Source organism: Triturus cristatus, chromosome 6 (assembly GCF_964204655.1).
Source record: "Triturus cristatus chromosome 6, aTriCri1.1, whole genome shotgun sequence".
NCBI classification, from domain to species: domain Eukaryota; kingdom Metazoa; phylum Chordata; class Amphibia; order Caudata; family Salamandridae; genus Triturus; species Triturus cristatus.
This window is the reverse complement of record NC_140589.1, coordinates 709,555,634-710,582,842: the sequence shown is the minus strand read 5'-3', so window position 1 is coordinate 710,582,842 and position 1,027,209 is coordinate 709,555,634. Positions and strand designations below refer to the sequence as shown.

Here is a 1,027,209-nt window from a genome sequence, read left to right as displayed (position 1 = left end):
GGGGCAGAACCGACAGCAACCGCTTCATGCGCGGCTTCCGACCATGCCATATAAACTGGGCAAGTTCAGACTGAGTCTGCTGTATCCAGCCCGCGGGCGGGCGTAAAGGAATAGTACGAAAGAGATAAAGAATGAGGCAGGATGGTCATCTTTACCGCCGCAATTTTCCCCAGCCACGAGAGGGTGCTGTATTTCCATTGACCAAGTTCCCGACTAATCTTCCGGCGAAGGGAAGCATAATTAATAGTAACAACTTGCAGGAGAGTGGGTGCCAACTGAATCCCCAAATAGGGAATCGCGTCAGAAGCCCACTGAATGGGTAGCAAACCCTGAAGATATTCCCGGGTGGAGCTTAACAGGGGGAGGTCAAGGGCCAACGATTTGTCGGCATTGACCTTGAATCCCGCAACCCGCGCAAAAGAATCCAACTCCGCAAGGCAAGCTGGCAAAGCTGTGAGCGGACTGGACAACGAGATCAACACATCATCGGCATACAGACTGATGGTGTGGCCATATCCCCCTAACAGGATTCCGGAGATCTCCGAATTTTGCCGAATCCGCTGGGCGAGCGGTTCCATGTAAGCGGCAAAAAGGAGGGGTGACAGAGGGCACCCCTGTCGGGTACCCCTCCCTATCGGAAAGCTAGTGGACGTGTAGCCATTCACCCAGACAGAAGCAGACGGGAACTTATAACAATTAAATATGAGGGTGTGGAATTTCTCCCCCAGGCCCATCTGTTGCAAGACCCGCTCTAAATATGGCCCATGAACGCGGTCAAATGCCTTCTCCGAATCGATGGTGAGGAGTAGATACTCTCCTTCCGTGCGGGAGGCCTTCTCGATTAAATGGAGAGCACGTTTCGTGTTGTCTGAGGTTTGGCGCTCCGGGATAAAACCCGCGTGATCCGGGTCAATAAGGCCGGGCATGTGAGGTGCGAGACGGTGAGCCAAAATCCCTGTGTACAATTTAAGATCTACGTTTAAAAGGGAAATGGGACGATATGCACCACACTGAGTCCTATCCTTCCCTGGCTTAGGGATGACCACTATGGAAGCTTCTAAGAGATCCCGAGGAATCGCCCCTGGTTCGGAAAAGGAATTAAAGAGTTGGGTGAGGAGAGGTGCGAGCCGGGTACAGAACTTTTAATAGAAGATGGCTGGGAAGCCGTCCGGTCCGGGGGCCTTTGCAAGCTTCAGCCGCGTTATGGCCGCAATTACCTCCTCTACCCGTATGTCCTTCTCTAAGAGATCGGCCTGCACCTGAGTCAGCGGTACAAAAGGGGGTGGTGATGGACGGAGCATCAGAACCAATAAAACACTCCCACCCAGTCAACAGATCTGGGTTTGATCCATCACCGTTCTTTAGCCCACTCTGCCACCCCAGTTCAGACATGGCCATATGCAAATCAGTCTGACCCTGTGCCTCATGGGAACAGTCCAGCCCGAACTGCCAAGCCATGCCTTCCCTGGACCGGAAACAAGCTTCCTAGGACCGCTTTCTGGCATTTCAGCCGTCTTCAGCCAGGCTTGCTTGAATCCAGTGGCAAAGTGAGTAAGGGACTCACGTCTGAGCATACCCTGCCAACTTATGGCGAACAAAGCGGTACAAAAGGGGGTGGTGATGGACGGAGCATCAGAACCAATCAAACACTCCCACCCAGTCAACAGATCTGGGTTTGATTCATCACCGTTCTTTAGCCCACTCTGCCACCCCAGTTCAGACATGGCCATATGTCTATCTAACCCAGATCTGTTGACTGGGTGTGAGTGTTTGATTGGTTCTGATGCTCCGTCCATCACCACCCCCTTTTGTACCGCTTTGTTCGCCATAAGTTGGCAGGGTATGCTCAGACGTGAGTCCCTTGCTCACTTTGCCACTGGATTCAAGCAAGGATGGCTGAAGACGGCTGAAATGCCAGAAACCGGTCCTAGGAAGCTTGTTTCCGGTCCAGGGAAGGCATGGCTTGGCAGTTCGGGCTGGACTGTTTCCATGAGGCACAGGGTCAGACTGATTTGCATATGGCCATGTCTGAACTGGGGTGGCAGAGTGGGCTAAAGAACATTGATGGATCAAACCCAGATCTGTTGACTGGGTGTGAGTGTTTGATTGGTTCTGATGCTCCGTCCATCACCACCCCCTTTTGTACCACTTTGCACCTGAGTCAGGGCTGGTAGGGTGACGGAGTCCAAAAAGTCCGCCTCGTCCAATAGGGAGGCGGTATAAAGCGTAGCATAAAAATCGCAGAACGCCTCCGCTATGGCACCGTCCTCTGAGACTCGTGTGCCATCTTCTCTATGGATCTCGCGAACCCCCTGTTTCTGTCGGACTTCACGGAGCTTGTGAGCAAGAAGGCGCCCGCATCAGTCTCCCCCGGTATAGTAGGCGTGTTTCAACCTCAGGGCCGCAAACTCCGCCCTATCCTGATCCAGGGCTGCCAGTTGTTGGCGCATCTCTTTCAACTGACGCCACACACGGGGAGCTCCCATTCTCTGATGCATCGGCTCCAGTTCTCTTGTCCGGCGCGTGAGGTCGTCTCGCTTACGCCTGCGCTCTACATTTTCTGCCGCCGATATGGCAAACTCTCCTCGGAGGACAGCCTTTAGCGCCGCCCACTGGGTAGCCAGAGTTGTGTCAGTGTTAGCATTATGTGACAGGAAATCAGTAATGGAACCTTGTATGTGTGTAACCACATCAGCTCTGTGTTGGAGGGTGTCTCTAAGGCGCCATATCCGAGCTGGTTGTGACAAGGGTGAAAGTAGCACCCACCGGTGCGTGATCGGAGAGTGAGGCAGCCCCTATCTCAGTGCCCTTCGCCATCTCTCGAACTGAGGTAGACCCCAAAAAATAATCCAGTCTGGCATAAGTCTGGTGGGCATGTGAGTAGTAAGAGTACTCCCGTCCCTGCGGGTGGAAGCTACGCCACAGATCACAAAGTCCCAGAACCCGTAATCGTTCCATCCCCGGTGCCGAGAGCGCTCCGGCTTGGTGCGTCCGTTGACAGGATCTGTCCAATGTGTTATCAAAGACAAGATTCAGATCCCCCCCCCAATGATAATATGGTGGTCTGCCGTGGCCATGATGTCAGTCAGGGCGGAGTGGAGAAATTGTTCCTGACCCTCATTTGGACCGTATATGGAGCCTACGGTAAATGTCATGGTGCCCAGGGCGAGTCTGTAGGCCAGTAACCGACCCTTGATTTCTGCCTCCTTCCGCAGGACTTCTCACTTAAATCGCTGCGCCACCAGTATCGCCGCTTCCTCTGCCTTGGTAGGGCCAGAGGAAAAGAATTGCACCGGGAATTTCCCTGATCGGAGACGGTGACAGTCCCTAGCTAATAGGTGCGTTTCCTGCAAGAGGCATAGATCGGCTTGGGAGTTTTCAAGACAGGATAAGACCGCCCTACGCTTAACGGGGTTGTTGAGGCCCCGAACATTGAGAGTTAGGATTGTAAGTGTGTTAGCCGGCATTTATGGAATCCTAAGGACCCAACCTGCCCCATCGAAGCCCCTATGACTACCTAATGGGGATGTAGAGTGAGGAGCCTGCATGCATGACATCATCTGGCAGAGCTTCAGTAGCCCCCCCCCCGATAGTGGACATGGAACCCCAAATCCCCCCCAAACCCCAATCCAAAAGCAAAAAAACCAACCAAGAAGAAAACTGTGTCGCAACCCATTGTCCTCCACCTCTCGGTGAATGGAAGGATGACATTGTGGAGTAAGTGGCCTGCGGTAGGATGGCTACCCCCGCCAACGGCCCGTGTATTAAACTGTAAACTAGCCCGACCCTCGCCGCTGCCGGGGTCAGCCAGGTCGAGAACCGTTCAGTTCCGCGGATGCAGACTCCAGAGCTGCCTGCTGGCCTTTAAGTATATCTGCCACTGGGGGTTTCCTGGGACGCAGTCGACGGCCCTGCTGGCGCCACTTGTGCCGTGAATCATCAGCCTCCCGGGAGGGACCATCATCCTCGCTGCCACCTGCTGGTATCTCCACTCCCAGCAGCCTGCCCGCCTCTGCCAAGGAGCGCAATTGGTAAAGTGTGTTGTCGAACCGGAACACCAAGCGGAATGGATGACCCCAGCTGTAAGGAATCTTGCGTTGCTGGAGATGCGTGGTAATTGGCTTGAATGTCTTGCGTTTGTGCAGGGTGAGAGCGGAGAGGTCCTGAAACAAAACCAGCCGTTGGTCGCAGAACAGAACGGGTGCATCTGGCGGGCCTTTCTCATTATATCTTCTTTGGTGCGGTAGTCTTGAACGCACACTAGTATGTCCGGTGGCGGGGCGGATGGCGGCCGCGGGGGCCCCACTCTGTGTGCTCGATCAATCCGCAGCTCCGTCTCGAGTGGCCTGCCCAAGATATGATTAAAGAGTTCTCTCGTATACCTAAAAAGGTCCTTCGAGTCGTCGTCCAGCCGTACTCCGCGTGTCCGTATATTGTGTCGCCGGGACCGGTCCTCCACGTGCGTTTGGAGGTCGACCTGCTGGTCGTGGATCTGGAGTATTTCCTGCTGTAGCGCTGCCAGCTCCGTATCCCGGCCGTCACTTTTGCCCTCTAGCTCGGCCACTCGTTCCCCCATGCTATCCACATGCCTACGGACCTCCTGTTTAAGGGTATGGCTATCTTCCCTCAGACCTGCAAACATGGACTACAGGAAGGCCTTGGTAATCGGTTCCGCACCCTCACACGTCGCTGCTGCGGGGCGCACACCGCCGGTCGCCATGTCGTCCGCGTGCTGTGCCGCCTGCACTTTCGCAAACAGGTCCTTCAGAGATTTATCTTTACGCCCCTTAGGAGGGACCATAGCGTGTTGCGCTCTGGGCCAAGAGGTGCTCCAGACTGCAGGACCTCCCCTCCCCCCTGCTCTCACCGCTGGCACAAAAGTTCAAGATCGGAGCTTCTGGCGTAGGCCCCGTGCCCCGCCACTACAAGAGCGTCCGCCGCACTCTGTCCGTCCCAGCCTCTTCAGCGCAATCTCGCGCCCCACTCCCGCCAATGTGCCGTCACTGTGCCACAGGTATCGTGCCTCCAGCTCACCCACCGGACCTCCAGCTGATGCAAGGGGTTGCCCCTCTTTGCAGATCTTCGCCCGTGAGCCGCCCGCCTCCGGGGCGACGCACCCTCTGATCCACTCTGGGTCACGGGCAAATGGCGGGGGGAGAAGAGAACCGGACCTCCGCCAGTCTGTCCCGTGATGCGTACGAGCCCACCCCCCCCCCTGTGCACCGCTAATTCCAAAGCCCTCGGGAAGCAGGCAAGTCTCCGGGCGAGGCACTCTCCCTCCTCCTGCGGCGTCACCGCTGCGGTCCGTTAAATACCTGTGCCCGCCGCTGCCGTAAACCCCCCTTCTGGGACCCAGGCAGCACGCAGTAGGTCCTCCGCAGTCGCCGGGGGTGCCACGTTAGCAGTCAGAAAAGGAGAGGCATGCACACCACCACCCTCTCAGCCTGCTGCCTTCCCAAGAGAGCCGGGGATCGTGTATCAAGGGTCCCCCCCCCCCCCCCCCCACCGATGTCCAGTCCAGGAAGGGACCCTCCCAGCAACACCACAATCTCCTCACCGGCCGCACCGGCGCCGCTTCAATCCCCCAGCAACCAGACCACGGGGGGTCTTCAGACCGCCACTTCCCTCCAGTGCATCAAAATGGCGGCCCACGCAGGGCAGCCAACGGCGGCCGTCCCCTCCGCGACACCCCAGCTATCTGCCGGCAGCGTCCCCATCACAGTCCAGAGGGACTCCCGCTCCTCCCAGTCTGCCACGCTCTCCACTGCCCGACTCCGTATAGGCCTCCGATCTCCTCCGCCCAAGGATGATCCTCTCCTGTGCCGCTCGCTGATAACCCCCACAGGCCTACCAGCCCGTGGGGATCCGGATGTCTGCCAGACCTCCACCGGCCCTCCAGCGCACCGTCCGCTTCTCTCCAGGGCCGGCTCTCCCGTTGCGACGGCCCCGCCTCCAGCGGGGTCCCCCGGGGGTCGGGCCTACTCCGATCCCGCTGAGGCACCTCTGAGCCGGGCCGCCGGCCAGGCCCAGCCCCGCAGCCCGTCAACTGTGCCGTCCGCCGTCTCTCCTCAACGTGCGCTGCTGTGCTCCCGTCTCTCGCTCCCACACCCGGGAGACTGACGCCGCGGCAGGCGGCCGCCACCTCCGGAGCGGGCGCACAGGCAGTCACACAGGCCTCACGATGAGCGGACGCTCCAGCCTAGGCCCAGCCACACTCCGCCACCAGTTCGTCGGCACCAATTTCTCGGGGAGCGCTCCCGATTTCTTTCGCTGCTCCCCGCTAGCTTCCCGGTCTCCACCGGCTTCACGGCGGGGGTCAGCAGGCTCTCGGACGACATTAAGGCCGGTGCTTCAACAGGCCATCGGCAGGAGCTCCGATCCTACACGTCCGCTCCCACCGCAGAACGGGTAAGAAGGGTGGGTCGTGAAGGAATCTGCGGCTAGAATCATCTCTACCAGATACATCGTTACCGAAGGTAAGTAACTTGTACACTGAGCATATTGGTTGTAATGTTGGGTAAATGCATCACTGCTGAATGGAATTAGACAAAAAGCCCAGCAATGGAGATTTAAAGTGAAGGAAATAAGAAATGGAGAGCATCCCCAACAGTTTGCTTCATCTCCTCACTGTTTAATGAAATAATGTGGCAATACAACAGAAATATGGACATGAACAGGTGGGATGAAGAAGAGATGCTCATGTGGAAGTCAAAATCACTTAAAGCACATCAGTTTGGCTATTTGTAGGGCATCCCAGACTATGAAGTATCTGTAAACTATTTGTTTTCCCTGGAATTCTTTCAGTGGCGGAGATGTGTACCTTGTTGATACGTTGGTTAGTGACTAGATAGTTCATTTATATACCCTTGTTCTCAATTGTCTTGGTCTGTTTATCTTATATATACTACGGAGTATGGATCACAGAGTACAGCATTGATGTAAAATTTATTCTGTAGTATGGCAACATTATTTTGATGCAAACCTTTGTAGACTTATGAAGAAAAAATAATAAAATGTAGAAATAGTTTACCTGATCCAGCTTTCCCATCCACTTATATTTTGCCCCTTAGATCGTCAGTGTTTTTTTTCTTCTTCTTATAAGTGCACTTGTGCTTGTCTCACCAGTGCATCTCGCTCTGTCCACTCCCATCTTTCCTCCTTTTGGTTTTCCTTCTTCATGTGTTCCTGTCTCACTCCTGTGAGCTGCTCTGAACCTTGTCCAGCACACTACTAACTCAAAGACCGCATGCTGAACATGTACACACAGACTGCTCTCCTACGGGCTGCTCTTCCTTCCTCTCATTGTCACACCACCTTCATTCACATATGCAGAGAATGGAAGTCTCTGAAGTGGTGTGTCAGTTTCCTTTAAATATGGTGCACTGAGTTCTCATACTAGGTAGTAAATATTGGGCAACTACACCAACACAATTATATAACCTCAGTGAGAAACTGGCAGATGCCCTTGCATCTTAAGCTTCCACTTAGACTTATGTCAAAGGTCTGGATCCTTCTTCCCCAACGCCTTATTCCACACCTGTTGCCTAAAATGAACTGCCTGCATGCGGTCATCTTTTTGTCCTTTTTATGGAGGTCTGGCTTGGTGGCCCAGGATACTGAAACAGGATATAGACATACCCATCCACTTCTCTTACTTCCTAACCTTTCTACAATCTGTTCCTGTAGCGTCACCTAAAGATGCTGGTGTGGTAGATTTCTGGCCTTCCTGATTTAAGAGTGGCTTTCAGCTTTAGCTGTGGAGCTCCTGAGATGCCTGGGCTTCAGGAAAGCTTTGTGGCTGCCGATTTTCTTGAGCAAACTCAGTTCATTGGTTCATAAAAACAAAACCAGATCCTCGATCAGCCCCAATAGTATTTATAGCCAGTTTCTCTGCTCTCTTTGCAGACAGTAAGGTCTAGTGCACTATTGCCTTCATAGATCTGCTGTCTCAGGAGGTAATCAGCCAGCTAAGGTGTAGGCAGTGGAATCGTCATCATTTGAAGAATTAATCTAGAGGTCACCTACTTTTGGAAAGAACGGCCTTTGGGATCTTAGTGTTGTCTTTGTACTATTTGCCAGCAGGACTTTCAAGATACCATGGACTTGAAGAAGCTGTTTTATAAACTGATAATTCTCTTACAGTCTTGTCTCCTACTAGAGGGTTTCTGATGGATATGCTTAAGAGCTAAAAAAAAAAACTGGTGTTTTTCCCTTCAAGACCTACTGAAACTCCCCTTCAGGTTTTTATATTGCCTTGACTGATGAAGTAGAATGTTGCCTTCTGGCAGTGCAGTCTGCTCATGGTAGAATGTATTTGAAATTGACTGTTGCCACATCTAGATGTAGTTATTACTCTGTCTCAGGTGCTGTGACCTCAAAACTCTTTTTCCCATGCAGTAGTTTGCAGGATATTCTTAGAGTGGTACATTGTCCACAAGCTTTTACTTCTAAAACCTTCAGTTTTTTGGACAATTCAAAGCCTAGCTGCACACACATTTTAGAAAAGTAGGATTCATGCAGTGAATATGTACTGCCATGGTGTTGTGTGTCGATTTAGATACTGCATATTGGTTTCCCGATTTATGTCCTTATGTAGGCACAATTCGCATTGCCCATATTTAGGCATAGGAATCCTACCCTTATTTAGGCATTATCCATGCTAACCAAATACAGGCATGGCCACCTACATCCGTTCATCTACGTCGCGAGTTCTTGGAAAACCAGACTCTTAAGCCTTTAGGACTTCCCCCTTGCTTGGATATTCATTTCTCCAAGAACTCATTTATTATGCATGAACATCTATTCCTTAGGGGTTCATTCATGACATTCTTCTGCCCAATTGTTACGTCAATACTGGCATTCCTAAACACCTTCAAAGTATAAATATACCTTCACTTACCATGGCAAACCACGGTTCGGCTGCCTACTTGCACGGCGTGGTTCGCCACGGCAATTTCGGAAGGAAGTCCAGTCCCCCCGCCTGACGCACTGACCAGACACTGTCATCCTCCTCACAGAAAATTCAGCTCCAGGGTTTCTGACTCCCCTTGCGGGGTGTTAAAGAATCGGAAAGAGATTTCAACCTCACTCATTCTATGGTATGGAGCGGACTAGAACCTAGAGGGACTTTTGGCAAAATCTTGGCGACTATAGCTAAACTATAGACAAGCAGCACCTACTTCTTTCCTCGTGCAACACTTAGGTTAGGTACACTGAGGTAGAACTAGCTAGAAGCATCAGATGAGTATTAACATTTTAGCCTGTGTTATTTATTTATGTATGTATTTTTATGAATATCTGTCATAGCTACAAACCATGCTATTGCAGTATTATTTTATCTCACTGCTAACGCTGCACGTATTATACTTCGCCTTCTGTCTTACGATTGTAGCAGTTCATATCTCTTGCACGAGAAATAAGACGGTTCAATAAACCCTTTTTTATTGAAACGCCCGTCTATCTATTTCTGTGTAACTCTGTAGAAACGAAGCATGCACGATTGACTGAGTGAAACTGTTATCGATTGTTTCCACGAATCTGAGATTGTTCTGATTCTAAGGGAAACAAAGTTGTCATGTATTTTTTTTTTTTTTTTTTTTTTTTTTTTTTTGAAACCGTTTATTACAATCTCAAATAGTTACAAGTATGGGCCTACAACCTTCTGGCCGGCCGCTAGAGTAGCAGTAGCATATGACATACATACAGAAAAATCTCTTGGCGGTGCGAGAAGAGTAAATCAGGAGATATCAGTAGTGCAGGCCACATAACTCCGAACCAACAATACGGTTTCCTTTTGTCAAAACACAACAACACAAAAACAACCACACCCGCAAGGCAACCCGCAATCCCAAGTGACAGCACGCGCTCCTTAAGTGGGGGACCCCAACCAATCGCCAAACTCTGAAGAGGGGAATGAGAACAGATCAGGGACTGGGGAACCACGTGCCCATGGCTGGGGGAGGGGGTCGGCTAGGGGGACGGAGCTGGTGAAGCAGCCGGCAGCAGCGGCGGCTCGCAAATACTCCCGCGATAGGCGTTCCAGGGGCCCCAGATTTTCACCCACGCCCCAGGCTTACCCCTCGCAACATACACCACCTTTTCACGAAACATACACCAATCCATGTGTTCTTTCCAGGCCGACACCGCCGGAGGCCTCTGGGATCCCCACAATTGAGCAATGTCACGCTTAGCGATCATGTATCCCAGAGTCACCCACCGCGTCTGCGGAACCGAGTAGTCAGTTGGCTCCCACACATTCAGCAAGCATCTCCTCGCTTCAGGCAACAGCACGACACGCGTAACCACTCGCAGGACCTCATGCACACCACGCCAGAATCGCTCCACCTTTGGGCATTCCCAGAGAATATGCAAGAAAGTTGCCAAAGCACCACAGCCACGCTTACACAGTCCATCCTCAGCTAAGCCCATACGTAGTAGCCTTGGCCCCGTCACATAAACCCGGTGGAGGATCTTAAGCTGGACGAAGCGAAGGCGAGCCGGGATGGCCACCTCCTTCGGAGAAGCCACCGCGGACATCCAGTCCTCGTCGTCCAACTCCAGCCCATCGGCAACCCAGGCCTCGCGGAGGCCAGTCAGCAGGCCCGATCGGTCGTTAATCAGTTTTTTGTATATGAGGGAGATCGTGCTGTCTGGGACATGGCCATCCAGCACTCTGTCCTCCAGGGGGGAAGACTCCGGAATGGACGCGACATCCGGGAAGACGGAGCCCAGCGCGTGGCGGACTTGTAAGTACCGGAAGTACTCACTGCCTTGCAACTGAAACTCCGTCTGCAGCATCTCGAAAGTTTTGAATCCCCCCCTCGTCCAGAGATCTCCCACTGTGCTGATGCCGATCGTGTCCCATTTCTCGAAGCCCTTCGAGGTCCACAAGGAGCCCAACCTCGCCGATGCATATAGCGGTGACGCCCGGGTCAAACGGTCCTTCCACCCCATAGCTGCGTTAGCCGCGTGCCACACACGCACCATGACATGCGTCGGTCCCGTCAGGCGAGGGTCCGGCGCGCCAGAGTAAAGCGCCCGATTGTAGTCGCCACCGGGCAGGAGCATCTTGTCCATTTCAAATGCCGGGTTCAGGGCGGGCCCGTAAAGGCCATGATTAATCGCAGCTAGCTGGGAGGCCCAGTAATACCGTTTAATATCCGGGAGGGCAACCCCCCCATCGTACCACGGGAGCGTCAATTTAGCCAAGGCGATACGTGGCCTCCCGTCCCAGAACAGGCGACGCTGCAAACTCTCCACCTCTCGGAAGTAGCGCGCCGGAACCAAATCCATAGTGTTCTGGAGAGCGTACAGAAAGCGCGGCAACGACATCATTTTAAACAAGGCCGCTCGGCCAAGCGGCGAAAGCGGCAGACGCCGCCAACGCACCACGTCCTCCTTCAAGCGCTGGAGGGGGGGCAGCAAATTCCGCTCGTAGCGGGCCTCCGGGTCCAGAGTAATATATATACCCAGGTACCGAAACCCCTGGGAGGCGATCTGGATCGGACAGTCCCGTGGTAGGACCGGAGCCTCCCCGGCAAGCACATATACACAGGATTTCGCCCAGTTGATGACGAGGCCTGAGTTGCGACCGAATGAGCGCAAAACATCAACTAGGACGATCAGTGATTTACGCGGGGAGGCAAGATATAGAAGGATATCATCAGCGTAGAGGGACACACGGTCCTCATGCTCGGGGGTCCAACGGAGACCACGGATGGAAGGGTGCCACCGCAGCCACTCCGCCAGGGGCTCCAGGGCCAGTGCAAACAGGAGAGGCGACAGGGGGCAGCCCTGTCGCGTACCCAGTCCCAGTGCGAATGGGGCCGAAACTCGTCCATTCACCACCACCTGCGCCAATGGGCCGGAATACAACAATTTGACCCAGCTGATGAAGCCCGGTCCGAAGCCAAACTTCGCCAGCATCGCCCAAATGTATGGCCACTCAAGCGTATCAAACGCCATGGTGGCATCCAAGGACGCCAAGATGGCCGGTTCCCGCACGAACGGAACACGCGCGAGCACCCCGTGCAAGCGTCGCAGATTAAGGGCCGTGTTACGATGGGGTATGAAGCCGGACTGGTCTTGGTGGACCAAGTCGCCGACCAGCCGGTTGGCCAGCACCTTGGCGAGGATTTTGGGCTCCGCATTCAAGAGCGAGATAGGCCTATAGGATGTGACCCGCTCACGGGGCCTCCCCTCCTTGTGGATCACCACGATCGTGGCCAGACGCTGGTCCGGCGGAAGGGAACCCCGCGAGCAGGCCGCCAGGAACATCGCGCGCAGGTGGGGCGCCAGCACATCCGGTCGCAGCTTGTACAGCTCGATAGGAATGCCATTGGGGCCCATGGCCTTGCCAGATGCGACCGAGCGGATAGCAAGGGCAATTTCGTCCGAGGTGGGAGGAGCGTCCAGCGAATCCCTGTCCTCCACCGAAGGGGAGGGCAGCGCGATGTCCCGAAGCAGGGCATGGGAATCCTCCTCCGAGCAGGGAGAAACCGGGGAATATACCTCGCGGAAATAATCCGCGAAGCAGGATACAATGGCGTCCGGCTCGGTGACACATACACCATCCATCCTCTCGATCAACGGAACCACACGACTCGCTCTCTCCTTTTTATCCAACCACGCTATCAATTTACCAGCCTTATCACCCACATCATACAGTCGCCCCTGTTGCTCTCTACTGAGGCCCCTGGCCGCCTCCGTGATGAGGGCCCTATAGGCCGCCTGCTTGAGGTGTAGAACATGCAATGTGGCATCCGTCACCCCGCTCCCCAGGTCACCCTCTAGTTCAGTAATTTCGGCCTCCACCCGGGTTACCTCCTCCCGCTCGCGCCTCCGGGCATGGGAGATAAAGGAGAGGGCCTCCCCCCTAAGAACTACCTTAAAAGCCTCCCAAAGGGAGATGGCAGAAGGGACAGACCCCACATTCTCCTCAAAGTACCGCTGCAAGGATTTGATCAATTCGGCTCGAATAGTGGGGTCGCGCAGGTACCAGGCATTAATCGGGGCCACCCTGCCCTCCCCCCTCGGGAAGACATCCAGATGCAGCAGTAGTGGGGAGTGATCTGAAATACCCCGCGCCAAATGGCGCACCTCTCCCACCCTCCCAGCAGAGGCCGCAGGAACAAGGATATAATCAAGCCGCGAGAGGCTACCATGGGCGCCCGAGTGGAAGGTGTATTGCAGCTGAGCGGGATGCTTTAGTCGCCAGCAATCCACCAATCCTAGTGTATCTAAGAGGCCGGACAGCCACGCCTGTGCCCGGGGGAGGTCCCTGGGGGGATGACGATCCATAGACCCTGAAGCCACCGCATTGAAGTCCCCCCCAACTACCAGAAGCCCATCCGGGAGGTCAAGGAGGAGGCGCCCCAGGTCCGCAAACGTGGTAGATTGCAACCCCGGCGGAACGTACACTGATACAAAAACGACCACTCTGCCCTCCATTCTACCCACCAAGACAGTGTAACGTCCCCTCTCATCATGGCGCACCTCATCAATCTCCAATGGGAGCGAGTTCTTAATCATGATGCCCACCCCCCGCGAGCCCGAGGTGAAGCCCGAATGGGCCACCAAGCGATAGCCTCTCCGATTCATGGCATGAAAGGAATTACCTATAAGGTGTGTCTCCTGCAGGAAGATCACATCTGGTGAAATTCGTTTCAGATACTGCAGGACCACACCACGCTTAATCCTATCCCCCAGTCCGTTAACGTTCCATGATAACACAGTCAGGTCCCTACCCCCCATCATACATGGAAGCCATCAATCGTCCCCCAAAGAGCATCTCAAAAACAACAATACAGTAAAGGGTTCGCCTTGCGGTGCAAACAAACAACACTCCACCCCCACCCACCCGTCCCAACAGAACTCCCCCCTCCCTGCACCCCTGCATGAGCCCAGACAGCCCCCCCAAAGTGCAGTGTGCCTGTCGCCCCATAGATGAAAAACTAACTAGTCCCCCAGAGGAGGAGGGAAAGCCCCCAACGGACCCCGTACGACCTCCATAGGAGGGGAACATACACGATCAGTGAATGGTAACCAAAATGTTGTCCAGAGCAAGGCCTACTTTTCACCCCTCAGTTCTGATCCGGTGCGCCCTCCCCGCCAACCGCACCCCCCCCACCCCCCCGGCCCGATCCCCAGGCAGAGTATCCAACCAGTCCCCAGCCGCCTCGGGACGGTCAAAAAAATGCGTGCGACCATCCACCTCTACCCTCAGCTTAGCTGGAAAAAGCATTGAGTACTTAAGGTTCATGTCCCGTAGGCGACGTTTAACTCCGAGAAAACTCAGTCTCTGCTTTTGGACCGTCGGAGTAAAGTCAGGGTAAAAATTCACGTCCATATTATCAAGCTTGACCGGTCCCTGTAGCCTGGAAGTCTGCAAGATAGCGTCTCTGTCCCGAAAGTTAAAAATCCGGGCAATGAGAGGCCGCGGCGGAGCTCCGACCTTAGGTCTTCCTCCGGGGACCCTGTGAGCACGTTCCACCGCAAAAAGTTTACTCAGCCCCCGGGGCTGGAGATGGGCGAGGATCAGGTCTTCCACAAACAAATCTGCCGCCTCCTCCTCCCGTCCCTCCGGCACCCCGACAATACGAACGTTGTTCCTCCGGGCCCGACCCTCGGCGTCCTCCAATCGACGGTCCATCATGGCGCTCGCCTGGCCAAGCCGGTGCACCTCCTTTTGAAGGGCCGCCACGTCTGTAGTGAGACTTAAGGTGGTGTGGGCCAGGGAATCGACCCGGTCATTTGTTTTAGACAAGTCGGCTCTCACCAGGCCCACCTCCACCAGGGCCGAGTCTATCTTCTGCGCCAGAGTATCAAAGCGCTGGTCCACCGAGGCCTTCATTTCGGCAATGGCGCCCATGACGTCCCGGAGGGTCAGATCCGCGGGTTGAGCAGACGCCTCAGCCGGGCCCGCGGGGGATGTACGCTGTGCCTCTGGGGATCCCTTCTGGAGGGTGTAGCGGTCCATACTGTTTGACTGAGGTGCCGGGCGCGGCGGGTCGATTTCACCTTGGCCCGGTCGCCATCTTGCTTTGTGGACATGTCGCACTCCCGAAGTCGTGCCAATCTCCTCGAAAGGGCCGATAAACCAGTTCACAGGTTCCGGGGGGGGGTTGACCACTGCACCGCAGGACAACTCACAGCCGGCGGGTCAGCCGGGCACAGGGGCAAGGCCACACCACCGCACCGCACCCCGCTCCGCAACCCTACCTCGCTTGAGGGCAAGGAGGGTGCAAAAGCGAAAGTGAAAGCGCGGGGTACGCGAGTCGCCCAGCCCTGCCCGCCGTTGTTGTTCGCTTTGTCCCCGGATCGCCCCGCAACTCCAATCCGGGGGGCCGGCGCGGAGAAGGCCGCAATCTTCGATCGGTGCTCCCACCAGTGTCCGGGGTCCGATTCGAAAACGGAAAACGGGTGCAGCCTCAGCTCGGGTACACAGACGCAGTCCCCTCGTCAAAGACAGGATATAATCAGGATTAATTCAGGAGGTCGCGGAGGTCCTCGGGAGCTTCGCACCTACGCGGCCATCTTGGTTGCGCGCTAGGCTCCTCCTTCAAAAGTTGTCATGTTTATGCGGTTGTCAGAAACTAATTCCTTCTTGTTTATTCGAGAAGTTTCTAGTGACTTCTGAGTTAGCTGGCACACCCAAGTAATTAAGTTTAATGTACTCTATAGAGACATACTGACCTCAGTCCTATATCAAAATTATTGTGTATATTATTCCAATGCGCAGAGCCGATCAGGAATATAGGAACTACACTACAATGGAATTTCTGCTGCCACACAGCATAACCCACACATTCTGATATTGCAAACCGGTCCAAGAAGTTACATGTTGCTCCTGTTTTTTTAACTGGCTGCTAGGTATCAGTGGCAATTCATCACTTGTGTATTACTGCCAGTACTATTCTGCAGCAGGTAAATTCTTGCAGCATAGCTTTGTCTCAAAACATATCGCCTTCCACTAACCATACATTTTTAAATGCAGCCTTTGTCCCCCTTTCTATTTCCTATTCTTTTATGTGGAATCTGCCCATGGGTTAAAGATCAGAGAGACTGGAGGTGTGTTACAGATACTGTCACAAATACGCAGTTTGAAGTTTGACTCTAGTCTGTAAGCTGACTTGTCGGCAGCAGTCTCCTACTCACTCTTTCTTCGTTTAGAACTATCCCATTTGTAGCCTTCCTTTTGTGCACTCCTGGAGAAGAAGGCAGCACTAACCCTATGATTGATAGTCAATTTCTGCTCTCTACTTGGTTATATAACAGAATTACCAGGATGATAACTTTCTCTATTTATGTGATGCTTGTTTTCACCACTACAATATTCCAAATTGTGCATACAATTAAGCTCCACTCCTGGCATATTTTGCGTGAGTCTCGCTAACTTGCACTCACGCAACATGTGCGGAGCATAGTTGAGCAGCAAGCCCTAGGAAAATCCATGAGCAACTGTTTATACACCAATTCCATTTGCAATAAGTCATCAACAATTGGCTTCTTTTTAAGACCTTTTTTGAAAACCATTCTTGAAGTTATTTTTCTTTTTTAGGTTCTTAAATAGCCATTGTTATGGGTGCAGAGTCAGTGGTTGTCTAGTGCTTTACCCACACTCTGACCTCCCCTGCCAGGGTGTCTCATTTATGCTTTGGACTCTCGCACTTTCTTTAACCCCGTGCTTTGAGATGACCATTATGGGTTTTCCAATTCCCATTTACTGCTAAAGTCCATGTGATATGTTTTTCATAAATAATTCTATTTAGTTGCATTTTCCTTGGTTAGTGTACTTTTTTTTTCTTCCGTCTCAGATCGTTGTTATGCTATATGTGGGGATTTCCCTTTCTCTTTTTGTTCTCATCTTGCTTATCCATTTGCAACTTCCCGTCCTGACTTGGCAGTAGGCCCATATGCTGATGGTGAATGAAGTTTGTGAACTCTCTGGCAGGACCACTGCTGAATTTTGACACTTCCGCCTCCCTCCTTACCTTTGTTCCCCACCGTTTGTTTTATCCTTTTCATCTGGTGTGCTTCATTTGGTCCTGTTACAAGCTTCCCAGGGCTGACGCAGGCATTCTGGCCCCACACGTTGTGCCCACCTAACCTGAAAGAGACTATTAGTTATGGATTCCTTACCTTAGAATTACCCCCAGGTGTCAGACTGGATCCGGAGAATTTTTCTTCAGCATTTCCCCTGCGCTTCGGTAGGTGGCATCGGTCGACTCCGCGTTCGTTGTTGGCGTTGTGATCGCCGGAATGACATTGCAGTATACCCATAGTCTTTTTTGACTAGAGTTTTTTCGACTTTTTCCGAGTTGTTCGACTCCTGGTGCAAGGGATGTCACATCGACGGACGGCTTCAAACCTTGTGACTCCTGTCACAAGTTGATGTCGGTCAGGGACCCACATCTCGTGTGCCTCTGATGCTTGGAGCGCGACTACAAACCCAAAGTCTTTGCGGGAGTGGTCCCAAAAGCTTCTCAAGTCCCGGCAGTCAGCTGTGCGCTGGTCAAGAGGGAGGTCACGGAGACACCATCACTCTTCTTCGAAGTCTTCATCTTCGGGTAAGTCTAAGCACATGAAGAAGGCGAAGAAGCACTGACGCTCTTCGTCTTCTCCCTGTCCGTTGGCTGACACAGCGCTGGATGTGGAAGGTAGTCATCCGGCTCCACCTGCAGAGTCTGTTGGGTCGGCTCGGAGCTTCCCTCACTTCCCAGGAGCCGGGGCGACCCCTGCCCCTCTTCATAGCTTTTACAAAGCCCTCCACTCCATCTTTGGGCAGCCCGACTCCGCCGGCGCACTTTCAGGCCCTGCGGACTCAGCTAGGGGTTCTAGGCCTTCGCTGCTGGCGGCTTTGGGCCCGGCGCTGCAGGGATCCAGGTCTGGATCTGAATCGGCACCCGTTGACCTTACGACATCTCCTCCGGCGCCGAATCCATTAGCGACACCTTCGCTCCTCCCGACGCCGGTTGTGTCCCCAGCCGGCGTCAACCCTGGCCTCCCCCTCGACATGGACACAGAGCCAGACTGAGGCCGGGACCGGCGCCGACCGGTACTTTTCTACCTCTGTTTTATCCTGGCGTTGCTTATCGCCATGAGTGGCAGCCAGAAGGGAGGGGGGGGGGACTGGGAGGGGTCTATTGATCCTCCTAGCAGACCAGTTGGAAGAGCCAGACTGGAGAGAGGAACTGGGTGAGGCCAGTGGTCTGGATACATCCCCAGACCTTGGTATGCTTTCTCCCTCTACCGTGGCTACGGAGGAAGGAGCTTCCTACGCTGTGGTGTTGCGTAGGATGGCTGAGGCCTTGAGCTACCTTCGGTGAGCTACCTACAGTGGCAGTCAGGCCTAACCTCCTGACTGAGGTGCTTCAACTCGTAGCAGCCTCTTCAGAGCCCCTGCTGCCGTTCAATGAGGCCCTCACAGACATCCTTCTGGGCACCTGGTCCAAGCCCAGCACAGGGGTTCCTGTGGATAGGATGATTGCCCGATGCCACGGCCCTGCCCCAGGCGACCCTACTTTTCTCTCCCAACACCCTACCCCTGAGAGCTTGGTGGTCCAAGCCTCGTTGTCTCGTCGTCCAAAGTTGCGTTCCCTACTGCTCCCCCAGATAGGGAATCCAAGAGCAGGATCATTTTGGGAAGAAGTTTTCTTCCGCCACTTAGGACTGTGGTCGGTGAACACCGCATGTCTCTTGGGCCGTTACACCCACTCTGTGTGGGACATGGTCGCGCAGGTGCTGCCACAGTGCCCGGAGGAGGCCCGTGCCATTCTCTCCTGTGTAGTTGCTGAGGGTAGAGATGCCACGAAGTTCATCATACGATGTGAGCTGGACACCGCCGACTCTCTAAGCAGGAAGATTTCAACATCAGTAGCCCTGAGACACTACGCCTGGCTGACGTCCACTGGCTTTTCGGGCGATGTCCAATCGACTCTTTTGAACATGCCCTTGATGGCCGTCGCTTGTTTGGCGACAAAGCGGACTACCCGCTCGATTGCTTTAAGGATTCTAGGGCTACGGCCAGATCCTTGGGACTCGCTACTTCCTCTCGCCTGCGCAGTCCGCTTTTCGCCCCTTTCGTGGCAACGGAAGGGGTAACCCACCGCGTTCACAGAGAGCCACAGGCCTGCGTAAGCTTCCCAGCCTCTGTGCGGCTAGGGACATGGGACCCAGTGTCGTGGCTTTGGGGGCCAGCGGGCAGGCCAGTCCACCAGCGCCCTCTCTGCAGCAGCCTTCAAACCTTCCTAGTCCGACTTTTCAGGGCCACCAGTTGCCAGTGGGCAGCAGGATTCGCCATCACCTCCCCCACTGGCACAACATCACGTCTTGACAGGTGGGTTTTGCCGATAGTCCGAAGGGGCCACTCCCTCCCCTTCGAGACTATCCCTCCCTCCATGCCACCCACAGTCCATCGCATGATGGAGGATCATTTGGCCCTTCTCCGTCAGGAAGTTACGGCTCTCTTGGCCAAGGGAGCTATTGAGCGAGTCCCCCGTGCCAGAAGTAGGTCGTGTTTGTTATTCCCACTACTTCTAGTACCCAACTAGGACAAAGGCCTCCATCCTATCGTGGAACTCGGGGACGTCAACCGCTTCCTCCAGAAGGAGAAGTTCAAAATGTTGACATTGGCTCAGGTCCTGTCTGCCCTTGACCCAGGAGACTGGATGGTAGCATTGGACCTGCAGGACGCTTATTTTCACATCCCCATCCTGCCTGCACACCGGCGTTACCTACGGTTCACGAAGGGCCATGAGCATTTTCAGTTTATGGGGGTGGTCGCAGCTCATCTGCGTAGATCAGGGGCTCCAGTCTTCCCCTATCTCGACGACTGGCTGTTGAAGGTGAGTTTGCCCCAGGCTGTCGTCTCCCACCTCCAGACTACGGCGGACCTCCTGCATTTGTGGGGGTTTGCTATCAACGTGCCGAAGTCGCACCGTATTCCCTCTCAAAAGCTCCTTTTCATCGGGGCGGTTCTGGCTACAGGGCAGTTTTCGGCTTATCCTCCCGAACAGCGAGTCCGTGATATTCGGGCTATGATTCAGATCTTTCAGCCTCTATCACAGGTTTCGGTCAGAATGACCCTGAGGCTTCTGGGCCTCATGGCCTCCTGCATCCTGCTGGTGGATCATGCTAGGTGGCATATGCGGGCTCTGCAGTGGGACCTGAAGTTCCAATGGGCACAGAATCAAGGGAATCTTTCAGATTACATCCAGATTTCAGAGGGCACTGCACACCAATTGCAGTGGTGGCTAACGAACCAGGATTGGGTCAACGGCAGATCGCTCTCCCTTCCCCAACCAGAGTTTACAGTGGTGACGATGCATCACTTCTGGGGTGGGCAGCCACATGGGGGAGGCGGAGATCAGAGGCCTCTGGTCTCCGGCAAAGTCTGGGCTCCACATCAACCTTCTGGAGCTTCAGGCGATTAGTCTTGCACCGAAGGCATTCCTTCCTTCTGTCAAAGGGAGAGTAGTGCAGTTGTTCACGGACACCACCACCATGTGGTATTGCAACAAACAGGGCAGAGTGGGGTTGTGGACCCTCTGCCAGGAGGCCCTTCATCTCTGGAAGTGGCTGGAACATCCGGGCATGTCCCTGGTGGATTCAACACCTGGCAGGTTCCCTGAACGCCAGGGCGTACGAACTCAGTCGCCAGTGCTTGATGGATCACGAATGGCGTCTTTACTCTGAGTTGGTGCAAGGTCTCTTTCAGCAGTGGGGAGAGCATTATTTAGATCAATTCGCCACCGAAGAGAACGCGCAATGTCAGCAGTTCTGCGCTTTGGCATTTCCAAGGCGGCACTCGCTAGGCAACGCTTTTCGACGCAAGTGGAGTTGCGGTCTTCTATACGCCTTTCCGCCTATACCACTTCTGCTTAGAGTGCTGAAGAAGAACAAGCGCAACCGGGCCCAAGTAATTCTTGTGGCTCCGGACTGGGCACGAAGAGTCTGGTATCCCGAGCTCTTGAACATGGCCATCGATCCTCCGATCAGACTGCCCGTTCAAGAGGATCTTTTGTCGCAGCAGCAGGGGACGGTCCTCCACCCGAACCTGTCCAGCCTCCACCTCCTTGCATGGAGATTGAGCGGCGACACTTGACATCCTTCGACCTTCCTCCTGAAGTCTGTAATGTTATCTTTGCAGCCAGGCGTCCCTCTACTAAAACAGTATATGCCTGTAGATGGAACACATGTGTGGCCTGGTGTGCAGCAAAGGCTGTGGATCATCTTTCTGCTCCCCTTTCTGAGGTTCTCCTCCTCCAACTTTCTTTGGCCCAGCAGGGCTCTGCTCTGGGCACCCTCAAGGGCTATCTTTCGGCCATTTCGGCCTTTCTTTGCCTTTCTGATCTGCCTTCTCTTTTCAAGTCCCCTGTTGGAAATCGTTTCCTTAAGGACATTACTTGCCTGTTTCCTCCTATTCCTTTCGTAATGCCCCAGTGGGACTTGAACCTTGTTCTAACTTACCTATGTGCTCTCCCTTCGAGCCTCTACATAATTGTCCTCTCAGACTCTTGACCTTAAAGATTGCTTTTCTGGTTGCCATCACCTCTGCTCGCAGGGTGAGTGAGCTTCAGGCTCTTTCTTCTAAGTCTCCTTTCCTTGCTGTTCATCCGTACAGGGTTGTTCTCTGAACTCAACCTTTTTTTTTCTTCCCAAAGTGGTTACCTCTTTCCACATAGGACACCTTCTTCCCGCCTCCGAATCCTTCTAAAGAGGAGCAGTGGCTCCACCATCTGGATCCAAAACGTGCGCTCTCATTTTACCTAGATTGCACAAAACAATTCTGGATGGATGATCAGCTCTTTGTTGGCTATGTGGACACCAAGAAAGGTCAGGCTGTGCAAAAGCGAACCATCTCTCTTTATTATTATTATTTTATTAAAATTCGTTATTCCTTGGTGAAAAAGGAACCTCCAGTAAGGTTGCGTGCCCATTCCACTAGGGCGATGGCAGCCACTACTGCTTTGCCGCGTGGAGTCCCGCTTCATGACATCTGCCAGACAGCCACGTGAGCTTCATTGCATACGTTCACTAAACATTACTGCCTGGACAGCCAAGTCCAAAGAGACGGCTTCTTTGACCGCTCCGTTCTTTAGGACTTCCTGGTGTTAACTTGGTTCACAGACCCAGCTCCGGGGTTGGTATTGCTGGGGTATCTATTCTAAGGTAAGATGAACAAGTTACTTACCTTCGGTAATGATATATCTTTAAGAGACATATATTAGTTATGGATTCCTTACCGCCCCACCCATCCTCCCCGTTCTGCGAACTGACTTCTAGAGTAAGAGACTCCCTTTCCGGGCCATAGTTTTTTGCACCAGTGGCCAGTGTCTTGAATGGCTCTGTGCTTCTGGCGTGGAATGTCGTGCAAAGAACTGACGCCAGCGTGCAAAGGCGGCGTCTAAGTAGATACAGCGACGTAATTCCGGCGATCACGATGGCAACGACGAACGTGGAGTCAACCGATGCCACCTACCGACACGCAGGGGTACTGCTGAGAAAAAATCTCCAGATCCAGTCTGACGCCTGGGGGTAATTCTCAGGTAAGGAATCCATAACTAATATAGGTCTCTTACTAGTATATAGTTACCAAAGGTAAGTAACTTGTTCTTTAATGCTTAAGTTATCAAAAATATGATTTCACCATTGAGTCAAATTTTAAAAACTGAGCCAGAAATATCTTTGAAGCATTGTTCTAGACGTTTCCTAAGCACAGTTAGAAAGTAAAGATTTCAATTCCACATAGGCCTATTAGGGCAAAGTCTAGCAAGGACGATATAGTGAAACAGCTTTTGGGTTTTTCTTCAATGTTAGAGCTCACTAATGCCAATATGTTGTGCTCCCTTTTATTTTGTACATATTGGTACCCAGGTCTTTGTGCTTATAAGGCACACTTTTCAGGAAACCTATGAATATATAAAAGTAGACTTTTTGTTAGCAGGAAAGGCATTTTTCACTATAGATATAAATATAGATATATAAAGCTATAGATCAAGGCTCGGAGAAGCTGAAACGTTATGGCGACAAAGCAATAAAGAAACTCTGCGCAAAGATTTGTGGTCTGTATTTGGGGTGATCCAGGAGTATGCGGAAATACGTTATGTTTTTATGTATATATTGATAAAGGCTTCTAATAAGCCAAAACGCTTCTCTCCTATGTCTCTGGGATTGCGGGTGACCTGAGTCCGTGCCGCCTTCCATGAATGTTTCTGTGGGAGCTGGATGATGATTGATATATATATATATAATACAATTAATCTAGAATTCGTAGGGCACCACAGTAAAACCACCATAGACTTTCTTGACATCCGGGTCAAACCGATGGGAGGGAAGTTGGAGACTTCAGTGTTCCGTAAGGCTACTGCCGGGAATACAGTTCTTCACGCGGGGAGTGCTCATCCTTTTGCGTTAATTAGGAGCATTCCCTTCGGGGAATTCTACACAGCAAGGAGAGCATGCAGCAATCAAGCTGAATATGATAAAATTGATAGTGAGATGACCCATAGATTCATTCAAAGGGGGTACTCTCCAGCTGTAATAAAAGGAGCCGCGTCGAAGGCAAGAAACCTTGATAGACAAAAAATCCTGTTCGAACCATCAAGAACAAAACAGAGAAAATTACAGAGAGAGGGAGACAAGAATCAACTTAATTCTAGATTTATAACAACGTTCAATGAAAAACATAAAGAAATAAGATCTATCTTGAACAAACATTGGCATCTAGTAAGAAACGATCCCGTACTAGGCTCTAAAATGAAAAAACATCCGGACATCACCTATAAAAGATCAAAATCGCTAAAGGATTTAGTTGTGAGGAGCGAATATCAGGAAGAGAAAGGGCGAGCTCCAACCTGGTTACATCAAAAACCAGGTTTTAGAAAATGCCCAAAATGCAAAGCGTGCCAGCATGGCGTGAATTGCACTGATTTTAAAACTTTTTTTAATAAAACTATTGTTATCAAGAGTTTTTTAACTTGCAAATCTAGCTATGTTGTTTACCTGCTGCGATGCCCGTGCCCCAAAGTATATATAGGGAGTACAACCCTTCCTGTGTATAAACGAATCTTACAGCACAGGAGAGCTATTGTTAATCAAGACAGAACATATCCCATAGCACGTCATTTTGAATCCCACCACCAGAGTAACCCGATATTTCTAAAATATTCCTGTATAGCGGAAGTCCCGAGGAGAAAGAGGGGAGGGGACAGGGAAAAGGAATTAAGGAGATTGGAAACATTTTTCATCCTAGAATTTAACTGCAAAGAACCGCAAGGGTTGAATGTGGATGAGGATTTATATACGTGTTTGTCTTGAAATGCTCAAAGAGATAAGAAATGAGAAATTCCTGCTATCATTACTTTTGTTAGTGAAAAAACAATCAATATAGAGGGTAACCCGACAAAGATAACCGCTCTGTATAGAATTATCAAATATGATTTTAATATTTATGGATATGTATGTACGTGTGATATTAATCCCTATCCTATATGGAACTAATTGTGCTAAAGCTGAAAAAGTAAAATGGATATTGTAATTGAGAAATGTCTAAGTTTACATAAGCACTTGCACTTTAGGAACGTCAAGAGAATTTTGATTAAAAGAATTGGTCTTGACAAATTTATACAGGTATATAGATCAAGAACTTGTAAACATTAGGAAAGGGTTTCTCTGCGTAATTTGCACAATAGGCATTAGCACCTTTAATTATTAACTTGTGCGTAATTCTTTAAAAAAACTAGCACTGGCACATTAGAATGCGTAATTTGCACAGTAAGCACTAGCGCTTTGAATTACTGAAGTTTATAAGAAAATGTTAAAAAGGCACTTGCCGAACTCATTTCCCGAAGATTAAGACCATTTGCACTAGCATGTTGAAGAAATTCAAATCTTTTAAAACTGTATGTCTAACTCTGATTTTTAATTAGCTATTGTTAATATACGCAAGGAGGTACCCTGCACGAAAACATAAGAAGTAGCTATAATTATTGAGTTATGTAATACAGCAATATGTGCAAATTAAGTATAAATCGTACTAAGTAAACATGTGAAACAAATAGGAATGAACATGTTACAAGATGGCGGCCAAAGTGCATTATACAGAGCTGAATATGAAAGTTGAGTCCCTCTTTGTTGTCAATCACTAAATGAAATGTATTTTAATGAAAAAAAGTGGTGCACAAAACATCGTGAACAAGGCAGCGCGAGTCTGCTGAAACGCGTTGATGTTATACCTCGTTTGTTGAAATAAAAGACCGAGTGCCCATTCTTTCACCGGAGTGCTGGATGTTTATTTCCTAGAAGGAATATACCCATAGTTGGATATATATATATATATATATATCTCCTGTTGCTTGAATGAGCACTCGACAGCCAGGTAAGTGAGACCACTTTATTGCAAACGATGGAAATGTCTTTTCATCCGTTAATTTTCTTCCTGTAGCCAACGCGTTTCGGAGCTGTGCGCTCCTTCTTCTTGGGCTGGTAGGTGAGCGGCGGAATTGGAAGTTTTCAGTGGCTTCCCATAATTCTTTACACTTGGTAGTGGATAGGTCCATTTAAAGCTATAGTAGCTGCACGGTATGCTTGGACTCGTAGTTTGCCATCTGCCCAAATTTTTTCCTTTCGTGGGTTCCGCTATTCACCAATTCATTGAGAGGTTTCAGAGGTGCAGTACGGGTCCTCCGAATTTTCAGGCACTTCAGTGCGCCCCGGATGGAAAGGCAGATCCATTAGTGAAATGCTCCTGCTGCGCCGGTTAAAGCGGGACGTTGCCTGCTTTCACGGCCCCTATTCCCTCGGCTCCAGCCTTCCATAGGTGGTGCTCCTTCCACGGCCAGAAGCAGCCGTGATAACATTGTTTTGCAAATTGCTCCTGTTGCTTGAATGAGCACTCGACAGCCAGGTAAGTGAGACCACTTTATTGCACAAAATTAACAAGGTTGCCCTTGCTTCTTTCGTTCAAGCGGAGGCAAAAGATAAGGAATTGTGTTAGCAATGGGGAATGTTAATGTTATTCAAACAAGAATTCTCTGGTGATGTCGTTACTTCGCGGTGCAGTCTGTCTTCACTGTTTTTGAATTACAAACCAGGTCACGTGATGCATCGTTACTTATTGGTATTTTGACTATGTCCGTTTACTCGTGATCAAGGGACCGAGTTTCCCGAAACGCGTAGAGTTTGTGTGACCTAATTAAACTCTGCCTTAAAAGCACTGGGTGCCGTGAAGCGTTGTTTTTTCCTGTTGGATATTTAGCAATGCAGATTTGGAATATTTGGGTTTCGCTATCCCTTCACGGCCCGCCATCGTTAAGTGGCTCGAGTTGAAGCGACCATCGATGTTGGATATATATATATATATATATATATATATATATATATATATATATATATATATATATATATATATATATATATATATATATATATATAATATCAATCTACTGGCGGTCGCCAGTTTATAGTTAGGACCCTGTTTCCATAGGAAATCCGCAACATTCTATTTGGAATAACTTTGGCGCCGGTCGACGAATCCTCGCGAAATTTTCAAAATAGGCGCGACGCTCCGCTCCTACCCTGAAAGTCTCGGGGGGATTCGTCAAGCGGGGGCTGAGAAAAAAGGGGGGTCCCAAAACGCGTTTTTCCCATGCATTTTTCCATAGGACCTTTAGACACAGCTACAGCCCGAACGGCTGAACAGAGTTACTTGAAATTTGGCAGAGAGGTAGTCCTCAGGTCAAGGAAGTGCCTTTTGTAGGTTTGGTGTAAATCTGTTCAGTAGATCCTGAGAAAATAGCATTTAAATCAATATATATATCTGTGGCAGCTTACGGTGCGCTTACGGTAAGCTTACCGTACGCGTACGGTGCCGTGCGCGAGCGCGATTCTGATTGGCTGTTAGATCTAAGTAAACATTCGAATCGGACGAAACCACGAAGCGGCGGCCGCCATTTTCTCTCTCGCACTCTGAGTGAGGCAGCAAAATTTTCCAAATGAAAATATAAAAGATTACCTTTCACAACGAAGCGCATAATATGTCCTCCATGGGTGCGCGAAGCGCATCGTGCGTACATGGCCCATCCCGCGTAACGTGGGCACGGCACTAACTGCGTAAAGTGGGCGCGCGGTGCGCGAAGCGCACCGCGTGCTCACTGTGCGCGCACGGTGCGCGCACGGAACGAACTGCGTTAACTGGGCGCGCACGCCACGAATGGCGTAAAGTAACTTGGTATTTAAAAAAACGTACAAATTCACTGAAAAAAGCATAGGTTTCACACACGTTATAGTTAGGAATTAGCATTTAAAAAACCTTGCAAATTCACTGAAAAAACCATAGGTTTCACACATGTTATAGTTAGCGGAAATTTTAATCATAAAAAACCATTGAAATTCCCCCGTTATAGTTAGTGCAGGCAACTATAACTCACGCGACCGCAATCCTCTGCTGATGACATATGTGTCTTTATGAAAAAAAAATATTTGTGATATATGTATAGCTAAAATTTAATGGAAGAAGACATGGGCAAATAATTGTCTAAATACAGTATTAGCATCAGCAGAGGATTGCGGTCGCGTGAGTTTTAGTTGCCTGCACTAACTATAACGGGGGAATTTCAATGGTTAATTATGATTAAAATTTCCGCTAACTATAACGTGTGAAACCTATGGTTTTTTCAGTGAATAAATATATATATTCATGAGAAGCAAAAGCGTTTCCCCGTGACGGGAGCCCCAAGCCCTTCAGGGTGGCCTCGCTACGTGGGTACGGAGCAGCCCACAAATCCACGCTGGAAGAACAAGAATGCGAGGCCCATTACCTTGGAACTAGCTTTATTTCAGAAAGTCTTTATGCAGCGCTTGTTTCCTTCTGGTCCAACGTTTCGGCTGAATGCCTTGCTCACGGACAGGAATTCAAGCACCCAGGTGCGCTTGGTCATATTTAAATGAATGCATCACGTGTCCGCAATCACAATACTACCGGTCCCATAGTGCACTTTGATATTATTAAAAGTAAAATGGCAATCCATAAATGTTCATAGCCACACTGGCAAATGTTAATCTTCGTAGGCACTAGTATCTTTTTAAGGACTCGTTTTTCTGCAGGCAGGTGAGTAATTGTCGATTTTGCAAATGTTTTTAAATTTGTGGCTTTCTGAGAAGCTGTTACTCCCTCGGCACGATCAAGACGGGGTGTACACCCTTTTGAAACCCTTCCATGCGCCGTTCCTTTTCGCTACAGTAGCATTCCCTCGTGGGTCGGGGGCGCATGTGGACTGAGCTCCTCCATTGATATTCATGAGAAGCAAAAGCGTTTCCCCGTGACGGGAGCCCCAAGCCCTTCAGGGTGGCCTCGCTACGTGGGTACGGAGCAGCCCACAAATCCACGCTGGAAGAACAAGAATGCGAGGCCCATTACCTTGGAACTAGCTTTATTTCAGAAAGTCTTTATGCAGCGCTTGTTTCCTTCTGGTCCAACGTTTCGGCTGAATGCCTTGCTCACGGACAGGAATTCAAGCACCCAGGTGCGCTTGGTCATATTTAAATGAATGCATCACGTGTCCGCAATCACAATACTACCGGTCCCATAGTGCACTTTGATATTATTAAAAGTAAAATGGCAATCCATAAATGTTCATAGCCACACTGGCAAATGTTAATCTTCGTAGGCACTAGTATCTTTTTAAGGACTCGTTTTTCTGCAGGCAGGTGAGTAATTGTCGATTTTGCAAATGTTTTTAAATTTGTGGCTTTCTGAGAAGCTGTTACTCCCTCGGCACGATCAAGACGGGGTGTACACCCTTTTGAAACCCTTCCATGCGCCGTTCCTTTTCGCTACAGTAGCATTCCCTCGTGGGTCGGGGGCGCATGTGGACTGAGCTCCTCCATTGATATTCATGAGAAGCAAAAGCGTTTCCCCGTGACGGGAGCCCCAAGCCCTTCAGGGTGGCCTCGCTACGTGGGTACGGAGCAGCCCACAAATCCACGCTGGAAGAACAAGAATGCGAGGCCCATTACCTTGGAACTAGCTTTATTTCAGAAAGTCTTTATGCAGCGCTTGTTTCCTTCTGGTCCAACGTTTCGGCTGAATGCCTTGCTCACGGACAGGAATTCAAGCACCCAGGTGCGCTTGGTCATATTTAAATGAATGCATCACGTGTCCGCAATCACAATACTACCGGTCCCATAGTGCACTTTGATATTATTAAAAGTAAAATGGCAATCCATAAATGTTCATAGCCACACTGGCAAATGTTAATCTTCGTAGGCACTAGTATCTTTTTAAGGACTCGTTTTTCTGCAGGCAGGTGAGTAATTGTCGATTTTGCAAATGTTTTTAAATTTGTGGCTTTCTGAGAAGCTGTTACTCCCTCGGCACGATCAAGACGGGGTGTACACCCTTTTGAAACCCTTCCATGCGCCGTTCCTTTTCGCTACAGTAGCATTCCCTCGTGGGTCGGGGGCGCATGTGGACTGAGCTCCTCCATTGATATTCATGAGAAGCAAAAGCGTTTCCCCGTGACGGGAGCCCCAAGCCCTTCAGGGTGGCCTCGCTACGTGGGTACGGAGCAGCCCACAAATCCACGCTGGAAGAACAAGAATGCGAGGCCCATTACCTTGGAACTAGCTTTATTTCAGAAAGTCTTTATGCAGCGCTTGTTTCCTTCTGGTCCAACGTTTCGGCTGAATGCCTTGCTCACGGACAGGAATTCAAGCACCCAGGTGCGCTTGGTCATATTTAAATGAATGCATCACGTGTCCGCAATCACAATACTACCGGTCCCATAGTGCACTTTGATATTATTAAAAGTAAAATGGCAATCCATAAATGTTCATAGCCACACTGGCAAATGTTAATCTTCGTAGGCACTAGTATCTTTTTAAGGACTCGTTTTTCTGCAGGCAGGTGAGTAATTGTCGATTTTGCAAATGTTTTTAAATTTGTGGCTTTCTGAGAAGCTGTTACTCCCTCGGCACGATCAAGACGGGGTGTACACCCTTTTGAAACCCTTCCATGCGCCGTTCCTTTTCGCTACAGTAGCATTCCCTCGTGGGTCGGGGGCGCATGTGGACTGAGCTCCTCCATTGATATTCATGAGAAGCAAAAGCGTTTCCCCGTGACGGGAGCCCCAAGCCCTTCAGGGTGGCCTCGCTACGTGGGTACGGAGCAGCCCACAAATCCACGCTGGAAGAACAAGAATGCGAGGCCCATTACCTTGGAACTAGCTTTATTTCAGAAAGTCTTTATGCAGCGCTTGTTTCCTTCTGGTCCAACGTTTCGGCTGAATGCCTTGCTCACGGACAGGAATTCAAGCACCCAGGTGCGCTTGGTCATATTTAAATGAATGCATCACGTGTCCGCAATCACAATACTACCGGTCCCATAGTGCACTTTGATATTATTAAAAGTAAAATGGCAATCCATAAATGTTCATAGCCACACTGGCAAATGTTAATCTTCGTAGGCACTAGTATCTTTTTAAGGACTCGTTTTTCTGCAGGCAGGTGAGTAATTGTCGATTTTGCAAATGTTTTTAAATTTGTGGCTTTCTGAGAAGCTGTTACTCCCTCGGCACGATCAAGACGGGGTGTACACCCTTTTGAAACCCTTCCATGCGCCGTTCCTTTTCGCTACAGTAGCATTCCCTCGTGGGTCGGGGGCGCATGTGGACTGAGCTCCTCCATTGATATTCATGAGAAGCAAAAGCGTTTCCCCGTGACGGGAGCCCCAAGCCCTTCACGGTGCCGTGCGCGAGCGCGATTCTGATTGGCTGTTAGATCTAAGTAAACATTCGAATCGGACGAAACCACGAAGCGGCGGCCGCCATTTTCTCTCTCGCACTCTGAGTGAGGCAGCAAAATTTTCCAAATGAAAATATAAAAGATTACCTTTCACAACGAAGCGCATAATATGTCCTCCATGGGTGCGCGAAGCGCATCGTGCGTACATGGCCCATCCCGCGTAACGTGGGCACGGCACTAACTGCGTAAAGTGGGCGCGCGGTGCGCGAAGCGCACCGCGTGCTCACTGTGCGCGCACGGTGCGCGCACGGAACGAACTGCGTTAACTGGGCGCGCACGCCACGAATGGCGTAAAGTAACTTGGTATTTAAAAAACCGTACAAATTCACTGAAAAAAGCATAGGTTTCACACACGTTATAGTTAGGAATTAGCATTTAAAAAACCTTGCAAATTCACTGAAAAAACCATAGGTTTCACACATGTTATAGTTAGCGGAAATTTTAATCATAAAAAACCATTGAAATTCCCCCGTTATAGTTAGTGCAGGCAACTATAACTCACGCGACCGCAATCCTCTGCTGATGACATATGTGTCTTTATGAAAAAAAAATATTTGTAATATATGTATAGCTAAAATTTAATGGAAGAAGACATGGGCAAATAATTGTCTAAATACAGTATTAGCATCAGCAGAGGATTGCGGTCGCGTGAGTTTTAGTTGCCTGCACTAACTATAACGGGGGAATTTCAATGGTTAATTATGATTAAAATTTCCGCTAACTATAACGTGTGAAACCTATGGTTTTTTCAGTGAATATATATATATATATATATATATATATATATATATATATCCACTTTACTTTAGGCATCATATACAATGGACTTGTAGGAGAGTTAAATAAACCAAATAGGGAGGAGAAGCACAAGTGCTTTACTATGGTATAGCAGTATCACAGTGCACCGAGTCCTACAGCCAGCAATAATAGGGTCCAGAAAAAGGTAAACCATCTGGAGTGACCTAGCAGAAAAGGCGGTTTTGCTACACTCTCCTTGAACGTTTCTTTTTGCTCTGTCTAGCCATCTTTTGTATTTGTTCACAAATTGAAAAGGGTGTGTAAGAAGCATAGGCACTTTGTGGCTCAGTTGATATTGAAGTGAAACTGTCTTCCTTTCTACTGTGGATGCAATTCTTCCATATCCTCATCCAGGAAACAGCTCAATTGCTTTGTTTTTTGATTGCTAATGGTGTCTTCCAAGTCCAATGGACAGTGCTTGGGCATTGTTCAGTGTACACATTCAGGTGTGTGGTCCTTATAAAAACATGATGGCAGGACCACCAACACAAATACAAACAATAATTATCATATGCTCTACTTTTGTAAACTGTTTGAGACCGTGACCGTCAATGAATTAGTAAACTAAAGGTGAATAAATCACAACAATAATTTACATTTTTTCTTGTTATCAATGCCAGTGATCAAGCACGAAGGTATTCTAAAGCACACATTATACTGATTCATTTACATCCACTGAATGTGAAAGAAAGTAGGAAGAAACAGGCACGTGATCAATCCTAAAAACAATGTGTTCACATAAGCAAATTACGATTTTTCATGGTTAGGTGGAAACATAAGTAAAACCTGTTATACCCATGCCTGAGATTTTAAGTACACATGATGGGGTTAATTAGTCAGATTGTGTCACATTATTGCTAACTCCATGTCATTAAAGTGTTGCGTCAGTAGTCCAGAACTAGAAGATCTGTTGCCCAAATGAAGTCTACGATCACTCCAATCACTTGTTCACTGGCATGGAAGGGTTGGCACATTTTAACCCCACTGTTTCAGAGGGCCTTCTCTGGACAATGACTTGGGCGGCATGTTTTCATCTGTGAAAAAGTTCTTCGGTATGGCAACATGGGTACTTCTATATGGCTAATGTAATGCAATCTCACTGTCTCAAGAAGTTGTAGGTGACTGCACACACGCTTTCATTTGTAAACGATTTGAGACAATTACATTTGTTGGTAAAGACACAGTTCAGTCATTTGACTGTACCATGCAAGTGACCAATGTATCCATTACATTAGACTGGCCAGCTAGAGAAAGGATGAAACTCTGTTCATTACTACCAATATGACATAGAGACTTATGCTTAGAAGGATGTGAACAGGATTCTTTCATACCTTATGTCATATGGCTCCTCTGTTCCAAAACTGATGATTTTTAGAACCAGTATTAAGGAGAAGTAAGGCTGCTTTGTTAGTAACTTTGTTGTGTTTTTTATATCCCAAGGTATCCACTTTTTTTCAGCTTGTTTTTGCTGGTTTGTAGGGATTTGTAGTTGGGGCTTTGTTTGCTCTTAAGGGTGAGATTTTATCAAACATCGGAGCACTCTTTTGGCTTTTTCCTTCCAAGTTGCAAATATTAGTATTACACTGCTTAGTTATTATTTAATTTCCAGTTTGATGTTTGAATTTAATATGGTTTTCATCCTGTTCGAATTTACTCTGACTGAATCTCCATGACCGGATAATCCGGTTGATGAGCTTCTTCTAAAATGGTCCTGAATTTGAGATGTTAATTTACCCTGGTCTTGGTACATCTTGTTTTATATACTAGTATAAATTAGCATCTTCGATAGTCTAGACGTAGGTTGTTTAATGTCCTGTTCTATTCAATATTTGACTACATGTGAGAACAAGTTTATCAAAGGGACGTTGCCTGGTTCTGTGTCCGGCCACTAGGTATGAGAGCTACAATGCATTGAGAAGTATTTACTTTGTTATGGAATCCTTGTGTATAAGGATTCACAATATTCAAACTGCAGTATTGGCTGCGTAGATCACTTTATTGCCCAACCCGAGCTAATCATGGTGTTTTCTTCAGTGTGTGTTCCTTATTAGATCCATATATTACCTGTGCAAGGGCTCATATTCACCTGTGTAAGAAGGTAGATGAATCCCAGCTTGCTGAGCTTTACACATGCCAGAAAAGTAAATAAAGTAGAGAGGGCGGGTGGCTGTCATCTGCGTCAGCTACGAATAGTACTGTCTAGAGTAAATTCTTTACTGTTCTTGCTTTTAGGTCAAGAAATTAAAACTGAGAGCTCAAAAAGCAAAGAAGAGCTCAACTGTCTTGAAACACAAAGATGAGCGACCGAGTGGAAATAAGGAACTGCTCGTCAGTCCAAGAGGAAGAACTGCGCCCACTAAAGGCAGATCTGCAGAAGAAAGTCCAAGCTCCCTCCAGCTGTTGAAAAATGTCAAAAAACTGCAAATGACCTTGAAGAAAGAGGACATCATGTGGGAGAAATAAGAGTTTGAAACCTGCATCTGCTATGCACTTTTATTATTTAAATATAATTTAATTTGAATTGTCCTTGCTTTATTTGTCATTTTATATTTAAGATGAGGGTATTTAAATGTACATCAGATCTGTTTCATTTTGATATTTTTTTATTTGTAATGAACAATTACGATTTTTTTTAAAATTATTTTCAATAAATTTTTTATTGCTAAACAGATTTTTCTGTAAATCTGTGTATTTACTTCACTTGGTCGCAAATGGAGCTAATCTGTATTTGAAAAACACGGTGTTAAATCATTTAGTAAATAGAAGATAATCCATGTTCAGAAAATAAGTCCAATTTCAGACAATGCTTAATGAGTGTATTGTTGCAGAGTTCAAGTAGGTCAGTGTTAAGAGCATAATCCCCATGGCAGCAGTTGCTAAAGCAGCTTCTTTAATTCTTCTTTTCAGTCTGGGTTTTACTGGCTGTTATTCTATCTGACAGATGTGTGAAATATTTTCGGCTGTGCTGAAGTACACCCCAGGGCTTTTGTTTTGCAGTAGGCCGCTTACAAGACTTTGTAACACAACCCTTCAAATGGACGGGTGTTTGTTTGTTGAGTGGATTGTTGTCCTGGAGCTAACTGCCTGGTAGCTCATCAAGACTCCATAAAAGGAGATTTGCTGTGGATTAAGTTGTATTTGCTGTACATTACGGTAGCTTTACTGTGGTGCTTGCCCTAGTTTGTTCAAATAATTGCTCTCTAAGAACACCTGTGAGATCATGAAAAGCTGAATACTCTGTTTTAAGCACTGCTTACTGTCTGAAGTATGATTTGCGCCATGAAGATATGCGTATGTTTATCATTTATAGCTTTTTATATTGTTTTCGGCAATGTGTTAGATTCATCGGTAGGTATTTGGTCCTGTGTAAATTTGCATTGGTCCATAAGGAACAACAGTCCAGTATTCGAATGTGCTGTTGGGGTTTACAGTGTGCTATTTAGTTTTTATATCCTTTTAAGTACATAAGTACCTTTGTGTTTATACTGCTTGCAGTGAGTGCACAACCGTAATAGTTTCAAGAAGATTGTCTTACTTGAAGACTTGGCTTTTTGATAAATAACTCTGCCTGCCCTGGCCTTGCCTAAAGAGAAGTAACCAGCGCCAGGACACCTGTGGGTAATCGTGCGCTCTAGAAATTGCCATAACATAACTTGTTGCATCATGCAGGTTTATTACCTCAGGTTTCCTTGGTACTTTCTTTAGGTGGAATTGAAAGAAACACTTCTACTTCACGGTGCTTGCAAAGAAAAATATGGTGGTAAATATTAGAGTAGGCATTTCTGCATAATTAGAGTTAAGAATATAAGCTGAGTGTATGCTCGTGACTTATTGTTATATAAAAAGAATGTTGTTGGAAGCATTTTTTCCTGATACATGTTCAAATCTAAATATACTCGGGTCTGGGTACGTGAAAATACTACCTAATATTTCATTACCATGTACATCCTCACAACGTTGTGATTACGTCAGTTTTGTTTCGGCACACCATCCAGTACCTCTAGTTATCCATTTAGCCACCATCTTAGGCTGCATACCTTTTGTGTTCCACCCTACCATTATTTATTTTGGTGATTGTGCAGGATATTATACACCAGTTATTTGTGAAAGATTTCATAAGGCCTTTCCGACATGTCTAATTCTTTTTTTTTTTTACTTTTTATTGCAGTGTCTGCTCCCACCCCCCCCCCCCTCAATATCTTTAGAGTTGCCAGCACCAGGCCCATAGTTATTTCTTCTCCAGTGATCTCTGAGAGCCAGCCTCCCAACTGGTCCCAGTAGTGCCTGACCGTTTGGCAGCCCCACAGTGTATGTAATAGCGTTCCCAAGAGTCCGCAACCCCTCAGGCATTTTTCTGTGATTCTTTCCCATGCGGTGCAACCTGGTTCTTGTGTAGTATGCCCTGTGGAGGATTTTCACCCGTACTAGGCGGAACGTCTCATGGATTGCTACTTCCCTTGGATGTCAACATGCCTCACCCCAATCCTCTTTGGTTTCTTTCCCACTGTTCTTTCAGTGAAGCGAGGAGGGAGCTGCTGTTCAGCAGGTTCTGTAGATTTAAGACCCCATGTGTCTACATTGCGGGGCTGCTAGTATTCAATACTCCAGGGGGTCTTGTCTGCCACCTCCTGGAGTTCCTCACTATACCCCAATAGAGCATGTTTGAGTTGTATGTATCTGTATTGTTGGGTGTTACCCAGGTCATATTGGTACTGGCATTCCTCAAACAGGAGGAGCTCCTCACCCCCACCACACATCCCCTAGTGTGAAGATCTCTATTCTGTCCCCATGGTTCCTTTCCTCTAGCTGTTGCAGGTCTGAAAGCATCCCTGATTCCCAGAGGGGCGTCTCAGTTTGCTTTCACACCCATCTCAGCCACTTGATAGCCTTCTTCCAGATTCTAAATACCACTTGTGTTGAGGTAGCTGCTCGGGGGGGGAGGGGTGTCCAGCGCTGTACAAGTGTCTTGGGTAACCCCCTGGTCTCGTATAGTGTCTGCCCAACTGCAGACCGGTTCTTGTTGGGATTCAAATGCCCACCAATTAACCACCAGTAGTTGTCACCCAATAGTAGTTTTATGTCCGGGAGACCGATTCCTCCCTCCCATGGTGAGCGTCGACGGGGCAATGCAATGTGCCCCTCTATCTCTAAGAAGTAGTCCAGTTGTCATGCCCACCTCTTGGAAGAACGTCTCTGGTACCTCATATGGTGTGTTCTTGAACATGTACAAGCGTTTAGGTAGAGTGATCATTTTGTAAAGGGCAGCTCTGCCCATCAGTGAAAGCAAAAGTTTCTGCCAGTGTCCCACGTCCACTTTATAGTCCTGAAGGCCTCTTCCCCCGGTTGTGTTTGTGAAAACCCGATCAATCCAGCGTTACAAGGATGCCTAGGTATCTGAACACTGCAGTGTCCAGCATAGCTGGCACTCCCAGCCCAACGGCAGTTGCCACGGAGCAAGTAGGAACGCTACTGACTTGTTCCAATTTATGAGCACCCCAAATATATATTCAATATGTCTAAGATACGCGGTATGGACTGAACTAGATCCGCTAGGTAGAACAAGATGTCATCCACGTAGGGGTAATCCACATCTTCCCATCCCCATATTCACCTGAGATCTCTAATTTGGATGTCTACCCTCACCCAGGTGGCACGGGGCTCCACTACCAATGGGAACAGCAGCAGTGAGAAGGGGCACCACTGCCCAGTCCCTCTGCCAAGGGCAAATTCCTGAGACATTGACCCATTAATCCACACTCGTGCCTGCAGTTTGTTGTATATGGACTTGGACCGGAAATTCTGGTTCGAACCCTATCTTCCTCAACTCCATTAGCAAGTATACCCATTCTATTGAGTCAAGTCTTTTTGGCATAGAGTACAAGCAGGACCACTAGCTCGCTTAGGGCCCCCTTCTTTGCCAGACTCCCAAATAGCCGTAGAAGGTTGTGTTGTGGACCTGTTGGGCATAAAGGGGATGTATTCGTTTATGGATGACCCGGCGCAATAGGTCTACCAACACCATGGCCAGAATTTTCACTACCAAGTTGAGCAGGGTAATAAGTGTATAACAGGCACAGTGGTCCACTGGCCTGCCCTCCTTGTGAATCGGAGCAATTGTCACAGTACAAAGGCCCTGTGGGAAATATCCGTCCTCCTTCGCCTCATAGAACATTTCCCTGAATGGGGGTCGGTCAACTTACTCTCTACACATTTGTAAAACTCTGAGGGAAAACTGTTTGGGCCTGGGGGCTTCCTGCTCTTAAGCTGGCTAATCACCCCCCCTAAACTTCCTGACTTCTTTGCTAGCATCTCTGTCTTTGACCTCAAGGGCTGAGGTCAGGTCGCCCGCAAGAAATTCTTGGCTCTGTCCCCACTCCGTCCCTGCCCTGAACTCTTCAGCTTCTTTAGGTGTGTTGCAAAGGCTTCGACTATGTTCTCTGCTTTGCATACCTTTTCTCCCACCTTATTCTCTTCCTGAGGTATCCATCGTCTGTCCTTCTCTGTGTGTCTGCCAAGCCAACAGTTTACCTGCCTTGTTTCTCTCTTCGTAGAGCGTATGTATATTGCTTAGCCTTAAATTGCACCTTAGCCTCTTGTTCTACCAACTATCTATATTCCTCCCTGGCTAGGGCAATTTTATGCATTAATTCTGGGTCAGGGCTGCACATGTTGGCTTCCCACTGACCCAGGTTTTCCTTTAATGCTGTGACTTCCCTTTGCTGTTCCTTTTACCCCACGATGCTAGCAATGAGATGCCTGCCCCCTGATCACACCGCTATAGGCTTCTCAAACACTGATATTGGATTGCACCGAATGAGTGTTTTCCAGGAACTATTGGTCTGTTGCCATCCTCAGAGACTCCCTGGTGTGCCAGTCCGTTAGATCCCAAGAGTTAAGCCTCCAGCGGCCTGCTGGATACCTTGCATCAACTAGTGCATGGCCCCAAACAGCCCCCTCTGCTGTCCCAGTAGGAACAAGTAGTCTATACGGGACATGGACCTAACTGAGCTGCCGCGTAGCAATATTGCCTGTTTGTGGGGTTTTCCTCCGCCACCTGTCAACTAATCCCAGTGCTCCGCTATGATGCGTATTCGGGCATCTCCCTCCATTGCATTCCAGTTCCAGATGACCCTGTCCCAGTTGCCTGCATTGTTAGGTTGAAGTGCTCCAGTCCCAGTCCGTAACTTGGGCACCTTGAGGTAAGTGGACTATCCAGTCCCCCCATCTGTCCAAGTACTTTCGTCTGGAGCCCCAACAGGTGATATCAGTATGCCAATGTTAGGAGCTCTTCCTTGTAGAGTCCACTAATCGCCAACAAAGTTGCCCTCTGGGTCCGTCCATGTTTGTGTGATCCATAACAGCAGGGACTTAAGATTCAGTATGCAAACCCCTCACGATCCTTTATTGAATCCAAAGTGTGCAACTAGTGTGTACAGTCCCTTCCCCAAAAATGCAGAGTGATTCACCAGTAGATGAGTCTCCTGTAACAGTACTATGACTGGGTTATGTCTATAGAGGTAGTTGAAGACCACCACCCTCCAACTTATTCCCCAGTCCGTTGACATTCCATGAAAGTATGGTGAGTTCACCCCTAGTCCTTCACCATAGCTCCTGGCAGACATCGATATCTCTTGGAATGAACATGTCTGTGGATCTCCCTGCTCTGTGCGTGTCTGTGTCCCTTCAATGTGTCTTTGTCCCCGTACCCCAATACAAACTCCTCCTTGCCTACATCCTCAAACTGCGGGTTTAAAACAATCCACTTTCCCAACGCTCAAGGTATGTGTCGCCACTCATTCCCCTTTGCAAACCTTAACTTAAGCTTCTAGAGTTTGTCTCCTTCCATCACCTGGCGGAAGGAGCATCTGTAAGGTAGTAGGTGATGTAAGCATTTGTGCAGTCTGTGCCTCCACTGGCGCTGCCAGTGTCTTTCAGACATTTTGTCTCCTGAGCCACAAGTCCAATATCCCATTAAGGAGGCCTTGGGTCCTTTGTTGCCTGCTCAGGTGTGTCTGGTCTCACGCTAGTTGTTCCTCGATGTTTGGCTGCTTTGATGATGTGCACCCCTCCCCTGCCATTTGTTCTCCATCAGTTGCTAGCCTTGTAGCGACTCCCAAGCCTCCTCTGGGTGCCGAAGTCCCAGGAGGGTGCCTCTGCCATGACCTTCAGGGGTGCAGGGAAGATCATCATGTACTGCAGTTTTTGGCTCTGGAACCCCCCCTCCCCACACCCTCGTCACCTTATTGAAGGATCTACACCAGGGCTTTAAGTGAAATGAAAAAACTGGGGCGGTCTCTCAAATGGGCTTGGCCAATGTAACTAAGGGCGTGGCTTAAAAACACGTAAGCTAAAAGTCTGTGCTTAGCATAGTGTGCCGCCCCTCTTGTATTTTGCTGTTTATGTCATTGCATCCAGATATATGATATAACAAGTAACATCATACCTACAACAAGTCAGGACATTTTGGCTTTGTCAATGGTTAGTTGAATAAGATAAATAAGCAGCAACTATGGCATGTATATAATATTGAAAAAGCTTCCACTTAAAGCCCTGGTGACACCACAACAATGTTGCTGCTCCCGAGTTTCAAAAAGAGAAGGGAAACCCAGAGAGAAAATGATTCTCTTTAAAGGATTTCCCTTCCCCCTACAACGCTCACCTGGCATGACGTCGTGCCGTAACTTCTCCAATAGTGAGAAGTGAGCAGTGTGAGCAGCGAACATGATGTGCCTGCTGTCACTGCAGTCTGGGGGAGAAAACGGACCGCCTGTGCCAGGGCACAAAACAGAGCCCGATGGAGACCTGTTTCAAGGCCTCCTTTTAAAAAAGGCCGGTGCTCAGCACCGGTGAGACCCGGCCCACTTAAAGCCCTGATCTACACCGCACCTGTAATTCTTGGGTGTAGTTTGGGAATATCCTGATTTTCGATGTGTGTGTGTGGGGGGGGGGGGGGGGGGGGGGAACTCTGCATGCAAGCCACATTAAGGATAGCATCCCTGTCTCTGAAGTTCAGGATGCGGGCTGGAAGAGATCTCCGTATATACCCCGGTTTTGTTAGATTCCCAAGGACACAGTGTGCTCGTTCAATCACACTTTGAGCAGATAAGTCCTCTGGTTTCAGCCAGCGACACACCAGGCTTCCACAAAGCCCTCACCCTCCACACCTCTGCTTTTTCAGGTACTCCTACCAGGCATATGTTTTGACTGTAGTGGTCCTTGTTGTCTTCCTTCATGCCTGGAGTCAGGTAGTTTTCTTTCAGTTGGTACGCCTCAGCCTGTAGGGTACAGATGACCTCTGTGTGGTCTGTGAGGGTGTCCGTTGCTGTGTGTACCTTTCTGAAATCTTCCCCATAGCCATGTAAACCAGTGTAGCACCCACAGCCACCATGTCGATTTTATGTTCTAGTACTGAAGAAGTGTCTAGGATAGCCGGGAGCAATATTCCTCTCCTCCCCCCACTCCCTGACTCCGCAATTCCCCCACTTTGAAAGACGTACGTGTCCAGTTTGGTTACATTTTTGGGCTTTACACATCATCTTACTGGTATGGTGGGGAGAATCTCACGGGCACTCCTTACGTGCTTCCACGTGCTTGGAGCGATCTCCTAATGAAGATGAACTACGCGCCTCACTGAGTTTGGCCCTGGTACTTCCTTATTACCTTTGGGCAGCCGGCATCCACAAGATTTTTTATGTATGCCTGCCAACAGCGCCAGAATGTGGTTCCGGTCAGTGCGACTCCTAGAAGGGACTACCGATGCCCCAGTCTGTCTGGATGTCGCTTGGGGCACTCTGCCTCACTAGTACTGGTCTTTACCCTTGACAATGGCAGACCATGCCTTTGAGGCTCCTCTACGACCCTCAAAACCGTGGTCCATGCTCTAATCACCTCCCACCTTGATTATGCGAATGGCCTGTATATGGGCCTGCCACTCGGTTTGATCCATAGACTCCAGATCATTCAAAATGCCACAGCCCGACTGGTCTGCTGGCATCCCGCTTCGACACCGCATCTCTCCTTACCTCAGGCTGCCAATAGCCAAACGGATTGAATTCAAGGCCCTGACGTTTGCCTTTCGAGCAGACAAAGGTAGAGGGCCTATCTATCTGAGGAGGAGGCTCTGCCCTTCTAAACAAGCCAGACCTTTAAGGTCCAACAACAAAAACGCTTTCTCTCCATACCACATTTTGCGAAAGCTAGAATAGGAGGCAGAACATTCGAGGTGGGTACCAAACCTCACCCACCCTCTCACCCCCTATTCACGCATCATGCAGTCCGAACACTAATTCAGAAAGACCTTAAACTTGGCTTTTTAGTCGGAATGACTAGTTTTGCGCTGTCCTCTACTTTGTTCACGGTCTGTTATAGTGCCGGGACACCCTATTTGGGGTAGCTGCGCGCTCTACAAATGCCTTTTATTATTACGGTCACCTGGCACCTCAGAGCAGGCCCCGCACCTGGTCTTTCTGGGCGTCCTTCCAGGGGGGAGGAGGGGGAAAGAAGTAGACTTGCGCCCAGGCAGTCAAAGTCTCTCCGCCCCAGGCGGCCCTCTCCTGGGGCTCTGTGTACCTGCTGCACCCTCCAACTCCCCCGGGCATATTCAGATTATTGGGCCCATCTTCAACGGCCACCATTTTGAAATGCAACTGCAGAACACTCTGGATCGGAATGTGCCTTTTGAGCTGCTGTGTCCTCCATTTGGCCGCTGGTCTCCCCGGGGCAATCTCCTCACTTATCGCCACCAGGTGCTGCCATCCTGGCGCAGGGAGAGCCGAGGATGCTCGGCCGTAGCTCCGGCTTTGCCGTGGCATCCAGGCCTCGTCTCACTACTGCCTAGTTCTTCCTTTATCACCAGGGATTTCATCCACAGCAAAAATGCATAAGGAAAGCAGCGGTCTAAGGTTTCAGAAGAAATAGTATCATAAGTGTAAAGGTTTTATTTGCTCCTTTTATGACACCTTTGTGGATATTCTCTTTGGGATGCAGTGATATTTACTGTGAGGAAAATGGTGCTAGCAGTGTGTTGAAATTATACAGCATCTGGGTGTGTATTTTTGGTCTGCAGATCCACGTCCTGATTTCTCAAAATCTGTGGCTGAATCCAGAAAATGTATTTGCTCTTCAGTCGGAACCCATCCCAGGTACAAAAAGAGTTGTCTTTTCCATACTGCCTGGGCAAGAATCAGCCCTGGACTTATATTCAGTTGTCGTCTGAATATTATCGGTGTGTGGTTGTTACAGAAACCGCTTGGACTTCCTTGTTCTCGCTAATCACTTGACTACCGCTGACCTAAGAGTTTACAATGGAATGCTAAAAAAAACTCTGAAGGACAGAGGTTTGCCTCCATTTCAATCCAAAATTCGGATATTGACCTTCTCTTATTTTATCACAGAAATTCATCTAAAAATATTGCACAAGCCTTAATGTTCTGTATCAGCTACACTCCTGCATGCCCTATCTTAATTATGCATGTTCGCTTCCCCATGCTTGATCAGTGTCCTTTTGACGCTCATTAGAAAGTCTGCGCCCATGCAGTTATCTGGTAATCGCGCAAAAGGCTGGACAAGACATGTTAAGTGTTGAAAACAATATGTATTTTTATAGTATCTCTGCTCAAGATGGCCAACCAAAGTTGACCCCACTGGACCATCGGCCTTTTTTCCTCTGCTCCGTAATGTTTTCCTATAGCATCCCATTTGGTACTAGACAAGATACTATGTTATATGGTTATTGACTGCCAGATGAGAATCAGTCACATATCCTGTGACATCTGTACAGTTTAACAAAGTTTCACGAACAAAGTTGCCTACGAGGCCTCATAGCCACACAATATTTCTGGACTTTTTTTGTCTCATCTCTAAGGTATAGGAACTAACTAGTAGGTGTCCCTTGATGTATTTCTTGGTTAACCCTGTTCTGATGTCTATGGGCCTTATTTAGAGTTTGGGAAATGTGTACTCCATCACAAATGTGACAGATGGCCTGTCCACCTTATTACAAGTGCCATGGAATATAATGCACAACGCATATCCATTGCGTCTGTGATGAGAATTGTTCCTGTTTTTGGGACCCTCACTGTGCCTTGAGGGTCTATGACCGTAAGTGGTCTAAGCAACCCGCCGCTGGACTACCAACCATCTGTAATCATTTGGAGGACACTCCTGCTTAGGTCTTCACTTTAATTACAAGCTTGAACATTGCAGATTTTGTAATGACAGGGTTCTGATCGATCCTCGCCAACATCATGCGAAACAAAGATAAGAGCAAAATTAGTTCAAGCATTTATGCTATGTGACTAACATACGTTGGTAATAGCATTGCTAGTAGCCGATGCTGCCACGTACTGAGGATGCCAGTTTTTTTGGGGGGAATAACCAGTTTTTACTTTTTAACAGCATTATCTGTTGAAAGTGGTTTTAGATGGTAACGGATGTGTTTATTTTCTGTCACATTTCATAGTACTTTTGTTAGTTGTAATGTACCCGAAATGTAACAATGTCATATGTTCTCCTTATGACTCATTTTTCAGCTCTTCCACAATACCACCTTCTTATGTCGTGCAACCAAGGAACAACCTGGCCATAACTGAAAAAAACAATCTTTTGGATGGTGGATTTTGACTTCCATGCTTTTGCAAGGTTCAACCAGGGAACTCTGGACTAATATTGTGCAGCCAATGATAAGTATGTGTGGCCTTTGTGTAGCACAAACCTAGCCAAAGGGCAGTAGAGAGCTGTACAGTGTCAAATGGTAAGTGTCAAAGGGGTAAGATAAAATCGCCAAGTGAGTGGAGAGGTAGCAGGGTTCTGGGACCTGAAGTGGAGTGTCTTGACTTCCACTCAAGGTTATGTTTTGATGTTTGCCTTAGCTTGGTTTGTCCACAATGGATCTACAAATGCATGTGTTGCATTTGGATCATTACTGGGTGTGTTTTATTTAGAAGGAACTGTTATTGCACACTTTGCATCGTTGCTTTTGTTGTTGCTGAGGCGTTTAAAGTTATATTATCCTAAATTGCAACATCCCAAAGACTAAATAACAAGATGATGGTTTGGGGTTTATAGATCAGAGGTCTTTGTGGCATGACAAAACAGAAATACTAGTGTACGCGTGCAATACCAAAGACTTGTGACTGTCCTCACTTAAGTTGTATGTGGAATGATATATGGGATAGAGTACTCCCTGTCATACATGATAAGGATATTGCAAGTCACTGAGTAGGTGTGTGACCATATAGAGGAATGAGGCAGAAGACTGAGTTCCTTTAGAAGGTAGTGGAACTCCGAGGTGACTTGCAATATCAGAGGGACCTAATATCACCACCTAAATCCTTAGTATCGTACTCTTTCGTGTTCATTGCAGACATGCAAGTATAAAAGCATGTGAACTTCAAAACTAAACACACCGAAAAGCATTTAGTAATTTTTGAAAAATGTTAGAATCGGTGTAACGTAAATGGGATTTAAAAATGCAGTGGCTCGGACTGTTCAATCATGCAGTGATTGTATCTTTCCTGTAATGACTTATAGTTAATAAAATAAATGTCGTACCATAAATACTAATTTTTACTGATCCATTCTTTGTAGAAAAAGATTTCAGAAGAAAGAAAAGCCAGTTCAGATTTTCCTTATTTAAATTTGCAGCTGTACTTATGCTCTGTGAACTGCCCTTCAACTTGCTGCTGGCAGCAATAATTCTGACTTCAGAACTCAACTGTAATAACTTATGAAAGTTGAGCAGCTATGACATCTATTTTACAGGAGACGTGTCAACGCACCTGCAATAAGGAAATGAGAGATCGTTTTTTATACAAGGACTTCAGGAGCCCCTGTAGTATACTATTATACAGTAAGGGTCTGTGACGTGTAAATCAGTAATCGATACTTTCAGTATTTGAGAATTACTTTAAACTTTCAGAATGACTCTGGCACGACGCCCCCCCCCCCCCCCCTCTCCCCACCATCGTTTGAGTGCTATTTGGTTGAAAATAGAGGTCTGAAATGCTCATAAGTGTTTACTGAGCAAATCTGGACTTCAAAAACTATTGAAAATTACGCAAGGGTTTTCTAATCACTGTGTGATAACTCATCCCCACTCCTTTTTTGGCTTTTATAATATCGGTCTTACATTTTTTGTCACTGGCTTCTATGCGCAAAGCCATTTATGGCCGTAAACCTATATTTACGGCTGAAAGTGTCTTTATTAACACCTGACTCCTCTCTACATAAGTGTATTTGCCAGATGTAAGTAGCTTAACCACTACAAAATTATACATCATGACTGCGAACAGTTAGAGTAGTGGGAGTGGGAGGTTAAAGATGAGGATTGCCGCCACTCCGACATATTCGACAGGCTAGCTACCCTTCTGTGGCAGGAATGGAACCCCAAAACGTCATGGGCATGAAAAGGAAGGGGGTTCTCAATGTGAAAAATGATTTCCCTGCCCGAAAAAAGAATAATCTGTGCATTTGCTCATCATGTTGCATTTTCTCAATGTAGAGTTTTACCTTGTGTAAAATATGGCATTCGGAAAATAGAAGAGGTCACGTGACATTATCAGTTAGTATAACCGAAATTCGGTCGCATAACATTAATATTTTACAGACTATGAAAAGTGTTGGTAAACTGTTCACAAACTGAAGGGGTCCGGGAAGCCCTTCCCCTTTGAGAATGGTCAAAAAATATTTTTTTATGTGGAGTAGGCAGTGGTCCCTATGACCACTGCCTACTTTTAAACAGATTTAAAAACTTTTTTAAATGCATGCGGTTTTCCTTTAAGGAAATTGAAAAACATTCATATATTGTGGTCTGCTGACCTTCGCAGGCCACCGTCCCTGTGATGGCAGAAAATCGTAGTGGGGTCTAATTTGCGAGCTACCTCATTAATATTCATGAGGTAGGTTGAATTGCGACCCAATGTGATTCAGTATTTTGTGTACTAACCTATTAGTACATAGAGCATTTCTCAAAACGTCAGTGCGCAACTTGTGACCACTTTTTGTAAATCCTATTTTAGGACATCTGGCCCTTGGTGTAGTAAAAAACAACAACTGTCCCACTCTAACTAATTTAGGCCCAGTCAACCCTACTGCCCATCTTCCCACCATCCACATGCAATCCACCTTAGTTTAGGCAGAATGTGCTAAAACCTCAAGGAAATGTATAACATTGGCTGCAGTTTCATTCCCCAAGTAAACCATTTCACCAAAAGTGGCTTTAAATATTTACGGTTATTTCAAGGGTCATCCCTCTCCTGTCTCTCCCCCCACATGTTAACTCGGGTCCACCCTGGAGCTTCTTCGTGCAGAGGCTATTGCAATGCTGTTAACATAAGGGGACTGCCAGCACAGATGGCAAACTTCTAAAGGTTCAGTAGTACTCCATTCCCATCAACCTTGGTCTTTAGTGGTCCCGCTGCAAGACCCTGCAGTCTTGCACTGGTTTTAAAATACTTTACCTAGCCTACAGCGCACCTCATGGGAACATGCTGGGATACGTCTGAAGCCTGTTTCACACTGATGCGCAAAGCACATGTCCAAGGGTGGCCTCCCTGAATCGTTAAGACTATTAAATGTGAATACCTTCACTGTAGTGTTAGTCACACAAAAGGCTCAATCATTTCAAACTTCTCACATTGCACCCTATAATTCACCATCCAAAATGGAAATACTCACATGTGGCGATTGGAAAAATTATCACCCACTCGCCAAATAGCCTGAAGAACACCATCTAAAGTATCTAAGAAAGTAAGAAACCTCGAAATGACCATGGACTCCAAGCTATCAATGAATGCCCAAGTGGACAAACTAGCAAGATCAAGCTTTGTTAATATAAAAACTTAGTGACGCATCCTCCCCTACCTGGTCCAGACTACCATCTCTTGTTCTGTCCAAACTCGATAATGCCAATAGCCTCCACCATAGATCACCTCAATCAAACAATGAGATGTTTATTGTTTCAGTTAATTAAAACCATAACAATTTATCCTCTTTGAATAAAAATCAATAATACTTTTTTTAGTTAATTGCTTAAAACCGTAAAAGCCTTTTGTTGTCACTTATTAATATTAAAGTTTGTACAATGATATATAGTAAACAATGGGTCAATTAATAATATTCAAGTATGTACAAGAATGTATGGTAAATAATCAATGGATCAAAACATTCATTAGTCCATGTTCCACTGTGAAGTTAAAACAATGCTTTCCAACATAATTCTAGATCGACGAATCGTCTCTCTCAAGATCCAGTCAACCTTTTTCAACATTAGTGGGCAGTCACTGAAGGTTCAGTTTTTAATGCCTGCTCATTTGAGGTGAGGAACTTTCAGTTGACATTTTATTTTTATTTAACCCCTTGTATGCCCATGACGATCTGGACTCGTCATGGAGCACAGTCGCGATGTGCCCATGACGAGTCCAGCTCGTCATGAGGCATACCCTAGGGAATCCCTCTGGTGCGGGCACCAGAGGGATTCCCTTTCTGCAAAAAGTGCCTCGGGAGGTGGGAAAGAGCTTCCCCAGCACCCGAGGCCCCCCCCCCTTTCACTGTAATGATGATCGGCGACGTCATTACAGTGAAACTGAAATGAGCCAGGAGGCTCATTTCAGGTTTCACTTTGCACGTGCTCAGGGGGCTATCTCAGCCCCGTGGCCCTCTGAAAGGGTTTCTGACAATGTGGCATTTCTATAACACAAACTTAGGCAAAAGACAGCGGAGCACTGTGCAGGGTCACAGACAAGCAAAAGTCAATGAGTGATAGGAGAGGTAGCTGGGTTCTGGACAGGAACTGCATAGTGATATAGTGTTCTTTAAGGAGGTATGTCTTCAATTCCTACGTGAGTTGGAGCAGTATAGTACAAGTCCTTATGGATTAAGTTTCTCTAGATCCTTGGTACATAGATGGCACTGGCCTGCTGCCTTGTTTTTTCCTACACTTCTTAGTCTGCAGTCTGATGGCGTCCTGGCTGCCAGTGTATCCAGAACATCTGAGACCGCGAGTTTGTCCGCAAAGTAGGCAGGAGTGCTGGTCTTGGTGGCTTTGCGAATGATGCAGCTGATTTTGTTGATGATGCTTTTGTGGTGCTTAGGATTTTGCTGTAACTCATTGATGGTGCCATGAAAGCCGTGCATTACTAAATTAGTGTCACATTCATGAGGCCAGCACTCTTGTAGTTCACTCCAAGCTGAGTGGCATTAAACCATGGAGGACCATGGCTGCAGGTATACCATACCACACAGAACACAGTCCAACTGTTATAATATGTATCAGGAGTGCAAGAGGCCTTCTGAAAGACCAAACGTACAGTCACATGTCCACCAAATGAACAGTAAGACCTTAAGGGGGTTGGTATGAGGGCATCATTAGATTTCCTCTTGGGCAAATATGATGAGTTGCACAGCCTCTGGCGATGGCAGGGGGGTACTGGTGAGTTCTAGGCTGAGGGGACTAGATGGGGGTTGTAAGTGATGTCTTAGCCTTAGGCAACTTCCTTAGATTAAGTGCTAGTATGTCAGTCACAGTAGTGGTGAGGTGGCTGGGCAATTATTTTAGGATTGATAGGAGCTACATTTTGTGGGTTGAGTGTTGGTAGTCATATTCCTTAGTTATGGCAAGTGGTAGTCGTAAGGTACTTGTAGAGGCTCTCTAAGGGACTCTGAGAGGCAGGTAGGGAGGACCTTCCGACATGGGCATCCCAGAGCAGGCTTGGGTACCCCAAGTGGGCTAAGCCCTTGAGGTCTACAGGGGATATTGTGCAGGGAGTGATAGCATGTTCACTGCTCCAACAGAGTAAGAAGAGTCACATGGATGCAGGTAGAGGCAGGACAGCCTGTAGCGGGAAAGTGTCAATTTCCACAGGTGGTAGACAGGCAGAGGGGAAATGGGTGGCGGATTCACAACAGAGAGCATTAGTGCACACTTTGGCTGCCGATGGTGATGCCCCATATAAGGAGGTGGGCCATTCTGCGCCTTATAATGTGAAGGTGGTGGGTGCGGGTGTAGCAGAGGCCGGATCTGCTACTGGGGCCCAGGGGCTGGTGCAGCAATGGGCATCGGCTGGCAGGTTAGTGATGCAGCAAGAAAGTGGTAAGGCCATAGTAGTCTCACACAAAGCCCAGAGTGATGAGAGGTGGGAGATTGTTTAACTGCAGGTTGCGGTAAAAAAGGATGGAAGTAATTTGAAGAGCTAGAGGGACAAAGGTCGTCTACAGGTTGGATTAACTAAAGTAGATAAAAATGCATGTGGAAGGATGTAGAGTGTGATTAAACGGAGGCGCTTGTTAGTAATGAGGTTATGTTAGAATTGTCAAAGGGCAATGTTTGGGAGAAGGAGTGTGAGATGGTTGGTAAGCTTGGGGGCACTAGGGGTGCAAAAGGGTTGCAAGATGGGTTTGTGGAGGTATCCAGGAGAATGCAGAGGTAGGAGCAAGATTGGTGGCTTGGGGGGGGATGAGGAAAATGAAGGGAAGGAAAGAGAAAAGGGGCAATGGATCTGGGTTAGAGAAGATGAAGGTGATGTTAGGATGGGAGAGGATGAAGAATGTTGCATGGAGAAAAGGCATAGAAGCATCAAAGAAGAAGAGTTGTGAGTTTAGTGGATTTTTTAAACCACAGTGTGTTAGTGAGAGCAGGGTATAGGGTTGAAGCCTGACAGCAGCATTGGAACTTGCAAAACATTATGAGGCTGGGTCGCGAGGGCACCCCTTACAGAGATGAGCAGCAACATAGTTTTTCAAAATCCAGGGGATGTTGAGGTTGCGGTCTACAAGAGGCATAAGGAGACAGTGACCATGCTGAAGCAAGGTATGAAAACCGTGACCAGTGGGTCTAAAGGAAAGTGAGGTTTAGGAGAGAAGGTGTTATCTGGATGTTAGAGGATGGGTTGGCAGCTAGAATAAAGAGGAGGTTACGGATGGGGAAGTATGTGGTGGACAAGGGATTGGGTCCAGAGGAACTGGTAAAGGAGTGGAAGCCCAGTCTGACAAATAGACAAGGTGGAGAACACGGACAAGCGAAGAGTGATGAGCAGTTGGATGACAATAAAAGAGGCGAAGTCAAATAATCATCCCTATATGTAATTTATGTTTTTATGGGCTCATTTAATTATTGCAATAAAGAGAAATGCTAAAAGGGGAATTATTTTGAAATATTTAAGTTGTTGCACAGAGCGGTGAGGGACAAGAAACATTCTAACAAGGAAGAACTCAAGATGTCTAATAGGCCTTAAGTGCTGATTACTGTTGAAAGTTGGATTGCGGTATTTCTAATTTATGCTAGTATATATCCTTGAGACATTCTCCAAATGGAGTATGGTCTTATTTAAGTATTTAGACATGTTCAGGAAGGCACAGACTACTTTTGGGAGTTTGGCCTGAGTAAGCTAGGAGGAGGAGTTTAAAGTGAGACTAGCTGAGAATGTGGGTGAGAAGTGGGATGAGTAGGACCTATGGCTTCAATGGATGGCACAGCTAGACCAGCACCTACCACGTATACAGACCATGATCTGTCAGTTTTATGTAGTCACTGACAGAGTTGGCGTTCCCAAGAAGGTGATAGTTAGTTCAGGTAGCGGGAAATGGGGGAAGCAGAGGCATACTGGGCTTTCAAAAAGATTTTTTAAATAGGAAATACTGAAGGTTCAAGCATGAGTGCTCCCAGTGCTGGGCTAAACAACTAATGGTACAATGTTAGGGGCTGGTGAAGGGACCAGAAACCCAAAGATCAGAATGGCAGGGGTAGGCAGGCCAGGGTGAGGGGAAAGTTGGGATACTTTGGGAAAAGGTCATACGCCAAATAAAGTTAATGTGTTGCATAGATAAAATTATACCTAAACTAGGAGGATGCCGAGCAGTTTGCAGGTGTTAAGCAGGGGTTTGGATTGAACTATGTATGGCCACTGGTAAGGTGGGGAGCATAACGTTTGAGTTTAGCTAAGGAGCACCCACATATGGAAGGGGGTCTATGCAGAGACCCTTTTGGGATTCCCAAAGGAAGTGTTGGACCTGTGCCCAGTGGTGGTGGTATCGAATAAGTAACCAGGTGAATTTCATATGATTCAACATCTATATTGACCTGAATGGTGATCTGTGAATGCGTTCATTGTGATGGAGGGCAGGGAGCGGCAAAAGGGCAAAAATGAAATAAAGAGACAAAATACAGGCACAAAATAACATAAAATATAGAGACAAAATAAAGATAAGAAAATGTGCAAAATAAGGCAAAGTAGATATGGGCATAATGGAGGTTAGGGGACGTTGGAGGATGTCAAGCTGTAGTGGTCACACAGGACTGAACCGGCATCTTCTGGCGAAGTGCGTATTGCAGGATAATGAGTCTGTCAAGGCTGGTGGCGAGAGTGGCTGGAGAACGGCACACTGGACCAGGAGGTCTAGGGCTGGTCAGTGGGCTGTGCAGCAGCCTCCAACTGTAGTCCTCGGAGGGGCTTGCTGGGAGGCAGGAGGGTGGAAAGTGAGAAGGGCGGGAGCGAGAAAATGTGGTAGTGGAAGGGGCGGTGACTGCACAGTCACCTGGCGCAGTGGCAAAAATAAGGGCACAAAATGAAATAGAGTCAAAATAATGTCACACAATAACAGATAAAATAAAAAAACAAAATAAAGACAAGAAAATGAGTAGAATAAGGCAAAGTAGATATGGGCACAATGGAGGGTGAGGTCAGTGACATCGGTGTAAGTTGAGCCGCTAGCAGTTACCCAGGACTGAGCTGGCGTCTTCTAGCTTCTGGCGAAGTGCGGGCTGATGAGGCTGGTAGCAGGCGTGCCTGGAGAGTGGCACACTTGACCAGGAGGTCTATGGGTGCTCACTGGAGCTGCGCAGTGGGCTTCATTTTAAGTCACGGGAGGTGGGAGGGCCTACCACCTGCGCATCAAGGAGGCCAAAAGAACAGCTATCACCAACAGCATCGACACCACGGCAAACCACTCAAAGGAACTCTTCAAAACCATCAAGGAATTCCACAACCCAGCAGCCACTGAGCACACCATCCACCCTTCCCAACAACTCTGTGACACCCTCGAAGACTACTTCCACAGCAAGATTGCACCCTCTGCAACAATTTCTACCCCCAACCCACCACACTCATCCTCTCCAACCTCAACCAATCTATGAACATCATGCGACAACCAGACCACCACGAACATCATATCATCCATCCACTCCAGAGCACCCACCGACCCCTGCCCCCACCATCTCTTCAACATCTGAGCCAACATAATCTTCACAGAACTCACCAGCTTCCTCAATGCCTCCATCTCCACAGCAACCTTCCCAGATGGATGGAAACACACAGAAGTCAGACCCTTCCTAAAGAAGCCCTCTGCCAACCCCAGCGACCTCAAAATTTACCAACCTATCTCCCTGCTCCCATAACCAGCCAAAGTACTCAAGAAAGCCATCAACTAACAACTGACTGACTACCTAGAACGAAACCTCCTACTTGACGCCTCACAATCAGGATTCCGGGCCAATCACTTCACTGTTACTGCGTTGATCGCCGCCATAGACGACTACATCAAAAGCCTCCTCGACCGGGGAGAAACCACGGCCCTCATCCTCCTCGTCCTCCCTGCGGTATTCGACACAGTCTCCCACCACATCGTCACCGACAGACGCAACAACATCTGCATACAGGAACATGCCCTCAAGTGGATCACCTCGTACCTCTCAGAACGCACGCAGATCAACAGCCTACCTTCCTTCACCCCTGCTGCCAAGGACCTCATATGTGGCATGCCCAAAGAATCATCCCTCAGCCCCACCATGTTCAACATCTACATGACCCCTCTTGTAGATGTCATCAGATCCCACAAACTCAACATAATCTCCTATGCCGGTGACACCCAATTCATCCTATTGCTCACCGAGGTCCCCTCCAATGCCAAAACCAACTTCTGCAACGCCATGACTGACGTAGACAAATGGATGCGAGACCGCTGCCTCACACTCAAGTCCAACAAAACAGAAGTACTGATCTTTGGAAAAGACATATCTGCGTGGGACCACAGCTGGTGGCCAGCAGAACGCATACCAACACCCACACTGACGGACCATGCACGCAACCTCAGCATCATCCAAGACAGCCAACTTACCATGAAATGTCAAGTTAAAGTCGCTTCCTCATATTTCCACACCCTGTGCATGGTCTGCAGAATCTTCAGATAGTTTCCAATTAACACCAGAAAGATCGTCGCACAGGCCCCCATCACCAGCTGCTTTGATTATGGTGACACTCTGAACAGCACTCTCACTGGTGGACTTCAGAAAGTGGCTCAAGACCTGACTCTTCGAAAGAGACGCAGCACGCTCGGCACCCAGATACCTCTAGGGGTGACAGTGCTGCGCTATACAAATACTGATTAAGTATCGTGGTTCGAATGCATGCCTGGATGAAGCTTAATGTATTTTTGAGTAACCTACTAGCAACGCTGATGGAAGTTCCCTTCAATTGATCGAGGCTCTTCAGAGAGAAGGTGTCCTCTGCACTGAAAAGGTTCAAAGACAGCCAAGCCACAGCATGTTTCTTGTAGCTATTGTCAGCAGATATCACACCGAACAGTAGGGGCACTAATTCTCCAACTCCCTCTCCCCTTCTGCAACAGCTACCAAGCTATTTTAGTTTTTCCTCAACGATTCCTGTCCGGCCAGAGGGAGGCAGGCTTCTTTATTTGCTACTAGGGTGGCAATCCATTATGTCCGACAAATGGGTCTTTTGGATTGTATAAAGAGGCTATTGCCTGCCTTACATATTCTCCCCAACCCACCTTCCTCCTGCACTATAACAGCTTTCAGAGAACCATCTGTTCATCCTACTGCAGTAGGTATATCACTTGTTCTCCATAGGTGTCAACAAATTGGACTCAGAAGGCTGTTATTCATTCGACTTCCTCATTCTGAAAAGGGCAAGAAATCTCAGACCTGCCCTAGACCTTCAGCAACTAAATGTCCTTCTGCAAAAGGAAAAATTCAGAATGTACACATTTGCTCAGATTTTACCTGCCTTGAACCCAGGAGACTGTATGGTGTTCCTGGACTTGGAGAAGGTGTATTTTCATATACCTGTCCTGCAGTGCCACAGGTCTTCCCTGTGGTTCAAGGTAGGTTAGGAACACTTTCATTTGCATGCTACCCATAGGCCTAACCTTGGTCCCTCAGGTATTCTCCAGATTGGTGGTGGTGGGGGACTGATATCAACCTGTCCTGGGGTAGACTGTTCTCCCTTGCCCGCCCAGAGATCACAGTTCTAACTGATGCATTGCTATTTGGTTGGGAGTGTCCTCTAGGAGAGGTGGAGATGAGAGGTCTCTGACCTCCAGTGGACAGCTTGCTCCACCTCAGTCTTTGTGAGTTTCATACCATGTGTTTGGCCATGAAGGCTTTGCTGCTGTCTACCAGGAGAGGCAGGTGTAGGTTCTCATGGACAACCCCACAGTCACATGTTACTGCAACAAGAAGTGTGGAATGGGGGCAGGGCCCTGTGCTAAGAGGATTTGTGTCTCTGGGGGTGGCTGCAGCAGAACATCTTTCTAGTAGCCATTAGTTAGTTAGGGTCCCTGAATAACAGAGCAGATAAATTGAGCAGATGTCATCTAGCAGATCACAAGTGGTGTCTGCATCCTGAGGTGGCATGGGCTGTATGTGATCAGTGACCGGATCTCCGGCTAGATCTAGTTGCCACCATTGGGAACACGCAATGTGTAGGAAAGTTACTTCTTTGACATGGTTAGCCCCCACTTTTTGCTTGATTTCTGAAATAATTTCGAACTGTAAGTGCACTGAGTCCCTGCTAACCATGTTCCCAGTGCCAGATCTCCTTCCCGTAAAACTGTACCATGATTGGCACAACTTCTGTTTCCCCTGTAAGTCTCCAGTAGATAGTACCTCCTGTACCCGGGGCATGGGGACGGAGGAGGCCCCCTAAGGACCCCTCAGCTGGACCCGATGGTGCCGCTATCACAGGCTGCGTGTCCAGGTGCAGGGCAAACTGAAGAGTCGACATGGCACACAGCCTGTGCGCCATGCCACCTTTACACTGCATAAGATGTAGGTAAGCCACCCCTACGGAACGTCTTGAGCCTTAAGGCAGGGTGCACTATATCCTATGTATGGACATATCTGCATGAGCAGATATGCCCTTACAATGTCTGCTCTATTCTGAGATATTGTAAATTAACAGGGAAGCCATTAAGAGTACATTGTCATTACTAGTTTCCTAGCTCCATGATTGCTTCACTGATTTCTAAGATGTTTGGTGCCAAACATCTGGTTTTAGTAAATCCTTGCTGATGCCAGTGTTGGATTTACTAATATATTCACACAGGAGAGCCTTTTAGAGGGTCCTCTGAATCCTTACCTACCACTAGTGTGGTCCCTGTCTAGTTTTAGCCAGCTTTTCATTACCAGACATATTTTTGGACCCTTGGGTAGAGGGCCAGTGCTCTCCGGATCCAGAGACCAAGTCTGCTCTGGGTGAAGTTGTTCACACCTGCCCCCCCCCCCCCCCCCTCCTTACAGGAACTTTAAAGGCCATGCTGCCTTTGAATCCTGCCCACTACTGCTGCTGTTAGAAGCAGATGATAAACCCCCCCAGTCCTCTCTCCCCCCTTTTTGGCAGGAGGACAAGTGGGAAAATTAAGTACAGTAGGAGGTGGGTCTACCTTCACCCTGTACCACCCCTCAGGTGGGGAAGGCGAGGTAAACACTGCTTTTCACAATCTGCCATCTTGAGGATGAAGATGATAGCCTATTAGAAATCAGAATATGCCCATCCCTAACATGGAGTGCCGGCAAAGAGGGTGTAGGCACCCTACGGGTAAGCAGCCCATTAGCTACTACCTGTTCCCTAAAAACGCCCCTATATTCATTATTTAGGTGGCTCCCTGAGAACCTGACTTAAGGTTTGTTGGACACAAGAACATGACAGAAGAAGAGGCTGCTGCGGTGCAGGAACTGAGATATGACGCAGAAGAAGCTCGCACAAACTCCTGCTGGTGTGTAAGCCTCAACCTTTGCAACCTGCTGGCCTTCCTGACACCTGTGAGGCCTACAAGAAATCCCGGAGCCCTCCAGCCTTCTGTAAATTGCCAAAAATTCCCTTTGGGCTAGATGCTCTAGTCCCTGGTGCCGCCGATAAAGAAACCGCCGTGATTGAGGACCGGCACACTCCGCGTCGATGCGACTCACCACTGAAAGATACGTTGCAGCAACCCAGGCCTGTTGGTTCACCAGTCCGGGTGAACCAACCCCTGCAAGCCTGAAATGAAATGAAAAGAGAGGTTTATATAGCGCAACTGTCACTCCTGACGGAGTCTCCTGGCGCTGCAGATAACTTAGACTAACTGTAACTGTCCAGACTTAATCCTAGCCAGAGAGCAGACATCTGTTAAGCCAAAGATCCAGGTCTTAAGGGCTCGTCTAAACAGGTCTTCACGTTGAATTGCTCTCAAGTCCTTTGGCAAGTTATTCCATGCTTTTGCTCCCAGGACCATAGCTGATTTCCCTCCTTTAGATGACAATTTAAACCTAGCTATTGCCAAAAAATTTGCAGAACTTGATCGTAGTGTCCTTGTTGTGATGTATGGTTTAAATCTAGTGGAGAGATAAGCGGGGCCAATTCACCGAGAAGCTCTGAAAGTCGTCAGAAGCAGTTTAAACAGTATTCTTTTATGAATCGGAAGCCAGTGCAGAGTCTTCAAAGCAGCAGAAGCAGACGATCTACGAGGAAGTCCCAAGACCAATCTGGCCACTGCATGCTGGACTACCTGAAGCCGTCTCAAGGAGGATTTATTCGTCCCAACGAGGAGGCTATTGCAGTAGTCCAGCCGAGACAGTATAAGAGCTACTGTCACCGTTTTCCTAGCTGCTGATGGAATGAGATTGAATTTTTTTTTCAATGTTCGGATGTAACTGAAACAGATCCCTGTTAATTTTAAAACATGGGGCTTAAAGGAGAGGGAGGAGTCAAACAATACACCCAGATTTTTAGCAACCTCAGCCGTTGAGGGAGGGGCTACAATATTATGTGTCCACCAGTCTTTGGGTTGAAACAGATTATTTTTACCAATGGGAAGAATCTCAGTTTTATCGGTGTTGCAGCAGAGATGGTTGTTGTTCATCCATTTAATGATTGCCGAGAGACAGACTTTGAAATTTTCTTCCACTATTGTCGATCTATCTTCTAGAGACAGAATAAGTTGGGTATCGTCAGCGTAAGATGTAGTCTCTATCCCAAAGGACGAGATTAATGAGATAAGTGGGGCCATGAATATGTTAAACAACAGGGGACTGATAGAGGCCCCCTGTGGGACACCCGTAGAGACAATGCGTTCAGATGACAAACAGGAACCCAAGGAAACAACCTGTTTCCTGTTAGACAGGAAAGATGTAATCCAGGCCAATGCCAGGTTTGTAATGCCGCATGATCTTAATCTGGCAAGCAGTATGTCATGGGAGATGGTGTCAATCGCGGCAGACAAATCCAAAAGGATCAAGACTGCCTTCCTGCCACTATCCATGATGAATTTTAGGGTGTCGGTTATCTCAAGTAAGGCTGACTGTCGAATGTTTTGGACGAAAACCAGACTGGCGGGGATGAAGGATAGATGCAGACTCAGTGAAGCTGACAAGTTGTTTATACACTATTTTCTCTGTAATCTTACCCAAAATTGGAAGGAGAGATATGGGCCTATAATTAGATAGAATTGAGGATTCTACATTCTGTTTCTTTTTTAGGGGTTTTACTATAGCAAATTTCCAATCCTTGGGTACAATACCCAAGGTGAGGGAGGAGTTCACTATACTGTTAATAATCGGGTTCACCACATCAATGATTTGATGTAAGAGAATTGGGGGACATGCGTCCAATGGTGAACCAGATTTACAAGCTAAAATAGCCTCTTTCGTTTGAGCTAATGTAGCAACTTGAAATGATTGCAAGACAGGAACGTTCGAACCATGATCTGGTATTCTTTTGTCAATGAAATCTTGTGGCCTGAAGATCTCAAAGTTCCTTTGAATATTTTTAACCTTGTTGTCAAAGTAGCATGCAATTTCATTACAGAGTACTACGGACGAGGGGATAGTGGTATGCAAGGCTTTAGGGTCTGTAAAGGATTTTACAATTCTGAATATTTCTTTTTGATTATTCTTGGCTATAATGATTCGATTGTAATAATATTCCTTTTTTGCAAGTTTAATGGCCAGTTTATATTTCTTCCTGAATGCTTTGAAGCTTTGCAGGTTGGATGCTTCATAACCCCTTCGCCACCTACGCTCAAGCTGTTTGCTATGTAGATGAAGATCCACAAGATTCTTTGAGAACCAGGGGTCTTTGTGGATTTTCCTTTTAGAAGTTCGAATACCTTTTTTGGGGGGTTCTAATTTATCCCCTATGGATGTAAGCCAGTTATACATTCTAGCTGAATCCTCTTCTGGTTCCCCAGTGAGTACAGGCACCGTGTCTTGAGCAGTAGCTAGTAAAAGGGGGTTAGAGACTAATGAGCGCCATTTCCGCTTGGAAACGTTAGTAATGTCACTATCATTTATACCTATACTAGATTTTTTAGGAATTGAGAGGGCGAAGGGAATAAAACTGTGGTCCGACCAAACCTGTGGCATTGGATTGCTAGTCTGTAGAGACTTTAGGTTGGTACAAACGGTATCAAGCGTGTGCCCTCCACAGTGAGATGGACCTTGGACCATCTGTTTAAGTCCCAAGATGGAAATCATTTCAAGAAAAGATGAAACTCCTGGGCTATTATCACATTCCAAGTGAAGATTAACGTCCCCAAGAACAGTAAAGTTCGAATATCTGAGCACTACCTCACTAAGGGCATCTACCAGGGATTCTAAAAAAACACTGCTGTTGCCTGGATGGCGATACAGCAATACCCCAGAGAAGGAGAAAGAATTATGCATGGTACAACAAAAGCCCATATTTTCTGCTCCTTTTAGTCCTTGTAGGGTAAAGGTCTTCACCTGCAAGGTCTCCCTATGTATGATGGCGACTCCCCCTCCCCTGCCGTCCTCTCTGTCTTTCCTGCACATGGTAAAATTTGGTGGCAAAGCAGCCACTATGTCCGGATTACAGTCTTCCCTCAACCAAGTCTCAGTAATGCATAAAAAGTCGAGCTTATTGTCGATAATCAATTCATTAATGTCCAAGGCGTGTTTAGTTAAAGATCGAGCGTTTATTAAGCCACCTAGAACAAAATCCGAATGACTGTTTGTAATATCTGAATCAGTCGTGGTATGATGGTCTACGAAAGATATTTGTAGCTGGCATTTCCAGCAGCTTATCGGACCTATGACCCTATTGACATCTAAGAGATGAGATAACCACATTGTTTACTGGTATTCAGTTTTTCCAAGTAACAAGTGGTCATAGTATGATTGAGAGGGTCACGAGCAGCATGGCTGGCGCTGGACGCGCAACAGACGCGGACGGGCGCAGACGGGCTTGCCTTAGGCGTGCCTTTGGCGCGCCGCCGGCGCGCCCGCCGCGCGCGTCGGCTGCGCGTCAGCGCCATAGCTTGCTTTAATACCGTGCTCGGGAGAGTAAGTCCGTAGGCTAGACCGTCAACCCTGTTAAGATGGTGGGCAAAGATATCCCACCGGAAGTGGGGGCAGGTATATCGCGTAAGTACTCCCTCCACACAACCAGCACCAGCTGTGGTGGACCGGGGAGTGAACGCGGGAAGACAAAATCACATAGTAGTACAGATAAACAGTACAAAGTAAGTTCCCTTCGAAAAACTTTGTCACGTTTTAAAGGCCTAATTAAAAAATGTAAATACAAACGCCGCAAAACAAATTACATGCAGTGAATTAAAAAAAGATTTTAGCCATAAGAAAGAGCCTTGGTCTTTGTTACAGCAAAACAAGTTATCAACCAAGCCTCCATCAACTTATGGGATCCTCTCAGCACAAAAGCCCGAAAAGGGGGCATTGTCAGGGCTTTAAGTGGGACGTCCTATTGGTGCTCAGCAACGGCAGTTCTAAAAAGCAAGATCTGAGATGGGTCCCTATCAGGCTCTCTGTTTTCCTTCACCCTCGGAGTGAAGAAAAATTCTTAATTCTGCAGAGGTTGGTATGTAAACAATTGTTCAGTTCCATGCTGTGTGGCTCTCTGGATAACCCCAATCAGTCCCATGCTGTGTGGCTCTCTGGATAACCCCAATCAGTCCAAGTGAGTATTCTGGTATCCGGTGTCCTGCCTGCCTGTTTTCCAATATAAATAGGTGATGTGCTAAATTCCCTGATTAAAACCAAATAAGGAGGCCAAGTAATGAAGCAAGCGAGTGGTTTCTGGGCCAACCCCCAATTGTCCCCTACGGCAGCTTGTGTGGGAGGTATTTATCCATTTATCTGGAATGAAAAAAGAATGCAGCCCCCCCGCCTGCGACAGTCCAAGAAGAGATTCAAAAATGTGCTTGGAGTCTGGTGCCACCTTCTGAGAGAGGCCAGGGGTTGAGTGGGCTCACAGGCAGATCCTTTCCCTCCAGGGTCTGAATAAAAATGCCAATACGTGCCTCAGATACTCAGAAGAAGCTGATGTGGCAAACACCAAAGATTGCTAGGGCTGCATGGCACTAAGCATTCACCATTCAAAATAAATATTTTCACAGATATGGCAACAGGGCTGATTGTTTTAAGTGGCTGAATGTTTTAAGTGTCTTGTAGTCAACCATTATCAAAGTACAGCTTTAGTCCCAATATATGGAAGCGCCTATCACACCTTTAAGTGGGATGAAAAAAACTGAGGGGTCTCTCTAGGGGGTGTGGGCAATATAATTAAGGGGGTGGCTTAAAAACACTTAAGCTAAATATCTGTGCTTGGCATAGTGTGCCGCCCGACTGGTATTTGGCTGCTTTTGCCAGTGCACCTAGCTATATAATACAACAAGTAACATTACACCTACAATACACCAGGATTATAGACTTAGTTAATCGTAGTTAGTTGCAGATGCTAAATAAGCAAGAAATATGGCTTCCTTATATATAATATTGAAAATGTTCAGTTGTGACATTATGAGACCGTGAAAGAACTATAACAAGTCTTTTTTGACCTTACATCAAAGGCAGTGAATAGCAGTACTGCTGCAGATTTAAAACAATTTATCCACCTTGAGGATGAGGGCAAAAATGAAGGGACCCGTCTTAGGCACTTGCTTTTTAGAACTGCTGGTGCTCAGCACCGGCAGGACCCGGCCCACTTAAAGCCCTGACAACTATCTGTTCAAAATAACTTTATTCGGTTCAAGTGAACCATAAAAGTTTAACATACATACATAATGCTTTAAAAATATCATGTCCAATTTATACAATAATGTGTCTCAAGGCACTTCAAAGCTCAGAATTTAAAATTGTTAAAACTACTTTTGTTTTTTACAATTCATACCGTTTCCTTATTGAGAATGCCGTTCTAATATAATTTAGTACAGCAGTGCAAATAGCAACAGTAGACAAAGAGTGTAAAAAGTTAAATACCCTCCTAATAGGTACAAGGGCGAATTTCTCTTAGGATTGGTGTAAGGAATCGTGCCCTTGGCTCTTTGTAAAGTGTGCAAAACAGTATAAAGTGCAAAGTGCTTTGTTGTGCTAAATTATTGTAAGGACAAGCAATAAGGTTCTCACACCAGCCTGCCTGCTTAGGAAAGGCCACAAGAAAGTGCAACGTGCAAAGACAAAATCTAGTCATGAGAAATCGAAACTGTGCATTAGTAGTAAAAGACAAGTAAAATTACTGTTGTGTAGGGGACCGGTCTAAATGACATTGCATTCCTGAATGGTGACGACACATGTTCGACTCCGCATAGAATGCTTCTTTCATAATCATTTTCATGTTTGTGTGAATACTATCAGGGTTGTCATAATAATGCCCCAAACCAATCTCATTAGATTTTTCTCTGACAAGGCGGAGGCATGGAATAGCCAGGGCATTATCAAGGGTCATACAATCCTTGCTAATTTCCCTTGAGAATGTTAAGTCCTCTGACATCCAAATTTTAGCCCAAAGAACCAGTGAGGCAATATTAATTTGGTCCTCTATAAAATCCAGCCCTACCTCAGAGTGGCAGAAGACTGTGGGGGAACTTTTTAGGATCCTCATCAGTCTTTTTTATAAACTTGTTTTCTGAAGTTTGTAGTTGGGTGTTTTTCTGGTGTCCCCATACTCCTGCTCCGTAGGTTGTGACAGGCATTTCGATTTCTATAAGATGATCAATTTCGGTACCGGCTTGTGGCCCAACTTACAAGCGAAGCGGAATAGACCCTCTGCTACGCGGCTAGTATGCTGTACCCTTGATGTAACAAGATGGTCCCAGTTCAGTTTTTTATTAAAAACATTCCCCAAATATGTAAAATTGGATACCTTATCAATGGTCTTACCCTTTACGATATATTTTCTTGTTTTAGTTTGATTGGGGCCACGCACCCTAATGTAAGATTTGGTAAAATTGACTAAGTCCAATGCTAACATAAAATCAGTAAAAACATTCAATGATTTTTGGAGGCTATTGGCGGTTAAGGCCATTAAATCCGTGTCCTCTGCATACAACAAGTGGACCGGGTTACCTCCTATTCTAGGGAAGTCTAATGCCTGCTCTATTAGGGATGACTCTAGGCCATTTGTACACAGAAGAAAAACAAATGGGGCCAGGATGCACCCCTGATGAACTCCTTCTGTAGAGACAATGGGCCCAGTCTTCTCTCCCCCAGGGCCAATTCGTATGGCAACAATAGTGGACGCATGCAACCTACGCAGGAGGGTGATGAGAACTTCCTCAAAGGCCATTTTATCCATCTGTGCCCACAATTTATCCCGATTGACCGTATCAAAGGCGCTGGACAAGTCCATGAAGGCAAGGTGAATTGACCCCTTCCTTGCCCTCATGTACTTGCCCATAATCAAAGACAAATTGAGGCACTGTTCATTCATCCCCATGCGCCTCCTAAAGCCATATTGTGTTTGGGACATAAACCCGGAGGTATCTGCCCAAGTCTCGAGGCGCGCAAGAATAACCCTCCCCAACACCTTAACGGTGAATAAGAGGTGTGCTTTCACTGTTGATGCTAGTTTGTATGGGCTTGGAGGAGTGCTTAGCCAGTGTGTGGGGAAGGAAGAATGGTGTGTGGCTTTTGCTTCTAGGACTCTTTCTATGACTGAGAGGAGATATTCTGTGATTGAGAGAGAATTGTTGGCTTGCATCTGGGCCATTGAACATTTTCGTAACTAAACCCCTAGTTGGTATATTATCTCCAGGGGGAGGATGGAACTCCACTGCACGAATAGCCCGTCCCACATCTAGACTACAGGAATATGATTTTGAGGTTGTGTATGTTCCTGGCAGGAGCAATGTCAGGGCTGATTTCCTTTCTAGATTGGAGTGTTCGGATGAGTCCCTAGTTGAACAAGAAACGGACATTGTTACCACTGTCAAGGATTTTGTATCTCAGGAGTTTTTGTGTTTGTCTGAGACTGAGTGGATTACTGAGATTAATAATGATTTTGTGTCCCAGCGGATCATTGAATATGTAAAAAATGGATGGCCCAAGGAAAAGTCTGCTTCTGCTGAAATTGCTCCTTTTTGTTGTGTTTCTAGTGAGATTGAAGACCTTGGTGGTTTGCTTTTTAAAGCAGGAAAGATCATTCCTCCTGCGTCTATGCAGAACATGATCTTATTACTTGCCTACCAAGGACATTTGGGTATGTCCTCTATGAAACGGCTCATCCAAGCAAATTTTTGGTCGCCTGGGCTCGACAAAATGGTAGATAGGGTGGTTAGAGAATGTCCAGAGTGTATCAGTAGTGATAAAACGCTTAAAGTATCATCTGCCCCCCTTAAACCTGTCTCTTGACCTGAGTGCCCATGGCAAAAAGTAGCTTTTGACATATCAGGTCCTTTCAAACAGTTACCTTCTAATGCCCGTTTTGCTCTGGTTATGGTGGACTACCACTCTAAGTGGCCGGAAGTCAAGTTCGTAGCTAATGCCACTAGTCAAGTTATTACCTTTTTCAAAGACGTTTTTGCACGTGAGGGGTCCCCCGAGGTTCTTGTAATGGACAACGGGGTGCAACTCACATCACAAGAAATGGAAAGTTTTCTTCATATGTATAATACCAAACATGTGACCACTTCCCTGTATGAGCCAAGGGAAAATGGACAGATGGAGCGGTTTAACCGTGTTCTAAAAGATGGTATTCAATCAGCTGGTAGGTCAGCTGATTGGAGAGATGTTGTAAGGAAAATATTGTGGATGTATCGAAACACTCCCCATTCGGTGACTGGGGTAAGTCCCTTCAGACTTTTGAAGGGCAGAGAACCTATTTCGGAAATTTTTCCATGGTGGCTTAATAAAGTTATTAAGGCGGATGATAGTATTGACCTTAACCAAGTTGCCAAACGTGTGGAAAGCTGGCAGAACAAGATAAACTTTGTTTGACTCCAAAATGAATGTTAAAATTCCTGATTTTGCTGATGGAGACTGGGTTAAATTAAAAAAATCTGGGTTTTTGGTGAAAGGCTTTTCCAAGTTCAGTCATCCTATTAAAGTTGTTAAGGTTTGTAAGAACACTGTTATTACTCCGGATGGTAGAGAATGGAATGTAAGGAGGGTTGCTAAATGCAAGTCCTTAAGGTGCTCTGTTGATGATGCGTCATCGTTACATGATGTTCCTAATCAGTGGTGGCTGGTGAGATTTGAAAGTGGTAGGGCGTAAAGTTTCCGTGGGAGAGCACTGCGTCGAGCAGGCGCAGCGAGCGAGCCCAAACAATTAACGAGGGGGTTGGGGGGGTTCTACCCCGAGAAAATTTTGAAAAATTAGTGGGCAATTGGTGCATTTTCAAGCAAATTTGAGAAGCAAGAAGGCTACTTACAATTTCATGTCTTCCTCTTCCACACATGCGTTGAGGTGTCAGTGACATAAATAAATTAATGTATAATAAATGAGCAATACTTCAACCTACGACAGGAAGGGGGACCTCTTGTCACAAATGTATCAGGACACACACAAACCTACAGAAATAGCAACTTCTCTTATATATAGCGCTCAGAAACTATATGTGTGCTACATAAAAACAAAATGATAATGCTTCTTTTTGAAACCACCGTTCTTTGACAGCACATGTATACCCTCAATGCACCCGGCAAGCTTTGAAAACAGTAACACTATATGGCCTTACTTCAGTGCTTTCCTTTTGCTGCACTTTAGTTACCAACCCCTTGCCTCAGGTCCGTGCTGTTTGTAAACCTCCCTCCTACCCGCATGCCCTTTTGTGAAGTCCCTCTGCCCTCCTGCTAGTCTGACACACGCCTGGGCTGACCCTACCCTACCGCTCTTGAGTTGTTTTTTGCAGTTTTAATTAAGAACTCGACCCGAAGGTATCAGGGAGCTTTACTTACATGAGTTAAGCACCAGTTGCATTACCTAACAGCATAACTTAGCCTTTAACCTCACCATTATAATTTTTAAAGGACTAAGAGACACTTAAATAGGAAGTAAATCACGGTCACATCTGAAGTAATGGTAATAATTGCATTGCTTTTTTGGGGAATGCTATCAGAGAGTAGGTTCAGAGATAATGAGAGGCAACCTTTGTGGAACGAGGACACCCCCTGGTTCATTCCATTCGGAGGGGTGCCGACTGTTCTGCGTGGCGCGCTCCTCCGTGGCACGAGACGGATGCGGGTGCCTCTTTACTTATTCATCTCCCACGCCACAGGAGCACATGGGCGCAAAGTAATAAAGTAGGGCAAAATCCGTCCGCGCACAAATTACTGCTGGCCAACTTTTCATGATTTGTTTTGAAGGGGAATTAAATATTTAAAAAACGGAAAACTCACCTCACAGCCGGTCCGCGACACCTCTGCTCCCCTTGGCGCCTTTACGAACGGCACTGACTGGAGGGGACTGGCAACCCCTCTCAGCCAATCCTGGCACTGCCAGCAGCGCCAGGATTGGCTTAGGGCATGGTTACTACTCGCCCGCCTGTCCATTAGGAGACCAAGGTTTGAGCCTTTGCTCAACCCTCGCTCTCCTAGTGGGCATGCGTCAGCCAGAGCAGACACTAGTGCGCATGACTGGGCACGGCGGAAAAATTCACCCACCTTCCCCACTCATGCGCACTTGTGCTGCTGCCTGTTGCCCCTGGTCTGATAATCATGTCAGTCAACATGACGCTGGATCGCCCACCCCCTTCAGACTCTGAAGCGTGTGGGCGGTCCGACGTCTGCTGACTGACACATGATTGTCAGTTCTCCCTTGGCGTCTTTGAACTTAAGTAAACAGATTACTTAAGTTCAAAGACGCCGAGGGAGCAGCGGGTGGGGGGGGCTACACGCCAACGCCCCAATGGACGCACCGCACCTGTTCCTAATCCGGATAATAACTCTTATCATTCCACTCAATCTGTGGCATCTAGAGTCGAGAGCAATGACCGTCCTAGAGTTTTACCTGCCAGGTTTGTGACTTGAATTGTTTTTTGTTGTTCCTTCCCTTATTATGTTAAGGGTGAGATGTGTTGCATTCTTCTTGTGGCACTTCTCTCTTTCCCGCCTTCCCCTTGCCTGAAACATGGAACGCTGTACCTGCGTTGTACAATTTACGTTAAATGTTCCAGAGCTCTTTGAGTTCAGTTACTGCTTAGCGTTGTTCTATATAGTTGTGCTGTGCCTCATCTTCAATAAAACTTGGATTTTGTACTCGCCCTCTGAAGACTCATCTTTACACTTGGGCATTACAGTTATTCTGCAAACTACCACCTCTCAACCCCCCACCCCCCTCCCCCCTCCGAGATTGGGGGTTTGAGAGAGAACAAGTTTACAGCGGGATATGGCTTTCGATAGAACGAGAAAGTGAAAGAGGGAATTGGAGAGAAATAGAAAAAAAAGTGAGGGATGCCCGAGAAGAGCGAGGTTGCGGGAATGAGAGGGACAGAGACACCAAGAGAAAGTGCTTACCCAGTGAATCGAACGTGGGAATTTATTTTATGCCACTAACATTAAGGAACATAATAGATTTGACGTCATGCAGACATTTCCACAAGAGCTTTACTACGAAGTTTGCCCATTGTCACGTCAGTATCGGAGCTCGCGCTTCGTGGTTACAGTCGGAACATTCTTATCTAGTAGTCAAGTAGTTGCGCAGCCCATAAACAAGGAATAGAAAGATTCCCAACATCCCCCATAAAAGGAAAGTCGGTAAAGAGGGTCACGGAGTGCCTAACTAATCCTCCGTCTCACACTGGTGGTACCTGCGAGATGCTGCATGTCACGGCTGCTGCACGCAGCGCGGCCGGCTTCCGTGTACGCAGGGGTTGCTCTGGGTTACAGCCAGGCGCTTCCACGCTCTGCTGCAGCCGAGGGGCCCCGGCGGAGGCGGTAGGAGGCACTGCCCGGTACCGCTGTATTCAAACACACAACCCGAGGAGCTCAGCCGGGAGAAGTGCAGCACGGGCGTGAACCCACCCGCCGCGGACAGCAGGGCTCTGCCCGTTTGGACCCGTGAGAGCAAAGCGGCAGCGGAGACTTGACTGTCAGCGCAGCAGGTACGTGCGTCCCACAGACCACCTCGGTACGGTCTGTGTGTGCCCAGCAGAACCGTGAGAGCCGCTTTCCCAACCAAAATAGCGCTGCTTTGATGGTCCAAGATGTGCGAGTCCGTCAAATGGGAATATAGAAGTACAGGTGCTCGCGGTCATTCGTTTGCTACTGTGAAGTGTCGGTATTCTCCCATTAAAGTATTGTGCCTCGCTCAGGACTCCAGTTACTATACCGTTCAAACAAACTAAAGCACGGCAAAGCCAATAGCCCCGACCCTGGCATTCTGGTGTAACGATTCATTTTTATTACAGTGTTTTAATTGCAATCATCTTACATTCGAATAATGAGGAACACAATACTGCCGCATAAATGTGATAGTCGTGCACTTGCAATAAAAATGTTATTTATTCAAAATATGTACTTTTAAAAAGGAAGTAAAGATACTTCCTGTTAGACCTGGCACCATTGCCGTGGGTCTCCCTTCCATTTTTTGCTGTTGCCTCCTGTGTTTTTGCTATATGTTTTGCTGGTCTAGATGCTTTGGGCATTGTGCCACCGCTATTCAGTGCCACAGTGCACGTGCGCCCTATTGTAAAGTGTTGTATTGGATTAGTGACTCCATGATTGGTTTATTTGATTTACTTGTCAGACCCCAGTACAGTGCACCATGTGTGCCCGGGGCATGTAAATCAAATGCTGCTGGTGGGCTTGCAGCACTGGTTGTGCCACCCACAGAAGCAGCAAAGTGGGTCTCAGGCCTGCCATTGCAGAGCCTTTGTGCAGTCTGTGACTGCCATGTCGACTTGACAAGTGCACCCACTTGCCAGTCCCTAAACCTTCCCTTTTCTTCATATCAGACACCCCTAATGTAGGCCCAAGGACAGGGTGCATTGTAAGTATAAGGTAGGACATGCCCTGGTGTGTGTGGCATGTCCTAATAGTGAATTACAGCCATTTTCGTTTTTCATTATTGCAAGGCTACCAGTCCCCATAGGCCAGAATGGGCAGTTTGGTTATAATATCTTATAATCCTAACTGACCCAGGGAACATGGTAGAAATTCGAGTTTAGTATGCTTGAACTCAGAATGATAAAATACATCTTTTAGTGAAGTTGGTTTTAACATTCTGTGTTTGAAAATACCACGTTTAGAAAGTAGGCATTTTCTTGCCAAACTGTCCAAGCCTGCCTCTGCTAAGTTGTGTATTCCATGTCTGGTTTGCGAGTGACAGGGGCTGGGGGATTCCAGGAGACAGGGTGAGTCAGCACAGGGCTGAATAGACCTATCTGCATGTAGAGTGGTGGGAGGAGCTGCACCTGGGTCTAAATAGGGCTGTGCCTGCCTTTCACAATGCTGGCTCCACCTCCTGTGGTGCGTCTGATGTCCCTGGCCCACACTGTCAAAGGAAAGAAGGAGTCCTGTAAACAAAGTGCTCCAAGACTGCACAGAACTGGTCGGACTAGGTACAGACACTCTCTGCCTTCAGAGACAAAGGATTTTGGTGTATAAATACCGGGCCCAGAACCCAAGACTTTAGATCACTTCTGGGAATCAAGACGACCCTTTGCCAAGGAGAAGAACCAAGGAAGCTGACGGAGGAGACTGCCCCTGTGCTGTGTTGGTGGGGTTGGCCTGCAGTGGTTACTTTATTGCCAAGGAAAGGAGAAAAGGAACTTTGTGTGTACTTTTGCAATCTTGAAGAAGAATCTCCAAGAGTTTGAACTGAGCTTGCCTCCTGCCTGAAGTCTCAGGGATACAAGACTTCACCACCAGCTCCCCTGAATTCCCTTGCTGTGGAATTCTGCCTGCAGGGAGGTACCTACTGTTGTTTGGGCCCTCTGAGAAGACTGCGAGTCGCTGGGAGCTGGAAGCGCGACACGAGGAGAAGCGTGTCGTCACCGCAGCAGTTGCCATCGCATCGCCGAAGAAGCGTGCCGCCGCTGCAGCTGTTCGCCGTCGTATCATCGAAGCGTGTCTCATCACCGGAGCAGGCTGTCGCCGACGCAGGGGTCGCCAGCTCATCACCGGAGAAGTGTGTCGCAGGGCCTGTCGCGGCTCAGAAGTTAGAGTTCGCGCACGGCCGTCGGGCATGCACGCATCACATCCAATGTTGTCACATTGCATCAAGACGCCATTTTCTCGCATCGCACCAGATCGTCGCATCGCATCGAGGCGCCATCTTGTCGCATCGCACGGGATCACAGTAAGAAACCAACACATCACCTCCTCTCCGGTAAGGAACTGACGCATCACCTCCCCTGCGCTGCAGTAAGGAACCAACGCATCACCTCCCCCAAAGCAAGGAACCGATGCATCACCTTCCCTGCAACCCTTTTGTTTGTATTGAGTGACGTATCCGAGGTACTTTGAGAGTGAAGTGTCGCATTTACCATCTACATTGAACCAAGCTATTCCTACCCTCTTAGAGACTATTTTTGATTACAGTATTGTGGATTTTTGTCGTTTGGTCTTGTGTTAAGTCTAGTAAAGATTACTTATTTCTAGGTCTCGCCTACGCAACGCGCATGCGCTGCATAGGAGGGGACCTTTTGGAATCGATCAGCATTTTGGCTAAAAGCGTGCACATTTTGCTTTGCTTTCTATTGCAACGCGTGCATGTCCGGTGTTTCCCTTGCGGGGGTGAGCATGGGCGCCATCTTTTAGCAGTTATCGTGCCTTGCTGCTCGCTCCCGCAAGGGAAATGCCAGACATGCCCTCATCGTCCACAGGCGCAGGCACGCAGGGGCCATATGTTTTTCTAATTATCGCACACTGAACACGCTTTCACTTTCATCGAAGCAGGTGCGCTGTCCCAGACTCGCCGGATACCTAGTCTCCCCACCCCCTACACTAAGCAGGAGCAGCGGGGCCAGTGCCACCCAGTCACAAACTCTGTCTTGGAGGAAGAACAGCGGTCCCCAATGGCAAGGTAACTGGCACGGGAGCATCTAAATGTCTTTTAAATGCAGCGTGTGTACTTGAAAAAGCGTTTCTTCACCTTGCCGTATCTAAGTTGGTTTCCACTGTAGTTTCTTTTAGTTCTGCTCACGATATTGCCTCTTGGCACTCCCGATTTTGTCGGCTCCGGGAATAAGAGGAGACGATCTACTGAATTTGCAATGGTCTCACACTTTGAGAAATGGCTCCTTAGTCTACAGTCTTACCACTGTCAGTATGTTTTCCCGCCGATGCAGTAGGCCCGCATGTAGTCACAAGTGTGTAAGCGTACGTACAAGAGAGCTCCTACAGCCTGGTCATTGTGAATTGCTCCTAAAATGGGAATGAAATTGAAATATCTATATGCTGTTCGTACAATTTAAAAGGATTGGGCCCTCTTGCACTTTTACTAATAGGGCATTCGTGTATTCACAGAGGCATGTACGAGAACGTAAGCGTCCTGTCTGTACTACAGTGCCCGCTGTGCTCATAATTGATTTTGCAAATCGGTCTGGATGCAGACACGAGCCTCCTGTTGTGCACATAGCGCTTAATCCTTCAACTTGTATTTAAGAACTCTCCATTTAGCCGATAAGGGAAGCAAGCACTGCAAGCTAAAGGGGTTTGGCTGGTTTGCCCAAGATCACAGTGGCTGTCAAAGTTTGTTTTCTACACTTTTACTGGAGAATTTTAGAAAATGTAATTATGGCGTTGCTTAGAAAGAAATTTCTAGTGGTGTGTGTGGGGAGGGGGAGAGAGAAAGAGAGAGAGAGAGAGAGAGAGAGAGAGAGCACTGTAATGTTAGAATTCTTCTTCTGGGGGCAGACCATCTCCACTCATGTGAAACAGCTCAAGGTGTTCGGCGCCGGCTGCAGCATCGTAAGCATCGTCACAATGTACATAAAGTGTTTCCAATGTCATGCACTTCCCAGCATATGGGTCCCGCCATCTCAGCACCAACCCCATCACCCTTCTTTCCGTGACGTGCTTCCCCCGTCCCTAAGATTTATTCACTATTCACATACCTGCTGGAATAGATATTTCTAAATTGTTACTTTCCCTCCATGTATTGTACAAGCTTTTAACATTTTAAGGGACACAAGAGGTCGTCAACCTGCACTTGCAGACTAACAACTTTCTTTTAGAATCAGGCTTGCATTATAGCTAAGTGTTTGTGTCACATCTGCATACTGTGTAGAGCAATTACCACCTCACCTGGTGCCAATAATAACATATTTTACTCATGCTTTTCACCATCAAGCGATGCGAAGACTGAGCCGATCATCAACTACATTCAGCTTAGTCACCTAAAGACAGGGCATTAACCAGCTCAGCTACTTTATCATCACAAATCAATGGCTGTCTGATTTATATATCAATTTTGTAACCCAATGACAGGATCTTACAAATATTTCTGATATCATTATTTTCTTCACAAATCAAATGTTTTTTTGGGGGAGGCACCATGAAGAAAATGTGAACGTTCAGACATTCAAATTTCACAAAATTCTATTAATGTGTTCAGTATCTTGTTTTTCAGATTCATGTCGATTCCCAAAATGACAACATTAAACAAGCATTGCCATAGCCAATAGGTCTCGCCTTTCTGACCTTTTACGTGTTTAGCCATGCAACAGTTGATGTTCTTGCACCAAGGATATTGTGCTGTATAAAGAAACACTTATAGGGTCCCAAAGGTGAGACCTATTGGCTAATGCTTGTTCTAAACTGGTGTGGTGTCCATTTGTAGTGTTTTTGATACAGCGTGGAATGTCAAATCCTCCCTTTGTTACAGACCAAACATCACACTAGCACTTTCACTCAATACATTCATTGGTGGGGCCCATAACACCAACACTCATACTAACCTGATCTGCTCTTACGGGAGGGATACAATTTCCAATCGCTGACATGAAAGGAATACCTATTCACCTAAAGAACCTAATTTACATGAATATACATTGAATACCTTTATTAAACGTAGAAACTCGAGATATTCCCTCCATTTAATCGATGGATCAAATTAGTTGTATTTGGATAATTAGTGATTCAATTCTTCTATTTTATATTCAATCTCAATCAAATCTCTTCAATAAACAGCCCAACACATTTGTCTGTAGATCAATATTTTTATCTAATTAATTGCAAAATTTAATAAATCATTAGTCAAACCACAGAACATCATATTTACCTAATCTGGCTATTAGTCGTCCTCTAAGTCAATCAAGTCGTGAAAATCGTTAATTCATCAAAGTGAGGCGGCAATTCAGTCTGTCAAAGATTCAGGGAAACAGCTGTCCAGCAGTGTCACCGTCCTCTCCGTCAGCATAACGTCCGGGAAATAGCAGCGAGACCTCCAACTCCAAATCACCCACAACCTCACTATTCTACTATCTTTTATAATGATTTTAATGTCAAAATGTAACAAAAATCAGTTTTAGGCAGTCCTGATTGGAGGGTTTGGGGTCATTCGGTAAGGTTCTCACATAGTCTATTTAGTTAGGTCATCACACTTGCTGGTTCCGGTTTTAAAGACAGTCCTTTGTTTAGTAGTCTTGGCAACTCTCCCAGTACGACCTTGATGGGTACATCTTGCATGGGTCAGGACGAGGCCACTGTTGGTGGTGCAGGAGCACTTCACCCGAAACCTCGTGAAATGGTAGCAGTCGCGTCGTGTGTCTCGGTCAGCCATTTTTTCTTAGGCCCAAATGGTTAACTTAAGCGAAACAAACATAAAACATCATTAAAACATGGAAATAGCTAATAAAGTGTTAAACCCTCACTAACTCCCCTATGTGTATGTAATTATCTAGCATAATAGCGACATTCAAAGCGTTTATATTCACCCAGTGATGTCATCTGGTGCGATTTACAATTACATCACAAAAGCAACATATATCATGCAATATTCTAATTTTCTAGCATTATTATGCGTACGTAAATTTGTTTACAAATTATTTTAGCCATGCAAAATGCAAATCCCACGTATAATTCATACATTAGTAGGGTTGGTTAATTATCACTCCAAACACATTAATATTATTACAATTAATAGATTATTCTAATTAGTATTAACATGCAGAAATGGGGGGTATACAACATTTTGTACTACCCGCTCCATCAATCCCCCCTTTGGTGATTATATCACCACACCATCCAAATTTTGTATCCCTTTTATGGAATTTCAAAATGATTTCTTGTTTTTGTTCATAATTCGGTATCCCCTGTTTCTTCTTTTTTTGCTGACCTATACATACTCTCCTTTACTTCCTCTAATTCTATCTCTTCAACTTCTCTCTCTTGTTTCTTCTCTTTTCTCCTTGAATTTTCTCTTTTTAGCTTTTTCTTATTTTTGCGACAGATACATCCTAACCTTATTATTAATACTATGAAAATCACACATGTTAATGGAAATAATATTTTACCCAAGAAGGTACTACCTAAGTTTACTAAGAAATCTTTAATAGCTGATACTTTCTTTCCAATCCTTTCCCAAACACTTTCAACCTCCAGTGTTGTAATTTCATCATGCAGTTCGGTAATATTTTAATATAAATTTTCAAATCTTTACTTTCGTTAGGAATGTAAGTACAAGCATGTTGAACTTTCAGCATTCCACAGACTCTACCCTCTTTTGCCAATAATATATCAAGGGCAAGTCGATTTTGCATTACCATGGCACGCATGGCAACCATTTCAGTGTTTACCAATAAAAATCCTCCAGTGGTGCTTGTTGACAAGCGATCCACTACTGTGGAAAGTCTTCTAATTTTGTTTGCTTTCAGAGATATTCCCACTGCTGGTATCAATGCTCCAAAAATGTCACCTACTATTTCTGACCACAATTCTCTCTTACTACGTGCTAAATAACTACCTAAACTATGTACACCATCTTCTTCTCTATCCATATGAAACATTTTCGGGAAAACCAGGCCTACATAACATGTGCCATACCAATGGTCTGGCAAACGATAATATGCCCTATTCCCACAAATGAAATATAACCCAGGAAAGACTGGGTCTTTTCCACCTTTAAATCCCCATCCACCCATGATTCGATATGTATCATGGCACTCACTATTACCTACAAAATAATTATCATATGTAAGTTATATTCCTCCTAATACACAATTTCCCTTTCTGAGGCCAATCTAAAGCCATAGTTGGACTAGCTTCTTCTTTCAAGTATTTTTCCATTTCTTCATCCCAAACTGTCTTCTCCATCTTTCCTTCAGATGCCTTTCTTTGCATTTTCATACTCCTTTCTTCGACCATATCTAGAAATGTCTTTTCCTCTTTCTTTAAACTGCAAGTCAAATTGTTTTTAAATATATACTCTAATGTTAGTTCTTTAGTTTCTAAGAAAAATTCACCTAATACCTTTGCAGGTTTCACTTTGTTTAGCTTGTTAATTGATGGTACTTGATGGTTTGATAAAATAAACTAGCTATTACACTACATGTTATTCCATATGTTACTGGAAGGTGGTGATAAGTCCCTCCCTCCGATACAGAGGCAGGTAACTGCATACAAACGTAGCAGTCCCTTACGTCCATAGTCTTTACATATTCATACAACAACTTTGAAAACACATTATTAGTGAAATCGGTTATAGACCTATCTTTGTGTAAATAGTTTCTATTTATTCTAGTAGGAATTACCTTTTGTATCTTTTCTATATTAGTTTTGTTTCCACTATGTCCTTCTATTGTATCTATAGTAACCTTTAATGAGATCATTAGAGCAAGTATACTCCACAGAAGCATTAGCAATCCTGTACAACAACAACACATTTTACACCATCTTCTCAAATGTACATCTACCTTTTCTACTATTTGTGTTTGCCATTTTTGCTAAAATGGACAGTGTCTTTTGACTTATCCTCTTCTACTTCACAACTAGTTTTCTAACCCAAGGCTCTAAGCACCTACTTGGTTCTACCAGTTTTTGTCTTTTTCCGTATTTCATTGTCTTTCCATCAGTAATTTTCTTATCTCATTCAGTTTGGCATTTCATCATTTTTCACTTTTCCTTTGTGATCTGAATACAGAATGTCCTGAACATCCGCTTCTTCTCCAATATCGGCCAGGATAACTCTCAGGATTTCCGATTCTTCGTCCTCCTCAACCACTTCCGGTACAACCACCTCTGGATTTCCTTGGCTATCCGCTTCTTCTTTTATTTCAGGCAGGACCACAGACGTCCATTCTGGTGATTTATACTTCTGGTTAGGTTTTCTTGTTCTTTTGCTTTCTTTAATTACAATGGTTTCTTCGTCTTTTGATTTCTCCTGACTCCTCACTTCATTCACCTGTTCAGCCCTTAGTGAATTTACTCGTGTCAGTCGATATCTTAATTTCTTTATTTTATTCGGCCAAACGTCGTCCTTTGCAGCTCTTTTTAATTTACTTCCTTTATCGTTCTTTTCAGTTCTCCAAACTCTCTTTATTAGAACTCGACCTTCAGGTACTTCATCTTCGCTTTCCTCTGGCTCTGTTTCAACTTGCTTTTTACTCTCAACAGCTTCTTTTTCCACCACTTCTTTTATTTTTCCTTCTTCTGTCCCTCCTCGAATCTCCGACACGCAATCTTCCTGCTGACTACTTGTCCCTGCTTCTAACTGAATGTTAGAATTCCCTACACCTCCTAGGGGGTCTTCCGCAGTAATCTTTCCCTCTCTCTGTATCTGGCACCTGTCCATCTAAATGTGTTATTTCAGGTGGAATTTCTCTCAATCTTTCGTCTGGAACTTCTCTTTCATTAATTTCTTTTATTGTCTCTTCACTGTCTTTTCCTTTGTTCTTTCCTTGTTTTTTCCTAGAACATTGCGCTCCTTGTTCAGTCTCCGAGTCTGAGCTGGTATCCGATATCTGTAATCTTCTCAGGGAAATACTTCTGGGAACGAATGTTAGACTTTGTTCTGTTTCCCCCCTTGCAGGGTTTTCTTCGGTTTTTGGCTCTCCGTCATCCGATTCAGTACTGGATTCTGATTTGTCAAAATACTCTTTTTCTGCGCTGTCCACTGGATTTGGAATTCTCAATGTATGACTTGCATGGATCCAGTTTTTCAGTCCAGGACACTTTACAGCTGTTGTTGTGGTCAGGATGACTTGTCTTGGTTTTCCCCACCTTGGAACCAAACAGTTTCTTCTTCTGTGTACTTTTATCCTTACCCAGTCCTCTGGGCTCAGATCATTGGCCTGCTTCTTTTCAAGGGTGGTGGCATCAGCTCCAACCTGATGAAACACAGAATGGACTGCGTCAGCCAGGCTTTTACAGTATTCCAACACCATGTCATCAGCTTGTTGACTGGTATAAACACGTGTCGCATGGCTCGTCCCATGATGATTTCATGGGGGCTTAACCCTGTAGTTCTGTCTGGAATTGATCTAATAGTCATGAGTACCAGAGGCAAGACATCAGGCCATTTCATACCTGTGGCTAAACACATTTTCCCTATTCTGTTTTTGATTGTACCATTCATCTGTTCCACCACACCAGAAGCTTCTGGTCGGTAGGCACAATGTAATTTTTGTTGTACATTCAATGCTTCACAAATCAATTTTATGATCTCATTATGGAAATGTCCTCCTCGGTCAGATTCAATAGTCACTGGGAACCCAAATCTAGGGATAAATTCCCTCAAAAGTAATTTTGCCACTGTCATCCCAGCATTTCTTCTTGTTGGAAATGCCTCTACACAGCTAGAAAACAGACAGACCATAACCAAAACAAACCTCAACTTGTTTCAGGGAGGCATCTCAATGAAATCCACTTGCATTCTGGTAAAAGGCCCTCCTTCTCGTCCTATTGTTCCTAGACTTACTACTGTTTTTCTTCCCGGATTGTATTGCTGACATATTAGGCATCTCTGACAAAGACTTTCTGCTACCAGTCTGAATTTTGCATTGTACCAGGTTTGTTTAAATGACCTAATCATGGCATCCCTCCCTATGTGTCCCTGACCATGATACATCCGTGCCATGGCAGACATGCTATCGGGCATAACTGGTCTTGCATCCAGATAGACCCACACCTGATCTTTCTCTCTGGGTGCAATTCCTGCTTTTACCCACTGCTTCATTTCCTCCTCTCCTTGCAATTGTCTTACTTCTTCCCATGTTCCCACAGTGTTAGTAAACATCAAAGAGCAAGAAATCACTTCTCTTTCCTTAGCCCGATTAATAGAATTCTGATTTCGTGCACAGTATTGTGCCATGTCATTTGCATATTTGTTGCCAGTGGCAATGTAATCACCACTTTGACTATGGGCCGCACACTTCACAACAGCCAATTGTCTAGGCAGCTGTATCGCCTCTAGCAATTTTCCAACCACTTCAGCATTCTTAATGGGAATTCCACTTGATGTCAAAAATCCTCTCTGCAGCCAAATTTGACCGAAGTCGTGTAAGACTCCGAAGCCATACTGGCTATCAGTTATCACAGTCACTCTCACACTTTTCCCAATCTTGCATGCTCTCGTCAAAGCAACGAGTTCAGCAACTTGGGCCGATTTAACTCCTTTCAGATAGGATGCTTCCATCACTGCTGCAACCGTGCATACTACGTATGCTGCACTTAACATTCCATCATCTGTCCTCAAACAAGACCCATCTACAAACATGACGAAATCACTTTCTGGTAAGGGTACATCTTTTATGTCAGGTCGTGGTTTTGTACAGAAATCAAGTATATCCACGCAGTCATGATCTGCTTCATCTCTGACTTCCACATTCTCAGCATCAGGCAGTAATGTTGAAGGATTCACATTCAAACATCTGACAAGGCTTACATTTGTTGCACCTAATATGACTTTTTCATACTTAGTCAGCCGACTATGTGTCATGTACTGAGTGCGACTTCTTGTTAAAGGATTGCCACGTCATGAGGCACAAACACTTTCACAGGATATCCCATCACAATTCCTTCACTCTGTTCCAAACTCCGACATGTAGCAGCTACTGCTTTCAAACACCCAGGTAAGGCTACAGCTACTGGGTCCAGAATTGATGAAAAATATGCAATTGGTCTTCTCAGTTTTCCATGTTTCTGTATTAGAACAGAGAGTGCACACTCATTCCTCTCACTGCAATACAACTCAAATTCTTTCTCATAATCAGGCATACCTAATGCAGGTGCTTCACACAACCCATCTCTCAATCGTTTAAAAGCTGCCAATTCTTCCTTGCTCAAATCAATGGGGTCTCGAACATCACTTCTTGTCAGTCGTACCAAAGGTTTTGCGATCAATGAAAAGTTGCTAATCCACTGACGACAATATCCAACCATTCCAAGAAACATTCTCACCTCTCTTTGAGTCATGGGTGCTCTCATTCCTTTTATGATCCTGATTCTGTCTAGTGTTCTCTTCCTCAGTCCTTTTTCAATGTTGTGTCCTAGATATTGTACTTTTTTCTTGCAGAATTGTAATTTTGATGGTGACACTTTAAGTCCTCCATCTGCCAAATGATTCAGTAAGGCTACAGTGTCTAGCTCACATGCTTCACGACGCCACAAGAAGGTCGTCGATGTACTGAACTAACACTGAATTTCCGGGCATTTTTAAGCTTTCCAAAGACTTCTTCAATAGCTGATTAAATATTGAGGGGCTTTCTGTATACCCCTGTGGAATTCGGCACCACGCCAAAATACGCTCGCCAAAACGAAACACAAAAATTTGCTGGCTGTCATGGTGCAATGGGATGGAAAAGAACGCATGGCACAAATCAATCACTGTATACCATTCTGCATCATGAGGAATCTGATATAAAATCACAGATGGATTTGGTACAATGGGACAGCATGACGCAACAATCTTGTTTATTTTTCTCAGATCTTGCACTATCCTGAACTTCCCATTAGGCTTTTTCAGTCCCATGATTGGTGAATTACATGGATTACTCATTATTTCTCTCAAAATACCTTGCTTTATCATTTTCTCAATCACAGGAGTTACTCCTTCAATTATTTCAGGTGTCAGTTTATATTGAGGGACATTTGGATAACTTACTCCTTCTTTTACTGTTATTTTTACTGGATCTACATTTCTCATTAATCCCACATCTTCTCCTGTGAAATCCCAAACTTCTGCTTTTACAGACTGTTTCAATTCTTTAGGTAACTCATCAGGATTAAATACAGCATAGGCTTCAGTAACCTCCTTCTCCCTGTTTGCCATTGTCATTTTATACAACACATCTTCATCCGGGGTCTCAAATGCTATCCCATCCGGGGTACAAAATATAGTGCAGTTCATTTTACACAACAAATCCCTACCTAATAAATTCACAGGACTGGTATCGCACACGACAAATCGGTGCATTTCAGAAAATTTCCCTATGCTAACTTTCACTGGCTCTGTAAGGTAAGTTTTAATCTGCCTGTTGAATACACCAACTACTTGGATCGTTTCATCCGAGAGAGGAAGGTTCTTAACATCAGCTGATCTGATAGTTGATCGAGTAGCACCAGTATCAACTAGGAAAGTAATATTTTCATTATTAACTTTTCTATCTACAAATGGGCCTGACTGGTCTACTTGTAGAGTTGCGCCAAGTACGCACTCATCTTCCTCCCTTCGGCACCGTCAATAACCCTCTTTTGAATCACTCTCATCGCGTTGTAGCCAATACTGCGAAACAGCGCTAGCGCGTGGCAGCTTATTTACTTGTTCCCCATTGTAGAATCCCGTTTCGTGACTAAATTTCTGAGAGTTTTTGCTCTGTGGTAAAGGCGGTTTATGCACCTGATTCTGTTGTGTTGCAACCTGCTGCTGTCGCTGCGGTTGACCACTCACCTCATTCTGCAGCTGTGGATTCAATGATGCATTTTCATTGTTAGTACTTGGGGGAAATTTACACTCGGATTTCCAATGTCCTATTCTACCGCAATTATGACATGGGAATTTCTTTTTAGCTTCCTCTATATTAAAATTTCCCTTACCTTTCCCAGGAATGAACTTTTGTCTCGGTCCTATATTATTTGCTTGTTCCGCTAATTGGGCTTCCTGCCTTTCCGCTACCTTTACCTGTGCCCACATAGCCTTTTCTTTTAATTTTCACTGTTTTGCTTCAATCTCGTCACTAAAATATTTGGCATGTCTCAATACTTCATCTATTTTCTTATTTTGTCAATCTACGGTATGTTGTTTTATCATTTCACTAATTTCTGGACGTAATGACTTAAATCCTTTTCACTCAGATTCTCATCTCCACTAAACTGTTTAAAAGCCAAAATCAGCCTTTCATAATATGCATGTACTGACTCTTTGCTTTCCTGATGTGTTCTGTCAATTTTCACCCAATCTGTCTCTTTAGGTGGAACCTTGTTTTTCAGAAAGACAATAACCTGTTTGTATTTCTTCATTACCTCGGGGTCTGGAGCCCCTGTTTTTGGATCCCTAGGGTATTCTTGAGTTGGCAAATTAATCATAAGTTTGCACTCTGTCCATATATCTGCTGGTACTATTATGTCAAACAGACTATTCAGGTCAATCCATAATACTTTAGACAATTTCACAAATCTGTCTACCTGCCTATACCACTCGACAGGCTTTTCGCGTAGTCGAGGGATATCATTTGTAAAGGACAATATATCCGGTCTTGTCCATGGAACATGCACATATCCTCCTCCTGGAATTTCTCTCATAGGGCATTCTGTTACTATTTTTTCCTTTTCTCTTACCGGAAATGCTGCGAATGTTTTATCTGAGGCATCATCTCGTTTTCGATACCATCTGCTTCTCCATTTATCCACATCTCCCCATTTTCTCAATAAGATAATTATTTCCTTAATCTGACCTATCCGTCCTGTGGTGTTCAAGTTTTCAATATCTTTTTCATTGAAATCTATCCGATATGGTTTTTGCAAAGTCTTTACCTTCTCAATATCTATACCCATTTCATTTGCTACTTCTTCTAATCGTTCATGCAGATTTTTCGCTCTCCATGTCACACTTTTGCATAAAAATAGTAATTCCTCATCCTGGTAAGTTTTTAGCTTCTCTGTGGGGATAGTTCCTACTATTAACTCTTCCAGTACCATTCGTAATTTGGCCACATCTATTGATTGGGATTCTTTGTCTTTTCTCTGTAAGCTTCTCAACCGTTCACTTAATTCTTCTGTAGATGATCCTATCGGCTTCTCTACATTACCTCGTTCCGAATCCTTTTGTGTTTCTATTATTGACTCCACAGTCACTATACGATTTTCTGCACAATTTTGGCCTATAAACTGATTATTTGAAACATTTGGTTCAATCATACTTATTGTCTGTCTCCATGGATTTTCATGTTGGCTCAGTTTTGGCTGCTCAGCCTGTTCATTGCTTTTATATGGAACCGTTAAACAATGTTCGCTATCCTTCTGTTTATCAAAAATAGGCATCACTGGGTCTATCGTCACTGGAACTGGTACGGCTTCCAGATTTTTAGTCAATTCTCTTATTTTCTCAGTTAATTCTAAAGTTGTCTTTGCTTATTCTGCTGAATTTTCAATATTTATTTTATTTTCTGACTTCCTTTCTACCTCTCTAATGGAATTATTTTTCTCTAAATCCTTGGACACTGGTTCTGACTTAATGATTCGTAAAGTTTCTTTCATTGGGGCACTTGGTGTTAAGATTTATGGTTCTGGTCGATACGGAGGTGGATTTTTATAAAACATGTCATCAAGAACATCATGCTCTGATTCATTCATTCCATACCCTCTTGATTCCACATTATGTCTCTTTTCTGTGCACTTTCTTCCTCCATTTTCTTCTGCAGTTCTTACAGGAAACAAACCTTCAGTCATACACGCGTTCCGCCACCTTCTCATTCGATCATCATGATTCTCACGTCCGTATGATCTACCAAACATGTACCTATACCTTCCGCCACTCCTCTGTCTCTCTCGGTCATGCATCTCCTCTTCCCATTCTGTCAATGCTTCAAATTGTGTTGGTCTAGGTCTCGGTTCTAAATTCATCATTTTCTCTCTTAGATTTCTTAGAACTGCTAAATTAAAGGAACCATGTTCTGGAAAAGCCAGAACTCCGTCATTTTTAGTGTACTTTAATTGTCTAACCAAATACAAGTTTGATATCCATATTTCGCAACCATAAAGGATGCGGGGGTTTTCGATGGAGGAAGTAATTGTCCTTCCCTAGTCACAATCGGTTTGTCCTTTTTAAACCACTTCTTAACTCTCCCAAACCAGGACTTTTTCTCCTTTTCTGTTGGATTGTAATATATTTTCTCTGTCTTTTTGTGTATCACTAGTCTCTCTTCTCAACTGTACCGCTTATTCTGACCAATCGTAGCGCGACTCACACTAACGCACCAATCCGGAGCGTCTATGTCACTTTTACAATTCTCCAATCCCAGTGCAACTCACACGAACGCACCAATCGGGAGCGTTTTCGTTTATAACTGACTAGCCAATCCCAGTGCGGTCTTTCTGACGTCAGCAGCCGCTGCCGCAGCTCCTGCTCCTGTCTACCCCTCCTTTACAAAAATCACTCGGTAAGTTTTGCTTCAAATTTTACAAATCTGTTAGTAGCAACACAAAAAACACCACCATTGTCCGCTTCGCTAACCAAGGAATAGCAAAAGACCTTTCTCACAAGAATTCCGTCTTTCCCGAGAGCAGCGCTTATCTCTGCCCTACTACGGAATCGTTACTTCCGTTGATAAAGTAGCACATCCCTCTACCTTACCCTTCTAGCCAGAATTAAGACACTTGGTTGGAGACCCAATGCTCCTGAGAAATAAAACCAGAGTTTCGCAATTAACCCGAATGCCTTTTCATTCACGAACTTTCACACGGAAAATGTAGTACATTCACACATAATTCTGTCTTTCCTGAGAACAGCGAACAGTCTGTCCTACTACAGAATTATAACATACGTTAATAAAGTAGCACTTCCCTCTACCTTATCCTTCTAACAAGCTTAGAGAACACCTATTACCTTTCCTGTAATAAGCGTTATCAGAGCGCCATTTGGGCTCCTGGTACCTAAGACCAAAATTTCACAGGTAACCTTCGCTATCATACACACTCCTCTCATGCAGAAAAAATGTTTCTAGTGGCAACACACGACGATGCTACCGAATCGAAACCAGACAATGCGTCGTGCAACTTCAATTGTTACACGTTTTCCCTGTGTACCTACAGGGCAACAACAATTCCGTCTTTCCCGAGAGCAGCGCTTACCTCTGCTCTACTAAGGAACTGTTACAAACTTCCGACTTCCTACATCCCAGAAGCCGTGCAAACAACATAAAACTCAACGTGACTCAACATAGAGTGTTAATACATAAATCAATACCAATCAATAATCAATGATCATTAAGCACTGTACAAGCAATAATCACCAAACCAAAACAATAAAAACCATCATCCTGCTACCAGAAAAACTGATGCAGCGTGGAATGTCAAATCCTCCCTTCGTTACAGACCAAACATCACACTAGCACTTTCACTCAATACATTCATTGGTGGGGCCCATAACACCAACACTCGTACTAACCTGATCTGCTTTTATGTGAAAGATAAGATTTCCAATCGCTGACATGAAAGGAATACCTATTCACCTAAAGAACCTAATTTACATGAATATACATTGAATACCTTTATTAAACTTAGAATCTCAAGCTATTCCCTCCATTTAATCGATGGATCAAATTAGTTGTATTTGGATAATTAGTGATTCAGTTCTTCTATTTTATATTCAATCCCAATCAAATCTCTTCAATAAACAGCCCAACACATGTGTCTGTAGATCAATACTTTTATCTAATTAATTGCAAAACTTAATAAATCATTAGTCAAACCACAGAACATCATATTTACCTAATCTGGCTATTAGTCGTCCTCTAAGTCAATCAAGTCGTGAAAATCTTTAATTCATCAAAGTCAGGCGCAAATTCAGTCTGTCAAAGATTCAGGGAAACAGCTGTCCAGCAGTGTCACCGTCCTCTCTGTCAGCATGACGTCAGGGAAATAGCAGCGAGACCTCCAACTCCAAATCACCCACAACCTCACTATTCTACTATCTTTTAGAATGATTTTAATGTCAAAATGTAACAAAAATCAGTTTTAAGCAGTTCTGATTGGAGGGTTTGGGGTCATTCGGTAAGGTTCTCACATAGTCTATTTAGTTAGGTCATCACACTTGCTGGTTCCGCTTTTATAGATAGTCCTTTGTTTAGTAGTCTTGGCAACTCTCCCAGTATGACCTTGATGGGTACATCTTGCATGGGTCAGGACGAGGCCACTGTTGCTGGCGGTGGCGCAGCCGTACTTCACCCGAAACCTCGTGAAATGGTAGCAGTCGCGTCGTGTGTCTCGGTCAGCCATTTTTCTTAGGCCCAAATGGTTAACTTAAGCGAAACAAACATAAAACATAATTAAAACATGGAAATGGCTAATAAAATGTTAAACCCTCACTAACTCCCCTATGTGTTTGTAATTATCTAGCATAATAGCGACATTCAAAGCGTTTATATTCACCCAGTGATGTCATCTGGTGCGACTTACAATTACATCACAAAAGCAACATATATCATGCAATATTTTAATTTTCTAGCATTAGTATGCGTACGTATATTTGTTTACAAATTATTTTAGCCATGCAAAATGCAAATCCCACGTAAATAATTCATACATTAGTAGGGTTGGTTAATTATCACTCCAAATACAGTAATATTATTACAATTAATAGATTATTCTAATTAGTATGAACATGCAGAAATGGGGGGGGGTATACAAAACTTTGTACTACCCGCTCCATCATTTTCACTGTATTACTGTATGTGTTCATAAATGCTTTACACACTGCCTCTGAGATAAGCCTGTCTGCTTGTGCCAAGCTACCAAGGGGGTGAGCAGGGGTTATTTTAGAAGTGTACCCCTTACTCTGACTAGAAGCAAGGGTCCCTATTTGGTCAAAGGTACCTATCTCTGCCAACTAGAGACCCCCACTTCTAACATTGGTGGTCAGAGGTGAGGATTTGGACTTGCATTTGTGACTCATATACAGTGATTGGTGTATACTACTAAAGAGTGCAGACCATAATGCGACCACATACTTTTTGGTAGAAGCTTCCTTTGAACTTCTTTTTGCTTTTAGAGAACTGCCAACTGTTTTTCACCATGAGCAAAGCAGCATCCAACGCATCTATGGATCTACAGTTTGAAGAAGATAGGGTTGATACCTACACTGTGCCACAGCTTAAAGCCTTCTGTAAAAAAATTAAAATCCCTGTGAAAGGCATTGCCAAGAAGGAAGAGTTCCAAAAGGCGCTGAGGGCCTGGTTGGTACTAGAAATGCTATTGAGCCTCTTGAAGAGCCTAGGGATGAGGCAGAGAATACAGATGGGCAGCTGGATGGGCCATTGGGCCTGACAGGAGAGAAAGTACCTTCAAGGCCAGGCAGCAGTGTTTCTTCATAGGGCCTGTCCCCAGAGGAGCTGGAGGACAGGGAGAGAGATGGGAGATAGGATGCATAGGATGGAGCTAGCCAAGCTCAAGATTGGTGGGAAGATGGAGTTGGAGAATAAGAAGTTAGCTTTGGAGGAAAAGAGGATGCATTTAGACATGTAAGGATGTTGAGGGAGTTGGAATTGAAAGCCAAGAGTTTAGAGTTTACTCCCTCTGGTGGCAGCACACCATCTGTGCCTGTAGAAACAAAAGTGTTCATTCCCAAGGATGTTATTGAGTTTCATAAGAATGAAGATATTGGGACACGGTTCAAGGCCTATGAGGTAGCTATGTCCTCCCACCGGGTCCTTGAGAAGGTTTGGGGAGCGGGGTTGTGGGGGTGGTTCCTCAGTGATGTGCGGGACACTTTATTAGATTTGCCTTCTGAAGAGCAGAATTCTTATGTACACATGAAAGAGGCCTTAATGTCCAGATATGGGTTAACCCCTGTGCTTTATAGACAAAGGTTTAGGAATTGTACGAAACTGAAGTCTAGCACTTGGGTAGAATATGTTTCTTTCTTTGGCAGAGCATTGGATGGTTGGGTGAAAGGTAGCAAAGTGAATGATTTTGAAGCACTCTATAATTTGATTTCATGGGAGCACTTGTCAAATAATTGTTATCCAGAGCTATGCCAGCACTTTATTGATAGCACGCTGACTAACCCTAGGAAGCCTCCTGAGGAGGCGGACCGCTGGTTGAGCACCCGGGTCCAGAAGGGTCATGTGGGAGACTCCGCCAAAGGTAGACAGGCTCCCCAGAGAAGAGTGGGAGGGACAAGACAAACAGAGGGAGTTCCAGAAAAGGCCCCAAAGTAATCCCCAATGGAACCATGGGAAAGATTCCCAGCCTCCCCCTGAGAAGAAGCCAGGGGCCCGACAGGTAAACCTGTTCATAGGGGACCCCTGAAGTGCTTCAAGTGTGGTGAAGTGGGCCATAGGTTTTATGTTCCCCAGTGCCCACAGAGGGACAAGACAGCACCCACTGGTGCACCACCCCGGCAGATGGCGAGCGTAGCCCTGTGGGAGGAGATGTGTGCCCAAGGTGGGTGGGGTCCCGCAGAGATGTCCCTTGTCTCTTTAGGAGACTGTGAAGTGGTCCCCAGGACCCATCTGCCTGATAACACTAAGAAGTACAGGCAGTGGGTGACCATCAATGGACATAGAGTGGAGGCTCTTAGATACACTGGAGCCAGTGTGACAGCTGTCAGGTGTAACCTGGTGTCTGAAGAGCAGGTGGTCCCCAATGCATTTTACCCAGTTGTTGCCGCTGACAACACAGAGAGACACTGCAAGGTGGCTCATGTTCCCTTCAAGTGGGTGGGGGGTCTCTGGTACTCTTCAAGGAGCTGTGAGGCCAGCCATGCCTGTTGACTAACGATTTTGAGAGCTCCCCTTGGGCTAAGGTGGAACGAAGTGCTCATTTGGAGATATTGGGTCTGCCTGAGTGGGTGTGTGTGACCACATAGTCCATGACAGCCAGTAAGGGTGTTCAACAGGGCCTGGAGCCTGAAAGAGTGGCCCAGGTGCCTGCCTTAAAGAGAAGAGGCCGAGGGCCCGGGAAACCCACCCCCACAGTTCCCACGGTCCAGGAGGAGGCAGACCTTAAGGGGGATGCCCTGAAACCTACAGGGGAACAGGTAGCTGAACTGGGGGACCTGCCTGAGCTGACCCATTGGCAGCAGGAAGGAGGACCCTCCAGGGAAGAGTTCTGCGAGGAGCAGATGAAGTGCCCTTCTCTTGTGGGTTTGCGGCAACAGGCTGCAAACCAGGCAACAGGTGATCAGTCTGGATCACACTGGATCTACTGGGAGAATGATCTCCTGTATAGTGAGCCTAAGGTTGCTGAGCCTGGGTCAGCCCGTGTGCTGGTGGTACCCCAGCACTTCAGAGCCTTCCTACTGGGGCTGGCTCATGATGTGCCTTTAGCAGGACATTTGGGGCAGGACAAGACCTTTGAAAGGCTTGTCACCCACTTTTATTGCCCCTAAATGTGCAAGAGTTCAGACACTCATTGCAGGACCTGTCAGACTTGCCAGACAAGTGGAAAGAGTGGGAGGAAGCAAAAGGCTCCTCTCCGGCCATTCCCTGTGGTCAGCACCCCCTTTGAAAGGGTGGGCATTGATATTGTGGGGCCTCTGGATCCCAAGACAACCATGGGCAACAGGTTCATCCTGGTTTTGGTGGACCATGCCACCCGGAAGCCATCCCTCTCCGGACTGTGACGACCCCCGTGGTGGGACGTGCACTGATGGGGATTTTCTTCCGCGTGGGGTTCCCCAGAGAGGTGGTGTCTGACCATGATACAAACTTCATTTCCAAGTATATGAAGTCCCTGTGGCAGGAGTGTGGGGTAACTTATAAGTTCACCACTCCTTACCACCCCCAAGGTAATGGGCTGGTTGAGAGATTCAACCGGACCCTCAAAGGCGTGATAGGTGAAGGTGAAGGTCTTGAGGAACCCATGTGGCGTAAGTGGGATGTCCTCTTGCCATGCCTTCGATTTGCTTACAGAGAGGTGCCAAAGAAGGCCTTAGGGTTCAGCCTCTTTGAACTGCTCTATGGTCACCCTGTAAGAGGACCTCTGAGTTTGGTCAAGGAAGGCTGGGAGCAATCTCCCAGGAAACCTCCCCAGGATGTATATAGCTACATACTGGCCTTCAGGAACCAGACTGGGTGATTCAGACAACTCGCTGAGGCGAATCTGGAAGCCAGCCAGGAGGAGATGAAGCGGTGGTACGACCAGAATGTCACTCTGGTTGAGCTTCAGCCTGGTCAGAAAGTGTGGGTCATGGCCCCAGTGGAGCCCTGTGCGCTCCAGGATAAGTGGACCGGACCATTTGAGGTGGTGGAGCGCAAAAAGTCCTGTCACCTACTTGGTGGACTTGCAGTCTCCAAGGAACCCCTTGCGGGTCCTACATGTCAACCGCCTGAAGCCTCACTTAGAGAGGTCCGAAGTGGGCATGCTCCTAGCAACAGATGCTGGAATGGAGGAGGAGATTGAGCCTCTTCCTGACCTGTCTGCAACAGAGCAAGATGGGTCAGTGGATGATGTAAACCTCTCTTCCACCCTGACCCCTGAACAGCAGAATGACTGTCGCCAGTTGTTGGGACAGTTTTTTGATTTGTTCGCCCTGGTTCCCAGTGTCACTGTTTGGTGTGTTCATGATGTAAACACTGGAGAGAGTCCTCCTGTTAAGCATAAAACTTAGAGTGACTGCCTGGGTGAGAGCTTGCATCGAAGAGGAGGTGTCAAAGATGCTTGCATTGGGGGTGATTGAGTCCTTGGGCCAGCCCAATGGTCTTGGTCCCAAAGGCTGCCGCACCGGGTGCCACGCCAGAACTCCGGTTCTGTGTGGACTACCGAGGGCTCAATTAAGTCACCAGGATGGACGTGCACCCCATCCCTAGAGCTGATGAGCACATTGATAGTTAGGGGCTGCCCGGTATCTCAGCACGTTTGATCTAACATCTGGGTACTGGCAGATCACCTTAACTGATTGGGCAAGAGAGGTCAGCATTCTCCACACCAGATGGGCACTACCGATTCTGGGTTATGCCCTTTGGGATGAAGAATGACCCTGCCACCTTTCAGAGGTTGGTCAACCAGGTGTTGGCTGGACTGGAAGATTTCAGTGCCCCCTACCTGGATGACATTGCAGAGTTCAGCGCCAGTTGGGAAGAACATCTGCACCACCTCTGGGAAGTTTTGATGGCGCTGCGGAGAGCAGGCCTCATGATCAGGGCAAGTAAGTGCCAGATCGGGCAGGGTTCTGTGGTGTACTTGGGACACCAAGTTGGGAGCGGCCAGGTGGCCCCCCTAGAGCCCAAGATTGAGACCATCCTGGCTTGGAAACCCGCCAAAACCCAGACAGAGGTGAGAGCCTTTCTAGGACTCACTAGGTATTACAGGAGGTTTGCCAAGGGGTATGGCAGCATTGTTGCACCCTCGACAGAGCTGACTTTCAGGAAGCAGCCCAGAAAGTGAACTAAGGGTATGCTCAGACGTGAGTCCCTTGCTCACTTTGCCACTGGATTCAAGCAAGCCTGGCTGAAGACGGCTGAAATGCCAGAAACCGGTCCTAGGAAGCTAGTTTCCGGTCCAGGGAAGACATGGCTTGGCAGTTCGGGCTGGACTGTTCCCATGAGGCACAGGGTCAGACTGATTTGCATATGGCCATGTCTGAACTGGGGTGGCAGAGTGGGCTAAAGAATGGTGGTGGATTAAACCCAGATCAGTTGACTGGGGGTGAGTGCTTGCAATGTTCAACACTCCGTCCATCATTTCCTTTGGTATTGCTTTGTTCGCCATAAGTTGGCAGGGTATGCTCAGACGTGAGTCCCTTGCTTACTTTGCCACTGGATTCAAGCAAGCCTGGCTGAAGACGGCTGAAATGCCAGAAACCGGTCCTAGGAAGCTTGTTTCCGGTCCAGGGAAGACATGGCTTGGCAGTTCGGGCTGGACTGTTCCCATGAGGCACAGGGTCAGACTGATTTGCATATGGCCATGTCTGAACTGGGGTGGCAGAGTGGGCTAAAGAATGGTGGTGGATTAAACCCAGATCAGTTGACTGGGGGTGAGTGCTTGCAATGTTCAACACTCCGTCCATCATTTCCTTTGGTATTGCTTTGTTCGCCATAAGTTGGCAGGGTATGCTCAGACGTGAGTCCCTTGCTCACTTTGCCACTGGATTCAAGCAAGCCTGGCTGAAGACGGCTGAAATGCCAGAAACCGGTCCTAGGAAGCTTGTTTCCGGTCCAGGGAAGACATGGCTTGGCAGTTCGGGCTGGACTGTTCCCATGAGGCACAGGGTCAGACTGATTTGCATATGGCCATGTCTGAACTGGGGTGGCAGAGTGGGCTAAAGAATGGTGGTGGATTAAACCCAGATCAGTTGACTGGGGGTGAGTGCTTGCAATGTTCAACACTCCGTCCATCATTTCCTTTGGTATTGCTTTGTTCGCCATAAGTTGGCAGGGTATGCTCAGACGTGAGTCCCTTGCTCACTTTGCCACTGGATTCAAGCAAGCCTGGCTGAAGACGGCTGAAAAGCCAGAAACCGGTCCTAGGAAGCTTGTTTCCGGTCCAGGGAAGACATGGCTTGGCAGTTCGGGCTGGACTGTTCCCATGAGGCACAGGGTCAGACTGATTTGCATATGGCCATGTCTGAACTGGGGTGGCAGAGTGGGCTAAAGAATGGTGGTGGATTAAACCCAGATCAGTTGACTGGGGGTGAGTGCTTGCAATGTTCAACACTCCGTCCATCATTTCCTTTGGTATTGCTTTGTTCGCCATAAGTTGGCAGGGTATGCTCAGACGTGAGTCCCTTGCTCACTTTGCCACTGGATTCAAGCAAGCCTGGCTGAAGACGGCTGAAATGCCAGAAACCGGTCCTAGGAAGCTTGTTTCCGGTCCAGGGAAGACATGGCTTGGCAGTTCGGGCTGGACTGTTCCCATGAGGCACAGGGTCAGACTGATTTGCATATGGCCATGTCTGAACTTGGGTGGCAGAGTGGGCTAAAGAATGGTGGTGGATTAAACCCAGATCAGTTGACTGGGGGTGAGTGCTTGCAATGTTCAACACTCCGTCCATCATTTCCTTTGGTATTGCAGAAAGTGAACTGGGCTGACACCTGTCAGAAAGCTTTTGATGCCCTGAAGACTGCCATGTGTACGGCACCCGTGCTCCTGGCACCCAACTTCTCAAAAGAGTTTAATGTACAGACACTTCAGAGCATGGTGTGGAGGCTGTTCTTTCACAGATAAATGAGGAGGGCCAAGACCAACCTGTAGCCGTTATTAGTAGAAGGTTACATCCACGGGAACAGAGGTGGAGGGCACTTGAGCGTGAGGCATTTGCTGTGGTCTGGGCACTGAAGAAGTTGAGACCATACTTGTTTGGGACTCACTTCCGGGTTCAGACAGACCACAGGCCACTCAGATGGTTGATGCAAATGAGGGGTGAGAATCCAAAGCTGTTGAGGTGGTCCATTTCCCAGGGAATGGACTTCACATTGGAACACAGCCCTGGTACGGAACACGCCACTGCTGATGGTCTGTCCAGATTTTTCCGCCTTAGTGAAGAGAACTCCCAAGGGGAAGGGTAGTTCTCCCCACATTTCAGCTGGAGGGGACACATGTTAGACCTGGCACCATTGGCATGGGTCTCCTTTTCCATTTTTGCTGTTGCCTCCTGTGTTTTTTCTATATGTTTTGCTAGTCTAGATGCTTTGGGCACTGTGCCACTGCTATTCAGTGCCGCAGTGCAAGTGTTGTATTGAATTAGTGACTCCATGATTGGTTTATTTGATTTACTTGTCAGACCCTAGTACAGTGCACCATGTGTGCCCGGAGCATGTAAATCAAATGCTGCTGGTGGGCTTGCAGCTCTGGTTGTGCCACCCTCAGAAGTAGCTTCTAAAGTGAGTCTCAGGCCTGCCATTGCAGAGCCTGTGCGCAGTCTGTGACTGCCATGTCTACTTGGCAAGTGCACCCACTTGCCAGCCCCTAAACCTTCCCTTTTCTTCATATCAGACACCCCTAAGGTAGGCCCAAGGGCAGGGTGCATTGTAAGTATAAGGTAGGACATGCCCTGTGTGTGTGGCATGTCCTAATAGTGAATTACAGCCATTTTTGTTTTTCACTATTGCAAGGCTACCAGTCCCCATAGGCCAGAATAGGCAGTTTCATTATAACATCTTATAATCCTAACTGACCCAGGGAACCTGGTAGAAATTCGAGTTTAGTAGGCCTGAACTCAGAATGATAAAATACATCTTTTAGTGAAGTTGCTGGCTCCACCTCCTGTGGTGTGTCTTATGTCCCTGGCCCACACTGCCAAAGGAAAGAAGAAGTCCAAATGTTTTTTTTCCCAGGGTAAATGCGTCTCCTGTAAACACAGGACATCTATAGAATTTAAACTAACGAAGTGCCCTAATCTCTGCCTTTTCCTCCAATCATTTAAACCGCCTATATTGACTGTGCATATCTTAAGTTTCCCCATTGCTATCTTTTAAATCTTGCTTTGACTTCACCAAAATTCAGAACCCAAACCGTTATAGAAATACAAAAAATATCGCTCCTGAAAATGGCACCTGGACTTATTATTTTTTTAAGTTTTTTCACCTCGTTACCCTTCCCCCCAGCCAACCCCAACCCTCTCACCCCACCCCCCCACCTCCACCTCGACCCCCTCTCCTCCCCTTACCCCTACCCCCACTCCCCAGGAGGCGCTCAGACCAAGGTCTGTGCATGTGATGTGAACAGCATTAGCGAGCTGGGTGGTACTTAAGCCAATCATCAAATATAACCATACCATACCAGTACCCCCCCTCACAGCTAGTAGATCCGAAGAGCTTCTATAATACCCCTGAGATAAAATATTCAGCCTTTAGGATTACCCAGAGTGTCCAAGAATTCTTTCGCCTTTATCTCAGATGAAAAATATCTTGTCTGTCCGTCATAAATCACTTTGAGCTGCGCTGGATTAATTAAATAGCACTGAGTATTTCTTTCTTGAAATGGCTTAATTAACTGCCTCAGTCTCCAACGTCTCTCTACCGTTGTGTGGCAGAAGTCTGCACGGACAAAGAAAGAAACCTTCCCATTTGATCTTCTTGCTTCTGGTCTAGCTTTTTCCAAGATAGTCTGTCGCAGGAGAAAATTCCCCAGGAATACTAAGATTGCTCGTGGTTTTACCTCGCCTCCTATCGTTGCTCGAATCGGGGTGCGGTGTGCTCTTTGAATTTCAGATGACCAATTCCATTCTAATAACTCCGGGAAGGTGGATTTAAATAGCTTAATTATATATGCTCTAGCATCTCCAGCTTCCACCCCCTCGGGAACCCCCAGCACCCTGAGATTGTTCCTCCTCTGTCGGTTTTCAAATTCTTCCAGCTTCCACTGGATATCACTGATTTGCGCATTCTGAGCCTCAACTTGAGTAGAGGTGTGAGCCGTTTCCGCTTCCGTTTCTACAATTCTCTCCTCTAGGCTCGTCACCCTCTCCCCTATATTGGTAAATGCCTTGGAAAGCTTCCTTACCACCCCCTGCATCTTTCTCATAGCCGCTTGAGCTTTTCGACTGTCCTGAGAGGTTTCTTCCCTATGCGCAAGGATAGCTTGATGTATGACCTCCAGCATTGTGGTATTTTCTACTGTTTCCGAAATAGGAGTGGCGGATGAATAGTCCCATTTTAAATTACCACTTCCCCGATCTTGAGCTTCTGCCTTTGATTTAGATTTAGATTTTTTGGTAATTGTGGGTGGATCCAAATCGCTCTCCTCCAAGTCAAATTCGGGATTACTGTCCCCCGACATTGAGCTTTGTTCATCCTGAGACCACTCTGCCCTTCGGAGACTGAAAAGAAGCAGTCACTATGCTCCTTTTCCTTATCCTGAGTAACCTTATCTCCAGGAACCACAGCTGCAGCCGCCATTAGATTGCCAAAACATTTGATAAATATTAAAGGTTTTGATCTGCTGACCTGTTCATCACAGACGTCTATTCTAAGAGGTGTGGCAATTTTAGCCAAATCAACGTTGGGAGGGGCAAAACGTCAAAGGGCCGATATAACAGGGAGATGGGCATTGGTAGAATTGGAAATTGGGTGCACAATCTGTGTGATCTATGGATCTAACCAGGATGATCCTGAAATATTTGATTTTTTGGAAGTAGAATTGGCAAACTGGTCTGGCCCAGTTATAGTATGTGGTGATCTTAATATTCATATTGATTTCATAAATAAAGGCCCTTATTTAGGGCGAAAACCTAGGGTATTTCGAGCTATTAGTTCCTTGGTTAAATCACATGGGCTGGTAGATGTATGGGGAAATAAGGAGCCCAATAATCCGGGCTTTACTTATTTCTCGTGTCCTTTTAAGAAATATTCAAAACTGGATTATTTTCTGGTATCAGCAACAGAATTGAATAAAGTTAATATTAATAAATTACCCAAAACTATGTCTGATCATAGCCCCCTGATTTTGGAATATGAATGCGAGGCTTTTAAAAAAAAATTCTCAAGATGGACCTTTGAAAGGAAATTGTTAGCGGATAGTAGCTATGTTGAACACTTAAGAAAATGGACGCAGGATTATTTTGATGCTAATCGTTTTAGCACATCCAGAAATAATGTTTGGGACTCATTTAAGGCAGCACTGAGGGGCGAAACAATTAGTTACTCTGCTAACCGTAGGAAAGTAGATCGGTCAGAGAACCTAAGATTAATTAATCAGATAACAGAAGCAGAAGAACAGCATATGAGGGAAATTGGCCAGGGAAAAGATGGTATGGGGACTAGACAGAGGATCTCCATTATACAAGCAGAACTTCATAAGCAGGTAGCCCAGAAAGCTGCAGGTGAATATCAGACCCATAGAGGTAAATTATATGAGACTGGCGAACAGGCAGGTAGATTATTGGCACTTCGGATCAGACAAGGGAAAACCAAAAATATTATTTCAAACATATGTGAAGGCAATCAGAATTATTCTGAACCAAGTGATATATTAAAAGTTTTTAGAAACTTTTATCAGACACTGTATAAGGAAGAGATTGATTCAGAGACCGGAAGTCATGAGTTTGTAGATAGTGGGCCTCAGGTAAGCATGACCGATAAAGGAGAGCTAGACAAGGATCTGGAATTGGATGAGGTATTGGAGGCATTACAGGAGATGGCAGCCGGAAAGGCGTCAGGACCGGACAGTATCCCGCTAGAAGTTTATAAAAGCATTCAGAAGGAAATTGCTTTGATATTGTTGGATCTATTTAACGGGATAATGTGTACGGGAGTAATACCGGAGTCCTGGCATGAGACAAATATTATTGTCTTCCATAAAAAAGGAAAACCTAAAGAGCACCCTGGGTCCTATCGGCCAATATCCCTCATTAATGCGGACAATAAGATCTATGCTAAGATTTTGGCTAAAAGGTTGGGAAGGATTATTGGCGGTCTTGTCTCCCCGTGGCAGCACGGATTTATTCCAGGCAGAGGAACAACCGATCATATTAGGCGAGCGATCACTCTGTTCGATGTGCAGGTTGCCTTGGGGGGAAGGATGGCCATGATCCTTCTCGACGCAGAAAAGGCCTTCGACCGTGTTGCGTGGAAGTATTTATGGGGGATATTGGACCAAAGGGGCTTCGGCCCTAATATAATTAAAGCTATTAGGGCCATGTATTGTGATCCTAAGGCTAAAATCCAGCTAATGGGTGAAAGCTCAGAATCAATTCATATCTCCAGGGGGACGCGTCAGGGGTGCCCCTGCTCACCTATCCTTTTTGCGTTATATATAGATCCTTTGATATGCAGAATTATGGCTTGCAATGATATTAAACCAATAGTCTGTAATCAGATGGAGACCAAATTATTGGCTTATGCGGACGATCTGGCGATAATTACATCTGAGCCGATTAGGGCATTAGTAGCTCTGAAAGAGATAGCAGAGGAATTTGGCCGCTCATCCGGCTATCGTTTGAATGAGGATAAGACTCAGATAATTTGTACCAGCTAATATTAAAAAAGAGGATATAAGATATACTGAGTCAGCAGTCTATTTAGGGGTTATGGTTAGCTCAGCTATAGATATGATCATAAAAGAAAATTTTGCCCCTCTGTTGAAATCAATAACGGCAGACCTTAAAAGAATAGATACCCTACATCTGTCTATAATAGGGAGAGTTAATGTGGTGAAAATGACTATGTTCCCTAAGATTTTATATCTTTTTCGTGCTATTCCATTTGCGATAGATGAGAGTATATTAAGGTCAATAGAAGCAACTTTCGTGAATTTTATCTGGCAATACGGTAAAATAAGACGATCAATGAAGTATTTGTCCCTTCCACGGGAAAAAGGGGGGTTAGCAATGCCGAATATTAGATTGTACTATTGGGCGTGTTTGTTGACTAAGATGGCAATCCTATTTGATCCTGCCACTAACCTTTTGGAATCATCATTTGGCACTCAATATCCCCCCTCTATTTATGTACTTATGCTAGGCAGAGAAGCATTGGGGCTTCTGCTACGGAAAACTGAGAGAAGATATTTAAAAAAATGAGATACAAGTCGCTTGAAGGCATTTGGCAAGTATGGAAACAAGTTCGAAAATTACTATCAATACCAAAAGTTAATGGGTATTCACCATTGTGGAATTCTAAGGTTTTCCCGCAATTGAGTGGGGATAGTATGGGGAGACTATGGGAACATCATGGAATTCAAACATTAAGTGATATTTTTGAAGGGGAGGTCTTGATGGAATTCAAGAATATCCAGCAAAAATACAATATTCCAGGGAATCAAGGGTTCAAGTTTGTCCAAATTCATAGTATTATAATGGCTTTAAGATCAAGGATCATTATAGGGAACAGAATTAAAGTGATGGATTACTTATTAAAAGGAGGTAATAAGATTAAATTAGTATATAGATTTCTATTGTTAGAGATCCCAGATGATTTGGAAAAAATGGAAGCTGCCTGGGTATCGAGATTGGGAGACCCGGATGTTGATATTGACAGAGCACTTCAGTTAGCTATGAGGTTGTTTCGATCAACAAATTTGAAAGCCCAACAATATAAAACCTTGTTTAATTTGTATTTTACGCCAGCGAAATTGTTTATTTGGGGTAAAAGGGAGAATGATAACTGTCCTAGATGTCAGGAAGGACCAGCAAATTTAGTACACATGTTTCAGCAATGTGAGAAACTAAATGTAATTTGTGGGGAAATTGAGAAATTTTTGGAGATGCTGTTAGGAGTTAAGATTAATTTATCCCCTACTCTTATGATAATGGGAACGGACAGTAAGTTGGGGCTGAATAAAGAAGCAGAAGCCCTTGTTTTTATTGCTGTTTCGGTTCTTCGGATTCTTATCTCCGCGGGCTGGAAAGACACACAAGTGCCGGTGTTTCATATGTGGCTGGCAAGACTTCTGGGTATACACAATATTGAATCTTCCCTTTTTGTTCATTGGGGTAGGAAAAGAAGAGAAGAGGGACAGAATTTGTGGGCTCCATTAAAAAGATGGAGGGATTCTAATCTGTAATACTTTGCTCAGTTAATAGGACCCAAGTATGTTAATTACAGAACTATATTATTCATTTGGTATAAATTATTCGAATGGGATTGTAAAATGTAAAGTGTATATTGTTTTTGGTACCTGGACAAATAAAAAAAAAATTAAAAAAAAAAAAAAGGAAAGAAGAAGTCCTGTAAACAAACTGCTCCAGGACTGCACAGAACTGGTTTGGACTAGGTACAGACACTCTCTGCCTTCAGAGACAAATTATTTTGGTGTATAAATACTAGGGCCCAGACCCCAAGACGTTTGATTACTTCTGGGAATCAAGACGACCCTTTGCCAAGGAGAGGAACCAAGGAAGCTGAAGGAGGAGACTGCCCCAGTGCTGTGCTGGTGGGGTTGGCATGCAGTGGTTACTTTATTACCAAGGAAAGGAGAAAAGGAACTTTGTGTGTCCTTTTCCTATCTTGAAGAAGAATCTCCAAGGGCTTGAACTGAGCTTGCTTCCTGCCTGAAGTCTCAGGATACAAGACTTCACCACCAGCTCCCCTGAATTCCCTTGCTGTGGAATTCTGCCTGCAGGGAGGTGCCTACTGTTGTTTGGGCCTTCTGAGAAGACTGCGAGTCGCTGGGAGCTGGAATCACGACGCAACGAGGAGAAGTGTGTTGCCGCCGCAACAGTTGCCGTTGCATCGCCGAAGAAGCATGCTGCCGCTGTAGCTGTTCACCGTCGCATCATCGACGAAGCTTGTCGCATCACCGGAGCAGCGTGTCGCCGCCGTAGAGGTTGCCGGCTCATCACCGGAGAAGCGTGTCGCAGCTCAGAAGTTACAGAGTTTGCCGCACGGCCGTCAGGCGTGAGCGCATCACATCCAACATTGTTGCATTGCATCAAGACACCATTTTCTCGCATCGCACCGGATCATTGCATCGCATCGAGGCACCATCTTGTCGCATCACACCAGATAACAGTAAGAAACTGACACATCACCTCCTCTACGGTAAGGAACCGACTCTTCACCTCTCCTGCGCTGCAGTAAGGAACCGACGCATCACCTCCCCCAAAGCAAGGAACCGACGCATCACCTTCCCTGCAACCCTTTTGTTTGTATTGCGTGACGTATCCAAGGTACATTTAGAGTAAAGTGTCGCATTTACCATCTACATTGAACTAAGCTATTCCTACCCTTTAGAGACTATTTTTGATTACAGTATTGTGGATTTTTGTCGTTTGGTCTTGTGTTAAGTCTAGTAAAGATCATTTATTTTTCTAAACTGGTGTGATGTCCATTTGTAGTGTTTTCACTGTATTACTGTATGTGTTCACAAATGCTTTACACACTGCCTCTGAGATAAGCCTGTCTGCTCGTGCCAAGCTACCAAGGGGGTGAGCAGGGGTTATTTTACAAGTTTACCCCCTTACCCTGACTAGAAGCAATGGTCCCTATTTGGTCAAAGGTACCTACCTCTGCCAACTAGAGACCCCCAGTTCTAACATTTCCTAGCATAACAGGGATATACATTATTTTTAGCTTTAATACACAGCACAGGAAAATATATATTTTGGCACAAATTAAAGGTTCTAATAAATTTGAGTTGTATTCTGGAAATGTAGTTTAAGCACATAAGGATGACTTAATAAAAAAATAAAAAAAGAATGGAAAGAATAAAGCATTGGCACAGTAAAGCATCGGCCTACTGACCTTGGCACTGAAGTGAGCTTCTTTTTAGGCAGATGTGTGCATGTGATCTGGAAAAATGCCCTCACTCAGAGTATAAAAGAGGCAACAGCTGAAGTAGTCTGACCCATTGTCCCATTGTCAGGGGCATAGCTTAGTGAGATTCAGAGGTGTGAATCTCAAAAGTCCCAACTAAAAAAGTGGTGGGCGGCAAGCTTGAGGGGTGAGATGACCAAGGTTCCGGATGTATATTTCCATGAGGAATAGGATCAGTATTGATTTGCATTAGATGGGCCTCTGTATAGAGAGGCACAGTGGGTGAAAAACAGTGGGTTGGAATGCTAACCCAAGCGATTACCGCTGGTTAGACTATTTGCAAGCATTCATCCCATCACCTTTTGGTTGTTTCATTGCTAGTTGTATGCCTGGAAACTTTAGACTTGTGCAGTTTTCCAAGCCCACTTCTGCAAATGTTTGTGAATTCCAAAAAGAAGAAAATTTGAACCCATTCAAGAAGTGCTTCTATGGGCGCAGATATACTACTTTTTTTGTAAAACTGGTCACTATATATAGATAGTTATAGTTAGGACCGTGTCTCCATAGGAAATCTCAAAATTCTATTTTGAATAACTTTGGCGCCGGTTGACGAATCTTCGCGAAATTTTCAAAACTAACGGGGCGCTCCGCTCAGCTCCTACCCTGAAAGTCTCGGGGTGATTCGTCAAGCGGGGGCTGAGAAAAAAGGGGGGTCCCAAAACGCGTTTTCCCCATGCATTTTTCCATAGGACCTTTAGTCGAAGGTACAGCCCAAACGGCTGAACAGAATTACTTGAAATTTGGCAGAGAGGTAGTCCTCAGGTCAGGGAAGTGCCTATTGCAGGTCTGGTGTCAATCTGTTCAGTAGTTCCTGAGAAAATAGCATTTAAAAGCATATAACTATCTATACGCGCGCAAAGTGCGCGCACGGTGCGCGCACGGTGCTGTGCGCCAGCGAAATTTTGATTGGTTGTTAGATGTCAGTCAACATTCGAATCGGTCGAAATCAGGAAGTGTCGGCCGCCATTTTGTCTCTCGCACTGACAAGGAAAGGGGGAAAAAAGGTGGAAAACGTGAAAAGGGGGCAGGGAAGAGAGTTCCTGACCCCCTAGCCTTTGTCAGGGGGTCACAGAAGGACCCCCAAGGGTGAAATAAACATTTTATATTTTTTTATAAAAATCGCGTGGTGCGCGTACGGTGCGCGCACCGTGCGCTCAACGCGCGCACACGTTGCGCGAAGCGCACCGCGTGCGCACGGTGAAATACCTTAAAATAAAATATATATATTAATAAATACATAACTTAGCATTTAAAAAACCGTACAAATTCACTGAAAAAAACATAGGTTTCACACACGTTACAGTTAGGAATTAGCATTTAAAAAACCTTGCAAATTCACTTAAAAAACCGTAGGTTTCACACAGGTTATAGTTAGGTGGACATTTCACTCGTAAAAAACCAATGAAATTCCCCCGGTATAGTTAGTTCAGATAACTATAACTCGCGCGACCGCCACTCTATAACAAGGATGATGTCATCAGTGATGTCATGAGTGATGCCACTGACCATGTCATGAGTGATGTAATATGTGACGTCATGAGCAGTAGATTGCGGGTGCGCGAGTTATAGTTATCTGAACTAACTACAACGGGGAATTTCATTGGTTTTTTACGAGTGAAATGTCCACCTAACTATAACCTGTGTGAAACCTATGGTTTTTTAAGTGAATTTGCAAGGTTTTTTAACTGCTAATTCCTAACTATAATGTGTGTGAGACCTATGGTTTCTTCAGTGAATATATATATATATATATATATATATATATATATATATTTGATGTCGATCCCAAAAAAATGATCAAGTTAAAAACTCTTATTGAAGTGAGTAGTACCAACAGAGACAAAGCAGACCCCAATCACGGCCCCCAGACCCAACTAAAAAACAATAATACATTTGAGGGGTGTCACACCCCAAACACCTGCTGAAGCCATAACTCTACCAGTCCCACGGTATCCTGATAGTTCTCCCTGGGAACTCATGGCTACGGCCACATTCAGCACAGCGGCATTGAGTCCCTGCCTTGGGAACACTTGTTTTACATTTATTTTCACTGCACGCACTCTTCTTCATCATTGCTACAAGAAGCATTAATGGAAGAGTTATGAAATCGGTGCATGGGGGCAGGGCTTCATATTTGTAATGTACTAAGCCTAAATTGCAAATAGAGGAGGGCTTGCAGGAAAATTAATAGGGCACGCCAAGCCTTGAGTCTGGCTTAGCTCTAGGAGTTAGTGCAACCAACATAATGTAAACATATGATACAATCCCTTTAAAATAAAAAAAAAAGTGTATTTATTTTATTTGTGGAAGTGTTTAACCTTAGTACAACAGAATATATCACTCCAAAGAAAGACATTTAGTCAGTACTCATGTAAACCCTAAAGTGGCCTAGGTTATTATTATAGATAAAGCAACATTTCAGTCTATTAAAAGAAATGTAAGAGGAGTTTGTACAGCACATTCTGAACACAAGTATTTAAGAGTATGCTCATATGTGATAATAAGGAAAAAGGAGGGTCTGTGAAAAAAATACATGCCTAGGATTACACAATTTGGACAAGCAGGGAAGTCTGTATTGATTTCAGGTTATCTGGTTTGACTTTTTGAAACTCTGCCACTAGATGGGTATCTTGGTCTCTTTCTCTCTCCCATTCACATCAAAGGTCACTGGTTTGTCCTTCGTTTTTGACTCACAACCAGAAAAAATTACAAAGATAACAGGGCTGACTCCGCGCCCCCAGACCCAACTGCAAAGCCAAGAATGCATTTATTTGAAGTGTATCACATCACCCTAAGCAAAGACCCTGCCCATTCTGTGTGCTATGGTGGGCAATGGCAAAATATGAACGACCGTTAAACAGAAGTACCAGGCTGGATCCTTCCTGAGCCAGAACACAAGTGACCCTGGACCGGGTTGGCCCTAGTTTAGGCTCATCAGCTAGGTATATTTGTTCAAGTGACAGTGTGCATATGACCGACGTCTGAGCGTACCCATCCGACTTAGAGCGACACAAATATTTGTTCAATGGCACATGGCTTAACCCCTTGAGTGCCCGCCCCTTTCCCCGCCCTGTGCCGGCCGTTGCATTAGCGGGCGGGGTTTATGACGAGCTGGTCTCGTCATGGGCACAGCGCAACCGCGGCCCATGACGAGACCAGCTCGTCATGGGCACTCAAGAGGTTAAGAGGGACATAGTCCATGGCTAGGGAATTAACAATGACATGTTCACTGGCTAAACGACCATGATGGGCACTTTCACTGGCAGTGAGAGGCCACTGTCTATATTCTCTGTTTTGAGCTGCCCAATCGGTATACTTACTCGTACTAGAATTTTGGTGGAGGAATTGACTACTACCAAAATGTTGGTAAATTAGGTAGGTATTTTGTGAACAGTCTTATGTAGAGTTTACATGGATGTTAACACGATTTTTACTAAGTTTTAATCACTATTGTATACGATGAAATAGGCACATAAAAGGCATGCACATGGAATTGTGAGTTAGTTAATCATATTTTACTTGTTGACGTTGGTGTATCTTACATACTGCATAAGTTGACTTTTTCCTCGATCCCTTTCAAATGGGAACCCTACTTTTCTTTCCCTCGTTCAACCGTCTAAAGTGTTTGCTTTCTGAGACCTACTTTGTGTTCTCTTTGTGCAAAATCCCAGGATGCAGGATATGAGTGATGTGTACAAGGTCTCCTCTGTGGAGCGGATCCAGCAGCTGGAGGAGGAGCTGGCGGTACAACTGGCCGAGCTGAAAACAGAGATTGAGAACAATGGGATTCTTCAGGGAACCCCCAACCGAGCTTACAGGTAAGGTGTTTTGCAGGTGATGGACAACACTGTGGTTTATGGCCTACTGAGCAAAACATTAACGTTCATTCATCACCAGTGTGTTATCACATTCTTTGGAAATGACAGGTCCTGTAGCATCACTCTGAGGGCAAAAGCCCCCCTACATTTCTCTGGACTCTGGGATACATATTCTCTCATGTTGTCCGTGTAGCAGTATTTAGTAGGGCCATGTCATTTACGAGCAGGATTGAATCTAGAGGGTGCAACAATTTAGTAAGGAAAACATGCTACCATTTTGGGGATTTTTACTTTCTATTTTGAGGAGATCCTCCTCAAAGGCTCAGCTTTCTGAGTGATGCAGCCAAAAGTAAATGCCTACAGATGTTCATGGATCTCAACGGCACTCTACTTTTGAGGCCATTTTGTTGGTTTAGTCTTGCCCGTGTTCTCAAACAGCACCCTGAATTTCAGTAGTTATATTCCACCTCTCCATTCTTCAGTTATCATTTAATCTACCTTAATTTGCCTCTCACTAACTCAGAATTGGCTTCAGAATGCACAAAGTGTGTACCCATTTGAGGAATGTTATAGGACTCTAAAAAAAGTATATTCCTGTGAACAGGTTCTGCATTGCACTGAAAGTATTATTACATACAAGAACTTGAAACATTTCTCCAACTCTTATTACCGTGTCAACCTCTTCTTGCATAAATAAATACTGAACCGGACTACAACTATACTTGGTGGATAAATTGTGATTTTTCTGGGCTTACCCCTTCCCATTTCCACAGTGAATAAAGTACATAGCTTTCAGTTTGTGCTCGACCTCCAGCTTCGTATCAAAGATAAGATAATGACCCTACTCTCCGCACCAATTGTTTCAACAGTTATAATCAATCAATCAAGCAGTACCATAAAGCGCGGCTTATCACAGGTGAGGGTTTCCAAGCCCTCGGTTGCTGGGTTTAGTCCAAATGCCAGGTCTTGAGTCTCTTCTTGAAGTCCGTCAGCAAGGGTGATGTTCTGAGGTGGAGGAGGAGGGCGTTGGAGGACTTGGTGGGAGAAGGAGCGACCTCCAATGTGCCTACGGCCGATGCACCAGGTCTGTGCGAGGGTGAGGGGGGCGGAGCAAGGGTTCCTAGATGGTTTGTGGAAGTTCAGGTGGTGGGTGATGTATTTCTTGTCCTTGGTCGTGGAGGGTTTTATAGGCGTGTGTCAGTAAATTTAACTGGCATCATTCTGGACGAAGAGCCAGTGGAGGTTTCTCATGTGTTGGGTGACTTGAGTCCATTGGGGCATCTGGCCGCTGAGTTATGTATCATCTGGAGCCTAATCATGAGTTTGGTGGTAAAATGTGTATCTTGACCATAATACCCTTTTTATAATATTGAAAGGAAAAGTGTCTAAACACCAAACTACCCTTCAGTTGAATAAAAGCGGGCTCTTAACATATTATCTGATTATGAAAAGAGGATTGTCTTGCTTTGAACTTCAAGAAGACTCCTGCCCCATGCTTAATGTAAGCAGAAGTGCACACATGTTCACATATTGGTGGTGTTCCAGATATCTTGGGATTCTTTGGATAAAAAGTTGAGATGATAGCAATGTGACAAGTTAAAGTTGTTTGCGACATATATTTTAGCTAACGTTCTAAAATTAAATATAGGCGATGTACCATTCAAATGTTGATAAGGGTTTATAATGACAAGGTGCTTTCATGGTCTTACATGACACATTCAGTGTGGTTCCAGTATAACAGATTGATTGGAGACCCCTGCTTTAAACAGGGTCTCCAACCATTTCTCATAAGAGCTACTTATGTTAAATGAAAATCCTGCCGAGGTACTGATATTATTATACATGTGATAGTTACCACATCAAACAAGATTACATTAGTGGCTACTATATGCAAGATTACCAGCTGCGATCACCTCAGTGTATGAGGCACGGTTGCCATCAGAAACATAAAACATTCTATGTTAATGTGGAAATCCGCTACATGGTAATACATACCAGCCATACCTTTACTGCCTCTAGCACCAAGTTAATATTAGGAATAGTCTCCTCAATTGGATTTTTTCACTCAAATATCCGATTAAAATATATTTTGGAAACTACCATTTTTCTCCAAACATCAGCTTATGAATTCAGAAAATGCACATATTTTCATCTTGAATACACATTTTGAATTTTGGGATATATATTATTGCAACCAAGCAAAAGCTTCTAAGTTAGTTCACTGGGCTGTACACAGTAGAGCTACTCACAGGTAACTGGAGAGCTACCAGTGGCTCACAAACGACTCATTGGAGATGCCTGGTTTAAAGCCACGAGTGCTGTTCAGGCCCCACCACTATGAAGACTCCTAGAATTGTGCCAGTCTACTGCTCTTGCATGGATACGCTTGAAATCGGGTACCTTATCTGCAATTTGTCCGAAGTAGGTCAGCCAGCCGAAATCGGGCAAACTGAAGTAGTTTCTATTTTTCTTGAGTAGCTAAGTTTTAGTTTTTCCAAACTTTTTCATGACAATACTCTGGATGTATATGGATACACAATATTGCCTGTGCTTGGTGTAAGATAACGAAGGAATGATGAAAATTCAGTTTTGTAGTTTGGGTGAGATTGAATCACTTATTCACGTTTTGCTTCTCTGTTTCAAACTGTAGGACAAAGATGTCAATACATAGTCTCGTCTGATTATGTATAGATTTGAAATTGATATACATAATTTAAATGATGATTTGGTTTCAATGGACATAAATGAAATAAAGTTGTGGAAAAGCATTTTTGTAAAATAGTTATTAAATATGTGAAAATGAAATTTTGATATCAATCATTTTTCTGAGTATATTTGGATTTAGTAAAGTGAATGTAAACTATTCATATAGATACGCCCACCATCAGCAGTCTTTCCCTTGAGTCCCTATCCATGAGCCCCATGTCAGTGAATCCCTTAGCCCCATCCTTTCCTCTAGTGGTATCTTCAGTGTTTCTCTTGGCGGCCACTTTGACTCTAGTCATTGAGTAGCATAGAACTGTAAAAGCCTGACAGATCCAGAAAGTGTTCCATGGCTTTCCAAATGGGAGTAGGAGGTAGGCATACACCGTTATATAACTGTCCCACACCATAGTTCATCACTTCTTTAGCTTGACTAAATGAATGCTCATCGCTTCATTCACACATGACAAATTGTACATGGAAGAATAACGAGGGAGGGTGTGTTATGAGTTGGGCTCTCGGTTTTATGGTATTTATTTTTGGAACATTTCTGTCTGTATTTATCTATATTTATCTTGCGTTTTGTGAACAGAAAAGGCGATAACTTGTATATTTCCGCATTTATTTTACAGGTAAATGTGCACTCATACTTTGATGTCTGTCAGGTTTCAGGACAGTACTCAGCCAAAAATAACAAAATAATAAACCTACATGAAAAAAAATAGCTTAATAGCCAAATACATGTTGAGATATGCAGTAATTTAAGCAAATCTCATTCAACTTTGTGACTCTCCATGCTGCCAATATGTACAGCTATAGGTCTGAACTTCATTAATCTCAGCATGGAGAGTCACTCAAAAGAAGCCAAATTATATGTTTTTTTCACTTTTACAAATTAATACAAATTGGAAACACAATGTTTTCTGTGTGTATTTATCTGTAAAAATCAGTGAAAACGGAAAGCAGGGAGCCCTAGAAATGTGCAATGGTAGCCGTTTTCATTGGTGCCACAGCTGAAAAGAATTCCTGTCTTCATAGGAGCCATTTTCGAGCAGGCGTTTGCTGTAAGAGCCTGTGTGTGTAAAGTAACACTGCACTGTCTTATTTTAAAGCAATATCAATTTCAGGGATGTTCAGTAGGTCCTTCTAATCTTCATAAATCTCCCACTTACTGGATTTATTTGATAGTCTCTTCAAATCTTGCCTCAAATGTAAGCACAACTTAATAAGCAATTTTGAGAATTTAGGAGAAAAAATCTAATGTAATAAATTAGCTTTTCTGCGTATAGCATTGCACAATGCCAATTCAAAGCATGTAGTCTATTTGAAAGAAGGATAATGAAAAAAAGTGCTGTCCTCAACACCTCATCGCACAGATTCTCCTACAGTACAACGCCCAGTTCCATTGAACTACACTTCACCCTGTGCATAGAACCAGTTGCTCTTTTGTTCACCTCATTCTATACTGTCCTGGTGCTTGGAACAATTTTATTCTCCCAGTAGCCAGCACTGGGTGCTCTCTTGCTACTTTTCACCCAGTGCTCCTCTGGTGCATCTCCCGGTCACCCTCTGTTGCACCACACCTTATACCCCCATTGCACAGCACCCGGTGGTCCCCTGATGTCCATCATCCTGTGACTTGAGCTGCAGTGGCTTAGGAAAGATTGTTGGTCTGTGTACATTGGTCACAATATAAAGAAAACCTGATTGTACTTTAACTCCACCCCTATTCAAGGATCCCTGGGGCAGTGTAATAATATCTCTGCTCAGATGCTGGCTTCTAAAGAATGCCAATCAAATCTGGATCCGGATGTACAATTCTCACTGTTTGTCAATCTACCACAATGCAAATCCTCTTGTTAAAATAATCAAGAAGGAAAAATGTATTTCATTGGTGCCTGTATACCTGTGGGCCTGTTTGCATAGGAGTACTGCACATTTGTCTGTTTAATTTATATAGATGAAAGCTTCTAGGTCTAGGATCGAACTGTATCCATTCCATTATTCCTAGTAGTTTAGATCCTGGCTGTGCGCCTTGCCTATTCAGGCTATGGTCGCCCCCATCTCCCAGCTTTCTCAAAAACACTGCAAAGGTTTTTGTTAAATTGCAGATCACTGCCTAAACACGCAGCAGAGATGTTCATCTTGTTAATGGATGAAAGTCCAGTTGTTTTATTTGTCATAGAAACCTGGCTGAACTTGGGTTCAGACCCCGAAACAGTTCAATCCCTTCCCCCTGATTATGTAATACAGAGGTTGGATAGTACGAGAGGCAAAGGGGGCGGTGTCGCCATTATCTATAAAAGCCACCTCACCTGTCGGACTTTTGGGAGTCCTCTACCAGATTGTGAGAACCTCCATTTTTCGATAGGTTTCATGCCCACGCTCTCCCTCTCAGGCATTCTAATCTATCGACCCCCCCGATCTATGGGCCAATTTTGTTAATCATTATCTGAAACAGTCGCTAAACTCACTAGTACCGCCTCTAATTTTACTCTTCTGGGTGATTTTAATGTACATTTCGACGATTCCGCATCGACGGTCGCAATTGAGCTATCCCAGGATCTTGCGGCCTACCAGCTTACACAGAAGGTGTTTCATACGCCACATTTGAAAGGACACCTCCTAGAACCTATATTCTCCAACCTGGAGGAATTAACCGGTCAGGAACCAATTCCAATCTCCTGGTCAGACCATTTTTTGATACCCTTTTTTTGGTCCCCCTCTTGTGTCACCTCCTCAACCCGGCCAACGCGAATAATGCCTTGCTGTTGGCTGGAACTCCCCTTCGATAAGTAGGTGTCGGCACTGGAAAATTCTAAGCCGCCCCCTGACACCGATCCGACTGAGGCCAACGAAAGATTTAACAACTGGATCGAGGGTACACTAGACCAGGTCTTTCCGAAGAAAATAATTCAGAACTGAAAGAGTCTGGAGAAAGGACTTCTCCCTTAGTAAGAAAAAGGAATATAGGGACTCCATTAAAGCATACATGACTGAAATCAAGAAGGCTCAGGCCTCCTATTATGAGGAAAAAATTGCCCTTGCAGCTAACTCCCCCGTGAAGCATTTCGTATTGTGAAAAAATTACTCAGTCTCCTCTCCCCCTGATATATCTGATGTAACGGGCCAACGCTGCAATGAACTTGCAGACTATTTTTATAATAAATTTCAAACAATTTATATGTCTTTCTTCCCTGCTGACAGTCATAACAATTTTTATTCAGAGGAGACTAGCCTATGCAGCAGGGAACATTCTTTAGAGGCCTTTTTCCCTAATGGACCATGATTCACTCCAGGCTATTTCAACACTCGTTAAGAGTGGGTTGCCTTGAGACTCTGTCCCTCCCAAGATTCTGAAACAGGCAGTCGAATCGTTGGCCCTATTATCCTGGATTTGATCAATTCCTCGATCTCCGCTGGTGTGGTCCCTCCTTTGTGGAAAAGAGCTATGATGAAATCTCTCTTGAAAAAACCTAGCCTGGACCCAGATTGCCTCGGTAACTATCGCCCCATCTCGCTTCTCCCAGGGATTAGCAAAATAGTGGAGAAACATGTTAATTCGGTACTCTGTGTGTACTTGGAATCCCATAACCTTCTCCATTCCTCTCAAATCGGCTTTGGCCCGTGCCAAGGAACTGAAACAGCTCTGCTTGCAGTTGTTGAAGATTCAAGAAAGATTCTCAATGTAGGAGGCTCCTCTGCTGTGATTCTCTTAGATCTCAGTGCAGCCTTCGACACGGTCAACCACCATATTCTGGTCCAATGACTCAGAAGTTTGGGGGTAACCGGAGTAGCCCTAACATGATTGCAATATTTTCTGGAGGAAAGATCTTTCCAGGTGTTTGAGGGTGAGGTTATCTCGAAATCTTTGCCTCTTCATTGTGGGGTCCCTCAGGAATCGTCCCTGAGCCCCACCCTTTTTAATGTTTATATGGCTCCTCTTGCAGACATTGTTCTTCCTTTTGGGGTGCACATTGTGACTTACGCCGATGATACCCAACTGGTTGTAGCGCTGAACCATTCAGACAAGGCCTCCACTGGCCTTTGTCCTTGCCTTGACGAAGTAGCCAAATGGATGAAACGCTCACATTTAAAACTGAATGGCGACAAGACTGAGCTTATGCTCCTTGGCAATCCCTCTCTTTTTAAAGCGAACACCATGTGGACAGCCTGTATGGGCCTTGCACCTGCCCCTAAGTCACAGATAAAGAGCTTGGGCTTTTGGCTGGACCAAGACCTTAGCTTCAAAGTCCAGGCTAGGAAGGTTACGGCCTCCTGCTGTGGCATCATAAAGATGCTCCGCAAAGTGCTCCCTCTGCTCCCCTTTCAGGCAAGAATGCTTATGGTCCAGGCTCTTTCTCTTTCACGCCTGGACTACAGGAATGCCCTATATGAGTTCAGACCTCGCTAAGCTTCAAACAGTGCAGAACTGCGCCGCAAGGATTCTCGTGGGGATTCCAAACTGGCAGTCTGCAAAACCCCCCATGAAATCCCTTCATTGGCTCCCTGTTCGAGAGAGAGTTCTCTTCAAGGCTTTGTGCATTACCCACAAGATGTTATGAGGAAAGAGACCAGTGATTAACTCATCTATGGTCCAGCCTTATCGAGCGAACAGGCGGCTGTGCTCAGATGAGCTATACTTGGCCGTCGTTCCTAGAATTAAGAGGGCCAGAAACGGCGACGGGCTTTTTTCATACAATGCTACCAAACTATGTAACTCCCTCCCTCTTCAACTACGAAAGGAATCCAATCGTATGTCCTTTCGTAAGTTGCTGAAAACTTGGCTCTTTCCTAAGTGATTCTTGGGGATTTAGTTTCACCGCTTCAGCGATGGGATGCCTCCAGGTAGCTACGAGCTCTATAAGTGCGGTTTCATTAATTCATTCATTCATTTGTAAGGGCGAATACGTCTATTGATTTAAGTTCATAAATATCTTTAGGTGTGTTTGTGGGCATCCGTGAATTTGTGCATTCTGTTTGAATGCATTGTGGTATAGTGAGTATATTTATTCCATTTATTTGTAATGGATGTATGTGAATGTATGCATGTTCTGTTTGCATGTATAGTGAGTCATTTGTTTGTTGGACTCACTATGCAAAGACCAAACCTATTTGCTTTGTCAGTGATTGTTTTCTTTTCTAAGAGTGCCTCACGATGATGCGCGCTTGTGGTTTTGTAGCGCTACAATTAATAGCTCTTACTATGACTCAGTTCAATGGTGCACCCTTTGAATCCCCTGAAGAATTCAAAGCCAGGCTAGCTGCAGCCTGCAGAGATTAGAACCTGTGATCTGCAGGCTTCACTGGGATCTCCATCCACACCATCACCTCACCTCACAGTTTATCATGTTGGCTGTATACCTGGTTCAGGGGGTCATAATAACATTATTATTTCCAATTTCTTAACACAATATTAAACTTTGCTCCGCAGTAGGTGGATTAAGAAACCTCCAGTTTCCGCCCCCACATTTTACCACATTATGAAAAGACCTGGAAGTCTCAAATCCTACTTCACAGTGTTTATTTTATATTTATAGGTGCTGTGGTTTTTCGCTCTGCTTTGGTTGGATAAATGTCTGAGCGGTGTTTGTGTGGCATGTTTGAACCTGACACTCTCACATTGTACAACAACGTGTTACCTACACTCAGTATGACTCTGTATCCTGAACTGGAGACCATCTTATGTCAACTGTGCACTTTTATACAGAAGCGAAATTAAGGTGACGGTGAGGCAATACCAAGTAGGACACCAGAACTTCCCACCCACCCAGACGTATCATATAACACAATTGTGCCCGGGCAGTCAGTTGCTCTTGTGCCTTGGGTTGCAAAGTATCACTTCGCTTAGGGAAGCAAAACACCACTGCACCTACTCTGCTTTCATTCTACCTGGAAAATAGTTTATCCCATGGGACTGTAGGTGCTTTTTGCTGCCAGCTAATGACGTAGTGCTGCTTATCTTTCAGGTATATACATACTTTTTTTCTTCTGTTTTCCTGCAGTTCGATTGCAATACCCAAGGACATTTCTTACTTCCGGAATGAGCGCGAGATGATCCTAAATAAGGGGCTGCAGGTAAACGAGTACGCCTCTTTTTAATTTCTATGAATGTGCCCTTTCATTGGAAACACATTTTAGGTGAAAATGTCTCTTAGGACATTAATTGCAGTACAGTGGACCCTGGTGATATTTTCTGAAATACATTGGTGTAAGGAGTGATTTTTACATTAGAGTCGCTTTAGTTCGTAGGTGCAGCTTATCAGGGAATATCCCCCTGATGATTCTAGCAGTGTGACTGTACATCATGCCTTTTCTGTCGCCTGCTCCAGTAGGTTACAGTTCGGCATGATAATAGGTCTGTTATAGCAGCTGTACTCTATGCTAGTGAGGTGTTGTAAGCAGGAGGTCACCAGCTGCCCCAACATTCATGTGGAAGGATTTCATTTCAACGACTCGGAGGCTATTCACTCTGTTTTGGCTGCAATAAAGATAAGCTCTCTTACTGAGTGGAGATCCCTCTGCTGATGGTCCTTGTTTCTGCAAGTGCCCACTTCAATGCCAACTACAAAGTATGCTAATTCAGAGGGTCAGAGTGTGTGCTCCCAAAGCAGAACACCATTTACCCAATCACATGCCAACACCAGGAGTCAAGGGGCCCAGGCCCACCAGAGTTCAAGCCCCACCGATCACTTTGATGTCTAGAAGTCCAGGCCTCCATCACCGCCTCAAACCCTGCGCGAAGGTCAGCACATGCATTTACCTTTTTGGATAAGGGCCTTACGAAACACCATACAGTTGCATGCTACGTCTAGTAGTATTTCAAATGTGTTGTATGAATTTAGAAAAGTCTTTACTTACTTGTCAATTAAGTATTTTCACACTTCTGCTTTGACCTTTGCCTCAATTTCCTTTGAAAGAAGGATGATCCATAGGGACATTAAACCTACTAACCTACGCTCTGATTCTGCACCAGCTGGGGGCTAGTTCCACATTATTTCTCTGTGGGGTTGCAAGACAAGTGTTGGTGTGTCTTCTAACCAATAAAAGAATTGAGGGCCTTATTTAGAATTTGGTGGGTGGGATACTCTGTCAAAACATGGCCGTTATTGCATTCTCCATATTACACAAACTACAGGCTAAAATGCACTTGTAATACAACAGACAGGACATATGCCACATTTGTGACAGAGTAGCTCATCTACCAAACTCTAAGTAAGGCCCCTAGTACTCTACTTATCCGTGATAGATACCTGAATGCATCACAACTGGTTACAATGGAAGTCCTGCTATTCTAAAGCTAGTAGGGCCTTTTAGTGGCCATTTTCAGGGGATGATCTCAGCCTTCTTTACCAATAGTTGCACATGCTCAATACAGCCTTGTTCTGTGAATGATTTCTCTTTGCCTAATAATGACAGGCACGCTAGCTATAATGTGCTGGATGTGTGTTCTACATAGGGCTTTATTTAGAGTTGGTTGGTAATGGATACGAGTAAAAAATCTGCAACTACCATCTGCTCAACACTCGATTCACCTGCCACATTTAAGAGGTGGGGGAATTGTTGTTTCTGATTGGTGAGCCTTTGCTTCTGCTGTTGGAATCCACACCATATTAATGGAGACACCATGTCTGCTATCTTTTCTTCTTCTTGGGACCACATGCGATCAAGGTTTCCACACTCTTTGGAATAAAACTGCCAACACTGGGAAACAACTACCAGTGTTTCAGAGAGATTAATTTTCTGCTGCTTCAAAAAACCCTAACATATGGGATTAGTATTTTAAATACAAAATAAATGATGGCCAGTTCATCATACCACCAAGACATGGTGAGACAGTTGGCTTTGCACAGTTTCACTGAATGTTCTCCTGCTGTATTGCTGGAAGCACATTCAGTGAAAAGTCCCCTTTGTGTGGGTGGTAATTATGGTGTGTAGGTTGCAGCTATGTTAGAGGAACAGATCAAGCCTTGATTTGGCCACTTTCATATGTCAGGTCTCAATCTTGGCATCATTGAGATTTCAACCTTGGGAGCAAATCCCCCTCTGGTATGTTCATGTATAAATCTGCTTGCTGCAAACTCTTAAGCTTTATTAGTGTGGGAGAGACATCCATTGTGTAGTAACATTTTGCAAAAACTCAATAAAAGAAATGAAAACTGTTGTAGCGAACCTCCAGAGCAGCACTGGAGGTCACAGTAAAAGAGAAACTGATGTCAGGACTCATGGGTGGTGCCTATGTGCGGCTCTATGTTGTGTCCTCAGGTGGGATGGAGTCATATTAGTGGTGGCGGCTGATGCATAGGGGGGCGCTGGAGTGCCACCCCGCCATCTCCAGCGTACACAGAGAATGGGCGCGAGCCTGCTGTTGTCCCATTTGTGCTTTGCGCTCCTAAAATGTAAAAAGATGAACTGTCAGATCTGTATGTTTGTTGGTTTTCATTTCTTTGACTTGTGCTAGCAACACTGCAAAGTGCGCATGTCAGGAGCACAGGCGAGAAGCATCTGCAGGACTCCATGCTAATGTATGTGGTGTCTTTCATTGTAAGCCCTCTCACACATTTGCAAAGCCATAGACATGCTGCACGTGCGCTGTACAGTGCAGCATGTCTAGGAATAGGAGTCTGGTCAGAAGGAGGCATGGCTTCTCGCTAACACCTATCAAAAGCCAGTATAGAACACAGGTGAAGGGAGCTGGACCTGCTGATCTATCCTGTCTCTTGATAGAGCGATTAGTATAGGTACAACAAGCTTTGGTGCAGTGAGAAATAAAGTAGTTTATACTATTAACCACCTGGACCCATCTGATTCAGCAAACTACAAGCCCATATCAAATGGACCATTCTTAGGAAACATTTTTGAGAAAGCGGTGTTTACTCAACTCTCTAACTTTACCAAACATTATGGCTTACTGTCAGACCAGCAGTCTCTTTTCAGATCAGGCAGAGGCACAGACTAAACCATCAAATCTGTCTGGGATTATCTAAAACGCAAAGTGGACAAAAATGGAGTAGCTGCCTTATTGCTTCTGTATTTATCAGCTCCGTTTAACACTGTCCACCACCAAACGCTGCTGCAAAGACTTCACTATGTTGGAATGCATGAAAATGCTTTAAATGGATTGCTTCTTATCTCACAGACACACAAAAGTGGTGTAGTCTATTCACCCCCTTTCACATCACCTCCTCATACACAATATTGTGGCATTCCTCAGGGTCCATAATATCCCGTCTATTATTCAACATCTACCTAACCCCCTTATCGAATCTGATTAAGTCATACAAACTCACCTACTTTAACCATGCAGATGACACCCAATTCATGGACAGTCCTGAAGACCTCAACAATTCAAAACTCGGTGACTGTCTCTGTGCCGTAAACACATGTATGATGAATAACCATTTAAAGCTCAGTACCGCAAAGGCAGAGAATATGACATGCGGACAATGGCATATCTCAAGACTACCACCATATGGCCTAAGGGACTTGAAACCCCTCTGGTAATATGAAGAGAATTTAGAAAACTAGGCATTACCATGGATTCAGATCTCTCCTTATACCGCATTTTAATCACAGCACAAAGAGTGCCTTCTACACAATGAAAACACTATGTTGGATCTTCTCAGACCTTGCTTACCACCATAAATAGCAATCCATCCTTGCAGCCTGTACCTTGGTTCACCTATGCACAAAATGCAACTCTTTCAACATGCTGCTGCAAGGATTCGTCACCGCCTTCACCCAAGAAAACGCATGAATCCAGTCCTTCAATCGGTCCACTGACTACCTGTACCTACAAGGCCATTGTTCAAGGCACTCATCACTGTCCACAGAGCCTCTCAAAGAAAAGGAACGCTATACCTGCAAGTTAAATTCATGCAATACAAACCAAGCAGAACACTGTGCTCCAGGCTTGCGCCACTTATCATCATATCGCCATACAATAGGAAATCTGTAGGAGGCAGACCTTTCTCAGTACAAGCCGCCAAGCTCTGGAACGTAATACCAGCCAGCATTAGAAGCATCCTAGAGCATAATAATTTCAGAAGACAGTTGAAAACATGGGTATTTCCTAGATAACTGCACCACCTGCATCCCGGCAAGAGAGCCCAGAAAACAGTCACAACCTCAAGTGTAATTCACAGCTTATGCCCAACTAATTACAAACAGCTTAGCCAGCAAACTACTGTCGTTATTCAGGTAAGCAAAAAGTGCTGAAGTATTATTCGCTGTGACATTATATAGTTATATGCTTCCTTATGGAACAGTTATGCCCCATAATGACGCTAAAACCATAATACTCAGCAATCCTCAATAATTTATAACTTATGCCTCTTAAATTGATATAAGATATATCTGCTATGCGGACTGTTCATCACCAACACTGTACAGCCAAAAAAACAACCATCACCAAATGAACAGGCGTGGATTAACTGAAGAGATGTGTCACATAGTACTGGACAATTTTGGAGGACTTTAATATAGTCCATTCAAAGCAGGTCCAAAATATCTATATGATCTGACCACTTCTTTACATCTCACATAGACACTGAAATATGGAATGATAATAAAAATGTCCATACCAACAGATCTCTCCACTTCTTCCATCCAACCATGCCAGCTCAGGACCACAACCATACGCAAAATCTCAGATTGGACAATCCAGTGCAGTAACCTGCTGAGCTCAATATATCATATGATGTACCATAAAAGGACCTGCAGAGTTATTCAAAGCTACCGGCATGCTGAAAACCATAAAAATGTGATTCTGTCTCTTACACTTTATCATCCAACACACTGCTACTCGCTGCGTCTCATAACATGATAACCGCACCTTGGTGGTCATCAAGCACAACATGGAAACACTTCCAATGAAGGATCAAAACAAAAATAACATCCTTGCAACCACACATCCTACATGCTGTAGTGTGCTACTCATGTAGGGAAGTACTTCAGCGCCTCAAATAGGGGTAGTAAGAGCTATATGAACGCGGCAATACAATACAATGTAATGGTACTTGGATAGTGTAAACCTAGCTGAACAACAATGGAGCATGAAACACAAACCAAGTTTGGTGAGTGCTAATGATCAGCAAATCCCAGTTTCCTCCGATCACATTCATAGCCAGCATCCCACAGCCAGGGGCTTTCAAAGTACAAAAATAACTCTTTATTTACACTTTATAAAGTGAAAAGTGCTAATGCAAAGAGACGTGCCAAAGGTAGGGGAGGGTGGCAGCTGCGTCAAACAGGGCCAAACACATGCTTGTATTTAAATCAGACGCAGCTTGACGAATTTTTCTGTTACCCTATAAATAGAAGGTGATTATGCAAGATTAATTCAAGATTGAGCAAATGTATATGAAAAATGAAATGCTCACTTGTTAACATAGTAAACAAATGTATTCATAATTATATAGCTCCAAATAGCAAGCTTTTTAGCCAAAGTGAATATCTACAAATAGCAAAGGAATATCAGTTCCATCATATTAACAATTAATCCAATAGCATATCCAAATTACTTTATTTCGGATACAGAAAAACCTTAAAAAGTACAAATACATCAGATTTGAAACAGCTCTTAAAATCAATAAAACAAGTTAAAAATGTGAAGATAATGGAGATCCTAAAATCAGGGACAGTGCTCATTAGAAAGTGCAAATAGGCGAATAATAGCAGCGTGCATAGATTTTAAACATTGCATAAAAGCGAATGCAATTTTTAGCAATTAAAACCCCATGGCAAAAATGTGTAAATCCAGATAACAGACAATTATCTTTTGAGAAATAGCGAGGAAAATGAGCAACGTACATGAATCCCAATGATACCTACCAGCAGAAACAGTTGGTATAAGAGTAGTGCCCCAGGCCGAAGCGTAATTATAAATAAATAGATAAAAAATTCATTAAGTAAAGGGAATTTAGTGCCCATTGAATAAGGTGTGCAGGTTATGAGCGAGGACACCTTCTCTAATCAAGTCTGCGGGTGCCCTGGCAGGGAGGAATTATCCAGTTATAACATCTCTAGCACAGGCCTGCAACGCAGCTGCGTTAACAGACCAAGTCCACTTGAGAAATCTTGAAAGAGCAAACACAATGGGCTCTAGCATTTCAAATTTTAATATACGCAAAGCTAGCATGCACTGCTTTCCACCTATGTCACGACATAATGGAAGGATCCACCTAGAACTTGTGTTTTCTACTTGTGAGCGAATATTAGGAAATGTGCCTCGGTTAGGACAGAAAGGGCAGTCCCCTACTACTTCCCCCACCTTGCACCACTTGGAGTTAAAAGCCCTGAGTGGTAAAGTACCAACTAGCGAATATACAAGAACTTTAAACCCATCAACCCTCGCCTTGCACCATACTATCCTGAGGACATAATCCCAGTAAATTCCTCTTAGCTGAGTTACTTCTCATTTTGCTGGGATCTACCCACACGCCCTTGCGCTTTAGTTCGCTGCATAAGGTTTTCACAGCTTTCAGCCATGATGTGGTGCAGCACTTGTCTAGCGTTATTAACTCCTGCAGCACAACGTTTTTACGGGGCCAACTAAGGGGTTGTCCAGATTCTAATTCAATAAGTCAAGATTATAAGGCAGACAGTATGGTCAATCCTAATAAGGTTCAGGTCCATCTTAGGGTACAAGTGGTGTACTCACTGGGACAGTCAGGATAGATCTTACAAATATATTTTCCATAATGGTTGATTGCGAAGTGTCCCCCAAGCCCCAGATTTCTGCCCCGTACAGTGAACCTCCTTTGGCCACAGCTCTGTGCACTTAAGCAGCGGCGACCGGTTCAGGTAAGTGCGGTGGGACGGGGCGGGAGGGGGTGTCGACAGACGACGGAATAGGGAAAATTAAATAAATCCTATTCCGTCATCTGTCGACTTCCCTCCCTGCCGCTCCGTCCCACCCCGCTTACCTGCACCGGTCGCGGCTGCACTGAAGAGCAGGAGACACTGCCCCGATGATCGAAGTTTTGTGCTTCTTAACAACAGCTGCTGATTTATGAATTAGTGTAGAATTGCTTTCTTGCAGCTGTAGGTCCCAAGAAAGCTTATCCACAAACATAACTCCCAAGTAATCGAAGCTCTTAACCTGATCTATACTTGCTTTCTCCACGGTCATTCTATTCCTAAAGGTGCGGTGGGGATTAATGGCCATGTACTTAGATTTTCCTGCATTGAACTAGGCTCCTGCTCCTACTAAATCCCACAAAGTGATTTAACAATTCCTGTAAGTCCATTGGTGTACAAGAGAGCAGCAGTTTGTCATCAGCAAAAAGCAATAAAGTTGGTTATGGGCACTGGCTATCTTGGGGACATCATGCTGGCACTTATTCAATGCTTCTATCACGCCATTCATTTCCAGAGAGAACAGCGTGGGGGCCAGGACACATCCATGCCTCACCCCTTGCTTGATGGGAATCCTAGGGGACAGGTCACCCTGATCATTCCATCTAACCTGGGCATATGAGTCTGTATGCAATCTGATAAGAAGATGGAGAAGATCATGTGGGATTCCCATTCGTGCCAGAAGCTCCCAGAGAGTATGCCTCGGTACCAGATCTAATGCAGTCCTCATGTCCATGAAGGCTACATATAGATTGTCTTTATTGATGGTAATATACTTCCAGCAGATGGTCATGAAGCAGAATATCCGGTCGATGGTGCTAATACACTCATGGAAACCTGCCTGTGAGTGCAATAGAACCTGGTGTTCTTCCATCCAGGCCTGTAGGTGACATAAAACTTGACTGCAGAACATTTTCTGGGTATTATCAATAAGGCTGATTGGCCTATAATTGGCACGGATATCTTTTGAACAGGAACAATAATTGCACAGCCCATGACTCTTGGATTTCCTCCCCACTTGCTACAGCATTACATAAGCTGTTCAAGTTGGAGACCCAGATGTTTGGTTCTGGGTGGAATACATCCACTGGTATGCTATCAAGGCCAGGGACCTTTCCTTCTTCATGTGTGAGAGAGCCTCCCTGGTTTCGTATAGGGAAAAAATACGATTTAAGGGTCATTGGAGAGGTCAGGAACAGCGAAAATACGGGCCGTCCTATCATCCTCCTGGTAGCAAATGCCTGGGCTAGTTGTATCCAGATCAAAAGGAACAGAAACATCAGGAACGGTGGATCCACTATTTCTTCCAGTAGCGATAATTTTCTAAACTACTTTATAATCTAGTTTCCCAGGCGCCTCTAGCAGTTTTGACCACTGTTCCTCCTCCCAGTGTCCCTTAGAGTTAGTCAAGATATACCTTATAGGCCTTTATTGGTACTTTTCGTACACAACAGCTGTAAGGAGATCTGCAATGAGAGACACCCTGCATCGTAGGATTGCATTTAAACTCCTCATTCTAGCCACGATGTAGCAGTTCAGCAAACTGGCACTATACACCAACTTACACAAGACTTTAGAAAAGGGACAAAAGCAGCTAATATTTTAGCAACAACCTGTTTATCAATCAACACTGATTAATTACAATGAATTCCGAACCTCTGGAATTGGACACATCGTTCTCTTTTCCCTTTTCTTCTTTTTAAACACAATAGCTGACATGATTTTATGGATAAAATTGCTTGATCTGTTTTTCCTTTTTGTAAACATAATTGCTGATATTGATTTTATTGACATCTCGATGATCTTTTTGTAATGGTTTTAATTAACTCCATACAATAAAAACTACTTACTTACCTTATACACCTTGTTAGCTTGCCTCATGTCTGTTTTTGAGACCTCCTTGATAAGGCTTCCTTTAGCGTTCCTACACTCTGTAGTCAAGTTAAAGAAATCATAAAAATGGTCCACTAATGATTGGTAGCTATCAATAGAACATTACATCAACTGATAACGTGAAGTATCATCTGGCTAAGATCCATAAATTAAAATAAAAAAAGCAAAAACCTATTTACAAGAGACCACCAGGTAATGGTATTAAATTAATTTATACAGCTGAAAATACCAAGGAGCATATTTACATGCCCCTGGCATCGCTGGTTCATCACTTTGTGATGCACCGGTGGTGCAATTTGGTGCTCCATATTTACAAGGAAGCATAAAGCCACCCTAAGTGGCTTTTCGTGTCCTTGTAAATACGTTCCTTTCTCACACAGCACTTTGCGTGAAAGGGGCGTTCCATGGGTGTTGCTGTGAGTGTTCCCACGCAACAACCAAGGATTCTGCATCATCTCCAGTTGGGCGAGAAATCGTAAACCTCGAAATGCGTCAGAATGCTACGCCTCCCCAGGGGAGGTGCAGGGAGGTGCAACAAAGGGAAATGTTTTCATTTTTTCTTCGTTGGTTCCTTATTCTATGTGTGCTGCAGTAGCACACATAGAAAGAGGAAAACACTTCTTGTGATTGTTTTTGTGCGGGAGGGTGTCCCTTCCTGCACAAAAACAATCATCGCTGCAACACAAGCACCCTTGCATAGTCGGCGCATGGCAGCCAATTGTGAGCACAGGGAAGAGTAAAAGGATCCTTCATATATTGTAAATAGGAGGTATCATTTGCTTCCAAAGTAACACAGCGCAGCACAGCCAAATGGCTTGCGGCACTGCGCTGTGTTAAGGCCCCATTTATTTAGTCACAAGATCAAAAACATGGCAATTCAATAGAAACGTATTTCCAGTAGGACTAAATAAAACGGAGCATTAACAGTGACTCTGGTCACTAGTTTGTGACCAGTTATAGTAGAATGTCTGAAACTATTTTCGATCACAAAAACCTCTGGCCACCAGTCAGCATGTGGTTGGGGTTGGACTGCTTGACCTCACCAGGCCACCATTCTCATCTTGCTGCCTTTCAACCTTACAGTCATGACTATCACGTATTTAACCACCCACTATTTCTATATGTAACTCATTTGAGTGCCAAGAAGTTTAACTATGTGAGTATGATTGCAGTCCAGTTATAAAACTGAACAAAGGGTCATCTTTGTGCTTGGGATCGATGGAGGTACTGTCTAAAGTTGGTTATTGCGTAGCTTATTTTTTCCAGGTCCAGTGTGCAAACCTGTGTAATAGAGTATTCATACGTGCCAGAGAGATTGCTGCTTCTGGGTGTAGTGTAGTCTCTTAATAATGAATGAAGGCCAGGTTTCTTGCTGTCTCCTTATCAGCACACACCTTGCAGTGCACCAGCGACAACTACACATGTAGTGGTAGGTTAGTATGCTTCACTATAGAATGTAAACTACGTAAGGCCCACTGGCCTAAATCTAGACACTGATTGGGCAGAGTGTACAAAGTCTTGTGGACGCAATTTCACATGCAGTTTGTGTCCATATTAAAAGAGGTCATGTAACCCTTTCTAGGGCTATCACCCGAGAGAAAAATATGAGTGGAAAATTCTTGTGCTCCTACCAAATTTCAACTGTAGCACCAACCACCTGCTACCTTCACATATGTAGAAGGCAGTGTATCTTGAAATAAGTTCTCTTATGTACTCCACACTAATCAGTATATCTAACTTCATTTTTCATCTAATTTACTTTCTTTGATCAAATCACTCTTATTCCACCTTGCACCATTGCCCCTCATGTTTCTAGATATCCAGTTTTTCCTAGTTGTGAGCGTTCTACCTAACGCTACAAATTACTTCATCCTCCCACAAAGGCATTTCTATACTAGGTAAGCAGGTATGAAGAGTTTTACTGCATACTCTTAAATTATGTTTCACCAGACTCAGATACCTCATTGCAGGTTCTGTCTCCTCCCATGCTCCCCTAGCAATGTTCTTCACAGATCCTTTTCCTCTAAACATGCTCCTCTAAAAAACCTATTTTGCTAGTGCATCCTTACAGACCATGATAGAAATTAAAATATGTGGCCAATCTTATGTTGGAAGGTCCTCTGAAGTTCCATAGATATTAGAGTAATGATGGTCTCCTGCAGATCATAGTCTCCTGTAAACAACCCTGGGCTGCAGTGCTCTTTCAACCATGGAAGTTTATGACGCTATCGACCTACTACTTTGTTCCCCAGAGTTCATACTTTGCTTGCAGTGTTGCAACCACAACTTCTTCCACAGTTTCTATGCTGTTTGTTTCCTTCTGTACACATTCCTTTGCTGAAATGCTCTGAGATCTGCAAACTCTTCATACCACCATATCAGCTGTCCTCTATAATGCTTTTTATACACCAGAGGCTCTCATATCTTTGAAGACACTGTCTGCGTCTTCAAATTGTATCCTTATGGTAAATAGCGTGCCTCACTCTGATACTCATGCTCCTCCTTGGTAAAGGCAGAAGGCCTCTGACTTAGGCCCAGCAGAATCTACATGTTGACCATCTTACACTGGGTCCAGAGGCTCTTGTTAGTGCATAGAAAGTGTCACAAATGATATAAAGATTTGGGGGGCCTCTTCTCAAACTACATTTTGTAGTACGTTTAGGGGTACTAAAGTTCGACTAAATTAAAACCTGAGAGTGTAAATCTCCACTTCCGCCTCTCATCCTTTCTATGGGAAGATTCTCACACTTGCATTTACTACTTAGTAGAAAATGTTAGAAAGAGTGGCTGAGAGGAGGGGCACACTTGCTACTAAATGTGAGGGGCTTAGGGAGGACTACTAATGTTTTTGTGTAAAAGGAACTTTTTTACTTTTCTGCATACTTTACGATAGAGAGACTCCACAGTCGTGGTGGAGATCTCCCTATCGTCAAGTATGAGGAAAATTAAAAAGTTTTTCAAACTTTATAATAAATAATTTTATGTTACATACTAATATCAAATATATGCAATTTTTTTTTTACAGCACTTGTAACTTCATTTTAAATTAAATGCTAATTTAGATATATGCTAAAGTAAATGAACTATATTATTTTAAGGTTTTAATTAAAAAAAATTCCACCTAAAGTAAAAAGATTTTTTTTTATTATTCATTAATAATAATTTAGTGTTGTATTGAACTATTAAAAAATAATACAATTATATTGTAATATAAAATGTTACATTTGTTTCTAAATTCATAAAGGTTATTGAAATAATTTATGATAAAAAAACAAATATGCCCACTTTTTATATAATTTTGTTAACATTAATTATATTTCTTTATTTTGTAACTATTTTAAGTAATTTTATTTAAAATTATTTCCCAACATTATTTTAAGTTGCAGAATCAGTGGTTGGCCATGTGTGGTGCCCGACTTTCTACAGTTTGTTTTGTTTTAGCAGTAGTAACTCATAAATTTGGAGTCACCCTATTTTTTTAGGGGATGGAGACTTGGGAGACTAAAGTTTTAAGCAACTTTACACTCAAATTTAGTGAGTTGCCAAAAGTAGTAAAGTTAGTCAACAGTGTAAGAGTAAATTGCACATGTAAATTGCTCACAAGTATATGTTAGCTTTGTGAATTGATCTATTGGTTGGAGTACAACTCTCAAAATATCATTGAAATGATTTTTTAACCTATTCTTGCTGTGACAAGACAAGCAATTTGTTCCTTAAAAACTAGTACTTTTAAAAACATTCTCTCACACACTGCCTGTAGGAAAGTAACCATTTTTGTCATGGTCACCTCCACTTTTTGCCTGGTAACTGATGTGATTTCGACTGGAAGTGCACTGGGTTCCTGCTAACCAGGTCCCCAGTGCCAGAGGTCTTTCCCAAAGCTGTACAATTGTTCCCCCAATTGGCAAAACCTTCAGCACCCTCTGTAAGTCCCTAGTAAATGGTACCCTTGGTGCAGAGAAAAGTGAAAACATGACATCTCACACATTCCTGTGTGTCATGTCTCCTAATGCTGCATGTAATATTTGTAAGCTACCCCATACAACAGGCCTGACAGACCTAAGCAAGGGTGCTGAATATTACATGTGAGAGCATACCTCCATGAGCAGCTATGGCCCTGTGCTGGTCAGTCCTATTAGTGCTAGTACAAGTGGCCATGGAAGCCATTTTAAAACATATGCTTGACGCTGGTGAAAACAAGTTCGCCAGCTACATGATGGCTTCACTGAGGATAGGGATGTCTGGTATCAAACATCTCAAATTGGTAAACCCATACTGGTTCCAGTGATGGATTTGCCAGTGCATGCACCTAGAGGGCACCTTAGAGGTGTCCCCTAAAAACCTACCAGCCTCTGGTGTGCCCCTTGACTGGTTTCTGGCAGCCTGCCACCTGAGACCCTGGTCTGACCTCCTAGGGGGAGAGTGTCTGCCCTCAGGAGGTCCAGAACAAAAGCCTGTCCAGGAAGAGGGTGTAACACCCGCTTCCACAGGATGACCTGCTGATTAGCCTTCCTAGGCCAGCAAGCTTCAAAGAGCTGCCTCCTTTGAAATGCAAATCTGGCTCCCCCTCACACAGAGGAAGCCAACCCCATGTCCAGATGCCCCTTTAGCACCTGGACAGGTGGGAAAATTAGCTAGTCATGTAGGCGTGCCACCCCCAGGCTAGTACCACCACTGGGGTGGGCAAAACTGAGGTGGATAAGATTTTTCAGAAGTAGCCATCTTTGTGATGGCATACTTAGAAATTCTGGAAAACGGTTATGCCCACTTCCAACAGGAAGTGGTCATATAGGGGGCGTAGTGACCCCAAGGGTCAGTAGTCCATTGGCTACTACCCTATACTCCCCTAACACAGCTAAATTCAGTATTTAGGGACACACCTGGTACCAGAAGAGCAGATCATGATGACCTGAAGAAAGAAGACAGACAAGAAGAGCCAACCTCCAGAGGGACATCAGATCTGTCCCCTGCATCCTGCAGACAGCCAAAGTAAGACCAAGAGGACGCCGCCCCCCCAAAACCCGATGCCGCGAAGCACCACTGCACCCGAGCCCCCGAGCCCCTGTTGAAGTGGGCCAACGGTATCAGCGTGGTGCCCAAGCCCTCAAGGTACCGAGTCCACTGTGGAGTGACTGCTCGTGACCTCCACAACATCGCCTGCAGCCTCTGTTGGCAGCCCCCTCAACCGTGAGTGTTGTCAGACAGACAAACCCGACACCCCAAAGACCCTCTGCACCCGGACACCCTGTCCTGTAGAGGACCAAAGGTGTGTCCATGTCCCCCGAACATCGGAGGAACCAAAGCCACTCATTTGTTTCACCAGACTGGTCACAGAGTGCCCTCCTGCAGCCTTTTTCTACTGCGACCGTTCTCCACAGGATAACATTGGGTACCTGACGCTGTTTGGCACCTCCGCACCCAGCTGCCCTAGTGCCGCTTGTGATGTTCCTCTGGTGCTGCCTTGGACCTTGCCCACCACTCACCTTAACTCCTGGAGAAGGGTCCCATAAGTTGCTGACAATAACCGATAAACCACATATGGTTTTTCTCCCATTGGTTAACATTGCAGAGCTCAGATATTGCACGGTGTCGACTTTTTGAACAGAAACAAATTCCTATTTAAAAACGTACTTACCTGAACGATTTTCTTCTGATGCCTAAACATATATAAAGATACTTGCTATATTTATAAATTGGTATGGATCTTCTTCTCGAGTCGTGTCTCATTTGTTGACCATTGTGTGTATTTTCAGATGTCTTGGTCTCCTCTGTGTTAAGCCTAGGGCTGCAAGACCACACTACCCCCTACCAGAGCACTTTGGGATTGCCATAGCAATCCCTGCCCACTCATAAGGAAACCCCTGGAATCTTTACACAATATATTTCCTTTTGATATATTATATAAAGAGCCAGCTTCCTACACTACCCCAGAATCATTTCCAGTCCTGGATATGGTATTGAATGTGGAATAGGGGTTGCGAACAATTAAAGCTATTCCTTCTTGACTGCAGGTCATCAGACGATTGTCTAGGCCTTCTAGAGGCACTGATCAATGCTGTGTAGTGGGTTACACGGTTGTTGTGAAGTAGGATTAGTTAAGGTACCATTCTTTTTTCCATATGATTGTGCCAAAATGCAAACTCTCATTCATAATCAGAATTGTAAACATAGGGTCTCTGTGTGTTTTTTTAAAATAAAGGGGCAATGGTGCTTGTTGCTGGGTCGTCGGTAGGTCCCAGTGTTTGATGAATACTCTTTGTTTACAGGTGGCAGAGGCAAAGTCTCTTATTGTTCAGGCAGACGTTATGCAGCGAGAGCTAGAAAGCTGTCTGAGAAGAGAGTATGCAGTGGAAAATGTGCCACTTTTACTGCACCAGGTATGTTCACACATGTTATTTTGCTAATAAATGAAATATAAAACTCTTGTCCTCAGCTTTATCATATAAGATCATTTCCTCCATGTTATTACTTTACTGTGTGCATAAAACAGTGAGAGGCCTTGAGGATAGGCCCCTGAAATTTCAGTTTAAAAAAAAAAATAAGTCAGTCTTACATTCATGCAAATATTTGGGAATAGCTGAAGTAAAATGCTGTGAAAGAATTTCCCTGTCTACATGCATTGAATTGGAAGACATTTTAAGCAAAAGAAAGCTAAAATAAAGCTTTATTTTCAGCTTTGAAAATTGTTAGCCTTACACCGAAATTAAGTGTATTCGGATCTATGAATTTAACTGTTTTTGGATGTTCCTGGAACATCTTTTGAGGTTGCTGTTTTGTCCATGTTCTCTTCAACACTTCTTGCTTTTCATGGCTGAGAGTTCCCAATAGTAGTCTCTGAAACTCATTGATTAGTGCAAGTGTACAGTTCAGTGGCAGCTCCTTCGCTAAGGCAGAGGAGCATTGCCTCACTGCTGCTGTGCAGCAGTAAAAGAAAGGAAAAATAAAATGATGATAACGCAATGTTATTTTCATTTTATTCTTCTCTGCTGTGGCAGCATGAGGACGGGAGAAGTGGTGGCTGCCACAATAAAGAGGTGGTGAGGCAGGAGGTGGGGGCACGGGGGAGCGCGCGTGTTGGTATTTAATAATGCATTAAAAAAAAAAAACATTTACGTGGAGCTGCTGCCCACCTCCCACATTGGGCTCAGCCTCGTCCTTCCTGGTCCCTGCAAGCACTGGGGCTGCGTCACGAACTCTCTGCAATCCCCGCGCTGCTCTCATGTGAGAGCAGCACAGGGATTGGTCTGAGAGGGCTGGAAAGGCGCTCCACGAAGACCAGGGAGTCTGTGGGGGTTTCTCCAGCCCGGCTGTTCAATGCAGCCGGGCTGGAGAAACCTAAGTGAGCATGTGTGTTTTGGTCAGCCTGAGACAGCCGGCCAAACACATATGCACTCTGAGCGAGTGCACATAGCACTCATTCTTCCCATGCCCCACCCCTCCCTGCGCAAGCAGGCTCCGAGCCGGCAAACGAAAAATAAAACAATAACTTTGTTTTATTTTTCATGTGCTGGCTTTGAGCCAGGCAGTGGAGCGACGCTCCTATGTTATTACGTAGGAGCCACTTCGGAAGTCAGACCAATCTTTGTAGAATTAAAAGGTTTATGGATTTCTTCGCGCCCCCACCATAGACAGTGTTGTCATCAATGATGTCTGCTCAAAAGCTGCAGTGATGTTATCAGTGATGTTGTAGATCATACCATGAGTGATGTAATTTGTGGGGTAATTAGCAGTGCATAGCGAGGGCACGATTTACATTTACTTGAAATAACTATAACTCGTGAATTGCAGTGGTTTTGTTAGTTTATAATGGTATGTTTTAACTGACATCTGCCTAACTATAACAGCTCTTTAACCTTTGATTTTTTCAGGGAATTCCTAAGTTTGTTTTTTAGTGCAAAGCAAGTTATTATTGCCATACTAAACTATAATGTCATTTAAACTTTTGTTTTTTTACCGTAAAGTAATATTTTACTACCATATGAAACACCAATATTTGGCCGTGCATGGCGCAAGGTTGGACGCAAGGTCTGGCATCTTGCTGGACCCGGTGTCCAACTTATCGGGGCAACCTCACCCTACACATGGCCTTTGGCCGTGTGCAGTTGGCTGCAGGGCCTGGTCTGTGGCCAGGCCCTGCATCCAACCCCTTGCAGGCAAGCAACACCATGCCACACACGGCAAGGCCCAGCATCACCCCTACAAGCAGCCTACCTCCCGTAGTAAAATGCCTTCCAGCATGCGCATGTCTTTGTTCCTAGGCACTTGTGGCCCCAGCTGCCAACAATCATCTGTGCCAGCAGAAACGGGCATGTTTGTTATTACATATGTGCCCTAATGTCCACCTGTTGCACCCACAGTTCCCTTTTTGTTGGGGGCCATAGAGAGAGCCTGGGGCAGCCAGCCCTTTTAATTGTAGGTGGAGGCCTCCAATACCCACCCGGGGCACCAACAATGTTAACCAGGTTGGGGGAGCCCAAGCGCCCCTGCTGCCCCAGCTAGCTCCCCAGCCAGCAACATACTGAGTGCTAGCAAGAGCCGGCACCTTTGCCTTTGTTCCTGTCTGGGAAGGTGCAGCATTTATTTACTGCTCTCGCCAGGTAGTCGCAAAGTTTTGTTCCATGCCTGGAAAAGTGCAGGCAGGGTATGCCCACACCCTCCCGGGCTGAGAACCACAGTGTCTCTGGGATATTGTAAAGTTTTGTGCCCTTGGGGATGGGGTCCCCGTGATTTCAAGAGGCTCAGGGAGAGTTCTGCATGGACCCTCCCCTTTTATTATAATTCAAGGGGCCTCTAGAGGGTCAGGGAGGGGCACACCTTTTCCCCTTTGTATTGAATGGCGGGCCACGTGGTATGGGTTTCCCAGGGCCACAATTGGATTGGGGCCCCACACACGCCCTCCTCTCCAAATAAAATAAATATATATATTATATACCCCAGCTCACCATGGGAGGGTCATAGTAATAAAAAATAAAAAAAATTGGCAGCCTTTTTTCTTGCAGCGCTCCCGCAGAAATATCTCGCAATTGTGACAAAAAAACACAATTTTGTTTAATTTTGACGCCGGGGGGGGGGCCAAGGGGGCAGGGTATCCCTACCCTGCCCCTTTATATATTTTTTTAGCATTTACAGGAAAAGGGACTAAGTCCCCGAGTTCCATAATGGCCACGCAACATTGTTGTTCATGTTGCTTTCAGCAAATCAGAGTGCTTGTTCCCACTCGACCCTCAACCCCACAAGAGCAAACTAGCCCAAGGGAAATAATCACCTGTGGCTAATCAGAATGCTCTGTTATGAAGTTGTGTTTGCGACACTCTTGCAAGAGTCTCGTGAACTGAACCCTCCAAGGATCTTATTACATTTAGGGTGAACTTTCCCTATTTGCGAAATGGCACACCTTCAACAAGATGTGTGACAGCCGCAAACCGGGAAAGTGTGCGGTAATTGGTTGAATGCACTTCCCTTAGGGCAGCCGCTAACTCGTGCTGTCCTGGGTGCAGCACATTCACGTGAAATATTGAGCAGCTTCTTCAGAGCCGCTCTGTGTTTAACTGTGCAAGCAGCACCCACTTGCACTGTAAAGAGGAGAGAGAAATCCCCTTGCAGGCAGGTGCATGAGTGAATGCACCCACCTGCAAAGGGATGTCTGGGGGGGTCCATAAGATCTCCTTGACCCCCCTCCAGAGGGCTGCCATCAGGGGACGCACTGACAGTGCGCCACCTTTTTGTGGTGACCGGTCAGTGGGACTCCTGACAGCTTCTTTACCTGTGTGTCCACACTCATCATACTGCACGGGCTCAGAGGTAAAGAGATTCTCTCATTTGCATGGGGTCATGCCCCTATGAAAATAAGGGAACGCCTTCTTCAGATAGCGCTGGCACAACATATGTGCCAATGCTATTTATATTACAAAAGGGGCCACCAAAGTGCCCAAGATGTGCACAAAGCGGATGCAAATGCCCATTGCTCACCCGGGGTACTTCTGTAATAAGGGCCCAGATATACAAATGTTTTTGTACCTTACTCTCTCAAAAACTACTAAACTAATTGACACCAAATTACAAAAAACATGCTTTCAGAACAAGATCTAGCTTCCTGCCAAATTTGGTCTAATTCTGTTCAGTAGTTTTGGCTGTAGCGCTGTTCAAAACAAACATCTCTGCGGAAATTGCATGGGGAAAACCTGTTTTGTGACCCCTCTTTTTATCGGCCATCGCTCGATGGATCACCACAAAACTTCCCATGAAGGAGTTTAGTGAAAAAGAGCACTTTTAAAAAAAGTTTGGAAAGATTTGTCAAACAGCACCTAAGTTCCAAAATTATTATCAAATTAACAAAGGCATTTCTTATGTAAACACAGACCAAACTAGAACTACCAAGTGGCTATATATATATATATATATATATATATATATATATATATATATATATATATATATATATATATATATATATATATATATATATATTCACTTAAAAAACCATAGGTTTCACACATGTTATAGTTAGGTGGACATTTCACTCGTAAAAAACCAATGAAATTCCCCCTTATAGTTAGTTCAGATAACTATAACTCGCGCGCCCACAATCCACTGCTCATGACATCACATATTACATCACTCATGACATGGTCAGTGGCATCACTCATGACATCATGCTTGTGATAGAGTTGCGGTCGCGCGAGTTATAGTTATCTGAACTAACTATAACAGGGGAATTTCATTGGTTTTTTACGAGTGAAATGTCCACCTAACTATAACATGTGTGAAACCTATGGTTTTTTAAGTGAATTTGCAAGGTTTTTTAAATGCTAATTCCGAAGTATAACGTGTGTGAAACCTATGGTTTTTTAAGTGAATTTGTACGGTTTTTTAAATGCTAAGTTATGTATATATTATTATTTTTTTCAAATTTTTTTCACCGTGCGCGCACCTCGTGATATTTTTTTAAAATAATTAAAATGTTTTTTCACCCTTCGGGGTCCTTTAGGGACCCCCTGGCAAAGGCTAGGGGGTCAGGAACTCTCTACCCTGCCCCCTTTTCACGTTCGCCACCTCTCTTTTTCACTCTCGCACCCAAAACAAACAAAATGGCGGCCGACACTTCCTGATTTCGACCGATTCGAACGTTGACTTACATGAAGAGTACACCCACTTAGGGATAATTGAGACTCGTTTCCAGGACTACGTTTCCCAATATGCAAATCGGCCAAAACAGCGTGAGCCAGGCCCACTAGGGGGCCATATATCAAATAAAAGAGGCAAACAAACGGAAAACGAGTCAGTACTTCATTTGAAAACAGCCCATGAAGAAGAGTCTGTGTGACTTGAAACGCGTTGGCAAAATGAAATGAAAACCGGGAAACTGGTGGCGAGTGCATAACAGAAGTCTGGAGGGACGGTGAGCTGTGTGTTCCTTCCTAAAGCTTTCTGGCAATTTGGAGATTACATGACTACACGGCCGCCTGAGCCGTGGGGAAGAGAACCATCCCAGGGGAGGCTGTGATCGGGAACTGTTTCCCGGTCAATTACAGTACAGCAAGCCAATGATAATCACGCACTTGCACTAAGTGACTGGACCTTACAATAAGGAGGAACAATTGTTTTTATATCAAATGAAGAGTACACCCACTTAGGGATAATTGAGACTCGTTTCCAGGACTACGTTTCCCAATATGCAAATCGGCCAAAACAGCGTGAGCCAGGCCCACTAGGGGGCCATATATCAAATAAAAGAGGCAAACAAACGGAAAACGAGTCAGTACTTCATTTGTAAACAGCCCATGAAGAAGAGTCTGTGTGACTTGAAACGCGTTGGCAAAATGAAATGAAAACCGGGAAACTGGTGGCGAGTGCATAACAGAAGTCTGGAGGGACGGTGAGCTGTGTGTTCCTTCCTAAAGCTTTCTGGCAATTTGGAGATTACATGACTACACGGCCGCCTGAGCCGTGGGGAAGAGAACCATCCCAGGGGAGGCTGTGATCGGGAACTGTTTCCCGGTCAATTACAGTACAGCAAGCCAATGATAATCACGCACTTGCACTAAGTGACTGGACCTTACAATAAGGAGGAACAATTGTTTTTATATCAAATGAAGAGTACACCCACTTAGGGATAATTGAGACTCGTTTCCAGGACTACGTTTCCCAATATGCAAATCGGCCAAAACAGCGTGAGCCAGGCCCACTAGGGGGCCATATATCAAATAAAAGAGGCAAACAAACGGAAAACGAGTCAGTACTTCATTTGAAAACAGCCCATGAAGAAGAGTCTGTGTGACTTGAAACGCGTTGGCAAAATGAAATGAAAACCGGGAAACTGGTGGCGAGTGCATAACAGAAGTCTGGAGGGACGGTGAGCTGTGTGTTCCTTCCTAAAGCTTTCTGGCAATTTGGAGATTACATGACTACACGGCCGCCTGAGCCGTGGGGAAGAGAACCATCCCAGGGGAGGCTGTGATCGGGAACTGTTTCCCGGTCAATTACAGTACAGCAAGCCAATGATAATCACGCACTTGCACTAAGTGACTGGACCTTACAATAAGGAGGAACAATTGTTTTTATATCAAATGAAGAGTACACCCACTTAGGGATAATTGAGACTCGTTTCCAGGACTACGTTTCCCAATATGCAAATCGGCCAAAACAGCGTGAGCCAGGCCCACTAGGGGGCCATATATCAAATAAAAGAGGCAAACAAACGGAAAACGAGTCAGTACTTCATTTGAAAACAGCCCATGAAGAAGAGTCTGTGTGACTTGAAACGCGTTGGCAAAATGAAATGAAAACCGGGAAACTGGTGGCGAGTGCATAACAGAAGTCTGGAGGGACGGTGAGCTGTGTGTTCCTTCCTAAAGCTTTCTGGCAATTTGGAGATTATATATATATATATATATATATATATATATATATATTACCTACTGGCGGTCGCCAGTAGGTAGTTATAGTTAGGACCACGTTTCCATAGGAAATCCGCAACATTCTATTTTGAATAACTTTTGCGCCGGTCGACGAATCCTCGCGAATTTTTCAAAATAGGTGGGGCGCTACGCTCCGCTCCTTCCCTGAAAGTCTCGGGGGGATTCGTCAAGCGGGGGCTGAGATAAAAGGGGGGTCCCAAAACGCGTTTTTCCCATGCATTTTTCCATAGGACCTTTAGACAGGGCTACAGCCCGAACGGCTGAACAGAATTACTAGAAATTTGGCAGAGAGGTAGTCCTCAGGTCAAGGAAGTGCCTTTTGTAGGTTTGGTGTAAATCTGTTCAGTAGATTCTGAGAAAATAGCCTTTAAATCAATATATATATCTGAGCCAGCTTACGGTGCGCTTACGGTACGCTTACCGTACGTGTACGGTGGCGTGCGCGAGCGCGATTCTGATTGGCTCTTAGATCTTAGTAAACATTCGAATCCGTCGAAACCAGGAAGCTGCGGCCGCCATTTTCTCTCTCGCACTCTGAGTGGGGCAGCATAAATGAAGCCCAAAAATGTGTAAAGGGGCAGTATATTGAGATAATAATCACCCAGCAGTGATATACGGGCCCCCAAATAACCCCCAAGGCCCAAAAAAAAATTTTTTTTTTTTTTGAAAAATCACCGATTACGCTTACCGTACGCGTACAGTAAAAATTTGGCAAAAAAAAAAATTATCCACACTCTCCCCACCCCATGTGCAAATTGTGCCCAAAGGGCACCATTTGTGCATGGCATATCAGTCAAACGAAAATAATAAACAAAACATTTCAAAACGATGCGCATAATATGTCCCCCATGTGCGCACGGTGCGCGAAGCGCATCGTGCGTACATGGCCCATCCCGCATAATGTGGGCACGCGGTGCGCGCAGCGCACCGCGTGACCACCGTGCGTGCATGGCAGTAACTGCGTAAAGTGGGCGCGCGGTGCGCGCACGTAACGAACTGCGTTAACTGGGCGCGCACGCCACGAATGGCGTAAAGTAAGTTAGCATTTAAAAAACCGTACAAATTCACTGAAAAAACCATAGGTTTCACACACGTTATAGTTAGGAATTAGCATTTAAAAAACCTTGCAAATTCACTGAAAAAACCATAGGTTTCACACATGTTATAGTTAGCTGTACATTTTACTGATAAAAAAACAATGAAATTCCCCCGTTATAGTTACTGTAGGCAACTATAACTCACGCGACCGTAATCCTCTGCTGATGACATATGTGTCTTTATGAAAAAAAAATATTTTTAATATATGTATAGCTAAAATTTAATGGAAGAAGACATGGGCAAATAAGTGTCTAAATACAGTATTAGCATCAGCAGAGGATTGCGGTCGCGTGAGTTATAGTTGCCTACAGTAACTATAACGGGGGAATTTCATTGTTTTTTTATCAGTAAAATGTACAGCTAACTATAACATGTGTGAAACCTATGGTTTTTTCAGTGAATATATATATATATATATATATATATATATATTCACTTAAAAAACCATAGGTTTCACACATGTTATAGTTAGGTGGACATTTCACTCGTAAAAAACCAATGAAATTCCCCCTTATAGTTAGTTCAGATAACTATAACTCGCGCGCCCACAATCCACTGCTCATGACATCACATATTACATCACTCATGACATGGTCAGTGGCATCACTCATGACATCACTAATGACATCATGCTTGTGATAGAGTTGCGGTCGCGCGAGTTATAGTTATCTGAACTAACTATAACAGGGGAATTTCATTGGTTTTTTACGAGTGAAATGTCCACCTAACTATAACATGTGTGAAACCTATGGTTTTTTAAGTGAATTTGCAAGGTTTTTTAAATGCTAATTCCGAAGTATAACGTGTGTGAAACCTATGGTTTTTTAAGTGAATTTGTACGGTTTTTTAAATGCTAAGTTATGTATATATTATTATTTTTTTCAATTTTTTTTCACCGTGCGCGCACCTCGCGATATTTTTTTAAAATAATTAAAATGTTTTTTCACCCTTCGGGGTCCTTTAGGGACCCCCTGGCAAAGGCTAGGGGGTCAGGAACTCTCTACCCTGCCCCCTTTTCACGTTCGCCACCTCTCTTTTTCACTCTCGCACCCAAAACAAACAAAATGGCGGCCGACACTTCCTGATTTCGACCGATTCGAACGTTGACTTACATGTAACCACCAATCAGAATTACGCTTGCGCACGTTAGGGTGCGTGCACGGTGCGCGCTTATAGATATTTATATGCTTTTAAATGCTATTTTCTCAAGAAATACTAAACAGATTGACTCCATATATGCAAAAGGCACTTCCTTGACCGGAGGACTACCTCTTTGCCAAATTTCAAGTAATTCTGTTCAGCCGTTCAGGCTGTACCTTCGACTAAAGGTCCTATGGGAAAATGCATGGGGAAAATGCGTTTTGGGACCCCCCTTTTTTCTCGGCCCCCGCTTGACGAATCACCCCGAGACTTTCAGGGTAGGAGCTGAGCGGAGCGCCCCATTAGTTTTGAAAATTTCGCGAGGATTCGTCAACCGGCGCCAAAGTTATTCAAAATAGAATTTTCAGATTTCCTATGGAAACATGATCCTAACTGTAACTATCTACTGGCGACCGCCAGTAGATAATATATATTCTGTAGAGGTCTGTAAATGAAACGCGCTCTCAGATGCAGTATTCACAGCAGTAATTTATTCCTCATTGAGGAATAAATTACTGCTGTGAATACTGCATCTGAGAGTGCGTTTCAGTTACAGACCTCTACAGAATTAAATTTGCCGGTAGTAGCTCTACCGGCATAACATGCCACCAAACTACGGGCGAAATTTCCAGGAGGAGCTGTTCTTGTATCGGATATATATATATATATATTAGCTACTGGCGGTCGCCAGTAGGTAGATATAGTTAGGACCTATTTTCCATAGGAAATCTGCAATATTCTATTTGGAATAACGTTGGCGTCGATTGACGAACCTTCGTGAAATTTTCCAAACTTTTGGCCAGCTCCGGTCTGCTCCCATCCTGAAAATTTCAGGGTGATTCGTCAAGCGCGGGCCGAGAAAAAAGGGGGGTCCCAAAACGCGTTTTCCTTATGCATTTTCCCGTAGGACCTTTTGACACAGCTACAGCCCGAACTGCTGAACGGAATTACACCAAATTTGGCAAAGAGGTAGTCCTCAGTTCAGACTCGTGTCTTTTGCTTAAATGGTGCAAAATCCGTTCAGTAGTTCCTGAGAAAATTAGAGTTAAAAGTACATATATATCTATGGCCTCGGTGGATCCGTGCACCCTCCCGAGCACGAGCTGTATGCTAATTGGCTGCCAACACTCTGAATCAGGAAGTGTTGGCAGCCATCTAGTGCCTCGGTACAACCGAGGCACAAGAAAACCAAAAAAAAAAGGCGCAAAACACGACAAGGGGCCAGGGTAGAAACATTTTTTAAAAATGGCCGAGATTCATGCACCCAGCACGAATTTCGGCCGAAAAAAATAAAAGAAAAATCAGTGCGAGCTCCTGCGCTGAATATGCTAATTTGCCCCGGGGGCCAAATCCTGGGGGCATAATTAAAAAAAAGTGTGGGGGGTCCCAATCCCTGCCCCGGGAACCGCCACCTCCCGGGGCTCGAACATTGTATATGCGGGGGGCTGACAGCCCCCCCGCAGCCACAGGGACCGCCACCCCCCGGGGCTTTGTTAACATGGGTGGGGGGGGGCTCTCAGCTCCCCCAGCCCGGGGACCGCCACCCCCGGGGCACGCACATAAAATAGGCAGGGGGACTCATGGCCCCCCGCAGCCCCGGGGACCGCCATCCTCTGGGGCTTCTTAACAATGGGTGGGGGGTTCTCAGGCCCCCCCAGCCCCAGGGACCGCCACCCCCGGGGCAATTTTAAAATAGGTGGGGGGCACTCAGGCCCCCCCAGCCCCGGGGACCGCCACCCCCCCAGGGCAACTTTAATATGTGTGAGGGGGCCGCACGGACCCCTCCTGGAGCCTGGTACAGGCCCTGGGGACCACCACCCCCCAGGGCCGGCTCCTGCAGTGTCCCGGGGTGTCCACTCCCGGGACACTGCAGTTTGCAATGGCAGGGCGGGAGCCTCGCGGCTCCCACCCTGCCATTGCAAACTGCTTTGCTTCATTGAAGCAAAGCAGATTGCTTTTCCACATGGGGAGCAGCATGTTAGCTGCTCCCCATGTGGAAAAGCAATGCCGGCTCCCGCAGGAAGCGGGGAGCCGTGGGGGGATTGGGACCCCCCCACGGTCCCCAACGAGGTGTCCAGGCCCCGGGGAATGGGGACCCCGGGGCCATAAGTGGCCCGGGAGGGGGGCCAAGCGGCACCCCTCCCCATTTATTTAAAAAAATAAAATTTAAAAAAATCAATGGCCGGCCCCTGGGTATGGGGTCCCCGGGGCCTTAAAGTGGCCAGAGGAGGGGGGCTACGCAGCCCCCCTCCATAAAAAGCAGGCCCCCTTCCCGATTAAAAAAAATAAAATAAAAATTGGGGGTAGGCCCTGGGGGATGTGGTCCCCAGGGCTAATAAATTAGAAAAAGTAGGGGGGGCTACATAGCCCCCCTTCTAAAAAAAATTAATAAAAAATAAATAAATAAGACGGATCAGGCCGGAGGCCACACCCCCTCCTTATACCACTCTGCAAACGCGCCCCCGGCGCGTTTGAAGAGGGGGAACTAATTCCCCTTGATTACTGGGGGTCCCTGGGGGCCAACTAGCCCACCAGGAACCTCCAGTATGCGCCAGGGAGGTGCGTTGCAGAGAGGTGTAATGAGGCCATGCCCCTTTTTACACCTCTCTGCAACGCAGCTCCATGGCGCTTACTGGAGGTACCTGGTGGCCTAGTTGGCCACCAGGGGACCTCAGGATTCAAGGGGACTTAATCCCCCAACTTAAAACGCGCCACGTGGCGCGTTTGCACAGTGGTGAAGGCAGGGGACGGGCCTGAGGTGATATTTGTGCAAACACGCCCTGTGTCGCGTTTTAAGTTGGGAAATTCATTCCTCTTCAATCCAGAGGTCCCCTAGGGGCCAACTAGTCCACCAGGTACCTCCACTAAGCGCCACGGAGCTGCGTTGCAGAGAGGTGTAAAAAGGGGCGTGGCCTCTGAACACCTCTCTGCAAAGCAGCTCCCTGGCGCATACTGGAGGTACCTGGTGGGCTAGTTGGCCGCCAGGGGACCTCAGGTTTCAAGGGGACTCAATCCCCCAACTTGAAACACGCCATGGAGCCCGTTTGCACAGTGGTGAAGGTAGGGGTCGGGGCCTGAAGTGATATGTGTGCAAACACGCCCTGTGGCGTGTTTTTAGTTGGGGAATTAATTCCTCTTCAATCCAGAGGTCCCCTAAGGGCCAACTAGCCCACCAAGTACCTCCAGTAAGCACCACGGAGCTGCGTTGCAGAGTGTTGTAAAAAGGGGCATGACCTCTGAACACCTCTCTGCAACACAGCTCCCTGGCGCATACTGGAGGTACCTGGTGGGCTAGTTGGCCCCCAGGTGACCGCAGCATTGAAGAGGAATTAATTCCCCAACTTAAAATGCGCCACAGGACATGTTTGCACACGTCACCTCAGGCCCCGCCCCCTTCCTTCAACATTGTAAAAATATTCCTCTAAAATCAGCCGAACTATGAATTCCAATTTACTCACCTGTTATCAGGAGAGAGCCCAGGGCTGCATCTTTTAGCCCAGCACTGACCCTGAAAAGTAATTCTAAGCGTACTTACCAGTAACTTGTATTTCCTTCCATAGGAATCCATTGTGTGGTTTTCACCAGAAAAGTTTCTAAGTGTCCATTTTTGAAACGTACAAATATTCCTCAAAAATCAGCCGAACTACGAATTCCAATTTACTCACCTGTTATCAGGAGAGAGCCCAGGGCTGCATCTTTTAGCCCAGCACTGACCCTGAAAAGTAATTCTAAGCGTACTTACCAGTAACTTGTATTTCCTTCCATAGGAATCCATTGTGTGGTTTTCACCAGAAAAGTTTCTAAGTGTCCATTTTTGAAACGTACAAATATTCCTCAAAAATCAGCCGAACTACGAATTCCAATTTACTCACCTGTTATCAGGAGAGAGCCCAGGGCTGCATCTTTTAGCCCAGCACTGACCCTGAAAAGTAATTCTAAGCGTACTTACCAGTAACTTGTATTTCCTTCCATAGGAATCCATTGTGTGGTTTTCACCAGAAAAGTTTCTAAGTGTCCATTTTTGAAACGTACAAATATTCCTCAAAAATCAGCCGAACTACGAATTCCAATTTACTCACCTGTTATCAGGAGAGAGCCCAGGGCTGCATCTTTTAGCCCAGCACTGACCCTGAAAAGTAATTCTAAGCGTACTTACCAGTAACTTGTATTTCCTTCCATAGGAATCCATTGTGTGGTTTTCACCAGAAAAGTTTCTAAGTGTCCATTTTTGAAACGTACAAATATTCCTCAAAAATCAGCCGAACTACGAATTCCGATTTACTCACCTGTTATCAGGAGAGAACCTAGGGCTGCATCTTTTAGCCCAGCACTGACCCTGGAAAGTAATTCTAAGCGTACTTATCAGTAACTTGTATTTCCTTCCATAGGAATCCATTGTGTGGTTTTCACCAGAAAAGTTTGTCTATTTTCACAAACTAAAAATATTCCTAAAAAATAGTCTGTATGACTTAAACACATTCTTGCAACTGTTTACAGGAGATTCACCAGTGCTGGATCCAGGATCCACCACTGAGTAAGAAAAAGTAACGATAACACTACTTACCTGCTAAGTGAATTTTCTGCCATAGGATAACATTGGTGATTGTATGTGAAAAAATGTCTAAGTGTCACCTTTTAAAATACAATAATATTCCTTAAAAATCACTACTGTAACCAAAACGCTTTTACTCAACTGTTTACAGGAGATGTCCAAGGACTGAATCTAGGATCCAGTCCTGTGGTTAGAAAAGTAACCCATAAAGTTACTAATTGCATTTGACTAGAAATTCACATTGAGCTCAATGTTGCATTGTGTTTGAAATTGTGTTGCCCATTGCAACAACTGTAACTACTGTACTTAAAAGTCTATTGCCTATTTGCAAAGTATTTAAACTAAAGTAATTCATTCTGAGAAAGTATATTTTGTAATGTAATGTATAATGTAATTATAATGTAATTAAAAATAAAAATATCTAAAAATAAATAGTTTAAAAAATGTAGTAAATCAGTATAAAAAAAATCAGTATAACATTTAATACATTAAAAATTGTCATTTACAAAACCTTTGAAATTCACTGAAAAAACCATAGGTTTCAGGCCTGATATAGTTAGGAATTAGCATTTAAAAAACCTTGGAAATTCAGTGAAAAAACAATAGCTTTTAGGGGTGTTATAGTTAGCTGGACATTTCACTCGAACAAAACCATTGAAATTCCTCCGATATAGTTAGTTGTACTAACTACATCTCGCGCGACCGCAATCCACTACTGATGATGTCACATATTACATCATTCATGACATGGTCAGTTGCATCACTGATGACATCTCAAATGACATCACTGATGACATCATCCAGTGTAAAACAGATGATCATGTCGTAGACATAAATATTTTTAACTATTCACTGAAAAAAACTAAGATTTAGTTGCCCTAAAGTAACTATGGCTCGTGCCCTTGCCATGCACAGCGTTGTCATCAGTGATGTCATTTAAGATGTAGCAGTCACGTTGCCAATTATGTCATAGAACATGTCATGATTGATGTAATATAGGAGGTACATAGCAGTTCATGGAGAGGGTGCGAGTTATAGTTACTTGAGGGCACACTCAGCCGGTGGCTCAGTGGACTAATGCCTCCACTGCAGGTGCCTGTGTACGTCCTCATGATCACAGGTCCAAATCCCGGCGGGTCCATTCAGCCTTTCATCCATCTAAGGTCGATTAAATGAGTACCATTGGTTGGGTAACAATAAACCTCTGTTGTTCAGCACCAAGGTACCTATGGGCGAACATGCGCTTCATAAATCCACGTTATGTTATTGTCACCTAACTATGATGTTCCTTTAACCTTTGTTTTTCCAGTGAATTGCTAGGGTTTTTTAGTTTAAAGTGTGATATTATTACAATTACTAACAATAACGTCACTTTAACCTTGGTTTTTTTCAGTGAATTTCTATGATTTTGTATATAACGTAATGTAATAACGTAATGTAGGATGTCCATCACTGTGCACAGCTTGGGGTTTTGCCCAACCCCCCTGCAGGCGCGGGCAGCTGACTATTTGTTGTAACTATATAAAGAATGTAATTTTAGGTAAGGCAGGCCTAAGGACTTTGTCAAAGGGTCAGAGCACCAAAATGTAAAAAGCAGGTCTATAAGCTTTATCAAGAGATCAGCACATCAACATAAATAAAGTAGACCCATTGTTTTTGTCAAAATGTCAGTAATAGCTATAATCAAAGGTACATTTTGTATATTCACACATTGCAATGTTTAAGCCGCATAAAAAAAAAACAACAAGATATCTTTGAGTCTTACCACAAGGGTTCCTGCACTCCAGCTGAAGAACATACTGTTCCAGATTGGAGTGCTTTATGGTAAGCTCACCTGAGACCATGTTGCACTCCCTGGAGCCCCCCACAACAGTACAAAAAATGGTTGGTGGTGCCCCAGCCCCTTCAAGGGGCACCACCAGAAAAAAAATATATATAACTTAAAAACACCCTAGGGCATTATAGGTTACTCCTTGAACAGAGCAGTGAATAATAAATGAGCTGCTCCTGCCACTCACCTGTTCTTCAAATCAGATGTTTATTTGGATCTCCTGAACTCCGATTAGTCAGAAGCTAATCCCATCTATTCAGGATTTGGCTGAGACTGCAATTCTTTTGGTCACTTGATGTAATTATGTAGTTATAATTTAGTTAGAAGGCTGGGCTTACCCTTCTAACAACCGAAAACTAAGCTATTGAGGGGGTTTGAAGAGATGGCATATTTGCTTTATTATAGGCTAATGCATATCCCGTGCATCCCAGGGAAGCTGGTGAACTTTATCTCCTAGTTACATTTGCACATTATCATGGTGAGGAAAATTGAAAACAATGGAAGCACTTTACAATTCTATTGTCGCCGAAGATATTTGAATGTACAGACTCAATTGACGTCCGCTCCTGCCTGGAAAGTTTCAAGGTAATCCATCAAGTGGGGGCCGAGGAAAAAAAGGGGGTCCCAAAATGAAAATTCCCCATTCATTTTCAGTAGACGTTTTTAAGACTGGCAACAGCAAATACTGCTTAACAGAATTACACAAAATTCGGCAGAAAGCTAGATCTTGGTCCACAGATTGTGCTTTTTTGTGATTTGGTGTAAGTCCATTCAGTAGGTTTGGAAAACGATAGGTTACAAAATAATTGTATATTTAGGCACATGGGTTCTCGAGAGTCTCGAGAGACTCTTGCGAGAGTGCTATATTAAAAATGGAGTGTTTTGTTTGACCCAGGGAGCGTTATTTCCCTTGGACCGTCTCGCTCCTGCAGGAGTCAGTCTCCCATGGGGGTGAACTCTCTAATTAGCTACCAGCAACATGATAAAAATGTTGCAGAAAGCCATTACAGGGCTCAAGGACTTAGTCCCCTGTACTTCCTGAAGTTATAAAAAAAAATTAAGATTTAAGGGGGCAGGGTATGGATACCCTGACCCCCTAGGTTCCATGGTGGGGATACAAAGGGACCCCCCCCTGGTGCCAACATAAACCAAAACAGCATAAAAATGCTGCCATCCTGTTACACTCTTGTGGGATCGAAAACAAGTTGCGGCTGGGCTGCATTCCTTAGTTATTGGCACCGGGGACCCCATCCCCTGGTGCTGAATGATTTAATGAAGGGTAGGGGGGCTGCATGGCACCCCTTACCCGAGGTTCTAAAGGCCACAGAGACCCCATTCCCTGGGGACACTAAACTTAAATTCATTGGGATGAGAGCTGCATTCCCCCCCCCCCCTCCCTCCCTGAGCCATTAATCGTCTCTGGGGACCACATGCCTGGGGCCAGCTCAAATGCTATGTCCTGGGGAGCCTACCCCCTGCACATAGCAGTTTCCCTGCCCTCAATGGCGTGGGCAGGGAAACCTGTGTTTGCTGTGGCTTGGCAGGAGCAGTGTCAAATCTCCTGCCAAGTGGGAGCAAACACCAAGTCCTGTCTGAGTGGGCGGAAGCTTCAAAAATGCTCCTGCCCGCTGGAGCGGACTTTTGATTTGTTTCCCTTCATGTAGTGATGCAGGCAGGCAGGCAGATCAAGAGATTGCTCCCACCCTCAGGGAGCAGCATTGGTAGCTCCTTCTTGCAGGTGGGAGCAATGCTGGCTCCCGCTGTATGCGGGGAGCCGGCTGGGGCCATGGGGACGTTGGGACGGGTTTCCGGGGGCCAAATCAGCCCAGGGATGTGGCCACATGCCTCCCCCTTATACCCCGGAGATGGGTCCCTCGAGCCAAAAAGAGCCCTGGGAGGAGGGGCATGTTCCCCTCTCCCCCTAAAAATGTCACCATGGATGGCGTCCCCCGGGCCGAAATCACCCGGGTATGGAGGCGGTGTGCCCCCCTTTTCCTTAACATGTCCCCTGGCCATGGGGAGGGAGGGTGCATGCCCCCTCCTCCAAAGATTATGCCAGGATGGGTTCCCTGGGGGGGCAAAATTGGCCAAGTGATGGGGACCGCATGCTCCCCACCCACAAACATTATGCAGGGGAATGGGTGCACGGGGCAGAAATCTGTCGGGCATGGGGACACACGCACTCCAAATCCCCTTTAATTTAAAGAATGGCCCTGGGGGATCGCTTGGTCTGAACTGGGGTGGCAAAGTGAGCTGAAGAACGATAATGGATTCGACCCAGATCTGTGATTGGGGATGAGTGTCTGAAAAGTTTCAGTGCTTTGCCAATCATCTACTTGTGTTTGCTTCGTTCGCCCAGAGTTGGCAGGGTATGCCCAGATGTGGGTCCCTTGCTGACTTTGCCACTGGATTCAATTCTAGCCTGGCTGATGAGGGGTGTTACCCCAAAACTGGTCCCAAGATACTTGTTTCTGGTCCAGGGAAGACCTGGCTTGGTAGTTCAGGCTGGGCTGTTCCCATGAGGAACAGGCTCAAGACTGATTTGCATATGGTTGGGGTCTGAACTGGGGGGGGCAATGTCATCAATGATGTCACTGACCATGTCATGAGTGATGTAATATGTGAGGTAATGAGCAGTGCATTACGGAGGCATAAGTTATAGTTAGCTCCGGTAACTATAACTGGTGAATTTTACTGGTTTTTTATGAGTGAAATATCACCCTAACTATAATGTCCCTGTAACCTTTGGTTTTTGTCAGTGAATTTCTAAGTTTAAAAAAAATCTATTTCCTAACTATAATGTCCCTGTCAGCTTTGGTTTTTTAAGTTAATTTTTATGTTTTTTTAACTGGTAAGTACATTTAAAGAGGAGGGAGAAAGAGGGCAGGCCTCCGACCATCTTTCAGGAATCCGGTGTGTGAGATTTACTGGAGGTAACAGGAGGGGTTCTTGACCCCCCCACGGACCCTCAGCAACCAAGGGGACTTCATCCATTTGCAGAGTGGTGGAGAAAGGGTGTTGGCCTCCAAAGATGTCTCAGCAGTTTCGCTGTGTGATACTTACTGGAAGTAACAGATGGGCTTGTTGGCCCCCAAAGACCCTCTGGAGCCAAGGGAACTTCATCCCCCTTACTAGCAGTGCACCAGGAGGCGCATTTGCAGAGTGGAGGTGAAAGGGGGCAGGGCTTCTGCAGCTTGCTACTTTTCTTAAAACTTTAGTTTTTAGGGGGGCCCAAGTGGCCCCTCTTCTCCCATTCAAAAAGGCCTGGCCCTGGAAGATTGGATACCCGGGGCCAAAATCGGCCCAAGGAAAGGGACACAGGGACCCCCACCCCGGGCCAATTTTGGCCCAGGAGAGCCCATTCTCTGGGGCCTGGCCTTTTAAGAAATATTTTGTTAAAAAATTAAAGGGGGGGCCGCCCTTCTACCTGTCCGATTCTGGCCCGGAACTCCATCCCCCTGGGCCCAGCCTCTATGTGGGTGCCCTGGTCCCACCCAGGGGACCCACTTACAAGTGTTAGGGGCCACGGGGGAGCCTCAAGGCCCCCGTGGTCCCTGCCGCCTTTCCGCCTCCTACAGGAGACGGCATTGCTTTGACAGAGAGGTAGCTGCTAACATGCAACTCCCTCTGTGTCAAAGCAATTGTGCTCCACACAGGGCCCTTTGGTGAACATAAATTGCGCGGTGGTCCGACCGTGGGGAGCTGCACCATTGCTGGCTGGGAAAAATTGTAACCAGCTGCACAAGGTTGCCGTTTTCCACTGGACATTACTGGATCAGCACCTTGCTCTATATGCGAAATTAGTCTGCCAGAATGAGCTGCCCCTACTATAGGTAAGAATAGAAATGAAAATATAAAAATGTGCATCTGAACTAACCAAAGGAAGAGTGTCTTTCTCGCACTAAAGACTCAATGTCCCATCATGCAATTGAACTGAGTACTTTGCATACGCCCACTGGGGGCCGTCGTATTGCTGAATAAATTGATAGAAATGAAACAGCTGCGAGTTTCAGATGTCGTTTTTTGAATTGCCCGGGAAGAAGGGGTTGAGAAACCTTGAAACGCGTTGGCAGCAGAAATGAAATGTGGCACACGAAGGCAGACTGCATTTTCAGGCCGGTAGGCAGAGCAAAGTTGAGTGCGCTCCCAAAGCACAGGGCGCTTTGGTAAATATATATATAGATCACTATCCCGCTAATTGGACGTTGGAAGAGTGCCGAGAGGATTACGGATTACTCTGGCGCCCAACTACGAAAACCCCGACCCGGCAATGCTTGCGGAATGGGCGGAATCGAATCCTGAGTCCTCCAGTAGATTAATGACTATATTGATTAAATATGCTGAAAATGACCGTGCTAAGTTGCAGGCGCAGATAGATCTTTTGCAAATAGAAATTGAGAAAATGGAGAAAAATGACCAAACGAAAAAATTCAGGGATGACATGCTGGCCCGCCTAAGTAAAGATGAGGAAATCATCAAAAGAAGGAAGACTTTCAAGTTTGAAAGAGATCGGGCTGACTATCAGAATGGTCAAATATTCACATATGCTCGCAGATATGATGCTGTTATGGCACGGGGCAATAGACCAATACAGAGAAAAACAAGCGAAGCAACCGTGATGTCAACGTCAGCCTCTGAGCCAAGTTCGGCTGCTGAAAGTGACCCAGAAGGAGATGCCACCAGGGTACAAAAATTGGGGTTTACCAAGCTATCCCTAACACAGGAGGTCGATTGCCTGTGCCAAGACAGGCGAGAAACACTGAGACCGCGTGGACCCCCTGGAGTAAAGAACAAAGACTCAACTACAAGCGGAGCCAGAGACGAAAATGTTCCAAAAGAAACCAAAAGTATGTGCAAAAAAGCGGCAAGGGGAAGATGGAATCGATTTCAGAACAAGAACTAAACACTATTATAAACTCTAACGCAGTAATTAATCTAACCAATATACAACTAACACCAGCAGAGGTAAAGGTCTTGAGTTTAGGACTGTCATACTGCCCACCTTGTGATTTTAATTACGCAGATACAAGAATGGATACTTTTCGTTTTGTGAGGAAGCTTAAGCTCCATAAATTCCATATATTACAACCTAAAAAGAACACGATTTCCTCTGTAGAAAAGAACCCCATCAGCCCTCCCCTACTAACAGCTAGCGATTTAGATTTATTCCAGGATGCCTGGTCTGCTCAATGAACAAGAGGGAGGAATAATAATCAATGAACAAAGGCAGTCGGGAGACAGAGGTACCTTTGAAACCCCCTTTAAACCGAAATCAGTCTTCCAGCCTATCATGCTGCATGATAATCTGGATGTCTACCACGAACTTGTGACCCAAGACTTGAAAAAATTGTACATTTCTTCCAACAAAGCCCGCCATGGTATAAATAAACAAAACCTCAGCTATCAGAAACTTATGAGTAGATTGGAATCTGACACCAACATAATCATAAGACAGGCGGACAAGGGTGGTAACGTGGTCCTATGGCCACGCCAGCTCTATATGGAAGAAGCGGGATCTCAACTTGGTGATATTGCATGTTACCGGAAGAGTAATATTAGTGTGCTGCATGGCACGAACATTACCTCAAACTTCTTGCTTGGAAAAGTGGAGGGTTATTAACTGAGGCCGAATATCGATTTTTAAAGAAAGAATATCCAGTTATCCCCACCGTTTATCTTATACCAAAGGTGCATAAGAGCACTGTAACACCACCTGGTAGACCGATAATTTTAGCTATAAACAGCATAATGGAAAATACCTCCAAATACATTGATTTCTTTCTTCAGGAGTGGGTTCAGGGATTGACTTCCTTTGTACAAGACACTTCTGATTTTCTACGTAAAATTGAACAAGTAATTTGGAGTTCAGACATGCTACTAATGACACTTGATGTGACATCACTTTATACTTCAATAAGGCATTGTGATGGCTTAAAGGCAATTGAGCATTATCTCAATTTGAGACCAATGAATTGTGCGGCCCATAACAAAATGTTGATGTCAATGGTATCTGCATGCCTCAAACAGAATTTTTTCCTCTTCAATAATAAAGTTTATCATCAAGTCAGGGGAGTTGCGATGGGGGCCTGCTTCTCCCCTAGCTACTCATGTTTACACATGGGGCTGTGGGAGGAGCAGGTCCTGATGGGCGACCTTAGGGCAATTATGGAAGAACATGCCATTGTCTATCTGAGATACATTGATGACTTGTTTTTTATTTGGAAGGGCACAGAGCAAGGCGCACATGAATTTGTAAATATGCTTAATATTAATTGCTTGAATTTACAATTTACGTCAACTATTAATAAACGGACAGTTTGTTTTTTGGATGTGGAGGTATATGTAGACAATAATGTATTGGCTACAAGGCTATATAGGAAATCTACTGCAGGTAACACAATTCTCCATGCATCTAGCCATCATCCTCAACATCTGATACGCAGCATCCCATACGGTGAGATGCTCCGTATCAGGCGAATATGCAGCTCGGATGTGGAATGTGAGATTGCACAGGAGGCAAGCAAAAGTCATTTCTTGGCCAGGGGCTATCCACCGAACATGATTGATGAGGCTATTAAAAAACACAAGACTTCTCTCTAGAACAGATACTTTTCTCCCTAAAACCAAGCATAGCACATTATACGATACGGCCCCCAACATTCAATCTAGGGTCATCCTAACTTTTAGTAGACAACATCAAGAACTGAGGAAGATTTATAATCGAAACTGGAACTTGGTTCAGGGGGATCCGGTGATTGGGGGTTTAGTAGCTAAGAAACCTGCACTAACCTTCAGAAAATCATTTTCTTTGAGTGACAATTTGGTGAGTAGCAGTCCAGAGTTAGCCCTTCCAACTACTTGGATGGCTCAATCTAAAGGTTTAAAAAAATACCCCAGCTGCAAAGCATGTAAATTTGGTTGCAGCAAAACTCATTTTTCTAGTCCATTTAAACCCAAACCAATTCAGATTAATAAGAGATTAACATCCAAAACTGAATTTGCTGTAGATGTGCTGGAGTGTCCATGTGGGCTCAAATACGTTGGCAGCACTAAGCTGCCAGCCCACAAGAGGATACTCCAGCACATCAGGGCCATTTCAAATAAAGATCAGGCTTATCCCGTTGCCAGGCACTTTGAACAGATGCATGATGGTAACCCGAATTTCCTTCACTATTATGTGATTGATGCGGTGTTACCAATGAAACGTGGTGGTAATTAGGAGGCCAAATTGCACCTATTGGAAACACGGTATATTTTGGAGCTGGATACGAAAAATCCAGCGGGGCTTAATGCTAGTGAGGATTTCCATACTTGTCTATAGTCTCCCTTTTTAGTGAACATTCAGGGCATATCAATGTGGGCTCACATTGAAATTTGATAAGGAACATGGCTGCTTTGTAAATATTCTAGTCAAATGTATTTAAATTGTGTTTTTATATAAGAAAAATTATAAAAAAAGTATTTTTAAAAAAATAGAGTAAAAATAAGGAGTAGAAAATAATAAACATAAATAAAAAAAGTTTGACTTACCTTGCTGTAACTTTAAGAAACATATATACATACATTTAGAAAGAATAATTATTAGTCACACTCTCTTTGCGGGAATCTAATTGGGAAAAGGAGTACCTATATCAGGTCTCCTTATTCACTATGTTTTTTAAATATATTTTTGCACTAATTTGCACTTATTTTCTGCAGCGGTACTTTTAGGATACAATTTTAGGATATAATATGACGGGCAAAGATTATACAAGCCCCCTTGGGCACATTTAGATACACTGATAAACTGAATTTTGATAAATCAAGAATGTACTGTACTGAGGAAATTCGATTTAGAAATCCATAAAGCGCACAATTAAGTATGGCATTATTTTCAAATTATATTAGCATTTGGCTTGTATTTTGATAAATGTCGTTTTTTAATTGATACAGATGTTTTTATATATTTAAAGGTATCTTAATATTAATATTGATACAAGTATTTATTTGTATATTTATTTATATATTTATCGATGGAAAAATACTTTTAGGTTGTGCACAGTACTTTTTCTTTAAATCTGCAAAGAGTAATTCATTGCTTTCTATGCCCGGTTGGTCATGGTGATGATGTCATTTCCTGATTTGTTTCCTTTAAAATGGCGCCTATTCCCATGGCAACGCATCATGTGATCAAGGCCCGAGTGGGGGTCGAAACGCGTTATGGCGGACAGGCTTGATAAATAATTAAAATAAAGGTATTTTGATTGGCACCAACCTCTGGGTCCGCTCCTCGTCTTTTTCTGCCTGAGTGAGGCAGTGACAAACGGCGATTTACGTATATATATATATATATATATATATATATATATATATGGATTTATTGCATCATAAACCCAGCGTTACGTGTGTCAACCGTAAAACGGCCTTGATCAAGGGCGTCTTACGGCCGAAACGCGTAACGAGGGGGTTTATAATGCAAAAAATCCCCTTAGTGCCTTACCATCCTGTTGTTGCCTGTGTGCGCGTTCAACATCGTTGGACTGTAAAAAAAAAAAAAAAACAATATCTATCTATATATATATATATATATATATATATATATATATATATATTTTTTTTCTTCCAATCGTTCACTGACACTCCCCTTCTCCTGGGAACAAACGGAGACAAACCCAAACTTCGTGCATTGATTTTCAGTTTATTTACCCATTCACCACGACCGCCATGAAGCGTTTCGGCCTCACTTGGCCTTGATCACATGACGCGCTCTAGGAGTTATGCAATCTCTTTTAAAGCGCAAGGTTCCACACTAGTGCAAAACATGAAGAGATAGACATAGAAGTAATTCTTTTACAAATGTCCTTGAATAGGACTGTGCAAATTCAGCAAAAAAGTCATTAAATTCAAAATGTTCTAAAGGAATAATGTTATAGTATATCAATGCACACACTAAAACCAGTTTGTATATATAAAATACATAAAAGGTTATATTAGTATAAATAATTGATGATGCTAAAACATCTTTAAAAAAACCCTTAATGTTTTATTTCAAATTGGTTAATTCCATGGTGTAAAAGAACCAATGATTATAACTGTGAAATACAAGAATGTTTTTTGTTTAAGCACGATCCTCATTGGTGAAACATTTCCCAAATGCTGATCTCATAGGTTTAACCTGGCCCAAATAATTTGCATTTGACCAACCTATCTCTTGTAGAAGAGTTATCTTCAGTGTCTTTCTAAAGTGCTTTGTGCTTTAATAAAACTAACGTGTGTTACCTGGGACAACCCCTGTCCCTTGGTCTCTTCTTAACTACATTTAAAAACTGTATTGATTTTTGAAACAAAACCCAACTACAGATTACATTGTAGCAAAAGTGCTTTCATAGGCAGCAGGCTAGAAACTTTGATGTGAATTTCATCAGGATAGTTCAAAGAAATATATGTATTTTAGAGGTATGTGGACTGTTCATCAGATGAGGAGTAGTTGTAATAGTGATACAGTTATGTATTTAATATAACCAAGTGTTGAAGTCCTCACTGGAATTGTGTCCGTTAGGGGTCTTGGTATCTAGTCCTATAATGTACTGGGTTTCCAAGCATCTTAGTTTTGCTACTCTATTGCCCCCTCTTCTCAACATTGAGATAGTGTCGATCAAGTAATATGATAGATAGTCTAAGTTACTGGCATGCATCTCCCTAAAGTGGTGTGCAATCGGGTATGTGTGGTCATTGTTGGTGATTGCTCTCATGTGCTGCAGTATACGCTTATGGGCTTGTAGTTTCGTACTGCCCACATACTGCAGCCCACAAGAGCAAACCAACACATAGACCACATATTCAGTACGGCATGTAAGAAATTTTGAGATTTTTTAGGGAACTTTAGAAAAATGGAGTGTTATACATTGTTTTATTAGTCCCATATTTGCATGCCCTACATGTTTGGCATGTTACAAATCCCTTTCGTGTACTGAGCCAGTTTGTAGTTGTGATCAATTCTGCACTGCTTTTTACCAGGTAGTCCCTCATGGATTTCGATTTGCGAAATGCAATACTTGGATTTTTTGGTAACAATTTTCCAATAATAGGGTCACTTTTGGCCACTGGCCAATTTTTGGTGATTATTTTGCGCAAGGTGTTCTGCTCTTTACTAAAAGTTAGGATAAGTCTGGTCTCACTGGCAATCTTCTGAGCAGAACTGGGCTCTCGCAGGGCCTTCTTCACTGGTAGTTCTTTTCTATTGATTTTGTTTGCTTTATCAATAGCTATGTTTAAAGTGTTTTCTTTATATCCTTGCTCCAGAAATCTTGATTTGCTCATTTCTTGTGCTTCCACAAGATCTTCTTTTCGACTGCATGCGCGGTCTATCCTCAACATTTCTCCATAGGGTATGCTATGGATGAGATGACGTGGATGGTGGCTGGACGCATGCAGTGTGCTGTTTCCTGCAGTTGGTTTTTGGTGAAGTTTGGTCTCTATTTTGTGATTCTTAATATAACCTCCACGTCTAGGAAACATACACTGGTGCTACTAATATTGGAAGTGAAATGTAGAATGACGTTGTTCTGATTAATGCTATTTACAAAGTTCTGTGCTGACTCTTTTGTCCCTTGCCATATTATGAATAAGTCGTCTATGTAGCGTAGCCAAAGCCTTACGTGATTGTCTATGTCTGCCTTATGGTCTCTATTCAGCACCATTTCCTCCCACCAACCCATGTGGAGGAAGGAGTAGCTAGGGGCGAAACAAGTTCCCATAGCTACTCCTCTTATTTGTTGAAAAACCTGATTGGCAAACATAAAGTAGTTGTTGTTTAGACAGTATAAAATCATCGCACTCAGCTCATTATTGTGATGCGCTAGATGTAACGGTCTAGAATTTAAATAATACATACACAAACACAGACTTTCAATCACACAGTTTTGAAGCATGCAAAAAACAACAAAAACTGTTTTGTGTTTAAAGATATTCCAAATACGGAATTTGTGCTAGATAAAACTTGAACATATCGATTTAGCTGAACATGGTTTCAAGTAAAACTTTTATGCTAAAAAAACAGACCCCGCATGTGATGATTTTAATTAGAATTATTACAAGTCCCGCATATTTATAAGAATACAAATATTTATTGGCAAATAAGACTCAAAGTTGCATTTATGCTGAGGATATCTCACAGATACTGATTTCGCTGAGAAATGTTCTGATTAGATTTATGCTGGAGTTTCTCTCCCTCCTCCCTCCTAACCTCCAATAAAAACTGATTTTGATGAGCACCACAACAAATGGAATATTTAAGTTATAATAAAACTCAAAACATATTGCTTTTTGTGCGAATGGATCGAAGACCAGCAACTATGGTAGAAAAAAAAATACCGATGTTGCTGAGACCTATTCAAGTAAATCTTTCATGTTTGAGAAACAAATAACAGCAAAGACTGAATTGTGTAGAGAATAATGTCACAGCATGATTATGCAAAAAAGATGGGTAAACGCCCTTTAATTATGAATTTTACGTTTTTATTTGTGATACAGAATCAGGATTTCTTTTCAGTGTAAAACTGTTTTCTAGATTAATTCTCTCAGAGTAAAAATATTTTAAATTAGGGACACAATTTAATGTGACAGAGACAACACACCACTTTTGCATGCTACAGTTTATTGTCACAAAAGTGAGGATGTTATTGAAACACCATTATATGACATTTCTTATCTCAGTTTTACACCGACAGAATTCAGCAGCTGGTGCGGAGCAAATATTTACACATGCTGAGGTGGAAGAGGTTTTGTCAGCACAGCAGTACAATTGAACAACTCTATCCCTTGTATCAGGTAAAAGACTGTCCGGAATAATAGTATTTATGAATTATTCCACATTATGGGTCAGATTATATAAACTTTTCAATGCAAAGGTTTACTCATTTGTCATTTGAATTTACCGACTGGAGCAAAATAAATTACACCTGATGAGTATTTTAACAAGCATTGGTAATGCATCGGTTTCCCCTATGTAATGAGTAATAAGCTGTTTTTAGCAATCACCGTCCGGGACGAAGGAAAGAGGTCCCTAACAAGTATCATGGGACTGGAGAGGATGTGGTGCGGCAGCCAGAGCTGCTGACTCGAGAGCTGGGTATCCCGGTTTGAGTCTCAGCGGTGCAACAGGATGTGATTCTGGGCATATCACTTATTCTCTTCCGGTGATAAGGTGCGCTATATAAGTCTGCTGGAATACGAAAAAGCTGAAAGAGGTAAAAATGTATGAAAAGGTAGTTCCACCACAGCAGATGCTAACAGTATTTCGGCTACGGGGAAACTGATAAGAGAAGCAGACGAGGAACAAGCATTGGTAAATCAAGGAAAATAGCCAATACAAATGGCGGAAAAGTGGCGAGCACAGGAAACAATGGAAAGCCAGGGAAGAGAGGGGCCGGGTTGTAAGCTCCTTTTAACCTCTTCAGTGCCCCGCCCTTTCCCCGCCCTGTGCCAGGCGTTGCATTAGCGGGCGGGGTTCATGACGAGATAGTCTCGTCATGGGCACAGCGCAACCGCGCTCCATGACGAGACCATCTCGTCATGGGCACTGAAGGGGTTACGTTTATAATAAAAAACAATAGATTTCAGAAGCCCAGCACAAGTGCTGTGCAGGCAGAACCTAAAAAGGATATTTGCACAGACTGCCCCCTGTGGTGTAGCACCACTGAGTGAGCTCAGCTCACATTTTTGCACTCGTGAGTACAAATGATGTTACAAAACTGCACTATGGCAGTGTTATTTTTGCGTAATTTGACCATTGTTGTATGTTAAAGTTGTGTTTACTGGTATTTTGGTGTACTTGGACACCTAGAAATAGGCCTAGTACTAGGAAGAACATCTTATTCTGCGTTGTAAAAAAATACTTTTAGCATTAATGTTTAGAAAATAAAAAGCTTCTTTTTCTCTTTTTTTTGTTTTTTGTTTTACTGTGCATACAGAAAGTGATAGGAAACACATGCTCTCTCTTTATTGCACCTGTATACTTTTTCCTCCTTCTCATTTTGTTTCATGCTTTCCAACTGTTATTTGCTCTCTCGCTCTTCATCTTTCAATATACATTTTTGTGTCCTTCTCTCTCAAAAACTAGGGCCAGATGTACTAAGCGATTTAGCAGTCACAAACCCTGCGAGTTGCTAATTATAGGATTTTTGTCCGCTAAATCAATTTTTCTTATGTTCCAAGACCATCTGTGTCTGGAAATAAATACTGATTTTCAATTTGGATCGGCATGTTTTGAGTGTGCCTTCAAACAGAGAATCTGAAACATATGCATCAGTGTTTTGCAATTATAATTCAAGTATCAAACCATTGATCAGTTACCAGCTCCCAAGTTGAGGATAGTAACTGATTGCCAGAGGGGAAGGGGCACCCTTTTAAACCCCTTCCCCTTTGGGTATTAGGGTGGGAACCTCGGCCGGGAGGCTGGCGGGGCCGAGGGGTGTTAAGAAGATAGTGGTTCAGGGGGCCACTGCCAACTCCCATTGAAGTTTTTACAAATGGAAACGTTCTCTTTTTAGAGAAGCTCGTTTGAGAAAACAAAAATCCATTTTGAGATGCAATGACAGGGGTGGTGTCTGCTGCCCATTGCAGGACACCATCCCTGTTATTGCAGTGAATTACAGGAGGTCGTAAACTGCAATCTTCTTAATGAATATTTACTAGTCCAGTCGTTCTGTGGGTCCTCACACAAGTCCTTTTTTTACAAAGTGACCTTTTGGTACATAGGTTACTTCGCTGTATAAAATATTGGTCGCAAAAATTCGGAGCGCAATTTGCGACAGTTTTTTGCTAGCAGTATCTTAGTACAGGTGGCCCCTAGTTCTCTGAATGTCTCACTCTCGCATTATCTTGATGGCTTTCAATACAATTCATCTCAATTCAGAAACACTTTTAATGGCATGCTGGATTTGCAGTTACTGCCAAAATTTGCAAATTTCAATGTACTTAACAGTCAGATTCTGAATCTCTTAAGATGTCCCTCTCCCTAAAATCTAAATTATAAGGACATTCGAAAGTCATGGTGACAATGAAACCCTAACTCATCCTGAATTCTTGAAGTGAGAAGCTAATGTGTGGGAGTTGTCCACGATTCCTACATCCATAGGTTTCCGATGCTTGATGGCTTCACATGTGGTGGGTGGCTGGTATTTACCATTCATACTGCTCAAATGCATTGAAATTGGCTTAGCACCTTCTAATAAGTCAGGGTTCCTCTGAGGAGCTTAAACAAGGCTAAGGCTGTGTTTTCAAGCAGCATTATGTTGGAAATGCTTGTTCTAGATTAACCATAAAGTTATTGGAAAATGCCATAAAGATGCACCAGTGTTACCTAACCTCACAGAAGGCACAGTCCTGCGAAATGTCCCTTGCTTATTTGTCCTACTTTGTTTATTCATGTTTTCTTTTATGGTGAGGTCTAATGTTCTATGATGTATTATGACGTTATCATATAGTGTGTAATTGCCTACTTTACATTTTAAGTTATATTAATACCTTTTGCAATGTTTGTAGTCTTGCATATGGCTAAACTTCCACGCACCATGAAAACATACAGACAATCACTAGCACATAAGAATATGAGACACATCTGAGCATATGAATAAAATCCATCTGAAGGTGTAGAAATGGACAACCAAAGAGGAGGGTGAGTAGCAGGGGTGGTCTTATTCCCTTTTCCAACATTTTGGGACTGGCAGGACACAAGGGAATGCCAATAATTGTGGTCCATAGTGGCAAAGAAGGGCACGTAACACTGGATTCCGTTGCACATATTATGTCATCCCTACCGACATGGACGGTTCCATGGTACAGCCATGCAAAGTTGGAGTAGTAATCTGGTGCCAACATATCCCTGAACTGTATTTCTGCACTCCTTCCAGGTCCCATGTATAGTTCTGCTTGATCCTATACTGTTTAGAGGCTCGATCCTGCAGTATAGACATCTTTTAGGGAGGGCACAGGAAACCAATCTACATATACAACACACATAGCAACATCATAAGTTTGTGATAAAGCGCCTGCCTAGTAGGTCAAACAGCGGTGGCATTCTCTCCGGACAATTAATCATGTGGATATTGGTGGGTAGCACATTTCAGTACATTGACTTTTAGTGGGAACAATAAAGTGTCTAGCAAAGTTTTTTTTTTTACCTACAAGCAGTTCTTAAAAGGGGTTTACATGCACATGTTATGGATCCCTTCTTCATCCAGAGGAGCCCAAAGCCATGTGTGACTCTAAATGCATATTTTGAGTCTGGGAACGCAGTTACAATCTCGATACCGGCTTGAGTGCAAGAAGTTCATCATCGCGAAGGCGGCAGCTTTCAAAGCCCAGATATACAGTGCATACAGCATAACATGCACACAGTACACTTCTATATTTTCTGATGCATGAACCATCAACAAAATTACAATTGACTGTTTGATATGGGGGCATCCGTACGTTCAATGCGGGACTTGGTTACATGTTTAGTTACCTCAAGAGAATAATGAGGCCATTCCTCCTTGCTGGTGGGCATCAGAGATTCCAGGTTCAGAGTTGGGCAATGGCCAAAGGTAATATAAGAGGCTGACAACAAGATTTTATATCGGGAAAACGTGGTGGTGGGAATGTATTGTGTTTTTGTCGTGAGGAGAAGAGCAACAACCACATTGGGAACAGCAAGAATCAAAGCGTTATTCAATACAATATTTTCAGACACTTCAAAGAGACAGATTGGAGACATAGAGGGAGCTGAGCCGCGACTAGGTACAACGTGTAAGGATAATAGTTTACAGGCTATTTCTGTTCCTCACAATCTTGGAGCAGTACCTCAAGGTGAAAACCATTGTGCTGATGACAATAAACCGTACAAAGTAGAGTTTGGCATAGTCAGGAAGCCCCAAAGCAGATGCAGAGGTCAGGGCTTGCTTTATCTGTGCAAATTCATTTTCTGCTTCTGTAAACAACCGTAGCTGCTCTGGGGTATCATTTCTGCCTCAATCCTGCAGAATCTTTGTGTTGTGGCATAATGCACGATCCATTGTCTACAGTACCCAGCCATACCCAAGGAAGTGTGTACCTGGGAGACAGTCACTGGATGGGGAAAGTTGCAAATAGTTTCATTTCATTCAGGAGACTAGTGGCACTCTTTGGCTGAAATTTCATCTCCAATACATTGTACTTGGGGTAGGAAAAACAACAGTGTTTCCTTTGAAGCCTTAGGACCATTCTTAGCCTATTTAGTGAGGAGATTAGTGTGCAAGTTACTTCTGTGTGCTCCATCTGCCGGTGATCCTGCAGGTGCTGCTCCATTTTCAGGGGCAGCTGAGGCTGCACCCCATTGGGCGGCATTTGGAAAACATCCAAAAAATCCTCCATGTGTTTTATTTATGTATTAGCATTGTTCTGTAGCATGACTAGAGCCAGAAGGTTACAAGGCACTTTACAAGCCTCCAAGTTACAGTTTTATGGGAGCAAAATACTGATAACAAGTTACAATAGAAACAATATACATGACATGGGAATAATTAGAGCCAGAATATGGCCAATTATTATATTGCATAAGAGAGCAAGTTACATGTCCTATCATATGGTGCTATGCAAAGTCTAGACATACAAGACAAAAATATAGTGTCCTGGTTATGCCCAATTTAACAACAGAATATAACAGTGTTGGTAAAAATCATTCAAAATTACAAAGTGCCGACTTTCAGAAACAAACGCAACCATCACTGCTGAGTGTAGTTCAGGTTTTGATGTGGTGCTGAAACAACATGTTTTTTTAGTCCTTCTTTAAAGGCCTCATAGTTAGATCATGACCAAATGTTTCGAGTGGTGGAAATCAGACCTCGGGCAGAATCCCAGACAGGGATTATTTTAGTGTCTTTCTCATTTTGAAGGTAAGGATTTGAAGATGTAGGCAATGTGATCTCCGAAGTTGATGTAGGCTACCCAAGATAGGCAAGTAGGATAAGGCTGCAGAATTCTAAGCCATGTGGGTGATGCAGGTTAGCTTCTAGTGGTCATCCTGGCTGAACTGCATAACGCTGCTTTGAGTGGGGCTAGGTGACATTTGGAAATTCCTGATAATTATGAGTTGTCACAAGCAAGCCTTGATTGCATCAAAGCCTGAATCACTTGCTTAAAATCTCTGCAATAAAGGATTTAATGCCTCAAGGAGCCTAGTATGATATTGTATCCATAGAGCTAAGGAGTTTGTGTGTGGGTTGAAATTCCTCTCCCGGAAGAATCCTACTTACCTGGGGCATTCATCAGGAAGAATTTTTTTAAATCTATTTTTAGAATTGCTGTTTCTGAGTTGTATCTAATTCTAAAGCCAGAATAATGATTATCAAGGAGATCATCTTTGGCTAGGATCACTTTTAGCTGAGCTTCGATGCCGCTTTCCAGGGCATTCAAGAAAGGAAACATTAGAAATCGGGCAGCGTTTTTCTCATCATCGTTCTCTACTGGATTTTTTTTCCATTAGGCTGCCTATTATTAGGCAAGTTGGGACTGAATCTTGTAACAATTGGATTTCAATAATATGGTTAGTTTTGAAAAGTGTAACTACAAAGCTTATCTCTTTGAGTAGTATTGAGGGAATGGGCTCAGGAAAATTTGGCGAAGATCGCTTTCTGGCAGTAGTATTGCAAATCTCTGATTGAATCACTACTCTGGAAGAAGAGACCTTAATTTCCTCTACATTGACACTTTAGAAAGGGCCTTATAGCTCAATCGTCAAAGAAATTAGACAACTTGCCACATTTTCCTGTGGAATAGTCCGTGTTCGCTTATAAAGGGGAGAGATGGAATTCCACTATACAAAAATGTCTTTTCAGCATGATTTCTTTGCTTGTTAATTTGAAATCAGAAATATGTAAATTGGACTCAAACATTTCTTGTTTGTATTTCTTTCTCTCAGCCCCGAGTTTAGCTAGGATTAAACAGAAAAGATTTTTACACCATACTGAGCTGATTCTGAGATGAACAATAGGTACTGGAGAAGAAAGCCAGCTCCAGAGATACTGTTTCTGGGTGGCATATTATTCCAAGGTACCAGTCACCATGAGTTGTCTGGCCAGTGACATGGAATACGATGTGTGACCTAGAATGAATAGGTGCAATATTGCTTGAGATAATGTACTGAGAGGTAAGCTGTGGCTCAATGTACTATGTAATGAACACTGATGGGCTTTCTGTCTTTGTTACCTGTCATTCCCGTTTGCTTTTCCTCAGATCCAGATAAAAGCACGGCACTGCACATGTGCGGTGGACTGGTAGACACCAAAAGGAGTAGGGAATAATATTACAAGTGTCTTAGTCTAGTGGTGGCACGTGCTGTGTGTCCCAATACTGCCCTCACTCACAAAGTTGTGTGACATGCTTCATCATAGGGCTGATGCAAAACACCCCGGCGCAGCCAACGCCTGGGGTGGAGCAATAGGGTGAGGGAAGACACAAACAAAACAAAAGAGAGAAAACAATGATTTCAACAGTGACTGGGAACGCCGGAAGTGAAAGTGCAGTGTGGTGTAGGTTAAAACTAGCTCAGAGGTGTCACTGTGCCTATACTTTATTCCTGGACCCTCTGGCCAGGATTAAAAACGTGAAGGATGGTGGTGATTGGGAGATGTAATGTGCTCCTTACACCCCTCCTTACTGCCAGGTAGTCGACCTGTTTCGGCCGTGTGTCTGAGGCCCTCTATTGGGGTCACGCTGGCCTTCTTCAGGGCTCTGCCGGTCCCAGTATATCTGTGTAATTCTCTCACCTCCGTTCGAGATGAGAGGGTGTCAGAAACCCTAGTCCTTAATTAGAGGTAGTTCCTCTAGAAAAGTTGTGGATTTACTGAGAGGAACAATGGGACAAGAGACATAAGAGAGAAGGAAATTAGAAGGATTAGTCTCCCTTGTCTTTCTCAATATATATGTATGAGTATACATATACACTAAAGCATGATTTGTGCGATAACTATTTCCACCAAAGACAAGGGTACATAACCCTAAAAAGAACTCTCATTTTTCAGAGGAAGGAAAATCACTCATAATTAACCATTCATAATTACTACCCTCTAGGAAGGCATAGAATCCAGCACCACTAGCACCATACTTTGTACTTATGCAGAGAGAAAAGAACATCTGCAAATTCACGAAGATATATTTACCTAGGATGGTGTGAAGACCAACCCCCTGGCCAAAGGGCTAGTAAGGATCCCCTGAAATAGATCAGGCGACAAAGGCTTCAGGACAGGAATCAGGACAGGATCGATGACCTCTCTAGCTTACCAACGACTGCGTCGCACCCCTCTCTGATACTCTCTTCCTCCTCGAGATTCTTCCACGATCTTCTTTCTAATCCTAATAATTTAGGATTCATGCTCCGCATTCAATTCTTATCGACATCGCTTGTTACTCCGACAGCACGCACGGCTCACAGCATCTCAGCATCGACGTCTCTCTGACAGAATCCCGAGCTCTACAGCATTCAGCAAATCTTCATCTGACTAACTAACTAAAACTATATCAATTATACCTTTCGTTCTTCATTTACCACCCACTAAAGTTTCAATATCGTAAAAATACTAATTCTGATTGGTCAGGCAAGGGGGGGGGGGGGAAGATCATCGCACCATGCTTACATATCACTCTTTTCAGATAGCTCTTTGTTAACAAACCCATCCCCTTAATTTTTATTCATATTTTATTTTCCCACGCATTCACATTACATATGCAACAAATGTATTTATTAGAACATATATATAGTCTTATTCATTCAGGTTCTTCACTGCCGGTTCCCAGGCTTCAGGCAGACTGTGACCTTGTCCTCTTCTTAACCTACACAACATTCTTCCGGGCTGTTTCTCAGCTGTCATGCGCAAAGCCCACGTGTCTCGGTTCACTCCGGACATACATGCGCACTAGTGATAGAATCAGAAAGACAGGTGTTACTTTAAAAAATAAATGGTTTCACTGTATACCACCCATCTCTACTCTAACCCCCTTTATTTATCAAAACTTTCCCCGCATTAGCATTAGTAAAATAGCTCAATTATGTTTCAGCTAAGCAGGTGCCATGCACGCGAGTCTTCAAGACTCCATATTAGTGCCTTCTGCTCATGCGCAAGAATTTCCCTCCAAGCATTACCACGTCACATTGCGTAGATGCAGTTGACACATGCTCAGTAAGGATTTCCCTGTTAGAGCGATTTTCTTAGTTTGTTCGAATGGTTATCTTTAGTAAACACATACGCTAGCTTCTCTAACCCTCATTTTTATGTGGCGCGCATTACAATATGTAATTAATAACATGTTAGGGATTTAAATGAGAGGATTGCTTCCGAGCAAGTCTCTTTTCTATGAGTCCTTGCTCCATCGCAGGCATGGAGGTATTCCACCTTGAGAGCTGAGGGGTGCTGCTGGAGGTGACCCCAAGCTGAGGAAAACCCTAGTCCGTAGGCAGAAGACAGGTCTTGAATATGGGGCCAGAGTATAGAAGAAATCAAGCCATCAGAGGAGCATAAAAATTTGGAGACTCGGATACCTGAAGAAACCACTCCGTGTTGTGTGCTGGTATCCAACCGGTGCTACAGGTGTTGTGAGACTCCCTCATGGCCCCCGAACGTGAAAGAGTCCAGTGGCTGCCTCACTTGGGAACTGGGGCACCTCATTCTGAAAAAGGAGAAAACTGCAGTGTGAGGCGGCAAAAGATTAAAAAAAAAAAAAGAAAAGGGCAAAAGAACAGAACCACGGAGCTGGGATTGGCCCATAACCCACTGTGGCACAATCAGCTGGGGCTAAGGAGTGCCCCATAAGCTGTTGTGAGGGCATTTAAAAAGTTGCATTGTTTGCTCTTGGTACCCTAGAGAGGGCTGGGGCACCACCAACATGCTCTTAAATGTAGTGGGGGCTGCCAGGAGTGCAACTGAAGGAGCCCCATAACCATTTTCAAATTTTGCCGTAAGTCTCCCGGGGAATGGAATTGATTACCCCGGAAGACGTTTCTGACTCTTCCAGGCACTGATGGGTCTTAAGGCTGCTTGATAGCACGTATAAAAATAGAAAAAAGCCTCATGTACACAGTTTATTGAAATTTAAAACCGTATATTGACGAATTTAACAGTGAATCATTTAAAGTTGTATTGAAGGTCATTGAAATGGTTTGAAATTATTTTTTGAGAGTCACAAAGTTAATTATTACATGACCTAATGAGGGTCATTTTAAGGCTGCACCATCCTCAGTCATTTTAATTGTGTTGCATTGGTTTATGGTGACATATTTTTGCTTTTATTATTGTGGTGATACATAATAAAGATTGGAGGTCTGCCTTTCTGATAATTACACCCATTTATATTATATTTAGTATATGTCGGGGGTATTGTGCTTTTCAGTTTAAGGGCTTACTAGGGCTGGGTGTCAACATAAGTATTTCGACCTGCTGCCATATGAATATTTCTAAATCAATGTGTAGTATTGAGTAGTGATTGCCTAATAAAGTACTTTTGATTTTAATAGGTAAAAATACTGACTGGACATGATTTATTAGGTGTTGTTTGTTTGTGTTTGCAGACTGGGGAACTAGACCACACCACCTCCCCTAAGTAGGCCTTGGAGTGCTCTACCTCACTATCTTTTAGAGAGTCACATGCTTCAATAGCCTTCTTTGTTCCTAGTGATGGAAAGTTGCAGACTTATAATTTACAAAGGACCCTTATCTTTCCCAACTGAAAACCCACCTCTTTACAACGCCCACATACAAATGTGAGAATTGTAGGATAAAGTCTTGCTCAGTAAGTCACCCAGTTTGTTTCTCATTCTATCTATTTACTATCTGTATTACATTGAGGGTAAAAGCCAGCTAATCATTTGTATAGATAAGCACCCACCATTATTCTAGAGATACCTGTTGCCTCAAAACATCTCTGCTGTAATTTGTTCAGCTGAATTCAGCCATTCAGTATTCTGTACCATAGAGTAACTTACAGACAACCCATTGAAGATTTAACTGTACAATTTGTTGTCTTTCTTTGTTTTCCATAGAAACAAGTAGGCCATGTTATGCAGGAGTACAATGATGCTCTTCAAAGGGCTAAAAGGCTTTCTGCTGCACGAGGAAATCTACTGACAGAACAGAAACATTCAGTTAATCTGGTGACTCTGGAAGATTTGGTTATCTATTTGCAATGGTTAGTCTGCCACCTGCACTCCATCAGGAATATTCACAACTATCTCAGGGTATGTATTTATGATCTATTATGTTATGTTTCATTAGAACATGGGCATGCTGGCAGCTCCAATGAAGACAAGGGTGGGTAAGGGGGAAGAGGGTGTTGTAATGGTGAAATGATGATCTCCAAGCCAAAGAGGAATGTGGGAGGGTAAGGAAAGTGCACAACAGGGATATACCATAACAATATAACAGAGGACAAATAATGGCTGTTATTAACCTTTAGTTCTGACATTCTGACGCTTTTCTGTTTCTCTCAGTTCATTATGAGGGGGAGACCTTTTATATGTAGGATTCTATAGTATGGACAATGAAGAGAATCTAGGTACTGATGAAGAGGACAATCTCTATAGTGCAACAAAATGAATAGCAACACACTTGAATACATCAGCCCTGAAGTAGAAGTCCCTTGGATTTAAACCTATAGGTAGGCAGTAATACATACTTATAGTTTCTGCAATGCAGGTGTGGTTGACACTGCTTTTCAGTTGCCTGAAAGCAGTAATGAGATTTACGGAAACAGTGGGTAGTAATATGCTGATCATATGTCCTTTTACTGGACTGCTAAAGAAGGCATCACTTTTACAGTGGACCTGCATTTGCGACACATTACAGATAGAAATGACAAGATCATCACTGTTGTAAGCAATTATCATTTTCGGGCAATAGAAACTGGGAAGGAGCTCACCACAGCAATTGCATTGACAGGCTTAGCTTCCGTTGGTTCTGCAGGTACACCGACACCGGGCCCCAGATGCTTCAGGAGGAGACCAAATCCTGATTATTATTACTGTATTGTACAATTCAAACAATAGCCAAAAGGCCCATTTCTTTCCTTGCACTAGGACCCATGGAACAATATATTTTCCACTGATAGCATTCCTTATTTTATGTCAGTGATTTATGTTACTGGGACGACTAAGCATACCTCAAGTGTCCCCCCACTGCCTACATTGCATAGCACTGCACTGCACTATGAGGACAGGAATGACAACCTCAAAATATGCCTTTTCCTAAGCCCGTGAAGTGCTGGCGTCTTGATGTGGCATCTCCTACTACTCCCCCATTCATTTCAGAGGCCGTATCTAAGTCTGGGTCTGAGTCATATACCTCCTATAGTCCCCAACAGTATCCACTCCCTTTGAGAAAACAGTGTCCAAAACCACTGTTGTAGTCACTGGCTTCTTGTTCTCAGTTCTTATGAGCCACCAAGTATATTTCAAGAAATGCAGAATAGTTTTATTTCTTACTGTAGAGCCAATAATAGGCTGGGACCAATAAAACTCACAAATTATGATGCAACCACACTAGAAGGTGGTATGAAATGCAAAGAGAAAACCATTAGACCATGAGAGACAAAATTTGCGACATTCAGGTTTTTCCTTCCCTGTCAAAAATATAGGTTGGTCAATTACTGATAACACCTGAGTTTTCCTCAGGTATTAAATGTCAAGTAGTTCTCTCCACTCTGCCAGCAAGCGCGCTGAGAAGAGACATTGTAAAAGCTAGAGGTTTCCAGGGCAACACACCATCTTGACTTCAGACTATGTTCACCAGGTTATTTCAAGGAAACTAAAGTGTTGCTTTGTCCACTGAATTTATCAAGGGCTGCAGTTTCTTGGATTGAAAACGTGGTGTATCTTTTGGGTGAGGAGATTGCCACATCTCAAATCCTAGGTCATCCAAAGCCTTCCTGCAGCTTCTTGAAGCTCTAATGCCAGCAGTTGGTATTGGGTAGAGGCTGATCTGTTATGGCCATGTGAGCACATGTTCAATACCCAAGCAATAAACATTTGGCAGTAAGTAAATCCAGAGATATCACACTTTTGTCTTACAGCTGTAAAGGCACAAGAACGTCAAGAAAACAAATGTAAACTTGGGAAAACACATATTGAAATTGAAAAGAACCATCAACTCAAGATCAAGAGCTAAAAAAATAAACATTCAGTTCTCAGTTTAGGAGTCCTAAAGTTAGGAGTCCTAACTTTACTACTTCTAAACTTTGAAAAATCCTAATTTTAAGGCTTTCGGTATTCACAGAAGGCATTTAGGAGTCCTAAAGTTAGGACTCCTAACTTCTGTGAATACCGAAATGACTAAGTGCCTTCTGTGAATACCAAAATGGTAGTAAGTTTACGATTTTGTCTTAGGTTAGTTCTGTGAATCGGGCCCACAGTATGTCCCAGAATCCTGGATATGGCAAGAGCTAATGAGTTTGCATATGCCCATACCTCATGTATGGAGGATGCCACATCAAACCCCAAATGCAACTGAGAGATACTAGTGGAAATTCACAAGTAAATAGCCAACAGTGGGCTATCAAGGTTGTATGCTTCAGATTAGTCATAAGGCTGGAGATCTTCATCGTCTATGAGGAAGTGATTCACCACATATCATCACTTCTTAACTTGTGGGAGTCAAAATGCAGTGGTCCCCACCTTACCCTAAAGAAACATCTTCATCACAGATGGCTGATTTCTTTTGTCATAATACACATCTGTGTATTGCAGATCAACATTATGTACTGTCGTGCTACAGGAGGAAGCTGTAGTTTTGATTGTGGCATGTGGAATCTTTTATATCATCTGTGTCCACTATGAGGTTATTAATTTGGAAGGGGTTGGGGTACACTTATTGACCCAATAAACCCATTACGGTTAGATCAAAAAACTGTTCTAGGATAATGACTCTGTTTACCTCCTGGTAAATATGGCACAATCAGCAGGCAATCCCTAGAAAAGTGGGTGTTAAGTTGAAGCAGTGCCAACAGTAAACATAATAAAGTTCACAAACCAATTTAGAAAAAGAGGAGAAAATGTGATGAGTGAAATGACACCAAGATTGTTAAAATAGGATAAGGTAAACCAGGGATATCAATGTTTGAAGTTTTAGGACCAAAAGTCTCAAGACATAGTAAAGTGCCAATCAGAAGTTATGGCTGACTCTTGGCCGGGATTTAAATGCAATTTCAGGTCAACAATTATGGAGCGGATGTCAGATACAGCAAACGGATCATCCTAGTCAAAGCTTTTACTTTGGTCTCTATAATGGAAGTCAAAATCTTGCTGCAAGGCCCAGCCTAAGGCTATGGCTGGTAAGGGTCCTTCGAACTCGGATGCATTGTCATGGAGCTCACACTGAAGCCGTTATTTTGGGAACAAAAGCTCAGAAAGGAATAAACATGGATTTTGAAGCTGTATTATGCCAGTCCAAGGATTCACCTATAAAATGAGTCACTTTTCAGAAGTCAAAATGCAACATTAGAACAAGGCTGGCAGCCATTGCCGGACAGGGTTCCACGAGGCCAGATACCTTCCCTGTGATGCCCTATAAACCAATTTACAATGAGTGGGACACACCTGGCTTTCCTTCCCTCCTTGCTTGTGACCTCCCTGGGTAAGCCTCAGCACCTTGTCCCAGTCCTCCAGAGATGGAAAATATTGCGAAGATCCAGCTTTTTGAAAGTCCTGGAAAAGTTCCTCCTGGTCAGTCCTGCAGCCCAAACTCTACAGGGCAGGATTCTAGGCAGAGGGTCTCTCCCCAGCAGGATGTAGTCCCATGTTTTCAGATGGACTCTCTTGGAGTCCTTCTCTTTTTTTGTAACCCGAAGCAAGCAAACAGGAGGCTAAACACCTAACGCTTGGAAAGAAGTTCCAGTTCCTGGGTTCCAGCAGGAGTCAGGAATTCTTGAGTCTTTGAGTCCCTTAATGAGCCCTCTTCTTCCTTTGGATAGAGTCTTTGCAGGTCCAGAAATGTTCTGAGGAGGTGGTGGTTGAGAGGCTAGATTTATCCTGGGCACTGGAGAAATACTACCACCCAATCCTAACTATTTTCTTGCAGTTCCCTTCCACGTCTGTTTGCCGCACTTCCTCTTTGTCTTATTGCAAAATTTCCAAGGAGCCCCTCTTTCAATATGATGGAGCCCCCATGTGCCAAGTTCTTCCTCCAACAACTTAGCCACTCAACTATTCAAATGAGATGGCCACATAAAAACGACAAATTGCTGCAGTTTGTTTTGTGCAGGGCCACAGGAACTTTTCAATTCTTGGGCGATTTCCTTATGGATTTACCATAAATAAAATCCTCCTTTTGCTGCATTATTTGCAGATGTCAACAAAAATGTTTTCTAGCTGAAAGGTTAACTGTTCAATACTTATTTGCTGATTGTTGTATTCATATTTAAACGGAATACTAATGTGGTTACAGTTTTGCCCACACAGTATCAACTTGTGTTCAAATACGAAGAATAAAATAACATGTTCACATTATGTGCCACATTACGCCATATGACATATAATCTAGAACATCGCTGTCTTATAATTTTCCCTTCATTCCTGCATTATTCAAGTGGTTCTGATTATATGGCATGCTTGGGCAATAAAAATGAAACCTGTAGAATATATCTGAGTGTGTGTTAGGCCCTACATTTGCACTCTAGCAGTGGTTGTGTCACATGGTTCAGAGAGGCAGCTGAGGTAAATGTTGGCTGCCTATTGCACATATTTTTGTACGGGAACTCCGTGCACATTGGGTTTGATCATCATTATACCTATGTTTGTCAAACACACGGTTCATTACAAAGCAACCTATGACAGTAACCTGATCTAGAAGTCACCCTTTTCAGGGTCCAATACTTGAACTTTAAAAGCTTCTATCAGAACTAGCATTGGTCACACTTTTTTTCATGAGAGAATCCAGTCCTCCAATGAGAATATAGAAAGGTAGATTTTGTTGTTTGATTCGGCCAACCTGTGCATTACTGATTGCCAATTTTTCTGCATTGTGTTGATGCACAAATGGTGAGTGGTGTTCTCAATTTTGCATTCATTTTTTAATATTGTTCTTGCTTTCCACATTTTAGATTCTCCAATACTTGCCTATTTCAGAGAAAGCTGAGCTGGTAATAGAAAAACAGAGTAAAGTAGCCCAGGGCAATAAAGACACAGTCAGTCATACTGCCAGATCTGAATCCTCTGCCTCCGAAATGTTGTTCTTTGCCCGTCAGAAGACCACATTTTCAGGTGTTTCAGGATCACAAGGTAAGAAAGGATAATTGGCATTCAGTGGGAAGAAATGGTCTGGAGAGCAGATGGAGTGCACAAGAAATGTTATAAGGTTTGGCTGAGGAAGGTGTTGGTTTCTTGATGAGAGAGTGATGACAACTAGGATGAGGTATGCCCTAAGTTGATAGCATGTTTGTGGTTGGAATTATAGTTGTGAGAAGGGACATTCTTAGAGAGACATTATGGTCTTGTTACCGGGTATTGAGAAGTCGCTTAACGTGTATAATCATGAGAGCAACGCAATGATGATAATGTATTTGGGTAATATTTGGATGCATTCGGTTTTACTCCAAAGTCAGATAGGACATCCTGCAGGGGTGACTGGTGGACCTCTTGATTTTAATGTAATCACCAAGAACCCACAGAGTGTGACACAGTCCCGGACAAGCCATGCTACAGTGTTGTGCTCCATTCAGAGGGTGTTACCTTTGATTATGGTTAAGAGCAATGTGTATTTCTGTTAATTCATCTGTTTTGCACTGTTAAAACCATTACTGCTTGAGCCTATAGTCACTGTTATATTGATGCACTGATTTAGGTCATGACTCAGGATGTTTAGATCAATTGAATTTGAAAATGAACAGTGCCCTAGACGTGATCTGTCCATGACAAAGGTGTAAGAACACTCCCAGTCATAGGGCTCTTGGAGAACCATGAGGAATCTGAGAAAAGCATATTTGTAGAGTGTTGTACAAGCTGTAGAGGGTACATCCAAGTGTTGACTGCACAGTAGGGCTCATAAACTCATATTCCTGTGAGCAAAGCATCGTATCACAGATTAGTTCAGATGCTTCCTCTGAAGCAACAGTCTTAAAGATGGGTGGCAGAAGGCCTGATAGTAAAAACGAGCACGCTACCACAGGAAGCAAAATTTTGAGGAGCCCCTTGCTCAGGAAGATGAAGGGGAACCCAAAGGTTTTTTTTTTTTAAGATGCGGAGCTCAAGAGGGAAGAATCCATGTTGACAGAAGGTGAGACACATTGCCAAAAGTGTGACTACAGGGTCCACCTGCTCGGAGCTACCATGTTGTGAAGAATTCCTGCACAACAGAACATTCACAAGAGGTGATTCATTTTATCGTAAGTTACGATCTACCACAAGAAAATTGTATGTCTTAGTGCACATGCAGCACTGGTCCTGATGAAAGCTCTATTGACACACTGGGCACGTATTGGAAAAGGCTGAAACATGTAGACCATAATTAAGGATGTGCGAGACTACTCATGGCTCATAAACATCCACCACTGTTTTTAAGACTTGCCTAAGGTTTCCATTATTAAAACGCCTTAACAGGCTGGTGACCTTGAGACAATTTTTAATCACCTATTTCACTTGAGTTTCCCAAATAAAAAAGCCTGCTCCACTGTAACTTAGTCGTCATAGCACATCCGGATGCATTACGCGTCCTGGGTGGGATCCCTATGATGAAGCGTGCCTCCAACTGATGTTGGTGGATGAGGGTTCTTTAAAAAGGCTTTTCCTTCTTCTTTTTGAGCAAGGGACTCCTCAAAATATAGCTTACTGTGGTAGCGCTGTTGTAGCGTGCTCATTCTTACTGTTTGGTACATACTATGATAGGGATGACGGACGAGTCCCCTTCTCACTCTTATTTTTGCTGGTCATTTAGTATCAGGCCTTAACCATCGCAAGAGGAATGTGAAACATTTCATCCTATTTTGAGGACCAATCGTGCAAATTCAGAAACTCATTGGCTCAAAATAAGGCTTAGAAGGCCACCAGTAGAATATCTGGATGTGGTCTAAGTCCATTATAAAAGTTTGATGAGATTATTTGGCTACAAATGGCTAAAATGGACAATTTAATTCCTTTTAGACATTTGTCCTTGGGTTTCTGTAAAACATGTCTTGACTCAAGTTATAATCGAGATTATTTATTTATTTATGTAATAACTGGTTTGAAAGACAACCTCATATCTATACGAACATAATAAAAGTATATGACCAGTTAAACCATCCAATTAGTTGCTATACAACAATTAAAACACTTTTTAAATAAACATCAATTCCTATTGGAGTTTCAAATACAGACGTTAATAATGACTGATACATTATATTTGCACATATCTCAGTCGTACATCTGAGAAGCAATGGCGTTATAAAACGAGGTCTATCATATAAGACAACATTTGCAGATTTGCTTATATGCCAGGAACAAGGCCTAATCTGGCCAACAGAATGAAGCGTCAACATGTCTTGTCTGATAGGGAATTTAAATACCATTCATATTGATTTTTGTCTTCCTAAGCATAAGCTATTACAAATGGGATTTTCTCTCAACATACATAAAATCACCAGTAAACAGGTGAAATACAGCAGTAAGGCTTAAGTCTTTTGTCTGTGCTGAAAAATAGTGAAATTTGGTTAATGGTTGTGTATTTCATAATTGGCAAACAGTTTTAAGACTTGCTTCTTCATAGCTAGTGGCCAGACCCTGTCACTGTTAAGAATCGCCCGAAGTCAGAGACCGCAGATGAGCCTTCTATCCTTTCTTAATAAGCAGAAAAGAAGCTTCAAACCCAGAGTTTCTCATATCATAGGTCCTTCTGCTCTAGGTCAAGTTTTAAAACCCAAATACTGACATCAGTTACAGCCATCAAGCTTTGCTGAAATATTTCCCATTGAATTTGTCAACATCGGGGAAGAATCGAGGATTAAAGTAAGAGATTCATATAGGGCGATATGTCCAATTTATTTTCTTATAGGCCTTGAGAAATGTCTTACACGAATATCCTCCATAACTGAAAGTAAATCTCCTCGGTCATTCATGACCTGCAAGACTAATTTAGCCTTTTCATCCAAAGGTGGAGTCCATCTTAATTTGCTAGTAAATAGCCCTAGCAACTACCACTCCAGTCTGGTTCCACCCAATTCCAGCCAAATCGCGTTTGTTTGCTTCTAAAATCTATGACCTTGGTACTGGGTGCTAAGACTGGCACAAAAACTGGCTTGCTCCAGCAGAATTAAATACATTTCCACTGTGTTCTCCAGGCTCCAAGCCAGAAGCCTAATAAAGACTTTGGCAGTGGAATCCAGGAGAGAGAGACACCTGCACGATCCTAGATTGTCAATATTGTCTTTTTTATACATTGGTTTAATATGTGAGCCCACCCAGGAAGAGGGCAGTTTGTCTATTAAAACAGTATGTCTGAGGTAAAGAAATGTGATACAAAAATTCTGGAGCCCTTTTAAGTCACTATATTAGGAATAAAGCTGAGGCTCCAGATCTCCTACACTTCAAAGATCATATGTTTTGTACAAAATGCTTCTCGTAATTTTTAGCAATAAGTTATCATCTGGCTTGTTGCACTGGAATGTATGGGCCAGTAACTACTGTCCTCTGTCCAAATCGCCAATAAATGAGTCCCCTGCCAGCTCTGCTATGTTAGGGCTTAGGGTGTCATTGGTAGCATTTATTCCTTTCTGTATACCAAGACCCAAAAGAGTGGGATTCCCTCTGGCAATTGCATTCTCGGTTATTTAGCAAGCCTTCAGCACTACTGGTCATTCCAGGCTTTGTCAGTGAGTCATTCAAATAAAATGCCTGCGCTCACTACGAAGGCACCTATGCACTGAATAACATTCAAGGTCATACCAAGGTTTGCCAAACCTCTTGACTCAATAAACCTGCTCTATGTAAATATAATCAAATATTATCTTTGTTTGGTTTTTAAACAAAGTAAGAGAATCCTGCAGGGCCAAATTAGAAGCCACATTAATTTTCATATTGCCTTCTCCCACTGTACAACCTCTTCCCCTCTGTATGTGAGGAGCTTCCGCGCCGTAGCCTGGTCACCTATAAAGGTTGAGCTCGGGGGAAGCGGATGGTCTAATCCAACCATAAGCTTAATGGAAAATGATTCCTGACCCTCCTATGGAGTTCTGAAAACATTTTACAGGACTGAAGTGCCCACAATCTATGGCGATGTAGTCTAAAAGAACATTGAAGGAAGCATTCCTATAAATTCAATGAGCTGATTGGTCATCTTCAAATTGATCATTCTAAGGGCAAATGCCAACCTTATCGAACCAATTGACAACCTGTCATCGTCTCATGCGATTTTCTTTTAACTAATTATAACAGTCGCATCTGGACTCATAAGCGCTTGTTGTAACTAGATGAACCTTAGTCTACAGAGGGTGGGGTGTCCAGGATTCTGGAATTAAAATAGCTCGCCAAGCAAATAGCAGTGTTAGAATTCTTAATTTGAATTTGCTCAAAGTCGAGTTCAAGGACTTCTAACTCTTGAAGCAGTAAATAAATGAATTGCCTTAGCTTGAAGTACACATTCTTTAAAAATATATGCATGTCCTATCCCAAATGGTTAAAAGCAACAAGGACCCCAAAATGCATATTTTTAGTTATTTGGACAACCTAATGAGAACTTCCACTCCCCGGATGCACTTCCTACTATAGAGCGGTTATCTGTTGCTAAAAACATCTTTGGAAGCAGTTGTGACTCCACTGTTGGTAAACTCTAATGCAACTTCCACCAACCTCTACAACTAGCATATCATTTTTAGCTAACCTCTCGTGTGGAAGGTGGTGTTGTGAGACGGGATCAGGCAGGACAGTCTTCTCTGAAGTAGCAAAGTTGCTGGTAGAATTGTATCTAAGCTTATCACCTCTCTGGGGAGAAAGAAATATATCTGTTTCATCTTAGAGAAAAACAGTTTTCTCTTTGGTGTGAGGGCTACTCTTCCGCAATAATATTGTTGGAATTATTTGCAGCAATTAGTGCGTTGGGCCACAATTTACTTCTCAAGCCTCTAGAACATCTGCTGGACACTCCATGGCCTTCTCTGATGTAGAGATGTTTGAAGTTGTTAAGTCCTTTTCTCATGAACTTCATGCAGTTCACGCAAGTACAATTATTAATTCTAATTTGTGAAGTTTTCTTCACATTGATTTCCAGATTAAAACAACCTAGACCTTCGCACCCTTTTAAAATTGTTGTTGCTAGAAAACAATCACCAACATCCATCTAGATGCAAGTTGTGAGAAGCACTGTAAACAAGTAATTTGTGAAATAAACAGCACATTCATGTTCTGCACTTGCGAGGAGGAGTTGGCACTAACCATGCTTAGATGTGGAAAAAGTGTGAAAGTCTGCCATCTATGAGTTTATCAATCATCACCAAGTATGCCAGACTATGCCTGTGTAATAATAATGCTCTTGAGTTTCTTTAATTTATTTCTTTTGGATTAGCAAAGATAAATATGTAGTTTATTGTGAATAGTCCTGGTGTATCACAGGGCTCAGTAATGTCAGCCCTGTTATTTAATGTTTACATGATCCCTTTGTTTTAGGTGATTAAACCTAATGGCCTATAGTACAATGTGTATGAAGCAGATTAACGCCATGTGTCAATTGTCCTAGCATGCGTTCCCAGTGTGTCCCGCTGGTGTGAAAAGTTGGAGACACTTTTGGAAGAGGTGAATGGCGCATAGGATGACGCACAGTTGGGAGTCAACCCCTCTGAATTGGCAAATAAGCACCTACCTGCCAGAATGTTAAAAAGCAATAACAGAGCCAAAATCAGGGAAAAGCAGTACGTAAGAAACAACTAATTTCCAAAAATGCTGAAGACATGTGGAGCAAAGAGCAGGACTGCATTCATCACCAACTAAGTGAAACACAGAGCCAGAGATACAAAGCCGTACTCCTCCCTTACTCACATATGCCATGGACACCTCTCAGAAAAACCTCCATCGGATTACAGCACCCATTTCAGAAAACTACAAAGTGTTATCCTAAAGCGCGACTGTGCAGGCATTAGGCTGGTTAAGGGTGCCTTTAGGGTAATGTCGAAGGGAAGGACACGCTGCAGCTGCATCTCCCAAGCAAAAGAAAAGCCTTAAAACCTCATGCATTCCTAAATCGAAATATACTATAATGTGCTTCTATTTCCAACTTTGGCCATCTTCATAAAATCGAACACACCAAACCTCGTTCGCAAGTAATGAATTGTAATAGATGTTTTAGAGCAAATGCAAGATATGGCTGACTTCCTAATTTTGTGTGGGAGCTCCACACCTAGCTTGACATTTACTGCTTTAAACATGACTTCTCTTTTCAATACACTTATGAAGTCAATATATTTCAGGCCTAGTTCACAAACGGATTCCAGGCAAAGATTGTTCAGAGCAATTGTCAGGGTTTGGTGCCAGCTGTTATAGGAATGTTTGGGCCGTTCAGACCCACCCCAAAAAGATAATTGTGCTACTGGTACTGGTATTATCTTTAGGAAATGAGTAGTGCAGTTTTAGCTGCCAAATTTTCAAATCCCTTATGTGTCACACTTCAGTGTTTCCTGTGTGTTTATGTGAGACAACTGATTGCCATACAGGTGGCACTTTTAGTGACACTTTAACAAGCAGTCTGTTCATTTAATGAGTGCATGCCCTTCGTGCCGTCTGGTAAACACAAAATGAACATAAACGGTGTGTGTGTGTCTATGGGCGGGAGGGGGCAAAATAGGTTTACTTGAGAGTGCGGCAGATGGGAGCTGCAGTGCATTAGTTGAAATACACAAGGTTGCTTTTGAAGCAAGTTTATCCTTTTATTAAGACACATGCAACACACCTCTTCCCCTCCAAGCAGCTGGAACGCTTGGCTGCTTCCTGAGCAGCAACATTACCTCACGAAGTATGACTACGGTGGTGAACGTCTGTCTTATATAGCTGCTAGTAGCTCCTCCATGTAATCTTCTGTGAGACATCCAGCCAATACTTGCGTTCTTGTCAACTAAACACTTGCATTTTGGGTCATGTTGTTTTACCATTTATATGACGTGTTGTTTAAAAAGGCGTAACAAACAATTTGAAAATGTGTCAAACGTATATTGCCCATTTCACCCATGCCTTATTAAGTGTTCCATGTACTTTTTTGTCACCAGTGTATCCATGCTGTTACATTTTGTTTTACCCAAATCTTAGTTGGTGAAACTGCGACAAGTATGCATGGATACCAGAGCCTTACGCAATATAGACAGGTGACATTCACATGCAACACCTGTGCTGGCAGCAACCAACAGAATCCTTAAGTCACGTTGTCTGCCCTCTCACACTAGCAGCACTACACAAGCAGCTTGCTTCATTCGGCGGCCCCATCTACTGTGGTCCCAGCAGTGAATACTCTTACCAGCAGTTGCAGTATAGTTGAGAAACATACACACAGGACTGATTGGTCGGGTAAGAGTATGGAGTCTCAGGTTCTTATTAAGCTTACGACTGAGTCAGCAACGCACTGATAGCTGTTTTGACCAAGGCAGCGTGACAGGACTCTGGTGGATCAGCAGCTCTGCATGGGATGGCCCGAGCCGGTGATGTGCGGTGTAGTTCTTTAACAATAGTCGTCTGCCTCACCCGTCGCTCTGTGCTCTGACACTGTGTTGAAGAAATTCTTAATTCTGCTCACACAATAAGTCATGCCTTAGTGTTGCATCCTTTGGCACTGGTCCGTGCCAAGGTAAAGCATCATTGAGCGTGGGCTGGCCACGTAATAGCATATTCCAATCACCGGACTCAACCTGCTGCTTCAAAATTGAAAGGGCCCTCTGTTGGCGTGCCATAGTGACAGCTATGGGTAAACATTTACCGTAGGAAGGAGGAATAACAGACTTGGCTTTCACTTCATCTGATTTGCGTGGCAATTACCAATCTTGCAGTAATGCGTGCACTTTATGTAAAATGCTTTAAGATGTGTGGCACTTTGCAGGGGTTTACCAGCACAATAGACAAGCGTTGGCCACGCGCAAGCGGCCGGAGATGCAAAATGTGGTGGGGGAGGAGTTGTGTGTGCGCGTGCGTCATCGCGATCGCTCTGAGAGCGAAAGTGATCGCGATGACGCACACGAGTTTTCAAAGTGCTGCTGGCGGCCGGCTGCGCGCGTGCACGATCGCGTGAACGGAAGCGTTAGGCCAGCCAGCAGCACTTTGAAAATCCCACATACAAAATGTCTCTTCGAGCCAGTGCAAGCGCTGGGGCTCAGCGAGACCTAAAAAAGGGTGGACCCTGCCCTTTTCAACTAGAATCCCTCTAGGCATGCTAGGGCCCAGGAAGGTTGCCACATTCTTTTTTAAATATATGGGGAAAGAATACCCCCGAGACCCATGTTGGTCCCAATGCCCCATGCCTTGGGGCCCAACATATTTTTTATTAGGTATTTTGGGGCCATATCCCCGAAGCTGTTTAGGCATATTGCTCCCACCTCAGACGGGAACAGAAAACAGAATTCCTGCCCACAAGAGTGCGGTTAGGGAACAGTGAATGTGCACCCACAGCTGGAGCAGAAATCAAGCTACTGCTGAACGGGCACACGTTCACTGTTGGGGCTGGGGAGTCAGTAGGGAGGTGGGAGCGTTGGGCCACCCCCCAGGGACCCCCAACATGAGAAGTTGTGGGAGTCCCAGTCCTACCAAAAAGAAAAAGAATGGCACAACAGTGGTGGTGTTGGCTCCCCGTGCTGCCATTGAATGAAAAATGCGGCATACTGAGTATAAAAAAAGGAATAAAATTGTCACAGGCTTTTTGCTTCACTATTGAAGTGGTGAGGCCGCTCATACAGTGTTCACTGCTCCCTTCTGGGAGAGCCCCATAATGCCCTGCATGGGCTTTGTTTTTAAATTGAATTGTTGGCGTGGTGCCCCAATGAGAGGCATGAGCACCACCAGCAATTTATAAAAGTGTTGTGGGGGCCTGCAAGGAGCACAGTAGCCTCCAAGGAAAGTTAAAAAAAATTTAAAAAAACAACAAGCCCCCTGGGTCATTGAATGCATGACCCCGGAGATCTTACCAATTTTTTTTTTAAACACCCCAAGCCGGAGCTTTATGCTCTCTTCAATTGGACCTCTTAAATTGGTGGTTCTATGACTGCATTTTGTGACCTGAAGAGTGTTAAAGAAAGACCCAAAAACACATTTATGGTTGTTAGGAATAAAAATGTTTTATTCTAAATATTTTTGTAACATGATTATGCATTGTCATGTGTGTATTTATAAGGATTGCTTTCAAATATTGTTACTGAACAATTATTGTGGGGACTTTTTGACAACGGTCTGCTGAACTATGTCTTTTTGACATAGTTCTACTTTACATAGGTTGATGTTCTGAACCCCATGCTACAGCCAATAGGCAAGCCTTTTATATTTGTGTTCTGATTCTTTGACAAAGCCAGTAGGTCTGACTTATTTAAAATGATATCTCTTGTTAGTTTACGTTAAAAAAAACCCCACAAATTCACAGAAAAAACAAAGGTTAAAGTGATTTTCTAGTTATGTCTGGTAATAATATCTTCAGAAATTCAGTGAAAAATTCAAAGCTTAAAGTGATAATATGGTTAGGTGAAAATGTCAGTTAAAACATAATTTTTCAACCTGAAAATAAACACTGAATTCCACTAGTTATAGTTAACTGAAGTAACTATAACTCATGCCCTCGCCATGCACTGCTTACGCCCTCACATAGTACATCACTAATGACATGTTTTAGGACATAATTGATAGCATGGCGGATATCTGAAATATTATCATTCATAATAACACTATGCTTTGCTTCAGGTAACTGTCACCTGTGAATTTGAGTGTTTTCTAGTTGTAGTTAGTTCACCTAACTAGAACGTCTCTTTGATCATTGTCTTTTTTCCAGTGATAAACATATATAACCTCTAAAATGCTTTTTAAACGTCACAATGTAATTTAACACGTTGTAAAGATCAACGCATTGTATTACATGAATAGTAAAGACATGCGTTGTAGTGTGTGATATTCGCAACTTGCACTAGGTTTGATCTAAACAGGAAAATAGTCTGCCATGAATAACCTTTTTGCCATAACTTAAGATTGTAAGAATTTTTTCCCTTGTTATTTACAAGATTGGGGTGAGAGAGGCGCCTGTAAACTCACGTGATATACGGAATAATGCAGCTGTGAGTGAATATGATTTTGGTTTCAATGTAGGTAAATGAAAGTGATGGCCACCTCTTTCATGAAGCCATATGCTGAAATTTTTATAAACCAAAACTCTGATAATTGGATAATATATGTCCAGGAGCTGTACTTTTTGACCTTTTTACTAAATACTAATATATTTACGATTTTAGGTCATTCCATATCAAATAGTTATTATCTCAATTGTCGTCCAAGGCATGAACAATCATTCCTGAGAGCGGCACCTAGATCTGCAATATAAAAGTTAAAAAGCAAAGGGGCTAATGTACAGGCTTTCTTTAGGCAACTAATTTTTTTATTGGGTCTGAAATATAATTGTCCCCCCAGTTTGACACAGACCCAGTGTCAAGGTGTAATCGCTGGATAGCCCCATCGATACAGCTTACTCCGTCACAAATATCTAGTTATGCTTTCGAAGGCAGTTCGAAAATCTACAAAACATGCTTTTAACCGAGCTCTGCCAAGGGTGGTTTGGGCTTCAACCAGGATTGCTAGGGCAAGTATGTTATCAATTGTTCTCCTATCGCAGTGGAAACCTTTTTGAAACCAGGAGATAAGTTGTTTTGTATTGGTGCCTTCTTTTAGATTTACCAGTAACAGTGCATAACATTTAACATCCACACTATTCAGGGCAGTCATTCTTGGTGGAAGTCTGTAGACAGTATATTGTCTATGAATAGGTGTTAGTTGGGTGAAGTGTGGTCTTGAGAGGGAATGCAGAATGGCAAGATGATTTTGAAGAGGAGGTATGACTGGTCAGATAGAGATGTCAAAATGGAAAAGATCTGAAACTGCTACAAGAGTTGGTCCCTGCTGAACAACATGATTGTGGGCTTACCATACATGTCAAAAGTGTGTGCTTCCACAATGTACTTACAGTTTAAAGAGTAGTAAACGAAATGATAGACTGTGGTTGTCGTGCGCAAACAGACGTTTGAGGAGCAGTTTTCTTTTAAATTGATACATGATTTTGTTTAGGTAATCTTCCATCAATGTCTGCGGTTTCTACCGGACCACACTTTACTCCCTCAGTGAAGAGTTCTTCATCTGTAATGCAGTCAGAAGGTATGGCACTCTTCATAACCAAGTCTTGTTATCATTATTGTTTGTAAATTCATTCTTACTTGTTTTTATTTGTTGCCAAAAATGTTATGTTATTTTTTCTGCATTATGATTTTCATTAACCTTTTGCAATAAATTCTATCTGGAACCTTGTTATCTAGTTCTGCATTCCCTTAGACTCCCTTTGTCATGGCTATGTACATTCTTAAAAGGCTGACATACTATCCCAGTAAGACAGAGTACGTTTTCAAAAGTATGTATCCGATTGAAAATAGCCATACTATAAAATAAAAAATAAGCTGGCACATAGATAACCTTGCCAAACATACCCCTTTGACTAGTAGCCTTCAATAAATTACAAAATGTAAAGACTTCTGTCAGAAGAGCTTGGTGGCAGTGTGGTACAATATATTACAGGGTTTTCTTTTCATTGAACAGGAATTTTTCAGGGTGACTTGGACTCTCTGCTGCCCCAGCACATGACGGAAACGGATGAACTAAAACCCCAGCTGCAGGAACTTCTTTCTCATTTTAAGATTGCTTACGACGTGGAGGATCTCAGGAACACTGCCAGTGAGATGGAGCTCTACACAATGGTAAGTTCAAAGAGGACGCAGGGATTGCCATGTCTCCATGTCTCAGTGGATCTGGGAAAACAGGGGCATAATGTTTAAATCCCTGGCCCTTTGGTGCATGTGTGCTATATACATGCCAAGGTATTTGAAATGGTCAGTGTCCCGTCTAAGTTTAGTTTGCAGGTGGAGGTCTTCATGACATCCAGAAAGTGCCACATTCTGTAGTTTGGTCCAATTTAACATGAGACCTAACACCTTGTCATAAATTTGAAGCATCTGCATCAGCCTAGGAACAGAGGAGTCTGGTTCACTGGCGTAAAGAAGGATATCACCAGCATATAAGGATATCCTGTTCTCCCTCATCATCGGCCATCTAAAGCCTTGTACCTGAGCTTGATTCTGGACCCACTCAGCAGTGGTTCAACTGTAAGGGCAAAAAGAGGGGGCAACAGGGGAGAGGAAAGGTCACCAATCACAGGACCCTTATCCAGGGTTTGTTGTACAGCACCTGGATGTATCTTTAAAATAGGGGGGCCAATATTTTTCTGTTTCAGCAATCAATCATAAAAAGCCATCAAACTGAATCAATGTTCTTCTAAAAGTCGGTTAAGATCAAGGTCCTGCATTCTCCAGTATCATCCGAACATTCGAAGGCATCTTGTAGGCATCCAATACAGTGCCACATGTTAAAACCAGGCATAAAGCCATTCTGGTCTTAGTGAACCAGTGTACGGATCACTGCCACAAGTCTATAAGCCAATATCTTAGCAAGTATTTTGGTTTCGAGGTTAATTAGGGAAATATGTTGGTACAAACCACATTCACACGGGTTTTCCAGGCTTACTGTTTTGCACCTCACAAGTGATAGGGGAGGATTCCATATTCATATGGCTCCTCACACCTGTCAAGTAGTGTTGGTATGAAAAGGTAAGCATATTTTTTGGAAGACCCCCCGCAGGAAATCATAGGGGCAAGGGGTCTTTCTAGTTGGAAGTGAGTTCAATACCTCAAGGATCTCCTCCTCACCTAAAAGTGCCTCAAGTTGGAGATGGGTCTTGTCAGGCAGCAAGGGAATAACTAGTTGTTCGACAATTGGGTTGCCAAATTCGGCTGGTGGGGATGACAAGGATGTGTATAGCAATAGGTAGAAATGCATAAAGTATTAGGCTCTCATCTTTCATATTACCAATGTTTTATACTAATCAGAGTTCCAAGTCTCTATTGGCCAGCTAATAGAGGAGCTTACCAACTTTGAGCCCATTTTCATTCATCCTATATTACATTGTTGTCTGGGCTAGAGCTGCTGTATGCAACAGATACTACTGTCTGAGCATTATTGTTTTTCAAGTTGTCTTAATGATGCCTTATTTGGGGATTCTGTCAATTCTTGCTCTAAATTCCTGATACTTCTAGGATATTAATTTCCCTAATTCCTTTTGTTTAGCTTCATTCTGGTATGAGATAATCCACCCATGAAGAACCTTTTTTAGTGCTTCGGGGACTCTACTGTGCCTATTTCATATTTAAAATAGTCTACTACCCGCTGTCTGAGATAATCCCTTGTATTTCTATTAATGGAGAAGTTTGCAAAGGGTGTGCTTTAGAACCTACTCTATTTTCCTTATAAATTGAATTAGCAGACATACATACAGCACCAGAGGTTTCATATATCCCTTTTGTATACAAACGGAGGACTTTTCATAAACCTAATCTGTAATCAGTGCACTTTGTGAATATTTCATTTATGTCATCCAAAAGATGATCCAAAGAAAGCTCTGCCAAATCGAATACCTCTGTCTTTAAAGAACTAACACATGCAAAAACGTGCATGCACAAATTTAGTTTCCATTTGTCAACAAATTAAAGCCAGGCCTATGACCATTATTGTTCTGGGAGGCTTACCACTATGATTTGTAACATATTAATCTGCACGAAGAAATGGACCTGATTTCCAAGATGTTGAAGATGGTCCAGGGGAACAAGAGGAAAGGGGGCTGTCAACGTTTGCATCCTCCCTACTTCGGCACAACAAAAAACAATAGCAAATGCAACCAACTGAAGGTTTTTCTCTCATAGGGGATTACCCACTGTACGTGAGGTCTTCTCCCCCATATGGTGTTTCACAGCCCTTCAGTTGACCTCCATGACACAGCAGGATATTCAAAATATTTTAGAGCTTTTGATAATATTTGTTTTCTTTTCCTGCAGGTTGCCTCCAAATTTCGAAGTGTCTTCATGAAACAGCAGACAATGAGAACATTTCCTGTATATGATACTGGGGCAGCAGTTTCAGACAAGTGGGGTTTCAGTGGTAACACCAGGGCCTTGAAAAAGAAAGCCAACTGGATCCCTTTTGTGAAGGTATGGAGTGTGAGATTGGTTGGTGGATTTACCATTTGCCATTTTGGGGGACTTGCAATCTCTGCAACAATGGTTGGGAATCTTCAGGATGTAGGACTCTCTGTCACCTAGTGTCGCCACTGGGTAATTGCAGTCAAGTCAGTTTTTCCAAATAAAATGCATTTTTTTGTTTCTCTAATGACTTTGGCGCCATTTGACTAATCTCCGCAAAATTTTCCAAAAGGTTTCCCCCTGGTTGCCTAGTTTCTGCATGGAAAGTTTCAGGGTGATCCGTCAAGTGGGGGCAGAGAATGAAAGGGAACCCCAAAACCCAAAATCCCAATGCATTTTCCATAGACTTTTTTAAGAAGCACTACCGTAAAAACTGAATTACACCAAATTTGGCAGGAAGCTTAATCTGGGTACAGAAAGCGTGCATTTGGTGTAATCCCTTCTGAAGGTTGGGAGAAATTTAGCTCCAAAAATCATTGTAAATCTGGCCGGTTGGGTTCGAGAGACTCTTGCGAGTGTCTCAGAAACCCGATTAAAAAAAATAGAGCATTCTGATTGGTCCAGTGAGCTTTTTTCCCTTGGGCCAATTCCCTCCTGTTGGATTCAGACTCCTGCGGGAGCGAGCGCTGTAATTGGTTGCCTGCAACATGAGAAAAAGGTTGCTGGTAGCAGTTACAGGACTCGGACACTTAGGACCTGATTCAGAACTCTGCGAACGGGTTACTCCATCACAACGGTGACAAATATCTTATCCGCCAAAATCTAAATGCCATAGTCCGCCGAGTTCTAAATCAGGCCCTTAGTCTCCTGTCCTGCAATTATTTAAAAAAATATATATAATGGGGGCAAAGTAGGGAAACCCTGCCTTCCTTGGCCAAGTGGGGGGGTTGGCAGCGGGACCCCCCCTACAGCCAAAAATTAAAGAATAAGGTGTTTTTACTGCGATCCTGCAGGATTAATGCTGGATCACAGCAAAAAAAAGAAGAAAATGGCAGTGCACCATTTTTTAAAATAAATATATGGGGAGTGGGCATAAGTAGGGCCCCCTCTACTTGAGCCCATTTTGGGCCCTGGGGACCCCATCCCCTAGGGCCAGGTATCTTAATAATGGAGAAGGGGTTCATGGCCCCTCCCCCTGAGCCTTATGAAGCTTTAAGAACTCCACCCCCTGGGCCAAATTCTTAAAAAAGGGGAGGGTGCACACGGCCACCCTTCCTGGGCCTAAAAATACCCTGGGGAACACACCCCTTGGGGCCAAATTCTTAATTAAGGGGGCAGCACGCACGCCCCCGAGTCTCTAAAGGCCCCAGAGACCCCATCCTTCTGGAGCCAGCTCAGTTACTGTGTCCCGGAGAGCCCACCACCTAGGCACAGTAATTTCCCTGCCCGGGCTGGTGCATGTGTTTGTTCCCGCCTTGTAGGAGCATTTTTAAATCTCCCGCCAGGCAGGACCAAACATGCCTTACCTGCCTGCAGCAGCACCGGCAGGGAAGACCGTGCTGCTCCCAACCAGTGGGAGATTTAAGCATGCTCCCTCCAGGTAGGCAGGGAAACAGACATTGCTCCCACTCGGAAGGAGCAAGCATAAACAGCTGCTTCCTCCGGGCAGGAACAATGTCTGCGCCCACATTATGCAGGTACGTTTGGTTTGTGGGTGCCGTGGGTAGGCACCCAGACACCCATCTCTGGCCCAGGGATAAAGTACCTGGGGCTGAAGAAGGTTCATGGAGGGGGGCCACACACCCCCTCCCCATTTTAATAGCATTTGGTCCCAAGGGATGGGGTCCCCAGGGTCTAATAACGCTCTGGGGCTGCTCGGCCCCTTTTCCCTTTTTAATAGCATTTGGCCCCAGAGGATGCAGGCCCCGGGGCCTAATAAGGCTTGGGGAGTGGGGATGTGCCCCTCAACCCCTTTTTTAATTGCATTTGGCCCTGGGGGCTGGGATCCCAGGGGCCAATTAAGGCTAGTGGAGATGGGTTGCATGGCCCCCTTTCCTTTTTAGGACATTTCGCCCCAGGGGATTGGGTCGCCGGAGCCAAATAAGGATCTGGGAGGGGGTACACACCCACCTTCCCTATTATTAGTGGTTGAAACTGGGGGATGGAATCTCTGGGTGTAGGAAAGTGCCCCTTTTTGACATGGTCATCCCCACTTTTTGCCTGGTAATTGATGCACTTCTAACAGAAGTGCACTGTGTTCTTGCTATCCAGGTCCCCAGAGTCAGATGTCTTTCCCTAAAACTGTGCAATTGTTCCTCCAATTGGCAATACCTTTAGCACCCCCTGTAACTCCCTAGTAAATGGTAACCTTGGTACCTATGGCAGGGAGGCTACAGTATGTATTGTGCTAACCTAACGGACCCCCTCAGCACACTCCTGCAAACTGCCATTGCAGGCTGCATGACATAGTGCAGAGCAAAGTGAAGACACTGCATGGCACACCACCTGTGTGCCATGACTGCAGACACTGCATGTAATAGAAGTACATTACCCCTACAGATGACCTTACAGCCCTAAGGCAGGGTGCAATATATTACATGTGAGAACATATCTGCATGAACAGATCAGCCCTTGTGAGTTCCATGTCGACCAGGGCCGTCTTTAGGGCGGTGCGACTGATGCTACCGCACCGGGTGCTGACTCTTTGAGGGGGCGCCGTAATTGAAAGTATTTTATGGTTTTAAAAGCACGTGCTGCTGCATTGCTGGCCTTTTTCATACAATAAAAACGTAAAGATAACTCCAGTGATTAATGTTCTTCCTGGGGAGAGAAGGAGTTTTATCTACTGGAAGTTTTCACACATTTTATGGTAGCACATAGGGTTAATATCACTGCTGCAAAGAATGTGTACCATGCATATAGTTTAAATAGATCAGTGATTTTGTCAGATAGATCCTTTTGTTACTAGCAGTGTAGATGTTAAAACCCTAACATGGAACAGTGAACTAATAACTATCATGAAAGAGCTGCATGCAAACTGCAAGGTATAGATTAGAGCATTATGATTTTTTTCCTCCGTCTTTCATTATTCAAATGTTTCAAAAAGGGTTCATTTTGGTAAAAGAAAATCCTTATTATTAAATGTAACCCCCAACTATGGGGTTATGTTTTAAATTCTGAGTCTGTGCTTCTCCAGACCAAGCACTCTTAAACTATACTGCCTATCAGTATGGATGACATGTGACTAACCTTGTAGTCTTCTGACTTATGTAACATTTCCTATACACTGATTTACACACATATGATTGATTGTCTCTTTGTAATGTGTGTTTGATGTAAAGTTCTCTGACACCCCAAAATGGTATAGGTGGCGCTATATAACTAATCAAATACATCTGATAGAGAGAGAGTGGTTATGGAGACTTGAGGGGGCACTGTTAAAGGGTGGTAGTGAGGGAGTCCGTGGGGGGCCCCAACAAACATTGTCGCACAGGGCGCCACCAGTGCTAAAGCCGGCCTTGATGTCGACTCTTGGACATTGCCAGTGAACAGGGAAGTCATCTTGAGTATATATATTGGGCACTGGTGAGCACAAGTTCCCCATTACATGATGGCTTCACTGAAACTAATGATGTTTGGTATCAAACATCTTGTATTATTAAGCCCACACTGATTCCAGTGATGGATTTAATAATAAATGCACCCAGAGGGCACCATAATGGTGCCCTCTGAAAACCTACCAACCTCTCGTGTACTAACTGACTTGTGTAGACCAGCTTGCCACCAAAGACAGGTTTTTGACCCCCTGCAGGTGAGAGTCCACCTTCTCTGAGGACAGTAAGAGTGCCTGCTCCGGCCAGAGGTGTTGTCACCTCCTCCAAGCAGGCTGGCTAAGTAATCAGCATATCAAGGCAGGAGGCTTCAAAGGCCTCTGCCACCTTTGATATGTGACCCCGGCTTCCCCTTGTCTTGGGAGATGCCACCCCCCGCCTTGAGGCCCATTTTGCACCTGGACAGGCGCGAGAATTAGCTAGTCAGGAGGTGTGTTTCCCATCAGGCTAGTTCCACCCCTAAGGTGGGCTACCTGATGTGAAAACGAAAACTAGAATTCCACCATTTGGGCCTAATTCCACCATCTTGGTTTGTGGTGGTATTAGGCCTATTGGGTCAGGGTCATCCCCACTTTTCATAGGAAGAGCTCTTATAGAGAGTGAAGTCACCCTAAAGGTAAGCAGCCCATTGGCTACTACCTGCCACTCTCTTTAACACCCATACATTGAGTATTTGGGGGCACCACTGAGGCCAGGAACTTAGATCTCAACGGATCTAGAAAAAGAAAACAAAGTAGAGCCACGAGAAAGCGAGAACTGAAGACTGTTGTGGAACTTTGGTGCCAAACCCTGCCTTCCTGCACCCGTCTTGGCAATTTTGACCCAGTGACTCGTCCTGCAGCTGAGTATCTACTGAGAACCCCAACAGACTGCCAGACTTTCACAAATTGCCAGCAATTTCTCTTGTAGTAGAGGAGCTTATACCCTGCTGTCCGCAGGCACTGAAGAAGCGGAGTCCGGTTTACCCTGTTGCTGCTCCCCGCCCAGTTCGACACAACAGCCACCCAAGAAGAAGTACCTGTGCTCCTGAAAGTCAGAGCTGTCCCCCCATGAGGTGAGAGGACACCAGGACCGACCAGAGTTGCACAGCACCAATACCCTGAGTACCGGACCCCTTGCAGCAACCAAGACCGGTTTAAGTCCAGTCGAGATTCTAACAGCACTGAGACAGAGCAGCCATCGAGGAGCATCAGCACCTTAGAGACCCACTTCCAGAGTGGCCCAGCTGCCCTTATTTTGCACCCTGAGCCATCGAGACCAACAATGGCAAGGCCCTTTGACGCACCAAGCTCAGCCGACATATATACTCTGCACTGGAGCGCCTCAGTCTGGATACCAACGAACCGGCTGTGCCCCCTTGCTCACAGGACCCTTGTGACCCGAGGCCCCTGTTGGGAGCTCCTGGACTTATCCCACTTTTGCAGCCTGTTTTTAGGTGGCTGCCCCTTCTTTCTACCAGCATAGCACGCAAAGCTAACAACTCTACCAGCACCTCTGCACCCGGGTGCCCCACGGCAGGTAACGAGTAGATACTGCCAGTACTTTGGACCTTGGCCCCCTACAACCTTAATTATAGAAGAAGACCCCCAGAAACCTACAGTGAATTACTGTATGCAACATATGCCTTTTTTACCCATAGGAAAGCATTGCTGCATAAAGATGAACATTTAAAAAATACTTACTTGATAGTGAAGTTTTTTGTATCAAAATTTACATAAAAATACACCTTATTTTTCTACATTGGCCTTGGATTTATTCTTGAGTGTGTGTCTCATTTATTGCTTCTGTGAGTACAACCAATGCTTAGCACCACCCTCTGATAAGCCTAAACTGCTTGCCCACACTACCACTAAAGAGGGCAGCAGCAGAGTGTAGTGTTATTATTTTTGCCTCTGTAAACCAATAAGGGTTGCCTGGACTCTCTACACAGTGTACCTTATTTTGCCCGCAATATTAGTGGTTGGCCTCGGGTGATGTGGTCCCCAGGGACTCATAAGGTTTGGGGTGGGGGACAGGGGCCCCCCTCTCCTATTATTATTTTTGGCCTCGAGGGACGGAATCCCAAGGCCCCATTGGGGCTCGGAGATGGGGGCCATGCGCGGCCTCCCCATAATATCAATTTATCTGGCCTGGGACCTGGGGGAAATGTAGTCCCGGGGACAATAGTGGCTTTGGAACAGTGGCCGTATGACCTCCTTGGAGCCGGCTATCTAAGGGGGTGTTGGCAGCATGGCTTGCTGCCAACCCCATTCCGCATAGCCAAATGGTGTGCATGTCTGGAGTTGGTTGCCATTGAGGGTAGTCTGCAGGGCCTGACCGCGTGGGCTAGGCCCTGTGGCCAATCACACACAGCACACGGCTAAAGGTTGTGAGCTGCATGTGCTTGCTTTCTTGTGAGACCCTGTGGCGAATCCCCACCGTACACGGCCAAAGGCCGTACCCAGCTGGGGTAAGGCTTTACATATGGTAACATAATATTAATTTTTTATTTAAAACCTAGAAATTCACTGAAAAAAACAATGGGTAAATTGACATTGTAGTTAGGAACTGTAATTATATCTTGATTTACATTTGTTTTTAAAAAACAAAGGTTAAAATTACTTTATTGTTAGGTGTGATAATAAGAACTGATTTAGTTTTTTAAAAAACCTTACAAATTCACTGAAACAACCAAAGGGTAAAGTGACATAATGGTTTGATGAAACTTTCAGTGCCAACGTAACGTTTTGAACTAAAAAACACACAGAGAGAATCATCATAGTTAGCAAAGCTAACTATAACTTGCGTCCCGCCATGCACTGCTTAAGATTTCGCATATTACATCACTAATGGCATGTTCATGACTTAATTTTACATAACTGTTGACATCTCAAAAGGCAAAATTGATTACATCACTGATGACCTCTTCCAATGAGAATGCTAGATTGTTTTATACTTTACATAGTGGCAGGTAAGTATCATACTAGTTCTTCATCTAATTTTTTACAACCTCTTTGCTGCTTAGGGGGGTAGGTGTTTACAAAATGTTTATGCTCCTAATGGGTCATAGGAGTGTAGAGGTATTGAGCACTTAATAAATGTTTGTGTGCAGGACTAACACTGTGTGCAGGTGACAGTTGATGACTCGTTCAGCAATATTTATATCGTACCTCAGTGTGATCTCCCATTCTTTATGACACTAGTCTGCATTGTGGTGCAGAGTTCACAGAATTCCTATCCTTTAGGAATATTTTGTGGCAGTTAAAAAAGGTTTATGATTGTAACTGCTTTTTTTTAAGGAAGAAATCTTACATTTAGACTAAAAACAGTGCCCCTTCAGTGTAGCTCATGTAGAAATCGAGGCCAAAAGCCCATTATTTGTCAAAATATTCTTCTTTCTAGAAATTAATTTGATTTATATTTTAATCAGGGGTCGATTTAAGTGGTATTCTCTCATGGTTTATATGTACTCTGCCAAGAATGCTTCTGGATGAGATACAATTTCCATGAGGTTTGCTCACTCTCTAGCTCTACCCGCATTACGTCTTTCACATATATACCACAAGCATTGGCAAAGCCAATACATATCACTTTTTGGTTTTACCAGTGCTGTTCTACTGCCCCTGCGGTTGCATTTTACCTAAGCCATTTAGCATACTAGAGGCCTGGAACTCAAAAGTGGTTTCAAGGCATTGGGATTCATTGATTCCATGACTTGTAACAAAATAGAGGGTTGACCTAATAAGATGGAAGCCTATGTCATTCCTTCGAAACATGGTTTTGTGTGCGAGTATTATGTGATACACTGTTTTTGATATTCACAATACACATGAATTTACACAACATATGATTTTTTATGTTAAATGCGTACACAAAAACATAGCTTTCCTTCTTCATTCTCACCAATGTGTTTTAATTTTGCCTCACAGATTAAACCTAAACGAGATCCCTGGCAACAGAAACTGATGACTAAACTGAAGCAGTACAAAAAAGTGGACGAATTATTGCGGATCCAATCAGAGGCTATCAAGGTGAAACAAAAACGTTTTTAATTGAAATGGTTTAACTGCCCTTAAATGTGTTAATTCAGCAAAAGACTTAATTTTCAGCCATCCTCCCCAAAAACAAATCTGGATAGTGCGCCGACTCCGAAAACGTGCCGTCTATCAGATAATTGTGATACACTAAGACACTTTTGTAGCATTGACTGGTTTTGTGGATGTTGATGAGCAAGGCCACATTGTGTTGTATACATCATTACTCATGAGCTACAGGTTGTAGCCTAACATGAAACCAAATCTCACCTGGTCGCTTTGAAAATTGGATCTTAAATTTAAATTGATCTAATTTGTTTTTCTTAATTCACCAGAAATGCTAAATTCACCAAAAACCTTTCTCCCAGTTAATTATACTCCCCCCCCCCCCTCCCCCCACCAGCATGCAAGCATCCCATGGGCCCTCCCGCCATTCACTTTCCTTCCAATTAGATACACCAAGACTTTTGTGGTTTTTGACCAGCTGCAGTTTATTCAGATTTCCAAAAATTAGTACATAATTTATCATGCTTACATGAATCTTAAGGCAAAGCATACAGCTCATCACTGGTCCACATTGTGATCTTATCTTTATTGCATATCAAAACCATAAAACATAGCCTACGTATTATGCAATGCATCATCTTGTAAATCATAAAGTCTTAAATGGGTATCATAAATCACTGTTTATCAGCTGCAGTGACAGCTCTCATTCTGTCGATTACTTTCGTACAGCAGGTCGGGGCTACAAGGCTTCCCGTGCTACAGTGTGTCTGGTGTTCGTGGCCCGTGGCCATGCCTGGGCTGCAAGTGCCATGTGCTCCTAGTCCGACTTTTCTTACCTCATTTGCCTTCCCTCAAGCATCCCTGCCGTGAGGCACCACAAGGACCTTGTTCAGGCAATTGTCATTTTATGTTTCTCTTGTCTGCCCTCAAGTGTCCCTGCTGTGAAGCATCCCAAGGAACTTGTTTGGGCAACTGTCCCTTTATGTTCCTGTTGTTTGCCCTCAAGTGTCCCTGCTGTGAGGCATCCAACGGACCTTGTTTGGGCAATTGCCCTTTTATAGCCTTGTGTAAAGCTATTTATTGTTAAAAGTTGTAGCTACCCACCCAACTGTTTGCGGCTGCGACGCCCGCGTTATCGGGTGTGGGTGGGTGGGATCAGTTTTACTGGTCAAGCATAAAATGTACACTGCTGACCACTTCATTGGTTATCCCCTCTTTGGCTGCATTTGTGGCTACGCCCCACTTTTCCAATTGGGGTCTTTTAAAAGAATGCTTGCTAGGGCCTCCACGCCCATTGTCTGGTGCGCTTTCCTTTTTCTTGCTGTTGGGCCCATTGGGGGCCGCCCACGGGGTAGGTTAGCCGCTGTCTCTCCAGGGTCGGCTGCGCCTTTCGGTCTGACTGTAATAGTAAGGAGAAGGAGCTGAATCGGTTATATGTTAGTGGATTAGAAAGTATAGGCAAGTTATAGGAGCTTTCCCAAAATCATGCAATTTGTTATTAATCGCATCTGTAAACGTAATTGATTCAAGAGATAGACAGAAATCAAAGAGAACATCCTCTGTCGTGAGGTTTTTTTATCTCATGAATTTGATAATAGAGAGGTGTGTGTGTCTACCAGAAAAGACAGGTTGGTCAAACACCCAGTGCCACTTACACCCACCAGTGCTCTGTACATACATGGCAGCCACAAAATCGATGGTCCCAGTATCACTGCTGGAGCCTCTGATTCAAGTCAGACTCTACCATCCAGCACATTAAAGGTGAAGATCCGTAAAATAATCTGGGAGCGGCTCGTATTCTCCTCATTCCCTTTCCACTTTATCTGATAGCGTAATAAATGGGCAATTGATTTCAATCTTTTTGCTTTGCTTCATAATCATTGCGTGACTAGAAGCTGTGCCACAAGTCATGGCATTGATAAATTGTGCTATGCTTTAGAAGTAGCTGGCACGTTGTAATACATTTGTTGCTCTGGCGTTAATCAGCCTTGTGCCTTGAAACAATTGTGAAAAGCCCTGTGCATGGCTAAAAAACCTTTAGTAATGTGACAAAAAGGATCACTTTATGCAGTGCCAATAATGCCCTATTGCAGAAGTTTCATTTAGGAGGACCAATGTATATGAGCTTGAAAATAACCCAATTAAAACGATTACATATGGGTACATATCACCAACTTCACTGTCTCTAAGGCCTCTATTCACTAAGGTAAACCTACATGTGTAGATTTCATTACATTTATATTTGCTACTACACCTCGGAGTAACAATACACTTTTTTGCTATTCACCATTGGGACTGTAACGGTACAATGAGGTGTAGTCTTAGGACTCCGTCCTCTTGAGGAGTCTCCTGGGCCAGAATTTAAAAGTGTAAAGATATCACTCGTAATTTTTCACAATTAGGCAGAGACCTCTGCCACCATTGCAGGGGTCTCCCTATGGGAAAGTATGGTGAAAATGTAAAATGTTAATTACAATTTTTAAGAAAGTGTTATCAATAGTTTAGTGTAAAATATTAATGTAAAATAATTTAAATACTTTTTACAACTTAGAACTAATCAAATGTTACCACCCATTGAATTAACTGTGTATTAATTAAATCAAATATATTTCATTAATTCATGATTAATATTTTGCCAAATGTTAATTTAAAAACAAATCCCTCCTACAGTAGAATTGTTATTTTGTTTTAATATGTATAAAATAAAAAGTTAAGTAGGGAAATAACTGAAAATGTTTTACATCTTGTGACAAAAGTTTAATTTAATTTCCAATATAAAATAAGTTGATTATTAAATTGTATTTATTAGATATTTTTTAACATTAAACAAAGTGTAAATATTGTTTTAAAAGTATAAATAATTTTATTTAGTTAACATCATTTCCTATAGGGTTTTATTTTATTTCCCTGCAGCCATTATTTTCAACAAGTGTGAGTTCCAGTACTTGTGAGAGGTCATGTGTGGTGCTCTGAGGCTGAGCTGGAGTACATTTACTACTGTTTTAGTACCTTTTTGCATGTAGTAACTTTAGGAGTGTAGATTGTGACTAGAAATGGGCTTACTCATTTGTCCATTGAGGTTTCAATTTGCATGTCTCGCTCCGAACACCTCCTTGCTCCTGCCTAAACACCTCCCCTTTAGTTGTAAGAATTTCCAATTTTTCAGCCACTGCTACCTATCCTTCCCACATTTACTAAAAAAAATGTGGATGTGTGTGTGTGGAGATCTCGGCACATGTGGCGGAGACCTCCGCACAGACAAGATAGGAGAGGCAGAGTTCTACGCATGTAGGTTAGTGAAAAGTATTTTGGAGTATGTCATAGTACTAATGAGGTACTGGTTCACATATTACAAAATGCAATTTGTGAATAGGCCTCAAGGTATTTTGGTATAGTTTTATCTTATGATGAGTATCACATACAGTGTAATAGTTTGATATTCTCTGTTACATTTAAGTCATCTTTTTTGGTGTGATTGTGTCTTCATGATGGAAATAATCCTGTTCTATAATTTATATTAGGTCTCAAATGCAGAACGAGTGTTGGAGGCCCTCCAGGACCATGCTGCATCTGTTCTGGAACCTGTTCCTGCGCAAAGTGTCTCAAGTCGTCCAAGCCACCATCTCTGGGCACAGATATATGACAACTCAGATGTAGAATCACAGGTACATTTGACTTATTAGCATCCTGCAGTCTAACCATTCTCTGATTACTTTCTGTCAGATATGACACACAACCCCCACCTATGCATTCAATAACAAACCCACCGTCATGAATCAGGTAACTCATTATGGTAAATAAAACCTGCTCTCAGAAAATAAAACAACGTCTAAAGCAGGCGAGATGGCTTAAACTATGCTGTTGTCTGGAAATCTCTTAATGCAACATATTGCAGATGCAAATTAAGGTGCACCCTCCTCTAAAAAATAAAATGTTCAAACCAGAGCCCACGTCTAAAATTGATACAATGAACAGTTTCTCACCAGAAAGAGAAAGGGGAGGAACTTTGTACAGATTTTGGAAAGTTCCCACAACATCTTAAACCGGATTTGGTCAAGATGTATCTAAGCGAATAGTAGAGAGGACTGAAGAGGGCAAAAGGACCTTATTAAGCCAACCATATTGACAAAGGGGCCACTGGTTTTAGGAAAATATTCTGCATGATGTGCAAACTACCCTCAGATGCTATGAAAGTGTATGATTGAAGAACAATGCACAAAATATTGTAACATTCTTTGAAGGGAAAATAATGAAAATTCTAGAGGGCGTAACAAATAACCCAATAGAATGCTCCTACTTCTGAAGAGCTCCTTTTGCTTTGGACAGTCTCCTCCTTGCTTTCCTCCATTACTAATAGAGAAGAGGTTAAAAAGATTGCAGTCAAATTCAAAGCCTTAAACCTACCAGCGGAGTGCTACCCAGCTGCATTTTATTTACTTTCCTAATACTGAATGCATGCTGAGCCAAGAGGATTGTCTCTTAAGACTTGAATGGGATGCAAGTCAACGCCACGCCTGAAAAAAAACAGTGGCTGAACAGGACCTAGCCATCTAAATGCTCATTTAAATCTCCTCACCTCTAGTAAAATCATTAAAATGTTAGACCTGAGACGTGGAGCACACAAACTACAAAACAACCTAAAGTCAAGATTCACAGCCATCTGAGGGATGGGATGGAAATTATGGGTGTTGATAACACAGCTCTGCTTGCCTTGTTGGGAATCTGAGTACTCAGACCTCAGGTGCCTCCTCCTTCATCTGCAGTTCGCATTTCTATATTCCGGAATCCCCTGCAGCCCTGAGTTGGGTCCCCTTGGAGAGTGGCTTGCAGAAGTTGACACAGGAGCACCTTTGAGCAAAGACTGTAAAGCCTCCCTCCCATCTGCTGTTGGAACTCGCATGACACATTGAAAGTCATGTGGTTGCCAAACTGACGAGCTGTGAAAGGAATGTAGAAATACATGCTAGACATAGTCTGTACTATAAGATGTTGTGGGCACAAATAAGTAACTCATCAATTTCTGCCGTTCCATTAAGCTCAAAGAGAGTTACTGACGTAGTATGAATGGTATGTGAATGTTCAGTATAATTATCCTGCTCTGCTGGGAGCGACTTCTGGATCCAAACTAACTGGATGTGAATAGTGGAACAGGGCTCGGCTCATTATAGGAATTGGCACTTGCTAGACCTTAGTCTTCAGCCTTCTCATAGGAATGACGCTTTAGCTCAGTCATTCGAATCTGCTTGCTTTGCACCCTCACAAGCAATGCCATCTCAAGGTCTTATGCTCAGGAGAACATGGGGGTGAGGTTGTGGGGAAAAGAGACTGCAAGGTGATAAAACCTTAAGTTTACTATACTATTTGAGTTCCAGTAAAATGAGCCCCCCAACCCTGAGGAGTCAAAGATTATTACTCTTTGGCTCAGGCCTGCCAGACCCCGATTTCGTACTCCATAGAATAAGCAATCTAGGGAGAGGGTCAAGCAAAATATTTTTACAGGAACTTGATATCTGGAAAAAAACATATTTTAGAAGTTCTGGCTCCTGCACCTGAAGGCCATGGCCCCTAGATTGGTGTCTGCGACTTATACTCCAGATTTATTGGATACTGCAGTCGACTGGCCGAAGGCACACCAAAGGCAAGCTCATCTGCGCTCGTCTGCACCTGAACCGGGCCCAGTGTCACAACTCCTGGCCCTCCCTCCCATAAGATACATCGTGACCGAGCTCTGCACCCTTGACCCCGGATGCTGCAACAAACACTGCTACCGTGCTGACCCATGCTCTACGGAAGGACATTTCACCTGCACCCACTGCACCTCAACTGACACAGCACACATGCCAGCCCACCCACCAGCCCCACCCCTAAGACACCACAGACACTACCAGAAGAAAATAAAAACCAATTCACATGCACCCTTATCAACACACTCTCAGTATGCAAGCATTCCACTGAATAGTGAAATCTCATCGCCACCCTCGCACCGGACATCATCTTCCCCACTGAGACCTGGCTCTACCCCACATTTGCCCAAGATATTACCACAGCATTCCCCAACAAATATAAAATTCTCACCAGGACCTCAACAACAAGCCGTAAGGAGGAACAGCCATTATCCATAAAAGGACCATACAGTGCACCACCACCGACAACAGGGATGGGTCTTAACCTGGTTGTAGAATGACTGAGCCTACTACCTATTTCATGGTATGTGTTAAAGTTACTTAAGTACCTAGTGCAGCTGAACAAGTCTGAAGTTATGCATAGAGGTTGTGCTGCAAATATTTTTAAAAGGTGAACAAGATCCTTTAGTAGGTTTGAGGTTTCTGATGTCCCCAGAATATCTTCCCTTTGGACTGCGGTCTGTAATGAAAATCATTGTTCGGTCACATGTGTTTTTTCAATATAGTCATTTTGTAAAACAAAAGAATGGATTGACTGCAACAGCAAATTTTGTATTTATGTGATAATCTGTCCATGCAATCTTCCATACATTGGCAGTACGATCCGACTCCTACGAACTCGAATCCAGGAGCACTACCGTAATATCCTTAAACATACTTCTAGTCACCCGCTAACCGAACATTTCGAGGAAAAACACCAACACAAAAAGGATTTCCTCTTTTTTGGCCTGGAGGTTGTACACCAAACCAACAGAGGGGGAAACCGTGAACTAAGATTACGGAAACGCGAAAGTGAACTGATCATGAATTACAAAACAACTAATCTGGGATTGAATAAAGATGCGGAAATGCATGTATGGCTAGGAGAAGACTAACTTTCTGAAATGTACTGGGTTTGTCTATTTCCCCCTTGTACATTCCTTTACTGCATCACCATACTATCTTCCTTTTACCTGGAGAAGTAGGAAGATTTGTTTGTCTAATGTATTTTCAATTGTATTCCCAAATACTTTACCATCTTGAAATGTGTCACGCGATCGTCCTCTCAAAATTATCCTATTTTGCTCGACCTCTCTCGTATACGTCCTGTAATGCCGATTATTATCTATTACTTGTACGGTCGATGTACTCAATTGTATCAAGATTTGCATTACCCTGTTATAATATATCTTTCCTTCCTTCCTTCCAAATTATCCTATTTTTTATCTTACACGCTCAACTTTCCGCGTAACTTTTATTGTTTTCATACCTCATTAGGGCATATAGAATCTAACCTACTAGCCCTGTCTAATCTTACACATTCCTATCGCTCTGATTCTATACTGGAATTCCCCCAATCCAAAATGGCGCTAGTCCACTAGCACCGTGCTTCTTCCGGGTTACAAACTGGAAGCACTCATACCTGACCTGTAAATGGCTGTCTGTGCTGTCGGCTTTTCACCAACGTGAAGCCGAAGAAATCCATCATTCAAGGCATTAGCCGAGACTTAAGGTAAGCTCAACCACGGCCTTCACACGGCCCCTCTGATAGACTATCAGCCTAACCTTTCCGATAGTCACTCTCTGTTTATCTCCTCCCATTAGAATCCAAAGGTATTAATACCCCTAAAATCGTGAGAAGCAAATACGGAACTACCCGGTAAGAACCTAACCGATCGCATCATGAGATCTCTATAACACTACCCCAATAGTTCTCATAAGTGCACCTTGAGCTTTAGCACATACCGCCCACGTATAGTACTTATCGAGTAGATAATACTTACTCCCCGTTTCACAATCTAGTCACCCACGCCGCATCCTGACCGGTTATGAGCACATTCAACACCGTACTACTGCCTCACTTTTTCTAAGAATATATGATTAGACATTTGACAATATTAAACCGTATCTGACACATTGCCGACCTCAGGCATTAGTCATAACCTTCCAATATATCAACATGCATGTTAATATTCTCACCTGACCACCCTCGCTCCAACACGACAATGTGATCACTGTGCGACCGTGTAAAGTTATCCATTCATTCAATCATTTCTTCATTGAACCTCTTGATCACTCGTTCACGTTCACTTCACCGCGCTGCTAACCGACGATTCAGCAATACATACTAATTTTGATCTCCTCTCTCTCGAAAATATATGCAACTCATGGTCCCGCTGCCCCCTGATGTCGAATACTACACTGTAAATATACATTTCCTTACTTTTTACTCTTCTACCTAATTGTATTAAAAAAATTCAAATCTTAAAACTAATATGCCTTGGCATTAATGTGGCTACTGTTACCGTCTATAACATCTGTGTGATTACTCTCTCAACACTTCCTTGTCCTTTCGTCAATATGTGGGTGCTCTGGCACAACTGCTATCTCTCCGATAATTGGATTTACGTACGCGCGCATTACTCTTATGTGTCTGTAAATGATACTATATTCAATACTGTTACATTTTTATTGATGATCATGTAATCATTATTTGACCTTTCTCAATCCTGCTTTACAACAATGAAATGTTTGATAAACATATGTATAATGCCAACTTTTCCTCCTTCTCGCCACTCCTTCCTAATTTACAATTTACTCTCTATTCCCTGCTATACTCACTTCTGACTGCATGACCTTGCACTAACTGTGGGCATGACGTACTGCCTTAAAACTAAAATATATAAATAACTAATATCCATGTGCACTCACATGCTCTATACCATTTAACCTTAATATACAACTTACTTATCTCTACTCCTGTCCATGCACTATAATCTCACTTCCACTTTACGCTTACATCCCCATCAAACCGTGACTCTTCTCCCATCTCCTTCTTGCCTTGCCTATACTCACCTTTATCCGATTATTATACTTACACTCACCCTGAATCGTTTCCCTTTCACATCCCCACCAATACACTCCTGTAAACGTACGACTTCCACATCTAAATCTTCATACTCTTCTCTCCTCTCATTTTCTCCTCTCTTTCTCTGACTAACCTCGCTTCACCTATCCTTCACATTTCTTGACAATATGTTCATATTTTCAACTGCATGCTTTATATTTCGTTATGTTACATTGCACATGTACAGCCCTGAGGAAGCCCCAGGCCGGATGGCCTTGTAGGGGGCGAAACACGTGTTGGCTGTGCCATCCCTTTCTCTATGTCCACTCTTATGAATAAAGTACAAACAAATGACCCATTCCATCGGATCAAACAGTACTGATTTGGAAAATTATTTTCCCCTGAAATATACGACCAATACTCTTGCCCAGACACACTTTCAGAATTCTACTTTAAATTAGGGGGATAGGGGCCTCTCCCCCTGTTATGGGCAAGAACCAGCACAAGAAGGATATATGCTTATTTTAGGGCTAGAAAGGGATTGGGACCTTTCTCCCCTCAACTTCCTGACATTTTGTAAAACATGGCTCCCCAATATATAGTGCCAGATGAAAGTGCTGGAAGAATGGCAGTTTTCTTTTTATCACTGTGATGCAAGCCACCAGCAAGGTGGATTGACATTCAATACCGTGCTGGCTTTGAGTCTCTCTTACTGTTGTTGCTGATTGAGACATGCTCTGAAGTATATATCACAACGTTACCAGTTCTTCATAGTGGGTTCCATCAGCTTTGACCCTGCTGTCATTGTGCTGGTCCTCAGGTGTATTGGAACTGAGAAGTGTGTCACACAATGAGCACACCACTGTGGTATAGTTAGGTGTTTAAGGGAGACTTTTTTTTAACTAGTATTTAACGTCAAGATTTTGTTTGTTTTGGTACAGTTTCTGGTATGGGTTGATAGGCCCTTAAGTGAATGAGTGCAATTATGAAGCACATAGTGCTTGAAGTAAAAGTCTGTAATAGTCTGATAGTCACAATGTTATGTTTTCATCTGATCGTCAATGTAGGGGCTCAGACCTGAGAATACAACAGTTGCTCTGTGCTCCACAGGGCGAGTAACCTCTTTTCTTTCTTCTGTATCCTAAAGTCAAAGCTCTACCTCTTATGGAAATTTAATTTCAACGTCGCTCATTCTGATAGCCTTGATCTATCAATAAATCATGCAAGCAAATGTTCTACTTTTAGTGCATTGGTCTGTATTTTTCTTCTTGGTAGCTAGTAATTGTGTACACATGTTGACTGATTTATTTTATTTCTTTCTGTACATAGTCCGATACCTGTATCGGCCTCACTTACATATCTCTCTGAGCAATATTTTTGTGACATCAGACTTAGAACTCTCAAATACAGAAATGAGCTCATCTTTTTAGAGATATTGGTGCTAAATATGACTCTCATATTCATTGTCTGTTTCAGAGGCAAGATGAGAGTATTTCAATACTGCAGGGTTTTAAGGGCACAGATAGTACTGACTTCAGCAAACGTCCTTTGTCTTCAAGGAAGAAAAAAGAAACTGGGTAAGTTACAGAAATGTTTTCAGTGCAAAAAAGTAACTAGAATGTAATTGTGTTGTAAAAACAGAATGGAAAGAAACCTTTTTTAATTGAAAATGAGTATTTGATAAGTTTGGGCAAGTAAAACTAGGGCTTGAACCTTTTGGACCTGCTTCCCAGAGGTAAGCCTACACATTTGTGTTAAATTTACTATTTATTTGGTATTGAAAAACTAGGATTTAATAGTAACTTTACGACCGTGTAGACTCTGCAGTTGGGGTGGAGACCTCCGCACATATAAAGATTGTCGTGTTAAGTGAGGAGTTCTCCTCCCTCACTCTGGAGCCTCTGCGGTTGTAAAGTTAGTATTCAATCTAGGGGTGAATGGAGCTTGTGGAGTTGCACTAAGCAAATTCCTCTGAGTTACATAAAAACTCCATGAAATTTCAAGGAGTTCCCCTCATTTCAACCCAACCTCAAAATAAAGACTGGAGGCCATCCGGTGCTCCTGAAACATGAGCCAGTGGCTGTGTCAGACTCCAAAACCTCAGAGTGATACACATTACATTATAGAAGCCCCCTGAAACAAGAGCCAGCGGCCCAGTCAGACCCCAGATGTCAAAGTGATACACATTATAATTTCAGAGTCCTCCCAAACATGAGCCAGCAGCCCGTCAGACCCCCACAGACCTCAACGTGATACACAGGCTATTTTGATATCATAGCCCCCCAAAAAATGAGCCAGTAAAGCCTCAGCCCCCCAACACATCTCTGGCGATAGTGCCCAGAACACTCCAAAACAAGGGGTCCCATATCCAGCCCCTCCCCCATTGCACACGGAGTGCGCATCACACCCTAAAACATGGACTAGCAGAGAAGAGACTCTGACACCGATCCTACCCCATAACCACCTGCGGAGCATTAAACCCCCACAGACTGCTTACACTGACCCCCCCCCCCCCCCCCCCCCCCCCAAACCAACGGGAGGCCAGCTGGATGCCAAATTAAAAGAGCTTTGGGGTGAATGTGGCAGACATACAAATTACACTTGTCATGGGGTGCCCTTTATAAGATGCTGGACAGGCCCCTAGCACTGTACCCAGCATCTAGGGTCACTGTTTTATCCATCCAAAAGCCACCTTTTTTTCTTTCCTTGTTGTTTCTGCTGCTGCTGCTCATGAGTCCTGTGACCGCCAAGTACATAGGCAATGCCCAGCCAGCCCAGCAGCCTGACCAGGGCAAAGCAGAGTAGAGCACGGGTGATTCATTGGCACGATTGTTCCTTCACCTTACCATGGATGGTGCGGGCTACGGAGTGAGTCCTCTACTACGGTGCTACCACGTCCAGGCTGCACCTGCGAGGAGGAGCAGGAAGTGACACAGGGCAAAGGTCGAAGGAAGCCAACAACCAATTGCAGCCTGGAGGCATAGCCAGCGGCTCCATGGTGACCACACGTCAGCCAACTCTTTTCTCTCCCCGAAAGAGACTCTGTATCCTGTCATTCCTGTGAGTGGAGGCAGTGCATGCCGGTAAACTCCACCGGTGGTGGGCGGAAATATGTCAAACATGAACAAAACTCTGTGAACTCTGCAGGCGGAGCGGAGCTCACCATCCACCCCTAATTAAATCCTAGTTTGTGAATACTGAAAAAATGGTAAACTTAAACAAAATTGTATTGCCCAAAAGGTTGAAACCCTAATATAATTTACCCAAGCTCTAACATCATTTGGGCAAGCTCAATGGCAAACTAGTAACCTGGGCATACACCAAGCAAACCACCAGGTATTGCTGCTGGAGAGGCTAGGCAATAGATATCCAAGGCCACCATAGCAGACTTTAAAACTTGTACACACGAAACGTGTCTGTAGAATTTATGCAGTCACATTTAATCAAAACATATGACGAGATTGAAACTAGGCAAAAGCCTAGCCACATACAGTGAAAACAAATGTGGTGGTCCAAGAAATCGCTGATGAAATGGGGATGGAGGATTTTGAAAGAAAACAGTATGGGACTGAAGGAGCCAGGTTCCACGTTCTAGACTTACTTTGGAACCCCTGGCCTATGTCCCTTTTTGTCTGCTTGAAAGTGTGGAGGGGAGGAAAATTATCGTTATCCAATTATACATTACAGTTCCAATGAATCATGACCCCGAAAAATCCCAGACTCTTGAATCAAAGTATAGTTAGTTTATTACAAAGCCAAGAACAGCTGGACATACAAACACCACAAGACAAGGTTATAGAAATACATTGGAACTAATACAAAGCCAAACCTACGGGTGAAGTTAAGACGATGCAGCAGACACAAAATAACCAATTCAAGAATCAAGACACAGAATATCACTGCGCCTATATCCAGAGTCCCCTTCATTGGAGGTTTGTAAGTAAAAAGCATTAGTCTATCCCTACACTACCACTAACGTGACACCCCTACTTTGCATTTCCAAAGGCAAGTTCTAGAAAGGTGTCAACACGTGAAGGCTTCCTAAGTAGACTACTCATGTCAAATGGGTCAAGTAGCATAAAGCTACAGAACTCGTTCTAAGATGCTCTCTCCTCTCAAGGCAAGTCAGGAATAACCAGTCCCTGTCTCTAACTTCAAAACAAGAATTGAATGCTAACTCCCAGAAGGTGGTGTGGTATCACGGCATCCACTCAAGACACCTCGTTGGTAACTTTCCATGCTGCAACGATGCTCCCAGGTCTTGGCTCGATGACCTTGATTCCTAGGCTCTCTCCGGTGAGAAACAACATCATCCCACATTATCAGCATTGCTGTTCAACGTGTCTTCTCCTCCCTAAGCCTCACTCCTAAAACAAAGACATTATTCTAACTAACAAAGATGCATTTCTCCACCTGCAACAGGAAACATGAGAAATAACAAGATCTGCATACACGTGAGTTACCTAACAAGCCTAACTCGAGAACGGCAGGGAGAAATACACGTTAGGCCTACAGAATTCAGCCAAGATAAGAAATAGCACATAAATTCATAAGCACAGGTATACATGAACATCATTACCGCGCACATTTAAATCAAGGCATTACATAAGCATACGAATTAAAACGTTCATAAGTGACATGTACAATTCTTCACATTAAGGTTTTCATCTAATCATAGGCAATTGCAATATTGATTTCTCCACGTTATACGAAAACATACCATCATCATCATCATCATCATCAAACTTTATTTCGGCTAAAATGCCATCAAAATTTTCCACATTCACAAATTTGCTCCAGTATCCAGTATATAAAAATACAAAAGTGAACAGTTAATAAATAACAACATATCTCTTTAAAAACGAATGTACAAAAGGCAAAGATACAAATGAACACCAATGTTGCTATAAAAAGATCAACATGTAAATACTAACGTGACCAGGCAGCCAAAAATGTCCTGATTAAGCCATTTCTACCTGGTACTCGTTAAAATCTCTTGAAATGGCATAACTCTATTGTCCATTACTATATGAAGATACTGTAAGAGAAGTATCCAGGTGAAAATTACATTGACCTCATCAAGGATCCCCCTGGCCTCAAAACAAGTAAAGTGCAAATGCATCCAGTACAATAGTGTTAAGGTGCTTACAGTATCAGTTAAAAAAACAATAACATTTTGTTGAATAAAAAAACATACCTAACACTTCACTTTCCACGTTATTACAATACGCGGGCTAATGGCACAAATGTTTAGACGATAAAAGATTATATGCAGTGTGGACTACCCATGATTTTGATGCACCCCTACAAATGACCGATCAATTTGTGCTCTATCAGATCCCTCTCTGATGACTAGTGTCATCACACTCACTTTGCTCCCTGTAGAAAGAACCAACCTAAACAGAAGTTGCAGCCTGTCTTCCCTGTTGAACCATCTCCAAGCTCTTGAGATTCTCATAGTGACTGTGCTGCCGTCTCTCCAGTCCGCTCTCTCACTATCTAAGAGAATTCTCAACCTGTCTGGACTTATGCCACTTGAAAGCTTTTACTGTCCCCATCAAAAGGATAACTGGCTTCAGGATATATCCAAGAATTCCCTTCCCAAGATTTTCAAACCAACTTCCAGTCTTTCTAAATCCTTTACCAATCTTACTCCAAACTCCTTCAGTTGCCAGGGCATGTATCTCGTGATGTATCTCAGTTATGTTACCTATGTACTTCCTGAGATCCTTACTATGGTCTGGGATATAAGTAAAGCACTTGTGAACCCTCAGCATTTTACAGACTCTGTCTTCTTTTGCTAATAACACATCTAAAGCAAGGTGGTTTTGCATCACCATAGCTCTAGTCGATACCATCTCTCCATCCACGAGTAGTAGTGGCTGAGCTGTATTGACTGACAACGTATTTACTATAGTTGACAACTTTCTAATCTTTACATCATTCAAGAATACTCCCAAACTTGGTATCAAAGCTCCAAACACATCTCTTACAACCTCTCCTGTACATGTACCTTGTTTCTCTCTATGCTGTGACTTCTCCTCTAAAGGCTTTAAATCCTCCACATGATATATCTTAGGAAACATGACAGCCACATAACATGTGCCATACCAACTCGGTGGCAATCAGACATACGTATTCTTCCCACACACAATATACACATTTGGCACCACCTGTACCGCCTCTTGTAAGAACTTCTTTGCAGCTGCTTCAATTGTGAAGGTGTGATTGCACACATTCTGCCCCACAAAGATCTTGTCATAGTACGTCTGTACCTGTCTAATGCAAAGCTTTCCTCATTGTTCCCAATCTAAAGCTATTGAACCATTACTTCCTCCTTAGTCCATCCAAAATTTCCTTTTCTATTGTCAAGTTTAACAGCAAATGACCTATGTCTATCTTCTACTTCATCTACGAACTTCTTTTCTAGGTCAGTTAACATGCAGGTCAAATTATGTCTGTGTGTAAGCCGTGTCTAATGAAACAGTAGGTATGTAATACTTTCCTATTCTCTCTTCTTGCGTGTAATAGTCATACATATTCAGATGCTTATAAGCTGGAACCTCTGAAAGCACCATATCATGATTGGAGAAATAGTACTGGTATTGACCCTTACCATAAAATATGCTGAGCACCAAATTACAAGTAATACCATACGTCAAAAGCAAATGATGGTATCTAATACCCTACTCAACTGACGCTGGTAGCTGCATGCACACATAGCAATCCCTCACATCCATAGTATTCACATACTCGTACAACAGCTTTGCGTAAGCATTCAACGTATAGTTACCTTTTGACAAATGTACGTGCAACAAGCGACTAGCTTTATCAATCATAACACTGTCAGTTCCTAATGTACCCTCTTTTGTACTAGAAGTGGTAGGTGTAGATATCGCATGTACTCCCACCCCATCAACATCTGTTCATGTGAACCTATAACGGACATGGTAATAACTGCCGCTATGACTATAATTACTCCTACTATAAGTGTACCTATCACACGGTTTGGATTTCCAGACTCCATCTTCAAACGATTTTGGGTAGCTACAGCAAGAGGATCAATACAGAATCTCTCTCTGCCTCTCACTGCGAAACGCCAAAGTTCATACACAGTCGTGGAAACAATTTTCACAGTTCATTGCACAATTATTTACTCTCAAAAACTTCCTTAGCCCTCTTTCTTCTTCTACGGACAATTAACTAATTTTATTCTTCTTCCTCTCGGGCCTAGGTTATCTTCTTTCAAACAAATGATTTTTATTTACAGTTCACAGTTCAATTTTCATCCCTTATAAGATCAGAGCCAATTTCCCCAATGACACGCTGCAAAGTCTAAAACAAACTGCTGCAATTTCCTGAGCTGGTGACTGATATTCAAAGGTTGAAAATGTAAGGTCTTTCTGAATCAAGCTCCGCAAGCCACACAGTCTTGGAGGATCTAGTACAGTCAATGTCAAAACTCCATTGGCTTCTACTCTAGGGACCAACAGTTCAATTTCAATTATCAGCACCGCTGCTCTGTGCCTCACTTATCTGGACCTCACTATTCCTGGCATCTGTAACCAGATAAGTCCACTCGGGCACCAGATCTCTGGCACAGTACCCTTGCTCTCCTGGACCTCCTCAAGCTCCCCTGTGCTTGCTCTGTGTCCCTTAGCTCTGATTCAGATGTTTCAGATACTGGAGGAAGATCTCTTTCTGGTGCAAGTCTCAAGTTCTGCCTCCTCTGTCTCACAGGCCATGATTCTCTTGCAATCCAAGTCCTTCTTCGCAGCACCCGACCACTTTCCACACCAGTCTCTTCCACTGAGTCCTACTCTGTACCACTTGCAACCTTACCGTCTCCCTCAGAGTCAATACCTGGGCGTTGTGTAGTACCTCATCAGTAACCCCCACAGCTTGGCTTGCCTTCGCCTGTGGTCCTGCAACCATGGCTGGATTCTCTTCAGGGAGAGGAGCTTTTTCTTCCAAGAGTCCTGAAACTCTGTGAGTATGGGAAGCATGAATCCAGTTGTTCAGCAAGCCTCCGCACTTCACAGCAGTGTTTGTTACCAAAATCACTTGATACGGACCTCGCCAGCGGGCATCAAGACAATTCTTCCTCATATGTTTCCAGACTAGGATCCAGTCTCCTGGACACAAATCATGACAGAGGTCCTTTAAGGTCGGTGCAGTCGTAGCTTCAACCTGGTGAGACACAGAACGGACTACGTCAGCCAGTCCCTTGCAATTATCAAGGATCAAATCATCGGTGATGTTTATCAATGCTGTAGACGGCACTGCAGGCAAGCGCATCGCCCTGCCCATCAAAATCTTATGCAGGGATAATCCAGTCCTCCTATCTGGAATGCTGTGCAAACTCATCAGTACCAGAGGCAAAGCATCAACTCTCTAAGTAACAGCTTGACTACTGTAAGACTATCACATCTTCTGGTCGGGTATGCTTCCACCCACCGCGAAATGACGCACACCACAAGCAAAATGTATCTCAGCCCGTTGCACCTAGGCATCTCAATGAAATCAAGCTGTATCCTATTAAAAGGACCCGACTTCCCAATATGACTCAAGACAACCACAGTTTTCTTTCCAGCATTCATCTGTTGGTACATAACGCATCTGTGGCACACTGCTTCAGCAAACACATGAAACCTCGGGTTAAACCACATTTGTCTGAACACTCGCACCATTGCATCTCACTCAATGTGAACTGCTTCATGTATTTGTCTTGCCATAGGGGTTAGTAGACAATCTGGCAACACTGCTCTACCATCTGTTGAAACCCAAATGCCATCATCTCTCTTTCCACAACCTGCTTTGATCCAACCAGCTTCCTCTTGATCAGTCACTTCTCCCTGCAGACGCTTGACCTCAACCCAAGTGTCCGCTATGGCTAACGTCATGCTGAGCTCGGTTCTGTCTGTATTCTCACCTGAATAATCCCCCTTAAAAATGCAAGCATGAATAGCACAAAAGCGGGTGACTTCGACAGTGTATCTGTTACCCACAGTAATCAAATCCTCCCCCTTCCCATGAGCAGCACACTTCACAACTGCCGCCACTTTGGGTCGCTGTAAGGCTTCCAACAGTTGTCTCACATATTCCCCATTCCTGATAAGAGAGCCTGATGACGCTAGGAGCCCCCTCTGTGACCATAGCTGTCCGAAGTCATGAACCACACCAAAACTGTGCTGGCTATCGGTATAGATGGTGATTCTGATTTGATCAGAAACAAGGCATGCGCAGGTCAAGGCAATGATTTCAGCTACTTGTGTGGAGTGTACCCCCTGTAAACAAGCAGCTTCCACAACTCCAGAATTGGTACATACAGCAAAAGCTGCTCTCAAGTAAACCCTCATTATCTCTTAGACATGAACCATCAGCAAAAAGGACTTGGTCTGGTTCAGGTAGAGGTTCATGGACAGTGTTGGGTCTCGGTTTGGTACAAAGTTCAGTCACATCCAGACAGTCTTGGTCCTCACAATCTTCTCCTTCAATACTTGGAAAAGGCATCAATGCAGCAGAATATAACATCTCTTAAACGTTACATTCTCAGAGGCCAGCAAGACCTGCTCATATCGTGTAAGCCTGCTATTAGTCAAGTTCTGTGTTTTGGTTCTCATCATCAGGAGCTCAACTGAGTGTGGAACATAGATAGTAAGAGGATGACCCATCACAATGCTTTTACATCGTTTAATGCTGACACCAGTTGCAGCAATGGATTTGAGACATATGAACAACGCTGAAGCTACAGGATCTAATGTATCTGAGAAGTAAGCCACTGGTCTACGGACACCCCCATGTACCTGGGTAAGCACAACCCTCCCTCTCACAACAGAATAATGAGAATGCTTTGTTGTAATCAGGCATTTCAAGAGCTGGGGCACGACACAGGCTTTCTCTCAGCTCCATTGTCAGCAGTCATTAACCATTCCCAAGAACATTCGGACTTCCTTCAGCGTAGTAGGCAGATTCATTTTAATTATTGCCTCAATGTGTTCTGGTGACACCTTCTTCTTGCCTTTCTCATTGTGATGACCCAAATACTGAACTTCAGGTAAGCAATACTGAAGTTTGCTCTGGGACACCTTATGTTCATTCTGTGCCAAATGATTTAAAAGAGCAGTGGTATCATCTCTACAAGCCTCCTCAGTCTCCGAAGCAAGCAGGAGGTCATTAATGTACCTCAGAAAACAACAGAGTACGTGTGGTTTGGGCACAACCTCTTAGGGTCATAGGAGCACAAGTCTGCTGACTCAAAACAACACTTTGTTATTTAAGGAAAACTAAGCCATAGAAGGTTTAGTAGAAAGCCCTCACTCACCAACCTGGCTGGTGACCTGCTTCATCATCGGGCTCCACTGGGTATGGCCGAATGCCATCCCAGTGTGCTACAACGCCAGGTTACTGCGGAGCGGGGTTCGTGTGAGGTGACAGTGAATTTAAAAATTCCCAATTGAGTCAAAAAAGTAGTTTATTTGTTTTGCTAATTGGAAAGGTTAAAACAAAGAGTGAGGGTCAAAAATTAGAAGACCGGGTTCACTCTGTGGCAGTCAACATGTTTCTGCCTCGGTATAGTATGGTATACAGGCTTTCGTCAGGACCAGAGTGGGGGTGCAAAGTCCCGGCGGTATGAGCGCGCTAAGGCTCACCCTGTCGAGGACTGTGAGTGTAAAAAATGTAAATTGGTGAGTATCCGCCAGCAATTATGGTGGTGGAGAGGAACGAGTTTATTCTTATAATTGACAGACAAACAACAGAAGACAAAACAAAACAAAGATTGTAAGTATTGATGTCCAAGCTTAAAATAAGTCGCTGCTGGGTCAGTCAAGCAGCAAATCAGGTGCTCATTCGGTGAAGTGCCATTAGATTGTACCACTGGTGCACTAATTGTGAGATCGGTGCACCTAAAAAGTACCAGGACTCAGGTGTCAGGCAAGTAAAGTGAAACTTGTCCTGAATAGCGTGTCTAGTTGGATATATCGAGACACACGTGACAGCTGTACAACGTGCTAAACAATATCTAGCATATGGGCGAGGGGGGAGAAGAAACGCACCCCTGTGAGGGTCATGGAAAGAGACCTTACTTAGAAATAAAATCAATTACAACAACCCGGTCTTACTCGGAGGCATATCGATATGAAGCCTCACGGATCCCGGGAGAAGGGTGGGAGCGTATGGCACACCCTGGAATAGAAAGGAGATGAAAGAAAGTTGAAGTACCAAGTGTGCAATGTCTCACTGGGGAGCGCTTACCGTATAACTGGTAGGAAAGGGGACGGGGTTCTACTCACGCCCTCGTGGCTCAGCACCCGTTTGGTACCTAGGGAACGCCTCTGTAGCCCGGGTCCAGGATATCCGGGATCCGGAAGAGAATCGAATAAGTAGCGGAGGGGGAACCTGAGTCTCGTTGCTCGTTAGCTCAAAGGAAAGAAACGGCCATCCTGATTGGGCAAGCTACGCGCCTACTGCTACCTGATAGGGTAACCTGAGGACTAGGGAGCCAATCAGATCTCGGTTGAAGGAGGACGCCATAAGGGTCAAGTGCCAGATCGCGAAGGGGAAGGGTTATCGGTGTTACAAAGAAACTTTATTAGTAGTGGGACTCGAACATTTACATTGTAAGTGCGAGTAGGTGGAGTAACAAATGATCGATGACAGACCCCATAGATGTAAATGGGCTCTAATCGAGAAGAGAACAAACACGGTCTACCACTGCAGAATCAGCAGTTGGGCAAAACAAAGTTGCTAGGCGACCGTGTAGACATAACCTCGTATTAATCTGCACGAAGTACACCAAGGTAAAGACATATATACACTGATAATTATGTTGGAATTAGAGAAATCAATGTATTAGAGAAATCAATGTATTATTATGTTTTTGGAAACAGCAAACACTACTAGCCACTGGAATTGTTGCGGAGTGGATAGTGCTCATCAGCACGCACTCTCAAATACGGGGTAGGTGGCACATAAGAATCAATAGTTGGGGTGCACAGATGTACACAATCATTATGAAAGGGGAGGGGGGGGGGGGAAAACTGAAGGTACCAGCAAATAGTCTCAGCATCGGGGTATTTAAGTTGATGCTGATTGGGGGCGTCAGTGTAGTACTGTAGTCCAAGGTATATTGTCATTGAGCCCACAATGATTGGTCCCCAGACGGTGGACCCATCTCTGTCCCTTTTCAAAAAGGGTTTTTTTAATGTTCCGCCGTGCAGTGATCTCCTCAATGACGGTCCATGTTAAGTCATTGGTGGTATGATTGAGAGTCAGGAAATGTTCACTCAGTTTGGTTGGGATGCGTTTACACCTGATGTTACTCCGGTGCTCACAAAGTCTGAGTTTCACTTTTCTGGAAGTCATTCCCACGTAGCGTAGACCACAGGGGCATGTGATTAAATAGGTCACATTAGAAGTATTACAGTTCGTGTGTCCTCTTTGCGTCCAGGTCTTGCCTGGTTCCAGATTTAAGGTTGTTGTATGCGAGGTCAAATGGCAGATGCTGCAGTCAGAGCAGGGATGATGTCCTGTAATTTTAGGCAGACCCCAGACCTCTGTGAAAGTCCTTTGAGTGATGTTTGGTTGCACCAACGGGCGTGTATGTACCAGACTGTTACGTAAGCTCTGAGCCAGTTTGAAAGAGAAAAGTGTTTTTTCCCATTTGCGGTTGTTAATAATACTCCAGTGTTTGTTGATGACTTTTTTCATTTTGTTTGATAGAGTACTATAAGTGGTTACGCAAATTAGTGGTGTAGGCCTAGTTTCGTTGATGTGATCTTCCAACAGTGCTTCCCTAGGTTGGTTCCTAGCGCGTTTGTAGCTCTTAGAGAGTATGGGTTGAGGGTACCCTCTTGCTAACAGTTTGGAAGTAAGATCGTCAGATTGGTTTTTAAAATCGCCCAGTGCGGTGCAATTACGCCGGAGGCGGAGGTATTGGCCGTACGGTAAATTCCCCTCAAGGTGCGGGGGTGGAAACTGGTGAATTCAAGTAGATTGTTTCTGGAGGTTGGTTTGTAATATGTCTTGGTATGTAGTGCTCCCTGTTTTTTTGTAATTATGACATCGAGGAAGACTACTTCTGAGTGGTCATAGGTATAAGTAAATCTCAGATTGGGATCCAGAGTATTGACCCATTCAAAAAAAGCAAGCAGGGCATTCTTGCTACCCTGCCAGATTAGCAGCACGTCATCTATATATCTTCTCCATAAGCCTATGGAGGATATATATGGGTTGGTACTAGGTAGGATGAATTTGCGTTCAAAGTCATACACATAAAGACCTGCCACGCTTGGAGCGAAGGTACTCCCCATGGAAGTACCTGTAGTTTGTAAATACAGGTGTCCCTGGTATTCAAAGAAGTTTTCTTTGAGAGCCAAAGTAGCACATTGGATGATAAAGTCCTTGGAAGTTCTATATTCCCATGGGTGGGAATTCAAGGACTCCTCCAGGACTCTGATTGTTTCGTCCTGGGGGATGCTAGTATATAGGCTTTCGATGTCCATTGTCACCAGGATGGTATCATCAGAGCATATCATGTTGTTCAACAGCTTCAATAAATCCTTACTGTCCTTAAGGTACGTGGATGATTGTTGTACCAAGGGTTAGAGAAAGTGATCACAAAAGCGTGATAATGGTTCCAAAAGTGAGTCGATCCCCGAGACTATGGGGCGGCCCGGGGGAGGGAGTCTGTCCTTATGAATTTTGGGGAGGGTATAGAAGTACGGAATAGTTCCTTGACTTCCTGTAAGGAAACGCGCTTCTGAGGTAGTGATAACCCTTTTGGTCAAGGCTCCTTCGACTAATCTCTTGATCTGATCTCTTAGGTCGTTGGAGGGATCAGAGGGGAGTGGCGTGTAATTCTTGCGTTCACCAAGAAGCCGCAGGCATTCTTGGTCATAATCAATGGTGTTTAGCAGGACTACTGCGCCACCCTTGTCCGCTGGTTTTATTGTGACATTCGTATCCTGGCGCAGAGAGTCAATGGCTTTGAACTCCTCTGCACTAAGATTTTTAAAAGTGGAGGCTATATCCAAATTCTCAATCTCTGCAAAAACAGCACGGTCAAAGGTACCAATCTCCACCGGGATGGTATGTGGGGGAGGGATAAATGTGGATTTTGGTCGGAGGGGTGTATCACCCTTGTCGGATTTTGCAAGCTCAGGGGTGCGTTCCTCGAAGAAGACCTTAAGTTTAAGTTTTCTGAAGAAAGCCGAAAGTTCGCAATGCAGACGAAACTTGTCAGGACGTGCTGTTGGAACGAAGCCCAGGCCCTTTTCTAGAATACTGGTCTCATTGGTCGTTAGCACTTTGTTTGACAGGTTGACTATCAGACTGTCGAAGTGCTTGTCCCTGTAACCAGTTGGTCCTGTTTCTGCTTGCTCCGAGTGTGATTGCCCACTGGGTCGTCCTGTGCCCACTGTACTCTTTGGTGGGGCCCTCTTCGCCTGCCTTTGCCCCTTTGGCCTCTCTCTAAAAAAGGGGGTTGTGCGAAGTGATTGTGTGGGTACATTGGGGCTGCAAAACCCGGGTTCCAGCTCATTTGTGGATTGAAAGGGTAGTGGAACTGCATCGGATATGTGCCATAACTCCCCTGTTGTGGAGGGAAACCTGTCCATGTAGGTTGATTGTGAGGGGGGCGTGATCTTCCCCTTTGTTTACCCCTCCTCGCTTGTCTAAAACTATTGTTACTTGAACTACTACTGTTGGATGAATCATCGTCTGTGCCGTAGGTATTAGCCTCGGATTTACGTGGTGCCACAAAAGAGGGGTCTGCATAAGGATAAATTTTGTTAAACTCAAACTTCTTCAGATCTTTCTGGAATTGGGTCACCTTATTTTGAGTCAGGTTTTCTTTATATTCATTAATGTCTTTATTTATCTCATCTAGTCGTTTTTTAAAACCCGTTAAGGTAGTTTTGAATTGTGTCTCAGTTTGAGTTATTTCTATCATGATGGTTTCTGATAGACGGACGGCTGTTTTGATAATCAAGACCAGCCAGTCGCGGGTGCAGTGCCATGCGATCATGGCCCATTCTTTTCTGAAGGTAGCGTCCTCCAGGAAAATGCGAGGGGCATTGGTGACTAGTAGACCCCTAGGGGCTGTGTTGGTCCTTAAGTATTCAGTAAGGATAGTTCCATGCAGTATCGTGCGTAAGCGATTTCTCTTCAGTTCAGAAAGTTGTTCCCATTCACTGGTGTACGTGACTGCCTGTGAAATAGTGGGATCAGCAAATAGTGAGGGACGTGCTAAAATAGCATCGACCTCAGAATCTGAGAAAGTAAGACCGAGGGTGGCCATGATGAAGGTCTCCGGGATAGAAAAAGGTGTTTTTTGGGCACAAACTCTTAGGGTCATAGGAGCACGAGTCTGCTGACTCAAAACAACACTTTATGTTATTTAAGGAAAACTAAGCCATAGAAGGTTTAGTAGAAAGCCCTCACTCACCAACCTGGCTGGTGACATGCTTCATCATCGGGCTCCACTGGGTATGGCCGAATGCCATCCCAGTGTGCTACAACGCCAGGTTACTGCGGAGCGGGGTTCGTGTGAGGTGACAGTGAATTTAAAAATTCCCAATTGAGTCAAAAAAGTAGTTTATTTGTTTTGCTAATTGGAAAGGTTAAAACAAAGAGTGAGGGTCAAAAATTAGAAGACCAGGTTCACTCTGTGGCGGTCAACATGTTTCTGCCTCGGTGTATGGTATACAGGCTTTCGTCAGGACCAGAGTGGTGGTGCAAAGTCCCGGCGGTATGAGCGCGCTAAGGCTCACCCTGCCGAGGTCTGTGAGTGTAAAAAATGTAAATTGGTGAGTATCCGCCAGCAATTATGGTGGTGGAGAGGAACGAGTTTATTCTTATAATTGAAAGACAAACAACAGAAGACAAAACAAAACAAAGATTGTAAGTATTGATGTCCAAGCTTAAAATAAGTCGCTGCTGGGTCAGTCAAGCAGCAAATCAGGTGCTCATTCGGTGAAGTGCCATTAGATTGTACCACTGGTGCACTAATTGTGAGATCGGTGCACTTAAAAAGTACCAGGACTCAGGTGTCAGGCAAGTAAAGTGAAACTTGTCCTGAATAGCGTGTCTAGTTGGATATATCGAGACACACGTGACAGCTGTACAACGTGCTAAACAATATCTAGCATATGGGCGAGGGGGGCGCAGAAACGTACCCCTGTGAGGGTCATGGAAAGAGACCTTACTTAGAAATAAAATCAATTACAACAACCCGGTCTTACTCGGAGGCATATCGATATGAAGCCTCACGGATCCCGGGAGAAGGGTGGGAGTGTATGGCACACCCTGGAATAGAAAGGAGATGAAAGAAAGTTGAAGTACCAAGTGTGCGATGTCTCACTGGGGAGCGCTTACCGTGAAACTGGTAGGAAAGGGAACGGGGTTCTACTCACGCCCTCGTGGCTCGGCACCCGTTTGGTACCTAGGGAACGCCTCTGTAGCCCGGGTCCAGGATATCCGGGATCCGGAAGAGAATCGAATAAGAAGCGGAGGGGGAACCTGAGTCTAGTTGCTCGTTAGCTCAAAGGAAAGAAACGGCCATCCTGATTGGGCAAGCTACGCGCCTACTGCTACCTGATACGGTAACCTGAGGACTAGGGAGCCAATCAGATCTCGGTTGAAGGAGGATGCCATAAGGGTCAAGTGCCAGATCGCGAAGGGGAAGGGTTATCGGTGTTACAAAGAAACTTTATTAGTAGTGGGACTCGAACATTTACATTGTAAGTGCGAGTAGGTGGAGTAACAAATGATCGATGACAGACCCCATAGATGTAAATGGGCTCTAATCGAGAAGAGAACAAACACGGTCTACCACTGCAGAATCAGCAGTTGGGCAAAACAAAGTTGCTAGGCGACTGTGTAGACATAACCTCGTATTAATCTGCACGAAGTGCACCGAGGTAAAGACATATATACACTGATAATTATGTTGGAATTAGAGAAATCAATGTATTAGAGAAATCAATGTATTATTATGTTTTTGGAAACAGCAAACACTACTAGCCACTGGAATTGTTGCGGAGTGGATAGTGCTCATCAGCACGCACTCTCAAATACGGGGTAGGTGGCAGATAAGAATCAATAGTTGGGGTGCACAGATGTACACAATCATTATGAAAGGGGAAGGGGGGGGGAAAACTGAAGGTACCAGCAAATAGTCTCAGCGTCGGGGTATTTGAGTTGATGCTGATTGGGGGCGTCAGTGTAGTACTGTAGTCCAAGGTATATTGTCATTGAGCCCACAATGATTGGTCCCCAGACGGTGGACCCATCTCTGTTCCTTTTCAAAAAGGGTTTTTTGAATGTTCCGCCGTGCAGTGATCTCCTCAATGACGGTCCATGTTAAGTCATTGGTGGTATGATTGAGAGTCAGGAAATGTTCACTCAGTTTGGTTGTGATGCGTTTACACCTGATGTTACTCCGGTGCTCACAAATTCTGAGTTTCACTTTTCTGGAAGTCATTCCCACGTAGCGTAGACCACAGGGGCATGTGATTAAATAGATCACATTAGAAGTATTACAGTTCGTGTGTCCTCTTTGCGTTCTTTGTTATGCCCAACTGCTGATTCTGCAGTGGTAGACCGTGTTTGTTCTCTTCTCGATTAGAGCCCATTTACATCTATGGGGTCTGTCATCGATCATTTGTTACTCCACCTACTCGCACTTACAATGTAAATGTTCGAGTCCCACTACTAATAAAGTTTCTTTGTAACACCGATAACCCTAACCCTTCGCGATCTGGCACTTGAACCTTATGGCATCCTCCTTCAACCGAGATCTGATTGGCTCCCTAGTCCTCAGGTTACCCTATCAGGTAGCAGTAGGCGCGTAGCTTGCCCAATCAGGATGGTCGTTTCTTTCCTTTGAGCTAACGAGCAACGAGACTCAGGTTCCCCCTCCGCTACTTATTCGATTCTCTTCCGGATCCCGGATATCCTGGACCCGGGCTACAGAGGCGTTCCCTAGGTACCAAACGGGTGCCGAGCCCCAAGGGCGTGAGTAGAACCCCGTCCCCTTTCCTACCAGTTTCACGGTAAGCGCTCCCCAGTGAGACATCGCACACTTGGTACTTCAACTTTCTTTCATCTCCTTTCTATTCCAGGGTGTGCCATACGCTCCCACCCTTCTCCCGGGATCCGTGAGGCTTCATATCGATATGCCTCCGAGTAAGACCGGGTTGTTGTAATTGATTTTATTTCTAAGTAAGGTCTCTTTCCATGACCCTCACAGGGGTACGTTTCTTCGCCCCCCTCGCCCATATGCTAGATATTGTTTAGCACGTTGTACAGCTGTCACGTGTGTCTCGATATATCCAACTAGACACGCTATTCAGGACAAGTTTCACTTTACTTGCCTGACACCTGGTACTTTTTAGGTGCACCGATCTCACAATTAGTGCACCAGTGGTACAATCTAATGGCACTTCACCGAATGAGCACCTGATTTGCTGCTTGACTGACCCAGCAGCGACTTATTTTAAGCTTGGACATCAATACTTACAATCTTTGTTTTGTTTTGTCTTCTGTTGTTTGTCTGTCAATTATAAGAATAAACTCGTTCCTCTCCACCACCATAATTGCTGGCGGATACTCACCAATTTACATTTTTTACACTCACAGTCCTCGGCAGGGTGAGCCTTAGCGCGCTCATACCGCCGGGACTTTGCACCCCCACTCTGGTCCTGACGAAAGCCTGTATACCATACACCGAGGCAGAAACATGTTGACCGCCACAGAGTGAACCCGGTCTTCTAATTTTTGACCCTCACTCTTTGTTTTAACCTTTCCAATTAGCAAAACAAATAAACTACTTTTTTGACTCAATTGGGAATTTTTAAATTCACTGTCACCTCACACGAACCCCGCTCCGCAGTAACCTGGCGTTGTAGCACACTGGGATGGCATTCGGCCATACCCAGTGGAGCCCGATGATGAAGCATGTCACCAGCCAGGTTGGTGAGTGAGGGCTTTCTACTAAACCTTCTATGGCTTAGTTTTCCTTAAATAACATAAAGTGTTGTTTTGAGTCAGCAGACTCGTGCTCCTATGACCCTAAGAGGTTGTGCTCAACCACACGTACTCTGTTGTTTTCTGAGATTTTCCCTTGAGGGGAGTAGTCGTGTTGTGTTCCCTTCCTCTCCCGTTGTTTTCGTGTGGTCATTAATGTACTGCACAAGCACTGAGTTTTTTGGCAGCACCAAACTCTTTAGATTCTTTCTCAAGATCTGGTTAAAGATTGATGGACTCCCAGTATACCCTTGTGGAATATGACATCATGTTAACACGTGGTTCTCCAGCCCAAAAGCAAATGAAATTGGCTTTCATCATGTAAGGGTATCGTAAAAAATGCTTGGCACAAATCAATCACGGTAAACCATTCAGCTTCGCAAGGAATTTGGAATGAGATCACAGATGGTTTCGGTACCACAATACAATATGGAATTACAATTGAATTGACCATCCTCAGCTCCTGCACAATCCTATACGTTCCACTCGGCTTCTGTAACCTCATTATAGGTAAATTGTACAGACTTCCCATGATCTCCTTTGGATGCCCTGCGCAACCATTGAATCAATTACTGGTGTAATTCCTGCCACCGTTTCCGGGGTCAGGTCTTACTGAAGTGTTCTTGGAAATTCCGCATCTGACTTCATCTGTATGTGGACTGGCGCAACCCCTTGAATCTGTTGTATCTCTTCCCCTGTGAAATCCCACGTTACAAGAGAGACAGTGTCTCTCGGATCATATGGCATATCACTCACTGTTAGCACGGGAAACATGTCTACACAGAGATTCTGGATCGCTAATTTGAATGCAATGTCAACATCATTAGTGTGCAATTCCACTCCATTGGGCGTGCAATAGATGGTGCAATTCAGTTTACACAAAAGATCATGTCCCAAAAAACAGACTGGACTCGAAATGCACATCACAAACTGGTGTCAATCCTGAAAGGTTCCTATTCTCACAGGTATCTCATCTGTCAATGGGTTTGTCATTCTTTTATTTGCAACTCCTAAAACTAGGATTGATTGTCCCTAGAGGGGTAAATTTGGGACTACTGTGGATCTCACAGAAGAACGGGTAGCACCAGTTTCAATCAAAAAACATAATGCGATGACCGTCTATGTCTGCCTCCACATACGGTCCATGCTGATCTATCTGTAGGACTGCTCCAAAGATACAGCCTTCCTCACCCCTCAGGCACCGTCATTGCAACGGGTCTGGATCAAATCCATCCAGAGTCTCCATGAAGAGCATTAGATGGTACTGTAACGCGGCGTCTCCCGCGGTGGCTCCTGCGTCCGAGAAACCCAACATGGCGCCCGCGATCGGGCGCCAGGAAGAGGAGATCGGCAGTTTAGCCCCGGACTGCACAGGAGTGCAGGAAGAGGAGGGGTGTGAGGAGAAAGAAAATAATGCGATGGCGGTGATCGGCGCGCGACGCCGACGAGAGGAAGAGGAGAACCCTACGAAGCTGAGGAAGGAGGAAGAAACACTGGGAGAAGGAGCCCGGGAGGAGGACACTACGCTGGAAGAACCACCTAGAGGCAAGGTCCTAGAGTCAAGCCGGTCAGAGGAGGAGAAGGACGGTGAGGCTCCCCCTGCCACGGCCCTGGAGGGTCGTGGCTACAGGCAAGCACCCTTCTTTTCTTATTTTTCCACAGGCTGGTGGAGGTCGGGGAGGTGAAGGACACCTGTATGTGCATGTGCACCCAGCCACCTATCCCTTCCATGTGTGTTCCCTGATGACCCACACCCACAGCCCTTCCCCACACAACCAACCCCAGGTGACGGCACACTGATTATCCCCAGCAGTACATAGTTGGTCACTATCTGCCTTTCTTTCTCCGAGGGCCCTACCTACTGACTCTTCCTACATTCAGCGGGGCAGAAAGAAGAGAACGCGAGGACGTCTCCTACCAAGATAAAGGGAGGGGAGAGTGACCCAGGAGTCTAGAGAATAAGGACAAAGGAGTCCCCCAGTTGATTGGAATCCTGGACTTTCATGCACATCCTTTTTTTGTTGTCTCCCTTCCACGTTTTGTTTATTTGACCATTAAATATCCGTATATAACCCTCCCTGCCTCTCTGTTCTATGTGAGCCTGCGACCACAGGTACGTTTGGTTACCCTGTGAAATTCTAGGAGATTGGAGTACTTGCACTAGCTGATTTGGACCCCCCCTTTTACGGATCTAGGTCTCATCACAGTGCTGATAACATCAGGCACCTGTATTCTTTCCTTATCCGGAAACTGATTTGCTGGATTTGCTCGACACAATGCCCGATTTTGTGACAATAATGACAAGAAGTGGTTCTCTTCGATGTTCCAATGTCTACCTGACTTGGGATCCATTCCTTTCCCTTTTCCCTCTCCTGTATTGTTCGGTGCATTCTGAGTCCCTCCTTGATTATTTCCCTGATTCTGACCCAAAGACCCTCCATTTGTCTGCGCCTGGTCAACCTTGTTCGCATTCCTCATCTGGATCAACATTAACTTATCCTTCATCTTCCTGTGCTTGGAATCCACCTCATCTCTACAATATCTGGCATACCATAGAATCTCATCCACAGACTTGTTTTGCCAGCAGATTAATCATGACACTAATCTCGGGTCTCAATCCCAGCACAAACTTGGACACCAACTGTCCCATGTCTTTGGGATCTAAAGTGTCCAACTCACTGTACTGCTTGAAGGCTTACAAAAGCTATTCATAATAGGCATGTACCGATTCCTTAGGCTTTTGAGTAGTTTGATCTATCTTAACCTAATCAATATCTTGTGGGGCATTCTTAGACTGTAACCATGTAATCACCTGTTCAAACATTTTCATGACCAAAGGAGAAGGACCATGAGTTATGGAGTCTCTGTCTGGTTCAGTAGAAGGCCAATCAATAGCAATTTTACAAGCAGACCACAAGTCACTAGGAAGCACAATATCAAACAATGTATTCAAGTCAATCCACAACACCTTCGAACTCTTCCCAAAACAATTGACTTGCTTGTCCCATTCAGCAGGTTTCTTCCTCAGCCGAGGAAAGTTAACGATGTAAAATCACCCCTGCTCCAGGGTACATGCATGTTCCCTCTGCTTGGTACCTCTCACAAGGGGTAAGCTTCAACTCCTGGCTTTCCTCCCCCTGGCGGAGGCGTGTCTCCCCCTACCTTCCTAACACTCTTCTTCTTTGACAACATTTCTTCCCATTTATCAAGCATGCTCCATGTGCATGTACCTATGACCAGTCTCGAATGTGTGTTTTCAACCCTATGACCCTGTTCTCTTCTAGTTCCTGATCTATATAAGTCGACTTATGATTTTCGTGTAGCATTTGCGTCTTAGATAAATCCACATCGTACCTTTGAGCCAATTCAGTCAGTTTCTCATGTGCTCGCCTTGCTTTACAAGTGACATCCTTTGCTACGAACAACAATTCATTGTGTTCATGACGTTCTACCCTTTCTAGTGGCAAACTTCAGCTGATTATCTTATCCACCTCTGCCTTCAGCCTCACCTCATTTAGCAATTTTGCCTTCACTGCAGGCTTAATCATTCCCTACTTGACACACTACTCTGTCTTTCCTCTCCGCTTCCTTCTTCAACTTTCTGATGTTGTAGTCTGCAAGACATGCTGATCTCCAGAATCTCCCTGATCTGTTCATACTTCTGATATCCTTCCCATGTCTCCTGTAACTGGAGCTTTCCACATTCTCAAATCTGAATTTGAATTTGCTAATGACACTGATCGTATTGTACTAGACCCAACATGCACCCTCGGAGAGTCTGCAGTTGCTGGCAATGGGGTACTTGCTTCTACAGGCACCAAAAATGGACTGTTTCCATTCACCGTCACATTTCCTCCTTGGTTGACCCTTTCTCCTAACCCTGATTGTTGTTGATAAGCGCTTTCTCCTAGACTCGGATCATACACAGAGACTACAGGTCCGATAGTGACCAATACCGTAAGGGCTTCTGGTAACCTTATAGCAGCGTTGACTCCACTCGACTCTGCACCTCCAAATATTGGTATTCCTGTCCCTTTTGCTCTAGTTGAAATCTTCCCCACTACTCCTGCACTATTGCCTGTTTGTGGCATTACCATCCTTTCCATACTTGCTGCATTTGCCAATTCTCGCCTTCCTTCTTCTGAATGTGGATTGTATGGTGGAGGATGCTCTGCTCGCTCCGCCAATAACCTGTCTAACAAGCTGTCATCGGTGTCACTCCCATCATCTCTATCTCCATTCCTATTCCAAGCATCACCTTCTTTTACTAATAGTGGGTACAACCTCTCTCACTCAATGGGATCTGGTCTCCATCTCTTCAACTGTACATCCCATCGTGCATCCTAATAAGCTTTCATTGTTTTTCTCATCCTACCCTTACACTTTTCCCTGTTGTTTGCCTGAGCTGCTTTCATCCAAGCATCTAATGCCTCAAACTGTGTAGGTCTTGGTGGAAGCCGTAATAAGATATCACTCCCCTCAACTGATACAATACCTCTAATCCAAATGAACCACAGCATGGAAAGCCAAATCTTCCTCTTTCTCAGTAATCTTGTGCCAATTTTGAATCCAAACTATTGTATGGAGTCCTGCATTCGTTGCCATGTAATGTGCTGAGGTATCCTCGGGCGGTGCTTCCTCACCCACTCAAGTCTCCACTCCCCTATCTCCACTATATAGATCAAATAACAGCTTAAAACACCTCATGATTAATCCAAATGTTTTCCTCAACCGACAATATTTCTCACTTCAACTTTCCTGACGATCCCCAACCAATCCCAGCGTGGCGTTACACCAGCCAACCTCCTCCTCACAGTGGTTCACCCTCCTTCATAGTCTCACTATACCTGTTCACTCTCGCAATCTTCAAAACAAGTAATTGTCTGCCTTTCTAAAAGAGCGATAGAATTCAATCACTCAAGAACATCCACGCACTATGACCCTCTACCTGTGCTGGTCACTCTAATCGATGTAGTCCACCCGAGCGTGCAAAGCTTTTCACATGATCCTAACAAGTCCACTCACACTAAGTTCCTTGCCTCAGGTGGGTTGTCGATAGCCCTTCATGACTTCCCAACAAACCAATGGTCAGACAATTACAACAAATTAGTGTTTCCTACACCACATATATATCCCGGGATCTTAGGCTACTCTTGAGCCGGATAACCAAAACAAAATTAACTCCTGGACCACACACGTCTGGCCCGATACCACATTTACTCAACTCTCATTCCAACTCCGCAAGACATCACACAATCAAATTATCACTGCAATCTAATTATCACTGCAATCTATCACATGACAGATCCCTATTGATAATCACTCCTCTGTTCACCGCTGTTATCACTGCACCATCAATCTCCGTTGGGCTCTGCCAAAATCCGTCGTTCTTCGTTCTCGATCATTGGGGTCTATTTTGGGACTCTATGGGTCTAAATCTTTTCTAGAGTTATCTAGATTCTCCCCTTACTTCAAGAGACAACCATCCTACAGTGCTACCAACTGAAGTAGCTGGGTTCCACGTTCTAAACTTACTCTGAACCCCTGGTCGATGTCTCTTTTTGTCTGCTTGAAAGTGTGGAGGGGAGGAAAATTATTGTTATCTAATTATACATTACAGTTCCAATGAATCATGACTCCAAAGAATCACAGACTCTTGAATCAAAGTTTAGTTAGTTTACTACAAAGCCAAGAACAGCTGGACATAAAAACACCTCAAGACGAGGGTGTAGAAATACATTGGAACTAAAACAAAGCCAAACCTACGTGTGCAGTTAAGACGATGCAGCAGATACAAAATATTCCGTTTGAGAATCAAGACACAGAATATCACTGTACTTATATCCAGGGTCCCCTTCATTGAGGTTCGTAAGTGAAAAGCATTAGTCTGTCCCTACACTACCACTAATGTGACATCCCTACTTGGTATTCCCAAAGGCAAGTTCTAGAAAGGTGTCAGCACGTGAAGACTTCCTAAGAAGACCATTCAGGTCAAATGGGTCAAGTAACATAAAGCTTTGGAGCTCATTCTAAGATGCTCTCTCTTCTCAAGGCAAGTCAGAAGTCCCCGGACTCTGTCCCTAACTTCAATACAAGAGTTGAATGCAAACTCCCGGAAGGCGGTGCAGTATCACCCCATCCATGTAAGACACCTCCTAGTAGGTAACTTTCCATGCTGCAACGATACTCCCAGGCATTGGCTCGATGACCTTGATTCCCAGGCACTCTCAAGTGAGAAAGAACATCATCCCACATTATCAGCATCGCTGTTCAATGTATCTTCTCCTCCCAAGCCTAACTCCTAAAACAGACATTATTCTAACTAACAAAGATTCTTTTCTCCACTGCAACAGAAAACGTGAGAAAGATCAAGTTTGGGCATGTTTCAATCAAGGTGTTACATAAGCATACAAATTATAACGTTCATTAGTCACGTGCAATTCTTCACATTAAGGTTTTCCGCTAATCATACGCAGTTGCAATATTGATTTCTCCACGTTACATGAAAACATACCTAACACTTCACCTTCCAAGTTATTACAATATGCGAGCTAATGGCACAAATGTTAACACGATAAAAGATTATATGCGGGTGCGGACTACCCATGATTATGATGTACCCCTATAAATGACAGAGGAAATTGCGCTCTATCAGGACCACAAACTCTATTTTGAAACAGCTAGAATAAAAGTACACAACTCTCAAATGTTAAAGATTTTCCGAAAGTGTGAATTTATTAAAATGCAGTATAAATAATAGGCATGGGAGTATCACTTCATGTTTGTGTATGAGCTAATTTCTCTCAGGATTTTTCCTGTAGAAATCACATTAAATATATATGTTTGCTAGAGCTATAATGAAATGACGTAAATGAGGAGTGTGGCTGTCTCCACCATTAGATCTTTCCTAAATTCACATGCTTGAATCATTCCCTGTTGTCAGACTGAGTTTCCCAGACAAGCAAGGGGGAATCATTCAAGCATATAAATCTATGAAAGCTACCACCACTAGAGAAATGGGGTATAGTTAAGAATCCAATTTCTTTTTCAGCATTGGATCTTGATTCACTGACTGGAACTATTCCCTTTTCATTAGGTTGGAATCTCAGTCTGATAACTGGGAATAATTCAAGCCTTTGAATCTATGAAAGATACCAACGCTGGAGAAGTGGAGTTACAGGTAAGTACATTAATTCCTCCAATGCACACTGGGCACTGTCTCTTATTCAGTGATATCTAGTCTAACTTCCCAGTTCAATTTCCTTGTTGTCTTTCTTATATGAACATTTTAAAATATGCCTTTGAGTCTGCAGAGGTAAGCATTCAGGGATAAGTATTTTATCGTCCCTGAAAGAATTTCAGTCTCTGAAGTTTAAACCGTGGTCAAAACAAAGTGCCACAGAGTTTCAAATGGAAAAGGGAAGCATATTACCGACAATTACTTGCATAGCATTGTCAGTCTAAACAACTCACACACAACGGTGAGACGCACATGAAAAGGAGAGGCACCATCTTATACTGGTGTGTGGTGATCCCTTTACTTGCAGCTTTGACCGGTTAAATCCTGAGATTAAATAGATAGAGGGCAGGGCTGAACCTCGTGCTATGCTATAAGTTTTATTTTCAGTATCTCCCATTCTGGAGGAGGCGACATTGAAAATAGTTTTGTGGCCAGTAGGGTTGAATACTGCAGAATAAGTCCAATAACACAAACAGGCAAATGCTGTCTTTGTCTAATATGTGTATTGAGTACTTGTATTCTTTCTGTTTCCCTTAGCATTGAGGACAGCATCCACACTGGAAATAATCCAGTACATTATTGACTGTGGTGCAAGAAATAAATTGGAAGCAGAAAGTCTTTTCTATAATTTTTCAAAGCAACACAAGTTTGAATACAGGTCTTAGATTTTGTAAATCATACTATCAAAAGCCAATTTTACTTTTTTATTTGTTTAGATGACAGTGTGATCTGAAACACTTATGGAAGTTAATTATTCTAAGAATTTGGGGAGGGTCTATATCCTGGGCACATTATTGTTTGAGGTGTTCTTGAAATGTATCATCACCATGTGATGAGGGTTTTATAAGAGGCATAAACATTGTAAGAAGAACTCAGTGTGTAGTTGTTCGACTGAGGCTAGTTTAGGAATGTTTGTTCAGTATGAATCGAGCTGAGCATGAATAGGCACATTATTTTAATTCAGTATGTATATTTAAAGGGTATGAGGGTCATTACAGCATGTTGGGGAGGCCTCTAATCTGAAAAAAGACAATGTAGTCCCTCTTAGGGTATACATTCCTAGTGCTTATGTATGCTGGTAGAAATTCTGTCATAGGCTTAGTGATATTTTCCCATGTGTTTCTGCCCTATAGTATATCCTCTCATGGCAGAGACAACCACATGCTATTGAATGTTCCTTTAGTATTGAACCTTGTGTAAATAAAGCCCTATTTTTGTTTCTTAAGCTGAAGTATGACTGTTCAAATTATTGTCAGTTGATAAATATGTTAATTGTACTAATGTTACCCTAGCTCTAGGTTTAAGCCTTGACTGCTTGCTACCCCCTGCGAGTCAAATCTTCAAAACAATATTCTTGATACGTCAGTGGCCTTCACAGTATAACTGAGGCCATGGGACCAAGCGATATCTCTCAACGCTTGTCATAGCTAATGCTCAGTAGCTCTGATTCCCCCAGGTCCTTGAAACTGGCTTCTCCTCATGATAAAAACTACTCCCAGTGAATTTTGGGACCTTAGATCTTGTAATTTGTCACTTGTGCCTTTTCAACATTGTTGAGCTTTCTTTGTAAAAAGAAAAAGTTATATCGCAAAATGATGGCAATGAAAGGCGAAAAGTTGCTAGTGTTGTAGTTGAGGCAGACATGCTGTAACCAACATTTTTCTCTTTAAAGATACAGCTACCAAACTACAATGCAGCTGCTGGGTTTAGAAGAGCCAGCAGATGATGGCAGTAAAGATCCTGTGATGATGAGAGGGGCTTACCTATCCTTTCTCTTGTTACGCCACCTGCGGATCAGGGAGCTTCAGGTAATTTAACATAGTCTTACCCACACTGGATATTACTATATTTCTCAGGGTGTATTATACTGCAAAATGTCTATCTTTGCCACTGTTGTTAACCCAAATCTTCAATGCTGATAGTTTGGTAGGTGAAGAGCGATAGCAGAAGGCCTTTAACAGTGGGGCAGAGAGCATCACATTCTGGATTTGCATTAATTCCAGAGACTGCTAAAACAGGACTCCATTACAAAACAGAGCTACACGGATGCTGCCCACCAGTGAGATGATTGCAAAAAGAACAATTGATGGACATAATGCTACATAATGTCAAACATTCACCCCAGTACAGAGATCTGGACCTAAATCCATCGTTTTTTGTGCCCCATGCCTTTCCTGTTCAGACCCAGCCATATGCAAATCAGTCTTGACCCTGTTCCCCATGGGAACAGTCCAGCCCAAACTGCCAGGCCAGGTACTCCCTGGCTTGGAAACAAGCATACTTAGACCGGGTTCGTGGCATCACCCCATATCAGCCAGGCTAGCTTGACTCCAGTGGCATGGAGAGCACAGGACCCACGTCTTGACATACCCATCCCAATCAGGGTGACAAATGCAAAAAGCCAGAAACCGGTCCCAGGATGTTTGTTTCTGGTCCAGGACAGACCTGGCTTGGCAGTTCAGGCTGGACTGTTCCCATAAGGAACTGGGTCAAGACTGATTTGCATATGGCTGGGTCCAAACTGGGATGCCGAAGTGAGCGAAAGAACGATGATGGATTCAACCTATATCTGTGACTGGGGGTGAGTGTCTGAAAAGTTTCAGCGCTCCGTCCATCATCTCCTTGTGTTTGTTTTGTTCTCCCTAAGTTGGCAGAGTATGCCCAGATGTGGCTCCTTGGTCACTTTGCCACCGGATTCAAGCTAACCTGGCTGATGAGGGGTGTTACCCCGAAACCGGTCACAGGATGCTTGTTTCGGTCCATGGCGATGGTTTCAACCCAGATCTGTGACTGGAAGTGAGTGTCTGAAAAGTTTCAGTGCTCCGTCCATCATCTCCTTGTGTTTGCTTTTTTCACCAGTGGGATGATGGCCTTAGGTATCATGGCTGCCAAATGCATAGAGGCTTCTTCCATTGGTTGGAAAGACTCATCTGACTCTGTCCAAGAGTAATTGTTGTACAATGAAAGACATTTCACACTTGTCCAGACGGCAAATGAGGGATATGCGTATTAAGCATCTGCTCTAATAATTTATTGGAAGTCATATTCTTAATCCAATAAGACCTGCTTTTTCCACTCCCTCTTGAGAGATGTATAACCTAATTGAGGAAAATGTATATTTTTCTCAAATAAGAAAGATATCTCTGGGAGGATCCAAATGGCACATAAATCAGAGTGCAGTGTCAAAGGTCTCCATGAATTTGGGGAAAATATGAACCCTGAAATTGGTCAAGTTAGACTCACTAAACAAGATATATCACTAAAAGCAGCTTGTACATTCACTAGTTGCTGCTAGTTTTGCATCTGATTTGTGTAAAGGGTGGGCTAAGGGTGGAAACTTCACACAAAGTGTTAGCTTTTTCTCCAAGGTTTGCAGCTATAATTGGCCATAAGGCACTCAAACGCTAGAAATGCTTGGTGGTTCCAAGTGACTAGTTTTCCAGGTATGAGGTTCACAAGGGAAAGTTACCCTCGGAAACCTTTTTCATTTTTTGGGTGAAGGAGAATGTGCAAGGCCTTGCTCAAGTGAGTTGGTGCAATTGACTTATCAATGTCTATCCAGAGATTTGGCTAAAATACCCTTTAATAATAATGCAAGAACATATATATGATAAGTGGTGCCATAGAAAATACATAACACAGAAAACAATCGGTTGTGCGTCTTCAGAAGCTTTCCTGGAAAGGTTCTCACCTTTATCAGTTGACCAGTTTTATAAAGTGCTTAGCACATGTAAACTTTCATGTATACCTTGATCATCATTAGATCCTTGCCCTCTAAAAACCTATCTGTCTGTAAGTGAGGTGGTTTGCCCTTTACTGAGAGCTGTAAAAAGCTCAGGGGACGATTGCTGTAAGCAATCAGCTCAACGCTCTAATAATGCAAAAAGCAGAGTTTATGCAGGCTGATATCTAAAAGGCATTCAATAAGCTGGGGGGAAGCTAGTAAGGTCCTACAGAAAATCACTTTTAGTGCATTTTCCAACTTGAAAGGGTCCAGCCAATCAGCCTGGATCACAGTTTGAGAGGAGTCTAGGAAGATCATCTCCCTGAATGTAATGCAGTATCACTACCTTCATGCAAATTGCTATGTACAACTATCAGGTACCTGGTCTGGTGGGAAACCTTGTGCATTCCTCCGAGACAGACCAGAAAACCAAAGAAGCAGAGGAAGAAGCGATGGAGAGGTCAGTCATCTGTGGTCTTTAACCATTCTCCATCTTGCAGCTGATATTCACACAAAAATAAATGTTTGCAATCAGCATAGCACAGGGGTTTTCAACCTTTTTTTAATAATGCAAGATACTTCTGATCTACGTAAAGCATCTCAAACTACTGCCTAACATATGCATTGGATAGCTGCAAAAAAGGTTGATCCTACTGCAGTTAGCAAAGACCATTAATGGCAGACCAGTATCAAAAAAGGTATAATTGTGTGGCCTTCAAGGCCCAGTTTTGTCCCTTATCCTTCTTTATGAACCACATGTAAGGTCTGAGAGCCTCACTGGGGTTTGTGTTCTCTTTGCAGTGCAATACATGGGATAACACTGTTCTCATTATGAGAAATAGGGCCTGTAAGACTTCCATGTTCTGGTTATTGCTATAAAGTTAATTCTTTCATTTCTAGAATCTGGTCCTTCCTCAATGATTCTTGATTAAGAATAGATACCAGAAGGATTCAAAGCACTAGAAATTAGCATATCTTTGTAGCCATTTCCATACCCATTAGAATACCTCAGAGTATACTTCTCAGCCAAAGATTAAACAAATAAATGAATGGCGAAATAGCTTCTGAAAGTTAAATGGTCTTAAAGAAAGAAGGAAGCAAAAGAAAGAAGAGAAAGACAGGAATAAAGCAAGAAATAGAAATTAAAAATGAAAGAAGGGAAGAAAATGAATGTGAAGGAGAAAAAGGAGGAAAGGAGTGGGAAGGAGGAAGCAACAGAGGTGAGATGAAAACGAGAGTGGGAGAAAGGAAAAGAAAAGAAAATATGGGTGGTTCATAAGGAATAAGAACAGAGGAAGGAATGAAGAAAAGGAAGAGATGAAAAAGAAAGGAATAAAGGAAACAAGGCAAGAAAGGATGAACCAAAGAGGAGAAGAAAAGGAAAAGAGGAACAAAGGAAATAAGAAAAATAATGAAGGAACAATGTAGATAAATGGAAAAGGAAAGAACGACAAAAGAAGCGAAATGAAAGAACAGAAAGAAGAGAGGGAAACAAAGATAGGAGAAAAATATACTGAAAGTGAAAGAAGTGAAGAAAGAAAAAGAGCAGGCGTCAGAAAGACAAAAATAAAGAAAGAAGAGGATGAAAGCGAGAATGAACGAGGTAGAAAGAGACAAAACACAGAATGAAATGAGGGAGAAAGCATGATAGAGGAAAAGAAAAAAAGAAAGAAAAACAAGAGAAAAGGAACAAAAGTGAGAGAAAATTAAAGAAATGGAACAACGAAAGAGAAAGAAACAGAGAAAATACTAGAGAAAGACACAGAAAACCAAGTAAGAAATAGACAAAAAGTTAAAAGAAAAAAACTCTCATCAACATATTTTACTGCCATTGACTTTAAGGAAATAAACCTCTGACTGAGACTCATCACCATAGATGCAATATTTTTTCCTGGGTAAAGGTATTCAAATAGTGTGCTCTGATGCGAGCCATTTATTTATTGTTTATTTAAGGCTCCTTATAAAGCAGCAGGGAAATGTTTTTTTTTATCAATAAGGTGGGCTGCTTGTTGCTCCTGTAGGGTCACCTTTTTCAGCTAGACAGCTTAATACTCCCAAACTGGATTTACTGCAGTGCACTACTCGAGGACAGTCTGTTGTTACTGTTAGCTCACAGCTGACCCTTTGGACACTCTTGGCTTAGGGCACCCTTTGTGCAGAAGCGCCGGTAATGTTTGTGAGGCATGTAATATGTGCAAAGGTGTTGATGACTACCATCAATATTCAAAAAATGAACACATAATTTTCGAAAATATCATGACTAGACAAAAATTATACATAGTAATGGCCCTATCTGCCACAAGCCTCTCAGATTAATTTCCTTGAGGAGGTTCTTGTCCCATTATTAATCCACTTGTAAATTTCAGGTTAAGGGGAAGAACTTTCCAAGATAAAATTATTCCCTCACAAATAGCTGTGAGAACAAGTTCCAGCTTTACACTGCACCTAATGGTTGTATCATTGTATAGTCATTGTTTAATCATGGTATAGTCCTTGTATAGCCCTGGTATAATCATGGTATAGTCCTTGTATGGTCATTGTATAGTCATGGTATAATCATTGTATAGTCATGGTATAATCATGGTACAATCATTTTCTAATCTGGTAAGAGCGAATTAGAATGTCATGGAAAATTTAGAATTGTTGAATCAAACTTGTTTGCTGTTACATTCGAGCAGTGTTAGATGACAGGTTGAATTGGGTGTCCATGTAGAAGGGGAGAAGAATGGTAGCCCTTGCAGAGGTTAATGTAATGACTCAGTACAATCTGAAGATAGGCCGGTTAACATTAGTGACCCTAATAAAGGCCTATCTAGATCAAGGTTAAACTGACCGTTTGTGCAATTGGGGATTTCTCTGGTGGACTGGAGCCTTTGGAAGGTGGTTTTTGAATTATAATGGCTGCTGCTGTTGCCTCTGTCACTTTATTGTAGCAGGCACAATGGGGGGGACTAGTGGAAAGAGACAGTTAAAGGTGAAGGGAAGAATGCAGGAGGAAAGAGGATAGAGTGTGTGTGAGAGAGAGAGAGATTGGAAAAGGAGCGAACCAGAAGGTAGAGGGATTGAAAGAGACGAGTGGGTAAGAACGGGGGCTAATTTTAAGCAAGGCTGCTTTTGCTTCCTAGTCCAGCTGTGATCTAGAGATCTTGTCAACATTGACCTTGAGTTCTCCAGATGTGGTTCATTTCAGAAATACTTACTGGAACTTCTGAGCTTTGAGAAATAGAAAATTTGTAAGCAAAGTGCTGACCCTAAATGAGAAAGGTAAATCAAGTGGAAGGAGCGGAACTGAATCAAATTGGAAGTGAGGATTTGTCCGATTTTGCACTAACCTTGTGCGCAACATCCATAGGAAGCAATATTTTTCTTTGTCTCTCAACATCCCCCTCAATCTCCCCCAGTATCGCCATATACTAGAACATGAGAGCCAGTGGTAGAAGTGGTAATGGGTAATGGGATACAAGAGAAAACAGAGAGACAGGAATCCACCATTGCCTTGTCAAGGAAGGCTGCAGGATGTTGTGGTTCTCTACAAGACCAAGAGACACCTTAAATAACTTAACATTTGAACACTGAACATAACAGTAAATTCTGAAATATATACTTCAGTAACATCTCTTCATAATCAACTATCTTTGCATTAACAGGCTATTAGAAATTCCTGGAAACTAAACGTGAAACGACACAAATATCTTTAGGTGGAAATATCTATCCATCTATCCATCTATCCATCTATCCATCTATCCATCTATCCATCTGTCCCTCTGTCCGTCTGTCTGTCTGTCTGTCTGTCTGTCTGTCTGTCTGTCTGTCTGTCCTTCTGTCTGTCCGTCCATCTGCTAATACATCATTCACTATGTTAAAATTACTACCTCCAGCTGTGCCAATTTAGGCGCTGTTGTGGAGGATGAACATAGTTTCTACTTACGGATGTTTATTTGTGATTCCCTTCACTTGAAATATATACACATACTGCAATTACAGTACTTTAGACACTTGTGCATTAACATATATATACATTTCAATCAATCAATCACTCAGGAAATTTGTAGAGCACACTACTCACCCGTGAGGGTCTCAAGGCGCTGGGGGGGGGGGGGGGGGGCGCTGCAATTGCTCGAATAGCCAGGTCTTGAGTAGCCTCCTGAAGGTTAGTAGGAGGATGGGGAGGGTGTTCCAGATCTTGGCGGCGAGGTAGGAGAACGATCTGCTGCCAGAGGTTGCTTTTCGAATGCGGGAGAACGGTAGTGAGGGCACGGTCGGCAGAGCGGAGCTGGCGGTTTGGAGTGTAGAAGGTGAGTCGTCTGTTGAGATATGCTGGCACGGTGTCATGGAGTGCCTTGTGTGTGTGGGTGAGGAGCTTGAAGGTGATCCTCTTGTTGACGGGCAGCCATTGCAGGTCTCTCAGGTGGGGTGTGATGTGGCTGTGTCGAGGGATGTCGAGGATCAGGCAGGCAGAGGTGTTCTGAATGCGGTGCAGTCGTTTCAGCAGTTTGGCCGTTTCTGTAGTCCAGCCTGCTGCTGACGAGGGCCTGGGTGACCGTTCTTCTTGTGTCAATGGGGATCCACCTGTAGATCTTGCGGAGCATGCGGAGGGTGTTGAAGCAGGAGGATGAGACGGCGTTGACTTGCTTGGTCATGGAGAGCGTTGAGTCAAAGATGAACCCCAGGTTGCGTGCGTGGTCTGTGGGTGACGGTGCGAGTCCCAGGGCAGTCGACCACCAGGAGTCCTCCCAGGCTGAGGGGGTGGAGCCAAGGATGAGGACCTCCGTCTTGTCCGAGTTCAGCTTCAGACGGCTGTTCTTCATCCATTCAGCGACGGCTTTCATTCCTTCGTGGAGGGTGGTTTTGGCGGTGAGGGGGTCCTTGATGAGGGAGAGGATCAGCTGTGTGACGTCGGCGTAGGAGATGATGTTGAGGTCGTGCAGTCTGGCGATGTGGGCGAGTGGGGCCATGTAGATGTTGAACAATGTCGGGCTGAGGGATGATCCTTGGGGTATGCCGCAGATGATCTTGGCGGCTTCGGAATGGAAAGGGGTGAGGCGGATGCTCTGGGTTCTGCCGGAGAGGAAGGAGGTGGTCCATTCCAGACCCTTGTCTCAGATTCCTGCGTTGTGGAGGCATTTGCATAGGGTGCAGTGGCAGACCGCGTCGAAGGCGGCTGATAGGTCCAGGAGAATGAGGGCCGCGGTTTCGCCGTTGTCCAGCAGGGCCCTGATGTCATCGATGGCAGCGATCAGGGCAGGTTCGGTGCTGTGGTTGCTGCAGGACCCGGACTGGGACGGGTCCAGGATGTTGTTCTCCTTGAGGTAGTGGGTCAGCTGCTTGTTGACGGTTTTCTCGATGACTTTTGCCGGGAACGGGAGCAGTGAGATGGGCCGGAAGTTCTTGAGGTCCCTCGGATCTGCCTTGGGTTTCTTGAGCAAGTAGTTGATCTCGGCGTGCTTCCAGCTCTCCGGGAAGGTCGCGGTCTCGAAGGAGATGTTGATTGCTTTGCGGAGATGGGGTGCGATGGTGCTGCTGGATTTGTTGAAGATGTGATGTGGGCACGGGTCTGACGGGGAGCCGGAGTGGATGGTATTCATGATTTCAATGGTGTCATCGTCGTTGATGTTAGTCCAGTTGAGCAGGGGGTCGCTGTGGGTGGTGGTCATGGGGTATGAGGTGTTGTTGGCTTTCATCGTGGTCTGGTTGTCGAAGCTGTCATGGATGTCTGCGATCTTGCGATGGAAGAAGGTGGCTAGGGAGTTGCACAGGTCTTGCGATGGTGGGATGTCGTTGGTGTTGGAGCGTTCCTTCACGATGTTGAAGAGCTCTTTGCTCTTGTGTGAGTTGTTGTTGAGGCGGTCCTTGAAGGAGGTCCTTTTGGCGGACCATATGAGGTGATGGTGTTGGCACATGGCGTTCTTGTGGGCTGCGTGGTTCTCCGGTGTCTGTTCGCTGTGCCATTTCTTCTCTAGTTTTTGGCCGGTTTGTTTGGAAGTCTGGAGGTCCGCGGAGAACAAGCTGGCATTCTTGTTGGTGCGTCTGTTGGAGGGCTTCTTTATCAGGGTGAGAGTGTTGGCGCAGTCGTCGATCCAGCGCCTGAGGTTGCTGGTGTCGGGGTCGGTGGGTGGGCTTTGGGCGAGGGCGGTGTTTAGCTGGTCTTCAGTGATATTGCTCCAGCAACGGCGGAGGATCTGTTGGGTGCGGTGGTGCGTGGTGGGTTTCCGGAAGGTGAAGTGGATGCAGCCATGGTCGGTCCAGTGGAGTTCGGTGGTGTGGCTGAAGGAGACGTGGGAGCTTGCAGAGAAGATGGGGTAAAGTGTGTGGCCGGTGGAGTGGCTGGCATTGTGACGAGCTGTCTGAGTCCGAGGTTGGCGAGGTTGTCGATCAGGGTGGTGGAGTTGGTGGTGTTGTTCTCGAGGTGGAAATTCAGGTCTCCGAGGAGGATGTAGTCCATGGAGACGAGGGCGTGCGTGCTGACGAAGTCGGCGATGGAGTCGCTGAATTGAGGCCAGGGTCCGGGGGGTCTGTAGATCAGAGTTCCTCTGAGGGTGGTGTTGGGATCAGTGTGGATCTGGAAGTGCAGGTGTTGAGTGGTGCTGAGGGTGTCGTCGGAGTTGGACTTGTGGATGATGGCGATTCCTACTCCGTTGGTGCGGTCTTTGCGGGTGATCTTGTAGCCGTCCGAGATGGGTATGGCGATGTCCGTTGCTGAGGAGTCATTCATCCAGGTCTCTGTCAGGAAGACGATGTCCGGGGAGGATGTGTCGAGCAGGTCCCAGAGTTCGACGGCGTGTTTGCATGCGGAGCGGGTGTTCAGTTTGAAAGGATCTTTTCAATTCAGTCTTCTTCCATCATAAGAACCTTAGCAGAATATATACCACATTCAAACAAATGTGCCAAAATAGTTCAAAGTTGTACCTCAAATCATACATAACTCCAGGCCAAAATGTTCATACTCTAATCCTTGGGAACTAAAGTTTCTTGAAAACCAATATTCATGTAGAGATATTTGGCTGCAGCAACAATGTATCACAAATTTTCTAGCAAGGACCCCAGTCAACACGAGTAAAGTTATACCTGAAGATCAGAGGTGGCTGTTATTTTTCTAGACAAGCGAAAATCTATTGCCCACTGGGAAAATAAGTTCACTGCCACTGTGTTGACCACAAATCTTTCTTTCCTGGATGGTCCTCAGGGTAGACGATCTCAAGGTAATACTTCCTATCACATCAGCCTGACCTGAAAATAAGCAGCACTTCCTGTCTTACACCCTGACTGGAATTAAGTTTTTGAAAAAGACAATTCCATCAGTTTAACTCTTCCATCAATAGGACTAAGAACATTATTTGTGAATTCAAGTTGTAAAGTGACTTGTATAAAATTATTGTGTCTTTAAATGTATTAGAAATATGTTCTACAACTATGTCCTGTATATTTGCCGGTATTTACTTGTAGGTTAAAAAAAAAAGAATAAGTGTAGCATGCTGTGTGGTTTAAATAACCGTAAACAAACTATAATTTGGTTTTGAAATATGGCACACTAACACTTCACATTATTTTGTAGCGTGTGTGCTTGGGGATTCTGAACTATTTTCGATCTATTGAGAGAACACTGACTATTAGTATCTCTGGACTCACCTTAAATTCTGGACACCTTGAGTCCACCATCGGAGAAGAGCCCTGTTGGGTGAATGCAGCGCGTGGGGGCTCCGGTACTTCTGAGGGACTTGGATCTCACCACTACGTGCACCACACACCTGCTGACTACCAAGTAATTTTAATATTACTGTTTTTTTAGTTATTTTTAATGTTACTGGGTTTTTAGTTGTATTTGATTCCCCATGCCACTTCCCAAGGATATTAGCGTGCTCTGGAGTGTGTTAATGCATGAATTAAAATGGATCAGCAGAGATGTAAATATTACCCATGTAATTTTACTAAGGCCAAAGCATAGAAGTCGATGCTAAATGAAGGATCGTAACTACGGCTCCCAGTTTTATGATATTTGTTTTTTAACATTTCCATCTGTAGTTATCCATATTTATTTTTTGCCAATCTTATCAGGATCTATCCATATTTAGTTTGTGTTATGTCAGTAAATGAAGTTGTAAAATGGTATATTTACACATTTATTTAACTAATGCACATGCACTCATCCTTTGAAGCCAGTTGTGTTTTAGCAAATTAAACAGACAAATATTACATAACAATACACCCACAGGTAAATATTAGCATTATACTACAAATGGATGCTGACATATGCCGGTATTTAAGGAAATTTCATCCTGTTTTTTAACTCCACATACCATCTATCTGCTCAGCTGTGGTTCTGGAATTGATGAAAGGCAGTATGAAAAGTCACTCAAAAGAACCCCAATTTTCTGGATTTTTGCATAAAAAAAAATACATTCAGAAAACATACTCTTTTCTGTCTATTTATCTGTGAAAACTGGTAGCCTTAATCATAACGCAATCATGTAGTTGTATCATCAAAAATTATCCTAATTTAAAGTGCTGTAACGTGGAATTACTGCATTACAAATGCACTCTTACTACAGCACTTATCATCTGTGGAATAACTTAAAATTTGTGGTGATACAATTTGTAAACATTTTACTTGTTAGAATTCCTAGAAGCAGTCTTTCAGACAGTTTACTCCTCTTCCAAGAAGTCCCTCTTTTTAACTCATTAGCATGTTTTCTTAAATCATACCGGATTTGTAAATCATTAGCAGTCTAAAAGTACACATCCAGAGTGAATTCAAATATGTACATTGTTCAAGACTGGTTGTGTTTACTCTTTATTATAGGGTCATGGATTGGCATTTTGTATTATGCTTTTATGAACATAATGAAATAAATATTACAAAACAGCTGAAACATTAGGATTCATTAATGAAGGGAACTCGAAGTCAAGGTGCAAAGATGCATTTGCTGACAATATAACATATGTGATTAGGAAATAGTCTAAGGAAACAACAATTGTGTTCTGTGTGCGCTATAATAACCTATGTGGTGATAATCCTAAAATCAGTCTGTGGAATGGTCTGTGTTTTTCGACCATTAGTTTGTTCTTGCTCTACCTCTTGATGATATAGAAAACAAACAGATATTACCGTTTTACTAGACTAGTTTCATATCTAGATGTCTGGTGATTGTTTTTGCTTTTAGTTGACTGCATTTTATGTTGGGTCAGTTCAGTATTCAGGGATATTTATTATGGTGAAAAACTATCATTCAGGGATATTGGTCTGTAGGGTTATGGGTATCAGCCTGTCTTTGTTTGTTGAAGCTCTCAGCCACATACAATATTAATAGGCTGGTTGTGAGTCTATGACAGAGGTTCAGTCTGTCCTTGTGGTGGAGGAACCTCCTCTGTCACACCGGTGGAGAAAGGTCTGCCATATTCAGAAATTCCAACCATGGCAGCAGGTGTTTGTACCTTCGGATGACTCCAGCTGCCATGGCAGAAACTGCCTTGGTCCAATATTTTTAACGCCTGTGCGGCATCACAGAATTACCACCACTACATACAAGTACCAGCTGCTACAGATAAGAGTGGTATTGCTGCCGGGGGGGGGGGGGGGGGGTGGGCATTTCGAGAGACGACCACAAGGGAAAATTAAATAAATAAATCAATTGCCCTCCTGGTCGTCTCTCGAAAACCCCCCCAGGCGGCCCCACCGTCTCACCGCTCTTACCTTCAGCAGCCGCGGCTGACAAGTACTGGAAATTAATCCGTAAAACTAGGGTTCTTTCCAGTATCCATATCACAATTGTCCATGCCATGCTTAGGGTTGTCTTCCAGAATGCCGAGGACAACTCTGCATTTCTCTGCAAGAGTGCCATGCTTTACATAGCATTAATGCGTGAAAGAGGTGCCATCAAATATGGTGGTGGACTGACAAGCCCAAATTGAATGGTCACAATTTTGTTGGTAACAAATCGATCTCCTGGATGACACCCCTTGCTGTACCATCTGAACCTTCTGGAAAACTGCCTTATTTTTTATTTATGGCCCGTTTTGTTTCTTTTTTTGGGTGCTTTACAGTGTATTTATATGCCTATTTGTTTAAAGCATAAGTAGTGGGCAATATGTGTGCGGTTGAGACAGTGGTTATTTATAAGCTTAGTGTAAATCATTTGGCGGGATAACTTTGACTTATGGTCAACGGATGCACCTATTCTATTGAAAATCATTGACGTTGGGCATTACCATGGTATCTTCATGAGCCTTGGTGAAGGTCAACATGTGTATAGTTTTACTTCATTTAGGGCATGCTATGCCAAAGGCTCCCGCTAATAAATAAGGAACTGGTTATCCCTCATTCATTCCCTGCAAGAGTTTCGCTTGACTCCAAGTATTCCTGCAGGCTTTGAAAGCCATGGGCATGGACCTCTCACTCGTGCTGCCGCTTCTGCTCAGAATCTGCTGACAGTGTTTCATTAGAGGCGTGGATAGTTAACAATGCCTCACGTGTTTGTCTTTAAACTCTTCCTCCAATGGGTTAACCGTCTGATATATTTAGAGAGATGTGGTAAAACAATTTCCTTGATTTCTGAATAAAGCCCTAAATGCAGAAGGGAGTCTGCTTGTGGAATTTCCTCCACCATAAGAATTGTGAGTACAATCCACCAGTTGCTTTAAATGTAAAATATACATAAAGGTGGGGAAAATAATTCCATCCACATTATTTATTCCATCACGATTTGATGTTTTACGTCTTATACAATCTACAAGTGGATTTAGGTTAAATACACATTGAATGCTTTCAATTAGGTATTTCGAAAGATAGCCAGTCTCTGATTGGTTGCTGATGATGCTAGCTTAGGCATTATTCAAATGGAGTATTTCCTTCACCAGTTTTTGAAATAGCCAGGAAATGGACAAATAATTATCAAAAAGGAAAAGCTTATAAAATCTGCATCTAACTATGAAAGTAACTTTGGATCTATTGTTCTCTTCGACTGTGAGTTGCAATTATTATTGCTTGGAGTTCACTCTGAAAATCACAGTGTCGGAAATTTGTTTTTGAAGATGGCATTTTTTCACTGGCTTATAGTGGGTGGAAGCTCCATTTGACAGCACAAGGGTTTTAGGGCCAGATGTATCAAGCTAATTTGTGATCGCAAATGCTGAAATTCGCATAATTTCAGCATTTGAGATCGCAATTTAGTTGTGTGCAATATAGGTAAGCAAAAACCTACTCGCAAAATGAGGAATCGCAAAATTTGCGATTCCCTATTTTGCGCTTGCATTTTAAGAATTGCAATTTGCGATTCCCTAAATGCTATTCTAGTAGACATTCCAAATTGCGATATTTCTGTAAGGAATCGCAAATTACCACCAACTTCAAGTTCATGTGCATGCACATTTCAGGGGTGTAACAGGCTGTCCTTTTGGAACCCTTGCACCCTTGAAATTGCGTGTGCAATTTGCGAGTACCTATTGGGTACTCGCAAATTGCGCACGCAATTCCCATTCATTCCTATGGGCCTCTTGCCCCATAGAAATGAATGAGTAGCCATTCCTTATATGAGACTTCGCAAATAAGGAATGCGTAGGAATCGCTATTTTAAATGCGAAACCTACCTACATAGCAGTTTGCGAGTCCTTAATAGCGATTCGCAAAAAATCGCTATTAAGGACCCGCATACCTGTTCTTTCATCCATGTGCCCCATATACGCGAAAGTTGATAAAAATTGGATTGATTTTCATACTTTTTCTGTATTCATCCACTGGGTATTAGTGGTGTGCAAAGCCTGTGAGTTCAGCACACATCGAGCTGCAAAACTAGTGTTTCATATGTGTAGCTATGCCTTCTCTTTGAAGCTGTGTAGTTTAAGTTCACAGGAAAGTGCCCAAACTTGCTGTACCCACAAGCAATACAGGTACTTTTTGCACATAAGTTTACTTACCTCAGGATACCTACATGTATTTTCTTTGGGCACAGAATGCTAGCTTTGTTGATGTGACTGCATATGTTCTTGTACAGTTAGCAGAAAAGTTTAACCTTGTTGAGTGAGGGTTGTTTCTGTATTGGATGTTAAGATCATCCTTCTGGGGGATCACATCCTACTTAATATTTGCCATCGCTCAACTTATTTTGTCAACTCAACATTTTCTGTATTTTGACGTTGTGTGTGCATAACATACCATTTTGCAGGTGCACAACGCCCAGTTCATGGAGCTCTCGGAGATTGAGAACCATGATGACTTCTACACCCTTCAAGATGGCTGCTTGCACGCTCAGGACCAACGAGGGGCCTACATCATCTATGACGTTGCCTTGAAAGATCTGAAGGCCCTTCAGAAGCAGCTGTTGCTTGTGGCCAGCCAGTTCATTGAGAAGGATAAAAGTAAGGGATGCATGAAGCAAAACCTTTGTTGGAATGGTGTGCTTTAGATGCCTCTTGGTGCGCATCTCACACACTAGGTACCCAGTCTTAACTGGGAAAATCACTTAGATACTTTTTTCCTTCGTCATGTTGAATGCATAACGTAGGAGGCCTCCCTTGGAGGGCTGTATTCTGCATTTTACTCTTGACCTGTGTTTGTTGGACTCCTGTCTGAATTTTCATCAGGGCAAATCGTAATTACTTGAAACAGCTCTCCTTCCTGCAATATTGCTTCTTCTGGGGCATGTGGAGGAAGTTTTCTATTTTTCTTCTCGTTGTATCCAGTCGCAAATGCCTCCAGCAGCCCTAGCCCAGCATAACAAGTGACAAGGACGCAAATCAAAATATGTGTTAGAAGAGAGCATGATGAAGCCTGACTCACAGCTGTGCTGAAGGGAACAGAAGGTTTAGCTGTTTGGCCATAGAAATAACATTGCATAAGCAAGCATTAGCAAAGCTAATAGGTCTTACCTATGACACCTGTTTGCTGTGTCAATGTTTTTTTGGCCATGCTGTACAGCATCGCAGCATGTTGCACAAAAAACAGTGATGATGCAGCAGCCGCCTCATTTTGTTTAAACGCATGTGTGCACCTTCAGAAGGACACAGTCTTTTTTCTTTTTATTTATGGATCTTGGGTGGAACGGTTTATTAAAATAAAGTAGCACAAAAGTGCCTTTTTTAGAAAACAATAGTTAAAACGAAGGAGTAGGTTGCAGAAGTGGGTTGGGGTGGTGGGGATGAAGCAATACGGCAAATGTGGGAGAAGCAACAAGGGCATGAGAGGCTAACATGAAGGGGGGAGAAAGGCACATAAGGGAGGCAGCTGGAAAACACATGCACCCTAATGGAGTGCATAAAGAAAAATAAAAAGGTAAGTCCATAAAAAGTGAGCACATGAAGCAGATAAGCTAGTTAATCAAAGAAATGGTAAGGAGGCTATGCTGCAAGGGAGAGATAAACACAAGCTGAAACAGGTATGGTCATCCAATAGAAAGTAAGCAAATAAGAGTGACACTAAAGAAAATCACTTGAAGAAAATAGGAGGCACCTGTTCCTTTTCTTGGTAAGCCCAAAATATCTCTTTTGCAACTAGACTGTCTGGTAGACTTGAATTAAAGACAATTCTCAGTACCAGTCCAGAAATAGCAAAAAACTTACTATAAACTCATACTTTTAAATAAAGATGGCGATAATTTCCAAGCTGTTGGTTGGGAATAGGTCATGTGAACAGGCAACCAATAAACTGAAATGGCCTTCCGAAACCCATTATGCCATCACTCAATTAACTCTGACACATCTCAACATGGCTACCATACATTTTAATGTTATAGTACCAAACCATCTCAAAAGGACTGATGCACAAGAACCCCTATTTCTCTGCTCAGCTGCGACAATACTAGCACTTCTCAGCAGAGCTGACTCTCCTCTGCATGTGTGAACACACTTTCAGAGGGATAATACCAGGGGTCGTTCCTTTGTGTAGGCGTTTGGGAGTCGCCCCACTGATTAGTTTGCCCCAGGCCCATGCAGATTAAAATATTAAATGCAGCTTACTTTACTTTACTGACCGGTAACCTCACTTTAGTCTGGCTGCTTGCGGCAGGCTTGGGGGGCGGTGTCAGGAGTCAGACTCTCAGCTAGAGCAGTGAATGAGTCGCAGAACTGTGCAATGCACGTGTCGGGTTACCAGGTGCCTTTCCCTGGCCAGCCCGACATGTGCAATCCATAGTCTCGCCTGTACAATGAAAGGAGGCAGGGCAAGATCAAAGCCTCAGTCCCATGGTCTCCTAAGGAGCGACGAGTTGTTCTGTCCAGGCCAACCCAAGCGCTGCTTTAGCAGTGCGTGGATTGGCTGCTTGCGTCTCTATGCAGAGAACGTGGAGCCTCCTGTGACTGGGCATGTCCAACAGGAGCATGGGGAGCATCAGTGCCAATCACTGCATGGCTTTATTTTGAAGCCACGCAGTGATTGGTCATTGCTGCCCTAGCTCAGCCTCTCTCTCCCCCCCTCCTGTCTTCGTGCTTGCAGGCCTGAGGCCATTGCTGATTGCACACAAGGAAGGGAGTATTGGTGGAGAGAGAGTCGGGATCGGGAACCAAGTCGGGAGCACCCCAGTCAGGAGATCTCTGCTTCACTGCCTTGACCTCGTTGCCCCGGCAGACCTCGCGCACACTATTTCATTAGCAGCTTCTAATCTTGACTGAGCCTGGCTACTGCCTTGATCTTATCACGGCTGAGATTCATGATTTAGTGACAGTGAGTGAATTTGAAAAAATATATTATGATAATATATAATGTTAGTGCATGATCAATCATGCAATGTGTGCACTGCAGTCATGGCCGTAATGGCCAGAGCAGAGCTGCCGACTTTGGAGCCCCCAAAGTCAGCAGCTCTGCTCTGGCCATGACAGCCATTACTGCAGTGCACACGTCCCACCCACACACACCCTCCAAAGTCCGCAGCTTTGCTCTGGCCATTGCGGCCACGACTGCCATAGTTCACACTACGTCGCACACAATACAACAATGTTGAGCCATCGACTCCGAGACTTGAACCTGGTTCATCTGAAGAGAACCAGGTTCAAGTATCAGTGTCGATAGCTCAACATCCTGTGATTCTGGGCAAATCAAATATCATTTGACTAAGACTTAATAAATCTTAATCTCCCCCTGTGTGTGTGCCGGTGCCAACCAAAAGAGGAGGATCATGTCTGTTGCGAAGTCCAAATTACTTTGTGTGTGAGGACACTGACTGTGTCCTCCTTGTGTACCAACTGGCGCGCTTGTCATGTAAATCCTGCCGCGGCCAAACTCTTAATTACCTGCTTCGAGATTCGAGTTGCGTTCCCACTGTATCTAAACACTCACACTCTTTGATGTGCAGAGCAACTCCGCATTTCAAAGAGTAAGAGTGTCTTTATAGCTGGAAACCAGACTGGGGCAGACAGAAATGTTTCTGAATCTAGGCCCTGCCACGCACCAGCATACAAGCTGCGTGCCAGCAGGGACAAGCTTCAGAAACATTTCTACCTACAAGGAATGGAATAAGTAGCTACCTATGTTATTATATGACATCTCTTTATTAATGTAATAGCTACACTTTCACAATTGCTTTATTAACCTTCTTGCTTTCTCAAATTTGTTTGAAAATGCACCATTTGCCCACTCTTTTTTCAAGCTTTTCTTGGGTCTAAAACCCCCCAAAAGCCCCCGTAGGTTGTACTGGCTCGCTCGCTTGCCACGGTGCACTCCGCCACAAATTTTATGCCTCACCACTTTCAAATGTTCCCAGCGGCCACTGGATAATACCAGCACTTATCTTGAAGACAGCCGTGCCTATAATGATAAAGTTACAGCACTTTTTAGCTGGACTGCAGTGTTTTAAATTTGAAAGTACTAAAAGGTTTTCCTTGCTCCTAGAGTTCCTGGTGTAATCACACATAATTGGGGTAAGACGCTTTATGAAACAGACCCTTAATGAATAAGCAGCTACACTACGGCACCTCTTTTTTAGCTCTTTGAATACCTATTCTAGTCTTTAAATATGGCAAATCTTTTAACAATATGTGTTACAGAAAAAACTTATGAAAACAGATGTTTTTCATTTTAGGTAGCCCTCTTTTTGAGACTGGTTTCCATTCATTCAGACCTGGTAACACTTCTACATTAATAAAATCAGTCTTGAAGAACAATGCCATTTGTGCCAGTGGTTGTCCCTGTCTCTAGACATTTAATTTCCAATGGCCACCAGATTCCAGACTGGGACAAGGTTGCCTTCTTACATGTCTGTGGTTCAATCAGGTGTGGCTGGAGACAGCTGGTGTTGCTCAATGTCAATGTCAATGGCTTAGGCTGCCTGACACTATCTAGAGTCTCTTATCTCAATGCAATCCAACAGCCTACTATCAGCCATAAGAATAGATACTGCTGCTGCAGCAAGAGTAGCTTGTCTCCATTCTCCTCTTGCTTCTGTAACATCGGCTTCAGCGGGGGTGGCTCCTCTATTTAAGCAGAGGAGCGTCGCCCCACAAACAAAAGCCCCAGGCCAGAGCTGAAAATAATATGGTAATAAAGTTTATTTATTACCATTGAATTTTTCAGGAACTGACCCATCCTGAACTGAGTGTCAGGATGGGGCAGACCACTGCTGCTGAGTGACAGCAGGAAACTTTGTGCTCTTAAGTTTAAAATGTGCATGTCACTTTGGCCAGTCATCTGGTGATTGCTAGCCAAGAGGCACATTTGCAGAGTGGTGTAAAAAGGGGCGTGGCCTCGAACCACCTCTCAGCAATCTCACTGTGTGGGGCTCACTCGAGGTACCTGGTGGGCTAGTTGGCCAGTTAGCCCCCAAGGAACCTCAGGATTCAAGGGGACTTAATCTCCCAACCCAGAACACTCCAGGAGGTGCGTTTGCAGAGTGGTGCAGGGAGGGGGCGGGTCCTCCGGCAAGGTGCCATCTTTTTGTCTGTTTTGATCTTTTTAGAAGGGGGGGCTGTGTGGGCCCCCCTTCTCTTACTATTTCTTTGGCCCTGGGGACCCCATCCCCCAGGGCCTCACCCATTTTGTTAAAAAAAAGAAAACAAAACGGGAATAAGGCCACGCGGCCCCCCTCCCAAGGCCAATTTCGGCCTTGTGTATTTTTTTAAAAATTTATACGGGAGGGAGGTCCCCCTCCCCTAGGCCACTATTGGCCCCAGGGATCCCATCCCCCGGGGCCTGGCCAGCCTTTATTTTTATTTATTGTTTTGGAGGGGGGCCTCCCTCCTGAGGACAGTTATGGCCCCGGACACCCTATCCCCCGGGGCACTGCCTCTTTTTAAATTATTTTATTAATAGTACGGCAGGGGGGCCATGTGGCCCACTTCCCTGGGTGGGCACCCCGGGACATTGCTGGAGCTTGCCCTTGAGGGTGGCTGTCCCCAGGGCCATCTAGGGCTCCAGGAGGGGGGGCTGCGCAGCACCCCTCCCAACTGATTAAATCCCCGGGGAGGTGGTGATCCCTGGGACCGGGGGGCCGCAACTGACCCCGTATTGTAATCAACAGTGCCCTGGGGAGGTGGTGGTCTCTGGGGCAGTGTGGCGGGACTTGAGCCCCCCCGCACTTTGTTTTAGAAAGTAGCCCCGGGGAGGGGGTGGTCCCCGGGGCTTGAGGGGCCTGCAAGGCCCCCCACCCTAAAATATTTAAATGCCCCGGGGAGGTGGCAGTCCCCGGGGCAGCGTGGGGGGGCAGGAGCCTCCCCCCAATCATTTTTTTTTTAAAAGCCCGGGGAGTTGGTGGTCCCCGGGGCTATGGGGTGGCCGCATGCCCCCCTGGATATGATTAACTAAGCCCCGAGGAGGTGGCGGTCCCCGGGGCTGAGGGTGCCCCCGCAGGCCCCCGCATATAATTTCCTCATTGCCCTCGGGACCGGGCCCACCTAGGGGCTCAAAGAAAGAAAGCGCGGGAGCCCGTGCTTCATTTATGTTTAATTTTTTCAGCCTCATTCGTGCACCCAGCGCGAATTTGGCCGAAAATATTTATAAAAATGCTTTATTTGGGCCCTAAGTGTCCCTGTGGGACCCCCTGAGCAGGCCTAGGGGTCATGGTGTTTCTATCCTGCCCTCTTTTCTTGTTTTTAATCTTTTTTTTTTTTACTGTTGTCTTGTGACTGCTACCGAGTCACAAGATGTCTGCTAACTCATTTTCATTTGGAGTGTTGGCAGCCAATCAGAATGAAGCTCTTGCTCGGCAGGGTTTGCAGGTCCTCCTCGGCCCTCAGATATCAATATTGTTTTTTGAATCTCTCAGAAAGTACTGAACAGATTTACACCATTTAAAAAAAGGTTGCTTTCTGAACCAAGAGCTAACTTTTTGCCCAATTTGGTGTAATTCCGTCCAACATTTCGGGCTGCAGCCGTGTCTAAAGTTCCTACGGAAATTAACATAGAGAAAACGTATTTTGAAACCGCCCCTTATTTTCTCGGCCCCCGCTTGACATATCACCCTGAAACTTCCAAGGCAGTAGCTGACCTGAGTAAACCATTAGTTTTGTAAATTCCGCGAAGATTCGTCAAACGTCGTCAAAGATATTGGCAAAATAAAAAACATTTTTTGAAAAAAAAATAAGGTCCTAACTATAATTACCTACAGCGGTAGGATATATATATATATATCTATATATATACACACACACATACTCCACACCAGCGTTCCTCATAAAGGCATGTTGTGGAACACCAGCGAGGGATTACATCAGACATTGCCAAACGAGGCCCATCTGTGGGCTTGTAAATCTGAAGGGATTCCTTCGAAATGCGTCGGCATTGATGGATGGGGCGACTGAGACCCGTTCGAGAGGCAGTGCATGTTTGTACTCGAATAAATGCCTTTATGAGGAACACTGGTGTGGAGTGCTGCTTTTGCGAGGGCAAGTTTGGGGCGTTGATATATGTTCTAAAATGATATATATGTGTCTTTAATGTACATATTAAGGCTAGAGATTATCTAAGGTATTCACAAAAATAATATATTTCTATTTGTAATAAAGTTATATTACTTTTAAATATATTTTCGTGAAGTCGCGTCGGGCGCGTTCTTCATGAGCGCAGGGTGCGCGACTCCCATGTGACCTGAAAAAAAAAGATTTATTGGTTCATAACATTTTGCATTGTAACTATTGAGGGACCCCACCCATTTCAATCATTCTTCTTTGAGCTTCTTTGGAGAGACATCTCTGTGCTTGGAAGAACCTATTTCCATCAATTTTTATGGTGTTTTTGAAAACAAAAACAACATCATGGCTTCAGGACAGCAGCCACAGGAGGAGACAGAACATTCTTCGGAGGAAGAATTTGTACCAGAACCTCCTCGTCCACAAAGGCCAGTATTGGTGGTGTGGAAGTTCTTCACTTTTCCGGAGGGGCAGAAGAAAGTGAATGCCACCAAAGTCACCTGCCGGATCTGTGAGCGTGTCTTGTCCAGAGGTAGTGCAGAAAAAAATTACTCTTGCGGTACTGCCTCTATGTACAAGCACCTCAGGACTATACATCCGGAATCTGGCTCGGGAGGAGTCTCGGATAGCAGAACGGAACCCTCCACCTACAGTTCCTAGTACCTCTGGCACTTCTACATCTACCTCACCCTCGGACACACGCCCAGAATTTGCTTTACTTAAGCAGCACTGCATAAAGTGCAACAAACTAATTTCTTATGGGGAGCAGTCTGTTGAAGCAGTGTGTGCTGCGCAACACAATCATCGTTGCTAGACTTTTTTTGGGGGGGGAATGCTGCATAATTCCTGAAGTTTCCTGTTTTTTTCGTTCTTTTTTTTATTTTTAAAACACCAAAATAAATTCAAAATTGTTGAGAAAAATACAAAAAAAATATTTTAAAAAAAGAAGAAAAAACATTTCTTATCAGAACTAACTTCTCTGGTTAAAGAAAGAACTATATTTGTATGTTAATGTGTGAAAGTTTGGTTGAATGTATGTGTAGAGCATAATTGACTGAAAGAATGCATTAGTAGTGTACGGTGAATGTATAAGTGCAGAACTATAAGGAAGTGCTGCAGCGTGATACTGTAAGCTCTTTAGCTGCACTATGCTGTGGTACTTCCGAAGCACAGAGATGCAACATATGTAGATAAATATGTTGCAACTCTATGCTTCCCTCTGCACTGCTGCAGAAACTGCAGACATATAGTGACACAGGCATCCTTGCACCATGGTGCAAGAATGTCTGTGTCATAGAGAGATTGTTTTTGTGCAGGAAGGGACACCTTTCTGCACAAAAACAATCAGTAAAGGCATTTTCCTCTTTCAATGTATGCTGTGCAATGCAGCATACGTTGAAAGAGAAAAAATGAGGAGAAATGAAAACAATTCTCCTTGTTGTGCCTTGCCACCTGGAGGATGGTGCAGCATTCACACATATCTGCACATTTATGATTTCTGATAAATCTGCAGATGTGTCTTGTTCTATGAGTGTTGTGTGGAAACATCCACAGCAACACCTATTGAACGCCCTTTCAATGCAAAGTGGTGTGTATGAAGAGGTTGTATTTACATGGAGAAGAGAAGCTACACAGGGTGCCTTTTCCTCTCTTTGTAAATATGAAGGAGTGTCTGGCTCCATTACTATGTTACAAAAAGTGACATGTTGGTACAGGATGCTTCTAAATCTGCCCCATAAGTGCTTAGGTATCGGCAGACTGTTACAAAATGAACATATTGCTAGTTGGTTGGTTGAAGAATTGCATGAGAGTGACAGGAGGTAAGCACAGAGATATCACTCCAAATATGCTCAAAAAAGAATGATTGAAATAGTTGCGTTCCTTCAATAGTTACAATGGGAAATGTTATGAACCAATCAAATTTTTTCAGGTCACATGGGATCCTATGACAGAGAGATTCCAAAACTACATAGATATAAACTGGGTATTTTCAAGAGTGTATTAATAATTTGTAGCTTCTTTCAGTTCTGCATACATAGTATATATATAAATTGATTTGTACTAGGGTTAGTGACTAGGCCAATCCTTAAATATATGACAAATAACTAGAGTAATTTCAGTACTGCAAGTAGAGTGCAAGATACATTTATAAGTACTTAGGTTTTTAGCAAAGTAATAGGATAGATACATAGTGCTGGATGGATGAATGTACAAGTGGTTGGGACACACAGAATGTTTCCTAGACTGCTTAGTTACTAACTGAATATGTTAAAGAGTGGATCAATTCTATTTTGGAGATTAGAAGTTTGCATACATTCTGCACAGAATATTGTAGCTGTATTAGTTTTTCTGTTTATGCCATTCCTTTGATACTTGACTAGTTAATTAAATAATATCATTGTTGTAAAGAGAATACATGCTTCCAGTAAACAACATTGCACTGCGTTGCAGAGAGGTGGTCTAGGCCATGCCCCTTTTTACATCTCTGTGCAACGCAGTTCTGTAGTGCTTACTGGACATACGTAGTGGGCTAGTTGGACTCTTAGAACCATTAGGATTCAAGGTGACTTAATCTCCCTACATAAAAAGGTTATAGGGCGTGTTTACACAGTGGTGAAGAGAGGGGATGGGGCCTGATGTGACCTGTGCAAACATACCCTGTAGCGTGTTTTAAGTTGAGGAATTAAGTCTTCTTTAATCCTGAAAGTCCCTGGTCCTACTAGCCCACCATGTCCCTCTATTAAATATCATAGAGCTGCGTTGCAGAGAGGTGGTCCGAGACCATTCCCCATTTTACACCTCTCTGCAATGCAACTCTCTGGCACTTCCTGCACATACCTGGTGGGTTAGTTGGCCTCAGGGACCCTCATGATTCAAGGGGACTTTATCCCCTAACTTAAAACGCCCATAGAGCATGTTTGCACACATATCAAGTCAGTCCTTCCCCCCTTTCTTCACCAGTGTGCAAACACATCCCATTGTGTGTTTTAATACTTAGGTAATCTTACCTGGACAGTTGTAGATATGAACAAATGCTTAACATTTTTTTCAGTTGTTTTTAATAATTTAAATTTCTGAAAATTTCATATATAAGAATTAGGATCTGTGAAAGAAAAGAAAAAATTCAGTTATAATATATAATATTATATTTTATACAACACAACATAATTTGAACATTATATGAAATATTTTGTTTGCCTTTTTTGCTGTTCCCAGAATATATTGAAGTTCACTACAAACAGTGATTTCAATGTTACTCATCACATAACAGCGGGCAAAAAAAAAACAATCAATAAGATTGTTTAAAAAAAAAACAAATGTGTGTCAAAAATATTTTTAATATACTCAACTATTTTTCACCATTCCAAAAAACAAAAACATCATCAATAACATACCGTATAACACAAATCTCATATATATTAAATGCTTTCTTCTAAGAAAATGTTCGTACTTCAATTTCAAAGAACTGAATTAATAATTAAATGAACAATTCTTTATCATTTTCATATACTTTAAATGAAGTTTTTAAAAAATATATGCTGTGCGAATGTCCAAAAAAAAGTCCATAATTTAAATTTATACCTTTCCTCTAGGCCAAATGGTATTTCTGAAATCCTGTATACTGAAATTGTCCAATAGTAATCGTATTAATATTTTTTAACATATTCTTAATAGGCCGAATTATGTTCTTTGGCTTTAAAAATATTAGGTAAGAATTTGGTCATTCGCTAGGCAAACGTTTAAAAACCAATTGAGCATCATTACAATATGTCCATCCTTTATTGCATTTTAAATAGACAGTGTAATGTCTAGATGTTGTAGAAGGACCATCATGGAAAATAATTGCTACTGCTACAAAAGTTCTTCCTGATATAGATAGTGGGCTTGCTACAAAATGTTTAATTAAAGTTTCCAATTTTCTTCCATCAGCTGTACAACGTTGTATCATTAAAATTATATATTGACCAAATCTTTGTATAAATAATGTTGATAACATTTCTGATTTGCATTGGCTATACTCCATGTTTTGATTTGCTGCTTTAACTAGTTTGTTGAAAGACACTGTTTTACAGTCTGGTAATGTCAAATATATAAATCTTTCAGTATCCAGGTTAGTGCTACATTTAAACATACAATTTTCACATTCATGTTCCCATTTATAACGAAGGCCAAAAAGATTTTCAGTTTCTATTCCTTCATTTTACAATACTGCAAGCATATACATTAGAAATTCCTGAGCATCTTGTTGAATATTCTGCGTAAATTGTGTAGAACCAGAACATATGTCCAAAAGATTACGAATATCAGAAACACTTTGTATTTTCCTTTTATCAGTTCTCAATTTTTCATAAATACAATGCAACAAGGAACAAAATCTTTTTTCACGATTCTCCATAATTTGCTGTTGCAAACTTTCTAGAAAAAAAACAACATTGACCACTACATTAGCATAGCAGTTGATACCCAAACTATTTTCTAACTGATACCCAACAATCTCTTCAATAGTGTACTTTTTCTTTTTGCTTGCAATCTTAACATTATCTTGATTTTTTCCTTCTCTATAACTTCACTACAGATGTTCTCATATCTTCTTTTTCGACCTACTACACGCTTTTCAAATACAGGCTATTCACCTAAATTGGGAGCATACGCTCTTCTTAACCGATAATACTCTTTTACACAGTTTGCATCTGCACTAATCTTTGTCCCATCAAAATCAATCAAATACAATCCAGATAAAGTTCTGACTCAGGACAAAGCAACATATGCCATACCCTCTTTAAATACGGTACTTCCAATGTTCACCAAAGCACTGTCTACACTTAAACCTTGAGATTTATGAATAGTCACTGCATATGCCAGAGAAAGAGGAAATTGTTTTCTACGAACATATAAATCTTTAACAAGCAAAAAACGAACTGAACAACGACCAATTTGTTTTACTTCTTCAATTTGATCAAATTTGATTTAAAAAAATTCAATTCCATCTCTATTTTGATAATTAACAAAATCAACAACTTTACCCATTGCTCCATTTACTAAATCTTTTTCCACATCCAAATTACATCGTAAAATTACCCGACAATTTATTCAAATATATAAATTCTTTTCTAAACCAGCAGTTTTAGATTTAGATTTTTCTAAATAATCCAATTTTGTTTTCAATTTTTCTGTCAAAACAATAGTGATTCCTTCATGCTCTATTTTATCAATGGCTTCCATTTTTATTATTTCTTCATTTTTGTAGCTTCAAAAGTTGTTCATTGAATATAGAAGACTCACACAGTGTTGGCATTAAGCAGATTATAGATTTATTTTCTGCAATTTTCTTATATATTTTTTCAGGAACTATATTTTCATTGGGAAACAAGTTTGTAAGTAGTCGACTTTGCAAAGCTTGTTTGCCATGTTCTGTCAGTACTCCAATTCGTATATCTTGAAGAATAGTTCCATAATCAACATCATTTGCCTGTCACATATTTGTAATGAGTTCTTTGTATTCAAAATATGTCCAAATGTGAACATTTCCAACACTTCCCAAAGACTTTCTGGTGTCTTCACGCACAAGTGTTTTAAATACTGGTTGTCCTTTTACAGGAGTAAGTTGCACTAGATCTCCAAAAACTATGACATGTTTTCCTCCAAATAAGACATTGTACTCTGTTTTAAGAATTTGCTGCAATCTTAAATACACAATAGTAAGCATTAAGTTTGAGACCATGCTTACCTCATCAATAATTAAAAGTTTCATTTTCTTTAGCACTCTTGAAACTTCATAACAAGCTTCTCCAGATAGCTTGTGATATTCAAATTTGTTTTCATGCTCTACAGGTAGCATAAGTAAACAATGCAATGTAATTCCTTTAATGTTGCGTGCTGCCAACCCAGTTGGAGCAGTTACAGCACAAGACAAATGTGAATCTGTTGTTTTCTGCAGATAACTGGTCAAAACTTTAATTAAGAAACTTTTTCCTGTTCCAGCTTGACCACTGACATACATTCAGATAGGTTGAAATGATGTGCATGTGCATTCTTTTCATGAAGAAATCCATGGTCAATCTGCTATCTGACTTGCTGATATATTTCTTCCTGTTCAACATTTAGTTGTTCTTCCAAGTTTCCTAAGTCCATAATATCTTCTTGAGCTTGATGCATTGCTGTTTCCACTTCATTCATCATATTTGCTGCTTCATTTTCAAGAATTGGTTGTCCTAGTGGATCTTGACTCAGTGGAGCAGAACTTTGAGTGTCTTGAGACCTGTCTCTAGCAATCTCAGCTGCAATAGTAGCTTCTTGATCAATTTCATTGTTCAATATTTTTAGATAATTTGCAAAAACTGTACACTCAATGGTATCTTTACAAGCATTGAAGGAATCTTCATATCTCTGAAAATCTCCAAGTAATTCCAATTCTGTACGCCACGGTTTGAAGAGTTGCAAAAGTACTAAAAAGTAAAATTCCCTTTTATCAGAAGTATCACAATTCAGTTTTCTGTGATTAATCAAATTTCCTTTCCTTTGTTTCACCAAACATCCTTCGGAACCAATCACTGCATATTTACCTTCATTTATGTTTTCTGTAGTATTCCTTTTAAAAGTGTAATATTGCAGCACTTCATAGAGACATATGTTCTCAAGATAATGACTTCTATTTGGATAATATGTGTCCAATATGTTTGTTTTGACAATATCTGTACTTTCCGGTTCTTTTTCTGCTAAATATTCGATTTCTTGAACAGATTTAAGTACTCGATTTCAAGTTGCAGCAAGACCTAGACCCAAATGATTCTTCTAGATTTTGAGTATAAACTTGCAGATGATAACTGATCTGAGCATTCATACGCTCTAATTTCTTGATGGGATAACATCTTCAAACTGAAACTGTACAATTTCTTACTAAGACTCTTCTCGTGAGAAATTTCTTCCCACATTTCTTTTAACTCCGTCTTTTCTGATTTTGTTATGTAAGATGTCACATACCGGGCAACAACAATGGAATTATCTGCAACATACTGAATATCTATATTAGCATTCCACATTGAGAGAATAACTGGATTATAGTCATTGATACATTTTGATTCTTCACTTCTTCTCAAATTGTATGTATTTTTGGGTGATTTTCTAGTGATGGTATGTCTCACAGCTGACATAAAACTGTTTACTCTTCCTTTGGATATTACAGGATGTGGAAATCCAAAACGACATTTGGTATAAAACTTCTCCTTAGACTTCTACTTTCGTCGACAGTATTTTCCACATCGATGACTTTGGAATTGTAAGACTTGTTGCCTTAAAGTGTTTTCATCTGTTCTTTTTGGTATAGCACATGTCGCATATTCTTCAATAAAAGACAAAACAGTGTCATCCGAATCAGTTCCGAATTTAGGTGCATCCTTAATCCATAACAGCATATGTATATGAGGAGAACCTCTAGCTTGATACTCCTTTCTCCCAAAAAAATCTACAACTTCTCCAAGAGGAGGATTCTTTTTATTGCAGATAAGACATCATAGCTTCAAACCTATGATTGAAATATCTGCATACATTAACAGGATCCAAAGAGCACAATTCTCCAGGTGTCTTGTATTCAATATCTTTTAGATTTGAATTTGCCTCTCGAAGAAATTCAAGTAAATCATCCCAAGCGTATTCAGCACAGCTTAGGGTAAGAAACCACGTAGGAGTTCCTAAGTTCCTTAGCGTAAATTTAAGTTCTCCATGACGATGATACCAATACTCATTAGTACCACGCTGACATGCCATCAAATTAATCAGCTGAGATTCTAAATGATCATCTCTCTGATGTACTTTATCCATAAATCCCTTTACAGAAACATTTTGAAAATGTACTCCTGTTTTTAATATGTGGTTGACTGCATATGAAAGTCCAGACAAGTCTCTCTCAAACAAAAGATGAAATATATATGGGATACAGTGTCAAAATCTTGGATCTTCTGCATACAATCTTGTTGTCCGATATTCTGATGCAGGAATCTGCACTGATCGTTCGTCATATCGACCACCTTTTCCAGTTGGGAACAGCTGCGGAAAACGAGCTTCCAAACTTTTTTCCCATACACTCATGGGAGTCCCCTTTGCTTTCCTTATTTGGAATAATTCAATAGTATTCCCCATCACTTCTTTCAAATGAAGTGGATGTACACTATAATGTTCATAGATTTCTTCTCTTTTTGACATGTCCACTTTTTCAATTTGACCAGTTGATGTTTCAGTATCATCTCCTAAAAGTATTTCTTCTTCTTCCACATACACATTTTGGTAGTAATCATTGTTTTTTATCAGATATAATGTTACCTTTTGCACTTTTCTAACATCCACTAATTCTTGCCAGATTTTCTTACACTTAGTAGGAACACCATTAACTAGAATAACTAGTGGTTCACTTTCTACATTCTCTACACCAATAGTTTCAATACTTTTCTTTAAATCTAGAGCTAAATATACAACTCGTCCTTTTAATCCTCTCTGTAAATCTGTAGGAGGCAATTTACCTGTTTTAGGCTCCATACGAACAATAGCTTGAAATGGATGCACACATTGAATCAGAATAGACTCATACGTATTTAAATCTATCAATTCTGGAGGAATAGTTACCAACTCTAGATTATTATGGACAGCTCTAGCGGGCATTTTATTCTCGTATAATTTGTTATAACAATATTTACAAATACGCTGATCAGAACCCAAATCAAAACAATTCTCTACCAACAAATAAATTGCAAATTCCTTCCACTTATCATTATTTTCTCTTTCACTTTTTAAATACAGATCAACAGTCCTAGTCTGATTTTTATAGTGAGTCCGCCGGCAACAAATACAAGAATAATTTGGCCTTTCACCTGAAATCACTTTAAACTTTGTAATTTGTTCTTCAATTTTTTTGTAGTAGTATGTTGCATATTCTCCTCAACATTTTCCTCTATTAATGTGTCAGTTTCTGCACTCTCTAGTCCAGGAGCAAAGTAACAAAACTCAATTTCATCACAAACCTTCACATCTGATACTGACCCACGCTAAAGAGCACTGTTCAACTCATTTAACATTAGTGCTGGACTTTTTGCGTAATACAATATTCTGACTAACTTCCGCATTTGAGAATGATGTACTGCTAACATCCTGAAATGATGAAAAACACTTTGACATACTGTTGCGGGATGAAAGGAGGCTCTGAAACAGGAGCTGTTTCTCTAGGTGTTTTATTCGTTTTAGGTACACGTTTTCTCTCTTTTGAAGGTCGGTAATATGGTAATGTACTCTCCTCGTCAAGTTCTAGGGTCCGGCGACTGCTAGGGGGCGTCTTCCGTCTCTGACTCCGCTCCAGGATGTCGAGGTCTTCGGGACAGGGCTGTTCTCCGGTCCTCCGGACGAGGGGAGGAAAGAAAGGACAGAAGGGAGAGGCGTGTCAGTGCTTCGGTCAAACGAATATACCGTGCAAGGGCCCAGGGAGTGGAGGGGGAACACCGTGCTCAAAACTCCTGACCTAGGTGGCGAATGTAGTGAGGAAAGGGTACGGTGAGGGGTCCGGCTCCTAGGTTCTAGGCACTCTGTGAAGTCCCGTCCAACCCGCGATACGAGCCCGTACCTGCTGGTGCCACGCTTCTCCCTCGGAAACGTGGCAGGGCGAATCACGGGATCGTTGGCCTCCTGGCTCGGCAACCTGCACCACGGCTCTTCGCCTGGTTGTCTGGTCGGTCTTCTCCTCCGCGATACTCTCCACTCGGTCCTCTCGGTTCTTCTCTCGTTCTCCTTCTCGCTCTCTCTTCTCCGCTCCGGTGATAACACACCCCTCTCCTCCTCGTCTTCCGGGATATGACGGCTCCGTCTCTGTGACGTCCTCATCGGGGGCGGGCTCTGCTGCTAGCTCGTCCCAATTAAAGTAACAGTGTTCATCAGTCGTCTTGGCGCTGCCAAAGGCTGTAGGATCGCTCCGGGAGACCGGGTGCTGTGGGTACAGAGGGGACATGGTGGGGGACACAAAGTCAGTATGAGAGTGGCAGGCGAGGGCTCTGTCGGGGTCGGGCTTGCTGTCACACATACATTTCTAGAAAGACAAGCCAGAGAATGACCCTGCAAACCAGTATTTTTTCTCACTCTGCAACGATCTAGTCCTTGCAACATCTTAATCTTTTCTTTAACACTTTTTTTTACCATATTCTCATAAGAAATTGCGTAAAATATCAATAGATCCCGGTCGTATACTACAAATACTACTGCAATCCCAAGTATACACTGGGGCTTTAGGACGTCTCCCTAGAACTTCATCAGCTATCACTTCTTCTACCTTTCTGGGAACCATCTTCTCTTTGTCAATTGGACAACCATTTCTAACCTCCCAAGCTCGACCACTGGTATCAACTGCAAGCAATAAATTATTGGTCTGAAAATAACTCTCATTAAAGAAAGGCTCTGAACTTGAACTGTGTTTCCATTCACCCAAAAAAAATCACAAAAATTAGTTCTGTTAATTACTCTTTTCTTCTTACTTTTGGCCTTCATAAAATGGATTGGTTTATCTAGTTCTGTTTAAAACTAAAATGAATAATTTCCCTTTTAATTCAAAAGCCTTCTCTACAATAATTTCTATTTCCTTCTTCTTTTTATAAAATAGTGCTCTTTTTTGTATTTCTTCACATCTTTCAATGAATTAGAAACAACTCTATTGTAAAACATTTTTTTCTAATTTCTGCATACTGACTTTTCCTCCTTTTATCATATATTGTGTCTTTTGAATGCGATTTTCTTTCATGTACGTTTCTTTCCTTATTGTACTTTTTTTTATTGTTGAAGCATTCTTTGAACTTTCATCAAGGTGCACATTGTTTGTAGGCTTTGAAAGTTTTTTGATAAATTGATTTGTTCTCTTACCGGAAGACTTATTCTTTTTCCCCACATGATGTTGGTCATCCAATACTTGTTGTTGAATTTTTTTCAAATAATTGTCCTTTTGTCTTTGCTGATTTTTTAGGCATGATAAGTTTATTTTAATGATGATAAACAATATCTGTAAAAAATAAATATATATAAATTAATTTTAATAAATCTATAAATTATACTTTTCTATTACTAAACAAACACATTGTATATAAAAAACATTTAAGCACTTTCTTTTGTAATCACTAATTGAAATTGTAATTGAAGGTGTGAAAGATAAGTGTGTAGGTGGTTAGAGGACTGCATGTGTAATGGACAAGGGTTTGTACCAGTGCATGTGTTAAGGCCTGGTACATTGTATGAGTACTTAGGTCCTAACTGAATGATTAGAGTACTGCAAGGAGAGTGCCTGGGTAAATTTAAAAGTGGTTGAGTTTTGACGAAGTGAATGGATTAGTACATGGTGCTGAATGGGTCACTAGAGGAGTGCAAGGGGAGTGACAGGATATTTGCTTGAGTGTATGGATTCTGCCTGGGGAATTGAAGGTGTGAAAGACAAATGTGTAGGTGGTTAGAGGACTGCATGCGTAGTGGATAGGAGTTTCGAGCAGTCTATGTGCTAAGGCCTGGGTCACTGCATAAGTACTGGTGTACTGACTGAATGATTAGAGTACTGCAAGGAGAGTTCCTGGGTGAATTTATAAGTGGTTGGGTTTTGGCGCAGTGAATGGATTAGTACATGGTGCTGTATGGGTCACTAGAGGAGTACAAGGGGAGTAGGTTTTTAAGCAGTTATGTGTCAGCAAAGACATGAAGTAACCACATGCTTCTGTCACAATGGTTGCACAAGTGCACACAGACTCAGTGTGATTCTAGACAAGCAAGAATATTCCCTGGACTTTATCAGGAGAAACTCAGTAGTCTGGAAGGGGTAAGGTGACTGCATACATTCTACACATTTCACTACTGCACTCTAGTGTGAATGCCTGACTCATTCTGCGAATGCATAAGCAATGACTGGGTTCTCTAATACTACTTAAACTTGACAACAGGATAGGTTTTTAAGCAGTTATGTATCAGCAAAGACATGAAGTTAACACATTTTTCTGTCACAATGGTTGCACAAGTGCACACAGACTCACAGTGTGATTCTAGACAAGCACGACTATCCCCTGGACTTTAGCAGGAGAAACTCAGTAGTCTGGAAGGGGTAAGGTGACTGCATACATTCTACACATTTCACTACTGCACTCTGGTGTGAAAGCCTGACTCAATCTGTGAATGCATAACAATGACTGGGTTCTAATACTACTGAAACTTGACAACAGGATAGGTTTTTAAGCAGTTATGTGTCAGCAAAGACATGAAGTTACCACATGCTTCTGTCACAATAGTTGCACACGTGCACACAGACTCACAGTGTGATTCCAGACAAGTAAGACTATTCCCTGGACTTTAGCAGGAGAAACACAGTATTCTAATTAGAAACAAAGGCACCACATACAACACCTCACAAATTAATAACTCACCTTTCAAATTGATTTGTAGATTAAGAAGTATCTGAATCTCACACACTCAGTCAGGATTTTCTTTTTCTCACAGAGATTGTAAATCAACACACTCTGCAAGATTGAACCAGTATTGGCAAACTTTCCCTAAATTTTTCAACACATATAGAGATAAGCAACAAATGGCATTGCTTTCCAGTGTTTTTCAAATTGAAAAACGATTTTCCATTGGTCACAGAGAATAATACTTCTCAACTGACATCTTCACCCCTTGTCCTTAATCTCACTTTCCATAGCAACAGGTCATGCAACATTCAACTTAGCTGCCAGGTCACAAGTTCACCACACAATTTAGCAAATGACAATAGCAGGTGTGGTTGGCTTTGCAATGCTTGACCATATCCTTTATGCTGTACCTTTCCAGCATATGTTAATAACCAATAAGAAACATACTTTGAAAACAAAGTAAAATACACCCTATATTTGAATGTAGAGTGTTCTTAAACAGCCAATCAAATCTCTACTTTCTTAAAAACAGCATCTTGTCCACCATTTTAGATAGATTGTATTCTTCCACCTGCCTACCTCAGCTGCAGACATCTTCTGATTACCTACAGAAATCCCTTCAAGATGCTTTCTGTGTGGATTATTGGACACAGCTATGTTTTCTGGTGCAAAGGGTATGCTGAAAGCAGAGGTATTGACAAAGACCTAGCTTTGCAAAATGTAGACATTAAATGGATTGGACAGAGAGGATTAAAGTGGCACCGATTGATGCCATTGGTTAAATCCTTTTTGCATCTCCAACACCCGGACCTCATAATTGTGCACTGTGGTGGCAATGACCTAGGCACTTTGACTGGGGTAGGTCTGGAAATGCTTATAAAGGACACCTTTGCAGAATTGATATTACTTTTCCCCCAAACTGCCTTTGTCTATTCTAACATATGCAAAAGACAGAAATGGAACTGGTCCAATCAATTTTGTCCACAGATTGAGAAAGCTGGGAAACATGTCAATAAAGCTGTTTCTGCTTATCTCAGAGATTATAGGATGGGGTCCATTTACAACAACAATCTGCGTTTTAATATGGATTGCATCTATAGGAGAGATGGTGTACCTTTCACAGATCAGGGTCTTTCTCAACAACTTTAGACTCTGCATAGGTACTTACTTGTAGGTACCAAAATCTCCCAATAAACACAAGGGCTCTTTTTAGAGCCACCCAAGATCTAAACATATAAGCTTGATGTATATTTAAAAAATATATATATATTTTTTTGGAGTCACGCACCCGGCGTGTTTTGGAGTCGCGCACCCAGCCCTCACACCAGAGGGTCACGCTGGGAGTCACGCTCCCAATGCGTTCACACCAGGGGGCCGTGCTGGAGTCGCGACTCCTAATTTTATCATAAAAAAAATTAGCTCCTGTCACTAATTTATATTCTCCCCGGGGACCCATCCCCCAGGGCCTATATACAATGTTGGGGACAGTGGGGGGACCCTCAATGCTCCCACGGTCCCGCCGGCTCCCCGCGTCCTTCGGGAGCTGGCATTGCTTTTCCACATGGGGAGCTGCTAATATGCAGCTCCCCGTGTGGAAAAGTAATCGGGTTTGCATTTTGGAAGAGAGAGCAGGTTTCCCTGCTCTCTCTTCCAAAATCCAAACCAAGTTTGCTATGGCAGGGCAGGAGGCGCGAGGCTCCCGCCCTGCCATAGCAAACAGCAGTGTCCCGGGGATGAGCACCTCGAGATCCTGCAGGAGCCGGCCCTGGAGGGTGGCGGCCCCCAGGGCCATCATTGGCTCCAGGAGAGGGACCACGTGGCCCCCCTCCCACTTAATGCAAAGCCCCGGGGGGTGGTGGTCCCCGGGGCTTTGGGCCTGTAACTGACCCCCTATTTTAAATATTTAGTGCCCCGGGGAGGTGGTGGTCCACGGGGTGTGTGTGGGGGCTCAAGCCCCCCACACAGGTTAAATTAAAGTTATTTAAAAAGCCCCGGGGGCGGTCCCCGGGGCTGTGGGGGGCAGAGTGCCCCCCACAATAATAATTAATTAGAGCCCCTGGGGAGGCAGTCCCCAGGGTTTGGGGGGCCTTAGAGGCCCCCCAAATTTAAACTATCAAGCCCCAGAGGGTGGCAGGCCCCCGGGCTGCGGGGGGGCCCGTGTGCCCCCGCAAATATTCATACTTTTCCCCAGGGGTGGCGGTCCCCGGGGCAGTGTGGGGGGGATTAGGGCCCCTCCACACTTTTTTTCACATGCCCCCGGCCCACCCGGGGGTTTTATTTAAACGACGCGGGGGAGCCCGCGCTTCCTTTTTTTCATTTTCACGCCTGGATGCTTTTTTTAGCCCTAGAAGTCCTTCTAGAACCCCCTAAGCAGACCTACGGGCTCAGGGTGTTTCAACCCTGCCTCCTCTTCTTGTTTTTACACCTTCATTTTACTGCCATCTTGTGCCTCGCTTCTACCGAGGCACAAGATGGCTGCCAACAGTTCCTGGTTTAGAGTGTTCACAACCAATTACAATGCAGCTCGTGATCTGCAGGGTGCGCGGACCTAATCTGTAGGGTGCGCAAATCCTAATCTGTAGGGTGCGCGGATCCTCCACGGCCATAGATATATATGTGTTTTTACTTTTGATTTTCTCAGCAACTACTGAACGGATTTACACCATTTAACATAAAGGGTTCTTTCTGAACCAAGAACTACCTCTTTGCCAAATTTGGTGTAATTCTGTTCAGCAGTTCAAGCTGTAGCCGTGGCTAATGTTTCCTATGGAAAATTGCATGGGGACCCCCCTTTTTTCTCGGCCCCCGCTTGATGAATCACCCCAAAACTTTCAGGACAGGAGCGGACCGGAACGCCTCACGAGTTTTGAAAATTTCACGAAGATTCGTCAACCGGACCTAAAGTTATTGGTAATAGAATGTTGTGAATTTCCTATGGAAAATAGGTCCTAACTATAACTACCTACTGGTAGGTAATATATATATATTACCAGTAGGTAATATATATATATATATCTCTGTCAAAACTCCACTTCTGATGCCGAACTCACAGCAGGGGCTGCCAGCTGTGTGAGAGTGGAACTCACCGTTTATAAATACTGCAAAAAGAAATGAGGAGCACGCACAGGATACATTGATAGTCTCTTTTAATCCAAACGGACTCATTTTGGCTGTGATGCCTTACTAATTTGTTAATTAAAATGCACTGGCACGCACACTCATGGTCTTTAAAAAGTCAAATGTTGCTCCTATTTGAGAATTTCACTTCATTGACAGAAGCAAAGGACTTCACGATCTCCGACTGAATGTCTGTATTTCAGTCGCCATATTAGCATGATTACTCCATTCTCATCCCCAAATGGCAGCTCGTGTCTCTCCTCCATTGTTTGCATTGGAAGGTTAAATGCCTCTTCATACCATCTTTCATCAGTAGACATCGGAGCACACGCGGGCTGTAACTTTTGAATGGCTTAGTTTACTCAGTCCTGCCATTAATCTATAATATGTGTCAGGAACCCCTCGTTTGCCTTACATTTGAAAAATCATCCCTGCAGGTGCCAGTTTGAGTAACTGAGCACCTGAAGTTGAATAACTTATATCCATGGGCACAGGAATCCTTTCTTTATGGCGGTTCAGGCATCTGTTTACATATGCAATGCTCCAAACTCCACTTCTGATGCCGAACTCACAGCGGGTGCTGACAGCTGTGTGAGAGTGGAACTCACGGTTTATAAATGCTGCAAAAAGAAATGCGGAGCACTCACGGGGTAAATTGATAGTCTTTTTTAATCCAAACAGACGCGTTTAGGCTGTGATGCCTTCCTCAATGTTTGTTAATAAAAATGCACTGGCTCGCACATTCATGGTCGTTTAAAAGTCAAATGTTGCTCCCATTAAAGAATTTCACTTCATTGACAGCAGCAAAGGACTTCACGATCTCCCACTGAATGTCTGTATTTCAGTCGCCATATTAGAATGTTTACTCCATTCTCATCCCCAAATGGCAGCACTTGTCCCTCCTTCATTGTTTACATTGGAGGGTTAAATGCCTCTTCATACCATCTTTCATCAGTAGACATCTGAGCACACCCGGGCTGTGACTTTTGAATGGCTTTGTTTACTCAGTTCTGCCATTAATCTATAATGTGTGTCAGGAACCCCTCACGGTGCGAGTCGGACTGGTGCATCGTGGACGTCACAAGCGGTGTGCTCAGCTCCGGTGCAGGAAGCGGCCTCGGAGTCGATGCAGCAGTGCGTCAGCAGGTACCGGGCCTACAGTGCAAGTCGGGGCGGTGCGTCATGCTCTTCATGAGCTGTGCCCACGGCTTTGGTGCAGGTTATGGCGTCGCTCGCCGGCGTCAGTGTTGCAAATTTCCTTCTGTAGTAGCTGAAACAGCAGTTCCAGATGCAGAGAGACAGAACGGATGAAGTCATTGTGTCCCTGAGACTTCAGAACAGGAGGCAAGCTCAGTTTCAAGCCCTTGGAGATCTTTTCTTCAAGCAGGTGACAAATCAAACAGCAAAGTCCTTTTTCTCCTTTACTTTTTTTTACGGTGTTTTATATAGCGCGAACTTGAACCGAAGGTATCGGGTATCAGAGAGCTTTACATATTACCAGTTGTGTTACTTGAGGACACATTCATTTTTGTTAGGCACGGGGAAATTAAGTGATTTCCCCAGAGTCAAAGGATGTTCAGCGTCATTGCAGAGACTCAAACCCGGTTCCCCAGATTCGAAGTTGACCGCCCTAGCCATTAGGCCAACTCCTCTCCCTTTCCTTGGCAGCAAGCAGCCACTGCAAGCCAACCCCAAACAGCAAACCGCACAGGGGCAGTATTCCTCCTCAGCTTATCCGGCTCTTCTCCTTGGCAAAGGTTCCTCTTGATTTCCCAGAAGTGATCTAAAAGTCTGGGCCCCTCTTTTTATCCACAAAAATCCTTTGTTTCTGGAAGGCAGAGAGTGTCTGTACCCAGCCAAAACCAGTTCTGTCCTCACTGGTACAGCTTCCTGGCAGGAGGTGGAGACAGCTACTATCTAAAAGTGGTATTTTCAAACACAGAATGCAAAAATCACCTTCACTAAAAGATGCACTTTAACATTCTGAGTTCAGGCATATTAAAGTTTACTTTTCTATCCTGTTCCTAGGGTCAGTTATGTGTATAAGACGTTATAAACAAACTCCCCATTCTGTCCTATGGGAACAGATAGTCTTGCAATAGTGAAAAACGAAATTGGCAGTATTTCACTATCAGGACATGCCACACACATCAGGGCATGTCCTACCTTTCACATAAAATGCACCCTGCCCACAGGGGTACCTGGGGCCTACCTTAGGGGTGGCTGATATATAGAAAAGGGAAGGTTTAGGCACTGGCAAGTGTGTGCAGTCCCAGACTGCACACAGGCTCTGCAATGGCAGGCCTCAGTCACATTTTACCAGCTGCTTCTGTGGGTGGCACAATCAGTGCTGCAAGCCGAACAGCAGCATTTGATTAACAGGCCCTGGGCACACATAGTGCACTGTACTGGGATTTGACAAGTAAATCAAATAAGCCAATCATGGAATCACTAATCCATAACAATAATTTACAAAAAGGAGCACTTGCACTTTGGCACTGAACAGCAGTGACAAAGTGCCCAAAGCATCTAGACCAGCAAAAATAGAGTCCAACACACAGCAAAACATAGGAGATAAAGGCAAAAAATGGAAGGGAGACCCACACCAATGGTGCCAGGTCTAAAACTGACCATTTCTGGAGACTGTGTCTCTGTTTGAGAGCCTTGCCCATCTTCATGAGTATATCTTTTGTTTCTGTTTGGATATCTGGTTACTGCGCATCTGTGAATGCTGCACAATCCACTAGGGGCATGCTGATGGACAACACTCTTGAAGCTGTTGGGGTTGGTCCTGTTTCTAGTTTACTAATATGCCTGTTCTTCTTAACATTAGGTCTCCTGGAGAAGACGCTTCACACTAGGATCCGAAACTCAAACCAACTAAGTTTGGGCATTTAGGCCTTCTTCTTTTCTTCACTCTCATCCTCCATGCACACCATTAGGCTATAAAATATGTTTCCTGATGGCACCAACAAGGACAATTTGTTTTTTTAGTAAATCTTTTAGGCAATCTGTTAAGAAGACGAAGGAAATGCCAGGTCCAGGTAAGAAGCGTCTTTATTCCACCTCCACAGTTCCAGATCCAGCAGCTGCTCTGCCAGAGAAGGTTCTCTCACCAACATTCTAAGGTAGCCTCTCGGCCAACGGTAGGGTTGTACCAACCGGGGGAAAGAGGGAGGGGGAGAAGGAGACAGAGTAGTAATGATAGAGGAATGTACCATAGGAAGGAAGGAGTGGATGAAGGAGAGGTGAAAATACAATAATAGCATTATAATTATAACACATCTTCCCCCTAAAGAAGAGGAGACAAGTTACTGAAAAAAAATACAACCAGTTGAGAAATAAAAGTCTGAATAGAGAATCCCAGTCATATTATTCCTCCTTGCAGTGTTGCGTGAGGTTGAATATTGTGTTAGTTCTAGCAGGTGGAACTAGCTAGAGCCAAGTCTGGAGTCGGAGATCTAGACAATCTATCCATGCTCCAGCTTTGACCGTACTCCAAGGTGACGGTGTTTTGTTTTACCTCTACGATCTTCATTGTGTCAAAGAATTTGGACTAATTTCCCCCAATGCCTGTGGGTCTTTTTACTGACACCCAGTCTCCAATCGCCCATTTTTGTACTTTGGTTCCATTTTTTATGTCATAGTAACGTTTATATCTGTTTTGATGAGCATCGATCTTTCTACTTCTTCTTTCTTCATCCTGCTCCACGGTTTCCCCACCTCCAATCCAATTAGGAAAGAACTTTTTACCAGGTTTTCTCCCTTTGAGGGACGAAAATGGAGATGTGCCAGTGACTTGGTTCGGTGTTGTATGGTAGGCCCATAACATGTCTTATAAAGCTCTCTCAACTGGCAACTGGTTGATGCATGCAAGTTGTATGTGCTCTTTGATCATTCTGTTGACCCTCTCAACCATGCCATTGGCCCTGGGACAGTAAAGAACTGTTTTTAACTGTGTGATGCCCAAATTAGATAAGAATGACGTCATAGCTGTTGAAGTGAACTGCACCCCGTTGTCTGTTACCATACTTGAGGGGATGCCATCAGACGCGAATGTGTCTCTTAAGAAATTTATAAGTGTCTCTGTAGTGGTTTGGTTAACCATTTTGATGACTACCCAGTGAGGATGGTAATCTGTTAACACAAATGAAAAACGTTTTTTGACTCCTTTTTGTTGATGGGACCTATGATATCAAGGGCTAGTTTGTCCCATGGTTTGCTCGGAATGGACACAGGAGACAATGGTGCTTTTCGTGTAACCTTAGATTTGTCACTGTTGGCGCACACGTTGCAGTCCTTTACCTTGGCTTCCACCAAGGAATCCATGCCAGGAAACCAATAGCATTCTCTAAGTCTGAACTTAGTCAGACTACGCCCCAGATGGCCTTCGTGGACCAGGTCAATGATTTTGTTCCTCAATCCTGCCGGGATATTATCTTGTCATTTCTCCACAAGTGTTCTTGGTGTAGGTTAATTTTGTGTCTGACCTCCCAGAATTTACCTAATTCAAGGTTGACTTCATTGTGTGTGTTAGGCCATCCATGCAACGTGTAGTTTTCCAATTGAGTTAAGACATCATCTTTGCTTTGGCAAGCAGACCATTCAGCAGGGCTTATGGTGAACAAGTGGATTTCTAGAATTGGGTTTTGAATTGTTCTTCCACATTTAGGGGTGCTCTTGAAAGGAAGTCTGCAGCTGAGTTGTGTTCTCCTGCAACATACTCAAGTTTGAAACAGAACCCTTCTAGACCCAACACCCATCTTGCCACTCTTGGGGTGCTGATAAAATTTCCTTTAGGGTTGAACATAAACATGAGGGGTTTGTGATCAGTTCGCACCGTAAATTTGATTCCCCATAAATAGAATTTAATGTGATTGATGGCCCAGAAGCACGAGAGTGCCTCTTTTTCAAGTACAGAGTAATTTATTTCAGATTTGCTAAGGGTGTGTGAGGCAAATGCTACAATACGCTCCTTGCCATCAATGACCTGTGACAGAGTGGCACCAAGTCCCTTAATGCTGGAATCGGTAGTGAGTATTTTCTTCCTGCTAGGGTCAAAGTTGCAAAGGTATGGGGTGGAAATTATTGCAGATTTCACTTTGTCGAAAGTAGCCTGGTGTTCTTCTTGCCAATTGAATTGTATGTTACTTTTTGTAAGGTCTCTAATATTGCTAGTCAGATCTGCACATTTTTAAACGTATTTGGCCATGTTCTCGGCTAGGCCCAAGAAAGATAAAAGTTCTTGTTTATTGATGGGAGCTGGGGCATTCTTCACTGCTTCTACATGGCACATTTTAGGTTTGAAACCATCCTTTGTAATAGTGTGCCCAAGGTAATCGACTGTAGTTACACCTATCTGGCGCTTTTCTTCCTTGAGTGTTAGACCTGCCTCTTTAAATTTGTAAGGACTTGAAAAAGGTACTTGTTATGTTCTTCTGTGGTGGCACCGTATATTAAGATCATGTCCTGGAAGCATAATGTCTTCGGTATGCCTTCTAGAATGTGTTGCATTATCTTTTGTAATACAGCGGCCGCTGAGGCCAAACCAAATGGCATCCTACAGAACATGAATGTGCCTAGGGGAGTGGTGAACGCAGGGAGTTCCCTAGAATCTGGGTGTAACTCCACCTGAGGGTATGCCATGGAAAGATCCAGTACACTAAAGCATGTAGCCTCACCCATGGTGCTAAGGATTTCGTGTATGCGGGGCAAAGGGTGTCTCTCAATCAGTATGCTGTCATTGAGATCTCAGAGATCAATGCAAAGCCTGATGTCCTCCCCCGCGCCTTCCTAGCAATAACAATGGGGGCAACCCATTCAGAACAGTCGACAGGTTGTATGATGCCTAAATCCTGGAACTTGGTTAACTCTTGTTTAAGCAGTTCCCACAAGAGGTGTGGTATGGGTCTGGTTTTGTGTACTTTAGGTCTAGCATTCTGTTTCCACATAATGTGGTGATGGTAATATTTCAGGAGCCCTAATTTTTTAGAAAACACTTCAGGGAATTGACTACAAATCTCTTTGCCTGATTCTTCCTGGCCTATGACTAGCACCTGTTCTGGGTTGTTAGGGTCAAGAGTTATCCAAAGTTCCTTCTGATGCTGCCACCCCAGGAGATTGGATCCTTCCTCGACAATGTATAACTTGCCTGTGGTGGAACGGTCTTTGAAAGAGATGCATGAATTCATCATACCTCTAATACAGATGGAATCCCTGGTATAGCTACTAGGGGAAATGTCCGCAACCAATAGTTCATTCTCCTCACAAACCTTCATGTTTTTGAAATCTGAAATGTTAAGCAATGTAAAAGGTGAGCATGAGTCTGCATACATCCTTATCATTTTCCCATCTAAACTTACTTCACACTGTGGGTACTTTATCTGATTGACCCCATTGCAATCATGAATCTGAAAGACAATTTTCTTCGCACTCTGTAATTTGTTCTCAGGCGTTTCGTTAACACCAGAGGGTTTAGGATACACTGTGGCACACCCTAGCTAGGTGTCCTTTCTTATTACATTTTCTGCAAATAGATGTTCTTGCTTGACATATAGGGTTATTAGCTAGGTGGTTGGTACTGCCGCATCTATAACATTTTATCTCATTTGTTTCATTAGAGCGTGAATGGTCAGTGCTCTTGTCTTTCACTTTGCAGACTGTTTCTTCTACAGTCAATTCAGCAATTTCTGACACTTGTTCGTTATTAGTTGGTGTTTTCATTTCCTTTATGCATAACGCTGTGTGTTCTACAGATTTTGCTATCTCTATAGCATCTTGTAGATTGGGTTGCTTCTGTAGTAGTTTTTCTTGAATTCTTGGATTGTTAGTACACCTAACAATTTGATCTCTAATAAGGGAATCCTTTAGTTTCCCGAATTCACACAGTTCACTTAAACCTCTTAGCAAGCAACGTAGTTTGAAACACTCTCTTGCTTCCCTTGGATTCTACTAAAGAACTTGTGTCGTTCAAGAACGATGTTCACCTTGTCTCCGAAGTGCAACTTCAATTTAAGTAGTGCCAAGTTGTAAAGGTCCACTTCTTCATCAGCTAAGTTTGAACCCTGTTGTATGTCTGGTAGTGTGTCAAAAATCTTTCTGCCATGCGTGCCGAGATTGTGTAGTAGGATATGTTGCTTTCTTATTGGACTAAACTTTTCCCCTCCAATTGCTATTAAATAAGATTCAAAACATTTCACCCATTCCATTCATGGGCTGTTTGGTTCACCAAATTTGTTTAAAAATGGCGGAGGTTGAGCCATACTCTCAGCCATCATTGGAACTGCCAGAGGAAGGTGATAGCTAACAAATTGTGTGAAGAGGAGGAAAATAGCTGAAAGAGAAAAAAGAAAATTGCCCTGCGTGATGAGGTGAAGAAAAATAAACAGCAATGCTTAACCAGTTAGTGAGCCTATCACTGAGTGTCACAGTGGGCAGGCAAGATCCGTTTAAAATCCGTTGAATCTGGAGATTTGACCATAGCAAAGTGAGCCTGTCACTGTGAAGGTGGTGTGGAAAGCAATTTATGAACTCAAAAACTAGTGAGAAGTGTGCCTATCACTGTAGTAATTGTGACAGGCTTGCGATAACACTTTTCTTGTGAAGAGCTTAGAAGTAGTGTGCCTGTCACTGAGAAACACCGAAGGTGTGACAAGCTTTGGTAGAAGAAGACACAAGCTTTGCTCTGCGGAGGCCTCCTCAAGGGACGCAAAATGGCTGATAATGGAATACCAGAGGTGTGCCTGTCACCGTGATAATTAAGAGATACTGACTGGCATAACATGTGACAAGCTAGAAAACCTCCGATGGTGTGAATATCGATGTACACTAATTTGGTGAAAATATACATCTATATATTCTTAAATTAGACTTGCAGCGTTTAATTATAGGAGGTGTGCATGTCACCGTGAAAATTTGAAACGTGAAGGCTGAAATGAGAAATCTATGCACTGCGCTGAGGTGAGCTGGAAGGAGAGAGTTCCTCTCAGCTTCTTCCAGAAGTCCTCCCCATAGATGACTTCTACCAGAGGGGCATGTACAGGGCCGGGCACAAACACTTTCCTTGACCCGGAACGCCTTCTGATAAGCCGCCTCAGGAAGCACACACTGTTAGGAAAGACAGAAGCAAGGTTAACGGGGCGAAAACGGAAGCGATCTTTGTCCTCTGCTTCCTTACGAAAGATAACAGTTCTCTGAATAGCCCCAAGAGGTGACTCAGCCCATGACTGTGCAAGCTCCGAAATAATTATTGATCGGCTGCTGTGACGTGCGCTTCACTACCCAAGCTGCCACGCAAGGTCTTTTACTGATCGTCTGCTACTGAGGCGCGCTTTTCTTCATCAGCTGTAGAGAGCGCTGTAAGGGAAAGGCTGACCAAAACCCAAGCGAGGGATATGCTGCACTTCTGCCTTTTGAGACTATGCACGAAGGCACAGATCTCAGAGTCCAGACTTCAATGTGTTTTGACACTGTGAAAGTCTATTTCATTTACGTGCGGTGAGCTCCGTCAGACAGAATAATTTCCTTTTATTTTCCAATGGAATAAAAGCACCTGTCCTTGTGGATCACAAGGTAAATTACACACAGGATTCCAGCTCTTGGCTATGGATTTACGCAGAAGGGATGGAGGTGGATGCTGCTCCCTTACGCAGGTAACTCGTCACCAGTGTTAAGAAGATGAAGGAATCGCCAGGTCCAGGTAAGAAGCATCTTTATTCCACCTCCACAGTTCCAGATCCAGCAGCTGCTCTGTCAGAGAAGGTTCTTTTACCAATATTCTAAGGTAGCCTCTCGGCCAACAGTAGGATTGTACCAACCGAGGGAAGAAGGGAGGGGGAGAAGGAGAGGGAGAAGTAAGGATAGAGGAATGTACCAAAGGAAGGTAGGAGTGGATGAAGGAGAGGGGAAAATACAATAATAGGATTACAATTATAACACAATCTTTTACTAATATCCTTCTAATTTCCATACATTGCAGGTGATTTGTTCATGTGTATAATTCAACTGAACCCACATGTGAGAAGTTGACCTGGTATATGCTGTCCACTATTTAAAGTGGGCACCCTGTATCAGTCCAAACGACCCTTATGGTGGTTAGGTTAAAGATAACCTTTATTAAAGCTATCCTAGTGGTAGTTATGGAGAGCAGCCTTCAGGCTAAGTCTTGAAGGAATGTAAAGCAGCTTGTTTTACCAGATCAGAACCTCCTGAGTGATCAAATGAAAGGAGAACCACACAGGTGTTATATAAAATATATGTATTTATTATTAAACAATCTCTACTAACCTCTTTATGAGATTAGAGCAGAAGGCACACAATACTTAATCAATAGAACAACAGTAAATACCACTGTACACAGCGGGCTCCAGGGGGAGACCGAACCATATACTAAAAAAATGGTATAACTACGACGACTTCACTAGACATAGTGCATAGAGCATGTAGAATCTCTGGGACCCCAAGGAACCACCCAAAGGAGTGACACAGAGAGCCCACAGTGGATAGGTGCAGTGTGGGTACACAGATGCAAGCTCCGTACAACTCTATGGGAAAGTCGCGGTTGGAAAATTACAGTTTAAGGACACTTCGGAGAGGACTTAAAGCAAACCCTTTGGAGCATAGAAGGTTTTAAGGCCAGCACCCTTGTGAGTACTGAGGCGCCCGTGTTACCTATCTCAGAGGAGCCGGGTGCATAGGGGTCAAGTGGTGTCGGAAACCCTCATCGTTTTCAATGGCGTGATGCGAAGAAGTGCTGCTGCGGGAAGATGAAAAGTGTCCAGTGGAATCAAAGCCTGGATCCGAGGTGAGAAGAACCTGAAAGTAGAGGGGACAGAGTCTGGGTCACTTCAGGGTGACCAGGGGCTCAGTAGACGAATGCCCACCGATGTTGGGTGCTTCAGGTGATAAGAAAGGATGCTCAACTCTGCAGCCACGGGGACCAGGAGACGTCGACCAAAGTCCGGAGGTGAGCTGTCCCACTAAGGATGTCAAGTGCTGGGGGGGTCAGTGTCTGGATTGAACACCAACAAGCTTTGGCAACGGCAACCCGCGCGGGCAGAGGAAACAAGTTACGGTGAGGACCAACAAGGTCCCGGGGTCTTTCCAAGCAATGGAGAGTCAGGGCACGTCTGGCGCAACCAGGGAAGCCAAAGAAAATTCAAAATTACCTTCACAGGGACCCACAGGCCATCGGACCAGGGATCGCGAAGGGACCTTGAGCTGATTCACGAAATACCAGCCCACGGAGCACTCGTGGAGTGGATGCCAGAAATCTTCAGTGGAAATACTGCTCGGGGTCAGGACTACACGTAGTCCATAGCACAGCCTCAGGGATCACCAAAAAGCATATGCTGCTGCAAAAGTGCACAGGGGTTCGGGTTGCACGGTCCCCACGAGGGATACTGGTCTCATGATTGCTGAGAGAGCAGATGGACCTCAGAGATGCTCAAGAACCCACCTCCTGTGTAACTTCTTTACTCCAAGGGAGATTCTTCTGTTGTCCAGCGAGGTGTAGACCATCAAAGTACGTGGTTGCTGCTTGCAGAGTTTAGTCCAGGTAAAATCTAAAGTCCTGTAGTCAGGGTTCATACTTTATACCCAAGGAAGGGGTTGGACAAACTCTGGGGACCCACATATGGGGGGGTCAGGACAGAAGGGTGGCTACACCCATGTTCTTTGTTCAGTTTCGCACCAGAGCAGGAGCAAATGGCTCCTGCAACCGGTTTGAGCCGGACTATGCACAGGGACACTAAATGTGCCCCCAGTGCAGACTTTCTGGCACTCTCAGAGTGCACCCACTCAACCCCAATACACTAAAGCCTGTCTGGGAGGTGGTCACACCTCCCTGTGACAGGAAACCTATTGTCAGGCCTTCCTATGCGTGAGCTTGGCTCGGCAGCAGGAGGGCAGTCTCGTGTCTGTGTCTGACAGCATCCATTTTGTGATGCCCAGGTCGAGTAAGCTGGTACCGGGTGTACCGGTGTTTCACATAAGTCCATCTAGAAGGGTGGAATCATACCTCCCCCACCAGTTACTGGTGGGGACTTATGATTCCAAGGTGTTTGACACCAAACACAACATGTTTCTAAGCAGCCGTTTTAAAGTTAGCATTTACTGCGAGGTTATAATGCACTTAAATATATATGGTTGGTTACATCACAGACAACCCCGGAAAATAGTTTCTGAAAGGCTGCAGAGGAGCTCTGCTCATGCAGGGGCACCCTCTCACATAAAACCCAGTACCCTGCCTTCAGGATTGATAAGGCCTGCCATAGGGGTGACTGCTAGGTTCATATGTGCAGTGATTTAGAATAGATATAGGTAACCTAGTCACAAACCAGCAAAACACCAGGAAAAAAGTGGGGGTAACCATGCAGTCAGATTCCACCTTCCTACATACCCCCCAAACGAAAGGAGATAAGGCTAACCTTGCCCAGTTGAGACTTTATTGACTAAGTGGCCATATAAGAAAGATTCTGCACTAGCATGGATACTCCCTGTCTTATGGTCCACTAAGGAGTCCCTACCCTTAAGGGTATTGGATTTTCTCCAAAAGTTGGGATTATTACCTGTAATGAGTTTTGGCAAAGTAAAAGGCTGGTGGGGTGTCTTAGGAGAGAAGTGAGGCCCTAATAAAGTTGGTGTCAGCTTCCTCAGACCACTGGTCACCATGGAAGCCTTTCTTTCCATTACTGAGTTGTATCTGACCCCAAGGGTCAACCTCTGGCTGCCCACAGCTGGGGGTTGGGTCCCTTTGGTTGGAACAACGGAGGGAAAGGGTAGGTTTGGAACCATTTGGTCCCAGGTTTGCCCTTTCCCAATAGAGTCCATCTGGGGGAGGTCCCTACCCAATGGTAGGAGGGATCTCTCAGTGTGTTGAGGAATTTTCACCTGGCTAGAGCTACTAGACTGGGTGTCCCTAATCTGTTGATGAGGGGTTTCCTCTGGACAGTGGGCCCTTAGGGGTCCACTGACCTCCCTAACCTCTGCAGCCCTAGGCTGATTGAGGTGGGGTATGAGAGGGGCAGGATACCTGCTCCAGACTGGGTACCACCTTGTAAGGGTCCCCTGCCATCAGGGGTGTTGCCAGGACAGGCCTGACCACCTCTGGGGCAGTTCCTTCACAAAGGGGTAGGATCTGTTCCCTGATAAAGCTGACTCTTGCCTATAGTCTGGGGGGGGAGAAGACTTTTCTTCAACCCTTCTGCTCTCTGGTGGAGTAGAGTGGGCCATTCTTTCAGGCTCCACCGCTCCAAACTTTCCCTGGGGTTGGGCTGAGGCCCTAGGGGTCCCACCAAACTTCTCAGGGAGGCCTAACATTCTTAAATGGGCCTGGTATTCAACTTCAGCCCAGGCTGAAATTTCTAGATCATTACCAAATAGGCAATCTACAGGCAAGTTTTGGGACACTGCCACTCTCTTTGGGCCAGTAACCCCTTCCCAGCTGAGATTGACTATGGCCATGGGATGATCTTTCCTGATACCATCAATGTTGGTCACCTGGTACTTAAACTCAGGCAAAAGCTGTTGGGGGGGTACTAGGTTCCCTGTCACCATGGTGACACTAGCCCCTGTGTCCCTAAATGCCACAGCTTTCTGACCATTTATTAGTGGCTCCTGTCTATACTTGCCCAAAGAATCAGGACTGACAGTAAAAGTGGCAAATCCAATATCCACCATCACATACTGAGGAGGCCTGTGAGGGGGACCTTTCTAAACCAGAGTCCACCTCAGTTCCCCATGAGAACCCACCTAACTTTTTGGGTGCACTGCTACCACCTGGGGGATTACTACTTGTAGTACCAGGAGGAGTGGTAGTAGTGTTGAGAGGAACATTTTCCTTATTGGTGACCTTTGGACAATTGGGATCATTTTTCCAGTGGCCTGGCTTTTTACAGACAAAGCAAGAAGGTTTCTTTTCAGGAGAATAAGGGGTTTGGGACCCACCCCCCAGAAGAGGACTTTTGGGGCCCTTTAGTGGATTTTACTTTTGATTTATCCCCACCTTTCTCTTGGTTCTTGGAAGAATCTTTCTCCTGGTCACCACCCTGATTCTTTGGCTTTACCTTGGTTCTGACCCATGTATCTGCCTTCTTGCCCAATTATTGAGGAGAAGTCAGATCTGAGTCCACCAGGTACTGGTGTAAAAGCTGGTTTTGACAAATATTAAGGATCTGCTCCCTCATAATCAAATTGTACAATCCTAAAAAGTCATGCACCTTGCTGCCATGTATCCAACCTTCCAGAGCCTTAGTAGCACAATCTACAAAGTCAACCCAATCCTGAGTCTGTGCCTTCTGGGTGTCTCTGAACTTAATCCTGTATTGCTCAGTGGTTAAGCCGAACCCATCAATGATAACACTCTTCAAGACTGTGTAATTGTCGGCATCCTCTTCTCTTACTGTGAGGAGTTTATCTCTGCCTTTGTCAGCAAAGGAGAGCCACAAGATAGCTGCCCACTGCCCCTCTGTACTTTACAGGCCCTCTCTGGTGCAGTTATCCATTTGTGGATGTCATCCCCACTCTGATAGGGAGGGACTATCTTGTTCAGGTTCCTATGATCATGAAAATACTCTCTAGTTCTAGGGACACTGTTGCTGCCACCATGGGGCTCTAGCCCCAACCTTCTGGAAACTCTCTGGAGCTCCAGGGATTCCATGTCTAAGGCCAATTTCTCCTTCTAGAGCCTGAGTTTGGGTCTCTCATACTCTAGTAATGGGCACTTCTTTTTATAGGAGGAGTCTCTTTTATGAGAAGCAGAGGTCCCTACAGAAATACCTGAATGATTAGACTCCTCAGAGGGAGATCTTGATCTTCTAGGCAAACTCTGTACACTCCCTGGTGGAAGAAAGAGAGGGCCACTGGGGCCTTCTCCTCCACCTAAAGGAAGAGTTGGATTTTCCAGGTTGGAATCATTGTGATCCTCCTGGCCAGGGTTAGAGTCCATATCAAAAAAGTGTTCACTTCCTGGTCTGTCCTCACCTCCTGTACCACCCACTCTTTCTACTTCATCAGACCCTGGGGTCTTTCTGAGGTCATCTAAGAGCAACATCTCTAAAAGATGTTGGGTACTTGCGCTTCTCCCTGTCCTCAGCTTCCTAGAGTACACATGTTTCTCAATTCTTGAAATGAGAGATGATCATACCTAGTTGGCAGAGAGCCACTGGACATACTAGTGTTATGTGGTGTTGGCACCTACCTAACCTAGTGGGAACTAAACTCTCTTGAGTTGGAGAAAGGGAGTGCTAGACCCTTAACTACCCAACTCCAAGTTCAGTAGAACTTACTTATTCTAATCTTGATGTATTATATGTACCTAATACCTTTAGTGGTTTTCAGTTAATCACTCAATGAGATTTATCTGGTAAAACAATAGCAAGCTTGAATCCCAACCGCTGCACACCAATGTGAGAAGTTGGCCTGGTATATGCTGTCCACTGTTTAAAGTGGGCACCCTGTACCAGTCCAAACAACCCTTATGGTGATTAGGTTAAAGATAACCTTTATGAAGGCTATCCTAGTGGTACCTATGGAGAGCAGCCTTCAGAATAAGCCTTGAAGGAAGGTTTTACCAGATCAGAATCTCCTGAGTGATCAAATGAAAGGAGAACCTGTTATATAAAATATATTTATTTATTACTACACACTCTCTACTAACCTCTTTATGAGATTAGAGCACAAGACACACAATACTTAATCAATAGAAAGAGTAAATAGCACAATACACCGGGCTCCAGGGGGAGACAGAACCATATACTAAAAAAATGGAATAGCAACAACCACTTCACTGGACACAGTGCCTAGAGCACGTAGAATTGTTGGCACCCCAAGGAACCACCTAACGGAGTGACACATGGAGCCCACAGAGGATGGGTGCAGTGTGGGAACACAGATGCGAGCTCCGTACAACTCTATGGGAAAGTCGCGGTTGCAAAATTACAGTTTAAGGACACTTCGGAGAGGACTTCAAGCAAACCCTTTGGAACATAAAAGGTTCTAAGGCCAGCACCCTTGTGAGTACCAAGGTACCCGTGTTACCTATCCCAGAGGAGCCGGGTGCATAGGGGACAAGTGGTGTCGGAAACCCTCGTCATTTTCAATGGTGTGATGCGAAGAAATTCTGCTGCCGGGAAGATGAAAAGTTTCCGGTGGAATCCATTCCTGGATCCGAGGTGAGAAGAACCTGAAAGCAGAGGGGACAGAGTCTGGGTCACTTCAGGGTGACCAGGGGCTCAGTAGACGAATGCCCGCCGATGTCGGGTGCTTCAGGTGATAAGATAGGATGCTTGACTCTGCAGCCACCGGGACCAGGAGATGTCAACGATGACCAAAGTCCGGAGGTGAGCTGTCCCATGAAGGATGTCGAGTGCTGGGGGGTCAGTGTCCGGATTGAACCTTGGCACGGCAACCCAAGCGGGCAGAGGAAACAAGTTACGGTGAGGACCAGCAAGGTCCTGGGGACTCTCCAAGCAATGGAGAGTCAGGGCACGTCTGGAGCAACCAGGGAAGCCCAACGAAATTAAAAGTTACCTTCACAGGGACCCACAGGCCAACGGACCAGGGATCGTGAAGGGACCTCGAGCTGAATCACGAAGTACCTGCCCACGGAGCACTCGTGGAGTGGAGGCCGGAAATCTTCAGTGGAAATACTGCTCGGGGTCAGGACTACACGTAGTCCAAAGCACAGCCTCAGGGATCGCCAAAAAGCATATGCTGCTGCAAAAGTACACGGTGCACAGGGGTTCGGGTTGCACGGTCCCCACGAGGGATACTGGTCTCAGGATTGCTGAGAGAGCAGATCGACCTCAGAGACGCTCGGGAACCCACTTCCTGTGTTGCAGAAATCTTCGGAGTACTCAGGAGATGCAAACCGGTCAGATGCGTTAAGGTGCCTGCTGCTGCAGGGGAGTAACTCCTTTACTCCAAGGGAGATTCTTCAGTCGTCCAGCGAAGTGTAGACCGTCGAAGTATGTGGTTTCTGCTTGCAGAGTTTAGTCCAGGTAAAATCTAAAGTCCTGTAGTCAGGGTTCCTACTTTATACCCAAGGAAGGGGTTAGGCAAACTCTGGGGACTCACCTATGGGAGGGTCAGGACAGAGGGGTTGCTACACCACTGTCCTTTGTTCAGTTTTGCACCAGAGCAGGAGAAAATGGCTCCTGCAACTGGTCTGGACTATGCATAGGGACACCATATGTGCCCCCAGTGCAGACTTTCTGGCACTTTCAGAGTGCACACACCCAGCCCCAATACACTAAAGCCTGTCTGGAAGGTGGTCACACCTCCCTGTGACAGGAAACCTATTGTCAGGCCTTCCTCTGTGCGAGCTTGGCTCAGCAGCAGGAGGGCAGACTCGTGTCTGTCGCTGGCAGCATCCATTTTGTGATGCCCAGGTTGAGAAAGCTGATACCGGCGGTATCGGTGTTTGACATTAGTCCCTCTAGAAGGGGCGGGGAGGTATGATTTCAAGGTGTTTGACACCAAACACAACATGGTTCTAAGCAGCCGTATTAAAGTTTGCATTTACCGCGAGGTTATAATGCACTTGAATATATATGGTTGGCTGCATCACAGACAACCCCGGAAAATAGGTTCCGAAGGCTGCAGAGGGGCTCTGCTCATGCAGGGGCACCCTCTCACATAAAACCCAGCACACTGCCTTCAGGATTGATAAGGCGTGCCATAGGGGTGACTGATAGGTTTATATGTTCCGTGATTTAGAATAGATATAGGTAACCTACATCTAAGTAAGGGGTGCAGGCACCACCTTACAGAGGCTGCAGTAGCAGGCCTGTGGTGCCATTTTGAATGGCCTCTCAGGGGTGGCACAATACATGCTTCATCCCCAGGGAGGCCTCTGGGGTACCTATGCCCTGGGTACACGGTGTACCAAATACTAGGGACTGATAAGGGTACACCAGTATCCAATTTGGAGTGTAGCCAAAGTACATGCACAACCAATTTAGGGAGAAAGCAGATAAACTGGGGTCCTGATTAGCAGGATCCCAGTCAGACTAGTCAAAAACCAGCAAAACACCAGGAAAAAAGTGGGGGTAACCATGCAGTCAGATGCCACCTTCCTACATCTGGTTACTGCTCATCTGTGAATGCTGCACAATCCAATTATGGGAACAAAAGCATCCGCCACAATGAGTTTACCAACTGTAACACAACAAACGTTATATACTGCGTTATGTGCCCCTGCTAATTAGCGTTTGTTGGCAAGACAACCCAACAAGTAAAAAAACGGATTACTCAGCATAAATCATGAATAAAATGCAAAGTGCCAAATGCACCAATGGTCGAACATTACCTCCAGAAGGACCACGGCCCTAACGATGTCCAGTGGACAATCCTGAGACATGTCAAGGGAAAAGATGTAGACAGACTGCTGTCACGATTTGGATCAAAATTAATATTGAAACTGGGGACAAGTGACAACATGCTGAACGAAATGACGGAAATTATGCATTGCTGTTAAACAAGTCCATTTCAAAGCTCTGCCAGTCAACTCACCCAGTTCTGAGACAATTCAGTGAAAGTGATTCCTCACAATTAATTAATTGTCAACTCAGCAATAAGCACACGCTCCCGTCTACAAAGCACAATGCGGTGACTCCGTTGCCCCAATTAATGTAATTCGAAACCAAACATCTCATCAAGATAGACACTACCTGTATCGTAGCGATCTGGCGTCTGAGTTGCTATAACAACAAAACCCGAAGCCATCCATCGCCCCGAGAGAGGCATGACAGGAAGCTACGCATCAAAGCACCAGGAATCAGATAATCGGACCGCCCCGCAACTATACGCAATGACGTCACAGCACGCAGGCGTCTAGTATTTGAACATGAAACTGGCCGTACACTCAACAACGCTGTCGGCCGACCAGATGCAATAGAAACACGGAGGCGCATGAAGGGATTAAAGGAACTTGGACGAAATTGGACTGAAAGGTAATGCGCCGCATGCTTTAACAAAGACATAGAGAGTAAAATGCATGCTCGACCGTAATCCTCCTTGAACAATCAATTCTAGATTTAATCATGCACTCAGCATGAACTCACCCACTCAAAGGGCATTATTTTCCGAATGGGGCACGCACAAAAACAACAATAAAGCACACAGCCATAGTCTTGAAAAGTCTTTTTTGATATCGCTAACACACCCCTAAAAAAACCATAAGCACATCCTTAAGGTTACCCCCACATGAGCCAAACACCAATGTGCAGAACTACGGCTCTGTGTATATTTGCTTATTGCTCCTCTACTTCTCAGACCTCTCCTCCCCTTTATGCTTTCAGAAGTCTTCATTTCAAATCAGAAGAGGCACATCAAGAAACCTGAGATGCGCCAAACACGTCTAAGACTAGGACAACAGTAGAAGCCACATGATGATAATTAATAAGTATGGGTAACCACTAGAATTTTTTCACAAATATGCGAGTACACTATGTCATAACAAGTATTCTTCAACATTGTTAGACTAATCCGCCCCTTTCCCCACCACAGAGTCCTACACAGAATTTCCCGCCCTGAGGGAGACCTTCTGAAAATCTTCTCGGTCCCCACATGAATGTCAAAACACGTCGGCACCCCCTACACCGACGCCAAGGGTTTCCCTGTTTGGAAATGTTCAGAACCGAAAACGACTTTCACTTAAGCTGGATTGAGACAGCTTGTGTGTTTTTTGACTTTGACAGGTTCTCCCTGACCTCACTACCCTGGACTTAGGAATTCTTTTGTTTAGAGGTCGTATAAACTAAAGAGACCCAATACTATGGAAATAAAGTCGGGCTAGCTAAGTTAATCAGATCAAGACGAATTAATTTTATGTGATATATGTTTTGTTTCTTTGTCATTGTATATAGATTCATCTGTAAATTGTTTGTCGAAAAGTCTATTGTCAAGATTGTACTTATTTTTGTCGTTTATGAAAAAGAAAAACAAAAAGGATACATAAGTATAAATACTTTCTGACAAAACCATACCACGAGTTTAAGTTTCTGAAAAATAACAAATGTATGATGGTTCTATTATGCTTTGTTGGCAATCAAAATGTACTAATTGTATTAGATTAATCAAAGTTTACCTGCAGTTAAAAAGATTATCTGAGGTTGAAAATGGACTTTATAGTCCAAGAGGTACATGTTCTTTGCCTTGTTTAACTGATTCCAGCCTCTTGGTCCTGAACTGAATCACTCCCCTCTCTTTAAACTGCACAATCCATTAGGGGCATGCTGATGGAGAACACTCGTGAGGCTGTTGGGCTTGGTCCTGTTTCTAATTTAATAATATGCCTGGTCTTCTTCACATTGGGTCTCCTGGAGAAGATGCTTCTCCCTAGGATCCGAAACTCAAACCAACTAAGTTTCTTTTCTTCACTCTCATCCTCCATGCACACCAATAGGATATAAAATATGTTTCCTGATGGCACCACCAAGTTCGATTGTTTTTTATTAGTAAATGCGTAGGCAATATTTTACTAATATCCTTCTAATTTCCATACATTGCAGATGATTTGTTCTTGTGTATAAGTCAACTGAACCCACATTCTCAGTTGAATCATTAGATGAGAATTCTCTAATTAGCATATGGCATTTCTGTTCTGCAGATTCATTTCCTATATATATGTAGCCCTTAAGAAATTTACAAAATATTGTTTGCTGACTCCCGCTAGTTCTGTAGGGCAGATCAGTTCATCACCACCTATAATTCACCACCCACAATTTCCCATCCCACACTAATCAACACACTGAGGTCTCTGGGCATTTGTGTTTCAGCCTTGGATTGGATCAACTCCTTTTTAGATGGTCGTACATTTCAGATGTTTTCTGCCACGGATAGTTCCAACACCCACCCATCACCCTATGGGGTACCCCAGGGGTCCATACTCGGTCCGTTGCTTTTTAACTTGTATGTCAGGCCTTTAGCTGACATAGCCAAACAGGCTGGCCTGACTCTTTTTACCTACGCTGACGACTCTCAGATCATTTTCTCTCTTTCACACACTGACCCTTGCTCAACAGCCTGCCTTCAGTTGGGTCTTAGGAGTATTGCAACATGGATGAACCAAAACCACCTGAAACTTAACGGTGATAAAACAGAGGTCTTAATCCTTGGCAAGGTGAAAGATCTCTGGGGCCCGCTTCATTGGCCTGCCGAGATGGGTGCCCTCCCGCGGCCTTCCAGCCATGTCCGAAACTTGGGTGTGTATATTTCTTTTTTTTTTTTTAATTTTTTATAAAAAAATTTTACAAGAGGAAAAGAAAAGAGAAAAGTAGATAAATGGACATTTGCAAATATTGAAAATCAGACAGTGGTTTTGGGTAGACATGAAAAAAAAGGTAAACAATTATGGCTTAATTTGTAATTTGTGGTAAGTCCATAGTTAATCCGATTGCTCAAGCCAGGTTGTGAGAGGGCCCCAGATGTCAAGGCCTTTTTTCCTCCCTTTACGTCCCTTTTTGGCATATATGGCTTTTTCTAGATGGTAAGTAGCCATAAATCTGGCGAGCCACTGAGGAAAGGACGGAGATTTGGCATCAAGCCAGAGGGATGCAACACATATCCTCCATACGGTCATGGCAATGAAAATGAGGGCTCCTCCCTTAGTCCTGTTAATCTCCTCTTGAGTGCCTAACATTATAGTAGCGGAGTTTAATAATATGTCTAGGGAGATAACTTTGCCTAGGAAGACCTGTATTTTAATAAGCGTAGGCGGATTTTTGACAAACATATGAATTGAGTCAGCTCCAAAACAAGTGCATCGAGAACAAAAAGTCCCTTTTCCTGACCCCCATTTAGCGATTTTGCTAGGCGTAATGTACAAAAAAAAAATGGTTTTAAAATGCTGAGCCTGTAGTTTGGGTGAGAGCAGATCGCTGTGGAGCATTTTCAGTGAGTTGTAGACTGTGTTGTTTGGGACCTCTAGTTTTGCATGCCATTTGTCCGCTATCCTTTCTAAATCATCTGGTGTCTGCAAATTTAATATAGAGTAGATGAACCCTATTGAGGGGGGTTTAGGGAGCCTAAGTTTATTCATTAAATCTATTCCTGTGAACCCTGCGGATCCGCCAGTCTTACGAGCTATAAAATCGTGAACTGCTAGGTATTTAAAAGCCTCCTGTGGTGATAAACCATATCTGGCTTGTAGCTTGCTAAAAGAGTAAGTTCCCTCAGAGCATATAATATCCCCGAGTTTTATGATGCCTGCCCTATACCAGCCTGAGAGATAAGAGTTTTCAAAAAGGGGTGGTAGGTTGCTATTTGCCTCTAGGGGTGTATAATAGTTGTATCTACCCAACCCCAACATTCGGCGAATGTTGGTGAAAACTTTGAATGAATTTATCAGTGTCTTAAATCGTACACGTTTATAGTAGCCAAATGAGATCTGTCTGAATAAACAACCGGAGGCTCCCTTTCCTAACAGTAACCGAAATGTAGACGGAAGGGTGTGAGAGAGCAGAGGAGACTGCTCCTTTAGAAGTTTGGTACTATATTGTAGGACCGAGGCCCAACAGTAGAGTGTTATATTAGGGAATGCCCAACCGCCTTTCTCCCTAGTTTGGGAAAGCTGTTTCAATGCCCGCCTTGGTTGTGAATATGCCCAGATAAAGTGTGAGAAGATTTGTTGAAATGTTTGAAGTTGAGTCTTACTAAATTCAAGAGGGATAGACCGAAAAAAGTAGAGTAATTTGGGGAAATATGTCATTTTGATGACATTACATCTACCTACTAAGGTTAGGTGTAAATTGTCAATGAGTTTAAGAGCTTTTTTGTTTCAGTGGCTAAAGGATTATGGTTCAATTGCACAATTTCTTTCAGTTTATCAGATATAGTCACCCCTAAATATTTGGCGCTAGTGATAACTCGACTATCAGTCCACATACTTTTGCTATTGATTATGATTTGTGTTTTATTTTGATGTAGCCCGTACCCAGAGATTTTCCCCAAGTTTTTTGCCTCACTTTCAAAAACCTTAATAGCGTTTTCTGGATCAGGGATGGTAATGGCTAAATCATCTGCATATGCCAGAATTTTTGTCGAAATTCCTTGAATGGTCATGGGGATAATTGATGAATTATTTTCGATTTTATTAATAAAGGGATCTATCTACAGGGCAAAAAGTAAAGGCGAGCAGGGGCAACCCTGCCTAGTACCCAGCGTGATGTTCAGCCTGTCAGTGAGCCCCCTGTTTATTGAAATACAAGCCGTGGGTTTTAGATAAAGGGATTGGATAGCCTGAATTATTCTAGGCCCAAAACCCATAGCCTTCAAGGTGTGCCATAAAAATGGCCAGGAGACCCGATCGAAAGCTTTTTCGGCGTACAGCAGTATTAAGGACATCGGATCTCCTGCCACCTGCGCCGCATCAAACAAGGTGATAGCTCTCCTGATGTGCTCGGTGGTGTTTTTTGGGGGGATAAAACCATGCTGCCAGGGGGAGACCAGCGGCTCGATGATTAATGAAATCCGAGTGGCTAGGATTTTGGAATACATTTTAGAATCGCAGTTAATAAGGGTAATGGGTCTATACGATCCCATATCTAGGGGAGACTTGTCCTTTTCTAAGAAAATCGAGATTTTGGCGTTTGACCAAGATGCTGGTGGTGCGATCCCGTTAAAAATAGCAGTGATTACAGCTAGAAGGGCTTGTTTTAATTCTGAGGCGAATATTTTATAGAAATCTAGCGGAATGCCATCTATACCGGCGGCCTTGCCACTCGGAAGTTTTGTTAAGGCGTCCAAGATCTCATCCCAAGTTGGAGAGGTTTCCAGCCGTTCGGAAATGCCCTGGTTAAATGGTCTTATAGGAATATCCTTGTAGTAGTTGTTTATTTCTTGCTGGAGTATTTCAGCCGAGTAATTATTTTCTTCTTAATATATAGCTGTAAGTAGTATTCTTTGAAGGCGTTCCTTATTATACAAGGGTCATTAGTCTCTATCCCAGATTGAAGTCGTATTGAGAGAATTTCGTTGCTTATAACTTTCTGCCTAGTTTTTACAGCAAGGTGGTGCCCTATGGTATCACTACACTCATAATTAGCTTCGCAGGAAGCTGCGTATCTTGCAGCGGTTTTATCTAAAAGAAAGGTTCCGATTTCGGCTTTAATAAATAATAACTGTATTCAGGGAGTTTTCTGTATCCTGGTTTGTTAGGATTTGGTGGGTTAACTTAATCTCAGCTGTTTTTAGTTTATCTAAGAGAATGGTAATGGCTATTTTTTCTTTTTTATTTTTCCTGGCGGAGAAGCTTAAGGTTTCTCCGCATATGCCCGCCTTTAACGCATCCCAGACCATCATAATTGAGGCGGAACCTGTGTTATGTTCCAGGAATTCCCGGATCCAGGCTTGCATATGTATTCGATATCCAGTATCATATAGAAGGGCTTTTTCAAAGCTCCACATAGAATTATCGGTCCAATCCCCCATCCCACCAATAGTCAGTATTAGAGGATTATGATCAGATAAAAAGCGGGGGGCCAAGTCTATGGTGCATTTATTGAGTAGGGTTGATGAAATCAAAAAGTAGTCTAACCTGGCAAAAGAACGGTGTGGGGCAGAGAAGTAGGTATAGCCTGATGAGGGTTGAGTTTGGACCAAACGTCGCTCAGCCCATGTGTAAGCATTAGGTTATGTATTGCTTGGAAGACTGCAGGTTTCCTACCTTTATATTTCCATGTGTTATCCGATGCCCAGTTGCACGGCAAGTTAACGTTTAAATCTCCACATACAATAATTGGGATAGGCCAGTGGGCAAGCTCCCCCGAGAGTAAGTTGAAGACCGCAGGATTATCTAGATTGCTGCCATAGATAGAGCAAAGCGTGAAGGGAAGGATAGAAGGAAGATGGCACTCTGAAATGACCCACCTGCCTAGTACGTCTCTTTTAACTCGCGGAGTTTTTATAGGGAGTCTCCTTTCCACCAAGATGCTTACACCTTTCACTTTAGCTCCCTGCGTAGTGGCCCCAATGACTTTGAGCCCCAAAGAATTCAGTAGGCTCCTTTGGCTATTTTCAATATGTGTCTCTTGGAGGCATACGATATTCCCTTTTAGTGAATACAGGCCCTGCATTACTTTCTGTCTTTTAGAGGGTTCATTCAGCCCGCAGATATTGATAAATATAAGTCTAAGGGTTCTTAGGCTTGCCATTTGTGTGTAATGAAAAGTTTACTATGGGTTGCTGCCTTTTGAGCTTCTAATTTTCCCTTATTTTGAAACATTTCTCGAGTCTTGTCCAACTTTCCTTTAAATCTAAACTGAGTCAGTTCATCATGTATGTGTGCAAATGTCAATGCTGATGCATCCGATCCCTTGTGTAGAAGTAGTGTCCGTGAGAATAGTGAAAGTGAATCCCCCCTCTTCCCCCTGTCCCCCCCTCCCCTCCATGCCCTCCCTCCCCCCTCCCCCCCTTCTTCAGAGCGATCAGGTGTTGCCTGAAGGATGGTTATCAGAATGGGTCTCGGCCGCCAGTCAAGCCTGTAGTAGAGTGTGATTGGAGGCTAGACGTCCCTACAGAGTGCGTGAGCCTATCTAACTTTAAAATTTATAGTTTTAAATTTATACCTGTGTTTTTTGTGTTTTTTCACGAGTGGGTACTACGGTGCAGTGGTACCGTGATCTTTTTTTTTCCCCTTTTTTTTTTCCCTTTGAGTCAATATATTCCCATAAGCTATGGTGCTATTTTTGACTTATCTGGGACCCTACTTAGCTTTGACCTCCTCCAGATATTCCCCTGCTTTAATTTCTGATAAGAAGATTTTAGTCCCCCCGTTAAATATAACTTTTAGTCTAGCAGGGTTGAGAAGATAGGCTTCTGCGCCATGCTGTTGATAAGGGGATATTAGTTGTCTTAGACGCCATCTTCTCTCGACTGTTTGATGACAAAAGTCCGGCTTGGCGAAAAAGTTTATACCATTAGCTCCTATCATAGTGTTCGGACGGGCTTGATCATATATCATTTCTCTGAGAAGGAAATTTCCAAAGTATACCAGGAAGACTCTTGGATGCCCTCCTGTGGCCGTATTGCCACTCCGCTGCCGTCGAATGTTGAAGGGGAAACGGTGTGCTCTCTGGACCTCCCGGTCCCAGTCCCACCCCTTCTGGTCAGGGAAAGACTCTTGCAGGAGTTTTACAATGAATCGTCTGGGGTCATCCCCTTCTTTTCCTTCTGGTATCCCCAAAAGGCGAAGATTGTTCCTTCGTTGACGATTTTCTTGCTCCTCCATCTTGGTCATGATATCGGTTATACAGGCTGCATTCGCTTCTCCCAGTTTCTTCACAGCAGTGGTTTCTGACTCGAGGGTTTCCGTGCGTCCTTCAATCATGGAGACCCGGTCGCTAATGTCCGTACAAGTCTCGCTCAGCCGCCTCAGTCCTCCTTGTAGCTTTTTGGCGGCTCCTTTGGCCGCGGCATTATCAGCCCGGACTTCCTCCTGGAACTCTTTAATGGAGGCGAGGATTGAGGCAAGTGAGGTTTCACCACTGATTACAGGAGGGTCCCTAGGTTTATCCCACTTCGCCGCCTGTGAGTCATCATTGGCCAATTGATAGGACAGCTGGGAGTCCGAGTAGTCCCATCTCAAGTGGCTACGCCTTTTGGCTTTAGCTTTTGGCATTTTAGGTCTCTGTACCGTCCCGGTCTCTTTGCTATCCCCACTATCCGATTCGCTGGTGTCGAGCCGCCCCTCCTCGGAGGAAGACCCAGCACCATCCGAGACAGAAAAAAAGTTCTCAGGGGTCGTTTCTGGCGTCCAGGGTACTTGCGCACCAGCTATAGGTTCCAGACTTAATATATAGTCACTGATGCCTGTTATCGACCTAGTAGAGGTTGTCTCTGGGTTAACAAGTTGTGTGGAATGGGGGGCGCCAGCTTCCAGACTTGGAGTCTCTGTTTTGATCTCAGATTCATCCCCCAACTCGAGGTGGTTGTTCGTGGTGTTCATGCTATTCGTTTTCTTCGCGGGGCCAGCTGATGGTTGGGGTGTACCTGCCGAGCCTGAGTCCAGGTCGGTACTCCGAAAGCTTGGAGGCTCTGGCAAGTTTAGGTTAACTGACAGGTCTGTAGTAGTGCAAACGACAGGTGGCAGTACCTCTTGTGGGGATAGGTGTACGGATGATGGTTGGCTATCGGCTGTGGCTTGCCCCTTGTTATTTAAAAACATTTTTGCAAGTGGTCCCAGCACACTTGTAGCAGAGTCTTTGGTCACACCCGGGTCAGCCCCCCCGCCTTTGAGCACAGCTTTTTCCCCGCACTGACCTCTTGTTTTGATAGATGGCTCCCCTCTGTGATTGATGGCTCTCGAGGGACAAGATTGCTTCTAGGCTTGGAGCCTCTCTTGGCGCCTTTCTGGTTCATCTCGGCAAGGGTTGCAGTTTTTAGCAGTATCTGCAGTATCGCACAGTGATCAGCAGCTGTCAGTGGCAGAGAAAGAACCCCAGTCACGCTTAGCATCCTTAAGGTCCGGGTCGATTTTAAAATAATATCATATGAAGTTGTAGCAGTAAACCGGGGGCTGGTGCCTCTCTCGGACTCCAGGCCGCTCAGGGTGAGTTTTACGATCCAAGCCTCCTCCCGTGCGAGAGACAACCGTCGCTACCTCTGCAGCCTCTGCCCTCGCGGTGCTGGTCTGACCGCCGATTCAGGCATCGCAGGACGCCTAGCCGATCCTTGCGCGTCAAACGCGAGCGGCCGATTAGCGTTCGAGCTCACGCTGATCCCATCATCGCTCAGATATGTGTATATTGATGATTCTTTGACCATGCATCGTCAAGCAGTCAAGGTCACAGCCATGTGTTTTACCATCCTAAAAGGGCTTAGGAAGAGCATCTGGATGTTGCTAATTGCCACCCAAAAAACAGTGGTCCATGCCCTCATCACCTCACGGTTGGACTATGGAAATGTCCTTTTTCTAGGCGCAAATAAGGCTGTGACCCGCAGACTACAGCTGGTACAGAACTCGGCAGCAAGACTACTGTGCAGTGTTCCCAGGGCCACTCCCATTTCTGGCTATCTCCGTAACCTACATTGGCTCAGGGTTGAAAACCGTATAAAGTTCAAAGCCCTGAGCTATATGTTTAAGATCAAAAGGGGTTCAGCATCACAATATCTGCAATCTCTTGTTTGCCCATATGTTACCACTCGCCATCTTTGATCTACATCTCTTGGAAAATTCACGGTGTCCAGGTTCAAACTCACGAGGATGGGTGGAAGGTCCTTTTCGCATCTTGACCCGACCCTCTGGAATACTCTTCCTCTCGCTGTCCGCAAATAAACTATTTATACCAGCTTCGGCAGATCCCTGAAGACCTGGTTATTCAACCAGTAATCTCTTCTCACTACCATCATTTTTGCACCCAGTTCGTCCAGGCGCCGGGAAACCCTTTTTGGGTAGCTGTTGCGCCCAACAAATTCAACGAATAAAATTAATAAATAAATAAAATATGCATTAATGACACTTTCTTCAGCGCGCTTATTGTGATGACCAAGTGGAACCCTAGTATGCATTTAACTGCTACGGACCACCATTATTTTTACCATTCCAGTTAGTATTGTTTTCCTCCAGCCGACTTTCAACTCTCATGATTCTTTAGATTGGCACGCTTAGCCACACAGGTTGCAATGTGAGCTAGGGACACTTGAGGACTTAATTCTTTTGTCTGTTGTCCTAGGCAGGTTTGGTTGCTGTGTCAGAATCTATGGCTGCATTTGTTATCGGTGTTGTGGTGACTTTATATAGGTGGCAGCGGAGTTGTGCCTTCAGAGGCAATGTTGCTGAATGCCATTATTCTTTGCCATCAATTTGCCTCCAGGTTTCTACTGAAAACACCGCACATGTGTACTTCTGCAGGGCACCTACAGCTTCCACATAGTAGAAAATTAATGCCAAGTCCTCATGCATGATAGAGCAAGGCAAGTCATTGCCATAGTAGCCCATCCGATGCACTATGCTACCTTTGTGAGTATTAATTTCAGAGAAGACAATAGAATTAAGCTGTTGCTTATATGTTCAATATTTCTTGGTTCATAATACTCAAACTTTCTGCTATCTTTTTAACAGACCTCAGTGCAGGCAGAAGTGTTTCCGGTGAACTGGACATCTCAGCTTGGGCACATGCTAATGTGGACCGGTTTGCTGTGCTGCTTGACTTGTGGACATGTGAGGTCACTCTCTTAGACAATAAACAGCAGGTAATTCAAGTCTTTATCTGGAAGCTAAGCTATGTGGTTAAAGTTAGTTCACAATCTCAAGTTCTCGTTGCATACCTAAGGTGGATTCCATTGCAGGTATTAATTTTTCAGGGTCCATCATGTGTTAATGTTAATACTTTATTCATTGTTTTATGCATTCCCTACTACCACTCCTGAAGGAAAAAGCTGAAACTATCGTTTTTCAGTTGCCACTATTTCTCCTCTAACTTTCTGTGTATGACAGGAAGTATCTCTATGCAATACGCTTTATCATAATACTTTACTTTTCACTACTGTTTTAGGATGGATCTTTCGGGTCTTATGTTTTCAAGAGAGTTTACTCACTGCTTTTGATCCTCTGACTGTAGATGTAGGCAAGCCACTGAAAGCCCGAGCCAGGGTCCAGCCAGATGCTAGACTGTAGCTCATCTCGAGGTCCTCTTGGAATATCGAGTCCTGAGTGAGCCGAACTTTTATGTGGCTTCTGTTTGTCATTCACACTCTAACCTCATGCACCAAGAATTAAAGACAATCCATTAATGTTTGATGTAAAAAGCAGAGACAAGAGATATCCTGTCAAAGTGAAACTAGAAAACCTGGAAACAATCTTGTGCCCTCCCCCCCTTTAATCTAATTGTTTGATCCTATCTAGGGCAAATACTTTATTCCATCAAGTTTCCTTTTTCTACTTTATCACATATGAGAGTACCGTAAAATATGTGAGTTTAGTATGTGTGCTGTACAAAAATCCTCTTGTGTTTGATTTAATAGACTATAATAGCGCTCTATATATAATAAGAATCTAGGTTACATATACAGCACACATGACAACTAACTTGCCTCTTAGTTCACTAATGATATTGTGGTCAGGGCAGAGGGAGGGGAGAGGAGGGGCACTAATGTTTCTACGTTTATATTTTAAAACGTTTAGTAAGTACATATCAACGCAGGGATATAATCTGATGAAATAAGGTGGAATAGTTCAGCATGGTAAAGAAATACACTTTTTTTCATTTTGAAAAATGTTCCTCTTATTATTATGTTTGTTGCATGAATTACATGTCAAATATTTTTAAGGCTTGGCTCGTGCATGGGCTCTTAGAGCCAAGCCAGACCCTGGCTAAGCTCTGTTTCTATTCTCCCTGTTAATGTGTTGGCTCGCCCACCTCTAATTGAATGAAGTATCTTGTTGGTTCTTCAATGCATTGGATGAGACTGACTGTGAACTAGCAGATGATTTATACTCTCGGGCATAGGCAATCTTCCATCTGTATTATGGACTGATTGGATATCTTAATTCTATATATTAATGCTTCACCTCATAGTTCTGTTTTCTATAAACATTTTGATTTTAGAACATGAGTTTTGTTTGTGTTACCATACAGATGCCCTATTTATGTTTTTAAGCCCAGGTTTTTTTATTTTATTTTATGCAAATTGCCGATGTGTTCCTTTAATAAACATTTATTTGTTCCCTTTATTCTTCATTCTGCTTTCAGCTTGCTACTCAACATGTCTCAGTGTTGATATTTTTCCTGTTTCACATTGTCTATCAGTCTCGGTCGGTATGACTCGCAGGTGAGGGGCGAACAGGTAGGGGAGCTAGCGGAGGGGAGGTTTAATTTAAAAAAAAAAAGGTACGTTAACTTACCTTTGCCGGCTGTTCCGCGGCGTCGGTCTGCGTCGATCTTTCTATAACTGAAAGTAGCCGCAGGCAGCCTCCCTTCCCTTCCCTAAGCCAATCACAACGCTGCAATGGCTGGAACGCCGACCCCACAGGCGTGTATGGGGAGGCCATTTTCTCTATGTAGGCTGCATGAAGCCTACACAGAGAAAATGCAGAGTGCGTATGACTGGTTTGGTCGGCCCTGGGGCCAACCAAACAGTCAGTGCCCACAATAGTGGGCAAGCCACCCCTCTCCTGCACTCGAGCAGGACCATAATGCCCCCAACCAAACTCTGCCTTCTGCTTTCTCGCAGTGCGAGAAAGAAGAAACATAAAATGGTATTTAAAATACCATTTTATGTTTATGCTTCTCGTACTGTGAGAAAGCAGTGGGGTGACGCTCCTCCGCCCACATGGAGGAGCCACCGCTTTTGTCTATTTGCCTATGCAGGAGAATGAGCTACCTCCTGTTTTGCTTTTGAAGATGCAAAGAGTGTGTGCAATTGAGGTAGAGCTAGGTGTCTGGTGGATTGGTCAGCATATTTTTGTCTTGTGTTTTGTAGGGCTTTGTATGTGAGCATAAGTTTGAATTGGCTGCGCTTGTGAATGGGAAGACAGTGAAGGTTCCAGAGGTGTGGTGTGATGTGGGTGTGGAGTGGGAGGTCAAGTATGAGTCTTGCAGTGGCATTGTGCATGGTCTAGAGTCTGTATACGAGTTGTTTGGCAATTCCAGCATAGACTGTGTTGTTGTAGTCCAGCCTGTTAGTGATGATCACTTGCAAGACAGTCAAGTGTTCGTCCATATTCCAAATTTTGGAGCACAACCTAACTCAACAACAGCAACTCAACAATCAAAGATGGTAGTACCCTGAACATCACACCTAAAAGCCCATATTGCTTAGAGATGCCAATGTTCAAGGTTTAGGGTTCCTTAACCAGTTTTCAGCAACTTCTGCCGTGTTTTTGGGTGGTCTAGAACTGAGTGCACCCTCTTGTATTGCACATGAGGGTGCAGATGTCCCTGGACCAATTATGGTATCTCCAACTTTGGGTTGCTTAAAAAATGATGGATGAGCATTGTTCTATGCTGTGGAGTGGCTAAAAATTAGAGCGGGTCTCTGAGAACATGCATAACTTCTTTTCTTTCCTTTTCTCACTAGCTACTTGACTGTTATTATGAAGCATACCAACACACTCTTGATCCTGAAGAAAGGTTTGCATTGTCCCAAGTAATAAGTGATATCATCTACCGGCGCCCAAGGTTTGACTTCAGCCACAGATATTTTGTGCAGGCCTACAAAGATGAATGTGTCTGCTTAAGGCTTCACCTGCAGCTGGTAAAAGAAATATTGAACAAACAGGTGTGAAGAATGACTGTTCTGAGAAGTCTATGCTTACTAATCTTGCAATAGGCACACAGTTGCATGTTCTACCCCCACTAATTCCTTTCATCACAAACTATATTACTTTACCACTACTATTACTTGGCCTACAAAGTTACTGCAACTGTCCTTCATATTGAATTCTGATATCTGATTTTTTTTCTTAAGTCTTTCAGATAATTTGTGTTTTTCAGTGTGTTAAGAAAGCAAAATACAAAAAGATGTCTTGTTCTGTAAAGTTCAATTTTATTTTGCCCTAAATGAGCATGCACTGCTTCACGGAGTACCGTTATGAGCAAAGTGTTTTTAATTTTTTTCCTACACCACATTCAGATGTTCACCTCAGAGATGAAGTTGTACTGGCTATTCAGTGAGTAAATACTTTATTTTTACATAATTACTAGTGCACATGAAGGCGCAGGATTTTCAGGTGGGTACGCTGGAAAAGAAGTGGGGTGGGGGAATGGTGAGCCATTTGTATATAGGAAGTACTCGCCGTTGTAGCAAATAGAAGCAACAGGGTGAATTGAAAAATAAATTGGGCCATATTTCAACTTTAAAAAATAGACTGGAAAGATGAACAGTACTTAATTTGTAAAATAAGTTTTCCTCAGGAGCCAGGGGCTAGTGCTACTAAATGTCAGCGGGCCGAATACTAACGCTACATAGTCTTGATTCCTCCTCTTGCCTCTTTCATCCACCCCCAACACATTCTATCCTTTTTTCTGACTCTTTCAAGTTCCTTCTTTGTCATTTTTTTACGTCTTTCTCTTACTCCTTCTTTACCACTTGTGTGTATTTCTCAGATGAGGAAAAGTAAGCGCTTCACCTGCATTCACCGGCTCAAATTAGGCACTGAAGAGGCATGTAAAAAGGATAGGATGAGGTGCTAAAGTCAGGATTTGATAATAAAGGGATAAACTAAAGAAGAATAAAATCATGGTAGGTGAGTAATAGTAAGGCAACATTTGGTAAATGAACAACTAAACAAATACATGTCCTGGTAATATTCAAATTGAAACTTCTTAGTGCCTTTTTGCATTTCTGATATTAAAGACAACTGGGGCTCAGAAGTTGGTCTTAAATTACGAATTTTGCTAAACACCGCATTCAAATGTGTAATATCACACAAAATATGAAAGTTTTGGTGGTTGCACTGTGTTCCTGAGGAAAAAAGTGGTGCATTTTACGTCAATAATTGCCTCAGACTGAATCTCCTTTTTCAATTAGTGATTCAAAAGCCTCAGTCAGATTAATATCATTATCAAATACTTTAATATTTCACTCAACTACAACAACACAAGTTTTGTAAATACTAAAAAGGCATGATAATATGTATTTACAGCTTTGTGTGTGAGTTGAGTTTCTCTATAGGACATGTAATTGCACGTTAATATCACAATGTCGAAGATTGCGATTGAGTGTTCATAACTAAGACACCTGAATAAACCCTGTGCTTTATTTCCTCTACCCTAAAACAGTGTGATTTTCACCAACTCGAGAATTTTAAAAAAGAGCAGCCCGGCTAACACTTCATCCACTGTTGCACACGTAGAAACAACAGGGGTAATCACAAATCTTTAATATCAGTTGTAGATCATTAAAACCATTGGAACCATCAGTAAGATACTATCCAAGTAATTTCCATAGCTTATGTTTATGATCAAACAACTTAGGAAGGTCTTGTTCACAGCAACAAACATCCAAGGGTTGATTTACAAAGGGTCAAGTGTGAAAGTCAGAAATTTGCTTTGATGTGGTTAGTACTCTGTTGGGAGCACATTTCCCACTTTTAGGCAGTCACCAATGAAACTAAGATTACTCCAGAACATCTGTGACATTTAGAGATTTCTTGAAGTACTCCAATATGTTACATTTATGCACTTGAAAATGCCACATATGTAAATGAACTGCAAATGTTCATCAGCACACAGGATGATTAGTTTTTCTCCATGGTAATGATATTTTTACCCATAGAGAACCCCATTTCTTTACACCAGCTTTGAATTTGGAGTATTTTCTCTTCATTGCCAGACTGGAAAAATGCTTACTCCTGCACATGGCAGGAGCAATTTTGCATGGATTTCAGAGTTGGGAAGCTACTTGATAGAAAATTATGAGGTAAATAGATCTCACCTTCTTTTACAAAATGCCCCTTTGCCTCAAACCTGCAAATAATCAATCAATCAATCAGAGAATTGTAAGCGCGCTACTCGCCTCACGTCTCACGTCTCAAGGCGCTGGGGGACGGAGGGGGTCCGCAGATCTGTTAAGCCGAAGAGCTAGGTCTTGAGGGTCTTCCTGAAGGTGTTCAGAGAGGGGGCGCGTCTGATGTCCAGGTCTTGCCTGCAATGTGAAAGAAGGATCTTCCGTCTGCTCTGGCTCTGTGGATGCGCGGGGTTTCGGCCAGTGCGAGGTTGGAAGATTGGAGGTTTCTTTTGGGTACGTGAAAGTTGATTCTGTCGTTGAGGTATTTGGGTCCGTTGTTGTGTAGGCACTTGTAGGCGTGAGTGAGGATTTTGAAAATGGCTTTTTTCTCCACGGGGAGCCAGTGGAGACTTCGTAGGGGTTGGCTGATGTGTTTGTGTCGGGGGATGCCGAGGACCAGTCTGGCAGTGGTGTCCTGTATTGTCTGGAGTTTGAGGAGTAGGGACTTGTTAATGCCGGCGTAGAGTGCATTTCCATAGTCCAGTCTTCTGTTGATGAGTGCTTGGGTGACTGTCTTCCTTGACTCGGGGGGAACCACTTGAAGGTCTTGCGGAGGATGTTGAAGTAGCTGGAGGTGACAGCGTTGACCTGTTGGTTCATGGTGAGTGATGAGTCGAGTACAATGCCGAGGTTCTTGGCGTGGTCTGAGGGGGTAGGTGGGCTGCTGAGGGCAGTCGGCCACCAGGTGCTGTCCCATGCAGAAGAGTGGTACTGAGGACGCAGATTTCTGTCTTTTCGGCGTTGAGCTTCAGGCAGCTGTTGGTCATACAGACTGCGACGTCTTGCATTCCTTTCTGGAAGCTGTGTTTGGTAGTGGTGGGGTCTTTGGTGAGAGAGAGGATGAGCTGGGTGTCGTCGGTGTAGGATACAATGTTGAGGCCGTGTTGTTGGACGATGGCTGCGAGGGGGGCCATGTAGATGTTGAAGAGGGTGGGGCTCAGTGATGAACCCTGTGGGACTCCGCCCAGGGGATTTTCGTCGGGTCGGAGAGGAAGGGTGGGAGTCTCATTCTCTGGCTTCTTCCGGTGAGGAATGATCGGATCCAGTCCAGGGCTGTTCCTTGTATTCCTGCGTCTTGTAGTGTGGCGACTAGTGTGCAGTGGAAGACGGTGTTGAAGGCTGCTGATAGGTCGAGTAGGATGAGGGCTGCGGAGTGGCCTTGGTCCAGGAGGGTGCGGATGTCGTCTGTGGCGGCGAGTAGGGCGGTCTCTGTGCTGTGGTTGCTTCGGAATCTGGATTGGGACAGGTCGAGGATGGCGTTCTCTTCAATGAATTGTGTCAGTTTCCTGTTGACTGTTTTCTCTGCAACTTCGGTTGCGAAGGGGAGGAGCGAGATGGGCCGATAGTTCTTGAGGTCGGTGGGGTCAACTGTTCCGACAAGCTAGTGGAACTTTTTTCTATTCCACTGCACTTTACAAAAGTGAAAATAAATCAGTAACCCTGATTAATTATGGTAGGTCATGAATTGTAACTCAATTTGATTAGACGCCATCACTATGATGGTGGCCCATTAGGGTTAGCAGAACCACCATGTCTATGACCATTTTTTAATAAAGTAAACATTTCTTTTAATTTCAGCCTGTTTTCCTTTAAGGCAACAGGCCAGTGTTCAAATATTTGTTTGAGAGTTGGTAGTGGTTTCCTGGACCATTATCTACTCCCCACCAAAATTTTTAAAATTCTGAAAGCGGGGGACCTCTTCCCTGCCGCGTATAGGTTATCACTCTAACCCAGGAGTCACAAATATTTCATTGTTTTGCATCTGAATTTCAGTTGCAAAACATTGATACGTAAGATATTTGTAAGGAATGCCCAATATATGCCCTTTCCAAATAACAAATCCGTACCTATTCCCAATTTCTTTCAGACACTCATTCAGAGTGTTCGTGAACGAAAACATTGTTGATACATCTGACCTTGTAAGTCAGTTATGTTTTCTTAACTAAATGTATTTAGTGAACCAGTGCTTAAATTGACCAGATACTTTCAGATACTCAATACTTGCATTTCTTTCATTTGAAAGGGATAGTACCAGTACCTCTCAGCAGAATGCAATCCTTTAATGGGAGTGTACTGGCACTTCTCAGTAGCAAACAGGTATTCTGAGACAGTACATCCCTGTACATTTATATTTCCATTTTAACCACTGTAGTGAATGATGGTTCTAAAGAAGCAGTCATAAGGTTCAGTCTCAGTCTTTCTTCCATACATAGGTCTATAATTAGCAGGAATGTCTGTGTTTTCCAACTAACCAAGTTCGAACCAACTTCTCCCTCTTTTCAAGATGTAGGTATACTTGTTTGGCCAGTTACTGGGCCATCCTATATGTAGCATTACTTATCTCCAGCCTTGTAGATTTTACAGCAACTAGATACAAGCCATCCCAGCGATCAGTGGTACAGAGAGGTTCCCAAGTCAAGATGGATTACAGATATGGGGGTCATTAGATAAACTATTACCTACCTCCGCTGTTTGGCCTTGTATCTTTTAGCCATTTTTCAGAACTTTTCCTATTTATGTCACCAACATATAAAAAAAATAATCCAGGGGCTCATCTCTATAAAGCCAAAAAAATAGATTAAGAGGCCATCCTATCTGATGCTATACCAGTCAAACGGAAGCATGGAAACGAGGATATTATTGCACATATGTGTATGCACAGTGAGGCAATTGAGAGGATTTGACTTGCCAAGTGCTTAGTTGTAAATATGGGAAGAGTTTTATCCTTTTTACCAAAGAACGTCTCCTTTGTTGTTCCTTTTATTTATTATTGTTGTGTAGTTCCTATATTACATATACAGGATCTGCGCGTTTGGATAACATAAACTGTGGGATTGGTGGCGGACTGGTTCCATGCATCCCCACCGGATATGTTTTTTAAATTTTTTTTACTACTTTTCGTTCAGTCACTCGTGCTTACTTAGTTCGTCTCAGAGATACACAGAAAGAACAGGCTGGGCCTTTCAATAAGAATTTATTGAACAGTTGTTATTCTAGTCTAGAATAGATGAGCTGCAACAACCATTAGACAGTAGCAGAGATATATGATTAGCAATACTACAAAAGTAAAGGGATGGTATGGTTCTACCATCTTGCAGAAATCATGAATATATACAAGTACATAAAATACATGATAATAAGTGCATACTCCTACGATGTCTCCCTAACTAGATGTACCTAAATGTACCTAGCATCTATGTAGGTGTTATGCCAAGAATCCCTCTAGGATCTAGTCAAACCCATTACCTGAAAATTAGAGAATTTGGGACCCTGTCCTGGTCTCGAGTTGGACACCCCACAAGGGATGTTAGACTGTCTGCATGCAGGAACCTCAGTGTCTCTGGTCAGTGTGTCAGCCGGTAAGTCATGGTCTCCTCTTTCTTTCTAAAGCAAGACATGATGTATATATACCCACAGTTCTCCCCAGGGGTCCTACCTTACTGTGTCGGCCTAGAGGATGACGTCGGGCCTGAACTTTATATAGAGATATTATACAGGAGATGTCAGTCCTGCTTATAGTCCTGCTGTGCTTCCAAGAAGCCTCATGCATAATGTATGAGATTCGAACTAGGGAAAAACCTGCATTCTGAATGCAGTGTTGTATCTAGGTAAAAAGTCAGTCCCTATGAACCGTTATGTATGTAATGTAGGGAAGGATATAGGTGAAAGGTTGCGATGTTACCTGCGCCTATATGGGGTACCTATATCGAATACAACACCCACTCCTCTTCCGACTAGACAACATATGTAACCTATTATCGTACTACCATCCTAACTAGGTATTGGTACGCACAAAGTAAAAAAACACTTGTTTTGCTTAAATGTTTAAAACTTCTAAAAAAATTCTAAAAACTATTTTAAAAAATTACAAAAAAAGTTTGCAAAGTATAGCTGTAAAAGTGTCCGTAGTTATAGTTCGAACCACTATAAGCATTTAAAAGCCATTTATGCCCAATAAATGAAAGGAATGTCAATTTTGTTTTCGAGTTCCAAATTTTGAGCTTGTTTGAAAAAGGGCGAATTTCTTCTAGCACACGACAAGCCCAAATGAGTCAATTGTTTGTGTCCTGGCTGGTAGACGCAACATTTTCGTTGCTTGCTTCCGCAGTAGACTGCTCCTGTAGTACCTCGCAAAGCATGTCAATTGGGCACAAATGATGTTCCACGCTGTCCGCAGCCGGTGCTGGGGCAGTCTGTGCGCTGTCCAAAGCCTGGGTGTCAGTGGAGGAGCTGGTGTCCATACCAACAGGTGCAGTTACTACCTGTGGTGGCTCAAGGAATGCCACCATCAACATTGGAATATGCTGAGGACACTGCAGAACATGGGACGTTATCGGGTCCAGTAGAGCATTCACGTCTGGTTGTGCACATGATGGGAGTGTCAAACAAAGGTCTAACACGCATTCTTCTCCGCAAAACAGACATCGGAGGACAGGTAAGATGCAGTCCATCCAGACTGGTCGAAATGGCAGAAACCAAGATGCACTTAGTTCTGTTAGGCAAGGCATGCCTAGATGTTGTACCATGCGGTCACGGTATTTCCGCTGCAGGAGTGCTTTTTCCATGTCCTTGGTGACTGGGATGTCCATTCCATAGCTGATAGAAGACAATCAGGATACCTCCTATTAGAAACAGGATTAGCGGAAGTCCTCCAAAGATGCTTCAGAATACGGAGTGTATGAAGTTTGGTCTTAAATAGGTGAACAATGCCACTCATATCAGACATGTTAAAGATACGATTTACCATTTCTGCGAAATGGAAAGGGCAATTTCTATGAATAAGCGCCTGTATCTCTGCTGAAGACCTTGCGATCTGGAGATCAAAAGTCTCTCAAGTGGAGGTTAAGGGCACAGACTTCTGTGAAAGCATGGCTTTCATTCTGCTTAGAGTATCAAACTGTATATTGTGTGGAGAAGTGTGGCTCAATGGTTAGAGCGGCAGATCTCGATGCAGAGCACTGGTCCAGGACCAGGGTTCGATTCCCGCCACGGCAGGGTCTCGGGCTATAAATTCCTCGGACCGGATATTCTCGCCTCAGTGCCTATTCTAATCATGGGTCCCACGCTGCAACTCTGGGCAATAGCTTGCTTAATCTCCACAACGGGTGATTCGGCGCTATATAAGTACATATACATATACATTTACATTAAAGAAACATTAAGTGAAGGCCATAGTGGCACCTCCCTGACTGGATGTGTTGGTGGAAACAATACTTGCATACAACAAGTAACCCTGGAGCTCACTGTTACCAGATATGCGATGCCCGGAAGCATTCCTCAGCAGCCTTGATCATTCAGCATCAAGTAACTCCTATTTGAAAGCAGCCCGAATGCTGGAGTAATCACTGCAGCTGGGGAATCCCTCAGATGACCGGACAAGTTCACTACAGAACCATTACAAGCCCCGTGCAGCATTATATCCTGACATATGAGTGATCCACTTAAAGCGTTCTCACAGTTTGTACCTCTTAGAAACACTTCTTGATCCCCACTGCGGCATTAAAACCTGTATGGTAATTCCAAAGATTCCTTAATGTATTCCTTACCCATTTTTTCATATCTGCCTGCCTGCTTTTGTTCAAGGCAATATTGAAACTGAAAAGTAGTGACCGGTAGAGTTATGTGGCCATCGATTAGCCATTCCGTGAACGGTGATTCTGCCACTGTAAATAGTAACCTATCCAGTTTTTCAATACGCAGCATTGTATATTCTGCTCCCCAATGTAATGTAATGTAATGTAATGATGTGCTTATATAGCGCTCTATCCCCCGACGGGTATCCTGGCGCTTAAAAAGGAGAGTCCCCACCAGAAGTTAATAGGGGCAGCCGAGGTGTAAAACAGGAAGGGAGGAAAAGAGAGATAATATCAGAAGGGAATAAAAACGTTTTCAACTTTTTCCTGAAATCCATAAGACTTTGGACCTGACGTAGATCCAAAGGGAGAGTGTTCCATAGCCGAGAAGCAACGGCAGAGAAGGATCTGCCATCTGTTCTGGACCACCTGAACCTGACTACATTCATCAGAAATGCAGAAGCAGAACGAAGGTTTCTAGTTGGAGAATACCAGCTGAATTTTTTTTGCAGGTTCTTAGGGCCCATTCCATGAGCTGCCCTAAAGACAGTGCATAGAGCTTTGAATTGAATTCGCTGGTGGATCGGCAGCCAATGCAAATCTCGCAAGGCTAATGTGGGTGAGGTCCCTCGCTGCCTATTTAAAGCGAGTTTCGCTGCAATGGCCTGTATTCTGTACAGCTTCCCGATAAGGGTGTTAGGCGCACCCAGATATAGAGAGTTGCAATAATCAAGTCTGCTGAGAATTACGCATCGCACAACCTGCATTCTAGTAGAGTTAGGCAAGAAAGGGAGGATCTTTCTCAGCACTCAGATTAGCGAGAAGCAAGTGCCAACCGTTTTGTTAACCTGAGAATTCAGTTGGAGATCCTGATCCACCATCACCCCCAGATTGTGTACTGTGATAGAAGGGGTAATAGGTGCACCAGTAGGGGACAGCTGAAAGATGGGTAAAACAGGCTGATCAGATCTTCTGGAAGAACACAGGACCACTTCCGTTTTAGAGCTGTTAAATTGCAACCAGTTCTTCTTAAGCCACTTCGTGGTGCTAGTCATACACTCGTGAAATCTTTCCAAGGAAATGGAATCAATCCCTTCCAAGGAAAACACGAGCTGGGTATCATCCGCGTAATTCGCCACCGCCACTCCAAAAGACCTAATAAGCGGAATGAGAGGCTGCAAATAGATGTTAAAGAGCACAGGACTAATCCCTGAGCCCTGCGCAACCCCCTGTCGTAAGGAAGGCTTGTTAGCGGAAAACGGCTGAAGGCACACTGTCTGTGTCCTGTCTGTTAGATAAGAACAAAGCCAGTCAAGGGCGCTACCGGTTACACCCTGGTCTTTAAGTCTCTCCAATAGTATACCGTGGTTTACAGTGTCAAAAGCCGCTGACATGTCCAACAGCACCAAGATCACTGACAGGCCACTGTCCGCCCACATCCTCATATCATCAAGCACGGTAACAAGTGCTGTTTCAGTACTGTGCTTGGGCGAAACCCAAATTGCATCTCGTTAAGGAGCGAATACTCCTCAAGATACTGGGATAGAGACTTACTGACGATGCGTTCCAGAATTTTAACAGGATATGGCAATAAAGAATTTGGCCGATAGTTTGCCACACACCCGGGGTCAAGCGTGTTTTTTTTTAGAAAAGGGGTCACAACTGCTTCCTTCCAGTTTTTAGGGACCTCCCCCGTACTCAAGGATAGACCACAGATCTGTTGTAAATAGGGAAAGAGCTCGGCACCGTATTCCTTCCAGATTCTGTGGGGAAGGGGGTCCAGGGGGGACCCAGTGGAGACACCCCTGGCTAAGGTATCAAATGTTTTCTCATCCGGAATGTGAAAGCAATCCAGAGTATGCTGGCAGTGTTTTAAAATTGTAGGGTTGCTGCTTAGAGTCTGGTGATGGCAGAGAACACTGCTCAGCATTGGACAACTGAGGATCAGGTTCTTCCACCGCTGTTGGTGGATCAAAATCCCTAACTATCTTGTCGATTTTATCCTCCAGATAGGAAGCTAACTCATCGCATAAAGCTTGAGTAACAGGAATTTTGTTATTAGCACAGTCAGGTTTAGACAGACTCTTTACTAAGTTGAATATAGCTTTGGTGCTATTAGCTGCTAGAAGAATGGTATTAGCAAAATACTCGGCTTTAGTTTTCGCTATAGTGTTTTTGTACAGATTAAGTTGATTCTTAAAAGTATTTAAATCTGAATCACTATATCCTTTTCTCCAGGCTTTTTCGGCCAATTTACAACCCACCCTGAGTGCTCGCAAATCCTCGTTAAACCAGGGGGCTGAGGGTTTACCTCTCTTTTTTAGCTTCTTTGCAGGAATATGCTTATCAAGCCTGTCTCGGATCTGCACACAGTGGAATTGGTAATTCCAGTCCACTGACCTACTAGGGTCCAGGCTGTCTAAGTCATTCCAATGCAAGGAATTTTTAAGCTTACTCAATGTGGCCCATTCTCTGCCGAGCCGATATTGTCTCTGATGATAGATTTTACAACACACATTAGGCAGAGTAAGCCTAACATTTACCAGACTATGATCAGTCCAGCACAGTGGTAGAACATCTGTAATTGTAGCCATGTTGGAATTAGCAAACAGTAGATCTAATATATATCCACCCTGGTGCGTAGGTTGCAACACCAGCTGGAGCATATCGAAGCTTGCGCAAGCTTCCGACAATTCCTTAAACGCCGTGCCCAGCGGGCCACAAGTTGAAATCACCCAGGATGATCAGTTTAGAGTGTGTCAAGGCCAGGTTACACACCACATCAATCAGGGCAGAGCACTTAGAGTTAGGTCCTCCTGGGGGTCTGTAGCAAAGCATACCGGTTAATAGATGACCGTGAGCTTCCCTTAAGGAAAACCCCAGGAGTTCGAACCCTTCGGCCTCATCTAATTCAAGAGGGGTGAAGTTCCATTTATCTTTGAAGATTACTCCCAACCCTCCTCCTCTCCCTGATTTACGGGGTTTGTGAAAAACATTATACCCAGGTGGGCAAGCAAGTCCTAGTTCAACTAAAGAATCAGTGCGGGTCCAGGTTTCTGAGATAAAAAGTACGTCTAGGTCGTGACATTCCAGCAGGATGTGTATTTCCTGAAAGTGTTTAACTAGAACCAGGCATTCACAAGACCGCACATTACCTCAATCAGCGAGCCATCAGTACGCAAGGCCTGGTCCCCCTCCCTCCCAGCCTTAACCCCTACCTCGGACTTCTGCCCACCAGGGCGTGGGGGCTGGGAGAGCGATCCGCCAGCATGACTGGCACTGTGCACGGTCGGCACAGACGGGCTTGCCTCTGGCATGCCACCAGCGCGCCAGCTGCGCGCTTGCATGGGTCTCCCTTTTAAAGAGGGAGGGATCGTTATTGCACTAGAATGCTAGAGCGCCAACCAAAATGGCGCTCACCCGGTGTCTCAACAGGAAGTGAGGGAAAGAAGACACACCGGCTAGAGTGTCTACAGGGATCGAGCACACTCAAGACAATGGCAGGTAAATTTTAAAAGAAGCATAAAAAACGATTCACAGCAGCAGTCCCCCCAAAGTAGTGCAAATAGCAAAAATAAGATTAGCAAGTAAAACATTTGTTTTTTAAAAAGCAAGGAACAGAGTTTCACCCACCCAACCAGCAAGTAAAAATTTCGTTTTTTAAAAAGCAATTGTGCCATTTCTATCTGTTTATCTGTGAGATTGTATTAAGAAAATAGAGATGTGCTGTTGATAAAACGCCAAGGCACATAGCCTGCACGCAAAGATTGCAGCGTCCAGCTTAACAACATAATAGAACGTAATTGAGATTGCCCGTGTTGTAATATGGCCAAATCTTGCTCTAATATATCTATCGCAGAAGATACAACGTTGCCTAAAGAATATATCCTGGAGGTCAATGTCGTTAACCCATTGTCTACCACTGCTAGAAAGTTTTCTAGATTGGTACGGTCTTTATCCCGTAGTCTCTCCGCAGCCTCTTGTTGGGATATTTTCCATATTTCATTGTAGGCAGCATAAATGCCAGCATATATGAAAAGTTTTTGACGAGGCTTCCTGGGAACTAGTAAAAAATCCCTTCGATCCATATTCTGTGTGAGTAAGGATAAGTGTTGCTTCACCTGTGTGAGTGTTGAGGTTTTTAGCCAATCGAGGCACAACTTCCCAACACTGTATGATGTTACTACCCCTGGATGTTGTCTTTGTACATAACATGGATTGGGCCAATGGATACTAAACCCTTCAGCTTTACCCATGAATTGTGTCTGACAACTAGTAGTGTCTGTGGGCCAAATCAACCATTTTCTCCAATCGGGGTCTGATCTGTTGTATTTTATGAAGTTTCAAAATTCCAATCATCGGAAAATGTACTTGAGGTAATGATATCACCTAATGATATTTTAAATAAATGTGGAATTTGTAAAAGTTCGGTCAGGCCGAATGTATCGAAATCAACCTTGTCCCACACTATATCATCTGGTATAGGAACTGCTGCAATGTTCACTGATGACAAGTCTCTTTGTTCTCAATGAGATGATTGTTGTGGTTTTAAAATTAAATTCACCTTTTTGGCTGCAGAGCTGTGCTGAATGTATTGTCCATCAATAAGCATGTTAAAAACTATCACTAAGCCTAACCAGAAAAGAAAGAAAAGCACCCCGGTAATTATCCATAGTTCTACCCACGGTGATACCAGGTGAGTCTTTTTAAGAAAGTTTAGAAAGTCTTTAACTTGTTGCTTGTGTGATTTTTGGGCTGGCGTCGTTTCAGGTTCACTTGGATCCAAAGAAAACGTATCAAAGTTTATTAAGTAGCCAGAAGCAGTTCGATCAATTGTTGGAAAGGCATCAGGATTTGTTGAAATCGTACTTTGCTCTTGTCGAGGCATATTGATGTAGACATCTGTATTTGGTGTGATAGCAATTTGTGTTTCTTTTGAGTTTGATTTTGAAGTTGAACTTCAGGTTCATGGGGAACGAGTTCCATAACATTGTTTCATAGACCATCATTCCGTACAGGTGACTCTTCGAACGTAATGAGTCTTTCCGTTTGAACTTCTTGAATTGTAGCGAGAGGAGGGCGTCTGCTACTTTGTAGCCTACGTGACCTACTACTTAGTATCGGCGAAATATAGTGTGGTTTGATTAGGTCGATTGAGACAAATCTTTTTTCCTTTCTTCCGGCAAGAGGTGGTAAAAGTACAGTTCTTGTTCCTTCAATTGCTAGGACCGGTTTAAGGCTTTCTGTATGATGGCCCAAATTCTTTCTTGTCCGCTATTTTCTCTCTGACCAGATCCATGACTTTTGGGATCCAGACAGGTCTTGCCATGACTGATTTGACTTCCCCAGTGGCGGTCTGCTTCAGGTGGACATTACTTTGTCGTGTCCTGGATTCATTTAGATCTTGTAAAACAGACAAACGATCATGGATGTCAAAAGGCTTCTCATCTGCCGCTGCGCCTTCACAATCAAGATCAGGTACCCACATTCTTGTCCCAAATAGGACCTCATAAAGAGTGACACCCACTGGAGAACTTCTTGGCATGTTGTTCAGGGCGCTCTGTACTCCATACAGGTCTTTACCCAACTTTCACCCATGCCTAATACTCTAGCTGTCAAAGATTGCTTTAAGTCTTGATTTTTTCTCTCCACAACCGAATTTCCATCGGAATGGTATGGAGATGAGTACCTCAGTGCTACACCCAAGCTTCCCATGGCTTCCTTGTAAGCCCTAGAGCCAAACGCAGGGCCCTGGTCAGAATGTAATGTGCCAATTGTGTAAGTCCCTATAAAGACTCGCAAATGTTTGATGACAGTTCGAACGTCAGCTGAGCTCTGGGGCCACACCCATAGGAATCTCAAGCAGGAATCCACTGCTTCCATGATATACCAGTAAGCCCCATCTCTTTTAAAGGGGTCACAGTGGTCCAAATAAACACACGCTAGTGGTTTGTCAGATATTAACAATGGTGCCTGCGCTGGACTTGTTACGCTGGAGCCCTTCAGCTGCGGACAGGTGTTGCATTTCAAGACATAGTCTTTAGTCTGCTTTGTTAACCCAGGCCACCAATAGTGTTGTTTCAAGAGAAACAGTCGCTGTAACTCCTGCATGTGCAAAACCTATCCCCTCGTGTGCTGCTAGCATCAAACCTAACCTACGATCCATTTTTGGAATTACTCTACCCTCACTCCAGGAATCTGAACAAATAGAATGTTATTGGCATCTAACTTGTAGGAGTACTTGAGTGGAAACTTTTTTGGTAATGCTTTGCTGTTTTTGCATGAAGCAATGACAGCTACCATAATCTCACCGTTTAGTCTAGTTTTAGAACGAGTGATTGCAGCTACGGAAACCGTGGGTACAGCCCCCTATGCAGCTTCATCAGCCTATAAATTCCCTTCAACGTGAACGCCATCACGCTGATGACTCAGTGTGTGTATCACGTGAGCCCTCGGTAGTTCAGTTTTCAAATTTACTACCTGTTCCCATAGCATTTTGTGCTTAATTGTGCCATCTTTTGCATCTTTGAATCCATTTAAAACCCAGTGTTGCAAATATTCATTGTATGACTGCATACAGTAAAATCGCACACAATGTGTGGAATTCTCGATCCGTATTCAGTAGTGCCAGTATTAGCGCTTTTAATTCTGCCAACTGTGTCGTGTAGTCTCTTAGAGATAGCTTTTTTGTGCAACTTGGGTGGAACTTTCCATCCTGCATGCAACCTTTAACGATTGCATATGCCGCGCTATATTGTTGCTTACTTCCTATGGCGGGTTGAGCAGATCCGTCAGTGTAAATTATATATTAATACTGATCTAGAGGTATTATTTCATTCGGTAGAGGATATTCTTGTTCGTATTGCAGGAATGCTTGTGTCTTTAAATTTGCATTGTACCTGTATTCTACATCTGTTGCAGTGAGAGAATTAGCCCATTGTATCCATCTTGGATGTAAGGCTTTAGCGTTGGGTACGCTTGCCTTTGTCGCAGCCTTTAAGGCTGGAACTGGAGTCACTACTATTATTCGTTTCCCCTGTACCAGTGCTCTTTCTCTTACTACAGCAGTCTGTACCGCCATCAGAATCTTTTCTGTAGATGCAATTGGTACTGTTTCACCTTCATTGTATGTCAGGTAGGCGTACCCAGATTGACCCGCAATTATACGGATCACAAGGTTGCGTACGTTTACACTTGTTTGGAAGTGTATGGAAGCTATCATGTCAGCTTGTAAGGAACAAAGTGTATCTGTGTGTTCCTGTGTCCATTGTTTTACTGAGAAATCAGGTTGTATTAAGTCGTAGAAAGGTTTTACTCTTTCTGTGTAATCTAAAATGTATGTTCTACCAAAATTTAGGAATCCCAAGAGTGATTGTACATTTTTTAATGATTTTGGAGATTGGATCAGCGGGCATTTTTCGAAAAAATTGGCTGCCAGGCTTTTCCCTTCACTTAAAAACTCATTCCTAAAAACAGGACACTAAGGTGGGCAATGTTTGATTTTTTAAAGTTGAATTTGTAGCCCTCAGAGGCATATCACAAAATTATGGTATTCACTCTTTTCAAGTGTTCCGCTTGGTTATCGTCCGTCAGATAAATATCATCCACATAGGACAATGCCTCTTCATCCATTTTTTGAAGTAACTCTGTTACTCTGTCCGAAAACAACCCTGGCCTGTTTTAATACCCTTGGGGGAGTCAATGAAATTGCCTTTATGACCCTAGCACTGAGAATGCTGTTAGATACCTGTTTTCAGGCGCTATATTTTGGAAGAAAAATCCATTTGAGATATCAAGAGTTGTTTTATATTTTTTCTGCACAATGTTATTCATTAATGCGGCACTGTGGGCATTTTGGACTGCAAATGTCTTAGTGCAAGTGTTTAAATGTCTGTAATCTAAAACTAGATGATATGAATCGTCCGGTTTCATGACTGGAAACAAAGGATTGTTCATTTGAGAGGTGCAAGTTTCAATCACCCCTTTTTATTCAAGTTGATCTAAGATCTCCCTGACCTGTATTTTTAGCTTCTTGCTTTATTGGATACTGCCTCTGTGGCGTTGGACTATTTTTTAAAGGAATTATGTGGTGGGTTGAATCCTCATCCCATCCAACATGGTTTTTGTATAATGCTGGAACTTGGGCTACCGCCCACTCCTGCGCATATGAGTGTTTGCAAGTACCTGGGAATATGGTCTGAGAATGCCGGCATAATTGCCATTTCCCCTTTAGGGCAATCCATGACAAATTCTGGCGTCCAATCTTGTTCAGCTAACAAAATGTCGTAGCCAAATGTCAGGTTCTCCCAAAAGAGACCTCTAACTTTCCTACTTTTGTACATCTCCATTTGGAGCGTTATTTCATCTGATTTATGTGGGACACTCACCCTAGTATCAGGTGTTTCCACCGTGATATAATCATTCAAGTCAGTTGTCACCAGAAATTCCATCAGGTTCTGCCGAGCTATTGTTACTTCTGCTGCACTGTCTAACATCGTCAGAGCCCATTCCCTGTTCAGTAGTCGAGTCCACGGAATTCTGGACATGTCTGATCTTTAAACCTGCAAACTTCTTTTTTTTGAACTGTGGCTTTTGCTTTGTTTTTTCTTCTTTTTTAGAGGTGTAATCTTGAGCATGCTGCTTGTCTCTGGACTATGTATGCTCTTCTTGTCTTTCAGATCGTCCTTCCCTCTCAGAGTTTTTCGATGAACCCTGAAAGGAACAAGAGGAACGCGTATCAGTATCCTGATACCTGTCAGGCTTCCTTATATTATCCCTGTTCCTGAGGTTATACCTCTTTTCGGAGGGCTCCTGTGGAGGAGATCTGCCTCGGGATTGAGATCTGTTACCTTTCAATATTTGCTGTTTTTTATTATTATACTTCTTTTTAGTTGAAGCAGGTGTCTGCTTTGAAGTGTCCTTTTCAGAACTGCCATCAGTTGTGGTTTCAATGCTTTCCCACCCAAACTGTATCTGCCCAATTCTGTATATGCAGTTTCAATTATTTTGGGTAGTTTTTGTTCCTGTTCTAAAGGACTGAACTCCCTTAGGCGTTGGCGGATTGCCACTGAAGCAGCTTCCCCTTTAATGTTAGCTAGTATTATAGCTGATACCAGGGCTTAGTTACCTAGTAACTTCATCCCTAAGTTCAGATCAGGTTCTGCTCCATACTCGTTTTCTATTTGTCTTAATAAATCTGGTATCACTGCTAATGAAGGAATACCATAAGACCTGGTATATAGGGCAGCGAAGACTGTACCCCAAGTGGTACAGTCTTCTACTTGTATTTATCCCCATGGGCAAGCAGATCGTTAGCATTCTGTGTTTTTCATAATGGGTAGTATTCGGGAGTACTGCCTCGAGCTGAGTTATTTTCTGAGCTACCCAGAATAGCATTTGTTCACGTTTAGATGCATTTTACCCATCACTGCGTGTAATGTTTGTGGTGTGGTGTGATTTTAGTTGCTGTATCCTGTGCTTGAGTTCCATTTATGATAACTATTGCTGGTTGGACTGTAAATGTCCTCATGACAAATTGCGTCAAGTTTCTGTAGATTTCAATTCAATCTTTGTGTTGTATGAGTAAGTCTCTTGGTGGCATTGTGTCAATGTCAGGATGTGGTGTGTAGGCCGCTAATATCGACCGTGTTGCCTCTTCTCCTTCCGAGCGGGCAGAGTCTTACTTTTCTTCTTATATGGGGTAGGGTGCCTTTAAACCAGTATAAATGTTCCTGGTACGTGAGCTGAACTTCAATGTCCTTGAACGGACAATATTCCTCTGGTGCATCTCCTTCCTGGGGAAAGACCCAACAATTTCATTCTGGAATGTCTAGATATTGTCTTACATCACAACCTCTTCATATTGAAAGATGATCGCTTTCACCAGATAAAGGGCACTAGTATGGGAGATTCATGTGCACCGAGTGTAGCGAACATTTATATGGGGGAATTCGAACTCAAACATATTTACAATGAGATAGTCCCCTTCTATGAGAACATTGATACCTGGTACAGGTTTATAGATGATATTTTTTTCATCTGGTCAGGAGATGAGTCAGACCTTATCCAATTTATTGAGTGGCTGAATCTGAGTGACAACCTCAGATTTACAGCCAAATACTCATCTGAGAAAGTAGAGTTTCTAGACATATGGATCACGTGTGGGCAAGGCTGCATTGAGGTGAGTCTATATAGGAAACTGACTGCGAAGAATACTATCCTAGACCATAGTAGTTTCACCCGTCCTGTCAGAAAGACTCTATCCCCTTTGGGAAATTTTTGCGAATTAGGCGAAACTGTACCAACACTAAAGATTTTATGATACATGCAAAACAACTTCAGGAGAGACTAATACTCAGAGGCTACCCCAAACGCCTTGTGAGACAATCACTGAAACGTGCCAAATACTACAACAAAGACAGTCTCATCAAGGGAAAGGAAAAAACTAACCCTGTACAGATTAGTCTGCGTTGTTAATCATTCTAGTCTCAACAATAGAATCCAACAAATTCTTTATAGAAACTGGAAGATCCTCAATATCAATGAGGAAGATACAACACTGACAAAACCGATTGTGGCTTTCAGAAGGAACCCCAACCTAAGAGACAAATTGGTACATAGCAGATTTAAATCTACTAAAATGTGGGAGCAAAAGACAATAGATGGTCTCCCCCCGATTTCAGGAAATCACAGGTGTGGAAACTGCCATGCTTGCGCATCAGCAATTACCACCCAAACTTGGTCCTATGGAACCAAGTCAGGCCAACTGAAAAGCCATACCAACTGCAGGAGCAGTAACATAGTCTATCTCATTCTCTGCCCCTGTGGCCTAGGCTACATAGGTGAGACAGGCAAGACTCTACGAACATAAATCAGCGGTCAGGACCCAGAAAATACAAGCACCTATGGTGAGACACTGCTTGGACAGCCAACACAGTGAGAATGCCTGAAATGGCTCATTTTGGAAAAAATAACAATCAAACCTGGACACAACACAGAGAAAATTAGGAAAAATAGGGAAACCTTTTGGATTTTCCATTGTGATACAGTACGCAAAGGGCTAAATGAAGAGATCACTTGGATAGTTACATGAATGTCCATTACACAAGCCTAAATTCTGTAACTGTGAGTACTAAGCAATATTCAGGTATGGAGGAAGCTTATGTCAACGAACCTCCACATAGATGCCATCTAACTTGGGTAGGAGACGTATATCCGACACATTATTGGGGATGGGAACAGCTCCGCAATACCAGATTTCACTTTCCCGTGTGTTACGTTCCATCCTGTTAGTTAAAACTAGACATTATTTGCTGTATCATATTCTCCTCTCATACTCCACTGGAGATAGCAGCATTTGGCAAACAATATTCCTTATGATCTGATATGTGACTATTCGCCACACTATATGTAGCGCTATGTCTTTTCGACATGTAGATAAGCTCAAAACAAATTATTAAAGTTCTATATCGTATATTTGGGAACATAGTAGGCAATGTTGCCGCTATCAGTGAGAACTTCCATCCCCAATGGTGGCCTGTAACACCAGAAGGTTGGCAGGGGTCCGTGGCATACCCTGCTCACCATTTTGGCCGCCATAAAATAAAGGATAAAATGTAGGAAACTAATATGTGACTACGAAGGTTTTTTGAGCCTTTTGTTTTGTGTACATTATCCAAGTTTCTACATAAAAGGGAGCAAGATATATATTTTTTGCATGTATGACACTATCTTAGCATAGTGCATTATGTTATACAGACGAATTTTGAGGGAAATTTTACACATCAGCTGAAACCTTTGTTAATATGGCCGAAAGCCAATGTGAGTATTGGATGTGGGATTACATCAACACATCATGAATGCTCAGAAACGAGGGTCAATTCCATCACTACAACATGGCTGCCAAAAAAGAGAGAACAACTGAAGTTTCAATTTATAGAGATTTCAAAGAATTTAGAGCCTTCGACGTTCTATACTAAATTTATAACTCTTTAACAAGACCTGAAACAACAATTGATCTTTGCATTATACCAACATAGCACTGTACGCCATGTTATAGTCACATCAGCAGAGAAGGGCTTACTTTCGGTAACTACCCTTTCAAATATAGATACAATTCAAAAATATGTGATGTCTGACGACATCATCATATCACGAGACCTCAGACGCCTCCCCGCGTTTTGGATACGATATTTAAACGGGCATTACGGCACGTTCATGGTAGCTTGTCGCACCGGAACAGTGCTTGTCAGCAGTAGAGTTATCTACGGCAGTCCACTGAACAAAAACCATGGAGGTAAGGAGAAGAGGAAAAGGAGTAGGGGTCTGCCACGTAAATCTCTTTTACATGCCGAGGTAGCAACAGATAGACGGGCTAAAATATTCCCCTCCTCCCCGCTCTAACATAGGGAGTGTCGAGGTGGATGTCGCACAGCAATGAGGGACCCCGAGTAGTACAACCTATACGGCAGCATGACCCACAACTTAATGTTTCCCATTTCCCAGGTGGGCAGTCAGGGGCACCTATGTTTGCGATTTTCTCTAGGTTGAGTCTGTTTGATCAAAACTAATTTTTTGCCACAGACCGGAGCCTCTACTCGTCAGAGTTAGACCTCGTACTGACGGCGTGTGCCACGGTGTCAGCCTTTATGGTGTGTTGTTTAAGGACTGATCTAAGGCAGCAAATAATTAAATGCGCAACCATTTTCCCAAGAGACAATGCAGTATCTGGCCAGATAGCTATATTTTTTAAATGTTAAGAGCCTCTCTAACGAGAGAGCTCATTTTTTGGGAGTTTGGGAGTTTAGCAAACAAACAGCACTTACAGGATCTGTACATTTGTTTTCCTTTTTTCTTTTCAGTTGGGAAAGTGTTTTCAGGTTAAAACCTCGTAAAGAGAATGTGCAACATAAATAGCCATTTGAGCGTATGTCGACTCATATCATAGAAATAAGGAGACAAATATCCCCGATATAGGGTAAGTTAACCCCCGTGATACCAACATTTTGATAAAGTGCCTTTTAGACAGTCTATAAGCCTAAACAAAATATATTTTTTTAAATAAACCTAAAAATTTTTTTGTCATTCTTCAGATACTATTTCGTTCGCCTGCACAGACAGTGCGCTGTTTCCTTCAATTGCAGATACTTCTTCAGATTATACGTCTTTCTATTTGTCGAAATTTAATTTATCCCCCACTGTCTCAGTAGCTACAGGTAATCTCACTGTGGCATTTAACTAGTCTGAGGATACTTAGTCACCACCTACTTTTTGTATTCAATAGCGATAGCTTTTGACAGTGCTTTCTTCTTTTTATCACTTTTTCGGGTGTTGCGATGTACTGATTTCTAAACTCTCTCTCTCTGCATGTCCTGCCGATTAATCCCTGCATGCCATCGTATCTGATGGGGCATGATTTGTAGGTGTCTTTGACATTGTTTTTACGCAACGTGCACTCTTGATTCTTTCTATCCTCACCTATGACACTGAATCCTAGAGATGTGATACAAACCTACAGGTTTGTTACTCACTTTGTGATAAGGAACTCTACAGTGAGTACATATTATGAATCTGTTATGCAACGCACAATAATAAGAGCACGGGATAGTGAGGAAGAGGTAGTCATGTTTTAAAGTACATTTTTTTATTAGCAATTCCATATATGCCATCACCCATTATCATTCTTCTATTACCTCACAGATAAATCCAGCTCATTTGTTGTTTCGAGATTCATTTTAAAACAAACATTGGTCCTGAGGAAGGTGGTTTTGCCACTGAAACATGCGTAGACCAACACTATACCCATGAGGAGTGGCCCCTGAGAGACAGTGTCATCACAAGCAACTGATTTACGAGATCTTCCATCAGCTAACTTTGTTCTCTCCAAACCTTTTTGGGATCCCTCATAGGCATGGATCTCTTCTTCTTTTATGTATGATTGAGTTTGTATGAGAGGAGTTGGACTGGTGAGAATGATTTTGTTGACAAACTTTTTTGGGGTGATACATATGTTTTCTTTAAAGACATTAATACTGTACTAGCTAAAATGTTAAAGCAATTAAATGTACAGACAATTGCATATGTATATGTGTATGTATTTTTTCAGTAAATGTACACACAAAAAAGAAAGACAAATAACACATACCAAAAAAATGTTTTATTTATATATGAAATAATTGTCAGAGATGCAATATAATGAATAATAAAACTATCTCTGATATTACTTGGTTTTCTGCATTGTTATGTTGGGTTGTTGGCATGTCAGAACCTAAGTAGGTCGCATCAAAGCAATATAGGTCAGATAAGAGGACTTGTTGCTTGTTAGCTTTTGTTTCCCCCCTCCTCTTGGGCCTAGAAGTTAATTAGGGGGGCCTTTGCTCCTTTTGAGTTCCATTTATGGTAACTATTGCTGGTTGGACTGTAAATGTCCTCATGACAAATTGCGTCAAGTTTCAATAGATTTTAATTAAATCTTTGTGTTGTAAGAGTAAGTCTCTTAGTGGCAATGTGTCAATGTCAGGATGTGCTGTGTAGGCCGCTATGATCGACCGTGTTGCCCCATCTCCTTCCGAGCGGGCAGAGTCTTACTCTTTTTCTTATGTGGGGTAGGGCGCCTTTAAACCAGTATAAATGTTCCTGGTACGTGAGCAGAACTTCAATGTCCTTGAACGGACAGTACTCCTCTGGTGCATCTCCTTCTGTGTAGGAATGAAATGCTTTAGTTCTTGCATTTGCTGCTGGGAATGTAACCCACAAATTAAATACCTCTGTTTTGTTTGATTTGTGTGCCTCAATCACGAAAACTACTAAGCCACCCCTAGCTGATGAACCATTTTCTAGCAGTTTCAGGGTGATTGTATGTCTGAAGTTTTCTGCAATCGGAATTGCGTCTGCATCTTCTTCTCCGGCTGAGATGTGGAGATCTACTCTTTCGTTATCTCTGTCCTCAGTCATTTTGTAAAGAAGAAGTTTTTCCAAAGGAACTAAGATAAGGTGTTTATGCACAATTTTAGGAACAATATGTCCTTGAAGCTTGATTAACCAACAGCCAATAAATAGGATTTTTTTTAGCATACTCGGCTGTGGCGGATTTTGTGCCCACCCACTCCAGACATCTCTGGTGTTTTGTGAGTAGGGATCTCTGAGAATAGCATGACTGAACTACTCAGATTATACTGTTAAATAAGTACCCAACCAACGTTGGTGGCGCCATATCATGTAGTTCCTATATTACCTATACAGGATCTGCGTGTTTGGATAACATAAACTGTGGGATTGGTGGCGGACTGATTCCGTGCACCCCCACCAGATACGTTAGCCTGTCTGTATCAGGTAGATCACAGTGCCACTATAATCTCCTCTTACCAAGAAGAGAATAGATTCTGGCAACCTCAGAACATGACAACGCTGATCCCTCAGGATCGTGGAAACAATATACTACTTTTTTCTCAGTCACTCGTGCTTACTTAGTTTATGTCAGAGATACACAGAATGAACAGGCTGGGCGTTTCAATAAGAATTTATTGAACAGTTGATATTCTAGTGTAGAATAGATGAGCTGCTACAGCCATTAGACAGTAGCAGAGCTATATGATTAGCAATACTACAAAAGTAAAGGGATGGTATAGTTCTACCATCTTGCAGAAGTCATGAACATGAGTGCGTACTCCTACAATGTCTCCCTAACTAGATGTACCTAAATGTACCTAGCATCTATGTAGGTGTTATGCCAAGAATCCCTCTAGGATCTAGTCAGCCCCATTACCTGAGAATTACAGAATGTGGTACCCCGTCCTGGTCTCGAGTTGGACACCCCGCGAGGGATGTTAGACCACTGCTAGCTGGAGCGTCTGCATGCAGGAACCTCAGCGTCTCTGGTCAATGTGTCAGCCGGGAAGTCACAGTCTCCTCTTTCTTTCTAAAGCAAGACATGATGTATACATACCCACATGTCTCCACAGGGGTCCTACCTTGCTGTGTTACTGTGTCGGCCTAGAGGATGACGTCGGGCCTGAACTTTATACAGAGATATTATACAGGATATGTCACTCCTGCTGTTAGTCCTGCTGTGCTTCCAAGAAGCCTCATGCATAATGTATGAGATTTGAACGAGGGTGGAACCCACGTTCTGAATGCAGTGTCATATCTAGGTAAAAGGTCAGTCCCTATGAGCCGTTATGTATGTAATGTAGGGAAGGATATAGATGAAAGGTTGCGATGTTACCTGCGCCTAAAGAGGGTACCTATATATATATATAAGTATTTGCAAATATGCCTAACCATTGTGAAGTTGATTAAAGCTACAGAGGCACATATTATGCTTTGCCTTCTGTTCAACAGCAGCAAGAAGCTACATTTCTTGTGATCCTATAGGAAAATGTTCAAATGCAATCGCAACAAGCCCTATTACATCCAAAGGCTTCCTACGAGAGCCAAAAGGAAAACCATGTATAGCTAGCAAGGCCTCGGTTCAATGGTTCCAATAATGAGGGTTAAATCCAGACAACAATAACAACAATGCCTATGCCACAAGTGAAGAAGGGAAGGGAGTGTGCCATGCCTTAGTTCACAGTTTGTTCCATTTTCATCCTATCCAAACATGAGGACCAAACTCCTAGAGCCACACCTTTCATTAAACCAGACTTCTCTAATGTGACAGGCTGCCTGTTTAGTAAAAAAACTGCCAGGTGGGTTAAACACTTTAAATTAAATGGGAGAATAATATTCTCCTTTGTGTTTTTCATAAAACCAAAACTTTACAACAAGACAGTTAGGAAACCAGCATTGTATGTGTAGACCAAAGATTTATATCATGCTTTTTTAAAAAGTTTAATGTAAGTAAATAACATGAACTAAATAATGCAAGTGAAATCATAGGGTGACAGAGATGAATAATTGTCATAAACTGAATATACAGCAGCGGAAATAGCATATGCAATAATACATAACTCCTGTCGACACAGCATGGTAGTAACTTAAGACAGTTTTACCAGGGCTGGATCTGAATTTTTAATATAACATGCAATAGAATTATAAAGACTTCAATTTAGATAATAATCCAGCAAAATAAAACTGAACACATCTTTGATTCTTGAAAGTAAAATATGCTAGCCTTCAATTGAAAGCAAAAAATGAACTGACGCCCAGTGTAGGAAATAAAGTCACTTAATTGAAAAATCAACATCCACCCTTCTAGCACATGGACCAAGGGTGAGATGTTAAGCCTTTGCATAGTATACATCGTAGAAGACAGTACATCAATTATAGAAGGATACGAAAGTAAAAACCTTTCTAAAAACATGTTATAGGAGTTCAGAGGAATCTTTAAGAATATTTCCCAAGGGAAAAAACAAAACACCCCATAACAAAACACAACCAGGAATGAATGCAACCAATTCTGTAATGAGCTGCCACTGCAACATTATGCATCTGTAGATACCGCCAGCCTTTGAAGAAGGTAAAATCAAGATTACCAATCAGAAGTCACTCCTGACCAAAGAAAACTCTTAAAATTGGAAAGGCTCTTGTTAATTAAATAAAAGGACAAGGGTGTTAGTTGTAACAGGATAGTAATTGATTTTTTAAATAATAGTGGGTCCAATTCACAAAACTAATCTGAGACAAAATCCTAACTTTACGACTTTCGGTATTCACAAAAGGCATTTAGGAGTAGTAAAACTAGGATTCCTAACTTTACAACTCCTAAACAGACACAAAATCCTAACGTAAAGTTAGGATTCTGTTTGCTACTTCTATATCAAAACATTTTGCATAGTCAACACAGTCAAGAAAGGAAACATATTACGTACTGATGGGTTAACTCCATTGATTGCCCCACAAGAAACAAAAAAGCATTAAGGTACTTGAAACAGAGATGGATATGCTTGCTGTTAATTAAAATGGTCAATAACTTTAACTTACACTGAATCCACAAACTGCAAGATGTCTAAACATCAGGGTCAAGAGAAGGAACTTTTGATTTGTGCCCACCCTCATTACCTATTCCTCAGCCAGCATTGGAGTGAACCAAGTTCTAAAGTCTGTAGTACCCACTTGTGGGGTTCCAATACAGAACAGCATTTCATCCACTCAGGCATATCACTAGCTATCTAGATCTGTGTCACAAAGCATTTTTAGGAGTAGTTGTGTCCTAATTCAGCCTTATGTGTAACTAACTCATGTATTTCCAGTTTCCAGTTTTAAATCATGTTTACTCAGAGAAGAAAACCTTTGTGAATAAGCTAACGTTTTTTTCTGAGTACGCAATTTGTGCTCCTAGAAATTCATGAATAAATCTCACAAAATTACTTTGTATTGGGTCTGGATATTTAGGTTTAATTCACATATAAGAGAGGAATAATGCTCAATTACTCATAGAAATAGGTGTGTTGATTAGATCCTTTGTTTCATTTGGACTCAGGCAGAATGATGTTGCACCATCTCATATGAAGGATTTCTAGTAAATACTGTAGTTTTTCCGTAGGAAATCCTGCAGAGTTCCTTTTTTTTTACTTTCACGCCACCTCCCTAAAAATTAATTTGACATGCATTTCTTGTTATGTTTATTTACAGTGTTGTCATAGTCACCACTATTTCAAAAACAAAATAAAGAAATGTTGCTGCTTACAAAGTCAATCTTTTATGTTTCAAATGACCTGCATTTGAGGAGAGGGAGAGCAAGCAATGTGAAGAATTGCACATATTTGTTCTAGAAATAGACTGCCTCCCAAAAGAGGGAAGGAACATTTATGTGCTATAACCAACAATATCCAAGTCCATTTAGTCATGGCTTGTTTCCCAGTCATGCAGAATTCCTGTGGTCCTACATCTCAAGGATATGTGGTGAATAAAACATGATCTGTGTCCCCAGATAGATTCTCAGCGGGAATATGCCCAGAGGATTTGGCAAGAAGAGAGGAATGGGGGCGTCTATGAATTTGGACTCCCACTAAACATCATTTCCAAGCAACTCATCTCAATTAACAATAGCTGGTGAGTATGTTTGCCAACTAAATAGGGTTATTCGTTAGCATGTTACATTAGCCAGGTTTTTACCTTTATGCCATGTTGAGAACTTATTTAAAAGATCAATTTGAAACAGAAAGTGGTATATAATCTGCAGTCAATGAGTCACCTACTTGTACTGAATAGTTATGATGTGATGATATGTTTTTATAGTTAATCTTATCACTGACCAATCAGGAAATTGGTAGATAATCTTCTTAATTCTACTTGATTTTCAGAGGGTAGTGTTGTTCTTAAAGTTATCCTTAAATGTTTTACTCATGACATGAGCATACCGGGATTTAGTTGCTGTGCCATTATGAAGTTCTGACATTAGGGACTTTAATATGTTTGTTACCCATCCTGTATCACAAGACAAGTAGTGTTAAAGAGTTAAAAATGAATCACTACCTTCATAAATATAGATATACTTTAATTACTTTCATACTGTTCTCTGGTTAGGGCTTGCAGGTTTTACTCATCCTAGATTCAGCAATTTAAAGAAAATTAAAATGGCTGATGCTTTGCTTGTGTATCCTTCTACCTAGAATTTGTCCTGTGAGAATAATTGAGATAACCACCAGTACCTTGATTAAGTTCTTGTTTTCCTTGTGTTAAAAGTAGACCCTTTTTATTTTGTAAAATGTTGAGGCCAGTCTCTTAAAATTCCACAGATAATGCCTCCCAAAATGGTTTCTATTATTGTATAGACAATTTAATTAATAGGTTTAATCCATTCAACAATGGATATAATTAAAGGCTCTCTGTTACATTGAAAAGGCATTCATTGACTACCCTAACACTAATATAATCCAAAGTCTAACATTTATCCTAACGCTAGACTTTCTCTAACCCAAATCCCACTTATAACTCTGAACATAACCCTATTTATACTCTTTCTATGAACCCTAATGTCAATCCCTTCTCCTTTTTAATGAATGATTCATTGCTGTTTTGAAAACAATCTGCAAATGTTTCAATATTCTTTTTTATTCATTATTCCATAAAGAAAGCAATTCCCACCTTTTTTAGTTTGGATTTGTGTTAATGAAATTTATTTTTTAGGATGTCCTTATTTTCACATAATGCCATGAAGAAATCTAAGCCTAAATGTGCTCTGAAATTCAACACACCCGCCCAAAAAAGTAGCAGTACTTCTACCACTAGGTTTATATACAACTTTAATTGAACATGCTTAGTCATTATCTTAAGCACATAGCTTTTTCAATCCTTTTAAAAATGTGATGTTTTGGATTTTATTTTAAACATTTTAAAATGAATAGTAAATCATTTTTGTCTATTGTTACAATGATTTCTTATGAAATCTCTTACTGTTTATTACCCTTCCAGCTAAAGAATCAATGTAAGGAGACATAACATTAATCCTTCCATACACTTTTTATTACCAGCTCTGGAAGCGATTTCCATCAACTCTAATAGCCTTTCATCCTTATCTTGAATTTCTAAAAGCCCTTAAAACCACGCTCTTCATCTCCCTATTGTAGTATTAATTTGCTAAATTGGTTCTCCATTGATTACTGGTATGAATATCATATTTTGCCTGGCAAGGTCTGTTACAACATATTACATCTATTACAGCATATTACATTCAGTCCAAAGTGTTTTCTTGGTGCTTTTTTTATTTTGAAAATACCCTTGCTTTACTGTACTTCCTCATTGTTTACAATTCTAAAATTGTAAAATAACCTTATTTGGTTTCCTTTGGTTCTTGTCCGTAGCCCTGCTCTGAAGAACATTTACTTGTTGGAGTTTCACCCTTCCTTGGGACTAGCTTGTCTCATTCCCAAAGCTCTGGAACATGTCTGTCAGGAATTCCAGCACCTATGCAGACCACAGACAGCAAGCCAGGTGACCAACCTGGAGAAGCAAGTCCTTCAACTCGCACTGGATGAATGGCTTAACATGAAGCCTCCAGGGTCTTACTTTAACACGCAAGTTCAGAGAGATGTATGTTCCTATGCTATGCAGATATTTTATCTTCTGTTTTAAAAAATGACGAAGGGCCATTTACTTTGCTAACATTAGATTTTAGTTCAATCTAATTTTAACATGGTTTCAGCTAATAGTAGCAGGACGATGCCTATGTCATCAGAGGGCTTTGAAAGAAATATTTTTTTCTGTTTGAACCAATAAGTTGGTTTGCTTGATTCAAATTTGAAGCAGGATCCTCCAAAACTAGAAGATGCACTCTGTGTGGTTGACGGCATTGTTGCATGTCAGTGCATATGTTGTTAGCTTTGACACCCCAGACTGGGGGGTTTAGCTCTGACTTTGATGTGTGTGTGTCCATTGTTGGCTAGAGATACTATGTGGAGTGCTGCTCTTTATTGGCAAGCAGGCATATGGTTCCAATTGGTGTGTCACTATGATGAGCCCACAGCAACTAAAAAACATTGATGTAACCTGTTAGGGTGTGGAGTGGCAGACAGTCCTCCACTGTGCAGGGAATATTATTTGTAATTGCTCTTTGTTATGTTTTTACAATTATATGTGATGTAGTACATGGTTGAAGCCATAGTATATAGCATCAATAATATACAAACAAAAACTCTGTAGATTATATTTCGATACACCTATAAAAGGATATGTTTACAACAACTTCTAGCATGAAATGCTACATCCCATCCACAGGTTGTTTTTGTCCAGCTGCAGTGTTTTTCAGAGAGCACCCTCTCCTGGTGCACTCTTCTTCAGTTAAGTAGTGTCATGTTCCTGAACCCAGAATTTCCAAAAAGATATTGCTCCTTCCCTATGAATTCTACCCAATGTGGTGAGCACCTTTTTATGTAGTCACCTCTCAATCATAGTTCTTGTTGCGGTTTATGTGATCTATATAGTTTATTGTGTTCTGATTTAGCAGTGAGTGCTAATAAAAGAACATCCGGTTCATTATGAGAAACACTTTTGCCCATCCATCTCTCCTGTGCCTTTACTGCTGCAACCTCGACTCCATCCCATTTCAAAACATCCTTCATTCATTTACAAAAGGCACAGGTCTTTATGCTTCTCAGTGGATTGAAATATATATTTTAACTATTATCAGTGATATAGCTATAGATTTGTTTTGACTTTTTAGATCTTACTCTTCCAAGTGTAGGTTGCCCTCAAAGCCGTTTTTCTCAAACCCTGCCAAAATCTGTCTGAAGTCTGTTTTTTCTTTTTCACTGTAGCTGTTTGCAGATGTCATGATGGAAGATCCACTCATATTAAGAGACATTGGTCTTTATGTGGTGGAGTCAACAGCCGATGATGAACAGAGCCAAGGCAAAGGGAAGCAAGCCTTTATAACGCAGACCTTCTCAAAGATCCTGGAGCTTATCACTCTTCGCCACCGCTTGATGGAAAGTGCTCTGGAGACAGCTCTGCTCAGCAGGTCCGTGACTACAACACCACTTCCAACTCTTTACTGTTGCCAGATGGCACTGGCATCTGAAAGTGCACCTGCTCTGTCATCTATTCATTACCTTATAATGGTATTTACAGATACTCACACCTATCTGTCCTGCATCAAATTGTAAACACCAAGTACAAACGTTTGCTGGTGCACGAATAGTTGGTAGGGGTCTACAATATGGCTGACGTTCTGTTTTTTGTTGTTGTCAAAACTGAGGTTCTTTTTTATCGTCTGTTCTGTTTGAAATATGGTCTTATTACTAGAATGAAAGTAGAAATCGAACAGTATTTGGCAGATCTCAAAGATCAAGAAATTATCCAGTTAAATAAACATTACACTTTGTTGGTTCCATAATTGCTTAAGGTATCACCAGCTGGAAATGCTTACACATGTTGGAGACATTTCTGATTTTTTAAAATGGGTTCTCCAAAGAAGGAGTTGGATACTTAGGCCCTGATTACAAAATTGGATTTTTGCAATTTGAAAATAGTGATTTTTTAAGGTTTTGCTCTTTCTGAAGTACAAAATAGGACATCTGAAGGGTAACTGTTTTGAAATAGTGACGTCTGATTATTTGCTATTTCTAAATAATGAATCCCTTATAGTGATTTGGTGATACTTGCTGTAGCAAATGGATATCACCCATTTAATTCCCTTGGGTTCTTTGCTCACCAGCTGAGTCTCATGCACTGTAAATTCTTTGAAAATGGACTAATCGTGCTAGCTGTCAGTGCCACCTTTTAGGATGAGGCCTGCTGCTGCACAGTAAAAGGCTCTGGGCTGGTTGCATGTGAACATGTGAGCACATCTGTGTGAGGCTACCATCTAGCTCAGTCCTGTTTCTGCGCACCGGTAGCCTGTCGAAGAACGAACGCCTTAGGGATTGGTGCTGATCTGGTGTTGACCTGATAATGTGAGTAGACATTCATAGGGTAGGTCTGTAGCGCTTCCCTGAAAAGTGTAGGTGCTTTACAGAATTATATAAATTATGGAAAAAATGTGTGCCAAAGTATAGTTTGTACCGCAAGCGCAGATCCGAAGTCAGTTTTGTGATATCTGTACAGCTTATGGCTCTTGGATAATTGCCATGTTTACTACTGGGCCACATTATTTACTCTGCTCGCCAACAGGAGGATCAAAGCCCTCCTGTGACACTAGAGGGGCTTTTGACAGTGCTTAGGCTTGTTCCTGAGAAAGGAAGTGGTGGAAGTGGAATCTGCATGTGTTAATTACCTTTCACAACATACCTAGCCTGAGAAGGCTCTCTCCCACAGAAACGAAGGAGGGCCGCCAGACCTCTGGAGCCAAACACAGAAGGGACTTCAGTTTGAAGTTTGGTTCGAAGAGATAAGGCAGCCGTGTCAGTTGGGAGCTATCAGGGAATATCTTTCCATAGACCACTTCAAGATGCCATGTTGAAATGCCCTCTAAATGCTGTGCAAGAGGGTTGGAGCAAGACTCTAGTGATGATGTGGCACCCTACGATTGGGCAGAGGTGCCTGCCTTCTAAAACTTTACACCCATGCATAAGAGAAAGACTGTTGAGAACTCACTGGATCTAGAAGACACCAGTGGAATACTGGAAGATGCCACCTGACTCCTCTGAAAGGATAGACCTAAGCATTTTAACTCCTGCTGGCAGCCAGGGACCTGGAGTATTTCACCAGGGTCAGTAGTGTTTCTCTCCTTAAACCTTCTGAGGGACAGTAAAGGGGTGGTCTTGCTTGAGGGTTCTCAAGAGGGGGCCCCTGGATCTTCTGTGGACTAGCCCTAAAAATGGTGGCCCTTATCAGAAGGCGGGGGTATGTTGACTGCACTGCAGACACACAGGTGCCCTGCAAGATGGCCAAAGCCCTGGGGCTTGGGGAGTACAGCAGGGAGTGTTCTCTGCTTGCAGCTGCCATGGAGCTGCTTAAGCAGTCCCCAGATGAAGGCAGGTGCCAGTAGCCCAGACAGAGTAAAGGTCCAGCAAAAGGAGCAATTAAACCATGCTCCATGAAAGAAAATAAAGTTTAGAGTGCAGGAGACTTGTAGAATCCCCTCCTGATAGCTAGAGCTCACCACCAGAAGTACAACAACACCAAATGTTTGCAAATCAGGCCTACAGGGACAGGCAAAACAGCCAGAGAAGCTTAGTCCCCCTGACGACCCGGCAGGAAAATTTAGTATTCCATAGCTCTTTGTTAATACTTCCCCTGGGGACGGCCAAGCCCTTAGGGGTTGGTGCAGCTGAGCAACTCTGGTCTTTGAGTACAGACAAAAAAAAATCTGTCCCCAAGGGCCTCCATTTCCCCAGCTCAGCAACCAAACAAATTAGTGTTCCCGCACTCCATTTCACTACAGTGTGTCCTCTCTGCGACTGTGTCTAGGGGAGAGGTGCACACACCACCCACCTGCCTGCAAATGGTTTTCCATCTGGCCCTTTGTCTTTCTTACCTGAAAAGCAATTATTTGTTACATCAGTCCAGCATGTGTGGCCTTCAGCAGCTCTGAAAGCATCATGTCCTGGGGTGAAAGTCTAATCATATTACTTGCAGAATCGCAGCCAAATAGGCACAGGCATAAACATACAGATATGTGCCTACAGCCATAAGAGCATATGCTTCTACGACAATGTGCTGGGACAAAGTACAAATGTAGCGATAGCTCCATTTCAAATCGCACACTCTCTGAAGGAAATTCAGACCGCTAATGTAATTGACAAATCTAATATTGGAAATCCAGAGTGTGGAGAATGGTTTACTATTAGTAGTTTGTCTGTAACACTTGCGTCTTGCACTAGTTGAACAACTAGATGTCAAAGTGCGCAGGGAGAGTTAACTGTAACAACACGTGCAATTAAAAGAAGTTAAAAACATAAATACACTATGAATCTTGGTTTAAAATGTTGCATATTCAGGTATAGGGAAATTTGTCCTTTCAAATAATGTTTGTTAGTCCAAGAAATGGCATATTTTTTCTTTATGGTCCACAAATTGTACACTTTTTTAAATTTAAAAAATACTACAATAACTAAAAGATTGAATTATAAAAGACTTTGTCTGTCAGACCTCATAAGCAATTATTTGTTACATCAGTCCAGCATGTGTGGCCTTCAATAGCTCTGGAAGCATCATTTCCTGGGGTGGAGGATTAATCATATTATCATTCTCATTGTCTGATTTATCAATCAATCATTAAGGATTTATAAAGTGCGGCAAATCAACCAGGAGAGTCTCAAAGCGCTGGAGCTGCTAACTAACTGTGATCTATTCAATCAAATAGCCAGGTCTTGAGTTCTTTCCTGAAATGCCAGAGTGATGAGGTGGTCCTGTAATGCAGGGTTCCAAGCTTTGGTCTCCAGGTGTGAGGAAGAGAGTCCTTCCATGTTGCTATGGCGGATCCAGGGGGTGTCTGTGAGGAAGAGTGAGGCGGATCATAGGTGTCTGGTTGGCTGGTGGAAGTCTATGCGTTTGTTGATGTATGCTGGCCCTTCATTGTGCTGGACTTTATATGCGTGGGTCATCATCTTGAGCTGGCATCTCTTCTGGATCTGGAGCCAGTATAGCTTCTTGAGGTGGGGTATGATGTAGGTCCATCTGGGGAGGTCGAGGATGAGTCTTGCCACTGAGTTTTGTATTGTCTGTATTCTCTACAGGAGCTGTTAGCTGATTTCTATGTAGTGTGTGTTCCCATAGTCTAGCCTGCTGGTGACGAGGGCCTGCATGTTATGGTCCTTCTGGTGTTAACTGGGAGCCACCTGAAGATCTTGCAGAGCATCTGTCAAGTGTGGAAGCAGTCGGATGAGACTGAGTTTACCTGTTTCTTCTTAGATAGCTTGCTGTCCCAGATGATGCCGAGGTTGCAGGCATGGTCTGTCAGGGCGGGGGATGGGCCGAGTTGAGCAGGCCACCGTGCATCGTTCCACAGTGAGGTGTTCCCAAAGATGAGGACTTCCGTCTTGTCCATGTTGAGCTTGAGACACTTTTCCTTCATCCAGTTGGCGACTAATTTTCCCACTAATCCTGCTTGGGTTCCGGAGTAGCGTGCTACCTGCCGAAAAGCGCTTCAACACCAATCAGGAGAAGCAAGCGCTTTATAAATGCAAACCCTTCGCTCTTCTATCCCTCCACTATCGTTTTCAATCCAAATCACAGACTAACATGTTCACCACTCAAATTGTTTCTTATGTACCTATAGTAATTCAATTTTTTCTCATTTATCTATAGTAATTTATCACTAATCATTTTTGTGTTCCGGAGTAGTGTGCTACTCACTGAAATAGCGCCTCATCAGGGGTAGTAAGCACTATATAAATGCAATACCAATCTGTTGAAGTTGGTTCTGGTGGTGAAGGGGTCTTCTGACAGCGAGAGGAGAAGCTGGATATTGTTGGCATAGGAGATGATGTTGAGTCTTTGGGATCTGACACTGTGGGCCACGGGGGTGATGTACATGTTGAAGAGGGTGGGACTGAGGGACGATTCTTGGGCGATGATGCAGATGATCGTCTTGGGTTCCAAGGTGAACGGTGGGAGACGGATTCTCTGGTTTCTTCCAGTGAGGTATGAGGAGATCCATTTGAGGGTTTTTCTTTGCATTCCGATGCGGTGGAGTCTATTGATCACGATGTGATGGGTGACGGTGTTGTAGGTGACTGACAGGTCCAGGGGGAAGAGGGCTGCCATTTTGTTGTGGTCCAGGAGGGCCCTGATGTCATTGGTGGCTCCAATCAGGGCTGCCTCAGTGCTGTGGTTGGCTTAGAATGCTGAGTGAGAGGGGTCCAGGATATTGTTGTGTTCCAGGTGTTTGGTGAGTTGCTGGCTGATTGCCTTCTAAAGAACCTTCACTGGAAAGGAGAGCAGGGAGATGGGCCCTGTAGGTCTTTGATTCTGCCGGGTCAGCAGATGGTTTCTTCAGAAGGGGCTCCCTTCAGTGTGTTTCCAGTCCTCAGACAAGGAGGCTGTGGTGATAGAGGTGAACAGGACTTTCTTGAGCTCATCACCAGTCGTCTTGCTCCCGAGGTTGAAGATGTGGTGGGGACAGGGGTCCATGGGTGCTCCTGAATGCACAGAGTTCATGATGGAGATTGAGGCTTGAGTTGTGAGAGGGTTCCAATGGGTGAGCAGGTGTTAGGGGTTTGTGTTCATGGGTGTGAGCAGGCTGATGTGGTCAGTGGCGAGGGTTGGGCTTTGAAGTTTTTGTGGATGACTGAGATCTTGTAGTGGAAGAAGTCTGCTAGGGTTTCACACAGCTCTTGGGAAGGGATGATGTCATTCTCAGTGGCTGCGTGGTTGGACAACTCCTTCACAGTGGTGAAGAGCTCCTTGCTGCGGTTTGTGCTGGCGTCTATGCGGTCTTTTAGGGCGTTCTTCTATGTTTCTTTAAGGAGGTGGTGGTATTGGTTGAGTGCTGTCTTGGAGGTGGTATGGTCTCCTGTCTCTTTGCTGGTGCGCCACTTCCTTTCTAGTTTCTGGCAGTTGCATTTGGTGGATTTCAGCTCCACAGTGAACCAGCTGGCTCTTCTGGCAAGTCCTTTTGGTTTGGCTGGTTGGTGGGAGCAATTGTGCCGGCGTATTCTGTGATCCACTCGGAGAAGTTCTTCGCAGCTTGTTCTGGGTTGAACGTTGTGTCTTGAAGGTGGGAGTTGAGAGTGTTGTTCCACTTGGCTTCTGATATCTTTTTGCAGTTTATGCACGTGAAGCTGGGGGGAATGGTGCCAGTGTTGGTAGGTCCTGAGATGGTGAAGTGGACGCTGTAGTGGGCGGTCCAGGTGAGCTATGATTCGTGGTTGTACTGGAATCTGTTGCTGGACGTGGCAATGGGGTCGAATGTGTGTCTTGCGATATGGGTAGGGTCGGTGGCAAGTTCCTTGAGGCCGATGTTGCTCATGCTTTCCAGGAGGTCAGTTGTGTTGATGTTGCTGAGGTTGGCAAGGTTATAGTTAAGATCCCCTAGGAAGAAGAAGTGCTCAGAGTTGATGGCGATCTAGGCAATGAGATCAGGGATGGTGTTGCGGAAGCTGTGGCATGGTCCTATTGGTCTATAGGTGAGGGGGCCTCTGATGGTGCTTTTTCTGTCTGTGTGGAGTTGGAAGTTGAGATGCTCCATTATCTGGGTCAAGTTGTCTGAGGAGGACGTGCAGCGGATGGTGTCTTTGTAGATGATAGCAATTCCACCCCGTGTTTATTGGGTCAGTCCCGGTGTGTTATCTTGTAGCCTTCAGGGCTGGCGATGTCCAGCGCGAACGCAAGGTTCAGTCAGGTCACTGTGAGGAAAATCACATCCGGGTTGAGATATGAGATCATGTCCCAGATCTCAGTGGCGTGTTTGCTGAGTGATCATGCACTAAGTAGTATGCACTGGAGTTGTGCCGTGACGGTCTCTGTTGGTGTGGTGGATGCAGTTGTGTTTGTGGTATCTCTGTAGTTGTTGGTTGCTTCGTGTTGCAGTTGAAGCAGCAGTGGTGGCAGGAGAAGGGTCCTCTGCTGGTGCATGGAGATGTGCAGCAGCAGTTGTTGTCGATGTGCCCAGGACACGGGGCTCAGAGGTCTTCGGCGGTGTAGCAACGCTGGTGGAGGAACCAGGGTTCCAGGCGCTGGATGCAGTCCAGGAACGGACGGGCACAGACAGGCTTGCCTTTGGCACGCTGGCAATAGGCCCACTGCACATGCCCGCTGTGCGGAGGCACTGTGGCATCGAATAAGTAGATGTTGGTAGGTGGGAGAGGGTCTGAGGCTAGGCAGGAGAAGAGAAATGGGCCGCCGGTGTGAGCGGCAATGAAAGAAAAAACATGGAGAAAGTAATTAAAACTTGGGGAAAGCAAGGAGAAGGCACTCAAAAAACCCAGGAAAAAGCAAGGAGAAAACAGTGAAACCGAGGGAAAAGCAAGGAGAAGGCACTCAAAAACTTTGGGAAAAAGCAAGGAGAAAGCAGTTAGCAAATGGGGGAAGCAAGGAGAAAGTACTCATAAAACGGGGGAAAAGGAATCCCTGCCCCATTAAAAGTTCCCCCAGTTACTCTGAACTGCAGAGTTGCGGCCACTACCCGGAAGCAGCAGTAAGGTTGTGAAATTTATGGCAGTATGTGTTGCCTGATATCTGTCACCTCGAAGCATGAGTGCTTTTTGCTGGTAATTTCATTTTCTACCCCATCGCATGATACGCAGCCCAGCTGTGCTCTTATAGAGCCTTAGCATGAAATCTATATCACAGGGCTATGGAGTGTGCCACAGAGGAAACGTTCAAAGTAGAAACTTAAAAATAATAAGAACGTAAACCAGAGAAGAATTTTAATGCTGGGTGAAGAGAAGTCTCCTCTTCCGATTGGGGCTTACAGAGTGGCACTTTAGGGATTCACAGTTCTACAAAAGAAAAGCCAATAGAGATGTTCCCGTCAGGGCTTTAAGTGGAACGAAAAAACTGGGGGGGGTCTCTCAAAGGGGCGTGGCGGATGCAATTAAGGGCATGGCTTAAAACTTGCAAACTAAAAATCTGTGCTTAGCATAGTGTGCCATCTGACTGCTATCCTGGGTTCACCGCCCAGGCCTAGTTTGCTGCCTCTGTCATTGCATCCAGATATATGATACAACAAGCAACATTATACCTACAACAAGCCAGTACTATTTGTTTTGTCAACGGTTGTTAGTTGCATAAGATAAATAAGCAACAACTATGGTTTTGTTATATATAATATTGAAAATGCTTTATTTCTGAAATGATGAGCCTGTGAAAGATCTATAACGAGTCTCTTTGAAGTTACCTCAAAGGCAGTGAAGAGTGGTATTGCAGCAGAGTTGAGGTTTTTTCCCACCCTGAGGGTGAGGGCAAAAATGGAGAGACCGAAAGGGACCCATCTCAGCACCTGCCTTTAAGGACCCGACCCGCTTAAAGACTTGCTTCCCGTTACAAAATATAATTCTACACACAATTCCAACTGTGCTTGCAATCTCCCCTTCCCATCTTGAGATACCACATATTTTCTAACAAACAAGCCTGCTGCTCTTCAGATAAAGCGGCCTTGTTGCTCCACAGGTTCATTTTGGGGCAGACAAAGTGCCACTTTGTGTAATGTGATAGGAATAAATGATTCTTTATCTCGCCATCAGTCACGTTTACAGAAATGTCATTCTGTTGTTTTTACTGTGCACAGTAAAGAAGAGATATTGAGAAATATGTGCGCGTGTAAATATCTGGTTATACATACACACACACACACACACACACACACACACACACAATACAGTACTCTAAGCCAAAAGGGGCAGTTGGGGGAAAAGAAAGAAAAATAAGTGGTCTATCAAGGAAGGCGAGAGAAAAGATATAATAGAGGAGTAGATGATGTAAAAATAGGAAGATGAGGACAGAGGTTGTGGCGAGAATAGGAGAATAAAGAAGGAAGAACGGGAGAGACGGAAATAAATGAGGGGGAAAATCGAGAAAAGAGGAGTGAGAGAAATGGAGGAAAGTGGTAGGTTGAGTGAGAAGAAGGGAGAGCAAATTTGTGAAAGAGAGGGAGATGGCGATGGGGAGAGGACAATGATAGAGACAAGGAAGAAAAAAGGAAGACTAGGGCAAAGAGAGGGAGTGAGAAAGGATTACTAGAAGTGGGATTACTAGGGATACAGCAAGACAGAGGGTGGGTCAGAGATAAAGTGAGTGAGCAAGAGAGGGAGACATTCAATAACCAATCAAGAAACAGGAGGGAGACACCAGCAGAAAGGGACATAGAGATAGACAGAGAAACATAGCATTATGCCGGAAAAGGGTGGAGAGGAACAGATAGCGGGAGAATGACACTACAGAAAAGAAACAAAAAGTTTAATTGGAGACAAGAGGAGAGAAAATGGGTTACTCACGAAGTGTGACAGAACAGGTGTGCAGAAACGGAGAGGAGAGTGTGCTAACCAGAAGAGCCTTAGAGGAGCAGAGAGAAGACTGGGATTGGCAATTTTGGAAAAGCAAATTGGATAATGCATGCCGTGGTCTAGGGCAGTGGTTCTTAAACTTTTGACTTCTAGAGACTCCCACTTGATCATTACTGGAACCCAAGGACCCCACTGAATCTTTATAATTCTGAACCCGTCAAGCCCCCCACCCCCTCACTAATCTCACTAATCATCATTATTGGAAGGCGGGAACCTCGCTAAGCATTTTTGAGGAATTGAACAGCAAAACAATGTAGAAAAATACAGAAACAACCATTCATCAAACAAATTCACAAACTATGATTTTTTTTTTAATTCAGAAACAAATTTATATTATGGGGAAGGTTGGAGGTTTTCTGAATTCACTTGAGGCAACTCATCGTTTATGCTATATTCTGTTTGATGCATTTGTACTGCTCCTACAAATCCATCTGAGGATTCTAACATAATTTTTAGTCTTCTATTTCACATTCCTTCATATTTACAGAACACTTTAAAATATTTAATTTTACATTTTGCTTCTTCATTTATATCAACTTTATTAATCTGTTAATATTGTTTAATTTCTAAGCAGACGCAGACCCCTTGAGAATGTTTTGCGGACCGTTAGTGGTCCCTGCACCACAGAAATCATACAAGCATATACTCTTATATATGAAAATCATGGTTCTTGTGTCCTGGCTATATTTGAATTTGTATTATTAGGAGTTTATGAGGATCTTGGGCTGTATTATGGTGTAACAGCATTTTCATTCTTTGCGCCTGGCACAAACAATGAAAAGGCGCACTATTACCCGAAATGCACTGCCCCCAGGGCAGCCGTGAATATGTGGTGCCCTGGGGGCAGCATATTCCTGTGAAATACAGAGCGACTGCTTTAAAGCCCCTCTGTGTTTCACAGTGCAGGGGACAACCAGCCTGAACTTTCAAAAGGGATAAGAGATCCCCTTGCAGGCGGGTGCAGTCCCTGACTGCACCCGCCTGCAAGGGGATGTATGGGGGTACATAGGGCCACCTTTACCACTTGCAGAGGGCTGCTCTCAGGAGGAGCACTGACAGTGCGCCACCTTTTGAAATGGGTCACTGTCAGTGCACCTTCTGAGAGCTTCTTTGCCTCAGCATCCGCGTCCGTAATATGGCGCAGGTGCAGAGGCAAAGAGATTCCTTCATTTGCATGGGGCACCCCCAATGCAAATGAGGGAATGCCCCCTTGAAGTTAGCACTGGCGCTTAATGTTTGCCAGCACTATCGGTATTTTAGAGGGGGCTGCACAAGTGTCTGTGGTCCCTTCTGTAATACCAAAGTGCCCCGGGTTTGCGCAAACCGGGTGAAAAAGCCTGTTGTGCCCCCAGGGCGCTTACTGTAATACGGCCCCTGGCATACTATATTACACGGCTGTGGGGCCTTATCGTGGATTACACTTACATACACCTTCCTAGGTAAATCAATATTGCTTACTCATCATTAGCTCCACCCTGGATAGCTGTGGCTGCGAGCAATAAGGCTTGGCAAAGGAGCTTAGTGTAAAGCATTTAACAGCACCACACAACAGCATAAGAAAATACACACAGATAAAAAGACACAACACTAATTAGTAAAAAGAGAGCATATTTTTTACTTTTTCAGAGATCTTAATCATTAAAATCCACCAGTGGGGGGAGGAGCCAAGATGGCGACCGAGACGGCTGCGTAGATTCCCGGCTCCGTGAACCTCCGCATCCCGCACGGATATCCTGTACTAGATCCTCAGCTTGCGCCATGGGATCGTGTTTGTGAAGGAGAGTGGCAACCGATCGTGTGACTCCGGGGTTTCTGGCTACTGTACCGCCTGAGAAATTTGCGGATGAACTTTGCGGCCCGTGCGGCCCGGAGCCGGGACCTCGAGTGGACGCCTTGGCCGGGTGGCAGTTTAACAACAACGGCCTGTGGTGACTGGGTGGAGTCGGTCCACCGGAGCGGTGCTGCCCCCGGCCTGCATTTCGCCACGGCCGCTCCCGTTGCTGAAGCGTAGTGGATCGAGGGCATGCCCGGGGGTGCAGTTCTCAGACTCTTCGGTGTTTGCCCCTGCCTTTGACGGTGAGTTGCCCGGACACCGCCCCTAGCTCGCCCTGATCCTTGCAGACTGCTCCCGGATTTTCGCGGCCGCTGGTCCTTGGTGGAGACTACTGTTGCCCGAGTCCACGCAACGGCTGAATTTGTACCTGCCCCCGGACCCCTGTCTCCAGCGACGTGGACCCCGAGGTGCTTGTCCCTGGGTCCCGGCCCCCATACGAGCCGGGCCTCCCCCGGCGGCCATCTTGTTGCGATGCAGCCTACTATCCTATCCACCGGGTCGCAGCAGGATTGGAAGTGTGTGACTTTTGGGAGTGTGGCAGAGCGACCGCGGGGAGCAGTGCTGGGGTACGGCGACCTCCTTGAGGCCCTTGGTGCCCTTCATTTCTCCTTGGCTCGTGGCATCGAGGTCTTGGGGAGCAAGATCGACGGTGTGGCATCAGCGTTGGGACAATGGCGGCATGCTAGTCCACAGTTGCACAGGGACTTCCTACACTGCACACAGGAGGATAATGTCGCGGCCATCCCTGCGATTAGTGCGCAGCCGGACACTCCGGACAGTATGCTACCGTATGATCGGCTGCCTGAGGGTTTGATCTGTTCGGAGGTAGTGGTTCCGAGTGGAAGGTGGTGGCCCCGTCCCGTGTACGACCTCCGGTGACCCAGGGACTTTACCAGCAATGTCTGTCTACTTTGGATGATTCAGCCTTCCCGGACCTTGTGTGCAGTACAGATCCTGGGGCGGCACTGGGAAAGACGTCCCTCCGAGATGCGGACTGTGTTGGCGTTCTGAGACCTCCACCCCACCTGTGTGCGTCGCTTCCCGGTTGTTTTGGGACATCCCTTCACCTTGGAACATCGGACATGGCGCTGGGTCGAGGGGTAGGCATGGGCAGCATCGCCAGGAGTGGTCAGGGATGAGGCTGATCCCTCGGGGTGGTCATCTGGTAGACGGGCGGACTCATGGTTGTATACTCCCAGGACATAGCTACTAGCATATTCGGTGCGCAATGCTCCCCATTCCCCCTTTTGCTATGGTCGATTTGGTGCTACTTATTGTTTGCTGCTGGGATACCTTACGGTGCGGGAGGGAGAAGCCGGGGGTATGTTCTGAAGGCCCTCCTCCAGTCTATTATATTTTCTCCACCCCCCCGCCTGGTGGGGTTCTTTCTTATTCCTTGCTTCTTCTATATTTCGGGTCTAGTTCCAGGGCGACAGGCACACTGCGGGGGGGAGGGGCCATACTCATTTGCAGAGGTGCAGGGTGGGGGGTTGGGGGGGGGACCCTTTTCTTTCTCAGTCTTCCTCTCTTTTTCCATGGCCTCCTTTTTCTTCTCCGTTTCTTTTTGTTTCTTTTCTGGGATCAGCGTGGTACGCCACTTTTGCTGTGAACCGTTGCCTCTCCGTGTGTGCCACAGTTTCCGGGGGTTCTCTGGGCGTTAGGTATGGGGGCCTGCAGGCGCAACTGTTTTTGATATTCTTCCCCATCATTTCCTGTGTTTGCGCCATGGATTCAATTGATTGCTGTTTCTTGCTAACGTCTATCATGCGGCCTGCCCTTTATCGCTGTTGGGAAATGGTTCGGCATCTGATCCTACTGTTTTGTTTAATTATAAAATGAAAAACCCCTTTTCTCCTGGTGTCCTACCTGCGCGGCTCCCGGGCCGAACTATCTTAGTATGAAGATTTTGCTACCGAGGTGCCGCATGTGCTTATATTTGACCTTATTGCTCTGATTGCTTAGCGGCCGGCCCTGGGGGGTTGTAGGCCCATACTTGTCAATGATCGAAATGTCAATAAAGGTTTTTCAAAAAAAAAAAAAAAAATCCACCAGTGGGTTCCGGGGATACAGATTTTAAAACTTGTTATTCCTTTCAAATGCAACCGCAAACAAGCATTGGCAAACATAAAGTTTGAAAACTTTTGAAAAGTTTGGAAAAGTTGGTGCTAGTGTTCCAGCCCAGCTTGGGCATCCAAATCCAGCAGGACAAGGTCTAGGAGGCCAGAAAGGATACTTTGGTCAGTTACCTGGCCAACTGAGCATTTTAAGGCAAGATCCCAACTTTATAGAACTACCGCATTAGAAGAAAATTAAGTGCTCCTTATGCTGAGGGATGCAGGCAAAGATGCTCAAAAGCATGCCCCGGTTCTGGTGCTGTCCATGGGGGGGTATCGTGGTTGTTCTTCGAGCCACTGGAGATGTGGGACTGCTCTGGCCACTGAGACTGGGATAACTCGAAACTCTCTACGTTGCAGTAGAGGAACACACAATGCTGGACTACTGTTTGCGTTGCAACGTGGTTGGATGTATAGCTGCTTGTTTCCTTTGAGTACAAGGAATCTGACTTCGGACAGCACTCCCATTTCTGCCAGACTCTGGTGGAGGTTTTGAACCGCTCAGATTCCCTCTTTGTCGTGCCCAGCGACTGGTAGTAGCAAATGTTCTGCGAGGTCTTCCTGGGTCCAGGGGATAAGCCACCTAATGTTTGGAGTCACTGGTCATGCGGAAGCTGGGAAACCAACTTTTCCTGGAGTCAAGTGCCACAGGGACAGTACCAATCTTACTAGCCCACAAATGCAGCAGGTGCAGTCATCTCGATGGTGCAACCTCTCTTTGCGTAGTTCAGGGGCAGCAGGGCAATCATTCTTCAGTTCTCTCTTCTTCTTCAAAGTGACTTAAGGGGTAGGGTGTCAGGGGTGCCATATTTATCGCAGAAACAAGCTCTGAGGGGACCATGTGGTCACTAGCCAATGGGGTACTGGGTTCCCTCCTCTCTAGTGATGAAGTTCCTTTAATGTGTGGCACCTGATTATCCCAGACTACCCCATCGTTGCCCCTTTCAAGATGACATGACTCTTCCTTGATTGCGAGGGGCAGAGTAGCCCACCCTTGGGGTGTGGCTGCTAGTGGGCTACACGCCCATGGGAAACCCAGTTTGGGCACCGGTTTCCTTCTCTTGGCCCTGTCTCTAATTGTCTGCAGGAACAAATGGCATTCTGCTCAGGGATGTTGTCACCAGCGGCTCTTCAAAAGCGGCTTCACCTTTGAAGCCTACCTTGTGGGCTGACAATCTGAGTGGCCATCCTGGGAGAGGAGGTAACACCTCGTTCTGTGGCAACTGCCTTTGTTCCCAAGCCTAGGAGTTGTTCATACATCTCCCCAGGTGGTCAGAAATCCATCTATATGTCATGGCCTTTGTGAGGCCACTATACTAGCTGGAGTGCAGGGAAGCAACTTTGTAAAAGTTGCTTATCTTTAATATTGACTTTAAATCTGGCCTGGCTATCAGGTCGGATGTATTATCCCAATTAATTTGATACCTTACTTGACTGTGTTAGGTGGTCCCATTCAGGAGTTAAGGTTAAACGGTTGCCACTCCAGACAGTCTGTGTTAGCCAATGGAACTCCTAACCTTCCCCATCAAAACAACAATTTGGACGTGTTGCTGTTGAAACATATTAAAACATATGGCTCGCTTAATAATATATAGCTCCCTGCCCTAGGACTCTATAGGCCTTCTTTAGAGGAGAATTACAGATATCACTTAAGAGAAGTTGTTCCTTTGCCATTAGGTGTAAAGGCAAAGTCGAGTTTGCAGTGTGACACACTTCCCTGTCAGTCTGCAGTGGCAGACTGGGGGGCATTTTACCTCTGTCACACGCAGGATGGCACAATAAGTTCTGCAGTCCTGTGTGAATACTGTCTTACATACCCTGAGTAGCATATACTAAGGACTTATAAGTAAGTCAGTCCTTGCTAATGGATGTATCCAATTAAATATAAACATGTGCATAGGGTCAAAATACTGAGGTCTGGGTGGCAGGCCGCAGTGCACTCTGACTCGAAAATCCAGCAGCATCCGTCCAAAAAGTGGGGGTGAACATTCAAAAAGATGCATTTCCGTACACATATGAAACAGTTTGAGGCGTCATACTGGAAACAGTGTAGCATACAGGGAAAGGCTACAATGCATTTTGGATGAGCTTTCAGCCCTGTTTCAAGTTGGTTTTGAATTACATGTGCAATTTGCTGTTTTTGCAACCATTCAATTTGCGATTCAGTGTTAGAGATTCACTATACAGGAAACATAAAAAGCAATGGCAAGATAAGAAATCCAATGCATTTTTAATTTGCTGCGCAGTTTTAGGGAGCCTTTGTTTTCCAACCCACAATGCACCATAAAAGTACTAATTAAAGGTTGCAGACCATTTTGAGAATGATTTGTAATTTGTTAATCTTTTGTATGTCTGGTCGAAAATTAGGAAAGCAACTTTTTCCAGAAACCCAATTACAAAGACATTCTTTGAATAGAGGGTGAAAGACCCTATGTTCTTATAAAGGTCGATTTCTAAGGATTCAAAGCCGAACCCTGGTGGTTAGCGTAGATTCTGCACTTGGTGCACTTAGCAGACAGGTTGAAAATAGGGGATATAATTGTGCACTGACTTGCTTCGACCATCCTGCCATTTTTTGAAGGATAGTAAGCACAAAAAGGCCACGTGGAAAAATAACCATACACAGCGGATCAAAGAACTAACCGCTGATGGATATTAAATATGAAGGGCACTAGTTGCAACCCCCTGTGACTGCCTATAAACACAGGAATTGTGGCCTGTGTTCTTTCAAGAAACATGCTGGTTTAAGGAAATGTCTCCTATTTGGGAAGACATCAGGGGGATAAGGCCGTTGTCCCTTGGACACTGTCTATTCCCCCCAGGTTCGCCTGACTCGCTTACCAAAGGGGAAATTTTCCAACTGGGACTCTCTCCCCTTTGCGAATGAGTTATCTGTTTTGAAGTGTTGGTAACTTTTCAGTGGTTTGCCGTCACAAACCATTGATGCATCTCTTTGCGATTCTCATTTAGAAGGGTGTGGTTCTTATATGCACTTTCCTAATTGGTCTTCAGATGTAGCAAAAAAAACTTTTGTGATAAGCTTTTCAGGATAAGCTTTTCCGAGTTGCAAAAGGGGTTTTAGAGCATGACAAAAACTATTTTGTAGACACAAACCGTTTGATTTTGTGAATTGCAGGACTTCTGACTGAAAAATTGTCTTGTACACATGACCCTTGATATGGTAAAGAGGTATGAATAGCTACCGAGCAAGCCATTTATATTTCAAAACCGGGCTTCAGCCTTCGCTTCACGTTTAAAAAACAATATGTCCTACAAAAGCAAACTTATTTTTAACCATTTCTGAAGACTGGGTACTCCAAATAAAGAGGGCATCAGATGGATATTACATTCATTCTTCTATCAACTATATTGACAGTTTTGTTTTGGTTCAGTCCCCACTGTCAATGTCTGGACAGATAATTCAAGCAAATCATTCCCTGATAATTTCTATAAATGAGCCCCGTTGTTGGCCTTTAACCCTTTCTTCATAGTTCATACCCAAGCTCACAAGGGATTATTGAGTTGCCCTTTTTCTTGATATCCTTTCAGAAAGTTGGCATTTTCCTGCCTTAGCCATTTAGTGCCTCCAGCCTGTGTCTGGGTTGCATGACTGGTAGACGTTGGCAGTTGGCCTTTGTGTATTCATCCAGGACAGCCACACACAATAGAGAGTTTAGGTGTGCCTGGACGGGCCATTACTAGCAGGATGGGAGGGTGGAGCTGGGCCCAGCCCTACTTACACTTAAAAAGGCGGTGTCCTGCCTCCACACAAAAGGATACATACCCCCTGTAGTTAGTCTGGAGCAAGGGCAGGGAAGGCAGGAAACCTGTGCACTTCAAATGGAAACCTCTAGCTGGCTCCCACTTCAAAGGAAGAGCCAGTTATAAATACTGGACCTCAGACACCAACTTGTCAGTACACTTCTGGACTTGCGCAAACTATGTCAGAAATAACCGCCACTCTGCATGACTGCTGTCCTGCTGGACTACTGCCTTGCTAAATTACTGCCTTGCTAAATTACTGCCTTGCTGCCCTCCTGCCTGAGAAAGAGGGATTTGGACCTGCATCTGAACCCAGAACTCCCAGAGTGACTCCAAGGGCTAGTCTGCTGGCCTCTTGTTGTGAGCCACAGGGACATAACAAGCTTCCACCCACCTGTCCCAGCACACAGATCCAGCTGGAGCAAGTCCCTGGCCCCCAAGTTGTGGTTCTCAGGTCCTTGACCCTTAGTGTGTGTCCTTAGGGAGGCTGAATTGAGGTTTTTGGGCTCTTTGGAACCACAAGCAAGCCCATTGGTGCCAATTGCTTGTCACTCACAGAGCCAGGCTACATGAAGCTCGGTCAGTCCAACCCTTCACGCTGCAGCATCGACCGCTCATGGTGAACTCTATTGTGAAGCTCCGGCCCGACCGTCCACGGCGCTTCTCTGCTCCTCTCGGCCCCCTTCACTGCGAACGGGATTTTTTGCACTGCAATGAGAAGGTAACTTTTCAGCGGGACTAACCGGGTCCCTGTATCCAACCCATGCTCCATTGAAGCTGGCCTGAATTTGTGACTTTCTCCCGGTCTCACACAACCAGATAGCCGGGAATGGCGCTTTGTGATATTTGGTGCTATTTCACACTTAGATCTTTAAAAATTCATAACTTCGGTTCTACTGATTAGATCTTTGTCATTTTAGTTTTGATTTATTTATTACATTTTGCTCTATTTTTCTAAATTTGTGTGGGATTGTTCTTCTGTTTTGTTTTCACTTTGTAACTGTTTGAAGTGTTTCAAAAATACTTTACACATTGCCTCTAAGTTAAGCCTGACTGCTCTGCGCCAAGCTGCTAGAGGGTTACGCACAGGTTAATTTGCGTTTGCTTGTGCCTCACCTTGACAAGGATTGTGGTTGCTGCTTGAATAGGATTTCACCCCCCAGTGACACAATGTCTCACTCTCCCATTTACTCAAACATCAGGCTCCCTGCAGACCTCACATGACCTGATTCACACACCTTTTCACCAAACCCTTCAGCTGCTGTAAAGGTATCAAGACATACAGTGTTGGTAGCAGTTGAAGCACACAACTTCATCTCCAATGAGAAGGAGATTTGTAAATAGAGCAACATTATTCAAATATTAAATCAATATTCTGATGTAAGCCAAGAGTCTGTAAATTCATCTCCTTCAACAGTTAAAGATAACAGTTCCTACAGGGGTCATTTGCAATGCTCGACGAGACACAGGTATCCATGCAGGATTAAGTTAAATGTCTAAGGGGTGAGAAAAAACAGTTTTGAATGGGAATAGGCCTGGCTTAATCAAGCCCAAACTATACTGTCTGCTATGCAATGGGTTCTTTCCATAACTGCAGATACAAACAGGAAAAAAAAACATTGATACTTGCAGCCGTCCAGCCTTCTGATTGTAGTCCAACTTGTGATGCACTGTCGCAGACATACTTGGCTAGCACCCTACCAGCTATAGACCAATTTCGCGGCTCCCATTGCCTGCGAAATTATTTGAGAAGGCCATAAATAGGCAACTTAGCCTTTTCTTGGAGAGAACGAAGGCCCTGGATTCCACGCAATTCGGGTTTCGTGCAGGACATATCACGGAAATGGCCCTGATTAAGGCGACGGAGGAGGTGAGAGAGGCGGTGGATCAGGGGGGTGAGGTAGTCCTGATTCTGCTGGACCTGTCTGCGGCATTCGACACGGTGCATCATGGTGTGTTGTTGGACCGGTTGGCCAAGGCTGGAGCGGAAGGCACGGCCGGGAGCCTCCTGAAGTCTTTTTTGGCCGATAGAACCCAAACCGTGGAGCTGGGTGCCGAGGTGTCCAAACCATTTGCCCTCCCGTGCGGGGTTCCGCAAGGGTCTTCCCTGAGCCCCACTCTCTTTAACATTTACGTTAGTCCGTTGGGAGCCTTGATTAGATCCCATAGCCTCCAACTTACTTCGTACGCAGATGACACACAAATCATGATATCGATACAAAGAGAGTCTAAAGTGGATATGACAACTTGGTGTCATGATTGTCTTAAAGATATCGCAAACTGGATGGCCACAAATTGCCTCAAATTGAATGCCGGCAAGACTGAGGTCATGATATTTGGAAATAATCCAAATACCTGGTCACCAGCCATGTGGCCCGAGGCCCTAGGGAAGCAGCCAGTGCCTACCCCAAAAGCTAGGAATCTGGGTGTCATCATGGACCAGAAATTGGACTTTGGAGGTCAGGTCAGCGGAGTGGTTTCTTCATGATGCTTTCACATCATCAGGATACTAAGGAAGGTAAAAACATTCCTGCCCAAGGATGGTTTCCGGTTAGCAGTCTCAGCTTTGATCCTGTCGCGCCTTGACTACTGCAAAAGTTTGTACCTCAATCTGAAAAAAAAAACATCTGGACAGACTGCAGGTAGTTCAAAACGCGGCAGCGAGACTATTGACTGGTGCTCCTAAGTATGTTTCAGTTCGAGAAGGAATAAGGAAACTCCATTGGCTTCCGATTCACAGACGCTCTCAATTTAAGGCCATTTGTACGGTTTTCAAGGCCTTGAAAGGCACTGGCCCAGAGTTCATGAGGGATTGTTTTAGGTGGTATGTGCCAGGAAGGGCACTGCGCTCTGCTGAGAACAACCTTGTGGTTGTTCCCAGGATAAAAAAGGCCAGCTGGGGTGGAAAGATGTTTTCCTTTGGCGCGGCCTCCGCATGGAATTGCCTTCCAGCACATCTTAGGAGAGAGGAGGAACTTATGTCTTTTAGGAGGGGGCTGAAGACTTGGCTGTTCAGGGATTAGACCCTCGTTCTTTCAGGGATGCTCAGCATGACAGTGCCAGACACCCTCGGGTATTAGTGCGCTTTATAAGCTCCTAAATAAATTGCAGGCAAAGGGACTGGTTTCGAGGCTGGTGGAAACCTAAAACTTCCAAAGTGGTAAATCAAGGGAATAATTCATTAATGGAAAATAGTTCCCCATATGCACCAGCTACTAAGACTCTCATTACAGATAAGGTAATTGGGCCAGAAATCAGGCGGCCAGTAATTTGAATCCTGCAGGGTGTTTTTTTCTGTGTATGGCCTTCTCTCCCATGTGCAGGTCTTGACCCTTAGAATGAGGGATAGGTGTTTGGCATCGATTCATGCGGTTTTGGCACTTTTCCCCATTCACTTATTCTTTCCCCTGGTTAAACCATGTAAAGAGGGAAATTGGCATATGTTTTTATTTTCCTGCAACATTTATAACGCTAATACTGCCCAATCAGGTTTAAAACAAGACTTCTAATGAGCCCGTCGGTAATTGTATTTCATAATTTTTATGCTCAGTTTTCCATGGCACATACCCCAAGTATATGAGACTGCTTGACATAGAACAAACAAGGCATGCAGTCTACAATGAGGATAGTTCTAAGATGGCAACAAGATAAGTATCTGTGAGAGGAGCTGAGAGAGGAGTAATTGTGGAGGAGCTATAGCGTAATAAGTAGACAAGAGACATTGCTTCTCAGTTTGACAGGTACATTCTGATGAGATGTGATTTCAGGTGTTTACTGAAAGATATCAGTGTGTGTTTTACTCTTAAGTCTGGAGGTAGTGAGTTCCATAGCAGTGAGTCAGTACCTGAGATTAATTCATTTTTAAACAGTGATTACGATTCAGCATGATGTATTCTTTTTCATTTTATCACATTCATGGCTAAAAAAAATCTGAATTTGATAAATGAATGCTGAATTGAGTCACCAAATGACAGAGTACTCTTGACATGTACGAATACACCTCATATGTCCCAAGAAAAGATTTGATCAGATACAAATAGGCTTGTTTAGGCAGGATTGATGTCAGTGAAAGAGATCATGAAGACCGCAGTTTAATTATTACTTTATGATTATATATTGATTAAAAGGAATCTCAGTTTACTCCCTTCCTTCGTTGCTGTCCAGCTGTGACTTTCCTCCTCACAAGCAACAATGTTATAGATCCTGTTTTTATCTTGAATACATCGATTGTTCGCCCTTAAAGAAATCACTGGGCATCACATCTGTTGTTTCAGGTTGTACAGGATGTTTGCTGCAGAAATGGGTTTTGAAGAGTTCCATCTGTACCTGAGGCCTGTGCAGTTCGAGTTTGCCACAAACAAAGGGCTAGTGGACGACCTACCACCCACATTCATTACAGCCGTACTGGAAGATGCCAGCTCTGTGGACAGGTAAGGCAGAGGGTGACTAGGAATGAATTGTACCTGAGTTTCCATAGACTTCTTTATTCACCGACAGACCAGCCAGAGCCTCTTTAAGGGTTCTTTGGGCTTCTCTTTGACATTGTCAAAATTTAACCCAGGCTTCTCTATTGAGTAGCTCTCCAGCTACCTGTAAATAGCTCTCCTGTGGGCAGCCCAGGCTACTAACTTAGAAGTTTTTGTATACCAAAATTGCAAGTGTATTTTCAGGACGCAAATGTGTGTATTTTCAGAACTCGTATGCTGATGTTTGGAAAACAACTGCTGAATTTCCAAAATATATTTAAAGCTGGTATTTAAGTGATAAATGAAGGTGCTAGGTAGATGTATTACTTATTATTTTTTTTTTAACAAACTTTTATTCAGTTTTTGCATAGGAAGGAGCTATGAATTACAATCTGCATGAAACACAGTACATATACAGAGGTCTAAGGATAAAACACAGGTATCTTGTGCAGTTTTACAAATGGTGCCCCATAGTTGTCGATGCACACCAATTAAGCCACATATAAGCTTGAAAGTACATCAGTCCAGCACACCACTATGTATCCGACCATGACTATGTGCTACCTTCACAAGGTAGATGTATTACTTATACTATTATCTTGGTGCCAGAGGAATTGCAGCTAAGGCTATTATGTATGAGCCGTGTAGAGGCATTCAAAACTGACAAAGCCTTTTTTACATTACCACTGGCTACTCTTCCTGATGCACTGGGTGATCACCCCTGCTAGTGCTGTCCATCTTGCATTTGGGGGCACTAACGCAATCTTGTCTGATGTGGTCACTGTTACAACACTAATAATATTAGTAGTCTAGGATGAATTTCATTGAACATAAGAAGCTCCTGAAATAGAAATGTTTGTAGACTCCTGGTGTAAACCTTCAAGAAGTGATGTAGGAATCAAGAAAGCAAAATATAGAATGTAAACTATTATAAGTGCTAAAGAACATACTTGCCAGGCAAAGGAAGTTCCAGGATCAGCATAAATTGATGAAATAGAAACTATCTTAAAGCAGAAGTAAGCAATCATAACTTGAGAATGGCCACAAAGAAATTAGGGTCAGGACCCTACATTGGTTGTTTTCATTAATACAAGGTATGTGGCATAGGGAAATTGTCCAAAAATATATTTTTTGGGTCGAAGATCTGTAGGTGGAAGTGCCTGTGGGAGTCGCCAGTGCTTGGAATGGTAGTCGTATTCATAAGTATTTGTGTTTTCCATATTGTTGGTATGGTAGTCCTATCCACTAATATTTTGTGTTTTCTACATTGTTTGAATTGGCTATCCTATCCACTCATTTCTGTTTTTCATGTAGTTTGGATTGACAGTCACATCTACTTATATTTGGGTTTTCCTTTTAGGTACATTCCTTCTACATTGATTTTGGGCATACATGAAGTGGAGGAAAGTCAAGTCGGAAAGTTTAGTTTTCACACGCGGGATGGTTTTATTCAGGTAAGTAAAATATGAAGGAAGCAAATCATATATTACTGATGCTCCAGTAATGTCCTGCTTACAGAATAAAATAATTGAAATGTAGGTGAATACAGCAAATGTGCCCCATAGGACGGCCTCCCGCCCTCTTCTCTTGCAGCTTAATTGGCTTCTAATACGCCAATGAGTAAAATTCAAAAATTGTTGTTCCATCCATAAGGCGCTTTCTAATCTTGATCCCATTTATCTTTTGGAGAAATGTATACCTCTAGGTCTCTCCGCTCGGGCTCCAAAATCTCTTGGAGGTTTGCCAAGTTAGGAGGGCAAGACTAGGGGGAAAGGCCCTCTCCTACCTTGGCCCTCGTTATTGGAATGAGCTTCCCCTGCACTTGAGACAGTGCTCTAACCATTTACAATTTAGGAAGCTGCTTAAGACTACTCTTTTCTGTTTCTTATCTTAGCTGCAATTGCACTATACCTATGCTGCCCGTCCGAAGCGCAGGGATACTGCTTCGGGAGTCGATTCTGGCGCTATATAAACAAATAAATAAATAAATAAATAAAAGCTCCTTCCGATGAACATGAGAAACAACTGTCCGACAAACTGCAGTTTATTAGAAGGATATTGCGCTGTTTGTTTGCTATTTGACTATGGTTATGCCTTTGAGTTTTTAATGTTATTGTTAAGTTATATATTCCTCTTATAAGCACACTACGTAGGTTTTTGGCAATGGGTTATCTGGCTCCTGCTGGTGCACCTGAAGCGAAGACCAACACGCAGAAGCCCAGATCCCCTCAGTGGCTCATTTCTTTTAGTGCAATAAGACCACTCATTCCCACTCAATTATGTGCCATCTATATTTTCTGTGCAATATGTCAGCAGAAGCCTGCCAGTATGACTTGATGGACCTGTAATTCTCCTCTACACCACCCCACCTTTCTGCTGCCAGTGGCGCATCATACAACATTGAACCTCAGCCTACGGCTATTGGCAGTCCATTAGAGATACTCCAAAGATATTCATGCTCTGCCTTTGGAGATTTCAAGGGCACTGGTTCCAGCACAGACTTTACTCTCACACCCAGACTGCTTAGGTCATGTTCAATCTCAGACCTCTGCTGCAAATGTCCCCTTTGATTCTTTTTTGTGTCCTGACTTATTAGCTCTTTCTCACTGCTAGGTCCCAAACCTCTAACTATACCTCTTACCTGGCCTGTCATCTGCACCATCTCTTGTGAACTGGCCCAGACTGGTTGCTCCTTTTGTACTGTAATGGGGACAGGCCACTTCTTTCATCCCAGGAGCCTTTCTTGCATTCAGCCGCTATTGGTAGAACCAAGCTGTACAACTAAACTCGGATACATTTCATACCTTACCTGCAATGTACATTGTACAAGGGACTGGACTGTGACTCTTTGTCGAACAACTGTTGGAGAGTGAATTCTCCAAAGGGAGTAATCTGGGGCCAGATGTACGACCAGTGTAAATTGCATCTCGCAATTTTTGCTCGATTGCAAGTCGCTAATTGCAAGTCACAATTTACAATGTACAACAGTGTCAGAGACACTGATTTCAATTCCCAATGGGGTCGCAAAATGTGAGGCGCATGAATATTAATGAGCCACTCACAATTTGCGACCCCATTGGGAATGGCTGGCCCTCCCAGGGATGGTGGCCTGCTGGGCTCAGCAGACCTCCATGTCTGGGACTGGTTTTCAATAAAGCAGTTTTTTTTAAATGCAGCCCGTTTTCCTTCAAGGAAAACAGTATGCATTCAAAAAATAAAATTAAAAAAATTTCGTTTCATTTTTTAAGGGCAGGCAGTGGTCCCTGGGACCATTGCCTGCCCGTAAAAAATATTTTAGAGCCAGTGACAAAGGGGAAGGGGTCCCCCGGGGACCCCTTCCCTTTTGCGACTCCATTACCACCCTCTTGAAGAGGGTGGTAAATTGCGAGTGTTTTGCGACTGCAATTGCGGTCGCAAAACATTCATACATGGCTTGTGAGTTGCTATTAGGAAGGGAACGCCCCTTCCTAATAGCGAGTCTCAAAACACTATCTTGTGAGTCGCAATTTTTTGCGACTCGCAGAATAGTGTTTGTACATGGCCCACAGTGATTTGGCATGCGCAAACGGGTCGCAAACCTGTTTTCGCATGCAAAATCACGTTGTACATCTGGCCCCTGGTTATGTAAATGGAATAGAGAAGTGTTGCAAAGTCCCTTGTGTTCAGTTTTCAGCCTGGATTCTGACATACAAACAGGTAGCTTCTTTATTCAGGATATACTGAAGAACTTCAGTTTCAGTCGAAGGTTACAAGTATATAGGTACAAGAAACCCCACCAGGTGCATGGGACTGTCCTGTTTACCCACTGGACTCAACTGGTATCAATGCCAGGCCAACACTCCAAGTAACATAGATAAATTCCATGCATCATCATACTCTTTGTGGTGCTAGGACGCAGAGAACACGTAAAGCAATATATAGCACAATGTATATAGGATACCTATGTAAAGAGCTGTGCCCACAGGACATACTGCCCATTTACCACTGATTGCTCAGGTCATCAGGGAAAAAGTAATTTTTAAAACTTTTCGATGTTACAGTGGGCATCAGGATGTAGGAATGGATGGGGAGGACGTATAGCTGGACTTTGACATAGAATTTTACAAACACTCTTATTCGGGAAGAAAGTTTTACCCAGTGAGTGGATATGGGCGTACTAGTGACCAATGGCATGTAATAGCTGGTGCTGAAGAAGAGTCTATTTCTCACCTGAACTTCATATCTTGAATTCTTATTTCATGGAGATGTGCGGAGGCAGAATTCGAGATAGGATTCCAGTTACTGAAGAGATCTTACGCTAAACGTGTATGCCTCACTCTCTAAGCTCACTCAGCCAAGGCGCAACTTAATATGGAAAATTGACTCTTGGCATCTGGCCAGTTGATTAGGCAGTGATATCATTCATTTTGATTAAATTAAATAAACTCTGGAACACGTCGGGTAAGTTACCACATCACTAAAGACCTTGTACATACTTACAGGTCATGGTGGAGACCATAACACATTAAAAAGGACAGACGTTCCACTGGAAATTGTAATGTAACACAAACCCAGAAATGTGAATCTTCTGTGCTGCACAAGCCTTGCCCATGCCATTTGCACTCTGTACATTGAAGCATATATCCATAATTCACATCACAAATATTAATGAGCTAAGTCAAATAAGATTATTTGCACATGACCTCTCTGTCCATAATCATCACCACGTTTGTACACCCCCCTATGGAATTTTGGGATGTGTTAAGTACCAGAACAACACTGCACAGTCACAACATTGTATTGCAGTTCCACATTTTAGCCTTTTAGCAATGTTGCACTCACCCTTATTTGTAAGGCAACCAAGCATCTTTTATCCGAGCACGCATGATATGTTTTAGCGTGAGCAAAGCACTGTTTTTTGCAAAGCGAGAGATACTCTCCTTGAATGTACAGCACAGTCCTGAACCAATATGGCCACGATGCAATCAGTAACAACAAACATGCATTTTTCTTCTTTTAGCTTTTGACCAAGGCTGGAGTAGAGAATCTCCAAGTAGCCCTCTCTTGTCAAGTTACTCAAAAAAATGCTTTGCTTGTTGCTGTTCAACAGGCCTCCCTCTGCGGCCCAGTCCAGCAGCCATCACAAGAAAATGAAATCAAGGTGAGCAGCTATCCTTTTCCATTAAATGTGTTAGCCTTCTATACGTGTGTTATACAATGTCCATCACACGTCTGCCCATGTCTGATGCTGTCCTCTAGATTCTAAATGCATGTTTATGTATCAAAATCCGCAAAAAGTAGTGGGAAGTCAGAAGCTTATTATAAATTTACCATACTACATGAATGATTTTGATATAGCGAGGTTGTAAAATCTTAACAAATAAATAGGTTCGGTATGGTTACAATCATAGTAGTTTGCATATGACAATATTGTATTGATATGGTCCGTAAAGCATCATACAGACAATGAAGTTGTAAATGCAATTTCGCAGAATACACTAACCCTTCTTCAGGACTGAAACCACAAAAAGATATATGTATATGTAGAAGACAAGCGGCAGTGATTATGTAATAAATGCAAAAAGAACAAATTGATGGACAGAATGCAGAACAATGTCAATCATTCACCCCAGTACAGAGATCTGGGCCTAAATCCATTGTGTTTTGCTCACCATGCCATTCCAGTTTGGACCCAGCTATATGCAAATCAGTCTTGACCCTGCGCCCAATGAGAACAGTCCAGTCCGGACTGCTAGGCCAGGTCCTCCCTGGACTGGAAACAAGCATCCTAGGACCGGTTTCGGGCTTTCAGCCCTCATCAGCCAGGATAGCTTGACTCCAGTGGCATGGAGAGCGCGAGACCCACGTCTGGGCATACCCATCCCACTCGGGGTGACAAATGCCGAAAGAACAAATTGATGGACAGAATGCAGAACAATGTCATACATTCACCCCAGTACAGAGATTTGGTCCTAAATCCATAATTCTTTTGCTCACCATGCCATTCCAGTTTGGACCCAGCCATATGCAAATCAGTCTTGACCCTGCACCCTGGCTGATGAAGGGTGATTCCCTGAAACCAGGCCCAGGATGCTTGTTTCTGGTCCAGGGAGGACCTGGCTTGGCAGTTCGGGCTGGACTGTTCTCACAAGGAACAGGATTGACTGATTTGCATATGGCTGGGTCCAAACTGGGGTGGTGTGGTGAGCAAAAGAATGATGGATTTAACCCAGATCCTTGTGACTGGGGGTGAATGTTTGCATTGTCCAGCATTCCGTCAATCAATTATTTCTTTTTCATATGTCGCCCTAAGTGGGAAGTGTATGCCCAGACGTGGGTCCCATGCTCACTACACCACTGGATTCAAGCTAGCCTGGCTGATGAAGGATGATTCCCTGAAACCGGTCCCAGGATGCTTGTTTGCGGTCCAGGGAGGACCTGGCTTGGCAGTTCGGGCTGGACTGTTTCCATAAGGACCAGGGTCAATAATGATTTGCATATGGCTGGGTCCAAACTGTGGTGGTGTGGTGAGCAAAATAATGATGACTTTAACCCAGATCCTTGTGACTGGGGGTGAATGTTTGCATTGTCCAGCATTCCGTCAATCAATTATTTCTTTTTCATATGTCGCCCTAAGTGGGAAGTGTATGCCCAGACGTGGGTCCCATGCTCACTACACCACTGGATTCAAGCTAGCCTGGCTGATGAAGGATGATTCCCTGAAACCGGTCCCAGGATGCTTGTTTGCGGTCCAGGGAGGACCTGGCTTGGCAGTTCGGGCTGGACTGTTTCCATAAGGACCAGGGTCAATAATGATTTGCATATGGCTGGGTCCAAACTGTGGTGGTGTGGTGAGCAAAATAATGATGACTTTAACCCAGATCCTTGTGACTGGGGGTGAATGTTTGCATTGTCCAGCATTCCAGTCATCAATTGTTTCTTTTGCATATGTTGCCTTAAGTGGGAAGGGTATGCCCAGAGGTGGGTCCCGTGCTCACTAAACCACTGGATTCAAGCTAGCCTGGCTGATGAAGGGTGATTCCCTGAAACCGGTCCCAGGATGCTTGTTTCCGGTCCAGGGAGGACCTGGCTTGGCAGTTCGGGCTGGACTGTTCCCACAAGGAACAGGGTCAAGACTGATTTGCATATGGCTGGGTCAAAACTGGGGTGGTGTGGTGAGCAAAAGAATGATGGATTTAACCTAGATCCTTGTGACTGGGGGTGAATGTTTGCATTGCCCAGCATTCCGTCCATCAATTGTTTCTTTTGCAAGTGATTATGTAATATCCACTAAAACACATAGTGTTAACAAAGACATTATTTTTAAATACTAATATACTGATAAAATCATGCGTGAGACCATTGAGACACAGAGAAATAACGAAAAAGCCATTTTTGGTTGAATTTGTGTGCCAGCAGGATAAACTGACACAGTGGGTGAGTGTGCAGAGCCGTGAACTAGGTTCACCAAGTGTTGTTTCTAAGCATGTTTATGTATGGTTGTGGGGGGCATCTTCGCTACTAAAAAAAACTAGAGACTTGATTTGAGTTGGGCGGTAATTGAAGAAAGAAAATCAGAAGAGAATCTACGGGTGCACTTTCCCCTCTCACCCCTGGCCTGTGCTGCAGGAAATTCCACTGCACTGATTTTAGTATTTCCTCCAGAAATCCAGTGATTTGTCATTACCACCCGACTGATAATCTGACCACGGGCGGTATCATGATCCCATTCATTTCTCAGTGCCAATGCTTTTTTCCTTCTACAACGCCTACATTAACTATAAAAATCTCCATGTTAGTGCATGTGCTGCAGACAGCAGAGCACAGAACCACAGAGCAATAATCAATGTCAACAGCACATGCACTACCTCACAGATTTTTTTAGTTAATATATGCGCTACTGATAGAATAAAAGAAACACACAAATGCCTTTTGGGACATATTTGCAAGCCCCTAGCACCACTGGAGCGTCACTATTTTTAATGCTCCAGTAGCGCTGTGTGCTGGCCCATATTTACAATGCCACGCAAAGCCACTTTGCATGGCATTACACAGCCTTGTAAATATTGCCCTCTTTCATGCAGTACTCTGCGTCAAAGGGAGTGTCATGGGTGTTACTGTGGGTGTTCCCACGCAACTACCCATGGCTTTTTGACATCGCCCCAGATTTACATGGATTCTTAAATCTGAGGCTGCGCTAAACCTAACGCCTTTCTAGGGGAGACGTAGGATTGGCCAACGAGGAGAAATACTTTTATTTGTCCTAATTTTTTGCTCTTTCTATGTGCGCTGCATTCTGCAGCACACGTAGAAGGCGCAAAATACCATCAATTATTGTTTTTGTGCAAGACGGTATCCCTTCCTACACAAACACAATCATCGCTGCAACGCAGGCACCCTTGCACCGTGGTGCAAGGGTGCCTGCGTAAGCGCACAGCTGCTGCTTGTGGGCCAACGCAGGGTAGAGCACCGGGGTGTCCCGTATTCCTGTAAATACGGCACATTCCTGCATTTTTGCATTTTGGCGTAGCTCAGCGCAGCAAAATTGATTGCAGTGCCGCGCTGCGCCATTTCATTGTAAATATGCTCCACTGTGTCTGTGCAGGACAAAGAATAAGATCATGATACATCCCTTGATTTAGATCTGTGTGATAATGTACCCCGGACACATTCAATCTGGAAAAAAGCACTGCCCCGCTCCTCTCAGTATGTCGAGGTGTGTGTAGTGTCCTCCGACGTCGGGTAGCGGTATAGTCTACCCGCGTCGGAGGTGAGGAACGAGCGCTGACGCATGACGTCATGCGCTAAGTATAAATAAAGGGGCGTTGCCCGCGATCGGCAGTCGGGACCACGCTGGAAACCACATCGTGTGTCTGGGAGTATTACTGCACGATGCAGCGCGATAACCATGAGGCCTATGGCATTTAGGCCATTACACTGGCGACGAGGGGCAGAAACGACCCCATGCTATGGTGCTGACAGCCATTTCCTCGTGCACCACTGCTGTGCCCTCGACCCTGGCCCTTTGCTGTCTCGCCTGGGTGCAGCTCGCCTGCGATGAGCCCTAGGCAGGTTGGGAGACCCCACGCTGGGCCCATCTCCTCGGGGGCGTGCCTGCTGATGGGTGTGCGCCTCGCACGTGGCCGGCGGAGCCTACGGAGAGTCGCGCCCGGCACCCTGGTGAGCGGAAGACCCTGCTACGAAGCCTGACACGGCCGGGACACTGAAGAGGCCCTAAGGGTGTCCATCCTGACCTCAGCCAGGCGGCTGTCGCTGTCCCAGGAAGGTAGGGAGCGCACGTGCTGCGGAGTGTCTCTGCGACTGCGCCAAGATGGCGTCGATTCCCGCCATTGAGCCATTTGTGGTCGACGGCACTTCCTCCTCTCTTGCCCCACGATGGAGAGACTGGACCGATCGTCTCCAGATCTACTTCGAAGGGGCTGGCATAGCCCGAGAGCGGCGCAGGGCCCTACTTCTTCACCTGGGAGGCAAGGACATCCATCGCATTTACAAGACATTGGTGGAGGCAACACCTAAGACCTACCACACGCTTCTCAATGCCCTGAATGCGCACTTCGAGCCGATGGCGAACAGGGACTACGAACGGTTCATATTTCGCCAGGCCAAGCAGGAAGCGGAAGAATCGCTGGACGCATTCCATGGGCGCCTGAAGGAACTGGCCAGCACATGTGGTTTTCGCGATGAACAGGAGGAGATCCGAGGTCAGATCATTCAAGGATGCTACTCGTCCAAACTCAGAGTCAACATCCTTCAGGAGGACGGCAAGCCTCTGGCGGACATCCTCACTCTGGGCCGGTCGAAAGAATTATCGCAAGCCAGGGCGTCGCACATGGAGGCGGCGCTCCACCGCCCTGTCAAGACGGAGCAAGTCAACGCGGTGGACACGACCAACGTGGTGAGGCCCAAATCGCGCCAAAACACAGGGAAAAAGCCGCAAGACAGGAAAAAGGGATGCGGATACTGCGGAGGCGCGCCCCATCGCCTGCAAGACTGCCCAGCAAGAGGGAAAAGATGCAGTGCATGCGGGTGGTTGAACCACTTCGCGGCAGTCTGCCGGTCCACAAAGTCACGGAAAGAGGCGGCCCAGACAGTGGCGGAAGAGCAAGACGGAGAGGACATGGATGACGACGCAGGGGACTACCCGGTCCACTACGTGTTCGCGGTAGACCAACCACGACGGAAGAGACGGCGACTCCCAAGGTGCAAAGTCAAGATCCACAACCAGGACGTGAGAGCCACCATAGATACGGGGGCGTCGATCGAGCTCATGGCAGCCAATGTGTATGAACAACTAAATCCCAGCCCCCCACTGAGCAAAGCAAGAATCAGAGTGTTTGCGTATGGGCAGAAAACACCAATCCCGCTCTTGGGGTGTTTCAAGACGGAGATATGCCACAACGATGTCAAGATACCCACCACAGTATACGTGACCCCTGAAGGAAACGGAATGCTGATCAGTGGGCAGTCAGCGGAAGAGCTGAGGCTGATATCGTTCGCCCTGGCGGTGCAGGAGGAAGAGTTAGAGGCTATCCTAGAGGAGTTCGAAGACGTCTTCAAGGGCATCGGATTCCTCAAAGGTAAAGAAGTATCCCTCCACATCGACCAGTCGGTCCAACCGGTGGCGCTGAGACACAGGCGCATTGCGTTCCATTTGCGCAAGAAGGTGGAGGACGAGCTAGAGGCACTGGAGAGACAGGGGATTATTGAGAAGGTCAGCGGACCCACCCCGTGGGTGTCCCCGATCGTAGTGGCGAGAAAACCGAAGCAGCCGGGGCAGGTCCGCATCTGCGTGGACATGCGCCTCCCCAACGCCGCAGTGAAGAGGGAGCGTCACCTAACTCCCACCATTGACGACATCCTGGGAGAACTGAACGGCGCCAGATGGTTTTCAAAGATGGACCTTAGGTCCGGATATCACCAACTGCCGCTGCACCCAGACTCTCGCTACGTCACTACTTTCTCGACACACGTCGGCCTCAGGCGGTACCGACGCCTCAACTTCGGAATCTCAAGTGCAGCGGAGGTGTTCCAAAACGCTATCCGAGAAGTCCTCAGCGGGCTGCCAGGGGTCCTGAACGTAAGCGATGATCTCCTGGTGTACGCCTCATCGATAGAAGACCACCACCGGAGGCTGCGAGGGGTCCTCCAGAGGATAAAAGAATCCGGACTGACCCTGCACAGGGAGAAGTGCCAATTCCTAAAGAAGAAGATCAGTTTCTTTGGGTACACATTCTCCGACCAAGGAGTCGCCCCGGACCCGGACAAGGTCAAAGATGTGCAGGACGCTCCCTCCAACATCTCGGAAATAAGGAGCTTCCTGGGGATGGTGAACTTCTGCGGCCGGTTTGTCCCGGACTTGTCAAACCTCACGAAGCCCCTCAGGGAACTGACAAAGTCCACCACCCCGTGGCAATGGGGACCAGAGCAGGAGCAAGCCTTTAAGGACACCAAGGCGGCGTTGTCGGCTGATACCACCCTATCATATTTTAATCCGGCACGGCCCACCAATGTGGCAGTGGACGCCAGCCCGTATGGGCTAGGAGCAGTCCTCGCACAGCTGCAAGAGAATGGTGAGTGGGCCCCGATAGCCTATGCGAGCCGCTCTTTGATGGACACAGAACAGAGGTACTCGCAGATCGAGCGAGAAGCGATCGCCATCCATTGGGCCTGCCGACACCTTCACGTCTACGTGTACGGCAATCCATTCACCGTGTCCACGGACCACAAACCCCTCATCCCCCTGTTTCAGGGATCGGCATCAAAACCCCCGCCGCGGATCGAAAAGTGGATCCTTCAGCTACAGGAGTACGACTACACAGTAGAGTACAAGCCGGGCTCCTCGAATCCCGCGGACTACCTCTCAAGACATCCCAGAGTAGCCACCAAAGCGGAAGAGGAGGATGCTGAAGACACAGAAAAATATGTCCGGATGGTATCAGAGAGATCCCGGCCATTGCCCATGAGCCTCGACACGATCGTAGCAGCCACCCAGGAGGACGAATGTCTGCAACTAGTCCTGACGGCCGTCCAGTCACATGACTGGCGCCCCATCCAGTCCTCCATGGCCAGACGAACGCTGCAAGCCAAGGCCATCCTGGAGTCGCTCACGCGGGTCAAGGATGAACTCTCGGTTGACACCAGCGGGTGTCTTCTTCGGGGCCCGCGACTGGTGATCCCATCCAGTCTGACCCAGCAAGCAGTAGACCTGGCACACCGGGGCCATCAAGGCATGGTGAAAACAAAGAGTCGGCTGAGAGCCAAGGTATGGTTCCCGGGGATGGACCCTATGGTGGAGCGAACGGTCCGAACATGCTCCTGGTGCCAGGCATCAGGTCAGCCGGAGCATCCCCACCCCGTCATCACCGAGGAAAACCCGCAACGACCGTGGGAGAAGGTGAGCGCAGATTTTGGGCACCTCCCAGATGGACGCTATGCCCTGGTGATCATCGACGACTACACAAAGTACCCGGAGGTCGAGGTGGTGGGAAGCCAGACCGCCGCGGAGGTCATCACAAAGTTCGAGAAGACTATCGCCACGCACGGAATATTTGAAGTGGTCAAGACGGACAACGGCCCACCCTTCCAAGGGCAAGAATTTGCGGACTATCTAAAGGAGTGGGGAATCCACCACCGGAAAGTGACCCCGCGCTGGCCTCAAGTCAATGGGGAAGCGGAGAGATTCATGCGGACCCTCAACAAAGTGGTACGCATTGCGCACGCCGAAGGGTCGCCGCTCGAGAGGGCCATCTACAGCTTCTTGAGAGAATATCGGCTGACGCCTCATCTCACGACAGAGACAGCCCCGGGACCGGTGAGCATGGGCCGAATAGTGCGAGACACCATCCCGCATCACCCAAGCTGGATTCCGCCTCAGATCGACGCGGGGAGGGTTCTAGCCAATAGGACCCACACCAATGAACAGGCCAGTGCCGACCGGGGAGCCCGGATGTCAACCATTCAAGTTGGAGACAGCGTCTATCTCAAGGACAGGTATCCTGGGAGCAAATTCCGGCTCCCCTTTGAACACAAACCTTGGACAGTAGTCCGCCGAACTGGAACTCTAGTCACCGCGAGGCGAGGGACCGAGGAGGTAACCAGGAACATATCATTCTTCAAAAGGGTGCACCCCGGGACCTCAGACCAGCATCCGTCGGAACGCCAGGGTGACTGGCCGAGTCAGCTGCCAGCGGATGGAGAGTCAGGAGGGAGTCAGGGGCCCACCCCCTCCGATCACGAGGATCACCCAGACCAGAGTGCGACGTCGCCGCCAGGAACACCAGGCGGGAGGTCGCCCAGCCCTCAGGAGCGGTCCCCAGGGGGCGCAGCCTCGCAAGGAGTGGTCCCGACAACACCATCAGTGCGGGGACAGCAGTCCGGATACAGCCTGAGAAGAAATCCGGCGCCATCCTCCCAGCTGGCTGACTTCCTGGTGTGACGGACCTGGGACTGGAATTCTAGTGACTGGTAACAGACCTACTAGGTCAAAATGTTTATTGTTTGTTTTGATAAAGGTTAGAAGGAATGTAGTGTCCTCCGACGTCGGGTAGCGGTATAGTCTACCCGCGTCGGAGGTGAGGAACGAGCGCTGACGCATGACGTCATGCGCTAAGTATAAATAAAGGGGCGTGGCCCGCGATCGGCAGTCGGGACCACGCTGGAAACCACATCGTGTGTCTGGGAGTATTACTGCGCGATGCAGCGCGATAACCACGAGGCCTATGGCATTTAGGCCATTACAGTGTGGTCATTTCCTGAAAGCAGCGAGGAGGAAATACAAATTACACCACAATTATCTATGACAAGGGATGATTTTTATACAAGTGAATGACAAAACTACTCACCGTAGCCATTCCACAGAAATAAACAGTGCCACAGACTTAAAGCTTCAGCTGCACAGCAGCCTTTTGTGTCAAAAACCACACCCGAAGCAACTAAAGCAGCAGCAACCCTGAGGCTCTCAGAAACCTTCTGAAGAAGCCCTCGCACATGGCCACCATCTTGAACAAGTCATACAGTTTTTTGATTGAGATACAACACGGCACTGTTAATCGCAGAAAGTATGAGAGCTTGAAAGATGGTGGGCCCATTAGATCTGGTATTCACACCGTGGATCAGTGGAGTGTTTCTTTAACAAGCCACAGGGGCCCAGGCGGGAAGGACAGCAGACCTATTCTTACATGACATGCAGCAGTGTCAAGTGCAAGGAAGGGCGTGTTAACTGACACCTGCGCCGACAATCTGTTCTTAATTGTTTACAATGGCACACGAGTAGCGTCCTGCTGACCCGCTCTTTCTGAGCTGCATCATTCTGCAAGTCATGGAGTAGCAGGCCACATTGCACCATTTCTGGCATCTTGACCCTGTTCCTGCTCACTGTTAGTTAGGGAAAGGGATCAGGAGCGGAACCCACTGATGGGACCTGCACATCAGTGCATGTCCTAGAAAACTGTTGTGCTCACACATCACTCGCTCCACGTTTTATTGAAGCCTACAACATCTTTAGGCAAAGCAAGCGGGATTAATGGGAAAATGCTACCTCTCTCAATGGCAGGGTGTAGGGGACAATTTCCCCCTTCAATCTTGGGCTGGGTGAGTGGGTTCACAAACGAACAGATTACTAGCTCCCTCGGCAGAGCAGGAAGTCATAGCCTAGATTCTCTTCTCTCCAGCACTGTGGAAATGCTGATGAGGGAGTAAATCAATGCCCCTTGACCTTCGGCATGACAGGGGCTGGCTGTGATTACCCGCTTGGTACTTAGTCTCTCCCCGGCCCTTTTATCGATAGTGTAGCTTTAAGTCTTCCACTGTGATTTTTTCAGGTTTTTTTTCTATGTTAGTGTTTTTCTCCCAGTATTTGGGAACATATGGAGGAAAACATTTGTGAGTGCCCATTGTGCCTGTGTAAAGTGCAGTGCATGGCCAGTGTTGTCCTTTTCTCGGCACATGCCTAAGCAGTTGTTCACAAACTTTTTGAAAAGTATACTTTGACCAGTACCCTAAACATTCACATTTTGCTTTACATATCCAAAATAGCTGAACAGATTTTTAGCAAAGCAAGAAAGGCACACGTATGACTGAAGGGCTGCCCTGCCATAAACATTTGGTTTTCATCCATTCAGCAGTTTATATATTTATTTATTTATTTATCTTGTGATTTTATATGGCTCGGACATGGCCCTTAGGCATCAGAGTGCTCTACGATAAAGCAGAACATATCAATCCTGAAAAGAAAATATGTATGTAACATTATAGGTGGAGAAGAACACCAGGTTACCCTCCCTGGGAGGTTGAGCACTTTGCACCTATTCATTGTAAAACAAAGCAGTGACAAGCAGATGGACAACAATCGTTCATGCTGGTTGAGGTTACTCTGAACTTGGCGGGAGCATGAGGAGGTAGGAGTGGGTTAGGCCAGGTGTCATTCAAAGAGAAGAGCTTTGAGGTATTTTTTGAAGGTGACGTGATCAGGCAGAGGTTCGGTGGGAGAGCATTCATTAATATTGTGGCACTTCCAGAGAAGAATTCTCTTATGTATCTTTTGTGCTTGAAGGTGGCAGTTCCAAGGATGGGCAATTTAACATTTCGTGAGTCTCAGCCCGTGCCCGAGATTTTCAGTTTCTTGAAGAGGTGGAAGGGTAAAGAGGAGTGCAGAGTTTTATGAGTGATGCATGCAGTTTTAAATTGAGCTCTAACTTCTATGGGAAGGGAGTGTAGAATGGAGGAGATGTGGTTAAATTTCTTGTGTCCTGCCACGAAGTGGGCTGCCTTATGTGAGACTGCTCTGAGAGGACGTAGCTGAACTCTAGGAATGCCAGAAAGGAGTGCAATACCGTAGTCGAGTCTGGAGAACACAAGTGCCTAGACAACGGATTTAAGGTTGTGTGCTGGGGTTTCCTCAAAGAAGACTTATCTGGAAACGAGCCCTCTAAGCCACGGAGGAGATATGATTCTGGAAGTTCAGACATGTGTTCCAGAGATTAGGCATTCTGAATAATGTAAGAGTGGCCATCCATGTCCAGGAGGAGATCCATCCAATCCTGGATCCACAAGTTAGCTTCCTCTGGGGAGATGAGAAGAAATTATTTTTTTGCTAGGTTTAGTTTGAGGTGGTTGTTAGCCATCCTGAATTCTGTACAGGGAGTTGGATAAGTGGTGCAGTCTTCCAGGCGTGAGTCCTTTAGTTAGATTTGGGAGTCATCAGCTTATAGATGAAAGAGGACTCCTGAGGATTTGAGGTAGAAGTTAAAAAACTCCGGGAGTGAATTTAACCTTTGTTGAAGGCTAACTGGATTTGAGACATCATTCCCTATTTTTACACTTTGGGAGTGGTTAGTTGGGTCAGAGTTAAACGATTTAAGGATATCATCATCAATATCCATTCAACGCTTTAGGGTGCCTAACAGTGCCTGTGGTTGACTGTGTCAAACTCCGCTGAGAGGTCGAGGAGCACAAGTATGCAGGAATTGCCCCTGTCTAGAATGCGGAAGCCGTCATCCACAGTCTGCAGATTTGCAGCCTCAGTGCTGTGGCCCTGACAGAAGCCGGATTGAAAGGAGTTGAGGAGGTTGTTATCCTGGATATGGGATAACAGTTGGGAGGCTATGCAACTTTCAATCAGTTTGAGTAGGAGAGGCAAGGTAGATACTGGGTGAAAGTTGTTGGAAGTCGTCAGGGTCCAGAGACTGTTGTTTAGCAGTGGAATAATTGTACTCCTTTTTAGACAGTTTTATAACAAGCTCTGATTCAATGATGAGTAAACCAGGCTTGTCCAGATGGGGAGAAATGGTTTGGCTAGGGATTTACTGATGGAATTGGAATGGCATCTCAAAGATGGTTCAAGGATTTGCCTTTGATAGAGTTCATAGTAAATCTGCCTCAGAGATTGGGGGAGAAAGAGGACCATGTCTGTAGTGCCTTACAAGGCAGTACAGCTTTGATTATGTTGTCGACTTTGGAAGGAAGAGAGATGTTAATGTGTCTGATTTTTTTTATCAAAGAACTCTGCAAAGTTAATACCAAGGATCTTTGATGCCTGAAATGGGTAGTTGGAGGGATGGTTTTTGGCTTGATTATCATCCCAAATAGTTGTTTAGTTGTATTCTTGGCCGTATCGAGGAGGGATCTTACATGTGATACCCTGGCTATGGAGATGTTGCCTTTACACTCTTGTCTCACAGTTCAAAGCTTTGTTGGATTTAATGGTGAGGGTGCTTGCCACCAGTCTTTCTTCAATCTTCTGATGTTTTTCCTTTCTTTGTAGAGAGCTTTGGAGTACCAAGGGCAAGAGGGTTTGGGTCTACTGTATTGCTCTCCAATTGCCTGATTGGGAAGTACATGAAAGAGCTGAACATCTCTATGGCTTTGTTGATATCAATTTGAGGCACTATCCAGGTGAGGTTTGATAGGGCTAGCTTGGCCAAGGGGTTTATTGTTTGAGAGAGACACTATGAAGAGAAGCTGGAGATTATCCAACCAATCAATCGAGAAGGGGTCACTGGTAGAAAGGAGAGGTGATCTGGAGATCATCAGGCACCTTTGTATTGTATGAGTTTCTGGTAGTGTTGGTGGAGATCATTCTTTTCTAGAAAAGTTGCAAAGTGATCCAGTGGTTTATTTCCTTCGGAACCCCAATGGTGGTTAAAGTCACTAAGAAAGATAATGCTGTCAGAGCTGATTAATTGTGCTGTGAAGAATTCCATGAATTCTTCGATGAAAGTGTTGGTTTGGTAGATCACATTCAACCTGAGGTTAGAGGAAGCTTGTGAGATGAATTCCAGTGATAAACACCGAAGGATTGAAATCGGGTGTTAGGGAATAGTCTGCAGCTCAGAAAGTTTCTCTATATGACTGCCAACCCTCCACTTTATTTGGCTTCCTGGTTGCTCCTCAGAGTGAAGTGGGGGGGCCAGTAGTGCGGAAGAATGCTGCTTGTTGTAGTGTACGTCCAGGTTTCAGTGAGGATCGGGATGTCAATGTTGTGTTTGGTGTTCCTGTCTGAAATCTCAAGGCAGTGTTTGACTGGAGAGCAGCAGTTGTGCATCGTGCAAGTAAGGGGGGAACTGCTTGGTTTGTTTTCAGTTTGCCCAAGAAGAATGGTGGTGATATGGATCAGGTTAGAGGATAAGGTGCAATTTTGCCTGGGGATGGGGAATACGTCTCACATACAGTTTGAGATAATGAGTGGCCATTTAGTGTTTGGCTGGGGGACTGAGTGTTGGAGGCACTTGTAGTCAGAGTTATGTACACACAAATCTTTCCTCTGGGAAATTCTATTTTAAAGGTGAGTGAAAAAAGAATTTGGGACCCTGCTTGCAAGTTTTCAACAATTTTACTAATCTGCATTCTTGTCCCAGGTTTGGTGCAGGTTGATCAAAGGGGTCAAACCTAATAAGGAAGCAACATTTGCATTTCTATGGATTGATGGGTCAACTTTAACTACAGGGACATTATATTTATTACATGATTTTATTTTTTATTATAAAGTGTTCATTTTGTGACATTTGTGAAACACAGAATAAAAAAGACACATTTTGTAATATAGGTGCATTCATAATGATTTAATCCGCAACGGTTCATGTGAGTCTGTTGATAAAAAGGATGTATTCTATCACTTTGAAACTGAGATACTTGTATAATAATGACAATGTGACATGCTACCACTTTGTAACCGCTCCAGCTGCTCCTACAAACAGGTTCCTTATTTCAAGCCATGGGATTTTTTTTATGAATTTGGGCAATACTGCTTTTCTCAATTTAGTAAGTGAAATGACCAATTTTCCAGAATTTATTAAAGTCATCTGTTGTAATTTTTTAGGATCATCAGCAGAGTGCAAGGAATCAACAGGAAAGTTCAAGAAATGACATTTCTCTCTGGCCAGGGGACAACATGGACAATACATTACAAGCTAAGCCTTCCCCTCATCAGGCAGCTGTTCAACCTGCCTATGGGCTCAAGAAAAGGTACTCATCTTAACAGCAATGCAGTACAATGACCCCTCGTACTGCAAAATTAAGAGAATTCGATACTTCTAAAGGTTATGCTCTCTTTGTGTTGACCCCACTTATAGCAACATCAAGCGTGTGAGAGCCTACGCAACATATATGCTTAATCTATAAGGTCCCTTTCTGATATGGTCAACCAGAGCATGAAAGCTTTACATACTTTTGCATTCTCAGTCTTTATTAACCCCTTCTATGATGGCAACATGGCTATTAGAGCGTTCTTATCTTTTTGTTGTTCACTCTTGGTATGATGTGGCTGTGGTGAGTGATCTGAACACCCATTCAATCAGAGTTGTAATGGAATTTAACAGATGGCTCCGGCAGCTAAAGGTTCGAGGGCCTGGCTCATAGAGGAAATGTATTTATTCAAACTAATGTAAATAATCTACTACTGCAGACCTGTGCCCCTTTTAAGTAACAAGAAACATCGATCCTGGCTTTCTGGGAGGTCCATGTCCAAATCATTAAATTAATTGTGTAAGATGTGTTTTCGGGTGTTTTTGTTTCTTAGGCTAATTGCAGTGCTCTTGTATGTATGATGTTTGTTTAGCACTGTAAAAATACTAAATACATAAATTTATCATTGAAATATTATGAATCTAGAATGTATCGCACTGTGATTGGGCTCCAGTGAGACAGCTGCATTTAATACTGTGAATCATCTGGTATTCATGCAGCGGCTGAAGGCAATAGGAACTAAAGAGGCGGTCCTAACCCTTCTCACCTAGTTCCTTACTGCGAGGGAACAGAGAGTGTTTTGGGACAATTTTAAATCTGAGATGTTCTCCCTCCCCTGTGGAGTTCCCCAAAGCTCAGCATTGTCGTCAAGCTTCTTCAGTATCTATGTTATGCCTCTGGCCAAGCTGACAATGGCTCACGGTTTCTCGTTGGTATCATATGCCGACGACACTCACAGCTGTCTTAAGCACATCATGGAGTGGATGCTTCAGAACTATCCTAAATTAAACACAGACAAAACGGAGGTCATGGAGTTTGGGAATGGACCACCACTCTGGAATCAATTTCGGTGGCTGGTGGAAGCAGGTCACTGCCCGAATTCAGCGGCAAAAGTGGGGAACTTAGGATTCCTGTTTGATGTCCAACTAAACTTTGCAGGGCAGATCAACCTGTTGACATCATCCTGGTTTTTCTAATAAAAACCTTGCACAACATTTTGTTTATTCCTCTAGACCTCAGAAAATCAGTTGTAGTCACTTTAATTCCCTCTCGAATTGACTACTGTAATGCCCTTTTCTTGGGCGTAGACAAACGCCAACTGCTAAAACTTCAATTACTGCAAAATGCAGCAGCTGGAGTGCTGCTCAATATTCCAAAATACCACCATATTTCTAGCAGCATTAGGGAGCTTCCCTGGCTTCCAGTCAGGCAGCTCATCGAGTTCAAGGACCTATGCCTGGTGCACTGTGTGGTGGAGGTTCTTTGGACCTACAGAAACTCTTTCAGTGGCACTCTCCACGGCAGAACCTTAGATCTGCCAGTAAAGGTCTAGTCCAGGTACCCCAAATCCATAAGGCTAGATAGGGAGGTAGAAGCCTTTCCTATCGAGCATCGAAGCTCTGGAATGAGCTGCCTGTCATCATTAGGCTTCAATCTACCAGACCCCTGTTTAGGAAAATGCTTAAGACTTGGTTATTCCCTTCACATAAATGATGCTGTATCTCCCGATTTTTACTCGCTTCCTCGATACACCCAGCGCCAAGACGCCTCGGCATTCGTGCGCTCTACAGGTTCTTTTACTTACTTAGTTACAGAAATCCAATTTCAAACACAGTAGAAACCTTTGAAATGCCTCAAATAATGCACTTCAAACATTTGAATGAGGAATTTAATCCACTGCTAGTTTTTGAACCCCATGACTTTCTATCCTTCAAAGCTGTCACTTCTCTCTTCTGATCATGTTGTCCTCTCACTTATGACTCTTGCTTACAGATCATGGTTCAAACTCACTGCTGAAAGTTTCGATCAGGCTTTGCTAATTAACATTATACTCGGTGCCTGATCTTGCAACATGTTGTCAGCAGTTTAGTGACTGCATGTTGTCAGCAGATGATAAATTTGCACCATTGAAAGCCTCTGCTCTGAAATATCCTTGTTGTTTCGTGACCTTGGTTCTACTTGGAGTTAGCTAACCTAAATCTTCTTATAAGATAGCTGAGTGTCTGTGGTACAAGAGTTGTAATACTGAGCTTAAAAATAATTATTGAAACCCTTATGTAAAGTTACAAAACATGTGTGAGCAGCTTGTGCCTCTTACATTTTAATTTCATCTATGTAATGCTTCAAAATTATAAAACAAATGGTGATTGCTGAGTACAGTTAGTTATCCTTATATCAGTCAAAAGTACCGGCGGTGTCGATTGGATTAGATTAGCAGGGTTACTTTAGGATACCGTAATGAATAGGACAATCTGCTATGTGCTCACTCCGCATGTCTTTCTCCATTGGCTGTTGGCCTTGCTCCATTAATCAAAGAAAGACGCCTCCTCACTTCTGTTAAGTGATCCACTATTCAAATATATGTTCAACAAAACCAATTTTATTAGGTCCTCCTACAACAGTGCATCCTTAGTCCTTAACAGCAGCTCCACCATGGTCATAGTGTTAAGTGACTCCCCTCTAGATTCCAATTCTGTACCACAAATGAACAAGGCAATGTCTCTGATTACCCCAACTCTGTGTTGCATTCTTAATCATTCCCTCTTGTCATCCTTTTTTCCTTTAAGCTTTATACAGGCATCATTAATTCTTTACTATTTAGATCTTCAGTGAACTCGTCGATGTCATTTAATTGTTGCACTATTTGCCTTGCGTGACTACAGAAATTATGGAAAAGGCAGACAACATTGAACTAAAAATATATTGAGGATCACATGCTTTAGACACTGCTGAGGTGGGCTCCCATACCATGTGGTGTTCCAAGTCGATGTGTGTTCAAATCATGGATGACATTCCCGGAGATCTAGATTTGGATAGTAGTGTGTTTCTGCTCCATGATTGATATGTTGACCATTTTGACACCGTAAACCATTGTTTCCTGGAGTAGAGAATCCAAATGATGGGATGGAAGGACTATATAATTCTTTGCTTCTAATCAATCAAAAACACATTTTTTTCAAACAGTTGTACTGGCCTACTTTTATTCCCCAGCCCGGGCCCTTTTTTGCAATGTTCATCAATGGTCTTTTGTTAGTCACCACATTCCAACATCTGCATGCCTCCTCTCATAGTTTTCATACCCTCTTTCAAGTTCTTCTTCTTGTCCTCTAATGGTAACACTCAGACTATTGCTGATCTTAATAGGAAGCAGGCCAATAAGGCCACACATTTTGAAGCCTGCATAGTCTCCATTGACACCTAAATATATATGACAATAGGCTTAAGCTGAAGTCTGATAAGACTAAGGTCTTGGTACTTGAAGGTAGCTCTCTTACATTGGTACCTCTCTCCCCCTACCTAAGATCAAAATTCAGGGATTTCATTCGCTGTCATTTGTCTTACAAATCGACCAAGTTGCCTCCAAATGCCTTCTGTTTTATATAGAAAATAATCCTGCTTCTTCCCTTTTGGCAAAAAATGTTTATTCAAGCAGCTGTTTCTTCTAAGTTCTATTACAGCAATTCTGTCTCTAGCTCTGTCCAAATTCTTACTTTCCAAATGGCAGATTGGGCAGAATTCTGCATCCTGGTTTATTTTCTCTGTGATCTAAGTTATTTCAATATCCACAATCCTGTGGTGATCCATGCACCTCAAATAACCACGCCCATTAATTTCAAACCCATCTGTACCATCCACTGTGCCATACTACTTGCTGGTGGCTGCTTTCCATCATGACCATATTTGAGGCAGATGTTTTTCTTTTGAGGACAGCCTTTAATTCTATTTTGACTATAGTAACATGCTATATGACAACCTGCCTTTATCGATCTGCAGGTTTTCAGAGAGTGCAAAATGTGGCCACTTATTTGGCGTAGGAATTTTAAAAAGAGGTCATATTTCTCCAGCAAGAAGATCCTAGTTCCGGGTGCTCATCAAAGATTCTATTTAATACAAATTAGTTTGTCTTATGTACAAATGCATATTTAGTCTGGCAATAACCATTAGGAGCATTGACCATGAGCTTCTGTATGTCCAGCATAAACTCTACCCTCTAGGGGAGTAAGGCTTATGTTCATTTCAGGAGGTCAAGAATGGAATTTACTCTCTTGAATATCTTCATCCCCAGTTATTAACAGTCTTTAAAAAGGCCCTGAAGATGCACTTATCAAGTGCACACTACCTCATGAGATGTCTCAGCAAGGGTCTTGATGTACCTAAAATAAGTCTGGTTGTTGTACACAACTTAATCCAACGATCTCAAACATTAGAGCACCCACTTTACACCCCTTGGGTTTCAAAAAGTCTAAGAAACAACCAGCAATTATCTTATAAGCTTTGATTATGAGTATGTATGTTATGTCACTCAGAGAGAGACTTGTGCTGAGCAGCATGGGATTTATTAATCTGCTTGTTAGTAATCTTTGGAATACAGTAGGGTCAGTCTTATGGCATCAGGATGGAGAAATTCTCAGGGTGTAACAAGTAAATACTCTTCTTGCTTTCGACTCTTTGTTTTAGGACTTTCCAAGATAAAGTTTGATAGGCAATTAGTAGATTGTACAGATATACTTATGGAACCCTACTCTTGATTGGTTACTAGCAAAAGGCCGCAGTACTACATTTCTGATCCAGATGGCCCTTATCTAGGCGACAATTGGTCACAAGAACTGATTCAGGTTGCACCAACAGGCAAGGTGTTGCTGTATCCCTTCATGACTGACAGACCCAAGACAGTATATATTTCAGTGAGGGTGCGTGGTAGGGAGCTTGGAGACCAATTTGCCCTGGAGAATGCCTCGATCTGTTGAGGACCTATGAAAGCAGACACAATCATGTTGGTGAATCCTTCATTAAACATGTTCCCAGACAGATTGTTTTAACTCACGTGATAGGGAGTGATTAATAAAGGTGAGTAGGTCACCGCTCTTCACATTTTTAACCTGACTTCTCCATCCCCTAGGTCACTGCATCGAAGTTAAGCACACTAACCACTCCTCCGATTCAACCGGTCCTGAGTGAGCCCACTGTCTGTCACTACAGTGAGAAAGAGCCTGATGATGAAGCATGTCACTTGAGTAAATGAAGGCCTTGGTCTTTTTTTAGGGAAAAACATTCTGTGCCCCCCACCACCTCTATATAGGTTAATTCATCAAAGTTGTGGATCTCATTGTTTCTTTTGTGCCAGGTAGTTTAGTGTGTAGAATTATTGAAAGCTTGTTCCTTGACACAACATATACATATTGTTTTATTGACAACATGGATTTGAAGATTCAAACCAGAGACAAATCTAATGATTTTTGTTTGATGATTGCATGCAACAAACCTGATAGTAATAGTTTATGGCCTACACCCTGATAATAACATTTTAAGGTCATTGTGCTAACTTATCAGTAGCCGTTTCAGATAGTCTCTATAAAGGGTAAGTCAAAAATATATTTCATGCATTAGTGGCATATTTAGCTATGTCTGCTCACTGCGTGTAGTGAGGAGACACATGTTAGGCATCTTCCAGTCAGAATGTGAGATTCAGTTATTGAATTCAGTACCATATTCAAGTGTAGACCACTTTCTACTTTTCCGGGGGAAGTTTATATTCAGGGAGTTGAGTTAGCTGTTGGAGGTGCTGTTCCAACTGAGTACAAGTCAAGCCATGTATAGGGGGACCTTGGAGGAATCAACTTTTGTATTTCTTTCAGGAAAAAGGGTTGATGCAAGCAGTGGTAATGTAACTGATTTCAGGATGACTGAAAGAGCCTGCCTCTGTCCGATTGGATTGTGTGTTTGTTTCAGAACATATATTTTGAATGGAACTCTCCAAGTGGCAGTGGAGATGTGGACACTGTGGATAAACCAGTGGTGCCTGTGAACATTGCCTAGGGCAGCAGCCTAACAGTCCTTCATCTCTGGCATAGGTCAGCTTTCACACCCTGCGGGGAAACACTGACCATTCTTGGGCTTCCAACTAGAGAATGTTTCAAACCATGCACTAGGATTCATTGTGCCACCTGTGGTCAAATGTCTGAGGCTCTCTGAGTTATAAGCCCCTTCTGGCAAGACACACTAAGCCACAAAGGGTGGGAAAGAGTTTTTAGGCCCATTAATTCTTGTTGTGTGGGCAATAAGCGTTGAACTAAGAGCAAGTCACCACTACGGGCTGTGATACCCATAGGTGAGTTTTGGGCATTGGGTGGGTTCTTAGTTCTCCACAAAAAATGGGGAAGGATCTTTCCAAAGGCTTTATCCCATAACCATTGCTTTAAGCTCACACTTTTCTTATTGGAATCTCAGGCATAGTCTGACACATAGGTGGAACCCATAGGAAGTCCCGGGAATTTACCTCACATTTGGTCACAGTATGTGGTTACTATCTCAACATTTATTGGGCTACTATGCAAGAGTAGGTATACACAATAAGGAAGAAAGAACATGCCTCTTCGTAGGTGAAGGATAGAAGGACTACATGAAGGAAAAAGAGAGGCACACAGCTTTAGTTTGAGGTACGCAACAAGAGTGATTACATATTCTTACAATGAGAATGGATGCACCCAGATTTCTGCAGATTTGTGGAAGTGAACAATTGTTTTGATATGCTGCACCAGGGGCTTATTTAAAATACAGCCTTTATAGTGTGTCATGCATCCAACTGTGTATGTGTTTCCTTCACAACCTTTATAAATATAATTGTGTGTCTTGTATCCGCTGGTCAGGATGAAAGCACTATAGAAGTTCACATATGATATTGGGTCATGTCATCATTCATGTCATCATAGTGCTTGTCACACACTCGGACTAGGATGTGAACTCATTCTGGCACAAGTTAATGATTACTAGACTCAAGCAGGAGTGCTACCAATGGGGTATATAACGCAACTGTGGTTGAACCAGTGTTGAACAATGATTGTTAAGTTAAAGCTTGTTTCATGTAATGCTGTTCTCCCATTTGAAGTGTAGATTTTTCTGGAGATCTCGGAACAAAGACCCCTGTAGTTCAATAAATATAAAAAAAAGGCAATACAAAATGCACAATTCACATTGAGCCTATGAAGTCTGGTACTATAGCTATTTTTATTTTAATAAATGATCTCTTGATAAATACAATTTTTTGCTTCTTTGTAATTTTTGTTTTGGTATATCCCTTCATATTTTAGGATTCCAGAATGTTTTGTATCAATGCAATTGGAGAAAGTGGGGCTAAGGGACAAGATGTTGAGCACATTTATCCAAAATAAACAGGCAATGGGAACAATCATGAAAAATGCTGTAAGTATTCCCCTTGCTTAATTTATTAAAAACGAAGTACAGGTACCCAAAGTTTTTCTGTGAGACTGCAGGGCAATTCCCTCGCTAGTGCTGCCACTTCCATCACTGGCACCTTCCACTTCATGACTGGTGCCACGTGCTGCCTGTATTGACAGTGACAAAGCAAGATTTCAGAGAGCAAGTGAGCTAACCTTCTTCAAGGGGAATTTAGAGGACTCTCTCTCCTGAAATAGTTTTGTTTAAAAATGGGGTCAGTGCCTTTTTTTGCTGAGGTTTCACTTAAAGGTACTAAATAGAAATATGTGATGAAAGGACAATATTAAAGGGCACCCATTGAATATTCCATTACTATTACAGTCCTGTTTGGGGAGAAGGCAAAGGATGTGGGGTATGTAAAGATGTGCTTTGTGGCACCAGAAGAATGGTATAAAACTGCACTTAAGCATTTGTGATGTTCAGTGTCCTTTGAATCCTTTGTGGTTAATTACCCTGGTTGCACTACCAATTCTGCTGGCAACACACCCTCATTTGTTTGATGTTGCTAATTATTGGTTCAGAAGGGTTCTACTTTTGATTTCATCACGGAAACCTGGAAACAAAGTCATAGGCACTATTTGTTTGCTATATTTTGAAATGTTTGAAAAATGATGCCTCATAAATTGGCATACATTCTTTTGTGCTAAATTTGAAAACCAAATATTGGTGCAAACCTAGACCTCATGTGGGTCAAAGTTGAAACTCCTTCTACTTCTTTGATGTCAGAGTAGATTTCTAATAAAATTTATGTATGTATATATATTTTTTTAGAGTTGGCAGGCCTACTCAGAGTACATACACACAACACAGAAACAAAAACAACACGTGCTTTCATAGCAGCTATCGAAAGTGAACTTATTAACAATTACAAAAGGCACGCAGTGATTAATGAGTGTTTTATGGCATAGTAGTTACCCTACTAATACTTAGGGCCTGATTTAGATTTCGGCAGATTGAGTACTCCGTCACAACGGTGACGGATAACCCGTCAGTTGAAATATAAAACCCATTGGATACAATGTATATCTTGGCGGAGGGGTCACCGTTGTGAAACCAGTGAAAATCAGCTATTATAGTTAGCAGAGCTAACTATAACTCATGCCCCCGCAATGCACTGCTTATTACCTCACATATTATATCACTCATGACATGGTCAGTGACATCCCTAATGACATCTCAAATGACATCCACAGAATCTCCGACGCACCCACTCACACCCCAATATAAACTTTGATACACCGACTCCAACTTCCACACTACCATTCTTGAAACCATTGACACACCCATACCATTATTTACACACCCACTCACTGATTCATAGGTCTACACACACATCCACTCGGTCACCCATACAGCCACTCATACACCAATAACTCACTAATACAGTCACTGATATATCCACCCATACAGTCACTCATACACTGTCATTCACTCATAGAGCTACTCACACACCTACTCAGTCACCCATAGAGTCAATCGCTCTGCCAATTACCTCTACAGTTTTACACACACCCACTCACTTATTCATACAGATACTATCACATACTTACTCACCCTACAGTCACTCACACAAGCACACACACTCATACAGCCAATATCCCAATCCCTCACTCACACAGTCATTCATATACTCCAACACTCACCTATACTGCCTTTCACATATACAGTTACTCACCCATATACCACTGACACATCCATATACTCATCAACACACCCATACATCACTCAGTCACCTATACAGCCCTTCACTTATGCACTCACTAACCCCTACAGCCACTGACTCACCCACTCACTCATCCATCCATGCAAGCAGTTATACACCCTCTCACCCAACCACATAGACACTCATACAGGTACTCAGACAATCAGTTATCCATACAGCCAATCATGTACCCCCTCACACACCCATACAGCAACTTAGACATCAACTGACAGACTGATACAAACATTCACACAACCAGTCACTCACCCAAGCATTCACTAAGACACTCAATCACTTACTTATACAGTCAGTCATGCACCCACTTAATCATCCATACAGGCACTCATACACCCACCGATACCCCAATACTCTTTGGTATATATATTTAACACTCATAAACTTTTTTAAAACACTCACAGTCAGTGAATGATGTTATCAGTGATGTCATTTGCGATGTCATCAGTGGTCATCAGTGATGTCACTGACCATGTCATGAATGATGTAATATGTGAGGTCTCAAATCTCAAATGACATCATCCAGTGATTGTTTTCTAAATGTTTATGAGTTTTAAACATATAAACTCAGGTGCTACAAAAGTTAATTTGCTATACTTTGTGTACTGGTAATGAGTAGTGCTATTTCTAACATATATTATGTGACTGATTGTGTGCATCTGCATATGAGTGGATGTCTGAGTGACTGTATAGTTGTGAGAGTGGCTGTGTGACTGGCTGTATGGGTGAATAACTGGGTGTGTGAGTAATGGTATGGGTGAACAAGTGGGTGTGTGAGTAACCATATGGGTGTAGGAGTGGCTGTGTGACTGGCTGTATTGGTGAGTGAGTGGGTGTTTGAGTTGCTGCATGGGTGAGTGAGGGGCTGTATGAGTGGGTTTGTGAGTGGCTCTGTGTATGAGTGGCTGGGTATGGTTGGGTATATGAGTGGCTGTATGGGTGAGCAAGTGGCTGTATGAGACTATGAGTGGTTATGTGAGTGGCTGTAGAGGTGACTAACTGACTGTGTGAGTGGCTGTATAGGTGAGTGGCTATGTATATAAGTGGGTGACTTAGTGACTGTTTGAGTGGGTGTTTGGTTACCTGATTGGTTGTATGAGTGGCTCTGTTATCCAAGTCCATGTATCTACCCCATTCTTCCTGGTGTCCATGATCCAATGTACCATACTTGCCAACGTTTTGAACTTGGTAGGAGGGAAAGTTTGAAAACAAAACCTGGGGAATTGATTTTCCCCATTGACTTACATTAAAAAAGACAAGATTTTAGGTAGGAGACATAAAATAAGGCCTTTTGGGTTTAAAAACATCAGGAGTCCCCTGCCAGAATCAGGTCTGTTGGCATGTATGCTTGTACTGCAACTGCCTCTATATTCTGCCCTCATTGGTCTGTTTTATTGCCACAGCTTCTCTTGCCTGTCCTGCATGGTTGGTTTGTTGCCCCTGCACGTCTTTTCCCCACCCTACATCGTCCATTGTGCTGCCACTGCCCCTCCCACCGGCCCAGCATGGTCGACATGTTGCATTTGTACCCTCCTCCCTGATCTCAATTATCTGAGTCAATGCCCCTGACCTCTGCCTCCCCACAGTACTCTAATGAACAACTAGATTGCTAACATTCTATGGGGCTTATTTACAAGCCCCTTGTGCTGCCGGCGCGTCACTTTTAATATGGAAAAAGTGATATACCATTGAGCAGGGGGCTTTTAGATATGCCGCTATATTTATTGGAAATGTGTGGCACGCCTGATGTCATCATGATGACATCAAAACTATTATACCTAAAGCATTTCCTTTAGAAATTATAAAGATGAGAGAATTTTATTCCCATAAAAATTATGGTTGGTGCATATTTTCAGAGTTCTCAAATAGCGACAAAGCACTTTTAAATTATTTGCTATCTTTGTTTCTTCATCCAGTTGATCACTTGATTATATATTACACTTCGGGGAGGGGATGTTTGGGTTATGGCCAGAGCTGCAGACTTTGCAACTGGGGAAATCACTTAATCTCCCCATGCCTAATACCAAAATGAATGTGTCCATTCGTAATGTAACTGATGCTTATATAAAGCAATAAAGCACTCCAGTACTTTTGGGTCAAGGTGATATAAAACTGCAAAAAAACAAAGAGATATGTTTTTTGCACACTTCTGTCATTGGAGTTTTTACCAAGTGGGGGTGTTAATTACCACAGAATGTCACGGTGGCGCATGCCAAATTCTCGTAATGTAAGCAAATTGATACAAGCAAGTGCGGTGCCACAGGTGAGGGAAAAAAACCCTAAATCCTCAAATTTAGGGTCCGAACAAAATAACAACAGTTCCTGTGCACACACATGTAAATAAAGTACATTTAACACATTTTCTGTCTGTAATTCCGACCCGGCTGGTCATACGTAGTTCCAAGCACATTATTTAGAAGGTAATTGACATCTTCCCTATGTCGTGAGACTTGTACTCAGGGCATCAAAAGAAAATCACACTCCGTACGGAGCACACTACCAGAAGTATCAGATGGTCCTGCGTACACGTGAGAGGCCGGACCTGTAGGCTGACCGCGGCCTAAACGGATCTGCGAGGTGGTAAACACGGCACTCGAGATTCGGGAACTACATAAGAAACGCCCATTTTGGCTCTTATTTATATGGAAGTGCATAACTCGGCAATTGAGTGTGATTTTCTTTTGATGCCCTGAGTACAAGACTCACGACATAGAGAAGATTACAATTACCTTCTAAATAATGTGTTTGGAACTACGTATGACCCGCCGGGTCGGAATTATCACCGGTATTGAGGTCTAAGCTAGCAATTATTTCGTTACAGCCCTGAAGAAGTCAAGGGTTAACTCCCCATTGACGAAACACGTGTTGGCCTGTGTTTTCTGCAATATCAAATTAAAAGAAGAAGAAATTATTCTTAAAGGACACCATTTGTTTTCATGCTGACCAACAGAAAATGTGTTAAATGTACTTTATTTTCATGCGTGTGCATAGGAATTTTTGTTATGTCATTGGACTATACTTGTGCGACATTTGGGCTCTGCTTTTCTCCGGTGGCCATCTTGGGAGACTTATTTGTGATAAAGCCCCCTATTTTCTGCATTTACTGCAGTATCTTCATTAGAAAATGCTTTCAGTTTTCCTCTTCGATTTCATCAAGATGGCATTCAGATGTGCTACACTTTTGTCATAAAGTCACATGTCATTTGATATATCATCAGTGATGTCACTGACCATGTAATGAGTGATCTAATATGTGAGGTCAGAAACTGTGCATTGTGGGGGCATAAGTTATAGATAGATCAAGTAACTATAACTGCTAATTTAGAAATCCGAGCCTAACTATAATGTTCCTGTAACCTTTGTTTTTTTGAGTGAATTTTTAAGTTTTTTTCAATTCCATTTCCTAACTATACCGTCCCTGTAAACTTTGGTGTTTGCAGTGTATGTATGTGTATATATATATATTCACTGAAAAACCATAGGTTTCAGGGACGTTATAGTTAGTTGGACATTTCACTCGTACAAAACCAGAGAAATTCGGCCGTTATACTTAGTAGAGCTAACTATAAATCGCGCCCCCGCAATGCCCTGCTGATTTCACATATTACATCACTCATGACATGCTCAGTGACATCACTCATGACATCACTGATGACATCTCAAATGACGTCACTGATGACATCATCCACGTGATCATCTGATGCAACTCCTCACACCCTAATAAAACCTTTCATACACCCACTCTAAAATACAAACTACCAATATCAAAACCATAGACAGACCAATAGCAGTTAGTACATACCCGCTCAGTGATTCATACGTCTACACACACATCCGCCCACTAACCCATACAGTCACTTATACACGCAGTCATTCATCAATACAGCCACTGATATATCCACTCATACACCCATATAGACACTTACACATTGCCACTCACCCAAAGAGTCACTCAAAAACCTAGTCAGTCACCCAAATAATTAATTACACTGCCTTTTACTCACCTACACAGTTATACACACACACCACTTCACTTATTCATACAGATACATACTGTCTTCAACAATTACTGACATAAGCCCACACTTATCCATACAGCCACTGTCACAACCACTCACTGTCACATGTACTCACTTATATACTCCAACACTCTCAAATACTGCCTTTTACATATGTAGTTACTTACAGATATACCACTAAGACATCCATTCACTCACCAACACAGCTATACATACACTCACTCACCCATACACTCCCTAACACATGCACTCATAAACGCATACACCCAGTGAATCACCCACTCACACATCCATGCAGGGAGTCACCCATCACCCCACCCACACAGACACTTAAGTACCCATACAGGTTCTCAGACAATCATTCTTCACTATACCTTGGCATATATAAATATAGCATTCTTGAACTTTTTAGAAACACTCAGTCACTGGATGATGTCATCAGTGATGTCATTTGAGATGTCATCAGTGATATCATCATTGATGTCATCAGTGATGTTACTGAGCATGTCATGAGTGATGTAATATGTGACCTCAGCAGTGCATTGCGGGAGCGCAAGTTATAGTTCGCTCTACTAACTATAATGGCCGAATTTCTCTGGTTTTGTACGAGTGAAATGTCCAACTAACTATAACGTCCCTGAAACCTATGGATTTTTCAGTGAATTTCTAAGGTTTTTTTAAATGCAAATTACTAACTATAATGTCCCTAAAACCTATGGTTTTTCAGGGAATTCTAAGGTTTTTTAAATGCTAATTTCTAACTATAATGTCCCTGAAACCTATGTTTTTTTTCATCAACGCTCCATTTTCTCGCCCATATATCTCCGAGAAAGAAAAGCACTCTTAGGGGGTTCTCACATCCATATTCCTTAAGCAATAAAGAAATATGGATGTGAGAACCCCCTAAGAGTGCTTTTCTTTCTCTGAGATATATGGGTGAGAAAATGGTGCGTTGATAATGTACGCGGATGCACCACCGCGATTCAAGCACCCGTTCGAGAGTGCACCGGCTAAAGTGTAACGGAGCAGATATATATTATACCGGACACTGGACATAATAAAATTATCATGGTAACATACGGACTAATTTATATATTTAAAAAAACATGGTATTACAATAATGAGCAGCAGCTTTAAGAAGCATACCTACGGCAGAACAAACTTCAACTCCAGATAACATTTGATGTAACATAGCGCCACTCTTCACTACTTAAATCAATGCCTCAATAACAGGATTAAGTGTTTCCTTCTAAACAAGTGATAAAACTTACAGAAAAAAGTGCAACAAGGTCTAAAAGAAGACTCATCGCATAGACAGATGTAAACTGTTTCATGACTGTGCTGTCCTTTGGGAAAGAAGCAATAACCATGTCGGATATTTAATTTAAATTTAGCAAGAAGGGCTCTTTCCCAAGGATGTGTAACAATCAATAAGCATGATTCCAAACTTGGAGTCATCTTTAAGATAATATACTGTCTTACAAATGTTTTACATAGTTGTACTCCCTCCCTCTGAATACTCGTTCACTTCAAAAATACTCTCTTGGCCCATTGCTTGTAATTTTTTTCAACAGAAGTAGCATTGTAGAGCAAAGACAGTCTATCTAACTCCCCAGCAATTGTTTTAATGTACCAAAAGCCATGGATTTTTGTAGCCTTTGGAACATTGTAAACAATCTCCTATTATTATCCTGTTTAGAGTAGATTTAGGATTAATCCATATGGAAATCCACAGCATCAGAGGAGCTATTATCTTGTATGTTGTTTAAGCTCAGCTCCTCTTGACAAAAGTAATGAGGACTGCTCAAGAAGAGAGCAAGAAGGTGGCGACAGAATAGCTTTCCTTGATTATAAGATTTTCCAGTAAGGTGTATCCCCAGACACCAGCACCATATATATATATATATATATATATATATATATATATATATATATATATATATATATATAATACGTTTTGTGTATATATGGAATCTGTTTAAAACCGGACTGTGACATTGAGGAAGGCGTGCTGCCGAAACGCGTCTGTTTGTGTGTGTGATTAAATTTTTTTTAAATACTAGTGCCAGAGTGCGCCTCGATTTGTGACCGAAGTCAGAGGAAAGGGTCACCTTGCTGGATATATATACACATATATATATACATATATTCTATTAGTGAAAGAATAGACTTGCTTATATTAGTCACAAGGTTAAACAAAGATACTACCACCTGGCTGAATTTATGGCATCTGGCAGCAAGGCTAAGTGCCTAGGTACTAACTGAGTCCAGGTATAAAAACCGATGAATTTTTATGATCTGTTTTCCTTTAATATAAAAACTTCTAGATTCCATAAATCTATGACTACAAGTCATAACATATGGCTCAGAGAAATCGGTCTCCAAATCTAAGTCCTCAGTGAATAAAACAGAGGAATCTGTAAGGTGTGTGAGGCAGTTTGAATTGACTGGCAATAAAACAACGTCATCAGTATAAATCAAATCTAACCATAGCTGAGAAATACGTAGAAAAGAGAAATATCAATACCAATTTGATTTAGGATCTGCCAAAGTTTCAACCTGTTCAAGTGATTAAATGCGCTAATTAGGTCCATAAAAGCTAAATGAAACAAGCTCTCCAGCACTACTCTATACTTGCTAATAACAGAATGAAAGGTTAAGCATTGCTTCATGGTCCCTAGTCCTTCTCTGAACCTATAATGTACGTCTGACGGTAATTATGACCCTCCACCCAAGCCAGAATTCTATGCAACACCACTACAGAATCTCTTAGAGGTAGTGGTTTGCAGGAGAAGGCATCTTTACAATTACCCTTTTAACAGACTAGGATTATTACAGCAGAGGACCATGAACTAGGAAACCAACTTCTACATGCTGCGTTCAAGACACTCTTGATTACCGGAGCACATATATCTATTTTGCACTTTTTTTTTTCAAACCAAATATTATTGAGTTTTCTGTTCTACTCTGGTAGGCACATTCACAAAAGGACATCATGCAGCAATCAGTACATCACTAAGAACATAATGTAAACAAGGGAATACAACTTTACAAAACAATAGCAAGCCTGGTTATATGATTTGTATCATGAGAATAAAGGTGAGATGGTGTCAGTGTACACCTTTCGGCAGATCATTTGCCTCCCATTAAGGAAGCCCAACTCTGGCTAGGGCTGTGTGGTGGGTTTTACAGGACAGGATTACATATAATATTAATAACATGATGTAGTACACAGAACATACAGAGGAAATGTGTTTATAAAGGGGGTCACCCTTGAGAAAGTCTCATACTTTGACTACCTGGGAGTCAGGTTAAGAGATAGCAGAGGCGCAACTAGAGCCAAATTTCAGGGGTGGGGGGGGGCTAATGAAAATTTCGGGGGGGGGGGCTAGTTCTTCCAGCAGAGTGGAGATGCAGGGACTCTAAGAAGGGGTGAAAACACAACAAAGCCTCATTAACAAGTAAATGGTCTTTTAAAGACCTGTGAAGTACTCGGTGCGGCTGCAATAAGATGGTCCCCAGCCCGGGAAGCTGTCTCAGCCCGAGCTGACACATGACGGGGGGGCTGAAGCCCTTTAAGCCCAATGGGTGTTGCGCGCCTGAGTGATAGCCAGAGATGGTGTCCTCAATTAGAAAAAAGCAAAGCCATCCTCCAAATGAAACCTCAGCCATTGGGAGACAGTACAGGGCTGCTTCGGGGGGTGCTCTTTCTCTATTACTGTCTTCAGAGCATAAGGTGTAGCATCAGCAATCTATGGAGCTGAGATATGGGGTCATGTGCCAGCAGAGGTGATGACAAGTTTTGAAAATAAGTTTGTAAGGGGCCTTTTTAAACCCCCCCCCAAGTTTCCCTTTCACCTCACTGAGATTTGACCTAGCCCTTAATCCAATACACCATATGGTTTTATTTAAGCCTCTGCTATATTGGATTAGACTTTGGTCCACCAGGGAATTAGTAACCTATAGGGACGGTGTGAAAGAGCTAGTGTCTCTTGCTAGGGATTAAAGCACACCCTGGCTGAAGGCGGTAAAAGATATATCACAGAGAATAGGCATGGTAAATTATGGAACACCCCGGAGCTGATTATGAAAAGTGATGCCCTGGAAGCAACAAAACGGTTCTGGGAGTAAATTCTACTGCAAATTTGGAAAGTATACCATGAAAACAGTACAACTGGCCAGTTCCTTAACCACAAATGCACACCAAGCCTAGAGCCTTATATGGATCGAATGTATCCATGCAGTTCTAAATGTCTATATGTCCAATTTAGGTGTGACATACTGCCCCTGAGAACTTACCCTATGAAATGGGATAAGTCTCCCTTAAATTCCAAGTTCTAGCCAAACTGGCCCAACATTGTGAAATCTGTTGAACATTTTATGTTCTTCTGCCCTCAGTTCAGAAATGTGTGCAAAAAAGGCTACTAGTGGTTCTAAATTCCATGGGAGTGAGACATTGTAGGGAAGCAATAAGGCTCCTTAAGAGCGACACCAGGGAACTACTAGCCTTGGCAGTCTTGCACTATTTGCTCTGTGCTTGGAATCAGAGGAAGAAGGCCATAGATAATTTGTCTTTTATAATAGCCAGCCCGCAGCGAAAGGTACAGAAGGACTATACAGCGTCTTACCCTCCTCATGTCCTATATCTTTAATGATGACAATGGGGAGTATGTCATTTTTATGGCTTGTTTATTAAATTGTTTTATCTACATATGAATTTCTTTTATCCCTATGATGAACACCCATAAAATAGGCTAATCTAGTTGTTATTGGGAATAGTATAGAACTGTTTTCCTTTTGTTAACAATTATTAATTATTCTTTTTTTTTTTTAACAACACTTTTTATTAATCAAGTAGGCAAGGGCTGCAGGCCCCTGACAAACCAGGGGAACTGCCACATAGTAAATAGCAACAACACTTGACATTTTGTCGTATATAGGAACAATGGAGAGCTATTCATACAGCATCTATCAAGAAACCCCCCCTCCCTTCCCAACACCCAACCCCCTCCTCCCGACCGCACCACCGCCAGACACCACCAGAACCATCGCTATACAGTTAGTATGCAGTACCACGCTTGGCATTCAAGTAGGCCCCAAATCTCCCTCCGCATGCACCGGTGCAAGGAAAATGCCCCTATAATCAGCCCACCGCTTCCAAATCTTGAAGTGTTTCCGAGGGCACCCACGCGCCCTAAAGATCGGTAACTCCAGACCATTAATTATTCATTTTAACCATCGTTGATCTTAACTTATTTTAAAAAGGACGCTTGTTGATGCTCTTATTGAAACTGAATTTTATGTCTTTTAATTGTAACTTTTTATGGCTATTAGCCAAAATAAAAGGTTTTGATGATGATGATGATGTAGCATACGAGCCAGCCTACGACTGTCAAGTTTCATCTTTCACGTCATTTGTAAGTGGAAAGAGCAATTCGTCCCACGTGGAAGCAATAGGACGTTTGTTGCTGGGATATGGAAGTTTCCAATTGAGTGTTAAACCTTTGGACTTAATTTTAAAAAGTGAGCTATCCCTTGGTAAATAGCTGCTAGTAACGGAACTACTGGCAACTAAACATTAACTGTTAGAGGGTTGTTGTCACTAGAGCAACTCGAACTGAAACCCACTTTAAGGTTGAAATTTCCCAAACCCAGAGAAACTAAGATATAATAAAACATTGTAGAGCATCCTTGCCCAGTGAACGTGGGAGTTTGCTCTTCACTACCGCATACAATTTAATGTACACTTCGCAAGTTGCGCACAATGAGATGGTTGTATGGCGCTAAACCCCTTAAATCTATGGGTAGTAAAATATGATTATCTTCCTTAGGTAAATTTAAAGGGCTGAAAGGAAATGATTTTGACCCATTGTTGGCACTAAACCGCGCCCCCCTTCCCCCCCCCCCCCCCCCCCCCACACACACACACAATTATCAAATTAGAGGCCAGGTAAGACTCCCAGCAAGAAATGTGGATCTTTGCAATAGTGAGCAAAGGACCAAAATTATGATTACCTGAACAATCGTTGTTATGAAAATGTATTTTACACAGGTGAGCAGGAAACTAACCCCAACAGCTGATTTTGGTGGCAGTCAATTGAATAGTGTGGTTGCTTCTACCCGTGATACAAAGGTATGGCATTAACTGACTGTAGCACATTAAAACTACATAACAATCAGGGCGTTTTGTTTCACGCCATGTTTAGAGGCTTTACGCTGATTAAAAGCCTGGAATGAATGACCGTTAGATGTTTTCAAACGCTTCAAGCTTATAAAAGACTCAATGTGCATTTATTAAGGCCAATATACACTGAGCGCCGCACTGGTGCATAATAAGAGCTAATTAACTAATTTGTGTATCTGCTCGCCGTAGATACGCTTCCAGCTTATAAAATGCCTAATGCGCATTTATTGAAGCCTGTTTTATGTGTGCCACACTGGTACATAATAAGAGCTAAATAGCTGGTGCGTGTACCTGCACGCCGCAGATTACCTCAAGTATTTAAAAATTATAAATGTTACGTGAATGTTAATTAGTGCCGGTGATATAAATACTTCCGCTGGTTTGCAGAATTGGGGCATGAAGTGACTGTGGCACAATGGGGCTGCTTAAAACTCAGGGCGTTTCGTCTAAAGCTGTGTTCAAAGGCTTTACGCTAATTCAAAGACTTAAAAGAATAAGCGCTAGGTCTTGTATAAACGTTACAAACTAATAAAATGCCCACTGCGCATTAACTCATGCCGTTATAATGCGTGTGCCTGCACAGAGCAAATTTCATCCTGATGTGATAAACCGCCTTAGAACAGAGGAAGGCCAGGTAATGTTAACAAATGGAGAAACCGGCAATAAAGATAAGGGCAACAACGCAATGCACCCAGTAACTTACATGATTTCACAGCTCCAAACCGAACAGCCGTACGGGAGGCAATTTTTTTTTTTTTTTTAAAGGGAGAACCTCGCGTTTTATTTAATACTCTTCAGATTGATGCTTTTGCTCCCCCCAGAAGAGCCAGACCATTTAAAAAAGCCTGAAGGCACCGGTAGTATCGAGCAGCTGGCATACGAAGGGCATGTAAACAAGCCAGCTTCTCTGTACAACACCAGCCAAATCAGTGCCATCCCCAGCCAGCCGCCCGAGCTGCACCCTCCTTACCGTCCACAGTTCACACCAGCCAGACCCCTGTAGGTTGGACCCAAGGCTTTTCTGTAGGACACCTTGGCCTACCAGAGAATGCTGGAAACAGTTGAGGAAATCAGGAGTTTTAAAAAAGCTGCCATCTGAGGTTATGGCTACTCTGTACTTGCACCATAACACCCCAGAAACAATAAATTATGCATTTAGAAAAAAGATTATTCAAGTACAAATGTATTTCCGTCTCCACCACCGTTTAACCCCAAGCGCTGAAGAAATTTGGTTTCTCTGTAGCTACACCAGCTCTCTAAAGCACTACTTTGGACCTAGTTTTGATAATGTTTGGGATCTAGTTAAAAAGGCTGTGCGCGGCCCAAGGTCTTTTGCAGTGTGAGTTTCTCCAACTTTCTTATAAAGAAAAAAGGAATACTCTGGTATCAAAGTGAGCAGCTACAGACCTCCTGTTATCTCCCACGACTTCTCTGTAGGACATCGGGGGCAACCAAGAGTCTGCCTGGTGAAGAGGCAGAGTTCATAAATAGATGTTCAGATGATATCAGATTGTATCACTTTCTCCTTTAGAGCATCCCTTATCTCATTCAAGCTAACATCCTCATCATGCTGCACAGACACCACAATTGTGTGTACGCGAATTGGGATAACAGCACCACGGTCCTGCATGTACTGCACTGTCACCTGCGTTTTGGAGTCTGGCTTTAGCTAGGACAAGGTGCCATTACGTCGCAATTCTGCCATCTTTGCATTTAGCCTGTGTGACAAAACAATTGTCAGAGGCATGCACTCCACGGTCTCATCTGTAGCATAGCCGCCCAGATATCGAAACTTACTTTTTATTTTTTTTTGCCAAATTTGGTGTAATTTCGTTCAGCAGTTCGGGCTGTAACTTTGTCTAAAGTTTCCTATGGAAATTAACATGGGGAAAACACGTTTTGGGACCCTCCTTTTTTCTTGGCACCCGCATGTCAAATCACCCCGAAACTTCCAAGATACAAGCTGACCGGAGCGGGCCACTAGTTTGGAAAATTTCCCGAAGATTCATCAACCGGCGCCAAAGTTATTGGGAAAAGAAAAAATGCTTTTCCTGTGGAAACTAGGTCCTAACTATAACTACCTACTGGCGACCACCAGTAGGTAATTAATATCTCTATCTAAATATCTCTATCTATCTATCTATCTATCATCTATCTATCTATCTATCTATCTATCTATCTATCTATCTATCTATCTATCTATCTATCTATCTATCTATCTATCTATCTATCTATCTATCTATCTATCTATCTATCTTCTATCTATCTATCTATCTATCTATCTCTATATCTATACACATACATACATATATAACCTACTGGCAGTCAACAGTGGGTAGTTATAGTTAGGACCTAGTTTCCATAGGAAGAGCGTTTTTTGATTTGCTACTAACTTTGGCATCGTTTGAGGAATCCGCACAAAATATCCAAAACTAGTTCGACGCTCACTTCGTCTGCTGTCTTGAAAATTTCTGTGTGATCCGCCAAGTGGTCGCCGAGATAAAGGGGGGTCCCAAAACACTTTTTTCCCCATGTGAATTTCCAGAGGACACTTTAGACATGGCTACAGCCTAAACTGCTGAACGGAATTACAACAAATTTGTCAGAAAGGTAGCTATTGGTCCAGAAACTTTTTTGTTGTTAAATGATGTTACTCCGTTCTGTACTTGCGGAGAAATGTAAAGGTTTTAAAGACATACATATGGGGATGCGGAGGATCCGTAACCCCACCCGAGATCTTGTGCTAAGATCTGATCAGTTGCTAACACTTCAAACCAGGAAGTGTTGGCAACCATCTTGTGACTCAGCTGAACCGAGTCACAGGAAAAAATGTTTTAACCCCAACCCCCTAAGCCTCCTGAGGTGAATCCCACAGGGCCATACAAGCATTTCTTTTTAACTTTTGCATGGGAGTCGCGCTGAAACTACGAATCCTTATGAAATCTTTTTTTTAAAATGAAGCACCAGCTCCCGCGATTCATTTCTAATCAACCTCCAGGTGGACCATGTCCTGTGGGCATGTCTATAATATGTAGGAGGGGGCCCCTCTCCTAGGAGTCTTAAAGCCCCGAGAACCATCTCCTCCCTGGGGCATTATGATTAATTTATGCGGGGGTTGCCCTGGGGACTGCCATCTCTCCAGGGCAAATGTATGAATGAGGAGGGGCCAGTGTGGTCCCCTGCAGCCCCAGGGACCTCTACCTCCCAAGGGTTAAAAATGACAAATGCAGGGCTCATGCTGCCCGCCCACAGCCCCAAGGACCGGCACCTTTCTGGGGCTAAATGAATATTAATGCTGGGGGGCTCTGCCTCCTGTAGCCCTGGGGACTGCCACTTCACTGGGGCTGTAATGAAAGGGAGCTGTGTGCCCTCCCTCTTGGATCCATAGATGGTCCTGGGCACCCTCACCCCCAACGGGTGCCTCCTGTTCCTGCTACAATCTCGAGATGCCCACCCTTTGGAGGTAGCTGTTTACCTAGGCTTGGTGGGAGCTTTACCACTCCCACAAAGCCATAGCAAGCTGTGCTCACTTTCAGCAAGCAAGACCATTGCAAATTTTCATACTTGCTGAAAGCTAGCACAATTACTTTGACAGAGAGGGAGCTGCATGTTAGCATCTCCTTCTCTGTCAAAGCAATGCTGGCTCCTGCAGGAGGCAGGGAGCCAGCAGGAACTGCAGCTGTCTTGAGGCTCCCCTTGGTTCCCAATTCTACAATTGAGGCTGGGCCCCAGGAGATTGGGTTTCCTGGGCAGAAATCGGTCCAGGAGTGGGCCGTGTGGCCCAACTTCCCTTGTTTTTAAAACATTTTAAAAGTAAAACAAGAAAAGGCCCCCCTCTGTAAAAAAAAAAAAAAAAAAAATTGGGATGGGTTGAAATCAGCCTGGGGAGGGGGGCCTCCCTCATCCATTCAGAAAAGGCCTAACCCCGGGGCATGGGGTCCCATGGGCAGAAAGGGGCCCAAAGTAGGTTTTGGTGCTGTAGCAAAATGTCCATTGAATTTAAAATCCCTCCAGTGGTCCTCCGAAATATAAATGTTCAGTTTATTTTCAAATGGGAATGTTTTGTTTAAAGATTTATGACCAGCAGTCCATCCAGCCAGGAAGACTGCACCACCCCTCAAGGTCAAGGTCAGGGGGCCACAAGGACATGTAACTACTCAGAGTCTTCCTTAGTGGAAAAGCAGAAAAGAAAAAATAAACTGAACATTTTCATCTCGGAGGCCCACTGGAGGGGTTTTAAATTAAATGAACATTTTGCTACAGCCCAAAAACCTACTAAAGGTAAAGAAATTTTGAAAGTGCACTACTGATCCCAGCATGCAACACTTAATTATTATTATTATTATTAATTAACACTTCTTAAACGCATGGCTACCCTTAGGCATCCCAGTGCTAGAGGCAGAGGGCCAGTTGAAGGGGCGTGGCTACCAGTTGTAGTTTTGGAATAGCCAGGTTTTGAGACCCTTCCGGATGGTGAGGTGGGAAATCTCGGTTCGTAGATGCAGGGGAAGAGTATTCCACAACTTGGCTGTATTGTAGGAGATGGAACGGCCCCCACTTTGCATCCTTTGGATTTTGGGGATGGTGACTAGATTAAGGCTTGCAGAACGGAATGATGTGTTCTGGGCAGGCCTGCCAGTAGTCGGGCGGCGCAGTTTTGTGCCACCTGTAGCTTTTTTAAGGTTGTTTTGGGAGCTCCTAGGTACAGTGAATTACAGTAGTCCAGGCGCGAGAGGACTAAGGCCTGGACCATAATTCTTCTTGAGTCCATAGGAAGAAAGGGAAGGACTGTATGCAGCATTCTGAGGATGCAGTGACAAATCCCTGACACTTCCACTGCTTGCTGGGCGAATTTAAGTGACTTATCAAGCCACACGGCCAGACTTTTTATTTTGGGCTTTGGGACCGGGGGGGGTCCCAGACAGGATGGCCACGACAATTTGTGGTCCTTATAGGGTGTGTTACCTAGAAACATAATTTCGGTTTTGTCTCCATTGAGTCTGAGGCATGAGTGTTGCATCCAGGTGGCCATTTTCTCCAGGCAAGAATTCCAGGTCCTATGGGGCGTTCAGCGAGTGAAGATACCACCAGCTGAGTGTCATCAGCATAGGTGACAACTTTAATCCCATACGGCTGGATGACATCTGCCAGAGGCTTCATGTACACGTTCAACAGGGTAGGACTCAGGGAAGATCCCTGACGAACTCCATAGCTGAGAGGCAGAGGCCAAGAGGTAGATTCCCCCATGAAGACCTGAAACGTTCTGCCGTTAAGGAAGGGTTGGATCCAGGAGATGGCTAACCCTGACACCCCAGCCCTCCTAAGCCTTTTGAAGAGAATGTTAAAATTTACCATGTTGAAGGTGGCACTGAGGTCCAAGAGAATGATGGCCACTGCTCCTCTCAGATCGATTACCATGGCATGTTTCCAAGCTGGTGGAACAAGTTCAGTGGTGATGGAAAGATTTAGTACATCCAGTATGGCTGGTAAGGCCACCTCCTTCACTCTCCGCAAGATGTGAGCAGGGGCGGGATCCATGGGTGAACCTGATTTTATTTGCACGAAGATGTCAGAAAGGGTGTCCAGGTCCAAAAGTGGAAATTCCTCCAGGGTATACTTAGTAGGATCCCCTTGCCTGTTTGTGTTAATAAGGCCATTATTCATAGGTATAAGAAGGTCACTAGGCCCTGGAGGGTCTGGGAATGTGTTGTATATGGTTTGAATTTTTGCCTGGAAATATCCTGCAAATTCATTGCATCGATCGGTGGTTATACCAATAGAGGTATCTGGGGAGGACGGTCCAGGAGTGTCTTAACTATACAAAAGATTTCTTTGGGGGCGTTGGCTGCCGAATTAATTTTTTCTTCGAAAATTATGCCTGAGCATTTTTGATTTCAAACTGGTAATATTTTAAGGACTCTCTGTATATCGTTTTGCTTGTCTCGCTATAGTCCTTCCTCCATTTCCTCTCCAACCGTTTGTAGGTCTGTTTAAGCAGTCTAAGTTTCGGTGAATACCACAGCGAGATTTTATCACTCAACCTGCGATGGGTATTTTTAGCCGGGATGACTGTGTCCAGTGAGGACTCTATCCAATGTGTAAATTTCTTGGATGCTAAAATAGTGTTGGAGGCTAGTGTAGGTTCTGAGTTTTTGAGCGCCGCCGACTAGGCCTCTGTAGAAGGTTTGGACGACAGGCGTACTTTCCTATAACTGGGTTCTGTAAAAACCCATTGAATGGGCAATTTCAAGGCGAGTGGGATAAAAGAATGATCAGACCAAGAAAGGGGAATAGGAGTATCCACTACCAGCTCCCTGTTGTTAGTGAATACGGGGTCTAAGGTATGGCCTTTGATATGTGTGGGCCCTATGACTTTTTGTACTAATTAGATTGCTGCGAGGTCTTGGATGAGTTCAGAGGCATCTGTTTTGCTAGGGTCAGTGAAGTGTAAGTTAAAATCTCCTAGGAGCGTAAGATTAGTGAATGTGCTAGCCAGGGAGGCAGCCACTTCTGGAAGAGAGTTGAGAAATTGTCCACCCATCCCCGGGGGTCAATTTATGAGGATTCCAGAGAAGGTGAGAGTAGCAGTGAGTGATATGGAAAAGAATAGACTTTTGCAGTCGGTGACAGGGCTAGGTTCAATACGGCATTTAAAGGAGTCTTTAAAGATGATATCAATACCTCCCCCTTTTTTACTCTTGCTGTAAATGCGCTGGATGTTATACCCTGGAGGAAGCGTGTTGACTACATCGGGTGCCGAGTCCTTATGCATCCATGTTTAGTTAAGAATAGTGCATCCGGTTTGGTTTCCTCTAGGAATATGTTTAGCTCCACTGAGTGTTTAGGCATAGACTTACAGTTTAGAGAGAACATTTTGTAGGTATATAGGATAGGTCCCTCTGTCTGAGTTTCCAAGGTTGTGGACAATGAGCACATGAAGATTCTCCATTTGCTGGAGTCATGGAGTGTAAACAGTTGTTTTTACCCAGGTCCCTTAGCCTTTTGATTTCTGAAGGGGTGTAGACAATTTTACCTGTCAGCCGAGGGCCAGGGGTCCTGGCCCCTGAACCTGACCTGGCCCAGACAGGCGCAGATGAGTTTGCCTTTGGCATGCCTACAGCGAGCCAGCGGCACGCCCGCTGAGCACGTATGCTACGCGTCCGTGCTGCCCTGCGGTTTTCAAAAGATCTGCTTAGAAGTGGGTCTTCCTAGCCCTGCCCAGCCAAGGCTCCTTCACCCAACGCCCCTCCACACAAACAGAAACTGCAGTGGAACGGGGGTCGTCGGGGGAAAGTAAGTGCAGATTAGTGCAAAGTGCAAGTAAGTTAAACAATCTAAAACTACTTAAAATGAATCGCCGGATAAAATGAAGGGTAAAACAATTACGGAGGCTGTTTTATCCTGTCCTTTGGCCGATTCTCACCGCTGCGCATCCGCGCTGCCATGTGGGTTTTCAAAAGATCTGCCCGGAAGTGGGTCGTCATAGCCCAGCCCCGCCTCCTTCACCCGAGGCCCCTCCACACAAACAGAAACCGCGGTGGAACGGGGGTCGTCGGGGAGGGGGAGTAAGGTGCAGATTAGTGTAAAGTGCAAGTAAGTTAAACAATCTAAAACTACTTAAAATGAATCAACGGATAAAACGAGGGGTTATAACAAATACTGAGGCTGTTTCCTTGTTACCTTTGGCCGATTCTCACACCTGTGAGGCCCACAGCGGGCTAATTAAATGGCCATGCACAGGGGGAGTGCCTTTTCACCATTTCTGTGCAGTTTCATGGAGCCTGTGAACAAGGAGCTGTGCTCTGAAACACGTAAGGCAATGAAATGCATCTGAGTGAAAATGCCAGTTTCCTTTTATTAAAAGAATCATTGGAATTCATCTGCTTTTCGAGTGCGTCTTCAAATGGGGATGTTTTGTTGAAAGATATGTATGTATATCTATATATATAGATATATATAAAGTTATCTGCAACTGTTTCTCTGTTGCCAAATGAAGCGCAAACACTGGAACTTGATGATTTCAAAGTTTATTCAAAAAGCCACACAGCAGCCCTGACAGACGCATTTCAGCACAACACCCTTCTCAAGTTCAGCGCATCCGTACACCATTTCATATTTAAATACCAAGGATAATTCATTTGTTCTGTGGCAATGTGCATAGAAATAAAAAAAGGAATGCTTTTCAATTCCCCCATTATCTCATAGGTCGTGGCCATCTAAACACAGGCAAATAATGTATATACAAAGAATAATAATCTTACGTTTAATTCATCATCAGGGAAGTATTTACAAGGGAGCCGAAAAATATATTTTCAATTCAATTAAACATCAGTTCATTATTAGGTCAATTAATCACTATCACTATTAAATTTCCTTTTAATGCCTTGAATGGTTTAATGCACTCCCTATGTACAATTTTCATTGTTGTCTAGCTCATTACAGTGTCCTGAATGGGCCTTCGCTGTCTTGCCATTTTATATTTCAATAAAATCCAAATTCATTTATATAACATCAATGTACATTAAAGTGAGGAAGCATATTTCCACTCCATCATTTGGTCACATTGTCTTTCGATGTATATACAAAGTTATAATCTCTAACGTAAATCACCATTAAAAAAAAGGTGTTAAGAGGAAAAAATCTTTTTCAAAAACTACATACATCAACATATTGATGATTGCCATTATCATTTCTCTGTGCACCATAGTCAAGAATATCTTCAAGAGAAAGCAAAATGTCTGCTTTATCAAGAATGTTGACTATGCAAACACCCTTAAGAGAGAAATCTCTAAAAGAGATCATTCAGTATGTCTATCCTGCAGTGAGTGACCTGCATATTTTAACCCAGAGGAACCCATAGCTCTTCCTAGTTGTTCAATACCATGGGGGGTCTTAGTTTGTAGTTCTACTATTTAACAGGATTTAAGAATGTGGAGCTTCTTACCCCTATCTCCCCACTTTAATTTTTTTTAAGCTAATCTAAACAAAAAAGTCTAAGCAGATCACGATCGCTGCTATGTTTTAGTTCAAAATGGCGTGCTACTGGATTGCTTTGGTCTCTATAATTCCTCGCATGTGTTCTAACACCCTCTTTTTGGCTGGATCTATAGTGCTCCCTATGTAATATTTGCCACAGGGGCATACCAGACAGAAAATCATAAATTCTGAATTACAATTCAGTAATTTCGAGATCTTTTTACATTTGTTCTGACCTTCAATCCTGAAGTCAAGTACTTTCTTACTGTATCCACAGGCCCTACATTTAAGGCAAGGGAAGAACCCCACAGCCAGAACTGTTTTTTCTGGTATATGTTTACAGTGTCTGTGCACCAAATGGTCCTTCAGTGAAAGGCCTTTCCTATATGGTATCTGGGGGCAAGATGTAAGTTCTCCTCCTATGATGTTATCCATTTTAAAAAATGGCAATCTTTCCCGAAAATCTGAACAGTTTTTGGAGAACTTGTAGTACATATTGTGATCATTCTAATTTGTCCATCCTGCTTATTCCTTTTATTTTTCTGTGTGTTCTTAGTGGTAAGCAATTGTTGCCACCCTGTCTGATTTGTCTTCCCCTCTGCCACATGGAGAATGCCTCTTGTGTAGCCTCTTTTATTTGTATCTCGCTAAAGCAATTATTTTGGCTTTTTCATATTCAGTATCTTTGGAACAGTTGTGTTTAATACACAGAAGTTCCCCATATGGTATATTTTTTTATTAGCCACGCTCTCCACCCAGTGTTTGTTGTCTTTCTTGCCAGGCCACATGCTTTTCCCACCAGCTCACAAATACATTTGCATAACTGAGGGCAAAGCACGCGCCCATGGCAGTCCCCTGTTGTCTTTGATAAAATTGGCCTGAAAATAAGAAAATGTTATTGTTCAAACAGAACCTTATAATTTATCACTACTGGCGGTCGCCAGTAGGTAGTTATAGTTATGACCTTGTTTCTATTGAAAAAGCGTTTTTTCTTTTGCCAATATCTTTGGTGCCGTTTGACGAATCTTCGCGAAATTTTCAAAACTAATGGTTCACTCAGGTCAGCTCCCGTCTTGAAAGTTTTGGGGTGATTCGTCAAGCAGGGACCGAGAAAAAAGGGGGTCCCAAAACGCATTTTCTCCATGTTAATTTCCATAGGAATTTTGGAACAGGCTACAGCCCAAACTGCTGAACGGAATTACACCAAATTTGGCAAAAAGGTAGCTCTTTGTTCAGAAAGCACCCTTTTTTAAATGGTGTAAATCTTTTCAGTAGTTGCTGAGAAATTAAACAAATACACTTTTATATACCTGAGCACCGAGGAGGATTTGCGAACCCTCCCAAGCATGAGCTTCATTCTGATTGGTTGCCAACACTCCAAACCAGGACGTGTTGGCAGCCGTCTTGTGACTCGGTAAACGAGTCACAAGAAAACAGTTATAAAAATGATAACAAAAAAGAAAAGGGGGCAGGGTAGAAACACCCTGACCCCCTAGGTCTGCTCGTGGGGTCCGATGACTTTTTTAAATCGACCGAATTCGCGAGTGTGTGAATCCAGCCAGGCTCCCGCACTTTGATTTCCTTAAGCCTCCGGGTGGGCCAGGTCCCGGGAGCAATGTGTAATTATATAGCGGGGGCCCACCTAGTCCCCAGGGACCGCCACCTCTCCGGGGCTTTATGCATAATGTATGGGGGGCACGCAGCCCCCCGCAGTCCCGGGGACCTCCACCTCCCTGGGGCTTTATTTATGTATAGGGGGGCCTCACGGACCCCCCCAAACATTGGGGACACCCACCTCCCCTGGGCTTTATTCAAATTGGCCATTGCCAAGCACAGCTCCACCACGTGTCCTCAGAGTAAAAGGAGATCTACTCCGCAAAATACACCCGAACCCCATGCTGGGCCTTGGGGTTCCCAAAAGAGCCTGTTCCCGCCACTGACTCGTGCACCACGCTGAGCCCAGGGAGCACGGAGCAGAGGTGAACAGAAGCACCACTAAGGAGTGAAGAGCTACAGATGTGGTGAATGTGTGACATGGCGCCCACAGGAAGGCTCGTTTCACACCGTCTGCCACTTCTGCCTGTATCCCTCATGGTTCAAAGGGCAGGACTGTCAAGCGCACCCCCAGATCCGAGCCATGCCCGTGTGCCATCCGGCATGTCGAGCTTGCGCTTTTTACATTCAAAATCTACACCTCAGGCAGGGGCTGAATCTAGAGTCGCATCACAAGGTTAAAGGTCACCGACACGATGAGCACCACCAGCTTTGGGGACGGAACTTTCTGGCACTATATGGGACGTAAGTGAGCAACAATGCCATCACTGGCTGAACAGTCACATCTGAGGGATTATTGAATTGAGACATTGAATTGATGCATACACTAACATTGGTGGAAATCAAGCACAAAAATCAAGATGTGAGGCCAGGAACGGAACTCTACCGAGAGGGAAAACATGCAAAAGTCACGCACACCCACACACATCTGTGTATTTTCAGCAATCTCTTGCAAGAAGCTTTCAACACATTAAACGTACATGGCACTACTAATGTAAAAGGTAAAAAATAGAAGTGCTTTCTAGTTTGAGCAAAGGAAAGGTGCAGCCACACTTGGGTCGACACCTAAGGGAAGGGGTTTTCCATCTGCAATGTTGTCGTGTTTCCATTGAGCATACTCGAGTGCCCTCAGTGCCAAGCAGACGCGTATGGTTGTCTCAGAAGGCACCCTCTCTGCTGCTGGGTGGGCTGGTGACCCCGCTGACTCTGAAGGATCACACAGGGAACGACCCGGCTTTGTGGAATCCATGCCAGCCCTTGCCCACTCCTGCCCTGTGGTGCCCGTGACAGCCTCCCCCACCTCGTGGTACCTGTTCCAGCCCTTGCCTACCCAGGCCTCGCAGTACCCGTTACAGCCCTTGTCCACCCCTGCCCCGTGGTGCCCCTGCCAGCCCTTGCCCACTCCTGCTTCATGGCATCCCTGCCAGCCCTCGTCCACCCCTGCCCTGTGGTGCAAGTGACAGCCCTCACCCACATAGAGAATAGCTAGGAAACCTGAGGGGCATTCTGGGCCATGCAACACATGTGCACCCTCTCTGGTGTTGGTGTGGTGGTGACCCCGCTGACCTCTGCAGTAGTGGTGCTTGACACTGTAGCCAAACTCAGCTTAAATCATTTCTCCCACTTGCAGCTTGAAGGAGCCAACTGGTGCCAATTTCTGCTGCAACAACAAGTGTGATCTTGCACTGGATGTATCGAGTTGGGAGCTTTGTAGCCTCTTTTAATCATTCACATTTACAACACCTTCTTTGATCACCTCCATTGGAGAAGGACACGTATTTCAGCTTTTTTCCTTTCACACGAATGGCAATCTGCATTGATGATGTTTGTTTAAATGGTGAACCATTTGTGTAAGCACTGGTTAACTGTGTGCAACACATTGTACCAGAAATGCATTAGACTAGCAGTGTACTCCTCATGCATAAATTATACTCACTGTGAGGTCATTAAAGTATTCGTCTGATTGATTAATGCAAGACCACGAACTGATGGCACTGTCTTCTTAATACAAGAACCTTGGCAGTGGATGCCATTTTTGATATTTACGACAATTCAGGGCACAAATAAAATCTCTGAATTAAAACAACACCCTTTGTTTGGCGCTATGTTATCCAGAAAGCACAACTTGTGTTTCTTAACAATGTGAAGATATTTGGAAACTGAAAAGTTTATGCAAGGGAGAAAACCATTGCATTTCTAATGTCTTGTAAAGCTGTTATTTGACTGACAATCTGTAATGATTCATGGCAAATTGTTGCTGATGTTGTTATATTGGCACCAGATAATATTAGCTGCTATGACTAATTTCGTATATATATATATATATATATATATATATATTACCTACTGGCGGTCGCCAGTAGGTAGTTATAGTTAGGACCCTCTTACCATAGGAAATCCGCAACATTCTATTTTGAATAACTTTGGCGCCGGTCGACGAATCCTCGCGAAATTTTCAAAATAGGTGGGGCGTTAAGCTCCGCTCCTACCCTGAAAGTCTCGGGGGGATTCGTCAAGCGGGGGCTGAGATAAAAGGGGGGTCCCAAAACGCGTTTTTCCCATGCATTTTTCCATAGGACCTTTAGACAGAGCTACAGCCCGAACGGCTGAACAGAATTTAATGAAATTTGGCAGAGAGGTAGTCCTCAGGTCAAGGAAGTGCCTTTTGTAGGTTTGGTGTAAATCTGTTCAGTAGATTCTGAGAAAATAGCCTTTAAATCAATATATATATCTGAGCCAGCTTACGGTGCGCTTACGGTGCGCTTACCGTACGCATACGGTGACGTGCGCGAGTGCGATTCTGATTGGCTGTTAGATCTTAGTAAACATTCGAATCGGTCGAAACCAGGAAGCGGCGGCCGCCATTTTGTGTGTTTCACTCAGGAAAAAAAGGGTGATAACTTGAAAAGTGGGCAAGGAATAGAGTTACAGACCCCATAACATTTAAAAGGGGGTCAAAGAAGGACAGAAAAGTACAAAAAAAATATTTATTAATTTAAAAAAAAAATCGCGGGGTACGCGTACGGTAAGCTCAACGTACGCGTACGGTAAAAAAAAAAAAAAAAAGAAATGAAATGCAGATTTAAGTGTTTAGATATTAGGGGGCTCTAAAAAGAGCCGTTGTGTTTATGTAGTGATTTTTTATTGGTACCTACAAGTAAGTACCGATGCAGAGTCTAAGGTTCAAGAGGAAGACTCTGTTCCCTTCATCATTGAAGTGCACACCATCTCCTCTATAAATGTCTTGCATGTCGTAACGCAAGTTGTTGTGGTAAATGGAACCCATACCATAGTCTCGGAGGAAAGCAGAAACAGATTTGTTGACGTGCTTTCTTGCTTTGTCAATCTGTGGACAGAAATGATTGGACCAGTTCCATTTTTGCCTTTGGCATATGTTAGAAAACACAAAGGCAGTTTTAGGGAAAAGTGAAAACAGTTGTGCAAAGGTCTCCTTCATAAGCATTTCCAGACCTACCCCAGTCAAAGTGCCTAGGTCATTGCCACCACAGTGCACTATTATGAGGTCAGGGTGTTGGATTTGCATGAAGGATTTCTCCAATGGCATCAATTGGTGCCACTTTAACCCTCTCTGACCAATCCATTTAATGTCTACATTTGGCAAAGCAAGGTCTCTCACCATACCTGTTTTCTCTGCATACTTTTCACTCCAGAAGACATAGCTGTGCCCTACAATCCACACTGTGAACATCTTCAAAGGAGAACTGGATGCACTCAGGAGGTGTAATTCAGTAGAATGGTAAAAAGAAATGAAAGACAGTTTGGAAATGGAGGCATACATATTTATTTATTTTTTAAAACTGATTGGCTGTTTCATACCATTCTAGAATAAAAACTAGGCTGTATGTGTAAATTCATAGAAGCATGTTTTGTATTGGTACAGAAAAATGTGTTACCAAAGAACAGTACTATGGATTTGCTGTTAGGTTTGAAAAGTCAAGCACTCCTGCTCTTTGGAAATGAAACATTGTTTGGTGAACTTCTGACCTAACTCTGCACAGCAGTGTTTCAAGAGCTGTTGCTATGGTAGCAGGCAGAAGTCAAGTTGGGGGAAGGGTACTAGGCAGAAGTCAAGTTGGGGGAAGGGTACTTTTGGAAAAGGGTTGGTTTTCAACCAATAGAAATGTGTGATTACATTTGAAAAAAAGGGGGAAGCACTGAGATTTGAAACTTACATGTATATGTGTGGAAAAAGAGAGGGAAAGTTTGCCATTATCTGGTTTTGCTGAGAGGAGAGAGCTGTACAGAACAGAGATCCTGGCTCTGATAATCTGCTGTTTGAGTGCCACATTTCTTTCACAACTAACTAATTTTAAAGGTGAGTTTAGAGTTTGAGAGGGGATGTATATGGTAAATTAAGAAATTAATAATAGAATTGGAATTCCTTTTGTTGAAGTTGTGTTTATCATTTTCTGTTTTGAAATTTAAATGTGAGGAACATGTAAAATAATATGGACTATGTTTTCACGATAAATTAAGGTGTACTGGTATAAATAAGGAATACTTTAAGGGTTTGAGGTTGCAGTCAGTAATGCAAATACATTCAGCATCACTAAGGCTGGTTGCCCTTGCTGGAGTGTAGTCAGTCACCCAGGTTACACATGTTGCTGGTCTGAAAATGTTGTTTGGACATGTGCTTTTTTAAGAATCTGAAAAGTGGATTCATAATGTGTCAGACTGTAAAAGTACTTATCACTTGCCAAAAAAAAGAGTAGTAAGTGTGCTTTGAAATTGGTAAAGAAATTTCGTTTTTTGACTAATATGAAAACATGACTCTGTGTGCAAATAGGAATTACAGGCAGAGATTTATTGCGTATTGCTCTGGTGATTTTACATTTGCATTAGTAGGAAAGGGGGAGCTATTTTTTTATGCAGAAGCAGACTCTTAGCACACACCCAGCTGCTTATCCTGTGGAATCATGCACAGTATTCACAACCGAGTGGGGTTTGAGGTTGCAGTCAGTAATGCAAATACATTCAGCATCACTAAGGCTGGTTGCTCTTGCTGGAGTGTACTCAGTCACCCAGGTTACACATGTTGCTGGTCTGAAAATGTTGTTTGGACATGTTCTTTTTTAAGAATCTGAAAAGTGGATTTAAAATGTGTCAGACTGTAAAAGTATTTATCACTTGCCTAAAAAAAGAGTAGTAAGTGTGGTTTCAAATTGGCAAAGAAATTACGTTTTCAGACTAATATGAAAACATGACTCTGTGTGCAAATAGGAATTATAGGCAGAGATTTATTGCGTATTGCTCTGGTGATTTTACATTTGCATTAGATGTAAAGGGGGAGCATTTTTTTATGCAGAAGCAGACTCTTAGCACACACCCAGCTGCTTATCCTGTGGAACCATGCCCAGTATTCACAACCGAGTGGGGTTTGAGGTTGCACTTAGTAATGCAAATACATTCAGCATCACTAAGGCTGGTTGCCCTTGCTGGAGTGTAGTCAGTCACCCAGGTTGCACATGTTGCTGGTCTGAAAAAGCAGTTTGGACATGTGCTTATTTAAGAATCTGAAAAGTGGATTTAAAATGTGTCAGACTGTAAAAGTATTTATCACTTGCCAAAAAAAAGAGTAGTAAGTGTGGTTTCAAATTGGCAAAGAAATTACGTTTTCAGACTAATATGAAAACATGACTCTGTGTGCAAAGAAGAATTACAGGCAGAGATTTATTGCGTTATGCTCTGGTGATTTCACATTTGCATTAGATGTTAAGGGGGAGCTATTTTTTTATGCAGAAGCAGACTTTTAGCACACACCCAGCTGCTTATCCTGTGGAATCATGCACAGTATTCACAACCGAGTGGGGTTTGAGGTTGCACTTAGTAATGCAAATACATTCAGCATCACTAATGCTGGTTGCCCTTGCTGGAGTGTAGTCAGTCACCCAGGTTACACATGTTGCTGGTCTCAGAAAGCTGTTTGGTATTGCTCTGGTGATTTTACATTTGCATTAGATGGAAAGGGGGTGTTATTTTTTTATGCAGAAGCAGACTCTTAGCACACAACCAGATGCTTATCCTATGGAATCATGCACAGTATTCACAACCGAGTGGGGTTTGAGGTTGCAGTCAGTAATGCAAATACATTCAGCTTCACTAAGGCTGGTTGCCCTTGCTGGAGTGTACTCAGTCACCCAGGTTACACATGTTGCTGGTCTGAAAATGTTGTTTGGACATGTGCTTTTTTTAAAATCTAAAAAGTGGATTCATAATGTGTCAGACTGTAAAAGTACATATCATTTGCCAAAAAAAGAGTAGTAAGTGTGCTTTCAAATTGGCAAAGAAATTTTGTTTTTTGACTAATATGAAAACATGACTCTGTGTGCAAAGAGGAATTACAGGCAGAGATTTATTGCGTATTGCTCTGGTGATTTTACATTTGCATTAGATGTAAAGGGGGAGCTATTTTTTTGTGCAGAAGCAGACTCTTAGCACACAGCCAGCTGCTTATCCTGTGGAATCATGCACAGCATTCACAACCGAGTGGGGTTTGAGATTGCAGTCAGTAATGCAAATACATTCAGCATCACTAAGGCTGGTTGCACTTGCTGGAGTGTAGTCAGTCACCCAGGTTACACATGTTGCTGGTCTCAGAAATCTGTTTGGTATTGCTCTGGTGATTTTACATTTGCATTAGATGGAAAGGGGGAGCTATTTTTTTATGCAGAAGCAGACTCTTAGCATACACCCAGCTGCTTATCCTGTGGAATCATGCACAGTATTCACAACCGAGTGGGGTTTGAGGTTGCACTTAGTAATGCAAATACATTTAGCATCACTAAGGCTGGTTGCCCTTGCTGGAGTGTAGTCAGTCACCCAGGTTACACATGGTGCTGGTCTCAAAAAGCAGTTTGGACATGTGCTTTTATCAGAATCTGAAAAGTGGATTCAAAATGTGTCAGACTGTAAAAGTACTTATTACTTGCCAAAAAAGTAGTAGAATGTGTGCTTTCCAATTGGCAAAGAAATTTCGTTTTTTGCCTAATTTCAAAGCATGACTCTGTGTGCACACAGGAATTGTTTTTAGATATTTAATTTGTGAATGTGTTATTGTGATTTTCACTTCTAGGAAAGGGGTACTTAGTATTTTAAGATTTGAAAAGATCATAAAAAATGTAGTAATATATTTAAATATAAAAAAGGAATTTTTTTTTAGTTTTTTTCAGGTATTGCTGAAGAGCAGTGAACAAAATTTAAGATGCCTACAAAATCCAGAGTAACGAAAAACCACAAAAGAAACCTATATTTGAAGACAACTGGAGGACCTAAGTTAGTTGGAGATGCTCATGTTAGGAAAAAGAGAAAGTCTTCTGGTAAGCAGACAAAAGATTTTTTAAAGAACATCTTCAAAAAAAGGAAAAATGTACAAAATGTCTGTACTGGAAAGAATGTTTTCAAAAGAAAAGAACAGGAAAAAATTGAGAATTTAGTTAATGCAAATATACCTTCTGCAATAACAAAGATTAACTTAAACAGAAAAACAGCGTTTAAAGAGATACGTAGAAAAATGTTTCAGAGAAGAGTTATGTCCAATTTGATAAAGGATGTGAAGAAATATAAGAAAAAGGCAAAATATTACAAGAGAAAAAAAGAAATTGAAGCCATTGCAGCAAAGGCATTAGAATTAAAAAGGAAACTATTCATTTTAATTTTGAATAGGATGCGTACATTAGATAAAATAGTTAATGTACTGAAATCACAAAGCAAAAGGAAAAGAGTAGTGAAAAGAACAAACTTTTGTAAAGTGTTTTTAGGAAAATGGATGCATAGTTCAAGTAGTGAACCTTTTTTTAATGAAGAGAGTTATTTTCAAAGTAATAGTTTGCTGCATGCAGTTGACACCAGAGGTCGTGCTTATGAAGTGAAAAATGGTTGCATAATGGAGAAGGAGATAATGGTTCCAAGAGATGAGGTACAAGTGATGGCGGATGAGGCTATGGGGAGACGTCCTAAAGCCCCAGTGTACACTTGGAATTGTAGTAGTATTTGCACTGTGCGTCAGGAATCTATTGATAAATTTCGTGAGTTTCTAAGAGAATATAGTAAAAAAAGTGTAAAACAGAAGATTAAGGTGCTTCAAAGTCTAGATCCATGCAGAGTGAGAGAGAATACTGGTTTGCAGGGTCATTCTCTGGCTTGTCTATCTAGAAAAGTGTGTAATAGTGTTTTCCATCATTTTAGGATGCTGGCTGTTCATCATACTGAAATGAGAAAGTTTGTGAGACGGTTGTATTTTGCTAAAAGTCCAGCAATAAAGTTAGATGAATTGAATAGGGCTCTGTTCCGTGGATCGGTATCAGATGTAGAGAAGGTTGTTGATGAAATTCAGTTTTGTTACTTTGGTCCTGAACAAGACAGTGCAGAAAAGGACACAGTAAATGAGGAAGAAGTGGAAGAGAATGTAGAACCCTCTGTAAGTAAAACATTTAATGATCACATAACAACATTTCCAATAATCTCTAATGAAAGACCAAATATAACTTGTATTTGTTGCCGCAGAACTCATTATAGAAAACAAACTAGGAATGTTGATCTCTACAGAAAGAGTGAAAATGAAGATAATTATAAGTGGAAGGATTTTGCCACATATATATTTCTTGAAAATTGTTTTGAATTGGGTGAAGATCAGCGTATTTGTAAATACTGTTACAACAAGTTAGAGGAAAATAGAATGCCAACCAGAGCTGTACATAATAATTTAGAATTGGATGCTATTCCTGCCGAACTTTCTGAATTAAATACATATGACTCTATACTTATTCAATGTGTTCATCCGTTCCAGACCATAGTACGTATGGAGCCCAAAACTGGTAAATTACCTCCTTCAGATTTACTGAGAGGTTTAAAAGGTAGAGTGGTGTATTTGCCCTTGGATTTGAAAAAAAATATGGAAACTATTGATGCAGATACTTTGGAAACTGAACCATTAGTTATTCTGGTTAATGGAGTACCTACAAAGAATAAGAAGATTTGGCAGGAGCTGGTAGATGTACGGAAAGTACAAAGAGCAAATTTGTATTTGAAAAGGAATAACAAATGGTATGAATCAATTTATATAGAAGAAGAAGAAGAAGATTTACAAGAAGACACAGAAACACCAACTGGACAAATTGAAAAAGTGGACAAGTCAAAGGAAGAAGAAATTTATGAACATTTTAGCATACATCCTCTACATTCAAAAGAAGTTTTGGGAGACAATATTGATCTGTTTCAGATGAAGAAAGCAAAAGGAACTCCCGTGAGTGTATGGGAGGAGAGCTTGGAAGCTCGATGTTTTCCCCAGCTGTTTCCTAAAGGAAAAGGAGGACGATACGATGAACGTCCAGAACATATTCCAGCTTCTGAGTATCGGACTACAAGACTATATGCAGAAGATCCCAGATTTCGACAAAGTATTCCTTATTTGTTCCATCTTTTATTTGAAAGCGACTTGTCTGCACTATCTTATGCAGTAAATCACATTTTAAAAAGTGGAGTACATTTACAAAATGTGTCTGCTAAGGATTTTATGGAGAAAGTGCAGCACTGAGATGATCATTTGGAAACACAACTGATCAATCTGATGGCTTGTCAGCGTGGGACAAATGAATATTGGTACCGACGCCATGGTGAATTAAAATGCATGTTACGGAATTTAGGAACACCAACATGGTTCCTTACCCTAAGCTGTGCTGAGTACGCTTGGGATGATTTACTGGATTTTCTACGAGAGGCAAATTCAAACATTAAAAACATTGAATACAAGACAGCAGGAGAACTGTGCTCATTGGATCCGGTTAATGTTTGCAGATATTTCAATCATAGATTTGAGGCTATGATGTCCTTCATCTGCAATAAAAAAAATCCACCCCTTGGAGAAGTAGTGGATTTCTTTTGGAGAAAAGAGTACCAGGCAAGAGGTGCTCCTCATATTCATATGCTGTTGTGGATCAAGGATGCCCCAAAGTTTGGAACAGATACTGATGAAGCAGTGTTATCTTACATTGAAGAATATGCAACATGTGCTATACCAAAAAGCACAGAAGAGAAAAAGTTAAAGGAGCAAGTTTTACGTTTCCAAAGTCATCGGTGTGGAAAATACTGTCGACGGAAATACAAGAGCAAAGATAAATACTACACTAAATGTCGATTTGGATTTCCTAGACCTGTTCTTTCAAATGGAAGAGTAAACAGTTTTATGTCATCTGTGAGACATACTATCACAAGAAAATCACCTAAGAATACCTACAACCTTAAAAGAAAAGAAGAATCAAAAAATATAAATGACTACAACCCAGTCATTTTATCCATGTGGAATGCTAACATGGATATACAGTATGTAGCTGACAATTCCATTGCTGTTGCTCGATATGTAACGTCTTACATTACTAAATCTGAAAAAACTGAATTGAAAGAAATGTGGGAAGAGATTTCTCACGAGAAGACTGTCAGTAAGAAGCTGTACAGTTTCAGTTTAAAGATGTTATCGCATCGAGAAATTGGATCCTACGAATGTTCAGATAGGTTATCTTCTGCAAGTCTCTACTCGAAATCAAGAAGAATAATTTGGGCAAGTTTAGGCCTTGCAGCAATGAGAAATTGAGTACTGAAATCTGTTGGAGAAATTGAATATTTGGCCGAGAATGACCCAGAAAGTACAGATATTTTGAAATCAAACATGTTGGACACATATTATCCAAAAAGAAGTCATCATCTGGAGAACATGTGTCTCTATGAAGTGCTGCAGAACTACATTTATTCACAGAAAGCCGCAGAAGACATCAACAATGGAAAATATAAAGTCATTGGTGAGGAAGGATGTTTGGTGAAGCAAACAAAAGGAAGTTTGATAAATCACAGGAAGCTGAGTTGCGACACTACTGACAAAAAGGAATTTTACTACTTGGCTCTTTTACAGCTGTTTAAACCATGGCGTACAGAGGATGAACTACTGGGAGAATTTCAAAGCTATGAAGATTCTTTTAATGCTTGCAAAGACAGCATACAATGCAGTACATTCTCAACTTATCTGCAAATGTTAAATGAAGAAATTGAACAGGAAACTACAATTGCAGCTGAAGTAGCTAGAGACAGTTCTCAAGACAGCCAAAGTTCAGGAACACTCAGTCAAGATCCCCTAGGACAACCAATCGTTGAAAATGAAGCATCAATAGCCATGAATGAAGTGGAAACGGCTATGAATCAAGCTCAAGAAGAATTTATAGACTTACAAAATTTGGAAAGACAACTGAATGAAGAGCAGCAACAAATTTATGAAGAGATCAGAAGCAAAATTGATCACGGATTTCTACATGAAAAAAAAGAGTGCTCATGCACATCATTTCATCCAATCAGGATGTATGTAAGCGGACAAGCTGGAACTGGAAAAAGTTTCTTAATAAAAGTCATCAGAAGCTACCTACAGCAAAAAACGGATTCTACTTTGTCTTGTGTGGTTACTGCTCCAACTGGGTTAGCAGCATATAACATAAAAGGAATCACCTTACATCGTTTGCTAATGTTACCAGTGGAGCATGAGAACAAAATACAATACAACAAGCTAACTGGAGAAGCATGCTTGGAAGTTTCAAGAGTATTGAAGAAGATGCAAGTTCTCATTATTGATGAGGTGAGCATGGTATCAAACTTAATGCTTGCCTTTGTGCATTTAAGAATGCAGCAAATTCTAAGGACAGACTATGACGTGTTATTTGGTGGAAAACATGTCATAGTTTTTGGGGATCTTCTACAACTTACTCCAGTTAAAGGACAACCAGTGTTTAATACTGTGACACATGAAGACACAATGAAGTCATTGGGAAGCATCGGTATTGCAAATATTTGGTCCTTCTTTGAGTACAAGGAGCTTACTACTAATATGAGGCAAGCAAACGATGAAGAATATGGAAGTATTCTGAAAGATATCAGAATTGGACTACTCACAGAAGTTGGCAAAAAAGCATTACAGAGTCGGCTGCTACATAATTTATTTCCAAAGGAAGAAATAGTTGCAGAGAAGATATACAAGAACATTGCAGAAAAGAAAAGTGTCATCTGCTTAATGCCAACTCTACGTGAATGCTCAATATTCAATGAGAAGCTTTTAAAATTGGAAAAGGAAGATATCAGGAAATTGGAAGCAGTGGACAGAATTGAGGATGGAAGAATTACTATCACATTAACAGGCACACTGAAAAATAAATTGGATTCACTAGAGAAGAACATTTCCAAAACAGCTGGATTAGAAAAAAATCTATATGTTTGCATGAACTGTAGAGTATTTTTAAGGAGAAATTTGGATGTTGAAAAAGGTTTAGTTAATGGAGCTATGGGAAGAGTTGTGGGTTTTATTAATTATCAGAAAAAAGATGGAATTGAATGTTTAAAAATAAAATGTGATCAGATAGAAGAAGTTAAAGACATTTGTCGTTGTTCAGTTCGTTTCATGCTTGTGAAAGACTTATATGTACGTAGGAAGCAGTTTCCGTTTTCTCTAGCATATGCTGTAACTATTCACAAGTCTCAAGGATTGACTGTAGATTGTGCTTTTGTGAACATTGGTTCAACTGTGTTCAAAGAAGGTATGGCTTATGTAGCTTTGTCACGAGTGAAAACATTATCTGGTTTATTATTCATGATAGACTTCGATGACTCAAAAGTTAGTGCTGATACAAATTGTGTAAAGGAGTATAATAGATTAAGAAGAACCTATGCTCCTCATTTAGGTCAGTATCCTGTGTTGGAGAAACGTGTAGTTTCTCGTAAAAGGAGAAATGAGAATATCTGTAATGAAGATGTAGAGAGGAGGAAAAAAAAGAGGAGTGATGTAATTGCAAGCAAAAAGAAAAAGGAAAATGAAGAAGAGGTTGTAGGATGTCATTTTGAAAATAGCTCTGGTGTCAACTGCTACGCTAATGTAGTGCTGAATGTTGCATTTTATCTGGAAAGTGTGCAAGAGCAGATAATAGTAAATCAGAGAAAAAGATTCTGTTCTGAGTTGAGTCTCCTTTTTCAAAAGCTGAGTAATGATAAAACTCAAATAGAAAGTGCTACTGAAATTAGAAAACTTTTAGATGTATGTTCAGGACGAACACAGTTTTCTCAAAATGTACAGCAAGACGCACAGGAATTCTTGATGTTTTTTCTTCAGGTACTGGAAGAAGAAGGGGTTCCCATTGAAAATATGTTTGGTGTCTCTTATAAATGGGAACATAGTTGTGAAAACTGTTACAATACATGTGGCTCTAATGTTGATTCTGAAAGGTTTATTTATTTAACATTGCCAGAAAGTAAAACAGTCACTTTTGCTAAATTAGTTAAAGATGCTAATCATAGCATGGAATGCGGTGAGTGTCAATCTGAAATGTTTTCAACGTTAATTTTAAAGGAATACGGACAGTATGTAATTTTAATGATGCAACGATGTAAAGCTGATGGTTCAAAATTGGATACTTTAACCCCTTCAGCGCTGGGCGAATTCCGCCGCGGTGCTGAAGGGTTAGAGCGCGGGCGGGCTCATGACGGAACGGTTCCGTCATGAGCACAGCTCAACCGTGGCTCATGACGGAACCGTTCCGTCATGAGCATGGAAGGGGTTAATAAAGAAGTTTACAGGACAGCAATTATCAATTTCAGGAAAAACTTTTGTAACAGTTGCAATAATTTTCCATGAAGGACCTACTGTTACTTCTGGACATTACACAGTTTATCTTAAATGTGAAAAAGACTGGACACTGTAATGATTCAAAATTGATTTTCAAGCAACGTTTGCCTTTTGATTTAGCAAATTCCTATCTAATCTTCCTGAAACCAAAATTTTAGAGAGACTTGGCAAGATCTGTACAAAACAATTTTACCATTTTTTTGGATTAGCATTGGAATTTAAAAAAAAAATGATTTTTCAAATTATCATTTGGCCTAAGGGAAAGGTTACCAATTGTAATGTGGACTTTTTTTAATTTTTAATGAAACTTTCGAAAACCAAAAATTTAGAGAAAATCGGTAACATCTGCACAATTTAAATTTTGGAATGTTATTGGATTACCATTGGAAATTTATTCAAAAAAGATTTTTAAAATTACTACTTGGCCATGAGGAAAGGTAAACAATTGTATTGTGGACTTATTTAATTATTAATTAATCTTTCGGAAACCAAAATGTTACAGAGAATCGGTGAGATCTGTACAATTTAAATTTTGGAATTTTATTGGAATAACATTGGAAATTTAATCAAAAAAGAATTTTAAAATTACTATTTGGCCTAAAGGAAATGGAACCAGATGTATTGTGGAGTTATTTGAGATATATTTTTGTGATTATACTTCTGAAACAAAAATGTCAGACGGTATTTTAAAGAAATAAGTATTGATATTAGATGATATTTTTTTAGAAAATAATGGATTTCTATAATGTTATGTTTATGTGAGAAGAGATTCTGGGCTTTTTTAAAACAATCTTTGAGATTGTTATTTTTTTTTTGCCCGCTGTTAAATGATGAATGCAATTGCTTTCACAATTTATAGTGAAATGCAATATATTCTGAAAACAGCAAAAAAAAGGCAAAAAAATGTTTGGGGAAAATATGTAAATATGTGTACTGTATTATAAAATGTTTTATTAAATATTAATACTTTTTTCTTTTTTTTCAGATTGAGATAGAAAATTTTCGAAAACTTGAACCATTTTTAAAGCAATAAAAATTAAATTTTAATTAATAAATAATTTTTTGAGTGGGTATGGTAAGTCAAAAATTTCATGGTCCCTTTTTTCCACTTCTCCACAATCACATTTTCAGTTTATCATTGTAGTCTCTCAAGGACCTTGTAATGTGATAATTGATTTTTAGTGTTTTTAAAAAAAAAAAAAAAAAAATTACGCGTACCGTACGCGTACGGTAAAAAAAAAATTAAAAAAAGTTTAAAAAAATATATAAAAAAAAGTTGAAAGGTAAGGTTGGCTCTTAAAAGAGCCGTTGTGTTCATGCAGGGACAGAGGAAAGAAAGAATGGGAATATTAGTCGGTACGGCAAATGTGCTGATCTATTAAATTGTTCACTAGGGCAACACTGGTCTCCCTATGACAAATTAGATCATGACAAGTGGCGCACCGAATTAAAACCCTCGCAAACCGATGGTTGGTTTCCAGAGGACGAGAAAAAGGAGATGCTCCCCCCACAGATGAAGGGCTCAGCTGACCTGCCGAAGATGGACTCGGCCATGGTGTGATTCCCGAAGGAATACTTCTTGTTGGGATTCCCTCTTGAAAGTACACGGCCACAAAGCTTACAAGTCACTAAGGGTGCATTTACCTTTTTCTTGCCCTCTGGAAAAGAAAAATACTCCCATATGAAAGAGGTCTTTTGTTTCCTCCTTCTCTGCCTCAAGGTAGTGCTGCTAGCCTCACTCTCAGAAGAGTTCTGCTGTTCTGCCATCGTATCACAAAGACAACTCAGCTCCTTCTCCTAAGACATCACAAGCAGAAATGAGGGGAATGGGTGTGGTGTAGGAGAGTTCTAGAACTGAAAGTAGTTTCAACCAATCAAAAGTTGTGTTTCTTGATCACATGACCCACCGTGCGCGTACGTTACGCTTACGTTACGCTTACGGCAAAAGTACGCATGCGTGTAAAAAAGACACGCGCACGCGCGCATGCGCAAAACAGGCACGCCCCTCCACTTCCGCGTAACATGCACGTGCAGCGTACGCGTTACGCGCTGCGCGCGCGTGACGTACGTCTACGCAAATTGCGTAAATGAACGCAAACAGCGTAGAAATCTAACGTTATAAAAGCAAGACGTGCGCTTACCGTACGCGCACGTTAAAAAAATAATAAAAAAAAAAAAAGGGGAAAAAAAAAACACTATGTTATACTAATAAATCTTACCTGTTTAGTTTAAAAAAATTGTAAAATAAAAAATATATTGTAGAATTTTTAAAATTTAACCATAGTCTTTAAAAAAGGATAGAAAATTAAAATAAAAATATGTTAAAAAAATTGAAAAAAAAAAAAAAAATAAGAATTAGCATTTAAAAAACCTTGCAAATTCACTGAAAACACCATGGGTTTCACACACGTTATAGTTAGGAATTAGCATTTAAAAAACCTTAGAAATTCAATGAAAAAACCAAAGGTTTCACACATGTTATAGTTAGCTGGACATTTCACTCGTAAAAAACCAATGAAATTCCCCCGTTATAGTTAGTTCAGCTAACTATAACTCGCGCGCCCGCAATGCACTACTGATGACGTCACATATTGCATCACTCATGACATGGTCACTGACATCACTCATGACATCACTGATGACATCTCAAATGACATCACTGATGACATCACTGATGACATCATCCAGTGAATGTGTGTTTTTCTGAAAATTAAATATGTTTTATATATGTATATCTCAAGGTCAATGGAAGAATAAATGGGTATATAAGTGTCTAAATGTATGCTTTGTTTTTGAAAAATTGATTGTATAACTGACTGATTAAGTGTATCATAGTGAATACATGGCTTACTGAGTAATGTTTAAATATGAAAATATCTGTATCAGTCTCTCACTTTGTGTATAAGTGGCTGCATGGGTTGGTGATTAGCTTCATGGGTGTCTATATAGGTTATTAGTTGTTTTTTTGAGTATCAGTCTGAGTGTCTGTATGGTTCGGTGGGGGGTATTACGTAGTGCATAGGTGCATGAATGAGTGATTCACTCTTTGTATGTGTTGAAGACAGCATGTGTGCAGGACTGTATGGGTGGATGAGTGTGTGTATGGGTGTGTTAGTGAGTGAATGACTGTCTCAATAGTGTCTTTATGAGTAACTACATATCTATTAAACTAGTATATGTGACTATTGGTGTATATAAGTGAGTATATGTGAGAGTGAGAGATTGAAAGAGTTCCTGTATGAATAAGTATGTGTTTCTATAAGTGATTGTTTTAAAGACTAAGTATGTGTAAGTTTCTGTAGAAGTAAGTGTGGTGGTGTGTGTATAACTGTATATGCAAGTAAATGTATGTTTGATTCTTTATTAGCATGAGTGACTATGTGTGTGAGTAACTCTATGGATGAGTGGCATTGTGTAACAGGATGTATAGGTGTATGAGTACATATGATGAGTGAGTACATGTATGAGTGACTGTATAGGACTGTTGGTGAATGAGTGGATGTGTATGTGGATCTTAGAATTACTGAAGAGGTTGTTGTAACTGGTATTGGTATGTCCATTGTTTTGAAAATTTTAGTCTCTATTTTTGAATGTGTGTATCAAAGGTTATATTAGGGTGAGAGGAGGTCTGCCACTCTATCACAAGGATGATGTCATCAGTGATGTCATCAGTGATGTCATTTGAGATGTCATCAGTGATGTCATGAGTGATGTCAGTGACCATGTCATGAGTGATGTAATATGTGACGTCATCAGTAGTGCATTGCGGGCGCGCGAGTTCTAGTTAGCTGAACTAACTATAACGGGGGAATTTCATTGGTTTTTTACGAGTGAAATGTCCAGCTAACTATAACATGTGTGAAACCTTTGGTTTTTTCATTGAATTTCTAAGGTTTTTTAAATGCTAATTCCTAACTATAACGTGTGTGAAACCCATGGTTTTTTCAGTGAATATATATATATATATATTTTATATATATATATATATATATATAATATTCACTGAAAAAACCATAGGTTTTAGGGAAGGTTATAGTTAGTTGGACATTTCACTCATACAAAACCAGAGAAATTCCCCCGTTATAGTTAGTTCAGCTAACTATAACTCGCGCCTCCGCAATGCACTGCTGATGACGTCACATATTAGATCACTTATGACATGGTCAGTGACATCACTGATGACATTTTTAAAGTGCTAAACATGGTTACGAGAATACAAAAGAAACATCAAAATCAAAGAAGGGCTCGTGAAGTCACGGCATTATGCAGAATACATGGCGGCCATCTTAGAACTTGTTCCGGAGTCAGTACGAATTCAAATAAATTCATCAGTACTCAAAAGTTACATGCACAACTATTTGGAAGTGGTTAATAAATACAAAAATAGAAATATATATACATATATACATATTTCATGATGGAGTAATCAAAAATTCCAATCTCATTGAACAATCGCATGATGTTTTGTGATACTTCCATCAGAAAAGTCAACATTTCGACATAGCAGCTTATGGCCCGGTTGAATACCTTTTTGTCTAGCCTTAATGAACATTCATTCCGCCGCTTAAATACCACAAAGTTATAATGGCAAACTAGGTCAATTATGCCCTGAGTGGGCAAAGCCACTCTGAGTACTGTGATTTAAACAAAATTGGGCCCTGAATGGGCATACCAACTAAACCGTGTACGTGATAGAGGCCTAAAAACAATTCATTTATACATAACAGAGGTTAAGAACTTACAATTGATCATTCCATTTATGTTCATAAAATAGATGCATACGTGGTGCTAAGGGGAAAGGATGGGCAAGGGAGGGGAGTAGGAACAGATAAGAGGAAACTTATCATGAAATCTCCAATTAGTCCAAGTGAGCCCGTAGCTCCTCGTTAATGTTGAGGCATAGGGGAACCCTGGTTTGGAGGAGTATTATATGTTTGGATTCTAAAGCCCTCAATGCTCTTGTCCTGTCCCCTCCTCTTTCACTCTGATCAATACAGAAGAATTTAAGCAATTTTGGATCACTTTTGTGCATAAGTTCGAAATGGCGGGCCACCGAATAGGTCTGATCTTTTCTTGTGATGGCCCACATATGTTCTAATATCCATTTCTTTGCAGGGTGGATGGTACTGCCCACATATCTTTTAGGACAGGGGCATTTTAATACATATACAATGTATTCTCAGTTGCAATTCAGCAACCGATTAATCTTTCTGTTTTTTTTAGTACCCACCCCTATTTCCAGAGTTCCATATTCCAATACTTTCTGGCTTTGTTAACATGCCTTACAATTAAGGCATGGAAAGAATCCTTTTAGCTTGGTCGTTTTTGGTATCGATGACTGGAAGTGGCTGTGTACAAGATGATCACCTATTGATTTACGCCTATATGTGATCATATATCAGATGTATTCAGGAATTACTTTCTTTAAGATGGTATCTGTACGAAGAATGTGCCAGTTTCTTTTACAAATTTGCACTACTTGGGAAGATTTCACATTGAAGCCTGTGAACATTCTAACAGGGGTGACTGTAGGAGTATTTTCAGATTGGTAAAATCCCTGGGGAGTAACCTCTGTGTCTAAACCTTTGGATAGCCTCCTCTCTGGCCTTCTCATATTCTTCTGGGATTGTACAGTTTCTTTTTAAATGGAGGAGTTCTCCGTAGGGGACGTTATTGACCATACTCCTTAGGTGGGCACTACTGGCGTGGAGCAGAGCATTACCCGCCGTCGGTTTTCTGTATAGGCGAGTTGCGATCTTGGATTTGTCAATATAGACTTCCACATCAAGATAACAGACACTGGTGTTGCTAATTTGACCACTGAATTTCAAATTAAAGTTGTTACTATTCAGGGAGGCAACATATTCCTCAGCAGCAGCACGGGTGCCCTTCCACATGATGAATAAATCATCAATGTAGCGGGCCCATAATACAATGTGATCCAACCATCTTGCCGGTGAATCCCGCCAGGCCTCGTGCTTCTCCCACCAGCCAACGAAAAGATTTGCATAGCTGGGGGCGAAGCACGTGCCCATCGCCGTTCCCTGCTGCTGTTTGTATAATTGCCCCCAAAAAATAAAAATATTGTTTTCTAGGCAAAAATTGAGCATGGTCAAAAGCATTTCATTGTGCTTAACATACTTGACGAGTCGTTTATTGAGGAGCCACTTAACAGCCTCTACACCATCCTTATGTTTAATACATGTGTAGAGGCTGGTGATGTCTAGTGTGATGAGGAGCATGTCCTCCTCCCAAATGACACCCTCAATTTTTCCTAAAAAATCGCCAGTGTCTTTTATGTAGGAGCTAAGATCTCTGACCCACGGTGCCAAGAAAAAATCTATGTAGGTAGAACAATTCTCCAATAAACTGTTGATAGATGAAACAATAGGTCGCCCTGGTGGTCTACTGGCATTTTTGTGAATTTTAGGGAGGTGATAAAACGTAGGGACTACAGGGTATTCACAGAATAAAAAATTATATTCATCTGTGTCAATCAGGCCCTCCCTTTTCCATGTCATCAGTAATTGGTGGAAAGTCTTTATGCAGTTGGCACAAACATTTCTTGTAGTTGGTAAATAGCAATCTGAATCTCTCAGGTGGTTTAAGGCTTCAGTAACATAGTGTTCTTTTGAAAAAACAACAAGGGCTTTATTACAATAGAATCATCATTCCTAAGAGATTGAATAGCCTGCCATTGTTCAATTGGAATGTTATCATTTTTATTACTTGTAAGTGACTTTTCATCTCTCAATATTTTGAGATCAGTGACAACAGCATCGCTGAAGACATCGATTGCATCAAACATTGTCTGTGGCGTTTTCCTAGACTTTCTCTTTAGACCACTTTTGCCACCAGTCTGTGTGATCCCCGCTATCTGTGAAGCATCGTCATCCACCGAAAAAGTGTCCGTGTCTGATTCGGATGTTTCTAGTAATTGCAAAGTCAAAAGAGTGTCTAAATCAGAGCCGATAAGTATGTCCGTGTCATTAGTAGAAACAGTCCCTTGATTCAAGGTTATTGGAGGACGTAACAAGTGTATTTTCAGTAGTTTCAGTTTTCGAGTATGTTAACAGATCCACTCTGTCTTCCACAAAGTCATAATCCGCAGTGAGGCAGAAAGTCAATCCTAGTTGTAGTACTAGTGTTTCTTCTTCACAAAGTACTCAATTTGAGAGGTTGATAACTGTTTTCGCTGCCCAAGAGCTTTTGAGATGGCACTCGACATCACCCTCACCCTCCGGCATACAATGCAACTCGCCAGGAATGCTCCAGCATTTTTTTCTACTTACCAACGCGTTTCGAGGCAAAATGCCTCTTCTTCATGGGCTGCTCTCAATCGACAAACTGATGATCACATTCCTTCCATTTCCGGTTTCTTTGTTGACTCATTTTCCGCATGGCTGGTCCCTGCCGTGGAGAGGGCACCATTTCGTATGAAGCAAGGCTGTGGAGAGGAACTCATCGGCTCCATGCAGCACATCGCTCCATATGCTAATTAAAGCCCGTCAGGAAATTCCTAATCCTACTTAACAACAAAATATGCTTTTATATGTCAAACGCCCACTGAACTTACTTCAAGAAAATAATTATGCTCACATTCAGGACCACATGTCCCATTAGGCATTGCAGTATTCTGTGATGAATAAAACCCACTGAGGGATCATGCTGGCAAAAAAAGAAGGCGGAAATGGAAGGAATGTGAGCGTCAGTGTGTTGATTGAGAGCAGCCCTTGAAGAAGAGGTTTTTTGCCTCGAAACGCGTCGGCAAGTAAAAAGAAATGCTGGAGCATTCCTGGTGAGCTGCATTGTTTGCCAGAGGGTGAGGGCGATGTGGAGTGCCTTCTCAAAAGCTCTTGGGCACTTTGTTGACTCATTTTCTCCATGGCTGGTCCCTGCCGTGGAGAGGACACCATTTCGTATGAAGAGAGGCTGTGGAGAGGAGCTCATCGGCTCCATGCAGCACATCGCTCCATATGCTAATTAAAGCCCGTCAGGATGTTCCTAATCCTACTTAAGGACAAAATATGCTTTTAAATGTCAAACTCCCACTGAACTTACTTAAAGAAAATAATTATGCTCACATTCAGGACCACATGTCCCATAAGGCATTACAGTATTGTGTGATGAATAAAACCCACTGAGGGATCATGCTGGCAATAAAAGAAGCTGGGTATGGAAGGAATGTGAGCATCAGTGTGTCGATTGAGAGCAGCCCATGAAGAAGAGGCTTTTTGCCTCAAAACGCATCAGCAAGTAAAAAGAAATGCTGGAGCATTCCTGGCGAGCTGCATTGTTTACCGGAGGGAGAGGGCGATGTGGAGTGCCTTCTCAAAAGCTCGCAGGCACTTTGTTGACTCATTTTCCGCACGGCTGGACCCTGCCGTGGAGAGGACACCATTTAGTGTGAAGAGAGACTGTGGAGAGGAACTCATCAGCACCATGCAGCACATCGCTCCATATGCTAATTAAAGCCCGTCAGGATGTTCCTGATCCTACTTAAGGACAAAATATGCTTTTAAATGTCAAACTCCCACTGAACTTACTTAAAGAAAATAATTATGCTCACATTCAGGACCACATGTCCCATAAGGCATTACAAAATTGTGTGATGAATAAAACCCACTGAGGGATCATGCTGGCAATAAAAGAAGCTGGAAATGGAAGAATGTGAGCATCAGTGTGTCGATTGAGAGCAGCCCATGAAGAAGAGGCTTTTTGCCTTGAAATGTGAATCACCCACTCACACATCTATGCAGAAAGTCACACCACCCACACAGACACTCTGGCACCCATACAGATGCTCAGACAACCAATCAATAACCCATATAGACACTCATGTAGCTACTCACCAACCCATACAGCCGCTTACACATCAACTGGTAGACTAATACAGACCTTGGTTTTGTACAAGTGAAACGTCCAACTAACTGTAACGTCCCTAAAAACCTGTGTTTTTTTCTGTGAATTTCTAGAGTTTTTTAAATGCTAATTTCTAACTATAACATCCCTGAAACCTATGGTTTTTTCAGTAAATATATATATATATATATATATATATATATATATATATATATATATATATATATATATATATATATATATATATATATACATATATATATACATTTAAAAAAAATTAAAATGCTACCAATAGTAACACATTGAAATGCAGGTGACTATTGCTAATTTTAGCTGGGTTCTAAAGCCTCAGTCATTGCAGGTACTCTCAAATGGAGCATCGTAACCCCTTTTCTACTAAGCTCAGTCTTCGGATAAAAATGGTACCTCACTTGTGTGGGTAGGCCTAGTGTCCGCGACAGGAAACGGCCCAAAACGCAACATGGACACATGATATTTTTCCACTGAAAACTGAGCCTTTTTTTGCAATGTGCCTAACTGTGGATTCCGGGCCATAGCTTAGCCAGCACCAAGGGAAACCTAGCAAACCTGTACTTTTAAAAAAATTAGACACACAGGAATCCAGCATGGGGTGACTTGTGTGGCTCTCACCAGTTTCTGTTAGCCAGAATCCTTTGCAAACCTCAATATTTGTTTAAGAAAACATTTTCCTCACATTTCTGTGATGGAAAAATCTGAAATCTGAGGGGAGGCACAATTTATTTATTTATTTATGGGTTTGTTTGTATAGCGCTGAATCACCCCGAGGGTTATCTCTGCGCTTGGACGGCCATGCTGACACAGTCAGACAGAGTTAGAAGAGGTGGGTTTTGAGGAGTTTTCTGAAATGTGAGATGGTCGAACAGTCGCGAAGTTGCAGCGGTAGTTCATTCCAGAGGGCAGGTGCCCGATATGAGAAAGCTTTACCACCGCTGCGTGATTTTTTGATTCTGGGGATGCAAAGAAGGCGTTGAGAACCTGACCTAAGAGAGCGCAAAAGGGTATAATTGGTTATTTTGCTAGAGAGATAGGACGGGCTTAGGTCGTTTAAGGCATTGAAAACAATACATCCTATCTTAAATTTCACTCGTTTCCTTACCGGGAGCCAGTGGAGTGTTTTTCAGAAGTAGCATAGAGGGAGTTCTAGGCGGGGCTCCCGCAACTAGGCGGGCAGCCGTGTTTTGCACGACCTGTAGTTTGTTAAGAGAGGCTTCATTGGTCGAAAGAAGCAGGGCATTACAGTAGTCTATTTTACTTAGTATCAGGGCTTGTATCAGCGTTTTTTTCATCAAAGGGGGAAGTAGAGGGAAAATTCTCCTAAGTAGACCTAGAATACAGTAGCAGGTGCCGGTGGTGGAGTTTGCATGGGCATCTAGATTGAGCTTTTGATCAATTTTGACACCTACATTCTTGACCACTTCTTTAGGAGTCGGGGCTTTACCCAACTCCTCAGGCCACCAAGTAGGTGACCAGCAAATGGCAGCTCCTCCAAACAGCATAATTTCAGATTTTTCGGAATTTAGTTGGAGGAAATTGTTTTGCATCCAGGAAGCAATGGCCATCATGCCCTTGGAGAAGATGAGTTGGATATCAGATCTTTTCTTGTCAAAGGTGAGGAGGAGTTGGGTATCGTCTGCATATGAAATGGGACTAAAACCCAAGATCCTCATAAGTTTGGCCAGGGGGGTCACATAAATGTTAAAGAGAGTAGGGCTCAAACACGAGCCCTGGGGACCCCCTTGGTAACCTGGGAAGGGGCAGATTTAAAAGGGCCCAAGGTGACTTTTTGGGTTCTATCCGTTAAAAAATCAGTCAGCCACTTCAATGTGAGTCCCTGAACGCCCATGTCTTGTAGCCTCTCCAGCAGAATCTGATGTGAAATGGTGTCAAATGCTGCTGAAAGGTCAAGCAGCACCAAAGTGCTGCCTGACCTTTGTCCAGTGCCATCCTGATGTTATCAGTCACCTCCACTAGGGCAGTCTCCGTACTATGTTTGGCTCGAAAACCCGACTGGGAAATATCAAGAAGGTGAGCGGATTCAACAAACGCAGACAGATGTTTATTGATGTGTCTCTCAATGAGCTTACTCTGTAGAGGGAGCAGGGAAATGGGGCGGTAGTTAGTCAGCTCGAAAGTCTGAATTTTAAGGTTTTTACGGATGGGGATTATTTGAGCATGTTTCCATTCCGAAGGAAGACTGCCAGAGCTCAGGGAGCTGTTAAGAATGGAGCAGATGGGTAGTGCGAGTTGAGTCGAGAGTCTAGAGGATAGTTTGGCAGGGATGATGTCAAGGGGAGAACCGGATTTAGTACCTTTAAGAAGGGCTATGACTTCTGTAACGGCAAGGGAAGGAAAGCTATGGAGTTGGCGGTGTGTGTTTAAATGATTAGTATGGTCTGCTGTGGAAGAGGTGGAGGAAACGTTCGCTGAAATAATTTTCTGATAGTTGTTTTCAATTTTCTGAGTAAATAAGAAGGAGATTTTGTCGCACAGAGATTGCGATGGAGTATCAGTGGTCTCACAGGCTTTCGGATTAGTAAAAGATTTAAAAATTTGAAAGAGAGTCCTGGAGTTGTTTCCGGCTTGATCTAATAGAGATGCAATATGAAATTTGCGAGCCTTTTTAATATTTGTGTGGTATGTGGTCAAAGCGATCTTGTAGCTAACTTTATGTTGCTCATTGTGGGAAAGTCGCCAAGTCCGCTCTAGCTTCTTACATTGACTCTTTTCATCCCGCAGAGCAGGGGAGTACCAGTTTGAGGGAGTGGATTGGGGAGGGTGGGTTTGGAGCTTCATAGGAGCTACCTTGTCTAAGGTGTTAAGGATGACAGAGTTAAAATGAAGAAGTTGTTGTTCAACATTGTAGGAGACGGTGTCTATGTCCCAAGAGAGAAAAGGGGACAGAAGATGATCGGGCGTCAGTTTGTGCCAAGGTCTATACCAACGGTTAATAGGAGTTTTTAGGTTGGCGGAGATGATGATCGGGCTGGTGAGTTGGAAGTTGACCAGGGAGTGGTCTGTCCAGATCAGGGGATGGGTGTCTCCGCATTCAATGTTCTGAGAGTTAGTTAGGATAAGGTCTAAGGTGTGACCAGCTACATGGGTGGGTGCGAAGTTAATTTTTACAAGTCCAGAAGAGGCCAGATCTTTTAGACATAGCATGGCGTCATGGTTGAGGGCATCTTCACTATGAATGTTAAAATCTCCTAGCAGGAGGAAATTGCGGGTGGCAATTACATGCGGGGAGATCAAATCTTGTAGTTGGCTAGTGAAGTCCAGTACCGGGCCAGGGGGCCTGTACACTAGGGCTCCTTTCCAGCTGTATTGGGGGTGTAGGTTTAGTCTAAATATGAGGCATTCGAATGCATCTGTGCACAGTTGATCGAGAATAGAGACAGATATGGAATCCTTACAGATTAAAGCTATGCCCCCACCAGCTCGGCCTATCCTGTCGAGTCTCTGGATGCGATAGCCATCAGGAATAGCCGTGGTAATGGCTGGGATGGAGAAGTTTCATGTTTCATGTCCATGTTTCAGTAAGAAACCCTATGTCAGGACTTTGGTCAGTTAGAAGGTCCCATGTGTTGGTAGCATGCTTAGGGAGAGACCTGACATTGGCCAGGAAACAGTTCCAATTAGAACTATTCGGTGGGGGTCAGACAGGATCGTGAAAAATATTACTAAGTGGGTCTAAAGGCTCACTAGAGTGAGAGTGGTCTAGAGCAGTCAATTGTGAATAGGGGGGAGCGATGCTCTGAAATTTGCAGGCCAAGCATGAAAATGGCCCAACAAATAGGCAGTGCGTGTGAGTTAACAATCTGCAAGGGTTAGGTTTGATGTTTAGCAGTTGATCACGCGTATAGCTGTATTGTTGGCTAGGAGCCTTAAGTGTGTCGAGTCGCAAACGACCAGGGGTACAGGCTCCTGGCGACGGACTGGCGCAGACGGGCTTGCCTCTGGCGCGCCTCTGGCGCGCCCACTGCACGCGCACGCTTGCACTCCCCCACTTAAATAGAGCCAGCCACTAGAGCGCTAACCAAGATGGCGCTCGGTGGATGGCACTAGCCTAAAGGAGTCTCTTGTTTGTCTCGCTAAGTAGCGAGGTGGTATTCTGAGATTTTTTTATGGTGCGGGTAAGAGGGCAGGACAATATTTAGCAATACTAAAAGTATCTTAACAATATTTAAAACAGGATTCCAACAATGACAAAGATTGGTGCAGCGCTTGTACCTACCCTTGTGGCAGCGAGAAGGCACGGTGCAGCGGTACAGCGGTGCGAGTAAATCCAGGAACAATTTCCTAAAACAAAATCGGTGCGTTCTGCGATCTGCGTCTTACTTTCTGAAAGTCTCCTTCAATTACAAACTTACTATTACTAGCCCGGTGATGGCACAACTTTTCCACAAGTGAGATACCATTTTTATCAGGAGACCTGGGTAATGCTGGGTGTTAGGAAATTTACAAGCCTGGAAATCCCCAAACTTTTCCACACGGAAATATTAGGAAAATTGGATATGGTAGCTAAATTTGAGGTTTGCAGTAGATTCTGGGTACGAAAACTTTGCGGAATCCCCACAACCACACCTCCCTGGACTCCCCTTGGTGTCTAGTTTTCAGAAATGTCTGGATTTGCTAGGTTTCCTGGATGACCGCCGAGCCCGGGACCAAAAATGCAGATGCCCCCCCCGCAAAACCAGGTCATTTTATGATAGATCATTTTTATGTCTCTACAATACATTTTGGGCCCTTCCCTGCCACGGGCACTAGGCCTCCCCACACAAGTGAGGTACCATTTTTATCAGAAGACTTAGGGGAATGCTGGGTGGTGGGAAATTTGTGCGAGCTCGGTGATCCCACAACTTTCCCACACAAAACGTGAGGAAACAATGTTTTTATCAATGAGTCAAATTTACAAGGGCTTCTGGCTAAGTAAACCTTCTGTGATAGACACAAAACACACTACATATTATTCCCTTAGTGACCAGCTTCTAAAGAGATGTGAGGGCAGAAGGTGTTCACTACAAAGAGAGTATGCATTAATGGTCAAAAGCATAAAAAACACTGTTGCACACTCATCCACTAGTCAATCACAGGCATACTGGTTGGATTTGGCACAAGTATAAGTCAATGATTCATAAAAAAACACTATTTACCAATGACTTTCAAAACATAAAATCCACAAAAATAATTGTTAATATTGTCAACTTTAAATCAAAGAACCACTGACTTACAGCTTGTGAGCTGCAAAGTCATGTCAAGGCACCAACCGCTTTCACTCTGCTTACTGAAGGCCCAGCGCAATACAACACTTACATCTACAAACAGCACCATTAAAGAGCCCATCACTCTCGTATGCCAACAAGACTAACATACCAATCACACCGCCAAGCACCCGAACAACAGACAACTGACATACCTCAAGCCAGTCAAAACACATACTGGCTACCAGCCACCAACACACCGTAAGTCCACCACACCGCCAGCCAAGGGCCAGGCTACACACACCACCCACCAAGCGCCAGTCCACTCACACTGCCAGGCAAGCACTGGACTACACACACATTCAACTAAGCACCAGTCTATACACACTGCCAGCCAAACGCCAGTCTGCACACACTGCCTGGCAAGGGCTAATCCATGCACACCGCCAGCCAAGCGCTAGTCCACATGCACCACCAGCCAAGAGCTAGTCTGCAAGCACTGCCAGCCAAGCGCTAGTCCACATGCGCTGCTATCCAATCTCCAGTCTACACACACAACCAGGCAAACGCCAGTCCACAACTCACTGCTAGCCAAGCGAGAGTCTACAGGCAATGACATCCAGATAGCAGTATACAAGCACCACCAGCCAAGTGCTAGTCAACACTCACTGCCAGCCAAGCACCAGTCCACACGCATCTCCAGCCAAGTGCCAGTCCACACACACCGCCAGCCAAATGCCAGTCCACACACACCGCCAACCAAATGCCAGTCTACACGCACCACCAGCCAAACGCCAGTTCACGCGGACCACCAGGCAAGCACTAGTCCACACGCACTGCCAGCCAAGCATCAGTCTACACACACCATCAGCTAAATGCCAGTACATGCATACCATCAGCTGAACTCCAGTTCACCCACACTAACACTTTCCCTGGAATCTAGTGGTTTCTGCCCACTTTGAGAGCAGATGGGCCTATAACTAGGGCTAATCTGCTCCTAGGGGAAATAAAACAGCTAAAATATTGCTCCAATAAAGGGGAGCGGCCTTTGCCCAAGAGGCCGCTCCTTGAAATAGCAATATAAAACTCCCTGTTATCTAGTGGCTTTCTGTCCCCTTTGAGGGCAGATGGGCCTAAAAAATATGGTCACGCTGCCACCACGGGAGGCAGAAAAAAGCGAAAACATTGCCCAAATGAAAGGGGAGCGACCCTTGCCAAAGGAGCCGCTCCCCATATTGCACAAACAATTATCCCTGTTGTCGAGTGGGTTTCTGGCCCCTTGGGGGCCGATCGGTCTAAAAATATGGCTCATCTGCCCCCAAGGTGGCAGAAATGGCCAAAATGTTTGCCAGAATAAAAGGGGAGTGACCCTTACCTAAGGGGCTGCTCCCTGACATTTCAGAAATCTTATCCCTGGTGTCTAGTGGGTTTCTACCCCCCTCTTGGGCACAGGTTGTCCTAGAAATATGGCAGATCTGCCCCCGGGGAGGCAGAAAACAGCCAAAACAATGTCCAACTTGGGAAAGACCCTTGCCTAAGGGGCCGCTCCCTTTTGCAAACTACATTGAAAAATGCCCCAAAAACATCCCTGGTGGCTTGTGCTGTTGCAAGATTGCGGTCCTACCCGCAATTTCAAAGCAGGAATACACTGCAAAGACACACCGGGGGTTAGGAAAAACTCTTTCCTTCTCCCTGGCCCTCCCCAGAGGAGAAACTTTCTTGTTTCTGTCTGACCTGCTGGAACAGCTTCCAGTGTGTCCCGACTGTTTTGATGAAGTTGATGCATGTTGTATGCGCCAACGTCATCCGATGCCATGGGGGTGGCAGCGGAAGCGCTTCCGCTGCCATCCCTGGTGGAGATGTTTAGAAAGGCAGCCCATGAGGGAAGCGCCAGTGCTTCCCCCGTGGGTGGGTGCGAGGATGGAATTGTTACATCCTCAGCACACGCCCACTGTGCCTGAGTACGGAACCGTTCCGTCCTTAGCATGGAAAGGGTTAAAAAAAAGCAAAGGCCCACAGGGGTCATGAAGGAGCCGGAGCGGAAATCCCACCAAGGCCCGGTCAAAGCGTCGCTGCCCTGAAAGTGCCAAGAGTAAAGAAGGCTGGATGTGGCACCCCCAAGTGAGGGGTGAAGGTGGGAGGTGCAACGGTGCTATGTACAAACTGTGCGAAACTCAAATGGCAAATGGGAGGCTGGGGCAATTTTTAAAATAACCCCTGAGGGTTTTATGAAGGGTTAAAGGAAGCTGCTGTTGAGGGTTAAAAAGAAACTGCTGCGGCTAAGCCCCCACTTATGCAACATGACGGCTGGTCAGTGCATTAGGAGAAGAAACACCTAACGAGCAGCTTAGGTCACACGGAAGCAGAGACTGTCAAAGGAGATGAGCATAAGGATGATAGACAGGTCACACCGACAAGGCAGAGTGGCAGACCAGGCTGCTTACCTTGGGATGCCTTACGGCAGAGTAAGAATGTCAGTGAGGGGGGTACACGAAATACGGATGGGACCGGGCAACAATTTACAAACGGGGAGAAAGAGTTCAGTAACTACCTCAAGTCAAAGCCCGCAGGAGAGGGCACGGGCAGGAAAGTGTCTGAGGGCTGGGCTGCCATAATCTACAGGCCCCAAGGCAAATATAACAGCAGAGGCAATTATGGACAGTTTAAGAAAACTCCCGGCAACCCAAGCCAAGGACACAGGAACCACACAAGCAAGAGTGCCCTAACAACAAGCACTGAAACAAGAACTTGAGCAAGTAAGAGGCAGCAAGGAACAACCCTAATGGCAATGTGACCTGGCTGCAAAACAAGCAGAGAGAGAGGTCAGAGACAGCCCACAAGGGCGACATGACCCAGCTGCAGTACAAAGCAAACGCAGTCAAAAGAGCAGTTGTGGACAGCCCACATCGGTGACACGACCCTCCAGGTGCATGTGAAAAACAGAAGGGTGCTCAAGAACAGGTGACACTGGTGCAAGGTGCCACAAGAAGAGGTATCTCCCCTGCCCCCCAACAAAGGATCATCAGGCAGACCGGGGTCAGTAAATCATCGACATTAAAGAGCACAGCAGATCAGGCAGCAATGTGTCTTGGGCAAAATATTGAGAGCAGCAAAGGAAGCGGCGGCCACACATGACAAGGAGTGGCTTCTGTGACAGCTGAAAGGATAAGAATCAGGGAGGCAGCCCGCTCTTGACATGCCCATCAACAACAGGGACAATGAGGGGCCCAGGGAGGAGGCCGATGAGAGGGAGAACCCAGGAAGCGCCACCGTAATGCCACCAGAAGCAGCAAGAAAGGGGATAAGAAGGTCAGCAAGGAGCCAATGGCAAAAGCTGGGATCCCTAGCAAACCAGCCAAGGCTACGAATGGTGCGCAAATCAGCATAATAGTACAAGAATACTTAAAGCAATTTATGCCTGTACTGTTTGACAACAAAGCTAGGACAGGCAACACAGAAGGAAGAGGGGCTGTGGATTCGGGGGGCTGGTTTCTACCGTGGGGCCTAAGGCAGCAGTGCGTCCTCACTTCCATCGGAAGCACCAGAGGGCGGTCCAACTGTGGTGAATGGCGCAGAGAAACTGGCAGAAAGGCCAAGACAACACCAGTGGGGTGTGGCTCTGTGGGATAAGGGACAGAGATCCTCTAACCTGGCCATGGTAGGTCTGGCACTGCTGGAAGCATGCAAAAGGGACACGCTAGGGTATATATGGTTACCAGGGCCACGGGTGAGCTTAAAACCATTGGCAGTTGAAGAGCGCATTTGGCGCAAATAATTTATAAAAACTTTCACCCTATTAGAGACACAAGTAGAGGGCTTGGACGATACCATGTGTGACAAGAAGGATGAAGGTGAAAAGGAGAGAAACATCGACAACAGGCTATATACGTTCAGGATTAGGGTGTGCATTATAGTAAGAATGTTCCCTCACTGCTAAAAGACCTGTGGCTAGAGTAAGATAAGGGATTCAGGTTAAAAATGCAGGCGCATACGGAGATGGAATGGGATGAGTAAGGTGTGTGAGGTTATATGCACATAAAGATGATAGCCAGAGATGCCAGGAGCTGGTATGGGTGGGGTGAGCAGCCCTTTCATGGAGTTATTCCATAGGGCCACAAGCCTTTCTACATGTAGTTGCCCCTACACAAACTGGAAGGGAACACCGTCTGTACAAGGATCATCATCAGTATGCTATAAATATGACAAAGATGAGTGCACATGGGGCCCATCATGCATGTTTAGGCTTGTGTGTTTCATATGCGTGGGGGCACCTAGCAGAGGACTTCCAGAAAGGCAGGGGATCCAACTGCAAGAGAGATAGAGAAAAGAAGTAGCCCAGGAAGTCGCAGAGCTAAAAGGTTGTGGGGAGGATTTCGGGCTGGCTAAGTTCCCCATAAACAGCCATAGACTCAGGCAGCTATCAATGAGTATGAAAACAAGGAGGATGTGAGGTTGCTAAGTGAAGATTTCGAACAAGGTTTTAGGATTCCATTTTAGGGTTCCCTTGCCCCCAAACAATCTAAAAACCTTTGCTGAGCACCCAGAGGTGGTCGGAAAAATATCAAGCAGGAGAGAGAGAAGTGGAGAGAGTGGAAGTCCCCTTACAGACCAAGCCGAGCCTGGTCTTTTCACCACTCAGCATAGTGCCCAAGAAAAAGCCATGTCAGTTACGGCTTATCCACCTACTCTCATTCCTGGAGGGGAGTTCAGTGAACAATCCAATCAATTCAGAAGACTGCACGGTAGGGAATTTATCAATCAAGAATGCCATAGAGATAGCGTGTATGACAGTGTGAGGGGCACTGATGGCAAAGGTGGACATTGAGTTGGCATTCAGATTGCCCCCTGTGCCCCAGACAGCTACCACCTCCTGGGGCTCAAATTTTAAGGGGACTTCTTTTTCGACAAAGCATTGCCAATGGGGTGCTCCATATCATGAGCATACTTTGAGCGGTTTAGCACCTTCCTAGAGTGGACCCTACACAAGAGGCACCCAAAAGGGGGGACATTCCATTACCTGGAGGATTTCCTGTTTGTGGTACCACCTGGGGGGGATGAAGTGCAAGGACCTACGGGGAGCATTTCAGCACCTGGCAGCGGAGCTAGGTGTCCCCTTGACCGCTGACAAAACAGTAGACCGTACAACAAGACTGGTGTTCTTGGTTATTGAACTACATTTGACAGCTGGCACAACCCGCATGCCCCAAGATAAGGTGCGGGACATGAGAAAGGACATCAGGGCGCTAGTAGGGAAGGTGAAGGCCACACTTGGGAAACTCCAAGAACTCACTGAGAAGTTTAATTTTGCTGCCTGGGTTATACCAGCAGGGAGAGCGATGCAAGGAGACTCACACACTTGACAGGGGGGTTGCAGAAGAAACACCACCTCACAAGACTTGGGATTGGGGTAAATCAGGACCTCAGGATGTGGTGATATTTCTAGAGGAGTTCAATGGAGTTCTCATCTGGAGAGAAGGCTGGGTGTCTGACAGGCAGATAGGACTGTAGCTGGGCGCATCCAGCTGCCTTGGCTTTGGGACTATTCCAGGGAACAAATGATGTTTAAACAGATGGCCCCAGGAATGGGCCAGGGCAGGCCTTCTCAGAAACATTACATTCATGCACCTTTTTCCCATAGTGGTACCCATGACACTATATAGCAGCAACAGCTAAAGGATATGACGCTGACCCTTTGTTTGGATAACCAGGCAGTGGTGCACCCCATTAACAGAGTGAGCTCCAGATGCCTGCAGTTGCTAAAACTGCTCACGTGCTTGGTGAGTATGCAGCTGGTTAGCAACCTAGACATAAAGGTGAAGCATGTCCCAGGAGGGAATAACGCTCATGCAGATGCACTCGCTTCCAAATGGACAGATTCAAGAAGCTTGCACCGAAGGCAGAACAGAGGATGACCCCATTCCCTGACAGCCTGTGGGGCCTTGTAGGTGTGACCTGCCCCACCTAATAAAACATGTGCTAGACCCAAAGACAGCAAGGCTTTATGCAACATATGCAGAGACAGTGAAAAGGGCTATAGGGCTGGTCACATTAAAAAATCACAAGGCAGCATTGGGGCTGACGAGCAGTTCAAAAAGTGAGCATTTGAGCAGTGGAAGTCAAAATCCTGGTCACAAGCGCACCTGGCAGCAATCTCACACTTCACCAAGCACGCCACCCGTTAGGACCAAACCAGTTCACACTACATAAGGGCTGCTATGAAAGGGTGGCATAAGCTAATGGGGCCTGCACAGGATACAAGGCTTCTGATTGAGTTCCACATGCTGGAGCAGCTGGTGGGCTACTGGATTTGGTAAGCATGAACAATTTCGAGGCCTCAGTGTTCAAATCAGCATTCACCGTTAACATTTCTGGGGCCTTCAGTGTTAGCGAATGAGTGGCCCCATCAAGGCAGAAAGTGGGGGAGGCCTGTATGCAGGAACGCAACATATAACAAAGCACAGGGAAAGTGGAGGTACCGCTGAGGAGGTCCAAAACTGACCAGCTGGCTGCTTTCCCCCTCCGATCCTAAACCATGCCTAGTCTTCTGGCTCAGGAGGCACTGGGCAAAGAGGCCCAGGGGAGAGGGGGCTCTAATCAAGCATAACAACGGGGATTGCCTGAGCACATTTCAATTCAAAGTGGTACTGAAGTAGACCCTTACCAAGGCGAGCATACCAGCAGCCCATTTTGGCACACATTTGTTCCGCAAAGGGACAGCGACTTCTGCTGCCTGGCTCAGGGTCACTTTTATTTTTTAATTAGTGAATCTTGGTGTGTCATGGTTCAACCTACCTCACAGATATTAATGAGGTAAGTTGCAATTTGCAACCCATTAGGAATGACAGCCATCACCTGGATCGGAGATCAGCAGACCACGAAGTCTGTGATTTCTTTTAAATAAAGCAATCTTTTTTTTAATGCATCCCATTTTCCTCAAAGGAAAAAAGGATGTGTTAAAAAAAATGAAAAGTGTAAGTTTCCATAGGACCACTGCCTACCCTTAAAAAATGTTTTTGTCAACATTCACAAAGGGTAAGGGGTCCTTGGAGAGGAGTAGAGGTGGGAAGATAAGACACGCTGATGTTAGAACTCTCACTGAAAACAGACGTGAGCCGCCATGGAGGATTCAACATAATTGACATAGAAATGGTGAACACTTTGACAACCTAAGTTGATAAGGCTGCGTCATTTCCCTCTCCTCCCCTTCCTCCTGATAAAAGGTACAACTAGACCAGACTCCTCCAAAGGTGGAAATCAGGTAATATCCAGCCATCCTTTTGAGATACCAAAGGTTATAGGATGGTTCTGACGGTTAAAAGGTTATGGAAACACTAAAGAATTCTTCAAACTGATGCAAAAGGTGATGTGTAAAAGGATGCTGTTGAACAGTGATACAAAGTACGAATCAAAATATAAGGTAATTTTTAAAAAAGAGTGTTTTTAAAAAACATTCCAAAAGGGGAACAACCTTTACAACGCAACTTTTACAACGCACTACCATTACAACGCATTTTTTACAACGCATAATCCATTACAACGCATGACATTACAACGCATGACACTACAACGCATTTTTAAAAACTACCTTTACAACGCATTCCATTACAACGCATACTACCATTACAACGCATACCATTACAACGCATAATATTACACTATACTATCCAACACTTACCCTACTGATGCACCCCCTGGAGTTAGAATAGTAATTTTTACCCCTATACTATCCAACACTTACCCTACTGATGCACCCCCTGGAGTTAGAATAGTAATTTTTACCCCTATACTATCCAACACTTACCCTACTGATGCACCCCCTGGAGTTAGAATAGTAATTTTTACCCCTATACTATCCAACACTTACCCTACTGATGCACCCCCTGGAGTTAGAATAGTAATTTTTACCCCTATACTATCCAACACTTACCCTACTGATGCACCCCCTGGAGTTAGAATAGTAATTTTTACCCCTATACTATCCAACACTTACCCTACTGATGCACCCCCTGGAGTTAGAATAGTAATTTTTACCCCTATACTATCCAACACTTACCCTACTGATGCACCCCCTGGAGTTAGAATAGTAATTTTTACCCCTATACTATCCAACACTTACCCTACTGTTGCACCCCCTGGAGTTAGAATAGTAATTTTTACCCCTATACTATCCAACACTTACCCTACTGTTGCACCCCCTGGAGTTAGAATAGTAATTTTTACCCCTATACTATCCAACACTTACCCTACTGTTGCACCCCCTGGAGTTAGAATAGTAATTTTTACCCCTATACTATCTAATACTTACCTTAAATGTAATTTAATATTATGCGTTGTAATGGTATGCGTTGTAAAGGTAGTATGCGTTGTAATGGTAGTGCGTTGTAAAGGTATTTTTTAAAAATGCGTTGTAGTGTCATGCGTTGTAATGTCATGCGTTGTAATGGATTATGCGTTGTAAAAAATGCGTTGTAAGTGCATGCGTTGTAAAAGTGTGCGTTGTAACGTCATACATCCATTCCAAAAGGTAGTCTTAAGTATGGTATGCTACGCGCTTACATACATTTTTTTGTTTTTCTTGACATTATATTGCATAATGGATTAAAAATGTGTCACATTATCTTTTTTTTATGTATTTAATTACTTTATTTTTATGGTAATTTGTTTTGTTTTTTACCACTCATGGATCTCTTTCCTGCACACATTCTGCAAAACCTGGACAGATTAATACACATTCCGATGCTGCACGCTGGGTGTATTTTATATGCCAGATATGTTTGTGAATGTTTCTTTATGCAATTTTTTTGTGAATATCCCTGAAATGTTCCAACTTTGTGGATGGTGGGCTAATTTAAATTACAATTCTCCCGACACTCTTCACACACTTCTTTGTGAGCTCTTCTTTGTTGCTCTTTTCATAATGTATTCTTGTACTACTTGTACTTTTTTGTCTCAGTTACAATAATTCAGCTCACAGAAGTTGGAGAGAGAAACAAAGTATTATAAGGCATTCAAAGGCAATTGAAGACATTTATGTCGTGGGATTCATTTTGCCAGATGCTTTCATCACAATAATTACACTAGTTGCACGTAAAGTCGGGGGACATTTTGGCCATATCGATTCAGACTTCTAATAGTCATTTTATAATTCCATGACAGTGCTATAGACCAATAGAAATAGATATAGACCACCAGGGCATGCTTAAAAACCAGTTTCAATTATTCAACAATATTTTTACAAGTAACAATCCATGACTCTGTTTGCTTTTAAAGGATGAAGTTGAAAAGGTCAAAAGGAAGCTTGTCATTGATTACTGCCAGAGGTGAGTCTTGCACATCCGAATTTGAATATATTAATTCCCTGAATTGAGCTAATTTATATTTGTTATTAACTTGCATATTGTTTCTATTTCTTCATTTGGTAGTTTTTTTAAGCATCTACATAGCGTATGTCTATCTCACAATGCATAAGCGACAGTAGTTGGCCTCTTCCGGATCATCATCTTGAAGGTGTGCCGCATCTCGTCTAGACTTTCATCAGTTTTGTCAGCTGTTGGAGACAGATAGTTTCTTTATGAGGTAACAGAGGCTGGGTTTCAAGTAATGATAGACTGGATGTAAATGTCAACCATGAAAAGAATGGTATTTAGGGATTTCTTTTGGGACCGCAATCCGGTTAGCTCATTCAGGTGCTCATTCTGAGTTTCCTAAAGCAATAAGGGGCATCCCAGTGATCCAATCAAAATTCAACATCAAGAAACACAGAGGAAGACCCACCCACCAAAGATTAAGGAAGGGGCATAATGAACAGCTTCCTGTAAAACGTTGTAGAATCTGCAGGTCAGTGCAGCTGTTTCAGAGATGGGGTGAAATTGTCTAATATCTTTAGACTGCAGAACGATAGCTGGACACGCATTTTATTCAACTGGGCATTACCTCCAGTGGACTAGAACTCTTGGAGGCCAGTTTTGAAAGCCCGGGGCCTCTATTGGTGCTTTTGTCACTCTCCCCAGCTCCCCAAGGTTAATTGCAGCAGGTCCAGGGAGGCTTCAAGAGAAAGAGAGGGAGGGACTGGGAAGGTAGCATGGTAGAAGAGGTAGATGAGAGAAGGCGAGATAAAGAACGGATGGAAAGAGAGAAATTGTGCAAGGAGGCAAAGGAAGCTGGCTGATTTGAGCATTTTTACCAATGACGTTTTTGGTTCCCCAGTCCAGCACTGCACAGACCTAGTCTAATGAAATGAAATGAAATAAAAGAAAACTTAAATGTTTTTTTTTTTTTTATAAAGCGCGTTAATGCCTGGAAGCATCTGGGTGCTATGAAGCTGCTGACAATGAAAAAGAAACAGAGAGAAACCTGAGCTTATGGGATAAAAAGCCTATTGGCTAAAAAGCCATGTTTTAAGTGCTTTTCTAAAAGCAAGCAGACCTGTCAAATTCTTTAGGTGAGGAGGAAGGATGTTCAAGAGTTTAGATGTGCAGGTCATGAAACATCTGCCACCCCAGTTTACTCCTCTAAATCTGTGTATTACTACATGATTGGCCGTGGAGAAGCACAGGGCTCTTGAAGGGGCATATCACTGGAACCTGCATTTAAGATAGTCATGACCAAAGTCATGTAGTGCCCTGAACGCAATGCAGAGAGCCTTGAAATCAATACGCTTCCTTGCAGAAAGCCAATGATGTTGAGTCAAGGCTTCTGCAGCAGACTGATGCCTAGGGATCCCTAGTAGGAGCCGGGCTGCCAAGTTCTGTAAGATCTGCTGCTTCTTCAATAGTTTTTTTTCTGCAGGTTGATGAAAAGAGCATTACACTAGTCCATCTTGGTTTTCTACCACGGTTTTCTGCAGCTCATGAGGGATAAATGGGAACACTTTCCTGGGTAACTTCAGGGTAAGAAAAGAGGAGGAAGTGATGGCATTGATCTGAATTTTGAACGAAAGATTTGTGTCAAATAGAAGTCCTAAATTCTTAACTTTCATTGCTGGTGTAGGTAAGGTGCCCAGGTGCCCTATATACCTGACCTGTCAGACCCAATTAATTTCTGCAAGGGAAGTCTCAATTTCTTTTTCTCAATGAGCTTTGGTTTAGACTAGAGTTTGTATTTTGTTAATTCTAATGAGTTTGTTGAACTTTGAGGCTGAGAATTGGCCAGATGGGATGTGGTCATGCCCGGGCCACTCTTGTGGAGAAAGCTATGTCCAGCCTGATCAGTAAGGAAAGTTCACTTTCAAATGGTGCCCATCACGTTCTTGCCAGTCTGTTGGTGCCTCAGCTTTCTTAGGTCATGAAGATGGCTTTCTTCAATAAACTACAGCCAATTCTCTTGGAGTGGATGGGTGTTTCTCTTGTACAGCCAGTTTCGTTCCTTTTTCTTTCAACAATGAAGAATCCTTTTAGGTAAGTTGTTTACTCTGGCCTAGAAAACAACACATGAATCAATTAAATATGCATTGATTTATCAAAGAAAGATTTTGTTCCTGAATTAACTTTATTAATTATATTTAACTTAGTATAAATGCTACACAAATGACATCCCCCTGCCATTGGCAAACTTCATGGTTAAGTCAAGTGGTGTGTGATTTGAAACATGGAGATCCCCAATAGAAGACATTAATGCAGTCCTTGTCGTATTCTTCGTAGTTTGCATGAGACGCATGGACTGCTGAATAAAACCTTCTTGACTTCTCTGTGTATCCAAACAATATGAATAGGGTACTAGTAAAATGTTTGTATGCATTTATAATAAAAAAAAGATTCGCTAAAGGGAAGTAAGCAAAAGTATTTTTCATAATAATGTTGTGCTTGTATTTAAATGATATCTAATTGATTGAAAAGCAAAATAACCAGTGATAACAGAAAAATATTGCAAATAATTAATAAAGTACACTAAGAAGTTTAAAAGACCATAATTCGCCTTTAACCTTTTATTCAAAGTTAGAAGCATTATTAGCAGTTAAATATCAATATGAACTAGCAAAACGCAGCATCCAGCTGGGCAACACCATCAGAAAGTGAACTCAAAGGCTAGCCTGAAATTAAATGTGTTTCTGTGGCCCAACGCGTATTACCCTGAGTTAAACGTTTCCACGGTCTCCCCATCACCACCTTCAATGTATTTCTGTCTTGCAGTCATACTCTATTTTAGCTCTTTCTCTCCATGTAAACTCTTGGTTAATTTCTACTGAGGTCTTTCAACCAAAGTTTTAAAACTCTCTCTAGTTCCCCATTTCTGCCCCCTCCCCTGGTCTTTTCTCTACCATCAATCTTTACACAAGATAATTGGCTCAAACAAATTCTCTCTTCCTCGATTGTCCACCGTCAGCGCCTGCTGTTTCCCTCTTCCTCTATTTGCATTTTATATTCTGCTAGGTTCTTTTAGGTCACTGTTTCCGTCCCTCAATGCACTCGACTAACACTTTGTCTGAACCCTCATTATCTTACAGTCTAGTGCCTTCATTGGTAAGTAAGGGGTGGCCCTAAGGAGCCTTGGTTTTTCTGATGTACAGCACAAAGACACTTCACTGGTTATTAAAACCAATAAATTCAATAATACTGCCAGACATTTACGCAGAATTCCTAAAGAGTAGTCCCACTTTTTCCACAGGTTGCCAAGTGTGTGCACAGATTTTAGCTTCTGCTCATTTTAAACCTTAAGGGGCACTACATCTGGAATACATGGCACGCACACTTATGGTGATTACATTTTTAAATGAGATATTGTCTCTTCTGCAATCGCAATCCACATAGTAACTATAATTACAACGTTTTGAGACACATCTTGAAACTTTGAACCAAGTCCTCTCATCAAGCACCTAATATCAGATCTTCAAGTTAAAAGCCTTCCAAACATTAATGAACCTGTATAATTACAGCACTCTATTATATATGGGATAAAATACCTCCTATTGTACATTATAAGGATATTGGTAGCAACTGAGGAGTTCTGTGACCATATAGAGCAACAAGGCATAGAACTCAGAGGTGATTTGCAACCTCTTGTAACATTTTGCAGAGAGGATTTTATTCCTTATAATACATGGTCATTCCATCATCTTTCCACAAACTGCTGAAATCCTTGGTGACTTGCTCTTTCATTATAAATAGACAGTATGGCTGCAGACATGAACAATACAAGCAGAATCTGTAGTTTGAAAGGAAACACACCAAAAAGCATTTGAAAATGTGTTGAAAAAAACATTTGTATCAATTTAAAGTAAGTATTAAAGCAATGCTGTAGCTCCGAATATGCAGAAACATGCAGAGAGATTGTCTTTCCTGTAATTACCTATCGCATTCCAGGAATAAACATGGCACCTAATGCTCTCCTTTTTGCTGACTGCTATTCATTTGAAAACAATAGGAGAAGGAAAAGCCATTTCTCCTTTCCTTTTTTAAGTTGCACCTTTAATTATTTTCAGTGACCTTTCTTTCACATTGGGTGCTAGGAGGAGGCATTATGACGTAAAAGCTTACCTGAAAGAATTTATTACAGTTGAGAGGTTACATAATGTCGTTATTGTAGTTGACCAGAGACGTCACAACTCGACCGTAATAAGAAATCGGCAGCATACTTTATTAAGGGGTTGGATGCTTCCATGTACTATGCATATAACAATTCCAGTCCAGGACCTTCATAACCTGGACACTGCCAGAATCGCGCCACCAAATATTAAAATATTAAGGATTTAGTTCTACTCTTTTTCTTTCCAGTCTCTTAAAAGACCCACAGTCATATAACTGATGCAACCTGGCTGTGAGTGGAATGAAGCAAAGATCGCATCCCTTTGAAAGTTTGGGGTACATCCCCGCTCCAAGAACAATAACTTGATTACTGTATAGTAATTCATCACCGTTTGTAATTGCTATTCATAACAAGTGTTAATATTACCCAATGTAATGATACTCAGTTTATTGCCATTGGAAGGACACAGGGCTTTGCCAAGATTCGAACTTGTTAGTTGTAAGTAAATGCATAAGTCAACTTGAAGATTTTAACTCAGTTAGCCATCCCTACCTCCAGGCCAAATAAAATACCCCCATGAGTGACCCAACAAAAAGTGGAAAAGGAACTAAAGTTGCCCCTCTTCTAGCTGTTTGTGTTGTGCCTACTAGTGCTGCCGGATCGTTTCCAGACCTCAATTAGTGCTTGATATTTGTAAATGTGGCATGATTTGTGTTTTCCATTTTAGGGCTGATTTTGCTTAATGTCAATGTTTGAGTTTACACGTTGGTGCCTATGGTGTGCCACATCAACACCACGACAAGAACACGCGTATTTCGATAAGGTTCAGAAGAGTAGGCTGCCCAGGCAGTGGGCAGCAAGCAGGCATTGTTAGGTCTCGCCTGACCCAGCGCATGCGCTGGTCTGGCTAGACTTATTGAGAGGGCTCCAAAAAGTGCTACCAGGCCAGCCTAGAGCTACAGTGCATGTGCGCGGGGGCGCGCGCCGCACTTTACCGCGATGGCTTTCACATTCGCGGCCGCACAGCCGCTTTGATGTTTGATCATGATCGCGATCACTTTCACTTTCGTGGCCCCACGGCCGCTTGGCATAGCCAATAGGTCTCGCTTTTGGGACCTTATAAGTATTTAGTTATGCAACTGTTGCATGGCTAAACACTTATAAGGTCCCAAAGGCGAGACCTATTGGCTATGCCAATGCTTGTTTTTGTTTTTATCCCCCGGTCCTGTTTCTGATGTCCGCCCGCTCGCCCCGCAGAACATAGCTGCAGTGCGCCTTCTAGTCTCCAAGATCCTCTGTATGTGACCTTCATCGGTGTCTTGTGGCTCTCAGAGTCCGATGGGGTCACGTGCATTACCAAGAGCACAACATGAACCCAGTTCAGAAAGAAACTCGATGCATCTCAGCTGGTGATGACAAACGGTAACAGGGCAACCGTAACTGTTACCTCCATCAGCAAAAGTTTTATTAATAAGGTCACAATGAATTGCGTGTTGTTATCTAAGCCTTTCCAAAGCCAGCTGGTGCTCCCTTTTTAACTCCCATCCACCCACTCCTCTGGGGAAAGGGATGAAGCACTGCCCCAGCACTGGACCCAGCAAGGGACTCCCACTCTATGGATTCCTCACCATCTACTGGTGTCTCTGCCCAGTCATTCTCTCCCTCCTGTGCAGACTCTTCTGGGCCACCGCCCTCCAGGGGTATGGACTGGGAACCCTCACTCTCAAAGTCCTCCCTAATCTCGGGGTCCTCCTCAGGGTCTCCCTCAGAATCACCACCCTCCTGGATCTCTGTTGGCGCCTCTGCAGGGAACTGTTTAGCATAGTATAGGGCCCTATGATAGTATTTTTCCCACCTGCCCTTTTGCCACATGAGCAGGATCTTTTGAAGGTGTGGTGGAGTTGTCGCACAACCGGATACTATCTTCCTCTTCCAGCAGAATCCCTCTAACTCCTCCATACTACATTCAAACAGATCATGTATGTTAAAGGCAGATTCCATTTTGGCAAGGCACTGAGACACAAGTGCAACACGGGGGACCTAGGCATAAGAGTTGCAACAGGAGTACACAATTCAAAAATGACACTTTTGAGGAGAATAAAAAAAATCTGGAGTAATCTCCAAACACGTGATTTGTCTAAATGCAGAGTTTGTAGTGCAACCATGCGTCACTGTGGTACTGCGCAAACGCAAGTCCTATCCTCACCGCTGACAACCAATGTTAAAAATGGGATTTCTGGTTGACTAGGGCAAGCGCCCAAGCCAGGCAGAAACCACTACTCTACTCAGGGCAAGGGTGTTACACACTGAAGATAACCCCTGCTCACCCCCTTGTTAGCTTGGCACAAGCAGTCAGTCCTATCCCTGAAGCAATGTGTAAAACTTTTGTGCAACACACTCACACGGCAGCGACACACTAGGCACACCACAAAAGAAACTCCACACAAGGCAATATACAAATAGCCTTTGTATTACTCCTAAAACACATAAGAGCATAATCACATATATATACACTGTTCCACCTGGTACTAGGTATCACTTTACAGGGGATTATATACATTACAGGGTCAATCGGGCCACTGTCATAACCATTAGAACCCACAAGTAGTGAAAATCACAACCAACCAGTATCTACTGGCCAGAGGCACTTAACATAAACACATTATTCATAAATCATATGAGGCATACATCCTAAATTAGACCCAGTGCACCACAGTAACACTGATAAGGTGCACACATCACCCCAGCCAAAACACAAGGTGAACACCAGACCAAATGGCCTGCTCCTCGGGGGCCCGTCTTGGGCTTCCCTGCAATGCCCTCTGTCCCACAAAGTCAGGGCTCCCTAATCTGCATGTCGCTTCCTTCTAGACACGGGGCTTCCACTAGCCCCCTAGCTGCAGACGCAGCTGAAACAATGCCACCAAAAGATCCACAAAGTAATCAGGGGTGCAACTCACCCTTGTCTCCTCTTGTTTGTGCTGCGGGGAGAATGTAGCTGCCCTCGATCGTGTGGCGCAGCTGCGATCAGGCCAGACATGTGGAGCAATTTCCCCCAGGGGGTTCCGTCAAGGTTTTGCCCTGGTTCTTCACTCTAGGGCGGCCCACAACCATGCGGTGCAACCACTCTGCAGCCAAAGGGGAAAACGAAACACGGGCCGTAGGGCACGGAGCAAAGCCTCGGTCGGCCCGCCCACGACCAGGCGTCCCTCGCCTGACTTCCTCTCTCTGGCCTACGAACTGAGTCTCCGGCGGCTTCCAGGCAACAAGCGGGGCTCTCCCTTTCCTCTCGAGAACCCCGCCCATGGTCAGGCACAGACTTGCCTGACTTCTGGTCTCTTCGTCGCTCGGACAATCCCCGGCCGGGATTCCCTGCCACATGTGTTCTTCTCGGCCACCACAGAGCGAGCCTCGTTCTGGGCACTTGGGCTCCCAGAGCACGCTCCTAGAGCATGCTCTGCAGCACAGCTCCAAACAATGCCAGTAAGGAGCAGCAACACCCTCCACGTGCTGTTGCTGGGACCCTTGCATAGGGTCAAGAACCTAGCGCTCACCACGTTCTCTCTTTGAGGAACCAAGCGCCAGGCTTAGATGAAGCACAGCACTCCTGCAGACTTTCTTCCTTGTAGCAGAAAATACAATTAAGGAACTTTCCAGTTCTTCTCCTGGAGTCTTTTGGGTCCCTGAGACTCCCACCAGGATGCCAGCACGCAGGGCCTCCCAGCAGAAGGCAGCAACTGGTTCCCACGGCAGTTCCTCCTGGCAGAGTGCTCTCCCCCCCCCCCCCCCCAAGTCAGTTCCAAGCAGGTCCTACTTACATGGGGTCACAGCCCCAATACTTATACCACCTATGTTCTAAGGCTCTGTGCCCGGTCCAAACCAGTTCTGGGGGGCACTTACACATCTCTTTTCAGTTGCACAACAACCCTCATTGTTAGTGTAGGCTCTGGCCCCAGACACACCACTGGGGGCAGAGCCAACATTGTGTAAGGCAGGCACAGTCCTATTCAGGCCCAGGTGCTATTCCTCCCACTACTCCAAATGCAGATTGGCCTATTCAGCCTAGCGCTGACTCACCCAGCCCCTCTGGAGCAACTGCACCCCCCAGCCCCTGTCATCCGAGCCAGACATGCAATACACAACAGGCAGGCACACAGAAATGCCCACTTCTAAAAGTGGCATTTCTAAAATAGTGATAATAAATCTGCGAACACCATTACGCAGCATTTGTTACCACTATTCCAAAGATACCAAACTTGACCACGCTACTCCTCTCCTGTCAGGAATTACCACTGAAACACATATCAGGGAATCCCCAATGTATTCCTATGAGAAGGCAACCTCACGGTAGTAAGAAACCAAAATGGCTGTTTGTCACTACCAGGACATGCCACACAGTTAAGGCCCATGTCCTACCTTTTACCCACAGGGCACCCTGCCCATAGGGCTAGCTAGGGCCTACTTTAGGGGTGACTGATATGTAATAAAAGGGTAGGCACAGACATGACAACCACTTTATGTGCCAGGACACAGCGGCAGTAAACTGCACACTCAGGCCCTGCAATGGCAGAGGCCTGACACAGGTTTGAAAGGCTACTTTGGTGGGTGGCGCAAGCAGCACTGCAAGCCCACCAGTAGCACTTGATTTACTGCCCCCCGGGTATATGAGATACCACTTTACAAGGGATTGATAGGTAAATTAAATACGCCAAACAGGTGTAGACCAATCTTACCATGTTTACCATAGAGAGCACATGCACTTTACACTGGACAGCAGTGATAAAGTGCCCAGAGTCCTAACCACCAACATTGATGCATTACGACAAACCTAACATACGTGTAATTTGAGCATAGTGTAATATACACAAAAAATAGGTCACAAATGTACCTCAGTATCATGCAGCCTGGCATCTACCTAATTTCCAAAATTCGTACATTGCACATGGATTGCCCTAGAATATATGTGAATTAGCAAAACGGTGCAACTAGGCAGGCACATCTACGTATCTGATTTTTTTTCTCTGTTTTCAAATCGGGCAAATTGGGTTAGATTCATGAAAACATGACTGGATATTTGACAGCACGCTCCTTGCAAACGTGCAGCCACGTTTACAGGGTTTGCAAGATTAATTTGACCATTAATAGTTTCCGTTAGAGGAATACAACTTTCGCATCCCTGCAACCTACTTTCAGCTGCAGTGCTGCTGTATCCGTTCAGAGCGCCTGGCAACTTCCTACTCCTGCTACCGAGCTGCTACTGAAGTACAATTTCAGCTTGCCGAGCTCCTTTGACAAAGCCAATAGGTCTGCCTTATACATGAAAAGCAATCACGACCCATGGGAATTGCCAATGTTTGTTATTTAAGGCATGGTACAGAAGAGAACTGACTCTGTGAAAGAGGCAGTGTGTTTAACCTTATCAACAAAGATTTGACAGACCAAATATCTTTTGTCCAACTATTTATTTATAAGAGAAATATTATATTTCTATGATTGCAAAAGTAGACATTTTTAAAGCCAAAACAGCACAGATTTTTTTCATGAACCGACCCGTGCATCTTCTGCAAGGTATTTCTGATGATTCGGTGGTCCATGAAGGGATTCCACAAATTAATGATTTAATGTTCTTTCTTTTATGAAATCCAGTGACATCATTCACCTCCACTGATTAACAATTTGGGAAATGTATCTGTTCGGGCAGGACACTGGTATACATTTTCATGTACACTAGGTGGAGATTATTTGTCAGCCTATGCATAGGCATACTGCTAGAAACACCAAGTAATATTAATTACATAAAGTAATGTAGAACTTTTCTTAAAAATAGTTTATTGTGTTTTTTTGTCACTATACAAATCACATATGTCATATATGACATTTGCAACAAGCTATACATGGCCTTTTGTTCAGTTATGTATTCAACATTATGGTTACAAAAAACTAATTAATTTACCTAATAGAAAAAAAAACTTAGGGAGGTAGTGAACTCAGATTTTGAAATATCATAATATTGATTGCAAACTTACAGAACGTTTTCGCACCAGACACAGACTCATGCTAGGAGGCCGCAATTGCTATTCCGCTTCTAGTTACCCGAATATAGTTCACCAGGGTTTGCAAACTCTTCATGTGTTCTATGTGAGTCGCAAGAATGTTTCTTCTTTGGCCTGCTCCCACTTTTAGAGTTCAGACTTCCATTTTGATACATATCCTGGGCATGCATGGATTTCAGTTTGATGGCTATTACCCTTTTCGCAAAGACCATTGCCAAATCTATGACCTTGTCATAATATTTATTTGTCTTGGTCTAGGTATGAGCCCTAATAGGCATGTTTTGGGTTTGAGGAGGTTCTAGTTCCCCGTCAGATTAGGAATCCTTCCTCCAGTAAAGCTGAACCACTGGACATAGACAGCCAGACAGTGTGATAAAAGGTGGCCTTATCAGCCTTACACCAATATCCTCTTGTTAATAATAGACAAAGAAGGACCCCAGCAGCACCTTCTTCTTAAATGATTACTTAAGCGAGGTTTGTACTATCCAGGTCTGTTCCGAGGGCTTCATCATAAAATTGCCTTACTTTATTTTAGGATTTATGTTTTTGATATTTTTGATCTAGTCCTCCTCCCACTAAAAATAATCTGGTCAGTCAAATTTAGAATATACACTAAGAAAAGCTATAGCTCGTTAGTTAAGCTTGTTTCATTATGATGTTTTTTGTGTTGGACATGTGTTTGTTACTCCCAGGTGAAAATTGTTGTCTCTGTTACTGAGATCTTCCACAAAGTGCATGTTGATACTGTTAAATTGGAATGTCATGAACCTTTTTTTATTCATAGTGCTTAGATACTGCAAAACTACTGAATGAAGTGCTTTAAAAAAAGGCATTGATTTCATTTTCCATTGATCAGTGTGAGCTAAGTAGACTTGTGTCTTGTTAAATGAGATATTGTACAAACTATTTTCTTTCCTTCAGCCAATAGCAGGCCGCAATCCGAAAAGCTAACTAGATATTCCTTTCAGGCAACGAATGAGCAACTCTTAGTGCAGTAATGTGGAAAGAATTTCCATGGATACAGAGAAAAATATGTACCACGTGTCTTTTTCTGTGTAGTTTCAGCCATCGTATGTCCCACTATTCTGTAAGAGGACAAATTATTGCATACTGCAATAGCTTGAAGGCTCTGCTGGAGGACTTCCCCACCATCAGAAACACCAATTTCATGATTGGGCAGCCCCAAGAGAAGAGAGGAGAAAAGGAATCCAAAGAAGGGCTCCAGGCAGATCCCAGGTGGGTGCTCAGAAATGACTTCTTAATCAACAGGTATAACGACGTATTTGGCAGCATATCCCGCTACATTCACATCAAAGGAATGTGTGTGAATTGTATCATATGCTTGCAAATGACAACCTGTTTAGACAGCTGGCATCTGGATGCTGACATTTAACAGCAGAACATGTACAACACGGGTAGTAACAATCCACATTTCCTCACAGTGTTCAGTCAAAGTGCCTCATTTTTTCAATTTGAAAAGCCATTTGTTAAAAGCAAGAGGGTGGACACTGTTCATGTCTAGCCAAACAGCGGTCTGGCTGCCGATACTATCATCAATCAATCAATCATGGTTGGTAAAGCAGAACTACTCACCCGTGAGGGTCTCTAGGCGCTTGGAGAGGGTGGGGGGGAGCTTCCTTCAGTGCTGGGGTCATCCGAAGAGCCAGGTCTTGAGGGCCTTCTTAAACTGGGGCAATGTGGAAGATATCTGGAGGGGGAGGGTGTTACAGGCTTTGGCGGTGGGGTTGGAGAAGGGCTTTCCTCCCGTTCTGGTCTTGTTGTTATGTAAGACGGTGGCCAGAGAGAGTTGGGCTGAACGGAGGTCTCTTTTGGGTGCATGGAAGGAGTAGCAGCTGTTAAGGTATGTGAGTCTGGTGTTGTGAAGGGCCTTGTATACCATCAACTGAGAAATGGTTTCAATAAAACAGGCAATTGGATAAGTCAATACTCTACAAATACTTAGTTGAGTAAACAGAGAGTGGGGATCATGGTTTATTGTTGCAGCCCAATGTTCACCACATCAGCCCTCGAGGCAGTTCCTGGTGTTTTGTTGGTGAGCATATGTATGGTGTTGGGTGTTGTGGAGCTGCTTTGCGTGACTCCTGGGCGTTTTCATGTCAGCCCAGGAGCGGTAGAGCTGGGACAGTCCCAAGGCCTGGCTGTTTGTGTTCACTCTGTGGGAGGTGGGGCCTGTAGGTGGTGATGGGAATCAGAAGCAGATTCAGTCTCTCTTGGGAAGGTAGTACAGTGATGAAGGTTTATGAAATTATGTAGAAAGAGAATTTCTTGACTACTTGCATATGCAGCAATTTTTGTATTTCCCTAACCACTATGGTATTGTTTATAATTCCTGTTATCCCATTTCAAGATGGGTGTCCTACATTTCCTGGCTCGCATTTCACCTTACATTTCCTCCACTATAGTGCCTCTTTGTTGTAAGGATATAGTGTTGCGATGCTTCATTCCCACTCTTGCTTAGTATTTTTGTCCTTATAACTTTGACCCCTTTTTCATTCCTCAAAACTTCTTGTCTCCTACTTCTGCAATAGAGTTGTCAATTTTGATTGTACTCTTTTGTGTGATTGCAAACCTTACTTAAATGTTTTCTGGCTGTTTTATTACGTCATTTGCATGTGTGTCCAGCTGTGTAACTTCTACCTGTAAACACTGTTTAGCATTGCACCTTTTGCAGTGCTTGCTAGCAAAGTGGCTTCAGAGCAGAGTCACACTTTTCTCAGATATTAGAAGAAAATAGTAAAGGAGCGACCATGATGAGGCTCAGCCACTGAACAAATTGTCAGAAATGGGTTCTTAATTTGGGAAGGGGTAACCGTACCAACTCAAAGAATGTCCTCTGGTTAGGTTGAAACACAGTTCTGAAAGAATACGTGCTCAACTCCTGATAGCAATTGCACAAGCAGCAGGCAATTACCAGAGAAGTGTGTACCAAGTTTAAGCACTACCAACAATTCTAAAATAAAGAACTCAACACACTAAAATTTCCAAACTAATTTTGAAACATGGAAAAACCATTAGTGAGTAAAAAGATGTCAAGAATAAGATCGTACAAATATGATAAGGGAAGCAGATATGCTATTCACAAATGGCTGGGCTGTAGGAGCAATTTTAGGTTGACCTTGAACAAGCGGAGGCCGAATACACGAAGAAAGATTATCCCTGTCAATGATTTTACCATCTAACTTAGGGCCATATGTATCATTCCAAATTGCAATCGCAAATGCCGAAATTCGCAAAATGTCGGCGTTTGCGATCGCAATTTGGCTCAGTGGTATGTATTAAAGAAAAACTGCCTCGCAAAATAAGGAATGACAAAATTTGAGATTCATTATTTTGTGATTGCATTTAAGGAATCGTAAATTTCTATTCCTTAAATGCAATGTAAGAAGCACAGAAAAAGTGCAATTTGGCCTTAAGGAATCAAGTTGGTGGTAATTTGCGAGTTCTCTGAGAAATGCACTTTTTTGCATTTTTCAAAGTGCCATGTGGCGCACATACATGCCCTAAGGGCATGTATGTGTGCCACATGTGCACACATGCACATTTCAGGGATGCAACAGGCTGTCCTTTTGACACCCTGGCACCCTTGAAATTGCATTCTCAATTTGCGATTCTCTAATTGAGAATCGCAAATTGATTCCTATGGGCCTTAGGCCCATAGGAATGAATGGGGAGGTATTCCTTAATTACGAATCACAATTTGCAATTCGCAATTAAGGAATATGTAGGATTCGCAAAATTATTTGCAAATCCTACATACATAGCGTTTTGCGATTCTCAAATAGCGATTCGCAAAAAATCGCTATTTGAGAATCGCAAAAGACCATTTTGATACATATGGCCCTTAGTCTTTTTTGTAGAAGTTGAAATCTTCCAGTGTAGTAAGGTTCAAGGTTGAGGTCGGCGAGGGTCCCTTGAAGTCAAATACATTGTCATCAAGCTCCCACTGAAACGGTTGGTGTAGGCACCAAAAGCTCTGAATAGGACAAACCTGGATTTCATCGTCTGCGAGGTAGCTCCACGGGTCAGATAAATTTACTGCCTCGCTCCAGTCCAAAGATTTATCTTTGGGCTTAGGGATTTTTCTGGAAGTCAAAATCCTCCAGCCCGGCAAGCCTGGAAGCTTTATGTGTGGTGGGCTCTATGAGGTTACGTCCCTTCGCTACGAGGTCCCTCAAACAGTTTTCAGAGCAGCAAATAACTCCAAGCAGGACAAACCTGGATTTTTTGCCGCCTTGGATGCAACCTTCCTAGGCACACTTCAGCAAATTGTCCGGGTCCTCCAAAGATTGAAAAAATAACAAATTCCCAACTTTTTCATAGTTCTGAATAAGTTTCTCCTGGTCAATCCTACTCCCCCAGCTCCTCAGGGTAGGCTTCTAGATACCAGGTCTCTCTCCGGCCATTTCTTCTTCAGGGTCCAGTTTCAGTGGTCTGCTGGGCCTTCTTGGTTTCTGGCTTCTTTACACTGTTTGTGTCCCTGAAGAAGGAAAACGGGTGGTTAGCACTTGACCATTTGGGGGCAGTTCCAGTCTCTGGTTGTTAGGAGTCCATGCAACCTTTTGTTAGTCCTCTTCTTCCAGCAAGAGTTAGGAGTCGTGTTCCAGAAAGGCTTTCGATTTCAGTTGGAGTCTTGCCAGGTTGGGGAATGTTCTGAGAAGGTGATGGTAGAGGTGCCAGATTTATCCTGTGCACTAGTCAATGATTGTATAATTTATATCTCCAATCCTAACTATTTGTTTGCAGTACCCCAACCTCCTTTTCTAGCACTTCCTCTTTGTTTACTGCAAAATTACCCAAGAGCCTCTGTTACGAGATGGCGAAACGTAGCTGCCATCAGTCACTACTCTATTCAGATGAACTCTTCTCCTACCTGACAGGGTCAGGTCTGATTTCCCCTCCTACTGTGACTGAAGTCTGGCTGTCTGGGAGGACCCGGGAAAAGAATAGGAAAAGCCTTCCTTGTCATCTCCAAGTCGAAAGAGGTTGTGATAAAATTGCCCTTTGGTCTTCCATCATTTCCTGGCCACTCCTACATAGCTAATCTCTGCTAATTGGCCAGCAGCTTCTATTCATTTCCCCTTCTTGGGTTCCATTGTCCTATTAGCTAGGGTTGTTTACTGTCCCAGTCAAAGATGTATATTTCAGCTCTCAAGGCAGGATGAGAGGTACACCTTGTTTTAAGACAATCTAGTCAAGGAGCCTGAGGTACATTCTTATAAATGTACTTTTCTGCTTAAGTCATAAGCAGGAAATGATTTTCAAAATGTTTTGTAGCCTTATCTTAATTAGAGAGAGACAATTAAGATATTAATCCAATATAAATAGATTTAGGAAATGTCTACAAAGTCTACAAAGTGAACTGGGGGCGCGGCCACACAAGCGACAAGATGGCTGCTTGCTGTTGAATCTCTGCCAGACGCCCCAGCTCTCTTGCTTTTTCCCCCATATTTGCAGCGGCTACTTCCGACTAAAGTGCAGCATCGATGCGCTGAGACGCTCCTGGTCATGAGGATGACATTTCTAGCCGGAGAATCCACTTCCCATCACAAAACACTGAGTGCCACGAGACCCAGCGGTGACTGTGCTGCAGAGAGCGACGGCCCGGCTCTGGAGTTGTGAGGCGGAGGTAAGCCCACAGGCCATCGCTGGCTCGAGGTGAGGGGGGCCCATGGTGGCGGTGGTCGGTTCGGGCGCAGGCCACGGTGGCGAGGCCTCCCCTGACTGACCAGAGGTTTGGCTGGGTCGCAGGTAGTTTTGGCTGCGCCAGCCCCCAAGACCTGCGCCTGCCGTTTTCTCAGAAGCCAGATGGGGACAGGGCCCATGCTGTGTCAGGGAGCATCCGATCGGGCGCAAGCAGACGCGGGCAGAATGTGGGAGGCCGGACTGGGGTCTGCCCCTGCGCTAGGCCCTTCCGCCATTGCAGTGTGGCTTCACCACTCTTGGGCCCAGAACACCGTGGTACTGCGGATTTGTTGCCTGTCTGCCGCGTGAGGCCTGCTGTGGCCGATGCTGCTTCCATACATGCCGGTACGGGGGCACTGGAGGTCCCCTTCCCCAATTGGCAGCTCGCCTTGACTGCCATCTGCTGTCGCTCATAAGTGCCGCATCTCTACTTAGACCTGCATGGGCCTCAGGCTGTTGTGCTCCTGATCCTGCGGATGCGGGGGCCTAGAACCCATGGCCATCTGGCCTCCTTTCGGACCTGCATCACTACAGTGGAGAATCGTGGGGCGGCTTGACCTGTTTTCTTTCTCTATCCCTGCCTGGGACATGAGTTACACGCCTTTGGGGCCCGACACCCGCTACTTCGTGCTATAGAGGGCCTGCTGTGTGGAATACTCCGCAGACTCCCATCCGCTCCATTGCCCCGGAGTCTGTTGGATAACAGCTTGGGTGAATTGACCACCTTGTTCATCTTGTTAGACGCTGACTCCCCCACGATTGCTCTGGCAAAACGGCCCCACGGCATGGGCCGCAAAGACCCCGAGCAAAAGACCCTTCCCTTCGGAAAGGTCGTGGGCAGGGCCCCTGGGAACAGTGCTAGTATGGCGGAAGGAGCTCATGGCTCCAAACACACTGATGACCCTCCATCCCTTTCTGCGGCGGTGCTGCATGAAATGAGGGCTGGTTTTAAAGCCCTGGACAGCCGCTTTGACGTGCTAGACAAAAACCTGGCAGACTTGGGCTCTAAAATTCAGACACATGATTGGCGCCTGGATGTGGCAGAGGACCGCATCTCTGACATAGAAGACGGAACGGCACAATCCCGCAAAAGACTGGAACGCATTGAGCGCATCCTCGAAGAAGTGGCACTCAAAAATGAAGACATTGAAGCGCGCAGTAGACGCAATAACATTTTAATTCTAGGCGTTCCGGAATCCACGTCCACTGGACGCATGGACCTTTTTGACGAGACTCTCTCATGTGATTTGTTTGGGAGGGAGTCATTCACCCCTCGGTTTGTGATAGAACGTGCATATCGCTCCTTGAGCCCCAGGCCTAATCCGGGCTGCCCCCCTAGACCTATAATAGCACGCATTATCAATTTTCGTGACCGCGACTCTGCCTTGCCCCTTGCTAAAGAACGTGGAGACATTACTTGGCAGTACTCTAAACTTTCCTTCTACCCAGACTTTACAGTAATGGTACAGGACGCTCGACGGAAGTGCAATGGCGTCAAGGCCACCCTCCGTAATCTGGGTTAGAAATATGGCATGTTGTACCCTGCCAGGCTACGGGTGGATTTTGGGGGCAGGTCATGCATATTCAACACTCCTACAGACACGCAAGAATTTTGTCATACATACAAACAGAACACCAACAGGTCTGGGACGACGAGGGGAGAGCCATCACCCCCCCACAGTGGCTCAGACGCAAGTATCGAACTCTTTTCTAACCCCGGCACTATATGATTTTGCTGCACTGTTCCTTATTTGTTTATCATATGTTTATTCGGGAGTATAAGCCATAACTACACCTGTAATATGACTCATAGCTGGTTGTCTGTCGTGGCGTTGCTACACCCAGTGGTGTACACCTTTGCAATTGTTTTGGTTATTGAGATTGTACCGTTCTTAGGCATTTCAGTGTGAAGACTATTGATGCTACATGTTCTATTTGCTGACATGGTATTGCCTCGCTTGGAGCGGAGTGAGGTTGGGTGGGAGGTGGAGGGGGGGTCGTTTTTCATTGTTGCATTATTTCTATTTGTTTACAGCATTGGTTACTGTCACTATATTCATCAGTTATGGCTGCTTGTCTATACTAAGATCTGGCCAACAGATACCCGATGGCTAGGTTAGGTAACGTTAAAGGCCCTTCTGGCCTCTCTTTATTGACTTGGAATGTTAGGGGCCTTAATGACAATCGGAAACGGAAGCAGGTAGTTCACTATTTGCTAAGACATAATGTTTACATTGTCTACCTGCAGGAAACGCATCTTCCCAAATCGGATTCCTCCCATTTTGCTGCCAACTGGGGTGCTCATAGGTATTTCGCTAACTACAATAACTATGCTAGAGGCACTGCCATCCTTATCCACAAACGGGTTCCTTTCAGCCTCAGTTCGGTATTGGAAGACACAGAGGGTAGATACATAATTGTAGCGGGTTCACTCATGGGACATAATACGGCTCTTGTGTGTATATACGGCCCAAACACGGACTCGCCTGAATTTTTCCACGCGTTGCCCGCCCATTTAGCAAAACTCGAGCCCTGCTTCATGCTGGAGATTTCAACCTACTACTAAATCCTAGCTTAGACAGCACCACAGCATTCCTGGACACCAAACCTAGAGGACATCGCGCATTACTGGAACTCTGTGAGCAGTTGTCGCTACTAGACATTTGGCGCCAGCGCAATCCCACTCTCACACATTACACTCACTACTCCGGACAACACGCCACCTGGACTAGGATAGATTATTGGTTGATTTCCCCTGGCCTTGTTAGCTGGTTTGGTTCCCATACGGCCTTACCGAGAACATACTCGGACCATTTTCCAGTGCAACTTCATCTGCTAGTCCCTCACCCCAAGTGCTTTGAGCGGAAATGGCAATTTCCGGCCTGTGCCCTTCTAGACGATCTACTTAACTCAGAGATACGCGACGCCATTGAAGACTATTTCTCTTTAAACACTGGCACGGTTGACACATGGGCGGTACTATGGGAGGGCTTCAAAGCATATATCAGAGGAGTCTGTATAGCAAAGCATGCCGGAGTTCTTAAAGATCTGCGGACTACGCTTGCACGTATAGAGCGTGAACTGTCTGCTGTAGATGCCGAAATGCTCCATGCTCCCGATACGGAAACCATGAGTCAGCGGTTAACCCTTTTGGTAGAATTTCGGGAGACCTCTGAACGCGAACTTCTATATATGGGTAAATATCAAGTCGCTAGGCAGTACAGAGAAGGAGAACGTCCTGGCTGGGTTCTGGCACAAATGCTCCGTCTCCAATACAACAGCGCCTACATCACTGTGCTTCGTTCCCATTCAGGTCAGACTCTCACAGCCACCTTGGAGATTCGAGATGAGTTCCTCGCCTACTTAAAGGCCTTATATAAAACTAGAGTAGAAAATGATCAGGCAGATCAAGAAGCATATCTATCTGAAATTGCTCTGGTATATCTTGAGAAAGACATGCAAGACTTTCTTGCAGAACCTTTCTCGGAGGCAGACGTCCTTGGTGCTATTGACGCCCTGCGGGGTACATCTGCTCCTGGATTGGACGGCTTCACAGGGGACTTCTATAAGGCCTACAAGGCCCTGTTAGTGCCCCAATTAATAGAGGTATATGCCGATGCCCTTGAAAAACAAACACTTGCTCCTACGCAACGTGAGGCGGTCATTGTGCTCCTCCCCAAACCCAGCAAAGATCCATCCCTATGCAGCCCCTATAGGCCATTATCGTTGTTGAACCTCGATTATAACATTTTAGCTAAAATACTCGCCATTCGTCTATCTCAACTCATGGAGTTTATAATATCACCGGCCCAATTGGGCTTTGTACCGCACCGCTCTACCTCCTTGAATCTCAGAACTCTCTTCTCTACATTGCACAGAATTAGTCCTGAAATCTCTGTTGCCGCCATCCTACTTGATGCCGAAAAGGCCTTTGATTCCTTGGAATGGCCCTTCTTTATCTTGGTGATGCGCCGAATGAGCATGCCTGTAGGCTTTATTTCCACTACTGTATTGTTATACACCCAAACCCCGGCAAGGCTTTGCTTAAATGACACACTTTCCTGTCCTTTCTCCCTTTCCAGGGGCACCAGACAGGGCTGACCCTTGTCTCCACTCTTATTTATTTTAGCCATGGATCCCCTAATCCGTCATTTTCAAGAACGGCATTTGTAAAGAGGCTTCCAATTTAACACTGGCCCACTGCTGGTTTCGCTATATGCTGATGACACCATCTTATATGTTAGGGACCCCGGGTAAATGTAGAACCACTCATTAGAGAATTCGTTAGTTTCTCAGGCCTAGGTATTAACTGGCACAAATCCGTGATCTTTCCCTTAAATCCCTGTACAGCTAAATAGGATTGCGAATTTCAGCTAGAATGGTGCAACGACTCGGTTAAATATTTGGGTATTCATATACACTTAGACACTGCCCATATCATTCGGTTAAATTACGGTCAAGTGTTATGCACTCTAGAGACACAGATCGATCGATGGCTGCGACTACCGTTATCACTTGCAGGAAGGGTTGCAATACTCAAGATGGTGGTACTCCCTAAATTTTTATATCTTTTTAATAACATTCCAATTCCTCTCATGAATGATTTCTTTTTAATTAAACCCACTGCGGGTTGCACCACTACTTATAGTCCGAAACCTTAATAATTGAGAAAATGTCCATTCAATATTGTATAAGATTTCAATATTTTCCTTTATTCATTCTTGAATTTTCACAATTCTTTGGCAGCCAACGCGTTTCGTTCTTTCACTAAGAACTTCGTCAGTGCAATATTTATTTGCATTGTCTATGTCAGATAGTTCGAGCCATCTGGGCGTGAATCTTACCGGCCGTCGTTATATACCAGATTGAAGGCACATTAGCCTAGAATTGGACTATGAGGCAAGCATAATGGGACCGGCAATGACCTGACCTAGACAATGCAAAGAGCAGGAAGGTGAAATAATGGACAATCTGCCATTCTAATAAATCGGAGAGTCAAATATCGGGAAACATCATCATAAGACTTCAAACACAAATTGTTACCAATAAATATTGCCCTGACGAAGTTCTTAGTGAAAGAACGAAACACATTGGCTGCCAAAGAATTGTGAAAATTCAAGAATGAATAAAGGAAAATATTGAAATCTTATACAATATTGAATGGACATTTTCTCAATTATTAAGGTTTCGGACTATAAGTAGTAGTGCAACCCGCAGTGGGTTTAATGTTTTGGGTCTAGTTGATCACCTCCGAAAAACGGCGGGGGTAGCGGAGTTGCACACCATCTTAGCTAAACAGCTTTTCCATTTGACCTATAATATAGGAGGGTCGGCAAGGGTATTGTCGAGAGAGGTGCAGCCTGAATCCATTTGGGTTCAGTAATTGAGCCGTTTTCTGTTGGCTTTAGTTATGATTTCTTTTTAACATTACGGACCCATCTCATCGGGCTGATATGGGGTGGCAAGGTGGCGAGGGTCAGGTGGCAGGTGCTTACTCTCCCATATGAAAGAGGGGGTTATGGAGTCCCTGATCTACAATTATATTATCTAGAAGCTCAGTGCTGCTATGCCTATGCGTGGTACCACCCAGACGCGAGGATTCAGTTTCTTTGTCCTGAAGAAGACTTTGTCATACCAGAACGACTTTCTTCGGTTCTCCCCAAAGGTGTGCCCAGAGATCCTACTGACATACAGACAGTATCCACCACTAGCTGGGGGTGGCATAAGCTCCAACGTTACATAGGGGCCCCCTATGTTATACTCATCTGCATTACCCCTTCCTAATGCCCCTTGGTTATCCATAACCGGGGAGAAACTAGTTCAACGCACCTTAACTAAATTTGACATCTCCAACACATGTTCTCTCTATCCAGAGGAACACATATTCTCGGTGTCGGAGGATACCCGGTTTCAAGATATCCCCTTCATTGTCAGATTTGTGCTGGGCCGGCTTTGCTCAGCCCTGCGTTCTTCCCTGCCTACTTATCCAGTGGAGCCCGACTCCTTCACGCCCCTTACTCTGGTCATTGAACAAGATACGGGTGCTCATTTAATATCTAAACTTTACAAAACATGTGCTAGATTGAAACCTGTGAACGACGATAAGATCCGCAATGAATGGGAGGCTGATCTAGAACACTCCATCACGGATGAACTATAGGCAAAATGCTGTGCGGTCACCAAGAATGTATCTCTTAATAGTAGACATAAACTTCTCCATTTCAAATTCTTGCGTCGTATATATTTCACACCCACAAAAGTACACAGATTAGTCCCGTCCAGGCCACATAACTGTCAGAAATGTGCAGCACCATTCGCAGACTTTGCACATCTTGCATGGTCACGCCCTAAACTGCAGGGATATTAGGAACAGGTACATGCTTCATTGGGTGCCATGATGAACTTACAACTTATACCTACACCAGAAGTGGCCCTGTTAGGGTATACTGTCAACTTCCCCCAGAAATACCTATGGTTTGCATCCATCGGCCTCCAGCTGGCTAAAAGGGAAGTTGCACTAATTTGGGGCCGCAGGTCGGCTCCTACACTGCAGAGCTGGCTACACAGTATGGCATATTGTAATGTTAACAGTGAAGGTTATGCGGGAAACATCGTTTACAACGCGGGGATTACATCGCGATGCCAATACATCGCGGTTTTTACAACGCAAGTCGTTACAACGACTTGCGCTAGTTGGCGCTCTAGGACAAGGAATAGTATAATTTACTATCCAACACCTTCCCTACTGTACGTAGACTGGAGTTGGAATAGTAAATTATACTACTCCTAAGTCCAGCGCCCCCAACGCAAGTCGTTGTAACGACTTGCGTTGTCAAAACCGGGATGTAATGTACCGCGATGTAAATGTATGCGTTGTAACATCATACATCCAGGTTATGCCAGCATGGTGCCCAGTGCATCTCGGCCTAAAGACATATGGGGGCCCTATAGATCAACTGTCGTGACTATGCGACAATCTGCCACTACACAAGTGGAACAGTGCTTGGTTCCCGAAGGGGTGGGATGAGACTCATACCTTAAATGCTCCATGTAGACAAGTTTTTTTAGGATGTGTTATGCTGCGTATACTAATTGTGCTATGGGAGGCGGGAGGTACACATGGCGGGCTGTGGGAACGACAATGTACTGGCGAACTATTAGCAATGTCAATATTTGTAGGCTCTGATATATTGTTACCGTAATCCAAGTCAACTACATATTGCTGACAAGGTAGTGGATGTGCTATACTTTATTCTATTGTTCACGACAGTAACTCTATGCTGCTGCTTATTGTGATATTTTGAAAATGGAAAATAAAGCTTTAAAAAAAAAAAAAGGTCTACATAGTGAAATAGCTTTTGGCTTTTATTTCATTGCGACAACACACTAATCTCAATATATAGTACACTCTATTTTTATATATTAGCATCCTGGGCCTACGGCCTTACAAAAGACATTTTATGGATGACTCATGACTATATAAAAAGAGGTTCTTTCTATATAGCAAAGGCATTTTTACCTGACGTGTCACTGCTGAGACTTTAAACTGAATCCTAGCTGAAACACAATGGTGTTCCTGGCAGACATATATATTTGTCAGATATGTGAGTAGTGACACTACAGCCCAAATATGACACTTAACATACCATTCAATAGGTGCACTTTAAGCATCATTTACAATGGAGTTAAAGGGAAATTAATTATGAAAAAAGGTTTAAGAGGGGAAAAGGGTCAGTCCCTACTGCTTAACAGTGGTAAAGTGTTCAGAGTTCTAAAGCAAGAGAAAACAGAGTCCAGAAAAATCTAGGGTGACCATGTAGAGCAGGTGCATTTGCTGTAAGTATGATCTGCTGAACAATAGAGAAGGATAACATTCCAGACAACATTTGTATTTTTCTGGGAAAAAGTCATGCACCATATTGAAAAAAGTTACTAGAATACATTTCTAAATATGTAATCGTCTAATATCACATTAGGTTTGAGCTTTAGATGAGAATTGTGGGAAGATACATCAACAAGCTACTGTTCCTCAATTCTGACACTGGAATATAGGCATTAATCAAAATTAATACATTGGTGGATGAAGGGCTTTTATGATGTCCAAATGTGACAGAACGAAAGCAAAACACTATGTTTATGAAAGTTATGAGCAGTATAGTTAATTTTATTCTAGATGTGGAAGTGGGGTTGATTTTGATACTCTACAAAAAGATAATGTTCCTTTGCTGATGTAATGTCAGAACGAGGCATTTAGTAGCTCCCTTAGCCATTCAACCAATCTATAGCTATAGATAGGAAGCCTGTTACACAGATACAATAATTAGTATAAAAACAAAAACATTTAAACACAATCAGAGTCTAAAGGAGAACTGCACCCAGGTTCTCCATCTGGACACTTGAACATTATTCTCTGCTGACCAGATATGATAGAGCAAGCCGATAGTACAGAAACACCAGAGGCAAGGGGACAATTGATATTACACCAGAATGGCTCACACAGATTGACCCTCTCAGCAGTTTTTTTTTGCCTGTGTGAAACTATAAACATTCTCTACATGTAATTGCAATTGCTATTAGACAGCATCCCTAAGAATGTCTTCCCATTCCAGTAAACATCGTTCTTTTCAATTTCATAGATGTAAATATATGAAAATGAAAGTCTTTTGAAACTCTAGTTTTGTTCAAATAATTGTCATTAAAGATGCATTTAGGCCACATGTTGTTCTTTTCATACTCCTTTAAAGCACAGACAATGTTGGTAAGAGAGATCACAGGGTTATTACACCTGTGGCTACATAAACCTCAACCCTTCTAAAGTGAATTCATTAATATGGTATTATTAAACAGTTAACATTCCCTTACTGAATGCATGACATTGTTGGACTTCACACCAGATAGAAATCTGAGATCACATGCTCACAAAAATTCCTTAGCTAAGGGTGTCCAATATCAACACAGTCTTTTTTGAGGGTGTAACCCTTCATCCCTGAATTGTTTTTTTTATTTTTAAATAATGGTACAGTCTCTATGTAAGAAATTGAGTTACTAGTTGAACGGGTTGAAAGCCCCAACCAAATAATAAATAATTTTTTTGTCATGGCGTACCACAAAAGTCACTAGCAAGACCAGTGCTTGAGCCTCTGGTAGAATGGCATAACACAGAGCAATGTGTATAGTATTTCTGCAGCACTGAAACAATAATAAAGTGAAAATACAACACAAGAAAAATTCCAAACCAATTTAGTAAAATAGAGTACATTTTAATAAATAAAATGACATCAAAAATATAAAAATTCAATAATTAGAACCAAAGCTATACATTTTTAAAGTTCCAAGTAAAAATAGCACCAAAAAGCGCCAATTGCGGTTGTCTGGTCGCGCTGGACCAGGGTAATGTCACAAGTTCAGGTTGACCACAATGGACCGAGGGTCGGATACAGGGTCCAGGTTTGTCCGGGCGGAGAGTTTACCTACTCAGTCAGTCCAGTTCCACGCAAGGAACCTCAGTCGGGGCTTCACGTTGGTGGGGGCCGCAAAGAAATCATTGTTGATGGGAATTGCAAGTTGCCACCAGAACTTCACATTGGCGGGAGACACGGGCAGGCATTGCTGACCCAAAGAGCAGGTCGCCATTGGAACTTTGCATTGGCAGGAGATGCAGATGGTAGTTGCTGATGTAAAGAGCACACAATTTCTATATTTTCAACTGGAGTCCAGGAGTGTTCTAATGATAGGTTCTGAGAGTGCCGCTTTTATACCCAGTGCCAGGCCTGTGTGTTTAGGGGGGGCACCTCCTTTGTCTAACTGTAACTTGTTCTGGTCAGTTCTTTCCCTTGCCCTAGATCTGTCTTCAATCAGTTTTGGGTAGCAAAGGGGAGGCAGGCTCAGGTGTCTGCTTCATTTGCCAGTTAGAGAGCAGGCAGCTTCAGAAGTCAGGAAGGGGGAGGCACAGCACTCAGGCTACCATTTGAAGCTCAGGAGGGACTGAGTACAACCCCAGTCCCATCCTGCTCAGGACAAAACACCCTTTCCCCCACCTAAGGCTGTTTGTCCCTTGTGTGGAAGGAACAGACCTCACCACAGGCGAGCCATTGACAGTCATGTGACCCAGGGCACTGGCTAAAAGGCACATTTGGTTTGGGCAGAAAAATGCCAACTTTCTAAAAGTGGCATTTTCAGAATAGTAATTTAAAATCTAATTTTATCACTAAAGACTATTTTAAATTACAGTTCAAATGAGTAAAGGCGAATTTATCTATTTGCTCCCAAACTGATGTTATCACCTATTCGTTGAAATAAGATAACCCAGTGTTAGTCAATGGGACAACTTTAGGAGTTTTTCACGCGCTGGACATGTGAAACTTAACTACACATGACCTACTTTTTTAATATCATGCACCCCGCTGTATGAGTTTTAGGGCCTACCTTAGAAGAGACTCATAGGTATTGAAAAGGAAATCTTAGGCCTGGCAAAAGATTTATTTTTCCAGGTCGAAAAATGCTAGTTTAAAACTGCACTACAGGCTGCAGTGGCAGGCCTGGGACGTGTTTTTGAAGGGGCTACATTAGTGGGTGGCACAAAGAGTGCTGCAGCTCACTTGAAGCATTTCATTTACAGACCCTGGTTACATAAAGTACCATATACTAGAGATTTATAAAAAATAAAAAAAAGTGTCAATTAAGGGTACACCAAATTGTTCCATGTTTGGAAGGCAGAGCATAAGCACTTTACCACTGGTCAGCAGAGATAAAGTGCACAGAGTCCTAATTCCAACAAAAACGGGTTCAGCAGAAAATGGGGTAATGAAGGTAAATATCTGTTTGAATACCACACAAAAGATGTTCATTTCCACACCCTGATTCTGTCAAGATTGGACTATGGAAATGTTGTGCTCACAGGTATGCCAAAGATTCATCTTGACCTTTTAATGCAGGTCTTCGTCCTTCAGCTAGATTGGTAATTGGAGTAGAATGCTTCATGTGGCTCACCCCTTTCCTAATTGAAGCAAGAGTTATCTTGAAAATGGTCTATATTATTAGCAAAGCCATCACACCAATGCCGTGAAACACTTGACTGAAACACTTGTTATTGCAGGTGGGAGTAACTTCCTTGGCATTCTGACTCCTTCTGATGGAACTTTCTATATTCAGTAAATAAATGTGGTCTAGGTGAAGGACAGATGGAGGATTAGATTCAGCGGGAAGATTGAGGGCCTGATTATGAGTTTGGCAGTGTGCACGGATGCCAAAGCCCCGCTCCCACACCGGCAAACAGGACTGCCGCCCAGCCGCCATATTATGAGTAATCTGGTCATATGTGAGCCTTAGAACTGCACCGCCCGGGACTGCCAATGTATGTTCCTGCACGGCATTGACTGTGCAGTCCATGCCGTGCAGGAACAGGGGTGCATGTACACAGGTGGGCACAATGTGTGCCCCCCTGCATGCATCCCCATGCACAGGGGCATTGTTTCCTCAGTGGCAGCAGTTTCATGGTGTGAGAACAGCCATGAGATCGCTGGCGGTGATGAAACTCGTAATATGCTTAGCGGTGCTGCAGCTGCACCACCAATCATATTGCACCCTCAAGACCGTCACGCCACTGCCAGGGATCGTGGATTCCTGCTGGACCACTAAACTCTTAATTAGGCCCTAAGCCTTTAAATGTTGACAACATGACTATCATTACATTGGGTAATGGTAACACTTGTTATCCACAATTGAGGTTGAATAAATGGCTGAGAATATTATTGCATGAGCAGGTCAGCTTGCCAGCCCAACCTTTTGTGGATAGGTTAATCTTTGTCAGCAATTGTTCACCTCTGACTATGATTTCTATTTTGTTAATGTTATGCCACCTGTGTAGGTTAGTACCTGTAAACATCTTTTATGCAAAATAACTAATAATATTTCACTTTTTCGGTCATACAGGATATTTCAGGAGCGCCCACGTTGCTTAATATCGACTGATGGGCGAGCTGTTCTCAACTTGTGGTTCATCCCTCACCCAGCAGAGGTGTTGATCATGTTTAAAACACTGCCAGAAAGGGTATGTATTTTCCACCTCAAAATAATACCTTTTTCTGTTCTTGGAGTAAACCTCAACATAGCTCATTGGTGTGCGTTGATGCCTTGAAACATATAGCTTAAAATCCAAAGAATGCTGACTCTGCTCTTCATCCTCATAGATTGATAAAAATGTGTAGATTTATTTGAATACAGGGCATGTCTACTCAAATATTCAGAGACCATTCAAAGCAAAAAATCACTCACTTTGAAGAATTAGTGAATGTTTCCTTCCAAGTGTATGAAACTGGTATATAATTGTGATAAGCATGAACAAAGCTCATTCACAATGACTAAAGATTGGCTGATATGCAAATTAAGTATTTGTTTTCAAAGCGGGTGAGAACTGGAAAGACTCTTGATGTATTGCGAGGTGGTTGCTGAAACCTATAGACAATCATCATTCTTGGCTCAAACTCAAATGCACTAAGCACCTGGGTGGGATAGTCCTAAAAGACTAAATATTAATCAATGCCCTGCTTACATTGCCCTCATTGCCATCTTGCCTCACTTTGCCACTCATAACCTTTCCTTATCGTCATCAACTTTATGCATCAACCGTGATCACTTCAAATCAATACTCAATTGTTATTAGACCCTTTATTAATGATTATTCACCTGCGACCTCAGCCCTTATTTTTGGTAAAACCACAGTATTTATCCATATTCACCCCATTTAATAGTGTAGGGTTGAGATAAACTGCCTGGAATACACTGACACCTCGATATTAGCATCAGTCATAAATGATAACATTTTCTGAAATATAATAGTAGTACAACATAAGCTATATCATGTATGTATTGCCAACTACACAACTAATCTTAATCACAAGTATAACAGACATATATGATTTGGTGAGAAAGAAAAAGAAGGTACCTTGATTATCAAAAGAAGAATCACCACAGGGATCTTGAGTGAACCAAGGTGAGATTTATTTACAAAAAGAGTAGAGGTACACAGACCATTGATCAGACAGCTCCCAGTCCAACTATCCCTCTTGAAACGTTGCCACATAAGCAGTGCGACATCGTTTAGGTGCAGAGTAGCAGGAGATTGCTATGGCAATTGACCATAGCATATCCCCCTTCCATAACTAATAGCAAATCAATAGAATGATGTTCATAATAATCTTAAACCAGAGAAACAAGTACACAGGGTTATAAAATGTGAACAGGCATGCCAATGACACAGAAAACCCATAAAAGGTCTGCACACACAACAGAATGAACCAAAATCAGTCTATCACATAGCGCCCCCATCACACAGGTTTCAACATGGCTCTGTGGCAATGCCCCTGGTCCACAGAAGGCAGAACGTTGGAGGAATCTCCTTGTTTCATCTAGAGTCACTGTTGCAGGGAACGTTGTCATCGGAATTGCCAAGAAAGGGAGGAGATTGGCGCAGCCGACATACTCCATACATTTCCACAATCAAGCACTGCCACATGCCTTTTCATTTATTGAATAAGGGAAAACCTCATAAACGTAGACATTCCCTTTATGACAATTCCAGATTCCCTCACAAATACAGAGTCTCCTACCTTTTATGGCAATCATTTAGCTTAATTCTTACTACCACAACAGGACTTGTAATTCTTCTGATATTTTTTCCATTTCGTTGAAATAATTTTTTATCGCTTTCCTGGCATGCTTACAGGCAACTATTATTTCCTAACCAAAGCATGATTGAGTTTAGTGTGAGACATTTTCCCTATCAGGTAGGAAAAAGGCCACTTATGTGCAATGCAGTTAGGAGAGTTATGATGTGCTCACCAGTTTTCTTGAGGCACTTTATATAGTGAAGATCTTGAATAAATTGTCCTTTGTATGGATGACTTGACAACTCTATTCTTGCATTCTGCCAACCCGTTGGCTTGGGGAGAATAAAGAGCCATGCTTTGGTAACTTATAGACAGGCCCTTAAAAAATTCACACATTTTAAATGACACAAACTGAACCCCATTGTCTGTAATAATGTGCCAAAGTACCATTTCTTGCGCAAACCCCTCTTTTAAGAACTTAATAACTGGTCAACTATTCACAATACTGACACACTTGGTTACCGCCCTATTTTGAGGTGTAATCAACCAGCAACAACATATAGCGCTCACTTGGGCACAACAACTCAAATGGTTTCATAATATCGAACTACAGCTTAGCCCAAGGTTCATCTGCCGTCTCCACCGGGTAAATAGAAGCAGAGCATACCACCTCATTCTTATCATTCTGTGCACAAAAATACATCACTTGGCCACCTGTTGAACCACATTTTCCACACCTGACCCCTCTAACTCTAGCGTTGGTCAAATTCCTCCCAGGTGGACTTCGTACTCTAGATTAACAATCTTCTCTCTCAAGTGTACAGGTGGTACTACAACGGACCCTCTAAATAAGGTTCCATCTGCTAAACTTGACTCACATTGTACATTCCAAACATTTCTCAGCCATGCAGGTAGTTATGTACCTTCTGGCTAAACTCTTACAATATATTCCTTGAACAAATGAAAATTATCTTTTCCCTTAGCATCTTCTCATTCATCTATTCCAATAGAATCTCCTAATACCCAGTAAATGGGCATTACTGCACTGTCACTTTCTACATCTTCATTGGGAATTTTAGACAAACCGTCTGCTACACAATTGTTAATTCCCAGTGAATAGTCCAAATGAAAATTATACTCACTAAGACTCTTCATCCATTGCGTTATTTCTACAAGTGAGATATTCTCTTCCTTTACATGAAAAAATCTGCACCTCAGGTCTATGATCAGACCTAACAGTAAAAGTAAGACCCCACTGGAAAAAATGTAAATGCTTCATAGCCCAAGAATAAGCAAATGCCCCCCTTTCAATGACTGATTAATGATGCTCAGCACCCTTGAGTGAGCTTGATACAGATGTCTATTCCCATTGAGTTTTCTGGGACAAGCTGCCTCCAAACTGCAAAGACTTGCATCACTGGTAAACAATGTATTTTACAGACATCGAAGTGTCCGAGGGGAGGCATTCGCTTAATATTTACTCTTACAAGATTACATGTCTCCTGGCACTCTTGGGACCCCACAAATAAAGCATTTTTTTAAAGTAAAAATCTCAGCAGTTTTTCTACACTAGCAACATTTCGATTAATTGTGAATAAAACACAGCTAGGCCTAGAAAAGATCTCACTGGATCAATATCTTCACTGACAGGGTCCTTCACAAGGAGTGACACAGGAAGTAAGAAGACAGGAATCTATATGCTGCATGACTTGATGGTACACTGATGTTAGGTCCAATCACACTGAATAATTTTGCACCTCCAGCAAAAGCCATAGACTTTGAAATTTTCAGTAGTTTCTGATGGTCCACCTTAATTCGCCTGTTCAGGTCTTAGAGCACATTTCTTGAGGCTTCTTTACCTTATGCACAGTTAGAACAGGCAAACTCTTAAGCAATATTTTGTGCTCAAAATACTTGAATAACACTAACTCTTTCTTCAAAATCTGTGGAAATTTAGCAAAAATATCCACACCACCATAACTGCCTGTTTGGGGTCATTTGGATTTAAAGTGAATGCGAAAGTCACCTTGGTTTCTTCATACTAAAACAATTTCCCACCCCCTTCCTGGCCACATAAACTTTGCTGTCTCTCTATCGCAATGTTTCCCAGAGCATCTATTTTTGTTCCTCTGTAACCTATTCGGTTGATGATTGGTGGTGATAGATCTTGCCTACTTTCACCAAAAGTCCCAATTGTTGTCTCCTACCATGGTGTGTTGATCCTGAGTCTGCCAACACCATGATCTTCCTGCTATCCAATGTTATTTCACACTCCGGAATTCTTCCTTGTTCTGCATCAGTCCCTCCATTCACTTTCACACTAGAAATCACTTTCAGTTACAGGTTCAACACTTTGGACTTTACCACTTTTTCAAGCAAGATGGTCTGTTTTACCACAAAGTCTGCATGTAGATTTGTTTGCAAAACAATCTGGACAGTCGGACATGTGTCGTTGACTGCCACACCGGTAAAACATATTCTGTGTCTCTCGAAGTTCCTTCCCAAAAGGGAGAGCTTGCATTGTTGGAACCAAGCCTCTGTACCACATCCACACAACCAACTTGACAAGCACACCCTTTAATCTCATTCACTGACAACCTCACTGTATCAGTCTGATTATCTCTCATGTCATGAATTATTTGTGTTTTATATCCCCTCTAAAATAGCAAATACGTCTTGAGATCTGGATTTTTAACTAGTAGTTTTTCCTGGTCTCTCTGGCTCTTTGTGCATCTCACCAGTTGTTCTCTTACCAGAGAGTCCCAAAGTCACATGTTTATGGTAAAGTCTTCAGACATGCTACATAACTACCCACTTCCTCAGCCTTGGCTTAAGTCCTAGCAACAAATGTATGTCGTTCCAAGACTACATTAATCCAAGTTTCAAAGTATCTTTCTAGCACCAACACAGACACGTCACACACATTGCCAGGTTAACCTTCTGCACTGCCACTATCAATCTCATCTGGGCTCTCATAAATGTTTCTCCCTCCAGCACCAAAGTATGATAAAGAATGCATTGCTTCCATACTTGGGAGGATAGCTCCCCTCTTATAGCTTTGAGATAAGAATCAAAAAGTTTTTTCAGTTCTTTTGAGAGCAAAAGGGCCTCCTTTCTCTGATAAGAAAAATAAGTGGTTGTGACATATTTGTACCTGTCATTGTTAAAGATGGTGTTGGAAACATACTAGAGAAGCACCAAAGAGTTATTTAAAGTAAGTATCTATGCTATGGGAGAACACAGGTTAATTAATGTAAATGTTTATCCCCTGGTTCTAGATGCAAGAAACTAACTGAGAGGGACCCTAAATTTCAATTTGTAAAATTAGGGCATCTCCATGGACATTAGCAGCACTGACCTTCTCTCGCTGACTTTCTGAAAATAGTGGCAATAAGACTCTTATAGTTCCTTTGAAGAGCAATTGCACCTCTGTGTGCCAACACTGCACTGCCCCAATTCAAGCCTGCATTGTGTTGTGATTCCAGATAATCCCAATGATCTCACACATTGAAACACGATGTCTTGCGTAACTGACACAGCTTTATGCTGATCAGAGATGAATGAGTGCAGAGTGCACATGTGAGATTGAGGACAGATAAACATGCCGGAGGCAGCTCTGGTGGTGCGATGTCAGTCTCTAAAATTCATATGGATAATTTCAAAGCCTCTTTCCTTCTATTTTTGTGTCCATAAAGGCACCTATCTTCCCCTTAAAGAGGTGAAATCTGTATTCCATGGCTACAGACATCAAATGATCGTGGGTTCGATGGCACCAAAAAAATGGGAGAGTTGGTGGTCGTCACTTGCCCCCAAAAAGCACACTTGTCTCCAGTTTTAAAGCCTCTTCGAAGGATTACCACAGAGATCTTGACAGCACCATGGTGAGCTTCATTTATAAGAAGGGTAGAGGTGCACAGACCTCCAATCGTTGTCCAGGCAGCTTCCATTCCAACTCTCCCTCTTGGAACCTTGGCACATAAGCAGTGAGACATCCCTGGATTACAGCTGGCATAGGTGCCTAGTAGCAGATGTTTGCTGAGGTAAGTGACCACAACAAATATATCAAGAAATAGGATTTGCACAGTCTAGGGCATAGCCACTGGAAGGATAGTGCCCACCTGGGATGAAATAACTGAAATTCTTATCGCGGAGCGGCTCGTGACATTTGAAAGTGGTGAGGCGAATCAAGAGCAGCAGGTACAGGGGCTCACAGACGGCTAACGGGAATAGCCTGATAATAGCTCTGTACCCCCATCAAATTAGTGTAACTACCACTTTCAAATGTCACTAGCCATTCCTCTTAATGGGGGCACTTTGGCACTTATCAGGAGCATAGAGCTACTTGTGCATTCGCCGACCAAGCACTGCTGAACACTGATCTTCACACGCATTGGGGGGAAACGTCCCCACGGTTTCACATTTTTTAAAGGGCTTTCACAGACTAATGTCACAACAGGTCACATGCTTTTGCTCAGTGGCGTAAATCCCTATATGATCTGACATTAATAAATAAAGTCAGCTTACCTGAGAAGAGCACAACATGTGGGGGACATTCCTCACTTGCCTAGCCCCTCTCGATCCCTGGCCTGTGGTAGTCACACGTCTCTCAAGCACAGTGACACCATCATGCATAACCATTAGTGTCAGTGACAATTACCCGTTCGCTTCACTCCTCTTGGCCGAGGCTTCTAAACACCCCAGAGCCCATCTCCTGTCATCTTAAGGATAGCGAGCAAACAGCGCCCGTTGGAGTGGCATCGTCAGGCCCCAGTGTATTACGCAGCAATAATTAAATATAATCAAACAGGCATTGAGCTAAGGGAGCGTGACCACTGCACTGGGATGGTTTGTGCCTGACACCGTATTTAGTTTATTAAATTGGATATTCACAACAGAAGATTCACTAGCAAAATTTGAGCTTCTAATTTTAGGTACTGAAACAGGGCCCTAACCCACCTAGGTTGTGGTGCCTTCACCTTCAAGGGCTGCCTTTTGGGACTGCAGGCCCTCTCCTGAGCTCTTCCCCTCACAGGGCAGACAGTGAAGTGAAGCGCCAACGATCCAAACCAATCCTGGATCTGCTCTCATGCCGTTTTCAGCATGACAGTAATGCCATGATTGGTTGGAGCAGGCTAACACAGTGCTCCTTTTCAGACTAGGAGCCTGTGTCTGCAGTCCCCCCTGCTGGTACACAGCTAGGATTGGTCAAGGCTGAAGTGTGCATGTCGGGCTGGCCATCACAAGACAGCTGGCCAATCCGAAATGCGCACTTTAGGCAAATCATTCATGCTGCCAATCAGCAGGAGGAATGGCCCCATCTGTGAGATAATAGGCAGAGCACTTGTAAAATGCTCATGTCCGTTGACCATTTTATCAATTTTACGTTTGCTGCAGCTGCTGCGCTCGCAGCTGGCAGGGCGACGCTCCTCGTCCCTAAAGGAGGAACCACCACTGTCCTTATCAGATACTGATGTGAACCCTTTTTGGATACTTCTGCTACAGATCACTGGCATCTACTTGATTTTATTGAAACACAAAGACAACCTGATCTGTCAAAATGGCCACAGGATTTTCTATAATATGGGGGGAGGGAGGGGTTGACTAAGAATTGAAAGATATTAAAAATTGAAAGGCTGCTGATTTGGATAGCTTTTGGTTAAGTTAATTATGGAATCTGTGGCAAAGACCTTACAGCACCTTTGTTTTTCAGGCAAAAAAACAGTGGCAAAAAAGTATCCCGTGGCTGCATTATGACATTTTCCAAGGAGACAAGTGTTGTGAATAAACTGATATCACCTACATGCTGTGATTGAAAGATGATTGCTAAAGTGATTTCCGCACAAGTGTCTGTTTGTCTATTCATTGGATACATATACATATCGTGTGCTTGTGCCACAGCTGGTGAAACACTACATAAATGAAAAGGAATACCATGATAGATGCTGAAGAGCATGTGTTTGCTTTGTACAACTGGCCATGTTGATAGCTAACAGTTGCGCTGTTTATTTTAAGTACAGTGTTTATAGCATTGATAAAAGCTGATAAAGTAATTTACTGTCAGCCATAGAGGTACACCGGAGTTTCATTTTCCCAATTGCTTGTGGTATAAGGCAAGGTGACTAATCTAGCCCTTTCATATGTGGTCTATATTTGGAACGATTAGAATCTAATCAGAGGACATCTTAAAAGTGAAAGGCTGTATCTTTGAGTGTGAAGTGGCAAATAGTTTTTTTGAAATGCTGGTGATTTTCATACAATTGCTTCTATTAAGATAGATACAAAAGGATACAAGTAAGGTGTCACTGACGGTTTTTATTCTTTATATGTACCAATGTAATCAAGAGAAGACGGGCATTTATGTAGAAAATCAGCAAGCTTGAAACATATTTTAAATACTTAGGATTTAGTATATCACAGGAATTTGATTCTCTCTTTGAAGCAAATCACCTGAAGGTGTTGAAAGACTTTGAAAGAGGACTGGCTGGAATAAGAAACACACTGTAACAATAATCAGCAGAAATAATGCAGTCAAAATGAGTGTGGTACATAAATAACCTTTATATCGGTTTCAAAACATTATCATTTCTGGCCCAAGTCAATATTTTAAATGCCTGGAAGCCTCACTTAATAACCTTACATTGAACTTCAAGTGGCTAAAAAAATCACCCCAATGGGCGAACCCGTTTAATGCATAAAGGAGCAATATCATGATCAAATCAGGAAGTGCCCTTGAGTGGCAAATATGACCTTCAATCAATACTTGACCTGACAATATCAGAATTTAGTATAGTAGTGTGCTTAATCTTCCTTCGCCACACCCACAACTTTTTATATAAATTCTTATCTGCAAAATATTTATATTTTTACGCAAGGTGATTGGAAATTACCAATGCTGACTTTGTTTGGCTACTTTCATACTTTTTACACCTCACTTATTTTCTCTGAGGACTGTCTTTCGGCTCAGGCTACGCTAACAAATAGGGGCAACATCTTCAGCGAAAAGGGTTTTCCTCGCATGGGTTATTTCCCTTGGAGAGTGTGCAAGATCACATATAGCACACATCATGCTTGGGAATTCTCTTTCCCAGAATATGCTGGAAACATGTCCTACATTCCCATACTGTACATTTTTCGATCACAAATATGTCAAAATGGGGCTAACGGGCTACCTCTGGCAGTGTGCCCACCCTCCATTAGAGATATGCATCCCTCTCAATTCTAACTCACAGACCACTAATCATATAGTACGGCCCTTTGAGACCCGTCCAGCCGGTTCCAAACCAGACGTTGCCCACACTGTAGCTTGTACTTCCACTCCAGCCTGATCCACATACCCGGCTTCTATACACACCAGGACCCCAGATACTGACGGAGTACTCTCCTTCACAGAAAAATATTGGCCGAGTGACACTTTCTCTTTGGAACTGTGCTGTTCGTATTACAACGGAGGTTCCGGATACGCACTAATAGTATTCCTTGCTGTTTGATATTTGCTTCGCACTCGTTGCTTGTGACTGATCTTTTTATTTATAGGCCCTGAGGAAGTCGTGGGGGTTGTATTACCCCGAGACGAAACACGTGTTGGCCGCATGCACTTCTGATGTGATGCTGAGGAATATGTGATCAGGACAACTGAGAAAATAAAGAAAAGATAAATCCTCACACCAAAGGATTGAACTTGATTTTGTCAATTGTTTCAACTACACTGGACATTTTGACTTTGCCTATGCTCGGGAACAAACCACGTTTTTTACATGTTTATCGTCAATTAATTTTTTAATTGAAGATCTGGGGACTCTTTGTGGTTGCTTGCTTCCCCTTGTTCCCTTGAGCACTCTTCACATGACCATTGATTTAAGATATACTCTATTTTGATTTTGCGCAATTTACAACCTAGCCACAACTTGTGAATCCAGTGATCCACATACCCAACACACTGCCCACATGACATCACCACCATTCTATTTTTCTTGCTATGGGGGGGGGGGGGGGGGGATTGAGGTTTTTTTTTTGTTTAGTGGTGTATTACCCTCCACGTTGGTAGAGCTTAGTTTGCTAGTCGTCCTCAAGCAGAAAGGTGGACTGAATATTTGTGCTAATGTTACATGTTACACACTGTGCTTTTACACTATACGAAACTGTGTCAACACCGTCACACCTCAATCAGGAAAAAGGTAATGGGTGTCGTGCAAAGAAAGACAGTCACCTCCTTTAGATCATGAAAGATATGTATTCTCTCACCGAATGCATCAAATACGGACTATTGTGGTAATAAAGAATATAATCTGAAGATACACGCTATTAAGCTTGACATAGACCATACTCAGGTTTGCAGATAATATGAGCAATATACTGGTTATGATTATGCTGACGGAGCTCCTGAAAGACTCTGTAATCACGAACTAGCCCCATAACAGCAGTATCCGATGATCTCTGGAAAATGTATTATCTTGCATGTTTTGTATTACTGTGCAAAAATTTCAATAAATATAGATTTGGAAAAAAAATGGGGCGACCACAGATTTTCGATTAAAGTGATGAGTGTAAGCCAAGCAAGTATCGTTTTGGATAATTCGAATGGTGGAATGTTGGGCGCGCCATTGAAAACAATGGGGTGCTCCAGGCTTCTAATGGCTAATAGAAGCCTGGAGCATCAACATTCCAAGTTTTGTTCACAGCAATCGCTGAGAACAAATGCCTAGGAGCCCGAGGGGATTTCAACCCCCTTAGGCTCCTTGAGGCCTTTGTTTTATAAATTAGAACATTCTGCCCTCTAGGGGCGGAATGTTCTAATAGCCTTAGAGCCCTCTGCAGCTGGCTCTACTGGCCATTAAAGGCCTTTGGCTGGGTCCTTTAATGCTGGTGCAGGCCTTTAATGGCCGGTAGAGTCCGCCACAGCGGGCTTTAAAGCTATAATAATATTTGTATCCAGTTTTCAAATATTAAGTTGAACTGTAAAGGGGCTTTATTTTCTACTTGGGGCTATGGTGTTTAAAAAAACATGTACCACTGGAGTTGACATATATCTGTTAACTCATTGAATCTTAAATAATGTCAGTATGAGAGACTATTAAGATCTGTTCGAGTAAACCATTTTCTTAGGGTAATGCAAGTTCAAGAACAAGGTAATACCATGACCATATATGTTTTTCATTCTTGTCCTTCATTCTTGTGTCACTTGCAGGCTGCATTGAAAGCCCTCTCCCAGATGCTGCAGATTGTTGCAGCTCTTCATGATATTGTATCCTACATTCTCAGCTTCGCCCAACTTGGAAACCCCCCTGGCGGCCTTGGTTGTCAAAAGGCGCACTCTCTGATGGCGGATTGGGGTGGACTGGAAGGAATAGGTGAGATACAGACACCCATTGTTTTGTCAGACAATTGATTCCTACCCTTTTGCAGTTCTTTGATGGAGCCTGTGAATGACACTCTTGGAATTGGCCTTACAGCAGTGTACAGGTGGAAAATCTTTCAAACAAAGCATATTTTGGCAAAGTAGTGGATACGTCTACCCCCAGGGGTTACTTTTTTACCCTTCTGTGAGAGCTTCATTTTTATTCCTACTGCCTGCGCTAGAAGCTGTGTGGACATATAAGGTTATTATCCACAATATTTTGATCTCAGGTGTGTTGCCAGGCCAACGAGAAAGGAAGTGTTTTAATTGCAAGGAAAAAAGAGAAGTAGACCAGGTGTGAAGGAAATTATCACAAACACACTTAACTTTAATAGCAATGTACTTCATGCAAACCAGGTATCAAAAAATTCACAATATTTATACAAAAATTAAAACGTTTTATAGCACACAGAATCAGGTTGGCATGGTGCTATTGCAAGCTATGCCTAGTCAGAAGGAAGAAAGGTGAGTTTGTTTGAATTTGCAAAGAGCAATGCCCAAAGCGTACAAACAAACAATGACACTTTAACATATGCTCTTGAATAGATTGTCTTTACACAAAACTCTTAAGAGAGTATTGGAAAATAGTTGGAAAATGGATACGTCTTCTGCTTTCAAAATATTTTCTGTCTGTGGTAGTTTACAATATGCCCATGCTATGCTGCAACATGCAGTGGTGGTTGGTGACATTTGAGTGTGGTAGGAAGTAAAAGCTGCGTATGACTTCGAGCGATGCGAGCGAGCTGTATGGACAAACGTGAGTTTCGGAGGGTGCATTCTAAAGCTAATTTTATTAAAGAATTTAGTGAGAAAGCACAAAGGTTTATGAACAATTGTGAACATGTAGTCTTGAAATATTTAAACACATTAACATCTGCTCCATACCTTACTTACTGCACTAATATGTTCAACAGTTACAGTAGTCTGCAAATTGTGCAGTGCAACAACTTCAGGCCCTTTAAAGTGTGTGCTTGTCCAGTGTCTTGTTCTGCATGCATCATTGACTTTGGAAGAAACCGCCCCAACCAGGCTTGGAGAAGCACCCACAGCGGGTGGCTACAATGAGAAATATAGAAATATGTGCAGACAACTGGGATGAAAAAGTGGGGATTCTAAAAGGGGCATGGCTCAAACATGTAAACTAAACTTCTGTGATTCCCATAATGTGCCACCCTACCAGTATTCTGGTTTATCTCTGATCTTTCTGGTACTGTATCCAGATATATAACACCAGTGCTTAATTTGAGCCGGTGCTTTCCATCATCTGCATACCTTAAACATCATTGCTGTCCTCTTCAGCGCCTTCTTTTCACTCTCTCCTGAATGCACTTCCCTTCACTGCCCCAAACATACCATGCACTCACTCACATGTAAGTACTTTATTTTCTGTTACTTTCGCCTTGTCGCCTGACAACTGTGTACCACACACACATCCACATTGAATTTCAATTGCAACAGGAATAAGTGACCATTGCTCTGTAGAGAGGCCAACCCACTGACATGCACTGTGAGAAACTCGCACTGCCTTCAGCCTCAGAGGCAGGTCTCTCAAAAGCGGCCTGTCATAAACACCTGTCGCAGCTCAGTTCAAAGCATGCGCTATACAAGATTTCGTTGACCTGCATAGCAAATGTTGAGTTGCCTGACTCATAGTACCGTTTTCATTCTTCCCTTTTTTATTTCCTGCAGCCAGTGAACTCCGCGAGCTGCAGAGATTGATTGACAGCCTCCCAAGCCCACAGGATCCAAGAGCGGTGGCGCAGTTGTTAACTGTTCGAAGAGACGTTCTGTTCATGCAGTTCGATGCGGCTGTGAGGCATTTAATCCGGTGAGAGCGGCAGTGGCGGAGGACTAGTGGAGCACTTAGGCGGATCAGTCGCTGAGCCTTCTGTTGGCTGAGGGCTTATCCTCTGACACTTTAACTGTCAGAGACCAGGGAACCGTGTGAGGATGGTTTCCTGGCTGCTGTAGCGCAGAAGATGTCTGTGCACTTATTTTTGGCTTTTGAGCACCTACCTGAACTTAAAGCATCTCCGAGTCAGTGTATGCTCTGTTGACAGGAGAGCTCGAAATCACAGGATGGTAAATGCTTCTGTGTGTTCGATCTCTTCTGTTATAAACACGTGCATTCATTCTGCGATATTCTAGTTGAATGTATGCACTGAAGAAGCCAAAAAGAAGCACACAGACCACGCCTGGGATGCTGCAGCAGAGAAAACTCTATGATGATATGGCAAATGTGACCATGATATGGTCCCAGAGGCCATATTATGTGAAGTGCCCCAAAGGCGAGATGAGTACGTGCGCTCTCTTTCTGTTGCCTCGGGCACTTTGGTATTATAGAAGGGGCCGCAGAAGCTAGCGCTGCCCATTCTGTGACACAGATCGTGCGGCACACAGATAGCGCCAGCTTGAATCTCAGGTAATTCACTGTAAATGCTTAAAGGGCAGCGGTGAGAGAAGAATAAGAGATAATGAAGCTGTAGGACTTGGCAGAGCCTATGAGCTCTTGTATGTTTTACACGCGCCATGATCTCACCTTGTTGGGCATGCTCCTCACCTCAGAGCTAGGGCAACTGTTCTGATATGTGCCGTGATGCTCAAACATGGAATATTAGGACAGCTACAGGATGTGTTTGTTGTTCTTATGGATCTTAATGTTATTACTATATCCTTTTAGAGAGGCCTTTCTTTCTGTTGGGAACCTTTCGGCCTACTCTGCTACTACAGAAAATATGTTCCATGGGCTGCCGCCGCTGAGTAACTCTGTAGTCAAGAGCGCCTTTGCTTCACAGCTGCCCCTGCCTCAGCCGCTGGATCCACGGAAGCGCAGGGTGAGTGGATTTACCTTATTAATAAACTAATACTGATGTCTATGGTATATCAATGCACAGTATGTCAGAAATGTAAGATTAGAGCACTTCCTGTACATGCTGTTCTGTTTACAGTTTTCCTTCTAAGATGCATCTTTTAGGACGCCCAACAGCATGCATTAGTTGTAAAGGTCAAACGTTGATTGACAGCTACGCATTTAGAGGTTGTGTTATGTTGACATAAAGGCCCTGCAAGGCAGAGCCACTACAATAGACACCTTTTCCTGCCCAGGGACGGCATCGGGGAAAGAAGTGGAGGAGGATTTCCGGTTAGAGGAGGCGTAGCTAGAGCTCATAGCGCCCGGGGCTATCCCCCAGATTGCCGCCCATGGCAGGTAGCGGCAGAGGGGGGGTGAGGGGGGGGGGTCTGGGGAAAAATGACGGCGAGCAGCAGGGGTGGATTGACAGGGTTTAAGTTACGACGCCACTTTCTACTCCACTGCACAAGAAACGGTGTGAAACTGCGGCGTAAGCATAGAGCAAACCTCGAAAGTCAAGTCTCAGTTGATGAAGGCCCACCAGCACTAAAATGGTAGCTAAACGCATAAGTAAATGTATCCCTTCCTCCTCTTTACACCACTCCATACTTGACTGCTGCTACAAGACCACAGCAGTAAAACCACCCGCTAGACATCAAGAACACCAAAACGACTCCCACATAGGTCACACTCTACACCCACTCTGTACACCACCAGAGCAGAAAAAATACTTTTACACTCTAAACAATGCTATTATGATTGGGGGATGAAGGCTGGACGCCTTCTGGCCTTGCAGGCTCACCAACAGGAAGTATCTGGGCAGAAACTAATACTAGAGGTGCGGCATGAAGCAACACTTCGGTAGCTTCTAAGACCTTACAATTCACAACTCACAGATCGGAGCACTCGGTGATTAACAGAGCTACTGGCGATGAACGGAACAGGCTGACTTCATTCCCCCCCCCAAAAACCCAGAGCATTAACCACTAGGTCACCCCCCAAAAAACAATGCAAGCTCAGCTGCTGCTACATCAGTGACCTGAGCGAGTGACCCGAGCCCTCCCATTTTGGGGGCCGTGAGGCAAGCCACAGTGGCCAGCTGGACCATATAAGAAGAACGAAGAGGATTCATTTGTTTAACAACCCTTGGTCGATAGTATCTGGAACCCAACTGCAGCACAATGGTGGGTAGTTAGTTGTTTTTGAAACAATTAATACATTTTAAAAAACACAAGAAAAAATCATAACTTTAACTTGCACGTTCGTGTTCCATTAAGGACAAAGTTTAAATGATCATTGGCACTCGTGTGTACGCTCGGAAGGGTGGCAGAGCATACATACAGCCTTTTTAAAACATGTTTTTACAAAAGCTCTTTGATAGAGTACATGCTTTTTAAAAATATTTGTTACTTGCATTTTCTCTCATCATGTAAAGGTTTTAATTAACTGAATATATGATTACTAAATTAACTCCAGTAAAAAAATAACTCGGAGCAGTTTACCAAGCCAATTAATAGGCTTACCCAAAAAGAATTAGCCCCGCAGCTGAATAGGCAACTCATAATACAGCACAATCCCAATTACATATATTACCAAATTCTGACAGGGAAAAGTACAAGCCTGACTGCGCGCTGATGAGAAAACCCCGAGGAAAGGGCCCTTATTAAGCAACTTTGAGTCAGTTCCCCCAAACCAATCTTAGGCAAAGATTCAAAGAGGCTGTGCTAAACAATGGGAGAGAATCAGTAACGGCTATATCAAAAGTATGCATTCACGAAGCATGTAGCAGGACATAGAAATGGCACATAGTACACCGCAGGGAGCAGTAGAGTCTGCCAACTACTTTCAACAGCTATGAAGCAAAACCAAAGAATACGTCATTGAACAAAGAGAACTGCAGTCACGTTTTCTTTCCTACCAGATCGTACCCCCAAAAACACAGTCTCGCATACAGTCAGCTAGCTGTCCATAAGGGCGTTATTTCAGATGGCGATTTAATCACCCGTTGTTCTAGAACGAAAACGCAGTCTGTCCAGGGCTGCCCCAGTGTGACAAAGAGCTGCATCCTCAGGGGAGTTTGGACAGGGCGTCCGCTGAAAGTATTCGGAGGCGTCTGCAATATTATTTTGATGGTAACGTGGGCGGTACTATAATCTGCACGGCTTCCCGCTGCCAATAAGAATAGGTCAGAGTTTTGCAGGCGGACATGAGACCCACACGATTTATAGAAATTAAAGACTCTAACCGAGTACCCTGTGAAACGGAGAATACAAATAAAAATGGACTGATTATGCATTATATAATAACCCTGGACTGTTTATGCATTCTAGAATAACCCTGTGAAACGGAGAATACAAATAAAAATAGACTGATTATGCATTTTATAATAACACCACCTACTATGTTCGTGCTGGCGGCCGCTCAGGAGAGGCGAGCGTGTGACGCGTCACTGCTGCCGTGCTGCGCTACGTTTCAGCCCGAGGGCTGGCCAAACATTTCGCCCAGGGCCGTCATTGGTAGCGGTTTCGCGTGCGTCAAGATTGACCGCCCTGGGACAGGAACCACAAACTGGGTAGTCGCTGCTTAAAAAACAGGTGCGTGCGCTTGCTGTTCAGACGGGGCCGCGTGGCCCGTGGCGGCTGCCTTTATCATTTATTTGGGGACAGGACACTACTGTGGACTGAGTGTCCAAACAAATGATAAGGCCGCCACCACGGGCCACCAATGCCGCGCGGCTGCCGCCTCAAAGATAGTGCCGCCTGGGGCGGACCGCCCCCACCGCCCCCCCTAGCTACGCGCCTGCAGCATAGGACAGCATAGGTGGAGACACCCTCCCCTGAAGCAGAATAAACAATACCAGCGAGGGTTTGAATAACAAAGAATAGATTAGTAAGACATCAGTGTCTGCTTGGTTATTTACCTGGGAATACAGGATATGAAAATAGCTACACCCCAAATCCGTGGCCCAACATCAACATACATGGTACTGCATGACTCTGTTACTAACTAGCACTGTTCATTGCACTAAGTCCTTGTTCAAATCATAACTAAATGCTGAAGAAGCTCTACACTGGAGCAATTATGATTGCCTTATCAAAACAAGGTTTGCCATTGCCAGAAGATCTTGTTTGATTTAAGGTTACGTGTTCTTTGTTGTACTGGCTGTAGGTTGGGGTACGATATGGTTGGATGCAGAAACATCAAACATATAGGCACACAGACAGGGCCCTGATAGGAACACACATGTAAATCTTGATTGTTTCCATGGATGGGTAGATGGATGACTGGGGCATTGTCTAGAACAATGACTAGATGGTTGGATGGCTGTGAGTGCACACAGAAAATAAATTGATGTGGCTGGGTAGTTGGATGGGTGCAAGTGTAGATGGATTCAGTGGTGTGCCACAGGCAAGCCCGCTTGTGCCTGTCCATGACTGGAATACACAGACCCTCTTGGTCGATTTCTTCCACAAACTAAGGAATTGTATTATTTGAAAGAAGAACTAATAGAGGACAGAAAAGGTGAATGTAAGTTACCTATGAACTTTTGAGGTTGTCCACGTGTGATTCAACTACCAGAACTCAGTATACAAAAGCCGTCTAAGGAGGAAGAGGAAACAATAAACGATTTTACCGATGCAGTTGAATTATTCATTGTCCGATCTGTGCCTAAAACATAATTGAGATTCGAGATCTTATCCTGCATCACAAGTTGAATATTGTGTTTGTCACAAAAACATGGCTAACTGACTCATCAGTAGCCATTCCAGAGGGTACAAGATACACCAGCTGGGTAGAACAGGAAACAAGGTGGAGTTGTCACCATAGTTTCTGAACAATAGATGTCCTTATCTAGTATATATGTTGGACCCAGTAATCTCGTAGAACCATTAGTTGTAAATCTGTTCATCTCCTCGACTTAGTGGACATTCTTGTCTACCGTCAGCCAGGCCAAGATATTTATTTTATCCCTGAGTTTAGTCAGCTTATCCACATATCCATGGTGATTATAATATCAAAATTGCTTTCGATCACTCAAACTAAGCTAAAAATGTTCTAGAGCAGAGGTCTTCAAACGTTTTGATGTCAAGACACCCCTGTCAACATGTTTTAGGCGTAAGGACCACACCTGACAAAAATTTCTAGAACCATGTACTCCTCATCCTCAACAACCATAAAAGACCACAATTTGCACTGCAAATCATTTATGTGGTGGGGAAACAATATTAAACAGTGTTTAGCAAAGCAAACGTTAGTGGGTGACTGTGGTTTGGTATCAGAGACTTACTTCACAGTTCAAACAAAAAGTCTCAAAAAAGAATTACCCAAAAATTCACAATGGTATTCTTTCACAAATAAAACATTTTGGCAAAACTTCTTTGGATGATAACACCATTCTGAACTAATGTGATGGGTGTGCTTGATTTTCTCCAGAGAGACAGTCAATCTGTAGTTGCACCTCATAAATACCAGTTTAACACCCAAATATAGCAAGAAGCAACAAAACGGTGACCAGTCCAGCTTTGCAAAGGGCCCTCTACTGCGCAGCAACATGTGTTGCTGCTTTTTAGTTACTAGTGAACCGGTTGAGGTATAAACACATTTTTTTTGTTAAAATAAGCAGCTTATGGGGCAGATGATTGACTATGTGGCAAATCTATAATTATGTGAAAATCGCTTTGGTTGCACAATCGCATAATCCCAGTGGCCCTGGGCATAATGGCTGTAATGCATGGGCTGCAACCTGAGTGCACGCCATCCGAGGAGAGCCATACTATATTTTATGGGATGCTGATGGCCTGGCTTTTTGCAGCTGCACGGAACTGGAGGTTGCCGAACATCATTCATCATAAACAAAATATACCATTTACAAACATTAATGATAAACTGTAACGTCTAAGTATAATGCTTTCCTTAATTCCAGGGGAGGAAATGGTCCCTTAATCTTCTTTTACACTGTTTTTCTAAAAAGGTTTTATTTTAAACATTATGACAACAGACGCTTCTATTTTAGCAAAAACTGACTCTGTTTATATTAGTTTGCTGCTGTTGTTGACTTCAGTCATGTTTGGGGGGCACCTGAAGGGTGCCCCCATTTGAGAGTATGAGCGCTTGGGTGGCTCAAAGGTGTGGCTAAAATCAAAATATTCTGTAAAGTTTGTAGGCCCGTCACCGTCAGGTAGCTACATATAAATTAAGGGTCAACTTAAATTAAAAATAAATAAGAAAGTGCTACTCAGTGGGCACTTCAATATAATACATTAATAAACCTCTAGTGGTTAATCCACCTTAAACAGTCTGTGTGTAACTAGAGAGCCGCAGAATTAAATCTTGGTTCGTGCAGTGGAGAATAGTGATTTGTGTATTTTTAGTGTTACTAGGTCACAGCCTGTGACAGAAAGCACAGTGAATATGCAAGTCATTATTATACGTGTATTACACACAGTATTTGATAAACTGCTACAAAATGTGCAAACCGTTTTACAATAAAATGGTGCTTCCAAAATCTCTTTAACACCTCCTCAGGGATAGTAAGCACTATGAAAATACAAATACAATTAAAAGCACACACTTCAGAGCTCAGTTGTCTATTCAGAAACTTCTTCTCTAGTAAGGTCTTTCAGTACATTGATACTTTCTGTGAAAATTAATTTAAATATGAAACTAAAGTACCCCAACATATTAAGTTATTGTCAGCTCCGATAAAATGCATCAGGGCTACTGATCAGCTGGTTTCAAAGTCATCTACAGGAAAGTCAGAACAGACATTTGCAATGTGCCCGCCAGGTAAGTGACCGTTTACAGCAGCAATCTGTAATGTATATTACCAGGTGTTTGGGCACTTCCCTGGGTATAAAACACTCCTATTCTTCCAACATATTTCACCACAATTTATTTTCCTGCCCGCCCTACCCCGGGATAGTAAGTGTTATGTAAATATAATTACAATTAGTAGCATGCACTTTGCAGATCATCACAAAGCTTCCAGTGATTTCATCAATGAAAGCCAGTACCGGCTCCCAAGCATTCTTTACAGCTGCAAATTGCCCTTTACATATTCAGAAAAACTCCTAGCGCATATTTCCATTCCTTTCAGGCGAGTAGGAATCCTGGAAGGAAACCTTGTTTAGCTGTCTGATCAGCTTCGGTTTGGGCCAAAGAGGGGTGCAGCACAGACCACAAACCAGCTTGTTAGTGTGAAAAAGGCCGCTTTATTTTAGACAGGTGCACCTTACAAACAATTTCCCTGGCCTGTACCGTACAAAACTAAACCTCACTAAATATTTTCCTCCTACCTTACCCCCACCCCCTCCCCTAAAGTTTTCCCTTTGCAACCATTAATAAACCCCCAAATCTGCCCTCCTTGCTGCCCCGTTAAACTTGTAACTTCTTAACATTTCCTAACCTAGCTATCTATGTAACCTTCCTATGCTACTTCCCATTCCTGCGTGCTCCCGGAGGGACCTTTTCCAACCAATAAACTGTAACTGTAAACAGATCTACCAACTATTACCCAGGAAAAACGCCACTCAGAAAATTCTGACCCCAGACTTTTCTGACCCCCCAACAAGGGGCCCTGTTGTTCCGGATACCTATGTATGTCTAAGGCCCTGTCCAAAACCTCCTTAATCTGTATTATATACAACTCCAGTCCATAACGGGACAAGTGCACCCCATCTTCCCTGAAAAAATGGACTGCTGCATACCGCAGTCCCGGATGTTCTACTCTCCCAATACCTTCCCTGTCACAAAAAATGAGCATGTCCCGGTTGACCTTTCTCCTTGCCTTATCTATCGCGGCCGGTCGTTCCGCCCCCCTCCAATGCCTCCTGGGAATGAACTCCAACCAGATAACATAACAACCTGACCACTGCTGTTTAATCTCCAAGAGATTCCTCTTCATTTGCTTCACCAGGGCCAAACCCTTACACTGAACTAGGTCATTCTCCCCCAAATGAATAATCAAAACGTCTGGACAAATCCCACCTTTGATCAACCTGTTTAACGTTGGAAACAACTCATGCCATCTCATACCCCCTTTACTGTTCCAATGACACCAAAACCACTGAGAGTCCAAACCCAAATTCAAACCGTTCCCTTTCGTACACTCATAACATTCTGCCCATTTGACAAAAGAGTGTCCTATGATGAAGATGGACAATTTTGCCGCAGCAGGCCCCGCCACAGCACCTGAAAAGACACATAGATGAGGAAGGAAATGAACATCATGCGTCCCCCTCCCCAATGCTCCGCAGCCAAATGTATGTTTTGAAGCAATCCGACTTCCAACGCCCCAACCGCATAAGTACTTCCCTCACCCACCTATCTCTTAGCTGCATCTGTGGTCGCTCCTATGCAGAATGAATGGGTCCCAAACTGTCCAGGATCTTCCCCCAAGCATTGGAGGGCTCGCCTCATGACCCAAAGCAGCTGAGACGCCGACACCTTGCCACCTTCTTTCCACTGGAAAACCTCCCTGTCACCCCGCACCAACCCCCTGGCCAGAATCCCCCCCCCCAAGCCACTGGACACACTGTCTTGTCCACCACAGGTCCCATGACCACCCACTTCCCCACTCCCCGCTGGTCCGTCTTCGAACGCTGGAGCTGTACCACCATGGCCACCGCGTCGACCCGCAAGTCAACTTCCCCTCACCATACCCACCGTGCCCCCCTCACACCCAGCAGCTCTGAAACCTGAAACGCCCCGAAGTACATCCACGACATTAACGTGGATAACAAAACCGCTTCTTCTGCATTGCAGCATATCTGCGTCATAAGCCGTATCAAGCCGGCCAGTATACCGACCGACAGGGGCCTTCTCTGCGGAGGTCTGCCACCCCTCTTTCGCGCCCAACCTTCCAGTAATCGAGTGCGCAATTCCCCAGCTGAAGGCGCGTAACCCCACCACAATTTTCCCATGAAAGCTATTGCTGACAACTTGCCTGCTATCGTCACTCTAGACAAACCTTTATCCATCATGGACAAAATGAACTGCATTACCTGTTCCTTCCTTACCCAATGCTGCCCACGGCGCCTAGCAGCACTGTCAAGGAATTCCCGCCAAGCCTGCTCATATGCCTTCCAACTGGATGAGGCCAATGACCCTCTTACCAACTGAACAACCCTTTGTCTCCTACATACCACATCCATGCCGGAACCGGCGTCCTGCCCTCGTCCGCCTCCGTGGCTAGCCCATGGAACCTCTGCCACTGTGATCAAGACAAAGCGTCCACAATGTAATTGTCCACACCCGGCACATGTCTGGCTTGAAACAAAATATCATGCTCCAAACATCGAACCACAAAAACTCTCAACAACTTGTGAACTTGGGCATCCCTGGCTGCTTGTCTGTTCACAACCTGAACTACCGCCATATTGTCCACCTTAAAAATCACCTTCTTGTGCGCCAACTCCCGAGCCCATACTGTCACAGCCACCACCAGTGGAAAGAGCTCTAGAAAAGCAATACTCCTCCCCCCCCATTCTTCCAGTGTGGTGGCCATTCTTCTGCGCACCACCTCCGTTGCCAGTAGAGTCCAAATCCTCCTGCCCCTGCCGCGTCTGAGGATATCGTGACATCCCATTCCCATTCTTCAGGGGTTGCCATGGGAATGCCGTTGAACTGTTCCAAAAAGGTTCGTCACATGCGCAAGTCCTCTTTAGTGCCTGCGGACAGGCGCGTATGATGGTGCGGTAGTGTCAAACCTGCCAGGGACAACCCCAACCTTCTGCAAAAAGTGCGCCCTGTTCGCACCACCCTGCACTCAAAATTTAAGTGCCCTAGCAAGACCTGCACCTCCCTGAGCTTCACCTTCTTTTTGGCCAGCAAAGTGTCAATCAACAGCAGCATATGCAATTTTTTTGTCCATCGGCAAAAGGGCTTCCATTGCCACTGAATCCAGTTCAATACCAAGAAATGACAACACTGTACTGGGACCCTGTGTCTTCTCTGGTGCCAGGGGCACACCAAGATAGCCCATGAGCTCTTTAAAACTTGCCAGCTGCTGCTGGCAGTCCACAGAACCGGGCAGTCCCACCAGGAAAAAGTCATCCAGGTAGTGTCTCACCGTCTCTTTACCAGTGTGCCATGAAAAGACCCACTGAAGGAATGTACTGAATCGCTCAAACAAGGCACAAGATATGGAACAGCCCATTGGCATTGCTTTGTCCACGAAGATGGACCCCTCGAACTGGATACCCAACAACTGATAATCCTACGGGTGTACTGGGAGCAATCTAAATGACGACTTTATGTCGCATTTTGCCATGAGGGCGCCTGTCCCTACTGTCGCGACCAAATGTCGTGCTACGTCTACCGATGAGTATGATACTGAAGACAGCTCGGCTGCTATGAAATCATTAACTGACTCCCCCTCTGGCCATGACAGGTGTTGAATCAACCTGTATTGCCCTGGGTCTTTCTTTGGTACCACGCCAATTGGGTAAAATGATCAGGTCCCGGATGGGGCTACTCCTGAATGGACCCGCCATACGCCCTTCCCGGACTTCTTTGAACAATTTGCCCCGCACTACCAGACCGTGTGTCTTTGCAGATTTCAAATTCTCTGCCCACCTAGCGGCCCCCGGACCTTCATAGCCAAGCCTGAAACCTTCCTGAAAACCCAGTTGCAAATGCGCCGGCGTCATCGGTCCGCGAATATGATGCCAAACATTCCTCTAGACAGCCCTGTTTAATGGGAGTATGAGCCTTTGCCCAAAGTCCCTTGTCCTCCCCTTACACCTCTACCCCTACTGCCTGCTGCACTGCCTGGTTGGACTGCTGACCCTGCCCACTACCTTCTGTCCCCCAGCATTGCACCACGGGGTGTTTTCCCGCACACTTCGAGCATTCGTGCCGAAACTTGCAGTATTGTCTGGCGCACGTGCCCTTGTTAAAGTCCCAGCACGCTCCCACTGTGCCCCCGGTGCTGTTTCCCGTATACCCCACCCCCCCTTCTTGTGGAGCGGTTCTGAAAGGGGCGCGGAGCAAGAGGGAAACCGCTAGCCGTGTGTATCGTCTTTCCAAACTTTTCCTGTCTGTGCGGCTTGGCAATGGGCCGTCCTCCATGGACTCCAGCCTGCTCAAGCCCGCTCGCTCCCTGCAAGTGCATAGTAGCTCCCCTAAATCAATGCTCCCTTTCCGCTGCCCTGCATGCTTGCCCTCTGGGTCCCGCGATGTGGTAGATGAAACTTGTGCCTGTTCCCTTGAGGCTGCATCGACCCACCGGGGTTGTGACACTGGGGTCCGTTCGCCCCTGCTCCTGCGCACCGCCTCTTGCATGTCCCTCGTTGGAGTGCAGCCGCCCACATGAGGCAGAGCCGGCCCATCCTCTCGGTGGGGTGGAGCCGCATGCAACTCTCCCGAGTACCTCGCCTGCCGCCCCTGCCAAAAAGAAGTGGAGTCCGACATGCTGGGGTAAGTCCTGACCTCTGACCACAGAATACCTGTGCCAACGTCCATCCGCTACCCGCCCCCCCGCTGAGCCAGAGTACCCCCCCGGCCACCCAACCAACCCCCCGACAGGAACGCCCCAAACCCTCTCCCCTAGAACCCCAACGCCCTCCTCCTCCCCGTCGCTCCACTCCAACGAATCCACCACCCTCTTGCCCGCGCCACCTTTCCCGACCAAGCCGACCTGTGACAAGCTCCCCTTCCCCCCAACCAGTTGAGGTTGATGGAAGATCCGAAGAGGAGTGTTCCTTTTGAGTTGTTGGTTTAGGTCTGCGTTTAGTGGTTTCTGAGTCACTGCTAGCCGATGATGTGTCTGTTTCAAAAGTCTTGTTAGAAGGTCTTCTTTTTGCGTATACTTCCGCCCAATTGTAAACTTCGCCGAGTTTGTAATCTAAAGTGTCTCTGTGAAATTTGCGGACCTTGACCTCATTAATTTCTCTGTGAAGTATACAATTCCATGAACCTCAACTGTAGCATCTTCTATGCCAACCCCTTCATCTGCAGTTCCTTTTTTAGGAACAGGTCATCCGGACAGCGAAGAACCAGGAGGAGCAAAAGGAGGAACCACTCTCGATTCCACAATGGAAAAACGAGTCACCAGGAGCCAGAAATAAATGACACTCTCAACCTAGTGATCAACATTTCCTCATCCACCCTGACTAACCATGAGATCAAAGTTTTACAGAAAGGATCTTCTTTTGTGTCCACATATACGTCAAATATTTTGGAGGCTGAAGTGAGCGTATACAAATTCATGCGCACATTAAGATTGAGACATTTTTTTGATAATATTATGACTGTACCGTTTGAAACAAAAGAGAACACTTTGCGGGGTTTGAAAGTCAAAAGCACTTACACGGCGCCCATCAGTCATAAATTATTAGACACTTTTGAAACCCTAGTAAAAAACGACGTACAGAAGGCATTCAAACACAGCAAAACCAAACACTCTAATCTTACTATGAAGGACAAGAACACACTAAAACAACTGGCGAACAACACACAGATCAAGTGCCTCAATGCTGACAAAGGAGGAGTGTTGGTTATAATGGACACCTCACATTACAATAGGAAGATCAACAAACATGTACAAGATTCAACTATTTACTCTGAGATAGGATTCAATCCCATCAAACATTTTCAACAAACACTAAAAGTCATTCTCGACAAAGCAGTCAGTGACGGCACCATTGGAGACACAGACCGAAGATACTTAATTCAGGAATTTCCTGTATGTCCAACATTACGAATGCTTCCTAAAATTCACAAAAATCTTCTGGATCCACCCATGAGACTGATAGTATCCACAAGAGGATCAATACATGAACCAGTTGGCAAATATTTAGATAAACATTTACAACCTCTGGTACAAACCATGTCAACTTACAATAAGGACACAACCCAATTCCTAAACAAAATCAACACCATCTCCACACAAAGGAATGATCACATGTTTTTTTGCACCATCGACGTAACGGCATTATATACCTCAAAACCCCACAATCTGGGCATTGAAGCAGTTGAATACTTCTTATTAAATACTGACTGGAATCAAGATTTCAAAGTTTTCTTGTTGGAACTTCTACAATTTACATTATACCACAGTTATTTCTTTCATAACAATCGATTCTTTTCTCAACTTACCAGTACATCCATGGGAAATTGCGCAGCTCCCAGTTACGCAAATCTTTTCATGCACAAATTTGAATTAGATCACATTCTCAATGTTACCATCTGGCAAATACATCTAGTAGCATTTTTTCGGTACATTGACGATATCTTTTTAATTTGGCATGGGCCTAAGACAACACTGACCGCTGCCATCGATCAACTAAATTCCGTGAATGATCGATTGAAATTTACCTACAACATTGACAACATCCAGATCAATTATTTGGATGTAATGGTATTTGTTAAAAATCAGATAATTGAGACAACTTTATACAGAAAAAGTACTGACCGAAACAACCTGTTACACTACAGCAGTTTTCACCAGCCAGCTTTGAAAGCTCATTTACCTTTTTTCCAATTGCTGAGGATCAACAGAATCATTTCTAATCCAGAGTTACTTCCCAATAACATATTGGAGATGGAAAAGCGCTTTCACAGCAGGGGTTACCTCATTAACATCACATCTGCAGCTACCAAACGAGTCTCTTTAATCTCCAGATCAAAATTATTAACCTCTAAAGATCATACGAAAGACACATCGAGATTGACATTTGTCACAAAATTTTCTACTGAAAGCATCAGTCTCAAAAAGATTATATTAAAGCATTGGCCCATGCTCCAAGCCGAACCGGACTTCAAGAACACATTTTCAGAGAAACCTCTTTTTGCATACAAGCGAAGTAAAAATCTCATTGAAATCCTTAAACCACCTGCCTCGGTGGAATCCAATCCAGTATATAAAGGCACTTTACCTTGCCGCAACTGCAACAACATCATCAAAGGCAACACTACACGTCATCCGACACAAGGTTACAACATCAAACTTTACACCACAGCCACTTGCGATTCCATGAATTTGGTTTATCTATTAAAATGTCCGTGTGGTTTAGTATACATCGGTAAAACCGAGAGGATAATCAAAACGAGACTAAACGAACACAAAAGGAACATATGTAACAAGAATCCCAAATCGGTAGCGGCTACGCATTTCAATGATCACAATCATAACATCAGCCAACTTCGCTTTCAAGTATGTGAAATCGTGGATATGAAAGAAGGAAGAGACAACAAGAAACACCTTTTACAGAGAGAAACATTTTGGATCAAGAAAATGAACTCATTGGTGCCACACGGCTTAAATGATCGGATTGAATACAGCTGTTTTTTATAACCATGACATGCCTATTGCACGACTTTCAGCATCCTGTGAACCACTCACTTTTAACCAAATTTCACTGTTCGTTTTACTAGTTTCCACTTGATGTCCAACTCGTTCCACTTTTTATCAATTTTTCTCATTTCTTTTTTCTCTCATCGCATTTTCTTTTTCATTTTTTCACACTCTCCCAATAGTCATTTGTCAACCGTCCCACTAACCACATACAATTTGTATCACTAACCCGTATAATTTTCACACCAGTTATTCTTTTATACCAAAGTTCACCACTTCTTATGATTTCAGAAACACTTTGCTTAGGCATTCGTTCAACTTCCAACACATATTGTTTTCAACCATCATTTTCACTCTTTCCTTCAACCATTCACGTTCAGACATTTATTACAGGTTTTATCTTTCTTGACTTCATACACATATTTTTCACATATCACTTCACTTTAACAGGCATTCTATCTTTGTTATGTTACTGTTTTGCATTTCCTTTTAAACTAATACATTACTTTACAACGTTATTCACCTTTCCAAGATGTCCGCCATAGATCTATTTGAACAGTATCGCTATCCAATACCGTTTTCTCTTTCTAAAATTCACTTCTGCATTTATAACTAATGACCGCGTCTCTACTGGTGAACACAACTACCGCGGGAGATATGCGATTGACACTTTCTTCATCCTAAGGTAACAATTAACAGCCACTCCTTATTTTTCGGCACCGCGTTTTATCAAGTTCCGGCACCGCGTATAATCACGATATTTTTTATCACTTTCTTGGATTGTATCCAACACGGAATCACTTTATCACGGTACGGTGCACCGTTATGTACTCGGAACTGTTATCGTGTCTAACCAGGATGACTTTTCAACATGTTCACGGTCTTTTATTTCATTTCACACTCACCTTTGGCAACACAGCAGCACTTTTTTAGGTTACTGTGTATTCCATCACCTAAACTTCAACCTCCTCGTTTACATCATAACGTGACTAAACATCACGCCCCCCTTTTTTCAACTTTTATTTCGAGGGACACGTTTCACTAACGGATTACCTCTTTTCATTGTACTTTGGAATTATTTCACAAGCACACGTTCCTTTTTATTTAAACACCATGGTTTTTATTGGGTTGTTTATTAGTTTATTTTCAGCACATTTAAAAAACAGGTCGCCTGATTGTTGTATTTCTTTATTTTCTTTAGAAAATTACTCCCTGACGAAGGGCAAGTCCATTGCCCGAAATTCATTGGGGTTTTTTCATTCAAAGGATGTATCTATGAACAATGAATAACCCATCTAACGCATTCTAAAGGATTTCAGAAAACTCATGAATACAATGAGGATATGATTTACAAGAATTGCTTGAATAAATTTATTTTGAATTCATTAAAACTTTATTGACTATCTTGGAAAAAGTATCCGTTGAACGTTTGTGTTCTTGGCAGTGCGCACGGAGGGACTTCTCCCGAGAAGGGATATGCTACCTTACTGATTCTATGACGCCTTGGTTTAGAACACGCCACCTCCTTGCACGCCCACCGAAAACAATATTTTTTTTTTATTTTTTTATCGAACTGTGTAAATTGGAGTGCGTGATTCACAACCACTATTACAAACTTAACAAAGTGACCCACACCTGATATCATGGAAGATGTAGATTTGGTCTCAAAAGAGGCCAATCATTGGATTACAGAAGCCATGAACCCAGTAACACCACAGAGAATATGCAAGTCCTTCCGGGGGAGATCCGCTGCTGCATGGTAGACAAAGCATTGAGATCTACGAGACGCAAGGCTCTGAAGAGAATTTTGCACAAGGATTATAACCCTCCAAGCAAAGCAAACTATGCTGAAGATCTGAACAAATATAAAAGGCTGGTCAATGCAACAAGAGCAATTTCTTATGCCTCTGTAATTCTTTCAACAAATAGCACTTCTAGAAAGAGTTCCAACATTGTAGATAAATTGTCTCATCCTAATCAAAGCAACCCCTAAAGGCAGGACTATGCAAATGATTGAAAATTGATTTTCCTAACAAATTAAGACTGCCTTGTGTTATCAATATAAAAACACATACTCTGTCAACACATTCCCATGTAGAAACTGACCAATCCTCATGCAGTTTATAGTGCCATCATTCTTTATTTCTTCTCTTTTGGTGATTCATTACATAGATTTTAAATTGTGGTCTTGGTGCCTTAGATCAATTAAGCTTCTGCTGTGCACATACATAGGTGTAAAAAAAACACAAATAAATTAATGAAGAAACATGTCGGTGAGGGGTTGAAAATTACCAAAGCTGTTCAACCTGGGGAAGCATTTTTGAGCAAGCTAAGGGAGTTAAGGGAGTTGTAGTAAGATTGTGAACCACTGTAAAATGAGCTCCATTCACAAAGTGTTGTGGTGCAGACTCAGCGCACTGCACAGACACCACCAAAACACTTGCCACCACAAAAGCTTACAATGCAGGGGAGCAGACCATGCATATGGACAAGGACAGACCCTGCACATATACAATGCTACACTGTAACTTACACAACATTGGGTTTTTTCTGTGACCATGGCAGCAGCCCCAGATGATACATATCTTATGAAGAAATGTAACACTTTTTTCTGTAATTGGGTCACAGCTACACCTTAACACTCGTATTCATGGTAAATTTAGTTAAGTTGATGTAGAAGTAAGAATAGTAATTATATACTTTGATGATGTAGTAGTAGTTGATGTAGCAGATGGGATATTGGTCGATATTATCAACCTTGATACAGTATCCTACAACCCTGTTAAATACTCACACAACCCTATAAAATAAAATGGCATACAGCCGCATGGGATTCCTTCCAACCCCATAAGTGAATGAAAAACTACTATGAAGTTCAGATGAAATAAAGCATGTTCCTTACGTATTTATACAGAGCAGAAGCCAACTCACTTTGAACGCTTCAAAATCTGAATATTGTGCTACAAAGTCCACTTATTTTACCTCCTATAATCCAATTAATGGAAAAGTTGTTCAGGATGGCTGCCACATTTACTTTCAACTCTACACTGCCATTTCGATTGGTAAAAAGTCTTTGAATATAGGGTTACTGGCACATGAGACAGCATGAGCTGCAGCCGCCGCTGCTGTTGCTTTGCAATGTTTCCCTCAACAACATGAAGCGATGCAGGATGAAAAGCCCTCTAGCCATGCTCTAAGGAGAGCCTGGGCTGGCTCCTGTGTTCAGAGGGTTGTGTACGTTCAAGGCTCACTAGCGGGAAAAATGCCACCGCAAACATGCATTAAAACAGTGCAAACCAACATATGCCTTTAGAAGCAGTAATGTATTCATGTAACCGTTCTATAAAGCTCCCCTGAGCCGATAGTATTATGGAGCTTCACAGGTAATTAGTTTAATTGCATTACCTATAAAAAGACAAAAATATTGTAAATAGCAAGTCAGCAGAAGAATAACCCCCGCACTTTGCACACTCCCCACTTTCCCAACATTGTATTCCTTATCATAAACAAGCCAACGTACACTCTTTGTCTTGTGGTGGTCATTTGTTGGCCGCAGTTTTATTAGGAATACACGTATATATCTTGCATGCCTTTGTGTATCATGCCATAAATCATTATGGGTAAACTGTCATATCTGCGTCATACCTTATTTGCATCACAACACACACTGCATATGCATAAAACATATGTACATTGTCCAATAGCGGGTCAGCCTGACAGTTCGTTTGCATAGGTTATTTGCAGCTTGCATTGTCTCTTGGCCCTCACGGGGTCGTTGCTTTGTTTGGTTGGGTTTTCTTTCTCTTTGCACGGGGGGTGTAGCTTCTGTCCCGGAGTTAGGCCACAACTCGCTACCTTGTCTGACTCTTGTTGTGCCCTGCCATCCGGCGGGGGCTGGGCAGCGAGCGCCGTCTCCGTTTGCTACCCCCTTGTGGTAGGCCAACTCACCCAGCCGTAAGGCATCTCAAAGTGAGTGGTCCTACACACCGCCCTTAGGCCAACTTACACAGCTGTAAGGCATCCCGAGGTGAGTGGTCCTATTCCGGCACAGCGCCCTCCGGTGTGCCTCCGTACCAACCATTGCCCCCGTAGTTCAAAGCCTTGCCTGTACCTCAGCAGTGCAACATAGCTGTTCCTTAGGTGTGGGTGGGTGGGACAAAAATTCTTGCTGCTGCTGCTCCCCCCGCTCCAACAGATAGGAGCCTATTTGGGAGATCAGCGCTTATATCCCCCCCAGTGCTTTCCCGCCTCGTATCCGGCCTTACCCCATTAGGGGGTTTGTATGGCGCTCCGGCCCCCATTGGCCGGGGGGGGGGACGGCGCCTCTGTGGTGGTCGCCGTGGGGGGGGGGAGTTTTCCCGCTTTGGTGACCTGGCTATGCGCTGTGAACCGGTTTGGTTCAGGGGCTCGGCGCGGGTTATGGAGCCGGCCCTCGAGGCCCCCTTCGGGGGCGGCCTCTGCATGTCCGGATCCTGTGTGGAACTTACTCAGAACAGCATGTGTTAGGGTGACATTTTGAATGATCAGTTAGTAGTAGTAGGTTTTGGAAAGGGAGAGAGTATTAACTTGGGAAAAGGTAGAAACGGGGTGTTATAATGTGCTTTCTAAAAATTATTAGAAGGATTTAGTTTGAATGGCATGAAGGGCCTTCCAAACAGCAGCTGCGATCCCAGTGACGGAGCACATCCGGGCACAAGGAGTTTGCTTTTTTCCAGTTTTGTCATGCGCGGCTCCCTGATATGGGGAACATTTCATATGAGTTTGGGGACTGATATGGTGAATGCCTTTGCAGGTGAGGCTGTCGGGTGCGGAAGGTTTCAGTCCCTCTCGGCAGAGTCCTCTTGTCTCCCCGAGGCACTGAAGACACACGCCTGCCCTTCAGAGCGGTGGAAGTGGACAGGTGTCCCCTGACTCTTCTCTTAAATTTATTGTACATGAAAAACGACCCCATTTTAGATGGTCAGTCAGTCCTGCCAGAGACGGGGTGGGGGCGGGGTTCGATGAGGTCCCCGTGGCCCACGCACAGGTTAGCACACACACTGCAACATGCAGGTTGGTGTACTGAAAGTTGATATAATACGTCAGCCTAATGCAAATCATATGCAGAACAATGGTTAGCAATAGCATGAGTATACTGGCTAGAATGAACACACATAATGTATACATAATGAAAAAAATAAAGCAGTTGGTATATATATCGTCCTGCAAACCTTAGTGCTAATAAGCAGTTGCTAGGTAATGTGACATAATCAGAAATGAAACACAGAACCCACACGCCAGGCTGCTACGGCTGAGCATAGCCAAGGCCTACACTGGTCCCAATCTGTAACAGGCCGTGCCTGGGGCATGTGCCAGCGCCCTTGGAAATCCTTCTTCCCGGAATGAAACATACTTTCAGGTCAAGGCCTATTTATGTCTGTTTACACCAGGATGCATTAGAAATGCATTCTCGAGAGCATGACGTTTAAAGAAAGCAGTTGCATGTTAAATGTGTAAACAATTACACTTCCATATAGGCCCTATCAGCATGGACTTAGTGGGCACTCATGAAAGGTAGCCATAGGCGCTGTTAAAATATACCCAAAATATAAACGTTGGTGAGGCATCATACCTGCTAATGATGGAACACACACACCTTATAATAATACCATATCTAGCTTTATGACAAACAAAAGATATAACTCAGACATTGGGGGCTGTAGGCTCAAGTGTTAGGCCATACAGACCTAAAATGCTGACAAATTAAAAGTTTCGTGCTAATGTGACCAAATTCTCTTTTGGGTGAAAGATGGCAAATAGCCAAATGAAGTATTGATTTTATTTCTATAGTTAAGGACTCTGGAGCACCTGCTAGGGTAGCATTTCTGATGTCTAATCTTGAATACAATGGGGCTTATTTACAAGGCCCTTGTGCCACTTTTGCGTCATTTTTAACATGGGAAAAGTGACGCAAAAGTGGTGCAAGGGCCTTGTAAATAAGCCCCAGTGAGTGCTTGAAAATGCTGTTTTAAACTGGTCTAAGAACTGACTCGGTGATGCGTTGTTTTGAGTAAATGAATGTGAAAAGTCGCCAATCCAGCCACCTGTTTGATGATTGTTTACCGAGTGTTTTTTGTGGCTTGAGTATGAAGAACTCTTCCAAAATCGATTCATGCAACTTGTAAAGAATTTCTGAGTGGAGGTGTCCTCAAATGTTGCTTGTTGATATTTTTAGGTAGATTTATACAGTATCTCCATTTTGATAAATAGAAACTCCCATGTCTTCTGAGATCAGACTCGGTGGCACAATGTGTCGGTTGAATAAGGCTGAGGTTCAAGCCCTGGAGGGCACCAGAAGACATTTGAAATCTTTCTGAGATGTTTTATCCAATCTTTACAACATGGTGAGAAAGAAAAATCAGCTTAGAGTTCATTTTAACCTGTCATGACCAGCTTCATTTAGATAAATATTAATAGGCATCATATATGGTGTGCATCATTCACAATTTCCAGTGTGGCTATTTAGATACGGAAACCGGGACAAAAGCCAGAACACTGGTCTGCAAGTAGATGTTCTTTACCAATGATTGCGTTTAATTGTTTTGCAATGCATCTCCCATTGATTTCCCATTGGAGGTTGAACACTATTCGAAAATTGAGCAGCAAGTCTGAATTGAGATTGGGATTATTGAGGATGGGGTAATTTGTCCACTCTTTAAAATATCTGGAAAAATTCCTTGGCTGGCGAATGCATTTATCAGGTCACGCCAGGGGGAGTCGACGTTTTTTCAGTGATATTTGCCTGCAAATAATTTAGATAATATTTGGTTTGAGAGGCTTAAGAATGGAAGACGTAAAACGACCTGGTGGGGGTGGGAAAATGTATGCACTGATTTGTGACTGTTTTTGTGGAGATCTTATGCAAACTTGTTTTGCGCTGTTTGTTCAGTTTTAAAAATAAAAATATATTATAAAAAAAAAGAAAATAATGGAAGATGTAACATCATTGTTCCATGTATGTCTCTCAGTGAGTGGACACACCTACATTGAGGAAAGTATCTCATCCATGAAGTAGTGGGTGAATATCTTACATTTAGAAAGTAGTGGTGTGATTTTTTATTTTGGGTGAGAAATAGTATTTCCTTAAATGTTCCAGAAGAGGGACTGAGAAAAGTTGTGCAGGGTGTTAATTTGCTCTTGGATAAAGTTTGAGTTAGCCCATAGGATGGTGTGTTTATAATTGTTTCTCATTGTTTTAACTTGGCATAGATGATCATGGATTTGCATATTTGGCATTCATTTTTCACACTTCTATTCAGTCTTAGTTCATTAAATAGGGATTCGGAAAACCATGGTTGCCTTAATCTTTTGCAAAACATTTCTTTTGGAGAGGGACCACTGAGTTGACTACTGTATGAATGTTCTTATTATGGTTCTTAACGGTGTCATTGAGGTTAGCCATTAGGTCAAGTTGCCTTATTTTTAAGGTCATAGTAGTCAGTAGGGGATAATTTTCCTACAGGTGGATTCAACCTTTCCTGAATGGAGTTTTGTTTGTCAATGTTGACATGGAGCCAAGATTATGGAAGGGAATGGGAACATGGGCTGGCAAGTTAGTTGAAATCGTGGAGTTTTTGATGATGTTTGGATGGATGAATATGAAAATTAGATTTATTTGCCTTTCTAGTGTGTAAGCTCGGAGGAACGGTGGTACACGTTTTCGGATTAAAGTTGTTTATCTAGGATGGCTTAAGATTTCCACTTGGTATTGCCCCTGTTATTAATGAAGTCTCATATAAATGTATTTTTGTCAACATCAGTTAGTTTGAGGTAACATATTATGAGAATTGATCAATGAAATGTGTTCAAAGTTTGGGCAGGTGATGAATATATTGTTAGATATTGATAGACTAAGATACTGGGACAGCAAATTTCAATGCATATGAACGTGGCGAAATTTGTAGTTTCTATAGATCTCCATTTGAACATGTCTTTGTGAATTACAGCTATTCCTCCACCAATGTTATGTTTCCTGTCAGCACAGATTATTTGTATCCTTGAGGAAATAGTGCGTCGTTGACAGATAGTGAATGTGTGTTAAGCCAGGATTCAATGAGGAGTAGAGTTTCTGCATCATGGCAAAAAAGTGAGGCTAGAGATTTCAGGATGAGTGTCGGTTGTACTGGCATCCAATAACATCGGCATTTGATTGGAGCTGGTGCTTATCCTAGGAGATGTTTAGTAGTGAGTTCATTTGATACTGACGAAGTTATGTGTGTTTTGGAATTAGAGTAGAAGGGGAAAATGTTGGAGTGCCAGATGTGTGGAATAAGGAAGTGGTCTAGATGTAAGCACATAGTTGAATTTGTTGGGCGTGTTGAACAGTTAACCTGTAAGTGTAACAGGTGATTTTAGTCAAACAGGAATTCTAGAGAGTTGAATGACTGACATAATCCAGTTTAAAAAGTCTTAGTGTCTATATGGGTCATCTAAACTCATCACAGCAATGGATCAAGGAACAATAAAAACTTTTGCTTACAGATGTGTAGGTTGGCTTCAAAGTGACACAGTCAATAAGCTATGTTGAGGAACGTGTAGCCAAGACCATGAACTGCATTAAAGAGAGAAGTATAGCGGAGAGGAGTTCTTGAAGTATGACAGCAGATATTTGGAGAGTAGGCATATGCATTGTGTGAGAGTAGATGCAGTAACACTAGTAAATAGAAATATTCTGCAAGACAGAAGGAGATTTAAAGAAAGAAGAGTTTGGAGTGGGTAAGAGAGAGAGTAGATGTTTAAGAGTAGGAGGAGTAGGAAGAAGTTAATGTAAGAGTAGGAAAAAGTAGGGTAAGATTGGGAGTAAGTCTAGTAATATGTCATTGTTAAATTAGGAATATGTTGGAGTTACAATAAGAGTAAGAAAGTAGAATTAATACAACTATGAGCAAGAGAGAAAGAGCTTGAGAATGAATAATATGTGTGAGTAGGGATAAGAGTACGAGTGACAATGTGAGAAGGGGTAGAAGTAACTGTATGTTGGGATTAGGCAAAGGGCTGCATCTCCATTGCACTGCATGCATATTTCACAGTCCTTGTATTGCAATGGCTGCACTCTTTAGGCAGACAAATACACTGACTGCCAAATAGCACAGTGGTAAAGAGGAAATGCTCCTGTTGACAGATCCAGTATATCAATGACATTTTTATCAAGCAGTTACTGAAGAGGGTTATGCTAAAACGCCCCCTCTATTTTTGTGAGCATCACATGAGCTCCTTCAGGCAGCAAATGAGGCGTGTAGCTCCTGCTCAATCCACACAGAGACTGATGCACAATTATCAGTTCTCTTCTCTCAGAGTTATAGTTGTTCAGTGTCCGCTGCAATCTGTTACTTGGTTCAATAGACAATCCATTTCCCTTTAGGAACTATTTTAATATATTTGTTTTTTAATTCCATGTCGCCCCTTTCTTACATGTGCCCTGTTTGCTTGATCTGTTATTATCCTAAGAGACAGGTAATGGTGTACTACCAGACCATACTACAGATCACCTCTCTAGAAAACAATGAATAGTAGACATGTCGTCAAACTGTTTGATATTACAGAGTACATTTGCTTCTGGAATTTTGAATTTTTTATGTTTTCTCTTTCTTTTTCAGACATTTATGATGTTTCCCTGGAGAACATTTCTATCAGACGGGGGACTGTTCCCGGTTTTAATTAGCAACCCTTGCAACACAGAGTATAATATGCAGGTAAGTGGAGAGACGCCAACTTTTATTCTGAATTTCTTTTATGTTGATACTTACTTAGAAGTGTGATATTAATTGAATCATTTGCCCCCTCTATATTGCATTTTACTTCGTTTACTCAGGACTCTCTCTAATGCACTTTGTTCTTTGGAACCGGTTTACTTAAAAATCATGACTGCATTCATTTGGGGAGACACAAAGTTGTGCTGCATTTGCACTCGAAATACTCCAACTAAATACAGTTAATGCACCCACACATCAACATGCCGAACAATACCAATGCCACTTAACCCATACAACAAGCCAAGACTTCATCCACCCCCAATAAACTCGATAGGCTGCGGATATGGTAATTGTTCCAGTACACTCATTTTCAACAACAGACCCACAAATCCACTACTGATGCTACAGCGCATAAACCCACCCAGTCTCTCGTCAGCATTGGAATCGTCAAAATCATGATGATAGGTTACCAAAATCTGATGGAGCTGCAACCGCATTCTTATGTCAGAATGAGGGCTTTATAGACATGTCTACCAAAACATATTTATATATATATTAACTTTAAACAAAGGGCCTAATTTAACATTTGGTGGACAGATTACTCCGTCACAAACGAGACAGGTAGCCCATCCACAGTATTAACGGGTGCATACCCTATGGCCCGTGTAATAAAGCAGATGGGATGTTCGTCATCTTTTGTGAGGGACTACCCATCCACCAAACTCTAAATTAGGTCCAAACACAAGTTTTGCTGCTGGTTTTATAGTGGTGTATGTTTACTTTATATGCTTATGGCATAAACCATCCCACTCATCTCTCTGAAACCTGGTGGTGTTGCAGTAACTTGAGATGGAGATTATGACGTCTCCACTCAGCTATTTAGAAAGGAAAACCAGAACAGCTCAATTACCAGTAACACTGTTCAATCCTTTTAGCCCAAATCCTGTGTTCCGCCTGTCCTAAAATCACAGGATGAAACACTCTAGTTAGTAACCTGCATTGGAAGCACTGACTGGTCTGTCTGATGGAATCAGCGGGCTAGAAGTTAGGGTTAAAGAATATTTCTAATAACGTAGCTGAGATATGTAACGTAGAACACAGGGGCATGGATACCTCACGGGTGACAGGAAGTACTTTACTATTCTACTGATTGATTAATGTCAGTAAACTGAAGACATTTCTGAGAAGAGACTGAGGGCCTTTTTATGACTTTGGCGGGCCTCCAGCGGCAGCACCAACACGCCATCCACTGTAGGATCGCCAAAGTTGTGGTGCACTCGTACACCAGATTAGGAGTGCATTCCTGGTCTGTAGGGCGGTGCTGCTGCAGTCTGACGGCAGCGGTCTGTTAGGGTCACAGAAGAGCCTAACATGCAGACTGACGCTGTCAGAGCGCCGACTGCACCTTCCTGCATGGTGTGGCATACATACATGCCACTCTGTGCAGGACTGGGGGTGCAAATCCATGGGGGGGCACTTCATGTGCCCCCCTTATGTACCCCAAGGCCCAGGAGCCGCAGGGGGCCCTATTAGGGCCCCTTTGTTGCCTCACCGCCGCCCTTTTCATGGCTGCTTCACTGCCATGAAAAGGGCTGTGGACAGCCAACTTGTAATATGCTCGACGGTGCCTCAGCGGCACCGCCAGCATATTGCAGCTACCTGACCGCTGCACGACTGATGCGGGACCTTAGAGCCATAGAAGACTCAGCAGTCCTGTGGCAGTCCGACCACAGTGTAGCGGTGGTCGGACCACCACCACAAGTACAGTGGTCCTATGGACTGCGGTACTCATAATAAGGCCCTTAGTGTGTCATCCTTCATTAAATTCCATTAAGTGTGCAAAATCAGAACCTGCATAGTTTTCCTGTTGTTGGTTTTGTGACAACCAGTGAGTTTTTTAAATCTGCGCCGTGGATTACATTTGTAATCCCAAAAAGTGAACAAGCCTTAGTCCATTAGAGAAAGTTTGGGGAAAGGTTTGCCCCCTGGAAATGTAGTAACATAGCGTGTTTTTAGAGAAAAGGTTTTCAAAGACCTTGACTAATTAACCAAAGACTGACCAAGCATTTCTGAAGGGGAAACTCATCAAATAGTTAATTTTTCTGGCATACTTAAAACTATGAAAATGGAGCAAAACTGTGCATTTTGCAGCACTCCACCCAAAGAAATCTTCTTAAAATACATCGGATCCAATTCACAAGTAGTAAATATTTACCCATAAAACCACTCCTACGAACAAGTGCAGATTTACTACTTTTTTGGAATTCACAAAACATTTCCAATAGTATGGTTGGTTTCAAAACATACTACTGAGAAAGTAATGTAACATATTCACCGGGCTTCCATTTGCCTTGCGCCTAATTGTGCATAGTGTACACAGTCTACAAGTGCATACAAGAAATGAAGCCAATGGTGCAAATTCATATTTCTTTCATTGTTTTTTAATCTGCTGGAAAAAGATTAATCTCCATTGAGAAAACCCTTCCCATACACCTTTAACCCTTCCCATACACCTGCGCTATATTTGGTGGTGATCAGTTCCCCATCCCATCCTTGAAGGGGAGTTACTCCAGCACTTGGCTGGAAATGGTGGGATTTCTATTTTTAATGCCCATTGCATAACTGTATTTTTGAACCTTGGTTAATATAAATTTAGGAGAGTTACCTTAGGTTTCTGTTTGCTTATCACACAGGCTGCAATGCCAGGCCCGCGACATGTTTAAAAAGGCTACTTAAGTGGCTGGCAAAATAAGTGCTGCAGGTTACTCGTACCATTTATTTTACAGGCCCTGGGTACCTGAAGTACCACTTTACTAGTGACGTACAAGTGAATTAAATAGGCCAATTGGGTGTAAGCCAGTTTTACCATGTGTAGAGGAGAGAACACAAGCACTTTAGCACTGGTTAGCAGTGGTAAAGTGTGCAGAGTTGTAAATCCAACAAAAACGAAGTCAGCAAAACAAGAGTGGTGAAGGAAAACTTAGGGCCTGATTATGATGCCGGGCGGAGGTCACGGCAGTCGTAAGATCGCCCGACATGCAGGCAGTCATTCCAACCACCAAAATATGATAGGACCGCAGGTGTTGCAGTCAGAAACTATCCTTTTCGTTTGCGGCTTGTGCTGCATCCCAGGTAAAGAGCTGCTGCACATTTCGCAATGGAAAAGGACAATATGTGCACATCTACACGGTGCATGGATGTGTGTGGGGCCACTACATGTGCCCCCTGGCCCACAAAGGAGGGGGAGTTAAGTATCAAAGGGGTGACCCAATAGACCACTAGACTCGGGTTAATAATAGTGCACAAAAAGATAGTCACAGTGGAAATTATTCACAAGATATCAACATCAAATTCATGATCCAAATAACAAAAGGATAATGACAACACCAAAGCTTGTCATACAATCAAGAAAAATAGTTTTTAATCGATTGAGCGTCAATAGATCAATGATTCACAGATACGTCTCTATTTCACATTTTGCAACTTTAAAATGTAGGTGCAGTTGAGGTGACAAGTGCTAAAAGTGGGATCAGTGCAAGTGGTAGTGCAAAGGAAAGGTCGTTCATATACATACATCAATATACAATGGTAGAATACCTAACCAGCCAAATAATTGGCACAGACAATAAATGCAAAATCATAAACAACTGCCGCAGTTAATTAATCACTGTCATCCAGGTATTGATACAAAATGAAAGAAAAGTCAACATTTCGACCCCTTGGTGAACCAGCCAACTGAGAGTCTTGGAAGTGGGGTCTTCTTCAGGATGGGTGAGTAAATGTAGGGGAGGGGAAGCACCTAGAGGCAAAGATGTAGAGTTGCTGAGGTGTGTCAAGGGTAGGGAGCGAATCCATGGGGTATGTAACAAGAAGTATAAATTACCAGCTTCAGCAGGGATCCCTCCTGCTGGAAAATTAGAATTGTGGGCCTGATGGGCTCCTACATGGGATTGGAGACAAAAAGGAGACAAGTGACGCTAGGATCATAGTTCTACTAGTCAGGACGAGTACACTAAGAGAGGAAAAAGCCATATACTCACAGAGTGGTATTGGAGATGTAGGGCATAGAGTCAGAGTACACTATGGGGAACTGAATCAAGCAGTAACAAGGCAATAGATTAATTAGTAACCTATACCTAGAAGGAATGAGAGACAAAAGAGACGGGGGGAATCGTATTAAAACCACATGGTGCGATGTTGGTCAAAAGCGCACAACTAATACAAGTGCAACAAAATTGAGACTAGTAATGTGAGTGGTACGGGTTAAAATCTAGATGATGGTATTACAATAACGCTAGTTAATGACGGTTCAGAAGATGGCGCGCTTGTGAATAGCTTGTTGAGAAAGTTATAGTAAGGCTACAGACAGGTATCAGAGACTGAAAAGCTGTGCGTTACTGTGTAAATTAACAACCAGTTTGGCGGCATGCAGATTACACTTCCAATGATATGTTAATAAACTAGCAGCCCAACAAGGTGACGTGCCGATGGGCCATGCGAGTTCGAAGCGCAAAAACAATCGCGTACGCTAAGAGGAACGTGTACTCTAACAACCGGGTGGGCTGTAAGCCTAATAAAGTTCGGAAACAATTAAAATGGTGACGCGCTTCTGACAATTACTTGTTTAGAGTGTTAGAATAATTTACAGTAACGCTTGTTGTCTTAGCCAATTATCAGAAACGGACTAGCCGTATGTACGCCAAGCCAAGAAAATTGCTGTGTTCTTAAGTAAGCGGCATCCAGAGTAAATTGCAGCGGAAAGTAGCGCGCGTGTGTCAATTTGTAGCCGATCAATGGGATAGTTACAAATAAGCTGCCTGCGAAGTGAGCGTAGGTAAATTAAACACAATTAATTAAAAGGTGATCGTCCGTGTGTATCCGAGATAAGCGCTTTGCGTGAGAATGTAGCGCGTACGCTGAGGATGTTAGTTAAAGCAGCGAGTGCGGGAGAGCGTGCGAGATTAGTATCTGCACATCCACAGTGATTACCCTAAAGAGCAAAAAGACTTGACATACCTCTCGGGGAAGCGTCGAAGAATCTGACAGATAACCCCAGTTGGTGTCACGTGGGCACTTAAATAGAATTACATGTCAGGCGTTTGTAGCAGGGGAAAGTTGTTGCTCAGGAAATCGATCACAAAGGGGCGGTGCATTGATCCCAGAGCCAAGAGAGGCGATGTGCCAGCACTATAGTTTCGATTCATATCACAGGATCCCAGGTTGTGATAATTTAGGATTGGCAAGAGCATGAGAATTGTAATCCCTTATACATTTAGGCGTCATTGATATTATAGACAATGTATATATGCATATATAAAAGCCTGTCTAACCTAGTTAGTTCACATTCTGATATGCCTCGTGTAAACAATATAATTAAACGTAAATGCTGGCCACACACATTAGTTATGTAAACGCGTAAGACAAACCAAAATGAATGGTGTAGATACACTTGTAACATTTGACTACAGAGGCTGTCAACTGAAGGTAGCGTACAATCTGCTGGTTGATACCACTGGATATTGAAATCGCATTTAGTAATATGGTGTGGAGGTACTTATTGTGCATATATAAAAGTCTGTCTAACCTAGTTAATTCTGGTATGCATCGTGTAAACAATATAATCAAACGTGAATGCTGGCCACACACATGCGTTATATAAACGTGTAAGACAAACCAAAATGAATGGTGTAGATACACTTGTAACGTATGACTGCAGCGGCTGTCTACTGAAGGTAGCGCACAATCTGCTGGTTGATATCACTGGATATGGAAATCACATTTATTAAAATGCTGTGGAGGAACTTATTGCGCATAATGGTATGTTAAAGGACATGGAGATCGCCCGGGTTATCTATTCAGCGGTGCCTGTGGAGAAAGGGAGGAAGTTATGGGCCACTTAATAAAGAGAGTTGGGCGTATGTGGCATCTAATTTGTTTAGGCCATCCTGTACAGACTTAAGACGATCCATCCATTTACATTCTCTGGTGTTAAGTATTAATCCCAGATCACCAACCCGGATGCCCAAGGAGACTGTTTCAATTATCAGCCACTTCAAGGATTCTGGGGGATGGTTGTGGATGTTTGGAAGTGATCAACCATGGGTGCCCCCACGGTTCCACATCTTATCCTGCTGCAGTGCTGCAGGATTCTACATTTCAGCTCTCCAGGGCCTTTCGTTCTGCACTAGTTGCATTATGTTTGACATATGTCAACCGACAAGGGCGGAGCCATCGTGGTTCAGAACATTGACGATTACAACTGAATGATGGAGTGAGCTACAGGAGAGCTACAACTTCCGGAACCTCCTATGCATTCATTTAAGAAGGGTAAGAATATACGTGACCATGTGGTCAAATCCTTCTTGGAAATACCACCACAGCCAACCATACAATCAATGTGGCATCTTCCCAAAGTAGTGGGACATTTTAAATGTGGGCATTGCAAGGCCTGCTGCCTAACAATTGAAACCAAAAAGTTCTGTCACGGCAACTGCACAGTAGATCTAAGAACTCATACGAACTGTAACACAAAAAATGTCATCTGTGCGATTGTAGGTCCTTGTGATAAGATCTACGTAGGACAAACAACCCAAAAGGTGAAATGTAGAATGGGTGGGACCGCCATGAAAAGGCTATGGGAAATGGTAATCATAAACCCGATGGCGGTTCCTGCTTGGTGCCTCTGCAATTAAGGGAATATGATTATGGCCGCCACCCCGTCTGGAACGTACATTTTGTTGGAGGTGGCGGTCTTTCCCCCGACAGTTTTTGTTCCAACTGCTGGCATCGTAATGCGTCAGCCGGACCAAATCCCTGACTGCCGGGCGGACCGCCACCAACGGCCTGTTGGTGGTGATCCGCCAGAAATTTCAATGAGCCCCTTGCTCATTAAGATCGTCTTCATAACAGTGTAGCATGTCTGGTCCTCCACCTCTAGTGTAAGAAGAGGGTCCCTCCCCACTGTGGGCATGTACTTCCATAGATTACCATCCTAGTACTCCTCTGGGTCCATGCGAACTCTTAGAGCCACTTAACTGGCAGCAAACCACTTGTCCACATCATCCCCACCACATAACTGGGTACCAAACCCTTGGGTACTCTGAAGCTTTTAAAAACATTCCAGGTATGCTTCCACCAATACTTTTGCTGGACCCCACTTGTAGGTCTTTAATATCCAGTTCTCCAATGCTGAGCCCATGAATAGGAATCCTCTCTTTCAGAGCTATCCTCCTTTTCTCTTGAGTTTGCTGTTTCTCCAATTTTAACTCTGCAAGCTCCACTTTTAACTTTCTTTCCTCCCTCCTACCTGCCAAATCTTCTGGTGACAGGTTCCTGGAGGAGACACTGCTCCCTGCTCTGGGAACCCCCTCTGCTCCTGGCAAGTTATGGGTCCCGCCTACAGGCAGTTCGAGAGCCATTTCAGACTCCAGAATAAGGTCATGGTCCTCTGCAGAAATGTCGGGCTCCTCCTCCTGTAGGGCCCCCCCATCTCCTGCAACCTGGGCCTCTGCCAATGCTGTCAAAGCCTTTTGAAGCTCCACCTTCTCCTGACGCCTTTCTTGTACACTTGAAATTCACTACAATAGCTCTTCAGCTGGACCAGAGTGTAGGACTCTAACTGGGCCAGATAAAACTCCTCTACTGTAGGTGCATCTGTTGACTACACTGATCCAAACCACAACAAACTCCAAGCACCTAGGCATAGGAATCGATAGAGGGGGCCAGTTAACCATGCAGAAGGAGGCGATCAGAAGAAAAGAGATGGCACTGGCAGAGACGCTGAGGAACCTCAAATTGAAGCTGACAGGCCCGTTGCTAACACCTCTCCTCAAGGTAGCTCAATCAAAAATTGTACCAGGAATCACCTATGGAAGTGAATCTCTAAGAAGCAGAGATGCTAAGACTCTAGACAATTCACTAGTTAAGGCTTACAGACTCATATTCAGCATTCCAAACTACTCTTTGGCGGCACAGATTTGGTTAAAGTTTGGCCTAATGAAACAGTCTTTGGCAAGGCAAGGTGCATTCATTGTTTGCTGGCACAAGATCAGGAATGCCGCTGCCAACACCCTGAATCACTTCTTATGTCAAGAGATGCAGCATCGAAGTTCATCGCTTGCCAAGAACTTTCTCCAAGAATCCCTCTCAAACAGAGGGCAGTCTCAGGCGTGGGACATTCCAACCAGTCATGCTGTCTTCCAAAAACTTGTTTGGAAATCAATAAAAAGCTTCTTACTGATAGAAGACAAGGCCACATTCTCAAGCCGCTGGATGACAATCAACAGCTATCAATCATTACCCCTCAAAAATACTTCAGTCTAGGCCACCCAAGAAACGTAAAAGAAAAGTTCTTAAAATGCCGTTTGGGGATACTCCCTTCAACTCTGCATCTCCCACCATAGCACAGGGTACAGTTCTCTAACTGTTGTCAACTATGCGGCTTAGGCATGGAAGACCTCCCACACCTGCTCTGCATCTGTAGCGAACTGAAGGATAAATGGATCTGACTGCTCAAAACTCAGTTCAACTCAAGACTGATTCACACTCCGAAACAGGCAGTGTTGGTCTGCTTCATCGCAGAGGATCCGCAGCTCAACTGCAGGCTGGTAAAATTCCTTGTATTGGGGGAAAATAAATTGCCAAGAGCAAGCAAATACACTTCACCAGCAGTGGGCACAGCAGCTACAGAAGCAAGTGGCCTCTAATCTACAATCTACAACTAGGCTCGCACCAACCTATAAATTTGAATCCCTTCACGGCAGGACAAAGAAAAATCTTTAACTTGTTCTTATAAATGCGCCCCACTTTTGCACCTTCTATAATGCATGGACGACAGACGGGGCCTCATGGTCGTGGGCGGCGATGCTTGCTGTGCAACAAGATGATCTTGAAGTGGCTCGCACTGATCATTTGAGCGAGTGGTGCAGTTCTGGAGCGAACTGGCCCGTTCGCAGTCACAAAGATCACAAAAGCTTGATTTCAGGGCCCAAAAACAACTTCCAAGGGCCCAGGACTGCAGAGACGCCTCTTGGGGATCACGAGCGAGTTGAAAAAGGCCCATGATCTGTAGGTGATGAGTTGGAAGTCTTTTGTATGCCTGAGACGGGAAACATACATTAACACGTGGGCATTGCATCGCAAAGCCTTTACATCGCGGATATTACAACGCTAGTCGTTACAACGACTTGCGTTGGATGGCGCTCTAACCTTAGGAATAGTATGATTTACGATTCCAACACCTTCCCTACTCTACGTAGACTGGTGTTAGAATAGTAAATCATACTATTCCTAAGTCCAGCGCCCTCCAACGCAAATCATTGTAACAACTTGTGTTGTAAAAACTGCGATGTAACGTTCCGCGATCATTTTGATCGCGTTGTAACGTCACATATTCCCCTGAGACTTCAGAAAAACGGAAGGCAAGCCAACAAGCCCTTAGAGAACACTCAGGAGAAGGCAGAGTCCATTTCTCCTTCAGCAGGTTCAGGGAGCAGCAGGCCAACAAAGAGAAAAGTAGGCCTTCCAGATCAGCAGTTCAGTTGAGTTCTTTACACAGCACAGCAGTTCCTCTGGCAGAGCTTCAGTTGTAGATCCAAAAGTGTTTTTGCTGTGGAGGTGGGGGGGGGGACTTCAAAGCAGCTCTCTGAAGAGCACAGTTTCCCATTTCAGCCCAGTCCAGTCTGCCAGGCTATCTATGGGGTGGGGGGGGGGAGAACCAGCCCTTTGTGTGGGGACAGGGCACTGCCTATTTAACTGAAGTGTTAGCCCCTCCCTTCCATCCTGCCCAGGCAGGACCATCAGAACACAGATGTATGTAGATGGGTACTCAGACAGACCTAGTTTTCCTGTGTTTATGGCTGTCTGAAGCGAATGCACATAGTGTAGCTGTCACCCAGACATGCATTGCAGACAGGCTGCAAGGCACACAGAGCAACAAGTACAAAGAAATGTCCACTTTCTAAAAGTGAATCAAAAAATTATAAGGACAGCTGTAATGCACTCAATGTGTTCAAAGTATCAATTTAAACATCATATACATGAAAATACTGAAGTTGGTGTGCTCGCTTTGGGGTGGTTCCACCTAACCACCAATTCAAAAGAAGAAAATAAAGCAGGACCCAGTAGTTCTGGAAAAGTAAGCACTACCGTGGGAACTCAAACATGAGTGTTCACAGATTGCTCATACAATAGTCTAAACGGTAGAGACCCTAATTACATTTAAAACAATATAGAATCATATATTTAGAAAAAACAATGATGATGAAAACAATAATAACCGATGTTCTCCAATCCTTCTTTATTCAGAGGAGAGTTCATAAAGAAATGAGGAAGTTTCAAATTGAATATTTCAAATGCTTGATTTTCAAAGCAAGATTATATCCAATGCATTTCGGGTGTTCTAAGCACCCTTCCTCAGGGGAAATCTACAATAAATGAGTACAAACATATGTTGTAAAGAAATATGTATATACATGACTGTCTCATTCAAACATGTTATGGTAAAGCGACCTTACAATTGCCGGGAGAAAAGCATTTAAATAGAGAAAAAGATTAGTGTGAGATTCACAAAATGATCACCAGATGCTGTAACCAGAAACACCAGATTACTGATTGTATCGTGGGAAAAAACGTGAAGAAAAAGAGAAAAAAGGACAAACCCGTAGTGATGAAAGGCAGGTGACGGCCATTATCAAAAAAGTGAACGGTAGTTTAAAAATTCATGAGAGTGATGGAAAAAGAAAAAGCGCGTCTATTGAATACGTCAGATAGATGTGTTGTCAATTACCTTGGGATGACGATCACGGTGATAGGTCCGTGTAAAACCGAGCTGCTAGTCAATAATGGATTACCCAATGATACGATCAGCAATCTCTCACTAGCGGAGATATTGCGTGTATTGTCCCGATAGCTGTGAAGTAACGTGAATTACCTTAGTTACTCACATGCTAAGTATAGTATAGTGGTGCACCAATTTTAATGCGGTAAAGATGTGTTTCTCACCTGTATATGCATAAAGCGACGGGTATCTTATTAGGGCTTGACAGCAGGTAACGACCAGAGTCTATTCAAAATGAAACGTATATTTCAGAGAAGGTAACCATGTGCGCGTTAAAGATGGGAGCGCTCTGTGAAAGTGAACTTACTCGAGTAAAAGTCGTGAAGATCCTGTATCATTCGCCTCGGTGTATGCGCTGGCGGGATAGACTGTGTCTATTACGTGACAACGTGGTGACGCGTATGATTCTTAAAGACCAGTGATGTGACGGGAAGCGTCGAGTGTAATAGAAGTAGAAATAGGACGGGTGACCAACAGAGAAAGACTGTGCAGCCATCTTTATGTGATGAAAAAAGTGTGGTGAAGGTTAGACCGTGTAGCCATAAACCTCAATCTCAAAGCAAAAGACAGTGAAATACATAAATTGCCTGTTTTTAGATTAGCAAATATATACATGCTGGAGACATACAATAGCAAGCACTGTTAACATCCTGATGCCCACTTGATACCAAAATGTCATCAAAGCTCTGTCATTTTTATGAGAAAAGCATACATGTGATCAGCATGAATTAGAAAACAGTTGGATTAGAGCTTCAGAGTTATTGATAGCAATCACATTTTACAGGGATGATACACATGGTTGATGTAAAATTAACAATATGTTGCTCATATTGAGCGTACAGCACATATAAATATAGGTCATCATGTGCAATCAACATAAAACATGTGATGCTGGCATAATTAATCTTAACAGCAGGTCTAAATTAAAACCAAAAGTAAACACGTGTCCAAAGAAAAAGTGAAAAAGTGAGGTTCCATGTGCAAGCTAATATCTGCTCATAATACTGCAAAATAATGACTACGAAGCACCATGTAAAGCATGATTTTAGGTGGTGTCCAGTCGTGCATCTGGGGTATGTCAAAACTGTGATGCGGGACTTCAGGTTAGTATACAAGGCTGCCCCTAGAGAAAGCAAGAAAGTTCCAATTTGTCATTGAGACCTTTTGGAACCATGGTATCAAGGTACCTTATCCAAAAGGTTTCCCTTTGTGTGATGTATCTAGACATGTCTCTGTCGGTATGTTTAGTGATAACCTCTAACACAGAGAATCTGAGTTGTGCAATAGAGTGATGTGCTGATGTCCAATGGCTGGCTAATGGAGAGTTGAGTGAACTTGTCCTAATTCTACTTTTGTGTTCCGTGATACGTGTTCTCAATGTCCTTTCTGTTTTACCGACATAATGTAGAGCACATGGGCAACGGATCACATAAACAACATTCTGTGTGTTACAGTTTGCAGTGAATCTTAATTGTATTGATTTACCAGACCATGGATGTGGTATGGAATGCCCAACGAGAACATTGTTACAGTGAGAACAATTGTGACATTTTTGCACACCTTTGGGTGGACCAGTATCAACATTGGGTTTGCTCATCAAGAGTTCTTTTAAATTCCTGGATCTTTTGTAAGCAAAAATGGGAGGATTCTGAAAAAGATTATGAAAATCGGGTTCAGACTGTAACAAATCCCATCTGCGTAAGATGGTTTTCTTAATGATGGATGATTGAGTAGAAAATGTAGATACAAACACCTTTTCCATAGTTATTTCAAATGGAAAGGCACATTTTTCTTACAGACCAATGGTACTTCCATGGGTTTTGCAGGGGCACCTAGTTATGCCAACACATTCATGATGAAATTTGAACAAGAAAATATACTTAATGACTCACGGTGGACTAATCATTTAATCATATTCATCATATGGCAGGGCAGTAAAAGTCTACTGACATCCAACCTCAGTGGCTTGAATTACATCAATCCCAGGATTCAATTCACACACAATCTAGACACACAGAAGATCTCTTACCTGGATGTTAACATTGAATTGCAAGGCACCAATTTGGTTACTTCAGTTTTCAAAAAAGCCACAGATCGAAATAATACATTACTGTACAGTAGCTTTCACCCTGACACCCTAAAGAGACATCTCCCATACTCTCAATTTCTGCGAATTAAACGCATTTCTTCCAACCAAGAATTGTATACAACTTCATTGTTGTCCTCCAAGAAGAATTTTATAGACCGAGGGTATCCCAATAGGGTAGTTGAGGCATCAGTTAAACGAGCAAATGATATTCCCAGAGAGCGACTACTTGACAAAATGGAGAAACCTTCATGCCCAAGAGAGGTGTTTGTATCTACATTTTCTACTCAATCATCCATCATTAAGAAAACCATCTTACGCAGATGGGATTTGTTACAGTCTGAACCCGATTTTCATGATCTTTTTCAGAATCCTCCCATTTTTGCTTACAAAAGATCCAGGAATTTAAAATAACTCTTGATGAGCAAACCCAATGTTGATACTGGTCCACACAAAGGTATGCAAAAATGTCACAATTGTTCTCACTGTAACAATGTTCTCATTGGGCATTCCATACCACATCCATGGTCTGGTAAATCAATACAATTAAGATTCACTGCAAACTGTAACACACAGAATGTTGTTTATGTGATCCGTTGCCCATGTGCTCTACATTATGTCGGTAAAACAGAAAGGACATTGAGAACACGTATCACGGAACACAAAAGTAGAATTAGGACAAGTTCACTCAACTCTCCATTAGTCAGCCATTGGACATCAGCACATCACTCTATTGCACAACTCAGATTCTCTGTGTTAGAGGTTGTCACTAAACATACCGACAGAGGCATGTCTAGATACATCACACAAAGGGAAACCTTTTGGATCAGGTACCTTGATACCATGGTTCCAAAAGGTCTCAATGACAAATTGGAACTTTCTTGCTTTCTCTAGGGGCAGCCTTGTATACTAACCTGAAGTCCCCCATCACAGTTTTGACATACCCCAGATGCACGACTGGACACCACCTAAAATCATGCTTTACATGGTGCTTCGTAGTCATTATTTTGCAGTATTATGAGCAGATATTAGCTTGCACATGGAACCTCACTTTTTCACTTTTTCTTTGGACATGTGTTTACTTTTGGTTTTAATTTAGACCTGCTGTTAAGATTAATTATGCCAGCATTACATGTTTTATGTTGATTGCACATGATGACCTATATTTATATGTGCTGTACGCTCAATATGAGCAACATATTGTTAATTTTACATCAACCATGTGTATCATCCCTGTAAAATGTGATTGCTATCAATAACTCTGAAGCTCTAATCCAACTGTTTTCTATTTCATGCTGATCACATGTATGCTTTTCTCATAAAAACGACAGAGCTTTGATGACATTTTGGTATCAAGTGGGCATCAGGATGTTAACAGTGCTTGCTATTGTATGTCTCCAGCATGTATATATTTGCTAATCTAAAAACAGGCAATTTATGTATTTCACTGTCTTTTGCTTTGAGATTGAGGTTTATGGCTACACGGTCTAACCTTCACCACACTTTTGTCATCACATAAAGATGGCTGCACAGTCTTTCTCTGTTGGTCACCCGTCCTATTTCTACTTCTATTACACTCGACGCTTCCCATCACATCACTGGTCTTTAAGAAACATACGCGTCACCACGTTGTCACGTAATAGACACAGTCTATCCCGCCAGCGCATACACCGAGGCGAATGATACAGGATCTTCACGACTTTTACTCGAGTAAGTTCACTTTCACAGAGCGCTCCCATCTTTAACGCGCACATGGTTACCTTCTCTGAAATATACGTTTCATTTTGAATAGACTCTGGTCGTTACCTGCTGTCAAGCCCTAATAAGATACCCGTCGCTTTATGCATATACAGGTGAGAAACACATCTTTACCGCATTAAAATTGGTGCACCACTATACTATACTTAGCATGTGAGTAACTAAGGTAATTCACGTTACTTCACATCTATCGGGACAATACACACAATATCTCCGCTAGTGAGAGATTGCTGATCGTATCATTGGGTAATCCATTATTGACTATCAGCTCGGTTTTACACGGACCTATCACCGTGACCGTCATCCCAAGGTAATTGACAACACATCCATTTGACGTATTCAATAGACGCGCTTTTTCTTTTTCTTTTTCCATCACTCTCATGAATTTTTAAACTACCGTTCACTTTTTTGATAATGGCGGTCACCTGCCTTTCATCACTACGGGTTTGTCCTTTTTTCTCTTTTTCTTCACGTTTTCTCCCACGATACAATCAATAATCTGGTGTTTCTGGTTACAGCATCTGGTGATCGTTTTGTGAATCTCACGCTAATCTTTTTCTCTATTTAAATGCTTTTCTCCTGGCAATTGTAAGGTCGCTTTACCATAACATGTTTGAATGAGACAGTCATGTATATACATATTTCTTTACAACATATGTTTGTACTCATTTATTGTAGATTTCCCCTGAGGAAGGGTGATTAGAACACCCGAAATGCATTGGGAATAATCTTGCTTTGATAAATCAAGCATTTGAAATCTTCAATTTGAAACTTCCTCATTTCTTTATGAACTCTCCTCTGAATAAAGAAGGATTGGAGAACATTGGTTATTATTGTTTTCATCATCATTGTTTTTTCTAAATATATGATTTTATATTGTTTTAAATGTAATTAGGGTCCCTACCGTTTAGACTATTGTATGAGCAATCTGTGAATACTCATGTTTGAGTTCCCACGGTAGTGCTTACTTTGTCCAGAACTACTGGGTCCTGGTTTATTTGCCACTTTATAAAAGTGGCATTTCTAAAACAGTAAAGTTAAATCCAACTTCGTCGGTAAGAAGGATTTATAAAAACTATTCCAAACATATGAAACATTAAAAAGCTACTCCTTTCTAATCAGGAATTACAACTTAAAAGTGTACCAAGGAATTCCCAATGTTAACCTTTGAGAGGAATTGGCCTCACAGTAGTGAAAAATGACATAGGCTGTTTGTCACTAGTAGAACATGCAAAACATTTTTTTTTAAAGTCCTGCCTTTTAGTTGCATAGCACCCTGCCATTAGGTCTACCTGTGGCCTACCTTAGGGGTAACTTAATGAAAGGGGAGTTTAAGGCTTGGCAACTAGTTTTAAATGGCAAGTAGAAGTGGCAGTAAACTGCACACACAGGCACTGCAGTGGCAGGCCTAAGAGAGGTTTCAAAGGCTACTTCTGTGGGCGGCACAATTAGTGCTACATACCCTAGTAGCAGTTAAATTACAGGCCCTGGGTATATGGTATACCACTTTACACGGGACTTACAAGTAAATTGAATATGTCAATTAGGTATCACCAATTACCAGCATGTTTAAGGAAGGAGCATATGCACTTTAGCACTGGTTAGCAGTGGTAAAATGCTCAGATTCCTAAAGCCAACACAAACAAGGTCAGAAAGAGAGGAGGAGGAAGGCAAAAAGTTTGTATTTACCCCGCAAAAAGGGCTATTACCAGCAACATTTAAAACAATTTTACTTACAAAAGCTGTTAACAAAGGTCACCTACCAGTTAAGTATGCTCCAATTTGTATAACACTATTAGAGAATAATAGAATGTTATTCATTATTAGTAGAATGAAAAACTGACAGTGACATAAAATAAGGAATTCAGAGCTGCACTGATTTTGTCACCTCTGAGGCTGGGGGTCGGAAAGGCAGTGCCAGAGGTCACAAGGGGCAGGTGTGACCCCTAAATGACGTCCATGTCTCCCACCATACTAATTCTCTTTGTTGAGCAGAGCAATAAGGTTACAGGTTGTGCACAGTGATAAGGATACCCTAGATGGCAAGGGATGGAATGGGGTCTGTGTGTATGAAAGAGAAAAAAACAACTGTTGTCAAAGCCAATACTTTTCGGCTTTAAATGGCTGTGCTAATGGCTCAATGGCTTTGCTAATGCTTGTTGCCACTGGCATACAAACGCATGAGTTGAGACGCATGTGTTTACATGGGCCGCAATCCTGGAATGGGTTACTATTTAAAGGAAGTCTATTCCTAGATTGCTTTAATGATGCTTGCACTTGTCATGATGCACATGTGCACCATGACTCGTGTGCACGCTTGCCTCATGACAAATAGCACTCAGTTTAAATTACCATTCTAACAAGGCAGATGGCCATGTTACAACAGTAAACAAAATATCAAAATAAAGAGCTAAGTGTGAATGGGGGTGTAAGTTGCCAAGGAGCACTTGGCAGCTGCCTGTATTAAATTAAAAATGAACACAGTTGAAGCAGAATTGAAATCGGGATGGGAGGCATTGGGGAATGACTTGAAAAGATTGTCCGCTTCAACAAATGTCACTGTTCCAGAAGACAAATGTCTCAATTTGATTTATTGGCGCAAGACTGGTTTTTTTTTGCATGCCAGCTATTGGTTAGTATGTGGTCTTGTTAAGAGGAATATGTGAATAAGAAAACTGTATCTTTTATTCATTTGTAAGATGCTTATGCATGGGCATAGATCTCAGTAGTGTAGCAGGTGGAGCTGCTCCAGGGTGCAGCAATCCAAGAGACCCACCATTCTCTCTTTTAGTTGAATTTTATCACCTAGAGACAGGATAGATAACTTTATTTGTGGATTTGGCCTTAGGTTACACCTGACAATGAGCTGCGTTCTGTACTCTTCACAGTATCTGCACAGGTTTGGAATTTTCCACCATGGTACATTCCCATTACCTCTAGCATCACAACCTTGATCAGCATTATTTGGCCTGATTGGCCATTCAAATTGCCCAAACCCATAGTGTATTTCTATAAAGTGTCAAATGAGATCTGCATTGCCCAAGTGTCAAAAGAGATCCACATTTAGTTTCAATATATTTCTATTAAAGTTTACAGTATATAGATTAACATTGCCATCTGTAGTAAGGGACAATATAATGTGTGCTACCCACTGCAAACACTACCACACCCCAACTCCTACCCAGCTAAATTCCTCATTGTCCGGGTTTCAGTAGGAACCCAGCAAAGTACCCCAAGAGAGGTAACTATGAGAAAACTCTTTGAAGTTGTCATGGATAATGCCTTTAGTATTTTAAAGAGTAACAGTTACAACCTACAGGCAACAGAGAGCATTAACACAACTGTTCAATTTGTGAAGGGTTTATGCCTGCAACCACTCAATATATGGACCTACCTTGATTTTCCTTTGCAAATGTATGATCAATTCTGGTTTCAGTTGAAAGCCCACATTCTTATGCGTTTTGAGGCTCTTTAAAATACCAGGGGCAGTATTAAGGACATGCAGCCTGCATGAAGTGTAGGAAAAAGAGCAATTAGAATCTCGATTCAAGGGTTATTGCATTCGATAGGTATACTCTTTGATTTAAGGGCTCATTTGTTAGATTTCACAATTAAGCTGACCAGGTAAGGACAGGGTGAAGTTACTGGTCACTCAAAGTAGGACGAGTTGGGGGTATTGGCAAACATCCATCAATAAACCAGAACTAAACCTTGCTAATTTGTGTGTCCCTGTAGTTATGTCTGTGTGGCTTAAGTGACAAAGACCGAACCGTGGCTCATGGAGAAATGGTGGGAGCACAGCTGCTTATGGAAGATGTCCTTCAGAATAACTACGAATCCACCAAATTTAACTCAGAAAACTCAGAAGAAAAGGAAGCTCCTGATCTCAAGGAGAAGCAGGTAGTCTGTTTTTTTTCATATTGAACAGTATTTCTACAACTAGTGTTAGACACGTGTAACCGATGCAAAGAAATTGAAAAATATTTGCCCCTCACTTTTCCTACGTCTGTACTTCCTGTGTTTCCAGGAAAGGCAAATGCCTCCTTACCTTATTGCTGTTGGGGTTCAAGGATATGGGGCAGCAAGAGAGGAGACAATTTGAAACTAACAGAATGTACCTGAACGGTTAGGTATGTCTTTCCATCGCATTCATGGGCACTAGATGCATATCAGCTGTCCATATGTACCTAGTCAATAAAGATTAAACCAAGATTGTTCATCCGCTATGATGATCGAAAAGTATTCAGAATACCAGAACATGTGGTCCGAATGATTTGAGTCTTGGTTGAAGTGTCCTCTTTAACTATTTCAGATGAATATGGACAAACACAAGAGAAACCATTCCTCCACAGTCACAAGTAAGCTTTCAACTCACATGTATGGCACATACATATACATCATAGTGGCTTGAATGTATATATAAAGGTTAGGGTGAAAAGTGGATTTTCCCTACCACTGCAGTGATGAACAAACCGACCTGCTATCCTTCTGGATTCAAGTCCAGCCATTAAATCTAGGAGCAAGGTGCAGGAAAACATGAGCCAAGTGTTGGGGCCTGCTGACCTGCCTGCAACTGTACGTCTCTGTCCCTAACTCCTGCTAGGGATAGCTAGACTTTGTTAAAATGTGGTCTTCATTGTGATGGAGCAAAGCAAAGGGAGGGTTGTCATCCTTGTGCTTTGGTACCTTTACTCCTCCCTAGGTAGTCTAAAACTAGGGGCTACTACTAAACCCCTGCATGTTCACAAGTTTGCTATGCTTTGTGGTTGTCTTGATAAAGAATCCACGTATGACTCGGGTGTCCTCCTTCATCACTTTTGCTGTGACAGCAGAAGCTCTGCAACTCAGTGGCTCTCATGCCAGAGGAGATATTTGGTTTCAGGGTACTTAACAGAAGTTGGCTATCTTTCAGGGGTTCCAGGACTGTCACTTTCTACTCTGTCTATCCCTGGAGGGCCCTCTTGGAGGCAATAAATGATAATAACCAGAAAACAGAAAAACCCAATACATTGCCGCCCAGACACTCCCTCGATGCTGTCCAGTGCCTTGTAATCCCCTAACTCTGTTGCGCAGAAGAATAACCTGTCTGCTACCACATGAAGCACCTACTCTTAACACTGCCCTAAAGGTTAAGGCAGTGTGAGTTTTTATTGACACAAAAGGCAGACCTGGAACAGCATGTGGGACTCACCCAAATAATATTTATTACTATTGTAAGATGACGGTCTTACAAAAGGTTTCCTGCCGCATGATAAGCAGTCTAATGCTGCATGCTATCTAAGACACAAGTGTCTTCATGAGAATCTAGGAGTTGAGAAACCTGAATATTCTCTTTCTACAGTCTCACTTCAGCCAGCTTCAACTGTCTGTTGCATACAGTCTTGCACTCAATACTACATGGAGTGGACTTTAGATCAGCCCCTCTTGTCTATCTCCTTATTTTTGTGTTTGTCCTGCATATGGGGCACATTCTTTATCTATAAATAGTGGAAGAAATAGAATATTTTACAAGTCTGCCACACTTCTTCCCAGCTTAGTATTTATGCACAGACTAGTGTGAAATGTTGAACAGTGTGCTCCAAAAGAGGAGGACACTTGCCCCTCAGCCTCCAAGTGTCACAGGTCCTGGAAATTTCCTTTCAATTACCTTTACTCTCATTTCGTCTTCTTTAACTTTGCTTTTGATTGGATAATGGGTATCCATCCATTGCAGATGTGGTGGAACTACTTTTCTTTTTTTTCAATTTCATTTCTTATTTACCACTCCATGGGGGTGTGCGTTCTGCACCTTCCTCTACCTAAGGGTGTGCTCCCACTCTATCCCTACTCTCTGAATCCTGTCTCTCCCCAAAGTGCTCTTCCACCAGAAAGTGGGTGGATTAACTGATGCCCTATATGTTGTCCCGCAGCCATGACCCAAGCTTACATTGCCTCCCTGCCACTTTTCCTCCTATTACTTACCACAGGGCACCAAGCACCAGATGGCAGGCTTAGTGATGCCTTGAATGTTGTCCTGCAGCATTTTCCTGTGCCTCCTGGAGTCCCCCTTCTTCTTTTTTTGCCCCTCCCCAGCTGCTACTCTTCTGCTCCATTTTGGCTGCATCTACTGGCTTTAGCCATGCCAGATGCTTTTACAATGTGCTAACACTGGCAAGGCCACTAGCAGCGACCATCCATTTTAAAGTATAGAAACCAATGTTTTCTAAACTTGAATGTATAGAAAACAATGCTTTTATACTTCCAGTATGGCTCCGTGTTGGCATCCTCACATTGCATCGCACAACATGGCAGCCATCGTGAATGTATGAGAACATCTTTTTCTGTACTTTCAATATGCACATCTGCATTATATTGTTGTTGCATCACACAACTTGGCAGCCATCTTGAAAGTACAGAAAACACTGTGGGAGCACTTTAAAAATATCCAGCATTGGCAAAGTGTGACACATTGGCGTTGCAAATGGTTGTTTACTTTGTTCTAGGGATTTTTGCTGCTACGGATCAGAGCATCCATATCCTCATCTTATTATTTCCCCAAGCATGGTGGGCCCGATTCACAAAGATAAACTTACACTTTTATGTAAGTCTACTACTTTTCAGTATTCACAAAGGTAAAGGTAGATATAAAGTCTAACTTTAATACTTTTCGATATTCGCAAAGGTAAGTTACTACTAGTAAAGTTAGACTTTTGGTCTAAGTTTACCATTGTGAATATCGAACAGTAGTAAAGTTAGACTTTTGGTTAAAGTTTACCTTTGTGAATTGGGCCTGATATTTACTACTAAGAGGGCGCATACCTAATTTAGCTTGTTTGCTCTGTAGGTTATCCTACACATAATGTAATATTGGTGCAAGATAAAGTTTCCTTGAACAAGACAAAATAACACATAAATACTCCTTTCCTTAAATTTCTGATTATGGTCATTAGGTCAGATTGAGTTGTAGGTGTGCCAAACTGTGCTTTACAGTTTTCAGCACCTCTTGTACTGAGGGGGAAGTGAAACGGAATAAAAAAAAAGAAATTCAAAAATATATGTTGTGTACAATCACTAAACAATAGCTGTGTAAGTATCTTCATTAATTTACGCCATACGTAGAGATAGTATCTTCTAAGCCAAATTTGGGCCTAATTTAGAGTTGGGCGGGAACAAAAAAAGCATAAAAATCCTAGATTAAGTTCTTAATTGTGGTCAGCATCCACTAGTGGGTTTTCTGAATCATACTTTCCCCACAGTACGAGAAATTCCGGCAGTGTATTTTTCTAACCAGATTTAGCATTTCCTCCTTAAATTAAATGTTTTTTTACCAGCAAAATTTAAATCAGACCTGAAGTAGAGCAGACAAAAATTGCCCAGTCTACCCATTTGGCAGATAATATGAGGTCTCCAGTACATCCCCTTTACTCCAACGATGTAAACACCTTTAGGATGTTTGTCACTGATGTAGCACCGGGTATTCATACCCCAAGACTGCGTCTTCCCTTGTATAATGCAAACCTTGGAGTTCAGAATATAAATATTGTTAGTAAAAATGTTCAAGGAGTCTGGGGAAGATTAAATCGGGGCCCAGGCATCACTGGCTTGGGGACATTGCATTATGCATACAATCTACTGCAAAATGCCAAAATTCAGAGGGCGACAAAAATTGTACGGTAACTTCCGAAGTCAGAATCACAACTTAGATAGCCTAGCCAATACAAGTTGGGGTAAGAAGCAGGCAAACCCCAAATTAACCCATGCTCACCCTCTGGCAGCTTGGTACAGAGCAGTCAGGCTTAACTTTAGAGCCAATGTGTAAAGTATTTGTGCAACATTTCAAACAGTGAAAATACCACACAAAAAGATTCCACACCAGGTTAGACAAATCGAGCTTAGTTTAATAAATAAAACAAGACCAAAACAACAAACATCTAATAAGTAGAAGTTGAGATATTGAATTTCAAAGTGTTTATGAAAAATAGCTCCAAGAAACAAAAAGTGCTATTGAGGATGCTTGGTCGCGCGGGACTGGGATAAAGTAAAAAATTTATACCGACCGCAATGGAATGCGGGTCGGCTACAGGGACCCAGTTATGCCAGTTGAACCAAAGTTACTTTAATTCTGGTTGCGGAGCGCTTGCGTGTCCGTGTCAAAGATGTGTTGCGCAGCTGAGGCGATGCGCCTGTTCAGGGATGCAACAAAGCTGTTGTGTGAAGTCCTGATGTGTTGATGCTGTTGACGAGACTTGGAATGTGAAGGCCGCTGTTGAGTATGCAAGGCACAGTAGAGGCGATGTGTCGGTTCCGATGAGAGATGAAGCTGCGATGCGGAGGTCTGTCATCGTTGTCGATACTGCTGTTGACAAGGGATGCAAGGAGCTTGTGCTGGATAAAGCGCCACACAGCGGCAGTTCCTAATGCGAGGCATCAGTCCCAGATGCGGGAGGCTGCAGTGATGCAAGTCTTTTGCTACGGGCCCAATCCACATAACAGTGGCGATGTGTTGGTTCTGCTCAAAGATGTTCAGCGAAGGAGATGCGTCGGATCCGCTGGCGACCCACTACCAAGGTTCCAGGACTGGGGTGGCACTATTTGGCCAGGCACTCTCACAGATGGCAGAGTCTAGGAGCAGAAGCAGGTTGGTTGGATGTATTTTACGTCCCTTAGACTTCAGTTCAGGAGGCCAGCCAGCTAGCCCTTGGAGTCACCATGGGGTCTGGGGACAAGTAATGCAGGTCCAGTCCTTCTCACCTAGGCAGAAGGGCAGCAGACCAGAAAGCCAGCACAGTAACAACAGGAGTCCAACAAGGCAGCAGTTCAGAAGAGTGCACAGCAGTCCTTCTTCCTGACGGAGTATCCACAGGTATAGAGTATACTGAGGTGGTGGGGTCTGAGGCCCATTATTTATACCCAGTGGTGCCTTTGAAGTGGGAGAGACTTCAAAGACAGGCTTTTGAAATACACAGAGGTCCTTCCTTCCTGCCCTGACTCCAGACTTACTACAGAGACTATGCAGACATTTATGTGGGGCCAGGACAAAGCCTATTCAGGTGTAAGTGAGGCTGAGTCCATCCTGCCAGTATGCCTATCAAGTCACATCTAAGCTCCCATTGTGTGTGGCTATCTAGGGGAATACACAAAGCCCAGCTGTCACCCACCCTAGACATGGAAAATGGCTAAAGTACAAAAATCCAGCTTTTTTAAAGTGGCATTTTCAGAATTGCAATTTAAAATCCGAGTTCACCATAAGTTTGGATTTTAAATTGTGATTCCAGAGACACCAGACTTGAAGGGTTTATCTCTTCCCAATTTGGAATTACACTTATAAAATGTAATAAGGTAATCCCAATGTTACCCAGGGGGAGAGATAGGTCTTACAGTAGTGAAAAATGAATATGAGCTTTTTTTCACCACTAGGACATGAAAAACGTAAAAGTACATGTCCTGCATTTTAAACACAGTGCACACTGCCCTCTAGGTTGTCCAGGGCCTACCTTAGGGGTGACGTATTTGTATAAAAATTGAAGATTTGGGCCTGGCAAAAGGTTTATTTTGCTAGGTCAAAAAGGCTGTGTAAACTGCACAGACAGGCTCTGCAATGGCAGGCTTGAGCCATTGTTAGAGGGCTACTTAAATGGGTGGCACAATAAGTGCTGCAGGCCCACTAGTAATGTTTAATTTAAAGACTCTGTGCACATGTAACGCACTTACTAGTGACTTATGAATAAATTAAATATGGCAATTGGGGCTGAAGCAATATTGCCATGTTTTAGGGAGAGAGTACATGCACTTTAGCACTGGTTATCAGTGGTTAAGGGGTCAGAGTCCTAAGACCAGCAAAAACGAGGTCAAAGTCGTTTTTCACTACTGCAAGGCCTATCTCTCCCATATGATAACATTGGGATTACCTTATTACATTTTCTGAGTGTAATTTCCAGTTGGGAAGAGATAAAGCCATCACGTCTCATGTCTCTGGAACCACAATTTAAAATCACGTCTTATGGTGTAGTTGGATTTTAAATTGCAATTCTGAAAATGCCAATTTTAGAAAGTTCGCATGGTCTTACTTTATACATTTGGTGCCTGCTGCCTATCTCTGTTAAGTCTGGGGTTGGGGGACAGCTGGGCTCTGTGTATTCCCTCTAAACAGCCACACACAAAGGGAGCTTAGGTGTGACTTGATGGGCCATCCTGGGTGATGGAAGGGAAGAGCCAGGCACAGCCTCGCACTTACCCCTGAATAGTCTTTGTCCTGTCCACATACAAAGGGCTGCATACCCACCTGTAGTAAGTTTAGAGTCAGGGCAGGAAGGGAGGACATCTGTGCATCTCAAAGACCCTTATTTGAAGTCTCCCCCACTTCAAAGGCACAACTGAGTATATATGTACTGGACCTCTGATACCATAATTACAGTACACTCCTGGACCTGTGACCACTCTGCCAGGAAGAAGAACTGGTGTGCGGCTGAAGGACTACCACTGTGCTGGGCTGCTGTTTGCTGGACTCCTGTCTTGATGTGTTGCCCTGCTGCCTGCTACTTTCAGTGATCTGGGTGAGAAGAACTGGACCTGCATCACTTTAACCCAGAGGGACTCCAAGGGCTAGCTGACTGGCCTCCTAACCTGAAGTCTCATGGAAATAAAAGACTTCCAACCAGCCCGCTACAACACCTGGCTCTGCTATCTGTGAGTCTGCCATACCAAGTTGTGCCACCCCAATCCTGGACCCTTGAAAGTGGGCCTAAGATGTTTGCACCAGCGGAACCGACACATTGAGAACAGAATCGATGCATCAATGCTATTGCTGTCCCTGTATTCTGCCCACACTCCTTCGCAGGCAGCCTGAACTCTTGGCGTGAACAGATATCCTATTTAAGCACATACTTCTTCTAAGCGCTATTTTAGAGTTTATTGTTTAAAATAAAGTTCAAGTTCTACTTATTTGATATTTTTGTTTTGGTCTTGTTTTATATATAAACGTAAGCTCTATTTTCTAACCTGGTGTGGAATCTTTTCTGTGAAGTTTTCACTGTTTTACTGTTTGAAGTGTTGCACAAATACTTTACACATTGCCTATTAAGTTAAGCCTAACTGCTCTGTGCCAAGCTACCAGAGGGTGAACACAGGTAAAATGTGTGTGTGTGTGTGTGTGTGTGTATGTGTGAGTGTGTGTACATGTGCACACGTACGTGTGTGTAGGATTGTGGTTCTTACTTGGACAGGATGCATACCTCTGCCAATCAGAAACCAAATTTCTAACATTGGTGATCAGCGGTGAGGATAGGACTTGTGTTTGTGCAGTGCCATACAGTAACTTTGTGAACTCTTCCAATCCACAACCAGACCATTTCGAATTTTAAATTTGCCCTGTTTGGCTTTTTTAATTTTTCCCTCAGAATCATGTCTTTGGCTACTGGTTCTACAACTAGACCTATGGAATTTGAGCTGGACAACTTGGAAATCTACACAGTGACTCTGCTTAAAGATTTTTGCAAGAAAATGGGGCTTCATGCCAAGAGTGCCACCAAGTAGGTGGAATTACCAAGGGTGCTGAGGGCGTGGGAAGAAGCCCACTTCAAGAAGAATGATGGATTGGGGATCCTGAGGATGGGTCTTCTGAGGGAGAACCTGCAGTGGCAAAGGGTGAAATATGTGGTTTTTAGCTACCTATGAGAGCAGGTAGCAGTGTCTCCTCCTGTGGCTTATCCCCAGATGAGCTGAGGAGGGAGAAGATAGAATTCAAGCTACAGATTGTCAAATTAAAGATCGAGGCTGAAAAGAAAAAGGCCAAAAAGGCCGAAGCTGAGAAAGCTGATTAAAGAAAAATCTTTTACTAGTTCATAAACTGAGTCTGAAAGAGCTGGAAATCAAGGCACGGCAAGCAGATTCCAGCAGTGATGCTGGCAGCATACATGCAGTATCTGATGGAGAAAAAAGGGTTCATATACTCAAGGATTTGGTTCCAAGTTCTGTGGTGGGAGATGATACTGATAAATAGTTTTCTGCTTATTGTGAGGTTGCACTGAAGGTTCACAGGGTTTCTGAGGAACACTGAAGGTGGTCTGTGGAAGACATGGCAACACTTGGGAGGGACACACTTCTAACATTAAAGGTTGGGGACCAAACAAAGTATACCCCTATGAAGGTTACTCCAATAAGGCACTGAATGGCTGGGTGAGGGGCAGCAAGGTTAGTCATTTTAATAGGTTGTACCATTTGATCATGAGAGAGCATTTGCTCTGTATCTGTTTTCCTGAGTTGCGCCAGCACCTAGTCAACAGCAAGCTAACTGACCTCCAGGAAGCATGGGTCTCTGGGCTAGCAGCAGGGTGTCCGAGAAGAGATCTAGGTATCTGGGGGGGACTCCCACAAAGTTGGGCAGGGTTCTCAAGAGAAGAAAGAAGGGGGAGAAACACTTAAAAGTATGGAGCTCTCAAAAGGCTCCCAAAATAATTAACGAGGGAGTAGTGGTAACCAGTAAAAGTCTGATCTTAAACAAAGGGGTTCTTTGATCACAAGACAGGGAGGCTTGTACCCCAATTTACAGAGTGCTACAAATATTGGCACAACAAGGGAGACTCCAAATGTCTCAAGAGGGCAAAGCTCCCCAACGGTGAGCAAACATCAGGGTTGGTGAGTGTAGCGTTCGGGAAGGAGGTAGTCCCAGTTAGTTTTAGGGGACAGATAGAGGTAACCCTAGTTTCCCTAGGGGATTAAGAAATGGTGCCTAAAGCCCACATGCCTTCAAATACTTCAAAGTATAAGCAGTGGGTCACCATTAATGGGCAATGGGTGGAGGCTCTGCGAGACACAGAAGCCAGTATGACTACTGTCAAGGGTCAGCTGGTGTCTGCAAAGCAGATCCTACATAACACACTCCACCAAGTTGTAGTTGCCAACAACCGAGGGAGCCACCGTTGTCTCTGGTTCCTAGTTGGGGGGTCTCAGGTTCTCTAACAGTTGTTGTGAGCCCTGTTGATTGTTTAATAAGCAGCAACCTGAAGCACACTGCCTGGAAGGAGGTAGAGCTCAGATCTCACTTGGACATGATGGGATTGCCTGAGTGGGTCTGTATGACCACACAGTCCATGGCTGCCCAGAAAGGGAGTCAAGGGCGTCTGGAGCCAGGACCAATGGGCCTGACAGCTGCCAATGAGAGGGGCAAGTGGTGTGGGAAACCAGCCCCTGAATTTCCCACAGTGGAGGTTGGCAGGTCCCTTAGGAGGAGGCCCCCAAGCCAACCACGGAAGACATTGCCTCTGTAGGTGTCCTAACTGAGCTTGCCAGCTGCTAGATTGAGGGTGTCCCACTCTTGAGAGCTTGAGGTGCCAGGCCTCAGCCCATGCAGCATTGGAAGCCTCCGAGGATCACCTAATCTACGGGGAAAACTATCTCCTTTATAGTGAGCCTAAGGCTCCTGGTGCCGTGTGCTGGTGGTCCCCCAGTGTTATAGGACCTTCCAGTGTCACAGGACCTTCCTACTGGGTTTGCTCATTACATGACCCCCAAGTCTGGTGTCTCTGGAATTTCAATATAAACCACAACTTATGGTGAAGTCGGATTTTAAATTGTAATTGTGAAAATGCCACTATAAGCACAGCTCCCTCAGAGCTGTGCATATAGGCAGGAGACATTGTAGTGGTTTGCAAGTTTCGACTTGCCACTCCACCTGATTGCCATCTTTGATTTATGGACTGGTGCTTTGATTACTTTAGTTTGGTTCTCTAACTGTACACAACATGCTGATGTATTATACACATTTGTAAATATTTGTTAATGTGTAGTATTTGTCTATGCAATTCGTATGCTGTTTTTAAAAACGTCATTATTTTTTGTTTCTTTAATGTTTGACATGATTTGAATGTTATTGAATCTTATGGACTAATTCAAAAAAATTGTGAAATAAATCACACGAGCCTATGAATTGAATCCACTGGCCCAATATTGAGTAAGTTCTAATCAAAGCAACTGGATATTCTTGTTTGTATAATTATTAGTGGTCCCATCCAGTTAGCTTAGGACCCAAGCCTTCCTTAGTTCCAAGTTTAGAAAGCTGGTCTTTTCTTACTTTAGCCATTTGGTACCTGCTACCTGTCTCTGTTCAGCCTGGATTGGGTGACAGCTGGGCTGTGCGTATTACCTCTAGCCATCCACACACAAAGGGAGCTTAGATGTGACTTGATGGGCTATCCTGGGAGAAGGGAGGGAGGAGCTGGGAAGGGGCTCACACTTACACCTGAATAGTCTGTATCCGGTCCACACGCAAAGGGCTGCATACCCCTCTGTAGTGAGTTAGGAGCCAGGACAGAAAGTGACAACCTCTGTGTACTTCAAAGACCCTCATTTGAAGGCTCCCCCATTTCAAAGGAACAACTGGTTATAAGCACTGGACCTCTGACACCATGATTTCAGTAGATTTCTGGACCTGTGACCTCTGCCTGGAAGAAGAGCTGCTGTGGTGTTAAAGGAATGCCACTTTGCTGGCACCTGCCTTGCTGTGTTGCTCTGCTTCTGTCTCTGACCTGGGTGAGAATGACTGGATCTGCATTACTTGAACCCAGAGTGACTCCAAGGGCTAGCTGACTGGCCTCCTGATCTGAAGTCTGAGGGACGTAAATGATTTCCAACCAGCCTGCTCCAACACTTCGACTCTGCAAACTGTGAGTTTGCCCTACCAAGTGGTGCCATTCCAGTCCTTGAGCCTTGAAATTGGGCCTAAGGTGTTTGCTCCAGCACAAACACTGCATTGAGAGCAGAATTGACGCATCATCGCTGTTGCAGGAACAGCATCGATGCATTGCACTCGGAACCAGCGCATCGCTTTCAGAACTGCCGCATCAGAACCACCGCATCACCACCACTGTGTGGAGAAGATCGACACATCACCTCTGCTGCCTGGAGAAACCCGGCGCATCGCCTTCAGAAGCACTGCATCTCGGAACCTGTGCATCACCTTCTGAACCAACGCATCACCGCCATTATGTGGAGAAAATCAACGCATCATCCCAACTACGTGGGGAACACGGACGCATCACTTTTAAGCCCTATTTTAAAGTTTATTCTTTCCAAAATTCATTTCTCAAGTTCTACTTATTTGATTTTTGTTGTTTAGGTCTTGTTTTATTTATAAAATAAAGCTTTGTTTTCCTAACTTGGTGTGGAGTCTTTTTGTGGTGTTTTCACTGTGTTACTGTTTAAAGTGTTGCACGAATACTTTACACATTGCCGCTTATGTTAAGCTTGACTGCTCTGTGTCAAGCTATAAGAGGGTGAGCACAGGTCAAATTAGGGTGTGTTTGTGACTTACCCTGACTAGGATTGCGGTTCTTTTTTGGACCGGGTGCATACCTACGCCAACCAGAAACCCAATTTCTAACAGGATGGCTGCTGCACATTCTGCAGTTCCCAAATGGCATTTAAAATTGTTGATGAAGCCCCTGCCTACTTTTGGTGCAGCACAAAAGCCAATATTAAAATTTTTGCAGGCCTTGCTGGGGACTCCTAGGCCTAGCAGGGTAAATACTAATTGAGGAGCTTTGTTGTGGAGTAAGAAAATACCGGTTCAATTCCTAGCGACCGCACATTGCATTTGCTTTTTCATGCTGGATGCCCATGCCCCCTGTATGGGGGACCTGGCATATGCAGATTTTGGAAGGCCAGCACAGGCAGGGACAGTGGGACAGGGAGCCGATCCCACCTCTCTCAAACACAGGCACAGGGATCCAGGGCCACACATACAACACCACTAAAGGAGTGCGGGGTTGACATTTTCTGTCCTGCTGTGGGGCCTCCCCGGGACAATTTTCTCACCTTTTAAAGAAAAATTGTATGATAAAAGATTAAGTTATGCATGTGATCATACGCGACAAGGCATGAGACAGGAGACCTCAGAGCTTTGAGGAACAGATATGGGGAATTTGGAATATTATACTTCCATACTGACTAAAGTACTGCCAAATATTGTACAAAAAAAGCTATTTCAGACATCTGTTTATTTTTATAAACTGTCTGTGATCCTTCAACAACCTTATTTTAATTGAATAAGTGCTCAACATCCTGCCTATTGTGGAAGTGCTTATGATAATATCTGAGAGTTCTCTTACACCTCTAATACCTAAAACCTTACATAAGGTCAAGAACATGTTATCTAATCTACATATCAAAGGCTACATTGCAGCTTTTGACAGTATGGGTCTCACAATAAGTGCCGAAGGTCCGTATACTGCATCCATTTGGGCCAAAATCATATTTCAGGATGGTGGCCAGTACCATATGGTTCATGTTTTCATATTCTTTGACTTCCGTGTATTTACTATATTTGAGCTGGGCAGCTTATTAATCAGTCACAGTTAGCAACTTACCTTACAACTACATGTTCCAATTCTTGACCCGCTCCAAAAATTAATACATTGCAATTCAAAGACACATGCATATTTGATGATATTGTTTTTGCATTCAACCATCTGTTTCCACCTTTTTTTTGTCTCAGAAATACTGCTATCCAAGGCACTTTACTTGGACCATATAAGTTGTCTAACAATGCTCCAGTACCTAGGTAGCTCTACTCTTCATTGTGTTTCAAAAACAAACGTTTCCTTTTCAGATTCAGCAAACACCAGCAGATACAAATCAACTGAATGCCAACCAGCTCCAGACTGTTTGGAAGACCCCCGAAGAACTTCTAGATCTTCATAATCCCATCAACGCCTATTCTTTGCTGAGATCCTTCCTAAAACTATGGAAGCAACTTGAATTATTTAAGGATATGTGGGGGCGGCTGAAGCTCAGAGTTGAGGAGATCAACAGTGTACCTCTTTACAAGCAGTTTTCTGAGCTCTATAGGTAAGTTTAACTGAGAATACATGTGTGATATAAATGAAGAAAACTCTGTTATGCTTGTCATGACTATAGTATTTAAATAAGGCCCTCCCACACTTTATTCAAAACGTTTTCTTTTTCAGTATATTTAAATAAATTATAAATAAATGTTAAGAACTTACTACAAGCAAGAAGTGACTTCCAGGCACAGTCATGGCTCTCACTGCTGGTTGAACGGTTCCCCTCCTCCTCTTGTTTGAACTCACATGAGGGAGTTGAAAGCCATGTACAGGCTTTCTCATGCAAAAGTGTTGATCGCACACAGTGCTGCGTAAGCCACACCACCTTCAGGCATTCAGTGATAGAAGTGCTGACATTAGGAGAGGCTAAGCATACTGGACTCCATTGCCTCCACCCACAGCCTTTTACAGATAGGAAAGCTGAAATAGAAGAGTCAGCGTAATAGGGCACCACCCCATGGAAAAAAAAAGCAGCCTTGTCATGCTCATAGAAACATGCCTAGTTGTTTCTCCCTGCTGTAAGTCAGCACGATGGCTCGGGAAGTAGAATGATCTTGACAGGAATAGGAGAAGATCTGCAGGCCATGATTTTGTATTTTGGCAAGACCTACTTATAATGTCAGTAAATTGACTACTGTTGAATAGGAAAACATCTGTTTTTTTACAGCACTTCAAAACAGTGAAAGTACCACTATGTAAAAACTAACAATTTTCGTCATAAAAAGTACACCTGGCAAACAGGCAGACCATATCTCAAATGAATGGGTGGGGACCCACTAAGTTTTCACTTTTATTTTATATGTATCTATATTATCTAGCTATATTTACTTATTTATTTACTACAGGCGAGTAGTGGCATAATATTAACCAAGGAGTTCCATGACTTTATAGAGGTACCAGGCAGATTGTAGCATGACTGCATATGGTCCTATAACTCCTCAGTGACATGCAATATTCTTGGAATGTACAGTTCAGATTACAGCATTCAATAAATTGAATTTAGCTATATTTTGGCTAATATATATGTAATAGTGTATTGAGTGGGTCAGTGGTATGTGCAATACACATTGAATGACACTCCTAGTTATGATCTAAAGCTGGCTGTAGTGTTCCTCTCATTATACCATTAAAGGTAATGGGGTGGGATAACCTTATGAAGAATTAAGTCAGTTGTATATTTCTGGAGAGATTCTTTCAAGGTCCTGTCCAATGCACACATGTAATAAATCAGCCCTCCAGGAGGACTCCAATCATAAATTATTTAGCAGATTCTTACATCACAAATGGAGTAACAAATCCAGGATACATTTAACAATCAAAGAATGCATTTGGAATTTGGTAAATATATATGTCCCTGGTTCTCCTCCAAGTCTCTCTAATCATTTTCCTCCCCTGGCGGAAAGGTATCCCAATGTACCTTTTGCAACATAGCCTTAGAATTTGCCTATGAGGAAACCTCGCGTCTTAAATGCTTTCATAGAAAATTAATGAAATGTGGGTTTGAAGTGACAGATATTTGATTTATTCCTTATTTAATTTAATTATTTAATTATCTTTTTGAATGTGTTTTTAATATAAAGAACAAAAACACAAATGACAGGATTCACCAGCCAGTCCCTAAATAGGCATTTGTCACCTGCTGTGTCATTTTAGGATCACTGGCTCATTGGATACTCTTGCACAGTCATTTGGTAAAATACAGTGCAGCCTCCTAGGGATATCACATGCAGGATCCATCCTTTTAAATGTGTATGCTAGATCTTTGCAAAAGCAGCTTAGGTGGTGTAGAGTACAGTTTCTGTCCCATGCAGACAAGATTCTGGTACTTAATAAGACTACGAATGAAAGTACCAACATTGCCAACTTTCAAGGTTCCTGATTTGCAAAGAGCAGAGTAAGAGTTAGATGATTAACTGTTGGCTTCCATTTATTAGGTCCAAAATGGAAGTCATCCTGTTTGGACCATGTGCTGGATTTGAGAACCTGATAAAACATGTCTTCTCTCTAGACATTTTGGCCAGTGTAGTGAACTGTTCAACATCACAAAAAAGTGGTGTGAATGAAGAATGAACTGTGATACATCGGGTTAATGAGGTAAAAATATCCTGTACCACCTATCCTATCTGAGGATGGTGATCTTATACATTCCTGGACAATTGTGGTCCAGAATGGTAGGGACGCTTGTACATGAATGTCTTAATTATGCCAACATCTTACATGCAGGAATGCCACATATTTACTTTACAAACTCATAAGAATGAAGGAGCCAGAATGGCATTGTTACCCCATAGAAGGGACCCAATTTCTATATTGCAACAATATGCTAATTGTATGAAGGTTAAAGACCATGTTGAATTTAAAATACTTTGCCTAGCACACCTGGTCTCCATGGGAGGGCCCAAGGTATTTGGCTTATAAAGTTTGTCCATTGGTTCACTTCAGACAACCAACTCACACACACAGTGTCTTCCAATGCCTGCTTTAAGATGGTGCACTACATCTTCCCCCAGAGGACTTATATGACACCTAAAAGTCTCCACTGCATATCCCCTACTGACTGGACAGTTGCCCATGCTGCAATGCCGGCAGTGCAGACTTCTTGAACCTGGAACGGCGATGCCGGTTGGTGCAGGACTTCTGGGCAAATGTGGTGACAGACTTACAGAGGACTATGCCTTTACGAATTAACAACACACCATTACACTGCCTGTTGGGCTATCCCACAAAGCCAAAGGGTCATAAGATGGCCTACAAATTCCTGCAGTTGTCGCAGGTTCTGACCCGATGTAGAGTAGCCATCACCTGGCTGGGTCAGTGAGCCCCCACAGTCAAACAATGGTACAAGAATGTACAGAAGTAGGAACCAGCAAAAAATTGGAGGACGACCTCCAGGTATAAAGGGATGTATGTGATCATTTTTTAGACCCATATGCAGCTGGTGGCGATGTGACTGGTGCGAGTGTGGATGATGACTCGAATACAGGTGGGAGAGAGGACTGACCCCTTTAATTTTTGTTTGTTTAGTTTTGCGAGCTTGGTGTGTAGCTAGGCACCAGGGAGTGCTGGACATAGATCGTTCGAACATTCACTGGCTGACTGTTTGTTCTCTTCATTACAAACTGTCATGTGCTGTGTATAGTATAACCCATACTACTGTCTCTTGTTTTTATTAAACTGAAACATAAAGGTTGAAAAAATGGTTGTATGTTTGTGTTATACATGTAAGTGTGCCACATATGGCGAAAGGTATGTCCTGTGCCACAAGTACATGTGACACAGGCTTTCAGTCACCCATACACATTTATCCAATTTATATGCACACATATCCCCCATTCATACACACATATGTCCATACATCCCCTAAGACCACACTCTCACTGACACACACGGTAGCCCTGCCATCTTGCCCCTAGTCAAGATATTTTGTTCAAACCATAGTATCTGGCTCTATGGACATAAGCATTAAAGTCAATGAAGCTGGGCATTGGGGTGTCAGTTAACAATGCAGGATTTGCTTAGTCTTCACTAGCTCACGATGATTTTCACTAATCATAAGTAGCTCTCACTACAGAAAAGGTTAGAGATCCCTAGAGGTCGAGCCTTCTCATACATTGCTCCTAAAGCATGGAACACCCACTTGATCCCCATTAGAGGCTCTTCCTCTCTTACTGATAGTGTCCTATACAAATATGTATGACAGTAAATAAACTGGGGGAATACCAACAGAAATTACTTTCTCTCCTAATGTGAGAATAGGCAAACTGTAGGGTGCGGGTGCAAAAAAACTGTCACCTTACTCTAAAAGCTTAGTCAATAATTACAGTTCTAGCCTGGCAACTGTATTCAATAATTGACTTTGAATAGCCTGAATGCCAAGTTGGGGAAGCAAAAACATAACTTCTTTGTGTTCCATTAAGCTGTAGAAAATTACTAACTCCCTTAAAATAGAAAGGAGACACTTCTTTCTGGACAATTTGTAAAGAACACAGGGTGAGGAATTACCCACAGAGAAATGACTTTCTTGGCCATCTAATTGGTAGCTAATGTAACAAGAACTTTTCGTTGAAATCTCCTGACCAGCTCCAGAGCTCTACAGAACTGTAAGTCAAAAATGCTTCAATAACTTAAGCTAGTATCAGAAAATAACCTCAATGATTTCCCCAGATCGGAAATATGGATTAAAAACATTGACACAAAAATGAATATTCTCTTTTTGCTGTCTCCATTCTGCTGCAAAATCCACATGGCTCTTAAATTCTGCACAGTCCAACTTTCTCTAATTCCAAGACAACTACAAGCAAGTGGGGACTAAGATCTGATTTGGGAAGAGCAGGAGATAGCTAATATGGCCTGCTTATGAGAGAATTTCAACAATTCTCAAAAATAGAGGACTTTGGTAGCACTTCCTCCTCACAGAAATCCACAAAATTATAGATCCTACTCCATCCAAAGACACGATTTAAATTGGTTCCACATCTTTGAGTCTGGAAGTAAGTAAACAATTAAGGCTAATTTCATACATGGTTGATGGTTTGTCAATCCACTGTGTGCTCTTCCTCCACCAGTCCTGGAGGAAAACTATCTTCCATACTTAGAAATCCCTGGACTATTTGCTTTTCCCTACGCAGAAGTCGTACTTTTGGTGACAGTGTAATTCCAGGGTTCCCTTCAAGTCATGACATGATGGCTCACTTGACTTGTTCTTATATTTCTCATAAATAAACCCTCACGTCAGGGGCTCGGGAAACATTATAGCAATGTCCCAACACTTTGGTTGTTCTCTGTCGGCACTTGTGGTCATCGCTGACTTTGTTTCTGGTCAGGATCCCCAATCCTGTCACAGTGTACGGAGCAAGAAGAATCTGCACCTGAAGATCCACCTTTAATGAGGGAGGCAGCTTTCTGACATTCTAAAGCAGTTGAGATGCAGAGGCAGGGTTTGCCGTAGGGCAGAAATGCAAACGTGGCCGAACAGAACATCTTGCGATTTACAGCAAATGTCTAGTTATTCCACACTGTAAATGACGCATTAGTCTTAAGGCATCTAGTCTGAATCCTTTTTTCTCCCACAAATATTGAATTCCTTGGCAGAAGCTATCAAAAATGTAAAATTAAGCATTGGCAAAGCAAATTATTTTCGCTTCAAAAAAGGTTTTTGCCAGTTCAGTCAGACACACAAAAAAGATATAGTATGGTCTGCTGCAGTGCCTGTTATTTTCACTCACATAACAAGTGAAGCCTGTGCAGCAGTACTGCAAGCTTTACCCACCAAAATAAAGTATAAGAAAAGCAGCAAATTCTTCTTTACTTAGCCGCGGGCCGCAGTGGGTCGCAGCAGTGCAAGCTGCACACACACACACACTCTCATGCACATACACAACCACCTACACCTCACTCCACGCCTCCACCACACCAGTGCCACATTATATATATATATTAAACAGTTGCAAGCTAACTGTGGAGAAGAAATTCATCCTGTATGTAAACAAAGGAATGCTATTTTCATAATCCCTGCTCTCTGTGTCCCTCTTTAGAGTGGATATTCTGTACCCTAGCCTCAAAGCCCTAGCCAGGCAGATGGGGAAAGAAGACGAGTTTGAAGCACTGTTGACCAGCACACAGACAATACACCCGCCCAAAGGAGCCTCGGAGGTTGCTATCAGAACCCGCCAGGTAAGGAGAGTTTTTTTAGGTCTGCCAACCTAGGAATAATTTCCACTGTCTAATATGGCAGTGAAAAACAAGTGCTGATTAGAGGGCGTAACTTTAGAGAGAGGATGGTTTTTGAAGAGAGAGCAGCTGTATGGCATAGGAAGGACACGTAACCATCTGCAGCAAAAGAACTTGGAGGCACTTCTACAGGATAGTAGACTACATGGGCTCTGATAGTCCATATTCTCTACAAACGAGCTGGAAACATGACTATCTGTAAGTGACTCCAGTGCAACTTACTTTTCACCATGTGAATACACTTCGTCATCGGGTGGTCATATGTGACATCGGCCAACACCATGTGAGTAGGTAGGTCGGTTCATTTGAACGTTGAAAGTGATAGCTATGTTGGCATTGTATAATTGAGGTTGATTCCATGAAACTTCTTATATCAATGTTCAATAATCTTTCATTTTAAATATGCAGGGCTATATTTCATATAAACTCATTATTTGTGAATCTTTTGGACTCTCTTGCTCACTTTCTGTTTCCCCAAATTAAATTATTTCATTTTCACATGAGGTGAAATCGATACTGTTAATTGGAAAGATGCCAGGTTACTGTCTATCCAAATCTGGTGGGCCTGGGTTACTTTCACTGGAAAAAATAATAAACTTTCAATGTGTAAACTTTCTAAACCACTGCTTGCTGGTCAATTGTTTTGGACACTTCTTGATGCTTATGTAGCTACTCTTCTATAGACTATGAGGTAAAATGTAATATAATCTTTTATATACATTAGTTGATAGAAGACTTATGTTGTTACAGTTAATTTAATATAGTCGTAGAGCAATTGTATTTTCTTTAATTTTCTTTATCTTCTGTGGTATATATTTATATTTCACCTTGTTTAATAGTGATAATTATTTACCTTGTTCTGTATTTGTTTTTGGTTTGTGTCATCGTTATTTTAACTTTCAATATTTTGAACACAGAAGTTAAATATAATATGATTAGACATTTTGGTGGGTAGGGGAGCTATATAAAATATCACCAATTCATCAGAAATACATTAGGATAGTTTATATGATTTTGTGCCCTTCATCTCAGGAACAGAGGCACATGGCACACATGATCTCAACGTATTTCTATGATGTACCAATGAATAGCTATGAGATATGGAAGTGTCTGCGGTCGTTCACAGCATTTTTTTTTGGGGGGGGGGGGGGTGGCATCGTTTTGCATTATGCCACTGCTCAGAAACCTGTGTTTTATATATTGCTGCAATAGTTTTTATTCCTCACTGCACTTTAATTAACCGTTGTCTCCGTTAGGAGACCATAGGCAATCAATTCCAAAGTGCTAGTTGCTATTAAGGGAAAAGGCTGTAAACACTGTTTGGATCATCAAGTTTTTTGTAGGGAAGAGCATAAGTGGCATAATTCTTTCTAGCATAATTACTCGTACCTACCACAAAATTAAAAGGAGTTAGGGGTAATTATGTGAGATACGTAGTCCAGCATTTAGTGCTATTTTCTTAGTGAAAAATACACCATTGTGTATAAAAAGGGCCCCAGTACGCATTATGCTTGAAGGAAATAGTGCTAAATGCTTCAGGATACGAACAGCAACATCCAGCAGCTGCTCACTCACTCTAACTTTTTTGTTCCTGTGCTCCTGCAGTAGGATGTTTGTTAACCGAAATCACTCTTAAATACTCAAGCTAGCATAATTTCTGTACTTTCGGATCACAAGAGTAATTACTGAAATGACTCCGGTGTAATTAAAATTTCACGAGGCTTAGTTTTTTGTATCACAAGTGATGCTACAGTAATCTTAATTCAAAAACCACCCGTTTCAGGAATTTGCCTCCGAAGCAAAATCGATATCTAGATTTCTCTCTGAAAGCAACTTTTGAAAAAGAGGATTTTGCCTGGACAAAATGTTGCTGGATATTTTGCACAGCCCTAAACAAACCAAGAAAATATGCTAGTTGAGGTTAATATAATGCTGCATGTTCTAAGGGAATGTACTGTTTTAAGAAAGTGTTTGCTAATTTTCACCTTCGGAGTAGTCCAGAGAACGGATTTGATAAGGGTTGTAGCCTTAATTCCATATTGCCATCATCACTGGAAACGTAGTGAGGGGAACCATAGGAAAACCAAATGCTTTTTGGGCAATGCAAGGTACAGTGTTCATCAGCAGCCATTGTCAGTGTGCGAGGTCCACAGTGTGCCCTGAATTGAATAGCATGTCCCTCTGTAGCTCCTTATGCAAATAATCCAAAAAGAGCCACTGAAAAGTGACAAGAAAGTCATCTTCTATAATTCTCATAACATTATCAAGAATATATTTGATACATAGGGTTTTATTGAATTGATGCATTTATTTGATTACTGTAATCATTGTACACAGAAGTGTTTGCAGATAAAACATGAAAAGCCAATGAGTGTAGTACATTGGGTCCCAACATGACTTGTTGGAAGGTGATACATAACAGATGTTCTCCATTTGTCAAAATTTGCGATAATGTTGGGTTTATTAATGTCATCAAATTCTGCAGAGTGGGTTGTCTGTACTGCCAATAAATGCAGATGGCTTGTTCTGGTGCAAAAACACACCACCAAATAGGCCACGAGGAGTACAGAAACACTGTGGTGCATAAAGATAAACACATAGTAACAACTCCAACCGCTCCACTTCCTTTCTGTTGAAAAAACTATAGATCAAGCTTTTGCTTGTGATCATGTGAACCTAACCAGATTTATCAGCAAATCTTAACCAAGTACTCATATTTGAGAATAGAGAACAGATGTTCTGACAGAAGTGTTTTTGAATATTTTCCTTTCATGTTGACTTTTGCAGCTTCCCAAACTGTACTTTCTAGCTAAGCAAAATAGTGTTATTACCTGAGGGGTCTTTGCAATATAACACCCCCAGTAAGCAGACAATACCTCATGGAGTTACAAGTAGAGTTGTAAAACAATGCCTATCATTAGTGATTACCAGAGGATGATAGATGATGTAGTGGATCCACATGGTCCTGCTCTAAATTTATGGTTACAAAAAGTGGCTCAGAAGGGGACAGGACCAGGGAGGCACATGAGATGACAATCTTTTGTGAAAAAGAATGGAGACCCGTTGAGATGAACCTTACAGTTGGGTACTCACCAAAATATTGATTAAACTTTCAAAATGCAGCACAGATATTTCAACATTTTAGCTTTCTTAAATTTAAATCCTCTTAGGTAACTATAGAGCGAGTTGTGGAGCATTACTAGTTAATATTGGGGGATGGCAGCCAAACCTTAATACATTAAGGAGGTGGGTAGTCGGAAATCAACAGTATAAAAGAGTGGGCGAGTTGGGACGTTCATGCCCATTAAGCGCTTTCTGCCTGATTATTTGGTTTGATGTCAAAGCCATACGATAAAAGGTGTGGCAATGGTTAACAGGCGTAGGAGGTACAATTGAATGTACTTATTTCTCCCCAACATAAACACAGAGCACATGGGGAAATGATATTGTAGATAAGTAGAAAACTAGAAAATGTGAACCTGGCAAGTGTACAGGAGGGTATGTGTCTAAACATCCTGATATGGTATGCATGTTACAGGAAGTACACCTTGTGGGCTCAGAGTTTGGATTTTTGGCGCAAGAAAGATATATTACCCTGGTACATGCTACATTTAGAAATGATTTCCAAAGGGTGGCTAAACTAGTGAAAAAATCCCTCCATTCACAGTACTCAGAACCTAGCCAGATCCAATGGGCAGCTATGCTAGGGTCTTTGAGACATGGGGCAGAAAACATGTACCATATTCAATGTATATGCTAGACTACGTTTCCAGAAAATTATGCTAGAGTAGATAGGCCCCTTACAGTCTGAAGCACCACTGTCCATACACATAATAGGAGGCACCCTCAAAGATGTTAATGGAAGATGTGGACAGATTTGCAGCAGCAACACGTGACACAGATACCACCACTCAATTCACACAAGCTATGGCACTTTCAAATTCATGGAGAGTGAAATGCGCTACTCCTAATTTTCGGGAGGACACGGGTCACTATTCAGACTAGATTAAATATTTGCCCCAAACACTGTAATTCCCCAGATCTTTCAATTTTGAATACTTGGCAAGGATTATATTTGACCACTGCCCCCACCTGCTGACAATCAGAGCACAGATAAAACAAGTTAGGGAGAAGTGATGGTTTCCTGCATGGGAGCTGAGGGATCAGAAAGTGGCTACTGCCCCCTTGCACAAGACCAAGACCTACTTCAAAGACAACGCTGGGTGGGTCCAGTCTGCCATAACCCTCTGGGAAGCATACTAGATGGTTCTGGGTTTGCTCCTCAGCCACAAGCAGGACTTTGAGCTCAGGGAAGGTACGGAGGAAAAATTCATGCTTTATCCAGATCATAGTTTTCATATGCAGCAGATCCATTGCCCACAATTCAAATTTGCTGGACCTGTTCTTGGAATTTGGAAAGTTTTCTGGGTATAGGATTAATTGGTCAAAATGTATTAATTTACAGATAAATTAATGTAATATCTAGGGGCATGGTACATTGAGCAACAAAGTGCACTGCTGTCTGAGGCCTAAGCCAATACAGTTTGCATGGCACTCTACGCAGTCTTCTGTCTGGAATCTGAGTCTATACAGTTTGTAATCTGAGAGATAGTCCTGCTGACTATGCCTATTAGCACTTTAGCACTCAGCACCCTGAGGGATTGCAGCATGAAACTAGGCTCCGTGATCTGGGGGTGGAGGGGAGAGGTCACAGTGGCCTAAGCCTTTAAAATCATTCTAATTTTCTGGGTAGCTTTGTGGCTAAAAACTGAAGTCTGTAAAATACCAGGGTTTATCACCCCATCTTGCGTTCTGCCGGTACCATCTATGTAAAACCAGGGATAACACTGATTCCTGAGTCTTAAGATGTTGCCTTTGATGTCGTTAATATGCTTATTGCTATCTTTGAAACCTGACAAAATCTACCTATTTTTGGTTCCTGGATGTTGGGGATATGCGTCAGATGCAGGTAAGGCAGGGTTTGATTCTTGTGTCTGCCTGTCTGATTCTTGTGTGTGCCTTCATGACCCATAGATGATCTCTGCCCATAACATTTCCAAGAGACAGACCCCGGTAGCTCTATGACTATTAATATCAGGATTAAGACTCCTTCAGATATTTTCCCATTTTTACTCTTACTCACCCTTCTTCTGCTTTGCTGGATACACAACCGCCTGATACATTATTTTAACAAGTAGTGAGCTACTTTTTCGCGGTTTAGTGTGGCTCCTTGGGACCTCGTACCTTCTTAGCCTGCACAGGCCAAACGTCTTCTCATGGAGGTGAGGTCCACTGCCCTGGGGAGATGTGTGCCTCGTTTCCACGCCCATTATTACCAATTGGTAATACAGTTAGCAAAATCGTTGTTTTATTAGTGACCACTGATACAAGAGAAAGACCCTGCTTTTAACTCACACAGAAGAGGCAATATTTCATGGGTTCTCTTAAATTTACAATTGCGATCCCTTTGCATTTGAGTGCTGCAAATTAATATAAATGTATTGATATTCAATTCTTTGTGAGGCAAATAATGTTTATTGAGAACATTAATGGTGTATTCATACTAATGCACAACATTTATTTTTATAAACATTATTGGGGAACAACATGGAGCAGTACAAGTCCCTATGGATGCTGTGTAAATTGTAGGTTGTAAAGTTTTACTTGCCTGTTATTTCTCCCCCCTTCCACCAGCCTTCCTCAGGGTTATACTTCACTTGATGCCATAACATGTGATTTCATTTCATGTCAAAGTTCATGTGCTGCAATATCCTGTGAGGTCACATTATAATAATTATAATTTTGCAACCGGTCTGTTACCATAAGCGATAGTTTAAGCTGTGTTCATCCATAAGCAGGAGAAAGTGCTGCACTGTTTGATTGCCACCTTCTCTCATTTTACTGTAGCTTCAAAGAATTCTGGAAGGCCTTGAAATCCATATGATCCACGAAGTTCAAAAGAAAATTAACAAAGAAATAACTATGGTTATATCCGAAAGAGCAAGAGAAGACCGAGGTCTGCCTACAGGTAGGAACCCAGGGCCGTGATGCATTTCACAGAAAGGTGCTAATGTTATCATTCTTACTGGCCAGGCAAGTGCTTGCTACCCATGGTTGTTCACTGTGAAAGTTGCATTTAGGATGCCACAGTCGTCAACTCTCTTTTGGGCTTCTCAAACTCTTCGCGAGGTGGAATTTGTTTCAATAGAATTTGCTGCATTATTATGATATGACTGCCTTACTTTAATTTTTTTCTAGCGCGGTTTCATTATCATTCAGATAAAAACAATAACTAGGTGACTTACGGCCATGTTCTATGGTGTGGCATCAGATTAATATCCCACTGTGCACGCAGCCCGTTTGATCAATCTTATGTTGGTGCGCCCCTACTTTTCTAGCATTCCGCTTACAACTCAAACATAGTAGATTAATGACACTCCACCCTGATCACATTACGTAACCACCATACTTGGAGAAATAATTGAACAGTAGTTGTTAACCGTCCCCATGTCATGTTACTTTATGCCAATCTTGATTTTCCTGCCAATATCACCAGGCATTCTAGGATTTGTAGTTTAATTTCCCTCTATGATTATCAGTGTAGACCTATGAAGTCTAGCACGCTTGGCAGTTCACAGCTATTTAATTATACTCCTGGATTCAGGGTATCCATTTGAAGGTCTTACGAAGGATGTGGAGGGTGTTGAAGCAGGTGGAGGTGACGGCGTTGATCTGTTGGGTCATGGTGAGGAGGAGTTGAGTATGATGCCAAGGTTTTGGGTGTGGTCCATGGGAGTGGGGGGTTTCCGAGGGTGGTGGTCCCATGCTGAGGGGGTGGGTCCAAGGACGAGGACTTCTATCTTCTCCGAGTTGAGCTTCAGGCAGCTGCTGCTCATCCAGGATGCGACATGCTTAATTCCTTCCTGGAAGCTGAGTCTGGTGGAGGGAGAGGATGAGCTGGGTGTCGTCGGTGTAGGATACTAGGCTGAGTCCATGCTGTCTGACGATGGCGGCGAGGGAGGCCATGTAGATGTTGAAGAGCGTGGGGCTGAGCGATGATCCTTGGGTATGATCCCTGTGGGTTCGGAGAGGAAGGATGGGAGTCTGGTTCTTTGGATTCTGCTGGGGAGGAAGGACTGGAGCCAGTCGAGGACGGTTCCCTGTATGCCGGCGTCGTGGAGTCTGGTTATGAGAGTGCAGTGGGAGACGGTTTCGAAGGCTTCAGAGAGGTCTAGTAGGATGAGGGCCGTGGTGTGGCCTTGGTCGAGGACAGTGCGGATGTTGTCAGAGGCGGTGAGGAGGGTGGTCTTGGTGCTGTGGTTGCTGCAGAATCCGGATTGGGAAGGATCGAGGATGGAGTTCTCTTTGATGAAGTTCGTTAGCTGGACGTTGACGATCTTCTCAGTGACTTTGGCCACAAAGGGGACGAGAGAGATGGGTCGGTAGTTTTTGAGGTCCGTTGGGTCTGCAGAGGGCTTTATGAGGAGGGGCTTGACTTCTGCACATTTCCAGTTGTCGGGGAAAATGCCGGCTTCGAAAGTGGCATTGATGGTGTGTCGTAACTCAGGTGCAATGGCGGCTGCGGCTCTGTGGAACATGTGTGGCAGGCAGGGGACCGTGGGAGCTCCTGAGTGAATGCTTTTCATAGTTATGGTGGTGTCTTCGGTAGTGACCGGGGTCCAGGCGGATATGGTAGGCTGGCTGTCGCTGCTGGAAGAAGAGGTGGTTTGGGTGTCAGGTGTCTGTTTGTTGAAGTTGTCATAGAGGGACTTGATTTTCAGATGGAAGTAGAAGCCAAGTGTGTTGCAGAGGTCCTGGGAGGGTGTGACGTCTGTGGCTTCACTGGGGGTTTGGTGAATTCCTGAATGATGCTGAAGAGTTCTTTTGAGTTGCTGGAGTTGGTGAGGATTTTGTTCTGGAAGAAGGTCTTTTTGGTGGATCTGATGAGTTGGTGGTATTCTGTCATGGTGTTCTTGTAGTTGGTCCGATCTTCCGCGGTTTTGCTGTTCCTCCATAGCTTCTCGAGACATCTGCAGGTTGGCCGCTGGTTTCTACTGGCCCTGTTGTTGGTAATTCTGCCCATTTCTTGCATGACCTCAGCGTCCAAGGCATTATGCTGCCATCGACGCATGGCTGTGATGCTGTCCCTGATGAGGACCTTCAGCAGGAGGTCTACGGGGGCACAAACAGTTGTGCTGTGGGTTGTTTGCTGGTTCGTGATCCGGAATCGATGGAGACTTACCTCGAGGTCTTCTCCATAGTTGACTCCAATTCTCAGTGTTTTATTGACGGTCCTCATGAATCTCTCGGCCTCCTCATTTACTTGGGGCCATGGTGGCACAATCTTTCTGTGTCACACTCATATACTCTTGGGATAGGTCCTAACCCTGGAATGAGGGTCCGTTGTCAGTCTCAACTTCCTCCAGCAATCTGAAGAGAGCGAACATCTTTTCCATCACTGGTTGCAATGCTGTGGAGTGTACCATCTCGAACACCGGGTATCTAGAGTGGTCATCAATGATTACAATGGTACACTTTCCATCGGGGAAGCTGCCAAAATCCGTGCTCAGATTGAACCACAGGTAGGGATGGAACTTTTCTGTCACAACGGGCTCTGGTGCCCTCCCTTCTCCGGTGATCTGGCAGGTAGGTGACTTCGAAGTAATATATATCTGCAGCTGAACAGTCCACCTCCCGATCCTTGGTGGTGGGTTCTGGGGAATGCCCATGAAAAGCGGTACTAGTGGCCTGTTGTCTGTTACAACCCTAAACCGTCTTCCGCACAAGTAGAGGTGAAATTGGAGGCAGCCCTATCAAATTGCCAGGGTCTCACTTTCTATTTGAGCTTATCTTGGCTCTGTACCTGTAAGGGCCCTACTGGTTAATGTGACAGGGACCCTCATCTTATGGCTGTTCTCCTGCAGCAAAACGGCTCCAAGTCCTACGGGACTGCCATCTACCACCAGTTCTTTGTTGCGGTTGAGGTCATAGTACACATTTGTTTCTTTATTCAGTAGTGCTTCCTTAACTTACAGGAATGCTTCTTCTCCCTTGGCATCCCAATCCCACATGGCATCTACCTTTGTGAGGGCCCACAAGTGCTCTCACAAGATACACAGGTTTGGGATCTGCCACCCACAGTACATGGCTATTCCCAGGAAAGTACACACCTCTGCCATGCCCCTCATCACCAGTGCATTTTTGATGGCTTCTGACTTCTACAGGTCCACCTGCAGGCCATCTTTGGAAAAGATATAGCCAAAAACTCTTTGGACTACTCAAAAAAAGAATATTTCTCATGATGCAATGTGAAGCCATGTTATGCGTGGCAGGCCAGTGTTACACTGAGTCATTTGTGGTGTTCCTATAAAGTCCGGGAGTATATCAATATATTGTAGCTAATGTTAAGTACCCCATCTAGGCTAGTCAATATCTCTCTGATTGTGTTCTGAAAACCTTGGCTGATGAGGAAATACCAGATTTGAGGCACTTGTACTGCCTCAGACCATGGTGAGTGGAAAAGGTTTTTATGTAGCTGGAGGTGAGATCCAGCTCTAGGCAGTGGTATCACTCATTGGGGTCCAGCTTTGAGAACCACTGTGCACAATTCAGAACCCATATGATGTAATCCGTGGTGGGAATGAGATGAAGTTCTCAGCAAATTGCAGTGTTCAGAAGGCACATGTCCACACAGTGGCGGACATCTCCTGCTGACTTGGCTGAGTGCTAAAACCAATGGGGACACCCATGGGCGTGGCCCAGACACCTTCACTATTACATCTAGTGGCTCCAGCTTTTGCAATTTCACCTCTACTAGGGGCTGCACATTGAAGGGAACTCTTTGGTGGAGTAAGGCTACTGGACGTACTGTCTGGTAGATATGAAGCTTTACCTGCGTGCCTTTTTGGCAGCAAAGGCACTGGAATAGTCCCTGCAAGTTCTTTAGAATGGTGTTTGCTTATTTGTCATGAGTTGAGCCAAGAACACAAGCCGCAGGTCCTCAGCAGTGTGGCAGACAAGAAGAGTGTGGGTCCCTTCTATGGAGACAAGGAAGTGTGTTTACACCCTCTGTGTCTCTGTTCGATACTACTTGTTCAAGAACCCTAGCCAATGACAGCTGACACCTGCTACCATCTGCAAATAACTTGGCCTTTGGGGGTTCCAGTCGGGGACAGCATTGCAGTCTTTCAGATTGATGAATACCCATAACAATCACAGAGAACCCTGTGCATATTAGGGACACCTTCCTTTTCATGTCTGCTGTCTGTGCCACCAAAAATGGTGAAGATGTCATCTTCTTCGCTGTCTGGGATGCTTTTTACTGGATCCTTCATTATCTGAGGTGTTCTCTTCCAGACGTTTCTGTGAGACATGCGGTCTTGGCTTGATTTGTGTGTTGTGCCCTTTTTCCACACTTTGACAGACACAAGAAAGTAGTTCCTTTTTCCACACCGAGAGCACGTTTTGCCTTAGGCCTGGCAGGTGTCCCCTTTGTTTAGTTTCAGGCCACAGTTCCTGCACTTCATGGGAGTCGGAGTGTTCTGAGTCATCATCTGTGCGCACCCTGATCATCTGTAGACAGTGTCTACTCTCGCTTCCTTGATCCAAGGGGATCTTGCGTTGCCTGACACTGCCAGTCTTGAGTTCTGGTACGTGCTAGCTCCACTTCTCCTGCTCAGGTATTCAAAGGTATGTGAGATCAGACCAGTACAAGGATTGCATTTGGGGTCATTGGAGACTGGTGAAGGATTAGGTGCCCTTGGGTCGAGGACCTTCAGCCCTTGGCCTGATCATCGTCGTCTCACATGCTGATGAAGTGCGCAGGCAGGTGGGAAAAGCGTTGATTTTTTCGTCTTCCGGCTGGTGGGCATAACCCTGTTTGAACCTCTCAAAATCAAGAGGTAGCTGGGGGTCAACATTTGTGTTCTTGGCCAAAACTGCAGTGTCATAGCTCCTCTTCAATCCAGGGTTTTAAAGAGCTGATAAATCTCTTGCCTCTGAAATGTAAGAGAAGTGGTCTTTTCACTGTGCCATCTGTTTTTCCACGTTGCACAGAAATAGTTGTTCAGCCGACATACGATGTGCGCCATTGCGGTACAGCAGTCTCTGCGTCAATCAGGGTGCTAAAGGTTGGTAGCGCTGTCAGTGATGCATGAGAGCTGAAGCCACGTGCTGGTGTCTTAGGGAACGGTCAATCAGATATCAATTGTAAGCAACTGAGGACTGCCAGGGGTGGCTGGATCCTCTGTGAGCCTCCTTAGCAGTGGCGAGAATCCTTGCTGGCTCGGGAAACGGGTTGAGTTGGATGCGGAAGAGTGAGGAACCACCAAAAAGTTTCTTTTGTAAATAATTACATCAATGCTTTCTTGCGTCGCCTCTCGCTGGTTTCATTTGTCACTTTGCGTCATTCACTTTTGTTTGTGGAAACAGTACAGAACCTTTCACTCAGTCACTTGTGCTCACTCATTCTCTGAGAAGTATACAGAGAATACACAGTGGGAAATTTTCAATAGGTTTATTGAACCAACGTTATTCTTGTATAAAATAAGTGTGCTGCAATGATTAATAGACAGAAGCCGATAAAAGTGATTATGAGAACCGAAAGCGTAAATACTAGCTTTAGTTTTACTATGGTGTTAAAACAGTGTATATGTGTGGGCATATAACAAGGCAGTAATCTGGCATGCTCCTACTATGCGAACCCTACTCTAAGTGTACCTAGAGTGTGTGTAGGTGTGGAGCCAAGAATCCCCCCAAGGGACGATCCAACCCCATTACCTGATGGGCGAGAATGAAGGACGCCATCTTGGTCATGAGCTGGACAACCCTCAGGAGATGTCAGACCACTGCATGGTGAAGTATCAGCATACAGGGACTCTCTTTGTTAGCTGTAGTGCCTCCTCTACCAATCTATCGGGATGTTCATCTTCTATAATAGAAAGCAGCCTTGCGATGTGTGTATAGATTAGTGATGTTAAGGATATGTAGATAGCCCTGTCGCCCCGTGAAGGAAGATAGAGATGACATTTCTACATAGTGCAAAAAGAGACGTTGTACATGATGTTCATAGCATTGTGATAATGTTGTGCAAAGCTAGATGTGTAAACAAGTTTAGTTTCAGGGAAACTAATCCAACATTGTAACACACGCAAATATGTGCAAACATTTACGGCTGAAATGTTATTGTGAGGACAATGTAAGAAATAATCTGTTTCGCTACATGGGCCTAACCTTGGAATACAACAAAGGGTTGGAGGCCCAATTACTACCAGTTTAATTGCTCCTGAGGAGTAAAAGAACTCAGTGGTGGCTTCTCCGCTAAGGCCGAGGAGCGTCGCTCCACTGCCAGGACCAGAAAAGAAAGGAAAAAATAAAATGATAACGGAGTGTTATTATCATTTTATGTTTTCCTCCTTCTGCGGCAGTGCGTGAGGGGGCGGGCGGAGCTGCAGGGGAGGAGTGATAGAACACTCCTGTGTGCAGTGACTGTTTGGTCGTCCCTCTTGGCTGCCGAAAACAATAATGCGCACTCCCCTGCTATCCAGGCATTCTGCATTACAGACTGCATGGAGAACATGCCCACCCCTACAGCCCCTGGCTGAGTGCCGTGTCACAGTGCTCAGACCAATCACAACGCTGCATTGCAGTGTTGTGATTGGCTTAGGGGTGGGAACCTTGCTGCCTGCTTCCTCTTCCGACTTGGAGTTGGGCACAGACGAGCAGGAGAGAAGACACAGGACTCGGAGGCTGCAGGGTAAGCAGTCCGCGTCCTCCCTTCCCCCACCCCCGCAGGAGCCATGCCGGCCATCCCTGAAAGAACTGACAGTACCTCTCTGGGCAAAAAGAACTTTATTGTGGACAAACCTGGTCACTTTCTTTTTTTGTGTTGACATTTTTTATTGAATTTTATCATGAAATACAGAGTAACACAGAAATACTAAAACAATGAATTATTGATAATATTAAATACATATGTTGATGATAAATATGAACGAATAAATAAGAAATCATATTATATATAAATATTAAAATGAATAAATCAGGGAGTAGATATATGGTATAAATATCATGAATAAGAACTGGATGTTATACATGTTATAATATATAAAATATGAATAAATATAAATATAAAAGAGAATGACTTTGTACAAGAAAATTAAAATAATTAGATAGGAGCACAAAAATTAAAAAGGGAGGAGAAAATTGATATGAAAAGTGGAAAAAAGAAGAAAAGAAGAGAAAAGAGATAAACTGTAAAGAAGAGAATAAGAGAACAGTGAGAGATAATAGAGCCAGAGGAAGGGAGGGAGGAGAAGGAGGACGGGAGTGGGGGAAATATATTGATGAAGGATAAATGAAAGGAAAAAAGAAAAGAAATACACAAAATATAAAATAATGAATTACTTAATTCAAGCATTTGCATTAGGAGTGAGAGTGGAGTTGGCATCAGTGTTAATTTCAGTTTTTTTAAAAAGAAGACCAGGTCTGGAGAAATACATCAACTTGATCTTGAAGATTATAAATTGTACGCTCATGTAGGGCTGTTTGCATCATTGCCACCAGCCATTCTTCCTGAGAGGGTGGAGAAGGAGACTTCCAATGACGCAAAATACAGATTTTAGCTGTAGCCAATGCAGTGTGTAGAAGACGTATTTGTGATTTAGAAAGTTTTTTAAGGTGTCGAAAATCATGTAGAAGGATTGTGGCAGGTGTAAATGGTAAGGATAATGGCATTGTGGAATGTAAAGTCTTGCCAACAAAGGACCAAAAGGACCTTGTTGCTGGGCAATCGCAAATGATATGAACTATGTCACAACCAGAGGTGGAACATCTCCAGCAATTAGTGTGTGAAAGCATTACAGCTTTATGTAACTTAGTTGGTGACCAGTGCCATTCATGAAGGATTTTAAATATACAAAATTTAAGCCTTGCTTCACGAATGCCTTTATGTAATCTCTCCAGTATCTTGTCCCATTCAGAAGCCGTATATGAAATAGATAAACGAGATTGCCATTTATTTTGGAGAGCATACGAGAGAGATTGTGAAAATAAAGGAGACATAAAGGTTTTATAAAGACCAGAGGTCACTCCTCTAAACTTTCCCCACAGATTTAGGTAAGATTGTATTGGGGACACCTGCAACACCCAAGGAGGAGATCCCAAGAGTTTCCTCAGACATTGTGGAAGTTGAGAGTATCTAGAGGAGTGTTCTATAGGAAGATTAAATTCCTCACATAATTGAGAAAATGATTTAAAAATTCCATCATGAAGAAGTTGATCTGGGGAGTAAATACCAGCTGCTTGCTATAAAGGCCAGGATAAAGTGCGACCATTGATACGGATAGCTGAATTGTTCCAAAGAGGAGCCTTAACACGAATACGCGCGTTTGAGCCTAGTATACGATGCCCCTTTGCCAAGATTTGTGCATGACTGATAAGATCGGATTCTTGGGATCAGAAGAACTAGTGCCACTACCATATAAAAGAGATAGATCTGAGTTCTTGGATAAAAGATGACGCTCAATGGAAACCCATTTAATATCACAAAAACCTGGTCACTTTCAAAGTATAATGCATGCTCTGCAAGTCTCTAAGAAGAATTGCACTTATATAGTTAAAGGGAAAACTGAACAGGTACCACTCCATTTGAGCCATACATCAGCAAACCTTCAGCTGATCTTGTGTGCTTGGCCCCAAAATGTAGACTGATTTACCTCTAAAGAGGAGAAAAATAAATACTCGTTATTGAGCTTCAGAAGGGCAGTTAAGACCTTGTTCACAAATTAATTTTATTTCATGTGCATTTATTCATAGCATTTGCTCATTATAGGGCCTTTGCCTATAATGGTTAAAATCATTCAGATGTAGAGCAAAGTGAGTTACTAAGCAAATGTGGGAAAGGAGATGTCATAAAACAGGAGAAAGAACTAAGAGTGTGGCAAAAGCAAAAATGTGTGCCTCGTGAGGGTAACAGTCAAGGCAGGGTAAAAATGTAGTGCCTTGACATAGCTTTTCCATGGGTTCCCTAGATTTTCAGGAGGGGCAGATTTCTTGGGCCCACGTACGTTCTATTGGGGGTGTCGATAAATATTTCCATGGCCTTTGTGCAAGATCATTCTTTGTTCTTCAAATGTTCATTGTAGGTGTTTCTGATTTTCCCTGTCTTCTTACACTATAGCTCCTTTAGGGTGAATGTATTTATTGATGTCTGATATTTGTTTTCTCAATTTCATCATGTAGTTTACATAGAACCCCACTGTGTACGATGTTTTGGTTGAAAAATTCCCTGGTAGGTTCATCTCTTGTTGCTCTTGATGTCTGTGTCCTTGTAACTTTCCAAAGATTCATTTTCTAAAGGGTCTTATACCATTTGCAGAGGTAAAGGGTCTCTCCTTTCCCCCAGTTGCATCCACATACTTTTATTTTCCCTTGCACCTAGGAGCTTCGTCAAACTTGTAGGTCTAGGATGTTGTAACTTCCTTTTCAGAAAATGATCTTCATTGTTCAAGAATTCGCTTATATACGGCTGTATGTGTTTTGTCTTATCCAAGCTTTTTCTTTGCAAGTATGTAGTTCCTTGCTCCTGTAGATTTTCTTCATGTTTTTTCATTTGTGACAGCATTGTCACAATGGAGAGTTGAGGTAGAGATTTCCAGAATTGTCTTGGTTTCTTGGCACCCTACCTAATTGTTGACCTGGTTGGTGGAGTTTTCATAGACTTATGGCCCTTTCAATCTTGGATCCAAAGATCTGTGGGATAAAAGTCAGATATCCACTGCCATATAGTTTGGCAAGCCTTACCTCCTTGTGCAACCCTCACTCTTTAATGCTTTTCGAATATTGGTATACCAGTTGAATGGTACAATAGGTGAAGCTTCTCACTTCTTCAGTGGTCTTGCCTGCCAATGTGATGTTCCTTCTTTTTAGTTTGTCCAAATTTTTGACAAGGTCTTTGACATATTTATCCTGCTGTAATAATCCTTGCACATGCCTCATTTACTGCAGCAAGTTTTTGTAGAGTCTTTGGTGTTTGAGGAAATAGTTTTACGCATATTATAGGAGTGGGAGCTTTTTGATGCTTATCATTGGGTCATCAGCCATTGCTGAGGCGAGTTTCTCAGCAATCTTGTTGATATATAGTTTGAAGAGAAGAGGAGCCGGCTGACAGTTTTCCTTTATTCTGGAGGTTGTTGCGAATGTTGCTGTTAGACTTCCATTGGAGCCATATTCCAACGCGGCTGTGAAATTTGCACACAACTTCTTTCAGGAAGAGAACCAGATGTGGGTTGATGTTAAATCTCTCTAATGTCTTCCCACAAATTAATTGTTATTGGTCCCTTAGACCTGTATCTTCACTGATATCTCATAAGAATAAATTATTAGTTTTGTCAGGTGTAGATAGATCATTTGGTTTGTGGTGTGCACCATACATATAAAAAATAAGAAGGTGACATTTATTGTCTTTGGTTAGCATGTTCTCTGAGATCCAGACTCAGATGGCACTGCTAGACCCCGTTGTTAAGCCAGGTTCCTCAGACTCGGTACAGGTGTCACTGTATACTATAGATGATGAAACTGCCAGGAATAAAGGACAAAGTGGCAGTTGGGATAAAGGAAAGTCTGTTGAATTTTCTCAGTGATGGTGTACTTTTCTTTTCTTAACTCGCACCCCTATTTATCCTTTTCCCTAATCCTCTTTATGCTTTCGCATCTTTCCTTCCTGTATTAGAATTCCACCTTCCCCTCCTTGTTGTAATTTGCCCTGTTTGTCCCTCACAGCTTCCCTTAAGTTTATTTGTTTAGTGGTTCTGCTATCTGGGGCATCATTATTGTAATTATGGTGGTTTCCTTTTGAAGTAAATTAGGTAGAGATGATGGGTCAGCTAGACAACACTTTGTTAGGTGTTTTTGTACGTTTTCTAAATGGTATGTGCAGCTCTAACGATCATAATCAGTTACCATTTCAAATAAAATCAAGAATTGGTCAAGTTAGAAGGTATTGGCTGTAAAAAAAAAAAACAGTTCCAAGATGGCTGGTGAAGCACAGGCATGTATTATGACGCATGTGCAATATTTGTATCTATCTTTCTAACATGGCAAACAGTAAATACAAATATAAAAAAGGAAGCGAGTAGTGCAGTAGCAATTTCCAGCTGCTGAGTCCTTGTAAAAAAACAAAAAATAAAACAAGAAAAATTCAACACAGGGATTGAGGGGGAGCACTACCATGGCGTGCTGAATACAAAATAAAGAAAGACTCTCCTTGAGTATGCATTGGAAGGAGCAACATGCTCCTGGGTAAGATTTACACAAAAATAGGGAGGCAAGTCCATAATATGGTAGAAAGCCATTGAATCAAAAGCATACAACTGAGTTAGACAACAAATCTAATAAAGCATCAGAATGGGGCTGACCGAAACCCTGCTCTAAGTATACGTTATGCATTGGAAACTATAGGTCTGCCTCTAACAGCTAGTCAAGCCGTAATGAGCTAGCTCTGTAAAGGCGTATTGTCTATGCAGGTTCACAACGGTGTGTGGAGTATCATGCGTATACAACCCTATGTGGTGACTAATTTCCTTGCAGAGTGCTTTCATATTTCCATTTGCCTCAAGTAACATATTTTGCTTGTATAATGGAAATCTTGTAATGGAAATTGTATCATATTTTGTGAGTAAGAGAATGTTTTTGTGCTAGTTTTATGTGTATTAATGATAAACATCTGTCACAATCTCCCGTACATAGACATGGCTGCAAACAAGTCGGTGCTTGTTAAAGGGCCCAGGTCGCCACTAAACATTGTTTAAAGAACAAAATGTGGGCCCTGGTCATGCACGTACCACGCTGTTAGGGCTAGCACATGTGTGGATTAAGTGCAGGCACAGACGGGTCCACCACCAAATGCCAAAATGACACAATCCTACCTTTGGTAAACATCAAAGGTTTGGTAAGGTGCAAATGGCATGGTAATTTTTCTGAAAGTGGTGAAATCCTGGGGAACATCACTGTGTATTGTTGTACCACTTCCAAAGCCCATGGTGCGCAACTGACTAGCAAACAACCCCATAAATAAAGAAGGAACTCCAGTGCAGAAAATATAGCCCATTTGTTCCACTGGAATAGTTGATGGTGACTGTATTTTATTTTTAAAACAGAAAGATTTTTAAGAGGGAAAGATCTAATATTCAATCTTATTTTCACTTAATTAGCTCTTAAAATAACCTGTCCAAAGTGTAGTGCTGGACTGGCTACTTGGAAACTTTGAGATTTTCCCATTAGATTGCAAGGTAGCAGGCTGTTTTCAGGGCTGACATGGTCCAGCCCTGAAATTGCTTTGCTAATATATTGATTAACTGTGCTTCAATGTGCACTGTTTGGGCAGATTTGTTTCTAAAAGCTTCATTGGTGGAGAAGACCCGCTGTACACACATACATCCACAACCCATTCACAAACTACAATACCCAAGGTGCCCTTCTGCTGTTCCTTGCATTTGTGTAAAACAACTTGTTGACAGAGAACCATCGGTGTAATTGTGCTTCCTGTATTTCTGTAAATCTCCAGTAACCATGATTATATTTACTTACTTTACAGTGTACGAATCGGGTGCGGCCAGCATTACATTCTCAGTACACTTGTAAACTAAAGATAATATTCGATAACCCCTGGACCTTTTGAGGAGTAAGTTGTACTGTTATGCTTTCCTTTGTTGTGCAGAGCTCTGGAAACATCCCGTCATGAAAGAGAACTTCTCAGCCACAAGGCCGCACATTCTGGAGGAATTCGTTCAGAGGCTGATGGAGAGCTGCCAGGACACAGACGCCGCGGTAAGCGCGCCATTCATTTCACCACAGAGCTTGACTATGTTTACTTAGCTAAATCTCTTTTCGTTTGCTCTCCAGCAGCCAGCACCATATGAGAAGCTGAAAGTCAAACATGGCCGTTTGTCTGATATGCATACAGCATGACGCATGAAATCTGTTCTCTGTCAGCACGTTGTCAGTTGTACATGGAATCACACCGGACACCTCACGGGAACTTCCAGTTCTATTTTTTGAAGCACTTCTTTGTCAGGAAATGGGATGACACCCCAATACAGTTCAAATCAAAGCAGCACGTTGGCTGTACCTGGCAAATTTAGCTATAATCGAGAAAAGTCTATTCCCATGAAAAATATTAAGCAACCGGTGACATTTTTTCTAATTACGTCATCTTGGCAACCATTTTAGGCAGTGCTCAGCGCCAAGACACCCTTGGGTAAAAGTTGCGCTTTAGAAGCTTTATTAACATAACATTAATAACTGTCACTGTCGGTGACTACGATATCACAACGACTTTCTGGTCAGTATCCTATCATTCGGATCCCCTGTATACAAACCCCGTTTTCTGTATTTCATCATATATGGTAGTAAGGTCTCTCGAAGCGTGCCCAACCCGTGTCTGCTGAAGAAGAATGAATAAAAGTTCAATTTAAGAGTGGTGTGGGGAAGAAGAGCAAATAACGAATGGGCGATGGAAGTGGGGGTAAGAGCGTATATCGGAAGAGGGAATAGCATTTGTGATGTTATCTAGGTACCGCTGGTACAAATGGTTTTATTTGGAATTTGGGTGGTGATACCTACCCACATGTCAGCCACGGTTTTTAATGAAGGGTTTGTGAAGAGGCTGTGAGAGTCTGACAATAACCGTGTTAGAGATGCTTTCAGAGTGCATTAAAAGAGACGACATTGTGGGGAAGGCAATCGGATATCAAACGTGCCGAGGTGGCAACGTCCCTTTAAGTAGTGAGTTTTGGATAAACGTAGGGAAGTATTGAAAACTAAAGACAGTCCCTAAAATGAGTCCTTAAAAATGTGACATGAAATGGCAACACTTACATGGTAGCAGTACTTCGGACGTAATTAAACCTGTACTTAAAATAATATTTAGACCAGAGCAATGGTTTCCTCTGCAAGAACACTGTAAAATTTAGAAACCTATCGCAATCCATATGACATACCCCAATTCTTTTTCAATTTGACCTATACTATAATATGACTGTTATATCAATTTACTAAACCTATTGTCTCTATTAATCAGCTGTAATAAATGAAGAATATCTTCTTAGTAGTGGCAACAGACGTCCATTGTAGTGAGAACCTCAGGTCTCGGAGAGATCATTCGGAGAGGAAACGTACCCAGATTTGACTGGACATTCGTCCATTTTGATTGTAGTTATAAATGTCACAACAGCCTCCTCCTCCCATGCTTCCTCGAACATCCGCCGGGATGGGGATTGGAGCGAATCTGTGATTTTCAGGCAGTTTCCGTGGTTTGGGCAACTTAAAAAGATGATGCGACTTGCGCGCAATGTATGTGGTATTGGGAGGGTAAAATAAATCACATATCCTCCACACTTGTACACACTAGCACCAGATGTACCAGAGCTGACTGTGATAATAACTGTTTAGTTTTCAAGATGCAGCACGTTATTATTTTAGTTTTCAAGTCATTGAGAATGCAAAAGCCATTTTGCATAGACTGCTTTTGTCGCAGTCTCACATTTTAGGTGAGTTCCAAATAGTGGGATACTACAATCAATCAATTAATCGATCACGCGGATTTGTAGGGTGCAGCTAATCACCAGTGAGGGTATCTAGGCGCTAGGATTCTGCTGCGATCAAGCGAAAAGACAGGTCTTGAGCCCCTTTCTGAAGTTCATGTGAGAGGATGCTGTTCAGAGGTGGAGGAGAAGGTTGTTCCAGGACTTGGCTGCAATGTAGGAGAAGTAGTGTCCTCTGAAGTAGCTTCCGCGGATACGGGGCATGTGAGCCATCCCTAGGGAGGTGTCTGGAGGGTTAGTTCAGGCGGTGGCTGATGTTTGGTGGTCTTTGGTCGTGGAGGGCCTTCTAGGCGTGTATCACCAGCCTGAATTGGCATCTCTTATGGACGGGGAGCCTGGGAAGGTTCCTGAGGTGGGAGTGATGTGGGTCCATTTGGGGAGGTTGAGAATGAATCTGGCGGCTGAGTTCTGTATGGTCTGGAGTCTCTTCAGGAGTTGGGAGGTGATTCCTGAGTAGTTGCCGTAGTCAAGTCAGCTGGTGACTAAGGCTTCAGTGATTGTTTTCCTGGTGTAGAAGGGAATCAATCTGAAGATCTTTCGGAGATTGCAAAGGGTGTGGAAGCAGGTGAATGCAACAGTGTTGATGTGGCCTTTCATGGTGAGTTTGCTCTCCAAGAAGATACCGAGGTTGCAGGCATGGTCTGTCGGTGTGGGTGTGGGTTTAAGTTCGGGTGGCCTCTAGGTGTTGTTCCACGAGGTGGTATTGTTTCCAAAGATCAGCACTTCGCTCATCCAACCAAAACCCAATAAGTGGTGTGCAAAGCCCAGAGAATGTGCTGCGTTCCTCTACAGACCTACAGATGAATGAGTGCCCACATCACCACACCATCAATGGAGCGCTCGAAACTGCCACTTTTGTAGAAATCTGTAATTATTAATAATCCAGCACCCCCTTCCGATCCTGATGCTCTTACCCCGAGTCTGCAAAGTCCTAGGCAACAAGTGGGTGGCAATAGCATCATTCGGAATAGCGGGTCTCTTACGTCCCACTGCTTGGATCTGCTCAGAACACAAATGCAATTTAACTACAGATGTCACTGCATCAATTCAAAATGAATGATATGAACAATCAACTGTGGGGACCCCTAACTTTGATAATACGTTTTTACATACTGTAGCAAACTGGAAGCAATTGCCCCTCCCTCCCTAATTGCCCCACATAGTTGTAATGCAGAGTCTTCAGCGGAAGCACTGACAACCTTTTTGCTCGGTTTACTGGGAATCCTTGGAAATGTGGTGTGCTCACCATGTAGACTGACACCTCTTAATATGTAGATCTTAGCATTCTGCCTAATAGGCTGTGTTCCTAAATGACTCCCTATGAGTTTGATCACTTTCTCAGAGTGCTGTGCTTAAGAAACTGCTAATTTAGAATTGAAATCCTGCTTCCATTTGCCAGGTTGGAAAGCAAGGTTGTGATTCTGCTTGTTGGAAATGTGCAAATGTATACCCTTGAATAACATGGCCTCTGGGCCTACTTTAATCATACTCGGAGCTACTGGCTGTTTTAAACCAATGCAAAATATCATCTATATTTGATTATAAAATATCAATACATTCTTGGCAATATATGAAAACGTACCAATACCAGAATGCTTTGCAATATATGAGTATTTCTCAATTAGAATTACATGATTAGGTTTGCACAATAGGCAAATATAAGTTGGTACTACAGAGGTTCAGCATGATTGACCATGTGACATTCAAACCATTGGTCACAACATACATCCCTTCCGATCTATCCAACATTCTGCTTTCTTCCCTCTGCAATTGGTCTAGCAGTAGTATGTTTTACTGGCTTTTCAGTGTAGTTCATCATCACATTTAATATCACTTACTCCTCCAAACTAGGTCTGCAGTAGCAGAACCACTTCAGGAACTTCCTTATCTGAAAAGAACGAAGACAAACAACAAGCCAAGGGCAGAACTATTTATATATCACTAGGTTTCAAAATAAACATAAGGCACAGAAACACATTCTAGGCTGCAGTGGGCAGTGTAGCATGTTTATCCATTAAAGCCCCAAAGTTTAGCTTACATTCTTAAGTATCTGGCCATTATTTAATGAATACAATAATGTTTGTTATAATATAACAGTACAGCTGTACACATATTCACATCATGCTCATTAGTTATAGCACCAACAAACCTTCCCCCATACCGTAGATAATTCCAAGACGGACAAATACTAACATTTTTATCCCTCACCCAAAATGTAGGAGTTTTCACAATTAAACTAAACAGTCTATTGGTCGTTTTAAAGTCATGCAACCGACAGAGTAGCTAAGAGTCCCAACAATGTATATGTTATTATACATTACTAAATATAGCTCTTTGATCTGAAGCTATTCCATGGATCTCTCTGCGAAGCATTGAGCTATATTCTGATCTACTTTGAGAACAACACTGGTCTTTCCATGAGGGTCCTAGCTGATGTTGGTAGTTCTCTGTCATTGTAATGGCTCATCTTTTGTGATAAGTGCTTTTATGATTTCCCTCTTCATGTCTTCTGCTTGGTGATGATCGCTCTGGGGCTAGTGGTTACCCATGCAATCCATCGACAAAAGAAGTGCAAGGGAAACATGTAACATGATACTCTTATCGGTAAAACAGTTAATTCTCTTTACCAGGTGATAAAACATATGGAAATATTGACTGTAAGCACCAATTGCTTTCATTCAGAAGTATACACGAGGAGGAAAAAGAGAAAGAGGAAAAGGGAATAAAAAGGGAAGCATGGACTGAGAAAGCCTCTCAGAAGCACCAACGACCCATTTTAACATTTACAGCCCCCTTATTTATCTCATCATTGGTGTTCCACAGTCTTTCAGTATGACACTACCCACATAGAAAATCACTGTACTTAAACAGGAATGTAGTTCCATTGGCCTTTCCAACTATCTCTTGTCCCTGCCCTGACCTGAATAATAGTGTTGATGTTGCCACCAAATACATCTTTCCTAACGTTTAACTATGCCTCTCTCTAAGTAGCTGAGAATGTAAAGAATGATGTAATTAGAAAACTTCCCACCTAGCTAGTTCAATATTCTTGCATTGCATATTTTGATGATCAGTTTCAATTTCAAATTATTCTCTAGTGCCCATCAAAAGATGTTTCCATTTAGTAATTGTCAAATTCAAGGCTAAATATCCTCTTTCAGTTTCGCTCAGACTCTGATAAGACATGAGGTAAATGAAAGTCAGGATGTTCTTGTCCTTCACCCTCTTGTCTTTGTAACACAATTACACTTCCCCAATTGCTCTTTCCGATGCATCTGTTGCTTCAGTCAACTTCTTAAAAGTATGAGGATCACATAGAAGTGATGCTTGAATAAACATCTCATGGAGTGCCTTAAACGCTAGTTCAGCTGACATCTCACCAAAAAACACTTTCATATTTTCGTTTTTCAAACCACAGATGATGTCATTGGTTATTTCAACACAATTCTTAACCAACTAAGAATATCAATTTGATAATACAAGGACACTTTGCGCCTCTTTAATATTAGTGTGTAAATGGCATCCCAGGTTAGTTGAGACCTTCTTTTGATTCATAGAAAGGCCTGCCGCATTCAACTGCATCCAAGATACTCAACATCTTCTCTAAATCACACTTTTCTGGTTGGTAAGACAAATTAGGTTAATGCAGTCCTGTTACCAAGCTCACATGTTCTTGATGTTCCATAAGAGTCTTAGAAAACATCGGGATATCATCTAAACAGAGCAATATACACTGATTCAAAAAATCAGAAAGTAGTGAATCCATGAGATGCAGAAAAATGTCAAGGGCATTGCACAACCCAAGAGAGACATAGAAAAATGGCAAGGGCATTGCTCTACCCAAGAGGCATTACAAGAGATTTGAAATCCGCATGGTGTGTGGAAAACTGTTTTCCACTTGTTGACCTCCATTATAAAGATGATGAGCACCTCCCAAGACTAGTTTGGTGTAGGGTTGTGCTCCTTGAACTGACTCCAAAGTATCCTCTTCAGGAGGCAAAGGATGTCAATCCTTAATCGTAATTTGACTTAAATCTATAATCTTTGATATAAAAAACCAAAAGTCCTCAGCAAGTGGATAAGTAGGTGCAATTGTTTGCAAATTCCTATGCAAATAAGTCTTTAGGAGCTTCTTCTCTTTTTTTCAGTAAGTATTAACTACACTCAAAAGGAACAATAGTGCCAACTTCACTTGGAATGGTGCAGTCATATTCCTTAGGAGGAGAAACTGAGCAGATCTTGGACGTGGCAAAAACTGGAGAGAAAGCATGATGCTGCTATAGCATTGAACAAAAGATTAGCTACATTTAAATTAGATTTGTAGGCCTTCATATCATAACTTGGTGACCAGTAACTTTCTGAAGCATATCAAAGATCATGCCATGATAGTGATGACAAATATATTGTACCAGTATACTAAATGACATAAGGATTGGGCCCGTTTAACCAAGGTATTCTAGAAATTACAACATAATCGGGTGCAGCGATAACATCAAAAGATGACACTTCAGTATAGTCTCCAAAAGAGACCTGCAATAAAAAGAGACCCCCTAAATTCAACCTGAAATTAATGGCGAGCCATCAGTAATTTAAATCTCCTCAGGAGTTTTCATAACACTTATCAATATTATTCTTAGTTGCCTAGTCCTGATCAATTAACGTTCCACAGACGCTACTATCCAGAAATGCAGAAGCAGTAATAATCTTCCATTCTTCCGATCTCAATATGATTGGTAAGAGGAATCATTGATTATCAGTGTTATTCATATAAGGAAGCCAACGCAGTTCAAGCATGGTTTCTGAGGCTGTTTAGCACAAGTCTGAATCGTATGTCAAGCATCATAACAATATAGATATACCCCCTGCCTTTTGTGGCATTCTTTTCCCCATTTCCTGTGAAAGGATTCCTAACTTCCCCTACTTGTATAGATTATTCTTGATGCAACAGCTCCACTTGGAACTCGACCAAATGAAGAAACTCTGGCACAATTAGAATGACTTCCTTAATGTGGTATTTGCTAGTCCTTTCTCTACCATTACCATGGGCTCATGCCAGTGAGCTCATGACACCTTGCAACATGTTTGTGTTTCTTCTGGGTCCATGGTTCTGAGTTCCTTCTCCATGGTCTCCAACTCCACCTTCACCAGCTGAAGTTGAGAACTACTGGAGGAAGGATCTGCAGGACGTGGGCTCCTTTGCTGTAATAAAGAAATGTTGCTTCACTTCAACTTCACTGCTCCAGTCTGTTCTGTCAATCGGCATCTTCCCACAACCACCTTCTTTGCTATTGTCTTTTTTGTAATTTCTGTTCAATTAATACCACTAAATCATTAAGTTCAGAAAATGCATTAGGACATTCCCAACTAACCAATTCAGCTTCTTTCTTCAACTAATCTTTAAAAAGAGTTGTTTGGGTACCTTCAACTCAAGTAGCTTCACCTGCTAATTGATGAAATTGAGTCACGTTAGTGAATACATCCGTTCCACCTTGTTGAATATCCCACAAAGCTTCCACAACAGAAAATTCCAAATCCGAAAGTTCAAACATCTTAAATGAGAGTAGGAAGGCATCATATGTCTCCTAATAAACATCCAAAGTTCTTGCAATAGGAGTAGCTGAAAAAAAGCATCATGCTATATGCCGCCTGACTACACAGACAGACAGACTTCCTTCTCGAAGGTTGTTGGTTGTGTACTTATGGCATAATCATGGTTTATTCCCAGCTCATACAGTCTTTCTTTCTCTGCATGCCCTTCGAGGATTGCAGGGGGTCAGCTTGGTATGTGAAGAGAATATTAGGGAAGGTATCAATTTTTAAGGCAGCTATTCTGCTCAGCCACAAGAGGGTATATTGTTGCTAATCATTAAGATCTTCTCGGATATTCTTTAGTCGGTTTTGTAATTGATGACAGGAATTTCAAATAACAAATGTGAAATTCGTTTATTAATGCCTGTAAATTAGGGTGCAAGATTTAGGATTTGGGTCTTCTGTAAATTTAGTTTGAAACCTGACACAGCTCTGACATTTTCCATCTCATTGGACAATGCCACAAGAGAAACCCAGGGTTGGACAGAACCTCTATTATGTGGTCTTTATAAAGACGCTGAGTGTGTTCATCTTGCCCTATTTTAATCTGTGTAATTACTTTGTTCACGCTGATGCAGCCATCGGCTCCATATCCCATGCAACGAGTAGAGGTGAAAGTGGCGTCTTTGCCTTGTTCTCCCCCTGTTTTTGAGGGGAGAAGAAACCACCTTCTTGACTCTCACCCTTGCCCTAAAAACTACATAAGACACACAATTGATGGACGGAATGCAGAACAAATCAAAACATTCACACCCAGTCAAGAGATGTGGGTTAAACCTATCATTCTTTTGCTCACCATGCCACCCCAGTTTAGACCTGGCCATATGCAAATCAGTCTTGACCCTGTGCCTCATGGGAACAGTCCAGCCCAAACTGCCAAGCCAGGTCCTCCCTGGACCGGAAACAAGCATCCTAGAACCGGTTTCGGGGTTTCACCCCTCTTCAGCCAGGATACCTTGATTCCAGTGACACAGTAAGCCGAGGACCCACGTCTGGGCATACCTGGCGCACTTAGGGCAAGAAAGCAAAAGACACACAATTGATGGACGGAATGCAGAACAAATCAAAACATTTATTCACAGTCAAGAGATCTGGGTTAAATTTATCATTCTTTTGCTCACCATCCCACCCCAGTTTAGACCTGGCCATATGCAAATCAGTCTTGACCCTGTGCTTCATGGGAACCGTCCAGCCCGAACTGCCAAGCCAGGTCCTCCCTGGACCGGAAACAAGCATCCTAGGACCGGTTTCGGGGTTTCACCCCTCTTCAGCCAGGATAGCTTGATACAAGTGGCATCATATGTTTGCTGTAACACTTTTCGCCCTAAGTGGGATGGGCATGCCCAGATGTGGGTCCCTTGCTCACTATGCCACTGGATTCAAGCTAGCCTGGCAGAAGAAGAGTGACATACCCTGAAACCGGTCCCAGGATGCTTGTTTCCAGTCCAGGGAGGACCTGTCCTGGCAGTTCGGTCTGGACTGTTCCCATGGGGCACAGGGTGAAGACTGATTTACATATGGGTGGGTCCAAATTGGGGTGGCGTAGTGGGCAAAAGAATGATGGATTTAACCCAGATCTTTTGACTGGGGAAGAATGTTTGCATTGTCAGCATTCCGTCCATTTGTTTGCTGTAACACTTTTCGCCCTAAGTGGGATGGGCATGCCCAGACGTGGGTCCCTTGCTCACTGTGCCACTGGATTCAAGCTAGCCTGGCAGAAGAGTAAGAAGGGTGCTTCTTCCTCATACAGAGTGTGACGACAAGAGCACCCTCCCCCGCTGTCCCGGGTTTAGAGCATTTTCTCGTAAACTCGTTTGAGTATTACTTTGTTCCGTTTGAATAGGGGCACGTGTACAGGAGATACAGACTAATAACATGGGATTTGACACGCAGAGTATACTGTGAGAGACTCGGTGTAAGCTATGGATTGTTTCTTGTAAATGGATAATTCTTGTATATACACATAGAGGAGATTCGGAAACTTGTACACTTGATGTATTGGTGCCTGGGGGTCACGGTTCCCACAACTTTGGGGTACTGGGTTTGCTAGAAAGTGAGGCTGCATTGGAGATTATAGATCACGTTAAAAGGATGCGTGGGATATACAATGATTATTTTGAACAACTAGGAGAAGAGGGAGAGTGGGAATGATGATCCATTTTTTTCTTCTTCTGTTGTAGATATGTTTATCCTCTTGGAAATTCCAGAAAGAGTGACGCGGGGATATTACCCCGATTGAATAAGGTAATAAATACCCGAGAAGGGGTATAGACTAAACCCAAGGGACCAACACCCTGATGAATGCCAGAGTGACCCGGCTGGGCACATATAGAGCTGGCAGAAACATGTTGGTTTTAGCAGGGGGATTGTAGGGTCGTTACCTGTCCTGGATACCTCATTTGGTTTATTTTAATCCTGCCAGACGTTGACAAGAATAAAAGTCTGAGGGTCAACCCCGAGACAGTTTTAGATTTCTTTCTGCTCTTCTTTTGGTCCCTTCTCCTTGGGAGACTATTTGTTTCTTTTTCTCTCAGAAGTACACACTAGTGTACGTTCTGCTTGTTTTCTCTCTATACTCTACCCTCCCCACTTTTCTTCATCATCCATTCTAAAAAATTGCGCTCCACCTAAGGTGTTGGTCTGCACCTAGGTGTATGATGCGGCCCAATGATGAAGCATGACACTCTCGGGTGTGTGAGGGCAGTATTATAAAATCTATTGATTTTCCCACTTTTTAGCGTCCATCATCGTCTTATCTGCTTTTTTCCGTCTTTTGATTGTGTCTCTGTTGTGTGAGATTAAGTCTATGTGAGGGAGTCAGAGACAGTCTTATCCCTCGTCTCTTCTGCATTGTGGTTTGAAGAATACCCTGAAACCGGTCCCAGGATGCATGTTTCCAGTCCAGGGAGGACCTGGCCTGGCAGTTCGGTCTGGACTGTTCCCATGGGGCACAGGGTCAAGACTGATTTGCATATGGCTGGGTCCAAACTGGGTTGGCTTAGTGCGCAAAAGAACGATGGATTTCACCCAGATCTTTTGACTAGGGGAGAAGGTTTGCATTGTCAGCATTCCGTCCATCATTTGTTTTCTGTAACACTTTTCGCCCTAAGTGGGATGGGCATGCCCAAACGTGGGTCCCTTGCTCACTGTGCCACTGGATTCAAGCTAGCCTAGCTGAAGAAGGGTGACATACACTGAAACCGGTCCCAGGATGCTTGTTTCCGGTCCAGGGAGGACCTGGCCTGGCAGTTTGGTCTGGACTGTTCCCATGGGGCACAGGGTCAAGACTGATTTGCCTATGGCTGGGTCCAAACTGGGGTGGCGTAGTGGACAAAAGAACGATGGATTTAACCCAGATCTTTTGACTGGGGGAGAATGTTTGCATTGTCAGCATTTCGTCCATCATTAGTTTGCTGTAAAACTAAAAACTACATAGCCACTGAAATTCTACCTGCAAAATCTCTTCCTAAAGTGTTTGAACTTTCTCCTAGGTAGGGCCAATTCATTCTATCAAATGCTTTATTAGCATCGATAGAAAATAGTAGGGCCATGTTAGACTTGGCATCTTTTGGCGTGTTTCCCCTGAGTTTGTGCTTTCTGACCTCCCGGTTTTTACTCTGTTTTTGCTGGGTCAGTGTCTCTGCGCACTTTGTAACTGCTGTTCAGTGTTAAAGTGCAGGTGCTCCTGTTGTAAATTGTGTTATGGATTGGTGTTTCCATGATTGGCATATTTGATTTACTTGTCAGTCCCCAGTAAAGTGCACCGAGTGTTCCAGGGCCTGTAAATCAAATGCTGCTAGTGGGCTGCAGCACTGGATTGTGCCACCCACACAAGCAACCTGTATATGTAACTCTTGCCTGCCATTGCAGAGCCTGTGTGTACCCGCTTTCCAGGCCCTAACCTTCCCTTTTCTTACATGTCAGTTACCCCTAAGGTAGGCCCAAGGTACCCCTGTGGTCAGGTTTCAGTGTATGTGAAAGGTAGGACATGCCCTGGTGTGTGTGGCATGTCCTGATAGTGAATTACTGCCAATTTCATTTTTCACCATTGCAAGGGTACCTGCTCTCATAGGACAGAATGAGGAGTTTGTTTATAACAGCTTATAAACATATCTGGCCCTGGGAACTAGGTAGACAAAGTTTAGTATGCCTGAACTCAGAATCTAAAGATGCATCTTTTAGAGAGGTGATTTTTACATTCTGTGTTTGTAAATGCCACTTTTCAAAAGTAGGTGTTTTCTTGCTCAGCCATCCAGTAGGCCTCTGCTGGGGTTGTGGATTGACTGTTTGGGTTTTGGATGACAGGGGCTGGGGAGGAGCCGTGGCTCCAGATAGTCTAGGTGGGTCAGGAAAGAGCTGAATAGACCTGGGCTGCATTTAGAGTAGGGGAAGGAGATTTTCTTTCACCTGAATGGGCCTGGTCTGCCTCTGACAATGCCGTCTCCACCTCCTGCCAGGAAGCCACACCAGAGAGGGCAGAACTTGTTCTGGCTGGGCACAGACACTCTCTGCCTGAGAGGACAAAGGATTTTGGGCAATAAAAAGTGGGGCCCAAACCCCTGAACTTTAGAACTCTTTTGGACCAAGACTGCCAAGAAGAGCTGGAGAAGCTGTGAGGAGGAACTACCACTTTGCTGTGTGCTTTGCTGTGTGCTTTGCTGTGTTGGCCTGCAGTGGCTGCTTCTGTCTTGGGCAGTGAAAGGAGTGGACTTGAACTTTCTGCAACTTCTTTTCTTCGAGTATCTCCAATGGTTTGAGGTAGAGCTTGTCCCCTGTTCAGAAGTCTCAGGAACAGCAAAGACTTCAAGTTCTTCTGCCCCCAGCACTGGGGACTGAGTGTTTTGTGCTGCAACAGAAGAAAAAGCAACCTGACGCCATCTACGACGCCACTGCCTACTCCAGGTCCTTAAGGCACCGCAGAGGGCACCGCCGCACCGTGACCCTGGTCTCACCAATGCCGCCTGTTGCCGCCGCTACTGAGCCGCTGCTCGTACCGCGACCTGTGGGCACTGCTCTCCGCATCTCCTCACTTCACGACGCCGCCCTGTTATCCCCGACGATACCACTCCATGCCGAAATCCCCGCCGCTGCTTGCACTGTGGTTCGAGGGCAACGCTTGTAAACTTACAGGACACACCACCCTCATCCTGCACCGCAGGCTTGGCTTACTGATGCCGGCGCCATCGACTCCACTTCGTCAGCCGACGATAGCGCTTCAGCAAAGACGACGACACTGCTTATACCGTGACCTACCAGCACCACGACGAGCAACACATCACTTCGCACCGCAGAACCCGACTGACGACGCCATCTGACGCCACCATCGAGCCGCTGCTCGCACCGCGACCTGAGGGCATCACACGCTGCATTGCTGCACTTCACACCGCAGAATCCGATGCCCGCCAACGCCAGCGTTGCTGACTTCAACCGCGATGAGTTTGATCTGCAACATGTGTGACTTCAAGGGCCCGACGACTCCTACACTGACCTCCGGAACCGACGCTGTGCGGTGTGGTGTCCTTTTGTAGTGCTTACACTGTATTACTGTTGGTTATGTGCAAAAGCTTTACACACTGCCTCTAAGATACGCCTGACTGCTCGTACCAAGCTACCAAGGGGGGTGAGCAGAGGTTATTTTAGGAGTGTAACTCCCTTATCCTGACTAGGAAGAAGGGTCCCTATTTGGACAAAGGTACCTACCTCTGCCAACTAGAGACCTCCATTTCTAACAGGCCAGTTTTTGTCTTCTCTCCATGTTGTCAATTAGATGTAGAACCCTCGTTGTCATTATGCTACATCTCCTGTCTTGTGTAATGCCTGCCTGGTCAGAGCCTACCAAGCCTGGCATTATAGGGTTGACTCTAGTTGCTAGGATACTCATATAGAGCTTTGTGTCTACATTAATTAATGAGACAGGCCTGAATAAACCACATTGCATGGGTCTTTGCCCACAATCCTCGTCTCTATCATGGTATCCATGAAGGGACCGGGGCAAGAGGCCTGCAGAACGCTTTGTAGAATTGGGAGGTGTATCCATCTGGATCTGCTGCAAGTCTTGTGTCAGTCTCACTATAGCGTACACATTGCCTTCTAACAATATAGGCTCATTCAGCATCTGTGCCTGTTGCTATGTAAGTTTTGTTACTTTAGCCTCCTGTAAGTATCCCTCTATGTTTAATCTGCCTTCTGCTTCTCTGTTTACAACACCTGATAAAACTCCTCGAACCCTTGAGCTATCTGCATACATGCTGTCATTGTCTCTCTACTTTTTCATTTGATCGCTATAATTTTTTCTTTTGTGATTTTGGCCCATTGGTGGCATACCAATAATTTCCCTGCCTTGTTTCCCTCTATGTAGTATTTTTGCATAGAGTGTCATATTACATACTCGGCTCTATCCATATCCAAACTGTAACCTCTCCTTTGTCATTGTCATGTGCCAACTGGGTGAGGAAATTCTGTATTGCTTTTTGATGTGTTTCATTCCTTAGAATACTTTTACATAGCCTTCAGGAGTTTGAAGGGGGCTTCCCTTCTCTAAGGTGCATTTCAAGTGTGATCAGTGCATGCTCCGAGAGTGATATTACTCCCATGTCCACCCCTAGATCAAATAAAACCTTGCACAATGTCTAGAAAGTAGTAAATAGTGCTATTACTGACCACATTTATTCAGTGCACATTATCAAGAAGGGGGTTTAGGGGTGGTAGCAATCATGATATGGTTTAAATTATGTTTTGCAAACCCAATAGTGGCCACTATATATAGTGGATATTATATAAAGTTTTATTTGATTTTTATTTTCTGCATTTTTGTATGCTGCAACTAGACCCTCAAGTATGAGAGAACACTTAAAATGCAGATATTTATACAGTGATGACTGAGGCAAACAATAACATTCAACAGGATGGCATAAAATGTATATCATTAATAAAAAATGATAACACTGATCACTGTTTGTCATGACTGTTACAGCTCCAGCTAGCCCATTCCTCTATGTGATGTTAAGCATGCACACTCATAAACGTTCACGGATAGCATCTCCTTAGTACAGGGTGCTCATGCTGCCTTCTTCTGGCATCACACTGTAGCACAGAGTTCTTAGGGTCACCAAATTAATATCATACTCTGAGTAGTAGGAAGCATGCAACTTATCAAATGTGTTTAATTATGGATATACATGAGAAAGCCACATGTAGGTCTGGATCAAGACACACCCATTAATTGAAAAATAAATTGTCAATTGGTCCTGTTCAGTAGCGGCCGGTGCTGTGGAAGAGTGGTGAGGCAGGATGGAGGAGAACACAATAAATAAAATAAATAAAAAACTTACCTGCAGCCGGCCACGTTTCACTCTTCTGCTCCCCTTCTGGCAGGCATAGACTAACAGACTCCACTGTGGCCAATCCTGATGCTTCTTTCATGTCATGAGAGCAGTGTCAGGATTGGCCTGAGCACTGAGGATTTGCGCTCCCAGGGAGACTGGTAGCCTGTACCTGCTGTCTCCAACCCAGCAACACAGCTGGGTTGGAGGGAGCTTCAGTGCGCATGAATGTTTTGCTGGCATGAGATGGTTGGTCAAACCGTCATGCGCACTGAAGGCAGTGCACTACCACTCCTCCTCCACCTGTCGTCCCCCCATGGCCTCACCCCCAAAGGCTCTGCTGGAAAGGAATACTAAAACGTGTTTATTATTATTTTATTTTTCCTTTCCTGATGTTTTGAGGCAATTGACAGGGGAGCGACGCTCATCCACCATAGCGGAGGAGCCATGGCTTGTTCCTGTTGTATTTCAAATGAATGTAACAATTAACCTCTTAGACCAGCCTCTTGCTTCTGTCCCTTATGAGTATTTTACCTGTCTATCACTGCACTGCTTTGTGCTAAAAGTTCACTATTTTGTTTTTTCACAGGTTACTTTTGGCAAAGATCATTTGCAGAGGTGCCTCACCACCCTTGGCTGTGACATAATGGCAAGAGAGCGCAGCAATTTTGAAACATACTCCATGTTTTATGAGAATGTGCTGCAGCAAGAGCATCAGCTGCTGTATCAGAAGGAGCAGGTAATTGTGCCATCTTTAATGAAGGCGATAGACCGGAAGGGAATGAATACTAAGCATGTAGAGATTCTTATGCTTTTAACAATATGATCAAATGTGTTAAGGCAAGTAATGACTACACTTCCCTCACACCTCCCCATCCACAATCTAGTCGCTTGTGCTTATGCTCTTATGAAACAGGATAGGGATTTTTGAATATTTTACAGAGATGATTATCAAGTGCCCAATTTCCCAAAAGACCGTTGTCTCAGTCACCTCTGTCAAAAGTCCAGAATGTGAAGTGAATGGATAACACTCTATCTCTGGTCATTTTCAGGAAGACTAGTGCGCATTGCTGGCCACTGTGAGAAACCTTGCCGTGTTGATTCTGTCCTCTCTATATTGTGGTGATAAGATGTTTCCATGTCTTTGCCAATTAAATAACTTTTATGGGGAGCATGAAACAATAGGAAAGTAAAAAAAGTGAGTTTATTGTCTTTTCATATGTAAATGTAAAAATCCATATTTGTAAAGCACAAACTACTCACCTTTACGGGTCTCAAGGCGCTGGGAACCGTCGTGGAAATTAAGTGAGCTATTGCCCAGAGTCACATGGTGCTGAGCTGAGCTGCCGCCGGAGCCGGGGATCGAACCGTGAACCATGTGCTCCGAAGTCAGCTGCCAAGGCCGCTGCACCACACCTCTCCATGTGTAGCTTTAAAACTTAGTTTGAAAATGTGTTGAATTAACTGCTGAACGTTGCCTTTATGGATGAAAGGAAAGGCCTAATTAACAGTCACCTAGAAGAGCATACCACCTTGTTTCAAAGATAATGTTGGGTAGGAAGAAGATTAATAACATATTTTTGTGGGATGCAAGTGCTTTATTATACTTGCCCCTTGACTGATAATGAAACGAGAAACTATGAAGGCTGTTGTAGCATCATATACCACTACTAGAAGTTAATTCATTTTGAAACTGAAGTGCAATCCTGTTCTTCAAGCTCCACCATTTCTGAATAAAATAAATCCACACCTCATGCACACATGTAGCACACTGTGAACACACTGAAAAACATTGGAGCTCATTGATGGTACAGTTTCTTGATATTAAGTATAGAATGTTAGCTTCCCCTTCCACTAAAGTCCCCCACTCCACCACATGATACATGGGAACAGTTTATGGAAGGACTATGCTTTTAGCAGACAGGATTTGACCTTGCAAAGGTCTAAATAATGGGTCCACTGCGTCAGTCTCCAACTTCAATAACTACTGTACCTGTTGTAACATTTTTACATCCATACACCTTCCTATTTTACTCTAACTCCTACTTCCTTTTAACCTCCAAGTTCGTTTGATTTACAATTCCAATCCTATAGTATTCTAGTCTCTATCCAAGTTTATACCTCTATCCCCTGCACAGTGCCACCTGCATTCCATAATGTCAATTCCATGATCTCTCTTCCAGTATTTCTATATATGCCTTTTTGTTTCATTCACCCACACTTTACGTTCCCATGTGGTGACCCCCATCTGTCAGGAGACAGCCCTGCCAAGTTTCCCAGATCCACGTGTGACTAGCTCTTCCAGCTCAGGTTTTTCTTTCCCTTTTTATACTCCCTTTTAGACTACAAGTACCAGACTGCAAAGAAAGAACCCTAAATTGAATCTGCTGGTCACAACTCAGAGTATTTTTTAATTTGCAAGACAGCATCTAACCATTATGAGAAACCATCAAGACATTATTCTGGTATATGGGAAAGATCTCTATGAATGCAACATGGCTAAAGGCACCTAGACTCTCGTTTGTGAACAGTTCATGCAGGACAGACCTCATATAAAATCTTACATTAAAAGCTAGGGCTACCCAATATAACTTTGTGGTAATTTGGGTGACTCGCTTCATACAGGACAATGGATCCTGACTGTGTCATTTCAAGTAATTATGTTTACAAATCGTAAACTATAGTAATTTGTCCAATGTGTACTATCAAGAAATATCAAGATAGTTGGACAAAGTTGTTTCTATTATCTTTGTATAGGAAGGTAGTATTAAATAAATAGTTAATCTTGGAGCAGAATACCTAACCAATGTAGTTTTGCATAGCTATTAAACGCAGTAAGTATTCAGTGCTCCAAATGGCCACAAAGAGGTGTGCAAGTGAAAACATCATACAATTGTTTATACAGTAAAGTACAGGACATCAATAATTGCTTTGTGCAGCAGGGCTCCAACCGGGACACTCAGACGGTTAGCAGATTAAATCTGACCATAGTCTCTCTGCACATGTTGATGCTTCAACCCTTCCACGAGAAATAGTACTAAATCTTGCTATAGAACCCTCGATGAGGGGGGGCTCGGCTAGCCAGCCATCATGGCGGACGCAAGTCCCAAGTGCTCCAACCAACATCCCCTTGTAATCCGCCAAATTTCTCCTTAAATCGTGCCATCCATGCTGAACACACGCGGCGCCAGAGAGGTGAGAAGCCACTGACTCTGGGGAGCTCTAACACACGCCATTTCGCTCAACAAAATCGTGGCTGTAACTGACGTTAGGAACGCGGCCTACCCATAGCGTGGTGTGGAGACAGTGCAGGACGGGAGGCCGCCGCCTGCACCAGAGCCGCGGCTTCTGTATGCGGTGGTGACTCATCGTAGTGGAAATATGCCCAGCTTCCTGTCGGGCCCCCGAGAATGCAGTTTGCCATTGCGGCGACGGGAATGAGCGTGTGAGTGGCACACACTGTGATCCGAAGCGGCACACACTCAAGTCGGCTGCGGCGCCAGGCCGCACCATGCGCAGCCGGATTGAGGACCCTCATTGGAGTTGGAAGTAAGTGGCCCCTGCGAGGAGGATTAGGATCCCTGTGGAGCAGTCCCGTGCTGCAGTGGGGGGGCCATGGTGGTTGGCGGCGGCGGACCAAAGAGAGCTGTGCTGGGAGCACCCTGCCCCCCTGGGATTCAGAGTGGGACACGTGGTGCGGGGGCACCTGTGGGGCCCGCATCGCCGCGGAGCTTCTGCGAGTTGGATTGCGGTATGCAGAGGAGGCATTGAATCATCTACAAGCGGGACTTTGCCACGAGGAGTGGCGGCCGGGGCGCTCAGACCCGCGAGCTCGTGCTGGCCCCAAGGGGTGCCACTGGAACATTTGTCCGCCTTGGCAGGTGGGCCCTCATTACTGAGACCTGGAACTGGACACTGGGGTTGATTGCGGAGGTCAGCAAGGACCACTGCATGCGGGTGGTTCAGACCCCTCATGCCCGAGAGAGGAAATCAAGATGGAGGCACCGACCAAGATGGAGGCACCGACCGCTGCTCTGGCTGCCAAAATGGATTCAGTGCTTGTGGTGGTAGAAAAGATCGGTGCCGCGCTGGAGCACACTAGAACCTCTCTGGAAACGCGCATAGATAAGGTCACCTCAGACTTCATCCTGCTGCATGCAGACCACCGCAAATTGGCTGAGAAAGTCACCCTCCACAACCAGACGCTTCAGGAACTTCAGCCTGTCACCAAAAGTCATGCTGCTGCCCTACAAGACATGATGGATCGCATGCATGCACTGGAGGACAGAGTCGAAGATGCGGAGAGACGCTCCCGCCGCAACAATACTCGTGTGGTGGGTCTTTCGGAAGGGGAAGAGGGACGGAACCTGGAACAGTATGTTGAGCACTGGTTACGGGGCATACTGCCCCAGGGAAGAGTACTTTCGCAATAATTTGCAGTGGAGAGGGCACACCGTGTGCTGGCACAGAAGCCCCAACCGGGAGCTAGACCGCGCCCGTTCCTCTTTAAACTCCTCAGCTACAGAGACAGGGATGCAGTGCTGCGTGAAACCCAAAAACTGGAAAACCTCAAAGTGAACGGTAGCCAGGTCATGCTGTTCCCAGACTACACAGCCCTGGTGCAGCGACGCAGAAGAAACTACACGGCAGTGATGCGCCAGCTCAGGGACCTGGGATTGTCCTACTCCCTATTATTCCCTTCCAGGCTGAGAGTGCTGACGAAAGGAGGGACACATTTCTTTGACTCCCCTGCGGAGACATGGGACTGGCTGGAGGAGTTAGGACTGTGGACCGGGACGCGCCCCCCGGGCCCAAAAGTGGACAGCTCGGCAGGCAGAAGAACTAGACAACGTGGAAGACGCGGGATGAGAAAGACTGCGACTCTGGGGTCGGTGGCACCAAGCCCGGAAAAGATCAGGATGGAACGGCAGGAAGTCCTGGAGGCGGTTGCAACACTCAGAACCACACATAGTAGAGGAAGTTCAGAAGCATGCTTCACTGACGTGGCGGCGGACAGCGGTTCGTCGTCCCCAATAACGGAAGAGTCTGAAGACATGTGCCTACCGATGGTAACTCCACAGACCGCTGATGGCATAATATGATGAGACGCTATTGAGCTGGACTGCATCGCGAAGGGCTCACGCAAGTAGAGACTTGATTATGATGTTTGGTAATGTATTTTAATGTGTGCTGTAGACATGGGGTCACATTTTTTGGGATAGCGGCCACGCAGGGTATACCACACGACAGCTGAGTGCTCACTGCTGTTACGACTGACTGGGCCATACCTGCCGATGCGACGGACTGGCACATACGCGGCAACGCTTCATCACAACACACACCGAGCCCGCACATTAGCCTAGATGCTTAGTCGGATGGCACATTTTCGAACCACAAAGTGGAGGGATATGTCACGATATAACACCGATTGTGCACACGACCCCGGCAGGCGCTATACTGGGATAGTTTCACATCATAATCTGTTAAAGACGTTTGGACGGACATCTCCGCAGAGTTCGCCCTCCCTGTTATGAAGTTTGAATTTGACTTAATGTTTTTGTTACAACAGACCGGTACATACTCACTCACCCATGATGCGCACTCACTCATAAGAAGCCTACTCCCGCTGCCCCAGACGGCTACATACACTAGTAATGGCATGAACTAACGTACTGACATGGAATATACGCGGCATGCATACACCCTCGCGGTGCTACTCCATCTTTGCCTACCTCCAGCAACACTTGGTAGGCATTGCCCTATTGCAGGAAACGCACATGACACTGGCTGAACTGGACAGACTGTGCAGGCGATGGAGGGGGAGGTATACGGTACTGTGTACTCAGCGCACGCGAGAGGCACGTTAATTTGGGTGAGGGCGGGCACCCCGTTTGTTTGCGAAGATGTGGTGCTAGACCACGAGGGTAGATGCACCTTAGTGCAAGGGCAGCTCAATTGTCAAACAATACTGCTGGGTTCAATATGAGCTCCAAATGTGGACCAACCCTAATTTCTGGTATGGTTATCGCAAGCCTTGACCCCTTACACGGGACTTCCCTGACTGCTGGGAGGAGACTTCAATTCGGTACTCAACGTTGACACAGATAGATCATTCCCCCCCCCCTCCACAACACCTCTGCTGTATCTAATGCTCGGACCCTCACAGAATGGCTCTCACACTGGACGTTGCTGGATATGTGGCGAGTTCTCAATCCTACCGAGCGCATTTGCTCCTATTACTCAGCGGTACATGAGCTGCATGTGCGTCTGGGTAGGGTGGTGGGCTCCCAATCCCTGCTCCCACTGGTCATGAAATCAGAATATTTAGGGCGGACACACTCCGATCATAACCCTCTGTGGATCCAACTTAGCTGGGAGGCAGATCGTCTCCCCGTACCCACATGGCGCCTCCAAACGGCTGCACTGGAAGACCCAGAATTTCGTTCCTCACTAGGGGTGGCCGTCCTCACATATTTCGATCTTAATGAGGGTACGGCGAGCAATGTACTTGTGGAATGGGACGCCTTCAATGTAGCGGTCCGGCGACACTGTTTGGGGGCCACATGGAATATACTTAAGCAGCTATCAAAATCACTTACGACAATAGAGTCCCAGCTCCTGCAATATGAACGTGAGGAAGAGGGCAGGGACAGAGACTCGAGCCGGCTAGGAAGGCTCCGAGGCCAACATGCGGAGATGCTGAAACGGTTGCGATGCCACAGCTACACAGCTCACACAGCCCGCACACATGCTTCGGCAGATAGAGCAGGCCGACTGCTTGCCTGGCTATTGCGGCAGGAGAACAACCACACTCTGATTGGAGCCATACACGCATCACAGGGAGCCCTGGTGTACACACAGCGCAAGATTCACAGGGCTTTTCTGGACCACTATGCCCAGCTGTATCAGTCTAGGGGCGCTGCCTGGGTCATGAACTAGAGAGATTCCTGGTCTCCGCCCAGCTGCCCATCGCCTCAGAGGCACATCAAGAGGCGCTTAATAGTTCGCTCACTTTAGAAGAGATTGGAGATACGATTGGGGCTATGGCATACGGGAAAACGCCGGGGCCCGATGGCCTGCCAGCCGAATACTATAAAGCTTACCGCGAGTCTCTCGTGCAACACCTTAACACTATATACTACGGCGCTAGAGGAGCAGGAATTGCCCCCTCTATGCGAGAAGCATATTTGGTGTCTCTACTAAAACTGGACAGAGACCCTTAGCCCTACTGAATACTGATTATAAAATACTCGCTAAGTTGCTGGCGGTCAGACTGGCATCGGTGGTCCCTGACCTGATTCACACTGACCAAAACGGGTTTGTGCCTGCACGGAGCACATCACTCAATCTACGGCGGTTCTTCCGTGTGGCGACAGATGCCATACAAGAATGGCCCAGAGCGGGGTGCCTCATTCTAGACCTGGAAAAGGCATTCGACTGCTTAGATTGGAGCTATATGTCAGCGGTTTTGATGCGGTATGATCTGGGCCTGGGGTTCCTTCAGATGGTCAACTTGCTCTACAAAAATCCCACAGTTCAAGTGCAGTTGGGGCCACACATATCCGATGCCATACCGGTGCGAAGAGGTACCAGGCAGGGGTGCCCCCATCCCCTCTCCTGTTCGCGCTGGCAATAGAGCCCCTAGCGGCGGCAATACGTACAACGCTGGGTGTAGGTATATCTCTTGGGGATGCGACACACCAAGTGTCACTTTATGCAGATGACCTACTGGTCTACGTGAAGGACATTGGCAACATACCCAATCAAGTGGCGCAATTACTGCAGGATTTCGCTGCCATCTCGGGGCTACGAGTGAATGCTGGCAAGTTCTGCCTCTATGCATTCAGTGAGGGAGGACATGACCTACAATACATTCTGAACAGTGCTGTAGTACAATGGAGGGAGTGTACTTTCCGCTACCTGGGGATCCAGATATATCGTCAGCCGAGACACCTATTTGACGGCAAACTGGGGAGGGCCTTAACAGCTATCCGGTCGCAGGTCCGATTCTGGAACACACTCCCACTGACAGTCACTGGCAGGGTAGCGTTAGCCAAAATGGTGGTCCTTCCCCGACTTCTGCACTATTTCGCTAATCTACCTCTGTACATTCCGGCCACCTTCTTTGTTACCCTCACTAAACTGCTTAGAGACTTTCTCTGGGGGAGCGCCCGGCATAGGATGACGTTAACGAAACTATACTTGCCCACTGACCAGGGAGGCCTTGCCGTGCCTTGCTTCGAACACTTCTATTTGGCTGCCCAACTACAGTGGATAGCCCGTTGGCTTGCGGACAGGGGCCGAGAAGACACGGCGACCACGCTGCCACCGTACTCACTTGAGCAAATAGTCAGACTCTTCCACCCTGCCCCTACAGCTGCGCCGCCAAAGCCGCTACTACTAGCAGTGGCATACAAATGCTATTGCAGAAGCCTACACATCACTCGAGCTATTGTCCCACACGCGCCAGCTATTCCACTGGAAGGCTCTTCTAGCGGGCCTACGGTCCTTACATCTCTTTTGCTCACGGACTAGCATTAAGCTGACATACAGACGCTAGGCGACTTGTACCGAGACAGGGCACTCATACCATACGCGACATTAGTGGAAGACGAGGGACTCCCACCGGGGCAGTTCCTCACACACCGCTCACTAATGGCAACACTGACGGCCAGATGGGGGGACATGACCACTGAACCAGGCCAGCACCTCACCATACAGTATTTGCACGTCATGGGGCGTGGATGACACCTGATACGATGGTTTGCGGCGTCGCTCCGTACTCATGCGGCGTTCAGTTTAAATCCACTCCGCCGTAAATGGGAGGGCGACTTGGGGAGACAATTGGCAGATAAAGTGGGAAAGGGTGCTTAAAAGCCCAGTGCGCATCCCTCGCAACATGAGATTTCGTCTAATACAATTATTCATTGTTCATAGATCATACCTCACGCCCGCGATGATAAACAGGTACTTTCACCGCACGGACGCGACGTGTCCAAGATGTGCCGAACACGGGGCAGTGCTGATACATATGTTATGGAGCTGTCCTAAAATATCCACATATAAGCAGACTACTGCATACATGCACAGGCCACGACATACCCTTTGAATGGACTGTATATATACTACACCATTTCCGGAGGACGCCACCAAAGTCACATCTAGGTTTCTAGACTTGGGGACAGTGGTCGCTAAGAGCCTTTTAACTAAAGGATGGAAAGCCAAGGACCCACCACACATGCACGCGTGGCGTTCCTCGTTGTTAGCATGGGCCAAAGCGGAGGAAATTGCCATCTAGCGTGAAGAAACGCTGGGTTTGCGTAAAGAGCCCATAGCAGCCCAGTGGGGAGGCATCCTCCATGTGCTGCAACAGACAGGGGAGGAGGGCTCGGAGGGGCGCTCTATACGGGAGGGGAGCGTACAAACAGAGGGAGACGCGCACACCATTGGGGATAGGCCATGATGCTCCAGGACCACATATGGACAGATGGATTGCCTACATAGGAATGGACGCCACTAGGGGGGGATACATAAAAGGTTTCTTGGAAAACACTGGGGAGTCACGCACGCAAGGGCAGTGGGAGGATTACTATACATACACTGGTCACTGTTGTTGTTGCTGTTTCTTTTGTTCACTATTATACCATCTGTTTGGAAGCCCATGGGGAATGCACTGGAAGGACTTACGTGGAACATCACTAAGGCATTCTCAAGTTCCAGCTGTATACTATTGACTATGCACTACTGACTGAAAACGAGGGGCTATTCTTGATCCTCAGTAGAGGGAACTATATGGTATTTACTGTATACCCGGAGAATGTGTAGTGAAATGTATGTCACACTGCCATTTAATGATTGTACACAAAGACGGCTATCCAAATAATAATAATAAACAGATTTAAACAAATATTAAAACCCTTGATGAGCTTTATAAACTCATGCTTACTTCCAACTATCATCATCAAATTGGCTGGTTATCAACAAAACAAAGGTCAATTTTCAAGCTGCTGATCCTGATCTTTAAAGCCATTAATGATCCATCTGCTAACTGATTATCTCAAACGCTTACTAGATACGTGTTGCACCCCTACCTTAGTCCATCCAACTCAAACCTTCTCGTCTTGGCCAAACCTTACAGCAGCTTCATGACTCTGCTCTTTCAAGCTCATTTCTCTCTACCTCTAGAATCAACTCTTTGCTGTGTCTCCTCTCTTCATGCTATCAGAATTGCACTAAGGTCTCATCTACATATGCTTGAAAGTGAACACAAATAATTCTCATCTATGGACTCTCTTCCTCTTATACCCTACAATGCAAATATGAATGTAAACTGTTTAACATGTCTACTGTAAGTATGGTAGTAGTGAATAGTGTCTCTAAGCCTACATTCAATATGCATTTTGCGCACTATCATCTATCTGTTACCACCCAAACTGAATATGATCTGATGTACAGTATTCTGTGTATAGCATTTATTGTCAATTTTCACCTATTCAAAAGGGCAGGGGTATTTAATCCATGGGATGGAACCTGCCAGTACCGCTTAGGTGCCAATGCAGGATTTAGACAGAGATGAACAACTTTTTCCTAAACTACATTTGTAGCATATTTAGTAACAAACCTTGTTCACTAATAAATTATTTTTTGGGTAAATATTTCATTGTGCACATGTTCTTTTAAACTTCACAGTGCTAAGTTATGGATGATATGACTTTTATCACAACATAGCTAATGAGAAAGGGCTACTGCAGCCTATAGAGGGAGATAGAAGGTTGAACCCTGTCACTGTAGAAACATGTTAATTCTATATGTAGCATGCCTCACCTTTGCAAATTATGCACCCAGGCCGTGTAGTCTCCAAGCAGGAGGTAACTTAGCTAATGTAAATGTAGGCTTTTTCTACAAGTAAAAGTAAAAAATAGTTTACTTTGACATGTGTTGGCTGCAGCATTTGATGACAGCAGTTGAGGCCACCAATGGCAGTTCAGAAGCCATGCCTTTAGAGTCACCCATCATGTGGTGCAGAAACACACTACAGCCAACGTTTCACACCTGACTTTTATGACACTGCTCGAAGTTGATCCATGTTACTGTGACTTTTCCATAAAATCAGATATGACAATTAGATTTAACCACTGTTATCCTTATTATAGAACAGAGCATATCTACTACAAGATGTTTGGCAACCTGTTGGTGTTCAGAGTCAAGTATGCCAATTCATCCAATCAGGAACAAGCACAGTGACCAATTAAAAGAAATAATACTTCCCTACAAGCACTATCTTCAGATCTTTGGTTTGGAAATATAACACACATCCTTCCTAGCTTGGATGAAAGGGGACTTCCTTGGAGCAGAAGAACCCATTCATGTCAAGCTATGGCAATGACCGCATACCACAGAGATGAACTATTTGCTCTTAAGTTGCTCTTAAGCTGGCTGACCGAATGTGCCAATTTGTGTGCCCACTGCTACATATTGCCTGTGCATTATTCTTGGCTTTGCAGATTATTTTGTTCTGACTTGGGCACTAACTGCATGATTTCCGTGGGCTAAACTGTTTATGTATTCTGGGCAACCACCAATTCTAAGAGGCTGTTAAAATACGCCCCAAGTTTGGGAATAAGCAGCTAGAGTAGGTTAAGGAACACAGTTAAAAAATGCTTCCCGAAATGATTACAATAAGAGATTCATAAAAATAGCTGCAGAGCAAACATGGGTATAAGTTACATGTTTTAGGGATATAAAAATTGAAATAAAATTACAAGGAACTGTGCAAGATGAAATGTACTAGATACCAAATATTATGCATTTCTACAGCTGGCAAACATCGTTTTATTTTTTTTATGCACTGCTTTTGCAATAAATATCAACTGAGAATTTTCAACTGCATTTTTCTGATAATGCACTTTTGATTGTAGGAACTGCAAGCAATTGAAAGTGGTCAGGAGCAGGTTGATTCAAGCACTATTCAGGTTTGTTCTTGAAAATGATCTTTGTTTTTTAATCTTCTGTGCTTTAGTTGTGCTGGCAATTACTGATGTTAAACCACCCATTGTCTCCCAATTGACGCCACATACAACTGCTCTCAATGTCTTTTTAAATTGTGATAGCACAAAATACTACTAGATAATACATCGTAACATCACTCCAAGATGAATGATAAAACCATTTAAAACTACTTCACCCATAAATAGCTATACCTCTTGGTAATACCACATGAAACATGACATTGCATGGAAACCTCATATCATACTGTTGTGCATTAGTGCAAGCAACAATTCTGTTTGCTTTTACTGCATCTGAAAATAACATTGGGCCTATTCATAAAGGTAAACTTACACATGTGTAAATGTACTCTTTCACTTTGTGTAGAGTTAGGTCTCCACCCCTGAATTCAGGTGTAAGTTAATAATAGTAGCTTTTCACATGTAGGCACCGATCTTCACCACCAGGGCGGAGATCTCCCTATGGTAAAGCATAGGGAAAAGTTAAAACAAGTTTATTAAACTTAAAAAACAAATTACTAAAATATTTTTATGTTTTTTTATTAATGTAAATGATTTATATATATTTATTTAAAATTTAGACCAAAATAAAAAAATGATACTGAACTATTAACTTACTTTTGAATTAAATATTTAATTAATTTAATGATAAAAAAATAAATTCAAATAATTTTTTTAATATATATTGAAAATGAAGTAAAGGAAAATGTTTAGATGTATTATGCAATAAAATTTACTGAAAAATAAATATAGAAATAATTTCCTTTCATTATTTTTTTAATAAATATAAGTTACATTTAATTTAAAATAAACAAGTTATTAAAATGTGTTATAATATTTTTGATATTTTTTATACACATATATAATGCACACACACACACTTAATTACATTTTTGCATATTTTTTAGGAAGTTTAAATAAATTACCTTAGTTTAACATTACTTCTCATGAACTGTGGTACAGGTGTGGTACTGGACTTACTCCAGGTCTAAGCTGTTACTGTTTTGGGTCCCTTTGGGCTGTAGTAACTTTCAAAGTGCAGTTTATGAATATGAATGAGCTTACTCTTTTGTGGGTAGGTGCATGTCCCTCCATAAGCCCCTCCTAATAACTCCCTTAACACCTCCAAACGCAGATTACGAGTCTGACAGTCCTCGGACTTCCAGACTCGTGGTGAGGCAGTGGTGGCAGTCACCACCCTGGGACTGCCGACACCGCCAGGGAATCGCGATTCCCTGGCGGTGGCGGGGCGGTCCAGAGGCATCTATATGCTTGGCGGGACCGGCGTGGTCCCACCAAGCATATTTGGAGCTTCCTCTCCACCAGGGTTTTCATGGCGGTTCCTCCGCCATGAAAACCCTGGCAGATAGGAAACAATGGAGGTCCTACGGGGCCCCCTTGTTGTTCACGCCCTGTGGATGCACACAGGGGGGCACAGTATGTGCCCACCTGTGTGCATTCACAGAAATTCCAGCACGGCATGGACTTTTCATGTCGTGCTAGAACAGTTTTTGACGTTCCCATTGCTATGGCTATTTTATAGGCATCGCCGTGGGAACACCATCACCCACTAATGATTAAAAAAGTAATTATACGGCAGGCGTTCTCACACAGGTTTGGCGTTGAAGCAGTGGGGTGGTCTCGCCGCCACACAGTCAAACTCGTAATCGGCCCCTTAGTAACAAGTATTCCCCATTCTCCAGCCACTCCCCTATCCTGCTCACATTCACTACTAAAACATAGGTGTACTTGTGCAGAGATGTCCACACATAAAAGATAGGAGAAGCGGAGACCTCTACATATAGGATTGTGAATCATTTTTTTTAGTATGTGAGTAGTGCTATTGTGATACTACTAAATTTATTACAAAATGCAGTTTGTGACTAGGCGACTATGCGTGTTTTTACTACACAATAAATCTATATGGAATTATCGCATGCTGTAATACTGCAAATACAAGATAAAGCTTGTGGCTAGGGTGGTCGGGCTAAAATCTGTGGAACCGGGTTCGAGTCGCGGCAATGGCGCTCCACCTCCTGAACAAATCTCTTATTCTCACAGTGCCTAATAAATTACTGTGTCCTTGTGTAACGCAACTAGTGCTCATGTAAAGCACTCTGATACCTGATACCTTCGGTTCAAGTTCGCGCTATATAAAAAAAATAGCTCTGAAAGCTAGAATTCCCAATTGTCCAATACACAGAACATGGAAAGGATGCAAGAGCATTAGAAGAGGTAACTAAAAAGAGGCAAACCAACAGAGACACCTCTCGGCATGCCTCCTTTTGGGTGTCCCAAAACCAGGACATCCCACTAAGCGGGAAACTCTGTTTCAAGACTTATTCATTCAACCTACAGAGCTATTCAAACATTGTTGTTCTTTTTCTGGCCTTTTAACAACAGTTTCGCAAAAAAATTCACTCTGTATATATTGCACCCTCACTACGTCACTGAGCACTATATTCACCTTGTCACAAATTACAACTCCTTGTATGTTTTGTTTCTGACAGCCACGCAAATCAATGTGGGTATTTATAAATGAGGTAATTTATAAAACTTCTGAATACCCTGGATGGTCGTTCTATGTGTGTTGTTTTTGATGTTCTCATGTAAGTAAACAAATGACGGGACTAGTAATTTAAAGAGATAATTTATACCCGACAGAACCAATTGTTTATATTTTACAACCAACCAGAACAGCCACATCCACCAGTAGACAAGGACGTTAAAGCTTTACAACTTCCAGTTACTGTGTTTCCAGCAGAGGAGGTGGTTAAGGAGATCTCAACGTTGTTCTGTCAACTCATGGCAAGACATCCCACTAGTGAAATCCATGTACACTCACCCTCAGGGGATAGCCTGGCAAGAGATGGAGACCCCGTAGCCCAACTGACCTTTTATCCTGGTGATGATAGTGTCATGTTCGCTCTGCAGCTCTCTTGACTCTTCAAAGTAACATGACGTCTAGGGCCAGCAGCTGCAGTAAATAATGTGTATGTTCTATTTACATGATTATCTCATACGGTAGATGTCACAAGATAATGGCCTCATTGTGAATTTCATGGTGATGTTGAAATTGAGCCCACTTAATGTTCCTGGAGAAATTCATATACCAAGAGATGCACAAGTTGCATCTCTACCAGAGGTTTTGCGAAAGGACAGTTGGGTTTAAAGCACTGATGCAGCACCAATGTGGAAAATAATACCAACAGTATTTAACACAAATATCTGAAATGTGTGCAGGTTCTGAAAACACCCTCTGTCCAGAGGTGCTACCTTCAATAGGAAACAAACAACTTTCTACTAGATCAGAACCGCACCAACCTTCCTTGCAAAATTCTTAAATGTCCATAGTATTCCCATCAAATCAAGAGAGGCCACTTGATCCAATCGGTGATTTATAATTTATTTTATTTTTCAAACAATCCTTCAGCCAACGCGTTTCGTCCTACTCTGCTAGGACTTCTTCAGGGCAAATAAATGATCTGTGCAACGGATATCAATAATATATGCGACAATCCAATACGACGTAATCAAAGATCTCCAACGAAATGGTAATTCTCAGCTATTCCACTTGTCACCATGTTAAGAATAATCAACGATGACAATGTCAATTAAACATGGGTGGTTTCCTTCCAGTCCCAAAGTTGATCCGGTATGATAGCCAGACAAAAAATGAAGAGGGCAAAACCGTGTTACTGCAGTCTTTTAGTGAACATGTAAGTGGGTATTCCCCACCCCACAGCGAGAAAATCCTATGTAAGAACTCGTCTTTCCCTCGCCTGGTACTCCCGGAAATCGATTACACTTCTAATGTCACAAGGACTTCAGATGACGGCACATGGACACTCTCATGTGTGTCAGGCAGAAGCCAACAGCAAAGTCTGCATCAGTGCAGTTGCCACTGGTCCACTATGGTTCCTCACAGATATGTCCTCTTCAGCCTGCTAGATTCCTGGTGCCACCCAGGGGATCAGCCTTATGATCCTTGGAGAACTTTCTGTCCTGAGGGTCCAACCTACTCGGGTCCTTCTCACAGGTCAAAGATGTCAAGTGCAGCATGTTCAGTCTGCTTGGTAAACTTTCACAAGTCTAAATTTGGTTGGCAGGTACTCTGGCAGGGCAATAGAGTAATTTACTCCTTTGCCCTGAAGGAGTGCAATCTATACTACTTCTGTCAGGCCATAAGGCAAATTCGCCTACAGTGGCTCAGGTAAGTAAATATATATTTTCCAATAGTTATATTTCCTAAATGTTAGAAATCATTTGACTTTACCAACGAAAGAAGAGCTAAACCCAATACAGTACAATATCTTTTGGGGGTTTATTGACTGTCAACAAATACTAATATTAATTTTGTCATGTACCACATCTAGGCACTAGGCACCCTACCTTATGATAACAAGGTAATTTTAGGGGTGAACTATTTTACTCTTAGAATAGGATTTTAGGCCTGTAAGAGTTTATTTTGGCACGTCTGTCTGCCACCATATGAGCTTGGAGCAGAAGGCGGACCAGACCTCAGTGTAACCTGTGTCAAGTTTTAAGACTCACAGAATGGATGGCACAATATAGCGCTACAGCCCACATGTGACTTTTAATTCTACATGGCATAAGTGCAGTTTTTTACACCATATACAAAGGCCTTATGGTAAAATGTAATGTGCCAAATGGGTTGTAAGTCAAGTCGACTTTGTTTTAGGAATCAGACCACATACACTGGGCACTGGATAGCAGTATCCAAGTGTTAAAGTTAACTTCCCAGCAGTTGAGTCCCAAAGAAAATGAAAAACTAGGTGTGACCACCAAAAAGGGGTCACTTTGCAACATGCATCATTTGACTCCACTGCTGCCATTACCACAGAAACTGCCACTAACACTGCCACCATCACCAGTGCTAAAAAAACACAGAATTAGGGGCCATTGATATTCATGAAAATATTATGAAATATCTGGGAATATATTCCCCATCATCCCTGAGGAGGATGCACTGTCAACAGTAGTCCACAATGGAGGGAGGGAGAGCCTCAATCATCCCAATGCCTAACCATGCTGTCTACTGCACCAGGCAACATGCATGTGCCAACACATTACAGGATGGCCTCCAGACAATTTCTGGGAGAACGATCAGCATTGATGGAGCCAGACTCCTTTGGGGGCCTACTGACTTCAAAGTGGTATCTCCGTACCTGTGCAGGCATGCAGAAAGATATCTGAGAGATTCCCAGAGAAGAGGCCATGCATACTCAGCACCACATATTTGAACAAATGTGGAAGAAAATAAGCACTATTCTCTGTATTATCAGGCCCACAACTACTAATTTGACCACCAACCGGCAAATTGAAGAGATGCAGATTTTGAGTGTCTGTTAATTCTGCTGGAGAGGCAGGAGATGACCAGGGTTCTTTAAAAGAGACCGCATAACACCATCCCTGTATCCTGCATCTTTTCCTCACTGTCTTTCCCAGAAGTTGTCAATCCGACTGAGGAGGTGCTCAGCACATGCTGCCCATCTCCTGAGCACACAAGGCAGACCAGCAACCAAGCGATTATAATTGTGTGCTGTGGCATGGCTCCGAAGGGAATGTGGTTATTATTACTGTTTTTTTAAATTAGGTATAGAGTGGTAGTGGATTGTTTATCAAGTATGTGGGCCAGTAGAGATTGGAGAGGGCGTAGGGTAGTGTTGCCTTGGTGTTGGGGAAGGAAGGTGGTGTGTTTACTAGGTCTGGGCAGATTTCAAGGAGTACCGATATGCGGAACTCCGCTAAGCTAAGTGACCATAAAACTCCACTGTGCTACGTTTATTTATGTATAAGGGTATCTGATGATGCTGGCAGTGTTGTGGGGGTTTAGAAATAACATATATGTTTAGGTAAAAGGAGAGTACTGTAGTGAAGGGGACGTAAGTGGAAAAACTGAGCATCTCCCCATAATGAAAAGGGGAATAAATTAGTGCAATATGGGATTAACATAGGATTTCCCAAAGTACAAGATTTTTCTAACAGAGGTGAATATAGGAACCCGTCATTAATCTGTTCACGATTAAGCACCCCGAAACTGATTAATGATTACAATAAAATCCATTGGAACTACACTGAGTGCTGGGGTTCGGTATAGTTCTGTGCAGCAGTGAAATGGATCAGTTGGAATAATGATGAGTGTAGAATGGAACTGTCAGTCACAGAAGGAGTTGGGTTAAAGGTGAAGATTGCTTGCACACCCCGAGGACCAGTTGAAGTTAGGGTGAAAGTCAAATGGCAATACCAGGCCACAGGTTCATTGTTCAATGTTTTAGATGTAAATTTGAAATCAACATCATTTCGTAATGTTTTACTTTCAAGTAAGATGTATTATTGCTATTTGAAGAAAGTTAAGAAATAATTTGCCATAGAGTGGTGCGACCGTGGCTTCAGCATCTTGATGATATAGATTATGCCCCATTCTGGTTCATCATCATCATCCTCCTCATCTTGGTTATCTTTATGCTTCGGTGCACATGGCCTAACTGCAATGTTCTGTACCAAGCAACACATGAGTGCCATGCAACACACTTTATCTGATTTAACATTAGAGCTCCACCACCAACAAACATCTGAAAGAGGCCTTCAACACCTCAAACATAGTCAGTCAAGTTGCATGTCCTGATATGTGCCATGTTATGCACATGCTCCTGAACATTTTCCGGTACTTTTAGAGGGGTTGGTCCTGAAACATGACATCAAAGGGTATCCGAAGCTGCCTACAGAGGATACTCACATACATGGTGCATGTAAGCATTGATAATGGCAGTGCTTACCCACATGTGATGTCATATGTGGGGACAGCCCTCAGTCCATGAGACCTGGATGCAGATATTTCACCCACATCATTCTAAGATGTTCATTACATCTTTGTGAAATTTTCAGTGGTGCTTTTGCTAAAAGGCTTGCATTGCATGATAATTAGCAAAATAATTTCCTTTGATAATGGTAATTTGAATATGTAGAGGGAATACCAAGCAAGCAGTCATGTCCTACCAGGTGAAGAGTCTCCATGGTGTACAGAATGCAGCTATTTCTAAAGATCACAAGGTCATGACTGGAACACAGGAATCTGAATAATGGACAGGTCACTGATATTCTGTATATTGACTGTGTGCTGCATTTTCTATTTATGGGACACTACTCACTGGTCCTTGCATGGACTAGGGCAATGTGCGCTACAACAGCTAGGACCAGGGGCGGCTCCTCGGTTATAGTGGAGGAGCGTTGCCGCACTGAAATGCCCCCAGAGATGAAAAATAAAATGGTAATGATGTTAATTCATTACCATTTTCTTTGTCATCCCACCCCAAACGGAGTGTCAGGACAGGGTGGGGCCTGCTGAATGGTAGCAGCAGGGAGGAGGGTGGTCTGCCTTTGCACTTGTTTAAAGTGCATGTCTCTTTGGTCAGCCGTCTTGTGACGGCCAGCCATACACGTGCACTTTATACCTCTCATACCCAGTTGTCTTGAAAGCAAAAGCCTCCAGTGCTCTTGTGAGCGCTGATACAGGCCGCTCCCATCAATCCTATCGCTGCTCTAATGCTGTGAGGACAGTGCCAGGATTGGTTAAGAAAGTTAGCTGGGGCCCTGGAGTCACGAGGGAAAAAGATCGGAGTGAGAACGCAGCAGCAACCAAGGTAAGTATATTATTTCATTTACTTAATTATTTTTATTTGATGAAACCACCCACCCTCTAGCCATTTGCCCGTCCCTCCACTCGCCGAAGTTGGCCGTCGCCACTCTTTGGGCCACTGCAATACATAAACGTTTACCTTCCTGGTATTGACTATATGCAAATCTATACAAAATAGAGGCTCATCAATTGACAGAGGGCAGTGGTTTTGAAGTTGTGGGCTTGTTAATTAATACACCATGGAACGAAAAAGCCAGTCACCAAAAACAAATACAGTCCTCTAAGTATTTTACTATGGCAGTCTATATATCAATATTTGGCTATCTCTTATCTCTGATGGGAGGCAAGATATGCTGTATGATGTACTCATCAAGCTGGTTGGTAGGCAGGACGTGAGACTCTGCCATGTTCAAAAGGTTTAGTTTAATCCTGGGACTCCTTGATCATCTTCTCCTCAATCTAGGACTGGGTATAGTCCATTAGTGCTGGGCCGCTTGGGACATTGGACCAGAATTGTATTCTGGACAAGGGCCACAGCACGCCCTGTGAGACCTGTGTCCATGTTGGTGCCTGAGAGTATTTGTGCGTGCTCGTCAAGACTAGGCTTTGTAGGCTTGTTTGGTTTACTCTGCCCACTTGTATTTATGTTGTGTGCAGCTTGATAATGAAGTGTTGTTATCGTGGTGCTGCCGTTCCTTGATGGTGTTGTCATGTGATCTACGTTGTGCTTTTCCGCTTCTTGGGGTAGACTGCAGAACTTAGCCACAAAATGGTCCTGGAAGTCACAGCCTTGCGCACCAAGCTTTTTGATGTGGAGGAAGAACATCTCTGCCTTAAAGAAAGGGTGAAGAAAGAAGTGCAAGACGAATATGAAACGTTAGTGAGGACACTGTTTGGGATTTGCATAAATCTGAAGGTAAGTGTAAATCTGATAACATTTAAATGTGTTATTAAAATTGATTAATTCTTTGGGGACCCTTTCAGTTTACTAAAATTATGACTTAAAAAAAAAGTAGCTTTGTCATTGCTAGAAGAAAAATATGCACCTCAGTTGAAGGTATAAAAAGTGATGCGAGGCAAACTGCAGATAGCATTTAAACTTTTATTACCGTATTACGAGTTGTGGTATTGAACCTGCAATTATAAGACTCTGGGCCTAGAGTTATCGGGTCCACAAACTCCTGACCTAAATATTTTTGGCCCTGAAGACAAGGACGTTTCTTTGCTGCTGCAGGATCAGAGGTTCCGAGGATCATTACAGCCTGTCCCCCTTCTGCACCATTGAAGCTAACCATGTAATTGTTACACAGGTTAACACTGGTCAAAGGCTTCACCTCATTGGTACCAATTTTATTGCTATATACAGCAATTAGCAACAGAAAGGGGGCCAGTCAACCTTTGCAAAAGGGCCTTTCACTGTTCTACAGCAGGTGGCACCGTGGTTTTGGTAAGTTTTGATCCGTTTGAGCTCCAATTTTTTATTTTTTTGTTAAAATCTGTAGATTATGCAGTTGAAGATGGATTATGCGGCAAATCCATAATTATGTGAAAAATGCAGCAGCCGCAAAATCACAAAATTCCAGTGGCCCTGCATATATTAAACAACATAACCTCTACAAACCGGTCCCCTTTACTAAATGTAAAAAATGACCCAAGAAAGCATGGATGATACTAACGTGGGATCTGCAGTAATAGGTAAGTAATTTACTTAGTCTCTTCTAAACGTCTGAATCATCATTTTTCTACTTATTTCATCTTCTTTTTTGTCCTAACTACACCAATCACATCTGTGCTTCAAATTTTCCCCTAGTTCATCCCAATTAAATGAATAACTATGTTGATCTCTGTTAGAAATGGGGGTCTCTAGTTGGCAGAGGTAGGTACCTTTGTCCAAATAGGGACCCTTGCTTCTAGTCAGGGTAAGGGGAATACACTCTTTAGACCCTTGATCATGCCCTTCAGGGTTCGGTTGAATCTCTCAACCAACCCATTCCCTTGAGGATGGTAAGGAGTGGTGAACTCGTATGCCACACCGCACTCCTCCCACAAAGATGTCATGTACTTCGAAATGAAGTTTGTACCATGGTCAGAGGCTGCCTCTCTGGGGAACCCCACACGGGAAAAGATCCCCATCAATGCACGGCCCACCACGGGGGCTATGATTGTCCAGAAAGGGACAGCTTTCAGGTACCAGGTGGCATGGTCCACGAAGACCAAGATAAACTTGTTGCCTAAGGCTGTCTTGTGTTTCAGTGGCCCCACAATGTCAATGCCCACCCGCTCAAAAGGGGTGCTCAACTCAGGAAAGGGATTTGAGGGGAGCCTTACACTTTCCTCCACTCTTGCCACTTGCCTGGCAAGTTGGGCAAGATCTACAGTGTGTGCCAACGTGCCTTCTCATTTGGGGCCAGTAAAAGTGGGTTACACGCCTCTGAAAGGTCTTGTCACAACCCAAATGTCCTGCTAGAGGCACATCATGAGCCAGACCCAATAGGAAGCGCACGGGTACCACCAGCACACGGGCTGCACCGGGCTCAGCGACTTTAGGCTCACTATACAACAATCCATCCCCCCAGTAAATCAGATGTGAGCCGGACTGATCACTGCTGCCTGGTTTGCAGACGGCTGCTGCACACCAACAAGAGTAGAGCACTCCAGCTGCGCTCTGCAGAACTCTTCCCTGGAGGGACCCCCTTCCTGCTGCCGATGGGTCAGCTCTGGTAGGTCTCCCAGTTCGGCTTCCTGCTCCCCTGTGGGCTCCAGGGCAGCCCCCGCAGGGTCTGCTTCTTCCTGGACCACAGGATTTTCTGGGGCTGATTTCCCATGCCCCCTATCCCTCCTCTTCCTGGCAGGCACCTGGGCCACTGTTTCAGGCTCCAGGTCCTCTTGATTACCCCTACTGGCTGCCATTGACCGACTTGTCACACAGACCCACTAAGGCAGACCCAACATTTCCAAACGAGCCTGGTGTTCCACCTCCTTCCATGGGGAACTCTCCAGGTCATTTCCAAACAGACAGTCTACAGGCACGGATGGACTAACAATGACCTTCAAGGAACCTGAGACCCCCCCCCCCCCCCCACTCAAAGGGAACTAGCGCCACCTTAAATATGCACTCAGAGTTGCCTGCTGCAACTACAGGGTGAAGTACATTGGGAATAACCTGCTCTTTAGACACCCATTGACACCGGACAGATGTCACACTGGCTCCTGCGTCTCTCAGAGCCTCCACCCTCCTCCCATTGATTGTCACCCACTGCCTGTATTTCTTAGTGTTCTCAGGCAGATAGGATCCCTGGACCATCTCCCTGTCTCCTAATGACACAAGGGTCATAACTTCTTGCTCTCCCCCTTCACCTGAACCAATTCCTCCCCAGCGCTACATTCACTAATCCCGGTGACGGTGCACCCGTGGGTGCTGGGGGTCCGTTGGGGCACTTGGGATCTCTTGCATTGTGGCCCACCTGATTACATGAATAACACCTGGGGGGACCCCGGTTGTATTGCCTGCCTTAGGGCGCTAGGACACCTTAGGCTTGGGGGACTGGGACTCCTTACCCTGGGAACTTTTTTGGGACCATTAGAGAACTCCATTTGGTTACCCTTGTCCCCCACTCTTCTGCTGGGGACCCTACCCACACTTGGCTGGGTTACTCACAATCCCCTTATGGACCCTGGTGCTAGTCCAGCGTTCCGCCTCCTTAGCAAGCTCCCTGGGATCAGTTAGCTTACTATCCAATAGATGCTGGCGCAGCTCTGGAACACACAGACTACTCAAGTGCTCCCAACTAATTAAGTTACACAACCCCTGGTATTCAGTTACCTTGCTGGCCTTTATCCAACCTTCCAGTGCACAGTTATACATGTTCACACATTCAACCCAAGTATGCGAATCAAGCTTCTTAAAGTTCCTGAACTTCTCTCTGCACTGCTCTGGGGTGAGCCCATACCTGAGGCATAAATCCTCCTTCATATGGGCATAGGTCAGGGTACCCGGCTGCTCTAAAGGTGGTAGGGTGTCCCTCCCAGAGGCCTCAAAGGCCCGCCCCCCATTTCTTCTCAGGAACCTCATTCGTTCTCAAGGCTATCTCATATGCCATAAACCATGCATTTGAACTGGATTCCACTTGCTTGGCCTTAATGTCCAGTTCCCTCATGCTCAACTCATGAGCCAAAAGCAATTTCTTTTCCTCCAAAGCGAGAGCGTTCTTTCCTTTCTCTGCCATCTTCTCTCTCTCTATGGCAGCCTTTTGGTTCTCCATTTCTAATTGCTTCATCTTTAAACTTAAGAGCTGAACTTCCTGATCTCTGAGTCTTTGGTTTTCCTCCAGCTCCTCTGGGGAAAAGCTCCTAGCGGAATGGTGGCTGCCAGCCCTGGAGGCTGCTCTTGACACAGGCTGATCCTGTGACCTGAATACATTCCCTTGTGCATCCTCATCCACCTCTGCATCACCTGTTTCCCCAGCCTCTTTGGCCTCCCACCAGGCCCTTGAGCCCTTCTGTAGCTCCTCCTTACTGGAGCTGCTCTTCATGGGACATCCAAAATCTTTGCAAAATTGCTTGAGCTGATCTACTCTGTAGGTATGCAAAACCTCAGTATCAAACTCCAATTCTGCCATCTGACTTTCTGGTTTACTCTTCTGAGACAATATGCATGGTAACTTTAAGGGTCACTCAAAAATAGAACCAAAAACAAAACACAGTATGTGGTTGTGTAGTGGTCTGTACTAAACTATTGATGTACAGCAATCACTGTGGGTCAAGTACAAATACAGGTTCAAATCCCCACCAAAGTTAGAAATGAGGGTCTCTACTTGGCAGAGGTAGGTATCTTTGTCCAAATAGGGACCCTTGCTTCTAGTCCTGGTAAGGGGGATACACTCTTTAGATAACCCCTGATCACCCCCTCGGTAGCTTAGCACGAGCAGACAGGCTTATCCCAAAGGCAATGTGTAAAGTGTTTGTACCAACACACACATTAACACAGTGAAAACACAACAAATGGACAGCACACCAGTTTAGAAAAATAAAGTATCTTTATCTAAGCTAAACAAGACCAAAATGACAAACATCCAACATACACAGTTAAAAATATGACTTTCAAAAGGTTTCAAGAATTTGTACCAATGAAAACTATGGATACGTGACTTTTCATCAAAGTACCTGTAGATGCGTCCAAGTTCCAAAAGCCAAACAGCCGCAGCGTCAGAAAAGAAAGAGATGCGACACTCCTGAGACCTTGGGGAGGCGATGTAACAGTTCTGCGACATGCAGAGGATGAGTTATGTCGAATCCGGTCTGTATGGAAAGTGATGCGTCGATTCTTTGTGACTATTCCGGTCCGCAGGTGATGCATCGGGAAAGCGTGCTGCACAGGTACGATGCGTGGAAATCCGGGATGTGTCGGCGATCGATACATTGGTCCTCTTCAGCCGCAATCCCTCGATGCGCTGATTCTTGCAGCGGCAACAGGTGCTGCAATGGTTTTCGCAGCGGCACAGCGATGCATGGAAATTGTTCTTGTGCTGTGGAGATGCATCAAGAAAACAGCCGCAAGAAAAACGGTGTGTCGATTTTAGCAGTTATTCGTGTTTCTTCTTTGTTGCAGCTCCCAAACAGCAGCAACAACCTCCAGAGGCCCAACACTGGTACAGACATCTCTTGGCAGGCTGGAACTCACAGCAGCAGAGTTCAGGGAAGCTGGGGGGGATGACGTTTTTGTGTCCCTGAGACTTCTGAACAGGAGGCCAGCTTACTTCAGGCCCTTAGAGATCTCCTTCAAGCAGGGGACACAGCACACAGCAAAGTCCTTCTCCTTTCCTTAACAGCCAACCCCAGACGCACAGTAAGGGCAGTATTTCTCATCAGTCTCTCCAGCTCTTCTCCTTGGCAAAGGTTCCTCTTGAATTCCAGGAATGATCTAAAGTCTGGGGTTTTGGGTCTGACACTTATACCCCAAAATGTATTTGTTCTCTTTGTGCAAGGGGCTTTGAGGACCAGTTCAAACCAGTTCTGGGGGCACTCTGCCAGTGCACAACAACATCCATTGTAAGTGTGAGCCTTGGCTCCGGACACACCACAGGGAGGCGGAGCCAGCATGGTGGAAGCCAGGCACAGCCCTATTCAGGTACAGGTGCTACTCCTCCCACCACTCCAAATGCAGATCATGCCTATTCAGCCTAGTGCTGACTCATCCAGGCTCCTGGAGCCACAGCACCTCCCCAGCCCCTGTCACTCAAAATCCAGACAGTCACTCCACAATCAGGCATAGGTACACAGAATGGTTGAACAAGGAAATAGCCACTGTCTAATAAGTGGTATTTTCAAACACACAATTTAAAAAACATCTTTACTAAAAGATGTGTTATTAAATCCTGAGTTCAGGGATTCTAAACTCCATTTTTCCATCTTATACTTATGGGAAGATATGCTTGTAAAATGTTACAAAGCATTCCCCATTCTGTCTTATGGGGCAAGACAGCCTTTCAATAGTGAATAACGAAATTGGCAGTATTTCACTATCAGGACAGGTTACACACACCAGTATATGTCCTACCTTTCACATACACTGCACTCTGCCCACGGTGTACCTTGGGCCTACCATAGGGGTGTCCTATGTGTATGAAAAGGGAAGGGTAAAGCCTGGCAAGTGGGTGCACTTGCCAAGTCGACATGGCAGTTAACAAACTGCGCTCAGGCATCGCAGTGGCAGGTTTGAGACCTTTTCTGGGCTACTCATGTGGGTGGCACAATCAGCGCTGCAAGCCCACTAGTAGCATTTAATTTACCGGCCCTGGCACACTCAGTGCACTTTACTAGGGACCTACTGGTAAAACAAATATGCCAATCAGGGAGAACCAATCACAATATCAATTTAAACAGGGAGCACTTGCACTTTGACACCTATCAGCAGTGGCAAAGTGCCCAAAGCATCTAAGCCAGCAAAAACTAAACCCAGCACAGCATCAAAAACACAGGAGGTAGAGGCAAAAAGTCAGGGAAAGCCACGCCAAGGATGCCAGGTCTAACAATCTCCTACTTACAACCCCTACGGCTCCTTTCCCCTGTAAGAATGCCATCCCATGAGACCCAATAATATTGAAAAAGTCAGGACTTGTGATCGAAACAGCATGTATTTTCTCCTTTCTCCTAGTTCATGGCTTTGCTTGTTATATTTCATCAAATACTACGAGTGTATGTATGTATTTTTCTGCAAGTACACTCACAAGGGCACCACTAGAAAACTACCTATTTGCCACACTTAATGCTCTCTTAAACCACTTTAAAGACATTATCTCAGTAGAACTGATTTACCTGTGGCTGGGGCTGTTAATCTTGGAGTCAACTCGTATGAAGACGTATTCTCCTTCGAATTCTGAAACTCAAACTAATTTTCTACTCTACCAAGGCAAAGATGTCCATTTGTAGGGGCAATGTTTAGCTCATAATAAATTGTATTCTATTAGTACGCACTGTCAGACCCAAAAGCTGCCTCCATATGAGAACTTGTGGCAAACCCAAATTTGTTCTACCATTGCCTATCAGGACACTAAAGCTGGAGTACAGTTTTCCTGCAAGATTCTCTCCACTTTCACTACATGGAAATATACCATACATGCATAGCGTCCCATTAGATTACACACCCTGGATCCTTATAATATCAGGCCAGGCCGCCCCTGTACTTGACACCTTAGCCCACTTCAAGGATAGTGGGCAAACTGCAACTCGCACCGCGTAAGTGCAAAAATAAAAGACCTCTTACTAGGGTGTGTAATCTAACTGGACCTCGCGGATATATGCTACATTTTCATATGGGGGAACTACAGTTTCACAAGACGCATATCATGGTGTATTGGCTGTACAAAATCAGAATGCCCTGAAGAAGTTTAAAGTGGTGAACGAAACACATTGGGTGTTGTTTTGCTGTAACACTTGTATCTATATGTCTACACTACAAGCACAATAAAGAAGATATGGAACATTCTACATTCTGATTTAGACTCTTTCACATTATTATTTCCTGTTGGTGCACCACTATATGTACGTTTCTATATTGTGGCCTCAGGTCGCATCCTTGAGCAGCAGGTGGTTATATCGAGTTCACTACGCTTCTTTGGAAATTACTTACCGTGAGACAAAGGGGAAGTGCTGTTCATTGGGCTCACAGCTCATTTTGTATTTTTGTGAGGGGCTATGAAGTATACCTGAAGTTAACATATATGGCCTATTGACCTTCATGACTGTTCATCCTTTTGTAAATCTTGCTGTGCTCGACTGGCATCATTGACCCTAGCGCCCCAACCATCTGCACATACATGCGCAGAGGGCAGGACAATATCTTCCTCTTACTCCATGGCATGTGGTTGTGTGAGTTAAAAACATCACCTGTATAGCTCTGTCTTGATCTTGGACCATGTCAGGTGTAGCCACCTTTTACATTCGTCCAGACTGAAAAAAACAGAGGTGATGGATGGAATGGTTGAAATAATCTAAGCCTCTAGTAAATATTCTCGACATTATTCCCATACATCAATCTTTTTGCTCACTGTTCCACTATTCCAAAACTGTCATGCCTGAAACATGATGAGTACACTCTGATTTTAATTTTATTTCACTTTATGTAGCACCTTTCCGACCTACACTACTGAACCTGCAATGTCCAGGATTTCACCTATTCCCTTCTTCCACCATCCTCCTTCCTGTCTCATTTCCTCTTTGGAGCACCCTCTCAGTATCTGATACATTAACACTTCCTTAGACTCTTCCTTAAAGCTTCACTGGCTCCCAAATCCCAATATTCAGTCCCACCACATCAGCCTCTCCTGCCCCATCTCTCTTCTACTTCTCTCATACTCCTGACCATGCCTGACTAGTGGAGGCACTGGTCTTCAATATCACTCTATCTGATTCCCTGTCATGCCTGCTTTCCCAAACTACACCTCCTTTCAGTATCACTTTATCTTCTTTTCTGAAACAATTGCTCTTTTCTTTCTGATTATCTATCATCAACCAGGGCGGCTTCACTCCTTGTGCAATGATCCTGACTCTTTGTCCTCACTTGGCTCCGTATCTGTCATTAATTATGGCTGCTTTTAAAGCACAGAACAAATACCTGAAAAGGGACACTTGGTGATGCAAATAAGGATAGATTAAAGAGTCTATAGAATTAAAGTGCGCCTACTCACCTTTCAAACATGGTTCTTATGAATAAAACTAGGTTTTAAGACCTTTGTGAAACTTGAATTCACTCAGTTTATATTTTAATAGTTGAAAGAGATCGTTCCCTAATTTTGCTAGCTGGACTTTAAAAGACCCACCATTCAGATTGCGTTATTTAATTTTGGGATCTTCAAGAGCAGTTTGGAGGATAAGCATTGATATCCCTGGGCAGAGTCTTTTATACATTTCACTTTCTAAAATAGGGGCCCTGCTTTTAAAAGATATGATATATCATAAAGTATGCTTAAAAACCAGTGTACCTCTTTTAGTGTGGAAGTGACATGGTCAAACCTTTTGAGACAAAATAAATTCCTTTTCTTACTTCTTAGACACTTTAACCTCTACCTTCAGACCACTCATACTTCATCATTCTTTTTTGTACTTTGTCACCTTGCTGTTTAACTCAAATTGATGCTTCACACTCCTCTGGATTACACTATCACATTACACATTAATCTTTTGACTCAGCTACCTCTGTTACCTTCACTACGTTTCCTAGAGCAAGTCAAATTACAGATGCAAGTCCACTCTTAAACTGACGGATCTTGAAACTATTCCTTGTCTCCATCCTAACTCTGATAATAGTCTTAATTAGGCCAAACAGAAATACCAAAACAATCTCATCTCCCTCTCTCCACATCCTCCCTCACTTCTCTGACTTCTAGACAAGCTTCTCTCTCACTGGTTCTCCTGATCTGGTTTCACCTTCAACTCTAACTGCTTCTGACTTTGCTTCCTTCTTTTGATGCCCAAAGCCTGATTCTCCCCTCCATTCCTCCCTCTCATTCCCATTCCTCACATCTTTCTTGCCATGACTCTTGAGTCCAGTGTCCTGTTCTGTTTACCATCCTACTTATTATTAAAAGGAATTATTTTAATTCAGCCTCTATTTTATGTCTGATTTTTCTTTCAAGTCTCTCATTAACAATCTCACACACTAGCTTGATCATAATTCTCTTTTTCCGATGTCTACTCCAGGCTCAGTGCAGCATACTCTGCCAACAACAGCCCTTCAGTCTGTGATCAACTGCCCAACTTCTATCCATCTTGCTAAGCTATTTGTTCTCCTAATTTTTCTAAATCTTTGTTCAGCTTTGCCAGGGTGGGTCACCTGATAATTGTTTCTATTCCCTGCACTTTTGGTATTTTGGCTCAACACTCTGCTGGTGTTCTCCTTTTTTTCTGGCCGCTCTTCTCCTGCATCCTGGCATTTCCAACAGTCTAATTGTTCATCTCTTCTCTTATTGATGAAGGTTTCTTTTTTTGGCCTCTCATTTTAACTCTCTACACAACTTCTCTGCCGTTGCATAGTCCCAAGACTTGCAGCCATTTAAATGAAAGATTATTTGAAATAGAGAATTGTCTCTGTTCCAACTTACAACTCATCCATCAGTGACACCATTTCTTGTGCTCTCTCTTCTATCCAGCCTTGGGTTCATCTCCCTTCCTACGATGAATCCCACCAATCCCATCAAAACAGGAGCATTTTTTTCCATTCTTATCCCAACCTTCATCAGTCGTCTTCTGTCCTGGAAAAGAACAAACTGAACTGCCTCTCAAAAGAAGTAAAAATAAAGGAAGAAGCTCTTCAAGGAGATCGGGTGCTGTTTCCTTTATACCAGACACACCTGGCATCATAGATAAAAAAAGACGATTTACTGAGAATATGGGAGGTGCAGTCCAAGCACTTGTACAACTGATTCAGCAAGGTCATTGTATCAAGAGCTGAAAGAATCTTCAAAATTAACAAGCAAGTCTCTCAAAGCAGACTGCTCAGACAAACTCCACTACCCACAGTCCAAAAACCTAACACTGGAAACCAGCTCAACCAACTCAGTTAAAAACCCACAGTTCCAACTTAATATCCTATCTACTTGTTTTATTTTCTTTCCATAAACCCATGACTTCTAAAAATGCCACAGATGCAAATAATGAGCTTGGACTTGGTAAGCCCCTGAGGTCAGCGACTTTTAAGTAAACCATCAATCTCCAACTGTCACCCGTTAACTGTTGTTTAGGAATATTATAAAAAAAGAAAATGTCCTTAATGGGATGATGTGAAGATGAACCCACCCGCTATTGACTGCTCACAATGTTATTATACTAACATTCACAATGGTTTAAGACCCAAAGCCATGTGAAACACACAGGAAAGAATGAACCAGGACTTATTCAAATAGGAACCCTAAATGGAGTCTATTTTCTAGAAAGAAATGATAGCACAATTTTCAGCTGCTGTCAAAGAACTCTTTCAGGAGCAAACCTAATGAAAAACATATTTTAAAACACCCCAACCAGAATATAGGGCTTTTTCAGAGTTTGATAGACAGGGTTCATCGTCAAAATTGTGATGAAGAACCCTGCCCACCAAAATGTCAGTTCATTCATTCTATTTTGAGTAATAAAAACCATCAGAGGAGCTGTGATGGTGGCAGCTCTGAAAGTGGAAAGAGCTCCTGCCTTTCAGAGACCTCTAAGGTGGTCAGTTTTCCTCAAGGATAGCGGAGTAAATCCCTTCCCTGTCCTGGTGGACCAACAGATGTGCCGCCAAAATCTTAACAAGCCCTCTAGTTGTTTAAGTTTCTTTATCTGGTCTATACATCCAAGATAGGCCTGTCACTACCCGAGGAGTGTAATCAGCAAAGACAGATTTATCATTTCTGGGAAGGGTTGTTGAAGGCTCATTGATTTGTCAAACAGTTTTTCCACACTTCCCAAACGCCCCTTTGTTTGAGTAAAATATATCTCAAATATATTTCCTCTCATGTCTGATGTTTGATTTTTAGCTTTGCCATCCATGCTTGTTTATACATTAAAAAGCCAGCAGGCCTAAACTTACTGAATGGAAAATTCCGATACATGACTAACAATAGCGGTTCCCTTGGGATACTGAAACAACCCCTCCATCAACGTGTCATCACTCACAAAGCCATTGCTAACTCATTTTAATTTAGTTTCTTATCTACAATATGTACCATAAAAGAGGTCACTACAATTACCCTTTAATTCCAACCACCATAAATAACCTTTATCTATCATTGGCTTCACAAAACAGTATATTATGTTTGCATATCATTAGCATTTTAGCTATATATCTGTATAAGCTACTAATAACATAGCTAAAGCAGCTGATAATTATGCTGAATGGATCAGCTGTGGCAGTTGTTAAGATAGTTCCCCCTAAAACCATTAAAATTCACAGAAGTAGTTCTTCAGCTCTATGGTCTTCGTCTGAACTTGGGGAATTAAAACAGAAATGTAGAAGAAAGGAGAAAAAATGGAGAATGAACTGGCTCACTGAAGAAAAGATTAGATATAATAAATATATCCGGGAATATAAGAAATTGATTATAAATGAAAAAACTAAGTTTTTCTCAGTGAAAATTCACTCAACCTGTAATTCTACAAGAGAACAGTTTAAAACTGTTCCGGTCCTCTCTAATCCAGCTATCAGCTGAATACTACCCTCTAGTCAATCACGCTGAGATAATGTTCTATTTGAGAAAAAAAGTCCAAAGGTTCTCTTCCCGGGTAGTATTGCCGTTTTTCTTTTGTTGGGAGGATGGTATCTCGAGGTTTTGGACCTAGTTATGCCTCAATTGTAACTAGTTGAGAATGTGCGAGGGCATTCTTCTCCTTGTTAGATATTAGTAAATAAAAAATGTTTCAAAATTTCTGATGATGATTTTTGATTGCGCTTTTATTCCTTGGTTTGGAGTTTTCCAAGGTGTTACAGGATTCAATTTGAAACATTTCAGCAGCCGACACGTGTTTCGCCCTTACATGGTCATCTAAACCAGGGCTTTCTCAAGGCTTTTGAGGTTGTTAATGGCAGTTCTTAGTGCTTTGTTATCGTTTCAGATAAATCTATTATTCCAAGCAATTCAATACATACGAGAGAAGATCTTCCTTTCTTGGGGATCCACTTCGCTAGCGGCAGCTGGGTAGTGACCCAGGGTTGGTAAAATGCCTGTCAGCTAGGCCCCTCATCCACCCATTTTTTTCCCCTGCCGTCCCTCCCCACTCCGGCTCCTGGCCCAAACTCTGTGATAATGTAGCAGATTTGTTTTAGAAACAAAGTTGAGGAAATACTCCGAAAACTGAGCTCCCCGGCCACAAGTCAGGCCTTGAAAGCTAGTGGGAGAGTTCCCTATAAGAGTCATTTTTGGCAATTTCTCCTCTCTCACCACAGAAGGAGTAGCAGATCTCATAAGACAAACCAAATCAGGAGCTTCCCTTGCCCCCCTAAAATTGTACAGACCATAGCTGAGACGGTAGGTCCTCCTTTAACTATACTTCTGAATACCCATTTTAATTCAGGCCACTTTCCTCTTGAATGGAAAACGGCCTCCATCCTTCCGTTTTTGAAAAAGCCTGCTCTGGTTCCAACTGAGATAAAGAACTATTGGCCCATATCTCGCCTCCCTTTTTCTGCAAAACTACTTGAGAAACACATGAACACTGCACTTTCCGACTTTTTGTAGGCAAATAAGGTGCTGAATGTTGCACAATTTGGCTTTAGGCCATACCATATGACATAGTCGGCTCTGGTAGTGGCAGCTGAAGAGCTGAGGAGCATCCTTGATAATGGGGGAAAGGCTACAATGATTGTGTTGTAACTATCTGCAGCCTTTGACTCAGAGAGCCACTCTGTCCTACTTGAACGCCTTGCTCATATTGTAGTGTCAATCTCTAGCAATGTAACTGAAACTGCACACAGCTTTAACAGCTGTATGGGAGCAGTGGTTGACTTGATGAATAAAAACAAGCTCAAGTTCAGTTCTTCTTTTTGGCAGGGACACCACCTTCTGGGACCAATCATGGTGGCCTCAGACTTTGGGCTCCCCTCCTACTCAAATATCATCAGTTAGGATTTTTTTTATTTTTTTTATTCTAATCTTTCTTTTAATGCCCAGATAAATAAACTCACCTAATCATGTTGTTTCCTACTAATCACCATAAGAAAAGTTCTCCACTTCTTACCATATGAGTTAAAGAAATCAGTGATTCAGCTTCGGTCCTGGCCAGGCTGGACTACTGTAATGCCTTATGTTTAGGCATTCATCAACGAGCGTTAAAGGGACCTCAAACTCTGCAGAATGCTGCAGCTCATCTACTTAGGAGGGGGGTCCCCAAGTTTGAGTCGGTTTCAAAGGTTCTGGTGGAGCTTCATTGGCTTCCTGTCAAGAATAGAATCACTTTCAAGGCACTCTGTTCAGCACACAAGGCGCTGCATGGCAGAGGTCCTGACGATCTTAAGAGGAGCTTCTCCTGGTACACTCCCAGGAGTACCCTGCGCTCGGTCACCTCAAGAACCATTAATGTTCCAAAAATGAAGAAAATGAGAAACGTTTTGTCTACATCACATGCCACCTTTGGAACAATCTTTCGGCACAACTTAGAGTTCAAGCTAACCTGTTCAGTTTCAGGAACTATCTTAAGACTTGGCTGTTTTCTCTCTCCCAACGAGATCCTCTTATATAAGCTCCTGCTTCAGTGTCTATGTTTTCTGGCTGATACCAGCACCAAGATGCCCTTGTACATTCGCGCGCTATATGAAACTATTCAATATCAATATATTTTTTGCCTCATTTTATGGTTGTCTGGATGTGCAGTGACTTCAGTTGCCTGGCAGCTCACTGTCTTGTCAGTAGGATGTATGTATGAGTACTGAGTCTCAGTTGCATGGCAAAGAAGACTGAAAAGAAACCCCCCCTAAAATGAAAACAATTTCTTGCCTAGTCAACCATACCAAAGACTACTAATAGACCAGATCTGCAGAAATATTAGTGAAAATCTTCAGAAATGTTTTTAAATTTCTACGGGAAAATGAAAAGAAAAATCATATTACTGTTTGATGAAGCAGTGCCTAAAATATTAATGAGAAAAGTACATTGAACCAAACACTCTGTGTTTATTTTCAACATTCTTGAACGTTTAAAAAAAGTTAATTGTAAAATGTATGCTCACCTCTGACACTCCCTCTTCCGCCCTTTGATCCTCTCTCCCTCGTGGCACATTCTTAATTCAGCTTTGCAATTCCTAATGTCAGTGTTTCTGTTTCCCTCACACTTGTCTTCCCCACACATATATGATTAGCCTTTCCATATCGGATACCATATTTACTCAGACACCTTTCCCTCAACTCCCTCTTTTGTATGTTTGTACCAAACCTCACAAAGCTGCTTGCTGTAGGGGGTTATGAGTCACTCGGTGGCTGAGCAACCTGCAACATCCCTGCAAGGACTTACTTTGCAGCTGTCCACTGCACAGCCAACCTGCAATCAGCTGAGCTGCTGTTAAAATAATGGGTACCTCAGTCAGCTCCTGTGTTGTTTCTAGTCTGCGTTAAAAGATAGCAATGCAGCTATGCCTCCTCCCTTAGTTCTGATGTGTCTACACACTCATGCTCTGCCTCAAAATGTGGACAGAAATTTTGTAAAATGTCCAAAAAGTGAAGGGAACTAAGAACTATGTGTATGTTGGTATCACAGATTTGAACTATCTCTTCTAATACATCTGCAGCATAAAGTTCATTACAACTGTTCATTTTGTAAAGGGGAACAAAAGTCATTAGTAACGTGTGAAATATATCTCGCCAAGAGATAGGAGGATGTGACCAGGGTTTGCAGCACGAGTAGCCACTTAAATTTTGTAGGTGCTGAATTCCTAGCTGTCCAGGTACTAGGCATGAAATAGCTGGTTGAAGGTACGTACCCTTTCTTCTTGCTCAGGTAAATTAACTCATGTTTCTCTCTTTTCAGTCGGTTGTTCTCTAAATCTATCATCTTATTGACTAAAGTCCATATGAGGAAAATTGATTTTGTAATAAGTAAGAACTCTGTGAATCCTGCATTGTGCCAAGGTGAAGGGTTCTCCAGGCCTCATAAAATGTAAATCCAGTATTTGTAAAGCACACAGCTACCCGGAGGCATCCCGGCGCTGGGGGCTGTTGGGAAGATAAAGCAAGCTATTGCCCAGAGTCATATGGTGCTGGGCTGACCTGCCGCCGGTGCCAGGGATCGAACTGTGAGCCCCAGCGGCCGGTGTCAGTCACCCTGGCCGCAGCGCCACACCTCTTCCCTCATTCTGACGACTCTGTGCTCACTCACCGGCTTGTGCTACCACAGCGGCCTGCAAGAGCAAAAAGACTTAAGTCTTTCTGCAAGTACTGTGTAAATTCCACTTTTTGTATTTTTTCTGCTTGGCCCGGGTCCTGCTTTTGTTGTGTTATCCATATCATTATCTCACTCCTTGGACAACAGCAGCCTCAACCCAGGCTTTCCCCCCCATCCCATTTCTCATTTGCACTATAGATACTCAAACATAAACTCTGTTATATTCCTTTACCTCAAGATTAGGATGCGAGGCGAAAGTAACAAGTCATATTTATGAGTACATCTATGTCTACCTGTTTTGTTTTCAAATTCAGAATCAGAATTGCAGAATTTGGTCATGTCTAAGAGCAGCATGTGAGTTCTTTTGTAAACCTCTGCAGAGCTCTTCCACTTCTAAGGGCACCCTGTCTTAAAATGTCAGTTGTTTGGCTTCAGAATCGGGTGAGTTGCCTGGTTCTGGGCTTACAGTCACCCATGATTGTGATTTCTTATAACAATTCTTTGAGCTATCTATCTAACATGGCCTTCTCTCTGGGATCCCTATACCATCCTTGCTTAAATCAGGTAACAAAATATTGATAAATGGTTTGTTTGTTATTAATCAGTTTATTTGGCCCAAAATGTAAAATTAGGATCACTGCAAAAAGGCAGAATTGCTTTCAGTGGTAGTAATCAGATTCATGAAGCTATCTTCTATACTGTTCATTAGAAATGTAGTTCTCATGTATTAGGTATTCAGTGGTATTTTTGTTTTTTTCAGTCAAGATTGGATGAATACCACATCAGCATGCACAAGCAGGTGTGTGAGCTCATCAGTGATGTGCGGAAAGAGAGTTTGGACAACATTATTGACTTAAAGAAGAAATTTGGTGCCACAAAAGATGACAACACATTGAAAGAAAATTTGGCCACTGTAAGTTATTTACCACTTTCAATAACTGCGTTGTGGTTGTTCCCTGTAAAATGAGATCAAAATAATAAGAACACCCACCTCATAGCTAGACAGAATTGCATCATTTAAAATACCATCCTCCCAAAACTCTCTATATATTCCAAAATCTTCCACTTACACTCAACAAACAAGAGGTCTGGGATAGCTTTATGTGGGAAGGAAAAAAACACGACTGCATAAGCACATCTGTCGAGCTAAGCCAGAGCAGGGATACCTGGACATACCGAACCGGGGTTGCTATTATGAAGCGGCTAAGATGTGATATGTAATAGAGAGGCTCAAGGAAAAGACATTATAAAGTTTGGTGTATACTAGACTATAGCCTTACTTCAGGCCATCTGGCGGGAATCCTATGTATTTCAAAGCGAGAAAGATGCCGTAATCTATACAGTCACTTTTAAAAACCTGGGACTGCTTAACTTGACACAAGGTTTACACCACACACTCCTAACTTATAACCCTAGTGGTCGGCATAGCAGATTTTTCCCTTGGACTTGACAGGCAGCACTTCCAAGATTGGATAGCCGGGGAATGCTGTTTGCTCCAGGACTTCTAACATAAGATAATAATATTTTCATTTGAGGAAATTAAAACCGCCACCTGGGTACTGGATAACAATATCATTACCTACAATTCCGACACTGGTTCTCCCAACCACAAGTTGGAAAGGCGGTAATATGTCCACTCACTACTTTGGAGAAGTTACTTCATAGTCTTAACACTTTCATATCTGGGACTGGGACAACTAGATCAGAAACAGTGGGAGGCTATTTTTACCTGTGCCAATAATTTCACAAACCATATACAGGTAAGAGAAACACTTTATAAAATTGTGTATAGACGGAACTACACTTCTACAAGACAAAATACTATGGAAAAAATGTGCTTGGATCCTACTGGAGACAATACGGAGACCCAGGCACTATATTACATGTCCTTTTGGTCATGCCCCAATTTTGAAGGCTTCTGGCCGTCAATACTACCCATCACAACATAAATAAAGAACATGGACCTTGGCAAGAGCGCAGTTTCTGTTATCCTGGGATCCTCGATAGAGGGTGCATATCCCCTTCCCTCAACTAGAAGAAAATGAGCCTTTCACTTACTATTGGCAGCCAAACAAACAATCTTGGGACTATGGGGAAAAAATATGATCCATACTGTGGAACTTTGTCTTCAGAGACTGTGACAATTGCTTGCTAATGAAAAAATGGCATTGGACTTAAAAAATGAAACACTCATATTTACTAAAATGTAGACACAGTTCTTTTATTCTTCAATAATGGTAGTAGAGGGGGGGCGGAGTAGATGGCTATAACGGAATACAGCTTCTATCACTGAGAACAGGAGACGAGATGAGACATTGAGACGACAACGGCCTGGTCCTGGTGAACTAGTAGAACCTAAGGCCCTCCTGGTTGGACCGGCTACAACTAGAACATTACTAACAAACCAACAACGCTATGAAGAAAGTTTAAGTGAGCGAATACCGAGACAAGAACAGTCCACTAAGGCAGTGGTTCCCAAACTTTTTTGACCTGTGGCTCCCTTGACCTAATTGGCAGTTGGCCGTGGCTCCCCACCATTTTTTTACCGGTTAATGTAAGCCCGACCTCGGGAGTACTTCCTGTTGTCTTCCTTAAATTAATTGGGATGCAATGAAGGTATTATAATCATATTTGTAACAAAATAAAAATATAACAGTTGTTTAATAAAAACTCGCTAAGTGAGAAACGATACACAAGATTAATAGCCAAATATGTTTCCCTGACTTAGCTCCAGAGGTTTCTGGCGTTATGTGAATGTACAAGTCACAGTGTGTTGTCATTACATATATTTAAGTAAGGACCTTTTATAACTTGTATCCACACCAGCACACCTAATATAAATATTGCATAATACTACTTCATAAAAGTGCTCCTCTATTTTTTTGTGTATACCTAAATCTAGTGTTTGGTTCTATATGCCTGGCTAAAAAACAGATTTCAGGTCGGCAGTCAATGGGTACGTTTTTTAAATTATTTGTTTGTTGGCTGAAGAGCAATTTCTTCAATGCAGAGTCCTTCCTCTTGTTCTGCGGTTGTGACTTTGCTTTCAATTGGGATTAAGGCAGCATATTGAACCACAAAGCAAAGAGGAGGAAAGGGTTTCTCAGCCTTCCAACTCGAAGTCATTTTCTGTGGTGTATTTGAAGTTAGTGCCGTGAGTCCAGTAGTTTAATTTTACTATTAGCGATCAGTGTGCTGGGTTAGAAAGTTCAGAGAAAAAGGTATGACAGAGAGAGGCCTAGTCCTGGATACATAAATACTGACAAGAGCGTGTAAAGTCTACTTGTATTCTAGTTAGTGAAAAAACTGAGGTTGGGCTGAAGATCGGCATGGCATCCATTATTAATAGTAGTATCAGCAGCATTTACATTACGGCAGTACACTAAAAAGGCGGGCTCCACGGAGCTGGTTAAAAAAGAAATCATAATTAAGGCCTTTGGTTTTATGCCGGGGTTTTAACATTCTAGATAGGGAATTTATGCTGGAAAACGAAACGGCGGGAAAAAGCACTGACTGGAATACGCACGCACCAGTCATCCTTATGCCGCAGTTTCTATCCTCAAGAATCGCAACCAATTAAAATCTCGTGCACCGTGTGATACTTACCATGCCGCTGCTAAGGACGGCTCTAAACCCCTTTTCTGATTGATAACACCCTGCCTGTTAGTCTTTTCTATTCATGATTATAGGGTTCTCGCGTCAGTCAGGGTCAGTGGTCAGGGTCACACCAAATATGCCCCAACCACCTAATGCGCCGTGACCCGAGCTGTAGGGAGCAGCTCCAAGGACATATCATTGCTTGTTGAACAAACGCAGCCAGCCAGTCTACTCACTGCTCAACCACACAGGCATCCCTCCCATGCCAGTTCAACAAACCAACACTCCCAGCCCTAGTCTTACTTACCGGCTATTTTGGTAACTTCTGAAGAGGGTCCCACGAGGCACGGCAGAACACGGCGGGCAGCAATAATGCTCAATGCCACGGTCAGAGCTGCGTCAGAGCTGCGTATGCCAGTAATGCGGAGGCTATGTCTTTGAAAGTACTTACGTACACACGTAATGCGGCAGTGCGCTCTTGGGCCAAACCATGTTCCCGGATTCTGCAAGTGGCATTTTTAGCTCCCCCGTATTTTGCGCCATATGTTGCTCTGCGGCTGGAATAAACTTCATGCAGCATTCAAGCCTGGCCGGACGCTATCTTTCCCAAATCGTGCGCGGCACCCTTGGCTACTCATAACGGCGCACCAGGGAGCCGCAGCGCACAGTTTGGGAATCACGGCACTAAGGGAATCCATTCCCTACGGACACTTAACTTGCACAATCTACCAGAGAGGGAGAAGATGCCGCTACTAATGAAGAAGAAAGGGGGGTTTCAAAGGACAACGGGCGATCGCTCTCACCCCCAAGTTATGGTATCGAGGAAGGGTACTAAGCACTCTGCATTGTTGGGGTGGCGGGTAGTTATAAGTCCGTCAAGCAGGGAGGCAGGGAGGAGGGAGGGGGGGAAGGGATTGTTATTGAAGTATTATGAGTTATTGGTTATCTCTTTTCTAAGGGTATGGGCTAAAAACTGGTTGGCATGTATTGGTCACCGGAAATACTTACGATATGACTCCATGATTGCACGCATTAATTATGACAGATATGATGGTACAGGATCAACAAAAAGCTGAGTCGCCAATGCCCCCCGTGTCCCCAGTTGCTCCTCTGTCGCCGGTTACATGGAATGTCTGTGGGCTAGGGGATAAGATTAAGAGAGGTCTAGTTTTAAAGTATCTGAAACGCTGTGCACCAGCTGTGGCCCTATTACAGGAAACACACTTGATGGGATTAACCTGTAAAGCGCTGGACCGGTGGGGGTTTAAAATGATTGTACACTCCGAGTTTTCCTCTGGGTCGTGAGGAGTGGGTAGTTTAGTATGAAAGCAATTTCCACTGATTATTAACTGAACATGGTCAAATGACCAGGGCCGCTTCGTGGCTATTTCATGTCAATGGTAGGGGAGGCCTTTTAATGTGGTGTCAGTATATATCCCTCCTGCACTTAACGCAGTGGCCCTCCCAGCGTTCAGTGAATTTCTGCTCGTCCTTCCAGAGGGGGAATTGATAATTGGGGGGGACTTTAATGCCACTGTTAACGGGTCCTTAGATCGACATCCCCCTAAACCTCAGACTACTGGAATCTCCCGTATCGAGGGCTTCCTAGAAGCACTTGGTCTCATAGACACCTGGAGATGCCATCACCCCACGACACAACAGTTCACTTATCAATCGGGAGTGCATAATATCCTCTCAAGGATAGATTATTTTTTAACGTCAGCGGATAGCTTGCAGAATATAGTGGACATTGAGATCTGGCCCAGGGGAATATCAGACCACTCCCCGGTAGTACTATCATACACGTACCAACACAGGGTTCGGCGACGCATTTACCCCATATACCCTGGCTATTTACATAATCCCAAAATCCTCAAAGACATCACCACTACAGCGAAACACTATTTCCAAGAAAATATGGCATTGATGCCGTCCTCAATCACTCTCTGGGAGGCCTATAAAACTGTTGTTCGTGGCCAAGCCATTGCATCTATTGCAGGTCATAAACGCGAAAAGCAACAAGAGTTAACAGCCATTGAATCAGAACTACATAATGCGGAAGACCAACAAGCACAAAACCCAACGTTGGAATCGTCCCAATCCCTGCGCATTAAGCAAAAGGAATACAGAGAATATTTAAAAGAGACGACTAAGTCCAGGTTGCAGGCTACACAACATAAGATATACGAAATTGGAGATAAGGCGGGTAAACTTCTGGCCTGGCTCGACAAAAAAGAGCGGGCAAAGAGATGGATAGGGCAGATAAACACACAAGATGGAGTGCTAGTATCTGATCCACAGGAAATAGTAAATAGCCTAGCAGAGTATTTCAAACAGGTCTATGTGTCATCCTCAACCACAACGGTTGAGGAGGCACAGTCCTTTATTAAAGATATTAAAATGCCCAAACTAACGCCAGAGACGACCCTCACGCTTGAAGCTGACTTCACGACGGAAGTATTGCAATTAGCAATCGGGTCTCTACTATCAGGGAAAGCGGTGGGGCCTAACGGCATACCCATAAAGCTCTATAAAAAGGTAGCTGGCATAGTTTCCCCTCACCTACTAAATATGTATCTCGAAAGTCTGAAAGCGGGAGGACTCCCACGGGACCAACGAACGGCCACCACAGTAATGATTCCCAAAGCGGTAAAGCCTCCTGAGGAACGCACCTCATATCGCCCAATATCATTAATTAACGCTGAAGCTAAAATCCTCGCGAAACTTCTTGCGACAAGACTAGCCCCGCACCTTACGGCTCTAATACCCCCGGATCAGTCGGGATTTATGTCTGGTAGAAACACGGCTCTTAACCTGAGGCGCCTGCATGGAGTGATGGCCCGTATACCGTACATCCAAGAGCCAGCTGCTATTCTCTCGTTAGACGCCCGGATGGCGTTTGATATGGTGGAGTGGCCCTTTCTCTTAGCGGTCCCTAAACATTTAGGCTTCGGCCGTAAATTTTGTGCGTGGATACACTCGCTATAATCAAAACCTTTGGCGCATGTTACAGCAAATGATCACATATCGGAGCACTTCTCACTGAGGCGCGGAACTCGCTAGGGATGTCCCCTAACCCCATTACTGTTTGCTCTTGTGTTAGAGCCGCTGGCGGCTTGGATTAGATGGGAACCGACTATCCGAGGGCTCAAGTGGGCGGCAGGCTGGGAGGACCGCATCTCCTTGTATGCGGATGACGTATTACTATACATGGCATCACCCAGGTGTTCCATTATGGTGCTTCTAAATATCTGTGACCTTTATGGTCAGGTGTCCGGCTACACCATTAATTGGTCCAAATCGGTCCTATTTATACTTTACAGCCCACCACCGCAACTCCCTAAAGATTGCAACCTACAGATCACAGCGGAAAGCTTTAAATATTTGGGTATTTATCTGACACCTAGACCCGACGAATTCATTAAAAAAAATCTTACACCATCCCTGGAACGCCTAAAACGAGATACAACGCATTGGCCCACTTTACCATTGACACTGCTTGGAAAAGCAGCACTTTTCAAAATGATGGCACTCCCACAGTTTTTGAATGCCTTAGAAAACACCCCGTTTCCAGTACCACCAAACTATTTTAAAGCAATAGCGGCAGAGGTCTCCAGTTTACTATGGGGAAACAAGCCGGCGCGTATTGCAATGGATACATTGGTTAGAGGCTGGTATAATGGAGGCATAGCTCTCCCAAACATACAATTGTACTACTGGGCAGCACAGTTAAAAATAATCAATCAATGGATACACGCCCCACAAACAGACCCTGCATTTCGAGCGGACAGGTATAGGTTGGGAGAAAAAGGCGTTATGGCGGCACTATATAATAAAAAACAGTCTACCCCACTAATTGGACCAACAGCACATACAGTTACCATATGGTACTCGGCGCATAAAAAACTGGGATGGCAGGGGGTTATCACACAACTCACTCCACTCTGGGACACACAACGGTTTGGACGAATCAGAAATAGTAAGGGATTCCATAGATGGGAAGCAATAGGCATCTCTACGGTAGGTGACTTATGGATTAAGGGCGAGATGATCACGTTTGCACATCTGCAGGAACAATACGAACTTGCACCCTCTGAAATTTTCAGATACATGCAGATCAGGCATGCACTACAGACAGCTATACCACCAGACACCATGTTGCCCCAGGCTTCTCCCCTAGAGGATAGATTACTGACTGATTTTATGTACAAAAAGGCTTCCTCCCTCACTTACCGTAAGCTAGTTAATAACTTACCTGACCCAACGGACGCACAGAGGGAAAAATGGTCCTCGGACTTGGGGGATCTCGACGAGACAGATTGGCAGATGGCACTTTCATCCCCGCGCGAAGTAGCCATACCATCAAGATTAAGGCTAGTACCACTCAAGATACTGCATCGTATGTATTACACTAGATTAACCTTACACAAAATAGGGAAAGCTTCACATACGTTCTGTCTGCGGGAGTGTGGGGAGGAGGGTACATTTTACCACACTATATGGCAATGTCCAAAGATTGTACCATACTGGGTAGCAGTGATGAGAACTATATCGCAAGCAGAAGAAGTATCAGTGGTGCAGGACCCAAAAGATGCTTACTAAACATATGGGAACCCAACGATCTTACCCATCCAGCACAGGACTGGGCAACTCTGGGAATGATGTTCACCAAGCGTAATATAGCTAGATTGTGGGGCTCCGGATACTCACCAACGCTCAATGAATGGTGCAGAGACATGGATGGAGCCATGGTTACAGAAAAAGCGGCATATGTCAACCGAGGATGTCCCTAAAAATGGGGGGAAATATGGGGAGCATGGAACAAATACAGGGGCTATATCTGTGATCCACCCAGGCTGCCGACTGAAGAGATTTCGGACTGAAGGGGGTGCGGGGACAAAACAGAATTTGTGGGTTAATAGATGAGATCCATCCTGTATTGTATTTAATGATGGTGTGCAAAATGTCAATGGAATCTGTACCAACTACCAGCAGTAAGTGTTTTGTTTCTATGTCTTTACTATGCCCTGAATTTAATAAAAAGAATTAAAATAAAAAAATATAAAAAAAATAATGGTAGTAGAGACCTAACGTTACTGAGCAGGCTACAGTTTACATGCCAATAGACCCAATTCAGGCAGGAGACTCCGGAGTTTTTAAAGCCGAAAATGGGCCTTATTTTGGCTGTCTCCTGCCTGAAATTGCCTCTACTTCAATAGAAGTCAAAGAAGGAAATACATTCTCCCAATTATTTGTTTTTAAATTTCCCACTTTCTTCGTCTAAAATGTTGGAATGTATGCTAAAGGCCCTCTGACTTTTGTACAAGGTCAATCGCCATAGGACCCAGACTAGAATCATGAGATGTTGAGGAGTAAAATGCCTTTGGCTTGAATAGAGTACAACACAGGAGATGACTCAAAGAGGTGTGAAGGAGAGGAGGATTGTTTATTTCTACATATATCTGGTGGGCAGGCCCACCTACATTTTTGAAGTTCAAAAAAATTCTAATAAAAAACATAGAAACTAAACAAGGAAAATATAAGACACGCCACACATAAGAAGCAATGAACACATTTTATCTTAACTATTCCATTACTGCTGTTGAGAAAATCAATGGCAAAAAAAGACAAAGGATAGTTACAGATCTATATGTTCAGTTTCTGTCAATACACTTGTACCAAAAATCATCTTGGACCTTTGTGCTTCATCTATTCTATAATGTGTAATAAAGGTGGCAGATTTAGCCCAGTTGGCAGACTTGCAAATCTCTGACACCGTGGGACCTTACCATTCTCCTCAATATGCTGCTAAGCCTAGAGTAGATCATGCCTGAATGGGACCTAGAAACTCCAAACCAGCCTTAGCATAAGGCAAATAAATTACTGTTTTCATCTAATGGTGCAAGTAGAAATTGAGGACTTGTTGCTTGTTGTTGGTGTGCCAAAATTACCAAAAATATTGTAAATTTGTCCATATTCTATAGACCTGTTCCTGTAAATCTTTACTGCTTTTGCTATATCTAGGGATTTTAATTCCTTTTCATGATCAAATCCTGGATTGGACACAAAGCAGTGAGAATGACTTCATTTTCCCTCTAAAAAGAGAATGCAACTTTCCTGGCACCCAACTGTAAAACCTAACGGTATTCAAAGATTCTAAAGTAAGAAGGAGGACAGTTAAAGGAGCCTAATTCTCCTTCCTGGTGAGCTGTCTTCATTACTGCTAAAAAGAATACCTTTAATGGTCGATTTTTTTCTGATACCTTTTTTAAAACCTTAAAAGGTGAAGAAAGTCAAGTGGAAGATCCCAAGCTGGAACAAGATCTTTTACTTGGGCCATAACATTGAAATTAAATTAGATTTTCAATTCTATTGATACTATATCATTTCAAGAGCATCTAATATTGCTGTTAATTGTAATTTCAAGGGAGAGACATCTAAACCAAAATCAAATCCCTCCTGCAAAGATTGTAAGATTAACTCCGGAGTACAAAGACTCACAGCTAGTTCTCTTAGTGTGTATGATTTGCAGAAAAAGGCCCAAAGATGGTCATAGATGTTTGTGGTACATTCTCTTCTGAACCGACCGATTAATTGTAAATTTAAATTCATAATCCCTCTCCTCTCAACATCCATACCAACACCTCCAGATGTAGAGGGCAAGGGATCATTGGAATCAACCATTTCTCTGCTGCTGTCAAGCTCTGGAAAAAACGAAACCACACCCTCCTTGGGCAATAAAGAGGACTGCTACTACTTGAGCCCTGTCCTTCTAGATTTTTGGGAACATTTTTGGAGCAAAAGGAATTAGGGGAAATACATGCAGTTGTTCCTCTGATCATGGACTCAGTAGAGCATCCATTCCAATCATCTGTAGCTCTAGAAACCTTGCGAAAAACCAAGGAATTAGATTGTTGTGATGATTGTCACAGTACTACTGTTAGGAATCTGAACCTTTTGACACATTTCCTGGAATACTGGGAACACCACAAGGAAATTCTAAGACAAAGGAAACACTCAACTCAAGCTGCCTTCGTTTAAGTTGTCTATGTCCATAATATGAACTGCCCTGAAAGATTGTAGATGAGGCTTTCTCCATGACAGGATCTAAAAATTTAACTGGACTGGAATCCCATCCTAAACTGAAACTTTAAACACAGCTTGGTTGTTATAATTGTCTGTGTATATTACCAAATAGACTTGCTGAATGTGAAGGTATAAAGCCCAAATAGCTTCCCAGGCTGCTCTCTTTTCCCTCCAATTGGAGGAATGTCTTATCTAAGCACACAATTACATTCCTAGAGCTGGGATAATCTGTAGTGTGTCCTCCCATTCTATCCGGCTCTGGCATCCGTGCTCATTATCACTGGACCCTGAGATAAAAGTGAAATCCCAACTGCAATATTGTTCATGTTCAACCACCGCAGCAGAAAACAGTCAATTTTCTGAGTAACCAGAATTCTTTTGTTAATATTTTCTTATACTGGAACCCAAAACCGTAGGATATGCATTACCAAAGAGCAGATCTGCCTAACCTACCACAAAGAAGCATGCTGCCTAGAAAAGTACACAAATAATACAAGTAAAATAGTTGTAATATCCTCTGTGCATAAAATTAAGGAATACTTGAACCTACAGAATATTGCTCAAGATACCTTACTGTACTTGAAGTCGTTCCTTTGCCTTAGCCAATTTGCTTTTGGAGCAGCTGGGAGAATCTCTGGTGAAGTCTGCACACCCTGTCAGGACGAATGAACACCATTCCAACATCCATCTAAAACCACACCTCCATCTAATGTAGATTCTGAGTAGATTATATATAAACTTTTTCTGGTTGTTCAAAAAATATGATTCTGTAAAGTAGAACCATCCTTTAAAAATCCTTGAGAGCCTGATCCCTAGAAGGCAAGTGAACCAACATATTGACTAAGTATAACTGGTCTTGAATTCCATATGCATGTAAGATAGCCTTTGGGAATGCTCAAAGTGATGCTTACGGCCCAAATGGGAGAACCTGAAATTACCAATGTTGATCTCCTGTACAAAACCTCAGGAATGTTTGATGATTTTTTCTGATTGGAATGTGAAGTCATTTAAAGGAGCCTAATTTTCCTAACATGCAAGCAATTGTTATTGCGCCAGACGAGAATACCCACAATGAGGCTCAAACATTTTAAGTCAACTGGAAGATCAAAAGCTGGACTGGAGCAAGATCTTTTACTTTTGGCCTCAAAAATGAAATTCCATTTAATAGACAGGATTATGTATTCTATTGATAATAAATCATTTCAAAGGGATCTAAAACTGCTGTTGAGTGTAATTTCAAAGTAGAGGCAGCTAAACCAAAGTCAACTCCTGCCTGCAAAGATTGCAATGTGAAGATCAGCATCCTGAAGGTCTGTTGACATTAAGAATGATCTGTGTGATACAACAATGGCAGAAACAAGTAGGATTTTTCTTTTTGAAGTGGGTTGAAGTCACAAAATTATTTAACGGGTGATTTACAACTTTTAAGTCTATTTCCAGTAAGAACATTACCGAACTTTTGTTTAACAAAAACACACTTTTGAGGACCGTCCTGATCTTCATTCTTGATAGTGTATTGAATTTATGGATTTCTTTCAAATCAGTGACTTTGTTTTTTCATAAGGTCAGAGAATTTCTCTTGTCCTATGGTCAACGAATTCTAATAGCACTTGAATCATGACTTATTCATGTACAATGTTTTGAGTACCCTTCTGACACTACATCTATAACTGAGTTGTAGATTACTGAATTTCTACAAATATCTTTTAAAAAAAAGACAGGATGCGTCCTCCTGGATCTGACTTCTAGAGAATCCCGGCAGAGTTAAGACAACTATCAGTCATTCTCATTAACTGTTGTAGCTGGCCTCCTCCAGTTTCAAAATATATATGATTTGCCATTTGATCATATTGCTAGTGACATGATCATTCATATGTTTTCATCAAAATCCAAATATCTGGGATGACACTAGGCGCGTTGAGTATCCTTTTGATTCTTAAAGGATCTATATAGAACTACTTCTAGTTCCTCATCAAAAAATGTGTTCCCTGTCAAAGGCATTCTCAGCAAACAGGCTTTATGTCTATATCCTCCTTCCAGCCTCTCACCATAGATGATGTTTTGTTGAAATCACACCTCTTGACACCATCACACGTTATATCAGAAGGGCAGAAGAACAATCTTCACCCTCATGGATTGACTAAAAATCCTTTACTAAGGAGTGAGAAGCACACACAGGGTATATCTCAGCCCTCATTAAAAGACTAAATATAGCATATGGTCTTCCAAGAGAGATCCGTTTTTATATCAGCTGGGTTAAATACCAATGCATCCTCCATAATTATCGTTTTTTGACTATTTTTGCCAGGAATAGATCAACATTTAAACTCTGTGGAAGACATTGAAAAAGGTGAATCCAAAGAGGAACTTGGAGAGTCAGGGTTAGAAGCAAGAGAGCCTGCTCAGTGTTCCAAGAATTAGAAATAGATTTGACCAACTCCTGAATGTGTCTCTGAAAACAGGTAGTAACTGCCTGACTCTGGGACCATGTTTCATTTCTTCATGTCTCTGCTCTTCTCTAGAATAAGGAGACAAAGTATATTATTGCTTGTGTGTCTGCTTCCCAAGGAATGACAAAAACATTTGGGATACAGTTCCCTGAATACCTCGTAAAGTCCCTTATTAGGAGTCACAGAAATATGCCTGAAAACAATTAAAGGAACTTTCCTTCCTATTGTCTTATTCTGTGTCCTTAATAAGCATTCTAAAAAACACTGGCACTTTCAAAAAGCAAAGGAAAGATTCCGTACACAGTTTCCTTCTATTTATAACCAACTACGCACAATGTTTTTATTTACTAACATAGGCAATCTCTGCTCTACTAAATTCCACCACCACAAAGATGGCTGTCTAGTGTGCTTTGGCTCGTTAATAGGAAAGAAGTTCATCCCACTCTACTTTTTTCAGGGAACATTAGACTGATAATGAAACTACGTTCCTAATTGCAGTCCCATGCTCCAGCCATCTTATGTCAGCATAAGACAGAAAAAAGCCTTCATTTGTGGTCTCCATGAACTGAAGCCAATCTCTCCACACTTTTCAAACATTCTATTATGCGGGCCTTGTGCCACAAACATCTTTTCATATTAACAATTGCTTCAATGGCCGCAGCACCACTAAAATAATCATAATAAACATGCATGCCTTCACATTACAAAAGAGCTAAGAAAGACCATCTGAAAGGATAGAGTTGTGTACGTGAACTCTTGCACTGCACAGCTAAAAGATTACCTCCATACGTGGGCCCTTACACCACAAGTTACTAACAACAATTGTGTGGTACACATTTTTAATGGCCCACATGCCGGGCACTAAAAAAACAGAGGTAAAAGAAAACAAGTTTAATCCCCACATACTTCTGTGAAAAGTAAAGTTGTAGCCTCACTGAGCAGCATTATGCTTAATCCACAGTGACTCGCTATGAAATGCAGATTCTTGTCATATTGATCTAAGATATGCAACATTTTTCCTTTGCTTTTAAAACAAATTTAAGAAATGAGCAAATAAGATTTTTTTGTTGGCGATCTGAGTCCAATAAGATGAAGGATGCACCCAGAGATCCAGCGAGCAGGCAAGCCAAATAGATAATGGACTTGCAGGTGTTTATAAGGGACACTTCTTTATCACCAACAACTGAAGTTTGTGTTAGGGAGTCTGTGCTCAATAGTAGGAGCTTAATTGAATAATGGGATATAAAATATTATCTAAGGTTGTTCTGGAAAACTACAATAGAAATGGAGAATACACCTCATAAGGCGGATGTTGACTAGAGTCTTGAATTGTGAGAATTGCTGCTCCTAAACACTGGATCCCAAACACTGCACCGTTCAGTAAATTGCAGCTAAGGATGGCAATATTCCCAAATGTTTCACAAATGAGATCACACCTGTTTAAGGACTGGCATTGTGTTAAATGTAGTATCTCTAGCCATGGTATCAGGGATAGTCAGACAGGACAAGGGGGGTGATGTTAAACTGGCAAGGAGCAAGTGTTGACATTACAAACATTACAACTTGACACAAGCAGTACCTCGATTACTTACCAGTTATCTTCATTACTCTTAGTCTCAGTCTTCCTCGTCACAGTCCTAGATACCTGCCCCTACTATCCGGTTGGTTTTGACCACATGGCCTCTGCAGTGCCTGATTTTTCAGGAAGTACGGTAGGAGGAGTCTCTCTTTATGACCCCCAGTGAGGTGGTGGTAACTAAGTTAGGGGATGGGTATATATATTTGTTTTTTTAAGTTCATTTTAGGGCTAAGGTAAGTAAATCCTATCTGTATAAGGACGTCAATCACATGACGTGTGGGCTGGGAGAAGGAAAATGGGAGAGGAGACAATAGGAAGGGACACTTCCAAGATGTCTTTCTGTCCTTTGTGGTATGAATGTAATTGTGTTCTGACGTCTATCTCTTCTTGCTAGCACAAAGAACTCCAGACCCTGCGAGACGAGAACAGTAGGCTGGAGGAGCTGCTCTGCAAGCTGAAAGCACTTGGAACCTGGAGAGAAACCATCAAGCAGGGGAAACTCCGAGCCCAGCTCAGGAACGTGGAGGGGGTGAGCAGAATCTAATTTCTTTTTCACAGACAGTTTCACAGGTGTGAACTAAAGAAATACATTTTGGAACCACTTCATTCACCCACCTCCAAATACAGCAGTCTTCTATGTTCGTAGCTGCTGCGAACCCCCTGAAGATCATTTAATGTCCTCTCGTTTTTGTCCTCACTTGTGCTACAAATATGTGAAAAATACATTTCATATATTTCACTGAATTGAAAAAAAATTCTTATACATCATGTGTGCTTTTATACATGTAGTTGTACTGTATAAAGGAGGCTGAAGTGCATATGTTTCACTAAACATTATGAGTTGAGAGCGCACAAGAACTTTCAGACCCATCTGAGGATACCTAATGGGTGCAAAGTTGCTCATGGTTTCTAGGTGCAAAGCCACAAGCGTTTACCTCTGTCTATGTTGAACATACAGATAAAGGATTAATATAGAAGTTTATTCTAAGTTGCACTGTTATGAATTTGCATGAGCCTAATTTATGAGTATTCGTGCTGAATAATCCATACATTATGACACACAGACACACACATATATGTGTGTGTGTGTGTGTAAATACATATATATATCTATATATATATTCACTGAAAAAACCATAGGTTTCACACATGTTATAGTTAGGAATTAGCATTTAAAAAACCTTGCAAATTCACTTAAAAAACCATAGGTTTCACACATGTTATAGTTAGCTGGACATTTCCCTCGTAAAAAACCAATGAAATTCCCCCGTTATAGTTAGTAAAGGGAACTATAACTCACGCGACCGCAATCCACTGCTGATGACGTCAGATATTACATCACTGTATTTATTCACTTATTTACCCATTTTTCTTTCCTTTAACCTTTACATATTTAATAAATATTTATTTTACAGAAAGACACATATGTCATCAGTGATGTAATATCTGACGTCATCAGCAGTGGATTGCGGTCGCGTGAGTTATAGTGCGCTCTGTGGGCGCACGCTGCGCTTCGCGCACCGTGCACCCACGTTACGCCGTTCGCGTAAGTTTGCCGTTTCTACCGTGCGCGCACGGTAAGCGCACTCCGCGATTTTATTTTCCCGTTTCTACCGTGCGCGCACGGTAAGCGCACTGCGCGATTTTTCGTAAAAATATTAAAAACATTTATGGCCCTTGGGGGTCCTTTGGGGACCCCCTGACAATGGCTAGGGGGTCAGGAACTGTCCACCCTGCCCCCTTTTCATGTTCTCCACCTTTATTTTTCACCTCCCTCGGACTGCGAGAGACAAAATGGCGGCCGACACTTCCTGGTTTCGACCGATTCGAATGTTTACTCAGATCTAACAACCAATCAGAATTGCGCTCGCGCACGGCAGGGTGCGCTTACCGTACGCGCACGGTGCGCGCCTATAGATATATATATGCTTTTAAATGCTATTTTCTCCAAAAATACTGAACAGATTTACACCAGACCTGCAAAAGGCACATCCCTGACCTGAGGACTACCTCTCTGCCAAATTTCAAGGTTTTCTGTTCAGCCGTTCAGGCTGCAGCGCGACTAAAGGTCCTATGGGAAAATGCATGGGGAAAACGCGTTTTGGGACCCCCCCTTTTTCTCAGCCCCCGCTTGACGAATTCACCCGAGACTTTCAGGGAAGGAGCGCCCCACCTATTTTGAAAATTTCGCGAGGATTCGTCAATCGACGCAAAAGTTATTCCAAATAGAATGTTGCGGATTTCCTATGGAAACACGGTCCTAACTATAACTATCTACTGGCGACCGCCAGTAGATAATATATATATACACACACACACATGTATATATATTACCTACTGGCGGTCTCCAGTAGGTAGTTATAGTTATGACCTATTTTCCATAGTAAATCCGCAACATTCTATTCCCAATACCTTTGGCGCCGGTTGACGAATCTTCGCAAAATTTTCAAAACTTTTGGCCAGCTCCGGTCCACTCCTATCCTGAAAATCTTAGGGTGATTCGTCAAGCGGGGGCCGAGAAAAAAGGGGGGTCCCAAAACATGTTTTCCCCATGCAATTTTCCATAGGAACCTTTAGTCGCAGCTACAGCCCGAACTGCTGAACTGAATTACACCAAATTTGGCAAAAAGGTAGCCCTTGGTTCAGAGTCATGCCTTTTTGTTAAATGGTGTAAATCCGTTCAGTAGTTCCTGAGAAAATCAAAAGTAAAATCACATATATATCTAAGGGCGCGGTGGATCTGCGCACCCCGAGCGCACCCTCCGCGCACCCCCCCGATCACGAGCTGCATGTTAATTGGCTGTCAACTTGCAGTCAACACTCCAAACCAGGAAGTGTTGGCAGCCAGGCACATGAAATCCTTGAAAAAAGTGCGCAAAACGCAAAAAGGGGGTAAGGTAGAAACACCCTGACCCCCTAGGCCTGCTGAGGGGGTCCCACAAGGACCCCCTGGGCCCCCAACATTTTTTATTTGTTTTTTTATAAACGGGAAGATGCGAGCAGGGTGCGCGGATCCTGCTGACTAGAAAAAAAAACGAAGCGCGGGCTCCCGCGTTTCGTTTGTAATTAGCCCCCGGGGGGGACCAAGTCCCGGGGGCAATATTATGTGAATGGGGGGCCCAGAGGGGCCCTGGGGACCGCCACCCCCGGGGCTTTATAAAATTATGTACGGGGGCTCACAGCCCCCCCATCCCCGGGGACCGCCACCCACGGGGCTTCAATATTCATGGGTGGGGGGCTCAGAGGCCCCCCAAGCCCCGGGGACCGCCACCCCCGAGGCTTCTTTAGAATATATGCGGGGGGCTCACAGCCCTGGGGGCCGCCAGCCCCCGGGTCTTTTCACGCGCAAGCGTCGCGTAAAGTAATATGTATGTGTCGCGTATGCGCCTGGAGTCACGTACCGGTCGCATAGCGATCGCGCCCGAAAATACGCACCCATCGCACATCCTACGCGGATCCTACACAACAATCCTAAAATGGCGACTAGGTTCCACGAAGTGATCGAGGAAGGTACGCTTTGGGTGCGCGACTTAGGAATTAGCATTTAAAAAACCTTTGAAATTCACTGAAAAAACCATAGGTTTCAGAAATGTTATAGTTAGTAATTAGCATTTAAAAAACCTTAGAAATTCACTGAAAAAACCATAGGTTTCAGGGGTGTTATAGTAGGCAAAACCATTGAAATTCCTTCGTTATAGTTAGTTCTACTAACTATAACTCGCGCGCCCGCAATCCACTGCTGATGATGTCGCATATTACATCATTCATGACATGGTCAGTGACATCACTTATGACATCACTGATTGCATCTCAAATGAAATCACTGATGACATCACTGATGACATCATCCACGTGACAATCTGATACACCTCATCATACACTAGTATAACCTTTCATCACTCATTATAAAATATGGAGTACCATATTTGATACCCTTGACACACCAATATAAGTTTCTAAAAACCCACTCAGGGATTCCTAGATCTACACACACATCTAAACACTTACCTATAGATTCACCCATACATGCTAACAAAGATCAATAGAACACTATCAAATATACTTATACACCTACATCACACACCAGCATACATCCTATTCACGTATGAAGTCGTCCTACTCACTTATGCAAACAATTGATCATACTTACATTTACTCAGCCACACACTTATGCAAACACCACTTCATTTATTCATATAGATAGTAACTCATACTTAGTGTGTTATAAAATCACTATCACAAGTATACAGTTATCCATACAGTCCCTCATAGAATCACTGAGTCTTATGTTTACTTATTTATATACAACAACTGTCACATACACTGCCTTTTATATTTCTACTTTGTTGGACATGGCTCATTGAGAAATATATTTACTCATCACTACACCCATAAAGGCATTCACTCACCCAAACAACCGTTTCCACATGCAGTCTTAACCTCATATACCTACTAAATCAACTATTTACACTTCTTTGGACAGTCACACACCTCCCACCCAACCACACACACATTCACTCTCCCATAAAAATACTTGCCTAACTAATCAATAACTAACATAGACCTTCACATAGCTAGTAACCAACTTATGCAGTAGTTTACACAACAAGAGACAGAGTGATACAGATATTCACACAGTTTAATCTCTATCCCATATATTTAGTGAGACACTTTAAATTAGTCACTTAAACAGTCAATCACACTGTTCGTAAATCCTCCATCCAGACACTTATACTTCCACTCATTCTTCAATGCAGATTGCTATATACATAATACATATTTAAATATCGAACCAAACCACATTGACTCAATGATGTCATCAGTGATGTCATCAGTGATGTCTCTGGCCTTGTCATGAATGATGTGACATCATCAGCAGTGGATTGCGGGCACGTGAGTTATAGTTAGTAGAACTAACTATAACAAAGGAATTTCAATGGTTTTGTACGAGTGAAATGTCCAGCTAACTATAACACCCCTGAAACCTATGTTTTTTTCAGTGAAAATATATATATACACACACACACACCCACACACACACACACACATACATATACATTAATATAGTCCAAGTACACAGGGCAGCTTCCCGATGTGCAACCCCAAGCACTGTTGCTGCTCGTAGAATGGGTCTGCCGAGCCCAAGTTTCCAAACTAAGTTCTCCTCACTAATACATTCTCAGCAAAAACGTCAGCACTCCAGGAGTTCATGTGACAATTATTCTGATACAGAGCACCAGTGCTTAATATGAGGCTGTGGTTGCAGGTGGCACCTCTTGGAAGGAACTCATATTTGGGTATCAGCACTTTTTGTTCCTCATCAGACATTAACTTTGAACAAGAGCATGAAAAACAAATACAGGAGAAGAGAAAGCCATAAAACAGTGACAAAGTGTTGGACTTGGCTTTCTCTTCCTTGTCAACCCCAAACATTTTGCCTTCACCCCTCTCTGCACTTTACCACTGTTAACCAGTGCTAAAGTGCTTGTGCTTACTCCCTAAAACATGGTAAAAGTGGCTTACACCTGATTGGTATATTTAATTTACTTATACGTCCCTAGTAAAGTGGTATATCATATACCCAGGGTTGGTAAATGCAATGCTGCTAGTGGGCCTGTAGCATTTTATTGTGCCACCCACTTAGGTAGCCCCTTAAAACATGTCTCCGGCTTGCCATTACAGCCTTTGTCCAGTTTTAAACTCTGAATTCGACCTGGCAAAATAAACTTTTTGCAACTCTAAAACTCCCTTTTTAATACATATAAATCACCCCTCAGGTAGGCCCTAAACAGCCTGTAGGGAAGGTTGCATTGGATTTAAACATATGGACATGCACGATAATCTTTTATAGGTCCTGGTAGTAACAAATTAACACATTTGTTTTTAACCTCTGTGAGGCCTATCTCACTCATAGGATAACATTGGCTTACCTTATTAAATTCAAGAATTATTCCTCAAAGAGAGGATCCTTTTCCGCACCCAACAACCCTTATGGTGGAAATTTCAGGAAGCTCATGCATACGTCCTGCATATGTACATAACCTGCCCTGAGGAAGACCTTCGTAAAACATTCTTCAGGCCCACTGAGAAGGTCGAAACGCGTTGGTGTATATATATAAGTGCCCGGGAGTGATTTATTCCCAAAGACAAGTAGAGACATGGGAAGGTCCTGGGGAATATTGGCACCTCCAAAAATAAAATGAGTCCAGCTCTGACCACCTAGACCCATATGGTAATTTAGGACCTGAACGCTGAGGGTAACAAGAGGTCCCTATCAGTTCAAACTTATCATCCAGTGGTTTCTGTTGGTCACTTTCTCACAAGGACCACTACATGTGAATATATATGTTGGACACTTGCATATGTTAAAAAACAAGTCAATATGTTGTAGCATGTAGTACTGTTGCATTGAATGTATGCCATGTACTTCATGTATATGTGTTCCTGTACGTTGTTTGTATTGTCTCACATTGTACATTTGATTCGTGGTGGGTTCTGAAGTAAAGATACCATTAGAAAGAGGCACATTTGTGTGTTTGGGTTATATACATACCTTTTTTGTTAAACATGCAGGGTTATGATTCATTGTTTAATGTTACAGGTGTGTGAGGGTATGCAGGTATAAGTAAATGAAATAATAAGCAATCGTCATGAATGAATGAGACACGTAGTAATAACGCCGTCTGTTGTACCATAAATGAAGATTAATTTATGATGCAGGGGGTATACATATTTTAATACATAAGTCTGATCCTCGGCCCCTATTACCGCAACGGGATCACTCCCCATCACAACGAAAAACTTTAGAATGTCGGCATTATTTTTGTCCTAACTATTTGGTGCCTGCAACAAGTTCCTGTGTCACATGACTGCATATAGCTAACAGTTAGCCTTTGTGTATTCCTCACAGACAGCCAAACAATAGAGGATCTGGGTGGTAGCAGAATGGGCCATCCTGGTAGGATGGGAGTGGAGCTGTGCACAGCCCCACTTGCACTTCAAAGCATCTACCTCAGCCCACAAGCAAAGAACTTCACATTAGTCTTTTGTGAGCCCTGACATGCTGGGACCAGGACAGAGAGACAGTGTTAGAAATCGGGTAACTGGTTTACTGGGATATGAGCCTTGATCAAGCAACAACCACAATCCTAGTCAGGGTAAGAGGCATGCAAGTGCAAAAAGAACAATTGATGAACACAATGCAAAACAAGGTCATACATTCACTCCCATACAGAGATCTGGACCTAAACCCATCATTTTTTGCTCCCCAAGCCATTCCAGTTTGAACCAAACCATATGCAAATCAGTCTTGACTCTGCTCCCTATGGGAACAGTTCAGCCCGAACTACCGGGCCAGTTCCTCCCTGGATTGCAAACAAGCCTACTAGGACTGGTTTCGGGGTTTCACCCCTCATCAGCCAGGCTAGCTTGACTCCAGTGGCATGGAGAGCACAGGACCCACGTCTGCCAGGATAGGTCCTCTCTCGCAAAAAAACAATGGATTTAACCCAAATCTCAGTTACACTTTTCGCCTTAAGTGGGATGGATATGTTCAGACGTGGGTCCCTTGCTCACTGTGCCACTGGATTCAACCTAGCCTGGCTGATGAGGGGTGACACATCCCGAAACTGGTCCCAGGATGCTTGTTTCCAGTCTAGGGAGGACCTGACTTGGCAGTTCAGGCTGGACTGTTCCCAGGAGGAATAGGGTCAAGACTGATATGGCTGGATCCAAACTGGGGTGGCATAGTAGGCAAAAGAACAATGGACTTAACCCAGATCTCTTGACTGGGGGAGAACGTTTGAATCATTCAACATTCCGTCCATCATTTGTTGGAGTTACACTTTTTGCATTAAGTGGGATGGGTATGTTCAGACGTGGGTCCCTTCCTCACTGTGCCACTGGATTCAAGCTAGCCTGGGTAATGAGGGGCGACATACCCCGAAACTGATCCCACGTTGCTAGTGTCCGGTCCAGGGAGGATCTGTCTTGGCAGTTGGGGCTGGACTGTTCCTATGACGAATAGGGTCAAGAATGATTTGCATATGGCTGGGTTCAACCTGGGGTGGTGCAGTGGGCAAAAGAACTATGGATTTAACCCAGATCTCTTGATTGGGGGTGAATGTTTGAATCATTCAGCATTCCGTCCATCATTTGTTGCAGTTACACTAAGAGGCATGCAAACCCTAAATGAACCTGTGCTCACCCTCTGGTAGCATGATACAGAGTAGTCAGGCTAAACTTAGAGGCAATGTGTAAAGTGTTTGTGCAACATTTCAAACAGTAAAACAGTGAAAGCACCACACAAAATGATCCCACACCAGGTTTAGAAAAATAGAGTAGACTTTAATAAATAAAACAAGACCAAAACAACATAAATCTAACAAGGGACACCGGGGATACTGCATTTAAATTTCTAGGGTAAAATAGCGCAAAAAAACACAATGGATATATGTTTGTTGCACACCAGGGCAAAGTCACAAGTTCAGGCCAACCGCAATGGAGTGCGGGCTGGCTACAGGGACCAGGTTAGGCTTGCTGAACAAAGTACCTTAAATCCTCATTGCAAAGCGTTGCATGGATCTGAGGCTAAGAAGATTTGTGCAACCAAAGCAAGGTGTTGGTACCAAGATGCGGTGAAGCTGCGGTGCGAGGTCTTGTTGTGTCGTATAGGATCCAGCTAATGGGTCTTGCGATGTGAAGTCCTGGCGTCAAGGATGAGGTGTGCAGCCGAGGCGATGCATCAGTTTCGATGAACTGCGAGGCTGCGATGCAGACGCCGTCATTGAGCTGCTGTTGATGTGGGATGCGAGGACCTGGGTCGGAAATTAGATGAGCCCTCCCTATGTCCTTGAGACTTTAGATCAGCAAGCCAGCCAACTAGCCCTCGGAGTCACTTTGGGTTATGGGTTCAAGAAATGCAGCTGTAGTTCTTCTCACACAGGCAAGGTGGGCAGCAGTTAAGCACAGTAGGACGGCAGAACGACAGTTCTTCCAGAGCAGCAGTCCAACAGAGTGGCAGTCCTTCAGCAGCACAGCAATCCTTCCTCCTGGCAGAGTATCCTCAGGTCCAGAAGTGTACTGAAGTGGTGGTATCTGAGGTCCAGTACATATATGCAGTAGTGCCTTTGAAGTCTTGGAGACTACAAAGACAAGCCTTAGAAGTGATCAGATGTCCTGCACCGTCAGTCGTGGCTCCAGAATAATAAAGGGGGTTACGGAGCCCTTTGTGTGGGGACAGGGCATAGCCTATTCAGGTGTAAGTAAGGCTGGGTCCAGCTTCTCCTTCCCATTCTGTCAGGATAGCCCACTTAGTTACACCTTAGCTCCCATTGTGTGTGCCTGTCTAGGTGAAATACACAAATCCCATCTACACCCAGTCATGTGACCAGAGACAGGCTACAGACACCAAATGGCTAATGCAAGAAAAATCCCAACTTTCTAAAAGTGGCATTTTCAAAATTTTTATTTAAAATCTGACTACACCATAAATTAGGATTTTAAATTTCGGATTCCAGAGACACCAAACATGATCCAGTCATATCTTACAATTTGGAAATTACGCTTATAAAATGTAATAAGGTAATCCCAATATTAACCTATAGTAGATATAGGCCTTGTAGTAATAAAAAAAGGAATTTAAGAGGTTCTTACTACTAGGACATGTAAAACCTCAAAGACCATGTTTTGCCTTTTAAATACATTGCACTCTGCCCTCTGGGCTGTCCAGGGCCTACCCTAGAGGTGACATATGTATTAAAGAAAAGGTTTGGACCTGGCAAGAGGTTCAACTTGCCAGATTGGTATGGCAGTTTAAAACTACACACACAGGCTCTGCAATGGCAGGTTTGAAACATGTTTAGAGGGCTACTTATGTAGTTAGCACAATCAGTGCTGCAGGCCCACTAGTAAGATTTAATTTACAGGGACTTATAGATAAATTAAACATGCCAATTCTGGGTATGCCAATCAAACCATATAAAGGGAGTGAACTGAACCACTTTAGCAGTGGTAAAGTGTGCAGAGTCCTAAGGCCAACAGAAGTAAAATTGGAGGCAAGCAAGTAAAGCGTTTGAAGGGAAGACGACCCTAAGGCTCGCAGATCTAACAGACAGGAAATTCAAGACACTTCTGTGGGGGGGGGCTCCAAACGTTTCTTCAACTTCAAAGCTGACACCAAGTATAAATAGTAGTAGACACTCAGATCCACTTCTGAAGCTGTAGAGGATTCACTGAGGACTACCCTGCTATCAGTGGCCTACAGTGTACTTCAGAGGACTACCCTGCTGCATCAAGAGGACTGCTCTGCTGCCTGAAGCCTGCCTTGGTCCCTCAGAAGACTGCCCTGCTGCTTTTCTGCTTGAACCCAGAACTTCCAGAGTGACTCCAACAGCTAATTGGCTGGCCTCCTGATCGAAGCTTCAGGAACAGAAAAGGCTTCAACTCTCTTGAACCCACATCTGGACTCGCACCAGATAGCCTAAATACAAAACTTCGGAAACATTTAGCTAAAAAGTGCTTTGAGAACCAAGACGAGACCGGGACCAACCTGGTCGCTGATCTGCCCAAGGTGCATCGCCGGTCAGCCTGACATTGCAGTTGCTCCTGCTATGCTCTTCTCTGCAGTAGCAAATCCTGTTCATTGGCTTCTAGCAGGAGGGGTATCATCTGACTTCATGGAACCCTTGTCAGCTACAGCCTGTAGCTTTGTCTCACTGGGGATGTTTGATTTCCATAAAAGAGGCTAAGTCTGAACTTAGAAATCTTTACCACAACTTTGTCCAGCAGCTCCCAGACAATGACCCCCCCCCCCCCCCCCCCCCCCTCAGACACTGCCATCTGTCTTGCTCCACTGGGTTTTACCTTCTCAGACATTTTTCTTCAAAGTCCGAAAGTGAACATAGTGTGGTAAATAATTTAATTACCGGGACTTAATTTGATGCGGAAAATCTATAACAATAGCTCAGTAAAATAAGAGGCAGAATCCGTGGTATTAGAGGTTCGGAACGGGCTTTATTCCATAATCAATTTAAATCGATGAGCTCCAGATTCCATCACCACGAAGGTTCAGGAAGTGAAGACCGTACTTTATTGATAAGTAATCATTTTTATACAATAGGCATTACAGTGAAACAAATGGAGGAGGCGTAACAATTGATAGTAAAGATAAAACATACATGCGTAGCAAAAGTGGGTGTAACTGGGCGTAACTAAAGAACGTCATCAGGTATGATGTCATAATAGGGTGGTTCCATGAAAGAATTTCGCAATGTCAGCAGAAATACTTGGCAGAAATGCGCGCGCAGCAGCATGACGTGTGATTGACGTGCAACTAGGGGGTGAAGGGGACTTGACATTTAGCTCTACATGTGGCGACAGAAGTCTGGAGAGTCAAGTCAACCTAATCCCAAATCATATCTAACATCCTATGTTTAAAGAACTGTGTTATCCAAAAGAGAGGCCTTCTTGGAGTAGAATCTTATTCTATACTGACTATACTGACTGTTAGTGCGTGTACAAGCGTCTAAGTGTCTACACTAGATGCGAGGGCAGGAATCTTCCATAGTAACAGGGCTATGAATTACTTGCATAATGACAGAGAAGCCGGGCCCTTTGCTCGGTAGCTGGAAGAATGTTTACTTAAACTACTAGACAGGAATGCATTGGGTAGGGAGCGGAGCAGATAATTTCGAAGGTGAAATACAGTTTTTGGCAGGCAACAGGCTGATGTCAGGCACCGTTAGCTGCGCAGAGAATGAGGACAAAGTTCATGGATACAGATGCGAGCTCAGACTGAAGCTTTCAAAGGCAGAAGGCAGGAAAAGCTTGATGGCAGAATCAGGGCCTACTTGCCTGGACTGTAAAATGGCATAAGTGAACCATATAAAGCCGGTGGCCTTTCATACTTATAAATGGAATATCCGGCCCATTCATGGCGAATTAAAAAGAGGACATGTTGGCGGTGGACACACATGTGTTTGCGTCTTCATAACTGGAACTGGAGGGAACATACATGTACTTGTGATTTATACATGAAACCGTTGGGGTCCAAGATAGGGGACATAACTGACCAGAAAAATCCATATTTCCACAATAGACTACTTTTTGTCTCCAAACCGCACTCCACTGCGATCGCCATATCTTTCGATTTTGCCCTGGTCTCGTTGTTTCTATATCCGTTGTTGGAGCTTTGAACTTTTGGCTCTATTTTTCACTTTAAACATTTATAACAGTAATTCTACTAATTAGGTTTTTGACATTTTGTTGTCAAATAATTTATTTAAACATACTCTGTTTTTCTAAATTGTTGTGGAATTTTTCTTGTGTTTTCACCTTATTGCTGTCTGAGTGCTGCATTTATACTTTACATATTACCTCTAAGTTAAGCCTGACTGCATTTGCGCCAAGCTACCAGAGGGTTAAGCACAGGTTTAATTTAGTGACTTTTTGTGGTTCACCCTGACAAGGATTTTGGCTGTTGATTGAAAAGGGCGCACTTCCCCCCACCCCGCCCCTTCTTAGCCAACAGCCCAATTTCTCACACAAAGGTTGAAAGCAGGAAACCTCAAGAGAGAGATAAAAGGGAAGGGTATGTCTCATAGTGGATTAAAGAGGCATGAGGTGGATTCAAGACTTCACATTTGGCATGCCAACATTTAATAACACCGGCCGCATTCTTCTGAGTAGAGAATTAGACACCAGCACTCACTCGTTTACAAATTAAGCACTGCAGAGTGCCGGTCTACCTCAAAGACAACATGTTTCAGCTGAGACTCCAGCATTTCTCACGGTCTAAAAATATTTATATAGTATTCATGTACATTTGCAACATAAAGTACGGAATGCAAGTGCTGGATATAAACTTTTTTACATAAATATTTTTTTCTGTAATGAGGTTATGTTTTGCCATAAGTGGCCCTCCCCGTTGCATACTGCCTCTAGCTCCAGAACAGACTGAGGTTCATACCACACTTTCACCACAACTTATGCCTCATCAATTTAAATAAAAGTTAGGTACATTGAGAAGTATGAGGCATGGTTCCCTTTATGTTTTTGAAATTTCTGAAAGTATGCAGCTTTTTGATGTGAGTTATTTAGCATCGCACATCCCTGGTCGCTCCTACTCACTCCCCGCGTACACCTAGTTTTGTGATCTTTGTCTTTTGAACGTACAATGTACTGTTTTATATTGTAGTTGCATTTATACGGTATTTCATACTCTGGATGAGGCCCAAAGCGCAGTAGAAGGTGGATAGCAGGCTACACTTTGGGGTGTGCTTGGGTCAAAGGATGATGACTTGCAGTGTCACCTTTGTGGCACTGTTTTATGTCTGTAAGTTGATAGCGCAGCTGTCAAACAGGCCTATTGCTAACAATATTAATATATTGTCATGTTACGTTATGTCATGTTTAGGAATTTTTTGAGCGCACAAATACTGGAAGGTGTCCTGGTGCTAAGAGATTGCACTCATTTGTCCTAAGGCAGTGGTGAATGCAAGAACACAGCAAAAGACAAAAGGACCCAGGAGAAGACAGAGTAGTATTAACATGAGTATAGCCAAGTCTTCAAGGCTTTACTAAACTGTAGCAATACAGACATCCTACACTGGGATATAAAGGCAGTGAGTTGCACAATTTTCCTCCAGACCACACTTGGGTGAATCTGGGGATAGAGAGAAGAAGGCATCCTGAGAACGAAGATGGGTGGCAGGTACATTTGTTCATATTGATGGAAAGCCTTGTGGACCAAGCAGAGGTATTTAAAATAGATCCCTTTAACCACTGGAAGCCAAAGCAGTGAATCAAGAGCAGTGGAAGAGGAGGATGATCTAGGCAAACCAAGGGCTTATTCAGCCGCTATGTTTTGGATCCACTGAAGTTTCATTAGCACGCTAGATGGAGCTCCTAGAAACCTACAATTAAATAAATTACAGAAGTCAAGGCAACTAAGATTTGTAGATTGAACGTCAATCTGCCAGGACTGAGAGTGGAGAAGTGGGATTGTTTCACCTGAAAAATGTGGAGGTAAGATGGTTAACCTATTTTGCCAAGGACAGATTTTTCTCCCCCCAAAAAAACCTAGATTCTTTACAGACTTTACAGGATGTGAAGGGTCAGCCCAGGATGGAGGCCAGTAAAAAGAGGGAAAAGATCTGGCCGGGTGGAATGAGAGTGTCTGTGTCTTGTCAGAGTTAATCTTCAAGACATTAAGTCTTAGCCAGGAAGTAATAGAGGTTATACACGGATGGAATTTATCCATAGGGGATGGACCTTTTTTTATCTAAACCTATGACATGCTGGATGTCATCAGCATAGTTCATGTAAAAGTGACACCAAAGGATCTGACCGATAGTGCCGGGTTTAGGGCAGAAACCTGCGGGATGCCTCGGCCTAATGCTAATGGCTTGTAAGCTGACACAAATGGAGAGAGGCACACAGCTTAATGCTTCTTCTGATGGGCTTTATGCCACTTAAGTGCTGATCCCACATCCCGGCCTCCACTAGTCTGGGTAATAGGATTGAATGAAATACAGTATTGGATGCAGCGGGCAAATTGAGAAGTACTAAGTTAGCTGGAGTTGCCTTGTCTGCTTGCATTGCTAGATCGTCCAGGACCGACAGCAGGGCAGTTTCAGTGCTGTTGGCCAGTCGAAAACTGGAGTCAAATTTTATTTGTAAAAGGTAAAATAGGTATTTTCCAATAGTTTGAAAGAATAGCATGATCAGTATTTTGTTTCTTCAGCAAAGGAACAATAAGTGACTTTTTCCACTCAATGGGAACCCTAGCATTCATGAAGAAGCCATTACAAAGTTCCAACTGAGACTGTAGGGGACCCGATGTAGCCATGCTCAAGAATTTTGAGGAATCTGCCCCATTGGGCAGCCGATCGAATAGATCCAGAGATAGAAGAGAACTGCTCCAGAGTCAATGTCAGTGAGCTTTAGGTTACGCCTTTCAACCATTGGCTTTCTTCTACCAACCTTTTTCAGCTATTAGTTGAGACTTTGTCAATCACATCTTCCCTCAGCCTCAGGGGGTATTCATCTCTCCTAATTATATTAACTTGACGGGTGTATCCTTCCACCTCCACTCAAGTGCCTGCACTGAACTCTATGGGGGGCTGCTTTACAGCTATCTCTCTCCATTCTGGCTCTCCCCTCTGTCTCTCTGTAATGTGCTGGAGCTGTGTGTGTTAGCACTTTAAACACAGACCTTTAGGCTTTGCCAATGCTCCTTAGTTGGTGTGCATTATGAACAGAGTGGTGCTCTTATCCTGTCACCTGCAGCTGTGCTTAAAAGCATATAGCGGGGCCAAGAGGGCCTAGGGCTAGACGTGTGCAGATACCAAAACTGTTTCTAGGGATTTGCCTTATCTCTGGGATTTTATTGTGTATTCCATGATTTTACCTGTGCCTTATGTCAAAGTCCACTTTCCTGTTCTCATTTTGCATATGAAGCATTGAATCAGTGGCACTGTTTGCAATATAGCGACATAAATAGATCATGCTCCCTCTCCCAAATACTTTTGCAACCTGGAACTATGATAATCATCCTTTTACTGGGGATACTGGCAGTGCTTAATTTGTAAAATGGTAAGTGCACAGTAGTACTCAGGAGGCCACTGCAGCTTACACCACCAATTGCCCCTGCTTGCGCTGCCAATGCCAGTCCCAGCACAAATATAACTATCACACTCCTACAAGAGAGACAATTTAGAATATTTCAAGCCACCCATAGCTATAAGAATGGCCTGTGTAGCAGGTATTTTTAAACCTTATTGCACATTGTATTATTAAATACTCTGATTCTGTGTTCCCCTCAAAATTAGACAAACTGCACTATGTGGTGAACAGTCATAAATGTCAGCGTTGATAATTAAGTGCCAGTGCCGAGCGAGCGCTGACAAACACCAGCTCAAATTAAGCACAGGACCCTGAGTTGACAGTAAACATGTTGATGGCAAAACAGACATAAAAGTGTGATTTATTGTGCCTTTACATCATGGAATAGAAAAGAGTACTATTTTTATTTCTTCATGTATAACAGTGTAGTTTTGATAGTGATACTTGCTCTTCCTCAGTTGGTCAATATCTTCAAAACTCACCATGGTTTGTCTGTTTTTCACATTTATTCTGAACTGGAGCGCACAAGAAGCATCAACAGCTCTGGATAGAGACATGCAAGCTAAACACAAAAGCAAGCAACTCACAAAGAGAGTAAAAAAATACAACAAACCACACTTGCACAGGGATGCGTTATAGTTTTTGGACCATGTTCCTCTGGAAATAGTCAGATGTCTTTTCCTTTTGGCTCAAGGAAGGCAAAGAGATGTCATAACAGCAACTGCTGATTGGCATAGCCCACCCTGACACAGTTGTATGTACCATGACACTTGTGGGTGTTTTTGTTCTAGCATGCTTGCCTGAGGGCCTCTTATTTATCATTACATCATAGATTAGAGCATAGCCCTTGTAGAGTGAAGACATTGGAGCTTATGTAGCATTTGGTGGACAGGGTACTCTGCCACAAACTCTGCACACTACAACCCCCCTGCCAAACTCTACATGAGACCTTCTTTTACTTTCTGTAGGTAACGTAATACAGAAGTACAAATTGGTGCCACTCACTACATTGTGTTATGTTGATTTGTATGGCACAACTTATCACATGTGAGGGTATCCGGGCGCTGGAGTAAGAACGTAGGCCCAGCAGTGATCCTAGTTGAACAGGCCTGGTCTTCAGTTTCTTGCAAAAATGGATAAGTGGAGTAGCAGTTCTGATATGTTGAGGAAGTTTGTCCCGGTTCGTGGCGGCGATGAAGGAGACGGCGTGACCTCCTGACTTGCGTCTGAGGGTGTGGGGGACTCGTGCGAGGGTGAGAGAGGTGGAGCGTAGCTGTCTGAAAGGTTGGTAGAGTTGAAGTCGGTCATTGAGGTTTGCTGGTCCAGTGTTGTGAATGGCTTTGTAGGCAAGGATTAGCAGTTTGAATGTAAAACTTTTCTGGATCGGTGGCCAGTGCAGTTTAGTGAGTTAGGGAGTGCTGTGAGCTCTTCCGGGTACATCTAGGAATAGTCTGGTGGCAGTATTTTGGATGGTCTGGAGTCTTGGTGTGAGCTGGTTGGAGATACTGATGTAGAGTCCTTTGCTATAGTTTAGCCTACTGGTTAGGAGGGCCTGGGTGGCCGTGCATCTTGTGTGCATGGGGTGCCAACTGAAAATCTTGTGAAGAAGTCTGAGGATGAGGCAGCAGGATTCAATCACAGCGTTGGCCTGCTTGTTCAGCATGAATTTTTGGTCAAGCATGATGCAGAGGTTTCTGGCATAGTCTGTAGGTGTGTGTGGGGAACCTATGTTGGGTACCCACCAGGAGGAGACCCAAGGGGAACTCTTTTTCTGAAAATCAGGATCTCCGTTTTGTCCGTGTTGAGTCTAAGGCAGTTCTCTTGCATCCAGGTGGCGACGTTGGGCTTGAAGGATGTGAAATTGGTCCTGGTGGTGTTGTTCATATCAGTGAGGGAGAGGATAAATTGATTGTCATTGGTGTTGGATACAATATTGAGGCTTGGGCTATAAAGTCCCTAGAGCAGTATATATGATCATTTGACATCTTTCACGTTTTCAGATACTTCAAGCCATTGAGGCAGTATAAGTTAGATGTAATACCATGTCAAAATATGTATCTCTTAATAAAAATAGAGCATTTCACACAAGTCATAGTCACGTCTTTCCTCTGTACAATGTAGGCAAATAATCTGCCTTGCGCAAAGTGCTTTATTATCAATGGAGACTTATCACTTGAGACTATTGCATTCTGAAAGTGTGCAAGAAGAGCTTTGCCATAACCTTCCCTGCACTTCCATCTAGCTTGCTACCACATTTTAACAAGGTTTGACTAGAAATACTAAAAGAACTCCAAACGTATCTTCTATTAGTATCAACAGAGTGTGTTCCTGAACACCAGAGGGTCAGGGATTTTATTTCTACTACGCCACTGTCCCTCATAGATATTGAGGGTTAGGTATATTATGTACCTCTATGATTTGATTCAATTTCATATTCTGGAATCCTTCTATGTTGTATATCAGATGCTGGTGGCAATTCAAAAATGAGAATGGATTTGCATCATTGGCTTTCAAGATGCTTACTTCTTAGAAAGTGCCTCTGGCTTCCTGTGAGTCAGCACCCTTATCCTCACATATGCCTTCCTTTTGGGCTGAACTCAAACTGAATATTTACAAATGTTCTACTGACTATAGCAACTGAACTGCTTTTTTTCAATATTCTAATATTCGATTTGAATGCAATCAACACAAGTAAAACTTGATGTCATCTGTAAAGCTCTGTACCAATACCTCTCTTTGCTACATTAAGGATGATCAAACTTCAGATTCACTTTCCTGAGTACTGGGTTCAATATCTGATACAAAAAATAATAAACCTCTGTCCTCAGAAATGTAGTAGCCCCATCTTGGCGAACTGAGGAGAGTATTACCATATTAGGGTTCCTTTTCCAGAAACTCACCTCCCAGATTTCTGTTACCATTGCTTTGAACTGGCATAAATGAGGAAACCACTACAAAAAGGACATATTTATTTATTTTGAGCTCATAAATACAGTAGGCTGCATATCAGTCATCAGTCGCGAAGAACTGCAGTCACTTTTAGTTAGACAGGAATTCTTACCTCCCTCAATGAATGAAAAACATTTATAAAGTGCAGTTCCTGTGTCCAGACCTACAAACCAGCAGTCATTCTGCAATCGGATATGGTTAGACCTCCCTAAAAAGAAAAGTTTTTAATTCTGATTTGTAGAAAAGAAACGCCCACCAGATCTTTCCTAACGAGCTCTTGGGGTACATAAGCAACGTTGAATGGAAGAGTTAAGTTCCCTGCTTGGAGTGTATTCCCTAAACCTTCTCTGCAAGTATGAAGTTACTCTTTTTTAGTGCAGTGCTCTAAAGTGATTAACTTAGCCTTAAATGTAATCCTTTGATTAATGGGAAGCCAATGCAACTGCTTGAGATAACCCTGTGTTGATTGCCTATTGGGCAGTTCAGGATCAGGCGTGCAGCAGTGTTCTGAATCAGATGTAAATTGTTTAAAAGCCCTGCCGAAAGCCCTAAAGAAAGCATATTTGTGTAATCCAGTCTAGTGGTTACAAGGGCATGCACAACAACTTAGCTAGTGTGGCGGTTAGAATTTCAGTGTCTTTTTTAGTTACTTGAGAATCGCAAAATATGTCCGTAATTGCTCTTACCTGTAATTTTAAAGGAAATATCCATGTCAAATTTGACATCTAGGTTTCTTGCTTCAGATGTAGCAGTCTGTGATTCTCCAAGGTTTTTATTCCACAATGTTCTGATATCCAAGGAGATGGAGTCACCAAAAATCAGAACTTTGGATTTGTCTGAAATAAGTTTGATAACTGTGTTGCATCCAATTTGCAACTGCCCACAGACAGCTGCAGAATTGCTCCACAACCAAGTTTACTATCTGCTGTAATGCCACCACCAATTGGGTATCATCTGTGTAGGAGACTAAATTAAAGTCCCATTGTTCCACTTCCCTTGCCAGAGGAGCCATTTGGATGTTAAATACAGAGGTAACGCAGAACCCTGTGGGACACTATAGCTAAGTTTCTTGGATCTTGATATGAATGGAGGGAAATATATCGCCTGCTCCCTCTTGGATGAAAAAGACTTAAAATAGAGCTTGTCTTTACCTACTGTACCTGCCTCATCCAACCGCTCCAATAGGATCTCATGGGAGAACATATCAAAAGCACCTGAGAGATCCAGAAGAGTGACCACTGCTTTTCTCCAATATCTAGGTAAGTTTTGACTAAGTCGGCAACCTTAATATGAGCAACGTCCATACTGAAGCCTTGTTGATATACATATTGGATATAAAGCAGAATCCTATCTATGAGTTTGGCAAACTGTTTATTTATCAGGTGCATATATAAACAAAGAGAGGAACCCTTGGTGACCCAAAGGACTAGGGTTCGTACACGAAGCTATATATGGAATTGTCCTCTGGGAGGAGTTAAAAAGTCACTGCCTCAACTTGCATTCATCTTATACAAACCACTCACTCAGGACCACTCTGAGGAACCACTCACACTCTGTTATGTCTTGGCACAAGGACTCGTCGTAGGTGGATATATGGCTTAAGTTTATTAACATAAAACATTTTTTACAGTATATTTCATCCCAAAAATTTTTGGGGATAAAAGACCTTTTTGATCAAAAAAAGGTCACACTAAACCATTTGTATTACATTGAATATTTAAAACCAATGTATCATCAACATACCCCAGTCTATATACGAGAGTTGTTATCTAGAACAACAATAGACAATTACATTTGTCATTGATTACCACAATCAAGATGGAAAGTTAGACCACCTCGGTTGTGTATTGATATAAATCATCAATGTCTACCATCATTTCATATACAAACACATTTGTGGCTACTTTGAGAGCGCCGACGCGTTTCGAAGGACTAATCAAATAATGCCTTCTTTTTCAAGACTGTAATATTTTCAACTCCCGTTCTTTTAAAATCTATAAACATAAACAAATATATATTTTTCAAAAATAAAAATAAAACAAATTCCAATAGTAACATTCCATTATATAATACATCAATGTTTCTGGTATCATGTCCTCCATCCACTAAAACCTTATACATACCTACTCCTACACTTCAATAGGAGTATTCTTTGTGCCAATACACCAACCCACATACTCGTCATTCATACAGATAAACAATAATTTCCTCATGTGGGCCAACACATGCACCCTCTTGCGCCATTTCTTTACCTCACTCTCTCTTAAAAAGCTAATGAATATTGACAACTTACTTAGGGGGAGGGAGCTTCCCTTCGATTAAAATGGTATCTTCAGTGCTATGGGTCCAAATTATTCCATTTTCTATATGGGGATACCCAACAAAAAGACAATATGGACAAGACTCTATTAAAATGTTGTTAGATCTATATGCGGACTTCCACTTTTTTACTTCGATTTATGTTCCATAGTACATTTCTAATGGGGTCTTCGCTTTTCATCTTACCTCTCAATTATTGTAGTATGAGACCCCAGCGCCTGATATATGGCGGCCACCTCGGCCTTGATAAAAAAGTCACAGCCTTTGCTTCCGCTCTGTTTCAAATCATATAAATACCAAATAGTCATTAATATGCCTTATTCTTATCTTTGCTCATGCAAACATAATTTTTGAGTCCTTATTATTTATTTATATCTACCTTATTGGTGAAGATAGGATTCCTCTATTTCTTTAGGTTTATTTCGTCTCTGTATCCTGTGCGTTTTTTTTAAACTGCTATCTTTGTCTCCACTATTCAAAACGAACCACCGCTGCTATATAGTTCCACTTCAACTTATAATGCACAGTATTCAGGCTCTGGAATCGTAGATAAATTAAGTTAAAGAATAGTTCCTAAAATCAGTATCCTAATAGATAAATTCAGAATTCCTTTATTCCTGTCTTGTAAATAAGCAACACATACATGTCCCCATTAGCAGCATTTTAAGGCCTATATCTCCATATTGTTTCCACTGTGTGGGGTGTAGATTTCACAACTCATATGTGACGGGAATTAGGAACATAACCAACCATCACACCTTTTTAGATTAAAGATGTTGACCCCTTTCGCAAATACAAGGACAATTGGCCAGTTATTTTATAACAAAATATATTAAACTTTTTCTCCATCTCAATTTACAATTCTCGATAATCAATCCCAAAATGAATAACTAACTATTGATCTGCCACGTCTTGATCCTACAAACGCCCGTACTACGCTAGCTCCGCATTAGTCAAGTGCATTATTTTTTACAATGATACAGACGTGAGTCCTCTACTTGTAATATTATGTTATTACGACCTCTCCCTTACTATCTAATTGACATGAAACGTTACGGACACGTTTTCAAATAGTACACTTACCTATTTATTTAGTAAAAGAGCCGAAAGCTGGTGGCATCTGTATGCGTCCGACCCGGTGTCGTCTATTAAACTCTTTGTTCCTCATCCCTCTTCTGTTTATATTACAGCGTGCTGCGTGAACCGTCAACGCATACTTAATTCCCTCCCTCAGCCGTACGTCACTGAATGAGTTGCGTTTTACCACGCCGAGAATAAGCATCGTCCCTTTGCGCTTTCTCATAAAGTCAAATTTAAAAACACAACAGAAACTTTATTGAGGTTTGTCTTTCTTTTACATACATCTAGTATGTTCAACCGTATCTTTTGCCCTCCCTGTTAATTTTTTTCTTTAAAGTATATTCTCGAATAATCCCGTTTTCTTCCTAGTCTCCATTATTATATCAGAGACAAATAATGGCCATTTGTACAATATTTTATTTATTTCCTTGCCTAATTTTAATTTATTTAAAATTTAATTGGGATAGTCAGATAATAATCTATTCCTTTATAGATATAATTCTTATTAATTAGGACCTCTAATGCTCAGGTCAACATAAATAGATCTTTCCAGTTTGCCTAATTGGAAGACACTTCCTCCAACGCCTATGTGTTCCCACACTACTCAAACACCTTATATTGGTGATAATGACTCTGCAGCACTTGTCTAGATATATATACAGACTTTTACGAAATTATTGACATTCAGTCCTCTCGAGAATTTAACCCCTTCTGTACAGTAATTAATTTACAAATAAACCATTGTTCTCTCAATTTCCTTTTTTTATTTATATCACCCCCTCTCATGTTTCCAGATATTTTCTCAAGTATAAACCACCATAGGTCTTCGCAATCATGTCCCAACTTCGAGAAGTGTTCCGTTAAGGGTGCATTTACTTTCCCTGTTCTCAGTGCCGATTTATGTTCTTGCACCCTAAACCTGAGTTCCCTACTGGTCTCACCCACGTAACCCAGTTCACATGGGCAGATCAGCAGGTACACAAGATTTTTACTCTGGCAGTTGTTGAGACTACTGCATTGGATCTCTTGACCGTTATGGACAATGGTTTTCGCCACTATGCAATGTGCACAGATTGAGCAGGTACCACATTTGTTATTGCCTAGTGCTCTTGTACCATACAAGGTACCCTGCCCCTCTTTGCTACAATTCATATAGGTCTTGACTAAACTATTTCTGATGTTCCTATTTTTTCTATAGGCAAACAAAGGTTTTTGCAATTTTGAATTCAGCCCGTCATTGAGAATCTTCCAATTCCTATTTAGGATGTTCTTAATCTGATTGCTATTTTCACTAAACTGACTTACAAATACAATTTTGTCTTTCTTTTGATCCTCATTCCTGATCTTATTTTGTTCCAGCATATACTCACGGTCGTAATACTTTGCTCTTTTATAGGATTGGTTGATTAGTCTCCTCGGGTAACCCCGATCTTTCAACTTTTGTTTGAGAACTTCTGAGTGTTTATTAAAATCATACATCGAGGAACAATTCCTGCGCAATCGCAGGAATTGTCCAAATGGGATGTTATCCCTTTGTGCTTTAGGATGAAAACTACTATAATGTAGTAAGGTGTTTTTATCAGTAGGTTTACTGTAGAGTTCTACCTCTAGTTGGCCTTCCTTCTCCTTGATACAAATGTCTAGGAAGTTGACCCTGTCTTTACTGAATTCTGATGTAAACTTCAGATTGGGATCTCCCAGGTTCAACCAACTGATGAAACTCTCTAGTTCTTCCTGACATCCTTCCCAGATAATAACATCAATGAAGCGGCACCATGCACTCACGTTTTCAAAATAAGGTGCCGCTTCATTGAAGATATGTTTGTTCTCAAACTCTCCTACATAAAAGCAGGCCAGACTGGGAGCACATGTGGCTCCCATGCTGGTATCTTTGACCTGCTGAAATAGGTCTTCCTCGAAGAGAAAGGTTATTTTTTAGTACCATCATAATACATTGTACAATAAACTCCATGCTGCCACCATGGGGATCTGTCTGTTCCAGCAGAGACCTGATCACTTTGATGGTATCATCCTGCGGAATATTAGTGTAAAGGGCTTCAATATCAAGGGTGACAAGGAATTGAGTCACCCTATTGAAGCCCCTACCTTCAAATACCTTGATCGCATGAGCGGAATCTTTTAGATATGATTTCTGCTGCTGTACTAGTGGCTTAATAAAGCAGTCAGCATAAATACTAAGGGGTTCTAAGAGGGAGCCAATGCTGCTCACAATCGGTCTCATAGGGGGATTTTTTAGATTTTTATGAACCTTAGGCAGTCCATATATGGCTGGTGTGATAGGAGAGCTAGTACATAAAAGTGTATACTCATCCTCACATATCCATCCTTCACACTTAGCTAGACTAAGCAAATTATCAATCTCATTCTTCAATTTTTGTAGCTTATTATGGGGGACTCTCTTATAATGATCCGTACCATCAAAAGTCCTAACATTCTATTCCTGAAGTCATCCGTATTGAACACCACGATCCCACCCCCCCCCTTGTCAGCGGGTTTGATCGTGATGTCTACGTCATCCTGTAAGGACTTCATTGCCACCCTCTGATCTTTGGAGAGATTATTAAAATTTCTTTTCATTCTTGGGTTTTCTAGCAGTTGTTTTATTTCTATTTCCATATTTTTTTCAAATATTTCAACATTCTTATCTACTATACTTAGTGAAGGGGTAAATGTTGACTTTGGTTTGAGACCAGAAACATTATCAGAGGCCTGATATTCCCTGTCTTCAAAGAAACTTTTGAGCCTCACCTTTCTAAACAACTTTTATCAGGTGCTCCAGCATTTTCCCCAGGACTGAAAGAAGGGAGATGGGCTCAAGGTTACTCAAACACCGAGGGTCTGCGTTGAGCTTTTTTAAAAGTGGGAGGACTAAAGCTTTTTTCCTAGTGGGAGCAAGTGTACCTAATTTCAGAGAACACTTAAACAAGGCATTAATCTGTTTGTTTATAGGTGAAATAGCACTTAAGAATACTAGGTGGGCAGGGGTCTAACGGTGAACCTAAGCTAGCTTCTGGTCTCTTCTGAATAAGCAAGGGAGATTTCCTTCAAAACTGCTAGTTCGTCTCCCACTTTTTTGGGGGGGCTCATAAGGACAAGGAGAGAGGGTAGAGGCTCCTTTGTCCGTGACCTTGACCACATTGGAGTAGATACACTCCATTTTGTCCTAAGAATAATTAGAGAGATTGTCACGCAGAGCCATTATATTTTGTTTTCCGCCATCAGGTGTAAGAAGCTACTTCACTATCTGAAAGATCACTTTAGCAGAATTATCTGCATTGTCCATTTGCTTAGAGAATGTATCAGCTTGAGCCTTCCTAATCTTTTACCAGAAACCTCTAAGTACTACTTTGTAGGTCACCTTGTCTTCAGCATCATATTTCTTCCTCTTTCTGTTCTAAGTTTTCACATTGGCAATTTTCCACCTGTTGGTGCAGTGGGAAGCAAGCTGCGGAGGGACATTTTCCTTTTGCTGGACTAGGTGGTCTAAGCCTGCAATAGAAAAGAGTTGTAGGCACCAACGGCATTATCCTAACGGTACCCCATAGTGGAGTCAGTAGGCTTTAGGATGTTTGTCAGATAAGTGTCCGAAATTTTGTGCCAAGGTCCTGTTTCAGGTTCAGGTTTTAATGTCTTTATTTCGATGATAAAATCATAAAAGACAATTTAAACAAGTATTTAAAAATAATATCAAAATCTCCACATTATACAAATTCGTGCTGGAAGAATAAAAAATCAATTTGTTTATCAAGTATACAATCAGTCTAAAAAAATACAATTAAAAAAATTATTAAACCATTATTGGGACAAGATATTGGATATAGCTGATCATAAAGATTGATTTAAACATATACAGATAAACACTATACACATTGTACTTTATGATCCAGAGACAATTAAGTTCCTCCTAGCTCTGATTGCCCATGCCCAGCCTAAGTACTTAGCCAAGCATATCACAATAAAATCAGAGGTGTTTGTTTTTAGAGCCCAAATAGCATCCGAGGATTTTTTACATGTCATACGTTTAAAAATGGGTTTTAGCCATTTTAAGCGGGGTTCTCTGTATTGAGGACAGGCGAACAAAAAGTGACCCTCGGTTTCCTTACATCCGGGGCAGCGACTACAAGAGTTGGTGGAGCTATTGCCCCAAGATGAGGTAAAGGAGTTTAGGGGTAGTGAGCCCACTCGGAATTGGTGGTATAGTTTTTTGTCCATTGGCCTGGGGATAAGGTCCCAGTATGCCTCCCGGGCTGGATCCATTTTAAAACTTAAAAAACGCCCCGTCAAATTGTCAGAACTGGAGGCATGTGCCAAGGGAAGGCGAGTTGAGGCCCAAAATAAACCCTTAAATTCCTTTTTCGGTGGAAAGTTGTTCGTACCTGGCGAGACCCACAAATGGCTCAAGCCCATATCATGCAGGCTCCTTTTCACCGAGCGAAGCCATGGGATTCGCTCCGATCCCCACATGGCCTTTACCTCGGTTAGCTCTTTTGCAAAAAGGGCCAAATCCTCCGAAGTCCATATGCGCCTCCAAGTGGACACTACTCTGTATCTTGCCATGTCCGATATTGGGAGGCAGCCCATGTCGTGGCAAAGTGGAATCTGTGGGGTTGATTGGGGCAGCCCTACCAGATTACGAAGAAACCTACACTGTATCCTATACAAACTCGAGAGGTCCATAAAACCCCATAACTCTGCCCCATAAAGTGTCGCAGCATTAATTTTAACATCATAGATTTGAAGGGCGGGGACAACCCTTTTAGTGATTGATTTCTTTTGCTCGCGCAAAAGACAACCAGTCAATTGGGCAAGTTTTAGCTGTTGGGTCACTATTTGTTGTTTCCAAGACAGTCGGCAATCCAGAGTGACCCCCAGGTACGTCATCGTATCAACTTGTTCCAGGTTAACCCTGTTAAGTTGTACACTACTACGTATTGGTTTTTTCCTGGAGAAAACCATAAACTTGGTTTTCCCCACATTTATCTGAAGGTCGTTCTGTTTACAATATTCCTCAAAGTGATTTAAAGCCGACTGCAAACCTCCCCTAGTCTTAGAAAGGAGAAGGGTGTCGTCCGCAAAGATCAACATTGGGAATTTAGTCCCCGCCAAGGACGGTGCGTCAGTATTAATAGGACCGAAGAATTTCACTACCTGATCTATAAAGAGTAAGAAGAGGGTGGGGGCGAGAACGCACCCCTGACGGACTCCCCGTGAAACCGGAAATGAGTCAGTATATTGTCCTTGTAACCCCCATCTTACCCTGGCAAAGTTATCTTCGTGTAGTCTGATAATCATCTCCACCAGTTCTCCCGGCATTCCTAGGTCCCTTAGTACCTGCCATAATTTTCCCCTCGGCACCAAATCAAAAGCTGATTTCAAATCTATGAAAGCAGCAAAGATGGTGCCGCCCCCCAGTATAACGACCTTCCAGAAAATCATGCAGAACCTCAGAACCTGGTCAATGGTACTTATACCAGATCTAAAGCCCGCCTGTAGCGGGGACAGTATTCCTTCTAGTTCAATCCACCCTTGGACCCTCGCCAGAATCATACGGGCAAAAACTTTCTGAAAGCAGTCGATTAGGCTGATAGGGCGATAGTTCCCTGGGTTCGATCTATCACCCTTTTTGTGTATAGGGAGGATCTCCGCCCCCTTCCAAGTTCTGGGTATATGGGCACCTCTCGCTATAGTGTTAGATATGCTGGTTAAATAGGGAACCCAAAGGCCTAGGTTTTGCTTAAATAGGTCTGCTGGGATTTGATCTAACCCAGGAGCTTTCCCTCTCTTGATTAGGCCTATTGCATGCTCCGTTTCCGCTTCTGTAAAGGACATAGTCACGTTGCCAGGGGGTATTGCCAGTAGCAGATTAGATGCAGACGTAGGGTCAACAACTACTGTACAAAATTGGGAGGAGTAATAATTTATCCAGACTTCCGGAGATACGTTGTTAGACGGGATACGGAATTCACCGTCTTTTCCGCATTTAACGATATCCCAGAATTTGGTCTGGTTGTTAGATTTACTAGCGTCCAAAAGGTCTGCCCAAAAGTCGTCTTCCCATTCCCTCATTGCCTCCCATTGGACTCTTTTGTACCTTTGTCTGGCCTCTTTTATTGCACTTGAGTCTCTGGATTTAACTTTCTCTATTAGGTGACTATGCGCCTCTCTACACTCTCTATTATACCATTTTGCTCTTGGAGCATTCTGGTGCCCGTTGCTAGGCTTACAAGGTTTTGAGAGAATAGTTTTAAGCTCAGAGAAGCATTTGTCATGTATACCCATGATCTTGTCTAAATCACCCTGACCCCTCTCAACAACAGCAAACCTCACTTTATTTAAAGAATTAGTCACCACATTTTCAATGTTGGCCTGTATCATTGCATCATTTGATATGATTGACCATTTCAGTCTCCTGCGGTCATTTGATACGGTTACAACCCCTTGCCCCCTTGGATCTGGTTCCGCTAGTCTTTTCATGCCATGCATTTTAACTTTCAGGGACAATGGGTTGTGGTCGCTTTCCGGACGCAATACAATTTCCATATCGACAATTAGACTCCAATATTCCATTTTTATGAGGATGTAGTCAATACGACTTTTCCTCGCACCATTGTCAAAAGTTGGATTGGCTCCAATGTCCGATTTGGTGCGTCCGTTTGCGGCCCTTAGTCCCCAAGTAAGGCAGAAAGCAGTCCAATTCAGGGCAGCCTCCGTTGCTTTGACTGGCTGTTTATTGGAAAGTTCGGGGATTTTCCAGGTCGCATCTTCTTCAAACCCCCAGTTGTCTTCCGGCAGGTACAGTGGTTCAATTGTGCAATTAATATCACCCGCTATTATAATAAATGAGCCTTTATTCCAACCCATTAATAATGTGTCTAGGGCGCCTATCAGCTTGGGGCCACGGCCGCCAGGGAGGCCTCTAGAGTATATGTTAATAATAAGCATTTCCTGCCCCCCAACTTCCCTCAGCCTTATAGCCAATATGTCGGGATTATCCACATACAGTTCAGAAACTGAAAAACACCAGGCCTGCTTTACCCAGGTGATCAGACCCCCTGACGCCCGCCCTTTAGTACCTTTTATAGCTGGTTTAAAAAAATTTATGTATCCAGCCATATAAGACGGAGATGTGGCCCATGTTTCTTGCAGGAGGACAACCTCATGTTTACCTATAAAGGCCAGCCAATCCTCAGAAATCATACGGGTCTTAACTCCAGCAACATTCCAAGATACCATATGTGAAATTAAAGAGTTTACCTCTACATAGTTATTGCTAACATTGGGGGGGGAATGGGAGCTCGGTAAGCTGTCATTTGTTAGACTAGTCACAACTATATTGGAGGTGGAAGCCTCTTCCTCACTTTGCCCCCTCAGCAAACTAGTGTTGTTATGGAAAAGGGACTGTTGCTCCTTTACTAATTCCGAAGTGGGGTTAAATGGGATATGCGCTCCCTCCCCCTTCCCTATAGCTGTGTTCGGTAACTGGGTCGGTGCGCATAGTCAGTCAACCCATTCTAGATCTGACAGTGCCTCGAAATGATTGAAAAGGGGAGGGTAGTATTGTGGGTGATGGATTATGGGCTCCCGGGACATTCCCCCTTTAAGTTTCCAATGATTGGGGCCCATTTGATTAATTGGGTACATATGTGGGTAGAAGTAACCAAGGTGTAAGGTCTGTACATCACCCAAATGGGCAAATCTAGCTTTCCTTTGGATTCTTTCCACCACCCACGGGTCTCTAAATGAAACTAAAATACAGTCCCCTTCCAGATCTTTTTCGCCCTTGCCTACCCATTCTACTCTCCTTACAAAGAGGATTTCGGTGGGAGATGACGGGGGCAAAGGGCGATGTTTGTTTAGCCAGAAGATGACCTTATTCCGCAGATCCCCTTGTGATTCTTTAATACCTTCTCTTAGGGGGGCCACTCCGGTTAGAACGATGGTGTATTGTGACGTTTCGGGAGGTAGATTTACTCTGGGTGGCTGTCGTGAGTTTCTGTTGTCTGTCCTCGGATTCCTATCTTGGAGAGTGGATTTCCTCTCCCTACCCATTATGGAAGTCTGTGCTGGAGTGTTATTAGGTAGATTTACTGCGCCATTTGCTGGAGGTTTTTTCCCCTGCGTGTTGTTAGTTGCCACTGGGCATTTAGCCTTTGGTGTTTCTTTAGTAAGGGCTCTGCAAACAATAGTCGATGTAGTAGCTGTGGTTTTTGCTCCTGTTAGTGGTTTTTTAATAATGATAGTAGAAGGTGTCCCTACGGGGATAGTTGTGGTTGACCCCCCTTCTTGGTTAGCACCCCCTTTAGGGCCCCTTGCCTTAAAACTAGTAGTCGTTAAGTTTTGCAAGAGGTCCATATTAATATTGACCGCTGCTTCCAGGACATCTATTTTAGCGGACAATATCCTGGTATTTTCTAAGATCGGATGCAATAAGGTTTTAATCATTGCTTCTATTTTTACCAACAGGACATCGTCACTGCTAAAACATGTTGGGCATGGATTAGAAGACCCTGAATGGACCAATGAAGGACAGTACACTATTGGGGGTTCTTGTATGGTCTGGGAATGAGAGGAGCTATTAACATGATCTATTTTAGGTTGTTTTTGTACAATATCTCCCGTTGTGCTTGGGGCGTGCTTTCTTTTCCGTGGAACCTGGTTGGTAAGTACTGGAGGCAAAGCAGGCATGCTGGATAAGGTTAGAGGGTAAAGTTGGGGGGTTCTGGACAGGCTACTCTCGTCGTCCTTCGTATTTTGGCTATCCTCTTCTAAACAGGTCAGGTTATTATCAGATTTTGGTTCAAAGTTATCATTAGACATGGATGTTGGATCTCCGTCCCCATCTACATGAGCTATCGCTTCAGTCTCTGAAGTAGAGATACAATTAAATGCAGCATTAGTTAAAGGGCTTTTAACACGGGCCAGGGCACCAATAGATGAGCGTTTCCCAGTAACTAAGTCCAGGGACAATCTATGCTCGGCTAGTTCAATTTCTTTTTCTAGTATCCCTGTGGCTCGGGTGAAAAAAGCGTCAAGGGGGCCTGAGACAACACCCTTAGAGGTTTGAATATGCACAAGGCGCTGTTTACCCGATCTTAGGGCCATAGTTGAAAATTAATAAAGGTGCCACAATATAACGCAAAATGTAGTATGCGGTGTAACGAGACGGTGAATGTACAAAGAACCAAGACTCTAGGCCCAACCCAACCTCGTCCGACCCCGGACGGCCACAGACGGTCCCGCCCTTGTCCCGGGCTTCTCCCGGCGCGCTCCCGCGCAGCGGAAATGTTACCTTTCCTTTATGGGAGATCTAAGGACCCCAAGGGGGCGGGGCCGGCAGGGAGAGGAGCCCAGCTGGTAACGGGCGCGCGGGGACTCCTGGTCCGCGGAGTCCTCCGCTCTACCCTCGCAGCCCTGCCGGTTGGAAGAAGCCCTTTGGAGTATTGCAGCCGCTGTGTTACCGCGAAGCGGGACCCGCGAAGCGGGTCCGGCGAGAAGGGGCGGTACACAGCGGTCGGAGTCAGCGGTAGGTGGCTGTGGTAGCAGTTACAGGTTGCCCAATATTGATAGGAGAAATCCACCTGATGTGAGGCTCGACTGCCTTTTAACTTTACCGGCAATTGGGGGCGGGGCCGGCAGGGAGAGGAGCCCAGCTGGTAACGGGCGCGCGGGGACTCCTGGTCCGTGGAGTCCTCCGCTCTACCCTCGCAGCCCTGCCGGTTGGAAGAAGCCCTTTGGAGTATTGCAGCCGCTGTGTTACCGCGAAGCGGGACCCGCGAAGCGGGTCCGGCGAGAAGGGGCGGTACACAGCGGTCGGAGTCAGCGGTAGGTGGCTGTGGTAGCAGTTACAGGTTGCCCAATATTGATAGGAGAAATCCACCTGATGTGAGGCTCGACTGCCTTTTAACTTTACCGGCAATTGGGGGCGGGGCCGGCAGGGAGAGGAGCCCAGCTGGTAACGGGCGCGCGGGGACTCCTGGTCCGTGGAGTCCTCCGCTCTACCCTCGCAGCCCTGCCGGTTGGAAGAAGCCCTTTGGAGTATTGCAGCCGCTGTGTTACCGCGAAGCGGGACCCGCGAAGCGGGTCCGGCGAGAAGGGGCGGTACACAGCGGTCGGAGTCAGCGGTAGGTGGCTGTGGTAGCAGTTACAGGTTGCCCAATATTGATAGGAGAAATCCACCTGATGTGAGGCTCGACTGCCTTTTAACTTTACCGGCAATTGGGGGCGGGGCCGGCAGGGAGAGGAGCCCAGCTGGTAACGGGCGCGCGGGGACTCCTGGTCCGTGGAGTCCTCCGCTCTACCCTCGCAGCCCTGCCGGTTGGAAGAAGCCCTTTGGAGTATTGCAGCCGCTGTGTTACCGCGAAGCGGGACCCGCGAAGCGGGTCCGGCGAGAAGGGGCGGTACACAGCGGTCGGAGTCAGCGGTAGGTGGCTGTGGTAGCAGTTACAGGTTGCCCAATATTGATAGGAGAAAGTCCTGTTTCAATAACTGACCCGGGGCAGAAGGAATATCCTGGAAGTCCAGCGCAAAGGGACCTAGCAAATGGTCTGTTCAGGTCATTGGGTAGAGGTTGTCTGTGACAAGAGAGGGAAGATTGTAGAAAATAAATCAACAAAGAAAAAGTGGTTTGAAAATGTCCTTATAGCACAACAGCCATATTCTTCCTCAACGGCATGGAAGAACCTAATTTCATCATCTCCATCATCCTTTAGTGTGATTGTGGAATTATACCATTATGATTGATAAAACCTTTGTCAAATCGGTCCAGAGAGTTAGAAAGGCAGACACCAACAAGAACAAGCTTATTAGCTTTTAACTTGGTCCATACAAATGGGAACTCTTTCATAAAAGGTAGTGATACCCCAATTAAACCCATTTCTGTCTTAGAATGGCTTTAAAGGCCTTGGTTCTGAGTGGGTTAGAGTTTTTGGACCCCTCCGCAAACACCTATGCCTAAATTGGAATTCTGAGTTTTATGGAATGTACTGCACCTGGGAATTAGGGGAAGTGAGAGAGTCCTTAGCTTTTGTTAAATTTTGGCAGGTCAATCCCGCTGGAATTCTAAAGGAGAAATGAGTACTGTATTTACTGTCACAAGCAGATTTTGGAGCAGTAAGAAGCAAGATCGGCATGTTATTCCCCCAAAACTCTAACTAAGTACAATTTATCACACCTGATAAACTCCGAACTCTGGGGAGTCAGATTGTTTTGGGTGTATTAAATTTCACCATTCGTTCAATCCACTCATAATCAGGGCTTTTGTTTTCTGAATAGGTTTCCTAAACAGGAAGATGTCAGGTCTCACTACAGAATGCCGTCCACATAGATTGTTCAGGGAAGACAATTTATGCCTTTCCTCCCGCATCAATCATCCAGAATACAGCATAGATGAAAACGGATAGAAACAATCACCCTTATGCATCAAGCCAAAATCCAGTCGGTAAAATACCGATTCCTTATTAGCTCCCGGTATTAAGTAAAAAATACCCAATCCCAATGCATCAACCCAAAAGCAGAAATCGGTATTTAAGGAATCCTTAAATAGCGATTCTTTAAATAGGGATTCCTTAAATACCGAATCCTTAAATAGCGATTGCATTTAAGGAATCCCAAAGTGAGATTCCTTAAATGCAATGCATCAATGTTAAAAAATTAGCGATTTCGCTAATAAGGGGAGCAAATTACCATGAAGATGAACTGCATGGTAATTTGCAAAAACTTTGAAAAATGCACTTTTGTGCATTTCTCAAAGTGTCATGTTGCGCACACACATGCCCTTAGAGCATGTGTGTGTGCAACATATGTGCACATATCATTTTCAGGGGTGCAACAGGGTGTCCTTTTGACACCCTGGCCCCCTTGAAAGTGCTCCAGCTATTAGCGATTCGGTAATACCGAATCGCTAATACAGAATGGCTTTACATTCATTCCTATGGGCCTCCGAGCCCATAGGAATGAATGGGTAGGTATTCCTTATTACCGATTCGGTATTACCGATTCGGTAATAAGGAATGTGAAGGAATCGCTATTTGAATAGCGATTCCTACATGCATAGCCTTTTGCTATTCCTTATTAGCGATTCCTTATTTTTCGCTAATAAGGAATCGCAAATGCTAATGTTGATGCATATGCCCCAATGTATCTTGGATTCTCAGATCACAAACATGGCCTCATCAATTTCGGTGCTTGCTCATTCTGTTTCTGTCGCAGAATATCTTATCCTCCCTCAGGTGTTCAGTTGTAGGTGGCAGATCTCTATACATTTAATCTCAACAATTAATTTCTGAAAAACTACCTTGCACATTCTTTAACATCACTGAAGAAAATCTAGCTCTAGCGGTCATACATGCTTCTAGGAAGTAGACAACTAGGACACAATATAAAGTGAAATGCATACCCTGTTGTAACTGGAATCTGTAAAAGAAGATAAATCATGTTTTGATTACAATTAGCAATATCGGGGGATATTCTCAAGAACGTATGATAACTACCACAAAAGTAGCTTAACGCAACTCTTCACATCGCAGTCTATTGCGGGAAAATAACACCGTGTTAACGTGGTATTCCCAAGCCGGCGGTACCATGCGATAGACCCACGATAACGCATTAAATGTCCGCGATAAAGTCAATGCGACGCCGCAAAAATGCGAAATGAGAACGCAAAAAAAGTTGCAATGAGGCCAATCACGATACAAAAACCAGCGATAGGCCTACAAGTCCCACGCATCATGCGGGAAAAGGCACCATGAAAACAGAGTACAAAAACGGTGAGATGACAATGTACGAGCACAACCGTGACGTAGGACAAATTACCATTATCTGCATCACATAGGCATCTCCACACAGCCACAATGTACATCGACATGCAGCCTGCATGTAAACTGCACCAATGCAGACACATGCATGGAACACACAGTGAAACCGCATCTTCCCTTCACATTGCAGAAGGACAACCAACTGCACACAGATGTGTCATTACCATGATCAATCAACAATGACAGCATGGACGAATGTAGGGGCAGTGACTCCCTTTTACGTACATGTTGCCCATGTTGTAGGACTTGAGTCACAGGGGGCATCCCTGCATCATGGTGGTACATAACTGACCCCAAAAGGAGCCCTGTTGACTCCTGTAGGTCACAAATGGCAGCCAAAATGAAATGATCTTGGACACACGTCAGACGCTGAAGAGTGGGATTCCCTACTAACTGTGACACACAGAACTGGCACTTTGAATACGTGACACCCCAAACAGCCCCTTTGCACAGAGGTGACACACCCGCCATCCATGAACACATCATAAAATCGTCATCAACACATGTCGCACTCACACCTGTCTGAGTGATGTGCACGAACAGATGAGTGACATGCACTTAGGGAATGTTATTCTGGAATGCTTTTATTTGCACATGCTGTGCCTGCGGTTATCCTGTATTGTCCCATGAGTGCCAAGGACTGTCACAATGTGCCGTGTCCATCAGAAGAAATTTGCAATGATGGTGTCCCTGCGGGCAATTCCTTCTGCGGCTGCAGTGGGGTGTGGTCCACCTGCATTATCTTCATCATCATCGTCTGGAGCCTCTGGAACTGGTATCCATGGTGCCTTGCTGCGTACGCATTTGTTGTGCAACACACAACATGCAACGATCATCTTGTACACGATGTCTGGGCTGTACAGGAGCCTTTCACCTGTGACGTCCAGGCACCTGAAATGTGACTTCAACATGCCAAATGTGCATTCCACGATGCCCCTGGGGCTTTTGTGGGCCGCATTGTACTGCCTGTGTGTTCGGGGCTCGGAGGGGCGTCATCATCCAAGCGCAGAGTGCATATCCTTGGTCACCTGTGACAGTGCAGAGAGACATGAGTCAATAGTTGGTCCTGCATGATTTGTTGGCAGGCTTACCGGTTCATTGGTGTGTGATATGTGTGATCTTGTCATTCCTATATGACATGTACCGCTTGTTGCAAATGAGCGGCATCAATGTGTAGTTTGTAGCCTCACTGCTGTTCTGCCCTCCCCCCGAGTCCATTCACCAGTGTGCGTAGCGGGGTTGCATCATTTGCACCCCTACGGCACACCATTGTCATGCCCGTCTGCACAGGTCCACAAGCCTGACAACGTCACAGTGAGTTTGTGCACTGAAGGTGGGCAGCCATGTGTGTGTAGGACTATGGTGAGGACAGGGAGGACACAGATGTAGAGTTCATGCCTGGCTGAACTTGCCATGCAGTTGAGGGTAGACCTTTGGCTCATGCTGCAAAAATAACGACACACACAAAACAGTTGGCATGTATGATCTTTAACCCCAAGCGGGCTTGCGCACCCTCATGTACCCCTCGGCCGAGCCCGCACTCTGGGGGCTTGCTACATGGCAACATTGCACATTGCCTGATGGCTGGCGCAGACACTACACCAGAGACACACGCATCAGTTACCCCCTTGTCAAGGCCAAAACTCAACCACACCCAGAGCCACGTGTCGAATCACCACACCCCTACGCCGCACTGCCGTACACCGGTCCACTCATTTCCGCTCAGAGGATGGTCCGGCACAGCCACATGTCCCAGGTCTACCCCACTGCCTGAGGTGACAAGGTTGTGCACGCTGTACACAGCACAACGTGATGTGGCATGGCCCGGGGCCCTCATGCATGCATAATGACCACACGGACACACTGAGATAATTCGTAGAACTGGCTACGGGCACGTGCGCCCGGCCCCTTTTATTGCCAGGGTCACACGTCCAGTGACGCCTGTGCTTGATGGGTGTCAGGTAGTGTAAGCAAGGAGTTGGATAGTTCTGGCAACAACTACAACAGTGATCAGACAATCAGAATTTCAAAGTACAAATAGCAAGGGTCCATGACGTGAGCTGCACAGAGTGAGTGGACCCTGATGCCCTGCGGCCGGCACAGGCACACCCGCAAGGGATGGTGACTTGTGGTGCACTGAGATAGGGCCACGAGTGCTGGGCGGGTCCTTGTTGATGTCCAAGGAGAATGTCGCGGAGTGTTACGGGGGACAGTGGAAGGTGTCCCTCCAGGGCATGATGCAGAGGGCATAAGCAAGCTGAAACAGGCAATATGGAGGAGTTGAATGCTACAATCTCCTTTTTTCCCACCATGTCAGTATCAGCTACATGATGAAGACAACCCCCAGGCCATAGACTCAAACTCCAACAAAGTCCAACGGGAGAGTGCCCATGATTCCCTTGGCACCAGAGCTGGAAGGGGATGCAGTCTGTGATGAGGCTGGTACAATGATGTCAACTCTGCAATGAACAAATCAAGAGTCAGTTCCAATTGTGTGTCCTACTCGACCGCAGTATGTGCCGGAGTCAGCGGTCAGTGTGGGGCAACCGCTGTGCAGCCAGCTCCTCCTGGATCTCTAACACACGGCGTTGGAATGGCATGTGGAGGAGATTCCTGGTTGACGGAGTAGGGGGCACCAGAGCTGAGCGGATGTGCACCCAGCTACGATGCGGTGTCCTGCCTGGGACGGACTGGATTGGATTTGTCTGAGGTCTGCTGGACCGGTGTGTAGGCCTAAGGCAGAAGTCTGCAGGAGCCCACAGACACGTGTTGTCGGTATGCTATGCTCAGAGTTGGTGGCACCACATCGACGGGAGTATAGGGATTTAACCTCTGCCTTAAATATATACTCTGCCATCGTGTAATCAAGACTCAGTTCCAAATGTGTGACCTATTTTTCCGCTGTGTATGCTAGTGGAGTACGTCACGAAAAAGGAGTACTGTGGGCCTTGCTCGCGGAGGCCGTGATGGTCTGAGGAGGCTGCCAAGGTCGTGGGCCTCTGGCTTGGAGCTTGCACCGGCATGTGGTGGGCACTCTTGGAGACGCGCTGGTATCGGCAGGTGAGCAGTGATGACTGGAATGCGCAGGGGTGGACGAGACTGGTCCTGGGAGCAGCGGCCCGGGCTGTGGCATACGGCCAGGTTCGCAGGCACGGCCACACACGTCGTCGGCCTCATGGCGGGGTGAGAGGCGCCGCCCTGGCAGAGACGTTGGGCATTCCGGAAGGGAACCACGCCCAGAGCTATGTGCTTTTTATTCACACCCCTACGCTAGCCTGGAGTACGCCGGGCAAGCCCACTCTGCACACACTTACAGCTGGGACGTACCAAGCTTCATTTCCGTGATCTTCCCCACTGGCTGGGGTGAAATGGTTGCGTTAACTGTCCACGACACTACCATCACCTGCATTATGTCTCGACATGGGCATGTCTGTGGTCTGCATACTGCAGTCTGTCCAACACATCCAACCCACACTTGGCATTGTGTACATTCTCATTCGTGTGTCACTTGCCTCCTTCGCACATGCCTGGTTCCCACCTCTCCCCACATCCTGCTATTGTGTGGCTGAGGTGCCATGTCGTTGATTGCTCTTGTACATGGCTAGCCCAGGTTACCACAGTAAGTTGTGCTGTCGTGTCTAGTGGGTGGGCATGTTGTTTGGCATTTTGTATGTGGTTTTGTATCGTGTGTATTGCCAGAGTTGTGAGTTGCATGTTTGTGGAGTTGTGGTGTGTTCATTTGGTACTTACCAATGAGCACTGCATTTCCGTAGGTGCCATCCTGGAAGCGCCGGTTGATGATGGACTGTCTGAAGATGTATTATTCATGCACACTGCCTGGGTAGTTGGCTACGACATTGGTGAAGACTCCCCAGTGGTCCACTATTGCCTGCACATTGATGGAATGTGTGTGCTTTCTGTTGCGGGCATTGTGTGGAGTGTCGGCAGGGGGCACAAGTAGGACATGTGTGCAGTCAGTTGCCCCAACACGTGCGGGAATACAGCTATTGCGTAGAAGCCTTGCTTGGTCTCCAGCTGTTCCTGCTCAGTGTGGGGGAAGTATAGGTACTGGGGTACCAAGCTGATGATGGCATCCAGGACAGGTTTGAGGAACTTGGACAGGGCTGGCTGTGAGACTCCTCCGACTCTGGCGGTTTTTGGTTGGAAAGTCCCAGAGGCCAACAGGTGCAGCACAGCCAGCAGCTTTGTCTGCAGAGGGATGTTGGTTGTTCGCTGTGTTGGTGCCGTCAGCCTGTGGGCTATGATGTTCAGGATGCGTAGGCTGTTGTCCTTTTGAGTCTGTAGTGGGCAATGGCATGCTCTGGTGTTAGGTCTGTGAGGCTGGTGCGTTTCCTGAAGGTCTGCTGTCTTTGTCTGCGCTGCCTCTGTGGTGGTCCGGGAGGGAGGGGGGCATTGGTGGTCCAGGGGGGTGGCGGTCCTGGGGTGGTGGCGGTGGGTGTTGTGGCCCTGTTGGTGCTCCAAGCTGCATGATGATTGGCTCCATGGCATCTGTTGTTCTTCCGGTGTGGCTCTGGGCTGGGCTCCCTTTTATGCTGCAGGTTGTCGTCCGGCTTTGCACCAGGTCAGGTGTTAATTTCCTGCTGCTAACGCGCCTTATCGCCTGTTTTGTTCTCTTATCGCCGATTTGGCTGGTCGTTGAGAATGTTACAGAGTGGTGATGTGCAGCTTTTTGCTTGGGAACGCCTACTCTGCATCTCATTAACGATAGTTGCCAGGGTCATCCGTGGCGATGTTTTTTGAGGATGCTATCGCAGGAAAACTGGTGGTACCTCCTGTTTGCATCAGCTTGTGAATGGGGCGATAAATTTATTGCGACTTTGGCTGGATAAAGTGCAGATAACTCGGCGATAGCTCCTTGAGAATATGCCCCATCAAGTTCATTGAGCTTAATATCTGTGGCATTGAGGTCTTTCAAGATTAATGTAAGCACTTCCTTTCTTCAAATGTGACCTATTGTTCCATGATATATGTTATGTTCAGTATCATGTACAAATGCAACTTCAAACATATTATCCATAGAGTGCTCTGCAGCTTCTAGGGGTTTAAGAAGTGTTATACCATAGATGTAGCATGCACACATGAAAATGAGCTTGACACTGTCTGTACCAGCAAATGGGTTATACATAGTAAAGCATGAATTTCATTGGTCATTGCTTAGGGATGTAACCACAAAGCACAGTTCCAATGGAATAGCATCTGTAGCCTCTTCGACATTGACAGAAGTCCTGATATTGCATGTGCAATAGTTGAATTATATCACAAACAAAGGTAATTCCCCCTTCCTGTCTTTACCCTTGCTACGTGCGTCCTTCAAGCAAATCATTTTTTCACTGGTGTCGCCGTAGTTTCATTGCTGAAAGGTTTTTGTGTAGTACATTTTGAGTGCAAAACCAACTAATGTCTTCATGTCTTGTGTTTTTATAGCACAGAGATCGAAAGGGAAATTATTTTTCAAAGGAGTAAAATGGTTCACGTGTGTCCAATTTTCATTCAAATGGAAGTCATGACTAAGGATGAAGTAGAAATGTAGTTTAAGTTCATTCAGGTTGCTTAAGCAAGAGAACATGATTGATTAGTTGGAGTTTGAAGTTATTGTGACGTATGACGGGGTCTCATCAGTACAGAGATGATACTGAATTATTAATTCCTAAATTTGTCGGGAGACGTTCAACATAGATAAGGAAATGCAAAGACACCAAAATTGACACTTGGGTTAAACAACCGGTTCCTGGGAAGGGACTGGGGAGGGTGTCACCAATTTGTACTTCATGATACCTCTTATTTAGACAGGAATTCTGCCAGCATGTGCAGCTTTACTCATTTTGAGCCTTTCTTTGAGGTGTATAGCAGTAGTTTTATTGTCCCCTGTATCACAGGCTGAAAAATGTCTTGGCACAAATATTGGCGGATTAGTATAGTTTGTACACAGGATGTTCCACTCGTACAGGAAATCCTAAAACAGCAGTTCTGGTGCAAGCAGACATTTTACAACACAGCTAACTCAATTTCTCTTTACACCCTTCTGTAAATCAGAACTTTAGTATTGTATGTGCATTTCTTTAATGAGCAACATGCTGACAATATGTCAACAATATTCACGCTTCACAAAGAACGCCACTGGATTGGCTGTAGACATACTACTGAGCAAAAAGGAGAAACAATTAAATGGTGCATTCCGCCTTGCACACAGACTTTGAAACTCAGTTCTAGAAAGGATCACAGAAGACCCATTTCTCATGGCAAGGTATTGAAAACCCACCTCTTTAATATCCATGTTTGGAGCTAATACTATGTCAAATGCGGCATTGCCCTTTGATTTATGCCCCCATGCTCTTGATTGTTATGTTTCTCTTCTGGTTTATTGTAAAACTCCAAAACCACAAAATAACTATCAGCATGTGTATATAGAATGAAACTAACAAGGAAGGGAGGTGTAACCAAATAAGGGAACCCACCCTGTTTAAGGGTGGAAGCCCTCACTCAAGCAATAGGTGGTATGCTTCATCATTAGGCCCCTCCTAGCTCCTCTCCAGTGGAGTAGAAGTTGATGCAAGCTACAACCCATAAGCCATACTAAATGTTGGGGAGTTTAGGAGATTGGCTTCCATCCTTAAACAAAGAGGGTTCCCTTGTTGGGTCACCCCTCCTTCCTAGTTTGTGTCATTCCCCATACCTAGGCAGATAGTTCTTTTGTGGTTTTGTAGTTATTAGGAGGTTGGAATGACTGCCTTTATCCTCCAGACCCTTTCGTTTTAAGTTATTGTAAAACTCCCCACAGCCCTTGTGCTGGGTAAGCAGTGAATACATGTCTGAAATAAATACATAGATATAGTACAGAGCAAAAAAGTGCTTGCCTTTTTTTAGGACTGAAATCTTATTAATATGATGATGCTTAAATATGTCATCATTCTTACAGGATGAGGTGATAAGATAAAGCAATATCATCGGTTTTATGCTGTATTTGCAGGAGTCTATTCAGAACAAGAAGGACAGTTTGAAGGTGAAGATGGTTGTGGAACAGGAGGTGGCATTATTGCGCGAGCAGCTCCAAGCAGTCCAAAAAGCTCTAGTCAAGTCACAGGCTGAGAATGAGAAGGTGAAGAAACAGCTGGACAAACAGGTATTTTTTTTAAAGAAAGCAAAAGTGGTCAGACTTCTGTGTCAGTAATGCTTCTAGATAAAATGTCTGCCATTGAAGTGCTATCTTGATTGTAGTTGGAATGTATAACCAAGTAACTGTTCATGTCTGCACAATATCAGGTAGTAAAGCGTAGGGGGACCCATCTATTGTGTTTTTTGATAGCACAAATAGAGATCAACAGAAAAATTATATTTCAAAGGAGTAAAATGGTTCACATGTATCCAATTTTCATTCATGTGGAAGCCATGACTAAGAATGAAGTAGAAATGTAGTTTAAGTTCATTCAGGTTGCTTAAGCAAGAGAACACGATTGATTAGTTAGAGATTGAAGCTACTCTGACGTATAAGAGGGTCTCTCTGCATAGGGATGATAACTGAATTTTTAATTACTACATTTGTCAGAAAAGGTTCAACATAGATAAAGAAATGCAAAGACACCAATATTGACCCTTGGGTTAAAAAACAGGTTCCTGGGAAGGGACTGGAGAGAGTCTCACCAGTTTTTACACAATGATACCTGCTAGTGATATAGGAATTGAGCCATCATAGAACGGCTTTACTCATTCTGAGTCTTTCTTTGAGGGTATAGCAGTAGATCTTATTGTTCCCTGTATCACAAGCTGAAAAAAGTATAAAAGGGGCAACACAGTTTTCCATGATTTTGATAATAAAAGGTAGTCATGTATTAGGACCGAAACTCTCAAGGCAGTTCCAGTTACCTGAAGGATTTTTAGAGAGGGTTAACATGCCCAACATTAAGCGTTCAGGCCCTCTACCAAATCCCCAGGGACGATTGCTGATATCTCATCAATTTGGCACCACTGCATGGTTGATTTTGTTACTACGTTTTGAAGAAAAGGGGCTTCTGAAATCTTTCATGTGTTTTACTATGTCTTTGAATAACTCCATCGGAAACTTGTTTGAAATGTGTTTGTGTTGTTGTTCTTTTGGTAGTGATGGTTAATTGTAAAAGAGGAGCACAATTTGTGACTGACTAAACTTATTTTATTGCTGGGGTAGGCCTGTGAACAACAAAGGAGGGGGGCCATGCGACCCTTCTTCTGGAGCCATAAATGATCCTAGGGCAAGCTCCTGCTGTGTTCTGGGATGCCCACCCCCAGGTCATAGCTGTTTGCTCTGACTTGGTGAGAGCTTTGACAGCTCCCGTCAAGTCAGAGCAAACACGAAGTCCACTCTTAGCAAGTGAGAGCTCTGAAACCGTTCCAGCTTGCTGAGAGCAGAGTTTTTTGTCTGTTTCCCTCCCTGCTGTCACGTGGGCAGGGAAACAGATGAAAGATTTGCTCTTACACAGAGTGAGCTGCATGTTCTGTGTAAGAGAAATGCCAGCTCCTACAGGAAGTAGAGAGCCAGCAGGGACTGTGGGGGCATTCAGGCTCCCCGGCAGAGCCAGCAGGGACCGTGGGGGCATACAGGCTCCCCCACAGTGCCCAACGGTGATGACTGGGTGCCCTGGGTGGGCTACCGGGTACCCAGCACTTGAAAGACGGGCCCCGAGTGATGCAGTCCCCGGGGCCAAAATCCACCTGGGGAGGTGGGCCACGTGGCACCCCTCCCCCATGGTATTGTTCTGGGCACTAGGAGATGGGGTTCCCATGTTTGAAAGTGAACTTCTGAGTTTTTTAAATTGTATATCCTAAATGTAACCACTAACCGTTGACAGTGAGTGAGTGAGTGCACGAGTCGCTAAGTAAGTCTGTGAGTGAGTGGGCCTGTCAGTGGGTGTGTGTGTCTGAGTAGGTCTGTGAGTGGGTGTGTGAGCGTCTAAGTGGCTTTGTGAGTGCAAGAGTCTGTGAGGGGCTCTGTGACGATGCCTGAGTGTCTGAGTGGGTCTGTGAGTGGCTGCATGAGTGTCTGAGTGGGTCTTTGAGTCAGTGCATGAGTCTCTGACTGGATCTGTGAGTAGGTGCATAAGTGTCTTTGCAGGTCTGTGAGTGGATGGATGAGTCTCCGAGTGGGTGAGTGAGTGTCTGAGTGGGTTTGTGAGTGGTTGTCTGAGTCTCTGAGTGGGTCTGTGAGTGGGTGGGTGAGTGAGTGGGTCAGTCAGTGGGTGCTTGACTGAGTGGATCTGTGAGTGGGTGCATGAGTCTCTCAGTGGGTTTGTGAATGGGAACATGACAGTCTGAGTGGGTGGATGAGTATGTGAGTGGGTCTGTAAGAGCATGTGAGAGTCTCTGAATGGGTCTGTGAGTGAGTGCATGAGTGTCTGAGTAGATCTGTGAGTGGGTACGTGAGCGTCTCAGTGGGTCTGTGAGTGGATGTGAAAGTCAAAGCCACTATAGAGATCGCCATATTAGAATCAGAGTGGGTATCACACTACTCAAAGCTTTAAACTAATCAACCGTCAGTTGATCAGTGACCTTCGGAGATTGAGGCTGACTTTGAGTCTTCCCTCACCCTCCAAAAATTCACATTGGATTTTACTTTGAGTGAGGTTAATGCGGCCATAACTGCTAGCCTGGGTGGTAAGGCCCCGGGGCCTGATGGCATCCTGTTTGACCTATTTAAAACTAATGTGGCACTGTGGGGACCACTTCTAACGCAACTCTTTAATGCATGCTGCTCTAGGTTTTTTTTACCGTCTTGGTATGAATCTACAATCGTCCCCATTTTTAAAAAGGGCGACAGGGCAAACCCAATATGTTATCGCCCAATTTCATTACTGGATTCCACAGTTAAGATTATAGGGCAAGTGATTTTTGATAGATTACAGACGTGGACGGGGGAACAATCAATTTTAAGTGACCTACAATACGGCTTTCACAAGGGCCTGGGCACAACTGATCAGGGCCTAAACGTACATATCCTATTAGATAAATACACAAAAGCATAAAGTGAAAGGCTGTTTTTAACCTTTGTTGACTTAACGCCAGCATTTGACTGTGTTTTTCACGAAAAGCTATGGGCAATTCTAGTGGGGCTGGGTGTAGACAATTCTATCATTTCCTTTCTAAGGCAGCTTTACTCCGGGGCAAGGGCGAGGGTCAGTTTTGGACAGGGCGGAGATTGCACCAAGAATTTCAGAGTATCGAGAGGAGTGAGGCAAGGCTGTGTCCTTGCCCCATTCCTATTAACGTTATTTATAAATGACCTAGAATCCACCCTGGTCAAGGAGTGCAGGGACTTACCATTAATAGCAACTCGTCCTATCCCTGCACTCCTCTACCCAGTTGATGCTGTCCTGATGGCCCGTACGCCCCTCGGTCTCCAAAGGGTAGTAGCTTTCTTTACAAATTTTATGACCAATCTGGGTCTCACAATTAATTGTTCAAAAACGTTCTCAATAAACTATGGGAATGGGTCCAATAATAAGAAAAATACAATTTTCATTAATACTAAGGCAATAGAGAATACTAATACTTTTTCCTATCTAGGGATTTTATTTGACCAATCAGGTTCGTGGAGTCTGGCAATTAAAGCCAGAAGGCTGGTATTTAGCAAATCATTGATGGCAGTAACAAATTTTAGCAGACGCTCTCCTGGGGAATTGCTACACATCTAAAGGGCAAAATGTGTCGTGATTGCCACTTATGGTGCGGGTATCTGGGGACATGCCAATGTCAACTCACTCCAGATAGCAGAAAATATTTTTCTCAGGTTTCTTTTGGCAGTACCGGACAGTAAGTCAACATTTATCTGTCACACAGAACTGGGCATGCCATATTTAGAGGACGTGATCAAGATACAGCCTGTCCTCCTGTGGCATAGGGTTTGGACCTCTGATGAGTCCGTTTTTAACCGCCACATTCTGAAGGATGCACTGGGAACTGATGGAGTCAAACACATAAGATGGCTAGAATATGTTAAAACATTTCTACTTCAAATAGGCCACACAGATTACTATAACAGCCCCTACACTATGTGTGATGTGTCCAGGAATGATCTTAAAGGCAGTTTTATGGTATTCCTGAGTGAAACCAGAACTATGACTGAAATGGGTAAAACTACAGTCATAGCACACCATCTTACTCTGACTTCTGTAACTACACAACCATATATTTTATTAATTACTAGAGACTATGACAGATTTTTGCTAACACGCTTTAGATTCCCTGAAGTAAACGATTGGTCGAGAACACTTTGTAACTGCCCGTGATGACGTGTCAGCTCAGTCGTCCATACATATATTGCTTTTTTGCACATTCTACTCTATACCTAGAAAAAGATGGATCAACCCTGTGCTAAAAAGATTGGGACTGAGACGATGTCGCCCTGCATTCTTGGCGTTGCAATTTCTGGATAATGTATTCACTATTGCCTTTTTAAAAAATGTTTTTAAATCTCGTAAATCAATTGTGATATGACTTTTATATGTTTTTAGCCCTTGTGTATAGCTTTTGTTATTACTGTGGAATTTTTTGTGTGACCTATGAACTGTGCTTTTATGGTTATTTTTTTCATAGTAACTGAATAAAGTTCTTTGAATTTGAGTGGGTGTGTGAATGAGTCTCTGAGTGGGTCTGTGAGTATGTGTGAGTCTCTCAGTGGGTCTGTGAGTGGGTGTGTGAGTAAGTCTTTGAGTGGGTGCGTGAGTGTATGAGTGGGTCTGTCAGTGGATGCATAGCAGAAAAAAGTAGGGGGCAAATGGGAGCATGACTTTGTACCAGCTCCCCCTGTGATGGTCCTCCTGTCCAGCTTGCCTGCAGTCCACTGCCCTCTTCTGCCTTCAGTTTGGTGCCTCCTCCCCTCATTTTCCGCCTCTTCTCACCAAACTCCTACCCTCTATTTTGCCTCTTCCTGCTCACTCCTGGCCTTTATTCTGCCTCTTGGTGCTCGTTTCTGACCTTTATTTTGCCTCTTGCTGCTTGTTTCTGACCTCTATTTTGATTCTCTCTGCTCACTCCTGACCTTTATTCTGCCTGTTGCTGCTGCTTTCTGACCTTTATTCTGCCTCTTGCTGCTCTCTCTTGACCTTTATTCTGCCTCTTTCTGCTCATTTCTGTACTTTATTTTGCCTCTTGCTGCTCATTTCTGACATTTACTCTGCCTCTTTCTGCTCAATTCTGACCTTTATTCTGCCTCTTGCTGCTTGTTTTGTACCTCTGTATTGCCTCTTTCTGCTCACTTCTGACCTCTATTCTGCCTCCTTCTGCTCTCTTCTCACCTTTATTTTGCCTCTTTCTGCTCATTGCTGACCTTTATTTTGCCTCTTGCTGCTTGTTTCTAACCTTTACTTTTGCCTCTTCTGCCTGCCTTCTGACCTTTATTCTGCCCCTTTCTGCTCATTGCTGACCTTTATTTTTCCTCTTTCTGCTTGTTTCTCACCTGTATTCTGCCTTTTTCTGCTATTCCTCACCTTTATTTTGCCAATTGATGCTGGTTTCTGCTCTCTATTTTGCCTCTTTCTGCTCGTTCCTCACCTTTATTTTGCCTCTTCCTGCTCGTTTCTCACCTTTGTTTAGCCTCTTTCAGCTAGTTTCTCACCTTTTTTGCCTCTTTCTGCTCGTTTTTCACCTTTATTTGGCCTCTTTCTGCTTGCTGCTAACCTTTATTCTGCCTCCGTCTGTTTGTTTCTCACCTCTATTTTCCCTCTTGCTGTTTGTTTCTAGCCTTTATTCTGCCTTTCTGCTCGTTTCTGACCCTTATTTTGCCTCTTTCTGCTCTTTTCCCCCTGGACCACGGGGGGAGCTTCAAGGCCCCCGCGGTCCCAACCGGCTCCCCGCATCCTGCGGAAGCCTGCATTGCTGAAAAGGCAGCTTCCCCCGTGTAGGAGCAATCTTTCATCTCTCTCCCTGCCTGCATGTCTTCGGGCACAGAAAGAGCTGAAACCTCCGCTTCCAGCGGATGGGAGCCCTTTGAACAGTGGTGGCTTCTCCGCATCGCCCCAATGCCAGGAGCAGCAAAGAAAGGATAAAATATAGTGATAATAACAGAATGTTATTATCATTTTATTTTTTCCTCCAGCTGCGGCAGTGCATGAGGGGGCGGGGCGGAGCTGCAGGGGAAGAGTGGTTGAACACTTCTGTGCACAGTGACTGTCTGGTCAGCCCTCTCGGGCTGCCCAAAACAGTCATGCGCACTCCCCTGTTCTCCATGCAAGCTGCATTACCGCCTGCCTGGAGAACATGCCCACCCCTACAGCCCCTGGCTGTGCATTTGTCAAGGTGCTCAGATCAATCACAACGCTGCATTAGGGGTGGGAGCCTGGCTGCATGTGTCCTGTTCCAACCTGGAGTCGGGCACAGGTGAGCAGGAGAGAAGACGCTAGACCCGACGACAAGGTATGTTTTCTTTTTTTAAAGCCGCCCACGACTCCCCACCCTTTCCATGCCTGCCCCCCACCCGTGAGCCGTGCTGGCCACTCCTGCCTTTGACAGCTCCCACCCGTTGGAACTGGAATGTTTGCTTTTGCTTGGTGGGAGCTGTCAAAGCTCCTGCCAAGCAAAAGCAAACAGCTATGTCCCGGGGGTGGGCACCCCGGTACATAGCAGGAGCCAGCCCTAGAGAGTGGCAGTCCCCAAGGCCATGTATTGCTGCAGGAGGGAGGCCCTCCTTCTGTTTGCAGGGGCCGCCCCGTGGAGGTGGTGGTTCCCGGGGCTGAGAAAAGCCCGGTAGGGGGCCCGTGTGGACCCCTCCTTTAAAAAAAAAGAAAGCCCTGGGGAGGAGTTGGTCCCCGGGACGCGGGGGTCCACACTGCCTCCTGCTCCATATTTAACTTATCCCCAGAGAGGTGGTGTCCCAGGGGCTTGCGGGAGTCAGTGTGACCCCACCCCAGTCAATTTATTTATAGTCCCAGGAAGGTGGTGGTCCCCGGGGCTCAGGGTGGTCAGCAAGGCCCCCCCCCCCCATTTCTCTCTATTTTGCCATGAGGAGGTGCTGGTCCCTGGGGCTCGGGGTCCACACGGCCCTCCTAGTTTCTTTATAGCCCCAAGAGGTGGTAGTCCCTGGGGCTCAAGGGGGTCCAAGCTCCCAGTGTTCTCAAAATTATGCCCCGGGGAGGGGTGGTCCCCGGGGCATAATTAAACCCATTGAGGGAGTCTAGCGGTGGTTTCTTCACTTGGGTGGGGGAGCGTCCCCCCCACCTGTTGCGAGGAGCGCAGGAAAAAATAAAATGGCAACGAAAAGATTTAAGTGCCATTTTATTTTTTACTGTTGTGTGTGCTGCAGCAGCCAGCCTACTCCGAGCCCGGAGACATACGGGCCTGTATTCTGCTGCCATTTGGCAGCAGAGGACAGGAGCAGTGGCTGGCTGGATTGGTTAAGGGAGTCATCTGGACCAGTGCTGCAAGAAAGAAGAAAATCAGGACTGGGGCGAGGAGTGCAATCAGGTAAGTGGCTTTTTCCTTTTCTTTGTGATGTATTTTTTGTGTGTATGTATTGTATTCCCAGCAGCAGTTTGCCTGCCACACCACTCCCCATAGCTGAAGCCGTGTCCCAAGATGGCTGACAACACTTCCTGGTTGAAGTGTTGGCAGCCAATCAGATTTCAGATTGGGGACTGTCGGATGTTCTGAGGATCCGTGTCTCTATATATACAATTGTTTTTTATTACAACTCTAAAACTGCTCAACGGATTTTCACCAAATAACAAAAAGGGTTCTTTTTCTGGAGCAAGAGCTACTTTTCAGCCAAATTTGGTGTAATTCTGTCCAGCGGTTGTGGCTGTAGTCTTGTCTAAAAATCTCTATGGAAATTAACATAATCACTGTATACTTTTTTGGGGGAAATATCATAATAATCCATCAAACAGCGCCAAAGATATAGGCATGTCGAAAAGATTTTCCAATGGAAACCCTAATTATAACTCTGACTGCTGGTACCAGCGTTAGGGCTAAGACCACAGCCCTCCTTATTTGCATGCCACGAAAAATATTCACGCTGCACTCCTGGAAAACCTGCTGGTTACTTCATTTATTCATCAGAAATCATGCTGCCAGACACCACAACGCGTTTCAACTTTACGTCTTCTTCATGGTGGTATAGTCTGCTTACACTTGTTCATTGCTGCCATAACTTATATACGTTTAACGGCAATATGGGATATGTAGTCCTTTCTCTTTCGTGTTGGAGAGTCTTTTTTGTCCTTGTTGACAGTTTCTGAATTATATATGGCTGCGTGCACTATTCTAATCCTTCTGATTATTATTAGCACTCAGATGGGTATTATCTATTTCTTATCCTTGACGCAATGCTAAATTACCATTATTGCCATTCTGTTACTGTTATCCAGCATGCACAAAACAAGTTCTTTACGAAATTTGGGCTTCTGCTCTACGCCCGTAACTCTCTCAACAATCCAATGCTTCCCAGTCATAATGTTAGCACTGATACTGAAGTTATAAACCAGCTTCCATGACCCTACCAGTTACAGGGCCACATCGGCAGTGTGAATACATTTACACCAGACAGTTACTCACCATTGTTCTGATGGCACTGTCTGGTCACTTGCAGAGTCACGCACAGCAGTTTAGGAGTTCAGACCTCCGGAGGTGCAGTGTCCTATTGTTGAGTATAGAAATATGGATTTCAGTTACCTTATATTTACTTACCTAGCATTGAAAAGGCATGCGTGGTAAAGGCATTGCGTGCTAATGGGCGCGTAGTAAAGGCATGCGTTGTAAACGCATGCTTTGTTAAGACATACCAATGTGCATGTTTGGTGGGAAACTTCACAAGGTGTTATTGCAGTTAAGATTTGGTTATGGCTTTTCCCTACCTTTTTTTCCAGGGAAATGTGGTGCTATGTGGAGTTGGTGGTTGTATGGGATTTATACGTAGGCAGACGTAATTCTGAGATATAGTAACAGAGTAGGTTAAAGCTGTTGAAGTCGGAATAACAAGGTAGAGCCACTATTGAGAAGGGAGTTTGGTTATCTTGATAGGGGTTCTAAAAAAGAGGGGCTGGGATAGCAAAATTAGGAAGAATGGTGTTCACGTAAGGAGTAGCATTACCTTGAGTGGCAGGCTCATAGGCCAAAAATTTATCCAGACCTTGATACAGCCTAATTTTAGAATGTGAACTGGGCTAAGTTATGTTGACAGGGCTCAGAAAAATAGGAGTTTGGAGTAGATAAATTGGTCAGAATGGTGCTTCCATCACAGGCAGTGTCTTCATGGGCAGATTTCTCATGTGTTTAGGGATGGTCCATATTTGAACATTTGGCAAGATTTGATGTAGGAGAATGAAAGCAAGGCTCTAAAAATGTGTTTTGATCATTTGTGTGAATCATAATTTTGCCCTTATCGTAAATGCTTCAGGATATATTGAGAGTATCATTTGATCAAACTCAGATGGTGATTCTGGTACAGTAATGACACTATATCTTTTTTTTCCATTAGTGAAATGATGATTGTATTTTCACAAGCCAGACTATTTTGAGGATCTAAAAGTAGATCTTATTTTGATTTTTACATACAATATATCGCAGTCCACTATCTTGTTCCCCCATTTCCCCCCAGTCTAGTAAGGTCTACTTCTCTTCCCCCTCCTGACTTCAATCTGTCTTCTACTGTCGCTCATATACTGTTCTTTTCACCACTTCTTGTAAACCATTTCTGTCTCCCTCCACCTTCATTTTCACAACCTGCATCCCATCTGTTTGCACCTCTTCACTGTGAAGTACTCCATTGCTTTGAAGGTAGGCTCAGCGATGTAGAAGTTCACACAAAGAAACAATGGATAAAATCCATAGGCACTGAATGCATTTCATGCTTCTAAGAACAAAACTGATTTTGTAAATTAAGCACCTGCATGCATATTTCTTACCATTTCTTGACCACCTGTCCCTATAGTTCAGTTTTTTTACCCATGCCCCTGCCTTCCTGGAAGTGTGGGCATTAAAAAAATTGGATTTAGCATTAAAATAATTGGATCTGGCTTTACGTAAAAATTAAAACATAAAAAGAATCAGTACAGCTATCTATAAAATTAGGAGCACCTTCAGAAAAAGCGGATATGGAAGAGTTAAGGAGCACAGGAATGTGTGGGTCACTCTGGTCATTTCTGGTGTATTGTATTGGGTTATCCCTCTTCTTTAATGAAGCAATTGAGGCTTTTTGCAGCTGGGGTTAACCAATTCAGACAAACAATGTAGTCTTTATGCACCGTAGTGAACAGTAATTACTAAGTTGCAGTGGGAAACGTTTGAGATCATGCTTCAAGTCATTTAAGACTATGGGCTAGATGTACGAAAAAAGGAATAGCGATTACCTACTTGCGTTTTTTTGCAAATCGCAATAAGGAAATCGATATTCCTTATGCATGAAACCAATTGAGTTTCATTTAGCGATTTGGAGTGGGTTGCAAATAGACCTACCTCTTGCCTATTAATGAGGTAGGTCGCAATTTGCGACCCACTGTGATTCTCTGCCATCACAGGGATGGTGGCCTATTCGGGTCAGCAGACCACCATGTCTGTGATTGCTTTTACATAAAACATTTTTTTAAATGCACCCAATTTTCCTTTAAGGAAAAATGGGTTGAGTTTAAAAAGAAAACATGAAACTTGGAAGTTTTATGTTTTAAGAGTAGGCAGTGGTACCTTGAACCATTGCCTGCTCTTAAAAAATATTTTCCCAACCATTCTTAAAGGGGAACGGGTTCCTTGGGGATTTCTTCCCATTTATGAATGGGTTTCCTCTAAATTTGAGTTGGGGATAAATTGAGAATGTTTTGCATCCGCATTTCGGGCGCAAAACATTTGTACATATCAATACAATTCGGTATTAGGAAGGGATGCCCTCAACACGCTGCTTCCAAATATCAAATCACAAATTGCAATTTGGTAACAAGTTCAGTGATGGCTTCTCTGCTAACACGGAGGAGCGTCGCCCCACTGTTCAAAATAAAATGATAACGTGGCTTGTGGGGTGGGGTGGGGTGGGGCTGGCCAGAGCAGGGGGAGGAGTGGTTTGCACTCCCTAAGGGCGCATGACTGCTTGGGCAGGCCAAACAGTCATGTACACATTGCATCTTCCCCACCAGGCTGTAATGCACAGCCTGGTGAGGAACATCTCTCATTGCCCATCTGAACGCCAAACCACAGTGCTCAGACCAATCACACCGCTGCATTGAGCATTATGATTGGCTCAGGGTTGCCTGTGAGCTCGGGTGCTTCCTGCTGCTGGACCGGAGACAGGAAGAAGAGGACGGAGGAGAGGCAGCAGCCAGCCGTTTTCAGGTAAGTGTTTTATTTTCTATTTTCGTATTGCCTGTCTAAGACAGCTGGGTTGGAAAGGTTTAAAGTGTGCATGTCTGGATGGCAGTTGCAAGACAGTCAGGCAAAGTGACATGCGCAGTTTAAACTTAAATGCCAAACCCACCTCTCATCCCTGCTGCTGCCAATCCTCACCAATGGCCCCTATCCTCCCTGACACTTGGCTCAGAATGAAGTACTGATAAATAAAAATGGTAATAAATTCTCTTTCTTACCATTTTATTTTTCATCTCTGGGGCTTTTTTATTTAGTGGGGGCGGCGCTCCTCCATCCTAACAGAGGAGCCACTCCTGTCCAACCATGAACCCCGTGAAAAGCAGTTCTGTCAAACATCTGGTTACTGCCCTCCACCATAGCAAATGCCGTCCTACACACCTTATATAGCTTGGCATTGGAGAAATTTAGACCATTTTGATAATGTTGAAAGCAAAGCAAATTATGGTCACCTGTGATTTACACTTGCACTTATCATCAACCTGTTGTAAGAGTGAGAGCAAAAATTATAAAAATGAAAACACACCACACGTTAAAGCGATGGTGATAGCATTTGTGAGAGATTTTTCGAATTCTGTGCATGTGTTTAATCACTTGAAAAAGTAAAAAAAACTTGTGCAAAAATAAATTCCACCCACGTGCTTTTGCATCTGATTTGCTCATGTTTCTTAAAGAGTGACACCACTAGTGCAGAAATGGGTGCAAACAGTATTTGAACTCTGTGATACCATAAGGTTTTAAATGGAATGGAAAAGATAGGAGTGGTCTATAAGTGAGGCATGGCCATAGAAACGTTAGTATGAATCCTTTACAAGCGATGTGATTTATGTAATTAAAGGAATTGCCTAGAACATATACACTAGAAATCTGGGGTTAACACAGCATGCCACCTGACCAGTATCCGCATGCTTTTATATGTGTTATCTGTTAGTGCATTTAGACATATCTCACAACAACAAACATATATATCTAAAAAAAGCCAGACCTATTGGCTTTACCAATGCATGTTAGCAATGATTAGATTGAGTCTACCAGACAGCACAGCCGTCTAGATCCAAAAGACATGGGGCCAGATGTATGACCGTTTTTACAGTTGCAGACTGAAAATCATCACGTTTGCGACCGCTAACAAGGGTTGCGGAATGTACAAACTCAATTTTGCGAGTCAGTGACTCCCAAAATAGGGTTTGCGAGTGCGAGTCGCTATTAGGAAGGGCGTGCCAAGGACATCCCTTACTAATAGCAAGTTGCACTGCTATGTGCGATTGTTTTGAGACCGCATTTGCAGTAGCAAAACACTTGCAGTTTACCACCTACTTCAAGTAGTTGGTAAACCACTAGCAAACAGGGGACCCCTTCCCCTTTGTGAATGGTTGCGAAAATATTTCGTAGGAGCAGGCCATGGTCCCAAGGACCACTGCCTGCCCTTAAAAGATTAAAAGAAAACGTTGTTTTTTAAAGACGTCATGTTTTCCTTATTAGAGAAAAAAAGTTGCTTTATTTAAAAAGCAAGCACAGTCATGGGGGTCTTCTGTCCCCAGCAGGCCACCATCCCTGTGTTTCTAGGCCATTCCCACAAATTGCGACCTGCCTCATAAATATTAATGACGCAGGTCCCTTGCAACCCATATGAGAATCGCAAACAGTGTCTCAGACACTGTTGTGCATTCCATTTTGCGAGTCGCAAAATGTCGCAATTTGCAAATCACAAAATGGAATGGTCGTACATCTGGCCCATAGTGTGGTCTTACCAAGAAAATAAACATGCTTGGAGCCCTCACATCGCTTACCACTGGTTTTGTTTACTGTCACTCTAGATTGTCTGTTTTTTATTCTTGTTCCTGTTTGTCAAACTGGTGTTTGTCCCTCTCATGGAGCATAGCTTCTTTATCGTCTATATTACTTGGCTTGCATTTATGCTTCCACATCTTACTTTCCATGCACTACTTCTTGTTTTTGGTTAGGCACTCCACAGGAGTGCATGTGTTGTCCAGCTGTTTCCCTCATGTACTCCTCTCCCCCTGCATTCCGTGTTGCTCTGTCGTCCTTATGCTTCTCCCCATCCCCATCCATGTTGCACTCACTCTTGTTTGCTTCCCCTGTTGCTATCTCAGCAGCGCCTAGCATGCTATTCCATAACCCAAAAAGGGTTAGTGGTGAATTAGTATGGGGAAATATGAAATTAATTTGAGCGGTGGACATGTGGGTCTGTTAGTCGGATTGAAAAGGATAGTGGAAGGATAAAAGAGGGAAGGGTCTAGAAATTGCTTATTTGGAGAGTATAGGATTAGGAGGAGGTTTGGGGTGAGTAAAGGAGAGATGGAGGGGAGAAGAGTCTATAGAAGTGGATTAGGGAGAAAGATGAGGTATCACATGAGTCTAGGAGGGATACATGAGGGAAGAGTTTAGAAAGGCTTGTGTGGGAGGTCTGAATAGTAAAAGAGGTTTGAGATGATGCGAGGAGGATGTAAGATTCTAGAAAGGTTTATTTTGAGGATCATAGTAGTAAAATGGGGTTTGGGATTAGTCAGAGAGTGGAGGTAGAGGATATATTGAGAGAGGTATAGGATGAGATTTAGTGTAGTGCATTGGCGATGCTGAATTAGCAGTAAAGTAATAAATATAAAGGAACAGAAGTACATGGAAGGTATATATGTATAAGAAGGTAATATATCTATATTTTAGTTGTATTTAATCAACTTAGACTGCTAAGCATTTTGCATGTTGCTTACTATTTATCCCCCCCCAATCAGAAAAACTGTCTGGATAAAATAGCAATCATCTGGTGCAAGTGTGTTTTAGACGGAATTCTTTGCTCCTAAAATTACGGATCACAGCAATATGCCATGTACTAATAGGACATTTAAGTGAAGAACAACAGTATTATATTTTCTGACCAAGAGTATGACACCGCATAAAACACTGACCACCTATGCATTCTCATATGTGATCTAGCACTTTCTGTTGGTCACATGGCAACAGCTCACCACGACCGAAAAACATAGGGAGAAAAAAACATAATGCAATTCAAAGGTCCAGTGCGTAATCCACTTCATTTTTAATCAGATTTTGTATGCCTTTCTTCCTCTCCATATTAGTTTGACAAATTCCGAGCCCGCTTCCTCGCCTGCCCCCTTTCGTCCTTGTGTTGCATCTTTACACAAGGAAGAGTGTTAATTTACTGTTAGCTCATGAGTCATAGTTTAATTTAGAATCAGGCTCTTTGCTTCCTTTGTGTTTAATCATTTGTGAATTTTACAGCTGCCACGTGGTGAGTGTCCCTTCAGTGGTGTGTTGAGAAAGCCACTGCTTCCTTCTTGCAGTCTTTCAGCATGACCTCATTGTGTGCATTGTTTAATGTTCTCAGTAACCTAGGTGCAAATGATGCATTCAAGGTACACATATTTCCCAAGGTTACATGAATGTGACCATATCACTCTAAGCAATTATTCCAGCTGTAATATGTACGCTTCTTTGAATATGTCAGGACTTTCTGAAGATATCACCTGTGCTGTAGGCTCCCATTCTTACTATGTTCTCAGCTTCTTACATTCAGTATTGTAATGATCACTTTTCTTATTTTCTGTATTGTAATGATAATTTTTCTTTTTTTATGTATTGTAATGATCACTTTTCTGATTGTCTGTATTGTAATGACCACTTTCTCTGCCATCTTTGATTACTGTCAGGCTTTCCCCCATCCTTGCAGTCTCGTGCATAGCAGTGGCGGCTGGTGACATTTAAAAGTGGTAGGGCATAACATTTTTGCCGTACTGCACAGTAGCGAGCAAGCGTGGCGAGCTTACCCCAAGAACATTTTGGAAAAAAGAGTGGATAAATGGTGCATTTTCAAGTAAATTTGAGGAAGCAGGAAGGTTAATAAAGCAATACGATTGAATTATTTATAATTTAAGAAATTGCCAATTTTTATGACCTATAGAGGACAATCTTTGCGTATGCAGATGTTATCATTTGCCCATATTAAAATAAACTGCTGGACATACGATAACAGTCACTGCAACTCTACCTGACGCCGACGAGAAATTAAGCACATCCAGGCAAACCAGTTTTTTTCCAGTTACTTTCTGATCAGTGGACTCTACGCAGTCCCTGGACAGATCAGACACCACGCCATCATGTCCTGCATCACAAGTTATGTTCCCCACCTTTCCAGCGCAGGTGACGTGATGTCCGAGATTTAACTGTCTAAAACACCCACTTTTCCTTTCATGTTTAAAATAACTGTTATCAAATATGCTTTAATCTAAAATAATAAAAATTAACATCATATTTGCAAATGTCCTACAAACTACATCGGAAAGGTGAAGTAAGGAGACATGCCTGCAGCACAATCAAAGCAACTTAAGGAAACACTTGCAGAATTCACGAGCACACAGAACCACTGAAAACAGGAACCACAATTTTTATTTTGAAACTGGAACACATGCTGCTCTGCGGATTTAGTGCTCACGCACTTTGCATCATTACATCACATTACACTGCTTATCTAATCAGATAGCTAAACATGCAGTACTGACACCCCACCTTATGTTTCTTAATCAGGACAACTAATTTAAACATTCAATATAAAATGTATAACTAGTAACTGGTGTTTTATATTCTGAAAATACCCTCTCAAGGTGCTGGCAACAAATTCAAATGATCAAGTCATCAGCCTCCCTCAACCACATCCTAAGAGAATAAAACACTTTTATCCTTTTATAGCATTGTATATCTCTAGTTCGAAGTAGCAAGTTGTATCAACAAACATTTTGTGGGCCTCTTGTTCTGTTCTTCTCTACCTCTTACTGGCAGAAGGTATGTTCTTGACGCTGGCCTTGCTAGCCACTGTCATCACTCAGGCACTCCCAAATGAGAAACCTAAAATGTATTTTAGTGAAGAGACTTAATTAAGGAAAGCGGGGCCTTCCTGTCAATGATAACAATTAACAGGTGTTATGTCAGTGTTCGTGCTGCTGTTTCTTTCTTGGACTGGGCTTCTAATGAATGATTAAATGCTCCAGTCAGCCGGCACATCAAAATTGGTATATGGTAAAAATAAATCAATGTTAGTAATGCCTTTTCACAATACCCAGGCGGCGAACCTTTCACCCAGGCCACCTTCTGTTATCAGATTGCGTGTTTGCTTTTTGACGACAAGGTTACTGGGAATGGATTACAAGCAGGCTTGTTTGTTTCTCGACAAACAGGCAACCCCCTCTTGGTAATTAACATCAGCTGGCCTGTTTCAGACTCACCCACTACCCATTAACATATTCCCACCACTTCATTCAAAGAGACAGACGGGACCAGCTGGTATTTTTTTAAGCTCACCTCGACTGTGTATATACGCTATCCCTGGCCTCCCATTTTAATTCCTTGTGCTGCATGTAATAAATGATTATGCTTCTGGAGAGTCCCAGTCATCTCAGTCTCACTGACCTTGTTCCCCCACTGGCACTGTCGCCATCTTAGCTAGCAGTAAATAAATCAACTGCCTGAACTGTAATGTAGGGCTGAGAGAGCGAACTCCAGGACCGCCTCAGCAAGGGAGGCGTGGACGGGGCGGGATCAGGGAGGGGAGAAAGGCGATGCCCGGGAAAAGGGCAGTGTAACGTAGGCGAGAGAAGAAGTAGGGTGTAAGAATAAAGATAGCGTGAATCTTACCTCGTGTTCGAGTCCTATATACGCAGGACACTACATCTGGCGACGAAGGTGGCCACGGCGCGCGTGGTGTGTGCCCTGGTGTCTGCAGCTGCTTGGAGGCGCTGCGCGAGCGAGGAGTGCTCCAGTCTGGCGGATTCACGTGGCACGCGTCGGGAGCCTACCCCGACCGCGCTTGATTGAGCAGGCTGCGACGCGGGTGCCCACCCCGGTCGCTTATGCAGCACTGACCGCTGAAGCGGTAACAGCGAGCCCCGACGCCGAAGTGGCGGAACGTGTGGGGGTCGTCCAAGGTGCCCCCCCGGTGGAGAAACAGCGTAGAGGTCCCGCGCTCCTGTGAAAGCGCCGACGATCTGGGAGCCCACCCCAGTCGCGCGCTGCCTGTGCCTGGAGACTCGTGGTGAGTGCCTTCCTTATATTGGCACGTTTGGAGATAATTTGGATTGCCTAGGACGCTGTGTGGAGACCGAGTCTTGAGGGGCGTGTGTGAGTGGGGCGGCCATCTTTAAGTCAGGCGCCTGCACCAATCCCCTGCGAGGGACCCCCGGCGGCCATTTTGGAGTCAGGCGAGAGCTGGAACTAGGCAACAAGCATTGATTCATGCAACTGGAAACACTGAAAGTCATCAAACATTGACAAAAACAACAGAAAGAGCCTCAAAGTCATCAAGCACTGGCAAAAGTAACAAGACAAACCTGAATGTCATCAAGCATTTGTAACTACAACTAAGAGTGAAAATTAATCAAGCTTTGGCAAACTCAACGGACATTGAGTTGAAATCTCGTCACTAACACACTAATCTCAACAAAAGGCCTGGGTCCTCACCATGGCTACTTCACCGGTTCGCCCATCAGGATCCATGTCAGCCAACGCTGGACAGATGGGGATGCTCGGAGGGTCGTTTCTGCGCCCATCCGAACCGCTGGTCCTCGAAACAGGAGGAGGCATGGGTCTCCGGTGGAAGGAGTGGCTCGAGGACTTTGAAGACTTTAAGAGAGGGTCGCAGGTAACAGATGCCGGCCAACAGCTAATTGCACTACGCAACCTAATAGGCAAAGACGTTGGGCAAATCATAAAGGAATTACCTACAGCTGACGCGGCGTCTTACACGGACGTGTGCGTAGCCCTCAACAGGAAATTCTTGCACAAGAAAAATATTGATTATTAGAGGTATACGTTCAATTTAGCAGCCCAAGAAAAAGATGAACCGATGTGTGTTTTCAACACTCGCCTTCGACGTCTAGCACGCTATTGTGAGTTTGACTCGTTCTCGACTGAAGATGCCCTGCGCCTGAGGGTCATTGAAGGGTGCCAGTCTGAATCTCTCAGACGGAAACTGTTGAAGAAGAGTTACTCGCTGGATGAAATAGAAGAGATGACGCGGCTGCATGATCAAGCCGAAGAGCATGCAAAAAAGATGGAAGCTGGGAGAAGTGAGAAGCGCGAGCAAGCCTTCAGACTTCAATCTCACAATGGACGCAGACATTCTCCAGCGAAATCAAGATCTTCAAGGGCCAAGAGGTAACAACAGCCAGTGCCTCAGCGTAATCGTAGCCCCAGTCGAACAGTGAGACGGAGGGAACGGCATCTCAAATGCTATCGGTGTGGCTATGATTTTCCCCACACGGACGGATGCCCCGCCATGGGTCAGTCGTGCCGGAAGTGCGGATGGGGAGAACCATTTCGAAAACGTCTGCAGAAATTACAGGAGAAGTAAACACAAAGATCAGGAAAGGTCATCTCGGTCCACAAGCACGCGGCATCAGGCCAAAGCAGTGCGTGATTGCAGAGATTCGTCAACAGGCTCATCTCGCTCCAGTTGTCAATCTCGCCGAAGCTACAGATCTCGACACATATCATCTCAAGAATCAAGGTCGCTGTCTCCCATCTCGCAAGACAGTGATGAGCATGTGTGCTTGGTTGCTGACCCTGATCGACTGAAGAAATATCCCCGGCTCAGCATCCAAGTTGAAAAGCACTGGACCAAGTTTGTCATGCACAGCGGAGCCTCTTTAAATTACATGCCAGTGGCGGAATACCAGCGAATCAAGCCACCTCCACGACTAAGCCCGGCTCATGTGAAAGTATACACGTGGATGTCACGAAAGCCACTCCCCTGTCTGGGGAAGTTCTCAACGCAGCTCACGTACAAAGATCGGACCATTACTGCGTACATCCATGTCATAGAAGGGCCAGAGGCCGACTGCCTCCTGAGTCTTCCGACCGCTGAACGGCTACGACTTGTGGACATTCTGTACCGTGTTGATGATGAACTGGATGTGACGCGGAAATTCCCAAAGCTATTCACTGGCCTGGGGAAGATGGCTCATTGCCAAATTCGACTGCACATCAATGAACAAGTAGCGCCTGTCGCTCAACACCATCGACGGGTTCCTTTCCATCTTCAACACGCAGTCGAACAGGAGTTACAAGATCTGCTTGCTGCAGACATCATTGAAAGGACGGATGGACCCACACCCTGGGTCTCTCCAGTAGTAGTAGTAGTACCAAAGAGAGGAGAACCTGACAAGGTCAGGCTGTGTGTTGACATGAGGGCACCCAACACAGCCATCGAGAGAGAAAGACACCCAGGGCCACACATCAGTGACATGATTGCGTCACTCAATGGAGCTCGGATATTTTCCAAACTGGATCTCAATAAAGGATACCATCAATTGGAACTACATGAGAAGTCGCGCTACATCACGACTTTTTCCACTCACATTGGCCTCTTTCGATACAAACGACTTAGTTTTGGGCGTGTCCTCCGCGGCAGAAATCTTCCAAGAGGCCATTAGGAAGACGATTCATCACATCCCGAATGTCCTCAACTACAGTGATGATATCCTGGTATATGGGTCCAACACACAAGAACACAACACTGCTCTGGAGCGAGTCTGCCATGCACTAATGGAAGCCAATCTCACCTTAAACAAAGCTAAGTGTGAGTTCCACAAGTCCACGTTGAAGTTGTTTGGCCACATCTTCTCCCAAGCGGGAATGAGACCAGACCCAGAGAAAGTGGCGGCGCTGAATGACACCCCCAGCCCCCGAGATGTAGGGGACGTTCGCTCTTTCTTAGGGATGGCCAGCTACTGTGCCCGATATATCCAAAACTACGCAACTATCAGCTATCCCCTGAGACAGCTCACAAAACAAGGTCACCCATTCCAGTGGTCAGCAGGGTGTGAACAAGCCTTTAATGAAATCAAGGCAGCCGTAGACTCAGCCGACAACATGGCGTACTTTGATCAAAAAAAGAAAACGGAGATCACGGTAGATGCCAGTCCGGTGGGGCGGGGAGCAATCCTCGCCCAATATGAATCGGAAGGTGATCAAAGGCACATAATTGCCTATGCGAGCAGGAGTCTGACGGAGGCAGAGAAAGCCTACTCGCAACCCGAAAAGGAAAGTTTGGCTGTTGTCTGGGCCTGTGAGCACTTTCACATCTTTGTATATGGAAAACACTTTACGCTAATTACTGATCATCAGGCCCTCATCACCATCTTTGGCAACCCTCGGGCCAAAATGCCACCAAGAATAGAACGTTGGGGCATTCGCCTCCAAGAGTACACATACACGATTGTGCACAAGCCGGGAAAAGCTGAAAACCCTGCTGACTATATGTCAAGACACCCCAAAGTAACAACAAAGTGCAGATCGTCGGTAGTAGAAGAATATATATGCTTTGTGGTAGACCAGGCCCGGCCACCCGCAGTCCCGTTAGAAGCCATCATAGACTCCACTCTTGAAGACGCTACCCTGCGAGAAATAAAGCAACGTACGCAAAACAATGAGTGGAGACCCCTAGATGCTGACAACCCAAACAGTGCTGTTGACAAACACGAACTTGCAGCCTTCAAGCACGTAAAGGAAGAACTGTCAGTAGCCACAAACGGACTACTTCTAAGAGACAATCGGATAGTCATCCCAAGACATCTACGCCAGGGCGTCATCAATCTGGCTCATGAAGGCCACCGAGGCATTGTGGCCACCAAGAGAGCTCTGAAGGAAAGAGTGTGGTTTCCGGTTCTCGACCAAATGGTAGAGAACACCCTGAAGGACTGTCCCCAACGCCAACTGGTCAGTCGACCTGAGCCTCCCGCTCCGCTACAAATGTCCCGATTACCGGAGGGTGTGTGGCAGCAGGTTGCCGTAGACTTCTTTGGGCCATTCAAGTTAGGACAGTACATCCTGGCTATCATGGACCAATACTCTCGGTTCCCTATTGCGTAACTCATCACATCAACCAGAGCGTCAAGCATGATGAAGTGGATGAAGTGTTTGCTGCATGGGGTATCCCCAAAATAGTAAAAACGGACAATGGGCCCCTGTTCAACAGTCAGGACTTTGCAGACTTTGCCAAACACCTCAATTTCAAGCATCGCAAAATCATACCTCTGTGGCCGCAGGCTAACGGAATGATCGAGAGATTCATATCCACCCTAAAGAAAGCCATTCAACAAGCAGAAGTGGCGCGACAAGACATCCAGAAAGTGCTAAATGAAGTCCTGCGGGCCTACAGGAACACGCCTCACTCCACGACGGGCAAGTGTCCTGCCACCTTAATGTTGGGCCGGTCCGTGCGCACTCGTATACCTATGGTTGATTGGACTGATAAAGCAGTGTGTCATGAATCTGACTCTGATGATATTTCTCACACGTACCAAATCAAGAAAGAGAAAATGAAGATGTATGCGGATCATCGCAGACGAGCTGCCCCATCTGGGATTCAGGAAGGCGACTGGGTATTGTGGAAACAAGAACAGCAAAATAAAACTGACTGTCGCTTCAACGAGACTCCTCTGGTTGTTGTCAAACAAAAAGGGACTATGATCACTGCAGAGTCAGATGATAAGAGAATAACCAGGAACGTGGCACACTTTCAGAAGTACAGTCCCAAAGTCAAAGAGTTTCTCGATGGTCCCATCAGAGGGGAAACTAGACTAAGTGAAACCGAGATCGGTGCTCAGTCACCGAGAGTGGCTCCTAATGGAGGAGATTCAGACTGTCCGGAAGGCAATGTTCGACCTCGCCGGCACATCAAGAAACCGAGTCGCCTGATCGAAGAACTGTAACTATGTGACATTACTCGGGTAGACCCAAAACAGGAAATGCAGAGTGATTTAATTTGTTAAGAAAGGGGGAGATGTAATGTAGGGCTGAGAGAGCGGACTCCAGGACCGCCTCGGCCAGGGAGGCGTGGACGGGGCGGGATCAGGGAGGGAAGAAAGGCGATGCCCGGGAAAAGGCCAGTGTAACGTAGGCGAGAGAAGAAGTAGGGTGTAAGAATAAAGATAGCGTGAATCTTACCTCGTGTCCGAGTCCTATATACGCAGGACACTACATGAACAGACACAAGCACGCCGGTGCTACAACGGAGTCCAGGATTAATATAGGTGGAAAGCAGTCACAGTCGAGTCTGCGCAGTGTGTCTTATCCCACCCTTTCCCAACTCGTCACAGGGTGAGTCGCACCCCACCCTGTAACGAGATTGAAAAGGGTGGGGTGACAATACTCGCCACTCTCTGATTGATGTGGAGGCTTAGCTCTACAGGGCTTGCATTTGAAACGCCCGGGCAAACTTTACCTCCACGTCATCAGGGGGTGGAGACTGTGCCTAGATGCTAGGTGTTTCCGGAGCTGATGACATCACAGACCTCAGGGCTGAGAGGTTGTCAGCCCAGCAAATACTCTCTAGACTTTGGGCCCTCCCACCAGAGAAGCAACTTGCAGGTTTAAGAAAAGCGGGGTGCCTGATCCATCAGGGTCATAACATAACAGTGAGTGGCAGCCTGGCAGACAGTGTTATATACAGAACTCCCTCCCCCGCATTCAAGTTTCTGATTTGTATGTGCAAATACAAGGTTTTTTCTTATTTTTTTAAATGCAGATTTAGCATTGCACACTTCTTTCTTTTTTTACTGTGAAAGTAAAGAGGGCATAGCCCCTACGCCCTCGCACAGAAACCGCCACTGATGCATAGCCAAGCATATCCAAGGTGAGGGTGCTTTTGTCCCCCTACAAACCATGACACTGGGCAAACAATCTGCAAAAGTTGTAAAAATGCCGAATTTTCTCCACAACTGGGTTACTTTGTTACACGTCTGCAAACATTACAGTATAACATTCTAGTACAGAAAACAGATTAAACAAAAGAGAAACTGTATCAATGATGAACCGTCTAACAGTTACTTTGTTAATGATAAGGGGAGTTGCTGATATTTTGTTCTCCTATATCTATCCTCATTGCTAATGTGTTTTTGGCAGGGGCGGTTTCTTTATAAGGGCAAGGGGTAGTTGACCCCCTGCCTGCCAGCTATTAAATTGCACTCATTATGCCGGCAGGCAGGAGGTGTACTGCTGGAGGCTTGGTTTCCTGCTTTGACCGGCTGGGCTGTGTATCTGAATTGCGCATGTCTTGTTGGCCGGAATTTTGTTTGTGGCCAGACTGACATGCGCACTTCAGGCTTTCCCAGTCATCGGTGTCTGTGACATGGGGAACTAGACACACAGCCCCATCGGTTTCAGATGGAGCACTGTGTTCGTCTGTCCCAGCCAATCCTCAAAGTGCTCTTATGCGGTAACTATTATAAACAGAATGAGAGCACTGCTTTTATTGGCTGATGTGCGTGGTGATGGTTTCCCATCAGCAGGCAGAGCTTTTCAGTGCAGCAAACCGACAGCACGGTGGATTTGAAAGAATCGGCCCCTCAGTGTGGAAAAAAGATAGGGTAAGATGATATTTTTTTAATATGTTTTGTTCTGCGTAATGTAAATTTAACTAGTGTGCATGTAAATATTTTAAGGAATAATATACAAACTTATAAAATAAATCGAAGGTAAAGCTTCGTCCCCCCATGAGCTGCATTTTACTTCCCAAATTGAAAAACATGTCTGTCTGTTCTCAATAATCATTATTGCTGAGCTGTTCCACCAAGGCTCATCAGGCAAAGGCTTTAAAGTCTATTGAGGGGTACCCAGACAAAAATGGGCCACAGTAAATGCTGAAGGATGTATGTCATTACATCGCATACTAATACCACGCGTGCCATTACAACGCGGGTATTACTACGCGATGTCAATGACATCGCATGCCATTACATCGCAAAGGCATGCGTGGTAAAGCTATACTCATGGTAAAAGTATGCAAGGTAAGATACAACCCTAACCCTACCCCTACACCTACACAACACACTACGCCCATTCCTACACTACCCCTAACCCTAAAACACTACTACACTACCCACACTAGTCCCACCCCTACACTACCCTTAAACAATACTACACTACTCCCACCCCTACACTACCCTAAAACACTACTACACTACCCACACTACTCCCACCCCTACACCACCCTAAACCCTAAAACACTACTACACTACCCACACTACTCCCACCCCTACACTACCCTAAACCCTAAAACACTACTACACTACTCCCACCCCTACACTACCCTTTCACACTACTACACTAGCCAACCTACAACCACCTCTACCATACAACACTACTACAACACTACTCCCACCCCTACACTACCCTAAACCCTAAAACACTACTACACTACAACACTACTCCCACCCCTACACTACACTACCCTACCCTACCCTAAACCACTACCCCCACCCCAAACACAATCAGCCTTACCTCTTTCCTCGTGGTTCCTGCGTCGCCGTCTCTGCCCCCGGTTCCTGCTTCCTGCGTCGTCAGAGGTCCACGCCGTTGTGAGGAACCAGCCTCAGTTTCCTCACAACGACGTGGATAGCCATTACATCGCATGCGTTGTAAAAGCGCATGCGATGTAATGGTATGCGTGGTTTTTACCACGCGTTGTAACATCGCATGCGTTGTAACGCATGCGATGTAATTGCAACGCGTGGTAAAAACCGCGTTGAAATGGCTGTTCCCCAAAGCTGAACCTTGAAGTGCCTTTCATCTTAGACTTTCCATTCTTGCTACCCCGCATACATACAAACTCCTTCCTAATAGCACTTGTCGGGTCTGTTTGCGGACTAATATAAGCCTACCCACCCCACTGAAATCGGCACGGTGCCCTAAAGTGTTCCCGGCCCTTGCTCACTCTCAACGGCGTCTGCTTCTAGCAGCCCAGTAGAAAGGAGTGATGACTGGCTAAGGTCCTTGGTGCTCTGATAAGCAGTGTCTCATCGGCTACCTCCCTCCTCCTGCAGCTCTGTCACTAAAGTATATTTCGGTGTATTCCATGCGACCCAGAAGACAAATAAAGTAACTTTTATGATGACAAACTACCACCTTGTCATAGTAAATGCTAGCCTTAATTTACCATACTGCTGCCAACGGGCCTCTCAGTGTTATGCCTCAAGGCGTGCTAATGAGGTGTGATCATGTGCTGTAGGTTGGTTGAGGACCATTAGCCTAGGAATGTGCCCATTTTGTGGTGCTTCTTGAGCAAAGAGGCAAAGGAACACGTTATACCATTGGGCCTGCAATGATTGGTTTACAGAGCTCCTATTACCTTGATAATCATAATAGGCAGAAGTAATATCACCACAGTAACAACTAAAGACTGAAACAATACCAACAAGGGCGGGCATTAAAGCAGTGCCATGATCACCAGTGTCAGGCTCCTCCGTTCCGAATCCTCAGGACTGTGTTGATGCTCTAAAGGGGCCCACCTCTGGACAACCCCAAGTCAGGCATTATATAAAAACCCAGACTTTTGGGGTAATCGAGCGGGGGAAGGAATGGGTAGGGACTGCAGGGAGGGAGATCTGAGGAGAAGACAAAAACACAGTAAGAACACAGAATCTACCAATAATATTCAGAGAAACAGACTGGAAGCAATACAGTGTTTTAACATGTCCCACCCCTCACCTGAAAAGCAAAAGGTAGCATCTAGGACATAGAAGAGAGCTGAGGGCAGCGGCAATTTCACCTCCTGCCACTATGTTATAAGACAGAAACAGAAAAATCAGGGAATGCAATCTGACCATTTGTCACATTGTACAGGAGCCAGTTTTCTCTCTTGCCACCCTATCCACCTACAGATGTGCCTTGAAGTGAGGCTAGAAGCCTAACCTAATGTGGCAACACACCCTCTTCGAGCCTCTCTCCTATGGTAGAGATAAAACGACAAAAGGACAAAAGGGCAGATGAGCTTTTCTGGACCAAAGAATAGTAACCTCTTGTCATTAGCCAGGACAGATTTGTAGAGTGCAACCAAAATCACCAGTCTGAACTGTTCACATAAACATCCCACATGAACTTATATAAATACCGGCTTTCTGAGGAATAGTCCACTGTGAACCTCCAGCGGGAAATAATATCAACAAAAGGCTCCTTTGCCCAAAGCGAGAAGTATGGTCAGGCTCTTCCGCATGAGACCGCGGACTGCGTGTCTCTGCCAACAGAGGAGTTTAGAGGGTTCAAGGGAACAAGAACCTGAAGGCTCCCCTGCATGAGACCGTGGTTTCCGTGTCTCTGCCAACAGAGGAGCTCGGGGGGGGGAGGATCAAAAGGGAGCAAAGAACGTAAGGCTCCTCTGCATGAGACCGTGGATTACAAGTCTCAGACAACAGAGGAGTGTGGTGGGTTGTGGGACTAGCACAGCGTTTCCCCTGACTGCGACCGTAGCAATCGGGCATCCGCTGACTATGAGGCTCAACGTGACAAGGCGGCGGAATTCTTCTTCCGCTGCCGCAGCGTTCTGGAAAAAGGGGCCTCTGCACTCTTACCGCCCCACACAACGTGGCCCTCAGGAGGAGTCTGCGAAGGGCTTGTTCCAACGGAATTATCGGCAATGCGGAAGTCTTTCCATCGCCTCTTTGACCTCTCGACCGGCTTTGCGTGAGAGTCACATGGGGCGTGACTCGCAAAGCTTGCTGGGAATTGTAGTGGCTTAACGTAGAATCGTTCCAAACCCTGTTCTGCTGTACTGAAGGCAGTCCGTGAATAACCAGCAGCGTAAACGTGACAACCAGGACACCCCGTCACATTTTTGATGTTGCAAGGCCATTAGAAACATCGTGCGGCTGCTACATGTTTATTGTTTTATCCCTTGATTTACATAGCACAAACTCAATCTCTCGCAGTACGGGAGTGCTTAACATGAGTACTAGTTACACTTATGTAGCTCGTGCTCATGTTAAACGCTCCCATACTTTGAGAGATCAAGTTTGTGCTATGCTGGGGGAAAATGTATCCTTAGTATGCCTCACCATTTTCGAGGGCCATCAGCTGCCACTATTGTTGGGTAGAGTTGGCCCCTTACAATGAGGATTTCTGGCAAACAGAGGCTCTGTTCTCATTTGTCTAGCTCTTAGAACTTGCGTTATCCCTCGTCGTGAACAACGTCCCCAGGATGCACTCAATCAAAACAACTTCATTAATATTTTAAATGTTTAAATTCAATTTTAATTGTGTTTATTCACACATGTTTTGTCTTCAGTTTTTTCATTTTGCCGTAACATCCAACAATTTTTTTTTCATTTTGACGTAACATCCAACAAAAATTTCTGCCCAATGCATTTCGGGCTTGTGCCCTTCGTCAGGGGACTTAATATTCTGCAATTGTAAATATACATCAATATTACCAAAAGAAGTACTGATACTATCTGAATTACACAATTCATATATCGTAACCCCGAAAGGTGCATTGTTATTCAATGTTGTAGTACACTAATTGTACCCGTCACTGGTTCATGATTCAAATGATGCGAAAGAAATTGAGGTGATAGAAACAGGTGCTTTAGTGAATTTTCCTGAGTGTTCATATAACAAGAACTAAATCATGCAAATCGTAAGTGATGGTGAGCGGGATGTGAAACGGTGGAAAAACCAATTCTGATTACGATAAACTGGTGACTAAGAAAAAAGTGCCCTTGTGGTGGAGGTAAAAAGACATGCAACTTATATACTAAAAATAATCGAGGTGTACAAATAGAAAAGCCAAGACACGCTGCATTAAATTGGTAGGGGTGAAGGTGAATGACTGTGTGTCCATCTGAAATTACTCATGCGGTTATTGGGGTGCACACATGTATTCCCGGTATTCTGGGAAAAGTAAAGATTCAAGCGTCCAACGTTTGGAAACGTTATAGAGTTAACTGACTGTACAAGAAAGAAAAATGGAGGTGAATTAAAAACACAAAAGTGTCCTATTTGAAAAAGGGGGCGTTATGGGCCCATTTCAATGAAAAAGCTCACCCCTATGGCAGCGTAGCGTTCTCCATGCTTCTTCGGCGTTTGTTTGCCGTTTACATCTAGTGGGTATTTAAACTATGTGATTTCCGCCCGATAGCGTCACATGTCTGTGTAGACAGACATGTGACACTATCATGCCCCTTAGCATGATGAATGGAAAAAGAACTGTGTAGGTAAACATCCGCCCGAATGTATCACGTGCCTGTATAAACAAAGTGGAAAAACTCGTGCAGCTTAACGTGATACTGGAAAAAAGACGATGAAAGAGAAACGTCCCAATTAGCAGTGTGAACAAAGTGAAGAGGTTCATGCGGCTTAACGTGATAAAAGAAAAAAGAAACGATAAAAGAAAAACGTCCTGAGTGATACCTTACTGTATATTAAAATATCTTAATGGACAATAGAAGTTATAACGGTAAAATACCGATGTGAGAACGGATAAATAAAAATTGAGAGAATCGTGTACGAAAAAACAGCAGCGGAGTGCCCTTCAGGAAAGCTTCTTGAACCACATATATATGGTTCAAGAAATTAAATCCATTTGTGAACGGCGATTTTACCTAAATATGTTAGGTGTTGATGTCAAATTGAAATGTCTATCAGCTACTGTACGTGTCTACAATGTCTTTGGCCGACAGTGGAACACAAGAACTGAAAACCATTTGCATTGATCCTCCTGTGTATTGACACTGTAGGTGTTTCAGAAGTTATCAATTCATCTGAAGATACACTTCTATTCAGCACATCCTACCGTGCAGATCTTAAAAAAACATTGTTTCTCTATTGTCCCGACTGAGTGGATAGAACAATGCGTTCAAAACAATTAAGAACTTAAAGAAAACAATTTAAATCAATATGTTCATTGAGTCCTCTCGGGTGTACAGAGTTCAAGAAATGTATCCAATGTACTTCCCTTCTTAATAAGTGGCAATCTCATATGTCTAGCCTCATTGCTAATGTTTTGAGGATATCTGGCAAGTATGGAGCCCGGGAGGCTCAAAGCTGTGGTTCCACCATTAGAGGAGCAACACTGGTCTTGAAGAGGAAGTCATAGTCTGCCCACAAAGACAACAAAGTGCAAGCCCACTAGACCAGTGGACACACTCAAGAGTTCACTCAAGTGTTTCTAAACCCAGTGTCTGTGCAGGGCATCTGTGGGGGACCTCTGCAAACAAAGAAAGTAAGTTCAAAGAGTGACAGAAACAACAACATGTGGTGCAAAGAGAGAGAGTGGTCACTGCACAGTGACAACATTCAGGTCACCTGCACTTGTAACAGTTGGTTATTGAGGCAGCTCTACTTCAGCCTCTGGTGAGGAGTGGAGAGGGATTCTTGGTGGTATTACCTTGACTCTGTGGGCTAAGGGACTACCATACACAGAAGATAATCAGCACAGCAGCCAACATAACTGTACAGCTTGTTCCCAACCTGATTCTGGAATCACCACAGCAGGAGAGTTCACCCAGACCTGTGCCCAAGGTAACATTACTCTCTGTCCCAGCGCTAGCAGCACTTGAACAGGACTCGCTCTATCTCACCGGGAGGCTCGCATTCATTGCAATTCGATCGGACAAATTACTAAATCCGCCCGGCACCTGAATCCCTGAGGTCCCGGTAAAATGAATTAAGAACGTTTCTCAAGCCTCCTGCTATGACAAAGGGCCCTACTATGATGCAGTAACTTGCACATGAATTTCTCGTGATCAGTAAACTAAAATCCTACCTTATATCTACACTGACAATTATAGATGCTCATTTTTGTCCTGAAGATGAACTCAACTAACTGAGTTTGAAACGTCGTCGACCGCTCACAACATGAACCCCTCATATTAAGTTTAAAAGAAAGTGGTTCAACTCTTGTTGTCAATGCGATGTCTTCTTTTAAAGTTCACTTTCACTTTTTATGTCACGCTTACTGTCACTGAATATGTGAGCATCTGAATTTACTTCATTGTATAATAAATATCTGTTATACTTTGACCTTCTTGTCCCTGTTCTATATTAACTATTGCTCTCTCTTTTCAAAATTAATTTCAAAAAACCTTTATTTAAACGTTTACCTTTTTAAGGTTTTCCTATCCTGGACCTTTTTAGGCCATTTAGAACCATTGTGTCTACCCCTCTCATAGGCCATCATTTGGAATTTCCTAATACACTTTTAAGTTGTAATTCCTGATCGGAGAGGAGTGGCTTTTTCATGTTTGATATGTTTGGAATGGTAATGATAAATCCTCATTACTGTTGAAGTTGGATTTAATATTACTGTTTTAGAAATGACACTTTTGAAACGGCTACACTTTGTGCATTCCCTCTAGAAAGCCACAAACACTGGAAGGTGAGACTCATCTGCATTCTGAGCACTTATCTGCATTCATCTGCATTCTGATGGGTCTTCCTGGACATGGAAGAATGGGACAGGCTGACACTTACACTTCAATAGGTAGTGTCCTATCAACACACAAAGCAACCAGGTATTCCCTCCCCCCCCCCCCGGGTTAGCCTTGCAGACAGGACTGGGTTTTTGTGCATTCAGAGAGTTCCTTTGAAGTCACCCCCTACATCAAAGGCACTTTTGGGTATAAGTCCTGGATCTCTGACACCCTTAACTCAGACACCTCTGGATCTTGAACTGAACCTCTGCCAGAAGGACTACTATGTTTCTTAAAGGACTCAACTGGACTGCTCTTCTGGAAGGATTGCTTTTCTGCTTGTGGGACTGCTCCCTGACTCTGCTGGAAGTATTCTGCTTTCCCTCCAAGTGATCTCTAAGGGCTTGCTAGCTTGTCTCATGTTTTCTGAAGTCTCAGGGACACATAACAAATTCTACAATTCTGCTGGTGCTGCTGCCTTTTGCAAGTCCTACCATTGCCTGAGGTGGCCCCTCTAAGCTCTGGGCCTCAGAAGTGGGTTTCTGAAGCTGTTTTCATCAAAAACCGAGGCATTGCATCAACAGTGTGAATAATTCTGCTGAATCACCCATTAGCACCAGCGTAAATGTTGCCCAACACCAGCGGTTCCACAACCTGCATGGCTCAATGATGACACTTTGCATTCTCTTCAACGGAGCTCGACAACCATGCAGGACCCCCTTTATGCAGCTCGACAATGATTCAGTAGATTCTCAACATCAACAAAAGCTCCATCCAGGGCATTTCTTCAGCGAGATCTGTCTAGGACCTGTTGCTGGCCTGTCAGAACTTTGGATTTGCACCAGTCCCTCACGACCTCAAGTAGCCTTTTGGCCGCTAGTGGCTTCTCAGTACTATTTTTTATTTAATCTTTAAAAATTAATATCTTGACTTCTACTGATTGGATTTTTGTCATCGTGGTCTCATTTTGCTTAGAATGATAAATATTCTCTATGTTTCTAAACCTGGGTGAAGTGTTTTGGGCATGTAGTCATTGTGCTGCTGTGTGTGTGTGTGCGTGTGTGTTTGTGTGTGGGTGTGTGTTGCACAAATACTTTACACATTGCCTTTTTAGATAGGCCTGACTGCTCTCCGCCAAGCTACCAGAGGGTGAACTCAGGTTATCTTATTGTGTATCCTACTTACCCTGACTAGACTGTTGGTTCCTGCCAGGCCTGGGTGCATACCTCAGCCAACCAGGAATCTCATTTCTAAAAACTGTCCAAAATCAAGCTGTTTCTTTACTGTTCTCCATTATATGCCAATACAGATGTGTCTGTGGCTCTGCACCATGATACTCCAAAAATTGTTTATTTCTCCACTTATGCAAAGCAACATCTTGCCACCTTTCAGAATTCCCACTCATCATCTGCTTCTCCAGATCCACTGCAGGTAGTCAACTTCTCCACTGCCTATACCTGGTCACCTAGGACGCACTCCCCAAGGAACTTTGCAAGCAATATAACCTGCCAGTCTTCCAAAAACTGTTTAAGGCCAGGTCTGAGCGAAATATGTAATCCCACCAGCGGAATGGAGGAGTTTGGTAATTCCACGTTACTCTTATAACGCACAATTTCTGAGACATGTCATCGCTCTGCCGGCAGAATTAATCTGTAGTGGTTTTGTTTCTAAACAGTGTGGGAAGAGGGAATGGCCACTCTATGTTTAAAAACCACTGCAGATTAGACATTGAGGGGCATCTCTCTCTTGCCGCCCTGTTTGGAAACCACTGCACAGCAGTGTATACCCCTCAGCGCCCTTACATACTCTTCAGTGAGGACTGCATAGTATCTAAGGGTACACAGGGGTATGCATTACAGTTCATGCCCCTCGGCGTCCTTAAATTATCTGGTATATAAGGGTGCTGAGGAGTATGCACTACAGTGCATACCCTGCTGCCTTACATACTCAGCAGTGATTACTGCAGAGTACCTAAGTGCACCGCGGGATATGCACTGCAGTGATTCCTAATTAGGGTGGGAAGTGGGAGCGGTCCTTCTATGTTTAAAAAACTCTGCAGATTAAAACGTAATCGTTAGCCAGCAATTCTTCTGTAAGTACCAGTATCCTTCAGCTCAGGAACCTTCCTCACATTGAAACCAGCCTCCAGTACAAACCCCTTGGTGTTTTTGTGAATGTTAGTTGAGGGCATGTGAATCTCTCTCCCTGATATCAATTGCTGTTAGGATGATTGACGCCGGGCCCTCCCTGACCCCCTTCCCCGTAGATTGCATACTGCCGTTCAGGGGTACAGATTCTACAGGATCATTAATGGTACAACACTCCTCCTTGTGGTAGGTAAAACAAGTCACAACTTTGGGTGAGGAAGAAAACTACTTCCCTCCCTTCTCCTTTTGGTTCTCATTAGGAAACCACTTTTCTTAAGTGTAATTTCTTGCCTAGACCCTCTGAAACAACTCCAGCCCTTCTCTAACAAGGTAGAACCATTCTTCTGGGAGTTCATCTCCTCCTTGGACTTGGAACTATGCTGGTTCAGACTCCTGTTTGCCATATTAAGCAATCACTTACCAAAACTGCAAGTTTCTCTGGACCCCTGTCTTTCACATCAGACAAGTATTGCCTTAGTAGGCAGAGTATTCTTTCCTGAGTCGCTAAGCCACCTTACACTGGTTCATAGTCTGAAAATGCTTCACCTACATCCTTTCACCCATACAATTCTCAAATGGAACACTATCTGCTTTCTTGTTCTCATGAAACCCCTTAAGGTACTTAGCTGGCTTCAGCCCAAACTGTCTGATCAGAATTTCTATTATTCACTCATAATTCAGATTCTCACCCTCAGGCAATCTACCAGTGACTTTAACCGTCTCATTGGGAAGCCCGCTCAGTGGATATTTCACTTTGAACTTTTCATTCAATCCAAGAGTTTTGCAAGCAACTTCATAACTCACAAACCAAACCAAAATATCCGAACGTCGCACATCCATGTCTACAAGCACATTTGGAACCTTGGCAGGGAGTTCCGTGGATGTAGTGGGGGAATTACCTTTCCTAGTGCTAACCCTATCTGATGCAACCTGTGCTTTTCCATTGCCAGCACTATCCACTCTCTCAATTCCCTATCCTTTTCATTTTCTTGCCTTTCTCTGTCCTTATCCTTCTTTCCCTTTTCCTTATCCTGCTTTACCTTTTCCCTCTCCCTTTGTTCTCTTGCCTACTCGTGTTAGCCCCACTCCTCCTATCTATCCATCCTTCTCTCCTCCTATTGCTAATGAGTTCATTTCAGATTCTTCCACTCAAGCTCCTAGGTGCTCTCTTTTTCCTTAGCCTTATGTTTCTGAAGGGCTAACTGAGAGTCATCATAGTCTCATTTAGGCCCAACCCACCTAATCGGGCAACCCACCAAATTGGGACATGGCAACAGGGGTACCGTCAAGATTGGGGGAGAGGGAGTTGCCTCTGAGAATATCTGGAAAGAAACCGGGTGTATACACTAGGAGTGTGTCTAGAGGAAGCCTGCACTAAGGGGCTATAAGAGACTGATACACAGCACTTACTCTCGCTGGGTCTCTTTCAAGGTACCCAAACCATTCATTTTTTTCTCTAACTGGCTCTGGGCTAACATTAGAATGATTTCCATATCATTTTATGTGGTGGCCCTCCGCCACTTTTCCCATCCCCTGTACCTTAACTGATCTAGGGATAAGTTGTTAAGGTGTATTTCTTTTTACCTTGTTAACCTCCTTGTTTTCGTGTAAGATATGGTATAAAGACATTGGACTTAAGTGTTCTTTGTGACTATTGGAATTGATATCTTGTGATCCTGTGGAAATGAGCCTTTTTAGAGGCCCACCGGTGCAGAGGTTCACCCTTATCTGTCCACTGGTTCTTAAACCAACAAAGTAGAGATTGGCACGGAAGCTGTAATATCAAAGAAATAGATTTATTAACCTCTCATGAGTGGGACTACATCTATACAACACCCTCGGGCACTGTATGAGGTAGTCCATAGAATACAGAAACCAGGGGCCTTATATATACATTTGTTGCATAGTCAGAATGGAGACTCAAAGGTGAGGTACTGGCACATACAAGAATAGTTATTGACTAACATGGGCATACAAAAATTGCTTGGTCAACAGAGTGGGAGAGGAAACATTTATGCTTACATCAGTTAAAACAGCCTAACTATTACAATGTAAGACAGGTGCATTCTAGCAGCTACAGGCCTTTCTGAGCATGCGCAGTGCTCCGGCTCAGTACTGGAAGAGTTAACTATAGTTGATGACTCAAGCAGAATACAAAAGCAGGCAACAGTGAAGACGGAAGAACCACATGGCTAACACCTGGCTAACTAAAATGGATGCCACAAACAAAATGGCTTCAGCTTATGCTAACGGTAATTTCTGAGATTTCCACAATCCCACCCACTTGTCGCCAACAATCAGACCCAGTTCCGGTGTTACTGGGCCTCACACGTTGGGGTGAGTTCATTTACCACCGATGTCCTGCAGTCAAGCCTACTGTGGACTCTGACAACTGAGTACCAAGTGCGCACCATTTGCTCGCCTCACTACGTTGGGGTCAAGTGCTGTCTACTCAAGAAGGTGGTGTGGGGGTTAGAGACTCAAAGCCCAACAATCAACATAATACTGCCCATTAGAGGAATTTTATGTCAGTGCTTTGACTTTGTACAAAGCAAAAGTACTTTATTACACTAACTACTCAATATGGCACAAAAATATGGTCAGGGGTGCATGGTCTAGTAATGTGATTCTACAGGTAAAACAATGCAAAACTTCAAGGTGGGGAAAACTGGTCGAGTGAAGGCTCACAGTGTGAACAGCTTCCTGTTTCTGTGACCACTAGGCCAGTATATATTGTGTCTTGATTTTCTGGCTTTATCATGCTAAAGATACGTTTTGCAGCCTTGCTTAGGCTTAAAATAGGTTTTTGATGCAGTTCAGGCCCAAAACAAAACCCCCACCCAAACAAAGGTGCATAGCCCACCGAGAAACCTTGAGGCAAATTCAAACCCTCACAGTTGCAGGAACCCGTGGAGGCATCTCCTGCGCATGATGAATGGGGTTTTGCAAGTTCAGGGGTTGCTCAGACCAATGCCAGCACTGTTGGGTTGCAGTGACAACCATGAACAGCAGTTTGTCCTATCCTTTTGGGGTCACATATTTCTGGCCCACAATTCCGTTTTTACACCACTACTTTTCTCTGTACTGATTTCGATCTTCATGTCAAGACTCTACAGTATCACCTGCAGATGGGAGGTTCTCTGACTTATTTGTCTGACTCCTCACAACCTTACCTACGACAGCATAACTCAAGAGGAAGTGTGAGTGTCACCTGACTGTATTCTTTTTCTTTAGTGGTTTAGGAAATCTGCCAGATGAGTAAAGCATGGTCCCACATTATTTTGGGCAGCATGACCATTTTCTGTTCTTCATCTAGGTTAGGTAGGATGCCACGTTCTAGATATGGCTCTAAGAAGCCAGATTTGTTGGATTAAAAAATATCAAGTCACTTTTAGGAAGTGGAAAAGCAAAGGCCATTTGAGATTATCAAGTTTCTGACAATGCAGCATGAAAAGTAATAAAGCTCCAGCAATGGGGAGTCAAATGTGGGTTGAACCAGTGTAGGGTGCCTGGGTTATGTGCCAAAGTGATGGATACAGGCAGCTTGAACTATTGGAATCTACGCAGTGCTATTTGAAGTCTTCTGTCTGGATGCAAATACTTCTTGTGGCAGTGGCTCGTTGCTAATTTAAACGCTTCACTTGGTTTGAATGCTGGATCAATTCAGAGGCTGTTTGTGTGCAGTAGAGGCTGGCATTTACCGAGATAGGGGTGGACGCACACAAATAAAATTAAAAAATATAAACTAAATACTTACCTAGCCTCTGCCCCAGACCTCTTCATCTGCAACTGTGGCCCAGCCACTAGGAAACTCCCTTTACCAATCCTGCATCTGCTCTCATGCCATGAGAGCAGCACCCTGATTGGAGTAAGCGGCCTCACTCGGCACTTCACCTCTCTCTGGAGGCCTGCAATTGCTCTAAACCAGCTATCTTGAGACAGCTGGGTTAGAGTGCGTATGTGTGACTGGCTGTTGCAAGACGGCTGGCCAAAAAGACATGTGCATTTTAAACAGTGCCACACCAGCCCACCCTCCTCCCTGTGCTGTCACTCCGCAGCCCCCCTACCCCCGTCCTGACATTCTGTTTGGGATGGGGCTGAAAAATAAAATGAGAATGAATTACCATTTTATTTTTCATCTCTGGGGCTTTGGGGGTAAGCTAAGTGGGGCTCTGCTCCAATGGAGGAGCCGCTGCAGCTGGGTGGAGAGGTTTACACGGAGCATGTCAGGCTGGCCATCGCAAGACAGCCGCACAAAGTGACTTGCACAATGTAAACTGGTGGAGTGAGCAAAATATCGCAATTGCGAGACCTATTGCATTGCAAATGCTTGTTTTTAATATAGTGGGCTTTTGTTTATTTATGTAGGTCTCAGCTGTTTTTCATTTCCTAAAATGGCATCCACTTTTCTATTTTTATGCCCATTTTTTGTAAACTTTAATAATAAGAAATGAAATCCTTACCCTTGTACAGAAAACCCCGCAGTCATATTGACTGATCCAGAAACATTTCCTGCAAAGTTGACAGACCTACCGGGCAGAAAACCACAGGCTGTTAACACGTCTCTTCAAACAAAAACAGACTAATTTGGATTTCGGAAGAAGGCAGAAAAGGTGAAAATGGTGCCAGCCTGAATACGGACAGAAGCTAACAGGTCTGTGCCTGCCCCAACGCACATAATAATAGACTTACTAATTAACAAAGGAAGTGTCTTCTCAGGCATCAAACTCCTCTGTCTGCTGACGGCCCAACGGGGTGAATTGCCTTTCTCTGTTATTGTCACTCAGTCTGTGGCCTAACATCCCTGCGTTCTTCAGTTAGAAGAGTTGCAACTGCTATAAAAGTTGCTGGTGTCATTTTATGTCATTTATTAGGTAAACAATTCATATGCCATGCATATAGGCTGTGGCTATGCAGAAGCAGAATACGCTTTTTTGTCCTTTACTTTCTATTTAATGTTTTAGTTTCATGTTAATGTGCTCTTTATTCTATCTAGTGCTTTTGAAAAAAAGCTGAATAAATATTTTTGTAAAATAAATAAACTTTTACACCTTTTTGGCTCCTAATGCAGACGATCAGAATAGCTTTATTAACCTTCTTGCTTTGTCGAATTTGCTTTAAAATGCACCCCCCCCCCGAACCCACCTTAGGTTGCTCGCTACACTCGCCGCTGTGCACTCGACCTCAAATTTCACGCCTCGCCACTTTCAAATGTCACCAGCCGCCACTGGGCACCTCTGAAAAAAGAGACTGTCAACAAGGGGAATAGTTGTGCAATTTAGCTGAAGGAAACACCTCTCTTTTAAACTGAGCTTCAGCCATGGTAGAGGTCAAACTACCAGATGATTGGCAAAAATGTAAGATTGAGGATGCTGAATACATGGGATTTAGCCAAAACCTCTAAACTATAACAGGCAAATCACCTCACACCTGTTTCTTTAAAGACAATACTGAACTCCTGGCAGGTAAGAATCAAGAGACTGGTCCAATGCTACATCAGCTGTGCCACTGTCTATAGTTGCAGGATCATTATTTATAGTACTGATTGCGTTTTTGTTAACGGTGATTGGTGTTAGGGCAAGGTAGTATTTGCGCAACCTACACGTTTTTTGCCTGCCAATGATTTTCACCTGCTGCTCTCAGTCCCCAAGATACTTGGAGGAGGCACACTCACACACATTTGCATAATATAATGTGGGGAACTATGTACTAAAGCCCTTGGAGGTAGAGGCATTACTTAACTGGTCTCTATCAAACTCAGGATGCTTAACTCTCTTTTTGGACCATCACCTGCAGAGGAGATGACTGTGGAGAAAAGTTGACATCAGTGCTCACTCGCAGTGCTACCAGAACGTGCTGCCTGAAATGCTTTGCTGTAAAGATGGGGTCAAAGCCAAACGAGGGACAATATATTTCTTGTCTTATAAACTGATCCTCACCAAGCTTATGTTTTTCTTAAAAATGAGAACATGAATTGAATATGTTCCATGATCACTAAACCAGGTTATATCAATCGTCAGTAATCAATACAGACGCTGCTCCAATTCTGCGTTGATGGATTGTTGGGTGTTGCACGATCTGTAAAAGTGTCTCGCTTTTTGTTAGAATATGATTGGGCTAAGGTAGGAAAAGTAATTTTTTTGAGTTTGCTGATTATACCAATCCTGGTGTATTGCAGAAGCAGCTGCTGACAGAAACGGAACACAGGCTGTCTCAGGAGCATCGGAGCCGACAGCACTTGGACCACATGAAGGCCGCCAGCATGGAGAAGCTCCTGGAAGACATAGGTGATAAGGAACAGAGACTGCAGTCTCTGGCAGATGAGGCAGAGAAATCCTCCAAATTGAACAATCTTCAGCAAAATAAAGTAAAAAAGGAAATCAAGCAGGTCTGTTTCTTCAGCGGTTTTCTTTAATCATACATGTGTAACAATTTTTTTAAAATAATGTTAGTACCAGAGTGAACTCTACTCGTTGACCACTTCCTTTATTATACAATGTATTCTTGCTTCCATCATCATGAAAGTGGACCATTCCAGCACAGGCTTTTGGATTCTTTTCCATGACAGTGCACATGTGTTTGCAAATAGTTGTGCGTCCGTTTTTGCAACTTTGGAATTGTTGCTGGATGTTTTTCCCTCCTCCCATAATATGACGGATGAGACGCTTTGGAGGGCCAGTTGTTGCTCCAAACATTCATGGTACATCCAGGTACATGACTCCCTCGTGGTTCCTAAACTTCACTGCTTAACTGTATAGTTTTCCTTAGTGCTGTGATGGCTTGGTGTTCCATTGTATTATGACATCTTCAGAGAGTATGCATTTTCTTATTGATATTGCCTCGTAGTGTTTTTATCAATCTGGTGGCTTTTCTCATTTTGTTTTCCTTAGTAACTGTTGCAAAACAAAGTCTGAGTAAACTTGTTAGTGGCTGCGCTTTATTCCTTGATATGAACTGGGAGCGCTTGATTTTGGGTTTTAAGGGTCAAGGGTAAAGACATTGGCCAATTGCAAATGCATCTTCTGAGTCAAAAAGCATGCCCAATGTGTGGGGTGTTTCTCGGTGGTTATTGCTATTGGGTATCTTGATATCTAACTTTGTAGCATATCTGTTGTATGTATGTATCTTAATTCTGCCTAGTGTATTATCTTGGGTGCTGCTAGTGAGTGGCATTATACATTGGGAAAGCTGTTTTAAGCATATGATGCCAAACTTCATGGCATAGCTTTGCCTTGTGTTCTGTCTGCTTTGTTCTGTTGAAAGGTTGTGTGTGTTGTTTCTTAGTAGTTTTTTGTTGTGAGCTATACCGAATTTCTGTGGACTGAGGACTCGATAAACATCGCATACACAAATTGAAAAGTCCTTATCTTTATAAATGTAACCATTAGACGCATAACACACATTCCATTTGGTATTTGCGGTTCTGCCAAACAGGCTCTCGTGATTCAGAGTGATTTAGGGCTATTCAGTCGTTAAAGTGCTCAGCATTCAGAGTGACCTTTATTTTTTCTAAGGTGGCATAGCATTTGTTTACTTGTGTTTATTTTGTTGCCTTTCAGGCATGCGTATGAGGAAATGTTTGTGTTTAATGCCGCACAGTGGGGTACAAGGCAAACAGGCGACTGCCTAGCTTCCACTGAATGTCTAATTCTTTGGAATGCAGTGTGTTGTTGCATGACATTTTGGCAAATTGAACAATAATGAGCCCGCAAACAATTCTCAATACCTTTCCTTACAAAGGTATGTGTGTTACATTACAAGTTTGTGCTATTATTTTCATTGGCTAAAGGATAAGAATGGAGGACGGCCTGATATTATTTTGAATGTTAGCCGTTCCTTTAGAGTAGGTTTTTAAGTATAAATGTGACTGGGTTTATAGGTGTGGTGTGTACTTGCAAATCCGAAGCTCAAGGTACACGAGTATGTAACACAATTAGGGCACCTCATGGAATGCTAACAATTAGAGTATTAATGTAATATAGGTAGTTATGTTAAACAAGAAGATGGAATTTATTATTAAATACTTTGTAATCCTTTCATTCATGTATTATGTATTCATGTTTACAAAACAGTCTTTACCCGTATTGAGAAATAAATACGACTATAAAATTCAAATGAAACAGTATCTCATTGATCCAATCGACTGGGTGGAATCCACTTGAAACACCAATAATATATGCTGGACTCAAAAACATTTATTTGATTACACAAGGGGATTGATAGCATCATTAAATTAGACGTCTGACAACATCACCTCACACTGTGCTGGTTTTGTTCTTGAAATAAAAGATGTAACTCTCCTTACAGTATGTATGCATGAAGACAAAAACAGCATCCCAAATGACTTTTGTCAACACACATATAATAAGGGCCAACTCAGTAAAGGGTGTTAAGTGGTTCCCAATTAATGACAACACAAACAAAATAGGGTCTCAAAGAAATTCTGGAGGAAACTAAAATTCCTCCAATTTCTAGGGGGAAACTGAATTGGAGTACAATACAGGGGCTAACTTTCTTCCGTCATAGAAAATTCAGCTGATGATTTCTACACCGTATTTAGAGATTCTTCCAGAAATTGGAGGCTTCTCAATGCACCGTAAACTTTTATTCCTTTTAATATTTTGTCTGGTCATTCTGTATTTCAAAAAAGACCTTGTTGAGGCTTGGTGTTTTGCTGCATTCTGTGTTTAGAATTATACTTGATCACTCGTAGCTTTGGAAACTAGAACCATGCTTAGGTCAGTGATGACATCACAATGATCTGTAGTCTAACACTAAGCAGGGGTTTGATTGTTGTTAGTTGGATCCAGCTGCCTTAATGGGTTGGTGGTCAATGTCTTGTACTCTGAATAAAACTACCTGAGAGGTTACCAGAAAAGTTGTGGATTTATTTGGACAGAAAGAACTTGATATTGGTGACGAGCGCCTGCTGGAGCCAGGCATATGACCACCAGCTTCCCCAAGAACCCATGTGGATTGGTAGTATACTATTTATAATGGAATTTATTGAAGAATTGTACAGACACATTGGGGACTACTCCACAGTGTCAAGGAAGTCGCTTACCACTTTGACTGTGACCACTGGATTGAGGGTAAAAGGAGCATCGGTGGCAGCAAGATTTAAGGCTGAATGTTGATGTCATCCAAGAGGTATAGTAATTTTCCTCTATGACAGAATGCGATACTGTGATGTGCATCAGTGTATGTGGATCATGAGAAGAGGGTGTGGATTTTGACGGCAGTTCGCTACATACTTAGCGTTACGCTTTTGATGGCCATTTTGGAACAGTTTGGAATTTTAATGGTCGTGACGTTATACCTTACACAATTGGCGGCCATCTTTGAACAGCATACGGAACACCAAAGTGCAGTTTACGGAATGCTTTTTGCTTCATACTGATGCAGCGCAACCCCTAAATTCATGGACCAGGAATCTTATCACACATAAATCACTACCCAAACAACGGGGCCCATCAATCATTACTCATAAATGATACCTGGAAACGAGCACTGCATTTAGGGGGGTTTATTTTGTCAGGTTTATATATATTCAGTGCTATACTTCACGTCAATAACATATTTGAATCATTCCTAACTATTCTTAATTTCGACTGTCTTCCTTTGGTCGATGGGCCATTAGTTGACGAGTTGATGGTGACTATGACTAACTAAACAGTTTAACACTTTAAGAATAACCACCAAGTCATTTATCAGGTTAATAATTTTATCTCACAAATAATGAAATGCTCATATTTCAGATTTTCAGTGTAACACACGATCAAACACAAGAGAGCAAATTATTAGGCAATGTAATCAAAATGAACTATTGTTTGATATCAAAGCGTGCATAGGAATGGGGGAAAAGAAGGTACAGCAGAAATACTTTCTAAGAATATATTGTGAAATTAAGACATTCAAGGAGGGTGATACCCACCAAAGAATAGGGGAAACCACTTCCTTGGGTGAGGCTGTGGCAGGGGTCCCCAAAGATAGGCTCAGAGGACACAGTTGACAGGACAGGTATAACTAAGTCTTGCAATAGACTGACAAAAAAGAAATAATCTCCCAATCTATCTACCTTTGCTCTAGTTCTCCTCGGATGCAGTCTCCTCCCGGGCACTCATGCAACGTTCTCGTACCTAACCCAATAAATGGATAATCAATGACTTATTTTCTTGTCAGGTCTCGATCTTGGTGCTCTCTGACTCTGTGCTGGTCTGCTCTCTCTCTCTCTCTTCCTCTGACTCTTCTTCTTCTCCTGTCTCTCTGTGATCTCTCTCGGTGATCTGCAATCTGTGTTCTGTCAAATCCGACAATTCCCAAATTGGGATTTCAATTATACCCTAATTCTTGGCTCACTCTTCTACAATGTTGCAGTTTCATTAGAGACTCGGACTGTGATTGGTTGACACAGGTCATGTTAGGGTCTCCTCACCAGGTTCTCATCACAAATCCCATTCATACTGGTTTTAACAAATGAAGTGTTAAGGATAAATATAGTCATATATTACTAATATCAATAGTTATACAATTTGCAACATTCTTGCATTGCAATTATGACATCCGCTTCACATTCAAATTGCACGTAGCGATGACAGTTCCTTCACATAGGTTACGTCAGCTGGTGCACTAGGCAGTTCATGAGCAGGCAGAGCATTCGGCGCATGCATCTTTCGTACAGGCCAAGACAACCACATGCTGGCTCAGACAAGAGGCCATTATTATGCAGGCCCAATTTCGTACTAAAGTAAATAAACACAAAAATAATATTAATTCATGAAAAAAAAAACTATTATGTTGACCTCCCACCATACTAATACCTTGTATTAATGATTACCTAGCAAAAGCTATTAAATTAAAGCAGCTTTTCTGTTATTCATGCACAACAGGCAGATGTGCAATGTACAACATAGCGTAAACATGCACTAGTACGATTTTTCAAAGCGCAAACAGTTAATACGTGCTCATGCCATCATGGTTTAATATATTAGGTAAAATGCGTTTGCCCATGTGTATGTGTGTTCAGGTTGGTTAGTCCATGCAGTTAATGCATATTATGGGGGTACTTAATTTCATGAAGGTGCATTTCTGCAAACCTCACTCCATCAATACCAGGCACCCAATTGTTTTTAAGGAAATGGTTGACGCATCTGATGTAGGTGTCACGCATTTTCTGACTGGCACTAAATTGAGACTATGCGTTGAGCACAATTTGAGAAGCACAGTCAACCCCGGGACAACGTAACAGGATTGTGAATTGTGTGGAACTGTGCAGCTTTCTTTGTGCGGGATCACATTTGGAGAAAATGCGCTATATGCCGAGAGTATTGGCACATTGACATTTCAGGAGTACATTTCACGAGTACAGTAGATCTTAATGGACAACATTATAGCAAGTATTCATAGAGTTGCTTAACCTATTTTTATTTTCAGGTGATGTATAGTATTAGATTCAGATATCGTTTGTCCTGTATACCTGTTTCTTTTCTTTATGTCTGCGTTTGGGCAACGTTAAACAGTATTCATGGCTGTAGTGAATATGTCCCCGCCACCACAGTTTCTGTCTGATAAGAGGTACCTAATTCTGCCTTGGAAGAGGTGGAAACAACTTTTTGATTCTTATTTAATTGCAATGGGTGGGATCATTTGGGCATTGAGGGCAGAAATGTTTATGAGAGCTTGGATGAGATTACTATTGAGGATGGAGAAGGTGAACCAGATAATGTTTATGACATAACAGGATTGATGCCAGAGAATCATTTTGGTTTTCAAATCAACATTATACTTGAGAGGCATATGTTTTCTGTGTACAAGGAAAACAAGAAAAGAATGGTAACTAAGTGGCATCCCTGAAGATGTTGACATGCGAATTTGGAGAGCTTACTCATCATGGATTAAATTGTTGTATGTACTAACAATGTTACACTACAGGACAAACTTCTAACAAAGAATCCTGACTTTAGAGTGGCCATTGCTATGGTGGAAGGGATGGAAAATACTAGTGTATGGGTACGTGAGATGGGGGAGGATAAAGGTAAATGGTCATTTGGAAGAAAATGTTGCTCATGAGATGAAGAATGGGATGGACAAGAATGGAAATGTAAAGGGTCAGCAGCAGGGAAAATCACAAGAAGTATCCCAGTAAAGATAATGTGAACACCTGCAGGAATAGTAGTGAAATGAGGTGTTTCAGGTGCAGCAGTGAAGGGCATCTCTGTACTAGCCTTAGGTGTTTTGCAAGGTTTGTCGCTTGCAAAAAGTGTGGGAAGAAGGGACTTTGTATTAGAGTGTGTCTGGGAAAAAAGACACAAGGAGTATACTGGGTAGAAGATGAAGAGAAGTACGCTTTGAGTAATGACAGGGTAGACCTGTTGGGGATGCTGGAGTGTGAGATTGCAGTGGAGGGAAAGAAATTGGCTATGGGGGCTGATTCAGGGTTACCGCACACCATGGTGGGTGACAAAAACAGGGATGTGGTGTTTGGTATGGATAAAATTAAGCTGTTTCCATCTGACATCAACCTTGTGGGATATGATGGAGAAAGAATTGATGTCCTGGCATATGCAATCATGACAATTCAATATGAAGATCGTGAAACTGTTGAGAAGGTGTATGTTGTTAGAAGGAGTAACAATCTTTTAGGGTGGAGGCAACAGAGGGACATGGGGATAACTTTAAATCCCAATACTCCAGAGAAAGTGTTGTTTCTCTCTATGGAGGGGCTGCCTGAGGATTTGTGTAACAAGTTTCCCAAAGTCTTTGGTAGTGACTTGGGGCAGTTGAGAAAATTTAAGCATAAAATTATTCTGACAGATGGAGCTATACCCTCTGGGAACACAGTGAAGAAAGTCCCACTTTTAATGATGAATTCCCTTGAGCGTGAATTGAAAAGATTATTGGAGTTGGGGGTGGTAGAATGCTCAGAATGGCTAGCCCCGGTGGTTTTGGCCCCAAGGCATAGGGGAAAAGAAATTAGGATGTGTGTGGACTTGCGAGGGCTGATCAAACATAAATGAGTGGACAGGCAGCCCTTGCCCAACATTTTAGAAACCGCAGCTCTGATAAAGGATGCCAACATTTGTAGAGTTATGGGCTTGTCCTCTGCTTACCACCAGATTATGCTCCATCCTGAGTGCAAACACCTAACATCATTTGTAACCCCATTGGTCCATTCGGACTAGTGTCTGCAGCTGCATTTTTTCAAAGAGTAAGGAAGAAAATCTCAGAGGGACTTCACAAGGTGTTATTTTTCCAAGACAATATTTTAGTCTATGGTAAAGATAAACAAGAGCGTGATGAACAGTTGTGGCAATTGTTAGAGCGGTTGCAAGATGCTAGACTGGTCATAAAGAAAGATAAGTGCAAATTCAGGGTAACTTTGGTAACCTATTTAGGTCACACTATTTTGCGCGAAGGGATGAGTTCCAAACTCGATCTGCCTAACAGTATTGTGGTAGCAGCAACACCAGAGAGCAAGGATCAGGTGTGTTCATTCATGGTGTTAGCAGAGTTTTGTGCAATGTTTATTTCAAACTTTGCTAGCTTGTCACAGCCTATGAAATAGGGGTGGGCAGTAAACTTCGCTCCCTCGGTGGAGTTCACTGAGTTTTGCCCACTCCGCGCTCCACTTAGAGTGCAGACTTCAGCAAAAACGTCGCTACCGCTGCATAGCGGAGTTTACTGCTCCCCAATCTCCAAAAACAAACGTCTTCTAAATGTCTCCATGCACTGTATCTTGCATACTAGATAATATAAATTAGGTCACCCGAGCCCCGTCTTCTTTAATGCATAGACCAGCACATGCACTTGGCTTTACCCAGTAAAGTGTGCACGAGTCTCGAGGCATGACACGGATATGTGCCACAACACTACACCACCAAGGCGCGATTTTGACTTGAGGCAAGTAAAAGGAGTTGCTAGCATGAAGCCAGTACAGACCAGGTGGTTCTTGGGGGCAAATGGTGCGGCAGAAGCTGCTGAGGAACGGAGTTCAGTCACCTCCGGTCAAACAGTTCACCAGTCTGGCTTGGACAGGCGATCGGGGTATAGCCGGGTTACCCACCAGATCCGATCTTCTCCGATAAGTGTACAAGTTTCCTGCCTCATAAATTATGGTGAGCAAGGCCAGAGTCTGGTGTCCCAGGACCAGGAGCCAGGACCTTGTAATCTATCAGGTAAGCCTATTGTATTCCCTTCTGTCTGTTCTGTGAGCCTGGCCTCATCTTATTTGCTCCGCTCAAGGAGTGCTCTGCCCCTATTTATTGTTGGTGTGTATACTAAATCGAGAGAGGCTCCCTGTCTGCTTGTTGTCAGCCCACAATGGGCCCCTTTCCCATTCAGTCCTCTCTTGTTGCGGCCGAGTTCCTGCCCAAGGGCGCAGCAAGCCCCATTTTCCATGTGGGGGACAACACGAGGCTGGACTGCGGGTGTCACGGGGTGAGAAGTGCCTCAGCAGACGTCACCAGATAGGAGAGTATTGCTCAGTCCCTCATGATCTGGACATAAATTTAAACCTATCTTTGAGGTGTGGGCAACTAGTTGTGGCACGGTTCGGAATGTCAGGCACAAGCAGAGTAAAGCAAATTCTACTCCGCCCACGCATGGAGCTCAGCGGAATTCGACAGAGTTTTTCAATACCTCCGCCGAATTCCATGGAGTGAAACTCCACAAGCTCCGTCCAGGCCTACTATGAAATTGTTATTGAAAAAGAATTATAAATTTGAGTGAATGGAGGAATGTGAGGCAGCGTTTACTGAGATGAAGAACAATATTGGGAAGCTACCTACTCTTGGATATTTCGATGCTTGTAGGAGAACAACAGTATCTACCAATGCTAGCATCAAGGGATTAGGTACAGTGTTGTCACAAGTGGTGGATGGCAAGCTGAAGGCGGTGGCAATTCCTTCTCGCTTGTTGAAAGTTGCTGAGGAAAGGTACTCAGTGATAGAACGGAAAGTGTTGGCTGTGTACTGTGTAAATTTATCCCCAGAATAAACCAATAGATGGATGGTTTGTCAGAGTTCAATTTTGTTCAGGGATCTAAGAATATTATCAAAGCAAACACAAGGAGATGATAGACGGAGTGCTGAAGCTTTTCAGACACTCACCCCCAGTCACAGATCTGGGTTAGCTCACTTCGCCACCTCAGTTCAGACCCAGCTATATGCAAATCAGTCTTGACCCGGTGCCTCATGGGAACAGTCCAGCCCGAACTGCCAATCCAGATCTTCCCTGAACTGGAAACATGCATCCTAGGGCTGGTTTCTGGGTTACACCCTTCATCAGCCAGGCTAGCTTTAATCTAGTGGCAAAGTGAGCAAGGGGCCCACGTCTGGGCATACCCTGCCAACTTAGGGCAAACAAAGCAAACACAAGGACATGATGGACGGAGCACTGAAACTTTTCAGACACTCACCTCCAGTCACAGATCTGGGTTGAATCCATCATCATTCTTTAGCTCACTTCGCCACCTCAGTTCAGACCCAGCTATATGCAAATCAATCTTGAACCTGCGCCTCATGGGAACAATCCAGCTCGAACTGCCAAGCCAGGTCTTCCCTGAACCAGAAACAAGCATCCTGGGACCGGTTTCTGGGTAACACCCTTCATCAGCCAGGCTAGCTTGAATCCAGTGGCAAAGTGAGCAAGGGAACCACGTCTGGGCATACCCTGCTATCTAAGAATTATGGGCCATATGTAGGTAGGCTGTGTTTTGCGATTCTCTAATTGCAATTTTTAGGGAATCGCAATTAGAGAATAGCAAAACGCTATGTAGGTAGGATTAGCAATTTTGTTTGCGAATCCCACCTATTCCTTATTTGCGATTCTCTAATTGAGAATCGCAAATAAGGAATACCTTGCCATTCATTCCTATGGGCTAAAAGGCCCATAGGAATGAATAGGAAGACATTCTCAATTTGCGATTCTCAATTAGAGAATCGCAAATTGAGAATGCAATTTCAAGGGTGCAAGGGTGTCAACATGACACCCTTTTGCACCCCTGTAATGAGCATGGGTGCACATGTGGCGCACATACATGCCCTAAGGGCATGTATGTGTGCCACATGGCACTTTGAATAATGCAAAAAATTGCATTATTGACAGAAATCGCAAATTACCATCAACCTGAAGTTGGTGGTAATTTGCGATTCCTTAAGCCAAAATAGCACAACTTGGGTGCTTTCTACATTGCATTTAAGGAATCGCTATTTGGGATTCCTTAAATGCATTAGCAAAATAAGGAATCTCAAATTTTGCGATTCCTTATTTTGCATGCAGATTTGCCTTCCTACATCCCACTTAGCAAAATTGCGATCGCAAATGCCGAAATTCGGCGAATTTCGGCGTTTGCGATCGCAATTTTGCTTTCTACATATGGCCCAGTATGACATATTGTTTGTCAAGGTTGCCGATCAATCAAGATGATTCAGGTGATGACAATTCATTGGTTGGTTGGATTAATGAATCAGCTGTTGAGTATAAGGAATGTTCTGATGCGAATTCCAAGGACACAAAGTTTGTGACTGTAAGGGAGTGCATTGTCAATGGATGCCCATATAATAAAGACATGCCTGATGCACTGAAAGGTTTTGTAACTGTGAAGGATGAGTTGTGCATTGTGGACGGGAAAATCCTTGCTGGAATCAGAGTTTTCTACCCTGTTAATTGGAGAACAAGTTAATAAATCTGCCACACGAGGGACACTTGGGGAGAAATTTGACTAATGTCAGATTAAGCAAATGGTATTGGTGGCCAGGAATGGATCGCCAAGTGGAGGAGTTAGTGAAAGATTGCTGGCAGTGCACGAACAATTACGAATTCAGAAAGACGAGAACAGTTCCATTGTCTCCCGTTAAAATTCCGGTAAATCCTTGGACAAAGCTTGGACTAGATATTACAGGGCCTTTTGAGCTTGTAGATAGTGATGAACGTTATGTGCTGTTGTTAGTTGACTATACTTCCAAATGGGTTGTCAAAAAGTGTGCAACTTCTGTGAGCATTAGAATGGTGATTGAGTTTCTCACTGAGGAATTCTCTTTTTTTTAGTATAGAAAGCTTTATTGAATATAATAAACCAAGTAAAACATCAATACGAAAAGAGAATCATTAGGCAGTAAGATGAAACAAAAAAAAAAACAATTGAATTCATACAAGATTTAAAGAATGCCATAATGGAGATCGGGAATATACTTAGGGAAAAAGCTTTTTTTTTAAAGATATGGGAGAAAGGAAAAAGGGGGAAGGGAGGGAGGGGGAAAAAGCATTCAATATACAGAGTAAAATATCTTATAATAACATAAGCAAGTAAATAGATGTATAAGAAAAACTAAATAACGGCTATAATTGAAAAAAAGGTACAAAAACAAGATAATCAAGGGACAATTTGAGAGAGAAAATTAGTTAAAGGCAACCATAACAAATCTTTTTTGATCAGAAGAGGTACTGTGGTAGCAAAAGCACAATCAAGTCTATGATGATGACACAATAAATTCCACCAGGCGTTATATGAAATCTTTGAAGTGTCTTTCCAATTAGTAGTAATTATCTGTAAAGAAATGACTATGTATAAATCTATAAATTTACGTGCATAACCATGAACATTCCATATAGGCGAGGCACCACCCAGAAAGATATGGACAATCTCAAAGGAGTGGTCAGTAGCTAATATTTCATGTAATTTTAACCAAATACGAGACCAGAAAGATTTAACTAACGGGCAGTGAAAGAACATGTAAAAAAAATCTCTATCAGTATGAGAACAAGACCAACATTTTTTGGAATCAGACAATTTGAAATGATGTAAGTCGGACGGGGTAAAAAAAAGTCTATTGTAAAAACAATACAAAGTCTGTGTGGTACTAGCAGAGCGGGAGACAGTGTGTATTTTAGACCATAAGGAATTCCAAACCTGAAGGGAAAACTCTTGAGCTAGATCCTTTTCCCAGGAGAGTTCAAGTTTAGATTTAGGTCTTTCAGCATAGGGGTAAGAAAGTAATTTATAGATAGCCGCAGCTTTGAGAGGAATAGAGAAATCTGGTAATGATAGGGGAGGGGTTGTGTCAGAAGTGGGCAGAGAAGCAACTTGAGAGATAATGACGGCTAATGAATTTTTAAGCAAGGGATATTGAGAGGAGTGTGTGTTGGAAAGGTGAAAGGAGGCGCAAATGTCAGAGTAATCTCGTCAGGAATTATTAGCAAGTAAATGATCAAAGGTAATAATACCTTTATCAATCAATTCCTTCCAAAAAAGTGCTTTGTTATTTATTTTTAAGGATTTGTTATACCAAATTGGAGTAGAGGAAAGAAACTCTGATTGCGAAAGGGAGGAACGAAACACTGAGAGAGCAAGTGCTTTGGAGTGCTTAAAGATAGGGGTAAGAAAACGCTGCGGAGGCTGAGATAAGCGAGTAGCCGTATTGAAAGACAAAGGTGAAAGTTGCGCAAGTTCTATGGAGCTCCAGGCTGTTGGAGTAGGATCAGATGAATCAGATAGAAAGTGCCAAATTTGTAAAGTAAAGGCAGAATGAAAGCGAGTGAGGTTGGGAAAGTTGACTCCACCTGAATCTTTGGGTTTTTGAAGACGAGAAATAGAGATCCTAGCTTTGCGTTTATTCCATAAAAATGACGTGAAAATACGATTTATAGTTTTGAAAAAGTAGAGTGGTAGGGAAATTGAAAGCATAGAAAGATAACAATTTACAATGGGAAGAAGCATCATTTTGAAAGTGGCTAACCTCCCCCACCAGGATAAGAAAAGGGGAGACCAATTGTCTATAAGAGAGGAGAGCTTTTTAACAATATCTTTCTGATTAAGTTTGATGGTTTCTCTAATAGTGTTAGCGTAGAGAATACCTAGGCATTTAATATTACCAGAATTCCATTCGAAGCCAGAACCTTGAAACATATGAGGAAGGCAAAATTTGTTAAGGGGCAAAACCTCAGACTTGTCTATATTAAGTTTATATCCAGAAACCAGAGAGTATTCTTGCAGCAATGAAAAGAGAGAAGGTAGAGAAGGGGTCGGGTTAGAGATATAAAGTAGAATATCATCTGCGTAAGCGGTGAACTTAATATCAATGTTCTGAAATATGAAGCCAGTATAGGATGATGAACGTCGAATTTTTTCTAAAAAGGGTTCTAACGCAAGAATAAAAAGAAGAGGGGAGAGAGGACAACCTTGTCTGGTGCCTCTATGGAGAGAGAAATAGTGAGATTGAGAACCATTAACTCAGATAGAAGTAGAGGGAGCAGAGTATAATAATTGAATATGTCGAATAATGGAAGGGCTAAAACCATGCCACCTCAATGCACCAAACATAAAATCCCAGCACACTCTGTCGAATGCTTTTCTCAGCGTCCAATGTAATGGCGGCAACTGGGGAATCCATCTTTGAGGCAAGGTGAATAATGTTGAGGAAGGTTCTTGAATTGTCAGTAATGGACCTGCCTTTGACAAACCCAGATTGATAAATATTAGTAAGGTTAGGAATGATTTTGTTAATACGAGAGGCCAGAATTTTAGCATAAATTTTACAGTCAGTGTTAATTAAAGAAATAGGTTGGTAGTTTTTACAAAGAGAGGGATCTTTATCTTTTTTAGGGATCAAACATAACATTGCCTGTGTAAAGGAACCTTTGGATTCTCCTTGAGCAAGGAAATAGGTAATCAAAGAAAATAAATGTGGTAAGAGGATATCCTTAAAGTGCAAATAAAAACGAACCGTAAATCCATATGGGTCAGGTGTTTTATCTTTGAGGAGAAGAGTAATAGCATTAAGTATTTCTTTTTCTGAGAGGGGGACATAGAGGAAAGAAAGATCAGTAACACTATCAGAAGATCTGGGAATAGACTGAAAAAAAGAGTCAATTTGAGCTTGAGAGGGAACGGATTCTGGAGTATAAAGTGAAGAGTAATATTGAACGAAACAATCAAGGATTTTGACATCAGTGTACTGATGATTCCCATGTGAGTCAATAATGGTTATTATTTTAGATTTTTGTTTTTTAATTTTGAGATAATTAGCGAGAGATTTGCCAGCTTTATTGCGGCCCCCGTACATTTTGGCATCGAAGTTAGGAAGGTTATTACATGCAGAGTCCCAGGAGTGTTTGTTATATTGCATTTTAGCTTTACTGAGAGAGGAAAGTGTTTCTGAGGAACCTTTGGTGAAGTAAAGATGTTCCAGGTCTTTAATTTGTTTAAGAATTTGAGCTGACATTGATAGGGCCTTTTTCTTTTTTCGGGATACAAAGTCAATAATAAATCCTCTGGCTGTAGCCTTAAAAGCATCCCAAATAAAGTGAAATTGAGAAGTAGAATGAAGTTTATTTGTGAAGAAATCAACTGCGAAGAGCTTAAATTGTTCGGTAAACTGTGAGTCTAGGAGGAGCGAGTTATTGAAGAGCCAGCGCCGAGAAGTATGAGTAGGTGAGGGAAAATCCATGTCAATTATAACAGGGGCATGGTCAGATATAAGAATAGAACCTATTTCTGAATTAGTCATAAATTGAAGGGCATGTTGGGTAAGAAAAATAGAATCAATACAAGAGTGTGATGTATGTACTGGAAAGAAAAAGGAAAATTCTAAAGTGTCAGGGTGAGAAAGTCTCCATGAATCTATAAGACCTCTAGAAGAGATGGCTTTAAAAAAGGACTTTTGCATCTTATTAGGTACATATCTGGTGAGTGACTTATGACCTAGAAAGGGATCCATAAGTTGTTTGCAGTCGCATGAGAAGAAAGAAGTATGGAAAAGTCATTCCAGAAGGTTAAATCTACACCATTAGGGCCATAAACATTACAGAAAGAAAATGTTGTGTTATTAACAGTAACATCTAAAAACAACCATCTACCACAGTTATCATGAAACTCCTTCTGTAACTGAACAGACAACGATTTATGAAATAGAATAATAACACCATTTTTGTTGTTTACTGCCGGAGAACTAAAGGCCTCCCCAACCCATTGCTTACGTATTGAAGACAAATCTTGTGAATTAAGGTGAGTTTCTTGTAACAATGCAACATGACATTTTAATCTTGCTAAATGAGATAAAACACGCTGTTTTTTAACAGGATTTCGAATACCTTTAACATTCCAAGAAATAACACGAAGACCATTCATTTCTGGAAGTAAAATAAGAATAAGCAAAAGGGAAAAGGGAATTTAAAATAGAGTGGAAAAAGCGAGAAAAAAGGAGAAAAGATGTTGGATAGATGTAAATAACAAAGGAGAACCAAGAGCGAGGAAACTAAAGCATGTGTCCATCAGGGAAATGGTGACAAAAATAGAGGGAAAAAACAACGGAGTACCATAAGCAAAAATAGGAGAGAGGAAAATATAGAGTGGGGTAGGTAATGTAAATGTTGCCAAAAAAGTAGAGAAGAAAGGGATAAAGAGGAAAGGAAGGGTGAACTGAGGGTAGGAAAAAGGAGAGGAGAGGGAGAGGAAAGGGAAAATAATAGAAAGGAGGATAAGGGGGAACAGGGTCCCCCAGAAAGTATCAAAAGAAGGATGGCAAAAAGCCAAAGGGCTTTAGCCACAAAGAACAACTGAACAGAAAACATTAATGTGAGAGGGGGCCAACGAAGAACAGACAGCCGGACTAGGAAGAGACAGCTATAAAAAGCAGGCTACCTTAAAAAAGGAGAAAGAATGACTGTGAAGTGAAATACAGAACAAAAGGCAACCAAATAGGACAAATGAAGAAACTTACCAAACATCTAGGAAAAAGAAAACAGCAGCGGGATGAGACGCACAGTGTAAACAACAGGGCAATATGAAGGGTGACCTTGACAGCAACCCCAGAATGGGAAGACCTGCAAGACAAAGAAGGAGTGAACAAAGGAAACATAAGAGCTAAACTATACAGTACAAATAGTAATAGAACAAGACTTAATACTCAGACATTAACAAAACAATTAGGGTTTGCTCAATTCCATGAGTTCTCCTTTGTGAGTATGAATGAACTTCTTCAAGTCTGCAGGGTCTTCAAAACTAAAAGTTCTGTCTTTATAAGTCACTTTGAAAAAACAAGGATGGATAAGACCATAGCGTGCATTCATGGATCCCAGTGCAGGTCGAAGATCCAAAAATTCCTTCCGACGAGAAGCAGTAGGTTTGGAAACATCCTGAGTGAAAAAAACTTTATGACCAGACCAAATCATTTGCTTGTGTTGCTTTGCAGCTTGGAGAATCGACATAAGGTCTGAGTATAGAAGGAAATAGGCAATGATTCCCCAAGGTTTAGATGTAGGAGATGTATTCCTTGGCCCCAGACGATGGGCACGTTGTATGTTGAAGTCTGAAGATTTTGGGAGACCAACAATTTGAAGAACTTGAGTTTTCAAGAATTGGATCACGTCGACCCTACAGAACCTTCCGGAATACCATAAATGCGAAGATTATTGCGCCTATTGCGATTTTCCAAATCTTCCACAACCCTTTTAAGCTGGCTGACTTCCTTGGTGAGTGTGTCAACTCTGGCGACCACATCTTGAGTATCACTGATCCTCTGCTCTACATCAGAAAGTCTTGTATCTAGGCTAGACCATTTATCATCGAGCCTCTGAAGTGTAGTAACAGTGTCTGTCATAAAGGGACGAATAAGACATAGCTCCTCCATGATGTTCTCGAGAGTGTCAAACTGTAATGAAACCTATGACACATATTTGATACCATTTCGAAATCGGAACGAAATGTTATAATGGTAGATTTTTGAGAAACCTCCCTCTTTAACTCAAGTTTCTTTATGCGAAGTCATTCAATATAGCAAATGTAGTTGCCATATCATTAATTGTGGATGGATTGCTCCCTCTTTGATTCCCTAGAGTGTTTGTGGGGTGAATTAAGCCGTGTTACCAAAATATATAAATATTTACCACATATAACATTTATGATACTCATGTATGTGCCTCTTTCTAAGTGCTATAGCCCACCTTTTTTTTTGTTTTAGACTTTTATATAGCGCGAACTAGACTGAGACATCAGGTATCAGAGCACTTTACATGAGCACCAGTTTTGTTACAGATGGACACATTCATTTATGTTAGGCACGGTGCGATTAAGTGATTTGCCCAGAATAACAGGATGTTGAGTATTGTTGCCGAGACTCGAACCCGGTTCCCCAGCTTCAAGGTCGACTGCTCTAGCCGTTAGGCTACATCCTCTCCCCACCTTAATATCAACACCTTACTACTGACAGCAGGATTTTCATCAAACAACCACCATACTGATTAATAAAATGTGATAACTCTCTAGAAAGCTCGAAAGACTCTTTAGTCAGCAAGGGACAAATACAGTTTCAAACTTTAAATGGATGGCATAGAAGGCCACATGTACAGATTTATAGTTCTAAACTATAAATCTGTACATGTGGTACAAAAACAGCATTTCCTAAGCAACGTCCATGAGTATGAAGATATCTTTAGCTGTCGCTCCCACATAGTCAAAATGATGCGTCCTCTGCAGCCTGTCCATCCCGTGGGTCTACTTTAACTAGCAATCTTCAATATTGTTATGTAATTATTGTAGTCTTGGAAATTATGGAATTAATATATATATATATCTTTTTTTTCTGTGCCTAGAAGCTAAACCTAGGGTATTTTTGCGCATTACGAGTAGTATATAATATAGATTAAAAAACACTAGCAGCACATATTTCTGGGCGCAAAGCTCCAAAGATAGCTAAGTACTTCTTAACGTAAAACCAAATTCAACCCATTTTGAGTTTTATATTGTATAAAAGGCAACACATTTCAAAAGCCCAAAGAAAAAGGCAGAGTACAAATTTCAAAAACATTAGTCAGAGAAGAAATTAAAGAAAATATTAATGTTGCACTGACATCTGCAATTGATGGAAACATTCTCAGAACACAAAGGAAAATTATTGAAAACTATGGGGACAAGTTCACTTAAAGTATTTTTTTTGTTTTGATAATGTTTGTTAATGCACAAGAAAGGCAATTTCTCTTAAATGAGCCAAACATTATGGAGCAGTTGTAACTCAGTTGGTGTATGGTACTTTATTTATTGAATTATTGATTTATTTTGCAATTTTATATAGCACTGATTAGATCCGCTTTGTGTATGAACAATTTCATACTTAGTAAGTTTGTTTTGTTTCTTCACTGTTTACAGAGGACACGTTATAGGTCACATTAAAGCAAGATCCGTTTTGTTACAACAGTTTATCTGCAATTTCATAGGCTGTTTTCTTTCATTTCTCAAACAAGATGGCCACCTCCTAGGAGCAGAGTGGATTGATTTATTGGCCTCACCCATGCTGCTCTTCTTTCTCTGCCTCTTTTCTTTAAATTCCCCAAGGCAAGGGGGACATTATACAGGCCGTAACATAACTGGAAAAAGAGGGCATCCAGTGCATACATTATTTAATGTGCAAAAGGGCATCCCCTCTTACCATTAGATGTAACAAATGTGTCTCCAATTACTTTTAAGCAGTGTTGGTAAAGAAGGGTTAATTTCGCAACACAGGTTGTGGTCAGCTCCTGCCACAGGTCACCCTGTCAGCTATGAAACAACAGTATGGTCTTGGAGTGCACACAATCCTCTTGATCTCAGCCCCATATTTCAGTGCCTTGTTTTAATTTAATGTTTATATTCCACTGCTAAAACATTTCTGAATAATTGGAAGAATCCGGAGGGACAGCACCTCATTTCATTCTTGTGAAATATACTGAATTTAAATGCAAATAAAATTCATGATGATCCAGTTAAGATGCAAAATTAAGAACACCTGACTTGTGTTTCTGTACTGCTTTTTCACGGCAACATGCATAAACCAGCTTGCATTGTTAATACTGGTGTTTGTGGGCAGGTACATTAAAATAAAATCACCCTCTAGGCACTCTGAGGAACATACTCTCTCTAGGCTGCCAAATAAACTGTGACCTTAATATAGGTCTCTGGGGATTAAAGTAATGGCCACAATTATGCAGCAGAGATATCCTCATCTGAGCATCTCTACCTGGAAATCATCACCACAAACTGGGACTTGGGAAGTGATGGGAGCAAGAAGTTCGTACACACTTAAGAACATAAGAGCTATAGGGACGTAAAAGAGCTTTGTAAATATATGCCAGAGGGTTGGCATTAACACCTCTGTGTTAACATTCAGCAGCTATGTTGCCTTTAATCTTCCATGCTGCTCACGGCTACTCTGGTAACTTATTTAAACTTGTCAAGGTTATGGATGTAAAGTTGTAAACTCTCTGCAAGGGCCTGTTCGCCGAAGACTGCCAGTTCCACAGGTGAGAGAGAGCAGAGCAAACATTGGTCATAGCAGGACGACTATTCTTGAGTTATATTCATAGCTTTAGTAGAACTGAAGACTCTCGGTTGGGGTCAAGCTCGCTATCTGCTAGAATTTACCTGAGATGCTGAGGATTTCTTTGTTAATTATTGGGAAGTCGTATAGGAATTTACCTGAAAATTGAATGGAAAGATACTAACTCTACAACATTTCTGGAAAATAAAACGACAGAATATAAAAGCTAGTACTTACTAATTCTTTATGTATATGGAAATTCTTACTTAAGCCTCGATTGGGAGTTCTTTGTGATGATGCGCAACTGTGTAACAGGAGTGGGTCTGAATTTTCTGACCATTGGCCTTATCCTCAACTAAATATCGGCAGGTCAAACCTGACGATGTTTATCAGGTTCAAATGCCCCGGTAAATTCCAGAACATGCGGATTTAGATGTGGAAAACACTGAGTAAAACACCTGCAAATTATTCCCCATTAGAAAGGGGAAATCTTGCTTTAGTTTATCACGCCTGTTAAATTCCTAAACACAAGATAGTGGTATTTAAGGAGTGCTATACATTTCTCGTTAGTTGAGGCACCCATAATGCAGGCCTATGTAGCTGCCATTAATTCCTAAAACCATTAGATATATTCTTCAACTAAGGCCTCAATTATGAGTGCCTCTTACATTTCCAACACATGTGCAAACTATTGTTTGCAAGAGTATGGGAGTTTTTACCCAATAAGTTTCCACATGCCAAACGTTCAAACATGCAAATGTTGGTGCTGTATGCGCAAACATCCTCATGTAACCCTATTTAGGCTGTGTCAAATTTATAGCATGCTTCAAACACAGAAAGTCCTGAGGGCAATAGATGGGATGAGAAAACTTGTAAAAAGTGAACAAGAGTGTTGTATGTCTTCCATAAAGTGTTGTTTAGGTTTTGAACTGTATTAGTTCGAAAACACCTATTCTGCTCTCTTTTAAGCTTTTTGTTTCATGCTCAAAACTAATAAATGACTCTTAGTTAACTCCTACATGAGGGAGTGGGCTTATTTATTTGGATATATAGAGCTCTATGTAGAAGACTATTTTTTTGTTTTGTTTTGTTTTGTTATGGGTTTTTTGGGCCAGGTTTACTAAGAGACAGATCACCATAAAGTGGTCACAATTTGCTCACCATCTTTTTTACTACCTATATGCTATTAGGTTGCATCACAAAATCTCCTGTTGCAGGGAGTCACAGAAAGACCTGCCTAATGAATATTAATCAGTCAGGCCGCTGTTTGTGATTCCCCCCCTAACACACTGGTGTTGGGACAAAAAGAGATGGTGTAGGTGGACTATAGGGAACAACAAACCATCCTTGTGTTTGCATCCCCAAACAAGAAAGTGAAGGAGTCTGTCTTCCTTATAGGAATCAGTGCTGCTTTTACCAGAGAACAAATACGCAGCAGATTATTTCAAATTGTATTACCTTTCCCGAGCCGGCCGGCCAAACATTTATGCGCACTTTACAGAGTGCCCACTACTCCTCCCCTGCTCTGAGAGCAGAGCAGTCCCGCCCTGCCGAGCTGCCGCAGCAGCAGCAAAAAATTAAATATTCATAAGTTATAATCATTTTATTTTTCCTTTATTCACACTGCTTAAAAGTAGTGGGGAGACACTCCTCTGTCTTAGTGGAGGTGCCGCCACTGATGGAGGAAACCACCTCAATGAAGTTCTAACACATCAGAGGATAGGGTGCTGGACTCATATAAATGGTAGTTCAGGCTGCTCCTTAGACAGTTGCCTGAAAGGAGAGTCAAGTCACAAATCTGAACGCTGGTGGCTCAGCCAGATTTACGAAACATGTTCTGCTTTTTGGGCCTTTGGATTTAAACATTATGCTTTCTTTAGTCAAATAAATATAACAAATTGTTCCCTTTATAGCCCGCCGTAGCAGGCTCTACGGGCCATTAAAGGCCTGCTCCTGCGTCAGCGAGGGCCTTTAACAAAGGAAAGGCCTTTAATGGCCAGTAGAGCCCGCTATGCAGGGTTCTAAGGCTATCAGAACATTCCACCCCTAGAGGGCACAATGTTCAAATTTGTAAAACAAAGGCCTCACGGAGCCCCTCCGACTCCGTGAGGCCTTTTGTTCACAGCGACTGCTGTGAACAAACATTGGAATGTTGGAGCTTCGGCCTTCTACTGGCCATTAGAACCCCAGAGTGCTTCATTATATTCAATGCTCCAATGTTCAAATACTATTTAGCATTCAAATGTTTTTACACATTTTCTTCAAGTTTAATACCCTTTTTTTAATTTTCCCTGTACTTTATTGTAAATAGATCTCCACCACCGGGGCACCATCCACGTTCTCTCTCTTCCTCCCACCCTTTGACTAATTCTCACATTCACCTACTACTCAATATACATAACTAATCAGCCAAGAAAGTCAGTGCTACTGGCTTTGCCAAGTTCTGTTATGCATTTTGTCTAGCTACAATTCTGTGGTTTGTGCTAGAGGTGTTATGCTCTTACAATGTTGCATAAAGTAAGTTCTGCGCCCTTCTTGTGAATGCTCTGGGCATTTTGACTTTCTGCTTGTCTTTGGGTGATCTGTCAGTCCAATCCTTATGAAAATTGACATGTTTTACCACATCATATATACCCCAGTTCTGACCTGCAAAACCTGAAATTTTACATTAAAGGTGGGAAATTTGCAAACTAATTGTAATCTCGATTCAAGCACAAACTCCTATTTTTGCCCAATTACGCATTACCAGTCCTCTTGGAAAGAAGACCAGTGTTTGTTTTGTAAGGAAAAACTATAAACTTGTTTGAAGGGAATTCTTTGGTGTTCTATAACTGTTCCTCAGTTTTTTATTGTTTTAGCGCTTCGGTCTAGAAAAAGTTCACTGTTAAACGTAGCATATTTGGCGTGGTATTCCCCCAAATGTTTTGCCTTCACTCCTCCTGTTTTGCTGAGGTTTATTTTGTCCGCATTAGGAAGCTGTGCACTTTCCCACTACTAAACAGTGCTGAGAGCTTGTGCTCTCTCCCTCAAAAATGATAAAATTGGACTATGCATAATTGTCACATTTACTTTATTAAAGTGGTACTACTTGTATCCAAGGTCTGTAGATTAAATGCTACTAGTCGACTTGCAGCCCTCTTGCACCCACCACAGTAGCTCTTTAAAGCATGTCTCTGGCCTCAAACTGCAAGCCTACAGTGCAGTTTTAAACTGCCATTTCGACCAGGCAAAATAATCCTTTTGCCAGGTCTACACCTTTCTTATCAGTACTTATACATGACCCTAAGCTAAGCCCTAAAGGCTCACAGGGTGAGGTGCATTGTATTTACAAAGTAGGGCATGTTGATTTAAGTTTTAAATGTTCTGGAAGTAAAAAACTCACTGCTGTACGGCCTATCTCTCCCACTGACTAACATTGGGTTACCTTATTACATTTAATGATTGCTAACTTTGGATTGGTATCCGATAGAGATATGCTATTTAGGCTTGAATTGCAACTTAAAATCATCTTTAAAGGTAAAGTCGGATAATAAGTCATAATTCTGAAAATGCCACTTTTAGAAAGTTGGCATCTTCTTGTTCTAGCCATTTGTGCCTTCTGCCAGTGTCTTGGGTCACATGACTGTGAATTGCTCTGCTGTTGGAATTTGGGTATTCCTTCCTAACTGTGACACAAAGGGGCTAGATGTGGCCAGATCTGTGCCCTCCCCCACTTACACTACAAAGGGGTCGCCTCCAACACACACAAAGTACCCTGACACCAGCCTATTGTCTCCCCAGTCAGTTTGGAGCCTTGACAGGGGAAGGGAAGAACTTTCAAGAACCAGATGTAAGGGTAGGATAGTTTTTTCCCCCAGCACAAAGATGTCTGCCCTCCTGCCAGATGACTGCCCTCCTGCTGAGGACTGCCTTGCTGTCTGAGAAGGGTGACTGGACCTGCTTACCTTCATCCCAGGCTAACCTGAGTAACTCCAATGATCTATTGACTGACCTTTTGGGAGAGCTACAGGTTTATAATAGGCTCCAGAGGCCTTCCTTCAACTTCCTAACTCATCTGCTGCACTGGACCTGCCTCGACCTGCGACTGGATGTGTCTGAGCTTGCTGGCCTCTACTGGATTGAGTTCCTGGTACTCAAGACGTGCTTCTCCAGGTCCTTGACCCTTGGCCGCCATCAGTTTCAGGTCCTCCTAAGAAGGAAAGTTTAAATCATGAAGTTTGGGCTATTCACGCCTGCAAACAGGGCCCTTCGTGCCAAGACACTGCCATCTGTGATGAATGCCAATGCAAAGCTCCTGTGAACCCTACTCTTCGCTCTACAGATATGCATTCTACGCTACAGTATGACAGCCCGCAGTGACCGCCAACATGAAGCTCCAGCAACGACCATCCACAACACCTGCCTGGCTCTTCACGCTACAGCATGCCAGCCCGTGCCACTTGACTTGCTCTTTGCTCTATAGCGCCAACCATCCACAACGCTCTCCCTGCACCTTGAGGCTTCTTTCACTGTGAACAGGTCTCTTTGAGAAGGTAACTTTGTCAATTGGGACTGACCTGGTCCCTTTATCCGACCCACGCTCCATCGCATTGGGCTTTACCCAGGGTTAGAATGACCAGATGACTGCGAGATGCACTTTGTGCCTTTAGGCGCTATGTCTACCTAAAACCTTGAAATTGCCTAGCTCCGGTTTTACTGATTACATTTTTGTTGTTCTGGTATCATTTTATTCATTAAAATGTACTCTATTTTTTAAATTTGTTCGGGATATTCCTTGTCTTTGTGTTGTGTTTTCACTTTATTACTGTTTATGCACTCCAGAAATACTTTACACATTGCCTCTAAGTTAAACCTGACTGCTTTTGGGGCAATCTACCAGATGGTGCAGCACAGGTTAATTTTGGGACATTTGTGGCTCACCCTGAGAAGAATTATGGTTGCTGCCTGAGTGGGGCTTCGAGCCCCCTCTATCAATAACCCAGTTTCTTACTGTCTCCTTTCAAGACAACTTGAAACAGGGCTGAAGTACATATTGAGGCAGAACCTCGAGTGAGAGCAGTTGTTGAATGTGGGGCTGTTTCACACAGAATGAAAGATTGTGTAGACACTGCGGTATTTGTGCTGGAAACTGTACATCATATTTTATTAGGCTATGTATTTTTAAAGCACTACTTATTTATTTAACAACATAACATTTCAAAGAGAAATGTTTAATATAGAACAGTGGCAGTACATAGCAACAGTGGTAGTTGGGAGATGAGCTGAAGCCTGGGTTTATAGTATGTGACTGCAGCTGTACATACTGTTTGTGAATATGAGCAGAGGAGACAAGAAGGTGGAAAACAGTACTCCGGTGTCCTGTGCAAGTGTTAGAACATTGTGGAGGGCTCTGTGTTCGCAAGGAATTAGCTAGCCTGGTTACGAAACTGCTACAAACGAATTTGGGTGTTGAATACATGAAATCGTCAGCTGTTAATCCTTAAATAATGTAAAAATTTGAGTCAAGACTGTTCTTTCGAAGTTTGATGGAATCTTTGTGAAAATAAATATTACCATTGTAAACAATACCATAAAAACTAATCCATGATCGGAAAATGATCACTACTAGCTTTGATTTTGCTTTCGGTGAAAGATCATGATAAACGTAGTCAAGAATGCCATAATCTTGAAAATATGCATGAACCCTAAACCTTTTCCTACCCCTAATCCTGTGATTTTAGTATGACAACAATTTTGAATGCATATTTGATGTGGTATTAGTTATTACATTTGTATTTTGTGTCTGTAATATACAATACATTTAATTGATTGAAGTAGCCAAATGTAAAACTAAAGGGCACAAGGCAGAGCTTGTGTTTCATGACTAGACAGGAAAGTAGACTGGAAAGGGCAGGCTGTGCAGTGCTTTGTGTTATTGTCACAATTAGATTACATCTTTCTGTAATCCCTCCTTATAGTCCTATTTCACACACACAGTGGCCTTTTGATGGTGTGATACTGCGAGTTGTCATCTAAATAGTCACAGAAGTGGATTTCTGAGCATCACTAGGATGGAGTGATGTGTGCATTGCCAGACTGACCATTCTGTGAACTCCAACTTTTTCCTTATGGGCTGCATTCAGAGCTGGATGGGTGTGAAGCCCTAGCCATGAAAGACCCGATGGTGCGATTTTAGCCGAGCCAGGGCCAGACTGGTATTTTATTCCACCAGGCATTTCCCCGGTGGGCTGGAGCCCTTGAAGGCTGGTTCTGAAATGCCAAGGCTGCTGCCTCTGTGGCTTTCCATAGCTCCCGAAGGTTGATTGCAGCAGGCAAAGGGGGCTTCCAGAAAGAGAGGGGGCAGAGAGGGATTGAGAGAGTGAGAGGAGGAGGGAAAGCGAATGGATGGAATGGGAGAGCTAGAGCGAGGACTGGAAGGGAGCGCGGCTGGTTTCAGCATTTTTGCTAGGGCAGCTTTCGGTTTCCCAGTCCTGCCCTTAGTCGAGGGGACAGTTCGGAACACTTTTGCCATGGCTGATTTTGGTTTCTAGTCCAGTCTTGGATCTGTGATGTGTTTGTGCCCCTAGGATGCACTGCACTGGTTGTGTTTGCGCCTCCAGGACGTCGTGCAGTTATTCTCATTCTCAAGTGGACGCATTACGGTGTAGTGGGTTAGTGTCCCTAGCAGTTTACTTTAACTCAATTTCTTTCTGCCGTTTGTGTGCACACTTTCCTGAGTTGTATGCACAACCTTTTAGTACATTTATAGAGACGCCCCTGTGTTATTTAAAAACAAGAAATGGCAATACCAGTTATTTAGGTTTAATGTGCTAACAGATGCATACACATGTATGCCCAAAGGAGGACAGACTGTGCTGTATATCTGTGAAGCCTACCTCTTTCTGTGCCATGTGTTTTATTTACAAGTGACAGTTTACTGTCTCTAGAGTGCATTACAGCGTGGGGGTGTCCATAGGATGCAGTGTTGCTGCAGCATGCTAGGTTGGTGTCCTTTAGCTTCAGTGCAGTGTATCATGCTGATGCAGTGTAACGTTATAGGTTTACCACTTCGTTGTGGGGTGAAGTGTTGTGGGTTATTGTGCCTAGGATGCAATGCAGTGCCTCGGTGGATATTGCTATTTGATCTGGTGGTGATACATCACTACTCTGAGTAATTTAGAAATCAAAGTTTGGCTTTGTAGATATTAACATTAAAACGACCCGAGCGCCAGTCTTGGAACTGTGTCTCGAGAAAGAACTTTGCTTTTATTACTATTATTCCTTAATTATTTTGATATTTTCTGACGACAGGTGTATGAGAGTCCTCGAGTAATAAAACTGGTGTTGTCCAGCTGCATGGTGATAAGCCAGTTAGGATTCTTATTTCACAGTCCTAGGATTCATGCCAATAACAAGGTAGACTTTCTTGCTAGTAATATTAGAGCAGGCGAGGACAGGTGGTATCCAAGAAAGCCACTGACAACCTGTCATTTGGAATGATATCAAATAGGACATTAACACACTAATATATTTTGGGTTTCTTATAAGATTTTTTGCATTACTCCTTAGGAAACCTATAAGATAATTTCATACAGATAGCTAGCTATTTAAAGGTCACTTGAATCCAGCTCTCCAAAATCTATGCACTTTTTTTTAGGTCTCGCCTAGCTATTGCTATAGCAATTGCTATGCGAGACTTTGGTAAAGGGGCATTACAAAGTGCTCTAAAACGTGGATTGCATGGCGAGCATGCGCACAATCACGTGCATCGTGCCGCCATGCAATCCACTTTTGGGGAAGCGCTTCAGCCCACTGGCGCCCTCGGCATCATACTTCAAAGGGTCCACTCCCCCGCCTGGAATGCGCTCCCCCGCCAAGCACGCACGCTTGCTTTCACTTTCGCGCGTCGTGCGCTCGCCCGCGTCCTCAGCTCAGATCAGCTGTCTCATTTCCTGGTTCGATGCTGGCGGAGTTCTTTCCCTGTTTTAAGGGGGTTATTAGCGTACATCCATTTTGGCAGCCGTCATGTTCAGTTTCTAGCTGCTGCGCAAAGGTGACTTAGAGGTGAGAATGATTTTACTTATTTATTGGGGCTACGTCACACGGATGCTGTTTGTGGTGACAGGATACATGCTACCGGTTGCTTGAATTAGTTTAAAAGAACAACCCCCACTCTGGTGGGGTGGCGGTGCGTCCAGGGCTTCATTTTGGCTCGCTGCTGCACCCTTCCGACCACTGCATCGTTTCGCACGTCGCCATTTGTTTGGTGTTCTTTAAACATCCTTATAAGAAAATCAAAGACGTGAGTCCAGATTAAGAAAGCATCGAGAAACAGCAGACGTTAAGTATTCGAGCAGTGGTGTTCCCGCAGACATTTGCCTTGTTTTGGTAGGTACGGTGGACTGGGGAGTAAAAACTTTTTTTTTCCTCTAGAAAAAAACCCTTTCATACCAACCTGATTGCCGTATATAGCAAGGGGTCTGATTCGGAAAGAACGGTGGTTTGCACGGCTGTAGTCGGTTACTAAGAACGGCACACAGACATATGATAGTGATGCAGAGCAATTTCTTGTACCTGGGGAAAAACACCAAACTATTGCATGTTAAAAAAAAAAAGTAAAAATTATGTATTAGTTCTCAGTGAAAATTGCAGATTTCAATGTGTCAAACAAGTTAACCTTACATTCTTAGGTCTAGCATTAGCCTATACCTTTTGATGTTACTAAAGCGCTCTGATACCTACGGGTCTAGCTAGCGCTATATAAAACTTTTAAAATAAATAAAATCCATATAATGTACTTACTTAAAAGGGTTTTCAGACACCTCTCTTCACCTAGTGGACTGTTGTTGTGTCGTTTATTTTTTGCTTCCACCCACTACAGCATGGGGCAATGGGTCTGATTAATCCTCTGTTTAACGTCACTTTGAGTGACTGCATTTTGAAGGGCCAGTGGCATCCCTTTGTCGTCCCTAACTGTTAAGTCACAGGAGCTTCGCTTAGTATGGAGGAATGGGACCTGTGATGAAAAACTTGTGTGCCAACCACCTTGATATGCTGCTCAATTGCCTAACCCCCCTGGATGATCTGTAGGCTGAGGCTAATTGACTTGCCCAACTGGGGCTAGCCATCTGTAACTTCCTCATGAAGCCAATTGGACCTGTTAACCCCCCGGGTCCAAGTGGTTTCAATCCTCCTGGAGAAAGTCCTCTGCAAACTTGCATAGGCGCTCAAACTTAGAGGCCCTGTGTAGCAAGTGTAAGGAGATTAAAACCGAGTCCCGGGGGAGGCTGGTACAGTCTTGTTTTTATAGCATGGGCACATTTGGTGTTGAGTCTCATATTTTACTCCATAGTTCGCCCTCCATGTGGAACTGAAGTGCTTGGTTTATACAATTAAATGTAAACAATTTGTTGTCCGATCCAAAAGGCTCATTTACCTAATGATTTGTTTACAATCGGACACAGAAGTAAACACATTGGGAAATAGACAGGAATGTGTGGCAGCAAGCCATCCGCATCGCCTCGCATCTTTATTTATTGATTTCAAAACGGCGACGCTTTGACTTTAAGCTCGCCTTTCATTGTTTAAAACAGAGTTGCTTTCACAACGTATTTACTTTTCTTTATTTCACACTGGCAAACCAATTGATTTGCTTTTCCGAAACTGCTGGGCCAGCAGCTGGTTGTTCTCCAGTACCCATATCACCCCCACCCTCCCTCCCACCCCGCTGTTCACTTGCTCTCATGTCCCAGTCTTTCATCTCCCCACCCTGAACCACTTCTCTTCCGCCTGTCTCCTGAGCGTCGATCGCTTGATTTACAGCCTCAATATAGCTTTAACTCTAGTATACTTAAAAAAAAAAAGCTACACTGCAAACAAAACATGTGTAAAAACATTACCACTACTTCATTGCTGTCTCTCTGCTCTTACTGTCACTTTTTTCACATTGTCACACTGTACCTCCTCTTTACCAGACGCTCTCAGTTTATTAGTGGACTCCTCCTTTCACCTCAGCCTTTAACTGTCTTCTAATGGCACTACCCTCCGTTACTTCATGGCCTACCTCTCCCCTCTTCATTCTGTCACTCCTTTCACCAGAGTCTCTCGGTTCCTCAGCCTGTCCCTCTTTTCATCCCAGCCTTTTAGTCCCTCCATCTTATCCATTCAGTCTCTCTATGCGGCTCTTCCACCAGTACTTCATAGCAGTCTCTTCGCTCTACTTGTCACACTGTCCCTCCTTTAGGCTCGCTCTTTTTATTTCCCATTACCTTGTTCTCCAGCGTCGCAAGCTCATACCATACCAATAGCACTATGCAAATATATTTACTCTACTGCAAATACAAAAGCACAAGTAAAAAATATTGTCCTTTTCAATGCCAATTGCTCCAAGTTTAATAAATGCGAGACCTATTGCATTGTAAATGCTTGTTTTAAAATTGTTTTCAGATCTCTGTGAGATCCCAAAATCAGTGTACCTATGGGGCCACTTGTAAATGAGAAAAAACAACCTGTGACCAGTACGCATTCAGTGAAAACATCCTTATTTCCTCTACTGTGCATGCACCTCAGATCCATTCAGTGCTTTGCCAATAATCTACATTTTAACTGTATTGAGTAATTTTCAGCAAAGTTGCAAACAAGAAAAACATTAATGAAACTTAGTGCAAGGCTAAACAAATCACAATAGTTTTGCGCGAAGGAAACATCAACAATAAGTTTCTCCAACCACTATTTTCACATGTCACCGTGTGCCTGACAGAAGCATTGTTTCGGTAAAAAACACAAGGTAAGTAAATAGATTACAAAGTCCATCAAACAGTGGTCTGCAACCCAGTGCTTAATTTGATCTGGTGGTTTCCAGTGCTCTGCACTAGCACTTAATTGTCAACTCCGGCACTTATTAGAGCCTGCAACATGGTGGCGATGTTTGTCTAATTTAGAGATGAGCACAACAACAGTAGTTTATGAATTTGATATACATTAAAAAAGACTAATACCTGCCCCCCTATCATTCTTACACATTTGGGGGCCTGGGATACTCTGAATTTTCACACTTGTACGAGTGTGATGGTTAGTACTTGTGTTGGTGCTGTCATTGGCAGCGCTGGCAGGGGCGATGGGATGTGCAAGCAGTGGCCTCTTTCCGAGGGCCCTGGCGCTTATTTTAGTTTTTTACAAACGTAGCACTGCTGCAACCCCCTCAAGATTTAACAGACCCTATTAAACCTGTACTGAAGGAGTGTTTTTGATCTGCAGTGTAATTTACTGGCCCAACCGGCTTCCATTGATGGTTAAATTGATCTTGTGCATTTGGCACCGGTTGTCAAATTAACTGAAGTACTTTTTCTGTGTCTATCTTCAATTGAAAAGCCCTCATTTTATATTAAATGTACACAGACAATTGAAATCTAATGGTCACTAACAGTATTGCAAAGATTTATTGATTTTTTGTGTGTGATGTAATCACTAATGGAATATTAAAGTTAGTTTCTATCATAATTCTAACTAATTGTTTTGAGAGTTTGTGATGAAACACTGATATTACATTAACACTTTTTGGAATTGACTAACTTTTCTGGATTTTCTGCTTTGATGTTAACATGGGGAGCAGGGTCAAGACTAATTTGCATATGGCTAGGTCGAAACTGGAGTGGCGCGGTGAGCACAAAACCAATGGATTTAGGGCCAGATCTCTGTACTAGGGGTGAGAGTTTGACATTGTTCAGCATTCCGTCCATCATTTGTTCTTTTTGCATTTGTTGCCCTAAGTGGGACGGGTTTGCCCAGTAGTGGGTCCCATGCTCACCATACCACCAGAGTCAAGTTATCTTGGCTGATGAGGGGTGATACCCCAAAACCAGTCCTAGGATGTTTTTTTACGGTAAGGGAGGACCTGGCCCGGCAGTTTAGACTGGACTGTTTTCATGGGGAGCAGGGTCAAGAATGATTTGCATATGGCTGTGTCCAAATTGGAATGGTGTAGTGAGCAAAAAAGACAATGGATTTAGGCCCGGATCTCTGTAGTGGGTGTGAGTGTTTGACATTGTTCAACAGTCTGTCCATTATTTGTTCTTTTTGCGTTTGATGTTCATTAAGAGCCTCTGACCCCAAAATTAAATTTATTGAAGTATTTCATTTAATGTATACATATACACATTGTCAGTGCTTTAGTCGATTGCCTAAACACAGAAGTGCATATATGAAAAACATAATTTGAATGTCACATCATCTGTGAACTGATTTTGCCTCCTTCCTTAGATAAGAAGCCAGCTGTCTCAGGAGCGCAGTTTGAAGCTGGATGCTTTCCATCGTGTGGATGAGCTGCAGACTCAGGTGTATGATTTAGAAACAACAACATCTCAGAGGAACTCTTCCGCAGGTAAATACGGGTTGATGGGTTCCAGAGTGGTACCTATAGGATGAGTCTCAGTGCCTTCATTACAGTGGCTTGCAACTCTTCGCCTCTCATCGAGGCAACATAGGTGCCCAATTGTTGACAATGTAGGACCTAAGTTTCAACATAAAAATAAAAATATGTATTTTCATTAATGTCCAGGGTTTTTAAGTATATAACTCATTTTATTGTTTTTTTGTGAATCAAACGATCTATCTGCCACAATTTATCTTTCAGTATATTTGTATTCTGTTGTTTCCATCTGAGTTGATTAGCGTTTATGCTGTCCGAAGAATATTATTGTGAACTTTCGTTGCTCTTTTATGATAACCCATTGTTGGACTTGGCCCTTTGTGGCTAAAGTCCCTTTAACTTTTTGCCTTCCTTCTAGACCTTTTTCTGACATTATGTTGCCGACTTAGATGCTTTGAGCACTTTGCCACTGCTAATCAGTGTCAAAGTGCAAGTGCTCCCTGTATAAAGAGTTATGGTGATTGGTTGTCCATAATTGATATGTTTGCCTTACTAGTAAAGTGCACTATGTGTGCCAGGGCTGGTAATGCAAATGATACTAGTGGGCCTGCAGCACTAATTGTGCCACCCACACAAGTAGCTCTAAAGAGAGAACTCAGGCCTGCCACTGCAGTGCCTGCACACAGTTTGCTAACTACCATTTGTCCTGACAAGTGCACCCACTTGCCAGGCCTTACCCTTCCCTTTCCCTGCACATCAAACACCCCTATAGCGCCCCCCCGGGCAGGGTGCAGTGTCTGTGAAAGGTAGGACATGTATTGAGGTGTGTACCATGTCCTAACAGTGAAATACTCTCCATTTCGTTTTTCACTGTTGCAAGGCCACCTTGCCCATAGGACAGAATGGCGAAGGCTGTGTAATGTGTTTCCAGCCTATCGTCCCATAGGCTTAAGCTGGAGAGGTGAGGTTTAGTGTGTCTGAACTCACAATTTAATAACACATCTTTTTGTGAAGCTGGTTTTTGCATTGTGTGTTTAGAAACCACGCTTTTAGAAGTGGCTGTTTTTTTTTTTTGTTCTAACAATTGTGTGTGTCTCCGCCTGGTTGTGGATTGACTGTCTGGATTTGAATGTGATAGGATCTGGGAAATGTCTTGCCCGAGGGGAGGAGTAGGTGAAACAGCAACAGGCTGAGCTGCATCTGGAGTGTAGGGGGAGGAGTAGCCACTGGAGGTGAAGACGCCTGGGCTGCTGCCGTAGAAGAATGGCTCCATCTCCTGCTGAGTGATTGAGGAACCAGACCCCCACTATCAAAGGAAGAAGGTGTCACTGGCAGGGAGACACCCAGAACTGGTTTGGACAGGGGTCAGTGCCCCCTGAACACAAAGACTTAAAAGACATTTGGGGGTCTAACTATGAGAGCTAAATCCCTGAACGTTGGACTGATCAAGACTGAAAAGGATTGAAACTACTTCGTGATCAAGAGGAACCGCTGCCAAGTATGAACAGCTGAAGAGACTGAAGAGAAGGACTGACCCTTGCTGTGTGTTCTGGGGCAGGCCTGCAGTTTGCTGATTTAACTAAGGAGAGGCTAAGGGACTTTGCTGTGTGCTGTGTCCCCCTGCTTGAAAGGACTTTGCTGTGTGCTGCGTCCCAAAGTAACTTGTCTCCAAGGACCCGAGGAGAGCTGGCTCCCTGTTGTGGAAACTCAGGAACATCAAAGTTTCCAAGTGTGTCTCAGCGACGCTGTGTGCGTGTGCTTTTTGCAGCCTGAGACCTTCGTAAGCATTGCCCCAGGACTGTGTGGCCCAAAACCCAACCGAGTCTCAGCAACGCTTTGTGCGTGTGCAGCCTGAGACTGCCGTGGGGTCCATGGTGTTGGTTGGAAAGTGCCCTGTTACTGCAGCGTGAATCATCGTCCATGCTGCTGTGTAGATGTTTGTGGTCCGAGCCGTCATCGTAACGGAGGCTGCGGATCAAGATCGCTGCCGCCGGCCTGAGCCGCAACGTACTGAAGGATTTCGTAAAGCTAAGGAAGTCGTGAGGTAATCGTGATTGTTGTTCGCAAGAGGATTCTGCCAAAGATCGTCAGCAAAGGAGAAGGCAACGCCGTAACCTGTCCGGCTACAGCGTTGTCTTGCATTGGAGCTGCGTCATCATCGGGAGCGCCCAGCAGGACGTCCGATGAGCGGGGAGAGAGAGAGAGGCAGTCCATCCCCAAGGTAAGGCTTGGACTCCGGCCGGCAGCGGCAAGCGTGTGTGGCCTGGGGAGGCATGAAGGAGGAGTACCAGAGTGCTCAAGTCTCTCTCCCGCTGCATCGCGTTAGACACGCTGAGTCCTCGAGCGTCCCGGACCTGCCCGGCAGTACCGGTGCCGCCCTTGCGAGTTCAGGACTGTTGTCTGTGGTTGGGGCCTAGTGGTGCCCACGTTAATCGCGTCGATTGGCCTGGTATTATTCCTGCATTACGAACTGCTTGATTACGTGTATTGGGGATTGAATAATTCTCGTGTTACGAACTGCCTTAGTACTTGCATTAAAGAGTGTATTATTCCCGAATTACGAACTGCCTGATTACTTGCATTGAGGATTGAATTATTCTCGCAATATGAACTGCCCTATTACTTGCATTAAGGAGTGTGTTATTCCTGCATTACGAACTACCTGATTATGTGCATTGAGGATTGAATTATTCTCGCATTACGAACTGCCATATTACTTGCATTAAGGAGTGCATTATTCTTGCATTACGAACTGCCTGATTATGTGCATTGAGGATTGAATTATTCTCGCATTTCGAACTGCCTTATTACTTGCATTAAGGAGTGCATTATTCTTGCATTACGAACTGCCTGATTACGTGCATTGAGGATTGCATTATTCTTGCATTACGAACTGCCTGATTACTTGCATTGGGGATTGCATTATTTTTGCATTATGAACTCCAGTAGTCTGATGATACAAACTGCATTACGAACTGAATAGCCTTGCATTAGGACTGAATTTGAACATCGTGAACTGCTCATTAATACCGCAAGAACCTACAAGTGTTTGTTGGCCTAATAACCGGCAAAGTGAAATATTACGAATACGCATATGTTGGATATGTATCATTTGGTCTTACCGTATTTTTCTTCTTGATAAAGATACCGCTATTTTCATACATCAGTGTGGTGTCCATTTGTGGTGTTATCACTGTGTCACTGGGAGTGTGGTTGCAAATACTTTACACATTGCCTTGAAGATAAGCCTGGCTGCTCGTGCCAAGCTACCAGGGGGTGAGCAGGGGTTATCAAAGAGGGTGTCCCTCCTTTCCCTGACTTGAAGCAAGGGTCCCTATTTGGACTAAGGTAACTGCCTCAGCCAACTAGAGACCCCCATCTCTAACACCCATCGACTGCTATTCAATTTACTTTATGTTTTTGCCCCTCTATTAAGGTGCTGAGCATTTGTTTTATAATATCCATTGAGCTCAACTCTTTACTTTTCCCACCATCTGAATGATGAAACAGAAAAAGCATTCACTTTCTAAAATCTCAAAGCACTCTCAAAGTGGAGAGAAATAAAATATTTCCTAAGTCCAGGATTAGGGTTGATTGTGTTTGGTGGTAGAGTTCCCTCTGTGTAGGGTGCTGCAGATCGGATGCTTAGATCAGTATCTTGAGTTTATAGAATCAGACAGGTGCCTCCATTAGGCCATCAGAACTTGTTTCACACATGCATAAGAGAACTGGGTGTGGGTGGAACATGCAGAGTTTCACTCCACAGAATTTCACGGAGTTACATAAAAACACTGTGAGATTCCTCGGAGTTCCATCAACGGGTGGAAAATATGCATGTGGCACTTCTCATACTACAATTTATTTCCCTTTGCACGAGCAGTGATGAAAAATCAGTGTGAATGGCACAGCGCTTTGCACAAAAGCACGCAGTCATTTTATTCGATTTTGCTGCCACTCGAGTAGAAAATCTACTCAAGCAGCAGCAAATCTACTCGAGAAGCAGCCCTCTGACCCCCTGCGACCACCTCTATCCAAAAATTAAACCTCTACCAATCCAAGAATGGGTAAAGAATTTGGACGCACTAAACTGTTCTCTTTCACTTTCGAACATGTTAAAGTCACTGGCTATCCCCTTGGACCAAAACATGTCTATGAAAGAACGCATCAACAATTCAGCCAAAGGGGCATTGTACACCCTAAAACATCTGAGAAAATCAAACCGTTTATCCAACCTAAAAATCTAAAGAATGTGGTGCAATCGCTTGTCCTCTCAAAACATGATAACGGCAATGCCATAGTCACCAGGACCACGAAAAGCCACCTTGTGCCTCTAAGAACAACTTTTAATGCAGCCACTAGACTCCTCACAGGCACCAAAAGATTGAACACATCTCACCTGCTCACAAGAGTCTCAATTGGCTCCCAATAGAAGGTGCATCTTCAAGACAGCCTGTATCACCCACAAAGCCCTTCACACTGCAAACCCTAAATATTTAGAAAGAAAGCTTTCAAGAGTGGGTAGAAATCAGGCCATAAGAAGCTCCAACTAACTCCTTCTCATCCCTCCAAAACTGAATAAAAAAACATCCCAGAAACGCTCTATGTGTTTGGCACTCACTTCCTAAAAACCTCTGCTGTAATCCTTCCTATACTTGTTTCAAACTGAACCAATCAATCAATAATCTTTATTCTCGATCATCTTGATCATCAAAGATACAAATAGATAACAATTGTTTAAAAGTAAAATTTTTCAATACACTAGACAATTTCATTTACAAATGAGTTTTGAACAGAAAAAAGCCCATGAGTGAAGCATTAAAAAGGACAAGAATCAATAAACCAATATCTTAAGGATCATACAATACCCCCCACTTTCAGAATGCGGGACCGAACGTGCCACATGGCCGTTAGATACTTTGCCACAGCGAAGACAATCGGGGGTGACAGATCAGTTTTAAGGATTCTGAATGCAGGGCGGTAGTTCCTAAAGCCCATGTTCTTAAGGATAGGTAAGAGCCAATACCTCCTTGCTCTTCGATAGGCTTTGCAAAAAAGGACCACGTGCAAATCACTCTCCCGGGAATGTATACAGGCAGGGCACTGGTCTGTTGTAGAAGTGCAGGACCAGGAACTAGTAAAGGCCCTCAGAGGTAGGGAGCCATACCTCCACTGTAAGTAAAGTTTCCTTGTCAACACAGGACCCATACCATCTAATACAGTTTCCAAATGATAAGAATCTTTCAGTTGAATAAATGTGTGGGTCAAAGATCCCGCACGTGTATTTGCTAAATCAGTGGTCAACTTTGATTGAGAGTAGAGTTGTGTGAGTGCCTTTCGAGAGATCCTCCTACTGGAATTGGCAGGATCAGTCCATAGTTCCGGGAGGCCTAGACCTTCACGGGTGCTCCTTATATATTTTAGCCAGGGAATGTTATTGGCGTTTGGTAAGGCCAGGAACTCCTGGAGCTCGCATCTGTAATCGCTGAGGTCCTGGCTACTCCATATTCGTCGCCAGAAAGCTAAAGGCTTCAAACTTAAGACCTCAGCGATTGGCCTTAGACCTAGATCTATTCTCAGGGGGAACAATGGGGTGCTAGAGGGGAGGGACACTAGTTGCCTGAGAAATTTATTCTCTGTTGTTGTTAGATTTTTTACAGGAACATGGCCCCAAAGTTCCGCCCCATAGACGACTGAACCCCGGGCCTGAGATTTCTAAATCTGTATTATTGGGCCGAGTGGGCGATATATGGATTTGCCCATCATTCTTGAGATGCCCCCCACTTTCTGTGTTAGTTTCAGGTTTGCCTTAGTCGTGTGTGTACTCCATGTCATCTTCTCGTTCAGGGTTCCCCCAAGGTATTCAAATGTGGAGACCCTCTCCAATCGCACCGTACCCAGCAGAGGGTTTGGGCGTGATGAGGGGGTGGGGTTTAGAATCATAAACTTTGTCTTAGAGGCATTGATTTCTAAGCCCCTCTGAGTACAAAATTCCAAGAACCCATCCACTATCCGTTGGATACCCATGGGGGATTTGGACAGCAGCAGGGTGTCATCCGCAAACATTATGGCGGGCACCCTGCTGCCATTCAATTTGGGGGCATCAATGTCTTTGAGCTTAGACAGATGAGCGACTACCCCGTTGACAAAGAGGCAGAACAGGGTGGGCGCAAGTACACAACCCTGCCTCACCCCCCTGTCAACGGGGAATCTTTCAGTTAAACCCCCCGCCCTGCCACATCTGACCCTCGCAAAGTTATCCTGGTGCAGTTTGATCAAAATAGCCAGGATCTCTGGTGGGACACCCAACTCGCACAGAACGCTCCAAAGTTTGGATCTGGGCACCAAGTCGAAGGCGGCCCGCAGGTCCACGAATACTGTGTACAAGCTGCCGGCCTCGACAAATGCTGTCCTCCAATAAATAAGATTGAGGCGGAAAATTTGATCCATGGTGGAGACACCTTTCCTAAAACCTGCCTGGTAAGGACAGCAGCTTCGTCTATCCAGTTCTGTAGACGATCTAAAATGAGCCTCCCGAAGAGTTTCTGCGACACATCTATTAGGCTGATGGGCCTGTAGTTGGATGGGAGCAGGGGCGAGCCTTTTTTAAAGATCGGGACCACCTCTGCGCCAAGCCAAGTACAGGGGACCTCCATGCCCCCTAGGATCGCATTAAATAACATCAGGAGATAAGGGGCCCATATGTCCGGCTCCTGTTTGTAAAGATCGCCAGGAAGGCCGTCCAGACCGGGCGCCTTTCCCGTTGACAAGCCTGTTATGGCCGCCCGGACTTCTCTAAGTGAGAAAGGGTCCCCTTCCACAAAGTGAGGCGACGGAGTGGTTTCAGAGCTCCCGTGGCCTGGCTCCTCTGTATACAGGGACTGAAAATGTTCCTGCCAAGCCTTTGCAGAAATATTTGGCTCTATTGCCGGGGCAAGTTCCCCGGAGCCTAGGTTGACAGTTCGCCAGAACTTCCGTGAGTCCATAGACGCTAGGGAGCTGGCAAGTTCCTCCCACTTATTCTGCTCCCAATCTGTTTTTGCATTGACAATCAGCTTTTTAAATTCGCGTCGCCTAGCTCGGATTTCCAGCCTGTTTTTACCATTCTTAATACTCAATAATAGTTCACTCCTGGCTTTGCGGCACGCCGCGTTATACCATGTGCACTGATTCCTTCCACCCCCCCTCCGTGGGCCATTAATAAATAAGTCTGTAGACAGACTCTTTACGACTTCCTCATGGTTCAGCCAGATTTGTTTGTAGGTGTCCCCTCTGGTTGGTTCATCATTTAAAAACGCCATGTTCTCTAAAATAGGAATAAAATTTTTATAAAACTGCGGGAGCTTAGTTGAACTTGCTGCGATTTTTTCCCACTTGATTCTTCTCCTATTGCTTTCAAGGACTAGATCGGGATTTGTTTTGGGTGATTCTAATTCCCCGAGGTCTAGTCCAGGAAGGAGAAAATCCAGTTCCAGGGCATTATGGTCACTGTCTTCTCTATCGGTGACCCTGAAATCTATGACATGTGTCCAAGATGATAATTGCACTAGGATATAATCTAATCTTGATTCACTGCCTTTACGGTTGAACGTGGGTTTGCTCGGGGTGTCAGAATTGGTTCGCCCATTACAAGCCCTAACCCCGTGTCTCAGAGTTAAGGCTGTAATCTGTACTGCCAGTGGGGTCCAAGCTTTAGGCGGGGGAGATACTAACGGTGATACTCGCCATCTTGTCTCTTCCTCTAAGAGATCCCCGTCTAGGAGACCTGGCAGGGGCTCAAAATGGGAATTCAAGTCCCCACCGACTAAAAAAGGGAGACCCTTGGGAAGTTCGGACAATAAATCCGCTAATTCATCGATGGTGGATGACTCCTGTGAGATGGCAACCGGTCTCGAGTATACATTTACCAGCGCTAGTCTACAGCTACGAGACCATTCCAGTAGAACCACGAGTATGTCTTCTGATGCTACTGGAAAGCGCGTAGCTTTACATCCCAGGTGGACTGCAACCCAGGTTTCAAGTCCACCGGATGGGCGTCCCCTTCCTCGCCATTTCGCGGGAATGGAGAACACAGCGAATCCCTGCCTAGCATGTTCCTCCCTCTCCCAAGTCTCCTGGAACATGCATAGGTCTTTGGAGTCGGTGTATTCAATCCATTCCTGATGTTCAGATTTATTTCCCAAGCCCGCCACGTTCCATGACAATATTTTAAGCATGGGTGGCCTATCATTCATGATGGTGGTTATTGTGTGGGCGTTCTCTTTGTTGCTGGTCACGATCTCTAAGCATGTTGGGGGGGTGATTTCGTCCCCCACAATCTGACCTGCTCTGCCAGTGGGGTTGGTCAAGGACCCATGATGTTCTAGACTATCGGGGAGGTTCATTCCAAGACTAGTTCGATTCGCAGCCTCCCACATTAATTTGTGTCCTGGTTTACCAATGGAATTACTCCTGCCCTCTTGATGTTTGGGGGTGTTGGACGAGTTCGCTTCTAAGCTAATTTCGTCCACAACCTCCCATGCTAGAGGGTTGGACTTCCTGCCCATGGGAATAGGTAGTCAATCTACCATATCTAATTGACTATACCTATTATGTGTTGTAAAATAGAACTGCTGGCTTTGCTGAAGGGGTCTCCGGGGATAATAGTTTTGCCCACCTGCACCCCACTTGACACTTTTCCTACGGCAGACTTCCCATCCTCCATCGTCCAGGTTGGAGGTATAGTGGGCTAGCTCCTGTCTATGAGGCATAAGTGGTTCTCTCCATCCTCTTGACAGCCCTCCATCCAATCTATCAAAATATGTATGTTGTTCTTGGGTTTCCGAGTGCCCTTGTTGTAGGGATCGAGGGTAATGATGATTTTCCCCTCTTTTGGGGTCTCCCCACCCGAGTGGTCTTGGTGGCTGGTCCTCCCAATTCTCGTCCTCTCTGCCATGTACTATGGAAGGGTAAAAGAAAGAGAGGGGTAGAGATTGAACAGAGGTCCCTTCTTGCTCTGGAATCCATCCACATATATGCTGGACAGTCCTGCGGTGCTTGAAATTGACTATAATACAGTCACCGTTTATAGATTTAATAGTGTTACCCAGCCATGAAACCCTTCGTACCATGAGAACAGGACTCGATACACCTTCAGGAAGTGGTCTGTGTGTACAAAGCCAGTTTATGACCTTGTTTTTGAGAGAGGCAGTAGATTCTTTGGGGGCAGAATTCAATTCTGGTACCCCCGCCAGAATGACAGTGTAAGGGGCTGCTTCTGGTGGAAGGTGTATTGGTCCAGGGTCTAGTCTCTTGCTCACACCCCCCGTCGGGAACTCCCCCTTGTTTGGTGCATTGGTTGAAGCACAGTCACTCAGCCCCACGGGATTTACCCTGTTTTGGGGGGGAGGGGAGTGGTTCGACTGTGCTACATGATTTTGTGGGACATTTACCTTCGGGTGAGTGTTGGTGCTTGGGGGTGGGGTAGATGATGCCTGGTGCACTATATGTATAGCATTTTTAGTGCCATTTGCGGGCTGAGAGGGTCCCCTTGTTATTGCCCTGTCTGAAGCCTCGGTCCCACCATTATTCATTATTTTTAGGCTATCAGCTAGTTGGGCTGATGATTTTTCTATGGCCATAAGCCTAGCTTCTATTTTTATAAGCCTTTTTTCCAGAGGACTTAGGAGCTTACTTATAAGAGTGCCTATGTCTGCCAGGGTGACGTCCTCCTCATTAGTATCGGGGAGGTTTGCATCAATTTGAGTACTTGCCCCCCAGGTAGATTAGGGCGCGGGGTCTTGGCTCTGCCTTTTTGCATCGTTTCCCTAGCATTTGGGCATGAAGTCTTTTGCAAAGGATTCGGGGAGGGATTTGAGTGATTTAACTCTCGCTCATTCCTGTTCTTGTTCCCTCCTCTTTTTTTCGGGATAGCTCCCTCTCTAATGTCCTTTCGATGTGTCGTTTTAGGGCTTGTGGAGTTATCATTGTCAGAATCTGGCGTAGGATTTAAAATAGGCATGGGGTGGGGTTGTGCAGGGGGGAGAGTTAGCATACTAAAATCAGCAAGATCATTAAAATCCTTCCTATTTGACTGGGAAATGCAGATTGATATGTCCGTTGCCTCAGAAGGAATTGTTAAGCCATCCACCCCTGTGTCCAACATAGGGAAATCTGTGCTTACCACGGGTGACTTTGCCAGAGCCAGAGGGCCCATGGACGATCTCCGCACTCAGTCCAGTTCTTGGGATATTCGTCTCTCTAGTAGCGTTATATCCTCAATTAGCAGAGACCCAGCTTTCACGAAGTAGTTGTCCAGTGTTCCCTTTGATGTAGGTTCACGGGCCATAGCACTTTTGCTCCTTGTTTCTCTTGAAGACATTTCTGGGAATGAGCACGGGTGATAGCCCTCACACTTCGCCACAGTTTGTCACAATTTTCGGAAGTTCCAGGGGGAAGGCCCGGGCCCGGCCTCTCCTGTCCTCGAACGGCCTTAAACGGCCCGCTCTTTGCCCGGTCTTCGCCCCGCGCTTCGTTCCGCGCGCTCCGCTAGCGCGAGTGAAGTAGGCGGAATATGAATGAGAAAGGGAAGAAGGACTTCGGGGGGAGTGGCCGAGAAGAGGACCCAGCTGCGGCGATGTTGCTCCGGCCGCGGGTAAAGCTGGTCCTCGCAGTCCCGCCCTCCCGTTAGAGTGTAGGTTAAAATAATGGCGTGGAGGCAGGAATCCGCAGCAGTCAGGGCACACAAATTGCTTCAGCAGTTGGAGTTTTATACTCCGAGCGGCACCCGCGCAGCGGGGGCCGCGAGTCGTAGCGTCGGTCCGGGGGAGGGGCCGAGAAGAGGACCCAGCTGCGGCGATGTTGCTCCGGCCGCGGGTAAAGCTGGTCCTCGCAGTCCCGCCCTCCCGTTAGAGTGTAGGTTAAAATAATGGCGTGGAGGCAGGAATCCGCAGCAGTCAGGGCACACAAATTGCTTCAGCAGTTGGAGTTTTATACTCCGAGCGGCACCCACGCAGCGGGGGCCGCGAGTCGTAGCGTCGGTCCGGGGGAGGGGCCGAGAAGAGGACCCAGCTGCGGCGATGTTGCTCCGGCCGCGGGTAAAGCTGGTCCTCGCAGTCCCGCCCTCCCGTTAGAGTATAGGTTAAAATAATGGCGTGGAGGCAGGAATCCGCAGCAGTCAGGGCAAACTGAACCTTAAATAACTACTGCTGAACAAATACTTCAGCTCACTCCCCTGAACTTTCTACACCAACAGGATCATTTGATATGGTAACCTGATGTAATTTACCGTTTTAATCTGTCACTAATGCCTCAGATGGATAATGTATTATTTGTTACTTTCTGATTTACTCACATAATGTTGCACTGTTTTTTATTACCTTTTGATATTCTATGCCAACCTTGAATCCTTCTATTAATGCTCTATTCTCTGTTCAGGTCTTCTAAATTGCTCTGATACCCTTGGGTCTAGCCAGCGTTATATAAAACTGTACAATATATGCTGCTGCCTTTGATCAGCAGGGCTGAAGGACAGTACTGGACATTCAGCCTCCTTTGCGGAAGTTACTGGAGGAATCTGATACTAGGAGAAATCTAGTCTGACTGGTGTGGGGTTGAAATAGCCCAAGCACCTCAACTCTTGACAGTATGTAAAGGTTTACGAATTTCCAGAGGGAGACCAGTGTGAACTATACTACAGTAGCCACATACTAAAGACTTTCAATTAAAGTGACTGTTTTTATGCACTGGATTAACCACAATTCATCCGGGCTAATTGTGTGCTGGTATGCCAGGCAATGTGCTTCCTCCTCTTTTTACAGTAGTCAGATGAAGAGGTAACTGTAGGACAGGTCTTGTGGTGTCTGGCATGAATTAGTATAGAAATGCATACAGAGATGTCAGCCCTAAAGAGGTATTTTTCATAATGCAAAAACCTGGGGGTTAAAATATGACTCTTAGTCTAAGGCCCTTTATGGGTTATTTAACTGTGCTCTATAATGGAAGGTAAAACAAACAGGATAGGGATCAGGACACATCCTTGCACGCAATCCTCAGTTTAACCAGTTAAGGTCTAGCACATATGTGCATATTCAGGCTTCAACCCTTGTACCAGCAGTTGCCAGGCTCATGCGATATAGTTTCAGCATGATGCTTGATGAAAAGATGGCTGTCAAAAGCATACTTTTCTTTTTTTTAAGTGTTTGAGATAGGTATACGCCTCTAGAAAACTCAAGAGAATAATTTTGATTCATGAAGGGTCCCGCTTTAGTTGGTGTGAATGATAGGGCAGAAACAAATACAGAAGAGGGGGGCTGTGTGGGAGACACTTGCTGTGGGACTATGAGTCCCAGAATTTAATGGGCCCTGGAGGTGGCCTCTGAGACTGTGCGCACCTGCTGCCTGTTTGATAACATGTATCGCTATAAAGTGCTTTGCCAGGACCCACTGCACGGGACGCACCTGGATGTGTTCTGCACCCATCAGCTCCAGGAAGAGGCAGAGCAAAGCCATCCCCTACAACCTCCTCTTATAAATGTTCTGTTTTACTATTTTCAGGGTGTTTCTACCTTTCTGTTTTAATTCTGTGGCTTACTCAGGATTGCTCCTCAATGCACAAGAGAAAAGCTACAGAAACTTTGCCAGCATAAAGAAATAAAAGCTCTAAGATAACAACTGTAGATCTAGTGGAGGCGACCCAAGGTAACATGACACTTGACGACATTGACACTCTGATAGAGGAGATTGTGTCTCTTTTGGAGGGTGAATCAGCCAGAGGCTCTAACAAGAAAGAATTGGCAAGTAGGATTGCTCCTATATTTGGCAGCAAATCGCAAAAAAGCAGCCAGATCCAAACCGAAGCCAACTGGGCCAGAATCCCCCCAGTCTATTGATCCTCTGGGGGACAATGCAACGAACTGTGAAACTGCTTTGTCAGAAGAACATGTTTCTATACTGCTTGAACCTTTGATATTATGTTCTAATAGATTTTCAGTTTTAGCTGATCCCAAGCCACTTAGTGGCTTAGGAGTGACTTTAGAGTGTCCTGTAGGTTCCGGCAATCTAATGGACAAATCTGCTGTGGAGCTGGGGGCGAGGGTAGTGGGCAACCCAGAAACTGTTCACATAATGGCTTTTGTCAGGAGCCTTCAGAACGAAATCTCAAAGAGCAAGTGGTACTATTGTTAGCAGAAGTTGAGAGATTAAAACAATGTAACCCCTCAAACTCAGGGAAGGGCAGGGATCACACCAACTTCCCCAATAACATGTTCACCACCTTAGTTAATGACAGCAATAAAAGTAAAGCTGTTAGAGACAAGTTGACCTAGAGCCGAGAACAAATGCCTTACACCCACTCACCTTTAGCCTCAAAAACTTAAGTGTATTTACCTGTAGAAACTATGCTCACGAGGGATGACCCTGACAGAGTAAAAGATCACATGACCCAACTGGCTCGGTCACACAGCCCACATCGAGGCAGCTCACACAGACTGCAAGTTGGAGAACTTCCAATCGAGAAGGCCAAAGGGAAGAAGTAAGGAACATAGGCAGTGTCTATTTGACAAATGTGTCCAAACTAGGTGTTGTGGGGCAAGAGAGTCTGAAGAGTCACGTAAAAACAAATACACACACCTGAAAAGATCTGTTTATAACTGCTATTCACTAATTTGCTCTGAAATTATCCACACAAATAGATTTAATGATCTATCAGGGTCAAATTGTGATTACAATGAATTGAAATTAAGGCATAAATATTTACCTGAGGGGCTGGTAGGACTTGGTGTGCTATACAGTCTGGAGAGAAGGCTTATCCTAACGCATCAAGTGGGGAGGGGTGTGCCCCATCTGGGACAGCAGCAGTGGCGCCCTCCCTAGTCCAGTTCAAGGAGCAAGTTAACCCCTTGGCTGCGGCAGGAATTCCGCCGCAGCGCTGGGGGGGTTTGGGGGCAGCGCGGTGGCGCTGTGCTCATGACGGAGCCACTCCGTCATGAGCCACGGTTGAGCTGTGCTCATGACGGAGTGGTTCCGTCATGACTCCGCCCACTGCGCTAATCGCCCGCACAGGCGGGGAATCAGCGCAGCGTGGGAGGAGCGGCGGCCAGCGGCCGCAGCATGACGGAACCACTCCGTCATGAGCACACGGCACCCGTGGCTCATGACTGAGTAGTTCCGTCATGAGCGCTGAAGGGGTTAAAGATCAAAAAAACATTAGAATTATATCCTGGAATGTTGCGGGCTTGAAACGCAAGCCCGGTGACCCAGACTGGGGTATATTTACAGATTATTTTGACATCTGTTTATTTCAGGAGACATTGTGTGTGGATCCTGTCCATAGGTCAGGCTACTTAAATGTTTGCATCCTTGCTCGCCACTTAGGGCTGCGACTCTGGCCACCTTCCTATGTACTATGCACAGACGATATATGAATTTAAATATATCGGTCATCTCTAACTGTTATCAAACAAGCAGTGTCATAGTCTTTTCTAAATGTTTGTTTGAAAGGGTGTCAATTGATAGTCTTTTAATTATGTGGACATATCGCACTGATCAAAAGCAATTATCTTTCTGTGGTAGAACCTCTACTTTTATACTCTTACCTTACTATATGGGTCAGATCAGCAATGCTTGTTGATATAGGTCTACTTAAAACAAAATCTCATGATATTTTGGGCATCACCCTCATGAGCTAGGACGGTCAGTCAACCTACTTGTATATTATTTACAATAGAGTGTTTAGAGGCACCAAGGAACCTCCTAATTTGAAGCAGTTTATGTCACACAGGGGGGACTTTGACACGCACGAGGCCCTGATTGTTGCAGGGGATTTTAATGGAATATTTTAGACATTACACATCGATGGTGAGTCCGCTACTGAGGTCAAGGATGAAGAATGGGGTCTCCCCACTTTAGTGATCCCTCTGGTGAAGTGGCGTACAGACACCGCTTATCAGCTGATGTCCTTGGCTTTGCTTTATGGCCCCCGGGCTTGTAATGGGTGTACAAAATCTGCCCCTCAAGCCATGCATACATTTAACCACCTAGACCACTCCAGTAAAATTGATTGTCCTTGTTTCCCTGATCCTATTGAGGTTTGTAAAATATTTGACAGTGGTTGACAGGCAAGATAGAGATCTATGGGCCAGATGCATCAATACACCGTTTTGCGATTCCCTAATTGCAAATCATTGTGATTCATAATTAGCAAATCGCAAAACGGTGTGCATGAAAGTGTGTTGAACACTTTCTGTGATTCCTAGGAGATTGCAAATGACCTACCTCATGAATAATAATAAGGTAGGTCGCAATTTGTGACCCCCTAGGAATCGCAAAAATCACAGGGATGGTGGCCTGCTGGGCTCAGCAGACCACCATGTCTGTGATTGCTTTTAAAGAAAGCAATCTTATTCTTTGTAAAGCAGCTCCTTTTCCTTAAAGGAAAACAGGATGCTTTACGAAAATAAGAATGAAAAGCTTTCCTTTCATTTTTTAAGAGCCGGCAGTGGTCACTGGCACCACTGCCTGCTCTTAAAAAATGCTTTTACAAACATTCACAAAGGGGAAGGGGTCCCTTGGGGACCCCTTCCCATTTGCGAATGGGTTACCACCTACTTGAAGTAGGTGGTAAAATGCAAATGTTTTGCGACCGTATTTCAGTCACAAAACATTCCTTCCCAATAGCGAATCACAGACCCATTTTGCGATCCGGTTACCGAATCGCAAAATAGGGTTTGCTGCATTTGAAAAGCCTTTTTTGCATTCACAAATGGGCCGATTCACAGAATTCTCAAAGACAAAAATGCTTGATGCATGTGCCCCATAATGCCTTTCATTGTATAATGGCAGACTATATAGTGGGCTTGGAGGATGCCCTGAAGTCATCATCTATGGCTATAAGATCAGCTAATAACAAGCGTTCTTTGAAATGGGCAAGAGCGTCTGCTAAGCCTGAGACCCTGGATTTTATCCAAATGGGGCTTAACATTGCACTAGAGGATATAGACAGATTATACACTACTGAGGCTAGGAACCTTGTCATGCCTAATATTCACAGGGATCTTGTTTGTAAAGTGGGCTATTGTTTTCACCAAGATGACTGGAAGGCATATGCTCATTCTAAACAAAGCTCCTCCTGGTTTAATAAAGATTTCAGGGTTGCAAAAACTGAACTGCTACATACACTGAAAGCTGCTAGAGGTGATCCTATAAGGATCAAGAGGGCACAGTATAATAAAAAATCTAAGTGCAGGCTCTTCGAGCCTGGGACACCAAACTCTGGGGTCAGATATTTGATGCCGTAAAGTCTAAGCATGGGAAACAATTCTGGGAGTTAGTGGCCAACGGGAGCCAGTGTAGAAGCTTAACTTTAAATAACTTTAATCAGCCCCGGGTATGGTGGAAGCACTTCTCTGACTTATATGACACAGCAGGAGAGGATTACTCGGTTATCTATGACTGGTCTGAAGACAGGTTGCTCTACAACCAAACCTGAACTATTTATAGTGCTCAAAGCCACTAGGAGTGCTATTAAGAGTATCATGCCAGGCATGGCAGCAGGACCCCATGGGATACCGGGGGATCTTTACAAAGCTGATATAGTGAACTGGACATTATATTTTAATAAACTTGCAAATGCAATAGTAGTAGGAGCTCAGATCCCGAAAGCAGCAAAGATTGTACCTATCCACAAAAAGGGCCCTGAGGATTTACCACTGAACTACACTTCCACTTAGTTCCACGTCACAAGCTTTGGGAGATGCTAAGGCAGATGGCGATGTTCCCTGCAAAAGGGCGATAACCTCGCTATCTCTGGAAATTGTATCGCCCTGGAGAAACGCGTTGTTAGTAACGCGCTGCCAGGGCGATAAATTGCAGAGATAGCCTGCGATAATATTATAATCGCTAAGCACGCCAGCAATAATTATCGCTGGCCATTGATAATATGCCACTTTCTTCTTATGCCAGATAGAGTATTGTCTTGAAAATCATTTTATAACAAGTGACTTTGTGAGTTTTCATTTTTTTACATTTTATATAGCGCAAACTAAACCCGAAGGTATGAGAGAACTTTACATGAGCACCAGATGCATTACAGACGGACACATTCATTTTTTTAGTAGGCAAGGGGAGATTAAGTGATTTGCCCAGAATCACATGATGTTGAGAGTCCCTGCCGAGACTTGAAACCAGTTCCCCAGCTTCGAGGCCGACTGCTCCGGCCATTAGGCTCCAACCCACACATCCTGCATGCGTACGTCTTGGACTGCTTGCCTCACTACCCTGAGAGTTAAGTGGCAAAAGGTTATATGTGGTGCTCAGTTTTGGGTACCTTAATCGGTCATCCCCAGCACATCAAAGGTAGACAGAGTGAACAAGTTCCAACAGGGATAGTTTGTCGCCCTAATTATTTGTGATGTCTCTTCTATTCAGCAACAGTCCTAGCGAACACAGTATTCTTTTATATCCAGGCAGATCCAGCCGCTCTTCTAGACTGATGGAGAGTAAGCATTTTATTCCATTCATTTGTGCTGTATGTTACATTGTTAGAAATATGGTTTTAAGCAGTAGAATGTATTACCCATTTCCATTACCACACAGAGTCAAACTTCAAAACAGAGGAAAAAACGAGAAGACTTAACCCTAACAAATAAGTGATCTTGAAATTTCAATTTAAAACCACAGTTCAGCTGAATCAGCATTAGGGAACGTTGGTGAGGTACACGTCACCCATTTGCGGAAAGGTGTGGCAAAGACATTGTTGCTTAAACTGTGTCTTTGGCTCAGCTCTACAATCTTTGTTTTCCCACCCACTGGCGACACAAGTGTACTTAGTTCAATGAACAAGCACTGAATGTGAGAACAGGTTATTGTAACCCCGCAGAACCCCACCCAGTACATAAATGAGGGGGAGTCGATGCTTTTGGATTACTAACAAGGAGCAGTGGTAATCCAAACCATCATTCATTAATGATTTACACACTCAAGATCACTAGAAAAGCAATATGTATTTTGACATATTTTTTTAGAAATAGTTCTTTTAAAATAACAAGAGCTAGTACACATGATATTAGTCACATCACAGAAGATAATAAAAAAGTAGCTAAGCTTTTCAATAACAGTGAAAACAGGGACAAAATCGTAACATCTTGATTTATAGGCCTTACACCCTCGCTGTGCTATCTCTAAGCACTATGCTAGTTGTAGCAGATGGATAAATAATAAGCCTGAGTTTCAGAGGAGGTGTGCATACCTGAACAACAGGGGTTGTTGTCTGTTTGGAATAGCTTGTCAGCTCTTTCAAGCAAATGGCCAAGAGCTAGGAGATTTTGTCTGTGCGAGAACACAATCTTGGCACCAGTTCATTAAGGCAGAATGGAATGCTTCACAGAACCTCAGGGAGTCTTGCTCAAGGCTTCTTCTGTCGAGATGGAATGTGGTGCTGTGCTCATCTGGATCTGTGTCTGTGACCTGGGTGAAGTTTCTCTCCACCTAAGGGGCGAGTGGTGGTCCTTAAATTCTAAATTATTTTTAGGGATGAAAACCTCTGACATAGTTTCAGGTATGTTGTATCCAGATTACAAGCATAAGAAGAAATGTTTCAGACACATAGTTAAGAAAATGGGAAGTGAAGGGATGTCAATCCAGACTACACCCTTTTAATGATTTATCTATGGATGTTCTTTTGATGGTCTTGACATTATGATAAGTTTGCACTTGTCCCAGACTGGTTGTTGCAGGTCTAGGTCGTTATCTGAATGACTTGACACTCTCAGTTCTAGGCGTGATAAGAATAATCAGGCGATGGCGTTAGTGTTATTAGTGTGTATACCAGAATAGAATTATGAGAAAAACAGTGATAAGATTTATGACTTTTCTGTGAATAATTTCTAAGCTAAATAGTCACTGAATTATCATGAATGCGTTTTGATTGCTCCTGAGTACCAGAGATATTCATTACATTTACAGAATAAAAGCACATGCCAGAAACTTGCATTTGATGAAACCACAATTCATCACTTGTTACATGTTTAATAACAAGTCTTCAGACTGAAATCATAAAGGGGTCCCTTCACTGGAAGACATGATCCTTACATCAATATATTCAAAAGAGGGTAGGAATGCTCTATTACCCAAATAAACATTGACAATATTGAATATGATGGGATCTTCCTCAGCCCAGGCCTTCTGTGAGCAAATGTTGGAGCTGTGCTGAGCAGACCCTGACAGCTTACTTTCAATAACAACTCCCAGAATAGTCAAAGTGGAAAAGGGAGTCCTCATGAAAGTGATGAGATTAAATAGCAGGAATGTCTTTTTTGGTTGTGCGCCAATGCATGCGATTGCATGTTAGATATTTTGGACTTTGCCAAATATCTAATTGACTTCTGGGGCCACATTACACATTACGCGCATTTTCATTCTTTGCGCCGGTGCACCTTTAAAAAGGTGCGCCCGGCGCAAACAATGAAAGTGAGCCCTATTACGATGAATGCGCTGACCCAGGGCTGCCGCAAACTCGCGCTGCCCCCATGGCAAGGCATTCAGGTGAAAAACGCCTGCACTTTTGAAGGGGATTAAAGATCCCCTTCGCTGGTGGGTGCAGTCAGTGACTGCACCTGCCGGCAAGGGAATGCCTGAGGGGTCCACAGGACCCCTTATTGCCGTGCCAGAGGGCTGCCATCAGGGGGCACACTGAAAGTGCGCCACCTTATAGATGGCGCACTGTCAGTGCACCTCCTGAGGCCCTTTTTGCCTCTGTGCCCTTGTCTGTAATAGGGCGCGGGCACAGAGGCAAAGCTATTCTCTCATTTGTATGGGGCATGGCCCCATGCAAATGACGGAACACCCCCTGCAGATAGCGCTATCGGTATTACAGAAGTGTCTGCGGCCCCTTCTGTAATACCAAAGTGCACCGGGGGTGCGCAAAGCGGGCGCAAACGCCGTTGCACCCCCGGGGCACTTTCCGTAATACAGCCCATGTAGAGCACTGAATGTTTAATTATGATTATTTGAGAGTGCATTTTATTGTTCTACTCAGAAATCAAGCGTTGGTCAATTGGGCGAGGTTGGTAGTGTAATGTTCTAGGTGTCAGCATCTGTGTTGCAGTAATTCAATCTAAACTACATAAGAGTCCATGAGTATTATGATACTTTTGTTATGTATGGTTTCTTTTGGAAGTCTCTATCCTGAATTCCGGATTCTAAATCTGGTGAATCACTGTAATGACGTAGCAACAGTAAGACGCACACGTTGTTTCCCACTGTTGCTACCTCATAAACCAATTTCACGCTGCTCTGGCAGGACTTTCTGAGAGCCTATCAGTGCATTGCTGGCTCTTGCATGGCTTTAGTTGAGGTTAAGTGGCAGGTGGACAGTTTTTTTTACACTTGGGACTTGGAGGAGAGGCCATGCTATATGTGGATTTCCCATTACTCTTCTACCCCTTTGTAGCAGTTGAAAGTAGGGAAAAGTGATTTTGGGCACCTTACATAACATAAAACTATAGATAGGTAAAAAACTGAATAACTGGAAACTTTTTCACCTTGGGATTTTTAGTGACGTAATATAGATCTTGAACTTTTCTTTTTTCTATTTGTTGTCACTCAAAACACCTTGGTGAAAAAACATCGTTCAGATCGACAATTCTACATATTCCCAATATACTAAAATGTGATTTGTCTGTTTAGAAGGTTTTTGTGTTTCAGTCATTTCCCAAATATCAATGTTAAGGTCCCCAAATCTTCAAAGACGGTTTGAGATTAAATGTTTGTTGAAGCCAGCACAGGCCAGCTAGCAGAACATTAACACTTGACTTGTTGTCTTACCGACTTCCCTTTTCTGTTTGCATTTGAAGGTATGAGAAGGAAGTCACCCTCAATGCTGTCGTACAGCGCTGGGACCTCCCGGACTCACTCTGCAGGTAAGCATATTAAATGCAGCAATTCTCTCCAGCACCTAATTCTCAAGGTTTGCCCCCTATGGTCCTCCCTACCCCTGCATCACAGCACTGGTGAGAGGCATTATGAAATATTAGAACATTGGAATGTTGGGAGCTACATTGAAAACAATGGTGTGCTCCGGGCTTGTATAAGCCCGGAGCACCAACATTCCAATGTGTCTTTGTTCACAGCTCTGGCTGTGAACAAAGACTTCAGGGAGCCTGAGGGGATTTCAATCCCCTCGCACTCCCTGAAGGCTTTGTTTTGTTAGAACATTCTGCCCTCTAGTGGCAGAATGTTCTAATAGCCTTATAGCCCTTTGTAGCAGGGCTATACCGGCTTTTAAAGTCCCTCTGCTTTGTTAAAGTCCCTCGCCTTCGGCTCGGGCCTTTAACGCTGCAGCGGGCCTTTAACAGCCGTTCTAGCCCGCTAGGCGGGCTATAAGGCTATAGTATACTATTTCTGGAAAGAAAACAGAAAGCCGCTATACCACTGCATACCTGCAGGGATTTAGAGTTTGGCGGAGGAGTTACTAGGTAAAATGGTGGCAGATATCCAGTCTGCTGTACGGGTAATAATGTACTTTTAATGGGGCGAATGGGACAGCTGACACGTTTGTGATAGAGTATCGAAAATGCCTAACTTAAACTAAGGTCCTTATTCCTGATGTATAAAGATGCAGTTCATCCCCACGGTTATCTACTTAGTTTGTCAAGTGGAGATGAGACAGAAGATGTTGCGGAGTGATTGTCAATAATGCCAGCTCTGTACCTCTGTTTCGAAGCATCTAACTTTTCTTTGACACAAAAGCCTACCATGGACATTTACCAGAGAGCAACGACAATTGATTAGTGATACATTACAACAATGGATATGCTGTTAAATAAATCCGTAACCTTGTCAGATAAAAGACTTACAATACTAAGATACATAGCATATGAAAAATTCATTATGAGAAAAGGGGCCTGTCTGTCCTCCCTCCACCCGCCAATAGACAGCAAATCACCTATACACTTGAACAACACAGCACAGATGCATGGAAATAATAACCAATCAGTTTACAGTAGGGATCGTTTTATACATTGAACGTTACACGTTGGTTTCTCACGACAGAACACTCGTGTAATGTTGTCAAGTTCCAGAATGTTATAGCCTTATCAAATACCTTATCTCTATTATTTATTTATTTATTTATTTAACTTATATAGCGCACAGATACCCCAACGGGGTGTCCCGGCGCTTGTGTGAGAACGTGTATAATGCTCGCTGTAAGGTGAAGATTTAGCAGAATAGAAAAGTTTTCAGGGCTCTCCGAAAGGGAGGTTCTTCTTGAACGCTCCTGATGTACAAGGGAAGGTTGTTCCAATGGGAGGCAGTGCAAACTTGGAACGTTTTCCCCCCAGATCGAGCCTTTTTAACCCTAGGGGTAAAAAGAAGATGTTGAGAGCTCGATCGGAGTGAACGGGCGTTGCTGTAGGGGCGGAGACATGAGGACAAATGAGCAGAACCCTTCCCGTTGATAGCACGGTGGGCAAGGGTGAGGGCCTTAAATTCCGACCTTTTATGTACTGGGAGCCAATGCAGCCTGAGGCGGTAGGGGGTAATGTGTTCTCTAAGGGGGAGACCACAAACCAAACGGACTGCGGCATTTTGAACTGTTTGCAAGCGCCTCAGGAGACCTTTAGATAGTCCCAAATAGAGGCCATTGGCATAGTCAAGATGGGAGGTGATTAGCGCCTGCACAATTGTTTTCCTAGTTTGGTTAGGGATGAAGTTGATGAATTTTTTCATCATCCTCATTTTAGAAAAGCAGGCCGCAGATACAGATTGAATCTGCTTCTTGAAGGAGAGATCACTATCCCAAATGACTCCCAGGTTTTTGACGGAGTCCTTCGGCAAAGGAGGGGCGCTCAAGTCAAGAGGCCACCACAGAGTAGGATCCAGTGGGGAGGGCTGGTGAAAAAATATTACTTCGGTTTTGCCAGCATTAAGCCGGAGGCAGTTGTTATCCATCCAGTTGGCAATGCTCCGAAGGCAATTTTTTAGTGGGTCGAAGGTAGACTCAGAGGGGGAGTCATATGAAAAAAGAAGCTGTATATCATCCGCATAAGATGTGGCCTGTATTCCAGATTGGGAGATGATCTCGGCCAGCGGGGAAAAATATACATTAAACAAAAGAGGGCTTAGTGAAGAGCCCTGAGGGACGCCCCACTTAAGAGGACGACTGCATGAAGTGAAGGGGGGAGTGAATACAGCCTGGGTCCGATTGGACAAAAAGGAGGCAAGCCATTCCAAGGCCTTGCCCTGAACACCTTTCTCCTGTAGTCGGTTGAGGAGGATCGGGTGAGATACGGTGTCGAATGCTGCTGAAAGGTCCAGCAGCACCAACACCGCTCTAGAACCCTCGTCAACTTTCCACCTGATAGCGTCCGCCATCTCCAGGAGGGCAGATTCGGTACTATGACCCGGCCTGAAACCGTGCTGGGAGATGTGGAAGGCGCCGCTCTTCTCAAAGAACCCAGCCAATTGGCCATATACAAGTTTCTCCAGCACTTTGGCTGGGGCAGGGAGCAGGGAGATGGGGCGGTAATTTGCTGGTTCAGAGGGGTCTGCGGTTGCCTTTTTGATGATTGGTACCAGTCGAGCATGTTTCCAAGAGTCTGGAAAGATACCCGACAAGAGAGAGTCATTCCATATTTCGTTCAGTACTGGATTGAGCAAAGGAGCGAGGGATTTGTACTGCTTCGCTGGCCACGGGTCCAGGGGGGAGCCAGATTTGCACTTGAGTAGTTCCGCCAGAGACTGATCTAGGGAGATCGGCTCAAATTTGGAAAAGACTTTATCCGGATTGGAGCTAGTTAAATCTGCCTTCAGTTGGGGAGGAGTGATGTTGCTGGGAAAGGAGTTCTGGATTAGAGCGATCTTATCTTCAAAAAAGCTCGAAAGATTGTCGCAGAGAGCCTGGGAGACCAGTGGTTGGCGCTTAAGGGCCAAGGGGTCGGTAAAGGCTCTGACCGCATCAAAAATGACTCTAGGTGCACCCTTAGCCCTGGTGATTTTCTCCTCAAGGTGTGATCTTTTATGGTCAATGATTTTTCTTCTGTACTCCTTAAGGGAGGTTTTGTATTTGGATCTACTGTCAGGAGAATAAGATCGCCTCCAATTTCTCTCCAGCCTCTTGCAGGTAGATTTATGTAGCCGCAATTCCTCAGAATACCAGGGTGCCGAGGGAGAGGTACGAAGGGATTTAATAGGTCTCAAGGGTGCTAAAAGATCCAGAGCCGAGGTAACCCAATGGTTGAAACTGGTCACGCGAGAGTCCAAATTGTGGGCCTCCCCTGGGGGGGTCGTGGAGAGATGAGGGCCTAGACTCTCAAGAGAGATTCTCCTCCAATTCCGCCCCATGGTGTTGGACTGAGGTCTGGAGCGATCCACCAAGCGGGAGGAAAAGGAGAAAGGGATTAAAAAATGGTCCGACCAGACAACAGGGGTGGGCTTACCTAAAATAGTGTCAGTGAGGTTGGTACATATCAGGTCCAGAGTGTGCCCTCCCTTGTGTGTAGGGCCAACGACAAGTTGCTTTAGGCCACCATCAGATAAGGCTGACAAAAAGTTGGAGGCATTAGGTTCATTAAGATCGTCAGCGTGCAGATTAAAATCACCCAAGAGGGTGAAATTGGCATAGCGGAAAGATGCCTGTAAAGCAAAATCAATGAGGGCCGGAAGATAGGAGAATTTAGATTTGGGGGGACGGTAGACCAATAAGCCAGAATAAGTAAAGTTGGCGGCCAGTTTAATACAGAAAGGTAACGCCTCAATGCACTCTATTTGAGGGTGTGGGAAGGAGGAGATCGACCAGATAGATCTGTATATAATGGCCACTCCTCCACCAGGGTGTGAATTCTGCCTGTTAGCGCACAGAATTTTGTAGTCGGGAGGAATAGCGAGGCAGAGGGCAGGATTGGTGTCATCTCCCAACCAAGTTTCCGTAAGGAAAAGGATATCCCACCTGTTATCCTCGAGTGATTGGGCTATGTCTAATGAATGTTTTACTAACGAGCGACAATTAATGAGTCCAGCTTTGATAGACGTATTACTGCCGCTCACAGGTTGACGGTGTACGGACTGCCGTAAGTGGCAGGCGGGGTGAGAAGTATCGTCAGTATGCCGTACGCAGCAGGGTTTGAAGACAAAAGATGTCGGGTCGTCCGGCAGTGCTTGGGGTGCCTGTGGCCAAGAGCATGAATTGGAATTGAGGCCTAAAAGGGTTTCCCTGTTGTAGATGAAGGGATTGAGGGACTCCCGCAGCAAGGAGATAGAACCTGGCGTGGCCGCGTCCGAGACGCGGACGAGCGCAGACGGGCAGGACTCTGGCACGACTCCGGCGCGAGTCCGGCGCGCTTGCTGAGCGCGTTCGCTGCGCGAAGTCATGCCCTTCCCCTTTTATGCGCGACTAGAGCGCTCCGGGTCTGATCCACCCCCAAGATGGCCGCCACGCTTCTGAGCCCCGGGACCAACTCCACAGCGTTACAAGTCAGCTGCAGGAGAGAGGGCGCCAGGCAGCGGGATACGGGAAAACACCAAGGTGAGGAGGTCTGCCTAGTGCAAAGATGCGATCACAAGTTAAAAAATTACGGAGTTAAAAGCAAGTCGACTAAATGTGCAAATATTCGCAATAGCAGCGTAGAACACAGCGTAACAGCAGCAGAGCACACAGCCTCCCGGCTTCCGCCTCAGGAGGGGTACACACAATCACACAGACTGGCGCGTGGGATCTAGGCCCCTTTTATGCGCGACTAGAGCGCTCCGGGTCTGATCCACCCCCAAGATGGCCGCCACGCTTCTGAGCCCCGGGACCAACTCCACAGCGTTACAAGTCAGCTGCAGGAGAGAGGGCGCCAGGCAGCGGGATACGGGAAAACACCAAGGTGAGGAGGTCTGCCTAGTGCAAAGATGCGATCACAAGTTAAAAAATTACGGAGTTAAAAGCAAGTCGACTAAATGTGCAAATATTCGCAATAGCAGCGTAGAACACAGCGTAACAGCAGCAGAGCACACAGCCTCCCGGCTTCCGCCTCAGGAGGGGTACACACAATCACACAGACTGGCGCGTGGGATCTAGGCCCCTTTTATGCGCGACTAGAGCGCTCCGGGTCTGATCCACCCCCAAGATGGCCGCCACGCTTCTGAGCCCCGGGACCAACTCCACAGCGTTACAAGTCAGCTGCAGGAGAGAGGGCGCCAGGCAGCGGGATACGGGAAAACACCAAGGTGAGGAGGTCTGCCTAGTGCAAAGATGCGATCACAAGTTAAAAAATTACGGAGTTAAAAGCAAGTCGACTAAATGTGCAAATATTCGCAATAGCAGCGTAGAACACAGCGTAACAGCAGCAGAGCACACAGCCTCCCGGCTTCCGCCTCAGGAGGGGTACACACAATCACACAGACTGGCGCGTGGGATCTAGGCCCCTTTTATGCGCGACTAGAGCGCTCCAGGTCTGATCCACCCCCAAGATGGCCGCCACGCTTCTGAGCCCCGGGACCAACTCCACAGCGTTACAAGTCAGCTGCAGGAGAGAGGGCGCCAGGCAGCGGGATACGGGAAAACACCAAGGTGAGGAGGTCTGCCTAGTGCAAAGATGCGATCACAAGTTAAAAAATTACGGAGTTAAAAGCAAGTCGACTAAATGTGCAAATATTCGCAATAGCAGCGTAGAACACAGCGTAACAGCAGCAGAGCACACAGCCTCCCGGCTTCCGCCTCAGGAGGGGTACACACAATCACACAGACTGGCGCGTGGGATCTAGGCCCCTTTTATGCGCGACTAGAGCGCTCCGGGTCTGATCCACCCCCAAGATGGCCGCCACGCTTCTGAGCCCCGGGACCAACTCCACAGCGTTACAAGTCAGCTGCAGGAGAGAGGGCGCCAGGCAGCGGGATACGGGAAAACACCAAGGTGAGGAGGTCTGCCTAGTGCAAAGATGCGATCACAAGTTAAAAAAATACGGAGTTAAAAGCAAGTCGACTAAATGTGCAAATATTCGCAATAGCAGCGTAGAACACAGCGTAACAGCAGCAGAGCACACAGCCTCCCGGCTTCCGCCTCAGGAGGGGTACACACAATCACACAGCTATACCATCTATCTATCTATCTATCTATCTATCTATCTATCTATCTATCTATCTATCTATCTATCTATCTATCTATCTATCTATCTATCTATCTATCTATCTATCTATCTATCTATCTATCTATCTATCTATCTATCTATCTATCTATCTATCTATCTATCTATCTATCTATCTATCTATCTATCTATCTATCCATAGGTTTCACACATGTTATAGTTAGCGGAAATTTTACTGATAAAAAACCAATGAAATTCCCCCGTTATAGTTAGTGCAGGAAACTATAACTCACGCGACCGCAATCCTCTGCTGATGCTAATACTGTATTTAGACACTTATTTGCCCATGTCTTCTTCCATAAATTTTTAGCTATACATATATTACAAGTATTTTTTTTCATAAAGACACATATGTCATCAGCAGAAGATTGCGGTCGCGTGAGTTATAGTTTCCTGCACTAACTATAACGGGGGAATTTCATTGGTTTTTTATCAGTAAAATTTCCGCTAACTATAACATGTGTGAAACCTATGGTTTTTTCAGTGAATTTGCAAGGTTTTTTAAATGCTAATTCCTAACTATAACGTGTGTGAAACCTATGGTTTTTTCAGTGAATTTGTACGGTTTTTTAAATGCTAAGTTACTTTACGCCATTCGTGGCGTGCGCGCCCACTTAACGCAGTTCGTTCCGTGCGCGCACCATGCGCTTCGCGCACCGTGCGCGCCTACTTTACGCAGTTAGTGCCGTGCCCCCACGGTGGGCATGCGGTGCGCTACGCGCACCGTGCGCACATGGAGGACATATTATGCGCTTCCTTGTGATAGGTAATCTGTTGAAATTTTTTGGGGAAATGCTGTGCTCTTATATGCCATGCACAAATGGTGGCCTTCGGCCACCATTTGCACACGGGGTGGAGAGAGTGGGGTTTTTTTTTAAAATAATTTTTTACCGTACGCGTACGGTAAGCGTACGGTAAGCGTAATCGGCGAAATTTTCGAAAAATAAAAAATTACCGTTTTTTGCTTTGGGGGATCTTTGAAGACTCAACTAACATGGTTATGTGCATGGGCGCTGTCTAAACAGCCCCTTTATATGTTTTTGGCATTTGTTTATCAGCTCCCCCCTCAGAGTGCGAGAGAGAAAATGGCAGCCGCCGCTTCCTGGTTTCGACCGATTCGAATGTTTACTAAGATCTAAGGGCCAATCAGAATCGCGCTCGCGCACGCCACCGTACGCGTACGGTAAGCGTACGGTAAGCGGGCTCAGATATATATATTGATTTAAAGGCTATTTTCTCAGAATCTACTGAACAGATTTACACCAAACCTACAAAAGGCACTTCCTTGACCTGAGGACTACCTCTCTGCCAAATTTCAAGTAATTCTGTTCAGCCGTTCGGGCTGTAGCTGTGTCTAAAGGTCCTATGGAAAAATGCATGGGAAAAACGCGTTTTGGGACCCCCCTTTTATCTCAGCTCCCGCTTGACGAATCCCCCCGAGACTTTCAGGGTAGGAGCGGAGCGTAGCGCCCCACCTATTTTGAAAAATTCACGAGGATTCGTCAACCGGCGCCAAAGTTATTAAAAATAGAATGTTGCGGATTTCCTATGGAAACGTGGTCCTAACTATAACTACCTACTGGCGACCGCCAGTAGGTAATATATATATATATATATATATATATATATATATATATATATATATATATATATATATATATATATACACATATATATATATATATATATATATATTCACTGAAAAAACCATAGGTTTCACACATGTTATAGTTAGCGGAAATTTTACTGATAAAAAACCAATGAAATTCCCCCGTTATAGTTAGTGCAGGCAACTATAACTCACGCGACCGCAATCCTCTGCTGATGCTAATACTGTATTTAGACACTTATTTGCCCATGTCTTCTTCCATACATTTTTAGCTATACATATATTACAAATATTTTTTTTTCATAAAGACACATATGTCATCAGCAGAAGATTGCGGTCGCGTGAGTTATAGTTGCCTGCACTAACTATAACGGGGGAATTTCATTGGTTTTTTATCAGTAAAATTTCCGCTAACTATAACATGTGTGAAACCTATGGTTTTTTCAGTGAATTTGCAAGGTTTTTTAAATGCTAATTCCTAACTATAACGTGTGTGAAACCTATGGTTTTTTCAGTGAATTTGTACGTTTTTTTAAATGCTAAGTTACTTTACGCCATTCGTGGCGTGCGCGCCCACTTAACGCAGTTCGTTCCGTGCGCGCACAGTGCGCTTCGCGCACCGTGCGCGCACAGTGAGCACGCGGTGCGCTTCGCGCACCGCGCGCCCACTTTACGCAGTTAGTGCCGTGCACGCACGGTGGGCACGCAGTGCGATGACAAAGCAAGAAAGCACGTCAACAAATCTGTTTCTGCTTTCCTCCGTGACTATGGTATGGGTGCCATTTACCACAACAACTTGCGTTATGACATGCAAGACATTTATAGAGGAGATGGTGTGCACTTCAATGATGAAGGGAACAGAGTCTTCCTCTTGAACCTTAGACTCTGCATCGGTACTTACTTGTAGGTACCACTAAAAAATCATTTCATAAACACAACGGCTCTTTTTAGAGCCCCCTAATATCTAAACACTTAAATCTGATTTTCATTTTTTTTTTTTTTTTCCTACCGTACGCTTACCGTAAGCTTACCGTACGCTTACCCCGTGATTTTTTTTAAAATCAATAAATGTTTTCTTTGTACTTTTCTGTCCTTCTTTGACCCCCTTACAAATGTTAGGGGGTCTGTAACTCTCCTCATTGCCCCCTTTCCTTGTTTTCACTCTTTTTTTTCAGAGTGAAATACACAAAATGGCGGCCGCCGCTTCCTGGTTTCGACCGATTTGAATGTTTACTAAGATCTAAGAGCCAATCAGAATCGCGCTCGCGCACGCCACCGTACGCTTACCGTAAGCGTACGGTAAGCGTACCGTAAGCGGGCTCAGATATATATATTGATTTAAAGGCTATTTTCTCAGAATCTACTGAACAGATTTACACCAAACCTACAAAAGGCACTTCCTTGACCTAGGGACTACCTCTCTGCCAAATTTTGAGTAATTCTGTTCAGCCGTTCGGGCTGTAGCTCGTTCTAAAGGTCCTATGGAAAAATGCATGGGAAAAACGCGTTTTGGGACCCCCCTTTTATCTCAGCCCCCGCTTGACGGATCCCCCCGAGACTTTCAGGGTAGGAGCGGAGCGTAGCGCCCCACCTATTTTGAGAAATTCGCGAGGATTCGTCGACCGGCGCCAAAGTTATTCAAAATAGAATGTTGAGGTTTTCCTATGGAAACGTGGTCCTAACTATAACTACCTACTGGCGACCGCCAGTAGGTAATATATATATATATATATATATATATATACTTCCTATACGTGTGCTCAGCACTTAAGGGTGCACTCTAGAAACCGCAAACTGTTCATTAGGGCAACGCCAGCACTTCAACCTCGAGTGTTCGCCTGACGCGTTTCGGATGATTCCTTACTCATAGGCTCACTTCAATGATTTGCATAGCAGCTAACACTCATTTTAATTCTCCAATTAGCTTCTTTCTGGCTTTTCCCAATGCCTACTGGGACTCGTAGTGTCAGCCGCCATCTCTTGCCCGAATGAGATGAGGTAAGTATGTAGTCCTTCGGCACTGATTGCGCCGTGATGTGCCGCTGATGCCCATCTTCAAAAAATGTTGAAATAAAATTGGGCCATCTCCTTTGAAGGGGCAAGATTGGAAAATAAAAGTTACACACATTTTACAATGTCAGGTTTGAGGCAGCAGAGCTATTCCTTCAAATTCCTTGGGTGGATTTGGGGGAAGAGTTCATTTGTCCCCTCATGAAATGCATAAAATATAATGGGGCAAAACCTACCTATAAATGTGATCCCTTATCCACATGTTAATGTTATTGGTCACACAGACACGTGGTTTAGAAGCTCCCCGTATACTCCACCAAAATGTCAGCAGATTTGTTATGAGAATGTCACTGTTTGTAAGAAAGCCTTAATGCTACTAAGTAAAAAGAGGTCCATGTGTCACAGAGGTGCAGCGCCTAGCTGTACAACACATCTTGTAAAATTATGACGTAAATTGCTAGTACGGCACTTTTTTTATCCTGACACAACTCAGCCAGTAAATATATTAAATTAACTGACTGTGGTAAATTTCTCTTGAGTGGATCAGAGTGTCCGAGCATGTGAAATCAGAGCGTTAGCTCCCAAAGGCAATAATGAGTGCTTTGGAATACAGACAATTGTACCCCCATGGCCCCATGTGAGAAATTGCACTCAAGTAATTTAAATAAAGCGGGAACTTCAGGGTGCATACATTGTTGTTTCAGTTGCTTTCAGGATTCAGATACTGAATTCAAACTTGTTAGTTTCAAAAATAACATTTTGCTGTGTCTAGGGTAGGATCATTTTAAATCTGAGGGCAAAATACACACTTCTACTGGTTGAGCATTGCATTGCAAGGATTGTGAAGGTTTCAAGATATGATGTTTCTGAAGTAAGAATTGTAGCTGCACCACTTCTATTTATTCTATAATTTGGGAGATAAAGGTAAGATATCCACCAGTTTGTAGTGGTATGGACTGTGAAGCTGTAGAAAAAAGATGAATTTGATATGTATCTGACTGACACTGCATATGGCAAAGCTATACTACCAATGGCAAAATATAGAAGGCATTTCAATTGGTTAAAAATTAACTGTCTGTTTAATATTTATTGTTTAGCCAGTAAAACATGGTTGTTGGATTTTAAGAAACATGAACGTAGTTGCTACTAAACTTAATTTTATTTGTCATAGGTCCAGCTATGTATGCTGCATTATCGGCTTATTCAGCTCCAAGCATGTTAAGAGAGTACCAACAATACTCCGCATCAACAGACTTGAGAGGGAGTGGACTGACAGAGGGCGGGACAGAAGGAAGGATTCAGAGGCCAAAAACAGTGAGAAACCTAGCATTTGGGTTAAACAGAAGAAATGGAGTGGGACAGAGGTGGGGTTTATGTGTGTGGGCAGTGGGATTGAGGCGTAACATTCTCAGTGTGAGTAATACTCCTTGCAGACAGTTAGTCACACAAAAAGTACCTGCTGCTCCAACTAGCCCTCACATTGCTATCTACTACTAAATACTCACAGTAAAGCACATTATTAAGGGTTGGGAATGTTTTGATTTCAAATGTGGGATGCGATCTTAACCATTGAAAGAGTGTGGCATCAGACTAATCTAAAATTAATTTAAAATGCTGTTTTGTGACATAATCTAGGCAAAGTTGAACAGAGGTTAATTTGTGCCAGGATGTATTCAGCCATTGGCTTTCATAACCACTTAACTAAGGTGTGCTACTATTTTATTGGAAGGAGTCATATAACAATGTGGAGATTATGGGTGGCTAACGACGGCATTGTTTCAGTAAATAGTACTATTGAAGTGTGGGAAGAAAAGCCATTCCCCAGATGTCTGTAACTCAAGACCTTATGATGGGTGACAGAATTGCATCCTGTGCATTGAGCTCTCTTATTTAATCTCTAGCTCTCCAAGGGGAAGCAAAGAAAGGGGGATGTCATATATTGTGTAATAGTTTTTAATCTGTGTCTCCAAGTTGGATTTTGTTTTAGCATGCATGCAATCAGTGCTTAATTTGAGCCGGTGGTTGCCGGTTGGGGCCACTGGCACAAAGTTTTGGGGACTGGCATGTATTTTTCTGCATCAGACATTTATAGAGAGCAAGAGAGGGAAAAACAAACGAAACTAAAAGACGGAGGAAGAAAAAGACAGAAAAACTGTCACAAAGGGTGAAAGCAGGAACCTGCAAGAGTGAGATAAAGGGGCAAGGAGTGTGTGGTAGTGGATTGATGAAACATGAGGTGTATTTAAGACTAGCAGCCTTTGTATTCAGAGCACCAACATTTAATCGCACCAGCCACAGGCTTCTGAGCAGAACTTTGGGCAGCGGCACTCATTCTTTTACAAATTAACCACTGCATCCAATGATCATGAGAGTCTCATTCCTAAACCACACAATGACAAGGTAATGTTCTGCATAAGAGTTAGCATAGCACTATAGTCTTTTAAGAACCCTGTGCCACATGCCTATTTCCTAGCCTCCTGGCAGTTGTGACTTTAAGTTTTAACGTACAATTGCTGTCATAGAGTGATCAACATTCACAATGAACTAACATCGTAGAAATGAACTAACATTTTAGCAGAAAAGTTATTGATTTCAAAGGTACTGTTGTTTTGTCAAGAGTTCGTAGTGGGTGCCTTTTGATACTGGATATTTTGTGCCAGTGTTCTTGACTTGCTGAAATATGGTCTGGATCTTAAACAGCAGTTTCCCAATTATAAAAGCAACTCGGCTAAGAGTGAAGGCAATATTCATCTATTTTATGTGGCCAGGTCTGTTTAGGATAATGTGAGTGTATGTCTGTTGTTGCAGTAGGGCCTTTCTGCAGGATTACTACAAACATTTTGCCTTCCTCCTCCTACTTTTTGCGGAATTTGTTTTTGTTGCGCTTAGGACTTTGCTAACCAGTGCTAAAGTGCTTGTACTCTCCACTCTAAACATGATGGAATTGGCATATACCCAATTGGTAGATTTAACCTATTTATGAGTCCCTAGTAAAGTGGCACTACACGTGCCCAGGGCCTGTACATGAAATGCTACTAGTGGGCCTGCAGCACTGATTTTGCCACCCACTTAAGGAGCCCTTTAAACGTGTCTCAGGCCTACCATTGCAGAACTTGTGTGTGCAGTTTAAACTGCAATGTCGACCTGGTAAAATAAATTGGGCCTGTGCAAAATTTTGCCAGGCCCAATCTTCCTTTTTAATACATATAAGTCACCCCTTGGGAAGGCCTTGGACAACTTCAAGGGCAGTGTGCAGTGTATCTAAAAAGTTGGACATTTGCTTTCAAGTTTTACATGTCTTGGTAGTGAAAAACCCTTACACTTGTTTCTCGCTACTGCAAGGCCAATCTCTCCCTTAGGATAACATTGGAGTTACCTTATTATGTTTTATACGTGTAATGTCCCAAATGGGAAGAGATGAATCGTTCATGTTTGGTGTCTCAGGAATCCTAATTTAAAATCCTAATTTATGGTGAAGTCTAATTTTAAACTACAATTCTGAAAATGCCATTTTTTAGAAAGATGGCATGTTCTTGCCTTAGCCATTTGGTGCCCTCAGCCTGTCTCTGGTCACATGAGTGTGTGTTGATGGCAGTTGGGCTTGGTGTATTCCTCCTAGACAACCACACACAATGGGAGCTTAGGTGTGACTGGATGGGGCCTCACTGACTAGATGGGAGGGAGGAGCTGAGTTCAGCCTCACTTCCACCTAATAGGCTGTGTCCCATCTCCAATCAAAGGGCTGCATACCCCCTGTAGTTAGCCTGGATCCAGGGCATGGGAGGCTGGGTATCTGTGCACTTCAAAGGCGCAGCTTTTCCCCACTTCAAAGGCACAACTTTGTATAAAAGACAGACCTCAGCCACCACTGCTTCAGTACACTTCTGAACATGTTGATACTCTGCCTAGAAGGACTGCTGTGCTGCTGAAGGACTGCCACTCTCCTGGACTGCACTCTGCTGAACTCACGCTTTGCTGTGCTGACCTGCTGCCCTCTTGCCTGGGTGAGAATGATTGGGCCTGCATCTCTGGATCCAGAACCCAGAGTGACGGTATTTAGACAGAATATTGGAAACAAAAATATCGTGGGGCAAAATATTGTGTCAAGACTTTTGAAGACATAAATATCATGAAGGAAGTTTCTATAGGTAAGCCAAGTTTTGCTATATATAGCTCCACATATATGTACCTTGACAAGATATATACATAAATATCTCATCAAGGCACGTAGATGTGAAGTTAAGAATGGTAAATTTATACTTACCAATTTGCACTTACCGTCTTGATATTTTGGTCCTCGATATTTTTGACAAGATATTCTGTCCACACAATATTTTTGTTTCAGATATTCTGCGAGTAAGCCCAGAGTTACTTGGCTGACCTCCTGATCTGAAGCCTCTGGGACATAACAGGATTCCAACAACCTTGCATCTGCACCTGGATTCTGCCATCCGTTATTTAGCCTTGCTAATTGGTGCCACCCCAGTCCTGGACCCTTAGAATTGAGCTTAAGGTGCTTTACCAGCCTCTGTGGATCCAGCGGAACCAAAGCATGTCCTCTGCTGTGCGGCACAACCCAGAGCAGAACTGACCTATCCCTGCTGCTGCGTGGATTGGGCTCAGCGCAGCCCGTCACATCTCTCATCAACAGCAGACTTGCTGATGACACCAAACTCGGCATCGTAGCCTCACAGCTCTATGGAACAGATATCTTTCTCCACCCTCGATGCCAGACTTTGTATCGCAAGCCCCATTGATGGGATCCTCGACAACGCAGGCCCTTGCATCTCAGCCAGTCTGCATCTCATAACCGACGCATCGCATCGGCTGCACGACGCAGCCTCAAAACGGATCAGAGCAAATGCTCCTCAAACCAGGATTTAACGTACTTTGTGCAGCGGGCCTAACTGGATCCCTATAGCCTGACTGCGCTCCATCATGGTCGGGCTAAACTTGTGACTTTGTCCCAGTCCGGCACGGCCAGATATCCATAATTGGTGCTTTGTAGCTCTATTTTTACCAACACAATTAAACGTCACTATCTCCGATTCTACTAATTGGATTTTTGTCATTTTGGTCTTGTTTTATCTAATAAATTAAGCTCTAATTTTTTAACCTGGTGTGGGATTCTTTTTGTGGAGTGTTTTCACAGTTTTACTGTTTGAAGTTTTGCACAATTACTTTACACATTGCCTCTAAGTTAAACCTAACTGCTCTCTGCCAAACTACCAAGGGCTAGAGCATAGGTTAATTAGCAGATTTGCCTGTGCCTTACCCTGACTAGAATTGTGGTTGCTGCTTGACCAGGGCTCACACCCCAGTCAACTTCTAACCCAATTTCTAAAAGACGTGAGGTCCTGTAAAATGTAGGATGCTCATGCACTAATGAGAATGTTTGTCTTATCTCCCTAGAAACTGAGTTGTAAATCTGTTCCCTTGATAAAATGCATCCTTATTTAAACAATGACAAGCACAAGGCTAAATTGCAGTAAGATCCTATCGTCAAAGAGGTGGTTCCGGGCTGAAACCTAATTGTCTGCCCTTATTGACAAATACGGTGTAAATAACTTTAGGAGTTCAAGTGACTTATGTAATGTGCCCTTCAGTATACCTGATCCCTTAGGTTGACGGTCTATAATAGGTGTGGTTGTCCATCTACCTTGAACCCTGCTCCCCACACAGGCAAACAAGTGAAACCTTGACATGGGACTCCTCCTAGTAGCCTCCAGGACTGGCACATACTCCCAGCACACAAGCAAGAGACCTCTGGCTCATTTCTGACAGCAAGCTGAACATGTCCTCCCAGGTCAGTACCATCTCCACTTCCTGCTTACACACACTGAGAATGCAGAAAAATATATTCAAGTGGCTACCCAACAACACCAGGAAAACAGTCACCCATAACATAACGTGTATTTGTGAAGCGCACGTTCACCCAGAGGTCTCTTGGCGCTGAATAACAGATGCTCATTGTTACCCAATTCAGTGGTACTCATTTTATCGACCTCAGATGGATCAAAGGCTGAGTGGACCCGCGGGATTTGAACTGTGACCATGAGGTCGAACACAGGCCCCTGCAATGGACGCATTAGTCCACTGATCCACCAGACCCAAGCCCTCATCACCAGCAGACTGGATTATTGAAACACCCTCTACACAGGCATCACCAACCACCTCACAAAAAGACAGTCCAAAATGCAGTAGCCAGATTTGTCTTCAACATCCCACCGTCTCACATCACACCACAGAGAACTACACTGGCTCCCGATATATCAATGCACACAGTTCAGGCACCTCACCCACTCATACAAAACACTACACAATAGTGTTCCAGCCTACGGGAACGACTGTGTGCATTTTCACTAACCCTCAAGGCACCTCACCTTTGCCGGATTCTCGCTGGCGCATGTACCACGCATATATAAGAACAGATAAGCTGGTTGTGCCTTCTCCTATATCGTTCCTAAAGCATGGAACAACCTCCTGCACTACATTGCTTCTTGAATTCGGTAAGCTATAGAAGACCTGGCTCTTACAGTAAGGACTCTCAAGACAAGCTGCACAGACCTGCATAGCGCCAGGATACTCGTATGAGTGATAGGGTGCTATAAAAATCAACTTAACATAACAAACCATGCAGATTGTTATGAAAAGCAGCAAGTATACTAGAGTAAAAACCATTCCAGATGGGTATGTGTGCCGCAAAAAACAAAATGAAGAGTTAGATAACTGCCCAAACGTGTGTTGTCCCTGTCAGTGTGTCCATCGATTATGCAAAAAGGCAATGGGGGTTATTTTCCCTGAGAAAGTGCACAATGCCTGGCAAAGGCATGTCTGTGATTAAGTTGAAGAGGACAGAGTTTCTATATAAAGTTGACGAGATGTCTTGAGTATGGTTGAATCCCTGAGTGGTCCTGATATGCCAGAGAGTGAGATCCTCTCCCCAGAAAGAATAGGAATTGGAGAATCCTTTGTGTAGAGCACTGTGTTTCTGGACTCAGCTTTTGGAAACATGCTGAAACCCTAAACGATACCCCATTCACACAATTCAGGTAGCATCTGGCTGTGCGCAACAGGACTGATTCTGTTTATGCAGAGATTTAAAAATATCTTTCCCAAGTTCCTCTCTCTTGGGTCTTTCCTCCATCAAGATCGGGTGGTGGATCAGGGGGTGGAGTGGCAGGCCTATTTATAGGGCCATATAGGATCAAATCACCTGAGCCTGAGGATGCTTCACACATAATGACTGCAAATTTTGAATCGGACAGGAATACCAGAGGTTTCAAGATAAGATACGACCCGTATCGAGGGGATCATATATTGACTAATAAGCATTATGAACAGTTGCATGTTAAATTGAGATGACTTGAGGCGACGTTCAACTGAATCAATCAGAGACGGACTAACATACAGACCTGAAAGAAGCTAACATAAATTTGAGGAATTATGAAAAACCAGGATGACCACAAGATAATGATTTGAGAGGACTGAAGAAGCGCAATTGTGCACGAAACACGTGTTGGCTGTATTGCTGTATTGAATGAGGCAACAAAGGAAGGAATAAAAGAAATATACAAAGAAACAAAGTGAGATGACATTTTTATTGTGTGTTGATCTCTCAGTGCAATGATGTTTATATGATAAAAAATACTGTATTGGTGAGGACCAGTAACTGAGATATTTAGCGCTGGGCAATATTCCTATCACCCAAAGAAAACTGTTATATCCCATATAGTCACTGCTCCTCTTGCGGCCTGACCACAGGTACTACGATGTCTTTCATACAATTCCACATCAATCTTGATGTTTTTAAAGAGAAGCCAGGTGCGTGACATGTAGGAAGGTTAATTTAATCCTACATGCAAATAAATATTGCTAGCATTGTTGCTGAACATAAAACTTCATGTATTTGCACTTGGTCTAGAAACTGTTTACACTGTTCACCAGAGTGCACCTCATTTGGCATGCACATAGGATGTTAGCCATTGTTTGCACATGCTTCCTACCATGACAATGATTTTATTTTGAAATTCTAGTTTGAACAGTTAGGCTCTTGCACCATCAATAAGATGGAATCGAAATTTCAATGCATGCAAATTTAATATGCAGCAGTGACTCATTTAGAATACAGCAAAGATGGTTGCTGACTGAGGGCAAATTATCCTGACTGCTGACCTGAGATTTTTCTGTGAGAGGCGATGGGAAAACTAACCCAAAAAACTAAAAAACACAAATAAATCCTAATTGTAATTTTTTTGTTGAAGTTTTTGAATAAGTAAGGTTAGGCCAATTGCCTACTGCAATTTCCAGTTCTTATCTTCCTACATTTGCATAATACAGCTGTGTAGCTACCACTGAGACTTACATGTTTTTTATCCTGTTTACCCAGCCAAAGCTCAATGTCTAGCTGAGGATCTCTCATCATAGATTCTTCCAGACTCCTACAGTTGTTCAATCAATCAATCAGGGGCTTTCAAAGCGTGGCTACTCGCCCGTGAGGGTCGCAAGGTGCCGGGTTGGGGGGGCTCCTTGTCCCTCTGGGTGTAGGATCATTTGAAGAGCCAGCTCTTGATGTCCTTCTTGAAGTTCTTGAAAGTTGTTGGTGAAGCTAGTTGTGTGGAACCTTCTCTGCTGAACACAGGATAATGGAGGCTGAACTCAGTTGCTCTCCTGAGTGTATTGGTCTAATCTGACTAGTGGCTTTTGTTAAATTATAAAAAATCAGACGTGAGCTGCTGACTGAAAATGTCTGGTCTTTCTGAACTGGATGAAGAAATATGTGATGAGGTTTTCAAAGCACTTTATTACTTTAGACTTCATTTCAGACATTTATGTTTATAGTGCCACCTGGTTATTAGTGCCACCATTATTACTTTAAGGTATTTGCTGAATGATCTAGCTCACTACTGGTGAGATGCTGCTATGGGGAACCCTACATTCATCTGATTTATAACTTGAAGAAAGCAGGTGTCTTCTTCCTACTCGGGCTTTCCTACTATACTGCCTGCCTGCCTCATCATCTATGCATATGGCAACCTTTTAGCAGCAGAACCAGCCCAGTGCTACACCACCAAAACTAACATTTACAACGAAAGATGGAATGACTAAAGGACAGATATCAAAATCGTATTATGACTAAATTAATGAAGTTGGATTTCTAAATCACAAGAATACTACTAGGGGGTCTCAGCACTGTGGATCTCCAAGATACAGTACATGAGCTATGGAAGGAAGGATATAGGCTCAGAAAGTGAAAAGCCACATCTGTTTTCTGAAGATCGGGCGAGGTGAGATCCTTCAGCAACCTAGTAGGAGACGGAGCGGCCCCAAACCTGGCGCTCTTATTCCGGGGAATTGTGAGAAGATTCTGTGAAGCAGATCATAGGTTCCTAGGTTCACAGGCTAAAAGCCAGCCTAGTGTGAAGTTATGGAGGGTGACCCGAATAAATGCATTTCCGCGTGATACAAAGAGTTTTAAAAAGAATATGCTTCCTCGCAGGAAGCCAATGAAGACCTACTAGGGCGGAGGCTGCAGATGAAAATTAGGGAATATTAAGGCTGCTGAAGGCACTGAAGAGGATGTTGCGGGGGCTCCCAATGAAGAAAATGTCAGTAGGTGATTCTTCATGTAGTAAGAGCCTGCACTACTGTTTGACTTGACTCTAAAAGAATATTCTTTATTTACAGGTTTTCAAGAATGCTGAAGCAAGTAGTAGCCCCATTCATGATCTGCCTTCTAAAGAAGAGTGTGTTGTTAAAGATCACCCCTATATTTCTAGTACACAGGATGAGGGGAGGGGTATCCAATTTCTCAGGGCACCAATCTGGTGATCAAGAATGAGAGAGTTGACCAAAACAGAAGCATCTCCGTTTTGTCGCTGTTCAGTTTCCATATGGTTGTTGTTCATCCATTCTGTAAGATGACATATAGTTTTTTAAATTTTGGTTAGTCTGCTCTGTATTTCATCTCTGACTTATCTCATGCTAGTAGATTCTGCACTTCCAGACCAGGATTTAAGAAAGCAGATCAAATGTACCTGAGCAAAATGGAGTCAGGCATCCTTGCATTTCATAGTGTTCAAGTGAAAAGGAGAAACATAATGTTTTCATTTATTACCTGAATGCAAGAAACAATACATTTTCATAGAGCGCTGGGCAGAGTCCAGAAAGCACATGAATGTGAAGTAAAGTAGTATATCAACAAATCCATCTTTTTGCTGTGGTTCTCCCACAGTTTTACTCTCTAATTCTGGGGCAGTTATGGGGTGCAGGCCAGGCCCCTGTGCATGTGTTATATGTTGCAAAAGACATATATTTTTGCTGACAAGGTGCCATAAATGACACTTTGGTAAGTCAGCTGTAATTGTGCTCAAAATCTCCATTCTGGGGCACCAGAGCAAAGGACATACCATTCCCACTAGTACTATTCTCGAAAGGCATATATTTCTTACACAGGCTCCACAGGCTGCACTTTTCAATGTGTGACATGCGTAACAAATAATTTTGTATCTCTTGTTAGGAAAAAGTTACAAACATCAAATTCCCAATGCATAGGTGATCCAGTATGAGACAACCGTTGGAACTAATAGGTTTTAATTTCCTACACTATTATGCCTTGTTTGAAACCATTATAGGTAGTCTGTCTGAACCTTAGCTAAAATGTTTAGCAAAGGCCTACTAACATTCTTGCTAACCTCCTGTTTGTCATACCTCGTCTTCAGTTGTCATGCTAGCCTGCTGCTACCATCAAATATAAGCCACACAGTGAATGTAATTAAAAGTAGGGAACTGCCCTCAACCTTCGCATTTCTGTTTGAATAGCACTCACAACTCTATGTTCTTCTGAGAAAGGAAACTCACGTCAGAATAGTGGAGTCAAATACAGTAAGGGTGAAAGAACTTATAGGGCGTATAGTGGAGTTTTCTTACCCCTTGATGTGAGTAAAGGGGACAAGTTTTCTAGTCAAAGAGGATCATGTGCAGAAGGTAACAAAGCCTTCAGCCTTGTTTTTTTTACTATAGTGAAAGCAACTCTTGGATCTTTTGCCAGAAAAAATATGGTATGGTATGGTATGGTATTGAAGTACTGGGTATTCTAGACCCAGCGGTGCAGGGGCACACACCCTATGACTTCTGGGTTCACCCTGTTCCGGACCTACAGAAACACAGAGTCTTCTGGGTGAAGTCAAAGAATCGTTTATTGGCTGCAGACCAATGACAGGTATCCTAGAAGTACAACAGCGTGTATGTTCTCAGGAGACTGCTGCAAATCATAGGAACGGACTTCATCTTAAATACCCTTTTTCCTGCCTCAAGCATACATTCCTAGGTTTTATGATACGGCAATATATAAGTGTACATTACAAAGGAAAGGCAGAGTCATGATGACCATCCCACATTCCAGTTCGGCCAGCCCACAATGATTTACACAACAAGGTTCAGATCCCACATTACATGTAAACAGATCCCCCCAATAAACATGAGCATCTCCTGTTTTGGGAACCAAGTCATAAAGCAGGAACAGCCAGGTGCGAAAGAGATTAGCCAGGGGCTTGTGTAGAATGAAAGGGTTTTATGACGGGTCAAGCCCTGATGCTAATCACAGGTGGAGAGAGGAAGGGGAGCTCGTGAGACCAGTTTGACCCGGGGCAGCAGAGCCAGCTGCCCAGGTCACAGAGAAGTCAGAGAAGAAGCCCATGTACTGTGAGGCCCGTATTTGCTCCATTATAGCCTATGTGAGGGCAATGACAAGATGGCCACTGCTTCCAAAATGGAACCCGCGTAGTGCAGCAGAATAACGTGTACACAGTGCATTCATAGCTAGAACGATAAGTAAAGCACTCGTACATGCCGCATTTACCATTTGCGGTTCGCTAATACCAAGATAGACAGGGGTAGGGCCCTGTTCCTTACGTGGTCCCGAATATTAAAGTACGACAGACCCTCCTTTTGCCCTTACATAGGCAATCACTATACTCATCTTAATCCGAGTCTAGGTCGATGTTCACGAAGTCATGGAGATGTTGCTGTAGCATCATCCTATTACTTAGCTTGTCCCTCGATACAGGTTTCCTTACACATAAGGTAGCACAGAGGTCACATATCGCAGGAGCACACTGTATGCACAGACAGAACAGGAAAAGAATGGCTAAGATCATTCCAATGACCATCAGAACTTTCCAACCCCAGGCAGATATCAGTTCCCAGAACCACCCCACCAGTGACCAATCTCCTTTATCCACGTGAATGGATTCAGATATTTTATGGAGTTTGGAGATGGCTTGATACACTGTTGGAGCGTTATCTGGTATGAAAATGCAGCAACTGGATTGGATAACCCTGCATACCCCACCGCGGTCTGCAAGAATAACGTCTAGAACCATGCGGTTCTGCAAAGTCATAAGGCGATCCGCTTGGAGCTCAGCTGTCAAATTACTAAGGGCACCAGCCGTTACATTGACGGTGGATTCAACCACACGAGTCAGCTGTCTCAGGTTCCTACTATTGACCATAGGTCCCCAAAACGGCAAGAAACCCAAAAAGAAGTCTCCCGCTTCCTGACCGGCAGTGTCCTCCTTACTAATCACACCTCTCACAACTCTGGTCTTGTGATAGTCGGAGGCGGCAGTAAATGTAGGCGGTAGCAAGTTCGCAATATAACATGTGCCCGAGAAATCAGGGGGCAACCATGTATATGCTCGGTCATTACAGATGAAATATGTACCCTTGGCAGTTAAAAACGCAGGGGAAAACTGTGACGGGAACGTGTACGTTTCAGTACAGTCACTTCTTCCCAGTTGAGCTCTAGGGTTCTGACCATTACCCTGTAAGCAGAACCGACCCATGTGGGGTACGACCCAGATTGGAGATGAGATTTTTCGCTGTCTTTCACCCAGACTAATACTATACCCCGTCGCGTTCCATCCTACATAAGGTCTCAGCTCTTCTTTGGGAATGGATGAGTATGCATTAATATCCCTACTCATATCGGCAATTCCTTTCACTAAGGCTTTATTATTTGTACCAGGTCTGATGGAACGCGGTTGGCGAGGGGAGTACGTATCTAGAGCATAGAGAAACATGGTTTGGAATGCCCATGACGATCCATTATAACTGTACGGTAGCACCAGGTAGGGAATACCTTTGTTAGTGGTATGGGGCATTAACCCACAGACCCAGCAATTGGTCGTATTCATTACCAGTTGGTGCTGGTGCAAGAGCTGGATAAACGAGTTATTCACGAACTCTGATCGTCGGGTCTGTTCGTGTTCAGGCAAAGGGTGAAAAGAGTGAGAGGAGGCAGTAGAAAGAGATATAGGCTGTTGAGTGGGTGTAATGGGTTTTGGAGCAGAGAAAAACACACATCCTACAATAAACATCATAATACTACACAGTGTAAAAAGGCACAAAAATACAAAACATTTACTTTTCACAATTCTACACATCCTGGTTTGAGAGTTCATTTCCTCAATCGGTCTCTCCATCTTAAAAAACTCCATCCTCTACTCGGGCCGCTCGCGGTGGATGAGTTTCTTCTGCTAAGGAGTACGCCTGTCAGTCCAGGGAAACGCCCTAGACCAACCAGAACCGTTGACCTAACGTCTTCGGCCTGTACCCCAAAGTCTTGGCACCGCGACCCTGCGGCAGAACCCGGATGGTGGTTCGAAAAACAAAAATCAAGAAAGTCCTTCAGATGGGAGAGCAAAAAATGTCAAAAGGGAAATAATGAGGAAATCTTTATTTGTCCATGGGCCTAGGTCTCAAGTTATAGCGGAGATGGCCAGGTGCTGTTTGGTCTTGAAACAAAAGTTCAGGCTCAGTGGTGTCCAGTCGATTCGATGGCGGCACAGCTTCCTGCAGAATATTGTCACTCTCTTGGACTGAAGCTGTGTCTTTTAGGCGTGCGTCACTGAATGGTACAAAACGAGGTACAGTGTCTGTCTCAGTGTCGGCGATACCCTCCTTGACCCACTGGTCATATGGCAGAGGCAAGGGAACTACCTTGCAGTGAGTACCATGAATCCAGTGCTTCTTCCCCTTCACTCGCACTGCTGATCTTGTCGAAAGAAGAACAAGATGGGGGCCGATCCAGCGAGGTTCGTCGTTGCCCTTACGCTGGAAATTTCGGACCAGGACCCACGAACCAGGGTTGATAGGGTGTCCAGGAGGTTCAGAAGCTTGGGGAAGAGTATCATGTACCTGTTGGTGCAAAACACGCAGTTTAACAGTCAAATCATACAGGTAATCGAGCAGTACTGGATGCTCAATCTCACTGAACTTCGTAGGCCTTGGCACACCCCATACGTTGGCCGGGCGGCCAAAGACTACTTCATAGGGACTAAGGCCCACCCGTGAGTGTATCGTCATTCTGGTGGACAAGAGTGCTAGAGGCAGAGCGTCAGGCCATTTAAGACCAGTGCTCGCCTGGATTTTGGCCAGCTTGAGCTTTAAGGCTCCATTGTAGCGTTCAACTAGTCCAGCTGATTGGGGGTGATTTGCAGCGTGGAACTTCTGCTTTATCCCTAGCCCTTCACATACATTCTTCATCACTTTACCCACAAACTCACTACCATTATCACACCACACCATTCTCGGCATCCCAAACCTGGGGAAAAACTCCTTCACAAGGGCTTTGGCTGTGGATAGGGCAGTGTTATCTTTCAGAGGATAAGCCTCTATCCATTTTGAGAAAGCACAAACAACCACCAGTACATATTTCAGGTTGTTGCATCTTTCCATGTGAATAAAGTCCAGCTGCAAAACTTCGAATGGACATGATGGGGGTGCAAAATGACCGGCCGGAGTTGGGGTTCCTCTACCAGGGTTGTACTTCAAGCATACTATGCAATTCTTGACCACATTCTCTGCACACTTGGGAATCCCAGCATTCTGCCATACTGGAGCCAACAACTTACAGATACCTTTCGTACTGATATGTGCCATTCCATGTGCCATAGTAACCACTGGAAGCACATATGCATCAGGCAACAACCATCGCCTATGTTCTGTCAGGTCAACCCAACAACCATTCTCATCCAACTTACCCATACTCTCTCTCCACTTGCTTAACTCTTCCTCTGTGGCTTCAGCCTGAAGCGACTTCACACTCTCTATTGTGTTCTCACACATTCCCACATCATTAACCCATCTTGCGGGGCCTGCAACATACATTCTAGTCTTCACATTCTGTGCTGTCTCTCTCGCGGTCTCATCAGCAAACGCATTCCCACGTCCAACATCATCTGTAACTTTCCTATGCGCACTGCATTTCATGATCGCAACTTGCAACGGTAGGGTCAGTGACTCAAGGAGATCATTCACCAACTTGCCATTCTGAATTTTAGCTCCATGCGACGTCAGGAACCCACGCTCTTTCCACAAACGCCCAAAATTATGAGCCACGCCAAAGGCGTACTGGCTATCTGTGTATATATTAACTCTCATTCCTTCAGACAACACGCATGCTCTCGTGAGGGCAATTAATTCTGCTGCTTGGGCCGAATTATGTGGCACTCGTGCAGTTTCCACGACCGTGTGTAAAGTCGTGATAGCATATGCAGCAGTCGTGTCACCATTAGGGAGTTTGAAACATGACCCATCTACCCATAAAGTACCATCACACTCAGTCAGGGGAGTATCTTTGAGATCTACTCTCCCTTTCGTCTCTTCTTCTGTCCTGAACAGACAGTCATGTTGCTCAATCTCATCTGAGTCTGCTGGAATCGGCAATAATGTGGCTGGATTCAGCGTATTGCATCTTTTTATGTGTATGTGATTCGCTAACAGTGTGAGTTCATACCCTGATAATCGCGCACTAGTCAAGTGTTGTGTCTTGGTCCTATTTAATAATGTGTCTACAGCGTGTGGGACCATAACGATCAATGTGTTGTCCATTACCAGACCAGCAGATTGTCGGATAGACATTGCTGCAGCAGCTGTCGCTCTCAGACAGCTTGGCAATGCCCTCGCTACAGGGTCCAAGGTGGATGAAAAATACGCGCATGGGCGCGGTCTATCGCCAAAAGGCTGTGTTAACACTGACAACGCACATCCATCTTTCTCGTGAACATACAATGTAAAAGGCTTGCTATAGTCAGGAGTGCCCAACACAGGAGCTGAACACAATGCATCGCGCAATTCCACAAAACTTTTCTGGCACTCTTCAGACCATGGGATAGGATTCGGTGTGTCTTTGCATGTTAAGGCTACTAAGGGTTTTGCCAATAAAGAAAAACTAGGAATCCAATGCCTACAGTATGAAGTAATGCCCAAGAAAGCACGCACTTCTCTCTGTGTCTTTGGCACACTCAACTGTGCAATGGCTTGAATTCTTTCTGGGGTCAATCTCCTTCCCTCCTTCGATAAGAGATGACCTAAATAGGTCACTTCTTGTCGACAATATTGCATCTTAGAGAGAGACACTTTGTGATGAAAAGCGGATAAATGGCGCAACAATGACAATGTGGCTTCTTTACAGATCTTCTCAGTATCCGCGGCGATTAGTAGATCGTCCACGTACTGAATCAGGATAGCGCCACTAGGTAAAACAAGTGCATCAAGCTGCGCTTTCAAAGCTTGACTGTATATGGATGGACTCTCGCAGTAGCCTTGGGGAGCGCGTTTGAAGCGGAAGCTTCGGCCTCCCAGACTAAAACCAAAAATGTCTCTGCTCTCTTCTGCAATTGGGATACTAAAGAAAGCATTTTTTAAATCAATCACTGAAAACCATGCAGCAGAGGCTGGAATCATCGTTAACAAGGCAGTTATATCAGGGACAACCGGAAACTGAGGCACAACAATCTTATTAACCTCTCTAAGATCAATCACAAATCTGTAAACAGGTGGCTGTGAAGGTTCCGTTCGTTTTAAGACAGGTAAAATCGGACTATTGCAAACGTTGCCTCTTGTCTCTTCAATCACACCCTTATTAATCAAGTCGCCGACAATGTCTAACAATGCTTTCTGGCCTTCATTAGAGATCTTGTACTGGGGAATACGTGGCAGTCTGACATTAGCCTTTAAAGTCACCACATAGGGTGGTATTTCCAAGAGGCCCACATCATTGGGACCAGTAGCCCAAAGGGCATCCGGAAGGGATGACAATTCAGGTGGCATCGTGTTTTTAGACAAATACATTGGAGAAACCACTTGCTTGCCTAATGTAAGTTGTACTCCTGAAGGAGAACAATACAGTGTAGCGTGCAATCTTTTCAACAAATCTAATCCCAGCAAATTCTCACCACAACCTGTTGTCAGGATCAGGGGCGCTTTCAGCTCGCAAGGTCCAACGGAAAGTGACATGGGACTAGAAATCGGGTTCCTAACCGGGGCGCCAGAAAAACCTACTGAAACATTTATATCGCCAGACAAAGGTGCGCCAGGGAGTTTGGAATGCATGATTGAACTCTTTGCAGCACCAGTGTCTAGCAGAAAAGGCTCCGTTACATTTGCTGTAGTCACCTCAACATACGGTCCACTCTGATCCACTGGCACTGAAACAACTCCCTCTCTCTGTCTATGGCTGTCCTAGTAATCATTATTCTCTGCATCACCGTCCTCTGCATAATAATCATTATTATAATACTGGGCCGTATTACTAGTCGCATTAGCTTGCTGATCAAAGCTATTAATGGCGCTTTGGGGCGGAAGAGGACGCGCGTTCTGGGGAACACTTCCACGCCCTCTGCCTCTAGGAGCTTGCTGACCACCCCTACCTCTAGCGCCATACACATTACCGTTCCGTTGCATTAATTTAGGGCAACTATATTTATAATGACCTTCCTCTTTGCAGTATGAACATTGGTTGGGACCCACAGGGACACGTGGTTGATAATACCCATTCATTTGCTGATTGTTCTGAAATTGTTGGGGTTGGTGATAAACACCTTGGGGTTGCCTATAATTATTCTGACCTCCACGTGGTGGATAGGCCTGCTGTAAAAGGACCTTTGTTTTTAATTCCTTTGTTTTCTTCTCCGTTCTATCTTTCTCGTCTTTATCTCTATTTTCATAATACTGTGCAGTAGCCAGTATTTGCGCTGAAGAAGAAACAGCCCAAGAACTCTCTGAATCTTTCAACTTTTTACACAGGTCAGGGAGTAAATTCTGCACAAACTTATCCACAAATAACCGTTGGCCACCCTCAGTACTCATATCTTGCCCACTGTGGTCAATAAACGTTTCCTCAAACCTAGTAAAGAAGTCTGACACTGTCTCATCCTTCTTCTGTGTACACGCAGATAACTTGTCCCAATTTACGCGCATTGCAGGCATTAGTGTCTTCATATATGTGATGATTCTACCAGGCAGTTCAGCTACTAAAGGCTCAGGTTTCGCGCCACCAGTTTGTCTAGTATCAGCAGCAATAATGTTAGCCCATGTATCCCCTAGTTCTGCATCGTGATCTGCATTACGTATTGATCCCCATAGAGGCTGTGGAACAACATTACCAAACAACATGTCTATGTCTGCCAAATTCATAACGCATGATCCTGCTGTTTGTGACAACTCTTTATAATAACCTGCTGGGTTTTTACGGGGATCGGGTAATGTCTGCTTAAGCGCTAACACCTCAGAGCGCTTCCATGGAACATGTACCCAAACACGTTGGAAGTGCGCTGGCACAGCGGGGTTACCACCGGCAGCTGCGACTGCTTCCTTCCATACCGGGGGAACTTCTCTCATAGGGTATTGTCGCGCTTTTGCCTTTTTCCCCACAAGGACCTCTTGTTCAAACAATGACTGTTGGCAATCGTCATTCCTAAGTGACAATACAACTGCAACTGCTTTATCTACTTCGCGGTCCACGATTATACCAGTTCCAAAATCAAACCTCACTCTACACAGTTCCTGCGGGCTCGGATTTTTACCACTATCCTCCAATTCTTCACAGAGAATTTCGCACATTTTCTCAAACACATATCTCTGTTTTGGGGCATCCCATTGATGGAAAACGCTGACAACTGATTCCACATCATATAATGAAGGGAAAACAATCCATCTACGCGCCATGCTGTCTATTACCTTTTTCTCATCAGGGTTAGGCAATTGACTACGCAATTGCTTACGCCGTAAACCAGGAGTCGCACCAGACGACTCAAAGAGGGGCGACATTAATGTAGTAACCACATTAGCTAAACGCTGTCGCGCTGAAGGGGAAGTTGAAGCGGAAACAGGGGGAAAAACAGAGGGAAGAAAAGAGGATGTAGAAACGGGTACTGGAGTGGTGCAAGGAAGAGTGTTAGGGGAGGCAGCTGCTGGATTAAACAAAGTCGCAGGAAGTGCGGGGGCAGTTGGAAGCACTACCGGAGGCGCTTGAGAGGACTGCGCTACAGGAATAGGAACTGGTTGCAAAGCAACTGGCGGTTGCGGCAAGGCTTGCAGTATATGCACTGGAGGTGGCATATTTACAAGCTGGGGAGGCGCCGTGGCAGTTTGAGCATACGGGGGTGGCGAACTCAACAAATGTGACATCAGGGGATCTTTCTCCTTTTCTTCTGACTCATCCTGTTTAGAATGTGGCAAAGCTGGGTAACATTTGTCAATCCCTAACTTACGCTGCCTGTGTAATTGCTCGCTCATCTGCTCCTCCTCATTGTCTTTAAATTGTACAGCTGCTTGCATTACTGACATACCTCTCTCTCTCTTATTCTTTTTCGCTAGCTTAATTTCCTTCTGTTTGGCTTCCTTTCGCCATAAGCGGAAAGAGTCAAACATCGCCGGCCGGGCTTTCTTCTTAAACAATTTAATTTCCAGATTATCTAAAATATCGGTATCAAAACTACCATTTTGGGGCCATTTTAAAACACCATCTTTCCTGGTGTAGTGGATCCACACTTCGTTATATGCAATGGGGCCTACGCCATGTTTCACATAGAGCTCATAAGTTGGAGTTCCAACCGGAGGAACCGGACATGATTCTTCCAGCTGGAAATCTCTTCCACAACCCAAACAAAATATTCTACCAAATATTCTAGAACCAGGCATCTTCGCTCACTAGTCTAGATCCAAACGTCAAAGGATTACCGATTATGATATTCTCGTGAATACACGAGTCCTCTGGCTTTGGGGTTTGCAAACACCAAATCACCAATTACCAAATCAAATCAAACGATCCCGAAGGATACCAAAACAAATGGGAGACGCTCCACTTATACTTAACTGAATATTGCTGATCGATGACGTCACCAGAAGACTCTCTCGATTGTTTCGCTCTCTCAAACTCGTCAAGGGTCCAAAACAGGTCGATTAATCAGGGCAGCAGTCCTTCGTAGCCGTCGGGACGCGGAGAACCTCGCAGAAAAGACTTTCGGACCACGTCGACATGCAGGGGTCGATGAAGTGGCGGCCTTCCTCCGGAATTTCCACACGAAGCTCCTCACGAACCTCTGGCTTGGACTGGTACCGCTGAAATCGCCCCACGTTGGGCGCCAAACTGAAGTACTGGGTATTCTAGACCCAGCGGTGCAGGGGCACACACCCTATGACTTCTGGGTTCACCCTGTTCCGGACCTACAGAAACACAGAGTCTTCTGGGTGAAGTCAAAGAATCGTTTATTGGCTGCAGACCAATGACAGGTATCCTAGAAGTACAACAGCGTGTATGTTCTCAGGAGACTGCTGCAAATCATAGGAACGGACTTCATCTTAAATACCCTTTTTCCTGCCTCAAGCATACATTCCTAGGTTTTATGATACGGCAATATATAAGTGTACATTACAAAGGAAAGGCAGAGTCATGATGACCATCCCACATTCCAGTTCGGCCAGCCCACAATGATTTACACAACAAGGTTCAGATCCCACATTACATGTAAACAGATCCCCCCAATAAACATGAGCATCTCCTGTTTTGGGAACCAAGTCATAAAGCAGGAACAGCCAGGTGCGAAAGAGATTAGCCAGGGGCTTGTGTAGAATGAAAGGGTTTTATGACGGGTCAAGCCCTGATGCTAATCACAGGTGGAGAGAGGAAGGGGAGCTCGTGAGACCAGTTTGACCCGGGGCAGCAGAGCCAGCTGCCCAGGTCACAGAGAAGTCAGAGAAGAAGCCCATGTACTGTGAGGCCCGTATTTGCTCCATTATAGCCTATGTGAGGGCAATGACAAGATGGCCACTGCTTCCAAAATGGAACCCGCGTAGTGCAGCAGAATAACGTGTACACAGTGCATTCATAGCTAGAACGATAAGTAAAGCACTCGTACATGCCGCATTTACCATTTGCGGTTCGCTAATACCAAGATAGACAGGGGTAGGGCCCTGTTCCTTACGTGGTCCCGAATATTAAAGTACGACAGTATGTGTATTTGTAAAGCGCACTATAGCCCGCCAAGGTATCCTGACGGTGAGCAGGTGTATGTGCCTAGCTCTGCCTAGTGTAGGTTAGTTAATTGAAAAGCCAGGCCTTCCGCTTCTTCCAGAATTCAAGAAAAGAGGAGGAGGCTCTGATGCTTAGTGGAAGGTTGCTGCACGCTTGAGAAGCGATGTAAGAGAATGTCTGTCCTCCTGATCCAGTTTTGGGAATGAGTAGGATGTGTGCGAGACAGACATTTTGGACACTAACTGTTCTTATGTGATCAACCCAGGGCAATCTTCCTTAGTTATAAATATAAACCACAACAATTCACGTTTCTACATCAGCTGTTTTATATCTTTATGTGCTTAAAGTACATTTACCCAGCTGCTCTCAGGATATGTAGTAGGTGTGAGCAGATTATGCATGACTTTAGACATACAGACTGGGACTATCCTAATTACATGGTTTCTGGCATGCGATGGTGAATCTGATTGATTAAGTGTTTGACACCAAGATTCCTTGGGTTCCACTCAGGATAGTAACAGTAATCAAAAATCCAGGTGCGCAAAATCTCAGCGTTCGGAATACAAGTCTACTATCAGTGAAAGAACTTTATGTGAATGGGCCTTTATGCTTCCGTTCATGTTGCACAGGTAAAAAAGGCATTTCATGCTATAATCACTACACAATATGGTGCCACCACCACCCTAAAAGTGTGAACCTGTGACTGGTATACTAGTCACTACAGAGGGTCTGCTTGGTGTGTTACTCTATATCAAGTACCAGCTGTAAGCCAAGGGCATTAAGTATAATGGGGTAACCCAGTGACCCTCAGAACCCGGGTATCTGAAATCTGTGGTAAGGTAGGTTCTGTCGGGAGGTAAGTAATTACTTTAGCTATGTCATAAATTCATGTACCAAAGAATGAAAAGTAACACACCTGGATGGATGTAATCAACAAGAATTGTATTGGTAAATTAATTCGTTTTCCTAACAATGTGTTTTGGTAATAACAGTCCGGCTGTCACAGAAAACAAAACATTATTAAAAAACGACACAAGATAAGCTAATCTGTGATAAAGTGATCTAGAGGTGACAAGGTGCTTTGGGTGAATACATATATACAGTGCTGTACAAAAAGTATATAAAATTGTTCATTCAGTAGTCATCAGTCCCTAAATGTTTGAATCTCCAATCCGTGCAAGGTTCTGCTTTTCAAGTGGAGTGGAGAGAGTAGGGAAATGATTGCATAGGCACATCGACGTTTCGACCCAGAAGGTGCGTGATTTAGTTGGAGTCCTAGCGGGTCTTCCGAACTTTGTGGCCAGCCTATGAAACAAATGAACCATGAGTATGGTGTGTTACATTTGGAGAAGTAATTGGCCTGTGGTGGTGAGGACCTACCAGTCTGGGATGATAAGTAGAAGCCTGAGGAGTGCTTCGTGTGAATGATCCACCAGGAGGTTGGATTTCACTGGGATAGAAGAGAGGGCAATAAGGAAAAAGCTCCATAGGGTAAGGATGTGTAGGTCTAGCCCACAGAATGAGTAATTACCTGCAGGGAAGAGGGCAGCCAACATCAAAGTAGGTCTGTCATAGTATGAGTCAAAAGGATAAAGCAGTATTGTAGTTGAGTTACAACAGCTGCGGCATCCGTCACAAGGCTGTGGGGATAAAGGGACGGTATTATTCCACAGAATGAGGAATGCACTGGAGTGCATGAGCATGCATGGTTCCATGCGTGTGAAGCTAATGTGAATCAAATGATTGGCGCCCATGGCTACACCCTTAAATTGGAAGTAAAATGTTTTTGGGAATATGAAGAAGTTTCTTGTCACGGCAATCTCCAATAGTGAGACCAAAAAATCAGTGGGTATCCAGTGCGGGGTCGGCCTTTTGTTCAATACTTTGCGTATGCATTCAATGGCTTGGTCGTGCGGGATGCTGGTATATAAGGAGGCCACGTCCAAAGTGACTAAGAACTGCGTTGCTGTATCATAGGGCTGGCTCTCCATTATTTGCATGATATGCATTATGTCCCGTACGTAAGACTTGGTTTCTGATACGCACGGTTGCAAGAAGATGTCAATGAATTGGTTCAGAGGTTCAAGGATGGATCCACATCCTGATATGATTGGTCTTCCCGGTGGGTGGGTCAAACTTGTATGAATTTTAGGAAGGGTATAGATGGTTAGTGTTCTTGGTTGCTTCTTGTTGAAAAAGATATACTCTGTGTCACTAAGAAATCCCTCTTCTAGGCCTCTTAGGGTAAGTTTATGGATCAATTCAGATACCTCTGGGATGGGGTCGTTGTTCAGCCTGGTGTAGCTGTTGCGTCAGCTGAATTGTCCTTGTATCTCGGTGTTCTGTATCTACCGCTCCACCTTTATCGGCAGCTTTGATTATGATTTCGGTATTGTTCTGAGATAGCAGTGCTTGTTTCTCTTTCTTTTTGTGTTGTATATGATGTCTTTATTTTTGTTTTCCCATAATGCCATTACTTCCTCCAGCACAATTTGTTTAAATACAAGAATCTTCTGACTCATGAGACACTCTGTGGGTGTAAAGGTAGATGGTGGCTTGGAAATTGGTGGCAGTAAGGGTCTTAGGGTGTGGCTCGTGTTTCAGAAAAAAACACTTCAGGCCAATATTTCTGCAGAATTGTTGTAATTCCAATTTGGTCTGGAATGAATCAGGTGGTGTCCTTGTTATGAATAAGAGACCTTTTTATAGTATGGAACACTCCTCTCTAGTGAGGTTGTGATTCGATATATTAATGATAGGATTGTTCTGATCCAAACTATTAATAATCATGTGTTGATCTGTTAAGAAAGGGGGATCCGTTGGTGACAGGTTGTGGTGGAGTTCTCTCATATTCCTTGTAGCTATGGTACTGATGGCTGTGTGCTGCTCTTCCGATACAGTGGCATCAACCTGTTCAGCTTCTTCATTCATGTTAGTCATTATAGGTGGTTGTGTAAATTGGTGGCCAGCGGAGGGGGGATGTAGTTCCACTGATGTTTTGTCGTAAAGTTGTGCAGTTTGCTCCAAACTGCTCTTGCCTCCTGTCAGATCCATCTTCGGATTATTTTGGTCTTGGTTAGAACCATTGTCTGTGGATCTCTGTTTGGATAGTGGTACTACCATCCGTATATTTGACATCGTGTTTGTATTTCTCCATGGCTCTCTTGGGGATAGAAGTTGACCCTGTTGTTCCCTGTTTTGGTATTTCTCCCTCCGTTCCATCTCTTGGGTCTGTCCCATCCCCCGTCTTGGTTCCGAACTCTGTTCTGTGGCCATTTGGAATCCCCTAAAAAAGGGGAAGTAGAGGTAGAGTCTTGGAATCTAGGGCCCTGATTGTATTGACGTGATCCTTCATTCGTCGATGGTCTGTCAGTGTCACTGTCCGAGCTCCCAAATGAGGAATCAGAGAGGGTGGCAAATCTTCTTGGGCCCTGTCTTCCTCTGTTTGTAAAGAAGCCCTGGCTGTCTTGCTGGTAGTAGTCGTCTTGTAGATATGGGTATGTGATCTTTTTATCGTAGGTTTTGATGTCCTTACTTAGTTTGTCCAATTTTTTATTGAGAGTGATTGTGTTAAACTCTGGGATAACTTTCTAAGCCCGCTCGAGGGCTTCCTTAGCGTTGCTAGTTGCCTTGTCTTCAAGGATTTTTCTTTTCAAAGCGGCAATTTCTTGTCCCAGTTTTTTTACGTATTCCAAGGCGTTTTCTGGACCTAACACCATCCAGTGTCTGGAGCAATTATTGGCTATGAAGCTGAATCCTTCCCTGAACTTTGGCAAGTCAATAAATATTGCAGGCTCTTTCCGCACTTGTAGTCCTTTAGGTATGATGTTTGCTTGTAAATATTTGGCCAGAAGGTGACTGTGTAGGCATGATCTAACAAGTTTCTTCTCTAGTCTCTCTATTCTTGCAAGTTTCTCATTCATAGTATTATCAAGTGGTTTTATTCCTGGACCTAGTAAGTTTAATTCACTTTGGTCATTTATTAATTTGGCAATATACTCCTCGCTATATGAAAGAGCCTCCTTATCTGATATATTCAGTACTTATGTACATTAACAAAAAAATGTATGGAAACACCCTTGCAGGTATGCACGTGCACCACTATACATTAAGAACAATGGGGTAACCCAGTGACCCTCAGAACCGAGGTGTCTGAAATCTATCATAAGGTAGGTTCTGTCGGGAGGTAAGTAATTACTTTAGCTAGGTCATAACTTTATGTCCCAAAGAATGAAAAGTAACAAACTTGGATGGATGTAATCAACAAGAATTGTATTGGTAAATTAATTCATTTTCCTAACAATGAGTTTTGGTAATAACATAGTCCGGCTGTCACACAAAACAAAACATTAATAAAAAACGACGCAAGATAAGCTAATCTGTGATAAAGTGGTCTAGAGGTGACAAGGTGCTTTGGGTGAGTACATATATACAGTGCTGTACAAAAAATATATCAAATTGTTCATTCAGTAGATATCAGTCCCTATATGTTTGAATCTCCAATCTGTGCAAGGTTCTGCTTTTCAAGTGGAGTAGAAAGAGTATAGAAATGATTGCGTAGGCACGTTGACGTTTCGACCCAGAAGGAGTGTGATTCAGTTGGAGTCACAGCGGGTCTTCTTCAGGACATTGGGGACAGCCTATGAAACAAATGAACCATGAGTATGGTGTGTTACATTTGGAGAAGTAATTGGCTGGTGGTTGTGTGGTAGTGAGGACCTACTAGTCTGGGATGATAAGTAGACGCCTGAGGAATGCTTTGTGTGAATGATCCACCAGGAGGTTGTATTTCTGTGGGATAAAAGAGAGGGCAATAAGGAAAAAACTCAGTAGGGTAAAGATGTCTAGGCCAAGCCAACAGAATAAGTAATTACCTGGTGGGAGGAGGACAACCATCATCAAAGTAGGTCTGTCATAGTATGAGTCTAAAGGATAAAGCAGTATTGTAGATGAGTTACAACAACTACGGCATCTGTCACAAGGCTGTGGGGATAACGGGACGGTATTATTCCCCAGAATGAGGAATGCACTGGACTGCATGGGCATGCATGGTTCCATGCTTGTGAAGCTAATGTGAACCCAATGATTGGGTTTGAGGATCAGGCATGCGTGCAAAAGACCACATGCCTGGTCTGGATGTCAAACAATTTATGACATATGCCCCAAGAAAGTGTTGTGATTAGTCTTTGAGCTCTGTAAAGGCGGAGATAGTGCGTGCTTGGTCCCATAGTGAGACAATTCAAGAGACTAAGTGGATGGTAGGCCGATCAGTTAAACATAATCGCCATGAGCTTGGAGTAAGGCTAAGTGACAAAAGGCCAGGCCGAGGGACGTACATATGGCCGAGAGATTAGGTGGAGGGCGAGCATATAAGCTTCGCCACGTGGAGTTGTGACTGAGTGACAAGAGGCCGCACCGCAGTACGGAAGCCTGGGCGAGTGGTTAGTGAAGAGTGAAAGTGGAGAGCGGGCTTATGAGCTCCGCCGGGTGGGTTTATGAAAACAATTTCGGCGGTGTGGGGAATATAAGCTCCGTCACTGTGTCAGTGTGGTGAAAACCGGGTTGCAGACGTATAAGCTCCGCCATTCCGTCAGGTTAGGCAGAAAGTGCATTATGGGTGTATCGGCTAAACGCAATGGTAAGAACCACATGTGACTACTCTGTAGGTGAGTGTGGGCAAGCAAGCCAATGAGTCAAAGTGGAACACCGGATTGCAGGCGTATCGGCTGTATGCAATGTTAAAAAACCCCACGTGAAAATTCCAGTAGGTGAGTGTGTGCAAGCGAGCCCCGTGCTTTGCAGGCAAGGAAGGACAGTAAACTTACCTCTGGTCGGTTGGCAGGTGACCGAGCAGCCTGAGCTGGCCAGAGGAGGAACAGTATTTAAATGACTGACGACGTGTGAGTCGTCACGTAAGATCAGCACGTGGGGCTCGTCAATGTCAGCCAGGGTATCAGCTGTGTGGTGTTGGGTGGAGTCAAGGAATTACCATTCCATTCAATAACTTTATTTCGGTCTCAAGGACCATAAAAGTACAGTTCATAGCAATATAAAAAAGACAGTATATACATTTAAATCATGGATAGTGCACCATCATAGAACTACTACATATGCCAATGCAAAGAAACAAAAGTGTACATTTGAACACAAATTAACCTGATTTAGAATACATGCAATAACATGATTCGATATTAAAGTGCAAGTGCAAAGAAAGGTCCATTAACTATTAAAACAGATAAAATTGGGCGACTATCCCAAGTTAAAACAATAAAAATATATATGTACAGAATATTAACAACATGATTACTAGGTTAAGAAGGTCCGCCGGGCGGGCCCCATGGAATTTAAGAAGCGGGAAACAGCAAAAACAATAGGGACGCGAGTGTCATATTTTAGGACTCTGTATGCCACAGTGCATTGTGTAAAACCTAAATTCTTGCATAATTGGATAAGCCAGCGCTGACGTATTAATCTGTCTCCTTGTGACTGCAGGCAGGGCATCCATCAGAATCTAATTTGGACCATTTATTAGTGAGACCGCGAAGCAGCAAAATCCCCATTCTGAACTGCATATACAGTTTTCTAGCTGAGCTGGGTTGGATGTCATCCAAAAAGGGCTCCATTGAATAATTATCGTTAATTTGGAGAAAATCGGCCGTCAAACGGCCACAGAGCGAACTTTGGATAACTGATAATGTTTGCGTTCTATACGATCTTTTCAGTTCCAGCCGTGAAATTGATGGGCATGATTCTTCTGGTGATTTCCAAAGTTCTGCTTTGCCCAGGTTACTACAAAGAACCCTAATATGTTTAAACCAGTGTAACTTTGCAGAGCCCGGGTTGTTCAATATCTCTTTAAGCTCAGCTCGATATGTGGTCAGTTCCGGGGTCACCCATAGCCGTCGCTAGTAGATTAGTGGTCTAAGGGCTATCTCTTCACGAATAGGCCTAATGCCCAAGTCCAAGCGTAGGGGAAAGAGGGGCGTGCTGGGGGAGGCCTAACAGCTGTCTCATAAAGTTGTTCTCAATTTTATTCAAGCTGATAGTAGGGCAATGACCCCACAATTCTGCCCCATACATTGTGGCACCCCTAGCCTGGGTTTTGTAGATTTCAACCAGTGGCCCTGCAGGTTTAAATGTAGAGGTTCTATAAAATTTCATAAGCCCTCCCACTGTCTGCGCTAGCTTATGGGTTGCTTTAGTCACCTGGGGCCCCCATTCCTGATGCTCTGTAAGATTAACACCCAGATAGTCAAAGACCAACACTCTTTCCAGGAAAGGACAGTGTAAAGATGGGTTCGGGCGAGACTTATTGGCAGGGTTGATCACCATATCTTTAGTCTTTGATGTATTAATCTCCAACCGCCGGATCTTACAAAAAGCGTCAAAGCTGTTCGAGAATACGCTGAATTCCCATGGGAGTCTTTGAGGGTAGGAGGGTATCATCAGCAAACATCATTGCTGGGACCCTACCAGAAGCTAGCCTAGGGGCATTGTTGTCCTTCACCTCCCTGAGCTGCTCAATGAGTCCGTTAATAAAATGGCAGAACAGGGTAGGAGCGAGCGCACAACCTTGCCGCACTTCCTTTCCAACAGGAAAGCGAGGTGTCAATTACTTACTTACTTACCTTACTTACTTGGGCAAAGTTGTCTTCATGAAGCCTTACTAAAATACTAAGGAGATAAGGTGGGATCCTCAAGTTTCTAAGCACATCCCAGAGTTTTCTCCTGGGAACAAGATCAAAAGCAGGCTTCAGATCTACAAATATTAAGTAGAGGCTGCCACCCTCAATGACCACCGGTTTCCAGTACAGGAGTTGAAGCCTGAATAACTGGTCAACGGTGGAAGTATTCTTTCTGAAGCCGTCTTGGTATGGACTCAGGATCTCTTCTTCTTCTTCTATCCACGCCTGTAGGCGATCAAGAAGCACTCGGGCAAAAGGTTTCTGGGATACGTCAATTAGGCTAATTGGCCATAATTAGTAGGTAGGAGGGGGCAGCCTTTTTTAAAGTTCGGGACAATTTCTGCCCCTCGCCAGGGGTCGGGGGGTCCATCCCATTCATGATTGCATTAAATAGGGACCAAAGATACGGTCCCCATACATTCAGTTCCTCCCGAAAAAGATCCCCTGGTATTTTGTCAAGGCCCGGAGCTATTGCTAGAGAGCTTGTTAATGGCATTTAGAACTTCAGACAGGGTAATCTCTGTGGCTACCTCCTCAGCAGACGCGGAGAATGCTAGCAAGGGATCATCATTTACGGTTATGGGTGCCATGCTATTATACAGAGAGCAGAAGTGATTCTCCCAAGCTTCAGACGATATATTTGGTTCAATAGCTAACCTCCCTTGGTTATCACCTGAGCTAACTATTGCCCAAAAGGTCTTCAGATATTTGTTAGTTAGTGCATTTTAAAAAAATATTTGCGCATGAATTTACAAATGGGAAGGGGTGTCCTGGGGACCCATTCCCATTTGTGACTGCTTTACCACCCTTCTGAGAAGGGAGGTAAACTGCGAGTGTTGAGCGACCACAATTGCGGTCTCAAAACACTCATACATTGGTTTTTGGAGTCGCTATTAGGAAGGAACGCCCTTGGAACACCCCTTCCTAATAGCGAGTCGCTAACCCTATTTTGCCAGTCGCAAATTGTTTGCGACTCGAAAAATAGGGTTGGTACATGGCCCACACATTTTCTGCGGTCGACAACGGGCCTAAAACCCCTTTGAGACCCCAAAAAACGGTCATACATCTGATCCACAGTGTTTTGAGTGATAGCAGAATTAGAGAGCTTACCTAACAACATGGGGTTTCCTGATCTCCCGGGGCGACAGATGCTCTGGATGACTCTGTTATAAATTGTGAATCCCTAGGCTGAGGCCTGGGAAAGGTTCAACATGTTTAAAATGCTTAAGTGTTGATGGACTGTTCAATAGCAGGGTCTGCTTTGGGGATGGTAGTGTCTAACCTCCAGGGGCTATATTGTTCCATTTGCCCCTTGCTGAAGGACCAAGACTCAGGCCTAATTAATGTGCAAATCGTTATGCGGCTCTAATTTGAAATGGGGTGGGGACTACTATGTGTGATGGCTAAAAAGGCTTACAATGAGGATAGTGTTACCTGGCCTCATTGTCATGAGGACCTTAGGAGCCTGGGTTACTCGATTCGCCTGTGTCCCCAAAACCCAATATGCTAGCTTGTCTAATGTGCAAATTCATCTCTTGAGGCCCATATAAAGTGCAATGCTTTTAGTCTTTGGTTTTTAGCAGCATGTTAAAGATTCAGAGTCCAGCACAACGACGGGAGGAGCTTGCGCCATTTTCATAAATTTCACAAACTGAACCACTAGCTGGGATGGTTTACCTCTCAGACAGACTTGCACGGCTTCTCATCAGGTCCTGATGTTAAGGGTGCACATTATTGGCCGCAACCAGAATTTTCTTAAATGGGGGCAGCTTTTTGCAGATGCAGAGAATGTGTGTCAATGTTTTCTGATGGATACATCTGCCTGTGGATTCCTCACCTTATGAATATCCCCTGCGCCAGCATTCCGTGGAATTTTTTCCTAGCTCTCCACGCCGTCCAGAGCGTCGGCTCCGCTCGCGACTCCGCATGACGTCACCGGAGCCATAAGAGAGCCTCGCCGGCGTGATGACGTCAGTTCCTTTTTTTCCACACCATCAACGCGGAGCGGTTTTCTAGCACTCTCCATATTTGTGGAGTTACTTTGTTGTTTCTTCAGCGTTAACTGTTGCTAGAAGTGATGTCTTCTTCGAGGAAGTCTGGTTTTAAGCCCTGTAGGGAATGTGGGGGTCACCTGTCCATCACTGATCCCCATTAAGATTGTTTGTGGTGCTTATCATTGGATCACGACGTGGAGGTTTGTTCCTGTTGCAGGAAGATAAACCCCAAAGCACTTAAGGAAAGGGAAGCAAAGTTATTTCTGGCCAAGGCAAGGAAAGAAGGTAGAGGGCGCAAGCGTGATAAGTCGAGGTCGTCGACTTCACATACGTCGAAGTGGAGAAAACACAAGAAAAAGAGAATACATGGGTCTCGACACTGCTCGACGAAGGGTAAGGCTTCGAGATCGCCTTCGCCTGCCCCTCGACGTCGCCGTAAGGACTTTGTTTCTCCTTCGCCCTCTCCTTCTCCTCGTGCGACTCCGGAGAAGTCTCCTTTGCCTAGAGGCACTCCGGCGCAGTCTCCGGCGCCAACGGATTTACCAGCTTCCGACCCCGAGCCGGTTCAGGATGTTCCATCTTCTCCTGTGCCTGAGATTGAACCAGTGGATTCGGCAGTGGATCCGATAATTCCAAAGTCGGACACTACCTGTTTGGATACTGGTCCAAATCCATATCTACAATTCCCGGCTCCAGGGGCGGATGCGTTGCATTTTTTAAATGCCATGTACAGAGTTTTTCAAAGGGCGGCTTTCCCATCCTTCTGGTCCCGTGGGTCCGCTGACATTCAATTTGGGCGTGCCACAGCACTATGCCCAGGCACCCTTCATGCTGATGGCGCCGTCATGGCAATTTCCGGCACCGAGAGTCTCGACGCCGTAGATAGAATCTTCGGCGCCATCTGGAGAGCCTTCCTCTCGGCCTCGTGTGGATATTGTGCCTCCATCAGAGCCTCCCTCGACACCGGAGCAGTCCGCGCCGCGTACGGCGCCACCAACGCCGCGTCCACAGATTTGTTCACGGAGAGAGGCTCAGAGGCTTTTAGAAGAGGAGCAGTATCGTAGAGAGGATGTAGAGGAGGGTGAGTTGGTGTATTCTCTGGATGAATTCGAAGGAATTCAGGAGGCGAGTGGATTGGACACCTCCCCTGAGCGGGAGCTCTCTTCTACAAAGGCTTCACCTCCTCAAAAGGTAGCTCTCTACCATTTGGTGATAAGGAAAGCTGCGGAGCTTTCAGATTTGCAGTTACCTACTGATGAATATAAACCGAATTTGTTGACGAAGGTGTTGCATTCACCTTCCTCCATAGTTGAGCCTCTGTTACTTTTTTATGAAGCCCTTTTGGATCCTATGATCGAAGTTTTGCGCAAACTACTTTCTTCGCCTGCTGTTTCTAAGGCTGTGGCTAGAAGGTATAGGACTGCTCCAGGGGATCCATATTTTCTCTTTTCTCAACCATCTCCAGAGAGTTTGGTGGTACAAGCATCCTGCTCCAAGCAATCATCAGGTGCTTTTCCACAGGCCCCAGCTGACAGGGACTCAAAGAAAATGGAACAGGCAGCTAAAAAGGTTTTCTCCTCTTCTAGCATGGCACTGAAATCAACCAATGCCACTTGTCTGTTGGGCCACTACACACATGCTTTGATGGACTCGGCAAAGCAATTGGCCCCCAAGTTGCCTGATGAAGAGAGAGGAAACTTTATGGAGGTTCTGTCAGACACTCAGGCTGCGCCTAGACAGGTTATTCAGTCAGGCCTGGATACGGCTGATTCAGTAGCCAGAGTTATGGGCTCCTCCATAGCTACAAGGAAGCAAGCTTGGCTTTGTTCTTCTGGATTTTCCCCTGATGTCCAGGCCACTCTTGTTGATTTGCCCTTTGATGGGTCGAAGCTCCTTGGGGAAAAAGCAGATTCGGCCTTACAAATGTTTAAAGACAGCAGGGCCACTGCAAAATCCTTGGGGTTGCAGACCCAGTTGAGAGGTTTCGGCTACAAGAAATATCGAGGTTTTGGAAGGTCTTGCTTTCACAACTTCCGTCAACCTCAGCAGCAGCAGCAAAATCCGCTCTATAAATCTTATAGAGGAAGGGCCAAAGGTCACCAACGTGGTTCTGCTCGCAATCTCTCCTCCTCCTCTTCTGCCTCCCCCGCTCCCTCGGGTACCGCAGGAAAGCAGCTCTAGATCCCCCATCCTGGATCATGTGAGTCCTGTAGGGGGTCGGCTGTCTCACTTTCTGCAAGGTTGGAAATCGGTCATGACAAACCTTTGGGTTTTAAACCTTGTGGAGACTGGGTACGCCCTTCCCTTTCGGGAATTTCCTCCTCCTTACCCTCCTTGCCAAGGTTTTTGCTCAGGGGACCATTTGCTTCTTCTGCAGAAGGAGGTTCTTGCATTACTACAAAAGGTGCGATAGAGGTGATTCCAGAGCAGGAAAGGGGTCAGGGATGCTACTCCCGGTATTTCGTGATTCCCAAAAAGGACGGCAGGTTACGTCTAATCCTGGACCTCAGGGTCTTGAATTTTTACGTGAAGCAGGAGAAATTCAAGATGCTGACCCTTGCTCAGATTCTTCTGGTGCTGCAGCAAGAGGACTGGATGGTGTCGATCGACTTGCAGGATGCGTATTTTCACATCCCTATTCTGAAGTCGCACAGAAAGTATCTGGATCGCAACACTACCAGTTTGCGCTCCTCCTGTTTTGTCTTACTACTGCACCTCGAGTCTTCACAAAGGTGATGGCAGTGGTGGCAGCTCATCTCAGAAGGTCGGGGATTCCTGTTTTCCCCTATCTGGACAACTGGCTGCTCAAAGCGGAGTCACCAAAGATGGTGCTTCATCATCTGTGGGTAACATCTCAACTGTTGTTCAACTTGGGTTTTTCAATCAATGTGCCCAAATCTCACCTGGTGCCCTCTCAGCGCAACCTGTTCATAGGGGCGGTACTGGACACTACTGTGTGTCGAGCATTTCCTCCTCCACAAAGAATTCTCGACATTCAGGAGATGATCCCTTTATTCCACAATGGAGCGGTTGTTCCAGTTCTGAAGGTCCTTCGTCTGCTCGGTCTGTTCACCTCCTGCTCGGTCTGTTCGCCTCTGTTGGTCAACCATGCACGCTGGCACATGAGGGCACTCCAGTGGTGTCTCCGCAGGCAGTGGTATCAGCACAACGGAGATCTCAGGGAGTCAGTCAGGATCTCCAGAGAAGCTGTGGCGGATCTGTCTTGGTGGAGCGTGGAGGGCAATCTGTCTCAAGGAAAGCCCTTTCATCTTTCTCCATCAGTGGCCACAGTGATAACGGATACCTCTACCCTTGGTTGGGGTGCTCATCTGAGGGATCCGGAGATCAAGGGTCTCTGGTCTCCAGAGGAAAGATTGTCTCATATCAATCTTCAGGAATTGCGGCCGATATGTTTGGCACTCAAGGCCTTTCTCCCTTTCCTTCGCGGTCAGTCGGTTCAAGTCCTGACAGACAACACTACCGCGATGTGGTATGTCAACAAGTAGGGAGGAGTGGGGTCATACCGTCTCTGCAGAGAGGCGTTGCGGCTTTGGTCCTGGGCTCAGGACCATCAGATTTGCTTGATGGCGAATCATTTGGGTGGGGTGTTGAACGTGTGTGCAGACAGTCGCAGTCGGCAGTTCTCTGCCGACCACGAGTGGAGGCTTCATCCGGAGGTAGTTCGACATGTCTTCCGGACGTGGGGGACTCCTCGGGTGGAACTGTGTGCCACTCTCGAGAACGCGCACTGCCCGTCACTCTGCAGTCTCTAGTTTCCGATGCAGGGGGCATTGGGGGACACGTTTCAGTTGAGTTGGAGCTCTCAACTCCTTTACGCGTTTCCTCCCATACCCTTGATTCCTCGGGTTCTGAGGAAGATTCGCCAAGACCGGGCCCTAGTCATATTGATTGCCCTGGATTGGCCAAGAAGGGTCTGGTACACAGATCTACTTCACCTATCATCGCATCCTCCGCTCCGTCTCCTTCTCAGGACAGACCTCCTCTCGCAGTCGCTGGGGCAGGTTCTACACCCCCACCTCCAGAGTCTGCACCTTCATGCCTGGAGATTGAACGGGGCAACCTGAGTGCCTTCTCTCTCCCACCTGACGTGGTGGATGTTATTTTATCGGCCAGGCGACACTCCACCAAGTCCATTTACTCCTACAGATGGTCAAGATTCGTTAAATGGTGTGAAGAGAGATCCATTGGCTCGTTAAGGGCCCACTTGTCCAATGTTCTTCAGTTTGCTCTTTGCTTAGCTCAGCAGGGTTGTGCTGTGGCCACGGTTAAGGGCTATTTGTCGGCCTTATCGGCTTTCCTGTGTCTTCCGGATCAGCCGTCTTTATTTAAGCCTCCTATTGTTTTGAGATTTATCAAAGGCCTTACCAATAGGTTTCCGCCTACTCCCTTTATTATGCCCCAGTGGGACCTTAATCTTGTTTTGACTTTTTTGATGGGTCCCCCTTTTTGAACCCCGTCATAGCTGTCCTTTGAGGCTCTTCTCCTTTAAAACAGTCTTTCTTGTAGCCATTACCTCAGCAAGGAGGGTGAGTGAGCTTCAAGCTCTTAGTTTAAAACCCCCGTTTTTGACCATACATGCTGAAAGGATGGTCCTCAGGACCAGGGCTGCTTTTCTGCCTAAGGTAGTTACTCCTTTTCATCTGGGGCAGTCCAAAACTCTCCCTGTGTTTTATCCTCCCCCTCACCCTTCCAAGGAGGAAGAGAGACTTCACCGCCTGGACCCAAAAAGAGCGGTGAGCTGTTATTTGGACAGAACAAAGGACTTACGTTTGGACGATCAGCTCTTCGTGGGCTACATTGTGTATTATGTGTACGGGATGTGGTTGCAGATTAGATAGAGGTGTGTTTGCGTGTGGGGGTGTGTAGAATGAAACTGTTTAGTCATCTAGTATTTCACAAGCCGGGGTATTGTTTTTTGCCGGCTGAAACATGTCAACACTTATGCAGAGTGGAGGGGTTGGCATCTCATTATAAGCTCCCCAACCCAGCATACACACTTTTTGTTATAAATCTGGACAGGGTACCTAATATTAAAATTGTAATAAGGATTCCCTAAGACCAGCTTTATATAACTTTTTCTGCAGAATTTCTCACCTGTGATCTGGCACTGTATGTTGTATTGTCCCCCCCCCCCCCCCCCATTGCTCCACCTCCAGCGCTGGGCTCGCGCGGAGTTGTGTTAGCAGCCCTATGATGAAGCATGACACAGCTTGCTGTGTGTGAGGGGAGATTTATACGGTTGGTGCATTCCCACTTACTCACCCATATTCACACAGTATTATTATTATTATTATCCCTCTTCTTTTTGTGATTTAAGTACTGAGCTGGAGGTTGAAGAGGGTTCTCTTTCCTCTCACCCCTCTGTTTTTTGTGTGTTTATTGTTCAGTGAGCGGCTGCTGAGCTGCAGTGGTTTATCTTTTATTAACCTTATCTCACTGCCAAAAACTCAATAGGGTATAAACCAGGTGGGATTTCCACCTAGGGAGAATGGCAGATGGTCAGGGTTTGGCATTTGGGGATGAAGCGGCTGCAGAAATCCTCAGAGGGCCATCTTTACTCAGAGACACCAAAATCAACCAAGTGCTTACTCAAGGGGAAGGGTGGGACACACTTGTAGAGCTAAAAAGATCCCATGTTAAAGCCATCCTACACGGTGCAATTCTAACCGAATACTTGAGAGGAAATGTGGCACCCAGAGGGCTTCTGGTGACTAATGAACCTCTGATTTTTCTAGAAGATCCAGTCTTCCGGAAGGATTGGTCCTTTATCGCCTGGAAATGTAAGAGGGATTGGCTGATTCTCATTATAAATACAGCCAAGAGAACAGCCGATGCCCTCTACATTAAAATCCAGGCGAATGAACAGGGGATCAAGACGACAATTTTGTCTGCTACCTTCAAAAAGAAATTGGAGGAAATAAGTAATGACATAGCAGAGCATAAGGACTACTTATTAAAATCTAAAGTAGATAAACTCCAGCAGGACTTAAAGAAATTTTCGAGGGAAAAGGTCTACCCTTATATCACTGAGGAATATACCCAGAAAGAAATTGATGATATGAAAAAGGGTACCAATAGGGAGTATAGAAGATCAGATAGAGCCAGCTCCAGCAGTGAGGATAGCGACTTTGAGAGAAAGCCCCGTAGAAGGGGGGAGGCAGAGGTTTCTTCGGAGGTCCCCGTCCCCAGTTTAATACACCATACCCTCACTATCCCAAAAACTATTTTGGCTGGCCCCCACTGTACCAACCTCAATTCCCGGGTATGCCAGGAGGCCCAATGACACAATTCCCCCGGATGCCTAATCCTTTTTTAGGGAGGGGCCGGGGTAGGGGCAGGGGCAAACAGAAGGGTATGATGGGGGTGTAGTGGGAGGAGTTGGAACAGAGAGTGACCAGGAGTATGGCGAAAGAACCGACCTCAGACATGAGCCGGGAATGACTTCCCTTGTGATAAATCTAACAGAAATTGAGTTGACAGATACACAAATTGACATACTTTAAAAGGGTTTGGGGTCCGTGCCCACCAATACACCAGACAATTTTAAGATAAGACAAGAATTAGCGTGATTTTTCCACAATATTCGTCTGAGAGTTTTCTTTGGTGATCAGAATATGGAGGAAGTAGAGAGGGGAGACACAAACTTCCTCCCAAAGTCTAAGTTCACCCCGGCATTAGGGCAACTACCTATTGAAATAGAGGCCTTTGTACAGGCAGTCATTCATGAAGTGGAAACACTGTCTAGGCAGAATTACACCACTTTCATTAATCTTTCAAAAAAGGAAAGAAGAGCCCTGGATGAACTCAGAAATAATGATGACCTAGTGATTAAGCAGGCAGACAAAGGGGGAGCGACTGTATTACAGAGTCGAACTGCTTATGAAACTGAATGTCTGAGACTGCTAGCCGATAGAAGAAACTACATGGTGCTGAGACCGGATCCAGCAGAAGCCATTAAGAGAGAAATAACATCGGTGATGGAAGAAGATATGCAAAACGAATGGCTTACAGAAAAGGAGGGTAGTTTCCTTTATCAACCCCAACCAGTAACCCCATATTTTTATACCCTCCCAAAGGTTCATAAACCAACAAGGCCCCCGCCGGGGAGACCCATTGTTTCGGGGATGGGATCGTTACTGGAGCCTTTGTCACAATTTTGTGACTTCTTCTTCACACCTATAGTTCAATTCAGACCGGCGTATTTGAAGGACACTACAGAGGTCCTAATATCACTCAAGGTTGTGGAATTTGATCCTACAGAAGATTTCCTGGTAGGTCTGGACGTGGAGTTCTTGTATACTAACATACCACAGATGGAGACATTGAGAGTGGTTGAAGACATCTTGTATACAACGGAATGGGAATATAGCACGCCCAGGCCTTTTATTCTACACCTGGCGGAAATCGCCCTAACTAAGAATTTCTTTGAGTTTCAGGGGACCCATTACCTCCAGACTCACAGGACCTCAAAGGGGAGTGTTTTCGCTCCGAGCCTGGCTGGGCTTTATATGTCTGTCTTTGAGGACCAGTACATCTACACCCATGGAGGTCCCTGGTTTCATCACATTAAAGTCTGGAGGCGTTTTATTGATGATGTCCTTTTGCTATGGAAGGGGGAGAGAGAATCACTAGATAATTTTCTGACTTGGCTCAACAGCAGGAATCCCATACTTCTTTTTACTTCTACTGTCACTAAGGAGAGCCTACCGTTCCTGGACCTCACTATTTTTCCAGAAGGAGGAGGCTTGCATACTAAAATGTTCCATAAACCAGCAGACAGGAACAGTTTGCTTTCACCCTAAGTCCCTTAGGGAGAAACCTCCCTGTGGGACAATTCTTGCGCCTTTGGCGCAACTGCTCCAGTCTAACCGACTATGGGTCAGAAGCGGAGTCCCTACAATAGATAATCCTATAAAGGCATTATCCCCCACAAATTGTAAAAATGGCTAAGAAAAGAGCGAGCAACTGCCATTGAGATGTACTCCTCGAGTCAAACGAAAAACCATCTTCAGAGAGAACAGTCTGTGTTACAACATTCAACACAGCCTCGAGTAGTATTCAAAAGATCATCTTACGCAATTGGAAGATCTTAAATTTCAATGGACTTGCTTTTGAGAAACCCCTGTTCTCATTCAAGAGAAGCCAGAATATCAAAGATATCCTGGTGCATACTAGACCAAGAAACAACAGAAAGAGACAATAGGACATAGAGGGAGAAAACCTGATGGGGTTCCTCCCCCCAGTATCTGGTCACACAAGATGTGGGATGTGTGATGTGTGATGTGTGCCATTTGACAGCTAACACAAAGACAATATATGTCGGGCTGACCCACCCGTGGGAGCAAAGGAAACGCACAGATTGTAACTACTCCTTTGTAATTTATATGCTGAAATGCCCTTGTGATCTAGTGTACCTGGGTATGACTATTAGACGGGTAAAAACACGAATCATGGAGCACAGATCCACGTTTAGATGCCAACGGGCTGTGAGTAGATTGACAAACCATTTCAAGAAGAAGAATCACTCAGCCGAGTACTTTTTCTGGACGGTAATTGAAAAACCTAATATCGATATGAGTAGGGGAAACCAAGAAAGAGCCCTATTTATACGAGAACAGAAATGGATTTATAGAGTGTAGAGCTTTTTCAGGGGATTGAAGGATGACATCCCCTGGAATAGTCTTAATAACCCTTGAACGTTACATGACACATGAGATTACTGTATGTCAATGGTTGACTCCCAGTAGTCATATCCGAGTGTTACTGAGTACTAACTGGGGAGCTCTAGAGTAGGAATATTTAATCAGGGAATTTAGCACGTTTCCTACTTTTTATTAGGAGTGGCGTTTCCTATTTTTTATTAGGAGTGGAATTTCTTTAATTAATGCCTAATAATCAACTGATAACAACAATATTCCTTTATTATATAAGCCTACCCCACAATTTGGTTTGCCCGCCCACCCCCGCCGACTTGTATCAATTCCCCTCACTTTGGGAACTGCATTGTCTAAATGGCAGATTATATTTTTGTCAAATGAGCGCGTTTACCCACTCACTACCTCATGAGGTGGATCTTTTGACTCGTCCACCCCTTAATGACAGGGAACTGTTCCTGATATCAAAAAACTTGCCAGCGATGAATGGAGGAGGTTAGGGTCCCTGAAGGGGTGCTTTAAATATTTAAACATCTGAGCGAGCGCTCTAGTGCTGTAGGACTGCTAGGGCACACTGGAGACGCTGATCACGTGGGACAATACGTCACTAGAGACGTGTGTCGGCCGCCTTCAAGAGAACCGCAGTGAACACCAGTGTGTGTTCTACGCGGCGCAGAGGGAGAGATGGATTACATTGGGTGACAGCTCACCTCACAAGCAGTAAGTGGATTTAAATAGACAAATGGTGCCGAGGACACTTGAGGGAGAGGCCGTATGTCATAGCGGGTTAATGAGGAGGCCCCCGTATTTGGGATACGGAACCAGGAGAACTAATGTTGTTAACGGTAACCACACGGTGTGTGTTATTATTTGACTTGATCTCATTAAGACTTAAAGAAAACAGGGCACTGTGCACGGGCAGGCTTTAACATGAGCAGGAAGAGAGAAATTATCCAGATGGAGTTTTTTTCTCTTGTGTCGGAAATGTGGATTTATGTATTGGACCCATCCATAACATCGGGCCCGTTTGTGAGAGAGAGTTAGTGGTGATAAGTTCATTGTGGTCCACCGCATCATGGCGATTTTTTGATATAGCTCCTAAACAAACCCGACACGACCTGCAATAGACCACAGGAAGTGGGACCTAGTTTATAATTGTTGGGACAGACCAACAGGAGAAGGGGAACGATCCGTTCAGAACTTCATCCCTTCTTAGTTAATGTTAAAGCTGAGATATCCGACCATTTCTCGCACACGGGCTTCTAACTAATTAACTTAACCTTTTATTTCCCTATAGAGAGTGCTAAAAGGGAGCTGTTCTCACTCCCCCTGCCAGTTTGGGTTAATAAATTAAATAACCTCGGTAAGTTTGCTGACTAACTGGCGCAGGTTGAATGTGATGTCTCTGGGGTACTTGCGATGCCGCAGTGCATCTTGAGTTAACTCACCAATAGTGATTATCATTTTATAGGTTCCCTCCAAATGTGAGGGGCTCAACAAAAGGTGACATCCCCTTTTCTTCTGGATTTATAGAACGGAGGGTGAGCACCCAGGGATCTCAGTGGTGAGAGTCCTGAGGAAAGCCGGGGTATTGTTTTTTGCCGGCTGAAACATGTCGACACTGATGCAGAGTGGAGGGGTTGGCGTCTCATTATAAGCTCACCAACCCAGCATCCACACTTTTTGTTTTAAATCTGGACAGGGAACCTAATATTAAAATTGTAATAAGGATTCCCTGAGACCAGTTTTATATCACTTTTTCTGCACAATTTCTCACCTGTGATCTGGCACTGTATGTTGTATTGTCTCCCCCCCCTATTGCTCCACCTCCAGCGCTGGGCTGGCGCGAAGGTGTGTTAGCAGCCCTATGATGAAGCATGACACAGCTTGCTGTGTGTGAGGGCAGTTTTATAAGGTTGGTGCATTCTCACTTACTCACCCAAATTCACACAGTATTATTATTATTATTATCCCTCTTCTTTTTGTGATTTAATTTTTCCTTTCTTTGCCTGCTTGGCTTTAGGGTAGGAGGCTAGGAACTTTGCCTTCAATATCAGATGCTGTGCGAACAGAAAAAATTATTGTCGAATGTCAGCATGCGATGTATAATTAGGTAGGGAAAATACTCTTCTACAACAGGTGGACTTTGCCCTGTCCAGCCAATTAGCCATTATATCGCCGAATGTCATTGGTCCACAAGCGATGGTAGGTAGTAGTTTACAGCCCATCACCTGTAGGAGGGATTGCAGTTTGGGATTTACTATTAATTTCTTTAGCTTGCAAAATGCCATACCAAAGGAATTTGCTACTTTCTGCTGGGCGTGGATGTGCCTCGTAGTGTGGCCCCTGTGGTCTAGTTATACCCCCAGGTATTTGTAAGTGTCAACAATTTCCACCACACTCCCCTTGATGTACCACACTCCTCTTTTTTGCAGTTTGCGTGATATTATCTTGACTTATGAAAGGCAGAACCGAATATGCAGTTTCACATATATGCTCATCCTTTATCACACGATTAATCCTCGGGTATAGATATATGTAGGGTGACCAGACGTCCCGTATTTGCCAGGACAGTCCTGGTTTTTAACCAGATGTCCCGGCAGATTTCGGCAATTTTGACTCATGTCCCGGTTTTTAGAGGGGGTTGACTGAAAACAGTGAGAGACACTTTTTTGGTTGTTCTAAAGCTGTGCTAGTTAGCAGCTGTTATAAGTAAGCAATTTAATTAATAGGCATGATGTTGCTAGCAGAAAATAAATTTTTTTGTTTTCTTAATGCATCTTCTCTGATCCTATGTTGATGAGAGCTGTCATTCTGCTCCATTCCGTGGATTAAAAATTGTAGTCCTTCTCTTTTTTCAAAATGTCCCGTTTTTTGGTTCTCAAGATCTGGTCACCCTAGATACATACCAGGAAAACCAGGAAAATGTTAGGGCCAGATTCCCCCCAAAAATTTAAATATTCATGCAAAGATGTACACCTCCCCAGGGGCGTGGCCAGGAGCGTCAAGATGGCGGTCGCACTTTAGAAGTGCTCCGGACCCCTCCGTCATCCGCTCCTAATCTGCCACCAACGGGGAATACTTAAACCCGAATGTGCCTGACGGATCTGGGGCAGGCCTTGCTTGCCGCGCATCAGTGGCGGACCCTGCCGTGCTGGTGGCATGAGGCGTGCGATCGTCTGTCGGTCGGATGGCAGCGCGGAGCAGTGCTTCTGCCCCGGTGCCCCGCTGGCGCTCTGATCAATCGGTGCTTGCCTTGGTTCCTGGCTGGGTGCCAGACTTGAGCCCTGGGTCTGGAGCTGGCGGCTCCGGGGGCTGGACTCATGCACCGGCTGGGTGTGGCCGAGTCTGCGGTGTCCTCAGCTGCCGGTCAGACAGTGGCAGGGGGGTGTGAGACCCTTTCCCCCGCGACATCTCACCATGTATCGGTGGCGGACCCTGCGGTGCTGGTGTCTTGAGGCACGCGATCGGCCGGGAGGCAGCGCAGAAAGGTGATTCTGCCCCGGCGCCCCTCTGGGGCTTTGGTCTAGCGGAGCTCACCTTAGCTCCTGGCTGGGTGCCGGACCTGAGCCCTGGGTCTGGAAATGGTGGCTCGGGGGTCCCGTGCACCGGCTGGGTGCTATAGAGCACACAGTGTCCTCGGCTGTTGCTCGGACAGCAGCGAAGGGGTTGTGAGGCCTTTTTCCCCTCACCTGCAGCATCTCATAAGGACCACGCCGGATGTGGGCCCCTCTCCCGGCAACGAGGCCTTCTGGAGGACTGTCGCGCTACCGCACACAGTGGGTTGTGGAGGTGAGGTGCGGGGTTAGCCATTGACTCAGACCTGTTGCCGTGGTTGGCCTGCCCTGGGTTGGTGGAGGTTTGGCTGTCAATCCGGGCGGCGGGGGTCCATCTCCTTGCAAGCAGGAGCCTCCCCACCCCCATTGTGACCTGGGGCTCTGGATGTGTGAGGTTCCTTGTGCCCTCTGACTGGGGCAGTGGTCCAGGGCCAGTAGATACTGTAGCATGCAACCTTATAACGCATGCTCCCCTCCCTGGTGCACTGGTGGTGTGCGGGGGGCACCTTAGCTGCTAACTCGTGGCGGTGGCGTGCTGAGTGACCGCTTCCTATCTTGTGGGCCGCTGTGGCCGGGGGTGGACGGAGCCATTTTGGGGGAGTTTCGGCCACCGCATCAGGTGATGTCAGTGAGAAGCTTGTCGGTTTTCTGCCCCCCCCCACCCTCCGGCTGGCCCTCTCCCCGCACATCCCGGGACTGTGACCTGTTCCCTCACCTGAGACGTCCCTCGAGGCCTGGTCCTGACGTTGATCCCATTCCGCCTGTGGGACCCCACACATCTGATTCTCGAATGGGGGCACGGGTAGGCCTGCCGGGTAGTAGTCTCAGCTGTTGATCGGGCAGTGGGAAGATGTGGAGCGGCCCGGGCCCTCCCCCCCTCCCTCCTTGCCCTACTACTCCGTTCTTCCTTCCTCCCACTTGATCACCAAGGCCACGCCTAGACCTCCTACCTGGCTGGGCGGCGGCCATGGGTAGAGACAAGCCAACAAAAACCCCATCACGCAGACTAAAATAGAGCGGTTCACTACCAAGGACTCTGGGGCAACTGGGGGGACCATGGACAAAGACGCCCCACCCGCTGTGGACCTATCCACTATCCTTCAGGCTATTCATGCCTCGCAATCTTCGGTGGAGGGCAAGATTGCTGAAGTCCGGGTCGATGTGACACTTATCCGGCAAGACCTTCGAAATGCCACGACCCGGATTAAAGAAACCGAATCCTGTATCTCCACCATGGAGGATGAGGTCCAGCAGCTCAAAGGTCAAGTCGCTCGTCTCCAGTCTCACACCCAAGAGCTTCACCCGCGGGCTGAGGATGCCAAAAACAGATACCGTCGCAACAACCTTCGCTTGGTGGGATTTCCGGAGGGTGCTGAACAGGGCCGGGTGGCGGACTTTGTGGAGCGCTGGTTGCGCTCATGAATGTCCGAGGGCTCCCCCTCCCCATGGTTCGCAATCGAGCGGGCACACCACTCACTTGCACCTAAGCCGCCACTGGGAGCACCTCACAGACCAATCATAATACGGATCCTCAATTTTAAAGACCGCTACTCTGTTCTGGCCGAAGCCCGCAAGCAGCAACCCCTTAAGTATGAAAGCCAAACGATCATGATCTATCCCCGACTATACTCGTGAGGTCCAGGGTCAGCGCCGCTCGTTTGGGGAAGTCAAGCAGAAGCTGCGCGCTCTCAACATACAATATAGGCTCCTCTTCCCAGCTCGCCTGAGAGTTTTGTTTCAAAATAGAACCCTCTTCTTTGACACCCCTGAGCAAGCATGGACATGGGCAACAGAGGAGTGCCCCTTACAGACCAGCGCCCGAAATCCGTCACCCGCAGGCACTGCTGGAGGTGCCTGTCGGGAGGTCCCTGCCCCCTGGCCATAACACAACCGCTTGCGCAGGTGGCGGGGTCAGAGGTGAACCCGTTCAGACTCACCACTGTGCCCCTCTCATCAGCTGACACCTGGGATGTTCCCCAGGGGCCCCAGAGTCGTGCGGCAATCTGGTTCCTCTTGCCGCTCGGACCCTGGGAGCACCTTACCTCGCCCATCACTGTTGGACCTGCCTGATACGGATCTCTCTCGTAGCCTGACACTTCTCACGGGTCCCGCTTGAGCCCACCTTTACCTTCTGGCTGCAACCAGCTCCGCAACTGGGTGTGGCGCGTCAGCTCATCTCTACTTCAATTTCCCGATGGACACAGCTATGCACATCCTACTATGAGGAGGGGTCCTCCACGATTCCCCATTACCAAGTGTTCTAGGATGGTTCTCTCTTAGTTCTCCACTGTTAGGGCAACAGATGCTTCCGTTCCTAAGGTACATGGTGGGGGGGATGGGGTTGGGTTAGGGGGAGTGTTGTCCCGAGTTGTATTGGTTGTTTCCTTTGTTTATTGTACCAGCCCTTCTTTTCAGCTGTAAAGCGAGCAAGCAGAGCCTGACACTGTAGACTTACACCCGCTACCCCAAACGAACGCACCACTTCGCCCGCACCCACTGCTCAAGCCGGGTGTCCGACCCTTCACTCAGTCTCCCCATGTCTGACAACTATATCGGGATGGCGTCGCTCCACATCATGTCCTCGAATGTTAATGGCCACTTGGATAAATTCAAGCTCACAGCGGTCCTGAGACATGCCCAGCGTCAAACTGTAGACATACTGTTGCTCCAAGAGTCCCACCTGGTAGGCAATCACTGCCCCTTTCTGGCGCAATATGGTTATGGCGGAGTCTGGCACTCTGGCTTTACCCGAGGATCATGAGGGGTGGCTGTCCTGATGTGCCGCACTCTTCCATTTGTGGTGCGTATAGCAATTCATGACCCTAAGGGCTGCTTCGTCATCTTGGAAGGGGACATTGGGGACCGGCCTCTGAACCTGCTCACTGTATACCCCCATCCTGCTGTCCCCCACACTTCAGCGTCTCGCCACACTAGTAGCTGCCCTGCCCCCGGGAACGACTCTCATTGGGGGAGACTTCAACGCAGTTATGGACCACGGCCTTGACACTGCTGTGGCCCCTTCCATCTCCAGAGCTGCTCAATCTAACCTCCTGTCGAATTGGGCTGCTACTTTGAATGTACACCCACACATTGGCTTCCCATCACACACATGCCTGGCTGGATTATGTCTTCCTGCCGGCCGTGGACTGCCCTCACCATCCTTCCCAGGGGTTTATCGGACCACTCCCCAGTGACGATGCAGATGGGCAACCTCCCGGTATATTCGCGCCCGATCTGGCGGTTAAATGCCTGGTTCCTCCAAGACAATGAACTCAGGGAGCAGGTAGAGGACGAGCTTCGTCATGACTTCTCCACTAATCAGGGATCGGTTTCTTCTCCTGGCACCCTATGGGAGGCTTGTAAGGCCACCATTCGGGGCTTTGCCAAAGGCCAACTCAAACTTAAGCGTGCGAAGCAGGACGCCCGGCTCACGCTTCTGGAGGCCCAGGCTATCCTAATCGAGGCCCAACCTCCTGAGGAGAGAACTGAAGCCCAGGATAGGAGACTAGCGTTTCTGAGGGACGAGATTAAGCAGATCTCCCTGGAGGCCGCTAAGCTGTTGTGGAGGTCCCCTGTAGTACGAGTGTATGGGTGGGGGGACAAAAATGGGAAGCTCCTGCATCGTTTGACCACCTATCCAATAGCCAACCATATCATCCCTGAGGTGATTGACTCCGGTGGCCCAATGCTTCGCCACATATTATGCCACTCTCTACTCTGAACAGCCTCCCAATCTCTCACTCCCGGAACACCTCCAGCGCAAACAGCTCCCCCTTCCGTGACTCAGTGAATCTGAGGCGGAGGAGTTAGACCTTCCGGTCACCTCAGAAGAGATCAATAACATCATTTCACGCATGCCCGGGGATAAGACACCAGGGCCAGACGGACTCCCGCAGGAGTTCTATGCGTCCTATCAAGACCCGCTTGTTCCCCACCTTTTAGAGGTGTATCATGAAGTGGCTGATGGCGGCTCTTTCCGCCCCGAAACGGACTTGGCCACCATTGTGGTGATTCCTAAGTCTCAGCCTCCCTCGCCCCATCTCTCATTAATTCGGAGCTCAAAATATTCGCCTCGGTCCTAGCTAACCGCATACGTCCATATCTAGACAAGCTGGTCCACCCCGACCAGTGCGGATTCAAGCCCTCCCGGGGAACCGACACTGCCTGAGACGTCTACACCTCACTCTCGCGAATCGGCAAAATTTACCCCCTATTTGTCTCTTCTTCTTGTGTATTTCGAGAAAGCATTCGATTCTGTGGACTGGCGATACCTAGAGGCAGTGTTGACAGAAATGGATTTTTGAACCCCCTTCCGCAACCTGGTCAGGACGCTAATTGTAAACCACGGGCCCAGGTACTGGTCAGTGGAGCTCTGTCACGCCCCTTCTCCATCAGAAGAGGCACGAGGCAAGGATGCCCCCTCTCGCCCCTCCTTTTTGGTTAGCGATGGAGTCTTTTGCATGTCTTGTCCTAACTGATCTGCTTCTCACGGGATGGAGATGGCCCGGCTTGGAAGAGGACAAGATCGCCCTCTTCGCTGGCAACGTTCTGATATTCTTGTCAGATCCATCTTGATCGGGACCTTGGTGCCTCCGGGCCCTGCATTTTTTTGAACGAATCTCTGGCCTCCGATTGAACTCGGACAAATCTGTTCTGATCCCCCTCCACCTTTTGAGAGAGTGCTGTGATTGGCGGTCGTCAATATACCTTCGGTGACAGTCATTCAAGTACCTGGGGATCTGGGTGGCCCTCCTCTCCGACCTCGCTTGGTCACTCAATGTAACCCCTCAGATTTCGTGCTGACCTCTTCAAATGGTAAACGCTGCCATTGAACCCTATGGGAAGAATAGCTCTTTTTAAAATGTTGATTCTGGCCGGATTCCTTTATATGCTTCAGAACACGCCCCTCTCCTTCTCACGGTCGTGGTTCCGGGAGATGGACTGCTTAGCCACCAAGTTGTTATGGGGAGGTCAGAGGCCGAGACTGGCCCTCATCCAGTGCCAGATCCCACCCTTTGATGGCGGCCTGGGAATGACGAATCTATACCTTTATTATTTAGTGATTCGGCTCTTTACCGTACATGATTGGTTTAATGGCGGCTGGTCAGACCCGGCATACCACTTGGAGCTACATAACTTGTGTTTGTCTAACATTCAGGGGATGCTGTTCGGGAACACCAGCTCCCAAACCTTGCCTGAGGACATGCGCGGGGTGCTTTTGGCCTTGCGAGCCTCTATGCGTCACACCCACTGGTCGGATAAACTGACCCGGTATACCCCATTGTGGTGCGGTACATGGCTCCGGGAAGTCGCCAATCTCTCAGGCTTTAGCGCATGGGATCTCATTGGGATTTCACAACTGGGAGATGTCTGGGGCGGGAACCACATATGCACCTTTCAGGACTTGCAGACCCGGTACTCCCTCCAAGCCTCCCAGTTTTACCGATACCTGCAGTTACGCCATGCCCTCCACTCTCATATCTCAGAGGACACCTCCCTTCCCGAATATAGTCCGCCGGAAGCCCAGGTCATGGCTGGCAACCTGGGGAAGGGTGGGATCTCCCGCATCTATCGTTTCCTCACAGATAACACCCCCAACTCCCTATCCCAACTCAGGGGCAAATGGGAGGGTTGGCTTGGGTCCCTCGATGACGCTGATTGGAGAGACGCATTGATGGCTCCTAAAACAGTCGCAGCCTCAGCAAGACTTCGACTAGTTCAAATAATCTATCTGCATGCTGCCTACCTCACTCCGCTGCATCTTCATTGCGCTGGGCTCCGACCTGATTCATCTTGTCCCGCTGCAAATACCCCCAGGCTGACTTTTATCACATGGTATGGCTTTGTCCCGCAATCACGCTCTATTGGGAGTCAATAACGGGGGAGCTCACTGAGGTCCTGGGCTGTGAGGTCCCCCTTAGCCCAATGAATGTGGTCCTGGGTATTACCGAGGGAAGGGATGGTTCCAGAGCTGAGAAACTCTTTCTAAACACGGCTATGATGGTCGCCAAAAGAGACATTACGGCCAACTGGCTGAACTCGGCTGCACCCACCACGGCGCGTTGGCGCAGGGGGGTGGATTGGTGCGCTGCAAAGGAGCGGCCCAAGTATGAGGCCAGAGGCTGCCCGAAGAAGTTTCATAGAATTTGGGGCAAATGGGTCGGGGTGGTAGAGGATTGATAATCTCAGAGGATCACTTATGGACTGGGACGAGTGCGATGCTATCTTCTTCTTGCCTGTCGGGTTCTGTATGCTGGTGTAATATTCTCCTGTCTTTGTTTTGCACTGATAATTGTACCAATGGCTGGTATTGTATTTCTTTTGTTGGTCTTCATAAAGTCAATAAAATTGATTATCAAAAAAGATGTACAACCTCCCATTGAAGTTACATTTATATTATTTTGTAGCTAGAATAGGATAGAATGTATAGAGTGCACAAATACCCATAGGTGTCAAGAGGCTACTCCCAGTTTTATGTCTGCATAATTACTCTACGCCACAGTTTTTCAGTTGTACCACCTGGATTGTCCTGTGACATATTCCCCAGCTCCCATGTCCGCTGGGGCATAATTGTGCATAGTGCACCATTGCACACTGTATGCACTGGGAAAATGTAGCCCAACCTGCAATTCTAGATTTCTTGCCCTTTTTATTCTCCACGCAGGAAATATTTTTCCCTTTGGAGAAATCACTTCCAATACACCACCTCCAACTTTGGGGATGATCTGCTATGCTTCCTCCTCAAAAGGGAAGTTATTCCAAACTTTAGCTGGAGTAAAACTTCGACCATTTATTTACATGGTGTGAAACGATTGGGGCCTGAGTTTGTGACTGGCTACAACATTACAAGTTTTCTGGTGTCAGGGCACGCAATCCGACTTTCAAGTTGATCACAAAATAAAAAATGACGCAGATCATTGGCATATGCGTACACCTGCTTGAACTTCCAAGTGATTTGTAAATCTCACCCAAACATAGCACATGAGACAGATTACCTCTTCGAGCAGGTGCTATGATAGAGAATTGTCTCTATCATAGCATGTTCATTTTGGGCCAGACTTCTCCACATTCACAGACGGATTAGGGAACCAAAGCAGCTTTGGCAAAAATGCTAAAACCAGACCGCTTCTTTTACCCTGGCTAGAAGGATGGATCCCTACTTGGACAGGGTGCATACCACTACCAACTAGAGACCCCCATTTCTAACATCTCCCTTTGTCTATTCGCTCTATATCTCTTTCCATCCATCCATACTCTCTCTCTTCTACCTTGCTGATCACTTTCTCTCTACCTTTGCCCTCCGTCCCTCCCTTTTTTCTCTGTCTCTCTTAAAGGCTCCCCTGCCCGCTGCAATTAACATCCGGGAGCTGGGGAAAGTGAAAGAGGCACCAGGCGCGGCCCCTGCCCTGAGAACTGGTTTCCATTGGGATCCACCCCACTGTGGAATTGCCCAGTGGAATAAAATGACTGTCCGGCCCTGTCCATATTCTGCGCACTGTTCTATTGCGTTTTGCTGGGTGGTATTGAACTTCCATGTTGTTACACGTCATGCAGTGAAGATGTATAGGCGGAGCGGCTATTAACTGCTTTGACTTCTGTCCACAGGTCCCCAGCAGATGCCGCAACAGAGCGGGAGATCTGCCCGGAACCGCTCACCACACGATCCTCCGGCAGCTGCACGAACTCAGGCTGAACATAAAATAAAACTCAAGATTTGCTCAACTAGAGATAGCGGCTTCATACACTCAGGTCCTCTTTCAGACACCAAGCAATCAAGGGTTAACTGCTTGGATCTCATTCTGCCATTGAAGGAATAATCAGTATTTACAGATTGCCAAACGACTTAAATGAGGTGAATCCTGAGATAAGTAAATGAGGCTGCGCCCGAGGCTGGTATTTTTTGCATCTCGTTGTTGCTTGCCATTGTTTGCTTAGAAGGGTGGTTTTGTTTTTTTTGTGTGTGGTTACTGTACTTTGCACTTTATGATAAAAGGCCATTATCATTAAAAGAAGAAATATTCCTCTTGGGGCAGTCATGCACTGCTAGGTGTAATGGCCTCTTGGACAGGTTTGCTGAATACTTCCTTCTCTAAATGGAATTAAGCAGTGCTGCTAACGTGCATACAGAGAGGTCATATTTTCATTTTCAAAACAGTAATAATGCTACACTGCAACCTTTTGACTCACTTGAAAGATTAAGAAAACCAGCACAAGCACAGGTGGTGGATTTAAAGTTTTAGTCTGGAATCAAACTGACTGAGCACTCAAATAAACTCTAAATGTGTCAGATGGCTGACTCTGTCTTTTCATTGTTTACTGTACGCCCTATCATGATTTGCAGTTTATTTCCTTGTATTATGTTTACAACCAGGTTTTGACTCGGCCGTCAGGGCCGTCAGTTTAGCTCTTGCAAACTGGTCATGTCACTTGCTAACATTCCAGCCATTATCATCATTGGGTAAAGGTTGATGAAACAGAGATAGTGAGTAATAAATGCAGACCAATGTGATTGTAAGTACGTAAGTAAGTCTATTATGCATGATTGATAAAATGTGGTAACAGCTCCCTTAACATACTCTGCTTCTCTCAGATCATGGACGCCGCTCGTTGTCATTATCCGCCGGGCAGATGTCTCCCTCTGGACCTACAACAAGCATTTGACAAGTTAGGGTGGGATTTTATGTTCACTGCCCTCGCAAGGTTCAACATTCACCCTACCTACATACACTGAGTTAAACTGGTATACACTACCCCCACCGCTTGTGCCACGACGGGGTCGCATATCTCCTCTCCGTACCCAGTGTCCCATGGCACCAGACAGGGCTGCCGACTCTCACCACTATTATTTGTATTGGCGTTGAATCCCCTGGCACAGTGCACCAGAATATCTGCACTGAAAGGGGGATCCCACAGCGACCCACTATCTTATACATCCACAATCTTCAAATGGACCTGTGTCCAGGGTGCTTCATTCTTTTGGCAACTTGTCTGGCCTTTGAGAAAATTATGTTAAGTCCAATGCCTTTTCCTTGCCCAGATACCACCGTAGAGACCACTCTACCTTTCGGTCCTGACAGTATACAGATGGCCCACCAAACGTTTCACTACTTAGACATACAGATATATCGAGACACTAAGGAATGGTCGGACGGTAACCTCATGAAAACTATCACCTTGCAGCATTCTCAAATTGACTTCTGGGTCATCCTGCCCCTATCAGTTGCAGGACGACTAACACTAGTCAAAATGGTCACGTTGCCCTGCCTGTTGTATCATTTTGTCAGTTTCCCTATGGTGGTTCCCACACCAGTCTTCAAGCAACTAACTCCTTATTAATTGACCCGATGTGGGGCTCCTGGAGGCACAAAGTTGGCCTAGCCAAGATGCAGTTACCACTTGGTGATGGTTGTAATAACGCCCTGGACATCAAGGCCTATTGCCTGGTGGGGCAACTGCAGTGGCTGTACGATTGGCTAGCAGGCTTTAACCTGACTGAAATTGACTATACACCACACATGCTTACAGTAGGTAAACTACACTGCTTGCTCTTCCCAGGGATAAGATGACCCTCTCCACAACCCCTTCTGTGCCACATAGCTCTTACATATTGGAAGAATGCTCTACGTTACACTGACTCACTCCCATACTATGCCCGAGTATCCCCCTCAGAAGTCTACCCACCTCCCTAGGTACGTTAACAGCAAATAGATTATTGCTCTGGGAGCAGGCCGGGGTCATACCAGTTGGCGAGCACTGGGCGCCACTCGGCTCTGACCTGCTACTCACAAACTTATACAAGCAATACATACTATGCGCCATGGTCGGTGCCTACTTAAATGGGGTTTAAGCTTGCATCTTTATGCCCCTCTGGCCTCCCTGCGCACCAAGTGAGAAGAGGACCTCTCTTGGGTTCTACATGACAAATAATGGAACTTTATCATTGAATTCCTCAGTAGGATTTCCCGGAACTCCAGCTTTAAATTTATAAAATTCTCAATTCTACATAGAGCTTACCTCACACTACAAAAAATCCATTCCATGTTTCCCACTGCCTACTCAAATTGCCCCTGTTGCCAAGCACAAGAAGTGGATTTATTACACTTGCTATGGGTCTGTCACTCACTGTCTTCTCATTGGGCAGCCATTCAAAGTGCCTTAGTGGACCTCACTGGGTCTGACCACTGGGGCACCACTGAACACTGTCTACTGGAGATATACCCTAGGCCTGAAGGCTCCAAGGTTATGGCACAATGTGTTGATCAAGCACTTTTATTAGCAAAATGCTATTGACGAAACTGTGTCAGTCCCCCATGGCACCCTGTGTTTTTCAATGAGGGTGGTGTGATGGAGCATGGCATAGCGTTATGCCCTGGGTAGGGAAGAACACTGGTCTGCGTAAATGCCCCATTGTTATGGTGTGGGATGATATCCTTGAATCCTTTAAGTCTCAGGTTGAGAGCGCTGGATAGACTCCTCTCCATTTCACTGCAAGTGCTAATCAACCTGTTCTCCTTGCACAACGCCCTGGGACTGCTTTTTCCATGCTTGTTAGAAATGGGGGTCTCTAGTTGGTAGAGGTAGGTACCTTTGTTCAAGTAGGGACCCCTGCTTCTAGTCAGGGTAAGAGACACACACACTTTAGATAACCCCGCTCACCCCCTTGGTAGCTTGGCATGAGCAGACAGGCTTATCCCAAAGGCAATGTGCAAAGTATTTGTACCAACACTCAAAGTAACACACTGATAACACCACAAATGAACACACCAGTTTAGAAAAATAAAATATCTTTATCTAAACTAAACAAGACCAAAATGACAAAAATCCAACATACAGAGTTAAAAATATGACCTTAAAAAGGTTTCAAGAACTTGTACCATAGAAAACTATGGATGGGTAACTTTTCACCAAAATACCTGTAGATGTGTCAAAGTTCCAAACAGCCGCAGAGTTGGAAAGCAAAGAGATGCAACACTCCTGAGACCTTGGGGAGGCAATGCGACAGTTCTGCGACTTGCAGAGGACGAGTTGTGTCGAATCTGGTCTGTATGGGAAGTGATGCATCGATTCTTTGTGACGGTTCCGGTTCGCAGGTGATGCGTCAGTGATCAATGCGGCTGCGTCGAGCTGTGCTGCATCGGTCTTCTTCAGCCGCGATCCCTAGAGGCATCGATTTTAGCAATTCTTCGCGTTTCTTCTTTCTTCCAGCTCCAGAGGCCCAAAACGGGCACAGGCGCCTCTTGGCAGGCTAGAACTCATGGCAGCAGAGTTCAGGGGAGCTGGGGCAAAGTCTTTGTGTCCCTGAGACTTCAGAACAGGAGGCCAGCACACTTAAAGCCCTTGGAGATCTCCTTCAAGCAGGGGACACAGCATGTCCTTCTCCTTTCCTTGGCAGAAACAGCAACTGCCGCCAACCCCAGACACGCAGCAAGCGCAGTACTTCTCCTCAGTCTCTCCAGCTCTTCTCCTTGGCAAAGGTTCCTCTTGAATTCTAGGAATGATTTAAAGTCTGGGGTTTTGGGTCTGATACTTATACCCCAAAATGTCTTTGTTCTTCTTGTGCGAGGGGCTCTGAGCCCAGTTCAAACCAGTTCTGGGGGGCACTCTGAAAGTGCACAACAACATCCATTGTTAGCGTGAGCCTTGGCTCCAGACACACCACAGGGGGCGGAGCCAGCATTGTGGAAGGCAGGCACAGCCCTATTCAGGTACAGTTGCTATTCCTTCCACTACTCCAAATGCAGATCAGGCCTATTCAGCCTAGTGCTGACTCATCCAGACTCCTGGAGCCACTGCACCTCCCCAGCCCCTGTCACCTCCAAGCCAGACAGTCAATCCACAAACAGGCAGAGGCACACAGGATGGGGATGGCTGAACAAGAAAATAGCCACTTTCTAAAAGTGGTATTTTCAAACACACAATTAAAAAACCATCTTTACTAAAAGATGTGTTATTAACTCCTGAGTTCAGGGATACCAAACTCCATTTTCCCATCTTATCCCTATGGGAAGATATGCTTGTAAAATGTTACAAAGTATTCCCCATTGGGTCCTATGGGGCAAGAAAGCCTTTCAATAGTGAAAAACTAAATTGTCAGTATTTCACTATCAGGACATGTTACACACACCAGTACATGTCCAACCTTTCACATACACTGCACCTGCCCAGGGGGTTCCATGGGCCTACCATAGGGGTGCCCTTTATGTAAGAAAAGGGAAGGTTAGGACCTGGCAAGTGGGTGCACTGACCAAGTCGACATAGCAGTTAACAAACTGCGTGCAGGCACAGCGGTGGAAGGCCTGAGACATTTTTTCAGAGCTACTCATGTGGGTGGCACAATCAGGGCTGCAGGCCCACTAGTAGCATTTGATTTACCAGCCCTGGCACACTCAGTGCACTTTACTAGGGACCTACTGGTAAAACAAATATGCCAATCATGGGTAACCAATCACAAGAACAATTTACACAGGGAACACATGCACTTTAGCACTGATCAGGAGTGGTAAAGTGCCAAGAGTCCTATAGCCAACAAACACAGATCAGAAAAAAAAATAGGAGGAAGAAGCAAAACGTTTGGGGATAACCCTGCAAAAAGGGCCATTTCCAACAATGCTGGTATGTAGTTCTTGTCCATTAGCAATCAGCAGTAGCGACTGATGTTCTCTGCTTTACTCTGTTACTCGCCTTTGGTTCGTTGCATTTTAGTACAAAGTCACGATATTCGAACTACGTTCCTCTTGTTGTTTGATAGTATATGTTCCACTCCCACACAAGTGTCTTTGCTCAGTTACACAAACACCTTCATGGCATAGTGTTATGATGACAGTTTGTGGAGGGTGGGAGGATTCATGTTACATTTGCTTGATTGCGTGTCATCCATGTGATAAGATGGTCCTATTCTCTGCTACAGGAGACTGCCCTACTTCCAACTGTTCTATGTGCCGTTACTCTAACCACGTCGGTAAACAATGTTTACCTTTCTCCACTCTGGGGTGTCTTTAGCACTAAAGAAGGCATAATATTTCTATCAAAGGTATGGCTTTTAGCCTCGAAGATGCACACCTAATGCTTTGCTTGTGCCTCAACAAAATGCAATAAAGTTTATGTTTAAAAAACCCAGAGATAATGATGAATCATCAAAGAACACAAAAAGAGGGCTTGAAGTGTTTCGATATGGAGCTGAGCTTCTCCTGTCTGTCTTGCATCCACTTGGGAGCTTTGTGGGTTTTTAAGCTCTCTGGTGCACTTATGCCATTGGGCTTGAAGTGAATGTAAACCTATCATTAACTGAGAATAACATATAAAGGGCCACATGTACAAAAGGTTTTAGAGGTTGCAAAAGAAGAATAGGGCCATTTGCAACCACTAAATAGCCTTTTGACATATACTAACCCTATTTTGCGTGTCGGTAACCTATTACCGAATTGCAAAATAGGGTTTGTGAGTCAATATTAGGAAAGAGTGTGTTAAGGTCATCCATTCCTAATAGCGAGTTGCAGGGGGATATATTAATGTTTTGAGACTGGAATGTGATCACAAAACATTTGCAGTTTACCACCAACTTCAAGTTGGCAGTAACCCCTTCACAAATGAGAAAGACTCCCCTAGGGATCCCTTCCCCTTTGCAAATGTGGGCGCAAACATTTTTTAAGAGCAGGCAGTAGTCCCAGGGACCATTGCCTACTCTTAAAAAATGAAAAGAAATCGTTTCATTTTTTATTTTAAGATGCATACTGGTGGGGTGGCGGCTTAGCTCGCAACTAAGATGGCCGCGCTTTCACGAGCTCCGTCGGATCACCGGTGTGGACGCTTTAATAGAGATGCTGTTCGGGTGATATTTGTTGACCGTGAAACAGCGATAGGCGGCGGAACAGCTCGTGAGCCTTGGGGACGGCTGGCTCACAGGTGATTTGGACTGCTTCCCTGTGTGAAGCTTTGTATGGCGATTTTTTCTTCACGTCGGGACTTCAAAATTGTGGCTGACACGGAGGTCTCGTCGATACATGGACCGAGGGCATGAAATCAGTCTGTCTGCATGTTTGGACTCCAGGCTCATTCCCCCTGCGCTGCATGAGGTATTGTTATGGCGAATTGTATACCTCTTTATGTCAGGTCCTGAGACTTCTGGGGGGACACTATTCTATTGGGTCAGCCCATACACAAAATGGTGCCCGCTGACAGGATTCTCTCGGAAGTTATAGTGCCTAATTAGTGGCCTAATATCCAGCTGGCTGTGCTTCACTGGGGGTGAACTATCATCTGAGCAACATTTCGTCTGTTCAATTTTAAGCTTTTGGAGTCTATCCTGATTATTGCTGGATGTGCAGTCTTCTCAGTACCGTACTCTATAACCAGACGGTGTCCGGTCTTCTCTGGTGTGACATCTGCCTGTTGACGGACTTTCGTAGCAAGACATAATTTCTTGGAATATTTCCTTTTGAATGTGGGTTGTGTACGGCTTTCACATTATTGGGACTACAAATTGACATTTGCTGTTGGGTCTCTCATGATATAACAGATTTACTTACAAAAGGAGTCTTCCTCAGTGCTTGATGAGTTTTCACGCATTTTACAGATGTGTTGGCCTTCGGTCTCTCAGGCATTAATACTTTGTCTCTCCTAAGTAATTTGTATATTACTTTGTGCTCTTTTTCCTAACATAACATCTACGCACTTTCAGTCATTTTGTGTGATTACTGTGTTAGTTTCCGATGGCAGATGGCATGGGTGTCACTCCCAAGGACAGATTCTAAGGGGAATCTGAAGAGGTCTAAACAAAATTCACCTACCCCGGATTTACCAGCTAAGGGTAATATCGATTCTGCTTCGACCCTAGACTCTATACTACTCAAAACAAATTAAGGTTGCAGCAAATCGGAATGACCTAAAAATCTTTCATTACGTGTCTCCAATGCCAAAACACAAATAAGTACTGTTGAGGACTTTACAAACAAGCAAGCTAAACACGTCCAAAGTTTGGAGCTTTCCATGGCTTCATTAAGAAGAGACCTGACTGAACAGGAGGACAGAAATCGTAGAAGTAACCTTCGTATTTTTGGATTACCGGAAGACTCTGAGAAATCTTCTCCTTCAGTGTTGGACTTTTTGCTTACTTGGATCCCAAAGTTCTGAACATTTCATTCCACAAGGATTTTGAAATAGAACGTGCTTATAGAGTTCCGATTTTTAAGCCTAAAACGTTGTCTTATCCAAGGCCGCTGATCTTTAAGCCTCTGCCCCATCAACATACTGAGCAAATTTTGGCTCAAATGAGGAAGATTAAAACAATACAATGGGAAGGTCACAGAATATCAATATCACAAAACTTTGCTGGAAATACTGTCTTTCGGCGTAAAGGTGTCTTGAGTCTACGCAGAAGACTCATAGATATGAATATTCCATTTTCCTTTGCAGATCCTTCAAGATTCAGAATAACATTCAAAGGTCGTCCACAGATCTTTTATAAACCTTCAGAGCTTTCGACATTCTTGGACAATCAATCTGAATCACAGATGGACTCAGACTCTCTTATTGGCACTTCTCGTCTTTAAAGAGCTTCATCTTCTGACAGGATGGTTCCCTGCTTTCTGTGACTTGCCACAATGTGTGTGGTTAATATTTCTCTTCGGTGTTCTTCTTTGGAATGGTAACTATGCACTGTAAGATCGTTAGTTCTATATTTGTTATTCTCTATTAAGTGATTTTCCTTTTACAGGTTTTTACGGTTTATTTTATTATTATGAATGTTTTTTAGAGCTTACATTTAATTCGTTGGTAATATTCTGGTGCTATTTTGTTAATTATAGGTTGTCAATGTGTCTCTATTTCTCTTCTTCTCTTTTTCTTTTTTATCGTCTTGTTTTACTTCTCTGACTTATTCCAATTTTGTTCCTACTTAGTTTCTTCTTCTTTCTGTGGGAATTTATCATAGTCCATATTGATGAAGTCATTTTGGTGTAATAACATTCTAGATGGTTGGTCTTTTCATTGCTTTTCTTTCTCACTATTTTTATGATAAAGTAAGTTTCTCTTCTTTTACTTCCCACATTTTTTCTTCTCTTTGCTCGATCATTTCTTATACAAGTCCTTTCTATTTTGTTCGATTATTCTACTTTTTGCTTGACTTTTTACTGTGTTTACTATTCATCTGTACTTTTGTCCACTATTGTAATGTGATTTTATGATATACATTTTTGTTTTGTATATACAACTTTTATTTATTTCCTTATTTGTTAATTTGATTCTTTTTCTTTCCTTATATATGTATCCCAAGTCATGAATTACATCTAATGTAGAATATGCTATCTACTTCTTAATTTCCAAAATACTCTAATATGTCAATTTATTCCTGAATGCTGTCAATTTTGTAGTGACTACTTTTTTTACATTATGTATTTTGGAATTCTTTTGTTTATATATATCTATATTAACCTGATAGACTAGTTTATACTATTTTAGACTGAGATTTATAATGTTTTATATTGGTATTTATATTGCCTCAGATTGCTATTTATTACTCCACATTTTATTATTTATTATGCCTTAGATTGTTATTTATGTTACCTAATATTGTTATTTATAATACCTTAATTTGATATTTATCTGACATTATAACCTCACTTTTCTATTTAGGATATGATAATATGTTTGTCACTGATCAAATATTTTATATTTTTTAGAACTTGTGTTATTTATTCTTATTGATGGATTATTGATAGTATAGTATACATTGATATTTATGCATTTGTTTCGTCGCCTAATTAATTATTTATTGTTGAGCCATCTGCATCGTAGTTGATGGCCTCTGTTGTTGCTCCTCCACGTTTTTTCCCCCATGCAATTTGTCTATTAGACATCCCCTGGTGGGGTTATTCTTTTTTAATGCTCCTTTTTTCTTTGGAGTACTTTTGTTCTTTTGTTTCTTCTTTCTAGTCTTTTCTTCCTCCCTTCCTATTTTTCCTACTCTTGGGACATCTTCTTTGGTGTATTTTTACTATTTTTTGGCTTTCCTTTAACTCCTACACCTGATGTTCTTTGGGTTACCCCTTTTTTTTATCGGATGGTTTTACTTGTGTTGTTTTATGTTCATCTATGACTGGTTTAAATGTAGTCTCACTTAATGTCCGTGGGTTGAATAACCCTGTTAAAAGGACCAAGGTCTTAGATTATTGCAAAAGTTTATCTGGCGATGTTGTTCTACTTCAGGAGACTAAGATTGCCTTTAAAGAAGCTCTTCTTATGTGGAAGGAGTGGGTTCTTGAGGTTACTTGTTCTGAAGCTTCTGGTAAAAAGAATGGGGCTGTTACTCTGATTTCCAAAAACTCTGGTTTGTCTATTGTTACTGCTGAGCATGATACCAATGGCATGTGGTTACTCACTTATTTGTCCAATTGTTCAGATGATCTATATATCATGAATTTATATGCCCCTAACATCGATGATCCTCTTTTTTGGCGTACCATAAATAAAACGCTTTCTGATATTCCTCAGAATGCTAGAACAATTGTTGGCGGTGATTTTAATCTGCCCATAGATCCTATTTTAGATAGACATTTTGCTTTTAAATTCCGTCCCCCTATGTCGCATAAACACATGCTCAATATGTGTTCATCTTACCAGCTTGTTGACGCAAGGAGATTGCATAATCCTACGGGTAGTTATTTCACATTTTTCTCCACATTCTAGCTTTTCTCGCATCAATCATCTTTTAGTTGATGCTGCTCTTTTAAAGCATACCATAAATATTATGATCCATCCAATAGTCGGTTCTGATCACGTATCGGTTTCCTTGACTATCCTTAATCTCACAGATACGACAGGCCCCCGTAATTGGCGTCTTAATACAGAAATTTTGGACGATAAGTATGAAGTTAAAGAGCTTAATGAGGAGATTGATAATTTCCACAAAGATAATGAGTCTTCAGTGAATTCCCCAATAGTTCTATGGGATGCATTTAATTGTACTATTCAGGATCATATCATCCACAAAATGTCAAAAAGAAACAGTGATAGCAGAAAGTCGTTGCAGTCTTTGGGGGATGAGATCAAGCGTAAAGAGGTGCTACATAGACACTCTAATGATAAGTCTCTCCTACAGAATATCAAGCATTTAAAATACTCTTTTAACTCTATAGTCTCTAAAAGAGCTTATATTGGTGTACACACTCAAAAATCTCGGCATTTGTTATTACGAAATAGAGCTGGTAAGTTGTTGGCTGCCACCTTAAAATATCAAAATACAAATATTAAAACTGCCCAGATTTCTTATAATAAGGATAAAAATGGTTCAAAGAAATTCCATACTCAAGAAATACTTGAAGTCTTCCGTGATTTTTATGAAAAGTTATACACTCCTAAAGATCAATGCAACATATCTGCTTGTCAGCAGTTTCTGAATTCGATTCCTACTAATACTATTTCGCATTCTGATATGATTGAATTGGGGGAATCGATTGAGACTGACGAGATAATTGAAGCTATTAAGGCCACTCAGTCGGGGAAGGCTCCTAGACCAGATGGGTTCACTATTGCCTTTTATAAAACATTTTCTTCCTCAATAATCAAATATCCTAAGGAGTTTTTGATAATTTTGTCCTTTCTGGCAAGGTCTCTCTGGCTCAGCTGCTGATGCTACTATTGCCGTGATTCCAAAAGATGGCAAGGATCATTCTGATCCTAAAGATTTCCATCCAATTTCATTATTAAATATGGAAGCTAACATTTTTGCCAAGAACTTGGCTAAGCGCTTAGAGGGTCATATTCCTAGTCTTATCCATGATTCCCAAACTGGTTTCGTTATAGGGGGACTCGCTAGAGACATTATCCGCACCTTTTGTCATATTTTAGAAAAAGCAAAACTTTCTGCATTGCCATCAGCGGCGATCGCCCTTGAGGCCAAAAAGACTTTCAACAAAGTCTCTTGGCCTTTTTTACAAGCAGTGCTAGAATCCTATAACCTCAGTGACTCCTTTATTAATATGGTAATGTCTCTCTATGCGCAGTCAAGAGCTGACATCAGAGTTAATGGGGCTACCTCTTCCTTTTTTAATCTCCATCAGGGCACTAGACAAGCGTGCCCTTTATCACCCCTTCTTTTTCTATTGTCTAGAGACCCACTCCTTTGTCTACTCAACGTGAACCAGGGTATCAAAGGTTTTCAATTTGGTTTGCATACGCTTAAAACAGCCACCTATACGGATGACATTCTTATCTTTTCAGCGGATATTTTTGCTGCGATTCCTGTTATTTCTAACATCATTAGAGAGTTTTTGTTTGTTTCTGGATATACTCTGAACAAAGAAAAAACGGAAATGTTACCCCTCAATTCGGTGTGTTTACCGTCTCACATGGGCGGTTCAGGATTTAACCCTTTAACCGTGCCGTAAAATCCGTGGCGGTGCGGGCGTGGCCGCGTCGGCCAACGGACATGTACAGCATTATGAAGGTAGTGCTCGCGACGGCCGTTGGCCAACGCACGCAGCGAACGGGTTAAATGGCAATCGACTCGTATTAAATATTTAGGAATTTGGTTTTGTACGGATCTTTCAGATACTATTTCTTATAATGAATCCCAGATCATAGCTAAAGTTAAAGATCTTTTGGTCTCCTAAATATATCTCCTGGTGGGAAAGATTACAAACTCTTAAAATGATGATAACCCCGATTATTAATTTCCTATCTTCCATGTTACTTGAACCAGGGTATCAAAGGTTTTCAATTTGGTTTGCATACGCTTAAAACAGCCGCCTATACAGATGACATTCTTATCTTTTCAGCGGATATTTTTGCTGCGATTTCTGTTATTTCTAACATCATTAGAGAGTTTTTGTTTGTTTCTGGATATACTCTGAACAAAGAAAAAACGGAAATGTTACCCCTCAATTCGGTGTGTTTACCATCTCACATGGGCGGTTCAGGATTTAACCCTTTAACCGTGCCGTAAAATCCGTGGCGGTGCGGGCGTGGCCGCGTCGGCCAACGGACATGTGCAGCATTATGAAGGTAGTGCTCGCGACGGCCGTTGGCCAACGCACGCAGCGAACGGGTTAAATGGCAATCGACTCGTATTAAATATTTAGGAATTTGGTTTTGTACGGATCTTTAAGATACTATTTCTTATAATGAATCCCAGATCATAGCTAAAGTTAAAGATCTTTTGGTCTCCTAAATATATCTCCTGGTGGGAAAGATTACAAACTCTTAAAATGATGATAACCCCGATTATTAATTTCCTATCTTCCATGTTACCTATAAAGCTTTTGTCTTCCTTCTTCCATGAGATTGATTCACTCACTTCAACATTTTTGTGGAATGATCAGAGAGCTAGAATTGCTTATAAATACCTTAGAAGGCCCTCTGTTCTGGGTGGTTGTAATCTTCCAGATTGGAACTTGTATCAAATCGCCTTCTTAGCCTCTCAAGGTGCTCTTTGGTTCTTACCAGATTCCCAGCATACACCCCGTGGATCTATATTGAGCGAGAGCTGTGTACTCCTCTTTCTACTTCCTCCTTTCTCACTGCTTCGAAGCTCGTTCTTGGTCATTCTCATCGTATTATATTAGACATGATTAATGCACTAAAATATATTGACAAAAAAGTATCTAAACCTATTCATAAATCAAGGTGGTCCTCGTTATGGTACAATCCTAAAATTGTTACTGATATTGATCCTGGTATGGTTTCTTAGTGGGCTGCTAGTGATTTTGGATTGGTAAATGATCGTTATGATTCCAATCACGACCCTCTTCCCTTTGTACTTTCTAAAGTATGACTTTCTACAGATTCGGATACTGTTTCACTTCCTTTTATGTGGTCTTCCTCAGGCCATACTGCATCGAAAATGTGTACATTTTTATCTGCTCCACTTCCTTCCCAGTTTACAATCACATATGATAAATGGTCTCATCATTTTGAAAATATATTCTTAAACATATTTCATAAGAGACCTGGCAATTGATTGGGAAGTTAGCCCTACGTAATAAGATTCCTCCTTCTCTTATTCAATCAAAATTATTTACATTAAATCTCCTTCATTGGACTCCTGCTTGCTTACACAAATTGAAACTACGGGATAGCGATCTTTGTTGGAATTGTAATTTGGAACCAGGCACTCATCAACATATGTTTTTTGAATGTACGTTATTGCAATCCTTTTGGGGTTTGATACGGAAACATTTATCATTCATCTTTAATATTTCGTTAGAGCTTTCTTTACCTCTGATTCTCTTGGGCCCATGGGCTACAGCTATTCCTTTATCCCTTGACAATACGGATATGGAGTTATTGGATTTACTTATATCCATTGGTGTTAAAGTTATTCTAACAGAATGGAAAAGTTTTCATCTTCTGTCTTATCATACCTGGTGGGCATGGGTATCATACCTCCGTGGAGCTCATACTTTTCTTGAGGAAAAGCATTACTCGCCTTCGATTTCTAGTAATGTATGGCGGTCACTGGACAATTATATGAAGTTGTCCTCTCAGGGGTTGGTAGCTCAGTATCCTTTTGACTCTACTTTTTAAGTTATTTCCTTCATTGAAGCAGATGTCCCCACCTCTTCCTTTCTTCTTTTCTTTACTTTTTTCTGTCTTTCCTTCTTCTCCCCTGCTTTCTTTTGTTATACAATCTTTTTTATTAAGCAATTCGACTGGTTTATGACCTCAGCATGATATGGGCTGTTGATCTTGCGTTTTCCATCTATCTGGGTTTTGCAATATTATTTGATTCGATTTATAACATAGAATATGTGTCATTCATATATTTTGTTTCCCCTGCCTGAATATCGATATGTTTACACTTCTTTTTATCCCAGTTCATTATCTCTTGATATGAAATCTATTTTGGATTCTGTAATTCTTCGATTTTAACTTAACATATATTTTGTAATGTTATATTGTAGTGCAATGTATTATAAATGTATTATCTCTTTTAAATAATAATAAAGATATTTGAACAAAAAAAAAATCCTGTTTTCCTTTAGAGAAAACGGGCTTCATTTCCCAAAAGAAAATTGCTTTGTTGAAAAAGGAACCCAAACATAGTGGTCTGCTGACCCCAGCAGGCCACCACCCCTGTTAATTTGGTAATTTACCATGGGTCACAAATTGTGACTTGCCTCATGAATATTGATGAGGCAGGTCCAGCTGCGACTCCTTGAGAATCGCAAACAGTGTCAAACACACTGTTTTACATAATGTTGATCATACGTGGCCCTTAGTTCATTTTAAATACAGACCAGAAATGTCACACTTAACCTGAGATATTCTATACAGATATTTGTTAGTTTTCCATTTATTTCAAGTTATTGAAAATCATGTATTAACTATTGTTTCACTGATTTCTTTTGGGTGTGTTATTATCTCTTATCACAAACTCTGGTCCAAGGTACTCAGTCAACACATTCAGCAGCTTGGCCTGGCTGGCTAAAACTGTGCTGAAGACCCCATTGGGGAGTGGGTGATGCTCTATCTCATTGGTTCAGAATAATTGTTTGCAGACCCAGGGATTCAACAGCTCATGCTTTAGTTGACCATCTCCTTTTGTTAATAATCATAAAACACATTATTCAGAAGGCCTCACATGCAAAAAACTGCTTACTATCTTAAATGAAAATTCTTGGCTTTCTAAGCCAGATAGAGACAATCACTCTAAATGCATGTCGGTTAAAGTTACCAGCAGGAGTATCTGCTGTAAGGGTACGGGATATAAACACATGGGTTTTGCTGCTTACCACACCAAAATCTGCATGGCTCGTTAGTTATCTTGCATTTTTTCACTGGTAAACTTTGGCCCACTTGACCGGGGGTAAATGCAGGGTAGTGGGGACGAGATGCTTATCACACAACTTGTGATTGCGTAATGTAATGTAATATAATGCAAATATGTGTGGTGGCAGGAGTTACCACATATAGTGCAAGTAATTGGGCCAACCACAAGGGAGGCCCAATTCTGCATTTCTAAGTGCCCATCAATAGCACTTATCTGGCAGTTGCCATTGGGAAGCAGACCTTTTGGCCTGGTGGTACTTGCACCTTTTACCTTTGTATTCCAAGCACTGCTGCTGATGCAATTCCAAGGTTTTGAGGTTTTATGATATTAAAGTGGGGGAGGAGAGTACTATTGTGCCCCATTTTCTTGCAGTTTGCTTCCCCTTCTGTTTTATTCTTATTATATTATCACAGAGACCTCTGGAACAAAGCATACATTGTCTGCATGTTTATGAGCTCTAGGTTTATATTATATAATTGATCTGTGAGCGCAGTGGCCGTTTGCACCAGTATTTATGACTCTCTGCGCACTGATGAATGGGCTGGAGACATTTGTGCAGCCCCTTCTGTTACGCAAGCGTAACTTAAGCACTGAATTTAGATGTACTTTAAAAGTGTTTAGTTTGCATATTGACGCCTTTTGTATTTGTAGTAAGACTGGTGGAGTAAGTAAAGTAGGTCTTTCTTCATTTGCATTGGAGTGTGGCCCTAAGTGGATGAGGGGAGGCCTTCCCCAGTATGCCTGCTATGTTAGAGGACAGTAAGGCCCTGGAAGGATAGGCGACAAGACCAGATGGTTATTGATTAGGATGCTCAAGGCAGTGAGAAGGAAGCCATTATGGCTGAGGAAATTTGAGATATGAAATGCTGGCGTACGGCTCATTGATAGGAGTCTTCATGAATCCACTGCAAGAAAGTGCTTGCTTTGGTATACCCTGAGTAGTTAAGGAACTGAAAAGGGTACAAGTAGAAATATGGAAGAAGGCCATAGATGAAGAAAATAATTTTGAAAAAAGTGTCAATGGGAGATATTCTCAAGAATGGGCGATAATTATCGCCAAACTAGGTTAACGCAATTTTACATAACGCCGTCTATCGTGGTAAACTAACGCAGTGTTACCGGCGTATTCTCAACACGACGGCAACAGGCGATAGTTTCCAGATAACGCGTCAAATGTCCGTGCTAAAATTACCGGGACGCCGATAGAAAAGTGGCGATGGGCCCAACAGCGATAGAAAAATCTGCGATAAGCAGCACCAGGCTTGCTATTCCCACATCAGGTGGGAAAAATCACCATAAAAGCTGCAAAAAAAAACCTAAACAACTGAGAAGCACCATGGAGGAAGCTGGACTAACTACAGAGGCTACAGACTACAGAGGCTAACCAGAACCCCACAAACCCCCCGGAAGACCAGCCAGAGACCTTGGGGAAGGAGATGGGCAAGGAGAAGAAGAGGAACCCGCGATTCAGTCCGCAGGAAAACAAGATCCTGATTATGGAGGTGATAGAACACCACCAACAACTGTTCCTCACCTCCACTGTGTCATTGGCAACTAAAAATGCAATATGGCAGTCCATCTTGGCCAAGGTGAATGCAGTCGGCGTGAAGTGCCAAGAAGCGCTAGAATGATGTGAAGCACAAAACCTCGCTAACAACCGGAAAGCAGCAATGCAGACTGGAGGTGGGAGTCCAGCGCCACAGCAGGAGCTGGATGAGATGGAGCAAATGATGTCCACAGTCATCAGTATGGAGACGGTGGCAGGAGTTAGGGGACCGGACACTGTTCAACATGACCTGACCCAACAGCAACAGGCTGAGTAACGACCAGGGACTGGGGGGACGGGGGGAGATGGGTACAATGGCACACATGCACAATTAAGTATAGCACAGTGCACACCCACAATGACTCTGGATCATGTCCCTGATCTCCTTGGCATACTGCAGCACACATAGAAACAGCAAGTAGGCTCCCGTCGACAATGTGCCCAGAGGGGGCCCTCCTCTCACATCACTAATCCCACAACATATCCATGCACATGTGCTGAACTCAGCAAAGCTGCAGGTCCATGAGCCACACTGACAATGCAAGTGACACTGCATGACGATTAGCATGGCTTCAGTACAATTATCATGACATGGTGCACGCCACGACACTGAGGTGTGGACCACATTCGTAAAGGAGCAGGTCATACTCTGACACATCCACGTGCACAAACAACCCCTGATGTCATCCCCCTTACGTCTGTGTTGCTCATGTTGTGGGATTTGAGTCACAGGGTGCATCTCTGTATCAGGGATGTTCATATTTGATCCCAAATGATACCCGAGATGTCATATTTGACAGCAACTGACACCCTGTTGTCTTTTTTTGAACACCAATGACAGCCTTCGTGTCATGTTTTTGTTCACATGTGATACGCTGATGAGTGGGATTACTAACTACATTTGACACCCTGAAATGGCATTTCGAATACGTGACACCCTAAACAGCCTCTCTGTACACCATCTTTTTGCTATTCGTGAGACTGTTAGCACTTAATGTTGCACTTACACTTGTCAGAGTGATGTGTTAATGCAGAGGACTGATATGCACACAGGGAATGTGTTGCAATGAATTTATTTGCACATGCTGTTCATGTGGTCATTTTGTACTGTTCCATGATTGAAGGACAGTCGCAATGTGACGTACTCATGCAAAGAAATTGTTAATGATTGTGTTCCTTCGGGCTATTCCTGCTGCAGCTGCAGTGGGGTGTGGTCCACCTGCCTCATCTTTCTCATTATCATCTGGTGCATCTGGCACATGGATCCATGGGGCATTGGTGCGTACACATATGTTGTGTAATACACAACATGCAATGATCTTGCACACTATTTCTGGGCTGTACAGGAGTCTTCCACCTGTGATATCTAGACACCTGAAACATGACTTTAACACGCCAAATGTGCGCTCAACAATGCGCCTGGCGCGTTTGTGGGCCACATTGTACTGCCTCTGGGCCGGGGTGTTCGGGGCTCGGAGGGGTGTCATCATCCACGGGCAGAGTGCATATCCTTGATCACCTGTGAGAGGTAAGTGAGATTAGTGTAAATTGGTGGTTTTGTATGCTGTATTTGCAGACTTACAGGTTTTGTGGCGTGTGATTTGTGCGACTTTGGGATTCATGTTTGCCATGTATTGCTTCTGGCAAATGTGCTGTTTCAATGTGTATTGCGTAGCCTCACAGCTGCTCCTTCCTCCCCGAGCCTATTTACCTGTGTGCACTGCGCAGTTGCATCACTTGCACTCCTGCGGCACACCTTTGTCATGCCTGTCTGCGCATGTCCGCAAGGCTGACAACAACACTGTAATGTGGGCCGTTGAAGGTGGGCGGCCACGTGTGTGTGTAGACCTATGGTAAGGATAGGACGGACACAGATGTAGAGTTCAGGCCTGGATGAACTCGCGCTGCGATTGAGGCTAGGCCCTTGGCTTATGCTGCGGCAATGAAGATACAAACATTTGGCATGTATGAGCCAAGACCCCGAGCAGTCTTGTGCCCTTTTATTCATCCATTCGGGCGATCCCGCCCTCCGGGTGCATGCTACATTGCAGCATTGTTGATTAAGGGCCGGGTGGCGCTGACACTACAGCAGAGACACACCCCATAGTTACTTTTGTGGCCAACCCGGAACTGAACCGCGCCCGAACTGAGAACTGAACCACGCCCAGAGCCCCAGGCTATTTCTTCACACTCCTCACACGCCTACACGCGGGCCGCCATGGCAGCGCTGGGATGTTGTGCGCTTCGGAGTACGTCTCCAGACGTTCCACCCAGGCTTTCCAGCGGCCTGCCTAGGACGGGGGTGGCACCATGACTGTGAAGGGCTCCAGTGGCGTTACAGAAGACATGCTGTTGGCTGCTGGAGGCGGACTTGTGAGGTAGCCCTACGGGACGATGACTTGCGGTGCACAGAGGTAGTAGCGCCTGAGGCACTGTGTTCGGCACGGGCCTACCGCCACGCAGCGATGACTTGCAGTGCACTGAGCTAGGCCCACCGGAAGAGCTGAGCGGGTGTGCAGCCTGTGATGATGCCGTGGCCTGGAGGCTGGACGATGACTTGTGGTGCACTGAGCTAGGCCCACCTGAAGAGCTGAGCGGGTGTGCAGCCTGCGACAATGCCGTGGTCTGTTGGGCCGAACTGGAATGGATTTGTCTGAGACCTGCTGGACCGCAGTGTAGGCTGAAGGGAGCAGTCAGCACACACAGTGCCGCTGGGTGCACTGGGGGCCTGGTGCGTGGAAGCCAGCGATCGGCTCAGGAGGCTGCCAAGCTTTCGGGCCTCGGGCTTGAAGATTGCACCTGCACATGTTGGGCCCTCTTGGAGACACGCCGGTGAGCATTGAGGCCTGGGTGCGCTGGGCGGGATATCACTGCTGGGTCTGGGGACCAGCGGGCTGGGGTGCAGCAGGCACACAGAATTGCACAGGCACCACTGGTCATGGTGGCAGCATTGTGGCAGGGTGAGGTGCACCGCCATGGCAGACACGCCCCTGCAGGCAATGACGAGATGTGTGCCGGGTGCCATGTGACGTAGCCACCCCGTCGCCGTTGTAGATTTGTCCGTTGAAGGTGGTCGGCCACGTGTGTGTAGGCGTATGATCAGGAAATGGTGGACACAGAGACACACGTAGTAGTTACTTTGGTGACTATCCCGGAAGTGAACCACGCCCAGAGCCCTGGGCTATTTATTCACACTCCTACACTGGACTGGCGTGCGCCAGCCCAGCCCACTACGCTTACAGTGGGGGCGACATAGCTACATGTCCAAGGTCTTCGCCACTGCCTGAGGTAACATGGTTGCGTCTACTGTCCACAACACTACAAACACCAGCAGTATATGTCCACATGGACATGTCTGTGCTCTGTATACTCAAGACTGTCCAGCGCGTGTGCATTTTTATTCATGGGTCACTTGCCTCCTTCGCACATTCTTGGTTCACAACTCTCCCCACATTCTGCAATTGTGTGGCAGAGGAGCTATGCCTTTGTGGATGGTTTGTCTACATGTCTGGCCCTGATACCACAGTTACTTGTGTTGTCGTGTCTGGTAGGTGGGCATGTTGTTTCGCATGTTGTATGTGATTTTGTTACATGTGCATTCCCACAGTTCTTTGATTGTGGAGTTTAGGTGTGTGGTGTGTTCCATTGGTACTTACCAACAAGCAGTCCATTTCCATAGGTGCCATCCTGGAAGTGCTAGTTGATGATGGACTGTCGGAAGATGTAGGAATCATGCACACTGCCTGGGAAGTTGGTGGCGACATTTGTGAATAGTCCCGGGTGGTCCACTATTGCCTGCACATTGAAGGAATGTGTGTGCTTTCTGTTGCGGCAATTGTGTGCAGTGTCGGCAGGGGGCACAAGTAGGACATGTGTGGACATGTGTGGAGTAAATTGACCCCAACACGTGCGGGAAGCCAGCTATGGCTTAGAAGCCTTGCTTGGTCTCCAGCTGTTCCTGCGCAGTGTGGGGGAAGTGAAGGTGCTGGGGTATCAAGCTGATGATGGCATCCAGGACAGGTGCGAAGAACTTTGATAGGCTGGCTGTGAGAGTCCTTCGACTCTGGCAGTTGTTGGTTGGAAGGTACCAGAGGCCAACAAGTGCAGCACAGCCAGCAGCTTTGTCTGCAGAAGGATGTTGGTTGTCCGCTGTGTTGGTACTGTCAGCCTGTGGGCAATGTGGGTCGGGACGCGGAGGATGGTTGTCCTTTGGAGCCTTTAGTGGGCAATGACATCCTCTGGCGTTGAGTCTCTGAGGCTGGTGTGATTTCAGAAGGTCTGCTGTCTTGTTCTGCGCTGCCTCGGTGGTAGACCAGGGAGGGTGGTCCTGGGGGTGGTGGCGGTGGGAGTTGTGGCCCTCTTGGGCCTCCGAGCTGCATGATTAGTAGCTCCATGGCATCTGTTGGTCTTCAGATGTGGCTCTGGGCTGGGCTCCCTTTCTACTGCAGGTTTTCGTCCTACTTACGACCAGAAAAAAGCAGGTCTTAAGTTCCTGCTGCTAATGTGCCTTATCGCCTGTTTTTGGCCCGCATAGCCGTACTGGCTGGTCATTGAGAATATCGTGAAGTGGTGTTATTGTGAGTTTTTGGACGAGAACGTCTACTCTGCATTTGATTAGCATAAGTTGTCGCTGTCAGACTTGCCAATGTTTTTTGCGCCAGTTATTGCAGGTAAACTGACGATGTCGGCTGTTAGCGCAGGCTTGTGAATAGGGGGATTAAGTCTATTGCCACTTTCGTGGCGGAAAAGTGCAGCTAAATCGGCGATGAGTCCTTGAGAATATGCCCCAATGTGTACTGACATTTTTGAAGCCAAGTACTTGTAAGGCTGTGGCTTTCTTTTTTCTTTATCCCTCTTGGCCAATGGAGTCTCACACAATAACCACACCTTTGGAATCAGAGTGTGTTCCAAACACCAATACTGTTTATGATAGTCTGCATCAACTTCCCAAAAATGACTTTTATTGGAGCAATAACAGAGGGCATAAAAGAAAGACCTTAGGGTCCCTCGCATTTGGTTTAATGTTGTGCAAGACTTCGGAAAACAAATAAGTGTAATGTAGAATATTAAATGGAGGCAGCCTGCATAATATTGGTTGTCCGCAGGGTATGGTCTACGGCCAGACCAACTAATTGTTTTTGTAAATGTTTCATTAGACTGCAATACCACTATTGTGGTTCTAGAAGGGGATGCTACTCTGAGTACTGCAGTACCTATGACCCAAATATATTTGTTTTTTACATTTTGATTTAGGAAATGTCCACATGGCCCCCTTATGTGGCCTATCATTATTTTTTTACAAGACTCACAATGGCTGCTGCAACATATTCTCTATGTTGGAACCAGCCAATCAGGATCTGCCCATCCACTTTGAATGAGCCAATCACAGCGTATCTGGACACCAATCCAGATATCTCAACTTCTTACCAGCATTAAACTCTTCATGTCCACCTGAACAACTTTTTAAATGCTAATGTCTCAAAAAAAGCAATACAGATTTACACCAAATAATAAAAAGCTTTCTTTCCAAGTAAAGTTCTAACTTTTTCCCAAATTGGATGTAATTCCATTTAGTTGTCTTGTCTGGATCGGAGCACAAACTATCATATAGAAATTAACGTGGGAAATCACACTTTTGCCCCCCCCCCCCTCTTTGTTGGCCCAGCTTGAGGGATCAGTGCGAAACTTCCTATGACTGAACCAAAGTGAGTGATATGTTTTGAGGAAAGATTAATTCAGGTTCCTTCAAATGGTGGCAAGGTTATTAAAGAAAGAAACAATGGGGGATATTCTCAAGAGCGTGTGATAACCATCACAAATTTAGCTTAACGCATCTTTGCATATCGCAGTCCATTGCGAGAAAATAACACCACCTTAACGTCCAATTCCCAACCCGGCGGCACCATACGAAAGCAGCATGATATCGCGCCAAACGACCGCGTAAAAACCAAAACAAGACAAAAAATGCGAAACACTAACGTCCAAAGTGTTGCGATGCCCCAAAGCGCGATACCAAAATCTGCGATAACCAGTGACAGGCCTGCAATTCCGACGCGTCATGTGGGAAAATGCACTATAAAAGCAAAAAAAAAGAAACATCAAAACCAATTCAAACTACGTATCACCATGGATGCACCCGGACCGAGTGCAGAGGACAAGCCGAACTCCACAAGCCCCACGGAGGACCAGCATGGAACACCGTGTTCGGGGAAGGGCAAGAAGAGGAAGAGGAAGACGGGGTTCAGTCCTCAGGAAGACCGGATCATCGCCACTGAGGTGATAGAACACCATCAACAACTGTTCGTCACCTCCACTGGGGCACTGGCAACCCAAACGGAAATATGGCAGTCCATTGTCGCCAACGTCAATGCAGTCAGAGTTGTCAAGGAGGTTAATGGAGGAGGTGAAGAGGCACTGGCATGAAGAACACAGCCAAACCAAGGAGAAACTCGCCACCAACAGGAAGGCAGCAAAGGCGACTGGAGGTGGGAGTTCTGCGCCACAGGAGGAGCTAGATGAGCTGGAGGAAATGGTGGCCACAGTCATCAGTGTGGAGACGGTGGCAGGAGTTGGGGGCCTGGACACAGCTCAAAATGACCTGATCCAACAGCAACAGGGTGAGTAACCACCAGGGACTGGGGGAGATGGGCCCAATGTCACACATGCACAATCATGTGTAGCACACTCCACACGCACGATGACTGTGGAATATGTCCCTGATACACCTGCAACACTGCAGCACACATACAAACACCAAGTAGGCCCCCGTCCACCATGTGCACATATGGGAGCACTCCAAATCACCAACGATACAACCGAGCCATGTACATGTGATGAATCCAGAAAAGCAGTGGCTGTGGGAGCCACACTGACTATGCAAGTGACACTGCATGACCAATAGCATGGCAGCAGCCAAAATACATGACATGGTGCACGAATCGACATGGATGTGGCCCAGTGCAGATCACATCCGTAAAGGAGCAGGTCACACTCTGACATATCCATGTGCACCCACAACCCATGCTGTCCAATACACGCAGCAGACGAACAATGCACAAGGCCACAAAATCTGTCCAAGAGCACATATGACCCAAGTAGCAAACATTTTAGCCCCCGAAAAGCAAACAATTCAAAGGCTCACCACCTCAAAGGGATAAGGATACACAAAATCAGAGCTGCAGGTGCAACGCCCCCACAATGCAGCATGCACACATAGCAATCACAGAACCTCAGCAATGACGGCAATGTGGTACAAAGTGCCTACACCACAGGTCAGAGGACACAACAGGTTCCGCTTGTGCGTAGTAACTGTCTACTCACATCTGGCATTGCCTGACACTGTGTGATGATAATGTACGGGTACTACCACACATCCGGCATGTAGTCGAAAATCCCACTGTCTACCATCAAATAGCCAGCTCCACCAAAACAATGTGCATTGTCATGCAGTCTGTATGTAAACATCTGCAAAGTGTCAACATACATGGGAAACTCTGTTAACCTGCATCTCCCCTTAACATTGCAGAGGGACAATCAACACTCACTGCAGAGCAGACCACAAATCCCATCAGTGATGATGAAGAGGACAACCTGCACATATGTCAAGACACCCTCTAACGGATAATGAACAGCCTCCACACCCCACTCCCAGGAGCAGGGCAGGCCAGGCCAGCTGCCTCGAGGTGACCCCACCACCTTCACAGACCACACAGCAGGAAAAACACACCACCACGGCTGTCTCCCAGGACCCTCACGAACAATATATGAAATTTCAACGCTGTGTGTTGGGTTGCCAGGTGGAGTTGGCTGATCAGCTGCGGGTAGGTTTCGAGCTTGTGGCAGCCAAACTCGATGCCATACGTGGGTGTCTGAGTCCCATCAGGGACCACGTATAGTCCCTAACAGACACCCCCTGTCCGCACCATGCTCACCGACAATCCTTGCCTGACCTTGCTGGGGCCATTACTCGGATACAAGAACTGTCTAGTCAAACAGGCACCAGCGATGACAACACAGAGTTGGCACAGTTGCGGAGGACAATGGAGACCATGGAGCAGATGCTGGCTGGAAGTATGGCTGCCACGGATGAACACCAGCGAGATGTAGCTGGGATCTTCCATGCCCTGCAGTTCATCATCTTGCCATTATTGCCACTGAGCCAGTCCCAGATAACTGCAGCAGGAACTTCGACACACACATCCCCGACCCCTGATGTGTCAGTGGCACACAGTGATGCAGCCCCATCACCTTCCCACCCTGATGTGTCAGTGGCATGCAGTGATGCAGCCATTACACCGCCACACACACCGGACACAGAAGAAGTATCAGAGGAGTAAGATGTGGATGGTAATTACTGTGTGAGGAAGGAGGTAGTAGCATCCATCACTGCCAGATGGCCTGTCCCTGCCTGGTTCTGCCTTATGCATCATGCCCTGGGACAACACCTTCCACTGACCCCCAGGAACACTCTGCGACATCCACCCGGACCCTGAAATGGACTGCCATATCTGCACTGCATGACAATTACACAGCAATCCTGCTGCGGACTGCACTCTCCCTCTTCCAAATCACTTTTCAATCCCCAAAGGATGGTTGGCCCACCACTTGGCCAGGTACAGCTCCGTCATTCACCAGAATGTGAATAAAATATTTGAAATCACACAGATGTGTCATGACTATGTTCACTCACGTATGAAAGTATGGCTGGATGTAGGGACAATGCTTGCACAAGAATGTACACCCTGGTGAATTACATCAATGCACATGGCCAACTGGATGACTGTGAAGGTGAGTACTAGCTGTGTCCCCATTGCACATTAACAACAATCTCACAACCCCCCAACGTAGGCAAACGTCCATGTATTGACTAGGGCTGTGTGTAGGAATGACCAAATCAGTAGCAGGCCAGAAGTGGTGTCCTACATCACATGTGACAACAGAACTTGGCATCGCATACCTACTCACACACATCTGTGTGGACACATTCTGTTATGATTTATGACATTGCTCCACATGGTCAGAGGTTGGACACCATACTCACATTGCTGAAGACACGTAAGTGCACAGGTCTTCCAGCAACTATCCCAAAACAATGTCTGGCTCACAGAGGTGGAGCTGTCAAAAAGGACCCACCCCCATTATATATGCGTCAGTCAGTCCCTTCCTGTGTAGGGACGATGCTCATTGTGGCACACGAGTGGTCAATCTAATCAACACTCATCACAGTTAGACACTAGTGAAGTTGCGTAGACTTTATTGGCATGTGCGTGTCAGTACGTACAAGGCAACGGCCACAACATGCAGGGACATGCTTAAGACACTTACACACAGCATGGGAACATGTTGAGATGGCAACGGTCTCAGCCCACCTTGCCTTGCTAGACGAGTCATGAGTTGTTTGGCGTCTGCCCATTACCCCGTGTGAGGGGGCACGACTTACAGCCCATGGGGTCTGCATAGTGCTCTGCCACCAGACTACTCCAATTGTCTGCTCTGCTGACAGTGATCAGGTGAAAGGGTCCGACAAGGTCACATGTCGTGCTACATTGCCATGTGTGTACTCTCCCTCCAGCAGTGTGTCCGAATTGGTAACGTTGCCAAAGGACGCTGTGCTGCTCCGACCATGGAACTGCATCACCTTGCACAGGTGTGTGTACACACGCGTAGTTCCACGCACATGCATTCAGAGTCCAGGTGAAGGCAGACATTTCCTCTGTTGTGGTGGGATATGTGAGCATTCCCAATGATGCAACAAGGTGTTGAGACCTGTGCTGTGGGTGACAATCCGATGTGGCTGCATGAACGTAGTTACTAGTCCATGAATGCCAGCGCAGCTTCATGTGCAATGTGTTCCAATAGTACAACGTTGTTAGGTTCAAGGAACACCAGGGTGAGCCAATCCATTAACTGGTCCGCGCAAATGTGCTCAGTCCACTCCGTTTCCCCAATCCGCAAGACAGCCCAATAGGGGAGCGCCTCGATATGGGCACTGCACACGAGGAGTTGTGCAATCTCCCATGCTCAACTGCCAGCACATACACCAAAGATCAGTGCATCCCATGCACGGCTATCCCAGTGACACTCCTGTTCGTGGGCCAACAAGGGGCGCACTGTCCGGTCATAATGTAACTCAGCTACCATTGCATCGGATAGGCAGACCTCCAGGGGCCACTCGAATGTGCATGAGCGACAGTGGAACCAGGGCTGGACGCAGGTGATGTAGTCAAGACGGAAACTGATTCGCAAAACTGCCATTGGCAGGGATCCCAACAGATGCAGCATTCCTGCATGGTACAGTTCCACTTGACAGGGGTTGTGCATGTGCCCGGGAATGCCTGCCATTGCATTTGTTGGTCTCATGGCACCCGCACTCCTCAGACTGGCGGAAGTTCAGTGGCTGATATGCCACAGCTCTGTGCAATGAGTCGCATGTGTGTGCAATGCTTGGATGTATGGGTAGTTTTTAGCCAATGTGTCAAGGGCATCCCTTGCAGCTGTAGGTCGTGCAGGGACAAGTGTGTGTGGGGTGTGAGCATCTTGGTGTTTTATTAGCGCAGTTTGCGGTGTGGGAGTCATTGTAGGCTGGTATGATATCTCACGCAGGGTGTGCCAGCCGCATTCAGGACCAAGGTCAGGGGTTTGGTTGGCCTTCAGCCTTGTGTGTTGAGACAAAGGAGCTTTCATTCCTGATATTAGTCTGATTACTGCCTGCATTTCTTAAATGTGATGTGGACTTCGTGCTGACTTTGATGCCAGGCCTGTGATTTGGGGTGCACAGATTTCAAAACCCACGCAGCTGTTGGCATGTTTGCATGAGCCAAGGGCCCGATTGGCCTTGTGCTCCTTGTCCAGTCGCTCTCTTTCGCTCTCCTTCTTTCTCTCTCTCTTTCTCTTTCTCCCTGTCTTTTGATGAGTGCCTGACACACCTTCTTATCCTGGATATTGTCCTGCAGGCTGTGAGTCACAGATTGTCCAGGAATGCCCCGCCATGACTCTTCAAAATAGTTGTTTGGTGACAAATTAGAATGAGACATTTTGTTTGGTCTTTCAATGGTGAATGTATGAATCAGGATTTCAGTGCTCACATGTATGTTAATTGTTGCAATTGTGCGACGTCAGGCGGGTGCTTTCGTTCATGTTTTCGTGCCATTGATGTGCAGTGTCGTGGTCCGGGGGAGGTGTAGGCCGTGGGTGTTTTGGCCCTCTTGGGTGTCCGGCACGCAGGTTTAGTGGCTCCATGGCATCTCTTGTTCTTCAGGTGTGGCTTTGGGCTGGGCTGGGCTCCCTTTTCTGTTGCCGGCTGTCGTCCGACTTTGCACCAGGTCAGAGCAGGTGTTAATTTCCTGCTGCTAACACGCAATATTGCATGTTTTGTGGCCTTATCGCCGATCTGGCTGGTCGTTAAGAATGTTGCAGTGTGGTGTTGTCGCAGCTTTTTGCACTGGAACGCCTACTCTGCATCTCATTAGCGAAAGTTGCCGGGGTCATCTGTGGCAATGTTTTCTGAAGCTGCTATTGCAGGTAAACTGGTGCTATGGGCTGTTAGCACCGGCTTGTGAATGGGGTGATAAAGTTATCGCGACTTTGACTGCGATAAAGTGCCGATAACTTGGCGATAACTCCTTGAGAACATGCCCCAATGTCTTTCTTATGGAATGTCTAATCCTATAAATAACTACAAAGCTGTGACCACCATTGTGTGACTGATATATATATATATATATATATATATATATATATATATCTATCTCACAAAGAAGTTTTTAGAGGCCGATTCACGGTTTCATCACAGCTTTTATTTTGCTGAATAGAGTGACTCCATGTAAATGATCCTTCCTTACGCGTTTCGGCGAACTGCCTTGATATCAGGAAATAGAGGTGTGCAAACTTTCCACAGCACCAGCACAAGTTTCTACCAGCCCCAAGATGCACCTGCATATTCAGCCTGAAAAACTGTACTGTAGTGTCTGTTATGATGTTATGATGTTCAGGATGAACATACAGGTGCATCTTGGGACAGGTAGGAACTTGTGCTGGTCACGTGGTGAAATGTATTTAATGCACCTGTGGAAATTTTGCACACCTCTATTTCCTGTCATTTGATTCACTGTCTCTTTAACAATAGATCAAATGTGTGGGCATTAGTCCCTCTTCAATGTTTTTATGCTACGTTATTTAAAAGCTAACAAACCTGCCAAACCATATTAGCATATGTTTAAGACTTGCACGAGTCAAAGCGCATAATGATTTTAAACCTTGTCTCTCCAATAAAGGAATTGGAAGAAGCACTGTTGGTGGGCCTGTTTCACACCACTAAATAGTGTGTGTTTATATATATATATATATATATATATATATATATATATATATATATATATATATATATATATTCACTGAAAAAACCATAGGTTTCACACATGTTATAGTTAGCTGTACATTTCACTCGTAAAAAACCAATGAAATTGCCCCGTTATAGTTAGTGCAGGCAACTATAACTCACGCGACCGCAATCCTCTGCTGATGCTAATACTGTATTTAGACACTTATTTGCCCATGTCTTCTTCCATTACATTTTAGCTATACATATATTGCAAATATTTTTTTTTCATAAAGACACATATGTCATCAGCAGAAGATTGCGGTCGCGTGAGTTATAGTGGCCTGCACTAACTATAACGGGGCAATTTCATTGGTTTTTTACGAGTGAAATGTACAGCTAACTATAACATGTGTGAAACCTATGGTTTTTTCAGTGAATTTGCAAGGTTTTTTAAATGCTAATTCCTAACTATAACGTGTGTGAAACCTATGTTTTTTTCAGTGAATTTGTACGGTTTTTTAAATGCTAAGTTACTTTACGCCATTCGTGGCGTGCGCGCCCAGTTAACGCAGTTCGTTCCGTGCACGCACAGTGAGCACGCGGTGCGCTTTGCACACCGCGCGCCCACTTCACGCAGTTAGTGCCGTGCACGCACGGTGGTCAGGCGGTGCGCTGCGCGCACCGCGTGCCCACGTTATGCGGGATGGGCCATGTACGCACGATGCGCTTCGCGCACCGTGCGCACATGGGGGACATATTATGCGCATCTTTGTGAAATTTATTCTTTGTTACTTTCTTAAGTTTAATATGCCATGTACAAATGGTGTCCTTCGGGCACCATTTGCACACGGGGTGGGGAGAGTGTGGATAATTTTTTTTTTTTTACATTTTTACCGTACGCGTACGGTAAGCGTAATCGGCGATTTCCCGAAAAAAAAATTATTTTTTTTTGGGCTTGGGGGTTGTTTGGGGACCCCTATATCATTGCTGGGTGGTTAAGATCTCGAGAAACTGCCTCTTTAGACATTTTTTGGCTTCGTTTTTGCTGCCTAAATCAGAGAGCGAGAGAGAAAATGGCGGCCGCCGCTTCCTGGTTTTGACCGATTCGAATGTTTACTAAGATCTAAGAGCCAATCAAAATCGCGCTCGCGCACGCCACCGTACGCGTACGGTAAGCGCACCGTAAGCGCACCGTAAGCTGCCACAGATATATATATTGATTTAAAGGCTATTTTCTCAGAATCTACTGAACAGATTTACACCAAACCTACAAAAGGCACTTCCTTGACCTGAGGACTACCTCTCTGCCAAATTTCAAGTAATTCTGTTCAGCCGTTCGGGCTGTAGCTGTGTCTAAAGGTCCTATGGAAAAATGCATGGGAAAAACGCGTTTTGGGACCCCCCTTTTATCTCAGCCCCCGCTTGACGAATCCCCCCGAGACTTTCAGGGTAGGAGCGGAGCGTAGCGCCCCACCTATTTTGAAAAATTCGCGAGGATTCGTCGCCCGGCGCCAAAGTTATTCAAAATAGAATGTTGCGGATTTCCTCTGGAAACGTGGTCCTAACTATAACTACCTACTGGCGACCGCCAGTAGGTAATATATATATATATATATATATATCGATCGATATGTGGTAGTCCTTCTTGAGCAGCACTTGAGGAGACGATGGAGGTTACCAGCCTCAGTCACGGGTATGAACAGCTTTAAAGTAGCAGGTTGGTTAAGGCAGACTTTCATAGTGCCTAACGCATTTCGCTGTGTAGCTTCTTCTGAGGCTTTTTACGAAAGGAAACGTGCAGTGGTGTGCCTGCTCCCCCATTCATTGGCCTACAATGACACACCCCTGGCTGGAGCTACCCAATAGAATGCTGCTATAGGCATTGTGGGGGATGTAGTGCAATTTATTTCACCTTTAAAAATTATTTATGCACAATTACTGCCAAAGATAAAGTCCTTAGTGAACCACTGCCACAGAAAAACCATCCTCAATCCCGCGCCACTCCTCCGTATTAAGGCCGGTGTATCCGAGCTCACGGCCCCCTTCATCATGGGGTGGTGCTTTCTCGATGGCCGGACCGCCATCTTTAGATGCCGATATGTGGTAGTCCTTCTTGAGCAGCGCTCGAGGAGACGACGGAGGTTACCAACCTCAGTCACAGGTATGAACAGCTTTGAAGTAGCAGGTTGGTTAAGGCAGCCTTTCATAGTTCTTAACGCGTTTCGCTGGGAAGCTTCTTTGGAGGCTTTTTACGAAAGGAAACGTGCAGTGGTGTGCCTGCTTCCCCATTCATTGGCCTACAATGACACACCCCTGGATGGAGCTACCCAATAAAATGCTGCTGTAGGCATTGTGGGAGATGTAGTGCAATTTTTTTCACCTTTAAAAATTATTTATGCACAATTACTGCCACAGATAAAGTCCTTAGTGAACCCCCGCCACAGAAAACCGTCCTCAATCCCGCGCCACTCCTCCGTATTAAGGCCGGTGTATCCGAGCTCACTGCCCCCTTCATCATGGGGTGGTGCTTTCTCGACAGCCGGACCGCCGTCTTTAGATGCCGATATGTGGTAGTCCTCCTTGAGCAGCACTCGAGGAGACGATGGAGGTTACCAGACTCAGTCACGGGTATGAACAGCTTTGAAGTAGCAGGTTGGTTAAGGCAGCCTTTCATAGTGCCTGACGCGTTTCGCTGTGTAGCTTCTTCGGAGGCTTTTTACGAAAGGAAACAGACTCCAATTATTTTGTGCTTGCAATTGTTTATTTTGCTTTATGCCGCCATTACGCGTTTCGGGCTACCCAGAGCCCTTGATCACATGATATGCTTGTTTTTTCCCCGATTTTTAAAGTGACACAGTGCTTGCTAGTGCTAATAGATATAAAAAACAGACTAACATCTTGTTCTCTGTTCGTTATACTGTTGCATTTGTCATTTGTCTTAATGTATATTTTAAGAGACTTCATGACAATATTTGTATAAATAAATAAATATTCCTACAATACCATTTATAAATATTCAGATATATTAATGAATATTAGTGACTATCACTATGAGTTTTTATCTTTAAAAACACAAGTTAAAAGGCCACAATTATATCAGTGTCATAATTTTCCTATATATCCGCATAAATGCATGATTGTTATCAATATTTCAATGTTGTTCAAATCTGCTATTTTTCTAAAAACAATATACTTGTAAAATACATATTTCATTTGTAAAAAAATAACATAAAAATGACACATAATTAAAATTCTTCAAAAAAGGGAGGAACCAAGAGCTTTTTTAATGAGGTCCTGCACAGTGCTCCAAGGTATTGAGAACAAAACCAGGAGCGCAGTTCCTCTGGGAGAGGGGAGGATAAAGGAGGAAGGAGAGCGATTAGTCTCTATAGAATGCCCTCACACCAAGCACGGTGTCATGCTTCATCATAGGGCTGTGCTCCTCGTCGGGCCGGCGCTGCAGTGCCCGACGGGCTCCCGCAAAGGGGCTCTTTATCGGAGATCTTTTTAGAGACAGCCGTATGGGTGCGTGGGGGTAGGTGCAACAAGTGTAGTGAGTGATAGTGAGGTGGGTTAAAATAGGTATGGTATTGCCAATCAATGAACCATTTTATTCTGGTGGTATACCAGCCTAATTAAAATCGGTGACCCCCGAGGGATTATAATGCTCCCCAGGGAAGTAGAAAGGTCGACATGTTTCTTGCTCTATGCCCAAACGGGTCGGTGGCAATTCTTCAGGACCAAGTGAGAAAGTGCTCCAAAATATAAACTCTACTACATAATGGGTGATTGAAAAATTATAAGTACATCACCAAGAAAATCCATTGGGTCCCTAAGGGGAGTGGACCCACTGTTGCGGTACCCCCTGGGGAACAGAAAATGCTGTACGGGTTCGCCTGGAGGCCGTAGAGGGCTCGCCAGAGTTGGGGCGAGCACATAACCGAGATCCTATCCTATCCTATTAAAATTCCAATTAGATCATCATTTTAATTTTTGACATCGCTATTGTGTTATTATTGGCTAATCCATATCTGCCCATTTCGATCGCTATATTCAGTGTGTGCCTGTGTTGGGACCCACTTGTATGGTTATGATGAAGTTCATAATACAGTACATGACATGTGCAAAGTACGCTAAAAAAGTGCTAATGTGCTAATTTGAGTAAACCTCATTATTCTTTACTCCAATATTGAAGTGCAAAAAAAAAAACAAGTTTTTTTAAAGTTTTACTGCATACCATGAGCCCATGGCACTCTTAGTAAAAACATCGGGTATTGTGGCAAGGAGGAGGGGCAGATTAAAATATCATAATATATTTATAGCATTGTATTTTTATTTTTAGCGTTCGGAGTATTGATCTTAAAGCCAGGTGTACAGATCTTCAGTAGTGTTCAAACCGTTTGGGCTCCTACTGTCTAGTTCTAAAATATATTTAGTTTCCAGACATCTGAGTATTACTTCCCTGTTGCCTCCCCATCTTAATGGGGGGACATTATAATTTACATAGTACTTCAACTGATTCAAGTCTTTGTTATGTGATTCGTTGAAGTGACGGGCTACTGGATATGAACTATCGTTGTTGGTAACTGCCCGTAAATGTTGAAGTATCCTCTTGTGGACCTGGAGACGTGTGCTACCAATATATCTCAGTCCACAAGAGCACTCCAATATGTAAACAGCAAACTCCGACTTGCACGTTAGAAATTTACTGATTAGAATAGGTTTATCATTGAAAGGTGAGTGGTACGTAGTTTTACTTTCCCCATATTTACATGCCTTGCATGTTGCACACATCACAAAACCTTTACATTTGGTCAACCAGTTGGAATTGGTAGGAACTTCAGGACTGCTGCTCACTAAGTGATCACTGGTACTACATGCTTTTCTGAAGGTGATAGTGGGGAAAGCAGGCATTTTTTCACCAATGACGGATCACTTAGGACCAGGTGCAAATTATTTTTAATTATATTCCTGATACAATTTCTTTGGTTATTGTATGTTAAGATTAACGTGGGGCTGTTGGTTACGTTTTCACTGATGTTTGATTGTTTCATCTTATTACGTGAGGGTTTGAACAGCAGGTCACCTCTGGTAACTGTTTTGGTACGAGCAATTGCATAATCCAACTCCTTTTGTCCATAGCCCCTAGCTAAAAATCTAGATTTAGATTCTTGCTGTGTTATGTTTAGGTCGTTGTTGTTGCTGCTTATCCTGCGTATACGCAACATCTCCCCATATGGAATACTTTCGATTGTATGTCTTGGGTGGAAGCTGCTACTATGCAAGATAGTGTTCCCTGATGTGGGTTTACGATGTAATCGTGTTTGTATACTGTTGTTTTGTATACATATCACCACATCTAGAAAACATATACTGCTTGTACTGATCTCTGACGTAAATTGTAAATTCATATCATTTACATTCAAATCCATGATAAACTGTTCTGCACTTGTTCTATTGCCTCGCCAGATTATAAACTGGTCATCTATAAAGCGAATCCACTTTACCACATTATTAGTCCAACAATCAATATGTTTAGTCTTCAATATTTTCTCCTCCCACCAACCCATATGTAGACAGGCGTAGCTAGGCAAAAAACTTGCGCCCATGGCTACGCCTCTCTCCTGGTGGTATATCTGCTGTTGGAAGATAAAGTAGTTATTGTTCAGACAAAAAGTGGTAAAATCCATCAATAATCTATATATATATATATATATATATATATATATATATATATATATATATTTACTTCAGTCTCAGTCGAAGAACCGGAGGGGATTCCATGAAGAAAAGCTTCATTGCAGGACAGACAGCAACAGCATGACGCGTTTCGGCAGTATAGCCTTAATCATATGCTTAGAACCAGGTGTCTGCATCGGTCCGCTATTCATAGGAGTCCTAACTTTACTACTACTAAATGTGTTCTGTGACTACCAAAAGTAGTAAGTTTAGGATTTTATCTCAGTTTAATAGTAGTAAAGTTAGGAGTCCTAACTTTACTACTACTAAATGCCGTCTGTGAATACCAAAAGCAGTAAGTTAAGGATTTTATCTCAGATTAGTTCTGTGAATCGGCCCCACTCTAGTTAGTCTAACATTTAGGGCCTCATTACGATGTCGACCGGAAAGGCTCCGAATGGCGGTCGGATTTTCCTAACCCGTGCTGGCTGAACCTGAAGACTAATGTCTACTTTAAACATAACCTGATCTGCTTAATCCCATCTGTGTATGCATGACGAAACCTACAAACGCCCATATCATTGGATTCATGGCCATCTTTGATGCATAATCTCATCCAGCTTTCAGTTGAACTCATGACCCTTTGCTACTAAGGGCCTCATTACGATATCAGTCAGCATAGGCAAAGGGATTCTATCATTTTCCCCGGGGGCACGCAAATAGGACGCAAACACCCGTTGTGCCCCTAGGCACTTTATGTAATACAATTCCCTGATGTGTTCTTGAGCAGATGGTTAAGCAAGTGGAAGACTATTAGTATCAACTAGAGTATAAGGTCTGCCTGGTTGTGGTGGACAAGTACAAAAATATTGTGAAGGTAAGTAAATATAGGTAAGTATAAATTTAGTATGACTAACTCCACATTCACATACTTTAATGATATATACGTCATTGAGGCATCTATGTGTCGTCAAGTAAAGGAAACCTACACTGACCTAAATACACTTTTGATTTCTGTGTAGTCGATATTCTGGCTATCATATATTTGTAGCAAGATATTTAAAACTAGCTATTCTTATAGCATTCTCTCCTGGCATTAGATAACAACAGAAATGATCCTAGAACACTTAATTCATCCACGAGACAAGAGTGTACATCCAGTAACTTTCTAGTGTGTTCATCAGACTCTGGCAAATATTTGCAAGCACCTATCGCCACAGGAACTTCACTTTTAGTGACGTTCATGTGGCAATATGTGCTTCACCTTAATTACAAGGCAGAGTTAAGCCACTAACGTGGCTTAACGCTGCCTTGTAAATAAGGCCCCCTTTCAAGCTATACTTAGGGTGAAAGGGGAGGGCAATGGGTGTTGCAGATGGCATTCCACTGCAACACCCATTGATTTTGAAGCTGCCCCATATTTACAAGGGTAGCACCAAAATTATGACCAGGGAAAACCTGGTCTTAAACAGGCTCTGCAAAGAGAAATGTTTCATTTCTCACCGTTTTTGCGGTTTCTATGTGTGCCGCATTGTGCACCTTCCTGCACATAAAGAATACATTTTAAAAAATTACATTTTGCAACTTCTATGTGTGCTGAATTAAGCACCACGCATAGAAGTTACAAAACGCCATTTAAAGATTGGTTATGTGCAGGAAGGGACCCCGTCCTGCACATAAACAATCGTCCCCTACAACGCAGGCACCCTTGCACTATGCGTCAGCGCCAGGCAGCTAAAATTAGCGCCAGCACAGGATGAAATGCAGGGCTGCGCTGTATCCTTGTAAATACGGTGCAGCCCTGCATTTGGGAAGTTGTGGAGCGTGGCGTTATGCCAAGGTGGCTAACGATGTGCTCTGCAAATTCATGGTTAATATGCCTCTCTGTGTCTATTTGCTCCTGCACATTTGGAACCCTGAGCCCTTGTTAGTAATGTAATTTCAATCTCAGGATGGTGATGGAAGGCTACTAATTGAATGCTAATTGAAATGATAAATGTATGTTAATTTAGAGGGCAGATTTATGTTCATTAAGAGAATGGCTATATGCTAATTTGAAGGACACCCGTATGCAGATTTGGAGGAGGAGTTTATGCTCATTTGGAAGACACCTGTAGGCAGAGTTAGAAGGCATTTGCATACAGACTAGAAGGACAGCTGTATGCATTTTTGGAGGGCACATTCATGGCAATGTCAAGGACAGCTGTTTGGAGAACAACTGTATGCAGATGTGTTGGATAGCTGTATGATGAATTGGTAAACACTCGGTTTTGGGGGACACTTGTAACTGAACTTAGAAGACATGCCGATTTAGAGCATAGCTATTTAAAGGTTTGGAAGGAACTTGTATTTGTTTATTTAGATGCTTCTATGATGATTTAATGACACTTGTACACAATGGGAAACAATAGTCTGCTGATTTAGGGCCTGAATTAGTGTTTGGCCGATGGGTTACTCCATCAAAACTTTAAGGAAGTACCGCTATTAGAAGTGCTACATATGATTTCCAAATGCACTTCTAACAAGCATTGGCAAAGCCAATAGGTCTCGCCTTTGGGACCTTATAAGAGTTTAGACAGAGCTATTGACTTTGCTAATGTGTTTAACGCTGTGTTTAAGAGTAGTGGGGCTTGTGTGCAGCAGGTTGCAAAGTTGTAATACAAAAACCTGTATAAGCATTTTTGTAACCTTGCCCATAATTGAGATGAGATTATGTATAATTGAACGACCTTATTAAAAAAGGATTTAATATAAAAAATGTTTAGTGTATGATTGAACAGTGCACACTCGTCCGCGGCATAAGGAGAGCCAGCACATCGCTCTCAGTAGTTAGAGAGGGAAGGGACACACACTCTACATCAAGCTAATGAAACGACATTCACAAACTCGACTTAGATCCTGCCCTTCGCATATTCTGCAGAGGAAACACTGCGTGCACCATGCGGTTCTCACAATGCAGTGCACATAAGGCAGATGGCGCATACTAAACTTTATATACTACTGCAGCACATCCTGCCCATGTATTTTACTCGGCACACGACGTACACCGATGTCAGTACTCCAGCTGAACTTTATGAGAATCATGCTGTACACAAGATGCATACAGCACACTCTGCGCATAGCACTTGCAGCATACATGAACTAGAGAGGAAAACAAACCTCCCCCGACCCCTGCAAAAAACATAAGGAACTATGATGTAGTCATGCCAAAAATTAACTACCAATCCGAGAGCTGTTGGTGATGTTAATGTCTATATCTTTTACCCATGTGTTAGGGAGTGGAGTGGATGTTTGTGATGAGGAGTGGAATTATGTGGGTTGGATTTGAGTTGTTTATTAAGAAATTGTGTGGCATGAATTGAGTGGTGTATAAGCCCCAGTCACAAGCTGACCGTGCGCAGACTCCACAGCAATGTAAAGACCTGTTGGAGAGGGCAGAGGGCGCATTTAAAAGAGAAGACATCACCTTCGCTGGAGAGGGAAAGTGTCCGGAAGCTGCGAGCAGTGAAAGTTCGCATAACGGGAGGGCGGTGGAGGATGGGTGGCAGCTGCAAGGGTGTGGAGTACTATTCGTCAATGCACAAGGCACAGGACAAGAGTGAGTGTGGCAAGGGCACACGGTGGGCCGGGATGTTGCTGGGTGCAGGGTGCAGGCTGGCAGGAGAAGCTGGAAACCAAGTGTCCTGCAGGCTCACCTGAAAGAAAGCGTGTGAACTACTGTTCTGCTCTTGAGAGCAGGCGCTAGCTATTTCATCGTCTCCACTGGGTTGCTGGGGGGGACTCTTTCCGTAATTGTTGTTAGACTTTTTAGTGACAACCGGTAGTGAGGAAAGACGTGGATGTGTGTGTGGGGGGCGGGGGGGAGGGGTGGGGGGACAAAAGAAATGAGGAAAACACATAATGTGTACTTGTGCGGGAGACTTGCTTATTGGACTAAGCGGGGTTATTGTTGCTGGTTGCTTTGTTTCATTTTTAATTGAAACTGCCTTTGATGACCCACTCTGATAGGTATGCGTTGCGGCCGTGAAGAAGGATGAAGCGGCACACATAGAAGTAGAGGCAGGCAAACAACAATAAACTGCACAGGACCAATAGATATACAAAAGAAAATGGTGCAGCAAACACACGAGAAGTAAAGCTAACAATAAGGGGACATGTGACGGGGGCAGTCGCTCCCAAAGTCAAAACTCACTTAAAGGCAGGACAACCAGCAGCCTTTAACAAACGAAAACAAGCGGCTGTGCGGCCGCGAAAGTGATCGCGATCAAACATCAAAGCGGCCTTGCGGCCGCAAAAGCAGAGGTAATCGCGGTCAAGCGCGGCGCGAGCGCCCGCGCTCATGCACTGTAGCTCTAGGCTGGCCTGGTAGCACTTTTTGGAGCCCTCTCAAAAAGTCTCGCCAGACCAGCGCATGCGCTGGGTCAGGCGAGACCTAAAAAGGGGGACAGGTTTAACGTCATGTTGTGCTGGAGTAACCAGCCTGCCAAACTCTATGTCCTTCATCTCAACTCTTGCTCCAGTAGGGGATAGGGCACGGACTGTGCCCTTACGTGTGCACATCCTCACATTGATTCGGGAATTTGAATAATTTCTTACAGCCTTGTGGCAAATATTTGCAAAGACATTTCGGGGCATATTTACTATTAAGGACGGAGTGTGGAGCTAGCCTTCTTGGACTAACGCCGCACTCCACCACTTTACAAACGCAGGGCTTCACCATATTTACAACAATATGGTCCAGCCCTGCATTTCCCCCTGCGCTGGCGCTAAACTTAGCCGCCTAGCGCCAACGCAGGCACCCTTGCACCATGGTGCAAGGGTGTCTGCGTTGAGGATAAGATTGTTTATGTGCAGGAAGGTTTCCCTTCCTAAACTCTTAAAATAAGACAACACACCTTTTTGTACACTCCCATAACAAAATGTACTGTAAAATACTGGTTGAATAAAGTATAGAGGGCCCATTTTGGAACTACAAAGGGAACAGAACGATGAACATTACGTGGACTTAAATTTTATATTAAAGTGGGCTTTATTTCCTTTTCCGGTGTTTGCACCTTCTGTACTAGCCACAGTACGGTTTCATAGAAGCTCCTCAGTGATCGACTCTGCACCTGGACCTGCATTGACTGTGCCGCTCGTGCTTCCCACAGAGGGTGTCAAAATAGTTTTCTTTGAGGTCTCTTCCTTTGTGGTGAGCTGTTTACTGATTAGGTTCTCAAGACGTTTACCGTACATTTTCAAACGTTTTTGACTTTTCCATATGTGTCGGTTTTGAAGATGTATTTTCTGTTGTAGGGTAGCCTGGTCGCGAGCCAGGATGTTCAACAACCTGCTTTCCTCCACCATTTGTTGAACCACACTCTTTAAATTCTTGTTGATGATTTTGACCTCCTTCTTCAATTCTTTTAGCCTTTTGGCCTGCTCAGTTTGTTGATGAACAAGTTCCATTTCCACCAACACTCTACTGAGTTCGTTCTCTTCAGCAGCCCCCACATCAATTGTAAATTGCACAAAATGAGTGATCTCAGTGGTAGCCTCTGTGCTATTCATCCAAGACACAAACCGCTTTATGACAACTCCACGACTCACTGTCAGCTTGACATGTTCTCCAGTAGATGACGTGGGTTCCTTCTCCGTGGATGGTGAAGACTCTATGGCTATGCTGGTAGATGGTTCTCTGAAATCTATGGTAAAACAATGATATAATCCATGAATCTTTGCAAGGGTAACAGATGTAGTGCATCCTATGGACATTTCACGTAAACCCTCATAATCCCATTTTCGATTGAGGAATTTTTACCATTGATTGGTTACATGCAGGGGGCATTGGTACAGCAAAATAATATTTCCAAGTTGATTTACCTTCCTCTCGTGTAAATTCTGATCTATGCTAAAACCTTTGAGCAAATTTAAATTGTGACCTACTTCACCCGGTGTTTAGAATCGTCAGTGATCCTGCCAGACAGTTTTTCTTGCCATCGGATGTCACATGGGTTGGTAATCTGGTGCAAGAAAACCTGGGTTGTTGGCAGAAAGCTCCATTCCTCCTTGTGCGGGTAAGAGGTGCGGGATGGCAGGCAGACAAAGAATTCATGGAGGCGGAGAGTGCACACAAAGCTTAAGTGTAAAGGGCATCATGAGATGTAGGAAATCGGACTGATAGAGGGTAGAAAATCCTCAGTCTTGATATGAGCCGTGGCCGAGCTCCCACAAAGTTTAACAGTCTGGTGTCTAAACGGTCAAACTAGGGGGTTTAATTCCCATATTAAAAGTGACGCACCAGCGGTGCAAGGGGCTTGTAAATAAGCCCCCAAATTGCTGTGAGGAATCTGGAGCTTGCTCTTGATAGCTGGTAGGCTTCCCTGAGAGAAGATGGATATGACTTGCGTACGTAGCACCTTGCAGCATTAGGAGTTAAAAATGGAAATTCTCATACTATATTAGGTACGAATTGTTTTCATTTTAATTGCTTGCATTTTTAATTCTTGATTAGATCATTTTTTGTATTTTGATTCAAGTACTTCTGATTAATGTTTACCTTTTTGTTGGTGGGGTGGGTGAGGGAAGGAAGAAGTCATGGATACTGAACTGTTTGCCCTCAAAGACATGCCTGTGATAGACATGGAGACCTTGGGGCATATTTACTAACATTTTGAGCCATTTTTGCATCACAAAAGTGATGCAAATCAACGCAAAATCTTTTTTTACAAATTTGCTTTCCAGTGCTGGAAAATCACTTGAAAGTAGCGCAAAGCAACGCATATCGCTCCTTTGTGTTACTTAGCACCAGGGGGCATTCCCATTCAACCACCCAAGGTTTCTGACACAAAACCCTATTTACTAAAAAATGTAGACATGGTTTTGCTTAAAAAAATAGCGCCCACTTCAACCAGGCACTATCACGGAGAAATGCTTTCATTTCTCCTGTGTTTTACAACTTTGGGGCCAATTCCGATTTCGGTCGGAGCCCTTCCGACCGATTCAGATCATGTCGGCCGGATTCCTTTCCGACCGAGCCATTCTGATGGGCTCGGTCGGAAAGGAATCCAACACGGATTTCCGGATTGTGGACGACAGGCTCGGAGAGCCCGTACGCCATCCGGAAATCCCTCAGTACTCCCTCGGCCGCCTCTTTGCGACCGAGGGAGTACGATGGCAGTTTTTCACTGCCTTTTCGTGCTGGTTTTTCCGGCACGAAAAGGCAGTCAGAAACTGTCTTTGGGGGCCCCCAGTAGGGCCCCCATGGAAGCGAGGCTGCCGTATGGCGGCCTGGGGGCACCTATGGTGCCCCTCTGTGCATCCCTGCACACGCTGCTTTCCACGATGCAAGCATGCATTCCGCTCGGAATGCATGCTTGAATTGTGTTGTATACGAGTGCTAGCAGGGCCGTAAACGACGACAGCAGGTTGGTCGGTTACGGCTCCTGACCGATGTCGGATGGACCTGAGTCCGTCCGACATCGGAATCGGCACCTTTGTATGTGTGCTGCACTGCAAAGCACACATACAAGCTGGGAAAAGTTTTAAAGTTTGTCTAAGCACAGAATCTTTTACTGGTAGGGTATCCTTCCAGTACAAAACCTATGCTAGACTCACGCAGAAATCCTTGCACTATGATGCAAAGGTGTGTGCGTGGTGCACAAATTCACATTTCTGCAACAGCGCTAGGGAGAGGGGAGGAGATTGCCATATTTCTATAAATATGGTGCTCTCCTGCTAGCTTCTTCTGGGCAAGAGTCCAGAAGTCCAGAGCTAATGAAAGCTCACAGGCGATGGAAGCATGCAAGCAAGTCAAGATCACTTCAGTGTATGGAGAACAGGCGTAATAATGGAGAGGAGGAAGAAGCCTGTCCTCCTGCTCCATATGGAGCAAGAAGCAGTGTCTCAGGCCTTCCTATGTCAACTCGTGAGCTGGAACCTGGTAAATCTTGACCTGGAGGACAAGAACGCTAACCAACTTTTAGCTGCAGATAACCTGAGAAGTGATCAAAGATTAAAGGAGGCTCACTTTACAGGAAAGGAAGCTGGCTTTCGAAGAACGCAAAACAGCACTGCCTCACAATCGGAGCAGGCACAAGATGGACCGTGAAGTTAGGTTGTGCTGGTCACCAAGTAGAAGAGGAAGTTGGGTGGAGGGGAGGAAGGCAGGTATTGGGGGGAACTGCTTGATCGTGGGAATGATAGCATACTTACACTTGATACCGCTGGTGCTCAAACAACACTAATATGGGGGAGAATCTGTGATTGAGGAGAATTATATCAGTATATTTAGGGACACAAACAACTAGTCCCGTTGGCTCTGGGAGGACGTTGTGGATGCCTCTTCAAGGTTACCAGAGGGCTGGATGATGGAAAAGCAGTAACAACTTATGAGGAGCTTTAGAATTTGATTTTGCAATAGCACATTTTGAGTGATTGCTTTGCTAAGTTATGCCACCTTTTAGTGGACTAGGCTTTCTGAGAGAGTAGGTCAGCATGAGGGTGTCTAAGAACATACCAATGATGGTGGGTGGATTTTAAAGGTGGTGAGGTGTGAATTTTAGACATGAGTATAATGAGCAAATGAGGTGTCAAACACTGCAAGAACATTTTGAAATAAACTGATTTTAATAGTGGATTTAACAGCATATATTTATTGCAAAATTCTGAAAAAAAGGGACCCAAATAAGGCATTCTACAGCAGAAATGTCAGGAAAACAGAGCAAGCAAGGCAAAACTTACCCTAGACATAAACCTTGTCAGCTTGCCAAATAAACTACAATTTGCAAGCCAGGCACACCAACCTAAGAAAATTGGCACCCCAAGTTGTTCCTACCTGTAAAGCATCTCTGCATTTTTACTCTATTGGTTTATCAAGCGATCTAGGCCAAGACAGAAAGTGACAGCGTACATGCCAAATACTGAAAATAAGATGTCGATCAACCAATCCATCCAAAGCTTTTCATCCTTGAACTTCTGGAGTTAGCCAGACAATTAAACTAATATTTCAACAAAGAGTGTTTAGTTTGTAAAATATAAAATGTGGGTAGCATGCATTTACACACAGAGAAGAACCACAAAACAACACAAGGTGAGGTGCAAATCAGTGCAAACCTGACCAACTTTTTAAGAAAAAAAAACAGATTTGATCAAAATTACTCAAAGGTTTCCTTCCAAGGGGTGCAAAGTATCTTCAGACTCACAGTTGTTCCCTCCAGCAAGTGAGGAGACTGAGCATGGCTGAAGGAAGTTATCTGGGGGCATATTATCAAGAAATGACATTAAAATTATTGCCGCTTTAGCGGCAGAAAACTGCCGCTAAAGTGGCGATAATGGGCTTGATAATATGCCCTTGAGAATTCCCATAGAAGCCCATGTTCTGGTGTCAACATGGGCTTCTATTGGAATTCTCTGCGGCATATTATCAAGCCCATTATCGCCGCTTTAGCTGCAGTTTTCTGCCGCTAAAGCGGCGATAATTTTAACGCCGTGCTTGATAATATGCCCCCAAGTCTCTAACAGTAAATTTGTGATGCGTTCTTGTGCCCTAATCATTTTGGATATTCACATCATTATGCAGAACCAGGTATATACCTATATTGGGGAGGATGGTCCTTGGATTGAATGCAGAATTTTATTTCCCAGTATTTATTTGCTTTTTATGCAGAAGGATCAAGTTCACCCACAACAGATGTCGCAAGGTGGCCTTGCGTGGCTTAGTAAATCTGACTTCAGTTTTGCGTTGCCCTTGTGCAAGAGCAACACAACTCTTTGATAAGCTGGCCCATCTACTCTGAACTGTGCCTGAGCACAGATACGTCACTAAATGGTCCACCCATTTAAAGTAAGTTCAGTTTTTATCCGGGGCAACAGGATTCATCTCTTTTCTGCCTCAGCACCAAATGTATTCCTCCGAGATGCAGGGCCTCATTTATGAGGCTCTACTTGCACTTTTGCGCTGCCGGAACCTCACTTTTTTGACATTCCGGTGGCGCAATGTGCCACTGGCATATTTATAAGTCCACGTAAAGCCATGTTACGTGGATTTCATGGCCTTATAAATATGTGCCCCTTTCACACAGAACACTGCTTAAAAGGGGCATTCTATGGGAGTTGCTGGGGGCGTTCCCAGCAACATCCATGGCTTTATGACAGTGCCCCAGATTTACGAGAAATCCTAAGTCCATGCGTAGAGGTGAAGGAGTAGACGTAGTTGAGTCCTGTTTTTGTAAGATATTTATTAAGTTCATAACATCAGTGGTAGCAGCCACACCAGGAGCAGCCTGCTAGCTGCTCAGCCCAACTTCAACTGTCAACACTTGCACTAGGCATCCAAGCCTTTCACTCATGTCTGTCACACCAACAATCCAAAGAGAACACTCACACTGGCTGAGCAGCTAGGAACCAGGTAACAGGGAACATTATAAACACAACAGGAAGATACCACACCTTCCCAGTGGATAAAGGAAAGGAGCGAGTCAATGGAATAGCAGTTGGCCAGACCCAACTGGTGCAGCTTGCCTTGTGTAGATCCTCCCTCGGGTAAATCGGGCCGGTTCAGATTGCCTTGCTTCCATTTTCAACTCCAGACTGTGAGGTCAAGCAAAAAGTGCGGCTCTGAAAATTCACCTGAAGCTTCCCATAACTACATTTTGTTCCTACTGGCCTTTACGTGATCTACAATTGTATTTGTTACATTTTGTTTTCCAGTTTAACAAACTAAATTAATGAATTCCAGTAAATTGGTATGTATCTGCAGTGCCTAGCCATTTCATATATGTAACTGATGTGACGCTAACTTCAGAAGCTGTGCAAATATTTAAGCATAAGGAAGAAAACTCACTGAAACATGCCTCTTCCCAGCATAGGTGCCATTAGTTCTCTTAATTCACAGTAAAAATCAAATTAAAAAAACAAATAGCACGCAATTAACTTAAGCGAAAATATATTCTGCGTGTAAATCAATTTAAAATTTCTATTGCATTTTCTGTGATTAGATTACTTTGTCAAATAAATAATCTCAGGTACCAAGTCTATGAACAGATGCACAATAATGCAGTGCCCTTGGAATCAAGGGAGGGAAATTACAAATGTACTGCAAATGAAATGAAAGTATAGGCAAAATATAGTGAAAAAGGGCTTACACAAAAGATGTCAAACAAATATTCTAAAGTCATATGAGCTGTTTGAACATTAGGTTCAGCGCAAACTATGCAATTTCAATCAGGCGAATGGTTTTCCCAAAAACACAATATAACACTTTTCTTCGTCCCTCTTCTTCATCTAAGTTATCATCTTTGAGATGGACTCAACCTACAAGTCAGGAAAAAAAAATCATCATTGAATGGTAAAAAATAAAACTGCCCAACACCACCAACATCAGACCAAGCTCTCTAAATGGTGTTGGCATTCCCAGCATCTTCCTGGTTTCTCAACATCTTGAGTGAGGCATGGAGCTTCCATCTGTGGTTTTTGCAGGATTTTGAAACCCACGGTTGCCCTATTTTCAAGCCAGCTGGGTTGATCTGGGTGAGCCAATTCACAGTTACTGCATAGCTGCCAAGTTATTATTATACATTTGTGTAACATTTCTATGTTTAAAGTGTGCCCATGGGTGACATTTGCATGCCTGAGGTGTGACACTTTAGGTGATACTTTATTGCAACCAGTGTAAAAAGAAAACTGATACAGAGTAGAAAACATCAGTCTTGTTTTATTGTTTGCTTTTTCATAGCTACAATTCTATGTTTATATGTGAGGAGAACTAAAAGTACAGTTGCTGGGAAAAAACAAGATTAGATTAACTACTCACGCTTAACAAAGGTTAACCTGAAAAATTGCTCCTGCTTTCTTTACTCATTGTAGGATAGGTGAGATATCGCAAGTTTTCAAAACTCTTTTTTTAAAACATTTTTGTTGACTTTTAAACAAAACAAAAAACATAACATCTTCAAGGTACCAATTATGTTGGCCCGCCATTACAACATAATCAAATACACTGGTTGGCTGTGTCCTTACCCCTCCTTGCTCTGGAGTGTCTCTAAAACATGGCTTCCAAATCTTGGCAAATTTCTGTGGCCATTCTTACACTTTCCACACTGTTTCTTCATCCTATGTACACAAGTCTATGTTTATGACTCATTGTTCAAAAGATGGGGTAGACCTTTTCCTCCCAAGTCTCTCAATGTCCTTTCTTGCCACCACTTATACTACATTACAAAACAGCTAATTATTTCTTGGTAGTATTTGGTCTTTAAAGAGCACTAGGGGCATATTTACAAGCCCCTATCCCCACCACAACGTCACTGTCAGTGACATTGTGATGTTGATAGTGGCCTCGCCTTATTTACAAGGCAGCGTTAAGTCACTTAACTTGGTTTAACGCTGCCTTGTAAATAAGGCACCCTTTCACTCTGTATTTAGCGTGAAAGGGGAGGGAAATGATGCTGCCCCCTATTTGCAAGGGCAGCGTAAATAGGAAGCAGCGCCACAATTAAGACCAGGGAAATCCTGGTCTTAAATGGGCGAAACGAGGAGAAATGCTTTATTTCTCCTTGTTTTTGCTGTTTCCATGTGTGCTGCCTTGATCAACACACATAGGAACAGCAAATTGCCTATGATTGTTTATGTACAGGAAGGTTCCCCTCCTGCACATACCTCCTGCATATAAACAATCATTTCAAATATGCAGTTTTGCAACTTCTATTTCTGCTGCATTAAGCAGCACACATAGAAGATACAAAACGGCAATTAACGATTGTTTATGCAGATAAAGTTATCTCCAGTGCAGGGGGAAACGCAAGGATGCACAATAGTCGTGTAAATATGGTGCAGCCCTGCGTTTCTAAAGTGAGGAAGCGTGTTGTTAGCCTTCTTGGCTTAACGATACGTTTCGCCACAATGGGGCCGGTTCCGATCCGGGTAGGAAGGGCACCGAATGCGATCCGGGCGGAAAAACTACGCGCCGTATGCGTGTTTTCCGCCCGACTCGTACAGCTGTACGAGCGAGCACGTACGATGCGTGCTACATGAAATTCACCGACCGACTCGTTTCCGGGTCTGAACCGCTCCGTATGTCTTGGTCATAAGCTAACCGTGGTGTGCAATGGATGCGATTCACGACCGAGCCAGTACGATGCACGCGTCGGACAGCCTGTGCGAGCCGGAGTGTCCGGCTCGCAAATTGTCCGGGTGGTTGCCTTTGGGGGTCCACGTCGGACCCCCTGTCACCCGCAGCCCTACGACTCGGACACAGGGGGAGACCCATGGGTCTCCCCAACACAGGCATGTATGGTGCGGATGGCACTGATGCATACTCACTGTAGGGGGCGCACTTGTCCGCAACATACCCATTCTGTCAATGGGAGCCCATATACGTGTCGTTCGACCGGCTCCCATTGACTTCTATGGGAGTCCGACCGAACCGAGTCTCACAGCATACGGCCAGATCGTGCTCGGTCGGACTGCAGAACTCGGTCGGAAAACACTCCAGATCCGGCTCGGTCAGAGTGCTTTCCGACCCGGATCGGAATCGGCCCCTTTATTGTAAATATGCGCCTATGTGTGTTTAGGTCTAATTTCTCTCCTATTACACTTAAGATCTGTTAGCTCACTCTTGACTAAAATTGCAGTATTTGCAGGCAGCCTCATAGTGTGAACCAGCATGCCTGCTTGAGTACATCCCCAAGAAGACATCTATAATTTTCTGCCCTTCTTATTTTTGAGAATCAAGTCCTTTTATAATATGAGCGCTGCAATATTTTAAGAGTGAAACCCCTTTCTATTTTCCAGATCTTTTGGATGTTTACACGCCCCAGCCCAATCTTCCTCCTTTCAGTCCTGTCCTGTTTCCACTTGTTTTTGAGGGCCTCTAAAAGTGTTTTGACTGTATATATATTATAAGTATCCTGTGTATTTGCAAGATAGCATGTTTATATGATGCAGAGACAGAATATTGAGTACAAAATATCGAGTTGCACAAATATCGAGTCATAAATATCATGGTCAAGAATATCAACTTAAGGTAAGAAATATAGTTTTTAAAACTTTCAAAGTGTTTAATATTGTTTGTAAAAATATAGTTGTTAATAATATAGTTTTTTATTATTGTTATATAGTTTAGTATTTATTTTATATGTATGTGATGTATGTTTTTTTGTATAAGATTTGCTTGCATTTTTAATATATGTGTTACATCTTTTGTAGTTATAAAAAAAAAATTTGAATTTTGCGCTTTTAGTACCATAGCAGGTTGTGGGTTTATAGGGGAATAGGGTGAGAAGTAATTTAATTATATCAAATGTATTATTATTTTTTTATTTGAATTTTGTGTTTTTAGTTCCGTAGTGGGTTGTGGGTTTATAGGGTAATAGGGTGGGAAGTAATTTAATTATATATAGGGGCCGATTCCGATCCTGGAAAAACACTGTACAAATCGTGGTATGGAGCGTTTTCCCCATACAACTCGTACTTGTAAGGATTCCCCTACAACCTAGGAAGTACGATCCGTACAAATAGACGCTCTCCATACAAATTGTAAAAAAGACCATACAACTCATATATACAAGCGATTCCGATTCGGATTGCCCTGTACGCGACGTTCACACGTATACCCGGCAGCAGTTTACAACCCGTCAAGTACGATTCGTACAAACGGCACTCCGTACGGCTCTTTTTTTACAGGAGCCAAAAATTGTCGGGAAAACATTGTATGCCCCGAAAACAGTACGAGACGGACCCCCATGTACGCGTCGTACACCCCATGAATACAGGGGTACGGTGCGTATGTACGGTGCATACCGATGACACGGAAAGTGGGGTACGGTGCGTATATATGCGCTGAAGGGGTACTGGTCGTGTACGCACCATACAAGCACCGTACCCCAAAATCGCTTGTGTACGCGCCGTACCCCAAAAGTGCGTATGTACGGTGCGGACCCCAAAATCGCTTATGTACGGTGCGTACATGCTCGATGTTGGGGTACGCTCCATACACACGCCTTGCATGTGGGGGGACCCCTGTACGCCTCATACCCCTATACGACCCATACCCCGGTACGAGTCGTACCCCCAGAACGAGTCATACCAGGGTACGAGGCGTATAGGGGTTCGCTTCGTAGCCCGGTACGAGTCGTTCCCCGTATACAGGCCATTTTCCATACAAATCGCATGCTGACAACCCGGTACGAATCGTACTTGACGGGTTGTACAGCCTTTTTACAAATTGTATGGTCTTTTTTACAAGTCCGTGTCGTACAGCTTTTCCCGATCCGATTTGTAAGGATCGGGCCGATCTGTATGTATTTTTCCAGTACGAATCGTACTACACGGGTTGGAAGGGACTTGTACGATTTGTATGGAAAAAAATACGGATCCGATTTGTATGTAAAATAAAAGTCCAGGATCAGAATCGGCCCCATGTATTGATTAATTTTTATTTATTAATATTTGTTTAATTGAGATGTTATACTGTTAAGTGTACATTAATTTATTTTTAATAATTAATAATTGGCTGTTAATTACATTTAATTAATGAATTGGTAATTATTTATGGTAATTGTGTCATTAATTTTAGGTGTGTGTTGTGGTGTAAATGTTGGGGAGAAATTTATTTTTAATTTATGAATTAATAATTGGTTGTTAATTAATTTTAATTCATTTGTAATTATTTTTGGTAATTGTGTAATTAATTATATTTGTGTGTGGTAGTTTTTAAAGGTGTAAAGGTTGGGAAGGGTGGAAAGTAAATATTTTTAATTGATAAATTAATAATTAGTTAATTATGGTATATGTGTAATAAATGTTATGTGTGTGTTGTGGTGTTTATAGGAGTAAAGGGTGGAAAGTAATTTGTGTTTAATTAATTAATATATAGCTGTTAATTACTGTTAATCAATTGATATTTATTATGGGTGATTGTTTATTTTTTTTGTATTTTGTTTTTACTTATAAAGGGGGAAGGGTGGGTATTAAATAAATTGTTGTTATTTAATTACTGTTAATAGTAATAGTTTTTTTAAAAAAAATAATATATAATTGTAGACAGGAGAGAGAGTGTTTATTTTATAGTTTAATTTAGGTGTGTGTTGCGGATATTAGAGTGTTAAAGCTTGTGTACTCAATTAATGTTTATTTTTATTTTTCTATCAATAAGAAGTTTTTTAGTGATTATTAATAATGTTAATTATGGAAATAAATGTAAGAAAAAATGTTGGAGTGTTTTGTTATTGGTGTGCTGTTATAGGGTATGAAATAAAAAAATACATTTATGTTTTAAAAAATGTTTTTGTTTGTTAATATTTGCTACTTTTAAATAATTATTGTTTATAAATGTATTTATTAATTTATTTTATATATTATTTGTAGGTTTTTGTTATATGTAATTAATCTTCAATTCAATTCAATAAATCTTTATTTGCATATAAAATATCCATAAAAGCACAATTCAAAATACCAGCAGCAATATAATATGTGTTCTTTTTATATATTTATTATATTTAAATTTGTATTTTTTAAATATTGTTTTTTTAAATTTTGTAATTTTGTTTTTTTCAACTGTTTAAGTATTATTTGCAATTTTACCCCTCCGCTATCCAACACTTACCCTACTATTGCACTCACTGGAGTGGGAATAGTAATTTTTGTCCCTCCGCTATCCAACACTTTCCCTACTGTTGCACTTTTTGGAGTGGGAATAGTAAATGTAATTCCTTCGCCTTCCAACACTTGCATTACTTTTACACTCACTGGAGTGAGAATAGTAATTTTTACCCCTCCGCTATTCAACACTTTCCCTACTGTTGCACTCTTTGGCGTGGGAATAGTAATTTTTTTCACTCCGCTATCCAACACTTTCCCTGTTGCACCCACTAGTGTTGGAATGTAAATTTAATTATTCCGCTATCCAACACTTTCCCTACTGCTGCACTTATTGTTTTGGGAAATATTAGTTTAATTATTTTTAATAGTTTAATGTTTTAATTTATTATAGAATGTTTTTTCTTTTTAATATTATTGATATATATATATTTTTTAATAGTTGAATGTTTTAATTTATTATAGAATGTGTTTTCTTTTTTAAATTATATATATATATAATTTTTAGATCATTTTAAAGTTTATATTATATTTAGTTAAAATGTATATTTAATTTAATGTATTTTGTTACAAATATTAGCATTTAATATATTTAATATATATTATTTTATATATATTTTTAAATTGATATTTTTCACATCTATATTTCTTACCTCAATATTTTGTAGTCGATATTTTTGTACTTACCTGTTGAGGTAAGGGAATCTATATTTTTGCGTCAATATTTTTTTCTTGATATTTAGAACATCGATATTTGTGACATCGATATTCTATCAATTAACCTGTTTATATATGGGTGCTTTCAAGGATCTGTATTCCAGTGGCAACTTGTCCTGGATATCCTGGAGTTGGTCTTTTTTATTTAATCAGTTAATCATGCATGTATTTGTATATGAGACTGTCCACCAACTCAAACTATTTTTATAATTCCTCAAATTATAAGATCCCCTGTGTTTCCCATATAGTCCCTCATTTGGAGATTCCCAAATCCTGCCATTTCTTGAAGCATCCCTATTTCACTCCAGTCAGTCAGGATGCTAGAGTTCCAGAGGATATTTCTAAGGTTAACTTCCCACCTATTCCTGTCTTTAAGTCGGCTCTCTGCAGTGTCATAATCCCTGCTGCTGTCAGACTGGGCTTCAAACCTGATCTTCTTCTGCCATACAGTGGCCTTGGGTATCACCTTGGCTCCATGGCTCTTCTGTCTGAACACACTGATGGCTCTTGCTGTGAATCAAATGTCCATCCATTCACCACCAATAGCCGGGTCATCCAGTAGTATAGTTTGAAGTCAGGCAGAGTGATTCCACCCTTGTACAAGGCCCTTCTTTAGGTCATTATTACTATCCTGCAGATCCCACCATCAAACATTAAAAGTCGTGTCACACTAGCTACGTTTTGGAAGATAGTATTGGGAACCAAGTATTTTGAAGCATCTATAAGAATTTGGCAAATGTGATTTTTTTCTATTCAGGGCAGCTCTCCCTAGTAGAGAAATCAGGAGTTTTCTTCTGTGTCCCACATCTCTTTTATATTCCTCCAGTATTCTTATCAGATTTTGTCGCATTAATTCATCTGGACCTAGAATTATGTACACCACTAGGTACCTGAAAACTTCTTTTACCCTTTTCAGTAGATATTCTCAGTCTGCTAAGAACTACCAAGTAGTTTGGAGAAATGTTGCAGTTATATTATTAATGATTTCATAGAAGATGTTATGGGTGAAGTAATATGTGGGGTAATAAGCAGTGCATGGCAAGGGCATGACCCATAGTTACCTTAGGGCATGAGTAATAGTTACCAAAGCTAACTATAACTGGTGAATTTCAGTGGTTTTGTATGCTTCAAAACAATATGTTGTCACTGAAATTCTCACCGAACTATATTTTAACCTTTGCTTTTTTCAGTGAAATTCTATGTTTTTTTAAACGTAAAGTAATATTTTGTTACATAAAGCCAACACCCCCACTACACACGGCCTGTAGCCAGGCCTTGTGTCCAACCCCCATGGAGGCAGTTAGCTTCACACTGGTATTGGCCATTGGCCACAGAGCATGTGGCTAGGCCTTGCATCCAAACCCCCCCCATGCAGCCAACCCCATGCTGACCACGGCCTTCAGCCATGTGTATAGAGGGATTGGGCCCTGCATCCAACCTCCCCCATCCAGCAGCCACCTTAAACACCTCTCTGCACACAATCTGCCTCCCTGAACTACCAGAAACAGATCCCAGCGCTCCTTGAACGGATTGGTGGACTGGTGCAAGGGTTGCACTGAGGCCCTAACTGCAGACAGTAAGTGCGGCGCAGAGGCCGGCGAACGGTGCTGCACAGACCTGCTTCGTGGTCTCCTGCTGATCACTGCCTGACCAGCTCAGATACGGGGGCCGTTCTGCTGAGACTTGTGTTTTGCCGTGATCCCCTGATGACTACCCAGTGGACAACAGCGACGATCTAACAGCCTCCTAACCACAGATGAGTGAGGGGAGGCATGCTGAGCGGCTGCATAGCCGACCTCCCTCCGAAGTGCAGTGGCTGAGCAGAGCCCGGGGGCCAAAGCAGACCTGGGCTCACCTGTGCATGAAAAGCCCTGGGGGACTTGAAAGGGGGCTGGAGGTGCAGAGACCCGTGGATGCCCAAGTGCCTTAACGAGACGACGAGCCTGACGAGTCCGCATCGCAGTGAAGGAATGTGTGGTGCGCTAAGGTCCTGAGGCACTCCCAAACAACGAGGCAGAGTGAGGCTCGGTAGTCGTGTCGGGTCCAGGTCTCGCTGTAGCTATTAAGCTGGATCTAGCATTGCGCTATTGCTTGGGCAAGCCACAAGGCAAACTAGTGGCCACTGATAGGTGGGAGTGAGCTGCTGAACCGCCACGCTGCTGACCCCCTCCCTCCCTCCCCCCTCCGAGGTGCAGCGACTAGGTGGAGCCTGGAGGCCAGATTGGGGATACACTTCCCTGTTTGAGTGTAGCCCTGAGGTGCTCGAGAGGGGACAGAGTACAGAGATCAGTGGCTGCACATGGGATTGGACTTGACTGTTGATGCCATGGCAAAGGGAGAGGAAATGCAGCGCTTTAGAGTACTAAGCAAACTGCGGTGGGGGATTGGGGGTTGTGTCGGGCCCAGGTCTCACAGCAGGTATTAAACTGGGCCTGGCATCATACTACTGCTTGGGTGACATGCAGTGAAATCCCTTGCAGAACCCGCTTGCGTGGCGCTGGGGTCTGCTGCATCGCGACTATTTGCGATCTGAAGGCCACTTCGGAGCCAGACTTACAGTGCCGTGTGGAAACTGGCTGCTAGAGATGGCAGGACTCATTTGCTAGCTCAGGTCTAGCTCCTGCGACTGACTGTGACCTCACGCCAGACCACCCACCTCCTCTTTAAGGTGGTGGCACAGCACTATATTCCAGAGCACTGATTTGCTGGACTCTGCCATTTATCCCCTCTCCTGAGCATTAGCAGAGAGCACTGAACAATGATGTCCCTGCTACAACGCCTGACACCCCCATCTTGGCATGTGCAAAGCTGGAACAGATGATTTTCTTTTTTACATGTGCATTTTTATTTAGCACTATACATCTACCTGGCTGCCCCCTCCCCTGTCTAGATTTGCTGATCATGTGTGTGTGGTGCGCTGCTGCCTCTCTCTATGCAGACGCAGTGCGGTCACCTGATACTGGGCCCATCTCTCCCCCACCGTCCCCGCTGGGACCCCTACCGCAGCTGCACACTGTCGTACACTCACTGCACTGTATTGACCGAGGGCCACACTAAAATGGATGTGTAGTAGTAGCAGTGATCCACATTGCTGGACTATATTGGATACTCAGTTTCCCCCTACCCTGCTTAATTCTTTGCAGTGCTATTGCCACAGAGTACTGAAGCTACTGTCAGGAGCAGGAATTGGCCACCAAGCACAATTCCATTCCACATAGTTTGTCAACTGATGTGCGCCATACCTAGAGGCCCACCAAACACCACGCCCCTGTGCCACAACTGTTGCGCTGACCCCAATCTGTTCAGACCCCAACTTCATTGCAAGGATGTGCATGGCCTACTACTAATGGCAACTTCCCCAAGGTACCGGGCACTGCTCTTTCTCGTCTAGGTTCACTGCTTGTGTGGCGCGGACAGGGAGCGTAGTACTGAGTCCCCTGATACTAGACGCTTCAATACGCCATGGGACGACTGCGCTCGGCCAACCAGAGCACACTTGCACGCTTTACGATGGCTCCTTGTTCGTCAGAAGGCCCCAGGTCTTTCAGCAGCAATGGAAAGCAAGTTTGACACTCTCTTGGCAGCAATCGAACACACCAGTACATCCATAGAGACCGAACACACCAGGACATCCATAGAGACCAAAATAGATAATGATGTTTCCACAGATCTCATGCTACTTCACGCAGATCATCGCAAATCTGCTGAAATGGATGTGATTGAGCTGAAACCCACAACCCAACAAATGGAATCTTCCTTGAAGGCACTAACAGACCATGTGCACACACTAGAGCAAATAGCTGAAGATGCAGAGGGGAGGTCCAGGAGTACAATATCCGAATAGTAGGACTCAACGTGAGGAAACAGAGTCAAGATGCATTAGCGTACATGGAAGGCTGGATATGAGACACAATATTTCTCCATTGAGCGTGCACATCGGGTTGTAGCATGTAGACCCCCACCTAGTTCCTATCCATGGCCTATGGTGCTCAGGTTGCTGCATTTCTGTGATAGAGTCTCTGTTTTGTGTGAAACTAGACAACTCTCCAAAGTGTAAATAGGAAACTTGCACATTATGTTTTTTCCAGATTGTACAGTCCATTCTCCACATGTTAGGGGTAGTTAGGCAGTCCATAGTTCAATTTTGGAAAAAGCCGCACCCCACCCCCTAAAGCCACTTGGTTTCTTCGCCTGTGGAATATTTTAGCCCTTGAATTATTCACTGCTCGCGTTAACCACACAAAAGCCACTTATACACTATTTTACCCTGACCAGGCATTCCCGGTTGGTTTCTCCCCCCCCCCCCCGACTACGAGCCTTGCAATTGTTTGATGATTCACTTGAACCATACGTTAGGGCTCGGAAACTGGAATCCCCAGATCGGCCTACTTAGGCGAAGAGGCCTATTCTCTTACCCCCAATGACCCTGTGGATTCCCCTTTGGAGCTTAGATCCTCACAGCGCACCGTCCCTTTACCCCCTTTTCCTGGAGTGAACATCTCCCCCTATTTTGTTCTATTATATATACGATTGAGGACAATGCCCCATAGCTCCTTTAAACTAAAGGGTCCCCCACGGCTAGAAGACGGAGCCTATATGGTGGGATATCACGCAGTGCGGGACACTACTACTCCATCGATCTATCAGCTGTATAACCCCATGCAGCAATTCGAATATTGTGAGCTCTCTTTAGTCTATCCCTGAGATGTAAACTTTGTTAAGACAACTTGAGGTTGGATAACATCACATATTGTCTCTCTCTCTACTCTAGCATGCTCCACAAGGGAGGTCCTGGTGATATGTTGCATGGGATTGTTTCTGCCATGTATGACCTTATCATAATGTTCTACTATGTAACGTGGATACTGGGCTCTTTCGATGTTTTTATTTTCACAGGGGCATGAATCCTCAATGTGTTTGGTTTTTGTTGTCTGTTATATTTTCAATAAACAGAACTTACAAAAAAAAAAATATACCGCCCAGTTCGCTGCGAGTGGCTGCTTACAAATGCCTATTGCATCTTCACAATGCAGCGCTATACTCTCCACTTGCGTCCAGCAGAGGAGTGACTGGAACCAGTCTCTTTCTGCAGCAGGCCCAGGAGACTTCCAGCGTCGCGCGATGAGCCGTTTGGCCACAACGAGTCTCAGATCAACGTATCGGGACGTTACCTTGTATTTGCTGGACCTCCGATACAGCCCCAATATGCACACTTCCCATGACCAATTTAGTGTGCGCTCTGTGACCACTTTCCAGTATGAAAGTCAGGGCCAGACTGGGAACCGAAACTGGCCCTGGCAAACTGCTGGGCCGGCCCCCCTGGTGGGAGGGGAGATGTAGCCGAGCTGTTTGCGAGGGCCGGTTTCGGCCAATATTGTTACAAGGGAGCGATATTGATGACCACCGGTAACAAAAATGTCCCCCCAGGGGCCCAAACCAGGCCCCACCCTGCAGCCCACTGGGGGAAAGCCCAGTGCCCGATAAGGCCAGTCCGGCCCTGATGACAGTAGGACAGGATAGGACCAGAGCATATGAAGTAGGTCACTCCCCACCTCCCCACATCTGGGGCAGCTGGCATCTGCGAGGACAAAGTATTTATTTATCTTGGCCGGTGTCAGGTAGGCTCTATGCACATTGTAATGCTGAATGAGCCAGAGTCTTGCGTTGCGGGGGATATGAGTTGGCCCCTCAAAGATGGCCTCGCATTCGCGCTCGGTACAGAGATGCTGTAAGTCTTTGTCCCAGTGAGCACACAGAGAACTCAACTGTGGCACTGTGTGTATCCGTAATGACTCCGCAAACTATTTGATAAGGTGGCGGCCTGTCCCTAGTTAGTGCAGATATTGTATGGTTAAATGCGTGGTAGGATCCTGCGCCATACTGCCCCATACCTCCTGCAGCGTGCGGACTACTGCCGCATGTAAAAGGAACTGTCTGCGTTGTAGACCCATATTTTCCGCAAGTGCATCAAAAGGTAGGAGCTGCCCGTCACTGTACAGGTCCCCCAGCGTTAGAATGTCTACTTCTTACCATTGCAGCAGCTCTGTGCTGGTGATAGCCCGGTGCATTCTGGGACGGACGGCTCATATGGGATTACCCCGCGTGTGATATGCAGGTTATGGCGTAAAACAGTAGTGGGCTACGTCCAACAATAATTGAGGTGGCGAACTACCCTTCTTGTTGGGGTAGAATAATTCCAACATCTGTGCGTGTGTGAGGCCCGGCGTCTAAGTCATTGAGTTGTCTAGGTGACGCGCACTCAGCCATATCGCCACCCACTGGAGTTGGGCCGCCATGTAATACTGCTCCATATTCGGTAGCGACAGGCCTCCACTAGTTGCCGAGGGGTATATTTTGGCTAAAGACACTCTACTGCATGACCCGTTCCAGATGGATTTCCTCATGTCTAGTTCCAGACCTTTGAATAGTGCCGGTTTAAGACAGGATGGTAAATTCACAAAATGGTATAAAAGGCGCGGGAGTACTATCATCTTTAGTAGTGCTATTCGTCCCATGACCGTCAACGGTAGCGTGCCTCAAAAGGACATCTGCGCTCGTACCGCAGTGATGGCATGCACCAAGTTACCGCCAAGAAGGTCCGTGGGATTTCTGTATATATGTAGTTTGAGATAACGGAGTGCTGACAGCAGTGCACCGGTCTGCCATTAATAGTCCGGTGTGGATTTGAAGTGGCCTCCGCGAAAGGGTACAGGCATGATTCATCCCAATTCATGCGGAGCCCTGAAACAGCGGCGAATTCTAGCAGAGTTCTCTCTATTGCCACGCAGGGCAGCCTGACGTCCTCGAGATATATAAGCAGGTTGTCTGCATATAATGAAACTCCGTGTAGACCATCGCCCAGAGGGATACCCCACTCATTTTGTGTTTTACGCAGCGCTTCAGCCAGAGGCTCGATAGCGCAAACAGGAGCGGGGAAAGCGGGCAGCCCTGCCTTGTGCCTCACTCAATGGGGCTCTGGTCTGATAAATATGGGCCAATTTTGACTCTGGCCACTGGTTGAGTATAAAGTAGCCGGACTAAACTTATGAAGCCATCACCTAGGTCGTATCTGTGTAGTGCATCGAAGGCTTTTTCTAAGTCTAATACTAGACACCCTGAATATTGCCAGGTAGCCCTGGAGTAATGCGCCACTCTGAAGAAATGACGCAGGTTTAATGACGTGCTGCGATTAGGTACAAACCCGTTTTGATCTGAATGGATAAGCGCCGGAACTAGTGTGGCTAACCTGCATGCTAGCATTTTTGCTAGTACTTTATAATCTATATTTAGGAGTGCTAGCAGGTGGTATGAGCCGAGTAGCTCCGCATTCCTATTCGGTTTCGGTAGTGACACCAGCAGCGATTCACACAGTGTGCCCGGCAGTATCCCTGCCTCCTGTGCATTACGATACACAGTGAGGAGCTGCGTCGCTAAGGCTTGTTGATAGGCCTTGTATTATTCAGTCGGAAAGCCGTCATGTCTCGGTGCTTTACCCGTGGCCAAGAAGCAAATTGCAGCGTGTTATTTCCTGCAGTGTAATAGGGTCATTTAGTTTGTCTTGCTGTTCGACAGTGATCCGTGGCAGAGTCAGCTGTGAGAGGAATGGGCCCAGTTCAGCTGTCTCCTCACAACGCGCAGATCTGTATACTTTGGTGTAATGCATTGTGAATTCAGCATGTATTTCTTGCTGCTTGTGGAGGATTTGGCCGGTGGCGGATCGCAGACATAGTATAGGAGACTGCGCTTGTTCTTGCCTGATCATACGCGGAGCAGCCTGCCAGCCCTATCTGCTGCTAAATGAGTGTGCGCCGCGTGTGACGTGTAATTTAAGCAATGCAGTCTCTCCAAGACTTCCGCATGCCTTTGCTGTTGCGCATCTATTGCATGTTGTGTGTCTCTGCCGCACGTTCGATCAGCTTCTAACGCAGTTAAGGTGTTCTCAATCAGCATCACTTCACTATCGAGTTGACGACGAATACACCAACTCAAGCCAAAACACTGTCCCCGGACTACTGCCTTACCGGCATCCCAGAACAGTCCCACATCAGTTACAGAGCCAGTGTTTTCCTGCAAAATACATGTCAATTGATGTGCTTACCACCTCTCTGAACGGGGGATCATCTAGTGCATGGGGTTGCAGTCTCCATACGCTTGGGATTAGTCCCTCATCAACTCCTCACAGCTGCAGTACATGAGGGTTGTGATCTGATTGTGTCTTGCCCAGGTAATCTGGGCTTACACACTGCGTTAACATCGACTGGTTCACATTAAAGCGGTCACTGCGGACATGTAGGCCATGTAGGTGGGAGAAATAAGGGTACAAGCGCGCCTGTCGGTTCAGTGCCCTCCACACATCAGACAGCCTCCAGTAGTGCACCCACTCCCTCAGTCCACGTGCATTAGAGGACGCTGCAGTCTGTGTCAGTGATGGGAAGGATCTATCTAAGGTGGTGTCAAGCACTGCATTGAAGTCCCCTCCCAGCAGCCAGGGAATGTCACACCAGCACGAGAGTTGGCCAGAGAGTACCTGCCAGAATTCGCTTTGGCTTGTATTTGGGGCATATATGGAGCCTAATACCAGGAGTCTCCCATTTAAGCGACCCTTGGACAGGACATAACGACCATGTGGGTCAACTTCGTTCTCTTCCGGTGTGAATAGAGTCCCTGGCCTGATCCAGATCAATGCACCCCTGGCAAGCAAGGAATACCTTGTGGCCAATATCTGCCCCCTCCACCGCTGCTGGAGTCTGCGGATCTCTGGTTGCGCTATGTGGGTCTCCTGTAGGAGTGCTATTTGAGCTTTATGCCGCTTGAGGTATGCGTAAATATCATATCTACGGGCAGGCGTGTGCAATCCTCTGACATTCCAAGTAATTATGTTGGTGTGCGGCATTTAGTATGGGGATAAGATAGTTCTGCGCGTGTACGGTGCAATGTGGCTAGGGTGGGGCGTTCATAGACACACTGCTAATGGATGCAACGTGCGTGCCTAGTTTCCTGTGATTCGTATGCATGTCATTTTGAGGAGTTGTTGAGTTGGGGGCCATGTGTAACTGAACTGGGGTAGAGCAGAGGGTCAACAGGTATCTGCCCAAACAAAGAACAATGCCATGCGGCAACTAACGGCAGCGTGCGCCGATTGGAGCATGTCAGGGGGAGGGGGTGAACAGCTTTTTGTTTTCCCTGTGCTGGGTTACGGTAAACGGTATTGCAGTGTGAGCCAATGTTGCATGAGTGTGTTCGAGCGCTGTGCCATATTGCGTATAAAATAGCTACCATTGAGCGGATAGTACAAATATGTGCTAGTTGGCGCGGCTTAGCATAGCGCAAACATAAATTACCAGGGTGTCCTGTGTGACGTATACGTAACTTCCTGGGGCAACTGGGCAGGCCAGCGCCGTTACACATGTGCACCTACATGCATTATGGCAAATCATTACACTAAGTCATTGGCAGTCTGTGGCGTCACCACAGGGAGCGATTGTAGGTCTTCGCCAGCTGGCCACACTGCTGAGGAGCTGCTCCTGCTCGATGATCGTGCCGATGAGGCATCAGTGTCCCTGCTAGGTCATCGAGTTCTCATGTTTGCAACCGCTCTCGAACACTTTGTCTCTCCGGGAGAGCCTGTTCAGGATTAAGCACTGCTGTTGACTGACTAACCAGGTCTACTGTGCGCATTCGGTTTCTTCTGCGACGACTCCTGCGACTTCTCGCGTGTGGCTCCATGGTGTTGCCTCTCTGGCTTAGTGAGGTGTAATGACCTGCTGACTCAAGCCAGTCCCATGCGTTGTTTGCCTCGTTGAAGAAGTGGGTGGCCCTGTCCGCAACTACACGCAGGCGGGCCAGAAATATGAGTGAGTACTTTATATTTAGGTCACGCATACGCCACTTGACTGGGAGGATCGTGCTTTGTTGTCTCTGTACCCCCATAGCATAGTCAGGGAAGAAAAGTACCTGGGAGTTGTCCACCTTAATCGACTCCATTTTCCTGGTCTCACGGAGGATTGTATCCCTGTGCTTGAAATTTAAGAGCCGAAATAAGAAGGGACGAGGCCTGGCTCCCGGCAGAGGTCGGCCCGTTGGTACCCTGTGTGCGCACTCCACTGGGAAATAGGGAGAGAGAGAGTTTGCTGGCAACAGGGATTTCAGCCAGGCTTCGGTGTATGCAGGCGCATCTTTGCCTTCAGCGCCTTCCGGCAGCCCCACCACACAGACATTGTTCCTTCGGGATCAGCCCTCAGCATCGTCCACCCTGCGTTCCAGGGAGCGCAGCCGCGCCGTGAGTTTACCAACCTCTGCCGTCAGTGCCATGGCTATTGGGGCCACATCTGCCGTTTCCACCACTAGCTCACTGACTCTGCCAGCCAGCTTCCTATGGTCTGCAAGAAGGAGTGTAAAGTCAGACGTGACTTTATCTATGCGGCTTTCTAGCGATGCTCTGGTCTGTGTCAGTGTTGCGCCAATGTTCGCCACCACCTGAAGAACAGAGTCTATTTTTGATTCCAGCGTGGACGACCCAAATCTGCCCATGTTGCCAGATGACTGCATTGGCTGTTTGGGGTCTGGTGCCAGTTACGCGCGAGTTGTGCTCGTGCCTACATGGGACTTGCCCATCCTGCACTGTTGATTGCGCGGCGCTCGCTGTGTGGCTGGTTTTATTTCTGGGGATCCCTGAGGCTCCCCAGGCCCCAGTTGAGCTCTCCACAGGTGATGCACTGAAGTAGCGTGTGTGGCGCTGCGGTTCACCAACCTGGATCGATGGTAGCTCACGAGGCACCCCCCTGTGGTATTACTTGACTATGGCCTCCCTTGTCATGTTCGCAAGTTGCCTATTTTGCGCCAGATTTGTGTCCCACGTAATATGGCTAGGTCCGCTGCTCACTACGAGCGGCTGCGCTCCCACGGGCCACAACTTACGGTGGTAAGGCAACCGGTGACTCAGGTATTGAAGACATCCTTTTACTCCTTGTAAGATTGCTTGGCGGTGATGTACTGCAGTTCGTACTGTGTGGAGGATGTGCAATGTCTTTATGATCCAGGCCCTGCTCAGTTTCGAATCCCACCGCCTGAGATTGCCATGCTTTGGGCCTACTTTTCTCCCCAACTGCTAGTCGACTGAAAAAGCAGGCCTCGGGCTTGTCTCTTCTCACTTACTGAGCCAGATGCGCTACCCAGTTCATCGGGACACGTCGGGCCGGCAGCACCACGCGGATCCAATTTCCATTTGTCCGAGGATTTAGGCTTTGAGTCAGCCATGCTTTTGCCCCTGCCTCGGGCACACAAAGTGGTCTGCCAGGTCAACGATGTTACCGTCTTGGCAGCATGGGCGCAGCCAGTCCAACAAGGTACCTTGTGTCCGCAGCGCAGCCCACACCCGCCGTGCGGCGTCAGCTTTTCTCTGGCGTGGGCCCAGCTGCCTCCTCTGTCTGCAGCGATCAGCAGGTCTAGAAGCCGGGAGCACCCTCTGGCGTCTACCACGATACGTCCCACAAGTCGGGCCCCACCACAGAGCCAGTCCAGGGCTACACCTCCGGCGGTGGCCCTGCACCAGCTGCCACGAGCGGACGATTCTCATCCAGTGGGGACCCTTCAGGCTGCTGCACGCAAGCCCCTAGTCAATGCTCTCCGCCCTCTGTGAGTCGCACTTACAATTCTGAAGAGTACAGGTCCCAGACTGGCCTAGTCTCCTCGCAGGTTACAGGTACGGTCATCTGCTCATTGGCGACCCCAGCGTCAGCCGGCAGCGGTGCTCGTGTTCTACCACACCGCCACTCCGGACTAGGCAGCACACCTCCAGCTTCTTCAGCGGCCTCCCGCTAGGTCGCTACTCGGCGCCGTCTGTCACATGAAGGGCCTTCCACTTCCGAAAAAACCCTCTGATCGATTCCCACCGGCACAAGGCAGCTGACCGGGTGGTCAGAATTCTGCAAAGGCACTCAGCAGCACAGGATAAATCAAAGATTAATGGGTCGGTGACGGGGCATCTCAGAGTGCGTCCGCCATCTTGGTTGGTTTGCCACGCCCCCGGCCTAATGACACCCACTGTTGTACATCAATGTGATCATTTAAGCTAGCCTCTTGCCCTTAGGTGCCATCCTATCACAAAAAGAAGCGGGTCTTCAAGATCCATGTTAAATAAAAGCATATGACAGACATAGCTTCTTCAAATCTAAACAGAAAAACTTTGAAGCAGAAAATGAAAGCCTGGTTGATGTCTGGGCATTTGTACATTTTCATCTTTTCCTGTATGGCAAATAATTCTCAATCATTACAGATCGCCAACTTTAGACACTCCAAAAATCTAAAATGCTTTCAAGGATAAAAAGACAGAACTTGCTTCTACAGGATTAGAAGTTTAAAATCATTCAGCCGCTATGAATGGTTATCTCCTATGAGATCAAAACATCTGTAGCTGAAGAGTGCCAGTGATACATAGACAAACAAACACAACCTTGTGCCCTATGCAAAAGAACTCTTATACAAGCATCAATTATTTATCCAACACTACAAAACGCATCTGAGATCGACAAGCAAAGATGGAGAAACTAAGAAAGTGCCCACAAACTGCATGAGCATAGCCATCTAAAAGACCTCATATCCTTCTGACATGCGAGGACAGACCTAGCGAGACATCGCAATGGGCTCATCTTTTGAAGAATTCGTATTGTGATCCCAGTCACTCCAAAATCATGTTGTACAGCTGGCATGTGAAGGTCACAGGGGAATAGCAACAAAAAGCAGCTGCTTTGATAAAAAAGAAAGCTTTTCTGCTCTTTGCAATCCTGTCTAGAAGACAGTGGTTGAATGCCATGTCTGTCAGACCTTAGGTAACAAGTCGTAACAACAACTTGCGGAGGGGGGGTGCTGGATGTTGGAATAGTATAATTTACTATTTGAACTCCAGTCTGTGCGGACAGTAGGGAAGGTGTTCGATTTTAAATCCAACACCTTGCCCCTCCCCTCCGCAAGTCGGTGTTCCGACTTGCGGAGTAATGGTATGCGGAATCACAACGCGGTCGTTGTATCGACCGCGTTGTGATTCCCTGCGGGCAAAAAGTTTTGTGGTAAACGTTGTTTACCGTCTTCATGGCTTAGAAGTGATGGAGCAGGTAAAGCAAAATTTTGGATACCTCCTCTATTTTGTATGAAAGTACTAATCACTTAACCGACTAATATAACAGTTTGTACTAACTGTTTGCTGTGCTATATTAATCAACTATTTGCACCTTTATTAAACACCAATTACACGTGGGACTTATTGCTATTTGCATGGCAGAATAACTCTAATAACTAAATTATGTACGCATATTAATAGTAGTACGTGTGGTAATAGGATATCGCATGATTTATGTCGCTTTTGTGACGTTTTGTGTTCCCGTTTTGGACCGAATTAGTAAGAATCTTCATTTCTTTGTATTAATTACTCTTTTGTGTTTGTTTCGCTTAAGTTGGCATTTGGGCCTACCAAAACATGGCGTCCAAAATGGAGTTCAGAAGTGGCCACCGTCTTGTGAGCGGGATGCCTACTGCACAGACTCGGATGGCTCCGTAGACTCCAGGCAACCTCAAGGCACAGTGTTCCTGGTCAAGGATAGGAACATGGAGGAGTGCCAAACTTCAGTCAGTAAAATCTGGTCTAAATGAACAATTGAGACATACAAGTAAACTTTACAATGTTGCATAAGGACAACTTGGACAGAGGAAGTGAACCAGCAAAATCCATGAGAACCCAGACTGACGTAAAATCGGACGACATTACAAAATTCATCAAATTAACCAATCATCTGCTTCCTTAGCCTAAGAATGTTTCATGTTATCCCGAATTTCATTATAAAAAGAGTAGTTGAATAGGGAGGGGCTGGCATTCTGCGGTTTTCGATAACTGCACACCCCTATCGACCCCACAGGCGATGACAGATGCTTGCACGATTTCTGGTCCTTTGGAGATCTTTGGGACTGTAACGTGCTGAGCAAAGAACTTTCGGGCTTTGAGCTTTGGCCTGCTTTATTGGGACAATTAACGGCTAAATTCGGTTATGCAGAGCCAAATGAATTAGGAAAAATCCAGATAGCAAGAATAGGTAAATATAAATGTCTTGCGATTTGTGCTGATTGAACAAAATTCTAAACTTTGATTGACCAAAATGCTAATATTGATTGCAAACAATATTTAGATAAACAAATAATTGATTAACCGAAATTACGAGTTTGTGGTTTTTCAATGAAGAGATTAGAGGATTCCGAGGCTTAAATGTGTTTTAGCTGGTTCTAAATCACCATCAACCAGTCCAACTAATTGGTCCGTCGACCAAGTGGTGGAGTGCCTTGATGTTTAAGGTTAGGATCCTATAGGAGGTGATGCTAATGTATATTCTGTAAATTAACTTTTATTCCCTATAGGTAATAAGGTACTTCCCCCCCAAGTCCAGCGCTTAATTGTCATGTCATCATCCCTCCTGTGTGCAGACTCGTGAGTGGAGACGCGTGAGTGTTGGTGTTATGGGCCCCACCAATGACTGCGTGTGTAAATGAGCTAGTGTGACGTCGGGTCTGCGACGCAGGAAGGATAAGTTATAAAAATGTGCTCTCTTTTTCCCCGCTCTCTCGCTGGATCAGTTTTTCTGGTAGCAGAATGATGGTTATTATTGGCTAGTTTGGTGATTATTGATTGCGGATGTTTTGATGAGTATTGATTTATGTACTAACATTCTATGTTGAGTCGCGTTGCGTTCTATGTTGTTTTTTAAGACTTCTGGGATGTAGGAAGTCGGATGGCCTGTGGCAAGTGAAGTCACATGGTGAATTGTTTGTTGCCCTGTATGTACACGGGGAAAACGTGTGACGATTGGAGTTGCACAACGCATTGTCTGGGTTCGATTTGGTAACATCGCCGTGTGTTATCGTTAGGGACATTTCTGTGTGAAAGTGGTGTATGGGTAGCGAAGGCCACCTGTGAAAGTTTGGTCTTAAGTAACAGGAGTCCATGTGAACTCTGATTACGCTTATCACTGGAAAGGTAATAGGTGTTCCCTAAGCTTGTAAGAAGGATAAAGTAGAGGGAAGTGCTACTTTATTAACGAATGTGATAATTCTGTAGTAGAGCAGAGGTAAGTGCTGCTCTCGGGAAAGACAGGATTCTGTGTGAATGAACTACATTTTCCATATGAATGTGTGTAAATGAAATAGCATTCGACTTAATTGTGAAACTCTGGTCTTATTTCTCAGGAGCAGTGCGTCTCCAACAGATGTCTTATCTCCAGAGAAACGGTTAGTTAATGCTTGCTATAAGGGTAAGGTAGAGGGAAGTGCCACTTTATCGGCAAATGTAATGATTCCGTAGTAGGGCAGAGGTAAGCGCTGCTCTCGGGAAAGACGGAATTCTTGTGAAAAAGGTCAAGACTATCTCTTTTGTTAGCGAAGCAGACAATGGTGGCGTTTTTATGTCGTTGCTAACATATTTTGAATATAAGAGAACGTAAGAAAAGTTTGCCGATAAATTTTGTAAAGGAGGGGTCAGCAGAAGCAGGAGTAGCGAGAAAAGCTGACGTCAGAAAAGACCGCACTGGGATTGGCCAGTCAGTAAGAGACGTAGACGCTCCTGATTGGTGCGTTAGTGTACGCCGCGCTAGGAGTGGAGAATTTCAGGGTGACTTAGACGCTCCGGATTGGTGCGTTGATGTGAGTCGCGCTGGAATTGGAGAATTGCAAAAGTGACGTAGACGCTCCGGATTGGTGTGAGTCGCACTACGATTGGATAAGACCACAGAATAGTCGTAGGAGAAATCTAGCGATACAAAGAGAAGAAAAATTATGTATTACGATACACCAGAGAAAGAGAAAAAGTCCTGGTTCGGAAAGATCAAGAACCTATTTTAAAAGGATAAACTGATTGTGACTAGAGAGGGTTAGTTGCTTCCTCCACCAAAATCACCCGCATCCTTTATGGTTGCGAAATATGGCTATCATACATGTATTTGGCTAGAAAATAGGGCAAAGTATACAAAAGATGATGGAGTTTTAGCATTTCTGGAACATGGTTCATTCAATTTAGCGGTATTGAGAAATTTAAGAGAAAGAATGATGAGATTAGAACCGAGACCTAGACCTACTCAGTTTGAAGCCTTGACAGAATGGGAAGATGAGATGTATGACAGAGAACGACAGCGGAGTGGCGGAAGGTACAAATATATGTTTGGTAGACAGTGTGGACAAGAGAATCATGATGGCAACATGAGGAGATGGCGAAGTGCAAATATGGCTGATGGTATGTTCCCTATGAGAAGTGTTGAAGAGACTAGTAGTAGAAAATGTACAGAGAAGAGAAATAATGCAGGATCAGAAGGTTAGAAGTATGGTGTGCATGAGTCGGAGGATGATGTACTTGAGGACATGTTTTATAAAAAACCACCCCGTACCAACCAAATTCCACATTGTTGCCCCAGTAAAAGAATCACCACAAAATATAAAGTTTCAGTCAATACCACCTGAGGTAGGAAGAAATAATCCCTTTAGAGAAACAGAAAATATACAATCTGGCAAAATTCAGCTGAATTAGCCAGAACTACTTTAGAGTTAACTGAAAAGATTAGGGAATTGACTAAAAACATGGAAGCTGTAACTGTTCCTGTAACAATAGGACCCGTAATGCCTATTTTTTATAAGCAAAAGGATAGTGAGCATTGTCTGACGATTCCTTATAACAGTAATAAACAAACCGAAATGGAAAGAAGAGATTCAAGAGAAAATCCATGGGGACAGGTGGTAGGAACTTCTGGACTAAGTACTCCTAAAAATTTGACAGTAAATCAGAGTCTAGCGAATAGAGCAATAATGACGACAGAATCAGTACCAGGGTCACCAAAAAGTTTAGAACAAACACAAAATGAAACAGTTCCTGTAGGTCCTACTTCTGATGAATTAAGCGAATGGTTAAGGAGTTTACAGCAAAAAGATGCTGAACCTCGACCTTTAGATGTGGCTAAATTGAATAGTTTTAGAAGAATTAATAGTAGGAACTATTCCCACAGAAAAATTAAAAGCATATCAGGATGAAGAACTAATGTTTCTCTGCAAAAGTATAACATGGAGAGCAAGAAATTTACATGAAAGATTGAAAGAAGTAGCAAGTGAAATGGGTATCGACTTTGAAAAAATAAAATCATTACAGAAACCATACAGAGTAGACTTTGCTGAAAAGGACATTGAAAATCTAAATACAGCGGGAAGAATAACTCAGATTAAAGATCTAATTGTGTTACTGAGAAAATGGGGCGATGTAGACAAATGGAAAAGTAGGTGGTTTCGAAAACGAGACGATGCAACAGGCAAAACGTTTGCAGCTTTCCCAGTAAGAGAAAAAGAAAAGGTGGTAACTGAATGTCCCATGAGAGAGATTCCAGGCGGAGGCTATGTGCATGTCCCCTGGACCAGACAAGACATTTTATCATTCACCAATGACTTTCCTCGCTTACGCAAGAAGCCGGTTGAATGGTACAGGCAGGTAGACAGGTTTGTAAAATTGTCAAAAGTACTATGGGTTGATTTGAACAGTTTATTTGACATAATTGAGCCAGCAGACCTATGGGCAGAATGTAAAATCACAATAGGTTGGCCTACTCAAGAATACCCTACGGATCCAAAAACAGGTGCTCCTGATCCAGAAGTAATGAGAAAATATGAACAGGTAGTTACCTTCCTGAAAAATAAAGTACCTCCTAAAGAAACTGATTGGGTAAAAATTGATAGAACTCATCAAGAAGTAAAAGAATCTGTGCATGCCTACTATGAGAGATTGTTGTTGGCATTTAAACAATACAGTGGTGATGAAAATTTGAGTGAGAAGGATTTGAGTCATTTTGTATATCGATTTGTGTATGGGTTGCGTCCTGAAGTAAGTGAAATGATTAAACAGCATACAGTAGATTGGCAAAATAAAAAGATAGATGAAGTACTGAGACATGCAAAATATTTTAGTGATAAGATTGAAGCCAAGCAGCGTAAATTAAAAGAAAAGGCCATGTGGGCTCAAGTAAAAGTGGCAGAGAGACAGGAAGCCCAACTGATTGAACAGGCAAATGGTACGAGCATGAAACAAAGACCCAACATTGGGAAAGGGAAAGGACAGATTAGTATAGAAGAAGCCAAAAAGAAGTGGCCATGTCATAATTGCGGAAGAATAGGGCATTGGAGAACCGAGTGTAAATTTCCCCTAAGTGCTAATGGCGATAATGCATCATTGAGTCCACAGGTGCAGAATGAGGTGAGTTGTCAACCGCAGCGACAGCAGCAGGTTGTTGCCCAACAGTGTCAGGTGCCAAAACTGCCTTTTCCACAGAGCGTAAATCCTCAGAAATACAGTAATGAGACAGGATTCTACAACGAAGAACAGGTAACTAAGCTGCCGCGCGCTAGTGCTGTTTCGCAGTATTGGCTACAACGCGATGAGAGTGAGTCAAAAGAAAGCTATTGACGATGCCGAGGGGAGGAAGAAGAGTGCGTACTTGGCGCAGCTCTAGAAGTAGACCAGACAGGCGCTTTTGTGGATGGAAAGGTAAATGACGAAAACATTACTTTCCTAGTATAAACTGGTGCTACTCGTTCAACTGTTAGGTCAGCTGATGTCAAAAATCTTCCTCTCTCGGATAAAACAATCCAAGTAGTTGGACTATCCAACAGACAGATAAAAACGTATCTCACTGAACCAGTTAAGGTTAAAATAGGGACATTTTTTTAAATGCACCGTTTTGTCGTGTGCCATTCAAGCCCTGTAAATTTGTTAGGGAGAGACTTGCTGTGCAAAATGAACTGCACAATATTCTGTACTCCTGATGGTATAGTTTTTGAGACTCCTGATGAGGATGTACTGTACAAAATGACTATAGCTAATATGGAACCTGAAATTACAGAGGCATTTGCTGTATTTGACCCTGAGGAATTGCCTCAAGAATTGAAGAAAACAGTAAAAACTGAGGTATGGGATTTCACAGGAGAAGATGTTGGATTAATGAAAAATGTACATCCCGTATAAATTTCTGTAAAAGAACGAGTAAGTTACCCAAATATTCCACAGTACAAATTGACACCCGAGATAATTGCAGGAGTTACACCTATAATAGACAGAATGATCGAACAAGGTATTTTGAGGGAAATAATGAGCAGTCCATGTAATTCACCAATTATGGGTCTGAAAAAGCATAATGGAACTTTCAGGATAGTACAAGACCTGAGAAAATAAACAAAATCTTTGTATCATGTTGTCCCATTGTACCAAATCCATCTGTGATTTTTTTTATCAGATTCCTCATGATGCAGAATGGTACACAGTGATTGATTTGTGTCATGCTTTCTTTTCCATTCCTTTGCACCCTGACAGCCAACAGATTTTTGCGTTCAGGTTTGGCGAACGTACTTTAGCATGGTGCCGAATCCCACAGGGGTATAGAGAGAGTCCCTCGATATTCAATCAGATTCTGAAAAAGTCCCTAGAAGATTTAAAAATGCCCGAAAGTTCGGTGTTGGTCCAATATATCGATGACCTACTTGTGGCATCGAGAACTCGAGAAGCTTGTGTAGTGGATACCGTTGCATTGTTGAATCATTTGGCGGATGGAGGACTTAAAGAATCCCCATCGAAATTGCAATTCTGTCAGAAAGAAGTACAATATTTAGGCCATAAAATTGAAAAAGGGCTAAGAAAAGTAACTGCAGACAGAATCAGGATAATAAAAGGAATGAGAGCCCCAATGACTCAGAGAGAAGTGAGAATGTTTCTGGGAATGGTTGGATATTGCCGTCAGTGGATTAGTAATTTCTCATTGATTGCAAAAACTTTGGTACGCTTGAAAAAAAGTGATGTAAAAGACCCCATTGAATTAAATAAAGAAGAGTTGAAGGCTTTTAAACAATTGAGAGATGGTTTGTGTGAAGCACCAGCTCTTGGCATGCCTGACTATGAGAAAGAATTTGAACTCTATTGCAGCGAAAGAAATGGATGTGCACTTTCTGTATTAATACAGAAACACAGAAAATTGAGGAGACCAATTGCATATTTTTCAGCTATGTTAGACCCTGTAGCTGTAGCATTGCCTGGTTGTTTGAAAGCTGTAGCAGCAACTTGTAAGAGTCTGGAACAGAGCGAAGGAATTGTGATGGGATATCCTGTGAGAGTGTTTGTACCTCATTATGTGGCAATCCTTTTAACTAGGAGCCGCACTCAGTTCATGACACATAGTCGTCTAACTAAATATGAGAAAGTCATCTTAGGTGCAACGAATGTGAGCCTTGTGAGATGTCTGAATGTGAACCCTTCAACACTGTTACCTGATGCTGAGAATGTGGAAGTCAGAGATGATGTGGATCATGACTGTTTGGAATTGCTTGATTTTTGTACCAAACCACGTCCTGATATGAAAAGATGTACCTTTGACAGAAAGTGACTATGTGATGTTTGTGGATGGATCATGCCTGAGAACAGATGAGGGAATTTTGAGTGCAGCATATGCAGTATGTACGGTAGCAGCTGTACTGGAAGCATCTTGTCTGAAAGAAGTGAAATCAGCCCAGGTTGCTGAACGTTTTGCATTAACAAGAGCATGCAAGTTGGGAAAGAGTCTGAGAGTGACTGTGATAACCAATAGTCAGTATGGCTTTGGTGTGGTGCATGACTTTGGGCAGATCTGGTCCCAATGAGGGTTTTTGACATCGAGTGGAACACCTATAAGGAATGCTGAAGTGCTTGGAAAGTCGCTTGAGGCAATACAGCTACCTAAGCAATTAGCAGTGGTGAAATGTGCTGCACATTCGAAGTCTGCTGATTACATTTCAGCGGGAAATCAGTTTACCAACGACATGGCTCAATGTTGTGCACGAAATCAGAATTCGGTTAACCGTGGTAGGGAAAAAGAAATGAATTCATGTCCCTTGCTGTTTACTAACACTGTGAATACATGGGAAGAAGTGAGGCAGTTACAGGAAGAAGCAGGAGATGAGGAAAGGAGACAGTGGGTAAAAGCAGAATGTGCACCACGGGAGACAGATCATGTGTGGGCTTATCGGGATGGAAGACCATCATGCCTGATAGCATGGTTTCTACCATGGCACGGATGTATCATGGACAAGCACATGTAGGAAGAGATGCTATGATCAGACTTTTCAAACAGACATGGTATAATGCAAAGTTCAGACTTGTAGCTGAAAGCCTTTGTCAAAGATGCCTTACATGTCAGCAGTACAATCCTGGAAGAAATACAGTGGGAACGATAGGACGAGAGGGAGGGCCTTTCACAAGAATGCAGATTGACTTAATTGAAATGCCCCCCTGTAACAGGTTGAGGTATGTTCTAGTGATAGTTTGTCTGTTCTCTCGATGGGTGGAAGCATATCCAACTAGAAGAAGTGATGGAATTACAGTAGCAAAGTTACTATTGAGAGAGTTCATTCCCAGATTTGGTTTTCCAGTCACGATCGAGTCAGATAGAGGAAAACATTTCCATAATGAAATCATGAAATTAATTTGAGAAGCATTAAATGTACAACAGAAACTACATTGTGCCTATCGCCCAGAGGCTTCTGGTGTGGTGGAACAAGTAAATGGCACCATTAAAAACAGATTGGGAAAAATGTGTTTTCCCACAGGTTTGAAATGGCCTGATGTCTTGCCTCTAGTACTCATGACTATTAGATCTATTTTGGATAGGAATACTGGCTTGAGTCCTCATGAGATTGTGATGGGGAGAGCGATGAGACAAGTTTTCATACCTGTCAACAAGCTATTGCCTATATCTGATGACTTGGTGTTGGATTATTGCGAGGAGTTGGCTGATTCCGTTCATTCTGTGTTTGATCAGGTTGGATCGGATGCAACCACTCTTGAAAAGAAGCCAGCTCATGATCTGAGCCCAGGTGACTGGGTAAGAATCAAAGTGCATAGAAGAAGAAATTGTTTGGTCCCGAGGTGGGGTAAACCACGTCAGGTGATCTTGACCATGACGACAGCTGTAAAATGTGCAGGAGTGAAGAATTGGATTCATGCTAGTCATACCTTGCGAATTCCAAATCCAGTGGATAACAGAGAAGAAGAATACTTTGAAGAATCTGATACAAGTTCCGAATCAGATACAGAAGAAATAAGAGCAAGACCAACTCCTTAGAGGGGGAGTCAGAACCAAGTTCAGGTGTAGCACCTGAGAATCTACCATTAAAAAGAAAATTGCAAATTTCTGACACCAGCTCAGAATCAGACACTGAACCAGAACAAGCACACAAGAGTGTAAACAAAAACAGTGAAGAGACTATCAAAGAAATTCTTGATAAAAAAGTTCTGCATGAAAAGGCAAGAGAAATTCCACCTGAAATAACAGAAGTAGATGGTAAGGTAACAGATACAGAGAGAGAGGGAAAAATTGTTGCGGAAGAGCCCCGAGGAGATGTAGGGAAACCATACATCCAGGTAGATGAAGGGACAGTTAGTCAGCAGGAAGATTGTGTGGAAGAACCACGAGGGGGGACAGAAGTAGATAAGAAAAAGGAAGTGGTGGAAAGACGGACTACTGAAAGTAAGAGTCAAGTTGGAACTGAATCTGAGGACAGTGACGAAGAAGTACCAGAAGGTCGAGTCCCGAGAAAAAGAGCATGGAGAACTGAGAGAAATGAAAAGGGAAATAGATTGAAAAGACCAGAAAAGGATGAAGTTTGGCCAAACAAGATAAAGAGATTGAGATACAGATTGATGCGAGTAAAATCATCCAGAGCTGAACAAGTGAATGAGGTGTCTAGCCAAGAAAAATCAAAAGACGTTGAACAGACACCATCAGAGGAAAGCAAAAGGACTAGAAAGCCTAACCAGAAGTATAAGTCACCAGAATGGTCATATGTGGCACTTCCTGAAGTACAAGAGGAAGCTGATAGCCAAGGAGATCTAGAGGTGACTATACCAGAAGTGGTTGAGGACGACGAAGAATCGGAAATTCTGAGAGTTATCTTGTCTGACATCAGGGAAGAGACGGATGTTCAGGAAATTCTGAATCAAGATTGTGAGAGAAAAGTGAAAGACGATCAAATGCCAAACAGAGGAGACAAAAGTGCTCCAGAAGAGGAACTTGAAAAAAATTACTGAATAAAAGATAACAAAAAAGAACCAAGTAGGTGCTTAGAGCCTTGGGTTTAGACAAAACTAGTTGTGAAGTAGACGAGGCTAAGTCAAAAGACACTGATCATTTTCCGAAATGACAAACACAGAAAGTAGAAAATCTACATGTGTGTTTTTTCGAAGATGGTACAAAATGTGTTGTTGTTGTACAGGATTACTGTTAGAAGGCGACCTCAGAGGAGCCCGGAGGGGGCCCTGACTATCCTGAGACCAACCCTCGAGGTATCGTAGCCGGGCACTGGCGGGAGACTCCTCAGGGGAGGAATCTCGTATCTAGGATCGTACACTCGGCACCACACGACAAAGAGACGCCACACCGTGAGTTCTTAAGAACAAATCTTTATCAAATCGGAGTCGTAGGATCTTTATGATCAGCAAGGCAAATATATACAAGTAGAGCCTGGGCTCACAGAGGCCCGGAGGGGGGTAGGAGGTAGCGGGACAGTCTTTGGGGATATGGATCAAATGCAGGGGCGTACCCGGCGCACAGCTCACAATCCTCGAGCTGGGGGATACGCTTGGCGTCGTCGGGATCCGGCGGGACCAGGAGAGTCTGTGGGAGCCGCGAGTCACTCAGCAGTGCTCAAGCACCAGTTCGGAGGTCTTACGATCTTCAGGGAGCCGCGAGTCACTCAGCAGGGCCCAAGCACCAGTTCGGAGGTCTTACGATCTTCAGGGAGCAGCGAGTCACTCAGCAGGGCTCAAGCACAAGTTCGGAGGTCTTACGATCTTTCGGGGAGCCGCGAGTCACTCAGCAGGGCTCAAGCACAAGTTTGGAGGTCTTACGATCTTTCGGGGAGCCGCGAGTCACTCAGCAGGGCTCAAGCACAAGTTCGGAGGTCTTACGATCTTCAGGGAGCCGCGAGTCACTCAGCAGGGCTCAGGTGTTTCCAAAGGCGAATCTCTCGATAGTCCCAGAGCACCCCTTGTTATAGGTCGACTCCTCTTTGATGTCCGGAGTCTGTGCAGGCAAGGGTCTTGTCACCTGGGGGTCGCTTGTCGGGGTTTCCTGCCATTGTCTTTTGATCCTTTCAGGGCCGGGTTGGGAGGAGTCCCAGACACCCAGCAGGCGTGGAGCCAGCCCTCGGGGAGGCCAAAGGGCCGATCGAAACCCACCTTCCCAGGGGAGCTCAGAGGTGTGATGGAAACTGCTCCTCCCTCTCTCATCCCAATGGGAGCGCGATGTCCTCCAGCCGGAGTGGCGCCTCTAGGCCAGGGTCGCGCTGGGGCCGGGCGGCCATCTTGGTGCATGAAGTGGGCACGCGGGCCCGGTGTGGCCGAAAGGAGGAAGGCCACGGACGGGGGAAGTCTGGGTCGGGGGTGCGTGTGTTCTGGTGGGGAGGATCGGCTAGGCCGTGTGCTCAGGGGCTGCATGAGGTGCATGGGTCAGGATATGTGGTGCGGGGACAGGGATGGCCATGCCACGAGGCCGGGTCTAACACGCGTCCCCCCCAGCTGAAAGCCGGAGAGAACTACCCATCTTCTTGGGGGTTCTCTTCGCTGAGGCGGAAGAACCGGGAGAGGCCATCGGCGTTGGCGTGGTCAGTACCAGGGCGATGTTCCACGGTGAAATCCATCGCCTGGAGGGAGATTGACCACCGCAGTAGTTTGGGGTTTTCTCCTCGCATCTGCATGAGCCATCGCAAGGGGCGATGGTCGGTTTGGACTTTGAAATGGGTGCCGAACAGATAAGGGCGTAACTTCTTGAGGGCCCAGACTACGGCGAACGCCTCGCGCTCGATGGTGCTCCACCTCTGTTCTCTGGGCAACAGCCTTCGGCTGAGGAAGGCTACGGGCTGGTCTAGGCCTTGGTCATTCACCTGGGACAGGACGGCCCCAATCCCATGCTCGGAGGCGTCCGTTTGTACCACAAACTCCTTGGAGTAGTCGGGGGCCTGGAGGACGGGGGCAGTGCACATGGCCGCTTTCAGGGCATCGAACGCCTCTTGGCAGGCAGAGGTCCACTGCACTTTCTTGGGTTGTTTCTTGGACGTGAGTTCCGTGAGGGGACCGACCAGGCTGCATCTCCGGTAGTAGCCCGTGAGGCCCAGAAAGGCTCGGACCTCTGTTTGGGTAGTGGGTGGTTCCCAGGCTAGGATGGCGTCGATCTTGGGCTGTAGAGGGGCGACCTGGCCGCTTCCGACCTGGTGCCCCAGGTAGACTACCGAACCTTGCCCAATCTGGCACTTGCTGGCTTTCACGGTGAGGCCTGCCTGGCGCAGGGCGGTTAGCACCCTCCGGAGGTGTTGGAGGTGCTCACTCCATTCGGAACTGAAAACTGCGATATCGTCTAGATAGGCAGCGCTGAACTGTTCCAGCCCGGCCAGGACTCTATTTACCAGTCGCTGAAAGGTGGCCGGGGCATTTTTCATCCCGAAGGGCATCACGCGAAAGCGGTAGTGCCCATCCGGGGTGGAGAAGGCGGACCGCTCCTTGGCTCCTTCTGTGAGCGCAATTTGCCAATAGCCGCAGGTGAGATCAAATGTGCTGAGGAACCGAGCAGCCCCGAGTCGGTCAATGAGCTCGTCGGCTCGGGGAATGGGGTGGGCATCGGCTCGGGTGACTTCAGTGAGTCCCCGGTAGTCCACGCAGAAGCGGAGTTCTGGGGCGACACCGGGGGCAGCTGCTTTCGGGACCAGGACCACGGGGCTGGCCCAGGGACTGTCTGAGGGTTCGATCACTCCCAAGGTCAACATCTTCGAGACCTCGGCCTGAATGCAGGACCGGACCCGATCAGGGACTCGGTAGGCTCGGTGTTTCACCGGTGGGCTGTCTCCGGTGTTCACGTCATGGACACACCAGTCGGTGACTTGGGGGACCAGAGAGAATAGGTCGGAACACTGCCCTAGGAGCCGGCTGCAATCCTCACGTTGCTGGGAAGTGAGGGATGGGGAGAGGTTCACTCCCTCTACGGAGCCATCCTTCTCTTTGGTACACAGGAGATCAGGGAGGGGATCTGACTCCTCTTCGGCCCCGTCATCGGTGGCCAGCAGGAGGCTCAGTTCCGTCCGCACAAAGTGAGGCTTGAGGCGGTTCACGTGAAGGACCCGGAGGGGGTCCCGTGGTGACTGGACGTCCACCAAGTACGTGACCTGGCTCTTCCGCTCAATCACTTTGAAGGGCCCGGTCCATTTATCCTGAAGGGCGCAAGGTTTCACGGGGGCCATGACCCATACCTGCTGGCCCGGCTGGAACTCGACCAGAGTGGCATTCTGGTCGTACCAGCGCTTCATCTCTTCCTGGCTCGCCTCCAGGTTGGCCTCGGCCAGCTCTCGGAACTTCCTAGTCTGGTTTCGGAGGGTCAGGACGTATCGGAACACATCTCGGGGGGGGGGCCTCGGGGCGCCGCCTCCCACCCTTCCTTGACTAGGCTGAGGGGCCCCCGGACGGGGTGCCCGTAGAGTAACTCGAAGGGGCTGAACCCCAAGGATTTCTGGGGGACTTCCCGGTAGGCGAACAGGAGGCAGGGGAGCAGGATGTCCCACTTACGCCGGAGGGGCTCTTCCAGGCCCGCGATCATCCCCTTCAGAGTCCGGTTAAACCGCTCTACCAGGCCATTTCCTTGGGGGTGGTACGGGGTGGTGAACTTATAGGACACTCCACATTGTTGCCACAGGGACGTCATGTATTTGGAGATGAAGTTCTTACCGCGATCGCTCACGACCTCGCGGGGAAAACCCATACGGGAAACCATCAACGCCCGGCCCACCACGGGGGCTGTGACGGTGCGCAGGGGTATGGCCTCAGGGTATCGGGTGGCATGATCTACCAGGACGAGGATAAAGCGGTGACCTTGGGAGGTTGGGGGGTCCAGGGGCCCCACGATGTCGATCCCGACCCGTTCAAAAGGGGTACTGACGACAGGGAAGGGTTGGAGGGGAGCCTTGCGCTTTCCTCCGCTCTTCCCACTAGCCTGGCACGTGGGACAGGACTTGCAGTGGGCTTCTACATCCGCTTTCATTCTGGGCCAGTAGAAGTGAGTCACGAGGCGACTGTAGGTTTTGTCCTGGCCCAAGTGGCCTGCGAGGGGGACGTCGTGGGCCAAGCCCAGGAGGAGGTCTCGGAAGCGTAGGGGTACCACCAGCACCCGGGCAGATCCTAGCTCCACCGACTTCTGCTCGCTGTACAAAAGGTAATTTTCCCAATACACCCGGTGCGTTCCAGTTTGGTCGCCCGCGGCCTGGGCCGCTGCTTGTTGCCGGGGCCCGACCAGGGAAGGACAGGTAGCTTGCTCCCGGCAGAACTCCTCTCGGGAGGGGCCCCCCTCGTGGCGCCACTGGGCCAACTCGGGCAGATCGCCTAACTCGGTGACCTGTGCGGAGTCGGAAGGTGGGGGTTCGTCGCTGGCAACCGACCCTCCTTCTGGGGGGATGAGGGGACCCTCGGTGGGGACCATCCTGTCTTCTGTGGTCGGGGCGCCTTCGACTTCCCCATGGGGGGTCAGTCGGGCTGCCATAGATCGGGTGGTGGCGCACACCCACTCAGGGAGACCCATCATCCCTAGGTGGGTCTTGCGCTCGACTTGTTTCCAGGGGGAGCTTTCCAGGTCGTTCCCCAGGAGACAGTCGACTGGCTGGGAGGTTCTCACTGCGACTTTCAGTTTACCGACCACCCCTCCCCATTCAAAAGGCACCAGGGCTACCTTACACAGACTTTCCGTATTGTCAGCGGAAATTACCGGGCAAAAGACGTTGGGGAGGACCTGGTCTTCGTTGACTAAATGACTAAGGACACCGGTGATGCTGGCCCCGGTGTCACGAAGGGCCTCTACTTGGTGGCCATTGATCGTTACGAGCTGCCCATATTTCTTCGTGTTGGAGGGCAGGAGGCTTCCAGGGACCATTTCTCTATCTCCTAATGATGCTAGGGCCATGGCGGCGGGTTCCCACTCTACGGTCTCCTCAACCTCCTCCCCCAGTGCTACATTGGCTATCTGTCTAGCGGGGGGTGCTGTCGGGGTGATGTGTGGGGCCATGGGGCATTCAGGGTCGTTGGCGTAATGCCCGGGCTTCTGACAACGGAAACAAGTGATGGTCACCCGGTGCCCCCGTCTCACGGGTGGGCCGGATACAGCTGGTGGGGGCGCCGGGAAGGGCGGAGGTTGGGTTTTCGGGGGACTGGACTGGGACTCTCTCTGCCCTCCCTGGTTCCCCCCCTCTCTGGTGGGGTGGTCCCTGACTGGCTCGGGGGTACTCTCCTACGGGGCCCCGGGAGACCCGGGTGTTGGTCCAGCGATCCACCTCGACAGCCAGCTTTCTCGGATCCGTGAGCTTGCTGTCGAGCAGATGCTGGCGTAGTTCCACAAAGCAGTTCGCAGCCAGGTGTTCCCACAACATGAGGTTGGTTAGTTTTTCTAGGGTGGTTACCTTGCTGCCCTTGATCCACCCATCGAATGCACGGCTGAAGAAGTTTACACACTCCACCCAGGTGGTGCCAGGGATCTTCCTGCAGTCCCGGAACCGCTGGCGGTACATCTCCGGGGTGAGGCCGTACCTTGTGAGGAGGGCCTCTTTCATGTGGTTGTAGGAGGTCTGCATGGAGGTTGGTAGGTCGAGCAGGGTGTCTCTCCCTTCGCTCAGAAATCGTCCCCACAACCCGGCCCCCCAATCCTTCTGCGGGACCCGATGGGAGGTCATGGCGACCTTGTATGCCCTGAACCACTGTTGGGTGTCATCGTTTTTGTAATATTCTTTGACCACATCCTTGGGAATGTGGACCTTCTGCTCCGCAGGGGAGGCCGCATCTCGGTTTCCCGGGGGCCGCGCTTCTTTGCTTTTTGCTTTTAGCTCGATTTCCTTCAAGCTGCGTTCGTGCTCCAGTTGGAGTCTCCTTCCTTCGTGTTCCCGTTGGAGTTTCTTCTCTTCTAGTTCTCCTTGTACTCGCATCTGTTCCACTGCTAGCTTTTTCTCGGCTAATTTCAACTTGCCCTCGATTTTAAGTTTGGCCAATTCGAGTTCGTGATGGGGACTTCTCTCTCTGTCTGCGAGTTCCTCCGGGGATAGGCCCCCGTCTGGTACGAAGCTTCGCACCTGGTTGTTGCTGCGTTCTCCTTGGGAGGGTCCAGCTTCGTCGTGGAGCTCCACCGCTCCTTCTGGGCGGGGGGCTCCAGAATCCACCCAAGCTTTTAGTGCCTTCTGCATATCTTCTTTGGTGTTGAGACCAGTGGTAGCGATTTTTAGTTCTTTGCAGAATTGCTTCAGTTCTCTGTGCGTGTACTCTTCCAGTTGTTCCGCCTGGAACACGGTACTGGTGTCGTTTTCTGTGAGAATCATGGCGTTTCCTTCTGCCATCTTTGTCGGTGGTGCGTCAGCCGTTCACGGTACGATCTCTAGATTATGGGCCCGAATCCCGTCGCTTGCCACCAATGTTAGAAGGCGACCTCAGAGGAGCCCGGAGGGGGCCCTGACTATCCTGAGACCAACCCTCGAGGTATCGTAGCCGGGCACTGGCGGGAGACTCCTCAGGGGAGGAATCTCGTATCTAGGATCGTACACTCGGCACCACACGACAAAGAGACGCCACACCGTGAGTTCTTAAGAACAAATCTTTATCAAATCGGAGTCGTAGGATCTTTATGATCAGCAAGGCAAATATATACAAGTAGAGCCTGGGCTCACAGAGGCCCGGAGGGGGGTAGGAGGTAGCGGGACAGTCTTTGGGGATATGGATCAAATGCAGGGGCGTACCCGGCGCACAGCTCACAATCCTCGAGCTGGGGATACGTTTGGCGTCGTCGGGATCCGGCGGGACCAGGAAAGTCTGTGGGAGCCGCGAGTCACTCAGCAGGGCTCAAGCACCAGTTCGGAGGTCTTACGATCTTCAGGGAGCCGCGAGTCACTCAGCAGGGCTCAAGCACAAGTTCGGAGGTCTTACGATCTTTCGGGGAGCCGCGAGTCACTCAGCAGGGCTCAAGCACAAGTTCGGAGGTCTTACGATCTTTCGGGGAGCCGCGAGTCACTCAGCAGGGCTCAAGCACAAGTTCGGAGGTCTTACGATCTTCAGGGAGCCGCGAGTCACTCAGCAGGGCTCAGGTGTTTCCAAAGGCGAATCTCTCGATAGTCCCAGAGCACCCCTTGTTATAGGTCGACTCCTCTTTGATGTCCGGAGTCCGTGCAGGCAGGGGTCTTGTCACCTGGGGGTCGCTTGTCGGGGTTTCCTGCCATTGTCTTTTGATCCTTTCAGGGCCGGGTTGGGAGGAGTCCCAGACACCCAGCAGGCGTGGAGCCAGCCGGAGGGGAGGCCGGAAGGCCGATCGAAACCCACCTTCCCAGGGGAGCTCAGAGGTGCGATGGAAACTGCTCCTCCCTCTCTCATCCCAATGGGAGCGTGATGTCCTCCAGCCGGAGTGGCGCCTCTAGGCCAGGGTCGCGCTGGGGCCGGGCGGCCATCTTGGTGCATGAAGTGGGCACGCGGGCCCGGTGTGGCCGAAAGGAGGAAGGCCACGGACGGGGGAAGTCCGGGTCGGGGGTGCGTGTGTTCTGGTGGGGAGGATCAGCTAGGCCGTGTGCTCGGGGGCTGCATGAGGTGCATGGGTCAGGATATGTGGTGCGGGGACAGGGATGGCCATGCCACGAGGCCGGGTCTAACAATTACTAATGCTTCTGTGGAGTGTGTTGGCTTTAATGGTTTCATTTAAAGTTACATTAGAAACAATAGAAGGTCATAGTGAGAATAAGACTGATGTAGAAAAGAGTCAGAAGATTTATCCGACTAAAATAGATAGAAATTACTTACATAAAGATAGGTCCATAAATGATTTTTCTAACAATGTTTTCTCAAAATTATTATATGAATATGTAAAAACAATGGATGTGAGAGATTGCTATGTATGCATGCAGTTGCCTGCATCAGTGTCTGAGGGAGTGACGTATCATCACCTTCCAGTGACATATGGAATAACATGTAGCGTATTAGCAAGTTTGTTTTACTAAAACAGGGAAACTAGAATATTATTTTTCAGATGTAGATAACATATTTTCACAAGTACCTGTAGTCCATAAATTGAATAAAGTAAAACCTGGTAAAGTGTTAGCTGATTTTTTCTTAGAAACTAGAGAATTAACATTAGAGTCAGTATTCAAAAATAACCTCACTTGTAGTCTGAAAAGAGAAGAGAAGACTTTCTTAGATATGGTAGAAGAAAGAAGAATAAAAATGCAAAAGAAGGTACTTGAGGGAAAAGAAGAAAAGACAGTTTGGGATGTTGAGAGAGAAAAACATTTGAAAGGAGAAGCTAGTCCAGCAATGGCTTTAGATTGGCCTCAGAAAGGGAAATTGTGTATTAGAAGAAATCAAACTGCGTATGATAATTACTTCATAGGTGCAAGTGATTGCCATGATACTTATAGAATCATGGGTGGATGGGGATTTAAAGGAGGAAATGATCCGGTATTTCCTGGATTATATTTTATCTACGGGAACAACGCTTATTATCGATTATCCGACCATTGGTATGGCACATGTTATCTAGGCCTGGTTTTCCCAAAGATATTTCATGTGGGAAGAGGAAAAGATGGTGCACATGATAGGTAGACAACTAAAACATAGAAGAAGAGAATCTTGGGCAGAAATTGTAGGAGACATTTTTGGAGCGTTGATACCAGCAGTTGGAATATCTCTGAATGCACGTAAAATTAGGAAATTATCAACAGTAGTGGATCGTTTATCAACAAGCACTGCTGGAGGATTTTTATCGGTAAATACCAAAATGGTTGCCATGCGAGCCATGGTGATGCAAAATCGACTTGCCCTTGATATAATTTTGGCAATAGAGGGTGGAGTCTGTGGAATGCTGAAGGTTCAACATTGTTATACTTATATTCCTGACGAAAGTCAAGATTTAAAGACGTACATAAAGAATATAACTGATTTGCATGAGGAGATTGTTCCACTGGAGGTTGAAGGTATTTGGGAAAAGATTGGAAAAAAGTTTTCTACTATTAAGGACTTTTTACTAAAATTAGGTAGTACCTTTATTGGTAACATTTTTTTTCCCGTAACATGTGTGATATTTCTAGTATTAATTCTAAGATTAGGATGTTTATGTAGCAAGAAAAGAAAATTACAAACACATATAAAAAGAGAAACTGCAAAGAAAAGAGAGAGAGAAAGAAAGAAAAGGAAGAGAAATGGAGGATATAGAATTAGAAGAATGGAAAGAGAATATGTATAAGAAAACAAAAGAGGAAGAGACAGGGGAAACAATTATGTGATCTAACAAAATTAAGACAACTGAATTCATTTCTATTACAAATTTTATCAAAATTTAAGGCATTTGTGGTGATATTAAAAATCACCAAAGGGGGGATTGATGGAGCAGGTAAAGCAAAATTTTGTATACCTCCTCTATTTTGCATGAAAGTACTAATCACTTAACCGACTAATATAACAGTTTGGACTAACTGTTTGCTGTGTTATATTAATCAACTATTTGCAACTTTATTAAACACCAATTACACGTGGGACTTATTGCTATTTGAATGGCAGAAAAACTGTAATAACTAAATTATGTACGCATATTAATAGTAGTACGTGTGGTAATAGGATATCGCATTATTTATGTCGCTTTTGTGACGTTTGCGTTCCCAATTTGTACCGAGGGGTGAGTTTTATTGCTTTACATGTCACTAAAAGCTGGGAAAGTACTAATGCATAAAGGGATTAGTAAGGGTTTAACATTAGAATCTTCATTTCTTTGTATGAATTACTCTTTTGTGTTTGTTTCGCTTAAGTTGGCATTTGGGCCTACCAAAACATGGCGTCCAAAATGGAGTTCAGAAGTGGCCACCGTCTCGTGAGCGGGATGCCTACTGCGCAGACTCGGATGGCTCCGTAGACCTCCAGGCAACCTCAAGGCACAGTGTTCCTGGTCAAGGATAGGAACATGGAGGCGTGCCAAACTTCAGTCAGTAAAATCTGGTCTAAATGAACAATTGAGACATACAAGTAAACTTTACAATGTTGCAAAAGGACAACATGGACAGAGGAAGTGGAAACAGCAAAATCCATGAGAACCCAGACTGACGTAAAATCGGACGACATTACAAAATTCATCAAATTAACCAATCATCTGCTTCCTTAGCCTAAGAATGTTTCATGTTATCCCGAATTTCATTATAAAAAGAGTAGTTGAATAGGGAGGGGCTGGCATTCTGCGGTTTTCGATGACTGCACACCCCTATCGACCCCACAGGCGATGACAGATGCTTACACGATTTCTGGTCCTTTGGAGATCTTTGGGACTGTAACGTGCTGAGCAAAGAAACTTTCGGACTTTGAGCTTTTGCCTGCTTTATTGGGACAATTAACGGCTAAATTCGGTTATGCAGAGCCAAATGAATTAGGAAAAATCCAGATAGCAAGAATAGGTAAATATAAATGTCATGCGATTTGTGCTGATTGAACAAAATTCTAAACTTTGATTGACCAAAATGCTAATATTGATTGCAAACAATATTTCGATAAACAAATAATTGATTAACAGAAATTACGAGTTTGTGGTTTTTCAATGAAGAGATTAGAGGATTCCGTGGCTTAAATGTGTTTTAGCTGGTTCTAAATCACCATCAACCAGTCCAACTAATTGGTCCGTCGACCAAGTGGTGGAGTGCCTTGATGTTTAAGGTTAGGATCCTATAGGGGGTGATGCTAATGTATATTCTGTAAAATAACTTTTATTCCCTATAGGTAATAAGGTACTCCCCCCCCCCCCCCCAAGTCCAGCGCTTAATTGTCATGTCATCATCCCTCCTGTGTGCAGACTCGTGAGTGGAGATGCGTGAGTGTTGGTGTTATGGGTCCCACCAATGACTGCGTGTGTGAATGAGCTAGTGTGACGTCGGGTCTGCGACGCAGGAAGGATAAGTTGTAAAAATTTGCTCTCTTTTTCCCCGGTCTCTCGCTGGATCAGAAGCATTTCAGAACATGGCTTAAAGGGAAGAATCACTTGTTGTCGTCAAACAATGGCTGCTATTTAAGGCAACCAGAATGGGGGTGGTGGTACATTCTTGCTGCTGAACGTCTGCCTGTGTTTGTGGATTGAAATTGAATTCATGAACCTGTTGGCAGTCTGTAATTGAGGTTTGGAGTAATCCTTAGTGGAATATCTCAGTTATGCTTTCCAGAGTCTTATTGAGCTCTCTCTGAAATCCAATCCCTTTAGCTCCATGTGCGAAGGACCATTTACTTCAGTGATCAACATACTCCTTCTTAAATTCTATGTTTAGTTATTGACCTGACGGCTGGACGTGGATGCCTTAACAGTGACATGGCAACAAGAGCTCCTCTATGTCATCCCACCTTTCCATGTCATCCCCATGTTTTAAGCCAATACGTTGGAAAAACAAATAACAGTCATTTTCATTTTGGGGCCCCAGATCATGGCGTCATCTTCTACAGCATTAACAATCAGCTTTTCCTCCTTCCTTTCCTTCTGTGGACCAGAGTACAGATTGACCCAGCACCCAATAGCTTCAGAACTGTAGATCCAGAACAGTGGATTGTCTATACATCTTGCCACAGATACAGAACTGTCTAGATGTCTTCCCGCTCTACAGCTATAATCCTGAAAGCGTTTTTCTTATGCTTTATGAAACATCATTATGAGAGGGCCGCCATGCATGCACATACTCAGTGGGCAACTCATAATGCCTATCTTTATGGGTTTTTAAAAATAAAAAAAACATAACAAGATGGTTGCTGTGACTGTACCCTCAGGCATAGCAGCAATCTTGTAAAGGTTTTTCACGAAGCATAGGAAAAACCAAAACAAGATGGCTGACTGCCATCTTATCATTTTTTCCCCTAACAATGGTGGCAAAGACATTTAAAAAATCCAATGTCGTGGGCAAGACTCAATATCTTTCTCAATTCTTAATTATTTATTTAGTTGTTCTTTTCTTGCACAGATTTGGTCATGGGGAAGAGGTGAAGTACTTTATGTAGAAACAGGGTCATGAGTCAGGTAAGCAGATGTTTGCACGGTGCAGAAAAGGAGAATTTAGGGGTACAGGCATATATGATATTGGACGAAATGCCGAAGTTTTGATAGCAAAGACAAAATGAGGGAAAGCCAGAGTGGAGACACAAATATAGAATTGTATGTGAAAACCCAGGTAGTTTTTACTGGGAAGCTGCAGACGGGGGAAAAAAGCGTATCCACATAAGGAGACAGCACCGGTAAGGTGACAGTGTGGAAGGACCTCGGGGGGAGGAAAGAGAGGAATTAATTCCCAGTGGCTTCAAAGAAGATGAAAGTATTACGGTAAGAGGTACTTTGTTCCAGACTCTTGGTGTAAATAGGGGAAAGTTTGTTTGCAAGTGTTCTTTGTGTTTTTTGCCTTTGTAACAAATCTTTATAAGGGTAAAGCCGTGAGTCAAACCCCTCTTGAAATGTGCCACATAGACTGTTTCTGAGAGTAAAAGGCTTTGTAAATGACATAGCAAGGAGGGAGTTTAATTAAATTAGACCGCAGGGCACAGCAACCAAAGTTGCTGCATTAATTTGCATTAAAGGAAGAGTGAAAAACAGCACCATATTTACAAGCGTATGGCAATGTTTTTCTCTTTAGGAACTTTAGGCTGCCATGCACCAATACAAACCCTTGCACAATAGTACAAGGCTCTGGTGTTCTGTCAAGCCTAGGTTTTGTAATGGCAGGGGAGTCTTCCAGTACACAATTTTTGCTTTAATACTCTTCCCTCTGTATGTATGCTGTACAACACAGCACACATGCAAAGTTTGAGAGAAATTGAGAAATCAAAGCATTTCTCCTCAATCAAGCCTGCCTCAATGAGGCATAAGGTTTTGGCATTATTGTACTGAGTGTTGTTGTTCTGCATGTTTGCAACTCATTGGGACTACCACATGGAGTAAAATAATCTAGTTAATCTACATGAGAGTGGTACAAATGAAATAGTATATTACTTTAGTAACTTTAAACTCCTCCTTCAATATATGAGATCATAATCGATCAATTAAAAGGTAATTTGCTCAATTAATATGAAATAACCTCAGTGGTTTAAGTGGTATTCACGAGACAAGTACATTTTGGAGATTATATATCAGTACGCCAGTAGGAATCACAGTTGATGGGCTGTTACTCCTGGGCATGAAAGAAAGGAAGTACCCGAGTCCAGAGGTATTCCATGCATCAACCCTTAGCATGGGATGCTGATTAAACACAAAGCTGCATGTACCACTACGGTACAGCCATCAGGCATATGCATCAACCGAAACATTGTTTCCAACTTTTCTGGTTAGCAGGGCTTTTTATCCTTCAAACTTCAGTTTAATTTTCCAAATCAAGGAGCTAATGCACAGAAACATCATTATTGGAGGAGATGCCACTTGTCAGGCCAAAGAGAAGGCAGGTGACATCTCTGTATTGTGTAGACATATAGATGAGATGCTTGAAGCAATGGCAGCAGACTGTCAGACCTGATGACATAGCTCAGCAAATGTGTGTAATGGCACAATCGACAGTGTCTGCCACACTACACTATAAGTCACAACAATTGTCGCAGGCCCTGGCTCAGACCCCAAAACGAAATATTTCCCCAACATCAAAGGTATGTGAGTGAAAGTGGTACACCTCCATTAAGTATTGGTTTTAACCTGTGAGTACAAGATGTAGCATCAAGTCTCTGCGACATTAGTTGAAAAACAAATTACAGACATTCTCTCTGAGTGCAGAGCTTAGCTATGGTGGTTACCCTCGTACCACATTCTACAATGTACAACAAAGTATTGTTTAACATTGAGCAATCTAGGAGTAGGATATTGGATGAAGGGCCGTGGAAAGGGGTTGACGCAATGCCAGATTTCCAGAAAGAAAGGTATGCTTTCATTGCTGACATTAAGTATGATTTGAATATAAAACTAGAATTTGGCTGTTGTGATGTTTTTTTTTGTACACTTGGCAAAATGCCATGAGGGTTGTCGGATCTGCAAATGGCTGCAGGTATCTACCAATTTCACATACAGGTCTTCTTGACATTGAATTATTTTGTGTACCTGGTGGATGATAGCTTTGGCTTCAGTTTTCGTGAACCTAGTGACGAATGTTCTGAAGTAGGTAAGAAGTGAGTTGGGATCAGTGGATGCAGTGCGGAAGTTGTGAGTATGTGCTGTAAAATATCAGTAGGAAATCTTTTAAAACAGCCCATTGTGAGGGGATATGTGAGTTATGATTTTGAAGGGCAGGGCGTGATGGTCAGACCAGTAAATTTGGGGAGGACAAGCAGAATAGATAGAGTAGATAGTAGTGCTCAATTTAAGTGTGCTGCTTTTTGAATGATAGGGTGATGTTATATTTGATGTAGTTTTGTGTCCATGCCTCTTTTATATTTTTATATTTATATTTTTAATGTGTGTTGGTTGAGTGACAGAAAGTTTTTCCTGCACTTTTTTGATGTTCCACGTCATCTGTGAGAGGTTGAGTATTTTTTATCCATGATTGCGTAGCAATTGTATCTTTGAGTGTGAGCATGTCTCTGTCTGTATTGTTAGCAGCAATGATCTGCTCTGCTCAATGGATAGAGCTGCAGGGAAGCTAGACTTTACTATGAAATTAATGTATGCTTCAGCCGCTTTAGACGTTGCACTGTGACGCTGTCACGGCACTCATGAGACGTAATCTGTGTGGTTTTGATCCTTCCCCTGCTTATGCACAATAGTGTAATCAAACTCTTGCATTCGCAAACCCCGTCGCTCAATGCAAGGGGGCATTTCGGCTTTTCGTATTTTCACAAATGGTGAGCAACTCCTGGTGGTCAATGACAAGGGTGGAATGCTTTCAGTACAGAAACACATGAAAATGTTCACAGGCCCACACTACAGCCAGACTCTCTTTTTCTGGATGAGAATAGGCACTTTCAGTCTGCGATAGACTTCGGCAGGCATAGGCCACAAAGCGTCTCTGAGCATTTGGATGTCCATTGTTTTGAGGCCAAGGAGAAGTATCTGGGATTGGCAATGGAAGAGAGCCACTACGAACTGTAGGAATATGCAATGCTCGTGAGTTGTATGAGAATGTGAAAATTACTAATCCTGCATTTACAGGGATTCAACAAACTCTAACTTCAGGAGCAGTTAAATAACTTACTGCAATGTCATTCTCAAAACAGCTGCACAGAACAATTGAACATTGAGCAATCTAGGAATAGGCTATGGGATGAAGGGTCGTGGAAAGGGGTTGACACAATGCCAGATTTCTAGAAAGAAAGCTGTGCTTTCATTGCTGACATTTTGTGCACTTGGAAAAATGCTTTGAGGGTTGTCAGATCTGCAAATGGCTGTAGGTATTTACCAACTTCACATACAGGGCTTCTTGACATTGAATTATTTTGTGTACCTTGTGGATGATAGTTTTGGCTTCAGTTTGTGTGTGCATAGTGGCAAATGTAGTTCTAATAGGGCTTGAAGTAGGTGAGAAGTGAGTTTGGATCAGTGGATGTGAGTGCCGAAGATGTGAGTATGTGATGTACATTGTCAGTAGGAAACAGCCCATTGTGAGGGGATTTGTGAGTTAAGATTTTGAAGGGCATGGCGTGATGGTGAGGCCAGTAAAGCTTGGAAGGACAAGCAGAATAGGTAGGGTAGACAGTAGTGTTCAATTTAAGTGTGTTGCTTTTTGAATGATAGGGTTATGTTATTTCTGATGTAGTTTGGAGTGGCATGATTATCCTCCATTCCTCTTTTTTTAAATCACGCTTCTCTCAATTAATGTTTTGAGCACTTCAGTAGAGACCTCTTTTACATTTTTAATGTGTGTGTTGCTTGGTAGAGATTTAAATCCCTAAGGTTGCCATTATTGGCATCTGTATTCCTGTTTAGGTATTATCATCAGCAGTAAGCCTAAGATTTTCTTTAAATTGTTTAGATATTCCAAGTGTGTATCACTGAGAAGTAAACTGAATGTAGTAATTTACGGGGGATACATGTTATGTTATCAAACCTTGTAAAGTGCTAGATCTCTACTGAAGTGCTCAAAACATTACTTGAGAGAAGCGTGATTTAAAAAATGGCATGGAGACAGTCTTCTGAAGATAATTAAATCAGTTAAGTGCCATCCACTTTACTGGGAGTTATTTGATCAGGATGGTACGGGCCACAGTAAATAAAATGACACTCATTGGGTTTACTAATATGAGTAGTATTGTCCATATATAGCATATCCACCAGGATAAACATTATCAAAGATTCTGTACCACTCTCAGATCTAAAGCTTTATGGTCATGAAGCAGGTTATTGCTTTCAATACATTTAAATGAATTCCAGAATAGGAGTACAGTTCACAACATGAGGCCGCAACCTTACCCAGGACACTGCCATTAGTATTGCCCATGTATTCTCCTTCATACAATTAATTTTAATAGATGCTTTTAAGTCCTTAAACTACTGTAATAGTAATGAATACACTCATTTATATGCTGTGAAATCTGGTGTGAGTACGGAATATGTCAGTTTGACTTCTCACTGAGATGGATAATGTAGCATCCACCCCAGCTCTGGAGCATGCAAATGACTATGCCACACACTTAGATCCGTAACACATCTTTATTCTTCATCATGCAACTGTTAACTTAATGCACTGCGTCACAGACTTTATTGACCACACCCAGACGCACCCAAATACCTCCCAAATGATAACATAACTTTGTAAGGAGTTCCCCTAGTACCTCAAGGGTCCTACTGCTCATGCGCTCACGACACCACATCACTCCCTATGTTAAATAAAAAATACGGACAACATTTCTACATTAGAGTTCCTAAATGAGTCATCAAGATGCTCACACCAATCATTCAGATCAAGTCGAGTTCCAATGTCATCTGGCATCATAGATGTAGACTCAGATGCTTGATTTGCGCACTCATGTGGACTTTTTTCACTGGTGAGGTCTGGAGACGACGAACATCAAGGCAGATATTTGAAATGGGACGAGTCTCTTGTAATGGACTTTTGCAGGACGTTGAGCGGTCACCAAATGTCATTTTCTTGTCATGTCTCTAAATTGATCAGCATCAAACAGAGCATCAGTCTTGCGTTTTCATTTTGTTTGACTAGAACCCAGTCTACTTCTTGGAAAACCATGTCCCTAGAGCATCTGCACTTATCTGCATAGGCCTCCATCTTTTTTGCGAGAAGTGTCCGTGACACAAAACTCATCAGTGTCTAGTACTCGGCTCGTGGTCCATTGCGGTAGCTTTGACCCTATGGCTCTCCCAAACAACAAGGTGGCAGGGCTTTTACCTGTTGTAGAATGGGGAGTTGACTTATAGGCACAAAGGGCTGGACACAAACCTGACTTGAGATGGATTCCTTTGAGCACAGCATGCTGAACCACTTTCTTCAGGGTTCCCATAAATTATTCAACCATGCGATTTTAATGTGGTCAGTGAGGCGTGCTTTTCTGATGCTTGACATTCAAACAACTAAGAAAGTCCTTAAAATCTCTGCTATTGAAGGGAGGACCATTGTCACATTTGAGGATGGAGGGAACACCTCACACTGCGAAAATATCATTCAGTCTCTCAATCACTTTGTCAGGTGTGGTCGATGATAAATCTTCCACTAAGGAAAAATGTGAGTTCTCATCAATAAATACCATGAGATGATGGCCATTGTTTGAAGCTCCAAAGAAATCAACTGCAATTTTCTACCACACTTGTTTAGGAAGGTCAGGCACGTTTAGCGAATGCTGTGTTGTCCTTAGAGACAAACAGTCATACAGGTGACATGCTTTCAGTTCCTTCTTGACTCGTTCGTCAAGGCGAGGAAACCACATTCGGTCCCTGAGGGCTCTCTTGGTACCTGCAGTGTCACAATTCCCTCCATGTGTTAGTTCGATAACTTGTTGTCTCAAACTCTCAGGTATGACATTCTTGAACCTCTTAGCATGATACCTTCTTGAGTGAGAGAAAGTTCTTCCTGCACATTTTTATTGTTCCACGTAATCTGTGAGAGGTTGAGTATTTTTTCTCCATGATTGCGTTGCAATTGTATCCTTGAGTGTGAGGATGTCTCTGTCTGTATTGTTAGCAGCAAGGAACTGCTCAATGGATCCTTCCCCCGCTTATGCACAATAGTGTAATAAAACTCTTGCATTCGCAAACCCCGCGGCTCAATACAAGGGGCATCTCGGCTTTCGCATTTCCAAAAATCGTGAGCAACTCCTGGTGGTCAATGACAAGGGTGAAATGTTTTCAGTACAGAAACACGTGAAAATGTTCACAGGCCCAAACTACAGCCAGGCTCTCTTTTTCTGGCTGAGAATAGGCACTTTCAGTCTGAGATAGACTTTGGCTGGCATAGGCCACACAGTGTCTCTGAACATTTGGATGTCCATTGTTTTGAGCAAGGATCGTGCCGAACCCCACCGGGTTTGTGTCCCCATCAATCTCAGTACGTAACTTCGGATCAAAGTAAGACATTTCAGTTGCATTTTCATTTGCAAGTTTGATTTCCTTAAAACTTCGATTACATTCAGGGGACCATTGTAAAGGAACATTCTTCTTTGTCAACTCTACTAATGGGGTACTCACCATGGCAAAATCATAAATGTATCTGGAGTACTTGCTGGCCATGCCTTATAAAGATCGCAGCATGGTTACAACTTGCTGGGGGCAAAGGGATGACAATGCTTGTACTTTTTTTAGGGCCAGGAGTCGTTCCCCCTTCAGAGAAAATATGCCCAAAGAATTTGAGTTTGGTTTTGTGAAACTCACACATTTCTGCATTTAATGTGAGACCCGCATCAGCAAGCATACAACATACTTGCATGAGAGCTTTGTCATGTTCCTTTCGTGTCGCCCTAAACACTAATATATCATCACTGTAGTTAAAAGCATGTGTGACAGGTTGAATTACTCAGCAAACGACATCCTGAAAGATTTCTGCAGCTGACGACACACCAAAACTGAGTCTTTTGTTTCTCAACAAACCAACATAAGTTGAAAAGTAGTAATGTACCTACAGTTCTCTTACAGTTCGACTTGACCAGGTATCCTATGTTCAAATCACGACGGGAGAAGCCTTTGGTGCTATTCAGCTGTTTAATCATGTCCGTTATGTGTGGACCGAAAAGTCTTTCTCTCTCGATTGCTTTGTTGGCCTGGCGCATATGAACACAAATGCTCACTGCACCTCCACTGTCCTTTTTTGGCACTACCACTATGGGTGAACCCCATGTCGTCTGACCAGTAGAGCACTTGATGATTTCATGTCTTAACCCGTTCGTTGCGCCCGTCGGCCAACGGCCGTCGCGAGCACTACCTCGGTAGTGCTGCGCACGTCCGTTGGCCGACGCGGCACCGCCCACTCAATGGAACGCCCCGCACTGCGGCGGAACTACCACCGCGTTAAAAGGGTTAATAATGTTTTCAGTTCTTTCTCAACATCCTCCCGTAAATGAAAAGCAATTAAACTGGGTCACTGAGCAACAAGACAAATAACATCATTAATTTGAAGTTGCACCTTCTTTGTCTGAAGTTTCCCTAGTCCATGAAATAACAACGGGAATTGACTTACTATCTATTTCAGAGTGTGCATTGAGGTTGTATTTGAAGGATATGAGTCTCATGTCACCAGCAGTGCTGAAACTGAGTAGACATGTACATGACGAAGTATTTTGGAGGACATTAATTAGGGCTTGTTTTGTTGTTTTCTTATGCCTCATGGTCGCTATGAATGACCCTTGACTTTGCAGTGCCATAGAAGCAGACCATGTGTACACCTTTGTTCTCGATGATATTACACTTGGTACCGGAGACAGTTCATTGTATTTTTCTGCTGGCATGATATTGATTGGTGCACCACTGTCTATAATGAAAGTTGTAGGGCAGCTATTTACCATTAGCGTGACCATGGGGCATCTCTGTAACTTGTGTTCTTCTATGCAGGCAGTCAATTCTACATGTGCATGTCTTTTTGCGGTAGACATCACTATTGCACAACCTTCTTCACTGTCACTCGATGATGATGCTGAAGAGCCTATGGAAGATGGATTTGATGACGATCGACTTTGTTTAGTCTCTACTTGCCTGAATTGATGCCCGTGCTGACTGCAGACGTTTCCAGACAACTATTGCAGAAATACCTCATTGCTAGAATACGAGTAGGACAATCCATTCGGATTTCTCTGAACTAAAGGCCAATTGTAGGAGGTGAAACACGTGTTGCCTGTGTTGCAAAACTCTTGCTTTCTGTTTCTATTTTGTTTTGAAAAACTCTGAAGAGTTAAAGAGTCCCTGCCATACAAAAATACTGAATTCAATAAAAGGATTTAATTCGTAATAAATTACAAATATTCTTATTTGTCCTGGCATATCTCTCAGTTTCAAAATAAATTGGGAAGGGGTCTCCCACTACCAAGGACACTGCCCATCACCTGCAAGGTTCTTTAAGTATTTGATAATCTTTTTTGTCATCTACTTCTTCTAGAGCGTCCATGAAGTCATCAAACATTTCAATCTATGCAGTCTCACTGGCACCAATAATTTGCTTTTTGGTGGTGTCGAATGGCGGTGGTGGTTTTAGGAATACAGCAGCATCATAACCTGTGTTGAGACTTACTGGCATTGAGAGTATATGCTGTTCTGATGATGGTTGCTGCTAGGTCGACATGCATCTGCTGTAAGTATCAGCCCTGTGCTTACATCTGGGTCGTCGGGACCAAGCATTTGTCGTACAACGGCATCTCCTTTCTTGACGGTCAGTAATGGTTTTGTCTCCTGCACATATTTGCCTACACTTTCAACTTTGTGCATCATACCTGGTTATCGTTGCCTTTAGTGTTTCTTTGTGCCTGATTGGCTCTGCCTTTAGTGCTTTCTTGCACCTGGCTGTCACTGCCTTTAGTGTTTTTGCTTTAGAAAAACGATGGCTCTGTGTTACGCCGTGGGGCAGTATCTCTTCTTTCGGCCTCACCATAAGGCTTCTGGAGAGGTTTCTAACTATGCTCTTCTGTTAGGCCTTCACCTTCTTCGAGGGCCTTGTAGGAGCTAGATTGGTGCTTGTACTCCACGTATGCCAGCCGTAGCTGCTTTCTTCTTGGGACGCACGTGGCACCAAGGTTGCATCACTTTTTTTGACACAACCCAACACACAATCTATTTTGGTATTTACAGAGCATCGTAAAACCCGATTTAGTTGGCGTTGCAAACAAGTAATGCAGAGCTGTTCATAATGCTTTCTTGCGTTACGTTACGTTGGGGTGGCATTACATGGTTGGAGCATGGACATTCCTGTGCATATATGTGAGAAGTTGGCCTGGCATATGCTGGTCACTAGTTATAGTGGCCACCTTGCACCAGTCCAATTCGACTCTTGGTAGATAGGTTTAAAGACAACCTTTTAAAGAAAGCTATCCTAGTGGTAGCTGTGGAGAGCAGCCTTCAGGCTAAGTCTCTGAGGAATGTAAAGCAGCTTGTTTTACCTTATAATCTCTTGAATTACCAAATGAAAAGACACCACACAGGTATATATATCAAATATATATGTATTTATTTCTAAATATACTCTACTAATCTCTTTATGAGATTAGAGCCAGGTAAACATTCAAAAGATCAACAGTTCTCAATAAATTAAGCACAAATATGGCTGTAGCCCTAGGGGCGTACCAGACCATATACTAAAATAGTGGTTTAACAAACTCGACTTGCAATATGAAGAGGCCTAGGGCCTTGGGAATCGCTGGGGCTTCACTTCTGCAGTGTTAGCAGGTAAGTAATCAGCCCACAGGAGGCGTGTGCAGTGTCTAAACACACACGTGGGTTTCTCATAGGTTTCAATGGCAAATGTCGCGGTTTGTATTTTACAGTTCTAGGGCACTTCGGAGTGGACAACAAGCAAACAACTTACAGGGTAAGTATTTCGAGAGCCAATACACACTTGGGCACCGTAATGCAAGAGTTACCTCACCCAGGGAAGCCGGGTGCATACGTGTCCTTTGGTGTCGGGTCGCGATGCTGTTTTCAATGTAGATCACTGAAGACTTGCTGCTTGTGTCGTCGAGAGAAGTGTCCGCTGGAATCCGAAGATGGATTGGAGTTGCAGAAGACCTGGAAATTGAGGGGACAGAGTTCAAAGTCACTTGCCAGTGACCGGTGGCCAGCAAGATGGATGACCACAGCTGTCGCGTCTCTTCAGGTCGCTGATGTCGTTTTGTCTCTTTGCTCACGAGGTCCAGGAAGGATCGATGAAGACCAGCAGCTGGATTCGGAGGGTCCCACGACGTCTGCAGCTGTTGACGGTGTCGGCACTCGGTTTGGAGTCAACAAGCCTTGGCAACTGCAAGTCTTGTGTGGATGGAAGATTGTCGATGGAGCAGACCAGCAAGGTCTAATGGACTTACCCAGCGAGGGTAAGTGAGGGCAGGCCCAGAGCAACCAGGCGAGCCCTTGAAGATGATGTGGAAGTCTTCTGGAGAGTTACTAGCCAACGGGCAAGCAACCACGAAGATGCCTTTGCAGGAAAAGTTTACCAACAGCCCACGGTCACTCGGGACAAGGTAGGCTGCTGATCTTCGGTACTAGACCTGCTCGGGACTTGGACAACAAGTGGTCCAAAGCACAACTTCGTTGGACGTAGTTTAGGTCTTGCACTCGAAATCAGTGCACGGTTCCCTGGTATTGCTGTTCCTTGTCACTCGTGGGGTCCAGATGCCACAGCTTCGCTGGGGACTCAAAATGGCCATCGAGAAGTCAAGAAATCTGCTTCAGGGGACGCAGGGACTTCGGGCTCCGGCGGGAGCGGTAAAGTTTGCAACCGTAGTTCAATAGTTTTGGTGCCTGCCAAGCAGGGGAGTCACTCCTTGACTCCAAGGGAGAACCTTCGGTATTCTAGAGATAGTAGAAAGTTGAAGGGCCAGGATTCTTCTTCGTAGAGCGTCGTCCAGGTGTAATCTAAATTGCATTGGCAATGTGTGGTATCTTATAGTGAAAAGATGGGAGGGACTAGCTCTATGACCACTCCTCTAGGAGGGTCAGGGTAGTGGGTGGTTACACCCACTTCCCTTTGTCCAGTTTCGCGCCAGTGCAGGGGCAGGTAGCCCCTGAACCGGTTTGAGCTGGCATATGCACAGAGGAGCCTACTGCTCCCCCAGTGCAGGACTTCAAAGCACTCTAAGAGTGCACCCACCCAGCTCCAATACACTAAATCCTGTCTGGGAGGTGGTGACACCTCCCTGTGACAGGAAACCCTTTGTTGGGCTCCCTCCACTGCGAGTTTCGGTCAGCAGCAGGAGGGCAGCCCGGTGTCTGTGCTGGTGGCATCCATTTTGTGATGCCAGGGCTCTAGATGATTTCTACCGTGTAGTACAGTGTGTACATGTCGTCCCCTCTAGAAGGGTGGGATCCTACTCCCACACCAGTTACTGGTGTGGGGGTAGGATTCCAAGTTGTTTGACACCAAACACGACATGTTTTTATGCAGTCATTCCAAAGTTCGCATTTACCGTGAGGTTATAATGTACTTAAGAGTATATGGTTTAACCGCATCCACAAACAGCAGCAGAGAATAGACTCTGCCAGCTGCAGAGGGGTCCTGCTCAGGCAGAAGCACCCCCTCACATAGTAAACCATGCACCCTGCCCTTGGGATTGATAGGGCCTACCATAGGGGTGACTGATAGGTTTATATGTGTGTGTATGGTGAGATTTAGGAACCTATACCTCAGTGAGGAGTGCTAACACTACCTCACACAGGCTGCAGTAGCAGGCCTGTGGTGTCAGATTGTGAATGCTTCCCAGGGGTGGCATAATACATGCTGCAGCCCCTGGTAGGCCTGTGAAGTACCAATGCCCTAGGTACTTAAGGTACCATATACTAGGGGCTCACAAGGCACCACAGTATCCAATCACTAGTGCATCTAATATGCACACCAATTATTTAAGGGAGTAAGCAGATAGGCTGGGGTCCTGGATAGCAGGATCCCAGCCAGACTAGTCAAAAACCATTCAAACACCAGGAAAAAAGTGGGGGCAACCATATAGTCAGATTCCACCTTCCTACAATATACTCATGTATTTTTAAGCAAACTTGTATTTACTAAAGTCAGTGGGTTTCCGCCAAAATGGTGAGCCTACCCGAGGCTGGCATAACAAGGTGAAATATCCTTATTTCTCCTTATTATTTCCTCTATGCAGATGTGCTGCTGCTTTCTGCAGCCAGATACAGGGGAATAAGCCTCTAAAAAAAGCTTTTGAGCATAAATGTATCCCTTTCTGCACAAAAAGCATTCTGACAACAAATCAGGCGCCTTTGCATCGTTGGAACTAGGCATTCAGAAGTGTGCCAGTGCTATGAGAGAGCAGAAATACGCCATATCTTAGTAAATATTGACGAGACGCAGACCAACAACTTCCCTATCTGTGGTTTGCTGAGCCAAAGTTTATTAAAGTTGCCCCAAAGTACTTAACTCTGCTGGAGGAGTTGTAGCTGAGCACCAGTTAAATTATGTTTTACCTTTTTCCAAGCCTGTTATTATTTCTTTCTTGCATTTCCTCACTCACTGTTGGGAAGCCACATTGCCCTGCCCCTCCTTCTAAATATTGAGGGCCAGCCTGTGTACATGCAGCAGACAGACCAAAGGCAAGCCTGTCTGTGAAACGGGCAGACATAGAGCACAGAACGCTACCTAAAATGAGGCAAATACAAGGAGATGATGGACGGAGTGCTGAAACTTTTCAGACACTCACCCACAGTCACAGATCTGGGTTGAATCCATACTCGTTCTCTAGCTCACTTCGCCACCTCAGTTCAGACCATGTATATGCAAATCGGCCTTGACCCTGTGCCGCATGGGAACAGTCCAGCCTGAAATGCCAAGCCAGGTCTTCCCTGAACCGTAAACAAGCATCCTGGGACCGGTTTCAGGGTAACACAACTCATCAGCCAGGCTATCTTGAAACCAGTGGCAAAGTGAGTAAGGCTCCCACATATGGGCATACCCTGCCAACTTAGGGCAAACAAAGCAAACACAAGGAGATGATGGATGATGTGCTGAACCTTTTCAGACACTCACCCGCAGTCACAGATCTGGGTTGAATTCATTATCGTTCTTTAGCTCACTTTGCCACCTCAGTTCAGACCCAGCAACATGCAAATCAGTCTTGACCCTGTGCCTCATGGGAACAGTCCATCCCGAACTGCCAAGCCAGGTCTTCCCTGAACCGGAAACAAGCATCCTGGGACCAGTTTCGGGGTAACACCCCTCATCAGCCAGGCTAGCTTGAATCCAGTGGCAAAGTGAGCAAGGGACCCACATTAGGGCATACTGTGCCAACTTAGGGCGAACAAAGCAAACGCAAGGAGATGATGGACGGAGTGCTGAAACTTTTCAGACACTCACCTGCAGTCACAGATCTGGGTTGAATTCATCATTGTTCCTTAGCTCACTTAGCCACCTCAGTTCAGACCCAGCAACATGCAAATCAGTCTTGACCCTGTGCCTCATGGGAACAGTCCAGCCCGAACTGCCAAGCCAGGTCTTCCCTGAACCGGAAACAAGCCTCATGGGACCCGTTTTGGGGTAACACCCCTCATCAGCCGGGCTAGCTTGAATCCAGGGACAAAGTGAGCAAGGGACACTCTTTTTGATCATAACGTGGATGAACAAATTCCAGTCCTGTCCTTACATAATGATAATGACTTTATCTCAAAGATCAGATGCCCAAAGTGTGCTAGATATGTGTCAGGCACAGGTTCTCACCCAGTACGTTTCTGTCCCCACCTACTCTAAGGGACACACTCTGGATTGGATTCTTAGCTCATATGGAATCATTTTGAATGTATCTTGACTTGGTCTGTTCCTAAATTGGTATTATTTGGTTTGGCTTGCGCTTTGGAGGTCTGTTCTCAACGTAACCCCATATCAATACATTAGGAAAAACTGAGCCAAACTTAATTTGAATAATGTCGCAGTCATTTTACATGCTTCTTTTCCAGGATCCAAACGTAGCGTCGGAAAGTTTTAATTATTGAATCAGCAATGCCATAGTTGCTACTAGCCCTATAAGGACCACGTCCTCCCATAGGTGTAACCACTCTGCGGCATATGGAAGAATTTATGGAGCTAAGTGACTCTGTAAGAAATGATAACACCTTCGGCGAAAGGTATGCCTGCATACTGGATCCTTAATACTTACGAAAGATGATTAGGCAAACTCGAGCTAATAATTGTCAAGATCGTATCAAAAAAATCATATAACCAAACAGATTTTCTCTATTTATAACTCCTTGCCCCCACCTCATCACAAAAGGCACATGGGTTTTTTGCCTTCTCAAATACTTTGCAATGAACTTTTGATCTTCTGTGAACCTAAAATCGTTGACATTCTTAAAAGCCTCAAGTCTAAAGAACTAGGGCCTACCCACTCTGATGCCAAGGGTGAATCCACTAAGATCTCTTCCAATTCACTAGGTTTGCCCACTTTTAACACAGTCTATGTACATCACGCCATTATGAAACTGACTCAGATTTCCTGAGGCTCCCCACTGGGCCACTTCCGGCCAAAAGTTCAAAGGGGAGTGGCTGATACAATCGCACCAGCTTCCACGCAAGTTACTAAAAGTCCACTGAACAAATAACTTTCATCTTACGTAGAAAACATCATCATGCCTGACTTTCTTGAATCTGGATTCCATACATCCCACAGCAGCCATGTGACTATGGGCAGTGGGAGTGGAACTGTCCCCATTCTTTTAGACCTCCCACACCACCTCTCAGTTCATGATTATCGACAGATTACTTTCCCTTAGGAGTGAGAGACTGTGTATGATTAGGCTGGCCTCTTTTGTTGAACACCATTCACAGATAGTTTGGCTTTGTCCCTTTCAGTCACAATTTAAAACGATTCCCTCTGGAATCCCACAGCAATCTGCACTGAGCCCAGCACTTTTCAACATATGTCACTAAATTGGGTGCACTCATTTGATCCCCTGGCTGCACACTGTTTGCATATGCAGACAATACCCAGCTAAATCTACTGCTCAATGGGGACACCACCAGCATGAGCATCACGTGTTCTATTTCTCTGGAATTGTGACCTGAGTGAATCAGAATTCCCTGTGCCTGAATATTCTTCAATCAATCAATCAATCAATTCGGTATTTGTCTAGTGCGGCTACTCACCCATGAGGGTCTCAAGGTGCTGGGGGAGGGGGCTGCTGGTCAGACTGGGTGAAGGATCATTCGAAGAGCCAGGTCTTGAGGTCCTTCCTGAATTGGGTAACGGACGCAGATAGCCTGAGATGGAGGGGTAGGTCGTTCCAGGTCTTGGCGGCGAGGTAGGAGGAAGACCTTCCTCTGGTTTTGGTCTTGTGGATCCTGAGGATGGTGGCAAGGGCGAGTTGGGAGGATCGGAGTTGTCTGGCTGGTACGTGGAAAGTGAGACAGTGGTTCAGGTTTGCTGGTCCTTCGTCATGTAGAGCTTTGTAAATGTGAGCGAGGAATCTTGAAAGTGATTCTCTTGTTCACTGGGAGCCAGTGGAGTTGTTGGAGGTGTTGCATATTGTAGCTGCGGCGGGGGATGACGAGTACCAGTCTGGCTGCGTTGTTTTGGACGTTCTGTAGTTTCTTGAGCTATTTCTTGGTGACGCTGGCATAGAGTGCATTGCCATAGTCGAGTCTGCTGGTGATAAGAGCATGGTTGACCGTCTTTCTGGATTCTGTGGGGATCCATGTGAATGTTGTTTGAAGCAGGCGGACTGTGTAGAACCAGGTTGAGGAAACTGCATTGATTTGGCGGTTAAAACAGAAGTCTTCTACCATTTCTTGGGGACCCAAATAGTGGCCTTCATATCATGGTACCCCTCCTTCAGTTTCTATATCCACCTACAACTTAGTTGTAATCTTTGATCCTTCACGTTCTTTCTTCCTTCATATTTCTCTGTTTGCTGTATCTGCTCTCTCCTGCTGGAATTTGTAAGAAACCTCTACCCTTCCTATCTACTCATTACCACAAAACATTAGTAAAGTCCATCATTCTGGTCTAGCCCAACTTCTGCAACGCTCTATTCCTTGGCCTAAAGACTACTTGATTATTCACAACACTGCAACTCACATCATTCTTGGGATCTGTATACATTCTAGTATCTTCTCTCATCTTCACTTACTTCCTATCAAAATAATGATGTATTTGTAAATCCTTATATCTGTTCTACAAGTCGCTTCGTGGTTACAAGTCACTTCACAGTTCCACACCACAGTAACTTAAAAATCTTTTTAAAAGATGCTGACCAGTAAAGACGCTCTGCCTTTTTACTTCTTGTCCATATGTTCAAGCATGCCAACCTCGGCAGTCACACCTTCTCTCTCTGTGGTCTTAGCCAAAGCATAGAACTACATCTCCCTCTCCATTCATACAGATTGTCTACTTATAGACTTCTGTAGGCAGCTGAAAACCTTCCTTTTTGCCAAAAATAGGGCACTTTCGGCTCATTTATATAGTACTATTTAGGTTCAGGATGCCTAGCTCCGGAGAAATTCCTGGGTAGTAACCACATTCTACAAATTCCAAAACCATTCAATCTGCCCACAGTCATATCTCTCAAACATAGCTTTGTCACTGCTCTGACAAAAGGAGTAGCTATCAAAGACACTTGTTTACAAAAGCTATCTAGTCACCTTCCCTCCATATTGCGGGGTACACACAGTCTACCTTAGGGGGTTGGACGAGGCAGACTGCAGTATTATTGGGGGCCTTATATTGTCTGTACATCGTGGGAACCTCTGAGGCTAACATTGTAGTGGCCTGCATGATCTTCTAAACTTGTTGCAAGAAGTGGGTAATTGCCAGGATTGTTTTCACTGATTTTCTTCAGGAATCCTGCAAGTCATACAAGAAGCAATTGATTTTCTTGCTAGCAACCAACATTTACATTTCTTCGACATTCTTTCTATCAATTAATGAAATCCTGCACTATAATCCAGAGGCAGTGTGCTGAATGGGGAGTTGATGGCGTAGTAGTCAGACAGAAATAGTCATCCTGTTACCCTCCAGCTCGAGGTAGAGAGGGTCATCCTGTACTTCACCCTCCTTCTCTTCTTTGCTGTCATCATGTCCAGTACACTCGGGATCTGCTACAATTGGGTGGGGGATGAGTGCGGTGGAGGTTGTGGAGGCATCTGAGGCCTGTGAAGGAAGCAGTAACTGCAGATGTCGTTGGGTATGCAATTGAGGAGGGTTCTGATGGGGCTGATTTGGGAGTCCTTGTGGTAACTTACTTTGAAATCTTCTCTAGTGTTCTGAAATCATGTGCTAGTGTTGTTTTACAAGATCAATTAGTACATGAAGTATTGGTAGTTTGTGTTATTCATCTTCATCCTAATATGGGTCTGAATGACTGCGGCAATGTGGTCACACTAAAGGTGGCTAGTGACATGCCAAAATCCATTTAGGTGAAGGGGCTAGTTTAATCAAACAGTTGCTGAAACCTGATCAAGAAAATCTGTACAACTCCATATCTCGCTGAGAGTATACAAAGTTGAGTGTTTTACCTGACTGCTAATTGATATTCTTGGCACTTTAAAGGCTAAACAGAAGCAAAGATGGAGTCACTACGGGGTAGATTTTCAAACATTTTATGCTCAGTAAGCGTCACAAAAGTGAGGTTAACCAGCACCAAATGGTTTTTTGCCAATTTACTAGAAAGTATCTTGAAAGTAACGCAAAGCAGCATGAAGCATTGCTTTGCATTACTTGGTGTCAAGGGGGCGTTACTGGGTGGTACATGGGCGTTCCTATGCTGCCACCCATGCCTTTTGACACAAAGCCCTATCTACAAACAATTGTACACAGTGTTAAGCACCAAAAGTTAACTCCACTTCAAAGGAGGCGTTATCATGAGAAAATGTTGATTTCTCCTTTCATTCCGAATCTGCATGCGTGCTGCACTGTGCAGCACACATACAAAGTGGGAAATGTGCTTAAACTTGTCTAGGCATAGTATTTTTTACAGGAAGGACATCCTTCCTGTACAAAATCTATGCTGGACTCAGGCACACACACTAGCGATATGGCGCTAAGGAGTGTGTCTGGTGCACAGCAGCTGAAATCAGCGCCAGTACTGGGGTAAGGGGAGGAGAGCGCCCTATCTCGGTAGATATGGTGCTTTCCTGCTCCCTCCGTGTCACACAATGCAGCACAGCCTCTTTGGGAGCTGCGCTGCTTTGCGTGACTTTTTTGAAAATCGGGCACTGTGTCTATGTTGGTCCATAAGTACAACTGCACCAAGAATGAAGCTGAAGGATATTCGCTGTACTATTTTATACTTGGTTTAGGTACTGAAATAGCAACTGGATAAACAACCAACCACATAAGCTGACAAAAATGTCTGTCAAAATAAGGCAAGATTTCACCTGCAGGTGAGGCAACATAGCTTACAATTTAGATGCAGAGACCTACTGTGCTTTTTGGGGCACTGGCAAAGGAAAAGAAAACTAGGAGACAAGTGAAACTCTGAACCACATTTTGCGGCTGTGCAAAATGCAGGATACACCAGTCTACAAAGTAAGTCAAGAAGATGACAATGGCAACACAAATTCTCCCCACAAAATAAATACTACCAACATAAGAAGTACAGTTTTCAAGACCAGAATCATCCTTATGGAAAAAATAAAGCACATTGATTTCAAATGATGTAGTTTATCCTCTGATACCATAAGCTTGTGAATGTTATATGGCTCCACAAAAATCTCTCCATCCCAACGTACGGGGCACTTTGGCTCACTTGCAAACAATTTTAAACAATCATATTGTCATTAAGACAACTATAGTAGATTTTAAATTACTTGTCCCACGTTATATTGTTCATGTTATATGCACTATAATGAACTAACCATGCTTTTCCAGATACCTGTATAACATGGTTTTACTTTTCCTTCAAAATGTTCTACGTTGTCATGGTTTTAATTAACCATACAATAAAATGTTCTACTATACAAAGCACATTAATTCTGTCCAGAATAAGAAAGATGAAATAAGGATAAGTATCTCAGAAAACAAAATGTCATTTTAAAACTGAAGAGCGAAGGGCCATTGTCTTGGTCCTAGAATGTTTCACCTGAATGTTCAATAAGTGCCTGGCCAATAACCATCACCAGAACTGCTGCTACCTATGGACACAGAAATTGAAATAGCTAAATTGTTATAAGTTCCAGAGACCTCTAGCTTGTCTGAAGAGGCTAATACAAATTCCACTAAATCAAAAAATAAAGCATTGTTGTTACCCAGATAGACGTAATAATGGGGCCTTGGGCACACGCAAGAAAAGTACTCACAAACCCCATTAAGCAGATACCAGACTTCAAAAGCTGGTGGCACCACATTATACAGTCCCTACAAAGTTAGCAAAGCTGTGTATATGGCTCAACAAAACTTTATAATACAGAGACTGAGTCTTCATATATGAACAGTATATGTTGGTGTGGTTGGCTAGCTCACAGTACCACATCTAAACCCCTAAACTTATAGAGTGATAAATGCAATTTAGTAACCTCAAACATGATCTACCCCTTTTGTTGTTACTTTTGCATGCCCATGGTGTTCACAAAGCAAAGAAACAATATTGCTCTAATCCTCTATCTTTATTTTGTTTTTTTTGTTTGCATATGACAAGCAACAATAACGGTGCGATCAAACACCCAAAACAATTGTACAACAAAGGAAGAGGCGGTTGCACACAGGCAGCCTTCCACACAGGGACAATATATGATAACCAAACAATATTGAAATAGGGTAAAGACAATGACATTTATAACGACAACACATGCACAAAAGTATCAGGAAGAGGCATTTGTCCTACTGCGAGAGAACAGCATGCCATAGTGTTTAACCAATTCCCCCAGACCTTGAAAAACTTGAGGGAGCAACCTCTATTTCTGTAAGTTACTTTTTCCATCGCCATGTAGAAGTCCATTCCAACCTCCATTCTTCCGAAGTCAGAGATGCAGGGTCGACTAAGTGGCGTGCTATATCGCGTTTGGCTACTACAGCTCCAAATTGCAAAAAGAGGAGCTTTGCCCTAGGGTTGCCTGCATCCCCTAGGACCCCCACTAGGACATATTTGGGCTCAAGAGGGATTTGTTCCCCTAATACCTTGCTGATCTCTTTCACCACTGGTGACCAGTATACCTGGATGGTTGGGCAGCTCCATATTGTGTAGACAAATGTACCCCGAGTAACTCCACAGCGCAGGCAGTCCGGGGATGCTACCTTTCCCAAGCAGTGTAGGCAGTTTTTGTTATAGTAAGCTCGATGCAGTATTTTAAGTAGTATCCAGCGCAGTCAGTACTTTTTGGCGACCTCACTCGGGTGCTTCAGGGTCGCTTCCCAATCCACATCTTCGAATTCCCCCCTCTAAATCCTCCCCCCAGCAGGCCTAAGCTTAACCAGAATGTCCAGCATGTTGTTATTAAGTGTTTAGTAGGTGACGGAGATGGCCTTCAATTGCACATCTTCTAGGAGTAGTCTGCCTTCAAGAGGGGCGTACTTGGTGTAGGAGAGTAGGATCTGCTTCACATGTTTACCCCCACTTTTTGCTGGTGTTTCACTGTTAATTCGACTTTAGTCTGGCTATTCAGGGCCCCAGCCTAGCTGCTTCCCCTCTAAATTGATTGCATTTACTTTAGGTACACCACAGATTGGATCCTGAGGTACCCTTGTGAGTCCCTAGTATATTGTACACTATGTACCCAGGGAATAGGTACCCCAGAGGCCACCAGCGGTTGAAGCATGTATTATGCCACCCCTGGAAAGCCACCCAAAATGACACCACAGGTCTGCTAGATGCACCCCTTACTGAGGTATAGGTTCACTATACCTCACCTATCACTGCACATACAAACCTATCAGTCACTCCTATGGCAGGCTTTAACAATCCTGAAGGCAGAGTGCTTGGTTATATCTGAGAGGGTGCCCAGGCATGAGCTGAGCCCCTCTGCAGCCTTCGGAATCTCTTCTCCGGGGTTGTCAGTGGTGCAGCCTGACCATATACTCTTAAGTGCATTATAACCCAATGGTAAATGCTAACTTTGGATTGGCTGCACAGAAACATGTCGTGTTTGGTGTCAAACACCTTGGAATCATACCCCCATACCAGTAACTGGTGTGGGAGTATGATCCCACCCTCCTAGAGGGAGAGACATGGCAGCACTGGTATATCCGGTAGAAACTTAATAGAGCCCTGGCATCACAAAATGGATGCTGCAGCCACAGACAGAAGTCTGGCCTCCTACTGCTGACCAAAACTCCGGCAGGGGAGGCCTGGACAATAGGTTTCCTGTCACAGGGAGGTGTAACCACCTCCCAGACAGGCTGATGTGTATTGGGGCTGGGTGGGAGCCCTCTCAGTGTGCTTTGAAGTCCTGCACTGGGGGCACATTTGGTGTCCCTGTGCATAGTCCAGCACAAACCGGTTCAGGGGATTCCAGCCCCTGCTCTGGCGTGAAACTGGACAAAGGAAATGGGTAGCCACCCCTCTTTCCAAACCCTCCCATAGGTGGGTCACCAGAGCTAGTCCAACCCCTTCCTTAGGTATAAGTAAGGAACCTCTGTAACCAGAACTTTAGATATCACTGGACGAAACTCTGAAGCTGAATCCTGGAACTTCGATGCTCTACTAACAACTAGAGGACTGAAGAAATCTCCCTTGGGGTCAAGGAGTGACTCCCCTGCTTGGCAGGCACCAACGAAGCATTTTTGCCAGTCTGCATCTCTGAAGCTCCCACCGGAATCCGAAGTATTTGCAGCCCAGGAAGAGGATTTCTAGACATCTCAGAGGCCAACCCGAGTCCCCAGCAAAGCTGAGACCCGCAGCCCTCGTGAGTAGCGTGGAACCGGAACTCCTGGTCACCGTGCACTTTTGCAAGTGCATTGACTTCTCGACATCTCCTGAAGTCGTGCTTGGGCTGACTTATAGCCCCCACTTCGAGCACAGAATCCACTGAAGATTGTCAGCCTAGTCACCCCGAGTGACCCGTGGGCCGCCATTTTGTGTTTCATCTTGAGGTCCCTTCACGATCCCTGGTCCGTCGACTAGTGGGTCCCTGAGGGGTAACTTTGAATTTCCTTGGGCTTCCCTGGTTGCTCCAGACGTACCCTGACTCCCTACCAAGTGGTGAGTCCCACAGACCTTGCTGGTCTGCACCGAAGCATCTTTCTCGTTTCTGCGTGTATTGCTGTTGCCAAGGCTTGTTGTGTCCAATCCGGGCACCGATGCTGCATCACTCGACATCCATTGTGGGACAGCTCGAATCCAGCTCCTGGTCATCCTCAACACCTCCTGGTCCTCGTGGCTGAAGAGTCAAGCTTCACTTTCTTCACCTGAAATCACCCGACATCGGTGGGTACCCACCTATTGCCTTCCTGGTCACTGGCTAGTGACCCAGACTCTGTCCCCTCTGCTTTCAGGTTCTTCTCATCTTCGATCCAGGCTTGGACCTCTTCGGACATTTCACATCTTCCAGGCAGCAGCACTTCTTCGCCAGCTCCCATTGAAATCGACGACGCGACCCGACACCATTTGACACCTATGCTCCTGGCTTCCCTGGGTGAGGTAACATGAGTACTCTGGTGCTCCCATGGGTGTTGACCCTAGAAATTCCTAAGTCCCAAAGGGTTTGGTCCTGACTCAATTCTAAGTGTCCCTAATCTTTAAAAATCTAACCGCGACTTTCCCCATAGAAGCTAACGGGAGCTCACGGCTGTGTTCTCACACTGCACACAGGCCTCTGTGGGTCCCCTGTGTCACTACCTTGGGTGGTTCCTTGGGGTCCCAGCGATTCTACAGGCTCTAGGCCTTGTGTCTAGTTAAGTCGTGGTTCTCATACCACTATTTTAGTATATGGTTTGGCTCGCCCCTAGGGCCCGACGTGTATTTGTGCTTATTACTGTCCTATTTGAAGTGTAACTTATGTGTTTTGACCTCTAGCCTCATAAAGAGTCTAGGAGGGTGTGTTTAGAAATACATTCATATATTTTATATATATACATGGTGTGGTTGTCTTTCATTTTGGCACTCAAGAGATTATAGACTGGTAAAACAAGCTGCTCTACATTCCTTCAAGACTTAGCCTGAAGGCTGCTCTCCATAGCTACCACTAGGATAGCTTTCAATAAAGGTTGTCTTTAACCTATAACCAATAAGGGGTTGTTTGGACTGGTACAGGGTGCCCACTATAACTAGTGGACAGCATATACCAGGCCAACTTCTCACATTGGTGGCAGCGGTGGGATTCCAGCTTGCTATTGTTTTACCAGATAATCTCAATTGAGTGACTAACTGAAAACCACTAAAGGTACCCTAGGTACTTTTAATACAAGCTTTAGAATACCGTAAGTTCTACTGAACTTAGAGTTGTGTGTTAAGGGCTTAGCACGCCCTTTCTACAACTCAAGAGAGTTTAGTAGGCCACACTAGAGTAGGTAGTGCAATACACCACACCTCACTAGTAATGTCTTCAAGGCCAGGAACCAGTGGGTCCCTGCCAGAAGCCCATGGGCTTCTAGTTTCCAAGTGTGATAACCTCCCATTCATGAAACTGAGAGCATTATGTACAGCTAGGAAACTGAGGACAGGCAAAAGTCCAACCACCCAGCATCTCATAGAGGTACTCAGGCTGGATGATGTCAGCAGATCTATAGGATCTGAAGGGGTAGGCAGAGTGGGTGGGACAGCACATGAGGAAGGGCCTAGGGATGAAAATCCCCATGACCTGACCTCTGATGCTGGCCAGGCAGACGACAATGATCTGGATCTGGAACATTCAATTCCCCTAGAAGGTGATGGAGAGAGCCACAATGGGCCCCTCTTTGTCCCTCCTGGAAGAGTTGGTAGTGGGCCTAGAAGGTTAATATCTCCCTAAGTAGCGTCTAACCATTCTGGCTCATCCATAGAGACATCTATTTCATCTCATAGGAGGGAAACCTCTCAGGAGAGGAGGGAGAGACTGCTTAAGTATGAGGATGCTCAGCTAGAAATCAGAAGAGGCAGGTAGCCCTAGATAAGGAGGCCCTAGAGCTCTAAAGAGCTAGAAAAAAGTTGGGACTAGAGTCCCATGGTGGCAGCAACATCCCTAGAGATAGGGAGAGGTCTTATGACCATACAAACCTGAATAAGATTGTCCCTCCCTACCAGAGTGGGGATGACATCCACAAATGGATAACTGCACTGGAAAGGGCCTGTAAAGTTCAAAGGGTCCCCCAGGAGCAGTGGGCAGCAATCATATGGCTCTCCTTTTCAGACAAAGGTAGACATACGCTCCTCACTGTTAGAGAGGAGGAGGCAGATGATTACAACAGTCTGAAGAGTGCCTTGATTGATGGGTTTGGCCTAACCACTGAGCAATACAGGTTAAAGTTCAGAGATACCCAAAAGGCACAGAATCAAGACTGGGTAGACTTTGTAGATTGTGCTACTAAGGCTCAGGAAGGTTGGTTACTTGGCAGCAAAGTGCATGACTTTCAAGGATTGTACAATTTGATAATGAGGGAACAGATCCTTAATAATTGTCAGAATCAGCTGTTGCACCAGTACCTGGTGGACTCAGATCTGACCTCTCCCCAAGAATTGGGAAAGAAGGCAGACAAGTGGGTCAGAACCAGGGTGAGGCAGAAGGTACAGAACCAAGGTGGTGAACCCAAGAAGCAAGATCCTACAAACTCTGACAAGGTTTGGGAGAAGGGTAAAGACCAGAAGTCTTCACAAGGCCCCCCAAAATCTTCTTCAGGTGGGGATTCACGGTCTAACAAGGGAAATGGCCAAAAGAAACAATGGTCCAAAATCTGTAATTAGTAAACTCACTGGACCAGTGACTGCACCAAGTCCAAAGAATCTACTCCAGCCACCATTGCCCCTAAGGCATCTGTTCCCCCTAGTACAGCTACAATTGGTGGTAGTAATGTTCATAATAAGGGTGTAGTAGGGTTGACCCTGGGTTCTGAGATGGACTCTGGCCTAGTCAGAGTTCCAACTCAGGCTGTTCTAGTCTGTGATGGAAGCATGGATATGTCCTCCTTTGTGAGTCCCAGTAATCTGGGCAAATACAGACAACAGCCTTTAATAAATGTAAAAGAGGCTTTGGCATTCAGGGACACAGGAGCAAGTGTCACAATGGTGAGAAAGTATCTTGTGGATCCTGGGCAGATTATACTTGGTGAAATGTACCAAGTGACCAATGCTAGCAATGTCAGGACAGACCATTCTCTGGCCGTTGTTAACTTCTCCTGTGGAGGGGTAACTGGCCTTAAGAAGGTTGTGGTAAGTGCATACCTACCAGTACAGTGCTTGCTTGGCAATGATCTAGAAACTTCAGCTTGGGCTAAAGTGGAGCTCAGGACGCATGCAGAAATGTTAGGGATCCCTGCTCATGTCTTTGCTGTGACTAGGTCACAGGCCAAAATGTCTAACACTGGACAGGCCCTGGAGTCTGGAATAATGGACCAGGTGTCTCCCAAGAGGAGGAGCAGTAGGGTTAAGGCAGTGCCTTCCCCCCTGACTCAGAATGCAGAGCAGTCTCCTCAGGGAGATGATCTTGAGCCTGAAGAAGGAACTGTCCCAGAGAAGATTGAACCTGACCAGGTTGAGTTCTTGGGGACAGGGGGCCCTTCCACGTCTGCTCTGAGCCAGGAGCAGAAAACATGCCCCTCTCTTGAACCCCTCAGAAAGCAAGCTGCTGATGAGGCTGCTGGGAATGCTAGTGGCACCCATAAGATTTATTGGGATGATGGACCCCTTTACTCAGAGAGTAGAGACCCCAAGCCTGGTGCATCCAGGAGGTTAGTTATACCTCTGACGTTTAGGGGCTTCCTATTGACAGTAGCCCAGGATATTCCCCTAGCAGGACACCTGGGCCAGAACCAGACTTGGGACAGAATTGTCCCTCACTTTCACTGGACCCACATTTCTGAAGACACTAAGGAGTTTTGTCGCTCCTGTGTGACCTGCCAAGCCAGTGGCAAGGCAGGTGGAACCACAAAGGCCCCCCTGATACCACTACCTGTGGTGGGGGTTCCCTTAGAGAGGGTTGGGATTGACATTGTTGGTCTCATGGATCCTCAGACAGCATATGGGCACAAGTTTATACTGGTGGTGGTGGACCATGCCACCAGAAGCCATTCCCCTAAGGACCACTACAGTACCTGTGGTGGCAAGAGCTTTCTTTGGTGTATTCTCAAGAGTAGGCTTTCCTAAGGAGGTAGTATCTGACAGGGGAGCAAACTTCATGTCTAGTTACTTGACTGCTATGTGGAAGGAGTGTGGAGTTAATTACAAGTTCACCACACCCTATCACCCACAATGCAATGGTTTAGTTGAAAGATTCAACAAAACCTTAAAGGGCATGATTAAAGGTCTCCCAGAGAAGCTTAGGCGCAGATGGGACATCCTTTTGCCCTGCCTTTTGTTTGCCTACAGGGAGGTGCCACAAAAGGGGGTTGGTTACAGCCCTTTTGAACTTTTGTTTGGCCATCCTGTTTGGGGTCCTTTGTGTCTGGTGAAGGAGGGATGGGAGTTACCGCTCAAACCCCCTAAACACGACATAGTGGACTATGTACTTGGTATCCGCTCCAGGATGGCTGAGTACAGGAAAAAGGCAACTAAAAACCTTGAGGCTAGCCAGGAATTACAAAAGGCCTGGCATGACCAAAAGGCTGTACTGACTGTTTACCAGCCAGGACAGAAAGTGTGGGTGTTGGAGCCTGTGGCCTCATCAGCCCTCCAGGACAAATGGAGTGGCCCCCATACAATTGTTGAACAGAAAGGGGAGGCCACCTACTTGGTAGACCTTGGAACCCCTAGGAGTCCCCACAGGGTACTTCGTGTCAACAGACTTAAACCATATGTTGACAGGGCAGACATGGGCTTGCTCATGGCTACTGATGAAGGACAGGAGGAAGAGAGTGACCCACTCCCTGACCTGCTTTCTCAGAACCCTGATGATGGGTCAGTTGATGGTGTAGCTTGGCAGGCAGCCTCACTGCCCAGCAGCAACCCGACACCAGTTTGACACCTATGCACCCAGCTTCCCTGGGTGAGGTAACACGATCTGGAGCTCCTGTGGGTGTTGACCCTAGAACTTCCTAAGTCCTAAAGGGTTTGATCCTGACTCAATTCTAAGTGTTCCTAATCTTTAAAAATCTAACCGTGTCTTTCCCCATAGAAGCTAACGGGAGCTTGCGGCTGTGTTCTCACACTGCACACGGCCCCCGTGGGTCCCCTGTGTCACTACCTTGGGTGCTTCCTTGGGGTTCCAGCAATTCTACAGGCTCTAGGCCTTGTGTCTAGTTAAGTCGTGGTTCTTATACCACTATTTTAGTATATGGTTTGGCTCGCCCCTAGGGCCTGACGTGTATTTGTGCTTATTACTGTCCTATTTGAAGTGCAACTTATGTGTTTTGACCTCTATCCTCATAAAGAGTCTAGGAGGGTGTGTTTAGAAATAAATACATATATTTTATAGAAATACCTGGTGTGGTTGTCTTTCATTTAGGCACTCAAGAGATTATAGACTGGTAAAACAAGCTGCTTTACATTGCTTCAAGACTTAGCCTGAAGGCTGCTCTCCATAGCTACCACTAGGATAGCTTTCAATAAAGGTTGTCTTTAACCTATAACCAATAAGGGGTTGTTTGGACTGGTACATGGTGCCCACTATAACTAGTGGACAGCATATACCAGGCCAACTTCTCACACTCTGGCATATCCAATTAACCTAGGCCTTCCGCTTGCCAAGCGTGGCACAATTGTGTGTATTTCAGATATTGGTTGGAGCTCATGTGATAATCCCTTTGAAGGGACGAGAGGGGCATCAGTTTACCATTTTCCAGGAAATTCCCCCATTCCAGAGATTCCCAGCAGGTCCCAGGACCCAAACCTCTTAAACTTACTTATTTCGCACATCCACGCCCTCTCCCACAGCAGAGTCTCTTGCGTTAGTTTCCCTGCATATCCTATAGTTCGAGAGTTTGAGCAGCTTTCCTCCAGGCTTCTAGTGCCACCCATGTTGCTGGGAGCAGCTTCGGAATACCTTTTCCACCATAAAGGTAGTGGAAGTATGACCAGAAGGCAAATTGTGTGCGCTCTAGTCTGTAGGTGGGGTGGTCCTTTTGTACAAAGGACCAGTCATCAATAGTCACCATATGAGATGCCCAGTAGTTGGCGCTTACAGCCAGGAAAGTAATCCAGCCATTATATGGGTTGCGTTGTAGAGTCTTCAGACCTATTCTTGGATGGCTGCATCCCATAGTAGAGCCCACAAGTCTCCTTCTATCTTGGCAAACGTCGCCTCTGGGACTTGGTAATATGTGTTTTGTAGGACGTAGAGCAATTTGTGGAGCATTATCAATTTAAAGACAATTGCATTCCACATCAGAGTACAAACAGGGTGCGCCATCTCTCCCCTTCCCACATATTTGATGAGGCACATCACCCTACAAGGAGTCAGAAATACACCCAAGTATTGAAATCTGTTGGTCTCCACCTGGAGCGTTCGAGGGAGATTGTCTGGAACCAGGGGGCCAAATGGGTGACTAAGCTTAGATTTACTCCAGTTAATATGGCAACCAGAGTAAGTGTCATATGATTCAAACACTTGGAGGATAGCCAGAATTGTGGTTGCCAGATCAGTGAATGTTGTCCGCATATTATGAGGCTCTCTTGCTGTCCCTGAAACCCTTGAATATTGGGAAAGGTGCGAATAAGGTCAGCCAATGGTGAGAGCAAAGAGCAATTGGGACAGGGGGCAAACTTGCTGGGTACCCCCCCCCCTCAGGAAGGTCGGGGTGAGCACCCCATTCACCCTCACTGCTGAAGTAGGGGCCTGGTATAGTAAATCAACCCATCGACGGTACCAGGGGCCAAAACCAAACTCCCGTAACTTCTGGTGGAGGTAGGGCCAATGAGTTGCATCAAACACCTTTTCGGCTTCTAACACTTGGAAAACATGGGGTTCCTTCCTGTCTTTTGCCTCTGACATCCAATTGTGGAGAAAACAAAGATTACCTCTAGAGGATCTACCAGGTGTGAAGCCCAACTGATCACTGTGTATAAACGGAACTATCACTGTCAAATGCCTAGTGACTAAAATTGTGACCAAAATCTTCGATTCAATGTTTAGCAGAGAGATAGGGTGATAGGAGCTGCAGTTAGTCTTTGATTTTCCCTTCTTATGCATCACCGCGATATATTGGTACACTGCAGGTCCCATGGGAGTTCGCCCTTGTCCCAGCCCTCCCTGAAGAGGTCTAACAGATATGAGCTCAACAGCCCGGAGTAGTGCTTGAAGAATTCAGCTAGAAGGTCAATAGGTTGCGGCATCTTCCCGGCTTTCAAGGTGCCGATAGCTGGACCTCCTCAAACATGATGCCCTCATCCAAGGTCTGTCGGTCCTCAGAATCATCCGCAAAGCTTCTGTATCCAAGTAGGCCGCTACCAATGCTGTGTCTGCCAGTTGTCGGGCACTATAGAATCAGGGGTGCGGAATTTAATAAAATATCTACTTGTCCATGGGGCAGGTTGCTTCATAAATCTACTTGTCCTGAAACAAAATCAATTTCCCCTTTTGGCGCCATATGGTTCAGCGACAAATTATAGCAGCAATCTCATTATATATGAGCGCTGATATAGCCTCTCTGATTATGCCGGAGTGCATACCATAGTATTGTTTGAATGCTTGCTATCCTCTTATGTTGCCATGTTTCCGCAGATCTACATGCTGGGGCTGAAGGTAGTGGTAAGCAATAGTTTCAGGGTTAGAATGCCCTTTTTGAGTCTGTGCAAACCTACTAACTTGCATGTTTTAAGGGTTTTCAACAACACCTCTCTAATCTTTCCCATACTGAGAAATTTTGGAAATGTACTCCTGACAATGGCAGACGTAAACCTTCTTCCGGAGTTGGGAAAAAAGTGGTTAGAGGGCAAGTGAACCTGCAAACACTCAGAGTTTTGCATGAGCAAATCTACACATGCATATTTGCTCACGCTAAAAAGCAGTTCAAATACTTTCGAGGAGTACTATTCCTTCTACTACTTCTATAAACTCTTGGGAATTCACAAAAGTCATATAGCTGCACTTAATGCAAGGACATATACCATGGGTGCACTTTTAGAGAATTTCTTTAATAATTGGGCCCCTAATTTGGTCTGGCGTTGACCATGATCTTTTACGTTTATTAAAATTCTGTCTCTCTCTGTATCAGCTGGCTTCACTGTGAGTGACAGCATTCTGTTGTTTCACAAGGAGCATATCGGCACAAAAAGTAATTTGTTCAGTGCCTGTAACCACTGTGGCAGTGTGTGGTTTTTGAGACCAAAAACAATTTTTGCTTTTGCCAATGTTTTGTTTTATAATGGGGAGTGTTAGACCTGGCACCATTGGCGTGAGTCTCCCTTCCATTTTTCGCTGTGTCTCCTCTGTTTTTGCTGGTTATAGATGCTCTGGGCGCTGTGCCACTGCCATTCAGTGCCACAGCGCGAATGCTCCCTTTGTAAAGATGACATGTGAATTGGTACATCCATGATTGGCTTATTTGGTTTATCTGTTAGTCCCTAGTAGCGTGGCCCGTGTGTGCCCAGGGATGGTAAACCGAATGCTGCTGGTGGGCCTGCAGCACTGGTTTGTGCGCCCCCCACAGAAGCAGCTTGAAAAGTGTGTCTCAGCCCAGCCACTGCAGTGTCTGCGTGCAGTCCAGAACTGCCATCTTGGCTGTGAAGTGCACCCACTTCCCAGCCCCTGAACCTTCCCTTAGCATCATTTAAGCCACCCCTATGGTAGGGTGCATTGTATGTGTAAGGTAGGACATGCTCTGATGTGTGTAGCATGTCCTAGTAGTGAATTGCACCCAATTTCGTTTTTCACTACTGTAAGGCTACCTGTTCTCCATAAGCCAGAATGGGAGGTTTTGGCTATTACATTCTATAGTCCTAACTGACGCACAGAACATGGTAGAAAAACAAATTTAGTATGCCTGAGCTCAGAATATTAAAATACATCTTTTAGTGAAGGTTATTTTTATATTCTGTATTTGAAACTACTACTTTTAGAGTATAGGTACTTTCTTGCCTAAGCCTTCCAGTGTGCTCTGCTATTATGTGTATTGTCTGTCTGGTTTTGGAGGGACAGGGCAGGCTGAGTCAGACCTAGGTTGAATAGAGAGATCTGCCTTGGAGTGAGCGGAGGGGTAGCTCCTGCACTTGAATAGGGCTGTGCCTGGAAAGGTGAATGCTGGCTCCACCTCCCACTGTGCGTCTGAAGGCAGACCCCCTCTTTCTGAAGGGAAGGATGCAGCCTGGTAAACAAAGTGCTCCAGGGCTGGGCAGAACTGGTTCTGGCTGGGTTCAGAGACTTGTGACTTCCAAGAACAAAGACTTTTGGGGTATAAATATTTGTGCCCAAACCCCTATAATTTGTATTGCTCCTGGACAACAAGAAGAACCTCTGTCCGTGTAACTACAGGAATCTGCAGGAGAAGGACTGTCCTTGTGCTGGTGTGCTGTTTCTTGGACTGGCCTGCAGTGGTTACTACTAGACTTGGAAGAAGAGGAAAAGGACTTTGAAGGAACTTTCATTTTTTGGCTACAGCAATCACCCAAGGGCTAAAAGAGAGCTAGCCTCCTGCAGGAGTCTCAGGCACATCAGACTCCACCACCAGCCTCCTGTTTCCTCCCAGCGAGGATTTCTATCTGCAGGTGAGGCTCCTGTGAGTTCCAGGGCCTCTAGTTCTACTGCTGAGAAAAGAGTGCTGAAAATCGTCGCTAACCCCCGTTAGCGAGCCACTGCAGCTGGAGAACGTGAGGAAAATCGTCGCTCTGCTGCCGCCGAGCACTAGCTACCGGAGATCGTCGCATCACCTGTCGGCGGGCCTGAAAACGCTCGCTAACCCTGAAGATTATCGCATTACCTGTCAGCGGGCCCGAAAATGCCCGCTAACCCAAGTGCATCGCATCAGCTATCTGCGGGCCTAAGAGTGCTCGCTATCCCGAAGATTACCGCATTGCCTGTCAGAGGGCTCCAAAACCCTCGCTAACCACAGTTATTGTATCACCTGACTGCGGGCCTGAAAACGCTCGCTAACCCGAAGATTGTCGCATTGTTTGTTAGCGTGCCCCAAAACGCTTGCTAACCAAAAATCATCGCACTGGGTTCATTGCAGCGCGGACGCTGAGCGTTCGCCATTTTCCCCGCATCGCATCAGGATCGTCGCTCCCTCGCGGAGCGCCATTTTCTTTTATCGCAGCAAGATCGCACATCATCCTCCCTTAGTGGCAAGGATTTTATCGCATCACCGGCTTAGCGTGAATAAGTTTGTCACTTTAACCTGCCTGCAGCCCAGCGCATTATCCTCCCTTGCGGTAAGGATTCAACGCATCGCTGGTTAGCGTGAGGAAATTTATCGCTACAACTCCTTAGCGACATTTTTGTTGCTTTGCTACAGAATCCAGATACCTTGTGAGTAAAAGGGTCACAGAGACCCCTGCATTGAACTGAACATCACTTTGTGCACCTTGAACTATTTTTGCAGCATTTTTAAAGTAACCTTATTTTCTTAGTATTGTGGATTTTTACTTTTATTGGTCATGTGTTAAGTCTATATAAATATACTTATTTTTTTATAACTACTTGAGTGGTGTCCATTTGTAGTGTTCTTCATTGTGTTACTGTGTATGGTCATAAATGCTTCATACACTGCCTCTGAGATAAGCCTAGCTGCTCGTGCTACGTTACCACAGGGTTGAGCAGGGGTTATCAAAGGGTGTAGGCTGCTTACTCTGACTTAGGAAGAAGGGTCCCTACTTGGACAGTGGCCAGCCATTGCCAACTAGAGACCCCATTTCTAACAGGGAGGTTGAGGCAGCTCCCACACCAATATGGTCTTTACAAAAACCATGCCAAAACAATTCACACATTGACAAAACTAAAAAGCTGACCACCAATTTCAGACCTACTGGCTTTGCCAATGCTTATTTATATTTTTTGCCCATAATGTTATTGCAACTGGTTACACTGATTTTCCAATAAAAATATTTTGGGAAAATACCAGCATGCATCAACACGTTACTAAATGATGCTCCAAACAAGAAGTGGTATGCAGTTCCTGAGTGGGTCAAAGGATGATTGTAGTAGAGAGAGCTGCATATAGGATAACATAGTCCTATATCATGGAATAGGGTGTGGGAATTCTCCCTTCGGAACTAGGGCCCTTACACACCCAGCCAGCTAGGTGTCATGCATCATCATCGGGTCTGCTCCTCGTCGGGTTGGTGCTGCAATACCCGACGGGCACCCAATGAGGGGCTCTTTAGCGTAGATCTTTTGTTCCTGACGTTTGGTGAGGTGTGGGTGAGGGGCCTAAGAAAGTGTAGATGTGGTGTAGTGAAAATATAACCTAAAACAGGTTGGGTAGCCAATTTTAATAAGATGGCTCCCACCTGATTAAGAAAAGAGTGGCGATTTATCTGAATGTAATGTTTCAAGATCCGAGCACTCTACTCTAATGGGGTCAACCTGTTTCTTGCCATAATCGTCCCATGGATCAGACGGCAATTCATCAGGATTAGTCAGCCGGTTGGTCACTGCGCCTGTGGCAGTGAACTAGTCATTCTTTGTCTGCTGGGCTCCCCATGATATTTTATCCTTAACCATCGTACGGCAGGTCTGAGGTCTCAGTGTACCCCATCCAGTGTAGCGCTCCCACCAGGTAACATATTTCCGTGTCACATGGACACCAGCTGTATCCTTTCACTGCCCCAGTTCCAGTCAAGCACCCCCTGTGTCTCCAACAGTGGGAGTCAGGCAAGGGCCAGAACGTCAGCCCCAAGGACAGGACGCCCCACCTCTCTTCACCCCCCACAAGCTTGCATCGGGCCGCAACACAGTCACAGTCAGGAAGAGTCCGAAGCTCACAGCCCAACCAGCTCGCCCCACGGTGAGCCGTGGCCATGACAAGTATTCACTGTCCAAGTAACCAAAGCATAATCCCACACAAGGGGTCACAGACTGAGGTGTTGTTCCACCACAAATACCTACGTTGTTGCAAGATGTTCAATTCTGTAAATTGTTCATGGTGGGACACAGCCTTGGGGTTTACCCGGAGTTATCTGTTTAACTGCTTCTCCAAGCAGGACCCCACAGCACCTCCTGGAGAGGGGCTTAGTGATGCTGCACTGCAGGCATGAGGCCCAGGCCAGGACACTTATGGCAGCGAATGAGTGCACCCTACGATGGTGGCCCCAAGTGATGTGTCCCTCTGCCCACAGCTATCTCCCCCTTGCCGTTTTACTTCAGCCACACGAGGCAGCCGCAACACAGGGTTGCCTCTTCTGGACCTCTGGGGAGCAGTACTGCAGTCAGCAGGTCTCCAATTCACCTGATTGTCATAGTTTTTGCCTCTGGCAATCCTGATTGTCCCCGGGCAATGAAGGCGGATCAGGCTCCTTGGATTGGGGGGAATCCAGGCCAAGGCATGCAACCCAGCTCAAGGCCATCGCACTCTGCATTCGCCACTACACTCAGCATGCGGCTTCCCCAGCGCCTTCAGGATCGGGCAGGGAGACATCAGATGTCGGGGATGTAGCATTCTGCATACGTGTGATCACCCCGATAACAGCGGAATACCACTTTCAGACCCACGGGAAACAGCGACTCACTCCGTTGGTTCTATGTTTGTTTCTCTGCAGCCAATTGCACCTCAGGTCATACCCAGCAAGCACCGCCCGCGTGCCACAGTGCGGGAGTCGCAGTCAGGTCACAGGGTCTCAGAGATGTTTTCCACAACGTTTGGCAGTCCCTCCCAAGAGCAGGGAGACCGGCAAGATGATATAGGATGAAAGATCATGGCTGCCTGTGGGCCATCTTGCCGGCCACGCCCACCTGAGACACATCATTTCTTATAAGGATTTTTAGAATTGTGAAAAACCCAAACATTCAACCATGTTAATTGTTCATAATATTACTAAGATTATTCCTATCTACTTCTAGTTCCTCTATGCTAATGAGAGCATGTCGGGCATATTGGAATGACCTAACCCCATTCCTTGATGGTGTATGTCAGGAAATCAGCCTCAGTGTATTAACTAATGCACTCCCGTTTGAGTGTGCAAGCCTTGCAACTCCTCTCGCACAGCTATCATTCCTTCTCAGGATGAAGTTCAGAGACAGTGAAACTGCATCCCAGTCACACAAGACCTGCATTTAGCGCTACAGCAACGACAAGCAGCGATGACCTCTAACGCGAAGCTACCGCAACATCTGGCTGCCATGCTTGATCAGCTCTTTGTACTACAGTGACTGTTCGCGACACCTGACCTGCTCTTCACACTACAGCGACATCTGTCTGCGATGCTTATCCTGCTCCTTGTCGCCTCCTCCAATGCGTAGAAACTCTTTGTGCCAGACTTTGAAGGTTACTCTTCAGCTGAATTAACCTGGTCCCTATATCTGAACCGTGCTCCATTGCGATCGGCCTGAGTTTATACATTTACCCCGATCTAGGGCGAACAGGTGACCGTGAGTGGCCCTTTGTGCTTTTAGGCGCTATTTTTCATAAAAACTTTAAAACTGAATTTCTCTGGTTCTACTGATTGTATTTTTGTCATTCTGGTATTTTTAATTTATCAAAATATATTCTATATTTCTAAATTGGTGTGGGATTGTTCTTGAGTTGCTTTTTTCACTTTATTACTGGTTGTGTGCTGCATAAATACTTTACACATTGCCTCTAGGGTAAGTCTGACTGTTTTTGTGCCAAGCTACCAGAGTGCTAAGCACAGGTTAGTGACCTTGTTGGTCACCCTGACCAGGGTTGTGGTTGTTGACTAAGTGGGGCTTCCAGCCCACTAAACCAATAAATTAATTTCTTACGCCTCTGCAGTGTAAAATAGTAACCCTCAACTTAGAGATGATAGATATGCCAATACTATGTTTCAAGGGAATACCATGAAGCTGTGTCAGATTCAGTGGGTAGTGGTAACGCCTGTGATGAAAAACCGGATTAAGATGTTTTGCCCAGAAAAAATCTCATTGCATTAAGGGTCATTAGTCTTGTCTAAGGAACCTATGAAGCAGAATGCCATTATATAGTTGGGTTATGTTAAAACATTGTGTAAAGCCAATGATAGAAAGCATAGGGATTGCTTTCTTTTGCTAGTTACAAATTAACATTCCTGGGAATAATGAGGTTCAGGTGAACATAGTTCCTATAGAATCTAGTATTCTACTTTTTTCCTGAAGGGTATTAGAAGAGCAGTGGAAGAGGAGTCAAATTGACAGAGGAAATAAAAGATTCACAGCTGGAGATGAGTTTGAGTTATTTACAAGATAAAGTGACATATGTTAATTGTAAATGGTAGCAACCCCACCACCTCTCCCTTCTAACTTATTCGGGGGAAGGAAAAAGTTCCCTACTGTATTAGAACTTTAAACATCATCAGATGATGAGGAAAGTCGTTTTGGCTGCATATGTGAGATGTTGGGGGAAAAAACCTTGAATACCACACTTTCATTCAACTGAAAGACCTATGGCACTAGTGATATAAATGTGGGATTAGTCCGAACAATCACTATCGAACTGAAATTTTAAGTAAGACTTGTTAATCATGAAAGCTTGAATTCACCCTGTTGGCTGACATCAAGGCTAATACTACTTCATTTTGCCAAAAGATGTGAGTCAAGTTTGCTTTATGTATTAGCTCAAAAGGCACTTTCACATGTTGTTTAAGGACAGTGGCCCAGATTTACTAAGGGCCTGCTTTTCCCATGCATCACGCAAGGGGATTTACTATGCAACGCTAACCACCTTGTGTGGCTGTGCTGGTCATGGTAAAGCTGGAGTAACGCAAGGCAGCGCATGTTGCTCCTTACATTACTCTCTCCTGGGAAGGCATTCCATGGGTGGGGCGTGGGTGTTCCCACTAATCCACCCATGGATTTTGGTGTATTCCCAGATTTACTAACAAAAGTAAACCTGGGAATGCGTTAAAATGCTACGTCTTTCCGTAACAAGGAGAAATATGTCTATTTCTCCTAGTTTTTCCTCTTTCTATATGTCCTGCACAAAAACAATCCCAGCTGTAAATCAGGCACCCTTGCACCGTGGTGCAGGGATGCCTGCATTGGAGCTTGGCAGTCATTAGTGTGCCAGCTCAGAGAGAGAGTAGGAATGCGTAGTATCTTAGTAGGCATGATCGATCAATCAATCAATCAGGTTTGTTAAGCGCGACTACTCACACGTAAGGGTCTCAAGGCACTGGGGGGTCGCAGGTTCCAGTCCATCAAGGAGGGGGTCTGTTGAAGAGCCAGGTTTTGAGGTTTCTTGCGAAGATGGGGAGCGATGTTATCTGTCTGAGGTGGAGAAGAAGGTCGTTCCAGGCTCTGACCGCGCGGAAGAAGGAGCGGCCTCCCGATCTGGTCTTTCTGGTGCGGGGTACCACGGCGTAGGAGAGCTGGGCTGATCGTAGGGTCCTTTGGGGTGCGTGGAATTTGAGTCGGCTGTTCAGGTATGCTGGTCCCGCGTCGTGGAAGGCCTTGTGAGCGTGGGTTAGCATCTTGAAGGTGACTCTAGCTTCGATGGGGAGCCAGTGGAGTGTGCACAGGTGCTGGGAGATGTGGCAGTTTATTGGCAGGTTGAGGACCAGTCTTGCGGCGGCGTTTTGGATGTTCTGTATCTTGCGGGTAAGGTTTTTGTTTATTTCGGCATAGAGTGCGTTGCCGCAGTCGTGCCTGCTGGTGACCAGGGCATGAGTGACGGTCTTTCTGTGTTTGAGGGAGATCTATTTGAAGGTCTTACATAGGAGGCGGAGGGTGTGGAAGCAGGAGGACGAGACGGAGTTGATCTGGTGGTCCATTTTGAGCTCTTAGTCCAGGATGTTTCCCAAGTTGCGTGCGTGGTCCATGGGGGTGGGCAGGCGTCCGAGGGCGGGGGCCCCCAGGTGTCGTTCCAGGTGTCGGGGTTTGGGCCCATGATGAGTACTTCCGTTTTGTTGGTGTTTAGTTGTAGGCAGCTGTTTTTTATCCATTTGGCGATGGCTTCCATGCCTTCTCGAAAGTTGTGTCTGGCGGTGTTGGGTTCGTTCGATAGGGAGAGGATGAGTTGGGTGTCGTCTGCGTATGACACAATGTTGAGTTCTGCCGATGGGGGCGAGCGGAGTCATGTAGACGTTGAAGAGCGTAGGGCTGAGGGAGGATCCCTGGGGGACTCAGCAGGCGGCAGGTGTAGGGTCCGAGAGGAAAGGGGGGAGTCTGAGCCGCTGCATTCTGCCGGTGAGGAAGGAGCGGATCCAGTCGAGGGCCTTGTCTTGGATCCCTGCGTCGTGGAGTGTGCGTATTACAGTGAGGTGAGAGACTGTGTCGAACGCCGCTGAGCGGTCGAGGAGGATGAGGGCTGCTGTTTTTCTCCTTTGTTCAGTAAGGTACGGCTGTCGTCTGCTGTGGCGAGGAGGGCGGTTTCCGTACTGTGGTTTTTTCTGAAGCCGGAGTCAAGGATGTTGTGCTCTTCGAAGAATGTGGCGAGTTGGCTGTTGATGGCTTTCTCGATGACTTTCGCTGGGAACGGGAACAGGGAGATCGGTTTGCAGTTTTTGAGGACGGTGTGGGTCCACCGAGGGTTTCTGCAGGAGGGGGTTGATCTCAGCGTGTTTCCAGTCGTCAGGGAACGAGGCGGTTGTCAGGGAGCGGTTCATGGTGTGGCGGAGCATGGGTGCAATGGTGTCGGCGGCTCTATTGAAAATGTGGTGGGGGCAGGGGTCCGTGGGGCCCCCGGTGTGGATTGACTTCATCGTCTTCAGTGTGTCGTCAGTGGTGAGGGCTGTCCAGTTGTCGATCGCAGGCTTCAGGGTGTCGGGGGTGGTTGGTGAGGGTTCAGTGTGTTGGTTGTCTTTGTCGAAGTTGTCGTAGATGCTCTAGATTTTATGGTGGAAAAAGGTGCTGAGTTTGTCGCAGAGGTCTTGTGAGGGAGGGATGTCGGTGGACTCGTTGGTGGGTTGGGCAAACTCCTTGATGATGTTGAAGAGTTCTTTTCTGTTGTGTGCATGAGTGGAGATTCTGTCTTCAATCGCTTTTTTCCTCGTTTTTCTGATGAGTTGGTGGCTGCTCTGAAGTTGTTGTGGGTTTCTGTGGATTTGGTGTTCCTCCAGGCCTTTTCGAGGCAGCGGCAAGTGTGTCTGGACTCTCGAAATTCGGTGGTGAACCATCTAGCTTTTTTGGCATGGGTGTAGTTGTTTTTCTTGAGGGGGCTATGGTGTTGGCGCTGTCAGAGATCCATCTGTGCAGGGTTCGGGCTACGGTGTTGGGGTCGTTGTCCAGGAGGGATGTAGTGCTGGGGTCCAGTTGGTTGTCGAGGTGGAAGTTGAGGTCTCCCAGAAGGGTATAGTTGGTGGACGCGATGGCATGCGGGGAGATGATGTCCATGATGGAGTTGGCAAAAAGTCAGCGGGCTCCAATAGATGAGGGTTCCTCAGAGGGTGGAGCTAGGGCTGGCCAGTATCTTGAAGTGAAGGTGTTCCATCAGGTCTGTGGGCTGGTCGAGGAGTGTGCTCAGGCGGAGGGTGGATTTGTGGACGATGGCGATCCTTCCTGGAGATCTTGTATCCTTGGGAATGGCGATGGCAATGTCCGCTCTTGAGGTGGTGTTGGTCCAGGTTTTGGTAAAGAATGCTATGTCCGGGGTAGTGCTGTCGAGGAGGTCCAAGATTTCGGTGGCGTGTTTGTGGAGGGATCGGACGTTGAGGAGGATGCATTGCAGGGTCTTCGGTTCAGTTGTGTTCTTGCGGGCGGGTTGCACTGGGTCCGTGGTCTTGGCGGTGCTGCTTGTGTGCCGGCAGCGGTGACAGCTGAAGGGTCCATGGGTGTCGGCTGGTGATGCTAGCTTGCAGTTGTTGGTGCGGCCTGGGTTGAGAGCGTGGAGTGCCGCTGGGTCATAACGTTGGCGGTGCAGAGATCCAGGGTTCCTGGAGCTGGTCGCGGACGGGCACAAACAGGCTTGCCTTTAAGTAGGGGTCGGGGAGGGCTGGACAGCTGGGAGGCGGGAGCGGGGAGGGAAGTTGGATTGGGCCAGTCGCACTGGTCGTGCTGGGGGGGGGGAGGGGCCATGGGGGCAGCAGTGGCGGGGAAAAACAGGCTGAAAAAGGCAAAAGGGAAAAGGCAAAAAGAGAAAGAAAAGTGAAAATAAGGCAGCAGGGGCTCGGGGGAAGGCCTCACTTAATGGTGGAGCTGAGAGGGAGGGAGAGCAATTTCACTGACAATCAGTCAGTGGTCTTGCTCGCCTGTCCCCGCAGCGGCCACCATTAAGTAGGGGTCATGGAGTCATGGAGGGCTGGACAGCTGGGAGGCAAGCTGGATTGGGCCTGTCGCACTGGTCGTGCTGGGGTGAGGGGCCATGGGGGCAACAGCTGCGGGGAAAAAATCGGCTGAAAAAGGCAAAAGGAAAAAGGCAAAAAGAGAGAGAAAAGTGCAAATAAGGCAGCAAAAGTGCTAGAAAGAGTGGAGGAAAGACACAGAGGACACAGAAGGAGAGTGAAAGGGGGTGATTGATATGAGGGTAAAAACAAGTGAAAAACGGAGGAAAGACACAGGAGGAGAGTGAAGGGGGGAGCTTGACATGAGGGGAAAACGACAGAAAATGGAGGAAAGACCCAGAAGGAGAGTGAAGGGGGGAGACAGAAGTGAGGGGAAAAAAGAGTGAAAAAGGAGAGAAAAAGCGGAGCGAGAGAATGGAGACAGAGGTCCACTGGACCACCAAGGATGAGGCGCAGGTGAAACCTGCGGGTGGAAGAGGCCCTCAAACACCAACACTCGAGAGTGCAGGGGCTCGGGGGAAGGCCTCACTTATTGGTGGAGCTGCGAGAGAGGGAGAGCAATTTCACTGACAATGAGTCAGTGGTCTTGTTCCATTCCTGCCCTCTCCATTTAATGCAGCACAGCAAGTTCTCTTACTGCATTGCACTAAGCCAAATGTTAGTAAATCTGCCCCAGTGTTTTTTTACACCCGTCGCACTGGCGGATAATACATATTAGGCAAACTGCTAAATGATTCTGGTAAACAAAAGAGAAACTGGATCTCAAGAGCACTTGTATCTAAATATCATTGCTAAACTAACCTTAATCGAAGGATGTTTGATGCCCGAACAGGCAGTCAAAGAGGTAATGGAGAAGCTGATGTGGCTCAGAAGAAACAGGGTGTTGATCTATAGACAAACAGCTAACATAGAACCTTTTTCATTCTGACTGACATGGTTTCACCGTTGTAGTAGCCCAGGCTTCATGGAGAAAAGACAAGGATTCTGAAGGAATATTTAAACATGAGAAATCAAAGTATTTAGAAGCCGTACCTACAAATTGAGAGATCCCAGTCAAGATCCCGGTGACTGTTTGAGTATGAGAGGCTTCTGGCACAGAGAGAAGATCAGTGAACCAAAAGTGGCAAGGCCATGTTGAAGCTATGAGAATGAGCCTGCAAAAGGCTCTACTGATCTTGCTGATCACAAGCAGAACATGGGAGAGTGGTGGAAAGCATGCACAAAGCTCTTGGACAATGAGACCGAAACTGCATCACCTCTTGATGCCATGTACCACTATAATCTGCTTGCCAAGTATGGCCATTTCTTGCCATGCAGTGCCGGGAAGAGAGCTAGTGCTGGTTATTCCCATTTCTGGAACATCGTGATGTGACAGTGATCCTGATGATGCTCAAACTTGGACTGTCACTGGACCTTTTTTTTTTATATAATTATTTTTATTTGATTTTACACCAAAATATAGTAATAATAGTACCCCCTCCACCCCCCCCCCCCAAGCAGACACTTTCCATTGAGATAACAAGTTCATGAAATAATTGACAATACAAGGTTCTAAAAAAAATCCATCTAATACATACATCTATAAGCAGCATCAGTTATCCAAAAGGAGGAAAAGAGAAACTCTTTGTTGGACTTGGCCCTGCTTGCAGGGTCATCCCGGAACTTTTTGCCTTTCCCCCTAGCCTTTTTGCTGTATGTGTGTGATGGAATGCTGCGCAATGGTGTGCATAGGCTTATTTTCACCATTGAAGAAAATGTCACTTAAAATGTCATCCTGTCTGTGCGCTTGTGCCTGCCTGAAGTGGGTTGCAGGTCTAGTGTTCGAAGTGACCAAGGCTGACTCCGCCCCCTGGGGTGTGTCCATCTCACACACCCCCAGCTTTCGGAGGGAAGCCTGGCAGACAGGGTGCTCTACACCTCCCCAAAAACCAGTTGGGACCGGTTTCCCCAGAGAGCCTTCTAGAAGGTTCTGGCCCTTTCTGGTAGATGGGTGAGGAGTGCATATATAGAAGAGCTGAGGCTCCATGTGACAGCCTGTGCTTGAGAGGGGACACTCTGCCAGGAGGCACCGCCGCAAGGGCCTGCGTGCTGGCCCCTGTGCCCATCTATACCCCTCTGCTGTCCACTGGGCTAGTGAGAGCCCTTTGCTGGAGTAAAGACTGCTGTGTCAGGAGGAGTGCCACTTTATGGGAGTTGACTGTTTCTAGGAACTGCTGTCCTGTACTGATGAGTGCCCACTGTCTGCTGATCTTGCCCAGCATTGCCTGCCTGCTCTCTTGCCCTAGCGCCTTGTGAGCGCTATCATCTCTTTGCCTGCACTCCAAGGAGGTGAAGAGCGTAGGCGCTACTTTACTCAGTGGGTTCCTGGGACTGTAAGCCATCTTGCGCCTCGGGAGCTCTGCCTCCAGCACCTGCCCAGGAGAAGAAGGTGCGTGGGTCCTGCAGCGCGTGTTGCCAGGGAGAGCTGTTTGTTTTAAAAATTACAGCGGGAGCCTACCCTGCAGTTTGCCGCCTTCGCGGGTGCCCACCCCGTGTGTGCCGCAACTGTGTGCTTATTAAAATCAGCGGGAGCCTACCACGCGTTATTGCCGCGCTGTTGCCGATTCAAACTTAAGCGGGTTATTTGCAGCCTGACGCGGGTGCCCACCCCGCCTTTATGCACACTGAGGCATCCTTGAGTTGAGCGAGTGCCCATCCCGCGTGTGGGCCACCTGTGGACTTATTTTGAACTAAAGCGGGAGCCCACCCCGCAGTGGTGCTTTAACTTGGGAGGAAGCCTACCCCACATTGCCGCCAGGAATCACCGCCGCGACACAGGACAAAGAGAAGACACAGCCGCCGCGAGCGCGCGTCAGCCAGGAAGTCCGGCCGGGCCGTGCCTGACTGGGGGCGGGGCTCCCAGACAGAAGGGGAAGCCCCGCGAGTTCCTGAGAGACTGGTTCAGCCACCGAGAAGTGTGTGCTCCATTCTGGCCGCCCTCCCCACCGTCCAAAAAGGGATGCCGAGAACCCGAGTGACGGGGGAGAGAGACCGGAGACCGGCCTGACTGGCCCTGCCACGAGGAGCCTGCCGTAGGAGGAGATCGGAGGAAGCAGAGCCCCGCGTAAGGGATCCTGGTGAGTTGGGCTGCATTGAAGAGTGTCGGGGGCCGGCCGAGGCACATTGTCGGTGCCTAAGGCCCCGGGGGCATCAGCAGTGCCAGTGTTGGACCCCTTCCACAGCAGCGCCGCCGTTGTGGGCTGCTGCCACGCCTTGGGCATTTTTCTTTTTCTGAGCCCCAGAGTGGGGCCCCTACGGGTGCAGTGTTGCCCGTCCTTCATTTGCTGCGCAGCTGCACCGCACCAGGGCGGGCAGCTGCCAGGTGGGCAGGACATTGTTTTTGGACATCCCCGTGGGGACATTTCTTCAGTCCCGAGCCCCCGAGGGGGCTCCAACGGACCAGTACTCTGTGGACCACAGCATTGCTAATTTGAGAGTCCCGAGAGAGGGGGCTCCCCCGGCGCAACAGCGCCAGAAGTTACTCTGCAACATTGGACCGGGTTATCTTGAGTGCCTGGTTGTGCCTTCTACAGGTACCCTGGGGTCGATAATCTACTGGGTGCACTGCTGAGGACGTATGTAGTGTATCCAACCTGTTGGTGTTCTGCATAATGTGCCTAATTTACCGTGTTCTTAGGCCTATTATGATGCCTAAGGGGATGTTATACTCATGATTTGTGCTGTAGGTTATGCCCGCCCTAATGTGATTTAGGCCCATTGAGAGGAGGTCTAATACCAATGTGCATGTCAGTATCATGCTATGGTGGTCCAGGCCTAGGTCTGATCTATTATGATTTATGCCTAATGATCTTGCAGTTATGCCGCTATGTTCCCATGATGATGCCTAATGCATGGATTCATGAAAATGCTTTTTTTTCCTAGGGTTGCACTGCTAATGATGTGAGAAGTGCCCTTATGCATGCATAATGTGGTTCTAGGCCTGAAGTGTATGCCTAATGCTAACTTGATACAGGCGTAATGTACAAATGCTAATAGGAGTAGGCCAAAGGTTAGGCATGATGTGAGCCATGCTCAGGGGGATGCCTAATGCATTTATGCTAATGAGGTTGGGATGCCGAATGTTTTCCCCCTATTGCCTACACGGCTAGTTTTGGGTCTAATGAGAAGGCAGAAGATGTTTATGCCCCATCCTAAGGTTATGCCAATGTGGTGCTTATGCCTACTCTGATTTAGGCCAACGTGACCTTATACTAATGGGATTTATGCTTACAGGGTTCATACCTGTCCTACGAGGGCTATGTATAATGTAATGTGTTGTTTATGCCCTAATGATGCCTACTGCAGATGTTCCTGCCCAATGTTTCCTGCTAATGTGATTTATGCACGCATGTTTACGCCTGAGCTAATGTGGCTCGTGCTTACGGCAATATTGTTGACCTCATTATTTCACCAGTAGGTACTGGTTGGTTTACATTTACTGTTATGCCTAATGTGATGACGCTAAGTTCATGTCTTTTACCTAGTAGCTACTGGCCGTCACACCCTCATTGCTGATGGACTTTACATTTACCCTAATTGTACTGGTGAGGGTTCTGGCAGAGGCCCGATTGGCCCTGCCCTGTAAATAATTCCCCCTGTAAATGACTACCTGGTGCCAGTTGGCACTGTGCTGTGACAACTGATTGCCTTACAACGTATTTTGCATAATACACAAGTTACTTTCATGCAACCTGGTGTGGAGTCTCTTTTTGTAGTGTGCCTAGTGTGTCGCTGGTGAGTGGCTGCGCGGATGCTTTACACAATGCTCCTGGTTTAGCCTACCCGCTCCGCACCATGCTACCCCGTTTCTAACACTCTTAGACAAATAAACACCTGCATAATAAAGTGCAAGGAAAAAAGGAAATACACTTCCAATCCAAACAACCCACCCACGGATAGTCATATAAAAACTCAACTACTACTCCCGGAAATACGTATTGATTCCCAGTTGCTATGGGGAATCCATTCTCTTGACATTTGCTCTCAAATCGTCTTACTTTACCGGGAATAGATTTCCCTTTTCAGATGGTAAGTAGACAGTTGGCGTGCAAGCCATTGATGGAATACTGGGAGGCGGGGTGGGGGTGTGGGGGGAAGGGTCACGCCAAGCAGTTGTCAAACAAATCCTATAAACAGCCATGGCAACAAACATAAAGGGTTGAATGTTAGATGGAGTTGTCTCATCATGAACCCCTAATAGAATCCACATAGGAGACCAGGTAATATCTATCCCTAGCTTGTCTGCCAAAAATTCATTAATCCCCGATTTAAGACCATCAAGCATAGGGCAAGTAGCCAACATATGGACTAGATCCACAACATAAAATTTATATCTGGAGAATCTTGTCCCTGTGACCCCTCCCCATTTGGCAATTTTCCCTGGAGTTATATAGAGCTTCAAAAAAGTTTTAAAATGTTGAGCCTGTAGATTGGCTAAAATTAAAACATCTGTGCACCTTCTAGCCCCCTTAACAGGTCGCTGGATTGAGCATTGGTCTTATCTTCCCAGCCCTTTGAGTGTTTAACCAAGTCATCCTGCATTGTGATATATAGGATTCTGTATAGGGCCCCTATCCTAGTATCATCAGCCAAAATCAGTTAAATAACCTCCATCTTATCGAATCCCATCGTCCTACCGCCTTTCTTCCTTAAACAAATCCCTGATTTGTAAGTATTTTTAAAAAAAGCCTTATGGTCAAGCTTAACATTTTGTCGAATGGTGTCAAAAGTCTTAAATGAGTTTGACGTAAAGAAATCTCCCAATATAAGCAATCTGTGTGTCGCCCATTTACCAACATACTTATCCTGAGAAATTTCAGGTAGAAGCTGATTGTCCTGTGTTGCGATATAATGATTGAACCTCCCCAGGCCAATTATTTTACGAACTTTGCCCCATGTGTGATAGGCCACATTTAAAACTTTAAATCGGACTCTTTTGTAATACCAAAGTTCAGGTTGCCGAAATAGGGATCCCCTGCTTTCTTCCCCTAATAGAAGCTCATATATAGGAGGGGTCATAGCATCCTGCCCAGAGACGGCCTCCTACTTGCCTGAGAGGACTGCAAGTTGTTGCAGAGCAGTAGCCCAATAGTACAGTTTAAAATTGGGCACTGCTAGCCCTCTGTGTTAACATCACGTCAAGTAATTTAAACCAGTTGCCGGGCCATCTTCAATTGAATAGCCCGGAAGAGACACAGAATCTTGGGTAGGAATATCATTTTGATCAGATTACTCCGCCCAATCAATGAAAGTCTCAAATTATTCAATCTCCCAAAATCCTGTTTAGCTTTATGAATCAAGGGTGTTAAGTTAGCTTCCACAATCTGTCTAACCTCCGATTTGATAACACCAAAGTATACTGCTTCTTCGGTAGCCCGCCCATCCGAAAGGAGTTCCTCTTCATAGATTTTAACCTTGTTTTTTTCCCTATTCAGCAAATATCCAGAGAATTGGCCAAATCTCTTGGCTTCCTTTTCAATCTCAAATCATGCACCACTGGGTTCGGGAGTTACGATGGCAAGATCGTCGGCATACTCCAGGTTTTAGTCCCCTCCCCAGTGACTTAATTGGTTGGATTGCCCGATTGCATTGGAGTTGTCTGATCAGAGGATCATTATAGAGCGCAAATAGGAGGGGGAGCAGGGACATGTTTGCCTGGTACCCCGTTCTATAATCACCTCTTCAGACAAAACTCCCATTAGAGAGATCCTAGCTCTAGGGTTGTGATAGAGGGCTTTCAACATCTAATAAACCCCTATCCAATCCCCTTATAAGACATCACCGCCAAGAGATACGGCCAGGAGACCTGATTGAACGCTTTTTTGGCGTCCAATAAAATTAGAGCCATGAGATCTTATGTTACTCCGGCCGCATCAAAGAGGGTGATGACATGACGGATATGATCGGTGGCTTCCTTTCCAGGGATAAAGCTGTGCTGTACAGGAGACGTAAGTCGACTAATAACCGCTGATAGGCGTGTAGACAAAATTTTGGCATAAATATTAGAATCGCTATTAATAAGCGTGATAGGTCGATATGAGCCCAATTCCTTAGATGGTTTATTCTTCTTTTAAAAAACTGTGATCCTAGCCATAGCCCAGCTATCGGGGGAGGGGGTGGATGTCCCTTTCTGAACCTCCTTGAACAGTTCAGCTAGATACTTTTTAAGCGCCCCGGCAAAGATTTTATAGAGTTCTCCGGGGACAGAATTTGTGACGGTGGCCTTCCCTGATTTTAAGCTAATAGTAGCTAATCCAATCTCTTCTATTGAAATTGGCTGATCCAGAGTCTGCCTGTCATTTACCTTAAGAATCTCCTCACAGGAGTCAGAAAGGTATTCCCCCATGACATTAATAGCTTAATTTGACTTGCTGGAGTACAGTTGTTGGTAAAAACGCTGGAATGCAGCTCGATATCAACCGGATTTCATGCCAAGCAGAGGATCCCTTATCTGGGCCCCCCCACAATCGTCTGTTTTGTTCTAGCGGCCAAATGTTGACCTATCTTCTCGTTATACTCGTATATTTTCTCCTGCCATACTAAATATTTATCTGCCGCTTTTTTTACAGATACATCAACAATCCTTGCTCTGGCAGTTGCTGCTTCCAAGATAACCATGTTGGATCCGTCCCATGAGGAGATCTTATCGACCAGTTTTAATTCAGCTTTAGTTAGGTTTGAAAATAGCCCTTCAATTCTCTTTTTGTCGCTCTAGGCTATACCTCAGTGCCTCCTCCCGCAGGCAAACCTTAACTGTATCCCATTTAAAGCTAACTGAGGCACTACCAGTATCCAGCATAAACTGAGAAATCCATGCTTGAATATGGCTCACATATTGTGGGTCTAGAGGGAGCGCCCTTTCAAATGACCAGGAATGGTCCATTCTCTGGAGCTGGGTCATTTCAATCTCCAAGACAAGAGGATTGTGATCCAACATAACCCTCGGGAACTTCGAAATATGTGAGTGCATAAATAGACTTTTTGAGACCAGAAAATAATCTAATCTCATGTGGATCTTGTGAGGGGCTGAAAAGAATGTATAGCCAGGATCTGCCTTCATGGTCTCCCTCCATACATCGGCCAACCAATGGCTATTGTGCTAATTGGCAGGCTCCTTGTATACCTTTTGGTTTCGTACCATAATAACTCTTACTCCCCTGTCTGACCTCAGTACAGGGCAGATTGATGTTAATATCGCCGCAGATTATAAGTAGTAGAGGCCAGGACGCCAGTTCGCTGTTTAACCAGCAAAACAATGCTGGATCATCTGATGCCGGGCCATATATAGGACAAATCGTAAAAGAATATGAGCCAGAGGGACACTCCGTAATGACCCATTGACCCAAACCATCTGAACGAGACTGAGGAAAGTCACACACACCCTTTTTAGACAAAATAGCAACCCCCTTGGTACAGGTTCCCTGTGTAGTGCAGCAATCCATCTGAAACCCTAAACCACCAAGAAAGTTTCTATGGGAATTCTCTATATGCATCTCTTGTAGACATATGTCCGATTTCAAAATCTTTAGATCAAGAGCGGTCCTTTGCCTCTTCCGGCAATCATTAAGCCCACATATGTTAATGGATGCAATGCGAATTTAATTAATTTAAACAAAAAAAAAAAAAAAAAAAAAAAAAGATAAGCCTGACCAAGACATATCGCCCGACTGGTATGTCGAGAGATCTTTTTCCTAACAAAATCTCCATCCATTTATTTTCCTCACATTTACATCTTTGTCTGCTTGTATCTTCCCCTATCCCACTCCCTTTCAAACCCCCACCTCCCCAGACCCAAACCCGTCTCTACCCCCACCCCCACATGGAGCAGCGGGTTAGACAAGACCCTGGTGATGGCTCCTGCTAGGGTGCCTAACCCACCCCCCCTACAACTCTGGTAATAAAGAGAATAAAGAGGAGAGAAAACAAAGGGCACACTTTGGAGAGAGAAAAACAAACAAAAAAAAGAGAACATCTCTCTGATATATCCTCTAATCTATAGATAATTCCAACCAGTCGGAGGGCACAATCTAACCAATTATCCGTATTTAGCCGGTATCGCCCCCATGGAGCCCTCTCGGCCGCCGTGGCTCTCGTCCAGAAACTGCTGTGCTTTTATTTCTGATGTTAATGACTGGGTTCTGCCATAGAAAAAAACCTTTTATCTGGCGGGATTAAGCAAAAAAAAAACTTGATAACCACTGCCCTGTAATGGAAGGAACATCTGCCGTAGGCGCCACCTCCACTCTACTGTGGGGTGGCAGAAGTCAGGCCTCACAAAGAATTAGTGGCCATCAAATGAGCATCTAGCATCTGGTCGGGCTTTTTCTAAGACAGCCTGCCGTTGCAGAAAGTTTCAGAAGAAGACTAGAATCACTCTTGGCCTCTCCGGTTGCCCCCCTGCCCAGTTTTCAGTTGGACCAGTGGAAATATGTGCGCCCACTGTATTTCCGTATCCCAATTGGAGAGGTCGGGAAAGGTGCCCCTGAGCAGGTTAATAATAAAGGCCCTGGCGTCATTTCCTTAAACATTCTCAGATATGCCCAGAGACTGAAGATTATTCCCCCTTTGATGGTTTTCAAAATCCTCTAATTTCAAATGCACATCTACCAGCTGGGTATCTTGACTATCCACTCGAGTTTGTAATATGCATGTAGTCTCCTCAATAGCGACTGTCCAAGCTTCCATTGCCGCCATCCTCTCGGCCATATCTGTATGGCATTTATTCACCTTGCCGATTGCCCTCTGGATTTACTTTGCGGCTAGGTGCGCCTTACGTGTCTCTGCTCTGGCATCCCCCTGTAGCTGCTTTAATGTATTATAAATTAAATCCATGGTAGGAGTCTCTGGGGAAGCCATACTAACTAGTTCATCAGATTGAACCCCCGCATCTTCATACACCTGTTGGGTCGCAGAATAATCCCAGGCCAACTGGGATGAGACTTCTAGGTCTGTTAGATTAGTGTCAATTGCTGAGGTGCCCTTACTAGGAAAACTGTCCCTTGTTTTCCTCTTCTTTATAAGGCGTTTATGCATACTCCGGAGTTTAGCACCTTCAGATGTGCTACTGTCTGAATCACCAGAGACCAAACCTTCTTCGGACAAATCCTCCGTTATAACCGAGCTGTCAGACTCATCAGTTAACGAAAAGAATTTATCCCCTTGGTCAGGCGAGTTTCTATTTCTCAATTCAAGACTATCCTGCGGAGGATTGCACTTAAAGTCAGGTGTATTAAGGGGAAATGTCTTGTTGACCAAGGATTTCGGGGGTGTTGGAGGGGCGATGTTGTCTATCACTTGGTTTCCTTTACCACTCGTATCTCCTTCCGCATTCACCTCCAAGCCCCCCTCTTGCCTGTATATCAGTGTCCCTGGGATAAGACTTGTTGTAGCTCCCTCCTTAGCCCCAGCCTCATCAGAACTCACATAGAGGATTTTGTCCGCACCCGGCATCTGATTTCCTCCTTTTTCCAGCTCGACAGTAACAACCTGCTGCGTGGCCGAACTGAAGATTGATAGAATTACAGGCTGTGTAGTTTCTGCCTGTGAATGTCGGCCTGTTGTGACCCGTCTCTCGGTGACCTCAGATTCTCTACTGGATTGTCTGCAGGGGTTCCAGATTTCGCTTTTCATTTGGCGTCCGCATCGATCCAATCTTCGAATATGCAGATTGGCATACCGAGGCGGGAGCCAGCTGTGATGCTTCTATTCAATCTTTCTCCTTCTCTTTTGTGGGCTTATTGATGCGAGGCAGCATCGCAAGATTCAGAATGCAGCTCCGCGGTGTAAGCCAAACAAGGGCCCGGTCAGCCTCGTGAGCACCAGCGTGACCGTTCACCGAACTCTTCTTGAGCAAGCGAGAAAACCCAGCAGCATGCAAAGCCTGCCGAAGGGGAACTGCTGCATGCCAGGTCAATATCAGGAACGCAAAGGCACGGCTATTCCTCTCAAACCTTCCAGAAGGCCATCTCGAGCACCATATCACCGGAGCTGTTCAGGGAGAGTAATACAGCGTTCTAAGCAGCCGCCATCTTGCTCCCACACCAAAAAACGACACTGGACATTCTTGCTGAGACTGACCTTGTATTATTAATTCCTGGGAGATATTTTGCAGTTAGTGAAGAGCAATAGTATATTGCAGATTTTCACAGATAATGCTCCTCCCGATTGCTTGTGACCTAATTTCTGTTTACTTTTTTATATGAACTATTGTCTTATGGTCTGTACTGAGGAGTACAGCAGAACTGGCCAACCTTAAGAGGAATGACTGGAGACACTTTATGAAAACCTTCTGCTAATAGACATTGATAAGAAATTGCTTCTCTACAAGAGAACAGTGTTCCTAAGCTACTAGGTCCTGCAGATGGGCATCCCATTCCTTAAGAGAAACATCTTTTGTCAAAAAGAATTGAACTGGACATGCCTTAAATGGCAATCCTTGGTCTATGTTGGACTATATTTTCCGTCCTGCCATGTCAGTTTCATTCCGGTTATGACCTGTAAATGGTCTTTCAGGGAACCAGATATCTGAAGCCTCTGCACATTCAACTCCACTTGGATCTTGCAAAGAGGGCATTTTCAATCTGCAGTGTGCAGTCAGGTGATTACATATTGTTAGATTTGGGGGTCTCTAGTTGGCACAGGTAGGCACTTGTGACAAATAGGGACCCTTTCCTCTAATCAGGGTAAGGGGTACACTCCTAAAATAACCCCTGCTCACCCCCTTGGTAGCTTGGCATGAGCAGACAGGCTTATCTCAGAGGCAGTGTGTAAAGCATTTGTGAACACATACAGTAATCAAGTGACAACACTACAGATGGACACCACACAAGTTTTATATCAAAAATAAGTATCCTTTACATAGATTTAACACAAGACCATAAACGACAAAAAACCACAATACTGTTACTTTTAAAATGGTAGAATTTAGCTTAGTTCTCTTTAGATCTTAATTGAGTCAATGTACCTTAAGATGCGTCACGCAGGGCAACGAAAGTGTTGCAACGATGGTGATGCGATGAAAGTTTGGTGCAAAGAAATAAAGATGTCTTCTTCTTGATGCGGCACGCTTCTCCGATGTTGCGAGTAGTCTCCACTCGATGCGTGAGCTGCAGCGGCGACACCCTTGCTCTATGATGCGACGACAGCAGCTTTGGCGGAGACACTCTTCTCTGACGATGTGAGATGCTTCCGCTCGATGCGACAGCTTCAGCGGCGACACCCTTGTTCAGTGATGCGACGACAGCGGCTCCGACGGCGGCACGCTTCTCCGTGGATGCGAGGCGCTTCAGCGGTGCAATGCGACAGCTACAGCGGCGACACCCTTGTTCCGGGATGCGACGGCAGCAGCTGCGATACGACACGCTTCTTCTTCGTTGCGAGACTCTTCTCGTGATGCGGTGCAATGCGACAGCTACAGTGGCGACATCCGTAATGCTACAGCAGCGGCTGCGACGGCGACACGCTTCTTTGGTGTTGTGGGACGCTTCTCTTGATGCGGTGCAATGCGACAGCTACAGCGGCGACATCCGTGATGCGATGGCAGCGGCTGCGACACGCTTCCTCTTGAGTCGCGCTTCCAGCTCCTTGCGACACGCAGTCCCTCAGAAGGCCCAAATACAGGCACTTCCAGAGAACTCTTGGGGAGCTGGTGGTTGAACTTTGTTGTCCCTGAGACTTCAGTAGGAGGCAAGCTCTTTTCCAAGCCCTTGGAGATCGTTCACAAGTTGATTGAAAATGCACACACAGTCTTTTCTCCTTTCTTTGGCAGTCAGGCAACCAATGCAGGCCAATCCCCCAAGCAGCACTTCAGCTTAGGGATAGTCTCTCCTCAGTTTCGTCTGGTTCCACTCCTCAGGAAAAGTTTCTTCTTGTTGCCAAAGTGATCTAAAGTTCTTGGGTTTATACCCAGTTTCTCTTTGTTCTCTGAAGGCAGAGAGGCCTTTGCCTAGTCCAAACCAGTTCTGGTCAGTCCTGGAGCACTTTGTTTATATGACTCCTTCTTTCCTTTCAGAGTGCAGGGCAGAGACATCAGATGCACCACAGGAGGTGGATCCAGCATTGTGGAGGGAAGGCACAGCCCTATTCCGGTTCCAGGTGCAACTCCTCCCTCCTCGTAGATGCAGATCTCTCTATTCACCACTGGGCTGACTCACCCCGTCTCCTGGAATCTCCCAGCCCTGTCACCCAAACTCCAGACAAGGAATACACAGCCTAGCAGAGGCAGGTTTGAATGGTTAGGCAAGAAAATACCTACTTTCTAAAAGTGGTAAGACAAAATGTTAAAACCAACTTCACTAAAAGATGTATTTTATCTTTCTGAGTTCAGGCATACTAAATTCAAATTTCTACCATGTTCCCCGAGTCAGTTAGGATTATAAGATGTAATAATCAAACTGCCCATTCTGGCCTATGGAGAACAGGTAGCCTTGCAATAGTAAAAAACGAAAATGGCTGTAATTCACTATTAGACCATGCCACACACACACCAGGGCATGTCCTACCTTATACTTACAATGCACCCTGCCCTTGGGCCTACCATACGGGTGTCTGATATGAAGAAAAGGGAAGGTTTAGGGACTTGCCCAATCAGCATGACTGTACCAGACTGCATTCAGGCTCTGCAATGGCAGGCCTTAGACACACTTTTACAGGTTGCTTCTGTGGGTGGCACAACCAGTGCTGCAAGCCCACCAGCAGTATTTGGATTACCAGCCCTGGGCTCTACTGGTGCACTGTACTAGGGTCTGACAGGTAAACCAAACCAACCAATCATGGGATCACTAATTCATACATCAATTTACAATAGGGAGCACTTGCACTGTGGCACTGGACAGCAGTGACACAGTGCCCAAAGCATCTAACACCAGCAAAAACACATGAGGCAACAGTAAAAATGGAAGGGAGACCCACGCCAAGGTGCCAGGTCTAACACGTATGGACAGTATAGTTGCAGAAGAGTACCCAAGCCTTCTTTAGACCTTGAACATGGAATGTCAGTATTTGCAGAATCTGTATCCTTTCTTGTGTCCATGTGCTACCCTTATCAGAATGGCCCTAAGAAATTGATCCAACTGCTACATGCGCCATGCATTTCATGAACATCCTTGCTGCTGTCTAGATAAGAAATGGTAGCACCCAGAACTGACAGTGACTCCCAGCTACTTCAAAGCACAGATATCTGAGATCAACAGAAATGTGTAAATTCACACTTGTAGTTCCAATGAAGTTATGTATTTACCATGATTGAGGTGCTGCACTTACTAAAGATTCAGGCTCAGATTTACTATGAGGTTATGTATTTACCATGACTGTGGTCCAACACTTACTAAAGATTCAGGCTCAGATTTACTAATATTTGACACAATGCATCAAGACAACTTGCTGCATTGCATCAAATGGAGAGGGCAGGAATGCACCATATTTGTTACAAAATGGTCATTTCTGCTCTCTCTCTGTGCTGGCACACTATGTGCAGCCTAGAGCCGAAATAGACACACTTGCGTCCACGTGCAAGGGGGCCGGTGTTATAGGCAGCATTCTTTTTGTGCGGAAGTACACCTTCATGCGCAGAAACAGTCCTCTGAGGCATTTTCTTCTTTCCACCTGGGCTGCAGAATACAGCACATGCAGAAAGAGGAATTAACGAAGAGAAACAAAAGTATTTCTCCTCATTACGCCTCAATTGGGATGGCGTAGCATTTTAAGGCGTTCCCAGGTTTACTACCCTTAGTAATTCTGAGAATTCATTAAAATCCATGAATAGATGCGTGGGAATATCCATACTCCACTTCTGGAATGCCTTCACAATAAAGAGCAACACAAGTCAGAGAATTGCAGTTCCTTGCATTACTCTTAATGTAATAAACCATGCAAGGTGGCTTAGAAAATCTTACTTAGGGGCTTGTGTTTCCTTGAATGATGCAAGGGCAATACAAGCCCTTAATAAATCTGGGCCTAACTGTTGAACTGTCTCAATTCCAAAATGAACTGCCTTGCTCCCGATATCTTTCACAGCAGAAAAAAATTAAGAATGAAAGCCTGACTTTTGCTAGGATTTGATGCCGGGCTCCAAAGCTGCTTTTGTGAATATGGAAAGGTTTTCTGCTTGCAACAAAGGTAGATGTTGATGTGCAATCTGTAGGAAATCTGCATTTTCTGCATGGTCTCCCCATATTTTACTGGTCCCTATATATTTTGCTAGTGTTAGAGCTTTGTGTGCTTTAACTCTGCTATCCACTGGTAAAGTGCCTGTGCTCCACCTTTAAACATGGTCAAAATGGCATATTCCTTATTAGTATATTTAACTTGTATGCAGGTCTCTAGAATATGGAACATAATTTACCCAGGGATTGCAAGTTAATTGGCACTAATGGAGTGCAGCCCCTGTTGTGCCATCCACTACAGTGATAGTGCTGTAGTCCGACTGTGGTAGTTTAAACACCGCAAGTCAACCTATCCAAATAAACCCTTTTGACATGTCAAACCTCCATTTTAAACATTGATAAGCCACCCCTATGTAGGCCTTATAATCCCATACGGCAGAGTGCATGGTATTTAAAAGTTGGACATGTAATGTTAACATGTCTTTGAAGTGGCTATCAGAAAAATTCAATTTTTTACTGTGGCCAGCCCAGCTGTCATATGTATGTAGAAACCCAAGCAGTTATTTATGAGAGGCTTGTGTCACTTTTGCACCACATAAAGTGGTACATGCGTCATGCAGGGTTCTGAATCAGATTTATGAAGCTACGCAAAGCCACCCTGCGTGGCTTTGCGTAGCGTCATATATCTTGAGTGAGGCGACGCAGTGCAAATCACAGTGTCGCCTTTCTCTGCGCTGGGGAGGCACTCCATGGGTATTAAGGTGTGTGTTTCTATGCGACACTCATGGATTATGACGCTGCCCCAGATTTACAAAACTGATGTAAACCTGGGGAAGCGTCAAATCTTTACGGCTCCCGAGTTGAGGCGTAGCAAGGAGAAATATCTTTATTTCTCATAATTTTGTCCTCTTTTTATGTGTGCTGCATTCTGCAGGTGCCCCTTCCTGAGAAAGAACAATCCTGCATGAAACTGAGGCAGCCTTGCTTCAAGGTGCAAGTGTGCCTACGTTGGTGCTAGGCTGTCAATGCGGCACCAGCACATGAAGAAAGGACAGGAATGCATCAGATTGCATAAATAAGCTGCATTCCTGCCCTTTCACTTTAGCGCAGAGCAGCACGGCAAGGTGGCACTGCGCTGCTTGTGCCAAAATCTCATAAATTAGGGTCCCAGAGTACAGAATAAAATCCGAATTCTGCCTTTTAAGTATGGGACTATCTAGTAAAATAATGAAACAACTATTTTAATAGTTTTTAATTATCCAATGCAATGGTGAAGTCAGAGTTTTAATAAATATTAAGGAAAAGTAACTTTTAGAAAGTTAGCTGCCCTAAGTTCCTGTAGGCTAATTTGCATTTGTACTGCAGGTTCTCCAAGTCAGTAATTAGCATTTAAATAGGTGTGAATGGGGTGTGAAATTCCTTCCAGGAGATACACAATATGTTGCTGTGATTGACAGGTCGACCTGAATGCGAAGGGATGACTCCTTTGAGCTCAGCAGAAGGGTGGCGACTGTCTGACGGATATTTGACACTGCAGTGTTAAATTGTGCTTGAAATGTCTGCTTGGTTTCCATACAACACTGGGGGTGCATTTGAAAGGAAGAAAACAGCCTCACAAGTGTATCCACTGTATAGCTGCTTGAAACGCCTTATTTTGACCTTACAGACTTCGGTCTCTGGATTTCACAAATAACACTGGGTGTGCACTTGAAAGGTAGGAAACAGGATGGCAAGACAATTGAGTATCTACTGTCTGGTTGCTGGAAAACCCAGCCTTGTGTTTTGGATGAATTGTCGGTCTAGGGCCTACTTCAAACTGGATTTTAGTGTTGAATATGAAAGGACACTATGATTGCGATAGTACATTGCTCACACATACCACCAACCCTTAATGCTCAAGTTCAGCGAAGCAGAACACTTTTGAAATCTTGACAATACCCATAGTTGGTAGGGAAGGCACCAGGAAATTTTAACCCATTGGTTAGGGCGGGCTCAGGAGTCATTCCCATCCAATAGCAAGTGTGGCACCACCATTCCCCCACTTCAGAACACTGCTGGAACTGAGGGAGAACATAAGAGGGACTGGATCTGTTGGCTGTGACCCAAGAGGAACCCTGAAGAACTGGACCTGCTGGGTTTTCTACCGTGACAAAGAAGGTGATTCCAAGGGTCACAAGGCTGACCAACTGTTCAAGCTACAGGAGGCCTTTCCTGCAACTGTCCATCTGACCAGTAGCAACGGGACTTGGACTGGACCCAGTTGTTGGCTTACACCTGCAATCCTAAGAGTTTCTAAGTGCGCCTCTCCTGAGGTCCTGGGGGTGAATTGGAACTTAAAGGACGAAGTGTGAAGGTAAATTCTTTGGCAAGCCTGAACCCGAATTGTGCATCCGACCCACACTCCACCGCGGTCAGCCTCAAATTGCACTTAGGTCTACCGTGACCACTGACTTTCATTGGTTCTTCATGCTTTTTGGTGTTATTTCTACTTTAAACATAAAAAATGTGCATCTCCAGTTAATATAATTGGATTTTTGTCATTTTTATGTCATGTTTTTAAATTAAATGTTACTTTTCTAATTCAGTTAGGGATTTTTATTGTTTTGCATTTTGACTATATAACGGTTTTGAAACTGCATAAATACATTGCACACTGTCCTAAGTTAGGGCTATCTGCTCTGAGTCATAGCTACCAGGCGTTGAACTCAGCTTAATTTGGTAACTTATAGGGTTCACCCTGACAAAGGTTGTGATTATTCCTTGAGGTGAGTAGTCACTCACACCAAATAATGACCTAATTTCTTACACTGTCTTTGTAGATAGGACAGACCGTGTTTTTTGCACAGATTCAGGGGGTTTGCAATAGAGAACTATATCGACGAGTCTTTAGTAATGTCTGCCTATTTCTAAAACATTTATGGACAAAATAGGTTCTGTCGGACCTGCTTAAAGTGAAGTAACTAGTTTTTGAATAGGTGTTCTGGTTGAGATATTCTTTAATTCTTTAATGTTATAAACATTAAAACGACAGCCTCAACACCGCGACCGCCCCGGCAACCACCGAGACCCCCACGACCACCATCCGCACCAACCGTCTGACCTCTTGGACCAACATCAACGACGATGACACCATCAAGATCATGAACTTCGTCCACTCCGGATCCCCGTCAGACCCATGCCCTCACCATATCTTCAACAAAGCCAGCACCACCATCGCACCCTATCTCCGGAAAGCCATCAACATCTCCTTCGAGACAGCAACCTTCCCGGAGAGCTGGAAGCACACCGAGATCAACGCCTTACTCAAGAAACCCAAGGCAGACTTCAAGAACTTCCGACCCATCTCCCTGCTCCCGTTCCCGGCAAAGGTCACAGAGAAGGCAGTCAACAAACAACTGACCAAATTCCTCGAGGAGAACAGCATCCTGGACCCGTCCCAGTCCGGGTTCCGCAGCAACCACAGCACCGAAACTGCCCTCATCGCCGCCACTGACATCAGGACCCTGCTAGACAACGGAGAAACCGCGGCCCTCATCCTCCTGGACCTGTCATCCGCCTTCGACACGGTCTGCCACCGCACACTACGAACATGCCTCCACGATGCTAGGATCCAAGAGAAGGCCCTGGACTGGACCACCTCCTTCCTCTCTGGCAGAACACAGAGCGTCCGCCTCCTTCCCTTCCGCTCCGAAGCCACCAAAATCATCTGCGGCATACCTCAGGACTCATCCCTCAGCCCAACGCTGTTCAACATCTACATGGCACCGCTCGCCCACGTCGCCCGACTTCACAACCTTAACATCATCTCTTACACCGACGACACCCAGCTGATCCTCTCCCTCACCAGAGAACCCCACACCGCCAAAACCAACCTCCACAAGGGAATGAAGGCCGTCGCCGACTGGATGAGAAACAGCCGACTGAAGCTGAACTCGGACAAGATGGAGGTCCTCATCCTCGGATCCACCCCCTCGGCCTGGGACGACTCCTGGTGGCCGACCGCACTAGGAACAGCTCCAACGCCCACTGACCACGCACGCAACCTGGGGGTCATCCTCGATTCCACCCTCTCCATGACAAAACAGGTCAACGCAGTTTCCTCCTCCTGCTGCTTCAATACCCTCCGCAGGATCTACAAGTGGATCCCCACCGAAACAAGAAGGACGGTCACCCAAGCCCTCGTCAGCAGCAGACTGGTCTACGGAAACGCCCTCTACGCAGAAGCCTTGACAAAACTCCTGAAACGGCTCCAACGCATCCAGAATGCCTCCGCACGCCTGATCCTCGACATCCCTCGCCACAGCCACATCACACCCCACCTGAGAGCCCTACACTGGCTTCCCGTCAACAAGAGGATAAACTTCAAGGGGGCCTGGCTACGACGGAGATGGCGGAGGACGTGTCGAAGTAGAGCTCTGCAGGAGGCTCCCCCACACGGGCCAATATCTCCGAATGTAGCCGCTACGCGATGCCTTGACCAGACGGAGTATGCGGGCGAGACTATCCTGAAAGCAACGACAGCGTTCCGAGCTTGCCGGAGCTCCGTGGCGCCGACATCGACCCGAGGTGCTGGGTCTCAGAGGCGCTGTGACTAACTACTGGAGCCCGTGGTCTGGCTCCCCCCCATCAGGCCGCAGAATATGTCGCAGCTGCCTGGGGGGCCGGCACGGGCTCGTGGACGGGGCGTTCGCTACCTACTGCTGGCTGGTGTGTGATGACCGGGGATCCCGGGGTGCCGTGGGCCTGCCCCCGCCCCTCCAGAGTTGGCCCGTCTCCCTTTAGATGTGGTGAGGAGCCGCTGCACGGCGTAGGAGACCGGGCAGCCCGCGTGATTGTCGGACTGGCTTGGCAGCGACGGCGACCGGTGCCTGGCGGCCTGCGCGGAGTTGCGACCACCCACCTTCACATTGAACATCTGCCCCATCAAGGTTTGCTGCTGGCGGCCGGTGAGTGCCTGGCGCTGTCCGTGGTGCCCCGGTCCCTCCACCCACCACGTTTGACTGAGAGACAGAGGGTGCGCCGTGACAGGGGAGAAACGCACCCGGCCTGTTCATTCCACTACTGCCGGAGAGGTGTGCCCCACCTGCCCCTTTCTTTACCCGGCGTGGTGACCGCGGTACACCTGGAGTGCCCGGCCCACCGCTGGCGGGGTGGGAGCGGCGGAGATAGACTCGGCCCTCTCCCTGCACGCTTCGTGAGGAGGGGGGCATGCTGTGACTGGAGCTCCTACGCCTTCGCAGATGTTGGATGGCTTGGCAGTGAAGGGCCCTCCTGTCGTGTTGCCGCCTGCTGTGTACCTGCAGTGATGCCGGTTCTGGTCCTGAGGAGGTAGATGCTCAGTACGCCCCCATAGGATATACATCGTGGATGAGCTCTGCTGCCTAGACAGTGCATGGACCAGACTGGTCCATGCACTGGTCCATGCACGGGATCAGTGGGGTCTGGCCGGGATCAGACCCCACTGATCCCGGCCAAGAACAAAGCGGTCAAGATGGCGAAACATCGAGGCGCAGATCAAACGGCGAATAAACTAGATGCAATGCTTGCTGCGATGGAGCTGCTGGAGGAAAACATCAACCAGACCCGCACCTCTCTGGAATCTAAAATAGATAAAGTGGCGATCGACCTTACTCACCTGCATGCCGATCACCGGAAGCTAGCTGGCAGCACCACGGCTCTGGAATCCTCGCTTGCCGACATCCAGCCGCAGGTGGCCCAGACGGACAAGAGAGTTCAAGACCTGCTCAGCCGTGTGGGGTTCTTGGAGACTAGGGCGGAAGATGCAGAAGGGCGCACACGACGAAACAATGTACGCCTGGTGGGAGTTCCGGAATGCTGGGAAGGTACAGAACCCGTGCCGCACTTGAAAAAATGGCTAAAGGACCTTCTGCCGGAGGGGACACTCTCGCCCCAATTTGTGATTGAGCGGGCGCGTAGAGTGCCCATGCGCCCCCCCCCCTCCCCACAGGATCTAATCCGCGACCCCTACTTCTCCGACTTCTCAATTATCGGGACCGGGACTCCACCTTACAGGAAACCAGGAAACTACAAAATGTCCAGATTGATAACCACAAAATAATGTTCTTCCCGGACTATACCATCCAAGTACAGCGGCAACGATTCTCCTTCATGGCGGTGAAGAAACGTCTGCGGCAGCACAACCTGAAATACTCCCTGCTCTTCCCGGCATGATTGCGGGTAGTGGCAACTGACAAAACATTTCTTTGCCACGCCAGAGGAGGCAGAGGACTGGCTGGACACCTTCGCTGCAGCAGGGCCTAGGGGTGACGCCGTGACCGCCACTTTGCCAAAACAAGGTGGCCCCCTCCTGCCGCCGCAGGAGAGGGAGAATGTTGCTGGGGGTCCGGTCGCCGCCTTCGCCGTCGATGTGGCCACACACAGACTTGATTCTTAGCAGACAGCGGGATGCCCTGCAGGCGGTGGCGGAGATTAGTGGCTCTCTGGGAGCGGAGGGCGTGTCAAACACGAGCCAATATAGCATGTCCAGTGATGATGACCTGATATATGGACTAGAAGCCTCGCAGGACTCGATGGAGCAGCCAGATGTCAGTCCACAGACAGCCGACCACATTGTATGAAGACTGAGAGACTCCATATCAGGTTGGGCTCCGAGTGGAGGTACTGTGATGTAGGAGCAGAAGCAGTTAACTGTCGAATATGTGTCCATGTGCTGGGGCTGCAGGTTGATCATCGCATTGGGAGTGGTGTGGTAAATAATTTAATTACCGGTACTTAATTTGATGCAGAAAATCTATAATAATAGCTCAGTAAAATAAGAGGCAGAATCCGTGGTATTAGAGGTTCGGAACGGGCTTTATTCCAAAATCAATTCGAATTGATGGACTCCATATTCCATCACCACGAAGGTTCAGGAAGTGAAGGACATACTTTATTGACAGGTAATCATTTTTATACAGAGGCATTATAGTGGAAACAGATGCAAGAGGCGTAACAGGTGATAACAAAGATAAAAACATACATGCGTAACTAAAATGGGTGTAACGAGGCGTAACTAAAGAACGTCATCAGGTATGATGTCATAAATGGGTGTTTCCATGAAAGAATTTCGCAATGTCAGCAGAAATACTTGGCAGAGATGCGCGCGCAGCAGCATGACGTGTGATTGACGTGCAACTAGGGGGTGAAGGGGACTTGACATTTAGCTCTACATGTGGAGACAGAAGTCTGGGGGGTCAAATCAACCTAATCCCAAATCATATCTAACATCCTATGTTTAAAGAACTACGTTATCCAAAAGGAAAGGTCTCTCGAATAAAATCTATTCTATACTGACTGTGAGTGCGTGTACAAGCGTCTAAGTGTCTACACTAGATGCAAGGGCAGAAATCTTCCATAGTAACAGGGCTATGAATTACTTGCATAAAGACAGAGAAGCCGGGCCTTTTGCACGGTAGCTGGAAGAATGTTTACTTAAACTACTAGACAGGAATGCATTGGATGGGGAGCGGAGCAGATAATCTCGAAGGTGAAATACAGTTTTTGGCAAGCAGACAGGCCGAGTCAGGCACCGTTAGCCGCGCGGGGAGTAGGACAAAGTTCATGGATACAGATGCGAGCTCAGACTGGAGCTTTCAGAGGCAGAAGGCAGGAAAAGGCTTAATGGCAGAATCAGGGCCTACTCGACTGTAAAATGGGATAAATGAACCATATAAAGCCGGTGGCCTTTCATACTTAGGAATAGAATATCCGGCCCATTCATGGCGGATCTGAAAGAGGACATGTTGACGGTGGACGCACATGTGTTTGCGTCTTCATAACTGGAACTGGAGGGAACATACATGTACTTGTGATTTATACATGAAACCGTTGGGGTCCAAGATAGGGGACATAACTGATCATAAAAATCCATATTTCCACAGTGGGGCGGGGGGTGCGGCCGGGCCACTGGAAGAGAGGGAGTTGTTTGCTCTCCAGCTCGGTCATGACTGTGTTGACGCTAGCATTAGCCGTTGACCTGGCTGGAGTCCTAAGGTCCAGGCGCATAGATGACACGCGTTACACTGCAATTTGCCTGTAGATGGGGGGCCTCTAGCGTATGAAACATGCACATTGTTAATCTCTGGTATTTGATGCGTAGCACACCCCCCAGGTCATTCTGACTGTTGCCTCTATCGAGGGTTTGGACGATTGCCTGTTGCACTAACGCCCTTTTGGTATTGTTTTGAGGTTTTTGTTATTAAATTGGTTTGCCACGAGCTGCCTTTCAATACACTCTGCTCATGTTCGACAAGCATTGTTGGGAGGACTCACATGGGGAACGCAGGACACTACGTGGTCACAAACACTGTGCGATTCTGATGGGCTGAAGGGGATGCGCGGGAGGTTCGTGTACTATAGAACATATGTCTACGGTTAGAATAGGCACATGGAATGTGTGAGGCATGCATACACCGTCCCGCAGGTATCAGATATACTCATACCTCAAGAGACATCGAATACAAATAGCTCTTTTGCAAGAGACGCACGTGACTATGGTGGAAACACAGCGCTTACGTCGCCGCTGGCAAGGACAATTATATGCCACGGGATACTCAGCAAAGCACGAAGCAGGCACATACAAGTCGCTGCGGTCTTATTTACTGAAGCATCCAGCTGTAGGCCAGGTTCGAACAACACTCCCAAGTTGCGAGCCGATTTAGCGGCTTCCACAGAACCCAGGATAGAATTTGGCCAAAAATCATCCGGTAATACGCGAGGAGAGCGATCAGAGGAACAATAAAGAACTTCCGTTTTTGACCCATTAAATTGAAGTGCATTAGCTCGCAACCACTCTGCAGTGGCCGACATGCAACGATGGAAAGTGTCCTTCGAGACAGTCTCACTACCCTCAAATGAGAAAATCAACTGAGTGTCATCGGCATAATTGATGACTGATATGCCGAATGACTTGATTAATTTTATCAGGGGTCGGAGATATAGATTAAACAAGATCGGACTAACCGCCGACCCTTGAGGGACACCCTGGTTTACCTGTCGCGTAGCTGAGCGAAATGGAGGTAACGCCACTGCTTGCTGTCTGTTACTGAGATAGGACATTAGCCATTTTAAAGACAGATCGGTTACTCCCACGCTTTGGAGACGATTCAAGAGAACCTCATGGTCAACAGTGTCGAACGCGGCCGACATGTCGAGCAACACCAGAAAAGCTGACTTGCCCCTGTCGACACGCGTTCGCAGATCGTCTAATACTGTAACCAATGCAGTTTCAGTACCGTGGGCCGGTCTAAAGCCAAATTGGGCTACATCCAGACAGGAGTTCGTTTCCAGGAAGTTGGACAAGGCTCTCGTGACCCATCTCTCAAGGATTTTTATCACGAATGGTAGAAGCGAGATGGGTCTATAGTTGGCTGAGCATGAGGGATCTAAAGAGGCCTTTTTTAGTAATGGAGTAACTATTGCCAATTTCCAACTATCTGGGACTGTCGCTGTCATCAATGACTGACAGCAGATAGAATAGAGTGGAGGAAACAGCTCGTCTTGAAATGCCTTCCAGATCTTATGAGGCATTGGGTCAAGAGGTGACCCTGAGGATACTCCATTGGCCAGAACGCCAAATTCCTCTAGCGAAAAAATAGGGAAACAAGGCATGCAAGGAGAATCTACCTTGTTATTATCCCATACCGACGCCGAGGATCCAGAGGATTCCAAGGAGAAAGGCAGCGACGATGCCAACTGTCCAGGCACTAAAAGTCCTTTCAAAATGTTTCTAATTTTCTCCTCAAATGCAAGGGCCAGAGACTCACACAGATCCTGAGAAGCCGGGATGGTAGGGACTGTACAGGATGGATTGGATAAGGTGTTAACCAGTTTGAATAGGGTCTGTGATTTATTAGTGGCCTTCCCCAAGGTATCTTCTAGGAACTCTGCTTTCGCACTTCTTAGCTGGGTCTTATATACCTGCAAGGCTCCTTTGTATGCTACCCTATCCAAGGCAACCTGGTGCGCGCCATTATTTCCATACGGGCGCAGATGCAATTCTGGAAAACTCTGCCACTAAACGTGATGAGCCGCGTCACCCTCACTAACATGATAGTACTGCCTAGATTATTGTATTACTTTGAAAATTTGCCAGTATATGTCCCGGTGCGGCTGTTTCGGGAGCTGGAGGGGTTGATCAGGGGCTTGGTGTGGAACAAGGGGCGACCCAGGATAGCGCTACAGAAATTATATGCACCACCGGGGCTTAGCGGTTCCTCATTTAGAATTATATTATCTGGCTGCGCAGCTGCAATGGGTCGCAAAGTGGCTCAGTGGTAGGCATCTGGCAGACACCGCAACGGAGACACCCACATGGACACGGACGCAAATCTGTGGACTATTTCACCCACTGACGACCTCTCTCCGCCCGACGCAGCTATACCTTGGGATAGCATATAGGTGCTACCGCAGGAGCCTTCAGCTTACAAAGGGCACTGTTCCTTATGCTCCAATTTTACCGCTGGTGGGTACGCCCAGAGGTAGAGAGTTTGTAACTGACATAGAGCTGGCGTCCTGGACGACGGCGGGAGTGGAGACCTTGGGGGATCTGTATGTAGACGGTGCCCTCTTGCCTTTCGCAACATTGTCAGAGAATACCGGAAGGTCAGTTTCTCCTACACGCAGCCATCATACGTACATTCAAGCAAACATGGGGAGACCTGTCGACTGAACTACACTACAAACGCATCACATGCTACAGTACTTACATGTGATGGGAGAGGGAACACACGTGATTCTTTGGCTGGTGCAGGCCCCCCTTACACATGTATTGAACCCGTTGCAAAAACTTAGGGCGAGCTGGGCTGAGGACAGAGGTCAACCCTGGGCCGATAAAGATTGGGAACGTGTCTTAGCTGGCGCCACGCACATACCACGTAATTCACGCTTTAAACTTATACAAACGTACATACTGCACAGAGCGTACCTTTTGCCAGATAAGATAAATAGATACTTCAACATCACGACATCAGACTGTCCAAGATGCCATTTATTAGGCGCTGACCTACTACACATGCTATGGTTCTGCCCCATGCTTCATGCCTATTGGCGCACGGTCGCGGAAACCCTAGCCAGCAGCACTAATACTGTCTTGCCCTGACATGGGAGGTTTGCATCCTGGGGTTCTACAAACGCACAAAAGCCAACAGAGTGAGTTTCAGATTTCGCGATTTGGGCCTTATTACCGCAAAGCGATTAATAACTAAAAGATGGAGGGAACCCCCGGAGGTATCTCATTGGCTAAAATCTCTGGAGAATTGGGCACAGGCGGAGAGCACTAATCTACACAGAGAAGAAATAGCTGGGCTGCGTAAGTTTCCGATAGCACAAGCTTGGGACGACATGTTGAGGGCTCTCGCGGAGGCGAATGGGGGAGCGTGTGCTCCCCAGACACGGCGAGCGGGAGAGGAAACTTGACAGGGTTGCCTGGAGGGACTGGGGAGGCAGCGCATGCGGGGCACCTTTAGGCAAAGCTATCAGGGTGCGGAATGACTTCACGTCCCCCCTCAGATCACAGCACAGATGCGACCCCCGCAATGGGACATTTTGGACACCACACAACTAAACACACACTAGAGACAACCCATATTTCGACAAATCAAGCGTATCCCCTAACACGGCTTAACTGTAACGGCACATACTACCTTAGATGCTGGAAGCTATGTGTATTTGACACCTCGCGGTCTTGTTTTAGTTCTTTTTATAATTATTGGTTACGAGTTATGTTAGGTTGGAAGATGCGGATATCCAGCACACCTGCGATATTATTGGTTCCTCTGAAATATATGCCTTATTGTTCATTGTTTCCTAGAATTGGTACAATATGTGCATCATACATTTACACGCTGTCTGGCACATCTTCATAGTGTCAACAGAAGCAAACAGTAGACATGTAAAATAGGAGTGTCCTACCCTCCAATTACGATGTGACGATATATGTGGATGCCACGCTCACGTATAAAATACTCAATACATGCTCACTGTGGGATAGGGGAACAATTGATAATGTAATGCAGTGAACATTCTTAATGAAAAATTTAAATAAAGAGATTATTAAAAAAAAAAAAAAAAAAAAAAACGAACAAGAGGATAACCTTCGAGCTCCTCACCCACGCACACAAAGCGCTACACAATACCGGACCAGCCTACCTCAACAGCCGTCTCAGCTTCTACACCCGCAAGCTCCACTCCGCCAACCACGCCCTCGCCACTGTCCCCCGCATCCGAAGAGTGACCACCGGCAGCAGATCATTCTCCCACCTCGCTGCCAAGACATGGAACATCCTCCCCATCCACCTACGGCAGACCCAAGACATACTGACCTTCAGAAAACTCCTCAATACCTGGCTCTTCGAACAGTAGCAGCATTCCCCCACCCCTTAGTGCCTTGAGACCCTCATGGGTAAGTAATGCGCTTTACAAATGCTTGATTGATTGATTGATCAATACAAGCCACACGAATTAATGGCAGTCGCTAAGAATGAACTATATGCTGTGTTAAACAACTATGGAAATTATAAACAACATGGGTATTCTACACATTAAAAGAAAAAAACCAGTTACTTACCTGTACACTATGGTTCTCCAGTATAGATATCTTTCATAGATTCACATGCTTGTATCTTCCCCTTCGTCATGGTGGGAGTCTCACGGTAAAAGAATAACCATAGCGGTAAAAGAAAAACTGCATAGAAAACCACTAGGGAAGTATATAGTTTGGTATCTTATCATCGTTGTTATGTGGTCTAACCACCAACCAATCAGCTGCCAGCCCTGACATCACAATCCCCAGCAGAGCCACCATACCTCAGACTTCCAGCCCCTAGTGTGAGCCAAGGATATATCTAGAGATAAAAGTGGTCTATATGAGAAAACAGGGAGGCGGGCGGGCCGCATATGAATCTATAAAAGATATCTATACTGGAGAACCATAGTGTACAGGTAAGTAACTAGTTTTTTCTCCAGTATAGAATCTTTCATAGATTCACATGCTTGTATCAGAATAGATAGCAGTACATATACCACATAGCGTTTCCTGGATATATCCCTTTTTCTTAGGGCTCTGCTTCCTTAGTATGAGAATATCATATCATCTTATACTGGCCCAAAAACCCCAGGCAGGTGTCATAGTGCATATCACCCTGGGACATGGTACGAGAAACAAAATATCAACAATGCATATAAAAGTACAACTAATGGAAAATATAAAGAGTGGTACCTTAGTGAAACAGGTGCCGAAGAACTGCTTGCCCCACTGCGGTGTCCGCCTTCCACGCTTTGTCCAGAAAGTAATGCCTGGTAAACGTATGCGCATTTGTCCACGTTGCCGCTCTGCAAATGTCTGGGAGCGATACTCCCGCGAACAACGCGGTTGACGTTGCCATCTGTCATGTCGAATGAGCGCAAACTCTGGCATGCAAAGGCTTTCCTGCCTTTTCATGACCGAGTGATGGCCGAGGTTATCCATCTTGAAACGGCAGATCTTGATAGGGCTAAACCTTTCCTGGGCCCAGCAAAGGCGATAAGCAATTGGTCTGTTTTCCAAAATGATTTTGTTTTGTCAATATAAAATTTGAGACATCTTCTGATGTCCTAAGTGTGGAGCGATTTTTCTGCTGCTGAAGATGGGTTTTTGAAATATGTAGGTAATACAATTGGTTCATTGACATGGAACACCGTAGGGACACATTTTGAATTTGTCCTGAGAACTGTAACTCAGCCTTGTGAATTGCTTCGAACGGAGGCCTCATGAGACCTGATAGAACTATATTGAGCTGCCACGGAATGGACAGCCACTTGATAGGTGGGAACACACTGAACAATCCTTTTAGAAATTCCTTTATGATCCTCTGCGACCAAAGTGATGTATGATTTAGCGCTCTACGATATCTTAATATTGCTGCTAAATGTACTTTTATTGAAGCATGGGATAACCCAGCTTTGGCCAGGTGAAGTAGGTAGGGTAGAATTTGTTCCGGCGAGGAGTGAAAAGGATGTAGATGCTGATCAGAACATCAATGGCAAAATCTTTTCCATTTTGCTGAGTAAGTTTTATTGGTAGATAGTGCTCGAGAGTTTGTTAATATATCCTTGCAGTCCTGAGGGATGTCTCAGGAATAAAATTCATACTCATGAGTTTCCAGGCTGACAAGTTCAGAGAGGCTAGCTGCGGATGAAGAATTTGCCCTTCTCTCATGGAGATCAGGTCTTGTATCAATGGGAACTGTACTCTGGGATTTACCGACAGCTGAAAGAGTTACGAGAACCAGAACTGTCTCGGCCAAGCTGGGGCTATTAGATCAGATGACATGGCTGCGCTTTCATTTTCCGTAGTATTCTTGGAATGAGAAGAAATTGGGGAATGCGTATGCAAACATCCCCGTCCAACGAATGTGCAGCGCATTTCCCCACGATCCCTTTTGAGGGAGTTGACTTGCAAATTGTTTGCATTTCTTGTTGTACTGATTTGCAAGTAGGTCCAGAGTTGGTGTACCCCATAACCTGAATATCCTAAAGAGCTGGGTTTGATTTAGTTCCCATTCGTGACAGATTGAGGCCGATCTGCTTAGGCGGTCTGCTCTCGTGTTTTGTACTCCAGGGACATGCTGAACCTGCAGGGAAATGTTGTGATGTATTAACCAGTTCCAAATCTCCTGGGCTTGCACTGAGAGATTTTTTGACTTTCTGCCTTCTTGCTTCAGTAAGTAAAACATTGTTGTCGTACTGTCTGTCTTGACTAAAACAGGCGAGTTTTGAATTCTTGGCAGGAAAGCTTGTAGGCCCAGGAACACCGCTCTTAACTCGAGCATGTTGATGTACAATTGGGCTTCTTGCATTGTCCAATGACCCTGTATTTCCAGTTCCTGAAGATGCGCTCCCCATCTGTTTAACGAGGCATCTGTCGTCATGACGTAGCTTGGAGATTTGGGTTCAAACAGTAGACCTTTTGATAAGTTGTCCCTGATGCCCCACCATGACAGATTTCTTCTGATCTGAGGGTTGATAACAACTCTATCCTCGAAGGATCCTTGGGCATGAATCCATTGCTTGTCGAGTAGTTCTTGCAGCGGCCGCATGCGAAGACGAGAATTGAGGACCAATGGAACGTAGGATGATATCATTCCCAGTAATGATTTGAAGATTCTTACTGAAGTTAACCTTTTTGCTTTTAATTTTGCTGTCAGATCCATTATTTTCTGCGTGCGCTCTTCTGAGGGGTACGCTTTTGCTTCCTGAGTTTGCTATTTGGCTCCTAGGAACTGGAGCGACTGCGCTGGAACCAGGGAAGACTTCTCCATGTTGATTCGCAGTCCTAATTTCTGGAATAAAACCATGCAGCATTCTAGGGCTTGTCGTGCTTCCTTGAACATTCCCCCTTTTATAAGCCAGTCGTCCAGATACAGATATATCTGGTGGCCTTGCTGTCTCAAATGCGCTGCGACCGGCGCCATGCATTGTGTGAATACTCCTGGCGCCTTCTGAAGCCGAAGGGCAACACCTTGAATTGGAAGTGGTGCCCCGCCACAGTGAGTCGTAGATACTGCCTTTGTTTGATGTGAATCGGAATGTGATCATAGGCATCTAAGAGATCTAACGATGCCATGTAATCTCCTCTGCGCAAGATTAGGAGAATCTCTTATAGCGATAGCATACGAAACAAGGTCTTCTTGATATATTTGTTCAGGCCTCTCAGATCCATCACCTGCCTCCATTTGGTGGACTGCTTCTTCCTTATGAGTAAAAAATGGTGCAAGTAGAATCCTTTCCCTCGCTGAAGAGATGGAACCTCCACTATAGCTCCTTTTACAATGAGGGACAAGACTTCCGCCTTGAGTGCCGAGAGCTGATTCTGGTTTCTGTGAATGGGAGGTCGCGCTGGAGGCTTTTGTATAAACCCCAGGGTGTGGCCTTGATGTATAATGTCCAACACCCATCAGTCTGATGTTATTGAGAGCCATTGATGAAAATAGCGAGAGAGGTAATGGATCTGAGTGGGACTTGCTGTGGTGGACGGCGCCTGAATATCGTCATTGTCTCTTATTGGAGCCCTGTGCCTTTCCCCTTGCTGCAGGCTTTCTTCCAGACTGCTGATAAGAGGTGTTAGAGGAACTAAATTGTTGATTACTGTTGTATTGACGATATCCCTGCTGATAAGGTTGATACCTGTTCGATTGAAAGGAAGATCTTTGATTGTACCGACCTCTTGATCCTCTTCCACAAAAAGTTTGAAAATGTCCTTGCTGCAGAGAGCCTAAGGATTTTGCCATATCCGTGTCTGCCTTTATTCCTTGCAACGCCTCAACAATAGGTTTTCCGAAAAGGTTCTCACCATCAAAAGGTTCTCACCATCAAAGAGCATATCCACAATCTTTGCCAGCACCTCGGGCCTAAACGATGTAGCTTTCAGCCACCCTTGTCGTTGAAGCGATACTGCTCCAGCCATTTGCCGGAATCCAATAGAAGAAATGTCCATGGCTATGTCGATGGACTCAGAAGCCGCTCTTCTTGCAAAATTACAGCCGCCTCTTCCTTCTTGTCTTCCGGAAGATGAGCTAAAAGTGGAGCAATGTCAGACCACATCTGTCGGTTATAACAACTTACAAGCGCCAATGCATTTGTAGCTTTGTAAGACGCCGCTGCCAACACTGCAAAGTGCTTCCCTGCGCCATCCATCTTCTTTCCCTCTTTGTCCGGAGGAGCTGACAATGTAGAGACCGGGTTCTTGGAACGTCTCTGTGCTGCCTGCATAACTACTGATTCAGGTCGAGGGTGACCGATCAGGCATGCTGGTGATGTTTCAGGGGCACAATACTTTTTCTCGATCCTTGGAACTGATACTGCAACCAAGGCCGTATGTTGCATAATCTTCAGTCCTTCATTCCAGCTGTGATCAATGATTGGAATTGTTCTCATAGATTTCCTGGAAGCTTCTTTAAAATCGTAGAGAAAACAGTTGTTTTCCTTTACCGGTAACGGAAGCTCGAATCTTTTGTAAGCTTTCTCCATTAAATCATGGAAACCACCAATGTTTTCCAGTGGGGAGTTTCCTCGAGGCTGGCGAAGGACCTGGCGAAGAAATGACATATTGATCCCACTCATCTACTCCAGGGTTTTCCTGTATTAATTCTCCTTCATCTGGCTGATCCTCTGGTTCACTTGCCGCGAAGTCATCCCTAATTGTTATTATTACAGGGGTATGTACCTTTCGCACCTGATGTGGAGGCTGAGCTACCGGAGTCTGCACTGTCTGTTGTGGTACACTCGAGGTGTTGGCAGCAGGAGTATTGGCATCTGGAAAACGACGATAATAGTCGTTGATCATATGTCTCAAGTCGGAGACTAGGGAAATAGGCATAGAAATCACTTCTTCCCTGGTATTATCCTCCTCTTTTTCATCATATTCATAGGTTTCCTGGAATGATTCGTACCTTGCGGATCCTTGAACTGGTCGAACTTTAAAAAGCAGTTCCTCATGAACTTCCTGGACGTCCTCTTCATCTGTCTCCTGGCTTTTAATTGGAGCTATGACGGGCTATAAGCAACTCCATACGGTCCTTCATCCTCTGACTCCTGTACGTCCAGGAGTTTGGAAGGTGGAAGCGGCAAGATCTTTGTCCAGGCAGTAAATTCCGCTGTTTTCCTGTCCGTCGACGAGCCAGTCGACGGCGGGAATCTCTTTATTGTAATAGATCTCGTCATTGGAGATTTGAAAGTCGACGAGGTTTGCGCACTCGTCGTCGACGATGATATTTTCGTCGATGGCGTTGACGCAGTCGTCGTCGAAACGGACTTAAGTCGACGACGTAGTCGATGCGGAGGTCATCGACGTCTTCGTCGGCGTAGAGATTGAAGAAACCTTGCTCTTCGTCGACAGGAGCGACGACGGAGCTTTTGACTCTGAAGACTTTTTAAGAGGTGTTTGAGGCAAAGATGACGATGATACTTTGGCCTTTGCTTTCTCTGTTTTCTGCTTCTTCACCTCAACTTTCTTCTCAGACAACTCCCTCTTATGTTTAGAAGAGTGTCCTTTAGAGCCCTCATCAGTCAGAGTCTGAGGCAGGCTTCTTCTTCTGAAGCCATAATAGCAAGCACGCTTCTCTGTCTTTCAAAGTTTATGCTGAGAAAGTGCGACAGTACTTGCACTCCTTAGGGACGTGCTTAGGGTGAAGGCAGAATAAGCATTCTTTGTTAAGGTCCTCGGAGCATAATCTGGCCTTCCCACACGATTGGCAAGATCTGAAAAGCCGCTATTTAAAGCCTTCAGACATAGTGACGTAAGAGAGGGACAAACAGTACCTCCATCCAAGTGCTGTAGAAAGGTCAAAAGTTCACCAAGTAACCAACAACTGAGCAGAGCTCAGGGAGACTCTTCACACGGCGGTTGGAAATCTAAGGTATGGTGGCTCTGCTGGGGACTGTGATGTCAGGGCTGGCAGCTGATTGGTTGGTGGTTAGACCACATAAAGATAAGATACCAAACTATATACTTCCCTATTGGTTTTCTATGCAGTTTTTCTTTTACTGCTATGGTTATTCTTTTACCGTGAGACTCCCACCATGATGACGGGGAAGATACAAGCATGTGAATCTATGAAAGATTCTATACTGGAGAAAAGTGCAGCTACGCAGTGCTTGTGAAAAGTGAGTAGGTGACAATTAAAAGCGATGGGATGATGCTTAGTTGAATTCGATCAAACCATCTAATTACACGGTGACCCATACAATAATGTAAAGTGTCAAACATTTATTCATATATAGCATTGACATTCAACCTGCTAAATGATGGTTTAGAGTAAACTTGGTCTTCATCAGGGTAAAAACTGTGCGGAAACATTAAAATGTCAGACCTGTACGCAAAAGTTGTATGTAAAATCGTCTCATGTGGGTATAATACAAACCGACCAACAAGACATTCAAGTAGAAGCCTCTGTGTCGGCTAGAATTCAAATGAGTATTTCATATGGGTGTTGCATAAGGCTACCACGAAAATGATAGAAAATGTATGAGCAGCTCATGGTTGTTACAGAAAATTATATCACAACCTGGGGATTTAGAATCAATTTTGTATATAATTCTATTAGATGACCAGATGCTGAGGAAAACAGCCCTTTTAGTAGAACTCCTTATTTCCAATACAAAGCTTAAATTGTTTCCCCTACTATGCGTGCAAAGTAGGTTATAGAAATAAAATAAATGGGACCTGCAGAATGTCAGTGCTGTATGGACAGATCCTATTGCTTAAATGTTCTACCACCTTTCTTGTGGAGCTGCTTCCTGGAGTAAGCCCAGGCATGTGTGAAACACTACAGTGGCAGATAATAGGATTGGCAAACATAGGACATGTGGCTATTGTTAAGTGGATAACATAACTACCTCCGCAGATGGAAAAATAGGTGATCCCTTGAAAAAGAGGTTGTGTTCTATTTGGCAGGTTTCCAAGTGACTGGGTGGTATGTGTCTGATTTAATAGCCTATAAGCATAAAATACATCATGTGGTGTAACTAGTTAGAAGATCCACAATAACTCTCAACATCAGCTGCCCTTGGCATTATGGCTTCCTAGAATATTATTCAGAACACTACTCATAGTGAAAATTACCAAAGTTCAAGTGCACGCTTTCTTCTTTGTCGTCTCTATAGTCATCATCAAAGTGGCATGGTTGATCTGGCACACTATAATAATTATAATCTTCTCTTGGTATTTAACATGAAGCTGAACTGGATTAGTAGCAGTGCCCAAGGATGCTTTGTCCTTCAGTGTCTAGGAGTTTCTTAGAAGGGGAAGGCAAAACCTTTGTTGAACCTGCAGTAGCAATAGGCTGGAAGGCATCAGACAGTAGAGTTGTTGACCAAGTTCTCATCAAGAGAAATGTAGAAAGGTGTCAACTGTGTTGTCATTGCTGGATCATTGAGATGACCAGTCAATGGTGCAGCTTTTGACAGTAAATAAGCTGGAGATGAGACAATCGCAGCCGCAGGCCTGGGAGATGGGGAAGGGCCAGCAATGGAATAGTCAGCAACAATATTCTTGATTTAATTAATAATGAAAGAGGCACATCAGAAGACGCTTTGTTAGGCATTGCCAGTGCCTTTCAGACTTTTTAGAAGCTTTCTTAGGTTATCCTTGCACTGATGCACAAAAGGCCATGCTTTTGGGATTGCTTACCCCACCCCCACCCCACCAATGTACTTTGACAGCAATTTTCCTCCTCTCTGGAGAGGACTGCTCACCTGAGGAAGGCTCTTCGGTAGCCTTAAAAGAAATATTCTGAGCATTGCCCTGCATGGGACTCTCTTCCACATGCTGTAAAACAGAAAACCTCCTGTATTGTTCGGTTAGGTGGGTGGGGAGAATTTAGTATTCTTTCACCTCAATGGTTGGACTTTGAGTCTCTTCAACTTAGGTTTTATGAGCTACTAAAATAAGGCTGTCTATGAGGTTTTTCTAAGATAGGGCTTCAGATTAATGACAGGAAATAATTCAAGCGTGTGAACCTATGAACGATCCAATTCTAGAGATATACCAAGGGAACCAGGCTGATGGAAGCTTCCGAGTCAGGAGCCAGCCAGGCTTTAAATAGGATGAAAATGGCAGTCCAATCAGATAGCAGTATATCTAACAATTATTGTTGGTGCTGGATGGCAACTTTGGCGTTAAATCAAGCACACTTAAAAATATACTGCATGAAAGAGGTAACTGATGAAGGGAAAATCAGTTTAGGGCAAGGTCTGTGGCTTGTGATGAAGTACATTCAGAGACTTTATTGCGATGACTGTGTTGTCTGGATAAACATGTTTGAATACACACCACCACACAATTACATCAAAATAATTTATAACATAATTTGAGTTTCCATGTAATAAGCATTTGCAAAATTCATTTGCCCATTATCATTCTACAGATTTTATGACTTGGTTTTCTTTGGCCAGTCCCCTCATTTACAGGTGATGGTTTCCAAGGATGCAGGGTGGTTTCAAAAGCAAACATGTTTCACCACATGTTGGGATGCAGTCCGGGGGCTATTTCAAGACTGCAATCATATAATAAACATGTTCAGAAGTCAGGTAATAATATGCAATTGATTGACTGATTGAAATATGCTAGAGTAGCACTGCACTCTTGCACATTTACATATTGAGGGGTGAAGAGGTAATTCACGTGTCCCTAGAAATTTCTATTTTGTAGGTTTATTGCTGCACATTGCAGAAAAAAAGAGAATTTAGGACAAAAAAAAGGCGAACATTGTGAAGCACAGGCCAGGAAGTGAATATGGCAACATTTGGGCATTAGACAGATGGGAAGTAGTAATGATGGTCTTTATTGGATTGAAAGACAGAAGTGTGTGTGCATTCTTGGTTAGACAAGGATTTTACACTTGATTAGAGGAATTATACATGATGTTGTCCAAATTGTAAGGGTAATGTGGGGAGCAATGACGAAGGTACTGATGATGAGCCCTTCATCTCTGGGATACAGACTACTAGGATGAAATCAGTGTGGAGAGAATGTCAAGTTAAAGCTATTTGTGAAGGAACGACTGTAGGTGAGATCCCATACTATACCTGTGCTTCTAGGTCCGTCCAAGTAGTTTCTAAAGAATATAATGTCGTTTAATGTCATTAGCCCTGAGATCTGATAGCCAAAATGTAAGAGGGCTTGACAAGCCAACAGCATTTTGAAAAGAGTAGGCTGCAACCACCTGCACATGGCAGCTAATTCTTCAGCTTCATTAGCTGCTGTAATTTCCTGCACAGCCGCAGTGGCATGCCTGGTGCAGGTGTTTCAAGTGCATTTGCCTAACCAATAAACGAAATATGTATCCATGATACCAGGAAGGAATGTCTACAGGCCTGAGTGAGTGAAGTGGTCCAGAGATGCCAGTATTTGCTTTTTCCAGTTCTGGGAGATATTCATTTCCATGTAGACAGCAGTGTTAACAAGAACATTTGCCCTTAGAACTCTGTTCTCAGTAAAGAGCAGCAGGTCAATTCAAAGGTGCAAAAGAGCAGGATCATAGCTTGCTGAACAAAACAATTGGGCCACCGATGAAGCCTACTGAACTAAAGGTTTTATATGGGTTTATATAGCCAGAAATCTAGGGTTTCATAAATTGTGTACATCTATTTGTTCATTAATTTATCTATGAACCTTAAATGCTACATATTCCTTCTAACCTTCTCACTATTGATATGCTGGTCAATCACAGGGAAGAACTGAGAAACTTGAATGCAGCAGTGTTGGCAGGCGTTGGCCTAATACAAATGAGCCATTTAATTTGGGTGGTCTCAAAACAAGACTATACAAACCCTTTCAACAGGGTTAACCTTGTCATCAAGCATTTATCTGCAAGCTTCCTTGAGGCGATTCCAAACCAACGCTCCTGGGTGGAGTAAAAGCATCAATAGACTTTATGGGTGAAGCTAACACACTACATGAAGTATGTGTTGTGAATCCTTGCTTTATTAATATACACATAGGATGAAAAAAGAATGCAAGTAAAATGGAATGCAAACTTTTTTTACCTAGCCTACAAAATGCTGTTGAGACAGTATATGGCACCTGTTAGAGATTAGATTGTTGGTTGACTGGGGTGTGAGCCTGGTCAAGAAACAGCCATAATCCCCTGCATGGTGAACCACAAAATGTCACTAAATTTACCTGTACTTAACCCTGGGTAGCTTGGCGAAACAAAGCAGTCAGGCTTAACTTAGAGACAATATGTAAAGTATTTATGCAGCACAAAAACAGTAAAAAAGTGAAAACACAAAAATCCCACACCCATTTAGGAGAATACAGTACATTTAAATAAATTATTTGACAAACGTTAAAAATCTAATCAGTAGAACTAGCGTTATAAAGTTTTTAGTGAAGACTAGCACCTAAGAGATCAAAGCACCACCACGGACAACTAATTGCGGGAGACAGGGTCAAAGTAGAAAGTTATGGCAGAACGCCATGAAGTGCAGTTCGGATGCATGAAATGGATTGGACTAGGTCAACGCTTGCTTTCGGACTAAGAAGACATTTTGAGAAAATGATCTGAGAAGGCAAGGTTAAGCAGGGCAAACCTACAGGAGGTGTCCAGGGAGTGGTGTCGTCGTCGGGGAGCCTAAGGCAGAAGCCGATTTGAAGATTTCTACATTCTGACTTAGTCTCTTTTCTGGAAGCTGACAATCTCCAGCAGGACGAGGCAGAGGGCTGTAGCCAAAGATAGTTCTACGAGGCCAGATACCACTCTGGGGAAGGACTGCTGAACAGGATTTGTTGCTGCAGAGAAGAACGTAGCGGGAGAAGCTGTAAAATCTAATCAGCGATGTGCCTCAGGCAGATAAATGTAAAACTGGGGTGGCGTAGTGGGCAAAAGAACGATGGATTTAACCCAGATCTCTTGACTGGGGGAGAATGTCTGCATTGTCAGCATTCCGTCCATCATTTGTTTGTTGTAACGCTTTTCGCCCTAAGTGGGATGGGTATTCCCAGACGTGGGACCCGTGCTCACTACGCCACTGGAGTCAAGCTATCCTGGCTGATGACGGCTGATAGCCAGAAACCGGTCCTAGGATGCTTGATTCCGGTCCAGGGAAGACATGGCTTGGCAGTTCGGGCTGGACTGTTCCCATGAGGCACAGGGTCAAGACTGATTTGCATATGGCCATGTCTGAACTGGGGTGGCGTAGTGGGCAAAAGAACGATGGATTTAACCCAGATCTCTTGACTGGGGGAGAATGTCTGCATTGTCAGCATTCCGTCCATCATTTGTTTGTTGTAACGCTTTTCGCCCTAAGTGGGATGGGTATTCCCAGACGTGGGACCCGTGCTCACTACGCCACTGGAGTCAAGCTATCCTGGCTGATGACGGCTGATAGCCAGAAACCGGTCCTAGGATGCTTGATTCCGGTCCAGGGAAGACATGGCTTGGCAGTTCGGGCTGGACTGTTCCCATGAGGCACAGGGTCAAGACTGATTTGCATATGGCCATGTCTGAACTGGGGTGGCGTAGTGGGCAAAAGAACGATGGATTTAACCCAGATCTCTTGACTGGGGGAGAATGTCTGCATTCCGTCCATCATTTGTTTGTTGTAACGCTTTTCGCCCTAGGTGGGATGGGTATTCCCAGACGTGGGACCCGTGCTCACTACGCCACTGGAGTCAAGCTATCCTGGCTGATGACGGCTGATAGCCAGAAACCGGTCCTAGGATGCTTGATTCCGGTCCAGGGAAGACATGGCTTGGCAGTTCAGGCTGGACTGTTCCCATGAGGCACAGGGTCAAGACTGATTTGCATATGGCCATGTCTGAACTGGGGTGGCGTAGTGGGCAAAAGAACGATGGATATAACCCAGATCTCTTGACTGGGGGAGAATGTCTGCATTGTCAGCATTCCGTCCATCATTTGTTTGTTGTAACGCTTTTCGCCCTAAGTGGGATGGGTATTCCCAGACGTGGGACCCGTGCTCACTACGCCACTGGAGTCAAGCTATCCTGGCTGATGACGGCTGATAGCCAGAAACCGGTCCTAGGATGCTTGATTCCGGTCCAGGGAAGACATGGCTTGGCAGTTCGGGCTGGACTGTTCCCATGAGGCACAGGGTCAAGACTGATTTGCATATGGCCATGTCTGAACTGGGGTGGCGTAGTGGGCAAAAGAACGATGGATTTAACCCAGATCTCTTGACTGGGGGAGAATGTCTGCATTGTCAGCATTCCGTCCATCATTTGTTTGTTGTAACGCTTTTCGCCCTAAGTGGGATGGGTATTCCCAGACGTGGGACCCGTGCTCACTACGCCACTGGAGTCAAGCTATCCTGGCTGATGACGGCTGATAGCCAGAAACTGGTCCTAGGATGCTTGATTCCGGTCCAGGGAAGACATGGCTTGGCAGTTCGGGCTGGACTGTTCCCATGAGGCACAGGGTCAAGACTGATTTGCATATGGCCATGTCTGAACTGGGGTGGCGTAGTGGGCAAAAGAACGATGGATTTAACCCAGATCTCTTGACTGGGGGAGAATGTCTGCATTGTCAGCATTCCGTCCATCATTTGTTTGTTGTAACGCTTTTCGCCCTAAGTGGGATGGGTATTCCCAGACGTGGGACCCGTGCTCACTACACCACTGGAGTCAAGCTATCCTGGCTGATGACGGCTGATAGCCAGAAACCGGTCCTAGGATGCTTGATTCCGGTCCAGGGAAGACATGGCTTGGCAGTTCGGGTGGACTGTTCCCATGAGGCACAGGGTCAAGACTGATTTGCATATGGCCATGTCTGAATTGGGGTGGCGTAGTGGGCAAAAGAACGATGGATTTAACCCAGATCTCTTGACTGGGGGAGAATGTCTGCATTGTCAGCATTCCGTCCATCATTTGTTTGTTGTAACGCTTCAGGCAGATAAGCCAGCAGGTTTGCCTCAGTCTCCTCCTGGTACTCAGAGCAGCTTTTGGCCAAAATGTATCCAAGTCCTCAGATTCAGGATTTGGCAATTTAGCCAAATGTAGCACCACAACCAAAGGTCCAGGACTAGTGGGACACACCTTGGGAGTTTAGGACTCACTCAGGCTGGACCCAGGCACGGGTTTAAGATGGTGGGAGCATTTTGTGTCCTCTTCGCTATGAACAGGAGGCCAGCAAATTAGCCCTTGAAATCACTCTGGTAGTCCTGGGTTCAGGTGAGGACACAGGGCTGGCATCTGAGGGTTCAAGGCTGGCTCTAGGCAGCCAAACAGTGCTTCCAGGCACAGCAAAGCAGTCTTGAAGAGTACACAGCAGGTAATCCTCTGACACTCCTTCTGCAAGTCCAGGAGTAAACTAAAGAGTGGGTTCGATGTTCATATGTTTATACCCTATTTGCCCTTTGTCTTGTCTGGAAGGTGGGAGAAACTTCTAGAAATGTTTTATGAAGAGCATGCAATTTCCTGACTCCTCAGCACTGGCTTCAAGCTGGCTGCAGGGACAATGTGGAGGTGATAGGTCCGTAGCGCAAAGGCAGAGCACACTATTTCAGTTGCAATTAGGGCTGTGCTCAGTTACGACCCTGTTCCTGCCAGCAGGGGCACATTCAGGCACAACTAATCCCTGTTTTCTGTGACTGTCTGTCCGACTATCATTGAAGAGGATTTGTTATTGCAATTTCATACATACCAAACCTGGTCCCCATCGAAAGTTAGCACTTATTAAATGTAATAAGGCAACACAAAGTTATCCTATGGGAGAGGTAGGCCTCACTGAAGGGAAAAACTAATTTAGGAGTTTTTCACTACCAGGATATGTAGAACTCAAAAGTACATGCCAAACCCTTTAATTACAATGCACTCTGCCCTGTGGGCTACCCAGGGGCCTACCTTATGGGTGACTTGTATGAATAAAAAGGAAATGTAAGGCTTGGTAAGGGGTTTATTTTGCCAAGTTCAATTGGCGGTTTAAAACTGCATTGAAGCTGCATTGGCAGGCCTGGGACTTGTTTAAAGGTGCTATTTTAGTAGGTAGTTCAATAAGTGGTGCAACCCACTAGTAGCATTTAATTTACAGGCCCTGGGTATATGGAATATCACACTACAGTGTCCTAAGTAAATTAAATATGCCAACCTGATGTAAACCAATTCAACTATGTTTAGGTGAGTAAATGGTATGGAAGATGTATCTGTGCTTTGCACATAATTGGTTGCCCACCTTCAATGTCTCTGGGTATATATATATTATCTACTGGCGGTCGCCAGTAGATAGTTCTAGTTAGGACAGAGTTTCCATAGGAAATCTGAAAATTCTATTTTGAATAACTTTGGCGCCGGTTGACGAATCCTCGCGAAATTTTCAAAACTAATGGGGCGCTCCGCTCAGCTCCTACCCTGAAAGTCTCAGGGTGATTCGTCAAGCGGGGGCTGAGAAAAAAGGGGGGTCCCAAAACGCATTTTCCCAATGCATTTTCCCATAGGACCTTTAGTCGAAGGTACAGCCCGAACGGCTGAACAGAATTACTTGAAATTTGGCAGAGGTAGTCCTCAGGTCAGGGATGTGCATTTTGCATATATGGAGTCAATCTGTTCAGTAGTTCCTGAGAAAATTGCAGTTAAAAGTACATAAATATCTATAGGCGTGCACCGTGCGCGCACCTTAACGCGCGCGAGCGTAATGACACTTAAAACATTTAATTTAAAAAGGAACACAATGAGGGGGTTCATTTTGCCATAGAAATTATCATTAATGCTGAAGAAAGAAAATGAGGGCACATTTTGAGTGACTTCTCAAATCCTCTTCTATTTCATTAAAAAATTCTGACATGCAGACTGAAACATGCACTTTTAATACCAGGAGCAGACTTCCATGGTGAACAGTAGTTTTACTACAGTGATCTAATGAGCAACTAGAGTGCTAACATTCAGAATTTATGGCAAATGTGTGACATATCTGAATACCTTCATGATGGAATCAATGTAAAAAACTGAAAGCATTTCCTACTGAGGAGACTGCAGTACATGAGGAAATTAGGAAACTTCATAACAAATAAATCTCCCAAGATGGCCACCGGAGACAAAAGAGCCCAAATGTAGCCCAAAATCACCCAGATGTAGCCCAAATATAGCCCAATGACAGAAGTGTGCAAAACACTTATTATTTAGTGTTTTTGCAGTGTTATATAGTGCAGACTTGTCAGGTATTGGAGTGCTTTACATGAGCATTGGTTACATCACACAAGCACATATTCATTTTGGTTGTAGACATGGGGAGACTAAGTGATTTGACCAGAATCACAGAATGTCGAGCTGAAGCAGAAACTTCGCCTGGTTCCCCAGTTGCAAAGTCTGCAGTTCTGGAAGTAACACCACATCCTCTCCCCTAAGTGCAACATTTAATCAAGTGGTCAACTGGATAAAAAAACATAAAGATAACAAATAATTTAAAAGTGCTTTGTCGCTATTTGAAAACTCAGACAAAATGTCCTTATTTTAGTCTTTTAGAGCACTAACCATAATTTTGATGCCAATAAGACCCTCTCATATATGTAATTTCTAAAGGAAATGCTCTAGGTATTACAGTTTTGATTACATCAAGATGATGTCAGGCGTTCCACACTTTTGTAATAAATATAGAATGTTAGCAATCTAGTTGTTCATTGGGATACTGTTGAGAGGCAAAGGCCAGGGGCACGGACTCTGAAAATTGAAGGCAGGTAGGAGAGTGCAAAGGCAACAATTTAACCACACTGAGCAGGCAGGAAGGGCCGTGGAAGCACAACAGACTATGGAGGGCAGTGGAAAGGGGGGCAGGGGCAACAAACCAACAATACAGGACTTGCAAGAGAGGCTGTTGGAGGGAAGATCTATTACGGGTCAAGGAAGCTAGAGGCGGTCCCCAGAGCCCCGGGAGCCACCACAGAACTGAGCAGGAGAGTGAGTCAGGGACAAAAGGGGCACCTTAATTTGAGCCGGGGTGCCTAGGAACGCTTGCTCCAAAAATGAAGAAAACAGACATATGAGACATGGAATTGGTGGCAGAATACAATGGCAGTTTAATGAGAAGATACAACTTCAAAGAAACCGCAGAATAGAGACATAAAGTACAAAATACAGAATCCAGATAATCATACAGCTGTCATGATATTCTCTGTATCTCAATTAATGTACTGACAGAGAGAGAGAGAATACACATCTATAAATGCATCATGAGAAACAAGTTACACCAAGGAAAATGTTACCTAGGAACACTCACGTTTACTCTTAGAGCAAGCATTCCTGCAATTACAATACAAAATCTTTTAAATGCAAAAGTAAAGAGAACAATGGTTAAACATAACATGACATTTCATATAGGTAAAATAGAATAAGATACTTCAAGCAAAGCAGAGCAAGACATTTTAAGCAAAGGAAGACAAGAGCTCCCAGCTCTTGGGGAAAACCTGCACAGCCTGTTAACCTACATACAGACGGCGAGGTAGTCCGTCGATATCTGTGGGTGCTCCCTTTTTATATCATTTTGTGGGCTCCTTTGCACGCTACATCTACCTACGTATGCTACCCAAAAGCTTCGTCTGCAGATTTTACCAGACATTTCGTCATTTACCCACTTAATGCTGACAATGGACTGGGTGAAAAGGTCAGTCTCTCAGGCCAATCGCTTATCGTAAGTTCCATAGAGCAAGCAGAAAATAATGGGTATTGTACGGGAATTCAATATATTCATGTACAAAATCTCCTCAGTTCTCCTAACTTGACGCTCTGCGGTTGCCACTTCCTTAAAAGCGGGAAACCTGCCCAGGAAGCAAGTACCAGTCCAGGATGCAGCCTACTGTATGTCGACAGCTTCAGTGGGATGTTGAACTTTGATACCGAGCACGGAGCACTCGGGTAGGGTGGGGGCTACTAGTTTGGAGCAGAAGGCCTCGCAGACCTGCCTTCAGACTGCTATACACTAAAATTGCAGAGCTATGGTCAATTTAACAAAGAGGCCTACATATTGAACAGAAGGGCCTACACAGAGGTTTTATGCTGGCTGAGTGGTAAGGATGTCTCAGGATAATTATATAGCAACACAGGACCCGCTGGTCAATTTAATACGGCCTACAAATGCGGCTGGCAGGGCAAGGACAAGGGTCTCATACTTCAGGTGTGGACAGAACGGGCCAGGGGCCCCCTGTGATACAAAATCTACCCTCCTTCAAGGCTGTGGCAATGTAATAGACCATTGTGGGCAGAAGGAAGAGGCAATGGTAGTACAACCATACATGCCAACAGACCCGATTTAGCCAGGAAACGTCCAATGTTTTTAAGCTCAAATGGGCTTTATTTGATCTGTCTCCTGTCTACAACATCCTCTTTTTCAATGTAACTCAAAGGGGAAAATCAATACCCCAGTTTTTTTTCAAAATCTCCCTCTTACCAAGTTCAAAATGTTCGCAAGTATGGTACATTGGATCATGGAAGGAAATGGGATAGGGACATGGACTTGGATAACAGAGGACAAGAGGGACATGGAGAGGTGCACCAAACTGACCCTGCAGGGCAGGCATCAGGGTTTGCAGCAGCACAATACACCACACAGGGCATGCAGGACGGGAGTGCAGCACAACAATCCATAGAAAGCAAGAGGGAGGGGACAGGACCATGCACATGGACAACAGAGAACAGAGGGGCAAGAGGCAATGGTAGCTAGCTGACCATAATGGACAGACAGGAGAGAAAGCTGCAGCATTACAGACCATAAAGGGCAGTAGGGACGGATCAGGGGCATTACAATGGAACAGACAAGCCAGGAGGGAGGGAGTAGGGGTCTTCACATGCAAACAGAGGGCTGGGGGCAAGGGGGCAGGGCAGGAGCAGCAAGATAGCCATGGAGGTCAGGCAGGATGGGCACTAGAAGCAAGACACACCATGAAGAGCAACAGTGAGACTGTGATGGCATACACACAGACCATGGAGGGAAGGTGGGAGGGGGTCAGGGGCAGCTAACTGACCACACAGGGAAGGTGGGAGGGGCCATGGCAGCACAGAAGACCAATGGCTATGATGGGCAAGAAGGAGGGTGCAGGGGCATGCACAAAGGACGATGGAGGATAGAAGGGAGGGTCAGGACCTGTACACAGACAAGAAAGTTCAGGGGAAGGGACCTCACAACAGACCACACGGGGCAGGCAGGAGGAGCAGTTGCAGCACAACAGACCAGGGAGGGCAGAAGGTTGTGGCAGTACAATGGACCATGTAGGACAGGAGGAAGAGGATAGGGGCATGGCATGTGGACAGGCAGGGTGGAGGTGGCAGGGACAGGTTACAGTCATCTGACAATGCTAGGCAGGTGGGAGGGGAGTGGCAGCTCAACAGAACACTCAGAGTAGATAGGAGTGGAAGGTCCATGGGACATGGTGGGCAAAAAGGATGGAGCAGGGGCATGCACAAAGACATCGGAGGGCAGGGGGAAGGAGAATAGGGGCAGCAAGCTAAGCACAGAGTTTAAGCAGGAGGTCAATGATGGGGCATAGAATTGGGCAATGGAGGGCAGGAGGAGTGGACTGGTACATCATACTAAATTGAGGGCAGTGGCAGCACATCAGACCATGCATGGCAGGAGGGAGGAGGCTATTCCATGGATTCACACAACAGAGGATAGGGAGGAGGGGGATGGGGCAGCAAGCTAACTGTTCAGAGAAGGCGGGTATTAGGAACTTTATTGTTTTTAAAACATTGAGTCTGTGCGAACTACTTAAAATATGAACAAGTATGCAGCATAATCTCACTTTTATTTAGGAAGAAGAGGACGTTTGGGACTGTGACTCCGGCCTCACTTGGCAGAAACACCCCCTGACCCTCCACCCCCTATCGCAAAATGTAATGCCCGTGAAAAGGGTAGGTGAACACAGTGTTATATAGAACATAGTCCTGAGAGCACAATTGAAAATGAAAACTAGATATAGTGTATGGTATAAACTATGCACCAAAAAGTGTGATATAAGATGAACCGGGCGTGAAATATAATATGCAATACATTGTGCGCAATGACAGATTCATTGGAGAGCGCGAGATAGCACAGGCACTAGCGCGTGCTATGCGATATGCGCCTTGGAGTGTAATATGCACAGGGCAGTGTTGTGTAACCTAACTAGTCTCTAAAGTTGTAATATAAAATATGTGCTGGGGAGTGTAACGTTGCATATGCACTGTGACACAGATATGGATCGCAGATTGTAATATGTATGGCATAGCACTGTGCGTTATAACATAGGCATCGAGGAAGGCACGTTAGATGGGGCAATATAACCCGTGCGAAGACAAGTGTGGCATGACATATTCACGGGGTGGTGTTACAGTGCACATGGGCTAGAGAGTGTCATAGCATATGCACTAGCTAGTGGAATACAACACAGAGGTGTGTGGCACTCGGCAGGCAATGGTGGGTGTAACATAGCATTGGGCTCTGTCAGGAGCGCGCTGTGACTCTCAAGTGATGTTCGTCCCCTTTCCAGAGAGTAAAATAAAAAGTATTACACATCCGGCAGTGGATGTGTGTTTTATTAACTGTGAGGGGGGTTTCTTGCATAGTTTTGGTCGAATTTTTGTCGAATCCCCTTTGAATGGCTTGGTGTGCATGTGTATTAAATGTGCCCGTCAATAGCTACCCATGTTTGTATAAATAAACGACAAGGGTGTCTACCGGGATTAGGCACGGTAGGGCATCAGACATGTCAGAGCTTCACTAGTAGTGTAAATACATTCCACGTGGATTCATTGCATGCATAGTCGCCTTTTAATGAATATCCCGCAAATCGTCATGGTGATAGGTACGTACGGTTTGTCCAGCATGTCCTAGGTGTGTCTATAAATAAATATTTTTTTAAAATAATAAAAAACAGTGGCCGGCCCTAGGGATTGGGGTCAAAAAAATATAATTAGGAGACAGGCCCTGGGGGATGGGGTCATCAGGGCCAATAAATTAGAATAAGAAGGGGAACCACACAGCCCCCCTTCTTAAAAAATTAAAATAAATAAAAGACTGGCATCGTGCCGGAGGCCATGCCCCCTCCGTGCAGCACTCTGCAAACGCGCCCCCAACAGGCATCTCCAGTATGCGCCAGGGAGCTGCGCTGCAGACAGGTGTTCTGAGGCCAAGCCCCTTTTTACACCTCTCTGCAACGCAGCTCTGTGGCGCTTACTGGAGGTACCTAGTGGTCTAGTTTGACCCTAGGGACCCTTAGGATTCAAGGGGACTTAATCTCTCAACTTAGAACAGCCACAGGGCGCGTTTACACAGTGGTGAAGGGAGGGGACGGGGCCTGAGGTGACGTGTGCAAACACGCACTATGGCACGTTTTAAATTGGGGATATAATTTCCCTTCAATACTGAGGGCCCCTGGGGGCTAACTAGCCCACCAAGTGCTTCCAGTAAGCGCCACTGAGCTGCATTGCAAGGAGGTGGTCCAGGCCGTGCCACTTTTTACACCTCTCTGCAACACAGCTCTGTGGCATTTACTGGAGGTACCTAGTGGGCTAGTTGGACCCTAGGGACCCTCAGGATTCAAATGAACTTAATCTCCCAACTAAAAATGGACACAGGGCGTGTTTACACAGTGGTGAAGGGAGGGGACGGGGCCTGAGTTAACGTGTGCAAAAACGCCCTGTGGCCTGTTTTAAGAGGTAGTTTTAATCCCCATGCCCTATTATGTACTAGGGGCTTACAGAGGAGGTCATGCTAATCACAGGGGGACCCCAACGCATAATGTTCCCTAGTGTATGTGGGTGTTTTCACTGTATTCTAAGTGTCTTTTAACATAGCACTGGCTCTAGGACTGGTTAGTCAGACTCAGTTACCACTAGTATCCGTCTGAAAAAGTTGAGGGTACAGGATGATTTTGCAACAAGGCTTCTTTCTGTTCTTCTTTTTGTTCTTTCTGCACGTTATCCTTCTTCCTGCACTTATCTTCGTATTTGAGGACTTCTGTTGCTTCTTTCTGCACTTCTTTTGTTTCTTTCTGTGCATTTTTTCTTCTTTCTTCACATGTCCTATCTCTGTAGGCATAGTTAGAAATTAGCATTTAAAAAACCTTTGAAATTCACAGAAAAAACCATAGGTTTCAGGCACGTTATAGTTAGGAATTAGCATTTAAAAAACCTCAGAAATTCACTGAAAAAACCATAGGTTTCAGGGGTGTTATAGTTAGCTGGACTTTTCACTTGTACAAAACCATTGAAATTCCCCCGTTATAGTTAGTTCAGCTAACTATAACTCGCGCGCCCGCAATGCACTGCTGATGACGTCACATATTACATCACTCATGACATGGTCAGTGACATCACTGATGACATCACTGATGACATCACTGATGACATCATCCTTGTGATAGAGTGGCAGACCTCCTCTCACCCTAATATAACCTTTGATACACACATTCAAAAATAGAGACTAAAATTTTCAAAACAATGGACATACCAATACCAGTTACAACAACCTCTTCAGTAATTCTAAGATCCACATACACATCCACTCATTCACCAACAGTCCTATACAGTCACTCATACATGTACTCACTCATCATATGTACTCATGCACCTATACATCCTGTTACACAATGCCACTCATCCATAGAGTTACTCACACACATAGTCACTCATGCTAATAAAGAATCAAACATACATTTACTTGCATATACAGTTATACACACACCACCACACTTATTTCTACGGAAACTTACACATACTTAGTCTTTTAAACAATCACTTATAGAAACACATACTTATTCATACAGGAACTCTTTCAATCTCTCACTCTCACATATACTCACATATATACACCAATAGTCACATATACTAGTTTAAAACATATGTAGTTACTCATAAAGACACTATTGAGACAGTCATTCACTCACTAACACACCCATACACACACTCATCCACCCATACAGTCCTGCACACATGCTGTGTTCAACACATACAAACAGTGAGTCACTCATTCATGCACCTATGCACTACGTAATACCCCCCACCGAAGCATGCAGACACTCAGACTGATACTCAAAAAACCAACTAATAACCTATATAGACACCCATGTAGCTACTCACCAACCCATGCAGCCACTTATACACAAAGTGAGAGACTGATACAGATATTTACATATTTAAACATCACTCACTAAGCCATGTATTCACTATGATACACTTAATCAGTCAGTTACACAATCAATTTTTCAAAAACAAATCATCCATTTAGACACTTATATACCCATTTATTCTTCCATCGACCTTGAGATATACATATATAAAACATATTTAATTTTCAGAAAAACACACATTCACTGGATGATGTCATCAGTGATGTCATCAGTGATGTCATTTGAGATGTCATCAGTGATGTCATGAGTGATGTCACTGACCATGTCATGAGTGATGTAATATGTGACGTCATCAGCAGTGCATTGCGGGCGCGCGAGTTATAGTTAGCTGAACTAACTATAACGGGGGAATTTCAATGGTTTTGTACAAGTGAAAAGTCCAGCTAACTATAACACCCCTGAAACCTATGGTTTTTTCAGTGAATTTCTGAGGTTTTTTAAATGCTAATTCCTAACTATAACGTGCCTGAAACCTATGGTTTTTTCTGTGAATATATATATATATATATACACACACACATATATACACACACACACACACACACACACACATTTCTCGAAGATTCGTCAACCGGCGCCAAAGTTATTCCAAATAGAATGTTGCAGATTTCCTATGGATAATAGGTCCTAACTATAAATACCTACTGGCGAGCGCCAGTAGGTTATTTATTATATATATATATATATATATATATATATATATATATATATATATATATATATATATATATATCACTGAAAAAACCATAGGTTTCACACACGTTATAGTTGGGAATTAGCATTTAAAAAACCTTGCAAATTCACTTAAAAAACCATAGGTTTCACACATGTTCTAGTTAGCTGGACATTTCACTCGTGAAAAACCATTGAAATTCCCCCGTTATAGTTAGTGCAGGCAACTATAACTCACGCGACCGCAATCCTCTGCTAATGACGTCAGATATTACATCACTGTATTTAGACACTTATTTACCCATGTCTTCTTCCATTAATTTTTAGCTATACATATATTACAAATATTTTTTTTTCAGAAAGACACATATGTCATCAGTGATGTAATATCTGACGTCATCAGCAGAGGATTGCGGTCGCGTGAGTTATAGCTTCATGTTAAAATACAAGTCCCATAGTGCACTGCCAAATGTCTCAGAAAATACATTCTGGAAGTCCTCGTTATTTTCGAATTTTAAAGTTAAAAGTTATTACCTTCGTGGCAGTGGCACTGATGTTGGTGTGGAATCCTTTGTTAGAGACAGCCAGGTGAGTTGGTATCACTTGCAGATTTATTATATTTTTTCAATAATCTGAACAAAGTCTCATTACACCAGCACGATCAGCAATGGATGTACTCCATCTCGAATCCCTTCCAAACGCGCTAAGATTTTTGCATAAATGGCATTCCTAAATAGGCTGGGCGCCTGAGTGGGTCATGCTCCTCCATAAAATCCAAACAAAGCATTCTCCTGTTCCGGAGCCCCCGACCCTTCAGGGCGGCCTCATTAAATGATGGACACGGAGCAGTCCATCCAAACACCAGCAAATGTGAAAAAGAAATGAGGCCCATTACTGGCAATGACGCTTTTATTCAGTGCCAGCAGCACGACATCCTTCCTGTTACCTAACGTTTAACTGGCCTTGCTCCCAGGTGGAAGGTTGAATAATTAACTCGCCAGGTGCGCTTGTGCATGCTTTTAGAGAGTTCTTGGGTCACATGGCTGCATGTTAAAATACAAGTCCCATAGTGCACTGCCAAATGTCTCAGAAAATACATTCTGGAAGTCCTCGTTATTTTCGAATTTTAAAGTTAAAAGTTATTACCTTCGTGGCAGTGGCACTGATGTTGGTGTGGAATCCTTTGTTAGAGACAGCCAGGTGAGTTGGTATCACTCGCAGATTTATTATACTAGATTTGAAGGATTAACACCCACTGGGGTATAATATTTGTATCGTTTTGACAATGAATTTGTCATGTTTATAAAATATGTAGTATGTTCGAAACAAATATTTAGAACTGTAATAATACATCTGCTTTGGGTTTACAAATGAAATGATTTTGAACAAAAACTCTATGCTGCAACAATAAGGTTGACAGTATATCTACTATGTTTATTAAAGTTAACAGGAAATGAACGCTGTAACTTTAAAAGAATTAACTGCACTTTGAATCTCTGCCCGTGAACAAGGAGAGACTGAAACTCAGAAACGCGTAGGGACTTACGTTGAATAAAGCACGTCTTTACATAGAGGCCACGGCACCAGTGAGTTTTTCTTTGAAGAACGGAGCATTGGATTGTGTGTGATATGTTGGAGTGGCATCCCTGCCGTGTTGCCCGCCGTTAAAGAGGCTTGGATATATGCCAAAGGTTGCGTTGGGATATATATATATATATATATATATATATAGATATATATATATATATATATATATATATATATTACCTACTGGCGGTCGCCAGTAGGTAGTTATAGTTAGGACCCCTTTTCCATAGGAAATCCGCAACATTCTATTTTGAATAACTTTGGCGCCGGTCGATGAATCCTCGCGAATTTCTCAAAATAGGTGGGGCGCATAGCCTTTTTATTGCAATTCTAGAAGCAAAAATAAGATTGGTAGGTCTTGACTGGAGCATCAGGCTACCCCAAGAGCTCCTTGACTTACTGAAAACATGCGTCTTGCTATATGGAAAAAAATACAGATTCTACAGCCATCACCCACAGCATCATCACTTTATCACAACTATGCATATTCTCACATACAATACTTGGACTGAACATATCTCTCTCCTTAAATAAAGGACAAAAGATAGCAGACAGAGAAATCCTACCAGATTCATGGCTTCTGTGAAGCTTTTACTTCCATAAAGAGTAAAACATAGAAACACCATTCAACCTACTTAGACACAAGGTGACAATTTGATCAACATGTTGGTTAAGTATGGCTCTCGGAGACAGCCATTAGCGTGAATACCAGATTCTGAATCCAGCAGTTCCCTGTCATGACATAACAGTGGAAAAACACACCACTGTTTTGTAATCACAGGAAGCACTTGCCTAAATTGTGCTCCCCCCTACCACGTCTGGATATCCAGAGACCGAGCAAAGCAGCAGAATGCCGGCTGTGGCAGAGAGCGCTGATGTGGGCATGAAAATGGGGAGGTCACCTGCAGAGGGTGGAATGAAGGTTGGTAGGATGCCAGGTGTTACTTTTCTGAAATAACGCGGCAGGTCGAGGAGGAAAATATCAACAGTGGTGGGAAAACGTGGCAAGAGGTCTAGTATTTTATTAGTACTGAAATCAATATTAACACAATTAAGTCTGAAAACAACTCATTGGGCCCGATTCACAGAACAAACTTAAGAGTAAATCCTAAACTTAGTACCAATCTGGTATTCACAGAATGCACCTAGTACTTCTGGTATTCACAGAATGAACTTACTACTTTTGTGATTCACAAAATGAACTTAGGACTTTTGCTATTCACAGAATCCATTTACGACCACTAAACTTACGTCCGCACTCGGGCCGGAATTTCCGCCCCCGGAGCGGAATTTCCGGGCCCGGAGCTGGAAGTCCGCACGCGGGCCGGAAAGTCCGCTCCGGGGGCGGAATATCCGCTCCCGGGCCGGAAATCCCGCATCCGGGCCGGAAGTTCCGATTACGGGCCGGAAAATCCGGTTTGGTGGCCATTGATCATGTGAGCCAAGGGTGAACCTGTCCAAGTCCCTACCATCCCCCACCATGCATCAGCTGACACACTCCAGCCAATTGTAGCTCGGCAGCACGTATAACTGCAGAGCAGACACACACAAAGCCTTTCAACATGTCACTGAATGTGTTTGTTGCACTGCCCCTTGCCATGCAGCAAAACCACTTGAGGAGGAGGAGAGCCAGAGCAGAGAGGATCTTCAGACAGAGGATCAACTTATTTGGAATGTCCAGTCAAGATATAAGGGCCAGGTACCGTTTCCCTCCAGAAATCATCTTGGATATGGTATGTGAGTGGTAGCAGGAACTTGACTCCCTGACCTGCTGCTCACATGCAATACCAGCATACCTCAAGATCCTATCAGCGCTCCATTTCTTCGCCACTGGCTCATTCCAAAGGGTCTTCAGTGACCATGTGGGCATATCCCAGGCGAGCCAGTCGCGGTGCCTGCATCAGGTACTGCGATGCATCACTGCAAGATCCCACCACCACATACATATGCCACCGACACTGGCCCTGAGACAAAGGGCAGCACGAGATTTCTTTCGCATTGCACAATTTCCACGTGTGCTGGGTGCAATTGACTGTACCCATGTGGCCCTTCAACCACCCCGCCACATTGCACACATCTTCTGCAATAGACACCGATGGCATTCCATCAACGTGCAAGCTGTCTGTGATGCCAGAGGGAGGTTCATTGATGTGCATGCGGTGTTCCCCGGCAGTACCCATGACAGCTTCATATTCCGCATGTCACCTCTTGCCCGGCGGATAGCTGCGGAAGAATTTGGCAACATGTGGCTACTGGGTAAGTACCAAGCGTTAGAAAGGAGGAATATGTGTTTTTGAAATGTATGAATGCCCCCCAAAATTAACCATTGTACTTTAAGAATCAAAGCTAGATACAGGGCCCACCTGAAAATGCATGTAATACAGTATAGATCATGTCCTGTGCAAGTCAAAGAGGGAAATCTAACCAACTGCCCTTTCCCCTCTACTCAGGTGACGCTGGGTATGCACTCACCCCACATCTCCTCACCCCTTACAGGCGTGCAGACACTGTACCACAGCGTAGGTACAATAGGGCACACATACGGACTCGAGCCATCATAGAGCGCACTTTTGGTCTGTTGAAGTCGCGATTCAGATGTCTCGACCGTACAGGGGGGGTGCTGCAGTACTCCCCAGAAGTAGTGTGCAAGATCATTTTAGCCTGTTGTGTCTTGCACAACATTGCCTTAACGCATGGCTTACAGATACCGCTGGAACCTCGGCTACCTATGAATCTGGGAAACCGGGCCATGGCACATAACCGAGGTCAGGGCATGCAAGTCCGTGAGCAGCTTGTTGCCACGTTCTTCACATGAGCAACCTGTAGTGGAATGGACCAAATGTGGATTGCTGTCTGTTGCCAATGATGAAACTTGGATATACACGACTGTGTCAATAAATTCCTTCCTGAGGCAACTTTGCAAGCCACACTAACTGCATGTTAATCACAGCTCTTGACAGTAGTCAAAAGGTTGAGCCTGCATCAGCACATGTGCCCATGTCAGCGATCAGTGTAGTGGATGTCCCGAAAGAATCTATAGCCGCAGATGCAAGATGAGACATGTACTGAGAGACACAGCCGGACCTCATGAGGATGGGTCTCTTAATCAGAAAAGGCCATAACCATAGCATTGTCGGCCCTGTGCCATCAACAGATGTGACTCCCCCACAAATGATGCGCCCACGACGTGAGTGATGCAATGGGTCAATCAGACACCATGGGGCAGATTAATGTGGGACTTGCGGCCCTTTCACGCTGCCGTTGCGTCACTTTTGTGACGCTGCGGTGGTGCAAAGCCAGCCCCATGCTGCGGGGTATGTACTATATGACGCATCTGGGAGATGCGTCACGTTGTAAAGGCCTGCGCCACATGTAGGCGTTCTGGCGCAGGGGGGGGGCCTTCCGGGCGCAGAAACGCCTCCTAAAAATCTACAATATTTCACTCAGTCACTTTTAAGGCCATGCTGCGTCAAAACCCTGCGCCTGCTTGAAGCAGGCGTAAGGATTGACGCAGCATCATAGGGATAGGGCACCCCCGAGCCTTGCTGGAGCTGCGTTGTGCATGCGACGCTACTCCAGCAATGCGCCGCCTTTCCAACGGGGGATGCGTCACGCATCTGCACATCCGAGCAGCACGGTGCACCGAAATGTCAATGCGGCGCATCTGTGTTGGCGCACGGGCGGGCAGATGCATCGCAACTCTTCTGACACATCTCTACGGAGCGTACGGCCCGTGTGCGGAAGCGCCGATTACGGAGCGTACGGCCCGTGTGCGGACCTCCCGCTCCGGAACCGGAAACTGCGCTTACGGGCCGTAAACTCCGAAAATGACCCGGAACACATAATTTCATTCAGGAAATGTTTTACAGGAAGTTGGAGGCAGGAAATACATCACAGGAAATAGTTTGTAGCCATTTTGTGTTCATTCTGAGTCATCCTCTATCACAGACAGATCCTCTGACATCCTGCTGCTCTCATCCTTCTTATTATCCCCATAATGGCTGAGGGTTACGAAGAGAAGGCACCCCCTTTCACTGAAAGTGAGTTGGACATCTTGGCTGAGGGGGTGCTGGCCAAATTTTCTCAGCTATATGGGGACCCTGAACACCAGCTGAGCAATGCAGCCCGGGCCAGGCTGTGGGCCAACATCGCCGAGCGCTGCAGTGCATTGGGAGTCCACACCAGGAGTGCGAGGGCATGCCGCAAGCGCTGGGAGGAGCTAAAACGGTGGGCCCGGCACAAGGCTGAGGAGCTGGTGGGCCAGTCTTCCCAGCACCATGTGCATCGTCCTCGCCTATCCCCACTGTACAGGAGGGTCCTGAGATCAGCTTGGCCGACCCTCCATGCTCAGCTGGAGGAGCATGAGCAGCAGGGACATGGTAAGTGCATCATATGCTAAATGTGTCTGGGAGTATGATGTGAGTGAAACAGTGCTGTACCATTGTGTGTCCGATGCCTCCATTCACAGATTCCGTGTCCATGCAGCAGTAACCAAGCTTAAAAAGGCACACTGTGGCATATGGACTGTACAGGGCAGAGTGCATTTTGGGGGTTGGAGTCTCGCCATGACAACTGGCTAAATGAGCCATATTTGTGCATTTGTACTGAAATCAGCTCTTCCCGCACCACTACAATTGGCACTAGGAAATCATGTGTGCATTGGATGAGCAATGGTACAGACACTGTCCTGTGTGCGCATGGCAGGCCAAAGGGTATTGGATGCTATGACTTGCATTGCATTTTTAGAGTTTGGGTTCCAATTGTGACAAAACATCATGTGCCATGGAGTCAAAACAGACTTTGACATCCTTGCATCACTCTTAAGCGCTTCTAAATTTACAAGGGGTGTCCACTGACAGACGTCTCAGCCTCAGTGGCCTGTTTCACATGTACAGGTAGCTGTCACAAAATTCCCCCAGTGTTCAGCGGTGTACTGCATTACCATATCAGTCACCAAAGCCAATATGTGCCACTGGATTGTCAGTACATGTGTGGGGACAGCCAAAGGCTAGACTCACAATTTAGCTACAGAAATAGGCCAGGGCCTCAGTGCATGTGTGACCCACATTCGCCACTTGTCGTGTCCCATACAATGCTACAAAGCAGATGACACTTGTCCAGACCTTCAACAGCTGCGACTCCCTATGAATGGCCATAATCTGAGATTCGGGACTTCATGTTCTCCATTGGTGGACTGCTTTTGGAACCTGCACATGTAGCTGTGGCAGGACACACAGATCCCCAGAATGCCAGGTTGAGGGTTGGCCAATACAGTCGTGTAAGCCACACACATCCACGTGAGATGGCCATGTCAGACTCAATCCAGGAATTGACGGTGAACATACACGTAATGTCAGCTCATAGACACTGACAACTATTGAGTGTGATCAGAGGAAAATAAGTCTGACCTTGGCTCCTATGAATGTGTCTCGTCCTGCATGACACAAACATAACATTCGGATTTTGCTTACATTTCAGCAGGCACAGCTGGCGAAACAGAAGGGCAGCAGGACCTGGTCCGGAGCAAGAGGCCACCAGTGCGGCGGCGGCTACACCCACTTTCCACCAGCGAGGAAGAGGAGGGACCCTCAACATCAAGAGGCAAGGGGATTGCGCCCACCCGGACTGACAAGGGACACCCTGATGCTGGTGCCACATCCTGGGTGGAGGCTGCAGACATTGAATCGGGGGGGGGGGGGGGGGGTGAACACGACACCTCGGACCATGAGGTGTTGGAGAGCTACTCTCCTCAGGAATCTTCACCTGTGGTCCCTGAAAAGGTGTCCTCGGGGCAGGCCAACAAACAATCTGGGCCTGCCATCAGCCCCTCCCTACCTCTAGAGTTCCCCATTCCATCGGGGGACCCAGCTGCATCCCCTGCAACCAGTCCCCCTCATCGTAGCCGCCAGCTCCCAAACATCATTGGCTCCGGACCTCAGGCACCACATCCCTTCTTTTCCACCCATGCCCCTCCCGGTGTTGTTCCTCCTGTGGCTGTGCCAATGGACTTGATGTGGATGTGTGAGGGTCAGCCAGACATGTCCGCTCGCATCCAGCTACAAGTGTGTATGGAGGTACGCATGATGCGAGAGGACATGCTCCGAACAATGGCCACCCTCATTACCAGCATCAATTCACTGTCCGCAGCCATCTCGTCTGTTGCCTCCCCAATCCCTTCCCATACCACTGTCAATGTCTCCCCCTGTCCGTTGCCCCACACTGTTTCCCCCCTTACTCCTCGTGTGGCACGAACCCAAGTGGTGCCTGTACCTGCACCCGCCAGACGTGTGCCTGCATCGGACTCTGAGGATCTGGACATTGTGGTCCTAGAGGATGACCAGAAGGACACTTGACTTTTGACGTGAACAATTATTTCATTTTCCCCTTGTAAATAGACTGTTTTCCCTGACGTGTTATATTTTTTTTGCCCCACCCCAATCCAGGTTCCCATCTCCCTCTGCATTAAGATCATCATTTGTTTTCCTTTCTTCCTTCCAAACGGACGGTTGTTCTTTTGTACCTTCTTAAAATACAATTTGGAATACTAATAACTTCCACTTGTTTTACTTCATTCTGAATGTCTGGTTCTGAATATGGACACATATTTGGTGAGTCATCTGCTATGCACATAATGGCTGGTTGCAACGATGGGTTACACTTGTAACTGTGTCACACACACACATACCTTCTCACATCTCGAGGCCACCTGCAACGTTACACAGGACATGATACACAACAGATTATTTTTTTTGGTAGGTGTTTATTTGGTGCACACACAAACACGTGATCACATTGTCCCGGGTTCCTGTCACTGGTGAGTGCGACGCCGCAATTTGGGGGGGGATGACCGCTCCGAGTGCTCAGGTCTGGCTCGCCGCCTACGTGGAGGTGGGTACTGTCCAAGGGACTGTCCAGGGTCATCCACATGTGCTGGGGCAGATGGTGTATGCACACTTGATGGCTGTACAGGTGGTGGTGGTGGTTGTGCAGGTGGCGGGAGTGACTGTACAGGTGGTGGTGGTGGTGGTTGTGCAGGTGGCGGGAGTGACTGTACAGGTGGTGGTGGTGGTGCAGGTGGCGGGAGTGACTGTACAGGGGGTGGTGGTTGTGCAGGTGGCGGGAGTGACTGTACAGGGGGTGGTGGTTGTGCAGGTGGCGGGAGTGACTGTACAGGTGGTGGTGGTTGTGCAGGTGGTGGGAGTGACTGTACAGGTGGTGGTTGTGCAGGTGGCGGGAGTGACTGTACAGGGGGTGGTGGTTGTGCAGGTGGCGGGAGTGACTGTACAGGTGGTGGTGGTTGTGCAGGTGGCAGGAGTGACTGTACAGGGGGTGGTGTTGGGAGTGCCAGTTCAGCCCGCTGGTGTGGATGTCTCCCTTTGCTGTGTTGGTGTGCAGTTGGTACAGGTGTGGGGATGTGCTGTCCTGTGGGCAGATATGATGGCTCCCCTCCCTGCGTTGACCGTGAAGGGAAAGGTTGGCTCACTCTCAATATGCCCTCCATCATCTTCATGGCCAAGGCATGGTGTCTTGCACTCTCTTCCCTCTGGATGGATAGCATGTCTCGCATATTTCTGGACATGTCCTGCCAAGTCCTATCCATCCTATCCAACACTTGGCTCAGCCTCTCCACCGCCTGAGGGAAGTGGACCATGTCCTGCAGGGAGTCCGACATGGTGGACAGGGTAGCCCCTATGGCACTAATGTCCTGCCTCACATCGCTCTGCTGTTGGAAGAAGTCCTGCTCCCACTGGTCATCACAGCCAGGTGCAGGCCCTCTCTGCAGCTGTCTGCCATGGATGGGATGTGCAGGTCCTACGGCAGGGGGTGGGGTGGGAGGTGGGAGCCTGTGGGCAGGTGAATGGTGCCCAGGGGATTCCAGCAGCACAACAGGGCTGGTACTACCCCCAGATGGTGGAGAGGATGGCAGGGATACACTGTCTAGGGAAGAGTGGGTAGGGGAACCACCATGTTGGTCCTGGACGTGAGGACTGTGAGGGAGTGATGTCTGTGTTGTGATGCGTGTGTGCTGTGGCTGGTTTGCTCGAGTCTGGGGACAGGCCATGGTATGTCTGGGAGGAGGCGGAGGGACGTTGCTTGGCAGAGGAGTTGATGCCCTGACCGATTTAGACAGTCTGGCACGATATCGCGCATTGGCATCTTCATCGTCAGACATGTAGTCCTCATCATCCACCAAGTAGAGGTCCTCAGGATATTCTTCCTCCTCCTCCTGAGCAGTGCTTGCAGCCGACATCACAGCTTGGAGGATCAGGGGATTCTCCCCTCTGATTCCCCGTCGGCCCGCACTGGTCATAGGCCTGTCATCCTCGTCATCAGCATCCCCTGGAACAGAGGTTGCAACCGTATTAGGGATTGACCTGGTATGACATGTGGTGCAACACAAGGGTTTGTATCAACTGTACTTTGCATCAACAGATGAGGATCATGTGACCTGTGTAGGGTACCACCACAAATGACAGCTCACACCATAGCACTGAGGTGTTACACAGATACAGGCAAACTCACCAGCTCCAGCCACAACTCTCTGTCCCTTGGTGTTCCCCCCTAGTGTCACCTGCTGGACCTGTCTCCTCACGGGCCTAGCTGTCCCTGAACCATCAGCTGTAGAGGGAAGTGACAACATTCTCAATTATCTGCATCACCAATTGTCAGACAGGCACATGACACTCCTGATTTGTATTTCACTTTGTACACAACTGCTGATTACATGCAGAGGGGAATCAGGATCTCTGACATGGCTTTGGAGTCGAAGCCAGTGACACACCTCATGCTAGAATTACCTGAAGGACGGCTGCGCGAGGGTTGGATGTCATTCAGTCCCCGGGATGGTGCATGCTGCTGGGGTGTAATCCGGTCAGCAGCTGTGATAAGACATACAGGTCTATATTTTTCAACAAGAGATGGTAGTTCTGAGCCAACATGTCATTCTCAATGACCATTTGTGGGTAATCCAGAACTATGTGCAGCATGTTTAGCTCCTGAACTTTACATTTGGGCACCTGCTCACATGCAGCAGTTGCCAGCCGTTCCCTCCACACAGCAGTGACATCAATCAGATGACACATCAACAGACACCTCATGCTAGAATTACCTGAAAGACGGCTGCGCGAGGGTTGGATGTCATTCAGTCCCTGGGATGGTGCATGCTGCTGGGGTGTAATCGGTCAGCAGCTGTGATAAGACATACAGGTCTATATTTTGCAACAAGAGATGGTAGTTCTGAGCCAACATGTCATTCTCAATGACCATTTGTGGGTAATCCAGGACTATGTGCAGCATGTGTAGCTCCTGAACTTTACATTTGGGCACCTGCTCACATGCAGCAGTTGCCAGCCGTTCCCTCCACACAGCAGTGACATCAATCAGATGACACATCAACAGACACCTCATGCTAGAATTACCTGAAGGCCGGCTGCGCGAGGGGTGAACAGCTGCAGCCAGGATGTCATTGAGTGCCCGGGATGGTGCACGCTGCTGGGGTGTAATCCGGTCAGCATCTGTGATAAGACATACAGGTCTATATTTTGCAACAACAGATGGTAGTTCTGAGCCAACATGTCATTCTCAATGACCATTTGTGGGTAATCCAGGACTATGTGCAGCATGTGTAGCTCCTGAACTTTCCATTTGGGCACCTGCTCACATCCAGCAGTTGCCAGCCGTTCCCTCCACACAGCAGTGACATCAATCAGATGACACATCAACAGACACACATGTATGAGAAGATTACTGATAGGAAGGGATAAATGACCCGGATTCCTCCCCATTACACTGCTATCACCTTTGCCATTCTGACTTACATATTTCCAGGGTCTCATGTTGTTTGTTGTCAAGTCAGAAAGGGTTTCATGTGTGAGATTTACAATAGTCAGGGACATGATGTTGCTCATTTGTGCTTCCCCACGCATGAAGTCACACATATTTGTATGAGAGAACACAGATGTCTTACGTCCGTCCTTTGAGTGTCCTCTCTTTGCGTACACTATTTCCCAGATCATGGTACTACTTAGCTGACGACGATTGGTGTCTTGTACAGCAGACATCCAAACCTCTTGTCAAACACTAACCTATACATGTGAATACAGTAGGAGAGGAGGCAAGCAGAATGTAACATTGCGGATAGGCTGAGAGGCTTTGATGCCTTCTGCCTGCACTGGATTAGCGTGTTGCTCTTCAGCCTAGTCATTTAGCAGGTGTAACTACATGAAGATTCACCTTAGCAGCCCCTACATTCATCTCAAAGGTACACTACTGGCATCAGTGTTGGCCTCAGCCATGCTATTTTCATCATGGTGTTTCCTATCATTGAATTGCAAGCCGGTTGTGTTTTGGTCACTTCATATGACTCATGGTACTATTGAATGTCCATTCTGCACTCACTTGGCATACATTTTGTGTCATCCTTTCATTAGCCACCAGGGTCTGATCTTGCATGGGTTCAAATGCCATATGTGAGCATATTGTGATGCAGGACAACAGTGTTGTAATACACATGCAACATACGGCGGACGTGAAAGGCACATTTCTTGAGCAGTCAGCCTGATATATTCTTGGGTTCCCCTCCCTTGGCCCAGCACGGGAACAGTGTGTGGGCCCTGAACAGATGTCACAGCCAACCTTGTAGCAGAAGTCAGTGTGTGTCTTTGATTCTGGGAGGACCTCGTTGTACCTACAATGATAAGTGTGTTTTGCTACTTAACATTCCGGCAGCCACATGTGATGCACTAGATTTCTGGCACAAAGGATGAGCACAAGCAGTTGTGGGCACCAGCGTTGCATTAGTGTGTTATACGTAATATCATGATTGCTCCCACATTACTTCGAATGGGCCCACTACCTGGATGCAACCTATATCACAATGACATGTCTACGGATCCTGATGTGCGGTCCACTATCGTGTTTTGTTGATGGGCAACACAGAAGCCAGACAATGTAAGTGGTACATGACCAGCTGTGTGGACTGGGCATTTGATCTAAATTGGAAACATTCAAAGTTGGACAGTGTATGCATTGTCAATACTAATGACCCTGGGATCTCACTTGTTCATCATTGCCATATTTCAGTCAATTACTTTGATTGATTACGTCTACAGACACCATTACAACATAGTGGGGGCACCCTTTTGAGTAGTTGTGGCACTCGATAACAGGATTGGATTCCCAGGTCTGGGCCTGTTGCTGTAAAACATGTCATGTTCCGCAATTACGAAGGTTTGATGAGCCAAAACATGTAATATATTGTCTTCAGCTGTTCACAATTATAATTAGCTAAAGGTGGATGTCCATTGACTACTCCAATAGTAATGCAGCTATTTGTACATCTCTGGTTGACTTTCATATGTGGGCACTACATGTCCCTCGGTCACTCCTGGCAATGTATGCATTTTGACCATCTCCTGGCCACTTTGACTTACCAGTCGGTGAGGGTGTACGGTGGCGATGCCTCCCAGTAGATGCAGGGACCTCCGCTACGGCAGTTGTCTGTGCTCTGGCTGAATGTGTCAATGGGTGAGAAGAGAGAAAACTAAACATCTGGAATATGCGCTTGTGGAACATTTCTGTGATTTCCCCATTTCTTCTGCATGCTAACAGTGTTTTGCAGTACTGCTGCTGACTGGGAAGGTAGGAGCAGTGGTGCATTGGGGTCGTAGTGGCGTGGCAGGGTGGGAAATGTACAACAGAATAGGTGTCTGACTTTTGGACCAGATGGTTCTCTCACCTTCTGCTTTGTGCTTTCAGCTTGCACGGGGTGATTTACTTCTTAGAGATTTAGTGGCATGTTTCCACGCCCCTTGTAATACATTAACACCGCAGTTGCGTCACTTCTGTGACACAGCGGTGGGGTAATACAGGTGACACATTTAGACTTATTCCCAATGTTATGCATCTATGGGGATGCCTCACGGTGTGCGGTCCTGCGCAACATTAAACATGCATCAGCTGTGATGTAGGCAGGGTGTGTGTTTATTTGGTTATGCCTCGTACAAGTGATGCATTGTAATCGCCGGCATTTCACGTAGTCACTTTTCATAGGGTGTTGCCATGCAAACTTAAACCAGCTTGAGGCACCTGTAATGAGTTGCCCTGAACGTTAGGTGTAGGCGGTCCATGGACATAGTTGGAGTTGCGTCACACTTGCGACACTACTCCAGCAGAGCATCCCCCTAATGCCATCAGTTGCGACACCCATCTGTCTATCCCAGCGCCACAGTGCACCGCATTGTCAATGTGACGCATCCGCGGTTGCACAAGAGTTGGATTGGGTGTGGCATTGTTACTGGCGCATCTCTGCTGTTATTTGTCAATTGCTACTTAGCGGGCTGGTGTATTAATGCAACTGGACAGTGGCCATGTTTTCAGAAGTGGAGGAGGGATTTGCCATTTCCATCGCTAAGGATTGTGGGACTTGTAGTGCTACATACAGAGGGTGACACAGGAGTCTCTGACTTACGGATTAATTTATACACTTTGGACTACTTCCTTATTCACACTGACAGTGCAACACAGACCTTCTATTCATGCACTTTAACTTTTCATCCCACTTACCTGGTACCACGTAGCGGACGTCACTGACAGGCAGCCCATGGACCAAGTGGGGGTGTATGGTCGTCAGGATGTCCTCCTCCTGTGTGGTGAGGCGGATGCGTGGTCCAGAGTGTGCGGCTGGGAGGATCCGTTGTAATTCCATCCTGGAGTATTTATCCTTCACCCTCAGCCGCTCATCCTGCCATTTGTTTTTAACGTCCTGGACAGTGTGCCTGTCCTCCCCCAATGCTGTGACAGCAGTGGCTAATTGCTGCCACAGGGCTGCCTTCTGGGTCCCACTGGTGCAGTAGGGTGGGAGTCCATAGAGGCATTTGTGGTGCCTGACAATGAACTCCACAAGCATGGTGGTCTCCTCTGCTGTATAGTTCCTCTTTCTCTTCAGGAGCTCCATTTTCTTGGCCGGTCTCTGCTTGGAAATACAAACTGCGTGTGGCCAAACCGGTTCCTTCACTGTGTGCTGCTTTTAAATGTTTTTTGCTGCTGGTCAATCTGTGTTAATTGGCTTCAGCTGGATCATGGTGGGGGATGGTAGGCACTAGCAACATGATGGCTAACTGGAGCTGTTGGTTGGGATTGGCTGGAGTGCGTCAGCTGATGCATGGTGGGGGATGGTAGGGACTTGAACAGGTGTTTCCCCTTGGCTCAAATGATCAATGGCAACAGTAATGTAGGCTGGTCCCAATTCTGATGTTCCGGCCCGGAAGCGGGATTTCCGGCCCGAGGCCGGAGTTTCCGGCCCGGGAGCGGATATTCCACCCCCGGAGCGGACTTTCCGGCCCGCATGCGGACTTTCCGCTCCGGGGGCGGAAATTCCGGCCCGAGTGCGGACGTAAGTTTAGTGGTCGTAAATGGATTCTGTGAATAGTAAAAGTCCCAAGTTCATTTTGTGAATCGCAAAAGTAGTAAGTTCATTCTGTGAATACCAGAAGTACTAGGTGCATTCTGTGAATACCAGATTGGTACTAAGTTTAGGATTTAGTCTTAAGTTTGTTCTGTGAATCGGGCCCATTGTCTCTAGAGCCTGCCCGGTAAATCTTAAAACTCTTAGAACAAAGTGCCTTAGAATGAATGTTTGTATTGTACAAATGTTTATAAGTTTTCGCCACATACTTTGCTTTTATGTGCAACATTTTTGAGAAAATCCTCAGATTACAATTTAAAATGAACAACTTAATGACTACGTGGTAGGGATATGGGGTATTAACTTACTATTTTACCCTGTACATCTGAAAAACCAACATGTGAGAAATTGGGTTATTGGTTGAAGAGAATGTTAACTCTTCTCAAGCAACCACAACCTTTCTTAGGGTGAACCACACAAGTCACTAAATTAACCTGTGCTTAACTGTCTGGTAGCTTGGCACAAAAGCAGTTAGGCTTACCTGAGAGGCAATGTATTAAGTAGTTATGCAGCAGACAAACAGTATTAAAGTGAAAACACAGCACAAAAACAATCACACCAATTTAGACAAAGACAATTTTAATAAATAATTTGAGACCAAAAGAACAAAAACCAGTCAGTAGAACTGGAGTTAGGAATTATTTACATTGTCAGTGAAATCTAGCGCCTAAAATATCGAAGGGGGCAACAACAGACATCTAGGGACGCAAGACCAGGGCAAAGTTAAATTTATGGCTGATCGCAATTGAGCGCAGTTCAGACAGAAAGTGGATAGGGCCCGGTAGCCGCTTACTGTCACAATTCGATGAATTTTCAAAGAAAATGTCTCAGAAGGTAACGATCAGCAGGGCAAGGGAGCCGTCAGTGTCTAAGGAGGAGGTGTCATCGGGAGTCGCTGGATGAAGTTGCAGTGAACATTTCCACATTGGGGCATGATTACGACTTTGGTGGGGTGGAAGAGGGCCGCAATACCAGTGCCACACTGCCAAATCCGTACATCGACAACCCGTCAGATAAGGAGTTCTCTCCTGGTCTAACGGGGGTTGCTTTGGCAGTCTCAGGTGGTAAGCTTTAGAAAGGCACTGCAATGGGAATGCCAAAGCAAGTTTCTGCATGACATGGACTATAACTCCATGTCGGACAGGAACTGCGTGTGCATGCAGACAGGGGGCACAACATGTGTCTCCCTGCATGCATTCCTGTGGCCCTGGGGCAGCGGGTGGTCCTGTAGGGACCTCTTAGTTTGCTCACCACCACAGTTTTCATGGTGGGCTTATCGCCATGAAAACTGTGGCAGTGAGGAAACTCATGCTAGGGAGTGCCGCAGCAACACTTTCACCATACTGCGGTCGTCAGACTGCTGCAAGACCACCAGGAATCACAGATCCCTGCCAGTAACAGCAGTCCCAGGGCTGCTCAACCACCCAACTCTTAATAGGGAGGTCAGACCGCCGGTGCCTGGACCACTGGTGCAGCAGTGTCCGCATAGCCACATAATCAGACCCTTAGTGTTTTTCTTGAAAGTCAAAAATCTCCAGCAGGAAGAAGGTCCAGTTTGTAGCACATGAGGGCTTTAGGAGGCCGGATACCCTTCCGAATAGGATTCACTGAACAGGATTTGCTTGCAGCAGAGAAGCACGTAGCAGGGGCTACCACTAAGTCAGGCTGACTGCCGATGGATAGTGGGCGGATCGGCAGGCCGGTACATCTCAGTTTTCCAACGGTTCTCGGAGCACTTTTTGGTGGAAAATGTTCCAAGTCCAAAGTTTTGGATTTTGGCTTGTTCGAGTACCTTTAGAACTGGTTCCTAGGGCCCAGGACTAGGTGGGCACCACTTTTGAGGCACGACTCACTAGGGTCCCGGTAAAAATTAAGTGGTTGGAGCTTTTTGTATCCCTGTAGCTCAGAACAAGAGACAAGTCATCTAGCCTTTTGAGTAACTCTGGTAGTCCAGGGATAAAGCAGCAAATTAGACAGCAGGGCAGTCATCTGAAATACAAGGCAGGCCTTCTGAATGCCCTGCACGGGTCCAGGAGTGTACTGAAGAGTGGGTCTGATGGTGAAATTTTATACCTGGGACTATCTGTGAAGTGAAATAAACTTTCGAAGCTTCGCACTACCCCCGCCAGATGATTCTGGAATTTCCTTAACCACCCCTTCCCTACCTCCTCTCTGCCCAAGCTTCAAGTGGTCTGGGGAGACAAACGCCTGGTGTCATGCTTTGTGAGTGTGCTGCGTCAGCTACTCTGAAGAATAAGTGGGGCAGAGAGCAGCTGCACCACTCCCCTCCTGGTAGTATAGCCCATCCTGCCAACACCTAGCCCCCCTTTGTCTCACTATCTGGAAGAAATACACAATGGATGAGAAAACACCGACTTCATAAAAGTGGCATCTCCAAAATTGTGAAAACTGGTCATTAAAAATGACTTTAAATTACATTAGAGAACAAACATGATATTTATATCTGTTCCCAAACAAATGTTATCACTTATTAAATGTAATACAGTAATCCAATGGGAAATGTAGGCCTTGCAGTAATGAAAAACCCAATTTAGGCGTTTTTCACTACCAAAACATAAAACTTAAAAGTGTATGTCCAACTTTTTAAATACACTGAAAACTGCCCTAAAATTGTTAGGCCTACCTTTGGGTTGAGAAATGTATTTAAAAGAAAGGTTTAGGCCTGGCACCTGGAAAAAAGTTTATTCTGCCAGGTCAAATGGCAGACCAGAGACCGGTTATAGAAGGCTGCTTATGTAGGTGGCACAAGTGCTGCAGATCCACTAATAGCATGTGATTTTCAGGCCGTGGGTACATCTTGTACCACTTTACTAGGGTCTTATAAAGTAAAGTAAATGTGCCAATTTGGTGTAAGCCAGTTTTTCCACGCCGAGAGGAGCGAGCACAAGCATTTTAGCACTGGGTAGCAGTGTAAAGTGCACAAAGTCATAAGACCAACAAAATGCATTTCAGCATACAGGAGGGGAGAAGGCAAAATGTTTGAGGGAAGACCACACAAAGGCAGCCAGGTTTAACAACTGGTTTGCATTATTTTGTTCCATTTCTCAAAATGCCATTTGTGAGATTTTAAGGGAAACATTAAGTGACATCCTAGAAGTAAACATGCTGACTGCAGCACTTTTTTAGTCTTTGGATAATGGTTTTCAAGTGAAGGAATCAAACTTTAGAGTCAACCTTTTGAGATATTGCATTTACAGGTACAATGCCTTAGAGTGTATGGATAGCCTATGCACAGTTTATGCTGTAGAATGCATTAGAGGTATCCAACATTACCACTTGTGTGCCATCAGATAACCCTGTGACTACCTTAGCAACTTTAGGTCACATATAGGCAGTACAGGTTAACATTCTTTAGCTTGCACGTCCTACTCCTCCACTAGCTTCAGAGTAGCAAACATGTGGCTGCTGAGGGGTTAAATGTGAGGGCTCAGTCCTGCAATCTCATCTGGCATCAAGGGGTGCATTATGCCACTTCTGCTACATCCGGCACTGTGGTGAATTGACACCCCCTTAGCTGAGTTTTTCAAATTCCCAAAGATCACTTTCCTCGTTACCAGATTTGAGAGGAAGTGATGGTCTCATTCCATTTAAAGCTTGGGGAGTGCTTTGTCAGAAGGCTTAACTATTTAATGCAGCAAGAAATCTCTTACAAATACACTTTGAAATGATAAGGGTAAATGAGTAAGAGTGACCACATTTAAATGTTATCTTCTTTTGAATGCTCAGAGTTCAAGTGCCATTCTTGAATCTGAACTTACAAAAACGTTATTTTGAATCACCCTTTTGAGAAAGAAAAATGCTGCTTACCTGTAGTTTTAGTTTTTCAGAATGTTCTCTTTCTTACATTCACGTTAGAATGATCCCATTTATTTAGCTGGAAGTCCCACTCTAACCTCTCAATGTAATGTTAATATAACCATAGGTCTATAACACACACTGTTAGTAGCCTGATCACATAATTTAAAAAGAACAGCAAATCAGAGATAATCAGCCTCATGAGCACACCCTGAGAGACCATCATCATTTAGATTTCTTTTGCACTAGTGTGACTTAAAATCAGTAAGAGGGGAGCCTCTGAAAGGGAGGCAGGTGGGTCGCGTGTGAATATATAAAACAAATACCAATTCTGGAGACCTACAGTTACAGGTAGTTTTTGTTCTCCAGAGTTGGATCTTTAAACAGAGTAGAAAGCAGTCATATGAAATAAAAGCCATGCATGTAGGAGATGGGAAACTATTTTTTTTTTTTAAAAGGGCTCAGCTTAAATAGATGTGCAGAACCGCCTGTCCAACTGCATCATCTCTTTGCATGGTCTACTGAAGGCAATAATGATGAATAGTGAATGTGTACATGTTCTTCCAGGTTGCTGCATGACAAATGTCCCTTAATGATACTCCAGTGAACAAAAGCTGTTGAAGAGGACATTTCTGGTTCAGTGCGCAGAGATTCCCGCTTGTATTGGATCATCAACTCTTATTGTGACAGGCAGACTTTCTGAAGTTGCTTGATTAAACAATGTAACATTTCGGACATTGTTGGTGGATGGAAGAAGGCCCTTGATAGATGCATGGGAGCTGACATTGCGGTCTTCCAGGCCCGGGGTTGTCCCCAGAAACAGAGAAATATGGTCCCAGTGGGCGATTTATCGAGTTATAGATCTACCTCCTTTGCCGTCCACAGACCCCTCATAGGATTATCCTCTCATGCACGATTAGTCCCGGATCAGCCCAGACAATATAACATTACCGTCTGCACTCACATACATCCTGACTTAAGTTCCATGGGGTCTAAGATGACCTGTGCCAAGTTTGTATTGTTTTGCCTGCAGGTTCAGCAGGGGTTAGAGTTTCATGCATACATTGGTACTATTGATATATCTTGTGTCCAATATATATATACACAGTGGGCCATGGCCCTTTATGTACATTGACAATTTAATAAAATATCTTTTACAAAAATTTGTCAGACATTGTTTAAAATCCAGGGTATGAAGCGCCATATCTGCTGCTGTGCTGGAATTTTTTTATAGAAAGTTTCAAGGATTATACGTTTAGTCAAATGTTAATCTAACGGCACTTTAGGTATAAAGAAGAGATTAGTTCTTCAAAATACTTGTCACAGTATTAAAAGTAAGGTTTTATTTCAACTATAAAGGCCTGAATTTCACTAATTCACTTAATAGATATCTGGTGACATGGTTCCCCACGGGATCGGGATATACTCATTCTACAGTGTACAATATTCATACCTGCATAGACTATTGGCTAATGTTGAAGGGATTGGTGCCCAGGGTACATCAGTGTGAACAGTTGCTGAGAACTTACTCCGATCATTTACTGGTATTGTAGAACTTACACTGTATGATCCGAAATAAAGTGCTTTGGTGCTTTACCCCATTTTCCCTTGTGGATACTGTAATTTGTGAAGAACTGGCACAGGTGATGGATTTCTTCCACATCAATGTGGGGTCAGTCGACAAATTAGCTACAGTATGGGAGGCGTTTAAGTGGGACTAATCAAGTTATCCAAACATGCAGGGGTCCTTTGGGCATTGCATGGGAGATTGGCCCAGTTAAAGACAGAGCTCGCTGAATTGGAACGGCGGCACCAGGAGTCAATTGAAAACCGTATCCTAGGTGACATTAAGATCAAGATTTATGAATTTCAAGAGACTGCTCAGGTGGACCACTTAGGAAAATACGCCATAGCGCACTTACGGGGAAGGCGAATGCCCTGGTCCAACCCTTGCTGCACTGTTAAGCCCCTACTGAGAGACAGATGTGGAAGTGCAAGACAAATAGGGACTGGCACTGAGTGACTACGAACAGGTAACCTACCGCTTGCATACATATTATGCCGATTTATGTTGCTGCGCGCACAAGATGACAACTGTGGCGGACTACTCGGCACACACAGCTATAACCTGGCTCACCAGTGAGGACAGGGAACAGCTTATCGCACTCTTATACCCAGAGGAGATACACGCTGCTCTCAAAGACATGCCTTCAGGTAAGGCACTGGGCTCCGATGGGCATACCGTAACTTTCTATAAATCCTATCAGGAAAAGCTTATTCCTCATTTGGTTACACTATATGAGGAAATGGTTGAAGCAGGAAGCATGCTTGCCTCAATGAGTGAAGCTCTGATCGTAACTCTCCTGAAATTAGGCAAGCAGTCAGATTGATGCTCATCCTATACCGTTGCTTATAAATGTACACTAAACTCGACGCAAAGGTCTTGGCTAATTGTTTGGCCCCACTATTTCCAGGTGTGGTAACATTGGAGCAAGCTGGCTTTGTTCTGGGACGGAGTCTGACATTCAATCTCAGAACGCTATTTGGTGCCATTCAACACATTGACCCGGTGACAAGTGCAGTGGAAATCTTCCTCCACATGGAAAAAGCGTTCGATTAAGTTGTGTGGGGATTCATGTTTGAGGTCTTGAAACTAATAGGGGTGGGAGAGGTGTTCTTACAACTTGTCGATCCTATACATGTTACTAAATGAATGGATACGAGTCAATGGTATAGTGACTGCTCCTATACGGTCATTAGGGGCACCTGACAGAGTTGCCCCTTATCTTCTCATTTGTATGCCCTGATAGCCGAGCCACTTGCCTGTGCGCTCCAGGAATATCATGGACACCGGGGCTTATGCTTCCCGGGCCATTACCTGATCATATCGGCATACGCCGACGACCCTGCTCTATGTATGCCATCAGGAACATAACTTGGCCCATATGCCCATATGCCGAGAGAAATGGTGCAGTTCAGAGGATCCATTGGAATATCCATTACAGTGGTCAATGAACTTCGTATGCTATCTAGGAATACAGGTACATATAGACCCGGCGGAGGTTATGCTTGATAACTTCGATAGGGCAGTGCCGAGACTTTCAGAGGCGGGAGAGCACTGAACTAAACTGCCCCTCTCCCTTACGGGGAGTATAGCCATAATGAAAATTGTGGTGTTACCTAGGTTTCTATTCCAGTTTCAGAATATCCTGATGCTACGGTCACATGCAGTGTTTGAAAATCTTCAGAGACTTGTACCCTTCCTTATGATGTGGGAGGACTTAACGCACCAGTTCTGGGGACCTTTTATAGAGCAGCACAGAGCAAGTTTGCACATTATTGGATCCATGGCCCTAATGACGTACTACATTTGTAACTCGAGCGAGATGCTGCAGACCCACTAACGTTACCTCAAACGTTATTTAGGGATCCAACGTGGAGGTACGGTGTCTTTGACTCACTGAATACTACGATTCACTCCTGGCATGCCCTCCTGGAGCGACAGGCCAGATCCCTACTGTATTCACCACATATACCACTGGGTCGGTGCTTATGGCTTTCAATTGGTCTGGAGCGACAAATCGCACTAAAGGAATCGGTATTAGTACAGTGGGGGACTACTTTCAAGATGGCACAATGTGCGCATGGGAGGAGGCCCAGGAACATAGTGCTAAGCCCATTGTTCTCATTCAATTTAATTATTATAGAGTGAGACACACTGCAGGAGCTATTGGTGGATGACATACTAGAACCCTCAGAGATGTCGGCATGGTCATTTTTTCCAAGAGGTAGCTACCTCTACCAGATGAGTGGCGAGGCTTTACACATTTGCGCAGGAGTCACGTAGGCCTGAAATGACAGACAAAGCTGGAAAGGCAGAAATACTTGGGAGTAGTGATTAGCAGCAAACCATGGCAATACTGTTGCTCTGTAGTCCAAACTATCTCACTGAACGGTAGGCAAAGGCTCCTGCATTTCAAGTTAATAGGGTATAATACACTTTGGAGTGGCATCATAAATACGGGCTGCATGACTATGCAGGGGAGATCGGATTCACACATCTCGCATGGTTTTGTCCCAGGGTACATGACTTCTGGTGTGTAGTGTTTTCCGTGAACTGGAAGCCATTACCGGCGAGACCCTGATTTTTGTTCCGATACTAGCGATGCTGGGATATCACAGGGATGTTTGGGTGAGTTAGGCGATTGGTGGCTATTGGTCTTTTACTGGCAAAACGACGTCATGTGGGTATGCGTTGGGCTTGTGGCCCTTTCCAGACTTTGAAAGATTAGCATGCCGATATGACATACTGTAACACGCAGACACAGTGAGCTCCTACCGCCCAGAGCCGTCCTAAAAATAACTGGGGACCATATCAGACTTACCTGTCCGGTGTAGAGGCCAGGGACTCGGCTGAACCCAGTACAGGAGCTGGTTGATGGATGTTGTGGATTTCTCCCCTGTATCACCCAGTCCTGCGTGAAATTGTATCATTGTACGAAAGCCACAAAAAATTCATCACTCCATTGTCAATGTCTTTTATTGTATGCCTGTGTTTCTGTAGATGCCTGTATAGCCCGTTTATTTAAGCCACTTCCTTGAACTTTATAACTTTGACTGTACTGCGACAATTGTGATGGGCCTACCTTCCAGACTGCTAATCTTTTAACACCTTGCCTCAACTTATTGTATGAGTACATTTACAGTCATGCATATGATGCCGTGCCAAGCTTGTTTACATGTTTTTGAAAAATGTAAAATAAAAGAAAAAAATAGCTCTCTACTCCGAATGTGGCTAGAGATGGAATACGTCCACTGACCACATTCTGATACAAATTCTGGAGAGTTCCTCCAAAACTGCAGGGGTGGGGTCTCAGACCCATAGTGCAAGGGCTAAGTTCAGTGCACATGCTGACGCAGATAAGCACAGTGGACAGGAGCACTAACACAAACCCACAAAGCTATTTTTTGCGGAGGTAGTGTTTTCGGCTTACTTATGATCTTGGGTAGCAGTCCAAGCCCATGCATCAAAATTGCCTGGTCAGTAAACTGGGGACTCCCTCCTACCCTGAAAACATCCATAAAAAAACCTAGGGATGTGGCTTGACCAGAACTTAACCATGAAAACGCAAGCCAAAAAATTAGCGGGGACCTGTTTAGGGATGCTTCGGATGATTCGGAAAATTCTGAGTCTACTTCCAGAGAAATCAAGGAGGACGGTGGTACAAGCCTTGGTAGTCTCGAGACTCGATTATGGCAACTTGTTATATCTCAGCTCCCCCAAATATGTCACCGATAGGTTACAGGTGGAGCAAAACGAGGTTGCTAGACTGCTTCTCAAGATACCAGGCACGAGTCCGTGAGATCATCCTTGAGGGAGCTACACTGGCTGCCTGTTCAGGCCAGGATTAAATTCAAGGCCCACTGACTGGCTCACAGAGCCATGCATGGGAGAGGCCTCACTATGTTGTGAGCCTTGATTTCCCCCTACTCCCCCCGCAGATGTCTCAGGTCAGGAGCACATTTTCTGATGAACACAAGAAAAGTTAAGAGATCAAGGTGGGGTGGAAGATCTTTCACTCATTTGGTCTCTGGAACAGCATGGATACAGAACTCAGACTAATCAAAAACAAACAGTGTTTAAAAAAATAAATAACTAAAAAACGTGGTTGTTCCCTTAAATCCCACACGTGATACCTGCTCCCACCTGTCTCAGCACTGGGATGCCTGCGGGTAGCCATGCGCTTTACAAATCCCTAAACCTTCCATTATTCAAGTTCAGGGACACTGTGGAAATTATGACAATTAGTACGTCTTGCAAAAAATGCACTCAAAATTCACACTAAGAAATCGGGACTTTGTAGCTTTAAAAGTTTATTTTAAAAAGCTTAATATTATGCAGATAAAATGCACGGTAATGAGACAGAAGGAGAATAAAATGTCACTTAAATTAGTTATTAGTGAAAACAACAAGAACATTTCAAATGTTATTTTGCGTTCTAAAAGGCATTCTAGAACCGAAGGCTATTTCTAAACCCTGCGCTAAATAGAGTAGGCTAAATCATCATCATATTATTCCTTTCAAGCATTTGGATGTTTGTTATCAGAGTTCAACCAAGGAATTACAGGCTTATGCTTCAGCCAAGAATAAGAGTCCCCGCGCAGCCGCTCCCGCCTCCTACAGCTAGCTCTCCCCAGGCATCTCTCCAATGGAGAATGAAGTCTGGATCGGGAGCCAGATTATCATCGTGGCCTCTGGCAGTGATCTCTTGGGCAAGGACATCTCCTAATTAATGGTAAAAAACTCTGGTTTTATAGGGTTTTGGTTAATGTTTTGAAAACAAATCTCTAGTCTAAACTATCACAGCCACATTAAGGTAATATTAACTCCACCTGTTTCAATTAATGGGCAACGCCAGGTTAGCCTTGCACTTTGTAGGGGCCGTCATGAAGACAGCTGCGTAACTGAGTAATCAAGCACAATGCCAGCCGACAGTGGAGGAATCCAATATGAAAATAAGAACTATAATCCAAGATATTCGCCTACACTAGAGACATCCATGTTTTATCAGTAGTTGACAGAGAAAAAACATCTCACACTTCCTACTACAGATTCTATTTGAATTGAGAACAAAGCAACTTTCAGAAATAAATGACAAGGCAGAAACAATTGTAGTGTTCACACCAACACTGCTCACTGCCAGGTCTTACCGATTTGTCCCCTAACCGTCCAGGGATGGATCTGTAGTCATGGCAAAGTTGAGATTTTGTTGAAGGAAAGTTAATCGAACTGTGATGTTTGGGTGTCGATACTACCATGGCAGACCTAGTTTTACTCATGGTCTCAGAATGACAAAAGCGTCCAACAACCCATTGTTTGTCTAGTTCTTCCAGGAATGGACACATATGCAGGGGTCAGTTTGAAATAAAATGAATGTAGCACAACATCATTCATAAGAGACTTGTACACTCTCATAGTGATTTTCTGTAATTGTTTTCCTAGCTCAGTTATTTGTGCTATTCTGTCCTTGGATGGGAAGGCTCTGTCTGCCTGTATCCGCGTTTAACTCCTAGAAATCAAATTATTTTGCAGAGCATTAATATTGATTTCTCTCTGTTGAGCATTAGGCACAATTCCTGCTGTTGAAGTTCTGGGAGCTCAGGGTCACCGTATCGATGTTCCCTTGACTAACCAATCGTCAAGGTAGGGAAACACTTTATGTCCTTGTTTCCCTAAAGTGCTGCAAATGGAACTTTGTGAAGATTCTTGTAGCAGATGTGAGGCCAAATGGGAGGATTTTGAAACTATATTGGCAGCCCACCACTTTTAACTGGAGATGCTTTCCGTGCTCGGGATGGATAGGAATATGGAGGCAAGCATCATGTAGGTGTCAGTTGACATAAAATCTCCCTCCCGTATCATCTGGAGTATTTCTTGTAGCGTAATCATGCAAAAGATCCCACAAGGTCTGAAGATACTTTTTTTTGTTTAAGTAGTATGAGGCATTTCCTGTTCTTAGATTGTTCTCTCAACAAAATGAGAAGACCTGTTCACTGAATATAAAAAGTTGAAGGAAACTCAGTTATGTGTGGGGAAAAAGTTTAGAGGGCTCCCTTCACATACAACATGCAGTAGAAATCAGAAGGACGATTGTCTCTCAGGGTGTGGTCACGAGGCTGATTTTCTCTGAAAATTGTTCCTCTTTTAAAAGATATGAATAGACTACTAAACCATGGATTTCCATTAACACTGAAATGCTATTGAGAGATTTTCATGGGACACCCAGCTCCACAACGGCAATGATTCAAGTATGTGAATTTATGAGAGCACACAAGATACAAAATGATGGAAGTGGTACTACAAATGATGTACCATCAAACAGCAGTGTTTAAGGTACAAAACTAGAGAACAGAAACATACTCTGGTCATTACTGGATTATCTGGCTTTATGTTAGCATGTTCCATTACTTGATTTTGGAGTGATACTTCTGTAATGCAAACTCAGGTCTTGAGGAGACAGATGGACAGACCCCCTTTCCCCTGCACACACGGATATGCGCCGATTAGCTAGCCAACTGATGCATACTTAACCTAGTGACTTACTAAATAACATTTTAGTGCACACTTTAAAGGTAAATAGGTACATGCTGTTCCTGGAAAGTATGCAGCCTAACTTAAAATACATACCTTAAAAGATTTACAAATATATAGTAATGTTTACAATGATTTTAAAGTGAAGTTTCAGATTTTCTCGGAGTATGTAAAAATAAAATGTGTTTCTAGAAAACTGTGGGTTCATTTAGGTAAAGGTTTTAGGGATCTGTGGTGGGACCCAACATTGGCACTGTGTTATTCGCTGCTAAAAGTTCCAGGTATTGATACAAATTTGATACTTCAATAGCAGTGAATTAATAAACTCCTGAAGACAAATTCATATTTAGTGTTTGGATATCTAATCATGAAAGCTGAAACATTTCTACACATAACATGCTAATGAATATACAGCATTTTTGTGGCATTCTGCACTAATAACGGAGTACAATATAACTCACACAATTAGGCTGAACAAGTTCTAATGATGAGGTCACAAAGAACAAAGCAACACAATGTTCATGGAGCAGAAAATGTAAAGTTTCTCTGATGGGTCAACCATCTTACTGTACCGAAGGATTAGTCTTAAATGTACCAGGGGGCTCGAAATAGCCTTACCATATCTAATTCACTTGGGGAGGGGTGGGGTGAGAAACCAGGAGGTGAATTTATGTTGTCATGAATATAACTGGCTCGCCTTCCCCACAGTAGGCCATTACTTTCCTAATCCCTTTGATTGAGCCAAAACAACAAATAAGCCAAATATGCCCTTTGATGGTCCTTGCAGGGAACTAGATGGAAAAATTGCCACAAATAGTAGCAGGGTTGTCACCCTGAGGCTGCAAAACTGCTTACACATGGTGAAAGCTAAACCGTTCCAATACTATTGTTGCAAGTGATAAGTAAGCATGACTTTTAAATACATTTTTTTTTTCTTCAAATAATCATAATTCGGATATTAAAAATAACCATAAAAGATACATATTATATTTGGACCTTCTTCCATTAAAAAATTCAACCCAGTTTACATATTTCACGTTAAAACAATAAAGATAAAACCCAACAATATGAGCATTAAAAACCGGGACAATTCTGTGCAGTGCTCTATTCATTAGGCCATATAGGGTTTTCCCCCATCGCATGCAAGGAGAGAACTTAAAATGCACGATTCTTACTTAAAAATTTACAATACCCCTCTAAATATAAATCTTTCGATCCTTCCCCCTAAATGTAAAACTTCAAAATTAATCCTCTCCTCTGGTCTTTCTTAATTTAACTGCCAGACGTAAGAAGTGTATTGTACTGAATAGGGTAAAAGGTTCAGAGGCAAGTTTAAGAAATAAAAGGGCCACCTTAGCCTGTCTTATATTCGAGCGTCTTAAAATTGTTTTTAAAAACAGGGACCTTGGGTGAGCATAGAAGGGGCAAGTTAGTACATAATGCAGGGTGTCTTGCGGAGATCTAAGATCGCAGCCGCAACACCCTTTTAAACTTATATCTTGTACAAAACCCGCTGGTACCGACAGGATATGATGCAAAAGATTGAGTCTAAATCTAGACATTAAAAATCTATCCTGTCTGTTATACATATTGGAAAGATAGAATTCCATGCCCGGGGTTGTTTTGGTAAGCTGACGTAATCTTACTGTATTTTTCCGCCCTTCTCTATCCTCTCTGACCCTACCTAAATTCTGCATAAAATCTATCTTTATACCACCCTTGTCTCTGCTGACCAGTGTACGAGGTTCATAAAAAAAAAATTTGTGGCCCAGGCTAGTCATGACGTCCCTTACATATTTAAGCCGTGGTATTTGGGACCCCTTATCCCCTCTCATACAGTCCTCTAGGATAAGTCTACTTAGGCTTGTCTCAGGATTTGTCCAGATTTTTATCCAACACATAATTGGTTTGAGGCCGGCCTTATCACTAAGATAGGGGATACCCAACTCTTCATGGGCAATGAAGGAGGGTATACATTTTGGCACTTGCAAAAGCCTTTTTAAAAACTTGTCTTCTTCCAGTTGGATTTTTCCCACATCTGTAAAACCCCACACCTCACTCCCATACAGGGTCTTTGCACAGCATACCGAACTGTATAATTGTGCTATTTCATGCGGTGACCAGCGGCCCAATCTGGTCGCATAATTCATTATCGACCCCACAGCACTAGGATGTTGACAACATTTGTGTCTTACTAGAGGCTTGAAATTAAGATCTTTATCAAAAACAATCCCCAGGTAATTAAAAATGTTTACTTTTTCAAGTTTATGGGCTCCTATTGTAAAACTGCAGTTCTTGGATGGCGTCTTACCCACTTCCATAATATATGATTTTGAAAGGTTGGGCACAAGATCTAAATCCGCCATAAACCTGACAAATCCACTAATAAGGACCTGTAAGCTCCTTCCTGTACGTGCCAAGAGAACCGCATCATCTGCGTTTAGGAGGACTGGTTTACTTCTCCTCCCAATGCAGGGGCAATCTGCCTCCAGTGCTCCCAGCGCCTTATCTAATCCATTTATATAGAGTGTAAACAAAAAGAGCGCTAGGATACAACCTTGCCGCACCCCACCCCGGCACCGGAAGTATTCCGTGAGGGCACCATCCTCAGTGAATCTTACCCGTGCCGTTGTGTTGCAATGTAGCATTTGTAGGACTTGTATCAGTCCTGGGTCAATGCCTATGGCTCCCAGGATTTCCCACAACTTCCTTCTGTTGACGCAGTCGAAAGCTGCTGAGAGGTCCATAAATGCCAAATATACGGTTCCTTCCCTTGCCAGGGTGTATTTGGCCACCAAATGATAAAGATTGAGGCACTGATCTGTGGTAGAGCGCCCATTTCGGAACCCATACTAGACGTCTTAAATACATAAGACACCACAATACAGCCACCTTTACCCCTACAAGAACGCACTGCAACATTAAAGAATATTTTACTAAGTGCATTCAGAGTCGAGAGGTACAGAACTCCCACGAAGAAAACAAGTTACTTACCTGTAACTTTGGTTCCCCAGTATTGGTAACTTTCATAGATTCTCATGCTTTGTATCATTCCCCGTCGTCGGAATGGGAGCCTCGGTAACAAAAATATATATATATACATATATGTATAACCATAGAAACAAAAGAGAAAAATAGGCCTAGGCCTCATCTCATTTTGTAGTATATCACCCTCTTTGTGTAAAAGAGCTAAAACTTTTGCCAGGACCAATCAGCACAGCCTCACCCTCTGGAACCTTCCTGAGAGAGCTCAGAGCCTCAGATTTTCGTAGCCGTTGTGCCAACAGCCACTACCTCAGTAAACCGGCAGAGCTTTCCCAGGGGAGGTGGGTGGGCGCATGAGAATCTATGAAAGTTACCAATACTGGGGAACCAAAGTTACAGGTAAGTAACTTGTTTTCTTACCCCAGTATTGGAACTTTCATAGATTCTCATGCTTTGTATCAGAATAGCAAGCAGTAAATCACGACAAGCACATTTCGGAAAACACTTGGGCTTACAAAATCATCTCAGTGTACATGATAAAACAACCATTACTGAAACCAAATGTGCTTACCAGGATGGAGGGATTGTAGGGAAAGCTCACCTCTCATTGAAAAAGATTCCGGAGGACTGCTTGACCAACAGCAGCGTCAGCTCGTCCCACCGATTCCAGGCAGTAGTGCTTCGTGAAGGTGTGTACACTGCTCCACGTTGCTGCCCTGCAAATGTCCTTGATCGCCACTCCAGCAAAGAGAGCCACTGAAGACGCCATCGCTCTCGTAGAATGAGCCCGGGCCCTTTTATCCAAAGGTTTGCCCGCAGCCTGATGACAATATTGTATTGCACTGGAGATCCAGCGGGAAATGCCACTCTTGGCGAGCGGCAACCCCTTCCGTGGTGCACTGTAGGCAATAAATAGCTGAGTAGACTTTCTGAAAGAGCGTGTGCGCTCGAGATAGAATTTCAGACATCTTTGGACATCCAAAGAATGCAATGTTCGTTCCGCTTGTGTGGAAGGACGCGGAAAAAAGGAGTTCAAAATTAAGGGTTCATTCAAATGAAACTCCGAAGGCACCTTCGGGATGAATTTTGGGTTGGTTCTCAAAATCATCACATCCCGTTTGAACTGCAGAAAAGGCTCCACTATAGAGAGCCTGGAGTTCACTAACCCTCCTAGCCGAGGTTAATGCCAAGAGAAGGGCTAGTTTCCACGATAGGAACTTCAAGTCCGCCTTGTGAATAGGCTCAAAGGGCGCTTTCATCAGTTGAGCCAGTACTAGGTTAAGCTGCCAGATAGGAGGGGGTGGTCGTACCGGAGGAAACATCCGAAATAACCCCTTAAGAAACTGCTTAACAATCCTTGCGGACCATAAAGATGGCCCCGATGTCTTCCGTCGAAAGCGGGATATGGCAGCCAGATGTACCTTAATCGAAGAGTGCGCCAGACCTGATTTAGCCAGAGACAGGATGTAAGGCAAAACCTGATGTGGCCGGGATTTGTAAGGATGGAGTTTATTCCTCTGGCACCACAGACAAAATCTCTTCCATTTTGCCCTGTAGGTCTTATTAGTGCTTGGTGCCCGCGCCTGAGATAAAACATCCCTGCACTCCTTGGAGAGATTCAGATGGCGGAATTCTCTGTGTTCAGGAGCCACGCTGACAAGTGAAGTGACTCCGGATCCGGATGGAGCACCTGCCCCTGATCTCGCGACAACAGAGATGGAATCAGTGGCAAGCGAATCGGGCGATCCTGGGAGAGGAGCAGGAGTTCCGTGTACCAGAACCGTCGCGCCCATGCTGGAGCAATGAGAATCATCTTGCATGGTTCCGCCCTGACTTTCCTGAGAACTCGAGGAATGAGGGGAATTGGAGGAAAGGCGTAGCAAAATGTGCCGAACCAAGCAATCGAAAGGGCATTCCCCAGAGACCCTTGCTGGGGATCCTTGCTTGCGTAAAACCGGCACTTGGCGTTCTCCGGGGACGCAAAGAGGTCTATGGTCGGAGTACCCCATCTCTTGAACACTGCTTCCAGCGTGGCCTGATCCAACTCCCACTCGTGTGTCACTTCCGTCTGTGGACTTACGGCATCCGCTGTGATGTTGAGACACCCTGCTAGGTGCTCGGCTTGCAGAGTGATCTTGTGAGAGATCGCAAAATCCCAGATCATCTGAGCTTCTTTGGACAGAGTCCGCGACCTTGTTCCCCCTTGCTTGTTGATATAGTGCATGGCCGTCGTGTTGTCTGTCCGGACCAGCACTGCACGATTCTGAAGTCTGGGAAGGAACGCCAGCAAGGCTAAGTGAATGGCCCTCAGCTCCAAAAGATTGATGTGGCGTAGTCTGTCTGCTGGACTCCAGTGACCGCTGACCTGAAGCTCCTGGAGGACAGCTCCCCATCCTTCTAGGGAAGCATCTGTGGTCACCACCATAGGAGAAGGAGGGATCCGGAACGTTAATCCTCCTGCGATGTTCTCCTTCACCAGCCACCATTCGCAGGCTTTGCGCATGACAGGCGTTATCCACACCCTGTCGTTGAACGAGCCTTCTGCCTGGCGCCATTGTTTGTCCCAACTCCTCCTGTAGAGGACGCATATGAAGCCTGCAATGCGGTATCAAAGGTATGCAGGATGAGATTGATCCGAGCAAGGACTTGTACTGTCGAACCGATACATGTCTCTTGTGCAGCATTTGACGAGCGGAAGTGGTCAGTTTGCCCTGACGCTCCTCCGACGGACGAGCCGTGCATCGTTTCGTGTCCAGAATAGCCCCAAGGAACTTCCGTGACCTGGAGGGTATCAGCTCCGACTTGGACACATTGAGCTGAAGACCCAAATGGGCGAACAATCGTATGCAAGTTGACACAGCCTGAGACGTTGCCCTGAACGACGGAGCCTTGACGAGCCAGTCGTCCAAGTACGGGAACACTTCCAAGGACTGCTTCCTTAGAAAAGCAGCGACTGGTGCCAGCATCTTCGTGAAAATTCGGGGTGCCGACCGAAGGCCAAACGGGAGCACCTTGAACTGGAAATGGCTCTTGCCTACTGTGAAGCGTAGATATTGCCTGTGAGCTGGGTGGATCGGAACATGAAAGTATGCATCCTCTAAATCCAGGGACGCCAAAAAATCTCCCGGATTGAGTAATCGTAGAATATCCTGGAGAGTGACCATCCTGAAAGAGAGTTTGATGAGATAGGTGTTGAGCTCCCTGAGGTCTAGTATAGGACGCCATGTATCCTTCGTCTTCCGAACCAGGAAGAACCTGGAATAAAACCCCTTGCCCCTTTGTGAAAGCGGCACGGGCTCTATCGCCCCCTTGAAGAAAAGTTGGTGGGCTTCGAGATGTAATAGTCGGAGATGTTTCGATGCACGGGCGTCCGGAGCTCTTGTTGGAGGAAGATCTTGGAACTCCAACGTATGGCCACTCTGAACGATATTCAAGACCCACCGGTCTGATGTTAAACGCACCCAGCTGTCCAGACAAAAAGATATCCTGCCCCCGACCGGTGTTTGTGGTAGGGGAGGAACAGTAGCCAGAGCCAGGAGGCCGCTATTGCCTCTTGGCGTTGTCTCGTTTCTGACGTCCTCTCTGGGACGGTCGAGAGAAAGACGCCGACTGTCCTTGGCGCTGGCTGGAGTATTGACCTTTATAGGACTGTCCTGATTGTGTGGAATATTGACGTTGGTTTCCTCTGTAATTAGAAAACCCCCGACCACGTGCCCCTCTGAATGGCACTTTGCGATAGTTCAAAGATCCCAAGGACTTAGCTGTGTCTGTGTCCTTTTTAATGCTTTGGAGGGCGTCATCCACATGCTTACCAAAAAGCATCTCCCCGTCAAAGGGAAGGTCCAAGATCTTATTCTGGACCTCCTGGCGAAACCAGGTCGCCTTCAACCAGCCTTGACGGCGCAAGACCGCTGACTCTGCCAAAGCCCTGAAAGCAGTAGAAGCTATGTCCATCGCACAGTCAATGACTTCCGAAGAGCATCTTTCTCCTTCCATCAGAACCTGCTTGGCTTCCTCTTGACTCGAGTCTGGTAGCTGGTCCATGAACGGCTCCATATCACACCACATCTGGCGATCGTACCTGCCCAGAATAGCCAGAGAATTAGCTGCACGCACCAACAAGCTGGCCATGGTGGAGAATCTTTTACCCACATTGTCCAGCCTTCTGCCTTCTTTATCTGGAGGCGTGGTTAATGGAGTGGACGGATTTTTTGACTTGCTCTGTGCGGCTTGTGAAATAACGGAATCCGGCTTAGGTTGTCCTAGAAGACACGCAGGACTGCCCTCAGGGGCCTTGTATTTCTTCTCCAGCCAGGGAAGAACCGGAATGACCGTCGCCGGATTCTGCATCGTCTTAATTCCCTCATCCCAGACATGTTCTATGATGGGAATTGATCTGACCGACTTCTTATACTGAGCTTTAAAGTCATATAGGAAGCAGTCGGACTACTCCACTGTAAGGGGCAGACCAAACCTCTTGGATGCCCGCTCCATCAAATTATGGAAACCACCAATGTCTGCTGGAGGCGATATATTTGTTTCTCGGCCCACAGCATCCGGATCCTGCGTATCATCAGGGTCCCCATCAGGATCCCCTGGATCAGTAAGAGGGATCACCTGTCCCTCGTCGTCCTCGTCCGTATCCACATCTTGTGTGTCTCGATCGGCAGGTTCCGTACCTGAAGGTTGGGGAACCACTAAGGGTACCACCGGTGAAGTGCCACGAGATATGTCCCTTGGCAGAGGTGGCAAGTCCATTGCCATGTCACGTGGCACTACTGACGTAGAAGGACGCACCGGAGTGCGATCCGGCAATGTCGGAAAACGAGATTTATAGTCTTGCAGCATCAGTTGCAAATCCGTCACTAAAGCCACTGGCAAGGCAATCATATCCTGCCTCAGAGAGCGGGGGTGTACTTCCTGTGTCAAGCTTTGCCGCCCCTCCTGCACCTCTGGACCATAAAAGTCCTCCGTATCTGTATCCTGCTGTTTCACATTCAGGTCTGAAGGGCTGTATGCGTCCCCATACTGCCCCTCCTCTTCATCCTCTTCAGAGTCCTCGAGAAGCATGGATGGTGGCAAAGGCGTGACCCGCCTAGGAGAAGTCATGTCCGGCGTAATCTTTAATCTTTGGATGGCAAATCCTGAATTTTTCGTCGTCGGCGGCCCCGTCGACGGTCCCGTCGACGGAGTTGATGGCAAAGGGATTCCCAGCGTCGACGAACTCGACGACGACATCATCGACTGAAGGGTAACTGTCGTCGACGGAGCTAGAATCGTCGTTGACGATGAGGCCGTCGACAGTTCTGAAATAGTCGTCGACGGAGCAGTCGTCGACGGAGCTTTCTTCTTCGTCGACGGAGCATGTTTCATCGTCGGCGGAGCACCCGTCGACGAACTCGTCGTCAGCAACATCGACGAACTCGTCGTCGTCATCGTCGACGTGGTCTTCGTCGTCGACACCGCCGAAGACGAGAAAGTAGCCGTCGTAGATGATGAAGTAGATATCGTCGACGGTCTCGTCGACGACCCCAAGGAAACAGTCTTAACTATGGAGATCGTCGTCGACGTGCCTGCGTCGACGGACGCGGTTTCTTCACTGGAATTGACTGAGGAGTTTCTGCAGCATGTTTTTTCACAGATTTCTCCTTCTGGGACGGAGGGGAAGATGTTGCAACCTCCTTCTTGTCCTTAAGGGCTACGTCCACAGTAGCAGCCGGTCCCTGCCTCTCCTTTACACTGCCGTGAGGAGATTTCATGGGACCAGCCTCCTCAGACCTGTCAGAGATCCCGTGAGGGGCTTTGAGAGGGGGTTCCACAGAGGTGGAGGGAGATGACCTACCCCTCTTCTTAGATCTCCTGGAGGAGGTACCAGAGATAGATTCCTCCTCATCCGAAGAGAGGACCTCCGTCCTGGTCTTTAGCTTCTGCAGCCACGTCAGCAACCGACCCTCTCTGTCTCTCAAGGTCTTGGTTGAGAAGGTCCGGCAGATCTTACAGTCTG

At 44.3% G+C, this 1,027,209-nt stretch overlaps 2 protein-coding genes across 4 annotated transcripts in view; both read left to right on the top strand.

The window, feature by feature from the left end:
* CEP57L1 (centrosomal protein 57 like 1) overlaps positions 1 to 34,270 on the top strand; it is a 171,075-nt gene extending 136,805 nt beyond the window's left edge. For all 3 annotated transcript variants that reach the window (XM_085611197.1, XM_085611196.1, XM_085611198.1), the window contains exon 12: positions 33,832 to 34,270. In XM_085611197.1, the coding sequence (XP_085467323.1) occupies positions 33,832 to 34,062 (231 nt within the window). In that variant the 3' untranslated portion in view covers positions 34,063 to 34,270. The remainder of the gene's footprint in view (positions 1 to 33,831) is intronic.
* Positions 34,271 to 68,034: 33,764 nt separating this feature from the next.
* Positions 68,035 to 814,098, top strand: LOC146817750 (uncharacterized). The gene is made up of 49 exons (XM_085609232.1): positions 68,035 to 68,160; positions 104,019 to 104,165; positions 112,874 to 112,946; positions 127,886 to 127,996; positions 154,852 to 154,965; positions 165,188 to 165,382; positions 170,236 to 170,413; positions 181,385 to 181,471; positions 181,907 to 182,064; positions 184,252 to 184,404; positions 191,855 to 191,956; positions 195,487 to 195,630; positions 202,172 to 202,272; positions 228,637 to 228,772; positions 238,241 to 238,447; positions 242,844 to 243,036; positions 293,095 to 293,225; positions 296,052 to 296,252; positions 322,923 to 323,044; positions 324,796 to 325,024; positions 326,248 to 326,450; positions 347,361 to 347,516; positions 348,913 to 349,006; positions 352,552 to 352,692; positions 366,367 to 366,512; positions 373,820 to 373,931; positions 433,456 to 433,505; positions 444,759 to 444,935; positions 461,334 to 461,451; positions 472,194 to 472,356; positions 474,093 to 474,231; positions 475,084 to 475,237; positions 498,187 to 498,282; positions 516,699 to 516,863; positions 529,546 to 529,784; positions 535,315 to 535,453; positions 541,418 to 541,538; positions 554,226 to 554,335; positions 569,611 to 569,760; positions 580,940 to 580,993; positions 589,435 to 589,602; positions 605,784 to 605,936; positions 620,130 to 620,264; positions 661,529 to 661,681; positions 700,410 to 700,619; positions 731,755 to 731,875; positions 752,689 to 752,754; positions 763,753 to 763,895; positions 813,417 to 814,098. Exons 2-49 carry the CDS (start codon positions 104,020 to 104,022, stop codon positions 813,513 to 813,515), a joined length of 6,756 nt encoding a protein of 2,251 aa, XP_085465358.1. The 5' UTR covers positions 68,035 to 68,160; position 104,019; the 3' UTR covers positions 813,516 to 814,098.
* Positions 814,099 to 1,027,209: the final 213,111 nt, after the last annotated feature.

Coding starts and splice junctions, on each gene's coding strand:
- LOC146817750 (XM_085609232.1), top strand. CDS start 104,020: ATGCAGGATATGAGTGATGTGTACAAGGTCTCCTCTGTGGAGCGGATC. Junction 433,506..444,758: donor GTCATTGATTACTGCCAGAG/GTGAGTCTTGCA, acceptor TTTTCTGTGTAG/TTTCAGCCATCGTATGTCCC. Junction 661,682..700,409: donor AGAAACAGCTGGACAAACAG/GTATTTTTTTTA, acceptor GGTGTATTGCAG/AAGCAGCTGCTGACAGAAAC.